Source organism: Neolamprologus multifasciatus, chromosome 15 (genome assembly GCF_963576455.1).
Source record: "Neolamprologus multifasciatus chromosome 15, fNeoMul1.2, whole genome shotgun sequence".
In the NCBI taxonomy this organism is placed as follows: domain Eukaryota; kingdom Metazoa; phylum Chordata; class Actinopteri; order Cichliformes; family Cichlidae; genus Neolamprologus; species Neolamprologus multifasciatus.
The window spans coordinates 3,667,317-4,555,444 of NC_140453.1; the positions used below are offsets into that span (position 1 = coordinate 3,667,317).

At 41.5% G+C, this 888,128-nt stretch overlaps 22 protein-coding genes and 11 long non-coding RNA genes across 68 annotated transcripts; 16 read left to right on the forward strand and 17 right to left on the reverse strand.

The window, feature by feature from the left end:
* Positions 1-283: 283 nt before the first annotated feature.
* hmgn3 (high mobility group nucleosomal binding domain 3) lies at positions 284-42,123 on the reverse strand. Of its 6 annotated transcripts, XM_085134010.1 has the most exons (10): positions 41,863-42,123; positions 38,762-38,829; positions 11,162-11,309; positions 10,388-10,719; positions 8,818-8,865; positions 8,524-8,553; positions 6,588-6,638; positions 5,839-5,937; positions 5,535-5,634; positions 284-1,126 (listed from the first exon to the last, which is right to left on the reverse strand). In XM_085134010.1, exons 4-10 carry the CDS (start codon positions 10,400-10,402, stop codon positions 1,119-1,121), a joined length of 351 nt encoding a protein of 116 aa, XP_084990136.1. In that variant the 5' UTR covers positions 10,403-10,719; positions 11,162-11,309; positions 38,762-38,829; positions 41,863-42,123; the 3' UTR covers positions 284-1,118. The 6 variants fall into 6 exon arrangements, 4 of the variants coding, with proteins under 4 accessions (XP_084990136.1, XP_084990138.1, XP_084990140.1 ...); XR_014869579.1 differs by lacking the exons at positions 11,162-11,309; positions 38,762-38,829; positions 41,863-42,123 and having other exon boundaries at positions 4,848-5,634; XR_014869580.1 differs by lacking the exons at positions 11,162-11,309; positions 38,762-38,829; positions 41,863-42,123 and having other exon boundaries at positions 4,848-5,608; positions 10,388-10,581.
* Positions 16,447-24,731, forward strand: enpp5 (ectonucleotide pyrophosphatase/phosphodiesterase 5). Of its 5 annotated transcripts, none has more exons than XM_085133996.1 (5): positions 16,447-16,700; positions 18,345-18,365; positions 19,364-20,266; positions 20,773-20,949; positions 22,486-24,731. In XM_085133996.1, the coding sequence occupies exons 3-5, from the start codon at positions 19,387-19,389 to the stop codon at positions 22,902-22,904; spliced, it is 1,476 nt and encodes a 491-aa protein (XP_084990122.1). In that variant the 5' UTR covers positions 16,447-16,700; positions 18,345-18,365; positions 19,364-19,386; the 3' UTR covers positions 22,905-24,731. The 5 variants fall into 5 exon arrangements, with proteins under 5 accessions (XP_084990122.1, XP_084990121.1, XP_084990120.1 ...); XM_085133994.1 differs by lacking the exon at positions 16,447-16,700 and adding an exon at positions 16,707-16,940; XM_085133995.1 differs by lacking the exon at positions 18,345-18,365.
* On the forward strand, positions 27,156-40,521 carry clic5b (CLIC family member 5b). 2 transcript variants are annotated; one of them, XM_085134006.1, is made up of 6 exons: positions 27,156-27,970; positions 35,913-36,022; positions 36,121-36,246; positions 36,874-36,980; positions 37,199-37,380; positions 38,984-40,521. In XM_085134006.1, the coding sequence occupies exons 1-6, from the start codon at positions 27,398-27,400 to the stop codon at positions 39,146-39,148; spliced, it is 1,263 nt and encodes a 420-aa protein (XP_084990132.1). In that variant the 5' UTR covers positions 27,156-27,397; the 3' UTR covers positions 39,149-40,521. The 2 variants fall into 2 exon arrangements, with proteins under 2 accessions (XP_084990132.1, XP_084990133.1); XM_085134007.1 differs by lacking the exon at positions 27,156-27,970 and adding an exon at positions 29,972-31,205.
* Positions 42,124-47,115: 4,992 nt separating the features above from the next.
* runx2b (RUNX family transcription factor 2b) lies at positions 47,116-179,669 on the reverse strand. Of its 7 annotated transcripts, none has more exons than XM_085134003.1 (8): positions 179,263-179,668; positions 167,519-167,704; positions 69,679-69,941; positions 68,190-68,346; positions 65,152-65,256; positions 54,536-54,703; positions 52,541-52,702; positions 47,116-50,014 (listed from the first exon to the last, which is right to left on the reverse strand). In XM_085134003.1, exons 3-8 carry the CDS (start codon positions 69,877-69,879, stop codon positions 49,536-49,538), a joined length of 1,272 nt encoding a protein of 423 aa, XP_084990129.1. In that variant the 5' UTR covers positions 69,880-69,941; positions 167,519-167,704; positions 179,263-179,668; the 3' UTR covers positions 47,116-49,535. The 7 variants fall into 7 exon arrangements, with proteins under 7 accessions (XP_084990129.1, XP_084990125.1, XP_084990126.1 ...); XM_085133999.1 differs by lacking the exons at positions 167,519-167,704; positions 179,263-179,668 and adding exons at positions 87,071-87,194; positions 87,414-88,185; XM_085134000.1 differs by lacking the exons at positions 167,519-167,704; positions 179,263-179,668 and adding exons at positions 87,071-87,194; positions 87,410-88,185.
* Positions 89,389-113,124, forward strand: LOC146501320 (uncharacterized). The gene is made up of 2 exons (XR_014869582.1): positions 89,389-99,452; positions 99,767-113,124. It is a non-coding gene; the product is annotated as an uncharacterized LOC146501320 (long non-coding RNA).
* An 11,101-nt stretch (positions 179,670-190,770) lies between the features above and the next one.
* On the forward strand, positions 190,771-191,739 carry LOC146501321 (uncharacterized). The gene is made up of 2 exons (XR_014869546.1): positions 190,771-191,274; positions 191,578-191,739. It is a non-coding gene; the product is annotated as an uncharacterized LOC146501321 (long non-coding RNA).
* Positions 191,740-192,645: 906 nt separating this feature from the next.
* On the forward strand, positions 192,646-196,256 carry LOC146501322 (uncharacterized). The gene is made up of 2 exons (XM_085133715.1): positions 192,646-195,791; positions 196,095-196,256. Exon 1 carries the CDS (start codon positions 192,944-192,946, stop codon positions 195,239-195,241), a length of 2,298 nt encoding a protein of 765 aa, XP_084989841.1. The 5' UTR covers positions 192,646-192,943; the 3' UTR covers positions 195,242-195,791; positions 196,095-196,256.
* Positions 196,257-209,343: 13,087 nt separating this feature from the next.
* Positions 209,344-234,582, forward strand: opn8b (opsin 8, group member b). The gene is made up of 4 exons (XM_085132810.1): positions 209,344-213,326; positions 223,651-223,944; positions 224,331-224,659; positions 232,932-234,582. Exons 1-4 carry the CDS (start codon positions 213,212-213,214, stop codon positions 233,286-233,288), a joined length of 1,095 nt encoding a protein of 364 aa, XP_084988936.1. The 5' UTR covers positions 209,344-213,211; the 3' UTR covers positions 233,289-234,582.
* Positions 234,583-238,662: 4,080 nt separating this feature from the next.
* On the reverse strand, positions 238,663-256,579 carry mmut (methylmalonyl CoA mutase). 2 transcript variants are annotated; one of them, XR_014869342.1, is made up of 14 exons: positions 256,462-256,579; positions 254,989-255,422; positions 254,531-254,898; positions 254,285-254,442; positions 251,453-251,624; positions 251,044-251,292; positions 250,744-250,855; positions 248,179-248,294; positions 246,808-246,923; positions 245,656-245,787; positions 245,398-245,545; positions 241,223-241,390; positions 239,971-240,843; positions 238,663-239,238 (listed from the first exon to the last, which is right to left on the reverse strand). XR_014869342.1 is itself a non-coding variant. In XM_085132808.1 (13 exons), exons 2-13 carry the CDS (start codon positions 255,383-255,385, stop codon positions 240,715-240,717), a joined length of 2,265 nt encoding a protein of 754 aa, XP_084988934.1. In that variant the 5' UTR covers positions 255,386-255,422; positions 256,462-256,579; the 3' UTR covers positions 238,663-240,714. The 2 variants fall into 2 exon arrangements, 1 of the variants encoding a protein (XP_084988934.1); XM_085132808.1 differs by having other exon boundaries at positions 238,663-240,843.
* A 914-nt stretch (positions 256,580-257,493) lies between these two features.
* On the reverse strand, positions 257,494-266,865 carry fkbp1b (FKBP prolyl isomerase 1B). Its single transcript, XM_085132811.1, has 4 exons — positions 266,726-266,865; positions 265,918-265,965; positions 259,129-259,241; positions 257,494-258,287 (listed from the first exon to the last, which is right to left on the reverse strand). Exons 1-4 carry the CDS (start codon positions 266,760-266,762, stop codon positions 258,159-258,161), a joined length of 327 nt encoding a protein of 108 aa, XP_084988937.1. The 5' UTR covers positions 266,763-266,865; the 3' UTR covers positions 257,494-258,158.
* A 30-nt stretch (positions 266,866-266,895) lies between these two features.
* wdcp (WD repeat and coiled coil containing) lies at positions 266,896-271,873 on the forward strand. Of its 4 annotated transcripts, none has more exons than XM_085132805.1 (4): positions 266,896-267,001; positions 268,064-269,993; positions 270,267-270,387; positions 271,060-271,873. In XM_085132805.1, the coding sequence occupies exons 2-4, from the start codon at positions 268,083-268,085 to the stop codon at positions 271,242-271,244; spliced, it is 2,217 nt and encodes a 738-aa protein (XP_084988931.1). In that variant the 5' UTR covers positions 266,896-267,001; positions 268,064-268,082; the 3' UTR covers positions 271,245-271,873. The 4 variants fall into 4 exon arrangements, with proteins under 4 accessions (XP_084988931.1, XP_084988930.1, XP_084988932.1 ...); XM_085132804.1 differs by lacking the exon at positions 266,896-267,001 and adding an exon at positions 267,042-267,322; XM_085132806.1 differs by lacking the exon at positions 266,896-267,001 and adding an exon at positions 267,042-267,247.
* On the reverse strand, positions 271,594-293,939 carry mfsd2b (MFSD2 lysolipid transporter B, sphingolipid). Its single transcript, XM_085132809.1, has 15 exons — positions 293,783-293,939; positions 292,939-293,288; positions 288,778-288,903; positions 288,555-288,679; positions 283,688-283,811; positions 279,254-279,332; positions 278,945-279,126; positions 277,590-277,680; positions 276,364-276,485; positions 275,784-275,867; positions 273,990-274,073; positions 273,741-273,850; positions 272,785-272,928; positions 272,405-272,581; positions 271,594-272,288 (listed from the first exon to the last, which is right to left on the reverse strand). Exons 2-15 carry the CDS (start codon positions 293,269-293,271, stop codon positions 272,240-272,242), a joined length of 1,830 nt encoding a protein of 609 aa, XP_084988935.1. The 5' UTR covers positions 293,272-293,288; positions 293,783-293,939; the 3' UTR covers positions 271,594-272,239.
* Positions 293,940-296,181: 2,242 nt separating this feature from the next.
* On the reverse strand, positions 296,182-306,240 carry ubxn2a (UBX domain protein 2A). Of its 2 annotated transcripts, XM_085133741.1 has the most exons (7): positions 306,109-306,240; positions 305,673-305,735; positions 305,332-305,443; positions 303,279-303,388; positions 300,483-300,620; positions 300,008-300,169; positions 296,182-299,293 (listed from the first exon to the last, which is right to left on the reverse strand). In XM_085133741.1, the coding sequence occupies exons 2-7, from the start codon at positions 305,714-305,716 to the stop codon at positions 299,110-299,112; spliced, it is 750 nt and encodes a 249-aa protein (XP_084989867.1). In that variant the 5' UTR covers positions 305,717-305,735; positions 306,109-306,240; the 3' UTR covers positions 296,182-299,109. The 2 variants fall into 2 exon arrangements, with proteins under 2 accessions (XP_084989867.1, XP_084989868.1); XM_085133742.1 differs by lacking the exon at positions 305,673-305,735 and having other exon boundaries at positions 306,109-306,239.
* Positions 306,241-308,969: 2,729 nt separating this feature from the next.
* atad2b (ATPase family AAA domain containing 2B) lies at positions 308,970-378,721 on the forward strand. The gene is made up of 28 exons (XM_085133522.1): positions 308,970-309,203; positions 310,933-311,099; positions 312,020-312,051; positions 312,156-312,303; positions 312,626-312,725; positions 312,831-312,960; positions 313,143-313,292; positions 313,432-313,507; positions 313,669-313,770; positions 313,859-313,970; positions 314,993-315,108; positions 315,443-315,617; positions 315,787-315,875; positions 316,660-316,819; positions 317,762-317,852; positions 318,079-318,390; positions 319,056-319,212; positions 320,475-320,661; positions 320,841-321,026; positions 326,381-326,516; positions 327,983-328,176; positions 328,262-328,421; positions 330,905-331,027; positions 332,755-332,883; positions 353,317-354,054; positions 355,150-355,268; positions 368,036-368,164; positions 375,067-378,721. The coding sequence occupies exons 1-28, from the start codon at positions 309,105-309,107 to the stop codon at positions 375,106-375,108; spliced, it is 4,359 nt and encodes a 1,452-aa protein (XP_084989648.1). The 5' UTR covers positions 308,970-309,104; the 3' UTR covers positions 375,109-378,721.
* LOC146501330 (uncharacterized) lies at positions 355,277-366,214 on the forward strand. The gene is made up of 2 exons (XR_014869506.1): positions 355,277-365,596; positions 365,627-366,214. It is a non-coding gene; the product is annotated as an uncharacterized LOC146501330 (long non-coding RNA).
* Positions 376,761-670,634, reverse strand: klhl29 (kelch-like family member 29). Of its 6 annotated transcripts, none has more exons than XM_085133524.1 (15): positions 656,135-656,175; positions 641,354-641,422; positions 554,720-555,031; positions 513,242-513,389; positions 508,775-509,305; positions 483,665-483,803; positions 472,308-472,504; positions 470,137-470,249; positions 465,878-466,024; positions 448,421-448,619; positions 429,671-429,853; positions 425,766-425,946; positions 398,184-398,377; positions 384,348-384,492; positions 376,761-381,652 (listed from the first exon to the last, which is right to left on the reverse strand). In XM_085133524.1, exons 3-15 carry the CDS (start codon positions 554,990-554,992, stop codon positions 381,469-381,471), a joined length of 2,634 nt encoding a protein of 877 aa, XP_084989650.1. In that variant the 5' UTR covers positions 554,993-555,031; positions 641,354-641,422; positions 656,135-656,175; the 3' UTR covers positions 376,761-381,468. The 6 variants fall into 6 exon arrangements, with proteins under 6 accessions (XP_084989650.1, XP_084989649.1, XP_084989653.1 ...); XM_085133523.1 differs by lacking the exons at positions 641,354-641,422; positions 656,135-656,175 and adding exons at positions 584,294-585,648; positions 586,533-590,778; XM_085133527.1 differs by lacking the exons at positions 641,354-641,422; positions 656,135-656,175 and adding an exon at positions 670,577-670,634.
* Positions 436,372-448,414, reverse strand: LOC146501332 (uncharacterized). The gene is made up of 2 exons (XR_014869504.1): positions 445,068-448,414; positions 436,372-444,492 (listed from the first exon to the last, which is right to left on the reverse strand). It is a non-coding gene; the product is annotated as an uncharacterized LOC146501332 (long non-coding RNA).
* LOC146501333 (uncharacterized) lies at positions 476,816-480,775 on the forward strand. The gene is made up of 2 exons (XR_014869500.1): positions 476,816-477,437; positions 478,110-480,775. It is a non-coding gene; the product is annotated as an uncharacterized LOC146501333 (long non-coding RNA).
* Positions 478,109-483,658, reverse strand: LOC146501334 (uncharacterized). Its single transcript, XR_014869499.1, has 2 exons — positions 479,280-483,658; positions 478,109-479,125 (listed from the first exon to the last, which is right to left on the reverse strand). It is a non-coding gene; the product is annotated as an uncharacterized LOC146501334 (long non-coding RNA).
* LOC146501335 (uncharacterized) lies at positions 598,448-608,760 on the forward strand. The gene is made up of 3 exons (XR_014869501.1): positions 598,448-599,762; positions 600,722-607,548; positions 607,890-608,760. It is a non-coding gene; the product is annotated as an uncharacterized LOC146501335 (long non-coding RNA).
* Positions 624,623-633,780, forward strand: LOC146501336 (uncharacterized). The gene is made up of 2 exons (XR_014869502.1): positions 624,623-629,348; positions 630,487-633,780. It is a non-coding gene; the product is annotated as an uncharacterized LOC146501336 (long non-coding RNA).
* trib2 (tribbles pseudokinase 2) lies at positions 639,049-680,922 on the reverse strand. Its single transcript, XM_085133532.1, has 5 exons — positions 679,580-680,922; positions 677,884-678,176; positions 671,153-675,901; positions 670,577-670,634; positions 639,049-641,422 (listed from the first exon to the last, which is right to left on the reverse strand). The coding sequence occupies exons 1-3, from the start codon at positions 679,847-679,849 to the stop codon at positions 675,427-675,429; spliced, it is 1,038 nt and encodes a 345-aa protein (XP_084989658.1). The 5' UTR covers positions 679,850-680,922; the 3' UTR covers positions 639,049-641,422; positions 670,577-670,634; positions 671,153-675,426.
* A 58-nt stretch (positions 680,923-680,980) lies between these two features.
* Positions 680,981-720,652, forward strand: LOC146501338 (uncharacterized). Its single transcript, XR_014869503.1, has 2 exons — positions 680,981-682,829; positions 709,732-720,652. It is a non-coding gene; the product is annotated as an uncharacterized LOC146501338 (long non-coding RNA).
* Positions 720,653-728,406: 7,754 nt separating this feature from the next.
* Positions 728,407-734,938, forward strand: gzf1 (GDNF-inducible zinc finger protein 1). 2 transcript variants are annotated; one of them, XM_085133530.1, is made up of 8 exons: positions 728,407-728,854; positions 729,370-730,385; positions 730,519-730,702; positions 730,833-730,999; positions 731,434-731,528; positions 733,460-733,627; positions 733,747-733,904; positions 734,129-734,938. In XM_085133530.1, exons 2-8 carry the CDS (start codon positions 729,382-729,384, stop codon positions 734,849-734,851), a joined length of 2,499 nt encoding a protein of 832 aa, XP_084989656.1. In that variant the 5' UTR covers positions 728,407-728,854; positions 729,370-729,381; the 3' UTR covers positions 734,852-734,938. The 2 variants fall into 2 exon arrangements, with proteins under 2 accessions (XP_084989656.1, XP_084989657.1); XM_085133531.1 differs by having other exon boundaries at positions 728,422-728,530.
* Positions 734,939-735,758: 820 nt separating this feature from the next.
* On the reverse strand, positions 735,759-747,007 carry napbb (N-ethylmaleimide-sensitive factor attachment protein, beta b). The gene is made up of 11 exons (XM_085133533.1): positions 746,774-747,007; positions 745,262-745,341; positions 744,904-745,020; positions 743,617-743,663; positions 743,162-743,239; positions 742,980-743,035; positions 740,693-740,777; positions 740,491-740,595; positions 740,342-740,410; positions 740,213-740,263; positions 735,759-736,900 (listed from the first exon to the last, which is right to left on the reverse strand). The coding sequence occupies exons 1-11, from the start codon at positions 746,872-746,874 to the stop codon at positions 736,799-736,801; spliced, it is 891 nt and encodes a 296-aa protein (XP_084989659.1). The 5' UTR covers positions 746,875-747,007; the 3' UTR covers positions 735,759-736,798.
* LOC146501341 (uncharacterized) lies at positions 737,296-740,206 on the reverse strand. Its single transcript, XR_014869505.1, has 2 exons — positions 738,679-740,206; positions 737,296-738,571 (listed from the first exon to the last, which is right to left on the reverse strand). It is a non-coding gene; the product is annotated as an uncharacterized LOC146501341 (long non-coding RNA).
* Positions 747,008-750,300: 3,293 nt separating the features above from the next.
* gpcpd1 (glycerophosphocholine phosphodiesterase 1) lies at positions 750,301-767,159 on the reverse strand. Of its 4 annotated transcripts, XM_085133682.1 has the most exons (21): positions 766,897-767,158; positions 765,559-765,702; positions 765,174-765,264; positions 764,928-765,018; positions 764,707-764,791; positions 762,335-762,410; positions 761,631-761,672; positions 761,299-761,422; positions 760,828-761,071; positions 760,527-760,689; positions 760,232-760,361; positions 760,002-760,056; positions 759,822-759,914; positions 759,620-759,694; positions 758,901-758,940; positions 758,546-758,604; positions 758,380-758,445; positions 758,158-758,294; positions 757,649-757,784; positions 757,248-757,408; positions 750,301-751,499 (listed from the first exon to the last, which is right to left on the reverse strand). In XM_085133682.1, exons 3-21 carry the CDS (start codon positions 765,220-765,222, stop codon positions 751,304-751,306), a joined length of 2,022 nt encoding a protein of 673 aa, XP_084989808.1. In that variant the 5' UTR covers positions 765,223-765,264; positions 765,559-765,702; positions 766,897-767,158; the 3' UTR covers positions 750,301-751,303. The 4 variants fall into 4 exon arrangements, with proteins under 4 accessions (XP_084989808.1, XP_084989809.1, XP_084989807.1 ...); XM_085133683.1 differs by lacking the exon at positions 765,559-765,702 and having other exon boundaries at positions 766,897-767,159; XM_085133681.1 differs by lacking the exon at positions 766,897-767,158 and having other exon boundaries at positions 765,559-766,268.
* A 3,101-nt stretch (positions 767,160-770,260) lies between these two features.
* On the reverse strand, positions 770,261-790,435 carry LOC146501343 (solute carrier family 23 member 1-like). 4 transcript variants are annotated; one of them, XM_085133689.1, is made up of 13 exons: positions 790,419-790,435; positions 783,415-790,101; positions 781,725-781,859; positions 780,406-780,563; positions 778,467-778,626; positions 778,064-778,245; positions 777,227-777,347; positions 776,989-777,145; positions 776,656-776,909; positions 776,329-776,493; positions 776,136-776,244; positions 775,945-776,040; positions 770,261-774,226 (listed from the first exon to the last, which is right to left on the reverse strand). In XM_085133689.1, the coding sequence occupies exons 3-13, from the start codon at positions 781,857-781,859 to the stop codon at positions 773,994-773,996; spliced, it is 1,770 nt and encodes a 589-aa protein (XP_084989815.1). In that variant the 5' UTR covers positions 783,415-790,101; positions 790,419-790,435; the 3' UTR covers positions 770,261-773,993. The 4 variants fall into 4 exon arrangements, with proteins under 4 accessions (XP_084989815.1, XP_084989814.1, XP_084989813.1 ...); XM_085133688.1 differs by lacking the exon at positions 790,419-790,435 and having other exon boundaries at positions 783,415-786,854; positions 786,964-790,402; XM_085133687.1 differs by lacking the exon at positions 790,419-790,435 and having other exon boundaries at positions 783,415-790,402.
* Positions 790,436-799,779: 9,344 nt separating this feature from the next.
* Positions 799,780-804,322, forward strand: chgb (chromogranin B). The gene is made up of 7 exons (XM_085133680.1): positions 799,780-800,157; positions 800,352-800,398; positions 800,485-800,575; positions 800,896-802,462; positions 802,661-802,760; positions 802,931-803,041; positions 803,947-804,322. Exons 1-7 carry the CDS (start codon positions 800,112-800,114, stop codon positions 804,025-804,027), a joined length of 2,043 nt encoding a protein of 680 aa, XP_084989806.1. The 5' UTR covers positions 799,780-800,111; the 3' UTR covers positions 804,028-804,322.
* Positions 804,319-815,152, reverse strand: trmt6 (tRNA methyltransferase 6 non-catalytic subunit). Its single transcript, XM_085133690.1, has 11 exons — positions 814,829-815,152; positions 814,482-814,612; positions 814,187-814,296; positions 811,807-811,898; positions 811,619-811,702; positions 811,114-811,529; positions 810,685-810,851; positions 808,497-808,582; positions 807,715-807,817; positions 807,398-807,484; positions 804,319-804,951 (listed from the first exon to the last, which is right to left on the reverse strand). The coding sequence occupies exons 1-11, from the start codon at positions 814,945-814,947 to the stop codon at positions 804,790-804,792; spliced, it is 1,557 nt and encodes a 518-aa protein (XP_084989816.1). The 5' UTR covers positions 814,948-815,152; the 3' UTR covers positions 804,319-804,789.
* Positions 815,153-817,274: 2,122 nt separating this feature from the next.
* fermt1 (FERM domain containing kindlin 1) lies at positions 817,275-828,435 on the reverse strand. 2 transcript variants are annotated; one of them, XM_085133679.1, is made up of 16 exons: positions 828,323-828,435; positions 826,728-826,887; positions 826,016-826,113; positions 824,794-824,929; positions 824,528-824,665; positions 823,867-824,050; positions 823,661-823,763; positions 823,484-823,591; positions 821,601-821,732; positions 821,417-821,466; positions 820,916-821,040; positions 818,854-818,960; positions 818,420-818,644; positions 818,202-818,326; positions 817,967-818,108; positions 817,275-817,866 (listed from the first exon to the last, which is right to left on the reverse strand). In XM_085133679.1, exons 2-16 carry the CDS (start codon positions 826,876-826,878, stop codon positions 817,693-817,695), a joined length of 1,998 nt encoding a protein of 665 aa, XP_084989805.1. In that variant the 5' UTR covers positions 826,879-826,887; positions 828,323-828,435; the 3' UTR covers positions 817,275-817,692. The 2 variants fall into 2 exon arrangements, with proteins under 2 accessions (XP_084989805.1, XP_084989804.1); XM_085133678.1 differs by lacking the exon at positions 828,323-828,435 and adding an exon at positions 827,163-827,314.
* Positions 828,389-872,556, forward strand: LOC146501347 (uncharacterized). 2 transcript variants are annotated; one of them, XR_014869528.1, is made up of 4 exons: positions 828,389-828,498; positions 834,333-834,457; positions 854,188-854,241; positions 867,578-872,556. It is a non-coding gene; the product is annotated as an uncharacterized LOC146501347 (long non-coding RNA). The 2 variants fall into 2 exon arrangements; XR_014869527.1 differs by lacking the exon at positions 867,578-872,556 and having other exon boundaries at positions 854,188-862,717.
* bmp2b (bone morphogenetic protein 2b) lies at positions 852,979-858,600 on the reverse strand. Its single transcript, XM_085133692.1, has 3 exons — positions 858,469-858,600; positions 857,148-857,515; positions 852,979-854,210 (listed from the first exon to the last, which is right to left on the reverse strand). The coding sequence occupies exons 2-3, from the start codon at positions 857,500-857,502 to the stop codon at positions 853,309-853,311; spliced, it is 1,257 nt and encodes a 418-aa protein (XP_084989818.1). The 5' UTR covers positions 857,503-857,515; positions 858,469-858,600; the 3' UTR covers positions 852,979-853,308.
* Positions 872,557-888,128: the final 15,572 nt, after the last annotated feature.

The following is an 888,128-nucleotide window of genomic DNA, read 5'->3' on the forward strand; positions in this document are numbered from 1 at the left end:
AGTTGTATTTAACACAGCCACGTGCCCCTGGCGACCTCACACACATGCACACAAAAGTGCACACAGACACAGAGTGGCAGCTTTGTGTCGGTTAAAAAAAGTACTTGTAAAACCTGAACACAGAGAGGAAAAGCAGCCTGTGTGCAGGCATACAGTTAAAATACAGCCTACTAGTGTCTGGGGAAGTACAAAACATGGCATTGCTGTCCAAATGCAGAACCTATTTCACAATGTTTTTATTTACCAATGAGTGAAGAGACACTAAAAAAAAAAGAGTCCCACGAGACATCAACTTTTTCTTTTATTTCAAAATATTCTCCCAACAGGATGAAACTCAGAGAAGCCCAGAGGGTCCAAAGCCAATAGAGCCGTCTAGAACAGAAGCACCACTCATTATTGCTATGTCACTCTGCTGCAGGACAAGGCGTTCAGGGGAGAGAGAAAAAGAAAGAAAGAAAGGAAAGGAAAGGGGGAGGAAACAAAGTCAAGCACAGAGACTCACAAACACATTCACTCCAGTATACACATACAAAAGGAGCTATGTGAAACACAGTGGTGGTGACTAAAAAGTAAGATTTTTAAAAAGCTGCAGATGTTCTCCATGGTGACTGTGGAACTGGTTTTTTTGTGGCTCTGCAACCAAACTGTTGATGTGCTCACCTTAGCCGTAAGGGGGTTACATCATGGTGTGATTGCAGGCAAAGTGCCAGTAAGTGATGTATTATAGAGAAGCATAACTACGAACGAAGGTAGAGCCGGTTTATAGATTTAAAAAAAGTCTTGTTTACAGCTCCTCTCGGGCAAAACAAAGAACATCTGCAGCTGTCTGATAAAAACCACTTCATTCTGCCTTTCTGCTTCTAAGAGGCATACAGTATAGCAATACAGAATGCTGGGGGGAGAATGGAGCAAAAACAGGAGGTGGGGGAAGGAGTGCGAAGATACGGGAGGTGGGGCTGCTGGTTGTCCATCTCTACTATCACAAGTCTAAAAAAAATTCAGCATGGTACAAAATCGTCAGTAAAAAAAGATGCTTTGCTGCCATGGAGTCAGAGGGGGCGAGTCGATGGACGCGCCCGTGCCTTTACGCCTTCTCCTCGGTCGCCTCTTCTGCTGCTTCAGTTACCTGGAGGTGAAAAACACACATGCAGGTGTAGCCATTATTTACCCCAGGAGACGTAAGAGGGCCAATGAGGTACACGGAGGGGAAAACACAACCAGTAAGTTGTAACCAACAGCGAGAGATTTATTACTTGAACAAGACTGTGGTCAGGGTCGTCCACAAAGCTGCAGGCTGAAACATGCTGGTCGAGTAATAAAGCTTCAGCCTTTTCAGACCCTTGTTTGTCTGCATGCAACTTGGAAAAAGTCAAAGTTGAGGTCTGCCGATGCTTTGCAGGCAACCCTTCAAACAGTGTAGATCCAATCTTATTTTGCATAAAGATCACTTAATGTTTTGGTTTATTGTCTGTAGAGTAAAAGGCTTTTCAAATGAGTTAAATGGATGGTTTTGCTAACAACTACAGGGAGTTATAGGGATGCTTGTCTGTGTAGAAATTTTAGGCTTATAAATATTTTAAAAGTTGAGCTAATGTGTTTTTTCACACCTTTATTAGATAGTTTTCACTGAAGAGAAGACAGAGAGCAGGTAGGACATGCACCAAAGCAGCTCGGGTCAAAAGCAAACCCGATGCCGCTTTGGCCTGGCAGCATTTGGTTGCCGCCCCAACCACTGAGCTAAATCAGCACCTGATTTATTTCACTTTTGTCGTATCGTTTCCTCGTTTTCTGCTGGGGATGCCAATAACTAGTTGCTATTTTAGTCTTCTTGCATTTTGTCAAACTGTCTTTAAACATTGAGTGTAGCAAAGGATAAACATCAGGTCACATCTTGGGTGTGAGACTGCGCTAAGTCTGTAAAATAAACTAAACTCTTACCTAGAAGTCTTGTTTGATTCTTTACATTCAGTCTAGCGCATGTCTTTTTAGGTCTTTACCAGTCTATCAGCATAAACATTTATGACAACCAACAAATGAAAATTTAAAAAGTAAAGAACAGACGGCAGGAACACGGTTTGCCCAGCTATTAGCACTCTGCAACTGCCAAGTTGGCAACAAATGTTTGGAACCCCACAAACACAACAAACGGCAGAGTTGAGCAGAGTGTAAACGAGTAAATAAATAACTACAGATAAGGGGTGGGTGATATTTCCTCAAATTTTCAAGAAAATTTATAATGATGATATTTCTGACGACAGAGAAAAAACAACACTGAACTACATTTTATTGATGCTTGCAGACGGCTGCGTTTCTACATTTTCCATCCTTTGTATCCGATGAGCCGTTGGCACTGATGGCACACTTCCTAGTTTGAAGTATTTAAACAACGTGCCTAAGTAGTTTCCTCACCGGACATTTTAAGTATAAAATAATTGCGTAACGCTTTACTTTAACAATAACTAAAAATAAATTACGTAATAAAAATGTTAAATATTTTCTCCATTGTATCTTGAACGAAGCTTTTTATTAGCTCCGTACAGTAATTTCCACCCATCGTTTGCTTTTCCTCTCATACGGAGTGCAGCTAGCATTACTTGCTGGAGTCATTTATGACAAGATAAGCAAGATATTGTGATATGACATTTTTCTACTACATAATAATAATACTACGGGATTATTGTGGATGTTGCTAAATGCCGCAGCCCTACTACTCATGACAAATTATATATTTCATGTATCCTAAAGAAAAAATATTTTGACTTATTTATCATGATTTTTATCTCAGACTTTTAAATGACCAAATATTGGTATCAGTATTGGTCTTAAAAATACTTTATTGGTCAAGCTGTAATGCTGTACCACTCACTTTTCTTAGACTGCACTTCTTAAATGTAGCCTATTAGTGCTTATACTGACAAAAAGTTACAGATGGGAGGAACTAGGGATCAATCTACCAACCTCCCGATCAGTAAACAGTCTATTCCAGCACTTGAATCAAGGCCATCTATGAGCTCGACACAACTTTTATCACTATATGCTGAATATTAAGCCAGAAGTAGCAGGTGGTTGGCTAGAAATGAACTACAGTCAGGAGATAGCTTAGCTTAGCTTAGCATAAAAGCCACATACAGAAATAAAATTAGCCTGGCTCCATCCAAAGTTGTCAAGATTCACCTGAACACACCAACAAGCTACTTCTATGGGCATTCAGACTTTAAAGGGGTTTAAACATCCACTTTGCAGCTTTGAACTTTTCATGACATCTCCCAACAAAGGTGCATATGAGTACACAAACTGCTCTATCCAGGCAGAACATCACCTTAAACCACATGGAGTATTTCTGGTAGGGTAGATGCATCTGAAGCTGACTGTTTCCTGCTGTGGTTTACATGTCAGAAAGAAGAACTGTCAGAAATACCCCAGCCTGATTCTTCCCATTGTTCATGTGTAAAAATGGCTTATGCTAAGCTAACCCTGGCTTAATTTGTACTGTACAGACACACAGAGAAAGTGCTATAATTTTTTTTTTCATAAGGTAAAAGCAACTTATTTATCCAAATGTCAGGCTCTTTCTTTAATGGCTCAATTTATTTCCCCAACAAAACACCACATTTATTCACTTACTGCCAGCAGTGGCTGATTTCTATTTATGGACCTCTCAAACCTCCAGTAAATAAAAGCAGAACTATCAGTACTGCGATTCGACCGAAGTCAACCTTCAATAAGAAATTTACAAAGTCAGGCAGGTCGGTGTTCATGAGTTTCAAGGTAACATATGACCTCATTTGCCAATGAGTAGCTTCAAGCTTCAAGCTCAACTCATCACTCGTTTTTTTCAAGCTAAAATTTTGCAGCGGCACAATTATTTTATCTTACTTACTTTTTACATTCTCTCCTGACTTAGCAATACTTTTGTTGCGATCTCCTCTGAGAGCTAAGTTCAGCACAGCCAGGTTTTCTTTGTGTTAGTTGGTTTGACCAAACCTAACACCCTCAGAGGCAACAGGTACCACAATAGTGGTTAACAACTTTTTTTGTTAACTCAGGCACATCAGACAAGTCAGTTGACTGAGCACCGATTATAAAACAGTGCAATGCAACACTGTACCAAACAAGACGACAGTGGTGCTGAGAAAAAGGATCATTTTGGGAATCGGTGATCATCACAAGCGCACAGAGCAGAAACATAATCCTACCTGGCACTCTCGCTGTGCTGTTGTTGGTTAGAAACGTAACAACTGCACATCACAGCTCTGATGTTTTTAAATGAATACTTTTAAACAAAGGTCAGGGTACAGTCTGTTTAGTCTGTGCCATAACCTAATGTAGAAGATATGAAAATCACTTTATATTAAAATCAAATTTACTGTATTCATCTAAAACTGTCAATAAACAACCTGCAAATGTACTGATTTGTTATAGTTTTGTATTTTGTATATTACTTTTTATTTTTATTTCATTTTGATTTCCAGAGTGCGTTCTTTTTTTTGTTTCAGTTGAGTTTTTAATGCTTAGTTTTAGTTTAATTTTTGTTAATTAAGTTGGAGTGTCTTAAATTTTTATTAAAATTATTTTATGTTTTGACTCACAGTCTTGTGGACATCCAGTAAACATGTTCATCAAAGCCTCGTCAGGTGAGTTTCAATAATATTTTTGCTAAAGAAACAAATACTACATTTAAGAATATTTTCTCTATATTTTTTTTGTTAGTTTTCCAACTTTACAAAATTTAGTTTTCATTAGTTTTAATTTTTTTGGTCAACTAAAATGTTTTTTAATGTTTCTAATCTACAATAGTTTTAATTAGTTATAATCATTTTGGAAATGCAGTTGATCGGTTTTCTCACCTGGGTTCTAGTTGCAGCACAAAGAAGAATTAGCAGCAGGTTAGAGCCAAGCATAAAAACATTCATACATTTTATGCATCACCAGCTGAATGCATGCAAACTCCAGTGACACCGTGACGCCCAGTTTGGGCTGCTGAAGCTGAGCTTCACGGTGGTGTTAGTAAGATATTGCTCAACAGCTTGCATACAAAATATACTCCTCAAGCAGATATTTGTACTGAGAAGTGTACTGAAAATCTGAACATAAACGTTATGAGTTTAGAAAAAGCAAACACGGTAATGTTGCCGAGTAAAAAGAAAGTCACTAGTGACAGAAGTGACACAGAAAACTCTGCCTAAAAGCTAAACATAGCTCGGTAACCCGTTAATCTCACCTCCCACTACACCCCTCTGGTCAATAGTGGAGTCAGCTGTTCGTGAACCAGAGCACATTTCACATTGCAGCTCTGTGAGCAGCAGCTAACCTTCCTGCTAATGGAAAAAGTTGTGTCAGACCCACTTCACTGCACACAGAGAGCAAGCGGGACCTCCTTACTTCTTCATTGTGTTTCCCAAACACTCTAATAAACACAGCACTGCAAAGCACAGCGAGTAAATGTTTTCCCTGTTAGCGCAGACGCGACTATTAGCAGCACGTTAGTGTCCAAGCACACATACCAAAGACCAGTTAGAGACACTCGACCATACCCTTAACTCTGACTGTCTCACTCTGTCCTCTCACTGACATCATGGAGGGAGCCGTGCTTCTGATGGAAGACACACTGACAGACGGACGAGACACATAGATCTGTGTGTGTGTGTGTTTATGTGTGAGGGTATATCCATGTGAGCAAAAACAGACGTGTGGCGTATTTGTTGTAATTAACACATGTTCGTTTGTACACAAATTGACAGGATAAGGAAATAAAGATTATTATTTTTAGAACTGAATATAATTTTCCTACATTTTATTTAAAAATGACATCATGTTTTTATTTTCCCCTCCTCGTACCTCATTGGCCTTGGTGTCTCCATTCTGGGCAGGACCGTCTTCCTTCTTCCCCTTGGCGCCACCTTTCTTTGCCTTTGCCCCCTTATCATCTACCACCTTCTGCACAGAACAAGTGAGAATAACATAATGTGCATATAATGATAATTATAGTAACATTTTCTAAATCAGCATTGCAAAAGCTTCACAAGGGCAGCAATGAGTCAATACACAGTGGTTACAGTTAAAAAATCAAACTTGACTAAAACCAGGAAAGGACTTCTCTTATATTGTATCTTAAATGGTTCAGAAAACGACCTTTCCAGAGCTTTGGGGTGTTAATGCTCTATCCCCTTCAGGCTACAGCCAGGCCCCTGGAGCACACAAAGGATCTGCCCAAGGATCTCAAGGCAAGTACTAAGATGTCATCTCAGAGCAACGCCGTGAAGTAACCAATATAATCTTCCAAAATATACTGGGAGTTAATATAAATAAGGTTAAAGCTAGAGTGATGTGATTCTGTAAAAACTCAGTAACAGTACAGTAATGTACACAAGTCTTGAGCTACCCCCCATTTCTTTGTTTTCAAGTAAAAAATAGCCTGAGTTATTGCATACATACTCATCACAGTTAAGCCTGTTTTCAGTTTGTGTTTTGTTTTTACAATCCAGCAGCTTTGAACATTCATATAAATATTATATATTATTATTATATAATATTTGCAAATTATTACAAGTAATTTCGTGTGTGTTTGTGTGTGTAATCTGTTTCACCTTGACGACAGTTTTCTTAGGCTTGGCCTCAGGCTTGGGTGGAGCAGGTCTCTGAAAATTACAATAAATAAATAAATCCTGTCAGACCTGATTCATGGTTCAGAGTTTATGAAGAAATGTTGCTCTTATCTATATTATCTAGAGTTCTCTTTTCTCTTTACACTTTGAAAGCAGTTTCAGCTACTTTACTGTACAGATTTATTCACTGAGATTAACCCAAAGCCTGCTGACTGAAATGTCTGCACTTGATCTTACTGTAGCCCAAATATTGATAATGATTAAGTACTTGCACCATATTTCATAACCCATGGGCTTTCATCATATTCCCATGCGTTTTAAATATCAGATGCGGGCTGACCTAAGACCACTGTGCAATGATTATATCAGATGGGAGCAAAGATGGCTGCTGCGTGTGGACCATGTTACCCTGAAGCCACAAGCTACAGTAACGCTGCTGTGATGAAATGAAATCATGTGATTTACTCTCACAATATCTCTGTTTTGCTCAAGAAATGTCTGACACAGCACATGTGATCTAAAATAAAAAGGCTTGAATTAAGACAAACTGTGCTGAAGAGGGTCAATCCTGCTAGTAACAAATTGCCTAAAGATACAATTTAAAAAGTAAAGCTACAGCTAAGAAATTGTTTGCTAAGGTGACTTAGAGTTGAAAATAAAAGGATAAGAGGCACTTTAACTGTAGCTAAACCTCAGTCTACTTGGCGTTAGCTTGAATGAGGCACGCACAACTTGTAGTGTAGACAAACCAACCTTGTGGCTACACAGACATGGTCTCACATACCCTTTTTTTTTTTAAAAAAAAGAACTTACACCATACATTTTTTTGGTGCAAGTAGTTAATTTGTACCTTTGGACAAGCCTAGGTATAGCCTAGCATAAAGACTGGTAGCCAGTCTTTATGCTACCTAAGCTAAGCCAAGCTAACTGCTAGCATATCTAGCATACAGAAATGAGAGATGAAAGTGATAAAGATTTCCCATAAAACCCTTAGCAAGAATTACATAGGCTCAAAATGTCAAACTAATGTTTAAATCAAGGGTGTCAAACTTACAGAGAAGAACCAGCCCCTCAAAAGCTATTAAATGACTCTGTAAAGTGTGAAAGAGGCAAAGAATGCATTAATAACTCAGGTTTTTTCTCTATTTTCTTGGTGCTGAGACAATTTTTCAAAGCCAAAAACTATGTCTAGATGTTGACAGGTTGCTTGAATCAGAAAGAATTAAATTGTGGCCTTTAACGAACAACTGCTATCTACAAATTGTGTTGCACATGTAATTAGAGGAGACTGACTACATATGGCAAAAAGAGATTTTGTTCAAATGAAAGAATTAAAGAGAATTCAGGCTGTTCTTCGCCAGTTTGATACCCATGATTTCAATAGCACATGCAAATAGACGGGGTAAAAAGACCCAGCACCGGTGGATCTAACATGCTAAGTACGCACACACAAACACAATGACTGCACGGCAGGGCTGCTAGACCACATAAAAATAACACTATATTTCAGATGTTTTAAAATGCCATTCACAATCAATAGCTTAATACAAATTAGGCATAACGTCATCAAGGAAAATACTTATTTTCATCCACATGATTACAGAATTTATAACGCCACTGGTGGCAGTCATGCAGCCCTGAACATCAACAAGTTGTGCAACATACAACACTGAGAATGGGCAAAGACAACAGAGAGTAGACATGCATACCAAGCCAGGAGCCAGTCCTCTGGGAGCACATTTATGGAGCTCTTTTAAATGGCGATTGCATTGATGAAATCCATAAAGGTCGAGAGGACTTTACTCTGAGCCTTGGTAATGTGACATGTTTTAGCCTGGCGGGATGAGGGGTTGACACTGAGAGGAAAGAGTGGACAGTGACAGAGGTGAAGACAGAGAGAGGGGAGAGTGAAACTTACCGCTGACAATCTCTCTGACCTTCTGGTGGGCTACCGGAGCAACAAATGATCAACAAGAAAGAGAAAGCGAGGGAGAGACAGTGACAGAGAGAGAGAGAAAGAGATATCAGTTGTACCTTTGCCAACTGCTCTCGAGACGATCTACTTGGTGACTGTTACACGTGTCCTAATCATTAACTCCTCATGTGAGTATTGTTTCACTCATACACAGTCCACACAGCACGCGGAAACACCGCCACGCACAAACACACACACGGCACACACACACGGCACACACACTCACAAAGCATCTACCTGTTTTGTGACTTTGGGGGCCTCCTTGCCCTCAGGAGCCTCTGGAGACTACAGGAAATAAAATTAACATATAAAAAAAGTTCAAATTTAATTTTTCTCATGCACAAGTGAATTATCTCTGAACCAAAACAGAGATTCCAGGATGTCTTCATGGAAATATCACTTACTACTCATGGTATAACACATCTGTAACAATAGCTGAAACAATTAGCATGTTTTTGATTACTTACAAAAAAAAGAATCCTCAGATATTATTTACATCATAATGTTTGAGGATTTTATGATGGAGGAGGGTTTTTCTCATTCTGGCCGAATGACAAGAAGAATGTAATCACAATTAAGTTGAATCCTTCTTAAGAAAAGGATTCAAATAATTTCCCCTAGAAATCAATGGTCTTAAAAAAAATAAAGCCACTGTTTAATGTTTCACATAATCAAAGCACAATTTCCATCACACGTGACCAAAATCACATTATGTGATGATGATATATGATGATGCCACAATCTCTCTGGTTAATTCCTTTTTTTTAATGGAGGCATCATGCTTACGTGCAAAAAAAAAGAAGAAGAAGAAGAAGAATGGACCATAAACATCGATTCACTCGGGGGAGGGCGCGTATTAACTAACAACACGGGCGTCATTTGTTGCTCCTAATGGACACTGTATTTCCCGGCTCCAGGTAGGCAGGGACGGCGCACGAGAGAAGCGCGCCCACTCCCACCATGAAAAAAAAACCCCGAAAAAAAAATATTGGTTTAGCTCGCAGGTTGACATTCACATTATTTGCATCATTTGCATGTGGGCGACCTCCGCCCCTAGAGGCCCCCCATTCTCTGTCCTCAAAGGCGAATCTGCGAGGACAATAGCCGTTTTTTTAGGTGACAGAAAAGCCAATTTCCATGTATGCGCTGATACAATGCACAGGAGCTTGTCGTGCAGTCCTGTTCAGTAAGAGCCACGGCCTCTTTTCACACAGCGGCGATTGTCCCTGATCCTTCCCCCCCTTTATTCCTTTCTCTTCATGGGGCTAAGGGTTTGTTCATTCTGCGTGGCGCCTGCCATATTCATCACCACCCGGAGAACCAAAATTAGACAGGGAGGTGGAGGGCTTTTATTTTATTTCTTTATTTAATATTACATATATCACGCATTATTAGCAATCTACAAGTCTTCTATATGAGTGAAATGCGCCCAGAAGAATGATCACAGCGCACGTCTCCAACAGCATTTACGCGTCCATCCATCCAGCGGCTCTAACATTCACCGGTGCGCACTGTGGACAGGGAAGTGGCAGGAGGGAAAACGACCACAAGAACGGCCATTGGGATGAACACGAGGGCATTTATAATGAAAAAAGCCCCAAAATGTCGCATATAAAATATCCGTTATTAATAAGTGGGTGTTTAACGCCTACGCGTGAAAGGCTGCAGTCGAAAAGACGTTTCCTCAAACTTTGGCATCACCTCACCTGCCTCGACGTCGCCACAAAATATTATTCCCATTTTTCCTCGATTGCATGAGCTCGAAAAAACTACAGTGAAGTGTGCTGCACGCAGGGACGACACTCACCTTTCTCTTCGGCATTTTATGCGTCAATAATTCTCCACCGAGCAAAATAAAGGTCAAAGCCAAAGGGCCAAGATAGGTGAATTTGAACTACCTCGAAATACGGGATCAATATCTAAGCACCTTCGATAATATGTTGATTATATGCACTCCCCCAAAACTTACACCTTCTGCAGCCATTGGGCAGAGAAGTCAAAATCCACTCCTGTGCTGACTCCTGATTGGATCGTCTCGTCTCTATGTAAATAAGAGGGTCGCGGGCATTGGTCGAAATTTACCAGAGTCTCCCAACGATTGGCTACGCGCTCTTTGTGCGCAGATCCCTCCCGGTGAATCTGGGTAATGTAGGATGGGATAGAGAGAATGTTGTAAATAAAATACAAAGGACCAGAAAAAATGGGCACAATGGCACAATGTCAGCCACAGGCGAGAGCCAGAAAAGCTGGAAGGTACTGTGTCTTGTAGGGGGTTCCCTGCTACAGAGAACTAGAGAAATCATACACAACGATTCTGCAAAAAGGTTGTCACATTCCCTTCAGGAACGTGGCGGTCTGTAAAACGATGCAATACGGGGGGTGGGGGGGTGTACTGTGTTAGATTTCAGCGTGTCAGACGGGGTTACGAATATTGTGCACAAGTGCTTTTTTTTGCATTTTTGCAGTATTTGCATCCTAGAAATAAAGTCAGAATTAAATCAAGTAGCAGATCACAAAACAAAATCTGTCATTCGTGTGTACAGTACAATTTTTAACATAACATACCTTTGAATTTAATTACCTCTTGGGAAGTTTTAGGACCCTTGTAGTCAGGCAAAGGATTCACTTGCAATCCCAGCTTTCCATCTGGTCAGCCTTGGTTGCCCCAAGTGAACTCAGATGACCCAAAACTGCCCTCCCGATAAGCCAAATTGCGCACTCATCATGACCTGAAGGACAAAATGAACCCAAGGTAGATATCTGTGCTTAGGTATAACAGTGTGACAGTGGAGGCACCATCAAGAATACAACTGTGTTCAGAATTTCAATTTCATTTATATATTTAAACATTTCTATAGCACCAAATCACAATGACAGTTTCCTTAAAATGCTTTATATTGTAAGATAAAGACAATAATACAGATAAATCCCCATAATAAGACGACCAAGAGCCTTGGTGACAGTGGGAAGGAAAAACCCATTTTCAACAGGAAGAATCTCCTTTGCTTAATCAGGATGGATTGATGGATGAATGACCCTTATAAAAACTACACATTTTGTGCAACTACATGCAGATGATTTGAACACAGAGAAAAACATTTGAACAATTCAGTAGAAATTATTTATTAATTGTCATTAGACTTTTTTACTAGCGGTGGCTTATAATAGATTTATTTATTTATTCTAGGAGCCATGACACTTTGTTCTTTTGCCTGCTTTCTTCTTATGGACAAAATAAACCAGAAGAACAAACACCTATCGCCTGGAATGAACTTCTTTTTGATTGCATGCATCACATCCTCTTAGTACATCGGCAAGTACTGGAAAAAATGCCATTCACATTTTCTAAGAGGCCAAGGTGCTACCTTCAAGCAGCTCAAATAAAGAAGAAAAAACATTTCGTTCAGCCATCCAGTCAAAGAAGTCAACCAAATACTCAGGATAGAAGGTGTCAGTTCATTTATTTTCACTAACTTTCTGTTTCTACTCCAAATCTGAGCTAAATCTCGTGATGTTCTAAATTACGCCGCTACAAGGAGTTTAATTTTCTATTAAAGCTTTAAAACAGGTTTTTAACTGTTTAGTGTTCCCATGAGTCAATTTTAAAAACAATAAACATCCAGAACTTACAAAGCAACTGTTTTCAGCATATTCTACAATATACAACTGCACATATTGCACTGTTTTGACACACAATAGCCATAAAAAAAACTGCACAGAAATCAACAAAAGGCACATTCTTGTTCGACATAACAACAGACAGAGAAACGCACAGAGAAACCAGTTTTACAATAGGCAGAGCTTTCCTGCCCTAAACAAGCCAACAAACAAAACCCCTGATTTCTACACAGGTATGAACGCACAACCGCTGTAGAAGCCAACCAACCCAGAACCAGCTTGATGGGAGCTGTAGTGTCCCCACATAGATTGACACAGTCAGCTCAACGGAAGAAAAGAAAATCACAATGGGGCGCATCTACAAGCTTATATATACAGACAGAGAGTTTTTAAAAAATCAAGGAAAAACCTGAACCCACAAGGCCACGAGGTGAAAGATGACACAAGTGTGAATCATCAATATGCTGCACAGGCTTGTACGGGCACCATTTGAACTATTTCCAATAATCTGCCACTGATGTGAACGCAAAAGATGCAAAAGATGCAAAACAAATACATTGTCTAAAAGGTTAAATTAATAGAATGGAACCATGTTTGTGTAAGTTAACGTAAAGAGAGAGAGTTGTGTTCACAGCAGGCCAGTGAGATTTTGCAAATTTTGTGTTCAGCCTTCAGCCAATACAAAATAGTTTAGGTTTTAAAGTTCACTGTATTTAATGAGTTTCACTTCTGCTTAAATATCCAGCCAGTGGGGCAAACATGGTTACTTTGTTTCTCTTTTTTATTCATTGAATCACTGATTTCTTACTTCCTGGTGAATTCTTTCACCTCTGCTGGTCAAAACTAATCCATGTTCCACACTGAACTTTTGAAAATGCCCTATATACACTAAATCATGCGTATCATGGATGTTTTCTCCAGGTACTCCAGCTTCCTCGCAAAGACAGCCTGGAGACCTGTCCATGTTGTATCCTGCCTTTGACACTATGACAGCTGTGATAGGCTCCAGACCCCTGAATTGGGTAAATGGAAAAAAATGGATAGATAGGCTGTATTAAAAAGAAAGATTAGGCCTTTAGAGCATGCTAACATCTCTATAAGGCTGTTCAAAGAGATGAACAACTTATTAATGTATCAGGCTAAGTGCCTATAGTCTGATAAAATAATGCTCACATGCCGATGTTTAACAAATATAATGTTTATTCATAGTCTGTATCTAAAAGATGGAAATTGAAAACATGGCGTCACCCGTTGGTCTGAAAGTTTTGCTTTGGAAATCTGAAGCTGAGTATTTTGATATCGTCATCCCGCCTTTTTTGAAACCAGACATTGTGAGTGAGGCGTTGATCTAACTGACAAACTGAGGACAGCTCACGTTTATAAGTTAGCAACATGCAATAAAAGCCTGACAGCCCCAGTTTGTCAGCCCTTCTTGTAATGATGGAGAGATAATGTACAAAACCAGTATGATTGTTTTATTTCATAAGACTTTAAGCTTGAAACTGGGAACATAAACCTATTGCAAAATGTTTACCTGAGGTCATGGTTTATGGCAGCACAGGGTCATTTGCCTCTAGATTTCCACAAGTACAGCGCCTCTGAGTGACGTAATGAATGCACGATCTGATATCCTCGTGTTGGTGTTGTTCCCAGATCATCATACTAAAGGTTGTTCCAGGATCAACATTGCAAGTGACCAATCAGAATGTTGTGATGTCATACTTTTGCGACTTCGGGAAAAACCGGCGTAAAACAATAAACTGTACTTAAGCTGCGAGAAACCGCCTTTGTCCGCCGATCAACAGACCCTGACCCTGACCCTAACCCTTTAATAAACGCTAAGCAGAACTGATATTGTCCTTGCAACATTGGAATTCCATAAATGCACGAATGGGTTGGTGTGCAAAAGAATAACGTCACAATAATGTGATTGGTCACTTGCAATGTTGAACCTGGAACAACATTTTCATGATGATCTGGGAACAACACCAACACGACGATATCAGATCATCCGTAATGAACACTCAAAAGTTGGTATAGACATTAAACACAAGTGATATTACTATTGCTCTGATAAATTTAAATCAAGCAGAACCAAGCTCATTCCTTTTAAGCTATATTAAGTCATAATAGAGGACATGTTCAGCCTGATCTTTAGTTTGGTTGATGGGGGTGGAGCAGTGGTTAACATTGTTTTCTCATAGCAAGAAGGCTTGAATGGCTTGAAAGGCTTAGTTACCAGCTGGGGCCTTTCTGTGTGAAGTTTGCATGTTCTTCCTGTGCCTGCGTGGACTCCCTCCGGGTACTGTAGCTTCCACACATAGTCCAAACTGGCCATAGGTGTGAATGTGGGCAGAAAAGATTGTATGTTTCTCCATTAGCCCTGTGATGGCTTCATGGGTCTAGATATTAAGACTGTTTGTCATTGTGATCGTAACATCTTTGTCTGCGCTCGCTGATAAAATATCTAAGATCTACAGCTGGATGACAAGTTAAAGTATAAATCAGCACAAATATTTAACCTCATATGGAACCATTGTCCTTTCTTATCCTGCAATTTGTCCCCTGCGTTTCCTCCTGCTTTAGCCCACTTTGAACAAGAACTAGAAAAGAAGGAGAATCCACGCCTGCACAGGGAAAACATGCAAACTCCCCACAGAAAGGCCTCGGCTTTTCCAAGAGCTGTCTTGCTGTGAGGCAGCCGTGTAAACAACTTCCCCACTATACCACCCCTGGGAACATTAGACAACAAAAGCTGAACTTTATGTACCCATGAAGCTTTTAATCATCCCACATGATGATAAAAGAAAAAAAGGAAGTCTTCCACTTTTTCTTAAATTCCGGTTTCTTTGGGCTGTGCTCAGGGCTAAATATCAAATTATGTTATCAGTTAAGAAGGTCAGTGTGTTCCTTTTATACAAATAAAGGCACAGTTTATCAAATTAATACAATATGGGTTAACGTTATCCCCACACTCCTCTGACAGATTAAACACACCGTGTCTGTGTCTGATTAAAATTTGGGTTCATTCATTGTGCTATTCCAAATGAGAAGGGAAATGGAATGACTCGCTGAAGCAGTACACATCAGTAAAAGAGCCGAGGCTGCCTCTGCAGACACGGAAGTGCTCGTCAGCAAGTCAGAAATAGTCTCGCTCTCACCACGCAGTGACATTATTGAGATGCCATATTTCGTTGTAGAGAATGTGAAGAAAGCCAGACCCAGGCCCAAATACACCTGCATGTAGGCAGGACGTGACTGACACCTTGTGGACAATCGTTTGCATGATTATTATAGATGAATACTGAATTACAGAGGATTGAAAGTCATTTTAATATGTGCACCGCATACAAGCCCAATTCCATCCACTGAAACCTTTTTCTAATAATCTCTGTAATAATAGCAAAGAAACGCTTCATATTTATTTTTCCCACTTTCTTCTTCTGCAAGGAAATTTGATTGCACATTCTGAAAACATTCACAATTAATAAGCTATCTGCTTTTAAAAATGATGATCAGGAACCTAAGATCTCATATCTGATATGTGTCACGGACTCTAGTGTAAGTCCAAGGACAGCAACACAGACTCCTTAAGCTTGAACTGTAACACATGAAGCCATAAAGAAAACACAATGAAAGTTGAACATGAAGCACTTTCATTAGTTCATACAAAATTTTCAGTAAAAATAAAATAAAATGAAATAAAATGAAATAAAATGAAATAAAATTAAACAAAATAAAATAAAATAAAATAAAATAAAATAAAACAAAATAAAAAGGTGTTGTATGGCAGTATGGCATGCCAGGGTGCCTGTCAGGTAGAGAGGCTCTAAGATCGATGAAGATTCAGATGAAACTTCAAGAGGTGACTCGTTTAAAACGACAAAGCTGAAGTGAGCAGTCCAACAGTTATGCCTCATCTCAAAGCCCTCCAGTGGGTCGAATTGGATCCTTTGTTCAGCCACGTCTGCCTCCCTGGCCTTATGTTTAACATCTCTGCCCTATTACACGTTTCAGCATTAGTATATTATTCAAGGAAACTGCTGAAGGGTTTAAAGCAGAAATACATTTTAATATAACTATTTCCAACGTTTTATTATTTATGTGACACATTTAAACGTTCTCCTTTTTCCTCTTAAAACGAGACTAACTTAACCCCTCTGACACCCAGATGTCTATTTATAAAGCTGGATCACCCCCCCCCCCCCCACCCCCACCCATCACTCTTACCGGTCCGGCATTACGTCATTGGACACAGTTTGTGTGCACACTGGGAAATTTGAGGCGAATCATGCGTCTGCAGGAAACACCGGTCAGACTGCCTTTTGTCTGCATATGATCCGCTTTTGGTTTATAGCCTCTAAACACATAAAAGCAGCAGAGGGGCAAAAACACACAGCAGGCTGATAGGCGGGACTTCCTCCTGGCATAACTCAGCTAGTCGGGCTGTTTATCTCGTCGTGCAGCGCAGGGATCGAGCCAGTGCAGGATCTGATAACAAGGTAAGCCCGTTGACAGCAGCGGGGTTTGGCGTGTTTCTCAGTTTGTGCATGTAGTCCGCCTCGTTGTCGCTCCATCCGCTGCACTCGTGTAAATTGCACTCGTTGCTGTGCGTGGTTATTGTTGCAATCAGAACTGCGCGTTTTTTTTTTTAGCCGTTAGCAATGCAGCACAAAGGCTAAAACACGGAATCTGTTATAATGTAGCGGACTGTCGGAAGGTTCACTTTAATTCGTCCTGATGTGAGTGTTTCTCTGATGTGTCGCCGTTGTGATATCCTCAGCTCGCCACATTTCCAATGACATCTTTGCTGCCATGAACTGAAAAATCTAAATGTCGTTTTTATTATTATTTTATCATTTACGTTATTATTTAAATCAATTTTCTCAATTAATTTCTGCATCGTTTTCATAACCAGCTTAGTGTAATGTATACATATATATATATTTTTTATAATTTGTTTAATTAAGCCATTAGTTTTATTATTATTAATTAGTGATGCAAGTTCCAAGGAGGCATTTTCAGCTGTTTGTTTGATTCGGCCAAAAGTTCAAAACCCTGTTATTATGTGGAACAGCCCTCACATGTGCAAATGTGCGTTTCTTTTGCGTGATTGATTTCCTAACTTTATATATTAAAATATTAGTAGAGTAAATGTGGGTAATCAGTAAATGTTGCCTTTGCATTCGTAAACTTTACGGGGCTCAGCCCCTTAAGGGTTAGCGTAATTATCATAATGTCATGCATAGAGTGTGTTGGAGTTAATATTAATGGTACCGTTCAACCCATGTTCACTGACGTGAATCCTGTTAAATGCTGATATTTATATCAATTAATATGTTAGAATGTGAAATTGTGGACAAAGCAGAAGTTAGCTCAGCCTTGTAACTTTTCTTGACTTTCCTTCATGTCCACTAGGGATGGGGGAAAAAATCGATACTGTGTAGCATCGTGATATTTTGTTTGCTAATAATGTATCGATACAGGGACAGCAGAAATCGATATTTTGTTACAAAAAAGGTTTTTGTGCTCTGACTTCAGAGCATGTTGATCCTTTTTCTGAGCAAGAATCCTGACATTCCTTCACTGTCCAAATGTGTTTAACTTGTTTTTGGCAGCAATAAACATGACAGTTTACTTATTTTAATTTAAGACATGTTTTATTTTAATTAAGTTTAAAACTTTTTTATTTAATGTAAAATTATATTTTGTTTTAATTTACTTTCAAATTCTTCAGTTGCTGAAGGGGCTGCATAGTTTTCATAAACTGCATAGTTCAGAATAGCTATAATTGTACCAGATGGTTGCGTTCAGTTAAGTTGGACTAGACTGTAATACAAACCGTTCAGTTTGTCAACAATAAAACTGAAATGAGAGAAAGACTGAGTGTGAGACTTTGATATTAGATAAAATGAATATTGATAAAGTTTACCTTTATGTACAGAATCTGAATATCGCAAAATATTTTTTAAAAATCGCAATAATATCGTATCGTGCGTTAAGTATTGTGATAATATTGTATCGTGGGATGTATGTATGTATTCCCACCTCTAATGTCCACTCTAACCTGTTTTATTTTGCTCTCTGTCCTTTTGCCGTCTTCATCCAACTCTTTCTCCTTCTCACCTTCCCCATCCACCTCTCAGTCTTTGTGTTGTCACCAAAAGGTAAATGGAACAGTGAAGCTGAATTTATCATCCAATAAAAAGCTGATTTACGTCACGTTGCAACAATATTCTAATTAAATACTTGCTGCCACTGGCTGTTGACAGTCAACACTCTTCTGACGAGCTCTCTGGAGCTCTGCTGTACTGTAAACAAACAATGAGACTCAATTCAACCAGAACAGGAAACTAATAAAGCAGATCAGCTACGTGTTTGGCAAATAGCGGCTTATTGCTTAGAAAGCTGAAATTAGTTAATAAATCAGTTGGTCTAGCCTCCATTAGCTAATGTTTTTGATGCTGTTTACAGAAGAAATATGCATAGGCAAACAGTTTTCACATCACAGCAGTGACCCTTCATTACTGGAACAATTTGAACTTTCCCTTGTTAATGTTTCATTTGCATATGAAATTACATCTTTGGCTTCTTTCAGCTGCAGCAACGCAAAATCTTAATTGTTAACAAAAAAGCGACGCTGCAGCACCTCTGTGTGCGAACACTGGACATTTAAACTGTTTTTAATGGTCAACTCTACTGTCTCCAATAGACAAGTTGAGAGGAAAAAATAAAATCCATACAGTTATTAAGGAAGGTAAAATGATGCCCTCAATGTTTTTGAACATTTTCACAAACTAGCTCACAGCTTCTTGTAAAAAAACCAATGTCTGTGTAGGCTTGTATCAGAAAACATATAATGGAATATGGATGTGTCTGTGATTGGTTAGTATCCAATCTAATCTGTCAGGCTTTAGTTGAAACCACATGTAGTTCCTCCAAAACTAGATTAGCACTTTTTATATTGATGAGGAAGTGCACTAGATGAATAAAACGGTAAGTTGGGTTGGGTCTGCATTATCATACGATTTTCTAACTTTGTATGGATTAAATAATTTATCTATGATTTCAGTAAAAACCATAGATAATCATAGATTAATAACAGGTTATAGACTTAGAGGGATTAAATGCTAGCTGTAGTCATTAATGTGTTGTTTTTTTGTAGGCTGTTTCGTCAGACTGCACACTATGCTCTGCTACTTGTTGCGAAGAGGCCGCAGTCCTCTGCTCTGCCTCTGGGCCCTGCTTCTGCCTCTGGCATCCCTCGATCGCCCAAGCCACCGTGGAAGTAAGGACTACCTCGTAACGGAGCGGCCCAAGCTGCTGCTCGTGTCCTTTGACGGCTTCCGTTGGGACTACATTGACCGCGTTCCGACGCCTAACTTCCGCAGCATCATGGACACAGGGGTGAAAGTGGAGTTTGTGGAGAATGCTTACATCACCAAAACCTTCCCTAATCATTACAGCTTAGTGACGGGGCTGTACGCTGAGACGCATGGCATTGTGGCTAACGAGATGTACGACCCCGTTCTGAACCGGTCCTTCTCCATGGAGACGGACAGCGTTTATGATTCACGGTGGTGGGAGGAGGCCGTGCCCCTCTGGGTGACCATCCAGAATGCTGGAGGACGGAGCGGGGCGGCGATGTGGCCCGGGTCTGATGTCAAAATCCACAACATGTACCCTACTCAGTACCTCCCCTACAACGCCTCGGTCTCCTTTGAAAGCAGAGTGGAACGGATTATTGAGTGGTTCTCTGCACCAGAAGCTGAGGCGGTGGATTTTGGAGTTCTGTACTGGGAGGAGCCTGACGAGAGCGGGCACAACCTAGGACCTCAGAGTTCCTTAATGGACGTAGTCATCGCGTGGATTGATGAGAAGCTCGGCTTCCTTATAAACAAGCTAAAGAAGGCAGGGTTGTATGACAGAGTGAACCTCATAGTGACCAGTGACCATGGGATGGCTCAGCTTTCTCCTGAGAAGATCATAGAACTGGATGAGTACGTGAGCAGAGACCTGTACACCTGGGTGGATAAGAGTCCAGTGGTGGGAATTCTGCCCAATGAAGGTATAAACAGTAATGTTTTTGGAAATTCATTCACTTTCCTCTTCACCACCATCATGCTTGTATATTAAAGGGAAAGTGGATGTGCAGGACTGACCTAAAGATTATCAGTTTAGTTAACAGTTCATACCACAGACAATCCTCCATTATGACCAAGGTTTACATCACAAACTTAATTTTTATTAAATTTGATCCAAAACCAGTGACTGAGCCATTTTTCCCCATAGACGTCTACAGGACTGGAAGTGATCGCCATCTGGTGGCCTTCATATAGAATGCAGGCTTAAGGCATTTCTGCACTGGCTCAATTTTTCTGACCTAGAAACTACAGTCATCTTATATTCATCCTGTCTGTAACTGTAGGCTATGTCCATCTTTTATATACAGTTGCTGCTTTTCAGTTAATCTCTAAAGTATTGAACTTTTGTTCCTCACGAGCCGCCGTTCATAAATCAGAATTTGCAACCTCCATAAAGATTTTCTGCTACCGCTCGTTATGTATCCTCCAGGGAAACTCGACGAGGTGTACAATCTGCTGGTGGATGCAAACCCGAACATGGTGGTGTACAAGAAGGAGGAGATTCCCCAGCACTACCATTATCAGCACAACATCAGGATCATGCCCATCGTCATAGAGGCCAAAGAAGGCTGGACCATCATGCAGAACAGGACCGGACCCTTCATGCGTACGTTTTCGCACATCACAAGGCTCTGCTGAGTCGTTACTGTGCACATTAAACAGCTTTTGTCAGTTTGTTTTAGCAGCAGCCTTTTTTCTGCTCTAATAATAGCTTCACAGAAGGTTTATTTCAGTCACTGAAGCAGCGCTTGGTTTAGAGCAGCTGTAATTAACAAAGAAAGCTGGATATGCTTTCCCTTAGGACCAGCAAGAGTGTGTTTGAGTTACAAAGTGTCTGTGTGTATGTATGGATGTGTTTGGAAGCTTTTATTGCATTAACTCTAAGTGCAATTATTTTTCCTAATACAAAACCTACTGAGCATCACCTCCTCAGATTAGAGCGTTCAGACCCATGTGTCATGGAGGCAGAGTGTCTTCTCACCAGCTAATGTCGCTGCTTAATTCCTACTCGCTGCTCGGAGGCTTGTTAATGAGTGAAATGACCAGGTGGAGCCTGCAGCTGGAAAGAAAACTAGCAGACTTTCGGTCTTCAGGGACAAAGCGATGTGAGACTGCTTAGATACACATGTGTGTATTATGATGCTTTCCTGCTATAAAGTTTTTGAGAGGGAGCGATATGCATTCATGACTAAAACGTGCCTCTGCCCCTGCAGCAGTGGCTCCTTCTGTTTCTCAGTGCATCACAGAGCGCTGCGGAGTAATGCAATACAAATAACACTGCAGCTCCGCAACCCCAGTCATTCTTCTTTGTTTACATCAATTGAAAGAAAATGTGCTCTGCGTTTCTTGGTATTCCATTATATGTCTGTCTCTATTTATTTGGCATTTGCCTTTATTAGATACTGCAGTGGGAGACGTTTTATACATCCATATTTAGTTGCTAGCAGCATTCTTCTTCTCCGCCTCCGCCGGCTGATTGCCGCACTTCTGTGCTCATTCCTTGCGACATCGATCAGTGGAATGGGATTACAGCACTGGTAGAATTGCTAATGTTCTTGCATGCGCGCGCACGTGTGTGTAGTTGTGCATGTTTACAAAACAAAAATATAGAGGAAAGAAATGTCGACCAGGCAACGTTGGGGTTCGGAGATCTCCGCAGGGTGTCTTTAAGGTAAGATTTATGGCAGATCCTGGACCTGCTCGAATGGCCGTTAAACCCACTGAAGCTGCCGTCGCAGCAGCGCTGACTGTATTGATTTTTACTCACAGCGCGCTAAAAGAATCACGTCAGATCTTCTGGATGTAATAGCACTGATAAATTTTCAGAGCGGCTGTTAGCCTGTCTAAGCTTTCATGTAAGGTCTTTGTGTTTTGCGATTTCATTTTCAGTTTTTGTTTGGGCTGTGCTGTGATTGATTTAGCCTTATCCCGTCTGCTGAGGCGAGTCGTTTTGGCGGTAAATCATCAGGTAGAGCTGCGGTGCCAGGTCCCATAAATCTGGAAACAAAACGAGCGGTCTGTGATTTATGGGATGTGGAAACCAGATCTAGATGTATAAAAGGTCTATTAGCAACAGAATAATTTACATCAAAGATTTCCACCTTCTTATGCAAATGTTTTCTGTCTTTTTTTCCATCTCCAGTGGGAAACCATGGCTATAACAACAGCTTGCGTAGCATGCAGCCTGTGTTCGTGGCTCGTGGGCCGGCCTTCCGGGAGAACTACGTCAAATCCTCCATGCGCTCCGTTGACCTTTACCCTCTCATGTGCCACATCCTGTCCATCCGCCCTATGCCGAACAACGGCTCCCTCTCGAATGTTCAGGACCTCCTGTCCATAGAGCCCACTGTGACCACGCCAGTCCCGCCTCACCCTCCCGTTCCCCCTCCGGGCACCGGGTACTCCTGCGCCCCCATCGTGGGCTCGTTCCTCGGTGTGGTTTTGGTGCTGGGCTTCCTTGTGGTCTACGTCATACTAGTGACACTCAAACAGCGGCCCTCGAGAAAACACAGGAGCTGGGAGATGTCGCAGCCTTTACTGCAAGAGGATTTGCACCTGTAGCTTGAGAGCGGAAAGAAAGGCAGACGTAAAAGAAGAGGAGGTATTCCTCCTCCCGAGGTACTCCCACATCCAGAAGCATCCCCTGAACGCCTCCCTTTCAGCACTAAATGCCGTTGTGCTGCTCTTGTTATTCACTGAAGATCAAGAAATGTACCCTCCCACTCGTGCGTAGGGGTAAGGGAAACGTCCCGGGCGTGCTTCTGGTTTGGGTTTATTCAGAATAATGGGTTTCTTAGTGGCTTTGCTTTGATTGTGAATTCTACCTAATAGCTTCTAACATTTTCATTGTCACTTTATGAGTAAAGATACAAAAGTATACGTGACGTTTGAGCCTGTGATTGTAAAAGGGTGAGCTTTTGGTGGCCAAGCCTGTGACACGGATGATATCGAGGTATCAGTAAAGCTATCCTTTTCCAAGGTGGGGTGTAAAAACCTTGTAATGGTGCGTACCTTCAGACAATCTTACCTTGATGGAATTTATAACGTTACACTCATTAGCTCGTTGGGAAGCTGTGCCATGAGCACAGAAGGTCAAACGAGTAAGTTTTTGGAAAGCCTACTGACACCTTTTCCCATCCTGACAGTGAGTCGTCTTCAGTCCGTTTGCTTTGACATTTTCAAATCTATGCAAAACAGATTTGTATGTCATAAAGTGAAAAAAGTGAGGTTTTTTTCGCCACCACCTGTTCTTCTTGTGGTCTGAGCACTGAATAAGATGTTACTTTGAACTACAAATGCTGTGATTAATCTAAAGTATTCCAAACTGTTCGTTTTAAGCACTCGACTGTGGTCGGTGTTACTTCTGAATGTTAACTGGAACCACTAAAGTCTCACTCTTCGTGCCAAGCTACTGCTCATACGTGTAGGTCATTCCATGAGCTAATCACTTCAGTAGTCAGTTACCATTTGCCTTTGAACTTAACCGAGAACATCTCTCGAACGTGTGCAGTTGTTTGTGCGTCTTTCCTTTTTTTGTGTGTGTCAGGAGGGCTTTTTTTTTTTTGATTGTGTAGTGCCCTTCCATTCATATGTCCGCTGTCATTACCATGGTCATTTGTTGGTGAAATGTGAAGTGCAATTGCTATTGGTCAGTATTTGTGTTAGGAGTTTTAAGGGTTCTGTTTGGTTGAGAAGACTATTTCGAGCATGACTCGCGAGAGCTGTTCCCGTAATTTGCACTACAGGATTGAAATGAAACTGAATGAAGGGGCAGTAGCTGGAAGCGCTTAGGTCATGTATAATTTGCACTTCTAGTTTGTAGTTGCTGTTTGAAATGACGAAAAAAAGATAGGTGCCTCTTGTTTAAAAGCTTTTTAAGTAGCATAATCTGAGAGAGAGGTAGAAGACTAGAATTATAATCTGCAGATTAAATACTATCGTTTTGTTTCCAGCGTCTTTTAAAAAAGAATTGGTTCAATTTCAATTTTCTCCTTTTTGCTTTTCGATGCACTGACTTTACCCGTGCCCGAAAATGACAGACATCACTGTGATATATACTTTTTACAAAATTTAAATTCATAAATTGAGAGCATTTATATGAAATTGTTCATTTTCTGAGAATTGTATTGTTTTATGACGGAAAAGTGTTGTCTGATAATTTTCCCCTAACTTGTTGACAGAGAAGTGAAATGTATCCGTGCTATATTCCAAAAACGATTTATTTGAAGTTTTTAAGAAAAGAAAGAATATTAGATGAAGCTGATCTCAGTTTGTTACTACCTTGGATTAAAATCGTGGATATTTAATATCATTTACAAATTAACTATCTTTGCCATATTGAAGCAAATAATGAGTCTTCTGGAAATAAAGGGACTAATGTGAAAATAACTGTGTTTGTTGATTATTATTATTATTTTTTTAACCCTTGTGTTCGAGGCCCAGATCTTTACATTTTTTCTCTTAGTCCACAGAAATTTAAATTTTGTAGTAATCTGTCATTCTTCAGAAATGCAGCTAAATACTGTAAAGTGTGATGCATTTAAGGAACAAAAGAATAAATAAGAGCAGCACGGTGGTTAGCACTGTTGCTGCACAGCAAGAGTTCAATTTCACCATCAGGCCGGGATCTTTCTGTGTGGGGTTGACATGTTCTCCCCGTGTTTGCGTGGGTTCCCTCTGGGTATTCTGGCTTCCTCCCACCGTCCAAAGACATGCAGCTTGAGGGATAGGTTAATTGATTAATCCAAATTGCCCATAGGTGTGAATGTGAGCGTGAATGGTTGTCTGTCCCTGCGACAGACTGGCGACCCGTCCAGGGTGTACCCCGCCTCTCACCCTATGACAGCTGGGATCGGCTCCAGCGCCCCCCGTGACCCTGAAAAGGATGAGAGGAAGCGAATGGATTGAAAAAAAATCAGTCACTTAGTTGAACCATAAGATTCCTCTTTTTCAGACTGGAGTATAACTGTGCATGCAATCATGCCTAACTTTTCCATTTCTTTGAAAAAAATAGTGATGGGGTTTTGTAATTTTAATAATTTGGAATTAAAAAAATATTCTCACCCTGCAAAGAACATCCACCAAAGGAAGCTCAGCAGTCTCGTGATACCATCTTTTAACCTTTTTAAGTTGGGTTTTATTGTTCATCAATAACACAGATTCACCTCAGTAAGTAAGTAACACAGACTCTTTGCCTTAACAAAACTTCCTTCCTGTATTTTCCAATGGGTGAAGATAACATCTAATAGATGTCAAACTCATTTTATATCAAGGGGCACATACAGCACACTTTAATCCTAAGTGGGTGACCGGCAGTGTTGGTCAAGTTACTTGAAAAAAGTAATCAGTAACTAATTACTGATTACTTCCCCAAAAAAGTAATCCAGTTACTTTACTGATTACTTATTTTCAAAAGTAATTAATTACTTAGTTACTTTTTAAAAACACAATTTACAACCTGAATAGGTGATAAAGTGATAGATCTTTCAGCCCAATTCTACTTTTTCTACATAATCATCATACAAAATGTAATCAAATGGAAAAGTCTCTTTTTAAAACTTGTTTTATTAGTTTTAATCTTTTAACTTTATGCATCAAGCAAAAATTAAATTATATGCAACATTCTCTGACTGGAAGAAATTAGTTTAACATTTAAACCTATTTTCTGCACATTCCAGCACATAAAATAAAATATTTTGTGTGTTTACACTCAGTCTTTCAAATAGATGCAAGTAAAACACAGCAGAAAATAAATAAAGTCAAAGACTAGCGGTCCTGTTGCTCTATTTTCACCTGTAAAGCAGGAGTGGGGTAGGCGGAGGTTTACCCTGGTGCAGGTGTGCCGCAGCGGTCAGTGGAAGAATCCACAAGTTTCTCTGTGAGTTTCCCATTACGTCGTAGCTACTCGGTGCTTGTTCGGAAGTTTAGGGGTTTTTTTCGCTGTAAAAAGAAGTTTTCTTCCCACGCACAGCGGACACTAATGTTTTTGTCACTTTTTATGGAATCAAACTCAAAGTAAGGTCAGTACTTCCACGCTTTAAACGCTGCACGCTCATACTCTCTCCCGCACTCGATATATGATCCATTGTTGATCTGCACACAGCTGTTGTCACGAACGTCGCACTCGCTTACGTCACTGTCATGAGACATTCTCACAAAAAAAATCACGGTTTTAGTAACGCAGTAACGCAGCGTTCCTACGGGAAAGTAACGGTAATCTAATTACTGTTTTTGCAATAGTAATCCCTTACTTTACTCGTTACTTGAAAAAAGTAATCGGATTACAGTAACGCGTTACAAGTAAAGTAGCGTTACCGGTGGAACTCCCCTATCTGTCAGTATAAAGAAGTTTAATTACACATTTAATCCCTGAATGTAATAAAAAGACGACAGTAAGTCTCAGTCATTCCACATCACAAAGAAATGCTGGTGCAGTAAATGAAAGACACGTGTCAGCATCACCGTTTGAGCTGAAACTGAAAGAAATAAATATGTAACATTACAGAAAAACTGGAAAACTCATTAAAATACATTTGAATGTCTGAAATTTTAAGCCCGCTTTTCTGCACCCATCCAGTGGATGTGTGTTTCTAAGTTACTGGCCACAAACAAAGCTTGCACCTCTGTCATCTTATAATCATTACAGTACCCACTATCCCCCTCTTTTCTATCTTACTGCCAGCCGCAGGGTGGAGGAAACCTGGCAAAGTGCGTTTACACAGATTTTACGTAAGCAAGTCTAGAAAATGCACAAGGACTCTACAGCTTATCAAACTTGCAAAGGTCCCAGAAGATTAAGTCACGGTTTTCGGTGTTTATGTGCTGCTCTTTGTCCTTGCAAGCCATCACATTTAAAACCGGAATATCCGTGAAGGGGCACAGTCCTCGGCTTTTACGCTATCCACTCGTTAACTTGCAGGATCAAAGGTCTTTTATAAGTTATCACTGGAATTTGCTCAGTGCGCTCAGTGAGTCAGAGGCAGGCACACGGTGTGAAAACACTGACCACTCCAGCACTACTCCTCCACTTTCAACTTCAAGGTCTGCTGCCAGACATGGACAACATCTACGAAACACTCGATCACAAAGATGTGCCCGCAGGACGCGATCGCGTTGAGCCCAAATATGAGAACTCGGGTGAGGCGAGGGAGCAGCTGTACAGCGAGGTGCTGGTCCACAGGCCGTCTCAGGAGGAAGACCGCAGCTCCCCGGATTACATGGAGATCAGGGAAGGCGGCGAACGCAGCGACTCCTCTTCTTCATCCAGCGACGACGAGGACGCTAAAGCGAGAAAGGAAAAAGTGGAGCCCCAGCCTGCGGTGGAAGTGGAGGCACAGGTGCAGGAGGTGAGCGGCGAGGCACACAACGGATCCAGGCGCTCATCGTCCTCCTCAGATTCATCCGCCTCACCCGGAGATCCTTGCAACGACCTGCCATTTCAGAGGAAGATCCAGGAAGAGGATAACGCCGAGGATGGGATGATGATGGCCTACAGCCGCCCTAAAACTGACCCCGAGCCGCAGGAGTCTGTCGACTACACGCTTAAAACTCTGGAAAGTGTCGCTTTGGATGAAAGCAGCTCTGCACCAGCTGATCCCAACCAGCCTAACATCGCCCTGTACATTAAGGTGAGACATATGCTATACTATGTAAAACGAGCTCTGCAGGGTTGATCCAGGCATCAACAACACACAGCCTCAGGGTTCAGCATGAGCCTTCAGGCGCGTGCAATTTCACTGAGGCCAATTAGCGCATCCTTTTGAAGAGACATCTTTGTGAAGCCAGTTCTATGGAAATAAACACTCTCATCATTTGCTCCTGTGCATATTATTATATTATATTATATTATAGAAATGATAATTCACCTCATTAGGCTTCCATGTGGTTACTAGTTAAGTCTAAATAGTTATATTTAAATCTAAGTGTTACTAAGCTGTGTATATTTAGAACAGTGGTTCGTAACCTTGTTGGAGGTACCGAACCCCACCAGTTTCATATGCGCATTCACTGAACCCCTCTTTAGTGAAAAATAAAATATGATTTTTTTCAAATTCAAGACATAGATATGTTTTTTACTGGTGCACAAAATGAGCCGTGCATGTCACGGCGGAGGCTCTGCTGAACCCCTAAAATCCGACTCACCGAACCCCTAGGGTTCGATCGAACCAGGTTAAGAACCACTGATTTAGAAGAACAATGTATGTTTAAAAAAATAGTGCATAAGCAGTGATTTCATTGTATCCAAATCTTTGTGTGTGACTTTAATCCAGAGGCACTTTGCTGTAATAATTAACTTTAAAGTCACAGGAACCAGGGGTGAACTCTACGCTTGAGCAAATCCGTCTGTGTGTTTTATTTTTGGTGATACCTGCTCTGGTGAGCGTACTATCAGTTAATGCAGGGGTCACTTTGCTGATTAGGCTGCTGGCATCAAGTCAGTGAAAGTCATGAAATGGGTAATGGCAACAGGCTGTTTTGTTTTGTTTTTTTATTTTTAAAATTGCCTTGTTTCCCTGTAGCGTGAAGCACTGTTGGTTGAGACGGTGAATGAGTTTGATTCCAGCTGTGTTTGTCATAATCTTCCTCGCCCACACGTTTCCTGTTTCCCTGTTTACTCCACCATAAAACCAAAAAGGTGATTATGACAAGGAGAATAGAAAACACCAGACAGCTTTTCAAGAATAATAATGTTTTGTCTTTGAACGCTACAAAAACAAAAGTTCAGAGCGCAGTTTTTGTCTGAGCTGCTCCTTCCTCGGTGAGCTGGAACGACATTGGCAGGATCTGAAAGCTCATCGCAGTCTACACACTTAACACACTCGGCGTACAAAACTACATTATATCACAATTACGATAAATATGCAGCATAGTTCACCCCCGAAGACCGTAGGAGACGACAGACGTGATAACATCCCACCCTCTATCCTTTATGTGTCTTTCCGTCGGTGCGTTTCCCAACAGTTTAATCATCAACAATGGCCATAAACTTAACACGAGCTCCACCATAAAAGTAGGAAGGTGAGTCATGAGGTCACGTCTCTGAGGGGAAAATTTAAAATGAAACCTCCACAGTCAGATAAAGTGGGCGGCCCTAGGCTATCAACAGTATCGCTAATGTGCACTTTTACTGGCTCTGTCACTGTTTTTGTGCGATAAGACCTTTTCACATAACTGCGACTGTCCAAGACTCTTCAGCAGTTCTGGCTCGTGCGTATACGCCGTTCACACACTCCCCGTCACCTCAGTTCCGGAAAGAGACAATTCTCTGTAGCCGTTTGATGTTTATGGTGAATGATTAGCCCAGTGAGTCGCTGATTTGAACTTCCCTTTGTTTCAAAGGGATCGAAACGCCAAGGCCATATCTTAGAAACCACTAATGGTCCCATTATTATTGATTTAAATAATAATGTCACATGACAAGAAAAGAAGACATTCTGGTCGATATGTTTACTCACTGTTTTAACACGAGTTACAGTTTCTGTGACTGCACACTAAATGTAAGGCTGGAAAAAAGGGGAAACCGTTCAGCACTAACCTCCTTTGTCCAAGTTTAAGTCCATTTGTTGAAAGAATTACAAGCTACAGGTGATAAGAGTCTTGGTGGTGGAAATTTAAAATCTTCTCATCTAGACTTTATTATTATTATTATTTTTAAATGAATATAAACCCAGTTGTGACATATTTTTGGTATCCTCAGCTCGTTATTATGGATAGTCTTCCCTCATTTTGGTGCTGTTCACTCAGTAACTTTGCAAATAAACAAACTAAGACCTAAAATAACACATTCAGGCACTGTTCAAGATTTTCCATCCTGAACTCTGATAATGAGCACCTTCTTCCTCTGCAGCTCCCTTTTAATTGGTTTGTGCTGCAAGTTGGTACACCAGCCAGGAGAGGGAGCTGCTCTATAAATAGAAACAGTTAAAACGTTTCTCTCCAGCCGAGCCATCTGTCTCCTCTTTGCTGTTTTCATCAAACTTTCTTTCTCGGATCTATCTCTCATAAGCCCCACACACACACCTCTTTCCCTTGGCCTCTTTCTGCAAACAAATGCTAATTTTTGCCTTAAAACTGCAGCCGTGCATCAATAATTTATAGAGGAATCTTCTCTAGTCTGCTGCTGGTGATCAAATATAACCTGCCAGAGTCAAACACATGTGAACATGAATTAAATATAAATGCTGCTGCACAACTACTCGGTAACTGATGGACTGACAGCCTCGGAAACTCAAAGTGACGCAAATAGTGTCCCATTTTTGGCAATGTTGTCAGATGGGGAGAATATATTATTGATGGTTTGGGTGTTCAGGAAGTGTTTCATCAGTTTGGCAAAAAATAATACAATAAAACATGTAATAGTGGAAAATATTGAAAAATAAGAATGTGTCAGCTGTGGGACAGAGAGATAAGGGAGTAAGTGCTGCCTGTGATGCGATTTTGATGTCAGGTTTGGTTGCAGTGGTGGGAAGAGAGACACGGGGCTCCACCCCCTCTGCTATAGACTGACACCTGTTTTCCACTTTGTGTCAGTGAGATCTAATGCTGCCCTCCATCTGTGTCTAAATCAGAGCACAGGGCTGTGACTATCACCTGGACCGACTTTCAGCCTCACCCAGGAGACACAAACGGAGCAGAAAACTGCCTTTACAGCTGCAAACGGTGGCGAAGGTGAAGGGAACAGAACTTCCTTAGGTGTGAGAGGATAACCTCAGAGAAGATAAAAGTTTCTCCTCCATTTTTTTTGTCTTTCCAGAAGATGTAGAGCTCCAAGGATAAAAAAGGACATATAGTTTAAAAAAAGTAAAAGAAAAAGGAATCATGTCTGATGAAGACAGAGACCCTGATATTGAACTTTTTGTAAAGGTAAGATAGACACAAAACTATGACTGCAGTGAGGTTTTGATAACATTTGAGGGACCAAGTATTGCCTGAATTTCTCAAATGAGCATCGCTGCGTGTTATGGAGCAGTTGCGTAACCCAATAGCGGAGGTAGAGTTACAGCAGCACCAGCAAGCACCCCGACCCAGGATGGTTGTGACAGTGATACCGAAGCTGCTTGTTGATGGTGAGAAGCTCACATCAGGCCATGCAGTGGTATTGTTACTTCAGTCCACACTTTTTCAGGGAGGACTGTGCTATGCAATCAGCGGAGAATCTGTCTAATGTCTCAGATGTAAAACAGACATTGCATTCCTGAGTTGAAATCTGCAGTTTTCAGCAGCAGCAAAGATGTTGGTAGAAACATGACTTCCAGTGGATGAACAATTTTTATGATCTTTGTTTTTTGGGGGCAAACTTTTAAAGTACCTTTTAAAGACTTGACTTAGAAACTTCAGGTATAGCATTATATGTTCCAGTAACAAATGAAAATGAACGTTAACGCAGACAACTACCCAAATAGATCTCTGGAAGAATTTCAAGATTGCTACCAAGTGGTGAGGCTTGCTTGTTCAAGGGCCTTTCAAAAAGATGTTTTATATAAGATAGCATGTAGGATGGAAACTTTGAAACAGGTGATAATAAAGTGAAAAAAAATGATAACAGTTTGAAGGTGGTACCATCAGTGGACACAGCAGTGGTGTTTTGTTCTCTATAAAAATCTTTACTTCAGGTCCCCTGAGGAATCACACAGGCAGATGGATACACCTGAGGCAGGTGGAAAAGCTAACGTGCTGCCTGGATGCACAGTTCTAATTAGCTGGTGAGAAGTCTGACTTTCTGCAGGCACTTCGGAGGTCAACTAATTAACTTTTAGGCCTTTATCTTTGATTTAGTTTCTAAACTGTCATTTTCTTTCAATAAATCTTAATGAAACACAAATTGTATTAATATATATAGAGAGTGACTACAATCCTAATATAATAATTTATTCATCGTGCTACGATCTACATGGATCTGATGGCTGGAGAACTATCATGCTCCACCCCACATACAGGAATTAGCCTATAAACGGTGACTATCGGGGGTTTTGTGAATTGGTGTGATGAATCCTTCCTTTCACTTAATGTGTCAAAAACTAAAGACATGATTATTGATTTTAGGAAGTCCTCTTATAGCTCATCGCCTACTATCATTAAAACTGCCGATATTGGGATAGTTGAGAGTTATAAATATCTAGGTGTGGTACTTGACCATAAACTGTGTTTTGAATCTCATGCTGATGCCACTACTAAAAAAGTTCAACAAAGACTCTTCTTTTTAAGGAAAATGAGATCTTTTAATGTCTCATCTGAGATGTTGTCCTTGTTTTATAGAAGTTTTATCGAATCTGTGACGTCTTTTTGTATCGTTGCCTGGTTTGGTAACCTGACGGTGAAGAATAAGAATCGGTTGGGACTTCTGGTAAAAACTGCTAGCAAAATTTCAGGGCGCTGGCAAGATGGACTTTTGGCCATTTACAATAGAAATGTGCTTAGAAAGGCTCATTCTATTATTAACTGTGTGAACCATCCACTTCACAGTGAGTTTGAGTTGTTGCCTTCCGGCCGCCGTTTTAGAGTACCGAGGAGGAGGACTAAAAGACTCCAGGTCTCTTTTATCCCTACTGCGTCTTGTCTCCTTAATGGCAAATAATTGTCCTTGAACTTTCTATCATTATTATTGTTATTATTATTTTATAGTATTGTTCTGTTTATTTTTATCCTGCTGCTAAACTAATTTCCCCTTGTGGGACAATAAAGAAATTGAATTGAATTGTATAGGAGTCTTATGTGCACTAGAGGGATCAATCTTAGCAGTTTTAATCTTCATATGCCTTTAGAAATTACAGTATTATTCTGTGAATGATTGTAGTATCAATGTTTTCAGATAATATGTCAGAACCCCATTTATGAATTCTTTGTTAAAATGCAGGCTTAGGCAAACTAAGGACACCAAAACCCAGTTATAGTTATAGCATAACACAGCACGTGATGGATCGTATGACGTGAGAGCCCCCAACAGTCATCATCTGATCACTCAGCAGCTCCGTGCTCTCACGTTCCTCGGGCCTAGCGGTCTAGCTGTGTGTGGCAGCTTTTGTGCTCTGTGTTCTAGATGTTGATTGGCGATTATTTGAGGCCAGTGTATTGTGTTACCACCATGCGACTGAGCCTGGCCATAACAATACACAGACAGCACTGAGAGCATCAATGGCTGGCGTCCATACAGTTGGCTCAGCTACTTTGAGCCTGACGGCCCTTTTATTTCTGGTCTTTGCTAGGAGCTGTTTACTGATGATGGACGTCTGTGGTGAATGTCAAAATATTTTTTAACGTCGTTGCAGTAACTTCTTCTTTTGAAGGGATTGATTGTGTGTCCAATTATTTGTTATACTGGCCATTCAAAGGTTTTAGTGACATAAATAGTGAAATAGCATGCGATGAAGTTCATCTGCCGTTCTAATAACTTTAATGTGGTAAAAGGTCACACTTGTCATGTAATGACCGGGACGTCATTGCACTCACATATTTGTTATGTGTTGTGTGCGACTGCAGGTCTGCAGGTCGAACGCTGCTCTCCGTGCCCCAGGGGCCAATGAACCAGCTTATCAGAATCACCATGTATAATTCAGAAGGTTCACTGGATCAGATGTCACCGTTTGTGCTCCTCTGAGTATCCGTGCATGCCGACACATAATATCAGTGCATGTACACAAGCATATGATAGGAAGGAAGTGATTCTGTGACGCTTTGTCTTCATCAGAAAATAAATAAATAAATAAAAATACAACGTTTAAAGAGAAAAGCAGTGAGCAGGTGAATCAAATCAAACCCGTTACCTGATTTAAATGTGGCCTAGCTGATGTTCGACAGCACATCCTCTCCCGTATCAGGACAATGTGCCCTGCTACTTTTTAGATCTTTCGGTGGAAGTCCTCTTGCATTCGTGTCTCTACTATGCACGCTGGATCCCCCCCAGGGGGTCAAAACAGAGACGCTTCCACCTGATTCTCATTTTCAGGATGTGCACGGGAGGCACAGGAAGGCCGATCTTGTGAATCAGGCAGGTGGTGCATTAGGACCACATAAACCTCCCCCATTTCTCTGTACGGGTAGATGATGGAACCCTGGCACATTATGCCCATTTTAACTTGTTCATTCAGTATCATCTTCTCATACACATCTGTGCTGCTGCAATCTGCATGGCTGCTATTTCAAGATTACTATGCAGAAGTTTTCGTCAGGCTCCACTTGCACTTGTGCCTCAGCACTGCACATCGAATCTCCTCTAGCGTGTCGAAACAGTGATTATTCAGCTTGATCTTTATTTACAGGAAGTGAGCAAAGCGGTAGGTATCTCAGTCTAGTGTGTCGTCCAGGTAGTGAAGAAAATTGTGTTGGAGCAGACAGAAAATTTCCTGTGCTTTCTGTGCACTTTGAGCAGGCACGAGACAACTTGCTGACAAGCACCATAGTTCATCCTCCAAACATGTTTTGCGCCAGTTTGAGACAGAAGTTGATTTGAGGTCTGTGGTGAAACTGCAGAGCACACAGTTTAAGTGGTCAGAAGGGGACTTCCAGGGAGCAAACTATAAATAGCACACGTGGCTGAGAACATGACCTTGAATGTGAGAATGGCCAAGAGTAAATGAGGCCAGGTTTTTAACTTTTAAGGACCTTCTCTCAGAGCTTTTTGATCAAAGCACAAGCTGCTCGGAGGAACTCGTTTGGTCAGCATCTGCAAAATAACAGCTACTTTAAATTCATCCAGTTCATGTGAAACAGCAATCCCCTGTGAGCAAACACCCACTGACAGTGGGGAGGAAGAAACCTCTGACTTAACCAGACTCAAGGAGGTGCCTGAAGCCACGCGCCACGAGTGGGTGGGTTACAGTTGGGAACAACACAACAGACAATCCAGAGAGAAATACTAAGAGCAAAAATGCAGCTTCAGAAAACAGAGACGTGTGCAGAAAGCTACAGGGAGACAAAAACATAGACGACAGCACAGAGAAGACACAGTGTTAATGGCCTGTAATAAATGCATATACAGGAAGAGAGGAAAGGAGATCCAGTAAGTGTATACTGCACTGACTGTGTAAATACTGACATTATTGAACCTACTGTAAAAGTTTAAGTATTGTTACTTAAACTTAAGTGCAATCCAGTCATGTCTTACATAATTATTGAAATTATCACTGGTTATTTTTCTTCTAAATGTTCTAAGTGGTTATATCTGATAGTTTTTATGTAATAATATAATAAAAAAGAAACAGGATGTTTCCTTCACCGTACTGGTCCACTTGGGAAAGTAAATATGTTGGGCATTTTTTTTGGCCTTCAGACAATAATTCTGATTGCTACAAGTATGCAGTTCACATCAGATAATAACACGTGCACAGACTGCAGGTTTAGTTTGACTCTGTCACATTGACCTATTTATGTGTGCTTATGTAATGTTATATGTTACTTATTGGAACAACTATATCAGGTAAAGAGTGAGTTAACACTTATCGCTTAAGATAACAGGTGCCTTATCCCTGTTAGTAGCAAGGTTGTTACATTGTTACCAAAGGGTCACGTACTTGCTTCCCACAGCTGAATTAGAGAAACAAGATGTAAGTCTTTTCATCCTTTGTCTGCTTCCAGGCGGGCAGCGATGGAGAAAGCATCGGCAACTGTCCCTTCTCTCAGCGCCTCTTCATGATCCTCTGGCTCAAAGGAGTCATGTTCAACGTCACGACCGTTGACCTCAAGAGGTGAGGTTACAAAAAGCCAAGTTTGCAAACATGAAAACAAAACGTGCTAACGTCGCCCGCTCACGACATTCTGCTTTCTCCGCGCGCGTCTTCTGCAGGAAGCCGGCAGATCTGCACAACCTGGCTCCAGGGACGCACCCTCCTTTCCTGACCTTCGAAGGAGAGGTCAAGACAGACGTCAACAAGATTGAAGAGTTTCTTGAGGAGACACTCTGTCCTCCAAAGTAATTCAACTAGAGGGTTTTCCATAACAGAGTATCAGATTATACCACCAACTACACACATCCTGGTTTGGCTGGATTTATTTCACTTCAGCAGCACTGCTGAAAGAACAGGAAACTCTTTAGTCCAGTAAAAGAGTGCTGGATCTGATGAAGGCTGACGTTAACAGAGATTACTGTTTATAGCTGCTGCAAATCTATTTTGAGTTGATATACAGTATAATGTAAGTGTCCCAGGTATGTGTTTTTGCACTTTTAATTCCTAAATGCAAAATCTTTAACACTCTACATCCAAATCTTTATTGACAACATCTGATTTGGGTAATTTTAGTAAAAGAGCCTAAGAGGGTTCTTGTTGTTGTTATTCCAGTAAAAATGACCAGAGTCAGCGTGTGAGCGTTTGCAGAGAAAAATGTCAGATTAACTAAATCTTTATTTTATTGCCTGTAAAGTTTTTTACATTATAAACCGACCTCGGTGTGAGAAGCTTAAGGGGCGAGTAGCCAGCTTGGTGAGAGTGTGTAACATGTTTGGAGTGTGAGCTGAGTTTCAGCCCAGGTGTTAATGCTATCCAGATGGTTTGGTCTGACTGGGTCTGCCTCTCCTGCCCCTGTCCCCCCATCCACTCAGGTATCCCAGACTGGCTGCCAAGCACAGAGAGTCCAATACAGCTGGAAACGACATCTTTGCCAAGTTCTCAGCCTACATCAAGAACACCAAACCAGAAGCCAACGCCGGTGGGCTGCTTATTTCATGCCATTTACATTCACACATGTACATGCGCAACGGAACAAGATGAAATCATGCGGGAGTGATTCCTAAAACCCTCCACTAGGTGGTAGCAGAGTCCACTTTTTAGGCATGAGCTCATGCCGTTTGCTTTGCTGCCACCTAGTGAGGTTAGCGCCACACGTGCTCCGTCACCTTTTAAAGGTGTTGTATCTGTGCGTTTTAGCTCTAGAGAAAGGTTTAACCAAAGCCCTGAAGAAGCTGGATGACTACCTTAACAACCCATTGCCAGATGAGATCGATGCAAACAGCATGGAGGAGGAGAAGGGCTCCAACCGATGCTTCCTGGATGGGAACGAGTTCACTCTGGCAGACTGCAACCTCCTGCCCAAACTCTACATAGTGAAGGTAAAGAAATATGGCATGAGAGGAAAATTATTGAGGGGCAGTAATTAGCGGTGGTGATTCTACAGCTGCGTTGCCCTTCAACAATCATTCTTTACCGGCCCCTTATTATTCTCAGATGAGATTTTCATATCGGTACCATGAGCAATCCAGATCCTATTATCTGTTAACGTTAGACGTGTGTTTTTCCAAGTAACCTTTAAAGCACACACCAGTTTGTCCAAGTTCAAACCACCTTATGAGGTCAGTTTCTGCAATATTGGACTTTGTTAAAAAGTTTCCTACATTTTCACGCGCCAAACAAGTTTTCCAGTCTACAGTAAGGTTCACAGAAGTTGTCATATCAAGCTGTTCCTCTATTAAAGCCGGTGATAAATAAACACTTTGATATATCAAAACCAGATTTACTACATGGATTTTGAACTTTTTGATAATAAATTCAGTGTTTTGCTGAATTGAGTAATAAAGGCTGTGGTAATAAACCTAATATGTGCTTGATGATGATGATGATGATGTGTTTGCCTTAAATTGGTGTCTGGTAACACCCGGGGAGGTCCCAAGCAGTATTACAGTTAACTAAAACGAAATGTCAACATACATTATAGTTTAAGTTATAACAGAAACTAGAGACTATAAATAAATGAAAATTAACTGAAACAATGTGTATTTAAAAAGAATTGAAGTCAAATAAAACTATACAGTCAAAAATCGTCAACAATATGGTCAAATCTGTCAACAGCCGGCCTGAGGAGCCTGCAGTCCAAATGAGACTCGGGGTGTCCACAAATGTTGCATTTGTATTCAATTTTGTGCCACAGGAATACATGAATGATTAAAAAAAGACTAAAACTAACACTGGAACTAATAAAAACTAAACTAAAATAAGTAAATCTATTCTGGAAACCAGCAGGATCTGAAAAGAAAGTAAAAAGGAAAAAAGGAAAAGATTGAAAAGGTCAAGCAACTCTGGCCCCAAGATGTGTTTAAGTTAGGTTTGCTCTTAACTTTGTCTTCCACAGCCACAATTTTTAAAAATTAGGTTTTTAGACTTAAAAAAATATTTTTTCTTTTCCTAATTAAGGAAAAAAAACTATCTTGAATTTGTTATTTGGGGCATTTAGTATCCATATGTCAAATTATTAGTAGCTAAAGGTTATACTGATTAATTCCATATTTAGTCCAGGAGGACACAACAAAAAAGTTTTTTGTTTTAAACTAAAACTACAATTTTTAACAAGAGCAGGTCCTTTCTACGGTGGGTTAATATATCAGGCAGATAAGCATTCACCACTGGAGGAAAGTATCTAACCAGCATGTCCTGTTCCTGCAGAGCTGACTTACTTAATGCTTCATTGGTTTTGCAGTGGAAGTGGTTCTGACTTACCTTTTGGATGCAGAGCAGAGACGATACACAGGGTAGTGCTGGAAGGCGTTAATTCTTACATTCACGAGCTAAAAAAAAAAGCATAAATGTTATTAGTTTTGCTTCAAAATGGCAAACTGGAACACCTCATCCAAAAAACATACCTCCTGGAGGGTGCTGAAGATATCAGCTCGAGTCTGAATGAACGGGGTAGTTTAATTATCGCCTTGCATTCTCTCCTAGGTTGTTGCTAAGAAATACCGCAACTACGACATCCCAGCGGAAATGTCGGGGGTGTGGCGCTACCTGAACAACGCCTCCACGCGTGACGAGTTCACCAACACCTGTGCTGCCGACACTGAGATCGAGACCGCCTACAAAGACGTGGCGAGGAGACTGGCCAAGTAGCGCAAGGAAAAATAAACCGGCAACACACATCATAAAGAAAACATCCCCCATGAACGTAACACGCGACTGTCCTTTGTGAGATCCTTGTCTGTCATAATAAACAAGTCCGATGTCTTTGTTTCAGCTCCAGATGTGGATGGACTTGAGCTACTCGGTGCACAGTGTGTATGGTATTTCAATCACCTCGACAGAGACACGGCAAAGCAGAAGTGGAGCAGAAGATAAATCAAACACATTTAACGTGATTCGCATTTCAAAGCCAGGTTCCAACGTTGCTGCTGGGAGACTTCTGACATAACTCTTTTCGCTCAAATGTGATTGTGTCTGTCTGTATTTATTCCTCATAACACAAAGCTCCCTTTCATACCTACTCTACCGCACGGCCAAACATTTTACTAGCTGCTGATGTCGAGGTCGTTCACTTTATTTATTCCCGAGCCCACATAAGTCTAGTCTGACTCCAGTGTTTATTATCGGGCTCTGGCTCCTGGGGAGACACCTTGATTCATCTATGATTGATGATTGATGCTAATTGTTTGCTGAATATGACTGTTCCACTCTGCAGTTTCATTTTCAGTTCATTACTGTGGGTGTTGCTGTAGTTTCTTTTTCTTTTTCTTTTCTAATGCTTCTGAAAATTTGATGTAAAGGCAAAAAATATATATATTATTCAAATATATGCTCGACAAAAAGAACAAATGTACCTAATAAGGGCATTAAAAGTTTAGAACGAGGCTTGTTTCTGAACTGCTTGCATGCGTGAATGTCTTTCAAACCAATTTGGAGCCTTCGGAAATATGAAAACTCCACAGATACGTGGCTGTATTTGGAAGTATGAGAAATCCATGCCAATGTCACTGATGGATTCATTCTGAAAAATGTATTGCAGCCAGAGCTGGGACGTTTGTTTTGCCTCAAGCTATTAGTGTTCAGTCTCGAGTATTGATTTTGTCTTAAGTTACGCATGATATTATAAATGGAGAGAGTATTTATTTAGCAGCCCCAATCAGGCCTGATTAGCCAGAGCCATTAGTGCTGCGATGAAAAGCGTCTTCCAGGCCAGGTCCGCGATGGTCAGGAGCCCTGCCCTCCAGCCCTTCATCAGAAAGACATTTCCTCCTCTCTGAGGACTTCATCAACATCCGCAGCCTAAAAGTTAAAGTTCAAAAGTTTCATTGTCTAGCAGAGGACAGAGAAATTTGTCTCGGGGCTTATCGTCTTTGGCTTGCTGTCGGGCTTGCAACTATAGCGCGACTTCCTTGAAGAACCATAAGGCTCTTGTGTGGTTTGGACAAACACATGATATGAAACTGGAGCATGATGACTGAAAGGCTTTCTCATTGCAAAGCTCTACAAATAAAATAATATTTTCACAGATCTGCTTCTGCCTTTTCTTTTCTTTTCCAGCTAAGGTAATCAATCAACATCCACGCTTGCAGGTTGTCAGGAAGGGGAAGGCTGAGCAAGTCTCTCTGGGTGATAGTGAAGGTGCTGGAGGGGAGACTGGATCCCGGTTCTGAAAAAGGGTTAAAGTGTGCAGTACTGAGTTGATCAAATCCAGTGGTGCAGGTCTGTTTCTCTATCCATAACAGAGAAAGAAAGAAGGGGGGAGAGAGAGTGATGACCGTTGACAGGCTTAAATAGAGGCTTCCATGCCAGGGATCAAACGCCATCCCTCTTCTCCACTCTCTCATTAAGACGGAAAACCCGAGCGCCGCCATCCGATCTGTCTCCATTTTTCCTCAAAGGAGTCTAACTTGAAAGATCTGCGCCTGTCGGATTTACAATGGTGGGCGAGTGGTGTTTACTGAGACGCGGCCTTGCCAGAAACAACAGTCAAAGAAAATAAATGGAGCCTGCCTAGTGTTTCCACAGGAGTAAGGAAATATGGAGCGAGACTTGTGCCTTGCTGTTTGGTAATTAGTACCTAAACATCCCTGTCCTTGGATCCCATCGCTCACATCCAACATTTCTGCAAGCTGGATAATATACAGTGGAGCATTAGCGTCAAACACGTCTGGTCATGGGGCCTGGCACGCCACATTAATCTGTTATTACATTCCCAGTGGATCTACCAGTCGCTGGCCTTGGCTTGGCCACCATAGCGGAGGGAGTCCATATAGGCTGACAGGGGACTCACACAGTGCACTTTTATAGCCAGGTTTAGTAAACCTTTTCAGCTCAGGCATAAATTTTGTAAATTGAGTCTTGCTTTGAGACCTGAGCTGATTAAAACAAACGGGTGTGCTTGACGTGTGAGGACCTACCAGAAACAGACCTGTGATCCAATTAAGGGCCAGACCCATAGTTTAAGAAATACTGCCATATAGGCCCCTGTGCAAGAACACGTCAAATCTAGCCGCTGTTAAAGACATTGCACCTGGGAGACAGACATATATGTTTCAGGCTGAAGTTAAGTTTAGTTTTTCCTTCTCCTGTTCTGTTTTTGTTGTTAAAGCGCAATACATTTGTTGCAATTCATCTGCTGTGCTTTCTTCAACAATTTTGCTTCTTCTTCTTATTTTTTTTTAAGTTTAATATTTACAAATTTGGTGGAATTGGTCAACTGCCATGTTATTGTTTGTTTTTTGAGACAAAAGTGGCATATTTCGGCAAGAGTGCGCAATATCTTAAATAACATTAGCTAGTTTCATTAGCAAGTTGGCTAATTAATGCTAAGTGACATAAAAATAAAATACCGGAATTTCACTCACCAAAACTGGCACGCAGGCTTCTGGAATGGTCTGTTAGAACAATCACAGTGCACCGAGTAATATTTACTGTCAAATAAATGTTTTAAAAATGCTACAAAAGGGAAAATGCTCCAGCAGAGGTCCAGTTCAGAGACCGGAAATTAGCACAAGTGAAGAGGAAAAGCTAGCTAGCGACCACAGGCTATATCCATTACAGCATTACAAAAGATAGACGTTGTGCCCATTTGTTTCTGAAATTCAGCTTTTAAGCCTCAAGATGAGTGTTGCAGTCTTCTTGGCTACCCCCCCCCCCCCCCCCAAAAAAACAAAAAAACAAACCAAAACATGATAATGAACATGCTAATAGTAATAGCCAGCTCGATAGCTAATTTCCAGAGACAATACACGACTTTGAAACGCATGACCAAGATTTACAAAATAAACTTAGTTTTTAAAATTCAGTTTAACTCAAAACGAGTTACTGAGTCCATAAATTAAGAAGGAAGGTATTTAGATAGGTCAATGATTAAAGCAACCAAACCTGTAACAGCTGAGTCTATTTTTAAGCCTAAACATTTTCATTTTTGAAGGTTGTGGATTTTAACCTGGGAGCCTGTGAGGATTGACTGATATTTGGAGCCTGCTGTAAGTAACTCTTTGAGGAACTGCTGTTTTAAAAAAAAATTTTTAGATTTGGCTCAAGGCACTATGGTTTGTTATTAAGTTCAAGCCACAGGGCTAAGCGTCCATGTTTCTGAAAAGTAAATATCTAAAACTTGAAATAAAGCCACAAACCAAAGTTTGTCCAACAAACAAGTTTGCTCACATTTTCATAAAAAAAATTGGTCCTTTAAATAAATAAATAAACATATTAATTATATGAACTGTTTTAAAAATGAACCCTTGACTTGTGGTTGTGCCTTCAGACCAGAGTTTTGTTAAATGACTTTTGGATATTTATTTTTGAGGGATACAGATGCTGAGCTCTGTGATTGGAGTGATGACACAGAAAGGCATGAATTAGTCAGTCTGTTTTTTCTCAGCTAATTTTGCGAGGAACAGAATCCATGTTTTTTTGTTCGTTTTTTCCACCTTTGTTTTCTTACATTAAGTCAAATCGTAAAGGTCTGAAGTATGACGTCTGCATAGAAGGTGAGGGCTGAGAAGGAAGTTTCTAATCAGAGCGCAGGAACAAGTCATAACAGGAGACCCTGTTTTAAAAAAGAAAGAAAAAAAGAGCAACATGGCTGCTGAAAACGACTCATCTCTTCCATCCACTCCGAGACAGGGAGCATCTTAGAGAGTATCAAATTCTCAGCAGGTCCCCCAAACCTCCTCTCCTGGCCTGCCCTCAGAGCTTTGACTGACTTGTGGTGAAGGTTGATGGGGATTATTGATCTGCCTGGCGCGCGCCTGTGGTTACGGCACAAGACTGACGACCTCACCAGAGGGTTTTTTTGGCGTTCACGGGCCCCTGTCTTACATCAGTTGCTGGGACAAGGCTGCCATGGCTTCCACTGTGGACTGTTTGAGCTTGGAGCCAGGTGATCAAGACATTTTTCTATGTATTTAAATAATCAGACCCAAATTTAGGCAGAAGATAACAATAAACATATCTGATTGGCTTTTTGGAGAGGAGCCGTCCAAGTGAGTAACCATGTCTGCAGACAGCAGAGCCTGGGGGTATTTATGATCTTGGTTAAATTCTCTGGTTAGGGTTTCTGTTCCAGTCGCGAACCACATGAAATAATCCTTGGTCACTGGAGAAGGATGTGGACACTGTGCTAATTATGTGAGATGATGATGTCAGGTAGTGATACCTACTACCGAGACACAACTTTTCCCTCTGCGCTGCGTTCCAACGTATATAACCACACTGCGGTGACCACACTCGCTATACGACCACACTCGCATCCACATGTCGGACATGTCTGGATCCTCAGCAGCCCTCACACATCCACACACTGTCAGACGGGCGCTCACTTTATCATTCATACTTATAAATCATCACTTCGCCTGCAGGAAGCGCGGAGCATTTTATTTTCCAGTCATAAACCATAAAACCCGCCTCTAACACGAGTTATGATCCTTGGAGACAGAGAGGATGAATGTCTAAAGCAGAACCAGACACGATGGCGGGCATCCTTCGTCCCCCACTTTTCCCCTGGCACGCCTCACGCGGCCATGGTCGTACGGAAGATTTTCCTTTTAAAAAAAGGCCTCCGCGTGATCTAAATGTCACCAGGGCTGTATGTCATTCAGCAGCGAGCTGGATTACCGTGACTGCTCTGAATTACCAGTCCATTAGCTCTCAATTAACACTTGCCTGATAAAGTTTTAACAACCCTTCATCTGACACAAAGAACGCACAGGGCTCCTTCATGCTTGGTTTCAGGCAATAGATGGGGCCCGGGCCCAAATTTTTAAAATTTTATTGCCTGGCTGAAACCTATGGAAAAACGCCTGTTTTACATGAATATTTGGCACAGAGTTTATCCTGTCTTATGTTCTGTGCATTCGGTTGTGCTGCACCACTTTGCCATTTTTCTGACAGTCGAGATGGTGTTTAATTTGAAACACTGACATGAAGCAAAGGCATGGGACAAAGAGGGCTTTTGTTTGCATGTTTGGTCGCTCTCCATGGTACTGACACTCACATTTTCACAGTAATTCCCGCTTCTTCTTCTTTCTCTTTTTTTCAGGCAGTGTGGCCAGTATCAAATTGCATAATCTGAACTAGCAGTGCTCATTAAATGTAGGCATTTTAGGTTTCATAAGTGCACTCTCTTTGAGCTTCACTTAGCAGCAAATGGTTTCATGGAATCAAATGTTTCCAAAGCAAGCTAAAGACACAGGCATGCTTTAATCTAGTGATGAATGGATTCTGGTGCAGGATGTCAAGGCTGCCTTACAACCCTACCATGTCTGTGAGGTTCTGGGCTGCTGCCTGGATGCGGCTCGCCTGCCAGCTGATCATTTCTTTTATTACAGGTCAGAAGACAAGTTGTCTTTTACGGTCCCCTCTCTGTGAGGGTGAACAGCTTTTCAGATCTGGCATTCGTTTATGGAGGAAAAGCTCTTGTGCAGGCTCGACTCCACAGAGGCAAGATGTGGGGCGTTTGGAGGCTGTGCAATAGTTCCACTAACATAATAAGTGCTCGTTTGGCTATATGGAACGCCGTATAGGTGGGCCCCCTCCCCGCGGTCCCCATGGTTAAATTAAGGAGCCACTAGAGTGCGCCAAAGTACACAGTTATGGTTGTCACAGTTTGAAAATCTCAAGGATCAAGCAGTGGGTGGGTGTCAGTGGAGAGGTGTCAGTTACCATCACACCAAATTACTGACAGTTTTTATATATTTTATGGTGGGAGTGGGCTGAAGTCGGAGAAGATGGGCATCCTCTGAGACGTGAAGGTGGTCGCTCCAAAACACTGAAGCCCAGATGACATCAGATAACAGCGGTTCAGGGAGGTCAAAGGCGTCATGCTGGTTCTACAGCCCACACCGGAGAGCCCGTCAGCCTCAGTTTATCTTGGGACTAAATGAGAAATCAAGATGCACGCACACACACACGCACGCGCACACACATACAAACACACTCAACCCACAGCTCTGTTAGTGGAGACGGAAACATAGGAAGATATATACAGCTCTGTGAGTGGTATGAGGCCCTTGAGGATCACTTCCCGCCTGAGCTGCTCCTCTGAAACGTTTGTAGAGGTCACGTAAACAGTTTGTATTGGGCTGTCAGTTGTGTGTGTGTGTGTGTGTGTATCTGTGTGTGCACAGTCCTTTGAGTGGAGTGGTTTTGTCTCCTCATAAACTCTTGTTTGTATTCCTGTCAGTTGATTGCATAATATAAGGAAGAAAATACAGTCTGAGCCGTGCTGCTGCAAAACTACTTACAACCTGGTATAAAAATCAAGCGCACATCATCGCTGGCATCATGTTCAACCACCAAAATTTAACAGGGACAAAAAGCTCTATTCCAACCCCTCTTTAAACGAGTCTGCCTCGGCGCTGCTGTCTCTCCTGTGCATGGAGGACATTATGCTAATTTCCCTGGGTGTCTGGGTCCCGCTGCTCCTCCAGAGTTCATTATGATAATTGCTAGACATGGCTGAGAACGCTGAGAATGTGAACCTGAAACCAGCAGGAGCTTTTTCCACGCAATCTATATTCAGGGAAATCCTGAGAATGTTCCCCAATCTGGACCATAAAAAAAACACATGGGGATGCTGTAGATCTCCCTCTCCGTCTCTGTTTCTTGTGTACGTGCACGCTTGGATTGGCTCTATTATGTCTTGGAATAATATGAAACAGCTTCCCCTGGTTCTCTCTGTCTCCATCTCTTGGGGTTTTCGCTTCACCTTTGAAATGCAGCCATGTCAGTTGCAGTAGTGCACCGGCTGAGCGTGCAGTTAGGGACGGAGGTTCGACACCGCCTCAGTCCCGCGTCCAAAGACAATGTTGGTGCAGACGGAGCGGCAGACAAGAGATGACACGACTAACATGCTGCAGAGATCGGCGTGTTTCAGGGAGAGATCGAACCAGCAACGACTGCTAAGTGTTCACAGGCGATTAAGAGTAGACCGAGTGAGGGCTTTTATTTTGAAATAGGTAGAGGAAACTGGATCCAATACCCAGAAAGTTAAGGCTCTTAAATTAAAGATCCTGTATAAGGAAGTGCAATTACCTGGCTATGTTTTCCCACTCCAAGTTTCCTCATTACACGGCTGTAATTTTGTAACAGCAGTGGTTTCTAAAGTAAATGTGTGTATCTCAGAGTCAGGTAAGCACAGGGAAGTCTTCTGGGGTCCCCATTGCACATAAACTGCATTATTATTATTACTATTAAGGTGAAAGAAAAACTGATTTTGGTGGAGAAACAAGATTCTGATGGGTGGGGGGGTAAAGTAAGTTACAAAATTCCTATTTTATTCTTAAAATAAACAAATGTACAATCACAATGCCAATTTCACTCACTGTTGTCAGGTCTGTGTTTCCCTTAAAAAACAAAACAAACAATCGAAAAACAAATTATGATCTTTATGAAACGTACCAGCAAAGTCTAACAGTCTCCATTAGATTGAGTTTCCTGACAAGTGTTCATGAGAAGGAGCATAACAATAGAAATAACGAGTAAACTTTACATAAGAGCAGGTACAATTCCTGGATATCATACATGTTGATCAATGAATAATACAAGTTTTTTTTAATGACAGTTTGTACGCAACATTAAAAAAAATAATTAAAAAAAATGAACCTTTGTATTTTGAGGAACAAGAAAAAAAAAAGAACCCAAACAGAAGCAGATGAGGACAGGTTAGGGTGTCAGTGCTGCGTTTAGGTGTAAACAGTTTTTAAAAGATTTGTGAAGCAGATTAAATAAATTCCAACAGATGTGCATAGTATTTGGGAAAATGCTGTAAAATCACAGCAATCTAAAAGGTTTTTGAATTTGTTTATTTATGTTACGCTCTAACAGCAAAAGTACTTTTCGTGCTGGGCTGAAGCTGCAGGAGAAATGTGTGTGCGTGTGAGTTGAGAAGATCCTCTGCAGAGTGTGCGTGCAAATCTTAAATGAAAAGCTTGAAGTCTGATCCTTGGACAGGGCCATGTTTTTCTCAGCTTTTAAAAATTGGGTTATTATATTACCTTCATGCACTCAGTATCATACTGTATGAAAGCAAGAAAAGAAATGCTTTTTTTTTTTTAAACAAATGCCAACTGCCTTGTGAAATCAGATTAAACTCCAATATAAATGGCTTGTTTGGCCAAGTGTTATCCATTCTGTGTGTGTGTGTGTGTGTGTGAGAGACTCCAGTGGCGTTACATCTCCACTGAGGACCAAAACCACGAGCCCTGCTGGCAGCCCGCCGCAAGTGCTGCTAGAAATAAAACAAGAAATAAGTGCTTTATGAAACAAACATACACAAGTCTCCCATATTTTTTGGTTACCAGTTTGCTGCCAGCAGCTGAATCCAATCACCACTCTGTTGTTTTGTGTTTTTTGGTTGTTGTTTTGCACTTTTTCCCCTTAAACTTTAACACATTTTAAAATCTCGCACGGTAATTTTTAAACCCAGACCTCCCCTCATATCGAGCCCACAGAGAGATTTTAGATTTAGACCCTTATTGTTGACATTAGCCAATAAAGAGGGTAAAAATCAATTCGATAAACCCGGAGTAAAAATTTGAAAATAAATAAAAGCTGAAAGGATCTCCAGAGTCTCTTTTGTTTCTCTGCGATTTCCTTTTTAACCCAAAAGACAGAAAGCAAGAAAAAATACAAACCTGTGTGTGTGTGTGTGTGTCACACACTAAGACAGACTTTTTCAAAGCTATCTTTTACATAGGATATGAAAGCTATAATAGACTTGGCATGTCAGAGCTATAATCTTGACCGTGCTTTCAGCCAGGCTGGGTATGAAAAAAAAGAAATGCAGATATAGCAAATCTGTGGGATCAACCAAGGATTCTTCCAGTCCTGAGGAGTTCATGTATCACAAAATAAGTGATCCTTAAAGTCTGACCTGCCTCTTTTAAAGTGGGCCATTAGGCACAGTACCCACTGCAATCATCTTTGGGCTGGACGTCAATTCGTGTCTAAATGCACCATTTCTTATTTGGAAGAGAAAATGCATAAGTATCTGTGTGCATGTCAGACTAGACAGAGCAAAGAAATCAAGCAGAATTTCCCCAAACGGATAATTATTTTCCCCCATTGAAACTCTCTTTAATGGTATGTTGCCAAGAGGCACAATACGAGTTATTGCTCAATAAATACCAAAGGTTTAATTCCGAGCCAAATGTGTGTCAACGCCTCGCGAGGATGTGGGGCTCTGGATGTGTAGAGCAGTTAAACTGAAAGTTACACCAGAAAAAAAAATAAAAATATTGCAATACTCTTTGGAAATTACATTTCATATTCAACACGATTTTAAATCTTTGGGTGCTACCAGAAAAACAAAACTTACTTTCTTAAATTACCTATCAAAAAAAAAAAAATCATTTTAACTTAGTCATATAGATGCATCAAAAATATTCAGATTACCTTTCTTTGACTCAAGTTTCAAATACAATACATAATTTATGGCTTTATAAGTTAAAACGAAGAAAACTCCTCAATCTACATCGTTTCACCCACAATATACAAGTTAAATTAATCGGTTTAAAGCAAAATTTACTGTCCACACCACTTAAAGTAACATATGCGTTACTCTTATTACTTGCTACTCAGTGCTTAACTTGCATCTTGATATTGTCGTAGTACAAAAAAAAAAAAAACATGCTCTGCAAAAAAAGCCTTAAAGAAATACAAACACTGTACAAAAGAGGCAGTCTTTAACAAATATCGTCGAAGCATCCCTTTAGCTTTGTGGAATAGAATAAAACTGAAATAACGTCTCATCCACTTGGGCCTAGTAAACCAAAACTGTCTTTTTCATTATTGCTTTGAAACCGACTCCCTTTGTAGCGCCACGGTCTAAACACATTCCAGGAGGACGAGTCCACACACGTTTGGTCTCTCTTGCTCTCTCCCTCTTTTTTTTAATCTCAACCTTAATTTCCAAAGGTAGAGACAGCTGATGTAAGCTCAAAAATCCCCTTTTTATTTAAAAAAGAAAGAAAGAAAAGGTTTTGTGCTTTCAAACCATGACATCAGTTGACTTCTTATCGCTCTGCCTTCTTCAATATGGCCTCCAGACTGCTTCATCCATGCGGCCTCCGGGGTTGAGTACAGTTGGGGAGTTACTGTGGCTTCCGTCGCCGTCCACCCCTCCCTCTGTCTGGCTGGGCAGGTTAGGGTTCACCAGGGATGTGCCCGTGGAGGCGCTAGTGCAAGGCGGGATCATCCGGGACGGCGAGCGGTCCCCGCCGGGAACCATGGAGAACTGGTACGTGTTGGAGGACGTCCCGTAGTAGAGATAGGGCGTGCTGCTGGTCTGGAAGGGTCCGCTCTGACTCTGGGTGGAGCCCGGGTACGGAGGGGGAAGGTAGGTGTGGTAGTGGGCGCTGCCCAGCGACATGGCTGAGGTGACGGGCGGGGTGTAGGTGAAGGTTGCCGGGTAGTGCATCCGAGGGCTGGAGAAACGGCTCTCTGTGAGGGAGGAGAGGCTCGGGAACTGGCGCTCGAACTGACCGGGGAATGGGCTCAGGTCAGAGGAACCTGAGAGGAGAAAACACAAAACGCACAAACACGTGAATTTCGTCGGCGTTTTATGACGTCGACAGGAAGGATTTATTACAGAACCTAAATAATCAGCTTGTCAGTTGTGATTGCGCTGAATGTGGTTTGGACTATTAAACCATTTAGCACTTTGTCTTGTAGAGTAATTGAATTTAACGAATACGTCTCTTGAGAAATTAAACAGCAGTAAACTGAATTGTCTATGAACCAATCTGAAGAAGCTAATAGATTTTGCATCTATCAATATTAATAATGATATATCGATGAACTTCCGTCAGCTTTTTTTCCAGCTGCTGCGATTCGGTTTCCATGAAGTTCCCAAACGCACATCAGCAAAGTCGCGTGCAAGCATGTTTACACCTTTGCATATTTATGTTCCTGTGAGTGTGTTGCTGCATGTTTATGTGCATCTGTGCAACTGTTTATGCATGCAAATATATCTGTGCGTGCGTGTGGGGGCGGTGGGGGGGAGCTGTATGTGTGTGAATACTGTATGCACGTTAAAAAAAAAGAAGCAGTTGGGATGAATCAGGAGCTGCACATGTGGAAACACTTTGAGCAGAAACAGTTTCCATGAGATCCATAATGAGGCAGGGCTGAGCTCTGATGTGGCTCCTCTCCTCGCCTCCCATCGGCTCCAGCGTGTGTGTGTATGTATCCGTGTGAGTGTGCGTCCGTGCAAGCGCGCGCGGGAGGAGTGTGTGTGTGTGTGGGGAGGGGGGGGGGATGAGAAGGAGCTGCTCCATCTCACCCTTCGTTCCTCTTTTCGCTTCATCCCTTTAAAAAATACCCAAAAAACCACTAACTGGCTGCGGCGAGCTTCGCGCTGGGCGAAGAGTTTAAGGAGAATAGGAGGTCCTCCCCTCCCCTCTCTCCCCGTCTCCCTCTCAGCGGTTTAGTCCAGCCATGGCGCTCTTATCATAAATCACCAGGCGTCTTCTGTGTCACCATGTCTGCTGCGAGAGGACAGGGGGTGGTGGGGAAGAGGAGGGGAGGTAGGCGCAGTGTTTATGTGCAGGGAGGGATTGCGAAGCCGGGTTTGTCGCTGCAGCGTCAGATAGCATATGCTGCTAATTAAGGCCTTTAAACTTCCTCTTTCCCCCCCGAGATCCGTTTGATTCTAATAGAAATAGTAGGCGATTGTCTCTCTGTTGCAGAGGGCCAGTGTGATCTCAGACGTGACCGGCGCTGTTCAATAAACCCCCTGCTTTTAACTTCAGGACCTATTTTTGTGCTCAAAGAGGCCCTGTGATGATGGGCCAGATCGAACTTTATCAGCCTAAATAAAACCAGAGTGTAAACGTCTGAATGTTTGGAAGGATGTTACAAAACTCGGGGGCGTTGCTTCCGAATGAGGTGTTTGACTTGACTGATGAACTTTTTTTTGCAATCGCTTCTGAGCAAATGTAACATTTTGACACACAAGCCGGACCGCTTAAGGGGCGGACCCCGATACAGCATCCATATCAGCTTCTGCTCGTGCTCGTCGGTATGTTCTGCGGCTGGATACGGTTACAGAGCCGCCTGGCGAGGTGTCAACATGATCTCTGGAGATCTGAGAGCCTTAGTCACATCGCTTAGGAGGCATTAAGCGCTTGAGGTGTGCGACTGGGTAAAAGTGGGGAGGCGAGCTTTTGCCCCCGTGTTGGTGCACGCGCTTCGAGAACAAAGACCGACGCTCGCTAGATGAAAGCTGAAGTGAGCGACCAAACTAATCAAAGTTGACAAGGCAGCTGGCTGGATTTTAAACCCTTTCTAATGCAGAGTCACACGGCTGCATCGCTTAATCACTCACCCTCGCTCGGGGCACACACGCACACACATGCACAAGGAGGAGGGTGTAGTATGTTAGCACAAGGAAACAGAAAGAAAAAGTAGTGCAGAAAAAAAACTGGTGGCAGTGAGTCAAACAGGTGTACGGGGCAGAAACTCGTCTGGCGGCGTGCAGGGATTTTAAAGGAGCTCTTACATTGGGGGAAAAACAGGGACAAATTGGAACACAGATGCTGCCGTTACTGCAAACAGACTGGCTAATGCAATTACCCAGAATGCCTTGAGAGAGTGGCACATCGCTGTAAAGACACTTTATTTGTCAGTCACGAGCCTGTTATTATCCCTGGGCCTGTTATTACCCATGCTCCTCTGGGATCAAAGGCTCTGAGCTTGGAAAAAAAAAGGAAAAAGGAAACAATAGTTGTTTTTTTTTCCCTCGACTGTTTGAAAAACATCAAGCAAAGCGTTCTCTGGAGAGATGGTCGGACAATATGGCCTCGTTCCTCACGTTCGCCTGAGAATGAGCTCGCTCTGCTGAATTATTCTCTCTTAAATCGTAGCTCATAGTTCTTTCTCCCCTCTTTGTATACGTTTCTGCTTTTGACTGTGTGAAAGTGCGTGTGTGCCTGTCTCTCCACCCCCCCTTTCTCGCTGTAAGAAAAATGCTGCAAACTTGTTGTAAAAAGTTGTAAACTAAATTACTTGTAGCAGATTAAATGACCCTGACAGTACCTGGCAATCGTCTAGGCACGTCACTGATGGCAGGCAGACCTGTGGCTCGGCTGGAGGAGAGGGGGGTGGTGGAGTGGACCGAGGGGGACGCCATGGGACTCAGGTAGGACGGATACGTCTGTTCGTACGACCAGGGAGGAGAGGACTGGGACTGACGAGGGTCTGAAGGGGAGAAACGGAGGGAGAGAGGACAGGAATGGAAGTGGGAAAGAGGGGGGGACGATTACAGAAAGACGTATAAAGAAAACAAGACAGGAAAAGAAAGGAAGAAAGAAAGAATTACCACTGGCCCACAAGCTTGTTCAAATATTCAGATTTTTTTTGGGAAGGGGGGGTGGGAAGGTTGGCAACAATAACACAACGAGCTGCGGGCTTGATCTGTCGCTATGCTTCTCCGCGCCTGTGTTTAGGGTTAAATATCACTCGGGCATGTTATGCAACATTTTTTAATAATAAGACTTCTAATGTTTACCTTTTAGAGAGAAGATCTTCCTGTTTGCCTTGTAAAACTGTGTGCTCGCAGCTGAGGCACAGAGAGCCTCGCTGGCACTCAGCCACGGTGTAAACACACCGGCAGACAACCGCAACACTTTATCATTGTGTCTGTGCGGCAACAAGGACGCAGAATGGAAGCTGATTGGGACAGAAAGTATGTGTGTGCGCGTGTTTATGTGTGCATGACAAAACTAAACTATTTGATTGTTCGCTTTCGAGTGATTTCTTTCACTGTTTTTGTCAGATCACGGATGGTGAGGAGGCATGCCAAAAAACCCAAAGAAACCAAACAATCTTATCAATCAAGCAGCACCTGTTGTCCAGTGTACAATCGTCACCCCCGCGCTGCTTTGCTGCGAAACCGTGCCCCCAACGATCCGTCGAGTCGCAACACAAAACCGTGACAGAGATTAACTAAGAGCTAAATGACGACGTGTGACGTGCCTCCAGAGATTTGGGCGATCGGGTAGCAGCCATCCCAAACCGTGAGAGATTTTGTTACCTTCTAAGATTGATAGAGTGACGGAGCAGAGAAAGACAGATGATCTCAGAGGCACCGTGCTTGGTGTTTTGTGGCTCAGGACGTGTCTGAGGCTCCAATTGGGGTTTAATATTTCACCTTACATACAGTAAACGATGCTCGGTTTGTGACTCAGCCCGCCTGTTCAGGAAAAGCATTGCACGTATTGGACACGCGCCTATTCCATGCGTCAACTCGGTTATACTTTCTTGGAAGGGAAGCGATGTGAAAAACGTCAAATTTTGAAAATAAAAATGCCCGCTAACTCCTTAAAACCTTCCTTTCCTTGTGTGCATCCACAGTTCAAAGCATGTGTGTCTGTGTGAGGATTTCTTCACACGTGAAAATACGAAGACTTAATACAATATGGAATTTTGGCAACTCAATTTTGCAGGATGACAGCAGAGTATGATCATATCATGTTCAGCAAAGAGGGTTTTGGTATCCTAGAGCAGCGGTCTCCAACCTTTTTTGCACCACGGACCGGTTTATGCCCGACAATATTTTCATGGACCGGCCTTTAAGGTGTCGTGGATAAATACAACAAAATAAAACTAGTACCGGTACCGAAAAAAAGAAGATTTATTCATAACACACGTGAAAAGACCCAGGAAAACCGAGTTAACGATAAAAACGATAACAAAATAACGCTGAAAACCGATAAAAACCCTGAAACATTTCACACCTGAGCCTCAATTCTCGCGGCCCGGTACCAAACGTCTCACGGACCGGTACCGGTCCGAGGCCCGGGGGTTGGGAACCCCTGTCCTAGATGACACATACACACACAAAGCTTGGGCAACAGCAAAATATTTATATTTGAAACTTATAACAAGGAACTATAAAATCGCAGAGGTTTAAGATCAGATAAGGAACAGCATGCTAAGAGATCCTGTGCATGCACACTTCCTGGACTCTTCCAGCGCCTGGATTCTCCATCAACACCAGGAGGTTTGTATAAGCTGTCCCTGGCGGCTCACCTGTTATCTGCGTCTGTCCCTGTGGGTTGAAGGAGTTGGCCGCCGTGTTGAGAGCCGGCCGGGGAGCTTGTGTCGGAACTGCGACCCTCACCCTCATCCTCTCTAGCTCGCTGAGGCGGTCGGAGAACAGACCGGTTTTGGGAGGATCCTCGAGCTTCTGACGATGCCCTGCAGACACAGAAAAACAAAACGAAGCACTGTTATATTGACGGGACGCTGGCAGTAGCGGAACACCCATTTAAACGCTGACTGTAAGTGCTCCGATGTTGCCTGCAAAGAATATTTTTATCATTGTGAAAGAAAAGTTCGGGGCAACGTTCAACTCTTAGGTGGTTTGCTGCTCCTGAACCTTAGAGGCTCACTTCCCGATAAACACAGTTTGCACCCCAAATGAGGAGGAGGCGCAGGCGCATTTGGGAATCGTGTCCCAGACCCTGATAAGTAACAAAGTCATAGCAAATTCCTTGGATCTTTTTGCATGAGAATAAAAAGAGATGTTCTGATGTATGTTAATTTTTAACCTGAGGCTTCTTCCACTAGTAAACACAAGCTCTCACGCCATTGCCCCATTATCCCCACAGGAGTCATAACCTATGCCAAATATATTATGCATTTTCTCTTCCTGCATTCCTTTACCGATAATTTTACACCCTTTATATCCCCGATTCTATTCCACTCTCTCAGCCTGGTAACTCTACACTCCTCCAACATACAAACACATATGCACGCTGCTAACACATACAATTTAGGTTGTACACAAATGCAAGATGATGTCTGAGCCTGTCTTAGCAGTCCTTTTGGCCTTGTAGTGGGAACCAGTGCAAAACCTGCCCAGGGCCCACAGGTGTAGATTATAGTTTAGTAAAGGTGGGGTAGAGAGAGAGGCCTGGACGCACACACACACCCACACAGCCCTGTGTCAGTGTGTCTGTCTGGTCTTGCACTAGTTCTCCTGTAAAGGCGGTAAAGTAAATATCAAACAGAGGAGAAACTCCTGCTGTGCTTGGCAGGGCTCCAGCTGGCTCAGGCAGAAACAGCGCGCTACTTCAGAATCCTGTCTAACCTGACTGCTGCCTGAGCTGGGAACAAAGGCCTGCCAATACTCTTATAACACCGGGTGGGTGCACAGGAGAGGGCGAACAAAAAAGAGCTTTAAAAAGAATCATCACTAAGGCATCATTAGAGAGATCAAAGAAAAATAAGAGCTGCCCCGCAGCCTAACTATGTGTACTGATGACATCCCAGCTGAGGGGCTCCGCTGCATGTCGTATCCATCTTTCCTGTTTGTGCTGATTATCTGAGTTTGTCGTTTTGTATTTATTCAACTAAGACAGAAATTCTTTTAGAAACCGCCCATAACAGTCGAACATTTTTCCACTACTGCAACAAAGCATTATTTCAGCCTCGGTTATGCTGCTACAAACCATGTGACTCTCTCACAACAAATTAATTTACTCTGGAACAACTGCTTGGAACTTTAATACCAAACAGTGGTGCAATGAAATTGAGACTCGAGAATGGCGGCAGAGAAAAAAAAGACGGCAGCCAGTGACAGTCAGACAGACCATGATTTTTATTACAATGACGTTACCGGACTGGCATCATCCAGCTCAAAATAAATAGACAATCTCATCATCGGTCTCCTCTAGCTGCTCTGGAAAGGCGAATAATAGCGGCTGCTAAAAGACCTCGGCTTATTGAAGACTTTATAACATAATTCAAGCCCATATTTCATTAATAATATTTCCCCATCGTTCCTGCAGATAATTTGTGCCTCTCGCTGGCATTCCTCGTCTCTCTGTGCAAGCTGCGCCCAGTCAATCATAGCGTTTCCATTTTCAACAGACCCAGTTTCTATTCTAAAAAAGCCTCGGGACACAGAGCAGGCTTTGTGCACAGCCTGTTTCCTAGTGATGGGAATAAATAGCAATGGGAGACCATAGGGGATTATGGGAGACAGAGGGGGACAGGCGCGAGCAGGGAGGCAACGCCGGCGAGGGAGAGACCCTGATGACCAGTAAATTAAGAGCTCTGGGCTGGTTAGGCGGCGCAGGCTCTGTGAGGAGTGCTGAATGGTGAAACAGTTAGGGAGACTTTAGGATTTCAACATATTTGTCGACGATCCCAAAATATAGACAGATGTTTAAGAAGATAAAAATGATACTGACACGACATACAACAAGCTAACTTCACTTCTGTTACAGTTTCATTCAGCTTCCATCCTCAGCCACCGTAAATGTCAACAAATCTATGGATGACACTCCGTTTTAAAGGAAGCCTTTGTGTTTTTTCCTCCTATAGGAATGCTGCATGTCAACCACCACATTAAGGTCCAATTTACACTCCAACCAGCCAGACCTCAAGTCCATTAGTTTAGCAGGCCTTGACAGTAAATACAGTTTTTCATGAGTTAATTACACCTTTTAGAGGACAACTGTTGCCAAACACAAGATGTCTCAGCTGTTTTATCGGAACCCTAGCAGGGCGGAGGAATGAGCCGGGGGTATTTAAAGGAGCGGGAAAGGCGGATGATTTCACTGCCGTAGGGAAAGTCCCTGAGATTCCCATCATCCCTGTGAAAACAGCGGAGATTTTCGATAGCGCCTGCCACTTCCCTGCCCAGCCAGCGCCCGGAAACATGGACAGATTCAGACCAGATGTGAACAACTCGCACACACACGGAAACACCAGAAACGCAGAAAAAACAAAAGGATGTATGGATACACACTCCTACTGCATGCGCAATCATGCGTGTTTGCACTCAGCCACTACACACTTAGTCACACACACAAACTAAGATTTAGAATGATTAGATAACACCTCTATAGATAGTATCTCAACTCGCACGGTTGCACGCTGATCCTAGGATAGTATTATTTCAGCCATCCAAGAGAAATAAGTCTGGATCCATCTCACCCCTGCTGATCTGATAACAGTTAGTAAGAGCAAGTAGGCAAACACAATATAAGTCTTCCATAATTAATGGCAGCATTAGATTGAATCTGAGCCTGAGCACAGAGATCTTTGACTAATGGTTGGCTGTTATGTCCTGGCTGGGAATATCCCTCAAATACCGTATACATTTCTTTTAGCCGGATAGTGGTTTGTGTAGGGATTTTGCATCGTGTAGTGTAACAATGTACTTTTAAAAAAGCTTCAGGAGCTTCAATAGTTAAAATATTAGAAATGTTTGAAGAATTGTGTGCCTTTTTTATGAATTTTTATAGCAAATGTATGTACACATGAAATTACAGGCAGACAGCAAAGCTTATCAAACACAGGACACTGGTGAAACAGCTATGCTAGGCTATGCTAGGCTAAGCTAAGCTAAGCTAGGCTGTGTGCAGTGTTAACGAATTTTGTACAGATTAAAAAACGCTATGCTAGGCTAAGCTAAGCTAGGCTGTGTGCAGTGTTAACGAATTTTGTACAGATTAAAAAACGCTATGCTAGGCTAAGCTAAGCTAAGCTAGGCTGTGTGCAGTGTTAACGAATTTTGTACAGATTAAAAAACAAGATATAATATAATAATTAGTGCATGCAGGAGGTGGTGACAGTCACAGGTCTTTATGCTTATCTTAGATAATGTCTCCAAGCTAGAGACAGATTTTATTGATGTGCCAGTTCAGTCTCTGCTAATTAGCTCACCCCAGCTCTTCTCATATCTGGCTGGCGTTATGGCCGGGTTGCTATTATGACAGCCCTCGATATGATTCAGCTACTCTTCATCGCATCCTCAGATGTGGGTGGCTCCGTCTGACAGGATGACAGGAGGCCCAAACTAAACAGTACCAGCAGATCTGCTCTGCTGCAATGGTAAACTCACCGACGCAGCAAAGCAGAACAAAGACTACCTACAGTAGCTGCAGTCTAAACAGGGCACCTGGTGTTTTTTCCCCCATAAATTAAAACATTTTACAGCAAAGAATCTTAACTAAATCTAATTTCATGGTGTAATCTGTAAAAAATAATAAGTGTGGGAGATGTTATTGTTTTCCCCCCCATAAAAACAATCCAGTAACCATTGTGGTCCTATATACTTTAAAGCCTGTTAGAGCAGCCTGGTTATTGAGTTATTGCTTTCACTGTAATGTTTGCAGAATAATTATAAACCTTAGCCAAACATGTTCAGAGCTTAGACATATTACCACAGCATTAACAAGAATACTGTAACAGATTACTGTTATGAACTTTTGCATTTGAGAGTTAATAAAAATGTGAAAATGACTTGACTAGAGCTTCAGGTTCTAACCTGTGAATGATGCAATGAATGACGGCCAGGTTAGGACCCCTGCTGAATAGTTAGTAGGCCACAACCGCTACACCAAAGCTATCAAATTGTGCACTTAACATAACTGTCGCAGACCGCAGCTCCAGTACAGTTCAACAAGTCAAAAGAAGAAGCTGCAGGACACACCTTTGTTGGGAATTCAGATGTCAGCAATCAGGCAAATATTTGACACGCAGTAGGAGTATTTCAAGGATGTTTCTGCAAGTCACCTGACTCTCTGAATCAAGCCCACTTCTCTTTTATTTAGCTAATCGTAGTTTTCACTCTAAAACAGTGGTGGTTTCTGGCTTTATGAAAAGAAACTGAACTGATCTGGGTCATCCTTCAACACTCATATCTGGATAAAATTCTTTCCCTAGCAGCGACAGGGTCATATAGACCAGAGGGGGGAGGATCCTCCCATCCTCCCAGCTTAAATCTGTTGGAAACACTGAGAAGAGTTGGAAAATAAGTCTACAAGTGAGTCAGGTGTGAGTCTGCAATGAACTGATATTACTGCGTAATGCACAGCTGTGTGAAAAACTTGCTAGCACCGTTTGAAGTAATTGATAAGCAAAGAAGCATGCAATTTCAATGGACTGGACAATTTGAACTGATCCCAGATTACCATCATTACTCCTGGCTATAGCCTACGCCCGAGGCTGGAATCGACTGTCATTGCCTATCAAGAAGTGTATTTTTAGAACGCTGATCTGTTCATTTAAAGCTCCTCCTCCTCCTCGAACTTATCAAGTTTCAAGTGTCACCACAGAAACATCAGTGGGAAAATCTCCTACCTCAAGCCTGACTAAGTAAAATCTGAGGAAAATGCAGAGCAACAGAAAATCCTGAATAAATGGAATAATTTATATATTTGGTGTCACGTCGTGGCCTTTAAGCCCTTCAGTCTGGTTTATGATCACCGGGAGAGCCTGGATGAATGTATCACTGGGGCTGATTCAGACCCCCCACCTCTCCCCCAATACTCATGGAGCCTGGGTTGAATCAGCCCGTCTGTGTTTGTGTGTGTCAGTCATCTCACGGTGGAACAGTAAACTGGATGAATGAATACGCTGGTTCCATATTTCACTTTTTTATTTGGAGCTTTCACAGTGGCCATGTTGTTTTTGTGAGTGGTCAGAAACAATGAATTATTTCACGTTGCAATCTGAAGCTGGCAAAGCGTGGCTTAGCGGGTGACGGCCAGACACACGTCTACCATGGGGGTCTGGTATAAAGGGAGACGAGGTGGGGAGAAGAGAAAAAGAAGAGAATAAAAACAGAACTGAAGGGGGGAAAAGAGGGAAACGATGATGAGGTGAAAAAAGAGAGAGGAGAGAGGAGGTGTAGGAGACGAGGCAGTGAGCAAAGGAGTGAAGGAGAAAGAGGGAAAGGGGGAGCCAGGCTGTCGTGGAGCGCTGCCAGCCGTCTGTGTGGTCCATGCGTTCCAGCCCGGAGGAAGCTAGCCAGGCAAGGGAAGGGCACACACACACACGCGCACACAAAATTCCCAAAGGCGATACATTTATTGAATGCAAACACACTTTATACACATTTGTACAATACTGTACAAAGTTTAAAGAGCACCAGCGCGCGCGCACACACACACACACACACACACACACACACACACACACACACACACACAGTTTAGCTCATGTGTGGCTTTCAGACAGGCTCCTTCTGCACCTCTCTGCTCGCATTAACGTGTTTTGATTCAGAACAGGGGAGAACAAATCCATGTGAGATGTTTTTGTTGCATCTCGTGGCCAAACAAATCCAGACTGTCTCGTTATCTTTATATCTCCTTATGATTCACTTCTGCCTCCCTTTCTCGCTCTCCATTCTTCTGTTGTCTTCTTTGTCTCTCCCTCCCACTGGATTATTTTGTTCTTTAGACGCCTTGGCACATCTTCAAGGGACTTCATAAGACATTCAAGTGACTGGCCGCCTCTAGAAAAGCCTGAAGTATTTCTTTTCTTTCTTCCCTCTGCCCTTTTCTCCACCTTCCTACTCTGTTCATCGTTCATTTCATTGCCTTTTTTTCCCTCCTGATGTTTGGATGACTTTTATTTGTTCAGCTACTATTGTAAAAGCCGTTTCAAGTGTGGTTGTAGCCGATAGGTGAATCTTCTGAAATCCTCTTTAATTACTTGGATGATGAACAAAAGAACACTGCTTCAGTTACTGCTTAAGGCAGTAACTGAAAGGGTACAATAATCCAGACACGTAGAGGGCTTCATTCCTGAACATAACTCAAGGATATTAAATGGTATCTGTCTGACATCATTTGAATTTAACGGTTTAATGCAAATGGCACTTTAGCACTTACTGTACAAGCCCATGCAATGTCATTTGTAGGTGTGTAATATAAAAATGCTTGGAGGCATTTTTTTGTATCATTGTATCTAACAGTAGGCACTACATTTTGCGTATTAACCCAGCTGAGAGTGTGCCAAACAAGAACCAATCACAGAGAAGCTCACAGCACAGCAATATTGACACAAGCTGCCCACAGGAATCACAATAAGGTGATAAAGAAAAAAAAATGAAAAATGAAAGTGCAGCAAATCTGTGTCAAAGAGTGTCTGCGATCGCTTTATTTTCAGTTTTAATAAAGTGTCAGTTTATTTTATTACAAAATAGCAACTCTTTTGTTGGCTGTTATTTTCTCCGTGTTCTTTACTGTAAATTAAGTATCACTAATTCAGTTAGCTCCACAACAAAAGCTCACCAAGTAGTAACACTGCTAATTAAGTGACATGTTTTTGTTTCCCTATCAATCATGCACCACTCCTAATGCCAAAGTCCTGAGTCATCTTTTTCCAGCTAAACTGAAACGTAAGAGGTTTGAATGAAGATGATCCTGTCCAAGAGAAATAATCAAATTATATATCAGAGTAAGCAGCTTTTTATTCTGGATATTCCTAATCCAGACTTGTGAAAAAAATTATGGAAATTTTGCCGTGAGGAGTCCCCAGCTTTGGAATTCCTGGTTAGGAAAGCCAGCGTTGATTTTCCTGTTTTGGGTTTATTTATATATATATATATATATATATATATATATATATATTTTTAATTTATTTATTTTTTTTAAATTTATTTATTTATTTATTTATTTATTGTAAAAACGTTTTTTAAACTCATTTATTTCATAATATTATTGAAAATATGCACACAGTTTTCAGTCTTCAGTTTTACTCTGCAAAGCACCAAGTAGCTGCAAGTCAAGTTATTATCATCAAGTACATAGAGAAGCATAACTCCATATGGAAGTATTGTGCATCTAAGTGTGTGTGAGAGTGTGTGTTGCACGAGTTTGGCTTGGCAGACAGGTCTCCTGAACCACTAATATTGTCTGCAGGCTTGTAAGTACCATGGCTTCTTCACCAGACTTGTTAACACCCTGACCAAACCTGAACCAAAACACGACCCCGTCCCCATGCCCAGAACCCCCGAGACCATACGGCTTCAAACCCCATAGCGCAGAGACGGGCCTGACCGCTAACCTCCACTGCTGACACACAACATTCGCGCGCACACACCAAGTTATGAGAAATAACCACCGTGTTACGCCACAGCAAGACACAGTATGTGTAATGCCACAATGGTTTTTGTCACCCTCTGTGCTTGTCTGTCATCAATTAACTATAATGAGAATAGTGGGTTTGGACAGAAAGGCTTGTATATTGCGTTAATACGGCTCGGCTATTATCACTCAGGAAGTTTGTCTCAGCTGGCCACAGCCACCGTCAGGAGCAGCTGAAAGGAGACAGAACCACCTATAAAAGCATATTGGTTTAAACAACCACTCCCTGTCTATTAGCTCAAAATGACATTTAATGAGGCCTATTAGCTCTGCTCCAAATCAGCACTGTGGCTACACTAGACTAATGACACCAATAACACACATTCTGCAAACCATGTCATGTGGGGGCACGCCAGCAGACACAGGCGCTGCGAGAAACGCACGTGAGCAAACGGATACGCACATCTGCATGTGAGAGCACACACGGGCGCATGTATGCACACAGTCGATGAGTCGTCTGTGCGGTGGCAAACCACAGGTTAACCGAGAGCTGTCAAGCGATTAAGCACAATACGAGCCACAAAAACCAAGTTAGCCTGCCGCTAATGACACAGTGGCCAGAGGGACCTGACTAACCACTTACCATACACACACACACACACACACACACACGCACACTGTAAACCTCTGAGGAAAATTATACCACAGATCTTTATACTTGGGCCTCGCTGATTTTCGTCACCGACCACGCAATTAATTAACGAAGGCTCGGGTCCACAGTTCAGAGATGTGCGCCTTACTGAGTCACAGGGGTGGTCCTACTGATATTAGACAAATGACATCCCTCAGGAAGACTCATATGGCTACCATAAGGAGCATCAAACAAGTTAACACAAAATCTACTTCCTGAATGAGAGACCCACAACCAGGCAAGCAATTATACGGTTAGAAAAATAGTTAACACAAGCATAAAGAATATTTGGACATTTGAACTTTTATGCTGAAATCTTCTGCTATTGTCAAGTTATTTCCAGGAGGAAAACAAACAAAGTTTTCAAAAGTTTTCAAAGAGGAGGACCACAAAGGGCTAGTGTAAGTCAACTTTAAGATAGCCTACTGTTCCATCTCTGAGTGCAACCCTCCCTGGTGGGGCCTGGCTATACCACAGGCCTCCTAATTACCCACTCGTTTAACACAAAATAGAGCCGTAATGGCCAACAAAGCCCCCCCACACCCCCTCCCAGCGTCTCAATGAAGCGTTCACAGATAGAATCACAGTTTTGGAGACAGTCACTGCTCTCAGCTCAGAGTCTCGGTGCTGAAAACCTGGAGGAGGGGGAGGCTCTGCGAAGAGGGCACATGTGTGTTTTGCCACCCTCCGACCTCGACTTAATGACCCCTGAGAGGGAGACGTGTTCTGGCTGTAGTTTCTGGGTAAATTACACCACCACTGTAATTCTGACCACTTAGCAGCAAAGGAAAGAAGTTCAGGGGTTATGCATGATGACATAGTCTTTATTGCTTAAATTACTGTCCTGAGACTGAAGTTGGAACATGCAAACTCTACTTTTATGTTTTTTTACTCAGGCTAAATAGAAGAAAAAACAATGGCTGTGAGAGTGAAGTCTTGTGCCAGTATACTCTCACCTGATCAGGTCTCTAGCTTAAAGACTCGCTTCTCATGTGTTCAGGCTTCTGGACGCAAATCTAAGACGGCAGCTCTGCTGAGGCCGCGCCGAGCTTTTCTAAACAAATTCACTTCCGACTCCCATCTGCTCGCCACCAAATAACAGGACTTGTTTGAAAGTCATCTGGGGGGGGTGGGACAGCAGATGCACAGGAAATGCTTTTGATCAAACAAGATGGCTCGAGAGCGAGAACGGATGGTGGGGAAAAGTGGGCGTGAGCGCGAGTACATGTGCGTTTGAGGACAAGCATATGCCTTTGTTTCAGGGCGCATGTTGATGAGCGCTGAATGTCGAGTGCGTGAGGCATTTTTTGGCACCACAGGCAGGTTTCCTACAACGAGAGACTGATGGTGGTACTAATCCTAGTGTCTCCTGGCTCCTCTGTGTCTCTGTGTGTCCTGGTGCCATATGTGACAGGACAGGCGGGGCGAGTTGTTTGCGATGTGATATTGTTCATTGAGACGCCATGAGATGAGAATATGCTTTTTTTTTATGAATAGGGAGGAGGGTTGTGGAAACAGCTGCATGCCAGACCAGTTGGCACTGTTGGCTATAGTAAAGTTTTTTTTTCCCTCCTCAGTTGTTTTTATATGGCCCATTAAAATGAGCTGATGCTAGCACTCTGCTACCCCGCGTACCCTCTGAGGAATACGTTGCCTCACATTTTATTTCTCTTCTGTCTCTCAAAGTGTCACATGGGAGGCTAGACTGCTTTGTGAGAAGTCTTTAAGTGATTGCTAATTAACACAATTTAGAACCTTTTCCTGTAAACCTTTTCTTTTTGGTTAATTTCCTCGTTTTATTAGTGTCATCGTTTAAGCCGGACGTTCGACTCTGTGCCTCTAAAGGGCACTCCACTGAGTTTGCATATCAAGAATAGGTGAAGAACTATGTAAAAGTTGAGAAGTATTTTCCACAGTTAGCTCCCTGATATTATCATCATCACATATATGAGCTAGAATTTGATCCCACATAAAACGGTGGAGGTGGAGGATTTATTCGAATGAAAAAGTAGAATCCCATATTTGAAAGCTTGCAAATTGGCAAATTGAAAGAAGACTTAGGATGCTTCCTTGTGTGTGTGCACTTATTTCCATACTGTACTGCTTGTGCGTGCATTGGTACTCACTCCTGGGCTCACGAGGTCCGTCCACGGTGACCTTTATGGCTCGGTGGTAAGTGGCCACTTGTGGCGGGTTGGTGAATACTGTGATTGTCAGAGTGAAGCTCTTGCCTGTAGTGACATCAAGCAACATCAAATGACAATTGAGACAATGGCTAGTATTCATCTCTACAACATCCCCAAGTCACAAGTGTGGTTGTGATCACATAATAGCCAATACAAACTGGGGAAGAAACGACTTAGAGAGGATTAACAACAGACAACATTGGCTGTTTGAGAGGGTCTATTTAGGTCCTTTGGCAGAGTCTAAATGGAAGACTGACTGCAGGAGCCAGTATCGTGTTATCCAGAATTTCTAATGCTCTGTGAGTGGGCGAGAGGCATTTTAATAGTCACTTCCTTTCTCGATAATCCCCAGCAGTTGCTGCCTTGGGGTTGAGTGTTTGTCTGTGCAAGTGTATGCGTCCCTATGTGCATGGATGAGGAATGCTATGAATCAGAGTCCAACAGCCAAGTCAGCAGGAACAGTAATATCTGAGGTATGCAGACGCAATGAGTAACCATGGCTACACGTTGGAAACAGGAAGCCCCCTGTCTATTCATCCGTACACCTGTGTGTGCCATCCCCTCTTCCGTTCTAAGTGTAAACATGCTTTTCAAAGATCAGATAGCAGTCAGACAGAGGAGCAGATCCTAGATGCAACAGGCGTCCCTCATACCTGTTTCAAGGTGCATGTGGGTGTTCCCGACCGAGAACTAGGGGTGGGGGAAAAATGGATACTGTGTAGCATCGTGATATTTTGTTTGCTAATAATGTATCGATACAGGGACAGCAGAAATCGATATTTTGTTACAAAAAAGGTTTTTGTGCTCTGACTTCAGAGCATGTTGATCCTTTTTCTGAGCAAGAATCCTGACATTCCTTCACTGTCCAAATGTGTTTCACTTGTTTTTGGCAGCAATAAACATGACAGTTTACTTATTTTAATTTAAGACATGTTTTATTTTAATTAAGTTTAAAACTTTTTTATTTAATGTAAAATTATATTTTGTTTTAATTTACTTTCAAATTCTTCAGTTGCTGAAGGGGCTGCATAGTTTTCATAAACTGCATAGTTCAGAATAGCTATAATTGTACCAGATGGTTGATTCAGTTAAGTTGGACTAGACTGTAATACAAACCGTTCAGTTTGTCAACAATAAAACTGAAATGAGAGAAAGACTGAGTGTGAGACTTTGATATTAGAGAAAATGAATATTGATAAAGTTTACCTTCATGTACAGAATCTGAATATCGCAAAATATTTTAAAAATTGCAATAATATCGTATCGTGCGTTAAGTATTGTGATAATATCGTATCGTGGGATGTATGGTGATTCCCACCTCTACCAAGAACCCCAGAGGGTTGCTTCATCAATATCAGGTGTGGGATTTGGAAAGATTAGCTCTATGATTGCAATCAATTAATGACTTAAGTGGTTGTGAACAAGTTTCAACATAAAAATTGACCACGATTCATGGATAAACTGTAGAAAATAGCAACTAAAAGGAATTTCTAAATAACTGGAACACATAAACTAAAGCCAGCTGCAACTAGGGTTAAGAGTTGAAATCATTAGCTGACAGTAAGGATAAACAAATGATATTACTCAACACGGTGGATACTAAGGATGCACCGGTACATCACCAAAATACTGGTACGGACCTTTATTGACTTTGTTTTATTGTTACATATAAATAAAGTGACACATACTGATGATCTATGATACAGAGGGACATCTTGTGCATTGTGTTCCTGCTCCTGTCATCTCTTAATTGTGATCCTGTTCGTGCTTCCTGTCAAGGTAAGGCTGTACGCTATGACACTATTAATTTTAATGATGTTATCAGCGACATCCGAGACCTCTGAACTAGTCGTCCTGTGCATCTGTGCTATCATCATACAGAGGCACCATGTCAGCCCTGTAACCATCAATCCTTGTGCATCTTTGTTCTCTCTCTCTTATTCTCCCGTGCATGACTTTCAGCTATCTAACATCCTATCAGCTCACTTCGCTTGTACTTATCTGTCATTGCAGGGTATTCATTTCAGACACCTCGTAGTCTGATCTCCCCTGGCTCCTATGTCACTTCCTGTTACTAGATTCTTTGTTACAGCAAAAGGGACGCACGCAAGGTCTCTGTGGCAACAGGTCAAGCCCAAATGCCGCGTTGTCTCCTCTTAAAACTGTCACTCCTCGGCCCTCCTGACTGCTCTGCTCCCTCCCCTTTTTGACAGCTACAACAGAGACGGAAACCGGGAGGAAAAGTTGCTGGTGGAGCTGCTGACAGCACTTATCACCATCAACTTACGACAGGCGGCTGGTTTTCTGTGCGATTTGTACAAAAAATAAAATAGTTACAGAAAGCACGGCGAGTGCAAGAGCACATCAGGAGACCCAAACGCACATGATTTACCGACATGATAGTAAATGATGCAAATAGTCACTTTGGTGATGCCAAACATTTGAAGAATGCCATTGGACTTAATAGGCGCACTTCTCTGCCTGACAGCGTGAAGATATGCGCAGAGAGTGATCAGCCGTAGAGCTGCAGCACCACCCAACATGTTTATGAGTCTGAACTGAGCTGGGTCATATCAGGTGAAAAGGAAGAGAAAAAAAAAGGCTGTGAGTTTGATAAGTATTTCGTTATCAGATTCTCGCTTTTTAATGCGTCTGACGCTGGAGAGCTGCGCGTTTCTATCTTTGCAGTTTGTTTCTCAATCTAAAAATCGCAAGTACGAAAAAGCAACTCGTCTCTCGTCTGGATTAAAAGATAGAAAAACATATCGAGAAGTATCGTTTCAAGGGAAAGAAAGGGGGGGAGCAACACGCTTCACCACTCGGGCTTTGCGAGATGGGTGGTGGGATTTGAGTCTGGAGTCAGAGAGATCATTATGTGGTTGCCACGTAGTGAATGTGGCCACTAATCCACACCACTGAACCTAATAGCTACCACTGTGTTGTAGTGAAAGGAGCACAGAGAAAGTTCCAGGCCTCACCTCTGCCGCTGCGGCCCACAAAACGGAGGTCGTTGAAACGTGCTACTTGGTTCTTCATCACACCCGAGGCGTTCCGCAGCTCAGCGGAGTAGTTCTCATCGTTGCCCGCCATTACGGTGACAACGGTCCCATCAGGTATATCTCCCAGGGCTACCACCTGTTAGAAGCACAAAAGTTCTCCTTTCAAATTTTCAATCTGACGTAAGCTACATTATATTCCACGTCTCATGTGGGGGGGGAAGATTTTAGTTTAAATATCAGAAGCTGTGGGAAAACAAAAACATCTTGTTCTCAGTTTTGATTATTCAAAGCTTGTCTAGACTCATCACTTTACATCCTGCCATCCTCCTACAAATTAGGTTGATAAATGGATTTAATTTTAATGCCTCAAAGCAGCCTGATATCATGATGAATGTCCTCAGTCGAATCATGTAAAATGCAGTCTTTCAAAACAAATACGTCAAGGCCTCATGTTATCATTTAGATTCTTGGATGCAGATGAAAGAGGATAAGTAAGGCCACAGAAGTGGAATAATTACAGAGCTGTAGTTATAAGAACGGTTAAATAACACTTATATTTAAAAAGTGTCACATTTGATTTGGAGCCATGGCTGTAGCTACAAATTTCCACTTGAGAGTGTCTTTGATCTGCCGTTTAAATAATACCTGTCAAGTAATTAACAGAGGCTTTTCTTTGCAATATCATGCAAGCCAAAAACAAAGAGAAAAAAAGGGGAAAAAATGAGGCCAAATACACAAAAGCATTATTCTTTGGAGCATTAGAAATATATTTTTCTGATTCGGAGTATTAAAAGCTTGAGGAAAATGAAAATGTACAGACTAAATGTAGACAACATGCTGTAATGTTTATTAAATAATTTTCACATTTGATGCAAAATGTCAAAAAGAGAAATATCCAATACAATCAAGTCTTTGTTGCTTATTTCACTGGATGGGAAGTTGCTTTAAAAGGCTTTTATATTGTATTAAACTAATTCACAACATTTTCTGATTCTCGGAAATAAATATAATGATTTATTTTCAACGCAAGATGAAAACAATATGCACATGTGGCTCCTTTCTTCCAGACGCTGACTCATTTTCCTACAATTAAACCCGTCAGACTATTGCCCTTAAACTTCAATAATATTATTTTTTATGCATTTCCTGACTATAATTTATTTTTAATGTCACAGTAATAACTTCCGGATTCTGAATGTTTACATTAATAACCATTAAGGCTTGGAAACTCAAAGAAAAAGCTTAAGAGATAAAGAGGTAAATAATCGAGTGAGAGAAGGTTTTTAAAAATCTGAACTTCTCGTCATCTAACGTTGTTAAAATGTCTTCAGAGAAAGATGACGCGTTTATTGTTGTTCAAAATCAGCTTTGGGCTTCATTTAGTAGTTTTTTTCTTGCAGTGAACGCCATGGTAGCCATCAAAAGTCGCTTTATTCGTTCAGCAGCGCAGCGCTGATTCGGGACTCACCTTAAAAGCGACGGGTAGAGTCTTGTTGCACCGCCAGTGGGAGGGCAGGACCGAGCAGAGAAAGTTGGGGCTGTCGGTCCTCACTAGCTCGGCCGGGTGGTCCGCGATGATCTCGGCCATACTGCGGTTTTCGTGGGGGCGCAGTCTTGGCACCGCAGCCGCTGCGTCCGGCTGCCCGGCTGGAGAGCTCACATCGTTCATCTTTCCTGGGACCGGCTGGAGGCTACTGGACGGCGGACTGAACCTCCGACTGGCGCTGGGATCTACGGGAATTCGCATCACAACAGCGTGGATTATCAGAAAAGGCACCAAAGGCTCTCCGGCTGCTCTCTTTCTTTCTCTCTCTCACACAGGGAGAAACTCAGGAGCGTGCGCCGCTGCTCGCTGAACCTCAGCGCGCCTGCCAATGGAAATTGGGACTCGAGTGAGCGCACACCGCGTTTCAAAACCCTCTCCACTACAAACTTTAGTGGTCGCCTTCAAACGACATAAAATAGACTTCTCCAGCAAGAAAAACAACCCTTAAAAAAGTTGATGATGCTTTAAATGACAAGTTCTTTTTTTTCTTTCTTTCTTTTTCAAACTCCTCGGTGGAAGAGTCCATGTGCCATAACGCTGGCGTAGTTGCTCATGTGCGGATATAAATAACATCAAATAAATGTCCGAGCTCGTAATAGGCTATACAATTACAAAAAAAGCACGTCTAAAATGGAACAGCAGACCCAGATGCTCAAAAAAAGAAAAGTTTTTTGTCTGTCTCCCTTTAGTGAAAAGTCAAAGCGCAGCTCCAGGTGCGTCATTGAAGTCTTTGTGCCAAACTGAAAGGCTTTCTGAAAGTCCGCAGGCTATGTACACACAAAAAACCTTTCAAAGTCAAAGGGATAAGCTTTAACAATACTTTACAGGGCTATTTACAATCCCGCGACGCCTGCAAATTCAACATATTTTTCTGTTAAGTCTTCCGGCCGTGCCGCTGATTTTGTGTAGGGTTTAAAAAAAAGGTTTAAAGACGTTTGAAGAGAAAAAAAAACTATCGCCGGTGAGATGAAGGAGGCGGAAAAACGAATCCCGGTTTTGTAGCCGTAAATGCGGTTAGTGTTTGGAGGCCGGGGTTTCCCGTGCTCAGGCTTTTTGTGGTTTATATAGCTCGAGCGCCCAGCAATTATTGCGCTGATGCGACTCCAACACGTGGTGTCTGGAGTCAGATGCATTCCCTCCGCCATAATCTATCACGCCTATATAGACTGCCGGACAGATCTCCCTGTAAATGGCCATAACTTCATGAAAGACACGTGGAGCTGCGTTTCACGCCTGTCTCTTACCCACATTTCAAAGTTTGCTCACAGCCTGTACCGTACGTACCGACATGTTACCACTCCCCTGGACCATCAGCGCGCTCCTAACAGCGGAGGTGCTCATTTTCAGTCAGCAACGCGCACATCAGTCCATCAGACCGTGTAGTGTTACCGCCGTATCCTGACCGTAAACGGCTCACAGACGCGTTCAGAGAGAGCCGAGCCGCGGCGAGAAGCGAGTTACACTCCATAAGGTATAGGAGTGAGTGAGTCACCGGAGAGCGGTGAGTCAGGTAGAGGCGCAGGGGTAGAGTTTCACTCGGTCACAGGGGAGAGCTGTTGTGCAGGTGTACAGGTATTCTACTTTACAGGGGCTTTAATTTATGTTTATCCATCCACGTGGCCGCCCTGTGAACCGACTGCGCGTTTGGGAAAGGCATTTATGGAAAATCCAACTTCAACAGTTTCTGTGCCTCATACAACTTGTTAAATCTATTACACGGTCGTTTTATTACACATAGACCGAAAACAAACGATCTATCTATATAAGCAGCACCCAAACGAGACTCCTTGCGTAATTACGCACAACTTAAAATGTATTTGCATATTTCAAAACGAGATCACATACAGAGTAGTCCATTTAACGCAGCTTTTATTTCCTACTTTGACACACTTACTGTACTTTACTACAACACTACATTATTTAACCCGTTTTCTTATTTAATTGCAGAATGTGTGAGACACAAAAACGCCGAACGGCTGTGAATTTAGCCAACAGTGTATCAAATTGTAAAAACCAGCTCAATCTCAGCCAACAGCAAAACACTGCTTACACATGTATGCATCCTTAAAGATAACCCGGTAATTTACAACAGAGGAACACTCACAGGAGCCACTTTTCAGCTTTAGAAATGCTGAAACCTTCAGTTGATTTTTCGGCACTTGCGGTTTTTATTTTCGCAGCTGCTGTTTACATTTAAACTCAGAAAACGAATGAAAATAATTCGCAAGAATATTTAACACAACAAAAATAGTAGATCTGCAACTCGTGACATAAAAATCATGCATTTTTATTAAATTTATTTTTTTAAAAGCAAAAGTGCTACATACATCCTTACACCACACCAAAACAGAACAAATTAAAAAATAAAAATAAAATCACACTTTAACTTTTATGGCTGACATACTCTTTATGCCTGCTGCACTGAAAACAGTGAGAGGGCCTACTTAGCTTGTCCCTCTTGTGTCTACTGTAGAGGGCATCATTTACCCTCTGTGAGCCTCTATATCTCAGCCGGCACTCATCACCCACCCCACCCCACCCTCAGCCCTGATTACCCATCGGTCTCCCAATGAGACTTTTCTGGATGCCACATCACACATCAGCATGTGTACTGCCACTCTGTGTTCCATTTCCATTGCTCCCAAACAGGCTTTTATTGCACTGAGTCTTTAAGACAAAGAGCTTTGATACTCCAGGCCTGTTTCAAAATAAATGGGACAAGTGGGAGGCACAGCTGTTGGGTTATTTGGATCCAGTCAGAGCCTTTGTAGCTTGTTTTTATGTTGTAAAGTTAGATGCAGTTTTATATACTTTACTAAAGATTGCAGTGCTGTAAGAGAAATAATGTAATTCACCATACACTACAGCCCGAGCGCTTGAAATAAGTCAAGTTCTTAAGTTTCACAAGCAAGTATGTGTGCACATATACATGTCTATTAAGTTGTGTGTGAGTGTGAGGATGTGGGAGGAATATATATATAATGTCTGAAAGCACTGACACGCATCTGGCACCTCGTCATGTGGACGGAGGAGGGGGGGGGGGGAGTGATTGAGTTACGCTTCCCTTCCGTGTGCCCCAAACACCAGAAATATGGTTCACATTGTCCAACATTCTCAAAGATCATCTAACAATTCATGGATGGATAAATGTGAATAGTAGTAATTAAATCTGTAATAGTGATAAACATGGACTTGCAGGAACCATGGAGCTGGTTATTCCAACAGAGTTAAGTTTCAGCTCTGATAATATCGCTTTTTTATCGTTGAGTAAATGTAGAGTAATGGGGAAAACACCCTTAATGTTGTAGTGGAATCTAGTTTAGGAAATTTAAAGGAGGCGGGGGCAATTTCATGCCATCAGCCAAATCAGCCTTATTACTTTAAATCCTGACTTAAATTTGAAGTGGAACTGTCAACGTGCACGTTCTGTGAATAAAAGAGCCTTTAATGAGAACATTACACAAACTCACCAACTTTTCTAAGTCAAACTAATCACGCCTAAATTTAGATTTGCTGCACTCTGTTATTGTCCCATCAGAGGCAACGTAATTTTCCCGGCCCAACCCCAGGGCCCCAAACAGCCTCCCCCCCCCCCTCCCTACCTAGCCGTGCTTTAAACTCTGACAAGCTCAGCTCATCAAAGAGTGTTTGTCCCATCTGACTCCGCTTTGCTTCTCCGCTGCACATCCAGCATCTGTCTTCCAGCTCCCTACAGGATACGGTCCACACTCGTACAGCGCGAGGGCTTTTTACCGTCTGGCTCTCTGTCATTCAGAGGTATTGGGCAAACTGCACAAGTTTAAAACGTTTGATGTTCCAGAGATGTGACGGAAAGAAGGCGTTAATGTGCCAGAATAATCCGTTCAATAAAATGCCTACCAAAATAACATTTTAGGAACCCGACAACTTTTGATTAAATGCGAATGCTGGAAGGTTTCGGGCAGAATTTGGCCTTTTAAGGATACTCCGCTGATCCTCCTCAGCATAAACTGATTTCATATGATGTAGTAATGAATCTAGCATAAAGCCGTTTAGCTTTTCAGTGGTTCTGCTGCTTGCCTGGTGCACAGCTGGATCGTCTCTCTCAGCTCTGGTATTATTCATCTACTGTGTTACACTGGCTTGGAGTCGCTGCACAGTAGGAGAAGTCACTAACAGCGAGGAACCACAGTATAGCACATCGAGCAGGATGTGCGTTTTTATGATTTATGGTAATATTGTATTTCGGCAGCTCAGTTTCAATTATTTGTTTTCAATAAAAATCAAACTTAGCTGACATTCTCTTGACTAATTTTCCTGTCGAGATATCAAGCGAGCAATAAAAGTTTCTGTTCTCGTTCCCACTTGGAATGACAAAGAGTGTGTGAACCGCTAATATGTGCGCACATCCACCGCCTGTAATGTTGTCAGCAAACGAACTGCGCGAAAGCTTCTGTGACCTTCACATCTCCCTCGCTGTTCGACATTCAAAGGGACGCATTCAGACGCGTCCTTACGAGGCGCGCGTATCCTCGCTGTGAACAACACCTCATTAAGGAAGATGACAAGACACAGGGCTCAGTGTTTCAGCTAGAAATGTGTGTAAACTTTCCAGCTTAAGCAGGAAACAACCAACTATGAAAATACGCTCACTTTTAGCTTTCTTAGAAAAATAATTTGTAACATTACGGTCATATAGCCTCACTCTTTCGCTTCTTCATAAGCATATACTGTACTCTCATCCAAGAGGAAAAGCACAGCCACTTAAGACTTGGGATTAAGACTCCATTTCACAGTGCTGCATTTTTCAAGACACTTAATTATAGCCTTCTAGAGGAGCGCAGTGACGAGGCCCAGGCTTTTTCAGCTCTAACGGGATGTTTCCATGTTTGGCAGGCCACCAGCCAAATGGTCTGCCAGCAAGCCAATCAGAGAGCCCACCAGGCTCTGCAACAAAGCAGCCAGAGATCCAGCGCACGATCCAATCGACCGAACCGACCCGGAGAACAGGCATGTAGCTGCAGAACCAACGAAACTAGTGGGCCGGTTAGTTAGCCAGCAGAGGAGGATGACGACGGACAGAAACTTTGTTCCTCGTGACCTCATCGACACGACCTCAGCGACTCACATCCCAGCGCTGATCCCAGATCATAGCTAAGCCCTTAATGACTGTTTGCGATCGAGGCCGTGACATCACTGTAAACTGTTAGGACGAGGACAGCACGTACTGTGGTGTGTGAGTGTGTGTTTGTGCGTGTCTCTACGCAACAGAGAGCAAACCCAAAATACATTAAACTCTGAGAAAGCCGGACCGGCGACTGCGCCCTCGAAGTTTTATGCATACATGTGCTTCGCTGAGGGGTACAGAAAGTTGTGATATTTTTGCTCAGTTTTTGAAATGGCACGGAGCAGCGTGGAAAGAGATGGAGACACGGAGGGGGCGGCTGCTCGCTGCTTGTGGCAGGAGGGTAAAGAGGGAGGGAGGGTGGGAGGGGTATCAAGACAATTTCCTCTCTGCTCTTATTGCTCTGACTGTCTGCCGCCTACTGCCTTCACGGAGGTCCCTAATTGAGATCACTTGTACTTAAAAATAGGAACAAAAAAGGAACTTCTGTGGGCTGGAAGATGGAGAGGAGAAAATAAAGCAGCAATATGTGACGAAGGCTGCCATTAAAGAGTCCCAATGATAGATCTGAGTGGGGCGCAGAGCTGAGAACTCTTTCTGCGTCTGCCAGGGAACCTTCAGATGTTGACGTGTCACACACCACCTGCTGTCACTTCGCTTAAACCGTGCATGTGGAAGAGTGCATGTGTGTGGGTGGGTGTTTGGCTCTTTGATGGGGTAGGGTGACAGTGCCTGCGGCTGAAGCCAAAAACATGCCAAAAAGGGGTACTTTAGTTTTTCCACTTTTACATGCAAGTGTTTGTAGGCATTTCACAGTTTGTCTTTACATTGCAAAAGAACTCTCAAAGCCATCAAGCGTATCTGTACAACTCCTCACCACGCAGCTTGTGTATCATTAGCTATGCTATTATTAGTCTTTCACTTTAATTCAGCCGTTTCACCAATCAAACTCTAGCTGGAGCAGCTTTTCCCAGACTTGGTCCCAGAATGTCCTTAAAGCTGTGCTGGTTTCCCCTTTAAACCGTCTATCACTCAATCAGGTCTGATCCTGCTATTAATCAAACAATGAGCCCCTCTCCTTGGAGACCAGTTTGACGGATTGGCTTGAAGGCAACGCAGCGTATCCAGGAGGGGTACTGGACCACTGCTGGGAACAGGAACCCTGTAAAGAGCGTTTTTCTTGGACCGGGACCTTCTGTAGGTGCTAAAGACAATACAGACACTCGGGCTAGGCCAACATTCCACTTTACACTTTTCCCTTCCTCTGTGTATTTCACTGGTCTACTTCCCCTCTGCAAACTAGCCGGCTAGTATCAAAATATTTATAGTACATCTGCAAGACATGCTGTTCTCATGTATCCAGGCCGTTTAGCCCTGTGTTCATTATGCGAGGTAAAACTAATACCAGATTTACAGGGGGAGATTTCTCTCTGTTCTCCCCGTCCGTGTAGCACGATTGAGGATGATTTATGTGAGGTATGGACGCACAGGCGAGATAGATAGAGTGACTACATGGCGGCCCAGACTAGCACTCGCAGGGGGGGTATTGGCTATCACTTGCCCATTTCCACCCTTTCAGCTGAGTGTAGAGGAAGGTAAGGATGGAAAGGCAGTGGCTGGAAACAGGGGAGGAAAAGGAAGGAGACAGGAGGATGTATGCATGGATGTATATACACAGAGGTGGGGTGGAGGAATGTCCAAGGGAACTGGGTCCAAATTGAGGTACGGGGGTGTAGAAGAGGTCCAGATGGAGGGGGGGAAAATTCTGTCATGGATGCTCAATTGCACACAGACATAAACATCGAGCCATAGATCGAGCAAGCCCACGCCTGGATATGTCCCATATACATTTCTTGTTTGGGAGCTTTAGAATTTGTATTAAATATACCGTTTATTTTTTTTGGCTGTCATGGATGGACTTTTACAGCTCGTGTAGAAAAGCTTAGGACGAAGTTCTGGCATCAATTCGCTTCCTCGTTTTTGGGAGATAATCAACATCGAAACTGTCAGTCGAGCGAATATGTCCAGTGCCGAGACAATAGCCAATCAGATAAAGAGAAAATGAAAACAGCAGTAATGGGCAGGCAGCGCGAGCAAGTCGGTGTGCGTCGAGAGTGTTTGGATCGTGCTTTTTTTTCCTGATCTCTTCCTGATCGCAGTCCAGCTCGGAGCAGCTCCAAAACACTGAGTCTGAACTCCACAACCTGGAGCAGCACACACCAGTTTAAATTCCAAACCATTCACATGTCAAAATGGCCCCGGGACGCCTCGGCTTTTGACGTGTAGGATGAGATGTTGCTAAATGATTTAAAGAGTTAAGTTGAGTCTGTCACGGCTGATGCAGCTCACTCAGAGATTGGCTTTTGCCTAAAACCTTAGCCTGTAATTACACCGAGACTATTAGGCTACTGGTCAGAAATGAGTCACAGAGAGGTGGGGGCGCGGAGAAAAAGAGCCGGGTGGATGGAGTTCACTTTCATAGCTTCCAGCCTGAGATGTCCTTAGACAAAATCAATTCCAGTCATCTTCGGAAAAAAGGGTTCAGCGAAAGAAAGCATCATCAAAGCAAAGGGAAATTTACCAGAAGATAAACGACTATTGTCTGATTATTCGACCTGTGACCCTGGATTTTCCACATACACTCAGAAACGTTGCCTGTTATTCCAGGACGAGGACTTCTCTTCCCCAAGCTGAGATGACGCCAGCCTCATAGAGCCTAACTCGAGTCCTAAACAGACTGCTGGGTCCCACAGGGAGCATCAATCACATTGTGAAACACTGTCCTTCAAACACAATCTATTCTGTGGTGTTGCATTATGGCAAAGCTGAGAATGTGAACGTCACACGCTTATAAAAAAATCTCTCTCTGGCAACGGGGCTGCTGGGATGTGGTTTCGAACTGACAATTAAATTGTCCGCTCGGAATACGCTGTCACTCTGGAAACACGAGATTTACTGCGAATAATTTTGAGAGAACTGATCAGCTTAAATATTTGAATCGGATTTTATGGCGCCATAGATCACCCTGATACACTCTCGCATCCTCAAGAGGCTTAAAACTGTCCCCAGTAGTTGCAGAACTCATTTACAGGCAATTAAAGAAGCTCCTCTCACTCATACGTTTTATGGAAGCCACACAAATTAAACCCTGTTTTTGCACTGCTCCTACTAAGAAGGCAAACATATACATTCACATCTATCTACAAAACACAGGCCCTTATCATAAGGCTCCTCGAAGCATACTTCAGGTTACACAAACTTGCAGAAGGAAAGAAAAGCTTACAATCATAAAAGTGATACACAGGGTTAGAAGCTGTAAACATTAAGCCTGTGTTTACATTGCAAGGGATTCTTTTTCATCAGTAATAGCCTCACACTGTGAGCCTGATGATTGGGTAATATTTATTATGAGCCCTTAGGGTGTGCTTCCCTTTCAGCCTCTCTTATGTCTATAAAACCTTTTACCCTTAGCTCAACTGTAGCACAGACAAGCTCCCATTAGAACCTGATTGTATACGGGCTTTAAAGTGTGCTTCTATAATGCCTTTAGTGTGCATAGGTCATGTGCACATGTGTGCGTACCTTATGCGTGCATGTGTGCAGCAGTAAACGGGCTGGCTCGGAGACTCTGGTTAACCAGACTATAATTTGGAGGCCCAGTGAAGACTCCCAGCAGCCTCGCACTGTTTGTTTACCAGAGAGACCAACTCTACTGTTTCTGCTGCATCTGCAGGGTCCTGCAGGAAAAGGGCGTATCTGTCTGGTGGTGTGTGCATAAAAAAGTGCGGAGGTGTAATTCTGTGCGTAATGAAGAATTCATGAGAAAGTGACAAGAATAGGTCCGTGAACAGGTCGTGTGTGAGCGTTAGAAATGCTATCTGAATGATCAGTTTCCTCAAAATTCCCACTGTGCTTATTTTTCAAACAGGGCCCCGACTAAGCTGAAGAACTTTCGACAACCCTCCCTGTCCTTTCTTCCTCATGCATCTTCAAGCTACAGTAAATCAATGCAAGAATATACATTCACTACTCCACCTATTCTGAAACGGCAGCTTTGTCATGAATAAGAAAACAAAAAAAGAGCCAAACTTTGCTAAAAAAGCACCCTTGCATTAAAAAGGGTTTGTCAGCAAAAAATGACTGCTATTTTTGTTTGTGCTGAGGGTAATTCTCCTGAGACTAAACTGCTCGCTTTGTGTCCCATTTGGGCTTCTTTCACCCCCACCAACCCTCCTCCAAAGCAGGAATAAAAAGAAAACAATGCAATTCAAAAGACCGGAGCTCCCAGCCTGTCATTTAGCTGCAACTTTGAATTGTCTTTGCTCTCTGTGCGAGCTGTTTTCTTTCACACGCATGCACACGCACGCACACACACGCTGAGTTGTTGCAGCATCCTAAAATTTCATCATGAGAGAGGAAGAAAGACCGAGGAGAGCAACTTTCAAAATATCACTCTAATAAAATATTCCAGCTCCTCTGGGATCCTCCTTTGCTCGTTCAGCATCAGGAGAAGTGAAGTGGAAAAAGGCCTGTTATTGGTCTGTTTCCTTTGGGGAAAGACACCAAACGGGCTGAACAGAGCAACAGCTGAAGGAAAACTTTTAACTGCGACAACAAAATGAACTACAGACGACTGTAAGGGAGCAGCTGTCTGGGTGAGTGACGGGATTCGAGCCTGCTCCGGTGAGGATCAGACACCATGTATGTATATAGGCTTTGATCAGACGCCGCTGCTTGTCAGGGCGCCGTGATCGGATTGAATGTGTGTAAACTGGAACAGCTCAGGGATCAACGTAAACACAGCAGCTATGTTCTCAAAAAGATGTCACAGGAAAGTCCTTTGAAACAACCTGAAATGTAACGTAGGGGATTTCTGCACTGCTGCTCCAGCAGAAATTGTTCCAAACTTTCCCACCTTTGCTTTTTTTCCACAAGCAAGAGTCACGCAGACTTTAGAAAGTCTGAGAAACTATTAGACAGAAAACCTGAGGAGTTCCACTTTATCATTTTTAGCATTTATGAGACAAAGATTAAAATGTAATAAGTGATCATACACTTATGATATATGATTATGAGATCCTGCACTTAGTAATAAATATCATTAGACAGAGACTTGGATCTGAGACTTAATTTATTTCTCTTATCTCTTACTTCTAAATACAACTGAGCTGAAGTGCAGCTGAACACACCATATACTTGATATGATTTTGGTTTGGACCTTTAAATCATTTAATTATTTATAAATCAAATATATACACACCGCGTACTTATACACAGGTCATCGCTGTTCCAAGGGGAAAACTGGTAATTGTGGACAAAAAAATGTCACTTTTTGTCACTTGTAACCAGAACAAAAATGAAACAATTTGCAATCTCGATCTCATGCACAAAACAGTGAGTTTCTAGCAACAGCCACCTGGTAACTTCGATTTCGAACGCCACGCTCGCTGCTTCCTTGTGCAAGTTCGTGTACTGATGTAACTAAACGCTGTGGAAACTCTTTGAAAACTGGTTCGTTTAACGGAGGTGGAACCCGTGGGTTTTAACTTGGTAATCAGCAAAGATTAGCAGAATGCAAAAAGAAAATATGGACAAAATTCAGTATTGTAACGTCTTAATCAGACATTAAACTGACTTTAAATGTAAATGTATTTACAAAAACTTTAGGACACTCTCGTGAGCGCCCTCTAATTACGGTCACTTTCTGCATAACGGCGCTGACGCTCCATGAGTACTGAAAGCAATCTGTTGCGATGCGGCGACCAAAGAACATCGAAAGTGAAGCGACTGGGCGAAAAACCCCCGCAGGTGCTGGAAGGTGGGCAGGACCCAAGCTAAACCTTTCTCAACTTCCAGGTGACTACCAGTAAAAGTGAAGAATACCATTGAATAACTGGTAGTATATGCATCAAACGGTCACCTAGGCAACTGCCGCCTGCAATGTCCACGAGCGACCAGTCATCAGTTTCAAAGCGATGTGTGACAAGCAAATTGCTTCCAATGTGCACGCAGATTAACAGGAAGTGAGCAGGTACTTCATAGGTTGACTTAGGTGTAAGTATATTATCTATACTCACTCCTAATAAATCCTAGCAGCGGGGGGGGGGGTGGGGGAGCTAAGGAGTATTTTTTTCCCTCTTTCTCTCTGGAGGCCACTTTACAAATGAGAGCTACCTTTTTCTAGCTTCCCTCGTCTCCCCCCAGAGACTTGTCAATATCAGCTACACACACTACTCGAAGTTCAAAGGCTTGCAGCCCACTGCGCACACCTACACACACTCTCCGGGCCTCCTTTTGTGTCTCGGGGGGATATTTAATTTCAGTGTCTCTGCACACATCTGAATAAGTCTCCATGCCAGCTTGTGTGTGCCACAGGTGGTACGGTGCTGGTGACTCTGATTACTGTGGTGACCAAAGCATCGCCGCCCATCACGTTTGTCATCAACCTTTTCCTGAAAGCGTGGGTGGGAGGGGAAGGATAAAGGGACGACTTAAGGAGAAGCAGAAGGAGGAAGGGATGAAGGCAGGCGAGGAAGGTAAATGATGGTAAATAGCCGCCCCCACGGTGCCATATGGGAGGTGGTTTGGACGAGTCAGTTTTGTACTTGCCTCGAGTGCAAACTGATCCTTCCTTTTGTATCATATCCCAGTCTCACTTACTCTTTTTCTTCCTCCGAATGTCTTCTTCTTTCTCTCTAATTTTCTCACTTTTTGCGCCCTTCTGAAACACGAAAGAGTAAACATTTGACCCCTCTCCACGCACAGGCACCGAGAGTTGTCAGGCCACCTTAAAAGCCTCGCGTGGGCGTCGCCGAGTGGGTGGGCTCTCTGATTTTCAGGTGTATTTGATCTGTTGTATTCACACCTCAGCACTGGCAGAGGGGGCCCACTGTGTGGGCAGGTAATTTGAGCAAATTAGGAGATGGGGCCTGTGCACTATTAATGACACCCTTCTACCCTCCAATGCACGTCCGTCTATTGTTCCCTCCTCTGCACACCTTTCTTTTCTTCCGCTCCGAGTCCCCCGGTCCCATCTGCGCCTCCAGCTCAACGCCCACCCTCAGTCCCTCTAAAGTCCCACTGTGTGGAATGCACACACACGGTGCACATGGGGGCGGCAGAAGGGGGGGGATTGGTTCCAGGTGCCAGTTTGAGCGAGAGCATTAATCAAGCAGACAGATCCTCCTGTCACACACACCTTTAATGTGCACGCACAATAGAAACTACAAAACCCACCTGTCATTATTCAGCGACTTTGCTACATGCCAAACGTCTGTTTAAGTTACCAAATTTGCCCCTAAATGTTTTTATAAGAGTGCTATGCGATAAAAGGAAAATACTTGGTGCTGATACAGATGTCTGGACACGTTGTAACAAGGTGCTCCACTGATGTCAGCTCAGCCCTCTTTGATGCTCCTTTGCTCATCTTCTCCTCAAAAACTGAGCACAATCCAGACTGTCTGTGTTGACACTCCTACGCGTTAGAGGTTACACCAACTAAATAATCAGAATTGCTTCAGTGCATTAGTGCTGGAAAGTAAGGTTATATATTTAGGAGTCTGGCCTGAGTCGGAGGGGATACCGCATTCCTTTAAGATTAAACTAACAAGCCGAAAAACCTGCCCTTTTCTCCGAAGAACAGGTAAGGCCTTGTGTAGACGCCGTGGCCACGCTCTCACTCACATCGTTACACGCTGAACCCAAACATCCAGGAGGCTCAACACTCCATATTTCCCCGTTATAGAAACACGGGAGCGTGGAAGCGAGGCCGCCTCGGCCTATTTGAAGGCGGGCAACGGGGGAAACGCTGCTATTCAGCCTTTCCTGTGGTTTGCCGTATCAGCTCCGCTTTAAGCCATCTTCTGACTTAAACAACTAAAATAAAACATAAATGCCAAGAAGAAGAAAAAAAATGGAGGATGTGAAAAGAAAGAGCAGACTGCTTTATAATACTGGTGTTACGTTTCATTAGGGTGAAGCCGTTCCAAGATAGACCAATTTTTCAAAGTGTTAGGTAGTTACTTCCTCTCTGAGGGCTTATATCGGATAACGGTAATTCACCCAGCTTGATGCTATTGAAATGGATGAGTGGCTGCAGGATCTTGTTAAGTGTGAAAATAGCACAGCGATGCTTTAAAAGCTTCACTGGTTAACGCAATGGCATTAAGCTACCCGGTAATTATGGTGCATTCAAAAATCAGAGCTATGTGCAGAATGAGTTTGCAACGCTATCCAAAAATACGCACCAATTTGGCTCTCATCTCGCCAAAACACCAACGGGATATTGAACATTTGCACTGATTTAAAGCAAGCGAGGCGTTAGCACTTTTTTTTTTTAAGCAAGCGTTCAAGTGTTTAATAAACAGGCTTTATTGGCCCTTTAAGGAGATTGTTTTTGAGTCTAATGTCAACGCTTTGAATAGGCAGAACCCTACGATAAGCACTCAGCTGGCAGGTTACCTTATCATAATAGTGTAATTAGCCCCAGAGTGACTGAATATTAGGACAGAACATGTGATAATATACAGTGCACTGTGAGTATTTACACTGAGTTCTACATTTGTTGTTGCAGTCTGCATATTACAGAGATGAGAGTAATCTCCCTCGTTTCACTGCTTTATTTTGAAAGGAGCGAAGCAGATATTGGACCACATCGAGACCACAAAGCACAGCGATTCACAGCATTTATAATTTCAGAAAGCAGCAGAGACTCTCTCAACGTTCATTCCCCTTTAGTAAAGTATATCAACCCTTTATTATTTTTTAAAATGACAAAAAACTCTCCACAACTCTCACATCACACTCAGACCGTAAAAATCACAGCTTACGTTATTCCCACGACGCTTTCATTTAGACTTTAATAACAGCCTAAAGTCTATTTTTGGGCACAATCAGCCTCACATCCACAGCACATTTGAGTGAATTACACACCAATTAATCTATCTTTGATTAAACCCCGATCACATTAACGCTCCCTGATTACCCCGAGGAATCGTGTAGGCTAATGTAAACCACCAGCGCTAATAAGTTCTAATAGCTGGCGCAGCTCGCAAACACAAACAGCGCTATTTTACTCCATCAATATGACCCTGCTGGGATTAAATAACACGTTTGCCTCAGAGGTACAATTAAGCGATGCTAAATAGAGTTCCTTTGAGCCCCGAGTTAAGGGAAGAGTCTCCGCTGCACAGTAGCAGCCAGTGAAGCCCTCGCATCGTCCTCCCCCCCCCGCTCCCCCGACCCATCCCCCGGCATTTTCAAATTACCTATTGATGAGTGGGCTACACGTCTCTCCCTGGGTGGATGAGGGGGTGGGAGGGGTGAGGCGAACGGGTGGGAGGTGGTGGTGCGGTGGGATGTCTGGTTCACTTTTAAGACGTCTCCAAGAAGCAGGCCTGTGGTTAGATCTAAGGCAACACTTATGCAACAGAAGCTCCCTTTCTCAAATACATATATACGGTTTCCCTGCAAATTATCCGAGATTTTCTTCGGGGGGGAAAGTTTTCCGCCTGGAGTTTTCAGATATTTACCCACATCGTCCCCGCTTTCTTTCTTTTGATGTTGTTGATTCGGGTCCGTCTGCGTGTAAGCACTTCTTTCCCCCCCTCTCGACTGTGAACGATAATTGCTCCCATGACTTAATTGTCTATATGTAATTAAGTTTGTAATAGAGAAAAGAGGCACTTAAATGTTCCCCGGAGAGGCACGGTGGCTGAGTGGGTGCCACACATGTTGAAGATTATTCTGCCCTCTCCATCTGATCTGCCAGTATGAGGAGTTATAAAAAAAATGTATTCAAAGCAATTAAATTAAAATTGCCTCATGTAAATGCCAAGACAAATTTTAATGAGCCCCCTCTACTTTAATTTGGAATATTTGCCCGTTCCCTCAAGTCAGCTCAATTTATCGCTGCATGGGAATGTAGGCTCGACTCTAAATTAAAAATGTCCTTAATGAACACAAATATACAGACGGATGGAGTAATGTGGCTTTCTAACTACAAAAACAGTATTTTGTGCTCTCGGCAAACCGGCTGACGCTGGGCAAAATGATCCAGGAGAAACACTGGAGCGGGGGGACTTGAAGAAAATATGTAAAATCAACAAAAGTCGACGCTCCAGCTCTCTTTATATCCACTTCATGTATTTTAAGTTAACAGGAACTGATAAGGATGCTTGCAGATGTAAATATTTACGCCACAAAATCCACGTTTTAAGTTCTTATGTAAGTCAAATGAGTTCAACGTTACTTTTTCCCCCCTTCCTTTTTTTGTTAGTAAAATATCCAGGGTGCCATTGCTAATTTTTTGCCAGTTCAGACGCAGCGCAGTACACTACATTTATTTATTCAGAATTATAAATACAACAGAAAGAACTGGTGGTCTTGCAAAATCACACCGTGCCGTCAGGGGGGCTTTTTGTGGTTGCACTGACAGATTTACTACCCAGATGTTCATAAACAGGGGCAAAGTCAACGAGGCGTGGCGCGGCATCAATCAGCAAACCTTGATGTCTGAGAACTGATCAGGGATTATCATCCTTATGGGGTGTCTTCTCTACCTGAGCATCTGCACACATCTGCTCTTCTCTCTTCACCGTCTGCCTCTCCCACGGCGTGCTTTCAATTTCCTGCACTGCTGCTCCTCTCCTTCTGCGCTCCGACCCCCTCCACCGCCCCCTCCCGAGACACGGCGAAAGGTCAGGGGGTTAACATGGTAATAGGTGGTGGTGATTGGTAGAAGACGCTCACTCTCTCCCAGCTTTCAGAGTGTATTAGGAGCCACCCTGCTTCTGTGCGGAGCGGGAGCCCAGAAGAACAGCTGTGTCTGACCACCGAGCGACTTCTTAAAAACATCTTTTAAACATTTGATTTGGACAAGACGAGCGGGAGGCTATGGACCGGAGCGGGAGGCAGGAGGGCGGCGGGTTGTGGAGGGGGAAGAGGAGGAGGAGGAGGTCGTCTATTAAGCTGAGCCTGTCTATTTCTTGTGTCGCAAGGGAAGGAAAACGTTTGTTTAAATTTGAAAATTCATCTTGTAAACCATTTATTTTGCTGATTGAATTAGACTGTGTAAAGAAGCTGTCACAGTACAATAGAGCAAACCCAAAACACAGGCTGCAGCCTGGAGAACGCAAGCTGGCCTTCACAGGTAGTTGGAAATCATTAGGTTGTCACTGCTACCGTTCACAGGTCTTTGGATTTGTTTGGCTTCTACTTCCATATAGATCCACTTCAGGAAGGAGGCACAATCCAAATACCAAATATCAATCTATTTGGAAGATATGATATTAAGAATATATATTATTAGATATTAGATCATCACATTAAGACGTAATTATTTCTTTGGTTGTAAAAGTGCAAATTAAGAGCTTCTCACGCACACAAAAGACATTTCATCTTTTTATCCGTTTGTGTAGAAGCGAATCAAGTCGAACGCAATCACTGTGATACGTTTACATTAATCATTACAGACTTAAGCACCGAATTCATAGAAAGGAAGTCAGCGTGGATCAACTTCGTGTTCAATCTGGATTTATGTCTGTCGAGTAAATGCTCCCTGGAGCCTGCAGAAATCGACACCGATTAATTAACGACAGCAGCGCAACGAAACAATTTCAGGAAGCGATTACAGATCTTTCTTGGCAAACTAATCAATACTTCTTCTCTATGCGCAAGCACAGGCACCCAACACACACAGCCCAGTAATCCCCCACATCTTGTTCCAATGCTCCACTGTAAACTCCCTTGTGCAGCGTCTGTTTACGTCTGTCAAAAATATCACCCGTGCCTTTGTTTTTGGTTCCGCAATGGCATCGCTTTGTAAATCTAAGGGTATGTTGCACAAACATATCATCTCCCTCTTTGGAAAATATTTATAAACATCACATAGAATAAATACTGGAATCTCTATGGGCACATTTTCTTTTCTTGTTGGGTTTTTTTTGGGTGCACAAAGAAAAAAGAGAAAAAGCCTTGATGATAGTTGGGTGTTTCGTCCGCCACAAAAGCTTGGACCTTGATTGCGGGGTCCTCCATGACCTCAGCTGATCCCCTCCACTCGTCTGGACCCAAAACATCAGACCAGTTCCAACATCTCGAACCCCATTAATTCCACCACCCAAGCCTCACCACCTGACCCCGAGTCCTTCCTGTGACCCGAGCCCCCCAACCCAATCCAGACACAACAGGGAGCAGGAAAGTGGTACTCACCCCAGAAGAAGTTTTGCTGACATGGTGTCACTGTGCTGAAAAGGCTGTTAGATGCCATAGCTGCCTCTGGTTGCAGCAAGCCCCACTTTTGTTCTTCTGTGGTTTCCTTGACCCTTGACACGTCCTAAACCAAGAGCACGCAGCGTGTCATGAAGAAAAAAAAATGGAAAAGCCATCCGCAAGACATGCTTTTACGTATCAACTATTCGGATGACCACAAGTAACAACCAGGTCTGGTTTTATAGCGGAAAAAAAAAAATTGCAGAGACAAATATCGCCTTTGCGGATAGATCAGATGGTGTCGGACTTGCTTGCTTGGCGAGTGTGGTTGGAACGTACTTACTCGCTTAGCGCCGTCCTTGTGACTGGTGCTGGCCCGCGACGATTAACCATTTACACTCCAGGTTGCCCTCAAACACCAACCCCGAGCCGCACGTCTGTGGTTCTGTGGTTGTTTGGGAGGCGAGCAGAGCCCTCACACAACCCAAAAGGCACCAGCTTTAAAACTCGTCTCTTTCCTGCCCTCCATGTGCCGTCACTGGAGAGCCTGGGTCACATGCCCTCTGACGTCATCACGGCACAGCAGTTGAGTTGGGACAGCCTACCGTTGTGGCTTTCTTCCCTCTCCTCTCCTTGGACTTTTTTTTTTCCTCTACTCTCTGGCTCCCCTCCTCTCTTGCGCGTGGTTCGGCAGCATTTCCAGGCTCTCTGGGGATCGGGGTCTGACGCTCCCATGAGTCAGGAGGCTTCAGTGGGGGCAGCTTGTTCAACCGCCCATGCCTCCTCAGCATATGGGGAGCAGTGCTCTCTCTTGGGTTGGTCTCCCTTCACTCTTTCATCCCCCTCCCTCCTCACTCTCTCTCCTCAGACTCTCTCTCTCCCTGACACTGCTGCTCCTTCCCTCAACTCCTCTAGCAGGCTGCCGTGCTGCTCCTGTCTGCCTCTGAGCAGGGAGAGCTCAGCTTGGTAAGATTTGAGGGTGTGAGAGAGGAGTGAATGGCTGGCTGGCTGGTGTGAGACTGGGTGTGTACGCGCGTGTTTGTCTGCGACAGAAAGAATTGGGGAAGAGAGGAAAAAAGCTGGACGAGCGCATGTGTGTGAAGGGAAAGCGGAGGTGGCGTGACACTCTGCTTATTTACCGAGCAGCGTTTCCGCAGAGTCGTCTCGGTGCAGCCTGAATTCGTTCTCTTTCTCACTCCTTGCACGTTGCCGTGTCACAAACAGTAGTTATGTCACCGCGTTATTACCGTAATAGCCGTGTTTGTGCATGTGCATGTATGCATCCAAGCTTATACTGAGCTTTCATTGGCTCCCACTGCAGCAGCAGTCAGGGGGGCGATTCCCGTAAGAGGCCGTAGATCATGGCCACCTGTCTTTTCTGTGAAAGAGATGTCTTCTAACAGGAGACACACACATACTATCACCCTGCCAAGAACGGCCTGCCAACCTGTAGCGCAGAGCAGGCAGGTCTCGACAATTAACAGTGAATCATCACACGCTACACACACACACCGATTCCCACAACCTGGCACATCTCAGCACGGTTTGTCTTTTGATCCCTGATCACAGGTGTTTGTTACAACACATCACAAAAACGCAGACGGGGTGTTGGAGGAGAAGCAGAGGAATGTGTGGAATGAAGCCGGCAGTTCAGTCAGGTTTGAAAGTGTTAACAGTATCTTAATCATTCTTTCATTTGCCAGCAGGCATGTGTGACTAAGCAGCAAAGAGTCTGTCTTAGTTTGTCTTTCTGTCTTAGGAGTTGTTTTTGCCAGTTGAAACTTTCTCCCCTTTAATTAGCCGTTAGAATAAACCTATCAAATACTTCTAATTTATGAGATGATAGCCATTCATGTAGGTAATTTTGCTTTTATGTGACAATTTCTTTCAATATTCTACCTAGGTATTGTTACCTGTGCCAATATACACTGGAGAACAGTCAACTTTTATTTGTGCGGCTCACCACATTCATTCATTAAACCTACAAAGAAACAAAAAGAAGCAATAAACATTAAGAGATACTACGTTCAGCTACTATGGAGAATACTCTTGTTGTGAGTGAAGATTATTGGAGATGTTTCTTAATAGAAATGATACAAAGAAGCTCCAATGAGCCAATGACGCTGGGTTCTGTGGGTTGTTCATGCTACTTGTGATTTAAGAAAAATAATATATAATTCAGGCCCTGCTAATAATGTATCTGTCGATTGTAATGTATCCATACTGCTCCTGGTTTGGCAGGAGAAAATCACTCTATACACACAGATACACATTTTAGAAACAAATTAGAATAAGTGTTTTTTTATTTAACAGTCTGCTATTAAAAATAGACAGCACATTAAAATGTGGGTGTTTTTTAAAAACATATAAAATAGCATTTAAATACCATGCTTAAGCAACAGTCTTGAACATTTTTAAATAAAAGCCAAAGTCCACAATAAACAAATGTATCACTGTATCTCCAAAAAAGACCGAAACACACAGTCAACAAATCAATTAACACTACTGTGTAAAAACCAAGCATACTGTCATATTGTAGCAATTGAGTCTGAGCCCTTTTTGTTTCAAATACTACTACTAATATGTCAAACATAAATTATAACACCACTCCCCCTCCCCGAGAGGCACAACAGCATTTCCACAAGTCTTTGCCACCGACCTTATTTTCGTACAGCGAAACATTTTCCTTGGCGCGGCGCTTTGTAAATATTTGCTGTCTAAAACAAGAACATGCCTCTTGAGTTGCAGCGCATGTTACAGTATCCTTAGGGAAGGGCCATTCACATCCTGCAAACACACCGACTATCACAGACAGTACCTGTTTCCGTGGCGAAATTTAATCGATCGTGTCATCCGTGCAGTTTGCGTTCACTCGAAATAGAAAATATTTAAAACCCCAGAAGCAGCCTTCTGCAGTTGTTAGACGCTCTAAGTTTTAGATCACAGCAGTAAAGACAGACGCTTGCAGATCTGGATCGGTTTAGCGCTCGATACTTTAAGTATTTCAAGAATAATATTTAAGGTCGTGTATAAACATTTTTAGGGTTACTGCAAATGGATGCTTTTCTGTCAGAAGTATTAAACTTTAGGACAGAGTCCAGCACCACCGAGTGCCGCTGAGCCACAGTAAATTGCACGCAGTTTGATGGGGATATAATTTGCACATCGTGATTGAATCTAAAACATGGAACGAAAAGTAAAGCAGAAATGTCAAGCCCCGCTCACATGGCAGGAAACATAACTTCTTGGGTGGCACGGCATGTGATAAACAACGTTGATGGCGAAAATCTGAACTGCGATGATGCTGTAGTGTCAGATATCTCGCATGAATTCTGTCCGGGCTGCACAGATTTCAACTTTGCAGATGCCCCCCCGCCTGATACAGCAGCAAAGTTTCGTTGAAGTCGGCCCATCTCGCTGTCAGGTCAAGGTTCACACACCTTATGAAAAACCACTGTGCACTTTTAGCTGGTCTTCAAATCTGAAGATTTAACTCCCTCTAGATCAAATCCAGATTAATCCAAATGAAAGGTTCTGACTTTGTTGGTATAAGAATTGTTTTTGGAACTTTGTGCAGTTCAGCAGAGCTCACTTGAAAAGCTATTCATCGGATTTAAGTCGGCTTGATTGGAAGAATTTTTCTCTGGAAATTATGTAGACGAGAGAAGAGCCAAACACGGCAAAACCCATCCATGCTGGTGTTTAGAGCTCATAAAAAACACTGTTTTTATATATATATTTATATATTTTGCACATCCAGGCCTATGTATAAATGTATAAATGCAGTAAAAGGAAATACTTAAGTGTACCTCGTCGCTTGGGGGTGTGCTAACAGTTTGAAGCTTTATTCTGTAACATTCGCACATCTTGCTGGCTTGTTTTATGTGCAGGTACTAATGTTAAAGGCTGAAATATAATGTGGAATATAATATTTCATTCATTACTGGTTCTCCACTGGTGGCCGTACACTAAGCTTGCTATACTTGTGTGCGGCGCTGAAGAGCTTGGCCATACTCTGAGCTCTGGCCAAGGTCTGCCCTGAGGACTGTGGTTGATGGCCCACCCTGCCAGACACTTTCCCTCTTCTACCACTCAGGACCACACACCTTCAAATGGACTCGCTTTGTTATCACAAGCTCTCGCAGACACATAATAGAGGTATCGTGTGTTGGAGCGCGCTTAAAAAAACGACACATGCTATTAACGCAGCGTGTGTGTAACGCAGCGCTGCTGTTTCCTCGCTCTGTCGCAGCAGATGACCTTCGCAGACGACTGTTTTCAAAGAAAATTATTTCTGAAAAATATTGGGGGATAATGACACCTAAGATGGGTTAAAATGAACTCGGGCTGAGGCTGTCTGGATTCGTCTCGTCGCGAAAGCTAAAAATGACGTGACATAATTAGCCCGGAGCGAGACATTACACACACGGACGGATTACAGTATTAGAAAAGGAAGGGCTTATTAATAGCCCCGTTGGCTCGTGTTGTGTACTCTCTCTGGCGAGGCATCAGAACGGCCCGGTCGGGCAAACAGGCAGGTACAGTGATTCACTTTAACAGGCGACATCTGTAAAACGCCAAGGTAGTTTACACTGCGGCCGGGCCCGAATTAACGTGCTTTCGTTGGAAACAAACACCACTTGCAATCAGCTTCTGTTGGCCGCCGCGCCACTGGTGTGAACGTAAATATCCCCTTACGCTGCTGCTGAGGCAGAACGGTGACCTGAAGCAACAGAATAAAGCGAGCGCCACGCAGACGTTCGCTTCAACGGGATCCAAAACTCATGGAAGTGAAAAACTTAATCTATCGCGCCGTTTCGCCAAGAGGATGTTGATGTTCTTTGTGAATTGTTTGGTGAAGTACGGTACGGTATAATCTTAATGAAAAGTAGATGTTTTTCTTTTGGAGTCCAGCAGCGGTATCTACATCTTCCAGTGACTTAAGGACCTTTCTTGTGGTGTCTGGACAGCTGTTTTTGGAGTCACAGCTATGAGGGAAAATAAAGTCGGCCTTTAAGTAATAAGGGGAAATGTTTAATATCGAATGGCGCGCGCACAACCTAAACACACATTAAAAATAGCTCTTGGAGTTGTGATTACATAAAATTGCAAAAAGGAGAAAGTCAGATCGCCGGTGGAGGCTGCGATGAGGCTGTGGCTGACCACCGAGAGACTGAGCCATTTCTTCTTTTTTTCCCCTTCTTCCATTCCTCATTTTAATCAAGGGCCAGTCCAGGATAAACAGTGCCTACCTACACTGCAGTTCAAACAGCGAGGCCCGCTGAGACCCAAGCGATGATTTCTAAATGTTCACTGACAAGTTGGTTTAATTTGTGTGCTAAGTAGATGGAGTTTGACTTATATATATCTTCCTTACTCTGGCGTGCATACCAGTCTCCCGCTATTTCTCCACCTCTGTGAAACTTCATGGTGCTTTTTGTATGAAAAGCATACTGGTCCTCCACAAATCCTGCTGTCTGGTTTATATATGCCATGCTGTGTTAAAGGTGAGGACAGGTCCCGCCGCTGAGGCCTGAAATGAAACTTACAGCAGCTTCTTCAGACCAAAGACCATGACTGAGGACCTTGGTGATGTTCCTGCTTCTACTCTATTCAGATTTCCTCTACAGTCCGCGTCCGCTGAGACCGGTACAGTATAGTTGCGGCCGCCTGAAACCCTGTCATTGTGTGGTCAGTTGTCAACAGCTGAGAGATTTTACTATTGCTGCTAAGGCCAAGGTTGACAGAGTTCAAGTGGCTGAACTGCTAAGTCAGCATTATAATTACAATGCACCGATGATACAACTGTACGGCAACAAGGCCCGGGAGTCACATGACGCCCCCGGTCACATGATGTCGTCACTCCAGGCAAATGTCAATAACAGAAATGACTGGGTGTCATTCATCTCGTGCGCTAGGAAGAATAAATTAACTCTGCGCTGGCCGTGACTCAAATCTGGGGGTGACAACAGCCAATCCCAACCTGAATGAGCTTTCAGATGAGCTGCCGATTATGACTCTCACAAACTCGGTTTACTTGTTGAGGAGAACAAAGTGTGCCTGATAAAGGCAGACAGTGCTCTAGAGAAACAAGCTATTATGAGGAGGAGTTCGGTGCTGTGTCACTGACAATGCAGCAAACAAAAGGCTCCGTTGTCTTCTCCAGCCGGTGGGTTCTTTTCTTTTTATTTTTGTGGGGCTTTTGTGATGGATAATTGCCCTCTTCACATGATTTCATAACGCTGTGACTCGTCTTTCAGTCCCCGTGTAAGACAATAACAAGATAAAAAAAAAAAAAAAACGGGGGAGAGGCGTAGGGAGGTCTAAATCTGAATTTTTGACATTGTTAGAAGTGGCCGCTTTTCTTCCTTGTGGTGTATAATTTTAGAAAGATGTACGAGCAGGACGCTGACTTGAACCAGTCATAATACAGCCTGGAGCACAGGCACACAGGCCAGCTCCCAGAGTTCACTGGCGGCATTGTCTTAGGATAATCACACAACTGTACCATAATTTACAGCCTTACATCTTATTTATATCAGAATATCAAATTCGAATCATATGGGGGTACTCCAAAGCCACGCTAACCTAGATTTATAACGACAAAAAGAACGCTGTCATGGCGTTTAGGATTGTACACATTTTCCTATTTTATTAACAATAAATCCGTAGAACAATGAGCACTGTTTCGGTTTCGGGATTTAAAAGGTGATGTTTATCACCCGCATCTCTTGTAAGATTAATGTTTCCGTGTTGCTGACAGTATTATGCTAAAGTCTGCTGAAACCCAGTACAAATGAGTGTCTGTGTTTCTACCCCAAGGACTGGGCTGAACTGTAAACATTGTTCTCCACACAAAGCCGACTGTACGTGCACAGCGGTAACCCCCGGGGCATTGTCTATTAGATGTTTGGTAGGTATGCAATCCTTCTTCTGAGTCAGCAGAGATCAATCCAGGACAAGCCAACTGAGGAATGTATTTACTCCTCGTGGAGAAAACACTTCACTTCAAACAGAAAGCACCTATCATGTTATGATTATAATACATGTAGGAATTTCACTTATTTAAGAGCGTAGTGGAATACACAGGAATGCATATATTACAGTATAGACAGCACGAAACACGTTCCGATATGCTTTGTTGTAACTGAAAGCAGGTTTCAAGCGACAGCAAGAAAGTTAGAAAGAGTCCATGCAACAAAGCGTGCGACAGGAAATCTTTATATTATATGTAAACAAATAAGATTTGCAAGTTAAATTATGTAGCAGTGTACCAAGAGTAAATACAGTTAAAAAGTTACCACTAGGATGTCTTGTTTGAAACAAATTTGCTACTATTAACACTACCTTATAAGGTCATTAGTAATTCAGTGGCGTCAATCTAAAAATATACTGATATGGTTTGTCCAAATCTATGATTAAATACCCAAAGTAAACATCTGCACGTGTTCAAACACAAACACACAAAGCGTGACGTGCAGTGCATGTTTTTGATGTTGATAGTTGGTGCCATCTGTGAATGGAGCCTTGTGGTAGCAACATATTTGCATGCAGCATGAAAAATCATTCATGAGATCTAAACTGGCAAAAAGAGCCTAATGCAGTTTCATTTTCCTCGTACGTTTCTGCCCGCTGCAAGAGCGCCGTCTTTATTTCCAAACGACGCACAAAGCTACAAACCCTTTTTATCCCCGCAGCCCTAAACTGATCCAAACTTTTGAAGGGTACAGCCACAGTTAAATGAGGTTTCTAATATGTGTGCTTTGAACTCGACACTCACATAATGTTGCCTCTACAGCCCTATTTTGCAGTTGGTGGTTTTGGGATGTGTAGCTGTGAATTACAATGACTCCCTTTTCTTACTCTCAAAACATTCCTGCAGCCTGCGAGATGAGATGCTGGAATCCGAGGCATGATGCTAATTTGAAGACAGAATAAATCTATAAATTTGACTTAGTCTCTTGCCTGGGGATATACCGCCATGATAATTACAGGTTGACTTTACAGACATGCAGACATCTCTCATCTGTGTTGCTAATAGTATAACCAGCAGGCTGCTACGTGCTCACTCAATGTCTAGCAGTAGGGGTGAGCGGAGGTAAGCTGTAACAATGATATCATTATAAGTAGAAATTGGTCGGCTCAAATTGCATGTTGTGATGGTAAAGATTTACGGCAGTTTAAAGAGAATTATCTGTTTGTCGTTACACCGTGTGTCGTTAATGAATAATTCTGGAATAACCAATTAAAAAGAAACACATTCACCAAATCCAGATGTTACGTTTACGGTCGGGCATTAACTGGCAGCCAGAATTAAAACATATTGGTGAATATGCTGCAGTGCTTCCATAGTCCCTGGCAAACAAACGTGTGTCCCCTTCAACTGGCAGTGTGGCTATCTGAGGAAGATCTGACACAAAGCATAACAGATGATATGGGAGGACATTGCTGCATCTGGTTGCAGTTAAATCCTTGTTTTGCTGTGTCCTTCAGACTTGGTGCCATAGGCCCAACAGCTCAAGCGAGTAGAGTTCATATGAACACAAAACCAACATGTGGTGCCTGGAAGACTCCCCACAAAGGTCAGCTCCAGGACTCACCGGCCCAGGAGACAATGGATCAGGACAGGGTGGATTGGATCTGTAGTGCAGGCCGGGGAAGGAAAAACACTATAAAGGCTTAAGGCGTTAAAGGAGACCATTGGCCACTTGGGGAGGTTTACTGAGCTAGAATTTTAGAGACGAGGCAAAAAGTAGACGCGCTCAGATTTAATCTACCCTTCTAAAAAAAATGAAAATGAAAAAAAGAGTATGCTTTTCCTGTTTCTCTTTTTCTGTGAAGATGAGGGTTTTCTCAGCTGACTGGGTGGGCTGGATGAGCTCCACATTGGTGACCAATCAGAACAGGTAAGCCTTTCGTCAAACCCATCAGAATCTCTGATTCTCTAATACGTGACGAATTTGTATGTGCAGCGCTAACATGCTCTGACAACAGTTCCACCCAGGGTCGGTCAGCCTTTCTGCCTCTCCCCCTGCATTTGTAGGAGTTCATCAGAGGCACTTATATTGTTTTTGCATGGTCAGACTTTTCCGGGTATTTTTGCGGCCTCTTGTTTGCACACCTGGCGGAATTGTGAAAGTTTGTCTTGGGTCATGTGTGTTTACACACCCCAGGCCCCAGAGGTGACCCCATCACGCCATCGTCAGGGAGGCCAGCACTTGCGTGTGGCGATTTCCAAAGTGGCCAGGCTTGGAGAAGTGCCACACTGCCTGTGCTGCCTTTCAGCAAACTGGCCCCGCTCTGGCTGCGCCGGGAATGGGAAGGGGGCGTGAGGGGGGGTTACTTGTTGGCAGGGCTCTGCAATGTTTTCAGAAGCACAGACTTCTGGCAGCATCGCTCAATATGATGGAGAAAAATGCCTGCTGCTAATGAAAGCCAGCAGTGTCTCTCCAATTGGACCTCAACCCAAAAGGCATTATGTAACTGAGATACCGTAAACATTTCAAAATTATCTCTCAACAAATTATCAGTGTTTATTTTTTCCACATTATATGTGATGTATTTGAAATAGTTTGTAATTGAAGGAAAAGCTCTGAATGTAGGCAACGTTTCTTTGGAGACCAAGGACATTTAGTCTGCAATTATTTTTCTTTTTCATTAGCAAACAGTGCTTCGGCGCGCAGATTTCAAGAAGGCAAACACCAGGAATATTTTCTAGATGTTATTTGTAAGGACCTAATTTGTATCAATAAGCAGTCAAAATACAAAGACCGACTTTAGGTCAGTGCTGGCTGTTTTGTTCAGGAGGTAATTAGAGTTCTGCCACTCTAATAAAATCAATATCCTGCCTTATCGGAGACACAGCACCTGCAATAATCAGCGACTTGTGAATGCTTCTCTTTCACTCGTGTTTTGACAGTGGTGTTTTTGGCCCGAGCCCAGAGCTACACCTACAGTATATATTGGTCAAATATTTATCTTGTTCCAAAATACGTGGCTATATTGAGATGGGAATAGGGTTAGATGATTTAATGGGCACACCATAGGACTTTCTTGGGTGCCAAAGTTTTGCACTTTTGGTGGTCTTTTCAGACACTCCAAGGGTCGTTTAGGAGACCACGAGATGCCGTGATTCAAGACCCACTGAGGGGACATGAAAGTGTGCAAAAGATGGAAGGGTCTGCACAGCAATTACTGCTCATCAAGGAAAATTTCAAAGGGTGACTAAACTGTTGAATGTCTTGCACATGAGAGATTTACAGTTTTTCCCCTTGCTGTCTTCCCTAAAGAGTCGGGGTGGGGAAGAAACATTTTTATGTCTGTACAGACATCACCGCCTCACAATTAACTATAAGCTTTTCTTTACTGGAGGAGATCTTTTAAGATTGTGAAGTTTACCAAAACCTACATTTGAAGAGGCATTCCAGCCTATCCAATGTACATATTTGCTGTAATGTTTACCGACTCCTGCTCTAGTGAAGTATTACCATTTGATCCCACTGAAATAACAGAAATGAGACATTAAAGACAAAATCCCCCTCAGTCTTATTTGGAATTCTAAAGCTTCCTCTCTTTGACTTTTATGCTGCGGACCAGCATAGAAAATGTGATTTTCCAGCATATTAAATGAACCAACTTGCACTCAAAATAGATTGAAGGAACACTTCATCCTTAAAGCTGTTTCCTCTGGAAGACTCCTTGCTCTATTTGAGAACTGAAGAAGTTTCTAACTCACACATCGCACTTCATATATCACAGTTACTGTCAACTGTCATAACCTTAAAAATAATATTTGTCTTGTTGTATTTTTCTCCGTGTCATGAAATTTGATGAAATGATCTAAAATGTCTTTTTGTGTTGTCTCTTGGATAACCAACCACAGGAATAGACATTTCCACGAGGCACGACTAAAGTTACAGCATGAGGGGAATGAATTAATGGATTAGAGTTCTGCTTTTTCACTCTAAAATGTAGTACTCTTACCTACCACGTCAGGCTTGGTTTAAAAAGCATTAAAAGTAGTTTTTATTTTCAGGTGTTGATACGAGACAATCTGTGGGGGCCAAATAAATGCACTTCTAAAAAGGGTTTTAACACATTCACACACTGGCTTTATCTCTACACTTTCTTTTTTTGATAGATATTAACACTATGTACACAGTGTGTGTGTGTGTGTGTGTATATATTTTGAGTTTTTCATTCAAAAATTTAATGTTTACAGAGCTTGCAGTAGGATTGTGTTGAGGAAGACAAATTGGCCCATGAATATTTTTTTAGTGTAATTTCTCCATTAAGACGAACATTATGCAAAAGTATTAAAACAACTATTAATACATGTGTTCAGTGCTAGAAAATAGTTCCTGTCCATTTAATTAGGTTTACCAGTTCATTTTTAATATAATAAAATAAAACAAACCTATTTATTTAAACCATGCACACACACCAATTAACACAATTAACCCACAAATAACCCCCCTCCCCCGCTATACTGCATTGTTTGCTACACTTTGCACCATACTGTACTATACTGAACCACTTTAATCTCATGAAATTTCATATGCTGTTTTCACGACACTCAATAAGGCATTTTAAATTCTGTTTTTGCTGAGCTGATTTAGAAATGTTTTACATTGTCATCGATATCTTTAATATTTTTATTCAAATTTATTCTATTTATTTATTCTTTTATTCAGTTCAGGTGTCACTGGAAAAAAAACATGAGATGTAGGCTGAACAGGCATTTAACAGTTACATCAAGATGAAATTACCAATTCATTATTCTCAAATAGTCATTGATATAAAAATCAGCATCATATTAAATGAGCTGTACGATACCATATACTCCAGGATGGCACTGGTATAAAATCTATGTGATTCATCAAAAAGTGCCGAACCATCATATGGTAAATGGTAAATGGCCTGTATTTGTATAGCGCTTTTACTAGTCCCCCCTAGGGACCCCAAAGCGCTTTACACATCCAGTCATCCACCCATTCACACACACAATCACACACTGGTGGAGGCAGCTACAGTTGTAGCCACAGCTGCCCATATCGCGCCATCGGCCCAACACCAGTAGGCGGTAGGTGAAGTGTCTTGCCCAAGGACACAACGACCGAGACTGTCCGAGCCGGGGCTCGAACCGGCAACCTTCCGATTACAAAGCGAACTCCCAACTCTTGAGCAACGATCGGTGTCAGTGTTATAGCAACATGAAGTTCGCTAACACAAAATAACACAAGACCAAACATGTCTGAGAACGAGAGCGTCAGCCTCCTTTTTAGTGCCCAAAAAGGGAGTTACTTTAATATTATGGAAGTGCTTTGATTTAGCTTTAGTAGTAGCTCACTGAAAAAGAGGGATGGAAAACGCCATTCATTCTGTTTGCTCTAATACATAGGTGTCAAACTCTGGCCCGCGGGCCAAATTTGGCCCGCAGCCTAATTACATTTGGCCCGCAAAGCCATACCAAATTATTATTAGAGCTGGCCTACTGGTATTATACAGCTAATATATATATATATTGTTTAGTATTAAGCTTTGCTTGTTCCATATTCAGTTTTCCAGCAAAACTTATTTGAGTCCATAAGAAAAGATTAATTCTTATATCTAGAGAAAGATTTTTTTTTCAATAAATATTAATGTTAGCCCGCGACTTTGTTCCAGTTTTGAATTTTGGCCCACTGTGTATTTGAGTTTGACACCCCTACATACTGGTGTCTGCAAGCTGCAAATAATGTTCACTGTTTTCTATTTTTATCTATATAACAAAAAAACCCAAATACTGGTCCTAATCCTATATTGGTTAGACTCTACCAGACAAAGCACTTTTTTGTTTTTGTAGCAAAGTCATGTTTCAGTTTAAAAGACACACCATCACTACCCCAGTTGTTGGTAATGCATTCCCTTTTTAAATTCTGCGACCATACTTCCACTCTTACCATTTCTGTGTGTGTAAAATGGAGAAAAGCACTGTGGGATTCTGATAATCCTCTGTGAACCTTCCTAAATGTTTCATAACATGCAGAAACTTGGGTGGCCATGAAAAATGACATTTGACATTCAGAACTGTTTGCATTCATAACATTTATTACATTAGAGTTCAGTAATGGTGGTTCTTATTTTAATGGGCAGGATTATATGGAAGGCCGTGACGTTTATATTGAATCTGTTGCACCCAATTAGAGAGGAATGGTGGACACAAGGGTCTGCTCATTCACACGAGCCCACCGCCCCATTCACAAATATCCATTGCTCTAATACAACCGCAATGTCTTTGTGTTGTTTCAGGCGCCGTATCGCTACGTTTCATTTATTTTGGGGCAAACTCAAAATGAATGATGTATGTTGTATGTTGTATTATTTAAGCATAAAACCTAATTCAGCAAGACATGATCTTGCACATTACTGCAAGGCTGCAGGGAGTTCAGGTTTCATAGTGTCAGGGCTCTAAAATTGACATTATCTTTTGGTGCGAGTACAAAAATGCCACGGGGGAGTCATCCGAGGCCAAGTGCGAACCGCTATTATAAAGTCTCAAAAGCAGCAGCAGCAGCAGCAGCAGGTATCTTCTCTGGCCAGGTTTCCCTAAAGCATCTCTGTGCAACAGTAAGTTCATCAGGTTTCACTGTAAGCTGATGTGCAAACATGATCTCAGTGTTAAGAAACTTAACAAGGCCCTTAAGTCACTGGAGCAATTACTTCAAACAAGAGTAATTTTTTTTAACACAGAAAATGTATAAACCATAAACTACAGCTTTCACCAGATAGCTCAGTGAAAAAAACAGGCCTCCAGGGAATAAGGATGTCCCACCCAGGCTCATTCTCAGCTGGAGGAGAGAAAGATGGACTACAGCAGATGCTCATTGTGTGTCACATAACTGCATGAATGTGCCCGTATGATATACAAGTGACTCATCTCTTTCTAACAAACGCCTTCATTTTAATTTCAATTTATTGTCATGACAGCTGCAAGATAAAATATCACCAGTGGAGATACAGAGCCGAGTCAGAAAGCACGATGACTACCCACCTATTGAAGGCATGACTGAATATCAGGGCTGCTGCCAAGGGAGGGAGATCCCCTGCTAAACAATATGATATCACTTAATCCTGCTCCTATTCCCTGAGCAGTCAAGCTCACATAGGCTTTCCACTCAGTAGTGATGACTGGGCTCGCTGCTGATGAAAGCGAGCAGAGCCCCATTAAGCCTTAGGACTCATCGGTTCATCTGAGTAATTTGGAACAGGCACAGAATTAGGGGAGTGAGTGAGGGAGACATACGATAGAGAGAGACAAACAACTGACTAACATATGTAGGATTTCTTCCCTTTTGGTGGCATGTATGTTAAGGAAACAATGTGCAGTACACAGAGGGGTATTTGGTTTGATCTTTGGACATACATACAAGTAGGGATGGGTATCGTTTAGGTTTTATCCGATACCGGTGCCAAACCGGTACTTTTGAAACGGTGCCGGTGCTTAAACGGTGCTCAAACCGGTGCTTAAAGAATGGAGAACACACACTTTGTCCAAAAACCTCTCATGTTCAGCTGTTTTTTGTAAAAAGATAACAATGTTAGCCTTTTCTGCAGCTATGGGGCATATATGGTATCACTCTTGGCTGGAAGCAGTGCTTAATCAATGGAAAAAACACAAACTTTGTCCAAAAACCTCTCATGTTTAACCGTTTCCCACTTTTTCTTTGGTCATTTTAGCCTTTTTGGCCAGGGTGAAGGGAGTATCTGCCATCAAACAAGAAGACAGCCGCATGTAACTACGACTGTGTTTGCTAGTTCACCTTACATGCATTAATGTAATAACGTGGTTAGCCTACTCAACGTAAATTACACACGAACAACATTAAGCTACTCACGCAGAGAAGAACGGCTGCTGCTGCATCATCATCTTCATCATTTCTGCTACACTGGCAGGGCTAGGGGCCAGGACTCTCCTCTTTGGGTTTTTGGGGGATGTTGCTAACTCCGGGTCCGATAACAGGCACCACACCCGCAGTAGATGTGGTCGGTGTGAGGTCTCGCAGCAAGCTATCAAATACGGCGCATTTTTCGGCTTAAAAAAAACAAACAAAAATGCTATACGTCGCCAGGTGTTTCATCGGATTTGAGGTGTTACCTCCTTTGACAGTATCACCTTAAAGCACTTGTTGCAGCTGCTGAGTTTGCATCTTTTGCTGTGAAGTACAGCCAGACTTTTGACCGCTTCGCCTTGGGCATTTTTAATCTGTAGCTTTGCTCTAAAAGAATGTACGTACCTGGACCCGCCTACTATCCTCGGAAACGTAAAATGATTGGCTAGAATCCAAAGTGTATGACATCTCAGGAAAAAAAAAGCACCGAAATCTGCGCTGCTTTTCGGTCTGGTTACTACCGTTTATGTCAGAACCGGTGCCATCATGGCACCGGATACCGGTACCCATCCCTACATACAAGTCACTGTTGGAAACTGTTTTGTGAAAAGAGCCAAGACCAAGTAATAAATTTAAATTATTTAGAGTACAAACAAAGGAGAACAAGTTCCACAGACAAACAGTGTGGATTTATGACTAGTTACTGGACACACACATTCACAGCACATATAGTTAAGTCCATTTGTTTTTGGACAAATGGACTTTTTCTTATTTTGTACACAACCACAGTGGATTTTAGAAAAAACAATCATGATGTGATTTAAGGACAGGCTTTCAAAGGGTTTGACAAAATAACAGAATTAACTGGTTGGGAATTACAGCCATGCATACATTTCAGAGGCTCAAAAGTAATTGGACAACTGACCGACAAGCAGTATCATGGCCAGGTGAGGTCTTTTCTTTTGTTAATTCATGACAAATTAGGCAGACAAAAGATCTGGAGTTGATTCCAAGAGCTGAACCTGAATTTGGTAGCTGTTCACTATAAATCCCAACATGAGGTATGTCGATACAGGCGGTCAGAAAGATTACAAAAGAGCCTAAGGAGCGTTCAAATCAAAATCATCTAACCAAGTCAAAACACTTTCCAGGAGGTAGGTATGAATTGTGAAGCTCTACAATCAATAGTCGCCTTCATGAATGTAAATGTAGGGGGTTTTACAACAAGGTGCAAACCACCGGTTACACTCCTGGTCAGGAAGGACAGATTAGACTTTGCTAGAAAACATTTAAAAAAAAAAACCTCTGTGGACACAGTTGTGGAAAAAAAATCTTCAGTCACATGAAACCAAGATTAACTTGTGCCAAAACGATGGGAGGAGAAAAGTATGGCGAACCAAAGGAACGGCTCACGATCTAAAGCATACCGAATTATCTTTCAACCATTGTGGAGGCAGCGTTATTGTATGGACATGTACGGTTGCCAGTGGAACCGGGCCACTAGCGTTTATTGATGATGTGACTGTTGATAGAAGTAGCAGGATGAAGTGTGCAGGGATACTCTCCCTGCTCACAGAGTAAATGGATAATGCTTAAAAGCATACTTGAAATGCAACCCAAGAGTTTGTCAAGGCAAATAAATCGGATATTCTTCAATGGTTAAGTCTGTCACCTGATCCCAGTTCAATAGAGCAGACTTTTCAGTTATCAAATACAAAACTGAATGCAGAAAGACCCACAAACAAGCAGCAACTGAAGATGGCTGCAGTAAATGCCTGACAGAGCATTCAGTGAGGTCCACGAGTTCTGGACTTCAGGACTAAAGAGGTGCAATCTTTATAGTTCATGCCATGTTTTTAAAGTCTTGGAATTATAGCTGAAATCACATCTTGATTCTGTGATGTAAAATCTACTGATTAAGAACCTGACTGTGCATGTTCGGTTAGGGATTAGCTGGTTGAACGTACTGCTGCCTCCTCCTCTGTGAACAGTCAGGGACACTGGTGAAAGCTAACTTAATATTCATTATGAATCTAATGGAATGTCTTCAAGCAAGAGACGTGAGACAAAAATCACTGGATTCGTTGCTGGATAAAACTTTTGAAAACAAGCCAGTGAGTCTCAAAGTCAATAAACTGAGTAAGAATATACTGATTAGCTGTAACTTAAGGGGAAATTATGGTTCAGAGGTGGTCAGCGTTCTGGCAGTCTGTTGGCAGCTAGGGATTGCTGTACGAAGAGCTGATGTGAAACTGGGTGTTAAAAGCAATGGAAAGTGTTCACTTCAGCTTTTTCATGCTGTATTCATGCTTTTTTGTTGATTTGTTTGTTTGTTTTTCACACTTCTCCCATTCCTGGTGAACTCAGCTGTTGATCCCTTCCCTGTTTCGCCCCATTTTTCAACCAATCAGCATTAGATCGACATGCAATGTCATTCGCATTGAGAAACGTGGGTTTTTGGAGGACTGTACAGGAGTGCGTTTTTTTAGTTAAAATCTAATCTCCGTAGTATTGTACATTAAGCATTAGATAATTGTGTTTCTGAGCCCTTCCTGTTACCTTTGCTCTGCCATGATTTAGAGGAGTGATTCTCAAACTGTGCCCCCCTGGTGGGGCTGCAGCCAAAAACAGAAATTACATCATTAAGTACAGTTACATAGTTATTTAAATGTATTTATTCCAAAGGGAATTAAAATGAGGTGGTTGATTTATTTGTTAGTGATATTACTTTTATTCTGACCTAAATGTACTGTTCTTGGGTCACGTATTGATCTTGGCAATTTATAGATAACTTGTAGCCAACAACCTGCGCTGTTTATGCTTTTTTGAATAAAAATTTCAAGGAACTACATCACTCCCTCTTGTATTTTGATTAGACTGAACATTTAAGACTAGGTGGGCTTTGTTTTTAAGTGGGCCGCAGCAGTCTTGACTTTGGGAATGCCTGATTTAGAAACTTTCCAGGTTGAACCACTGTAAGTGCTGGGAAGGTTATTTCATTAAGGAGATTGAAAAAAAATTTTTTAAAAACAAAATAAAGTTGAAATTTCAGCAATTAAACCACTTTTGTGCAACAACATGGCAACTATACACAGCCTGGTAATAAGAGTTTGAGAAATCAACACAAGAAATTGAACAACTGACCACAACCTGGAAAAAACAAACCAAAAAATAAACGCCGAAGCCCATCTCCCTGATGCTGTTGCACTCAGTTTAACAGTTTAATGACTCACATTGTCCTAATGTTCTGTAAAATAAGACAGCGGTCTCCAACCTTTTTTGCGCCACGGACCGGTTTATGCCCAACAATATTTTCACGAACCGGCCTTTAAGGTGTTGCGGATAAATACAACAAAATAAAACTAGTACCGGTACCGAAAAAAAGAAGATTTATTCATAACACACGTGAAAAGACCCAGGAAAACTGAGTAAACGATAAAAACGGTAACAAAATAACACTGAAAACCAATAAAAACCCTGAAAACTATACATTTCACACCTGAGCATCAACTCTCGCGGCCCGGTACCAAACGACTCACGGACCGGTACTGGTCCGAGGCCCGGGGGTTGGGGACCGCTGAAATAAGCGATTACTGTACGATGAAAAGATGCAAATGATCAAATGTTACATAAAAGCTTTTTTATTGGAAAAATATTCAAGGCCAATCTCTTCAAAACTGCTGGTCTTAATTTTCTTTTTTGTCACTGTCTGACCACAACCCTGAACCGATACACTAATAACTCCTAAATCCCACATTTTAAAGAGTAGGATGAACACAACACTGAAAATGGGACCATTCACTCTCTTTTTCATGCTGTACCATCTCCAGTTAGTTGTGTACTATAAATAACTGGCGTCCCCTTACACGCTTGTCGCTCAAACACTTTTTCCATGTATATGCCTGTTAACAGTCTAAACCTCATTTTGAATATAACGTGTGGCGCCCTGGAAGTAAATTTTCCTCTCTGGCCTAGGGGTTCGCTTCTGGGCCATGAACTACATCTGGCTGGGACCTTTGTTTCATATACTTTCCCCTCCTTCATTTCCTGTGTTCTGTCTTCTTCTGCATGAAATAAAAGGCAGAAAATAAATTGCTGCAGAATACTTTCACTTCAAACTTTTAAGGATTATGAGAAGTTACATTTCAGTATAGTTTTAAATGAAATGTTAAACTAGTTAATAAATTGGTGACTATCCCCTTAAAATAGCTTAAGAAATTAATCTGTTCTCTGTTCGGTTGTATCAGCTTTATTAAAATTCCAAATGTGCAGTACAGAGCACATCCACTGTGGCTCATTTAAAAGTTGAAAGACTTGTTTGAGCCCTGCAGTTTCTCTAACTTCCGGACTATATAGGTCAGGGAAACCTGCCAAAAGCCTTCCTGCATATTGGGCACATGTGTTATGCCACACATCAATGACTGACATTTGATGTTTTCTACCTCTCCACTTCCTCATCGCTCCCCCGTCTCTTCTGGCTCCTCTCACCTCTCTGTTCTGCTTTCCCCCCACTCTCTTGTTCTTTTCTCTTGTCTTCATCTCCACCTCCCTTGGGTAGTGATTGTGATGGAGAGGTTAATCCGGCCGGCATATGGTTGCCATCGGCGGCAGATCTACCCATAATGGTGGATGGACAGTGTAGGCTAATCACGATCTTTGATCCTTCGCGAAACCCTCAGCTCGCGTGGCTCTGATTTCCCCGCATCGCTGCCACACTGAAATGAGGAGGCCCCGCTGCTCTGGAAGTCATTTCGGGCTTATTACTTAAGCCTCAGCGTATCCCCATTGTCTTTGCAAGCATTGGAAATGACTAGAGGCTGTGCTTCTGTGCAGTCAGTGGCGTGGGTATTTCCTCCAACTGTGCTTCTTTGTTGGCCAACTTTGTGCCTTCTCGCCCTCTTTCCACGGCAGCCAACTTTTGATGGGAGCTTTAATTTGATGTTGTTAAGGTTGTATGGTTTCAACTTTGCCATTTCTTTGGCTTATAGTATAGTCAGGCTTTTTTTTTGTTGCTTTTTTCCCATGTGAACTCAAAGCCAAACGTCCTAAAATGGCCTCCAGATTTATTGGTGAGCTTTTTGGCGATCCGAGCCAAAGCGAGAACATTACTCAGCAGCAATTACTACGGCAGTTGACAGGATTGCCGTTTGCCACAACCTACGCACATCCAAACGTCAAGGTGTGCAGTGACTGAGAAGCGCAGTGTTTTTGAAGCCTGCACAATTACAGCTTACGGACTTGGGTTATGTGACAATGTCATCATGGCGGGGCTGTAACGACACAGCAGCCAAGCTCGGGATTGTCGCTGGGACGATCGCAAACGCCTCACAGTAATTAGACTAAGACTCAGAGAAGGCATCAGTCATGCCCGTGTTCTAGTGACTCATGACCCTCTCAGCAGAGCTGGAGCATACACAACCGCACAGACACACGAGTCAGTGCCGCCTGCATACACGTGGAACCAGTCAGCGGACACGCAGAGCCTGGGCTGGTCTTAAGTAAAACGTAGAAGCTTTGAATAGATGATCTGTTTACAGGGAGAAGAAAAGCAGGCTATCAGGTTGCCAGATCTGGAATACATTGATGTTGATGCTACTCCCATTGTCAGATGAATCTGTGGATCTAGCTGAAAGACAACAGATGATTCACAGGATATATACAAACACGCCGACAGGGCACGGGGAGATTCGGATCTGTGTAATGTGAGCACAAGATTGCATCTCTTCCACTCAGTGACTGCATCCAAACGCTTGATTTCATTGCTTCTGCTTCTGTTTATTTCAGGCTGGTACGGTAATTAAAAGACCAATTTCAAGTCAATATTTAGACCATAAATTCTCTCACAAATAAAGAGCCCGAGCGACATAAAAATCTGCAATACTTATTTGTTGCATGAGATGAAGTTTTCCATCAAGACTGAATTAAAACGTTTGACAGCTTTGGTCCAAGTCGCTGCTCCTTTTTGTTGCCCAAAGAGTCAACAAGTACTGCCAGATCCACTCACCCCTGAGAACTGGAAAGAGCGGGGATATCTGACACAGCTAGAGCGATGGCGTGTGTCAGCCTTTTTTTTATTTTCAGCCCAGTTTCAGACACACCTTTGTGTGTTGCTGTGAAGTAAGTGGATATTTTCTTCAAGGATACCTCACAGCAGAGTTTGTGTGTTCACCAGGAGCTTTCAGTGCGTGGTTGGAAGACAGACTACGCTGCAGACAGATCTCTGGTTTAGCTCTGGGTTTCGCCTTCTCCCCCTGCTGCAGGCCAAAACTATGCAGATGAAAGTTTGGAGTGTAACAAAGTGATTAACAGCGGTAGCATGAACGGCTGAGGTTTGCCATATTTCTCCTGCTGGGTGGTAAGCTAATGGCCATATTAACATTAATTCAATTTTCTCCCGTCCTGTCTTTTCAGAGAGCTGCTTCATTATAGCAGCGACATTCCTGATTTTTACAACACAAGACTTTTTCCCACTCTGGTGTTAGAGTGGAGAAGACTTTTAAAAGGCTTCAGCGACACGCCAAAGTTTCCGAGAAAAAAAAAGAAAGAAAGGCAGCTGCTTTGCGACTCTTTGCTCTTTTTTGTTTTTTAAAATCAAACAGAAGCTGCGTTTGAGTTTAAAGGGCTGTTTGTGCACATTTTCAAAATGAGAAATGCGGACCATATCCTGTTATTGAAAGCCCGGGTATCTTTATGGTGGCCGTGAAGCACATGTCAGCGTCCCTCTCTGCGTATCAGGGGTAGCTGGGTGAAGGGGCAGCATGTTTAGTCATACATTAGGGCGAAGGACACTTAAGTGCTACCTGATGTTAGCGGGAGTGCATGTGGACACAGTGGGGTTTTTTAGGCGTGCCTCAGAAAGTATGCACAATAATTTTGCCATTTACTGCGGTCTTGTGATGGTGCAGTGCCGCTGTTATATTGGTTAGGAATGTACTATTCTATTTTCGACTGAGCCCACTCAGTGGGTTGTGGGCCACTACGGCCACTGGCCCACTCTTGACTTTTAAAGCAAAGACCGATGATTGGGTCTAAACCAGCCGACGAAGCTGCGAGTCTTGACGCAGGACATTTTTGAGGTGATTGTGTCAACATTTCTACAGTGCAACATCCTTTATAAAGAAATATGACAGAGAGCGGACGTTGAATTTCACCACAGTGTTTTCCCAAATTCTATCCAACAAATTGCCCTCCTGGGAATTCCAAGGTTTCTAGTTTAAATCCTCAAAAAGCAAGCAGAGATTGATACAAATAAGATGACTAATATAATGAGGAAAATTATCCGTCCCACCCCCTTCTGATTGCAATTTGACCACAATTTGTTATAGATCTTAGGAACGAGAAGCCTCTCAAGAACAATCCTCATTCTGTGGCTGGCTGCCCCAATCAGCCTGTGTGAACGGAGCTTGTAATTACAGAGCACAGCAGTTGTGTTTAAATGGCAATCCGCTTTGCAGTTTTTCACATAAACTGTCAGAAGCTTGAATCTGAAATGAAGCAAAATAAGCAATATTTCCGTGGAGAGTCCCTGCCAATAGTCCGAACAAAATAACACTTCCCCATCCAGGCCAACTGCTGTGGCTGGCCCGTTTATTTTTCCGAACATACTTCATCGATGGAATTTCAGAATTAACTGACAGGCTTAAAAATATTTATTGAAAGGGCACCGTGGCAAAATGAACATCAGAAAAAGAGGAATCAAAAAGCATCCATCAACACTGTTAGGGGAGTACGTGAGCGCGGTGCAGCTGTCACTTCGTTTCCACTCGTGCTAGATTAAATAAAGATCGAGCTGCAAAAAGTCCCTCTGTACTCTGACGTCTGCAGGCCTCTGGCGCTCCGTTTGACTGACCACTTGTCAAACTGAGGGTGAAAAAAAAAAGTACGGCGTAATCACGGCTCACCACAAGATGGAGTAGTTATTAATTAAAATAAAAATATATTAGCCCACATTAGAGCTTAGATGATTGGAAGGTAGTTATTTTGGAAACACAAAGACAGTGTTAATGTTAGAGGTATTAGTTGCTGTAGGATGACTGTCCCTATAGCTCTGTAGAGCTGGACACATGCATGTGTATTGATCCATCATGCCGTGCCGGTAATAGTAGCTGCAGTAGTTGCACTCGCGGTATAGTTAAGCTTTAAACCTCAAAAGCATTTCATATGTGAGCTGGCTTTGATTTGGAGCTTGAATGGGGGAATAATAGGGAGCAGACAAGCAGCCACACAAAGGCCCTGTGCCGCTCTAAGGGGTCTGGCTGCCTGGCTGTTGCAGGGCCCTGGGCTGAGGTTGAGTCTGAGGCTGGGGCTATAAGGTTGGGGTTTTGCAGAAGATGAAGCTGCACGGGGATTAGTAATGAAAGGCATGGATGGATGAGGAGAGTCAGAGGCGTGTCATCCTCTCCTGCAGCCTGACCCTCGCCTCAGATTATTTTATCACAGAGAAGCATCAGCAGAGCTTCGGGAGTGCAGGGGAGGAGGGTGGGCAGGTTGAAGAGCAGGCGGACTTAGGTACTCTGGGGTAAGATGGGACACGGGCAGGGTGCGGTTACTTGGGGCTGTGGCGGCCCCTTTCTAAACAGTGCTCCTTAAAATAGCTCCTTCCGCTATTTCAATGCTCGGTGACGGGTATGAAAGAGCTTTCTTTTTTAATCAACTCAAGCATATCTTTAACCGGAGATTAAAGTTTGGTGAATGGATAAAGAAGAATCAAGGGGTGTACCTTTTTGGGTGTCTGTGTAGCCAAACAGCAGCCGTAACAAAGAAATAAAAGAATATCTACAGAGATGACGCAGCCTAATACAGCTGCAATAAAGTTAGAACATCAACTATGGCTGATTTATTTGAAGTGGAAGGGAAGTGTTTAATATGAGACACATGGTTTCAATAGATAGCTGAAGTTCCACGCTACAAATTGCAGAAAGATGTAAAACGGGCTCTAAAGGAATTGGTCAGTGATAAATACATGATATAAGACAGACACAGAGTGATGCCATATGAGCCCGTTCACTTTCATTTTAGTAGAGCAGTGCTGTATTTATAGCGAGGTTTTAAAACAATTCAGATTACACTCAGGAAGAGTTAAACTTTTCCTACTGTGACGAACTGTGGAAAAACACCCAGCTCTGGTCCCTGTCCCTCTCTACACAGACAGACAGGTGCAAACAAATTTATCCCACAATGTGCTTCAGGGCCTCTGCAAATATGCCACGTCCCAGTCTGAATCTCCTTGCATTGTCTTTGTTCTGAGTCTTGCACTGAAAAAATAAACACAGTCAATCAAGACAGGAGGACACATTCAAAATAGTTTCTGTCACTGAGAATAGGAGCATCAATGCCACCATCCAAAAGATCTGAGAAAAGAAACAGTCTTGAGTACAGAACAACACCGTAGCTGTGGGTATCTGCAAAGTACTGAACTACTGAACAGATGCTGAATTATTAATCAGATTAATTCCTAAATTAGTAATCTGTATTCCTCACTCTGAGGAAGATAATGGGAATATTTTTTTTAAATTTTAAGACAAAAATTAGGCTCAAATTAAACAAATTTCTTTATTTTGTAGCGTAAAATGCAACAATTAGACACATCCAAGAATATGAATTTACTGAATTTTTGGTACTTATCGGTCAACTAATCCAGTGGTTCCCTTTTTTTGCTAGCCCCCCCCCCCCTTTGTTTTACAAGAAAAATGTTTGCGCGCCCCCCGTTTCTCGCGTGCATGCACATGCAAACTACACACACCCATATTTTGCTCCATTGCGGTTTCTTTCACACCTCAAACATTTAGTAAACAATTAAGCAAATACAAGTAATCTGCAATAAATTACAGGTAGTAAAAAAATAAACTACAAACTCTTTTACGCTACGTCCACACCTACACGTACATTTTTGAAAACGCAGCTGTTTCGTCCACACGTAAACGGCGTTTCGAATCACTGAAAACGGAGATTTTTTAAAAACTCCTTTTTTGCGTTTACGTGTGGACGAGGAATACAGAGTTTGTCACGCAACGTCAAAGGTATGTGCCTTTATTCACGTCACGCTGTGTGCACGTTATTGTTTACATGAGATGAATTGCAGAATGATAGAGACGAAGTACTGTTAATCTGACTATCTGCAGGTTTTACACGCAGTTACTGTCCCTCCATTTACAAAGGCAGAGGCGTCACGGTGTGATTATTTTACTGTATGTGTAATAATATTCAACATTGCTATCAATGCATTTTTCAAAAAATGCCTCTGTGCAAAATGGTTTTGGTTTAAAAACATAAACAGCTGCAGGATACTGTTTGTCCGTGATTTGAACAGCCCAGCGCTGCTCCAGACGCAGGGAAAACCAATCCTGCAGGGAGACCTACCTCGGCACTTGTGCAGGTGAAACCAAAGGGAAGATTTGCTTCACCATATTTTCTAGTCTTTGGCTTAGAAGGAAGTTGGTTTGGAAACATATTCAGCGATGCTTCATCTCCTGCTTTGCATTTCTGTGGGCGCCCCGTGCTAGCAGTGTCCAAGCATTTTATTTTTTCTTCCCCCCCTTTTCATACCGCGCCCTGCAATGGCTCTGCGCCCCCCCTGGGGGGCGGGCCCCACACTTTGGGAAGGTCTGAACTAATCAACGAAAAAAGGCCCACAACATAAAAATATAAAAATTTGCTGGTGTCATTCATCTAATTTATGTGGACTGGTCCCATTTCAGTTCAAACTGCTGTAATTTACAGTCACAGTAGTTTCTCCCTTTTCCTCCTCACACACAGGTGTAGAGCTAACAGGAGACAGCTGAGGTCAAATAATAGTTAATAGTGTTCACAGCAGCACTTTACAATACTGTGCAAAAGTCTTGAGGTATCTCTCATTTATTCATATTTTGTTACCAAGGAGCCAGCCTTTCTTGTAATTTGTGGTCTCCAGCAAGAGTTTTCCAAGATTTCTGAAGGTCTTTCAAAGTTTTTCTTTGGACATGGGCTCCTTTTCACTCATTTCAGGCCAGTCCTTGTACCTGACCATTTTCAGAGGAATGGTTTTTGTTTGGTAAGCTACTTAACGCTGACCCATAAATCATTTAAGCAGAAAAAAGACACCTAACTCAAAGGATGAATCAGTGTTGTGTCTACACATAACAAACAACTTAGCCAAGAACCATTTTTAAAAGGTATCTTTAGGCACTTTGTTACTGGAAGCCTCTTTGTCCCCATTTCTTTAGCTGAATGTATGAAAAACGCCAACGATCTGCTGTTCATTGAAGCATCATCAGAAATGTGGAAGTGCGGCTGTCAAGAAGCCATTTTTAAAGAAGGAGAAAAGACACAAGAACACAAGAACTGGGAGTGAAGTAAAGTGAGGAATCTAAATTTGACATTTTTGGTTGAAATTATTGTCAGTGTGTATTAGAGCTGCCAGCTGCCGTTAAAGCCAGAAGAAGAAGAAGAAGAAGCTCTGTCCCAGAATTCATAGCACGGCCCTGCTCAGTTTCCAACAATGGCAGCAGCTAGTTAGTTTGAATATTACTCTTATTATTCTTTCTGGGTCACAAAATAAACATTTAACATGTTTTCAGGCGAGAATGTAGCTGTGTAAACCTCAAATATCTGCTCAGTTTATCAAGACACATATTTTCAAAAGCGCTCCGACGTTTTCGGAGACGTCTGTTAGCCACTAGCTCGATAGCTAGCCGGGGCTAGGCTCACTAGAGCCGCGAGAACACCGGACTCCCGGCACATCATTTTCAAACACACCGCCGTCTTTCGCTACTCAGGTTAAACATGATATATAAGTCACTTAGATAACTTCAAAATGTTATTGTTTGGCCTTTTTTTTAGTATTTTATTTGTTCCTGAGTAAATCGGTTTGGCTGAGATTAAAGTTATAGTTTTTACACAGCTGAATAAACGTCAAGCAGACAGCTGATTATCAGAAGTGTGAGATGCTCAAGAATATACTCCGGTGTCCTGTTATATTTTAGATAGCAAGGAGTTTATTAAACTTCACCAAAACAATCTGCAAATTTCATTAAAATTTAATAAACTATCATCTTGTCTTTATTTTTAGTTAGCACATACCTTAAACACTTAAAGCTGTAAGCTAATGATAGTTATATAAGAGCAGATGCTGCTGGTGCAATAAGCTGTACGTTTTACGTCCAATGGATGATGATCTGATTAGTCGACTAATCGCAAAAATAATCGGTGACTAGTCGACTATCAAAATAATCGTTTGTGGCAGCCCTAGTGTGTACAGAGGAGGTCAGGAAAGAGGTACAACAGAGAGTAACTATACTCATCTGTGAAACATGGTGGAGGCCCCGTCATGGTCTGGGGATAAAGCAGCAACAAAATCCCCCATAGAGAACAAAGCAGTCATTAATTTCAACAGGTGCATTTTACAGAGTGGCTTGCAGAACTGCAAATGGGCTAACACAGATTAGATAGCGCCAACAGAGCTAACAATTTACCATGTGGATGCGTTCAAAGGCGAAGACTAAGCCATCAGCTGATGATGACTGGTACTGGGAACTCCACTACCTGATCTGACACTACGCTTGATTTATTCTTGGCATAGAAAAGCTACCACTGGCTCCATATTGTTTATCATAGTCACAGGTGCTGTTCTCATTACATAACCTTTTTTTACACCTTTATTCTTGAACACTGTATTTTTGCAGCTACCTGAGCTCAAGCTGCATTACTGCTTGTTTGCCAAAAAACACTAATCACAGTCTAGGTTATGGTTCAGACGGACAGCTAAAACTCTGGACAACATTAAATCCAAACTTTTAATTTAGAAAACATCTGGGAAAAGATTTAGAAGCTCGACAGTTGACAGCTGCTGCTTTAACGTAACAACTAAAGCAGCTACATCAGCTGCTTGAGATATTCCTGGGTAGCGGTGGATACTGTTTTACCAATCATGGCTACATAATTGTACAAGCAGGCTTTTCAGTGAGATGTCGTGTTAAAGTATATTTTATGTTCCATCGGATCATATTAGCTGTTAACTGGTTAATCTGCACCGTCGGCCATCATCGACATTATAATTAGCGTTTATTAGCTAGCGCACCTTCTGTTCCGTTTTCCTTCATTGTCGCCGTTGACGGACTTTGTCTAATTTTTGAAAGTCAACACGGCACACGTGCGCTTTTCAGCAGCAGTTTCTCATTTATACAGTTACACACATTCACACCTAGTAGCTGCAAAAATATCCAAAGTCATCAACTGCTGGCCACAAAGCAGCTCTGCTGGATTGGTTGAGGGTTAAACACAAGGTACGAGACAGCCATTCCAGCCTTTCAGCAACTTTCTGGTCACAAATCAGCTTTTCTAACCTTTAGGCTACAGCCACCAGTTTCCTGCTGTACTGTCTGCATGCATAACTGCTAAATCAAACATGTCTTTCTTGCTGCTTAGCATATGTTGTGGTGTTGAGGTTTAATTTCACAGACTTTTTAGTGGATGTTTCTTTTCCAGCTTGTTTATGGGCATGTGTGAGTATTTTTTGAGAGTTGAGACAGAAGAATCCAAGAAGGAAGGAGCCACAGAAACATGGAGAGTTGAGAGAAAAAGAGAGAGAGTGGGAGTCCTGAGATGAAATGCTGACATACAGTTTCCTCATGATGCAGAAATGGCCCGTGAGTTTGGAGGCGTTGTTGAGACTACAGAGAAACGTTTGCCTCGTTCTTGCTCCGGAGGAACTGACTGATCACCGGCCAGTCTGCTCGCTTTCGAAAGACAGTTGTCTCTGATCTTGACCAAAGCCCTTTGTGACTAAACAAATGGAATAAATTACCCAACTGGAGTGAATTATAGATTTTCCCCCTAGAAGTTGCTGGCATTTATTATATTACAAATGCCTTTAAGTTAGGAGCAGAAATTAAATGGGGAAGTCGTAAAAGTGCACTCCCAGACTTATGGCAACAGCCTCCATTATACTGTTAAAAAGAAACGCTCCTCTGGAAGGGTCAAGCATTTATACTTCTGTATATGTTTATATCATTTTGAAGATCCCAGTTATTAGTTCAACCTGGTGACCCAGCAGTCTCTTTTCCTTCTGTCAGAGACAACATTTCCTACAGCGTCAAATAGGCTCCAGGCGTTAGCCTTTGAGCTTGGCTGCTACATCTGCTCTACATATTCATCCCGGGGCCTCTTTAATTTCAGCCCCGCGCCCACACACACACTCTCTCACACAAACATACACATCTAACAACACATAGATGCACATTCACAGCTTTTTGCACAAGCAAAGGGCTGAGCATACATATAAGCATGTACGCCAATTAAGGAAGCAAAAATATCAATCACGTTACTTCGGAAGTGTCATTTCATGCAGACATGAAGCTGTTCAACAACTGAACTTAAACATAAGCAGCATATACAAATAAAACAGAATAAAACTCTTCAAAAATGTTTGTGAAAAGTTGGGGCTTCTTTATTCAAGGACATGTTGAGTTCTAGGCTACTGATGATGAATTAATCCATATAAAACACAGTCAGTTCCCCCGGGACATGCTGTTTAAATAAACTGGAACTCGCTTTTATGACTTGATGCCACTCTCACTTAGACCTTAAGATTGTTGGACTTGCTGTGTGGCAGACAGTGTTGGTCAAGTTACTTGAAAAATTAATCAGTAACTAATTACTGATTACTTCCCCAAAAAAGTAATCCCGTTACTTTACTGATTACTTATTTTCAAAAGTAATTACTTACTTAGTTACTTTTTAAAAACATGATTTACAGCCTGAATAGGTGATAAAGCGATAGATCTTTCAGCCCAATTCTACTTTTTCTGCATAATCCATCATACAAAATGTAATCAAATGGAAAAGTCTCTTTTTAAAACTTGTTTTATTAGTTTTAACCTTTTAACTTTATGCATCAAGCAAAAATTAAAATATATGCAACATTCTCTGACTTGAAGAAATTAGTTTAACATTTAAACCTATTTTCTGCACATTCCAGCACATAAAATAAAATATTTTTTGTGTTTACACTCACTCTTTCAAATAAATGCAAGTAAAACACAGCAGAAAATAAATAAAGTCAAAGACTAGCGGTCCTGTTGCTCTATTTTCACCTGTAAAGCAGGAGTGGGGTAGGCGGAGGTTTACCCTGGTGCAGGTGTGCAGCGGTCAGTGGAAGAATCCGCAAGTTTCTCTGTGAATTTCCCATTACGTCGTTGCGCACTCGGAGCTTGTTTAGGGGTTTTTTTCGCTGTAAAAAGAAGTTTTCTTCCCACGCACAACGGACACTAATGTTTTTGTCACTTTTTATGGAATCAAACTCAAAGTAAGGTCAGTACTTCCACGCTTTAAACGCTGCACGCTCATACTCTCTCTGCACTCGATATATGATCCATTGTTGATCTGCACACAGCTGTTGTCACGAACGTCTCACTCGCTTACGTCACTGTCATGAGACATTCTCGCAAAAAAAAAAAAAAAAAAAAAAAAAAAATCACGGTTTTAGTAACGCAGTGTTCCTACGGGAAAGTAACTGTAATCTAATTACCGTTTTTGCGATAGTAATCCCTTACACGTTACTTTAAAAAAGTAATCAGATTACAGTAACGCGTTACTGCCCATCTCTGGTGGCAGATTTTTTATTTGTCAAACAATCTTGATTTGACAAAGGTTAACTCAAAAGCCGAATAATAATGATTTGACCTGAATGATTTAGCTTTACCAGAATTACCAGACAAGAGTTACGATATTTAAAAAAAAAAAAAAGAGGCTGATCAACAGTGTTGAGGTTGTTAATCTAAAAACAGAATGCATTACACATTATATGTTACAGTAATTTGGAGAAACACCACTCATTACATTACTTTTGCATTACTCTGTAACGTGGCCTGAAATACACTGTCACATTTCAGTGTAGCAATATAAACCTTTACGTTTGAACACAAAGCCGACAGTATGAAGCTGAAAACCAGCCCATGAGACTTCAAAGTGATCGCTACTGATTCTACTGTAACAAAAACAAAACAGGTGAAGGTAGGATTGGAAGCTACCAGCCTGACTGCTCATCAATGACTTTGCTACCTGTCAAAAATCAGGCCTCGGCTGCTCAGCCGTGGCTCAGCTTTAATGTCACTCTAGGATCCTCATTAGTTTTCCGTTAGCATTTTCCATTGCAGATGCTTGCAAAGAGCTGATTTTGTGTCACTAGAATAAAGCAGTCGTTTCTTTCCTTTCAGTTTGCACTTTACCATCACGCTCTTGTTCTTTTGTGCAATAAAAATAAAAGTAATGTCCAAATCCACACTCGTCAAATGTCGTCGACTGCTCCAGCATTGTCCTCCTCCCTGCACACAAACTGAAGCTAACTGCAGCACAAGTGGGCAGAAAGAAAAGGTTTTGAACCACAAGTAATGACATAATTGTAACTGTAATGTGATTACTGAATTTAGTACAATTGTGCATTTAAGTACTCTTTCACAGAGAAATGCAAAGTGTTTATCAAACAATATAAACACTCAACACCCTTGAGAATTTTACAACTCTAGCAATTCATATTTTATCTTCTACTTACTTGGAGCAGCTGCCAGATAAAACGTACACATGTTCACACAATGAACGACTGCAAAACTGCAACCTCCAGTATCTGTCTGTTTTTCCTTTATGCTGCTTCAAAGGAGAACAGAAACCTTTTACCGAGGGCTGAAATCCTGATATTACCTTCATTTTCCAACTTTTCCATCAATTTTAGCGTTTAAAGTGACGAAATGCTGACTTGCGTTTAGCAGAGCACAGCGAGCCCATGTTTCTGTTGAATCCCTACCTAGCTTATGGAGTCAGCTATCCAGCAGATAATTATTAACTTATGCATGTGAAATCTGCAAAACCTCATGGCTTGGAAGAGACACTTTCATCTCGTGTTGCTTCATGTCGCGTTGATACGCAGCAGATGACATCAGCGTGGGGATACAAGCTTTAGGTTGGCAGCGGGTGAGTGCAGCTGAGTATACTGGCGCGAAAGTGCACAGTAAACTGAAACGGGAGCTAGGCAGTTTAGATTAAACAACAGGCTGGAGAATAGTGCAGAGATCTGTCAAATAAATCCATTACTTTGTATTTAAATACTATCAAATGCTTGATCGAAATTTAGATGCAAAAAGTAGATCAGCAGCAGAACAATGACATAGCTGGCACCTTACACATACTGACAAGCACATAAACAACACCACAAGACAGCAAAGACATTTACTCATAACATGTATGCTAGCTAATGAGGAAACGATACAATACAAGGTAGAAGCCAAGGGCTGATTCGACTAGCTGGGCCACCGAATATCAACAAAAATATCATTACACAAAGCTGTGCTGTGAGCAAGCGGTCAAATTATGTCATTGGACTGTGTTGCCAGTCTGAACTACTTTGCATCCTTCAATTTGATAAAAACAACAACATTTAAACTGCAGCATTAGTATAGGCTGGTTGCACTGAGAGGTCAAGTGGACTGCAACTTTAGGGGAAAAAAAACAGCAAATAGAAAAATGCTGCAAAAGAACACAAAAAACACGCAACGCAACAGAAGCGGGGAAAAGAAGACCAGAAACAGAAAAAAATAAAAGAAATTTTAAAAAAATCCTAGTAAACAGACGTGTTTTTGGTGAGACGACAACACAATGGAATGATTGCGGAAGTGACAAGCTAACAGTAAACAGCTAATAGCTAACATTATATGTAACTGCAATCAAAACACACATTTGCATATTTTTCTCCCTCACAACACGGATGACTACGCTGCTTCTTTTGAGCTCAGCACAATCCTTTGCATGACTTTGTTTCTGTCAGTTTTTGACTGTTTTCTACAGTCATTGGTTCTGTAGCTGGTCCCTCAACTTATCCGGTCTTTAAGTGATGACGTGACGAATTCTGCTTCCGGGCCCAAAGTAGTCTGTTGTGTTTTAATGCTTTGTATCTTATTCTATTTAATCTCAACAAGCCCCTAGTGATCACTGTCGGCTTCTCGGTTTTTATTACCGCTAACAATTTTAAAGTTCAGTTTTTAAACCCTTACGATGTAACTGTTTCCCTGTTTTCATGGATGCCTGGACGTTGACGTTGACTTGGAGACCTGCAGCGGAGTTTGGGCCCAGACATGGTTAATGACGTCAGACTTAAAGACCGGATTGTGTCGCCAGAAACACTTACATTTTGCTTTGTGATTTTTTTTCCCATTTCCGTCGTGTTTTATTCAACTTCTATTGCGTTTTGTGTGCTGTTGCAGCATTTTTCAACTTGCTGGGGTTTTTTAAGTTGCAGTCCATTTGATCTCTCATGACCGCTGCAGCATAGGCTTAAAAAAGAAAAGAAAAGAAAGAAATAGTGCCTTTCAAATATTTCACTGGGGTGAATTAGCTTCTTAAATGACAAAAAGAATCTCTTCATTTCATTATCAATGTGATGAGGGGCATTGCTTGCAAAGTTGATGTAAATTTATGTAGTTTAACACACAAAATTGTGTCATTGACAAACTGAAGATATTAACCAAGTTCCCAGACTGGCAAGAATCTTCCAGAACTACCTATTTCAAGAGAAAAGTACACAGTCTGAATAATAATAACATCAAAGCATTTGGCCAGAAAGTTATGGCTATATGTCAGCATGGTAAACGCACCTTGATTGCACATTAAACACCACAGCTCCAAATTGCAGAATACATCAGCCCATGTTACTGTGTTTGGGTTAAAGATATAAATCTTTGTCCTGTAGCAGAGTACAAATCCATCTACAGTGTACATTTAGACCTGCTCGTGTTTTTTAAAGCACATAAACATTGTGTGCTTGTGTGTGTCTGTCAGAGCCAGAAGTCAGCTTTTTCCTTTTTACAGGTTATGAAAATTAACATGGGTCATGTGCCGTGTTTCTTCAGCCGAATGCTGCTTGGCCCTGAGCTACTGTTTGCCTTTGAGATGGAGAGATAGACTGCTGCTTGTTGTGGTTTGTTGACTACCTACATGCAAATATATAGGCCAGGGTCATGCCACATGGTTTTGTTATTCTTTCTTTTTTACTAGTTTTATATGAGAGGCAATAACTCACTCAACAGAGAGAGCCTGCTGGTTTAAATCCCCCACAATGCAATGTCTGGGTCGAAGAAAAATCAGCAAACTGCAGGACAAATTGCTCCTGAGGAATAATGAAAAAACCCCAACTTCACTTGAGTAATTTAGTTAGACAATAAAACTTGATAAAATCCCACGTGCATTCAAACCAAGTCTCTTCCTCTCTCGTGCGTCTACCAATCTTGTTCTCTCGTCTGCAGATCTAGTCGCTGTAACACCCTACGTTCCCACTGAGTCATATTATTTCCATATTTATGTCGGCAGCAGCCCCTCTCTTTGATCTGCTGCCTTGTTCAGAGGCTGATCCTGTTATGGCTTGTTCCTGTAAATACTTTGAAGTGCTCCGGGATTAGAAGATTGCGGACCCAATGAAAAAACAAACAGCTCTTTACACACATTCATTTATAAGGCCCCTTAAAACACACACAAAAATCATTTGGTAACAGTAGATGGAAGTTTACTCTGTAATTGTTGGTAATTGTGGAGGCTCTGTTTGTGGGTTCTGACAGAGCGAGATTCTGAGACTGAACTCGGGTGTATTTAGCCTTTGAAACTTGACAGCAGTTGGGATTTGCTCACAGGAACCATCTTTCTGCTGACCATTTGCTTGATGTGGGAAATTTAAGTGAACACTAAGCATGCACAGTTGTCTGAATTTGACAACTGCCTGATGGAATATACTGAATCACATCCTATATACAAAACATACAAACACGACTGCAGTCTAAAATATTACATCCACTTTTCCTAAACAGTTTCCCTACCCTGACTTTTGTGACTATGGACGCTGGTATGAGGTCTCGGAAAGATGTAAGGAAGGATTTATAAAGATTTCGTAAGGATTTCCGTAGCAACCACTGGTTACCAGAGGGTCACTGGTGCCTGTGGCGTTAATCATCGTCATTATCTCTTTTTCATTTAGAAGAGTGGTCAAATGCTGAAGCACTCGAGAACAGAAATAGCAAAGCCGGGATCCTCTGAACTAAACGTCATCGTGTTGACACTGACAATGTTGGTAGTACAGTGTTTACCATCTTCATGAGATCAGTTTAGGCTGAGGGGTATAATGATGCCACTAGAGTGACAAATTGTCCCGGGAATGAAATTTAAATTCCACTCAAATTCCATCACAGACTAATCCAACAGTGGTCACAATAAAACAATTCTAATACGCTGACTAACTTTCAGTGTGCAGACTCTGAAAGTCACAACTATGTGATAAAGACTGTTTAAAGATGAATGTGGACACCTTCACATCAGCCACTGATTTGTGGACAGCTGTTTGGAGGCCTTAGGCTCACCATTTGACCATCTTAGCTCTCACGGTCAACACAATTAAAAATTTTAATGCAATTAACGCATCTGGAGTGCAGAATGACTCAAAATCCCTGAAATGTTTCTGTCAACGCATTTCGGGCAGTTTGTCCAAGTAGAGTTGCCTTCGCACATGCGCAAATGGGCAGTTGATCTGGTAGTGACGGGCAGCCGAACCGATCAACTCAATATCGTTTTTTATCCTTTATCGTTAACTCGGTTTTCCTTGGGTCTTTTCACGTGTGTTATGAATAAATCTTCTTTTTTCGGTACCGGTACTAGTTTTATTTTGTTGTATTTATCCGCGACACCTTAAAGGCCGGTCCGTGAAAATATTGTCGGGCATAAACCGGTCCGTGGCGCAAAAAAGGTTGGAGACCGCTGCTGTAGTGCACAAAGCAGCTGTAGGTGTGTGGAGTCAGGCGACGTCCTGGGGCTAGCGATTTTTCCAGTCGGGCTACCAAAATCTATCTCTGCCCTGCCCGTCGGGCTATCATAGGAAGGAAAAATATATGTCAATGCTTTTGCATTCTTTCGGAAATGTAGCTGGGTAATTATGTCATTGGCATCGGTGAGCCACTGTCAATATGTGACATATTGAAATCGCGTTTGAATTTGCGCTTGTTGTTTGCTTTCACTTTGCAATCGCGTGAACTGTGTATAGAGAGCGACAGCACTGATTGGTGAGTGACGATAATTTGCGCACCAATTCCTCTGATATCGTCTTATCAATCGTTAGCTTACTATGCAAACATGACAAATGAAATCTCGCGCAGCTTAAACATGTGAGAGGTTGATCGCGCAGAGAATCGCTGAGCGTTATGTGAGTGCGTGTGCGTGTGTAAAAGCAGCAGGATATATGTTTTAGTTCTGCTGAGCCAAATAAGACAGGTCAGGGTGAAGAAGTGACAACCAAAGAAAAGCTTACCACAAAACAGAAAAGTTATATCAGACTATAAGGCAAAAAGAAAGTGCAGCTTTATGGTTTCATGGACAAAAGAATTTCTTTGGCTGCAATATGACGAGCTAAATAACCAGGGCTGCACATAAGTGGTCCGCAGGTGCGTGTTTGCGTACATAAGATTTTCAGGAGGCGGACAGACATTTGTTTAGAACTCTTAAAGATGTCGAAGAAGCTCCTTTAAGCAATTACTTTGGTGTTCCTCCACCTACAAAGAAATGTCAGAAGGAGTCCGAACCACAAAAGAAGCGCGCATTCGGAAAAGTGGTTGCAGGAGGTGAGCTGGCTTCAAACAAATGATGAACGCACAGAGATGTGGTGCAGAATGCGCTGTGAAAATCCCACTCTAACGGACAAAAACAGCCTTTTATATGGACGCAAACGCGCGTTGCAACTTCTTATCTGGTGCGCGTCTTTTATTTTGACAGCGAATGCGCACATGCGGACCACTTATGTGCACCCGTGTAAATAACATAATGTTCTGCCGGGTGTGTTGTTGGTTTTCCCTCGATTTCTGAGTCGACAAGCGCCTTTGTTACTGGGACCAGTAATTTTAAGAAAGGCCCCCGTTAGAACCCATGAGAAATGCAAGAAATGCATTATTGCTCAGTCTGCAATATCTTTCCCAGAATACACACCAATTGCAAATAACATACTAAAAATAAACCTGAAAAATCTGTTTAGAACAGCGTACTATGTTGCAAAGAGTGAACTACCACTGGCACAATTTAGCAGTCTTTGCAAACTTCAAAAACCCGTGACTTCAGTGGAAAATTCAAATTCAGGATCTGACACAGACTGATTCATGTTCTACAGTTCTTACAAGTTCATAGAAATTAGAACCAAGTATTTGAGTTGATGATTGTAATTTTTATACAATGTTGTAATTTGTGTTTCAACAATTTTTTGATTAACATCAATCAAAAAAATTGCTCTCTTTTTTATTCAGGCTACTTAAATTTATTTTGGGCTACCAAAAACTGAAGAGTCCCTGCCCGAAGGGCTACCAGGGATTTTGAAATTTTGCGAGCCCTGTAGCCCAACTGCAGTAACCCTACAAACGTCGCTGCTGTTTCCTGTCTTCATTTATGTTGGAAGTGATAGCAGAGCTGTATGTTTTAATTTGTTTCATAAATCCCTCAGTCAGAATATGGTATATTATATTTAGCAGGAAGCTAGTGCTAACTCCCTGCTAACTGCCACACTGATCATTTTATTACAGATGAAAGAATTTAGACAGTTTTTCAACTCTCAGTAATGCTGCAGCGATCATCTGACTTAGAGACCTGCAGCGGAGTTTGGGCCCAGACATGGTTAATGACATCAGACTTAAAGACCGGATAGAAAATGTCAACGATTCCTAATCCGAGAACAGTAAATCTATAAATGTATGAACCAAAATTCATCTAATAATTGTTGAGATATTACTATCTAGACTAAAGAGGTGACAGACTAACATTGTCATCCGTAAAGCCATACTACTATAAAAGCACTGACACACACACCAACTGCATTCATGAGGGGTGTGGATCCAGAGAGCAGACTTGAGTGAGCACAGGTGTACTCTGATCCTCTCTATCAGCCCTCTAAATCAACCGATCTGCCTCGTCTTACAGTAAAAGAAAAAACTTCAATTACATCAAACTACAGCTTTCCTCACTACTCTGAGAACAAAGACACCATCATCCTTTTAAGTGACAGAAAGACAAATATAAAAACAGAGAGTCAACAAAACGAGGAATGTGCGGCGGTTCCAGCTCTGCATCCACTTGTACTTGTCAAGATAGGCGACGATTTCTTCTCTTCTCTTTTATAAAAGCCCGTTAACTGTCGCGCAAATAGTGACCGCAGCTGTTTCGTGACATTCTTTCTCTTGTCGTTTCATTCCCATCGTTCTTTAATTGGCTTCTGTTTGTGTCCCCCTCTCATGTGGTCTCTCTGCACTCAGCTTAAATGAATGTACATGCAGGCTCGCTCAGAGAAGAGGAAGGGAAAAAAAAAAAGTCGAGCCTCGTATGAGTTTTTCAGTGGTGGCGGTTTAAATGTTATAGGTCAAAGAAATTATTATCTTTAATTCTGAGGCCGTTGGTCTCTTGATTTTCAGTTGCTGTGTGTGGGTGACCTCATCCACTTTACTGCACATTTCATCGCTTATTTCCTGTCCTTTTGCCACTTGATCTGTGGTCTATCACCCTTCATCGTGTGGTCTCCTTCTGACCAAATCACCAAGCTGTGTAAATTGCACACTGGGGTAGACAAAAGAGAAGGGTATCATTTTGACTACTGTATGCTGTGGCACAGTACTAAATGAATGAAATGCTTCTAGTGAATGAAATGTATTTAACTGTAGTAAACCAGATGCTCTCCCTTTTTTTAAAATTTTTTTATTAAATTTTTATTTTTTATTAAATTTTTTTGATATTCTAGAGTAAATAAATATATTTATCTTCGCTGTTCCTTATAAAGATAACCATAACCAAGAGGAAATTCCCTCCTTTTGGACAGCTTATGAAATGTTTTATCCTACATTCAAGTTCATCATGAACTTGAATATAAGCATCCTAGTAAAAAGAACCCTAAACGAATATTTAAGTTAGCAACAAAATAAGAATAAGAATAAAAAGTATCCAATTGTAACAGAACTCGACGTGGTAATGGCCAAAAGCAGAAAGACACATTGTAGCCATTTACTGCAATGGAGCCACAGAAGCAAACCATTTTTATTATGTGAATAAGCCAAATAAATGCATACTGCATAGCAAAGAGAAGTGTAACCAGGAAGTGTAACCAGTAAGGCCTTATTGTGTTTTTTGGACATGTGTCACTTTACATTCCAACTCACAAACCAAGGGCTTGTAAAGATAGTATAACGACAAACACAGACGGCAACCGGAATAAAAACAAGTCTCCTTAAGGCACAGGCAAACACACAAACACAGACGTTTACTGGAAGAGTGACAGAGGATTGCGATGAGAAAAAAAAAAAAAGAAGAGAAAAACAAGTGGGCAAAAACCACTTTGGGAAAAAACACCCTATATTATCAGGGGTGGAGATCTGCCACAAGCACATTCCTGATTCAATACTCACTTCATCCCGAGCTATTTCAATATTGGTAAATACTGCAGCGTATTCAGGGACTGGGGATTGCGCTATACCCGGCAGACATAACACCTAACTGAGAGAGACATAATATTGCGGTTGTAGTGTAAAACAGGAGATGTTAATAAAAAAAATGGAAAAAAAAAAACAAACAGAAAACAAGTCATATACCCATATATGTATGTATGACCATATCAGGATTTTAAATTATACCTCATATTCACTTAAATAAGCTGTAAACAAGCTGCGTCAGGCAGTTTCTATGAACTATAAGGCTGAGAAAAACAAAACATTACGCATAACTGATGAAGTGTGCGTCCAAATGTTGTGCCTTTGCGATTGTTCTGTGGAAATGCACACAGTAATTTTGTCAGGCTGTAGAATGCAGTTTGGAAGCCTGCCTGGCCAAAATAGAAGCTCAATACATTTTCATTACTCAGAAAAAGAAAGAAAACACGAGACTTTTGAAAGTGAAAATATAAGTACCAAACGTCTCTGGGTGTGTGATCCTTCCCACGGAATAAGACTGACTCTAATAGACGGGTTGCTTTACGCACACCTTCATAAACATACTTTGGCACGCTGCTTCTTCACTAATTTCCTAATCCTGAATGAATGAACCCTCCACTGTCTTAAACTGCAGCTGCAGCTGATGATGAAAGTCCTCTGCGGCTCGGGTGAGTCCAAACAGACTAGTTCTCCACCTGATGCAGTTTCTGGTTTGCGTCCAACACTGGCAGTGAAGAACAACAGCCAGGGTGGAGTCTGGAGCTTATCTGACTGCGGGACAGGGGAGTCTCTAGGGAAGCAGAGGAATGACAGAGGGGTGCCACAACAGCAGCTGAGGATTGTCCACGAGTAAAGAGACTGTGTCGTTCTCTCATACAGACGATGTGAAACACAGTTGTGCAGCCGTTAATATACGAGGACGCCCCACCCAAAATAAAATGTATAAGAAAGACTGATGAGCTTGTGTGCGCGTTTTGGGGGGGATGCGTGAAAAAAAGTGTCAGACTGACACGTTCAGGTGGTGAAAGGTCACAACTTTGACACGTATAGCAAGCTGAACCTTTCACTTTCCACTCGAGGTCGCCACTAGGAGGGCTGGAAAGGAAGTACTTTATTGTTCTGGGCTGTGAGCTCTTTGCCAGCACTGTTAGGAGCTCTAAATCTCTCGCTCTCCCTCACACACACACACACTGTGGGTCATTCAGGGCTGCCTGAGCCAGATACTGCATGCATGGCCTGAACAGATTTTTCCCCTGGTAAAGTCTTTATCCTAGACGCCTCACCAGTCTATTCCTAGAGGCTGCTGAAATGGAAAAGACGAGGTGGGTTTTATTTCAGACCATTTTATGATGCAAACTAATGTATATGAAAAGACATCACCTCATAAACCAATAGAGTTCCCTTGTTCATGCACCTACTTAGTGCACCACACAAGACATTTCACATGAAACATGAGAGCTGCAAAATCCATTGAGATAATGACAATGACCTGTGAATACCGAACAGCGAAGGTGTGATTACATTATTGGAGCAGAATCAATTAGTCGAATAACCGGCTATGCTGACAAAAATACTATTAAAAAATAAAAATGAAATCAAATATAACAGTTATATCGAATATATATTTATTAGGGTTTGGTTTGGTTGCCATAAAACCAGCATTTTGTATAATTTAAAAAATTAACCAGGGGGATCAGCTGTTTTACATTACATACTGCAACTTTCAGCTGCTCCCTTCTCACAAGTGGTCACTTCTTATATTTATTTTATTTTATTTTTTACACTGAATGCCCTTCCTGGACCGACCCCAAGAGATCTGTGTCTGCTCCTGGGACTGAACCACAGATCTTTCGCTTGTAAGTCTTACAATTAAACTCCTATAAGACATGTAACACATTTTAACTCTTCCAACAATAGTACTGTACTATACAACTCTGAGGTACCTGCATTTTGTTCAAGCATTTTTACACTATTCTACTCTTAATTTGTAACTACTTTATTGATCAGATATTGGTATTTTTCTGATTTTGTAAAACAACTAAAATTACAATATAAAGCACCATCAGGGGACTAATTACTTTTATTTTTCTTTACTTATTCTATTCTTAAACTTTTTTGAGTAACAGTTTTAACTGTTTTCAACTGTGGATATTAAATAAAAACTCGCAAAAACAGTAGATGATCAAATCTACTCCACCACAATCAGCTACAGAAGAAAATGTAATGAAAGTGTCGTATCAGAACCGGCGTCTATCAAAGCAGTTATCAACAATTATTGTGGAGTTTTTACCTTAAGTCTAAATCTCCATGAAAGGACTGTTGATGTGATTTGGAGCAAATTCTCTTACACGTCTTATATATATTTGAGCTTACTTGCTTTTACTTATTTTTATTTTACTTTATTTTGAATGTGAAACTACTACTGATTCTACTGTAACTGTTTAAAAATTATTTTTTTGATACTAAATAAAAATCAGAGCCAAAAGTAAAACAGTGGATGATCAAATCAGCTTTGTCACAATCAGAGGAAAATTCTGCCCCAGCTCACATGTAAATCTTCAGTACTTCTAAACAACCCTCTTGAACTTTCAATAAACTTTGCAACGCATGTGTGTCTAATTCAAACCTTTAAAACCAGATTCAAATCTTATTTGACCACAATCTAGACCTGAACAGTAGGTGTTCCTCATTGATTCAATATAAACTCTGGTAAGTGTCAGTGTGAGAGGTAGCAGAGAGGAGTGTGATGATGATAACCTCAAATGAATTCTCCTCTCTCCACCCTCCTCCACAGTTTATTAGTTTAGGCCAGAGGCCACTTGTAGCCTTGCAGAGTGGACGGTAATTGTGTGCGTGCTCCTTAAGCACCGACCGCAGCAATAATAGACTGAATTATACAATAAATTCCCTCCAGATGTGCTCCCTCCACTCCCACCCACCCACTCCAATTTGACAGTTCGCACACCCACAATCTGCACAAGAAGGCCTCCGTCCACACACACACACGTGCACTCACTCACCCATACACACACACTTACAAATGTGCATACACACATGCAGCGGCTTAGTTGCAGTGTTTGCATTGTCAGATTGTTTCCATACTGGTGTTAGCTTGCTGTGTTTCCTCACTGCTGGTGTAATTACGAGTCGTATTAGCTGATAGTGTTTTGCTAACCCTCCTAATAAATGTCCTCCTGCCTCGGAAACCTCACAGAGAGTCCATTCAATAATAAGCAGCTTTTCTAATGCTCAATACTATCAGATCCTGACATATACACAGCCTGCTGTTTATAAGTATTCACATATCACTGACGTCTGCTGTTGAAAAGAAATGAAACTTTTTCCTGAAAATTTTTCACTAGCATTATGAATGTAGCACTTGGAAGAAAATTATAGTGAAAGTACATCTTGCAGAAAAAACAGAGCCACCCTGCATGGGAATCTGCCCATCTATTTCTGTCTTACAGAGGAGGCAGGAAATGAGGAGGATAAGGACAAGAAGAAGAAAGAGAAGGAAAAGAGTGGTCAGAATAATTATTATGTACACTGCAGCTGAAATGTGAGTCAAGTGTGTGTGTGTGTGTTGGGGGGGTAACTCAGCCTACATAGAAACTGGGTTTCATATTTTCATATGGCTAAATATTGCCCAGCTCTCAGCCAGCGTTGTGCTGATGCAGGAGGATGGTGAGAGAGAGGACCACCAGCTAAACTGGCTGCAGTTACACTTTCTCTCCCGCTTTGCTGCTGTGAACATCCCAGTGCCAGCCTGCACAGTGCCACCCAGTGTTCACATGAACACATGGGTAAGTAATCATGGTCAAACTGCTGGTGAAATGTGAATATTTACTGGAATATAGAGAAACCTTACAATTATTATGCAGAAGTATAAATATAAAACCGCATAAAATACTAAAATATGTAAGTTGGTTTTTAATCTTGGAGCTGATTAAGTTGGTTGTTAATTTTCAGGTGGTTTTGTATACTTTTATACTATTTTAACCTTTTTGCTTAAGGGGTTTATAATGTGTTAATTTTTTATGTATGTGCTATTAATAATAATAATAATAATAATAATAATAATAACTTCGTATTGGAGGAAATGTAGTTGAGTAGAACTATACATTACATTACAATTACAGTTAATGTATATATGTATGCTATACACTGAATTTATATTGTGTATATGAAGTGAATACATCACAACATATTTGCTTTTCCCACTGTTTTTCAAAGCAGAGGCACAAGGACCCTGAAATAAAACTTTTTGTGATAACTAGAATAGAATAGAATAGAATTAAACTTTATCGTCATTGCACATGCACAGGTACAACGAAAGGCAACGAAATGCAGTTTGCATCCATCCAGAAGTGCTTTAGCCATGATATAGATATTACAATATATATTAGCAATAATATAGTTATTATTAAACTAATTTTGTTTATCGCAAAAAAACAAAAAACAAAACCTATTACAGCTTAAAAACTGATTTATAGCTTTAAATGCACATCAGTTATTGTTATTATGTAATTAATGCCTTTTTATTTTTAATAGTTAATGTTATTAACTATTAAAATCTTTTTCTTTCTTGCAAAGTTAGGGTCAGCTGAGAATCCACTGCAGATTGTTTTAATCATTTAAACACTTGAAGGTAATGATGTACAGAATAGAAAATATACAGGGTTTAGCCCTTACATATTTAAATTTTGATGGTTTTCATCAGATTCTGTACAAACTGCAATTTTTTCTTTGTGTCTGCATTTTTTTTTTAAACATCCATTTTTATGAACGCCACCACCTCTAATAAATGTAATAAAAATGAAACTTCTAATAGAAATAATAATAATAAAATGTCACAGAAAGCCACCGCTCTTCCCAGATCTTAACCGACGGTGTTAGCGTTGCTGCGCTGTCACATGGTGATATTGTGTTTGCCAGGTGAGAGCCTGGCCGGACTAATCAGTAAAGGCAGAGTAATTTGCCCGCAGACATGTTCCAGAGCAGAACTCCCCAGTGCTTTGCTCAACCTGCTGTCCCAGGTGGCTTTCATGCCTGAATGGCCCCTTTACCTGCTCCGAACTACAAGGAATTCAAAAAAAGAGACGTCATAACAGGAAACAGGAACAGGAAAGAGACTTGGCGCACTCTGAGGAGGCCAGGTGCAGAGTTTGGCTCAACTCTCAGCTGCTCTCTGGCTTGTGCAGGCAAGAGGACGGCTGCTGGTAGCGGAGGTCTTTTCATCGCCAAGGTTCTTTATCAAACCCCTGGGTCTAGTTTGCTCTCCTGTTGCTCCTGCTTGGTGGGTTGCCGTTATAAATTAGGCTGCAGGAGATGTTGGGAGCTCCCTCGCGGATCCTTTCCCGATTACTGCGCACGCAGAGTGTCAAATGAAATATCAGCTACACGGTGCACCATTTTTTTTAATTACCAAGAGGCAGCTCGTAAAAGCAGCATCGTGAGCAAGGGTGGTACGCTTTCCTTTTTCTGCTGTGTTTAAAGCTACACCTCGCTGCTCGCTTTCTTTCCCGAGCCGCATCGCTCGAGGATATTTAACCACTATGTTGAAGGAAAAAGATGGCCTACATAACAGCTACTTCAATTTATTTGAGTCCCTCACTAATGATCGCTTGTAAGATAGATTTCCTTCATCCTTTCCGAGCTTACTCTTGGAAATTTACTACCCCAGTTCACTGTCTGTACAGCGAAGGGAACAAATTAATTTACAGCCGTGCTGACCGGTTTAGAACATGATGACGTTGGGAGGAAAGAATTACTTTTAGCTTGCCCTTAAAAGCCACACCGTAAAAACGTGTGAAAGAGACGAAATCGGACACTAATATTGCAATTTTCTAAATTGCCAAGATTTACAACCCAGGCATCTTTTTCCACCTGAAGATGCATACAGTGACAATATTAGCTCTACAGCATATGCACAATTAATTATTTGAAAGCCCACTAAGTTGGGGTTGTGTTTATTTTTGAGTGGTTGTAGCTAAGTTCGTCATTGTGGCCGCCTGGGTGGCCGCGGCCTCTGCCAAAGATGCCCTCGCTGTGTTTAATCTTTGACATTTATTTGTTTGTTTTGTGAATGAATATGCAAGCTGGAAAGACCTATTAGTTCCAGTGTATCCTCATCACAGGGGGCCGTTCATCCTGCTAGACTGTGGTTGGTCGAGCAGTCGTTCCTACAGACCAATGTCCAGACATCGCCTGGCAACCCTCGCTTTAGCCCACGACCATTCGCTGCTCTCTGCCAACCAGAATCCAGATCTGGCACAATGAGGCCCAACTCGAAGCCACGCTGGCATCGCAGCCGCAAGCTGGAGTTCACGTTTGTATCAATATTTTGAAAAATCAAAAAACTCAAACTCTCAGTGAACCACCTAAACAGGGAGGGCGTCGTGATGGTTTTAAATATTGACTTTTTTATTTGCACATTTGTTGTTGTCTCTCATAACAGTTCCGAGGGCTATGAGCTTGTTTGTATATGCGTGTGTGCGCGCGTGTGGTTTATTGGTTCCTTCTCTGTAGCATCCACGAGGCCTCTAAGAACTGGCCTCACCTCATCTGGCAGCCATTACCTGCACACATGCTCCTGTCTGAAGGTTGATCTGCTGGGTTAAACAAATCCAGGCAGTGCAGTGTGGCTCGCCAGGAGTCAGTTCCATACATCAGCTGTGGAACAGCCAACATGACAGGGTTAGAGCTGGCTACCGTTAGCCGCGTGCTATCACTGATCATCCAAATACGCTCCGAAATGACAAGCTCGCTTTAGTTCAGGCGCTGATTTCGGCCATCAAACTCACTGAAATGTGTGACTTCTGCTTACGGTTTTGGAGGAGGGAAACGGGCTCCCGAGTTTCCCACTGCAAAGATGTGACACAAATCATTTCTCATGTATGAAGTTCCAAACTAAACAGTAACAGGCATATAAGTCTTGGTATTGAATGTGGAATTCAGTAATTATCTGCAGCAATATGCTTTATCCAGCGTTTTGCTGCGAGACGGCGAATAAACGCAGCGCTCTCTCAGCGGGGATGGCACGGAATTGACAATTCGACCAAGTTCGTGGCGTCTGATTCGATTCCGCTCCCAATCAAAAGCGTGTGAGATTCCATTTATGTTTATTACATTTCCTGTTTCTCACTTCATCACGTTGGAATTGAAACTGACAGGGTAATTATCATTTCACCCTAAATTGATCCCAATCCATGTGGGCTGGCTCCAAACACGGAGACACGAGAGGGGGGGAAAAAAGCGAGATGGAGGAGAAAAAAGAAGCAGCATTCTGGGAGAATTTGGCGATGGTTCAGTCATCTGTAATACGTATCGCTTGAAGGGTGGGGAGAGATGGAAGGAGAGAAGCGGGGAGGGGAAAAGGAAGGGGAGACGTTTGGAGATTGCGTTGCGGGTGTTCCCTTGATGTCCCCCTGACAGGAACCAGATTGGGAGCCGCGCGGCGTCGGCGCTTTGGCTTTTTATTCGTCTGGCTCCGCCGGGTTTTTCCTGGCCTGAGCAGGCCCGGTTCTGAGACGCTGCGGCCCACTCGTGGAGCCAGCCTGTAGTTTAAGTGAGAATAACAAATGCTAGAAAAAAATAATAGGCCTACAAAGAGAAAAAGAGACGAGCAGCACAATCCTACTATTGTTCGCGGTAGCTAGGCAGAAAGCAGTCGAGCCACGTCTTCGGGACATTTTACTGGCTCTAATAAAGAGTGTGTGGTCCCTGTTTTGGAGAGGTCTGCCAGACTGACAGATATGCTCCACAGTAGTATTGGATGGTTCCGTATCATGTATTTTGACTTGTGTTACTTGGCACAGCTCAGGCGAGACCTGTCATTCATCACGCTTTTTCCGAGCCGAAAGTAGTGGGCCGAGTTGCTTATGATGGCATCGTGTGCAACACGTTGAATAAGTAATGGTAAAGGTGCTCGAGGATAGTGGCGGACTCGGCGAGCCATCGCTCCAAAGAACTTGCACATAAAGTGACACAGTCGTCCAATCAGACACACGTTTAAACGTATGAGTGATGGTGTGTGTGATTTTATTAACAAGAAAATATTTATCCATGTCGGGGAGCAATAAATCTGTACATTACTTACTATAGGCCGACTGAATGTATTCTGAATCAGATGTTGCAGTTACACATGCAGCAGGAGGTATGTTGCTTTACAGCGAGCATCTTTGTGTGGTCATAAGGTTACGGACTTTTAAAAAATGCACAAGGATTAAACTTTCGGCCGGTGCTGAGGCAGCTCGTGTGAAGATTTAAACGCATTTTCTTCAATAAAATGCAAAAAACGGGAGGTGAGACACGATTCTTCCCTCAAAAATTATTCAGTGTTATTTGTAGCAGACTCACATTCGCGTCCCTGGCTTCTACTGTGTGTGGGGTACAGAAACACAGTTTGGTCTGTGCTTAATCAGCTCTGTTTTTAAGTGTTCGCTCCTCAGTTTTCCAGCACAGCCCCGTGAAAGAAAAACGTCTGGTTGTGGGTGGCTTCGCTGGGTCACTGAGCCCACAGAGTAGAGCATTTCATAAGAAAGAGCCCACTTAATTCTGAACCATACATCGCATTAGCTGATTTACATGTGGACAGCTATCATTTTGTGAAGGCTTTGACATTGATAAATGAGGTGTTTTACCTAATAGCTAATAAAAACAAATTACAGGTCTTAAGAGAAAGGATGTTCTTCATTTGGCTCTGTTTTCTGTCTCTTTGAGGGCAAGGGCCAGATTGTTTCCATATGATTGTACCCTTCATTTGTTAAGAATACAGACAGAGATTAATAACAGGATTTTCTGATGACCGATCCATACTTTGCCTCTGAGTTAATTAAAGAAAAATGGTGGAAACTACTGGACATTAAGGACAAACGACTGATTCATCTGCAGGCTTAGACATTTGTAAGCTACACAACTTTTATTATTATTAATACCCCGAATATTATAATTGTATAATATATAATATGCAGTATTACAATATAATTATATATTAAATCATTTGACTCGTATTTTTTCTCTCCCTCCGATTCTCAGCATTTCCACTGTTTTCACACATTAAACTTCATTTATTACAGGAAACTAAAATCTCTCCACTATAAAAACATGACAAACACATAACTGATATTTATATCCTCCTAGCCGTACGCTAAGAGCAATAAACTTTTGTCAAAATTAGCAATACACAAATAATCTCATGGTTACTGTGAAAACTTGATGGTTTTCACAGTAAGACTGTTAATTATGCAGGGTATAAATGCCTCAGTGCTATGATTATGTGGCTGCTGCCCTTGTCCGCGATCCATCAAATACGCTAAAATCAAATTAGCGAAACTATAAACAATCTACTTATGGTCTGAGGGGATTCGCGTGGTTTTCTCAGAGGGTGCATTTTTGACACACAATGTTAAATGACAAATGGCAGTTCAGAGACAGAAACAAATCAGCGCTCTGACCAGAGGTTTTTTTTCCCAAAGAAAAAATATTAGCCCAAACACTACTTAGTAGGTGAGGTTGTGTTATTCTTAACTGGTTCGAATCACTACTGGACTCTGCAGGTCCCACAGAGCTCATATATAAGCTCTCTCAGGTTTCTTCAGTAAGGCGTGAAAAGGCTTCCCTTTTTGTGTCTGACTTAAGACAAGTCTCCCTCTATCCTCTGTTAAACATGCCGTAGCCCAAAAGAATAAGGCGGCCACATCCACAGCCCCACAGGCCATAATTTTCCACGAACTAAAGCAACTTTACATGTACGCTGTGAAAGCTGTGCAGTCAGGTGTGATTTCATACTTCACTGTACAGCTACAGGTGGTAGTAAATTACGCTGCACTGAGGGAGCTGCAGTTAAATAAACTGAAATGTACATCTTTCCCTTCGCTCAGGTACATCAGGTAGGACACTTGCCAGAAACGCAGAAAATGAAAAGTCCTTCTGTGAATGTTTCATTTGAGAGATTAGAGACGTCACTTTTTAACCCTGAAATTAGAGAATTATGTTTTGTCAGAATCCTGCAATCGTCTCATAGAGAAACAAAAGCGATACTTTTCCTGCAAATTTAATTTCGCGGCTCCATCCTTGCTTGTAAATGATGCAGGCATACATAATGACTGTGTAGTCGGGCCCGAGGTAATTTCAAGTGCCACATCCAATCAGCAATGCGTCACAGCTTGGAGCGTAGTCACTCTTTCTGCACGGCCTTCAGCTGAGGTGATGCTCAACCGCTGAAACACAGTAAAAGTTACCAAGAAGAAAGAGTGAGGAAAGAGGAGGGGGCAGGGGGATTTCTGGGTAGAAGGTGCGGGGGGGTGAAAGAGCCTTGGATCCTGTGGTAAGTGCCAGAGGGACACGTTTTGTTGGAACACGGGTTGTGCTGAGTGATGGGAGAACGGCTACAGCAGTGTTTAGAAACACCAGTCGGCCAGTCTATTGCCTAGGAGCCTGGGTGTCTGCACAAAGCCCCCCCCCCTCCGCACACTGCTCTAAGTAGGATGGTACATGCAGCCTCACTGCATACCACTCCTGCACGCCGCTAAAATTAGCCCCCCTGGAACCAGATGGAATTCTAAACAGAATAAACTTTTCTTGACTTGATTATATTGAGCCTTTCCAAGCTCCGACATTAAAAAGAAAGGGAGAAGGAAAAGAACGAGGGGGAACCTTAGAAGCTAATTGCTTTGGGTCTGGCGTGCACATTGGGCATTGTGTTGAGTTGAGACGCTGCAGTAATGCCGGAGCCGTTCCTCGGGCCGCGTCTCCCAACTGTCACATCTTCCATGCGTTTGCGGTGGGCTTGCAGCTCCACATGGAGTGCATGTGAAGCCACTAATTAAAAGCAAGCGATCCGTAACTGTCTGGCTCACCAGCCCATGCTCATCCATGTGGTCCCCATCGGCTCTTGTAGACCCCCAGCCCTTCATAGGCCTCTGTTAGGCCTCTGCATGGGAGGGATTTGAAGAAAAAAATTAAACGACTCTCTTATAAAGAAAACATTGAGGGGGTAATTATGATTTTTAATTACAATTATTTTTTATTTGCTGACTTTGACGCCGTCAGGGTGGAAAAATAATTAAATTATTTTAATCATCGTATGAAATACTGTAATGGAAGTATAGTGTGACTATCTCTCATAAGCAATTTTAACCCTGTATGACAAAATCTGTATTACTTGTAATGCTTTGGATTTTAATCCTGTTGATAAGTCAGTTGTGATATTTAGTGTGAGTGGCAAGTGTGGTTTAAAACTACTTGTAGGAAATACAACAGTAGAGCAGATGGTGTATCTGTTCGCAGATTAGCTAAAGCAGCTCAGATTGTTTTAATAAAGAAATCGGTCAATAATAATTGCAAACAGTCTATTTCCATGCCACACATGTTGTCAGTAGTATTCCCTAAAACAGCACCACAAACACAAGAAAGTTAATTGGTAAGAATTTAGGATATGTACATGCTAAAACTGTAACTGTCAAATAAGCAGTTTTTCTTTTAAGGTGGAAACATTTTTTTTGTTTTAGCAAATTTTGTTAATTCAACCTGGCAGTAAAAAGTAATAATAATAACTAAGTACTTGTTCTGATTATTTTACAATAAACCCCAATGTATGTGTTTGGAAAAAGAACTAAACACAATAGGTACGTTTGGTTTGTAGTTACTTAAGTCCACTATTAACTTTTTTCTTCACTGAGAAGAAAAATTAATCTTAAAGATGGAAAGATTATGACACCTATTGATTAACGTTTAAAATTATCTAATATTTGGCACAATGATCTGCGTGTATCCTGCAGCTGTGATGTTTTACTTCTCTTTATATTTTAGCAAACACAGTTTTGGGGGGTAAAAATGGATTTCATTCATTTGAATTTGACAGTACAACATAGAAGCTGTGTGAACATGCAACCAGCAGGTGACTTTAAAGTAAAGCAAATGTAATTTCATTCAGTGTTCTGTGTTTATGAACGACTCACACAGTAGTCGATTTACAGATATGTTTATGATTTTAACAATGATCAATTTAACAGTTGTAACTACGGTAATTCCCTGCAGACACTGGGACTCATCAGCAGCCAACAAACTACAATCCTGCACATGCTACTTCTCTTTTCACCTGCCCATGCTGCATGTGTTACACAGCTGAAATGATGGGCCAACTCATCTCCCGTGCAACATATTTATTTTTACAGAAAACTGTAAAGACGGAAAAAAGTGACATTAATCAGTTCTTTCGACGCGCGGGCCGTACACTGCCTCTTCACCACTGACATACTTCTTCTAGTGTAGCTAACATTACTTTTTCCAAACTTATACAGTTTAATATTTACCTGCATCACTTTTAGAAACTGCTTAAATCACAGAAATACATCTTACTGTATGCATGGATAACATAGTGAACTCTCATGACAGTTTTATCTTGTTTTTTTACTACTGTTTTAATCTACTTATGAACCCGTCTTATTTATTAAGCTAGATCGCTTTCAAATGTTTTTCTTAACATATTTCTATAGCATTCACTCCTCCTGAACTAAACATACAGCGATTCACATTTTCTCTTATAATGCAAAACATATATATTTAGCACAAAAATATACCTGTATGGAAATCACAGAATTTAGCACAGGCTAACAACTGGACCAACTTGGAAATTAGCTCTCTAGCTTAACATTCGCCACAAACAAGACATTTATCATTAATCGCCATTGCTGTCTGTCACTTTTAGAACCTCTGTTTTATATTATCAACCACCCAGCTTACCTGTAAAACAGAAAAATGTGACATTAATCAGGTCTTTCGGCGCGCGGGCCGTACGCTGCCTCTTCACCCCTGACACTACTTCTTTGAGTGTAGCGTCAGCTACCGATGCGTACGAGACTGAGCGCCCTCTGCTGGTGGAACTTATATAACAGTAAAACTGACATTATAGTGGCCTTACTAAAAGAAAGTGTCTTTGAGCATAAAATAAAATGGGGGGGCTACTATTTTCATGTCTCTATCTTTAACATAGTGCCACACATGCAAACTACTACTCTTTAAAAGCCACTGAATCCAGCCCCAAGAGGAGAAGAAAGCTGCTGCTCCACCCAGACAGGCTTCTTTCACTGAGTCGTTTGGTAGTGGCAGGCGACGTCCAGGTACAGACAGACGGTGCACCTATCGTGTGTGTGTCAGTGATCTGTGCTCAATTAGGCTTCAGTTTGAGTGTTGTTGTTCCTAATAAAGCTAAAAGCTGTTTTAAATTTATATAAATGAACATGCCAACAAAATAAACAATGGAATACCACAATAAACAGCTATGAAAAAATCAGGGCAGAGTTCAGCTTAGAGTGAGATTACATCGTTTTATTAAAATGACGCTGTATATTAGGATGACACTTACGTACTCTTTTTAGATGATTTACACTTTAAGCAGCAAACTTTGCCCAACTAAATGTTGGCCCATGAGCGACCAATGATGCTGAGTGACTCAGTCTCATTTGTTTTGACAGCAGACAATTATTGACTAATTCATATATTTTATGGCTTTTATTTACTTCGTTATATTTTCCACCAGCTGTGTTTTTATTTTTAATAACACAGCATTTTGTAGGAAATGGCTTCTCTCGCGGTGTACTTCAAAGAGCTTGAGCGCTGTTCAGTTTGACCAACTGGTTTGCCCCTCTGCATTTGTTGGTAGATGAGTGTGAACTCTCCTAAGGTATCTGGGATACCAGCCTGGGTTTTATTTGACGGTGGGTTGGAAAGGAAATCAGTGGTATCACACATCACTCACTTCCTTTTCCACTAACCTTGCCATAGATGACAACGCTTGTTACCATGGTAGCAATAGACAACAAAGACTGAAGCAGTTTTAGGCTCAATATGCTGAGAAGAGAGAAATAGAAAAGAGAAGCATGAGAAAAATAAAAGGCTCAAGCCATCCCTCATTTATTTATATTTTGCTTCCAAGGAGGCAGACTTGTGTTTTTTAAAACTGGACTTCGTGCTTTCTAAAAGGTCTTTCAAAGTTCTTCTTCAGACAGCGGCTGCCTTTTTGCTCACTTTCAGTCCAAATCTTGTACCTGATTATTTTCAGAGGAAGCTTTTGTATGTTAAGCAACTCAACAAATTACTCAAAACATTTTAAAAAATGCACCTAACTCAAGGATGAACCAGTGTTATAACTACACATAATAGTTTAACAGGCATGCCAAAGGTCATTCTAGATGACGTAGCCAGAAACGTGGCTCTGTTGGCATGGTGTGCAGTGTGTCCTTAAGAAGTCTGAGTAAACTGGACATGCAGAGGACAAAAGAATCAGTGGCAGGCCTAAAACAATATCTATGGCAGATGAACAGTATCTGAAAAGTCATGTGTTGTGGAAATTGGGAACATTTTCAGCATTATGTAATGCAGCAATACTGGAGTCTAAAAGCACAGTTCTACATCACGATTTCAAGTTTCTGTCAAATGCTGTAAAAATATAAAAAAATCTGTACAAAGAAACTTTAAGTGCACTTAGAATACAACACAAATTCCTTTAATGAAACAGCCCACGGTTGGTGGAGAAGAGGGAATGGGACTTTGACTTCCTCCAAACAGTGACTTTGATTACCAAGATTTGTTTGTTTCTACAAAATGACAGCTAAAACCCCAAGTCCTTCTCTAAACCAAAGCCTTACTACACTCCAAACTCAGTTCAGTGGTTGGCCACCTACAGACCAGGAAAAAAAAAGAAACAGTGAGGGGAAAACCTCCTTTGTATCAAAGTCTATCTTCTTGTGACTCCCTGGCTCATGTTTATCGAACGCTGATTTTAATGCTCCATTTTTATCATGGCGATTAGCAATGTTTAGTAATCACTCAAACCAAGACTTCCCCTTGTCCGTGCCAGTGTAAACACTTGTCATTTCAAAACAGCTTCATTTGGACAAAGGGAGGACATAAATTTCCCTGTGAATGTCATGTATTTTTTCTATTGTTTGCTACATGATGCAATGGGTTAGTGTTTATGGGGAAAAAAGCAGTAATTGCAATATCAGTCATATGCGAGCCATGACACATGTGACCACCGTGAATCAGCCTTTTCTCTCTAAAATCCATCCCGTCACCGTTTTTCCGCCCGTCGCTGGCTCAATTCTCTGCCACGCATTTTACAGGATCCCCTTTTTCCCCAATAACCTCAGTTTGCTTTGATTACTTTAATCACCTTTGAATCTAACCAATTTTCAGAGCTTGCGGTAGCTAAGTCCAGGCCTACTGTTCCTGGCGGTGTGTGTGTGTGACTGGGCGAGATGCTCGGAGGTGCTGCAGTAGCTTTGAGCAGGAGCTGAAGAGTTTCCTCGACAGTAGGAAGGAAGAGGTGGGGTGGGGGGTAATGGCGGTAATGTGAAGGGGAGAGTGAGAGAGCGACCCAGACGGTGACTTGGCTGGGGTCAGGTGTAAACACACGCACAGCTGGCAGACAGATGTTCTCAGACGAGAGCCAGTCACCGTGTCTTTGGTTCCTTCCTCTCTGCTCACCTGACGTTCCGCTAATTCAGCAACGAGGACAAAGCTTCAGAAATCACGCACGTGCACATGTACGACTGTGTGCAGACATGTTTAAAATACACAATCAATGTGCACAAAGGCAAAAAGTCAGGGTGGTGAGGGGGTGGGGGCACAAAGAAACCAAAAGCTCTGGTTACTCCAGAAGTGGCCTCCACTCCTCCTTTGCTTAGCTGGTTGAGCAAGTGTGTGGTCGATGAGAGAGAAAGTATAACGTTTCCTATTCTCTACTTTACAGGAGTGGTCTGGGAGACTCATCGGATGGGATTTTAAAGGGATCTTTCAATGCACTGACATTCATGAACGCACTGTGATTACATTCCTTTCACCCTTCCTTCTTTTCCCCTCCTCCCTGTCTTTATTCACTATTTGCCAGCCCGACAGGATGGACAATTTTGTGCATTTTTGTGGATTTTCTGAGACCCCTAATCAAACTTTTAAACAAATGAGCTCATGATGTAATGGACTGGAGAGATGCAAGCAACAACAAAACAAACTTTGCTCTACTGCCAGAGCAATAAGCAAACGTTTACACCCCGGCAAACCCTTTAAATATTTACCAATCTCAGTAAAACAGTTGGGGATTATCCTGTATTGTTAGAACGCTGAGAAAAGAGTCTCATACTTTCCATATTTTCTACTGATTCCACGAGGCTGAAAACAAGAAGGGGGATCAGATTAAAATCTCTTTGTACATAAACTACCCATTGACTCACTGTCTTCCTGTCGGAAGGAGCAATTAGCTCTCCGAGACAAAGATCTCAGACATGTTAAATGGCTGAAAATAAATAAATGTGGGTATTGCTGTTAGACTTCGGGCCCTGTTTCAATTACAGCAGAGGCTGTGGTCTGTGTCTCTCACTGAGCTGCTGGCTCCTTCGAGCTTTGCTTCTATGGGGACTTTTTAATTGCTATGTTTTAGCTAAGAGGGAAACAGAGAGGGGAAATGTACTGTATTCATCTTGGCCTCCCACTATGCTTCACTCATGAAGGCCTGGGGTGATTTGTCTCTTTAGCGCTGAACGCCGTACAGTGAAGTACAGTGCTCCTCAGACAATGCATTCATTCTTCCAGTGGTGAATGGCGATTTTCTTCCACAGGTCTTTTTTCTCTCTCTCTGTTCAGCAGATTGATTTATGTGACATAATTTATTATGACCAGCTACCCGAGCTGCTTCAGTTTCAGGCGGTAAAACGATCTAGAGATTTGCTAAAATCACAACACCTTCGATATAAAAGCTTTTGACAAAGTCTGCACTTGATATTCATCATTAGATTAGTGGCTGGCATCTGCTAAGCCTTATATAACTGATAAAAGTAGTCTGTGGCTCTTATTTTAAGGATTGCATTCCTCTTCAAACATTCCACACAACCTGCTGAAGTCGGTTATACCTTCGATGGAGCGTACGGTTTCAAACTCCTCACTCAGTTTTCGCTCTTTCCACATGCAGCCGACGGCGGCCATGTCAACTATCAAAAAGCGGCGTCTGCCTGCAGCGACGACTGACGAGCGATGGTAGCCAGATCTGGGAGCGCGCTCTCGTTCTCTGCATCCACACATGTGGATCATAGAGGGAGACCAGATATACACCTCCTGATCTCTCTGCTCTCAGATCAACACATTCTGTCAGCATCTCTCTATCTGTGCCTCTCTCACACTCTCTTTCCTGTCTATTCACCGTGTTTAGGCAGCTCCATCAATCATTCGCGTTCGGAGCTTCACGAGCCGCAAATGTTTAAAGGTCCCTTTGTCCCTTTGAGAGTGGGAGCGACGTGAATTTCCTCTCAGATGCAATAATCTGATGATGGTTACGCTTTTTTTGCTTTTTTACTTTTTTTCCCAGGGATTCTGCAGCCGTTTTGTGTCTTTCTAAACCCCTAATAAGCAGCGTGTGCCTTTTGCGGTGATGCTTATACCTTTCACCCTTCCCTGTCTCGGCGCATTGCGTGATTACACGCAGCCAGATGGTTTGAGTTTAGGCCCCTGCCGCCACTCGCTAATATCAGACATGCTTTTAATTTTTTCTCACATCTTAATGGACAACAGCACTTTGCACACTGCCAAGCCTTTCCTCTCACACTCTGTTTATTACCATATTTATTTAACTGGATTTAAGGAATGAGGCGATTTGCCCGTGCGAGGAAGAGACAGATAACGTGAGCGGAGCACAAACTCCACAATGAATGGCCGTGTATTTGAGTGTGAAGACTGCGGTCGTGACATCTGTCGAAGGCTTTTCGTCAGATAATAAACGTCACTGCGCTGCGATCCCAAACAATAAACCCATTTTCTGTCTTTCTTTTTGAAAAGTCAAGCCTCTCTCTCAGGTACCGAAGTGTCTTCCTGCCTCTGGCAACGCCGGATCAAAGGGCGTTTTCCTCAAACACCCAGCTAATTGGATGATTAATGATTTTCATCTCTCCGGGCTTCTATTAAAGAATGTCTTCACACATTGGCTTGACCCCAAAGGCCACAGGATTACATTACTTGTGGTCATCTTTATTTTTATGTTATGCCTCCGCAGTAGTTGCAGTATCACATTTCACTACAGTGGCCCACTCGCTTACTGAAAGATAAACGCTTTTTGTTGACCTAAAGTGGTTTGCTTACGCTTCATCAATTGGTCGACCGGACAAGCAGACGTTGTGGGAGGAGAGACGAGGGCAAATAGCTCAGCAGAAGTGGCAGGAACAAAGACTGGTTTATGGCGTGCGGCCATCAGACACGGCTATATCAACACTGTTCGTCAGGGCCCAAGAATAGAGCGGAGGGCTGAGTCAGCCTAGCAGCAGCTAGCCACAGCGAGCTGAAAAGCGAGAAATGTACTTGCAAGAGGGCCAGATGCAGAGGAAAATGGGGGGGGAGAGAAAACAACCCAAGGTTTTGTTAAAAGGAGCTTGTTAAAGATTCCTGCTGTGGGATTTACTTTTTTTGCCATTCACCATTTGACTCCACGATTCCACTCTTGACCCCACAGTACACAAACACAAATGGGGAACTTGGCCTTCACGAGGGCCCTGTTTACTGGAAATGCTGCTCACCAGGGACAATAAAGACTTATGATGCATACAAGGCTCCTAATGTAACTCCCATACCCACGCATGCATGTGCACGAACAGAAGGGGATGATAAACAGCGTGCATATGTCGCCTTTACCTAAATAAAAACTGACTCATTTTAAGGTCAGCCACAAATAAAGATGCCAAACTTTACTGTTCTTTAACGAAGGCGGGAATAAAAATTTGTCTTTGTCTCGGATCAAGGTCTCCATAAAAACCCACATTAAACATTCAGGGGAATTAGATTAGGTGAGCACAAATGGAAAAAGGCAAACGTATTAAAGTGCAAACATATAATTTATGGAGCTCCTGTTTATAGCAACAGGACCCGGCACTGTCATCGAGCTAACACTTAGGGGTATTGTGCGGTGGAAGGACGAGCTGTTTATTTTGTTTATCGCTTCGCTCTATCGAGTGTATACGGAGAGCATGTGTGTGTCTGTGTGTGTGAGTGATGTGCACACACGTTTTCATTTGGAAATGATCTCCTGTGTTTTTCCTGTTGCAGAGCACAGAAGCGTGTGGTGTGGAAGCTCAAAGATTTCGCCCACATCAAGAGAAACCATCCGGCCTTACAGCCACAAGCCCTCCCTCTCCTCCCCCCCTCTCAAGCGTAATAACAGAGCCATCAAATAGCCATATTTATAATCTTCGAGCGGGCCAATTTTAAAGTGGTCAACTCCAGAGGTATAGGAATTGTTGAGAGCAATTTGCGGTTTTCATTCTTAAAGAGGCACCATCCCAGTGGCAAATGAAATAAAGTCAGTTTCCTTTTTTTTTCCATTTGTCTGTATGAAAGCTGTGTTCAATTACATCTTTGGCTTTTATGCTGATATTACTTCAAAATGATTTATTTAAATTGTGTTGGGCAACAATTATTTTATTATAATTCCACTCCTTGTTTGTGTGCCACAGAAATCAGAGCATTTATCAATTTCTAAAATGTAAGGGCGAGATTGTGCCAGACTGGTACAGCAGGCTTTGTGTTCACATGGAACTAATTACTGTTTATCTTCAGTAGCAAGTACTGTGTGTGTAGTATTTGTTATCTTTTGTCTTAACTTTATCGAGGTTAAATCAATCACTTTATCAAAAGAACTTTCTCCAGTGTTCATCAGAAACACCAGTTGTCAGATTTGGAAAAGGGAAACTGAACCCAAGCAAACAGCATCTGGTTTAGCAACACATTGTGTGCAGAACCAGCAGCAGATCAGCATACATGAATACATTTCATCTGGTCATTATTGTGCAGTTATGGAGCCAGGCGCTCCTGCCAGTTTCCAGCCTCCTGTCACTTACCAATATCTGACACTGATGAAAAATGCAGTGTGTTTCGATCACCATAACATTACTACTCCACTTTCTCTATATGTTTAGATCAGATGACTTGCAAGTGTTGATCGAGTATGATAAATGTGCTGCTGTGTTTTTTTTTTTGTGGACTGATTTGGCCTTGGTAATGATTATAGATGACTGGGATCAATCACTTGCACGTAGCATGTTCAGCCAATTACAGATAAAGTTACTTTTCATTTATCTAATAAACACAATGAAGCAACGGGGCATGAACATATAGATTACATAAAGTGAGTCTGACGGTCAACAAAATCAACGTCATGTAAAAATGTCCACCCCGGGTTATATGACAATGTTAGTGGTGCATATTTGTAAACAATCTGTAGCTAATTTAATCACCATAACTTAGAGAACCGCTGAGGCCTAGGGTCAAAATGTCACACTGCCTTGCTGCTTATAAGCCACGGAAACAAAAGTATTTTCAACATGCACACCTCTGTATAAAAATAAAACACGAAAGCTATTTGTTGCTGCAGTACAGAGGTCCGTGCCAAATAAACCTTAACATCAGCTTTCACAGGAAATATTCACAGTCATTCCAAGCAGCATGTGTCATCAATAAAGAGCTTTTAATTACAAAACATTGGCAACCAGTTTATTAAAAACAAATTACATGTTGCTTGCTTGAACCCATCCAATAGCTTTCTTAATACTTTAATAGTTGTTGAAATATTTTCCATTTCTCTAATGACCTTCTGTGTTTAAAGACATGCACAACCTCCAGAAAACTATTGCTATTATTTTAACATGACCGTCAAGAGAAATGCAGCGAAGCTTCTTGCGTTCATACTGCTTGTGTAACTTAGAGACAAGCATATACACTGCATATGCCTGAATATCAGAAGAATGATAACAAAGCTGAACTGGAAGTGACAATATATGGTGCAATGCTATGTTACAGCTAGTTGGCTAACTACTCTGGCTATTAATATAAAAAGTAAATGTTAATTATAATCTCTGCTCTGTGCCATTACATTTTTACTGTTATTTACCTTTGCCTCAATTCAATACCATATTACATAACACATGAGTCAGCAAATGAGCCAACTGCAATTTAGACTTTGAAATTATTTTGCTAGCAATAGCATTAGCAAGCAAAACACAATTAGCCATCTAGCTATAACTTTGCTAATGCGTAAATCTGTTGGTGGTTTGTTTAAAGGTTTAACTAATAAAGTATTTTGAAAACGGTCAAAGTTTTCAGTATTCCAAGTTGCAAACAAAAATTCAATGCAGTAACAAGACAACCACCGATTATTCCTAGTCGTGATGATGTTTCTACGGTAACATGACTGAGCTACAAGTTAGCTTACAATGTTAGCAGGCAAACTAGCCTTACTTGACATTAGCTTTTGGATATTCGCAGAGAATTTGTCGTTCACATAGAAGGCACTCCAAAGTATTCAAAGGCAAACAAGTATGGAGGCCCTGACAAGTCAAATACATTCCTAATCGTGATGATGTTTCTACGGTAACTACGGTAACATGACTGAGCTACAAGTTAGCTTCCAATGTTAGCAGGCAAACTAGCCTTACCTGACATTAGCCTTTGGATATTCACAGAGAATTTGTCGTTCACATAGAAGGCACTCCAAAGTATTCAAAGGCAAACAATGCAACTAAAGAAAACACCAGCAAATAGAAAAATGCTGCAAAAGAATATAAAACACAATAAATGTCAAATAAAACAAATCTCACAATACACAACAGAAGTGTTTTTGGGTAGACACTAGTGTGACAGAATAGCTGCAGAAATAACAAGCAAACATGTATCTTAAGTATTATATGCATCATGTCATTAAAACACACATTAATCTGCATCTTCTTCTCCATCACAACGCTGCATGTTTCAGTGTAGTTCACATGTCTTGGTTCCTGCCACTTCAGCACCTGGTCCAGCACATTACTGTTTGTTTGTTTTGTTTGCTTTTGCAGCACTTTTTAGTTAGCTGGTGTTTTCTTAAGTTGCATGCATTTGACCTCTCAGGGCCACTGTAAATAATGGGCAATGGTCTCCCTTTTTAAGTTATAATGTTTTCAGACATTGTCAATAAACAGCTACTGTTATATAACATACCTTCTGTTTTGAATTTAAATCCATCTGAAGGAAACTCGGGACATTTCTTGGTGCCCTGATCATTTTGCATATTTTAGCAACAAACGACATCTGCATCTACAGTACAATCAAAAAAGCGATTATGCAGTGTCATCTGCAACGGTAAACCCTGGGGAAATTAGGGAGCTCCCAAAAATACCTTCGCATTTTTATTAAATAAACTTCCAGTGACTTGATGGAATGATGGAATTACTTAATACTGTAACCCTCTTACTCCTAAGGATGCTAAATCCTTTAATCATCTGTACTGACTGTGAAATATTCAGTGCCAGGCACAGCCATTAACTTGACCTTTCATTCATCTTTCTGTCCCTTATTTTGTGCTCTCTACCACGGAAGGGTTGTGCTCATGCATGCCATAACGCTCATAAGGAGCTATTCTGATATTCAAATGAGAACAGAAAAGCATTATCCGCACATGTGTAGCTGATGACCAGAATACATCACGGGACAGCTGGAACTAAAAACGCTTCTCGTTTTCTTAAATTTGTAACACTTGAAGATAAAAATTGGACAAGTGATGCATGAGAAAGAAATAATGGGGAAAAAAGGAGGCCAAGCAGAGGGAGCTGATAAAACACGGCCAAATTGCACTGCTGTCTGAACAGGAAGGAAACCGGGCTTTATACACTCCTCAATAACTTCCTGTTAAACATCCGCAAATCACAAACTCACAAAAGGATTACAAAAAGAGTATACCAGAGACCCTGTGTCATCTAAACGCTGCCTGTGTATTTATGTAACCCTATTTGTAGGAAGCTGACCAGCACCTGGTTCTCCTGAATAAGAGTGTGTGAGTGCATGTGCTGAATAGGATGTGTGTATTATACAGAGGAGGATGTTATCAACATGGCAGTGATGAGAGATGAATGGTATCCCACGGGGCCGGCTTAAGCCCCTACACATGTGCACAGCACTACCGCCCTCTAAAAATATGACTCCTGGATCGTTTTCCGACTTGTGGCCCTGTTCATAAATCAGCAGCCGGACAGAGCGGCTTGGACTTGGCGGCGTATCAGACGTGCCTCCAGTGACTAGGCCTGTCCGTCATCCTGCCGCTGCTGCCTCGAGCTGCTTAATTAATGTGGCAATCGAACACTGCATATCATAATGAACACACAGCCCCCTCTATCTGAGCCTTCCTGGGCTTGTTATTCTTGGTCTCCGTTAAGGATGTGTCCCTGTGTATATTCGGATATTTATAGCTAATGGATCTATTAAAATGCATGAGAACGAATTAAAAAACAAATAAATGCAAAGGTGCTCAAACGAGGCTGGAATGTTTGGAAAAGGGATTTTCAGTTTGATGTGTTTTTACAGGGCGGCTGTCGAATTTATCACTTTCACTTTTGTTGGTGTTGCTCCATCGGCTCATTTCATCATTTGGAACACACAGGCTGCTTCGGCACCGCAGATTTTTCATTTTCATGAGGATTCTTCCTCACTGCTGTGTAAAATACACTCAGGGAGCTGACTTTTAAAGAGCTAAGTAACCTGCCCTTTTCAAAGAGGAGAAATAAAAGGCTCACTTTCTCCAACTAAGTGATGACAGAGAAACCCGCGTGCACCTTTTTCCACCGCTCACTATACAAAATATCTAACATTTATGGAGGGTTATAACTCCTGCAGCTCCTTGCTCGGTCTCTGAGGGTAGTTTTTCTCTGTGCAACTGTATCAGTTTGACACAGCAGACAAAGGTTAATACCTCTCCATCTGTAATTCTTTGCTGTGCTTAATGCCACCTCTCTTGGTTATAAAGGTTTCATTTATCATGTGCGTCGATCCTCTGCGTCTCTACGTCTGGAGACAACCTGATTTACGGCTACAGCTTCCAGCAGACTTCTCATCCTTATTCTTCTTTACAGCCCCCCCATACTATACTATTCCCTTAACACTCTTTTTACTCTATCCCCTCCAGGTGTCTGCACTCTGACTTAGACCCACAGCAAGCCAAGCATCGCACACACAAATACAGAAAAAGGATCTACTCCTTGCTGAGTGTTAATAGGATGTGACATCATTATAGCTGAGTGGAGGTATTGTAACATGTCAGCTCTCAGTGGTTGGATAGTTTTCAGTTACATTTTTCAAACCTGCCACAGTGCAGAGTTTGGAATACCGTAAAGCAATACAACAAATGTCTTTCAAGCAGGGAAATAGGCCAGAGCGTGCGCTCTCTGTAAGGCGTTTATCTCTTCCCGACTGCGGAGGAGCTTCGTCTGTCTCAAATCATGCATATTGATCAGTTCGACCTTGGCCTTGGCTAGGGAAGAAGGTAAAAAGTTTGGTAATTTATTTTTGATTTATGACCCAAGCCTTTTGATGACATGCACACTGCATTCACATGATGGTCTTTCCAGACCTAGTCCAATACTGGACGTATTCAGCTGGATTTAACCTGTAGATTTAAGCTACCAGCTGAAACTATATTTCTCGAATATCCAGACAGGTGACAAATTAAAGGAAATACACAATAAAATGGTAGTAAGATGTTGGACCACCACATGCCCCCAGAATATCTTCAGTGTGACTTTGATTCTTCAAGTCTCTGAAAATCTACAAGCGGCTTTGAACACCTTTTTTCCAAAAGTTTTTTCCTTATATTTGGTTAATGGTGCTGAAACAAGAGATCGTGGAATGTGAGTGATTTGAACTTTTGCATGTCTTTCGCAGTGTCTGTGCACCAAGTTACACTCAACCTTTCAATTCAATTCAATTCAATTTTATTTATATAGCGCCAAATCACAACAAATGTCGCCTCAAGGCGCTTCATAGATACAGAGAAAAGCCCAACAATCATATGACCCCCTATGAGCAAGCACTTTGGCGACAGTGGGAAGGAAAAACTCCCTTTTAACAGGAAGAAACCTCCGGCAGAACCAGGCTCAGGGAGGGGCGGCCATCTGCTGCGACCGGTTGGGGTGAGAGAAGGAAGACAGGATAAAGACATGCTGTGGAAGAGAGACAGAGGTTAATAACAGATACGATTCAATACAGAGAGGTCTGTTAATACATAGTGAGTGAGAAAGGTGACTGGAAAGGAAAAACTCAATGCATCATGGGAATCCCCCGGCAGCCTACATCTATTGCAGCATAACTAAGGGAGGATTCAGGGTCACCTGGTCCAGCCCTAACTATATGCTTTAGCAAAAAGGAAAGTTTTAAGCCTAATCTTAAAAGTAGAGATAGTGTCTGTCTCCTGAATCCAAACTGGAAGCTGGTTCCACAGAAGAGGGGCCTGAAAACTGAAGGCTCTCCCTCCCATTCTACTTTTAAATACTCTAGGAACAACAAGTAGGCCTGCAGAGCGGGAGCGAAGTGCTCTAATAGGGTGATATGGTACTACAAGGTCATTAAGATAAGATGGGGCCTGATTATTTAAGACCTTGTATGTGAGGAGCAGGATTTTGAATTCAATTCTGGATTTAACAGGAAGCCAATGAAGGGAAGCCAAAACAGGAGAAATATGCTCTCTCCTTCTAGTCCCTGTCAGTACTCTTGCTGCAGCATTTTGGATTAACTGAAGGCTTTTCAGTGAGTTTTTTGGACATCCTGATAATAATGAATTGCAGTAGTCTAGTCTTTAATCGCTCACCTTGAAGTGAGCGATTAAAGCGACTATCAGTGGTATCAAGAGAGTTAACTATCCCAGCGGTCCCCAACCCCCAGGCCACGGACCAGTACCAAGCTGCGAGAGTTGAGGCTCGGGTGTGAAATTCATGGTTTTCATGTTTTTTTTTTTAACTCAGTTTCCCTGGGTCTTTTCCTATGTGCTACAAATAAATCTTTTTTGGGGGGGTACCAGTACTGGTTTTATTTTGTTGTATTTATCTGCACCACCTTAAATGCTGATCCGTGAAAATACTGTCGAACATAAACAGGTCTGTGGCGCCAAAAACGTTGGGGACCGCTGTCATATCCAACCAGGAGTGTCTGTGAGTGACAGCAACATTTGCCGACTAGCAAATTGCTATTTTTATTTGGCATACATTGATTGCCAAGAGCAAATGGTTCACATAATTTTTAGGGGTCAGGGAAAAAATCGATACTGTGTAGTATCGTGATATTTTGTTTCGATACAGGGACAGCAGAAATCAATATTTTGTTACAAAAAAAGTTTTTGTGGACTGGAACAAGCTCTGACTTCAGAGCATGTTGATCAGCTCTTTTTTCTGAGCAAGAATCCTGACATTCCTTCACTGTCCAAATGTGTTTAACTTTTTTTTGGCAGCAATAAACATGACAGTTTACTTATTTTAATTTAAGACATGTTTTATTTTAATTAAGTTTAAAACTTTTTTATTTAATGTAAAATTATATTTTGTTTTAATTTACTTTCAAATTCTTCAGTTGCTGAAGGGGCTGCATAGTTTTCATAAACTGCATAGTTCTGAATAGCTATAATTGTACCAGATGGTTGCGTTCAGTTAAGTTGGACTAGACTGTAATACAAACCGTTCAGTTTGTCAACAATAAAACTGAAATGAGAGAAAGACTGAGTGCAAGACTTTGATATTAGATAAAATGAATATTGATAAAGTTTACCTTTATGTACAGAATCGGAATATCGCAAAATATTTTTAAAATTGCAATAATATCGTATCGTGCATTAAGTATTGTGATAATATCGTATCGTGGGATGTATGGTGATTCCCACCTCTAATAATTTTCATACTAAATGATTTCAATTAGGACTGAACAATTTCATTAAAGGATTAATCTAGAACCAGTCAAAACAAACCATCCCACCAAGAGCCACTGGATCCTCTCACTGGTTCAGGTTTTTCCTTTAATTTGTCATCTGTGTCTTCAGAGTTCTACTCCAGTAACCAGTATGACTCTTAGTATGCAGTCTTACCTCAATGTGCTGTTTCTTAAGTGTCGAGATTCTTGTTGTATTGGGAAGACCTTCAATGAGCTCACTTTGAACTCCAATCCAATTTCTCTGTGCAACTCAAAACCATAAAGACACATTTTTAAAGAGTCTTTGTTTCGGTCATTGAAGAAAGGAAACAGTCTTTCTTGTACATGTTTGGACTCAAAATAGTAGACCCTTTTGTTTTAAGACACTTTCGTTTGTTTTGGCTTCGGGTCTTATTTTCTGCTGTGGTGCAAAGCTATGGCGTTGGGTAAATTCTGTCCTTGTTCTTTGTACTTTTCGGCATTTAGTAGTATTCAACCCAGAGCAGAAAAGAGGGCAACCCCAATAATCTTGTTTGACAGTTGGGAGCAGGGGCCGCTAGGCAATGGTGTCCCACAATGCAACTGTGAAAACAAACAGCGTGTAACTGTGTGAAGAGGGGTGGGAGGTGACGTTCACCACACCAACATATGTATACGCTCACATACTACTCTACATACATGTGCAAACCCCTAACAGGCCTTGCATGTGTCAGACTTTAATCCAGTCTGTTTCACACACGTGTATTATGACAACCACAACCTTTCTGTGTCACAGTTTCTTTCACTTTCCCTCTGTTGTTCTTGCAGTGCAGGCTGGGGTTCTAATCCTGTTAGGACCTGTCAGGACCAATACAGCGATAGGTCGAAGCGCCATTGCTAACCATCCACCACCACCTCAAGATCAAAGGTGTTGACACAGGAGAGGAGAGCGACTGTATTTGCTCCTGAGGTGGTTACTGTCAAACCGTCATGAGCTGTTAATGACTGTACAGAGAGTGGAATAACCTCACGAGACAGGGAGAGACCCATTTCTTCTGTATAAGGACAGCATTCGGGAGCGTTGAAAACCCCTGTTTAACCTGTATTACTTTTATCTTTCTATTTATTATTTTCTGATGAATTGTTTAGACCATGAAACATCCATAAAGTGTGTGAAAAATGTGACATTAAAAACATCCCGGAGCCAGGTTGCTGTCGTCATATGCTCTTGTCTATTTGAAGTTCAAAAAAAATAGGGAAAAAGGAGAATCTTTTACTTCTTTTTACTAAATCAGTGAAAAGGACAAAGAGTCCAGGCAGGCCCACGCAATTCAAACCCCAAACGCAACTCAACCACTGTTTATTTAGAAGTTGGAGTTTCATGATCCAAGACTCGGGCATCGGATTTTTCTGCAGTGCTTTTAGGTTGAGACAATGGTTGCGTGTAATGCCATCATCCATAGCCCTGACATGCTATATATAACTTAGTTCCAGTCACCAAGATGTGATTGGTGGTAAGAACTTCATTACAAGCACAGAATGAAACAATGTTGCAAGGATGTAAAAGTTTTTGATTGCAGCAGGACTTTAGAAGTGTTTCCACTGAAGTACAAAAGTCTTAGCTGCCCCTCATTTACTACATTTTTCTAGGAAAGTGCAAATATACACGGAAATGCAGTTTAAAGCCGAGTTAGAACAATTTTAACCAGCTTGAAAGTGAATACTTGGTATGACCATCTTTATTTTGCTCTTAGATGAGCTTTCTTCTTATTCATTAGTCCTCAGGAATACATCTCCAGGCTACCTTAAGGACATTCAAAACTCTTCTTTGGATGTTGGCTGCCTTTTGTTTTGTTCACCGTCAATATGATTCCACCCTGCATCAATAATTTGGAAGATCGGACTCTGGGGAGGCCAGTCCACGGCTGATAGAGCGCCACTGTGTGTTTTTCCATTCGGCTATGCTTTTACTGCATTGGCAGTGTGTTCGAGATCGTTGCCATACTGAAAAAGGAAGTTGTTGCCAATTAGACTCTTTCCAAATGGTACCGCACAGTGGAACAACATCAGATGGTACTTTTCTGTGTTCAGAATTTCATCAATTTTGACACCACTGGTTGAGATGCAGCTCCAAACCATGAAAGAGGCTCCAGATGGCTGTAGACAAATATACCTTTCTCGTAACCATGATATATGATGATGATTTGAACAAAAAATGTTAAATTTAGACAAATCACTCCATGAGATCTGTTGCCACTGATTTTTAGTCCAGTTCTTTTTCCGCTGTTTCCCTTCATTAAGAATGGCTTCTTGAAAACCATCCTGCCACAGAGATCGTTTCTGATGAGGCTTTGGTAAAAAGCAGATGGATCAACTGAAGGTCCTGATATATCGCTGCCTGATTTTATGCTATTTTTTTTAAGGGCAAGACTTTCAGATACCGTTCATCTTTATTTTGTAGCCTGCCACTTCTTTTGTTCTTCATTTGTCCACCATGCCAAGTTTTTGGCTCTTTGGGAAACACCTTGGTTTAGTATTTTATGCCTGTTAGAAGTTTTCTGTTTGTGCACACACAACACCGATTCATTATTGGAGTTAGGTGCTGTTTATGCTTAAATGATTCATAGGTAAATGTTAAGTGACTTAACAAAAAAACATTCCTCTGGAAATGCTCAGGTACAGGGACTGGACTGAAAGTCAGTGAAAAAGTATCCAACGTCCAAAGGAAAACTTTGAAAGATGTTCAGAAAGCCTGATAAAAAAAAAACAACAACTATTGATCAAGATCGGTTTAACGACACCAGTGTACAATTGTGATATATATATTAGACAGTTTGAGTTTTCATGGGAAAAAAAAGTTTGAAAAACATCTGCAGTTTCTTTGCTTCTGGTTTTGACGTCTTCCTCCAGCAGCAACGTGTGGGGGGGCTTTGTCTGAGTGGCGACACCTATCGTTTAGAAAGCTGCTGGGTGTATCTGCACCATAACGACAAGCATAAATGAATTCGGCTGTGTGATGACATCACCGGCGACGCACAAAGGGACCAATGTAGCGGTTATAATGGGAGGGGAGGCACTCATCTTTATAGCTCTCATGATTATTGCACACACAACGGATCAAATCCACACCTGACACCTGTGACTTTATTCTCAGTCGTCTCCCTCCTCAGCAGGAGAAATCTACAGTTGACAAAGGTAGGCCAGTGTGGAAGTTTGTGTGAAACTTAAAACTTGTTCATAGCAGAATCATCTGCAGCAAAACTTCAAATCATAACGAGAAAAATCTGACAGTACTGAGGCTTATGGTGTAAAAGGCTGAGAGCCTATTAATAACCGACACACACTTTTCAACACAATATTATAGAGCTTATGTGGCTGCCTTCATGCACAATGTTCTTTCACATTTGTTTTAGCAAACAACACATTTTTCATGTTTAAATGTTTTTAACTTAACAAACATATCAGATAACATATTTTTTAAAATTAGAAACATACCAATCACTGAATCATGTCCATTATTTTTTGCCCTTCCACACTTTCAAGCTGACCAGACAACAAAGGAAGTTTTGCACATGACAGAATTAATATGCTTCATTTGCAATTTATTTTTTTTATGTGTTTTCAGTCATCCAAACAGTCTACTGACTTCAAAGCTGTGCTGGGTTAAGAGGATGACTCATACATTAATGACAAAGGCAGTTTTTTAACTTTGATTGCAACACCAGCCTCTGTACTACTCAGCGGAGTGGTCAAGTTTTACTGCAATGTGAATGAGTGGCTGCTCTTACTTAACAAGTCATTATAAGACAATGGGATGTCTCTGTGATAGCGCCTTCCAAATAACAGGTCACTCTCCAGACAGGCCGGCAACCATGGTCAAATTAGACGTACTAGAACAAAAATAAAAAATAGACTTTTGTAAAATGTTAAAACTAGCTTACATGACTTTGAACTTAGAAATCTAAATAAAATTTAAAAAAATATATAGAAGTAATATACTTAGTTTTATTATTTGTTAATGTGAGAATAATTTGAATAATTTTCATGATGATGCTTTGATGGACATATTTTTTGAGATTACGCTATCAACAAAATTTTGGGTCAGGTGTTTTTATTTTAATACCTATCCGGTCGTTAAGTGACGACGTGATGAATCCTGCTTCCTGGCCTAAAGTAGTCTGCATTTAATATGGCTTTTGTGTTGTTAACATGTTTAATGTTTTGTATTTTCTTCTATTTAATCTCAAAAAGCTCCTAAAACAGTCAGTGATCACTGTTGACCTCCCTCGGCTTTTATTACCACTAATCATTTATTTAAGCTCAGTTTTTAAAACCTTAGCATGTAACTACAGCCCAGCCCATGCAGCAGTATATGAATGACTAACCTCGTATTGTGGATGGATTATCTCAGTTGTTCTCCTGGCTGAAGTTTGGTCCTTTCACAGCATCCTGCCATGCGATTACATTTGTTCCTGACCACCGAGAACACTCACGTTAACTTTTATCGAGTGGAAAAAAAGTTAGCTTGTTTATATTATGCTAACATAGCTGTGTCGCTAGCGGTCACGTAGCACATCATTATATACCAGCTAGCCAAACTTCAGTAAATCTACAAACGTCACTGCTGTTTAGTTTTCTGTCTTCATTTATGTTGGAAGTGATAACAGAGCTGTACGTTTGAATTTGTTTCCAAAACCCCGCAGTCAGGACATGCTATATTGTATTTAGATAGAAGCTAGCTCGCTAGCTTCCTGCTAACTTCTAACTCCGTTAAATGTCATACATTCCGTTTTCATGGATACCTGGATGTTAAACTCAGTTGTTACACCTGGTAGAGCAGAACGCTGATCATTTTTATTAAAGATGAAAGACTTTAGACAGATTTTCAACTCTCAGTAATGCCATAGTGATCGTTTGATATATGGACCTGTAGCGGAGTTTAGGCCCAGACACGGCTAGTGACATCAGACTTAACGAACGGATAATGATTTTTCCTAAATCTCACATCTGCCAAATGCCCTCCATAAAGGACTAAAATTAACACTGAAACTAATAAAAACTAAACTAAAACATGTTCATATAATACAAACTAAATTCAAAGATATTAACTTCTATGGAGACTAACTGCAGCTAAACTAAATAAAATAGAAAACAGAAAATACAGAACTCTGATAACTCTGCTGGTAAAATAACATTTTCTACAGCTGTGAAGCAGCACTGCCTTTTCTTGTGCCTGTGAGCTGTTGAACAGACACACAATATGTGAGCCTGCATGTGTGATCATGTTTAAGGGCATGCTCTATTATTATCGGTTCTGCAGGACATTGCATGCTGACCCATGGGAGTGGAGTTCGCACCAACGCACGCGGCTCTACACACAAACACACGCTGCGGTTATGTGGTTTCTCCTGCGGCCGCTCAACTCATTCAGGCTCTGACCAATCCCCCCTCTCCGCTGCCCCCACCCTACTCCCACAATCCCACCGTAGCCCATCGGTTCCCCATCCCTGGGGATCGCACAGCGTCGCTGGGCACTCACTTCCTCAGCCGTGGGCAGAGAGCCAGCAGCTGGGGCTGAGGCAGGGGGGACGCATGAGGGAGAAATCTGAGAGGAGGATTTATTAAGGAGGAGGGAAAAAAGGTGGCTGTGAAGAGGCAAAGGAGAGAGGAAAAGGTGGAGGGGAGGTCAGTGGGGGTTACCTATCACATAGTTTATCATATACAAAAGTCCCAAGGCTGGCTGTCATCCTGGAGACTGAGTCAGGTCTGAAAAGTAAACGTCTGTGTGCTGATGGAGATGAGGCGATGGTGACACAGGCTACACTATAGCCATTGTATGAAAGCTTCTTTAGGGTGGCCTCTCAATGTAAATTGAATATATTCATGTAAATGTTATTAAAAAATTCAACGCAGACACGTTTTCAAGACAAGAAAACAAATCTATATGATGTGTTTATTTCTACTAAGTAATCTAGCCACGAAATACGACTGTTTTTCAAACTTCTGGGGGAAAAAATGAAAACTATTCCTTTACTGAAAATGTCTGCAATTCATCTTTGTCCACTATTGTTCTGGGCACTCATCAAGGAAAAGGGAAAAAAAAGCTGTGTCATCAACAGGGAGGGAGAGAAAGGGTGGGAGGGTAGTAAAGTGGGAAATCTGGCTGGTTCCCAGGCTTGCCCTCTAGGCCTTCTTTCTTGGAGACAACTCAGCACATCAAAGATGTGAGAACAGTGGGAAAGGAGAAGGGACTGAAAAGGGAGGCAAAGAAAAGGGAAAGAGATGGACGGATAGCAATAGGGGAAGAAAGTGAGGAGATCAGAGAAAAAGAACCTCGCTCAGAAAAAAAAAAGTTAAAACTTATCCAGCATCCCTTCTTTGGTATAAAGCCTTACCAGCCCCACATAAACACAGCAAACCTGTGGAAAGTTTCACTCCTCTCTGGAGGGTCCCCCTCTCTCCTCACTCATTTTATTTCTGTCTAGCTGGCACTCCACTTTCTTGTCTTGTTTTAGGAAAATTCGGCTGCTGTGTGCCCATGCAGCCCAAGTCTTCCATGCAACCATCACAGACACACATTTCCAGTTTGTGTTTGTTTTATGCAAACACATCCATCTAGGTTACCTCTGTGTCCTGGAAGCTGATGTTCAACCGGATGCTTGTATGGGCGTATGAGCTGTGTAAGCTAGCCACACCTCAGCCCAAACCTCCCCATCCAAATGCATCACCTCCTCTCTGAGATGTCTTTTATCTTCAGCGTCGTGTGAGGAGATAGAAAGAGGGAAATACATTTAACTATGCCTGTTAAAAGCCACCAATTAGGGAAAAAAGGCTGCACACCGTGTTTTAGGCTTTGCCAGGGTATAGAATCTACTCAAATCAAAGCGACATCGCCATCTACAGGAGGGCTGAAGGATTTAACCCCCCCCCCAAACAAAAAAAATAAAATCTGCCACATCTCAGTGTTACCAAAACAATAATGTAACTTCTAAATGACAAGTAACAACATATATTGGACAGTTAGGCTGTAGAACAAGTCAAGAAAAAGTCATCATACATGTCATGCTGTTTGGCCTCCTCTGCTGCAGGTGGCGCTTTCACTACATTCTCTGTTCAAGATCACGGTAAGAGCTGGATAATGGCCCTGTTTGTTTAGCCAACAGTGTTGACGCCCACCCACAGGTGCCAAAGGTATAGTGAATACTGTGCCAGCTGTTTGCAAGCCACAGCAGCCCCTGCATGGCTTGGCTTCACCCTGCTTAACTGCCTGATCTCACAGGAAGGGAGGAAGTGGTTGAGTTACCAGCAGCAAATTTGAGGTTTATAAAAGGAGAAAGCTGTAAAAAAAAAAAAAAAAAAAATCAGAGTGCAGTTTCCTTAAACTCAGCGGCTAGCCGGGGTAAGGTGCTCTGTCCTAATATGTAATTCATTGTCATTCGTCAGTGTTACACACAGGAATGGGCGAAAGAAAAACAAAACAGTAAAACAGTTTTAAGTGCTCTGATTCAGTGGCGTACTTAAGCACAGCGACAAAAGGCATGAGCTCCAATTTCATGGAAGCTTGATTGCCTCGTAAATCTGGATTCATTACGCTATTAATCCGTTGTTGTTATCTGTGTCACACCAGGAAGCCACCCGCAGCGACCACAAGCAGGTAACACATGCTCGCTCGGAAAATCTAGAGAATGTTGCTCATATAGAAGAGAAGCTCATGCAAAAGTCGACCTGCAGGGGGGAATACTTTTGCATGTCTTTTGAGAACATAAGGCTGCGTTTGACTTGAGATGTGAAATCAGTTAGGCATGTCTAGCATTTGGATTTGATGAAGGCCTACCTTAGCACGGTCCTGTCTTCGCCAAGAAGTAATGGGGAGAGGGGGGGGGTAAGGTACAGAGAGCTGGCAGCTTTGCCTGGCTCGCTATTGCCGGTACAACGAAGCTCAGTTCACACTCAGCTGTGGCATATTTGGAAAACTTCAAGCAAAGCGGCAAGAAGGAGAAAAAAAAAAAAAAAAAAGAGCTTTTAAATCAGTTCCACTCTCCAGTAAATTACAACCCTGCATTTTTAATTTCCTCTCTCCATACAATGTTATTCATTGGCATCCAAGCCAAACATGGGCCCCTGCAGCTCTGCGGGACAAACTGTCCTCTCATGCAGTCGCTACCTGTCAGGAGCACAGAGGCGTGACTGAAAAAATGCATTCCTTGATGTAGAGCTGAGAGGTGTGTGAGGTGGTAGGGAAAAAGTGGAGAAGAAAAAAAGAACAAATAGCGAGCAGACCGCTGAGTGGAGATCTAATCTAGAAAAATGGTTACGCGCCCGTGTTAACATCGTAAGTGGTTTAAGATAGACTAAATCTGATCAGTGATAGGAGTCGCCGGCAATTCTCTTATTGCAACACTGGCACTTGAAGTTCAAATTAAATAAAGTCCTATCCAGCATATTAAAGATGCAAACAGCTGCCATGTTAAATCCTGAATTCGTGGACTTTGCACACCGATGCTTCATGGCAATAATCGCCCAATTACACACTAAGAAGGAAATGTGCATACCAAAACATGAATACTCCATGCTTCAGGAAACTGTCTAAGCTTCTCCAAACACAAGAAAGAGACAGACTTGGTTTCTGGAATAACAATAAGAGCTTGTTACTGTAACAGCAAAGCCTCATTTGTTAGCATTATGTATCTAAATACCATCTAAAAACCATGGCTCATTCTGATTAAGCAGGATCTTGTAACAGTGTAGCCTTTCAAATAGCTTGTATAGGTCCCGTTAACCTATATCTCCTGTTTGGACCCGAGCAAACCAAGCAGTAAAGTTTCATGCTGAACTGAGTTTAAAGAGCTTTCTTTGACTTTATCTGAGCCTGATCGAGAGACGCGTACGTTAGGATTACAGTGGAACAATTTCATTTAAAAAGGTGTTTTCCTTTTCCCTCTGTTTTTGTCATCAGGTGTGGATACTGCAGGGCCATTTGACAGAGATGTTGAACAGGTTTCAAGCATGAAAGAGGATAAGAGAGCTCATTAAGAGCACAGACTAACTTTAACCGAGGTTCCGCTAATTCAGCTCTTTCTACAAAAGGCGATAGGATCAGGCACCTGGCTTTTGCTTAGACAGGCTTTGCATGTCTATGTAATCCAAAGAGACAGCATGGGCAGGACTCGGGCTTCTCGTTAGAATATCCCAGAACACAACAACATAATCGTGTCATTAGCCTCGGGCCATTCTGCCACATTGTTATTGCGGGTGGGAAACACTGGATTTGATTTCAGCAGACTTAGCTGACCTCTGCCTCACAGCCCACCAGAACAGGGGAACTACAGCATGCTGTCCTCCACTCTGGCACCAAGCCTAGCCAAACATTTTAACTTTCATAGACAAAAACAAAACGTTTCACCCTTTTCCCCTCATTTCTTCCAGTTGTAAAATGTTTTTTTTATAAAGCTTTATGGAGACATGTTTCTACTGACTTTTTGTGCTGCTGCTGCAAAATTCGAGCAAAATTCACGCACCGTGATCCTGCGTTGATTATTTTGCTTTTTGTCTTTTTCTTTACTCCTTAATGTGTTATTCATCCTGTTCCGTGTGTCTCCAGGCACACTTCAGAAATGGATATAAAATAAACAGGCGTGTTTTCGCCCCATCACTAGCCCTTGACTGCATATACCTGTAACAATAAACAGCTGGGTTTCTGGGCTTGTTTATACTCATCTCTAAGCGTTTGAGGACAGAACCACAACAGGAACTAGACTGTGTATATGGATTTGCTAGGCAGACGCCCACTGTGAAGCGCAGGGTTGGTGGATGTTACTAGACCATGATAGAGCGGAGGCTGCTGGTAGGTAGTGTGCACTCTGTCTGGCAGGGCTGAGGTTTACCTTGGAGTGACACCAACCATCTGCATGCTATAAGGACTAAATTGCCAGCTTGATGTCCAGCACGCAAGACAAAAACTTTCTACATACATGAGGATGGTGTGTATTTGTGGGCGTAAGGGTGTAAAACAGAACCAGACAGAGACAAAGATGGAGAACAGCCAGCCAGTAATAGGTAAAAAGAAGCATTCAGTAGCAAGTGTGGAAGACTAAGGTAATTTCATTTTATTGCCTCATTTTCAATAAAGACGTGTCATCAAGATTTTATGTCAAGCACAATCACATAATTGGTTTGTTTTTTTAGGGACAACTTTTAACAGATGGCCAATATACAGTCATATAAATGTGCACACGATCTTTAACTCTTTCGCTCTTACATGTTTGTTTTTTCATGAGAAGATAGATATTTAAAATTATATTTGAAATATATAAATTTCAGAATAAAATCATGAAAAAAACTGTGCTGAATATTTGAAGTTTTTAGCCAGTTAATCCCCTAAACTGAGACCCCGCAGGGCCTATGCACAGGGTATTGTTTCTAGCTTGCCTATGTATCTTATTAGCAGACTGTTCTTATTAATCGTTTTTGTAAATGTAAAATAATATATTTAATATCATTAAAAAAAGAAGTGAAAATGGAATAATGGATACACAACTTAATACTGAAGGTAGTGTCATGTGGTAAATTAAGTGCACTCTCTTTGCTCTCATAGGATTTAAGAAGGGTACGTTTACCAGCTGTTGCTGTTGGTTTATCAGCAAGTGTGAGCACATCTATAAAAGCAGACGTTTTGGCAATTTGCTAGTCTGGAGCATTCATGGGTGTGTTAATACAATGACACAATCCTCCCAGGGGTGGACAGCTGCAAATCTCCCACAGAATGGCAGAAAAAGAAAAGAATCAATGTGTTACAATGCAGTCAAACACCGTGATGGGACGTAAAGAGAGCTGTGCATAATAGAATGCTCACAATCTTGGATGGAATGTAGTACTTTAAGATAAATATTATACTTTTTTACATTTTAACCTTTTATCTCCTAAAAGATAAATATTTTCCATATGACTAAAACTGATTCTCAAGTATGATTTCAGTAACTCACCTACACAAGGTACTTAGTTAAGCATAGAGCAGCTGTTGCAGGTGTTCTAGTTTTAATCTCCACATTTCAACTTTTTCTCAAAATGTTATTTTGACTTTATGAAAAGAAAACAATTACTTGATAATGTGCTGGTAGAGATGGCTCTACAAAGCTACTGAACTGTGGGCTTCTACCTAATTTTTCACAGGATTGCACAGAGTGAAAAGTTTATATGTACTTATGTATGCATTTCTTTCTATTCATGCTGGAAGTGAGAGAAAAAACACAGCCCTGCTGTTTTGTCTGAGGCACCACACAACACATTTTGTTAGTAGTCAGATAGTACTACACAAATATGTTAAATTGTAACTGTTTCATGTGTCTATGGGAACTATTTGAAACTGGAAGAATTGTTAGTAGGAACAGTTCAACAGCAGCTTGAGCTTCATCCCCACATCTACAGCCATGTTTTGTTTTAAGCAAAACAAAACAAGTCTTTCAATTAAAAGGTGACACTCAGGAACAGCTAATTTACTCTCTGCAGCTTCCATGAAGTAACCCGAATATTTTAGTGTTTTTCAGTTCACTGCTTTAAATTTAAGCCCAACTCACTTCGCTGCCGCTTCCAGATACAGCAGGCAGAGGTCTTTGTTGTTCTTAGTTAGAAGACTGTACGCTATCAGCTGAAACTCTAACTAAGCCACAGGCTGGTAAACTTAATGCAGCACTTAAAAACTAAACAATCAGATGGTTTTCCTCGGAAGCCGTAGTCACAGTATGAGATTTTTTTCAGTGTTGATTGCTACTTTATTTCTCTGGAACTGATCAAAGAACTTAGTTTTCCAGTTCGTTTGTGTTCTTGTGTAACACTTGAAGCTGCTGCCAAGTCATAATTATGATTTTAGTTTATTATAAATGCCGATGTTAGTTATTATGAATACAGTTGGTACATTTATTATGTTTAACATCTCACAGAAAGCAAATTATATTGAAACTAAAATTAACTTTCTCATCTCACTTAAGCTTAAAGGTTCTTTTTTACTCCTAACAGAAATAGTGACTTAATTTATACTATGATATAGATCAGTATTGACTAAAAAAAAAATGTTGTGATTAAGACTTTTTTTTTTTTTTTTTTTTTTTTCCATTGCCCAGCTGTAATTAATGGCACTGGAATCATTGGAAAAAATGGAGTTCCTCACTGGAAAATTCATATGAACCCTTCCCAAGTTGGAACACCAATTTGGAAAGCTGGCAAAAAGTTTTGTACATAACTTGCAGGATATTTGGTATGCAACATAAACAGAATAGTAGCACAGAAAAGAAACATGTCAGAGTAATACGCTTTTGATTCATGCTGGAAATTTGCTTCTTTCAGATTTTTGCTAACATTTTAAACATTTTTTGCCATCTCTGCTGAGTGGACACACTAGATTACTTAGATAAGTTTTTTACTGGCAGTAATCTGGTAACAAGCCAGTCAAAGCAATATTCATTTTGTATGTCCTGGAAACAGCTATCAATGTGTCGTTTAAATTCTCTGAGCTATAAAACAACACATCATCTTTTCAGCATCAATCTTTCCCACATTCCGAATTAAAAGGACATGAATGCAGTGAAGTCGGAAGAACAACCTCCCAACTGAGGAAGTGGGACCATCCAAGGACCTTCAATTCACACTTAGGGTAACCTTGAGAATTGGCAGTTTGTGCTATAAAGTGTCTTGCTGTAGCAACTTCACTAAATCTAGTTGGGATTATGGGTTGGCCCACACACAATCATAATGGTTTGCTCAGATATGCAGAGAAAGTTTCATAAATAATATTCCCAGCGTCTCAAGACACAACACGCCGGACAGGCGTCTTTAATTCAACTGACAGGAAAATTAAAAGCCGTCATTACCCTAAAGTCATCTAGGGGAAACAAACTTTAACAGCTCAGATCAGCTCACCATGAATGCGATGGTCTGAGCTGAGCCAATCCCCAGCCAGCTCTGGGCTTCTGATTCGTTTTCCAGAAGGATGTGGGACTCGCTAGTGTGGCAGCTGCTTAAAATAAAGTGACAATTTTTAATGGGGTTTCAAACCTCAGCGAGTCACTGCATCCTGCCAAGCCCCCAGAGATGGCAAACGTCCAAACCCTGGTTTTATCAGACAGGACACGGAGGAGTGAGCTTGTTCTCTCAGCTCAGTTCCATAAGGAGGCCCAAATGCAGTCAACCGTTTACTACTATTTTGTGGAAGTGCCTTTCCCATCAGCAGGGGCTTTTTATATGTGCCATACGTGCACACACGACTAACGGGCTCTAAGCTGGGCTTTGAGGTGAACGCTCGCCTAACAATCAATGGCATCAGAAAATCCTGTTAAGTTCAGTTAAACCTCTGGTCAGTTTGTGGGGTCTGAGTGAAGCTATTTTCATGGTAATGATAAAAACCTGATGAAAAACAGGTTTTCACTCAAATTGTGGCTTGAGTGTAATATGCACCGTATTGCCTGATCTCTTTTGACTCTCTCTGTTACAGTCAGTTGAGTCTACGCTCTGATCAGGGCCAGCTGAAAGAGGTGTTCAGTCACACACAGCGAGAAAGAGACACGAAGCCTGAGACTAACAGGAAATGCAATTACTGTCTGTCTGAACGCAGCTTTCCTCAACAGTGTGACCAATTTCACAGTAATTTTAGTGAGTCAACAAGTCGTAAGTAATTATTATAGGCACCTTCATGTTTTCACACGGCGCACAGCTCCCCTTTGTGGTTTTATCCCTTGGCCATTTGATCCTTCTAATCATCTACATGCTATTTAAACTGTACACAGGAGCAGCAGGCCCCTACAAATCCCTAGAGGCGGCCCACCACCTCTGTGTTTATGGAATACTGTCATTTAAACACTGTGTCAACAGGTATCAAGTTCCTGCTTTGGTTTCTTTCCTGTTTTAGGGCTGGTAGTGTACAGTAACAGTGGACACTTCGCTGACAGTGTGCTGTCAGAGCTTCGGGTGGTCACTAGATACGTTACGCTGCTGATCACTATGAAACCGCACTTTCCAAGTTGTGTCTGACAGGTTAATGTTTGACTTTTGAGGTGAGGGAAATGCTGCAAATAACGGCTTCGAAAAGAATGGCTGGAGGGCAGATATCTCAACTCTAAAGTGGCGCCTGCCCCATCACTTGATCAAACAGTCATCCAGGGAAGGTGAAATAAGATCTTGGATCAGTGACATCAGAAATCTGACAACTGCAGCGGTGTGATGCTCTCAAACTTTCCACGTTCGCTTCCCACACTCCGCAGATTCATTACTTCAAGTCCTATATTGTTTTCACCGAGGCTAGTGAGAGCCAGTAAGGCATGTAAAGGCATGCTGCAAGTGCAGTTGGTTGGAAATTACAATAATTGGGACCGAACATATACACCTTCAAAGAAGTTCAGTCACAGTCAAACAGCCAGCTGATGTTTCCCTACCTGCATGCTGGCCAGGTCGCTGCTATCGCCTGTCTCTCAATTAACTCTTTTGCCACACGAATGGACTCCAACTGCCAATCTTGGATTCTGCACCCTCAGTGTGTTTGGCCTAACGGCATATGAGCATATGTTATCCACCTGCTGCAATATCTTGCTAGAGGGGCTCTCTAAATCAATGCAGATCTTCTGAAAAGCAGAAAAAAATGCAACCCTTAAAAAATAAAATGCTTCAATACAAGCAGCATGATCCAAAATTTTAATTTCCACATGAACGATGCAAAACTTGAACCTCTTTGAGACACAGTTTGTAAACAGAAGCAATTATAGTGCAGAGGTGGGTTAACCATCAAAGCAACCGAAATATAAATTTAACAGATTTGTTAGCTTGGCTTTAAATGTCAGTTTAAAAAGTGACAAAGTGACAGGCTCTGTATACAGCCAGCTGTATCCAAAACTTCATTACATCTCTGGGAAGAACCATGAGACTAGATCAGGCAATGAAAAGGGATGATTTCAAAAAGAATGACATCTTCAGATACCTCTCAGCCATGACTGCTGAATAAAAGCCCTGAGAGATGAAACACACCACACCATGAAACACGGCTTTGTATGCAAACAGCCAGTGAATGAGTTGGTGGATTATCCAAACAAATATTTTAGGGAATTCCCCATCATATCCCCACCATAAATCAACAAATTCAAGCTTTGCTTACAGTGCTGTTGAACTAGACCCAGAAAGACACATGCAGGGTTATTTGTCTGGCAATTTGTTTATTTATGACTGTCATCTATACTCTCGACTCTAAAAGTATTTCTTCAAGCTCACCTTAACTTTGAGGTTATGACGGTGAATTTTATGCCATAAAATCAGCATGTTAGCATTGTCACTGCATGTTCATGTTAACATTAGAAGTTAGCACTACGGCACAGGGCTAGGAACTGTGCTGTAGTGCTAACTTCTAATGTATTTTTGTGGATTGTTGCATGTGCACTAAATCCTGCAACCTATAAGACTCAATAATCTTAACACATATGAAGACTAACAAGATTCATAGTGCCTCTCCAGTCTTATGATTCATCAGAGAGCTCTGCACGAGAAGCTCTTCCAGTCACACACATGTGGTGACTTTCACTGGACATGAAAAACCTATCAAGGTATCAAAACTGTCACTGGACTCTCAAAGATGTGCAAAAGGTGTTCCTTTGGCTTCTGGGCTGTGGCATTATTTGACACTGAAAGCAAACAGGCTTGTTTGGAAAAGTGACAAAGTATACACGAGGAAAAAGTAGCGGCAACGGCTGCCTAAATTACAAGAATGTCAACCAGAAGGGTCATAGATCGCGTGCCACTTGGGAGCACTTAATTGTGCTTTGTTTTCACTCTCTGTTTGCTTAAGCACCACAACTGCCTGTAAAGGTTTACAAAAAGATCAGGATTTGGTTTAAAGTGCAGACTTTCGTGTTAAAAGAATTACCCTCAAGCATATCCACTGCATTCAAACATCACATCAAGGGGTCCTGAATCATCACATATACATGTAGCAAGTTTGTAGCAAGACTGAACATACTCCTGCTGCGATCAGTGACTCAAGGCACAAATGTCAAAGAACACCTTGTGTGTATCTGCGTGACGCCAGCAGGTTTGACAAAATGTCAGTATTTGACTCCCTGGGAATGAAGACAGACGTCCATGTACACTGACACTGCACAAGTGATTGCTGTGAGTTCAGCCTGTCTGCGCATACCTCTGTCAGAGCCAAAATGATTAAACAAATACCCCCTTTGTGCACAGCAGCCTTGATTAGGCTGAGTTTCATGTACCTCTCTGAAAAAGAAATACAGGAAAGTGCCGTTGGTGGTGCCAGAATTTACTTGCCCTGTTCAAACACCGTTCCCATCAAAGTTGTTTTAACTCTCTCACATGGAAACTACATTTATCATGCCTCTCCTGAACATTCGGAGAACCAGTATGATTATCTGACTGAAAGATAAATATTGAAACTTTATCTGCATTAGTGGTCACAAAATGCTGGCATCAATAACTTTGAGCAGGAGATTGTTTTAACTGCAATGATACGAGTGGAAATAGGATTGTTGTGGTGCGCTTAATGGAGTGCGGGATCTTCTACCAGCCCAACATTAGTGATGACGCAGAGACAAACTACACAATATTTTGAAATGTTCAACAAGGGAGAATCACCGTCGGTTGCTCTATGCGTTTTCAAAATAACCATTATTATTATTTATACCATTTAAAAACTAAAATAACTGTGGTTCAAAATAACACCCAGTCAATAAGAGGTTTTTCGTAATATTTACCTTAGGTGCAGAGTAATGTGTCTGAAAGCTCACATCTAAACCTGGTATTTAAATTCTGTTTACTACAGGACAAAAGTATTACAAAAAACTCACACAAAAGAAAAGTGTTGAGATAAGCAATCCTGCCCTCTAGTGGTGACAGTCTAAATTGCACTGGTGAGTGTTTCTCATCCTAAAAACAGTCACTGATTACTTAGTCAAGAAGAACTTAAATGGTGCATTGTTTTGGTTATTGATTAATCCCGAAATACAAAACTGTCTGCTTCCAGATTTTCATTTATTTTGTTATTTTATTTATTATTAATGACAATAATATATTTTAATTTGGGGCTTAAGAAAATAATACATTTAAAGTTGTCACCTTGAGTATTTTTGCATGTAATGCCTAAGTAAGGATTGAGGAAATAATAAAGAAAAACAGTTAATCAAAATAATACAGATAAATTAATATTGATAATTATTGCTGTCTCGCTGAATTTCTCTAAAAAGTGTTACAATTATAGTAATACAGAAACAAACCCAAAATATTTTTCTTCTTATAGTTGTAAAGTTAAAAAAGGTAGATAGCCTTTCATTGCCCTTTAATGATTCTTTAAAGTAGCCTACTACTGTAAGAGCCGAAAAAAATCGGAGCTCATCTTTCTCATTATATCTCAAAAAGCTTATCGTCTCGCACTAATAATGATCCCGTGTAGGTTATATTATACAGACATCCTTCTAAGGAGCTGTTCGTCCCTGACACACTCAGACTTTGTCTTCCTTGAGCTTTCGGTCTCTGTGTGAGATGACACATCACTGAATAATAAATGATCCATCTTTAGGATTCTTTTCATTTAATATTCTTAGAATGACTTTTCCTCCACACAGCTACTGAATACATTACACTCAAATCCCTTAAAGAAAAAAAAATGCATTATTGAACTGAGGTGTTGTTCTTCCGCTGCTCTAGAAGTTTCAGTAGACACAAACGGGCACCACTGCTCTTATCAAGGCGCTGTAGCAAACACAACACGGCCTTACATGTATCATTCACGAGAAATGCTTGTAAGGATAGATTTTATTGCTCTACCTGCCAGTTGACAAGCTTGCAAAAGGTTGTCTTATGGTCTTTTTTTTTTAAATAACTGGATACATGCAAATAATACATAAAGACCTATATTCCATTTAAAAAGGTTAAAAGGTCCACTCTGCTGGGGGGAAAATGGTGACAAACAAAATAAAAAAGTTAAAAACTACATTACAGTTTTAACCGTTTTAAATTGCTGCAAATCCCTCTATCAGTCCTTCACCCAACAAAGCCCCAGGTTTGACCTCCTCCTTGCAAGCTTTGTGATGATGTTTACGGTGTGAGTCTTGTGTTCAGCTCCTGCTCTGCCACATGTCTGACCCATGTACCTGTTAGGGATGCATCCGTTATGAAATTATGACATCTGATGGTATTGGGCCAGTCTTTTGATTTAGTTTTACAGGAGAAGTATTTGTTTTTGAAGTCTTCATCACACAAAAAGCTCTCTTTTTTAAAATAAAACTCACAAAAGGTACATTATACTGTGTATCACTGAAACTAGTGCAGCACACCAAAAATATCACTGAGAAGACTGTCCACTTAACAGCTGTCTTGATGATAACTGTGGACAAGCCACAGAAGATCACTGCTGAAAAGGGTTGCTGTTCACGGAGGGCTGCCGGTAAGCGTAAGAATGGAAGGTTGACTAGAAGAGTGGTAGAAAAGGTGAATGCAACATGGATGACAACACCACCTTCTTTATGGAGATACAGATTTCCTTTAGCAGCAGGACTTAACATCTGCTCACACAGTGGAAACTACTGTGCTTGTTAGGCCATTCAACTCAGCTGACCTGAGCCCACACTCTATGGGGTCAAGAGGAAAATGAGAAACAACACAGCAACCTGGGCTTCAGTAACACCTCAGCAGTGCCACAAGATGAACATAACTATGCCATGCCACACTGAGGCAGTAATTCATAGTAAAGGAACCCCAAATACTGAGTATATAAATGACTGTATCTTTCAGAAGTTGGATATTTGTGCGTTGTAAATCCTTTGTTGATTGCTCTTATAAAATATCCTAATAATTTGAGGTATTTCAGATTTTCATCAACTATAAACCACAATCATCAAACTTAACAAGGAAATATGAAGACTTTACTTGTAATATACACAGAGTATATCAAAGTGTACCTTTTTTTATTAAAATTCCAAAAAGTATCAATAAACAAATAAATAAACTTTTTTGCAATATTTGTTTTACTTGCACTGGTACATGCGCAGGAGAGCACATCCCTGCAACCCAGAGTGGTGAACCATCAGAGATAGACGCAGAGTCAATTATACCTCATTTGGTCTTTCATAATTAATCTTCCATCTATTAATTTAACATAATCTAACAGTAAGAATACACAGAAAGTAATGAGTAGTCTACATGTCATTACTTTGCTTCCTGTTACTGATCGCTCTTCTTACAGCAAAAGGCTGCCAGAACTGGCTGCTTCACACCCCGTCTAATATTACTTCATCTTGTTTCTCCCCTCTCTTCTTTATTAAAAATACTTGATTACCATCAAGGTTATGGACCATCACGCAGTACTCTATAATACCTGCATGATTTTTCACATGATAAGAGCTACATATCAGCCTCCAATCACGATTTAGTAAATAGGAAGCCACTTCAACCTCCACTGAGCTTTGCAGGAGCACTCACTAGTTAAACTCCATATGACAGGAAGAGCAAACGGATGGAAACTACTAATGCAGTTACATCTCCCGTTTATACTGCAGTTTCTTTTTGGAAATAGGGTAAATTATTGAAGTATAAGCTAAAACTGTGGAAGGGGGGAGAAGATTAATGTTCATGGAGTTAGATTTTTAACTTTGCTTGCAATGTCTTCAACAACAGCTAGGGGGCTCTGGCTATTAAGAATGATCTTCCCATTCCTATTACACAGAGTAACTGATTTATCATTTTATTTACGCAGTGTTGTCATAGTAACTGATATTGATCATTCAGTATGGAATAGCAGTGAGCTAAGGCCAGTCTCTTAGTAGTCAGTGGGAGAGTATTTTTAAGGAAACAAAACCACCATATAACGTTAATTCTGTGCACCTTAAAACTGAAGTACAGTTAATTAATACTGCGTTTGTCCTCCAATCACAGATGCCCAAAGTACCGCACTGCACTTTGTTTCTACTCTTTAGGGGCAGCTATAGACCGACTGGTGTGAGCAGAGCCGTCTTTTTCACTACATCTGTGGATGGAAAACGTTTGTCTGTGCTTGTGATAATGACTGCCTGTCTTCATGTAATATACTATAACAACTGCACAGTCCTCACACTTGGGATAATTCAAAATAAATCGAATTAAATGAAATTAAATTAATAAAATTAAATAAAATTAAATATAATTCTCAAACTTTCCACAGCAGAAATTACAAACTAAACTCATCATATTTTCTGTTTTATATAACCCACATATCTGGACGCATAACCTGGTACACAGTTTGAACACACGGGGCTCCAACATTATTCCTTATTCAGCATAAAAAGAATTCAATACATGATTGATATGACAAATTGTTTATACAAAAGCTTTGTATAGTTAATCAACTTACTACTGAAAACCAGTATGAACCTGAAGATAACAAGGCAGATAAAGCAGAACTCTGAGACACCGGGCTCAGTATGACTAAGTAATCCTACAAGCCTTGTTCAAGTATCAAGTAATTAGCATTTAGATATGAAAAATATTGATATTCAGTATACATCTGACATTCTTACACCACTCAGAGTAATTATGACATCTTGTAGTACAATGAAGCTATAGAAAAAAATCTTGACATTATGTGGTTCTCTGTGCTAATGAAAACTTCCTTTCTTCCTTCACCTCCATAATAGTAATGGGTTTATTATTGTCCCGGATCATTTGCAAGCTTTTAAAAGCAGACACACAGTAACTATCTAAATGTGCTCCTACTTTATCAAGAAAAGGCTCTATTATGTTATTTCCTTTATTAGTGGAGAAAAGGAGCTCTGTGAGGCAGCACTTAGTCAAGCAGTGCTTGACATAATTTAGTATAAGCATGCTAAGACACAGTGCAATGGTACAAGAGCCAAATGCAGTTACATTTACCTATTCGTCACATTTAGAGATACTATATGAAACACCCTGAATTCCATTTCTTTTAATTGTTAACATATAACTTATCATCTGTGAAGGACGGCTGTGTGGCAGACAGGATGTGGTCCCGAATGCAGAATGTAGAAGAAAACTAAAAAAAATCAAGTCTAATGATGGGTTCTTTCACAAAACGCAACAAGTAGCAGGACAGGAGAAAATAATCCAAAAAGTAGGACTCTTCCAGAACAAGAAAACACAACCATGAGAGAGTATTTAACAGAGGACAAGACAGTGAGAGGACAGCTGAAACTAATCACAGATGGTGAGACAAGGGAAGTAGAACTAAATAAAGGACTATCAAAATAAAACTGTAAATAACTAAAACTAAGACCAGGACTCAAACACAAGAACTTGACACAGAGACAGAAAGCAAGCAAACACAAAAAAGAAGGAACAGAATAGAAAGACATCGTCAACTAAAGCAGTGGAGGAACTACTGCACAAGGAAAGAAAAATTGATATCATAAAAAGAAGACTAAGGAGCTCAAGCATAAATCCCATCTGAAAACCAAAAGGAAGTCACAAACCTACAAAGCACATAATGAACTTTAGATAGTAAAGGCAGAGAAACTTGCATCAAGGAGAAGGAAAACAAACAAGACATCTAAACACTAGGAAACAACAGAAAGCTAAACATCAACAATCCAGAATGCAGAGCCATATCACAAAAAGTGCAAAACTAGAGAAAACTCGAACATCCCAAAAAGATCCGGGCACCGTGACATCATCAGGCTTTGACGGTAACTTTATAAGAAATGGCAACAGATTAGCTGGATCTGTGTTACATGGAACAAATATGTCTCTGATAGCAGAGTAACTTAAACTTTACTGTACTATACGCATTACACTTTTATAATATGTGAGAAATTTCTGTTTGTGGTATTTGTTATTTGTATTTATTGGGGAATATTTTTTGTTTGTATTTTCTGTATCTGTGGCACCTTTCTGTGTGGTAAACATGCTGCTTTTTTTTTTTTACTGCAGCCTATTTGATTTAGATAAACACAGGTGTTAGCACTCACAGCAATTAAGACACGTTTGAGCAAGGAACACATAAGCTTCAGGCCCCTGAGTTTCAGTCCACCCTGGACAATTCGCTGCTTTTTATTCCGTCTTGTGCTCTTTGTGTCTGCTCTGTATTACGTGATCAAAATAAAGGCTGGGAAAGTTAAGCTGCAGTCCAGTCCTAATAACTCTGTCTTCCATAAATAGGGATTAAAGTGGGATGTGACAGGTAGGGGAGCTTTAAGATCAGGTGTAGCAGTGTAGCGAAAACAATTACTTACAAAATACATCATGTAACAGCTCGTTTTGTGAGCCGGTACATTCAGATTCTTCTTCACATACAGGCTGTGATCAGCTGACGTGTGCCGATTTAGCTGACAAGATCCTTGGTCAACACACCTGAATCAAATGATTAGTCATTACCAGGCATCTGGAGAACTGCAAGACATGTTGAGGAGGTAATTTAGCCGTTTAAATCCGCTGTGATGGATCAAGGACATGTTTAAAACCTGCAGAACACCGGCTCTCGAGGCCTGGAGTCGACCACCCCTGGGCTATATGGTAATAACCAATGTTCCCTCTTAGCTGCGCACATGCGCAATTGCGCACTGCTGGCACGGTCTCTGCGCACAGAAAATCTGCGTTGCGCACAAAAAGAATCTAACCAGAATTGAAATTAAAATGAAAACTTTAACAATTCTGTTTTGCAGTGTTAGTCAGTGACTGGCTGCTCCCGTATGGGATTAGAACGATGCCACCTTATCCAATAGTCCAGCCAATAATGTGATTCACATTCGTATATATACAGCTAATCAAAGTCGTTGACAGGCTATGACAGCGTCCTTATGTGCCGACACCAGTGTTTTAGCGAGCAAAGCGGCGTGGCTGATGTGGAGTGAAGCCACGTTAATGACAACATGTACAACCATTGGAGATGTGAGCAGGACAGACGGAACAATTGATGGAAAAAGTTTGGACTTTATACCAGTTTTGGTTTTGAGTTATGATAAAAATATCTGCAATGTTTGGTTTTCTTCCTGAATGCTGTCGTTGTTTATATTTACTACAGGAAGAAACGGTAAAAACGGCGTTTTATAAGGAAAACACTCGAAAGCGCTCTCTGCCTGTGAGCAAAAACAAAACCAAAAAAACCCAGCCTTTCCTATTGGTGGAAAAATGAACCATGTCGACCAATCAAAAAATGATATGGCAACATGGCATTTAGTTGTTTAGAAAGGGGGAAGTTTTAGGAGTGACAGCGGTGTTTTGAGATGTGAGAGATTTGCGACGTTTAGCGTGTTTGTAGTTTAAAGTTAGTGTGTTGTCTTGTGTAGTTAGTGTGTAGTGTAGTCAATAGTTTTGTTGTGTGTGTCAGAACAATGAGGCGACTGCTGAATGTTACAGGTGTTACAGCAGTGATACATCTCCTGTTGTCGGGCCTGCAGGTATCAGGCTGTTGTTCTCGTTTATCTCATAGTGGACAGAAATTATTTTTGGAGTGGCACAAATAATTTGTGTGGCATCAGATTTGATGCAGAACAGCTGATTGTTCTGTAAATAGTTTGAAATGCTTATTTAAAAAAAGATATACACCTTGGCTGCATTTTTAGGGAAACAGCTGCAAAAAACTGAGTAACTTTTTTGAAGAAGTAACTATATAATTAATTGCCCAACATCGGTCATTATTTACTGTATTTTGCAGACAGAGAGTTACAGATTCTCTGCCAGACCACAGACTCATAATACAAGTCAGAGCTTTATAAAAATAAAAAAAGTTGTCTTTCAAGTCGCTCAAGTTATTTTTACTTCCAATAGTGTTAACATACTACACAGGTCATGAACAAGATTTTTTTAATTTCCATTGTAAGTGGGCTAAAGCAGTTAATTAAAAGTAGTCTAACATAAATGTAAATGCTGTAATTTGATTATTTTAATAAACCATGTAACTTTCGAACTTTTCGAACTGGATTCGATGCTGGCGTGATCACAGTGCACACGTCTGCTGTTGCTCACAGTGGTCCAAGGGACGCTCAGGGAGTTTGTGTGTTTGCTCAGATACATGAAAAATTAGAGGGAACATTGGTAATAACCACAACCAAAACTTTGCATTTGCACCATGATGGTGTAAGCTGGCCGTAAGATTACATTAATTACATTAATTACATTACATTAATCAATACTGAGCAAGTATCTCCATTCTGTCACTGGAAGCAATCCAAGGCTCCAACATATGATAATTAACTCATTTTTCAATAATGTGCAATAATTTACTTATCAGATTAAACTGCTCATTAATTAAAGCTGCTGGATCATCCCAGCCCACTTTAACCCCTGAATATAATAAATCAACAGACCATAATATAAAAAAATAAATATGCTTTTGTCTATTTTTAAAAGCTTAAAAAAAGAAGCCAACTGGATTTCTACGAGTTTGTAAATTCATTTCTCCTCTCATTCAAGAGGCTTGTTCTGATATCCTTTTAACACAATACAATTTAATCTCATAATAGAAACCCAGTTTCACAAGACTATAACTGCTTTTAACACATTAATGGAAAAAGCCCTATTCCATGTGGATGAAATTAAAATTTACACCGACTGAATGTGCACGATTTTCTCCTCTGTAGTCAAGAAGTTCTACAAACTTAAATCAGTATTTTAATGCCCAAAACAAAGCGCTGCATATGACCATATAGGACAATGTGATAATTGTACACTCCCACATCAAGTACACCCACAGTGTGGAGTAGGGCTGTTCGATATAACGATATATATCGGATGATGATATAAAAACGTCTATCGTTTCATTTTACGCTATCGTTTGTTTTGTGGTGTCGCAAAATAAACAGTTTACGGCAATATTTTTTCATCGTTTTGATGGTCACTGTAGTGGCTATATTAATTTCATAAAGTTCTCTCTTTCTCTTATATTTAATATAACCACACTACAGACGGACAAACACCTGCTTTTATGCATTGTGGTTAGCAACAACGATGGTAAAACCATCGCGTGTCCGCTTGTTTATCTTCCACATAACCCTTTCACAATAAAGCTCAAGATCCTGTTGAGACTTTTCAAAATAAACCGAATCACATAAAAGAGTATGCAGAGTTTTTAAGGATGAGAAGCAAAAAAGAGCCGTCAGGTGCTAAAAGATAAACCTTAGACTGAAATGTTAGAACAGGCTTTTCCCCGTAGCACGCCGTGTAATAAATACTCACATGCTATAAATCCATTACTGTTTCATGTTAACCAGATTCTACACTTTGTTGAACACTCCAAAGAATAACATTAACATAAATAAATGAACTTAAAATAACCATGAAAAAGAATTCTAGGTTAACCAATTACTTATTATAGGCATAAAGTACTTTTGCTGGACTAACCTAATTTGCATGGGTTGGATCAACTCAGTTAAACAAGTTGGACTCAACTGCAGAAAATACGTTGACACATCATTAATTAAATAAGTTGGTCCAACTCAAGTACATTAAGTTGGAATAACAGAATTACATGATGCTAAAATAAAGCAATTTAATCAAGTGGAAATCCTTTCCAAGATTATTTTTAATGATCATTTAAGTATTTATTATTTTGAGTGGAGGACAACAAGTAAACAAGTCACAGACTCTGTAGCCTTGTCTTCAGTGACAGACTTCCTAACCATACTTGGTCGTCACGCCAAGTAAAAGACAAACTTGTCACATGCACAAGTGCATTGATTTAGAGCTGACACCCTGCATCAAAAGCCTGTGGCCTGTATTGAGTGGTGCATTACCTTCTCCCATTAAAGCACTGGTACACAGTACAAGTACACATTTAGTACACTATATAGTATAATGAGAAAAAGAACGGTTATGTAAGCTAACTTTAAAAACACCAGATGGAAATGCCGACAAATATTTATCAAAACAAACTTATTCAACAGCATAAGATTTAACATTATACGTTACAATTTAATTAGGTCAAATAACCTCATCTATCTTATTTCAACATCCAAATATATACAAGACATCGCCAACTTTCAAGGTAAGCTGCCTGTTGATCGGTACTGCTGCGGAAACGTATTTAGCTAATTAGTATGCTAGTATGAAAGCTAGCATGCAGCGTACCTTATAACGTCACAATAAATAAATAAAATAAAGCATGCTTAAAACAAATTATGTTTTAGTATTCTAGATATTAACACAATGTTTTTACAAATGTAGAGTACAAGACACTCACCATTTTCCGTCATGTTATCCACGGGCTTTTTGAAGAAAGAAGAGTTCGGACCGTGTTTGTTCCCCACAAGGGAAACTAAAATGTTATGCCCCCAAACAATGTACACTTCCGGAAATTAAATAAATGCAATAAAACAGAAATAGTATAAAACTAGAGCATATGCTACACCAATTGTGTTCATGTAAAATACTGAAAATATTAACTTTTATATATTATCCAACAGGCCAAAAAAATAAATAAATAAATAAACAAATAAAAAGTGCAGCTTAAAAAGAGGATCAAGTTAGGTGTCATAAGTGGCTATTATATAACATGGTGGACTAATGTGCCTGTATTAATTCATCTCCATACTATTGTGTGAAGTTGTGTGTGTCACATTTGCAGTGAGCCAGTGGCTGTAATGAAGTTGGACTAATTGGAGGCAGGTGTAATTGATTGCACTGATACACTAGTCTACTTACAGCCAACACTACAAACACTGCTGTGTTACTTTGTCTTACTTTGTGCAGGCCAGGGCCTATATGCCGCAACCTAAAGGCAGTTGAGTTGTAGAGGCCGGAGTGATCACTTACAGGACGGTGGGTCTTAGAGGACAACTGCTATTCCTGTTAAAGTGATCATGTGTGGAGTGCAGCTGGCTTTGTGGCATAGCGGGCTCTGGCCTTGGACTGTGTGTTTTTACTCTGTACTCAAATGGGACACCGGACTGTTTTAACTTTTATTTTTAGATTTTTGTATGAATAAATTACCATTTCAAATTTTTTGGACTGTCAGCTTTTTGCCCACGACTGTGACCTTTGGTCAGACATGGAAATGGAAACCTAAATGTGTGTTATAACTAAGCTTTGATCATGTCCCTAAAGTCTTTTTATTTAGAATTCCTCTTTCAGTGTACGGTTTGGTCAGCTGCGTAATTTAACTTCAATATTTTGTATGAAATATGTCAAAATGCACCAGCACAAAATGCTGTCTGTTTAAAAAAAAAAAAGAACCATGGAATATTCCACTAAGGAGATCTTTGGTACTTGGTTTTCTTCTGTGCATTGCTCTGTTTTTGGCCATATTTGCAAGTCCCCAGACAAGAAAGAAGTCCCCAGTCTTAATTAGAGTGCAAGAGTTAGTAAATATGTGAACTAGCACTGCTCTGTAATGTGTTTTACAGCACTGTGGACCATGTCCTAACTGCATGAGGGTTAATTTTTCCACACAGGGCTTCAGGAAGTAGCTGACCTTTTTGAGCTGGGTGGAGGTGTTAACCATCCAGATACAGTCTATGAAGACGTGGATGTCCAGACTTCACCAGCTCCATTGGAGCCAATTTAATCTTCATGAGGTCATCCAAAAACAAGGTTGGACAACTTGAGCCATTTTTTGTTTTGTTTTTTTCCATCCATCAATATTCTTCCGCTTATCTGGGCTGTATTGTTTTTGGTGCATTTGTTTGTTTGGTTGCCTTTTTAATAGAGGCGGCTGATTTAGTTTATCATAACACCAAGGAAGAAAGTGTGGGGCTTTGGTGAGGCTGATCTCTGTAAGGTAAAAGAAAAATATTGATTTAAACTGTACGGACAGCAGAATAAAATAACATCATGATCTAAAGTTTAGACATGAGTTTTGAAAGCCCTCTGCACAAAATGTAACCAGGCTTTAACAACAGGAATGTTCACTGACAAACAACTTGTGACTAAACGTCCACATTTAGTTTGATTTTAATGTCAAACTGACTGTGGTCACATTGTCTCTCCTATTAACCCTTACCATCATTTTCCTTTTTCTTGTCCTATAGTTGCCTGTTAACTTTTAAAGCTTGATGTAAAATAAAAAGAACACTGAAAGTGGTTCCTGCTGACTATGAAGGTTTTTTTTTCTTAAAGCAGTTTCAAAGTGAGTGATGGTATATAGGGGTGGGTATCAAAAACCAGTTCTTGTTGAGAACCGGTTCCCACTGTTTCAATTCCTTGGAATTGTTTGCTATTTTTGCAAACGATTCCCTTATCGATTCCAGTCGCCCCGAATGACGTCACCACGTTGCGGAGCGTCATTTACCTGGCAGGAAACACGGCGCCTAAGCGGCTCAAACGCTCAAAAGCTTGGTTATACTTTACCAGAAGGGATGACAACAGGGCAACTTGCAATACTTGCAAAGTAGATATTTCATTTAAGGGAGGAAACACTACGAATATGCAAAAGCATTTGCTCACAAAACACACGATGACCTTAAATGAATGTCGTGTTTTTAATTCCGCTCGGGACTCGTGAATCTCAACCCAGCAGCAGCGGTAACGTTTGCACGTCCTCTCCCGTTAATGCGGCAGGTAAATAATCAACTAACAGTGCATATTATGTTAGCGCGATCTGCCTTATTACAAAACCTGCCATTACTGTGCATTTAGGTGACCATGATGAGAGAGACAGAGTCTGGCTGGCTTAGATGCTGGCAGTTCTCGCTGCAGTCTACCGGTAGCGTCTCCTTTCAGGCCAGGATAGACGAATGTCACCGAGCAGTGACTAAGTTTGTGGTAAAAGGCTTGCACCCATTTGCCACAGCAGATGCCCCGATTTTCGGTAAGTGAATGTGTTTAGTTGTAGGCAGGGACATTACTGGATATTCTTGTGTAATTGCTACAGAATAATTTATGTTATACTTTGTTATTGCTACAGAAGAATATTTATTTTACATTTACATTTTTTTCCCCCGGGGACCCTGTGACACCCCATGGAAGAGACATAGGCTGGATCTCTTAAGGATCTCTTAAGATCTCACTGTTGGGTTTGTAAGGCCATGCTACTCCTAAATTTCTATCTTGTTCAAAGAGAAGATATAAAACAAAGTTCTAAGCTAATCGACCTTTGTGTTCTCCTTTTTAAAAAAAAAGAATCGATAAGAGAATCGATAAAGAATCGAATCGTTAAACAAAATCGAAAATGGAATCGGAATCGTGAAAATCTTATCAATACCCATCCCTAATGGTATACCATTCTCAGGACTCATGCCTGTACTTATATTTTAGTAGAGAAAAGAGTAGTTCAGCTTCATGGAGACTGTGACTGAACCAACTGATCAAAGAAATTATTAGCTATGAGACATATTTGCTCCTTTATAGATACATGTATATATGTGTGTTTGAATATCATGGTGAAGGACACTTCAGCACATCAGGAGGAGACATGCATAGAAACAAAAGCCTTTACATTTGTGGCATATTTGCTTCTAGTTTTCCTTTTGTTTTGCTTCATCTCATCACTGAAGATTCTCCTACTCCGAGTTATTCATAAACTATGTTACATTCAACTTTCAAGACAATGGGGAAGAAACATGATGTGTAAACACGGCATCACACACAGAGCAACTATTCTGATGCAACAAACTACAAAGTCCTTGTTTGTGCAAAAGTACATGTGTTATGCTGCAAGAATCTACCAAAAAAAAGAAACTAAAGAGCCAATTCTGAGTTCAATTTTTAGTTGATTTCACTTTATTTTATTGTACTGGCTACTGAGTTGGATGATTTGCATGATTTAAGTTTTTGGGGCAAGACAGGACAAAATGTGCATTATGAGAGATCGAAGGCAAAAGTTAATTAATGACATGCAGTAGTGATATATACACAATGGGAGTGGAAATACAAGACTGAAGAAAAGTGCAGAGTTCGTCAGGAAGAGTCCTCTAGCAAGTTGAACCTATAGCAGCAGCAGCATAACTATAGGATGCCTCAGGAAAGGAGAAGAGTGTTGATGGCGGAAAGGGAGGATGGAGATGAAAGGAAGAATGGGAGAAAGTAGGGAACAGCAATGAGGGAGGACAACAGGAAGGTCAGGGGGGTGGGGGAAGTAGGAGGGTGATGGGAGTGGGATAAGGAGGAATATTTATATAAAAAAACAAATAAATAAATTCAATAGAAGAATAAAACAGAACAGATACATTGAATCCATGGTAATTTTAAATATACAGCACTGCTGGATATTGGACTAATCCAATAGCTAATAAGAAAAATACATGGATTTGATATGGAGCAGTGGGGAATCTTTTATTTTTACTTCAATTTTAGAATTTAATTACTTGTTTTTCTTTTTAAATTGAATTTTTGAAAAGATTTTGAATATTTGTTCTTTCATTCTCGGGGAAAAAAGTTTTTTACTGAGTGTAGAATATTGTTTTTATGTAAATCCCTTTTTCCATTTGAACTTTTTAATAACAGATCAATCGTTCATGTAGAAATAATGATTCTAAATAATTATAGTATATAGTATGGTATATAATTACTCTTTTTGTTGACCATTAAAATATCAAATAATGAATCACTTCTTTAACTTCTAAATAAACAGAAGATATTAATAATTAATTTGAAGAATAATGTACTAATGTATATTTTAGTGCACAATTAGCTACCTTATTTACTTTATACACAAAATATCCCTAGCTTAAAACTGAATAATAATAATAATGGATTGCATTTATATAGCGCTTTTTGGGGCCCTCAAAGCACTTTACAATACCACTATTCATTCACTCTCACATTCACACACTGGTGAAGGCAGCTACAGTTGTAGCCACAGCTGCCCTGGGGCAGACTGACAGAGGCGAGGCTGCCATATCGCGCCATCGGCCCCTCTGGCCAACACCAGTAGGCGGTAGGTGAAGTGTCTTGCCCAAGGACACAACGACCGAGACTGTCCGAGCCGGGGCTCGAACCGGCAACCTTCCGGTCACAAGACGAACTGCCAACTCTTGAGCCACGATCGCTTAAAACTGAGGCCAGATACAAAAAAACATAACATCTGGTAAGTCAAGAAATGGGAGGGTTACATCAGGAAGATGATCTGATGTTAAATTTATAATATTCCACGTTAGGATTTTTAATGTGGGAGCACCTTAGAGAATAGGGGAGGTGCTAAAAATGACTTTACTATTCAAAAATGCTTTTATTGAAAGAATTTTCCTTTTCCGTTTTCTTTTTTTTTTTCATTGCGTAAGTGTCATTAATATTTTTTATTGTGCAGGAGACAGTTTAACCAAATTATGTCGTCCATTTATGCCACTAAAATAATTATAAAATATGAATAGATGGTCCCAAAATAAATAAAGCTATCATTCATGGGTAAGTGTGGAGGATGACTTCACCAATCTTAAACTACATTTGAAATTATATTTTTCAATTTATTTTAATTAAATTAAAGTTAATATCTATTTTCAACCATCATCATGTAATGTAATAAACTGGATCAGAGGTCCGTGTTTTGGCCAAAGTCTCTAGAATTAATTTCCTACACATGCCTCTTATTAAGGGTTTGACCTTTTGGTATTTATTGATTATTCTGTCCTTCAGCACACTGTATAATTTTTTCAGTCTTTAATAAACCAAATGTTAATATATCAACAGCTTCCAAACAAGCTGACAAACAATGCTGACTTTCCTGATCCTGCAAGTGTTGTTTCCACAGTCTACTGTGACTGCGTCTCATATTGTTTCCTGCCCGGAGAGTTGTGCATTACTCTGTCACTCATGAAATAAATCAACCATGAACTTATGTCCTTTTTTTCTGGTAGCACACTTGGATTTTATTTGGCTGCTTTTAGGTTATAAATGTCCCCGGAAAATGACGAGGCACGACTTGCACATCTAAATTTAACAAATCTAAATTGCTGCCTAAATTTACATGCATCAGCCAGCAAAGGCATATCACATTAGCTCCCCAGTTACCTTGTCTTACTAAAAGTGTGACTCCATGATCAACGCTGAAATCTTGCTGTTGGGTGATGCTAGATTTAGCTTTATTAGACCCTGCAGGTATCGGGGATAAAATCTGTCACAATTACTGTGAGTGAGCTTTCAAGTTTATACCCCTACAGGAGATTTTAATCATCAACTAATTAAAGTTAAAATGATATTTTAAGAGAATGTTTTGGAGTAAAGCCCCCCTGGGGAAAGCCTCTGAGGCCAACACTGTTGGTTATCATAACGGTTGACTGTTGCTAGTTAAAGAAATAAAATGAAAAGGCCTGACTGTGAGCTGGAAACTCATGTCACGATTGGATCGTGTAAGAAATTGGATAACAGAGAAGACAAGAAGATCATTTTTGCAATATGTACAGATGAACACAAACTGAACAGTGTTCAGAAGTGAAAAGCAGAACACCTAAAACCTGTACTGAACTGTGATTGGTCAACAAGTTCCCAGCACTATCTGTGAAGAGATATAAAGCCTGAATCTCATAGAAACAAAAATAAAACAAAACATGAAATTCTGAACATAGGAACATCTCCTGAAGCAGACCATGTTATATGATTATCATGAACTTTTACCAACTTTACTAGGATCGCAGGATGTCTACTTTGCCTCTAGAGGCGAGAGGCATGTCATCATAAGCCAAACACAGACTTTCTTGTAATTTTATCAAAGCGGTCTTGACTTCCTGTGGGTTTCTCTGAGTTTTCCTTTGGACATTGGCTCCTTTTTACTCATTCTCATCCAGTCCACATCCATCCATCCATCTTCTTCCACTTAACCGGGGCCGGGTCCCTGGGGCAGCAGCCTAGGCAGAGAAGCCCAGACCTCCCTCTCCCCGGCTATCTCCTTCAGTTTGTCCGGTTGAAAACCAAGAGGTCATCAGGCTAGCCAAGAGATATAATCTCCAGTGTGTCCTGGGTCTGCTCCCGGAGGGATATGCCCAAAACACCTCACCCAGAAGGCGCCCAGGAGGTATTCTAGTCAGATGCACTGACCACCTCAACTGACTCCTTTCGTTGTTGACGAGCAGCGGCTCTACTATGGCTGAACTCCTTACCTTATTTCTAAGGGTGAGGCCAGCTACCCTTCAGAAAAAAAAAATTCCTCCGCTTGTTTCCATGTTGATCTTTCAGTCACTATCCAAAGCTCATGACCATAGGTGAGCGTAGGGATAGATCGACCGTAGATTGAGAGCTTTGCTCAGTCCAGTACAAAAAAAGAAGCGGTAGGCCTGAAAACTACAGCAGATAAAGAGTATCTGAAAGGCAGACTAGAAGTGTCTTATTTCCAGTGGCTTCAATGTTTAATATGTCAATGTTCCCAAACACACTGCCAATGCACTAAAGCACAGTAGGTATTAAAACACACAATTGAACACTATCAGTCATGGATTGGTCTCCCCAGAGCTTGAATCTTAATATTACTGAAGCAGTGTGGGATTATTTTGACAGAGAACAGAACAAAAGCCAGGAAACATCCAAATAAGAGCTTTGATGTCCTCCAAGAAGCCTGAAGAACTATTCCTGAAGACTACTTAAACAAATGAGAAGAAAGCTGGCTCAGAGAGTTCAGGCTGTGTTGAAGAATAAAGGTGGTCGTACCAAATGCACATTCTGTTTGCAATCTTTTTCTCCCTGTATCTGTATCTCCATGCATGTTTGCACATTTTAATGAAAAGCTGCACATATTTCTCATTTTCCTAACAAATTTTAAATAAATGAGGGCCACAGCCCCGTATGACAACAAGAGCAGCAGTTGTTATTGTCAGTCTGTAGATTAAAGTAATTAAAATGCAAATTACCAAGGTTACGATAACAGACAAATATGCACTAATATACAAATTAGGATCACTCAGGGGGAAACAAAGCTTTATTTAAAAGGATATTCTGAATATGCACAGAAACCAGCACAACTTTGTTTGTATGTTGCATAAACATAAAAACAGTCCTCCGCTGTAATGAAAGTACATTAGCAGTAATTTTGTAATTATATTTTGATCAGCATTTGCCAATTCGTCTACATCACAATGTGCTGTTTTTCTGATGATACAAAAGGACAAAAATCAAGATTCAGAATGTTACTTTTTAGGTCCCTTCTTCATAGTTTGATTTTTGTCCAACCAGTAGTTTATATGTATCTACATTTCTTTGAAAAACATTGTTGATATTTTTTCAATTACAAACATAAAGATATATTAACCACACCCACCTCAAATTTAAAAACGCATATAAAGAGGAGCTTTGTCCTTTATTCAGTGTCAGCTCGTGGCTATAACACAACACTGGAAAGTCAATTTAAAATGAGCTCAGCTTTTTAAATTTTTCAGTGAAGGGCAACCAGGTCCCTCTGAATTCTTGCAGAGAGTGTGACCTCAAATTAAAAATGTTTTCAAACAGTATTTTTTTTTAAATATTTCAAATTGACAGTGCAAAAACATGTGAGCTACAGTAGACATACTTTCATGGCATTGTAAACATGTTGAGCTGCTATCAGGATATATTTCTGCAATTGTGCAGTTGTGTAAATGATGGTGTATCGTCTGATTCATAAAGCTGAAGTACGAATACATTCGAGTTAACATTGGTCAGGTCCTCTTCCAACGTCACTTTTGTTTTGTACCATGAGGGTAGATTCTATCATGACTACTAACAGCGAGTCACATGCCCTGATTATTAGTGCTTGAGTAAAAGTTGCTGGAATTTTTATAGTAAGCTGATTATAATCAGCTTTTCAAATATAAATGAAAATACACCACGTGATAAATACTGGCGCACAAACTATATTAAGTCATCCGGTCGGCCTTGTATCCATGTAATTCAGGGTCATTGAGGTGGACAGATGCCTATTCATGCTATCACAGGACAAGAGATGATCACCAGCCTGTCACAGGACTAACACAGACAGATAACTAACATCCACCTACAGTCAATTTCCTTTTTATTTGTTTCTTTTTCCTAAGAGAAGGAAGTTACATAGTTACAACTTAAAACATTTTTGGGGGTACTGTACAAGATACTATACAGAGAGGAAGATGTTTGAAATTCCAGTCTCTGTTCAGTGTGATGTTACCTGATGCTCGGTCTGTTTTTGCTGTTTTGATTTTCAAGAAAATCTGATAATATTTTTAATTTGCACGCATATATATTTACATTTATACGTGTGTGTATGTGTGTGTGTGTATATATAAATATATATATCCATATTATCTGTGTAATTAAAAATATGTTTATTGTTTTTATTGATTGTTTGTGTCAATAACAAAGCTTTTGACTTATGGAGGAGGGGTGGGAATTGATATTGTGCTTTAGTTCTTATATTATTAATCTGATCATATTTCTCTTTTTTTCTACATGGGTCTCTGTATATTGTTTACATCCAATCCAATCCAATCCAATCCAATTTTATTTATAAAGCACTTTAAAATACCCAGCACAAGAACAAAGTGCTGTACAGAAAATAAGTTAAAACAATAGAATAACAGAAAACAGCAAAATAAATAAATAAAACACATAAAACATAAAATTAAAACAGCCCTATATTAAAACAAAAACAAGATAAAACAGCATCGAATCACCTAAAAACAACTAAAATAAAAAATAAAAAACCAACATCTCACGTGGTGTCAAAGGCCAGGGTAAAGAGGTGGGTTTTCAAGAGTGACTTAAAAACAGATAAAGAACTGGCCTTTTACATGATTAAAATAAATCAAACAAAAAAAATCCAACAAACAAATAAATACTTATCTTATCTCTGACCACTTGTTTACGTTTCATATTCCATGTTGGTGTTATGAAAATAAAAGGAGGTAATTACTATTGCTATGATGTGCAAAACCCTCAAGTGTGAAATGGTACAAGTATATAAAGCAGCTGCATAATGTGTTGCTTGTTGCTTTGATTTACAGCAGATCGTTCATGTTCGCTTAGCTGCAATATCTCCCAAACAGCCAGCTTTCACACATTATTGTGAGCTTTAAAGGGTTTGAAGTTAGCCGGGCATGTAAGAAACATCAAGTCTCTAAGCCTGAGGGATGAGTAAACCCCACAGTGACTGACATCAGACAAATACAGCAGCAACTGTTTATTGGAGGGTGGTCACAGCAGTTTTGGTCAGAGCAAAGGTGCTTTGAAAGTTCACGTCTCAGAATAAACAAACAGAAGAATTTAAGCTTCAGAAAATCCACTCATTGTTCTTATTGTGTAGAATACATATCGTCTGCACATGATGATCAGGGAAGATTTAAAATCTAAGTCTAATCCTGCCCGAGGTCATCAGCAGCCACTAAATGAAGGTGTTTTATTGAATCACATCCACTTTGAAATACTGTATTTGATGCTGTAGACGACTGGTTCAATCTTGATGAAGCTTACCGTATAAACTATAAGCTAATGGTTTTTCTTCATTTTCATGATTATTTACATTGTGCATTCTCACTGAACACATCAAAACTATGAATGAACACATATGGAATTATGGAGTAAAGAAAAAAGTGTGAAATAACTGAAGATATGTTTTATATTTTAGATTCTTCCAAATAGCCACCGTTTGTTTTCCACACACTTGGCATTCTCTCGATGAGCTTCGTGAGGTCATCACCTGAAGGGTTTTCCAACAGTCTTGAAGGAGTTCTCAGAGAGGCTCTTTTGCCTTCACTCTGCGGTCCATCGCATCCCAAACCGACTGCGTTGAGGTCAGGTGATGAAGGCCAGACCATCTGGTGCAGAACTCCATCACTCTCCTTACACAGCCTGGAGGGGTGTTTGGGGTCATTGTCCTGTTGAAAAATAAATGACGGTCCAACTAAACACAAACTGGATGGGATGTCATGTCGCTGCAGGATGCTGTGGTAGCCGTGCTGGTTCAGTGTGCCTTCAATTTTGAATAAATCCCCAACAGCGTCAACAGGGTGGCTGCAGCTCAGGAGGTAGAGCTGGTCACGTACTGATCGGAAGGTTGGAGGTTTGATCCCTGGCTCCCCCAGTCTGCATGCCAAGTATCCTTGGGCAAGATACTAACCCCAAGTTGCTCTCCATCGGAGTATGAATGTTTGCGAATGTGGTTAGACAGCACTCAGTTTAGAGTCAGTAGTGTCAAAGGTGAAAGGACTCAAATGCAGGACGCCGAACAGCACGTAAGTAGTTTTAGAGACGATGTTTATTTACTCAGTAAGTGTTCATAAACTGGAAAGTGAGGTTAACAAGTGCGAAGTGCCACAACTGAATCAAAGGGGTCTTAAGCAGCCTGGGCTAAGTAAGCAATCTGGTCTTGGTCAGTGGAAACAGCAGTTCCGGGGATTGGGCTGGAGGGAGAGTCACACTGGGTCCAGGGAAAGGGTCAGAGTCATTGCCGTGGGTGGTCGGTGGTGACGTGGAGGGGTGAGTGGTCCGGGTGTGTGGTCCGAAATTCCTGGCGTGGAGGCAGGGAGGCAGGCAGGTGGTTCGGGTGAACAGCCTGTGGTACTGTCAGGTGGTCCAGCGTCCGGGTTGGAGCTCTTCGGCAGAGATTAGTGTTTGGCAGCTTGGTGTGGCTATGAGAGAAACACACGATGAGACAAGGTAATTCACAAAGCGAGGGCAAAATCACGGTGGTGGCCTGCACTAACTAGGGTTAGCTGAGAATCTGGCGAAGAGAGGTTGAGTGCGCTGGCCTTATGAGTCCCCGGCTAAATTACCCACAGGTGTGAGCAATCAGCAGAACACTGAGGCTCCTCCCAGGGGTGGAGATGCCGGCTCGGAGGGAGACACACTGGCACACACCGAGACCATGACACAGTGCTTGTGTAACCCTGGTTAACATAACTGCCAATAAATAAAAGCCTGTTAGTAAAAACAGTCATAAGAAATATATCACAGGTGATAAATAAATAGATCATAATGGTTAGAAAATTCATTAAAAACATCAGCAATGATATAATTCATGTTATAGGATTTCATTGTGTTTAAAAACATGTTAAAAGAGTACAAAACTTGCTAATTCATGGTGTTTTATGTTAATTCAGGTAAAATGGCTAAAATATGTGTTGAGACTCTTATTGTGAAAGGGCACGCTGCAGCGTGACTCCTGTGATAGCCACACCCAATCGGGTTGTTCATTCTTTTTGATGCTAGAGAGGGAGAAATGCAGACAGTCCTTGCGGAGCTGCTGCCTAAACGAGTGAAAAAAAAATTAAAAACGAGCCAGAAATCTACATAAAGCCATTTTTGTACTCTGGAGAATATATTTTTTGTTTTTCCGACCTGTCCTTGCCTCGGTGACGTTGTGAACATAACCGAACGGGACTTGGTGAGTTTAGAAATTGTATTTTATTTCATGCAAGAAATGTTTTGTTGTATTATATTGCTCATTTCATGCAAACGGAGAGCCAAAGTAGCAGATTTATGTTGTTTTATGTTAAACACGGTGGATTCGTGCTTAACCGACACACAGGCTGTACTTCAAAGGCCTTTGACGGTGTTTCAGCGCGCCATTTTGGCGTCACCTCATTCACGGCTAAATAAGCTGGAAAAATGGACTTTTACTGTTATTTAAGAGCTACCCTTGTGTTATTTTCGAATGTTTATGCACTTTATTTTGTTGTTATGGTAGGCCATTAAGGTTTGGATCGGGAAATGCCGAGCTAGAATCGGAGTTTGATCCGCTGAGCGAGAAACAAGATGGCGAGCCACCCACGGACCCATTGAACTGTACCGAGCAGGAAAAGGGAAAACGCCCCCTGCTGGACGTTGAGCTCTTTCGCTGAAAAAACTGGTAGGATTAATCCATACACCTCTGCAAAAGAACAGCGGACTTTCAAAGCACTGGATAATCATTTGGAGTAATTCCAGGATTAATAGTTAAAGGACATAGAGACAACTTTCTTTTGTTTATTTGTTTGTTTAAGGGGATTATTCAGCCTTTTGCTGAATTGTTTTAGTTTTTACATGTTTTTGTAAATTATTTTGGTCAACCTTACATTTTAATGCTCTAATGGTGTTAATGGAAATGTAAATAAGTTTGTTGGGTTAAAACAAAATAAGAACTGGTTGAGATTGAAAGGTGAACCTAGACCAAGATTAAATTAAATCTTGGGCCTAAAGAACTGAACTTGATTTAAAATAACACAGTGTTAATGCAAATAGATCAAAGGATAAGCTTGAACTTAGAACTTGAAATAAATAAGACAATAACCTAGGTTGAAAATAACATCCTTTTAAAGCCAAATAAAAGGTTTTGAGATAAATAGGATAAACTAACAGAATATACTGAACAAAAAGGGGAAAGAAAATATCTTGTTTTCCTTAAATGTGTGATGTTGGATGTTTTATGTGATGTGTGTTAACTGTCTATTCTCTGTCTTCACAAAATAACAAGCCGGCAATTTAAACGTATTTTCTGGTCTGTGGTCTTTATTACATGCTACACTCATTACTACTCTAGTAGTCGAACCTAACTGGTCCTAGTATACTGTAACGACTCCAGAAGTGTTACAGAAGTGGCGAGCCAGCCAGGAGTAGTAATTGATTCCTCAAGCTTGTTTTCCTGACCCAGACCTCAAAAATAGGCCAAGTCCGGCAAAATGGAAATAGTTGACAGAGAGAATGTTAAAATCCCAAACTCAGTTATTGTTAGTGGGATTACAGGCACAGACGCTGATGAAGCTGGGTTAGGGTTAGGGGCAGCTCTTTATCAAGAGCAGGAGGGAGAGTTGCGAGTAATTGCATACGCAAGTAGAGGACTATCAAAAAGCGAAAGCCGTTATCCTGCTCATAAGCTTGAGTTTCTTGCACTCAAATGGGCTGTAACGGAAAAGTTTTGCGATTACTTATATGGCAGTCCTTTCACAGTAATAACTGACAGTAACCCTCTAACTTACATTTTGACCACTGCTAAGTTAGACGCGACGAGCTATCGCTGGTTGTCCGCCCTGTCCTCTTTCGAGTTCCAGCTTAGGTACAGAGCAGGCAAACAAAACATGGACGCAGATGGCCTATCTCGTCGTCCGCATCTCGAGCCATTAAATGACCTTGTCTCCCTGAAGGAACAGGAGCGGATCCGTCAGTTTGTGCAACACCACTTGCCTGGCACCGATCCTTTCACTCACGTTCCCACTCAAGCTGTCAGTGCAATCTGTGAGAAACATCTAGTCCTCCAGTCTCTTGACACAGACCATGCTCTCGCCTGCCCACTCGTAACTTCACTGTCTATGTCCGTTGATGCTGTTCCCGACAGTTTCGACCAGTGTGATCCTTTTCTTGTCATTCCAAGCTTGTCAGAAGAAGAGATAAGACGAAGTCAAACAAACGATCCTGCTATCAGTGAAATCATACACCAGCTTGAAACAGGTGAAACATCTCCTCCTACTGTACGCAACGAGATCCCACAACTTAGCATCCTTCTGCGTGAGTTAAACAAACTTGAGTTGCAGAACGGGATTTTGTACAGAAAAAGGCAAGTAGGTGAAGAGACCCAGTACCAGCTGGTTCTTCCTGAAAGTCTAAGATCTATGGTTTTCAAAAGCCTTCACGATGACATGGGTCATTTTGGTCTTGACCGGACCCTTGATTTAACCAGAACCAGATTTTTCTGGCCAAAAATGGCCTCAGACATAGAGCAAAAGATCAAAAGCTGTAGCAGGTGTGTTTGCAGAAAGACCCTGCCAGAGAGGGCAGCGCCCCTAGTAAACATTCAAGTCACCAGACCCCTAGAGTTGGTGTGTATTGATTTCTTGACGATTGAACCAGATCGCAGCAACACTAAAGATGTCTTAGTTATTACAGATTTCTTTACGAAATATGCTGTAGCAATGACAACTCCCAACCAAAAGGCTAAAACTGTAGCCAAGGCCCTGTGGGAAAACTTTATAATCCACTACGGTTTTCCCGAGAAGTTGCATAGCGATCAGGGAGCAGACTTTGAGTCAAAAACTATCAAAGAGTTATGCGACCTAGCTGGGATTCAAAAGGTCAGAACTTCGCCTTACCATCCCAGGGGAAACCCTGTGGAGAGGTTTAATAGAACCCTGCTAAACATGTTGGGTACACTCAAAGACGAAGACAAGAAACATTGGCGTGACTTTGTTAAGCCACTTGTTCACGCGTATAACTGCACAAAACATGAAAGTACAGGGTTTACGCCGTACGAGTTAATGTTTGGCAGGCAGCCTAGGTTACCCATTGATCTTGCTTTCAATGTCCCCCTGAACCATCGCCAGCAGCAATCTCACTCACAGTATGTTAAAGCCCTCAAATCTCACCTTCAGGAGAGCTACCAACTGGCTACCAAAAATGTAAGCAAAGTTGCTGAACGTAACAAAACTAGATATGACAAACATGTAACCGAATCTGTCTTAGGTGTCGGAGATCGCGTGCTTGTAAGGAATGTTCGGATTAGGGGAAAAAACAAATTGGCTGATAAGTGGGAGTCCATCGTCCACGTGGTTGTAAGTCAAAAAGACAACCTCCCAGTATACACAGTCAAACCCGAGCATCACCATGGTCCCACTAGAACTCTCCACAGAGACCTTTTGTTACCTTGTGGGTTTTTGTCATCTGCCCCTGAAAATCCTCCAGCAGTCCAAGTAAAGCCTCATCGGCCAAGCACACGTCAACACCCAACGACTGATCCCGATGAACCTGAACTTGAATATCACTCTGAGGAGGATAACTACCCTCTGTATTACCCTCCACCTCCTCCCAAAGAGATCTCATGGTCGATTGAGGAATACGAAGTAGTCTTTCCTCCCAAGGCTAAGTCAAACCATGCTAATGAGCAACCCAAATCAGACAATTCTCAAGTCTCAGAAAGTGTGACAGTGCCTGATATTGCTCAAGAGCACATGGACATGACGGAAACTGTAAACTTACCTGATTGTGGAAACCTACCGGATATGGAAAACTTACCTGAAAATGACAAAATACCTGAAATGGAGAAACCACCTGAAATGGAAAACTTGCCTGAACCTGCAAAGGAAGGATCTCAAATAACGCAACAAAATGAAATGGACAATGCATCGGATTCAACGAAAACTAATGATGAGGAAGCAACTCAAACTCACGTGAATGGAACTGAACCTGTAAACAATGAAACTGAAAGAAATGACCTCGAAGCAGAGCAATCAGTCAGAAGATCATCCCGAGAGAGAACAAAGCCCAAGCACTTAACATACCCTCAATTAGGCAACCCTCTTGTTGGCATAGTTCAGTCTTTGTTCCAAAGTTTAAGTGAAGCTGTCACAGGCTCTATTGAAATCCATGATATCCAGGTAGTCTGATTTATGCATTATGCAAAGGGGCTTGCATACATTTAAGAGGGGAGGGTGTAACCCTGGTTAACATAACTGCCAATAAATAAAAGCCTGTTAGTAAAAACAGTCATAAGAAATATATCACAGGTGATAAATAAATAGATCATAATGGTTAGAAAATTCATTAAAAACATCAGCAATGATATAATTCATGTTATAGGATTTCATTGTGTTTAAAAACATGTTAAAAGAGTACAAAACTTGCTAATTCATGGTGTTTTATGTTAATTCAGGTAAAATGGCTAAAATATGTGTTGAGACTCTTATTGTGAAAGGGCACGCTGCAGCGTGACTCCTGTGATAGCCACACCCAATCGGGTTGTTCATTCTTTTTGATGCTAGAGAGGGAGAAATGCAGACAGTCCTTGCGGAGCTGCTGCCTAAACGAGTGAAAAAAAGATTAAAAACGAGCCAGAAATCTACATAAAGCCATTTTTGTACTCTGGAGAATATATTTTTTGTTTTTCCGACCTGTCCTTGCCTCGGTGACGTTGTGAACATAACCGAACGGGACTTGGTGAGTTTAGAAATTGTATTTTATTTCATGCAAGAAATGTTTTGTTGTATTATATTGCTCATTTCATGCAAACGGAGAGCCAAAGTAGCAGATTTATGTTGTTTTATGTTAAACACGGTGGATTCGTGCTTAACCGACACACAGGCTGTACTTCAAAGGCCTTTGACGGTGTTTCAGCGCGCCATTTTGGCGTCACCTCATTCACGGCTAAATAAGCTGGAAAAATGGACTTTTACTGTTATTTAAGAGCTACCCTTGTGTTATTTTCGAATGTTTATGCACTTTATTTTGTTGTTATGGTAGGCCATTAAGGTTTGGATCGGGAAATGCCGAGCTAGAATCGGAGTTTGATCCGCTGAGCGAGAAACAAGATGGCGAGCCACCCACGGACCCATTGAACTGTACCGAGCAGGAAAAGGGAAAACGCCCCCTGCTGGACGTTGAGCTCTTTCGCTGAAAAAACTGGTAGGATTAATCCATACACCTCTGCAAAAGAACAGCGGACTTTCAAAGCACTGGATAATCATTTGGAGTAATTCCAGGATTAATAGTTAAAGGACATAGAGACAACTTTCTTTTGTTTATTTGTTTGTTTAAGGGGATTATTCAGCCTTTTGCTGAATTGTTTTAGTTTTTACATGTTTTTGTAAATTATTTTGGTCAACCTTACATTTTAATGCTCTAATGGTGTTAATGGAAATGTAAATAAGTTTGTTGGGTTAAAACAAAATAAGAACTGGTTGAGATTGAAAGGTGAACCTAGACCAAGATTAAATTAAATCTTGGGCCTAAAGAACTGAACTTGATTTAAAATAACACAGTGTTAATGCAAATAGATCAAAGGATAAGCTTGAACTTAGAACTTGAAATAAATAAGACAATAACCTAGGTTGAAAATAACATCCTTTTAAAGCCAAATAAAAGGTTTTGAGATAAATAGGATAAACTAACAGAATATACTGAACAAAAAGGGGAAAGAAAATATCTTGTTTTCCTTAAATGTGTGATGTTGGATGTTTTATGTGATGTGTGTTAACTGTCTATTCTCTGTCTTCACAAAATAACAAGCCGGCAATTTAAACGTATTTTCTGGTCTGTGGTCTTTATTACATGCTACACTCATTACTACTCTAGTAGTCGAACCTAACTGGTCCTAGTATACTGTAACGACTCCAGAAGTGTTACACTTGTAAGAATAGGTGTGACTGGGTGAATGTGGCATGTTGTATAGAGCGCTTTGAGTACTCTGGGAGAGTAGAAAAGCGCTATATAAGAATCAGCAAAGCCCTCCACACCATCACACCTCCTTCGTGCTTCATGGTGGGAACCATGCATGTAGAGACCATCCAGTTATGTTTTCTGCATCACACAAAGACACAACAGGTGGAACCAAAGATCTGAAATTTGGACCCATCAGACCAAAGCACAGATTTCCACTGGTCTAATGTCCATAACTTGTGTTTCTTAGTCCAAACAAATCTCTTCTGCTTGTTGCTTTACGTTAGCCGTGGTTTCTTAGCAGCTATTTTACCATAAAGGCCTGATTCACACAGTCTCCTCTGAATGATGTAGAGATGTGTCTGCTACTGGAGCTCTATGTGACTCTAATCTGAGCTGCTGTTAACCTGTGATTTTTGACTGGGTGTATATATATCAAAGAAAAAATACTGTTGCTTTTTCTGTGTATTTGAATCTAAAAAAAATTCTAATTTCCCACAGGAAGTAATCCACTCAGCAATAGATTTTTTTAACAGTAACTTTAAAGAGTTTCTTAAATCCAGCTACACAGACAGAGTTAAATCTACGACAGTTTTTTGGAGATGGCTCCATGGTGTGAATTAGCATACCCATCATGCATGTATTCATGAGTGGCATTAATTGGGTGACCTAACTCTAACCCTTCACCCTTCAACGCTGCCAAAAATTAAAAGTGCTTGAGATTTGCTTAGAAGCTATTATCACTAATTAAATTGTAAAACTTAGTAAAAGGTTCTGGCATCCATTTTTAAATTTATACATATATAGGACAGCATACATACTGCTGGCAGATTACACTGGTGAATCTGGAGTCAGACATCGTGTAAAAATAAAAGCTTTCCAGTGATCTGACGTTTTTACTTGACAGAGCACACAGTGTTATCGATCAGTCACCGGTCTGAGGTGTCACACATCTGAGTTTTTCTGAGAGCAACACTTTTATTTGTGTTGCACCATATGACCTGCGAGACAAATGTTAACTGTCTGCTGCAGAGGATGACAGCATGCAGTCTGAAGGCAGCTTTTCTTTTTAAGTCAACACTTCGTATTAACAATTCCACTCAATTATAAATTGTCAGATAATAAATTTTTTAGTCAGCAATTCTGTTGCTATTTACATTAAAATGAGCATTTCATAGGTCATTAACAGTCCAAAAAAGGATCGCTATCACCTCACCAATAGGGCTGATTTAACAAATTAAGTAACTCAGAGATGTTTGTTTATGGAAAAAACTTGGTTAAGTCTGGGTCTTTCATCTGTCACTGTCCACTTAGACCTCCTATTTTGAATATCTCATGTTTTCAGTAAAGCCTGGTGCAGGGTTGTGTCAGCCTGTGAGACAAGTCAAGCAATACCCTGTTGACCAATTAACAGTGTTGGGAAGGTTACTTTTAAAATGTATTCCATTACAGAATACATGCCCCAAAATGTATTCTGTAACGTATTCCGTTACGTTACTCAATGAGAGTAACGTATTCTGAATACTTTGGATTACTTAATATATTATCATGCTGTTTACAACTACATGAATGTACTATTGCTGTGATTTATTACTGTTACTGAAGGTCCGCGGCTCCGAACCGTAGTAAAGGGACCTCTGGCTAATACGGTGGGTTCTGTGTCGGGCTCGTAGCCGAAAACTAGCTTTACTTTGTTGTCTGGGTCAAGTTTGCTAGCAGAGACAGAGAGAGGCGTTGAAAGGCTGCTCCAACAGAACTTATTGTTTCAGAGGAAAACACGAACACGGTGTACAGTCGAGTCTTAATAGCTTACTTACAACTGGGCTCGTCAGGCACTCTTCTTGGCTGCAGTGGTTATTATTATATTTACATGCTTCCAGCTCCCGTTTTTGCTCGATGACAGCTCGTACTTTTCCTTTTTCTCCCTCCCTCGCTCACAGACACATAACGTGTATGGCAGTCCATTCTCCCTGCAGCACGGACTACACTGCCTATGATGCTACATTCTTTAGAGCTATACCTGTAGCATTCTGCCTGTTAGCTTAGCACAACAACAACAAAAAGGCTTCTCTCACCCAGGAAACATGCAGAGAGAGAGCGTCACCCTGTAACCATGGCAACCGTAACGCTGCCGCCTGGAACAACAGAACGTAGCTGTCAAACAAAACCCAAACAGGGAAGTACCGCCGTGTAATCCATTTATTTCAACAAAGTAACTGTATTCTAAATACCACCTTTTTAAACGGTAACTGTAACGGAATACAGTTACTCATATTTTGTATTTTAAATACGTAACGGCGGTACATGTATTCCGTTACTCCCCAACACTGCCAATTAATCTGTGCTTTTGCAGGGGGGTTATGTAGCTGACCTTACTCCTGAGTTTTGTTTCTGATTAATGTTATTAATTAATTAATGTTTCCTGATAAGAACATGAGTAAATTGATTGATGAAAAACTCATGTGCAATGGGGAACTGGACATTTTCAAAAGATGTTTTTAAAATAATGTTTTGAAATATGTTTTCTAAAGACTACCTGACTAGCCAGATAGCCTTTTTTATCTTTCTTTAACACAAACCTTTGAAATAAGGAAAAGTGTCAGTTTATAGTGTACTGATTTCATAAGTGCCAGACTGAGAAAAGTGCAAAGTGCATATAACATGTTTAGTTTGTAACAGTACAAAGCTAACTAAGCTAACCTGGTTAGCTAGGTTACCTGAGTTTGCATAAGAACTCTATGTTTAGCATTCAAACAAGAGGAAGAATCATCTTCTGTCAGCTTTTGTCAGCTCCATTTATAGCTGCATGCTTCTTTGCTAAAAGCTCCACTGGATTACACTTCAGCTTCCAGCACACAATCGACACCATTTCTAGTCTCACAGGGCTGGGTCAACTGCTGAAGGAGCTAAGCTGGAGGGGAGCATGACCAAAGTAGCCAAGGGTCATGTGGGTCCAGTGGGATTTCCTGTCAGACAGGTGAGATGCTGAGTTTGGCTATTCCTATTTAACAAGTCTGGATTTTTATTTGACCTGTTTGTTTTTTAAATGGGGAATATTCTCTCATTTTAAATGTTGTTTTCTAAGAATTCGATGGCAAATTGAGACCGCTGTCATATCTATAGTGTAAACATCTAACTCAAACATACAGACAGACTAGCTTAGAATGCAGTCAGCCTGCTCAGTCTGAACATATGCATAAAACTGTAAAGATTAGGAGGCCATTTTTCAATCTGAAAACTGGGGGAAAGCATTTTAGTGTCAGCTTAGAGACATCTAAACATAAATGTGAAACTGGTCACAGACGGGATGAAATCGGAATAAGAGCCAGAACAAGAGAAGCTGAAATATTAATCTGCGTAAGTGTCTACTTTTATTGTGTCCTTGTGTGTTTTATGGCCTTTTTAGAGCCCTAATCTCTCTTTGGTATTCACAATATGTGCGATCAGTTCTTTTGTCAGGAGGCTGATGAGATAGAGCCTCTTGTGGAGCTTCTATGTTGGAAGCATACTGCACTGGTACCAGTATAGTTTAGTGGATTCCATAATTAATTTTGTAATACTGAACAATTCCGGACAAAGAACCTTTCCAACATAAGGATTATTTTGTTTGTTCAGACCCATGAACATCAGCATTTAGTTGCCAGAGTGCCCTTACACGTGGTTTTCAGGTCTGTACTGAAGGTGCCTCCAGTTGCTGCTTGTTTCTGGGTCTTTCTTCCTTTGTGCTTGACTCCAGTGAGAGCATGCTGGAACGTTTCACATCTAGATTTAAGAAGCTTTTGGGCTATTTTGAGGTGTGTTTGTGTCACTGTGCAGAATTCATCCCCTCAGCACTCACATCAATAATATCAATAAATCCCACTGACCCAGGGCTGGTGGTAACCATGCACATCCATGCTCTAATGCTAACTCCACCATGTTTGACAAATGAATAGCATGCCTCTTGTCATGAGCTTTTTCTTTCTCCGCCTTGCTCTTTCTTTCACTTCCTTCTGGCACATTAATCTTTTCTTGCCTTTCTTTTCTTGACTGACTTATAGTTTGACATATTTTTTCTCTTTATTCATGAAAGTGTCTCTTATTTTCATGGTTTATCTCCCCAAAGAGTGTTCACTGACCTTGCTAGACGTTGTGAAGGTGTTATTCTTCCAGAAAAAGAATTAAACTTGGGTAGAACAAAGCTTATGTGTATAGTAAACTCTAAGCCTTTGTTCAGACTGGAGGAAAATAAAATATGACCAGACTGGCGTTCTGTGTCCAGATATTCCCAACTGATCTGCAAAATACCAGCACACCATTTATTTTGGCGCTGTTCTTCTCCTCTTGCTCTCTTGGTGCTGTGCGAGCAGCAACATTAATTCTGCTCAGCACTGTCGTCACTGCGGTTGTAGAATCAACCACAGTCTGATGTGTTTTGGATCCAATTTGCAAAAAAATGAACTGTTTGTTTTGTTTTGTTTTTCTGCTGAGGTCAACTCGAAACCAGAGATCAGTAAAAAGTCAGCTCTGAAGTACTGCTCTCCCGATTCTACTTTCATTTCATTCACTGAATTCTTTCATGCATGCCAGGATGTCCACACTCCAGATCTCTCTTGAACTACATTTTGACAAACACACATACCCACACATACAGACAGACACACACACATACAGACAGACACCCACACTAGAGAAGTATTTTGCGGTGATTTTCTGGGTCAGAGTGACCCAGGATCCCTGAGCAGTTATGAATTATATTATTATTGTTTGTATATTTGGTGTTGCTGTCCTTCTCCCTGTTTGCACGTGTGTGTGTGTGTGTGTGTGTGTGTTTCTGCGGGCGCCTTCAGGCCTGGTGGGTGTGGCCCTGCTGGCGGACTGGCCACAACGAAGCCACACACCTGCTGCTGATCAGGCCTCGTCGGGGGAGCTAGTCTTGGAGCTCCCACCGACGCGGGATCATTGCGTGAGACTCCACGTTAGTCATCCTGTTGAGCTTAGTTAGTGTGTGTATGCCCGCGGTTATATGTGTCCTGACGGCTGCTTCTATTGTGTCCCCAGGAGAGGTGTGGAGTGCCAGCCAGCAGCCAGCACGGGGAGTGCTGAGACACGGGAGCGGAGAGCACAAAGACACGGGCTCGTCAGGGAAGACACGACACTAAAATACGGGGATTTATTGTTGTTTTGTACCATACACTGTAAATAAATGCACTGTTCGCACACAGAGCACCACGCCTGGGTCCTCCTTCCCTACACCCCCCACGGTCTGCCAGCTAGACCGTGACAACAGGTTTGAAAAACTTTGTTTTAAAAGCGTGATTCTGATTTATCTGCTCAGATGTTCAGATATGAATGCACGTCCTTCCACACAGCTGCACTCTGTGGTACAGAGAGAAACAGATCTAAGAGACATTGTGGTTGGTTTGGGGGCTCCAGACTAGACTGCTACTGTAGCAACTTGGGCTTCAGTCACATCTGTATTTGCCTGTAGGTCGATGGGAAAGACATTGGAAAATAGGGGCAGAAATTATGGTTGACTACACACATTTGCTCGAGCAAAAGAAGAAAGAAAAAACGGATTCTTTGGGTGCCTTGAAAAGCGCTGTATAAATCCAATATTATTACCTCTATTGTGAGGAGATCTGGTGCCTTTGTTATGCTGTGTGAGGCGTTTTTCTTAAAAGGGTTGTGCCCACTTGGCCCCTCGCTGCAAATCAATACACAGCTGTTCAGAGCAACGGGAAAGGTCTTCCATTACAGTGCCCCCATCCATCATAGGGCATGAGGGGTCCTGAATGGACTAAGAGTATAAAAAATAAGATGTCCATCATGTTTTTCATCACAGTTAGTACATCACAAACCTACTGAACACCTCTTCGATAAATCATGTTTGAAGTTTATGTTACATAATTAGAATTCTTCAAACACCAAGATCATGTCTTAAATTACAAAGATTAAATTACTAAATGCTCTCTGTAAAGAGAACATTTATAGACCATATAGTTTCATATTATGAAATAAATGTACTCAAAGGGTACCTGGAGAGGAGTCAGAAAATTGCCTTTAAGCAGCAGAACATATAGGACCACATGAGACAGTGGAAAACAAACCTGATGCTTTATTTGGAGCTTCTTACTGTATGGCAGCCTCTGTTATGTGCAGTGTTGGGGAGTAACGGAATACATGTACCGCCGTTACGTATTTAAAATACAAAATATGAGTAACTGTATTCTGTTACAGTTACCATTTAAAAAGGTGGTATTTAGAATACAGTTACTTTGTTGAAATAAATGGATTACACGGCGGTACTTCCCTGTTTCATATTGTGGCGGGTCAGGACTGTTTGGGTTTTGTTTGACAGCTACGTTCTGTTGTTCCAGGCGGCAGCGTTACAGTTGCCATGGTTACAGGGTGACGCTCTCTCTCTGCGTGTTTCCCGGGTGAGAGAGCGCCTTTTTGTCGTTGTTGTGCTAAGCTAATAGGCAGAATGCTACAGGTATAGCTCTAAAGAATGTAGCATCATAGGCAGTGTAGTCCGTGCTGCAGGGAGAATGGACTGCTGTACCCGTTATGTGTCTGTGAGCGAGGGAGGGAGAAAAAGGAAAAGTACGAGCTGTCATCGAGCAAAAACGGGAGCTGGAAGCATGTAAATATAATAATAACCACTGCAGCCAAGAAGAGCGCCTGACGAGCCCAGTTGTAAGTAAGCTATTAAGACTCGACTGTACACCGTGTTCGTGTTTTCCTCCAAAAACAATAAGTTCTGTTGGAGCAGCCTTTCAACGCCTCTCTCTGTCTCTCGCTAGCAAAGTTGACTCAGACAACAAAGTAAAGCTAGTTTTCAGCTACGAGCCGACACAGAACCCACCGTATTAGCCAGAGGTCCCTTTACTACGGTTCAGAGCCGCGGACCTTCAGTAACAGTAATAACTCACAGCAATAGTACATTCACGTAGTTGTAAACAGCATGATAATATATTAAGTAATCCAAAGTATTCAGAATACGTTACTCTCATTGAGTAACGTAACGGAATACGTTACAGAATACATCTTGGGGCATGTATTCTGTAATCTGTAATGGAATACATTTTAAAAGTAACCTTCCCAACACTGGTTATGTGCTGTAAAAACAAATTGCAGCGCTTGAATTAAGAGTTCTTTCAAACTAATCTCAATATCTGACCACCGTGAAGCTGTACGAATGGATGTCTCACCTCTAACAACTGAGAAAACCAATGACAACCTGTTACCCAGTTACATCATCATCCCATCCTTGAAAGCTTTTCTCTGTAAAGAAAGTGACAAATGCAAAAACACCAAAACACCTCAGCCTAGCCACTCCACTTCCCACAGTACAAAGAAAACATTCAAAGTGACTTTGTTGGGTCTGGGGGTTGATCGCCTCCAATAAAAGACGTGGTATTGATTATTGAGTGCATTCATCTCACTTTGCATGTGAGTTTAGGCTGTGAGTGACGGACATGTAAGCGCTGAGCTTGCTAACCAACAAAATGACTTTTTTATCTTAATTTTTATTCAGCTGTATTTATGAGCGCTACAGCAAAATAACTGCTCACCGCTGTGTGTAATTAAGTGGTATTACAGCTCTGTTAGGTTATAGCTTTATATATGTCACTGTCTGCAGGCCTGTAGGTTAGGGCACTCTGCCAAGTGTTGTGCATTTCAACTCTGCCTGAACTAATGAGGCAAGATTAAATATTAAATCGTTGTGACTATTTGCACTAAAAATCGAACCCAGTGTTCAAGATAAGATGAAGGATGCTGCTGCTGCTGCACTGGCTTAAAAGTTGCTTTTAACCTTTTGTTCTCTACATTCGCACTTTCATATCTCTCTTCATCTTTGGGTTTCTACATCTCACATTACCTCTGCAATGCAAAGCAAAGTGGGGCAATCAAATCATTTTTCATGGCAATTCATCCTTTGTGAAACTAACTTGAAGAACCACAGATTCCACCAGCAGGATTGCCAGAGATCTAACTAATAACCCTCGATTACCTGCCAGGAAGCCACAACAAATTAATGGTTAATGTGTTGTGTTTTAGTGGGAATTGATGATATGCTTTCTAAGGTTACAGTAACCACCTTAACCACCACTGTGACGACAAACCCGGGCAAAGTGATTTACAGATTTGTTTGATTGCTCGATTTTCTCTGAGGAGCTGATTTGCTGTGATGAAGAACACCTGGCCAAGTTTCAGCTCTGCCTGTCCATGGACCTCTCTTTGTGCTAAGTTTTGGAGTACAAATACTTTGTTGCTGTAATTACTGAGAATTTTAAATATTTATTTTTACTTTTATTGTCACAGAATGCGGCAGCACACCGTGTGAATGTGTGAAGAGGACCCAAAATGCAGACACAAAGAACGTGGAAGAAAACTTGAATATTAACAAAAAGCAAGCCGTTTAATATGGCTGATGAAAAAGGTACAAAAGCAATAGGCGGAGGCACACAGGGAAGAACCTAACTAGAACTAAACTGGAAAAATTAAATGCTGAACAATAAAAACAAAGAACAAAACCTTGAACGTAAAAATATCCAGAGACAAAGACAGTCAATCATCAGCAGCTCGTCTCTAAAGAAAAAAGAAGAAGAAGAAAATCAACACCACCGTCCAGCTGTCAGCACCTAATTGCACATGACATTTAACTTCCACAAGACCTCTTAATGCCCTGGTCACCGTGATATAGCTCGGAGCTCTCAAAGTTGGGTCACTTCTCTTCCAACAGATGAGCCTGTATTTATATTTGTCAAGAAAATTAACAATTACGTTGTTTTGTTTTGATGGAGTGTGAAAATAGAGATGACAACTGAAGACCTGGCCGTTGAAAGTGTTCCTCATTTTTCAGTATAACCTTAAGCATAATAACCATATTAAAAGCAGAATAGGTTACTCATTATGGTAGCTGATAGGAGAAGGTGACCGGTGAAGTTATAGCAGTTAAATTCTTTTCTTTTTTTCAATTCAATTCAGTTTTATTTATACAGCACATTTATATAACAACAGTTACCTCAGGGTGCTTTATATTGTAAGGTAGACCCTACAAGAATACATGCAGAGAAAACCCAACAATCATCTGACCCCCTATGAGCAAGCACTTTGGTGACAGTGGGAAGGGAAAGCTCCCTTTTAACAGGAAGAAACCTCCAGCAGAACCAGGCTCAGGGAGGGGCGGGGCCATCTGCTGCGACCGGTTGGGGTGAGAGAAGGAAGACAGGACAAAGACATGCTGTGGAAGAGAGACATTGGCTGTATCCCAATTCAGGGTCTGCAGCCTTAACGGTCCACAAGGGCCGTGTACTCAAAGACCGCTAAGGCCGGAAGTGCGAGGCTTGTGAAATGGGACGGTCTAGCCTCCGTCGCGCTGCCCAGGTTGCCTAGCAACCATGATACTAACAGCTGGAAACGTTTCATACAGCTTTGTTTGACAGAAATGAAGGAGAACATCTTTTGTTCATTTGTTTGTTTGTTTCTACATGAGCTCTGATCATTCTCTGTAAGATTAAGCTCAGCTATTGAACGGCGTATATTTTAAAGTAAAGGCTTTAAAACCAAGTTAGTACAAACGTCACTAATGTCACATAACTTTGCCGACATGTGGCCAACAGTAATGTTTTTATGATCTTCGTTATTAAACATTTGCACATAAATAAGTGACATAATATTCAGTACTTACTTAAAGTTTACTCTTCGGGTGCCCCTCATCCGCCGTTTTTTTCCGGCAAAATTATCCACACCCACCGCCGCGCTATGCATTCTGGGATATGTTGGGCCACGAAGTCTACACCGCCACATCCCTAAAATTCAGGGAAATGAAGGACGCATTTGAGGGCCGCATTTCGAGCAGCCCTTGAATTGGGACAGCCTTCGTCGCGTCGCTGTGACATAATCGGCCTTCAAATGCGGCCTTTAAGGCTGCAGACCCTGAATTGGGATACATCCAGAGATTAATAATAGGTATGATTCAATGCAGAGAGGTCTGTTAACACACAATGAGTGAGAAAGGTGCCTGAAGAAGAAATGCTCAATGCATCATGGGAATCCCCCAGCAGCCGACACCTATTGCAGCATAACTAAGGGAGGATTCAGGATAAAATATGAATAAATTATCCAAAATTGAAAAAATGCAGAAAAATAACCATGGATCTCACTAGATAACAAAGCTTATGTCACTAAGATTATACTTAGGCATAACATTATTTTATTAGTAAGTCCTACTCTTTACCTCAAGCAACCCTTCCTCGAGCTCACGAGGTCACGAGACCCCTTTCTAAAGATCTTCATAGATTTATACTTTAAAGCTCAACGTCATCCACAAAAATGTGCCCACATGTGAGTCAAATGATGCTGAACACAAAAAAGGAAAATCCAATCTGCAATTTATAAACCTGTGATCTATGAATTTCCAACCATCCTTAATTGAAAGCACCTGCGCTACACGTGTCTATGTGAACGATTTCAGGAAGTTTAGTGTTGAGCAGAAATGCAGCAAAAGAAAAAGGGAAACGTTTTGGAAGACGAGGTCGAGACAGCACACGAAAGGGTGCGTTAACAAAGCCGGGGCGTGTGTGCTGCAGTGAGCAGTGTGGCGAAGCAGAGCCTGATTCTTTAAATGCAGGTTTGCTTGGCCATTCTGGGCCTGTTGCAGAAGGAAGGGTTTAGTTATAGTGTCTCTGACTCCTCCAGTGACTGTCACTTTATTTCCCCATTCATACGGTCAATATCAAGGCACATTGGAGCTCATTCATCTTCAGATTTTTATATCTACCCAGAGGAATCTTGGTTTGTTATTCATTATATCCAACATGGTCACTATTTTCTAATCACCCTGTAATCAGTTTAAGAAGAGAAACAGACTTCGCTGAACTTTGCAGATGTTATAATCAGAATAGATTCGACAGGCTACATTTATAACATATACATCATACACACTTAATAATTTATAATTCTGTTAAATAAGTGTTAAACTAGCAATCAGGATATCAGCCACTTCCTCTGTATTGAAACACGCTTATGAACATCCTTGTCCACTGCAAACTCACAAAAATCCTTTGCTGAATTTGACTCATATCACAGGTCCATCAGCAAATTCTGCCTTGTGTTGTATTCATATTTTTACCTTGTTGTTGCCTGCACACTACGCCCCATGGATTTTGCATGATACATAGATTTTGTTGTTGCTGTTTTTTAGATAAAAGTGCTGTTTGCATCACAGCATGCTTGTAATACAAGCATGCTGTGAAAGCTAAGAGACAGCCAAGCTAAGAGACAGCTTGGCTGTCTCTTAGCTTTGACATCTTTAAATCAAGTGGAAGACAGTTATGTTCCCACTGTTGCCTACAAATTTGCATTGTGCACAAATTGCAGCCAGGGTGTGAATAAAGGTTCAAACGTCTGCATATAGTGCTGCTTAATGCTCCAGTTTTCACCAGCCACTCAAACTGATTTCCATGCCATCGGGGATGTGTGGGTTTATTCATTGTTTAATCAAGTCCATAATGGCAGCTTCTTAAAGCTGGAGCACACTCAGTACACTGAATAATTTAATTCATTATTCATGCAAAGATGTACAGTGGATAAGAGCATCTTCAATTCTAAGGCAACAGAAAAGAAGTGCAAGAAGTTATCGACTGTTTGCTTTGTAGAAGCAGAGAGATTTGGGATCTCTGCTGTTACAGTTGTAGCTTTAATTGACTGTCAGCCTTATGAAACCTTGAAAGCTACTAAAAGGAAAGGGAGATGGGCACAAATGTACATACTTCCTACGTTAACCTTAAGGGTAAACAGTTTTTTTAATGAAGGAATGCCAAAATTTTAAAAAAGAAAATTAAGAAAAAGTAAAAAAGGCCATGCTTTGAAAGATCCACAGGGTATCTTGGTGCAACAGATTCATGCTAAGCCTCTTATGGTTGCCTCAGTATTTTTGTAACCTGAAGGCTCTGATATGCACCAGTCCTAGTTGTTAAAAATAATGTGATGCAACATAATGAGGCAGCAGTGCTGGGAGAATCCCATTTGGTCTCTATTTATTAACTGTAACCACTTAAACATGGTTTTAAATATCTTCCCTGTAGCTATGGCAACTTATTTACATGACAACACTCAACACTGATTACTCAAATTCACAAATACAAATACAAACAAGTCAATGACACAACAATAACTCGTTTGTAATGTCCTTTAGTCTCTACAGGACAAAAAGAAAAATATTTTCACACCCCTGAGCAGCACTAAAATATTACTTTTGCATGTTACCCTGCCATGGATGTCATGTGTGACAGGCTGTCTGAGGAGTGTCAGGGTCATTGAGTCTCCACCAAGGTTATTTTCGTTAACGGAAATAAAAATAAAAACAAAAAAAGGAAAACTAACTAAAACTATAATGAGTGTTCACAAAACTAACTAAAATTAACTGAATTTATAGCAAAAATGTGTTTAGTTTTCATTGATGTGTGCGTGTCATACAATAGTCAAGGGTGAAAATGAAGTTTAGTTTCCAGGTTTTTTTCTTGCTGTGTCTCATTATGCCAGCAGGTGGCAGCACGTTAGTCGAGTCGTCTGTCTGTGTCGCTGCTCCGTCCACGCGCAGAATCATGTCAGGAAAAGTCGGGAGAAAGCGCCAGAGTCCAATTTGGGATTACTTTGAATATGACTGTGTTTTGGATAAAGCAAGTGTCTTGTAGTGGAAACAGACAAATTATGAGGGACATTTTTAAAGGGAAAAAAATCCCACAAACCTTAAAGTGCACTTGAAAAGCTCACACAAGAAGGCTAACCTAGCTTACCTTGAGAAGGTAAGGGAGCACACTCAACCCTCATCCCCAGAAAACAGAAGCTAACCCCAGGCAAGGCAGCGTGATGCATCCCGAGACAACAGGACGGGGATATCTACACAACTGTGTGAGTCAATTACCTTCAAAAAGTTTATCAATTCACTTGAACCAAAATTACGAACACCCGGTGCTGCGAGAGTTAATAGTCTCATTGGGGCCAAGATATACATTTTATAGTTGCCTGGTATCAATGGTTGTTCATCTGCCTTTATTTATTTATTTATTTAAAGAACCCATAGGTGGGAATGTGAGTGGTCTGTCTCTGCGTGTTAGCCCTGCGACAGACAGGAGACCTGTGCAGGGTGCAGTATGGTAGCTGGAATAGCAACATACCCAAGGATGAGCAGAATGACTGATATGATGAAACTGGGATTTTGTTACACTTAATTATTGCAAACACAACTAAAACTATAACTGAAACTAATCTAAACTAAACTGAAACTAAGGATTTTCAAAAAAATAAAAACCACACTAAACTAGCAAACAATTGGTAAAAACTAATTAAAACTGATATAAAATTGAAAATCTGAAGTCAAAACTAAATAAAAATAAAAACTAATGAAAATTGCAAAACTATTAAAACCCTGGTCTCCACAATAGATTTGCAGACAGTTATCTACTGCTGGTACCGACAGCAATGTAGGGACTGAAAAGATAAGAGAAAGCACAAAGAAACAGCAGTCAGAGGATAAAATCTCTTTTTGTCTTTTTTTTGTCAAAATCCCATTTGAACTTTCTCCTCTACTACCATTTCTCTTTAATTGTCCCAAAGAGCAACAAAATGTTCCAAAAAATGTTTCATGTTAATATATTATATGCTGAAGTCTCTACACGTGCAATGCATGCAGATTCAGATTTACACTGACACCTATGAGTTTTTCTCTACTGAAAAAAGGAGAAAGCAATTTCAATCTACCCCAGCTAATACTGCTGGGGTAGTATTAGCTGCTTGATGCATTTTGTCACCTGGAAATGAACAGGAAAAAAGTATCCGGCCTCCTTGCCTTCCTTGAAGATTGAGAAATAAGTACTGCCACCCCACAAAATCCAAGACAACCCCCTTGGTAATTATGTCATGCTACGGGCTTGATACCATCTCCATCTCTATGCTTGCTTACCACTTACCACCTGTTCACCTTCTGGCTCTCGCCTGCAGGGTCGACACCCCGTCCTCATCTAGTTTCCCTGCCAACAGAGTAAGATTGAGTTAGACTGTTACCCTCTCCTCTTTAGAAGCTTGGCTAACCTCTATTCTCCCCTCTGAATCACTGTGATATTCTTTTTTGTGTGTGTGTGTGTGTGTGTGTGTGTGTGTGTGTGTGTGTGTGTGTCCTGTCTGGCACTGTAGCAATCAGAATTATTGTCTGAAGGCCAAGACAAATGCCCAACAGATTTACTTTCCCAAGTGGGCCTTTTGCTATACTGGTCCACTTGATTGTCATAGTTTATTTGATCTTTATTAGTTATTTTTATTCTACATTATTGTAATCAGGCCAGACTGGACTCGGGGACGGGAAAGAAAAACAAGAAGAAAAGTTCAGAAGAAAGTTAACAGAAGGAGAGGGAAAGAAAAAGGAGAAAAGAGATAGAGAGAAAAGACAATGAAAATCTGCTTCATCACCTTTGTCTTTGTGTCCTTTTTTCCCCTCTTTTTCTTTTCCTGGATTACCTGAGGAGAAAGAAAAAAGAAAACAAGCAGAAGGAAACTAGAGCAATAGAATAAACAACATCACGATGATATATGTGAATATAACAGTAAATACTAAATATTAAACATTATTGTGCAGCACGTAAGATCGACAGCACAGTGTGCTTTAAAGTAGGAGCCAAAAAGGGTGTAGTTTGCGTGTGTGAGCACCCGTGTGTACGCCTGTGAGCATAAACGCGCTTGTATTTAAATGTTCCTTCATGTAATGATCTGTTAGAGGGTGTGGGGGGGCCACAGCCCCGTCCTCCAGGGCATGAAGCAGGTATGGAGGAGATCAAAACTCCAGACATCCAGAGGCCCTCAGAACACAAGAGACCAAGGAAGACCAACAGAGGGGCAGCCGCGCCACTATCCCAGAAAGAGCTGAGGAGAGTCCCAGATGAGGGGTCACTCAGCGGCCCGAGCGAGCCCCAGGCTCAAGGCCCCGATAAGCAGCAACCAAGGAGTGAGCCGGTGTGTACCTGGACGCCCATCCCCGGACACAAAGACCCACCAACGCACCGATGTCTGAGGGCGTCTGACACTGGCAGGGGAATCACTGTGATATTCACCAGGTTAAGATTCCCTCGTGCCAGCAGCACAAGATATTTATGTTGATGGATTTTTTTTCTTTTGGGGGTTGGGACATGTTAGTATATCAGTATTTTAAAGACTCCCCCAGAATTTGCCACCCTGGCTTTAGCTCAACTGACTCATGTTCGTTTACTTGACTATTAAAACAATTCTAATATTTAAAAAAATGGTATTTTGTACATTTACTTTTCATCCCCTGAAAACAGTTTATACAAAAGTTTATTTAAAATACATTATGTACAGAGGCAAGATTACTTTGGTAATTTTAACCACCACTTTAACGATTAGCATTTCAACGATTAAGCTATTAAATCTATTGTGCTAGTTATTAATGGATCTCGTGCTACATATTATAGCAGTTCGTGTTGTGTAATTTTACATTGTAGTCTTACTCTGAGTAAGCAAAAGTTAACTGTAGGGCCGGATCTACAGTGGGGCAAGGGGGGCAGCTGCCCCCTGCTCTAGCGCCTCAACTTTTATGTCTATCAGCCTAAAAGTGATAGCTGAAATTAGTCCCTTTTCTGTATTTGTTTTCTGTATTTATTTTTGTATTTATTTTGTATGTATTTGTGTTTATTTTGGGGAACTTTTTCTTATCTTGTTTACACAGAAACAATTATCTTTGTTCTACCAGAAGAAGATACAATAAATATTTTGTTGACTCCATTTACATAAAGGGGATTTTCAAATACTTCACTGAAAACAACAAAGCAAAACCTGAGAACAGGATATTTTGTGTCTAATTGGTAAAATGTATTTGTTGAGGGTTTTTTTTTTGCTTGTATATTTATTTATTTACTTTGTGGTCTCTGGCTAGCTCCCATACTCTCTCCACTCCCACCTAACTCAACCTGAAGCTAACATAAACCTGTTTTCCCGTTTTGACATCTAACGCTCAGTGACACCACGGCACTGGAGATGCTGGATGATCCTCTCTTTACGCATCATCACCCTGACAACACACGCCGGCTGCAGGCACGAGGCTTCAGCCGGTACTCGTCTCAGCTTCATTCCTGAGGACAGATGCCTCTGACACCGGAGCGCAGCAGCAGCAGCAGTCTGACTCTTCTCCCCTTCATCGGGATCGCATGAGGATCACTTTTCTTTTATCTTGGTTACTGATCATTGTTTTCATGGATAAGTACACATCTGCTTTATCACCGGCGCTGGACATCGGCACGGGCTGCTACCTGCTGGTCTTAAGTAAGTTGAAAATCGCACTTAAACTAGAAACAATGACAGTTTATGGTTTGTGAATGCTTCCCATCTCTGATCATCTTAATCCTGTCTGGGAATATACTCTTCAATAGCATTAACTTATTCTCCCGGCTTTGGAGACTAAACTGATTTAAAAGAACGTGATCTTTTTTTAATAATCCATTTTGCGCACATGGGTTCAAAGCAGCTTTCTGAGAAAATACTGGGGAAATATATATAATCTCATGATACTGAAAATGCGTGCAGAACAGAATAAAGTCAGCGGACCGAAAAACAGACGTTTTGCAAAGTCACAGGAGACCTAACGTTTTGCTTAAATCTGAAATCTCCCACACCCACCCTCCACACCGTCATTTACAAGGTTAGAGTAAGTTTTTTGTGTCTGTTTGGTACAGTCAGGTAAGGAGAACAGTGGTCTTAGGTTCAGAGAATATATAATATAACCTTCAGAATAATCCTAAGTGACAGAAGTAAGTCTTCAACCTTGTATGCCGCCCTTTATATAAGATATTAGATTCTGTGTTTACTAAAATAGTTTATTTAAAAGAAAAACTACAGTCTTCAGGATGGGGGTGGAGGAGGTTATTACTACTTATGTTTGGGATATTATATTACAGTGACAGACATGGACGAGGCCGAGGTAAACACTACCATCATTCACTTATCATTACCTGCCTGTCACCAATGAACGGAGGTCAGAGAGGATGCTGCTCCTCAAGGTGCTCCAAATGCGTGCAGTGGCTTTTCACATCCTTAGCAAAGCTAATCAAGTTTGATCGTATGCAGCTCGTTTCTCCACAAAGCTACTGCGACCTCCTGATCAATAAGACGGACAGAAGCACAGAGACTCAGTCATCCTCCTGCTTTTTGGCACAGTTTATCTGCCTGGAACTGCATCATTGGGCAGTAAGTCTACTGCACAACCAAAGATAGACTGATAGATTGATAATAGAGGGTGGAGAATAGCAGCCGAGGACAAAGACCACCGACCTTTTCATCCACTGATGGCAGGATTTATGAAGCAAAGCAGCAGAGGTTCATAATCCAAATGTTTGAGGTTTGATGTATTGAATTGGTTCTCCTAATGGACAAAAACAGCTGGTGTAGTTGTTCTGTTTGGGGACCACAGTCACCTCATACCTGCAGGTCTTCCCTGTTGATCTTTCTGTTATCCAGCATGAGAAACGTGTGCCTTATTTTTGTGCTGCATTTTGCATTTAGAAATTTAAATCAAACATGATTTCAGAATGTAGCCGGCCTTTCATGTGTTTTTTAGGTGGTGACGTGGTGGGATTGGGAGGACAGCAATGCTTTGAGATAAAAACATAGATGAGCTGTAGTCTGTAGTCTGACAGATTGTGCTACAGCGAAGATGGATAAATAATGCAAGCTAAGAGAAGTTAGAGAAAGATCAACCGTGCTGTGTTTTGATCTTGGATGATTAAAACAAAGCCTGGTCTGATTTCATCTCTGTTCAGTCATCAATCATCAATCATTACCACTGAAATCAGTCCCGACACTATCGCTCTGCTTCTGGTTATGAGGCAAGGTTCTTCCCAGAAAATTTCACACAAATACAGACAAATCATATCCATTGATTGAAGTCATAGTCCCATCACAGGAACAGAAAAACAGCAGACGAGTGCAGGGAGATGTCCATGTGCACACTCATAAAAGCTGCTAAAAAGGCTAAGAAAAGTTTAGTAACAGTTTGAATCCCCCCCTAATAATGATAGAAGACCAAGTTAGCTTCAGCTGCAATAAAGTAATCTGATTGACTTCCTATTCTAAACCATTCTACTCCAACTGTTTGTAGTACAGTCCCTTTATCCTGATGTTCCCACACAGTGTCTACACCCTTGACTTTGTGCATAACAGTGTTGGTCAAGTTACTTGAAAAAAGTAATCAGTAACTAATTACTGATTACTTCCCCCAAAAAGTAATCCTGTTACTTTACTGATTACTTATTTTCAAAAGTAATTAATTACTTAGTTACTTAGTTACTTTTGAAAAACACGATTTACAACCTGAATAGGTGATAAAGTGATAGATCTTTCAGCCCAATTCTACTTTCTGCATAATCATCATACAAAATGTAATCAAATGGAAAAGTCTCTTTTTAAAACTTGTTTTATTAGTTTTAATCTTTTAACTTTATGCATCAAGCAAAAATTTAATTATATGCAACATTCTCTGACTGGAAGAAATTAGTTTAATATTTAAACCTATTTTCTGCACATTCTAGCACATAAAATATATATATATATTTTTTATGTGTTTGCACTCACTCTTTCAAATAGATGCAAGTAAAACACAGCAGAAAAGTCAAAGACTAGCGGTCCCTTTGCTCTATTTTCACCTGTATAGCAGGAGTGGGGTAGGCGGAGGTTTACCCTGGTGCAGGTGTGCCGCGGTCAGTGGAAGAATCCGCGAGTTTCTCTGTGAATTTCCCATTACATCGTAGCTACTCGGAGCTTGCTTGGAGGTTTAGGGGGGTTTTTTTTGCTTTAAAAAGAAGTTTTCTTCCCACGCACAACGGACACTAATGTTTTTGTCACTTTTTATGGAATCAAACTCAAAGTAAGGTCAGTACTTCCACGCTTTAAACGCTGCACGCTCATACTCTCTCCCGCACTCGATATATGATCCATTGTTGATCTGCACACAGCTGTTGTCACGAACGTCGCACTCGCTTACGTCACTGTCATGAGACATTCTCGCAAAAAAATCACGTTTTAGTAACGCAGTAACGCAGCGTTCCTACGGGAAAGTAACGGTAATCTAATTACTGTTTTTGCAATAGTAATCCCTTACTTCACTCATTACTTGAAAAAAGTAATCGGATTACAGTAACGCGTTACTGCCCATCTCTGGTGCAGAATGGCCAAAGATTAAAAAAAGAAAATTAATTCCCTTTGGATTCAAATGAGCTCTTCCTATGTGCGTTGTTTAAAGTGTGCCTGCTTAGAAACAAAAGGATCCTGTGTTTATCTGTGAGGGTTAAACACTAAAGACCTTTACCAGGGCGAGGTCTACAGGGGACCCAAACAAAAGGATGACCATTGATTTGACTTACACGAACAGTTAAGGATACTAAAAGAGTCAGAGATAACATCTGATGAGCAGCATGAAACACCATGAACAAGACTACAGACACAGAGGGATGATTAAACAAAAGCAGAGGCAGATGCAGTTTAGGTGGGGCAGACAATCACAACGACAGGACCACAAAGGGATTTTCTCATTTCTGTAATTTGCACCTCCTTGTTCCCTCTGTCCTCTGTTTTTTCCTGTGACCTGGATGTCAGTCTCATTTTTCCACATTGAAGGATGTTTTAGTTCCTCAGTCTGTTCAGTCTGGTGGACAAATGGTTGCCAAGGAAGCTACAGTCAAGGATCCACAGGTGTATCCATGCAGATGTGCTTTTACATTTTTTTAAAAATCTTTTTACAATTTTTACAAACAAAAAGCGACAGTGCAGTGGGAGGAAGACTCTTAGAACTTCCCATCCTTTCTATTAATGTTGTAGCTTAACTCAAATAAAATCATCCAACTTTGTACCCTTGAAAAAAAAAGGAGCTGTGTCTTTACATTGTCCCATGTTGTGACCTTTAAGCAAAAGTCACCCTAAATATAAAACACGCTGTTACTTCTTCTCCTGGGTGTTGATGCTGTACCAGTAGACCATTATTAAGCCATGTATGGATTAGATTTAGACAGCCTCTTCATCTGTCTGTCTAAATCTAACAGTAAGGGCTGTCATACCACTATATAACTGACCCCTTTTCATTTACCCCTGTGTGTATACATAGATCACAAATGCTGCTGCAGTTGGATCTCTACAGGTCTTTCTCACATCACATGTTGTCAAACCTACTGCTTCTTCTTTTGTTTGCTCCCTTTAGGGGTCACCACACTGGATTATCTGCCTCCACCTCACCCCATCCTCTCTGTCACATGTCTGCATGTATTCCTTCACTACATCCATGAATCTCTGTGCAGTCTTCCTCTTTTCCTTCAGTTTGGCAGCTCCATGCTCAGCATCCGCTGTCCATTATATCCATGTGCTTCATCTGCACGTGTCCAAACCTTCTCCATATTGAAAGAAGACAGTGCACCGCGCAGCTTTAACAACTCTTTCTCATATCTTTATTGTATGGCTCATTAATCCCTCTGTAGCTCCTACAGCTTTGCACATCCTCCTTGTTCATAAAAACTGGAATCAGTGTTAAACAACCTGGTCCACTGTGCTTTCTCCTAGACATCTCCATAGCTCTACAGCATCTGGACCAACCAGCTTTCCACTTTTCATCCTCTTCATAGCTGCCCTCACTTCCTCATTACTAATCCTCTGCAGTTACTGAATCAGGAAGTGCAGAGGATTAGTCAGGAGGAAGTGAGGGCTCCTCGCATTTTCTTCGTTCATCAGCTCCTTAAAGTATTCCTTCCTCTATCTTTAAGCACCCTAACCTCCTGCACGTCCTTTCCAGTTCAATCTCTTGCTAGCCAATTGATAAAAATCTTTTTTATCTTTCATAGTGTCCACATACAACGCACTTAAAGCCCTTTTCTTTGCCACCCCTCTCTTTGCTGTGTGCATAGCCTCCCAGTACTCCTGTATACTTTTTGCATCTCCCTGACTATCCCACGTTTTCCTTGCTAACTTGTTCCTTTGAATACTTTCCTGTGCAGCCTCGTTCCACCACCAAGTCTTCTTCCTTCTGCTCAGAAAATACACAAAACAGCTTCTTGGCAGTTTCTCTCACCACTTCAGTTGTACTGTCCCAGCCATCTGTTATCTCTTACCTACCACCAACTATTCTGTGTAACATTTTACCTTCTTCAACCTCCTCCATTGAATTCTTGCCTTTGCTAACCTCACTTCCTCTCCTTCCAGAGTCGTCCTACAGACTACGGTCTAGCTGCCGAGCTACATTCTTCCCTCACACCAGCTTGCAGTCCCTTTTTCTCTTTCACATTACACTTTCTCCAGGATTTAGTCCAGCGGCCTCCACTCTTACACATCACATGTTCCTCCCTCTTCTTGAAGCATGTGTTCACCACAGAAAAAAATCCACTACCATCTGTTGAGGAGAGAAATCCTTCTGCCTCTGTCTTCTTAAACCATCACCACCCTCTCCCCCTGGCAACACTCTCTACCACTTCATCCAAGTTAGTGTAGAATTCCTCTTTCTCGTGTAACTAACATCTAACTTGTGGGGCATATGCACATTCATTGTCACCTATACAATTTTCAGCTTCAAACTCACGATCCTGTCTGACTTTTTATTTCCCTCCACAACATTATGCACGCACTCTTCTTCTAACCATCAACCAAACCCATAAAGCAAGTGGTAAAACAGAATTTTCCCTGGGCTTGATCACTGATGTGGTGGAATTAATGTGACTGTGTGTCTGTATTTCACAACCCTTCCCTCATTTGTATTATAACTGGTTATAATGTGGGTTTTCTAAACAGATAGTGGGTGTGTAGCTAAGACAAACTCTATTTGCAGACATATGGGATGATGTTACATGTCGCCATTGATTCTTTTTTGTTTGCAGAGAGCAGTTAAAGCCATTTGAAAGTAATTTTCAGTGAGCTGGAAGTTGATCGGTCACTGGGCTTTGAGCTTAAAAAGTCCCAAAGGAGATCCTACATGAACTCAAGAGTTCTTGTGTAGGGAGACTGTCAGAGAATCTCCCGTCACGACGAAGGAGTATGTCTCAGTGCTGGATATACACAGAAGTGCATTTATGCTCTTAGTTTTGTCATCTGGTTGTTTCCCTGAGTTTGCTTCCAGCAAAAAAAACCAATGCAATATTTTGTTTAGCGAGACAGGGCATGAACGTTATATGAAAACAATGTATACCTGCTATCTAACAGCCAGTAGGTGGGCGAAATATTGTATGAAGTCAAGGAAAGTCGGGAAATGGCTCATCGCTTGATTTAAAACCTCAATAAAAAATCTTTCTAATCAGTTTATGGTTTAATTGCTTGTTTCAACTCTTATTAAATAAACATTATGTTCATGTTGTAACCTCCAGTATGATTTAGAGTAAAACAGAAAAAAAGCAGGTTATCCTTTAGGGCTTATTGAACCTGTGACTGAGAAATTACTACCCTATAAGTGTCTTGATCCACCTCTCACTCATCCATCCATCCATCTTCCGCTTATCCAGGGCCCGGGTCACAGGGGCCTAAGCAGAGAATCCCAGGCCTCCCTATTCCCAGCCACTTCCTCCAGTTTATCCGGAGGAACATCAAGGCATTCCCAGGCCAGCTGTGAGATATTCAATTCAATTCAATTCAATTCAATTCAATTCAATTCAATTCAATTCAATTCAATTCAATTCAATTTTATTTATATAGCGCTAAATCACAACAAAAGTCGCCTCAAGGCGCTTCATAGATACAGAGAAAAACCCAACAATCATATGACCCCCTATGAGCAAGCACTTTGGCAACAGTGGGAAGGAAAAACTCCCTTTTAACAGGAAGAAACCTCCGGCAGAACCAGGCTCAGGGAGGGGCGGGGCCATCTGCTGCGACCGGTTGGGGTGAGAGAAGGAAGACAGGATAAAAGACATGCTGTGGAAGAGAGACAGAGGTTAATAACAGATATGATTCAATACAGAGAGGTCTGTTAATACATAGTGAGTGAGAAAGGTGACTGGAAAGGAAAAACTCAATGCATCATGGGAATCCCCCGGCAGCCTACGTCTATTGCAGCATAACTAAGGGAGGATTCAGGGTCACCTGGTCCAGCCCTAACTATATGCTTTAGCAAAAAGGAAAGTTTGAAGCCTAATCTTAAAAGTAGAGATAGTGTCTGTCCCCCGAATCCAAACTGGAAGCTGGTTCCACAGAAGAGGGGCCTGAAAACTGAAGGCTCTCCCTCCCATTCTACTTTTAAATACTCTAGGAACAACAAGTAGGCCTGCAGAGGGTATAATCGAATAGAATAGAATAGAATAGAATAGATATAATCTCTCCAGTGTGTCCTGGATCTGCCCAGGAGATCCAAGACACGCTGGTCGGCCAGGATAAGAGCCCCTGGCAGACCGATTCCCGGCCACCAAGACCTCTCACTCATGATGTCTGATTTTAAAAATATATGCGGCCATAATGCTGAACTCCTCTTAAGAAAATGGACTTCTGCAACATTATAGTAGTCCTAAGACAGAAGCAGGTGCAGGAAAGGAGTTTCTTGGTGTTCTAGTTTACGGTTAACAAGATTACCCACAGTAGAAGAGAGTGAGAGGAAAGTACACAGTGCTCTAAGCTGAGGTTGCTCAGGAATAATCCTCACCTCTGGAAACTGTTTAATCTTCAAGCCAAGGAGCAGACGTGGCCCTCTATAGGCTAGCTCTAATCACAGCCTGAAGCTCAGCAGGTCATCATTCAGCATCTGGACATTTTTCATGTTCTCCACCTTTTGACATCAGTTAATGGATTCACAGTCACATTTCTATTACTGCTCTAGAGGTGAATACCACCTAACAGTCTGCAGGTGTTGTCATGACAGCTGATGTCAAGCATATGAAGTGCACTGGAAAACGATCTCTCTGAAATACACGGGCATTGATCCAAATGTATGTAACACTGCGGAGGCTGTGAAGAAAGCTGATTATACGTGAGCACTTTAAAAGCACTTCAGCACGATGCGTACACTTCTCTCCTCCCCTATAGAAGATTTTATTGTCACTTTTCATTTTAGATATTATCCATCCTCATCAGTTCATTCTCTTAGCCATTGCTTTACCATGACTGTGAGACCAGCATCAAAAGCTGATCTAACAACAAATATTTGTGCCTCCTTTTAAAAAATCCCATCTCTGAGAAGAGGTGTAATCACCATGGTTATTTCCCCTCATCTGTGATTTTTTTAAACCTATGTTGTCCTTTTGTTCTCTGCCAAAAACAGAAGCTAGGTTATTCTTTCTACACTAATCACAGCAATAATCACCGTATACGTTCACCAATTTCACGTATCTGGCAGGAAATTCATCAAATCACCCACTCCTGTGATAAAAGCTTACAGTCTTACAAACTTTCTTCATGTGCAAGGTTGCTACGCAAGGTCAAGCTCACATGTTGAGAGATATAATGGTGGAATTGTGCTGAGGAGAACAAAAGAGAGGCAATAGAGATAAAAACATAGAGCGTTAGGTAATCTGTGTCTGACGTAATCACGACTTTTTTCTGCTTGAAATGTGAAAGAAATAAGTTCTGTTATTTTCAGCTTTGAGCGCCTGCCAATGCCCTAACATTATGGTTTTCTTTCTGTGGTTGTTTTCTGTATTACTGAGAAATCAGAGGTATGTGAATATTTAACAGTGTGATAAAAACTGCATTGTTCAGATAGCTCAAATAGACGTACAATGTTTTAAGTAATATCCTTATTGGCCTTTAGACCAAACGGTAGATGTGAATATTTCTTCAGGCTATGGTCAGATGCTGGTTGGCCTATTTCAAAAACATCTTGTGTTTATCAGGAAAAGAATCCCCTAAAGGTTTAATGAGGCAAATGTCATAGTGAGTTTAATGAGACAGATTTGCCTGAGGTGTGGAAACTGATGTGCAAAATGCTTCACCTTATCTCCGGGCTATATACGTCTGCTCCAGAAATGCAGGGAGACGAGAAGAGAGTCAGAAACAACAACTAACACTACCTTATCCATTTTTTTTAAGATTTCATTAAGATTTCTGTAAATAGAGAATGGAAAAAATCAACGTGTGGTCAAAAGATACCAAAAAAGAAAATTCCTTCCTTTAAAACAGTACATTGTAACGTTTTCCTACTGATGGATTTATTTATTTATTTATTTTAAACTGTGCTGCAGATGTGATTTTGCAGCAATTATTTTACAGAAGAGAATAAATAAATATAGAGGAGTAAAAAGTGACGTATTTATCTCTGAATTGTGGTCTAAGCGTGTAAACTAGTAATAAAAAATGTCTGTGAAGGTTCTCAGTCATCCAGATCATCGCAGTCAAAGGAGCTTGCAAAGAAAAGCGTCTGGACTTCTTTAAGTTACTTGAAGACGTTTCACCTCTCATCCGAGAAGCTTCTTCAGTTCTAAGGTCAAATGGTGGAGAGTCCCAGATATAAACCTATTGGGAGTATCCCCCCACAGGGGGACAAAAGGACCCCCTGATGATCCTCTAATCGCCTGAGCCAAGGTGTGTAACTGGGTGTGGGTCCCAATCAGCCAGAGATTCAGGTGAGTTCATTGTGAAACCTGGCCCCACCTTATCATGCGAATTCCTGAGGTCAGATGGCCCAGGATGTGAGTGGGCGTTAAGGCGTCTGGGGAGGGATCTCAAAACTGGATTATAGATGGAAGAGAGTTGGTGTCGTAAACCACCGCCTCTGTTCAAAGATGGTCGCTCATAGTGGACATAGATGCTTCTTTCACTCCTCTTTCAAACCATCTGTCCTCTCTGTCCAAAATGTGAACATTGGCATCCTCGAAAGAGTGACCTTTGACCTTTAGATGCAGATGGACTGCTGAGTCTTGTCCTGTGGAGGTGGCTCTTCTGTGTTGTGCCATGCGCTTGTGAAGTGGCTGTTTGGTCTCTCCAATGTAGAGGTCTGGGCATTCCTCGCTGCACTGTACAGCATACACCACATTGTTAAGTCTGTGTTAAGTCTGAAGAAGCTTCTCGGATGAGAGGTGAAACGTCTTCAAGTAACTTAAAGAAGTCCAGACGCTTTTCTTTGCAAGCTCCTTTGACTAGTAATAAAAAACCTTGAAGCTGCACTTAGGTGCTCGCCTGACTTTTACCTTCCATTATAAAAGAAAAGGTCAAATCATTTTGTAATGGGCTGTGAGGCTGTTTAAAAAGATTAGCATTGTGCGTCATTTGCAGGCAGCCAGTGGGTAAAGCTGTCCTTCCTCAGTTAAACCTCTACCGTGGATTCAATAAACGATGTCACGACCGTGTGGTCACACTCAAATCCAACATCCATCCAGAGTCTTGTGTCTTTACACAGATCAGGATCATTGTTAATGCACTCATTGTGTGTTTAACCTGTGTGTCAGTGTATGTGCTTATATGCACTTCTTCAAACACAGGGGAACAGTAATGTGGACCTCACACGTACCGCAATCGAGGCCAGTGAATGCTGATTATTGTTGTTGTTAAATCATCTAATAGCTAAAGGACAAATTTGACGTAATTTACCGCACGATTAATATGCATCCAAAGGCATCGGCCACTTTAAACACCTTTGCATGTGTGTTTGTGTAGTTAGACTTCTATTCATTATATCATCTTCTCCTCTTCCTCTGTATCCCAGCTGTGCTCTCCATTGTGGGAAACCTGCTAGTCCTTATCGTGGCATTCAAAAGGTCGTCCAGGATGAAACCGCCGGAGCTGCTGAGTGTGAATCTAGCCATGACAGACCTGGGAGCAGCGGTCACCATGTACCCTCTAGCTGTGGCGTCTGCCTGGAGCCATCGCTGGCTTGGGGGAGATGTTTCCTGTGTCTATTATGGCCTGGCAGGATTCTTCTTCGGCATGGCCAGCATCATGAACCTCACCATCTTGGCTGTTGTGCGCTTGATTGTGTCCCTCAACCTGCAGTCACCTAGTAAGTAATTCAGGGCTGACAAAAATACTGTTTCCAAAGATGCTCGTCTCACATCGGCCTCTTTTCATGTATGCATAGAACCGGCAGAGAGCTCACAGAAAAGAGCCATGCTGTCAAATATAAAAGAGAATTAATGGAAATAAAAATCTTCTTACCTTTGTATTACATACCATCCGCATTGTTTTCTAATTGTTTGAAGGTAGAAATGTCTCGCTCACGTCCATATGTTTAAACCTGTTTTCAGTGTAACTGTGTAACAGAGTAAAACTAAATTATTTCTATGCATGTGATATGTGATTTAAGGAATATAGGATCTTATCTAAGCTCTGCCATTTAACTGCATATAAGAAGGAGAAAACAAATGTTCTCTTTATTTCTCACTGCAGGGGAGAAAATCAGTTGGAAGAAGGTGAAGATGCTGTGCCTGTGGTCCTGGCTGTATGCTTTGATCTGGGCTCTGTTTCCCATAGCGGGCTGGGGTCGATACGGCCCAGAACCCTTCGGCCTGTCCTGCTCACTTGCCTGGGGCCAGATGAAATATGAGGGATTCTCTTTTGTTATCTCCCTGTTCTTCTTCAACCTGGTCACGCCTACTGTCATCACCCTCTGCTGCTACTTTGGCATCGCCATCAAACTCTATTTCACCTACAAAAAGTCGATGCACAACAGCCACAGAATCCCCAACATCGTCAAGCTCCATCGGAGGCTGTTACTAGTGAGTCACTCTTTACTGAAGATTATAAAGATCTGAAACTGTAGTTTGCTTTAAATCAGCAATCAGCACTATACCCTATGGTTTGGTCAACCAATGGCTTGATGTTAGTTAAGTTCCCTCCTATTCCTTTCTCAGAATCAGTTCATTTTAATTTTTTTAGGACTGAAAAGCACATTTAACTAGGGGTGGGTTTTTATAATCGATTTATCGATTAAAATCGATTCTGGCTTGGATTACGTAAAATCGATTCATTAAAATCCTGAATCGATTTTTTAATACAAATTTATTTTGCCCGAAATGCCAGAATCTCTGGTGAAATCTCACAAAATTTCAACAACCACCAAACAGCTAAAACAGTAAATGAGAGCAGGAACATGGATTCTGCACAAAGACTTAAACACACAGCGCGGATCAGAATCAGTTAGATGTCGAATTTCTCACAGTCGGGGCTGAAAGCCGACAGCCCGCTGATTCTGATCTGTCGGCGGGTCCGCGCTTTGTGTTCACGCCCTTTATGCGCTGATTGTAAAGCTGTTAGTTTGATGTCTCTCCAAACAATATTGACCGAACCAGCAGCAAAAGAAGATCCAAACTACGCTTCACATAAACATCGTCATGTATTCACTCTGACTTTTGCTGTTTTGCTTCTACCATGAGGCACAGCTCTCTCTCTCTCTCTCTGTACTGTTTTCTGCATTATTCGCTTGCTTGTTATGCACAAGTCTACCGTTGTTTACAGCGCTATCGGCCGACTTTTTTTTTCTTTCCGTTTTATATACTTCCGAAAAGAAAACCTAATTTCTGCCGTTCAATGCTGAACAAATTTAAACTTTTTAAAATTATGTGTCTCTAATAAAACCGCTGTAACTTCAGAGGTAATGTTCATATGTTGATTAATGGTTTTCTTTCGTTTTTGATGTACTGCAGAATATTTTTATAAAATGCCAGGCCAGGAAAAATCACCTTCATGTGTTTCTGTGTTTTATCTTCAGCTACTTTGACACAAATGCATCTGCTGTGACGCTCACACCTTTGATAAAGTCTTGCGTGTGTCAGCTTCCTTTTTATAGATACAAAAATATGTAAATGTACTAATCTGAATTATAATATTTCTGACTGTCAAAATTTCCCATATTCAAATCGAAGTGAATCGAATCGAATTAAATCGAATCGTGGATCGAATCGATTCGGGACCTTGTGAATCGGAATTGAATCGATTCTAGAAATCAGTGACGATACCCAGCCCTACATTTAACCTCGTTGTTGAAAACTTTAAGCCAGGGGTGTCAAACTCAAATACACAGTGGGCCAAAATTCAAAACTGGAACAAAGTCGCGGGCTAACATTAATATTTATTGAAAAAAAATCTTCCTCCAGATATAAGAATGAATCTTTTCTTATGGACTCAAATAAGTTTTGCTGGAAAACTGAATATGGAACAAGCAAAGCTTAATACTAAACAATGGTAAATGGCCTGTATTTGTATAGCGCTTTTACTAGTCCCGCCTAGGGACCCCAAAGCGCTTTACACGTCCAGTCATCCACCCATTCACTCTCACATTCACACACTGGTGGAGGCAAGCTACAGTTGTAGCCACAGCTGCCCTGGGGCAGACTGACAGAAGCGAGGCTGCCATATCGCGCCATCGGCCCCTCTGACCAACACCAGTAGGCGGTAGGTGAAGTATCTTGCCCAAGGACACAACGACCGAGACTGTCCGAGCCGGGGCTCGAACCGGCAACCTTCTGATTACAAGGCGAACTCCCAACTCTTGAGCCACGATCGCCCAATATATATATTAGTTGTATAATACCAGTAGGCCAGCTCTAATAGTAATTTGGTATGGCTTCGCAACACGTTCTCACTCCCAAACCGTAACATTTTACGATAGGTGACAAATCGTCAACATATTACGTTTTCGGCTACCCACCACGTTCCTAAATGACGACCTCGGAAAAATGAGGAAATATGAGAACCGTATGGACTCAATCTACACATGTTCGCTCTTTTTCTTCAAATCGCTTAGAAACACGCTATTTAACATCATTAAAGTCCTGGTTAAGATCAGGAAAAAGGTTATGGTTAGGGCTAGGGATAAGGTTAGGTTTAGGCCTGGAATACAGGGCTGGAACGTCTATTACCGCGGGAGCGTCATTGCACTGGATTTCGCCCATAACTCGCCGCGTACCATAAGAACGCCGAAGGTCTCCTTTCACGTTCCTCAGGAACGCCGCGGGACGTGACAAAACGTCGGCATGTTACGCCTCGGGAGTGAGAACGGGCCCGCGGGCCAGAGTTTGACACCTATGACTTATGGCAAAGTTACAGTCTCAATGTTATTCTTTCTTTTTTCTCAGTGTATTCTTGAGGGACAGTATGTGTATATGTGTACGTGATATTAAATGAATGTTTAAGTGCAGGTTATTGTGCAGACTCAGCACAGAGCATCAAAGAGTTGATTTGTAGTGTGTCACATCAGTGTGGCGGCAGCTGTCCTGGCAGCCAACATCAAAATAGCGTTGTCAAAAATGACAATAGCGTTGGCAATTGTGTTATTTGTGTTTAGTAATCTTTTTTTTTTTTTTTTTTTTTTTTCAAAGGTCTTTTTATTAGACAAAGGTTCCAATACAATGTATACAATAACACAAAATGCTTCAGAATATTCCAAAACTTCAATCTTGTTCCCACCCTAACCCCTAAAACAACAAATAATTGGCAGCCTGCTGCCCAACTAAACCAAAAAACAAACAGAAAAAAACAAAACAAAACAAACAAAAGCAAAAAACAACAAACAGACTCATAAAAGGAGAAAAACAAAAAAAAACCCAAAAAAACAAGGGGGGGGGGGGTTCCTTGGACTACTCAGTAACAGTAGTTGTGGGCCTTTCAAAGAAGTCCAGAAAGGGGGACCACAGTTTATAAAATTTATTTTTAGACCCACGAACTGTATATCTAATTTTTTCTAAATCCATACAAGACATTACATCTTTTAGCCATTGCGTGTGTGAGGGGGGAGAAGAGTCTTTCCACTTCAGCAGTATAGCTCGCCTGGCCAACAATAATGAAAAGTTTAACGTTTTGAGTCTGGAGTTGGACAGATTCAGATTCTGGACCGCACCAAACATAGCACAGAATGGCTCTGGTTCAATTTGATGCTGCAGGACTTCAGACATGGTATGGAAAACAGATTTCCAAAAGGCGGACAAAGAAGGGCAAGACCAGTACATATGAAACAATGTACCAGGGGCACCCCCACACCTTATACAGGCTGGGTCCACCCCTGGGTATATGTGTGCCAGTCTATCCCTGGACCAATGCCCCCGATGAACTATCTTAAATTGGATGAGTGTATGTCGAGCACACATTGATATATTGTGAACCTGTAATCTTTATAAAAACCTAGAAAAAAACACCTCTTAATCTTTGGTATATGGCGAGGCGCTGTCGACATCCAAGTTTGTGATTGTGTCGATTTTTCAAATCAATACCATGGTTGCATCTACTGAAAATCTCTGTGAAGCTTAAATCTCAGTGACCTTGACTTCAAGGTCAGAGGTCAACTTTTCTGAAAATCGGAGGAGTTTCACATTTATAACACAGGTATGTCTACTAGGAGGCTGAAGGGTAGCACTATATATTTATAAACAATCAAAAACAACAATTTAGTTCCAATTTGTATGGAATTTATTTCTGTAAACATGGTGTTTTAGGTCGGATTAAAGGACTGATGTGATGGTAAGTTGTCCGCTGCTCTGCTTTGAATATTGGTAGGCTTTTTTTTTTTTTAAATTTTCACAAGAATTGCTAGTTCCCCTAGAGTTTTGGCCACCCCAGCAATCAGAAGATTCCCTATGAGCAAGCATTTAGCGACAGTGGGAAGGAAAAACTCCCTTTAAAAAGGAAGAAACCTTCGACAGAACCAGGCTCAGGAAGGGACAGCCATCTGCCGCGACTGGTTGGGGTGGGGGGAGTGAAAATTAAAAAAAAAAAAAGCCAAAGTGCTAATTATTGGAGCAGCTTAATTAATATTTCCAGTGTAATTTGCTGTTAATATCCTTTTCCAACCCCAGTTTGTGTTTTTATCACTTTTGTCCAGGGTGGAAGATGCCATGCTGGAGATTGACTCTGTATGGTTTTTCAATGTTGATACTTGGGAACCTGTTGGAGAGGCCAGGGTTGAAAAAGGGATGCCGTAGAACCTGAGAGGGTGTTATCCGCTGGTGTGCATCCAAGGCCAACATCTCTTTAATTAGGCTGACAAATAAGCGTTGGCCATCTTCTGGTCCTCGTCTAAACATCATTATTTGTTCGAGGTCATCCAGACATTTAAGTTTTATGTATCTTGTCTCCAAAGATTCATATCCTGTCTCGTATTTAAATTTTTGGGCGGTCTTAAATGTCCAGCGTTGTTGGTTGTAGTTGTAGTTGTCTTTTGTGAAATAGTCTTCAGTGTACACGCCAGGATCGAGAACATGATCTGGTGGCTGACCCTGAGTCTCTATGATGAATTTCAAAACATCATAATATTTTTTTCCAGGGTAGAGTGGCACCCCTGTACCAAGCTCCACAGCCACCAGCCCCAGAGACCACATGTCACATGCTTCGTTATAAGGAAGGCCAAGCATAACCTCAGGTGCACTATAACCAACTGTCCCCACACGGTCACCAGGCATCACTGCAGACGCAGGACATGCGAGGCCAAAGTCTATAAGTCTGACTTTGACTGGAGACTCTTGGCGATTTACAACCATGATGTTTCCAGGTTTGAGGTCAGCGTGCACTATTCCCACAGACCCCAGGTGGGACAGAGCATTTGTGAGCTGACCTAAAATTGGCTTGACTTCACTTATGGGGAGACGCCGGTTATTCGGGTCCCCTATGTAGTCCCACAGGCATTGATCTAGGAGTTCAAATTTCAGGCAAACTCGCTCTCTGTCAAGGAAAAAGCCGTTCCATTGAACAATGTTGGCGGCATCTGGATCCAACCTTCGCAGCTGCTCCAGGATGAAAATTTCCTTTTTTGCCTGTTGCAGAATATCAGTGCGGTTCTTGTTCACCTTAATAGCCACAGCTCGGTTGGTCTTGGTATCACAGCATTTGGCTACAATACCAAAGCCCCCTTCTCCGAGGAAAGCCTCTACCTTGTAGTGGTTTCCCAAAATGCTCCCTTCAACTATTTCAAGCTCATCTGAGCTGAAGGATGGGCTGGCTGATGTGTGGACGAATACTTGCTGAGAAAATTCAACCGAGTTTTGAAAACTGCGGTTGATTTTCTCTGATCTCTTGCATTTCAAGTTTGAAGGGTGCTGAAAGACCACCGGGTTTTGTGGTCTTTCAGCACTCATGTCAATGCAAGGGGAACTCTTAGGGTTGAAAAAGGGATGCCGGAGAACCTCCGACGGTGTTATGCGCTGGTTTGCATCCAAGGCCAGCATCTGTTTAATTAAGCTTACAAACAAACGTTGGCCATTTTCAGGTCCTCTTCTAAACATCAGTACTTGTTCGAGGTCATCGAGACGCGTCAGTTTTATGTATCTTGTCTCCAGGGACTCATATCCTGTCTCGTACTGAAATTGTTGGTCAGTCTTAAATGTCCAGCGCTGTTGGTTGTCATTGTCTTCAATGAAATAGTCTTCAGTGTACACGCCAGAGTCTAGAACATGATCTGGTGGCTGACCCTGAGTCTCTATGATGAATTTCAAAACATCATAGTCTTCATTTCCAGGGTAGAGTGGCACCCCTGTACCAAGCTCCACAGCTACCAGCCCCAGAGACCACATGTCACATGCTTCGTTATAAGGAAGGCCAAGCATAACCTCAGGTGCACTATAACCAACCGTCCCCACACGGTCACCAGGCATCACTGCAGACGCAGGACATGCGAGGCCAAAGTCTATAAGTTTGACTTTGATGGGAGACTCATGGCGGTTTACAACCATGATGTTTCCAGGTTTGAGGTCAGCGTGCACTATTCCCACAGACCCCAGGTGGGACAGAGCATTTGTGAGCTGACCTAAAATTGGCCTGACTTCGCTTATGGGGAGACCCTGGTTTTTCCGGTCCCCTATATAGTCCCACAGGCATTGATCAAGGAGTTCGAACTTTAAGCAAACCCGCTCTCCGTCGTGGAAAAAGCCGTTCCATTGAACAATGTTGGCGGCATCTGGATCCAACCTTCTCAGCTGCTCCAGGATGAAAAGTTCCAGTTTTGCCTGTTGCAGAATATCAGGGTCGCTCTTGTTGACTTTAATAGCCACAGCTCGGTTGGTCATGGTATCACGACATTTGGCTACAATACCAAAGCCCCCTTCTCCAAGGAAAGCCTCTACCTTGTAGTGGTTTCCCAAAATGCTCCCTTTAACTATTCCAAGCTCATTTAAGCAGAAGGATGGGTTGGCTGACATGGTGAAATGTGTCGGCTTGGTCAGTGAATTGCTAAGTAATGCGAAATTCTCTCAAAACTCTCCAAAAGGGTTTGCTTACTGTCAGGTCAAGGTCTGTTGAGCAGCAAAGTTTAACAGAGCAAAGCTCCTATTTAAGGGTTTTTTCTCTCAGCAAGATGATGACATCACAAGGGATCAAAGGCATTCTACTTTGGATCAAAGGCATTCTATTTTTGATCGATGGCATTCTATTTTTTTCAGTTGAAACACTGAAAAAAAATAGTGTTTCAACAGGGCAGGCTGGCGCCCTGTGGGAGGCAGAGGTGATAGGGTAAGGATGCAGAGGATAAGAAAAGATCTTATCTGTCAGCTCATCAGCGAGCAGCCGCAGAATCACAGGTGCAGCTTGGCAGCGGATGGAGAGTGAAGACAAAATCAACAATGACTTATGGCAGGGGTGTCAAACTCAAATACACAGTGGACCAAAATTCAAAACTGGAACAAAGTCGCGGGCTAACATTAATATTTATTGAAAAAAAAATCTTCCTCCAGATATAAGAATGAATCTTTTCTTATGGACTCAAATAAGTTTTGCTGGAAAACTGAATATGGAACAAGCAAAGCTTAATACTAAACAATATATATATATTAGCTGTATAATACCAGTAGGCCAGCTCTAATAGTAATTTGGTATGGCTTCGCGGGCCAAATGTAATTAGGCTGCGGGCCAAATTTGGCCCGCGGGCCAGAGTTTGACACCTATGCTTTAAGCCAATCCATTTTACACCCACAAGTGTCACAATCTGGAGCCAAATGTAAGCATACCTTCTGTCTATGGTTTAATTAAGAGGCACTAAAAAAGAACTAGTCCTTATCAGGTCTTAAAATTAGGTAAACCACATGACATATTACACCATGTCATTATTTATTGAACAAAAACTAAGCAACAGTGCAGAAGCAGTGAGTCAAAAAATTAGGAAAACCCCATCGCCTCTGTCAGGGCGACTGTGGCTACAATGTAGCTGCCATCACCAGTGGATGAATGTGTGTGAATAGGTGGATGACTGGATGTGTAAAGCACTTTGGGGTCCTTAGGGACTAAAAGCGCTATACAAATACAAATTTACCATTGATGTTATAGCATCTTAAGCAGCAATTACATCAAATGGTTTTCTGTCTGACTTTTTCAGTCTATCACAATGCTGAGGAGGAATTTTGGCGCACTCTTCTTTCAGTTCAGTGAGGTTTGCAGGTATTTGTTTATGCACAGCTCCTTCAAGGTTAAACCACAGAATTTAATTTGGGTTTTCCATCAGACAAATGGCCTCAACCTTGACTCTAGAGCACTTTGGTGGTTGCAGTGACTGCAAGTTGTCCAAGTCCTGTGGCAAGAAAATGAACAGTTGACAGTTGACAGTTGGTATGAGGTGTTTGGTTTTCACCAATGTGGTGCTGTGCTGCATGACCAAACATCTACAGTTTAGTCTCCTCTCTCCAAACATTGTTCCAGAAGTCACATGGTTTGCTCAGACCCTATTTGCAAACATAAGCTGTGCTGCCATGGTTTGATTGTCCTTTGGTTGGTCAGTTTTTCACACACGGCTTCTGCATTTAGGCTTAGTTTTTATTAAGTAATGCCATGATGCATTATGTGATGTGTTGCTGTTTACCTGAAGTTGTTATTTACCTCATTTTAAGACTTTCTAAGTACCAGATTATCCTTATTATGTCCCAATATGTAAAACCTGAGAATTGATAGGGTTTTTTTTCAAACCATGACTATAACTAAATCAGTGACGCTCCTAATCATAATCCAATGAAATTCTTGCCTTTGTTTTCATCGACTTTGACAGTTTTTTGCTGACTTTATCCTCCTGTTTTATTTCAGATTGCTGTTTTGATCAGTATAGGCTTCATAGGCTGTTGGACACCCTACGGTTTGGTAAGCCTGTGGTCCATTTTCCGCGACAGCAGCACCATCCCACCTGAAGTCAGCCTGCTGCCGTGCATGTTTGCAAAGAGCTCTACTGTATACAACCCTGTGATCTACTACTTCTTCAGCCAAAGCTTCAAAAGGGAGGTCAATCAGCTGTCGTGGCTGTGTTTATGTTGTAAGCCATGCGAAGTCTCCAACACGATCAATGACAACAATATTTACATGGTTAGTGCTAGCATCAAGCTCAAAGAACAACCACAATCTACCTTGCAGGAGATCACAGAATCCAAGTCAGTGACTTTGGGTTGAAAAACTGGTTTGTTTTTTTGTTTGTTTCTTTCCAAATGGTGTGTGGTATTATACCACAGCAGGGTAACACTTGGCTCTTTTCTGACTGGCCATGACATGTGGGAGGATGTGTTTGCACAATGTATTAAATGCTGTGGATGTGGAGCCAACAAAAGCTGTAATATGGAGTCAAATTTGTGCTTACAGTTGGTGAAACCCTGCTATGAGAGACGTTTCAGAGACAGAGCTGCTGAGCACACCCGTGCCCTTGAAGAACTCACCACAGTAAACATCTTTTTGTTATTTACTACATATACACACAAACACAATGAGATGTGAAAGAGGCAGAGGAGTGAGAAGAAAATCAACTGCGACATATAGTCAAACTGTGCAAATGTGCACTCTGAGGCAATCTTTTTATTGTTGTCACCACATTTTACTGCAGTGTTTCCCACAGGCTGTTACCAGTGGGAATGCATTATTATAGGGGAAGGTTGTTTTCCATCCAGTTTATAGATATAAAAGCCAAATGCTACAAACTTTCAGTAGATGCTACACTTTCCCAGTGTTTCCAAATACTCGGCACATTTCGGCCTGATGTTCCCTTTTAACTTTTAACCAAGAATAGCCGATCCCTGTTTTACACTCCCTGGCTTTAAGTCCCAACCAGTAGTGTGAAGAAGACTGAATGAATGATTGTTGAGAAAGGTGGCTCCTTCATTTAAAAGTGAGATATAAACCAAAGGTTGCGCAGAAAAATACAACAAAAATCTTGATCATAGCAAAGAAAAGGTGATTTTACTTCAAAGTGGACCTTTTCTGCTTTTCCTGATCATGTCACATAAACTATTTTGGTAGTGGATGCTTCAATTAAACATGGCCAGAGTTTCAAATACTGGGTTCAACTGAAGTCCTGGTGAACCAAAACACTGTCCTAAATGTTCAGTGTCCAAATTGTTTCTCTTTTCTTGGATCTGTTTGATGTCAGAGAGAGAGAACATGGTCACAGGGGGAAAAAGTAGGAACATCTTTTTTCTTCTTTTCTGAGAAAAAAAGTCAGAATTCTGGAAAAGAAGAAAAAAGATGTTCCCACTTTTTTTTCTTTTTGGTGGCCCTAATTCTCCTCCATATCTCAGACACACAGATCTCACTGCGAGAACAGTAGCACATTTGAGAGCGGCAGCCAATCAAAAGAAAGCTGGCTTAAATGGAGGGTCGTTTTTGAACTGGGAAATGTGGAAAGCAAGAGCTAGCTCTGGAGTTAGGTATTAAAAATACGGGACTAGTAAAGAGCAGGATAGGTCCACTTTAATGATTCAGGTTCAATGTACACGTGTGTATTTGAATAGGTTTGTGATTATTTTGAGATACTTGATCTGGTTTTCCTGAAAAAAAACACAATCATATTTTTGACTGACATTTTATTTCAGGAACAGCACAGGCAGTTACCGTATGTGTTAAGTAGGTATTGTGTTAGGGTTTTGTATCGTATTGTGTTGTACTGTTATTTCAGCAACCTGACATGGCATGGTTTAATCAGTGATTCTGACAACACCCATGTTGTGAGCATGTACTGTATTGGTATCTCTTTCTATCTCGGTCCAGTGCGTCTCGCCCAGCATCATCTGGGACAGGACCCCTCTCTTTGGAGTTTATCTTGTTTTTACGTCAGTCGAGTTTTTTTGTAAATCCTACGGAGCCCCGCAGGGGACATGGGAGAAAAAAAAATTAAGACGGACTTTTGCGAGATCTCACAAAACAAACTCGGGATCTCGCAAAACAAACTCTCGCAAAAGTTGAATTCCAACAATGGCGGCAGCTACTTAGTTGTATTAATACTCTTTCTGGGTCACAAAATACACTTTTAAGATATTTTGAAGCGTGAATGTAGTTGTGTAAACGTCAGATACCTGCTCGGTTTACAAGAAATCACATAAATGCAAAAGTGCTCCGACGTTTTCGGAGATCTGACACCCACTAGCTTGAAGCTAACGGGTCGAGACCTACTACAGCCGGGAGGAACACCGCTTTCCCGGCACATCGTGCCTCGACCTCCCGGTCGGCTTCGAGCTGGCGGCCTCCGACGAATGCGGCTAAAACTTTTGCGAGATCCCGCAAAGGTCCGTCTTAATTTTTTTTCTCCCATGTCCCCTGCGGGTAGGGTTGCCAACTCCCTGAGAAATAAATAAGGGACACCTCGTGGCCAGGGCCGGGCGACCCAGTTGTCTTCACCCTTCCCAGTGTGGTGAATTTTTTAGCTCTTTTTTGTGTGTGAAATTATTTTTTTTAACCATTTGACTTGAATTTGATTTAAGTAGATGCGTATCCTTTGTGATATCAACACATGGGAAACAAAAATCATTTAGCCATTTATTTTTAGCTCAAAATGACAACATTAACACAATAAAACAGGTCTCTTTCTTAAACAGAAGCCTGTCATGCTTAACTTTTGATAATAAAAGTAAATCTTTCTTTAAAAGAACTCTGTCCTGCTTAACTTAAAATTATATAAATTAATAGAAAATAATAGAAAGAAAAATATTCTTGTAACAGTGCACATTTAGTGCATTTAGTGCAATTGGCTTCAGCAGAGGCATTATTTCAGCTTTTGCTCCCGTTTGTAAACCCACTTGTTCCCATGATTACGCATCATAACTCATCATCATTATTCATCTATGTATTACTTTTATGTATTACTCATCTATTTGTTGTAATCATCTATCCTTGCAGTTGTTTATTACACAAAATAAATTATATTACCACACTTCTGGCCACATAGCGCTGATATTCACTGCACATGCCCATTTTAACCTTAACCAGAGGGTTTAAAAACAAACAAACCAGTGTTTACCATATCTGGTTCTGCCGTGGCCTGGTAGACAAAAATTGGTTAAGGGTTCCCCGAGCTTTCACGCCCCTCATGTTCTTCATGTGCCCACCATTAGAAGCATGCCTATGGAAAAAGTGCGCCGGCACACAGTGCAGTGCGCTTTATAGGTGTTATCGTGAACTTTTCCAGCCAGGTGTTTTCCTTTTCCCATTCTTCCCTGCACTTTTGCAGCCTTTTTTTCTTTCTCTGAGAGGCACAAACATTGCTGGTCTAATGCCTGGCTCACACTGTGCGATTTTTGGCCCATTTTGAGCCGATTTTTGAGTCGTGATCGGCCCGATTTTGGCCTTCATCGTGCATAGTGTAGTATACGTGGGGTAACGAGAAGCGATTAACACCTCACGACCAGCTCCCGATCATCAATCGCTCGTGAGGGTGTCACCGCAGCCGCTCACACTGCTCACGCGCAAACACGTAAACGTCGGTGAAAAAGACGGAGCAGCACGGCTGTGCAGCGTGTGATCTGGACACAAGCGATGGAGGCACAACTTGTAGAACTTTGGAAAGCTCATCCGAGCCTTTTCGATGTGGCATCACCAAATTATCACGACCACAACAACCGTGAAAATAGTTGGATTTACATTGCTGCTCAATCACAGCTGCCTGATCATGTTTGTCATTAGTAATTTAGCAAAGTTGATGGCGGTGTGTGTCTGTGTGAGTGAAAGACAGAGAGGGAGAGCGAGCGACAGATTTTCTGTTATAACCTTCATTTTATGGAGGCACAGTGTGACTCAGGTCGCATCAGAGCATCGGGCGGTATAGTGTGAGACCCTGCATCGTGACCTACGAACTTATAACCCATGCGAGCCAATCGTGCAGTTTGAAAATCGCAGTGTTTGCCCAGCTTCAGGTGTACTGTCGTCTGAGACTTGCACCGCAGTGTCGGCGTTTATTTCCCTGTTGGCCATGCTTTTTGTTGTGGTCATCTGTTGTCTTCCGGTATTTTCTCCGCAAGCGACCTTTCCTCAACCAATGAGATGAGCGGTAATCTGAATTGTCATACTCGAATTGTCATAAGTGTGCTGTCAGCTCATTGGTCACAAAGCAGGGGCGGGGCTGGGAATTATGGTTTCAAACAAAGCGTTAATTACATTAAAACTTATAGACTACTTTTGATTCTCACTGTATTACGGGACAAAGTGCGTCCCTTATTAGCTCAATACGGGACGTGTACTTTTGTTTCTAAATACGGGACGATTCCGTTTTTTAAGGGACGGTTGGCAACCCTACCTGCGGGGCTCCGTAAAATCCCGCCATCTGCTCAAGCTCATGAAATTAAAATTACAGACATAGAATTTTCTTTGTTTTGTTTATTTTTGTAGCTTTAATGCTAACAGTGTGTGGCCGTGTGTCCTGGTAAATATCTGTATTGGGATGGTCTTTTGTTTGATAGCATCTGAAAGAGTTCGTTCTTGATTAAGACTGTGTTTGCCTGGAATCAGTGTAATGAAACAGAACACGTGGCTTTGCTTTCATTCGTTTTCAGTCAAAGTCATGAACACTAGCTGCTTTTAGTCATAGTCTACATCCTTGTTTTTAAATGTGGAGCCAGAATGTGAAGTGCGTTACATTTTCAAAACACTTCTCTAATACAAGTGTGTTGTGAAAGGTTGGTTTAGTGTTGAGACATCGACTTAAATGGTGGCAGGAACTGAATCTTCTGCTGATGGTAACTCCCTTTGCCTTTGATATTGGAGTTGGTGTTTTAATTTTGCTGTGTGTGGCAAGTAGACTTTTTTATTTCTTGCAACTTGTAACTACTGTTGACGATCGTGATTTGTGAATGTAGCGTTCTGAACACTGAACATATTTATGTATTTTTTTTTGCGCATATTTGAAAATAAACACTTAATGAATGCATTAAAGTCTTGGAAAATGACAATCACACATTCGATCTCCAACACGAATAATGAAAGAGCAACAGCCTGCTTTTGGAGACTGACATTTAAGTCTATGTTTTCTTAGTCTCGTTTTAAAATCGGGGCATAAAGGTCGCCAACGCCAGCTGACGTATAAATCCATTAAAGGCAGAAGGGTGTGAATTTGCAAGTATTTCATATACATGTATTCCTTTGCTCTTAGTATGCATTTCAGATGTGCATTGATTCAATTAAAGGTCATCTTGAGAGCAGAATACAAACTGTAACCATGTGCACCACTGAATATCCATCTGAATACAGTGAACTCATCGTCGTGTTAAGAAACCAGTTTCCAATGATCTGAACTCTATTGAGTGACATTAAAATATGGGTGCACTGTGGTCATGAAGGAATGGATGTTCAAAACAAAAATACTCAGGCTGTGGTGTCAATGTTCACTTGGTACAAGGAGCCGCCCAAAAATGTCTCCCACACCATTGAACCACCACCAGGAGTCTGCACCCAGGAAGGACGGAGTCCTGCTTTCATGTTTATCCTCCTAAGACTCTTCCACAACATGCATTTTTAATTTCTCTTTGATATTTGGGCATATCGGGGCCCGAAGAACAGAAAAAACAAAGAATTACCTTTTTTTTTTTTTTTAAGAAAAATGAGAGCCACAAATGAGGATATTCATTTAAAATTTTGATAGAACAGTAGCAGGATAATGTCCTCATAAGTGGATATCAGGCCCATGTAGAGCAAAATTGAGTATTTTGGTCTAAATAACCCAAAATGTGATGTCCACATATGTCCTAGGAGGTTCAGCCAGATTCTGACCCTCCCAATCAAATGTCAGGGCCGAAATTGAGACTCATCAGTAATGGAAGCATTTTTATAATCTTCATCAATTTCGGTGAGCCCATGCAAACTCTACTCTGCACCGTGCGTTTAGAGATGCTCTTCTGCCTACCTTGGTTGTAACAAGAGTTCATATAAGTTACTTGTTTTTTGTTACCTTCTTATCAGCTAAAGCAGGCCACGTTCCTCCGAGCTCTGACATCATCAAGGCCTTTTCACTCAGCTGCTGCTCACTGGATATTTTTCTCTTTTTCACACCATTTTCTATAAAGTCTACAGATGGTTGTGTGTGGAAATCCCAGTAAATCAGTAGTTCCTAAGATACTCAGACCAGATCACTATGCACCTGCAACTATGGCTACGTTCACACTGCAGGTCTTAATGCTCAATTCCGATTTTTTGATCAAATCCGATTTTTTTGTCTGCTCGTTCACACTACAAATAAAATGCGACAGCAAACGCGCTCTAGTGTGAACGCTCAAAGCGGCCCGCATGCGCAAAAGAAGACATCACACACAACGCGCTCTGTTTAGACCCAGAGCAAACAGTATTGTTTGACTGATGGCCCTTAATATAAAGACTCGTTTCGGACTTTGTTTCCCAATTTTTGCTTTAAGTTATTTTGTTATTTACATAATAATGTAAATAACCTAATAATGATCCTTATTGCTGTTTTAGAGGAGCGGTGCTTCAAAGGATAGCTGCAGATTTCTGTCAGAATCTGCAGATTATACAGTACAAATAAAATGTTCACGTTTCTCCAACGTTGTCTTCCCAACAGTTTCACCGGATGGCCAGGAAGCGTTCACGATGTCTTCTCCGGCGCTGAAAATTGGCGTCTGTCTTGTGTCAGTGACGTAAAAGACGGATTTAATGCGACACGACCGTTCAAACAGCAGTCGCTTTCTGAAACATCGGATATGTATCGGATTCAGCACCACATACGAAAGTGACCCAGATCGGATTTGAAAATATCGGATTTGTGCCGTTCACACTGTCACAGCATGATCGGATATGGGTCACATAGGGTCAAAAAATCGGATTTAATGCGCTTTCGCCAGCAGTGTGAACGTAGCCTAAGTCACTTCACTTAAATTGTCATCTTTTGTCCTTTCACAACAAGAACATGCTTCAGCTTATACATTTCCAAAGTTCATAGTATTTATTTTGAGTAAAGACCAGTGAACCGAATTCAGAGTCACAATCAGAAAAATACTTTTCTGTAACGGCTTCATAAACTCCGACCACTGTGACGGGGAACAAATTTATGATTGATGCAAAGAGTCGAGATCAGAGCGACAGAAGGCCACTTACAGGACTATCATATCCATGAAAATAAGAGGCAGGGATAAAGTTATATAAGAGGATTGATCCATCTCCACCACACTGGCACTAATCACACTCTGCTACGTTATTAAATTACACAGAGACATTTCAAAAAATACATTCAAAGCAGGTTTGTGGTTTTCCCCGTGTTTTATCTTGGATTGTAAAAAAAGAAAAAAGAGCAAATTTCTGTCACATCATAATCCTAATTGGAATAACGTGTATAATAAGTGCTTTCTTTTACACTTTGGAATTTTCTGGAATTTCAGATGTATTATAATCAGACTGATTAAGAAATCAATACAGATCACACAGGTATGATGCAAAGGGTGAAATCATTAACAAACGTCATTCAAATCCTACTGAGGAGGTTTGTGTGACGTTACATTGTTCATTTTGAGTGTTGTTAAAAAAACTAAATGTAACAATTAGTCTTGCTTTTTCTTTTACATCCTCGTGCTACCAGTCAGACTGATCCTGTACAGACGCTTGAACAAGCAGTTTGCTTTCACATTGCTTGTCGATTCTTTTCCAGGCTCTTTTCAATGTTGTCAATAACCTCCACTGCAGCCTGTGGGATCCTGGTTCCTGGGCCAAAGATGGCGCATACGCCACTGTGGTACAAGAACTCGTAGTCCTGCATTCAAACAGAGGCGTCACACGGTTTAGATTCACGGTGTTCAGGCAATGTTGGTAAATGTTTTAATCTTTAAAAAGGCGATGCACTCTTAAAAAACGAAATAGTAATTAAACTTTTATTATCTGGAGTGGGATGGATATTGCCAATTAATTACCACAACTTCAATAATCCTTGAAAGGTAAAAGGATTTAAGTGTTCAGCAAATATTAAGCTAATAGGAAAGAGATGGAAAGAAAGACACTTTTATAGCTTATGTTTTTCACCTGTTTAATTTCAAACCTACAATCTTAGACTTACATTTCAGGCTCTAAAAAAAGGCGCATTAGGAGATAAAATGCTTTAATTATCCAAAGGAAACCATGCATGGACTGTTTACCTGGGGTGGGATGACACCTCCACAGATGACAAGTATATCTGGCCTGTTGAGTTTTTGGAGTTCCTTGATGAGCTCGGGCACCAGGGTCTTGTGTCCTGCGGCCAGCGTGCTGACCCCGACACAGTGAACGTCTGCATCTACCGCCTGCTGGGCCACCTCCCGGGGGGTCTGTTTAGGAGAAAGAAAGAAGAGGAAAACACAAATAACTCAGAGTGAGGTGGGCAGGATTTAAGGGAAATAAACATGAATGCAACAGTAATGCTGCTACTGTATTAAATGTAGAACTGCCAAAATGCCCAAAGATCACTTAATGTGTCTTTTTGTTTTCATGTGTCACATTTTAATAACGATGGAACCTCCAAAAACTTGCTTTTCCATCTAGAAATGTTATTTTTTATTTGTTGACTGTGCCTACACAGTCTTTCACAGAGCCCATCATTACTTCTAAAAGACTCAAACTCACATTACTAGATTTATTTTTCCATTTACATTTCTCTTAGTTTTTTTCCTGACAAAACCCCAGAGAGATTTTTGTCTCCTCCCACCATCTAAGTGGGGATCTCTTGGTTGTTAGGCAACTGTGTAAAGCATTACAACGTGAAGTCACTCCCAACAGTTTTTAACGAGTGTTTTCTAAACCCTATTTCACAGTCACATCTCTTAGTTTCAATATTTGATATGTTGTCTTGATTAATTTTTCCCGTTTTTTCAGAAACAGCGTAACACTTAAATATTAATAATTGAGTTCCCTCTGTCTTTTTTTATGAGCTGGGCTAAAAATAACAGCAGTTTAACGCCACGCTTTACTTACCACCAGCTGAGCTTAACACCAAGCCCTGTGATCAGTGGTGTGAACTCATGCCAACAAAGTGTGACATCATTAGCTGTAGGGCTCACCCAATTCAAAATGCACACAGATCATCTGGCGAAGCTTAAATAAGCACCTTTAGGTTGTCTGAACTTTTGAACTGTCCAACAAAGATGCGGCGATTGCATGTCATTCATTTTTTAAAAGTTATGACAATCGCCGACAGCATGTTTTCAGCTTATATATGTATCTGAAATTCACTTAAAGCTAAAGCAGTATGGAGTCGGTGTTCGTCGCCATTGATGTAGCTCGTCAGTACTAGCATTTCCTCACATTACAGAGCATTATGTAGAGAGCAAAACCTTTCCGATTACATAGAAATCTGAGGTGTGAGCATCAGTTATTATTTTAACTACTCTTTAACACAAAAGAAAACCTTAAATACCTCGGACACTTCAAATCACAGAAAAACTGCATGTGGCGGGGTGTGGCCTGGGCGCAGCTGCACCTCTCCTTAGACAACCTGGTGGTCTCGGGCTCCCCAAGGAGCACCATATCGATGCCAAACTTAGTGCAGACACCCAATCGACATAGCTGCAGCTCAGAGCCCCGAGCCTACAGTTTTTGTATTGCATGTATATTAATAACACTTCTCTTCCACTCGAGTGTGACAGCTGCAGTAAGCACCGACAATAACACGGTACCGAAACTCAGGAACTTTTACTCGTGCACCATGGAGAGCATCCTGACGGGAAACATCTCAACCAGTTTTGGGAACAGCACCATGCAGGACAGAGCGCACCATCCGCTCCGAGCTCCCTGACCTGCACTCAATCTACAGCAGGCGGTGCTGGACCTCAGCCATCCCAACAACGGACTGTTCTCTCTGCTGAGGTCAGGAAAGCGATTCCGCTCCTTGAAGACCAACACAGAGAGACTGAGGAGGAGCTTCTTCCCGCAGGCGATACGGTCTCTCAATCACACCGCCACACAGTACTGACCCACACATATGGTTCTTATATATATATATATATATATATATATATATATATATATATATATATATATATATATATATATATATATATATACACGTGTGTGTATATATATGTATGTGTGTATATATATGTGTGTGTATATATATATGTGTGTGTATATATATACAGTTGTGGTCAAAAGTGTACATACACTTGTAAAGAATATAATATAATGGCTCTACCGAGCGTCCCGTTATTTCTAAAACTCTGATTTTTCCCTGATAGAGTGATTGGAACAAATACTACTTTGTCACAAAAAACATTCATGAAGTTTGGTTCTGTAATGACTTTATTATGGGTCAACAGAAAAAAGTGATCACATCTGCTGGGTCAGAAATATACATACAGCAACATGAATTAGCAATTTTGGTGACTTAGAAAGTTGTCAGTGAACTGAGCTTCATAGCATGGCCTCTTAACTGCTTGTGAGTGATTATGAGTGACGACAGCTGGTGACTTCTCTCAGGCCAGTTAAATAGGGCTCATTGGATACAAACACCCACAAACGCCACAATGGGAAAGTCAAAGGAGCTCAGCATGGATCTGAAAAAGCGAATTATTGACTTGAACAAGTCAGGAAAGTCACTTGGGGCCATTTCAAAGCAGCTGCATGTCCCAAGAGCAACAGTGCAAACAATTGTTTGTAAGTATAAAGTGCATGGCACTGTTTCGTCACTGCCAAGATCAGGAAGAAAACGCAAGCTATCACCTGCTGCTGAGAGAAAATTGGTCAGGAGGGTGAAGAGTCAACCAAGAATCACCAAAAAGCAGATCTGCCAAGAATTTGAAGCTGCTGGAACACAGGTGTCATTGTCCACAGTCAAACGTGTTTTGCATCTCCATGGACTGAGAGGCTGCCGTGCAAGAAGGAAGCCCCTGCTCCAAAAGCGGCACCTTAAGGCTCGACTGAAGTTTGCTGCTGATCACATGGACAAAGATAAGACCTTCTGGAGGAAAGTTCTGTGGTCAGACGAAACAAAAATCGAGCTTTTTGGCCACAATGCCCAGCAATATGTTTGGAGGAGAAAAGGTGAGGCCTTTGACCCCAAGAACACCATGCCTACAATCAAGCATGGTGGTGGGAGTATTATGCTGTGGGGCTGTTTTGCTGCCAATGGAACTGGTGCTTTACAGAGAGTAAATGGGATAATGAAGAAGGAGGATTACCTTCACATTCTTCAACATAACCTAAAATCATCAGCACACAGGTTGGGTCTTGGGCGCAGTTGGGTGTTCCAACAGGACAATGACCCCAAACACACATCAAAAGTGGTAAAGAAATGGCTAAATCAGGCTAGAATAAAGGTTTTAGAATGGCCTTCCCAAAGTCCTGACTTAAACCCCATTGAAAACATGTGGACAATGCTGAAGAAACAAGTCCATGTCAGAAAGCCATCAAATTTAACTGAACTGCACCAATTCTGTCAAGAGGAGTGGTCAAAGATCCAACCAGAAGCTTGCCAGAAGCTTGTGGATGGCTACCAAAAGCGCCTAATTGCAGTGGAAATGGCTAAGGGACATGTAACCAAATATTAGCACTGCTGTATGTATATTTCTGACCCAGCAGATGTGATCACTTTTTTCTGTTGACCCATAATAAAGTCATTAAAGAACCAAACTTCATGAATGTTTTTTGTGACAAAGTAGTATTTGTTCCAATCACTCTATCAGGGAAAAATCAGAGTTTTAGAAATAACGGGACGCTCGGTAGAGCCATTATATTATATTCTTTACAAGTGTATGTACACTTTTGACCACAACTGTATGTGTGTGTGTATATATATATGTATATATATATATATGTGTGTGTATATATATATATGTATATATATATATATATATGTGTGTGTGTGTGTGTGTGTGTGTGTGTGTGTGTATATATATGTGTGTGTATATATATATATACACACACATATACATATATACACACACATATATATATATATATATATATATATATATATATATATATATATATATATATATATATATATATATCTCATACATTCTTATATATTTCTACACTGTGTATTTGTGTATTTTGTTGTACAGTTATTTAATTTTTAACTTTAATTTTTATATTTTATTCCTTCCTAGTTAAATTTACCCTTTTTAATTTTCATATTTATTTCCTATCTTATTCATAGCCTTTTTTTTTCTTTAGGTCACGAGCAGTTGTGTAAGCATTTCACTGCATATCGTACTGTGTATGAGACAAATAAAATTTGAATTTGAATTTTGAAACAAATGAACAAAAAGAAACAATTCTGATATATATATTATCAGATTGAGGTCATTACAGGCAGTAAAATCCTTGGTACAACATTCACCTGAAACAGTGGTCCGATGTCTACATCGAAGCCCAGGTCTGCAAACCCCGTGGCGATAACTTTGGCACCTCTGTCGTGACCGTCCTGCCCCATCTTTGCCACCAGCAATCGAGGATTCCTCCCCTCATGCCTCTTGAACTCTGCAACTCTTTGTTTGTTTTTTTATGGGGGAGAAGAAGAATTTTACTTGAATCAGCAAATCGAGAGTCTAGCATGTAAATTATAAAGATCATGAAATAAATTGTTATTATTTTCTACCTGTTATTGGCCAGAGTGATCTCTTCATGCTCTCCGAACTCAGTGCGGTAAGCCCCGCTCACCATCCTGGTGCTGGCCTTGTGTTCACCAAACACCTTCTTCATGGCTTCGGTTATCTCACCAACAGAGCATCTGCAGAAAGGAGCAGATTCGAGCGATAAATAATCATTAAGTACTATTTTAAGATATCCACACTTAATACACTAATAGCCTGTTTTTTAATTATAGCATTACAAATTTTATCATTGTATGCTCATTATGAATTATGGGAGCTCTCGTGTCGTCACTGATCCGCAGATGGTAATAAAAAAGCAACAGATACGTAATTTTACTGCTAATTTTAAATCAGCTGTTCAAATGTAAATTAGCGAGGCACTTGTGTTTATATGAAAAAACATATTAGAAGGAATTTAAATGGTTTTTTAGAGATAACCGAATAAGCGTTCCCAGTCAGGCTATCCCCCTGCCTCCAAGGAAATAAGCTGCAATTAGCACGTGAACTCTTCACATAATATTGCACCCAAGTGTTACACAGTTCATAATTACATTCTCACATAAGACCAGAGAGTAAGGTCGATAATGTAACTATAACGTTTAATTTCACATGTGACCGGCTTCTTAACCTAATATCAGAGTAACTAATGACTATTAAATAACCTGCTGCAGATTATCAGAACACACCAGTCAGACTCTGGTATTGTAGAAGCTGTAGCACATGAACAGGCTGCAGGTCTGCTGGTGTGTAGAGATGACATTATATATCGATTATATTCTATGTTTTACGCCCTTTAACCTTCTACTCCTCGTGATTTGGTTTGTCACATAACAGTTTTGGGTATGAAAGGAAATTGAAAACCGGTGCTAAAAGTTACCCAAAAACAAAAACCCCTTGAAGAAAAAGCACAGAGTGGATTACAGTGTAGTGGTAAATACATTCACACAGGATATAATAAAAGGGGGCGGGTGCATTTAATAGCAGTTATCTAGGGCTGGAAAAGGTTACTGTGCTCATTTGAAGGCACTGATTAGGAAACGATTTAGACTAACAAAGGAACAACAGACCAGAATAAAACTGCAGCCTGACTGAGGTTTTGAAGCAGCATTCATGCAGACATAAGACTGATCAAAAGAGCTTTCTGAATCAGTTCTGACCTGGCTCTTGATGCCTCCACAGCCAGAGCCAAAAGGTTGCCCTCCCTGGTTCGGGCACACTCCTCAATGGCAGCCAGACACTTCTTGGCTTTCTCAGGGTCACGGCTCTCCCTCGCCTAAAGAAAAGGAGGCAATGCGATATAAACATGGCACTTAAATGTTTTAATCCATCATGCTGTTGTTTATACTACTTATACAGGTTTGGAATATTTCAAAACTCAGACTAATGGTGTCAAAGCCTGAACTTGAGATGATTATTCATGCTTTTATTTCTTCCCATTCAGACTACTGTAACGGTCTTTTTACTTGTTTTAACAAATCAGCCTTAAATCGTCGTCAGACTGTGCACAATGCTGCAGAACGTCTCTTAACAGGCACCAAGAGAAGATCTCATATTTTAGCCTCCCTTCACTGGTTGCCTGTAAGTTACAGCTCCCCAATATTTATCTGACCTGCTGAAACCGCATTCATCTTCTCGAGCTTTAAGTTCATTAGACCAGAGACTGCTGGAGGTACCGCGCACTCGTTTTAAAACTCGTGGTGATTGGCCGATCAGGCAGCGGCACTACGGTTGTGTCTTCCTCTGCGCTGCATGTTGATTCTTATAAAAAACAGCTGAAGACATTTTTATTTAGAAAAGCATTTGATTAATTTCTTCTTAGGTTGTTTTTACTGTTTTATTTACTGTTACATTGTTTATATTTCCATTTCTTGTGCTGTAAAGCACTTTGTGATTTTTATCTATGAAAAGCGCGATATAAATAAATGTTACTTACTTTTTACTTACTTACTTACTTTTGTGTGCGGAAAATCGTGATGAATTTTTATATTCATCACTTGGTTATGTCACCAAACTGGGATCATATGTAGAAAAGTACATTTCGCAGATAGCTCAGTGTCTCAGGATGTGTAACTATCCTAAATAATGCTGTAGGGTCTGAACCCAACAAAGTATTTTATTGTATTCAGTACAAAAGTTTTTGAGTCTTCTCCCAAATACCTAAATAAAGTGCAAAATAAGTTTTTAAGCAGTAACTGCAAAGAAAAAATATATATATTTAATATTTTTTTAATGTGAGAGAAAGTTCAATAAACACTCAATGTTCAAAGGAAAATAGATTTTTATTTCTAACATTTAAAGGCTTTAAAGGGCAAACCTTATAATATAAAGTGTCTTGAATGATCATTGCTGTTTTGGAACGGTGAAATTAAAAAACCATTAGAAGATTAGAAAGCCTTGATGTTTCCCAAACTCTGCAGACCGTTTTTCCAGTTTAAAGAAAGAAAAAAACTCCTGTGCCGATTAAAAGGCGCATGTATATCATACCTGTCATACTGCCAACTCATCAAGCTGTTAACCGTACCACTGACCTTTTTCAGTTTTTCAATCTGCTTCTGGCGCACAGCGGTGTTATCTATGGCCAGGACCTCCACCGTCTCCTCCGTCTCCAGACGGTACTTGTTCACACCAACAATAACTTCTGAGCCTGAAACATTCAGGAGAACGCCAGAGGATAAATGACAGACACAAAGGAAGTAAATGGTAAGTTATTAGGGCGACGATGAGAAGAAATGAAGATCATTATGACGCATCTGGTGAGAAAGGTTATCCTTTTAAACATACAACTTCAAATACATGTAAACTGCGACACTGCAGTGTTTAATGAAAATATTAGCTCATTTCTAATGTTATGGCAGCAACACATCTCTAAAAAGTTGGGACACGGCCATGTTTACTGCTGCGTAGCATCAGCTCTTCTTTTAACGACAGTCTGTAAATGGAGGAGACAAGCAGCTTTTTTTAGTTTCATGATATTTCAAATGTTTTCAACTGATGAATTTAGCACGAAGTCACACAGCTGTGAAAGACAGTGTATGCCGTTTGGCATCATCTTGCTGAAATATGAAAGGCCTTCCCTGAAAAGGAAATACATCTGGATGGAGTAAGTGCTGCTCTAAAACCTGTTTTATACCTTTCAGCACTCACGGCGTCTTTTCAGATCGTCAAGTTGCCAATAAATAGTCCCTCTCCTTTTTATTACAGAGGACACAGCCTCAGTGTTTTCCAAAAAGAAGTTCAAACTTCAGTTCATTCAATCACACACTAGTTTTACACTTTCCCTCACTGTGGCTCAGAGAATATTCAGAGACAGTGTGTCTGTGAAGGTTCTCAGTCATCCAGGTCATCGTAGTCAAAGGAGCTTGCAAAGAAAAGCGTCTGGACTTCTTTAAGTTGCTTGAAGACGTTTCACCTCTCATCCGAGAAGCTTCTTCAGTTCTAAGGTCAAATGGTAGCTGGGTTTAAATCTGGGACTCTCCACCATTTGACCTTAGAACTGAAGAAGCTTCTCGGATGAGAGGTGAAACGTCTTCAAGCAACAGTGATTTCTGCAAGTGCTGCACTGATTTCTGAGTGACAGAATCATGTCTGTTTTGTGTCACAGGTTACTTCTAACGCATTACTGTAATCCGATTACTTTTTCAAGTAACGAGTAAAGTAAGGGATTACTATTGCAAAAACGGTAATTAGATTACCATTACTTTCCTGTAGGAACGCTGCGTTACTGCGTTACTAAAACCGTGATTTTTTTGCGAGAATGTCTCATGACAGTGACGTAAGCGAGTGCGACGTTCGTGACAACAGCTGTGTGCAGATCAACAATGGATCATATATCGAGTGCGGAGAGAGTATGAGCGTGCAGCGTTTAAAGCGTGGAAGTACTGACCTTACTTTGAGTTTGATTCCATAAAAAGTGACAAAAACATTAGTGTCCGTTGTGCGTGGGAAGAAAACTTCTTTTTACAGCGAAAAAACCCCTAAACTTCCAAACAAGCACCGAGTAGCTACGACGTAATGGGAAACTCACAGAGAAACTCGCGGATTCTTCCACTGACCGCTGCACACCTGCACCAGGGTAAACCTCCGCCTACCCCACTCCTGCTTTACAGGTGAAAATAGAGCAACAGGACCGCTAGTCTTTGACTTTATTTATTTTCTGCTGTGTTTTACTTGCATCTATTTGAAAGACTGAGTGTAAACACAAAAATTATTTTATTTTATGTGCTGGAATGTGCAGAAAATAGGTTTAAATGTTAAACTAATTTCTTCCAGTCAGAGAATGTTGCATATAATTAAATTTTTGCTTGATGCATAAAGTTAAAAGATTAAAACTGATAAAACAAGTTTTAAAAAGAGACTTTTCCATTTGAAACATCTATCGCTTTATCACCTATTCAGGTTGTAAATCGTGTTTTTAAAAAGTAACTAAGTAATTAATTACTTTTGAAAATAAGTCATCAGTAAAGTAACGGGATTACTTTTTTTGGGGAAGTAATTAGTAATTAGTTACTGATTACTTTTTTTAAGTAACTTGACCAACACTGGTCACGGGCACACAGACTTGATGTTCATCCCGTCCCTATCGCACAGATATTTCTCCAGATTCTCAGAATCATTTGATGATATTACGTTCTGCAGATCATGTAATTATTCTAGAAATATCTAACCAGTTTTGGGAGATTGATGAACATCTGCCTGTCTAAGATGCTCTTTTTATACCCGATCATGTTAGTAGCCTGTTGCCAGTTAACCTAGATAGTTACAAAATGACACTTTTCCAGCCTTTCGTTGCCACCGTCCCAACTTTTTTCAGACATGTTTTAAAATGAGCTAATACTCTTCATAAAATATAAAATCAGTTGAAACATTTGATGTTTTCTATGTTCTATTGTGAATAAAATATGTGTTTTAGAGATTTTCTAACCACTTCTTTCTGTTTTTTTCTCTTTGAATTGGGATGTAAATTCTCCGTTTCACTGCAGCACAGGCAGAGGGCAGGTTAAATGTTAGGACTGCTTTAAGTAATTAAAGTCAGGAGGGAGGTTAAAGAAAGAGAGGCTTTAAGGCCTTATGAAGAAAACACCTTAATGCAGTACCTGAGTCAATGCGGGCCTGTCTACGAGCAGCACATTCCTCAATACGGAGCTTTGGAATTCCCTCGGCTACCGCTTTGGCCATGCCTCCCATCTCTTCGATGTCTTTAATAAACTATAAAAAGCAAAAGACCGGCTATAAAAGAATCTCTTTATGATTATGTGTTGCTGTTCTAAAGCTACAGCAAGAGCAGTTGGAGCAAAGGAGAAATAAAACCTGCATAATACAAGATTCAGGTCAAAAATGGGTTAATCGATAATGAATTCACCGCTCTGGTTACGGCCTTCGGCCCTGCGACCAACCTTCAAAGCAGTGTTATAGACATCATCTGTGAGAGCCTCCATCATGTGCGAGCCTCCCCAAGGATCTGCAACTTTGGGGATGCCCGACTCCTCCTGGATGATGATCTGAGTGTTCCTGGCGATGCGAGCGCTTTTCACGGTGGGCAAGCCCAGAGCTTCATCGAAAGAGTTGGTGTGCAGCGACTGGGTCCCCCCAAACACAGCGGCCATGGCTTCAATCACCGTGCGGATCACATTGTTGTATGGATCCTGAGAGCGGTCACATGGCACATTAATACTGATTAATTCAGTTACAATTTTACATTTCTGTCTTTATTTGCAGATTTCGAAATCTAACAATTCAGGATCTCAAAGTTGGCCGATTATCTCCTCGTACTGTGAGAGCATCAATAAAACAATTCATACTTACTTGTTCAGTGAGAGACCAGCCTGAGGTCTGGCAGTGTGTGCGCAGGAGGAGAGACTTGGCATTCTTGGGCTGGAAATTTTCTTTAATGAGCGTAGCCCATAACCTCCTGGCTGCCCTCAGCTTGGCAATTTCCATGTAGAAATTCATCCCGATGCCCCAGAAGAACGACAGCCTGAAAAGAAAAACACAAAAATGTCAAAAGAGAGGTTTGTTAAAAATAAATAAAACCAGCGTAGAGTTTCGTGTTTTTTATACAGAAAAAGAAAAGAAAAAGAGGCCTTGGTGCCTTATTATGGATTATATAAAAGTCACTAAGCAGCCAGATAATAATGGTCACTGGTATGTGGTACAAGTTAGCTAAAAATCAGATCAATCAGATCGTTGTTTGGGATATAACCTTTCTTCCCTTCCTGTTATTTGCCATCCTTATCCAGCACTTTCCAAATCAAGAGGGTACATCATCCAAAATCAACTGCAGACGGCGCCAAATAATAACGATCTGAATAATTACAATTTCATATCCAACCTAATTCAACTGCCTGATCTGTCTCAGTCTGACATTTATGAAAAGCACAGCCCCGGCAATAAATTGGCGAAGCTACTATTTCAATTGATTTTGGCACACTGCAAATATCCTGGGATCAGTGTGCACGTCAGCTGCTAAGCAGCAATTACAGGAAAGACATGGAAAGGTTTTTCATCACATATTTGGGTCATTCATTGCAAGTTCACCAAATGCCTCCAACCCCAGATTTGTGTCAAAAAATGGGAAAGATAGGCTTCTTAATAGGAATTAGGTTCCCTACAGTGATTAGTCTTCTCAAGAAATAAAATACAGTTCCGAGCAAAACTCTTTTTATATATATTTTACCTACAAGGAGCAACTTTCTTGTCATTTTTTGTAATGTTTTTGAGCAATAGTTCTCCAGGATTCCTGAAGATTTGGGACATTTGGTTGCTTTTTCACATATTTTCAGTCCAGTGCTTTTACCTGACCATTTTCAGAGGAATTTTTTAGTTTGTTAAGCCGCTTAACACCAACCTATGAATCATTCAAACATAAAAAGGCACCAAACTCAAGTGATGAACCTGTGTTAAGTCTACACATAACAGGCAAAGGACCAATTTTTAATAGTCTCTTTAGGCTCTTTGTTCTCAGCAGCCTGTCACAAAAAACAACATCCCCAGTTCAAGCTTGTTAGAGCTGTAGGAACTCTGCTTTAACCTCACAGACATTTGTGTTTGCACATGTTTCAATAAACTGCTGCACATATTTCCCATCTTTCTAGCAAAATATGCTGAAATAAGAAGGGCTCGAGGTTAGCTCCAGACTTTTTATTTATATTTTTCAAGTGTAAATATTTAAGTTGTGATGGCGCTCAGCACACACCCTTTATTCTACACCAGAAGAAAAACTGCTGGACTGTGAGGGTGCATAAATAAAAACACACATAAATATGATTCATACCTGATACATGAGAGAGAAAACTATCAGAAATTTTTTGATAGATTCTGGAAAAAAAGAGCTAAAATGGTAAATGGCCTGTATTTGTATAGCGCTTTTACTAGTCCCCCCTAGGGACCCCAAAGCGCTTTACACACCCAGTCATCCACCCATTCACACACTGGTGGAGGCAGCTACAGTTGCAGCCACAGCTGCCCTGGGGCAAACTGACAGAAGCGAGGCTGCCATATTGCGCCATTGGCCCTTCTGGCCAACACCAGTAGGCAACGGGTGAAGTGTCTTGCCCAAGGACACAACGACTGAGACTGCCCGAGCCGGGGCTCGAACTGGCAACCTTCCGATTACAAGGCGAACTTCCAACTCTTGAACCACGATCGCTAAATGCTCTAAATGGACACATTTAGACAAGCTAATATATTGGTTCATATTAATAAATGAGATATACCTGAACAAAGACCACAGAGGAAAGTTGCCCTCTTTATACAGTCTTGAAACTGGTCTTTGAAGCCTCCCCCCCCCCAAATTATTGCTCTAATCCTGGGTTTAATTTGCTGGAGCAGCAATTGACTGGTAACCTGCACCAGTAGCAGATGGATTCCTCACAATGGAATTATTTAGTTTAAATATTTTAAGCCTTTTCTAAACATGTCTTGTAACCTAACAAGCTTATCTGGAGGCTCACTGGAGCTGTTTCAATACTGGCATAATGACACCACAACCTTAAATATAAAGACCACCAGACTCCAGATGTGAAATGTTTAAACAGCTTTTACAAAAAATAAGGTTCCAATCATCTGCACCCCTGTGACTGAATCTATATATTTGAAAATGTATTAAATATAGAGCAATACCTACCTTTTATTTACTTTTTATCTCATTTAATTTACAATAATAACTTTGTAGCACCTCTGTTAATATTGTCAAATGAATGTGATGTAGTTACTTTTAGCATGACTGAACTCATATTAGCAAAAAAACTTGATTTGGTTTTTTTTCCTTCTTTTTGTGGTAAATTGCGGCGGAAATGATGAGCATGCATGTTTGTTTTTGATAATAGTTAAAGATTTATGGTTAATTGGCTTTGCTTTTATGGTGATTCACAGTAATTTAATGGTTTGATTTGTTTACTGGTTAAATGTGCATCATCACTGTCATTGTGCATTAATATTAATGTAAGTTTTGTCACTAAAAGGACATTTACTGAGCGTCTTATTCATTCACCAACATCACAACTGTCATTTGTTGATATTGTGACCATCACTGGCAGCAATCCTGAAGGCATTTGTGACGTGTTATATCATAGATTTCTCAGAAATATAAACTATTATTGAATAACATTATTATTAAAACACTTTGTCAACTTTTACCTTGGAGCAAATTCATCTATGGTTAACCCTGCTTTCAGTCCAGTGCGGCAGTACTCCAGGCCGTTAGCAATGGTGTAGGCTACTTCCAAGATGGCATCGGCGCCGGCCTCCTGAAGATGGTAGCCACTGATGGATATGGAGTTGAACTTAGGCATGTGCTGTGAACATGACCGTGGTAGTAAATCAGTTACACTGTGTTCAACAGCACCGGAAAAAAGGTTTCATTAAACCTGTGCTAGTACATACCTTAGAGGTATATGCAAAGATGTCTGCAATGGCGTGCATGGAAGGTTCCGGGGGGAAAATATAAGTGTTGCGCACCATAAATTCCTTCAAAATATCATTTTGAATCGTGCCAGTTAGTTTCTCTTTTGGAACGCCCTGCTCCTCTCCGGTGACAATAAACATTGCCAACACAGGGATAACTGCTCCATTCATAGTCATTGAAACAGACATCTTCTCCAATGGGATTCCATCAAAGAGCAACTTCATGTCCTCAACTGTATCTATAGCCACTCCAGCCATGCCCACATCTCCGTGGACCCTGGGGTTGTCCGAGTCATAACCACGGTGTGTTGGGAGGTCAAAGGCCACAGAAAGACCCTGCTGACCAGCTGAAACGAGAGGGTCAAAGAGTAGCGTAATAATTATTTCAATGCAAGCTTGGCAGAAATGTGAAAAACATAGACCACAACAAAACCTACCCTTTATGTTGTCTTTATAGAACTTATTGCTCTCCTCAACAGTGCTGAATCCAGCATACTGCCTGATAGTCCAAGGTCTGTATGTGTACATGGTGGGATAGGGCCCTCTAGTGTAAGGAAACACTCCTGGCAGTTCATCAGCGACATCTTTTGAGTCTGTTTTGGTGTACACGGGCTTGATGTTAATCCCCTCAGGAGTGTGCCAGATCAGATCTTCTGGGTTCTTCCCCTTCAGCTGTTTCTTAGCCAGACCGGCCCATTCAGAATGCAGCTCAGCGCGGTCCTGACAGGGTACTGAAGTATGGATCAGAGAGCAGTGTGTGAAGGATGAGGAGACTGAAGTTCTAACCAGGTGCCGGGCAGCCATTGCTGCACATGCCCTCTGTGCGGTCAGCATGCTTACTGTTGGCTTAATCACTCACACATGGAAAAACCTGGAGGCAGAAGAGAAAAAGCTGCTCAAATCAGCAGTTGTAGTAAGTTGGAACAACCTGACAATTTCCAGTTAATGACTAATTAAATCTGTTTGACAGTTTAATACAAAACACAGCAGCAAGTGTCACATGATAAACTATAAATTTAAAGCTTACATGCAATGTTCTAATTTACTTTGGAAGATATTTTGCATGCATTGCTAGAGTTGCCTGTTTCATATCCTAAAGTGTTTTTGAAAGCCAATTAAATGATAATAAATCCATGTACTCAAACTTTATAGCAGATTGTAAGTGCAGGCTAGGTAGTCTGCAGTGATGTGGTTAAGTTTACAGAGATGGGCCGTGTTGGACGACGTGGTCACGGCTAGGTTTGGTCCTGGGTACCAGCAGAGACATTTACAAGAGAGAGATATGGCACTTAGTTCTAAAATGTAATTTATAAGATCATTTATATTTTAGATTGAAAGTTATTGGTAGAAGCATACCTACCAGAGGAGAAGCTTTTAAAATCTTATGTGTGCAAAGTTTGCAAACTTTTATGCAGATTGAATCAGATTTGACCGAATATTCTGCACATCAAATTTTTATGGTTTGTTGACCTTTAAAATGCATTTCAATGTGACTAAATCAAGTTAAGTAACAGGCGGTGGACACCTGCTCTTTGGTGGCGTATTTTAACTTGCAGCTGATAAGAAATTAAAAGAGAAGATGCTAACTAGTTATTAGCATAGTGGTAAAGAAACAAACTGAACAAATACATGACTACATCACACTTTATCAAATTACAAAACCACGCGCTGTTTAAGTCGCTGTGGTGGAATAAAACTACAGACTTATATGAGAGCAATATGCAAAAAAAAAAAAAAAGACTAGACTCTAAGGCTAAGCTAAGTCAGCTAGCCGTAAAACGTTACCGAGCTGCACTCGTTTGCAATGGCGTAAACGTAAAAGCAAAACAGTGGTATACAACATGAGGCATATTGGTGCCTCGCGTGTTTAACAGTGAGTATTTTCAGAGATATTACAACAGAATTCTGACCTTGTCGTTTGTTTTCTTGTTCAGACAGATGACAGGCGTGTGTGCCTGTAGCCAATGGAGTTTGACAACAGAGACAGTCAGCCAATCGGTTGCGAGAATCAACTACAGTACCCTTTGACCTATTACACCGGAAACACACGTTACAGCAAAGATATTTGACTGTCGTAGAGATGAGCGACACAAACAGTTGTTAGTGTATGTGTATATTTCAATTGCTTTATTGGGTTATTCAGCTATTGATGTCGTTTCAGTTGTAGTAAACAATTAGTACAGTTACCGTCATGCGATTGAAACATATTGTTTTATAATGACCACCCTTATTCCCTGTTTTGTCGAAGCTAAGACTGAGAATTTATTATTATTATTATTATTATTATTATTATTAGAGATTTCAGGAAAATTCAAGGTGATAAAAACAGACGTGCAATGACTGCATATAATTTAAACCCATAGTTAAATAAAAATGGTAACAACATATCACGTTTTGAAACTGAGATAAAATACATGGACAAATCTGGTTGTGATGTATCTTCATATTAGTTCATCCGAAAAATGCTAGATGGGGTTAAATTCTCCCACAACATACTTAACTAACCACACCTTTATGGATCTTAGTTTGTGCATTGCGGCAGTCATGCTGAGACAGAAAAAGACCCTCCCAAAACTGGTCCCAGAAAGCTGAAACATCTGTATTCATCTTAATTTATGGCCTGATGACCATTAAATACAGGTTTTAAAGGTCTTCTCCCCTGTATACAGATTTCTTGGCACACCAAGGAGCTTTTTCTTGCAAAGAAATTTTGTCCTTAAATGGAATAAGTATTAGTTTACATGTGTTTCTTGAAGTGATGAAGTCCTCCACATCTTGTCGTCTGAAGGCGAGATTCCAGATGTGATTAAATGCATGGTTTACTTATTTTACAAATAATTTGATTATGGTTTCATAAAAATTTAACACAATATGTGAACTGGTAAACAGATGCCTCTGGAGGTAGCAATCAGTCACTCACAAATCACACAAAGGACACAGACTTTTTAACATAGTGCATGCCACTTTATTCAAGAGTTGGTCAATAAACTGTCATAGTAGCAATGGCTCTTAAAGACTTCTGTACAGTATTGATTGGGTTTGATTTTATAGGTTACACTTGCATGTTCACAAGGATTATAAAATATACCAAACACAGCAACATCATTCAGAGCATTCAGCAGGACAAGCCTTTTTTCAAAGTGGCGATGCAGACAGTGGTATATAATGCCCAGTAAATATACAGAGCAGACATTGTACTTTTAACCTATGTACCCTCAACTCCGCTGTTCAAACTGTAAGGCAATATATGTTTTGATTGCAATGTAGTACGGCTTTTCAAAGAGAACAGGGATCAACAAAATTTACAACATTAAATGAAGTTCAACAAAACAAGCATGTGTAAAGGACAAACCAAAATGTGTGTGTGTATAAGAGTCTTGTACGACATGAACATTTTCTTGCAGCATCTAGCTCAAAACGATGGCAACGAAGCAGCGGAAGATGCGTTTAAATACCTAACTGAAGAAAAAGACGAAGGCTGTGAAAACAGAGAAACATAAGAGCGGGTGGCTGTGAGAGGCGACAGTCGGGTATGGTCTCCCGGTGGAAATGGGTTATGGTGAATGCAGCCCCATTAGCCTTCTACCTTTGCCTTCTACCCCATGCGTCACTCCAGCTTAAGCAGCTCCACATCAAAAATAAGGGTTGCGTTTGGTGGGATGACTCCGGGGTGGCCTGTTGTTCCATAAGCCATATCTGGTGTGCAGGTGATTTTAGCCCTCTGGCCCAGGCTCATCTGCAGCACAGGAGAGGAGGAGACAGCAGAACACACTGAGTATTTATGTGCATTTTCTTGTACTTTACGCCTACGCCCGAAAAGTCCCTTGTCACAGAACACAAAACACTTTTTGACTTGTAAATTAATACCCTATTCAAGTGTCCCAGTAAACAATAACAGTGTGACAGTTGGCAGGCAAACATAATACCAGGAACCTGAAACACAAGCAGATATTCGGAACTCCGGGCTTTTGTTTGCGTACTTTACCAAGAGGCCCGACCACAAGTAAAATATGAGAAACTGCATAGTTTATTCTCCTTTCATAACAGATCTTGGTTTCTACTCACTGCAGCTGTAAAAGACCACTTTCAAGCGGACAGCAATCAAGTCAGCTACTCAGCATTACATACACAACAGAAAATAAGTAATGTCAGACTGCTGTTGCTGTTGATGCTGTGACTCCATTTGTCCTCATTCATCTGTTTTCTCTAACTGAAAAGTCTGTAACTGTGTATTTTCTGTGGCTGCCATTATCATACAAGAGCTGAAGGAAGGAATTTGTTACAGCTGAACCAATAGCTGCAGTAGAATCTGTTTTACAGCCTCCCTCTCATTGTTGCTGACCACTGCAGTACATCTAAGCACAATTAAAAACAAAACAAAAACAACTGCAGTGGTGCACCTGTTCACTGTACGAGAGCACCTTCAGAATTGCAACTAACTGTTAGGTATGATCAATTAAAACCTGGCAGTATAAATTAATAAATGAAGTTCAATATGTACTTAGAACATGGAACGCACAACGTACTGCTTAATACTAAAAGACAAAACAAGCAGGGCCTCAACCTTCCTCTCTCACCTGTGCTACTCCTTCTTCCCAGCCTTTAATGACCTCGCTATGTCCAATCTTGAACTTGAAGGGCTTGTTCCTGTCTCGAGAAGAGTCGAACTTTTTCCCGTTCTGCAACATACCTGCCAAAAAAACATATGAAAACAAAATTTAGAGGCAAAATAAACTCAAAAATCAAAAGTGCATGGGCATAGTTAGCTGAATTTTTCTGGTGGGACTTCTTGGGTTTGTTTCAACTTCTCAAATGAACAGAGGAAATGTGAATCAGAAAGAACTGGCCTGGTTTAGTGGATTATTTTTAAAGTTAACTAGGCCATTGCTTAACTGTATGTAGACCACAGCGAGAGAAAGGGGTAACAAAGGCAAAGCGGGACTCAGCTCCTTCAGAACAATGACTGACCATTCAGGCATGACAGGGCTGTTGTTGCTGTGGCGGTTAAACTACTAAAGGCATGAAAACACTAAATCGTTTCATTAGCCACAATCTCAATCCCTGTTCTTTTACTCTGATAAGTCGTGAACTTTGGGAACCATTGGCGGCCAGAAAAAAGCAACAGCAGCAAGGTCTTTAATGGTGTTTGTTATTTTCTCTGCACAATCTATTGTTGTGGAACAGGAAACTTGTAACTGCAAACAAAGTTCAAATAACTGAGATTAGAGATTCAGAGATTAAACAATATAATGCAATGCTGTGCATTACCAACCAATATAATAATGGGTTTTATTTCAAGTAATTAACATATTTAATAATAATAATATTTTGTCCCCCATCCTCTAGAAATACAGATTAAAAGGTTTCGTTTTTACATAAATAAATTAAATAGTAAAATAATAATAATAATGATCCGCTATCACTTTGGAGGTTGTTCTGGTACATTATTTTATCTCTATGTCATAGTGTGAATACTTGGCATTTAAAGCTGGTGTTAGCTGAAGTTTAGCTACAGTGTCTTGCTCATCCAGTCATATGAAAGCTGGTACTGTACTCCTTCTCCACTTTCATTCCCCCACTAAACTTAGAAGGTCCATCATTTCCAAGACGTCCAGTAGCTCAGATATGAGCAGGCTGGGCCAGGTCCAGCTGCAGAGTCATCAGGTTCACACACCCTGGTGAATACCACCTGCTGCAGGGCATTCGAGTAGCAGAAACACAAAACCTTCTTGCAGAAAAGTCGTTTGAGTTTCTAGCAGCAGTTGGCTGCACACTGAAGAAAAACCCCGACACAGAAAATGCATTTCAGCTAAACTGAAATGCATTTTTACAGCAGTGCATACTCCTGCAGGTTGGGGTTGTCTCTGTGCAGTTTGCATGTCCTCCCTAAGCCTATGTGGGTTTCCTCTGTGGGCTTCGGTTTCCCCCCACATATGACAAACCTGTTTGTTAGATTAATCGGAGATTACCTGTCTATCTCAACCATGTGATAGAGCGTTCAGGATGAACCCCAGTTCATTGCCCTGCATCTGTTGTAACTGGTTTCAGTTCACTCCAAACTCAAAGATGGAAAATAAAAAATACTGGTGGCTGCCAGTGCTACCCCTCAGCTTCCTAGTGGGTATCAATTTGTTTGGTAGTGTATATATAGTACGGTATCAATTTCAAAATCGTACGTCACCTTTTTCTCAACTCATCACATTCACAAGATTTTCAGAAAACTTGACCTCTGACCGAGAGGTCACTGAGATTTGAAGTTGTCTGATATTTATAGTAGATGCAACCACGGTATCAAAATCCTGCAATATATTTCACTCTTTACACACTTCTTTATTCCGGATGTCGCTTCTTAGACACAGCCGGAGCTTTTTAGCTGACAGCCACACACAACAACAACAAACCCCCACCTCAGGTCCCGGCACGTTTAATATAGGGGAGGCGTGATGAGCTGATGGAGCTCAGGTGTGTCAGCCTCCCCCACAGCCGTGCCACGAACCACGCCCCGCCACAGCTTCATTCTGGAGTTATCCCAGTCACAAGATTTTAAGAAAACTTAACCTCTGACCTTGGCCCTGAGGTCGAGGTTCAACCAGCCCTGAAATTTTTATTAGATGCACCGATGTTATAAATTCCAAACTCCTCCATTGAGTCGTTCTCAAGTTATCGCATTGACAAACTTGTGTGTTCACGCCGCCCACCCACCCAGTGGGGTGACGACAATACCCCACCGTGTTTTTACAGCTGATGTGTAAAAAAATCGATGGACTGTGACACAACAGAACGCAGACACAACAAACACACTCATGCTCAGTGTGTCCTTCCTGGCCGGGAGGGCCAACCCAATGGAAAGTGGGCTGGCCTCTGGTGCTGGCCCTCTGCTGTAAAGTGAACATTTACAAAAGCAAGGCAGAGGCTCAATCAATACAAATCATCAAAATATCACCAATATATCAGTCGGGCTCCAGTCTGGACACAGATAGCTCATTTCACACAGGCAGCTAGGTGTCTGCCCTGCCAGACCACACCCTTCACCAGGGGAGGCCAGCATGGAACAAGGCTAAACGAGGACCAGGCCGTGGACCCCGTGTTAATATTCTATAATAATCTGTTTGCTGGAGATCACAGAGATAGCCATAGCAAAATCCCAAACTGCTAACTAAACCACCACGTATCACTGCTCTATTATCACTATTTGTACAGCCGAGCATGGGTGAGGAAAAATACAGCCAAGCCTGTCCCTTCTGAGGTTGGCCCCTAGGCTCTCCTTGTGAGAAGCTTACACTTGGTAGTGGCTAGCTATCGCTGTAAAAAGCCCTTCCACACAGGGGTGGGGCTATTTTTACTTTGTTTACCTTATCCTGTCTTGCCCCTTTCTAGGATGGCTGCCAACACAGCAAGCCCCTTGGCTCAAATGTGGATGAAATGAGATGTGTGTAAAGCTATCTGAGTATGTGACTTACATGTCTGCTGTGTTTCACACCTGCGGGCACAGACATCTTAATAACAAGAGTCTTCATCATTCTTCATTTCTATAGCCAAGCAACTGGGATAGGGCACGTGAGTAAAGTTGACACCAGAACCTGAAAGTAATCCTCAGCCATGACTTAAAAGTTACTCTAATACGATCATTAAGTGCAAAAAGAGCTTTTTTTCTAACTAGATATGGAGTGTCCTAGATCTTTAGTGGAGCCTAGTAGTTCACTTGATAAATAATAATATGCTCGAATATCACTTTTCCTCCAGTCTTGCCTGCCAAGTAGGTGCTGCATAGATATTCGATCCATGTTCATAACACAAGTTGCAAAAAGCCCGTGAAGCACTCAGACAACCCAATAGTCAATGATTTTCAGCAGAAGCCTTTCTACTAATCTTGGAGCTGGACATCAGCCTCCCATTGTTTGCTCAACTATATGAACAACCACTCTCCCATGGAGGAAGACTTTGGCATCTTCTGACACACAGCTTGATCTATTTCTGGGTCAAACACGTAGAACCGCGAGGTCTCAGTTTCTGTCTGTTTTATGCTAAAGTCTGCAGGACAAACATGGTAAGGTATGATGTCCACATTTAGGAATGACATCATATGCAGCACGAGCTTCCGCAGCACATGCTTCGTGTCAAAAGAGGCTACAATGCCATTCATCTTCGTAGCTTAGTGCCATACTTCATCAAACTTAAAACCGCATGAGCTACTTTTGTTGTCTCATATTGACTGACATCAGATCTGCTTTAATTTTCCTCTTGCAGCAAAATGAGCGTCAGACTGCAGGACTGCAGCTCTGCAGCTGAGCCACTCTGTGAGCAGACTTGCAGTCAGCCATGAGAGAAACAAGAATGCAAGACAGGATAAATTATTGGAGGCCTGAGCCATCACCGACCACTCTGCTAATTTGGGTGGCTACAACTTTCACCAGAGTGAGAGGAAGGTCGCTCGCATATCTGAGCGTCTGTGTACTTCTGGCATGTGTGCATCTGCATATTCAAAATCCCAGAGGTGAAAGTGAGAGTCAAAAATTGCACAGCATTAAGAGAATGCGTGAGAAAGCCTCTCCAGCAGAGTGGTTTCATATCCCAATATGTGTTGGGAAATCACTCTCTCCTTACTCTTACTGTTTGCCTTTGCTATCTGGAAAACACCAGGGGAGGGTGGAGTGGAGTTGAGGGTACAGTCTGTGTTTCTGCACCGAGAGCCAGCTGACTTATGTTACAAATCCACACCAACCTGTATTACCAACATTATCTTTTTTTCAGAGTGTCAGCTAATCTTGTAGCTTTTAATTAAAACACTTGTCCTCTGGGGCACTAAACTGTGAAGTATAATCTTAAAACTTCCCTACCTCAGTTTCTTACAAATCCCTTGATAACTACCTGAAACTAGTTGAACCGACGTATCAAATTTAACTTGGTTAACATAATAACAGTTCAGCAAGGAATTAAAAAAACCCTCCTCCCTCACTGTAGGATCGGAGACTTGTTTATGAGTCCATAAAAACCTTGATGTGAGGAACACATTATATCAATTCTGCAGATTACAACACAAATACTCCCAGATTATCTACATAAACCACATTCTTAGCCAATTTCATGTGTTCAGCTCTACCCTTAAACATATTTTGCAAATGCACTTCCTGCATTTACACAAAACTGTATTTATAGCTCTTTTGGCGTTCCTTTATTGAAGCCTCAGTTTGGCTTAACTATGTATTTTTGAGTTGTATTCCAATAAGTATAAGCATCTTATGAGTAAGTTAGCGTAAATCGAAACAAAAAGACAAACAAAAGATGGGGAGTACCTCAATGAAATAGGTGACGAATGTAACAAAAAGAAGAGTACCCATGCTAATTGTTGGGGGTGGCTATGGCTCAAGTGGTAGAGCTGGCTGTCAATCACCAGCTCCTACAGTCCAAGTGTCAAAGTATCCTTGGGCAAAATACAGAACTCTGAGTTTCCCCTGATGCATTCATGGAAGCGTGAATGTGTAGTAAAGTGGGTAGGTATGGATAAAAGCAATGGATGTATATGTGATTAGGATGAGATTTGAAATAGAAAGTGCTTTGAGTGCTCAAATTGAGTAGAGCGGCACCATGTAATTCCCAGTCGATTTACCATTTGTAGATTTTGCAGACAGGATTCTTTACATTTGTCCCTCTTGTAAATAAAAAATGCAACAAGGTAACAACACAGAGAAAGGAAATAAAGCAGAAAAAGGAAAAGCTTTTTTATATGTGCAATCCAGCAGAGGTGGTGCAGTCTTGATGGAGTTTAAAACTTAAAGGGGACCTATTGTGCTCATTTTCATCCCCTATGTTTAATTCTTGCTCACAGCGAGAGAAGGTCTGCATTATTTGCAGATCTAAATTATTCTTACTTTAAGATTAGAAATACTTTATTTGTCCTAGTATTGGGAAGCTCTTTATATAATCCTGGGTTTTGATGCATTACCTAAACGTCAACAACCTCACCAGAACCCAAAGTTTAGACTTTTAAATTCCAAAATTCTGATGCACGAATCGAATGAAACGAGGGACCAGCAAATTCTACCATTCTTGGCATGGACATGAGACTGGCCGCTCAGCCTCCAGTGTGTCCGATTACGAGTTTCACGCATAGAGCAGTGCAACAGGACCAGGCAAATGAATTAATTTTTAATTCATTTTTGGCTTTCAATATTGTAACAATATATCCATCCACCCATGTTCATAACTGCGTATTCAACAGTAGAGGGGAGCAGAGACACCAAGTGTCAATCAAACCCTTACTCTAGCATGCTATGTGGCACATCTCAAGAGCCTAGCTTCACAATTTGAGACGTATAAATTAAGATTACATTCGCCTGACATATGAAGGATCCCCAGTTCCAGACACAAACCCAGCCTCGAGGGATCACCAGCTAGTCTACTTGCAGGGCTAGACTGAAGCAGATATATGGAAGGGTTGCTTAAGCAAGGATATCCAGTGTAAGGTCTGTGTCACATCAAACATGCAGACTAGGCGACTCAATGGAAATAAGGCAGCAGCCAAAAAAATGCGATACCTGAAATTAGGCTTAAAGGCAAATCCAACTTTCCCCAGAAGAGTTTACAGCACAACATCCTAGTATAAGGTACAGTATAGGGCATAGTTGTTGTGGATCGTTTTGTCTCTAATGACACACACACACTAGTCAAACAAAGCTGCAATTTTCCCATAAGGTTAAACACTATGCATAGGTCAATCAAGATATACAGCCAGTATTACAATAGATTAGGAAAATCACATTAACCCATTTCAAAGGATGAAAATGAAGTCCCAAAGCTACAAGATGGAACTACATGGACGTGTACGTTCAATAAAAATAAATAAATACTTACAAACTCGAAACCAACCCTCTTTACTACACAGACCATAACCAGAGTGTGTACAATTGCATTTATAACCACATAATAACCATGTGATACTCAGACAGTCAACAGACGAGATGCCAGCGAGGTTTATTTACTTTCTGTCTGACCTAGTTGTATGGTCTGCTAACCCGAGGCCATAGAGCAACCCAAATTCATTTCCCAAAAGTCTCAGCGTCTTACTGTCCCACCTAAAAACTTGGCAATCTGACAAGACACAAACAGGAAAAACAGGGCATGCCCATTTTAATGAATATGTGCATGTCAGCACACCCTAAAACAAAAAAAATAAATCAGTATTTTCTGGTTCTGTCGGCAACTTGCAAGTGTAACCAGCACTCAGTTACACAATGTTACGAGCATTTTGCATATTTTGAAAGCTTGGTGTGTTGTGCACATATTTCCCCCTATGGACTCCAAGACAGAAAAAAATGCAGAGAATGAAAAATGGGGGGGAGAGAGAGAAGAAAGAGAAAGGAAGTTACCTATGTAATGAACAACACATGTTTGGCCTTTCTTTGGAAATGTTCTTCCTGTTAATGAAAGAGAGAGAAAACAAGTGTTAGTGTGTTTGTATACTCTCTGAGGTTGCCAAGTTAATCTTGTAATTAGACTGGCAGTCTCATTAGCAAATCCAAGGTTCAGTCTGGTGGGGTCGACTGATGTCAGTACTGTTGCACCCTCTTTACACTTTCAGACATACTAAAGTGAGATATGCATCTGTCATCCTCATGCTGTAACTTTACCCTGCTGGCATATTTTTTCCTACTTAGTAATAGAAATAGTAGAGTAATTAGCTATCAGATGCACTTTAATTTAGCAGTGCCTATAAGGACACTGTAGGTCTGCCTTACCCAGCCCTAGATTTGGTGTCTTTCACTCTTGAGCTGACTGACTGCTTACACATGAGTAACTCTTCAAATGTTTCCCTACGTGCCTGTGTGTCGATTATTTTGAAAGCTAATGCTCAATTTTAAAACACTGGACGGAGTTTGACTTGACAGGATGGAGAGTTCTAGAAAGATGCCGTGCAGGCGTCAGTGATTTTAAACTGTAGAAGAAGAAACTAAACTAAAATCAAAACAGGGTAAAGCCGCAGCATACTACCGTTAATTGCTAACTATCTACTGGATATATTCCCTCGCGTCGCACACATCTTAATATTAATCTTGGCAAAAAAAATTGTCAATATTTAAAAATATCTGAATGGCATTCCGGGGAACTACCGTGCCCCGACGACACCAGCACCACCAACCCTCATCAAAGCACACATAGGCGAATAAATCCGCTTACCATCACCGGGAGATATCGTCTCGACCTCCACGCCCATGGTTGTGCTACTTCAAATATTAGCTATAAAGCATACAGCCGACAAAGCTTTTTTTCTTTCAGTTCTACCCTTTTGCAGCTACAAGTCGGGCTTTAGCGACCGAAACCAGGCATTCACCCACCCGCCGTAGCTACAGCCAACCGTGAGACAGCCAAGATATTTTCCACTTCGCAGGGAGGCAGCGTAGAGATCTACAACCCCACTACGTACGTCGTCTTCAGCCCTGCAGACCCCTGGAGGTGAGATAAATCTCGAGTGTCTAATGTCAGTTGAATTTTCATTTTCTGGTTTGTCATAGTCTTTATTAAGTTTATCAAGTCCCTCTAAGTAAACCAATTTTTTTTAGTAATTTTTTTTAGATATATAAAACTAGAGCGCTTGTTAAAATTGAACTACGTCTCCCACAATGCACCGAAACTGTCGAGTAGTTTTGCTTCCGTGTCATTTACTAAGAAACGTTGGAGACGATTTTTAACCGGCAAAACGTGAGTTTGCTGACATGAGAGTTAATGTTTACTGTTTTATACGAGCTCCTTGGAACATGTTTTTAGTTTTGTAAGGTATGCTGAGCTTTAAAACTCATGTTTGTGTCGAATATACCATTAATTATCTGTTGGCGCGATATATTTTTTAAAGGGAAGCAGCAAGTTAATCTCGCTAGTGATTTCCAATGTTTATTAATTGAATTAATGAGCATTTCTCCTTTGGTTTTGTCTACGCGTTTTAAGCTGACGTGCAGTAATCAATCCACACAGTAAATCTGTTTTCTGAAAAATCTGATTGTGTGTTAAAATGGTGTTTACAATTTAAGTCTGTTACAGTTTTCTTTCTCTGATGACGTGTATTTGAAGACTTAATGTACTTTTTGTAATCATGTCAGTCTAAAAAGACAAATACTTTAATGAGACACTCTTATTCATGTGTGAATGGGTGAATGACTGAATGTAGTGTGAAGCGCTTTGGGGTCCTTAGGGACTAGAAAAGCGCTATACAAATGCAGGCCGTTTACCATCTTGTGCAACACATACTAATGTTAATACCCTTAGGTCCTAAAGGGCCTGTGTGTTGTTAAGGTCATCAGGCGTAAGCAGCTATAGGTGTTCGTCACCACTGCCTCAGGCACAGAGGGATTAAAGCATGTACTTGGAAGGAGACACAAGAGAGGCTTTTGCTATTCTTAATCTGCATAGGTAGAAATAGCCACTCGTCGTCGAGACCCATTTAGAAGACATACAGGACTCTATTATCAATGTTAACGCTGTGACTCTTTTGTCTTCTTTTTCTTTTTCTCTTTGGATAAGCTTCTTCATACCTGCCAGGATGGATCTTGGTAAGGCAAAGCTGCTCAGGACTGGTCTCAACACACTGCACCAAGCCATCCACCCTGTGCATGGGATTGCTTGGACAGATGGCAAGCAAGTCTGCCTAACATCTCTCTACTTTATCAACGGCGACGTGAAGTTTGGCGACACAAACGTCATCGGGCAGTTCGAGCATGTCTTCGGACTCTTCTGGGGCCCCCTGTGCTGCTCTGGTTCTCCCGCCTTGCTGGCTGTGCAGCACAAGAAGCATGTTACCGTGTGGCAACTGCAGCTCAGCGCTCTTGAACAGAACAAGCTGCTGTGCACGCAGACCTGTGAGATGAGCGAGCCTTTCCCCTTGCTTTCACAAGGCTGCGTTTGGCACCCTAAACTGGACATTCTTGCTGTGCTGACTAAGAGAGACACCTCTGTGCTGTTTTCTGTCAGGGTGGACAACAGGAGAATCAAAGCAGATATCAAAGGTAGTGGACTCATCCACTGTGCATGCTGGACTAAGGATGGCACGCGCCTGGTGGTGGCTATAGGCAGTGCCCTTCACTCCTACATCTGGAATGACATCCAAAAGAGTCTGGTGGCCTGTTCCTTCTGTCCCATCTTTGACGTGGGAGGCTATATCTGTGCCATTGAGGCCACCGGGGAAGCCCAAGTAGCTGTGGCTACGGAGCTGCCGCTGGATAAATTATGTGGGTTAAATGCTGGCATAGCATTCGACTTGCCAGCAGAGACAGAGGCCCTGCACGGCCATGGCTCTCACATGTCAGATGATGACAGCCTTGTGGATTCGAGAAGAAGATCCTTCGAATCGGAAAGATCCTACATCCCTAGCTCAGGTCCTCTTGATATTACCCATCTTCTGGCGAGACACCGTCGCTCTGACCCCAGCCCCCTTATCCACTTGCGTCGCAAGGACACTGTAACAGGCTCCGGGCAGGACTCCTCGCACCTCATTCTGGTTACCTACGAGCGAAAGGTCACCACCACTCGTAAAGTCAGCATTCCAGGGATTTTGGTCCCAGACATTGTGGCTTTTGATCCCCGTGGTTCCACAGTTGCTGTTGCATCAAACACATGCAACATGGTTCTTGTGTACTGCATCACAGCCTCCACGATGCCAAACATCCAGCAGATCTCTCTGCAGCAGAACGAGAGACCCAAAGGAGTCTGTTTCCTCAGCGATAAGATTTTACTGCTGATGGTGGGTCGCCAGAAGTCCAACGAGCCCGCCTTCCTCCCATCTGCTAACACTGACAAATATATTCTTCACCTCATAGCCAAAGAGTTGATCTACGATGGAGAGTCGCCTATGTCTCCTATCATACCATCCTCCTCTGCTCAGGGCCATGAGTCCACCTCTAATTTCTGCGCAGGGATTAGGAGGCACTCAGAGCACCTGTCAAAGGATGACAGAGAGCGCCCGGGGATAAAAGACTTGATACTGCCTGGAAGGGGGGTCGTTTGCTCACCGGGGAACAGGCGAAGATTGGTCGAGGAGGTGAGAAGCAGCGAGCACAGCCCCATCACCAGCTCTGTGGACTTATCAGACAGAGCCCCGTCCAGTGCCTCTTCAGTTACAGTGGAAAACTTTGACATGGACCACGTCAGCCGCATGGCCAGCCTGGCGGTGGCCGGACAGGTCAGCAGAGACTCCAGCCGAGCCAGTTCTCCTCGCTTCGAACTATCTGACAGGATGCACACAGAGCCGACGCTGCCTATGCCTGAAAAGACTCCCGGCAAGGCCAAGGAGCGCGCGCTGGAGCAGCTCGTTCACAACATGGAAAGACTTTTTACACGCTTTGCAGACGTGCAGCAGTGCCTGACAGAAATCAGAGATTACACTCAGAATGGCAAAAAGGCCCCAAGTGTTTACCCTAATGCCAGCGAACCCCCGTATGTCAATGTCACATGCCAGGTACAGTTTTACGTGTTATGTTTGATAGCTTATTATAAATATATCATAAATCATCTACACTGTTTGTATTGTTCAGTGCGGGAATGATAATCTTGACAAGACAGCTAAAGAACTTAAAATCAATTCAATGTGACGTGAACATACACATTTAAAGTACGGTGTTTAATTAAATAAAAATGCAATATTAATAAGAATATTGCATTTTTTTAACATATCATAATAGCCACAAGCGTGTCTCTTTCCATCACATTGCCTTTCTTTATGCTCACGCAGAAGCAGTTGTCAGAAAATGTTTTTATTGACGAGCGGAGGCCGGTGCTGCTGTGCGACGGGAAGCTGTGTCTGCGTGCACTCCAAGACCTCTTCAACCTTACCATTGTGGAGATGATGTATGGTATGTTCACAAAATTGGATTTGGCATCAGTAGGTCAACAGTAACAACGTATAGCAAATAGCACGTGTCCTCTGCTACTTGTTTTCTGTTGTTTGTGCATTTTAAGAGGCATTTCCCTTAATGTAAAGCAGTACCTAAGCTGCCTTTGTGCAAAAGCCTCATCTGTTGTTTTTCATGTGCGATTAACCGTGTTGTGACACAGGGTGTAAAGGGTTAATTAACTAAAATCACTCTGTGGAAATTTCTTCTATCCTCAAGTGGGGTCAACTGCAAGTCATTGACTAAATGTTAAGATCTGTATGCTCTCGCTGGCTTTATTCACCATGAAGGCATCCCCCTCAGATTGCTCTGTACTTTATAAGAAACCTTATTTATTGCAGTCAGTTGTAATTTCAGGCAACTTGTGGTGGCATTGTTCTTCCGATAGCGTGCGTGAGCTATAATTGGAAGTGATTAAAAGCCTAAGTCAGATTATAAGGTCTTAAACAAAAGCAGCTTACTACCATTTAATGTGCATAGTGTTTTGTTGCTGCTGTAGCAAAGACTGGCTTTCCTAAACTGAGACCACCAAAATGTAGGTCGCACAAACTAGTTTCCAAACTACACTGACATTTAGAAAACCACGCTAAGTCAAAAAGTCCTAATTGTCGTTTTGTTTTTGTTTTTCTCCAGGACCGTTGTGGGTCGTACTTGTGGCAGATGCAGATGGCTTTGTGCCTCTGACATTTAAGCCCAAGGAGGAGCTCACGGTGCGGAACGGGAAGCGGAAATCAGCCCTGCGGACTCCAGAGAACTCTTGCCCATCCAGTCCAGCCCCCAGCCAAAGCCCCAACACAACCACAGAGGCCTCCGTGTAGACACTCCTAACGCACAGTTCAATATATGGACTCACAAAACAATGTCTCTCTGTTACCATGATGTATTCCGCTGTCAAATGGACCGCAGCTGTATGACAAAATTGCTCTCGTGTGTGTTGAAATGACAGCCGTTTGACAAGAGATGCCCATTGCACTCAATGCATTGTTTACATTTTCTTCTTTTAAAAAAACAAAACCTGTGCAGTTCATGTTTTTGTTGAAGCAGGACGTGCTGATTAGCAGTCCAGCAACAGCGGTGAGTACGTTTTAGATGTGTTTGGGACATGTTTCTGATTGTTCTGACGTCTTATATGAACAAATGGAGGCTAATGGTCTTTTTTTTGAAGCAGAAGTAGATGTATGAAATTCAGGTTTTACACTTAAAATGTCAAGTTTAGCACTTTACCATCTCAAATGTTCTGTTTACGAGAGACCCAAAGCATTTTCCATCCTGCTAGAATTTTATCATGTACAGGAAAACCCATGTGACCACTAGAGGGGGCAACAGTCAACAGTAACTTTTCTCTCATGGTCATACCCTGCTGTTAGGACCGCTGTGGTTTGTTTTGAATGTCCAAAGAAAGGAATGTTTGGGGAGCTTTCTGAAAATTAAATTTGTATATGTAGTGCTTATTCGTCTGTTATTTTCCACCGCACCACCTCCTCTGTAAAGATCCCCCAAAACAACATTACAAAAAGCACTCTCTACAACATTTATTCATCTCATATCATCAAACCTTTTGGAATCATATATTATAAATAAATAACAGTGTTGTAGAGCTAAACACAGCAAATAACTCTATACATTCATTTATATAAATTAAGTAATCTCATATATTTATATATATCCAGTATGACTGTACAATACATGTGAAAATGAAACAAAAATGTTTACATTAAATCTATTTAGCAGTGTAATGTACACTAATGAGCAACTTCCCAGACGCATTACTGGAATCCGTGGCTTCGCTTCTTCACTCCATTAGATGTTTAGGTCACACGTTACTCGGCTCTTCCGCTGTTCTGGAGCCGATGCTTTGTTTCCTTTGTGAGAGACACAGAGACACTGGTTTCAAATACAGCGTTTGAGTCCAGTCAATTTTCTCCTATACACTTCAAACGTCAGTATAGAGGTCAAAGGTTACAGGTTTCTTTCTCACCTTAGCTCCTCCAGGCAGACTTTATTCCTAAGCCGTACATCTTCAGTGATGGGATAGAGGAGCAGGATCATTAAGCCCGTGACGATGAAGGCCACTGGGGCGGCGCCGATCAGCAGCTTCAGGGTGTACACCACAGGGGGAGGCTGCTTGCAGGCGCCTGTGTCGTATCCTGCAAACCTACAAGCAATGATGGAGAGGCTCTGTTAAAATGCGCGAGAGGAAATGAGCATCGGGCCGGACTGTGCAGCCCTGCAAATGAGCAAACTCGACACCTTTCGTGTGATGAATTATGCATCGCACCAGGGGTTAATGCATTTCGGTGAGGTATCATGCTAAGTGCAGACGTTTATCATGCATGTGTAGCAGTAATGCAGACTTACTCCAGGCAGAGGGTGGACACTCCCAGGGAGATCCCAGAGGCAAATTTGGTGAAGAAGACATAGAAGGAGTAAAAGATGGCTTCATGGCCTTTACAGTAGGGGTTGGCCAGCCTGAAGTCATCCACCACATCTGGCAGCATCGACCTGGATTGAAGCACAAAAACAGGCGTGCAGAGCTGAATGAGCATGTGTCGTTTGTCACAAAAGTTCAACATCACAGTGAGCCATGGTAAAACTTTAAGCTGATGCGCGCCGAGACCTCCCTCGTGCTCTTACTTAGGTTATCTCACACGTGCAGTCAGGATGCCAGCACGCAGCGATGTGAGGTCAGAGCTCTGATATACCAGTGGGCCAAAATTACAGAGCTAATAACACGATTAGATGATGAGCAGCGGGCGGGACAGGATAAACAATCAGCCCCTTCCAAAATAAACAGGCCCCCCTCAGGAGGCTGTAATTTAGGTTTTTAAAGGGAGGGGAAAAGAGATGAGTGAGGAGAGGCGAGGGCCTTAGCAACGACTGGAAAACAGATGTAGTGATACCTCCGGCGTTGCCGGGGCTCTGTGATGGTATGGAAGATTTATAGTAGACGGGTCCTGTAATTCTTAAAAATGACATCATTTCATGACCGTGGCATGACCTTGGTGAGCGCTCAGGGCCCTCTGACAGAATGGCTTGACTAATGACATTTTGCATCAAATCAAAGGGGATTAAAATGAACAGCAGAGCGTACATATAGCAGGGTTGAATTTAGGTAAACAATATCAGCAGCTTAGGGGATTTCAGTTTTATCTAATCCTTTATAACAAGGGGTGGGGCAACCAAACTTATATTACTTAGCAGATGGCAGGGACGCTCACGGGACCGTTCACTGCAGGGCTTTTAAAATTTTAGCACAAATATTTACACCTAATTTATGTTGACGAGCGTGTTTCATCTGAACTGTTGAGTCTCACCATGGCAGGAGGAGCGATGCAGCCACGGTGAGTCCAGAGGAGACGGCCACAACGTAAGCCACTATGACGTTAGGGATGAACACCAGCATCAGTGTGAAGGGCAGGATCCACTGGAGAGACAAACACACATCCATAAGAAACAAACTTTCTTAAAACTGCTTCTTTGGTCAAGACAAACACTTTAAAAGCTCATCCACAAGAAGGCACAAACAAAAAGTCTGATGGTCAAAGCTGAATGAATTTACTCACAGTGATGCCACAAAAAGCTGCCGTCTTCTTCCCAAATCTCTGCAGAAACCACTGCCACAGTGGAATGCTTATTACGGCGGATACCTGAGCAGACGTGTGCAAAAGCGTAAAGTGACTTAGTCTGTAAGTTAATTTAGAACTTACAAAAGAAAGCGGAAGCGAATGGATGGACGAATGGGCAAAAGAAACAATAGCATTAGGAAAGATGGTCAACGTTTAAAATAACATAAGTAGTGCTAATACTGGACAAAATAATAATCCTTTACACCAAGTAACGCGAACACTTTAATCCGACTTTGGAAATGTAAATGACACAGATTTGCACAGATTTTGGATTTTTAACAGTGTTTTCACACATTTTACAGCTTTTCCTCCTGGTGGTCATTCATGCTACACCAAAGTAGGTAATAGATATAAAATAAAATTCAGTTAGGGTTCTGCTGAGGTTTCTTCCTGTTAAAAGGGAGTTTTTTCTTCCCACTGTCGCCCATACTGTTTGACTGTTGTTTTCTCTGTATCACTGTTGGTTCTTTACCCACAATTAAAACCTCCTTGAGGCAGCTGCTGTTGTTGTTGTTGTTGCCACACATTTTACAGCTTTTCCTCCTGGTGGTCATTCATGCTACACCAAAGTAGGTAATAGAGGTGGGAATCACCATACATCCCACAATACGATATTATCACAATACTTAACGCACGATACGATATTATTGCAATTTTTTAAAAATATTTTGCGATATTCAGATTCTGTACATAAAGGTAAACTTTATCAATATTCATTTTCTCTAATATCAAAGTCTCACACTCAGTCTTTCTCTCATTTCAGTTTTATTGTTGACAAACTGAACGGTTTGTATTACAGTCTAGTCCAACTTAACTGAATGCAACCATCTGGTACAATTATAGCTATTCTGAACTATGCAGTTTATGAAAACTATGCAGCCCCTTCAGCAACTGAAGAATTTGAAAGTAAATTAAAACAAAATATAATTTTACATTAAATAAAAAAGTTTCAAACTTAATTAAAATAAAACATGTCTTAAATTAAAATAAGTAAACTGTCATGTTTATTGCTGCCAAAAAAAAGTTAAACACATTTGGACAGTGAAGGAATGTCAGGATTCTTGCTCAGAAAAAGGATCAACATGCTCTGAAGTCAGAGCACAAAAACCTTTTTTGTAACAAAATATCGATTTCTGCTGTCCCTGTATCGATACATTATTAGCAAACAAAATATCACCATACTGCACAGTATCGCTTTTCCCCCCACCCCTAGTAGGTAATAGATATAAAATTCAATTAGGGTTCTGCTGAGGTTTCTTCCTGTTAAAAGGGAGTTTTTTCTTCCCACTGTCGCCCATATGGGTACTGTTTGACTGTTGTTTTCTCTGTATCACTGTCGGTTCTTCACCTACAATTAAAACCTCCATGAGGCAGCTGCTGTTGTGATTTGGTGCTACGTAAATAAAACTGAATTAAATTGAATTAAATTGTAATTTTACATGTTTATTTTTATTTTTTTACAAATTATGCCTCTTATGCTGACAGATTTCTTTCATTTACAACAGCAGCATTTCTTCATCATGTACAAGAACGTACTGTTCATTGCTTTTTTTTCTATAATAAGATGTCTCAGGGATTAAATTTGAAGTTAAAAGTTCTTCACATTGATTATGTGGCACATGATGTGAAATGAAGTCGAGCTCCCCACATTACATTGTAGTTAAAATGCACAAGGTGTTACATTTGGTTACGTTAATGTTGCAGATCTTCAGTGCTAAAAGCTGCACTCACCAGGATGGTCAGGACAATATTCTGGAAATGATCCCTCAGGTCGGCTGCATAAGTGCAGAAGAGGACAAAGTTGCTCTGGATCAGCTGCAAAAAGCAGAGATGAAACATTCAGATATTCAGTCTTGTCTATTCAGCACTGTAGCTGTGCACTCTTGCTATGCTGAGCGCCAAATAAAGTGACTGGAGAAGCTGCTGACAGTGTTTTTGCTGGGATTTATTCCCGCTCTGGGGCTTTCGCAGAAGACAGCTGATAACTCCTCTGAGATGAGAGGATGAAACACAGAGAACCAGATCTGATGCAAAATTTGACAAGTTTGCAATCATTTAAACAGCGTTAACGTGAGGTTGAAAAGTGAGCATCCACGCACATGTGATAAACAAAAAGCAAGAACACACTGCTGGTATCACTCCCAATAGCCCTGCGACTCACAACACGCTTAAAAACGATGAGCTTTCAGTAAGTGCTCTTCTACTCTGATCAAATCATCATCGAGCGCCAGCAGTTCTCCCACGCTGTAAGGTCTCCATTTACTGTAAGGCCGAGTGTCATGACTGAGAAGTGCTCTGCCAATAAATTTACCTGAATGGCAACAGTGATGAAGAGGAATGCAGCGGTCAGAGAGAGATATGGCCCGTGCCTCATCACCAGGACGAAGGCCTGCTGGAAAGAGACCTGCTTCTCCGTCTTCGGGGCGTATGGATCTGAAACACGAGGAATTAGAATAAGCAGTATATCAAATAACACCCAGCAAGGGAAAGCTGATAGATTTGCTCACTGGAACTACTGGAACTGCCCCTGCATTGCAGTGGACTGTGCTCGTCTCAGTTAGAGGTGTCATTTATAATAAAGAGAAGAGAATGAGAGCTAATGTGATCACATTAGCAACAGCCCAGTATATATGTTCTTACATATTCCAGTAACTCTAAGTATTGTGTTATCAATTTCTAGATAGGTTTAGATTAAATTTTGCCTGTTTATGTTTGTTTTTTTAATTTTATTATACTGGTATCATGCAACAAAAGTCCAGTTATGAAGTATGTTGGGTAGAAGACTAATTTGGTCTCAGCGAAACTGGTTAAATCCTGAAACAGTTCCTCAGGGGCCTCACTGAATAACAGTTTTAGTTTAGTGTAATTGATTTTTTATATAAATATTACAAGAGTAAAAATAGTTACTAAATTCTTCTGTTGACCAGCCTGCACATTGATTTAGATGTATTCCAATCCATGTCCATTCCTCTGTGTAGAACCGGTTAAACTGTCAGATGTTTGTGATTTTCTTCACTTAAACTGCTCACTTCAAGTCTTTCCACAACATTTCCGTCGGCTCAACGTCCAAACTCTACTCAAACTGTTTCAAAGCAATAACCTTCCTTGGCAGAAATGTTTGCTTAAGGCCATTATTTTGCTTTATGAATCACTTGGATTTGGTTCAGATGTCCAGACGTTTTCTATGATGCCGTTCCGGTGCGGAACATTACTAAAACCCTATTTTTCAGAGGTGGGGTCGACTCTTATGGTTGGAATGAAGTGTTTTCTTTTCTCTTAACATAAAGCTTCTCATTTAAAACCAAAGTGTTCTATCTTGGTCATTCCTGTCCGCAAAACATTGTTCAAGCAGCCTGTCCACGTGACCGTTGGCAAGCTTCACAAAGGCAAGAGGGTTGTTTTTGTAGGGCAGTGGCTTTTTCCTGCCAAGCAACCTTTTCCATGATGTGAATGTCAACTATTACAACTGATTAACCTTTTTTTTTGGTCAATTTCAATACTCATTAACACACAATCACACAAAAATTAAGTCCTCACCGTCTCTCTCTTTGACACCCAGGAACATCACCACAGTGCAGATGACGAATACTCCTCCAATAACGCCGGCAGCTATCGTGTACACCTGCTTCTGCAAAGAGAAAGAAACGTACAGTCATGTCTCCATCTAGCTATCTCGTTTCATAGAGGCGACACAACACAGTCTATTTTGAGACTTTCTGCAATCTTTAATTCATAGTGCCCTAAAAAATTTAACTCTTTCTTTTTAACACGCTATAGATCAATTGTTGGAAACAAACGACACAGAATGTGCCAGTTTTTAGCCTACATGGCTTTTATTTTCTTCAATTCTTTGTCATTCTATCACTCACCAGTGCATGATTTATTGATGTGACGTCTATGGGGAGCCAAACTATCCGTGCTTTCCAAATACTAGCAGGAACAGGAAGAAACCTCAATCTATCCGTATCCCAAAATACAGACATTTAAAGCTGTAAACCAACAGGAACTGCTCTGCCTTAAACAACCTCTGTTTGTTTGCTATTTTTCCATGCGGCTCAGCCCAGCAGGTCATTATTATTTATGCACATCAAACACTCCCTGTTTCTGAGGGCAGACGGAGTTTGCCCAGACGGTGTGCCACCCTCACCAGCAACCACGGAGGAATTTAGTGGGTGGCTGCAGAGGGTTTGGGCTGCCCTGATAGGGTTCACCCAAAATCCATTGAAAAAGAACCATTTGAAGCCCAAATAGCTGCGGTGCAACCCCAAATCCAACACTGGACAGATTGGACTCTGGCTTGTTTCATCTTCACAAAAAAAAGCCTCATGATGGATGCTCAGTTTATTCACAGTTCTGCAAACTGAAGTGCGGACATGAATGTTTCCCTTTCCCCCTTTTTTTTCCAACTTTAACCTAAACTCCAAATAAGACACTAATATATTGAGCACATTGTATCTAAGATGGCTTCAAATGTTCTGGGTGAGGCATAAACAAGCCCAATGACTGGCAGACTGTGGCGACCCCTCAGTGCAATGGGGCAAGATGTGGAGTGTGATGCCAGGGGAAGCACCCCCTTTGTGGTGGTGAGGGCGAAACTGGCTCAGGGTGCGAGGATCAGATATCAAACAGTGGTGTTTCCATTCACTCCCACGAGGTAAACATAGGAGTAAAAAGGTAAAAGAACCTGTAGACAGTAAATATGGAGCCAATTGTGAACAATCCTCCTTTTCATTCATCACTGCTTTTTTTAGCCTCTAATATTCTCTATAACTGCCTTGAGCACACACACAAACACACCACAGCCCCGAGGTAAACTAGAAGTTATTTTCAAACCAACTCTTTGCCCTACTTTTAGCACACCTGGCTTCCTGGCTTGGCATGGTGATACTTACAGCATATGACAGGTACTCCTTGGAGTGCACCATGCTCTTCACGATCTCTGCCCCGCTGCTGTTGCCAAGGTAACCAGCCGACATGTTGCTGGTAGGGCAGTGTTTTAGAGTGTGAGCGCTGGCCACAATCTGTCCCTGGATGGCAGCACCCACAAGTGTCCCCAGGACCTCCATTGTCATTCCTGCCATCAAATGAGCAAAGATCCAACTCTTGGTTGCAGCACTTCAAACGCTATGCAAATGAAAAGCTGGAGCAAAGATTAATTCAGCACTGCAGGCATTAAGAACTTTGTGCATATTAAAACTTACGGTAGGCAGTGGCTGAGTCTCTCTCCTTCTGGTCCGTGCTCAGGAACATTGTGAGAGCAGAATAAGGCACATGGAAACACTAAAGAGGAGCAGAAAGACGTGGACAGAAATAAATGCAAGTCCTGCATAGCAGATAGGCAAACAGTTGCACAAGTCTCCCGAGGAAAGGAAAAGATAATATTTTATTTTATTTTTAGCATTGCTAGCGGCTTATTTCTAGAAGATTGAAGGTTGTAATACTTTGGTCAAGAACAAAATGTGTCTCCGCTGCTCCTGAATCAGTTACAATCGAATTTGGGGTCCGATCGTGGTCCCCAGAAGACGAATCATAAGAACAGTAGTTTCCTACCCTCAGGCACCAACATGAGGTGGACATTTTTTCATAGTATGTGTCAAAATCTAATAGATAGATAGCCATAAAATTAAGCAAGCATGTTAATAGTCCCCACAAATAGTCCCCGCAGAACTGAAGAAGCTTCTTGGATGAGAGGTGAAACGTCTTCAAGCAACTCAAAGAAGTCCAGACGCTTTGCTTTCCAAGCTTTTTAGATCTCTCTCTTAACTTTTCCAAGTACCTAAATCTAAAAAGATTGCCTTCATCCTTAAAAATGTTTGCACATTACCATGCTGATATTAGCATTTAAACAAAGAACAATTTACAGGGGCTGAAGAAGTAAACCACTTAAGTGCCATAAAGCTTCCTCAAATAGTCACTTAAGCTGACTCAAAAAGTCCCTTAAGCCGCCTATGTTAAAATGACCAACATTACAGCAGAAATAAATATTGTGTTCTGGTACAAGAAATTATTGATGTGTAAAGCTTATTTCCTACTCCTCTAATATATTTTACTTCTTATTACTCCTTTTTATTTAGGTGAGATTTAAGTGAGTCAGTGTAGCTGCTAACTGTATGCTAGCCTTCACCTCAGCTAACTGAGGTTGTTAGCTAAGATCCTCTTGGTCTCTTTTGGAGCAATTTTCTTAAATTATTCTATATTAAATTATGTCAAATTATTTTATTTGGTGCAATTATCTAACAAATAACATGGTGTGACCAAGAAAACAACCCAATTCTGATGAGTGAAAAGCTAGTATTTTTGTGTTTGGCTAACCAGGCTTGTTAGCTGATCGTTTAGCATGCCACAGTCTTCTGGCTCCAAAAGAAACAAACAAGCAAAACAAAAGAAAAACAAGATTGTTGCAGCCAAAATGCTCAATTCAAAGCTTTAAAACAATGGGTGATGTCTCAGTGGCTATGTCCATCATTTTTTGACAGTTAGGGTTGCCAACTCCCTGAGAAATAAATAAGGGACACCTCGTGGCCAGGGCCGGGCGACCCAGTTGTCTTCACCCTTCCCAGTGTGGTGAATTTTTTAGCTCTTTTTTGTGTGTGAAATTATTTTTTTTAACCATTTGACTTGAATTTGATTTAAGTAGATGCGTATCCTTTGTGATATCAACACATGGGAAACAAAAATCATTTAGCCATTTATTTTTAGCTCAAAATGACAACATTAACACAATAAAACAGGTCTCTTTCTTAAACAGAAGCCTGTCATGCTTAACTTTTGATAATAAAAGTAAATCTTTCTTTAAAAGAACTCTGTCCTGCTTAACTTAAAATTATATAAATTAATAGAAAATAATAGAAAGAAAAATATTCTTGTAACAGTGCACATTTAGTGCATTTAGTGCAATTGGCTTCAGCAGAGGCATTATTTCAGCTTTTGCTCCCGTTTGTAAACCCACTTGTTCCCATGATTACGCATCATAACTCATCATCATTATTCATCTATGTATTACTTTTATGTATTACTCATCTATTTGTTGTAATCATCTATCCTTGCAGTTGTTTATTACACAAAATAAATTATATTATCACACTTCTGGCCACATAGCGCTGATATTCACTGCACATGCCCATTTTAACCTTAACCAGAGGGTTTAAAAACAAACAAACCAGTGTTTACCATATCTGGTTCTGCCGTGGCCTGGTAGACAAAAATTGGTTAAGGGTTCCCCGAGCTTTCACGCCCCTCATGTTCTTCATGTGCCCACCATTAGAAGCATGCCTATGGAAAAAGTGCGCCGGCACACAGTGCAGTGCGCTTTATAGGTGTTATCGTGAACTTTTCCAGCCAGGTGTTTTCCTTTTCCCATTCTTCCCTGCACTTTTGCAGCCTTTTTTTCTTTCTCTGAGAGGCACAAACATTGCTGGTCTAATGCCTGGCTCACACTGTGCGGTTTTTGGCCCATTTTGAGCCGATTTTTGAGTCGTGATCGGCCCGATTTTGGCCTTCATCGTGCATAGTGTAGTATACGTGGGGTAACGAGAAGCGATTAACACCTCACGACCAGCTCCCGATCATCAATCGCTCGTGAGGGTGTCACCGCAGCCGCTCACACTGCTCACGCGCAAACACGTAAACGTCGGTGAAAAAGACGGAGCAGCACGGCTGTGCAGCGTGTGATCTGGACACAAGCGATGGAGGCACAACTTGTAGAACTTTGGAAAGCTCATCCGAGCCTTTTCGATGTGGCATCACCAAATTATCACGACCACAACAACCGTGAAAATAGTTGGATTTACATTGCTGCTCAATCACAGCTGCCTGATCATGTTTGTCATTAGTAATTTAGCAAAGTTGATGGCGGTGTGTGTCTGTGTGAGTGAAAGACAGAGAGGGAGAGCGAGCGACAGATTTTCTGTTATAACCTTCATTTTATGGAGGCACAGTGTGACTCAGGTCGCATCAGAGCATCGGGCGGTATAGTGTGAGATCCTGCATCGTGACCTACGAACTTATAACCCATGCGAGCCAATCGTGCAGTTTGAAAATCGCAGTGTTTGCCCAGCTTCAGGTGTACTGTCGTCTGAGACTTGCACCGCAGTGTCGGCGTTTATTTCCCTGTTGGCCATGCTTTTTGTTGTGGTCATCTGTTGTCTTCCGGTATTTTCTCCGCAAGCGACCTTTCCTCAACCAATGAGATGAGCGGTAATCTGAATTGTCATACTCGAATTGTCATAAGTGTGCTGTCAGCTCATTGGTCACAAAGCAGGGGCGGGGCTGGGAATTATGGTTTCAAACAAAGCGTTAATTACATTAAAACTTATAGACTACTTTTGATTCTCACTGTATTACGGGACAAAGTGCGTCCCTTATTAGCTCAATACGGGACGTGTACTTTTGTTTCTAAATACGGGACGATTCCGTTTTTTAAGGGACGGTTGGCAACCCTATTGACAGTCCATGTATGCAAAAGAAGAATGTAACTCATAGCCCTACTGTGCTAAAGTCCAGTCAAACTGTTAAAAACAAAATCTGGCTCATAACCGGGAACACCCTTAATGCCTTTTATCTATATATTCCAGAGAGAATGCTGAGGAAAAATATACACGGTATATAAATATCAACAGCAATTTCTGCAGTTTCCATGCTGGCCAACCTCAGATCTGTTTTCTCCTTTCTCACCACCTCTCCCAGAGAAAAGGCGAGCAAACCAAGTCCTGCTTCACTTTGTAATTTACACAAGGGCTCAGTCAGCACTGTGGCCAAATGAGTATGCATAGCCACAACGAAAATAAATGTGACTCTGTAAGGACTTTTTTCAGCCATCGCTCCTGTACAGCATGTCATTTATGGGGCTTTTGCTGGACGTGAACACATTTGGGAATCAAACTTTCCTACACAGAGGTGAATGAAAACTGATTAATTAGATGGAAAGCTATTATTAGTTGATTGCATAAACAAAGGAAATGTTGAATTCTAACCTCTGTTTACAGACTGTGAATGATAACAGCTGCGCTTTCCCAGAAAACTTCACACAAACACACAGGCAGAGACAATGAAGGGCGGCTAAAAGTGGCAACCAGCATTTATCCGGCAAGAGGTTCCTGGCAGGACTGACCGTATACTTATCAAGTAGTTAGAATGACATGCCGTTACAGCTCACCACAGTGTGGCTGCAGTGGGCTACATGCTCTGCAGCACATACTATATGGGGTGCCCCAGAATCAGAACAGAAAGAGGCGGAGGAGGAATGGTTTGGACCATCACAACAAAAGGGAACCTAAATAGCTACACTTCCCCATTTGAGGTAAGGTGTTTGAGCGCTCTGGGTTTTAATCTGCTGCTCATCTCACAAATCAAAGCAGAAATCCTAAGAGGGGCTGTCAGAGCCTGCATGAGATGACTGTAATCATTTCCACTTTGAAACCTTGTTATTCCCAACGTTTCCTGCGTTTTGTCTATACGTTACATAATCTGTCATCTGCAGACTGTGAGCTGCATCGGTCCGAGCTTTTATCTCCCGTTTCAACTTGACATCTCTCTTGTACTGCATGCGCAGTCCCTCCGAGTGATCTGAAGCATCGCACACACATAAATCTGAATTTCTTAAACGCACACAGCTCTGACAGAGCGTGCATACTCACGGTGATGAGGGTTTGGTAGAGGCAGTAGAAGCCGAGGTACCAGATGAACCGGCTGCCACTGAAAGGAGGAACGTACCACAGGTAGAAGTACGAGATCACCAGGAAAGGAGTGCAACCCACCATCCTGTAGAAAACAAATAACAGTATATCAGATAAAACTAAACATACAGAAGCAAAAATATCAGATTGTTTCTGAAAAGGTTTCATTTAAAAAACACCACCTACTAAAAAGGCAGCAAACTTGGATCTGAATTCAAATCCTCCATCGTCACCGCTTCAACCTGTCACAGTAAGTGTTACAGCAGCTGTGCTCTGTCATTTTCATAGCTGGTAATTTGAGGCCATATTTCTGTCAGATTACAGTCAGTTTAAGCTGAATGCTAAATGATAATATTGTAAGCATGGCAGGAATCTGCCTTGGGAGGGGAATACCGCAGTATTTCAAATCCTCATGAAAGATCCACATACACAAGCACACAAATATGTAGTCCACACTCGTGCAAACGCAGCATGAAGCAATTCTGTCGCGTTGTGCTAGGTTTTTTGGATTTTTTCTAAAACGTTGCGGGCCATGTATAATACATAAGTAAACAACGGATATGTATCATTATGGTTAAAGCAAACAGCTGTGTGTTTTAAAATGAAGAGAAATGCTGACAGATGATGGACAGCATGACTTGGCTGCAGACATCAGTATGTATCACCAACCCTGCTCTTCTAAACAGTAAATGGAGTTTATCCCGCAGTGCAGACCGGAATAGCTGTAGCACAGCCACACCTGCAGGTGGGGGGGAAAAAACGGAGCGATTGAATTTAGGTGACTGTCACAAAACCCACGGGGGCTCTGACCTCTGACCCGCTCTTCGCCAGGAAAGAGAAAGTGGGAGAAAGAGGTAGAGAGAGGCTGATTGCAGTCATTTCTGGCATCATCCAGCTTGGCTACCTCACTCTCTTCCTGATTGTTTGCTGTAACAAAGGCGACTGACATCGCTGGTGCTGCAGTATTGACCGCTTGGTCATGGGAGCGATGAAAGGGCCCCGGGGCCGGTGAATGGGACAGTTAGAATGTTCCTGCAAGATGACTATGTCCGGGGAGAGGCAACAAAGGCACGCACACACACACAAGCACACGCAAACACTAGCATACTCTCTCACACGTCATGCACGCATGACTACACACCTGTCACACCTGTCCTAATAATTTGCACAGCCTTAATTAAACCAGAGAAGATTGATAAGTAGCTGGCACTTACAATTCTCTCCTCAGTGACTTGTCGGGGACACTTGCGGCATTTTAATTAAAAGATGTGCGACTGGGCAAAGGGGATTTGGAAGAGGTTGTGTAGGTGAGATTACACTTTCTTTGCTGATTTTAGGCTTAGTCATGTTCATATATCCCAGTGGATATATAAGTACATTTAAAACCACTACATTTGTTGGGACTAGTAAAAATCACTGATTGCGGTGAAGGATTTTGCTTGCAGTAATCGCTCAGATTAGCAGGCTGTCGAGGCGCAGGGGTGATCACAGTGGTCGCCTTTAGGGAGCCAACTTGTCTCCAGACAGTTGCAGTTTGGGTCAGATTGCCTGAAATCACTCTCAGACAGCTCAGTGTGGGTTTGCAAATAATCGCTGTTTAATTTATAAGCTCAGATTGATTGCTAGCACACTGCAAACCATATAGGATCTAATCCCAAAGTGATTGCAACTTGACCCCATTCAATCACAAGCTGATAGCAGACTAACTCTGTCTCATTGTTGTTTGATCACCGTTGTGATGCACCAAAGACGCTTTGAAGACGGCACAGAACTGCACCTCTCCTTCAAAGCACCCATTTCAAAGGCAACGAGATTACAAGCAATAATTTTGTTCATACTGCAGTATCTAACCACTGCTTCCCCTCGTGTGACTGTAGCATTAGCTTTCTTTACATGTGACGACTGTGACAAGTTCTCTGTAATACAAGGAACCATAAAACTGTTCACCAGCTACACCTGCTTTTGTTTCATGTATTTATCTCTTTGTTTTCATCAAAACCTCCCATCTATGTTTGTCACAGTGCTCCCAAACACAAGTGAGGGCAGTTTAGTTAGCCGACCTGCGATCTGGTGTCGAGATCATCCGACACCAGATCGCTGAACCCAACAACATCCAGCAACGGATGTGAAATATCTTGGCAGCTTAGACAGCAAGGTTTTCTAAATGTGTCCCTTCGAGGACTTTGCTGACCGGTCTGTACAGCGGTCAGCCTGATAGCTGTCACGGCTAATGAAACAAACGCTACCGCAGTCAAAAGAAGTTCAGCACTTGTTAAGATTAAAATATGGGTTTGTAGCATTTTGAGTTTTGCGGATGATACGTTTCAGCTCTCAGGTATTTAAAGCTATAACTGTAGGACACCTACTAATAATTGAATATACTTTTATTGTCTGTTTTTGGCGACGTTTACTTAACTAAACCAATTCTAACTGTCACTTAACTCTCACTCTGTCTGTCTCTGATGAAGAAAATCTGATAAATCTGCTTTCTCAGGCTTGCCACAGTGATGGTGGTTTGCTGCCATCACAAATAATAAACACGGCAGTACCCAAGGGATGCGTTTTAGGCTAAAAGACTCCATCCTTAAGAACTGAAGGCACAGATACAAATCACTTAATGTCTGGTTGTGGATGTGTCAGCCAGAGGGAAGAGAAAAGCACTTCCTGCCGAATGGACAGAGGGGACTTCCCAAAGAAGGCTTTGCACGCATCTCATCGCAATTATGACCAAAAACACACATTAAAAATGCCCATAAACACTACAGGTTCACAGTGGGCACACGCACATATGCGCACACCGACAGCTTCCCAGGAGTAATCGACGCTGATTTAACATCAGCATCTGTCTGCTACTGAATGTGGCTGGCTGGCCACACTTGATTGGTCCCCCTCCAGCACTGTCAGCCAGTGTTTAATCTATGGTTTATAATGGAGGAGCATTAGATTGCCTGCCTGTGTAATTACATCAAGTGTCATGCCAGTGTGTTCAAAAGATATATACTCATATACACACACGTTTAGCTGCTTATGGGATGATTTTCGAAACTGAGGCGATAGCGTCGTATAATCCACACTTACAGAGTCGCAAAATTCAAATTGCTCTCAAAGCCCCCTGAGATGCTGAGGTTGAGCTTGCAGATAAAGCAAAAAGAAATAGGACGTGGCACATTACATAAATGCATTTAAGAGAGCGCCAGCGGATGATTTATGAACAAATGCAGATGAACGTCTCTGTTTTTTCTCCTTGTGTGGCGTTCAAAAGTCAAAAAGAGCAGCCCAAGTCCTTGAAGTGTACAGACTGTATAACTAATCAGAGGGAGCGTCTAAAACAACAAATTCAAGCATAACGGCTGTTTATTTAGCACAATCCTCAGGTGACAGACTCCAGTTGGAGAATAATTTTGCAAAACTGGAGCACACGGCTTGTTTTTGTTGTGGTTTTTGCATAAACATTAGCATCATGTGGGGGCCATATTATGTCTGAGAGAGTGGGAGCAAACCTAAGTGTGTCTCAGGGTCTGTCAACAAATTACAGTCCTTTACATAAGACACTGAAACCAAGAATTACATAACCTAGCTTTATAGTTTCGGTAAATCGTTCCATAAACAGTTTAGATTGAATCTTTACAGGAATCTGGAGTAAAGACTAGGGCTGGGCTATATCATACCGTTCACGGTAATACCGGTGTAATTTTGGGCAACGATAGGAAAATGAAATATCGCGATAGAATATGGGTAAAACGCGCATGCGCACTGCCTATGTTTACATACGCACATGGCGGCGACGCAGAATGAGAAGAGCGAAAGCGGATCGTTAAATGAAACGGATGAACCAGAACTGGTTTGTTAAAATGCTGCAGCTTCAGTGGTGTGGAACTGGTTTAGCTTTCGTCCGTCACATACACAACAAAGCACAATTTTTGGTAGCGCATGCTAGCGGGCGTCGTTATTACCGTGTTGTTTGGAAAATACGGCACACTTAAAATCAGTCCTTTGATTTTTCTGAAAATCGACAGTACCCCTTATAATCCCGTGTGCCTTATGTATGAATTCTGGTTGTGTTTACTGACCTCGAAACGATTTTATGTGCACGGCGCTCGAAAATCTGTCAGATGTTTCAGTACGACTTTGCTAAGCTACGAAGCCGCACCGCTTGATGGATTGTCGGAGCATTACGGCCCGACGATACGTAGCACCTCGCGGAGTGATACGTACTGTGCTTCAACATAATATTACGGTATTGTGTGTGTTTAACCTTTAAGTTTTGTGGATATTATACATGGTTATGCTGAGGATATGTCGACCGGTTTCCACTGGAAATGCCTTTTGGTTAAACTGTCAGCAAGGAATTTTTACATTTTTATGTAACTTTAATGCACATAAAAAACAGCTGCTTGTTTAAGTGAAAATACATTGATGGGATTTTTTGCACTAATAAAGTTGTGGAGTTGTAAAGTATTTTGTCTAGTGTCAATTATATCGTCAGTTATATCGTTATCGCAAATTTTCAAATGTATATCGTGATAAATAATTTTGGTCATATCGCCCTGCCCTAGTACAGACAATCATTATAGATATTATGATGCAGTCTTATAACTTCCACTTTATGCAGTGTATGCTTTTATTCCAGTTGGGGAACACACATTTATGAATTCACTTAGTATTTGTGTGTTTTATTGGAAGAATCCCCAGTGAATGTCTCAGCCAGTGGTATCAACTGGCATTTATTAGAACACACAGCCAGTTTTTAAAATTCCATCAAACTGGGAACAAATTATCATTTCAGCTTTCCTGTATTTGTTTATGGGGAGAGAGGAGAGGGTCTCACCAGGGCATGAGTCTTCCAATCCTGGTCCATTTGCTTTTTGTGATGAAGAAACCGACCACAGGATCGGTCACAGCACCCCAGACTTTACCGATGAACAGCACCATGGAGGCCTGGAAGGCGTTAATCTGAGGAGCGCAACAGGGACACGCTGGAACTCACAGGCACACGTTTCCATACCAGCTCATTTTTTTTCATCTGTGAAAGTCGCTTCCAGTGCACTTACCTGAGCAACGTCGAGCAGGTAGATTTGCAGGAAGAATCCTGTGGCGCTGGCAGCCACTTCCTTGGGCGCGCCGCCGATGGCGAAACACAATTTGCTGCATAGCGACAACTTCTGGCTCAGGTCGGTCTGGGCAAACAGATGTGAAAATTGACAAAGCACACCAGTATATTTAGATCACAGCAGTAAGTATATATTTATTGCACATACAAGACTAGAATTAGGGATGCAACGATACCAATTTTTTCAAACCGATACGATACCGATACTTGGATCTGAGTACTTGCCGATACAGAGTACAAAAAAACAATACTTCTACCACACACACACACACACACACAAATGCAATGAATTGGAAGACAGGTTTTATTATATTCCCTGCCGATAAAAAATAAAATCTTAATAAAAATGACCACAAAAAAATTTCAAGTGAAAAATAAGCGCTTCTGTTAAATTATTGCAGAGCCTCCACATTGTAATTTTACAAAATATCACTGAACTATTGGCACTGTCTCGAGCTTTCAGAATAATAAATAAACACTTCTGTTTGGAATAAAATAAATACAAATTAGGTTTGAGAATAAATTAAACTTTTAAATTATTGAAGAGTGTCCAATAATAATTGGCCCCCTAGTGGCCAATCTAAAAAACTACAACAGAAATGATAAGCCACCCTCTGATTAATGAAATAAGTTGGTATCGGTTCATGGTATCGGTTAACTTTTAAGAGTATGAGTACACACACATTTTACAGTATTGGCCCCGATACCAGTATCGGTATCGGTGCATCCCTAACTAGAATAGTCATAAGCATATTTAAAAATGATGAAACTGTAAGTTCCTTCAGTCAGAAACTCTTCCCAGACACACCAACACAAATGAAGGCGTGTCCCTCTCACATTATTTAAGTCATCAGAACAGGCTTGCAACACAAAGAGGTGTCCTTGGTGCTCCAAAAATAACATTTCCTCTATATCTTCCTGTTGCAATGATGCAGTGATTCAGTGTAAAGAAACGTCACATATGACATCTGTTTGACTGTGAACTGCACTCCTTCAAATAACCCCCACCCCAAACTGCATAATACGGTCATCACATCTCCCTTTATCTTTGCCTCTCTTTGCTCATTCATGACTGTGTGGGAATGTGACTGTGTGTAAATACATTTTCAAAAAAAAGGATCAGAAGAAGACCCCCTGCCAGCTGTTAGCACTGTGGTCTATGTGTGCAGACACAGAGCCCACAGAGGAGCCGAAGAAACCCACCGAGTCTCCATTTCCTTCCCCGTGCTCTGCTAAAACCATCAGGCATGTGACTCTGCGCATTTGTGTTTAGCAAGGGCGAGCTTTCATCTTCAGACGCGAATACGACGAGACACCGCAGTCTAGGAGAGCCCAATATTTACAACTGGCTGTGAACACATATCGACCTTTTTTCCCCCTTTCCTACTTCTGGACGGTGCAACCTTTAGTGTCAGACGCACAAACAGAGTCAACACACATCTAGTGGCCAGGCTGGTCCACAGCTACTCCCCTCAGAGCTGCATGAAAGACATAAATCACCAAAGTGGCCTCAACCCCTACTGACACACTGTTATTATCCGCCTCACATTTTCTCTTCCCCCCCATCAAAATATGGAAGGGGTTGGAGAACGACAATTACCAGGAGGGAGGTGTGTAATTATTCAATCTCAAGACAAGCGGGTCAGAGGTAAGTAAAGGCTGCGCGGCGGTTCCGGCTTCAAAACTCTCTCTTCTTCTGCTCTCACTGCAATTACCCCTAATTGGAGAGGGAAAAAAAATCAAAGTCTTTGGTGTCTGGAGAACGCTGTTTAACTGATGATGTGCAGAAAATACTCTCTCTCTGTCTCAAAACACTTTTTCTTTCCCTCCAAAATCTTACACTCCATCTTTCATTACTGACTTCTTATCGTCAAAGAGGATAAACAGGATATCCCTGCTACTGTTCATAGCATAGACACACACAAATGAACTGTATATATACAGAAACACTATCTGAGGAAAGAAAAAACATTTAAAAACAGAGTACTTGGAGAGTTCACACAGTGAGCAAAGGGGCAAGGACAGACTAATCTCTAAAGTTAATGAAACTGAGGGGAAATGATTTAGTACTGAGAATAATTAAAGAAGCGAGGGAGGGAAAAACTGAGCTTTTTGCACACACTCGGTGTTTGCAATGCTTATGTCAAGCTGGTAAAAATGGATCCATGTTGAGTCGCTGAAAGTGTTTTGGACATTTTGGTGCACCAGGTTTACGCCACAGAATCCAGTTATCTGTGTCAACAAGAGCAGCTTTTTGCCCTCCATTCAGCTTATGGATTATAAGCATGAAAGTAAAGTGATGGCAGCAGGCCATTATAAATGTCCACAGTAGGCTTAGTGACATGGCTCAAGGCCCTTGGATTTTATCCAAAATTGAAACATGAACTAGTGCGCAGAAGTGATTTATTCTTTCTCCCGACAATACTGCATATGAATAGATATCATCGCGATGTGACGAGCGCTTTTGTGATGGATTGGAAAGTTCTTGGTGTATAATTTCCCATGCTACTACTGAGTGTGCATCTATCATGTCATCTGAGTAGTTTAAAAGAGAATATGTGTTTCACGTGCAACAATCCTTTTGTAGTCCTCATCTTTCAGAGAGAATGGGACGCAAGAGTCTACGCTGTAAAACACCTTTAATCCTTCCTTTGTTTTAAAGGTAGCTCAACTTGAAATGTATAGATTTATAGATTCAAGAGACGATGGAAAGTAAGTGAGTTTAGTTGAGGACGGTTACAGAGCTGATGTTTTCATATGCTCATCATGTTAGGATCCGGTGTTAGGAGCACGCTAGCTTCACGTGAAGGCAACTAATTCATCAGTTTTGTTTCTATTGCACATAATTTGCATTTATTGATTTGAACTTTTCAGATAGTGTAATAACTTCCCCGTCTTTTTTGTCCATTTTTCTTTAATGTGCGATTTAAAATGTGCAAAAAAAGCAGTTCCTTTAACTATTGTAACAGAAAATCAGACTATAACGCTTTTATACTTGTATGTATTGAGCTTAACAGCTTTTGTAGCATTTTAGCTAGTCCAGTAAATTTACACTGATTTATTTAATTTCAATTCTTTGTCTAAGATGAGTTTGTTTAAATCCCGTTTATAACCCTAGAAAGTTATTCGTGCTTTATGTTCACGTCACTGTTCTGCTGCCTGAAGAGTAATCCACTTCACAACCATTTGACTGAAGCAAACGTGTAAAATTTCAACTGTCAAGTCAAATCCAATGAAACAAAATGCGTCGCATATTTGATAGTTTGGCAGAGATGAAATACTTGCAGAACTGGTTCAATTGCCGTTCCCCGAACACCCTGAGCTAATGTAACGAAACAAAGAATAGATGACTAACTATTATGGTATTGCATTGAGATGACACCATGAACTGTAGTATCTGTCTTTACGAAGGAACAATACTCCATGTAAGGAATTGGTTGTCTGTCTTTCATTCTCTTGCCTGTGGGTCATGTTCTTGTGAGGACCTATAATCTTCTCATGATTGAAGTGCAAGCACATTCCCATGCACGCAAAAAAAGCTTTGCATACCTCACACCAACTCATCACACACACTGTGCAACGTCTATAAGGTTAAATGAAACGACAACAGCAAAAAATTACACATAAGGCAACGAATTTTCTAATTACGGCAAATTTGCCCTCTAGTCACTGTTTAGTCCTATAATAGCTGTGATAATGACTGCCTCTTTCACTGCATGTCACCACTGATATCAGACAAAAGAAGCTAATCGTCAAGCCGATCTTGCCGTCATCAGTGGAAACAGTCTTTCTCACATGAAAAATAATCAGCTTCCGGACAGTGAATGTGTTATCTGAGGGATTATAGGTCACAGGAAAACAATGGAGGTGATTAATCCCAAACAGATAAGCAAATAAACAGATCTATTTCCCAACTTTATCCAATCAAGTTATTCAGACTCATTATGAGCCTTAAAGACACCAACTGAGATTGAAAGTCTCAGCAAGCCTTAATTGTGCAAACAAAGGTTACAGCTATGAGAGTTAAAATTAATGCACACATGCAAGAGTGCACAATAGAAACAAAAATCACCAACAAATAAATGATAAGAGAAGCTCTTACCTGCTGAGAGGTTTTGGGAAACAAAGGTTCATTGGGCTTCCCTTCAGAGCCTTGCACGCCCCTCTCTCCCTTGGCCATGGCTGAAAGACTGTGTGTGAGGCGACAGCCGTACCTCTGCGTGTGTGACGGGGTGCTGTTGTTGAAGTGAGTGTGGCTGTGACTCCTTGTGTGAGCGAGGGCGCGAGGAGCCTGCTGCCAGTGAGTGGTGTGTGTCAGAGGCTGAAACTGGATGTGGCTCTGACTTCGGGTGTGTGCGTGGTGAGTGACAGCTCCAGAGGCAGGGAGCTCCTCCTGCTCCTCTGCTCTAACAACCCTGCTGCTTTCTGCAGCCATTCACACGCTGTGGTGCTCTGGAATGAGGCCAAGAGGAAAAGACCAAAGTCAGACAGGTTGTGTCACACACACATTTTTTAAAGGCACTTTCTCTGTCAGCACAAGGGCAGAAGAAAGAGTTCATATGCTTGCGCGCAGACAAATGCAAGGGCAGGAGAGTTCACTAAATAATACCACTCTCTTTCCCTCTCACACACACGCACCTATCCACACAAACAAACGAACACACTCCCTGTCTTGAGATCAAAATAAAACTAGAATGTAATTCATGGCACCACCGTGATATGCAGAATTTGACATGTTTGCACAGCTGGCTTTGAGAAACGGCACAAACGGGAGCGCAAATGCGACGATGTCCCGTGCAGGAGGAGCAGCCTCCTGTGTAGTCTGCCCTCACGTTACTATTACTGTAAGTGCATCCATCAACAACCAGTCTGCATACCTACATGAACACCAGAGCCCATTAAAAAATAATAATAATAATAGAAGCATTAACCAGATATCAACTCACCCCGTGATGATGGGAAATAGCCGGTGCAGTTAGCAGGTTAGTTTTGAGCTGTCAGTGAGGTGATCTGCAAGTCACTCAGTCAGTCTGTCGGGCAGGAGAGGAGACTGCGGAGGATGGAGACGGGGTGCGCGTCTCCACTCCTGCGTTCAGTACAGTGACGCGCTGCGCCCTACAGCGGCCGCACCGGCGTTTCACATAAACGGAGAGATAGTGGCATCATTTTATAATCAAGCCACTATCTCTCACTATCGTCTCCTTTAAGCTCGGGTCAAAGTCACCAACCTTTGAATTCCTATATTATCTATATTTATCACTTATGTATAAAATAAAATAATAAAATAAAATAAAATAAAATAAAATAAAATAAAATAAAATAAAATAAAATAAAATAAAATAAAATATTTTTATCAGTCTTTCTTAGCTCCTGTGTTATTGTCTGGTTAGTTATCTGACGGTAGGAATCTTTTATCAGTCCATTATCGGTGTTTCACACTGAGAGTGTTCCAGTCATTGCAATCCACGAATCCCATTCATGGGAACTGGCAGTTGCTACAAGTGGAATGTATGCAATGCAGTTTGGTTTCATATCTTTTTGCATTAGTGTGCTTCTTTGGGAGAGGGAGCCGGAAACGGAACTCCTAAAAAATGCGCTCAAGAATTTAGCTGCATATTTCTTACAATGCATTATTATCATCATCAACGTCTTCACTATTATATAGTTATTGTGCGGATTTAGTCCCCGGGAAGCACCAAAATCCAGACCTAAAGGCCTACAGATCTATAGTGGCAGCAAATCCTAAAAAGAAATGATGCCGTTCAAACTAAGCATTTTTTAATCGTTGCGTTTTTTTATTATGATAGGCTACACAAAAATGTCAAATTCAGATGATTTGAATGAGATTTGCGCAATCTTATCAGAGAGGCAAACAGTGAAATGTAATGTTAAAAATGCACTTCCTCTAGAGATAGTAGGACAGATTATTTTGTGTGTTTAATGAAAAAATATTCCTCAAACACGTGTTTTGACTGTCACATCTATTTTATTCACAGCCTAAAGCACATTTAAACAACAGAAGTTGACACAAAGAGTTTCAGAGGTGTGTTTTTTGCAGAAAGCAAACATGACAGTGATTAAACAGTGATTGGTCATTAAAATCTGCTCAGAATGTGTAAATTGACGCTGAGTCATATGACTCAGCATCATGTCATGTGTCAGCCATGTGTCATGACTTATGAGATATCTCATAAGTCATGACACATGGCTCTTACCTACATTAGCTGCCTTTGTAGTTTTAAAGTATCGGTATCAGTATTAGTATTGGCGATACTGGCCCTGTATTTACTTGATATCAGATTGATACCAACATCTGCAACTGTAGATGTCTCCAGTGTCCCCTAGACTTCAGTTTTAAAATGCACAACTTTACAGCAGAAATGTTTACAGCCTTATACAAAAAACAGTTTAGTCCTCCATGACTGATTTCTGACTACATAATAACTGTAATGAGTATGAAATCTTAAACTGGGTGTTTTCTTGGTTGCCATTTTGGTGTTTGGTCCAACTGAGATACTGAGGGATGGTGCTGAAGCTCATGCTCATATGTGAGCAACTTGTAAATCACAAAGTAAAGCATAGGTTGCTTTTTAAATGCGATAACAAGATAAATGTAGAGAATAGCTCATGGTTTTATTAGACTTCTAAGAAGGTGGGCCTCTTTTTGAAACTGCCCTCTGCTGGTCATAACAGCAGGTTAAAGCAGGGGTGTCAAACTCCAGACCTCGAGGGCCAGTGTCCTGCAGGTTTTAGATCTCACCCCAGGTCAACACACCTGAATCAAACGATTAGTTCATTACCAGGCCTCTGGAGAACTTCAAGACATGTCGAGGAGGTCATTTAGCAATTTGAATTTGTTGTATTGGATTTATAACATCTAAAACCTGCAGGACTCCGGCCCTCAAGGTCTGGAGTTCGACACCTGTGGGTTAAAGGTACTTCTGCATTGGCCTAAGTTTTATATGACCAACTAGACAAACAAAGCTTTGTAGAGTTAGCAGATGAAAACTGGATCAACAAAAAAGACTGTGATGGACAGAGCAGTGAAGGAAACTTAGGCACAGGTTAAAGTCCAAAAAAATGATTTTTTATTTAACCCAAAAAACATAATTGGTTAAATCATGTAAAAAGAATCAAGATCTTGGGCCCATAAAAGAGGTCAAAATAACAAAACTCTACTCAAAGTTGACAACACTACTGATAACTCAAACAAACTGACCTAACTTAACGAGACAAAGGGGAAACTTAAATAGTGGCTGATCAGCCCACAAAAACAGGAGAAGGGGTAAAACACACAAAACCTAACTAAACCTAACATAATGAACTCCAATTCCCCCCCATGGTCCTGAGTTATGGCATGAACCAATTTGTAGTCTTCCTTTAAAGCTCGCTCCGCCCCTTTTCCACCTCTTGGCTCCTTAATCAAGGGACTGGAACAGCTGCAACTAAGCTAACTCAGAGAACAAAAGATTAATCACACATAACAGTATAAACTAAAATGTGCGCACTTATTTTAGAATGCAGTGTTATGTGGATATGTGAATTAACTCTAAACCAAAACCAGTTATTTATTGTCCTGTAAATTAATTCCTATATTTAAAGAAAGACATGTGAATGCAATGTTACTTATAAGCCTCTACACTAACATGGTGGGTATTACCACTGTGTGGCTGTAAGTGCAGCCATCACAAAGACTAATGGATTATGTCACCCTCACCATTTCCATTTTTCTTATACAGTTTATGCAGTGGGTTACACTGTGCAATCTTCAAAATAAACGTTTTTCCTTTTACCATCAGCAGCGACCTCATGAACCTTCATACACAGGCTATTTACCAATATTGTTTTAAACATGCGGTTGATGAACTTATTATAAATAACTTGCTGATAATAATCCTGTGTTACACAATTTGGAACAGACAATGGTTAAACAACAATTTTACTCCTCTGGTGGGAATGCCTTAGATTTGACCTTGACATTAGAAACATATTTTGACATTCCTTATCCCAGAGACAAGAGAAAGATCCCAAAAACAGAAGTATTTATGAAAATTATTTGCTGTTTGTATCAAGTGTTAGTCAACCTTGTTCACCCAGAATGTAAAATAACATGAATATAATCAAAAATGTCACCAGCTGCATAGTGCAAAATATTTTTAACAGTGTCTTTTCACCTTCGCTGCCTTTTAAGAGTTTGATTTTTTTCAACTTCATACTTCCTGTCTGTAATCCTGGCTTTCACTGTAGTTTCTTTCCCACAATTAGTTATACAAGTTGAGCAGGAAACTGCATGACAGAGTAAACCGAATTCAAGTTTGTGGTTGAGTTTAACCACAGTTTGTGTTAAACCTGTTTCTTTTAGACAGTGAGCTAGCGGAGAGACTGCACTGAGGCACAGCAGAAGGTAAAAAGAACTGCGAATCATGAAAAATAACTCTAGTAGAGTCCAAGGATAAAAAATATGGAGCTGGAATTGTGCATAATATATTCACTTTAACATGGACCCCGAAAAAAAAAGGAGGCCTTTTTGTATGGTTTGGGGAATTAGACAAACTCTGGAAAGACCCTTTTCACTCTTTGATTTCACTCTTTAGTTTTCCAACTAAGCATAAGCAGCTGTTTTGGCCCCAGATGCTTACTCTCAGTGATCCTCCTCTCCTTCAAGCATGACAACAAACATGTCATGTAGACCTCAGCTAGCTGAACCGAGACCTCTCCATAAATTCCAAGCACGCAAACCCCCTCTATGAAAACCACATTACCGACAACGGCGCAGGCACCGCGGCAGCAAAGTCGGGCTTATGACCTGCATTAGAATGGGTATGTTTCCGATAATGCGTGAAGAGGAATGTACGAAATGAAAAGGTCTGCCGCTGCTCAAGTAAAGAGGGTCATTCTGAGAGGAAATGTGGGGAGTTGAAGGGAAAGTAATTCCCTGCATGCTTTGCCTTATTAAATATGCAGCACAAAGGAAATATGGTCTGTTTTAACTTTCCAGCCCACAACCAAGCGATGCACCCAGCCGGCAGCTTCAGGTATGAAATCCTAAACATACAGTCAGATCAGCTTAGAGACATTTCTGCTGCCGGATTTCTTCGTGTGACCTTGACCATCCAGAGGATGTGAGCTCCTCTTCCTCAACTCCCCCCACCCCCTCCTCACCCGCCTTTAAATATTGAAGATGGATAATGGTGTTGGGCTTCATCATGAGGCCAGTGCTGAGAGCTTGGCTACAGCACACACACACAGACACACACGTAAAACCAAACACGTCACTTACAAAGAAGGTTTAATAGTCAAGAAAGAACCGTCTGAATACGATGTTTGTGTTTGCAGGCAGTTTTTCCGTGAATCAGCATCAGATGTACGCTTAAGTGTCTTAAGCACCGCTGTGATGTCATCATTCCTCATCAGTGAGCCCTCCCTAATCTAAATCCCCTATTAAGACTGTAAATGCCAGCACAGATGTGGAGTAAGGTGCAGCATCGGTGCTTAAGAGTCCATCCATAATCGCGTATCTGTCATCAGTAGTGAAATCACAGCGAAACAAATGATATTAAAACAACACCAATTCGATTTGATCAATTTATTAAATGTTAAAACAAAAAAAAATGCAAAATTTTAAGGATTTTTTAACATTTTATTTTGTCATACCTTGACATGTGATATGTCGTCCAATGATTTGGTCGAATAAAACAATGCATTTGACCGAAAGAAAAATCATAACACTACAGAAAACTGATAGAGATTAAACAGCAAGGCAAACATAAATACTTCTTTTGTATCACATGACTGTGCAAACATAAAAATCACATGTTTGTAAACTTAAAACCTCAGCCCCTTACATATATATATATATATATATACTGCTGACTGTGCAGAAAAGGTGGTGAATCACAATTTGGGAAGACTTGCTTGGTGGTGATGGTGGTGGGATTTTGCGTGCGTGATGGGGCGGATGGAGGTTTTACACGTGGCAGATTAAACAGATGGAGGACCATCTGCATGGGCGACAGCCTATATAGTTTTTCAGCAGATTTAAGAAGGTCTGACGACAGGTAACTGCTGTCCCTCCAGAGGAAGGACTGCACCTTTTGCAACTAAGCGATTATATCGTTAATAAAGTTTGAGCTAATCCCACACGGGGACAGTAGAAGGAGACAGCAACTGTCAAATGCGAGTGCTGCGGACCTTGAGATTGCTATCAGGAGGATGAGAATGAGTCAGTGAGGGGGAAAAGCAGCGTGCTGTGTGAATTATGGGCTCGTGTTGGTCAGGAGTGTCCAAATGGAGCCTGTGTGTTCAGGGGTCTCTGTACAATGACAGCGTTGGCCAAATCCGCTTCTTCCAGACTTAATTCTTTGTCGGTGAGCTCTCGGAAAGGAAGAGACGTCGTCAGGACGAACGGTGGGCAGCTCCTCTGGCAGCGTGACACGAAATCATGAACATCAGCGATCCTGGAGGAGAAAAAAATATAAATAAATTAAATTAAATTAAAATTTAAAAAAACTAAACAAACAAACTGCCATCGTAAATACAGAAATGAACATGTCTGCTCCTATTAAAACTTTCCCAGCCAAGGACTCGAGTCCCTACTGTGACACGTGACTTCTCTATGAAGCACTATACTAGTGCCATCATATATTATTAATAATGAGGCCCCAGTGTATACGAAGCCATCCTATGTAAGGCCTGCTCCTCACGCTGCAGGCTGGAAGGGTTCAGTCCTCTCCATCCATCCTTTGCTTACTAACCCTGTTATATAAAAGCTGCACCAGACTTACGCAATCCCTCTCAGGGGATTTTATAGATCCACACTGTTGCTACATCTCAGATTATGTTTTCTGCTGCCCCGTGCACTGTGGGGCAGGGGGACGTAACATGCAGCATGCCTCCAGCCTTTAACTCCAGCAGCCAAGAACAGAGCATTATGTAATCCTAACCCCCACCTCCCAAGCTAGAGCAAACAAAAATCTTTTTTTCATCCCTTCAACCCTTTCTTTTTCCTGCTTGAGATTATGGGATTTACACGCAGCGCAGCAGGAGCAGAAAAGTGTCAAGATTCCTCTCACACAGCGCAGTTAGTCGGTCTTTAATTTGCTGATTCTTTCTCTTATTTTTGTCCTTTGATCAAACCAAAGATCGAGATGTGGCGTATTGGCGATACGTACCGATGCGATAGGTTAAACCTCTGCACCAGTCTCCTGCCGTCGGCCAACCAGATCTGCAGGGAGGTGACGGGAAGGGCGTGGTCTAGTGTTACCATGGGAATAGGAGGAGATTCTCCGTCCTCGTGCACAGATGGTGACCTGGCTACTACTCTGGGTGCCACACTGGGAATGGACAGAAGATAAATAGCAGATTAACCACCAGTTTAGAAGTGTGCACGCCGGGTTCACCATGCACACCGGCGCCAGAAAAAAAAATTATGCAAAATGTTTGCAGACTCTTTGTGTCAGTGATGGTGCAAAAATGTTTTGGTGCTCAGCTTGACAAGTAGACTCGTCTGCTGGGCCAGATTTGGTTGTGGGGTTTTTGATATTTGGATTAGAGGGACACCTAGTGGTGCACGGTGGTCTTTAAATCTTGAGCTCACACTGCACAAAACACAAAAACAATAGGACGTTCACAGCGACAATCTCTCACCTGCCAAGTCTGTATCCTCGACCGCTGAAGGGATGAAAAGCCTTCTTCTTGGGAACGTAATTTTCCTCTGTCAGATCTTCCACGCTAATCTCCAGCTCCTCCTCTTCTGCTCTGCTCTCCCACTCTGCCGGAAGCTCCCTGCGATAGATTAAAGATCCGGATTGGAGTCCAGTCAGATCAATCAATATGACAAATGAGCTGCACTAATGAGCTTTATCTAGCTTCAAGTGTCGGGCTTTGGTCAGCAGGGAGAATATCTTCCCTGCTAATTTCATCATGGGGGAGTGATCAAAACCAGTGAATCGAACCAAGGAGAGATGTTACATGTGACTTACATTCAGGCTTAGTCTGTCCCTCCTTCATGTATGTGTGCAGCACATATAATTTAAGTAGGTCTGCATCAGTGTTCCCAAAGTGAATGGCTTCAAAAGTAATCAGACAAGTGCCTACTTAATATTCCTCGTCTAGCCCTTTGACATTTTGACATTAGCCCATGATGAAAAGAGCTCCCGTTGATTGATTGAGAGCTGTCTGTTGGATTGAGGTGGCTACTCAGGAAATTGAGAAAACGGCAATCAAGCAGGTATACCAAGAAGCATGATTGGTTATCATCACTAAACTCTGGCAAGTAGGTTTGATAATGCAGGTAGATATGGTATTTAAACATATTTAAACTAAAGACAAAGAAAGAGAGAAAATAAAAAAAACAACTTCATTTGGCATTTATTCAAAGCAATCTAACATTGCAGGCTCTGATTGAAATCAATAAAGTATTAACCCACGCCGGCGGTCTCAACTGAACGGGTCAATGCTATTCGAACTGACGTTCATTAAACACTTGGCTGGTGTCGAGGAGAAGTGGACCACCTCTAATGAATTAAAACTTCTTTTTTATTTTGCATTTTGATATTGACTTAACTTCTGACACCACAAACAACTTTGGGTCATGACTGCTGTGGAGCCATGCCCAGACAATGCATTCATCAAGCAGCGGCAGCTGCTACACACTTGTTAAAGCAGTTGTAAAATGTTGCTTAGTGCCCACTCAGTGATAATGTTATGTTTTTGGTTTATGCATGTGAGACATAGGGAACCTGTCCACAGTGCACTCTGCTTTTTGCACCATAACAGCTGTGATGGACATTTTACAGATAAATTCAGTTGAATTGGTGTTTTTAGCTGTTCTGATTGTTTTAGTAGTATGTTTGTGAAATGAATCTATGTAGCGTTAGTCTTTTAACAAAGTACAGTCCAGTGCAGTCTAGAGCCATCACTCATTCCTCTATATTTTGCTAGAAAAAAAGGGAATTAGTATAACGTCTGCCACTTCTTTTTTTGTCCTCCCCTTGTCCAGTTTCCTGAATATCTTTAAGGTCAGACCTCAGGCCATGCAAAGCAATGCCAAGCTTTAGGCTAATAGATCTTTGGGAATCACCTCGTTGGTGTTATTATTGAGATTTTTCACATATTCAACTAAAAATAAGAACAAATGAGGTGTTTCAGAGAAAAGTCACGTGTCACAGTAGGGACTGGAGTACTTGGCTGGGAAATAGGGACGCACCGATACCGATACTGGTATCGGGTATCGGGGCCGATACTGTAAAATGTGTGTGTACTCATACTCGTAAAAGTTAACCGATACCATGAACCGATACCAACTTATTTCATTAATCAGAGGGTGGCTTGTCATTTCTGTTGTAGTTTTTTAGATTGGCCACTAGGGGGGGGGGGCAATACTTATTTTCTTTATTTTATAATTTTTTATATTTTATTATTTATTTAATAATAATTATTTTGTTTGTTTGTTTACAATATGGACACTCTGCAATAATTTAAAAGTTTATTTTATTCGCAAACCTAATTTGTATTTATTTTATTCCAAACAGTGTTTATTTATTATTCTGAAAGCTCGAGACAGTGCCAATAGTTCAGTGATATTTTGTAAAATTACAATGTGGAGACTCTGCAATAATTTAACAGAAGTGCTTATTTTTCACTTGAAATTTTTTTGTGGTCATTTTTATTAAGATTTTATTTTTTATCGGCAGGGAATATAATAAAAACCTGTCTTCCAATTAATTGTATTTGTGTGTGTGTGTGTGTGGTAGAAGTATCGTTTTTTATATCGGCAAGTACTCAGATCCAAGTATCGGTATTGTATTGGTTTGAAAAAATTGGTATCGTTGCATCCCTACTGGGAAAGTTTTAATAGAAGCAGACATGTTCAGTGGGGAGTGTTACATGGTCAGGTACTGGACTGAAGATGAGTGAAAAAGGAGCTAATGAATGAAGAAAAGCCTGGAGAACTATTGTTCAAGAACACTTTAAAAATGACAAGAAAATCTTTCTCCTTGGATGCGAAATGTAAAAAAACGTTTGCACCTTACTGTACATTTCTCCCTAACACTGATAGCACATCTGCTCCACAATGAGCACAAAATATAAATAAATATGTTTTATATTTAATTTCTGTATGACTTTGCTCTCATTAGGAGAAATGTGTTAAATTTATGTTACAGATTACTCAAAAAGATATTAAGATGATAAGAAAAATGACACCGTCTTGCTATTAACTTTCCACTGCCTGAGGAACAATAAGAATTACACTATTAGTCTGAACACTCCCTTCTCATCAGTGAGAGAACACTATTTGAGGTCGTTAAGCCACCAAGAGTAATTAAAAACCATGATTAAAGCCTAGGATTTGATGGCCCTCCTTTGTGGCAAGGCAGCAAAAATGTAACTGAAGACATCGTTAAAACAGGAAGGTTATCCTGTTTCAGCCAGTCGACTCACCCCCTTTTGATGGCATCCAGGAACTCTTGATTCTCTGGAATGGAGTAGCTGCGAAAGTCCTCGTCATTCACAGTGAAGCCGTCCTTCCACAGCCTCACCACCATCTCCACCTGGAACCAAAGCAAAAAAAACCCCAATCAAATAGGCCTGACAGGATTCAGAGATAAAGTCGCCACACAGCTGTTAACCTCGGGAGGTCGGACTTTTACTGCGGACTGTTTATCCTGGCAACGAATGGGTAAACAAAATATCCTGTGATCAGTGAAGCCTGGTGCTTGTGCTTTCAACTGAGATTTGCCTGACAGAGCTCGGCGAGAGTTCTCATTTGGAGAGTCTTACGCCATTTTCACTCACGCACCGGAGGCGAATGTGAGCATGCAATTTTCAACGCAATTAAACAAATGTTTAGCCTGCCGGGTCCCTATTACAAAGGCTTTGTGAGGTTCGTCTGGGCACGTGCCAGAAAAACTACAGGTAATAGTTCAGTGATTTCCCTGCAGGCAAGTGCGTCCTTCTCCTGCATGATCTGGTGAGGCAGCACCGTCGTCTAAACCAAACACATTCTTTGTTACGTCCTCTCGGTTTGTGCTCTTAGCTTTGAAGCTTAGAAAGTTACTTATGGAATACTTTGATCTGGCACTTAGCTAGATATGTCCATTTTATTTAAATTGCTATGATGCAAACATGAGACTGTTTTTATGCTCCACTGGGACATGCATCCCATAATAACTTGCAATTAAGAAAAAATGTAAACAACAGGAGGTTAATAGGCACACATTTGAATGTCAGCAGAGATGATTCTGCCTGACAATGTCATTAAAAATGTAAAATTGGAGCATTAGCTATTTCAAAATGTCATTTAACTGCTTTATATTGAATCGATGTATACTGAGTATATGTGTCACATGAACTCTCTTATGCAGCTTTCTTGCCATTTCTTTAATTATTCTTCAGTAATAGTTCTCCAGGCTTCTTTAACGACATTCAAAGCTCTTCTTTGGCTGTCTTTTGTTCACCACTGGTTGAAATGCAGTCCTAAACCATGACAGTCTTCAATATGTTTCACAGATGTCTGTAGACACTCACTGTTCTACCTCTTCCCTGACCCCTTCATTTCTCTCCCCGTTTCCCTTCCTTAACAATAGCTTCCTGACAGCCTGAGACACTGTGACCATTTCTGATGAGGCTTCAATGAACAGTACATAGGTCAGCTGAAGGATAGAGACATCTCCCGGGTTTTTCTCAAGGACATTACTTTCAGATTTTTTTTATTCTGTACTTATCCAGTTTCCTCAAAACTTTAACATTTTGGGCTAATAGTCCTAGAGGGATTACCTTGCTGGTGCAAAAATACTATTTATACCTGTATTGTGGTGTTATCTTTGCCATTTTTCATAGTTTCAACTAAAGAAATGTGAACAAATTGAGTGTTTTTGCCTTAATGATGCAAAAATTGATTCTTTGCTAAGCTGTCAATTATTTAGAATAGAATAGAATAGCCTTTATTGTCATTGTACAAAGTGCAACGAAATTGGAGTGCCACTCCCTTGGTGCAAAATGCAATAATAAATATAAATGTAAAATATAAAAAGTACAATAAAACAACCGAAGACAATAATAAGTACGATATATACAGGATAGCAGCATAATATAATGATAGCATGTTTAGCAGCATAATGTAGTGACAATGGCAAGTATAGACATAACACTGGTGTCACTCCTTAAGTTTGATGCCTTTTTCTACTTAAATGCATTAAGTGGCTTAGCAAACAAAAATAACAATCCTGTGAAAATAGTCAGATACAAGGACCCGCCTGAAAATGAGTGAAAAAGCAGCCAATGAGAACTACTGATGAAAACCAATTTTAAAAAATGACAAGTGAGTCTGACTCCTCGGAAGCATAAATGTAAACCAATGAGGTGTGGCTTAAGACTGTTGCATAGTACTGTGTATACTTTACTTAAATGTTGTGTTATTACTAGTCTATAAGCTCAGAAATGAAGGCTGGACATTTGCAGAGATCTGGCTCTCAAGTGTGAATTTGTCTCTGACCTTTGAAGTCCCTGAGGCATCGTAACAGATCTTCTCCACCTCATCGAGGAGGTCTTCCACAGAAAAACTACGACTCATTGGAGCTTCCTCTTCATTGTCCTCACTGACCACCCTTTATGAGAAGAAAGTGCAGGTATTCACTCATCATGCTTATTGAATTCAGTCTACAGTCCCAAGCGTTAATGTGCAAGACCATGCAAAGCAAGTTCACACCCCCCCAGAATATGTTATTATTATTATGTCCAACCCAGTTATTTTCAGATTACTTCACATCCACGGCATCAATTCAGTTACAGGACTTCATTTGCCTAGAAGTGGATTTAACAAAGAGAATGACTTACCATTGTTCATCTTTTGCACTCTCCACAGTGTCAGTTTCTTTCATGTCTTTCTATGTTTCCCATCTAAGAAACAAGCGAGCACACACACACACTGTTTTAAAAGCGTGGTTGATGTTCAATATTTTGGGGGGTAACCTTTTATTGTCTGTATTATGTACACGTGTGCAGTAAAATTGTGCTACACCGCTTAAAATGACCGAAAACGGATCATTTTTATAAAGCATTACGTGATCGATAGATAGCCAGACAGCCAAGCAGCCTGCAGCTTTATCGTTATTTATGCAAGTGGGCGGCAGAAAGCGATGGACCCGCAAAGAGCAAAACACACACGCAGGAGCCAACACCGGTCGTAAAAACGAGGATTATATGTCAGCATAAACACAACAGATGCCCATTAGCATGCGCGCATAAAGGGTAAGGTCGAATAGTGAATTACCAGTCCGTGTTTTAAGCGGTTAATCCAGGGCTACACATCTGTAGCCATAAGTTTCAGGGTAGAGGCGCTTCTGCTGAGCAATACATGTGACGTAACAGTGCCGTAAATCCACTCCCGATGTCGCGGTTGTACACTCTTCTGTGCTGAACTCAGCAGATCTTCTCTCCCAGCTGAAACTCACGATACAGTATTAGATGGCATGGAAAGCCCACTGGATCCAAACCTGTGTGCGTTTGTTTCTATTTAGAGGTAAGATGTCTCATATGGCTCAACTCTATGGGCCAAAATACAAAACAAATAATTAATGACTCACTAATAAACACGCAGGCAAACAAACACAGACAAAAATAATTTAATATAGTTTTCTGGTACATTTTCTTGTAGAAGCTTCTCATACGCCCTGAGGACCAAAACTACCAAAAATATAAATGAACAGGTAAATAAATCAGTAAAAAAAAAAAAAACAAATAACAATTTTAAAAAAGCTATCTTACTGAAACGCACAAAATTTCTTTTTGGTTGTTTTAACTGAGGAACAGAGCAACCAAACCTGGCACACAGGTACATCTTCCACACCGGATGTGATCACATTGCTTTGAAGCTGACAGGTGATTGCTTATAGACATTCTAGCCTCTAACTGCCTCACTGAAACTCCAATACATTTATTACGATATATTTACTACGTTAATCAGTGACATCCCGCACTCAGTAGTTTCAGTCGCTCATTTGGAAGTTTAGAAAAATTTGTCTTGGATCCAGCCCTCTATACAACATCACTGGTTATTTTACTTGTAGTTGCTTCAAATGCCTGAATGTAAATCACTTTCTGTGGTCTGTAGTTGCCAAATCGCTGTGAATTGCTTCCTGTAGGGGTACAGCTTTGGGCCCCTCAAGGTTCTCATCTATATCACATATTGTGTTCCCTAACAACCACCTCTCAACAGGTTTTAATGACCCATTTGTAGCAGTTATACACTTAAATTACCTTTCACGTGCATGACACCACTTTCACTGCACAACAATAACATTTAAATTGTTGCCTATTTGTTATTGTGACGCAAAACTTGAATAATGCATGATATATTATGATGTCATTATGTTGCACATTGTAGCCAATACAAACAATACTACAGCATGGTCATTTAATAGTCAAATACAATTCAACACATCAAATATAATTTTATAAAAGATCTTTTTATTTTTCCCCATTCATTTGCTTACTTATTAAATGTGCCTCGTATTTATGAATTTGGCGTACGTTTATACTTTTTTGACATAATTATAGACATTGTGCTTGAGAAATAATATAGCATCCAAGGTGGCATGTTCAGTATGAACCACGCCCTTAAACTTATTTTCATTATCTTTGAATCAATTATCATTGATAGCAAATGTATTATTATAGTATTTTCACTACTTCTAATAAAAGTAGTAATTTAAACTTGACATATGTTACATCAATTACTAAGCAGCTACACAGCGAAGAAGGTGATGTATGGTGTGAAAAACAGGCTGTATTTCTGAAATTACGCTAATGAGAGATTAAAAAATGTTTAAAAATGAAAGGAAGCTCTTGATGGTAACACAATTTAGTTTAGGTGTGGACTTAAATTATATCCAGGAAAATATGTTTGGTTAACATGGAATCCATGCCTGATCTTTGATGGCGTATCAGCGGAGAATGATTTCAGTGACTCTTGACCTTTTCTGTATTCCCATACCTTCTATTAAACTCTATGAGAACATATAAGCACAGATAAAGAAATTTGATTTTTTAATCATCTAACCGATATTTCGATGGCGAGATAATGAACTGGACATGTGAATGAATCGTCTAGTTCACTTCATTTGAAATCGACAGCCTGGCTGGAGTGCATTGCCCACTTATGCTCAGAACAGGTTACAATGAAAATGAAAACAGATTCCTGTATCCATGTGAAAGGTTTAGATTTTCTTACATTTGTATAAAAAATATTTATTTGAGATATCAAATGGGAATATTTTATGGCACAAGGTTCTTAAGAAAAAAACAACAACATTTTGACATTGATTTTTAGAAACCATTGCTTGAACCAAAAAAGAGAAAAAAAGAAGGAAAAAACAAAACAGATGGCTAGCACAGTTGCATCTTGACTCTAGCCAGAAATAGAACAGAAAACACACAAACAGTCATTTTTACTTGTGGGGATAAAATGACAGGGAGTGCAGTGAAAGGAGCAAGGCTAAAAGCATCAAAGTGAGAAGAGATTATTATTAATTCAGCCTCTTCTATTACACACTTGGAGGTCACAAAGAATTCAAAATTTGATAGTCAATACAATTCAGCCCTGTCTTGCAAACAAAAACAGTTTTTTAGGTTGTAGTAATAATAGCTTGTGTGATTATTTGAGTTTTAAAGATTCCGATTGCAGCTTTACAGGGCAAATCTAAATATTTTTATCATTCACAGACCTTTTACATTTGTTGATGTTTTAATATATATTTTTTTGATTAAGACAAAGAGTGAATTGCTGCACATACTGGGCATCCTGGAAAAAAAAACTGCAGACAGTTTGTATGATAAAGTGCAGGCTGCCCACTTCCATCTGTTTTCCTGCTGGCATCAAGTGTACCACCTTTTGTTATTCATTTGGTGACTTATCGTGCTTTAATAGTACTTAGCTGATTAACTGACTGTCCCCAGTGTACAATACAAGTACTTACCCATAGTAACATATCTGCATTAAGAATTACTGCCTTTGTGATATAAAGTATCCATGTAATAACAAAGATAGTAGGTCTTTTGGTGGTAATCCAGTCAGCAGAAATGAATGCACCTGCCAAACAGACTTAGAACCACCACACACAGAGAGAGAGGGAGAGAGAGGCGGGGAAATAGAGAGGTAGACAGAGAGAGAGAGAGAGATGGCGCCTCGAACTCGATCCTGCTCTCACTGAGGCAGTGTTTAGAGCCGGTTAGAGAGATTCAGTAAGGGGCAGACAAAAGAAAAAAAACATGGTGAACACAAGGAAAAGCTCACGGACTAGGAGCGGTCCATTCATCTCGTCGAGGACTAGGTCGTCGTCGAGAAACGAGCGAAACTCTGAGGAACATGTAAGCCGGTTTCTTTTCTTTACCGGCGAGCTAGCTGGCTGGCTAGTTTGGCTAGCTGGCTGCTAGCCTTGGCCTCAAGGTGCTCCACATAATGTATTATTCACAGCAAAATACGAGCAGTATCGACACTGACACCAACACAGTCACGCAGATACACAGTGCAAGACATGAATGCGGCTAGTCGTTTGCGTATCCTTCGCACTGAACGGATTGTACAGCTGTTAGATTATAAGCTAGCGATATGAACTGGCTATAGCTTCAACTTGAGTTCCCTTTGTTTTTGGCAATTTTAACCGGCTGACTTGTTCCACTGTTTTCACCATTAATTAGCCCACCCAATAAAGACAGTTGAGATTTTGACTCAAGGTTGTTGGCACTACTATGTGTCGCTATCCTCGAAGTGTCAGCTTACTTATTATCTCACATATGAAGGGAGAAAGCGATAGTTAAGCTAGCATTGTAGGTTATAGTTAGCCTAGCAGCTAGCTTACAGTGGGGGGAAGGGAGTCCCAGGTCCACAACAGTTGGCTGGCTCGGGTCCGTATTTAGCAAGTCTGAACTTGGTGAACTTTGAGTTATAAATGACCCAAAGACCCATAGGCAAGTTGGTTTTTAGACTGTCCGTTTAAAACACACTCTTGGAGTTAAATATTCCCATGTGTTCTTCGAAAGAATGATTTGATAAATGAGCTTTAGATTTTACTCCCGATCGCCCGACCTACAAGCTGCCTGACAGGCTTTGTTTCAAAATGTAAACATTGTGATTATGCAAGACAGGAAGATTTGTATTTCCGTAATATTTACGATTATTAAGGCACTTAACACAGACAAAGAAATCATTTCATCAATGGGAAATATCTGTTGGTTGCTGTTAGCGCATTCCTGAGTTTTAGTGGTTTGTTGGACGAGTGGTGGTACGTTGCAGAATTGTGGGTCATGATTCATGAAATACGTAGCTCCGGTCCAGACCAATCGATAGCACCCTATATTGCACTGTGTGAGTGTAGAACTGCACTCTTTGTAACAGAGTTTTAACTTTCCCATCTTTTATTTACATTGCCATATCACAAGAAGTCAGTGTAGTGTTGTACTCCATGCAACCAGCCATTTTACTCTGTTAGCTACTTGTTGACCTTGTCAGAACTTGTCAGAACCGACTGTCCTGCTGTGACAGTGTTTGCAGAGTGATTCACATGTGGAAATGATTTCACGGTGCACCTCTTGGGCTGCCTCCATGCATTTCTTCACTCCTGGTACATCCTGCATTTTACAGTCTGTCTGCATCCATCTATCCACCCAGTCAGACAAACCCCTCTGTCAGCACTGCAGACAGTTGCCTATGACAACAGTGAGATATGCTCACATATCAGCGAGGAAGTTAGGCTGTGAAGGGCATGAGCATCAAGGGCATATGTCTGGTTGGTGCTGTGCTGAGATTCACAGGGTACATTGAGGAAGTGGGTTCAGGGCGTCTTGTCTCATGACAGTCCTCTATTCTGGATTTGACGCTCTCCGATCTTGTTCTCTTGTGTCCTCTATTTTTTTTCCCCGCCCCATGAAATATATTTTTACTTAATATTCAAAGAGACTTTGTATGCAGATATTTGTGAAACATTTTCTCTGTATTTGTTATCCTCTTTTTTTCCTTTCCTTGTTTTTTCTGATTGTGTGTCACAGTTTTGCCTTCACTCCCCTAAGTTCTGGTGTTATGTGTGTGTTTGTCCAACAGAAGGAACCCAGCAGTGATGCGAGCAGTCCCAGCAGTCCACGGTATGCACCGCCTTCCAAGCGCACACGGCGGCAGACTGCTTCTGAGCCAAGCTCCAGTGATACCTCCCCGTCCCCTCAGACTAAGGGCCAGAGGGTCAGCTGGGGCATTCCTACCTACTGCACAAGGTCAGCTCTTGGCCTAGTTTTTTTTACACACGTAAATTTAATTAAGCCAGAGTTGGTCAAGATGGATGTTTTGTGGCTCTGGCAGTGAAACCAGAGTTGCATTGTTACATGTCATGTTTTAGTGCTGTGTGATTAACCAAATTTGAAATTATGATCAGTTATGATCTTGGCTTTTAACAGTTATGAAGACAAGATTATCTGGATACAACAGTTACTTCTTTTTGCATTAAGTTTGCCTAATTTTTAAAAAATGCAGTTTTCTTTGTTTATTTTCTTTTTTGAGAGTTATTTCTTTGTGTGTGTGTGTGTGTATATATATATATATATATATTTTTTTTTTGTTTTTTTCTTTAATACTTTTTTCATGCTATTGTCAAGCATACATTTTTTTTACCCTTCCATAAAAGCTCAGACTCACTTGCTGTTTAGTTCAGCTCTAGCTGAGATGACCAAAAGAGAGCCTGCATAGATTTGTTAAGAGGAAGAAAAACTTATAAGGTTTCCATGGGTGAACTTGGGGATGGATTATTAGAAGTTGGCCTCATATTTGAGGGTCTTTCCTTTGGCCACCTGGCCCAGGGCTAGCTTGCAGGTCTCACAAGGCACACAAGTTCACTGCACCTTGAGGCTCCCCATTAAAGGCAGACTGGTAGCTGCACTCTTTACCCATGTCACCCACTAGCTCTACCTGTTTTTTGTTTTGTTTTTTTCTTCTTCATGGAAATTCAAATGTTCAAAAAATCCAGGTCACAGTTATCAACTAAAATAATTCTGATAATGATTTTTGGTTTAATCTTGTAGCCTTGTTGTGCATTGTGATCAGAAACACTTCATCCTAAGCTCCTAAGCAGTAATATGTGCGATTGCCATCTTTTGTGCAGCTGTCGGAATTATTTTCTCTTTGTTGTTCTGTTTTACAGACTGTCGTCTCGCATCATGCAAAATGGGCACGGTAAAGTATTTCCCCCCAGTTTATCCCTGTTTAAATAACAATCATCTGGGGAGCATATGATTAAAAAATACCAATTTTAATTGAATCTTCTATCTGTGCTGCAGCCCATATGAGTCACCGGAATGAGGACAGCGGAGGGGGAGATCACTCTCATATGAATGGCCATGTGGAGCTGAAGAGGAGCTGTCGGGTGAAGAAGAGCCAATTTGAACACCTCAATCAGAGCCTGCTGTTTGACCAGCTGGTCAACAGGTAGCTTCCGGCAGTCATACTGTTGACATGTTTCTTTGCAACAGTGCTTTGAACAGAGAATGAGCTGGAAATGTGGTTAACTGGTTCATTTGAAAACACATTCATTTTGGAACATGAAAGTGGATCCTAAAAAAATATTCCTTATTAAATAGTATTTGTTTGCTGTGTGTTGTAAGTTGTCACAGTGTTTATTGGTTCAGGGTTTAAGATGAAACACGAGTAGAGAGAAAAACATTTTTGAGATTCTGTACTCTGAGAAGAGAACACTTTAGACAAAGTTGTTATCTTGTTTCTCATTCTGTGTTGGTTTACGTGTGTGCAGCACCGCGGAGGCTGTTCTTCAGGAGATGGACAACATCAGCAGCATCAGGCAGAATCGTGAGGTGGAGCGACTTCGCATGTGGACCGGAGAAACCGAGGAGGTGAGCGAAGCAGTGGAGCGCCTCGCAAACCAGGGTTTGAAAAGTACCACTGCTTGATGATGCAAGGTGAATGCAAGTGTTGGCATTAAGGCTCTTCTCTTTTAGGAAAACATGGACATGTATTCACGGGTGAAACGCAGGAAATCCATGCGCAGGAGTACTTTCAACATGCCTGCGCATCACAAAGTCATGGGCAAAACAGAGCAGGAGGAGGAAGAGGAGGAAGGAACTGAAGGTCAGTTTCCTATTAATGTTCTGCTTACGAATCAGTGAAGCAAGCAAGAGATCACGAAGTCGTTATGAAGTACTTCGTCTTAAACCGAATTAATCATAAAACATTTTGATTGCTTAGTGTACTATATAATATTTTAAAAACTCAGTATTCTCAAATTTAAAGATGATACTTCTGGCTTTCAGAATCTCATGGTGAGGAAGAGGAGGAAGATGCAGAGGATGATGATGACGACGATGAAGGAGATGAAGCAGAGGAGGCAGGGGAGGAAAATGACAGACCGTACAATCTGCGGCAGCGTAAGACAGTGCAGAGATATGAAGCACCGCCTATTGGTAAATATATGTATTTTCTGTATTATTCTTCAAGCTTCTAAATTGGTTTCAAATGTATTTTAAACAGAAAGAAAATCACAGTAAGTGGAAATTATACCAGAGTGTAACCACTAATCATTTTTTGTTTCCCTTCTTTCAGAGCCAGTGAACAGAAAACAGAGCAACCCCTCACTTTTTGACACCCACAGATCCCCAGCGAGGAGAAGCCATATAAGGTGGGCAAACTGTGAAAAGCCCAAATCTGGTGCTCAACATATTACTGTCTTTTTCACATGTAGCTTTTCACTAGTACGAGTAATGTGCTCATGAGGGGAAAAAAAGGAACGTCAGTGCGAAGTAATACAATTCTGACTCTTGATTTGTCACGCCTCTCCAGAGTGAAGAAACACGCCATTCACAGCAGTGACACCACCTCATCTTCTGATGAAGAACGCTTTGAGCGCAGAAAAAGCAAGAGCATGACTCGGGCCAGGAACAGGTGCTGGCTGCTGCCTTCTTTCTTCTTCCCTCAGTGTTTTTAACTACTCTGTTGTACTCACTTATTTCACTTGAATTTGTTGCGACAGGTGCTTGCCCATGAATCTGACGGCTGAAGACCTGGCTAGTGGGGTGCTGCGTGATCGAGTTAAAGTGGGTGCAAGCTTGGCTGATGTGGATCCAATGAACCTTGACCCTTCAGTGAGTGAAAATACTCCCAAGTTCCAAAACAATAATAGAACACAGCTTAGCCTGAATACTTGGGTTCATCAAAATTATTAGACAAAACTAAACGACCCACTGTTTCGTTTTGAAACATTCAATTATTAATACATAAAAAAGAAATTTTCTGAATTAAAATGTGACCTGTTATGCTTTTCCTTATTTAAAGTGGTGGATTGCCATATTAAACATAGCCAAAATTTCCATTAAAGAGTTCAGTGTATGGACACACTTAGAATGTACTTCAGGCTGCTCTAATAGCCCTTTTCCACTAGCATCTACTGGACTAAACATGACTCGACTCTTTTCGGTGGTTTTTCATTACAATTAAACATCACAAAATGTGTGTGCGGTCGTTACAGCCGTGTCCCGAAAGTCCTCTGACGTCATTTGTATGTAATGCGAATGGAGGGCGTTGAGATGATGGTACACCCGCTGCTCGGTGTGGGTTTTTGTCAGACTTGGGGACCACGGTGTTGTTTTCCTTTAGGCATTTCCCTCAATAATGGGGCTTTAGATTTTTGTGAAGGAGATGCTCTCATGACTCATCGAGTGATGCCACTGACTAACCAATCAGTAGAATGCAGACTGTTGACGTCTCATTTTCGGATTGCCTCAGATTGCTTGGAAACCTGGCTGAGTAGGTACTAAAATACCTACCTGGATACTATCACCTAATGGAAAACCCTAAAAACTGAGTCGAGCCATTCCCTGTTGATCCGAGTAAATACTAGTGGAAAAGGTCTAAAAATGTCCTATACAATTTTCTTTTTCTACTCTTGGGTCTGTATGATGTCAGGGAGGAGTGATATCCTTCATTTGTTCAGCTCCATCTCTGAGCACAGAAACTCCACCATGTGATTTTCAAATCTTTTGTTTGCAAGAAAGAGCCCACTAGAAGAAAGGTGGCTTAAAATCAGGAAGAGAGGTACAGCGCTTGCTTCCGACATTGGATAAACTGACTTAAAATATGTCTGCGGTTGTGTTTGTCTTCTCCCTAGGTAAGATTTGACAATGTGGGTGGTCTTAGTAATCACATACAGTCACTAAAGGAAATGGTGGTGTTCCCTCTGCTGTATCCTGAGATCTTTGAGAAGTTCAAGATTCAGCCTCCCAGGTGAGAGCGTACTGCAGGAATGTAAGGTTATTCAGGTCCAATTTATGCTGTGTTTTCTCGGGGAAAAAATGGGATCGTTACTTTAATGATGACATTATATTTATGCCTTTTGTGCACGATAAAAGAAGTGTAAGCACTATTTGTAGTTGGTTAAGGGAGCATAAAATTGAGTTATCCCAACAATTTACAGCTTGAAGTACTATTAACATCAAATATTGATCAACCACAGGGTGAAAATTTCCGTTATGTAGTCATTTTAGAGATGAATCTAAAAAGTGGTGAGCTTTAATTATCACATAAACTAAGGTCCTATTCTCTCCCTGTTCTTTTTTAGAGGGTGTTTGTTCTATGGCCCACCAGGCACAGGAAAGACCCTGGTTGCGCGAGCTCTTGCCAATGAGTGCAGTCATGGTGACAGGAAGGTTTCCTTCTTCATGAGGAAAGGAGCCGACTGCCTCAGCAAGTGGGTTGGTGAATCAGAACGGCAGCTACGCCTGCTCTTTGACCAGGTAAACCACTGCAACGGCACTCTGATGAGGTGGAAGACATTTTTTGTTTCTGATGGCATGTTTTCAGTTCTTCTAGTGCTTTGTACTTAAACACAGGTAAAGCTAAGGAGTGTAATCATATATTGAGTTAAGTAAGCTTGACTTTGGTCCTGTGTATGCTTTTGACCAGGCTTACCTTATGAGGCCATCCATAATTTTTTTCGATGAGATTGATGGTTTGGCTCCTGTTCGCTCCAGCAAGCAAGACCAGATACACAGGTAAGGCCAATGTGATTGTGACTGTCATTTTCAAAGATGCACAGCTGCTTCATGTAAATGTAAAATGCCTAACCTATACAACACTGCTGCACATTAGCAGCAGTGGCATGTCTCTGCATGTGCAGTTCCAAACTGCTGTCTTTTTAACTACCAATAGGTGGCGCAGTTTCGCTAAAACTGCTGGCATTGTAGCTCCAATTGTAAATCAAATTTACTGGATATCTATTTTCCTGCTTGTCGTCAACAGAATTTGAGTTTCATTTGAGCCTCGGTCACAGTAGTAGTGGAAATCAGGAGCCCTTCACTTCTGATTTAAACCATTGAATCTGAACTGTGCGTGGGTTAAGAGGCCTTTTACGTAAACACAGTTTGAAGTTGAGCCTTGCTTAAACAATTGCCTGCTAGAAAATTAAATATTTGTAACTGTGAAGAGTGCCATTTAAACCATAGTTTATTCCAAAACGTGAAGAGTGCGTATGCTCTCTTTTTTCATCCATGCTGCCACGCTTTAGTCAACAGAGCACAAGCACAGTTGCTCTTTGCACCACACTATTTTATTCAGTATGGCTGTTTAATGGACCAAATCTTTGTACCATTTGCAAAAATAAAGCCTTGTTAATTTAGGTTGTACCAACTCATGACCCGTATCAGTATTGATTCAAACAGTATTTGGCTCTTGCATGAAGGTTTGCGTATAATGTTTTAGAGCCATGCATGTACAAAATTGAATTTGTTGTTCTATAACTGTCTGGCAGCTTTTGTAATTGCCTCCTTTTCTCTACAGTTCTATTGTATCAACTTTGCTGGCCTTGATGGACGGCTTGGACAGTCGAGGGGAGATAGTGGTCATTGGTGCTACAAACAGACTTGACTCTATCGACCCGGCACTCAGGAGGCCTGGACGCTTTGACCGGGAGTTTCTGTTCAGCCTGCCCGATAAGAAGGTAAGAAACATCAATATTGTATACAGTGGAAGTGTGCGCACAGTTGTTTCAATGACACCCAGCTGGAGATCGAAAATAATGCAAACACAATTAGTCTTACTCATAAGTCCTGTGACAAAATTAGTACACACAGCCCGCTGGCTATTAAAAATCCTGTTTTTTTTCCTCTTCATCCTCAGTGTTTGATGTTTTGAGTTAAGCATGTGGCAAAGCAGATGCTCATTAGCTTTCTAGAAAATTAAAATTCAGTCTTAGAAGTTAAATTTTTTTCCCATACGTAATTGCTTTATTTAGCTCTTAGAAGAAGCGTAAAACAATGTTGCGTGTGAGTAAAAGTGACAGTGAATCAGATGACCAGAACAGTGCAGGTGACTCCTCCCCATCGAGTCTGTCTAATGGGTCGCCTTGCATCGTTTGTCCACACAGTAGGATCACTGGTAATCAAAGGCTAATCTGCAAGCCAGTGGTGGCTTCTCACTAAGCTCTGAATGATTAGAGGATGGGAAAAAAACACTCTCTCTTATGCAAAAGCGAGTCTTTTTACATGTTTTAGTTCTGTTCCGGTGTTGCCTAAGCTAGACAGCTTCATGAAATCCATCTCAATGATGCCAGTTGAATAGAAAGGTAGATATGATGAAACACGATGAAAACTCTTGCACTTTATTCACGATAAAAACCACTTTGTTCTCATTGCCCGATCATCAAAGCGGAGTCCTGTGGAGATGTTGCAGTGAATTGTAGGGTGTAGCTTTGGCAAACGTTTCAGCTGAACTCATTCACGCACTTGGCTCTGTTTTGATCTTTCTCATTATGTTGTCAGTTCTAGATAGGGTGAAGGGTGTTTACATTTAATAGGTGTATTTATGGTGTGTTTTTCTGGGTTTCTTACCTCGTGTTTTATTTATCTGTTTTTTTTTCCCCTATTCACTGCTCTCTCTTCAGGCCAGAAAGCACATTTTGGAGATCCACACACGGGACTGGAATCCCAAATTGTCTGAGCCATTTTTAGATGAACTTGCAGAAAAATGTGTCGGTAAGAGTGATGTTTACGTATAAAACATTATGCCAATTTTGAAAGTGACTGCAGTGTGTAGCTTTACTTTAAAGCTCCAGGTGTTCGGGTAGAACAATAAAAGACATTTAAAAATTTTCACCATGAAGTGGCAGCAGCTCACGGTGGCTGTGCCAAAAGAGCCAGTGTAAAACCCTAATTAGGAAAACAAATGATTCACTAAGCTTTGTTGTTCTCGTTCTTACAGGCTACTGCGGTGCTGACATCAAAGCACTTTGCACAGAGGCAGCCTTGATGGCGTTGCGCCGCCGCTATCCCCAGATCTATGGCAGCAGCGTCAAACTGAAGCTGGACGTCGCCTCTATCGTCCTGGGGCCTGGCGACTTCAGCAAAGCAATGAGGACAATTGTCCCAGCCTCCCAGAGGGCTTTGGCTCCCCCAGGCCGAGCCTTGTCCCCAACCCTCAGGCCCCTGCTGGCCACTTCTTTCTCCTTGGTGCTGAAAGCTCTGCTCCGAGTCTTCCCCCATGCTCAGTGTACTGACAGGGACAACACACACGGTAGGCGTCTGGAACCCAGGCACCTGTGGTTTCAATTCTATCATGTGTTTTCCTTTTGTTGCTGCTGTTTTTCCACTGTCACTCTTGCTCTTATCTCTCTTGCCACCTGTCTCTCTAGTTAGTTTGTTTTTCCTGTTGGTACTTTGTAGTATTTGATTATCTCTCTCGTTCCCCAACCTTATTACCAAAGTGCTTTGTATCGCCCTCACACAGTGAACATAGAGTCTGTAGTGAAACATGTCCCCTGTGTATGCAGAAGTGATGGCACAGAGATTGGATAACTAGTCATCCTGTGAGCACTTCAATAACTCAACTCCCACTCCAGTCAACAGAAGACTGTTTACAGCAGATTAGGCTCGATGCAATACTCGACCAGTTGGAGATTGCTTGCAGGAATCATACTTCTAAAAGCCATTAATGACATGAAAATCCCATAGCTGTGCATGATATCAAATGGCCTAAACATCTCTACCTAATAAGCAGATTTGCTTTTTTAAAAATTTAATTTTCTTGTTGAATTTGCTTCATTAACATCAGCAGCAGTGCTACTTTCAGGATTCAACTTTTCAGAAACAATTTTTTATGTACCCGTTTGCCATCAGTACACTGAGTAAAGCCAGGAAAAGTGAGTAGCCACATGTGTATATGATCGATGTCCCCCACAGTGCTAGGCGGTGACAATCATCTGCTAGAAGAGGACCTGTATAGCGACGATGACAATGAGGAAGGCTCTGCTTCCATTTATGAAGTCCAGCCTGCTGCATCCCCAAAGAGTCAGCTCACCTCTTCTGCAATGCACAGACCCTTCCTCCATTTCTCCTCGTGAGTTCACCAAAGATGGCTTTTATGTGCTTTTTTGTGCAAAGGCGCTTACGTTTCATAACCAACAGATGGAATGAATGTTGTGTCAGAAAAAAAAATCTTTTAAGACCTATTCAGATAAAGAAACGTCATTTTCTAACGCTGAAGTTACAATAACTTTGTACAAACAGGTGCTATCGGTTCAATTTTCGCCATTTAATTCGTGCTACAATAGCTCCAGTGAGCCTTGAAATACTGCTATCTCCTTAGATGAAGGCAACCTCCGAGGCAACAAATATACAGTTGCTCCACTGGGAGTATTTATTAACAATCCTCAGCTGTAGAGTCAAAGGGGCTAGATCATAGGAGAGGATGAAAGAGGAAACAGAAGGTGATAAGACGACTCACAAACCAGAATTGCTATTGCAGCTTCTATTCAGAAATGTAGATGGGCAAAGGAAGTAAACGGATCAAGTACTTGGCCTTTGACTTTCCGTTAACTTGAACAATTTGATAAACAACATTAAGCACTTATCAAGCTTCTTGCTTTCAAGCTGTATAAAATTTGCTCGCACTGTGTGTTAGATGCACATAGGAAAAGCCCCTGAAGGCATGTCTAGATTTGTAGATTAATGGCACCTACTGGATTGAATGCAGGCAAAGCCACGCTTAAGTGGCTTATTGGCGTTGTTATCAAACAGCTGTGCTGCAGTAGGACAGATTTTGTCAGAACTCTGTTTCAAAAACGTGTCCTCGAGGTTGAGTACAGATAACAATTACTGCAAAAGTAGAACTCATGTAACTCTGAGATAAGGGAGGAGTCCCAGTCATTTTTGCCTTCAAAAAAGCCATCAAGTAAAATGCAGAGTAGGATTACTAAGATTGTGCTCATACACAAACCTTGAAAACAACAATAAGCTGCTGCGAGCGGGCATGTTGCCTTGTGCGTGCACATGTGCACACGTAATGTGTTCACAGCTGGATGTTTGCTAAACCGTACTGAATTCCTGTTGTTTTTCCTCTGACCACTCTTCTTCACGTGTGGCTTATTTTTCTGCATCACTTGTGTGGGATTGCTTTTACACCAAATGCCAAAGATTAATTTCATTTAAAAGCAACTCTTACAGACTCGGACTAAGCTGTAGCTTTTACAGTGAGTGCACCAAAGTAAAAAGAGAACAATAGGGCTTCTGCTGTGGCTTTTTAAATGACTGGAGGACTGTTGTACTGCACTCATATAGTGATAGATGATACACTAACTGTGAACTCCCATCTGCCTCTAGCTCTGCCCTCCAACAGCCCACAGCATACAGGCCTCGTCTGCTCCTGGCAGGGGCCCCGGGCTCAGGACAGAGCTCCCACTTGGCCCCTGCCTTGCTGCACCACCTGGACAAGCTACCAGTACACCGCCTGGACTTGCCCACTCTCTACTCCGTCAGCGCCAAGACGCCAGAGGAGTCCTGTGCTCAGGTAAAGCGCAAACGCATACCGATGCACTGAGAAGGTGCAGACATGTATTTATTTAACTGAAGCTGTTTTACTGTGAGAACAAAATTTGGAGACAGTAGGCAATCTGCTGGCTTCCACAATCTTTATTTCCATTTCTTCAGTTTTAGAAAACATTGTTTGCTTGACCACTTTCCCTGTAGGTATTCCGCGAGGCCCGCCGGAGCGTGCCCAGTGTAGTATACATGCCACATATCTCAGAGTGGTGGGACACAGTAAGTGATACTGTGAAGAGCACCTTCCTCACCCTGCTGCAGGATGTGCCCTCTTTCAGCCCTGTCCTTGTCCTCGCCACAGCTGAAACTCACTACTCAAAGCTGTCAGATGAGGTAGGAACGCACACACGATCACCTGAGCTGACATTTTGAGATTTTCCTGAAGGCTTCCAACCTTTTTTTTTCTTTCATTATGTGAAAGAGAAGATTGTTAACTCAGTGTCCTTTTTATGTGGTGTTGGAGGTTAAAGCATGATTTGAAGTTTTTTTTCCTGTGCTAAGCTGTAATGCTAGTGCAAACAGTGCATCACAGTAAATGTCATCTGCTCCCACAGTTTTTATCTACTTTGGCTTTGTCACCCGCTGACCGCCACACCTCACCCAACCCTTCAGAGCAGTCAGCTGAGGGGAAACACTGAAACCCTAATCATCAGTCATAATCACTATCGTAACAATCCCCCTCCTGTGGTAACCCAGTCTCCCCACCTCCCCACCTCCTTATCAGGCTTGACTTTTTTGGGTTACCTTGTTCAACCAGAGATATGAAAAATAAAAAGCAAAAGAAAATAAACATTGTTGATAAAATGAAGGCAACAGAGACTGCAAAGAATGAAAGACTGGTTCATTTAAAATCAAAATGATTTAAATGTCATTATTTTTTAATTTTAGAACTTCATTTATTGTGCTTGTTTATATTGGAATAAAACAAAATTAAAATAATTGCTATATATTGGATATTCTCTGTAGAAAAATGCAAAGCTGATAAGCCTATCAATTGATTCTGTTGGCTGAAGCTATGCTGGCATTTACGGTCATGCTACTTTCCCTCCTGTGTGTGTGTGTGTGTGTGTGTGTGTGTGTGTACCAGAGCAGTGGCAAGACTTTTGAACTGATGTTGACAGTTCAAAAGTCATTGCTGTAGGCTAAGCTTTCCAACAATTAAACCACCCAAAGCCAAACATAGTTAGACATTGACCCAAACATCAAGCCGAAATATCTTTTTATTTAAAACAAAAAACGGACCGGATATAAATCTGGCAGCACTGACAACAACGCTTGAAGTTCTGTTGCTGATGACACACACTTTGCTAACCAATGACTGATGAGGGGAAAAAAAAGCAAAAAGCCAACAGGGAGTCCTTACTCCCACCCAAACATTCAAGGAAAAATGCTGCAGTTTAGAGCAGTCTGGAAAACCAAATAATCAAGCTTTGTACCCCACACTGTGCCCCAGTCTGCACTGTCTTCTGACTGTAAATGAACATTTAGACTATATGTGTGATGATTAATGGTTGTCAGACAGATGAATATTGTTGCTTAACACTTGTGGCTTTATTTACTCTGAGAAAATACTTCATAGCTTGACAGTGCTGACCACTGACATTTTCACTGCTGGAAATTAAATGAGCCCTCATTCTCAGCTGCAGCAACCTTAATGGATTGACTTTTCTTTAAGTGATGTGAAGATTGATTTCGTTGAAATATGCTACACTGGAAGTGACATTTCCACTTAGCACTTAAGATAAGCTTTAGTTTAGTTAGGTGTGTTTTAGCACACCAATTTTATTTATTTATAGAGAGAGATACATACATGACTAAATCCATGTTATGGTGTAATCAGTGACATAAATTGACTGAAAGATTATTTATGATAAGCAGGTTTCTAATAGTTTTCAGACTGCCCTGAGATGACCCTAAATGGTGGTTAAAGCCAGACAAAATGTAAGAAATCAGAAGTAACTATTTGAAGCTAATGGTATAAAAACTCAGTCATTCCTGCTGCTGCTAGAAATTCTGTTGCACTGCTTATATCTACAGCCTTTCTTTTAAATCCTGCAATGGGAACATAACGAGTACATGAGTTGGTTCCACTGATTGGGAGTATTGTTCAGGCTATTTAAAAGCTTGTTTCATCTCCTAATTAGACCTATTTGCTGGATTTGTTTGCTTTATCAATCATTTTTAGGCACGGACATGCCGCAATCTATGGCGCTTTAAGTGATTTGGCTATCTCTGAGAGTGTTGTTTCTCTCTGGCACGGAGAACACAGTGACAGCTGCTGTCTCAGCTCCAAGCCTCAGCAGGGAATGGGTAGGATCCCTCCCCAGCCAAAACTGACACTGCAGGCTTGGGTCCAACTACATAATTTCCCTCTCTCCCTTAACAGTCGTTCAGCCTGCTAAGATTGACTCCCTTTTCTATAAAAGTAGAAGGAAAATTTGCTCCAGGTTCAACAGGAAGAGTGTGGAGGGATGGTGGCATCCCTCAGTATCTTTGTTATCACCTTTTGCTGTGTCTTTGATGCATTGCTATACTGTTCAAGTGCACAATAACTGCATCAACAGCCTGTAGAGTGTGAATTCTATCCACTGCTGATTGACCATAAAAGCATGATTAATAATGCATTGGTAATCTGGTTGCAGTGCCAAGGAGCAATAAATACAGTGTAGTAACACTTATGTCCTGTGAGATGGATGATGAGGCGTAGTGATGTTTGTGCAGTGCGTCCTTCAGCCAGACTTGAGTTGCAGCTGTTTTGCTGTTCACACTTGAGGTTGGGCTGTAAAGGCCAGTGTTGGGTGATACGCCGCAATAGCACAGTTACTGAAAAGTCATTGAAAGTGAACAGCAAATCTCGCCTGCTGCTTCACATTTGCACAACTTATGCATCACCTTGGAAAAAGGGTTTCAGATATCTGACACTGACCTCTTCAATGGTTTCTAAATGCACACTGGCTCTTTTGCGTCATGCACTATTTATGTCTCCAAAAGCAAAATCATCACTGACCATTGTTCCTCAGTTCATGCTAAATCGTCACTTATCAAAGCACGACAGTGTGTGCACTGGCAGAATGAATTGTCACTTCCTATTCATCTATTTTCTTCTGCTTTTCTGGGCCTGGGTCACAGTGGCAGCAGGCTAAATAAAGTAAGCCAGCAGAACCTCTCTCTCATCCATATCGTCCAGCCCTTTTTGGTGATGGCTAAAATGTAATCCCTTTGGCATGTCCTTCCAGTTATTTGTGCCGCTGCCTCTACTGACTTGTTTCAGAGCAAAGGAGCCTCGATTCCTTTCGGAGCTCCTTCAGGATGTGTGAGCTCCTCGCTCTCTTGCTCTTTCAGTAACTACAGAAAACTCATACCAAGCTTGAGAGAGAGAGTTCATATGTGAGATTCAGAATGCAGTCCAGTGAATGAAAAGCTCCTGCTGATGCGACACATTCACGGTCCATGTTACCACCATCGGAGCTTCAGTGTTCCAGTTATCCATTACTCTTGCAGATTTCTCACTTTTATTCCCTAGATGCCACGTAGTAGGTAGGGACTTGGGAATTTGATTCAGGTTAGCCAGCATGAATGTGATTTTACTAAATAAAGCCTTTAAAGCATTGGAGATGGAGATAAGTGGCTCTATAAGCATGAAGTGAAAGAACGGTGATAATGGAAACCTACGTGTCTCTTGTACACATATACAAACTTTTCATGTGATTCAGTTTATAGGTTTGCAAACATTAATTTCCAGCTACAAACTTTGAAAGTTGTTGTGTAAACCAGCTTAACAACCCTAATCTGAGTCTATAAAGAATAGGTGTCCACTTTTATTTTACAGTCTCTCTAGCCAGTAGGCATTCCCTTTATACTTTCCACCCACCCTTCCTTTTTAAACATTCATCTGTCTACACATTACTGCTCTCTCTCCTGGTGTTAATACACCTGCAGCCTTTATCATAATAAAAATACTGTGAATCATTACCTGCTGTGTGCTACCTCCACGATCTCTTTCTGGCTCTCCTACTGTTTTTACTCAGTTTCTCCTTTTTTAACCTCTTCTGAGGGGAGAGCAAGTAATTCAGAGAGTGTGTGAAAGAAAGACACCAGATAGCGGTGCAGAGCGAGCAAACATGCCACAGCTAAGGGTGAGGATCGATGTGAATGACAAATAGCGGGGGAATCATAAAGAGTAAAGTCGGCGCTTCGTCAGCAGCGGGGCATCCTGTTGGAACTGGTGTTCAGCTCCGTCACAGAACTAACTTAGGATACAGCATCCATGTAAATGTACACATCGGCAGGTCTTATGATCTTCTGCGTATGACCTGCAGAGGGACTACAGATGCAAATGAGCCCAAGCTAACTCGACATTTATGTTAATATTGTCCATGGTCCCTCTTCAAATAAAATGAATTAATAATAGGAATTATAATGATGCTCTCACTTGAGGTCTTTTGACTCCAAGCGTGCATTGTATGTGATAATAAAAGGTTCTGCTTCAGGTTAAACATTTGGCTATCAGGGAATGAGGTTATCGTGCTTTTTTTTTTTTTAATACTTACAGTTTAGTCAGTCCTTCTGAATTATACAGGTTGAAACATCAGAACTTACCAGGCAGACCAAATTTAGAGTCATTGAAACATTGTTATTGAATCCTGCAGGCTGAGAGGAAAAAATACAAACAAACAACCATTAAAAGAAAACGCATCAAATCAGACCATGTAACTCATCCACTACAGGGTCTCATGTTCAGCACAGTTTTTCCATTTCTGTTGTTTTCCATTAAGAAAATTGACTTCAGTTGAATTGAATTCAATCCAATATGAACAGTTTTTATCCATTAAAATCCACCGCAGTGCTATTTGTTTTTCTTTTTTTCAAAACACTGCTTAGCTGTGCACGTTCACTGAGGACATCTGTAATACTTCATACATGCATTATATTTAGTAGACTTGTGGTTGAGAAATTATCAAACACCTTTTACTAACATTAGTGTTTATTAACCGATTGTTTTAACACCTCATATTCACTCTGATTTGCAGTTTTTGACAGTTAAGATAAGATAACCTTTATTATTCCTACACATGGGAAATTTGTTGCTTTTATAATATGAGAATTTCCCCACAAGAAATCTGCCGCATGTTTAAGGCGATGCATTGTCTGCAAACCTTGGACAGTTGGCTGTTTATCAATTGGGTTCTACTAGAAATAACAAGTCCTGTTTTCTTTTTACCGCTTTGGTTTGCAATGTGGACTTTTTTATTTTCCACGTTCATTACGTCCTGTGCTTGGTTTCTGTTGTGCTATTTTGTGCATTAGTTTAATGTAGCGACAGATGAAAAGAGGACTCGCGTCAACGTCGTAATTATTATTTATCTTTGGCTTCTGTGTTAACAAAAATGTACATAACAAACTTCAGTGGAAGCAGTTAGTTTGTGCCCCTGGTATCAAACTGAAATTAAATTGGCTCAAAGTGGAATATTTTCACATCTCATGAATTCTATTTGGAACAAAAATGAATGAAACAACTGCCTTATAGTGCTCAATGAAAAATGGCACCTTAGAATAAACATACTAAGTATACCGGCCTGGCAACAAGGTTTGACATGTTCTGTTGGTGAGTCTTTTTTCAGAAACACCCTTATTTCTTTTTTCTCTTTTTTTTAAACTCCTTTTTCTTTTTCTTTTTAAAAATACAGGTGAGAAGTATATTCCAGAGGACCTATGGGGAAGTAGTTGCACTGTCCCCTCCGGGAGAAGAGGAAATACGGCACTTCTTCTCTGACCTCCTGTTGGTTCAAGCAGCCAGGCCTCCACCACGCCTCAGGAATGCAGGTATCTATTTATGAGTACATAAGTAAATAGCATAATGACTCATTTCTTCTGTCAGTGCTAGAGGGCAGTGTTGGCCGGTGTTGACTGCTTGTATTATTACCTCTCTAGCTCTGGTTTCGTTTTTCAACTCTCCTTTTATTTCGGATTAGATGTAGACCGGAGGAGCAAATGTTATTTGATTGGTATGTTAAAAACGGTCCTCGCGTGTGCGCGTTTGTGTACGTGTGTTCAGAATTGGTTTAATTTCACCTCGGCAAAAATATGTACAGATGTTAAGGTAATTAGGGTGGTGCACACAGAAGTGTAAGATTGGCCCAGTGTGAAACCTGTGAATCCTGGACATTTCTATTTCTCAGCCACATCGAAATCAGGCCACAGCACCCCTCAATCACATCCCCATCCACCAGTACAATTACCCCCTGCTATTTCCCTACTGCTCAATCTCAGTTTTCCCAAAGTCTACTGTTCCAGTTCAATATGAGAATGCTGTCCACCCGGGCTTTCAAATGGAAATGGCGTTCAGCATTCATCTTTCGATTCCTCATTGATGCAAACCAGGAGGGTCCCCTGCTGTACTCGCTCTGTGCTCTTCAGGGGCTCCTGCATCTCTAAGACAGCAGTCTGATTTCCTGCAGAGAGGCCAGCAGAAAAGCACAGAGAGGAATTGCTGTGAGAGGGCCCGGCCGCGATTAACCATAATTAGAATCAGGAGTTGGATTGCTGCTGCTGAGTGAAGCGCCCTTAGGTGCTGTAGAGCCCTCCTAACGATATCGGCTCATGCCTTGGGCAAGTATGGGCACCTCTAGAGATGAAGGGTGAAGATCTGCTGGCCTTGCTTTATCGCTTTGCCACTGGCCAGAGGCTGTTCCTAGGTGCATTTCAAAACCAGGGGAGTTTTTTTTCGTTAGCTTATTAATCTTAAATCTAGGGATGCACCTTCACTGCTTTTGACATTTATTACTGTTTTTCTTTGGAACAATAATTGTTTTACTGTTTAAATGTCCAAAGAGGCTATAATAAGAATAGACAACTCCAATGAGCTATGAAACGGTTATTTATTGATTTTTTTCCCCCAACAATTTCTTTGTTTCGATGGCATAAAATCAGTAAGAAGCAGGAAAAGGTAACACCTAATTAAAAAAATTGGCATTGGTCAGACAGTTATTTTGTCTCAGCGTATCCTTACATGTTCTTCTTCACTGGACTAAGTTTGTTTGTTGTTTGCAATGGTGCTAAAAGGAAAAGGTCAATAATGACACTGGTGTCTGACTTTAAACCAAAAGATTTTGTTTAGCAGCTTTACTCGTGCTGATAGTTGAGCCAAATCTTTGGTGCTTTGTTGCTAAGCCATAGACACTCAGTTCTTTAATGTGTTAGATTTTTTTTTTTGTCTTGCTGGATGGATGGAAGCAGTGTGAAAACTTTATATACTTTATGCACTTTTCTTGCTTTTCCTCCTCAAACAGATAAGTGTGAAGAGGTTCTGCCGGTGGCGGAGGCTCCAGGCCCGAGAGTCCTTTCAGCAGAGGAACAGCGTCGCCTGGCTGAACAGGAGGAGAACACATTACGGGAGCTCAGGCTCTTTCTCAGGGACGTGACCAAGCGCCTGGCCACTGACAAACGTTTTAACATCTTCAGCAAGCCAGTTGACATTGAAGAGGTAGAGTGGAATTGATTTGTGGAGGGACTGACACCAGCTTTGTCAAACTGTGAATGAGATCACAAACTCAGTGTTTATGTTTCAGGTGTCAGACTACCTGGAGGTGATTAGGCAGCCCATGGACCTATCCACTGTCATGACAAAGATTGACACCCACCAGTACTTGACAGCCAAGGACTTCTTGGTGGACATTGACCTCATCTGCAGTAATGCTTTAGAATACAATCCTGACAAGGACCCTGGAGGTGAGGAGAAGTAGTTGGGCTTATGAATCCACGTACATAAATACAATCTCACCAGCAGGCTGTCACAAATGTAAAATAAAAAATTAACAAACAAAAAAACTCATAAATAGTCTTGTATTACCAAGGTAGGCTGAGTATATCTGTTCTATCTCATAATTAACTCACAGATCTTATTTTGATATCAAGCTTTCTATACACCCCTTGGTAGTGAAGCAAATTAGAAAATTTCCCCAAAAGTTGTATAATTATTTAATCCCCAGCTTATTTGTGATATCGTTCCTAAAACTGGCACAATATCTATAGAAAACTCCCAGTGTCCAATTTCCCTTGATGTTATATCAACATATCCAAATAAATATGAGCCTGTGTATCTCTAGTCATGGCTGTGTTCCATTAGACCACCACTGGTGAGTAAAAAGTAATTAGATGTAATACTTAATGACTTAAAAGGAGAGCTTCCAGGCGGTAAAATTGCTTAAATATGGTTTTCTCTAACTTGGAAATTCAAATGCAGTACATACAGCCCCCACTGAAAATAGCATTTCCACAGTGTACTTCATGCTCTGTAGCTGTGGAAGGCTGCATATGCATTAAAATTTAATTTGTCTCCTTTCTTGCAGTTTGAACTGAATTTTACCCCATCCACACTTCATCTCAGCACATTTTCCAGGCTTAGAATGGGCTTTATAAGGATTGGTGGAAAACACTTGTAAACATAAATGCATTTATTATTTATTTATAATAGGTTCATTTAAGTTCAGTTCACAACCACAACACAGCCTCCTCAAGGTGATGTGTTTTATGCAGAATTTACAATTAATATAATATAGCAGTTAGCATTAATATAATATATTATTATATAATTATATTATTATATATTATTGTTGCACCAAATGATTCAAATCTGATATAATGTTTACTGAAGGCAGCACGTGGCAGGCCTGCGTTAAAACATTCACTTAAAATTGCTGTTTTAATTCTTGCCTTGTGTGTTTAGCTGCCTCGGCACCCTTGCTAGAATACAGCTGCCCGATACTAATGGGAAGCAATTCTCTGCCCAAAGGAATAAATCATATCTCTCTCTTTGCAGGCGAGGGCCTGGGTCATTTGTTGGAATGCACGGCCTACAAATGATACACTAACGGAAAAAAAAAATGCAATTAGGCAATTTAATAAAGAAGACTAACGAAGCATCTTGTCTGCTCGCCCTGTGCTTGGTCCAGGGAATATGGCCCAGACCCTGCACAATTATGCTGCTTGGGAAGTTCTCCACCAGCTCTCATAGTGCTTGGGAAAGAACCTCATTATCCCTCTGTGGTCGGTTTCTCCTTGTCCTTCACACTGAGTTTAGCGTAAAGTCCTCCACGTCCAGTCATGTTGGTTTGCTTGCTTTATACCTCCCCACCTCGCTAAATAATTTGGTTAAAAATTGGGATATCTCTGTGCTCCACAGTACGATTCAGGGTTAGAAATACTCTTTAGCTGATTGGGGGAAATGGCAATAGCAACCCTTTAACTATAAAGGAACGCTAAAGCAACAGAGTTGCATGTCAGTCCGTCCCTGCCAGTTTTAGATGGGGAGGTTAGGCAGAGTCCATAAAGTTGCAGATGAGCTCTTGGCATCCCACCTGGCCTTTGACACTTGGTCCACTGACAGGCATTTTTTGCCCTTATAATGCACGTCCGTGAGCATACTGTGAGACGTGCTCTGTCAGTAGAAAAACACACACACATGCACCCAAATTGCCTCCATTGCAATTAAGCAGCAATCCTCCAATTAGACAAGGGAAGCTGGCAGATTGTGACCTCTGTGCCACTCTATGCCTGAACTCTTCTCCCACTGCCTGCTGTAATGAGAGGCGGCCTGTTTACAGAGACTATGCTTTTAGGCTGCCTCTGCAGCTCTGCCTTTATTTTCCCTCCATGGATGCAGAAGCAAGGGGAATTGAGGATTTAATGATGCTGTGACACATCTAAAGGGAACAAGGCCTGGAAGTTATAAAGGTGTAAGGACTGTGAGAGATAATGAGTGTGCATTTTAAAAATATTTCTCTTTGTATGTGCAATATATATGGTTGTGTGCACATATAATGCACCCAACTTTGTCTTAAATGTTTGAAGTAGTGGCATTCCTGCTTTCATGTCTGCAGTTCTGCCCACTAACATTTCTCACCAAAGCCAGCTCTATCCTTTTGTTGGTACTGTGAGAAAATTCTACACTCCCCTTTCTCACAGATACAGTGGAATGGGTTAGGCTTTCTATTGACTCTTTGCTTTGCCTGCTCGTTAGGGTATGGAGAGCATGCTTTCATGATGGGAGGCAAATGAATATTTAAAATGCCATACCAGAGATTTGGGTAGATGTCTGCACTATGTTCTCAGCATGTCTCTGACCATATGGCACATGAATGCAGACCTATACAGAAAGCTGTGGTTTGTGTGTTTCCTCATTTGTGTTGTTTTGTCGTTTCCTCCCTTCTCAGACAAGGTGATCAGGCACAGAGCGTGCAGTTTAAAGGACACAGCCCATGCCATATTCGCTGCTGAGCTGGACCCTGAGTTTGATCGCATGTGTGAAGAGATTAAGGAGGCGCGCAGGAAGAGGGGTAAGAACTTCATTTAAATAGAGAAGTGGGGGTGGGGTGGGGGGGTTGCTCCTAAATTAGCTGCTTAAAAAAAAAGAAGACAGTTTTTCCAATGTGATCATTTTAATAACTCTTACTCCAGTATTTTGTTAGGAGTGTTTTGCTGCGTTTCATTATATTGTTGTGTCAGCTGACTAATGATGACACTTAAAAGTACAGTTCGTTTAAATAAATATTTTGGGAGAATATTCAGGCTCAGCTCAATAATGAACTCAAGCCAGTTAATGTTAGCTGTGTGGTCCCCCCCCTCTCATCTGGAAAGTCTTTGATAGATTCTTTCAGAGAATATAAATTTGCTTTTAGGAAGAAAATCTGTAGGGTAGCCCAGCAGTACTTGATGGAGCAGTCAGTTTTTAGTGCAGAGTATGTGGCACAAAAAGGAGTGGCGCCTCAGGCTCCAGTGTTTCAGACAGTACCTTCTGTGCTAGCTGTCTGCCTGACGCTCCATATTTGTACACTCACCAAACAGCCCCAAGCAGTGCTGGGTGGACGGAGGGTAAATCTAAATTAGGCTTATGCACATAGAAGCACACAGGCAACACAGTAATATGATGTGTTTTATGTATGCTGTCAAATACTGAGCACAAATCTGTATAATCTTGTTTAAATATTCTGATTGCTTTACATACCCACGTGGGAGTTAACATTAATTAACAACATTTTGTACAAAGAGCACAGCACACTTGTTACATTCCTCTTAGTAATGTAAACCATGACCAGATTGGGCTACAAATCATATCTGTGTGGGCATATGCCGACAGAAAAAACAGGATGTGTGCAGTCCTTGCACTGACTTTTTTTTTTAAATGGACACAAAACTGCTCTTGAAGCTGAGGTTATCTTCCATCTTTGCCTCTCAAAGTGATGCGACTGCCAGGGAACTGCACAAGAAGACCAAATTTCTCATATAAAATAGAATCTGAAGTATGCACAGAGGTCTTATTGACATCAGCCACAGAGGCCTGACGGTTTTCTTGTCAAGCAAAAAAAAGCCAATTTTCAGAAGTCACCGTTTCTTTTGATTTCCTCTTTTAGCAACTAAAAGCACAGGATGCTAAATGAATATTGCAGGAGCAGAAGTCAATTGCCTGAGAGGAGGAATACAGCAGTGTAAATATTTAATCTTCCAGTCAAGGTCCTGCTATAAAGCTATCAATTAGCCCAGCACTGCATGATGTCCAGCTGCAGCGGCGTTCAAAACCCACAGTGCGTCCGGGGGTGGTTGGGGGTTCCTCCCCCGTGACAAGATGAAAGGAGTTGTGATAAATTTGGCTAAAAACTTAAATATCGCCGGATGTTAGAGTTGAAATGTCTCATTTTCAGGGGCTTGCATGTCTCTACGCTTCCAGTTCTGTTTTTTATTCCTGTCATACTCGAGCTCCGAGTGAAACATAACCATTGCAAATTATATCTTTGTAGTTTTAATATTAATGTCTGTGCTGAGTGACACAGTTGTACTTCACTCGGCATATCACAACCCTTTGGTCATCTTTGTGTGTCACATCACATTTTTATCAATGTCTGCCAACGTACCTTCATAGCCTTTTGGTGTTTTATTCTCACATACACGCTGACATAATATACTGCCAGCAGCGTGCTTTTCGTGTTTACACACATTGAACTGCACACACACAAAGCACAAAGAGTATTGTCCATTGTCGGTAACTGATCCTCTGTGGGCACCGCAGACCTTCTGACGCCGGCTCAGCTGTCAGCGGTTCCGGGTGCTGGTGCAACCAGGAAGCACCACAGTGCGGGAGAGGAGCAACCCAGGAGCAGCACTCAGGGTGATGCCACTGAGAAACATTGCACCACTAGTGAGTATTTATGCAATCTTTTAGACCACACACATACCCACAGCGGGGTGGGAGATGAGCTCAACAGGCTGATCATGCACACGCTTGCCTTATAGTGTCAAGCAAATGCAGAAAAAACTGAGATTCTCTCCAAATACTGCGAGCCTTTCTGCTCGACTCACATGTACTCAAAACTTTTGACTCTCCCAAACACAGCAGCCAGCAGCTGTGTCGTACTGCAACAGAATACCAGATGTATGTGATTCTCAACACACCCCACACCTGGCTCCTCACACACACGCATACATTTCTCAGCAGTGGAGAAGCAACACAGTGAGCAGCCTCATTAGCAAAGCTGCTCTCTTCTAACCATTCAGAACATGACCACGCCACAGAGCAATTACATGCCCACCTGTGGCAAACGGCAGGTGCCTAAAGGTGAAGGGAGGACCGGGAATGGATGGGGGGCAGACTAATGAGGCTGTTACCTTTTTTTTTTTACAAATCAAAGGTAAGCGGATTATCCAAGTAATCTGAAAAGATGTTCTCTAGCATTTACCTGGATAGGGTAAGGGAAGACTGAGATGCTAGCCAAAGGGTCTTCTGCAGCCATGAGATCAACAGAAAATGAAAAATTTAGAGATCACTTTGAGACCCTCGCTTCTTTATAAAACGACATCATTACATAATGATGGTTAATTATGTGAGATGATCAAATTTAATGACTGAAGCGGTAAAAGCTATTTAAAATGCTCTGTTGTGGCTTTTTTGTGTGCCTGTGTAGTGCACCAGTCCAACACTAGGTGGTGCTTGTCTCTCATGAGAGTTTACCTAAAGGAACCCCTACTGTGTGAGTAAACCATGCGTTCTCTGAGGGAGATGGTGCCCTCTTGAGAGAGGAGGGCATCTCTTTTTGAACGGCAAACATCTGTGAACTCAAGCTCACTGCAACTCATCAGGTTCTGTTAAAGCCAAGAGTAACAGTTTGATAGCGTGGAGGTGAAATGTGCAGATTAATGTTCACCTAAACAGCAGTTCAGGGTTAACTAATGAGGCTTTGGTAGAAGACCTCAGCACTGGAGAAGTGGAAACAAAAATATGTTATATTAGCCAGAGTATTCATATTTTAAATAATCTCCAAATTGCTGCCTGTTGTATTGCATCACATGATATTATGCAAGTGTATTTAGTCATAAGTTGATTGCTAATAACAATTATTTGCAACATTTTAAGTAATATAATCTGTAAATAATCCAAACAAATCAGTGGCAAAGTGAAAGAAGGGTGTAATTTATTAATCTGCACAGACCTTTTTTTTTCTTTGATAACAGGTGTCAGCCAGCTGTATGTGCTACCTTTAGCTGCAGTCTTTATCTATGACGCTAAATGTCACAGATACTAACCAGCAATTTAAAAGCTCTTGGGGGAGGCGTTATCAGCCTCCACCAGAGACTTAATTAATTAGGCTAACTCAGGTGATTAATTGGTGACATTGGCAGCCAGTTCTCACCTGGTGCACCTCAGCAAGGCAGCTATTAGGCTAATTGAACCAGTTATGTGCCGAGATATGACAGAGCCACATAACAAAGGAATGGAACATCAGCTGGAAGAGATGCCAGAGCTGAAGAATCGTTCCTGAAATTGCACCCACTTCAGCCAGGTCATTCTGGGGTTATTACCTTTCCCCTGCAGGACACTTTAAGGTCAAAGTTATCCTAGATCATTACCTTCCGGGGATAGAGCCTATCTGGAGCTCTTTGGGCATCTGCAGCTCTATAGGGCTTTTATCTGGGCCACCACTCTCCCTCTCCTTCCATCCCTCTTTTCTGTTGGCCTGAAGCTGAGAATTGCCCATGACAGTCAGATATAACAGAGTGGTAGCAGGGATGCAATGCACTATTTGAAAGCATGGAGAAAGTTACGTGGAAGGCTTTTTGAAAGGCTAGCGGTATTTCTGATTCAGGTGTTAAAAGCAGTTTGGGTAGATAAGCCGAGTCGTTGAGAATGTAGATGGTGGGCGGGCAGCTGCTGCTGCTGCTACCAGCCCTCTCAGGGTTAGTAAGATGGGAGACCTTGCTGCTGTTAATGCACAAGGAAATGTGAAGGGCGATGGGGTTTCCATTAGAATCCATGGGTGGCTTTGTGATAGTTTCTCTGCTCCCCTCTCCTGGCCCTTCTTTTCTCACCCTCCCCCTTCTCCTGCCACCCCCTCCCAGGAGAAAAACCAAGGCCCATTACCTGGGCCAAAGGCTGGGTTCATTCATAGTGCATCACCACCAGCTTTGGGTTCATGTGGAGTGCCTTCCTTTCATTCATAATTTAGCCCCCTGTTTTCCTGATTCACTGATGACTGTTTTACAAGCTAAATCAGCAGGGTTTCTTTCTGTGGCCATCACAAGACAGCTGTTTATTAATTGCTTAACTGAACTGCAGTTTTTGATTATTCTCTCTTGCTTTGTCTCAAGTGGCCGGCTACATTTTCACTTTGGCAAAGACTAAACTCGGTGTGTTTTGTTGGCACGGTTCACCAGTGCTTTTCTTTTGCTACTTATGAAGATTGTCTTATTCAACTGTTGAACCGTTTGTGGAAGACAAGAGTAACGATGCAGATGCTGCATAATGTGTCCTCCGCGTCACTCAATGGCACGCCCAAGGCAACAGCCACCCGGCTGCATTCATGGAGATGGAACACTGCTGCGCCTTGCCTCTCCCCAAGCCTGGTATCACAATAAACAGGCAGATCCTCTCTCCGTTGCCAATGTCAATCCATCATAAGACCTTGATGGGGTATTTTAAAGTCACAATAAACACTCCTTTTACCTCAGGCTGAAGTAGTCACTGCATAAAAGGATGGCCTGAATTTTGGCTCAAAGGGACAGCAGGCACGCAGCTTGTGATTTGCTGTGATGGTTGCAGCGCACAAGGAAATAGGTTAATATAAGGGCACTCTCTTTCATTTATAAACACAAAGCGGAGAATTTGGTTAACTTGATTTTTTCATCTGTGCCTTTCATATTTACATGGACCCACTAAATGAAGTTTTACCTTGAAGTCAGCGTGCCGAAGACATGTTGAATCTGCAGCAGCTGCAAAGCGTTTGTTGTCTTTGTAGCTTTTATACAGCTCTGTTCTATAGGTGTATATGTAACCTAACATTTCAGGTAAATGGAATACGGATGTACAATTAGCCAGTTTTTTCAGTCTAATCATCTCATTTAATTTGCTCCATTTGCTAAATTTTCTTAAGTACTTGAATAAGTTCCTTTATTTTGTTACAGTTCATAGTTGAAAAAAAGTAATAATGGCACTTGTCCTGTTTAAGAGGCTGCCATGTTTGCCAAATGAACTTGAAAATGAAAGAGACTGTGTTGTTGAGTCCAAAGTTTTAAATACCAGAACACAATTCTGTGGGAAGGTTTAAGCACTCGGACTAAAGTTTAGATGCTTTTGAAAATAATGCCTCAAGTAGCTTTCATTTGTCATTACCTTCATACACATGGAGGGAAAAAAAAGCGGCTATATTGTGTAAGCCTCCATGACATTCAAAACAGCAGCAGTTCTCAGGTGCACACATGAACAGCTTTTGATAGTTCGGTTCAAACATGCCTAATTTCTTCTGTGGTTTTAGGCTGTCTCAGTTGTCTCTTCCCAGCGGGGGACCTGCCATTCCTTGCAGTACTTACTTTTCTTGTCGCTGAATATGGTTCTTTATCATTATCTGTATATTTGGAGTTGTTATCTTGTTGAACGAAGTTAGGACCTGTCAGTTGCCTGCCTAACGATGTCTCATGAGAAGAATTAAACACCCTAAGGACCAAAACTTGTCATAAAATAAGGTTTTGTTTTGGGGTTTTTTGCAGTTACATAATACATTCTTGTATTCAATTATCTAGATATTTCTTCATGATAGTTGTTGATCAAATATAGTAAGTTGCACATTTCAGTTTACATTACATGTACTGCAAACCCCTGTAAACGCCATCTGGTACAGACCAGAGGTGATGAATCATCCTGTTGTGTGGATTTAATATTTCCTCAGCTTCTCAAGGGTCCAAATGAGAACATGCTGGTGGCCAGCAGCAGAAAACAAAGCACCTTGCCTAAAGCTGAGGTGATGATGTTATTATTAGTTATTAGAACTGGACACCGATTCTCCTCAAGTCACTTCTTGGCTACCGAGCAGAAGCAATCTTGAGCTGCACACTCTGACACCCCGTGGCAGTCACTAATAAAATCCGTGCAAAGCCCCGAGCATAAGCTGCCATTTTGTGGGCACAGATGCCTGTTGGATCATTGTGGCACCAAGCGTGAAATGAATGTAAAATTATCTGTGATGCCTCTTGCTTCAATTTATTGTTTTGGGGTGCAGATGAGCTGACATCAGTGTCAGCTTATCTGCACTAGTTAATGTCTTTGAAGATTCATTCTGCATATGTGGATCTTTGCACTCCCAACATATCTCAGCGCGTTGCTGTTGCCACATGCTAAGTGTGCACAATTTACAGCGTTGTGTGATGAGGCTCTTCACAGGATTTTAATGTGTGTTTTTTATTTCTGTGCCATGCAGATAACCATATATATTATTTTAAACCGCTTACATTTCTGTCTGAAAGAAATGAGCCTGGAGAGTTGCACTAGAATGATTGAGCATCAGTGCTCAGTGTCTCTGTGCATGCCCAATGACGACAAGCTGTGTTGCCTAAGGATGCTAGAAAAAGGGAGAGAGTGAGGGAAAGGGGGAAGTAAATGAGTGAGTGAGGGCGGGAGGCTTCTGAATGCTAGACAGAAAGTATTATAACGCTGACAATTCCCTATTATGATATATGGTTAATGCCTTTTCAGAGGCTGTGCTTAGTGTTGTACAGACAGATTAGGGCAAGGGTGAGTATGAAAATACTGCCAGTGCGTAGGTGTCCATTTTGCACAGTGTTGTTTTTATTATTTTTGTTGTTCTTTGTGGAGCTCGGTTGAGCCTAAAAGCTTTCATACAGTGTATTAACAGCAACATTTCTGCTGATGGACTGCTTTATCAAATGACTAAACCTCAAATGACACTCCCTTTGTTTTCCTTCTAGGAATATCTTCCGTCATTCCTGAGCTTCTGTTGGTAATAGACAGGTTTGAATTTTCACAAAGGACGGGCTTGCCTGCCATTCCAATTAAAGTGGATCTAGAGCTGTGCTTTCTGTGATAAAGGGGTTCTCCTTTTTTACTCTGCCTCTCTCCAGCATTAGAGGGCAGCCCGGCATTCCAGCATTTAGTCTGTACTACAGACAGAAAATTATACAAGGCCTCCTGGGCTTTTACTCTCATTGTTTTTACCGTAGTGCAGTCGATTAGTCAGTTTCAGTAAACATCAGAAGCTAGTAAACGGCAAGCAGCCTAATGGGGTGCATTCCCTCTCTCTGCCCGGTCCTGATAAGTTGTAATTGACTGGAACAATTGCACAAACATGATGCATTAGTGCTTGATTAGTCGAAATGACATATGGATTTGTTGATGAGGCCTACATTGTCTTTTGAACTTCATGCAATACTCAAACTCGGTTTTATAGGATGTGAACTGTTAATAGGAACACTAGGAATTGTGTTCCTATTAAAATCCTGCGTTTTTCATAACGTTTGGCTTGGTTTGGACAGCACGCTAACAACCTTCTACAATTCTTATTGAGTATTTTGCTCAAACACGCTTTACAAATTTTCACTCGAGTGGTTTTAATCCTTTGGCTTCAGCGGTTATTGGTAATGATACCGACACCTTTTCCCCCCCGCCTACAATAGAGAAGCTAATCTCTTTGGTGAAGATTAACTTTCCTTCATATAAACTCACATATCCATGCTCACATCTCTAGGGACTCTTTAAAAGCAGAGTCACATTAGACCATCATAAGAATAGAAATGTGTGGTGACAAGGTTTTTAATTACATCAGTTTAGTCCTACAATCACGTCAAGGCTAATCACCACATCTCCATTAAACCCGGAGATCAGATGCACTTTTCTCTCTCCATATACGGCACCTCTTCAGCAAAAAAGAGAAGGAAATGGCGATTTTTAATAATCACTAGCTGCATTTTAATGTTCATACTTTTATAGAAATCAGGAATTTTACCCATGTTTTGACTTATAAGCAGTCCACGTGGGCGCATAGTTTTTCTTTTTTTAGGCATGCTTGTTTCCAAGTATGTCCTCTACAGTTAAAGCATCTGATCCAGAATGGTTGTAGTTTTGTATGTCAAAATCAAAAGATCAAAAAAGCTATAGCAAAGAAAACGGATTAGACTTTTCCATCCAAATTCGATCTACTTTTTTTACAGCGAGTTGACCATTGTATGTTTCACATGAAATGCCAATTACTCTGGGACAATTAAATGTTCGGAAAGTCGTACTAAAACATTTGACAGATTCTCGAGCGCCGTGTACATAAAATCGTTTCGAGGTCAGTAAACACAACCAGAATTCAAACATAAGGCACACGGGATTATAAGGGGCACTGTCGATTTTCAGAAGAATCAAAGGATTGATTTTAAGTGTCCTGTATTTTCCAAAAAACTCAGTAATAACGACGGCCCGCAAGTATGCTCTACCAACAATAGTGCTTTGTTGTGTATCTGACAAATAAAAGCTAACCCAGTTCCACACCACTCAAGACATACATACCAGTATTACCGTGAACGGTATGATATGGCCCAGCCCTACTTTCACTTATTTTATTCATCACTGCATTTGTCTTTGTTAGGGACAAGAGAGTGCAAATTGCTATATTCACAGACCTTGAGCTATTTCCATTTTGAAGTCAGGTCTTTAAGTATTTGGTCAGTGACACAATTTTCATAACTTCTCTATAGTACCTCCCTCACCACCACCACTAGGAGACTTGAAAATGAAGCAATCAAAATGTGATTGAAGTGTCATTTTGGAGCTTTAATTCCGGAGGTTCAAAGAAATTTAGCCAAGGTATCTACACTTAAATGCAGTGTTTTTCTTGATAGGCTTTTGAGGGGAGGCAATCAGCCTCTTCCCATCTTTTCTGCGTGTTTTCTAGAGATCAGGGAGATGGAAAAAACAAAACAAGAGTTAATAAAAGTCATTAAAAGAGAAAGGTAAAATATTTTTAAAATGTGCATGATAAATTATGCTATCCCGTTGCCCGGCAGCCACCTGGTAACAGGTTAAAATGACCTGCCTTTTGCCTTTATGCACCTAAAACACCTTCGAAAGCATCCCGTCGTAATGATGGTAACATCTCTTTTTATTTTCACAAAAGCTGAATTAGAAATGATATAATGACCACATGTTACCTAGCAACCTAGCAATGGCAAAAATGACCAATTTTTGTATTTCTGCAACTTATTACACCTTATAAGAGCATCATATCATTTTTATTTCACAGCCAACGGCACGAACAGACCAAATAATGCTGTAGCAATATGTGGCAGGAATCTGCAGTCACGTGTCATATTTTATATTAAGATGATTACCGGATTTCAGATGGTCTAAGTTTAATAAATGGCCGTTGAATTGCGAAAGGAAAACGGCATACAGAAAGGTGTCTGTGTGGAGGAAAAGAATCTCAGTGTAAACATCGGTTAATTTAATATTCCTTTCTGCCAAGTCCTATTATCATACAGCTGTGACAACCAGAATCCTTTAACAGACCCACAGGGTATCTAATTGGTATCTAATCTAATCAATTTAGCACGTGTAAGACTTTCAGCAGAGTGCAATGGCTATCCCTCACTGTGAATTTGAAATGCCTCCTGATCTTGGCCTTTGTCAGACAGTAAAATGAAACTAGGCCTAGTATGTTTTGCACTAAGTGCCGCAGCAATTTTCTAATGTTGTAAACCTGCTCAACATTTCTGTTTCTGATTCTGATTCTAGCTGTGGCATTATATCCCAGAGTAATCTAACCGGTAATTTCCATGCAAGACACATGGATTGTATGACAAGTTATTTTAATTTACCCGTGAAAGTTCGCGGGGCCCCGCAGACGTGTCACCATTTTAATATGTAGCAAAACAACGTGCATGCCAAGTGAAACTGTAGAAGTGTTTACAGACGATAAATAGATTAAAGCTTAAATTCTACATTATGTTACTGGCACCCACCTCCTGCTCTAACACAGATCTCTGGAGAGTATAGTGTTCCCGTTTTCTTCACGGTGTTTTATTTTACACTATAGCTGGCTGTTGAACATTACTGCCCTTGTCAAAAGACTTCTGCCAGGTGCATGATCATACTTTCTCCACTCCAAGAGGAGCGCTATAACTTGCAAATCAGTCAAAATGAGTCAACCGGTGCAGATCTCTCCACCCCCTCCCACTCCTGACTTACAACATGTGTGTATGCATGTTATCGCTGCAGGCGACAGACCTTTTTCCCCAGAAGGCTTTCATGACCTGCTTTGTATGTGCATGTGTGCGTAGGCTGACATCTTCAATAGTTCTTGGAGCTGCTGGTGCGTGAGGGCATATCTGTCTTCTGTGAAGAGGGCACCACAGGCACTGTTATCCCACTGGCCATTTACTGAGCAGCAGAGAGGAGAAGGGAAAGATTGATGCTCTGACTGAATCATTTTCTCAGTTCTTCTTTCTTTGGCTGAATTTACTCTTTGTAATACTACTAATATGCAGTAGAATTACTGGGTGGCAATGTCTGACACAAAAGAAGCTATTTGTTGCACGTTACATTTTATTTAAGGCTGCTCGAATACAGCAAAAATCACAATCCCAATTTTGGTGACTAGCATGTTATTAATGAAATGATTTTTCTTTCATTTATACTTCATACAGTTATTGAACTCATGCCTTTTTACTGGAGGGTTCCCTAATCTTTAAATATAATAGAAATGAAAAACAAATTGAAGAATGGAGGAGAGTGTGGCAACACTGGGAATTTAAGGCTCAGACTAACAGGTGGCCAACTGGTGGTCTGCCTCCTACGTGGTAAGTTTACAGGTACAAGCAGGGGTGAAGGGAGCCCCAGGCAACGGTGGACCTGGTTGTCTCGTGAGACCTGTATAGTAGTCACGGGAAGAGCAACAGAGAAGCGCAGCTAACATCCAGCTGTCCCAACAGAAAGCAGACTGAGCGAGAAACCTACAGACAAAGGAAGCTGCAGGCAATTGTTAATAATCCTTCTTCAGGGTCACTTATGGAAACCCTGTGAGTTTATCTTTCACTATAGAGCTTATTGACCGAAGGCTGTCTTTTTTTTTTTTTTTTGAGGCATCTATGCTGGAAATGAGCAAAGAGTGAGTGATCCAGAGATTTCAGGGAGGGGCAAAAGGAAGGAAAAGGTGGCTTACAATATGAGAACAATCAAGAGTGTAGCTGTGAAAGTGAATACAAAAAGTAAATTAAAATTTGCTGTATCATATGGCCTCCATTTTATTATGAAATATGTATGTTTCTTTCTGGCATTGTGCTAAAGCAGGGTGTTGGTGAATAATCTTACCCATTAAAGTGAGTGCTTTTTGTTTACGGTGATGCTTACTGGCGTTGCAGATGGAGGTGCTCTTTGTGTGTGTTCGTGTGTTTTCTATTGTGACTTCTTAAAATCAGTCTGCTGCACTTAGAAGAAAATGAACCCCTGGTTAACCCCTTTCACCATCACTGAACTTGCCAGGATGCTCCCTCAGGTCATTGCTCCAGCCAACACAATAGCAAGAAAGGAAGCTTTCAACCTTTTTATTGTGTATTGGTTGTGTAAATGGTAGAAATTACTTGCCAGTGTAGCTTTAATTGTGCTAAACAGAAGCGGTTTCCTACTGGCAGAGCCAGGCTTCCTGCATATCCCTGCGTCTTCGTGCTAAGCTACACGTACTGTTGCTTTGTTTAAAGTTCAGAAAAGTGGCATAAAGAGACTTTTGGCAATAAAACTGTTTTATTTGTCAACCAAGAGCCAAGAGTAGTGGTGGAGGTGTGGCGGGTGAATGTGTGAAATGGGAAGGTGGTGACACAGCACTAGAGGGAAGTGACTGATCTCCTTAATTTCAAGAAGCAAGGAGCGGATCATTTATTGATCCGGACATTTCATTAAGTGTCAGTGCAAAGTGTCACATCAGTTGATAAACTAACAGCCGGCTTCCTTTCATGACTTGGAGACCCCGAGGCCGTGCGTCCCACGATGAACTTTCTCTTTTGTCTCCTCCAGCGTTTTATTTGTCATCTCGCGTTTTCTCTTCACTCATTCGTCTGCATATTCTCCTGTCTCCTACTTGAAGCCCACCAAGCATATATGATACATGCTGCTACTACTACGTGCTGTTGCATCATAGCTTGCAACCTGAAAAATAAGTAAAATTTTGTGTTTTTCTTTATTTAAAACCGTTGTGATTAAAGTGTTTTTGTATATGATTTCATTCATGAAGTCCTGCTGTTGGAATGTATATGTAAAAGTGGAAGCACAGCTAAAGGAAATCAAAGAGTCTGTCTCAGACTGGCATCAGTCAGTGTTTGTATGAAGCTGAGCTTAAATGGCCTTGAGGCGTTTGAGAGTTATAAGTCAGTTTATCGCATGCATTCATTTGAGTGAGCAAAGTTATATCCGCATTTATGAACCCATGAGAGACACACCATATAATTTTGAGTTTTTTCTCATGTCCATAAGGATCAATAATTGGTGCAAACTGCACCTGTGTGTATCATGTCTGCACCTAATATATTCTATACAGAGCATTTTTCATTTGCCATTTGCCCCACTGGTATTGCTGATTCAAATGAGTGAAGGCATCATATTAGAAACCTTTTTACTTATACATCCTCGGGATTTGCATTTGAAACAATCCTTTAAACAGGAGCTTCTCTTGATGTAACTTTTTTTTTGACATTTCCTAATATGGTTTTTCTTTTTTTTATGTTTGCCTCTGTAAAAACAACATTTAATTCATTAATTTGGTTTAAGTTATCAGGAAGCAATGAACTGGAGTTTGTTCTGCAGTCAGGGCAGGGGATATGCAGCTTTTGTATTGCTTTAATTACTACTCAGTTGAATGATTTAGAAATGGCTGCAATCCCCAGAGAGGGATACAGCTGGGAAAATACAGTTTTTCAAGAATAAGTGCTTGTTGCTAGAGTTTAGAACAACGTCCATCTGAATTATGCTGTATTATGCTTATTTTTTTTTTTTTTTTTTTTTTTTTTAGAAAAAAGGTGGTGACATTTAAGCATGTTCTAATAGTGAATAATCTGTAGACTTTGAGTGGCATGGTGTTTACTGTTTACTTTTATAGCATGTGTGTAGAAAGTCTTTTAAACTTTTAAGTTTGGGTCACAGCTCTTAACTCCAAGCTCCTCCCCCTCTGTCTTGGGTGATCAGAGCTGGACTGATCGATACTTCATTAATGTTACTCAATTGAGGCCCCAACTTCAGTCGATTCAGGGATGACAAAAAGCTGAGTTGGAAGCTGATCCGTTCCTGTCATGGTGCCTTTTGTTTTTCTGTTTTGGACCGTCATATTTTTAATTCAGATGTGGATGCAGGTGGAAAATAAATGTGGACAAGGGAAACAGTGGGCCTGTAATACCCTATACCCATGCTTGCAGCGAATTCATGGCTGCCTACGTACTACATGTATGAAGGAAGGTGCACAGAGCTCCTCACAAGCACACAATTTTAATACCTTTTCATCCAGAGCACTGACCATAACAAATAAATATTTGTTTATGCTGCTCACAGTGGTAGAGTACCACATATGCTTTTGATTTCTGGAAAACACAAGTATTGATTTGTTATGGAATAACTTTTTTCAAGAGACATCCTAAGTAATAGAAGTGCGTCTTTAAATTTCGTGAGTAGCCTATACTGTATGTAAGTCATAAAGTTTACTAGTGGTAATTTGCCTTTTCTCAACTTTCCCCCTTATTCACAATGTGTCCTTAAATCGCCAGAGTCACACGCTCATATTCTGGTTGTTTTTGTAATCTCTTAAATCTGGAAGTCTAATATCAGTGCCTTGTCTTCATTTCTCGAGAGCTGCAGTAAATTGACCTTACATTCAATAGCTTGACTGAATTGGATTCTGCTGTGACTAACACGCACACAAATCCTATGTGGTTATTAAATAACACATGTAAACACAGAAACAAAAGCATCTGTATATTCACATATTTTCTCGGGAGCTCGTTTCCCTTAGTCCCATAATTTTGTAATATATTTCCCTGCATGAATGCACCGCTGTGTTGGCCTGCTGTCCCACATGCAAATTCATAGAATAAAATTACAGAGCAAGCTTTCTCTGTAGGCAAGGAACATTTTGTTCATTGCCATGGAAACACACACTCCACGCCCTTACACACACACACACACAGACACACTTAAATAGTTCACACACATTCAACAGGAAGGAGGTAAATGGGTTAGTAAACAACAGCACATCTGTCCAGGTTAGGAGAGAAACATACTTGTGTCGAGTGGACCAGGGAAACTCCTCAGACCAGTGCTGCTCAGAAAATTAATAGATGTGAAATTTATCTACAATTTCGACAGGACCTCAAATTGTTTGTGAAATGTACGTCTAATTAAAAAGGCAGCAATGCTTACAGTGGTGATGACACTTACAAATCAATCATTAATTAAGTATGTAGAGTGTTAAAAGCTGTATCTCATATTTTTTTAAAAAGAGAGAGACACAGTGAATTCTACAAATATATAAAGCGCAGACATTAGCAGTCTCTCGGCTATTTTTCTGAACTAACGACCTAACGACAAAGGATTTTATGGATCAAACCAGAGAACCATTTTTATACGCACTGTCTGCCACAGTTTAGTTTTATGTCTGTGTTCAACTGATGTTATTCTGAGAAGTGCTCATCACTTCATGGTGCTTAATTATGGTATGTGTCATGATTGTAGCTTTTAAACTCAGTAATTGTAGCAGCTTCATTGTCCTTTACATCACTGAGCGTAATAACTCATGTCTGGGATATATTCGATCAGCAGTGAAAAGTTTAAGCATTACAGTGTAATTCTTCTTCTTTTCTTCTTTGACGTTGTTATATTGAGGAAGTGAGATCAATTTTTTTTGCCATTTGTTAATGCACAGTGTTTGTCAGCTGATGTGTGAAGGGGTCACAGTACGATGTAGAGCAGTATTTCTGCTTCTTAAAGGATACTGGGAAGAATTGTCATGTGTGTTGTGTGTCTGAGTTTATGCCTTTTAAAATAAGTTTTACACTTAGGGAGACGATAAGAAAAGACTTAATTTATCCTTCCTCACCAAAGAAAAGAAACCAATTCATAAACTATGAATTTGATGGATAAAACTGAAGTAAAATAAGATTAGTCTTTCTTTCTTTTCAGCTTAGCAGCTTATAAAGCCTTGACAGTTACTCGTCCCTAACAAAGTAGGCATCAAGCGCAGAAATCCCTATGCTTTTACTTTTTAATTAATTAGCATTGTATGTTAGTTTTTCAGATGTTAAACAAGCCAATGTCTAAAATGAACAGTGGACTGTGGTTTTGTGGCGCATCCTGTAAACTGGCGCCCAGTGAAAATAACCCGGTGTTTACTGTTGCCCACAAGGACTCCTGTTAAGCATTAGCAACAAAGATAAAAGATATAATTCTCATAAAATGTTGAACATTTAATTTAAGAAACTTTCCTTTTTTAAAACTTTAACATTCATCAGCCCAATGGGCTTTGGATTATGTAGGCCAAGAACTGATTAAGAATTAATAGTAGTTGAATGGATTGATTACCTTGATTTTGTTTCACTAGCTTAAAGGTATTCAGTAAGTAAGACTTAGCCCTGATAATGTGGCATTGAATCCATATTCCTAGTATATGCAGCCTTTCTGAGGTGGATACACTTTATGGGCTAGTGTAACACGAGAGAATAAAACTAATGAATAGTATACCTACACCACATTTCATAATGCTAATGGTATGTGGTTCTTCAGAGAGACTATAAACTGTATGATCTGGACAATAATGACAAGGCTTTGGGGTATTTACTGGGTCTATTGTGCTAATGTTACTAGTAACATTTACTGGATGAGTTTACTCACTTTTAAAGTGAGTAAATTGAGCAAGGTACTCGATCAGACGTAAATCGGACACATTCACATTTATAGCCTTTATATAAAAAGACAGGCCACAGAGACAGCAGTTTGTGGTTTGTGAAGTCTTTCTGATTTCCCCCCAACTCTAATAGGACCCATTATTTATAAGATGAGCCTCTACATAATATGGGACATAAAACTAGCAATTGAAAGGTTTTTCTTGGGAACCCGAGGCACCGATGGCCATTACAAAGAATGCTGCTTTAAAGTACCTCAGCATTGTTTACTTTTCAGATCCTAAAGCTATGTCCATATATTATAAGGTTTATAATTCAGATGACATCTGATTAATGGAAAGGAAGTCTGAAATGGGTTTGGATGTGACTTAAGAGTGGTGATCCAATTACAGTGTATCAGAAACATTGATTCACAGTTTTTCCCAAAGGCATTGCCAGAGTATGCTGCTGATTTTTTTTTTTCTCCATTGGTGTCACTGAACTGATTTATTTATTTAATACTTGCTTGCATGGCAGCTTGGATAGCAGTCTCCTGGGGCTTCTGCTTTCAAAACGTGTGTGTGTGTGTGTGTGGACCCGTACATGCACCATGGATGGGTTAGACACTTTTAATTATTACAAAGTGCTCTGGTTCTCTTTCCCTTCGTCTTCCCGTCTCCCCGCCCCCATCAGCATATCTCCCCTCTGTGGTTGGCTCTTCATGCTCTAACGATTTTCATGCATTATTTAAGAGCTCACAATGACGAGTCATCTGCTGCCATTCCGACTCACCTTCTCTTCTCTCAGTAGGATGCTTCATATCTTGAATGGTGATAGCTGACCTCAGTAAGACCTCTTGTACTGAACTTTTATTTGTTTGTTTTGGTTTATGTGACAGTAGACAGACACTGTGGGATGTATGCACCCAGGGAAATGAAGGGTCAGCAGAAAATTAGCCACTTAATATGACGACGCTGTGTTTTAAAAAACACAAGACAAAACAAAAACAAAAATGCACGCACCAAGGTAAAAGTTGAGGTAAGAAAGCAATATTTTCTCAGCAGAAATTGAAAAGAGCCATCCTGTGACTAATCGCTGGACTTGGCAAGGTGATGGTGCTACGTTATTACCAGCAACCTAATTCTGAAAAGTTGGGCAGCTGCGTAAAAATGAAAATAAAAACAGAATGCAGTGATTTGGAAATCTCACATACCCATGTTTTATTCAATTCAATTCAATTTCTTTATTGTCCCACACGGGGAAATTAGTTTAGCAGCAGGATAAAAATAAACAGAACAATACTATAAAATAATAATAACAATAATAATGATAGAAAGTTCAAGGACAATAATTTGCCATTAAGGAGACAAGACGCAGTAGGGATAAAAGAGACCTGGAGTCTTTTAGTCCTCCTCCTCGGTACTCTAAAACGGCGGCCGGAAGGCAACAACTCAAACTCACTGTGAAGTGGATGGTTCACACAGTTAATAATAGAATGAGCCTTTCTAAGCACATTTCTATTGTAAATGGCCAAAAGTCCATCTTGCCAGCGGCCTGAAATTTTGCTAGCAGTTTTTACCAGAAGTCCCAACCGATTCTTATTCTTCACCGTCAGGTTACCAAACCAGGCAGCGATACAAAAAGACATCACAGATTCTATAAAACTTCTATAAAACAAAGACAACATCTCAGATGAGACATTAAAAGATCTCATTTTCCTTAAAAAGAACAGTCTTTGTTGAACTTTTTTAGTAGTGGCATCAGCATGAGATTCAAAACACAGTTTATGGTCAAGTACCACACCTAGATATTTATAACTCTCAACGATCCCAATATCGGCAGTTTTAATGATAGTAGGCGATGAGCTATAAGAGGACTTCCTAAAATCAATAATCATGTCTTTAGTTTTTGACACATTAAGTGAAAGGAAGGACTCATCACACCAATTCACAAAATCATCTACAACCTGTCCATGGCCTGACTCGTCCCCCACTAGAAGACTGACGATTACTGTGTCGTCAGCAAACTTCAGGATGTGTCTGTTCGTGAAATTATTATTGTTATTCGCAACGGAACATAGAAAACATGTTTTGAACTGACAATATATACCATTTTAAGAAAACATTAGGTCATTTATGGCAGCAACACATCATAAAAACATCGAGACTTGGCCATGTTTACCACTGTACAGCAACCCCTCTTCCTCTTCCCAGACTGTAAACATCTGGCAACTGGAAAAATTAAGATATAAGATTTTAGCTGCTCAACAGTCCTGTGTCATTTTTATTTTTTGCTTTTTTCATGATGTGCCAAAAACTGTCTATTGAATGGCCCAAACAGCACTCAGGCCTGTTCAGCATCAGGACTCTTCTATTATGCTACCATGATGTTGGATTAGATGCAGTATGTGGTCTTGCTTTGGGGCTTTTAGCCTTTCTTTTGGTGGGACAGTGGAGAAAAGACCAGAGGAAGTTTTATGCACCATCTTTGAATTAGCCTTATGACATATGAGTCACCATTTCAACACTGAGCTAAAAAGGCTCCTAGAATCATGCTAGGGTTTGTTTGTTTTGATGCAGTGCCACCTCAGGGCCCAAATATCAGTATTGCTTTTTGGCCTTGTCCCTTGCGCACACAGATTTCTCCAGATTATCAGACTCATTTAATGACATTATTTATGGAACTTTACATCGTGAGGCCAACTTTGCATCGTGAAACATTATTCTGAAATTGTTGCACAATTTGTAGTCACAGTTTTTGCAGATTTGTGAACCTATGCCCATCTTTACTCCTGAGAAACTCAGCCTCTGTAAGATGCTCTTATGGTAACCAATCATGCTACTGACCTGTTGCCAGTTAATCTAGTTAGTCCCAAAATATTTCTCCAGCTGTCTTTTAGTACCCCTGACTGGTTTTTTTTAGCGTTTTGTTACCCTTATGCAAAGTTTGTGGAGATGTTTTGCTGCCATTAAATTCAAAAGGCGTTAATATTTTAGTTCTAATATTTGATATGTTTTCTATGTTCTGTTGTGAATAATTTTACACAACGTGTTGATGCATTCTCAATCATCCAGGAAAATAAATCTCTAAAAGTTGATTCTGTTCATCTGGACGTAGCGTTTTCTGGGAGAAACGTTTCGTCACTCATCCAAGTGACTTCTTCAGTCTCAGCTGACTGCAGGTTTTTCAATTTTTTCAAAACACCGGGTCTCTGTGGCTTTTAAACCCCAAAACACGCTGCGCCAAAAATTGGTCCACCCCAAGGATCGGGTCCCCCGACACAAACAGAGTAACATAGTGTACGCTGTTAAGTGCCAGGAGGATTGCCAGGATTTATACATCGGGGAAACCAAACAACCTCTGGCGAAGCGGATGACACAACACAGAAGAGCTACCTTGTCAGGCCAGGACTTTTACACCTACAGGCCAGTAGACACTCTTTCAAGGATGAGGATGTACACATCCTGGACAGGGAAGAACGCTGGTTTGAGCGTGGAGTCAAGGAGGCCATTTACGTGAAAAGGGAAAGACCATCTCTGAATCGAGGAGGGGGCCTAAGGGTACATCTGATTGCAGCCATTCCCCAACTCTCTGTGAATGGTACTCATGGCCATTGATCAGTGGTCTTTGATCAGTGGGTTTTGGTCAGTGGTTGTTGATCAATGGTCATGAGAATTTACATAATTATCTTTAAGGAACTGACCTCACAGCCCACTGTTTCTTCAGTGGGCTGGTTTCAGTCATTATAAGATTGGGGAAACCTGCAGTCAGCTGAGACTGAAGAAGTCACTTGGATGAGTGACGAAACGTTTCTCCCAGAAAACGCTACGTCCAGACGAACAGAATCAACTTTTGGAAATTTTACACAACTTTTTCAGAACTGGGGTTGTATATCTGGAAGGTTTAAAAAAGTGGTCAAAAGTGAGCATTATGACTAGATGAAAAGTGCGCACACACATTGTTGCTAATGTGAAATATCTGCTTACAGAATCCAATGTTTATCTGGATTATTTCTCCTTTGTTGCTCTCTTTGTCCTTCCCTGGCCCTTCCTCTTATAACAAAGAAACTATTCTGAGTGCCAGTCATGCCTGAAGAATAGAACTGTGCGCCTGCTCCATAGCGTACCCTCCAGCTGTCATCTCTTTTCAGATCAGATCAGGAGGAACCAAAAATGAAAGGTGCATTCCACCTTGAATCTAGCTGCAGCCCCTGCACCTGCTTGAGAGAGGCTCTATGGCAAACTGTGGGCACAATGGCACAGTGTTGTTTTGTGGTGGTAGTATGAACTCTGGCTCGTATTGCCCCTAGTTCTGCAGTCCTCCACGAATGGGAAAGATGGCTCCTACATTACTATATTAAAGTGTCTTAAATCACAGTTCTATTCACTTATTTTTGGAATATTTTTATATAAGATCAGAAGGTCTGCGCTTACTGTGCATGAAAAATGCTACTAGCTCTGGGTTTTGAATGGGATTAGTCCCCCAGTGTGATGCATACCTAGCCTGCTGAATGGTTGGATACTTAATAAATGGTGAAAGCAGTAAAAAATTTAAGAATTCAAGGCAGCACTTACGTGGATACCAGTGTGAGTTTAAATAACCAGGGACAGATGGATTTCACTTCTTATTCTTCAGATGCAACCTGAGAATTTAATTGTTACTGACAGGAGAAAGACAATAATGTAAAGTGATGCCACAGAGGAGGTCTAGATAAAATTATAATGCTGCATGCTTTATTGCTTCAGCCCTCCAGATGCAGAATCATACGCTGTTTTTGTAAGGTATATGTACGTGATTAAAATCTTTGGAACGACATACAAGTATGCTATGGATTTCTAAACACCGCTGAAGAATAGTCTTGTGTGTATAGCTGTTTGCTGCAATAATTGTAATACATTATCTGGCATCAAGTGTGGTTTATTCCTTTCTGAGCTGTCTCCTGTGCTGGTTGTGGCTGACAGCAGTTTTGTGACTGGTCATTAAGAGGGTCACTAGAGAACACCATTACCAAAGATGAGGCCCATCAGCAAGCACTGGTTGACTAATTATCCTCTTTGTGTTGTCTATTTCTGGGAGACCAAATATAGCTTTCGGTTGGTGCAATAGTTGTCATTGCTCTTCTGTTCTCATTATGGACAGGTACTTAACATAATGTACATATACTGCGTGCATAATCACATCTCACGTTTAGAGTGGAAAGATGAAACCTGGCTAAAAGCATTGGAGGGGAGAGAGGAATGTGAGATTTGAAATTTGACAGGCAGCATGCAGGCATATCCTGATTTCCTTTCAGTGTGTGCCTATTCATATCTTTGTGGGGAGCGGGAGTATTCAGGCAAAAAGCTTTACTCAGTATGTGCAGTACAGTGTGATCTCTGCCTAATAATTTTAAGGAGCTGTGATCCTTAAGTCCTTTGAGAACCAAGCTTACATATGTTATTGATTCTGCATAAAATCCCAATTTGGCCGATTTAGATCATCCGATGACCCTCTACAGAATTATAAAGCCTAGTAGTTTATGAATATTAAAGAGTCCACAGTGAACTAACAGTCCAAATCACAGCTCAGCTCATGTAGACATGTGGTCTTATATTCATGACTTTAGAGTCGATTTCATGGACTTGAACTGGAGCCCTTAACCATAATTAATATGTGCCTAACCTTATTGTCTTAAGCAAGACATGTAGCCATAATGTTGAGTGTGGCTGTGTAAGCAGGTCTAGCTTCCTGCAACGTGAGTAATACTTTTGAGCAGATTTTTATTTATTTATTTCTTTTAAACTTGGGAACAACTTGTTTCTTTGGGGTTAGAGTCTGTGTGTCTCAACCACTTATGGTAACGTCTAAAAAACTGACTTGTGATGGAGCCCTATGTGTGTTTTTATTTCTTTCACAGTCTTTCTGTATCTGTCCTTCACTCCGACTTTGTTGCTGTGGTTTGTGTCTGCTCTGTAAATCAGCAAATGAAGGCAAATGCCTTGAAGTTTTACTGCATTTAGCATCCTTGTTGGCTTGCTGTGACACTTTAACTGCACTTTCAAAGATCAGGCTTTGGTTTGCTCTTTCCTCTCAAAACCCCAAGCACCATCTGTTGTCATTAGTGTCTAACATCCATGATATAGCAGGACTGCTGTCTCTGTCTGGTTCTTCTCTGTGATCTATGTCACCCGCTGCTTATTACCCTTTGAGGAAGGCCAAATGTCCAGATTTAAATGCAGTGAACTTGTAATATAGGCTATGACTCTATGTGGGCAAGGAGAGATGGTTTGTATAAAATTTACAGTGTGAGAAATTGATTTTTCTAAGCATTAGTCATTGTGGAGGTGTGTTGTTTTGGGTTATCTGTCCAAAATGCAAGATTTCTGTTAAAACAAAAAAAGCTAGCCATGTGAATATTTTGTTTCAATTAATATTGTTCCATCTTGTCTCTTTTCCTTTCCCCTTTTCCTCACAGATTATGTAAAGCGGAAGGTTCGGAGGCGGCCATCGTGGGGGCGGGGCATCATACGGAAAAAGAAGAACTACAAGAAAGGGACAGAGGAGGAAGAGGAGGAGCCTGAAGCAGAGGTGGAAGCGGCAGGGCCCAGCGACTCATGTTTAACACAGGATGAGGAATCATCTTGCGATATTACAGGTCCCCAACCCAATGGCCATCATCCACATGCCCCCTCCACAGAAGAAGAAAGCTCCAACGAACCCCCTGTTGCAGCTCCCGATAAACCTCCAGATGCTAGCAAAGCCAGAGAGGCGCCAATGCCTAAAGTTGAGGAGCCTGCAGCTAAAGAAGCAGAGCCTGAGATCACAGGGAAACACACCGAACCACATTGCCTTGGTGGTAGTTCTCAGCCCAACACAGATGGGGATAGAGTGGCCAGTCGGGCTGACTTCCAGCCTTTGATTGAAATGTCGGTGTCTTCAGATGCTGAGGACCAGCCTAAGCACACAGAGGTTCTCCTGGTTTCACAAGTGGACTGTGTGAATGGAAATGAGTCAATGGACAGCCTTGACTTGCAGAGCCTCAAGGGGAGCAGTGAGGCAGAGACAAGGACTCCTCAGAGCACGGCTGAGGGCTCTAATAGAGCTGAACAGGATAAGCACAAAGACAAAAATAAGAGCAAACCAACTCAGGAGCAGCATCCTCAGGATGGAGTGGCAGTAACGGAAACTGTTGAGGAAGATCCTAACAAAGAAGGTATAATGCCAGTCTTGGAGTTATGTTCCAGCATTAATATTGGTTAACACAAATGTAGAGCTTTTGCTTGCAGTACACGCTTTTCACTATTAATGCTTTCTCACACTTTCAAAATCCAAATATATGAGCTGCAATGTCAGGGCTACTTGTTCTGCTCTCTTAATTTGACTTGCTAATTTTTAAATTCTAAATATGTTTTTATGCAACGTTAACAAACATCTGAGTTTTTAGACTTTCAGCCAGTGGGTTGCCTAGCACTTATCTATGATAAATTGCTGTTATTATCATCCAGTTTTCTGATGTATGCTTGGTTTAAAATAGGATGTAAGACTCAGTAGTGAAACATAAGTAGCATTAGCATTTATAAATACCATTCTTGGCTTGGATGCATTTCATAGCAAAATGCCATGGGCTTGAAAGTTATATGGATATGTTACACCTCCTGATATGCATCTTTGGATGGTTTTCAATTTTTAGATTTTCAGCAGTGGCTGCCTTTCCTTTGCTCCAATATATTTAGTTTCTTTGCCATGAAACCTTATGCCCTTTCTACTGGGATGTTGTGTTCAAGTCAGAGACGAGCAATAAGTTTTTGTTTGATTATGGGCTTGTGGGTTGGCTTATGATGAGGCCAGCTGGAAGGCTGAGGTAATGGTGCTGATAAAATATGAAGAAGCCATCAGAGGATGACATGATCGGACAACAGAACACAAATTGTGGCTCCTGAACCAATAGAAAAACTAAGCTACTCCACCCCCATGTCATTAAACACTTAGGGCTGCCTTTTGTTTTCATCAAAGCGTGTCTTGAACCTTTGTAATAGAAAGGAAAGGAAAGAAGCCAGATGTGAGATATTGTACACTTTAAAGCTGATCGTAGCTGCAGATAATTTGTTTTTCTGTTGTATAATTGCATTGGACCTGTAGCCATGACATTTTAAATGTATTTTTCTTTGAATAGCGTTTGAATGAGAAGAACAAAACTGCATCAATTTAGTTCGTTTGCTTAGGTTATTCAGTTACTCTTGAATGCAGTTAAATATTTAACATTTCTTTGGTAATCTATTCATTTGTCTTTTCATTGATGTCTTTGAAGTGGGGACATTCAACAGTAGCTCATCAGAGCAGTTGAAGGAGTCCGCTGAAAGGACTGAGGAAGAGCCACAAGCAGTACCTCCCCATCCTCCAGTGGTAATTGACCACCAGCGACTTTTGGTAAGAATTTTATTTTTTTTAAGAAAATAAATAAAGCATTATGACCATAACAGGTGTAGCAGCACACCACATGCACTTAAGCTTCCTTACATTCTTGAAAATACTGTAATTTTATTGGGGCGCTTTCAAGGTTTAAAAGGCGCATAGATTTTGTCTAAAGTGCTCGAAATTGCTTAAAACTGCACTGCTTTTGTGATGAAATGCTTTCTGACTGAATAGTTTGCCTCTTAGATACAGAAAGAAAATAAGTTGGGGAGAACGTCTTCTTTTCCATAAAATAAATACGACTCCACTCAAGTATCACCTGCTGCTTGGAGCCTCTGTGTTTGGCTATAGTGTGATCTGCTGGTGTTTTTGAAATATACGCCTTGTGATGGAACAGTGGGTGGGACATGACAACATGCTGGGAGGTGGCAGGTTTAATGAGCGTTAGTTTGATAATGAAAAAGACAAGGTCATGGTTGAAACGAGCAAAATCTGTAAGAGTGGCCTCATGTAAATTCTACAGGACGTGGTGGGGGAGCTTTGACACTGTAGCTAGGCTAGCTGTCACCGTGGGTATGTTATAAGTATTATGGGGAAATACAGTTTTACTGATGTCGGTTTAATTGAGCATCAGTGTAATCATCTTTGACATAGGTCGATAATTAGATGTGGTCTAATGTTAATTGGCCACGTGCTCATGTTACTAATGTGGAGCTGTTAATGCTGGTTTAAGAATGCTAGTCGTGTGAAAGCCTAATAAAATACATCTGTGTGTGCGTTTGCACTGGAAAAATGAATAAAGGTTATGTTTTAATCTTTAAGTTGCCCGACATAGTTTGATACATTATTCTTGATGGTGTTTTACTTAAAATTGTCATTCGTTTTGGAAAAAATATTGTTAAAAGATTTTTTTTAAATAGATCTGTGTGATCAAGTATGATCAGTATCACGTATTTATGAGCACCTTATTCATGAGGTGCTAGAGAAGCTCGAAAATACTTTTTTCCAAGCACGTTTTAAGCATCCTATTGTTTAAACACTAAAATGGTAACAGGAAATCGTGACCCTTAAATGCTGCTGAAATGGCAGCTTAATAATTCAAAGCTTGTTTGATTCAGATTGAGACATTTTCTTCAACTGTCTGTTGTGACTTTATTTTATTACTGCAGCAGTTGTATTCAGTATTTCTAATTAAAATACAACAGAAAAATCTACTTGAAAGTTTATAAACACTGGCCTCTGGTCTGCATTCGCTTATGCTGAAATAATTGGCTGAGAAAAGACACACACACACACACACACACACACACACACACACACACACACACACACACACACTCCATCAAGACTTCAGCTTTTTAAAACCCTGTCCACACCTCATTGCCATCTTGTTGATTTTACACAGCCATCATTCTCATTCAGACCATGAAGGATGTAACAGCTGGTGTGATTTGGCATTGTGCACTGTTAAGCATTTCAGATTTAACAGGTAGTGTGATCTGTATAAAAATGTTCTGGTAACACAAAGGCAAACATTTTGTAATGAAGAAATAGTCACAATAAATGTTAATAAATGAGCATTTCTTATGATTTTAATCACTTAATGTATCCAGTTATGATTTCAACAGTTTCCAACCTGAGTTGCTTTGTTAGAGGAAGAAGATTGTAGGATCTTGCAAAAACATTTAAACAAATTAAACAATTCCCCCCAAAAATGAAATGTGCAGTAGCCAATCCAATTAGTAGAAATTCTTTAGAGTAATACTGGTGTTATAAAGGTGGTATAAATATAGGGTTGCCCCTTTTTTGGTAAATACAAATGGCTTCACTTCTGATCATTTTAAGAAAATCTATAAACTATAAATGTAAAGCAAAGATGTATTAGTTCCAACACTACCAGCTGTGGACTGTCACATCTTGAGTGCATAATTAGATTTTGATTATGGAGAAGATGAACTATAATCAAAAATGTTGAAAATATGTTTTTGTTTAGTCTTATTTAAGTTCATTTGGCTACTTGTTGCAATGCTGTTGTTAACAGTCTGGGTGAAAGGCTTGCTTTTTTGTTTTCTCCTTCCTTCTGTAATGGAAACAGCTGTGCCTCATCTGTATTGTCTTGATTGGTCACTCTTTGAATTATATGAACCATTAAATCATCTTGTTTGTGCATATTTATATATGCAAGTGAAACTCTGAGAGGGAGCCAGAATGTGGCTTGTTCTGACCCGTGTCGTATTCATACATCTGGCTGATAAAACTGCAGATGTTTAAAAATGGCTGCTTTTCGCATCAGGATTACTAATCGGTTAGCCTGGTTCTGCTGGCTTCCTGTTAGGAGAGTTGTTCCTTTCCACTGTTGCAAAATACTTGTAACATTTCTCTGCAACGGTGAAACATAAAGCTCCTTGAAGTTTTATGTTGCACTTTGAATTGGTGCTATGTACGAAATATAATGTAATGTAATTGATTTACATTTTAATATGTGTTTTATTGATGTAAAACACTAGTTTATTGTTGAGTCTGAGATATTACGCAGCCATTTGCAGCCCTGGAAGATTGAGCACTCCTCTCGGACTCTGATGCAAAGTCGTAAACAGGCAAGCTTCAAGTAAGCTGCACAAAGTAAGAAAGGGGAAAAAACAAAACAGTTTCTAGTAAACTTTCATTAAATGCACAAGTTGCACAACCTCACCCATTCAGTTTTAATTGATGTTAAAATCAATCTTTTATATTGTCTTGCCTTTAGACTATTGAACTTTTCTCCCTCCCATTTAATCAACAGGTAGATTAGACGCCTGGAAAGTCCCACATTTTAACTTATACCTTTGTATAACTGTAGAATATAGAAAAAGTTGAATAAAGTCTTTGTAAAATTAGAAATTTCAAAAACAAATTCCGTTGGACCATCAGAAAAAATACCAGAAAACATTGTTTTCTCTCTCTGTCTCTCTGTCTCTCTCTCTCTCTCTGTCTCTCTCTCTCTTTTTGAATGGGATTTAAGGTATTGAGGTTGTGGAAGCGCAGTCATGGGTGACCAGCCTTAAGCTTTTACCAGATCCATAGGTCTCTTCTGGAGCTGATGCTGTCACACTGCCCTTCTCAGATGAATAACTTCTTAAGCTTATCCCTCCTTTTCATTCATGCTACAGTTACGCCACTGTCGCTCGTCCCCTTCCATCTTTCAATTATCGACCTTTTGTATCCTTGCCCTCTGAACATAGGAGGGAGCCAATTACAATGGAAAGAACGAATTCCACATCGTTCAATCAACAGGTGTTGTTCCAGCTAAATTCGAAGGAAACAAGGTCATGACTCAAACATGAGCTTCTCTCTGACCCACTAGATCTGCCAACTCGTCCCAGGGTGCGTTCAAGTAAGTGGAAGCATGTGAAGCAGCTCCGTGGTACTTTGCACTGTCACGCCAGGGTCCCACCTAATACCCCAAGTGTAAATTGGAGCCTCGGCTCAGTGGGCCCCCTTGACAGCACTTCCCACTGATCAGATGGTTGGGGAGGGGGCGCTGGTTTTACAGCGCTCTGTGTAGTGTAATTGGTGTAAAAGAAGTGTCCTTCTGACATGTTCCTCAACGCTCCGAAGAGACATCCAACTATCAAGCCATTATCTAGTGGCTTTTACACACATCCCATGGGGATGATGGGGACCGTAGGGGTACATATCTCTTCGTGCTGAACCTGACTCCATCTTTCAGCCTGATTGACAGGCTTTTTAGCTGGCCTGATCTTAGTGCTTCAACTGGCTGCCCCTATGAACAGCCACACATAGCACTAATCTGGAGGTTTATTTGTTAGTAGGGGGAAGAAGGGAGATATCTTAAAGAAACAGATTGTGAAAAGAGGGGACTGTGAATAATTGCTTTTTCATCCCAGTCTTACGGAACAAATTGAATTTCCGGTGCGCAGGATGAGAGCCGCCATTTAAGCAGATATTTGCTGGCGGGGCTGGGACTGGCACGGTGCCTGATGTGTGTTAGGGCCCACAGTGAGTGGTGTACTGTTCCCTCACTCTTCAGTTGTATTCATTGATTGTAGAAGCCTCATTATTCCTGACTTTTAACTTGATGGAAGAGGCTCTGAAATCTCTCTGGAATTAAATACCATCAGAGTGTTATGAGTTTGTTCACAGACCCTACACGCAAAGCCTGTAGGACGGAGATGGTATTATTTCAGTATTCACACCCTGCCTTTCAGAGCCATTGCACAGTTATTTGCTCTGATTCACTTAGTAAAATCAAGTTCTGTTATTGCCAGTTTTTCTGAAATGATGCTTGATGCTGTCTGGATCAAAATGAATTCCTCAGTATGAATAAATAGGTCCTGAGGCTTGTTTCTCTGCCTACTCCAAAACGTCTCTCATTCTCAGCTGTTTTCTTTCATCAATAATCAGACACTTGTCCACAGATGGGCTAGGAGAAGTGGTGCTGAGGATTGCAGATGAGAATTCAGTAACAAGAAATCCAATCTGGCCCCAGCAATTTTTCCTCCATCTCACCAAGAACACACAGATTATCGTCTGCTCTGCTGTTTCCTTTAGCAGCTGCCCAGAAAAAGCCAGTGTTTCTAGTCACTGGCGCAGTATGGAGCCTTTCTGGCTTGATGCTTAGTTTCTACAGCATGTCAGGATTTCCTGTTTATAGAAGCTTGTCAACAGAAATGGCCCTGCTTCAGTTTGTCATCTCCCTTCATTTTTTTAGTATTGGTAACAGCAGGGGTCCCCTTTGGCAAAGTAGCCATGCCTCGTGCCTGTTCAAAAGAAGACAGCCTAATAGTAGTGCTGGACCATCGTTTTGATTGTCAATAAAAAGAGATGGTGCTTGAAGCGCTTCTTTTATTTTTATTCATTCCCACTGATTGCTTTGACACATCTCCCATTTGCATGTAATTGCATACCTGTGCGTCTTGGCTATGCAGGTGAGGGTCACTTGTTTGCTCACACAACATAAACATACCAGTTAGTCTCTCTTATTTCTCTTCTAATAGTTTGCGGACAGATTTATCGTGCCCTTTTGCGTTGCTCCCATCTCATGCATCTCCTCAACCTTTGGTTTAGGGTTACACTGTGTGGGATTTTGTACATCTTAATACCCATACAGTACAAGAAGATGGTATTTTTAATGTCTGGTTACTAGGGCTGGGCCATATCATACCGTTCACGGTAATACCGGTGTAATTTTGGGCAACGATAGGAAAATGAAATATCACGATAGAATATGGTTAAAACGTGCATGCGCAGTGCTTTTGTTTACGTACGCACATGGTGGCGACGCAGAATGAGAAGAGCGAAAGCGGATCGTTGAATGAAACCAATGAACCAGAACTGGTTTGTAAAAATGCTGCAGCTTCACTGGTGTGGAACTGGTTTAGCTTTTGTCCATCAGATACACAACAAAGCACTATTTTTGGTAGAGCATGCTACCAAAAATAGCGGCTTCGTAGCTTAGACTTTGCTAAGCTACGAAGCCGCACCGCTTGATGGATTGTCGGAGCATTACGGCTATCGTAGGCAGAGCCTCGCGGAGTGATACGTACTGTGCTTCAACATAATGTTACCGTATTGTGTGTGTATAACCTCTTTTTAAGTTTTGTGGATATTATACATGGTTATGCTGAGGATATGTCGGCCAATTTCCACTGGAAATGCCTTTTGTGTTGTAAGGCAGCCTTGTGTTGTACCTCGTTCCTCTCCTTCAGGGAACAAAGTCATAGATATAACTGTTCATTTTCAGTCGATTCACTCGGGACAACACATAAATATGGGACCTGTATACAACCAACGTACTGCAGTCGGACCACCAGCACCTTAGTGTGCGGTAGATCCAGGGGAAGGACAGCAGGAGCCATCAATCGATAGGACTGAACAAAAGAGTGCGGTGATGCCCAACTAGCTGCAGCACAAATATCACCTACGCGGGGACCCCTTTAAAAAGAGCACATCAGCTTACATTGTCCTGGTGGAATGTGCTCTCACCCCCTGGGGCAAAGCGAGACCCTTGGTGCACACATGAGGCAGCTTCCATAATGCAGTGGGACAGCCTCTGTTTAGACAGAGCTCTTGCACTTGCTGGATTAGTGAAGCAGGCAAACAAATAGTAACATAAATGCACATTCTGAGTGCGATCAATGTAGGTAGATAGGGCACGCACCGGACCAGAGAATGAGGCATCCACTGTCACGAAAAGAGAAACCGCACCCCTGAGGACGGGGCCGAACAGAAGAGTTCTGCCCTGCTTGCTTCGGTTTAGTGTCTTTCCAAAACGCTGCACAGGAAGACTCAAAGTTAGCGCTCCGCAGGCTGCTTAGTGGAGGCCAACACCAACAGAAGCCGTTAAGCTAAACCTAAGCTGCCAGGACACATAGCTAATTTGCTCTAGCAAACCAGCCCAACTGCGCAGAGGTGTTCTTAGCGAGGTGAAGAATGTAAGAACTGGGGGATGATTTGATGACCGGTGGTATATGTGGCTTGCATCAAGGTTTCTTCAGCCAGAAAACGCAGGGATGTGATATCCCATACTTTTGTGTTGTACCGAGTCAATCAATGGAAAGATAACAATCCTGTTAAGATGCTATTGCAGTTGTTAATTTATGGGCAGGCTGCGATTCCAGGTCAGTTATATTGTGTGTGTATCGTAAATGTAGGTCTGTAGTAATGAATTTCAAGCCTCCGCCACCTCCTCACTGCTCAAATCCTGTGATAACAAATACCTGCTGTAACGCTTTAAGCTGCACTGCTTATTCAGATGAATACCAGGCTGTACATGCTTTTGTATATTCCAAAAGCACACCCTCGTAATGCACAGATGGTGTGAAACGCTTAGTGCTCGGTCAGCATCTTTCACTGTTTAACACTTTACTCTTCCTGCACACTGGTTGCACGACACACGGAAAGGAGTTTGTATTGATTACCCTTTATTTCCCTTGAGCTCTCCCCAAAGTTTAATCATATCAGTTCATTAGCAAATCCTTTTCCATAACCTTGACCTAAATCTTTTCTGTATTAAATTTCTCTCCCCTGTGCATTTGTTTGGTAAACATATCTTCATCTGATAATTTTGCTGGGTGTATGTAGAGGTCTGTTTGGTGTTCTTCTCCTTTATTACCTGGTGATATTGGATCTCTCCTGTCTTGAGTCTGTAAAATATGAAATTTCGTTCCTCCTTTTCCTTCCTTATTTTTTCCATCTTATTATCTTTCCCCCCCCAATTGTAATTTTTATCTTGTAATACTTTTTTTTGCCAAGGACTTGCCAAATGAAACCTGCAGATTTTAAATTTGGTCATTTTCACATCTCTCAATGTTCTATATTCCTACCCAGACTCATGTCATGTATGGACTATTTGATTTATAAGGCTCATATTGTTATCAGTGTTTTTGAGTTAAAAAAAACAAACCTCATTGCTCAGATTTTTCCTCCTAATTGAGATTGAAGCCATGTGCTTCAGGACATTTTAAGTCCTGAGATAAAGTCTGAGCTATCCCAGGCAGCTCTATTCTGTAGAACTACATTTCAGATGTATTAGGAAAACCACTAGGATTGACATTTCTAGATTAAAGCCTTAGAATAGTTTAATTTACCCCCTGCCCAGGAAACCAGCCCTTAGGTCTCTAAGTTTTCTATCAATTGAAGTTAACTCCTTTATTGATCTTTGTGTGTGAGTGAATATAATAACAATTATATGCATTTATTTTCATTCGTGATTTATATTTTTTTGTGTGTGATTCTCAATTCAGTGTTCTACTCATTATCTAAGTGGCTGAGTCACCGCATAAACCTAACGGCACACAGAGCATGATGTGTTCATTTACACATAAATAATAATAAAATCGTCAGTTAGAAGAGAGTAATGCCGTTTTTAAACAGTATCATTGGACTCATTTTATTCAGATATTAGATTGCATACTTTGCACAAAAGACATTACCATATATAGCATCGAAAACCCTTTTTTCCTCCTATACTAAAGTAAGGAGAATTCACCGTAATCTAATGGCATTTTCCTGTAAAGCCAAGCGTTGCATATTTAAGATGAGCTGTCGACCCCTGCAGCGGTTTTTACATGGGCAACTGAACAGAAACACCATTTCATTTTAATGTTCTGGGACCATGGTAATATGATTCATCATGATTGTCCCTGACCCTTGTAACACTATCAATATTGCATTATCCGTGTGACCGAGTGCCCTGTAAACCACATTATTTGCCACCATGACTTAAATTTTTTTTAAAAAAATAAATCAGAAAATCCAAATCCAGTGTCTGCCTTAGCTGAAGGTAACAAACAAACCAGAATCATTAATAATTCATTCATTTGCTAGTATTGGGGAGACAAAATCTTAGTTAACAGGAAGAGCAGGCTGAATTGTTCTTAGAGGCAGATATTGAAGGCTTAATAGCGTCCCTTGTGATGGAGACGGTTGGGTTTTGAGTCCTTGTTGTTGAGTTTTTTTCCTCCTCCCTCTCTGCCTGCTAACCCTCTTCTCTCAGCCAGTGGTGAGGAAGTCTCTCCTACACATGTGCGTGTAGATAGTGAAGCCTTCGGTGATCAAAGAAGACCCTCTACTGTATCACAGTCAGCTCCAGTCTGCATGCCTGGCTGTGTACAGCATGCTTATTTGAAAAAGGGATTTGTTTGCAAAATACCAGAAGCATAGAGCGACTGTAAATTCAGTGGATTGCACTTACATTCTGCACATTTTCAAGATTTTTACGTGGAAATACTGCATTTTCTAAAATATTTGTGCAAGCCACGTTAACAAAAGCTCTGAGTTTGACGCTAATGACACTGCATACCCTTATTCAGCTGTTGTCTAGAATCGCAGGCATCCCAACCCTCCCTTTTGAATCTATGTTCTTAAGAAGCATAGATAGAGATGTGGTAAAGAAAAGGTTGTGGGGGAAGATGGAGCAAGGAGTTTAGAAGGGGTGAGGTTAAATGGCCCATGTCAGTAGTAGTCTTTAACGCATGGGATTACGGCCCTTTTGTGTGCTGTGAGCTCACTCAGTCACTGAGCCCATGTAAGACCCTCTCACACCATTTACCCCACAGTGTCGCCGACACCCTGATCAAGTTGACAAAGGCTGGGAAGTGCACTGCTGCAATCAGCCCGGTAACAGTAAGAGGAGAGAGAACAAAGAGGGGAAAGAAAGCTGCAGAAGAGAGGAGAATGCAAAGACAAATACACCAGAAGCAAAGACTGTTGTGCAATAGTAATGTCGGAAATGCAGTTGAAGAGGAGGTGAGAATAGGCTGTGTAAAACAGTGAAAATGGCTTGAGGTGAGAAGATGAACAATCTCAGGAGAAAAAGGTGCATTATAAAGTAGAGAAATGCACTTAAAGCAAGAGATGGGGAACGTGATGAAAAATGGAAAGAAATGCAGTGGGATGAAAGGCTGGTTGACATTATTACACATGTGAGATGGGTTGGTAATGATGCTAATTAAAGCTTTTATGCACGTGTTGTTAAAACCGGCATCTCACTGTGATGTGCTCCATTTGGACCTCTTTTATTAGTTCTTATGGCTGGATTGAAACTATGAAAGCTGATAGCTCCCCTGATGTTAGGCCAGAGTTAATGTGAAAAAAGTACAAAAAAGATACCAGTAAAATATATTCAATATGTAGCAGCTGATGGCACTTTTTTTCCCAGTGTTGCAGAGATCATGATTATCGCTCTGCATGAATTCTGAATATTAGATTTTTTTCATGTTCTTAGCTTCTTTATGTAGACATTATTTGTCAAGGGACTTGGTTATTAGATTGTCCAGGTGGAAGTTCTTATGAAAAGGGATATAACCAGTGATTTTCTATACTACCAGATGAAATTATGAAAGTTTGAATGTTTCAAAGGTATAATCGTCCTTTTTTCTGGACCTTTAAGTTTTATATGGTATGCATTTTGCAGCTGTGCTTATACGGAGTCTGATGTTCTGCTTGTAATCATTTCAAAAGCTGAAACAGTAAAAATAATGCTTAGTTTAAACACCCCAATCAGAAGAAACACGCCCGCTTTTTTTCCAGTTTCAGAGGGATGAAAGAAACCTTTGTGTAAACTGATTAGGAGAAAACTTGTACAATGTAAGTAATTTAACCTGATTGCATTCTTCTCTCCACATGCCCCCCATCTTGACAGAAAAGTGCAGGAACATATGCTTCTCTGCTTTTGGAATATGGCAGCCTGCAAGCGCAGCTGTCAATCTGCATAGAGATTGTTTTAAATACAGCGTTTTCAGGAATTAAGAGTGTGATAATAACGGCAACTACTGTGGCGAACAGAGGATGGCTGTCTGTGTTCAGGGAGCTGATTAAACATGTGACAATTACTGATAACTGTAGAAGAAGGCGAGAAGTAACGTTAACAGGTGAAACCAAGTCTTGAATCAGACTGACTTTAGCCACTATAGAAATGTTTACATTAGGGCTGCTCAATGAATCGAATTTTAATCTCGATTACGATCTGGGCTTTCAACGATCATTAAAAATGACTGAGCCGATTATTAGCCCCTCCCTCGTGCTTTACTCTCGTGCTGCTCCGTGTGGCAAATCGAGCGCACCTCTCTGCGTTTCGACACGTGTCACAACAATTAAGAGCAGCGGTCCCCAACCTTTTTTGCGCCACGGACCGGTTTATGCCCGACAATACTTTCATGGACCGGCCTTTAAGGTGTCGCGGATAAATACAACAAAATAAAACTAGTACCGGTACCGAAAAAAAGAAGATTTATTCATAACACACGTGAAAAGACCCAGGAAAACCGAGTAAATGATAAAAACGATAACAAAATAACGCTGAAAACCGATAAAAACCCTGAAAACTATACATTTCACACCTGAGCCTCAACTCTCGCGGCCCGGTACCGGTCCGAGGCCCGGGGGTTGGGGACCGCTGATTAAGAGGACCCGAGGGAAGCTCGGAAAGCTAAGCAGAAGTTATTTGGAGAGGAGAGTGACTGCTGTTGGTTGAAAAGGGAGGTAAAAAAAAAAACTTCAGTGGTGTGGAAACATTATGGGTTCGCGGAGTCAGACGTGGATCAAGTAGACACAGTGTGTAAACTTTGCTACAGTGTTACAGTTCACTAAACAGAGATGTTTACATTTTTCATTTATTTTTTTATATTGCAAACATTTGCACTGTTATCAGTATTTGCACACTATTTTATATTATTTTTGACAATCTTTAAAGTCATTATTCAACACATTGTTATTGTTAAATAAATATCGTCAAATAATCGAGATCTCAATTTCAGTGAAAATAATCGTGATTATCATTTTTGCCATAATTGAGCAGCCCTAGTTTACATGTGACTGAAAGAGAAGCTGTAAAAGCTTTTTCTGGTGTTCTGTCACACTGTGGTTTTTCATAGTAATCATTGCTCTAACACAAGTTTTCCATTTGTGGTGCTTTATGACGTCAAAGAGATTACATATCCTTAATATAGTCATCTCAGGCACATTACACAGTGGACTTGCCAACCTGCTGTTCAAACCTTATGTTTGTAAGAAGAGCTGAGGGGCTGCACCGAGGCCTAATATGAGATGAATAATGTTTATTTTGAATTGTGAATTATGCAGAGGTACTCTAATAGACTCCAAGGATAATAAATATGGAGCTGGAAATGGACATATTAAGTCCACTTTGAGCTGGAGTTTATCCAATCTTCTAAATACAAAATGTGAAAACATTGATGCAGATAATGTTGTTCAGGTGTAATTTCTCTCTCCATGTGATGTTTGTAGCAAAACAAACAATCTAAAAAACCTAAGAAAGGCTTTTAGGAGGTCACTGATTACGTTAGTCAGCACTGAGATGAAGAGCAGTAGCAAATGTTTGCCACGATGATTCGATACGAACCATTAGGACTAATGCATCATGCATGACGTTTTTCATCCTTTCAGTTATACAGAATAATAACAATAATAATATTGGTGGCAGGTACGTGGCTCCAAGCTGTGGTGTATTTTAATAGAAGCTAAAAAGTATTTTTCTTCAGGCCAGATTTCCGGTTATGAGCAGACTTTGTCTTGGGATTAAGTTTCTGCTCAAGTTTCTCTTGATGTGAAGCCTCAGTTTAACTTTAATCAGGCCAACTGTCATTTAAACTGAACCCATTGTCAGATGGAGTACAGTGATTAATACAATGCTAACCTTTTTACCTTTGCAATTTTCGTTCTTTTGCTCACTGTAATTATCTCTCAGACGTTCACTGATGAGGCTCTGACAAACATCTATGTCTTATTAATCATCATATTGCCTTGATTTTATGTTTTTCAAGCAAGTTTTCTCTCTCTGTCTCTCCCACACCCACACCATTTAATTTCAGTTGAGGTTTCTCTGTTTGCCTTGTGTCAGTGATGATAACTTTAATTATTGTGCCTTTGCTGTCTCAGTCCGTGCATTCTGATGAGCTGCGTGTTTAAATAGAAGCGCATATACACACAGACTTTGGTTTGGGTAAAATGTGAAGAACGGGTCAATTAAAAGGGCCTTTGACTGTCCAGAATGTTTTAATTAAAGTAGCAGTGAAATGTAAACTTGTTTCTAATTATGATTAGCCTTAATTAGCTGTCATTCTGATCTTAATTGCTTTTGAATGCAGCTGACCTCCACATGATGCATCTCCACGCACCAGCATCAGTGAGCTGCTTGTGCCACCCGTTGTTCCATCACTGTACGACTGTCCGATTGCGCCTGTGCTGTTGTTGTTTCTGTGGTATATATCTGTAAGATGTATTTATTTTCTAAAACGAATGATTTCTATTGTTTGCTGCAGATTCTACTGGATGTGGTGGTGAAGAAGAGTGAGGGCTACAGCGTGGAGCAGCTGGAGCGATTGTACTCCCTACTCAGCCAGTGCATCTACAAGCATCGTAGAGAGTACGACAAGACCCAGCTACTCGAGGTCAGAGACACAACACACTGGTGTAGCCTTTATAATGTGCATTTAGTGCCATAAAAATACAAAAATACTCCTTATCCAGTACTGCAGACTGCCTTGAGCAGTTCACTTAAAGGTGAAAGAGATTTTGTTGAATCATAACATTTCATTTCTACTTTAAATAATGCATTAGGTACACAAATGCCGTACACAAATAGCCATTTTCAGCTTCTCAAATATAGAAATGTATTGACAATGGTAATAAATGTTTTCTTTTATTGTTTGAAACCCACAAACACTCAAAATTATTATATAAATTAGATGGACAATGCCAAGAAATTCTGTGCAGCATGCAATAACTGCAGCTTGGAGAGCAGTACAAGGTCTAACAAACATTGGAGTGCCCGGCCTTTACTTAAACCTTATCCTTTGTGGATAATCATTTAAAGCCACGCACCACCCAAAGACTCTTGCACTGAAAAGGGTAAAAATACAACAAACTCGGGCTAATCAGAAAGTAGGTTTAAGGACAGGAGCAATCGAGCTTCTTGGGGACTAGAGAACCCTCCTGAAGATTTCCCAAGAACCCCCTCGTAACCTTAACATAGATTTAACTGGTTTGGATTTAGTGTCACATGGACAGATGAGTGGCATGTGTTTCTCCGTGCTTGAATGATAGCTAGCAGGGTAATTAGCCAACTTGCGTAGCAGATCGCAGTCATATCGGTGTTTCTGCTGGCCCCCTCCCCTTCTGTAAGTCTATGTTTAACATTTGCATTTTTAGTGATGCGACATCCCGAGGATTAGCAGTAAGCAAGATGTGCTGGATGTCAAGAAAATGTTACTTTTTAGATTTATTTTTTTATATTTTGTCCTACAGATTTGACCTTGTTCAGACCAAATAACTCAGATTATTAAAGAGCTGGAAACAGTTGTACACAAAGGCAGATGATATCGGAGAAGATGTGGCTTTCTCCTTAGGGAGCTTACACATCTCTGAACACTGCGACAGACTGAAACAAGAAGACGTGTTTGGCACTTTCTGGGTTTCATGACAAAAAAAGGCTAGATATCGACTATGGAAGAAGAGATGGGTAAGAATAGCATAAACAGCATCTAGATCAGGGTAGAAATTGAGGTCTGCAGCAGAGTGTGATCTAATGAGGACAGTGGAAACTATTAGTGAGAACATTTAAAAAATAGGTTTCATTGCTTGTGGGAGACCCCCACAGTATATTCCACATAATTCTGATGTTAGTTCGCCAAACAAATGTACTGAACTTCTTAAACTCCACTGAGGCTTCATGAAAAATGGATTATGGCTTTGTTTTCCAAAATAATTACAATTTAAAATGGTACTGTGTTTCAGGCGGCCAGAATAAGATCTTAGCGGCACAGGACTGAAAGTCAGAATTTTATATTCATGAATGCAATCAAGCCGCTGACACACAATGATGTTTTATATTATGGTAGCATGGTGGTAATTTTGAGGAGATGTAGATCATAATGTAATATAAAGACAAACTCGTGCTACAATAACCGCAAATGTTCATTAAGTTTTTTCCCAAGTCTCTCGGGAAAATACTGCAAATAATAATAAGCGAAGGATAACAAAAGGGACTGAATGAATGGGAACTTTTTCCTTTTAAGTTTAGCTCTTTCTTGACAATGTTCCATGCAGAAAAAGCTGCTGTATATTTTCCCAGAATCCCATCTGGTCATCTGCTGCTGCTGTAGGATGTCAGTGCAGACAGGGGGCTCGGAATGGCAGTGTCCTGGCGCTGGTAGCCAGTGCCGGCTGTCAGGATGTCAGAGGGAGGAAGCGGCAAAGGGAGAGAGAGCAGTCAGCCAGGTGGTGCCGCCTGTCTGCGGGCCGCTCTGGTGAAGGGAGGGAGGGCGCGTGTCTGGGTTCGTTTCATACTGCCAGCCTAAATTGGTGTTTCGAGAGCAGAAATGTCAGCTCATCTGGCACGTGTTTTGTTTGCCTGCATTTCCAAACATACATCTCAACCCCACAGCAGGTCATCTCCTTGTAATTCCCTTGAGAATGCAAAACCACGAGCACACAGATGCACACCGAGGTGGTCCAGAGTATTAGGCTGCAGCCTTTTTGGGGGCAACTTAACGTTGCACGCCGTTGCAACTCTCTGTATTTATGTCCGAGTTGTAGAGCTGAGTGAAATGGAGCGCGTCCATACATTTGTCTGCCTTACGTTCTCGCCGTCCTCCTCTGGGCACGGCTCGTCTCAGTCTTCCTGAAGAGCTGACCTTTTCAGCAGATGGAGCGGACGGCACGCTGCGTTTAAAGCCAGAGGGACCGTATCTGCTCTGTACACAGAAACACGCAGGCTATGTTCCTGTCCACAAATTGGCTTATGTGTTTCCCTTGGCCCGGTATCAGATTTTGCTCGTGTCTCAGACAGCAATTAAAGACTTTGTAAGGGCCTTTGACCTTTAACCTAAATCTGTGCTGTGCCAAAGCTGAACAGGATACCAGTCAGGTTAACTAAACCCCTCAATAGTTGGTTAATTCTCTGCCAGTTTCGTGTGTATACTGCTGAGGGCTTTGGCCTGCAGGTCAATTAACACTTTTATTCCTACTTGTTTAGCCAAAGCAGCATCATGAATAAGTGCTTAATTGTTCCTAAAACTAATTTGACCATTGAACTATTTGATTGGTTCCTGGCATGCATTTCGTATTTAGAATATTGATTAAACTTGAGCTTCAAGAGTGGCCTATTATGCTCATTTTCCAGCACCGTATTTTGATTCCTGCACATTATTAAAGTAGCATTTCATTATGGAGTTCAGACATGATCTTTATTTATCTTACACTGGGCTTTGGTACACCCCAACAAGCATTTAGCTCATTTCTCCCTGCTTTTAAGTTAGCTTCTTTCTGATTGGCTGTTACTCACAATCAGAAGGTTTGAAGAGCAGGTGACCGAGACTTCTGTGGTCTCATATGAGCACTCATTGACGTCATACAGAGACAAGAGTATAAAAACCGCCTCACACTCAGCTTTTGGCTCATGGGATTACACGCACTGCATCAATATTTGAAATGCTGGCCGTGCACTATTGGAAGACTAAATATGAAAAAGCATAACAAGTGCTCTTTAAAGAGTCTTTTGAGACCTCCTCTGACATTTGGTGCTGAATAGCCATATAAAGAGAAACCTATTTAAAATAGGCGGAAGAATCAGTTTCTGCAGTAGGCTTTGCAGCGCTGGCTTTCGTCATTGTGAGTCTGTGAATCTGTCAGCGGCTTGTGTAACAACACCTTCATCCAGGAACAATACACAAGATTGTTCTCTCTTGACTTTTTCTTCCCTGGAAAAAAACGACTCAACTTATACTTGAGTTGTTGTGAAGATTTTTTTGTTTGGTTTTTTCCCCCTCTCACCTAACCTTCACGAAGATGCTGCAGAGAACCTCGTCCTCCCAGGGGTTGTAGCAAATTAGATCTGGGAAATGGAGGAACTCTGTAAGTGATGTGGGAGTAGATAAGATGGGTTCAAACAAGGTGGGTGCACCAAAGTAATTTAAAGTTATCAGTGGAGAGCATGCTACGCTGGATTTTTCTCTTCATGCACGGCGTTGAGGGCCCCAGTGAGATATAAAACACCTAAAACTGCAGTTTGGCTGCAGTTGACCTGTTGAGCTGTGCAGAGGTTAGACATTTTTGCCATGTAAGTCACCATCCACCCATGCTAGATAGAGTTTATGTCAGTGAGACAAAGGGGAGGTGCTGTGAGGGCTTGTTAGTCTGCTGTGTACTCGGGATGACAGCGTGCGAGGGCTTCAGGCAGATAAACTTTAGATCACAGCGGCGCAAAGCGTCAAGGCAGTGAAGAGCTCATTTGCATGTGCCCGTGTTTACAGTGAAACACAGCAAAAAAGTGCTAAAAGCACAGATATGTCTAAAAAGATGGGTTGAGTCGAGGTTTTCACAAAGACTTTTTCATTCAAGCTTCACCTTTCTTGGCTTTGCTGGCTTTTTACAGCTCGTGCAACCTGGAGTCGATCGTTGTGGGGCTGTGATGAAGTGCTAAGCGCTTAATTGTTGTTCTAAATGAAGTTTCAAGAGAAGTTGGAATCTCATGCAGAAGAACACTGGCGTGATTAAATTTACCTGGCTCCAGCTAGATTAGATCTCATGTTCTGATGTGTCAACTGAAAGTTAAATACACAGGCAGGACTGTTTCGGTGGGAAGAGTGAAAGCGGACTCCCTTTTGTTTGGGTTGGGTACTGCCAACAGTAATGCGTGGTGACGGCGGAGCTGCCGAGCAAACGCCGTTTCTAGGCTGAACGGCAACACATGATGTATATGTTCCATGTGAGATGTCGGAAATGTTTAGGATAAAAAATAAAACGCATAAACTTTGTGTGGAAACGTTTCAACATATGTCACAATTAGGGATGCAACAATACCAATTTTTTCAAACCGATACGATACCGATACTTGGATCTGAGTACTTGCCGATACAGAGTACAAAAAACAATACTTCTACCACACACACACACACACACACACACACACACACACACACACACACAATTAATTGGAAGACAGGTTTTATTTTATTCCCTGCCGATAATTTTATTATTTATATAATTATTATTATATAAATAATAAAATATAAAAAATTATAAAATAAATAATAAATAAAATAATAATTGGCCCCCTAGTGGCCAATCTAACAAACTACAACAGAAATGATATGCCACCCTCTGATTAATGAAATAAGTTAGTATCGGTTCATGGTATCGGTTAACTTTTACGAGTATGAGTACACACACTTTACAGTATCGGCCCCGATACCCGATACCAGTATCGGTATCAGTGCATCCCTAGTCACAATGAAATTAAATTTGAAAAACGGTGATAAATTCTTAAAAATGGAGTCGGACGCTTATCAAATCCACTGAGAGAACTAATCATTTTATCCTGAGATGCACAGATGTTGGTCTGTTGCAGCCCTGATTGGTTCATTTGTGTTGTTGTGTCCTTTTGGTGTTTAAACACTTAGTTTGAATCTGAACCGAATGCTTTATTAGGTATTATCAGGTTGGTTGCAGCAGAAATCGAGACTCATCAGACCAGGCACCGTTTTTCCTGTTTTAAGCTGACAGGACTGGTAATCGGCGTGCTCTTCTGCATACATTGATTGTAATGAGTTACTGTTGTCCCCCTACCAGCTTGAAGCAGTCTGGCCAGTCTCCTCAACAAGATATTTTTGTCCAGAGAGCTGCTGCTTTTCTCTTTTTTACACCATCCTCTGCGTGGGGGGAAAATCCCAGCCCGTCTGGCACCAATAACCATGCCCCATTCAAAGTCACTTCTTCTCCAATTTGATGCTTGACCATGTCTAGATGCTTAAATGCAGCCATGTGATTGGCTGAACTGGTGCATGGGTTAGCGAGCAGTTGGAAACAAACAGGTTTCCTCAGCGCCATTAAAAGATTACATCTGCCTTCTTAAATTTGAGAGCTTCAGTTTTGTATTTATTGTTGGAGCTGCGCTGATCCTTCCTCCATGCTGCATGAGAGCAGGCTGCATATGCAGAGGGAGGGTGGGGTGGGGCTGAGTGAGTCACACAGTTTAGTGAGAGAGAAGAGATGCAATGCACTGGCATGGCTTTGCTAAAGAGATGATTTCTGTAGCTCAGCTTGGAGCAGGGGTCGCAACCTTCAACATCAAACGAGCCTTTTTAACTGAATAATGTGAGGGGAAAAAGTGTGTGTGTGTGTGTCTGTCAAAGTGTTTCTGCGCAGTGTACCAGGGGCACGGAGAAAAGTTGTTGTACCATAGGCACGAGGAGTGTGTGTGTGTGTGTGTGTGTGTGGGGGGGCAAGTAACAAATGGCCGTATGTAGGAGAGGATAATACATATACTTAATACAAGAATAATAAGATGTCTTAATAAGAAGAAGAGCGGAAAAACAAATATATCATAACCTCGTCAGGTCTATTTGACTTCACAGCTTGTGGAAAATTAATCAAATAAAAAAATAGCCCACTTTAAAATAAATAAAACATAGCAGTGAAATAAAAAGAATAATCATGAAAACTATTTGTATGTAATTATGACTTCAGTCCATTTCCGTGTGCTGTCATCGTCTGCAATAAACCAGCCCTGAGCACAGCGTGTTCACCCAAAGGGGGTCGAAAGAGCCGCACGCACCTCCCCGACCTCTGGCTAAGAGGGCATCGGTACAAAAAGTGTGGTCTCATCATCTATCGCCCAGCTGCTTGCCCAGAAATCTAATCAGTCCAAAAATTCAGTGGTATTTCCAAGCTGACTTTTGAAAGGAAGAAATAAAACGAATAAAAAGTGAAGTTCAGTTTTTGGCATTGTCAAACCGACAGCTCAAATACAGTCAGTAAATAACAGAAAATCTATTTCCTTCATCGATCATCTAATCCGTTTATGAATGGATTATTCAGCTTGTTAAAACTTGCGGTCTCTGCTGGAAAAAGTTTGCCCGTCTTTAGATGTTAAAAAAATTGCTGTAAAGTTGGCAGTTTTTCTTCCTTTTTTTCTTTAAACTTCTTGAAATTGATATCTTGTAGCCGCGCGTGTCGCACTGACTCAGCCATTCAGATGAGAGAAACACACAGTGTAACATCTTCCAGGCATTAATCATGGTCTAGTGCAGGCTAACATCCATCTCTCTTCCTCTGGCTCTGCTCAGATTTAGTCAGTGTCAAACTGCTGTTTTCACGCTGAGAAAAATTGCCCGTCTCATTCAGGCACAGCTTTCCTTCATTTTACATCATTTATCATGGTGAAAGCTGTTGTTTGCTGTGGGAAATTTCCAAGTAATATTGAAAGCGCGCCGCACAGATGCTTTATACACACAGTCGAGTTTGCTGTGTTAGTTGAGGCTAAGCTCCGTGTGTGTGTTTGTTTGTTGTGCAGGAGATGGAGGAGAGAATCCAGCGTTTTGATACATTCCTGTGAAATGGAGAGAAAATACCCATCAGGTAGATCCTGAACAGCCTGGGACCACAACAACAACACAACACACACAAAACTGAGTGAGCACGAGTGGAGGAGCTTCAGCCCTCAACACAAAAACACCACACAGGAAACTCCAGCACCCTCCTCGTCGCTGGGAGGGAACAAAGCGAGGATGAGGACAGAGACATTCAATGGTGCTATCGTCTCAGGAACCTGGCCACATCCAGACGCATACTACACAACCAAACCCCTGGAGGTGTGTCAGCCACACTTATATACACACACACACACACACACACAGGTGCACACAAACCGACAGTGGCAGGCAACACTGGTGCTACTCGGGTGCTATCCTCAACTTTATCCGTGCTGCTCTCGGGAAGATTTCTTAAGTTTGGACGACTAGAAAAACCAAGAGATGGGGTGATGTCCTATCACAACGTGGCAGCGCGTACACGCCGAAACACTTGACACGAGTATGCATGCATTTCTACAAACAGACGCACTCACTCAGACCCTCACCAGCAGAAGTGTGACAGCAGAGTGCCGCCAGGAGACGAGGACGGGGAGCGAACGGGCGACCCACGTCAGCGAGCCCTCCCGCCCTCGAGTGGAGCGCTTCATCATAGGCCAGTTGTTACCGCGCTATCGTGCGACCTTTTTCGTTGTCGTTTTTGTTTCGTTTCCTCTTCTCTCTGCCCTTTTAGCTACTTGATTAGTTCCATATCTGAGCCACAATCACCCAGAAGAATAGTTTACAAAGAAGTTTTTTACCGTAGACACAAACTCGATGAGGTTAGCACAGCAGGACTAGAATCAATTATGTCCTCTTCATTATGGCGGTCATCAAGCGTGGAAAGCCGTTAGCCCCCTCGGCGCTGGTCTCAGAGTTACTGGTGAACAAGCGTAGCGTCGCCTCGGGGTCATCTGTAAAAACCTCCTCACTCGAAACATTCGCAGGCAGGCCACCTCTGGCGTTCACAGTCTTAGCGGATTGTTATGTCCTAAATAGTTGTGCTAGCGCAAACCCCCGACTCCTCTTCACTAGATTCACAGTATGAATGTTTTCCCTCCTGCTCCAGCAGCGCCCGCCAGTTGATTTTTATTTTTTCCCCCCCTTTCTTTCGTTTTTTTTAAACCCCCCTACCGACACACTCCTGCTGAGGAACTGGAAGCAGTACAAATTGGAAGGCGTCTGTACTTTTTTGCACTGCCTAGCGTGTGCCTTATTTCAAACCTCATATGAAAGTGGTATATTTAGCAGGATATTTGTTTTTACTACTCGTGACAATGAACAGGCTCCCAAGTTGGGGAGGGAGGGTATTTACCACCGAGGTCACGGGGACCTTGAGGCAACGACGACTAAAAACGATTATCTTACCGCCATTAGATCGGTTCAACATATCTACGTTATTCACCTCTAGTTAATTTTGAACTCTTCGGTCAAGAAATAAGTGGAAACAGTGTTGTGGTCAAATACATCTCAGATGATGTTCAAATATTTAAATTTATTCATGTTTCTGTAATAAAACCTCAGACCAGTTGGCGAAGGTCGGTCTCCACCTGAGCAGGACAGCAGGTGGAAGGAGAGGTTGGTGACACCGGCCTTCAGTTTTTTTCCATCTTTCTCTTTTTTTAAAAATATGCAAAAAAAAAAAAAAGATTAAAAAAAAGGAATAAATGAAATAAAGCAAGTCAAAGGATTCATCGTGCCAAGTTTTATCTCACTCACTCAAAAGGTGCTGACATAACGGTGCCTGTTCACCGGCATTCTGTTTCAAAAATGTTCTATTAATCCTAAAAAACTTTGTTATGTTTTATATTTTGTAACTTTTTTCTACATATTTTTTTTTATAAAAACGCTTTGCTTGAATTGTTTTTACATGTGTTGTGAATCCACACTGAACAAAGGCCATTCTAGGCAGTGCCCGTCACTAAAGTGTGTAAAAAGCATTACTTGTTTCTGTTTTACGTGTACTTTATGGATCTGTTCTGCTCTCTCCTCTTTCAACGTCAGACAAGCGAAACTGGATTTTCACCTGTGGCCGACACAGAATATGTTTTCCCGACTGTAGTAAATCAAGATACTTACAGAAGCTTTATAAGGTGGCATTTTTCTTTTTCTTTTCTCTGTGTGTGTTTTGAAGATGCCATATTTTGAACAGGTGTAGACTGAAGAAGCCCGCCCCCCACTCCCCTGCCCCTCTACCCCCGTCGTCTTTCTTCATCTCTCTCAGTGCACTCTCTCGTCCGGTCCTCAAACCTCTCGGTGCAACTCTAACCCCAGCTCACCTCTGCCTTTTCTCCGATTCAAGGTGGCAAAAAAAATCTAAAGAGCGTATGCAAACTGGCAATGGCAGGTTAGCACTTGGACTACTGCAGAGGGGAATAAAAAACCAATGCTACCTCAGCTTAATTTATTTTAAAGCGAAAACTGTTTACTGGGTACAAAAACAGTATTTCTTTTTTCTTCCCACTCAAAATACTGTTGCAACATCCACAGTACCACCTTAGGTACCAGATCAGCGCAACCACGGCTGCTGCAGTAATCCAAGAGTTGTTTATGTCTCTCTGATTGTTATATACTTATGTTTGCATTTGAGCCAGATGATGATTGCATAAATTTTACGGATATTTCATGGACTGTATATTTGATGCTTTAGTTTCAGGTTGTCTTTGATTACTTTACGTACTTTGACACTGAGGAGACGTCCCAGACCTGCTCCTGTTATCACCCAATACCTTCTTAAAAGCTATAGAGAGCATTTTCTGCCTCTTTACACACCCATCGCCTTTTACTCCCAAGTGTTCCAACTGTGTTCGGGTCTTTTGTTTGTTTTATTTTCATCTCATGATTCTGGATATTTATTATTAAATATGTTTTACACCTGATATTCAGTACATTCAGTCTTTTTGTACGTCTGAATCGGGAAGCGTTGCGCGTCCATTTGAACGATTTTGCTGAATTGCGTAGCGTTTGTGTAGCAGGTTTATTTGGCGTGTACGGGGGAATAAAGGGTTTACAGGTCTCTCAGGTTTCAACACGTGACAACTTGCCCTTTCAGCTTTTCTATTTATTTCATTGTTCTGATGTTTTCTTTGTTGAAAGTGGTTACAGACTGTGGCATACTGGAAGAGGCTAGCATTAGAATATTTAAAACAGTTATGAGGAAAAGGACCAGATCAACTTTCTGTTAATGATGTTCACTTTGTCTCCAGTTTCTGCCAAGAGTTATTTTTTACGGATTTAAAAGAAAAACCATGGGGTATAAAATATGGGTAATCAAATGTCATACATTGTGCTTTTTCTTTTTTTTAATCATAAATTGTTGCCAGTTTGGACTAACAACCAATTTTTGTCTGGTAGTGGAGACAACTTAGTCCAGTATGCAGAAGGAAAAAGGCTTGTTCTATCCTGAATTATTTTCTTCTTCCCTCTCTTTCAGTTAATTTAGACTTTTCATAGCTTTGTCAGTTCTGTTTGTGTATCTAACACACCTGTTCGCAATTGTTACTTTAGTGTAAGTTATATTTGAAAAATGTAACATTTACTGTATTTCTCAAATAAACTGCTGTGATATACTTGAATAAAGGTGCAAACTGTAACTTTGAAGTGCTTGTTTTGTTTTGTTTTTTTCAAAGTAACTTTGACAAGTATTTGCCTAAAATACCTGCAGTACCTTTGATGGCCACTTGAGGCTGGATTTGAAAAGGAGTTAACCCTCAGACTCCCATATTAAAATGGGATGGTTTTATTTATTCATTAGCTAATTCCTTACTTTAAAAAAAAAACTCAACAGGAAGTATTCTCATCAGTCTTGACCATTGACTGTAGAAAACATGGACGACGCGACACGTCCCCAAAAATGAAGCCAAAACGTCTCTATCGCCCCCTGGTGTCTGGCTGCAGTATAGGTCATAAACCCCGCCTCCTTCATGTTAGTGGATGGGACTGGGGTCAGACTAAAATAAATTAATTCTCCTCAGATAATTTTTTTCCAAAGATTCTTTCTTTTGTTATCATTAGTTCTCATCACCCTGATTGATGTTCAAGGGGTCTCCTTTCCCATAAGTTTGATTCTAATTCCTACCGCGGTGATGTTAAATTGGGGTGAAACGTCATCATAAGAGCTTTGACTGACAGCTGCAGTCACGGAGAAACTTGCGTATCTCTGTTCACGAATAGCAGATAGAGCGTAGGCTCTGAGAGGACGCCCAGTGTTTACGCTACGAAAACACGAAAAGCTGTCTAAAAATGGATTTAAAAAAACCGTAAGTGTTGAAGACTATTAAGAGTAGCTGGTGTGTAGCATAACTAGCTAGCAACAAGCCTCCAACACAGTGCGTATGCTAGCGGCTAATCCAACTAACGAATTAACAACAGTGATTTTAGAACTATAAGATGATAAGCTGTGTGTCTTTTTTATAACAGTGACATGGTTGTATTTACTCGTTTAATTTATTTAATTAAACGAGTCGTCAGTCGCGGTAAACCAGCAAAAAAACTCGAGCAGCCGGGCTACGTAAAAAGTGTAGGGGGGCGTGTTTGCGGTCACGTCCAGCGGGTGTGTGGGCGGGAGCGTTACACAGTCGCTCCACCTCAAGTCACTACTGCGCAGACTCTGGCTCCAAATTTGCAAGATGGCAGCCTCCACAAGCGGGGTATTTTGGCTTCATTTTTGCACAATGGTAGGAGACGGGGTCGCGTCGTCCATGTTTTCTACAGTCAATGGTCTTGACACTCGCAATCTTTTTTTTTTTTTTTTACAACCGCAGCTATCGCCATCTGGTGGCCTTCCGATAGAAGGCAGTTCCACATTTGTTGATTACAAACCAGTGTGTGACGTCGCGCCGGCTGTGGCTCTTTTAGATACAGTCAGTTTGGTAGAACGATGAAGCCGTACTAAAAAGCAGGCCACGGATTTTTCAGAATAAGGTTAAAAAGTCTATTCACAGTTGTTGCATTAAGAGCCCTGATTAAAGTGTTGATTAAACCGGACAACAATAAAAAACAGACTTGACAATGTGTTCATATTCTGGTATATGTATTAGGTTTCAATAATAACAATTGTTAAGTTTTCCTTTTTGGGTACAGATTTACAGACGTACCATTTTCAATTCAGCCTATCCATTTTTTTTCTAAAAACATTTATACAGAATTGCCTTCAGGTTTTAAAATATACATATTTCCTCGCTGTATTTACAGAATACCAACCCGACATAATTTGCGGGTTGCAATGAAACATTGTATAAAACAAGCGGATTTGGGAAGGAGGAACTTGAAACACAGAAGAAACATGGATAAACAGATAACATCTATGATAACAGTCGCGGGTGAATATTGTGCTTTTTTTTTCCAGAGGAATTGTCCCAACTTGAATCTGATCAGACGCCAGCGGAAGAAGGAATTCCCGCTTTCTCTCTCTCAGTGTGGTGCTTTCTTTGTCCCAGAGAGCAAGTCAGTGTGAATAAAGGGAGGAAAAAAAGCCACTCACCCTCCAGATGATATCTCAATCAGACTGGAATTGTACAAGAACAAAGGAGGGGGGGAAGAAATCTCTTTTTAAACCCAACCTGACCCCGATTTGATAGTTTTTTCCAATGTTTAGAGAGCCATTAAAAAGGCCCAGGTTACACAGAGTTCAGAATCTGGATTTAAAGTTACCCCATAAATCTGCACAGTTGGATCTTTGCTTCTGGTTGCAGTGGAGAAAGAAACTCATCGGATCCACTGATAAAGAGGAAAACGGTCGCTTCCCTTCGCTTTTCCCTCCTGTCCTTCACATGTCGCTACTGGAAAAACGTTCGTATGCCACAAAAACTTTCACAAATGCATGACTACGAAACCTACGCCTGTTAACGTGTGATTTACTCAAAGGGACACGAATCTGGACCTGCAATGGCTTTTAGCTGAGTCAGATTATATGAAAGGAAATGAAGAAGGTGTTGAGTTTACAGAGATATGCACTGAAAACAAAAAACAAAAGGCAGTACCAGAGAGGGGAAAACAGACTTCATTTAAAAACCCTGGAGTTTTCAAATTACTAAGAGGGACCCTGTGCCTGTTTGATGACAGAGAATGAACTACTACCATGACACATACAGTACTGGAGGTTGGGAATCGTCACCTGACATGGCTGAGTAGTTAAACATGAGTACATTCTGCACAGGGCGTTTTTATTTGACTTTATCTTCAGGTGTGGGGCAACAGTGTGGATGAATGCTGGCGTCAAGTCCAGAGGTCGCCGGCAGACCGAGCGAGCGATCGGCCCGTCTCGAAGCTGCTGTCACACGTCGTCCCACAACTGGAGCTCAGCTGGTGTTAAGCGTTGACCCAGTGCGACCCGGTCCGAGCCACCCTCAGCCACTCTGGATATACTTTTTGATGACCACGCAGCCGTGTCTGAAGAGCGGGCAGGGCAGTGACTGCAAGAGTGTCCAAGTGTTGGTGCACGGGTCAAATGTCTCCATGCTGCCGAGGGCTGGACCCTCGCTGCTCACGATGCCTCCCGTGGCGTAGATCTTCCCGTCCAGAATGACGGCGCTGCATAAAAAGACACAAAATTTTCTTTCGAATCAAGGATTGGATGCAGGAAAACGATGAACACGATATAAAAAGCTATTAGTTTCCCTGATGCTAAACTAAACTATATGCAATACTGAATCCTCTCATATCTACCTCGCAAAAAACAAACTAAACTAATCAAAGCAACAGCCATTCACTGCTTTTCTATAACATCTGTTGGAGGCGAAATCTGCCTCTAACAAACAACATAAAGTGGTAAAAGCTGTTGACTGTTCCACAGAATGGCTGAAAAAGAAAAGAATCCACATGTTGCAATGGCCCGATCAAAGTCCAGATGTCAACCCGTTTAAAAGTGCACTGGTGGGACCTTAAAGAGAGCTGTGCATGGCCTCAGTGAACTAAAGCAGCGCTGTGGGCCAAAGATTCCTGTGCAACAATGTGAGGGAGCAAGCTACTACTTCAAGTTACTATTGTGTCACTGAGTCATGGGGTTTTTAAGAGTAGCTGCTGTGCAAGTTCGTCTACGGTGCTACACCAAACTGTGTGGCTCCATAGTGCAGTGGATTACAAATTAGCCGAGCAAGCGAAAAATCCCCGATTAAATCCTGGGAGGAGACGCAAACTTTGGACGGTGTAAAAACAAGAAAGGAGCAGCCGAAAGTAGCTTTAGTACAAAAACGACACATCTGTAACTGACTGTGCCGCCCAGTCACCTTTAAGTGAAATCTAAAAGATTGACAAATCTTGCTTTTGTACGGGAAAGCGAGCATTAAGTGTGCATCGACTGTTAGGACTGAACAGTAATGAGAGGTAATCAGTGTCAGGAAGATAAGTAGCTCAGTGCAAGTATGAGCTGCTTTGATAAAGCTAGCTCTGAGTCACAGCGGCAGAAATATTGTCGGTGGCGTTAAACACGACGAGACAACAAAGCCACACAAAGACGGCATCTCCGCAAACATGCTGATTGTCACGCTGGGGGCCACGCCTGGGATTATTGACATCACTCGCACTTGCTCTCGACAACATGGGCTAAGGTGGGCGGGTGGGTTGGAGAAGGGTGAGGTGGATTAATTTATATTAAAAAAAAATACATAAAATCTCACACATTACATTCTCTCTCGAGGGTGAGAGAGAGGAGGGGGGGAGGAAAAACCTAGTGAAAAGCAAATATCTGTACAAATGTGCTCGTTTGATATGAGAAACAGAAACAGGAGTTTGTGTGCGGAGAGGATTAAAACTTGGGCCGTAAGCTGATTAGGGCTTTGTACTCCTATTGGGCTTTGGAACGATCTGCATTTACATAAGGTGCACGCTCAAACACACAGACGCGCTCGCACGCGGCGAGCAACATGCCGTCCTACTGCACAAATTCACAGCGCTGTTAGGACCGCGAGAGGAGAAGAGAGGAAAAAAAGATTATTACATAAAGCCTAAATCTACTCGGAGAGAAAAGCACAGCTGATCCAAAATGGAGAGCGCGCGGGGCGAAGCCTGGAGGCTGCTCTTCCTGATAAACAGAGAGGAGGTGCAGGGCCTGCAGAGGGCCGGACGCAGCCAGGGGAAAATATCTGCTCTCCTGCATCGTGACCCTCCTAGACTTCATCTTCTGCGCGGGAGCGTGCACTGCAGATATTTTTCAGAGTTTCCCTGTCTGACAGCGGCGTGTTTGTTGTCCCCCCCCCCAATCCCATCCTGCCCCCCCCCCGGCCGTGCATCTCCTCCCCTCTCTTGTGTCAGACTTAGTTAAATGTAGCAGAACAGCTGCCTGGCGTGTGCCGGTGCAGCTTATCAATAACTCTGACAACATGATTTATGGTGTACGTTTTGCACATAAGATCACTGTCTGTAATTGCCTCCCAAATGTATTTCATGCATGCTTTTTTTTATTTATTTATTTTCTCAACTTCTGCAAGGAAAAGACAAGGGGGAGAGAAAAGGAGCGAGAGAGAGAGAAGATAGGGCTCAGGGCCTAGAAAACCGTGAGTTCATTATCCAGCCAACTGCACACCTCAGTGGCTCGAGTTGACTGGGATATTAGGGTGTGATCCCACCGCTGTTCATTTTCATTTTTCTCCCTTCATCAGCCATTATGGCCTCGCTAATGGTGGGAAAGTTGCAGATCGCAGTTGTACTTCTTCCTGTTTTTTTCTTTTTCTTAGGAGACAAACGTGACTCTCTGCACAAACACGCTGCCCCCTCCTCTTTCCGCCTCCACTAAAACCTAAAAGACTCAGATTTCAGTTTAATAACTCGAAACAGTCTGTAGAAAAGTTGATTAAATCAAGCCGCCTCAGATGTGTCTTGTTTCTCTCTCTCTGTGACAGACGGCGGCGATACCGATCAGACGGATTTAACAGTCGAGCCTCGCGTATTAGAAAGCAAATTTCCCGCCGAGGGAGAATTCTCGCAATTGAGCCGCATCGCGTTGGAAAAGGCTGTCAGCCCCGTGGCGTTGTTCGAGTTTTAATTAACTGGCCTGAAAACGTTTTTTCCCCGTGCGACCGTTTACCTGTGTTATGACACAAAGACTGACAGATTACTAATAAGATTGAGTTTTAGATTGTTTTCAGGCTGTTTAATAATGTCACAGAGGGTTTTTTTCTTAAAGCTTCACAAAACACAGAGCTGCAGTTCTGAGCTTTTGAAAAATCTTTTAAATTCCACACTGGGGATTTAACTTGCGTGTGGTGCCGCTACATTAATTATCTCTTACCTGCAGAACTGCCGAGAGTGATTCATGTTGGGACCGGCCTTGATGTTGCCTTTGTCTGGGTCATAGATAGTGGTAGCTCGAGCGTAGGCTCCTCCCAGGATGAATATAAATCCATTTAGGCTCACTGCAGGGGCGTATTTGTTATCTAAAGATATGAGAGACAAAAAAAGGGAGCGAGACAGAGAGAGAAAGGAGAGGGAAAAACAGGAGAGATTTTTTATTTTGAAAAAACGAGAAAACAGAGCTATCGTTTGGATGTCATTCTCACTCACAGCAGAAATTTCCATTCGGTATAATGACATCAATTTGTTCTTTTTTTTCCCACCCTTCCTCCTGGTCCCCGCAGCGCATGCAAAAACGATCATCATCAACATTCTACTTATCACTTTACAGATATGCCCCACTCAAGATTGCTTTGGAAAAAACAAAAAACAGTGGATACCAAAACCGATGAAAAAGCAGAGTTCATAAATCACGGTGGCTTTATTGGGTTCCACTCCAAAATATGTTTGGGCTTAGAAGCAATATAAAAGAGTTACCTAAGTCCCAATAATTCACAATTGCATTAGGCCCTGTGGCACCTCCGTAGATTTATAAAGAACCAAAAATAAGGAAAAGAAAAAGCAATGTGCGCATGTATTGGCAATACATGAGTGAACAGGTGGGATACTGCATACTGTGCATGGTGTATAATTCACTCTGACACTGTATATGGCGCACGAGGAAAGCAGAGGCATTGAAGCAGCACCGCTGCAGAGGTATAGATGATGGGAAACAAAATGAAACAGTGGTTTGCGCGTAACGATGCCGGCTGGAAACCAGGAGTTTGCGAGCAGTGGCCCTGCTGTGCGGGAAGAGGAAATGTATTTCAAACTCCCGGCAATTTCTCTCTAGCAGACTGCAGCTGGCCAATTTACAAGCAGCATGAATAATGCACGGATACTTGGCCGTAAGCTGCTGTCCTCCCGTTTTCTGCCACAGTGGACGGGCATCCCTCATCGCAAACAGGCACCGGGAGGATTCGAGCCTGATGCCTTAATAAAGGCGGCGCTGGCAGCCCTAAAAAGCCTCACCTTTGTGTTTGATCCAGCTCGCCTTTCCTCTTACCTTTTGCTGAGAGGAGACTGGCATATTTCATTAAAAGGTCAGCTCCGGAGTTCAGAGGTGCTGCTGATGATGATTATTGAATTGGCTGTGCTGCATTATGTGCTCTAGGAGCGCGCTGCCATGCTGGGGCTCTGTGTATATAGTGCTGCTTTGAAATAAATTATAATGGCAGCAAGTGCCAACCTCCTGGGTTGAAAAATGAAGCCAACGAGAAAGTGCCAAAAACTTAAGCTGCTGGAATGGCCACTTAAGGTTAGCTCCAAAAGTAAGTCAGTCCCTCTAGACTCTAATGCTTAGCTTTACAGCAGAAATAAACATGGACAGCCTGGTACAAAAAACTCATTAAAACTTTAGTAAAGCTTGAAGATGTGCATATTTAAGGGCTTAGACATTCTGAGATTCTGGTGAGTTTTTTTATTATTTGGTTGTACTAAAAGGTCCCGTCTTTGTGGTAAGAATATTTTATTTGAGCCACTTTTTTAATAGTCAAAAATCTTTTTGACTCCTTTTTAATGCTACAGTTATTTACAGTTAAGCAAGTAGCTGATGACTCTTGCCCAAATATAGTGACGTTAAGTGAAAAAAAATACCACATGCAAAGTCTTTTGTAAAATTGTAGTCCACAAACCCGTGGGTAACTACAAAACAGCTACGTTGATCTTTTATTATGTTAGTTAAAAGTTACACTGTGTAAAATTTCATCACTAGATGTCAGCAGATTGCAGTTGACCAAGTTTTACTTTCATGTGTATAATCCACTGTAAGACAGCCGTCTCTGGTCGCCGTCCATCTGTAGTGAATGCAGGCTGTCGGTCGGCTGTTTACCTCAGCTGTCAATATGCGTCCACGTTTATTTACAGTGGAGCAGATTGTGAAACGAGTCAAGTTGTGTCAGCGAAGCTAAATTTGTCTGATGACAGTAATACTGAGGTGAGTTGTTGAGCATATCTTGAACTTTTCTGCTGGTAAACTCTTAGCTGCTGTTAGCCTCTGTTAGCTGCTGTTAGCCTCTGTTAGCTGCTGTTAGCCTTTGTTAGCTGCTGTTAGCCTCTGTTAGCTGCTGTTAGCATCTATTAGAAAAACCTGTGTTTTTAAGTGTCTCTAACATCTAGGTTTGCTAGCTCTCTCTTAGTTGAGAGATACAGAAAATGATTCGCACCTACAGCCATCAGGCTTTTCAATTGTCATACAAATAGCGGATGATCCATACCAGAGTTATTGTTCTTATTCTTAACATTGTTCAAGTCAACACTCAGCAAATAAACTCTCATATGATGTGAGAATGTAGTTAAACAGTTTATCAGAGGTAAAGTGTAAGTTTTAGGATACTCGAGCCTAACATTTGCTGGCTAATTGTTAGCTTATAACTAGCTGCTGTTGTCATTTTGCTGGCTCGTTGTTAGCTATCTGGAGACGGGTCAGTCGCATGTCTGAACTGCTGACAATTAACAATTGTGACAGTTTCTGGAACAAATTAGCATGTTTAGACATGTTTTGGTGTGTTAGAGCCCTAACTGCAGTTCAGGATGAAGAGGACGATAAGGGCTTGGTGTGCTACATATATTGCTGATCTCTAACCACATATATAAAATGCAGTTAGGCAGATTGTCCTTTTTTTCTATCAAATAACCTAAAAAATTATTCAAGGGCTCAGCCTTGGGTGATCTTGTTTTTTCTGATAAAAAAATTTTGTTTGAGCCATTTTTTCGCTAGCCAAAATCTTATATAAGGCTACAATTGTGTTGAGTTGTGCTATCCTCCCTTTCAAATATGATTACATTAAGCTAAAAATACCAAATGCAAAGTTTTAAATGGTCCTGCACACAGCTGTGGGTAACTACATAACGGCTACATCCACGTTTGCTAATGTTAAGCAGGTGTAATGTCTACAACATCCAACATCTTAGTTCAGCGGTGGCATGCTAACATTTGCTAATTAGCACCAGAAACTTAAGTAATGGAGCTGATGAAGATTTCAAAAGAAAAATTAAGAGCTCATCAAAGTTAGTCCTTGCACATTTTCCAAAAAGCACTCGAAGAGTTGCTGAAATATTTCACTTAAAATCTCAAATACCAAACTCATATGAGTGCTAGAGAAAAAGAGGATCACCAAAGTCATGAATGATTCATCCTCCTGGGACCAGTGTCTGCATGAAATTTCATGGCATATCATTCAGCAGTTGTTGAACTATCTCACTTGTAGACTGACAGAGACAGACTACGCTGCTATTGCGGTTGAAAAATACAGTATTATTCACATATGACGATCCTGCAATCATTTACGTAGAGTGAAATGCAATCTTAAGTTCCACTGCAACCATCTGAGGCGTCAGCCTCAATTTCTGCCCTTGAGAAACAAGTTGCCACTGATTGGTCCTCCTCACATTCTGCCAGACGTGTTTATTTTCTTCTTTTACCTTCCTCGTCTCATTGATATGCTGCTGCCAGTCTTCCTGAGCGTATGTGTGTGTGCCAGCGTAAGCGTGTGTACATGATGTTTTGTGTTAGGTCCCATAAACACAGAACACTCATTTCTCTCTGCTCTGTGCCTGAGGCAGAATAATAACAGGATGCTCTCAAAGGAAAAACCTTCCTCTCTTTTCCCCCCATTGAAACTCTTGCCATCACTTCCTGCCTCTCTCTAGCGGACTAACAGTAAGCACCGAGTTTGAGTGCTTGGAGGAGTACCAGGCAGGTAAATCTCATAGTTCTTGTTTGGCAAGCCTCAGAGGACTGCTGCTGGGGTTCCACTTCTCTTCCACCGCTTTGGTTTTCTTCTCATCCCTTGGCCTTCGTTGCAGAAAACGAGTCATTTTTCGCTGAAACAACATTAAGATACAGTAAAGGGAGCGCAATCTGTCTGTGTCAGCTGAAAACTTTTCAATTTTGAGATGGACTTTGCTATTTTTGAAATATCACAATAGATTTTGTCTGCTTTCGCAGCTCGAAGGTTAGAGAGCTCAGCCAGGAATCCACAGCTGACCACGTTCTACATAAAAAATGAATAAAAAGAGGCAACAAAACAAGGTTTTAACTCTGCAGCGGTGATAGAAGTATAGCTGTGCCTGCGGGGCAACATGGGCTGACACACTCTCCCACACCTTGATAAAACAGCTTAGTCACCAAGCCTGGGTTCCCCCCGGGCTGAGGTCAAGGACATCAAACAAAAGAAAACGCACACACGCGCACACGGGTATGATGAATTGTGTAGCTGCTGTCTCAACAAACACCTTGTTCTTCCCTATCTCGTTCCTGCATCAACACCGGCAGCAGATATCCGACGCTGTAAAACCAGCACACAGCAACAATAACCCACACAAATACAGTAAAGAACTCAATCAGACCAATACTGTTTGCTGTACAGATGTAGACAAGACCGCAGTCTCTGATAAAAAGCCAAACAGCAGCCTCCATCACAAAGCCGCAGCGGCATTACATCGACGCTGAAATGTGCGGCCGATCACAGGAAGAAACGCAAACAAGGGATAAACAAGACGTTCTCCTCCAAACGACGGAGGATGAGGTGATCCACTCCAGCTCGCTGTATCATACCAGAGAGCGTGAGGGAAAAGGACAAAGAAGCGTCAGTTCTCTCTGCCAGTAGCTTAGATAAGATCACAACAAGGTAATTGGAGCAGCGAAAAGTTCTCCCTTTTTTTTTGCCTCCCTCTTCACACACAATGTTATGCAGTGTGAGGAGAATAAGAGCTGCCTTTGAAATGATGGGCCGAAATAGCTGAAAGAGGATGATGTACTTTAATTCAGCATGATGGGTGCATGTCCAATTAGGTCGCTATGGAAACACTCCACCTTCTCCACCTCCTCTCGCTCTATCACTTTCCCTTCCTCTTCCTCCACCTCTGTAAATGGCGCTCTCGAGGGCCGCAGCCGGTCTGCCGTTACGTCATTCGGGGGGAAACGGTCGGTATCCCGACAGAGAGACCTGGGCTCGCAGCGGCGCTCCTGCTCCCGGGCTTTTGGAGTCTACCGGTCGACGGGGACCCGTCTGTCAGCTGGGGGACGTCGGCGGGTTAACTCAGGTTGGAGAAGCTCGCTGATGATTCTTCTCACGGTGGAACGATCCATTTTAAATGATTTGTAGATCTTTTTAACGTTCCATAAGTGAGACCCACAGGCATTCTCCAGCATTTTCCTCAAAATCCTCACAGAGGCTCTTTTGATCTTGGCATGGTGACTCCCCACGCTTTAACAGCAAGTTCAAAAGTTCAAAAAGGCTGTAATCATCAGGAGCTTCGCTGGTTGTAATTTTAAGACAAAGTTACGACAAATGTACCTGTGAGACGACATCCTTGACTTTGGTTGGTCATTTGTTGTGGATTAAGTCCTGCTGTGCCACGTTAACGCTTTTCGGTGCGAAACTGCACATAAAGATGCTGTAAACTTAATTTTTTGTTAAAGCTTCTAAGATTTCATGGGATTTTAGAATTTTGGCCTCAAACATGAATTTAGTTTGTTTTTTTTGGGTTTTTTTGTGGAAAAATATCCTCATTTATGCTTCATATTTCTACAATTACTGCCTCATTTCTTTCCCTCAAAGAACATGCTGTGAACAGTTTGTTTTTTTGCAGCACAGATTAGTTAACAAAAACCACAATGTTAAGAAGAAAAAGCCCCTAAAAAGCCTCATATATCAGTTCTGTCATCAGGAACGACAGCAACGCTAATAGGGTTTTATGAGAATATATGTGCACGGCGATATTTGCCAGCATCAGCGTTCGTATCCACTCCAAACATGCATCTGCTGAACACCATGCATACATACTTAATTTACTGTGTTAGCATGCTAACAGCAAGCTCGAGAGGTTAACTGGCGTGTCAGTTCTGCAGCTTTGTGCAGATTTTCAACAGAAATCTATCAAAGAGTTGTGGCCAAGATTTGGTTGGACAAACTGTTTGGTCGACAGACATCTGCTACATTTAGTAAGAACACAATTCATAGTTTTTAGTCATGTGACCGGCCTGCAGACCCCATGGAGGGTTAAACACCCCTCCAACATTCTGGATAATCCTGCAGCACAAGGGTCTGTCAACTTTCCGTCTGTTTCTAGCCGCAAATATTTAGATGACCTCTCAACTAAAAGAGAAAATCATAAAAAACAACGAGACAGTGATGCCTTTCCCAGATCCCCGCCTCAGTGAAGCTTAATATCCATCCTGTGACGGTTCCCTCCCTGTTCACTGCTGCCAGGTGAAAAGTGTTCAAAAGTGCACACTGATTTATCAGCTTTAGATCTGGATGGGTCGATATTTCTGCCGTTTGCGTGTTGAAGGACATTGTCAAGGAATGGTGATCTGTAATTAGCTAATGTCGAGCCATTGGTCATCGCTTTCAGGCTCACTGCTGTCAGCAGTCTGTGACAGCAGCGACAAGGCAGGAACACAAAAAGAAAAAAAAATGAAGGGAACACAAATCAATGTGAGTCCATTGCACCTAATTTTGTTCAGATGAAAGTGAGGTGCACTGCAGAGACAACCACCTGAAAGGGAATGGTTTTGCAGGTGGTGCTCACAAACCGCTGATATCTACTTTTTTTTCCCCTCATTGATTTTTCTCAGTTTTGCTTTTTGCTTGTATCCTCGTCACTACTGATTGTATGAGACAGAATCTGCCGGGTTACACAGGTAGTCCAGCTCTTCCAGGATGACACATCAACACATGCTGTCACAGGAAGGTTTACTGCATCTACCAGCACTGTCTCGAGAGTGTGGAGGAGATAAGAAACAGGAAGTGGGCTGTGACAGGAGGAGAGCCGGACCAATATCTGCAGTTTTGCGTGAGGAGGAGCAGTAAGAGCGCTGCCATAGCCCTACAACATGACCTGCAGCAGGCTAGTCGTGCATCTTTCTCATGAGGGTATAAAGATCCAATATTGTTTAATGGCTCTGTGCTCGCGGCATAGCACCAAATTTGCCAGAGAACACCAGAATTGGCACGTCCACCGTAGCCGCCTGTTCTCTTCACAGATGAGAGGAGGTTCACACTGAGCACATGTGACAGACGTGAAAAGGTCTGGAGATCCCGTGGTGAACATTACGGTGCCATCGTCCAACATGACTGGTTTGGCAGTGGGTCAGTGATGGTCTGAGGAGACGCAGACTTCCATATGTTAGCCGACGGTACCCTGACTGCTGTCGGGGTCAGACCTTGTGCTTTGTGCTGGGCTCCGGTTTCCTCCTGTGGCCGACAAAGGCATCGATGCCACTGACAGGCCCTCACGTCCCGAGGACATGAATCCAATTGCAACCTCTGGGATATTATGTATGGGGTGCATCCAAATATCACCACAGACTGTCCAGGAGCTACGTTCTGCTCCAATCCAGGTCTGGGAGGAGAATCCCCAGGATACCATCTGCTCTCATTTGACTGTTATGTCGTTTTTACACATCGCTGTAGAGATTTTCAACTTGAATTTTTGATTTTTTCAGTCATGTGTGATTTAGGGTTCCCTTAATTTCTTTTAAGCAGTGATTAAAAAAAAGGCTGCATGACATAAATATATAAAAACTGTTCCTTTAATGACACGACTCTAAGCGGGGGGTTATCGCTCATATTTGAAACACTGATATTAGAAAGAGAAGGAAAGACTTGTGAAGCTGAGGCAGGAGTGATTGTCAAAGCTCTCCCTGCCTATGTTATGTTTCAGCTCCACTAGAACGGATATAATAAAGGGGTCTTTGATTGACCTTTTTAAAAACATGTTACATGCTGATTTTTCTTCTTCTCTGAGATGGAAGTAGAAAACCATGGCATTTCGGTAATTTAGGTGAGCTGACCTTTGGAGAATGAAGTAATGAGACTTCATAAATAGCTTACTACATGTGAAGGTGCTCTGTTATGATCTTCAGACCATATACTGCTCAGCAGAGAGAGACACGCTGAAGACAAAGGAAGCTCTGGATGAACGAAGCTGCAGAGACCCCGCGTATCTCAATAGACTTGTTGAAGGCACTATTTTTGGCACGAGTAATATTATTTTTCACTCTGCGAGAGATGGGAAGTCCGTCCTGATAAGTGTTTGTGAAACCCATTTGCAGCCCACGCGGGAGACGGTGCACGCAGGGGGAAAACACACACACATAGACGCGCGCACACACACACAGCTGCAAAAAAAATTGTAAAAAATATTTGTGTCAGTTGATAAGATGGTGCGGAGAGACCATGAGAGACGGAGTCGGGGGGTGTAGGGGTGAGACGGAGAGATGAACAGAGAGATTAGAGATGGAGAGCAACGGAGGGAAGCAGGGGGTTGTTCAAGGAGCGCTTGCCGCCTCGCTAAAATCATCGCCGGCCCAATTTCACTGGAAGCACTAAACCCGTCCATTATCTCCTGCCTCGTTGGCTGTCAGACGCCAGCTCATCTACGGCTTGACAGATGACGATCTGTCTGTCTGTGTCTGCCATGCACACGCACACACAATGCATACACGCATGCATGTGTAACCTCCCGGCTTGTTATATAATTTGTGTACCTGTGGCCCCCAGGGATGCACGGTTTATGTGAGGTAAGCAGGCGTTGTGTGTGTGTGTGTCTGGATCAATGTGTTTCTGTGTGTGTTTCTCCTTTGCCAGCTGCTCTGCAAGCCCTTTAATACCACATAGCGCTCGTCCCAAACACCCGCGTTACATAATCATCGTTTCCTTCACAGTAGTAAAGCGCTGAGACGGCTCCAGTAACTGAAAGCAAGTTTCTGGGCGACAGCGCTCAACAAAGTGTCTCTGTGCTGGTGTAACTTTCAAATACTTCTCTGACTCTGTGTTTCTGCTGAACTGTGGACAGCGCGGTTTTGAGGCATGCACCTTCGCCATTAAGCTCCCAGGATGTGCTATAATTTGTTGAAGTGGCTCTTTCATGCGTTTCCCTTTTTTGCTATATATATATATATATATATATATATATATATATATATATATATATATATATAATATTACAAAAGTGGATTCTCATATTAAACATGGTCCAAAGTTTCAATTAATGAGGTCAGTGGATGTACAATTAATCGCTGCAACCCATAAGCTCAGGCTTCAGACGGCTCTGCTAGTCTGCTAAGTTTCCAATTCTTCGGCCCGGCTGATATCATCTTTCCTTACACAGTCGATGCCTGCACAGCCGTAGCGTTTGCTCTTGATAATAACACTTTTTTAAGAAGTTTTTTCAGTGCTCTACAAGTAAGGTAGAATTTTTTTTCCAGTTGTGAAATAAAGTCAAATCTTTCCTAGAGAAGCACAGGAGAACAATGCATACAGTTTGTTCTACTGAACCAACAAAAGCCAAAAGCCAACACCACAGAGGACGATTTGCTCAAAAGAGACTGGTATGAAGCTGGATTGCTAGCTAGCAGCCAGGTGCGTATTATCTGATCATCAGCAAGTGTGAGCGCTTCTACAAAAGCAGAAGTTTTGGTAGACTGCTGGTCTGGAGCACTCAGGTGAGTGTTAACACAATGAGCGTGCAATGCTCGGAGATACAAGAGCTACATCTCAGACTCTGCAGGCCTCAGTTAGCATGTTAAATGCTAAAGTTCATGACAGTACAGTTAGAAAAAGGCTGAACAAGCACAGCTTTTTTGGGAACGGGGTCCAGGAGAAAGCTTCGTCTCTCTAACAGAACATGGCAGGATGGTTTAGGTCTCGACAAACCACATGGAACAATGTCCTTTGGACAGACGAGACCAAGGTGGAGATGTACGGCCATAATGCACAGCACCCGACATATCAGCACACACACCTCATACTAACTGTCAAGCATGGGGGAGGAGGGGTGATGATTTAGGTCTGTTTTTGCAGATACAGGACCTCATACAGCACCATGAACTCCTCTGTAAACCAAAGTATTCAAGAATCAAATATGAAGCCATGTGTCTGACATGTTGGCTGAAGCATAGCAGCAGATCTCAAAGTATTAAAGCGTTGCAATGACTCAGTCAAAGTCCAGGCCTCAACCTGACTGAAGTGAGAGATCGCTCTGCATATGCAGATGCCCACAAAGCTCAATGGACCGACTCAGCATACAGACAAAGCCATGCAAGAAGCTAATATTTAATCATTGTTACTTCAAAGAAAAGTGAGCTTTGAGGGCGTCTGGCCTTTAAGAGACGGGAGCTAAAACTCTGAAGTCCATGAACAGGGACTACATCAATGGATGAAATGAGATGAAATCATGCAAAGCCATCCTAGTGAAGATCCAAAACAAAAATATGGGGCTGGAGATGACTGTAGCAGATTGCTAATTAAATCCAACCATAAAGGAACTTTTTAAATATACTGGCATGTATGCACATTGTAAGAGTAAGATGAGAAGACCGGCACTGCTCTCATGTCAGTATGGATAAAATAAGGCTACAGTCTGCAGTTCTGTTAGCTTGGATTAGCTCACAGACTGGAAACAGCTCTCCTGCCTCTGCCAGAAGGTAACAAACTCTGCCCCTCAGCACTTCTAAATCTTACTAATTAACAAGTTATATCATCTGTTTTTTTGTGTGGATTAAACAATTTGCAATATTTCTTGCAATTATGTCCGGAGCTGTTTCTTGGCTTGGATGAGAATCTTATTGCAGGCGACGCTGGTTGCCTCGAAACGGCTCTTAGCTTGCAAATAGGGAAACACAATTCAGTCAAATCCCACTTATCACCCTTATTTTTTTTTTAACTCTTTCTCACAAAATATTGAATTATCTATAGAGCACAAAGAAGTTTGTAGGTTAGGCTTAAAGCTGACTTGTGTGCAATAGTGTTGTCCAGGCCAGAATGTGAAACAAAGAGATTTGCAGAATATGTTCAAATCAATAGCAATCTCGCCTGCACTGCACCTTTCAAGGATACTTTGTTTGTGAAGAAACTGCCTGTGGATAAGATCTTTGCACTTGGAAGACATCTGCCAGTGCTCTGAATAACAAAGTTGTAGGCTTGGTACGCTTTTGTGTTTTTCCTTCTGCCTTTGAGTCGCGGCAGCTTTCTTCTGGCTTTTCGTCCTTCGCAGCTCCCCGGTGGATCAGACTGGTATGTGGATCCAGGTGTTATTCTGATGTTATTCAGATCACAGTTTGGCCAATAACACGTCAGAAACTATCGTCAGAACCACCTATCATTTTAGCGATGGTCTTCTCATTATTATGACAGCGCAATAATGTGGGAAGAGGGGGAATAATGGAAAATCCCGAGGAGGATGATAACGATAAAGAGAAAAAGTAAAAACAGGCTGACTGTGATAGCTGAATTTTCAGGTATGGTTCAGCATTTTCACTGAAAGGATAAACACTGAAGGTTTCCTTAATTGGGGGAAAAACAACGAAATATCTAATCCAAGGAGTTGGTTTTCTGTTTACATGGCCATACAGATGAAAAGAAAGCATCGAGAAGCAAACTCTGGCTCTGAAAAATTAAACCTCTCGGGCCTGACTCCTAGAGCAAGTTAGTCGCCACAAACTCCCTCATTAAAATGCCCTACTTTACAACACAAACAAACACAATTACAGCTTAGTAGAGAAAAATGGTTTTGGCAATTGTGTCGCATTATTAGGGCCAAAGGCGCTGTGAGTTAAAGAGGAGTGCCAACTCGGCTGGTAGCTATCTGCTAGGCGTCATCCTAGTTCGGTCAAATCAGTGAACTCGACCTCTGGACTGGTTTTGTGGTGTTAGTGCCACTTAGAGCTTTTATAATACAAACTGAGGAACAGCATGGTTTGTTGTGTGGTTCATTGTATTAACAGACCATCCGAGCAGTAGTTGCTCCAGTTTTGGTGGGTGACTATGACTGGGAATCACCAGACACCCCATGATACAGTCTTATCAAAACACTTCACTCACAATATGATGATATTATTGCAATAATCCAACATAAAAACAACATAAAGTTCTCTCACTTCAATAATTTTTCAATGAGATCAGTAAACCAACACTGCCACTAAAACCTGCCATAAATGATACAATGAAACAAAGTCGGGTTGCTGTCAGTCTGAATGGGGTCAAGTCAATTACATGCAATTGCTTTCCAACAATAAAGCAACTGACTGTGATAAATAATTGAAAATTATTATCATTCGCTGTCCAAAAAGACACAACGCAGGAACTCCAGCAACACTTAAAGGGAAGAAGAACAACTTTATTGACTGACCAACGCGTTTCGGCTTGTGACCTTCATCACGGTAGCAACACATAGTAGAAGTGTGCTTAAATAAAAGACAGGAAACAGAAAAAACATTCAAATTAACCAATCACAGCTTCATTGATAAACCAGCTGACATATAACAGGTTGGTATTGGTTCACTGGTTAAGTCCCGCCCAAGTAAACACTGGACTAGATCATTAATGATGAAGACAGGGGGAGGAGACATAATCCCTCCCCCCTGTTTGTAAGAAGAATATTACAAATATACAAAAATAAACCCATAAAATGATTACAAAGGAAAGCATTTAATTAGAAGTCAGTGCAGCAGTTAGATTAAAAAACAAGAGGACATCATAACATGGAAACATTTTCTCCACGCACTTTGGAAGTAGGCGAAGTTGTGCCAGAAATGTTTGCTGTCTAACTAGCAACAGATATAGATTACATTTGTGCTAGTTGAATTTCCTAGACAGCATGTTCAAACACCTTCAAGCTCAACAGCACAAACAGACCACTATAGTACTGGCATATATCAGTAAACCACCATCCGTCCATCCATTCAATTCAGTTCGATTCAAGTCAATTCAGTTTTATTTATCCAGCACCAAATTACAACAACAGTCACCTCAAGGCACTTTATCTTGTAAGATGGAGACCCTACAATAATAGACAGAAAACCCCAACGATCAGACGACCACCTATTGGTCGGTTGGGTGTGAGGAGAGGGACAGGACATCCATCCATCAATCTATCCATTAATCTAGAACCTACCCAGCTATTATAGGGCAACCTGTAATATCTGGCCACCTTGCAGGCAACCTGTCCAGGGTTGCCAGTCCATCCCAGTGCAACAGAGACAACCATTAACACTCACATTCCCACCAAAGGCTAATTTTGAAGTACCAGTTAACGTTCACAGTCTTTGGACTGTGGAAAGAAGCCATGCAAACCCAGGACCTTCTCTTCTTGCTATGAGGCAACAGAGCTGCAAATTTAACTTATAAAACTAATTGAGTGTGGTTTTATGCACGCTAAGGTCTCATAGTAATGTGCTGTGTAACAAGACTGCACTGATAAAGAAGGAGTTTATGATTTCGACAGGGTAAGTCAAGCGCGTGACGTGAAGTGAAGGGGTTCATCTGGGTAGAGTTGTGAGAACACTGTTGCTAGGCAACCAGGCAGCCATAATTGAGGCCCAAAGATATCTTGTTGCTCTCTAATGTGATAGTAAGATGTCAAAGAATAAACGAATGGATGCATATCAATGGTTAAACTAATGCTTTTGCATTTTGTGCCATTTCCACTTTAGATTTTACATCGCAAATAAAAAGCAGTCCTAAATACTGATGCTCTGATATGATGCCTTGAAAGAAAAGCGTGGAGGTTTTCAGGGGCTAACTCTCTTTCAACTAAATTTATTTGACAGCACAACGAGGAAGAAGGACCCTACATTTGGGAATATCTGAGACAAACAGGTCCGTCATCAGACAAAAGTTGATGCGACAATGGCGACAAGTCCCCTGAGGACGTAACATCCCTTCACTTTGTTTTGCTGCATGTGTGAATCTGTGACAAACACGCTGTGTGTTTTCACCTGTCTTACCTATCATGGGCGATTCGATGAAACTCCAGGTGTTGCTTTGCGGTACGTAGGACTGGAGCACACCCGCCGAGCGCCCGGCCTCATTCACACCTCCGAACACGTAGATCTTCCCTCCGCACACGGTGGCTGCGGCAGAATGGACCGGCTTGGGGAGAGGAGAAACCGTCTCCCACTGGTTGGTGATGGTGTCGTACCTGAACGGAAACAAAGACATTTTCTTAGGCTTATAAATTTACCTCTCCTATAGTCATTTCACCTTTTTTCTACTTAATAAAACAGATAAAAGAAGCAGAACTACGCGCAGGTCAAGGTTTAGACTTGACTGACGAGCAAAGTTCGCGACCTCACTTCTATTAAACAGCTCCAGGATGAGGAGAATTACTTATGAAAACCCCTGTAACACCAGCAGACAGTCACTCATTTACACCCACACACGCACACCAATAGTTTACAGAAATGCTCTGATTTTAAAAGTTCCCACTGCTCTGAATTCACAGTGAAACGCTCAATTTGGCTGCAGGGCTGACAGATATAATTAGCAGAATGCCTACACCACCAGGGAAGATGAAAAAGACCAACCATTACGTACAATGACAGCAATTAAAGCAATTACACAAAACAACATATGTTGGGAGCTACAAGCCATTAGTCTCTAGAGTTGGGCTGTGTGTCAGCACTGAGCTTTGGACCTTACTCGCTGAGCCCTCTTTGGCAGAGACGTCAACGCGGAGCCTAAAACTCAGCCGACCCAAACAGACGCAGCCAGATGAAAGGGCCTGACACAAAGGGCTGCATGAGAACAAGACGCTGGCTTATTGGATTGTGCCCTTGTCAGAGGTTGAGTGTGTGCGTTTTCTATGTATATTTCCCCACATTTGCATTCCTGTTTGGGCATGTGTGTGCATGCATGCAACACGTGGGTGTGTGTTTTTGACTCGCGGCTCCATTAGCGCAGTGTGTTAGCAGTGTAATCCCGTGTCCATGGGCCACTGATCAAAGCAGCCGCGCCGACAGCCTTCCAGCTGGAGCGGGCCTCATTAAAGAGGCGCAAATGGATCCAGGATTTGTGATTAAAACACACATCCATTCACACTAAAGCGAGCCTCCGTAATCAAGGTTGCGTCTTTGTTGTAAAGAAAAACACCTTTGTCTGAAAACTGAGGGCAGAATTCCCAAGACAACAAAACCTTACACTTGAGTGAATATTAAAAGTGCCACACTTAAAAGTCATTTTTAACTCCAGTTTTCTCACTGGGGTCAACGACCTTCATTACGGCACAGGTGTCTTCTCCCATTCATGCAACATACAGGTGTTTGTTTTAGTGTACGGATGCTTTGCCGCCGCGGTCTGTGCAGCATTTGAAGTCAGGCTGAATTTAAATGACACCTGGAAGCACTCATTGCATCCACCTTCCTGTGAGAAGGCTGTTAGATAAAGTGCCAGAGGATATGGGTGAATTAGCCTTTGGGAATATTCTCGGGGTCTGATAATGACCTTGGCAACAGCTGCCGAGGGGATGGGGTGGGTTTAAAATCGAGTGTCAGTCTGACAAAGTGGTGACACAGAAGCTGATCTAGGAAAGGTGGACTTGAAACACTCAAGAGTGCCAATTAGCACTTTTCAAACACTCACACTCACACACTCGCCCGAATCAGGTTGAGTAACCGAACCCCGCTGAGATAGAAGGACTAGCACGTGGTCATTCCCTGGCAGATGTAATTACCCCTCGGACCACATCGGGGGAGGTTCACAAATTTAAGGGTCAGATGCTGCTGAGTGATGCTGATTACGGGACAGACAAAAGTCACACGGCACTGCTGCAAACAGCCGGTTTCCATATTTCTGCGCATAATAAATGTTTTGTGGCCCGCGGTGTCGCAGTTTTGGTTCATTCGTATAGCAGACGCAGTTGGCGAGCAGCTAGTGAACACAGTGGCTGCTAAAGAGCCAGATAATAGCCCTGGGTATTATTGTAAAGGGAAAAACATTGGAATAAAACATTTATGCAATTATATTTTTACATATTTTGAAAGAAGAGATAATTTTCCTGCAGCACTTTATCTGATTCCAATTCTTTCTCTTCAAATATTCAGACGATTAGAAACACTGGCTGCATTTCTCCAAATTCAAAGCTTTAGACACAAAACAGAAATAGCTATAATGCTGAATAACCACTGTCATTCTGACTTCTTCAGATAACAATGTGCTCATCACGTGAGACCCAGTATCTTTCAATAAGAAGCAGATTAGGGAAATGGGCTTCAAATCCCATTAATGTAAACACAGCACAGCTATCATCCAATCAGAAAGGGTCAGGAGTTGTAATAAAAGGGAACACGTGCAGGTCAGAAGAAAGCCGCCGTCTCGGGGCTGTTTCGCAGGTTGCAAATCTGATTGAATTCATTACGTGTGTGATTCACCATCAAGCATTTAATGCGAACCGTGACATGAGGACTGACACTAAAAAGACTCGAGAGTGGGTGTATATGGTTCGATTATATCTCCGAGGCAGAGGAGCCAAAGCAAGGAGGGAGACACTGCGCTGATTACAAAAACAAAGACTATCTCTGTCCTTCTGTTTCCTCTTCCCTCAGTCAGACAGAAGCTGTTTTCATCGTCACTAAAGACAACGTATGAGTTTAATCATCGACATTCTGCGCTACATCGATTGCTTTCTTTTAAAAAAAAGTGTTTATACACAGACTGATCACCGCGTGAAGCCATGTAATCGTCTGTAGCTCTTGACAGGGACTGTTTCATCACGCAGGGACAATCATCTTGAAAATGCAGCTGCGGGGTTACAACGAAACAAACAACGTGGGATTGTGTTCCTTTATGTCGGGTTAGAGACAGAACGAAAGACAGATAGGAAGGGCAGGACGAGGTTGTGAATGAAAGAAAGAGGCCAGGCTTTCGACGAGGCTCGGCTTTCGAATGCGTAACGCGGATAAAAATGACAGGCTGATGCTCGCGGCGCGCACCGCGACTAATGCGTCAACAAATCAGCGTTATAATTTCGTGTCACCCAGGTGCGAGGCATCCCCGCGAAGTGTGATTGTGTTCCCACATGACCAGACTGCATGAGAACCGTTATGTTTGAAAACAACAGGTGAGTCGAGACGGATGCCGTGCAAAATATGCAGCCGCAGCTGCCGCGTTTGCTCACGACGATTGGCAGATGGACGTGCCGTTTCTTCACCTGTCTGCAGACTCTACGTGGCGATCCGATCTTAATTAATTAACTGGTAATGAATAAAATTGAGGGGGGGGGGATAATCTGAATGACTTATCGACATACAACCTGGTTATTGGTGGGTGGTGTGCATGTTTACTGGCTACACTGCATTTTTCACCAGCGACAAAACCAAAAGGCTGGAGTTACTTTTATTCCCTATTGGACAATTCCATCCGTCTCCAGCATTTTCCAATTTCCCTAACAATCTGTGGCACCCAGCGCCAATCCTAGTCGTTCTTACAGACAAAGTAAATCTAACAAAGTAATTTTCTAACACAGCTTGGTACTTCACTTTTTAGCCAAATAGAACATTTACTGAAAACCATTTTTTTGGGGTGGCAGATGAATACATATTAGGTCCCTCGATGGTATTTAAGGCATCAGGATGCCGTTGACGATGTTCACTAAAAATACTGGAAACTACAGTGCACATGTTCATCAATGATATCAAACTATCCTGAGCAAAAGCGCTGCCGTGCAATGTGCTCTGAATACTGCTTGAGCTGTATGGTACAAAGGAGTGCACAATATGAAGAGATGTTATACGCAGACAATACTTGTCAGACTGTTTGTTAGTTTTATCCTTTTTAAAATAGAATCAAGTCTTTATTTATTTATTTCTTCTATAAGGCTGATTTGGCATTTCAAGAGAATGCCGAAAGATTAAACCCATTTCCGTCATCTTCAAAAAGCTGGAACGTGTGGTGGACGTGGGCTTCACCAGCTAAGACTGATGTCATTACAGGCTGCTGAGAAAATGCAGTACATAAGAAGATATTGGCCCTCAGGCCCTCACTTTTTAACAATAACTAGGAAACAAACATCTGACTCACAGACCATAAAAATGAACCAAATGCAGCCTGCCGTCGGATTTGCTCAGTGGCATTACACATCTAAAGCCTTGTGAATATCTAAGTGTATCTGTTATGTGCATGCGTGTGCTCGCCATCTTGTTTCCTCTGATTATGGAACAACATCAATGTGCTATATCATCTAAGAATAACATTAATCGGTAAGTGTGATCTAATGTGACACAGGAATTCATGCCATGAAATGTATCAGAGGCAATATAAAATATTGCCACAGCATAATGACACACTGCTTCTGGACTATGCATTGTAGAGCTTTTTTAGAGGCCGTTTTAGAGCAAAATTGATCACAACTGTATTTAATTTTAAATCTTGTAGCGCCAATAATAGAGAGAAAATCCCAACAATCAGACGGGCCCCTGTGAGTAAGAACTTGGCGACAGTGAGAAGGAAAAACTCCCTTTTTAAAGGAAGAGAGTGAAGTGCAACGTTGTATCCATAGACAGATACCAGATACCTGCTTATTAGAGCTAAATAACATGCAAATGAGATGCTACACTGACTAAAAGTAGAGGACTGATATCTTAGATGGACTGTTGGAACAAATACCTGCACAGCAAGTTAGATAGTTGCATTAAAAATGCTTCAAACAGACACCAGAAACACGCTTCCACTTCAGTGACTCTTATTAGCTGAGGGCGAAGCCTAGCTGGCAGCGAGGGGACTGTGTCAATGACCACTGATCACTTGGAGCAGCCATGCACCTAATTAAGCTTAATTTCAAGCTTTTGTAGATTTTAAACAGGTAGGCTGGAGATAGTAGCACTATCAAAAAGACACCAGGCGGAGCTGGAGGCGGTGGAGATGCTCAGATTTTAGTTGGGTTTGGGACAGCTCAGCGATGCAGGAAGATGATCCACTGTGGCAACTTCTAAACGGAGCAGCTGAATGAAAAAGAGGAAGGTTATAAAAAAAGTTTTCCCCTCATTAATTTATCATGAAAGAGAAAATCGGTAATAGAAATGAGAGATTTTTTGTAGCAGCAGGCTTCAAAGACGTTTAATTTTGCTTTAAAGATTGGCAGATTAATATGGGAGCCTGTGGGGACTGATTCCTATTTGGAGTCGACGCTCAGTGGCTATTTGAGGAACTGCACCTTTTAACACTTCCCCCGTTGGCCTAATTTTTCATCATCTCAGGTCGCTGCTTGGCTGTTGCAGTTCATTTGACGACTGACACATCGTTTGTACCGCCTCTGGTTAATTTGGAAGCTGTCGACCGGTTCCTGCCTTTTAATGCCGACCACACAGCCTCCATTTCTGACCACATGTCCATAGACTAGCTGTCTCCAAAACACGCAAGTCATGCAATCTAATCATCAAGAAGGCGCCCAAGGCACTGGATCCAATTCACTAATGTAGTTAACTGGAGGGTAGTGGGGATGATGAACCATGCTTTTCTCCATACTTGTCTCTATTTTCACACACATGCGATAAACCTTAATGGATGGGCTGCCAGTCATTGAGATACTGACATGCATCATTTCCCCCGAGATACAAACTACAGCGTTTATAGAGTGAGAAAAGTGAGTCGGGAGGAAAGGGAGAGAAAAAAAACCTTGTTAGGATAACAAAACCACTTGGGCTCTATACACCTCAGCACTGACAAAAAGATCCATTAAGAGGCAGAAGAGTGCGTCGTGCTACAGTTACAACTACTCTGGAATCGCATACAAACACGGACTTAACAATGGCTACAGTATCCTCCACACTTGCTATTAAAAGCCTTGAGATGCAAACAGCAAGTGGTGGAATACAGTGCACAAACAGGAAAGGCATGATAACAAATCCTGCATTTACTCAAGCTGTTAAGTATGCTTAAACCATACAGGTTCACAGCAGCATAACCTTAAAAAAACTGAGCGTGCTCACTGGAATGCAAAAAAAAAAAGAGGGGAAAAAAGCGTTTATCGCCTGCAGAGAGGAGCCGATGCTCTAGATTATATCAAGCAGCAACTCGTGCCCTTAAGTTACAAACTCACATTAATCCCTGCAACAACTCCAGCTATCTCACTCTCATGAACACAGTCTATCGTAGTCTCTTCCCACTGCCCCCCCACACACACACGCACCACCAAATGTGCACTCTAATGTGGATTTCAAAAACCTGTGTTAGTCATGTGAGTAAATCCAGCTTGTTTGTAAAAGAAAAACTGTCAGTTTGCGATCAAATCAGCGTGTCACGCTCTTCGGGGTTTGAAGGGATTTGGCAGTTTGTTTTCAGTTAAATGTCTCTGCAAGCATTGTCTGGGGGACGCATTTATTCATGCTGATAATCCCTCAGAACTGCACTTAACATTTGTCCAATATAACACAACATATAGCATTTACCGCAGCCTAGAGTTTTGAATAAGCAGCGTGCTAAAATGCAGAAACAGGGTGGCAACCATAACTCAGCTACTAGCTCATTCCACAGAACAATCTGAAAACCTCAGAAACAGATGATTTTTTGTCCAATATCATATTTATCATGAAAAATGTTACCTTCATACTACTGATAGTTTCAAAGTTAAATAGCAGAGGGTTTAAATTTGTCACCTTGAGCCCTCATACCTTCACAGGAATCAAATAAAAAAAATTTCTATAGCTAACTTAGTTTCAAATATGCGTTATACTGTACAGTAAGCATCCTACAATAATACAGAAGAAACCCCAGCATTCAAACCAACCGCTACGATCAAGCACTTGGCGACAGGGGGAAGGAAAAACTTCCTTTTAACAGGAAGAAACCTCCGTGAGAACCTGGCTTAGGGATGTAGAGACTGACTGGAGGTGAGAGGAGGGAGTATTAAACCAAATCCACTGTATAAGCACTGCATGAAAAATGTAATACACCCTTACTCCTTCAATAAGAAGTAAAAGGGTGACTAGCAGCTAGGTGCCATGTTTACATCATATTTATCACATGCATTTGATTAATTTATAATCAACAAGTGTGAGCATTTTTCTAAAAGCAGCAGTTTTGGCAGTCAGGTGTTATTACAAAATAATTAAAGACAATGGCCACAAACCTCGAGCCATTTCTGCATTTCAGCTTTGTTTTGTTTTGTTTATCTCAGGTTGTATTTACCCAACTTTAAGGCCGGGCACAGTCTACCGTATTTTCCACACTATAAGGCGCAGTTAAAATCCTTTAATTTTCACAAAAATCGACAGTGCGCCTTATGTATTAATTCTGGTTTTGCTTACTGACCTTGAACCAATTTTATGTGCTACACGGTGCTCAAAATCTAGAAAATGTCTTAGTACGACTTTGGGAAGCTGCACCGCTTGATGGATTGTTGGAGGATTGCAGCTACTGTAGTCAGGAGCCTCAGGGAGCAATCTGGGTCCAAAACTTCAACTTCAGGTCCTAAAGTCAAACAAATACTGCGACATCACTGAGAGTTAAAAACTGTCAAAATTATTTTATCTTCAATAAAATGATCAGTGTTGCTGCTTTACCAGGTGTAACAATTGAGTTAAACATCCAGCCATCCATGAAAACAGAATTTATTAAATTTAACAGATTTAGAAGTTAGCAGGAAGTTCTGACGTGACGTGTGATATGTTTTTATTGATTAGCATTCAAATATCTCAGTGAAGACAGAACAAAGATTTACCACAAAGCAAGAAAGCATGAGACAAGGCTAATCAAAAGGTATTGGCTGAAGCATTTGCTTATTACGCCAACCCTTTTAACAAAAGATCTTTTAGCATGCAGCTCCTGTACACAGGGCTCGAAGCAAATAATAAAATTCAATTCAATTCAATTTCATTTATATAGCGCCAAATCACAACAAATGTCGCCTCAAGGCGCTTCATAGATACAGAGAAAAGCCCAACAATCATATGACCCCCTATGAGCAGCACTTTGGCGACAGTGGGAAGGAAAAACTCCCTTTTAACAGGAAGAAACCTCCGGCAGAACCAGGCTCAGGGAGGGGCGGCCATCTGCTGCGACTGGTTGGGGTGAGAGAAGGCAAACAAAGCAAAAACAAAACAAACAAACAAACAAACAAGAAAAAAACAAGTTAGCTCGCTAGCTTCCACCTAAACATAATATAGCATGTTCTGACTGAGATTTCTGAAACAAATTCAAACATACAGCTCTGCTATCACTTTCAACATAAATAAAGACAGAACACTAAACAGCAGTGACGTTTGTAGGGCTACTGAAGTTTGGCTAGCTGGTATATAATGATGTGCTACGTGATTGCTAGCTACACAGCTATGTTAGCATAACATAAACACAGCGACGCTGGAGGATGAACGCTAACTTTTTTCCACTCGATAAAAGCTAACGTGAGGGTTCCCGATGGTTAGGGACAAATGCAATCACATGGCAGGATGCTGTAAACGGACCAAACTTCAGTCAGGAGAACAACTGAGATAATCCATCCACAATACGAGGTTAGTCATTAATAGAGCAGCTGCGAGAGAATTTAGCATTAATTAATCAATGGTACGGAAATGGAGGAATCAAGAAGAATGAGTTGAGTAAAGTTTGACTTATCTGACTGTTTTGATTCGCTTAATGCTCCTTATGGTCCGAAAAATACAGTAGATCTTTTTTTTGTAATGTGTGCTTTCTTTTTACGATGACTGTATTTTAATTTCTATAGCAGTGACAGAAACAAGTACTGGTATGGTTGATATTTTAGTTGTTTTCTGTTAATTCACTGGATAAAACTTAAGAAAGTGCAATATGTTCAGCTACCCAACCCACATCCATACAAATTGTAGCACATATAGCACTCCTTTTGCTTAGCAGGTGGGAGGTTCACCTGCAAAAACTCGAGCCTTAAAGCATGCCGACTTTAGCTTTTCATTCAAATAAATCAACAGAGATATATTTGCATGCAGCGACATATGAAGCAGCTGTTTGATTCCTATATTGCCACTGGAACGGGCACAAGAAGAGAAGAAGAAGAAGAACAGGTGTGTGAGAGAGTGTCAGTCTCTCATAGCCCTCTGTTTCCTGTCAGAAGTTATGAACCAAGAGCTAGTGATTTGGCTCGAAGAATACAGGGCTGCTCCAGCCTGAAGGGCTTTCAGAATAATTTACACAGAGATATAGGCATCATTTTCTCATTAACATTTTTCACATTTGCCAAGACTGTTTATTAGCAGCCAGGTGGTGAAAATCTCAAGAGCACAACATAAATTACCCTTAAGAGTCCAGGTAAAGACCAGGTGTGCATGTGGGCTGTTGTTAACAGAGGAAGCTGCTGTTTGTGACTGTGGATGTTCATTTGAGATCATTCAACTGTGACTTCCAGCTTCTTTGCATATGTGCTACAGCCTCATCCAAATTTAAATAGCAATAGAGAGGAAATGCAATGGAAAAGGGGTTAAAAAAGAGGAGAGGAATCAAGTAGGGAAAGGTAGTAATATTTTTCAGATTAATCTGTCTGTGTGTCTGTCTATCAAGTCAGACGACTGACGCATGGAACCGTGAACAGAGAGAAAACATCCATTTTGGAGAAGAGGAGTGAGAGTGGGTGTGAGAGCACAGAATGAGAGTCTATCTGTGTTGTGTCAGCTGCCATCTGTGTGTCAGAGCACATCACAGAAACTGTAAGGCCTGCGCACACACCTCCAATATCACCCTGCTTTCTGTTGGCCACCAGCACTCAAACATCCATTTCTCCAAATCACAATCTTCTTGTCTGACTTGCACTCTTTGCTTACATTTTCCTTGCACCAGGACACATGTAGAAATATAGCATCAATTAACCCAAGGAGGCTGTCTTGGCCACATGTTCGCTGTGGGTATTTTAAGGTCTTGTACTCGACTGCAGCTGCACTGGAATTGCCTCCTGAAGCACGAAGACACTTAATCCTGAAAATAAAATTCATTACTGATGCATTATGTGGCTAATAAGGGACAAATGACTTTTAGATAAAGATGCAGTCAACAGTAATCATTGAGAAATACTAAATAGATGCATAAGTCTAATTTAACATTAATACAATTATTCAGTTTTCTTAAAATAAACACGTAGCCTTCAATGTGCCAAGAATAACACAGACAAACCCCATCTTTTGCTAGCTCTAGTTCACAAAAACACTACTCTACACAAATTGTCAGACATGAAAACAAAAACAGCAGCATTGTGACAACTAATTTGAACTCGTTTGTATGCACCTCTATTTCTCGTGTTGATTTTCTCTGCATGTGACAGCTGTTTGTATCTGTGTGCTCTCTCCCCAGGTTGCTAATCAATGTCTGATGGTGAAATCCGCCGAGTCCTACCTTAGAGAGCTCAGCACCCTTCACACATATAAATGTCTGGTTATGAGAACTAGATAGGAAGATCCGCCAAAGCTTCAAGCAGACAATAAACACAAATAGTCTTCTGTTAAGGCAGGATAGTAATGAATAGTTAACCTGTAAACCTGCAAAAACTTAATTAATGTATCAACATATTATGGGAAACATCTGTAAGTGGAAATAAACTCATCTAAAACCCGTAGGAGGAAAATCCTGAAGCATCACAAACTAAATGCCCAGTGGCAATATGTTTACAGCCAATATCCAATCTATTTAATTATATTTTTAAAAACTTAATTCATGTTTCAATGCATGCAATAATGTACGGTTTACATTTCATGTTGGTTTTCAAGTAGTTCATAATGTGTGAGAACTATCCTGCAATTACGCTAATGCTTTTGTCATTCAGTCTAACATGAACTGCATTAAGTTTTGTAATGTGTAATTTTTGCAAAATCTAATCTAACATCTTTTGAGGTTACATTATAAAACATAATTTTGAGGACCATTTTCTTCATTATTTTCTGAATGAGTCCCTGATTGCGAAGCTAATGGTAGTTTAGCCTGACTGCACTTAACAGTTAGCGGCAGCGGGGAGTTAGTGTGAGGAAAAATTAGCCTCAATGTAGGGTTGTCAAAAAAGAACTGATACTATTCAGTAATAAAAATGAATGTCGGATCAGATACTCGTTTGCCACAGTGCTGTCTTTGGCTCCTCCAGATGACAAACATCTTCACACAGTGCCGCTGCAGCGCTAACAGCTGAAATAGTTGATGTTCACAACACCAAACGGCACTTTATGAGGAATTTCAAAAAATATCATCAAAGTATTAAACACTAATCATAAGTATTACCTGGCAGCACACACGTTAATGTTAGCTGTTTAACTGTTAGCAATTACCCGATTAAGTCATTATTAGCGTAGCAGCTAGCGGCTATGACTAAAAGCGCGATTATGCTAGGTTACAGATCACAGGCAGCCAAATTGGAGGCTGATGACTGGATGATCTTATTATACCAGTGCTACCAGTGTTATTATAAGTTTGTATCTTCTTATTGGTTTGCTTTTTTTATTTTTATTTTTATTTTTTAAAAATTCAGTTTAGCTTAGATTAGCTTCCAGAGAGGGATTGCTAGTTTCAGTTTAGCTTTTTATGTTTGAAACTGTTTTAGTTTTTATTAGGTTCATTGTTAGTTATAGTCTTTATTACCTTTTATTTCTGGTAAATGCCACATTGAGGAAAATCAGTATAGCTATTACAATATAGCATAGAAAAGACAGCTCACTGTTTAAAGCTAACTGGACATTTTTGGTTCGTAATAAGCAGCAACCTCCAGAATAATATGTGGAAGTATCTAAAACTGCAGTTTCTGTTGTAGCTACTTGAGGACGGCTATAAAAAACGACCACAATTTAAGCATGAGAGAGAAATAATTAATGGAAATTTGTGTCCCTATGTGATCCCTTTAGTCATCCGTGTGACCTGCCTTAAACCTAACTGGCTCTTGACCCTCAGGTTAAGAACCACTGATTTAACCTCCGGCACGCTAGCTCATTCATGGACTCCCAGATCTTCCTCGTTTACTTCAAGGGCAGCAGTGCTTTGCTTGTTATTTACTCATCGTACACACATCTGACAGATTGTGTATTACGACATCTGGGGATCTGATGGAGTCTTGCTCCCATATGGACGGCCTGGAAGTGTGCTCATTTGACAGACTGAAGTCAAGGTCATTCAAAAGACACCACGTACACAACACACACTGCCATCACTGTAGGAGAGCACACACTCACGCACACACACAACTCATTAACTCTGATGGATTACAGAACATTTTAGGCTAATAACACAGACATACTTGTACACACCATGCATAACTGCACTCACTCACACAATCACACACACACACACACACACACACACACACAGAGCAGACTATGGGAGTACATACAAACACAGATGGACGCAGACCTACCACCTCAGTGTCACCTTCAGCTAATCCTTGTGAGACAGAGCAATCCATCCACTAGCCACACAGATTTAACCATAATCCCTGAAAATGAACTCATTTGGAACACAAGTCTGTTTCCTCAATGCCTCGACGCACAACTTGGCAAGATACGCGTACACACATACGCATTGTGTATGTAGATAACCTACAGATATGCCGCACGACACTCCCGTAAATGGGAAAAGGCACCTTGAAAGGCCACCAGGAAGAGAAGTTAGAGAGCGACGATAATAGAGAGGGTGTGCACTTTTTCAGTGTCTGTATGTGTGTGCAGACGCAGATTTAATTGGATGGGAATGTCACGTAGGACGGGGGACATGAGTGCTGCCGGTGCTGTAGGTCGTACACCAATTACTGCTCCGCACTCTTCAAAACTCGACGGAAGATGGAAGACTGACACCCCACTTCATTACCGACGTAAGCCCCCGTGTTGATAGCAGCCAAGTAGGGCAGCGCTGTGCTGGTGCAGGGTGGCGAGTAGTGGTGCTAGTATTAAAATTAACATCCAAACTGCTGGGGAAAAAGTTGCCGCAGCCAAAGCATAAGGTTTGGTCACCTTGATTAATTACTATTATTCCTGAATCTAAGAGATTTGAAAGTGTAAAAAAGGGTAAATTTAAGTGGACTAGTGAAATCTAGCTTTTTTCATTTGAGGGAATTAGCCAAAATAAAGCCTATCTTATCGAAACAGCATTTTGAGACAGTAATCCATGCCTTTGTTACTTCTAGGCTGGATTATTGTAACGCACTTTATTTTGGGGTTAGTGATGCGTCCATTAGGCGCCTGCAGGTTGTGCAAAATGCTGCAGCACGTCTTTTAACTGGAACAAAAAAGTCTGAGCACATTACCCCAATTTTAATTTCACTCCACTGGCTACCTGTACATTTTAGGATTGTTTTTAAAATTCTCTTATTTGCTTTTAAATCTCTTAATGGCCTGCCCCCCCCCCCCCCCCCCCCCCCACCTCTCGGAGCTACTACAACCATATAACACCTGCCCGTTCCCTTAGGTCCGCCAATCAGCAGCTCCTTAAGGTACCGAAAACTAAGTATAAATTTAAAGGTGATCGTGCTTTTGCTGTAGTTGCTCCAAAGTTGTGGAATGAGCTACCCTTGCATGTTAGGCAGGCTTCTTCTCTTTCTGAATTTAAGAGTCTTCTTAAAACATATTTATTCGCTGAAGCCTTTGGCATTGATTAGAGGGGTTGACTCAATTTGTTTTAACATGTTTCAATTTATTTTAGTTTTTTAGTTATTTATTTTATCTTATCTTATCTCATTTTAATTTTTCTTTACTTATGCTATTAGCATGTACAGCACTTTGTGAACTCTGGTTTTATGTTAAAGTGCTTTATAAATAAAGGTGGTATGGTATGGTATGATAAATTAAAATAATCCCCCCAAAAAACCCACCAAAGCCTGTTGAGTGTTCTTTACTTTTTATATCCAGAGCCTACAGCTATTATTTGTGTGCCGTCTGTGCCTCTTTTTTCATCTACTGTTTAGTATTTGATAAAATACAGGTGCTATAATAATATGGGCTGGCTGTGTTTTCACTGGAGTGCTACATAGAAAGCACTGTGATAGAAGACAGAAAAAATATGCTTGTGTGAATGAGACGTACTGCGTAAGTGCTCCAGCAGAAAAGTGCTACGTAAGAACCCATCCATTTACCACACAGGTGAATTCTCATCCTGTCCGTCCCTTTCACTGACTAACACTGACTTACGAAGGGGTATTTCTCCAAACTGAGATTACTACGGCGTATGTTGGTATTTTTATGACTGCAGTGTGTTGTATTTATATGTCTATAGGAGAGTACTGTGGGTTTTATCTTCTTCTGTCAACACCATCCTCAGTAAGAAAAGTGTTTATAGCCTTAGTATGTGTGCTCTCAGTGAGACGCTCTTAGCTTAAAAAGAGAAACGCTGCATACTCATCACTGCCCCTGGAGGCTAGAAAGAAAATGATGCATGCACTTGAATTGTGCACCCGTGGTGAGTGAAATTATGATTGCCATTGCCGGTATCTTTATGCCTCTACACTCTGAAAAAGGCACAAATGCGTGTTGGTATATATTTTTTTGTCTCTAACTCAGTGAAATTATGGCCTTTTATTACATTTTGAAAACAACCTTGAGTGCTAGGACCTGGATTTTTATGCCATGCTTTTGCTGTAATTCTATTTTCTTTTTTTTATTGTTCTCATCCAGAAGCACTGGTGGTTTGAGGGACACCTGTAGTGCTCCTGCTAGTCTCTTTTATTAAAATCAGCTAACAATGTTGAGTTGTTTAGAGGTGAATATGTCGTGTATTATAAGGGGGGAGATGATTAGCCATGTAGCAGGTGGTCAGATCTCAGGAGCCTATACTCATTTGGTTTAGAATATCATTAAATGGTTTTCTAATGATTTTATTTCATTCGTTTTCTAAACTTTGATTCAGTGTAGCGTACAGTTAGTTTTGTGACAATGACAGGGTTGTTGTGTGCACTTTTTCCTCTGTGCATCACTACAGGGCATTTTTTATTAAAATCAGTCATAATGTGATTGAAAGCACGACTTTCATCTTTGATTCAAGAGGTTTAACAAAAGTATCAGATTAGGAATTCAGATTAACTTTAGCTATTAACTAGAAATTAGAGTATGGAGAATAGCAGCGTGCCATATTATAGTGTCTGTACATAAATGACGCATTTTTACATGATATGAATGTGTCATATTAGATAATCGATGTAGCATCATCACGTGTTTACACTGCCTGGTGCACGCAACTACAATGAGACGAGGCTGTTGACAGCAGCTGTGCGTCACGGGGAAAATAAAGGGAGCTACTTAAATAACCTTGAACAAAACACAAGGCTTTGCAAAAATATGCAAGAAAACTGTTCCTGCTACAGGTGGAAACAACAAACTTGCTAAGTGGAAAAGAAGAAGAAGGAAAATGTCATTCGTTTTGTTTGCACTAATAAATAAATGATGCTGTCTGCAAGCTGCAATCACAGATAAAATGCTTTTTCCTATCGTCAGAACTATCATCATCGCAAATTTACTTGAAATACTGGCTGTAGGGAGCTGTATCGCCACCTCTAATGGGGAAGAAACAGCTCATGGTCTGAAGCATACCATATTATCTGTCAAACATGGTGGAGTATGGCTATCAGTGGAATCAGGCCACTAGTGTTTACTGATAACATGACTGCTGACAGAAGCAGCAGGAGAAATTGTGAAGTGTGCACGTTCAGATTCAAATTCAGCCAAATGCAAAACTGACTGGAGTGACTTCACAGCGCAAGTAGATGAGGGTCCAAAGCTTACTGAAAAAGCAACCCGAGAGTTCCTCAAGGCAAAGAAATGGGATGTTCTTCAATGTAAAGTCACTCACCTGGTGTCACCCGAGCCTCTAAAAATGGGACACTATGTATAAAAACGGCTGTAATTCCTCAACAGTGAAAGCAGTTCTTATTTTTAAACCCCTTAAAGCTGGAAGTCTGACCTTCAATCACATATTGATTTCTGTGTTGGTGAACAAAGGAAAGAAAAGAAAAGAAAGTCAGTTTAAACTTCAGGGCCTAACTGTAAATTGAGCCGGTGATCAACAAATCGCTATAGTTTGAACGGGCAGTGTCCTGACCATAAACAGAAAAAGAGAGAGTAGCTGTCACCCACTACTTTTTTAAATATACCTTTGGAAGCTTTTGACTGGATGGATTTTTAGAGCCAGACATTTAAATGGTTGGATGAAGAGATGCTAGAAGGTTTGACAAGCATCCATGGCCTGTATGGGTGCAATGCACAGACACATACTGCTAACTACAGTGCTGATAAACACACTAATAGATTACTAATAAAACACCAGTCGCCAAAACTAAAGTGCAAACTTCAGCCACATTATCAGTCAGTTAATTCCATTTAAACTGCTCCAAAGGCAACAGCAGCACAAACACGGATGAGTCGTCCAGTCAAATGACTCCAATTAGCAGCAATGAGGCCTAGAAGACACTGACTGGCTCCAACACCCCTGTCAATCAAAGAGGTCCTGTCCCTACTCTACTGTCCAGATGGTTGGGTTATAAATAATTTACCCGCTGTAGAGTTGTTATGCATGAAAAAAGCTACATTTATCACATGACTCGTGGTGCAAACATGCTTTTTAATGCAGTAAAGTTGGCTTTATCAACATGGTTCTCAATGGCACTGACTCACATTTGGAACGAGCCACTAAAAACAGATAAATGACCATGTTGGTGTCATTTTCCAGCACTGAAGGTTGCAGCTGATTCATATCCACACCTTGCTCACGACGCTCACTTTCAAAACACAAGAAGTGCAAAAGCCAAAATACTTGTGTCGAAAAGGAGCTTCACAAAGGACCTGTATTCATCAACCTAAGTTGAACTTCCTGTCTGCATCTTACTTCGACAATAGATGAAGGCGTTCACACTGAGCACACTGTATATGCTGCACACACGTTCACTGGAGAGACCTGGACAAAAGCTGAAAATAGCACTGTGCTTGTGCCTATCATTGTTTATGTGAAAACCCCTCACCTTGACCGTACACACACATGCACACACAAATACACTCAGGACAAATCTATATATAACAACTAACCCTTCCACCTCCACTGTCGATCCCTCCCTGTGTCCTGGGGAGGCACAGTGCCTGGATATTGCAAAGGTTTGCCTTGCCAGCCTATGCTTTCTAAAGGTCAGCTGTTGCTTCCTCCTGAGCGGGGACGCTGAACTGGCTGCCAACCATCGTTGCGGCATCTGTCACAGCCTAACCACTGATAATTAGCCAGCAAACATTCTGCTGCAACCTGTCTAACTAGGTAGGAATTATGCAGCAAGTGCTCAAACGGAATATACGTTTTATTAATGTGTGTCTGGGTGTCTTTAGGAGTGAAAGATGGAAGGAAGTGAGCGAAAGAGGAAAAAAAAGAAGTGAGAGAGGAGGGGAAAAAAGCACAGGAGCAAAAAAGGTGAGAGAAAAATGGCTCGGCTGTTGGTAAAGGCTGAAATTGCCCAAAGTGCCAGAGCATCGTTTATCAGTGAGGCAGAAGCACATACAGCTCGTACTACTCATTACCTGCAGTATTCCTCATGCCTTTCCCTAATACCATCCTCGGACACACCTGCCATCATTCACCAATGTTTCTCTGTAACTGTCATGCACACACACGCATGTGCACGCACGTACGCACACGCAATGCGCCATCTACCTCCCTGTCTCAGAGACCCCGGTGCCCTATTAGAAGACAATGAAGAGGAGACACTGTCTTTGCTCGAGCATGTCAGACAGATACGACATCGCCGGCCTCGAAGGCCCCAAATACACCCATCATCTTCCTGCCCACCTAATCAGCACTGTAAAGAGACAGAGAGAGCAATGGGACACAAGGTGCAGAAGAGGCTGGAGATTGCAGTTAAAAGTAGAAACCGTAAGGAGGGAGAGGAGGAGGCACGGGGAGGGAGAAATATGAGAGAGATGTGATGATCTGCCTGATTTGGTCTCCCTTGCTATTTTTTTTCCCAGAGCATGAAAAATACAGCAAAGTACTTCCACAGAGCTGGAAAATGACTGTGTGCACGCAGAACACTGCAAATAGGAAAATGAACCTTTCTGTAAACATCTGGAAAACATTGCCAAAGGTTTGTTTGTGTACAAAAACTGCATACATGCAGGTATAACTTCCACATTTGAGAAGCTGAATTATCACCTAACAAAGTGATTAATTTACTTAAAGGCAAAAAACAAAAGCAACAAGCCTAATTTCACTTCAGAAAGCTAAGCTAAGCAAATAGATTTTCCTGCTGCTCTGGAATTAAATCTGAGCAACAACACACTGAACTCTTCAATTAAACAGTGTCTGTTGTAGATGAGCTACTGCTTGCATGGGAACAGGGAGAGTCATGAGAAGAAGAAAATCCACATCGACCCTTTGGGAAGGGGTCACGGGTACCACAGAGGGGCCATGAGGGCTTGCGTTTGAGCGTGAATGGAGGTGTGAAGCTGAAGTTCGATCCGATGTGCAGTAGGAGCAATGCGCTGTGAAGTTGGTTAATCCCGAGGAACGGGGATTTGCTCTGCGGGGGGGAAACTGCCTCAGCAAGGGGTCTCTGGGAGCCCGTTGTCTCCCTTTCGACCACAGTGGCACGCCGCGTGGTTGCACCCCCTCAACCCACACCGTCGGCCCACCCCCTCCAAAACTACCCCAGGCGCCGTCTGACCCAGTATGCAGAAACAGAGCCACACAGCAACACGCATGCGGACGTATTGGAGACGCAGCAGCCCGTCAGTTCATTATTTCTGTGCAGAGGCTGGAGGGTCCGGGAGAGCAGACTGAGGGTTTCTTCACACAAGCCCATTGGTTCCACTGTGACTGATGGTGCAGCGCTCATAGGCCCACCTGGGGCTGCTGCGTCTACACTCCCTCTCATCTTCTCCTGTTGGCGCTGCACTGCTAAACTCTTTTCGACTCGCTCCTCTTCTGTCTCTCTCCTCCCCTCTTTCCTGCCTGCTTCACCGCAGGGTCCTGAATGCCTGGGGCTGCGGAGCTGCAGGACGCTCTGTTGTTATTAGCATCATTACCCTGCTGGTTATTTCCCCAAAATCTCCAAAAGAGAGTGCTGTTGGGCAGGAAGCTAAAACGGACAAAGGAGGACCTCCATCTCCCAAGTCACTGTACCCGAATCCAGCCTGTCAGTATTTACATGGACTGAGCGTGCTCGCGGTGCATCTGCATCCTGAGAGTAAGAGCTAAAATGTAGGTGGCAGGATGTGTGAGAAAATGTGAACAGATTGGAGCCTTGCAAAAACAAATGAAGACGTTTTTGTTATGTGGGAGAAAGCCTGCCGGACTGTGACTCAAGCAGCAGCCGAAGCCTCCTTCTGCAGAGCAGGATGCAGAAGAGAGGACCTTTTTCCCGGGGACATCAAGTATTTAAGGGACTTGTCAGTTCACAGAAGACTTAAACTGTGTTCAGCGTGAGGTATGATAAAACCTCCCGCTGGGGTCTCCATCTCACTGTATGTTCTTGGTCATGCTCGAGTTGATGAAATTTCCCAAGAGCTATTCAGCACTCCTCTGTAAGGTTGTCGAGGCGTTACAATTTGCCTCCTGTGCCAGACTAAGCCAACATTCTTGAAATGCCCCATTATGCTGGTCGAAAGAATAGCGGCACTTAATGGAAAAAGTCAAACTTAAAATAGAAGGAGGAGGATTTTTATCAAGGGTAGGAAAAAGACAGTGGTTGAGTCAAACCAAGGTTGACTGCACTAGAGGAGCTCGGCACCCTTCACGGGGATGGGAGAAAACGCAGTCCTGACCTTCGGCGCTCAGTGACTGACATCTGAATAATCTCTCTCTCACACACACACACACACACGTAGGTGAAGTGCGGCGATGTTTCTTTTACAGCACAACAAATGTTAATAAACCTGAAAAACAAGAGCCGAACAATGGAGCTCTTTCACTGCAGATTTTACAGGCGCATGCACAATTTAAAAGGTCATTTTATTTTGAAAAGCTATTAAAAAAAGCCTCCTCTCTCCTCCAGACTTGTTTAGCCAAACAGCACAACATCCCTGATGAGAAAAGCTAGTTGCTGTACTCAGCGTCATGTTGCTGGCAGTCTTCATGCAATATTAACTTGCAATAGAGCTTGGAGGACGCACAAACCTGTTCATAGTGCGTGATAAATAAAACAAAACCATCCGTGATTGACACATTATTAGACAGCCATGAATTATTCAATGTCTGCAATCATTTTGGTTTGCCAAAGGATCAACATGCTAAGGAGCATGCGGGCCCGGGATACCTGATTGCAAGTTAAAAGCCTCCCGAACTCAACGGCTCCCACCTCCAAAGGTCTGTCAGTCATTAGCAGATAGCAGAGAAAGGAATAAGCCAGCTCAGTCCTCTGAGTGTTGATTTGGACCTCCTGCCGTTCCCAAGGAAAGGCTTTATCCTACTAGCTTTGAGATGGCTCTGATTGAAGACATAATTGTGAATGTGGGTGAATTTCACGGTTAGGAGCGTGAAACCCTCAGTGAGATGGATGGGGAGATGGGGAGTGCAGGGAAAGAGGACGGACTGCAAATGATGTGTCAGAGTGTTCGGAGCCTGAGCTGGAAGGTGAGAGACCTTGGCTGTTGCTGGATGAGACATCATATGCAGACAACAAATGTGTGCATACATATGTACATATACTCAAGGAACACACAAGCGCAGGCAGAAACGCAGACTCATGCATAATGAAAAAAGACTGGCTGCGTGTGTAAACAATCTCTGCATCAATCAGTCTACGAGAGGAGCAAATCAGCTCTCACTGTCGCATCGTTTCGTGCCATTCTGCAGCCTTCACATACAATCCCCACCAGCCATCTGCATATTAAACAAGGCAGCTATTCACATACACTGACTAATGATTTCTGAATGTTATTAACTCTCAATATTAGAAGTGTACTTCAGATGTGTGCAGTTCTTCTTCCTTGCAGAGGCAAGGAAAAAAAAGTGTTTGAGTAACAGCCACCTTATCTCCAGCAGCCAGGATTTAGTCCTGCTGCGGACTGGCTGCCTCCCCGTTGAAGTCTCTACTATCTTTGGAGTTTTGGCCCCACAGTTACTGAGCTGCAGTAGAGCCAACTGCGACTCACAGCAGGGCCACACCTGCCAAATCTAGTGGTTAGCTGCAAAAATCAAGGATCAGCAGTTAATGGAGCTCATTTATCAAAGCAGAGAGGAACAAATGCTTTCAGAAATGGCCTGGAAATGATCTGAATAATCTTCAGCTGTATCATTTCCTGGCCTGTGAGACAAATGCAATAATTCATATGTACACTCTATTAAAATATCACATTTTAAGCACCCCCTCCAACCACGATGTAGCACGCGAGATATTAGAGTAGTGTAAGTGATAAACAAAACAAAGACGCGGCTGATTTAAACTGCGGACGTCTTCATTTAAGTTCAAAAGCTTTAAAAAGCCCAGTTTTACTGCTTTTACAGTGGAAATAATTTTTTTTATGTCAACTTCAATTTTCAGAGGAATTAATCTTTCTAATGGTGCCTCTGGCCTGCACCTTGTTTCTTTTTAAAAAGCAATTTGAAGAATTAGAATCCTGTTTATGAGTCTTATGAAACTGCTGTTGTTAATCTGTCAAGCTCCTCACCAAGCTGTTGAGACTGTGTATGACTTATAGCATCTGTCTTTTCAGTTGATTTGACAGACCAGCTGCCTGTTGTTCACAAATCCTCCTTAATCTTTGAAATTGCTCATCCTTCCTCTGCAAAACAAAGCTGCAGTATTAAGCTCCAAAACTTGCCCCCACACAGTTTCTTTCACATTGTTTAAGCATTTTAAGAAAGTATTAAGAACTTTGAAAAACACATTTAGCGGGCTGTCTGTTACCGCGTGGCTTCTCGAGCCTCGTCGACTCGTGATAACCAACTCAAAGCCTGCGTTTCGCGACTCGCATGAAATTCAAGCGATAAGGACGCATCAGAACTTTTGTTAAAGAATCGCCACAAGTGGCAATTACAGCCTGATGATAAGAGCTACAGGACTGTGTAGCAGTTGTACATCAAAAATCTTATTGTAAACCTAGTTTTTGCTAATATTATTAATAATGCTAATACTATGAGCTACTGGTTAAAACAGAAGTTGTAATCCTGTTGCAGCAAAATGCTAATGAAATGGATTACAGTGTATTTAATGCTAAGGGATTCAGTTTTCTCCTGTGTGCTTACTTCTTATTTCAGAATTAGAGGATATAGTCACGGGAAAACATCTTTACTGTTTCCTTTTATGAGGGTAAGCAGAAGGCAGATGTTGAGCACCTCTGTAAAAGCAGAAGTGTTGGATGTTTGTTGGTCTTGAGCATTCAGGTGTTATATCTAAGCTTGAGGTCAAAGTCACTGAGATTCAAACTCGTCTGAGGTTTTGGGTGTCCACATCGCCGGCCTAGCAAGGTGACGAAAATACCCCATTACCCTTTTACGGCTGAGGTGTAACAACACAGCAGAATAAAAGTTCCGTCTCAGAGTCAGAGACCTCAGCATGTTAAATCTTACAAACCATGACAGGACAATTTGAAAAAGACCAAAAAAACTAGGCTTATTTGGAAGGGTTGACAAGAGAAAGCCTCTTCTCTCTAAAAAGAACGTGACAGCACAGCTTAGGTTTGCAAATGTGTACGTGAGCAAACCTCAAGACTTCTGCAACAGTGTTTGGACTGTTTGGACAGATGAGACCAAAAACCGTATACCAACTGTCAAGCGTGGTGGTGCAAGGATGATGTTTGGGTTTGTTTTGCGACCTGGGCACCTTCCAAACAGCCATGCACCTCTTTGCATACCAAAGTAATCTAGACACTAACGTGAGGCCATCTGTCCGAGAGCTAAAGTTTATCTTAAACTGAGTCATGCAGCACAACAATGACCCCGAGCACAGCAGTAAATTTACAGCAGAATAGCTGAGAAAGAGAAGAATCAACGTTTTATAACGGTCCAGTCAAAGTGCAGAACTTAACTCGATTTGAATAGTTTGGAGGACTGTGCTCTCGATGAACAAAGCAACATTGTAACAAAGAGGAGGCCAAAGTTCCTTCGCAACAATGTGAGAGACTCAAGAAAACGAGTACTTCAAGTTATTGCCGATAAAGGCGGTTCTAGAAGCTACTGAAATGAGTGTAGTTAGTTTTTCACAGGACTGCGTCAATCCTGTGAAAACTGCTTTTCACATGACTGTAAATCATGTTGCTTTTTAAGTTCTGCAGCGCAGCCGTGAGGTCTAGCTTCAGGCGGGATACAGGCGTTTTTGTGAAGTTGTTGTTAATAAGTGAAATTAATCAGCTGACAGTAAGACTCAGTGATGTAGTTGTAGTAGTGCATGACAAAGCGACTAATTAAAATGTCTTTGTTATCACATTATTCCTTCATTACTTCACTTTCCACTAAAGACAAATTATACTCAGAAGTGATATGTGGTTCCTGAACAGGTCTTACAGCTCAGACTATTTAAAGCAGGGTTTTCTGTAAGTGGCAGGAAAATTGCTGAAAGGTGTTTATAATGTGGCTTAAATATGAACACTCATGCTTATGGACGAGTTATCTGTATCACCACTCACTCTTTTAACCCTTTAAGACCTACCATAGAACCAAGTCCGCCAGAGCTTATGTTATATTTTTACATGTTGTAGTGCCATTTTTGGGAGCATTTCAAGTTGATATACATCAATAAAACCATTACAGAACAAATTTTAATAATATGTATGCATTAAGTGCATAGTAATTAAATAAATTGCAAAAACGTGCAATACACTACAAAAAAATTGAAAATCGTTTTTGCTTTTTTAACATATATTTCTAGTTAGAGAAATTTAAGAGGCTTATCCCTCAAAACTGTAAATACAAAAAAGTTGCACAAAATAGTTTCCCACCACAGGAAATTTATTTTAAGTGTCTTCATAGTTTTATTTTTGAAATACACCAATTTTTATACACTGCAGGAAAAACGAAAATAAATATTATAATACAAATTTGCAAAAAAGCAGCATATGCATCAAAATAAACTATTTCCAGCAGTGCAATATGAGTCCTAAGCATCCCAGAAACGACACAGAAAGTCATAAAGTCAAAGATAACTTTTAAAAACACCAGTATTAAAGCTCATGAGGCCCCTGATGGTAAAAGACTACATTTCCGCGAAAATGACGCCATTTCCGGTTTCGGGCAGGTCATGGCGGACATGCGATAGTTCACGCTGATGTCTATTCCAACCTAGGAAGTGTTACGAACAGCTGATCGGATCGGCAAAGCGTGTTTCTGGAATATTATGTTTTTGTTGCTGCAAGTGCTTTTTATGCAGTTTTTGCAAAGCTTTATGTGGAAGGAAACTGTGACCGAGGACAAGCTGATGGCATAAGATGTAAGTACAACTCCTCTGGTTTCATATGCAAAAAAAATTATTGCACTAGCTTACGTGGTTGCAGTGCTACCGGGATTTAAAAATAGTTACGCAAACCAGCTTTAAAGGGTTAATTGGATATCTACAAGGACATATTAACTATTAATAATATTAATATTATCATTAATATTATTATTATTTATTTATTTTACTTATAATCTTTATATTACCTCTATTGTTCTTCAGTAATTGCTTTGCAGTGAATATAGCTTGACGTCTTCAGAAATGTAGATGCAGCTCACACTGCAAATATCTGCCAGTAATCAACCTTTTAATCAACAACACTGACGACAAAGACATTTGCCAAAAGTCAACACGCCTAATCAGAAAATTAAGCGACTATAGAAATAGCACATTTTGATTGGAAATCATTAAGATAGTTTAACACAAAACAAAACAAAATCCCTGCTGAAACTTTAAAAATATAAGAGACATACAGACGCACTGCAGCATAAACCATCCACCAGTAAATAACTAAATATAAATGGGTGGGATACACAGTGTCAGCCATGAAGTGAACAGTCAGTTCTTGAAGCTGACAAAATGGACAAAATGTACTTTAACAAGGGCCAGAGATGGCTAGATGACAGGGTGACAGCATCTTCAAAATGGCAGGTCATGTGAGGTGTACCCACAAAAGTGTTCGAAGAAAGGGCAACTGATGAACTGGCAACGAGGTCATAGACACCTAAAGCTAACTACAAGGCTGGTGATTGAGGTGTGATGGCACAGAGGAGATACTGCAGCGAAAAAGAAGAAAACAGAAGCTGGAAGACGGCCATCCTCTGAGGACAGGAAGCAAATATGAATTGTCTGAATTGAATATGCGATATGTATTTATAGTCATCCTCCAGCAAGTTTGTGAAGTGAGAGGGAACATTTTTGGGAAAATGTCATCAGGTGCATCCACAACAAGAGGAATATAAGAAACACACTCAAAAAGCTGGAGACAGTGATTAGCTCCTGAGGATCTGCACTCTTTTTAACTTATTATTCTGTAATTGTTATATTTCCCCTTACTTTGGCAGGAATAATGGACTGGAAGAACTCTATGTAACACATGCTTTTCCCATTTATTAATTATTTGTTTTTTAATTTAAAACACAAACAAATTAAAGTAATACTGTCAGAAAGCCTGGAGTACTGTTGCTTAAGACCACAAAGTCTGATTCCTGGAAGCAAAATGTAAAGAAATAAGGGGCAGTTAAAGACTTTCTACGAGTACTGTAAGCAAGCATCTTTTAAAAATAGCTCTTTTAATGCATTCTGGCCCTTTGTCTAAATGCAAATGAAGTTTCAGGTCACTGAAAACATCGTCTTCCTTTTCTTCTTTTGGAAAGCTTCTAAATTTATTCTAAAACTCTGTTTTTGGAAACTCTGCTTGCAGTGTGGAAGCGTAGACAGGACAGAAAACGAGACTTATGGCAACGATAACAGATACCCTGTTTGCTACCTGGCCAGGTCTTATCAGTCAAAACATGTCTTTCCCCGAAGCACCCAGCTGCTTCCTGTTTACAGTGCATACCCCGCTGTATGTGAATGAATGAAAAGTGTGCAAGAGCGCTTTGTGTAGCTCAAGATCATTGTTGTTATAAGACAAACACACAAAAAAAAGACGAAAAAAACCAACAAAAAATGCTGTCATGGTCAAGGATTACTGGGACGACCACCGGCAAGTCAGTCTTTGATATTCCCTCGACATGCTGCCACAGGTAGTTCTTTATGTTGACCCTTTTTAAACACATAAACATAAGCATAGGAATCCTGGCCCTAGTATAGTAAACCCTTGGACCTTGTGACTTTGTTGCTCGTTCCACATAACACTCTTAAAAGGAGACAAAATTAAAACCCGGGTTGCTTAGAAACAAGCCTGTTGATTGCCTTGACAATTGCTTCAGAGACCTGCTGGCGTTTATATGACATGGCCAGAGAAAACAACCTTGACCTCGTGCTACAAATACCTCGCCTCGGCGCGCAAACCGTGCATTTCCATATTAACTATTTAAACGTCAGCTGTTCTGTTTGGTTTTGTGTTCGTGTGTTATTTCTCCGTAGCTTGCACAGTCTGCTACAGCGCAACGGTGGAGCGCTAACAACAAGCAGAGGAGGCCTCTGGTCGTTCTTGAAGAGAGGCAAAGTAGGTTAAAGTTTCACGGTGCTGATGATTGAGTCCAGTTGCTGTGGGCCTCACAGAAGCTTCTCATGATTGCACAAAAACACACACCAGGGCAGAGAGTGAGAAACGCGCACGGGCGCATCGCACGGTGAAACAGTGATTTCTTTGGAGCCTCGAATGCCCTAGATGCATCGGCAGCTCTCAAATTAAGCAGCTCAGAGACGGAGGAATCAAATGCGTTTCCATTACGGGGCAAATATTCCATCTCCCCCCTGTCATAACGACACTGTATGGCAGCATTATGGGGAAATATCAAATTAGGCTGTTTCATTTGGAGGACTGTTGTGCATTGCGAGAAGCTTCGGAGATCAATTGAGCTGCTAGGTAATGAGCGACAGCGGCCTGCTCTAATATACTCAGTAATGTTCTTTTGATTGCTTTGGTTAATCTTGCTCTGTCGAGCAAGGGAAGCAACCCTCCTCTTCTCCCCGCGTTGTAACATGCTCATCAGCCCAGGTTAGAGGGTAAACTAAGAAATAGGGAGCAGTGTTAAAAAAAAAAAATCAAAATGAGATCAATCAAACTATTAAATCTGGATAACGCCCGCACACGTTCCGTGCTACTAGGAATTCATTATACTCCTTGACGACGTCGCCTATTTCTGGTTTCATGCTGAAGAGTTTCCATAAAAGAAGACCCAGCTGAACAGGCCACAAAGTACGACCTCCGGATAAAGTCTCGCTAATGTGCCGATGCCGACGTGGATGGATCGATGGATCGACACATTGTGCCGCTCTGATCTCAGAAAGCAAATCGTCTCACTCGTGCGGCGCTCACAAACACGAGTGCTGCTCCGGGACACCACTCACAGCTGTGACCATTTTAATATCCCCCAGCCCAGATTCACTCCTTTGCACCTTTTTACCTTTTTAAAAAAATGCTAAGAAATCTGTCCAACCCCTTTTGCAATATGCTGCACCGCACTACTGCGTGCCACACCATCTGCCATGTTTTGCTGTGCAGTGTGAATATTTATTTGTACTGCTCAGCATCCCCCTACTGACCGCGCTGATCAAGCTCTGACGCGGCAGCCATGACAGAGGTGCTTTGCGTGACTTTTACCTCTCCACGTGGTCCAGGTTCCCCGATACGCCCAGTCCGCCGATCGTATACAGCTTGCCGTCGTACACCAGGCTGTTGTGCCGACAGCGAGCCACGGTCATCCGGGACACCAGATTCCAGTTGTCCAAAAGAGACATGTAGCACCACACATCAGCCACCATCACACCTGACTCTGTGCCACCTGCAATGCACAAAAAAAAGGTTTATTAGAGTTGATAAGCAGGGCGATCAAGAGATCCTTCAGTTTTCCTCTGTCATAGCAAAAATGGGCTAAATCTTCTGCTTTGGTGCATATTAGTCGCTGCTGGGGTTTGTGGAACTACTGCTGTGGCAATTATAGGGCTGAAGATTAATGACTGGTTAAAACCAGACCTGTCAGGTGCTTCAACAAAGTGAGAAGGTGCTGGATGATTTCATCACTATCAAAATCATCCAGGCATCCGTCATTATTGTCATGTTTATTAACGCTAAGAGAACGGCTCAGCGGACCGGTATTTAATCAGCGGCCCGAAGAACTGTGTTGCATAAGTGATTCACCCCTGATTTCACGACATTTCTCATCTCTTGGCCTGGCTCTCCTGCGCCGTGCTTTAAGGTGCCTCCCATCTCTTGACCTCTATTTCTATGAAGTTCCCCAGCGGTTTATTTACTGTACTCATGCTTTCCACGTGGTAACCCTGAGAAATCAGACACCCACATGTATGTCCCAGTAAAGCTCGGCGCCGTTGATGCATCACGTCCTACTTTGCTTAAATTAAAAACTGGATGTCCAAAAATTTCCCGCTCCCGACTCCAAATTAGAGGTAATTGCAAATGCCCCCTGAAGTCCCCAACACTTGTAGCACTTAATAATCTCTCCGCTAGTCTGAGTCCCTCATCTAATAATGTTCAAAAAGAGCTCCGCAACCTAGGTGTTATTTATGACCGTGTTATTGTATTTAAGCGGTCAGGTGACGGAAAGTTAGTGCTGCTTTGGCCAACCGAGACAGCTGACCAAGATCGGGTTATTCCTTCCTTGCATACTTAGAAAAGGTCACCCGTGCTTCTCTCTCGTCTACACTTGACTTCTGCGGTGCACTTTACTCTGGTATCGGCACGTGAAACATTTAAATAATGCAGCTGTTACAAAACGCTGCTGCCAAGATTTTCAACACGCAGTAACCGAAGCAACCACCTCACAGAAATCCTCTCTTCAGTGGAGAGTTTCAGAATTGATTTTAAGGTTTTACTGAGTGTTCAAAAAGCCTTCAGTGCTCCGGCTCCTGCCTATATCTGCAATCTATCGACTCCCTACGAGACCGTCCGCTGCTAGAGATCCACACCTCGACTTTTTACCTCTGCTGCCCTGTGACCCTCAAACTGTGGACTTTACTGCCTAGAGATGTGAGCCAGATAAACTCTGTATCCTCTTCTCAATCTTTTGCTAATACTTACTTTTATTGCGTTTCTTCTTTTTATTACACAATTGCCTATATTTATCCAACTTCTTTTACATCAAACACACCCCCAACTGGTCATGGCAGATGACTGCAGTTCTGCCAGAGGTTTCTTCCTGTCAAAAGGGAGTTTTTCCTTCCTGCTGTCACCAAGTGCTTGCTCACAGGGAGTCATCTGATTTTACAAAATAAACCGCCGTGAGGCAACTGTTGTTTTGATTGGGTGCTATCTAAATAAATGAAATGAAATTGAGTTTATATCTAATATAGTGGTTTATTTTTACTTCTATTACATGTATTTTTTTTTTGTTATTTTTTAACACTTTGTAACTTTCCGAAAAGTGCCATAGAAAAGTTTTCAGTCTCCTTTCCCACCACTCCTCTATTTCAAACTTCACAACTCAAACACAAAGAAAAAGTTGTGTCAGAAAAGCTGGAAAATGAGAATGACTGTGCTTCCTCGTGCGATTCAACATCAATGAGATGTGATGAAAGCACAAACAGCGGCTCCTTTACCTGCACAGCACCTGCGCCTAATAGATTAGAAATAGAAATGAAATCATTTCAGATTAAAGAACTATTTCTGAATTTGATTTTTAGCCCTTTATATTTAATAAAAGTCACTCTTAAAGTACATATAGAAGTTCCCCCCACCCGCCCACCCCTCCAGTCCCCAAGAGGAACAGTGGCAGACTTGGACAACTTGAACCGTCAGAAAGTTGTTTGCTGCTGAGTCATCCAGCCAGCCAAGAAAACTGTACTTGCTTGAGCTGTCTTCAGAGCAGCTCTCTTAGCTGTGTTATTTGACATGTGACACCAGCCGTGATTCAGTGACCCTGTTCAGAGTGCGAGGACGCTTACAGGCCGGAGCCTGTTGATTGGCTGGCAAGAACAACCCTGATTTCCCCACTGGCTGTGTGACTCCCAGAGGACACATGCAGACCTGTTCCAATGCCCGAAAACACATTTACATTTATATGAAAAGAGGGAGAGGAAAAGGTGCATGCAGGAAAAAGAAAATCGCGTTGCATTTCCACTGTGTAATGTGAAGGTCTGAGTACCGTGTGAGAATCTCGCACAAATGAACCATGGAGGCAGAAATTCAGTCTGCTGGTAGAGAAGCAACCTAAACGTGTCTCATTGTTGGAGTCGCAGAGTGCACAGTGTGCCACAGTGGAGCAAAACAAACTGCAGAACGCTGCAGCAACTACAGAGCCAGACAGAGAGGAAAAAGGTCTATTAAAAAAAACCCAAAACCATTCTATATAAAAACGACTTCTCTGAAAAGACATTTGAGTTGTCTGCAGCACAGGGCCAAAGCAAAGCAGCAAGGGTTTCAAAGCAACACGTGAGCTTTGAGGTCAGCCCCCTTTTAAAACTCTTGAACTGTTTCATAAAAGGTCAGATAGATTCACTCTGCCAAATCAAAGTCGCCACAGAGGAAAAACATCTATAATAAAAAGAGGTCACAAATGTCAACTTTGAAGGCAACTTCGTGACCGTCTTTAACTCACGTGTGGCTTTCCTAATCCGACGCCGTAATGTGCTCGTAAGCATTTATACAGCTACAAGCTGCGTCATAAAAACCGAGAAACAAAACCGCTCGAGTTTATATGCGAATTCTAATCTCGCCTCGAGGTCCATTAAGCCGGTACCCTGCAGCTTATATAGCACTATATGGTCTACTTCAGCAATTTGCCTTGTTGCTCGTCTGTGCTGATTAAAAAGTTGAAGCATGCGTGCTGAAGTTGATTTGACCACTGCGTTTGCTGAGATGGAAAATGAACTCTGAAACTGAACTTGAGGTGGGATTTTTTTTGTTATTACAGCTCGTTGCAGTTAATGGCACTAAAGCACGTCTCAACAGAGGATGTAAATGACTCCCCCCCCCAAAAAAAAACCCATTAAGTCTGCCCTTACCTGGGTTTGACAACAATCAGTATTGTTCCACAGAATAAATCACGAGAGGAACTGGCTGTGGGATGATGAGAGTCTATAATAATTTGAGCTAAACAAGCTCACAATGATAGAATTTAATTCACGTTTAGTAATTTTTTTATTAACAAAGGCCAAAAAAATGAATAAATAGAAGAAAAGTAGCCGAGTGTGTTCCATTAAGGTCAAGAGTTTTGCATAAATTCAGTTTTGAACTAAAACCTGACCTGATAATTTAACCTGTGAATCATCCTGTGTCAACAAGAAGCGATTGGGCTAAATTTTAAGGGAGTATTTCAGAGCCAAACCTGGCTGTAAAGTACACGAGTAATCCCAAAACACTCTCATGGGAAAAAAAGTTTCGTTTACTTAGACGTTTAACAGTTTAGTTTATTTACACATTTAAGGATTACCATTTCAAAGCTGCCCTGTTATTAAGTCCCTCTATCATTTTCCCATCTCCGGCCCCACACCACTGAACGTCTGTGACAGGAACGCCACAGTTATACAGCTGGAGTGGACAATTTAGCTCACCTGACAGGTAGATGTTGTCTCCCGCCGAGATGACACTGAAGAACTCGCGGTCGTAGAAGGGCAGGCTGGCCAGTGGGTACCACTTACTGTTCTGGGGGTTAAAACAGGTGACTGCTGTCAGAGAGCGCTGGTTCATCCCGATAGCCTGACGCCCTCCCACGAGAACTATCACCTCTGCTACACCTAGAGGACAAAGAAGCAGGAGGAGGATGGAGGTGATGAGATGATTGCGGTGGACAAAGGAGGGAAAGAGGTGGGAGAGAACAGGTCATCAGGAAAGGTTTCCACCAGTAAATAGAGGCCGAGACTGAACCAAAGGCTCTTTGTGAAGCTCTCAGTGCAGCGGTAACCAGCAGACATGTTTTGTGGCGTGCTGTCTGGCTTTTAAGTACAGATAAAGTATACGCATTGCCTGCTTAAAACAAAGTATTTTTCACATGAATACTGAGAGGTGATAGAAATAAAAAGTTTCTTGTTCTGAGTCAATACGTTTGTCGGAAAACAAAACAAAATGCAAAGCAGGAAAGTTTCCTTTGGTCGCAGGAAACTGCTGATTTAAATGTTGAAATTTAACTCAATTACCAAGACTGATGGTGCTGCCATTCGTTTAGTTGCCTCCCAGCTCTCAAATTCTTCCTTCCCACGTGTACTGCAGGCGCTTGCCTATAGATTTGCCCAAACACACACGTGCCCGCGCACACGCACTCTAGTGAAACGCGCACCACTTTGGCGTGCCATAAGAGAACTGCAGACTTAATAGGAAAATCAATTTGTGTACATTTGTATGTGAAGGCGGGGCTCGTGTGATTAAGAAGACACTTGAAACACGTTCAATGATTATCCCTGTAAGAGCTCACCGGATCTCTGCTCTCAGGCATCCACACACACACACGGAGATGGTGGATAAAGACACCAGTGATCCAAAACACACAAACAGGTTGGCAGGCTGCCACATGCGTGTCTCAGGTCCTCTCAGTCTGCGGCGGCGGCGGCAGCAGCAGCAGGTTCCAGAGAGCAGGCAAGACGACGAGCCGACAGACAGAAATGAGCTGTGTTTGTAAGCAGCAGGCAGGCAGGCGGGCAGAGGGAGGCGAGCCAGGGAGGGAGAGGAGGATGATAAGGAGGGATAGAGACTGTGGGAGAGGAGAGAGAAATATGGAGGGAAAGGTGGAGGCAGGAGAGCTAATCTTCATACACTCCAAACCAGGGCGAACCCCTGGTTCACCTGCTTGGATCGATACTCTTCCTCGCGTGCACTCTCCCGACAGGGCACATCCTCAGGCGGCCGTCTTTTCCTTCTGCTTCTTCCTGTTAAAATTATCCCCTTATCGTTTTTTTTTCCCTTTTTATTTCCTCTTAAAATTCACTTGTCTTTCAATGCTGGTAAAAACAGAGGGCTTTTCTCTTGGAAGGGGAACAAGGGTAAAAGACGGGGAGATACAAAAACTACAATGGGCTTTGCTGAAGCTGAGCAAACAGACAGAGCCAGTAAGCGTTGCCTCAGACATATCGTGGACATACAGCTTAGACTTAGTGGACAGCTTAAAGCCGGCTGGCTCTCCTCCAGTGAGGTTTTTAAGAATGTGGTCCTCCGCGTGGGATGCGAAAGAAAGCGATGGCTCGAGAAGAAATTGTGAAAGTGTCACCGCAGAGATGAAGGTTTTGGCATTGTGCAGAAGACGTAAGAGTTTTGCACGCCGCCGCCCGCTCTGGATGTGTTTTAAAGATTCGCAAACTTGAAGTGCAGTTTTTTAAAAAGATTTTGTCTTGAACTTGTTCCCTGTTTTCACAGCCCAGGACTTCAAGCCTCAATCGGCCCGAGACCTCCAACAGACCCTGGGCAATCAGCTAGTAAATGAACGCGCAATTTCATAGGACCGTCACGGTTACAGCGGCGGTTCTTTGCCAAAAAAGCAAAACAAAAGCAACCCAAACAAAAAGAAAAGTCTTTGTCTTCCCACTCATGAGCCTCCAACCTTCACACACTCACAGATTAATTATACTGACACTATTCTGTTAGTTCTTCCCCGTGATGAGTTTGTTGCTATTACTCTACATGTTTTTACTCCATTTCTCTTGATCACGTTATTTTGCAACTTTACTGGACTGTAAACGTGCGACTCTTTTCCTCGCCTTTATAGGATTGAATTTTTCATCTCTTTTCATCCCCCTTTTCCTTCATCTTATTAGCTGTTTCACTTTTGTTGATACTGACTGGCTCAATTAACTTGGCAAAGTTTCTGTTTCTATGCCTGAGCCAATTTGGGATTTTCTTTCTTGTGCGTGCACATCAATCAGTGTTGCACAGTTTAAAGGGCTCTTTTAAAAGCCACGTAGGTTTGTATTGTTCAGGAAGACATATTCCATTTAATTGCATCTTAAGACAATGCGGACGATGTATTAAACTGAATTTCCTGATATCACGGGTATGTTTTTGCAGCTGGAATTCAAAAATATGACGATTGAGCTCAAATTTAAAATGATAAACAAATGATTCCACGTGCCGAGTCAACGTGACTAAGTGGATGCGCACCTCGGGTCTTTATTATCATCTAGTGCACATGTGCAGGGTTGTTCCTAGTAGCTTTCCGCTTGGCTAGACACGTCAGGGAGAGTACACATCTGGGCGCTGACGCTGCGGCGCACCTCTGACCTTTGAAGCCCCGAACGCATTTGCAGGCCCGCATAAGCCGACACCGGCCTGTCAGAACGCAACGAAACACGAGTACGGCAACCGCTGACGGGGAGTCGTGGCATCGGCTCAGATGGCTGGTGCGTGCGCGTGTCTGTGTGTGTGTTCGTTTTTTTCTCAGACAATGAAGCCTCACAGGGATGGCTGTCAGTCAGCGTGAGGTTTGATACCAGTTAGGTGGAGGGATGAAGGGATGGAGAATCCAAGGATAGAGACGAGCGGTTGGGGATGAAGGGATAACCAAGTTCTGACAGCTCTCCTTTTTTTTTCTTTGACAGAGTTTATACCTGTGACTGCTGGGGGAGAAAATGCCTCCTCCTCCTGATAGTTACTGACCTTTTGTTGCATTGTTGGTATACTTTCCATCTGACTGTATTTAAGGAAATAAAAACATCAGCTTAACTCAAGGTTTGAGTAACAAACTGCTTTATTTGTGAGTGAGTTTAACTGATTTGACGTTCTGTCCTCTTATCTGTCAAATAACACAAGTGACAACATCAGCTGCATCTGGTTTGGACCTAAATCAGATCAGTTTGGTTTGGGAAGTCCTCTTGTGAACAGGGATGGTTATGTGGTTGCAGTTCCTGTTTTTGGATCCAGTGGGGACCAAGAACATGGTGAGGTAGATCTAGGGATGGGTATCGTTTAGGTTTTATCTGATACCGGTGCCAAACCGGTACTTTTGAAACGGTGCCGGTGCTTAAACGGTGCTCGAACCGGTGCTTAAAGAATGGAAAACACAAAATTGGTCCAAAAACCTCTCATGTTCAGCTGTTTTTTTGTAAAAAGATAACAATGTTAGCCTTTTCTGCAGCTATAAGGCATATATGGTATCACTCTTGGCTGGAAGCAGTGCTTAAACAATGGAAAAAACACAAATTTGTCCAAAAACCTCTCATGTTTAGCTGTTTCCCACTTTTTCTTTGGTCATTTTAGCCTTTTTGGCCAGGGTGAAGGGAGTATCTGCCATCAAACAAGAAGACAGCCGCATGTAGCTATGATGATGTTTGCTAGTTCACCTTACATGCATTAATGTAATAACGTGGTTAGCCTACTCAACGTAAATTAAACACGAACAACATTAAGCTACTCACGCAGAGAAGAACGGCTGCTGCTGCCATCATCATCCTCATCATTTCTGCTACACTGGCAGGGCTAGGGGCCAGGACTCTACTCTTCAGCTTTTTGGGGGATGTTGCTAACTCTTCGTCCGATAACAGGCACCACACCTGCAGTAGATGCGCTCGGTGTGAGGTCTCGCAGCAAGCTATCAAATACGGCGCATTTCTCGGCTTTTAAAAAAAGACGCTATGCGTCGCCAGGTGTTTCATCGGATTTCAGGTGTTACCTCCTTTCCACAGTATCAGCTTAAAGCACTTGTTGCAGGCTGCTGAGTTTGCATATTTTGCTGTGAAGTACAGCCAGACTTTTGACCGCTTCGTCTTGGACATTTTTAATCTGTAGCTCTGCTCTAAAAAAACGTACGTACCTGGACCCGCCTACTATCCCCGGAAACGTAAAATGATTGGCTACAATTCGAAGTGTATCACATCTCAGGAAAAAAAAGCACCGAAATAAAGCACCGAAATGTGCGCTGCTTTTCGGTCTGGTTACTACCGTTTATGTCAGAACCGGTGCCATCATGGCACCGGACACCGGTACCCATCCCTAGGTAGATCTATTATGTCAAAAGTAGTGCTGCACAAGAGTTTAAACTGGGATGGATGGCTCTATCCAAATATTGATAGCAATGCTATCAATGTGAGGCCGTGTATCGGGTGAGCAGACGCACGTAGGCTGTAGCGAGAGAGCATAATGGCAGAGGGAAAGCGGTACAGAGAGTCCTTTTAGTCTTTTTTCATTATGAAAGAGCTCACTGAGGTCACCGTCTTTACAATCCGACTGCTTATGGAAACCAAAATGTCCTCAGGTGGCCATGAACAAGAAATAGAGATACACAGTGACCCACACTGGCTTCAGTGTTCAGACCTGCTAGTTTGATGGCTTATCAGTAGTAGCGGTGATGCAAACTACAGATGACAGCCCGATCTGGACTTCACTCTTTGAGCTGCTATAGTTGCGTTTTTACTAAAGGTTGCTTATTTAAACATTCAGGATACACAGAGAAACATGTTGATTCATTTAGCTATGTTGGTGTTCCCACATCATCATAACAATGTTTGCTTGGCTAAGAAAGACTTCTGGTCCCATAGAAGTCCACAGGGTGGTCTGACTGCAAACGTGTTTCTGCTGAGTTTATGGTTTATGCAAATCTTAAAAATAAGGACTGTTTTGTAAATCTTGGTCATACCTTGTTTTAAAATGAAGGATTATCTTCACTATTTTGTATGATATAAAACTGCACACTTACTGGCTAATGATCTGTCATCATAAGTTGTTAGGGCCTCTTTATACCCGCCACACTGTACCTGGTGAACAGCACCATACGACAAAGCTGACGCTAAATTGACGCCATGTCCACTTTCTCTAGCTGCCATTTCTGCCTCTCGATTTTTATAACTGGCATGTTTTGGCCGTGGTGCTGAGCTGGATTGAGTGTAAAATCGAGTCAGTTTTTCACCATTTTAATGATCTATCAGTAAAGAAACTCAGAGATTCCCAGATTATACAGAGGGAGACAAAAATAACTGAAAATAACTCTTTGACGACTTCTCCTCCTATATCAGCACAAATGTGGAGAGTCATGTTAATTGGTCACATGACTGCATCACATGACTAAAATGCATCATCATTTTCGAAAAGTCTCAGTTTTTGCTGTCCACATTGCCACGCGAAAGCACCGTCTTCTATTTGTTTTCGAGAGCGTTTTCAAAACGCGTCTCAGTGTGGACGGGAGGCCAAAACGGAGAGAAAACTGTGTTGTCAAACGAAAACGTATTAGTGTGGACATGACCTCAGCGTAGGAGCTGGAGCCTATCCCAGCTACCATAGGGCGGGAGGCAGGGTACTCCATCCTGACACAGATACCCACAGAGATACGGACTCACATTCACAAGGGTAATTTAGAATTACCAATGAACCTAACCCCAGTAATGCATGTTGGCTGTGGGAGGAACACTCAGGACCTGCTTGCTGTGAGGCAACAATGCTAACCACCGTCTTGCCCTTGCACTGAAATGGCGAGCATACATATATGTAGCTGTGTGATAAGCATGCGAACTGATCAACAGGATTGGTATACCGGGGCTTTCAACCAATGACCAAGACAGTGGAAAAGCTCATCTTGAGGCTTCAGAACTGGAAACCAATAGGTGACATCGTGATAGCTACATCTACTATTTATTAGTATATTAGCAGAAGCTAAGTTCCTCTTAAATGGAGCTGATGTTCATCAGTTAGACAGAGATTTTTGCCCATCAGAGAAAAATATCAGTTACATCTGTTTGACATTAGAAACACAGACGGCGGATGAGTTTAGCAGCATGGCAGAGAGCGAGCATAAAGAGGAAAAACAAGGTGACGGGAGGAGGCGTATTGTGTGGCAATACAAAAAGCTCCAGAAAAGGATGTAGTCTGAGGGACGGGCAGGCTTGTGTAAGAGCTGATTCTCAAATTGAAGCCCACCCACGTAGTATGATGTGACCACACACACAAATACCCCTGAACGTTTCTGTGCATCACTTCCACCCAATTCAACTAAATGAAACCCATCTTTGACGGGAGCACACGGCCCATGCTTTACCCCATGCTGGATTCTCGATGTGGATGCAAACACACACACTTGTACACAGATGTATCGTCAGCAAGGCTGATATGAAGATAAAGACAGAATGAGAAGAGTGTTTTTTTTCTCTTTCCCTGCTTGCACAATGGGTCTTATTTCACCTTTTTATTGGTCTCCTTGGTCTCTGCCTCGTGCTGCGACCTGCCTTTCCTTCTTGCTCTGCTGTTTTTTTAACCCCGTGGCTAACATCTCTCTCATTCTCTCAACCTACGGGAGACTTTGCCCTCTCTCCTGCTTTCTTTCTCTTCCGTTCTTTTTCTCTTAAACCCCAAGAGTCTTTGCTCTACCTTCCGACGTATTCGCCATTTCATCTTCCTTCACTGCTTCCTGCTCTTTTGCCTTGTGCACTTTTTACCTTTCGCAGCCTTTTATGACCTTGCTTTAACCAGGCATACTTTGCAGCAGAAGGGCCACAGGGGCATTGGGGGTTCGGCTGGGTGAAGTCACAGAGACAAAAACAAGTGGGATAGAAGTAACTCAGAGTGGAATTTGAGACTTTAGTTTCAATACAATCCAGACAAGCTGTACTCTCAATATCTAATTACCAGTGTGTACTACAGTCCAGCACCGAAGAAACAAATCTCAGCTTTGAAGTTCAGGTACTAGTACTAAAGTGGGTCACCTGGATGATTTATTACACTTGCCTGACCTCTCAGACAGACAAGGTGAATGGACCACCCTCCGAGTCCCACCCAACGTTCACCATGGATACATCCAGATGTTCGCTCGCTTGACTCTTTATAGCTTGTAAATAAATAACCATTTGAAACTGTGAACTGTGACTCCCAGTTTATCTTATCCTTCAGCAATACCTAGATTTGAAAGATTATCTATGCAAGTTTCTTTTACATGCAAAACATATACAGCTATTTTTGTATTACGTTCCTCAGAAGTAGAGCTACGATACGTGCGACTAACTAAAGTTTCCCGGTTGCAGATTTTTAAATGTGTGAATTTTGCTTCTTTTCCTTTCAGTAACTTTGATCATTTAACAGTTGGGCTTGTTGGTTGGAAAAGCAGCATTGTGCTTCTGACTTGAGCTCTAAGATCAATTTTTATACTTCTTTGTGTTTTAAAAAAACTTATTTAGGCTACCAGCAGGTAGTCCACATTGAACTCATTCAGCTCCAGTGCAAACTTTTTGAATGTTCGGGCTGTCATTCGCTGCCTGGCAGCTTAACCACCAATCAGAGCACATTATAACGTACTTCAGGCAAGTCCAATTAGCTACTGATTTAAAGTCCAGTTCTTGTGTAATTTGCCATGCCCATCTTTTCTCCCCGTTTCCCTTCCTTAAGAACCCTTTTTGACAGCCACCCCTCCACAGTGATTTCTGATCAGGCTTTAGTGAACTGTAGGTGGATCAACTGAACTTCCAGATGGCTCTCTCGGGTCTTTGATTGATATTTTTCTTCTTTCTTAAGTACGTGACTTTCAGATATAGTTATTTTATTTTTAAGGCCTGTCATCATTTCTTTTGTCCTGCACTTTTCCAGCTGTCTCAAAGTTTTTAAGGACACATGGCTCACCAAGCAGAGCTATGCCAAATGTTCGACTACTAATTTTTGGGGAATTGCTCTGCTGAAATTCATTGCAATTTAGTTTTATTAATGGTGCCAAACCACAACAGCATTCACCTCAACTTGCTTTGCACTGTAAGGTAAACTCCTACAATTGGTCGGCAGCCTTAACATGAAATTTCCCACTCGTGGGACTAATAAAGGTATCTTATCTTATCTAATCCTTTTCTCATGTTTTCCTTCTCTCACCCCAACCGGTCGCAGCAGATGGCCCCGCCCCTCCCTGAGCCTGGTTCTGCTGGAGGTTTCTTCCTGTTAAAAGGGAGTTTTTCCTTCCCACTGTCGCCAAAGTGCTGCTCATAGGGGGTCATATGATTGTTGGGTTTTTCTCTGTATCTATGAAGTGCCTTGAGGTGACTTTTGTTGTGATTTGGCGCTAAATAAATAAAATTGAATTGAATTGAATTGAAAACCCCAAGCATCCCCTATGAGCAAGCACTTGGCGACAGTGGGAGAGAAAAACTCCCTTTTAACAGGAAGAAACCTCAGACGGAGCAAGGCTCAGGGAGGGGCGGAGCCATCTGCATCGACTGGTTGGAGAGATGCATGATTGCAACATAGTAATTGTTGTGGACTTCGATGTCCTTCATAAATATGTCTGTGAAGGTTCTCAGTCATCCAGGAAATTGTAGTCAAAGGAGCTTGCAAAGAAAAGCGTCTGGACTTCTTTAAGTTACTTGAAGACGTTTCACCTCTCATCCGAGAAGCTTCTTCAGTTCTAAGGTCAAATGGTGGGGAGTCCCAGATATAAACCTAGTGGGAGTTTCCCCCCACAGAGGGACAAAAGGACCCCTGATGATCCTCTAATCGCCTGAGCCAAGGTGTGAAACTGGGTGTGGGTCCCAATCAGCCAGAGTTTTGGGTGAGTTCATTGTGAAACCTGGCCCCACCTTGTCATGCGAATTCCTGAGGTCAGATGGCCCAGGATGTGAGTGGGCGTTAAGGTGCCTTAACACCCACTCACATCCTGGACCCACACCCAGTTTCACACCTTGGCTCAGGCGATTAGAGGACCATCAGGGGGTCCTTTTGTCCCTCTGTGGGGGGATACTCCCACTAGGTTTATATCTGGGACTCTCCACCATTTGACCTTAGAACTGAAGAAGCTTCTCGGATGAGAGGTGAAACGTCTTAGAGATTTATTACTGTATACAACACGTCTTCAGTAAATTACACTATCAAACATTCTATTTATATATATTTATATACACGATCTGCTCTGAAAATTGATTTAAAGCACTTCTCCACATTCTCTTTTTTATATTAACTGTACATTTTCTCCTTAATGCTTAGTAGAGGAGGTGTAAAGTATGAAAACCATATAATTTATAAATGAGAACATTGCTCAAATAACTGTTCAGACTGTAAGATTATGTCAATTTCAGCTCTATTTTCCATAAGTCTCTCCCTCTAAAACCTATCTGCTTCGCAGCCAGACATTAGACACATAAATCATAAGACTACACAAACGACAACCATCTCGTCTAATGTGACAAAAAAACAAACAGGAAAAATCTGTTTTTTGCTGTTGTTTTTTTTGTTTTTTTTACAAAAGCGTGCATAGATATATCCATGTGTAAATAATATACATTCATATAGAGTTTAAGTGCAGAAAACGATGAGGATGAAGACTTTTTCTCATTGGGTATCACAGTCCCAGTGACAGCCGCAGAGCCGTTTTCTCTTATCTGAGCCGCTTCTCTCCATTTTCTCTCTTTAGCATTTTTCCCCCCCTCCGAATCCCATAATTTCTCTCCCGGGGTGTTAATTTGCTACGGTGAGGATCAGAGGGCCAAAGGGCTCCAAAGGAAAGTCCAGGGAGGGTGCAGTGAGCGTGCTTGAAATGGATCTTGTGTGCTTGCGTTCGTGCAGTGTGTGTGCATTTTATTATCTGCTGGGCATCTGTTGACTGAAAATCTGCAGTGATGACTGGTCTCCTTAGAAGGGGAAAAACAAACGTCGTGAAGGGTTTAAGTGTCCTCGAACAACACTTAGAGGCTCAGTTCACCTCGAAATCCCCTTCCATAGACCGAGCTAGCTACACTGCTAAAGGAATGGGCAATGAGAGCTTCACATGTACAAAAACTGGTTCCTGTGTGTACAATAGAAATCATTTAGAATATTAAAATGATCTTTTCTATTAATGATACCGGTGACTACTAAGTGAACTGCAGTTAGCATCTTTTTGCCCGTGCTTACAACTCACAGGTGGGAGCGAGTGAAGATCCTAGACATCGACCAAAATAGCACCGTGATAAATGTTGCTCATGTTTGGGATGAAACTTTTATTTTTTAGGGGGTTTTTTTGCTTTTAAGCGAGCGCTGCACACTGTTGATGCTGTAGGGGAGAGGTAGGAAGGCAGTGAGGCGCTGAGGAGCGAGCATAAACGAGGATCAGAGCACTCTACTGAAGGTAACGAGTCCAAGTATATCTTAATTTTTAAACTTTGTTTTGTCCAATAAAAGAAAAACATGTCAGTTCCTTTAGAATTCAACATATAGTGGATCTAAACCTTCTGGGCTGATGATTCGATGACTCGATGCACTTTCCATCCAAATGCCTCAATCTGCACCGTCAGCACACGCGACGACAGAGCCCAAAGCAGGCTCGCCCCATCCCTCCTGTTGAATATTGGATGAGGCTGATGCATCCTTCCAGCCTCGCAGCAGGTACAGCAGGTCAGAGTACCAGATGTGGCATGAACGATGCTGAGACTGATCCGTGCTTCTGTAAATGCTGTTCACTTTGCTCGTGAGCACGAACTGCGGCTCAGGAACAGGATGAGTCAAGGTTTCTGGCAGCGGCTGGGGAAGCAATCGTTCACTCGTTCCCCTCCTCCCTTGCCCTTTCCCTCCCTTCCTGGGAGCTCGGGCTGGCAGCAGTCACAAGTGGACAAGTGGAGGGAACCTTCATTTTGGCTGCAGCCCCCGCAGACGTTCGGACCAATGGTTATCTTCTGGATTTACTGCCTCCATGTTACATTTATGAGCCGGGACAGTTGTGTTTGCTGAGATTTTCACTGATAAGCCCAAGGAATATCAAAAAACTCATACTCCCAATTCTCCAGTGCATAGCTGCATCTAAGTTTCTCTCTTCTGCGCTTACTTGTTCTGTCTCCCTCGCTCCCCCTCTCCCCCTCCTAAAATACCAATCTCAGACTCCAGAAATAAAATCGGAAGAGGAATCTGCTGAAGGGCACTCTTCGCAGAGAGCGATTAAGACATTTCTGGCACATTCCTGCATCCCGCGTTTCCGGTTTGAGAGGTGAGGCAGAGTAATCTCATGCTGCATTGGCTCTACAAGACAAACCATGCTGAATAATTACAGAGCAGGACAACAATCAACAAAGTCCTGACATAAAAAACAGGACCCAGCAAAGCACACAATTGTCTTTCCAAACTGCTGACAGCCTCCCAGTCGCCATCACTTTTGCCTAATGGTTAGCATTGAGGCTGTGCATCCACACAGAAAGATGACAAATAAATTCAATTATTCCACCAAAAAGAACTGCTGTCAGCAGTGATGAGGAAGCACCGGAGGGGGATCAGCGAAGCAGAGCGGTTTCAGACCCGAGCCAAAAGCAGTAGGTGGCAGACTTCAGAAGAACGTTATCTGATGATCTTCTTGCTCTTGCTCTAGCTCTCTTTACAAGCTGTGAGTGTTGTTCTCCTTTCTTTGCAGTGGTGGCACGCTACGACTACTCTCCAAGGATCTCCTGGCTGGCGGAGGTGTGAACGAGTAGATGAATGTCACGCCTACGGGCCTTTAGGACCTCGCACAACAGCCTGCTTTTATTGTCTCTAAACTGTGGATGCAAGCCGCACTATTTGCGCTTGCTGATCTAATAAAATCCACCTATTTTAGACCGCCACCACTAACGCAGCATTTTCTGGCTGGCCTTATGTCGCAGGAATGTAAAAACAGTCACTAACAATTTGCTGTGAGCATTTTCTTACTTTAACACTTCATAAAAGTATGTAATCTATAATTACAACCTCCTTTTTTTCTGGCATTAAGGATGACAAAAAAAGCGAAACCTGCGACACACTCGAAGTCGTAAATGTGTCTGCAGTTGCACTTTTCTAGCTTTAGATACATGAACGCTTGATTACAGATGATGAAGTGGACAGAGGGAAAGGCTGGCTGAGAGTGCAGCTACTGTTTAAGGTTTCCCTCCCACAGTGTATGCATTTAAAGTTTTAACAATGTGAGTGTGTGTGCGAGTGAGCAAAGACAGAGAAACAGTATGAGGCGAGCTGGACCCCTGCGTCTCCTAGTCATTACAGCTCATTTGTCTGAGTGCTATTCCACTTGGCTGGGTTGAGTTAACAGTTTGCCCTGGCGCTCTCCACCCTCCTCTGAGCCGAGCACAGTGACACATGTGGAGAGAGGGAAATGGGAGCATAATGTATGAGTTTGTCTGGGTGCACGCACATTCGCACACAGCATGCACACAAAAGAAAACTTTGCTTGCTGCTTAATAGCAGGCAAACGCAAACTGCATATGGATGTCAACACCCCTCAAAGCTGGAGTGCAACTCATACGACTTAAGGCAAAAATGGCTGAAGGTAAAATTTGCAGCGCCGGCGGCTGTTTAATCCCCTCCCGATCCCCTGCAAAGTCTAATGACAGCTAATCAGATGCACATCCACAGTCTAATTAACCAATTAGCAGCTAATGGATTCACATACACTACACAAAATGCCACGGATTCATTACGAGACACCCATAGTTTTCACTTTACCCAAGACTTTTTGGGCCAAATGTGAAAGACAGAAGGCAGTTAACGCAAAATGCACAGATGCAGCAGCAAACCGAGGTAAATTAGGGGTGACAAGAGGAAAAAAAACATTTAAATCGATGGTGCACATTATGTTTAAAAAAACTGCAAAAAAAAAAGATGCAACATATCGGTGCACACACATTCACGCAGTAACCGAGCGTATTAACACATCTAGTTTTAAAACTGCATTTGTATTTGAAGATCACAGAGAGCCCGTTTCGATGCCGAACAAATTTAAGTTAGAAGAATTAGTTTTTTATAAGGTACACGAATATCTCAGCTGAAGAATGAACTTCATGTCACGGTTGTGATTCGGGTTTCACGACTTTTGTCTCCAGAGGAAAAAAATGAGCTTTGCCCTAACGTAAATGGCCTGTATTTGTATAGAGCTTTACTAGTCCCTAAGGACCCCAAAGCGCTTTACACAACCAGTCATCCACCCATTCACACACACATTCACACACTGGTGATGGCAGCTACATTGTAGCCACGGCCACCCTGGGGCGCACTGACAGAGGCGAGGCTGCCGGACACTGGCGCCACCGGGCCCTCTGACCACCACCAGTAGGCAACGGGTGAAGTGTCTTACCCAAGGACACAACGACTGAGACTGTCCAAGCCAGGGCTTGAACCGGCAGCCTTCCAATTACAAGGCGAACTCCCAACTCTTGAGCCACAATCGCCCCCTGGACGTCGTCCAGTATCGTTACAAACAGATTGATCTTATTCTATTTTTTCCCCATCAACGCAGTATTATTTACTCTGCAAAGAGCAAAACAAAACGTGACATGCCAGGGCTTGTCAGAGTGACTGATTAACAATCAATAAAAACCGAGCAATTAAGTCCAAAAAAAAGAAAAGCAAGAGAAGGAGAGAAATTGCAACATTGCAGCACAGCAGGATTCTACATAAAGAAAAACCTGGCAAAAACAAGACAATTAAGAGATGTGTGAAAACCATCTGGCTGCTTCTGTTTAGCCACAATAGAAATAACTTTTTTATTTTTTTTTAGAGCTTGCAGCTAATGGAGCAAGTACTCATTAAAATGTCTCACTTTCTGTTAAACTTAAAAAAAAGTTCCTGCTATTCCATCTTATAAGCACACTGTAGCGTGTATCTTCATAGGCCATTAATATTCTTATTAGCGGTTAGCTTACACTTGTCATGATTTATGAGCTTAATTCAGCAAAACCCTGGAACAAATGAAATTTCACAAGCACATTTAGTATCTCCAGAAAAAAGAAAACCATGTCTAAAGCGTATACATCTATATTAAGAAAGTAGCTAACATTTGCTGTTGTTTACTTATGTACAGTTAGGAATGGGAGCTTGTACTTCTACCCTCTGGTGCCTTTTAGTATGTTTAAAAAACTGGCGAGTTTTTATGGCCTGTAAAGTCACATTTCTTTTACTTCATTAAATTCTTACTGCTCTCTCGTCAAGTTTCCTGGCATTCGGCAACTGATTTCAGTGAGAAACTCTCTCAGAAAAGCCACTTTCTGCTACGTGTTCAGTAAAGCTGGTACATTTAACAGCTCAAACAGTATAAACACACCAGGACTCTCAGAAAACAGCTAGAAGGAGAGTGAATAGTGGATGCACACTGATGATATGGACAAAAACAAAATCATTAATGCTAATGTTGCTCCGTGTGCAGAACAGCTATTGCTGACCAACATGGTACTTTACAGTTACTAGCTCTTTATCCTGTGAAAGCCTACTACGAGTAACCCTTTAAGCGCTTTTCTGAACCGAGTGGTTTCTGTCACGTCTCAGGCCTGGATGTGTCAGGGGTTGCTGAGTGGATGTGGAGAGGAGGACTCAAACGCAGGACTCACGGTGAAGATTCAGGGTGTTTATTGTGAGGGACGAATGACGAAAACAGGGGATGGCTGACGGACTGGATAACTGAATGAATGGCTGACTGATCTGAACTTGGAAGGCAAACATGGGGCATAGACAGCAGTGACAACGTCAATGACGCGACGCCGACCAGGAGAGAACTGAGGACTTAAATACACTGGCTGAACAATGGTCGTGTCCAAATTCATGGGCTGCATCCTCCTGAGGACCCGGCCTTCGCGGTCTACGTGGGCCGGGTCCTCAGGAGGTCGGGTAGGCCGGAAGTAAACGGCTATGGAATTGGACGGTCTAGCCTTCTCGATCTACTCCCGCCCTTAATTCAGAGTATTTCCAGTTGTCAGCGCCACGGCACGAAAATCGAAAATGGACCCCGAAATCTTTCTCCGTTTTTGTGTTCATTTTTAATTATCAACGAGCTAACCCACATTCTCGCCTGAAAATATGTTTAAAGTTTATTTTGTGGCCCAGAAAGATTAATAAGAGTAATTTTAAAACTTAGTAGCGGCCGCCATTGCCGGAAACTGGAGCTTGGCTGGGCCGCGCTATGAATTCTGGGATATGGTGGGCCAAGAAGGACACACCCGACCCATCCTTCAAATTCGGGGAAAAGGAGGACGCATTTGTCGGCTGCATTCGGAGGAGTCTACGAACTTGGACAGCCTTCGGCGCGTCGCTGTGACGTAATCGGTCTACAAATGCGGCCTCAGGAGGATGCAGCCCATGAATTTGGACACGACCAATGACTGATAGGTGACAGGTGAGTGAGCAGCTGAACACAATTGAACTAACGATGCATGGAATAAGAACTAGAACATAATGCACACAGAGTAACGCTAACGCAAAACAGGAAGTGGAACGTACAGAGGATAAACAGTGAACATGAACTGAAAATACTGGGTCAACGACCCAGGAACCCTGACAGGATGTGGAATAAAATGACTGGATGTGCAACAGAAGTTAGTGAGGGCTGTCTCTACTTGTGCAGCTACCTTTGGAAAACCCCCAAACCTATTCGAATGGTCGTCAAACAACGTCTTTATTGATATAAAATGAGGTGTCAGTATAAAGGTGACCTCTGACCTTGAGCTTGAACCAGTTGGGTGTTAACTTGGGTGTCCACGCAGCCCGCCCTTGACCCGTCCAGCAGGGGTGGCACAGGAGGAATCGAGTACTGAACAGGCCAATCGCAGTAGTTTCGGGTTACGTCGACCTGACGTTTAGCTACACTTCCAGGGGGGTTAGCGTTACGACACAGCTACGGAGTTAATTACGCACTCAAGCATAAATCCTCACGAAGTCTTGATGACAGCCTTAGAGACCGTACAGCTTGTCACATTTGTAAGGTTATTGATGTGCAAGTTAGACGATCATTTAAAAATCTGACTTTAGAAACTCTCGTCTGATCAGATATTTTATTGTCTGTTTGAACAAAAGTTCAAACACGTTGAATTTTAAAAACTTCAAACCTCGATCTTAATTCGTTCAATAGTTTATATATACAAGCTGAACTGGGCGGTCCCTGCCTTTTGCCCACCATCAGCTGGGATATTCGACCCTTACCTTTCACTCTGACCTTAGGTTAAGATGTCAGAGAATTATATCTGTTACCTACCAGCCAAACAGATACCTTGTCTTTAACAAAGCCTAAACATAGGGGATAAAGAGCTGGCCCGGCTCCATCAGAAGCTCGCTAATTAACTTCCTGTGTCCCATTTGTTCATCCTTGAAAAAACAAACAAACCCCAAAACAACAATAACAAGATTTTCCTAGAACGCAAAACTAATTGGCTCGCAAACCAATTTGGGTGTTTTATCCATTTCCCCCCCCGCCCATGAAATTAAATATATACGACTTGTCTTATTCCTTTTTTTTAAATAGTCAGCCTTAATGATCCATTATTCGTTGGGCTCAGCTAACAAATGGCCAAGGAACAGCGGCACCATGAGCGCAACTCTTATTATTTAAGTCTCAATGTGAAAGGATGTTAATTAAAAATCCGTCCCGCAAGAATAACTTTAAAAAAATTCAAGGCTGGAAAAAGTGCAATTCGACTCAAATTTATCTCGAGTGTAAAGAAACGGAGGTGTGAGGCGTGTGTCCGCACGCACACTGTAACACACCCACGCGTGCACGCGACTCACAAGTTCACAGATTGACTGCGCTCAGCAAGAAGTGCTTCACGGATGGCAGTTTTCCTTTCTTTTTCCGCATGACAGACTTATCAACCGAGCTCAGGTGGTGCCCCATCTGCTTGTGCACATTTAAAATACACACACACACACACACACTCGCTTACTGCTTACACAAGAAGACGCATGCTCAAGGAATAAACTCAATCAAATGTCTGCCCTTCAAATTTCATTTCTGATCCCCCTCTCTCCCCCTCTGTGACCTCTCCTCCTGTTCTTCCTTATCACTGGTTCGCCTACGCGCGAGTGATACCGAACAACCTCAAACTCTCCTTCGAGTCGTCGTCGTTTTATCTTTCTTGCCGTCTCCTCGTCTGCGGTGAAATCCCAGCGACGATGTGCCCCACCGCGCAGAACCCACCTTGCCCAGCGGAGCAGATGGTTGAGCAACAGAAGCGGGGCAGGCGAACAAGCGCGTTTGGCATCACGTGCACGCTTAAGCATCGTAAAATATGTTAAAACGATGCAAAAAGCATTTGCTAACCCAAACAAGAAAAGGTGCATTCGGTGCATTAGAACGCAGGCTTCTCGGCAGTGACGTCCTGATTAAACGCATGCCTCAGACAGTCAGTCATAATAAGTGTTTTAGCTTCACGGGACTTCAAAACTTGATCGGAAAAACTTACATATATTTCTCATTCATTGAGCCATCGGGGTATAATGCATCATGAATGTATTCATCCCGGCGGCATTTATGCATTTATATAATTCTGTTGTACAGAGCCACAAGCAACTGGGAATCAATACACACTTCAGCCTGCATAATGGGGGATGTAGAAGGCATAAGATATGCACATACCAAACACTATAAAATGCGCCTTGACAGAAAATGCTTCAAGAAAGTGCCGAGAACAAAAAGAAACTAGCGGCTCGAGGATGAGTAATGGGATGAAGGTGAGCATATGTAACGCCACAAATGTCTTTCAAGAAACAGATAATTCTTCTCGTGCTGCTGGATTAAAGATGCAAAAGAATAAGACATTGACCTAACGCTGACGTCCCCGTGTTTTCAAAAACTCCACGGCCGGAGAGCCGAGTCAGCTCGGTAAACTGACCTGCATAAAGTCCCATTTGTTAGGCAATTATCTTTATTCTACCAAGCAGAAATGACTTGTGCTGAACGGTAAGGTGTGCTGGTGCGAAACTCATAATGCCACGCAGACGCTATAATTAGGGAAAGCTTTACAGGGTGAAGAACGGGATCCTTGCCGACCTACGGGGGAAAAAAAATCTGACAGCCAAAAGCAATTTGCAGGCGACCTCCAATTTTCTGGAATTATCCTTTGATTTTAACGATGTAAACAAACGCTGTCTTCAAACGACTTGGATTGCAGTAGAAGAGCAAATGATCGGCCAGTTCCAGGAATCTCAAAGCAAGAAATCCTACTGTGCCTAGCTGCTGTTAAGAAAGTTGTTTATGTGCTAGGTTTGCTTTAATAAAAGTTTATAGCATCTTGCACAATCCTTGGAAAGCCACTACAGCTGGCCGTGTTTAACTTTTCAAGGTTACCTCAATCAGACTCGATGCAGAAGCTGTTCGAGCGACTGCTGAAAGTAAAACGTGTCGTGACTTTTGGATACGTGACCCGTTGCCCATGTGCACGTCTGAGCATTTACAGTAGCTGTGTGCAAAACATTACCGAGTTCTAAATCACCGCCTTTGAGTTGTGGGCTAAAAAAAATCAATCCGGTGCACTGGCGAGCCCGCGTCTCGTGTGGAGCCCTGACCTCTCGGTCACCTTGCTGCAGTAAAATATGAATCGAGGATGTGGGCGCCCAGATGCCGACAGCGCCGACGGGTCAGTTATGTGGGAGGCAGATCACGTGACCGCTACAGAGGCCAGGGCACAAATGATGGACGTCGGTTTATCTGTGCTTTATGTGTGGGCACGTACCGGCAGAAAGTCTGGGGCGGGTCCTCGGCGTCTGCATCTCTTGCCGTGCGTGAGGCAGCATGTGGTAACGCTTGGCTTCGTTCACCAGATCGCGACACGCCTCTGAAGATTTGATCAGCTCCTCGTTGTCCACTACGTTCAGCAGATAGGACGGGTGGATGAAGGGAAGACGCACCACCGCTAACAGCTCTGACAGATGCTGATAAGAGAGACATAAAGGGAGGGAAAGGAACAGAGAGTCATTACTTGTTCAAGGTTGCAGTTAGTGAGTGCTGCTTAAATAACCTGAAAGAGATCTAAATAAAGAAACAGAGTGGGTTGTCCACCAATTAGAAGGACGGCAGTTTGATCCCAGTCTCCTCGATGACTGCATGTGAAAATATCCTTAAGCAAGAGCTTCCCTGATAGATCCATGTGTGAGTGTGTGAATGTTCTTTTAGGTTCTTTTTCCCCTCCTTTTTTTGATTTGTTGGGTTGTTTAAAAATTTTCAAATTGCCTGTAAGTTGTGTTATTGTTAATAAAGTTCCAATTTACCGAACACTAACAGTGTTTGAGTTCATTTAGTTGAAGTGATCAAAGAACAGTGTTCTTGCTGTATAGCCAACATTTGTGTTTCTTGCTGGGAAAAGAAACCACGGTGTTTGATAAAAGCCGGGACCGTTAGCGTGAGGAAACCTGGCAGTAGCGAGACCATTAGCTCTGTAACTGTCAGTGTCAAAACATGAAAGATGTAGTGAAACCCTGCACGCTTTTTCTAAAATTTCTACTCTCATATCGGATAAAAATGCTAAAACGTGTAGAGAAAAATGAGGAAATGTCTATTGTGAGACCTCACAGATTGAAGTGACTGAATTTCCCCAGTAATTTTCCAAAAAAGCAACTAAAAGGAACTCTGGAGACTTGTTTTGAACCGCGTCACTGAAAGTTTACAGTAAGATCCGAGCCTCATCTCACTTTCATACGTGCATTCGGCTACGATGAGACAGCTGACACTGTCGGCGGGGGGCGGTGGTGGGGTGGGAATCTTAATTCCACCCTCAGCGCTTCTGATTTTGTCACGGCGGGGTGCGCCGGTGTGAGGAAAGAGGTAGACCCAGATGCAGACACGGTGGAGACAAAATGTAGTTTCAAAAATAAAGCGAGCCTTTATTGGCTGATTGCAGAAGAAAAAACAAGGAACTAGGGAAACTAAGGAGGCTATGAACACTGTTAACAAAAAGGCTGTGACACTCAGTGAAAAACTATGACAAACTGAACGCTGAGTAAACTAGAAAACACAGAGAAACAATGGAGTAAACCTATGAAAACTGTGGTGAGGTTAACAGACAATCTGACACTGACTGAGTGATACACAGACTAAATACACATAAGGAATGAGCAAAGGAAGTAGAATTACATGGGGAAAACAGCTGACAACAATTAACATAATGACAGGACACGTGAAACTAAACATAATAAACACAAAACTCTTTCAAAATAAAACAGGAAACATAAGGAAATCCAGACATGACTTGAACCTGACAAACAAAGAAAACTTAGACATGAAACATGGCAGAATGTAACTAGATAAACCGAAATTAAACTAGACTAAAAAGAATAAAACACCAAGAAACTCAGAATACCCAGGGTCATGACAGATTCCCCCTCCCCACCACCCCCATCTTCAAATAAAATCTTTCATGAGACAGCTAATGCTCTTTTGCAGCTAAATTAGGACCCAGTTCTGGCTAATCACAGCCCATTCAAGCCAAGATGCTGCAGTGCCACCAGCAAGATATTTCAAATTTTTTTAGTAACATAAAAATAGCACCATCAATTTCCCGCGGTGCCGAGCTGGTTAATGACAACTAGGCTTTGAAGGTAAAGGAGGGAGGGAATCTTTTTACTATAGCAACTTTAGCATATTTGTGTTTCATCTCTGGGCGTGCATGCATTTATGCTTATACTGTATAGGTGTTCAGCTCAGAGGTAGGACAGGCTGTTGCTATAGCAACCATGTCTATAGCTCTGGCTGCTGAGTGAATTTTTTTTTTTTTGCCTCCCCTCCAGTCTGTGTGTACATGTGTACGTGTGTCCCCCCCTCACACCTCATCGCCGACCCCACGGGAGCCTCGTCTACGCTGACGGTAAAAAGCTGTAAACAAGCTCGGACGGAGCGACAGAGAGTTGGGTGGAGGCTGACCCCATTGACCCTTTGGCTCAGAGCGGCGCACGCGAGCCACGCGGGGAAGGCGATAGAACAACGGGCTGAGAGAGGCATCATTCAGCAGAGTATAAATAATAAGCAGACACTGCCTAAGCATATCTCCCTTTCTCTCTCTCTCCCCTCCACCTGAGGCCTTTTAAGTCTGGCATGTGTCCCATCTGCTCTCCAGCGATGTCCTGAGCTCATCTGACCAGAAAGAAGTAAATAAGATGTCAGACTGCGGGACAAAAAGACGGAGAGACAAGCGCGAGAGGAAGTAGATAGGGCATGGGAAGTGGGGGTGGGAAGACAAGTGATGACACAACGGGAGGAAAAAAGGAGGCACGGCAGAAAAGGATAAAAGTACGTCGAACGATCTGAAGAAAGACAAGGTGGGAGAGACGAAGTGATGGTTTTATGGCAGTCAGAGAAATCTGCTGATGACATTTCCTCTCTGTGAGCACGCTCGGAGCAAAACGCTGTCCTGCGTTTGGGACTGTCTGTTTCCCTCATCTATGAATTTCCACAGTGCAGTTTATCAAACAAACAGCTCGGTTCCTACATAAACACTTGCAATCGCTCCGAGCACCTCAGCTCAAACACAGAGGAGGTGAAGTCAGAGCAAGCTCCTTAGCATTCTGCAATATTCTTAAGGGAAGACTTCTTTACTCAAGAGAAGCTACTACTTCCAATTAAAGTGCCCCCATAGTGGGAGATTTGCCCCAGTAGTTACTGAGTCATGTCACACTCAAATGGAGGACTTAAGCTTCAGGCTTACTGCTATGGACTTCCATTACAAGGTACTTTACTCCAAGTCTGCTTCAACCTACACCTCTTCGGACATCCTATCAAGTTATTAATACCTGTAATCGGCTGTGGCGAAATGTTAAAAGGCCATATTTAATAGTAATTTTTCATTAAGATAAATATCTTTAAAAAAACAACAGCCTGAGGAAGGAAATATTGAATTTTGTTGTGTTTAAAATTCATGTGGCTCGTGAAATCTTGCACAGAAATCTGCAGGTCAACAGAAAAAGGTCCTCTACTGACTCTTCTGGCCCTCAGAACTAAATTAAAGCTGTATATGGGGCAGTTTCAGCCAGGTGGTACCCTTAAGGGCACTACAGAAATAAATGTGCTCGATTTCCTGTGCGCACATCTGGAAGCCTTGCTCTTATTTGGAACGGCAGGTGGACTGGCTCGCAGTCTGACATCACACAGCTCAGTTGAGCTGGAAACTCTAAAAATGCCTGTGACCGGTTGGGAAGGTTACTTTTGAAATATAAGCCATTTAATTAACACATCAAAGCAAGCACCTAATTAAAACTTCCTAAAAGTAAAAAATAAAAAATTTAAATTGAGTGATAATGAAGCAAAGACCTCAGGGTCTAGCTAGTTCTTCACATCTAATATCCAGCATGGTTTCGATGGTCACCGCTGATAAACAAGCTTTACTTTTTACTCAAATATTAGAACCGCTTTCAAATTTTATGAGGGATATATTGGTAAATTTCCAGCACTGAAGGCGATCTTATCTGGGGAAATGGCCACCCGTCTCAGCCTGCAACGATCTGATTGGCAGATAAACTGTTCTTAACCTTTTAGTGTATACAGAAATAAACAGATCTGCGCCTCACCTTAATGCTGCTGCATTCGTGTAAGCATAAAAACCCTACAATCTAAGTAATCGTCAACATTTTGATTAGTAACTGTAATTTAATTCTGCTTTTTTCAAGAACTCATAATGTTAGTAAAACTCTATTTAACTTATAATATAATTGTGCGTGCATGCCTATAACCGTCTTCCTAGCCAGTAGGTAGAGCGTTCAAGGAGTGATGGACATCTGTGTTAGAGGTTCACACACACCCATTTTAGTGCTCAGTGTCTCTCACACACACACACACCTTTCTTTTACTCACGTCTCCTTAAACAAACATGAAAAACGAGCAAAACCATCCTACTGTACCATCTGCAAATCATAGCTACCTATAAAGCCACATCTGTTGTAGCCTCTCTTCCCTTGCCAAATATCTTTTAATGACAGTCAAACTACCTCAAAGAGAGCATCTGGTCTCTGCAAAAAAGGTTAGGACAGACACTGTTTCCACATACAGGTAAAAATCTGCCTGAAAACAAGCTCGCACACGTGCACAGACACACACGTGCGCGTGTAAATACAGCCAGAGACAGATGGGTGCATTCAGGAGTGGATCCACTATGACCGCGCTGATTTCATCCTGTGCTGTTTGTGGTCAAAGTTGCTGGAATCTGTTCGGAGTGTTCTGTCCAAAAGTTGACTGGCTGGTAAATCTTGTTAAGGAGATTAAGACAACGTATAGTCTCTGAGGCTGAACTCTGATTAAATAAACCAGCCGCTGACTCGATTGCACTGTAAACAGTGTGGGATATCCCCTATGTATGTGTGTGTGTGGGAAAGAGTGCCTAGCAGCTTTTCTCTACCTTCCTTTCCGCCATCCCTCTCCCTCTGTCCGTCTATTTCTAAAAAAGAATTACTCTCCATCTCTAATTCTAACTAACTCCCTATCTCTCCCACTTCTTCTTCACTTTCTGCCTCTCTCTCTCTCTCTCTCTCCACCTCCATTCCCCGCTCGTCGCTCTTCCTCCCACACATGCATATATCGGCATGGAAATGAAGTAGAGTTGCACACTTGGTGCTAATATTCAAATCCAAAGTGTCAGACCCCATGAAAAAAAGAAGAAAAAAGTCGTGCTTCATGCCAGCTATTGAAACTAGTCAAGCAGAAATTATTGCAGATACTGTTTACTCAGGCTGCTGTTTGTCTTCTAAAACAAATGAGCTCCACATTCGTGGTTTTGAAAGGAATTTCTCAACAACAGCTTGATGGATTACTATAAAATCGGGCACAGAGATTTTTCTTTGCCTGCGTATGAATTAATCTGCCCCAGCATCACGCCCCCCCCCAAAAAAATTGGACCGATACCAGCTTGGTGATCAAATGACCTGCAAAAGCAAATAAAAACTAGCTACAGTCCAGTCAGTCTCAGTCATGTTTGCTTAATGCTTACTAGCAAACATTGATAACAGTAAAACCACTATCCCTGTTTAACATGAACATTTCAGCATTATGAACACATGAACGCATGCTGAATTAAAAGGGGAACATGGGAGACTGTGCATAAAAAATGCCTGTAATTTCTAAACAGGTGATGCAAAATTCTTTCCATTTTTTTGTGAATTAAAACTGAGAGTCTGCACTTCGCTTACATGCATGACTACCTGATTTAAAATCAACTGTGGCTGTGTACAGAGGTAAAACTACAAAAGTTGTGTTTTTATCCAACAAATTATGGACCTACTGTGGATTCAGCAAATACAGGTAAACTGTGGGGTTTAAATGAACCAAACCCTGACCAGTGTTGGGAAGGTTACTTTTAAAATGTATTCCACTACAGATTACAGAATACATGCCACAAAATGTATTTTGTAACGTATTCTGAATACTTACTGAATTACTATTACTGAAGATTACTCGCCAAAGCAATACCATTTTTAAATCTTAATATAAAATGAGTAACAGTAGGGTGGACATTAGGTAAGGCTGCACTTTTTGCAGCGATCTCAGATCAGATCCGCGGCTCCGAACCGTAGTAAAGGGACCTCTGGCTAATACGTCGGGTTCGTGTTGGGCTCGTAGCCGAAAACTAGCTTTACTTTGTTGTCTGGGTCAAGTTTGCTAGCGACAGAGTGAGGCGTTGAAAGGCTGCTTCCAGGCTACATTCTTTAGGGCGATGCCTGTAACACTCTGCCGCTGCCTTCATATTAAATAATTTCTTGAATAATAATTTTTAAAAATATTTCTTCACATCATCATGCAGGCCGCAAGTAGAGCTGACATGGGCCACGAGATTGAGACTCAGGCATTAGAGCCTCTTAATGCGTGTTTTGTTTGGGTTTCCACTGGCGTGGAATTACCAAAAATAGAGAGGGGACAGCCTAACATATGAAACAGGAAAAGACCGCCATGTAATCCTTTTATTTCAACAAAGTAACTGTATTCTGAATACCACCTTTTTAAACGCTGGTACATGTATTCCATTACTCCCCAACTCGACCCAAACGTCTCAGGAAGAAGCAACACCGAATAGACCAGGCAACATTTTTTCAATCTTTCAATCAGAAACCAGCTTTCTCTCCCATTGTGATTCTCAATTTGCACTAACAAGCAGCTAACAAAGTTCCGAAGCCTCCACCTCAGCATCACGTCCCTCCCTCATCTCATCTCTTTTGAGACCAGTTGTCACGAGTGAGAGAGGATATGACGGAGAAACCAATGACGCTGTGAAAGGCAGTCACAAGTAGGGCTGCCACAAACGATTATTTTGATAGGACTAGTCACCGATTATTTTTGGATTAGTCGACTAATCAGATCATCATCCATTGGACGTAAAACTTACAGCTTATTGCACCAGCAGCATCTGCTCTTATATAACTATCATTAGCTAACAGCTTTAAGTGTTTAAGGTATGTGCTAACTAAGAATAAAGACAAGATGATAGTTTATTAAATTTAAATGAAATTTGCAGCTTGTTTCAGTGGAGTTGAGTAAACTCAGCCGTCTGCTCCTTGCTATCTAAAATATAACAGGACACCGGAGTATATTCTTGAGCATCTCACACTTCTGATAATCAGCTGTCTGCTTGACATTTATTCATCTGTGTAAAAACTATAACTTTAATCTCAGCCTAACCGATTTACTCAGGAACAAATAAAATACTGAAAAAAGCCAAACAATAACATTTTTAAGTTATCTAAGTGACTTATATATGTCTAACCTGAGTAGCGAAAGACCGTGGTGGGTTTGAAAATGATTTGCCGGGAGTCCGGTGTTCTCACGGGCTCTAGTGAGCCTTGCCCCCGGCTAGCTAACGAGCTAGGGGTAACAGACGTCTCCGAAAACGTTGGAGCGCTTTTCAAAATATGTGGTGTCTTGATAAACTGAGCAGATATTTGAGGTTTACACAGCTACATTCTCGCCTGAAAATATGTTAAACGTTTATTTTGTGACCCAGAAAGAATAATAAGAGTAACATTAAAACTAACTAGCTGCCGCCATTGTTGAAAACTGAGCTGGGCTGCGCTATGAATTCTGGGACACAGCTACTTCTTCTTCTTCGGGTTTAACGGCAGCTGGCATCCTTGTACATGCAGTGCTGCCATCTTCTGTTTCAGGCCGTTATTACACTTTTAAATCCTACTACTTATTCCTGTGTCTTTTGTGATCTTACAAAGCTTCAAACGACGTGTCGACTATTAAATTAGTCGTCGACGATTTTGATAGTCGACGTAATCGTGACTAGTCGACTAATCGTGGCAGCCCTAGTCACAAGTCAAATGATACCCCGCTGCTCTACTTTAAATGTAAATATTAGCTTAAAGCAAAGACTTAAAAACAAACAGAGTCCACAAAGTCATTAGCAAAGTGTTTACTGATGACACACATCTGGAATATAGTTGCTTTATGAATAATCCAAATTTACAGGAATTCTTTCATGGCTGGAGGCATCTTTTTCACACTATGGAAATGTGAAAAATACATTTTCAATGTGTAAATTCATAATTAAGTTGAACTTAACTCTTCCAGTTGACATTTTTCATGTGTATCAGGTTTACTCGGATGAATCAAAGCTCATCCAAAGATAAGTAAATCAAAGATTTGGCCTTTAAACTCTTTGGGCTTTAACTTTTAAGACTTTGCAATCATGCATGAGTGAAGAGTACATACATTAATGAGTATACTAATTTGTCTATGCGTGTGCATGCGTGCGACACGAACCCCGAGGTAAACAAGAATCCTCGCGACACTCAGACCAATGGGTGACGTCCTCTGAGCAGACGAGGAAAGGCGCCACGTATCCGGCTCCATTTCTCTCCATCTTCAACGAGCTCTCAAGCAATCAGTCTCTCATGCACAGGCGTACGCAGAGCAAACGCGGGCGCCTTCGCTGCAGACGAATGGTGTGACCTGTCATTTTCATCTTCTCGCTTACTCATCCAAGCAATCCTTGTGCACTTTTAAACAGAGATGGCATCTAATGGATGCAAATTATATCCACTACAGTGCCAACTGCAAGACATCAAGCCTACTGTGCATGATCCTTACAGATTTCTAAGAAGGAGTTTGATGTTTTTATTAGTTTTTTCTTAAACGTGGAACATATGGAAAGAATCCACAGGAGACTGAGGACATATGGAGGTACTGCTTTTAGCTTGTCTGCCCACTCTCACTTTTTTTCCCTCCCCTGTTCCATCCTCAGTGGACGAGCTGCATTTACGAGGAGCTTGTATTCATATCCACTTAGATTCTGACACGCAGCCCCGGCAACACCTTCTGACTTCATCCCTCTAATGGACTCAATCTCACGATGACCCGCTACGCAGCAGCACACCGGGTCAGTGTCAGTGGAGACACATGCCCCGCAGCCTCGTCAGACTGCGTCTACTGCCGAAACACTGCTGCACAGCCCACTTCAAAACTTCTCTTTCTCTTCACACACACACACACATTTGGGCAGGTGGACGGAGGAGGTTGAGCCTCGTGAAAGGCAGGGATAATGTGTCTAACAGGGAGCCTCTCAGATCTGTCAGTGCCGGCAGAGAAGCAGCCGGGAGGCCGCCAGCTGCTAACAAAGATGACAAATGTCCACCGAGCATTTCCCATTCCCCTACTGTCAGTGAGGACTAACGCTTCTTACTGTGCATGTGTGTGTGTGTGTAAAATGACTGAGTGCCACAGAGGCATCAAATAAATGACACAGGAGCGGTCCTATCTATTTCCTCTGCTTTACTGTGAAAAACGGACGACTCAACACTTTAAAACACAACCCTGCATTAAACATTAAACACACACACACACACAAGCTTACTGACTTATAAGTGTGTGCTCAATAGCACGAGAACTAAATGTTTGCCCTCACAGCCTTAACAAAACCCACTCAGTTGAAACAAACATGGCTCTGCACCCCTTTGTGTGTGCGTGTGTGTGTGTGTGTGTGTGAGCAGGTTTCTGTGAGGTAAATACATGCGTGGCCTTTTTTTCCTTTGGTAACACATTATGAGCAAGTAAAATATGCTCTCGCAAATGGCACTTCATTTGGATTCAAGTGATGCTTTGCTGAGCGTGTTTGTGCTCTTTTGCCTGCACGACTGTGTGTGTGCATATCAGCCAGAAGGAGGGACTGGGGGGTGGGGGGGGGTGGCGGGGTATAGAGAGAGGCGTAAAGGACGCCAGACGCTCGATGCTGCCCTGAGCAACTACTGACAGGTGCAATGCGTTGTCCTCCGAGGCCTGTTTCAGCATGACTTCATTCAAAGAAAAAACATTTTTTTAAAGCTTTCCTCTGCTGATTTCATTAAAAACATATTCGTAGGTACGGCTGCCTTCTTCACATTAACATAAAACTTTTTGGCTTACTTTCTGACAACCTGAATTCTCTTTGACATCGAGTGGATTCCAGTAATTACAGCGTTTCCCTTAAATAACACAGACGATAGCATAGCAGAGGTTTGAGAACGGTGAAAACGGCGTCCTGTGAGCATATGCACGATCTGATATCCTCGTGTTGGTGCTGTTCCCAGATCATCATACTAAAGGTTGTTCCAGGATCAACATTGCAAGTGACCAATCAGAATGTTGTGATGTCATACTTTTGCGACTTCGGGAAAAACCGGCGTAAAACAAAAAACTGTACTTAAGCTGCGAGAAACCGCCTTTGTCCGCCGATCAACGGACCCTGACCCTAACCCTAACCCTTTAATAAACGCTAAGCAGAATTGATATTGTCCTTGCAACATTGGAATTTCATAAATGCACGAATGGGTTGGTGCGCAAAAGAATAACGTCACAATAATGTGATTGGTCACTTGCAATGTTGAACCTGGAACAACATTTTCATGATGATCTGGGAACAACACCAACACGAGGATATTAGATCATCCTGAGCATATACCCTCATTTGTTTTCCACGAATCGCACGTCACGCAGCTGCTGTGTGTTCATGAGCGCGCCCGGAGGAGATCAGATGCTGTAACTTTGTTCTGGGCATGCAGCCGCGGTGGTTGAGTGGCTGCGGTTCAAAGTGGCTGCACACATAAGGACCGAGCACGCTCTGGGACGACGAAGGGCACCGATGAGAACGGAGGTCTGGGGCGCGCTGATCCCGTCCGCTCTGGAAGTCGCGTGCAAGCGATTCTCGCTCTCGTGTGAACGTTTTTGAGTACGAAAACGGGGATGTGAACGATGACATCCGCAGCGTCCGGCGCGAGCCCCTGAGTGCGTTTGTGTGCCACGAAGACAAAGTGGACAGAAGACCCGAGGAAAGTGGCCAACCTTGCCTGCCGCATCAATCTCCATTGCCCGGCTCGGCCTCTTCAAAGTGCACATAAGTCACAGATCCCGCTGCCAGTGGACTCTACAACAGTTTCACTTTCCTCTTCAAGGACGACTGCTGTGACATAAAGCGCCTCTTATCAGAAAAAAACAACAACAAAAAAAACAAATTAAGCGTTCCCCGAGGAGCTCGAGAAGATGAAAAGTTTCTAATTTGAACTCGGAGCCTAAAAGAAGAGAAGTACTAAATTAAAAGCGATGCTTGCGCCGATAGGGTCATTTGGAGTTTTGAAGGTAAATGATTCGTAAAACTGTGAGGGAAACTCAGTTTATATCCTTACTCAGCCTCAAAGCATTTATGTCTTTGATTATTTAATACTCTAACTACATAATGATAGCATCATTTGTTCTGCGAAAATGATTTTTTTCCTCACCAAATGCTGGAGGGAAGAAAAAAAAATCACCACATTACAGGAGTCAACTGCACAAACCCTCCAAAAAAATAATAATAAGCAGCAACCTATAAGCATAAGAGGTAATACCTTTAACTATATTAATTTGGGCGGGGGAGCTGCACATGTCAAGCTAGGCCATTGTTATTTCTGATGAGTGGACAGCAGGTCGTCTCTAATGGACAGCCTGGCCTTTTTTATCACAAAAATACACCATTAATTGTTCTTTTTAGCTGTTCCATTAGTTGGCCGCTTTCCAAAGAGCCAATTAATCAGCCTCTTTTGTCAGGTTGAGTCACCTGGCAAGATAGGATCCTTTATGAAATATGTTGAAGAGAAGCGTAATGGAGGTCCTATTCAGGGATTTGGCAGAAGCTGGCCTGTTATAATTGGGGCGATGTGTTATCCCACAAAGGGCTGCTAGGTGAAAGGAAGGACAGGTCTCTCGCCGTCAGCACCTTCAGAGAGCAAACATGATGCTGGAAACCATTTTCTTCCAGCCTTTGTCTCGTGAGGTTAGACTACTCAGTTTGCACATAAAAAACTCCATGTTTGTATGCACGCGCACGTTTGTGTAAGACTTTTTTTCAGGCTACAATGACCATGTTCACCCCTGAATCACATAAAAATATACAGGTTATTCTTGGATTCACTGACTAGCATATAAAATAAAAAGAGGACAGACACACATGAACCACTTTATTAGATACACCTTGTTAATGCATCTACCTATGCTAATCAGCCAATCATATATCAATAATTCAGCACATTTATGCATGTAGACGTACTCTACTGGGAGTTTCCCCACACAACCATCTTTAGGGTTTACACAGAATGATCCAAAGATGAAAAAACATCCAGTGAGCTGCAGTTCTCTGGATGAAAATACCTTCTAAGAGGTCAGAGGACAATGGCCAGAATGCTTTGAGGTTATAGGAAGGCAACTCAAATAACAAAGGGATGAAGAAGAGCATTTCTGCCACACCAGGTGACAGTCCTGTCAGCAAAGGATAGGAAACCATCCATTCATCCATCTTCTTCCGCTTATCCGGTGCTGGGTCGCAGGGGTAGCAGCCCAAGCAGAGAAGTCCAGACCTCCCTCTCCCCAGCCACCTCCCGGTGGGACATGGCTTGAACACCTCACCCAGGAGGCGCCCAGGAAGCATCCTTGTCAGATGCCCGAACCACCTCAACTGGCTCCTTTTGATGTGGAGGAGCAGCGGCTCTACTCTGAGCCCCTCCCGGATGGACGAACTTCTCAACCTATCTCTAAGGAGATAAGGAGGAAGCCCATTTCTGCCGCTTGTATCTGCGATCTCGTTCTTTCGGTCACTACCCACAGCTCGTGACCATAGGTGAGGGTAGGGACGTAGATCGACCGGTAAATTGAGAGCTTCGCTTTTACACTCAGCTCTCTCTTCACCTCAACAGACCGGCACAGCGGACGCAGTTCGTCGATCTCCCTTCTCCCGTCACTTGCGAACAAGACCCCGAGATACTTAAACTCCTCCACTTGGGGCAAGAACTTGTCCCTGACCCAGAGTGGGCACTCCACCCTCCACCCTTCTTTTCCAGCTGATGACCATGGCCTCAGATTTGGAGGTGGAGGTGTAGAAAAATGTTGTCCCATCTAATGAGTCTTGATTCCTGCTGAGACATTCACATGGTATGGTGCAAGGATCCATGCTGCCTTGTATCAATAGTTTAGAGTGCTGCTGGTGATGTAATGAAGTGGGGGATATTTTATTGGCTGACTTTGAGCCCCTTTGTACCAACGGAGCATCATTTGAACACCACAGCCTACTTCAGAGTTCTTACCAACCATGTCCAGCACTTGAAGACCACGTGACGTGTGACAAAACTCAAATCTTCTCAAACTAATTTCTCCTACATGATATTAATGTAAATGGCAGCACTTTCTTCTATGCTTTTTCTACTTAACTGCTCTCTGTCTTTATCACACACGTTCATACTCTGATGGATGCATCAGAGACCAACTTGGGGTTAGCATCTTGCCCAAGGATATTTTTTGTTATGAAGCTGTTATGCAGCATCGAACCTTCCTATTGGTAGATGACCTGCTCTTCCTCCTGAGCCAAAGCCTCCCCACAGTGAGCTCACTGCACTCAAATGGCCTCCATAATCACCACATCTGAATCCAGTTGAGCACCTCTGGGATGCGATGGGATGGAAAATTCCCATGAAGGGTGACAAATCTGCAGCAACTGTGTAACACCGTGATACCAGGGTCCAACCTGGTAGTAGCAAGGTACACCAAATAAAGTTCAGTGTACATGTCGTGTATGTCATATGAATTATACTGTAAAAATGGTGAATGCTCAAATCAAATGCAGCCGAAGGTTCAAATACCAACATAAGCATGTATACGTAAGAGAAAAAGGCTCAAGCTTCAGACTGCTGTACATGTCTTTTATCCTGTCTTCCTTCTCTCACCCCAACCGGTCGCAGCAGATGGCCCCGCCCCTCCCTGAGCCTGGTTCTGCTGGAGGTTTCTTCCTGTTAAAAGGGAGTTTTTCCTTCCCACTGTCGCCAAAGTGCTGCTCATAGGGGGTCATATGATTTTTGGGTTTTTCTCTGTATCTATGAAGCGCCTTGAGGCGACCTTTGTTGTGATTTGGCGCTATATAAATAAAATCGAATTGAATTGAATGTTTGGTTTGATATGACATTACAGACAGCAGATATCTCTATAATTGTCAGGGTCCTGGGTCTCCTGACCCAGCGTTTTTAGTTCTTTGTGATTCTTGTATTTTGTACTCGTGTGATTTATTCTGTGGTTTCTAGTTTTGATCCCTTGCCCTTCGTGTTTCTCCGTGCCCCCTCTGTTCTGTCTTTGCATGTTTGAGCTTCTTGTTTTCTGTCACTCTGCATTGTGAATTATGTTCTCACGGTTGGTCTTTTGTTACTCCCTCGAGTCTAGTTTCTTGTGTTCCAAGCTTAGTATTTCCCTCTGTGTATTTAGGTTCTTAGAGTCCTCTGCCTTATGGTTTATGTCTGTGTTTCTTAGTCGCTGTCTCCACCGTGTCAAGTTTGCGTCTCTGTGTTTTACTTCCTGTTTTACTTTGAAGGTGTGTGTCTTATGTGAATGTGTCCTGCTTTGTCTCGTCAGTTCTGATTTCTCCCAGCTGTGCCCTCCTCCTGTGTCTCATTCCCCTCGTTACTTCCCAGTGTATTTAAACCCAGTGTCGTCCCTCATGCTGTGTGGATCTCCCTGTGAGTTTAGTTTGTCATTTTCCAGTTTAGTTTGCTTTTGTATGCTTTTCCCAGCCAACAAATAAAGCTGTGGTTTTGAGTTCGCCCTCGTGTCTAAGAACCTGCATTTTAGGTCCAATTCCTGGCTGCCACACAGCGATTCATGACAATAATATGGTCATTTCAGGCACAGAATTCTGGCTGTAAGCACACAACTGTGTTTAGCTGTTGGGTACAATGGGCAGCCTAATAACAAGACTTTAAGGTGAGCTTGAAGGCTTGAAGGGAGGGTTGCTACATCAAAGGCCAGCATAACGTAAATAATGATTATTTTGAACTCTGACTTGTGCAAAGTTCCTCTAATTAGGTCCAAGAAGAAGAACTCGGAGCAGCAAAAGTGCATAACAGGTCCTCTTTAATCAGTTATAGCTGCGTTTTCTGTCAAATAACAGTAACTTCAGGAATATGTTCTTCCAAAAAGGGCATTTCCTTATTTTTCTTTTGAAGCCTCCCTAACTCCCCTTTCACTTAAGTTGTAAAGACAGACACATACAGACGCTTGAAGGGTGGCACACCTTCGATGATACCCATTCAAAGAGAACCGAAACAGTTCTGTACTTTCATTCAGCAGCTTTGTGTCTCATAGCAAACCATTATTAACGCTCAAACGCTCTCCCTCTGTCTCTAAGTGATGTCCGGGTCCCCCGTTTCCCGGTGCCATCGGTTGTTAGTGACAGCATAGTGGAGAGAGAAAATTGCATATTATTTACCCAGTGCCTTCAATATGCCACTTTTCCACTCTATAGCCTGCAGCTTACAACTCGCAGCGCATGCACGCACACACAAAAACCCACAAAGCCGCACAGAACCGACGCATGCTCGGATGAATGCGAGCGTTTTTTCTGTGACATCCTGCCCTGACACGTCATTAAAAAGTGGAGCCGAACTGTGTGTGAATCCAAACTTCTCTTGTGGCATAAAACAAGAAGCCTGTTCTCTTTTTTCTTTCACTCTCAAATTGGTCACAAGTGTGCGACAGGAAGAAAAAAACAGAGAAATAAGATTCACAAATGTGTGCACTTGAGCACTTACTGCAATCCAAACACACATGTACCAACCGGAGGAGATCAAACTGTTATGCAAATGTGTACATCGCAGCGTGAATAAATATTAATATTTTACATACAGAATCTTAACATTCACTTGCATTTATTCACGCGCTGATAAATGAATCAGGTCACATTAGCGAGCGGGCCTCTCTGCTCCACCCACATCCTGCGCCGGTGGAAAACTGGGACTTTCAGTGCATGCATGTGTAATTTCACAGTGGGGCGAGATCTGTATGCAAGTAAAATATGAAATATTTACTCAGACTGTGAAACGTGTGGATTCCTACAACTTTCTTACATGCATATAAATGGCTTGAGATCTATGTGCAGATCATGTGACGCACTTCTCCCAGTTCTCTCCGGATGCTACTGTCCTCGCCGCAGACGCCAGGGTTTGCTAGCTGTCTTTTTTTAATTTCTTTTTCCCTCTTCGGTTACACGCGGGTAAAAGATTTGAGCTTGACCGTGAGCTCAATCACATCTCGGCTCCCTGGATGTCATGGCTGTGTGCAGAGGCGCAAACCGTTGGATATCAGATTAGAACACAGGGGCTCCTTTTCCAATCCACTTTCTTCTTTTCTCACCGACACGTTTCTCACTCGTTTCTGTCTTTCTGCCTCGCTCTGATTCTTTCCCTCGCTCGGGGGTTCCCCCCCACCCCACCCTCTCTCACCAACTCTCTCCCGTCTCCCTGTGAAGACGGGGGGTTACCCCGGGTGCCTCGTCTCAGGAACCAGCGCGGCGGGTTGTTCAGACAACCGGGAAAATTTCTTCTACTTCATCTGAGTAAGTCACCTCTGCACCTCTCCAATAGAGTGTGAGATTGGAGAAGTTGGCCGGACTGAGCCTGCTCGAGGTTTTTGACACAGATGACAGGGATCGCACGCTTCTCCTAAAAACTGTGTACCAGTCTTCTTATGGTTATTGGTGAATTTTCAACCTTTCTATCAGCGATGCTACAAAAATTCAATTTTAAAGGCTTTATCAGTGGGAGAGATTGAGAGCGATGCCAAAAAAAAAGCATCTTTCATACTGTTGCTTTCTCATTTTCCAGCACCCATCACGATCTGTGCTTTAAAAGTTTCTCCTTACCCTTTTGTGTAGCACTAAATACTTTAAGGCTCTCCGCTGCAAGCGCTCGGCAAGTCTGATGGATTTACCCCAAATCACTACAGTGCCACATATCAAAGGATAAACGCTAAATGTTTAATCTGAAAAGGTGAAAAATTCAAATATTGACATATGTGCCTCATAAAAGCAGGAGCCAATAAAGTAACATTGATTGCTGAGGTCTGCACCAAATCTGATCCGGGTGATGTAAGACCTCTCCCTGCACTTGCTGGTGAGAAGACATTACTTTGAAGGAGTGATTCTTGCCGTGATGGACTGGTGTAATTTATCTGATAACAATCTTTTCTCCATTTTAAAACACCTATAAAATACTTTAAAATCATCAGCTTTAAATTCATGGTTTTGGGACGCAGTCCATAAATATCGCACAACCTGAGGTTTTTTCTCCCCCCTCTTGCTGAATGGATATCCGTCTACAGCGCAGTCCATTTACCTTTCCGTATATGTGGCGAGCGTTTGATGCTTTGACCTTGAGGCTTATCGATTCTGTGCCTGTTAAAATTCAACCTGCTTGCCCCTGACTGTCAATACCCATCTCGGGGATATAACCTCTGATTATGATTAACAGCCTCTAGAAATGAATCAAACACCTGTTAGGCGCAGAGAGGGCTGCGGCTGCCTGCTGTTTTTGTTTGGCTTTTCATGCGGTACAGTGTCTCACAAACAAATGAAGTGTAACTAAGAATAGAGCACATTCTGAGGGCAAAGCACTCCTGGGATTACGAACAACTGCTGCGTTAGGCTGGATCCGAAGCACAAAGTTGATGAGCGCTCGCGGGAGAAAACGGGGAGTCACTTGTGTGGCTTTTGGTGCCGTGCGCTTCTGCGAAGAGAGGAAGAGGTGGGCCGATCTCGAACGCGGCTCGGCACGTGTGCGGAAACTGTTCTGCCAGATGTAACGAGAACTGGCTGCCTTTTAGTCTCGTGGTGCAGGAAGCGTGTGCTTGTGTTGGAAGAACAAAGTTTCTCACCCTCGTTAACTTTGTGCGTCGTTACCTGTACTCTAGAGTTGGGGTCTTGTTTGATCCACTTGATGACGGTCTCGTAGACCAGCTCCTCGGCCTTTGTGTTCAGGCTGTCGTTGGACAGATAGGCTATCAGGTCGTCCTTGGAGACGCTGAGGATCTCTTCCTGCCCTGCCACCTGAAAAAAAAAAGATTCAATAGCTAAAAAACTTTTCACTTTAAGTGACACAATCTGACTTTTCCTGTGACAAGCTCTGAACGTACACAATTCTGTAAGGTGAAGCTCAAACATGTTTTTGAGCAGAGGCGGATGTTCAGATCTTTCTAGCATAAAACTAACACAAAGGTCTCTTTGTGACCAACGCAGAGACCAGCAATGGCAGAAAAACGGCCTTTAAAACTTCACATCATGTGGCCGTAGCATTTAAGGAAAAAAAAGATGTATTTCTCTCACGTACAGTAAGTGCAAAAGTCTTGAGCCTCTAGATGTTTCTTTATATTTTGCTTCCAATGAGCCAGGCTTTGTTGTCATTTTTAGAGTGGACCTGAGCAATAGTTCTCCAGGATTTCTGAACGTCTTTCAAAGTTTTTCTTTGGACTTGGCTGCTTTCCCCTCATTTACACTCCAGTCTTTGTAAAGCATCCTATCACTGACCGGTGAATCATTCAAGAATAAAAAAGGACACCTAACACAGGGTTGTGTCTACATATAACAGACAACCTTTAGGCATTTTATTACTAGCAGCCTGTCCCAAAAATACACCATTTGTTCGATTTCATTTCTTTAGTTCAATATATGAAAAACGACAGCACAGTGTGACCGGATACAATTGTGTTTTTGCACCTTCCTAAACAGCTATCAGCCAAAATCTTGGCACATCTCTGAAGTTACAAATAATTGACGAAACTGGGAAAACGGAGGGAAAAAAGCAGAAAAGCCTGGCCTAAAACTATCTACAGCTGATGAACGCTATCTGAAAGTCACGTTTTTAAGAAAAAATGGAGCAAAGATCTGACACAGGACCTGATTGATGCATCACATCCATCTACTGTTCACTCAAGCCTTACCAGAAATGATCTCAGTGGGAGGATGGCTGTCAAAAAGCCATTCTTAATGAAGGGAAACATTTTTGGTTCGATTTATTGTTAATATGTACAGAGGAGGTCATGAGAGAGTAGGGCTGCTCAATTAATCGAATTTTAATCTCGATTACGATCTGGGCTTTCAACGATCATTAAAAATGACTGAGCCGATTATTAGCCCCTCCCTCGTGCTTTACTCTCGCGCTGCTCCGTGTGGCAAATCGAGCGCACCTCTCTGCATTTCGAACACGTGTCACAACAATTAAGAGCAGCGGTCTCCAACCTTTTTTGCGCCACGGACCGGTTTATGCCCGACAATATTTTCATGGACCGGCCTTTAAGGTGTCGCGGATAAATACAACAAAATAAAACTAGTACCGGTACCGAAAAAAAGAAGATTTATTCATAACACACGTGAAAAGACCCAGGAAAACTGAGTAAACGATAAAAACGATAACAAAATAACGCTGAAAACCGATAAAAACCCTGAAAACTATACATTTCACACCTGAGCCTCAACTCTCGCGGCCCGGTACCAAACGACTAACGGTCCGAGGCCCGGGGGTTGGGGACCACTGATTAAGAGGACCCGAGGGAAGCTCGGAAAGCTAAGCAGAAGTTATTTGGAGAGGAGAGTGACTGCTGTTGGTTGAAAAGAGAGGTAATGAGCGAGAGCGAAGTGCTCTAATAGGGTGTACCTTGTAGTACACCCTATTAGAGCACTTCGCTCTCGCTCTGCAGGCCTACTTGTTGTTCCTAGAGTATTTAAAAGTAGAATGGGAGGGAGAGCCTTCAGTTTTCAGGCCCCTCTTCTGTGGAACCAGCTTCCAGTTTGGATTCGGGGGACAGACACTATCTCTACTTTTAAGATTAGGCTTCAAACTTTCCTTTTTGCTAAAGCATATAGTTAGGGCTGGACCAGGTGACCCTGAATCCTCCCTTAGTTATGCTGCAATAGACGTAGGCTGCCGGGGGATTCCCATGATGCATTGAGTTTTTCCTTTCCAGTCACCTTTCTCACTCACTATGTATTAACAGACCTCTCTGCATTGAATCATATCTGTTATTAACCTCTGTCTCTCTTCCACAGCATGTCTTTTATCCTGTCTTCCTTCTTTCACCCCAACCAATCACAGCAGATGGCCCCGCCCCTCCCTGAGCCTGGTTCTGCTGGAGGTTTCTTCCTGTTAAAAGGGAGTTTTTCCTTCCCACTGTCGCCAAAGTGCTGCTCATAGGGGGTCATATGATTGTTGGGTTTTCTCTGTATCTATGAAGCGCCTTGAGGCGACTTTTGTTATAATTTGGCGCTATATAAATAAAATTGAATTAAATTGAATTAAAAAAAAACTTCAGTGGTGTGGAAACATTATGGGTTCATGAGTCAGACGTGGATCAAGTAGACACAGTGTGTAAACTTTGCTACAGTGTCGTAGCTGCACCACAGAGCAGCACTGCAAAGTTCACTAAACATAGATGTTTACATTTTTCATTTATTTCTTATATTGCAAACATTTGCACTGTTATCAGTATTTGCACACTATTTTATATTATTTTTTGACAATCTTTAAAGTCATTATTCAACACATAAATATCGTCAAATAATCGAGATCTCAATTTCAGTGAAAATAATCGTGATGATCATTTTTGCCATAATCGAGCAGCCCTATGAGAGAGGTACAACGGTGAGCATCTGCAGCCATGTGTAAAACACGGCGGAGGCCCTGTCATGGTTCGGGGCTGTTAAAATGAATGCATGAACGAAAACAGGAAAGTGCTGTCAGGTTTTGATCTAATATCATCTGGAAAGCTTTTGATTGGCAGTAACTTTATTTTTCAGCGTGACAATCACACCAAACACTCTGTCAGGGCAGTAAAAGCATAGCTGGATAGAAAAGCACAAACAGCACACTATCAGTCACGGATTGGCCTCCCTGGAGCCCGGACCTGAACTCTACCGAAGCAGTGTGAGATCATCCTGACAGAGAACAGAACAAACATCCAGCCAACATCCAAAAAAGAGCTTTGAATGTCCATCAAGAAGCCTGGAGAACTATTCCTGAAGACCGCTTAAAGAAATGACGAATGAAGAAAGCCTAGCTAAGGCAGTTCAAAGACATCTGCACTGTAAATCTTGAAAGAGAATGGAAAGTACATTTCATTTGATTTTGCATCACCGCGGTTTCATTACGTACTTATTTTCTTTCACTGACAATAGTAACATTTGTTTGCTGCTTTTACCTGATTTCAGGTTTTTCTCGACTGTGATTCACATAAAAACAGAAACGTAAAAAACAAGATAATGAGCGGACGTTTTTATTCTCCTATATGCTGTATAAAAATACTAAGACATATAAAACAGGCTAATTTTGAGCTCTTTGTAGTAAATAGGTGTTGATTTCAGATTTACAGCGGACTTTTCTGTGACCAGCCTGGAAGCCTCACATCAAAGGCAGAACATAATGTATTAATTTTTTCTGATCTGTGGAGAGAGACGTTTTTCCTATCGCTTCCATGTTTTTCTTTCACATATATATATAATGGACAAACCTGACAGGGGCGCTGACCTTCTTGTTTACAGTAACGCTCGATACAAAAAAGAATGTGAATGTGCTTATTTCCCAAAATATTTCTCCAACACTTTCAGATGCTGAGCTTTGATGCCCTTATTTTCCGCGCTATTTTGTGTGATTCATGCTGGTCGGAAACTATAAGAAAACTGAGAGCTCTCTGTATTTCTCTTCCATTAAGTTATCTGAAAGCTGCTCGGTAATAAGCGTACTGTTGGGTGATTCAGTAGGGTACGTGGAGCTTCTACAGTAAATTGCATCCCATGAGGTAAAAACGGTTAACTCCAGAGAAGCATTTTAATGCAAGCAGTGAATTAACAGGGGCATTTGATATTTGCTAGCTTAAAAAAAAAGGAGACAAAAACATATAATTCAATAAGCTTTGTGTATGCTTTACATGTGAGACTTAATAGGAATCTAATAACTACAGACTTAATTTAGTGTAGAAGAAAGTGCAATTTTCCCCATTGCATTGTTGAGTCTGACAAAAAAAAGATGCTTAGGCAAAACAAGTTTTTTTCTTTTTCCTCGAGCTGATCACTGATTTAGGTGTTTCATTTTCTCCCAGATGCAAACCGCCGTGTGCAACTTTGCTCCACAGCAATCAAAGAATCCAAAAAGACGAAGAGCCTCGACCTACCTCTGGGAAATTCTGCAGGGCAAACGCTTTGGCCATGTTGTGGAGCTCGGTGCAGCTCATGGCCTCGGCCATAGCCAGCACTCCCAGACAGTTAGCGGCAGTCAGCTGTTTCTCTGGAGTCAATGTAAAGCAGGTCAGAGAGAGAAAGAGAGACGGGGAGATAGACAAAGAGAAGAGGATAGAAACAAAAACGAGAAGGAAACAAAAGACAGAGGCAGATTGATTAAGACAGCGAGTGGGGAGGGGGGGGAGAAAACAAAACACGATTCAGTCATCTATAAAAAGACTGCAGAGACAGAGAAAGCAGCTGCAGGTAGCACAGAGCCATAGCCTGGGCTTTGTATCTGCCTGAGACTGAGGGAGAACAAGTATAATAACTCAAAACAGCTCCGGGGACAAACAACGAGGGGAATCGATCGCTCACAGCCCAGGCATGAGGTGGTGGATGGCAGGGAGCGGGATTTGGGATTAGCTGAGCCACTTTAAAGAAGTCCTGTCAGATCTCAGGATCTACTACACACATGCACACACATGCACACACACACATACACAGCCTGGAATATATGAAAGTACCCTCAGGGCCAGGCCAGCGGGGAGAAGGCTTAGACTGCCGCCTGTGATCTTTTGCAGGGCGGGGTTTGGGAGGTGGGGAGCACGGGCGGCATTTAAGGTGATGTGTCTCCAAATGTAGTTTTCTAACAAGTGTCACCATTTATCACAAGAGAGGGAAATGCCCCCGGTGTTGTAGCGAACGTACGCACGGATGCGGGCGCAAACGGTTGAGTGGCCGCTGAAAGGCGCCCGATTAAACAACAGCCATCAAAGCGAAGCAAAGCCAGGCCTTTTATCGTTAAAGACAGAGCCTGAGAGTGTCTCCTAAACAAATATCAGCCAATAAAAAAAGCCACCCAACATCTGGTAAATAACAGGTGAGCAAAAGCCGAGCTAAATAAAAAGGTTTGGGCTGCATCAAAGCTCTGTCTGAAAATATTTCACAGCAGATGATCGTCTGAACAACCCTTTAAAAAAGAAATCATTTTTTCCAATACTACACACTCGGGTTGTAAAAAGGTGAGCGTGTTTTGTTCATTTACTTTTTGATTTTCCAATCATAAAACCAAAAAAAAAGCCGGGATTCCTCACGAGGCGCACGATGAACGACTTTGTTTTGTATTCGATGGAGTGAGAAGACGTGTGAAGTGTAAGTAGGTCGGAGAAGATGTCTGCCGTTCCTCCTCGGTATGTTTGTTGCAAACTTCAATAATTTCTCACGCGGTATCAATTCCTCTTCGCTCAAGGAGACACGGTCGTGCCCGTTACTTCTCGAGCGCTGAAATGTCATGAATCTTGTCGAGGAAGAACGGATTGACGCCTCGCTGGCGATGAAGTCTACAAATGGCTTCTGTGTTTTTCCCATTTTTTAACCCCCCCCCCCCCCCCTCCCAAATTGAGAAAAACAAATCAATAACGGCGCTTGCTGCTCCTCTTACAATTTTCCCCTCCTTTCCTGCTGCTGACCTTTTTGCTAACATGCACTTCCCCCGTGTTACCGATACCCAAAACTATTTATTAAATGGAATGCAAAACTTGACCTTTGCGGCTTTTTTGGCTGGCCGACCCACTAAAATATGGAACGTGCCATTTACTTTTCATGCAGACCCCGCCCCCCGTCCTTTGGGTTCCCCCTTCCACCCCAATGGGCCCACTCCCCTTCTATCCACCTCTTTCCATACCTTGTCTAAGTATCAATCTGTTTGGCTGTTTTTCGATTCCATCGCGGCTCAGACCAGAGGATTTGACATTTAAGTGACAATTGTTCCCTGACCTTTTTATAAATCTGCCCCCGTGCTTGATCCTGCTCTCTGGGACGAGATCAGAGGCACCGTGCCCGGCTGTGAGTGAATTCTAACACGGCTGCGAGCTTTGGAAACATGACAAAAATGGGAGAGTGGTGTGCCAGGGCCGGGGAGGAAATGTAGGTGCTGCATGAGGACTTGTGCACAGCGACGAAGCATGACCGTATATGAAAACGCCCAGGGCCGTATGGTCGCGCAGGCATATCTGAAGTAATAAGCATGCACGCGCTGCTGATATAAGCAGATAACACTCGTGTAAACACATGCACCCCTCCCCACCCGCCCCCGCCGCTCTTCCCTCTCAGCTACGCCTACCTAGAAAGGAGACACAGACTTTACAGAAGGTGTTGAACTGGAACTTGTTGGCAGCTTCCAGCAACGTCTTGGCATTGGCCGAGTCGATGACCAGCGACCCCGTGTAGACAAACTCGAGCAGCAGCTCCAGCACGTCGGCGCTGATGTTGCTCATGTTCAGCTCCAGCATCTCCCTGCTCCTCGTCTCTCCCGACGACCTGATCAACCAATCACGGCAGAGAGAGGCGAGTTAGGCGCATTCTGAGAGGAAACTCGGGGATAGAAAAAAACAAAAACAGTAAGAAAATAAATAGAAAAATAAAAGAGAGGGACAAGAATACACGTATGCTACACACAACACCTAAAAACACACCTGGGAAAGCACGAGAGTGGGGAGAAAAATAAGAGAATCGTTACACAATAAGATAACAACGTAAAAGTGGAAAAAAGAGACAGAAACAGAACTTTGGATGGTTTCTACTTTACTATGGGGCGAGCGGATTTACAGCTAGAGCGCTGCATCTGAAACAAAACGTCCTCACTGCACAAAGATTAGGCAAAACAAATGAAAAAAAAAAGTTATTGCTTTGTTTCAAGAGGCATGCTTTTTGAACGTGTGGTTTCATGTATGCATAGTCTTGGAGGGCAAACATGCATACATGGCAGGGCACGTGTGAGCTGTGAGAGAGTGAAAAATGGAGAGAGATGGCGTTACACACGGACATGATGGAATGGGAAAGTCAGCTGGTTAAAGCGCGAGTGCGCAGTTTACGAGTCACGCCGCTGCCTGCGTGTGCGCGTCTACTCCGACTGACGTTGCAGGCGCTGGGCGAGAGCTTAGATGGACAAATTAAATAGAATATGATATCCCTTTGTAATGCAGTGCTGGAGAGAAAGAGAGAGGGGGAACAACGAGGGCCGTTTTGGGAACTGGGCCACGTTGTGACTTCATCGGGATCAAATTCGAGATTAGTTCGCATGCAGGATCCCCTCGGGGAGGTATGAGAGCATTAAATAACACCTCACCACCCATGTTTAATGTCCCATGTGAAACAATAATCCACTCAAGGGCAAAATAAATGGAATCAAAGCCCCGCAGAACGCGTGCCCCCCACTGCTGTGTCTCGCTCCCAGCGGATATGGACATCAACAATATGAAAAGTAGCCAGCATTAAGATGGATGGAGGCTGTTTGCTTCTGCCAGTCATGGTAGCGCTGTGATAACGCTCTGTCTGCTTCTGTGTCTGTCTGATCCCTTTTTTCCCCTCCGCCTTCTTCTTCTTCTCCTTTTTTTTTGTGTGTAGAAGTCAGTTGGTTGGATTAGAAATCATGACAAACAGTCAGCGTTTAGTGAGACGGAGACAGCGAAAACAAACTACACGAGACAGATAGAATGGATGGAGTGGAGATGAGAGATTGGAAGGATGGAGGGGGGGAGGTGGGGGTGGGTGGGTGGGTGCGATGGCGGGGAAGCAGAAAAAAAAATTTAAAAAAAGAAGGAAAGGGAGGCAGGGTGAGACGGTTCTTCCACAGGGGAGCCAGCAGCCATCCTTCTGAGGGGGAGAGTTTGGGTTGTTCCATGACTGTGCCTTGCTCTTTTAAATAAGAGATAGCCCCGCCCACCCCCGGAAAAAAAATAAATAAATACACCGTCACACCTAAACAGAGCCTCTGTCCCCGGCGTAATAATCACCAGTAGCCTGTGGTGTATGAACTGAGACATTAGTTGTCATTTTCAAGCGCACTCAGGAGGTGAAAGGTGGGGGTGGGGTGGGGTGGGGTGGGGGGGAGAAGGACATCCAAATAAAAGAAAAGACAATGGCATTTGTCCCTGGATGGACATTGGCTGGAAAAACCAAGGCAGTTACTCTTTTTCCTCCTGCAAAGCAAAAAGCCACATAGTGTTATTCCCCCCCCCCCTGCGTTTTTTTTTCCTGCACAAAGGCCTGCAGTTGGAGGGGGGCGGGTGGGGGGCAGGTAGTAAGACGGAAAGATGGGAAAGGGGAGGGTTGTTCAGGGTTAAAGTGATGGATGGAGGCGGGGAAGAAAGAGAGGGGTGGGAAAGAGCTAAAAATAAAAGAAGAGCATGCTCATCAACCTGGTCAATTAGTGCAATAGGAACCAGCTCGAGTGGCAGTTTGTTTTTGTCTGAGCACTTATGTTATGGAAATGACTTTTCCGGGAGCTTCTTAAAAAGAGGTGGATATTTATGCCGCGTTTGATTGCAGACTTGAATTTGAATAGTGAGAGAGGAAGGGAGGCAGGGAGGACAGGAGAGACAGAAGAGGAGAGACGGGGCAAGAAGAGGTGGGGAAGGAAGGAGGGGGGAGATGGGCGCGCGCACGCAGACACACACTCCAGCAAAGAAATTTGTTTATGAAAAATGTAGCACTTATTCAAGAGGAAGTTAAAAAAAAAATCAGCAGAGAGTGTCAAAATGGTGGTGAGCAGAGGCGGAGAGGCGGGAGGGAAACAGGAAAACACACACGCACACACACACGCACACAATTTCTAATACATCTTTCAGCCTAAAAAAAGCCCATTTACAAGGAACACATTTAGCTTGTTCTTACAAGATCATTTATTCTGTGGGAGTATATGCACTACCAAGACATGTTAACACAGAAGCTTACTCAGAACCTCAACCTAAAGTGTCTTGGCTAAAAATGGCCCGTATTTACGTGTTGTCACAACATAAATCAGGACTAAAATTGTAAAAATAAACAGAACGCCGTGGCTGAGTCGGCGTTGGGACTGCTGGTTTTTCTGGTATGGATTATAACACTTGGAAGGAACAAGTCATATATGTGTTAGATCGTCTGAAGGACAAAAAGGACACGGTGACAGGTGGAGAATATGAAAGCTCACACGTGCATCCAAGTGTGAACAAAGGGGCCATCAACTCGAGAAAAAGAAAAAACACACAAAAACCTAAATGTAGACACCAGATTGACAGGACTCTTGGTATAAAAAAACTTGACTTGAAGATGACAAAAAGAATCTCTGACAGTGCCGCTATGGCAGAGCTTAAGATTACATTTACAATTTTATAAAAGTTTTGGCATAAAGACTTCAGCAGGGTCTCACCGTTTTTAAAATATCTCAATTCCATAATTTCACTTTCCATTTCGAGAAGTTAGAATTAAACCTATAATTTGGACAGTGCTAAAAACTCACAAACGTTCACACTATAAAAGATAATGTAGCTTCCAGGTCCGAAAAATGAAGCCAACGTCTAAGCAACTCAAACCTGCAGTCTTTTCAAAGGCCACCAGGGGGCGATCAGTGTGGTTGAAAAGAGACTTCCAGTCCAATAGAGGTCAACGAGAAAACATCCCTCGAACTTGACTTCTATAAAGACTTTTGTGGTGTGTTTATGGACTCAGTCTCTCAATTTAGCCATAGTGAATAAACCGTTAAGTCCATTTTGTAAATTTGGGTCATTCTAAGTGTCAGAAACGAGATTTGACGAGACGTCAGCCAATGAGTGTGCACTTGCACAGTCAGCTCCACCCGCTGGTCTTAAAAAGATGGAGTCAGCTCATCTCAAAGCTTTAAAAAGGGCATGTCACGGTACCTATGTCCATCTTTCATACTGTCAGCGGTCACAAAGTAACAATTATTCCAAGAATGTCAGACTCTAAAGACTCCATTGTTGTACATTTTTCATTGGAACTACTTTCTGCCAAGAGAAAAAAAAAGAAGTAGGTCCAATAAAAACTGCTGACATGCTCTCTGAATTATTTGAATGAACATAAGGTGAAAAAGCCTGAATGCAATCGTGTGTGTTTAATTTGGTTTTTGGTTACATATGTCACATAAAAAGAAAGCAACATTAAAAAGTAACGATTTATCGAATCAATACCCAAGACTAAAGAAAAAAAAAACCTTTACTCGCGTAGATGCCGTACGAAATATTTAAAGAAACAAAATAAAAATGGGGTATTACAGTAACCTGCCTCCCCGTCTGACTGAATGGTGCTGCGGAGGGCTAAACCGTGCACACCGAGCTGCAGAGTTCACACAGCGTCCACACAGTAATGGGCTTTAAAATAACCCCCTACCATCTCAGTCGGAGTGCTCTGAGTGGCACAAAAAACCTCATGGGTCAACACTGACAGAAGAAGAGCAGGGAAGCAGATGGCACCAAAACATGTATCAGGGCTGATTCTGGAGCTTTTTTTAATATTTATTTTTTTATTTTTAACATTAGTGTGGTGCTGGGATGCAGTGGCCATAAATTAAACGCCTGCGAGCACACTTATTGGAAAATCCCGTGGGGTAAAATGGAATTACTAGAGATGATCTGCCTCCTCGCTAGGTGCATTGGCCCTTTAAAAGGGTAACGTAATGGGTTTTTGGAAGGGGGGAGGCGAGGGCAAGCGTGTGCTCACACTTCCAAGTGGCATTACATCCTCCAGGTAAGGTGGGGTGGGCACGGGAGGCTGATTTGCTTGGGTGAGGGTGGGCAGTGGAGCAGCACGCTGCGAAGAGGAAATAAAGACTTTTTAGGATTCTGCTGAAAAGAGAATTTGAAATGTATGGAATCAGAACGATGCCACCTTGAAACGAAACCGAAAAAAATATTGAAACCGAAAAAAAATATTGTAACTGAAATAAATGTACTGAAAAATCTTGTATTGAAACCGAAAAAAAAATTTGATAGTGAAAAACAATTAATTGAAACTGTAATTTTTTTGTTTTCACTTACAATTTTTTTTTTCAGTTTCAAACCATTTTTTTTTCGGTTTCAAACCATTTTTCGGTTTCAAACCATTTTTTTTCGGTTTCAATCCATTTTTTTTCGGTTTCAAACCATTTTTCGGTTTCAATCCACTTTTCGGTTTCAATCCATTTTTCAGTTTCACTCCGCTGGCACTGTTTTGGCGTCCGGGGGCGCGCTGGGGGGGCGGGGATTCCGACCCGCATGTATTTGCATATATTATAATGCTGACCAATGACTGGAGAAAACACTGACGACGCGGCTGCGGTCACGGACAAACTTGCACGTGTCTGTTCGGGAATGGCAGATGCTGAGAGGTCCAGCGTTTACATTACCGACTATTTCAAAGTGACAGCCTGAGGTAAATTCTTCTTCAGTAAATTGGACTACCGGACAGGAGGACCTGAGACCCCACCGCACTATTTTTGGTAAGTTAAATGTGTTTGTAAACTAATCCGTAATTTAGCTACGGACCTAGCTAGCTAAGATGAGCACTTGGCTGTTGGGGAAACTTGTTTTGTAAAGTTCGTTTAGCTAACCCGTGCAGGTGAATGAATTTACCCTGACTAAAGAAATCAAGAGAAACGCACCAGGCTGCTCAGTGACTAACCACGGTTACTGTACTTTTATATGAGTATTATACTGTAAGAGCAACAGGCTGGACTCTGCTTCTGCTCCTGTGCAGAGCTGATTATTAAATATGTGCAAACAGCAGCATGTTTTCTGTCGCTTTCCACATGTGGAACGACATTAACGCCAACTTTTAAAAACCTGGAACTTCAGTAACCCCTCATTAGTCAATAGCTACGAATTAAATAGCAAAGCCCTATACTTATGTACTGAAACCAGCTACTTCCGCTTGTCAGCTTAAGTTAAAATGTTACATTTTTCCTCTGATTATTTTTTTAGCATTTTTTTTTACTCAGCTTGTTACAAATATTCAGGTTAAAAAACTGTCCTAATTATTTTTAATGAATTATGTTCACAAAGTCACATGTGCAGTACTCTGTACAGCTTGCATCCTTTAGGACAAATAATTTGAAACATTAATATTTCTTGTTCAATACTGAGCTGATAACACCTCTGTATGTTGTGACCAGGATGCAGCAGCAGACTGAACCCTGCTCCATCATCTCATCTTTGCAGATGTCCATTTATAAAGCATCAACAACTCAAAGGTAAACATGATATTAGAAAATGTGTTAGTATATAAGGCCTTTAAAACAAATAAAAAATAAACAGCTGTCGGCAGAACTGTAGGACTGGACAACTTCAGATCCCGAGTGTGTGAGGACAGAAGGATCAGCTCTATTTCAGATTTGAGAGATAATCTTTATATTTCAGTTTGTGATGATTCTGTTCTGTTTGTGATTACAGGAGCCGTCCTCAGATTCAGACCTCAGCACCACCCAGTGACAGCAGACAGATCTTATATCTTCGATCTTTGTAGTAACTCCAAAATTAACTGAAGAAAACAGTACAAAGGTTAAAGTACCACATGTGCTGTCAGTGAAAGCTGCAGCTGTTTTATTGATAAATTTAAAGACAAAGTCAAAAGGATTAATCACTCATGTAACTGTGTCACTATACATCAGCATTAACAGTACCTCAGTTTGGTGTTTCAGAAAACTGCTGATCTCAGACCTGCACAACTTCTGTTTTAAACACTGAATGTACTCAGCTACATGAAGGGCACATGATGTTTTCTCTGACACAATTAAATAAAACCTGATTAAAGTCAAAGGTTGTTACTTGTATTTGAACTAAAAACTTGATCAGGAATTCTTTCACTGTTTTTTGACAATAGTGTGTTATTTATCATAAAGTAGTTCAGAGTCATTCATACCAGAGTAACCAGAGAGCACAACATATATTTAACTTTCTACAGGACTTAAAGCTATGATATTATGTAAAAGTCCAGAGCCTCTGAGGATTATCTGAGTACTTCTAACATTACACAAAGCAAAGGTCTCCATCAGTGTTCATGAAATGCTGGGTTTATCCTTCTTGTGAGGGAGCTGCTGGTGAAGATCACGAGCCCTGCTTGATCCCGGCGATGAGTTTGTCTTCCTGGTGTTTCTGAAATGATGCCTCTCACTGTGGGGCAACAGAACATCTGGCACAGGACAGTTGTAATGAAAGAAATTGAATTAGTTTTGAAAAAAAAAAATCTTGGAAATGCCCTATATGTGAGAAGCAGATTTTGTATTTACTTTTCTTTTGCCAATCAAGATAACTAGAAGTATAATTTTCACCATACAATTACTAACCTTGTCATCTCCTGCACTGTCTGTTTTGGGCTCTGGGCTTGTCCTTTCCAGCGCTCATGAGACTGCTTTTGGTGCACTGTGGTATGAGGTGCTAACCTGTTGACAGTGTTGGGAAGGTTAATTTTAAAATGTATTCCACCAAAGATTATAGAAGTAATGTATTCTGAATACTTTACAACTACATGAATGTACTATTGCTGTGTGATTTATTACTCTTACTGAAGGCTACTCGCCATACCAATACCAACTAGATGTTAAAATCTTAATATAAATGAGTAACAGTAGGTGGACATTAGGTAAGGCTGCACTTTTTGCAGCGATCTCGTGTAGAAAACTATTCAGTGCATATATAAAACAGGTCAGCGGCTCCGAACCGTAGTAAAGGGACCTCTGGCTAATACATCATGTCGGGCTCGTAGCTGAAAACTAGCTTTACTTTGTTGTCTGGGTCAACTTTGCTAGCGAGAGAGAGGCGTTGAAAGGCTGCTTATTGTTTCGGAGGAAAACAGGAACACAGTGTACAGTCCAGTCTTAACAGCTTTCTTACAGCTGGGCTCATCGGGCACTCTTTTTGGCTGCAGTGGTTATTATTATATTTACATGCTTCCAGCTCCCGTTTCTGCTCAGTGACAGCTCATACTTTTCCTTTTTCTCCCTCCCTCGCTCACAGACACATAACGGGTATGGCAGTCCGTTCTCCCTGCAGCACAGACTACACTGCCCATGAGGCTACATTGTTTAGGGCGATGCCTTTAACACTCTGCTATTGCCTTCATATTAAATCATTTTGTTTGGGTTTCCACCGGCGTGGAATTACCAAAAATAGAGAGACCATAGCCTAACATATGAAAAAGGAAAATACCGCCATGTAATCCATTTATTTCAACAAACTAACTGTGTTCTCAATATCACCTATTGAACAGTAATGGATACATTTACTCATATTTTGTATTTTAAATACGTAACGCCGGTGCATGTATTGCGTTACTGCCCAACACTGCCTGTTGATGAGATCTTGTGCCGTTCCTAAAACACCGGCCTCCAACTCCTAAGGAGACACGGGTGTACCTAAATATAGCAAATATTAGCTTCAGGCTAGCTTGCTACGACAAATAGGCTAATACCAGCACTTTACCACAACTTCACCAGATGTAGCTAAAAAAAACTAAACTAATGTCCAGTCCAGTGGGACAGCAAGGAAAGATGACAAAAAATGATTACTTACTTGCGGTTTGGAGGGTCAAGCTGAAATTGAAGCAGCCATTGAAAGAGAGAAAGATGGCAGCTTGGTCAGCACTAGTGGCCTCTATAATGTATGCAAATATATGCGGGCCGGAATCCCCGCCCCCCTCCCAGCGCGCACCCGGATGCCAAAACAGTGCCAGCAGATTGAAACTGAAAAATGGTTTGAAACCGAAAAATGGTTTGAAACCGAAAAATGGATTGAAACTGAAAAATGGTTTGAAACCGAAAAAAAATGGATTGAAACCGAAAAATGGTTTGAAACCGAAAAAAAAAATTGTAAGCGAAAACAAAAGAATTACAGTTTCAATTAATTGTTTTTCACTATCAATTTTTTTTTTTCGGTTTCAATACAAGATTTTTGAGTACATTTATTTCAATGACAATATTTTTTTTCGGTTTCAATATTTTTTTCGGTTTCGTTTCAAGGTGGCATCGTTCTGATCCCATAGAAATGAAGACTAATCAGTGTATTTGTAGTCCACTTAGGTGGATAATGTGTGGTTTTCTCTTTTTTTGTGACATTTTCAGTACCGTTTCAAATTGCTGTGGAGCCTGCAAACCACACTGCTAAACACTGACACGGTGCCAAGAGACGCTTTAATTTTGTAAATAAGTCATTGGGTTGGTGTCTGTGCGTGTGTGCGTGTGTGCGTGTGTGTGGGTGGGCCAAAAAAAAAAGTGTGATGTGCACTCCCTCACCCTACAGTATTACATCTCTACTAGTCTGACTAATACAGCGTGCCTGGATATTATGTCCTTGAATCCTACGCATGCGCACACACACACACACGATAAAACTTCAGCAGCACGCTTTATGTCAAGTCCATTTGAGTACGTACGGATTCACAATTTCAAACACACCCATACACAAAGGTGGTTTATGACAGGAGGCAGGAATCTGAGCCGTGGTGAATGAGTTCAGCGAGGAAGGTTGGGGTACACGGCATCAAAGAAGCCTCTTTCTCTCTCTCCCATCTTCGTTTGACCTCATAAAGACGTGGACAGTACCGAGCCACGTGCGGCATCAGCATAATCCCGGCCCAGTGAAAGAAAGTGACCCGAGCGACACACGGGAGGCTGTAACTCGGTGACAAACGGGCCTTTGGGTCTCTTTGCTCTTCTCTGTCCGAGCTTGCTGCGAACGCCTCAAAGCCAAGTATAAAAAAAATAAAATAAATCTCTGTATGCTCTTTTCACTTTTCATTTTCTTGTCTGTGCTCGCTTTCTCTCCCCTTCCTGTCAACTTCCCGCTGCCTGCCGATTCGCATTTCCATAAAACCAAGGTGCCACGTGTCTTATAAAATCAAAGACGGCCTCAGCGAAGCTGCGGCGTCATGTTCACGTAGCGCTGCTGATCATGACTTCATTACATCAAAGCAAAGACGTCTTCCAAAATGAACAATTAGTGTAACAAATTCATTAGATATTCTTCAGTCTCAAGTCAAATGAGAGAATTTCTATTTTAGACATTATCTCATGAAAAATGACAGCGTTATGACAATAAATCAAAGTAGTTTTACAATTAATTAACCAATTAATGAGAACTTACTCTATTAAACTGTCAAATTAAAAAAGAAAAATCAGACAAAGCAGGCAGCAGCAGGCATAAAGATGAGCTTGGTGGAATCCAGCCTGCTCCTCTGGGAGCCCTGGGTGTCTTTCAGGGCCCCTGTCTTAGTGCATAAATGATCTGCTACGTCCCAGATAAGAGCCGCCGACGAGACAATCTGATAGACAGGTTGACCAGCATGGGGGCTTCAGTTCTATCCAAAGTCACTCCGGTCTCTCAGGAAGCTTCTCTGCTATTGTCAAGGTCAAAGGCAGACTGTGTCTGTATTTTATTCATGGGATGTGTGGCTGTCATGGAGATGAGTAGTGCTGGCGCAGACGTGGCTCTGTTGCTTTTCTACCTCTGGTCTCTCTCTGGTCTTCCTCACTCCATCCTCATTCAGGAGGAACAAGTGTATCGGTGGTGAGCAAGGAGGCCGCGGCAGCAGATAAGCAGCTTCTGTGCTCTCTGATGGGCTCGCTGTGGAGGCAGCATGACTGCGGGGCAAAATGGCAAACCTCTCTAAGGCTTTCTAGCTATCGCTCGCGACCGCTTGTCTTTGTTGAGCGCTTCATCCCTAGCCATGCGAGCAAGAACACACACACACACACACAAACACACACTCAAAACAACATCAAGGTGGCAAAGTAACTTTGGGTCCAGGGGACTCTCAATTATGCCGAAAGCACCTGCAAGGATTTGAAGTAAGGACATTAGGGATTCATGGTATTACCTCTCCAGGAAAACAATGCAGATGCTTGTGCTATCAAACTTTACACAGTCATACATACCTACATGCATGCGCAAACACATACAGAGAGATTAAAGCGGTCTGCACCTGACGCACTCTCACACCGACGACACACATGCACAAGTATGCCGAGCGGCGAAACGAAAACAGCCCCGTGAAGCCGGAATCAAAAACAAAAAAAGTATGCGGTATGAAGGGCGTAACACTGGGGGAATACTTGGATCAAAATCAAATGAATACATTAGTGAAGGATGGTGTTAACCTGTGAAAGTGGTGGTCTTAGATGTGCTTTTTGTCTCGTCCTTTATGACTCCGAAATGTCTTTTATATCACTCTAACCAAGGTGTATTAGCATATGAAAAGGCTGTTCTGAAAATACTCAAGAAATCAGAAACGGAAAAATATAGTAGCATGGGAGGCAACGATCCCTCTGCTCACAGTGCGGCCACCCAACGTGGAGTTTTGTTTCTGTTTTGGCCCTTTGGTGAGTTTTAAAACATTCCCAGTCATGGAACATTTTCACTGCTCGTTAAAATGGAAATGTGGTTAAATTGCCCTACATGGGGAGGAAAGGTAATGACGAGTGTGTGTGTGTGTGTGGGGGGGACTTTTGTTTTTTCCCTCCACTTTTATATACATTCATTTGAGTGGGAAGAGGAAGGAATGGCTGCTGGCCCTGTGCTAGGAACCAAAGTCTTCACACACCTGCAAGAGAGAGAGGGGAAGGGAAAAAAAGCGACACAAATGCGCCCTATGAAAAAAAAAACAGATTGGATCAACAGCTGGTGGGAAAAGGGGGGAAAGGTGGAAGGTAAGGGGGGTGGGGAAGCGAAGGCAAACCTTTTCACCAGGTCCTTGAAATACAAGCTGCAGGAAGCTAGAACATTTTGGTGGACTTCAAACTCTTTGCCTTCAACAATAATTTTCAGGTCTGTAAACTCTTTCGCTCTGCGCTGTTGGTTCAACTCCTTCAACATCTCTGTAGAACAAGAAAAAGAAACAGACAATGCCACATTTGGGTTTAGAGTTTTTTCTTTTCTCTCTCATTTTCGAACATACATGTGCAGAAAAAAAAAAGCAATGCAACAGGAAAAGCAAAAAACGAAACAAACGCTGAAAAGTGCAGATTGTAGAACACGACACTTGCCGGTCAGTCTTAAGAAACAATGTTCATTAAAATGACAGAGAAGTAAAGGTTTGTACAAACGTTTCAGCAGAATCGAAGCAAAGTACGGCTCTAAAAACAGGAAGCAGAACAGGTAGCTCACATATTGGATAGTGTACCAAGGAATGTGCATGCTCGTGGGTAACAGAGCTAGCGATGAGATCAGAAACACGGATCATTATGAGGAAACACTTGCTTGACTGTGTTTGACTTTGGCAAATTTACACTGCAGCTCTAGAACTTCAATGGAGAGAGGCCGAAAAGCTTCTAACAGAGGCTGAAAACAGAAACACCGTCAGTGCATTAAATCATATTGAAATAAAAATTCTTTGGCTTCTCGCTAACGTCCTAGTCGGAGAGGAGTTGACCTTCAAATGCTGCTCATTGAGAGAACAACTGCTTATCTCCAAATCCTCCAAAACGCCCTTCTCTCACACAACGTCCAAGGAAAAGAAAAAAATACACCCACCCACCCACCCACTCGCACCCATGCTTGTCTTCATCTCTGGAAAGAAACACTAGGAAAAAAAGCCCACTGAGGAAACATGCGTGGAGCAACCCGTTGTGCTGTTAAAGGCCGCTGTACAGTGCGAGTTGTGGTGTAGCGGCGCCTCGTTTAAGCCTGGCCTTACTGTAGCGTTGGGTCGGAGGCGCTCGTTTCTCTGCATCTTAATGAGGCACCATGAGGGGTTGCTGAGAGTGAAAATCAGCGGGAGGCTAGCAACTTATTCTACAGCTTTAGGAGGGATAACCAACACCGCTGCGTTGTTAATCTCCTATCGAGAACGCCACTAAAAAGAGAACACTGAGAGCCAAACAGGCACCATAATGTGGAACATCATGATTATGGGTGGGTTGAGGAGTGGTGGGGGACAAGAGAGCCGCCCTCTATACTGTCGCCTTAGCAATAACAGAGCCTGTGAGGCATAGTAAACACTTGTTTGGTACAAAGCACAGTCTGCTACATCCTCTGTTAAGAGTGAGAGATATACGATGATTTCGACGAAGAAAGGAGATAAATTCTCCTCGTTGTCGGAGCCGATCTGCACACGCTACCTTTGCAAACAAAGCGATCTGAACAATGGAAATGGTGAGTCACCTGTCAATCACGACGTGCGTAACGAGCCCAAGAAGTGCGTGTTTATGAACAAACATGTGCTCGACGCAGCTGCGCAGCTGAGAGATGTGGGACAATAATCAGACTTATGATCGTACCGGTGACACACGAGATGAAATAAGAGTTCTTCTTCTTTCGTTTTTTTCATCATCATCATCCCGAAAGAGGTCTGTGTTCACGCCTCAAAGCTGGGATTTAATTAACCTGGAATGACACTCGCCCCTCTCTTTGGCTAGAATATCTACTCATTTAGCTCCCTCCATTCTCCTGTCTGACACTGGGAGCTCAGCTCCGAATTAATTTGGTAGCTGAAATTATACAGTATAAAGACACATGACAAATAAGGTGCAATTCAGAAGCGTGCTTTGGTAAAAATCCTTTCTCTCCGAGCGGCGCATCCTTCAGCGTTATCACATCACGGAATTAATGGCCAGAAAGGGAACGACCAAGTTATTAAACTTGCTGAATACTAAACGGGGGAAGAAATAATGAGATGCAATTTTTTTTGGACAATGCGTCTGGATGCACAGCTGCACGGTTATAGCGAGCCATACACACTCGCACGTAAACACAAAGGCTGCCATTTGCCTTGTCTTTCATCCATCTCTCTCCACTCTCCACATTCCACTCCACTGCTGCTTGTCAGTCGGCCAGCTATCTTATTACTGTGTGGGCATGGGCTGTGAATAGCGAATATACAGTAGTTTGCAGTTTGCATTAGTGAATTCCCAGCGACCGATATGGCTCTCACCTCTAATCACCGCACCACATACCATCCAGAATAGAGAAAGTGAGAGGGGGAAACGGAGAAGTCCACTTGTCAGGAAACAATGGCCGCCTCCCCCTGAGCCATGCAGATACACCTGAATGCCTGATGGAAAAGCTAATTATGGTGTCTTTAGGGCGGACTGGCGAGCGCCCTCGAAACAACTCATCACCACCGGGGACCATGAAACTGCACATGGCGTCCCCATTCTCAGCTTTGGCTTGGAGTGTGGTGAGGTAGAGCCACTCTCAATGGAGCCACGGTATCTTTGAATCACCAGACGTCTCAATACTCTTTAGGACTGTCAAGCTCTGTAGGACAGGGTGGCACCGGATGGGTGAAAAGGTGGTTTGAAGAAAGAGGTATAACGCGCCATGATTCCCGAGCGCAGTGATCACGTGTCCCGGCCCCTAAGTAATTCACTGTAACAACAGTACTCTTCATGATTGGCAGACGTACCGTGTTGGGGGTATGAACGGTGCCAACTCTGCTGTTCAGCCTAGTAACTCTACTGTCGAATATCTCCGCGCTGTGGCCAATGGGGTTCACGGGTGTGATTTCCAGTAACCTATCAGCATGCACCGCTATAAGGTGTAGTAAACCACTGACCGGGCTGCCGATAGGCAGTTGTTGGGGGGGCGACTCGGCACACCATTGGTTGCTGAACTTGGAGCCATTTTGGGGTCCTACATGTATTGTACATGCGCCTTGCAGACCCACCATTTTGTGTTTAAACCAAAATATATGTCTTCAGAAGCATCTTCTTGCATTGTTTTCTGTTTGTTTTGAGTAGCCCGTCGGCTCCTTGAGCTTCTGCTTGCAATTACCTAAAAACTCAACGGCAAAACTGAACATGTACCTCAGTAAAACAGCACAAAGTGGGGCAGCCATTGTGTGTTTTTCACAGACACTGCCTTGTATTTATTTCTACTGCCAAGAAAAAAAATCGATAAAATGGTTTCAAATTTTGAAATTTAACTCACAGTTATTTACGCCTTTTTTTATAAAAATCAGAGTGGATCAAATAATCCAGCGCTCGGCTCTTACAAATATTATTTTGTATTATTATATTGTATTATTTTTGATGGCTAAGAAAGCCAGCGATGTACCGACAAAGTGGGACAAAAAGAGTAACGATGAAACAATTTTTCCTTGGGGGGAAAAAAAGACAACATTGAAAAGCCAGTTTCCCAAAAAAGGTGAAATACAATATTTACAATTTTTTACCTACTAAGTAATAATTTGTGATATCAGTGCTGTAAGTAAACATTCAATCGTTCACACGTATCTTTCCATTGATTCAGATTGTTGGAGCGCAGCAGAACAGACACTGATGTGTTCATTCTGACCTTTTTGTTCTTTTTTTAAACTTTCAACAATCAATTCCCACCAACACTCGCAGCTTAATTACCCAGAACAAACCATGCTAGCAGATCAATAACTCAATGTACAACCCTGCCATAATCATCATCTTTAGCTTTTGCATTTTTTTTTAACTAGAGGCAGTGCGTCATCATTTTCCTTTGCTAGAATAAATGACTTTTTATCTCCAACATTACCACAAGATAAAGCTTCTTTTAGCACCGCGTAATGACAAAAACTTACAAATTGTGTGAATCAATAAATTCATTTAATTTTAAACACTGCTGCTGTTTTTAATGCATTTTGAATAATTCCAAAACTATTTTGATAAACCAACCGCATTAAAAATAACCAACATAAACAATGTAACCAATATAAAATTAAAGAATTTATATCAAAGTGCTTTCAAGGTAGAAACATAATTTAATGACTACCTTTTGGGGAAAAATATTAAATTGGTTATAGTGACAAATAACTGCAAAAAAATCTATTTAACCTCCATAAGAATTTTAAATCAAAACTGATTTGCAGGATAAAGTAAAGCAAGATTAACACACACATACACACCCCCACACACACACACAAAGGACTGAAGTAGATTGGACTGAGGAAGTCTGATCAAAATGGGCTTCCTTGTACAAAAGCCTTTTGATAAGTAGGGATGTTTGAGAAATTTCATTTCAAAGAGAGACACACAGCAGAATAAGAACAGTGGGCCAAGTACACGGTTCATAAGCACACAAAGAAGCTCTTTCCAAGCAAAAAGCTTTCACAGTTTTTGGCTCCATCAAAAATGTCTCGCCATCGAACAGAACAGAATTCCTGAAACCCTCCAATAAACACAACGACAGTGTCAGGGGGAATTGAGAAATGGGGTAATTAAGAATGAAAAGGAAAGCGAATAAATGATCTGATATTAATTGTGTGTTCATGGATTGGTGCGTTTTTGTGACAGACTCCAAACCACTGCAATGCAACATGAAATATTTAAGGGAGAAATAAAAGCTGTTTTCCTCTCTGACTTTGACGGAGTAAACACTTTTCAGTCTTTGTGACTGCACAAATTAAATACACCTACACACAACATTTACAGGTAGAGTGATGGTCGAAAGTTCACTGTCAGCACAAACTGTTGGGCGATGTTATAATCTCTGTATTGTAAGTTTTAGGACCCGAGTACAAAAGCCAAAAAGATTCACTGCTTGTAAGAACATTTTCTTAGACTGATATATATTTTTTCCCTTCGTGGAGCCAAAACTTGCTCATTTAAATTTTGGTTATATATAACCACAACAACATAAAAAATGTAAACATACATCAAATTTTTCATGTTGTTGTGGGATTGATTTTTTTTTTTTTTTTTTTAAGAAAAAGCATCAGCCTGTGTTAATTTAAGCAAAACTAAGAGAAAATGTAAGTAAATATTAGGATGTAAAATAAATTAGAATCTGTATTAAATTCAATCTTCATGTTCAAATATTACATTTTTACAATATTATATTTCAAATACATTTTTCCTTCTTAAAAAAGTCAACAAAGGTCTTTCTTTCAATAACTGCTGCTAGCTAATATATCATGTTCATTGGATATTAATATGGTCCAACAATCAATTTGGTTATAAAAAATAAAATGCATTCTCAAAAAATTAAAAAAAAAAATTTAATCTAGGAAAACTGCTTTACCCTTTAATTACTTTAGGAAATGCATATTTTTGTCTTAATAAAGTGATAAAGTTTGTCTAAATTTATTAAATTGTTAAAATACAAACAAGTAAGTAAAGATATCTTCATATATTTTAATTTTAATTAATTAATTAGTTTAAACAAAATGTTTCTGGTTCGTTCTCTCGTTTTAAGAACGAACCAGAATAATAGCAATAAAAACAATAACAATTCAAAATTTAAAAATGTTTGATTTCAGATTAGTATGTTTAACAGATGGCAAAATATTGTTTTCTTATTTTAAAATTTAATACCAAATTCAAAAATTTTGTATTCCTAGAATATTTTTAAGAAATTTGTTGTGTTAGAAAAAACAAGTAATCTTTTCTAGCACCATCACAAAATAAATAAGTAAATAAATAAATACAAAATCTCAGTGGCCTCATTTAGTGTTTAGCAGATACACAATTTCATCACCACTATCATGATACTAAGACACCATCTGAAAACTAAATAGTTATACATAAAAAACATCAAATCTCATGTGTAACCCAATCCAGCTTGGGTCTAATTCTTTAAACAGTCTCTTAAACATACCTCTAACAATCACCGCCACATTCATTTCCAGACACGTCTCAACTTTTTGCACCTACTCCCAGCAAAGCAGCTCAAGCAAGTCTTCAAGACCCCTTGAGTCTCTAGCTGTCCTGATTTCAGCCTGTAGGAGAGCAGTGGCACCATATAGCCTTGGAGAATAGTCCATGATGAGGCCGCTTTACTATTTCCCTTGCTTGCATGTGGTGAACTGAACTGCTGGAGCCCCAGCACTGCTGCTAGTAGGCTTGGACTGGGCCGGGGGGAGACATCACAGCAGAAAAAAGGAACCTGTACCCCTCAAAGACTCTGCCTGAGCCTTTGTTTCCTTCTACAATAGACAAGCCAAAAAAGACCTGGAGTAGCATAAAGCTGCTCTGTCCTGCACGTTATATTTTAACCTCCACGTATGCCCTCTGGTCCAATAAACAAGTGCAAACAAACAATTGGCACCAGCAGAACTAGGCTGAAGCAAATACAAGTACAGGCTTAGAAGAGGGAGAACATAAACAACAGGCCCTGGAAGCATCAACTGGCCTGTTGTAACAGTGTGACAGGATGTCAAGCTACGCTCTTCTTGTTTTTGGTGTTTGTGAAAACACAAAAAAGTCTCTGGTCCTGGCTGCTGGAGTGGCTTCCTCATTAGCCAGGCGAGGGGGGACAGTAAATGACAAGCGGTCATACCCTGGTTTTTAATAAGGTGCTCTTGTTTGCTGTCCACAGGAGAATCTTGTGGACAGCAAACAAGAGATCATCATCATATCCCTTCCTTCCTTCAGGCGTTGCAATATCGGGTCATATCTGCACTGTTCATGCACACAGATGTGGAAAAAGTTGCCAGTGACACAGCTCTGAAGCCAGTAGAATAAATAACACATAAACAGCTACTTTCAAGTCAAACTGGATATAGTTCACAGGAGGTTAACATTTACATTCAGTGCTGCAGTTATGACATTACAATTCAAAGAATCTCCTCCTTGCCTGATGCAGCTACTTCAGCTACAAGAAAAAAAGATTTTATGGGAGGACGGTTTCTGTTCTCCTCGGAGGAAGTAGTTACCCAAGAAACTGCTGTGAGCTTAAGCCTATTCTTGCTATTTACTTTACTATATGCATAGTAATAGAAAATAGAACCGTTGGGAGGTTCTGCTGATATAAACATCAGTTAACACGACACACATTTTTAGCAGGAATACTGAAAAAAAGCAGTCCATCAAATTAGTATCAGAGTGAAAATCGACGAATTTAAGAGCCGATTTTGAAATGGAAACGCTGACAAGTTTCTCTATTTCACTTTGGTAAATGAGAAGAATAAAGCAAGCAAATCTATCTACCCCTTTGCAATTAATGAGACTAGAGTGAGCTCTACAACAGATGCACCACAGGATTAACTGGGACATGACTTATGTTCCAAAATAATTCAAAGGAGAGCTGAAATCATTTTAAAAGGAGCAAACAAATCACCTCATGGTGCGCATTTTCATTTCCTACTGAAATAAAACTCGGAGACCTTCTGCAGTATCTGTTATAAAATTGCAAGAAATCTTGACGCCCACCAAAATCAGGTCTGAAGACCTCGCGGTGGTACAGAGGTAATACTGGCTCTGTCGATACCTGTCAAACAGTCGTGTCAGATAACACGAAGGCCACACAGACTCGAGGAGGAAACAACAACAAAACGCAGGTGTAATAACTTCAATGCTGGTGTAAAACCATCCGAGATAGATTTATATTTCTTATTATGTGTGTGTCATCCCTCTGCAGGGATATATCACCAGCAAAATGCTGGGTGATAAGCATTTAAAACATTGGATTAAATCAACTACAATTCAAATACCCTTTGATTTGTAGTTGATACCCTAACTCTAATAAAGTGCTTTCTTCATACTTTCTTTCTCCAGAAAGCAGCACAGAAATGAAACGTCCACTGAACTATACATGCTTAGAAAAACTCTTTTCATATTTAACCCTTTACAGACGGAAAAATATCACAACATCTGCCACCTGCTTTGTCTTATCGATCCCAGCGTACCATTGGAGATTCAATATTTTAAAAAAGTCTTGACATATAGGATGAGCTGATGACAGCTTTAAAAAAGGAGGGCCCAAGTAAGCCTACTAAGGCTTTGGTTTGATTTTTAGCAAGTCTGACGTCCCAACTCACGCACAACTCGGAGGCAACGTGCTGCCATGACTTAACTCGTCACTGAACTTGAAGGACACCAGCTATGACAGTGTGACGAAGAACCATGCTCCGCACCATAAATGTCACATCTCAGCAACGTGGACGTCACAGGAAAGCCGAGATTTCTTTGATACTTTCACCCCTCGCCGGTGTGTTTCAAGCAGTCCGAACTGACGGTTCCCATGTTTCCAACATCGCTTGAATGCTGGTTGGTTGATGCGTTCGTTGCTTTACTCAAAATGCCTTATACAAAACGAATACTAGTCCATGACGAAGTGAGCGAGGCAAAAAGATGAGCTAATGAGATGTGATGAACGGTGAATTAAGTAATAATTATAAAGCAATTAGCTAAATTAACTGTCTCCATATAGTAGGAGGTGCGTGTGCTTTTGTGTTTTTCCTCCGGGAGCAGGCAAAGGTGTGCAGCGGGGATGATTCACAGTTACAGGATTACAAGCTGAATATACAGTGGGGCAAAAAAGTATTTAGTCAGCCACCGATTGTGCAAGTTCCCCCACTTAAAATGATGACAGAGGTCAGTAATTTGCACCAGAGGTACACTTCAACTGTGAGAGACAGAATGTGAAAAAAAAATCCATGAATTCACATGGTAGGATTTGTAAAGAATTTATTCGTAAATCAGGGTGGAAAATAAGTATTTGGTCAATAACAAAAATACAACTCAATACTTTGTAACATAACCTTTGTTGGCAATAACAGAGGTCAAACGTTTACTATAGGTCTTTGCACTGAATGTAAATTCTTTCTGTTAAAACTTTCTGCATTGTTCTTTTTTGTTTTGCCTAGCAGATGTATTTACATTTATATTGAGGCACCAGCCAAGCTCTTCCACAACAATAGACCCTGAATGGACATTTTGGATGGATCAATAGCTTCATAACCCCAGAGGTCTCAGAAGTCACAATTTCCAATACATTTGTCACTTTCCTTTATATTTACACCACAGCTTGATCCTGTAAACTTAAGGCGAGAAAATCCAAAAACTTTTGGGAACAGAGATAATAATTCCTTTAGGAAAATACATGCTTGTAAGCTTAAAGAAAAGCTCACCTTTTATCGCTCAGTCCAAGCTTAAGCCTTGAAATGGTGGCTTGGCTTATTTGTCACAATGCCAAAGAGGCAAAATTCCAATGTGAGGGGCGTTTTGTTGTTTTTTTAAAAAGCAGCATGTGAAAATGCAAAAGCACGCTGCATCCTACTGTAGCACAGATTAGCAAGCATACTGCTTAAGCATTACGGAGGACGTCATTGTCAAACTCAGCTCGGGGTTGAGTAAGTCACCCGCGCCGCAACAGACGACATTGTCATTGTGCAAAACACGCAAAGAGGCCCTCGTGCAGCCTTGCGCATGCAGATGCACGCATGCAGATTTACAGTCGCACAAATACACATCTGCACACTCGCTCGACTTTAGGCGAGACAAAGTCATGAGAGAATAAGCCTAATAAGAATGTTGTGCTTATGACGAGTTGCTGGCTGGTGTAGATAACATACTGTATGCTTAGAGGGGATTTGATTAGAGCTGAGTGGGTGTGCAACACTTTTCCATCTTCCCTTTTAATTAAATTGCTAAGTTATTATTATAGAAATTGCTGCAAGGACCAGGGTCCTATCTAGCCCGAATCATAAACCTTGGTAGGAGAAAAAAAAACAAGGCTTATTGGGTAAAATGAATCATCTGGACACGGGATTTGCATATCGGCATGAATGGAACCTTTCGGGAAGCATCTGTGCAAACCGTGTTGCATTTGTGCTTCACCTTGAGAGGCTTGACTGAGCATCCGAGTCCATCCCCTCCCCAAGTGCACGTGTCACACTTGGTCACATAAATGCAGGTTTCTCTTAGTCACTTCTGCTAGCTCGCCAAAGTTCCCAAGCACTCACCGAGAATGAGATTTGACCTTAAAGGACACCATGACTCAAACAAATACCAAACTTGTCTTCAGGCCCTAAGTCAGGTAGTCTGTCCACTCTAGTATTTCAACAGCTCAAGTCTGAGTTTTCACCAGAGTGGAACTTTTATCTCCACAGGCAGAAAACATTCAGAATATACCATTTTGTCTTTTAAAGGCAGTGCAGAGCCACCTAAAACTCAAAAACACCCCATATGCGAACACTCTTTCTCAGTGCAGTTTACTGAGCACTTTAACAGGTAATGATTGAAGGCAGCACAGCCGGTGATTACAGAGGCATTACCAACAAGGTGTGCTGTGTGGAAGTTGAACATGTCAGCGCCATTACAGTGACAATCCAGGGCTGTGTTTGAATTGCCCACTTATTCACTATAGATGTGACGAGTCAGCCCTTTTGTGTATCTGTCTGAAATCTCCTCTGCAAGTTTCATCCAGTATAGCGCACTACAAAATCCTCCCATGGCACACCGAGGAATAGCATATAGAAGCTTTCCACTGCATCCGTGGACCATCATGCATTGCAGTCTGTCTGAGGATAAAATAAGAGGCATCAGATATGGCACTAATGTGATTTTCTTTCCCGATTAGAGTGTCTGGTGAGCGTAACGCTCCTCGGTTGTCTAAGCCGTGCGGTGTCTCCTCGGTCCCAGCAGCATGACTACATAAACACAGACATATACTTTTAAATGCAGTCTGGAACAACATTCGAGACACTTGGGTTGCTCAGCATAAACTGTAAATATGAGTGACATGTTGCTTAATAGCTTATTTATGATGTAGCTGCACACAGGCTGTAATGAATGGTGCTTCTGCTTTTAGTCAGAGTTGCTTTGATGTACTGGAAAGCTTTACAAGGCTAATTCAAAATCAGCTGAAGTAACATATCTCAATGTTTTTGTAGGTAGATAGGGTTCACCTGAAGCATGTAAATACAGTATGTGTTATCACTCTTTATTTAAATGTCGTAGTTTTAATTACAACATTTGTTTTAGTTAACTAGAATAACCTTTGCAACTACAGTGGCATAAATTAAGCATCAGTGAAACAGTGGTCAATTCAAACAGAGCCAAGGTGAAGACAAAGGACGGGGACGTCAAACTCATTTCACATCATCGACCACGAACAGAGTACTTTGATCTTAAGTGGGCTGGACCAGCGAAACTCCCCTAAGTTTTAACTCTACACTCAATCGCTGAGATCTGATAGTCTAAGAAAAAGGTGCAATGTCAGCCGTATGTTTTTGTAAATGATACAAATAAATGCTGCTGCAATAAATGAAATGACTCTTTGGGCTTAAACTGCAAGAAATAAATATATAAAATTACAGCTCCTTGCCCAGACTGTCCTGTAATCATAAAATGGAACATTTTTGTTAATCTCACAGAAAATCTGCTTTTCATAGAAGCAAAAATTTCAATAGATAGTGAAAAAATATGAACCTTTGTGTCATTTCATTTTTAATCTATTGCTTAATTACTCGTATGTAATGAATGACCATGGGGGAGGTTTTCATCAGCAGGAAAATTCATGAAAATACAGTTGAAAGTCCAAAGCCTGACCAGTGGGCCAAACTGGAGTCTGATTCTGCACCGTAGACATAAATCTACACTCAGTCTTGTCAAATGCATTCTCAATAATCTAAGAAATAAAATCCCAAAAACCTGATCCTGTTCACCTTGACGCAGCAGTGTGTCAGTGAAAGAAACGTTTCATCACTCAAATGCTTTATTCAGTCTCTTACTTTATTTTCTTGTATTGCACCTGCGAGATGAATGTAGCATAAAGCAACTCGAGCTCTCTAACAGAGCGACTATAAAAAAACATTTTTAGCGGATCTCCCAATATGTCAACGACAAAACCTGAGCTACTCACTTTATTTACACATTTTCAGCCTCGAGATGTAAGCTAACTAAGATTGCGTCGCTTGAGTTGAATGACTGTTGCTGAGGTTTTACTCCAAAGTTCAGCTGCCTTGACAGTAAGGCCTAATAACAGCAATACAAGTGCAAAGTTCTGGATGAAGAACTCCTTCAAAGGCAGCCAATCGGAGCCATTGGGGAAATAAAATAGTATGACTGCACTTTAAATGCTCCCTAGAAGAATAGCTGCGAAGTTGTTTCACGTTTTTTCCGAGTACAGATATAGAAGTACAAACGCTATATAAAGTGCAAACTCCACTTAAGCGCTCGTTAAAAGTTTAAAGTTCTCCTCCACTGGTCCGACTGCAGCCCGGACCCAGCAGGCTGCACCGGCTGAGCACAGATGCCAGCGTATGCGTGACAGAGTCCCGGCTCGTCTCGCACCTTGCTCGTGTTTATGAGTTTGGCTCGTGGGCCTTCTTTACAAGCTTTGTGCATGGGTGTTACTTTCCTCTTTGGGCTACATTCCTTGCAGGTTGCTTTTGAAACAGCAGGACAGTAAGTATAACCACACAAACACGAGGAAAAAAAAATCCCATGCCACCAGTGCAGCTTAAGATAAATGTCACATCTCCCCCTGAAGACAGAAGATGTGTGTTTACTGGGTAACTTTGTGAAAGTCATAGCAGTCCAAGCAGAAAGGTTAGTGGCGGGGTTAGGTTGTATGTGGGAGTCTTCTCGGCAGACTGCACGCCTGGGATGAGCCTCTGCAGCCTACAGTGGAGTCAGGCGAGTAATCTTTTCGCATTTCATCAGAATTTCTTTTCTTCCACCCAACCCTCCCCTCGCTGCTTTCTTTCACTCCTCCTTCGCTTTCTGTTTCCACCTCCCTCCTTTCACCTGCTGTCTCTCCGGGGATTGAAAACAAATCTGTGAGGTGACTGGAATGCCCCACAAATTCTGATTGTGTCCAGCATGCTTGAATGCTTACAGTATGTATGGCTGCTGTGCCCTTGTAAAGTTGTAATCTAACTTTAAATCTCTAAAGCAACACTTTAAAAAAAAAATGGTTTTAATCCTACGTTCTAGAAAGTTGCGTTGCATAAAACAAAAGTGGCTGTATCTGAGAGCTGGCACACAGACTGCACTGTAGTAGAATAATGATAATAATCAACACTATAACTCAGAGCTGCAGCCTCTGGGAAAAAATAAATAAATAAAAAAACATTCAGTAGAAGTAATAAGGGAATGTCGCGCTGCGGCTTCGGCATCTCACAGTGTTCGATCTTACTGCTAAAGAAGGCTATCAAGCTTACACAGAGCCCCACTAGCCTACAAAGATCCCTTGATTGCAATGCAGGCCATTATCGTTTGTCTAAGACACAGACAAATTATTTATCTTTACATGCTAAGACTGCTGCTAACTCTGTTGAATAATGACTTGGAGAGGGGAGCCATTCCTGCTAATGTCTGGTCTTGTCATTAGTATTTATTAGATGCCCCGCATGCATTATCTAGCCCATTTAAAAGTTTCTGGGTAAGGAAAAAACTTGGACTCCCCACTCAGATAACGGAGCACACGGTGAACATTAGCAGGCTAATGCCGCTGAACTTCTTCTGGATTTCTTTCCTTTTATTTATTTCTTTTTGCTGAGATGTTGCAGCGCATCTGCCGCTGTTTTTGGAGTTCGTCCCCGTTGCAATTACGCCTTCTCATTAGAGAGAAACATCCGTTATTGACTAACTTCCCGGTAACATCTGCTGTGCTTACACTCGACCTCATTGATAATGTATTACCGCCTATTTGAAGGCTGATGTGCGGGATAACGCATCAGCGTTTGACTTTTGCCAATCTCGTCACGTCACGTAAGCCTGCGATACGAGGCGCTTGATATTCAAGCCCATTTGAGGGTGTAACCCTCACTCGGGTTGGCTCTGCTTTACACACAAATTAATGTGCTTCCCCCATAACCAAGGGCAGTGAAAGTTTCAAGCTGGTAAATGGCACTGTTCAAGTTTGAAACCTCTCCTGAATACTCAATGCGTGATACAGCTTAGAGGAACAGAGTGTCACACTTCTTCACAAACCCAGGCAGCGCATGTGTTACGTGCATGTTCTGAGGCCTGAAATGAAGCCTACAAGTACATATGACAAGTTTCCAAACAAGCCTGAAACTGGCCTCCTAATTCTTTCTTTAAAAATAAATTAATAACTATAAATTTGCTGTACAACTGTGAGTGTGTTGTGCCAATGGCTGCCTGGGTTATCTCCCACAATCCTCTCACTGTCCAAATTGTTAGATTAAGTGTTGATTCAGAGCTGCCTGTAGGTTTAAATGAAAAGAGTAAATGTCTCTAAGTGTTTACAATGAAGTGATTTTTCCAATAACTTGGGGATTTTGACCCTGCAGCTCAACTCCAGGGGCTTCACGTGACTTTGACCAAATAACAACAAACAAAAAACCTGAACCAATTATTATAAATTTAACGTGTTCGCTCTTATTGCTTTAAATTCCTCGTTACGTTCTACAACTGAGGAATTGTGTAAATTACACACTGAATTTAAAAAAAAAAAATCAATAACTAAAATATGTGTTGGCACCTGAGCCTCAATAAATCAAATCAAATTTAAACAGCGATGCTTAATAAGGATGAATACACGTAAACGCCTTTGAGTCCCTGTAACCATGAACTAAAGTACCGTAATCGTCGGGCTATAAGCCGCTACTTTTTGCACAAGCTTTGAACCCTGCGGCTTTACAAAACAGGATTTTCCCCTGATTTTAGCTTGTGCGGCTAATATTCAGGTGCGCTTTGTAGTCTGGAAAATACGGTAAAAGGAACTGTTGAAAGTAGAGAATTTAACAGCACATGGATTGATTCATTTGCTTTCTTTACCTGCTGCTGGACTTCAGTCTGAATTTAACTGAAAATTGGCTTTTTAAAAAAGGAAAACATTTTTTTTTTGCTATTAAGATTGCTAGTTCTATTATTTCTTATAAAAGTATTTGACTTTTAGTTCAATTTATTTGCACAAAAGCAAAGTGGGCTGTAGAGCTTTAGAGCAACTCATTCAAAGTCGGCGTGAGCACACTAATAGATTTTTTTTCCTCTACTGCACAATTGTTCAATTTTGCTGTTAATAAAACAAACAAACATATTTTTATTTGTTTAAATAACTTCATAAATGCAAAGTTAAACATCAAATAATAATAAACAGCCACTGCAGAGTACTCATATACGGTAAAGATTTTCATTATGTACACACGTGATTGATGGTGACAGACTATTTATACTTAAAAAGCTCCATATAAATTATCTTTAGTAAAAAAAAGAAAACCACTCATAAAATGTTCTTGTTCGAATATTGCCGACCCCCTACGCTATCCTGTCCTCGTTTCGCCTCTTTGGATTTATAGCTAATTAACGGAACAGACGTATACGTGACTACCAACTGTCTCTTATTTAAAACAATAGAAAAAAAATGCTTCAACAACAATTTTTTATTTTAAGCTTTTCTTTTAGCCATTTATCCATTCTGTTTGGGCTAAGCTTTTTCAGTGTTTAACCATTAATTTACATACATAACACATACAAATTTGAACAGCTTGTTTATTTACGGGATTCTAACCATTCAACCATTAATTTAAATGGTTGCCTCTCTGCTTACAAGGACTTTTTCCCTCCAGCACTTCAGTTACAACACGAACTGTACGGAAATGCAAATAATCACAAAACTGTATGCAGGTCATTTATTTGTGCTTTTTCCCCCTCTCTGTTGTTGTATTCTTACTTTTAATTACGCAGAATCGCAGAATGATTTCACTTTTGTTGAAGAGTAACAAGCAAAAGCAACAAGCCTTTCAATCCTCTAGAAAAAAACAAGCTTCAGGCTCAGTGTAAATAAACAAGGGACAAAAAAAAGAGGCCGTGTCAAAAACATTCAAAGGCATTTTTTTTTTCAATTCAATCACTGACGATTTCTGATTCAAGGATACGACCCGTCATTCAGCAGTTTATTTTAGATTATTTTGTAGTTCGTTGCAAGTTCAGGAAATTCATATAAACAATATGACATTTTTGAAAGTCCTTTAATTTTAAATAATGAATAAACATAATGTTTTTAAGTTCATTTTCAGGTTATTTATCAGCACAAGATTATAACAACGGTCTTTGAGAGCGTGGACACAAACAGAGTTCTTTTAGTTTCTCGTGCCCTCGCCTCTGACAGACGAGCTACGTGCTAACCTTGAGCTGCATTAGATGATTTACGTGAAGATCTATAAAGATATCAAACGAATCATAAAGTGCTTAACTAGCCGTCTGAGCAAAAGCAAAAGTTTTTTGTTAATCTAATAAGGCGAAAGAGACAGTTTGATTGGGCGTTTGAGATGAAAACAGCCATGTGACACTCGGTCCAGCTGTCAGAGGCAAATGAGCAATCTGGGCTTACTGGGCTTTTTCCCCCCTCTGCGCTCTCTCTCCTCTTTAATCCCTTCTTCTCTTAAATTGTCCTCTGCTGCTTTGCTAACTGAGGCATTACTGGGATAAAATAAATAAATAAAATAAAACAAGGCCATTAGAGAAATGGCGTAAGAGGAGTAAGGAAAGAACAGAGGGAAGTGGAAAAAAAATCGCAGAACAGGTGGCAGGTATAAAATAGATGGAAGATGAGAGGGAGGAAAAGTGATGAAAAAAAGGAGTTGGGATGGGGGGGTAGGCTATAAGAGGATATGAGGAGGAGGATGTTAGGGCAGTGGGAGACCCAGGGGATGATACTGGGAGACAACAGCATGGTGAGAGGGGTGTGTTCAGGAGTGGAAATGGAGCCGAGTGAAAGAAACAGACATTTGCAACGAAGACGCTGTGTGGGAGGAGAGGGGGAGGAGCTGAGGTGGTTGAGGAGAGAACAGAGGAAAAGAGGAAGGTGTAGATACGGTGTCCCCCCCCCTCTAACTGTGGTACGGAGCTGGGCGACGGCTCCTTGGCTGCACTGCGCATGTGATTATGCATGTAGCAGCCAGGTTTGTCAGGCTTCGGGTCCCGCCAATGCACCGCCGCCGAGCTTTATCTCGAAATCCCTGTGATTAATGAAGCCGGTGTTACGTTCTGTATGGAGTAGGTGGACGAGGAATGATCAATCTTAATGAGCTATCTACTGTCCCTATATTAACTGTGGGGGGACATAATGTATGGAGAGCCTGGCAGGGCATCTCTCCTTTAAAATACGATAACGAGGGAAGAGGAAGAAGGAGGGCGAGCAGGTTCGCTTCCAGCCGCTTATGACACACTGCCGCTGCTTACCTCACGCTTCCTCTCCTCCTTTTTCTTCTTTTGGCTCCCTCCTGAGAGCTGGAGCTGTACTAGAAACAGTTAAGACAGCTCAATGGATGTCATCCTTAGCAAAGTTAAAGAGACAGCGTCAGGCTGCTGCCAGGCACACACGAGGAGGGGTCTCCAGAACTCCCCTGGCGTTCCAAAATGAGATGTTTGAGTCACTATCATTAATACGTGGCCCCCATATGGACTCGTGAGCCGAGGTTAATTTTAAGCATATCACTATAGCATTGCATGTATTCATTTAAAAGAAATAACTGCACACAATGTGCCTGGAGTGACTGGAATAATTTCCTCTCTCATTAATAATTTGGAACATTTCTAGTTTCCAGTAGAGCTACCTCAACTTAAGGAACGCCATGAAAAAGAGAAGGAGGGGGAAAACGCTTTCAAATTCATTATATATTCCAAGCTAGGCCTGTTTTGGAATCACAATAACTCCGGTTCTGCTTTAGCTAATCCTGATGTGGATAGCTTTAAGATAATCGGTCCAGCACGACACCACCAACAGTGATTTTAATTAAATTGCTACTGTTTATTGCACGGATGACGATCCGAGTCAGCAAACGGGAAATGAAATCTTAAGGAAAACCACGACTCTTGCATTATATTTGTCTCGGAGAAAGTTTCGCTTTTTGCAGGAATTCCTAGCAGGTAAGGATGGAGAACCTCAGCGAGCGAAAGAGAGATCGAGACGGAGAAAAACAGGGGGAGAAAGGAGAGGGGAGGGTTTAATTAATGTGCTCGCTATGATTAATGGTCTCGGTGCGGCTATCACAAACTGGCTGTGTTTTTAATAACTGGTTTGAGCGGCCTGTCGTGATACGAGTACGTTCTTGCGGTTGATTCAAAATAAATATTTATGCATCGCTGCGAATGCTGAAAGCTTCACGTCTACTGCATAAACGGAGCAAAGACGAGTGGACAAATATGACGAGCGGTCACGTGAACAGATCCTGACACATCTTTATTGCATCCGCTGACATTAGAAGCCGGTAAAAAGTCAAATCAAGCGCTACAACAGGATGTCAGGTTGGATCTAACCTTCTGGGAGACCTGGGAAGTCCTAAGGAAAACAAGGAACTTATTTCCCCTGAATAAACAGCAGCAGCACGCACGACCCGGACTTGTAAACAGTCGCTATCTCGCTAATATGGTGATCTGTGACGTCCTTACTTAGTGGCAATATTGCAGCAATAATGTGCCAGAGAACCAATATGCAAGTGGACTGTAATGCTGCAGTGCCAATATGCTCAGACCAAAAGTAAACAAAGGCGAACGCGTAATTAAAATCTTACTCTGCCCATGGTATGAATAAGGCAGATAAGGGAGATGAAATGGTCACACGAGAGGAAAGATGGGTCGGCCCCGGTTGTGAGGCTGGGCCAATCGCGCTGTAGCAAAGTAAAACTCTGATCTTAACTCAACAAGACATCTTAATTGCATTCACTAGCAGTTCCAGAGCGGCTAGGTCCCCAGATTACGCTTGATGTGAGCTGACTGGAAGATGAACTTCCTGGGCAGAGGAGAGGCCGGGGTCCTGCCGATTGTGTGAGAGAGACGGTGGAGGCTGACTTACAGCTGTTTGCGCTACGCCCTCGCGTGCATATGTGCATGTAAAGGCCTGCTGAGGCGGAAGGAAGGTTAAGATGATGTTTGACATCACAAAAGAGGCGTACGGTATACGGGGCACACTCGGTGAGATCGTCAATCTCTGCTAAAGCCTCCAAACACATATGGCAACCGTGCTTTGTGGGCTCACTACCGTTAGCCATTTACCCACAATAACAGCATATTTTCAAAGCGACAGAGCGCCGCGCGACCGCAACACGGCTCCCAACAGCTGTCTCTGCATTTGTTAAGCTTAAAAAAAACACCATGAAACACACGATTCGAGTGGTCGTCACGGGTAACAGTGACAACGTCACTGAACGCAGGGCTCAGAGCTAACGGCTTCCTGTTTGATATTAATGTGTTTTTCTTTTTTTAAGTCACGAGTTGCCTCTAAATGGTGCTCAATCACATTTGCAGTGAGCGGGTTCATCCCTGCTGAGCTCTGCACTAGCTTTTCCAGGCTGATATTCATCAGGGCAGCCATCGATTTTAATGACTTGGTCAATAGACACACACTGACTCCACTCCCAGCATCTCCCTCATGCTCCCTTTCTCTCTCCTGCATGCGTCTCTTTTTACTTTCACCTCCTTCCGTGTGCCGATTTTCCACCTTTTTTTATTACCATCTTTATAAATAATGTCAGTCACTCCTGATTCCTGCACTTCAGAAAATTTCCTTAACAGTTGTGACTGCTGAGGCTCAAGATGCAGATGTTGACAGATTATTAAAAGCGGAGAAGCCGAGATTCTGGTAACATTGTGATAAAATCCACACTTGAGGGAAACAAAGAGGAGACAGGGGGGAAAAAAGCAGCGAGGAGAGGGTGGTGTGAAGGAAATTAACAACTGGCAAGAAGGTGTGGAGTTTGATTCGTACGCTATGACAGGCAGGTATTATGAAAAAGCCCTGCTGTGGATGCAGAAACCAGGCAAGGCCGATCATAACCCGGTGACTGGCATATCTCAGTAGGTGATGTAGTTAAAGCTGCCGCCGCGACGCGTTGTGTGGATCTTCAGCCGCACACACGCAAAAAGACAAGCGTACGTCACGTCCACGTATGCTCCATACTGTAAACAGAAATGCAGACTAACGCGCAGACATAGGAGCAGAGGGAGAGAGAGGGGAAGACAGTTGTTGATGTGCCCACTGATGCAGAGCGAAGACAAATTGCTCGCTTTGAAGGCAAAGCCAAATCAAACACAGAGTGTGATTTCTGTCACTGTAGTGTTTGGCTTTAAGGCTGTGAGGCTGACATCTGACAAAACATGCACGCAGTCACGCCCAAGAAGTTGGGCACGTGCGTATTCACGCACACGCACACACATAAGGCCTGTTGTGAAGCTGGATTAAGGAGGAAGAGCTCTGTCAGCTCCTCCACAATCCAGGCCTTTGCCATCAAAAAGCCACAAAACCTTTTCTGCACATCAGTGCTTACCAGCATTGTGTCTGGAGGCTTAAACTCCTTTAAAATAGAGCAACGCAGTCTTTTTAAGTAGTGGCTTTACTATTTCAACTGGGTGTTCAATATTTCATCTATAAAATCTGCAGACGTGAGACGCTGAGCTGGGGATCGGACCGCAGATCACAGCATGGTTTCTCAATATGAGAATGGACATATTCCCCAGGTTGACGCGTGCTTTGCTTGCATGACGTTACTCTTTGAACATCTGACAGCAAAGCGAATTCTGCGTGTGTCAGGCAAACAGCGAAAGTTCTGAAACCTCATTTATAATTCCTTTGCTGAAATTTTTACCACGATCTTTAACAAATAAGAGTGAATTAGCATACTTGTTGTGTGTTAGTTCTTATAAATGTCATAAATATTCATTTTTAAAAAATACAAAGTAAGTAAAGACCATGTGTAAATTTGGGGAAGTGGCATTATTTCATTTGAAGTCTGCGTGAACGCTTTGACATTTGCGGCGCTTTTCTGCAACTATTTCCAAAAAATGCTGGGATGCTTTTTGAAATCTAAATAAAGCTGCAGTGTAATAATTTGCAATTCAAATGTTCAAGCAGAGAATTTATTTTAAAATTTGTCCGGTACAACATTTAAAAAAACAACAAGAAAAAAAACAGACATGAAGTTATAGAAGGGATCACTGCATGGGTTCTGGAAAACCTCCAAAAAACATTATCAGTAAACACATGCGAGCTAAAATGTTACAAGAAAAAATAAAAACAGAAATAATATGAGCGGTTAAAATGTTTTATTTGCTTTATAAATTAGAGATGTGGCATCCTCCAGCCTAAAGAAGAAGGTTGTTATCAGAGAACAGCTGGTTCTGGTGTGCAGTAACGCTCACGGCCTCGGTAACTTCCACCATCGAGGCTGAAGGATATTTGCAGGATTCAGGGCAACATGGTTTGCTATCGATCCCATACCAAGTGAATACAGGGCCAGCATTGCTGATCCCAGTACCCAAACTTTTAAGCTTAAGTAGGCAGAAACAGTGAATTATGATTTATGAGATCATCGTTAGTTTGAAAATTTAAAAACACATTTTAATGATCACTCAGTCACTGTGATTCTTACTGTCCACAATAATGAGCTAACACAGCAAAACACGTTTCAGATTTTCATGTTTTTGAAACTTACTTCGACTGTAAATGTGTCCGTCTCTTAAAGAACGCTTCAGGTTTTCATTGCTACGGTTCTCTATGAAGCTGTATAATAACTCTTTATTCTGTGACAGCTGTCAGGCAAAAGATCCCAAACATATTTTGTATTTTACCTTCATGCAGCTGTTTTTCATACAGTTATGTATGAAACTCCTCTCTTACACAAGAGTCTTACTTTTACTGTTTTTAACTAACTTCATTTTTACTTTTGTTTTGTTATGACTGCTGTTAATGTAGAAATTCCTGCACTCCCTAATAGCATAAGCCACTTACCGGGTGCCTGTGGCACTTTTATTTAACTGGGTCACTGTGTTGTGACTGTACTATTTTTTACTCTTTGTCATGTTGCTGTAACACAAAAGTTTCCCTTGTGGGATAAAGTATCTATCTATAGGAGTTTGGTTCAACTTCCAGTCACAGTGAACACACACACGCTTATCAGATACTTACAGCAACAAAGTATCAGTCCTATCGTGCAAGTAATGATCTGATGCTGATACCAGCGTTAATATTGATGCTGTTAATATTTGGTTCGATCTGCCCACAACAACTTTGACTATAGTATGGACACATGCCGGGCATCTGGAGGGGGACACCTTGAGCTAGGGATGTACCGATACCGATACTGGTATCGGGTATCGGCCTCGATACCACATTTTCTAAAGTACTCGTACTCGTTAAAAGTCCCCCGATACCGGGGACCGATACCACGGTCTGAGACCTGTCTATGTTTGAGTGGCATGTAAGGGGTTAATCACAGGCGCCGAGTGCCCGCCTCCAGGCCCCGGCTGCAGCTCAGAGCGGGGAAAATGGGAGGCGAGACAAGTCAGCCGTGTGGAACTATTTCAAAGTGAACGAAGACACAAAAACAAAGGCGGACTGCAAATTGTGCTCAGCGAAATTGTCCAGAGGAGGCTCAAAAGGTAGCGCATTTAACACAAGTAATTTAATCAAGCACCAAAATCCCAACACGACAACGAGTACAAAGAGTTTACCCACGCTTATTTACCCTGACTATCTCACCGCTCACCAATGGGCTCTTATGGAGACGACTGTTGCCATCCTCGCCCCCTTTGAGGAACTAACTAAAAAAGTGAGCAGCTACGACGCACTAGCCTCTGATGTCATCCCAGCTGTGACTGTGCTAGTGAGACTTCTAAACAGAGAAACAGACGAACAAATTTAAAATTAAATTTTGTTTTTTATAATTATTTATTCTGTAATATGTTGCATACAACATGCTTTTCATTTTAAATAAATGTTCTTAACTCCAAACTAGTCCCTTGTTTGTTTGTTTTTTGTTAAATTATAGGACTAAAGCTGTTACCTGTAAATTTAAATCATGTTTTTATTAAGTACTCGGTATCGGCGAGTACTGAAATGCAAGTACTCATACTCGTTTCCAAAAAAGTGGTATCGGTGCATCCCTACCTTGAGCATTTGTGTTTTGTATGCAAAACTTCATATTGAGTCACACATTACAAAAATTTACCACAAGCTTCTATAATGTGAGCTTTAAAAAATATAGCCTTATTACCCCGGATGCTTCTCCTGGATGCACGCTGTATATCTAAAGTTCCCTTTTTTAGGTTTTGCAAATGACTGCATTGTGTTTTAATTCAATTTCACACAGCATCCCAGCTTTTCTGGAAAAGGAGGCGTTTGTTTAAGAACCATTTCCTTCCCTGGAATCAGGGCAGAAGCTGATAGCCATGCACACACGCGTGACTCTTATCCTTTCCACAGCCATTAGAGTTGCCGAATACCAACCTGAAGCTGCTTCCCTTGATTCCCACAAACTACTTAATTTACTATTTTGTGTTCCGCCTAAGCAGAAAACGCTAACAGCAGGTCCTCGATAATTGCAACAGAAGAAAGCCAGAACGAAGGTCACGAGAGTTTTCCCTCCATATTTTAACAGTATGCCGCTACAGCAGGACGGTGGGTGTCCTTGCCACGCTAATACGTGGTGTTAATTGACGAAAAGCCCAAAACCTGCGAGCGGCTGGAATTTGAGACTTCTCGAGCATGCTAAAAGGAGGGAGGCGAACGAAAAGGGACAGGGGAAGTGGCAGATAGAGATAATCAAAAAGACAGAACAGCCGCAGTGGGCGCTGAGTGGTTGGGATGGCATTGTTGTGATTACAGAAGCGAAGTGAAGTGTCCTCGTCAGCCGAGAGAGTCTGCTGAAGAGACGTCACGGCTGCTAATTTACTGGTGCTCAACGCTTTACCTATTTCACTGTCCTTGTGACATTACCACAATGACATGCTTACTAATATCTATTCGGTGCCAGGCAGGGACTTAAAAAAAAAAAGCAGACAAAATGCTTGAGGAGATGTGAGATTCAAGTGCCTCAATTTACAGTTTGACCTTCACAGAGGCCCGCACAGGATTTAAAGTGTATGATGTCTGCAAATTGACACTGGGATGTTTCCTTTTTGTCTTTGAAACAGAGGAGCTGACAAAAACTGTTCCCACACAAACTGAATATATTACAGTAACTTTATCATTACGTGAATCACAGGAACAGCGTGTGCTTCCACAGCTGGGTTAAACAAAAAAGCCTCGCAGCACATTTCCTTCCTGTAAAACTGATCAGTATGAACACTATAATTGCCAAAAAAATTAAGCTTCTTTGGCCTGTTAGGAGACTCCGTTTTGACATGTGAATGCTTAATGGATCGAGACAGTCTATTCAACACGGCAGAAGCTAAAAAGCTCTTATTCGATAGAGACCGGACCAAGCAAACGAGCCCATCTAATTATCCATTTCCAATTCTACCTGCAGTCTCATTCCGATGTATCACAGGCAGCCCCCAAAATAATTGCTTTTTTGCAATCTACAAGTTCATTTGCACACATTTTATTGATCAAAATGAGTCAGGAAAAAGAAAACAATCTAAACCTAAATTAAAAGCTTCATTAAATGTGAAAATTGGTCGGGGAATTGCGAACATCTGTTTCTAGCGCCCTGCGTCATAAACTCCAAGGTTAAAGCAAACACCAATTTATGGCGTGCAGTCTCAGGCACGAGCCGGAGCTGTGAAGCACCTTCACGAACACGGCGCGAGTCAACAAGGCTTCAAAAGATTTCTAGGGAGATGTGAGGGCAGGGACTGAAAGCTCTTCCTGCCTCGTGTTTAGCAGGACTCTTCTGCAGTGCAGCTAGGAGCAGTGAGAAAGATTAACCCGACACACTTGGAAACAAATGCAGAGCACAAATCTACAGATGCTGATGTTTTAGAGCATACCTTCTACTTTGCAAAGAATAACAGTAAAGGGCCTTCTTGCAGGATATATATATCTTTTTGGGGGAAGCACCGATCTCTCTGCTGGCTCGAGGTGCTTCCATGTTCTCGGTGACCTTGGATCAGCTTTGAAGTGAACTGGCTGCGGTTGCAAGTCGTATATTAACAACCCTCGCTTGAGTGTTTGCAGCCTTGTTTATGACTGCTGGCATCTGAAACAGCCCGGGCATACAGACTGAGGGCAGAGGCCTATGCGTTTCATTCCAGCGCCACCCCACAATAACAGGAGGTCACGAGGAGCAGAGAGCCCAGAGTACGCCGATTTAATACCAAATACCACCGTCCTAGCTTGGATTCGTCTGAGCGACCAAACAAATCTGCTTTGATGTACTCTTTCAAAGTTTTAGAAAGGGATTTAGAATATTTTTTAAAAAACATAAAGAAAAGATCGTCTTTAGAGTTTTTAGAGTGCCCTTGCTTACCTTTGGGATGTCCGGGGTCGCTGAACTCGTACTTCCCGCTCCCAACCGTCCGCAGCATTTGCAGCCCGTTGGGACCGTCCTGATTGTCGGCAGATGTCTGCTGGCCGTGCGCTGCTGCTGCCGCCGCCTGTCCGTTGGTGAGAGGCAGGGTGTGGGGCTGGATGAGGCTGGGGTGAGAGGTTAAGTGGCCGTTGCCAATCATGCTGTGAGCGTTTGGATGAACCACCGGGTTGGCCTGGGCGGTGAGGGCGGACGGCGTGACCGTCGGCTGGGCTGAGGCGTACGGAGGCTGGCTGGGCATGCTCAGCACCATAGAGGGCGGCTGCTGGGTCGACTGCGGCGTCAGCTGGAAGTGGGCGGTCATGAGGGGGTGTTGCGGGGGCACCGGCGTCTGGATGGATGGGGTCACTCCTATGATGGGCGACTGCGCGGTCACGCTGTGGTTGAAAGAAGGCGGCTGAGGGAGGGCGTAGGTGTGGGACAGCAGACTGGGCTGGCTCACCGCCGCCACCGGTGCAGGCCAGGTTGGAGCTGAGGGGAAAGAGGCAAAAAACTACAAATCAATTTCACATTTTTTTAACACCAAGACAAAGTCAAGATAAAGACTTCTATGCTGCCGTGTTATTTAGGTAAGCTGCACAAAGCCGAAAGCAAGAGAAGCGCGCTAATTTTAAGTCGTGATATTACGTGATCAAATACAGACAGAAAACAGCATGAGAAGTCAGACTCCAGCTTGAGTTGTGTTCCTTACCACGCCACAACTGTCAGTGTGCCGCTCCACTTCAGTCTAAGTTTGTTTTTGACTCGAGACTTAATATAAAACACAAAATATTTGAAGGGATGTACAGATCAGCACCCAAAATCAACACCGTAATCAGATTAAGAGATTTATTTTGCTACAAGATGAACAAATAGCTTCCTGAACGTGAAGGCATACGTGTTCATTGCATTCGGCATTTGGCACCATTATCTGTGCAGGAGTCTGTGTTTACCCAGACACTCTGAGCCAATCATTTCTCTACCCCGAGGCGTTAGATGCTGTGGATGTGCTGGGAAGGCCATATTGGACCTAAACGCCGTCTCCCTCCCTCCCTCATCCACTCCAACTCCTTCATCTCTGGCTCCTCCTGCCACGGCCCGAGCTCCAAAAATAGACTAGCGCTCTGCTAAGGGGCCAAAGGCTAAATGACAGCATGCAAAAAGCTGAACAAAAAAAGAAGAAGAAGAAGAAGAAGCCAGCATTATTCATGGTACTAGCCCTGCAACAGTCCGGGCGGAGATGGATGGAGAGAGAGGGAAAGAGAGATAAAAACAGACATTGGGAATAAAAGGAGAGGTCAGTCCAGTTCGTGATTCACGTCATTGAGCCAATCGGCACCAACGCTGCATTTTCATTTCCCCTCTTTTGAAGCCCATCTTGATAAGGGATGGTCATCAAAAGTGTTGGTATAATGGTTGCGCATGCTGCGAAGGCTCAAGGTTTTAAAGGAGCGATGGTGTTGACTGGAACATACGCACATTTTCCATCTGCCCTGCAGTTCTTTGTTGACTTTTCTTTCAGTCTTTTAAGAGGAAAAAGTATTTGATGAAAAGAATTTTGCCATCGTGACCCGACAACAACCTAAATTTATAGCGCTCACCTGCGAGGTTTAACAAAAACGAAGAATCCGCGTCTCTAATTTTCGTCTTATTCCTCAGATTTAACCGTTGAACTCCGCTTATTATTCATTTATTTGCAGAGCAATTTGCTCGAGTGCAAGACTGACGTTAAAAAATAAAAAACACGACTATTTTTGTACAAAGAAGCGAAAGTTGAAACGAAACTTCTTTTTCAAAGGCAAACTTTCTTTAACAGACAGAACAGTGAAGTTTCTGTTGAAAGAAACCGTTGATTAATTCTGGCACAGTTGGCAGAGAGCTCTCTGGCAACACAGTTCAGTGAAGTGTGGAGAGGAGCTGGCTTCGTTGCAAACGCCAGTCACAGCTTGGAATAGCGCGCGCACGTGAATCAATATGCAACACTATGCTTGAATTGGAGCGTCATATGCGACAGCGTGCCGGTGCTGGTGACATCTCACTCTCCTCACGCTTCGACTCCAAGCTGTGGTTGTGGGTGTGGGGGAGCTGCTGTGGCGACGGAGCACAAAAGCTCCACGCCGTCCTAGTGCAACTGCATCGCTCCTGCAGCGAGCAGGCTTCTGCTAAAGAAACATTCCTCGAGTAACTGATCGGCTGTTTAATAATTAATCCGCAGACCACGCAAATTATAATTAGGAGGGGAACTGAACAGGCAGCAGCAGGGGTTGCAACATGTTTTGAACATGATACTTAGCCACCACAGAGTCACAGCTGTTTGTAATCTGGATTTGTCGAGCCAGAATTTCCACCGGCGCGCGCACCGGGCCAGTATTACTCTTAAATGAGACACATTTGTGATGAGCAGGAAGCGCACGGGCCAACAGAGCAATGGAAGGAAATTAACAGCTCTAGGGCAGAGCCATTCTGGGTGAGTTCATTACAATAGGAGTAAAAAAACCTTCAGCATTGGCTCGACTCGTTACTGTCGGCGCTGTGTCGCGCTGCCGCTCCGTACACGTCTTAAAGTGGCGTGAACAGAATAAGGTCGACATCTAAATTAGACCTGCTGGAGATCATTTGGAGGACTTTCGCAGTTTCGCTATATCGGTTTGATTGAGGCCAAATCAGCCCCGATTAGTGACACAGTAACGAGGGTGATAAAATGACGGCAAAGGAGGATGGTGGGAGTCTGGAATATGTGGGTGAGGGGATGCAGCCGACCCTGCTCGCCGCATCCCTGATGCAAACTGACATTTCTATAATTATATGCCTAATTGAGCTGGTTTATGTTTATGTAAAGTTCATGTTTATGAATGAACATTGTGCATGATTGTGTATGTAAAGCAAGCATATTGCAGAGGCGAGTGGGTTTATTTAGGGCAACGAACGTCAAGATGGCTTATTAGCATTGGATGCTAGTTTAACTGGCCAGAGCATCTAGATGCGAAGCACAAGTGTAGAGTGTGTGAGTATGCATCCTGCTGTGCGCTCACATGTAATGTACAGCTCTGTAAGCTCATTTTGGGGCTGCACAGAGAACACGGGGCCTGGATTTATGCCTCAATTTGCTGAAGCATTATTTGTATTCAAGTGAAAGGAGGCAAAGGTGCACCCGTCCTGTTTTTGTTGCTCATCTAATTGTTAGCATAGTAACAATTATTAACTGTTATATGATTTAAGCACAGACTACAGCGGCTCTGACGGGTCAGACCCAACGCAACTTAAGACAGGAAAACACCAGCAAGCAGAAAAATGCTTTAAAAGCACACGAAACACAGCGGAAATGCTTTTGGAGAGACGATGATGTCACAGAACAGCTGGTGAAATGACATGCTAACAGTAAACTTGTATCTATAATATTACACGAATCACGGGATTAAAACAACTACCTGCATATTTTTCTCCCACTTCTTTTGAGAGCGGCTCAGAGCGATGCTTCACATGTTCTGCTCCGTCACAATTTTGTCTCCTCAAAAGCACTTCTGCTGTGTTTTATGTGCTTTTTCAGCATTTTTCTACTTGCTGAGGTTTTCTTAACCCTTTAACATCACACAGGCCAAATGGCTTTAAGTAAAATCATCTTTCAAACTACACCCACAAACCAAAGCTAGCTAGCATTACAGCTCAGCGCTTAACTCTTGTCCCCCTCTTATTGGCACACGCTTCTCATCAGGTGTAGATACATACTGTCATGGCGGCAGTAGATTAGTAGAAGAGAATATATTTCCTCCGTGGAATAACCCTCATCACTTCTTGAAAGAGGCATTGCTGCATATTTTTTTATTTTCTTGCTTCCAGCACCGCCTGCCATTTAGTTCCGTTCTCTTCCAAAGAAGGCAAACATCTCCAGGGCATTGATCTTCAATACTGAGCAACACCAAAAGAAACTGGATGGATAAACAGCTCTGCAGCCAGAGGGAACAATATATACATTTGATTATGAGGTCAACTGCCCCTTTCATAGCACTCTACTCCTACAGCGAGATCTGCTACCATGTGACACACAGGAAGAGTCGGGAGCACGGTGTGTAAGTGGACTAGCTAAATCTCCTCCTCCGGGGTCAGGCATACAGCCTTGCATATTGCAGGTCCATCGGGAACACAAAGGCGCAAATAATGTTGTATTAGACAACGTCGACAAGCCGGCGCGAGTGAAAAGACGAGCGTAATTGAAAAAAAAAAATACCCTGGATTTGAATCAGGCTGCTCCTTTTTCAGTCTGCAGCTTCTCATCATTTGGTGACATCAGCACAAAACCTTTTACCTTTCCTATTTTCTTTAAATATGCATGTATGAAAAAATATTCATAAAAAAATACAATTCTCAAAATTGGCTTCATCCCTGTTACATGTGCGTGCGTTGGTGAACGCTGTGCGTGTGATTCATTACCGGTGGGCTCGGCATCTCGATGTTGCTTAGCAGGGGGCTCATCTGTATCCCACGGTGTGAGCTGGTTTATAGGGGTCTGTCCCCACCTCACGCCTGGAGCCAGCAGCAGTCCCGGGGCCTGGCTGTCTCCGGGAGACAGTCCGGAGACCTGCAGCACAAACAACAGAGATTATACAAGATTATATGGGAGGAGGGAGGGAAGAAAAACAGGAAAAAAAAGGAAAAATGTGTCACATCCTTCACTAAGCATGTTTATATAAAAAAAACACCTGTTCCTTTATGATGTGACAAGAAAAAGTGACAAATGACAGCAATCTCAACTGTTCTTTAAGGTCTTGAAGTGAGCCGTGATGATGGTAGAGAGGTGTATAATTAGCTGTGAGTGAGTGATGATTACAGACTATATAACAGGAACAAAGGGGGGAAAAATCCTGTTCAGGGCCTCAAGAATCTCAGCAATGTTTCTCTTGTTGTTTACCAATAACAATTAAACTTTCAGGCGTGGGCTACGTTCAAGTTCTCCCCTGGAAATTTTCTTTATCGTCTTCCGTGTTGAATTATTAACATTTTCGTTCATTCAAGCGAGATAATAAAATTGTGAACCAAAACATGACAAATAGATTCAATAAGAGAGAAATCTTTTCCTCGGCGACGGGAGACAAGAAAAATGTAATTCCAAAAAAGAAAATGAAAAGCTAGCTTACAATGTGTGCGCTGGGTGGGCGAATCAAACTTCACCAAACCAAACTAAGAGTTCCCCGAGCCTCCCTTTGCACCCACGTCTGTAATATTTTGCTCTTGTCGGGCAGTAAGAAATGTTATCAGGCAAGCGCAGGCTGATGAAAACACAGGGTCAATCACCACTGGACCTCTGAGCAATATTCGCCTCCCCTATCTCCAGTTTTGGACGCACACTCTAACAACCAGGCGGGGAGACAGGGGGCCTCCCTACCCGCCCTGCTCACACCGGAGTTAATAGAAAAGACCTGGTCACCAGGCCCCTCCTGTGGCCCGGCTGATCCCTCCATCCCTCTTTCTCCATCCCTCAATTCCATTATCCCCCCCTGACCCGGCGTCCACTTCATCAAGCACGCCATCATGCATTCCAACAGCTGTGTCGACAAAGCCCGCCAGAGCGCGGACTGACCGCACAAAGACCCAAAAAAAGAAAAAAAAGCAATCCAAACAATTCTTCCCGCGGTGAATTAATGCGCAGCTTTACATACTGGATCGATCCCATTCCTGGAAAATGTCCCTCTTTTGCTTGAATATGGATTTATCTCAGCTTTGCAGGACCTTTAACACCAAGATATTACTCTGTATTGACGCAGCGCCACCATCTGCTGTCTCATAAACAGCTGCACAATAGCAGACAGGTTCAATGAGCATCACTTACTTGATAAATCTATACTGAAAGTTAGCTGACAGTTCGTATGTGTTTGGAGGGGAGGAGGAAAGGAGGGAAAAACAGAGGAAACGTCTCAAGGCAAAATAGAAAGCAGTGTGATGGAGTGAGAGGATGGAGGCGGGTTTAGGGGGGAGGCAGGCTGTCAGGTCTTTCTGTCCATCTCAACCTGTCGACTTCAGACAAGAGAAAACTGAAATGGTTTACTCAGAGGATGCCCTAAGCGCTCGATTCCATCCGAGAGCCCTGGAGACTTTGAGAAATAGACAACGCCGACCATTTTCAAGGTGTGGACTTTCCCTGTGCTTTCTGTGGCCCACTATTTATTTTAATGAGCATTTTTTCCTCCTCTGCTCTGTGTGTTTCACTGTACTCCTCTCCAGCCATGCTTTACTTTCCCCTCTATACAGGCAACTCCTCATTAACTCGCAGTATTGACTCTCTTACATTCTTTTAGCCCTGCACCTAACTCGTGGCGTTCTCTCATTAATACGCCCCGTACATTTATCCTAAACAGAAGGCAAAAAAACAAAACAGGAAACAGGAAAGATCTCTTCTAGTGAAAAGCAATCCATCTGTCACGGTTTTAGTGCACCAGGTAAAAGAGAGAGGAGGGGAAAAAGGTTCTTAGTCAGCGCCATCACATTGACAGCATATCAGCTAGACTCAGGAACAATCCTGACTTCAAAATGATCAAGGTTAGATAGGAAATACACACACACACACGCAGACACAGCGGAAACACAGGTGTGTATGTACACACAGCAGGTGGAAATACAAGCACGCACACACACAGAAGCCAGGAGATATCAGGAGGGATGTTTATTAAGATGGCAGACTTGCTGCAGGCAGGCAGGAAGGTACTGTAGGTTCTGGGACAGCGCCTGCCATTTTCTCTCAATTTTATTTGCTCTCCCTATTTCCAGTCCCCTCCTCCCTGGCCACCCATTATCACCGGGCAGCAGATGGTTTCCTCTGACTTGACAAAAACCATGCTGGAGAAGAGGAAGGAGCCAGATAAATAATTTCAGAGCCGTGCCAAGCCATTCTGTGTTTGTTGTCGAGCTGGCCGGGGAGCGCTTTCCGTACGTCCGCATGCAACATCCGTGCATGCGGACGTGCAATGTGGCGCTTTAGAAACGAACACCTGCTGACACCTATGCGCACAAATCTGCACGGAAACACGAGCGATGATCTTAACAAGTCGTGAATCTTTTTTTCTTATTGTTATTGTTACTATTTTGGTGGGTGGGCTCATATGTTATTATAGCCTCAAACATCAAGACGGTGAAGTATAAAGTCACACTTTGAGTTGTAACTCGACGTCCTTCGTTCTATGTTTTGATAGCCGGTGCAGCTGCACATACGTGCTAATTCCTAAGAGCGCTGCATTTAAAAGTGCCGGCCCCTTAATGGATTTATTAATGAAAATAAAACGGTGACCTCCCCCAAGAGTGATGGCAGAGGGCGGTGTAGTAGAGTGCAGTCCAGACATGTCTGTGCAGGCTTACAGTAGCAGGTGAGAGTCACATTATCCTGGTTAAATAAAGGTTAAATAAAAATAAATAAAATTAGAGAGACGTTCAGCACATTTTGCAATTCGAGCGAGGGCTAATGGTTGCAACTCCACGGGGGGTGGAGCCTTGGCCAACACATTAGGTTATTTTGGTCCGGGATTCTGGTGCTCTCGTGGGAGATCCGGTTGCTCTTAATGTTACAGCACATTTATGTAAACGAACTGGTTTTTTGGGTCAATAAAAGACCTGAGTCGAGAGTATTTTTAACTCCACGGGCTGATCAAAGCAATGTTTCTCATACCAGAGATACTTAGGCAACTCTAAAGAAAACAAAAACTGGAAATCTGTAGATTTTAAATTCAAAACCTCATAAACTCACAAGCAGTTATTCGGTTTTCTGGACCGAATAATCAGTTTATCAACTATTATTTCAGGTCTAACACATAACAGGTCAGCTTCTGCAGAGGCGCATAATGCATTAACAGCTTGGAACATTGCTATTAAAACGTGCATCACTGAACTTGCTCTATATTTAACAGGAACTCTGCATATTATGCTCACTGCTGTACTGCAAAACATGCAATGTGAATTTGAAGCAGCTATCCATCTGCTCCTCAGGCACACACAGCAAAAGGAGAAACATCCCCCCCCACCCTTCCTGAACCTCTGAGTGTTGCAGACATGTCAGAATCGGTGCGTCGAAGAGAGGAAGGAAGATAAAAATCGAGACGAATCAGGCCCGAACATACGCCCGTCCTCCTCGCCTGGGCGGCGGACGCAGCGGTCATATTCTGCTCGGTGTAGGTTTTCTCGGACGCGGCGAACACTGACATCTGTCACTATGTGCGCTCTACCATCCTGCAATAGCAGGCGGCATTATTGTGCTTACCAGAACCTCTTGCCACTGGCTACCATCTGCTATGAGTACATATAGGAGGAGCCTTGTGGTGATCCGGGGCTCTGGGCTTTGATTGCTTTGAGTTATCCACAACATCCACATCCAAATAAACAGAAAAGCGTTTGCTCATGGCTTTGTGTTTGCCTTGGCATTTTGTTCGAGCCAGCCGTCGTCTGTGAGAGTTATTGCACCGGTTCAATCCTATAAAAACACAGAGTCAGACACCAGGCGAAACCACCAGCACGGACATGCTGCGTAAGCTCCTGCACTTTGTACCTATTGTGCTTCTAATATGGGCCCGGCATTCATTAGCCTAAAGATACAGGACTTCGATCCAGCTGAGAGAAATTACTTCGTTGCTCGACTTGGGGAGAAACTGCAGGAAAGAGCAAAAGAGAGCGACAGAGAGAGAGAGGGATGAGTATGTCTGTAACGCCCAGATCCCATTGGGGGTAAACAACATTACAGCACACACTGATCAAATCAACTAACTGCTACGAGATTTAATAACAGGTCTGGGTGGAAAAAACACACACAAAAAAAAACAGGTGTAGCGAGAGCAAAGCGGCTTTTGCAAAAGAAGGGAAAAGAGGAGGAGAGGAGTGCTTCAGGAGGGCCTTACATGGAGCAATGGGCTCCCACAAACACACCGAGCTGGTCAATAACAATACCGCATTGAAAAGCTAATCTTGTGAAATGTCATTAGCACAATTGCCAGACACAATGAGATAGCGATGCGCGGCGTGCAGGCCGCTGCTATGTACACAGGTTGATTGTGTTCTACCTTTTAAAATCCTGTGTTGTAGCGCAGGGGGAGAAACACCGGCTACAAGTGAGGAGGAGGAGGGTCGCCGTCGGGCGAAGTCAATCACTCGCTGTGGTTATCGGGTGGCCAGAGTGTAGCTGTTTTACAGGATGGGTTGTGGACACCAAGAAATGTTCGTGGGCTCTTTGCTGGTTGAACAGGAGCCGCCATTGTGGTTTCATTTATATGCAATAAATAAATAAATAAATAATCGCACTCTTCCCCTCCCCGCCTGCTATCAGACTGCTGTCTTTGGGGAGATGCACGCACACAACTGTAATCGTAATCAAAATTTCAATAACAGAAGTCACTGCCTTGCTATATTGGATGAACCCATAAAAATATCACACTGTAATTCCACACTATGAACAGATACCCCCCCTCCTCCCTCCCTCAAGAAGAAAACAACACTGTATGCTGGTAAGGAAATGAAATTTTACTCTAACAGAATGGCTTTTTCTTCCCTTTGGCTGGGCATGGAGTGATACAGTGAATTTGGTTGAAATGTGGCGGGTGATGGAAATAATGGCTCTCCTCGGAGACAAGAAACAGAAAGAATGTCAGCGAAGGAAGGACTGAAAGATTGAGAGGCAGAGTAAGACAAACCCATCCATCACGTCGCCTTTTATCATTACCTTTGACAGATCATTTTCAGCTTTTCTAAAATAGAGGATGGGGGGGGGGAAAAAAATAAATTCTTCTTTTTCCTCCTCCTCCAACTCAAAGCTCCAAACCAAGTGTGGTCCCGAACTGACCAGGAGCGTGAAGAAGTGGACAAAAGCGCACAACTCATTTTCTTTCGGACATTATTCACTTACTGTAGAGAGGTATCTCCTTTCCATGACAACGCGCTGACACCTAAATGTGGAGTGGATTTGTTCTGGATTTCCGTCATAATAGTGCTGAATGCTGGAGCGAAACCACGGGGCGGCTGTGTCCAATCTATTAGACTGGAACATAGCAGAGCATCTCACAAGTAAACAAAGAGACTACTGCGCCATTTTTGGCAGCCATCTTAAAAAGCGAGCGGCGCACCAACGTGCCGAACAGCCTGGTGGCATAGATGGCGAAGGCGCGTATTCAGTGTGATGGCTGCGCGCTGAAAACACGGAGAGGCATCGAGGTAATGCTGTTTTTACTCCGAACGGTCCGGCGAAATGTCTTCAAATGCTGCGATTAGACGTGTCGAGCGCTTTTCTCTAAAATTGAGAAGCAAATCTTTGTTTAAAAAACCTTATTGTGAATGCGAAGTGTTTTAGCCTTACCGAAGCACAACATTTGTTACATTTTACCTACAGGTTTAAACCAATTTAAACTGAAAAAATAACCTTCTGTAGATGCTTGTGACTGCAAAACTACAACTCCAAAGTACTTTTACATTATTATTATGCAATTTTTGCATTACTTTCAGTCTGCAAGCTTTGGTATGCCAGCTATCAGCCTTTTGGAAACTCCAGAACGCCATGTTTCAAGTCTGCATTTGGACTCGAATGCACGAAAGATTAAAAAGTTACTTTACTTTAAAAAAAATAAATAAATAAAGTTACAGATGTAGAAAAACAAGGCAGAGGAAACGCAGGTTGCCTAAATAAAGGTTGCCAAGGTTAAAGAGAAAGTTTATTCAAAGAAAAATAAAGGGGTGGGGGGGTGCAAGGAAGAAAAAAAACAAAGCTCAGGGCCTAACTGGAAACACAAAGAGACGGACGAGTGGAGGGTAAACCGAAAAAAGCAAAAACTGACAGGAGAGAAGCGGGACTCGGGGTTCCTTTCATTATGCTAATATATGCTGCCTCATGTCCCTTTTCCTCCCGTGACCCTGAAACCGTTCCCTCTCCGTCACCACAGAGGATCCTCAAATCCCTTGAATACACGTTAAGGAAACGAGGAAGCTTTCAGAGGAGCCTTCATGCATAGGTGGCACACTTGCACACGTGCATGCATGCAAGCTAGTCGTGCGGTTTACCCACTGATAACAGTAAAATGATTATGACACAAGATGCAACATCACACATTATAAAGTACAGGGTGATGTAACTGCAGAGTGTTGCAGCATCACACAAATCAACTGCATTTTTAAATGTATCTCTTTAGTTTTGCAAATGACATTAATGAAATTACATATTTCAAAACAAGCAGTTTGACAGCTGACAACTACACCTTTAAACCGAGTTTAATATTTCTCGTCAGGAAGTTTCGGGTTTTTCTGCAGTGACGTCACTCCTGAGTCCAAATAGTCAGGAAAGTGAGCTTAAACAAGATTGTTTTGGTTCTTAAGGTAGAGCCACTCACGTATTACTAGCAATACAGCGTAATACTTGGCCTGGTCAGTGCTCTGCGCATGGCTTATTTAGCGACAACAGAGTACAGATGAAAGGTTTTACAGCTTTACTACTGTTTGTCTCCGAGTGGTAAATCGGAGTGGAGTGGTTCCAGATTAAAATTCTGACTGGGAACGCAGAAATTCCGACGTTATCTGGAAGGCAGGGCATAAGGAAGTCATGGGTGGGGAAACGGCAATGACAGGAAGTAACATCACCTAAGCCACACAACTAGCAAAACAAGGAGCGACAAGGACACACACAACACAGAGCGACAGTGAGAATCAAGGGCACCGTGATCTCTCGACATAAAACAAAGCCCTAACAAAAGTCTACAGAAATGCCACATCCACAGTCGCCATCTGGATTTCAGAAATATCACTTTATACCAGACTAATATCAGCCGTTACCGGTTGCTGACTGGCAAAGAAATACACTGAAAATTTGAAAACTAAACACAAAGACGGCGCACATCCTTCCAGGCACCAACACTTAATACTGACCCCCAGCAGCACAACAGACAAACACAATGAAAACACGAGCGCCTGGTGGATATATATATGCTGCTGATGCGCCACAGAAAGGGATACTGATGCAGGCTCTATAATTTGAAGCCGCGGGCCAAACAAGTGAAGGGGAACGGACTTCGCTTCCACTAAAATTCCAGCTAAGACACTCCGACAGCTCCTGGCTTGATGCACACGTTCCAGAAAAGAGAAGCGTGATCGCAGGGGCGAGGCCGACAAGCTTCAGTGGAAAAGCAGGGCTGGAAACCCCGCCTAATATCCCATGAGTGCTTCGAGGTTGCAGCGTTTGCCCTCCAAACCCTACCTCAGCCCCTCTTCTTTCTTTGTTTTCTTTTCCTTTTTACACCGAGTAAGTGGCTAGGCCGCTACAGTACTGTGAACACGTCTTAGCTTTGGGACCGAGCGGCGTGGTGAGGCTTTTAGGGAGGTTGACCAGAGCTTGGACATGTGAATCGCAGAGACATCCTAATGTCATGGTAACACCTCCCAAAGGAGAGTGTCAGGAACCATGTTGCCCTCCTTCGGATCAGCCTGGGATAGTTAGAGACACGGGACTCCGGCAGGCCGTGACCCTGCCTTGATATGTGGCGAGCGTTTTGGGAACAAAATACCCACGGCCTGTCACGGCGACAGCATCAGAGACGAGTGTGTAGCTGTTATCTGTGGGTGAAATCGAGGCAAAGCGACTGCTACGCGTGGCCGCGGGTGCACACGTGCCCGAGCCACAATGTGTGGCTGTAATAAATGAGCGTTAACTGGGCAAACAGCCATTTAGTGCTAAAGAATAAATTGAATTTATATTGATATTGCAATATGAAGGGAAACAATATCTGCTTTGCCAGGAGAGCAGCATGGGGAGCTGTTAAATGCATTTTTTACAATGCATGCAATCAGCAAGCCAAATACCGGGATGTTCTGGGCAGACAGACCAAATACCAGATTCCCGGGGAGAGCTTATATAAGTGTGTCAAGACCAAACGAAATGACTTCTTTACCACCATATACATTTGCCCTTCACACATTGCTATGGCTTTACAATCGGTGGCGCGGTGCATCAGCGTTACCTTGACTTTTGGATGCTTTGTGAATGTGGCTGCTTCTGGAACAAGCGACGCCATTTATTCCGTTATGCATGAAAACTCGTTCCTCCCTCTGTGTTATCAAGTTGTATTAACAGCGGATAAAGAATTTTTGAATCGAACTTCTTTTTTCTTTTCTACAAAAAAAATCAAGGACGAGTTAGCGGCAGCGTTCGATAAATTAGCGTTGAAGCTATAAACTTCTGTCATGACCTCTGATGTATTCTTTCAGCCTGACCATAACCCCACACTCCACTTAACACTTATTTCTCTATAATGGTAACTGTCAAAGAGATGTGATGGGAACGCAGAATATGTTACTCCTGTGAGACACTCACTTCACACAGCAGGGTTTAATCGAAGGAGAGCAGAGTTCTCAAGCTAACGTGTCTGCTAACAACAGCTCAATGCTGCCCAGAAAATCTTCTTTATCTTCATCTTTATGGGAATTCTTTGGCTTGGTGTTTATAGGAATCTGCTAATGAGATGGGAAAAATAAACTAATAGCATCTAGAGTCAAGAGAGGGACTCTTGCAGGTATAAAGCATTTGATATACATCCCCTATTAGCGTGCATGCAGTGTATATAAATATACACTGCATGTATAATAGTGTAAATATACACTATATCTTCTATTGGCTTTTGCTTGACATGAAAGATTTGGCAAATAAAAATGCACTTGGTCAATAGAAAGGATAAGTACAGAAGAGGGTTTTGGCCGGCACTCTTGTCGGCCTGACAAATTGCCCAAATTTATCCTCCCCAATAGCTGATTTCAAATCAGACGGCATTAAAATAAGCAGAGCTGCATTTTGTTTAACCACCCGTCCAAATCCACCGGATTTAGTTTGCTAGAAATGCACATGCTGAAGCATTTTACAGCGTTACATCACCTCGGCACCCAGAAGGCAAAATCTCTAATCAGACTACAAGTGTTGGTAATTAAACTGAAAATTCAGGCGCTGCCAGTGGCCACTATTTGCTGTGAATGTGCGTAATTATCGCCGCAGCGCTGCGGCATTATGGGCTCACAATGGCCAAGTTTATCAGCACCACTCAGATGAACTCTGGACACTGAAATGAATATGCCAGTTGGCTGAAGAGTGACTATCACCTTTCATTGAGGTTTCGGGGGGGGAGGCAGTATAAAGCGAGGTACGGTGGAAATAAAACTCTTCACTGAGGTAGATAACAGTGTTTTCACTTAAGAGCTTTTCCAGATGGAACGGCGTGTCTGAATTTGAGCATCACATGAAAACAAAGCAAAAAAACGTGTTCGTATTCTAAATGCAGATTTTTATGTAAGCAGCGTGACTTGTGAGAGGGATATGGTCTTCAGCCTGGGACTTTTATCAGTCGAGAAGCAGTGCTCTCGCAGCCATATGTGTAACCTGTGGTGGCGTTGCAGCCTTTGAGGTTTGGGTCTTGGAACTCCTGCCCCGCTCCCCCAGGGACTGAGAGGAGACTAAAAGACTGGTTTTATCCCACAAGATGAAGTGGTCAGTGCAGCTCTGTGCTTCTGCAATCACAGGGGGGAGTCCAAACAGCGCTGCTTGGGGTAAGATATAAACTGGAGAGACATGCTGGGATCATTAGAAACCCAAGTCTCCTAAAGAAACTGAGAAATAGCCATGAACTACACAGCGGCAGGTGGATAAACAGACCTTCGCTTGAATTATGGGAGGATTTTTTTCCTCTTTTTCTTTTCTTTTTTTTTTTTATTTAAGCAAAAGACTTTTCTGTTTGGAGCCGCCTTTCAACTGCCTGTGAATGAGCTTCTCTTGATTTGGTCTAATGTTGTTGGTTTTTCAAATGCTAATGCCGTTCTATACAGATGGCAAAAGTAATTTCAAGGTCCATCTCCGGTGTTACTGTGTTGAAAGTTACAATTGACAAGTGAAATTAGGATGTTTTTGCAAATCGGCCGATGTCTACAAGCTTGTTTTGATTCTTAACAGCACTTTTTAAAAAAGTATTTGTTCTAAATCACCTCATCTCCTCGTTAGAATGCAGATAAATACTTTAAAGAGAAAACTAGACATTGAATGGTATACAAAATCCTCACGATCATGTATTCTGACCACTGCGAGGATGAGAAATCTATTTATGCCACAACTTTTGTTATTATTAATAAATGCTAGCGAAGGTCTGTGCAGTCTGCGAGTCTATATTTCAAGAGGTAAAATCGATGCAGTGTGCCTGTCAATGTTGCAGTGCAGACATATTCTCCGCTTCCTTTGTTTTCTGCTTTCAAAGTGTCCACCTCTCTTCAGTAAACTCATATTGCAGTTAAAATGCGACCAACAGCATCATTGTAAGGAATCCAAAGGCGAACGCGTCAGGGAGAAATTCCTCTCGTTAGCTAGCATTTGTCCTTTTTTTTTACCTTAAAACTGAGAGACTCAAGGTTTAGTATTCACTTTGCCAGTGAAACAGGTGTACCTGCTTTGGATCACTCTAACAGGTATACACTTATCACATCTGAGAAAGCTGTACTTCAAAAAAAAGTAGGGGGGGGTCTTTTAAAGCCAATATTTACTCCTGTTGGCATTTATAAAATCATTTTTACTTTGTTCTTTCAGTTTACTCATTTGTTGTGTGATAGTGCAAGAGATTAAAAGTGTTTCTGCTTTGTGAACACAGACAGATAACATTAATATTCATGAGTTAGATGATTAATCACCAACACGGATGAGTCACGTTAGAAAAAAAGGTCCTGCAGCCAAATATATAACTAGCATGCTCCACAGAAGTGGGCCTTCATACTTGGAGAGCGTTGCTTTGCCTACTGATCCACGACAAACCATTGCATACCACAGTTATGTTAGTCTGCAATTATGCAGCAATGCATGGAGGAAGCAATGTTCTAGGAACTGTTAACCTCTGCAGTAAGAATGCATTTGAAGCACTTTTTTAAGTAAGGGCTTCGATGGACTTTATCTAGAAGCTCCCTCTTGTTGGCCAGGAGTGTGCACCTGTCCTTTTTCACTGCAGCCGAATGACTCGATGATGTCTCTGGACTTTAAAAGCACCTCTGTTGTCAGTGATAGCGTCCGCGCTGTGTACGGTTTCCCCCCTCACATGGTCCTGCACACCTGCTCACCGTGCACTTGTTGACGGCAGCTTGTAATCTGAAATAGTCTGCAGAATTGAGCTGCTAAGTCCCTTGCAGGAGTGGGACACGGTTATGGCTGCAAGGAAAGGACGAGGAGGAATAAGAGGGAACATCTTCCCTCCAGCTTATTGAGCTGTCAGGTTTCAGTCGCTATCAGAGCGCATTGATTTCCTGCCTCATATTTGACTGTACGTTCTTTTCTAAGTGTCTTTGACAAGAGCGCTTCACATAATGGGCCCTGCTTTGGTGGTTAAGACCACATCACGATGCCAGTCCACATATTGATCCGTGTTGACACTAAGCATAGTTCTTTATTTAAATGGATCCATAACAGGGTAACCGGGCTCCTGCTTCACACTATGATGTTTAATGAAAAACTAGCGCACTGTATATCGAGTGCGACGCGGTGGAGTCATCCCGAGCTGACACAGGGGTGACACGAAGACAGCAAAAGTGCTTTATGCGTGTGTGTAGATTTAACATTTCCCTGCAATGAATCTTCTGTGAATTTTAAAGAGCCAACTTAAAATTATATTTTTGCATTAGCATTTCAGTGACCTTTCCAGCACTCAGTTCTGCTGTCAAAGACTATACTGCGGGGAGGGAATACACCAAATGAAGCAGGATAAACGGATAAAATTAATATTAGGCTTGTCTTGGAACACTTGCTGTCATGAATGGCTGTATGAAAAAGATATTCACAGTAGGTTTATTTTAATATCGAAAGGTAATTCACCAAGAAAACGGAACATGCTCGTGTATCAGAAAATAATGTGCATTATGGATCGGAGATATTTAAGTATTTAATTCTTTTGGAACAGAAGATTTGGTTAAGGTTAGAAACAGATCACTTGTCTTTACAGAGCTTCATCAAATCCTTAATGTTTCTGGGCTGTTACTTAGATATACAAAGCTTCACGGTATTGTACGAGGCCCAGGCTTTAAGGGGGTTTCTGTCAATAGTTGTCATTTTTCTCACCAAGCTATTTGCCAATGGTATGGTAGCCGATCCTAGCCTTATGAAGGTTAGAAATCTTGTCCTTGTTCTTGAGAGCTCTTTGTCCTTTCCCGTGGTGGTAAGAAAAAAGATGTCGACATGTTACAAGAGATATCCTATTCAACAAAGTGGTGCATTCTATAAACGGACTGGTTGTAATATACCGCTTTTCTACTCAACTTGAGCATTTTATGCACACAAGAATCTTTTTCTACATACATAAGTGATTTCTGTCTAACATTCAAACACATTCACACTGATGAATGCATCAGGAGCAACTCAAGGTTCGGGATCTTTGCCGAGGACACTCTGCAGACTGGAGCAGCTTAATCGAAGGGATCGAACCACCAACATCTCGATTAGTACCTGACCTGCTCTACCTCCTGAGCTATGCTAATCGACCATACTAAAAAAATAAAAATAAAAATACTACCCAACAAACATTATTATTGGCACTAGTACTGTCTTCACCTCCTCCAGCTTACAAACAAGTTCACACAGCACCACTGTGGAATTTCGAGACGTCAGCAAAGCTTCTGTTTCAACAAAATGTAAGAAAGACAAAAGTCTCATGTAAATCTTGTTAAAGCACATGTTTAAAATGAGCGGTTTAACTATTAGCAATTTTCTGACAGCCATATTAGCCATTGCTTATGCTATTAAAAGATAGCAAATATCAGCAAAGGCAAATAATAAAAGAAAGTTCATATAAGAGCCAGCACAGCCCTAAGACTACCCTAATAACTCTACACTGGGAGTACACAGCACTACCTCAGACTACCTAAGAATATATTTTATTTTTTCATTACCTTAGAAGTTGTGAGACAACTGAAAAAAATATTAAAAGTTGTGATGATATTGTTTCTATTGTTCTCATCTTTTTAAAGAAAAGATTCTCTGCTAATTATGTGTCATTTTTTCCCGTCTGATGTATTGAAAATGGTGCCGATTATCGAGTTTGAAATTCTCGTGTTGCTGTTGATTAACATCCTTTAACCAAATTCTTGCAGATCAACAACTTATTTTAATTTATAGTTGTGTCAGAATGCTTTATTTTGTATTTATTGTTGTTCATAATGTATCTGTTAATGTATCTTTAGGCTGCTCATTTATTTGTATGTGAGAATAATTGGTTATTCAACATGATTTAATAATTACTTTCACACACACCCACACGGAGATATAAATTTCACTAAAATTTGACTAAAATTTGCATCTTTACAATCCTCAGAAAAATTCACAATCCTGCCCCAGAAATCACATCGTAAACCTTATACCGCAGAGGCCGCCGTATTATATCAAAATAAAACATTTGGAGCAGACCAAAAAATGGGTTGTGCTTTTCATAAAGACAAGACCTCATAATGGAGATATACAACGTGCATGCAGAGGACATCGCTCGTGAGAACATTTGCAATCTCTCGGCCATGCCCGGACATTAGTAGGAGTCATTAGGCCCATTTAAATGAGGTTGTTAAGCCGATGAAATGAGGCCATAGATTTGAATGTAGAAACAAAAGTAAGAGTCTGCCATTTCTCACTGGTACACAATGTCTTCGCAGTGAAAGATGTAATAACTCTTGCTGAAGGGAATAGCTTGGGTGAAACAGTTTGGCAGTCAAAAGTCACCAGTCCCAGTTCACAATGTCCTCTATCACAAACACATTCTCAGAGCAGCAGTAACTGCAACAGCAGCTTCAGCATGCTGGTAGCGTTGCATGCTGAACGTGATGAAACCATTAGGATGCTTTAATTAGATCGTTTTCAGCTGCCTGCAAAATGCAAGTTATCTTAATGTGTGACCTAATCTACAATAGGACATGGTATTATTGTAATCCTCACGATGATAATGCACAAACCGTGACAAATAAGCAATTTAACCACACTCTAGCATTATCACATATTTGTCTTTCAGTTTATTTATTTAGATTTTTTTTTTACATTGCAGCGACAGGTTACAACTGTTAAATAAGTAACACATTTCAATACGTGTTACTGTGGTCCTGAATAAGTGTCTTTTATTTCTGGAAAACAAAAAACACAAAATTTTAACTGCTTTTACTAAACAGTGAAATGTATGCCACACAAGTGCTTGTTTTTACTACAAACGTCATTACTACATTTAAGTTTAAGCTCAAATATATATAAAAAGACATTACAGACTCGGGTCATCCACTGTTTGAGCTGTTGCTGTCAGGCAGGCGGAGTATAACCAGGGCAAATTGATTTAAACAGCTGTTACCCAGCAGCAATTACTACACTCATCAAAGCAGTAACATAAGTCTGTTTGTGGAATTAGGCATGAGTGCAATACAACCTGTCTATGCCTATTGTGCGTGTGTGTGTGTGTGTGTGTGTGTGTGTGCATGGGTTTATCTTTTTTAATTATTATTATTATTTACTGGCATTTTTAGACTAATGCTTTTTTAATGAGTGCACAAGGATGGGATTAGCAATTTTAATTTTGTAATTTTAATATACTAGTTACAATAACAATTAAGTTATTCTGTTCTTAAAATGACCAAAGACAACTAAATGAATATATACAAAATACAATAGTATTCCCCTAAAAGTTAATTTAGTTTATAACAGTGCCAATTCACAACCCCGTTTGAGCAAGCACTTGGCAACCGTGGAAAAGAAAAACTTCCTTTCAAGAGGAAGAAACCTTTTGGCAGAACCAGGTTCTGGGAGTGAATCCACCTCCCGTGGCTGGTTTTGGTTGATAGGTAAATACTGCCCAGAGAGAAAGTGGCCTTGGCAGATGTTTGCACTCTCAGAATGCTTCTTGGTATAATTTACACTTAGTTTCAAAATAAAGAGCAACATGCAAGCAAAGTTCTATTAGGCCTGGATGTTTACAGCCAAAATAATTTTGATAATGTTAATCTGTTTTGAGATCACGATTATTTGCCATTATTATTCACTGAATTTGTTGAGGAAATGTTTTTATTGCACTGCTTTCACATTAATGTTGTGTAATTATCACTCCTGATAATGTACACGTCTTTGCATAAACAAACTGGCCTTCCTTTTCACCTAAGTTGAGTGCATCTCTTGGAAGAAAAAAATGTTACCCAAGTTTAAAAAATAGTAACAAAAAAACGAACACAAAATGTAACCAACAGGGCGCTGCTTTCACTTTTGCATGTGCTGCAATCTCGCTACTTAAAACATCTGTGCAGACAAATGAGCTGTTTATTCACTTGATTTAAGGGCATTTCCTAGAAGCAAAGTATAAAGTCTTTCAATCCATTTGCTGTACCTGCATGATGGATGTGAAGGAAACTCAAAGTAGCAAGGTACTGAATAGCTGTGAGATAACTTTCCATCTTCCCTGCAACATTTTGCATACAGTGCAGGTTTTGTCAGTTCGGAGAAATAACTGCACCGGGGGATAACATATCTGCGTTTTGACTGTTTTCATGAAGCCTTCGGTACTCATCGCGTTTAATGGAAAGATATCTTTGGCCAAACAGAATGCGATGGCGTTTGTGATTTCAGTGCGTCTTTGTGAGCTGGATGGACACAGCTCACGTGGATGTCTGAGCTGATGTTGGATGACTCACGTTACCAGCCATTGCATCTTTTTACTCGGCCTTCATACATTCATCAAACTGCAGTTTGTGCTTTTTAGCCAATTGAATAACTTAGTTGTGCTGCTTTGCAATGCATAAACAACTCTACAACACTCTTCTTGATTAATATAACACCCCCTAAATCCAACGTATTTCTAAATAATGGATGAAGATCAAATTCTATATTTCAGGTCTTCGCCTTCTGATGTGCCAGACATTTGCTTTTTGTCATATATCTGCCTTTTAATGTATTGTTACTCAACCAAATTTCTCCAGAAAATTCAAACGCACATGGTAAGGCACCGATTTAAGAAGTACTTAATTTGCTTTTGCTTTGCTCTCTGCTGCCAAGCACACATGTTCAAAATCACTCAATCATGTTCATTAAATTGTAGGAAGCCAGTTCTGCCATGGAAATGAAAATTAGATTCATTGTGCAGCCTGCTTTTAAGTTGGAGTTATGTTAATTCAAATGTCCTTGACAATGGAACTTGATTGGCCAGTTGCAGTGACAGTCCAGTTCCCAACATGGCAACATGAGATCACACATGTAACAACGCACTATTTTCAGCCGTTGCTCCTAAAGAAGAGTCATAATGTCTATACCAACTGTGTCTCAGCATGTATGATATACTGTGTGTGGTGGATGCATGACTGACTGGTGAATTAGATGGTAAAGAGACCAAGACCAAGAGAAACAGTTCAGTATTCACTGTTATACTTCTGCGAGTTGCCTAAAATGTTCAGAAGTGACAGCAATCACCCCTTTAGAGACAAATCCTGCTTAAGTGCTAATCAAGAATTATGGCTCTGATTAAAAACTGTGTTCCTTTTGTTGCTCAACTCTGATGAATCAGTCGAGGGTGATACAACCAGGAGATGTGCTCGGAAATTAATCGCATTCCATCTCTTTGTTTTTGATAAAATCGAGTCCTCTTTTCCTGTATTCACTCACTTTAGAGTGCACGGGGTAAGGCTGAGAAGAAGCTCAAATATCATTCACGGTAAAAGATCTCAAGATGAGATTGATGAATTATTAATTACTCGCGTCTTTATGAACTCTGGACGGTTTTAAATGATCCTATTTGTGAGCTCGGTTTTCGTCCTTTTTCCTCTTGCAGGTTTTCTTCATATTTTGCCCATGTCTGCAGTTCCATTGAAAATCTGGCGTATGGTAAATAGCCTTAAATTAGGTCCCTGGCCTTCCCGCTTGGTTATCTGTGATGATCGGAACAGTGTGTGCTGCTTGAAAAGACCCATTTTCCCTCTGGCACATCATTTAACATGTCTCATTTACCAGGAAAATATGCAGGTCACACACCAAGAGATTTCTGGTCACATCCTTACAACGCTCGATTCAAATTTAAAAGATTTGAATTAGAACAACTATTACATTTCTTCTATTTCTCGTGTTTCCTCCTGATAAATATTTATGTTTCCCTTTTCTTTGACCACAATAAATTTCAAGTAGGTGCCTACAGCAGGAAGAGGAAAAAAAACCCTTTATACTTGGTAATGATAGCTCAACCCAGATCTTTGAGGGGCACCTTATAAAATAAGGAGACACAAAGAAGGAACATTGTTCAGTTCAGCACCACAGGGGAGGCGTTTGTATAATCCAAAAGGTTAAATTACAGATACAGAGTTAAATCTATGGTAGTAATTATGTAACATATTTTCAGTATACTCAGAAATGCCTACAGAGGTAACTAAGTGCAACCAGCTGTTTCAAAATATCAGCTAATGGTTTAAAAAGAAAGCTGGGGAAAGGGGAAAAGATTTTATTTGGAATTAAGAGTCACAACATTTAAATTTGCCTCTGTATGCACACAAATGTTTCTGTGTGAGATATTCTGTATTAGAGGCTTTAATAGTGCAGCTTACAGCTCTGATGGTTCATAATCGTTTACTATAAATTAACATTTTCTGTCTAGTTCAAGCCAATAAGCAAAACTTTTATGCCGAAGCATAAAAAAAATCAAAAATAAACCCAAATGTGCAGGAACCTGAAGATAAAGACACAAACTGTTTAGTAAATCTTAAAATTTCCACTTTGTTTTTAAGATTTTTAATATTAAGCATCACTTTTATTTAATAGTATGATTGTTGAAAACATGGTGAACGCATTAAAGAGTTCACACATACTGAACGAGGAGCATTATTACCCTGAATCTGTTGATAGTTTTTATGTGCCTTTAGCTTTAGCAACAAGCTAGTGAAGCTGATGAGTTATAGCAGGTGAGCAATCAGATACTTTTAAACGGGACGATTTTAAATGATCCTGTTTGACGGCTGGGTTTTAGTCATTTTTCTCTTGCAGGTTTTTATTTTTTCCATATTCTGCTGATGTCTGCAACTCCACTGAAAATCAAGCATATGGTAAACAGGCCTTAAATGAGGTCCCTGGCCTTCCAGCTTGGTTACCTGTGATGATTGGAATAGCTAACATTCAGGTGCATCGTGAGGAGCCAGTAGACACCGAATTATATGACACGGCATGAATGACTCAACACATTCAATATGGTTTCAACGTTTTTGTTTAATTAACCACTGAACAGTCAACAATAAAACCACACTGATTTGGAATTTGCTTGCCAGTGTTTTGCTGGGAAACCTTGGGTTTACTCTGACACACGACACACACCCAAACAATAATGAGCCTCACATCACAAAGTAGGGAAACGCCTCCCTGCCACGCTTGCCAAAGACTGCTTAGAAATGAACAAGCCAGAGAGGATAAGGTGTTGACCCGGCCTCCAGACTCTACAGATCCCAGCACAACTGAGCATCTGCCCGAACAAGCCAAATCCACAGAGACTCCCAACCTGCAACATAAAGAACCCCACAGATCCAGTGTGAACTTCCTGCTGTCAGACACTTTGACCCTTTTGTGCCCAGACAGGTCAGATCTGGTGGTACAGGCAGGCGGCTAATTGCTGTATATTACAGAAACCGTGGGACTTTTATTTTGGAGAGGTCTGTCTTAAAAAAGAGATTTAACCCCCTAACGACAGGATAATAACAACAAAAAATAAAATTAGCTGGTGGTTTAACTTTATGCAAAACAATGCACTTTGTAACTGCGAGGCCTGAAACAAACTATTCTGTTTGGGGAGACCACACAAGGTTAAACTATTAATTTGCAAAGTAAGAAGGTATTTCTGTGACTTAATATAATTAAAAGGGGCACTATTATGCTCTAAAATACTGTTACTGTACAAGTGAAGCCCAAGAAATCCAGAGTCGAGTCTTATTTCGACGGTTTCAATAGCTGCCCTCGAAGATGGTTGGCAAAAAGATTTGTGGGGGTTCTGCGCCATTTATCAGGGAAAATCTGCCGCATGAGAAATCTGATATGGTTCAAGACATTCAAGATTCAGTCTGCAGTATTTCTATTTTCTTTTGTGCGTTTCTCTTTTGTTGTGTGTGCCTATTGAGAATGATGATTTACTTGTACAATAAAGTTTTATGAAACAAGCAGGTATAATAAACCTGCAATCTTGTAAGGGGAAAAAAAAATTAGAAAGTGCTAGCAACACTGCTGATCTCGGATGTTCTGCTTTTTTTATTCATGTCTGTCTCATATTGTGTAGGCATCACGACTCAAATCAGCAGCTGTCATTAAATGAATCGCAGACGGTTTATTCAACTGCACTTATTCATTTTTAACCTTGTCAAGGTAATCATTCTGCGACGGAGACAGACACACCCACACGTTCATCTCTCTGCTTTTATTCTCCGGAGAGAAACCACACACATGCACGAACACACGAACCCACAACACTCTGCATAAAATGTTTCATTTCCAAGTTGGCTTACAAAATTCACAGTAACAAGACAATCACCCTCATTTTCAATAATCTTCATTGTGAGTTCACAAAGCCCGAGATAATAATTCGGCTGATTTTCAGTTGAATTGTTCTGGACTTTGTGATTCAATGTGACGGTTCTTCGAAAGACAATTGGGAAATATCGCAAAGGCTTTTTTTATGGCTGGAAGCAAATATACATTACTGAGCTCTTTGAACCCTTTCCAAAATTTAGACCATATTCTCTGATCGCTCTCCTGATGATTTCCTACCTAAAATATGAAAATTCTGCCCAAATAAACTAAGAATAAAGGTCCTGGATTGTGTCAAACATGCACTGCTCTTTCAAGCAGAGATATTAACGTCATTTTCTAATTGAATCTTAGCCCCAAACTTAAATATCACACGCTATAGTTTCAAGATGCTTTTGTGCATCAACAGAAGACGAGCCATTACGAAAAACAAATTGACTCAAGTCGCTGGCACTATCATAGCAAAGTCATTTACCGGCCAATGGCTAAAAGCTGTTGAATAAAAAACACCTGCCAAGAGCTGGAGGGGGCTTTCATTTGAACAACATCCATAAATTCATTTAGTGCAGTGAAATATTCGTGCAAAGACTCTTCATTAACATTAAAAAAAAAACAAAAGACAAAGAAATCAATACATTGGTTTTTCATAGATGTGCAATAGCTCAGCAAAAACGAGCCTGCAATAAACTGTGGCCCTAAAATAACATGCTGCAAGTGTATCATTTATAGTATATACTGTGCTTGGCTCATGTTTGACAATATTTATTGCTCCAACAGATGCACAGCACTTCTCATAATGATTCATGATGAAATGGTTCCAATTTCAATCTGACCTTGAGAGCCTTCTCTCCATGCACCGTTCTGACATACTGCGCGTCATCAGGAAGACAGTAGATGTGGTGCGAGCGCGCAAACAGTCCCTCGAAATCAGCTTCCTAATTGAGATGACAGCTGTAGAATCGCCAACAACAACAAAAACAACCAAAACGTAGAAGGACGTCTGCGCGGTCGGATAAAGATGGTGTTTTTTTTCCCCCTCCTGCTTCCTTCAAAGATGGAAATATGACTCAAACTGGGCTGACATTTAGGCTCCGGCTCACAGTAACGGCACCGGGAATGGATCGAAATGAACGAGGGATGTCGTGATGGAAGCCGGGGAGTGGGCAGCGATGCAACAATCATACCTTACTTTTTCATTTATGTCAAATCACGGCACGCGCACTCGCTCGCTCCCTGTGAAATGACAGGCCGTGACAAACGGTGCCTTCTGGCATGGCTGCAAGAGAACGGCGACGAACAAAACCGCCGAGCCCATCGGCGCTTAATACGACGACGCAACGCTGACAGATCAGTGGCAAGCCACAGACAACACAAGTGTCCCGTGTATTCTCATACTGACGTTCGGGTGGTGAGTGAGGACCCACAGTGTCGCTTACACACCTGTAAAGAAAGTTGTGGCAGAACTGCCTTTCATAAAGTAATTACAGGTTACGGTGATTGATTAAATGTGAATTTTAGTTTACTTTAAGTTTGCCTAAATAAAGCTTTATAGCTGATGTCAGTACAAAGCAAGTTTAGGAACAGGATTTATGCTAAAGAGCTAAGATTAATGAATGGCAATATTAAGAGAGGCTTTTAGTCCCGAGTATGGAATTTAATACTGTACCGAGCGATGCTATTTCCATAGAAAATCCGCTACTCTGTCATCGGTGCTATAAAGCACAGTCCTAATAAAAATTCACTTGAGAAATGGATATATAAATATAATGTTATATATTAGCAATTTGTAACAGAATACCAACCTGAAATTGACGACCAGTAGTGTAATCCACCAGATTAATCAAATTTAGTAATCATAATCTAATTGCTTTCAATTACTTTTTGGATTGCTTTGTCTCCAGACTCGGTAAAATATTATGTTGAACAGACAATTTATTCCATTCTAATTTGCAGACTAATTTGAATAGGGATATTATCCTCCTCTTCAAACATTATCAACTGTTATTTCCCAGAAGTATCTAATCTGATTAGGGTTGCAATAAAGTTTGCAGGGCTGTTATTAGAGCCGAATTACAAAGGAATACAAACTGTGTGGCCTTTGTTGTTTCACAGACGACGATCCGCGTGTTCGTGCGTCTCGTGCACGGCGAGATTATGAAAATACAGAGGGACTCGAGGTTGTAGGTAAATGTGACGGCCAGCTGTTGATATTAGCGGGAATAAATGTAAGGGCTGGTCACGGTGCACATTGGAGCAATTGTTGTGAAATAGGACTGGGAGAGGAAAAAAATTGATGCTGAAGCTGTAAAGAGCTTCCTGCCTGGCGTAATCTTAAACCCATTCAACAAAACATGACCTTATTCGTAGCATAACCTCTCTGCACAATAGCTATAGTAATTCTAACATTTTTGCTGCATACCTGCATGTATTTCTTGGATGGGTGGAATGTTTCTTTCTTTTGTGGAAACACATTAGAATGTGTGCAATTTGTAATAACCATTCCCGCTATTATACACGGCCCAGATTTATTCTTTCCAATTACACGGCAGTTCCACTGTTGTTATCATCGTGAATAGGAGTATGGTGGCTTAGTGTTTACCAGAGCCGCCTCACAGCCAAAAAGGTCCTTGGTTTGATTTTTTTTCTTTATTATTTCATCTGTGTGAGCCCAGACATGCAAAATGGTTTGTTTGTTAGCTCAGACACTGGTCCACTGGTGACCCTTCCAAAATATCGGCTCACCGAGCTCATGTTGAGATGAGCTTGAATATTTAACATAAGAGGAAAGCAAAGAGTACGAATATATGGATGGGATTTTAGGAGAACCTTTTCCTTAAGCACACAAAATGTGTGTTCTTATTAATATCTTCTCTAAATTTATGTGGCGAAAAGGAAATAAGAGCAGTGCTATTCAAGAGGCATCACAATTGATTCAGCGGCATGGCAATAATCCCAGACAGCCATAATCAGAAGAAGCCATCTTCATGCAAAGCACTTAGATTTTAGCTGTTTAGGCATTTTGCAACAATACTCTGCTTGAATTAGAATTTCAAATATGGGACATTTCCTTATACATTAAATATACTTTATTTCACCAGACAACTTCTTACTTGTACTTACTACATGTATGTATTACGATTTTCTGCATGAGTTATGGATGTTTTCTTTCAAAAGAGAACAAAAACAATGGCATTAATATATCATTTTACCTCTGTATTTATTATATTCTTATCAGCAACATCAACTGTGAGGTATTTGATGTTACTTTTTACTTTTAAAAAAAGCGCACAGGTAAAAACTACTAAACACAAAAAATGAAAGGAAAACACTGAACATGTGTATACAGGGGTTGTGGTTATAGCCAAAGGCAACTTGGCGGTGTGATGATGCGTGGAGCACCTAATGAGAAACACTGAGCTCCCAGTAATTTGTTAGCCCGAGTTAAGGTCAAAACCGCAAATGCTGCATGATTGAGTCGCCCCCAAAGTCCCTATTAGAATTTGCATTTAAAATATATCTATTATTTATGTGTGTATTATTAAAATGGCCGGCTTCAGATCCCCTGAGTCTGGTGCACAGGGAAGGCCCACGGCAAGTAGGCCACAATGCTGGGGACTCGCAGTCGAATAATGGACTGATAGAAATGCAAGAATAAGGAGAGAGAGATAAAAAGTTGTCTGGAGTCGAGGAAAAGCTTCTGTCATAATGAGGACCTTGTTATATTAAAAAAAAAGGCGAGAGAGAAAAAAGTTTGTTATAGGCGCTGGATGGTAAAAATAGAATACAGGAAGCTGGGCCTGCTAGCCAGCAGAAGTCTCCAGATTAAATGTAAATAATGTGTTAAATGTGCATGTAAGATGTTAAACATACTGAATAAGATTCATAAAAATGCTATGCTGCAGTGGTGTCCCTAAAAAATGCTTCTGCATTCTCAAAGAAACATTGCCCAGGCAGAGAAGTAATATTGCCAATTGCTGACTGAAGATAAGCTTATAGCCCTGTACATTTGGCAAATCAGCATCCTCCAATCTGACATAAAAAGGGCAATTATTTTATCGCCCCAAGCAGAAACTATCAGCAGTACAGTAGAGCCATTTGTTGTTATTGACCATGATGAATGCAGGGACCCAAGACTCATTCGTTAAAGAGATTAGCCCAGATCAACTGGACATCCTAATCAAAGCGCGAGCTAAAGTATGCGCCACATTTCTAATGGATCCAGCAGAGATTTTACTTGGATGCAGTCATTCACTTTTAACACAGTACAGGGACAAATAAAAACGAGGGTTGTTAGGGGCAGGAAATGTTTATCTATCAGAGCACAGCTAGAGCAGATCAACCTGTACTTTACATTCCTGCACCAGAAAAACAATGTTTGACGTAGCTATCACCAGCTACTTTTACTAATACTACACATCACCTGTTTCTGTCAACTACAAATGTATTTGTTTAATATGTCGCACCAATGATTATTATTATTTATAGCTTTGTTTTTGTATATTTTTCACATCTTTTTCAGATCATCAAATAATTTTCATCAAACAACAATTTATTAGACAAAAATGAACAAAGCAACTGTCAAAACCTGACAAAGTAGAACAGGCAACAAGATTTCAAGAAACAAGCTGAGGAACAAAATCACTGATATCTATCGCTCTGACAGGGTTTCAAAGTCATTTCTAAGCCGTGAACAATGATGAGAGCCATTATCCACAAAAACTAGGAACAGCGGTGAACCTTCCCAGGAGTGTCCGGCCTACTAAAATTACTCCGAGAGAAAATCGACAACTCATCCAGGAGGTCAGGAAAGAACCCAGAACAACTTTTACCTTGAGAGAGTCGAAGGTGAAAACCACTGCTGACCAAAAAGATCACCAAGGGTTTCTCACACTTGCCAAAAGCATCTTAATCCACAAGACTTTTGGGAAAATATTCAGTGGACTGATGAGATAAAAGTTCCACTTTTGGGGAATTTTGAGTCCTTTTACATTTTTTTTTTTTCCCATATATTTTTATTGAAATTTTTTATAGTAGAATACAAACAAATGTTGAACACCCTCACATTCACACATCCATCCATACATCAAACCTGCCTACATCACATTCAAATGTAGAAATGAGCATAGTTCTCACAGTAATACAAAAATACAATGGGTTAGGATAGACAAGATTTTCCCTTCCTTCCCTTCTTCTTCTCCTTCTTTTTCATAAATGTCCTTCACCTCCACTCCCTAAAATATCCATATATGGCTTCCACATATTCACAAAGTCCCATTGTTTGCCCTTGGCAATATATGTTAGTCTTTCCAGGCCTAGAGAGACAATTTCCTTCTTCCAGAGTCCCATGGAGGGAGCATCCATACTCTTCCAACATAGCGCAATGGCTCTTCTGGCTTGAAGTATGTCCTTTTACATTTGACGTAAAATTAACAGCGGATTTCATACAAAGAACATCATACCAACAGACAAAGCTGGTGGTGGTACTGCAAATTTCTTGGGATGTTGACTGACTGGTCGTAACTGATGAAACTATGAATTCTGCCCTGAATTATCCCTAAAGCTCAAGTGCACTTGGGTTGCGCAGCAAGACCATATCTTGAAAAACACCAGGAAATCAAAGGCTTTGCATTGGCCTAGTCAAAGTCAAGACTTAAACCAGATTTAAATGTTTTACACCATTCCTGCTAGAAAACCCAACAAAATGTCTGAATTTAAACAATTCTGCTAAAAAGAGTGGGGCAAATTTCAAAAAAGGAAAAAAAAAATCAGGAATGGCAAATACTTTTTTATAGTGTTGTATCTGTAACATAACTAAAATAGCATTTGCTAATGATATCTAAATACAAAGCTAAAGAAAAGGTCAATAACAACTTTACAGTATCAGACAAACTCAAACTTTAGACAATGCGGCGTGATGAAGAGTTCAGAATCAGAACGTAACACCTCATTACGATGCATCAGTTGAAACAGATCTCTACCGAGCTTTAACACAGCATTTGCTGAGACGTAAAGCAAAAATGTCAGCTTTGCGGTTGCATTACAGAAAACTTTAGGGAACGTGGAGATGCGTCAGTCTGAATCAAAGTGCCGGGCTGCGCGACAGATGCTCCCATCCCCAGAGCTGCTCGGAGTCAATAGCAAAATTACTTCTCCTGTTCCATGCACCTTGTGTTCTTCAATAGAAACATTAAAGCTAAACAAAACGCCTAAGATCCTTTCCAGATATCAGTTCAGTGAGTGAGAAAAGCATGGCCAATTGGCTAGTGATTTTTTTTTTCAAAGTATTTTCAGGACCTTTCTTAAGCCGTACGCTTATTGTCTCCTTTGTGCACCCAGCTGAAAACTGCAATAAGTCAAGCAAGGAATTTTCAAAGCAAAGCCTGTCAGTGTCTATTTGCAGCCATAGAAAGTAAAAACACTTTTAGTCTAGCCTTTTCAAATAGGAATGAAAAACGTAAATGTTTCTACCAGGAGTCAAGTTTCAGCCTCGGGCTGCATCTGAGGGCAATTGTCCATAACTACTTTTGAAGCCGTATGCATTTACACAAATATAGCCTTGGCAGCAAAACACAAAGACAAAAATCCCTCATCGTCTTCTGCAGCATATAACTGACGCTAAGAGCACATCAGGCCTTAATACCACAGGTGAGATGGATCTGAAGTGCCAGACATGCCAAAGAGAGGTTGTATTGTTTACCTGTGCATCTTAAACACTACTCCGTCTGCCTCCTCACTGATATCTGATATTCCACGACATGACTGATGCTTTAAAAGCCTGCATTCACCATCACCTTTCGCATGGAGTTAACCTTAAGGTGGCAGTACTTTGAATGTCAACCCCTCCACATGTGGACCTTTTTAAATGCCACCTCTCTTTATTCCGCAATTGTGGAACAGGACAGACAAAGAGAAAGGAGTGGCCATTGAGGAAGGAGAACGATACTGGCAGATGAGGTTTTATTGCCACCAGACAAAATCCAAATGACATACAATCAGCGAGGATCAGCGGGGGGTTCATTTAACACTTGAAAGGAAATTTGGGTACTAAGTGCGGGTATGAAGGGCTAGAGTGCTGATCCACTCATTCGATGATGTGCTCAATTACATAGATGAATGAATGGCAGCCTTGAACTGAAGAGAAGGGCTTTAGCGGCTCCAGACATCTGACTGCTGCTTTGTAAAAACTATTATCTAAAATGTGCCGTAAACAACCGAATGCGGACAATATCAATTACAACTCATTTTTCTATAAATTCCTTTTTAAATACTAAACTTGTTTAAGTGGGAGATGAAAGTGCTCATTTAAAACTTGCATAAGCACAGAGACAGAGCACAATTAGGTCCCACCCACACAGGGAGAAAAAACACTTCATGTGATTCCACTCACTTTATAAAGCTGCTTCTGTCACAACCATATAATACAAAAAAAGCGAAAAAAAAAACAGAAAAACAGATAAAAGACGTCTGCGGTACAAACAAGTGACAGAAGCGAGTCTTTTTCTTTTTACAAGTTATCGAAAAGCTGTTCTCTAAAGAAGAGCCCGTAGTTGAAGTGATGCAGGCAATAAGATAGGAGGCATCAGACAAAGAAGCAAGCATTTTTTTGTCCCGCTGATGAGGTTAAACTAAAGCAATTTCACAGTATTCATCTTGTGTTATAGTGAAATGTGGGTAATTCAGACAGCTATGCGTAATGTCAGCAATGTAGGGGAGTCTTTATACCTCCTATTAATTCCACTGTACAGAAATTGGCTGCGATTCAGCCGAGGGCGCAGTGGGGGGTGCTCATGAGATAACACTCGCTGAACAATTCTCTGTTACATAAAAGGCTAAAATGACTATTTACACATGCTTCTAGACACAAAAAACGCCCTAGTTCTCACGAAAACAGTACAGATGATGTGCCACAACCGAGATGAAACACTGCTATCTGACGTCTCAACTCTTTTTCTTGCACAACCCATTAAATGCTAGCATTCTGCTACTGCTTCTTTAGGGATTCACAACATGACGTACTCCACCAAAGACACCCATTCCCTAATAACTATTAAAGCACAAGTGAGAAGTGTTGCTAAATCAAAACAAAAAGTTGTACGAGTGTATGAGAGGTAAAGATGATGCTGTCATTAGTGGGGCCTGTTAAGAAATTCTCTGCTGCTGCTGATTTCATGAGGACACATCTGAATAATGAATGCTTTGAAGTGGTTGGAGCGTTTTAGTACAACTAAAGTCATAACTACACTATATTGCCAGAATTATTTGCTCATCTGCCTTCACGTGGATATGAAATGGAGTAATATCCCATCATTAATCCATGTTGCTCATATATCTGCCCACCCTTTGCAGCGATAAAGGCTTCAACTCTTCTAGGAAAGCTTTCCACAAGACTGGGTTTCTGGGACTTTTTCACCAGAAGTACATTTGTGAGGTCAAACGCTGATGATGGATGCGAAGGCCTGGCTTGCAGTCTCCACTCCAATTCATCCAAAAGGTGTTTTGTCAGGTTGAGGTCAGGACTCTTCCAGTTCTTCCACACCATCCCTGCGTATGCATGTGTTTATGGACCTTGCTTTGTGCACTGCTGATGTCGGAACAGGAAGGGGCCATCTCCAAACTGTTTCCGCAAAGTAAGGGGCAAGCCCAACTCCAATAAAACCCCACGCCATAATCGCCATAACGTTTTGCATTGGGTGTGGTGATGTAAGACTTGATTGCAGCTGCTTGGACATGGAAACTCATTCCATGAAGCTCTCTACGCCAGCAGTCCCCAACCCCTGGGCCACGGTCCATGAGTCGTTTGGTACCGGGCCACGAGAGCTGAGGTTCAGGTGTGAAATTTATGGTTTTCAGGGCTTTTTATCATTTTTTTTTTCATTTTTTATTATTAACTCTGTTTCCCTGGGTCTTTTCCCATGTGTTGTGAATAAATCTTCTTTTTTTCTGGTACCGGTACTGGTTTTATTTTGTTGTATTTTTCCGCGACACCTTAAAGGCCGGTCTGTGAAAATATTGTTGGAAATGTGTCCCACCACATCATGGCTGAGTTGCTGCTTCTCATAATCGCTTCCACTTATAAAACCACTAACAGTTGGCTGTTGAATATTTAGTAGCAGGGAAATTTCACGACTGGACTTGTTGCACAGGTGGCATCCTATCATGGTACCATGCTGGAATTCACTGAGCTCCTGAGAGCGACCCATTCTTTCACAGATGTGTGTACAGTCTCCATGCCTAGGTGCTCGATTTTATACACCTGTGGCCATGGAAGCAACTGGAACACCCGAATTCAATTATTTGGCTGGGAAAACGAATACTTTTAGCAAAGTAGAGTATCTTATTGAAAAAATAATGAAAACTTTTGGGTTGAAGTTTCAAACAGTGGTATTTATTCTCAGCAATCTTACGGCCATCCCCTATGGAACTGGGTCCAGAAGGTGATAAAGAAATTAGCAGTAACTGGATGTTCTTTTAAATATATTTTTTTAAGTAGCAAATAACAATGGCCGCCTACTAATATACAGTCACTGACCACTTTGTTAAGTAAACCTGTTGGCCATTTTGTTAGGGACAACTTGTACAAATGATTAATATCTAATCAGCCAATCACACTGCAGGAACCTAATGCCTTTAGGCATGTAGAAAGACGACCTGCTGAGGTTCAAACCAAGTTCACTGCACTCAAATGGCTTTCGCAGCCACCAGATCTCAATCCAACAGAGCTTCTTTGGGATGGTGAGATGAAAGATTCTCATCAAGGATGTACAGCTGTGTTACGCTATCATGTCATGGACCAAAATCTCTGAAGGCTTCCAGTAGCTGCTGGATCTGTTACATGAAGAATTACCACCCAGTACTAGCAACATCTACCAACTTTAGCTTTGTAACAACAACTTAGACATAGTTCTCTTTCAGAATACACAAACAACAACAACAAAAATCCTCTGACTTAGTAAACTGATATTTTTAGCCAGCTCAATTATTTTGGGGGAGCTTTTCAGCCCTCAGGTGGATATTGTGTGGCTGCGGCTTTATCCTACACTCGGAGCAGTTTTCAGAATATGATATACTTTGAATCAAGTTATTGCAGCCAGCACAAAATATAATAAGCAACCTTGTTTCTGAGTTTCGAGGAGGATAAGAGCTAAGAGTGAGCGCTGTGGATTGAGCCATACTTTGCAGCAAAATAAGTGTTTAAAACACAACTGGAGAAAAATGGAGGGATGTCGAAGACAGGCTATGCTGCAAGAGTGGTTTTGAGAAGTAGCTGCAGTTGCTTTTATACCATTTTTTGCCTTGGGGGTAAAAAAAAATGCTCCCGCCAGTGACATAAATTCAAGCTGATAAAGAGTGCAAACCTTTTACCTTTCAGGCCAAAGGAGTCCGAGTGTGTGATAATCGCAAGATACATTTGTGTGAAGAATAACTTTTCCCTTTGACTCAGACCTCTCAACCTGTGGTGAGGAAGAGGAGCGGTGACACGCGGCGTTGGCAGCGATGACAAATGATAATGGCAAATCTAAGACGACAGCCACTTCAAATTGCCCAGGGATCAACGGTGACCTCTTGACACTTAAGCGAATCGGGCAAATCTGACAGCCTTGAACGCGCCGGGCAGCGCGACGTGCCTGACCACAGCCTTGTGTGTTTCTGTTTGTTGTTCAGCGCCGTTTTCCTTTATGTTGTCATGAGATTTACTGAGAGCATTTACAGTCTTGAAGAGATGAGGACCGGGAGTCAAGCGTCGTCTGTGATCCCTCGGTGTCCTGTAACAGCTGTCTCTGGCATCAGAGCATGCGGTTGCCGCTATCCCATATTACATCTCTGCCACTCAAAACCAACGGATCAGCAATCCAATTTCACACAAGCGCGCTCAGAGGGTGGCATTGCTGACGCAGGAGTGGGGGATCTATGCCTCAACAAAGACAAGAAGTTGTTTGAAGTCGCAAAAGGGGTGGTGGACAGGAGGGGGAAGCGCAGAGATGGGCCGACGAATTAGATCGAAAAAGTAATAGAGGTGTGATGGAGCAAGATGAAAAAGAAGAGGAAAAAAAGCCCGGGATTTCTAGGCCTTTGTTGCTGTCATCAAATCATGCAACTGCAGAAGGTAGCATAAGCTACTAATTTCCCCAACAAATACGAGCACAGGAGGCAAACTAACGCCAACGAGAGCCTCCGAGACAAATCCGCTCTTCGTCAACACACCTTTATTTGTCTAGTGCCAGTTTCTCCAAAGCCAAAGACCGGAGGGACAATGATCTCCATGTACTGGTGGGAGAGCAGATGTACAGTATTGGATGACAACACACTCCTCAAACCCTTTCAATATAACACCCTCATATTGCATAGTCATTGTGACATAAATAGAGAAGGGACTTGCGTCTCGTCTTTCACACAGCAGAGAGCGATTCAAATCTGATATCCAATGACTGCTTATTAGATTGAGCCATCAGGCCGCCAGTTTGGAGCCAGACTCATAAGACAGCCGGTGTGTTGAGAAGGCTGCTTTTCCCTTTCCACCCACACATATATGCACACACACACAAAAAACACAACAGGAAAAAAAGGAGAAGAGCAGGCCCCTACTGGACGATCTTCTCTTCTAATGCCAGAGCCGTGCATGCAGAATTTTTTTGTAAAGCCCACCGTAACCAGTTACAGACACACCGCAGAGCCAGCCCCCCTACCCACAAAGGTCTCCTATTTTGGGGTATCCGTGGATTTCTTTGAACAATAGCTCATCTCGGTCCGTTTTGTTTTTCTTTTCCCAAAGGCGTCCAAATCCGACACGTGCACCGAAAGCAGAAAAAGACAGCGAGAGGGAAGACTTGGCCGGGCTGCAGAATTGTTACAGGGGAAGAGCTGGATGGATAATTGCAGCGCTGCATTGTCGAGACAAAAGGTCAGCTGGGATCCTACCTCTGTGGGTCTGTGGACAGGATAGACAGACACGGGAGCACTCATGAAAAAAGATGTGGGTTAGATGAAGCCCGCGGGACACTGCTGTCACCGGGAGAGTGACGAGACAGACTAAGATAACACTTTCCTTCACCTGTCCTTTGACCTGTTGCTTCGTTATCCTCCCACATCTGCCCGCTGTTTCGTTTTTATGTGGATTTTTCTTTCTTTTCTTTTACCAACCTTTCCTCCCTAAATCAAGACAGCCATCAATATTTTTTTTTGGACGGGGAAAGATGACGTTGTCCTAACTTTGCGATGAAGGTGAGAGATTTCTGATAAATCTGTCATCGGATTCATGACTCCCATTCGCTATCCGTCCGATTTAAAATGTGAATACCGGACAAAAAAGAAAAGAAAGAAAGAAAAATGCGGTTTTGACAGTTCCTTTTTTACAACGCCTTTTTCCCTCTGACAGTTTGACAGTATGCAGTCCTCATGACTGAGGAGTTCACCTGTCTCTCTGTCTGTCTCTGACTCTCTCTCTGTGTCTGTCCGTCCATCTGTCTGGCTAGCTGGCTGGCTCTGTATCTTTGTCCTTGATTAGCAATCATGGCAGCGTAGCGTGGTCTGATTCAAAGCGGGAAGCTTTAATTCTTCCCACATGGCGCAGAGACGTCCAGGCCCCAGCGCCGTTGCTCCAGGTAAACACACGATCGCTGCATCTCATTAACACTCAAAAGTTTCCCTGTATCATGTGAAGGAAAATCACTGCCTAATCCTCCCACTGCTCCCTTGAGGCCCGCCGTTTCTTAGTGCCTCCGTCGTAGATGGGTGACAGCACATTTGTTTGTCCGCAAACACCCCGATGATGTTTGCGATCACACACACACACAAAAAAAGAAGGATTCTAAAGAATTAATGCCTGACTAATGGAAAGTAAAAGACTGAAGTAGGAAGTCTTAGTTCATTAACTGTCAGACCAATTAAGATCAGGTGTACGCATCGGCAAGCTTTGAATGTTTTCCTCGCTTGTATGTGCCAGGAATTCAAACTCTTATTTTCCAGTGATGAGAAGGAGGGAAAAAAATCCAATCAGAAGAAGCAAAAAGAAAGTGGCGTTTTTAATAGCGCGCTCGAGGGCGGATTTTCTGCATACGCACCCGCCGAAGGGCTGTCTTTATCCAAACTGACACCTCCACCAGATGGACAAGGCGGAAAAAGAGCTGACAGGTTCGGCTCAGCTCTTTGTTAGACAAGCTGACTTTTAGCGCTAAAATATCCTCCAACACATGCACCACTTAACCACTTACAAAGAAGAGAAGAAGAAGGAGGGGTGGAAAAGAAAGAGTGAAACAGACCTCTGGCTCCGCATATTTAAAATTGAATAAGTGTTCAAACGCTGAAAGTCACATAAAGGGACTCTTGACTCACCTGTGAAAACGCCTTCAGGTTTTACATGATGCCATATAGATAATAAATGAAAGCTGCCGTGCTGAAATAAAGCGTTTCTCATCAATCAGTCAGCTCTACTTCAGAGGAATTGTCTTTTAAAAGCTTGATTTTGGTGTGAATGAAAATGGCACGCAGCAAGTCTGCGATGGGATGGAAACACGTACAGTAGAAGCTAATAAATCACATCCAGGCAGCGGCGGCGTGAAGATTGTTTACCTTGCTGCAGCTCAAAGAGAAAGATAAAGAAAGCTCGAGCTATTTAGTATTTAGGGAGAGTTTGGAGTATATATTTGACTCTTAATGCAAGTCAAAATGTCAGGGATGATAAAAAAAGAACCACGTGATATTTTTTTTCTTTTTATTATTCTTAACCAGCTCTTGTAAACTATCTCGCTGAATTATCAGTTTATGTCCATCAGCATAAAGGCACGCTGGATGACATCCCTTCAAGCTGTGAAGCGATCGTTTTTTCCTCGCTGCGATGATCAGTGTTCTCAGCTTCCCTTGTAAAAAGCGAGCAGCGTTTTCGGCGCGACCCCATGGTGAGTCTGCCTCGCTTTGTAAAATGTAAAGTTTCATTTTATCTCGATGATGGAGTTGCATCGCAGTGTCTGACAGAACAATTGTGGTTTCCTCCACTAGCTCGAGCTAATTCAAAAGCAACCCTCACCTGGCGCCTCACCCCGCCTCCCTCCCTCTCCGCTCCGGCGCTCTCATCCCGCTTCCCCAGTGTGTGCCTACTTAAACTTTAATCATCTCATATTCAATACATTTCACAGCGACTCGTCACAAAGTTATCCCATTTTTCAAAGGACCCCCCCACCCCACCCTCACCCCCCTTTAGCCTCAACCTCGGCGGAGATTCAATAATTTCTCGCTCTTCCAGTCTATTCATTACAAGGCTCCCTGAAACCGCGGTGACATTCACATGGAGTGTTTCTTTACGCAGATATTAAGGTTCTGCGAGATAATAAGAATAAAAGCTAAGCTAAGCCGCTGCTAATGCACTACAAAGGTGATGCCCCGGTCGTGTCATACTGGTAGTTTTTTAATGCCTCAACGCTGACCAGAACATCTTTCACTATATTAGCTGGGAGGGGATGCAGAAATAGAAAAGACTCTCTGCAGAAACGTGCTTTTTGCAAGCGTTCTTTCTTTTCTCCTTTTTTTTGATTGTGTCAGAGTGAGGCCATGACACCCGCGGTTCAGTGTTGTGTTGGTCACAGTATGGGGTCTGCTTCAATCCACTGGCTACCTGACCTGGCTGAAATCAATGACCAGCGAGATACAATGTATAATTTTGTTTTAAGAGAAGCTCTATTGATTGTTGCTGTCAGCGCTTCGAGGGTTTTTTGTTTTGCTTTGGGTTTTTTTGGTTTTTCCCCCCTTTGAGATGCTTATCTTGGATCAAATCATTGCTGAAGCAACACTTTTAATGCAAACATCAAGTTCAAGCTCAAACTGTTGGCTGATACCAAACTATACGTTTTACTGCAAATCGCTGCTACCCAGATTTTTTAGACTTTTGACACTGTGGAGATACAGAAGTTCTTCTATTGCTGCCATATAATCTGCATCATTATAACTGCATTAATAACATTCTTTACAGCATTATTCCATTTAATAATATTTCTCACAGTATTGATATTGCATTAAAGTTATTTATTGAAGATGTTCATTTGAGAATCCTTCCATTATGAAGTATTTCATACACATTGCATATTTGTGCTTATTTCGAGTTGATGTTCGGTTCATTAAGGGTCTTAAGCTTCACTGGCGTGACTGTCCAGGTGATACATGCTGAGGGAAACTAGAACATAGAAGGATAGCTGCAATGCATGCTTACAATACATATAACACATATAATATAGGAATGTGTCAGGCCTGAGGCCTTAACTCATTTGGTGTCTCACTATATTTTACTCTACTTGGCAACAGATGACCAATAATTGAGTCAATAATTAGCTTATTACCTTGTATGGAAGGTGTTATAGAAAAGAGAAGTTCTATGTCTGTTTATAGCCATTAAAGATGTACAAGATGTACCATTAATTGTGACTAATGTCTGGACCCTATTTTAATCTGTAATTGACGCCATGGGGGGGCGTGTACCCCACTGCTTTATAAGTGTCCACAACATGTATTTTGGTCAGAGGACATATGCTGATGTTTTCTCCTGTGTGTTAATAAACTCATCGTTTGATTGCACTTTTCTGGGGCCTCCGTGGTTTGTCTCACTGCTCTACATTGATCGATTTCGCAACAACACGCTACAAAATACAAAGCATAACCTCCACAGAATGTCTTTAAATAATTCATATTGGACTTTAGCTAGAGACTCCCCGCGTTTTGCACCTTCCTACAACAGCTATCTGACCAGAATAACACAAGATTACTTACCTACTGAGTGCAACAACATTAAACTAATGAGATGGCTACAGGCTAAACAAATAGCAATCACGGTTCGAGACCGCTCGAAAGATCAGAAACCAAAATCTCATCAAGAAACATTTTCAACAGAGAAACGAATGAGATGTAAACAGAGCGAAATCAAAATGCCAGTGATGCCGTCCATCAACATAAACCTCCAAGCAAATGATAATGATGTATTTTTGGCGGTCCCTTGATCGATATAAAGGCTGCACTGATGTGAGACTCATGGATTTTTTTCTGAGTTTGGACACATTTAAAATTTATAAAAGTGGACCCCAGACAGACCGCAAAACAGCGGTCATCTTGTCCATCTTATCCAACATCATCGGTGCTCTGCCAAGGAATCGTTCAGTTTATCACCATGCTCTTGCTGCACTAGTTGTGTCTGCTGCATTTGGGTTATACGAGGGCTGGTGAAGAAATTCCAGCTACCACAACTGTTAAATATCAGGGGAGGATGGATTAAAAATTTCACAGTAAGGGATTAGTCCATGCAGCAAAATCCATATGTTTCAGCAGCCTATCTGTGGGAAGAGTAATGTGTTAGGAGATAAAAAATTCCAGCTTTAGTGCACATATAAAGTCTATAAAATCCTCACTAACCTTAATAACAGTAACATGAATGTGCAAACGTTTAGCCGCAGCATTAAAGCATTTACACATATACAAATCCATCCATCTATATATTTTTAAAAGCACACCCCTTATGTGGATCACACAGAAGAAGTCTCTTCTCGCACGTCCTCACCATGTCAATAGTGAGGATGTGCGACTATGCTGTTTGCATAAGCATTGCTGAATTGTCCCCAGGCAAAAGCAGCTGGATGATAGTATTTCAGTTCAGCGTGTGACTTAACGCAATGTAAAAGATTAGATTAATAAAACGGCACAGCATGTGCCTTTTAAGGATTTCCCTTATGCAAGGGTATAACTCTGACGGCTTGTCCAGCTAATATGTTCTGGTTGGAACTTCAAGCGCTCCGCAACTTCGATGCAATTACGTTCAATTAAACAGAATAGTGAAGCAAGGAAGTCTCATCCAGGACTGAGCATCACACACTAAATGATTTAGGACATGTACACATACTCCTTTGATCCCCATGTAACCAAATATTAGATGTCCCTCTTTTAATATGCAGTTGGCTTTAAGAAAACATTGGTTGTACTGGTGGCACACATATACCCGTCCACAGATATGTCAGAAAAGGTGCCGTTTTTAAAACGATGAGTAAATAACACAAAGTCGGAGCACAACCTTGCACCTTTTTGCTAGTTTAAGGCAAGCGTTCAGAATTTGCACCAAAATCTGACGAGTACTTCCTTTAACCGTGCTCCACCTCTCCACCAAGTTTTATGGAATTTGGCCTTGCTGTGTGAGCCAGTAATATTCCTGACAGGCACCAGGCCTCAGCTCTTGCCTCGACCTGCTCGGATGCCTGTTTAGTTATTACCTAGTAAATTGACTCTCATTGATATTCTAAGGAAAAAATGCTTTGGAAAAACAACTAGCATGCTGAGTGAAACCGAGCTTTTCCCTGACATTCACGATACTGTTCGTCAGCCGGAGACACAATGGCTCTGTTTGATAATTACATCCAATTCAACATCTGTGACAGCAGCACAAAATGCACGTTAAATTAAGTTAAAAAAAATAATTAAAGGGATAACAGAGCATAGGTCTAGATTAGTAACGGTTCATTGTTCCATGTAGTTAGCTTCACATGGACAATGCAGCCAGATGGTCCTTTTCGAATGTCAGCATTTACCCTACACGCACATGTACACCAGCACATATACATGTGCACATGTACATCAGACCAGTGGAAATCAATATAGTCCACTAGCTTTTTAGTGTATATGTGGACAGAGCAGGGACACGGGTCCCGTGGAGAGCGAGCTACAGCCGTCCATCACTCTTTGTGACCGCCAACAGCTTTGATCAAAGATGACAGAGATCAAGTGAGGACAGTATGCAGCCAGGAAGAAGATAGAGAGACAGGCTCCCACAGTGTTGGCCAGTTCTTAAGGCTTCTGGTATCTTTTGTAGGCCACTATTAAAGCAGAACCCAGACTATGTATTTCCATTTCTAAACTGTGCTGGTCTCTACTGCCTAGATTACAAAGGACTGTCAGGAGCGAAACAAAGCAAAGTAAATCCCTGAATAAGACTGGCATCTTGGGAAATAACCACACAGTTGTTGCTGTGCGTGCACACGCTCACACTTGTGCACGCACTCCCCCATACGCTGTATGTTTAAACAAGTGTGCACTCAGATGCAAAGCAAAGTAGTTAATTGCTATGGCAGCCATTGAATGATGACAACGGCCACGGTGGGAGTTGGCGAGACTTTGTCTGAATGTATGTAATTATTCAGCTGCACAAAAGGAAGGGCCGATGCGGTGCCAAAGCAGATTCACTGCGTCTGTGGTCAGTGTATTCAGCGGGGAATCTAATGATGTGCACTTGTGGGCTAAATTACCAGAGCATTGTTTACCTCTGCTCTTACAGAGCAGATTCCACCAAGAGCAAGAGACCAAGAAGTCCAAGTTAAAGAAAATGATCTGACAGTGAGGAGGAATGTAGAGAGAAGATGAATGGTATCCATGGAAGCGGAGGCTGGGGAGAGGCTAAAATGTCTAACTCCTTTTTGGTAAAGGCCTCTCTCTTCACACATTGCTGACAGCCAGCTTGCTAGCAAATCCCAAGACGAAGGGGTGGAAAACACAAACTGTACAGCTCTTGACTATACTACTCAAGACACTTTCAAGCTGCAGTTATTTTCTAAACACAAATACAACGTATAATCAAATCAGGAATGAATGCATCTAAGTCACTTGAGGCCTTAAAAAAATAGCTTTATAATACAGTTTGGATTAAATATCATGGTCACAATGGAGCGAGAAGAGATTGCCTTTAATCTTTGACGGCGGTTCACCATCTTTTGCTTCTGATCTACGTCAACAGCCTTGCTACACTTGAACTGCTCCTTTGTCTTCAACACTCGTTCTAATGAATTGCATTTCAGCTAAATATTTCTCCACAATTTTATTTAACTATTAGCTGGATATTTTTAACTTACTTCCCTTAAGATCCACTTATTTTATTATGCTTATTGGCCAATTTACTTAATATATTTAGTAGGGGTGCAACGATACACAAAATTCACGGTTCGGTTCGATACTTTGGTGTCACGGTTCAATATTTTTTCGGTACAAAAAATGTTCTTGCTTTTTTCATTTGTCATTTGTTAAAATTATAAATATATATTTTAACTCAAAAGTACAGTTTTTAAATTTAATGTTGCTGAAACAACAAAGTAAGAAAAAAATAAATCTATCAGATCGAGAAATCACTCATCTTTGGAAAAGAGAGTTTATTACAGAGAAATGGCTCTTTCCAAAATAAAAGCTATACTATACGCTTCTTCTGGGCTATATTCTCAGCAGCATATTAAACATATCAGGTCCTCATAAGAAGAATCATGTGCTAACGGCTGTCTAAATGACTCGGGTAAAGGTTGTAGCATGCGTGCTTGTTGTTTTTGTCTGCTTCCACTTGTCTTTGCACTAGGATGATGTCAGAGTAAATGTGCAGTCATATTCATTGTGTTCCCACTAGTGCTGTCAGCGTTAATCTGAAATGACGTTAACGCCACAACACGGCAAATCTCCGTTAACAAGCTACCAGGATCGCCCCGTGCGTGGGGCTGGACAGTGTCAACACCTTAACGAGCAAACTGGCAGTAGTTCCCACCCATGTAATTGAGCATTGCGTGGCACATCTGACATACTGTTTTACTTTTGTCCATGATGCGCTTACCTTCAGGGTCATACTTCACATGAAGACCAAAAATAGTTCCAAAGGCCAGATCTGAATGAGGGTGGGGGGGGGGGGGGGGGGGTTCAATTTGCCATGTTGCAACGAGCTTAGCTTCTGTCTTGCTAGCTTGTGCTGCGCTCAGTGGATCTGCGCTTGACAGTGCAGCCTAGGCGGAGTAGTCGAACGCAGATCCACTGAGTTCTCAACACAGACAGCATCGTCAGAAGAAAAGTTGATAAAATAAATTAAAAATTTTTGTATTGTTCGATACATATGTGTACCCAACCGAAAGCACTGTATCGAACTGTTCAATATCGATACGAGTATTGTTGCACCCCTAATATTTAGCTAACACTCTGGCATGCTAGGCTACTTTTTTGATACACGCTAACCGCTCCATACTGTTTGCTAACAGTTTAACTGCTAGCCTCACTTTTACATCACCTGTCTACACCATTTCAACTGTTTATTAATTGGTTAGTTAGACAACAATTTCATCTGTTAACCCATACTGTTATCTAGCAATATAATTGCTAGTCATACTTTTTCGAAATAATTTACAGTGTTATATTCATAACTTTGCTTTATAGCCACATTAGCTGTTTAGCTAGCTGGCTAACATTTTCTGTTGTTAACTGCTGTTAATGCATATTGTTGATAGCAATTTAACTGCTAGATAGGTAACGGCTAACAATTTCAGCTTTTAACACATATTGTTAACTAGGAAATTTACTAAGATGTCCCACCTCTGATCAGAGAGGCTTCTTCAGTGCTAAAACATGAGATTTGAAAATTCTTCAAAAAAAACTCTTAACACAACTTTATGTTCATATTTTTACCTGACTACCATAACAGGTGTGTATCAATTATATTTGGCTAACAATATTAATTGTTAATCCATGATGGTACCTAGCAATTCAACTGCTAGCCAAAAAAATTACCTTTTACTAATTTTGCTGACTACTGTGTGAACTATCAGTTATAATTTTTGCAAAAAAAAAGAATTAATTTGGTTATCTATACAATGTATTAATATATATTTATGCATTCTTTTTAGATGCTGCTTTGTACTGCTCGTACATTAATTTTAATTATCCATTAACGCTTCTGTGCAAACCTGTTCGGGTCCACTTAAAGGAAGGAAAGCTAAATCTTTCCTACTGCAGAAATATCGCCTGGGACACTGGGAAATCAATGACCTACAGGATCAATATATACTGATATGGTATATAATAATATGGTTCCCTTTGTTTGCTTGTTTCTAGCACACTACAAATCATCACCTGAAAGCAGAACCCATCTGAGTCAGCTGTCAGAGATCATTTAAATAATGTAAGAAAAAGGAGGCAAAAGCAGGACAAGCCAGCAATTTGGCAGAGAGAGAAAATGAAGATGGAAGGAAAATGGTTTGGCAAGAATGTGCAGAGAGAGCAGCAAAACTGGAGTGAGGGATAAAGGTAAAGAGCAAAAGAGGCTGCAGAGAGAAACAACAGAGGGGGTTTGAGGAGCTGAGACAGTTGAACCATGAAGACAGGCGTGCCAGTGCAGAAATGTTTGGGAAAAAAAGTGGGAGGGAAGAACTGGAAGACACACAGAGCGAGAGAAGAAAGCAGAAGAGTCTCAAAAGCGTGGAAAAAGTTAGATATTACATCCAGTTGGGGAGTCATCACAGATTGAAAAGTTGACACAGTGAGAGGAAAGAAAGCCTGACAGAGCAATAAAAGAGAGCGAGAGCTGTCCAAGAGGAGTCAGAGGGAAGCAGGTGTCCCAGCATCCATTTGGATGAGCCTCTTACCTTGGCTGATGCCGGAGCCACCGATCCTGCTGCCGAGATGCCTCGCTTGACCACTAAGTCGCTGCTCGATGTTGTCACGGCAACTGTAACTGGAGTTGGAAGAAGGGAGGGGATGACTGGGAGGGGAAGGAGCCCCGGACGGTTGTTGCCGTTGACAACGGCAGAGGCACAGCTATGATTGGCTCCTCCATTGTGGAGGCCAGAAGGACGGATGTCTCTCCGCTCCCAGGGTGCCCGGTAGTCCCTCTCAAAGCGATGGTGGTGGCGTGACATCACTTCCTCTTCCTCTCAGAGGGAACAACAGGGGCAGGCCTGCGTGAAACGGGAAGAGGGTAAAGGTCATTTCAACCACGAAGTGCAAGCGGCAGCACGCGATACAGACACGAATAGAATAAAAGTTTCTGGGAAAAAACAAAGAACAGAGCGACACGTAAAGAGTGAAACAGTCAGTCAGTAAATTAAGGAGAAAACATGTTGACATGAAGGTGTAAATGCTCACAGCATCTGCTCCCAGCGCACCTGACTGACGCGAATACACGGCGGTTCATTTGTTGCCTCTAATTCCTATTCTCCCAGTCATTAACGAGAGCTGCGACAAGAGCGAGAGAAATGAGCGCCGCTGAGCAGCTCTATAAAAAACACCCATCAGTGCCAAACCATAAGGAGCCAAATGTGTTATGTGAGGCGTCTAGGCACGGCGACGACAGGTTCAAACAAAATGGTTGAGCCAGACGCGAGCAGGTACACGCTTAGTTCAAGTTGTCCTGAGGGCGGCGCGAGCAGTAACACGACCTTGCGGTCAAAACTCATTCATCTAAATAGATAAATACCCGCGTCACCCCCCACAACCCAATTACAGCTCATCTCATACATCTAATGGCTGGTTAATTCAATCAGATTGCCCTTGAAGTGCATTGGAGGGTTCTCCCTTTTTCGAGCACAGCAGGCTGCGATTAGGGATGGGTACCGGTATCCGGTGACATAAACGGCAGTAACCAGACCGAAAAGCAGCACACATTTCGGTGCTTTATTTCGGTGCTTTTTTGTTTCCTGAGATGTCATACACTTTGGATTCCAGCCAATCATTTTACCTTTGCAAGCATAGTAGGCGGGCCCAGGTACGTATGTTCTTTTAGAGCAGAGCTACAGATTAAAAATGCTCAAAGCGAAGCGGTCAAAGTCTGTCTGTACTTCACAGCAAAAGATGCAAACTCAGCAGCCTGCAACAAGTGCTTTAAGCTGATACTGTGACGCTGTCAAAGGAGGTAACACCTCAAATCTGATGAAACACCTGGCGATGTATAGCATTTTGTTAAAAGCCGAGAAATGCACCGTATTTGATAGCTTGCTGCGAGACCTCACACCGAGCACATCTACTGCAGGTGTGGTGCCTGTTATCGGTCCCGGAGTTAGCAACATCCCCCAAAAACCCGAAGCGGAGAGTCCTGGCCCCTAGCCATGCCAGTGTAGCTAAATCTTTCCTACTGGTTAATGATAATTTACGTTGAGTAGGTTAACCACGTTATTAAATTAATGCAGTAAGGTGAACTAGCAAACACCGTCGTAGTTACATGCAGCTGTCTTCTTGTTTGATGGCAGATACTCCCTTCACCCTGCCCAAAAAGGCTAAAATGACCAAAGAAAAAGAGGAAACAGTTAAACATGAGAGGTTTTTGGACAAAGTTTGTGTTTTTTCCATTGATTAAGCACTGCTTCCAGCCAAGAGTGATACCATAAATCCCCTATAGCTGCAGAAAAGGCTAACATGGTTATCTTTTCACAAAAAAACAGCTGAACATGAGAGGTTTTTGGACCAATTTTGTGTTCTCCATTCTTTAAGCACCGGTTCGAGCACCATTTAAGCACCGGCACCGTTTCAAAAGTACCGGTTTGGTACTGGTATCGGATAAAACCTAAACGATACCCATCCCTAGCTGCAATAGGCTAAGAGGTGACAGCGAGCTGAAATTACATCAGAATGGAGCACGGCGCTATTGTGCAGCAGGAGCAGCGTATCACTCTTCTATTATGTCATAAATCAAAGTGGTATGGGATCTGAGCAGTGAAATCCATCACTGATGGGTTTCTAGTGCATTGTACTCAACCTCACCAAAGGCACGTTATGCTTCTCAAAGCCCTTGATAACAGATGAAATAAATATATAACAAGCTCTCACCAGGTTCAGCGAGCCCCATGCAAAATCCCCTGGTCTGCAAGGAGAGAATGACAGCGGATGATAAGTCTGTATTCTGCACGCTGTGGTCTGTCATGCTGCTTCTTGGCCTCACAGAGGAGGGAACGCCTTGAAATGCCGGCTTCTCTGTGAGTATCTCTGTGTGTGCGCGCTAGTGTGCAAAAGCAGCATATAGTACAACTGAATGTGTTTAAGCCCAGCCGTGCAGTATAAGAGTCTACGAGGAAGCTGCAAATGAAAGGTTCTCTACAAAGCTTTGATGGAAGCGATACACCAAGCAGCCTGCGGTGGGAGCACCTGCCCTACTGTAACTTTCGCTGCTGTGACCATCCATTTATTTATCCACTACAATCCTCTCTTTCTTGCTTTGTGTTTTTATCGTCTGTATTTTCTTATGTTATATATACACCCACCTCTCTCAATCCTCAGTTCATTTCATTCCCCTCTCTAATACAAGGTCTACTCTGTGCAAACACAGCAAGCTGATCCGTGGCGACAGAGTCAGACGGAGCAACCGAACGCTTCGGGACAACTCTCTCACGCTCTCTTCTCACTCTCTCTGCAATAACCTTACTCCTTCTCCATAGTAACCCCTTTTAATAACCTCAAATTTTCCAATAGAATAAGCTCGAATTATCTCTAAAAATATGTACAGAGAGACTAACAAGATTCTAGGCCAGTGGAACAATGGCAGAGTTAGAGCCAGGTAATATTCTCTTATCTCCCGAGCTCCACACCTCAGCAAAGAAATAAGAGGGCAGTTAGAAAAATTCCTCCACATGAAAACAGTGGAAGAAAAAGCAGAAAAAAAGGGACATTATCTCCACAAAAGTCAGAATTGAGGGCAAGAGTGCATTTGCTTTCACAATTTCTTTTTATCAGCACGTTTCAGATGTGAAGTGAAGACATGCTATTGTGCATCCAGTGCGCTATCTAGTCTAGACGGTGATTCACTGGAAAACAGAGTGTGTTTTGTCTCCCGGTAAACCTCTTAGGACATCGGTGCACTTGAGAACAAATCAATCCATTTGATTAAAGAAAAGGCATTGAGCAAGTTTGCATGTGCTCACACTAGCAAGCTCTGTGGAACAAACCTCACTGAGGTAGCAACACACAACACAGGATAGAGGAATGAAACAAGCAAAGTCGCCTCCTTTGCCGTCTTCTATTTATTGCTAACAGCTAAAATTCAAAACATGGCTAAAATTCAAAACAACAAAGTTATTCAAATACCTTCTGGAGCGCTGTGGGGATTATCCAGTGCCCATTTCAATAAAAAAAAAGTTTGTTTTTTCAAAATTAGTCCTGTTAAGAGAAATGCAAAAAATAGTTTGTCTGATGGAATATTTTGATCTGGCACTTCTGAGTTATTTGTAGCCAAGGCTGAGGAAACAAGACATGAACTTCAGGGTGAAGGGTTAAGGTTTAAACACATAAAATAGCTCAAGTATTTCACAGTTTTCAAATCATATGAATGTCAAATCAAAAAATGGGTAAAAACGAGTAACGTGATGAGAATGTAAGGTTATCCACTGAATAAAATAAGGTGAAAACAAACTGATGACAAAGTCAAAATAACTTCTGTAAGAACATTTGTACTAATTCAAGTATCTATCCGTCCTCTGTTGCTTACTGGATCTGTTGCGGAGGCAGCAGTCTAACCACAGACTGCCAGAACTTGCCAACCCCGACCACCTCCTTCCTCTTCCAGAGACATTCCCAGGCCAGAGATGTAATCGTTCCAGTTTGTCCTGGATCTGCCCTGGGAACATGCCCACCATGCTAGTCAGATGCCCAAACCACCTAAACCACTCCTTTTGATATAGAGTAGCTCTACACAGAAAACCCTTATGAGGAAATAAAAACTCAAGAGACACAACCGTACCCAGGGCAGGGTTGACGGGCCCTGGGGCAGGGGCTCAAGGGCTAGCGCCTGTTGGCAGGGCTTTAGCCCATGGGGCCTAGGGATGGTATCGTTTAGGTTTTATCCGATACCAGTACCAAACCGGTACTTTTGAAACGGTGCCGGTGCTTAAACGGTGCTCGAACCGGTGCTTAAAGAATGGAGAACACACACTTTGTCCAAAAACCTCTCATGTTCAGCTGTTGTTTTTTTGTAAAAAGATAACAATGTTAGCCTTTTCTGCAGCTATAGGGGATTTATGGTATCACTCTTGGCTGGAAGCAGTGCTTAATCAATGGAAAAAACACAAACTTTGTCCAAAAACCTCTCATGTTTAACTGTTTTCCACTTTTTCTTTGGTCTTTTAGCCTTTTTGGCCAGGGTGAAGGGAGTATCTGCCATCAAACAAGAAGACAGCCGCATGTAGCTATCATGATGTTTGCTAGTTCACCTTACATGCATTAATGTAATAACGTGGTTAGCCTACTCAACGTAAATTACACACGGACAACATTAAGCTACTCACTCAGAGAAGAACGGCTGCTGCTGCATCATCATCCGTCATCATTTCTGCTACACTGGCAGGGCTAGGGGCCAGGACTCTCCTCTTTGGGTTTTTGGGGGATGTTGCTAACTCCGGGTCCGATAACAGGCACCACACCTGCAGTAGATGTGCTCGGTGTGAGGTCTCGCAGCAAGCTATCAAATACGGCGCATTTCTCGGCTTTTAACAAAATGCTATACATCGCCAGGTGTTTCATCAGATTCGAGGAGTTACCTCCTTTGCACAGTATCACCTTAAAGCACTTGTTGCAGGCTGCTGAGTTTGCATCTTTTGCTGTGAAGTACAGCCAGACTCTGACCGCTTCGCCTTGGGTATTTTTAATCTGTAGCTCTGCTCTAAAAGAACGTACGTACCGGGTTAGGTACCGGTACCCATCCCTAATGGGGCCTGGTTGGAGCTAGCCTGAAAGAGCTACAAGAGGGGCTGTAAGGTTTGGTGCATTGTAGAAGCGGCAGTCCATTGCAGTCCAATCCCAGGCAGTGTTATAATTAATGTTTTGATATAAATACAATTCAAACAAATTTAAAACCATGTCATAAACATCTGTACTAATGTGATTTTTTGCATGTGCATTTCATTTTCATACTCAATATAACGCTCTTTCAACATGCTCATTATTTTGAAAAGTTAACAGTGCAGCAACGTAGTTTCTGCATGCCTGCATCAAAGGGTTTGCAGAAAAGTGGTCCAGGTTAGACGCAGTGAAGGTTCCCGTCTCGTGCTCGTGATGCCACTTTTTTAACTGCTATAACCTGTTAATTTAAAGCATTAAAAGCTCAAATTTAACTTTTGCAGATGTGAATAACTTTTGGTTTTATTTCATTTTTATTTACCATTATTTTTTTTAGCATATAGGTCATATGTAGAGCTGCAAGAGGGCTAAGCTGTAACAAAGATGGCTCAGTTTACTGAAGTTTTGTGATATCTGGCACTTGGGTTAGGGGTCACTCTCCTGGTGAGGGGCGCGATGAAGACTATCATTTCTCAGTGGGCTGTTTAATTTGTCTGTGTAAAGGCACAAGAGAATGAAAAACACAATGAAGCAACAGCGCCTGCGAGCTGATTAATTAGAAAAGGTTAAATGTAGAACTCGGGATACAGAAAAGAATTAGTCACTATGAAACGAACGCGGTCCTTCATGATTGACAGCGTTGCTCATGAGGGGGCTTCTGCACAACAGAACAAGTGCAGAACAATTAAAGGGTTAGCTCCGTTTTGTATAAACAGTATGCAAAGCTGCTATTTTCTCATGTCTCATATAACATCACGGCTCCTAATCAGAGGTCTGCGTGCCCCACATTTCCTTTCTTACTTTAGATAGCGAACGCAAACATCCAGCTTAGCATCATCGAGCACCTCATACACACGACAAACACTTCTGTTGTTTTCTAGAGGAGACTCACATTACCATGCTTCCCATTCTATCACTCACCCAAGTGGCATTTTCAGATTCTTGGCTCTACATTTCAATATCTGCACAATCCTCTAAGTGAATTCCTGTCATCCTGGCACTATTGCATGTCAGTACGTACTGTGGAACTGGAGGCTGGCAACAGATCCCCGCAGAACGAGTGTCACCGAGACAAATCCCACTACATTTATGGTCCTCGGTGAACAGAAGGATTTAAGCTACTAATTACAGAGACTTAAATTCCCTCCACGGCTACGTTTCTGCCACTGCTTTAAAGTCTGCGTGTGCGTGCGAGCCCACGTTGGCTCGAGCCTGAGAGAGTGCGTGCTCCGTGTGTGTTTTGTCTTTTTTTCTTTAGGTTAAGCACGAGAAGGCGATAAAGGAAATGTCGCTCTCAGAGGTCCTCGTGGAAACCAACACCCAACACACCTGTGGACTCTGCCAGACCAGATAAACACGTGAATGCATCACATCTCCAATGACACTCGGCTCTGCACCGCTCCGCTCTGGGGAGGTGGTGCCAATGAAGATTTGCCCATTTTCTTTCACATCCAATGAAGTCACTGTCAAACTGGACGAGGCGACGCCGTTTCAAGAGGAGGGCTGATAACCTTCGCTGCGAGGCTCACGTGTTTAAAGTCAATCTAATGGCTTTTATTTTGAGTTCATAAGATATAATGACAGCACTTCAGTCATACCCTACAGCAATTAATGAGGCTCTTCAGCTCCTGTCAGCATGTTAATAATCTAACCTGAGGGTATCAGAGTTTCCCACGCCAAATGCTGTTTTCTGACTAAAAACGGCTGATGATCTCTTCTGTAAGATGAGAAAAAAACAAAAATTTGTACAATTACTAATCCTCTGGAAGCCCAAATAGCAACAAAAATGCTTCGGTCCCCAGCGTGAGCAAAGGGACTCGAGAAAATAACACAATTACTATGTCAGCAATCGAGCCTAATGAGCTGACTGACTCGGATTCTCCGTTGTGTTGTCACATCGTTGAGTGTACGGCTGTCAGCTGCAGTGGAAGCGCAGTGTGTTGGTGGCTGGGTGCTACTTTTTGAAATATTGATGAATCAGAAACCAAATTTCAGCCAGCTCCACGTGTACGTGCAACAGATACAGAGATCCGATCTGCGAAACGAGGAGTTTACGACAACTTTAGATTCTTAAGCAGCAACGGTTTGGTGGGGAAAACAAAAAATAAAAGTTGTCTGGCAGGTTGGGAATGTGAGACACACACCCTTTAGAGCAGCATCTGTCACTCCGAGGCGGCACGCAGCATGTTGGGGTGCGCGTGACAGAACTGCGTTAACAAAGCCATGTGGGAATGAGCGGGGAGCCACAGATAGACGTGAGGAAAGAGGCAGCGTAACAGATGGACGGAACGCAGCGACGACGGAGAGACAGCCAGACAGTGTGAGAGAGAGCGAGCAAACGAGATGTAACAGCAGTAAAGCGTGCGTGCGTGCGCTTGCGAGTGTGTGCGAGCGCGACACGCAGCCTGAAATAGAGAGAAGGGTGTTAAGGATGGGGATCAGGGTGGAGTGGGGCGGGTGGTGTGTCATACGTCTGTTCTGGGGTGTGATGTTTGCTTTGCTAGCACATTCTGCCCTGTGTTTAATACCACCCAGCAGTTCCTCCTGCTACAGATACTCCCCAAGAGTGAGGGCTCCGTTTCCAATCTGTAGTAGTGTTTATTTCTATTGACCCAATGACAGCCCAGCTTTCACCGCGCTCGCGCGCAAACAGCCACGTGCTAGACTCACGAGGCTGCGCTAATGATCGGCCCGTCCGTCAGCGAGGCTGGATGGTACAAACGAGGGCTGGGGATAGATGGCATGCTGTAACTTTATGAGGACAAGATATTGCTGTAAATGAGCGGCCCTGTGGGAGACGCGCGCAGAGTATAGAGTAACTACCGCAGGTGCACACACGCGCCACATACACAGCTATCAGAAATGTGCTGACAGTCCCTCCAGGACGACGGAGGTATTCAACCTGATATTTAAATAATGGGAGAGACTGTTGGTACAGGAATAGCCCGAAGCGCAGCGAGCCAGAGTCTCGGGCCTTTAAAATTCTCCTTCACAGCTAGAGTCCGTCCCAGATGATGAGTCACGCCTGATGATGAAGATGCAGCGCTGTCTTAAATTGGATGTTTCGCTGCCATTACACACACACCTGCCTATAAAAGCATTCCCGCACAAGCCTTATTAATTAGGCAATGTGCAAGAACCTAAATTGGATGGGAGAGAGTTAATACAATCTTGGTGGGGGAGAATTTTTTTTTTGTCTTTTTTCCCACCTTGATGAAGCAAACTGAATTGCCGGGAAAGAAAGAGGGCTTCCTGGGTATTTTTAGCTTTCCTTCTTAAGGACGCGAACAGGAGAAAATCTAATTGATGTTCCAGGAGAAGAGGTGGGGAAAAAAACCGCAGGAACAACAGAGCAGAACCCAGAGGAAAGGCAAACACAGGAAAGGAACAATTAGGTTGAGTGTGTATTTCATGTGCTTAAACATTGTAAGTGTGGAGGTGAGTTATGGGGGGGGTGTAGAGAGAGGTGAGGAAAGGGCCATCTTTAGAAATGAGAGGAAAAGACAAATGTAGCTACAGTGGAAACCTACAAGCCTATTGTTGGGATTGATTCTTAGCATTAGTAGGTTGAATTAATCCCAGTGGTTTGAGGGGAATTAGTACTTTGCTACTGTTCGCACACCTCATTAGTGGTCTGAGTGGAATCCAGAGACACCACACAGGCAGCAGCACATCATAAAAAAGGGCTTCTCATAACAGAACCCACCAGCTTAAGCATCATAGAAACCAAAAATAGCTTCGGTTTGAGCAAATTAGAGGCATATAGGCCGGGTGTTACTTAAACAGCTGCAGCTACAGTCTTTGGCAGGAAAATAAACCCAAACCACGAGGTAATCACCAGTCACTCCGAGCAAGACCGGGAACTAATCTGAATCCAGCACCTCACGTTTCCTTATCTCATCTGCCTATTAGGATTTCCACGCAGGTTCAGAGACGATAGTGAGAGATGGCACTTTGTATATTAATCTGACACCTTGATGGATGAAATACTGGTGGGTGACATGCACACACTGCCTCATTTTGTCTGAGACAGACACTTTCTGATCATCTCCTGTTTGATAAAGCATGCAAGCAAAGGCCAAATCATTCAAGGCGGATAAAAAAAAAAATTGGGATCAGGTGCATTAGGCAGACATAGAGAAGAGAAATAAAAAGGAAGTGGGGGCCAAGGGTTATTTTTTCTTGAGATTAAGAAATATTGCATATGCCGACACCACTGACAGCAAATTACCCTCTCCGTGTGCATCAGCACAATTCTTTTAGCAGAGCATTAATAAGTAAAAGTTTTTAGCGACGTGGAAAGGAAAAAAAAAAGAGAGGGGGGGGAGCTGCATGAGTGCGCGTGCAATGCATGTGTGTGTTTTGTGTGATGCAAGGTTTTCTAAGCTGCTTGTTTGCTGAGGTCTGAGCACAGGGGGTGTGTTTTTTGCTTGTGCATGATGAAAACAGCACGAGAGTCGCTCTTCTGTCCGAAAGCGTGCACGTGCAGGGACGACCGCGGAAATATTGCAGCCGACTTGAGTTAGAAACACCCCGACGGTGCATGACTGTCAGCGGCCCGGGCGTGATGATTACCCAAACAGAGAGAAAGCTGCCACCTCCACCACTGCGCGCCGGCGCTCAGTTAATTAAAACACTGACTTTCAACAAAACGCCACATTATCACAACAGCAAGACACGGAGCTGGAGAAAAACCCTGAGGCAAGCGTGCACGCTTCCTTCCTACGTGCTGTTTCTTCTACTTGATGCGGGAGCGGTGAATTTCCAGACGCCAATCACGCGCTGTTTGTGTATTTGTGTGCGCATTCCGGGTGTATCCTCTGTGGCCCGTGGCAGCTGTCGCCTGTTCTCTCTCCCCGTCGCATCCTTTTTCACGTGTTCCTCTGTTCTCTAAACAAAAACCAACAACGCCATCAAAACAAACAGCTCTCCCGGCTGACGCCGCACACGGCTACGTGCGCATTTACACACATAAACACACGCGCGCGTTCTTTAGGCTGCGGCATTACTGGAGCTACTGTAACATGCGTGTGATTTTGTGTGTCTGTGTGTGCGAGTGTGTAGGTCAGCTTTGGAAGCGGGACATGGAGAGCCAAGTGAAGGAACAGTGACTTAATTATCTAAATGGCTGCTGCGGAGATTACTGAGGGCAGTGAGCATCCATCTCTTTCAACACCACCAGCTTAGAGTGCACGGCCAAGGAGGGGAGATCAAGAGATATAGACATCAATAAGAGAGACAGGGCAGCAATAAGAGAGTGAAAAAAGAGGCCAAGAGAATTAAACGAGAGCAAGAGATAGGAGACAATGTGGAGGAGAGCGAGAGGAGTGGCTCCAGTGACAATGATTTACAATGGAGTAGTTTGTAAGCCGACTGGCCCCCGCGGATATGCGGCTGCACCCTCAGCTACAGAGAGTTCGCCGGCAGCTGGGATCATGACATCACCTCTGTCGCCATGGTGACGCCTCGCGGGTTCGATTTTACTCTTCCCATCATTACCATGCAGATGCTTCGGGGCTGGATACTATCTTGACCCCGGTGTGAAGCATCAATGGCTCCATATTTCGCTCTTCCCATCGCTTAAACTAGCGCGCGTTATTGACTTTTGCGTGGCTAAGCGGTAACCGAGGTCATCCTCAGAGTGGAGGGCCTCGGGTTTGATCCTCCTCGTGCACAAGCGGCGTTTCCTTGAGCAAGTTCCAGTGACCCCCTCCAGGTGGTTGATCCCGTAAACGCAGAGCATCTAGACGCTGAAGAGCAAATCATAAAGAAATAAAAAGATTAATACTGTCGCTGTGCATGTCAGTTACTACGCGTTACTGTAATACTATAGACAATCCAACAAATGCAACCAGAACGTACTTTTCCTTAAAGGAAATTCATTAAAAAGCCTTCGTTAAATTGTTCTCGTTAAGCCTCTTTTCTAGAGGCAACGAGCAGGAAATGACATCTTCCTTCACCACCATTTTCCTTCTTAAAACTTTAGTCCCCGATGGCACGGACGGTGGTAAAGAAAGCTTGTTTATGACAGGGAAACCCACTGGGTTGAATCCACAGACTGTCTGCGGAAAGAGAAAATGAATAACTAACACTGCCTCCAACAAATGCTGTCCATGAGCCACTGAACGTGACATACTGTTCCCAACTTCCCAAATTACACCGAACACTGAATTCCGTCCTTACTTGGACCCGTCCCTGCTGAGCTGTAGTCATTTTGTTTTTTCTCTTTTTGATGATTTCCAGAAATTCAAGCCCAGGTTCTTTGGCTGATTGATGCTCTGCTGTTATGCTGGCTTGCTTTCCACCCTAGATGACATTAACAGTGTGGTTGTACCATCCAGCTCCCTAGTGAGAACGTGGTGTACTGTTCAGAAGTGGAGAAGCAGACACTGTGGCTCCATCCACACTAAATACATTTTCATCCTAAGCAGTGTTTTTACACCAAAGAGGAGGAACAAATAACTGCCACCCATGTATATATATATATATATATATCACTGATTCAGAACACCATTCATGGTCAGTCGGGATCCAATATGTGTGTCTAGCAGGGTTGGGCGATATGTAAAAATTTTCCAACCGACAATCGTCAGTCCAATAATCAATGATGGGAGGTTTATTCGCGCATGCGCAGACTTTTTGATGGGCGGAGCAATGTAATCATGCACGGACTGATTTGCGCGTTTACAACACAGAAGAAGTCCAAACATGGACGAACTAATTTCCCCCCAAAATTACAGCCGTACGCAGCGTTAACGCAGTCATCACGGTTAACACGATTAAAATTTTTAATGCGCTCAATGAACAAACCTTCAACAAACTGCCCAAAATGCGTTGACAGAGACATTTTAGGGATTTTGACTCAGTCTGCGCTCCAGATGGGTTCATTGTTAATCGCGTTAGTCGTGATGACGGCACGTTAAAGCTGACAGCACTAAAAAAGTCACCAATTTGGGATTTCTCTGGCTTTAAACCAGATGAAACAGGTAAACCTGAGGATGTAACCAAGGCGGTGTGCCACTTGTGCAGACATATAGCGCAAGCAAAGTAGTTAAACACAGCTAACTTGCATGAGCATGTACGTGTCCACCATCCGACTGAGTATGCGACTATCACCAGCTTCTGCAGCTCCACCAACAGGCATTTGGGCGCACTCTGAGGAGGGGGCATTTGCTCGCAGATAAAAGAGGGTGCTGTTAAAACAGTGCTAGTTTCTTTTCAGTTGACTGCTTCTATTAGCTCCATCATTATTAGCAAACTCATGGGCAAACAAATAAATGAATCGCCCGTGTAAAAACGATCGCCGATGGGCTCCGCTTATCGTCGATAGTCAATATATTCGTCCAATCGCCCAACCCTAGTGTCTAATGTTCAACTCCATGACAACTGCTAATACAGATAAGGGTCCGAGGCACCTGCAAATTCCTTGTTCCCTTTAATAAATGACTAGACTTTTGTCACATGAAAGCCATGGAGATTTTCATCCACTTATCCAATTGTAATGGTTGTGCTGGAGCTCAAAGCAGGGCACAAATTAGAATCACTAGTGAACCAAACTCTGTATCTTTGAACTGTTGGAGGACAGCATGCAAACTGTGGATTCAAACCCAGGACCTTCTTGCTATGAGGCAACAGTGCTAACCACTGCACCACCACGCCGCCCCATCGCATGACAGACTCAATTAGCAGGCGAATGAGGGTGCCTGCAACACCATTTCCAAAAAAAAAGTCTCTTTTTCTGCCAGTTCAAATCAAAATGCAACTCCAGAGTTCCCAAATAAATAAATAAATGGATTTTTAATAAGTTTTAAAATGAGAACATATTAGTTTGGACATGGCCTCAGTCAAACTTCACGCTGGAAAAACCCACAAAAAGAGTGAAATGAAACGAACAGCAGTGTTTTCGGAGCACATGTAATTGCACGCTAATTTGTCTAATTGCAGTAATGGCATCGAAAGCGGATGGACCCAGTTTGCTGAAAATGTGAACGCATGCAAAGATTAATGTTCGGAGACAGGTTTAGATTATTGAGTTGTTCTGTTTATTTAGCAGCATAAATGGTGCCTTTTATAGATTCAAGTCCAAATGTAAGCGTACGGGGGAATATCTAATAAATCAAAGGCTGATGTTTCCTTCTTAGAGAGTCAATTACATTAAAGCTGAAGCAAAACAGAGTTCAGATGTGCTGAGCAACAAATTCCCAACCCAGTCAGCTCCAATACTTCCTATGATGATTAATGACAGAGAAATCAAGGCTAGCAGTATTTACCGCCAAGTCTTCATTGCTCTTACCTATTAAACGCAGAGACACGTATCAGTGCAGATAGACTTATGAATGCAAGACAAGCACAAAACTTCTCTCACTATAAGTCACGCACGCATCATCTGAAATCCAGGTATAAGCAAATGTACACTCAGGACAGAACTCTTTGATTAAGCCAGGCCATCTGCTCGAGTCCCTCATCACCGCTGACGGCCGCTGCCTGTCCAGACCGGCTCCAGGCGAGCAACAAATCCCTCCCCACCACCACCTCGCGTTATCCAACGGCATATTAATCTCCTCAAATCTCAACCTTTTCCAAAGGGCAGACCCAACGGTAATCTCAGTGCGGTTGTTCGAGGCAACATCATCTCTGGTCTCAAATACATGATTTTTTCACTTCTGTCTTAGATGACATGAAAAGTGAAAAAGAGGCAAGTATCTTCTTTGCTGCTCGTATGTTTCCCTTTCTCTCCACTTATCTCATGTCTCTAGGTGCGCTCTCTAAAAGCCATTCTCTGTCTCTGTCTATCGTTTCATATCTGTATGAACACAGTAGCCTTTCAGAGCACATGGTGAGTGGCGCCACAGCCTGGTCTGGCCCAGAGGAGCGGTTGAAGCGGTGTAGATTAATGGCCTGGGAGACAGCCTAGGCAAGTGGAATGAACAAACAGAGAGGCCACTGAAATGACCATGATGAAAAAAAGGAAGTGAGGCAAAGATAAAGAGAACGTATACTGTAGGAAAGGAAGGGACTTGGGGAATGTGTTCTATCGCTGTACAGTTTTATACCCGTGTCACACTGACAGCAGAGGTTGGATGGAAGTCAAACAATGCCCGGATTTAGTGAGGAGCCTTTGCTTTGGGGAATGGAAACTGCAACGTACTTTGACTGAGATTACATTCATGAACATTTTCCTTTGGTTTGACAAGCCCAAAAAAGATGACAGAGATAGAGGCGAATCGTCAGGTGAGAGACAAGCTCAACTTCAATTAAACTTGATGAAAAGAAAGCTTTCCACAAAATTGGGCAAAATTTAATTGGAAAGCCTCCAAAAGTTGATTCTGTTCATCTGGACGTAGCGTATTCTTGGAGAAACGTTTCGTCACTCATCCAAGTGACTTCTTCAGTCTCAGCTGACTGCAGGATTCCCCAATCTTATAAACAGTACATTTGCATAATGACTGAAACCAGCCCACTGAAGGAACAATGGGGCTGTGAGGTCAGTTCCTTAAACATAATTATGCAAATTCTCATGATCATTGATCAACAACCACTGACCAAAACCCACTGATCAACAACCACTGATCAATGGCCATGAGTACCATTCACAGAGAGTTGGGGAATGGCTGCAATCACAGCATTGTAAGATGGCGAAAGATGTACCCTTAGGCCCCCTCCTCGATTCAGAGATGGTCTTTCCCTTTTCACGTAAATGGCCTCCTTGACTCCACGCTCAAACCAGCGTTCTTCCCTGTCCAGGATGTGTACATCCTCATCCTTGAAAGAGTGTCCACTAGCCTGTAGGTGTAATTAGACTGCAGAGTCCTGGCCTGACGAGGTAGCTCTTCTGTGTTGTGCCATCCGCTTCGCCAGAGGTTGTTTGGTTTCCCCGATGTATAAATCCTGGCAATCCTCCTGGCATTTAATAGCATACACTATGTTACTCTGTTTGTGTCGGGGGACCCGATCCTTGGGGTGGACCAATTTTTGGCGCAGCGTGTTTTGAGGTTTAAAAGCCACAGAGACCCGGTGTTTCAAAAAAATGTGTCTCAACTGTTCCGATACTCCTGACACACTAGAAGTCACTTGGATGAGTGACGAAACGTTTCTCCCAGAATACGCTACGTCCAGATGAACAGAATCAACTTTTGGAGATTTATTTTCCTGGATGATTGAGAATGCATCAAGACGTTTTAATTGGAAAGGTTTTTATAATAATTAATCAACACAGCAACTTTTTAAGCAAAAAGATGAAGCACTGCTTTTGTCTGATGCTATTTTGACTTAAAGATTGAAAAAGGAGGAGAATAGTTGTTCTAGGTGGAATTTCGTGGTTCGATCCAGGATTTGAAGATGTATCACGAACGCTTGATCCAAAAATAAATAAATGCTGCAAATTCGTCCGGGGAAATTGTGTGGTTAGTGTGAACGACTGCATTAAGAGTAGATAAGTCCAAAAACTGGCACGTATTTTATGTGTATTAAATCCTAAGATCTCACAAATAATTTGATAAAAACTAGTAAATGGACCGCTACATTTATAGTGCATTTCTATGGCATTCGGTGTTTTCTTACTACAAGCCTCATTTACTCATTCAGTCACACGTTCATACCAGCGCTTTTAACTTAACATTCATACGCACTTGCACTCTCATGGATGTTTTGGGGGCAACTCAGGCTTCATTATCAGAGATACTTCGACATATATATATGATGGTGGAGTCAGGGATCGAACCAACCACTTCAATTCATAGGAAAACTTTACTTCCTGAACCACAAAATAAATAAAATTAACTCCTCTGTCATGAGTTGTACGCAATACGATATGCTAGCAGCGTTGTGAGCTAACACTAAGGTCAACAGTACCTTGAGCTAAAAGTCAGCATGCTAACATGCTAATACTGAGCAACATAGCAAGCTAATTTTTCCCCGTTAGCATTAAAGATAAAATAGAGATAAGGACAATACAGCTAAGTTTCAGACATGTCACATTTGGTTAAAGAATTACCAAAAACAAAACGAAACTCAGTAAATATGCAGGATGGACCCTCAAAGCCAAAAGTGGTGGACAAATTTCACCCAACAGCATTAGCTTAGCTTATTAGCATTCATCCTCTGTGACTATTGACGTCTGTGTAAAATTTCAGGGCTAAGCCATTTCGGTTTGGGCAAAACTGATAGAAATACTCTTCAACCTCACATGTTCATAAGTGTGTAAAACTCATTATATATGGCTCTATAGTTGAGAGGGAGCGAGAGAGCACTGATGAAGTTGCTGGGTAACATCACAGATAGTGGAAGTGAGGTGAGATAAAAAGAGTAGAGGAAGCAGAGAAGAAGTGAAGAAGAACAGGCAATGACAGAAAAGGAAAATTAGAAAGCCCAGAGTGATGGGAAAAGGTGGAACAAACACACACACACGCATGTCCTTCAATCAATATGGTGGGAATGTGGCCCCATGATAAATCACTTTCCGGGCAATAACAGGGAGCAGCCACTATCCCTCTTTTTAATATGTTGCCGGAGTGTCAGTGGGTGATACACGGCAATATATAGCATGGAAGAAGGCAGAGAGAAGACAAGACAGTGGGAGGTAGGGGTGGGGGGGGGGGTCTGTGATGTATGGACCTGGACAGTTGGTCTGCACCCAGATAAAAGAAGGGAATCATGATTAGGTTGGGTAAAGTGTCCACGCTGGCCCATCCGCAAACACTCACACACAGACACAAAGAAAAGCTGGAGCTGCTCGGGCGAACCTGTCCTCTCTCTCCCACAACCCCCCCGCCCCCCCTTATCGTATGTCTTTTCACATGAGCTCCCAATGCATCAAAACTTGCCTTCCCCAGAACAAGGATGTACTATAATACAAGAGGGTCAGAAAAAATTTCATTACTCGGGGAAGAACTATCACTCTCCTTTTCTGGTTATATCGCTTAAGGGCGATATTGAAGGCCGGCAACTTTCCCACCACTATCTGCCTGTCACCGTCCACAGAGCCACCAGATTACAGAATGTCCCGGCATGTTGACCTTCACTTAACTATCTGACCGCAGGGCACATCGTCCACCATGTTTTTTTATTGACTTGATTCCATCTCGTTCAATCCCATCTTTGCCTGCTATGTTTGAGCCTGCTTGGCAAATGTTGTTACCGTAAACGAGAGCGGCTTCTCAATTGACTTGGGTCCCCTTTAAAGTGGTGCTAAATAAGTAATGGGGCATCTCATCTGCTTTGGCTAGCCAGTAGCTGGATGGGTTACAGTAAAGGGAGATTAATGGAAGAACAAATGGAGACAAATGTATGAGCTAAATGGAAGTTCCCAACCAACCTATAACACTACCCAATGACATATAGCATTGATTAGCATTTATGGACAACTGGACAACTGTCAAAGTGTACATTGATTCAGGAGGGTGAAATATACAGGTAGATGGAGCGACCTTTCACTAATAATCACAGGCCTAATAAATGTTTAACAAATTCCACTGTCTCGGCTAAACCTAAGCCCGAAACAATTTGTAGAAGTGACAATAAAATGAGTAATGTGCATCTGCAGCAGCACTTTCTGGATAAAATGGCCTATCGGTGTAAGGAGCTAAAGTATATGAGCTCTGAAATTCAACACCCCAAACCTGGTAACAGTTTCAACGTGTGCACAAACTACAGAGAGAGGCTGGTTACGTGACTAACTCAGAGGTGAAACGCAACACAGTAACAACTCATCGTTTTTTAGAAGCTGTACATTATATTTGCTCTTTACACTTGTGTACTTGTTTACTATCACCTCGCTACGAGCTGTTGTTTATGGTGGCACTGCTCTTTAGGTAATGGTAGCGTAAACTTTGGTATTTTTTTCCTTTATTCAAAAAATAAATAAAACTGGGGCAGTTAAAACACTTAGAGGCTGTGCAGCTTTAATAACAAAAGACTGGGCTGCTTCCTCGTGAAGACGAAATTAAAATAAAATTTAAAAAAAATGTTCATTAAGACAAGTGGAACATATTGACAGCGTCTTTCCTGAGCATCATCCTGCCTCTCACCCTTCCAGTTCCTTCTGCCTCGGTTAAACAGTCCTTCAGCTTTTCATGGTTACTACAACAAGCTGTTGTGCTGGCGAATGTCAGCAGATTGCTCTACTGTTTGCTATAATATAGAAATGTAAACTGAAAAAAAAAGGCTCAACTAAAATTCCTGTTTTTTGTTTTGGTAAAGAATTTTCTGGAAATGATCACTGGGCCAAACTGAAACCCATATTATATCCTATAACAACAATATTCAGAGTCTGAAAATCCCCACAGAGTGAGATCAGAAACAAAGCTGCATTCTTGCTGCCCTTCCGACAGTGCTGACAACAGACCGAACCGAAACACAATCTCTGCTGCAATCAGTTCACATAATGTAATTTTAATTAGCTGACCACAAAGAGCTCTGCATTACTACAGAGGCACATGAAGCGTCGCACTCATCCAGCCCACTTCTTTCTTTTAAACTTCCCACTACGCATTGTCATAAAATGTGGGTCAAATGATCTGCATTAAGTATTGTAAAATGAATTAAAAAAATAAAAAAGCTACTTGAGGCAAAGTGATTATCTCGTGGATGAGTCACAGTAGATTAAAAATAGCCCAGTAACAGCACTAAAAAAATTTTCACATTCAGCAACCAATTGCAAGTAGTTGCAAAGACCAGCTGGTTTGCCCAGAGGTGCTACAAAACCTGAACTTGTGTGTGATTGGTTGCCTCCCACTAGACGACCAGTCTCCAAACAATCACAACTGAGACTGACTGCAGTCACTCTCAGACAGATTGGTGAAGGTTTGCAAATAACTACCATCTAATTCATGAAAACGGACAGTCTGTCTGTGCCGATGAGCCCAATCCGTCTTTGCAACAGGCAAATACTTTGCTACTGAATTTTGCATCATTTAAGGCTAAATTGCGGTTGCAGTACTTCAGCATCTAGCAAGCGCAACAGAACAGGAGTGAGCTTAAAGGGAGTAACGAGTAATTTCAAATGCAACAATTCTAACACCTCAACAAATATTATCAAACACACAAACTGTCTGTGTGAAGTTAGTCACATGGTGTGTTTGCTAGCTAAAGGTGCAGCTGCTGCATTTCTCAGGGAGAGAAAAGAAAGTGAGATAACTTCACTCAGAGATGGTGAAAGGTGTGGCAAAGACAGGGCAGGAGAGGAAGGAGAGAAGTCTTTTTAAAGCTAAGGTGTGCTCAGTGACATTTCATAAACTGGAGATTTAGTGGCGGCTACACTGGTTAATTTGCAGAGCTGTTGGTTTGGTGCAGAGTGGCTGTGGCGTTCATGGTCAGTGTTAGGTTACATCAAGGGTAGCAGACATCAAATTAAGTTTAAGCTGATGATGCCGATTAGATTTCCTCACTGATTTCCACCTTTATACCAGCTTTCTAGTGTCAAGGGGCTGGAGATTAGCCATTAAAGCCTATGTTACATGCTTTTATATTATTACATTTAGTTGGCTAAATCCACAGAAAGCACCCCCAAAGGTCAGCTCATTGCAGCCTGTACGCAAAGACCGCTTTCTCTCACAGTAGAAAGTATTGTGACTTATTTGTGACTCACTCTTTTCCCCACGCTGCACCACCACACCTCCTGAATCCCATTTTAAACTCCTGGCTTTGCTTTTTCAGTTTAAGTGTCAACGTCATCAATCTACAATGTAGAAAACATTCGAGCTGTTATTCTTTTCATTCCTTTTGTTTTTCCCTGCTTGTGTTCTAGATAAAAAATGCTCAAGCTGACTTTTCCCTTGAATTAATATTATTTTATTATGATACTGATAAGACCTGAGTTTCAGTTATCTTAAAACTAGCTGTTAGAAATGCGTTCTGAGGAGCTACTTGTTACTTTTATACTTTCCCGAGTGTGTTACAGTCTCTAGTTTTTCACTTTTATTGAGAAAAAAATGTGAATGAGTAGTTCAACACAGATCTGTGCTTCTATTTAAGCGACACATGTATATTGTTTGCTAACTCTGGTAATAGGAATCTATTCTGATTACATCCTGATTTAAACAGAGTATTTGATCTGCAGTCAGATCACCGTCTGCAGCAACTAAATAACTATTTGTGGAGGAATTTCTACATTTCTGTTTTACAGCTATGAGGTTCATGCTAGGCACTGAATCAAGTAATAATCTAAATTTGTGTTTTTGGGGAAAATTGTGAATTTTTGTGCATGTAAAGCAACAAATTAGAAATTTTTACAAATGTACCCGAGTTAATCTCTGTATTATCACAAACTGATTTTATTCAATTGCTAATTTGACCACATTCAATCGCAAACTAACAACCAATCAAAGGTACTTTGAAGATGGCAGCTGACTGCAGACCTGGTCCCTATCTTCAAAGAAACCCTTTCACAGGTAATGAGACCAAAAGTTGATTGAACGCACCGTCTCCAACCATTCACTTATTCTCCCTTTTGGTTGGTTTGGAATTGCTCTGTTAAATGTGATGTTGATTATACACAAACATCAGAATACTGATCATTTCATGTCATCGACTGGGTGCCTGTGGTACTTTTAGGGACCAACTCTTTCTGCTGCGTCAGAACATTTTCTTTAAATGTGGAATGGGCAACCAGAATTGAGACGGTCACTGAGTCAAATCAGGAGCTAATAAATGTTTCCACCAGTTCTTCCACCTAGCCCGAACCACCTGCTCAGTGTTTGGTTCCACATCTTTGGCTTTTAATATGCCGTTTGCACAGCTTACAAAATTCACACAGTCTAAAATCAAATTACACACACACACACACGTCAGTTCTGAGACCGCTACTTTCTGTAAGGTGAATATAGCCACACTCACCCAATGGAAAAGCAGGAAGCTGGAATTAGTTTGCGACTACAGCTGAAACGGTTGATGACTTTCCACCACCTCACACACACACACACACACACACACACACACACACACACACACACACACACACACACACACACACTAAAACTGCACTTACCTCTCTTTTGTTCCTACACTTTCACTGCTCCTATGACAGTTCAGCTGACAGGCCGGCCGAATGCGCTACAATCCCTGCGACGATCACTTCACTTAATTTAATCTTAATTAGTTGACCAGAAAGAGCTGCACATTACTACTAATGCAGATGAGGCGTCTCACTCAATCGAGTTCTCCCCGTAAAAGACACTTTAATGTTGCTCAAATTCCACAGTATACATTTTAATAATATGTGGCTCTTAATGATCTGCATTAAGCCTTAGCCTGTGACATCCCGATGACACATGGCGAGCCTAACCACTTTGCTTCCCTGTTTTTTTCACTCTCAAATGAGAGACTTATCTTCTGATTGGCATCAAAGAAATTGCCACGCACTACACTGGATCAGTCAGAGCTCTTTTGCAGGCTTTTAACCAGCCACTTCTCATTCTCAATGCGCAGTGTGAACTATCTGGATCTTGCCTTTTCATACTTCAAGGCTGAAATATTAGCTATAGTATAGTTATAGAGTGATCCACAATTCCCCCAGGTCCCTTTATTGAGGAAAGTGCTTAAATCAGATGGGTTGAAACAGTTTTGAATTCTGTATAATAACCGCCCCCACTCCCACACACACACCTACACCCACCAGCTCCAACACTGGGACTCTGTGACCACTGAAGATAATGGATCTCTCCACGGGCACACATGTGCATAAATAAAACAAGCCGAAATACTCGCCTGCTACTAACTGTGCTTTTCACCTAGAATGGAGGGGTGGTGTTGAGGGGGAGGTGTCAACGCTAATGGAAGGCACGCTAAGCAAACGTGGGGCAATTCTGCGGCCTTTTGACCTACGGTGGCAATAAACACGGCTGCACATGTAAAGAGCAAATTCAGAGAGAAACTTGCATCCAGAGAGGAATAAATATGTGGATAACATTTCCTGTACTCAGCAGTGTCAGTTAAAAAAAAACAAAAAAAAGCTGTGAAATGCAGAATTTGATATGCTGTACGGGTCAGCCCCAGGTTCTGAGAGAGACGTGGAAAGCAGATGAGCCAGAAATGGAGGAGGATGGTGTATGTTTGTGTACAGCAATATATCAGTCACCACTGTGAATCCACAGCGTGCGGATGGACCCGAGCTGTGACAGCAAGAGCACGGGAAAAACACTAAATGCGTGAAAGATGTGCCCACAGCTCGTGTGGTCGTCCGCACTGAAGCTCGATGCGAACGGTGCTGGACGACACATGTTATCAATAAGAAGGTTAAAAAAAAAACCCACCACAAACAAAAACAACAACAACAACAAAGAGAGACGACACAGAGGAAGGGGAAAAGTGGCGAGGGAAGGCTTCAGAGCAGAGCAATAATTTACAGGTATTGTAAAAGCAGGGCTGGCGGAGACGTCAGTAAAACAAAAATGCCAAACCGCTCTCCGGAGGGAGTGCAGTTTTATAAATTTCCACAGACATTTTTCATCAGAGGAGAGTGGAACACTTTCTCAAGTAGTCCCTCCAGAACATTCAAGCAGGGCAAAGTGCTTTCTTTGGAGCCATTCTTTAATTGCCCTGTAAAAGTCAAATATGAAAAAAAATGGCAAGGAGTGGTGATGGAAATATTTAAACAGGAAAAAAACAAAGACTGATGATATATTGAAGACTGATAAAATCTTTCATCTCGTTTTGTTTTTTTCTGTGGAGCGATGCGGCTGACATCGGCTCGGTCGCCACCCCTCCACGCCTCGCTCCCTGTGAAGCCCGAGCACAGAGCGACGGGGTTAGCGGGTTGCTCTTTCATGCGCTCCCTCAGGCCCCTTCACTTTGATAAAGGTTGCATACCTCCGGGCATTTTCGAGAACATTTCCCGCTCTCTGCTGACACTTCCACCTTCCAAACCTCTGTCCCCCCTCTCCCCACCCTCTCAGCACGCCCTTTCCCTCCGGCGCGGAGCAGTTTACCGACCGTGACACAGCGTGCAGGCTGGATAATCCCAGCGAGACCGAAGCACCATTAGGAAAAGGAGGCCGCTAAAATGCCAAACCACATTACCGACACCCCCCCCCCTCACACACACACACACACACAATCCTCCTCCTCCTGCTTCATTGCTACTGGGTTTCCTCGCTGTCTCTTTCACAGAGGGCACCTGGTACCGCATCTCTTTATTAATGCATGGAGGCAGGGGTGGAGGGAGGCGGGTCTCCCACACGCATTCGCATAACTTCTCATTCCCTCACACAGTCACTTATCTACGGTGAAAAGCATGACTATATATTGCGGCTGCCCTCTGACATCGGGGTCGGGGAGGGTGGAAAGACTAAGCGTGCTGTTGTGCGTGCGTGCACGCGAGTCCTCAAAGCAAACAGTCGAGTTTAAAGCTAATCATGCAGCATAATGAGGCTACCTAGACACGCAGCCTGCAAGGTTAATGGAACACCTGTATGCACGCTGTGTGAGAAACACAGAGGGAATCGTGTGTAAATCGGTGGAAGCCTTTCTGTGTGCGGGGTTTTTTCTTTCTTTTGCAGACTCATGTGGCTGCTGCATGTGACTGTGTGTACATTATTCACTGGAAGTGCTGTTGAGCTCTGAGACACGGTAGCTCAAAAGAAAATGGTAAAAAGAGATGCCACAGCTCATATCTGTCTGCATCACAGAGAGGAGGAGGGAGGGGGCGTGCCTGCATACTGTAAGGCTTCGCGAATCAGAGAGGTGCACAATTTATTTTTATTTTTTTTAACTGTGAAAAAGAATTGGGTTGATTTATCTCGAGACAAAATAAAACATTTAGGTTTTAAATTTCGGCGTTTATGAAATCGACTGGACTTTTCCCCCCGATCTCTAAACAAATATCGAAATCTGATCAAACAAGTCGTTATGTTGGCAGCTTTCAATTCCATTCAATGTCACCGGCGTCTGCAGGCAGCCTCCGAAGGAGGAGAAAGCGGGCAGCTAAATTATGCAAATGTCTGTCAGTTTAACGAATCAGAGGCAGAGAATTAGCAGGCTGTTAGTCTCTCTTAGACCCGCAAATGCCGCTAATACAGATGAAGGGGCTGGAGCCTGATTTCATTATCGCTACTCTCGGAAAAAAAAAGGGAGAGAGAGGGAGAGGGAGGCGGAAGGGAAAAGGGAGAGAGGGAATGAGAAAGAGAGTGATAGAGATCGGAAGATGGAGACAAATGTATGTGAAAACACGCGGCCTCTATTCAGAGCTCTATCAACTCCAAATATCAAATTAGCCAAATGAATGGTACAAGATAGAGGACAGCACACGGGGAGGAGAGAGAGCACGGACAGAGCGAGGGAAAGGAGCAGAGAGGGGAGGAGAGAGAGAAGCTTCCAGGGCGTGTTGAGAACGGGAGGAAGAGGAGAGCATTTCAATAATCGATAGAGCGTGAAGAGAGTGAGACACGGGCAAAGAGGGAGAGAGAGACAGAGGAGCAGGATATCACAGTTCATTAGTCATAGCTGGTGACAACTAGAGACTGTAGCAAGAAGATTGTCACTGGGTCTTAATCAGATGAGAAACGATGGGACGCCAGTCGTTAATTCCGACGGCATTATACCGTCTATTGTCTGCTTCTGAAGGGGCTTATCGCAATCTCTATACCTCCGACTGCTGCTGCTCCTCCTGTTTCTGCGCCAGCAAACAAGCTGCCAGCAAACTCACCAGGGAAACTCTAAAGAGCGGGGGAGAAACTAAACTCTCCCTTTTTTGCAAAGTCTCATTGTCTCTCATGCTTTTCGCTCTCTCTCACCCGCTGTCTCCCTCTCTGCAAACACAGGAGAGAGAGAAATATGTAACGCTGCAGTCGCCCACAGAGCTACATACTGTAAAATAAAAAGGAGAGAAGAAAGCACTGTTTTTTAAAGTTCAAAAGTTGCTGTTCAGACTTTCTTCAAAAGTGGAAAATAGCTGCACTTTGACTGATAGGTTAGTTCTGTTATCTGGTTAAAGGAACTCGGGAAAAGTTAAGCAAACTTAAGATTAAGTGGAACGCTTTACTTTTTGAAGATTTTCTCCGTTTAAAGAGTTCAAGTCTTCAATTTGGGCGGAGAACAAGCAGCTGAAGCCATTGTGTACAAGAATTAGCACAAAGCCGACCTGTCAGGCTGCTCCCGCTGAGGAAATTTACAACATATGAACCACTGCAGGTCTGTGGGGGCTGAGACTGAACTCAGTGCTAGCCTTTGTCGTGGCTAGAATCGCTTTATTTATTATGAAAAGAAACAGTCGCTTAATTGAAGGCGTTATAAAAGATCGCAGCGAGCTTCCATTACTTTTTCTGAAATCCATTAAAAAAGAAAAGAGAAAAAATAGAATCCAGGGTGTTTTAACTCTAACAGCGCCCCGGGGGACGGCTACACATATATACTACATTTGTTCTTTGTGAACTTCGTTTTAAAAGTTGAGTTAACTCTCACATATTCATCCCATCAAACGCCTCGAAATCTACAAAAAAAGGCAAATTAACGACACGTTTCAAAAGCATTCACGTATTCCGAGAAGTAAGCCCGAAAAGACGAGATGGTTCGACAAAATCGGATTTTTTTTTTTGCACAGAGTGCACAGAAGCTTCTCTACGGCATGAACCAGGAAATCAATTCTCTCTTTTTAAGCTACCCATTAAAAGGCACCAAGGAGAGTTAAAGCACTTGCTCAAGACACACCATTACCATATATTATATATTCTGTTCCGAGGAAAATCGTAAAGATCACACACCATTAGACGGCTCGCAGAAAAGTTTTAAGCACAAAGTTCAATTTCATGCAAACTATATACTAACGCACGAGAAAAAAGATGGCGAAAGATAACAGGATGTCATATTCTCTCTCTTCTTTACTCTGTTTGTACATAGACAAATAAATACTGCAGCATCCTCCTTAAAATGCACATCTCCTCCATGTTTTCCTCTCTTAGGGTCTGTTCCTGTCAGAACCATGGCCCAAAACTCTCAGTCAGCCGGCTCAGCTGGGGACGCCCCTCGCCGGCTCAAACAACTTCCCTGCCTGGCTGCGAATGTGTTTACTGGATTTGTACCAGTATGCTGCACTGCCTGCCTCATTCACCGCAGCTGAGCAAAACCTACAGCAGTCGTGCGTCGACTGCTACGCGAACGCTGTAAGCGCTGGAGTGCATAGTGTACAGTGCACAGTTTTGACCAAAAAGGACTCATTTTGGAGCAAAAAAAGGCAGGTCGTGTGAGATTAGACGTCTATCCCCTCAGTTTTCTCTTGCCGACTTGCTATCCTCAGCTATTATGTATATTTTTTTATGTTGCATTTTCAAATACTCAAACATAACACCAGTATAAGACCAACACAAGTGACCTCTGCTGTATAATGTTTGCATTCTGATGAGATGAAGAAATAAGGCTTCACATGCAGCTTGGTCCGGGTTAAGCTGCTCCAGCTGGCACACGCTTGTGCTTCCAAAACCCTTGCTGGATCTGCCCGCCATCATGAAATCATCATTAGGCCAGACTTCTTGAAACATGCCAGTTCTGATACGTTGCACACGGCCTACATCTTTTTTAAGCGATTATACCGCGTGCTGGAAACTTTACACTACAATTTCTGCTAATCCGCTTGAGCAAAACTGCGATCGTACCAGTGACTTCAGATGCTTTAGATTGAAAGTCGCTGAGTAACTGCTCAGGTTAAATGATTTAGACCCAGCAGCTTCTGTAAGACCGAACGAGCTGGTCTGTTCCTCTCTTGCCAAAACAATAATGGACTAATCCTGATGTAGCGATTTTCTCTTTATGAGAGTAACACCTGTGATTGTCTGGCAAATGAGAATTTGGTCTGACGAGAGCATATTGACTGATGAATTGACCAGTCGACCCCCAGACTAAAGACCCAGTATACAGAGCCAGCAGTTTTTGGTTGACTCGCTTTCTCCCGATCGATCGCTCTGGCGCCGATGCGGTTGTTTGTGTTTGGCGTGCGCCGCGTGTAATGTGTTTGAGCTTTCTGTTAACACGCGATATCGTTTTCCAAACTGTTCTGACCGATACATCCGAGTTACCAGCGTGTGTTCACGTTAGCTTGCGTCTACATAAGAATATCGCCGACTGTCATCTACATGTGAGCTTTTCTGTCTGTGCGAGACGGGTGAGAGACAGTCTGAGACTGTGTGACTTAATGTGACAAAGCAATCCTGCGCTCGGCCGTGCGCGTCTACGAAACACTGCAGAACTCGGGCTGCAATTTGATGTGTGTGTGTGTGTGTGTGTCTCCAAGTGCACGCGTACGCTACGGTATGTGTGAAACACTACGAAAAAGTGTGACGGGTTGTGACAAAGTAACTCTGTGAGAGTGTGTGTGTGTGTGTGTGTATGCAGAGAGAAGTTTGTCAATGAGTTAGAAAGCGAGAGAGAGAGCGGGAGAGAGCTTCTGCATCAGTTATTTGTCAGTGCCGCTGTTACACTTGGCTGAAAAGACCAGTCAGGAGAGACCAGAGCGCCTCCTCCCTAATGACACACTTTTCTCTGTGCACTCTGACTGACCTCGCCACACACCAACACAAACACACAAACACACAAACACAGTAGAAAGGTGGAAACAATGACACGGTATTGGAAACCTGTGTATTTCAACATTACGATAAAAAGGATGAATGAGCGCGTGCGTAAGGGTATGCACAAAAATACTTACTGTATGTATAGCAGTGCGGGACTGTGTCTAAAGCTACGGCAGCTACTGTATATATATATATATATATATATTTAAGTGAAGGTCGAACACAATTGCTCACTGTGGTTGGATTCACAGTGAGCAATTGTGTTCAACAAATCATTATGAGGCGCCACAGCTGTGGACCTCTCGCATGCATATTGTGTGGGTGTGTGTATTTGGCGTTGTGTAAATCCAGCCCACTCACTAGCAACTCCTCTCATTCTTCCGATAGCCTCTCTCTTGTGTCCTTTACGTCAGCGGTCTCCAACCTTTTTTGCGCCACGGACCGGTTTATGCCCGACATTATTTTCACGGACCGGCCTTTAAGGTGTCGCGGATAAATACAACAAAATAAAACTAGTACCGGTACGAAAAAAATAAGATTTATTCATAACACACGTGAAAAGACCCAGGAAAACCGAGTTAATGATAAAAACGATAACAAAATAACGCTGAAAACCGATAAAAACCCTGAAAACCACACATTTCACACCTGAGCCTCAACTCTCGTGGTCCGGTACCAAACGACTCACGGACCGGTACCGGTCTGAGGCCCGGGGGTTGGGGACCGCTGCTTTACAGAACTAATTTTCTCTTTCATGCTTTCGCTCCTCTTTATCGATAATACAAAAAAAAAAAAAGAAGAAGAAGTGGATGTATGGCTCAGCAATTACTCCGCACAAGGATTCTGGAGTCCGACGCCGGATTGTATACTCAGCACAGAAAAATCCGCTGTGAGAGGATATTTTCATTTTATTTCATCTTTGGTCAGTACCAACGTGTATTAAAGTCATGGCTGAATTCTTTCTCATTTCAAATTCTATACAAGGGTTTTATGATGTTGAAGGACTGGACTTTAAATGGTTCACAATTGACACTGACTTTGAACTCAGCTGAGGTCTGGAAAATTGGGCCCGTCTCCAGGTTAAAAACGGGATCCTTGTGTCTGCTTCATGCAATATGTAGCGTAGCCTGCACGCTAGCTGCTCCAAAGCTGGAAGAATTTACAAAGAGCTCACAGTGGAGATCATGAAAGAGCACTAAAAAGACTTTTCTCCCCTCTTTTGTAGAAGGGAACAAGTACATAGTAAAAACAAGCTTGCAACAGAGGATTGTTCCATTTCTTAGTTCCTGTTTGATTAGAATAGGTGGTTAATATAAAAGCCTCACTATGACAACCTTGCATTTGGCATCAATACAAAGCGCTTGCTTTAATTTATACCATAGCAAAACGATTCCATACTTACAATAGGTTTAACGTATTTCACTAAATCGACCGCAGCAGCTTGAAATTAGACTTTAAATAAAAAATCATAAATGGCATTACAGTTTATTGTTGAAACAAACAATAACAGCACACATATGCCAGTATTGGCTGTAATTGTTATTAATCTCTGGCTCTCTTCCTTCTATCCTGTCTTCCTTCTCTCACCCCAACCAATCACAGCAGATGGCCCCGCCCCTCCCTGAGCCTGGTTCTGCTGGAAGTTTCTTCCTGTTAAAAGGGAGTTTTTCCTTCCCACTGTCGCCAAAGTGCTTGCTCATAGGGGGTCATATGAATGTTGGGTTTTTCCCCTTTATGTATTATTGTATTATTGTGATTTGGTGCTGTATAAATAAAATTTAGTTGAATTAATGTGTTACAAAGAGTTACTGTTTTCAAATTACATGTTTTGGTGTGATTTTGGTGATGGTAAAGGAGCTCATTACGACACCAAATTCAATAACAACATCCATCCATCCATTCGCTTACCCTTATCAGGGTCGCAGCGGTGTCAGGGCCTATCCCAGCCACCACAGGCCGAGAGGCGGGGCGCACCCTGGACAGGCTGCAATAACAAAGGTCCTTTAAATTATCTACACAGGGGGCAGATAAAAAAATAGAAGCTCCTGTCACGGACAGCATGGCTACAATCAGCTGTTTCTGAGGTAGATTCACTGAGGCGATCACTTTCAGGTCTGCAGAGTCCTAAAAGCACCTTGTATGTTACACCACTATGGTGAACGAGCCAAACCTAGTTACAGCTGCTCAACTGTGATTGGAACGTCTGTGTTTGTTGCAGGTTTTCAGTAAATGTCTTTTGCATTAATTTCCTCTCCTGTTTTTTGTTATATGACTCTCTGGGGGGTAGAACAGGGGCATCGCGGTCCACTCAGGTGAGCGATGAAGCAGTTTACCATCTTTCCTGAGAGGTTAACAGAGTGGCCATTACACTTTACAAATCGTGGATAAAACATTTTAATGTGAATAAACTCCTGACGGGGTAACATAAAAAACAGCAAAATAAATAAATAAATAAAATAACAATAATAATATTAATAGATTCAGCACTTTGTTTATTGTATCATTTCCTCCCACTGTTCAAAGTTATCTGTTAGGCAAATCCATCGACATCAGCAGCTTTGAAATTGGTTTTATCTCCAAAATGACTAATGTGCATGTGGATGAGAGAGCCTGTACAATCAGGAGTGAACGTTAAATATATTAATATATGCGCCAAACAAACTCTGCCACGAAAAACAAGGGGGAGATTGAGCTGGTTACGTTTTCCCCGAGAGCAGAATGCAATTATGAAGAGTGTGTAGGACAAAGTAAATAAAGCAGGAAGACTGTGTGTGCTTGACAAGATGAATAATTTCCTTCCCAACTTCGCCGGACTTCACTTAATGGCGTTCTTATTCCTAGAGAGGGTTTCATTCTGTTGAGATACAACTCGTGGCCACGGCTGAAAAGGTCACCCTCAATGCCACGGTGGAGTCTAATTACCATGTATTAAATGGCTCGACCCCACTTCATTTGCATCCGGCCCTGCCATTCTTCCCTCAGAAGTTGTTTGGGGCAAAGATCACTTTTGGCAATGCACAGGCGGCGCTCCGGTGGGAACTCTGTGGAGCTCAGGAGAGAATTAGTAACCGCCGCTTCCTCGCGGTGCAGATGTGCTGCATTCTGATTTATGTTTTTTTTTTTTTTTTTTGTTCAAATAATTCAAAATGTTTGCAAAAATGATTTGACACATGATGTGTCAAAAATCACAATTTTAAATTGATTTTAAAGCTAACTTAAGTATTTACTTTTAAGGGAATAAAATTCTAGTTTGCACATTAACCCTTTAAGACCTACCATAGAACCAAGTCCGCCAGAGCTTATATTATATTTTTACATGCTGTGGAGCCATTTTTGGGAGCATTTCAAGTTGCTATACATCAATACAACCATTACAGCCTAACTTTTAATAATATGTCTGCATTAAGTGCATAGTAATTACATAAATTGCAAAAAAAAAAAAATTTTTAACATATATTTCTAGTTAGAGAAATTTAAGAGGCTTATCCCTCAAAACTGTAAATACAAAAAAGTTGCACAAAATAGTTTCCCACCACAGGAAATTTATTTTAAGTGTCTTCATAGTTTTATTTTTGAAATACACCAATTTTTATATACTGCAGGAAAAACGAAAATAAATATTATAATGCAAATTTGCAAAAAAACAGCATGTGCATCAAAATAAACTATTTCCAGCAGTGCAATATGAGTCCTAAGCATCCCAGAAACGACACAGAAAGTCATAAAGTCAAACATAACTTTTAAAAACACCAGTATAGGCTCATGAGGCCCTGATGGTAAAAAAAACTACATTTCCGCGAAAATGACATCACTTCCGGTTTCGGGCAGGTCATGGCGGACATGCGATAGTTCGTGCTGATGGACGTAGGAAGTGTTACGAACAGCTGATCGGATCGGCAAAGCCTGTTTCTGGAATATTATGTTTTTGTTGCTGCAAGCGCTTTTTATGCAGTTTTTGCAAAGCTATATGTGGAAGGAAACTGTGACCGAGGACAAGCTGATGGCATAAGATGTAAGTACAACTCCTCCGGTTTAATATGCAAAAAAAATTATTGCGCTAGCTCACGTGGTTGCAGAGCTACCGGGATTTAAAAATAGTTACGCAAAACGGAGCGTGCCCGCTCTGACCGGTTTTAAAGGGTTAAACATGTAGCAGGTCAAATAAAATCAGCTTGAGTTTATTAAATTATTATTAAATCTATTATATTGCAGTATATGTCTAACTAAGCTCTCTTTTCTTTAGAGATGGAAGACATTTCGGGGTCAAATTTCAGTCACATCTGACATATTTGAAATCTTTACACTGCACACCAGAATCACAGCTTTCAAATTTGAAGACTTTGTCAGTTACTGACCAATAAATCATTAAGCCGACCTTGAAGAACTTGGTGGATGTAAATCAAATATTCATTCAAAACTTTTAAAACTACGTGTGTACAGACAGAATAACACATCAATGATTATAAGCAATAACCATCTGCCCAATAAGAAAATGTCACAACCAGTATTTATTCTCCAACTTGATACAAAGTATATAAAAAGGCAAACATTGGCCACATCGGTGTGACAGCTCTCTTATGTGCACTTGCATTCAGAGTTTCAAGGTAGGTGGCAGGTAGGTTCTTCAGTGAATTCATGCAATCACAGACTGATTCATCATGCAGAGCAACATGCATGACTCCTTTTTGTTGAAGATGGTCCTTTATTACTCTGGCTTTATGTTTGCGGTTGTTGAAAACTGAATAGGGGTCCAATTAAAACACCCTGAATTGAAAGAGTGACTACATTTCTAGTGTGAGTTGAAAGCTTTTTTCCAGAGTACCGCACTTAACAGATGATATATGATTTCTATCCACTTGACTTCATATCACAGATTCTTTCAGTCTGAATCTCACCATGCAAGCGTAGTGAGAGCATGTGGTAAGCTCGGTTCTCACTGTCTTAGTCAGCTCAGTGTGAACTGAGGATGTCAGTCAAAATAGTGAATACGCTCATAATAGCTGTGCTGTGCTTAATTATAATGCACACCTCGGCGTCATCTAAGAGTTACATACAACGGTAATCCCTCCCGAGGATGCTTAATACAAGGAAGAGACACAAGGAAGACGGCCAATCAACAGACAGATCAGGTTTGTGATTGAGCTGTGTTTCTCACTGCGATTGTTGCAAACATCAGCTACTAAAGCTGCAATTATTTATTCAACCAATTACGCCCGAACTCCTGAGACAGGTCTAAACAGGCTGAGGGGCGGAGCCACTGGAACGAAGCGGAGGTGTTAGCGGGGTTAGCTGGTATAATAAAGTGCACATTTCACACAGCACATTGCATAGCCAGGAGCCACATTCAGGGCAATAATGCAATAATGAGGAAATTCAATCAGCAGTGCAGGCAGTGTCTTGACTACATGACTGCCGAATTCATCTGAGAGGTGCGCGGGAGCGCTGCGGCGACACGCTTTCCCCATTTATTACTGTAAATGTTAAGCTTTTACTACAGCCCGCGAAAGAAATCAAAACTGAGCTCAGGAGTGAAGTAAATATAAATTTAAAAGTATCGATTAACGCAGCCCACAACACACAGCTCTGCGGAGGCCACTTTGGTGTCTCTTATTGTTCGGGGTGTCGAATATGGGCTTTGAGCGAAAACTCAGGGGCTGCCGCTGAAAGCTAAAGCTCGCCGAGTGGAAATTAGAAGGGTTTCCTTTTAAAAAATCCACAGAAATGAAAGTACACACACTCCACGTTATTACTTGTCACAAGGAAGCAATAAGTGGGAGAGATTTACAATAGGCTAATACGTGCTAATATATTCGCGTTCCACCGGGCCTTTAGTTTGGAAATCTTCTTATAAAGAGTCTCCACATTTCCAAATGACTGCAGTATGAGCAGTTAATGGACAATATTGGATTTAATCAACCATGGAGCACAAGTCTGGATGAAACACTAACAAGCGAGAGAGATGTTTAAAGTTTAAACTCTTGCATCCTGTTAGTTAGTTTTGATTTAATGATATCCCCCCTCCTCAGATCTGGAGCCCCCACGCCTGAAATCAAAGAGCATAATTCTTTGGCAGGGCGGCCCTGATTGGAAAAACGCACAGGGGCCGTTAGGCTACACTCGCAGGTTGGATATCCTCAGGCTATTCTGCTGTTTCCTTTTTTTCTTCTTCTAAATAGCTTCTTATGGTCATTTCTCTAAATGACAGTGAAGTATTATCACGGACCCGGGGATTGACGTTACTTCTAGATACTGAGCCCTATCAGCCTTTTCCAGTTATATAGCCCGGTTCTCGAGCATATTCCTAAGAAACGCTCGTTTTCCCAGGCTGAAGTTGAACTCGTGCAACATACTGACATTTAAAAGCTGCACATCTTAGCATTGCTTTGCCTGCTCATTAGTTTCCTCCACAGTTTACACGCATAAGCAAAGAAAAAAAAAAAAGCCCTAAAATAGTGGAAATTGCTTCCGTTTTTCTTGTTGAGCCACAAAGGGATTTCTGTGTTAATTAGAGCCGTTATGGTGGCGGCTCTGAAGCTGGACGGTGACTATTGTTGCTGCTCTGTGGCCGCAGAGATGGAAAATGAAAAAAAAAAAAAGGTGCATTTTTGTGTAGCACATAGAAGAGAGAGAGCGAGAGAGAGAGAAGGGAAAAGAAAAAAAAAAGTCTGATGAAAGGTGGTTTTCAGCGTCCATTATTTTTGTTACAGTTTATGAATATCTCAGGAGATGAAAGAAATAAGGCCTGAGGGAGCAGCAGATGGAAAAGCTCCATCACATCTCGAGAGGTACAAACACCGACTCTCTTTCTCTCTCATACACACACACACACACAGTGAAGTACACAAGTCATGCATAGGTGGAGATGCACACGGGGATTTTCAATTTGTAATCAGACCCAGCGTGGCGAACTCTCAACATTCGCCTTCGCTGTCCTCCTGTATTTGGCATCAAAGTTCCGCTCCGCCATAAAAGCCAAATTCTCTATGACATAGTGGAGATTACTCTGTCGAAAATGCAATCAGCCAAAGCCGCCTCAAGTGCTGATGAATTACCGTGGCTTAGGAGAAGACAATGACTTGTCAGTTTTTGTGCCGATTGGCTACGATGAGAGACACGCACAAAAGGGAAAAAGTCACAGTGCGAGCTCGCGACCTGAAAATCGTGACACATCGGCATTCTTGAATCTGTAACTCCAGATCTGTCCGTGCACGTACTGAATACTTCTGCATTTCTAATCCAGAAACATCCAGCCTCCATAGAAACCGACAGCAGTACTCTTATGTTGTTCTGATTTCATCTAAAAAATTATTTTATGTGAAACTTACGTCCTTTATTTCCTTCCTGTCGCAAACTGCACAATTTTTTCCTGTTCTTCTCTCATGTCCCCCCCTCAAAAAACCCCATGTCTTACGCCGATATCAGAATTGTTGATACATTGAATCTAGTGTAGTACGTATTAATCTTTTTGTGTCATTGTCAAAGTCAAATAAATATTTTTTTTAAAGATCTCAAACAAATAAAGTGCTTATCTCTCCCAATCACTAACATATTGACTTAAAGTTTGGAGATGATCCAGTGGAAACTAAAGCTTTATACTAATTCACGTGACCCTGACCTTTGACACATGACCTTAAAGTATTGCATATTGTATTTTATTATGTTTACCTTTTTGAGCAGATCGGACTAAAATCGTCGGCTTCTATAAACTGTAAAAACTTCAGATTTTAAAATACATTCATGCAGTGTGTGATTTATGCATGCGAACAATGAAGGTCAGGGTCAAATGCTTAGCCAACCCAGGTCCTCGTTTCCCCCAAGGCCCAGCGTACTGTTGTGAAGTTTGAAGACGATCGATTAAATAAATAAGGTTCTTACCAACTTTCACATTGGGTGTGACCTCGACCCGAGTTTCACCAAATTTAAATCAGCTTGAGCTCTTTGGTATCTACAACCACAAAATTTGAAAATGATAACTTGAAAAAAGTGGATGCTAGTCTGCTAACAAATAGACAGACAAACGGCACAGATAGACTATGTGCATGTTAGCATGTGCTACTGCCGGTGCGGAAACTCCTGTGGGGAGCTTTGTTTCCGGTGTCCTAGTCGCGCCTTGTTTACGGTCCAAAACAAGTTAAGCAAATGAATGAATCAAGCGGCGATTTGCATTTCTATAGATGTCTTGGGCATTTACCCAATATATCTGTAAATGATGTTCATCGACTTGTCGATATTTTCCCCCGCGCCTCAGAGCAAAAGAGAAAATGGATTCAAATGTTATATTTCTCAGCTGTCCCTCGTTTATCGCAAGTGTTATGTTCTAAAAAATAACCAGCGATAGGTGAAATCAAGTAGTCAAGTAGTAAGTGAAATCAATGCAAACTTGCACTAAAAAATCTGCAAAACAGCGAGGTGAAAGGTGAACCGCGTTATAGCGAGGGACCGCTGTAATTTTTAAGGTAAGTCACAACATACCCTTCGTAAATACAACAACAACAACAACAATCTTTATTTATAGAGCACATTTAAAAACCAGCGGTATACCAAAGTGCTTAACATAAGAGACAGGAGTATTATAAGGCCTTAGCAAAGTATCAAATATCCTCACAGGTCAATGCCACTAATACACAGGGGTAATATAAAATGCATATCAAAATAAAAACATAATAAAAGCACAAGCCATAAAAATATGTATAAGAAAAAATAGAATATGTCTAAAAGTCAGGTGCGAGCATTAACAAGCAGGAAAGGCAAGATTAAACAAATAGGTTTTTAACAGTGATTTAAAAGATTGGATGGAATCAGACGCCCGGATCACAATTCTATACTAATGTATAGAAACCGTTACCAGCAATCATTCATTTTTTGTGTGGCTTTTTTCACGGTTTGTTAACATGCTGTGTAGGTGTGTACTTGAATAGCTGATATCGACATAACGGGGGAAACATCTGGTTTGACTATTCTTCACCTGTAGTTTGAATGCTGAACATTTGCCTGTTTAAATCATAAGACCAGTCACTATACAGAGATGTTCTTCTGAATGTGGACGATGTGTCTTCTGCTGCAGTGATACAGTTCTGCTTGTGTTGAGTGATGTAAACAACTGATCGATCTAAACTCTTTAAACGTCAAAATTGATCATTAGATTTTTTTATGACACAACAGTGGTGAGTGTTCCCACTTCCTGCTCTTTGTAACTTAACGCAATCTTTCTGTTTTCGAGTTTTGGACATGATTTTGGAGTATATCTTCGCAGTAGCGATTTACCGCAAAGTAAAGCTCCCGGAAATGTACAACCCCACATCCGGTCTCAAACCAGGAAGTTAGCATTTTCTCGTGCACAGGGTCTATTACAGGAAGAAAAATAAGCATTACATACGCTCAGTGTTGGGGAGTAACGGAATACATGTACCGCCGTTACGTATTTAAAATACAAAATATGAGTAACTGTATTCCGTTACAGTTACCGTTTAAAAAGGTGGTATTTAGAATACAGTTACTTTGTTGAAATAAATGGATTACACGGCGGTACTTCCCTGTTTCATATTGTGGCGGGTCAGGACTGTTTGGGTTTTGTTTGACAGCTACGTTCTGTTGTTCCAGGCGGCAGCGTTACGGTTGCCATGGTTACAGGGTGACGCTCTCTCTCTACGTGTTTCCTGGGTGAGAGAGGCCTTTTTGTTGTTGTTGTGCTAAGCTAATAGGCAGAATGCTACAGGTATAGCTCTAAAGAATGTAGCATCATAGGCAGTGTAGTCCGTGCTGCAGGGAGAATGGACTGCCATACACGTTATGTGTCTGTGAGCGAGGGAGGGAGAAAAAGGAAAAGTACGAGCTGTCATCTAGCAAAAACGGGAGCTGGAAGCATGTAAATATAATAATAACCACTGCAGCCAAGAAGAGTGCCTGACGAGCCCAGTTGTAAGTAAGCTATTAAGACTCGACTGTACACCGTGTTCGTGTTTTCCTCCAAAAACAATAAGTTCTGTTGGAGCAGCCTTTCAACGCCTCTCTCTGTCTCTCGCTAGCAAAGTTGACCCAGACAACAAAGTAAAGCTAGTTTTCGGCTACGAGCCCGACACAGAACCCATCGTATTAGCCAGAGGTCCCTTTACTACGGTTCGGAGCCGCGGACCTTCAGTAACAGTAATAAATCACAGCAATAGTACATTCATGTAGTTGTAAACAGCATGATAATATATTAAGTAATCCAAAGTATTCAGAATACGTTACTCTCATTGAGTAACGTAACGGAATACGTTACAGAATACATTTTGGGGCATGTATTCTGTAATCTGTAATGGAATACATTTTAAAAGTAACCTTCCCAACACTGCATACGCTGAGGTGATATCAGAATGTTTGTTTAGAAGTTCTGCATAAACCGTCTGTTGCTTTGATGCAACATGCTGGGTTTTTTTTAGTCTTTCTGCACATTTATTCATACAGGATGATATGAAACGGTGATCAATATTCCCTTTAAACTCTGCTTTCACCACGGTGAGCGTTACTTTTCAAACTCAGCTTTCACCCTTCGCCGCTGCATTGAATAGGAGCTAATTTGCTTGAGGAAACGGCTCGAGTGATCATAAAAATCATTTTACTTCAGGCGTGCTCGTGTAAGAAGTTGATTGCAAATAAAGGGATACGATCACAGTGCTGAAAGGATCTCCTCCAAGTCATTTTAAAGTCAAAATAAAACAATTCCCAGCCAATCAAAAAAAAACATCAAACGCACAAAGTCACCGGCAGCATATTTTCTATACAAGAAAAACAAGAACACCCATCATTCTTTCACCCGTCGTTATTAACCTTTTCACTCGTCCTCCGTCATCCCAGCTTCCTTAGTCACCTTTAATAAGGTTGCGGCAGAGGAAGATAATTGTGCAGTCGCCCACACAGGAGGCCACTTGAAGACAGAAACAGAAAGGGCCACGGGAAAACACTGCGAGCCAACTTTTCCTGAGTCAGCCGAGCCGGTCTGAATTATGAAACCCCTGAACCGCTGCCGTTTACGTTCTACGCCGCGCCGTCAATAGCAGGTCACGGCTTTTTACAGCCTATAGCGAGCATATTAAGGATGTTGTCTGAAAATAGCAGATTGCACTAACAGGAAATTGCTCGACAGTGAAGCGCGGCAAGCTCACTGCAATTTCTGTTTTCTGTTAATGTCCTGCAACTTAATATTAAGAACAATGTGATTTTCACAGCAAAGCAGTGACCCGCGATTTACAGCACATCTGATGTAAAACATAAATATGCTAACATGCAGATTTCCATGATTTCTCATGTTACTGTTCAATGTCTGTGATTGCAACAACAACGTGCCCTGCTGAATTAATAGAAATGCTGCTGGCAATGAACAATTCCTTTTTAAAATTTGCTGTTACATCCCATTAAAAATGGATGAGGCGGGGGCGGTGGTGGGGTCATCGGCAGCTTCAGCTGGAAACTGAAAATAATCCGAATCGTCGCAGGGCAATGCAAGAAATCCGAGTCTCATGTGGCCTCCTTTTTCTCTTTTCTTGTATCATACTCCAGCAGTGAAGTGCCGAGTCTCCCATGCGGCCTCTGTCAGCCTCCATCCATGTTAATACTCTGGGGTTTGATTCTCTGTGGCTGAAGAAAGGCACACAGTGAAGTAGGAGGAAGCATGTTTCCAGGCCTGTGCCCTGGAAACGGTCATTAAATAGTCATGGGTCCCTGTGCTGAGCTATGCCGTGCCATGCTAGGCTGAGCTGGGCTGCTTCAGCATCACTGGTCATGTAATGCTCATCGCTGCAGGGGTCAGGCAGAGTGCAAGGCTGCTACTCGGTTACGGGACCGGTTTGTCTGCGCTTACACGAGAGTCTCTGCGCACGCCACGCCGACGGACTCTTACACGGGAATGCGCGCGTTTACCTCGCTTCGAGCCGGCTGGTTTGTCTGCTTTGAGTAAGGTCGCATCACGGTCACTGAGCGGTTTGACACGTCACGCAGATGGGAGATGGGCTCTTCTTATGTTTTTTGGAAAGGCTATCTATCTTGTCTTTTTTGTGAGCACGCGTGTTGCTACATATTCCTCTCTGAGTGGGTGTATGTAAGCTGTGAAGGTCACCAAGCAAAGCATATGAAAGTGGAAGAACCCTTTGAGGTTTTATCGGGTGATAAGAGTGTGTGTGTGTGTGTGTGTGTGTGTGTGTGTGAGAGAGAGAGAGAGAGCTACCCTTTGCAGTGCTCCACTGTGGAAGCCAAATGAGACCCGACTGTAGATGTGTTCTTGATGTTTGGTTTTCTGTCACACTTTTTTTCCTCCTGTAACAGCTCACAAAGGAAGGCACACATCTCAGTTTAAAAAAATCCATGGTGTGCGTGTGTGTGTGTGTTTGTGTATAAGACTTCAGTTCTGTCACAGAGGAGCGTAAAACACAGCTAGCCACAATGTAACTAATATCAGCCAGGTTGGCACATTATTACTTTTTGCATGAACTTTTGATTACCTTTGGTTGGTCAATGTTTTAACGTGTCCTAGATAGAAGCAAAAATGAAGTTTCCTAAAAATCTAATTTTAATTTGCTCTGTTCCATACTCAACTTGTTAGCCTCTCAATTGGGCACAGACAGCTCTGCTCGTCAGGTCTGAAGCCGGCCCATTTCGGCCGAGTTAAGCTACAATTCCCGCAGAGCTTCACACATCCTGCAAACTGCTCTGGTCTCTCTCAGCTGGACCGACGTTGTGGATGTTACTACAACATTAGTTTGGGTTTCAACACCGCCTAGATGCCATTAATAAACGTTCTAGCAAGCAAAAGCTTGTGATCAAGAATTACTCTCTACTTCCTCCATAATGATTATAATACAACAAAATAAACAACAATAAAAATCTGTCCACCCACGGTTCAGTTCTGCGACTCTGCCCAGTTTTGACCGGGGAGATGACGCCGGAGTTCGACCATGTTCGCACACTCCCCCGCTCTGCCCCGACTCGACATCCCATCCGTGGCCCGTTCAGCCCTGCAGTAATTAATCATCTTTTATCTAATGACAGCCACCTATATATTCATCGACCCGTCACATCTAGCTAGCTCAGGCTCCTTTTATAGCAGCGTTCACATCAAAACGTGTTGCTAAGCAACCTGGCATGAACAATTGTTGTTTTGCATTAATTTCTTTGAAGTCTTATCGACGTCCACGGTGGCTCTAGGTACAAGTTATGATTTTTTTTTCCTTTTTCGCCCACACACACGAAAATTCATTATAAGACAAATAAAATAATATAATATAATATAATATAATATAATATATATATATAATAATATAAAAGAAAAAATTCAAATAACCCCATTTTAGAAAAAGTCAAAATATCAGATAAAAGGGTTTTATTTCAAAATGCTAAGCAGTTCTAGTGTTTAGAAATAGTTATATAGTAGCTGGTTGATTAATAATAATAATGAAATCAATTAATAATTCTTAAATGGCAGCCACACTGAGGTCAGGCTGACTTTCATCACTTGGACGTGTAGTGACGGATAACTTCATCGCTTAAGTTTGTGGTTTTGGCCATCTTTGGCATTACTGAATTCCCACGCCAACTTATTTTCCATGCCTTGTAATGTCCCTTCCCACCAGCCAGTGATATAGCCCTAAATCACAACAACAGCTGCCTCTAGGTGCTTTATATAGTGAAGACCCTACAGTAATACAGACAAAACCCCAAACAATCAGATGAACGAGCACTTTGGCAACAGTGGGGAGGAAAAACTCCCTTTTAACAGAAAGAAACCTTCAGCAAAACCAGGCACAGCGAGCAGCAGCCACCTGACATCTTTGTTTATTGATAAATAAAGCGCTAAAATAGTCGTGACAATCTTTAATTCTTTCCTTTTTTGCTTGTTTGTTTCTGTAGCAGTGCAAAACCAAACAGAGAAGCCGAGAAAAAAATTAAAAACCTGGAAACACACAATGCTTCAGCTTCTAATTGGCTGATTAAAAATTAATGAGGTATTATGGCATGTTTTTCTGCACTGAACATACAACTGTAAGATCCTCCTCGTGCCTGAGGGCAGGCGTTTTATGCACTCAACATATACCAGCAAGATCTGAATCAATGGAGTGACGAATGACTTCCAACACACTGTAGACTCAGCAAATGTTAAATATTCTCATTAGCTTGCTGAAAGATCACTCCAGCAGCAGTGCTGGTGCCCTTAACGGTCTGAGCCCGCGGCGGTCCAAAACAACCCCCACCCAACACCACCACCAGCACACTTGTGTTCTCTTCTTCCCTTTTCGTCTCAATCCATCAGTTGTGGGGCTTATATTGGCAATATTGGCATCAGAGCTGCCATACGTGTCTCTGTCAAAGCAGAAGCAGCGGGGCATCAAAGACGGACAGACACCCCGATATGTCGTAACTGCTGTTCCCCTGTGGGACGGATGATCCGGGTTGTTAGCACCGAGTTTCAAGATTAACCGAACCAGCTGTCCTAACAAAATGCTGCAACTTGACTTCCGCTCAACCTTTGCCTTCTGCTGTATCACCTATCACTTATAATTCAAACTGCTGTGTCCCCGAAACCATTAAAAGACAACTGAACCGTGCCCTCTGTTTATCAGTTTTTCCTCTCCGATCTCGAAAATAAACAGGTAACGCGAGACGCGATTGGCTCGGCAATATTGAGCTGCCAGCAGCGGGTGTGTTAAGGAGAAGGGTCTGGGATAAGGAGAGGAAGGAGGAGAAGAGACAAGCGGAGCACAGAGCTCAGGGCAGAGGTGGCTTTCGGCCATCCATCTCCGGTTTCAGGATTCAGAGAGTGCTGACAGGTCTGGGTCCCCCGGCACAGGCCTCTGGGCTGTAACCACGGATACCCAGACAAACCAAGAGCTGTCACTCAAGCAGTACTAGCTAGACGGAGTCACAGGAGATGTGAGAACAGGATAGCCAGACACCAGGGGTGTGTGTGTGTTCTTATACCTCTGTATGTGTGTGTGCGCTGCAGATTGTACAAAAGGAAGGACAGTGTTGGTCTAGTGAGATATCATCAGTCACTCTTGGGAAAGACACACACACACAGAGAAGACACACAGCAAACAAATTCTCGATACTGGAGAAGGTTTTGCGAAACTCCGGCGTAGACACACACAGACATGCTGATAATAGCAAACTGCCACTTCATGAATTTTGCAGCTGTCTAAATCTCCTTGACATTTTTATAAAAGCATCCTCCTCTGGCAAAGCGCCACCGCGCTTCTCTTAGAGACAAATAAAGAACGGTGCAAATTAAGACCAAGTCGGTAATGGCGAAAAAGTGTGAACAATCAGATCCGATGTCAGGGCAGAAAGGAGGTTAATAAACACGCAAGCTTTGAAATGCGAGAGCTGTCTCTAAGAAACGTATGTTATAGTGTTATTTTTAAGGTTTTTCCAGCACGCTCGCTGTAGATCCGACAAGAAAGATACAGAAACAATGAAGCCGTAAAGAAAAGAACGGAGCACCTGCGTATTGTGTATACAAACTAGTGAACTGTGTGTAGCAGAAACGTAGAAATAAATTATTTAAATCTCAACCTTGGTTTTTTTATTTTCTCCCCTCTTCTTTGTTCTACACCGTGCCATTGATTTCTCCTGGTGGCAAAGGGTGGGATGCATGAAGGTTAGACACACACACTATGTAGATAAATGACTCCTCAGCTCCAGAGTTTGATCCAAATGAAGCAATGATGTAGCTCACTGGCCTGGGCCCACACTGAAGTGAAACAGTGTGCTAGTAGAAAAACGTGAGCGAGGTGGGTCAGAGTGTGTGTGGGGAAGCTGGGGGGAAAAATGCCTCCTAGTACGACTCATGGAGGGGAAAAAACAACAAAAAAAGACAATTTTGTTCACAAGATCAAATTTATGGCATGGCAGAAACAGTTACACCTAACTGAGCCTTGCTTACCTTGCAAATTTGATTAAATGGCAGCTTGCGCTTAGTGCGCTTAGTGCAGCTTCCAGATGCGGGCCTCTGTGTAGCACGTTCTATTAAATCAAGAACAAGAAATCTGTATTCGCACAGAAAAGACGACCGCTTTGCATTTGCGGCTCCGTTTGTGTCAGGACGCGCCTCCACATCCGTGAATGCAATTACGCGCTCGTGCTCCGTACACGTCCGACGCTCAACGGCTTGTCTGAACGTGCACGTGACCGCCTGCGAGTTCATGACTGTGTGGTAGTGATGTTGATGTTATTTTCCCTTCTCGATCCAATACCCAGAGGCCCTCCTGGCTTTGCAGCACAGCAAAATTGGCCTGAGAGGTTTGGGAACACTTCCCCCTTACAAACAGGGGCAAATCAATAACGTCTCGGTTGAGGGAGCCACTCTCCATATGAAGGTGAGCTGACTCAGCAGTCTCGGGAGCAGAAGGAAGGGGTGAGCGAGGGAAGTGGGGATGGAAATGATTGCTTTACAAGCGGTAAAATGCACGGCGGTGTTGAGAACCCTCTGCGGACACCGCTCTACACGCCTTCTCGATCCCTCCGGTGGAGAAGCCGGATGGGGAGAGGGCGAGGAGAGCGCGGGCTGCATGCTCGGCTTGTAAATACAATAGCCCCGCTTTCCTGTGCCGCGAGCCTAATCCCGGGCTCAGTTTTTTCGCTTTCATAGTGCTCCCTGTCAATCTCCTCCGTTACAGTAGCCAGCCCTGATTTTTTGAATGTGCCAAGTCAATCACGGCTCCGCAGTAGCACGATGGAGCCAGAGACCACAGGAAAATCCATGTCTTTATAGCATCCCTCCGAGTCTATTTATTCTCGCAGGGTCTCAGCAGCTATGAGTGTGTTGATTAAATGTGGGAGTCGGCTAATTACGGGGTGTTCAGGCAGGAGAGTGGAGAGCGAGGGGAGGGCGGACGTTGCAGGGAGCACTGACGTCCTTCAAGCGCAGCGGGGAATCGGCAGCGAAGACGGCTGTTATCAATTCTCATTAAAAATCCCGAAAGGCTGAATCATCTGTGAACATCACCTACAGACCCCACAGATCTATTTTCTTCCTGTCATCAGTTCTTGCACTTCGAAACGAGCATCAATCCGCACATTTCTTTTTTTAGTTTGTAAACGTTACACAAGAACGGGTGTAGGTGAGAGGATGCCTTCTTTCCTAAAATATCCACTTCCATTTGCACGGAAGAAGTCTGTTCCATTACTTGTTTGGCGTTTGGTAGGTACAGTTTCACCTTTTTGCAGGGCAGGGACCAGTATTTCTCCTCGTTTGAGTATGGCTATGTTAGTGTTGTGTGATACGAGGAGAGCTCTCTTTTTTGGTGTGTTTAACATCTGAATGCTTAAATAAAAAAAGTTGGGAAGCTGTGGAAAGTATTATGTGAACGATGGTTTGTTGCGTTAAAAAAAAGGCAGGTGTCCTAAGGTGGCACTAGGGATGGGTATCGTTTAGGTTTTATCCGACACCGGTGCCAAACCGGTACTTTTGAAACGGTGCCGGTGCTTAAACGGTGCTCAAACCGGTGCTTAAAGAATGGAGAACACAAAATTGGTCCAAAAACCTCTCATGTTCAGCTGTTTTTTTGTAAAAAGATAACAATGTTAGCCTTTTCTGCAGCTATGGGGCATATATGGTATCACTCTTGGCTGGAAGCAGTGCTTAAACAATGGAAAAAACACAAACTTTGTCCAAAATCCTCTCATGTTTAACTGTTTTCCACTTCTTCTTTGGTCATTTTAGCCTTTTTGGCCAGGGTGAAGGGAGTATCTGCCATCAAACAAGAAGACAGCCGCATGTAGCTATGATGATGTTTGCTAGTTCACCTTACATGCATTAATGTAATAACGTGGTTAGCCTACTCAACATAAATTACACACGAACAACATTAAGCTACTCACGCAGAGAAGAACGGCTGCTGCTGCCATCATCATCCTCATCATTTCTGCTACACTGGCAGGGCTCCGGGTCCGATAACAGGCACCACACCCGCAGTAGATGTGCTCGGTGTGAGGTCTCGCAGCAAGCTATCAAATATGGCGCATTTCTCGGCTTTTAAAAAAAACGCTATGCGTCGCCAGGTGTTTCATCGGATTTGAGGTGTTACCTCCTTTGACAGTATCACAGTATCAGCTTAAAGCACTTGTTGCAGCTGCTGAGTTTGCATCTTTTGCTGTGAAGTACAGCCAGACTTTGACCGCTTCGCCTTGGGCATTTTAATCTGTAGAACGTAAGCACCTGGACCCGCCTACTATCCTCGGAAACGTAAAATGATTGGCTAGAATCTAAAGTGTATCACAGCTTAGAAAAAAAAAAGCACAGAAATGTGCGCTGCTTTTCGGTCTGGTTACTACCGTTTATGTCAGAACACCGGTACCCATCCCTAGGTGGCACTCTTGACCATTACCGTCCCTCCGGATGGTGACAGAGGAGGTGGTGTCAGGGAGTTGTTAGTGTCAGCAGCAGGAAGCCGTTGTGAAAACATGCAGATAATTGGGTTTATAAAAAGAATGGTTTATGGCGTAATTGGCTCCCGTGCAGATAATTGAGAGGAGTGGCAGCTTAAGGCTTACAAGCAAGACGGAAAAGAGTTTTTTCTCTCAGATTTTAAACTAATAGGATAAAAGAGCAAAGCAATCCATGAACTGGTAAGTGTCCCGAGGCCCAGCTGAGAGGGAGCAATGAATGAGCGAGCGGAGCAGAGGAGCAGACCGAGCAAAGTTTTAACTTTGACAAAAATGAAAGGTAATGAAATGTTCAGCGTGATGGATTACCCATTTCCAGCAAAGTTTAAGTTTCTGCCAGTAGGTTTTCAAATGTAAATCAAATAGAAACCAACGGCTCCACAGGAGGGAAATCAATCTGAAACCTGCAGTGTATGCTTTTTCACAATAATGTTGCCGTGTTGGACGCTGATGTGAAACCAGAATGTCAATGAATGACGCGGTAGCTCTGGGTGCTTCGCATTTCACAGGTGATTGTAATGTGGGATGTCCTGCAAGACACTTGGAAGCTTTCCTGACATAAGCTGGTTGTAATGCATAAACTAATGACAGCTGAGAGATTTTATTTCAAGATCAGGTCACTGAAATCTGACCAAAACAGTAGCAGGATAGCAGAGATTCTCATGACTTGTGGAAAGACAGACAGATGCCTCACTGTGTCACAAGACCAGTAGCGGTTTTAGATACGGGCGACACGGGCGGTTGCCCGGGGCGGCATCGTGGTGGGGGGCGGCATCACCGGCATCGGCAAAAAAAAAAAAAATGCTCGTTCTCATGCTGCCCCGACGTCAGCCAGGGAATGGCATAGGCACCGATCGGTTTTCTATCGCCCATTTGCTGGGAGTAAGGGCGCCCACCGTTTGCGAGGTGCGCCTGCTGCTTGCGGCGCAGGGAGGAGAGGGCGGGGCGGCGGGGGATTCTCTGGCTGGCTGGAGCAGCGTCTAATAACCAACTCGCAAAATAACAGAAAATAAAAACAAACCAACAAACACGAAAACACCAGACATCATGATACAGACTTATAATTTGCACCGATGTTTTTTCGAAATTCTATACACGAAAAGTGAGCGCGAGAGCCCTCGGTGCACCTGCTCGCTGCTGAAGTCAAGGTAAACTTTATTGTCATCTCCGCTACATACAGTCCAGTAGAGAGACGAGACGATGAGGCTCCAGTTACAGCAGTGCAAGTAAACAAACAATAAATATAGGAAGAGTAAGAAAATAAATATACACTTTAGGACTAGGGGTAAAGGGATCAATAACAATTTAAAATTTATAATTTACAGTTTGATGATTTAAAGTCTCACACAAGCCGTCGAAAGGGGAGGGGCCCTGCTGCTTCCAAATAGAGCACATTTCATTTATAATGATGTAAATCCAAGCCCATTCATGATCTGAATCCTGGGTTGTGTGAAATCTCAGAAATGCACCTTAGACAAAGCAAATCTGTGAACTAAGGTGTAGGTGTGTTAGATCATGTTGTGGTGATCCTCGTGTTGGGGGATTTGTGTTCATACTGGAGTGCAAAATTAAAACCAATTGAAGATGGACAAGAAAAGTTCAAAGCCATCAGGTCCTCAGTTTAGAAAAAAGAGAAAAGAAGAGGAGGAGAGTTCGCCCAGGGCGCCAAACAGGCTAGGACCGCCACTGCACAAGACCGTGGATCATTTGATCAGACGAGGTGAGAATTCTTGTTTCCGTCATTTACTGCAGGTCATCCAGGTCCTGAAGCAGCAAAGTAGCCGCGGACCATCACATTACCACCACCATGTTTGACATGTTCGATGAAATGCTGAGTTAGTTTTATGCCTGATGTAACGGGACTTAAACTTTCCAACAAGTTCAGTTTTTGTCTCATCAGCCTTCAGAAAATTTCTCCATTTTTTCCACAGTGTCTCTCTTATTGTTGACTCATGAGCACTGATCGAGGCCTGCAGTTCTTTAGATCTTGTTTTGGGGTCTTTTGTGAAACTCCTGCATGAGTTTATGATGCACTCTGATATTTTGGTTGGTCAGACACTCGTGGGAAAGTTCACTACTGTTCCATCTTTCCTGCATTTGCGGATAACGGCTCTCACTGTGGCGACGGAGCCAGACGTCAGTGTCTTTGTTCCTCAGTTTCTTTAGATCGTGCCATGATGTGTTCATTTTTCAAATCTTTTAGCCTATTAAACGTTGACAGACAGGTTCTTATGACTTAACAAGAAGAGCAATTACTTTTCCAGATGGAGCCAGGTAGGTTTAAATAGCTTTTCCCTTAAAAAAATCATTATTTTAAAAACTGTATTTTGTATTTATTTGCGTTATTGTTTAAAACTAAAATATCCCAGGCATCCATGTGCAACGACATGACCAAAAGAGGGTTATTCATAAAGCACAACCTAAGAGCTTGAAGTCAGCACAGCAGATTTAAACATGTAAAGCACTGGTAGGATCACTGAGCCTGAAAGCTGTGCAGGTGCAGTGGGAATCGGGTGCTCCTCTGGGGGCCGAAGGTGAGTGGCTGTTTTCCTCTCCCACAGTCAGAGGAGGCAAGCTTCACACTCCACGGTGACAGTAAATAAGAAGTATTTTAAAAAATCTGGCATCAGGCTTCCACATCTGCACTGCGAGAATGGCAGCAGTTGCCATTTTGTCATCTAACACGGCGTGAGGAACACAAAATTTTAAAGGAATGCTTTTTGTGACAAGCCGAATGCGGCGCCGCGTCCCCGTCCATCATTTCGGTGAAATGTTAAATGGCATATGCATTGCAATATGTCAGAAAGTAATAGCCTACTGTCACATCTTCTCACATTTAGCTGCGGGTTAAAGCAGGTCTACCACGGAGCCAAGTGATAAAAGAAAGAGCGGGGGGAAGAAAGGAACAGACAACCTGTAAATGCTGCTGTGTGAAAATCCCCTGTGCATTATACATGTATATCTATATATAATATTACAAAAACAAAAACATCCCATAAAGCTAAATAAGGCATGTGTCGTGTGTCGCTAGCTTTTCCTTCCATCGTGGGTGATAAAATCATGCAGCCCGGCTACAGAAAGCTATTGACAGAGTGAGAATACTTGGTGCACATAGCCTTTAAAGCAGCTGTCTGCTCTGGTGAGGGCTAGATGAGCCAACCGAGGTGAATATATTACTCTTACTCAGTGAATGTCACAAATGCCATTTCCAACTGCTGAATGTCAGCGAGACTGTTGGGGTGACTGCTAACACCGCAGAGCTCTGTGACGTCTATATCCCCGCTGTTAACATCCTGCATCCCCGCTTTTTAAATAACAAACAAAACCACAGCTGCTTTGAGCCAAGCAAATATCAATAAGTGAGAGAGACTGAAGGCGATTGGCCGGCGCGTTGCTGCCGAATATTGCTTAAACTTTTTTTTTGTCATATCTCTAGGCTACATATGCTGCTTATTTTTCCCCCTAACTGAATGAGAGGCTTTGATATTGATTTATTTTTTCCTCTTTCTTCCTTCCCAAACTGAACACAAACAATATTAGTGCAGAAATCTATTTCATAGGTGCAAACAAACAAACGGAGAAGCTTTTGTGTCTGAAGTTCGGCGGGCGCAGAGACGTTTTTAATGAGCGACCCCTGTCGGCTATAGGCGGAGCCAAAATGGACTCGGGGAAACAAACAAGAGAGCAACTGAAGCACATCTCTCTAACACACTCCCGGCATCAGTGATGCTCATTGTTTGCAGTGCTGCCATCAGGGGCATGTTGCCTCTGATTATTTTCCCCCACATCTTCTGATACGAATGCCAAGGTCGTTCCATGCATCAGATCGCTTCTCTTACATTCCCCACAGGTCATATATAAATATATATATCTCAAAGTTTACAGGTGCCAAATAATACTGCATGTATTTTTTTGTCGGAAAATGATATGTTTGATTAGGAAACACCTTAAATCTGTCAGAGAGAGCATGCTCCCGGCTAAGCTCATCATTGTTTGTTTGGATTTGAGACTGATCTAATTATTTTTCCATGAAGATTAAAGTTTTTTTTCCTTTTAATTAAAGGCTCTTATCAAATCTGAATAAACCTGCATAATTGGCTGAACTATTGCGAGTAAGTTGCACTATTAATACCTTCTTAAACAAAACACATCCCCAAAAAAACCAAAGAGCAGCTTAGCAAATAGTTTCTTCAAACACCGAGAACACGAGTCGCAAAACACGAAGCGGTAAATAAATAAAAAAAACAACTACAAAAAAAACAAAAAACACCAGACACTGACGGCCAGTTGTGTTCAACACAAGACACCCAACCATCAATATAAACAATAATTATTCTTTCAGAATGTCTGCAGATTATACACGAGGAAAGGCAACTAATTTCATGCAGCAATTTTGACTGTATTTACTCATAAACCACCTATCAATCTCCGTGCTTGATAAGTCAAATCATGCTCATCTTCATGCTTTGTGCGTCTGTCACTTAGAAAAACAGGACACTAGCTTTCAAGAAGAAAAGAAGGGGCACGGTGCCAACTGGCATGTACAACAAAGAAGAAACAATCTCCAGTAATTGCCTGCCATCAAACAGAGAATAGTGATTCGACGTGGAGGATAGGAGGGAGGGTTTGGCAGCACTTATTGCAAACCAGTGAAGGACGTAAGAACCATCCATCTTCCGAGACATCTCGGAGCTAGTCAAAATAGGAGGAAGAGGGGCCGGCGGCGGCGGTGATTGTGCAGCGTTTGCAGGCAGACTGCGCTCTACGGACCCAGGCGTTACACAAAGACTGAACGCTGACGGGGTAAAGGGTAGTCGGCCCGTGACCTTTAGAAGTTAAAAGGTAGGAAAGAGTGCATAGGCGAGAATGGAAGCTTATTGATTTCACACAGTTTATCGCCATTGCACGCTACAGCCGCAACGGACGACACAGGCAACATTTTCACCTGTCAGGATTAGGTGCACAGAGCCCGGAAAAGACAAGCGGAGCATGATGTAAACATGGAAGCCAAAATCGGATCCATCTATTTCCAGTGGACAAATAGCTCTCCTTGCAGCTCAATGTGAGACGCTGAAAGATGTAAAAATGGTTCCCGTCTGCTGACATGCATCACTTGTTGCCTAAAGCAGCACATGCAGAGCAGTGTGAAAAACACATTAACACATTTATGATCAATAAGAAGACTAGACGCTTTCTATTGATTAGTTTGTCTCCAGTGCAAAATATATATGCCATTAGTTTCTTGTGCGTGTGTGGATGTACATGTGTGACGGTTAAACCATCAGACAATTCGACAACGTGCAATTAACATTTTGAAAACACATCGGATCTCAATGGGAATCGCTGGATATCTACATTTATATTGACTGGGTAATGTGTTAGGAATGAAAGGATGCCGCATCGTTTGAGGGAAATGAAGATTATCAGCCTACAGAGAGCTGAATTCAAAGACACCTCGAAAATCAAAGCGAAAGGATTCATTTATGGGATGACCCTAGGTCATTTTCACACCAGTTGACCTCTGACATTGAGATCACTGGGATTACTACGTTAGGGCTGTGCGATATGACCAAAATCTCATATCCAGATATAAGACATTTATTGTCCTGACAACGATATATATCACAAAAATTTTACATTTTCTGTAAATTCTTTGCATCTTGGGCAACTCGACTTGTGTGAAGTGTTTTCAGCTGCGTCAGGTACCTGGAGCAGTGTTGCCAACTCCTTAGTAAGGAAAATCGCTATTGGCTGTCGTAAGAGTCGCCAAATGACGTCATCACCTAATTTGCATAATTTGTCATGCTAATGTAATTGTAACCTACATTGTTGGAGAGAGAAATAACATCGTGGAAGAGACAAAGTGAGTAAAAAACGTCCTAAATGCAGTTAGAATTTATTTAGAACTACAAATTAAATTTATTTTAGCAATTATTGTTTTTTAATGTCACAATTCCAACCCTGCTCCTTTATCCGGGCGTGGACCGGCAAAAGTGACCCGAAATTGGCACTCTGGTGGAGTTACTTTGTGTGTGAGAGTGTGTGTTTATAAGTAGTTTTACACCTTGTGATCCACAAAACAGCATAACAGTAAAGGAAGAACTGACTGCATTACAGTCAGTGCTGGAGCAGCGGCTTCGCTCATGCGCGATTCATTTGCCGTTTGGACGCACAGGTGTGAAGGTCTCCTGCCCTGATAGCAGCTGGGGGAGGACTATCCTCCGCCCGTGAGCGGCACGGGTGAGACGCCCACGGCAGCACCGCTGCTTGTTGAGAGTAAGAGCGATATGCGTTTTCACGTCAAAAAGTCGTCATAAATAAGTCTCCAATAATACCAGAAAAAGTCGCCAGATTTGTCGCTAGTCGGGTCTGAAAGCTCGCTAAATATAGCGACAAAGTCGCTAAGTTGGCAACACTGACCTGGAGTCGACTGTTTTGACCAATGCATGAAGCTATACATTTTTAGACATAAGTTGAAACAGCCGCCATTTGTTGTGAGTATTTATTACACGGCGTGCTGCGGGGAACAGCCTGTTCTAACATTTGAGCCTAAGGTTCACTTTGAGCACCTAACGGCTCTTTTCTGCTTCTCCTCCGTAAACTCTTTCACGTGATTCTTGCGTAGGTGGTAGAAGAGGTTTGTCGTGTTCCCGGTGCCCTGCATAACTCGCATAGTACAGTTTTCTGGTCCGTGTCAGACTTTTCATAACCCAACCACGTCGATGGTACAGAGGTAGCCCCTCGTTTCAGTGTTGCCAACTCCTCAGTAAGGAAAATCGCTATTGGTTGTCCTAGAAGTCGCTAAATGACGTCATCACCTAATTTGCATAATTGGTCATGCTAATGTAATTGTAACCTATGCTGCTGGAGAGAGAAATAACATCGTAAACGAGACATAAAGTGAGCAAAAAACGTCCTAAATGCATTTAGAATTTATTTAGAACTACAAATTAAATTTCTTTTAGCAATTATTGTTTTTTGTAATGTCTTTCACGTCTTTTTTAGCGACTTTTTTTTTTAGAAAAAAGTCGCTAGGGGGTCTGAAAACTCGCTAAATATAGCGACAAAGTCGCTAAGTTGACTCGTTTAGGAATAAGGTCCTCGATTTGTTTGGACTGGTCCTTCTGTTTGTCATCATTTCAGTTTATTTTGAAAAATCTCAACAGGATCTTCAGCTTTATTGTGAAAGGTCAATGTGGAAAATAAACAAGCAGACGGCGGAGCAGTGTTGCCAACTTAGCGACTTTGTCGCTATATTTAGCGAGTTTTCAGACCCCCTTAGCGACTTTTTTTCTAAAAAGCGACTAGCGACAAATCTGGTGACTTTTTCTGGTGTTATTGGAGACTTATTTATGACGTCTTTTTGATGTGAAAGCGTGTATAGCTCTTACTCTCAACAAGCAGCGGGTGCTGCCGTGGGCACCTCGCCCGTGCCAAAGCGCTCACGGGTGGAGGATAGTCCTCCCCCTGCTGCTATCAGGGCAGGAGACGTTCACACCTGTGCATCCAAACTGCAAATGAATCGCGCATGAGCGAAGCCGCTGCTCCCGCACTGACTGTAACGCAATCAGTTCTTCTTTTACTGTTATGCTGTTTTGTGGATCAGGTTTAAAACACACACACACACACACAAAGTAACTCCACCAGAGTGCCTATTTCAGGTCACTTTTGCCAGTCCAGGCCCAGATAAAGGAGCAGGGTTGGAATTGTGACATTAAAAAACAATAATTGCTAAAATAAATTTAATTCGTAGTTCTAAATAAACTCTAAATGCATTTAGGACGTTTTTTACTCACTTTATGTCTCTTCCACGATGTTATTTCTCTCTCCAACAACGTAGGTTACAATTATATTAGCATGACCAATTATGCAAATTAGGCGATGACATCATTTAGCGACTTCTGGCGACTTTTAGGACAGCCAATAGCGATTTTTCTTACTGAGGAGTTGGCAACACTGCGGCGGAGCCACAAGCTGGGTTTACCGTCGTTGTTGCTTATGACAACGCATAGAAAAAGTCACTTCTCCGTCTGTAGTGTTGTTATTTTAAATATAAGAGAAAGAGAGAACTTTAATTAATACAGCCACTACAGTGACCATCAAAATGATGAAAAAAATATTGCCGTAAACAGTTTAATTTGCGACACCATGAAACAAACGATAGCATAAAATGAAACAACAGACTTTTTCATTTCGTCATCCGCTATATATTGTTATATCGAACAGCCCTATCCTACGTTGTCTCATTCTCGAGTTACTGCATCACAAACTTGGATGTCCATATCTCCTGCCCGGCGGCTTTACCACAATACCCCATCAGCCTTTCATGACTGAGAGGAAATACTTCTAGTGTAGTCAATTTTGATGAAGGAAGTCATAATGGTTCTCAGTAGTTTCTATGGCTCCCACATGCTTGTGTGTTTGTCCGGGAATGCTCCTAATGAGAGGATGGACGTTGATCTGGACCAGGCTGCACAGTCTCAGGTGTCTGCCACCATGGAGGAGTTGGACTGCGCAACCTTTGTAGGGTCCAGGCAGTGGCGGTCCTAGCCTGTTTGGCGCCCTGGGCAAACACCCCCTCTGGCACCCCCCCCCCCCCCGACACACACACACACACACACATGAAGAGAGAGACAGAGTATGCATTGTATGCAAACGTTGTATGCAAACGGCTACTAAACAGACATCATAATTCGTCATACAATGAGAACAGGACAAATCAACAATTGACACTGACTAATTAATATTATATTATTGTATATATTGTTTGGAGTTTAGTCTGTTACTGTTACTATTTTTACCATTTCTTCTTGGAGGAACTGTAACCCACATAATTTCCTTAGGGATTAAGAAAGTATTCTGATTCTTAATGTTTTAGGATACATGACCTGCCATTATCCAATGACACATCTGCTTACCTGTATCTTTTGCTCATTTCTCCTTGTAGGAGTCATAATTAAATGTATTGAATTTTAAGGATCACTGGGTTTTCATTTGTTTGGTTGCTATGGTGATGTGTAATGGGAGTCACGTGGGTGCTAGCGGCGACATTAAGAGGGCGTTGTCAGTCTGTCTTTCACTGGTTTGATTTTGACAGAGAGGAGGGCTGGGTAGCCGTAGTTTTTGTTGACCGCAGCACAACGAGTTTCCCCTTGTTGCATTAGAGCCTGTGATGTTTTAAGAGTTTGAATCGCGAGCCGATCACATTGCTCTGTAAACTTTTCAAGCACTTTAATAAACAAGCAAGCAATTCCACCTCTGGCATTATTGCGTAAAGTTGACAGGCAAATAGGCAGGCTCAGTCCCCGGCCTCTAGCGACTGTGGAAGTCGCTACGCTCCTCCTCTTCTTTTCTCTTTTTTTAGAGTTTAAAAATGGGTTGTGTGTGAGACTTTAGATCAACAAAATATAAAATATACATTTTCAATTGTTATTGATCCCTTTACCCCTAGTCCTAAAGTGTATATTTATTTTCTTACTCTTCTTATATATATTGTTTGTTTACTTGCACTGCTGTAACTGGAGCCTCGTCGTCTCGTCTCTCTATATACTGGACTGTATGTAGCGGAGATGACAATAAAGTTTACTTTGACTTCAGCAGCAAGCTGGCGCACCGAGCGCTCTCGCGCTCACTTTTCGCGTATAGAATTTTGAAAAAACATCGGTGCAAATTATAAGTCTGTATCATGATGTCTGGTGTTTTCGTGTTTGTTGGTTTGTTTGTAATTTGTTTTTATTTTGCGAATTGGTCATTTTTGCTGCTCCAGCCAGCCAGAGCATCCCCCGCCGTCCCGCCCTCTCCTCCCTGTGCCGCAAGCAGCAGGCGCACCTCGCAAACGGAGGGCGCCCTTACTCCCAGCAAATGGGCGATAGAAAACCAATGCCATTCCCAATATGCGCTGGCATGATGTCGGGGCAGCCTGATGTGGGGCTCGTGATGCCGCCCCCACCATGATGCCGCCCCGGGCAACCGCCCGTGTCGCCCGTATCTAAAACCGCTACTGGGTCCAGGTATCGGCTCATCAGTAGTTACACTGACCCCAGTCAAATGCAAAACTAGTGAAAAAACTGTCAGAAAAGATGAGGAGGAAAAAAATGAGTGTCCTCCATTCCTCTTTTGGAGGTTGACTCATTGTTGGCCCTCTACTGCACCTGTTGCTCATTTCATTAACACCAAAGCAGCTGAAACTGATTAACAACCCCCTCAGATACTTAACTGACCAGATCAATATCCCAGAAGTTTCACTGCTATACTCTGATTAAATAGGGATGCTTTATTTTTTGAGTGGTGAACTAAAAGTAAGACAAAACTCTCCTTTAAAAGTGCAGCAATTTGCCAAGTTCTGCTCAGCTCTCACATCAGCCTGCTCTTCATAAAAGGTTAAAAAAGGTCTGAGACTAGTTCATGAAAGAATTAAAAGCCCGATGTGATTAAAAGACAAGAAGAGGGGAAAAAAGGGAGTTCGGCGCTTTGCCCAGAGCACGGTAGCCTCCTCAATCTTTCAGTGGAAATTGGGTTTGGGGCTCTAGAGTGTTTCCCCCACAGGCACATCACTGCCTCCTCCACAGATCAGGGATCATCGCACACCCGTGTGCTCGACCCAAACCCGAAACAGAAGCACAACGTTATCACAGAGGCCCCGGATCGGCAGTCAGGGGGGCAGTTTCTGCAAAGCGCTGCTCGTGTCGCAAGGGCACGGTGCTCGCTCTGGTGAACAATCCGGGATATACGCGTTCAGCCGCTGACCGGCGCCTCAAACACACTCCAGCAATGATTCATAGACATTGGGTAATCTTATCAGGGACTACCTGGACACAGCAGTAATAAACTGGAAATTGTCTAGTGAATCTCATATCAAATCACAACCATGGGGAAAATAAAGCAACACAGCTGCACAGACCTGAGCGGGAAAGTCTATGGACTCGTCAGAAAGGCTATAATGTGATGGTGGTAATTAATTACGCAATAAACACATTTTAGTGGAATCACTAATTAGTTATTAATAAACGGCAAGAGTTCCTGACTCACCGTTTTTCTCATAATACGTATTATAAGAACATTTACGACAAATCCATCAAGATTATAAGAATGATATATATGCAAGCTCTTGAAGAGTAATAGCTGCTGCGGTTTTTGATTCATGTGTCAGGTTAATAAGACAGAAATAGAGTATCCTTCAAGCAGAGAGCTGCCATGGAGATCTTAAACTTAACTATATGTAAAGGTTGTTTGACTGGTCGCCGGTAGAAAAAATACGAGGACGACTTGAGTAATGGAGGAAGCTCATTGTCCTTCCACAGTGTCTCACTCCCCGTCCGCCCCAAACGAGGTAGTAAAGCTTCCTGCCACAGACATAAAAAATGACTGGCCACTTTAATTAGCCCAAATCATAAAATATGATTTCAGCCACATCTATCTAACATGACCTGCAGACTTTGGGAAAAAAGAACTACTCTGTTGTTCATTTATTAAATATCACATTCGCTCAAGTTCTCTGTCTGTGTCATAAGTAACACTGAAATTTTAAAATTGGGGGGTCATTGCATAGATTTCACTTGCTCTATTATTTAACAGGCACAGTGAATCAGATCTGAGGGATTCAAGGTGAGGATGAAGAGATTTATTAAAATGTTATTAATTCAATTAATTATTTAAGTGTCAAGCATAATTTAAAGATGTGAAATTTCTGAATGCGGATGCTCGAAGTGGAGATGATGACTCACTTGCTGAATATCTGAATATGTTGACCTGCTGCTGGAACCGGCATTGTCTGGAAACTGCAGACACTGGCCCCAGATTCACGTTATTCTATCTGGGAGCTCTAAAACATTTTGTTAAGGACCAATATGTGCATGCCATGGTGATGCCAGGCTTCTTCATCTGTGGATGTAAAGTAGTCACAAGCCACCTAATATTGACATATTTTAATGAGCTTTAAAGTCAATATGTGGTGTGACCACCTTTATTCTTCCACACAGCCGAGCTCTCTCTCTCTCCAGGCTTCTTGAAGAACATTTAACGTTCTTCTTTGGATGTTTGCTGCCTTTTGTTTTGTTCTCTGTCAAGATGATCCCACGCTGCTTCAGTAATGATGAGGTCAGGACTCTGGGGAGGCCGATCCATGACTCATACTGTTCCACTGTGTGCTTTTTTCTATCCAGGAATGCATTGGCAGCATGTCTGGGATCATTGTCATGCTGGAAAATGAAGCTGTTGCTCATCAGACACCTTCCAGATGGTATCGCACGGCAAATCAATATCTGGCTGCACTTTTCCGTGTTCATTACTGCATTCATTTTGACAGGATCCCAACACCACTTATTGAAATGCAGCTCAGAAGCACGACAGTCTCCACCATGTTTCACAGGTGGCTATAGACACTCTCTCCTGATACTTTTACAGACTAAATGAGGCTAATTTAAACCAAAAATGTCACATTTGGATTCATCATTACATATGAACTGTGTACACTCCAGTTTACAGTCCAGTGCTTGTGTAATTTGGCCTTTCCTCCCTATTTCTCTTCATTAAGTATGACTTCTTGATGCCGTGATAGGCAAGTTATTTGTGCTGTTTTATCTATATATCTATATCTATATATATATCTATATATCTATATATCTAGATATAGATCTATATATCTAGATATAGATCTATATATCTAGATATATATATATATATATATATATATATATATATAGATATATAGATATATCTATATATATATATATATATATAGATATATAGATATATCTATCTATCTATAGATCTATCTATATATATATATATATATATCTATAGATATATAGATATATCTATCTATCTATAGATCTATCTATATATATATATCTATATCTATAGATATATAGATATATCTATATATAGATATATATATATATATCTCTATCTATATCTATATATAGATAGAGATATATATATATATATATCTCTATCTATATATATATATATATATATATATATATATAGATATATCTATATATATAGATATATCTATATATATATATATATATATATATATATATATCTCTATATCTATATATCTATATATCTATATATCTATATATATATATATATATATATATATATTAGGGGTGCAACGATACTCGTATCGATATTGCATGTTTGATACAGTGCTTTCGGTTGGGTACGCATATGTATTGAACAATACAAATTTTTTTATTTATTTTATCAACTTTTCTTCTGACGATGCTGTCTGTGTTGAGAGCTCAGTGGATCTGCGTTCGACTACTCCGCCTAGGCTGCACTGTCCAACGCAGATCCACTGAGCGCAGCGCAAGCTAGCAAGACAGAAGCTAAGCTCGTTGCAACATGGCAAATTGAACCTCCCCCACCCTCATTCAGATCTGGCCTTTGGAACTATTTTGGTCTTCATGTGAAGTATGACCCTGAAGGTAAGCGAGTCATGGACAAAAGTAAAACAGTATGTTCAGTGGCGGTCCTAGCCTGTTTGGCGCCCTGGGCGAACACTCCCTCTGGCGCCCCCCCCCCCCACACACACACACACAAAACATATTAAGGATTGTACATTAACATAAAACTGTTGTACACACACACACACACACACATATGAAGAGAGAGAGAGAGAGTATGCATAGTATGCAAACGGCTACCAAACAGCCATCATAATTTGTCATACAATGAGAACAGGACAAATCAATAATTAACAATGACTAATTAATATTAAAATCTGTAACATAATGTATTGTTTGGAGTTTAGTCTGTTACTATTTTTACCATTTCTTTTTGGAGCAACTGTAACCCACATAATTTCCTTAGGGATTAATAAAGTATTCTGATTCTGATTGTTTCAGGATGACCTGCCATTATCCAATCACACATCTGCTTATCTGTATCTTTTGCTTGTTTCTCCTCCTCTTCTTTTCTCTTTTTTCTAAACTGAGGACCTGATGGCTTTGAACGTTTCTTGTCCATTTTCCATTGGTTTTAATTTTGCACTCCAGTATGAACACAAATCCCCCAACTCGAGGATCACCACAACATGATCTAACACACCTACACCTTAGTTCACAGATTCACTTTATTTCGGAGATTTCACACAACCCAGGATTCAAATCATGAATACATAATGGGCTTGGATTTACAACATTATGAATGAAATGTGGTCTACTTGGAAGCAGCAGGCCCCCCTCCCCTTTCGACGGCTTGTGTGAGACTTTAAATCACCAAACTATAAATTTTAAATTGTTATTGATCCCTTTACCCCGAGTCCTAAAGTGTATGTTTATTTTCTTACTCTTCTTATATATATTGTTTGTTTATTTGCACTGCTGTAACTGGAGCCTCGTCGTCTCGTCTCTCTATATACTGGACTGTATGTAGCGGAGAGGACAATAAAGTTTACCTTGACTTCAGCAGCGAGCAGGTGCACCGAGGGCTCTCGCGCTCACTTTTCGTGTATAGAATTTCGAAAAAACATCGGTGCAAATTATAAGTCTGTATCATGATGTCTGGTGTTTTCGTGTTTGTTGGTTTGTTTTTATTTTGTTTTATTTTGCGAGTTGGTTATTAGATGCTGCTCCAGCCACCAGAGAATCCCCCGCCGCCCCGCCCTCTCCTCTCTGCGCCGCAAGCAGCAGGCTCACCTCGCAAACGGAGGGCGCCCTTACTCCCAGGAAATGGGCGATAGAAAACTGATCGGTGCCTGTACCATTCCCAATATGCGCTGGCTGACGTCGGGGCAGCATGAGTACGAGCATTTTTTTTTTTGCCGATGCCCGTGATGCCGCCCCCCACCACGATGCCGCCCCGGGCAACTGCCCGTGTCGCCCGTATCTAAAACCGCTACTGAGTATGTTGGATGTGCCACGCAATGCTCAATTACATTGGTGGGAACTAGTGTGTTAGCGCAGTTAGCTCGTTAACGTGTTGGCCGTCCAGCCCCACACACTAGGCGATCCGCGGTAGCTCGTTAACGGAGATTTGCCGTGTTGTGGCGTTAACGTCATTTCAGATTAACGCTGACAGCACTAGTGGGAACACAACGAATATGACTGCACATTTACGCCGACATCATCCTAGTGCAAAGACAAGTGGAAGCAGACAAAAACAACAAGCACGCATGCTACAAACTTTACCCGAGTCATTTAGACAGCCGTTAGCACACGATTCTCCTTATAGGGACCTGATATGTTTAATATGCTGCTGAGAATATAGCCCAGAAGAAGCGTATAGTATAGCTTTTATTTTGGAAAGAGCCATTTCTCTGTAATAAACTCTCTTTTCCAAAGATGAGTGATTTCTCGATCAGATAGATTAATTTTTTTTATTACATTTAATGTTGTTTCAGCAACATTAAATTTAAAAACTGTACTTTTGAGTTAAAATATATATTTATAATTTTAATAAATGACAAATTAAAAAGGCATGAACATTTTTTGTATCGAAAAAATATCGAACCGTGACACCAAAGTATTGAACCGAACCGTAAATTTTGTGTATCGTTGCACCCCTAATATATATATACACACACACACACACACACACACACACACACACACACACACACACACATATATTCATGCCATTTTATGCCCAAACGGTCAATAATCTACATGTTTCACTCCAAGAACATTATATTGTCCATTTTTCAACACAAAGTGTAACAGAAGCAAAAAGACAAACTTTGTTGGTGCTTTCTTTTTTTAAAGTAACAACCTCCAAATCATTTTGGACCTTAAATGCCAAAGGGAATGTAACAGAGCTCACAGATAGACAACTCGAGTGTGAAAGAGAATTCCAAGTGGAGTAACATCAAACAACGTTCAGCAATCAACTGTAAAAACTGTTGGTGTGGCAGTAAACAACCTTTCACTATTTTCCCAAAGCTCTGACAATCATCACATTATTCACAGTAATCCCAGTCAACGCCACACTGGCCTGGGAAGGAAGCTATTTACCTTTAGCATATGAAATTTGTGCGAGTGTGAAAGAAGGTGACAAAGCGCGAGAAGTCATCTACACGGTTAGGCTCTTATGCGTCGCAAATCTACACCCTCAACTTGCTGATTCAAAACTGGCAAAGGTAAATTTCTAAAAATAAAATCACCACTGAGACAGTGTCTTTTAAATGAGTCTCACTCAGAGGAGGATAAAACTGTGGCTGTACAGCTAACCAAAGAAATTTGAGTTGGCCTGCTCTTCCATAAGTTGATTGGTCAGGATCGGAGGTGCGGTTGGACGTTTGTGCCAAACGTATAAAAACGTACCAGTTCTGGTACGTTCAAAGCCAAAAGCAATAAACACAGACAAGCTAGATTGCAGTTTTCTGCTGATATGTTATAAGATTGTTATGCAAAAACTCAACTTTTTACCACCTTCTTTTTAAAAACTGCAGCCACACTTTGATTTCTTTGACACGGTGCCATATTGGAGCCAGCTTTCAGCAGAAGTTCAGTAAAGTGTAGCCAGCTGTCAAAAAAAGGTTCAGATGAGTCTGTGGTTGTGAGGTCCATAAGAAGCAGGTTGGTTGAGAGCACATCAACTGAACAATGGACGAGTCAGCCTCGAGATTACAGCCCAAATGTACGGCGACACAAAAATGGAACATTGGTGTTGCAGATTGCCGCTTTACATCCCTAATAATTATGAGTCAGGACAAACTCACAGCTAAACTTCAACTTGTCAGATCCATGCACTAGGCAGTAATTATACCTGTTGGGGTGAAGCAGTGGTCCAGCTGACATTTTCATTTCTACAGTGCGACTTTTTTAAAAACTACACTTACCTAAAAATAAAAACCACATAATCTAAAAGGTTTTTAAGCACACAGCATATTCAGTGACCAGTGTTGGTCAAGTTACTTGAAAAAAGTAATCAGTAACTAATTACTGATTACTTCCCCAAAAACGTAATCCTGTTACTTTACTGATTACTTATTTTCGAAAGTAATTAATTACTTAGTTACTTAGTTACTTGGTTACTTTTTAAAAACATGATTTACAACCTGAATAGGTGATAAAGCGATAGATCTTTCAGCCCAATTCTACTTTTTCTGCATAATCCATCATACAAAATGTAATCAAATGGAAACGTCTCTTTTTTTAAAACTTGTTTTATTAGTTTTAATCTTTTAACTTTATGCATCAAGCAAAAATTTAATTATATGCACCATTCTCTGACTGGAAGAAATTAGTTTAACATTTAAACCTATTTTCTGCACATTCCAGCTCATAAAATAATTTTTTTGTGTGTGTTTACACTCAGTCTTTCAAATAGATGCAAGTAAAACACAGCAGAAAATAAATAAAGTCAAAGACTAGCGGTCCTGTTGCTCTATTTTCACCTGTAAAGCAGGAGTGGGGTAGGCGGAGGTTTACCCTGGTGCAGGTGTGCCGCAGCGGTCAGTGGAAGAATCCGCGAGTTTCTCTGTGAATTTCCCATTACGTCGTAGCTACTCGGTGCTTGTTTAGGGTTTTTTTTCGCTGTAAAAAGAAGTTTTCTTCCCACGCACAACGGACGCTAATGTTTTTGTCACTTTTTATGGAATCAAACTCAAAGTAAGGTCAGTACTTCCACGCTTTAAACGCTGCACGCTCATACTCTCTCCGCACTCGATATATGATCCATTGTTGATCTGCACACAGCTGTTGTCACGAACGTCGCACTCGCTTACGTCAAAAAAAATCACGGTTTTAGTAACGCAGTAACACAGCGTTCCTACGGGAAAGTAACGGTAATTTAATTACCGTTTTTGCAATAGTAATCCCTTACTTTACTAGTTACTTGAAAAAAGTAATCAGATTACAGTAACGCGTTACTGCCCATCTCTGTCAGTGACTTCACTGCAGCTAAACGTGTGCTATCAGCAGCTTGACACAAAAAAGAAGGAAAAGAATGTTTTTTGTGAAACTTTGTAACAGGGATGAAGATTTTTAATCTATATTTTCCAGACAGAGGCCAGCAGCCAACCACCAGCAGCTAAATGACTGAACAGTTTGATGTCCTGAGTGAAACCATTTGCGTGTCCATTATGCTGCGTGAACTAGATAGCGTCTCACCTCTAGCTGTGCAGTGTTTTGTGGATTATTACAATAGTTGAAGTGCGTTTACTCCCAGGCGGCCGTGCCGGCAGTGAAACCAACTCTGAATTTATTCTCCGGTTTCAATAAAGGCGCAGAGATGAGGAAGGATAATGCTGATGTCACTCTTAAGTGTCGGGACCGGTTATCTACAGTCCCTCCCCACACACACACCCCCACGTCTTTCCACATAAAAAATAATCAAGAACGTATTGAAGCAATTTCATTTGGCCTCTTGTGTCTCGAGTATTTTCGAGCGCAACGCGGCCCGGAGCTCGACGTGATCCGAGAGAACACGGAATTGCCTGAATAAGCACAAAATCCTTAAAAAAGGTGCTGCCGGTGGGGAGGGGGGAGCTGGGGCTGGTTGTGAGAAAATATGCCTCTTTCATTCCCACATCTTTGTTGGTGGAGCGACTCCTATCTGCAGACTGATGGGAGTCAATTGCCGATGTCAAACGTGATAACTGACAGTTTGCTATACACACACTCACACACACCTAGGCCAATCCAGGCTATAAAAAACAGAAAGGAAGAAATGAAGCCATTTGAAAAACCAATGGAAAGATCATCCCAATATAGCCTTGTGATCTCATCCACTCCTGGGTGCCGCTGTGCATTTTCCCCTGTGAGGTTTTGGCCTTGCACCGTGTTAGTGATACCTATCAACAAGCACACCTTTAAAAATCTGTTTACCGGGATGCAGGACCACAAAGGGGGAATATGAGTCACAAACTCACTCTCGTGTGTGTTCATGTCAATATCCGACTGATTGTTTTGGCAACCACTTCTTGAATGGGATTGGGAGTGGGGGGCAAACACTAAAAGCTGTGGCATGCAGATGGTAAAAAAAAGGCAACCAGGCTTGTTGTGGCTAATCAACATGAGCACACAGTCAGTCTGTGTGCTCACTGGGCACAGAGCAGACAGCGATGAAACAATGTGCTGGAAACACCTGCACAATTTCCTGGACTTCTGCTGTCTGCAGTCTTCTGGTTTGAACGCTGTCGCAGCAGGACATGTTTCATAACTGTTTCATTTCGCCTGCAAAACGCGGCAGATTACAGACTGGATTCAATTTAGTTATAATTATTGTTTAAAACAATTATCAGTAGCACATTATTGAACAGCAACAACCCGACAGCAACTGTTAGCCCAGTGCAATAAAGGAATTCAGGCACGTAACAAGTTTTAAGTCAGAGTAGCTGCCATGACCATCTCCATCATTGTTTTAATGCAGGAGGCGTGCCCAAAGACTTAGGGAGCAAAAAGTTGGTCCCCATCCCCTTCCAACTAGTCTGCTGGAACTGTTATTCTGATCCCATGTTTGGAAGGCTCTTAAAAAGTCAAGTTCACATAGACGGTCTTCCTCAACTGGATCAAAATGATGATCCACTAAATCCAATTTAATTTTGGAAGAGACAGAAATTGTAAATCCAGCACAAAAAAAAGGGTCGGGAGGATCAACCGCATTGACACAGTCAAAATATACACACTGTGAGCTGACGCACGCTCAGGTTCAAGTCAAAGGAGCTTGCAAAGAAAAGCGTCTGGACTTCTTTAAGTTGCTTGAAGACGTTTCACCTCTCATCCGAGAAGCTTCTTCAGTTCTAAGGTCAAATGGTGGGGAGTCCCAGATTTAAACCTAGTGGGAGTTTCCCCCCACAGAGGGACAAAACGACCCCCTGATGATCCTCTAATCGCCTGAGCCAAGGTGTGAAACTGGGTGTGGGTCCCAATCAGCCAGGGTTTCGGGTGAGCTCATTGTGGAACCTGGCCCCACCTTATCATGCGAATTCCTGAGGTCAGATGGCCCAGGATGTGAGTGGGCGTTAAGGCGTCTGGGGAGGGAACTCAAAACTGGATTATAGATGGCTGTCTGCCATGATCGGTGAGAGGTGAAACGTCTTCAAGCAACTTAAAGAAGTCTAGATGCTTTTCATTGCAAGCTCCTTTGACTACGATGACCTGGATGACTGAGAACCTTCACAGACATCAGGTTCAAGTCGTTTGCACCACAGTACCACCCTCAGATGCCTCAGGACCAGATTTGGGGTTGTAACTCAAAGAAAAACAATAAATTACACATTTTAGAGAGATTAAAGGTAATTCTACCTAAGAAACAGGTGCAGGTAAAAACAGACGCTACAATGCTGCGAGCCTTAGCAGACATCACTGCCTTTGATACCTGTTGAAGTTCAGGCTCTGGCTGCTGCGCTGGGGTCAGCATACACTCAGCTTTAACATCACTTTAAGCTTCTGTCTGGTTTTGCATTAGCATGCCGTCTGTGCTGATGCTTCCCAATGCAGTGTGCAGATAAATGAATAGCCTGTGTACTATAATTACATTACTGTAATGCAATTACTTTGTACAGTAATGGATTACATTATGCATTACTGGAAAATGTGGTGTATTTACAGTAATGCTTTACTTTGGATAGCTTAGCAGACCTCAGTGTTCAGTACCTGAACCTGCGAATGAATTCATGGTTGATGTGAACAAAAAAAGAGCCACTTCTTGGTTCTTGTAACTGCTTTTTGTCCTTTAGGTCTTTCATGAAATTTTAAATGCAGATGTGCAAGTGTGCACAAAAGCATGCACAATAGTGGCGATCACGCAACATCTCATGTTATCCCAGCGAAGAACATTTTCTGGTAGGATGGAAATTTTTCCAAAAGCGTTAACAGTGCAAAACAAACTTTTATGGCATTCACAAACACGCTAATCAAAATAGGCTAACTGAAGATTCACCAGTGGGCAAACATGTTTATTTCACAGTAGTCTTGAGGGAGTTTTCACTAAACAAGACAGGAAAAAAGGCCTCTACAACAAAATAAGACCTAATTAAATCTAATCCTGCACTATAAACCTGCCAAAAAGGACTGATTACTTACTTTTTCTTAGCTTTAATGCCTTTCTTTCTTGTATCGATTAATTAGGCCTGGCTTTATATGGAGATCTCGAGGGTTACTACCCTCTCAGCTGTCCTTAAAATTAATGGACACACGTGGAGGGGTTGCAGCCATATTGGGTGTGTAGAATCTAGGTGGTTAACAGATTCGATGGCAACAGTTTTTAATGGAATTTATCATCAAGACGATGAAAACAATTCGACAGATTGGCAAAGTGATTGGCTTTACTCCTCGTCGTTTAGAGAGACCTCATATCTAGTCAGAACTGCAAAGATTTACATCGTAAATTAACCTAAACTTTGCCTGACCTGAGATTTGAGTTCAGGTTTTAGCCATCCCTGCCTGACAGCTGCTAACACTCCAGAATATTTTCCATTTCACCAAAAGTGTTTTCAAAAAGCCAAGCCTTTGTTACAGAACTGACAAAGGAGTGTGTGCACTCAGACATCGTGTTTTATCTGCTTCACATAGCGTTGAGTTAAAGTGCAGCATATTTAAATAGATAATAAACTTGGCATTTGTAATGAAGTCAAGGCTTTGCTATCACGAGGGCAGTGGGGCGTATGCTGGGGAACAATGAAATTCAGTGAATCAAGGAAGGTGGTTAGAAGAAAACGCAGACATGGAGAAAAATGAAACCGAGAGAGAAATTTGTCTGACTCAAAAGCTCATTAATGACAAGGCTAGCTGTGGTCTGAACAGTGGCACCACAAATCTGTGAAATCTGGGCATTTTTCCCATCAATAGTTCCAAAACAACAGGCCTCGCGCTAACCAAAGGGTCTGCCTCTATTCAGCTCCCTAAGATCCTCCAAACCAAACAGTTTGGGTGACAGCTGGACTTCCACTCTTTATGGTGAAGGGAAGCGCAGTTTGGACTGTGCTTGAAATCTGCAACTGTGAGCCAATATACACAAGATTACAGCTCACCAGGGGATGAAGATATTGTAAAAAACCTTCTTCTGGTCTCATGGAGAGAGATCAGCAGACTGAAGGTAGCTTCCAAACCCAAATGTGTGAATCATAAACTTGTACATTTATGCTAAATTGCAGTAATGCAACTCGTGAAAGGTCATGAAAATAGGGGTCTTATTGTGGGAGCAAACGGAGGGCGGCGAGGCTGAAATGGGAGCGAGGAACAAATGGTCTTACACTAATGCTTTCTCCAGCTGCTCCACCTTTGGTTTATTGTTCCACTGTGCCTATCAGAGAAGGTGCGGGAGGCCATTTGAACCGAGCCTAGACTTGGGGCCGGGGCAGCACACCTTGGCCTTCACACGCTCCATTAAACAGGGAGCAGGGGGGAAAAAGTACAAAGTATCTGCAGCTCTTGGCTGAGAGCCACTGCTGCTGACACAATTACTAGTTCCTCGTCCCTCGTCTGTGCTAAAATGGCTGCCTGTAGCCATGACTGGAGATGCAAACAATAGAAAAGCTGCAGACTAGCGAGAAAAGCTTTCAAACACCCCGATGTTTTCTCCATTTTATTCGTTGCCTTCAAGTGTATAAACTTGGATTTGCAGACACTATGCCTAGTCCAGTCCTATTTTATATAGATCCAGGTACTAGTCTAAAGCTTGATACAATAACAAATCAGAAACACTCTTTGGTGCTAATAAAACTATTCAAGCTGCTCTTGAATCATACTCACTAGCATTTTCCCCCAAAGGCAGAAAACAGCTGGTCTGTGATTCATCCCCAACGCTCACTAATGTTCTCCCTTTCTTCCTCTCAAACACACAGCCTCACAGTGCCCACTTTCTTTAGCCAGTGGACAGTTTGCCAAGCAAAGCTGGAAGTGAAATTCAAGTCTCATCGCAGAAAGTGTTTTGTTATGCAAGCCTACTTGATTGTAAAAATAATTGGAGCATCAAATGATTCGAGCCGTTACACTGGTGGTGTGTTGGCAACAATAACTAGGTTGCAGTTCGCTTTCCAGACTTCATTAAGCCGCGTTATAGGAGATAAGTAGGGAAAAAACGAAGAGAGAGGAAATCTTTATCAAGATTACAAATTCACATGTAAACAAATGATGCACCTTACACCCATTAAGGCGCCGACTCCTTTGGTCTGATTTGAGAGTGAGCAACACCGCAATTAAACCACCTTAGTAGTGAAATGGGCTTCCCTTTATTTTACAGAGGAAGCGCGTATGATGCTGCTGATGTCACATTTATGACATGTCGTTAGAGCCCGATCGATATATCGGCAGGGTGCTAACTATCTGTGGATAAACTGATATGCAGAGAAGAAAGAGCGAGAGAAACACCCTGTAAATATGTTAGAGTGCTGATGTCGCACTGTTTGTTGACATGAGGACACTCTGCAATTTCCCTGTTGGCAACATGTGTTTGAAATGCCACGAACAGAAAGACCAACCAATCCAATTGGCTGTTGGGTGGAGCTTTCGTCCACACTGAGACGGCGTTTTTGGAAAACTGAGCTTTTTGAAAACGCTCTCCAAAGTGGATACATTTGAAAACGCCGTTTGCGCGTTGCAGCGTGAACAGCAAAAACGGAGGCTTTGGAAAACGATGACACATTTTAGTCATATGATGCAGTCATGTGACCAATTCAACTAAGATGAGTGGACGGCATTGTACAGCAGCCGTTTTGTTTGCTCTCAATTTTGACAGCCCTGTTAAAGGTTAGTATCTGTTTGCACCAGATAGCTCCAGATAAAACTCGGCGCTCTTCCGCGAAGTTTCAAAGAGACGGAAAGTAAAAAAACGGCAGACAGAAATGAGGCAGGTCGAATTGTCTCATGTTTCACGCATGTGCCGTACAGCAACGTAGCGTTTTTGAAAACAACAGTGTGGACCCGGAGCGTTTTTAGACGAAAACGCCATTTTCAAATTTATCTGGATTAGTGTAGACATAGACTATGGCTACGTTCACACTGCAGGTCTTAATGCTCAATTCCGATTTTTTGATCAAATCCAATTTTTTTTGTCTGCTCGTTCACACTACAAATAAAATGCGACATCAAACGCGCTCTAGTGTGAACCCTCAAAGCGGCCCGCATGCGCAAAAGAAGACGTCGCACACAACGCGCTCTGTTTAGACCCAGAGCAAACAATATTGTTCGACTGATGGCCCTTAATATAAAAACTTCGGATTTTACGTTTCCCAATTTTTGCTTTAAGTTATTTTGTTATTCACATAATAATGTAAATAACCTAATAATGATCCTTATTGCTGTTTTAGAGGAGCGGTGCTTCAAAGGATAGTTGCAGCTTTCTGTCAGAATCTGCAGATTATACAGTACAAATAAAATGTTCACGTTTCTCCAACGTTGTCTTCCCAACAATTTCACTGACATCTACACGGGATGGCCAGGCAGTGTTCACGATGTCTTCTCCGGCGCTGATAATTGGCGTATGTCTTGTGTCGGTGACGTAAAAGACAGATTTAATGCGACTTGACCGTTCTAAAACATCAGATATGTATCGGATTCAGTACCACACACGAAAGTGACCCAGGTCGGATTTGAAAATATCGGATTTGTGCCGTTCACACTGTCACACCATGATCGGATATGGGTCGCATAGGGTCAAAAAAGTCGGATTTGATGCGCTTTCGCCTGCAGTGTGAACGTAGCCTTAGGCTGCTGCCCGCGACCCGGCCCCAGATAAGCGGAAGGACATGATAGATGGATATAATAATAATAATCTTTATTCTTTATTAATTGAAACTGAGATAAATTGTTATTTGAGATTTTTAGTTCATATCTACTTCAGTTACATATCCCTGATATTTACAGTACTATTATTTCTTACATGAATCACTAGTGGGGGAAAAATATCTGCCAATATATCAGATTTTTAATTCACAAAAAATGTGTATTGACCTTGAAACTCATGTATCCGTCAGCTTTAGATATCATCCTGTCCGCCGTCATCCTTTGTTTTTATTGCTTTTAAATAAATTCGTTTTCATAAATTTTTATCTTTTTAAATACAACTGTCCTCAAGAGCAGCTGTAATTATTCACTTTTAATAAATCACCATCATTAAATCTACTCGGTTCAATCTCATTGAGCCAAAATATTCGGCAGTTAGCACCTGTGAAACACAAATGATTCAAATGCTTTCATTATAAAAAGCGCCGTATTAAACAAATCGGAAACACAAGCCGAAGTTATCGGCGTTAAGCTTCTCTGTAACTAAGAAGCTTTGAATTCTGACCTAAAGGTGCAAACGGCAGAAAGAACGATAGACAAAGAAAAAGCAGATCCTGCATCACCTGAGGGAAACATAAAAAGGTTCATTCTGGCAAGTCTATTTCCCCTCCCAGAATAGAGCAGGGTGCATAAATGATTATCTACTGCCAGGAAAAATGTGTCTGATTGGATTAATTCAAACGAGAGGTCATATCAGAACAAGAAACAATGCATTTTTCCTCCCTCTCCTACTGTGTGTTTTTATTTTAATTGAGATGGCCCTAATGTGGGGGGGAAAAGAAAAAGGCAGACAGCGGGAGAGATCATGAAGCAGGACAGCCTCAAGTCAGCTCCAACAGAGGGGCCCTGCTGACCTAGATCCAGGCTGAGCGGGGATGATATTAGCAAAGCAATTAAGGGAGATGACAGCCGTCAGGCAGGGTCAGACTGACAGGGATAGCAGTCTGTCTCCCGCCCTCTTGAGCATGTTCTTTCATTTTCTCTCTCCCTCCTGTAATGGCTATTGATTTTTCACAACTAAACAAGAGGCCCTCTCCACCCAGAATTGCCTGATTTGGTAAAAAAAAAAAAAAAAAAGAAAAGAAAGAAGTTTTAAAAGGAAAAGTGAGTGGAAAAAAAGAAGAAAGTGTCGATGGCACGGGTGTAATGTAAGGGGAAGGGACTGAGGCTCACAGGTTGGTGACCCTGTCAGTTCTTTGCTTAGATGTGTAGAAATCACTCGGGGCATGTCTAAAACTTAATTCCCAAGAGATGATAAGAAAGTGGATCTTAAACTTTAAAAAGTTGTTCTGCATTTTTGCCACGGGGATAAAAAAATATTATATAATATCTGCGGTGAAATACAGCAAATTCAACTTTTTGGTGGTGTGAAGCAGATAGAGGAAATCCAACCGTAGAAAAAAAAACAGCAAATGAAGAACCCGTGCATTCATAAATGTTTGATCTGTTGGTTTATTTCATCACTTCTTTAATCATATTTTTCTATATAATTTTGCTGCACTACAGACTCTGAGCACACATACTCAAAAATGCTTAGAAATTCAATATTTCAATGACCAAGTAGTCCATACTGCAATATAACATTTTTTATCCTTTCTTGAAGCTAACTAAAATGTCAGTCTACCAGCACTTTGAGAAGAGTTCAGAGTTTATATCGAGCTGTATTTACACATTGGAGAAAACCTAATCCGGGTGGAGCAGCATTCGTCCTCACAGGAAGATTAAATGTGTTAAAATCCATTTAACTGAGCGGACATGATAGATTACTTTAAAAGAAGCCTCGATCGTTGTTCCAGGAACCATGAAATTTGGTAGAAAATGTCTTTGTTTCTGCGTCAGTCTACTGTACAATCAACTCCTCTGCTTAATACATGTGTACGCCATAATTCACGAGTGAATTAGCAAAATAAACAGCAAATAGAACGGGCTCTTCCTGTCTCCTATTCCTCTATCAGCAGGAGGAATAGGAGATCACTGTTGTGAGACCCATCTCTTGGTTTGACAGACTAACTCCACCATTTCACCATGGTCCAGCGAGGGTACTCCTTAATCGGCTCTGTAGACCCTCGATGAGCTGGTGGAGCGCTCTGTACAGAAGCTGGTTGAGAACTGGTTAATGTGGCGGCTCACTGAGGCAGCAAACGTCAAATGGTCGAGTCTTTCCAAGTGATGATAAACTCATCGTAGAGACATTTAACCTTTGCTCGATAATTTATTGCCTCAAATTATATTTATTGGTATGTTTTATTCAAGTAAATGAAAAAAAACATTCAAGTAAACATGAATTCACCTGCTGAGATTCAGCTCTTAATTATTTGGTCCCACCTCTCCCCATTCACATTTTAAAATGTCAAAATAAGTTGAACGCGAACCAGTTTACACCAGTAACCAGACATCTGGTGTGGTGTAGAGACCCAGAGACTGAGAGAAAGAGAGAGAAGGGGTATACACAGAGGATGAGAACTTAACTGCTCTTTCAAATTATAATTAAACCATCTCCCTTAAGAGTCTTTTTTCTGACTTTGGATGTGCTGAATCTCAGAATGATGGAGTCGTGCCCTCTGTCTCAAATCTGCCTGCACATTCTTGCTATTTTGAGTGCATTCACACTGACAAGTACAGCTACGTGTACAGAGCGCTGCAAGAACCCAGATTAATTCTCACAGTTAGCGGTTGCCATCTTATCTACACCACGGAAGGGACCCCCAACCAATTCTCATCCAGTGGGAGGTGGAGGATATATCAGGAGTGCTGACTGTGAAGCGAGCTAGCTAGTATCAGCTGTTGATTCAATCTAGCTGGACTTTTAGTCGCTGAAGATAAATGCGTTGCTAAGTTTGATGTTTATGTGTGTTAAATAGTCATCGCTGGAGCTTCCCACATTCAGTTTGGGGACTACAGTACCAATTCAAACCAATTCAAATCAGTTACATTTTATTTATATATCTCCAAATCGCACCAACAGTCGCCTCAAGGCTCTTTATATTGTAAGATCTACAATAACAGATGAAAAACGCCAACAATCAGATGACCTATGAGCAAGCAATTGGTGACAGTGGGAAGGAAAAACCTCCAGCAGAACCAGGCTGAGTGAGGGGGCGCCATCGGCTGTGACCGGTAGATGGCGGCAGGATAAACGAAGTAAATACTGCACTACATGGAAGTTTACCCAACTTAAAGTACAGCACTGCTAAAAACTGAGGAAAAGTAAGGCCTTCAGCATTTATGAGTCTGCTGATGAAGCACAGGTGTAAGGAACCTAATTACCAAGTGAAATGTTTCGATAAAATAGAGAACGACATATGTGCAGCGACAGTCGCAGAGAAAACAAGATTACGGAAAATCTCATAAAAAACATATTACAGTGCAGCGCCATTAAAATGCCCACAAACCATACATCCTAATTAGTTTACAGCAATTACAGGGGGGGACAGTGCCACTTACATCACTCGCCCATTCAGCTGTCACAGAGCAGCGTACGAGCCGCTAACTCCCAGCATGCTTTGCTCCAGGCGTGCCACTCAGTGGTGCTGTGTTCGACATATCTGCTTTAATCTGATCTCGGTGGGTGGCTGTAAGACTGACAAAAGCAGCAGAGGTTGGCATACAGAGGAGCAAACTCAACACAAAAACAGCCGAGTGATAGTCGAGCGACGTTACGAGACGTAACGACTGAGGAAAAGGAGCCGGGAGAGGCTCGGATTAACGTGCGCCGGATGGATTTAAAAACGTGTTTAACAGTCGCGATGCAAATTTGTTACAAAACTTTGTAGGTGGCATCTTTGAAGTAACACCTGCGCGACAGCCGGACAGCCGCGGTGCTTTAATAGACTTTTCACTGACGTTAATTGTTTTTCTTTCATCGGTAGGGATGGGTACCGGTATCCGGTGCCATGATGGCACCGGTTCTGACATAAACGGTAGTAACCAGACCGAAAAGCAGCGCACATTTCGGTGCTTTATTTCGGTGCTTTTTTTCCTGAGCTGTGATACACTTTCTTCTTCCTTACATTTGTATTGGCGGTTGGCAAACAACTGAAAGGTGCATTAGCGCCACCAACTGGTATGGAATGATACGCTTTAGATTCTAGCCAATCATTTTACGTTCCGAGGATAGTAGGCGGGTCCAGGTACGTACGTTCTTTTAGAGCAAAGCTACAGATTAAAAATGCCCAAGGCGAAGCGGTCAAAAGTCTGGCTGTACTTCTCAGCAAAATATGCAAACTCAGCAGCCTGCAACAAGTGCTTTAAGCTGATACTGTGATACTGTCAAAGGAGGTAACACCTCAAATCTGATGAAAAACCTGGCGCCGCATAGCGTTCTTTTTTAAAGCCGAGAAATGCGCCGTATTTGATAGCTTGTTGCGAGACCTCACACCGTGCACATCTACTGCTTGTGGGTTGCCTGTTATCGGACCTGGAGTTAGCAACATCCCCCAAAAACCCGAAGAGGAGAGTCCTGGCCCCTAGCCCTGCCAGTGTAGCAGAAATGATGACGGATGATGATGCAGCAGCAGCTGTTTCTCTCTGCATCAGTAGCTTAATGTTGTTCGTGTGTAATTACGTTGAGTAGGCTAACCACGTTATTACATTAATGCATGTAAGGTGAACTAGCAAACACCATCATAGCTACATGTGGCTGTCTTCTTGTTTGATGGCAGATACTCCCTTCACCCTGGCCAAAAAGGCTAAAATGACCAAAGAAAAAGTGGAAAACAGCTAAACATAAGAGGATTTTGGACAAAGTTTGTGTTTTTTCCATTGTTTAAGCACTGCTTCCAGCCAAGAGTGATACCATATATGCCCTATAGCTGCAGAAAAGGCTAACATTGTTATCTTTTTACAAAAAAACAGCTGAACATGAGACGTTTTTGGACCAATTTTGTGTTTTCCATTCTTTAAGCACCGGTTTGAGCACCGTTTAAGCACCGGCACCGTTTCAAAAGTACCGGTTTGGCACCGGTATCGGATAAAACCTAAACGATACCCATCCCTATTCATCGGCTCGTCTAGCCGCGGAAGGTCAGCGCGTATAGACGAGCTTCTTTTTCAACTGCTCTCAAAAGCCAACGCAACCTGCTCATCCGACACCTCAAGTACACTTAAAACAAAACAAAAGAAAAACAGAGCCAGGTACTCGCTGCATACTGAACTTTTCTCCCCAGCTCAGATTCTCTATGCTATAGTGCCAAGTACTACTATCAACACAAATTTCTGCTTCTATCTCAAAATCAATTTTTACAAGCAGCACTTTCATTTTTTGGGGGGTTTACAGCTTGGAAGGAAAGACGGTTTCGATGTGTGGGTTTTGAGGCTCGATGTGAATTTTGATTATTTTAGTAAGCAGCGGGAGTTTAAACTGAAAGGTGATTTGTTTTGCCTCAGCAGTATGCAGCGGTTTCTGAAAGAAGATTCGAGGGCAGCGGAGTTAAGGAAAAACACATATGGTGCAGGAATGCTCGCTCACAAGTATGAGCCCCTATAGTGTTGCTTTGACATCTGCGCTACACATGTGCCATCCATAAAACTGCACTAGGATCACTTTAATCGTTTTACATGCACACTAAAATGCACAACTTGTGGATCATCGTAGAGCTTCCTGGATTGTGTCATTAAAGCCGGGGCAAAACGGTGAAAAACAAATCTCCATCTACAAGAGCCCGGATAAACGCATAACTGCAAATGACCTGTAGCATGTCGGTAATGGCTCACTACTCCGAATCTGTATTCGCCCCGTCATCTCTGCTGAAAGACAATAACCTTTCGCATAAATGACAGCGCACTCCTGAATCCCAGTTTAAGTGGAAAATGCAGTTAAATGCTTTTCTCTGTCTCATGCAAGCCAACCCTGACATCTTTGTCACGCCTGAGAATGGCGGCGGACATCTGACATAAGCGATAGGTGACATAATGAGTTGCACTCTCTGGATGGCTATAAAGGCTCGTGTCAACATTTATGCAAATAAAAATTTGGCAGCAAGTACATTATAACGCAGTACCACTGACCGCTGACGATAAGGAGGTACATCTGAATTCTTTGATAAGAGTCCCTGTTGGGAAATTAATTTCGGCAGAGGACATTCGGTCCGTACAGAGCTGCGATGTAATTAAGGTTAAAAAGGAGGCTTCATACCAGGCATGGAAATTGCTTCCTTTTAAACGTATCTGTGAATCTGACAGGGGCTGGAACGGGGTGGACACAGGATATTCACAACATCGGCGTGCCGTTTTACTTTATTTCATTTTCTTTAAATGATGCAGGACAGGAAGCGGTGACGCCGTCTAACAGCTCGACCCAGAAAGCAAAAGAAGAAGAAATCCTATATACTTTTTTTTTTTTGCCTGCAAAACAGCTTGAGTCGGCTGAAAAATGGAAAAACGTTCAATCAAGTTTAGCAGACAACAAGGAGGAAGGAACAGCAATAAGTCATGGTTTTTATCTCCATCTCTGATATTGCATAATGCATTGTGTAGACTCCAGTTTATATGCGCATACTCTCAGTATCATTGAATACAATAGATTGACCAGATGCAAACATATATGAGGAAAAACTACAAAGATAACAACCTTTTTTATAGCCGCTTCTGTGCTACGTGGAGGAAAGAGCAATGTAATAAAATACAATATGATGTTCTGCAAATATGAAATTACCTATGATTCTGTTCCAGAAGCACACACTGTTTTATATCTGAGCTCGAGCTGAGCGCTGCTCAAGACATTAAGTGAAACAATACACCTCATCTGCAGCGATAACCCTCTTACAATAGCATGCCAACTAATGACGCACGCTAAGCTTTGATTTACGGGTCGTGACTTAACGCTATAGCAGGAGCACAGATGCCAAGCATAAAAATCAATACGACATTACTTGCATGGAGGCCGGGCAATAGGGGACGTTGAGGTGTAGATATTCTTAAATAAGACAGCTGACATGACAGACATACTGTGTGCTCTGAAATGGCAAAGCCCGCTGCTTGATATCATCGGGCTGCAAGACGTCTTCACCGAAAGGGGGACACGAATGTTTGGCACGGAGGGCTGAGGCGAAGCACGGCTGACAGGACTCGGTGCATGAGTAGATGGATGGACGGACAGCTGGCGATGCTGAACATTTTTCAGCTTTCTCTTTGCATCATATCGCAGCGTTATACTCGCTTTCCTCGCCCGAGTTGGCAATTTAAAAATGGGAACTGAAGGGGTCTTTCAATAAACTGCCCGGTAAAGCCTGTTTATCGACGTTTCTCCAATGCAATGATTTTCTTCCTTCGCGGGGACGCTTTTGCAAATCCCGGTATTTCTGCAGCTCATGGGTCTAATCAATGAATTGCAGCCGGCAGATAGCATCAGACTTATTGTTTTTGTCCCAGCGTGCTCATCCTTGCTTCAGTGATGCACACGCTACAGAGACGGATTTATTTTTTAATTTCAGTGATTTTTTGTGTCTTTTTTGTTTTCTGGTTAAACACAAATTTAAACAAATGACATTTTATAAACCTGAGCACTTTTTAAGGTGGAAGGCCGAGTGACATTTTGAAGCTGTAATGAATACGTTTTTTTCTAGCCTATTCAATTTACAATGTGCTATTTGAAATGCTGCACATAAGAGCTTATAAAACCGGTCATTTAAACATCACTATGAGCACATGACGGTGAGCCAAAGCAAGGCTGCCTCGCACCTTTTAAGCTGCAAAGCGGAGAAATTTTATCTGCTGAGCCAAACGTGAGCCGACAGTTTTTAATGACTTTTAAATATTATTGCCTTCATTGTAGTCATCTGCTCCTGATTGAGGACATTAGAGGTAAAGTGGTAGGGTCGTTTTTTTTCACCCCCATTCTCCCTTATGATGTGATCATACCGTGCAGTCCCTCAGGGCGCTTTAAGGAAAAGCGACAACACCGATACCATGAAAATGCCAGCATGCCCCATTCACAGATATTAGCCTCAATGGCCTGGATAAGATGCCATGCTAAAGCCCCCGCTGCGTGTATGTGTGTGCGTTTCTGTGTGTCAGCCTCTTCCGATTCTATGCTCCTTTAAACCACGGGCCGACCCCCTGCCGCGCCGCACGTCTTAATCACTCCAGGGGCGTGCAGGAGACAATGCCTCACTGTTTATGTGACAAGAATATAACCGGGTACGTACGACAGCGCAGGTCGCAGTCAGTGTTTATGAATGTGCGTTTATGTTCCGACTCCGTTATGGTCTGGTGACGGCATGTGAATGGGGTCCCCGTGCTCCCACCCCTTTCTATCATTAAAGATGTGCGTGTGTGTGCTGTGAAGGCCAGAGGTTGTCTTATGAATGGCACCAGGCCCTGACCTCGCTCCTAACCCCCCCACCCGTCCTACACACCTGATTATTCTCAACCAAGACAATATCAGACATGCGCCTCATGGTGCCCAGGTCAGAGGTCATGTCATTAGTGCCATTATTTTCTGCTTAGAACATTACTTTCCCCAGGACTACCCCCCTCCACTACACTCCCAACACTTCCTGTCTCTGCAGCTTAATACTTCAGCGCGCTGTGTCCCAATGAATGCCTTTCTAAAGGTTTTTTCTTTTCCCCTTCGTCAGCAGGTGAAGACACTCTGTTTTAATACTAGTGGCAGACGTAGGGTTTTTAAAAACACTACATGAGGCAACTTCTGCTGTACTCCGCTGAGTTTAAGTAAGTGGTTGTGGGAGATGAGGTTATGGCAAGCCATGAGGCACCTTTCTGCATTTAATGTCTTTATCCCGTCACAGTGGGACAGTGAAGGAACATATGTGGCACAAAGTGGAATATTACAGACTTTAGTTAAAGGATAAAAAGGAATATACTCCAAGCAGCCACAACATTAAAACAACAAAAGCTGAACAATCTAAATGCTATTTCCAACTGGGATTTTGGCTTCAACGACAAATAAGCTGCTGCTGCTGAATGCGATTTTGAAAACTCTTCTTTAACCCTTTAAGACCTACCATAGAACCAAGTCCGCCAGAGCTTATATTATATTTTTACATGCTGTAGAGCCATTTCTGGGAGCATTTCAAGTTGCTATATATCAATACAACCGTTATAGCCCAAATTTTAATAATATGCATGCATTAAGTGCATAGTAATTACATAAATTGCAAAAAAAGTGCAATAAACTACAAAACAATTGAAAATCGTTTTTGTTTTTTAACATATATTTCTAGTTAGAGAAATTTAAGAGGCTTATCCCTCAAAACTGCAAATACAAAACAGTTGCACAAAATAGTTTCCCACCACAGGGAATTTATTTTGAGTGTCTTCATAGTTTTATTTTTGAAATACACCAATTTTTATATACTGCAGGAAAAACGAAAATAAATATTATAATGCAAATTTGCAAAAAAGCAGCATGTGCATCAAAATAAACTATTTCCAGCAGTGCAATATGAGTCCTAAGCATCCCAGAAACGACACAGAAAGTCATAAAGTCAAACATAACTTTTAAAAACACCAGTATAGGCTCATGAGGCCCTGATGGTAAAAGACTACATTTCCGCGAAAATGACGCCACTTCCGGTTTCGGGCAGGTAATGGCGGACATGCGATAGTTCACGCTGATGTCTATTCCAACCTAGGAAGTGTTACGAACAGCTGATCGGATCGGCAAAGCGTGTTTCTGGAATATTATGGTTTTGTTGCTGCAAGTGCTTTTTATGCAGTTTTTGCAAAGCTTTATGTGGAAGGAAACTGTGACCGAGGACAAGCTGATGGCATAAGATGTAAGTACAACTCCTCTGGTTTCATATGCAAAAAACATTATTGTGCTAGCTCACGTGGTTGCAGAGCTACAGGGATTTAAAAGTAGTTGCGCAAAACAGAGCGTGCCCGCTCTGACCGGTTTTAAAGGGTTAACCGGTTTCGTTTTATTCCTGAGTTGTGTTATTACTTCCTATCCACCACTCTGACGCACCCTGTTGTGTTAAAGCACTGTGTGGTTTGATAAAGTTAATTATGGTATGACTGTAGGCTGCTTTATTGATCAGCTCTGTCATCATCTCTGAAATTTTCCAAGACATCTAAGTAAGAAGTATCATTCTCTAAGGCTGTGAGCAAGTCGCACAGAGACCTCTGGCGTGACATGGCGTTTTAGCATGTACACATTCTGACATCCACCCAATCTCGATGCCTGTTGCTGTAATGCTAACAATTTCTCCTTCCTTGAATCACTTTGGGTCCAAATTTTTTAGATAAAGTTACTTATGCAGCCATTTTTACTGTTCCCACCACATCAAATTTAAAAACAGCTGTTCACTTTTTAATTAATGCTAATATCTTAATGTATCTATTAGGGGTGGGGGAAAAAATCGATACTGTGTAGTATCATGATATTTTGTTTGCTAATAATGTATCGATACAGGGACAGCAGAAATCGATATTTTGTTACAAAAAAGGTTTTTGTGCTCTGACTTCAGAGCATGTTGATCCTTTTTCTGAGCAAGAATCCTGACATTCCTTCACTGTCCAAATGTGTTTAACTTTTTTATGGCAGCAATAAACATGACAGTTTACTTATTTTAATTTAAGACATGTTTTATTTTAATTAAGTTTAAAACTTTTTTATTTAATGTAAAATTATATTTTGTTTTAATTTACTTTCAAATTCTTCAGTTGCTGAAGGGGCTGCATAGTTTTCATAAACTGCATAGTTCAGAATAGCTATAATTGTACCAGATGGTTGTTCAGTTAAGTTGGACTAGACTGTAATACAAACCGTTCAGTTTGTCAACAATAAAACTGAAATGAGAGAAAGACTGAGTGTGAGACTTTGATATTAGATAAAATGAATATTGATAAAGTTTACCTTTATGTACAGAATCTGAATATCGCAAAATATTTTAAAAAATTGCAATAATATCGTATCGTGCGTTAAGTATTGTGATAATATCGTATCGTGGAATGTATGGTGATTCCCACCTCTAGTATCTATAGTGTAAAATCTATACTATTAAATGAAATATTAGCATCGCTGAAGGCTGAAGTCTAACTACATTGCTGGTCTGAACTGAACTGTGCATAACGACATTGAGCCCACATGGTAACATAGAAAAAGAAGTATTTTCAAGTAAGAATATGAATATCTTTGGGAAGGTTGTTTGTTATTTATTTATTCTTGACCTCGGGACCTTCAGAACATAATGTAAAAATAATGTAACCCCAAGGTCTGGATACTGGCTACATCATCTCAGTGCATTCAGTGAATGGAGTCACGGAGCCAATGGAAAGATTTATTTTTTAAATCTCGTTTTCATGGTAAATATATTTTTTCTGTTACATTTATTAAAAGGAAAAAATTATGTCTTTGCTGCTTGAAACATACCAGCGTTTAACTGAGAGAGAGAGCCTAAAACGAGTGCAAAACATACATTTTCTTTAGATTCATTAATAACGACAGGAGATTTCCTGCTCAGTCTAAAGTCAAGGTTAGCCCTTTTCGAGAGCACAAAACTGGAACTTCGTGTTCAGCTTAATCAAGGTGACCACTGGGATTTATTAGTATTCACTGACAAGAAGGAGTCAATGCACAGGCCTCACAGCAATTTACTGCACTCCTCAACGGGAGAGATGTAACTTTCTTTCTCATTAGCCGCTGCAGACACTCTTCCACTCTTTTATTTACCTCCACCCCTCAACCTTCCTCCACAATAGCGCAGAGGATGGGCTGCCAGATGATAGCACCTTTGTCTGAGCGGCTCTGCGTGGCTACCGGAGGGACCCGTTTTCCTCCTCGCAGAAGCTTGTCATCTATCATTACTTGAGGCGGCCTTGAGAATGATTCTGGCAGACAGCTCAAGCTCACCGTCTGGGGGCCCAACATAAACAGCACACTGCTGGGCAAACAAGGGTGATGATGACCATTATTTCCCAAGATATGTGGTTTAAAAAACAAACAAACAAACAAAACTTTATTGAGTTTTGTTGGCAGGCAGTGCAACATTTCTGATCATTAGAATTCTGTATTTTTGTTGCTGTGTGGATTTAGGGAACATCCACACCGAGAATGTCTGGAGCAGATAAAACACTCTAGATCTCTAACTCTTTTTGGTTGAAATTTGAACAGCAGCATTCAGACTTGGCTGTGAAACAAATAACCACACCATAGCCCCATGAAAATGCAACTCAGCGTGCTACTCTGAGCTGAATGTGGTGCAGTTTGTTTGGCGTAAGAACAGTTGTACCAACTAATGGAAAAATCCCCAAACCACTCTGAGCTTTATGGGCACATGGAGACAGATGGTAACACCTTATAGCCAGCGGGTAACCACTAGCTGTAAGATAGTCCCATAGACACTTTCAATTAGTGGGTAGATTGGTTAAATGGAGGGTATCAAATAGTGGCCTTCAAAGGTTTAAAGACCATTCTTGTAATATCACTGAAAGCAAAAGATTAGTAGATTAGATTACTGATTAGTAATCCAACAATTAGTTTGGACTGGAGTATAAATACAAAATAATAAGGCAAAGGTGACTATGGCTGTTCTAGACAGCCAACACTATCACAATGGCCTGGTGTTTAATTCAAATTAAAAAATTTACTATTTAAATACATAGAGGGTGGACATATTAATGAAAATAACTCAATCTTTGACCAGTTGGGGGTAGGGCTGTCCGATATGACCAAAATCTCATACTCCGACATAAGAATTCTATCGTCCCGATAACGATAAAAATCACAAAAAGTAACATTTTCTGTAAATTCTGTGAATCTCGGGCAGCTCGACTTATGTGAAGTGTTTCCAGCTGCGCGTCATGGACCTGGAGTCGAATGTTTTAACCAATACATGAAACGATACATTTTTAGACATAAGTTGTAACGGCCGCCGTTTTCTTTGTGAGTATTTATTACACGGCGTGCTGCGGGGAAAAGCCTGTTCTAACGTTTGAGTCTAAGGTTTATTTTTTTAGCACCTGGCGGCTCTTTTTTACTTCTCATCCGTAAATAATCTGCTCTTTCACGTGATTCGGTTTATTTTGAAAAGTCTCAACAGGATCTTGAGCTTTATTGTGAAAGGTTTATGTGGAACATAAACAAGCGGACACGCGATGGTTTTACAGTCGTTGTTGCTAATGACAACGCATATAAACAGGCGCTTGTCTGTCTGTAGTGTGGTTATATTACATATAAGAGAAAGAGAGAACTTTAAGAAATTAATTTAGCCACTACAGTGACCATCAAAACGATGAAAAATATTGCCGTAAACAGTTTATTTTGTGACACCATGAAACAAACAATAGCGTAAAATGAAACGATAGACGTTTTTATATTGTCATCCGATATATATCGTTATATCGAACAGCCCTAGTTGAGGGTATTTTGTTGGCATGGTTGGGTGCATTTGTCCATTTAGAAAGGATACAAAGGCTTTCTGAGTGAACACCATTCCTGTCCTGAGTGAATGATCTCTTATGGCATTAAGGGTTTGGTGACTGAGTTTTTTTATAGTCACAAAATTCTAGAAATTTTGAAATTAAATAAATTTCTCCTTTAGCCTTTTAAAAAAGCAACTTTATTGTAGTCGTTTAAAGGAACTCCTAAGGTATTCGTTTATTTTATTAGTATTTAGTATTAGAAGGTATTAAGAGTTTCTTAAAAAGAGGAAAGAAAATGCAGAAAGGTCAAAAGTAATGAGCTGCTTAGCCATGAAGCTCCCAGCATGCAGTTTTTGTGCTGATGCTAATGCTAGAGGAGGTTTTAAGCCCCGTGGTTACTGAGTCAGGAGAACACTGGTGACTTTCACCAACTAAACATCTCAGCACTCAGTGACCTCACTAAGTAACTTTACATGATCTTTGCAATAATAACTCCTACTGCTGAGCATGGAATATTTAGGAGACAAACTGACTTGGCAACAGTGGCCTCGTATTTAGTGCGCTCTGTAGAACGACTGAGTCTTTTCAAATGTTTGGAAGGGCAGACAGCATGGCCACCTGGGACTGGGACCAGAAACACCAAGGCGAATTTAGATGAAAAGGGGCGGCCCAATTCTTTTGTCCATGGAGTGTAGTCTTGAAATGACTGAAACGAGTTTGTTGATTTCTTCACGTCAACCCAAACTAATGCAATCATAACTTGTAAAAAAGAAGCGATCCCAAAAAAACAACTTTATGAATGCTAACAGTGCAGCAGTGATGATCTCTGGATCTGGATCTCTTGCCACCTTCTAGCAGCACAATGATCACACAAACAAATAACAAGCCTTTCACACTCTCAAACCGTGACGCGGTTCATTTCATCACAAGGACTGAGGACAGCTGAGACTTTTCTCGCCTATTAATATCAAGTAAATTGAGAAGTGCGAGTGTAAATTGGCGTTATAGGTTGCCAATTTCGTCGGCTACTGTAAAATATGACTTACATTTATTCAAGTGAAGTTTTCATTACATGAAGCAGTATCCATAATGAATCCATACACTGACAGAAGCTAATTTCTAAAGGATTAAGCATATCAATCTCACTGTCACCGAGTCCCTTCTTTGCTCAGATTTCTCTGACAAAGCTAGAATTCCTTGCCAGAATTTTTTAGGCCGCGTTAGCAGCTCCAAGAATGCCTGATAATATCTCAGCCCACTCAAATCTCAACACTTGAACGCTTTAAGAAAACCGTTCCAGAACAGCACTTGTATTTTCAATCTGCTGCATTAGACTGACCAAAATGTAAACACCCTACTCCACACCTGGCCCACTGTGAGCTGTGGCAGAGCATTTCTGTTACTTAATAACAAACAAAGAAATTCCTGGTGCACAAAACCCCACTGTTATGCTCAACTGGTAATTACCAACTCGTACACTACTTGAACCAAAAAGTGGTAGACACCGGTGGTTACAAATTCCAGCTGTGTTATTAGACTTCAGCACATGATGGACTGCAGGCAACGGCCTATAGCACCGAACTAAATTTAACCTCAGACTACAACACACAAGTTGCAACTGTGATCAAAGGGGAGGCATTTAAAATGCACGAAGGACTACAGATGATTTGCCAAATCTAAAAGCAGGATAACTATCACATACCACTTTGGGCCACCTTCCACAAACCCAACACCATAGAGTGATTTTACACCTGGAGCACCCCAGTGAGATGTGAACCCAGCAAAGAGCACACGTAATGAGCACCGTTCATTAGTGATGCACTGACCCAAGACAGGACGTACACATAATCACACACACACATGAAACCCCGCCTCGATGCCTGCGGCGCCCATGCCTGGTCACCTCGCTCCGGGATCAAAGGCAGTATGTCGTTCTAATCAGTCCTCACAGTGGGCAACCCCATTAATTCAATTCTATTTCATCAGCGGTGAGCAGACCACCGGAGGGGTCTGCACATTCCTGGGGTCCCGCGGTCCAGGAGTAATCCTATCTCTTAATGACCCGAGATCAGACTCTAGCCCAAGTAATTGCTTCGAGACCAACTTTGTTTTGCTTGCCGACATAACTGCGAGATCATCGCGGGAAAGAAACAAAGACAGACACAACTCATTTTATGGACACGGCAGGGAAGTCAAGCAGAATTAATGACACCATATATCAAATAATTCCAGACAATCAACCCCCCGCCAAACCAGGCCAACACTACACGTTATGCACAGTAAGCTGTAGCAAACAATCAAGGTTTTGTCAGGTCGCATTAGAGCATAATCAGATTAGATTTTTATAGCCTTTCTCCTCTACAGCAATATCGTTAGTAAAATTTGTGAAATTAAAATGGCTCCAAAGAGTTTCCATGGAAATAAAAAAAGACAAGGCAGAATATGACCGACTCATGTTTTATTGTGCTTTTGTATTATGCCGCGTGGCTTGTCGGTGGCATAATAAGATGTTTACTGGGACTTAAGATAATGAGCTTTTCATATCTTACCGTACCTTTGGTCTCTTGTGGATGGGGATGCTCATCACAGACAAATTAGACCTTTTGAGTATTGCTGTCTACACCTGCAGAAACAATAACAGTTGGTAAATGGGAAGGCTTTGAGAGAGAAAAAGAACTGCTATAAATGCGGTCCTAACACTCTGGTGTTCTCAAATATTAATAAGAAACAGGTTTCCATTCGCTCAAAGAGTATGAAAGTGAGGACAGATCTACACACAGACGTACTATTAATGGCTCTACAACAGTCCCGAGAGAATATCGGAGGTCAACAATAGACAAGTGGCAGTGGGAGACAGTCAAACTAAACATATATGGCTGGGAAGCTCTTTGGGATTAGTAGCAAACAAATGTCTGAGTGAAAATGTGAGAAAAAAACACCCTTCAATAATACACAAAAGTGAAAGCTCTGCTCTTTTTGAGATGACGACAAAGGAGTTTTTGCATGGGACGTGACACTTCAAAGGGCCTCATTGTCGCACGTAACAACAGAGCTGGTGTTGGTAAAAACAGCGATCATCTGACTCCTCGACGGTGGCAGCCTTTGGAAGTCACCACGTCTCCTTCTTTGTTTGTGTCTGTCTGTTTATGAAAGAGTACGTGCTTCTGTTTGGAATCTATGCACAATGACATTTTTTGCTGAAAACAAGTGAGGGAGGGGGGGAGGAAAAAAACTTGGTAGACATCTTTTTATCGTTTTGATCATTGCAAATAAAAGAAATAAAGATCAATTTGGCAAACAAAGAGACTAAGGCTTTAAACAAGACAATCTATGGTGTCAGGGTTTTGTTGTCTTTTTGAAAAATTTTCATGACCCTTTTGCACTGCAGCGTACAATTAAAAAGTAAAAAGAGTATAATCACATTTTTGTGGATTCTCTAATATCTGAAGAGCACGGGGCTTCAACAAGCTGATATCCACCGCAGGTCACGCAGGAGCCGTTTTCACAAAATGTTAGGTGAATTAGCTGATGCCCCTGCAGCACACAATAGGAGATGACGCAATCCCACTAGCACATTTACTCAGTTACGGATTAGATAAGGGTCTTGCTTTAGTACAGGTAGAGCACAAGACTGATTCCTAACTGCGTACTGGACATCACACAGGCTTCGTACAGACTAGAAAACTGGCAGATTAAAGGATGTCGGATCCGACTGCGCCAGATATTGCAACAGCACTACTGTCATGTAATATATACAGTGGGGCAAAAAAGTATTTAGTCAGCCACCGATTGTGCAAGTTCCCCCACTTAAAATGATGACAGAGGTCAGTAATTTGCACCAGAGGTACACTTCAACTGTGAGAGACAGAATGTGAAAAAAAATCCATGAATTCACATGGTAGGATTTTTAAAGAATTTATTCGTAAATCAGGGTGGAAAATAAGTATTTGGTCAATAACAAAAATACAACTCAATACTTTGTAACATAACCTTTGTTGGCAATAACAGAGGTCAAACGTTTACTATAGGTCTTTACCAGGTTTGCACACACAGTAGCTGGTATTTTGGCCCATTCCTCCATGCAGATCTTCTCAAGAGCAGTGATGTTTTGGGGCTGTCACCGAGCAACACGGACTTTCAACTCCCGCCACAGATTTTCTATGGGGTTGAGGTCTGGAGACTGGCTAGGCCACTCCAGGACTTTCAAATGCTTCTTACGGAGCCACTCCTTTGTTGCCCGGGCGGTGTGTTTTGGATCATTGTCATGTTGGAAGACCCAGCCTCGTTTCATCTTCAAAGTTCTCACTGATGGAAGGAGGTTTTGGCTCAAAATCTCACGATACTTGGCCCCATTCATTCTGTCCTTAACACGGATCAGTCGTCCTGTCCCCTTGGCAGAAAAACAGCCCCATAGCATGATGTTTCCACCCCCATGCTTCACAGTAGGTATGGTGTTCTTGGGATGCAACTCAGTATTCTTCTTCCTCCAAACACGACGAGTTGAGTTTATACCAAAAAGTTCTACTTTGGTTTCATCTGACCACATGACATTCTCCCAATCCTCTGCTGTATCATCCATGTGCTCTCTGGCAAACTTCAGACGGGCCTGGACATGCACTGGCTTCAGCAGCGGAACACGTCTGGCACTGCGGGATTTGATTCCCTGCCGTTGTAGTGTGTTACTGATGGTGACCTTTGTTACTTTGGTCCCAGCTCTCTGCAGGTCATTCACCAGGTCCCCCCGTGTGGTTCTGGGATCTTTGCTCACCGTTCTCATGATCATTTTGACCCCACGGGATGAGATCTTGCGTGGAGCCCCAGATCGAGGGAGATTATCAGTGGTCTTGTATGTCTTCCATTTTCTGATGATTGCTCCCACAGTTGATTTTTTCACACCAAGCTGCTTGCCTATTGTAGATTCACTCTTCCCAGTCTGGTGCAGGTCTACAATTCTTTTCCTGGTGTCCTTCGAAAGCTCTTTGGTCTTGGCCATGGCGGAGTTTGGAGTCTGACTGGTTGAGGCTGTGGACAGGTGTCTTTTATACAGATGATGAGGTCAAACAGGTGCCATTCATACAGGTAACGAGTGGGGGACAGAAAAGCTTCTTACAGAAGACGTTACAGGTCTGTGAGAGCCAGGGATTTTCCTTGTTTGAGGTGACCAAATACTTATTTTCCACCCTGATTTACGAATAAATTCTTTACAAATCCTACCATGTGAATTCATGGATTTTTTTTTCACATTCTGTCTCTCACAGTTGAAGTGTACCTCTGGTGCAAATTACTGACCTCTGTCATCATTTTAAGTGGGGGAACTTGCACAATCGGTGGCTGACTAAATACTTTTTTGCCCCACTGTATATAGTATATACGTATATATACACATTTCTCAGAGCAGCCTACAAAAACCACTATGCAATACAGCCACACTGAACTTTAAGAGCTGCCAAAAAAACCTCTTGTTCTACTTTCACAAAGAGTATTGCCTTTTCCTTTTACCGACACACCAAACACCGACATCGTAGATGAGGCAGTGTGAGAAAGAACAAAAAGTTAAATTAGGCTCCCTTCATCGGAACAAAAAAACACTTCTGTTTACACATTTCTGCAAGTCCGCATCATTTAAAACTCCAATACAAAAGAAAACGGGCTGTATTTAAGCAAAACACTGTTGGTGCCCTTTTATCGCTGTGATTGTTAGGCAACCGATAATCACAGCATTTGTGTGCACATTTTTGATGTGAAGCTACATCTCTCTTTTGCTTTACTGTCCCTCTGTGAGATATGCCAAAAACATTTTCTTCTCCTTCAAAATAACACACCGATATAGATATATTAGTTCCCAGGATGGGCAAAGCAGACGGGGAAACGTTTCAAAAAGGGAAATGTTATTGAATGCTCATTTATCCTATTTCGCTGGCACTTCCTCCGAGTCACGTGCATCACGTCAGACTTAGTCTGCAGGGCTGGATCTCGAGTGCATTTTGTCTTTTTTAAGATGAAACACAATAAATGAAAGCTTATTTCTTTATTCTTGGGGTGAAGGGAAGGGAAAGAAGTCTGATTGCATTTGTGATGTTGTGCAGGAATGGAAAGGGCTACCTTGCCAAATCTTTCTCGAGAGGATGATAAAAGACAACAACATTTTTTTCCACCGTCAATTTATGGGGCTAAAATACATCTGCTGTTGCAGAGTCTAAAAAAAAAAAAAGTTGTGACATATGGCTGTTTATGTAACAGTGCCAAAATAATCCAGAGTGAAATCTCATTAAAAGTTAGAACACAACCAAGTGTGCATATATGAGAAGTATATTTTAAGAAAGTCATAATGAACACGATGTGTTTTGGTGCCACCACCCATTTTCTTTATGAAACATAAGATTAGAATTTTACCTACATAAACAGTCAATAACTTCCAGGCAATATTGTATATATTGAGTTTGATGTGACAAAAATTACCAATACTTATTATCCAAACCAAGCGCATTGGCACTGGTGTGTAAACGAAAACCTTGAATTTCTTTCTCGTATTTCTTTTTAAAAACAAAATGAGTTGAACCCCCGTAGGAGAAATGTTTACTTTGGCATGAAATTAGAGATGTTTTCCATTAACTCCACACAAAGGAACATCATTAACCATCTCATTGACTTCTCCCTATAGATTTATATTTGCTCTCTTCCTCTAATTGTCTACGCATTTGTGATGAAATTCAAATACTTTCAGTCCAAAGGCCACTCCCGAATGACATTTAACATACTTAACTGAAAAATATCACTGAGATAAAAAGGTGAAGCGGTACAACTTCCAGTCGCTCGCTGCCTTACTCAAATGATGTACAGAAAAAGTTCTACCGTGTCCGTTATTGTAAACTTGTCAGAATGAACCCCAGTTATAAATCATCTACGTAATTATCAATTGATTGAAGCAGCTAACTGTGAAAACCACATGGAAGTATAATACATCAATTTTAATGACATTTCTTAATCAGAACGCTGAGCAATCAGCAGAGACCAATTAAGGCCTGAGAGATAGAGACCCGCCATTAATAATCACACTTGGCTGCCATCGCATTGGCTCCATTCTCAAAAGGGTGTTTGAGCAGTTTTGAAGTGGACTATTCATTTCAGGGGTAAAGGTATTGCCGCAAGACTCGAGAGCTGCAGCAGGAACAGGAAAGCAAAGTAAAAAGAGTACGGCGAAAAACTGCAAATGCCGAGCAGCTTCGTGTTATGGCCACGCCATCAAATGACTGGTGTGACTACAGTTAAAAAAATTCTCTCATAAAAATCAAAGGGCTTCTTTTTCAAGTGGCAATGAATTCTTGTCCACAGAGGAGGGAATGGATAGGCCTATCTTGCAAACGCTGAGAAAAAGAAAATGTCTACCCTTCAAAGCTATAAAACCACACCGGGGCCCACGGGCACAGAGCAACGACAGATATCTTTACAATGCCACCTTCAGCTGCAGCCTTATTAACGTTATGGTCAGTTTTATTGCGGACAAAGTCTGTTCATCTTTGAATGCAAAAACAGCCAAGCTGCAACGCATAAAACGTACCAGGGGCACAGAGACCAAGCAGCAACATTGCCCTTTATGTCTTTCCAAGCAGGAGTTTTCTTCTCTCGGATTTTCACTTTGCATTTGCTTGGCTGCTGATATGAGTGGCAATTGCCTGACTTTTAAGTCTACTCCAATGAACTGTGTTCATGTAAAGAGAGGTTAAACAGCCAGGGTTGCATCTGAGCGAAGGCAGTTGTATAACCAAAGTCACTGTCATTGGCGTTTCCTTTTTAAGCTTTATGCACTAAAATCCTTCTCACGCACAAAGTCTTTAATGATCAGAGCCTATCATATCATAAAGATGTCACCACTACCATATTATCCTAATAACAAACTTCCCTCTCAGACTGCAGGCTTAGTCTAAAGCAGTGGTTCTTAACCTGGGTTCGATTGAACCCTAGGGGTTCGGTGAATCGGTCTCAGGGATTCGGCAGAGCCTCCACCGTGACATGCACGGCTCATTTTGTGCACCAATAAAAAACATATCTATGTCTTGAATTTGAAAAAAAAATCACATTTTATTTTTCACTAAAGAGGGGTTCAGTGAATGCGCATATGAAACTGGTGGGGTTCGGTACCTCCAACAAGGTTAAGAACCACTGGAGTCTAAAGCATTTAAAAGGAAATTGGGAGGCAGACCCTTCAGCTATCAGGCCCCTGTCCTGTGGAACAAGCTCCCAGTTTGGTTTTGGGAGACAGACACCCTGTCCAGTTTTAACTCAAAACTTTTCTTTTCGATAAAGCTTATAGTTAGGGCTTGATTAGGTGACCTGAACTTTCCCTTAGTTATGGTGCTGTAGGCTCAAACTGCTACAGCAGTGGTCCCCAACCTTTTTTGCGTCACAGACCGGTTTATGTCCGACAATATTTTCACAGACCGGCCTTTAAGGTGTCCCAGATGAATAAAACAAAATAAAACCAGTACCGGTACCAAAAAAGACGAAGATTTATTCATAACACACGGGGAAAGACCCAAGGAAACCAAGTTAACGATAAAAACGATTTAAAAAACGCAGAAAAACACAAATTTCACCTTTGTGCTACACGACTTCAAGTGAGGCACTGAGCACTTCTGATCACTCCCCGTGTGTTTATATACCACCAACATATCATTACATTTTTGTCTTCTCTCGTCCTTACTGTTGATTTAGACTTATGCAGTGAATCTTTGCAGAGTGTGCGACATAACCTCCGTAAGTGGTTGAAATCGTTGCCAGCACTCATACTTTTGTGTAGCGTTTTATGTATTAATGACATCGTGGTCGTGTTTTATATGCGGTGCCAGACACGATACAAACAAATAAAATGCTGGTACATTTTTCCCATCCTGCGCCCCAGCTCTTTGTTGTGGTCATTTTCTTTTTGTTTTCCTTTTTTTTTTGGGGGGGGGAACATATTTGTCCCTTAAGTTTTTCCACTTCTTTGTAAATTCCCTCACGTCCATTCTGACGGTTTCAGCGATCTCCCTCCAGGAATTCGCTACCATCTGCGAGTCCTTATATTGGAGCAATGATTATCATTCCTTATTGAGGCAATGATTGTTATTCTCACTGATAAAATAAAAAGCCGTGGTGAAAAAGTAGCTGGAACACACAGGAGTCATCAAGAGTGCTGAACAGGCCAGTTAGAATAGTTGTGGGCTGCATTAACAAGACGTGTAGATATGATTTCTAGGGACGTTCATGTCCTGTTATGGCATAAACTTTCAGAGGGGTTTGCGGTTACAATGTACCTATGATGTAGATTTAAAACAAAGTATAAAGTATGTAAAGTATACCCTACGAGTCTGCGTCTCTCTTTTCTCTTTCTCCTTGCCTCTCAACCGATCACGGCGGATAGCCACCAATCCCTGAGCCTGGTACTAACAGTGGTTTTCTTCCTATTATAAGGGAGTTTTTCCTTCCCACTGTTGCCAAGTGCTTGCTCATTGGTTGTCAGGCTTTTATCCAAAATATACTAAATTCATTACCTTATGGCATAAAGTGCTTTGAGGCGACTGTTGTTGTGATTTGGCGCCCTATAAATAAACCTGAACTCAATTGAAAATTGAATAGAAAATGACCTAATGTCAATAGTCCAATTTTGATAATGTGGTGACCCACTTACACAGAGTTTAAATGAATAAAAACAGCCCCCTTTCCTTTTTAATTTGTTGCTGGCTGTCATACGGTAATTACCAAATACAATTAATGACCCTGGTCATTGTGCTGCAGGTATTTATACAGAGAAAATCTACTGCCAACGTGAATTAATCAACAGTGGAGTGCATGCATCGCAGCATTAGGATGGCTGGGATGGTGCCAATATTTTATAAGCTGTTGTGGCCCTTGAAAGAATACATCCGAACTAATGCAAACAGGTTGTAAATAGGACAATATTACAGATGCACATCACACCACCTGTAAACATGTGATTTATGTACCCTCTTAACTCAAAAAGCCACCTTTTAACTCGCGCAGTTGGAGTATGCAAATCAGACATGGCTGTAAGTCACTGTTATGTATACTACAATTAATTGTGAACCATTTACATATTTAGTCCTCACTGCAGATAAATGATTCAGAAGCTTCCCCTCAAACAGATCCCTTCAAAATAAATGCGTGGCGAAGGATGAAGTAGGAGTGGCATCCCCAGATTCAGGTAAGAAGATTACTGGGTAAACCCTGCTTTTAGTATATTTTCTTGTTAATACCAAGCCAAATGGCAATTTTAAAAAAAGAAAAGAAAAAATCCACCCTGCGGCACACAGCACATAGACTATACACTGCAGTTACATTGTGGCACCACTGAAATGACAGTGGCAAAGCTCAAATAGGTTTATTGTAAATTCCCATGGTTCTGAGACAAAAAGCAAGTGAAATGAGTTCAAGTGACTTCAGTGACCGGTGAAATTTGTTTTCCTCTTGAAGTAATTTGAAGTCTGGTTTGCCTCAAGCAGACAGAGTTAGTTTGAGTCTGACATTCCACCTCAAAACCTCTTCCAACAGGCCTCTCTTTAAGCTCGGCTTCTCCTCAAGGCAGATTCAATTATTCAATTTCAAATAAATGATTACATAATGTGTCCGTGTCCTTTTAAGGCCCGGTGCACTTCCCAAACAATGTCTGCTTTAGTCTCCTTTTTTTTAACAACTTGGACATGGCTTGAATAGGTTTTGTATTACATTATATATGATGTTTATTCCAAAGCAGAGATAAGATAGTGAAGTGCACCTTATTAAAATGAGTAAGGTTTATAAAAGGGATGCCTGGGGAGCTGTGGCCGTCAGCTGCGGTGCAGAAATATTCCTGTAGACAGGCTTAATGGGGGCCTGCATAAACAGGAGGAAAAATAGCAGTGGTTCTGTTGGTTGTGATGGTCTACAAGATAAATAAAAAAAAAAAAAAAAAAGATTTTCCATGTCCACCTCTTTCACAGCCCGCTCCCTCCCTTGATGGTGCAAACCTACGGCATCATCGCATGGGGCTAACAGGCTTAACCTGCCCCCTGCGGAGCCACTCACCACACAGCAGCCTCCCAGAGTGCAGCGGCCCTGAGATGCAGCCTCACAGGCTTGAGTCCAAACCAAATCCTCACCCCGTGTCCCCAAACATGTCAAGTGAATTTAAACACTCTATGTGGGTATTAGCATTAATGGAATAGTCTTCAGTTTTCCTAACAATGCTTTCTTTTCTTTTTTTTGGCAGGAGGACCAAATACTTTCAATGCCACATTGAACAAATGCAATCCGAGCTAAAGTTACTGGTAAATTTAGAATTTAAGTGCAGCCCTTGGCCCTGGTGTTATGGCCTAATGCAGGGGTGTCAAACTCAAATACACAGTGGGCCAAAATTCAAAACTGGAACAAAGTCGCGGGCAAACGTTAATATTTATTGAAATATATTTATTCCTCCAGATATGACAATGAATCTTTTCTTATGGACTCAAACACGTTTTGCTGAAAAACTGAATATGGAACAAGCAAAGCTTAATACTAAACAATATATATATTAGCTGTATAATACCAGTAGGCCAGCTCTGATAGTAATTTGGTATGGCTTCGCGGGCCAAATGTAATTAGGCTGCGGGCCAAATTTGGCCCGCGGGCCAGAGTTTGACACCTATGGCCTAATGGCTCACAGCCTTTTGTGTAGGGTGGTTCAGATTCCTGGAAAGCATAGCTGTTTGACAACAAACACACTCATGCCACGTACTACATATTACAGCCACAGCAACACTATGACAACTTAACACTTTTAAAGTCAGCAGATTAAAGACCTAAAATCATTACACTAACATAAATCCTAATGTTAGGTGTTAATATTGAAATATTTGAAAAAAAATACAAATAAAATTTAAATATAAATGTATATTAAAGAACCTATTCAGTTAAACAGTACCAAAATTCCTAACTTTCATAATCAACAACATAAATACAACAACAGAAACTACGCTTTGAAAGTGATCTATTAAATCAAATCTCCATGGATGCAGGAGGTTCAGAGCTTAGTGCATTTTGAGACCATTTGAGTCTCCGAAAAGGGAAACTGCAGGCTTTTTAGAAATATGATACCAGCATCACTAGCCCTTGAGCGACTGTGTTCAAGAGGGCAGCTGAAGAGACTGCTTTTCATAGTTCACTGATCTCTAAAGAGCTTGGGAAGCACGGCATTTGCTCATGGCCTTATGCCCCATGTGTTAGCAAGTATTTTATGCTTTGTAATGGCCAGTTATGCTAAATATTCAGCGGCATATTTAAACAAAGACATCACTGTCCCTGAAAACCAATAAGGAAAGTTTAAAGGCTCCCTTAAAAGCTGCGGGAGAATAATTCAGTACTATCGGCAAAGAAAAAACTTAATGTGGTAAGTATCTGATCCATCTTCATCTTTGTCCTTGAAAGGCATCTCCTGTCAGTATTTAGAATAGGATTTTAGTTTTCCCTGAGATGGTATTCAGATTGACAGCAAAAATGCGTTAAAAAGACGTTACAGCTACTTTTTTTTAATAACAAGTGTTACTTTTAAAACAACTAATGGAAAAAACCAAAAAAAACCTCACTATGCTTTGCGTTGGAAGGAAAACGAGGCCTTTTGGTCATCCTGTCACTGAAAACGCCTTTATCGTGTTGATATCAAAGCAGGACACGGTAAACCAAATCAAGACAGATAAAGCATTCTCTCCACCCCTGCTATCAAGCTTGAATACACTAACAAACATGGCCAACACAAGCTGAAACCCATCTTGATCAATGAGAGACTTATATTTGTTAAAGCAAGCTTGCGTATGAGCCACAGTGTCATTAGCATACAGTGCTACAGCTTGGATACGGCTGTTATCACAAACCGGGTGTAAATGATCTAAGGCTCTGCTCATACATGGCCTTAACATTGGTCTTGGGTGGTACAACTACAGGTGGACTGCTCCTGAAGGGACTCGATTAATGCCCCATTGCTCAGACCACATTTGGAGGTGGTCTAGATGGGGATACCTCCCCATTCTTTAAACGGTCTTTAGACAAACGTGTCCTTGGACACATTAAAAGATGGCCTGCTCTAACTAACCTGCTCCTTTTCCAGCAACAAACAGCAAAACAGTTGGTGGAGTACACGTGGCAGACTCTTTCCTGCAAAAAAAAGCATTTCTGGATCCATCGAACAATTTTTAACCAGAACCAAATGCAAATCATCCAAAATATATTCTTCAATTTTTTAAACCAAGCATTCTAAACTTAATCACACAACTAACAAAACTACATATGTTTCTGTCAAATGAGGCGAGAAATTCATTGTCTTAATTATATGCAGACTGACCGTGTTAATGCAGCCAGTCAACCTCGAAAGCCCAATTCCACAATTCGCAATAGCTTGTCAGAGTGGGTCTAGATTTGCTTGACATAATAATGGGTAACAGGTCCAGTACCAAACTGAGCTATGTAGGCAGGACTTTAATATTTAATATAATAATATAATAATGCAGGACTCGTATTATTTTTTATAAATGTGGAAGTAAAATCTGTTATAAAGTCGTCACCCCAGATGTTTGTGATGAAGCATGCCAGGTATGATGAGGACTAAATTCTTGCTCCGTGCTGCTTTTAACTGCAGCTCCCGTTGTTTCAGCATGACTGCTTGAAAAGAAAAACTGAAAACTTGCTAAGCAAACTGACCTTGAGGTCAAGTTCAACCTGTACAGAGATTCCATGCTTGCAATTTGCTAGCAGCACAACACCCAGAAAAATTAACCTAAGAAAAAGGAAATAAATGCACTAAGAGTACAAAAAGCTACCTGAGTACCATCTAAGTGGTTATGGCAATTTAATACAGTGCTTCCTGAGTGAATTGAAATAACGGTTCAATTAACACAAAAACAGAAGCAAAAAAGGGAGCAATATTATGAAAACTGCTGGGTACACCGTGTTCAAAAGGAGTCACCACTAGCATCAAAGGGTTAGCACGAAATGTATACATGATGTACTGCAAGCTTTCTTGCTGAAGGAAGTCTTTACAGTAAATACAGTAAGCAGTAGCATCCAATAGATTTATGTTTGTATTGACAGAGGAGAGACATTAATATTGTTTTCTAACTTACGACAAGAAAAGAAACCACTAAGACTATTTCCTGTAATAAATGATTTCTTTAACGAACAAAACCCATAATTTTTTTTATTATTATTTAAAAAAATAATATCACATTTCAGAAACATAAAAAATATATATTTATGAAATGCAGAGTGCATCAAAAAGAATAATTCAATTTTAAAGTGCTTTAGGTCAAGCCATTCACCAGTAACAATCGAAGCACATACCGTTAGAAAGAACGGATTCGTGACTTTCATGTGGTTGCTGGAAGGTGGCATAACAACAGTGGCTACAGTGACCACAAAGTTTGACTATTGTCTGGACATATGCAAGTGTCCGGGGAGGTATGCCTTGAGCAATAGTTAAATTTTGTATGTAAAAGTTTATATTCAGCCATGTACTTTAAATTTTACTGCAATTTTCCTTTTCCTTTAAAAAAAAAAAACACAACAAAAAACAGTCTTTTGAAATTGGAACAAAAATTTTTAATACCCTGTCTGTGTGTGCTTAAAAAAATAAACAATATATAAATAAATAATAAATCATTATAAATCATTTAATAACGACAGTTGTGTCACATTAATTCAGTAAAAGATTTGTTAAAAGATTTTAAAAGAGATATTATTGCTAAATTCAACTCACTGTCACCTGATTGTGTAACAGGCTACAAGAATCTGATTTCACATTTCAAAATCTCACATTTCAGATCCCAGTGTGTGGATACTGTTGTTTGAATATACTGGTGTTTCTAAAGGGGTGCACGTGTAAACCCCCCCCCCAAAAAAAAAAAAATTTTAAAAAAAAATTTACTCACATACTCAAAGCAGCCTCTATGAACACACAGAGAGAGCACAGTATAAATCTGCTAGAGCAATGTGATTACAGAAGAAAGGATACCCTCTTTAACCTTGGAGAAAATAGAGTTCATTGTGTGCAAAGAGACAAAAACATGCACAACTGCTTTTCATTCTCATTTTGATTGAGGGCGGGCTGGTCCAGATTGGCCTTCTAATATCGACTGCTCCAACAGAATCAGCGTAATTGCCGGCTACATTCACGCTTTAATATTTTGCTTTGGTGAGCAGGCTGCAGATAAACCGAAGCATTACATGTACATTAGTTTTAAAAAAATGAAAAAGAAAAAAGGAGACACTGGAAATTACTTCATCTTCTCCAAACTGCTGCCGAATAGCTATATTTATCTGACTGCTGTTACATGAAAATAGCTCAGAGCTTTGCTTTCTGCGGTCATATTTATTGGCAAGTTTGGCACAGCTTCTGCTTCCTCGACTCCTTGAAATACACGGTTGATCACCGGAGGCAAAACCAAGTGCATCACAACTTCATCCAAGTACAAGAAAACACTGTACAGCATTTCATCCTTTCTACCTCCTTAGCCTTGATTTAGATCACACATTCCACACCGGCCAAATTATACATGCTTTACCCCGTGTTCTCCTTCTTGGAAAACGTGGTGGAAAAAAAATTATAATAAATGGCCTTGAGCTGCAGTTTTGTAATTTGCTGACCATAACAACAGGAGTCGTTTTTCGCTTTGCCTTTGCTAATAGGATAAATGCCTCTGGGTAATTTCTAAATGAATTCCTCCGGCCAAAGCGGTTCCCTAGACCCACCTAAATCACATTTGATATAGAAGGATTATCCCTGATTGAGTTTATTGCAAAGAAGCTTGTGACAAACTGAAGACACGACAATACTTCCACAGAGGTAAGGCTTGCCTGACAATAAGGCTCTGTAGCTTAACACACGCTACAGAGTGTGTTAACACCTCTCCATATAATGCTGCTGTGTGATCATCCACCTGCGGTGACTGGTTATCCTAAATGTGCAGAGCGAGAGTTCTCCCTCGAATGCAGCACGTGAGGCGAGAAGACCCCGCTAAACAAGGCAGCTCTCAGGCAAATGCATTGTCTTACCTTATCCAGTCCAGAGCTCCGTCTCTTCAGAGAGGACTAGCACTAAAGCCTCTTAATCCCTGCCTTGATTTGTGATAGCCTGCTAGGTTTTCAAATGTCATCAGCAGGGAAGTGTGTCCTGCTCCTGCCCCACATGCTCAGCCCATTAATACAATAACAAATGTTGGATGCATCTTCAGAATAGCAACTCACGCGCAGTCATGTTGGGTGGCCGTAGGCTACATCTATTTATATACAGCAAGTCAGGCTCGTAAACAGGGATCAGCACCGGGGGGACCATCCAGGAGAATCGACAAGCGTGCTGTTGGATGTGAGAGTTCACCATAAATCATGCTAAATATGGACTACAGGCAACCTCTCAATAATTGATAATTAAATAAATAATTGTGATAATTCTGTGATCCATGCATTCGCCTCTACAGTGCCTTCACACTTGCACAGGACAACAGCTCCTGCCCGGTCAGAAGGTGCATTTGTAAAACAGCATGGACTCGATGATCATCGGGAACTTTCTGCAAAACAGTGTCCTTCACAGCCAGTGCTCCACTCCACTTCACAGCACTGCACTGTAACAACACATGGGACTTGTCGTGAGCAACGCTTAGCTGTTTGAAGGATGAGTCTTGCCTAGTGCAGGCTACAACTTTACACGCATCTGTGGAATATAATAACAGGATTTTATTTATTTATTTATTTTTCCTCAAATCCACTCCAGAGCCACAATAAATCTTTCCGTTACAATCTGTGCAGTAGTGGGATTTGTGCAGCTGTAAATTCAGAAGATGCACAACTGGGGTAAGTGACATTGAAATTTATTTCTTCTGCCCGGTCGTTTGCACATGATTAAAGGCTTCTAGGCAGTTTGTCAGCACATGACCAGCTGATTACACCTGAATTATTTTGGTATATATATAATTCAGTAATATGTGTGTATATTTGATAGCGTTGCTATAGTGACCAACTGTAAGTCCTAAATTGTTTGACATTGACGCAGACCACTCCTTTAAATTCCCAAACCTCGATCTGAGTCGTGAAGTTAGTTTTATTCGCCCTCCTCTTAACGGGAGCGCTTGCGCACAACGTGAGCGCCGTACACACCATTTGGTAGCCTATGGTCCTCAGCTAAGGGCTGGCAGTGAAACTGATGATCCCCCTCATTCATTCATGATAGGACGAGTGAACTCCTGCCTTAACACAAAAGCGTGCAAAAAAAAAAAATTGAAGCAAAGGCGAGAGTCAGCGCGGTGTTTCTTCGCACCTCCGCTGACCGAGCGCTTACCTCCACCGGCCGCTCGCTGCTCCTGTCCCCCGGCGTTTGTCCTTGTTTCGCTCCGGCGCTGATTATGTATGAATGCTGTCTTTATCCCGCAAAGACCGCTGTTGCATTTTACAGCAAAAGGAGCAGCACAGTGCAGTGGCAGCGGCTGTGGGCCGGTCTGTAAGTGGCCTGCCTGCGCTCGGCTCTGCACGTCACCAAGTGGAGTGGACAGGACTTGGCAGACGGGCTTTCTGCGCTCTCTGCGCGGCGGCGGATCTGAGATGTAAGCGACTGCTTGGACGGACTGGCACACCGTGTGGCCACTTTACTCCCGATGCTGCTCCTCCCCTTTCACTTTGTTTCTCTCACACAAGCCCTACAGCGCCTCCCACCCGCCACTGTACGCCATCGCACGTACCCGCAGAGAGCTGTGCTTGCACTCCAGCATCAGTGAAGCTGTCCTCGCAGGAGGTTCCTTGGATCATTATCAGCCATGAAGGGAGTTCCAAAGGTTCAATCGTATTCTTCTTCTATTACTTAGACAAGCAAGCAAGAAAACAAACTGTAATAAGTGTACTATTCACTAAAAAAAAGAAAAGAAAAAACAGTGTTTTGGGTGGTTACAGCTGAAATATTCCCAAACAATCTTCCCAAATAAGTCCAAATTACAGATGAAAGGTGCACTAATGCTGGCTGTTCTTTCTTCCCAAAACCGCTGTAGCTTTCCCCGTCCTACCTGGCGCTTAAATGCTGGTAATTACATTCACTTAGCGTCCCGGTTGTAAATCAGCCCCTGATTAGATGGCTAGAATGAAAATCAACAGGGCCCTCTCCGGCTTGATCCAAATTGCCTAAAATCAATGTCCTTTTTGCTTCCCTAACCACTTTTCCATGAGCACAATCAGCAATGTCACGCGATCAAGCAAAGGTGGGAAGAAATAATTACAGAAAGTCAAGAAAAGACAACCCCGGCCTCTCACGAGGACATTTTGATGCACCGCGGCAGGAAAAACACAGGTGTGGACGATAAATGAATTCCTATTCGGCAGATTTATTTGTTTTGATAGTTCAGGTTTATCTCGGCCCCTTCTGGGGACCGGCTACTTGTGGGGCAATTAACTCAGACAGAAACCTTCTTATCCACTGAGAACCTTTTAATGCTGGCCATATCTTTACAGCCTTCTAAAACTTTCAATTTGTCGCCCAACGTGATTATTTGTTCTTACCTGATGGATTATCTCCCTGTTAGTGGCACATGGCGCAGAATCCATTACAGTCTTTTTGGCTCGCTGTCATCAAGCTCCTCTTTCCTGCCTCGACTGCACTGTACAAGCTTTCATTTACTTTGCTTGATTAGTTCTCCTCTCAAGACCACGTGGGCGTGTACGGTCTCTTTAGATTGACAACTCTATCATTTTCACATCAAGGCACATCACATCAGTGTGATGTTTGGTGACATCGTTTTTTTTTCTGATGTAACTCATCTTCAGCTAGAGCAGGGGTCTAATCAGTCCCAAGTGAAAACACCTGCACCCTTTACAGGACCTAAAAGTATCTTATAAGGAGTATCTATGCAGGAGAGTTAACATGCTGGAGCAGGAAAACCCAGATACGGAAAAGAAACATGGCTGAATTTAGTTGCTTTGTTTTCAGGGTCAGCGCCACTGAATCTTCCTACCACTAACCACTGTTACAGGCTCTTATACGCTGGAATAATGTCCCTTAAAATAAGAATTATGGCTGTTTATGGTTGTAATACAGCACAACAAATGTTTTCCTTTATGATTTTGTATCAGAGTCTTGTAATTATTTGTTACATATTACCAGTTTTGGATGTTTTGTAGCAAAAAAGTAGCTGAAAAGCATTAAAATATAGGGTTTTTTCAAGTGTTTTATCAGCTATATGAATCAAAAGTGAGTGTTATATATAGCAGTTGGAAAGCATATCCATAGTATTTACAAACTACTCATCATAGTGTTTGATATTTAATCAGTAATAATGTATCGTTCTTTACTGTAACCCCCTACTGGAGCACAGTTATCACTCTTACTTAATGATTAGGTTTGTTGACATCATCTTATTCCCAGCATAGCTCAACCCAATTTCCATCTTAGGTCTAATCAGCCTGAGTAATTAAAACACTTGCACGGGTGTGCAAACCTATTCATTTGAAAAAATATTTATTAAAATGAAGTGGGGCAAAAAAGGGCAATATTTCACTCCGAGTTGTTGCGAGTTGCTTTCCACCAAAAACTAATCATGGCTTCGCAGTAACCTCTGACAAGAGACCAGACTTGCGTGTAGTGTGTAAAATCCTACGGCGTTACCCTAAAAAAACTAACACAACTTTTTTACTTTCGGCAGAGCACAAATATCATGATCACTGGAATACAATTTAAGCGTATGCACTTCTCAAAATGCCTGGGTGAAATACTCGAGTGCTCTACACTCCAGAGACATCCTGCGTTGCATCAAAATGTCACACTTGGCAGAATAGATAGTGGGCCTTATCAGGGGTCAAATTCTATTTTGCAGTAATTTCAGAAGTCTTTCAGCTGTGCCTTTCAGCTATGGCAGCGAGTGAGACGGTGCGCAATGGTGTGTGCTAATTTGTTGTGGAGCCCAGTGAGCCAAATCGGAGCCTGCAGGTTGTACTTTGAATTAATCAGAACTTCTTACATTGTGCAAATAAAGCTTCCTATCTGAGATCTTTGTTTTTTTGGGGTGGAACAAGTCTCCCAGAGGGGAAAACTGGGTACGATGTACAATGATGGAGCAAGCTCTTAGCGACTGTTTAATGGTGATGGGTTAACGATGTTAGGTGATGGGTGATGGGGTGGAAGGAGTGTGCTGTGCATCTCCGAATTTAATGGCAGGTTTGATAAAGTTGCAGTCCAAGATCGGTAAGAAGTAGGAACAATGGGCCGTTGTTGCCTGACAATTAACAAAATTGTAGCGTATCTGTGTCTGCACTAACGGCACCAGCATAACCTAATGGTGTTTTGTGGTTTGAGAGGTTTTGTTCTTATGGAAATAAAATAGGGTCGTGAGTACTTTGGCTGTGTATCACTACATCTGAATGTGTGAAGGCGTTTTGAGTGAATACGCTGGAGGTGGGCGATACATTCAAAGTGCGAATCTGTACAAACGTTTATGTCCAAATTAATTTAAATGCTAAAACGTGTGAAAAAAAACATATTTGAAAAAGTAGATTTCATTTTTTCATTTGTATGGAGCAATTATTATGGATAGGGGAATGATTAATATATATATATATTGCACAAGCTAACGTAGGAATGCACAAAGTGGCTTTGCATAAAGGTTTGCAGTTACTTGTGTGTTTGTGGGCAGAAGTCAACTGTATGTGACAACTGCAGGTCTACAGGTAGGCGTTACAGTGCAAATAAACAAACAAACATAACAAAGTTGTCTGTCTGAAAGAAGAAAAACATGTTCATAAAGCGAGTGAAAACAAGCTAACACAGACTAGAAAAAAAAATGTTACACGAGTTCATTATAAGAAAGTGGTATTCATATTGAGTCATATTGTTACAAGTCTAGCTGCTCGCATTCATTCAGTTCGACATAGCCGTCATACTTCAAGGTGAAATCAACTCCATTAGCGAAATAAAGGTAACAATCTCGCGCCGTAGTTCTCCGCGCAATAAGTTAAGTACAAGTTCTAAATCACATTCCACCACCGCGAATACCAATCGTGTTTTTTCTTCTTTTCTCACAGTAACCTCTGTTACATATGTCTGCGGCTGTCTTCTTCAAGGACTCTCCCACCAGACCAGCATGTTCACGTGCTTCATATGCCTAAAAATAAATAAAGCTAAAGCAGCTTAAGATTCTGGTTTGGACACGTTGTGCTATTCACCTGATCTGGCCCAATGATTGGCCCAATTGTCCAGCCTCAGGCTAGATTTTCTTATGCCGGAAAACAGAACCCAGAATAGGTACAGCGGTGTACCACTTGAATTATAATATGCTGGAAGGTCATTATGGATTTTTTTTTCTGTGTGTGTGTGTGTGTGTGTTCAGTGACATTAAAAACATTTTTGCATGCATTCAGTGAATGAATTTTAGTCTAGTATGTATTTTGAATTTAAAAAGAACAGCAGTAATTGTAGGTGTAAAACATGTTTAAATAAAGAAAAGCTTTTATCGTTTTCTTTTGTGTAGTCATGTTGTTGCCTTTCACAGGTTAGTTTCCATTTACTTAGCTAGTGTCAGGGCTCTGCAGGGCACTGTGTTACTCATGCCTTACTGTACCCACTACATGCATAAATCTGGAACCTGTAAACAACAGTAATTGGGCTCAAGGGGAAGTGGACAAAAAAAAAGCAAATTGCTTCCCTGAGTTTACATATCATTTCATCTCATTTGTAGATTTATTTTCGGTACAATGCAGGTGAAAGGAATGGAAAGCGAACAGAAATTCAGCAAAGACATGCCCTCCAAACAACTTTTGTTTCTAGTCAGCGATTGAAGGGAAAAAAACTTTATGGGAGTTAGTCCACTGTTGAAAGATGCTTTCGTTCACTTCCGCAGTTTATCGATCAGCTTCTAAATCTATTATTTACTTTAGGTTATATATCAGCGTATAGTCTGCACTTCAGCCCCAGTGCCACTATTTATTTCTTTTTATGGTCAGTGTATATATTCTTGTCAAAAACTGTGCAGTATTTGATGATGGCTGGCGCTGAACCCTGTGTCACGTCCACATAATGTCAATGTCAGTCTATGAATGCCCCAACAAAACAAGTTAGTTTGCAAATGTGCTGTTTTTAACAGCTGGGGAAAAAAAGATTCTTAATAAATGTCTGACTTTCTTGGAGAAACTTGCTGTGAAGAAAGTTCAATGGAAAAAAAGGAAAAGATTTTTCATGCCTCCTACAGCACGGTATATTCGCACTACAAAAATGTACACACTCTGCCTATAAGCACTATTCTCAATAACCATCCAACTAGAAAATATAACAAAGCCTTGTGAGATTTGTGTGTGTGTGCAGATGTAACTGATACGCTTCGCTAAAAATGTTAGCGAAATGTAATCAAATTCAGTGGGTGAAACTGTGGCTTGTGTGTGCATTTTTAAAAACTTTTACTCTTTTTTAACAATAAACGACGTACTCTACATTTATTTCACTTGACTTCAATTAAAGCTCTCTCAACGTGGAGAAACTGACTTAACATGTTTGTTTTAACAAGTTTTTTAAAAAGTACAAAGTTGTGTTTTGTCTTCAGCAGCCATGACAGATTTGAAAATAATGTGGGCTCCACCCTGGTGAGGGAGACTCATGTTGGCAATATTGTTTTAAGCAGAATTACAGAATAGGGCAGAGTCTGCACGTTTATCCTATTAGAAGGAAATGAAGCAGACAGTCTGTCTGTGTTTATCCATTATGAAATCCATATCTGGCTGGAAATGAAACAGTCAAGGTTCAGCCTCCAAAAAAAATTTTCTTCAAATGAAACTTGGGCCAACAAAGAATTTACAAATAGTTAATTGGCTGCTGTGGCTCTCAGCATAGCTATCTATAAAAACTGAACTCGTGCTCGCATGCTGAACTCAATATGCTTTAGAGCGTCTTCAAATAGAAATGCACATTATCAAGCTGAGCAAAATATATATTAGACGCCATTCTCTCCTGTGACAAGTCATTACAGGAGCAATGCCAAGTTTTCAGAAATGCAAATGCTGTTAATGGAGGGCCTTTGGGTGAAAGCACTTGGCTCGTGTTAAATTATAATGACATTTATGCTGCTCACCCTGTGCGAGTATCAAAGGATTTCTTCTCTTGTCTTTGTATAAAACAGATTTTTTGATGTCGAACATTTCCCCCGTCTGGTAGGGTGTTGCTTATTGCCAGTGAACACAGGAGTTAGTAGATGGTTGAATGGCTGGCATTCTTGCAGTGATGTTCAAGTGGCTTTTTATCTGGATGTAATGTGAATGAAATTGCCATTTCTGTGACAATAAACCCAGCAAATTGCTCACGATGTCCCTTAATGCCGGCGGGTTTTAGCAGTTTTAGGTGTAACTTGAGAGCGACTTCAAATTGTCACATTCCTCCTCCGCCATGGCTGCCTGGAAACCAAAACAATTAGCAGGACTATTTCTGCAGAGATGACCACAATCCTCACACTTTTCCTGCCGCAGGTGGCGAAAGGCTCCTTTCCAATTAACAAGTCTAATTACATCACAACTCCACAGAGCTGTCTCGCATTCATTGTGTCTGATTGTCAGCGGGCACTTGTGAGTTGGTGCTTTTGTTTGATCTGTTTACAACTCTTTCATCGCGCGGTGTGAATTTAAAACGCAGCAGAAATAATCGGCCGGGTCGTAGTATGACTCTTCTTTTCTTACTAGGTTTGATAATTAGCTCAAAAAGGGCCCATTACTTGAATACTACTAAATACTTACCAAACTACGGTGCATATTCATAGTGCAGCTTGCTAGTTAGATAGCAGGGCACTACATAAAAATTAAAGGAGGTCTCCAAAAAAGAAATGTAATATAAACAGCTTCCACAGCTGTATTCACTGCTTCTCACTTTAATCCCAAAAACTACTATTTCAAATGCACGTACTCTTGCATTACCAATAAATTTATATGAATATACAATGCTCACACATCAGCTGGCAAATGTTATGCAACTCAGTACCTAAATGACACATTATCACTCATAAAATGAACTTCACAGGCACCTGTATACACGTCCCATTGCAATAGACAACTACGTCCTTGAATTTGGGCTTTTTATTCTGGTTGTTTGGTTTTTTTTAATCAGAGATCAAGGGAAGCCATCTCTCATCCTACTTCCAATCTTGTTTCACCTTTAAGATTTCATTTAAGTGCTCATCTCCTTTCCTGTAGTCGTGCACAGCTGATTCCTCTCTACACCCTCTCGTTTACCGAGACCCTCATAATAAGCCAAAATGTGCTTCTCCGACTCCTTATCATAACTACTGTACCCAGGTGCCACCTTTAATTTTTAAAATGTGCTAATATGTTCCTGCTTTAATACTTTCATCCATCTATTTTCTTCCTCTTATCAAACCTTAGGTTCTCAGTTCCAGGTCTCAACTATTCACACACAGAGTCGCACCTACAGCTTAGAACTGCTGGAGGAAGCCAGAGTATTCAAACTCTGGACCTCCTTGGTTAGCGGTTAGCAGCAGTGCTAATCATGCTACCAGCATGCCAACCAATGCATAAAAACAATTGGAACCTACCCTATTCTTCTACTTCTCCTTATTATTATTACTAGTATGGCCAGAGGGGCCGATGGCACGATACGGCAGCCTCGCTTCTGTCAGTGTGCACCAGGGCAGCTGTGGCTACAACTGTAGCTTGCCTCCACCAGTGTTTGAATGTAAGAGTGAATGAATAGTGGAATTGTAAAGCGCTTTGAGGGCCTCGAAAAGCGCTATATAAATGCAATCCATTATTATTATTATTAGTAGTAGTAGTATTAGTATTATACAGATGTAAGGAGGGAAAACGTTATTTTGCTCTCTCTTAAAATCAAAGCTGCGCACCAATCAATTCACCCTTTACAGCTAGTGCGTTCATTCGTTAATGCTTGAGATTACACGTAACGTCTCTCAGTGTTCTGTCTCTAATCATTTGTTTATCTTTCCTCACCAATTAAAAAAAAATGTGCTGTATATGTGATAAACTGTTTTCTAGCACGTATCAACTTCAGAGGTGGTAATATGTGAGTGGGACAGTCACATCTTGTTTTTGCAGCCCCTAATTGACAGTTTCATGTTCAAGAAAATGTGTAATGAGCTGGTGCACTTAAAAAAAAACTAAAAAAAAAAAATCCTTCTATCCATTCCTTTCAGTTTTTTTACATGTATACCACATATTATCTTTGCAAACCATCCCCAAAAAAGTATTTCTCGCTTATCTTGTAGGGCATTAGAGTTTTCTATCTTTTGAAAAGACAAAAAACCCCCACTAAATTCATCCTGAACAAAAACTAGAGACTGCACGCTTCAGAGATTTTATAAAAAATGAGAAGTCCGTGTTGTTTTCTCCTTTCTGCTGCTTCTCTTGTACCTCAGCAAGGCACAAAAACAACCTGTTTCACCCAATTATCTCTCCCACAGGGCGCAGTCAGGCAATTTGGCTCAGTCAAGACTCTGATTCATTGAGCCAGATGATTTAAAGCTTTTGGGGGCCACAAGTCAGCCCACATGGACTGAAACTGCTTCGTGATTCTCAGTTGATATTTAGCAGCGCAAGTTGCTCCACTAAAGGTTGCAGAGACAAAAATAGAATGTTATTTCATGTCTCCCTCATTTGTCACTCTGTGAAAAACTGATTTCTGAGGGACAGAAAAATGCTTTAAAGCACAAAGTACTGTATTCACCCTGTACTGCAAAAGCTGCTTTCTACCTGGACATTTATATTGATGATATGCTGATAACTGACATGTTTTTCTTGCAAAACATACATCATTGCATCACATAACCTCTAACCCACAGTGTCCTTCACAAATATGAAAGTAATTATCCCGGACATCAGACCCTGCAAAACCAATTCATTCGTGCTTGGCATCCCTCGAGGATGTATTTTCTAATAATTACTGTATGAGATTTAGAGCTGAGGCACACATAAAAGCCAATGATACCTACAGTCAGCCACAGATGGCAGGACTGGTGGAAGAGTCCACTGGCACTTTAAGCCATTTTTGAGCAAAATGACAAATGGGCCAAAGAAATATCTTTTTGCAGCACACCTGCAAGAAGAGAAGTGTTTATGCGTGCGTCCATCCACTGTTAAGAGCCATTAATGGTTGATCAATGCATCAAGTCACTCTGGATTGTTGCAATTAGAAAACAATCCTGCAAAAAAAAGAAGCCTATTTTAAGTCATGCGCTATCAGTAGGAAAAGCAACAGAGAGGATAATTGGGTATTGACGAAAGAGTGTGAAAGGCAAAGACAGCATGCAAGACCACTTTCCAATTTACTCTGTCATCTCGAGGCTCTGATTATGCTGTTTACTGACCAGATAATTGGGGCAATGTTCGATAAAAACAAACATTTTAGGGGGGGACATGTCAAATACAAGCAAACTTGCATAAAAATATTCCAAACACTTAGCTGGAATGATGCTTTCCTATTTCCCGCAACTACTTGCGAGTCCTGACACACTCATGACTTCCTGGCTCCCCAGTGTTTAATGCACTGTTATTTGCTGGATGGAGCCATTTTTCAAAGCATAGGAGGCTTTTGTGCTTTCCTGGCTGATACTAAATAGCTTCTGAAGAGTTAATTGAGAGAATGATGCCATTATGGTTTCTACTACGAAAGCAACCAAACAATAGCTCACGGTTTATTAGCATTTAATTCAATTTAGTGCAATTTTATTTATATAGCACCAAATCACAACAACAGTTGCCTCAAGGCGCTTTATATTGTAAGGTAGACCCTACAATAATACATACAGAGGAAAAAAACCCAACAATCATATGACCCCCTATGAGCAAGCACTTTGGCGACAGTGGGAAGGAAAAACTCCCTTTTAACAGGAAGAAACCTCCAGCAGAACCAGGCTCAGGGAGGGGCGGGGCCATCTGCATTAGATACATTTTTTAATTTTAATAAGAAAAGATGAAAGAATCCTCCAGTCAAAATTTAGCAACATTCAACATTTTAAATTGAAACGCTTAATAAATATTTTACAAAGAAAAGCGTCTGGACTTCTTTAAGTTGCTTGAAGACGTTTCACCTCTCATCCGAGAAGCTTCTGAAGCTGAAGAAGCTTCTCGGATGAGAGGTGAAACGTCTTCAAGCAACTTAAAGAAGTCCAGACGCTTTTCTTTGCAAGCTCCTTTGGCTACGATGACCTGGATGATTGAGAACCTTCACAGTCTTAATAAATATTAACTTTCGGTTTCCTTTTCAATTCCTTAACTTTGAATACTGCTGATTACATTTTTTATTTGTTATTAATATTATATAATCACATAAAATGTAATTCATTTTTAATCTTTCTTCAGCAGGAACAGACAATGCACATAATGTGGAAAAGCCTAGTTTTAGCTGGGAATGAACTTTTAGCAGTCATTACATTAAATTGGTACTGCAGTTATACTTTTCCTACTCTAAACTTCTAACAATGCTTCAATGCAGTGTCTCCTTTTAATTGCCAAGTGCAGAAAATCGTGTGAAACTTAAATGTGAGCACCATCTAGTGTTGAAAGCTATTATATTTAATGTGCTTCATTAAATTCTAAAAACAAAAAAGGGCATAATTAGTTTTCTAAAGTTTGTTCATGTAGACTGCCTATGTAGATTTTATACCTTCACGAAATATCCCCATGATTTTTTGTTTGAATTCAGTAAGTGACATACCATTAAATAAAATCCAATACTGCTTTAAGTTAAGTTGTCGATAAAACTCTAAAATCCTGAGGAAAAAAGAATACTGATACAAGAAGTACGGCTATATCAAGTTCTATATGACTCACATTTCCACCTGATTGAATTGCAGGCTTCTCTGTGTCTCGGTAGCTCAGTGGGTTTTGTTACCCCACAGCCAGCAGAAGCCTCGTGGCTTGGTGAAAGACAACAGAGGCCATCTGTTGTCTGTCTATTTTCTTTGGTGCTCTGCCACAAAACTCTGCTGCCAGAACACCCAAGGGTACCCATGTGCACTATGCTGCGCCTGGGGACCGGCTCATTGAGGCACCTTTATAGCCTACTGGCTCCACTGGGAGGTGCCTGCGTTCTGCCAAAGCCGAGACACAACAGCGGCGGCGTTTGAAAAGGGCCTTGTTGTTGCTGCATCGTTACACAACCGTGCCATTAACCTTAATTGGAGCAGCTTGGTGGAACACAGAAAAACTTTCAGCACTCGGAGACAGTGATGTTGTTCCCCTGAGTTACATAAAATCGAAACTGATCTCAGGCTGAGTTAATTGAATTGCAGAATACTTATCGTCCTGCTGAGGAGCTGAGGAGTAACTGAGGAGTAAGTGCTGTACAGTTAGAACTAATTCTTTGTTTCTGAGCTGCTTTATGATCACGGAAGCATTGCTCCTCCCCTTGTTTCTTGGGAATCATAATGACACTGCTGTAATAATTTCCATAACGATTGTTACTTGGGTGTAGTCCAGGAAACACAAACTTAAGAACAGACATTGGAGGCTAAGGGGAATCCCCTTAAAAAATAGCTTTTAAATCAATAAATTATTTGTGAAAGACTGAATAAAGACCTTGTTTTATGCAACTACATCATGTATGGTAGAGCTCACTATGACAAATTGCTGTAAAAATACAGTATTCAACTGTATTTTTACTATAACACAAATTGTTTTAGAAATGTATTCACTTGTGTTGTGACAGTAAATATATACATATTTTTCATCAGACTGATTGTTGTGGATATGTGGTGTAACCTCCTATATGTTACCAAGAATAATGTTAAGGTTTGGCTAGCAACAGGCTAGCATGACTGAGGCTCCTGTAGCATTTACTCAGCTCTGTCCGGTGTTCATCTTTAGGGCCTTTGTTGAAACAGTAAATACAACAGAATTCCTATTAGCTGGCTATGTGGTGCAGAGAGTTGTAACAAAGCTGATGTCTTGTCATAGTTTGGGAAAATCGAAGTCAAGGTTCATGGGTGAGTAAATACAGTTAGACTTTACTGTAATGAAGTGTTTGTGGAGGTTGCAGTAGGAGCCCCATAAAAGCAGCATAATGTCAACCAAATAGCTTACAGTATTACACTGCAAAGCTCCTATTTTGAGTATTGTGATTACGGTAATATAGCAGTATAATACGGCTAAATCGTGCTCCCAGTACTGATTTAGCAAGGGCAGGTCTTACAGTACATTACGAGTCTGCCTATTCATATGTCACATCCCTTAATGTATAGTAGAATAGTAAAGAATAAAAGGTAATGCTCTTAAATGTTTCGGTTTTTCTGCCTAGCTTTTAGACTCTTGGGTCTTTCTTTTTCCCACTGTAGCGTGATAGTATTATTAATATTTTCTATTCATCATTTTAAAAAAATCCGCCTAGCACTTCCAGCCTAAATCTGTTATCTCATGCTGATATTAAGCTCCATAGAGATTGGATTGGAAAAGAAGATTACTGTGGCAGAAGGATTTTCCGGGCCAGCGGGTCACTGCACATGCATTGGTACCAGCAGCATTACAGTAAGTCATCTGAATATGTTTGTCCACGGAGTTAATCTTCCATTAACTGCTAACAGAACTCCTCCAGAGTGTATGTCGCTCTGGCTTTTTGAGAGAAAGCCGAGGACATTAGGCAAACACATTAAATTTGTTAAAAGGACAAATAAAGCAAACACTTGAATGGATTTCTCCCACTTAACTAAATAGCTAAGGCATTGTCTTGGTGTTACAATAAGCTGCAAACACACATCAATTATTTAGCCCAAACAGAGCTGGAGTCTGAGAACATTTTTGTGTGTTTTTTTCTAAGTCATGAAATGGTTTGTGAATGTCAACAGCTTGACAGATTGTGGAAATGCACAATACTGAATGAATAGTGTAAACATGAGATGAATCATTGCTGTCACAGGCGATACAAGCACGGAGCGGTAGAAATTCTGCTCTTGGCCTCCACCAGCCTATAAAATCTTTATCTTTGCAACCAGTAATGTCTTTTCTAAGTAGAGTTTTCTATGTTTATGTACCTACTTATGTTCAAAATAGAAACAGCAACACTTTCCATGGTGTTTATACTGCAAAGCAGCTATTGCCCGTTCATGGCCTCTGTAGAAGATCTCTAATTAGTCACATTCCTAATTGCATAGCATACACATTGAAACTGCATGAATTAAATCAGATGAAAGCCTACGATCACGGCGCTAGACTGTCAAACATAGCTTAGAAAACACACAATGTCCTCACATTATCAGTTGCACAGAAACCATTCCTTCGTGTCTTTATGAAAAAATTTGATAGTTTGAGTGAGATTTCACATAAAAGGCAGCAGCGTGTGTGCTTGAGGTCATGATCTGCGAATCTTTCTCCACAGAGAAGCATGCCTCTGAAGAACAGAGCATTGCTTCTCCTTGCTGAGGGTGGAGCTGATTTGTTGCAGGTGTTCACGGCCACACAACCTCAGACTCCATTATCCCCACTGCCATGTTTCACAGCTAGTTTGAGGTATCATTTTCTCTCCTCTGTGTCCTCTTACACACACCCTTCTGTTGCCACTTATCTCAAACTTGGATTTATGAGTATATAAGACTTTCACTGTCAAATGATAGGTTGTGCAGTCCACAACCAAGCATTAAGTTTTGTTTCGCCTCCTGTGAAGTGGTTTGGAGGTCGCTGTTGAACAGCAGTGTTTTGGTGATTCGAGTTCTTTATTTAGCAAGTGCTGTGGCTCTGATTAAGTTGCTTTTTCTGTCTCTCTGTGAGGAAGAGATTGATCTTTTGATTGTTCTGATTGATTTTGCCTGCCTGATTGCGTTTCAGATACTACTCGTGTAGTTCTTGCAAAACATTTGAAAGCTTCTTAGAAACTTTAGAATGGCCACAATGTATCAAAAGTCTCTCACTGCATAGAACAACAGATTTTTTGCCATCATATTGCTGTTTGGTAAGTAAACAATGCAATGATTTTAACTGTTTATTTGAGGAAAAGGTTTTCTGCCACATTTTTTGGAAACATATTTTTTAGTTTAAATGTCTTGCTGAAAAAAAAAACCCATATCCTTACTTTCAAAATTTGATATTTTGACTTTTTACTATTTTAATAAGCTATAGTGTTTAACTAATTTCAGTGTGTTTGGATGTACGCTTTGCTAGCTTTTTTGAAAACAGACACAGCTGTGTGAGAAGTAGCTGGAATCTGCCTGAATGACACCTGAACACTGTTCTGACAGATCACAACTCACCTCTGTCCTTTTGGAAAAATTGTATGACAAACTTAGTTTTGATTGCTAAACTATACGTGGCAGCCTTTTTTTTTTTACCCCTAAATTGTTATCCTTACATGTTATTTGCTATGAATTATATTTTTAAATGTTTAGATTCACATTATTTTCAAGCTGACATCATAACATGGCAGGTTTTTCGATATACTCTCCTGCTGTAATATGTGCTCTACAAATGTTTTTGCGTTTGCGAAACGTCTTAAGACTTGGAAGCGCAAATTTTCAAAGAAATGAACATTTCATTGGCAGGTAAGGTTTACATGAGTGTTTGTATTGTCAGGTTGTAAAAAATTGATTTAGCTTTTAAGCCACTGATAAAGTGTAATGAAGTCTAGCTTCTCATGTTCTACCAAATCTGCAGCCGAAGTCAATGGCATATATTAATTTACTGCAGAAATCATTAACATATAGTCCTTTTAAACATCAGGTCTGTGGATTTTAACATTACTTAAAATACAAACAAAAAAATCTTCCTCCGCTATTTAGCAATTTAACAAGATAAACTGGATCACATTAAAACATACCATTTGTGCTGCCTGTCTGCACTCTCATATGGACGCCTTCACCTTTCTGGACTCCTTCCTGGCTGAAGAATTGTAAAATATTACTACTTCTATAGTTAAATATCTACCATAGTAACAAAAATTCCGTACTATTAGCTGGCAATGACAAGTGGTGGAGAAACTTTTCAAACCATTCCTTCAGGAAGGAGAGTGGTAAAACTCTAGGAAAAATGTGCATACATTTTAAAAAGTAAAAAAAATATTCTGCAGAAAAATGTCAATTTAATGTTAAACTGATTAATATTAATGTTGCATATTTTAAGGTCGAGTTCATTTTAAATACATTATATTATATTTTATGTCCTTTTACAAAAGTAAAATGCATTACAATTTATTCATGACAAAAAAGAAAAATTAGCTAAATGAAAAGGCTTGAGTAGTGTGTGACATGGTTAATTGTTAATATCTATGACGGGATTAAAAAATCTATGGAAAGTCGATGGTGGAGCATTAGTAAAACAGCTGATTAAACATATTACATTCAAACATTCTCGTAGATGCTAATCTGAAAGTGAGCCAGCACCTGGGTCAACTTGCCTGTTTTATTAAAGCTGGGTCCCCTCTCCATCATGGTCACAGCTTTCCTTGCTCGGGTACTGAGTTATTAACAACTTCTTCACACTCCATCTTCTCTACATCACATATGTTTACCAAGGTGGTTAGCAAGAGGAAACTCTTAGGATGCTAAATCACCGAAGCTTTTTTACTTGCCAATGCTAGCTGTGTGATAACTGATCTCAGACCTGTAAAAGCAAAGCAATGCGCATGCGCAAACATCGGGGGCTGTGGGGACCTTCTCAGCTTAGCTAGCTCAAATCATGTTAACCCGAAACGTACTTGCCTGTAAATCAGACACAGCTACATTTTTGCCAACTGATGGCAAAAATGTAACAAGATCGCAGTGACGTTAGGATGGATACAAACAGCTGTCTAAGTTGAAAGGAGAGAGATGTCTTTACTTTTGGTGCATTTTCATTTAAAGTGACAACCTTTTCCTGTGAGGTTAAAGGTCATTTGTAGACACCTTTATGATGAATTTAATAAGAGAATGCACATGTGTAGCAAGAAGAAAAAAAATAAAAGCAGCCCAACTTGTTTTCAGTTTAACTATAAAGCATTAGCAAATAGTTTATTGTCATAAATTAGTTAATAGTTATTGGCTAATAGTGATACAAATTAAAGTTTATTACCTCTTTGTAAGATCCCCTATTAGGGAAATTATACACACATATTATTATAAGGAATAATTAAATACTAAGTTTAAAAACAGAACATTGTGTCTCAGTGAAATATATCTCTATATAATCTCATTTTTATGTCAAGTGTTGCAATACGTGTACTGTCATTATTACCACTAGAGGGCAGGCCAGCATTCATTTTCTTCTATGAAGGCAGTTGACTGTATTGAATTCTTTTATCTGCTTGATAACAAGTTTTCAGTTGTACTCTGCTCATAAGCTTTCATGTTTCACATTTAATATACAAAGAAACCAACAAAGCCCACCACAGATCCTCATTTGTTAAATTAAAATCATCTCGCTATGTTAGCCCAAAGAGATCAGGAGGCTTGTGTTGCTGTGTATGAAACACGGTGCACTTGCAGGTGTTGTTGAGCAATGACACATGGCTTTACAGTGTCAATGTAAACCTAAGAACTTCAATTTGTTCTTGAGAATTTGGGTTATCACATTAGATAATTCAACCGTAAACAGGGTGACCATGAATGAACACGGTAGGGGAAGTGCTCTTGAGCACACACACACACACACACACACACACACACAGATGAAAGTACTGTCAAAGCACTGCATGAACAAATGAAATCTGAAGTGATTTTCTTCCTCGGAGCGATTCAAACACAGGATGGGGTCAGCAGGTCAGCTACAATTGCAGAACTACAATGTTGTCACACAGAACAGCAGAAAGGACTGTAGGCAGGAGTCTCTCAAGAGAGAGAGACACCAGGAAAATTATTTGACCGAAGAGCATTCTTCTGAAGTCTCATGTGTGCGATCATTTAGGTGAAGTGGAGCTGACAGAGCAGTCCTCACTCATTTGCAATCCATTCAAGTTCTGACAGTGATTGCAGTGTCATTAGGAATGGGGAAGTGCTTTTGTTGGGGCATGCTGGCCAGAAGGGTTTTTTGTTTGTTTTAAATACAGAAATAGGCTGCAAAGTATCTACATCACAGTCACTTGGTTGTGGAGAAATAACCATCACTTAGCTGGTAGTCTAAATTCCAATTCCACATTTTTATTCCAGGACTCGACTGGATTTGTCTAAGGGCGAGGATGTTTATGCTCCTTTTATTCCTTTTTTTTTTTAAGCCAGGAAAAGCAAGTGGGTGGGGTCTTCTGTCCTCAAAGTCACAGCTGTGTTCTTGAGATGATTTGGGATACCCCCACTGCATGACAATGATATCCAATAGTAGATAGTAGAGTGATATAATCATTATTTGAAACTTTCTCCACATTTATTATGAAAACTCACCATTGTAATGATTTCGAAGGGTGGTTAAAGACTTTTGCGTATTATATATGTGTCCACTCTGCATTTAATCATTAGTTATTATTAACCCCTGGCACTCCACAGCGTGTCTTCCTCCCCTCACAAACAACCAGCTGCACCAGACGCCCACCCCTCCCTGTGCCAAGATTTCTTCCTGTTAAAAGGGAGTTTTCCCTTCCGTCTGTCGCCAAAATGCTTCCCCAAAGGGGATCACATGATTGTTGTGGATCTCTCTGTATTATTGTAGTGTCTTTACCTCACAATGTAAAGATGAAATGGTGTGTCTGTGTGTTTTTATTAAATGTAGCCATTACAATGTTACAAATGTTAAGCGTGTAATGATGCGTGATTCTGCACGTTGTGCTGAAGAGCTTTTATTTTGTATGTACAGGAAAAAAAAAAAAACAAAAGGAAAGAAAAAAAAAACCCAAAACAAAATCCAGTAGTAGTTCACAATTTATTTTACTGAATAAATTTGGACAAAACACCAGAATCTGTTACGATACAATCAGAACATCTGAGGCAGATATCCCACCATGCACCATCCCCCCTCCATGAAACAAAAAAAAGGACTAAACATTAGCACCAAATCAGCACCAGCTTAAATAAAGGTAGCTCAGTCTACAAAAACGATGAAAGCAATAGCTGTTTTACTGTTTAAATCCAAAAACAACTCAGAAAAGCAGCAAACTGAGAATTTTTCCTGTTTTTAAACTTTTCTTAAAAAAAAAAAAAGAAAGAAAAGAAAGAAAGAAAAAGAAAAACGAGCACCCTCCTAACCCCACCCCGACCTCCCACCCTTTGCTAGGCAGGCTATAGCATTCATGGAGCACATGCCAATGTCTAGTTAAGGAAAACACAAATTCAAGTAACATTGAGATACGACAAAACGTGTCCACTGGTACCCATTTTCGAGCATGACCGTTTCACAGAACCTAAGCAGGGAGTAGAAAAACAAAAAACTAAATAAAAAACAACCTAACATGAGGTTCTGGAGTGAGCATGTCATAGCAATACTATCACTGACTATCTCATATCAATTTTCTTAAAAAGAAGTGAGGGAGACTGGGTGGCATGAGGCTGTCGGGGGTACAGGAATACTGGCACAGAAGATAATGTGTATTCTAAAACTTCAGACAGACCGTTTTTTTTGTGTTTTTTCTCTGTTGGCGCCTGTCCTGTGTCAAGATATTGCCTACATCATACATGAAAAAGGAATCTCTGGATAAAGAAAAACCCTGCAATGTAGTTTTAAATATATATATAAATTTATATTTATTTTATATATATATATATAATATAGCTGTTACAATTTAAATAAATGTTATGTTCTTGTTCCTACAACTGAAGAATGGAATTAAATTATATATTTAAAAAAAAAGTAAGCTAATTTTAGAGGTGGAATCATCCTTTCACCTAATACATCAAGTGCATGATACCGTGTGGGGAGGCTGACTATGAAAATAGATTAAGATTGAGGTGTACAGAGTGACAATAAAGCAGCAGTAACAATAGACTGGAATAGCTTTTTAAAAAACAAAAATGCTTTACAAAAGTAATGTGGAAAAACAAAAAGTGTGGTAAGAGACAGGAGGAGGCGGAAACATAACAAATGACAAGGCCATCGAGGAGTTTAGTGACTGTCAGAATCTTCAACAATATAAAACAGACAAACGAGACATGGACACACGACATAAAACTTAAAACCATGAGACAAGGGCGAGGTCAGCCATGTCGATTATGATGACAACCACAAGAAAACGCCTGCTCCGTTTAAATGATGCTCCTGGGTCAGAACTATGACCACCTAAAGCTATGACATCAAACTAAAGAAAACCAATAAAAAGAGCTGGGGTGTTGAGAGTCTGTCAGTTCCTTTAGGATTGTTCTCCTCGGATTCCTTGTTTGTATGTCCCTTCATGCTTTCCATAGTGTCAAAAAAAGAAAAAAAAAAGGTGAATGTGTCTACTTCTATGAGCACCACATTTAAAACAAAACAGATCCAAAAAAAAAAAAAAAAAAAAAAAAGAACATTTGCTACATTGTTTGCAACTTGCATATCTGGTTGCAACATCCCCGATCGGGACGTGCATCGCCAGATGATGTATAGATGCCATTTGTCATGCCAGACTCAAGGTTTTCCATGAAATGGTGGCAAAGGAAACACAATGGAAACACCCTTTTTTTTTTATGAGTGACAAATTCACCTATTTACTTCTACTCTACTGTTTATTTTTTTGGCTCTGCTGCGAGCTTGGCGAGCCAACCGTGGCGGAGTCGTCCGTTTGTGCTTGGTGTTTGCTCAGCTGAAGAACTGCTCCAGCTCCTCTTCCATGTTCACCTCAGGCACCATCTGCTCCTGCTCCCTTTCCCCTCTGCTGTGCACTGCAGTGCCCCCTAGCGCCCCGGAGGAGGCGAACCACGGGTGCTCCAGAATCTCCCGAGAGGTGAGGCGCTCCGCCGGCTCCCGACGGAGGATGGAGCGGATCAGGCACTTGGCCTTGGGCGTCAGCGTTTCTGGGATGTTGAAGTGGCCCCTGCGGATTTTGCTGAACAGCGAGCCGGGTTCGACATCGTGGAAAGGGTAGCGCCCCACGAGGATGGTATAAAGCATGACGCCCAGGCTCCAGACGTCAGCTGCCTTCCCCGAGTAGCTGCCGCTGGCATTGAGGATCTCGGGGCTGACGTAGGCGGGGCAGCCATGTTTATCTGACAGGGAATCATCGTGCCCATTCAGGATGTACGTGTCCTCGAGGCTCTCCAGCTTCACAAGGCTTCTGCAGACACACAAACAAAACTCATTGAGCTCCTTATAAATGTGGATGATATAGAAAGAATTTGAGCAATCAGAAGAAAACCATCAAGTGGGTAATTTATTCTGACAGGCAACGTAAAGTACTTTAAATCCATCACTTTTGGATGTCAGTGGAAGTAGATCGCATAATTGTCTCAGCTTACGCCTGACATTTCTTTTGAATATATAAAAAGTGGCATTATACAAACAGATTCTCCCCCCCCCCCTACTCATCAAAGCATCTATTTGCACTCTTTGCTCTAAACCCTGCAACAGTTGCTACAATGCCCCTGGGTATTCATAATAGCGACTAATTGTTGAGAAGCTTTATCACTGAAGAATCTGTGCAAGTTCAAGCACCGAAAACAAAAAGCCCCCATATATGAATAGTCAGCCAGCAGAAGCAGGTAAAGACAATACGATATGATGCACCAAGCAACGAGACTGTGATCGAAGAGAAGGATGCATTTATTGCTACGTTTGACTTTCACACGAGGCCATTTCCTTTCATTAATACGTGGCAGAACGATTTTAGGTTTTAAAACGAGGAACATTCTATTGTTTCCTTGAGCAAAATACCCATTGTTCCCCTGCAATATAAAGAGCTGTGTGAATTTTAAACACAGCACACCACTGCCGGGATAACAGCTCATTTGGAGGATGTGCAAACCTGCAATTAGAGCTAAGAGGACCTAGGAAGGCAAACTACTAAAACGGAGCCGAATTTAATATTAGCACACATTGTGCATTTCAGCTGAGTCAGAGGCGGCGCTCATGATAAAATATCTTGAGGCGTGGTAGAGAAGAAAGAAACAAACGAGCCTTGTTTAATAGCTACGTGATTCTACTCGAGGCCAGCGTTTGACTGATGCCGCCGTTTGGTCAAGGGTTAACGGCAGCATGACAAATTCGGGTCAAGAAGCCAACGAATGCTGCAGAAGCCTGCTCGGGTATCATTTTCTGTCTGCTCATCCACTCCTCTCTGCAGTCATCGCAGCGTTTTGTTCCACACTTGGCCTCGGAGCCAGAGGAGGTCTCTCTAAGGCAGCTTTGTCTCCTCTCTCATCTCTCTGCACTCGTTCACCGTTTCAGCAGGACTGAAAGGTTGTAAGAGGAGTCTTGACAGGCCACATAGTAAATGCGACCCGGTCCTACCCTTCACATCACTCTTAGAATTCACCCGGCATGAATCATTTAGTGGAAGGCGCCCTCAGCATCCGAGCCCGGTGACATTCAAGGTTACTGGACCTGTACTAAATATGTGAGGCGGCTCAACTTCTCTTTTCCACAGAGAGCGCCAGAGAATGACGTCACATTTTTCAGACTGGCTCTGAGTGCAGCATGTGGCTTCAAGGTGTTAAATAAGAAGCACTTAAGGAGATGCTTTAGTGCTAGGATTTGCATACAGTATCTAATGAAAAGAATAAACGTTGAGTCTGAACTGGCATCCACTCAAATTCTTTAAAAGAAAAAAGAAAGAACTTAAAAAGCTGCTCTAACAGATGTCTGGATTTTGTAGTTTTCAAATGCTGCCAGCAGGGGTCAGTAAACCCGCACTGTGAAAAGTGTTATTCTAAAGTTTCCATCACACATAAGCCCAGAGTAATGGATCATCTGCCATGCAAAAGCTTCCCCTGATAACTTATCTGTCCGTGTTTCTCAGCTCAACAGCTTTCCTGAGTCTTAGCATGAGTAGCGATTACATTTGTGTAACTCATTTCCTTCCCCCAAGTGTGATTCCATTCACATTTACAGCATATGTGCACAAAAATAACCAGGCGACACACAAAAGGCTCATGTTTCCTTCATTCTGCACAACACCTTGTATAGTGTCAACTTACACTATCTGTGGTATTAGCTGTAATATCACACACATACCGATAGCATCTTATACACAAAAAAAAAAACAAAACAGAGGGAAACTGCAAAGTGCACAAAAGATGCTAAGGTTTCCATGGGACTCACCTGTCCTCATTCTTGAAGACAAACTTCCTCAGTTTGAGGTCACGGAGAACCAGTCCGTTGTCGTGGCAATGTGCCACAGCCGAGGCTATCTGATAGAAGAGCCTGGCAGCTTCGTCCTCTCGCAACTTCTTGCAGGTACGGACAAAAGAGTGCATGTCACCATAGCTTCTCTCGAAGAACACATAGGCCCGCGTCTCCCCAAGCAAAATCTCCAGGATTTGGTTAATGTGCTGGTGCTGGCCAAGGGCGAAGTAGGCCGCCAGTGACTCCTGGTATCGGCCAACATCGAAAACCTGCAATGAGAAGAAGGAAGAATTTATGCTTTTATGTTTACTGTTAGCAATGTGGAGAATTAGATCATATGTATATATCATTAGGTTCTTTTGGTGGTTGGAGATCTATAAACCAAACCTTTCCCACCATAGATTTACACAATTAAATCCAACTGAAGGAGGTGTAAATTGCCTTCTAATTGAACTAAATGTAACCAACACATGAGTAATCCAACACATTCCCAGGACACCAAACTTGGTCTTTTGGCAGAGCGAGTAAGGTTAAATAGAGGCAAACTGAAAGCATTGTATTAGTACATGGCATTGTGCTGCAGCCTGGGGGTTGCAGTGTCTCTTTTGTTTCCATAGTAACCCCCAATTGACTTTCAGTACATGCAGTTCAGGTGAGAGGGCTCCTCTTGCAGTCGATACAAATACACCCCACAGGTCTGGGGATCTTAAGTTGCAGCCTAAGACTCCAGCTAGACAAGAAAAATCAATCCTGAAAAAGGGGGGGGAGGGAATTGATGACCGCTGTATCGAAACCAGCACAAAGCAGATGGGGGTCAAACAGCAGTTAGTACACAGGCTTGTGCCAAAGGCCATTAATTTGTTATTGCCCTGACAAAACATTATCTCAAGTCAAAAGGCACAGGTTATTTGATATGTTGTGGCGTACGAGTCCAAGGGTGCATGCGAGTATTGCCTCAATTCATCCACTTAAGCCTCAGGGACAACCCACCTGCCTCATAATCAGTAATTTACAGAAGTCAGTAGAAGCTATAAATGTGGTGAGGAGAGGCCATGAGTTTGATCCAAGCTTAACAGCGCAGCGTTTTTTACATTTTTTTTTTGAATGTGTGCATTTTACTCAGATCAACTTCCCTTTAAAAACTGAGCACCTGGTGCAAAAAAGAAAACAAAAAGAAAAAAGGTGCACTATGGATATGCTGGCACTACAGATCCAAGAGTGAGCACTGTGCCATGAAAGAAAGAAGCCACGGCTGTGCCAGAATAGCACAGAGGAGTGTGTGCGTGGTTACTCACTCCTTTGTCAACGTTACATCATGCAATCCAAGCCACACAGCTCACTCCATTCACTTTTTCCATTAGGCTGCTGCTGCCAGCTCTCTATTTACAGTTCAAGCAATTATTAAAAAGTGGAGATGGTGGACAGGAAACTCATAAAAGCCAGCTCAGGATTTTTCTACTTAGCACATTCATCACATCTGAGGACATTAGGCATCGAAATAAAGTCGTTTTAATTCATCTAGACGTGCAAGCAACGCACCCCTAAAAAATATGTCGTGCAGTAAAAATATATATATGTGAATATATTTTTTTTCCCCCAGATTGACGTCACAAGGGGGGAGTAAAGTCATGCTGCGAAATAGGTAAGGTTTGTTACCATATTGCCTACTAACCTTACATACGAGCTCGTCCCCGCTGTGCAGGTGGGCGGCTCTGAAAACGTGGTCTCCCTCCAGCGGCTCCAACAAAAGGTAGTCCCCGATGCGGGAGATACAGTGCGAGGAGTCCGGGGTCTCCGGCGGGCTGGGAGACCCGAGGTTGGGGCTGAAACTCTGATGAGACTCTGTAGTCCTTAAACAAGACAATTCTTCGAAATCGTGCGCTTTGTGCCGCGATCTCCCATAGCGTGAAATGTTAATTGGATTTGACCTCTGTATGTTCATGAGGAATAAGTGCGATATCTCCACAAAATCGGGGGCCTTCCTCCTCCTTGTTCTTCTTATCCTCTTCTGTCGGGATAACACTTCGTTGTGCAGAAAGACAATCTGTCCAAGTACTTCTGTTACGCTTGCATGAAGTAAAAAAAATAAATAATAAATTTTTTCTTTAAAAAAATACAAAAAAATAGGAGATTTAAATGCACCTTGCCTTTGCAAAATCTAACCGACTCTTTGCAGCCAAAACTGGCTCGCTGGATTTCGTGCAACTAAAATTGGTCTCTGATTTTTTACTGCTCACTTGCACCCCTTTGTTTTCCATTCATTGGATGAGACTGGGGTAAAGGAAAAATTAAGAATTACTGACTTAAGCTGGATGAAACCCCTTAGTGCAGACGTGCTGCAGCTTCACTGACGTTAAGTGCGAACAAAACTGCAACAAAGGTTGCCAAAAGTTAGCTTTTAAAATGAATGAAGAGTAAACCCGCAGCTCGTCTTGCTAGCTTATCTTGCCGGTTAACGGTATGGCACGTTTCATAAAACGGAAACAATTTATAAGACACAGCTGTCAGGCAAGGGGACAAATGCAAAAATAGAAACAAATAAAGCAACTTTCCAGCCCAATTATAGCTGCTGACTTTTTAGACTATTAGTAGCTAGCAGGTGCAGAGCTAACTAGTTAGCTCCCTTGGCTAACTAGTACCAGGTCAGTGCACGGCCTTGTTCCCCGGGATCATATCCATGCACGCTGATTGTCATCTATCACATAAGGAGAAACCCCCATCCGGAAAAAAGACTGCTGTGGCTCTTTGTGTGCGGGAGTCGACGTCCTCTCTCTTTCTGCTGGTCCAGTCCTGCGGAATAAAAGTGTCGTCTTTCTTGAGTGTCTGCTGATATAAATCTGATGGAAGGAAGGAAGGGACGGCCGGCCGACTTTCCCAGGCCAATCCCTCGATTCAGCAGGACATCCTCTCCCGTGGTGCCGCTGTGCTTCTTACGTGGCTGGGAATCTAGTCCATTCAAGTGCGGAGGGAGGCCAGCCGAGCTGTACACACTGCGCCTGTACAGACAGAGAGAGCAAGCCTGCCTGCCTGACGGAGGAGGGGACGAGGACGGGAGGGTGGAGGGTAGGGGGGGCTTCTGTACACACGCACACCTGCGCACATGCACACACATACAAAGAGGCATGCCGACCCGCCCCCTGACGTCATTTAAACAGCGAGAGCTCATTGGCTTCCGAGCTGCCTTATAATATGCGGTGAAGTCATGTGAGAGCCATGTAGTGCGGCTACACCCCCAGGAATCTAAATGCGTCGCATGCTGGTAAATTGGATGGGGAGGGGGGGGGCCGGAGTGAGAGTATAGCTACTGTACGTGCTGTGTTACAAATGTGTTTCCTCCTGAAATGTCATTCAAGGGAAAGCGAGGGAGATCCCGCTCTCACAATAGCACACACACCGTTCAGCGCAGTTACCGCAGAAAATCGTGTTATTTGTAACACCTTTTTTGTGGCGGCATCTACACCTGTAAATGAAAACACACTGCGTTACTAAGCCCTTAGGATACAGTTGAGTCTATATTTAAAATTACATGAAAGTGTAACTAAAGGAGGGCCTAAGCCTGGGGTGTCAAACATAAGGCCCGGGGGCCAGAATCAGCCAAGCAAAGACACCAATCCGGCCCACTGGATGGCTTTGTAAAATGTCAAGGAGAACAGAAACTTTTTTTTACCCATAAAGACGCCCCCTGCCCCCCATGGGTATTCATGTTACACCAAAATAAGTTATATATTTCTGTAATTTTGCACATTTCCCTATTCAAATTCAAGCCCAAAAAAGTCATGCTGACAGATTTATTTATTTTGAAACAGGACTTCATTTTTCAGTATAAGATATTTCACTCCACTCCACAAAAGATAAAAGTTACAGCAAACTCAAAAAAACCAAGTAGTGTAATATGGTACTCATTACAAATGCAATGTAAAACAGCTAAGACAGAAATCAGTGGAAGTATAATACTCCAGATTTTTATTTATTTATTTGTGTGCCAAGTGTGCTTCATTAAAAAGCTAGCACAGGGGGTGCGTGCATCTTAGACATGTCTTGCAGCAGATTGTTCTGTTACACAGTTGTGCATGGAAGAGCTTCATTATTCATTGTTCTTCCCTATACACTGTAACCAGGAAGTGTGACGGAAGGCTTGTGCAATTCCATCTAGGACTCCAGGGCGGTGTGAGGAATGCTTGCAGCTGGACACAAGACACTGGCAGAAGTGTTTGATTTAATGTTTGTTCTCCTGCGTGCGATGTGCGTGCGCGTACACAGACGTGCTCTGTTCAAAATCCTTGTTTCTCACCGTGTGCTTGAATAAGCCCCCACAGCATGGAAATGCATTTTTTCGCCCCTCATCGTTTCTGGTCCTTGAATGCGGCAGCACCCACGAGCTCGTCAAATGTATGTGCATGTATGAATGCATGTGGGTTATGTGAGATAATCTCTGTGAGCCACCCACTTTGCTCCTTCTCAAAATGCTGGAACATTCTTCCGTGCACAATAGCTGCACTTTGGTTTCACCCACTCAGTCGAGAACTGAACTTGTGAACTGTAAAAGTGTTACAGGTTACTACGAGCTAAATAAACACAGGGATACACACATGGGTTTCGCTGGAGTACATTTCTGTTTGATGCCTCTGCAGGCTCCGCATCTGCCCATCACTCTAACCCCAAAATGGGGATTCTGCTAAGCTGAAATCGCAGCTGTGCATGAATCAGAATAATAATCTCCAAAAATTCCTTTTGCCCTCATTCCTTGATACACTGTGTGACTCATTCGCAGTGGAGGGCAGCGCTCGAGAAAATCCACGCAGGCTCATCAGCTCTGCAGACGTGCCTACATGCCGAGGAGTAACACCAGGCTGCCCCAGCAGTGCCTTCCAGTGAGAGACTGTAAACCACTGAAACATGATGTGTCCTGGAAGACTACAGAGGTCAGTGCGGATGGCTGAGCATCCTTGAATCCCTGCAGCAGTTGCTCACCCGCCTCTTAATAGGCTGTTTGGAATGTAGAAATGGAATCTAAGGTCAATTTTCTAAGTATTCTCGAGGTTACAGGGAGTCAGTTGGGGCTCAGATCCACCAGGGGAATGCCATTTTCATGTTTTATCACACTGGTCGCAATCAAACGAGGAACCGTTAAAGGTATTTTTCTCGGATTTTCCAAATTCAGAGAGAAGCCAATTTCCTGCCGTCACATAGCAACCCCAGCTAACTCACGTTGACACCAGCGAGAGTCGATGCTGTCACATCCACACCCCGTGGGTAACTTCCACTGAGAAATTCAATCATAGCAGGAGAAATGGATGCAGAGGCGCAGGAGAAATGAGATCATTCAGTGAGAGGAGACGGCGTGAGGGAGAGCGAGGCAGAAGGACGGAGGCTGGTGAAGCAGGCGGCTCGGAGAACGTGATGAGAGGTGGAGAAAGGGAAAGACAAAAGAGAGCAAAGATGGGTGGAAGTGTTAGAAACTGTGGTGCCAAGAAAACCCACGACTCAATAAGCAGACGTTCAGCTGGAGAGGAGAAGAAAGGAGAACGTGGTGTTCTACAGTAAAAGTAAAAAAAAACAGTAAAAAATACTTTTACTTTTTAAACCAGAATTTCTGATAATGCACACACGTGCACACACGCTGTTGTTGACATTTTAAACCTTTATTTACTAGTACAGTACGGAGTAGACAGGAAGTCAGAGAGAGCCACACAGGAAGTGGTATGGATAGGACTCAGACCCGATCCCCAGCAGTGACCTTTGGCATATCTTGGTGAGCTATACCGGTACACAAAAGTAGAAAAATCTACTTGTGCTGGAGTTTTTCCACACTGTGATAATTTTGCTTTTATTCAAAGAAAAGATCGACTAATGGTTAAGTATTTTACTACTTTTTTATTTCTTTACATTTTTGGCCTTTTTTGTTAGAAAGGATAGGCTACAGCAGGGAATAACGAGGAGAACATGACCCAGGGCAGACTCAAACCTAGGAGGCTGCAGCAAGGATGCGGACAAGGGTTAAAGTAGAGCCCAGAAGATGGATTTCTAAAGATAGTTACCCTTTTACTGTACATTTCAAATGTTTATTATCAGCTCAAATAACTTTGACTAACACCTCTTTAGTCAAGAAGGTGAAGAAGGTCCAGGAAGGGGGTAACAAGGTGCAGGGAGAGACTTTACAGCACAGGCAGACCAAGATCATGATCTGTAAGTTTGTTTGTGGTCCATTTGTCTGGTGTATTAATTAATCACTTATTAAAATGTGTGGGAGGGTGCGGCGACAAGTGGGACGAAAGGGCATCAAATCAAACCAAGAAAGGCAAAGATGCCTCACCAGACAAGTGCGACAAATGCTTTGAGTCACTATGAAAGAACCGAAACCAAGCTAATATCAGACATATTCTCAGGTTTGCTTTGGTCCGACTCAGTGAATGCGCTGGGATCGGGCAACACCTCGTTTTCAAGTGGCTGAAAATGCAGAGCTGAGGACTTTGTAGTGGGAACAGAGAGGAGGAGGAAGTGGGGTAGAAAATCATTTCAGCTGTGATATGACTTTGCTCGCAGGCTTTCCTTTCTTTCCTAATAATCTTCTTGACGCAGCAGCTTGTCGCACAACGACTGCGATTTGAGAAAAATCCCAATCACAACCGCAAACCATTTGATATTGCTTTGTAATTAGATCTAGGAAACCTCATATTATACAGATGGAGGCAATATTATAGTAAAAATCAGGATCCTTTTTGTTTTATAGCACAACCTTAAAAAATATTATACACTGGACCAACACAGTTATGATATCTGAATCATAATTTTTCTCTTTTTGCTTACTTAAGACAGTAAATATAATCATGCTTATTAATGAGCATGCTGCTTGAAGAAATGCCCCATCAGCAGGAGAGTAAAACAAAGGGCAGAATAAATATTGGTGATTCAAATGACAGTAATGAAGCTTGCAGGATATTGCTCCCTCTATATTCTATGAACTAAAATGAAAATGTCCTGTACCGATGAATTCAGGATGCTGCCCGAGGACTGTGTCTTGCCGAGGCGTTTTTCCGTTTACATCTCTGAGGCAGCAGGAAGTGTGAGCACTTTTGAGTGGCAGGTCACGCAGGCAAGACCTCGAGAGGAAGGATCTTGGCTCGAGGGGAGACAGGATTGGCGTCACAGGCTCTCCTTCATGGAGTCAGACAGCTGAGTGAGGACTTGTGGCAGCTCTGTCACTGGACAGGGTGACTCACTCGCTTATAAGTGGAGCGGTTAATAATAGTCATACATTAGTGCTCCTGCAGTGAAATAACACGGCTTTAACAGCTTAAGCCCTCTAAAACGGCTCACTGCAGAGAAAGACACGAGCACGCTCTTTTAACATCAAGCGCGTCTGTTTTAAAATAACTTGGCACGTTACAGCTGCCATGTCAAAACTGCCAGGAAAAGGAGAAGACAATCCCAGCAAGAAAGATTTGTGATTCCTCCCTGCTCTGTCAGATATTGTCGTCCTTTTGCAGAAAATATATGTTTTTGGAACTGCTTAACGTATAAGATGTAGATTTATTCAAATTCTCAAACGAGACACTCTTTTAGAGATGAAAGGCGAGGGTGAAGAGGTCGGCATTATATCACATTTGCCGGTGATGAGTCAATCTCAACTTTCCAATACTTGCAGGAGGATCAGACTACAGGAGCCGAACACAGTCAGCAAAGTGCATTCAGTCATGTTGCCTTAGTAAAGACTTCTGGCGGAACATAAGCTGTTGATTTACCCTGTAAACATCTTGTATAATATTCTAAGATTTGCAGTTATAAAATGCACGTGGAAGGTGAAGACTCATTAAGTTAGCAAGGACATGTGATCTTTGTTTTGCTGGGGCTGTAGCTGAAGGCAAGTCATACTTATAAAAGTATAAATAGTCTGCTGAGTGCTTATCACTGCTGCCTCGGAGCAAACAGGTTGGTTTCCAAGCTGAGTTTGACACGCAAATCCCAAAAAAACAATCACTTATGTAAACTGCAGTGTTTACAAAGATGTAGACAAAAAATGTAACAGCCTAAAACACATATGACTGAGGTAATCTTGTCATATGTGAAGATTGACAAGATTAAAAGTGGATGATTACATTGCTGTCTCGGACCATTAGGGGGGCCTGAAGGCTCCAGAATAACTACGTAGCTGTTTTGTTGTGGTTGTTATTCTGAATTTATGGAAGAGGATTAAAATCAATTCTGGTAAATGGCCTGCATTTGTATAGCGCTTTACTCAGTCACTAAGGACCCCAAAGCGCTTTACACTACATTCAGTCATTCACCCATTGGTAATGGTAAGCATTACCACATTGTAGCCACAGCTGCCCAGGGCCGCACAGAGGCGAGGCTGCCGGACACTGGAGCTACCAGGCCCTCTGACCACCACCAGTAGGCCAACATGGGGTTAGTATCTTGCCCAAGGATATTTGGCATGCAGCCAGGAGGCAGCCTGGGATTGAACCACCGACCTTCTGATTAGTGGCTGACCTGCTCTGCCACCTGAGCTACAGCCAAATTCTGAGGAAAAAAAATCTGAATTTTGAGGTCAATGTCATAATTCTGACTTTTATTCCTCAAAATTCTAAAAAAACAAAAATAACAGACACCCCCTGTTTTTTTGTCTATGGCCCTAATCCTCTTCTTTATGAACTGGATTACATTGTAATGAATTTTTCTTATCATTCCTGTGATTTTACCCATGTAGGGATTAACAGAATGACATGCACAAATACCAAAGAAGTACATGAAAGCAGTGTTTGTGTGTTTTAAAGTATCATACAACCCAAAGCAAAAAAACAAAACAAAAAAAACACCAAATGTTGCCGTCATGGATGCACGTGATATTAATTAAAGATCTTCCTCTAATTACTCTAGGCCTGCTCCCAATAGAACACGTAGTATAGCATTTGACATGGATACAATGGAAGTGACTGTATATAATCTGCTTTGTGACTCACTTGGATAAGTGGTCAGTGTTCAGACAGCAGCTGAATCTATCTTCCTCATGGCTTCAGAATGAACGGTAGTTTATCTTAAAGTGCTTCATGAAATAAATTTGATATCTGTGAGTATGCAGGCAGCCATTGTGATCCGGTGTGACTGCACTTTGGTCACACTGGAGTGGAAGGTCATCTGAAACCGCTCTTTTTCAGCGACCCGCAGCCTGTATGATCAGCTACAAAGTGACGAGCACACGCTGTCCTTGTCTGGCCTCTGCATGGGAACACATACACAACTCTCTCACACACGCATGCACGCACGCACGCACCTAAATATCACTGCAATTCATTCTACATTCAAGCTGCTACCATGGCAACCTGTCTCCCTCCTCCAGGGAATATGATACAGGACTGCAAACATAAATAACAATACACACATGCGCACACAGCTACACACGGTGAAACACACACGAGGGACTCCATGGTCTAATCTCCTGGGAAAGAACAGTCTGCTCAGTTTATGAGCGATTTTGTGCCAAAAGGTACATTTCATGCCTGCTTAGAAAGGAAAATTAAGGCAAGGAGTCATGATTCACTTTCCCTTACTTGTACCATGCATCATGATGTAGTCACCCAACTCCATCGTAGCGTGATTATGGTTGGCTTACTGTCACTTCCATCATCTTAAGTGAATTACTGCTTCATTATACTGTATTCATTTTATATGCAATAGCTTTTCGCCTGTGTTTTTTTCCCCTTTCTCCCATGATAGGATGAAACAGCCTCCGAAACTGCTTTTAGACCACTCAAACACTAAAAAATGAAATCAATACAAATGCAATCCATTTGAACGGAGCTGAGGCTCTTGCTCTTTTCAATTTTGGACGAATAATAGCTGCTGTGCAATTATTTTCAAGCCATTATTCTGCAGAACAATCAGACAGGTGGAGTCCCCGTGCAGTGTGTGCAAAACAGGTGAGACATAGCGGTAAAGGAGACGCTGATGAAGGACATCACTTCATCAGTTCAGTCAACTTCCTGCCTGTACTGCTTCTATGTCTCATGTGACAAGCCTCATCTTGTGTTTGTACATTACAGTACACACACACACACACACACACACACAAGGGTGCTTTGAAATTCCACTTCTGCACAATTCCTCATTATATTGCGCTTGTCACAAATAATCCCTTGTTGAAGACAGCAGGGATAACTGCTGCATGACAATCAATTCAAACAAAGATACTCGCTCCTTGTTTACTCGAGACATCGTCTTTAAAAAACTAAAAGAAAGGGGGAAAAAAAGAAAAATCAAAATAGACAGAAACCTCGAATTGTACTGTGAAATCTCAAAGAGGAAGTCGCTGCTGTAAAATGAGAATCTAGGCCACACTAGGCTGAGGGCAGCAGATATCAGATAAGTGCATGCATCATTTAGCTCAAAAAAAATCACACACGGTTAAATGATGAGAATCGCAAAGGGGATGCCTGCTTTCTGTAGCGGTTTCAAAACAAATTCTTGTGTGGGCTGCGCCGCTTTTGAATGCGGAGTGCATTCACATATTGGGGAAAACGCGGCTATTAAGATAATCGGCTGTCGTCTCAAAAGGCCTTCCCCTCCAGGCAAAATAGCCTCGAGACTGACAGTGACAAACAGGAAGGGCAGACAGAGGGAGAATAAAAAGGAGAGGAGTGAGGGGCCTTTGATTACTGTTGTAGCAAGCAAATTAGCAGCATTAGCTTTGACAGTAATGATTTCGTATTTTTTCTCCGCTGTATCTGGCTAACTGAGGCTGGCATGCACTGGGCATGGTTCAATGCATTTAGCACAGAGCTCAAATACAGTTACTTCAGACTATGACCGCAACATTTGGGAAAGCCAGTACAGAGCAACGCTTATTCTCCCCCACCCCCCCTTTCTTCCTACTCTCTCTATTTTTATTATGATAGCTTACAAAGAAATGAAAAGTGATCACGACTGAGCGTGTTAAAGGCAGTGGAAATCCCTCTGATGGAGGCTCAGATAACCATTAGCATAACCTTTCATAATGTCAGCCGGATAGTGACTGAAACTCATTTTCAGTCTGGTTTTAGATAATGTCGTACAACACACAAAAAAGCCAGGGTTCCACGGGCGGAGCATTATGTGTATCCGTCTTTTGAGATACCGTCTTTGTGATTTTGTGTCTTTGATGGTTTTTTCCTTCTCAGAGCAGGGCAGCCCCTTCAGTAGCACACCTCTGCAAGTGGAGCAGATGAGGAGATAAGGCTGAGGATGAGAACAGCTCATCAGCTAGTTTCTCAGTGTCGAATCTTAGGTGTCTCTTTCTGCTGACTGGGGCGAGCTATGCTTCAATGCCGACCTCACAGGTGTGTGTGTGTGTGTAGGCAAATACCAGATTCCTTTTAGTTTCTGAAGGTCATCACCTGATGCCCTCGTCAAGGGCCATTGCTTCATTTCTTTTAACAATAAACCCAGTGTTTATTCTACAAACACCTTCAGGAAGGATGGATGCAAAGGCCTTCCTCCTTAGTTTCTTTTGTATCTGCAGATGTACACAGATGCATTTCCACTTTCATTTGGTTACATTTGCCTTCGCATCTAATTATTCCTTCTGTCTTTTCCTTTCTCACATACACAGACACAGATGCAAATAACACAAGCATGATGTAATTATTGCAGCCTTCTATCCATTTCCTGCTGAGAAATGACCCGCAAATGAGGATTTTTGTAACTTAATTAAAAGCAAACGACTTCAAAATGTAGGATGCATTTTTTCTTATTTTTGTCGAAAAATAATAACAAGGAAAAAACGCTGAAAATTGAGTGTTGAGCCAACTTAGGTGGAGATAATCATACGACCGCTTTTGGAACGTTCCTGTGTGAATACTCCAGTGTGTTGTGCATCAGACTGAACAGATGTTGTAGTGACACCCTAACCTCCCCACCAACATTACCATTTGCTTTACCGTTAGCATTTCCTCTGAATTAATTTGTTTGCAACAAGTCTTGCTTGTAGTTTAAAACCTTTTTGTTTCAGTATAATTTCAAAAGTGTCTGAGAACAATACAGCGACAGAGACTGAAGGATCATAATGATAGCAGAGATTTCAACAAGTACACTTCTGCTGCACTGATGACAGTTAAAATAATCATTTCGTTTGGAAAGGTGAATCAAGCGATGGCAGGTTTAAAAAAGAAATAACTACAAAGGCTTACAGAAGTGATAAAGCACAGTAAGTACCAAAAGTCATTATGTGAAATGTGTCCTTATCTGTGTGCAGTGCTGTATCAGATATGGTACGGCTACAGCGCATATTGTCAGCCTGTCAGAGATGTTGGTCTTTAAATTACTTCGGGGATGCAGTTTGGATGTGGTGTATTATTGCTCTAAAACGTGCCATGAGCACCACTGGGCCACTGCATTACATGAAACCTAACAGATGGCTTTCAGCAACCTGTGCAATATGCCGAGGTGACCTCTCCGACTTCAGATGTAATAACTGCCAAAGAAATGACAGACCGAACCAAAAGCAATCTCCTCCAATTGTGATAACATCACACTTTGGAGGCCCAGAAAACAAAGGCACTGGAAAATATCAAATATTACAGGATGGCAGATTGCATACGTCGGTGAAATAAGTCTTTCTAAAAAGTCTTACCAAGATAGCAAAACTGTATCCACTGCCATTTCCTCGTGAATATTGGTCAAGGCTATTGTATTGTGAATTATTATTATTATTATTAATTATTGTGAATATTGTGAAAACCCAACTTGGTTTTGAGATAATGAATTATAATTAATAAAATGTAAGAGATATGAATATGTGCACTTGACCTTAAATTAGTGGAATTCACTCCAGAATTGGTCAACCAGGCTATCATATGTCCGATTATCAGCTGGTGCATGCACAAAATGCAGCACGGATGACCAGTCGAGCACACTCTCACAACCATATGCTAACATGCTAACATGTTCTTAGCGTTGAGAGCTCCTCGCTGTGAGTAACAATGCAAAATTTGCCAAAGTTAACTGCTGGAAGACACTGTAACAAACATGTTTCCAACAACAAACCCAATCATATTATTATTCCCAGTGTGGGCATTTTAAAGAAACTAACAAAGTAAAAGTGGTTAAAGTTATTCAGAGCACAGATAATAGAGGTCAGCAGCCTCGGTGTGAGCAAAGGATCAAAGCTAACATGAAAATTATAGAGACGATTGAAATCAAGAAAAGGTTTGATGGCCTGTTATCTAAGTAAGTTAGAAACATATTGGAAAACGATGCGAGTACCTGTCATTTGTTTTGTTATAAAAATTTGTTACACCTGCTTTCATTTATTTGTATCTCTTTCTAATACCAGAACACTTTACTTTCAGATGCTTATGCGAGAGAAGATCCCGAAACTTAATGATTTCTTTTATCGTGAGAATAATATTTTGCATTGAAGAGCAGCTTAACAATTTGTTTATGCTGTCAAGTATAGATGTTTTTGGCCCTTTAGATATGGTTGAAAGCAGGGAGCAAATGTGGTGAGTTAATGTTTGACGTGTAACAAGATCCCCGGCCAAATTTAAATCAGGAACGATGACGTTTGCATGTGTCTTACGTCCTTAATTGCAGTAAAAATGAGCTTTTTCTTTCTCTATGTGCAGCATACAGTAGATGCATATACACATGTATTTGTTTCTCCCCTTTTATCTTTCCAAAATTTAAAAATTTTCTAAGATTGTTCAAACAAAGTGAGTCATTATGGACGACAAAGTTTAAGCATTAAAATCAGTAGAAGAGGCAACAGACTTCACGGGACAAACCACCAGTTAATGTGTAATTTGTGTTGAGTTGCACTTTGACAGCAGCTTTTTCTCAAACTGTAATGAAACCTCTTTGCAGATGAAAAGTAATTCCGCTCCATTGTGGAAAATCTAACAGGCCCATTCTCAGTCGGCCCCCAGCCCTGTCTCAGTGTTACAATGAATCTGACTAAAGCTTCCAGAGGAATGAATGGTCGCTGCCTGCTCACAGCTCCACTCTTGCATGGCCCACTGCCAAAGCTCTAATTTAAGCTCCAGGCCTTCTGTTGGGAGAAAGTGGGAGAGTAGAGGAAGCCCACCCCAGGCAGAAGTGCAGCGGGTGGGGGAGAGTGCTGGGCCCTGCTCCCTAGAGTGGAATTGATGGCTGTTAAGCTCATCAATGGGGATGAGTCATCCGAGGCAGCCAGCCGCTTCATTCCTCCTGGTCTGCCTTACTGAAGTGGAGGAAAGTTAAAATGTTCAGTTACTACCTGCTCTCTGTGGTGAATCATGTCTGTTAGAAAACACACGATAAGCTACATTTCCACCTCGCTGCTGCACTGGAGGCTTGGTGTTGCAATACACTCTACCATGTTGTTTTACCGATAATTTCTTGAGTGTTTGCCTAGTCACTGGAGTCAAGAACCTGTGTGTGTATTCATCTGTTTGCTCGTGCAGGCAATAGTGTGTGTTTAGAACCTGTTAAGCAACAATTTCCATATCCTTCTAATTGTCAAAGGTCAGAAGCTTTTAGGCAGCCAGCAGTAGGCCGACGGCGGTTGGCTGAACATGCATCTGATTCCATTTGGGCTGGTTTCAGTTTCAAAGCCTCCCACCTTCCTGTCTCATAATCACTCCTACAGATTTTTCGAATCAATTCAGGCCCCGGCTTAGACTGACTTCTGATCAACAACTGGCAATTGTGGTGCCAAAAAAAAAAATTCCCAGTGGCCACAGACGGATGTTTGGCGTCCATATAATTCCTATGATTGCTGCAAATGACTGAGAATGGCCACAACGTGAACTCCAGGACACAGTTTGGTCCAGATTTTCCGTTCCTTCAGCAGAATCCGGCAGCTCTTTTCGCATCTCCATAAACTGCAATATTTCTGGGTGGTGACTCGTCTATAAATGCTATCTTTAAATTCTGTGGCAAGCATGTTACCATGACTGCTAGCTGGCTGCCAAGTGCTGGATGATAGCATCAAACAGAAGCAGATCACGAATCACGCTCGGCACAATGTGCAGCGCATTCATATTCATACAGGCATTTTGCTTATCGAGCCACTGCAACCACACGCGCATCTCACTGTTCCTACAGGTCATGCGCTTCCTGCATGCTCCCTTAACTCATAATATGTGCACATATGTGCATCTGAGTGCTTGCATGCATTCGCACAATCTTGTTGGTGCAACAGGAATGTTAAAAGCTGTCATTATCTCAGTGGAAAATGTGTGATTGACCAGAGCTGTGTTGACATGTCAACCCAATTATGTGCTCTCACAACACATCGGAGCCCTGGGAATCAGTTGTGTTGCTAAGAAAATCTAAGAGTTAGTGTAGGATGCTGGCACGCATGGTTTTACACGTGTAAGGCGAGAGCAAGAAGGATGTGTAAGACGGGTAATAAGAGAAAAATAAAAATCCCCCTCTATGTTGCTATTTGCAGCATCTTTGCCTGCCTACACCCTTGATCTGTAAGACAAGCTGCCCACCAGACACGTGTTTGGGCTGAAGTCTACACTTAAAGTACAGGTTCTCTTCTCTTCTCAGCAGCACAGGATACAGTATGTTCACGTTCACTGCTCATAAAAGGGGTTTCCTCCTGAACGCATCATATTGCATGCCACATTTTATACAAAGCGAAAAGAAAACAAAACTGTAACTACAATGAGAGCGAACAGGTGTGGAAAACAAAAGCGAGCACGTCTTTTAGATGCACAGACCTCAACTAGAGGCTGAGCTCGTGCTTGTCCACGCTCAAACTTTCAGACATACAAATGAATACACAGGAAACCCTGCAATGACTCAATGCCACAATGATTTAAGTTCAGAATGGCAAAGGACGCTCATGACTCAGAGTTTCCATTGTGGCTCCCGCTCTCCTGTTGCAGTTTTGCGTGTGTGCAGGTGTGTGTTTATATGTGTTTGCGGTGTGAATAGCATGACTGCTGCTGTTCATATAACCAGCGTGCATGCTCTAGTTCTTTACCAGCGAAAGTGTCAGTCTGCCTTTCTTCACTGTTAGATGCAAACTGTTTGGGAAAGTTTGGGAATTTGACTCATCGGTGAGCGGGAGAGTGCTTTTTATTGCTTCTAACTCTGGGTTATGTAGCCTATACACTATATAGCTGCACTGACACATATGGTGCAACCGCTAAAAGCAGGTTTCAAATAGAAGTGAAAGCATCTATGGTAATCTAGCAATGAAACTCCAGCAGCTAACCTCTGGAGGCACTCTGCAGGTGATGAGGAGACGAGATGATGAGGATAGCGGAAAAGAGGCAAGGACATCAAAGGAGGTGGTGTTGTGTCACACTTACACGATGCTAGGTGCTGTGAACTGTTTTAATTAACCGACTGACAAGAAAAATATGTTTATGTTAGCCTTGCGGCCCAAATGATGAAGCCAGGCTGCAGAGTTTTTGCCAAAGGTTAAGCAGTCAGACTCAAACAAATATTCAGAGAGGTTCATGCAAAAATATCTGTTCAAAATAATTCATCATTTTGAATGTAAATTTAGCGTAATGAGCCTTCTTTGTAAAAATATTTGCTTTTGCCTTTCACCTCGTGCTTCTTGTTCTCCCATTTTCAGAATTTTCTTTTTCACTTTTGTAGTTTGTGTTTCTTGTTTTCTATCGGCGAGTAACGGCTGGTTTTCATTAATCCTGTCTGCCTCTTTGGCTCCTTTTGCCACTATTATGACATGTAAGTCTCATACTATGATTTACTGCCATTTGTTTCATTCAAAAATGATTAAGAGAGTGATGAATCAATAGTCATACTCATATAATGAAGCTAGGCATATGATCAAGTTTGTTTTTACTAGTGACTCGCAACAAACGGAAAAAGCACGCTGCATTAAAACTCCGGTATAACTGCCCGTGTCAGGCTTGCAGTCAAATTTGGTGTGAGATAGAGCAGTGTGTCATGATTTATGGGATGAATCATAATTAATTTAAGTTAATTTAAGTAAGTATTATTTTTTTAAATTAATGATTCATGATCCTTTTTTAAATATGTTGCACAATCAGGGCTGCTTGACAACTAATTTTCAGGCTGTTTTTTGTTGCCGGTTGCTCCCGATGTGCCGAATGTATGCAAGAGACTGCAGCTTGCATGAGCACGGGGCAGCACAAAGCATCGAAACTATATATGGTTGATTCAAAGTGCAAACCCGAGGCTTTAAATCTTTATTCCCACCCTGACGGATCAGATTCAGCTTTCATGCTTAGTCCCATCATGTGACACGCTGCAGCTATCAGAACATTAAATGAATTCTCAGCTGTGGCTGCACAACAAGCAACTTCAAAGTGCAGCAGCGCTTTAGTTGAGAGTTCTTGGATCAGACATCAAACGTGTTATCACTGTAACTTTGCAGCAGATGAAAAGGACAGGATTTTCCTTTCTGCTTGATACCTGGAGAAAGTATTCCCGAATCAAGGCTTTGATATGGTTCTAGGAGCCAAATAAGGCTAGCCACTGTGTGCGCAACTCAAAAACGCAGAAGAGATGCATGACACCCAATCACGTGACATCTTTCAGAAGTCAGAAACACAATGAAAATTTCATGCAGGCTGTATCTTGTTTTCATACTCATGGATATTTTAAGCATGTAATAACATATAAGACTTCCGATGAGCGATTGTTTTTCATACCTCAGTCAAAATAAGAAACACGGACCAATTTCAAAATACGTGTTTGAGGCTTTAACTGTAGAGTGGAGCTTCTCCTTTGATGTCTGCAGTAATTCTTTGGTCTGGTGGTCTGGACTGCTGCGTCACGTGGTTTCCTGCCGGCCAGCCCACGTGATATCGGCTGCTCCTTACTGGAAGACAGGAAACACCGTTCTGCGGTGTCTCACGTGCTTCACATGTCTCTCGGAAGATGTGAGTGGGCTCATTTATAATGCATTAATGGACAGGGCCACTGGAAAGCCTGTCTCCTGACGGAGGAGCACCAGAGCATTTCCATTCATCTTAGCTGGATACCAACTCACGGCAGACAGAGCCATGATACAGCTGCTTGACTCCTGCCAGCAAAACAGTGGCAATCAATCATTTTGTAGGCCACTGGGAAAGACTACATAATAGCTACAGTGGAAATCAAAACTTTGGCACATCACCCGCACCTACATCTTAATTTCGATTTTCTTTCTGGAACAGTTTGACAATTTTGGACACACCCTGTCTTGCAAAAAAGTCCTGATGCAAAGTTTTGCAGGGTTTGCCTCAGCCCCCAAGCCCTGCAGCCCCCGCTGTCTTTCCAATGTTACGTCTCTTGTCTCGTGTTGTGGCTATCTTCAGAACATGATGCAAGGCGAGGCGGTGAGCGAGAAACATGTGGCTGGTGGCTCAGCTTTGCCCGTGGAGAGGGACCTCACCTTGATTGTTGCTGATGAGGGCTGACTTCACTCCCGGCACTCAGACACCAGATTTCCTTCAACTGATAAGACAGCAACAATACTCGGTGATTGCAGAGAAAAACGCACAAGCGCGTGCTGCGTGTGCAACCTTCAGCAACAAATTACTGCCACAGTGACACAAAGCGTGGACACGAATGTTTTGAAGATCAAAGCGAGGCCTCGCGCTCGTCTGCAGAGTGTGAGCGTTTTAGCCTGACAGCAGTGAGATGAAGTTAAACTCACGCTGAGTCTTTAAGTTAACAGCTACACTAACACACAATAGATAGACACACAGGTAATTATCGAATATTTCTTCCATCTGTCGCAGGATATCACAGGGGTTCAGCAGTTTTAAATTAAGGGTGGCTTTAAAGGCTGGATGGCGATTGATTATTTTCTTGGAAGCCGTAGCAGATTTATTCCTGTAACTCTAGACGGGCAGAGGCGGAAAATGAACCGCTGCTACTTCAGAGGAGAGGTTCGACTGATTCTTCTTCTCTTATTCAGTCCGGTGAAGGCCGGGGCCGTATGCATGAGCTCAAGTGGGCATGCATATCTATAAAAGATGTGGGCTCACGAGTGGGTGTGGAGTGTGGTTACTGGGTGCAAAATTAACAAATCCGCCTCCTTTTTATTTCCGCCCCCAACTAAGCTTTTTCACAGTGGTAATTATCATCATAATCACAGCGTTTCCTGCCATCAGCCCATAATGCTATTTTGCAGGGGTCATCCTCCGGGGCGTGCTGAGATAAATATGGCAAAGAAACGCCCACGACAGTATTAATACTTCGCTTTCTCTTGGTGAAAGTGGCCTGGTCCTTTTTTCTTTTTTTTCCAAACGCTCATTCATGCCTGCTTATGAAAACCGGGCACTCTCAAGAGGAATTTTATCATCGCCCCAGACTTGTTAGTAATATAGTTCAGGAGTTAAAGTGAATGGATGAGCCCTAAGGGTCCACGCTTGACAACAGCAAATTATCCCACGGGTCCATGATTTGTGCTTTCACGGTGACATATTGAGTGCTCACAAAGAGATTCAGCCATGCATGAAGCACACGTGCATACAGCAAGCCCATATACACCTACACATTTATGGTAACGTGTGTGCGCGTGGGTGTGACAAAGCTAGTTGAATAAACAGATGCGGTCATCAGAAACTGACACCATGACAGAATAAATTCTGAGCTGCAGGTGTTACAGGTTAGAGCTGGGCGATATATCGAGTTTTTAAAAAATAGCGATATATTTTTATTCGAGATATAAGATGTGACAATATCCTTTATATCGATATAAGTCTATGTTACTTGTGGAGCCGCAAGTTTGCCTCTCTTTCGTCCACTTTTGTCTTTACGCAACATTACTCGGCCTCGCCTCTCCTTCACTGAACACAACTCCCCCTCCTCCCCCATCGCTTCACCTGCAGGAAGCGACAAGATGGACATGGCAAATCTCCGTTAACGAGTTACTGCGCATCGCCACGAGCGTGGGGCTGGACGCCGTCAACGTGTTAGCTAGCTAACCACGCTAACGAGCTAACCACGCTAACGCCATGCAGCCCAGAGGCGCTGCACAGCCTAAAATCCTTTCATTTTCTCAAAAGTTGACAGCGCGCCTTATGTATGAATTCTGGTTGTGCTTGATGGCCGCGAACTGATTTTATGTGGTACACAGCGCTCAGCAATCTGTCAAAAAATGTTTTAGTACAACTTTGGTAAGCTACGGTGCTGCACCGCTTGATGGATTGTCGGAGCATTACGGCTACCGAGGAGCCCCGCGGAGTGATACGTACTGTGCTTCAACGTAATATTACCCTACTGTGTTTAAGGACCATAAATGGCACCTGTTAAGAGACGTGGTTACGAAGAGGATTTCAAACTCAATGCTGTGAGTCACACAGTAGAAGTTGGGAACAGAGCAGCTGTGAAATCTGTCTTTGTTACTATGCTCAGCGTCTTTTAGTTTACATTTTGACTGCACAATTGTGAGCTTTTTGTTATGCACAAAAACAACATTGTTTTCTTTTATTTATGGAGCATTATTATTTAATAAATGCTCATAATTTATTTTTGAGTAAATTTTATGTACATCTATGCTCTATGTTAATAAAAGTGCCTGTGTGACATCTGGGACACAGCTTTGACTAAGAACTCTCTTTTTGTTCTTACTTTATGTCTTTAAAAAAAAAAAAATCGAGATATATATCTTATATCGCCGTCCAGGTAAAAAATATCGAGATATGAATTTTGGGTCAGCCCTATTACAGGTCACTTACACATCACCAGCAGCGTGATCCAACCAGCCTGCCCTTCCAAGGTTTTGTAAGTTTTTCGCAGGAATAATGCGACTTTAACAAGAATCCTGACTTATGTAGAAATTGTTGTAAAAACATTTTTTTCAAGGTCAGCTTTGAGGATCAGTAATTAAATACGAGAAAACCCACAAATTGTTGCTCAGGGTGGAAGAGGCACCTCAATGAGAACCTAATTTGTTGTGAATATGAAGCTTAATAAATTCCAACTTTTGATCTACTTTGCATATTTTCTGCTAATTACAGCACGGGAGGAAATGCCGTCTTTGCATATTTGAAGGAGCGAGAATAAGAGAGCAAGAAAGTGAAACGGGGAGACAAAGACGAGGGTGAAAATAAAAAAAGATTACATGCTGCTGGCCTCTGTAATGAGATTGTCGTCATATATTCCAACCAACCTTAATACCTCTGCAGTGTTTGAAGATTTTTTCCATTTGGGCCAGGCTGGATGGACTGATTAATCACTTTTTAATCAGGATGCCTCTGTGAATAATTCACCCTTTGAATGTCTTCTGAAGCACTGGGGTGACACAGTTTTAAATTTATTTAGTCTGATTACCTCTGCTCTCAATATTTATCACACAGACAGACAACTAAATGTTTGATTCCTTTACACTGTTGCAGTGGTGATATACTGCATTGCAGTAAAAGATGGCCAATAGCCAACAAGTGACAGTAGTGTACAACCTGCTCATCCTTTCAAAGAAAATATAACCTCCCAGCTCATTGGACCACTGCCTCTTTGCTTCTGTCTCACTGATTGCTTGCAAATGCAAACCTGAGAAAGAGAAAAGCTCAAAGTTTACACACGACTGACTACCTCTGATTTTAATCATTAGCTCACACAATACACGGTGAGACAGGTAGCTCATGTGCAACACTCCAGGGCGATTTGCGTACACTTTACATACCGTAGATTTACATAATTTGACAATGAGAAATTATCCACTGGTGCAGAAAGCGTGATTGTAAAATTTAAAAAAAGAAAAGAAAGAAACTAAAGTAGTTGCTGCAATCTGTGTAGTCAGAAAGAAAAAAATAGTGAGCTACACCGACTGTTTTAAATGTCCTTTGGTTCAATGGGACAAGATGAGATGTTAGATGAGATAAGCACAAACAGGAAGTGTTTTATCAAGTCATACTGACAGACAATTTAGAAGATTTGAAACTGAAATGATTGTAAATAGCATTTGATTCAACACAAGTTAAAAATATTTAGCTTTGTTTTGGTTGACTGCCTACTCGGTTTTTAGCCATAGATGCAAACTGCTTCACAAAAAAATTGCCACTGTCCCAGAACTGAACAGATGATGGGCAACTTTAGCAGCTAGCTTATTAGCATTTGAATATTTAGCTAAAGAAGCGTGACATTTCCATTAGGAGAAACAGGTAAACAAAAGGTGAAAGCTTAATGGATATTGAATGGTAGCCAGATACACACACACACGCACATAGACACATACAGGCAGTGTTGGGGAGTAACGGAATACATGTACCGCCGTTACGTATTTAAAATACAAAATATGAGTAACTGTATTCCGTTACAGTTACCGTTTAAAAAGGTGGTATTTAGAATACAGTTACTTTGTTGATATAAATGGATTACACGGCGGTACTTCCCTGTTTCATATTGTGGCGGGTCAGGCCTGTTTGGGTTTTGTTTGACAGCTACGTTCTGTTGTTCCAGGCGGCAGCGTTACGGTTGCCAGGGTTACAGGGTAACGCTCTCTCTCTGCGTGTTTCCTGGGTGAGAGAGGCCTTTTTGTTGTTGTTGTGCTAAGCTAATAGGCAGAATGCTACAGGTATAGCTCTAAAGAATGTAGCATCATAGGCAGTGTAGTCCGTGCTGCAGGGAGAATGGACTGCCATACACGTTATGTGTCTGTGAGCGAGGGAGGGAGAAAAAGGAAAAGTACGAGCTGTCATCGAGCAAAAACGGGAGCTGGAATCATGTAAATATAATAATAACCACTGCAGCCAAGAAGAAAGCCTGACGAGCCCAGTTGTAAGTAAGCTATTAAGACTCGACTGTACACCGTGTTCGTGTTTTCCTCCAAAAACAATAAGTTCCTCTGGAGCAGCCGTTCACCACCTCTCTCTGTCTCTCGCTAGCAAAGTTGACCCAGACAACAAAGTAAAGCTAGTTTTCGGCTACGAGCCCGACACAGAACCCACCGTATTAGCCAGAGGTCCCTTTACTACGGTTCGGAGCCGCGGACCTTCAGTAACAGTAATAAATCACAGCAATAGTACATTCATGTAGTTGTAAACAGCATGATAATATATTAAGTAATCCAAAGTATTCAGAATACGTTACTCTCATTGAGTAACGTAACGGAATACGTTACAGAATACATTTCTGTAACGTATGTGCATGTATTCTGTATTGGAATACATTTTAAAAGTAACCTTCCCAACACTGCATACAGGTCTAGATGATCTATAATAAATGATACCGATGCTGTCCCTTTTCTTTCTTGCTAAAAAAATTAGCTATACGCAAAAAAAGGCAACCAAATTTCAACTGTGGGCTCAAGGTGCATTACAATGTGCTCTAATAGTGCCTATACGTGATGATTAGAGATTGAGATTAATTTCAGTTTTTCTGTGCCAAAGGACACCTGGTGCTCATCTCCGAGACTCCTAAAGAGACGGGGCTTTTTTATCTCCTGCATTCCCTCAGTCTGGCTGCCTTTCTCTTATTTCAGATTATTCAGTGAAGAGCTAAAAGTCAAAGTTTATCTCACTGTGTCTCTATGGCTGTGTCAACCCACAGCCACCCACTCATTACTCTACTCTGTTATCATCACCCTGCTTTCCCAACCTGATACTTTTTGATGTTTTGTGGAAAATCAAAGGACAGAGTGGCACAGAAGGCCATCAGCCTCGTTTGTGAGAGGGGCTCGCGCGGCTACCTCGCTTACACAATGAAACAAAGCCTAATTGAAGAGGGAGAAAAAAATGAAACAATGCCAAGATTCACATTATTACAGCAGATAGTTTAGAAGAACTGACAAAGGCAATAAATAAAATAATTATTAATAATTGTAGAATCTCTGCATTTATAAAAGAGCCAGAAAATTGATATCAGAAGCTTCAGTGTCAAACACTACACATCAACCCAATCTCCTCAATCACCTCTATCTCCTCAGTTTTGTGTCCCCCTAAGCTCAGTGAGTGTTTTGCATATGGTCTGCTGGTTTTACATGTGAGCCACGTTATTGTCCCCTTGCTGAATTGCAAAATAAAGAATGAATTAAGGAGACTCACAACAAAAGACTATCTTGCATTCTGCACCCACTAAGGGGGAGTAGCTCTGCCCTCCTGTGATTTAGCCTTCAGACTTCAGTAAGCTTGTTTCTTAAAGAACAAATTAGTGTCTGCAGTATGCTGTGCCCTTTTACTTCAGGTTTACCACGGCACAGATTAATCATCGCTCAATCGGATTCTCTGCTAATAAAGCCTGGGGGCAGAATTGCACTATTACTTGAATTAATTAACAGAACTTGCTGCTCTAGTCATATTTTAAAAGACTGTAGTGCACTTTGAACATTTGCTATAACCCCCCCCCCCCCCCCCCCCCCCCAAACTACAGTGTGTGTCTTTTCTTTCTCCAGGGTTGCTGGCCTAGTTTAGGCAGAATCGAGTCAACATACAGTCGGGGCCATACGTTTTTGGACAATTACACTTTCAGAATTTTGTCTTTGCATGTTTTATACATAGAGCTCTTTTTCAGAAGCTCAAAAGTAATTGGATAATCAACTGACAAGCAACATCATGGCCAGAAGAGGTTCTCTTGTTATTTCATGGTAAGTTAAGCAGATAACTGGAGTTATTTGCCGTTCATTGGAACCTTTAATATGAAGTCCAAAGAGTTGTCAGGCATTATTAGGCAAAAAACTGAAATAATACTGTAAAATAAATTTATCTGAGAAGTATTACAAACTTTAGGAGCATTGACAATCAACAATCTGAATGCACAGGTGAACCCTACAGAACCAAAAGCCCTGAAAAACCACAAAAGAACATTAAAGTTGAGAAACATTGAAATTCTTCCTTGGTTCAGAAAAAATTACAAAGTCTAGACAAGTCAAGAACATGCTTAAGGAGATAGTGTTTTACAACAAGGTTCAAACCACCGGTTACACTAGAGAACAGGAAGGGCAGATTAGACTTTGTCAGAAAACATTTAAAAGAGCATGCACAGTCCTGAAAAAGAAAACTTTGGACAGATAAAAACCAGATGAACTTGTACCAGAATGAGAAAATGAACTGTATCATCTGTCAGCCATGGTGGAGGCAATGTTATGGCACATGCCTGTATGACTGCCCCTGGAACCAGGTCTCTATAGTTTATTTTACATGTATATATATATATATATATATATATTAGGGGTGCAACTATACACAAAAAATACTTTGGTGTCACGGTTTGATATTTTTTCGGTACAAAAAAAATGTTCATGCTTTTTTATATTGTCATTTATTAAAATTATAAATATATATTTTAACTCAAAAGTACAGTTTTTAAATTTAATGCTGCTGAAACAACAAAGTAATAAAAAAATAAATCTATCTGATCGAGAAATCACTCATCTTTGGAGAGTTTATTACAGAGAAATGGCTCTTTCCAAAATAAAAGCTATACTATACGCTTCTTCTGGGCTATATTCTCAGCAGCATATTAAACATATCAGGTCCCCATAAGGAGAATCATGTGCTAACGGCTGTCTAAATGACTCGGGTAAAGTTTGTAGCATGCGTGCTTGTTGTTTTTGTCTGCTTCCACTTGTCTTTGCACTAGGATGATGTCGGTGTAAATGTGCAGTCATATTCGTTGTGTTCCCACTAGTGCTGTCAGCGTTAATCTGAAATGACGTTAACGCCACAACACGGCAAATCTAACGAGCTACCGCGGATCGCCCTGTGCGCGGCTAACGCAGTAGTTCCCACCCATGTAACTGAGCATTGCGTGGCACATCCGACATACTGTTTTACTTTTGTCCATGACGCGCTTACCTTCAGGGTCATACGTCACATGAAGACCAAAATAGTTCCAAAGGCCAGATCTGAATGGGGGTGGGGGAGGTTCAATTTGCCATGTTGCAACGAGCTTAGCTTCTGTCTTGCTAGCTTGTGCCGCGCTCAGTGGATCCGCGCTCGACGGTGCAGCCTAGGCGGAGTAGTCGAACGCAGATCCACTGAGCTCTCAACACAGACAGCGTCGTCAGAAGAAAAGTTGATAAAATAAATTAAACACTTTGTATTGTTCGATACACATGCGTACCGAACCGAAAGCACTGTATATCAATATCGATACGAGTATTGTTGCACCCCTAACACATATATATATATATATATATATATATATATATATATATATATATGAATGTGTGGGTGACTGAACGTGTAAAGCACTTTGGGGTCCTTAGGGACTAGGTAAAGCATTATACAAACACAGGCCATTTACCATTTATTAATGACCATGGTGGATTGTGAAGTGTAGAAGGCTATACTCTCTGCTCAGAATCATCCAAATGCTGCAAATGGGTAATGCCCAAAGCACCCTGCAAAGGAACCCAAGAGTCTCTAACGGCAAAGAAATGGGATATTCTTCAATGGCCAAGTCAGTAAACCCAACAGAGCAGCTTTTCAATGACTAAAGACAAAACTGAAGACAGCAAGACCAACAAATAAGCAGCAACTGAAGGTGGCTTCAGTAAAGGCCTAACAGATCACCTCAAGGGAGGAAATGCAGCTTAAGCTTCTGAAAATTCTGGACTATTTATGAAAAGCCTGTAATTCCCAAATTAAAGAAAAACTGCACTTCAATAACATATTGACTGGTTTAAAAATCCACTGTGGTGGTGTAGTCATGCCTCCACATTGGAAAAGTTAGCCTGAAGTATTAAAAACTTGTCTGTTAGATTTCATTACGATGGATAATGATGCAGGAAGCAAAAATGAGTCAAAAACACAGTTGCAGCAGCAATCAGGAGCCATAGAATGAGATAAAGTAGCAATCATCAGAGCCACAAAATGGCATCCTCGAAAAATGACACCACACACTGTGCAGCACTTGCACAATCTAGTTATGCAAAAGCAGAATGGCAAGTGCTTCAAACTTGGCACAGGTGTTATCAAGGGAAATCAACGTTTTTGTAACAGCTCGGACAGCGATAAGCACATTGCATAACAGCAGCCTCTGTAGAAGGCATCTATGAAAAACATTTGTGTTGCATAAGTGCAATACATGTTGGCTTTACAACATCTATAGATGCCACAATGAAAATAGTGTCAGACAAGAGCTCCTGTTCTCCAGAAGCTTCGCAGGTTTAATCCAGCATGACAGTGATCCAAAGCGTGGCCTGCACATAAAATCAGACGTATGTTTCTAGAGAAGAAAAAGTGAAACTCTGACCTGTCACCTGTCTTGACTGCAACAGAACACCTCTCCAAAGAAATTTATGCAACGCTGGTCTCTCAAGTCAAGTAGGGTTGACTCCGTGTGTAAAAGAAAGCTGGGCAGCTGAAGTAAGCAAAAATAATCAGAATCTTTCAGCAATGAAAGATGAAATGGTTTCTATTGTGAGGCCTGCATGTTTAATATAACCTAGAAAATCTTAACTGTTTAGTTCTGGATAACATCAAATAACATATTGTTGATCTAAGCAGGTGTGCCGTTGCTACAAATATAAAAAGGATCTTTTGCAATGTAAGTGATTTTTTGCTAAAAGGTGGATTCACTTCTAAATACTGTATGTTGCTAGCTAGCTAGCAAGTTAAAGATAATGTTCTTAATACAAGCACAGTAACAGTGAATTAGGAATTGAGCACTGGGGTTAAAGACTTTTGGCTTTTGAGTTTAGGCCGTGGTTGGTTTGCTGAACTTATGATTGTTGTTTTTTAACTGGTTTTATCAGGAGCAAACAGGGGAGGGGGATTTTAAAGGATGACTGAGGGGGTGTTTATATATTATGTATTATATAATCATTGTGTATTCAATTTCTTATCTTTAAAAAATAAGAAAAAAGAAGAATATGTCTTCATAAATTAAGCGCCTGCTTGAAAGGTGTGAAAATAAAAAGACGTCTATATCCAGGATTTTATTCCCAATAAGAGCCCCTAAAGTATGTAAAGAAGGACATTGGTGGATCTGCAACATATTGGCCCTAAATAGAATGTTATATCTTTAAAGTGTTGCTGGATGCTGTTCCATCCAGTTATCTTTCATTCTGTTAAAACTTGTAAATTATGCTGTGAAGTTGGTGATACGTTGCCTTTTCAGACAGCTGAGTCGTCGCACTCGGTAGCTGGTAATGTAGCTGGGGTGTCTAGAGCTCATCATCTACTAATTGGAAGGTTGACGGTTCGATCCCTGGCTCCTCCAGTCTGCATGCCAAATATCCTTGGGTAAGATACTAACCCCATGTATCTGGATGCATCTACTGGAGTATAAATGGGTGTGAATGTTAAATGTAAGGAGCACTTATGCAGAAAAAGCACAGAAAAGAGCACTTGGGTTAATGATACAAGTTGTATAAAGTGCTTTGAGTGCTATATATGAATTGGTCCATTTTTGCATAAATGATTATGTTAAAGAGTCCGCAAATCAAAATATGAAGCTACAAATAATAATAGGCTCTCTTTAAAACCTTCATACAGTGGGGCAAAAAAGTATTTAGTCAGCCACCGATTGTGCAAGTTCCCCCACTTAAAATGATGACAGAGGTCAGTAATTTGCACCAGAGGTACACTTCAACTGTGAGAGACAGAATGTGAAAAAAGAAAATCCATGAATTCACATGGTAGGATTTGTAAAGAATTTATTCGTAAATCAGGGTGGAAAATAAGTATTTGGTCAATAACAAAAATACAACTCAATACTTTGTAACATAACCTTTGTTGGCAATAACAGAGGTCAAATGTTTACTATAGGTCTTTACCAGGTTTGCACACACAGTAGCTGGTATTTTGGCCCATTCCTCCATGCAGATCTTCTCAAGAGCAGTGATGTTTTGGGGCTGTCGCCGAGCAACACGGACTTTCAACTCCCGCCACAGATTTCTATGGGGTTGAGGTCTGGAGACTGGCTAGGCCACTCCAGGACTTTCAAATGCTTCTTACGGAGCCACTCCTTTGTTGCCCGGGCGGTGTGTTTTGGATCATTGTCATGTTGGAAGACCCAGCCTCGTTTCATCTTCAAAGTTCTCACTGATGGAAGGAGGTTTTGGCTCAAAATCTCACGATACTTGGCCCCATTCATTCTGTCCTTAACACGGATCAGTCGTCCTGTCCCCTTGGCAGAAAAACAGCCCCATAGCATGATGTTTCCACCCCCATGCTTCACAGTAGGTATGGTGTTCTTGGGATGCAACTCAGTATTCTTCTTCCTCCAAACACGACGAGTTGAGTTTATACCAAAAAGTTCTACTTTGGTTTCATCTGACCACATGACATTCTCCCAATCCTCTGCTGTATCATCCATGTGCTCTCTGGCAAACTTCAGACGGGCCTGGACATGCACTGGCTTCAGCAGCGGAACACGCCTGGCACTGCGGGATTTGATTCCCTGCCGTTGTAGTGTGTTACTGATGGTGACCTTTGTTACTTTGGTCCCAGCTCTCTGCAGGTCATTCACCAGGTCCCCCCGTGTGGTTCTGGGATCTTTGCTCACCGTTCTCATGATCATTTTGACCCCACGGGATGAGATCTTGCATGGAGCCCCAGATCGAGGGAGATTATCAGTGGTCTTGTATGTCTTCCATTTTCTGATGATTGCTCCCACAGTTGATTTTTTCACACCAAGCTGCTTGCCTATTGTAGATTCACTCTTCCCAGTCTGGTGCAGGTCTACAATTCTTTTCCTGGTGTCCTTCGAAAGCTCTTTGGTCTTGGCCATGGCGGAGTTTGGAGTCTGACTGGTTGAGGCTGTGGACAGGTGTCTTTTATACAGATGATGAGGTCAAACAGGTGCCATTCATACAGGTAACGAGTGGGGGACAGAAAAGCTTCTTACAGAAGACGTTACAGGTCTGTGAGAGCCAGGGATTTTCCTTGTTTGAGGTGACCAAATACTTATTTTCCACCCTGATTTACGAATAAATTCTTTACAAATCCTACCATGTGAATTCATGGATTTTTTTTTCACATTCTGTCTCTCACAGTTGAAGTGTACCTCTGGTGCAAATTACTGACCTCTGTCATCATTTTAAGTGGGGGAACTTGCACAATCGGTGGCTGACTAAATACTTTTTTGCCCCACTGTATGTATATCTATGTGGATCTATTTCTTCTGTTAAAAGTATTCTCAATAAAAACGATCTCTCAAATACAGGAAGATCGAAGCTTTAAAACCTAGAGAAATGAAACCACCAAAAACAATAAGGTATAAATATAGTGCTGGGTCAAGAAAAACATATTTTTGTAATGTCACGCACAACTGATTGCACTACATTTTCACTAGCAACATCCTGTTGTTATCAGGGGGCAAAACATTTACATTACTGAAAGTGAGAGAGCTTAGAAGCCCGGCAGTGCATGTCTGCTTATGGTAGGTTATGTGAACGGTGCTGGGATGGCACTCCCCTTACATGCTTCAGCACTCCGGCGCACATAAACAATGGGGCCGGCTGAAATTGCTGTGATCAGAGCCTGAAAGCTGTGAGTGGCAGGAAGCAGCGAGCAGCAGCAGACGCCTCTGACAGCCCTCCAGCTCCAGAGATGCTGAGAGAGAAATGGCAGCATCAGTAGCAGCAGCAGCAGCATGCAGAAACACTGTATCCATTCATCCACAGGGCTGAAAAGCACCTTCAAAGAGACTGTGAAATTCATCTCAAGTCCACTGCCTGGAAAGAGACAGAAAAGAGGGATGAGGGAGAGCAACTGGCCTCAACTGGCGTTATTGACGTTCAATTGACTCTGGAGCATCTGCAGGCCTATTTTGTCTTGTTAATTATAGAGCACTAATTTAACTCACCCGTTGTTGCTAGAGATAAGAGAGGAGATGCTTGGTGAACCATGTGCAACACTGTGCCCTGACTTCTGCTTTACCACATGCTCAACATGCATGATGATGACGCTCACAGCTACTGAAACCCTCCACATTATCTACCTACTGAGGGAGAAACGCAGGATAAATATGCTGTCTGCAAGTAAGGCCTCTGTTTTTGCTGTTAAAGCTTTTACTTGTGAAATCCAGTTCAAGGACCTCGAATGACCTCTTCAGCTTTGATCATTTTTTCAGGCTCCAAAATGCAAAAACTCTGTGTTGCACTCTGTGAATTTATATTAAATATGGAGTTATTACAGAATAAATATCACCGAAATGTGTTTTGAAAGCGATATCGTGTTTCAGTTAAATAACTAAGTGTATTCTACCTCAGTAAGAGGGGATATGTGAACAAGATGCATATGAAAGTGCTCGGAGACAAACACGTCACCCAAATCTCAGCTATACAAACAGCCCCGAAACTGTGTGTCGAATGAAATGATGAAATCTGAACCCAAACGAAATCGCATCCATCAGGAGAAACATGTCGGGCATTCTGATTGGTTATATAAGAAGAGCATACAGGGATAGCGACTGCACACACACACACACACACACACTCACAGACCCCAGAGGCCTGTGTTTGCCTTTCCTGTAATCTGAGCTTCCGTTCTCTGAAGAATGATGTAACTGAATGCCAGCCCTGAACCACGTAGGAGAGCAAGCCCAGTCAGACATACTGAAATATATGTGTGTGTGTGTGTGTGTGTGTGTGTGTGTGTGTGTGTGTGTATATATACATTATTTGCACTGCATCTCTTTGCGTCACTATTTGCTACAAATTGCAAAAGGATGCCACATGTAGACGTTATTTCTGTTGCAAACTTCTTTTTTTGGCCTCTGCAGATTTTGCTGCAGTAAACATGATCTTTTATTGCATCACGTTGCCCTGCAGATACTTTTACAAGGTCACCAAGTTGTGGCTGTGGACCAAGACATAAAGCCAGTAACACTAAATCTCCGACTGGTTTGTGAGCCATAAATGAAGCCGAGTACACACCGTCGTGGGCTGTGAATCGGTCAGAAGGACATCTAGAAAATATGAATGAATTTCAAACAATGATCTCCCTTCACCTCTACTCTTCTCTCTTTTTTTCTCTGTAGTGAGTATCACCGTGAAGGGATCTCCTCACTCAGGACAAAGCTGCAGAAAGGCCACTGCAATCTAAAACCTCTTCCTGCTTCACCCAGCGTCACCGGCAGGTAGTTGGTGCCGTCTCAGAGAGTCATTTTACAGGCGCCGCTCAATACACCTTTCTTCGCATTCGTCTTCAAGGGGCCTTTCCATTTTTCAAACTGGCATCCACATAAAGGAAACTTTCACCCAGCACTCTGCAAAAGGCCAAAAACCATATGTGTCACGGTTTATACTTTAACTGTATTGCATGTTGCAACATAAGCATGTTGTGCAAAAGAAAGAGGAGCGTTGTGGCGAAATAGGCCAGGGGTTTCTTTACTTTGTAACACTACACTTGATGTAAAGGGGGTTGCCGCGCATCTATGAGTCTCTGTGTGTACGTGTGTGGGGTTGTGCTTGTTTTCCTCTCCATGTGACCCATTTGCTGATCGACCACAGTGTTCCCCACTCTGGTGGTGTTTCCATGCCAACGCCGCCAGTGGCAAGACAAAAGATGAGGACTCACTTGGTCTTGATCAAAGGGAGCACTGTTTCAGTCTGTTGCTCGTGCTATCTAGTATGTTCTGAAACTGACTGCATACCTAGAGATGTAAAAAAAGGATATATCACAGAACGGTGATTTCCACTCCTTTCTCATCAGCTTCCCACCTAGAGCGCTGTCAGCTGATCTACAGCACCACTACTTCAGCACCTCCACTAATACTCCACAGTTATTATAATCGAATGTTATTTAGCAACATTATTTTGAATGTTTTGCAATAATTTTTTTTAAATGATGTGCACCACTTGGCAATTCAGTTCAGTTTAGCTAGCGTCAGTGTTTAGTCAAGTTGAGCCACATATTAAATGCTAAAAGCTGGATGTTTCAGCTATCGACTGTGCAGTATTTTAGTGTTTGTCCATTGTGCAAACACTGAAAAGTTCAAAGCATTCAACAAAACACATTCAGCTATTTATTCTTACTTTTAGCTTGCATAAAATGCTTGTATGTATCATGTTATATATTATATATTATCAGTGTTGGGAAGGTTACTTTTAAAATGTATTCCATTACAGAATACAGAATACATGCCCCAAAATGTATTCTGTAACGTATTCCGTTACGTTACTCAATGAGAGTAACGTATTCTGAATACTTTGGATTACTTAATATATTATCATGCTGTTTACAACTACATGAATGTACTATTGCTGTGATTTATTACTGTTACTGAAGGTCCGCGGCTCCGAACCGTAGTAAAGGGACCTCTGGCTAATACGGTGGGTTCTGTGTCGGGCTCCTAGCCGAAAACTAGCTTTACTTTGTTGGCTGGGTCAACTTTGCTAGCGAGAGACAGAGAGAGGTGGTGAACGGCTGCTCCAGAGGAACTTATTGTTTTTGGAGGAAAACACGAACACGGTGTACAGTCGAGTCTTAATAGCTTACTTACAACTGGGCTCGTCAGGCTCTCTTCTTGGCTGCAGTGGTTATTATTATATTTACATGCTTCCAGCTCCCGTTTTTGCTCGATGACAGCTCGTACTTTTCCTTTTTCTCCCTCCCTCCCTCGCTCACAGACACATAACGGGTATGACAGTCCATTCTCCCTGCAGCACGGACTACACTGCCCATGATGCTACATTCTTTAGAGCTATACCGGTAGCATTCTGCCTGTTAGCTTAGCACAACAACAACAAAAAGGCCTCTCTCACCCAGGAAACACGCAAAGAGAGAGCGGCACCCTGTAACCATGGCAACCGTAACGCTGCCGCCTGGAACAACAGAACGTAGCTGTCAAACAAAACCCAAACAGTCCTGACCCGCCACAATATGAAACAGGGAAGTACCGCCGTGTAATCCATTTATTTCAACAAAGTAACTGTATTCTAAATACCACCTTTTTAAACGGTAACTGTAACGGAATACAGTTACTCATATTTTGTATTTTAAATACGTAACGTCGGTACATGTATTCCGTTACTCCCCAACACTGGTTATATATTATATATTATTCTTAATTATCACTCTGCTTAGAAACCCATCACAGTTATGGGCTATCATAACACATTTCAAAGTCACTGATTCCTTTTCTGGGTTTTAAACACCAACATTTATAATGTATATTTCTAACAAATGCATGTGTATAGGTGGCTCACTAGCTATTCAGCTGATATGTGTGTATATATCTATTACGTGCCACCTCAGGGTGTTGGTTCAGTCATTTGTTGCGTTTTTTATTGTCGCCCTCATTAACCTGCTCTCTCCCTCCTCTGATTTATTCTTAGTGTCAACTGGTGTCTTAAGGCTTGGTGCACCAATTGACACTAAGAATATCAAATGACGCCTGGAAAAGGCGAACCATGGTGGTTGGCAACTGTCTTGGTCCTTTACTCCTCCTACCTTGTTTCCATCAGCACCACCTTAAACCCTCTGTTGCTTTCACCAGCACTACTGTTTAGGTTTTGGTTTCTATTAGTCTAGTTTTCCAGGACTCATTTAGGAGAGAAGCTTGAATCTGACGGCCCTTTGTGTAGCTAGTTCATGGTCTTCTTCCTCCTTGGTATGTTTTATCTGGAGCTTTTTTGGGGGATTACATTTGGGATTAATATAAACAGAATAACTATAAATAAACTGAACAAAACTAAACATTAAAATCTGTAAGTATAGAGAATAGAGGATGAGCTCTTCTACAATCAGTAGAATTCACCAGAAGTCGAGAAGTCACGCAGAGTACAAGCTGCAGCACTGGGAAGCACATCAGCTCTGAAATCAAAATGCCAAAGTCAACATCCACGCTGCGTTTACATGCTAATTTTTCAGCATGTAATTAAAACTCATTGTCATTCATGGAGGATCATTTTATTGATTCGCTTTTTCTTTCCATGTCTGATAGGTTTTTGTTTTGTTTTTTTTCTGATGGATGCATGCTTGTGTCAGTTGCAAAATGAGTACTTGTTTTCACTGACAGTGTAGCTTGCAGGAAATGAATAGTCTCAGCTACTTTGGTGACACTGCAGTATCATTCTTCCAAGATAAAAGCACTCTCCCGAGTTCCCGCACGTCAGCCAGGCAAACAAGCTCAGCCGCCGCAATGATAAGTAAAAGCGGAGGGACACATTCACATAATAAAAAGCAGGGCGAGTTTGAAAGCAGAGCTGCATTTCCCAACACCCTGAATGAACAAGTCAAGAAATACCACAGCAGCTGCTTTTGGGGATGCTACTGGGGCAGTTCCCACTCCATTCATCAGCAGTGGAAGTGGAGTGAGTGAATGAAGGGAAAAATGGAGACAAAGGGAATGAAAAAGTGACGCTGATGCGATGAATGGGAAGTGCGCGAACATGAGAACTGGCCAGAAAAAGAGGGAGTAACAAAGAAAGACTGTTGCAAAAACAGGCCAAAGGAGGTAAGCTTGAAAAAAGAGGGAAACACGGGGAAATCATCACAGTCTAGTTCAGACTTTCAAAGAGATGCAGCGACTGACTAATTTGCCTGTGTTGAGACCTCAACCAACCGAAGCCAATTTGTGCAGCTCAAGGTGACCCTTGGGAGAGAAAATCAGAGTGTCTGTTTGTGTGTGTCTGAGCATGTGCGAGGGTACATGAGAAACCTAGAGGGAGAAAGAGACGGCGTTCTTTTTTGGAGGGGGGGGAATCATCAATACTGCTGTGAACAAACAATACCGCTGTGATTCACCACATGGCTGTCCTGGCACACACATCATCATCATCATCGTGGTGGAAGATTAATGATCTTGCTGTTGCCTCTCTCAGATAACTGCCTCATCATCAGCTTAGCATCCCGCCAGCTGATCAATCATCCTAATGTAAAGAGATAGACTCTGACTGCTTTGACCGCAGCCGCGTTCACGGCGATGATCGCTCATTACAGCTTCTGTGAAGTCCTCCTGTGAATGCTGCGATGTACACAATACATGCACGACAAAGCTGAAGGCTTGCCCCTAAATTACAGTGAATAACTTCAATTAAAGCATGAAGTCGTCAGTATTTTGGCAAGATACTTCATAATCAAAAAATCTCTCTAATTATACTGGGAGCTGTCTTTTTTATTAGAAGCAGCTTCACAAAAACAAAAAATGATCAAAATGAATTTCTTAACAATGTAGTTCTGTCAGAAAATCTAGGATTCTTCTTGCCAGGAGACGTTTAAATAATAAAAATGATGCAGATTTGGAGCTACCAGAATATCAATTCACTTGATATCTTTGATGAAGTTCTCCCTGCGTTCGCGCTCTCGATTCGAAGCGATCTGACATGAAAATAATGAGATCATTTAAATCGCATCTGCATATGACCGCAGATGCTCGCGTCCATGTTGAATTGTGCCATTCATATTGCCTCAGCGAGCTGATAAGATTGTGAGTTTGAGGGCGCGTGGTGTGGAATGAGGAATTCTCTCCTGCGCATTGGATTAATGGAGTCAACGGCTCCCTGTGGCATCTCTCTGATAAATGCATATACCGGCTCTGCAAGAAGATAAACAAAAACAGCCCGAAGCAAGCTGTCGAGCCACAGGACACACGCACGTACAGTATGCAAGAAAATACACAAGTGCAACGAAACGTATCTTTGTGCATGCCCGTGTTTATACTTACATATGCTACTAAGAACACACACATCTTTTATTTTGTGAGCATTTTTTTTCTGGATGAATCATCAACCTGCCAGTCTTCCTCGGGGTCTCCATCTGGATGACTCATCCCTCATCAAACGCTGGCCTGTTGGAAAATCAACACACTCCCATTCACACATCCACGCATCCTGTCATTAACACAAATATGCTCAAGCACAGACATGCACGCACATGCACGTACGCACACTGCCTGAAAAACATAAATACAAAGAGCTTCCCTTTTCTGTATTCTGTCAGGGATGTCTTTCTGCATGTACTGCACTGCTGGTGAGGGAAACTCCTGGCAGATAAATGTGACTGTATATGTGTGTGTGTGTGCATTGAAAGAATGATCACATGCTCCATGTGATGAGTCATACACAGGATGGCTTGCCAGGGAGCGGCTGGCTGACTGGTTGGAAGCAGTTATGCAGGAAACTCATCAGCTATGCACCGTTGAGCTCAGGACTCCAGTGAGATTCCAACAAGCCTCCCTGACTTTCTTGTTAACTGATATTTGATTTGCAGCTGGCTGCAAAATAGCTGCCTTTACATGTTACATGCTGTTCTGGTGCGGAATCAAGCACCCCACTTTGAAATGCCATGTGACTTTAACAGCCAGTTTCACACCTCGTTAGCTCATTTAATGCAATGGAAGATGAATACAGATGGTTTTGGACAGGATAGAAAAATCCCAAACATGCATGCCAGTAATCCAACTCTTCCCTACAAGGTCAGTCTTTTTTCCAGCATCTTATTATATGTTAAATGACTTCGAATTATTAACAGTTACAAAGACACAGTGACTAAAAGCCTGATTCAATTTAATTTAAATTTATATATAATGTCAAATCACAACAACAGTCACGTCTAGATCCTAAAACGGTTCAGAGAAAATCCCAACAGTCAGACAACCTCTGATGAACAAGCACTTGGCGCAAGTGGGAAGGAAAAACTCCCTTTTAACAAGAAGAAAGGACAAAAGACACTGTGGAAGAGAACTAGAGATTAGCGATAATGGTTAAATGCAAAGTGGTATATAAACAGAGAGTGACTGAGGCTGTGAATTATATATTTACAGGCCAAAAACAAACAAACAAACAAACATCAGCAACACTACTTTTTCGAAATTAAAATGACAGGTGCATGCTGGAAACACACAACGAGGTGACAGGTGCTGAAGCATGATATTTAAGCTATTAAGCTACACACACACACACACACACACACACAGACTATTGTATCTATTGTATCTGTATCTATTTATGCTTAGAAATAGATAAACTATTGCTGATGTGCGCCTGAGGCTATCAACAAGGGTCAATTATAGACATTTTTATATGTCATGTGAGGCAAGACAACCTCTCACTTAACATCTGCAAAACGCCTTCCCACGCACATCTTTGACACTAATGTTGAAAGGTTCAGCAGCTCCGTGCTCCCGGTCACGTCACACAAACACTGCGGTCAGGACACCTCAGTGGGCACGCGAGTGAAGGTGCACCATCAAAGTACCTGCTGAACCACTCTGATCCACTCTGCACAAAGCGCTATAGATATAGAGTGGGTAGACTGCTATAGACTGCATGCACAGCACATCACTGTAATGGATTTTTAAAGAGTTGACCTCTGTATTTGGTGAGGCTTCACTCTTGTGGGGAAGGCTGAGAACAGTCAAGTCTGATGGAGCCTTTTAGATCACAGTGATCTGTCTTCTTTTTGGAGCTGTTTGTTTGGGCTTTACGACAGGTCTCAAGGGCTGCCCAGCTACTTAGTGCTGGTAGAAATACTAAAATACTGCGCTGATTTATCTGGACAGTAGGTCTTCTCTTGAATATCGAGCTGATGTTTCATAATGAATCCATATCTTAAACTAGTCATCCGAATTTTTGGAACAGCTATTTCTGAATGAGGGCAACTGTCTCGTCACAGTTTCCATGTTAAAGATCGGCACCAGACTCCCAGTACGTACACGGCTGTCCTTGCTACTGTCTGATGCATGTGGCTCATTCGTGTCACTATACTTAAGGACAATTTTTAGCACCAGGCTGTCAGGCTGCTCAATTCGCATATCCATTGCAGATACGGACTCTTACTGCATTGTTTATTGCACTCCTCACGCAACTGCTGCATATGCTTTCATCAGTGTTGGGAAGGTTACTTTTAAAATGTATTCCATTACAGATTACAGAATACATGCCCAAAAATGTATTCTGTAACGTATTCCGTTTCCGTATTCAGAATACGTTACTCTACTCTACTTTACTGTTACTGAAGGTCCGCGGCTCCGAACCGTAGTAAAGGGACCTCTGGCTAATACGGCGGGTTCTGTGTCGGGCTCGTAGCCGAAAACTAGCTTTACTTTCTTGTCTGGGTCAACTTTGCTAGCGGAAGACAGAGAGAGGCGTTGAAAGGCTGCTCCAACGGAACTTATTGTTTTTGGAGGAAAACACGAACACGGTGTACAGTCGAGTCTTAATAGCTTACTTACAACTGGGCTCGTCAGGCACTCTTCTTGGCTGCAGTGGTTATTATTATATTTACATGCTTCCAGCTCCCGTTTTTGCTCGATGACAGCTCGTACTTTTCCTTTTTCTCCCTCCCTCGCTCACAGACACATAACGGGTATGACAGTCCAATCTCCCTGCAGCACGGACTACACTGCCTATGATGCTACATTCTTTAGCGCTATACCGGTAGCATTCTGCCTATTAGCTTAGCACAACAACAACAAAAACGCCTCTCTCACCCAGGAAACACTCAGAGAGAGAGAGCGTCACCCTGTAACCATGGCAACCGTAACGCTGCCACCTGGAACAACAGAACGTAGCTGTCAAACAAAACCCAAACAGTCCTGACCCGCCACAATATGAAACAGGGAAGTACCGCCGTGTAATCCATTTATTTCAACAAAGTAACTGTATTCTAAATACCACCTTTTTAAACGGTAACTGTAACGGAATACAGTTACTCATATTTTGTATTTTAAATACGTAACGGCGGTACATGTATTCCGTTACTCCCCAACACTGGCTTTCATACATAAAATCCCGTTTCATACATGTGCACATTTATATTGCATCCTACCTACATTTAATATTTAGCTTTTTAAAAAAAATGATTGAGTGCTTTTATTACTGAGCTGTGCTACCTTTCTGGTCCAGCACTTTTCATTGTACTGTTAACTCTGTTTGGAGCTAATAAATCAGAATCTGAAGAGATTTGACTCTGTGAAGTCTCTGAGAATCGTTACTACTGAAAACACACACTCTGTAACCGAGGAGGCGGAGTAATGAGCGGAGCAAGCTGCAGTAGAGGGATTGTAATGATAAAAGACTTTCACCATGACACAGAATCCACATCAAATGTTTTAGACATGTTTTTATCCTCAGTCCACAGATCCATATGTGAAATGTATAATGTGTTAAGCCATATGTAGCTAATGCCAGAGTAAAGTAGGGAAGAGAGAGGAAAAAAAGGTGGCGGGACGGTGGGGGAATAGAGATGAAGAGGGGGTGGATGGTGTGTGTGTATATGTGTGTCCATCCAAGTTAGGAAAAGATTGAAGAGATAAGCAGCCAGATCAAGCTGGCAGGAGAGATAAATGGCTACAAGACAAGTGTATGTGTGTCTATGCGTGTGCAAGTAAGCGTGTCAGGCAGGCACATGAGGGGCTGCCAGAAGTGAGACTTTGATGAAACAGCTGTAGGCAATGGCAGGAGAGCGATGAGACAGTGGGTCACTCATCACTTTGTTCTACCTTGCACCCCAGGGTGTGCATGTGTACTTGTGTGTGTGTGTGTGTGTGTGTGTCTTGCACTGGCCTTGCTATCTTCAACTCAAATGAAAATCACCTGGTGCACCTGAACAATCTCTGGCAAACACATGTATCTCGCCTCTCTCAGAACTCCCTCTGCAGATTTGGTTCCCGTTGCAAAGTTTGGCATTCCCTCCCACATCAGTCATCTCTTCTCTCTCTCTCTCTCCTGGTACTCGGGATGCTGCTCTGGTTTGCCATAAGGCCCCCGATTTTGACATCTGGTGGCCTAGATAAGCAGGAAACGCACTGAGCACATCAGCTGATCGGACGGACTAAAGGCCGATTAAAGCCCATAATCTACCTGATATATAATGAGGTGAACCAGTCAGATCACAAAGGCAGGCGCCAACATAACCACTCAGAAAGGAGGACTACTCAGCGCGGTGCACATCTGTCATGGTCTGAAAAAGGCACCTTAAAAGTGTCATGCACGTTCTGTAGTTGCTGAAAACACTGACGATTATTCTGTGCAAGTATGCATATAATATATGCATATAATTAACACAGATTTGCAGTAGATGTAGGAGTGTAAGTACGTATGTGTTGCCACTGTGTCTAGTGTGTGTGTGTGTATTGTTTTTCCCCCACCCCTTTTTGTTCCAGATGCAAAGATGATGTGTATGAGTCATAGCCTTGTGGTGTAGAATATCAGTGATCTGAGTGTCCCTGATGAAGAGCAAATGTGGAGAGACAGACAGACGAGAACCCCACGGAAACAGTCTGTGACAAAGCTGCTTGGTTTCCATGACAACCTTGGTGCGCTAGTGTACCCGGGAACATAATGTTTTTTCTCTAATGAGGCAAACTGGATCATTTCGTCCATTTACCTGTGTACCTAGCAGTCTCTGTTTCCTCCCTGTGCGTTTTATCACTCGTGCACGCCAAGCGGGGCGAAGGCGGGAGAAGGAGGAGGCGAGGTTATGACTGCAGCTCGTGTATTTACTTTGTGCAGTGCTGAGAAGGTAAATTGCTTCTTTGTGCTACGATGTGAGACTCGCTAGACAAATGTGAAAAAGATTGCCTTCTCTAACTTACTGATTTGCTCTGCAGTGGCAAAGTCAAGGTGACCTCCACACACTCCTCCTGCCACTGCTCTACAAACACACACACACACACACTTGTATGCACAATGGCATGATAGCACCGTATCAACTAATGAAGTGTAACTGTTGGCTACGTCAACAGTCTCCAACTTTATCATCTCGGCGAAAGACATTTCTTTGCAAAACGAGGCAAAGGACAGAGATGAAGGCAAATCTCACGTGAGCCACAAAATATCAACAAGCAGTAAAAGCAGTTATTATCTAAGTGTTGGCAGCTAATCTATGAATCTCAGAAAGTACCAATGCTGTGCTGTTAACATTCAGGACAGCCTGTACTGAACTGTGCTGTGAGCACACTATACAGATGGCTTCTTAAGGGAGGTCAAGCACCCTCTCTTACTTTCTATCTCTCACAAAGGACCTTGCCAACACCTCTCTGCACTCGCTTTGCTAAAAATGGTTTGCCTGCACCCTCACTGTCACGCAGGATAGCTTTATACCGCTTTCACATTTGATCAAAAAGGAACCAAAATAACCCCACGGTCAAATTTCAAAACAAAAACACAGTTTTTGTTTAGAATGTGCACTATTACTGTCAAAAAGACAGGAATAACTATGCATATGTTACATTGTAATTAAACTATGTTGAAGTCTTCTGTTGCTGCTGTTTGCATAAGTAAAGTGCAGATGAGATTAGCGACACAACTGCTTCATTTGTATGGGTGAACTTGGCTAATTTAGTGATGAATTTGTCAATAAATGGAATAAAAAGCACGTCCTTTTTCCTTGAAGCATAGAAAATTAAAGTTTACCCCACTTCAACTATTCTGGAAAATAAAATAAAGCAATAAAATATCTCATCCTATCCTATCTCATCCTAATCATATTGGAAAAACAGCTCCATATTTTCTTCAGTCCTGTCCACTCTAACAAATGAGACTGTTGTGGTTTAACAAAGCGGTCCCCAACCTTTTTTGCACCACGGACCGGTTTATGCCCGACAATATTTTCATGGACCGGCCTTTAAGGTGTCGCGGATAAATACAACAAAATAAAACTAGTACCGGTACCGAAAAAAATACAATTTATTCATAACACACATGAAAAGACCAAGGAAAACCGAGTAAACGATAAAAACGATAACAAAATAACGCTGAAAACCGATAAAACCCCTGAAAACTATACATTTCACACCTGAAATGTATAGTTTCACACCAAACGACTCACGGACCGGTACCGGTCCGAGGCCCGGGGGTTTAACACTTCCTAACCCTAACCGCTAATCCTAATCCTAAAGGTTAGGTGTTAGGGTTAGAAAGGGTTCCTAACCCTTCCTTATTAAATTATTACAATTAATGTGTAGTCTTAATGTGAGTTAATACTACAAATTAATAAGATTGAACCTGCATTGGGTCTGTTTGGTTGGAAATACAGCGTCTTTGCAGCTGGATTCATACTTTCCCTCATAAAATTCCCTAATTTCCCTTTGCAAGTACCTCTTTAGATATGTAATGTGTATGATTTCAAATCTCTTTCAAAGGGGTTCATTTTTGGACAGCTGATGTGCACAGTCAAGGTGTGGAGACTTCTATTTTGGTTACAAACCAAACCGAGATGCCAGACGAATATTTCCAAAAAGGCTAATCCTAAATGTCTGCATGTCCCTGAATGCAACATGGATTCAAGATGGGAAACATTTCACTGGTATGCTTAAATTGCTTCTTAATGGCTTTTGCACTGTAGTGAAATAAATGAAGGCCTAACGCAACAAAGAAGAGCATTAACAGTTTGCACTTTGGAGGAAAGACAGGCAGAACCAGCAGAACAGTCCTTTCTGTTCTCAAAGCTGCTGTCCTGCAGTTCTGCACCGAATCCTGCACGTCTAATAGTGAGGGATGATCTCACCATCATGCCCACGATGAATGCTGGATCACTCAATTATAGAGCAACACAATGAATCATTCTCCTCTCCTCTGACAAGCTCCTCCACACTCAACTCATCTGACACCCCCAAACCACAGAAGATGGCCCCGTTATCTTCATAATGTGGATAAACAGTGACAGTTGTCTCAGACGGAAGGCTATTTTGATGGCAGGAGATCAAATGAGATCTTATTTTGGGAAAGAAAGTGACAAATCTGTGTCTGTAGTGAGGATTTAAAGGAAACAGAAAAAAAGGTCCTGCTGAGATGTCTCTGCAGAATTCCTACCCAGCCAGGAGGGAATGAAATTAGTGAAGTGGAGCTTTGGTCCTGTGACCACACTCAGCTGACAAAAAGAGACACTATCTGCTAACATTTCAGTTTCTGTGCATGTGTGTCTCTCTCTGTCTCGCTCACACATTCATATACTTGTCCTGTTCCACAGTAAATGTGTCAGTCGTGGGTCTCGTTGCTGGAACAGCCTGTCAGATCCCTTCCCTCCCCCCCCGTGCCTCTTTTTCCTCTCTCCTCTCCATTTTTGGACATTTTCAAAAGGATGCGGAGGGATAAAAGGGTTCATACTGAAAGAAAATGGTGGCTCTTAAAGCAAAGCTGTGTTCCTTGGGATTATCGGGATTTCGTGGTGATCCGCAAAGAGTCAAAAGGGAATAGGTCAGCATTCGAAATCTCACTTTAACAGCCTGGGTGTTCGGGACTTTTTCAGTAAATATTCAGTATAAGATACTGTTTCACTTTAATGAAACCATCCTCTCACTAAAGCCTGATGTAGAAAACAACCAAGAGCATGCGGTAAAAGTATACTTATAACAAGAGGTTATGAGGAACTAACAAGCTACAAAGGAAATGATTTTTAAATCAGCCTTGCCACAGTAGTGTACGTCTGCATGCACACTATAGATTGGACAGTTTGGCCGTATGGTTGGGCGTCATCTCACATAGGTTTTCATGTCTGTGGTCTCGCCTGCTTCTGGGAAGCCACCCAAAGAAAATGGACAAATTTAATACAGTGAACAGAGATCTTTCGGAGGTTACCCTGAAATTAATTCGACACTGTATATTTGACGACCGGTTGCATATTTGAAAAACAATCTGCCCCGAGCAGTTGTGTCAACAAGCTGAAACTGAGCAGCAGGGTGCAGCGTTTCTCGAAAAGTATTTGTGGTTTATTTTACTGGGAGAGTCTCCCCTCCTCACTGTTAAAGCATCGGTCTGAAACAACAATGCCTTTCAAAGCTCCTGTCCCGGCAAGTACTGTAGTAGACTCAGCTCAGGGACAGATACAGGTCGTCCGGCACGCAAGGAGGCACAAGTATGCGCAAAGTGGTCATGAAAAGACATGAAAAGATGCTGAAGGAGTCCAAAACAATATCGGTTTCCCAAGGCCTCACAAACTGTCCCTTTAGCTGGAGAACACAAGGTGTCCTTGTGTTGAGAACATTTTCAGTGTGCAGGATTCAAGTTTTGAAATCTTTATCTACAACATAACCAAGCAGGTTTTGCTGCCCTATCCTAACCTGTAGTGCCTAAATACAAAAGCAGAAACAGGGAGAAAACTAAGAAAAGCCAAGTAAAAAATAACACATGGACAATCATAGCCTGTGGACTGAAAAACGATCACCCTCACCGCTTTTTAACCCTATTTAACAGTGATTTAGGAAGTCTGACGTGAATCGTCTTCAGATTACTTCAACAAACTGACAGCGAGCCAAAGATCTGCAAGGGCTGTAAACAATTGTGTACTTTGTGTAATTTTGCACAAAATGCACAATTGTTTTAATAATTTTAAATTTTCCACTATCTTTTAACTATATGTCATGTTGACTTTGAAAGTCATTGGATGAATACAAGTTCCATAAAAATGTAGGTGATCTACGCCACTCTTAACCGAAAACTGTTGGCGGGTGGGTTCAGCATTTAACTTCAAATCAAGCTGGAGGACTGTTTTTGAATTTAAAAAATAACTTTAACAAAGAAGAAGAAGGATTTATGGACATGATCTCATCCTTTTCTGGTAGAAAACCGTTAGCTGAACATTTGTGGAACTACGACTGAGGCGTACACACGAGAGACTTGGGATCAGGTTAATTGGGCAAGACTGTTTTCCTCCATTAACTGGCGGATACGATGACTGTTTGAACTGCCGTTCTTTCAGTCAGCCAAGGCCCTTGTTATTTCACAAGTGCTGGATTTTTGCCATGTTGCGCAACTCAGAGAATAGGTGAACCCAGAAGAGCAGGGTTAACCTGGCTGGGGCTGGAGCAGTACACTGACCGTGGCTTCATGTGAGGAAGTTGAGGATTGCTCATTATTTCACTGTCAATGAATCAACAGATTTAATATGGATAAGGTCTTCGGTGGCACATACTTCAGCCCGGAGCAATAAGAGACTACGACATTGTTTCCTTCCTGAATGTTACATGCCGGATAGCCTGCTGACCCCTGATGAGATGGACTGTGTGTGTTGCAAGGCACACAGAACTGCCAGTGCTTATCCCAACATGTGTTTCCTGTATGGGAATGCTTAGAGTAATGCAGTATGCTTACAGTAAGTGTGCGTGTGTGCATGTGTGAGAGTGCGCACAAGCAAGACAAAAAAGAAGGAAAAGGCAGAGAGAGGGAGAGAGCAAAAGCATATCCAAGGGGATCAAACCGAAACCACAGGATATTTCTGACCTTGAGGGCGAGTGGGTAAAGCTGGGAGGGTGGGGAGAGGAAAGAGGGGAGGAAAAGAAAAAGAGAGGAAAGCTGAAGGAAAGGAACAAAGAGATGGAGGGAGTGAAAGCGGAGAGAGGAGACTTTGCAGGGCAGCTGGAAAACCTCCAGAATCCTCTGCTCAAACCAACCATAAAATTCCAACTGAAGCCTCAAAACCAGTATGAGGACTGACGAGGGTTCCTTCTGCCCACAGTTTGTGTGTTCACATTTGTGTGTGTGTGTTTGTGCCACGCACACATTTACTTGTGTGCGTGCCATATGTGATTAAAGGGTCTGAGCAGAGGAGGCCAGGAGGCAGACGAGTGATGCAATCCATGGAAGCAAAGTAGAAGACACCAGGGCGGCAGGAAGGAAGGGAGGGAAGAGAGGAAGGAGGAATTGTTGCTTCTGGGGATCCAGCTCTCCAGGAATGTGCTGACGGTTGTGGCCCACACAGTCGGGGAGTGTTGCATTCTGGAAAAAATTCTGCGGAGGTGATACCACCTGTTTTGAGGTGCCGCAGATCGCAAACGGATAACAAAATCGCACATTATAAAAGGGATAGACTGCGTGAGTCATTATTGTTAATTTTTAACGACACAACAAAGCTTTTTTTCTGTGCAAACTGGTCTCTCACACTGCAAGCTGAAGGCCTGATCGCACCCTCACGCAGCAGCGGAGGTCTAATTCGGTACAAGCTACACAATGTCCACAAGCACCCACACAGGCTCTGTGGGTAACGTGATTGGTAAGCCTGGGCAAATAGTCTATTTATGAACATCGTAAGAGTGGGCAGTTGTCCTTGAGCTGGTTTGTCTGCCGTCTGAAGTGCTAAGTGCTGTATACAGTTACAATAGATAGAACATTCGCAAGGACGAGTAAGGTGGAGAGTGGGTGAGGAGGGGGGGAGCTGAGAGAGTACTGGGAATAGAGATGGTGAGTCAGAGGCCATTTGGAAAGTAATTTCATCTCTGAATGCTGTATATCTTTTCATCAATGAAAGGAAAGTATTTTCCAAACCAGGCAGGCGCAAGAAGAAAAACATCTCTGTTTGGTGAAATGGAGCCTATTTGAATGGGAGAGGACAGGCACGATTCCTTTTGCGCTGTATTTAAGAAACTTAACGTTGTTTGTTACAGTACACCGCATTGAGGATCTTGGAACGAGCCTACAACAGCCCACAGCTACGGTTGTTGCTTATTGAGGAATTGGATATGGCTAAACGCTGGCATGGTAATGTGCCCCTAATGATGAGCAGGGTTGAATTTTTTTTCATGTAGTACACTATGTACAAGAGCATACTTACTTGATTAGTTTGTAAATTTTGACTGGTAACTTTTGTCACAAACTGAAGAAGTACTGCACTTATCAGACAATTGCAACAGGATTACTGTTATTTTGCTGGCTGATGTTAACTTGTCAAGCATCTGGCAACAAATGCTAAATAGACTTAAATACCTTAACACACATAAACACACGTTTATGTGCGTTTATAAACACACGGAACACGTGCAATACTTAATTGTGATACAATGTAGCAAATGACTGAAGCCACTGTCTGCGCAGTGATGGTGATGTAGTTACTGCAGTCAGGCTATGCATGTTACAGCATAGGGTTTCAAAAGGCTTATGATGTAGCTATTATGCAGATTAACACAGAATTATAAATCCCCTGTAATGTGTATAGGTAGCTAGCACTAACAGTCTGGCGGTATATTATTCTCCTATTGGCTAAAAATCTACTATTAAACCTACCTAAGTTTGGATGGTATTAAGAGTGGATTCATTGGCTGGGCACAGCGGATATCTGCGCCAATTTTACTGAAAGCCATCAAACACATTTGAGCTACTCATACTATAGACAATGTCATGCCTGGAGCCACAGTACGAGTATGACTAAGGAATGAGCATTTTTTTGCTATCGTATGAGCCTATCTGGCCTTCTACATAAACTTTAAGTCTCAGCACTCATGACCAAAAAAACAAAAACAAAAAGTATCACATTTCCTCATTATGGCATGGACAGTCTTCTGCAATTTTTGTGAATCATTGGTCTCATATGTCTTGATGTTACATTGTGGTTTTAGAGGTTCCAGCGATATTCTGGACTAGCTGAATGTGGTCTGGCATGCAGCCAGTCAAAAAAAGGGAAAAGAAAAGGGAAAAAGGAGAAGGGTTGAAGTGTTAGACGAGAGTACCACAGACAGGCCTGGACTGCTGTGTGTATCCTGGCAAAGCAACCTTGGCCTTGACACGACTGCACAAACATGTACAGTATTTGAATCCTGACCAGATTCTTACTTATATAACTACCGGTGGAAGAGTTGCGCTCATTTACTAAAACGAGTGAAACAGCTCTGCAAATTTGCATAAAATCAAGAAAGTGCACAAAGTAGGAACAAGCCATTGACAGAAAAAACATTGGTATCTTAATTAAAGAAGTATGTTTTTAGTTTGCAGAGTTCACTGACTGCAGGGGAAGGGAAAGACACCACAGAATACTGAGTTGGACTGGTTTGTGTTGGTCTGGCATCAGCTTTGTGGTAAATATGGGCAAGCACAAAGAGAATTCTGCGGTTATTCTTGGACCACCACTGTCCGCACTTCCATGTAATGTTCGGCTGTTTACCATCACTGGTTCAATTCATGTGCAGGGATTCTGAGTCAACAAACCCCACTAAAGATCTGCAGAGAGGTCCTGCAAGGACACATACTGGCTTACCCTTCACAGCATCCAAATTAAAGTGTTTGTACAGTCCAGCACACAAGCCTAGCCCAAACATAACCATCACAATCCAACTCCCTGAATTCTACTGTTGTGTTTTTTCTTTTTTCTTTTTTTTTTACAGTGTGTGCGCACTCTGTAGCCTCAAATTAAATCTGCCTTGGCTCTCACTTTTGCTTTTTCACTCACACAGTGCACATTTTGTCGTGTTGTTTGTGCGCTGTGGAATGTCAGCACTGGTATTTTCAGTCGTGTGGAGGAGTCTGCCCATAGCAGAACAAACACAGCCCAAAAGTCGGCGCAGTGTTTTGTTTGCTGAGCCCATCACCTTTCAGCAGGCTTTTGCACGTCACCTTCTTCTCTGGCAACCTAATGTGGGAATTTAATTTGTTACTGGAAGAACCCCTGGCTACTAGGCATGCCATAGTCTAGCAACATCTGACACCTTGACTGAATAACACAAACTGCACTGGAGTAAAAAGTCAACCAGTATCAGCTGAAAGTAGATCAGATAGTCTTGTTTCTGCAATGACTGTTTGACCTTTTGTTATTTCAGCGATGCAGCATGTGTTCATCCTCTTGATTACAGATGTCAACCACTGATGACATGTAGAAACAGTTCATCTATTTTTCTACCCAGTCTTCGTTCTGACAAAGCCTCCTGTCACATCATAAACCACAAATACTGAAGTGCCCTTCGTATTTACCCTTGACTATACCACAAACCAGAATCTGCTTAACTCTTTACTGTGCTACACAGGAACAATGATAGTGGGACTTAGACATAACCACCACGATTGCTTAAGCTATTCTTTTATCATTTTTGTAAAGCGGCCTCTATAAACAGAAAACATTTATATAGGTCTTCTAGGCTGACTGAAACCTTCATTTAGATAAGCCTTAAACAACAAATGTGCTTGCAAGCTCAAAGTGTAAAATGCATATATGTCTTCTCATTATTTTCCACAAAGTAATCAGTTTCTCATTAAACTCCCCCCCCATGCTAATACTTTACACAATATTAATATCTATGCAAATACCTTTAATTCCCATCAGCCTGCAGTTGCAGATTATCACAAATGCAGATGTTTTGTGTATTGTAAGGACCTGTTGTGTGAAAACGGCGATCTGTAGAATATAGTATATATGGTAGGAAAGCAACCAGAACCAGGTGAACACAGTGTTCCAGGTCAGAGCTAAAGCCTCCACAGCGCTGCACACAGAGAGCAGCATGAGTCACCGGAACAGAGAGATTGCTAGCTTGCAGAATTCATTAAGACAAATGTAATGGATTTCCTCTGGAAGGAATAAAAAAACCTTGGCAGCTGCAGAACAGCACCCCAGTGAATCCTCAAGTAGGTTTCCATACACCTTTGGAATGGCAGCATTTTGCAACCCTGCAGATGATATATGTTTGGTCTGACTGTAAATGAATTAGCTTAAGTCCTTCAGCATGCTGGCCTGTTTTACCTCGGTACTGGTATTCCCTCTGCAGCACTAAACTATTACACTATATACAGTCCATGATATTATACAGGGAAATTATTTGACATCATAGAAGGCTGCCACGTGATACTAGCGACCAGAAAGCGAGCTACATTATAAATTACAGGCACTCCTGAAAACTGTCCAGCCCTAAAAGACTGCAGACTGTACATAATGCATTACCACAAAGTGCTTTTTAACCCAACACAAGCGGCGTATAGCGCGTTGCTGTCCTACTGTGCCTTGCTGCCATCATGTGGGTGCTAGGAGTAATGTTTTCATAAGCATTATCTTCTATCGCGATTAAGAGTTACGGTAACACGGGGACTTGGCTGTCATTGTTCTGTAAGCAGTTTATTTCACACAAAATAAAGGCAGTTGCAGTAACATGAAGACTGCAGCATCCTATTGATTAAGCAAATGGACAGTATTTTGGCGCAAAGGTAAATCGATGTAAAGTGCTATCTAGCTAAATTAGCACAACAGTAGTCACGGGTGAACAAACGTTCGAACACCGTCTAGTTTTAGATAAGGTCCTGCGCTTATAGTCAATAACCCGACACAAAACGACCCAGAAACAGCAGCTGTACTCAGCAAATCACGATTTTAAACGCGACTGCAAAATAAAGACTGATCCCAAATCAGTCTAAACGGCACCGGATGTCGGCAAAGTAAGACAAGTGGCGTTTTCGTGAGTGACTTGTTCCAGGAAGTGCTCTCCGCCGAGTAGAGCATTTCTGAAGGGCTGCCATTTTACCGAGTTTACGGTAAGAAAACTTGCTTCGTTTCGCTGTGTATATTGCTGGCTGCTACACTGCGTGCAGCGTGTCGTACTACGATGTTGTGTTACCAAAGAAACACACATTAGTTACATACGAAGTGCTAATTTTTTTCTAGCTAACCTAGCTTGTTTGCCACAGTGCATGTGACGCTGCTGTTAGCATTTGCTGTCAGTGAGTGGCATCGAGACAAAACCACAAACGTGTTACATTTAAACCACTTTAAGTAATTATATGTACGTTTTTCTGACATCGGGGTCATTTTAAGGAACTCGCTGAGCATTTACTGCCCTCTAGTTAATTATTAACTGCCATTTCCCTATTATTGTGTTCATCTCATTTCCTAATAGACTAAATGTCACTTTAACTGCTGTAAAGTTAGCCTCTTCTAACGATGGCTCATGCTAATGTAGATTTAAGTCGGTATAGTCTTTTCATAGCACATACACAAATGTCAGTGCTGAGTAACAAACCCAGCCAATTACAGCTCATGTTTTTCTCAGGTGCCCGAGTGAATGATGGGGAGCAAAGCGGTCCAGCTTACCTCAGGCTCGCATCATGAGCACATTCTGGCTTCTCTGCATGACCTGAGGCTGCAAGGTCAGCTGAGTGACGTCACCGTGCAGGTGGACTATGAGGGAGATGTGGGGGAGTTTCATGCCCACCAGGTGATGCTTGCTGCATCCAGTGGCTACTTCAAGAAAATTCTGCTGTCTCCGGACGCATCTCGTGATAAACTGTCTCTCTCAAATATGCACTCGGAGGATTTCTCTGCATTTCTGGAATTTGTGTACACCGGTAAAGTTGAAGTTGCCAGAGACAGGATAGGTAATGTTCAAGCAGCGGCAGAGTTTTTGGACTGTGATGATCTGCTGAAGGTTTGCGGTGAAGCCATAAGCACAGAAATAATACAAAAGCCCACAAAGAAAAGCTCAAAAGTTGTGGCTCCAGATGATGTGCATGGTGCTCAAAAAGAAGAAAAGGCAAACAGGAAGAGGCATTGTAGAAGCTTGCTGGTTAAGCGGCAGCTGTCTCCACATAGGCAGAAGACAGTGACAGAAGTCACTTCAAAAAGATTCAAGGCAAAGAAAACAGTGAAAGATGAAAAAAGGCGGGGAAGAAAGACACAGGTGAAACTGTCTGGCAGTAAGGTGCAACAGAGAGGCGTTTGTACTAAAATAGTGCCTTTAAACATCAAAAATCAAACTATTGATAAAGATGGAGAGGAGGATGAGAGCAGGACTGAAGATAAATCTGAGCCAGAGAAAGAAAAAGCCAAAGAAGACGAGTGTTTACTGGGAGACCCTGCCTCTGATGGGGATGACTGGGAATGTGAGGACGATGCGCAGAGTAAGGATTCTGGAGACCCGTTGTTTTTACCACCCGGAGAGGAGCAGGAGGAGGAGGATGAGGAGGAACAATCCAAGCAGACTTTAAAACAATCATCCAAGGCCCAGTTCCAGTGCAACAAGTGCCAGCGGACTTTCCACTATGAGAAGAGCTACTTAAAGCATATCAGGTAACATGATAATAATGCTTTAGCTCTAATATAGCTGGAATTATGTACTGCAACGTACAGTATGTGCATTATATCATAATGTACATGGTATATATTTTTAAATAATGCTGCAACTTGTTGGTGTCTTGGTGAGTACGTACCATGGCGTGAAAGCAGATGTGGTTTATCGCTGTGAGACCTGCTCGCAGACCTTTGCAAACCGCAGCAATCTGAAGATCCACGAAAAGCACGTTCACAGTAACGAGAGGCTCTTTGTCTGCGAATCCTGCAACAAGACCTTTAAGCGAAAGAAGGACGTCGTCCGCCATCAAAGACAGGTGAGGACTGGTAGAATTTCTAACAGCCATATTAATGTTATTTTAATAATAAAAAGTATTAAATGTGTAATAATCCAATTTCTGTGAGAGTCACATTTTTTTATGTGGCGTTTCTGTCGCGGCTGCTTAGGTGCATGAACGCAATCTGAGACACATCTGTCCCGAATGCGGGAAATCACTCAGCTCCAAAACTGCCCTGTTGTTGCACGAGAGGACGCACACAGGCACAAAACCCTTTGAGTGTACTGACTGCAGGGCCAGATTTACCCAGAACTCTGCCCTCAAGATGCACCGCAGGTACAGAGATGGTTAAATAAAGCCTCGGGGTAGGGGTGGGCCTGCAAAAGCAAGAAATTGACCAAAAGCTTTTAATCGTGGGAGAATATTAAGGGTGTCATTTGAGTTATTCTCTTTATAGTGAATCCTTTGATATTAGCATCCCGCTACTTAATCATGAAATGCATCACCAACAGTATGCTAAATTAATAGCTCAGACCAGGCATCTTTATATATAGACTACTTTCACCAGAAACAGCTGGAATATCAGGCTGAAGGTGCTGCCATCAATTGGAGATCAGGCACGAGAGCCTCCTTTGTTTACTTTACCGTCAAAGAACAACTGGACTGTTTTTTTAATGGCAGTTCTGTGTGTTTGGTGCATCCTACATGTTTATGTAGTGTATGTGTAAGTAGATGATGAGGTTTTAACCTGTGTGTTTACACATGTGTAGGACTCACACAGGAGAGAAGCCATTTGCATGCGATGAGTGTGATGCGCGGTTCACTCAGAAGCACATGCTGGCCTACCATAAGAGATCGCACACAGGTAAAACCATAATTGAACATTAATAACTAATCAGATTTGAGCATTGTCATCAAGAGCATGTTTCATCTTGTCATTTCTTTGCGTTTCTGTGCTTTGGTCATTTTTGGCATTATGGACCTGAATGAAAAGAAAAAGAAAGTTTTCACATGACTTTATGCAGCATGTTAAAAACGAAATACACCCCATAATTGAGTCGCTTGTAAACCATCTTTAGCGGCAATAACTTGAAGGAATTGAGCTCTGCGTGACTTTATCTGTCTTTCATTGTGTTGTGGAGGAATTTTGGCCCTCTCTTCTTTGCAGTGTTGTTTCAGTTCATTGAAATTTGCTGGCATTTATTTATGCACAGCTCTCGTACACTCCTACCACAGCATTTGCGTCAGGTTGAGGTCTGGACTTGATTCTTTTAATTTAAAGTCATTCTGTTGGAGATTTGCTGCTGTGCCTGGGATCGTTATCCTGTCCTGCATGACCCACTTTCAGCCAGCTGTTATCTGTCAGACAGATGGCCTCACATTTGACTCTAGAATACTTTGGCATACAGAGGAGGTCAACTCAATGACTGCAAGTTGTCAAGGTCCTGTGACTGCAAAACATCACTCCTCCACCATCGTGCTGGAAAGTCAGTATTGTTTGTTTGTTTTTTTGCCAAATGTGCCACTGTGCATTATGGCCAAATATCTCAATTTGTCACCTGGTCTGTCCAAAGGAAATTGTCCCAAAAGTCTCGTGGTTTGGTAAGATCCAACTTTCCAAACCTAAGTTGTGCTGTCCTGTTCTTTTTTTTTCCCGTAATGCCCAATAAACTTTAAAATTTAACATGCTACCCGAGCACTGTAGAGTCCTGGGTTTTTTGCATTGCATCTGAGCATTTCACGATTTGAGTTTGAGTTCAGTTTGTTTGCACATCCAGACCAGCAAACTACTAGGGGTGGGGGAAAAAATCGATACTGTGTAGTATGGTGATATTTTGTTTGCTAATAATGTATCGATACAGGGACAGCAGAAATCGATATTTTGTTACAAAAAAGGTTTTTGTGCTCTGACTTCAGAGCATGTTGATCCTTTTTCTGAGCAAGAATCCTGACATTCCTTCACTGTCCAAATGTGTTTAACTTTTTTTTGGCAGCAATAAACATGAGTTTACTTATTTTAATTTAAGACATGTTTTATTTTAATTAAGTTTAAAACTTTTTTATTTGATGTAAAATTATATTTGTTTTAATTTACTTTCAAATTCTTCAGTTGCTGAAGGGGCTGCATAGTTTTCATAAACTGCATAGTTCAGAATAGCTATAATTGTACCAGATGGTTGCGTTCAGTTAAGTTGGACTAGACTGTAATACAAACTGTTCAGTTTGTCAACAATAAAACTGAAATGAGAGAAAGACTGAGTGCGAGACTTTGATATTAGATAAAATGAATATTGATAAAGTTTACCTTTATGTACAGAATCTGAATATCGCAAAATATTTTAAAAAATTGCAATAATATCGTATCGTGCGTTAAGTATTGTGATAATATCGTATCGTGGGATGTATGGTGATTCCCACCTCTACAAACTACCAAAACATCTGCTTTTATAGAGGTGCTCACGCTTGCGGATGATCAACGAATTAAGTACATTTGATTAGCAGCACCTGGCATTAGCATTAATGGCTGTTTTCTGATTCATGAAGTGTTAGGTTTTTAAAAAATACCCTCATTAAAACATCTTAAAACAGCTAATCACCTGAGGATGCTTCGTGGGGATGTGTTACAGTTTTTATCCTTTGCGCTTATAGTTTCTCCCTTAAAGCTCATTGGAGATTATTTTTTTGGTCTATCTCCACAAACAGTATTTCTTAAAGAAAAAGTCCTGAAGTGTGAGCACACTAAAAACCAAACGATCTACACATACAAGACCATAACTTTTTGTTCTCACGTGTTAGGAGAGAAGCCATTCATGTGCGAAGCCTGTGGGAAAAGCTTTGCATCTAAAGAATACCTGAGACACCACTCAAACATCCACACAGGCTCCAGACCATATAAGTGTGAAACTTGCGGTAGAGGCTTCGCTCAGAGGAACTCTCTCCACCAGCATTTAAAAATACATACAGGTAAAATGTAGATGTCGTTTTCATTTAATAGTTATATTACATTGAATTTATAGGTGATTTTTCATTAATCTCTTCCTCACTATTTTTTGATATTTTCTTGTTTCTTTGGTGGTTGTCAGGCGAGCGTCCGTACAGCTGTAAAGACTGTGACAAACAGTTCACTCAGCTCAACGCACTGCAGAGGCATCAGCGTATTCACACAGGAGAGAAGCCCTACATGTGCGGCCTCTGCAAACGCACATTTACAGACAAGTCCACCCTACGCAGGCACACTACGGTGAGCAATACTTCTTAGAAAAAGTCGTTTCACCTACACGGGTACAGAGTTTGTTTAACTTGTATTGTGGCAGGAGCTGAAGTTCCCGTATTTAGAAAAAAAGACACATAAGCTGATGATTTTTGGATTTTTTTGTACAGTGATTGTAGATCTTAAAAAACAGGAAAAAAAAAGAAACCTGCACTGACTGCTGCAGAAATAACATCGGATTCTTTGACCTTCAGATTCATGACTCAGATGCTCCGTGGAAGACCTACCTGGTGGTGCTGGAGGGAAACGTGGAGGAAAAGAAGCCCAGATCTCCCACGAAGATAAAGACAGAAGAAGCAGGACCAGGAGAGCATAAGAGCACGCCCAGGAAAAGTGCTACAACTGCTGCTGGCGATGCTCCTGATGCTGCTGTTAAAACCCACACCGACTCCATTGTGATTCCATCTGAGCCAGTCAGTGTTCCTGCTGAGTGGCTGACCAGTCACGGAGCCATCGCTCTGGTCAGCCACAGCACTATCGGCGGGATCACCGTTATCCACACGGATGTCACACCAGGGACTCAGATCCAGCCCATCGTAGCCACTGACAATACAGGGACCAGTGTCATTTCTTTAGATGGGTCAGCCATCCCTGTTCCCTTCCCTTTACCAGTGTCCATGGCTCACTCTGTCTCCTTGTCCTCTGAAGCGCCCTCTACTTCTCTGTCTGTACCCACTCTCTCAGTTCCTGTTTCTGAGGGGTTTTTAGCATCAGTCTCACAGATTCCAGGAGTTTCGACATCATCTGTGCTGGAAGCTGCAGCTTCGCAAACTATTTTGGCTCCAGTTTCAGACTCTAAAGCCGCTTTAGATACTGAACCTCCAGACCCTAACATTCAGACTGTGGTTATTGGTGAGAATGATTGTGGGCGAAAACAGCCAGTATCCAAAGTGAAGAACAAGAAAGGACTAAACTGAGACCTCAAAATAAGATGTGTGTAGGGGGTGAATGTAAATAGTTTATTTTACTGGCTTTACTGACAGTTTCAGCTGTCTCAAATCAAATTATGCTACCTTATGTGTATTCTTTGGGTTTTTCACGATTATAATTACCTGAGTTCTGGTGTTTTAGGAATAGCGTTAGCACTTTTTGTTTGGTATTTCAACATCACACTGTTACAGAGGTGAAGCTAAAGTTTAATCTGACACAAATCCCAGTGAATACAAATGAACTGAAGATTTTAATCAATTACACATGTTCAAAAACATGTTTTAGAATATTTTACAACACTTTTGTATTAATTACAGAGAAACGCTCTGCATATAAAATACTGCAGCTGTGAAACAGCAGCAATGAACTTTTGATCATTTAATCTGTGAACAAAATTGCTTAAATCCTTCAAAATCCTGGCACTTGTCTCTGTTTGAAATTGTCCCTCAGCCTCCTAGTACGCACAGCTAAGGCATCAATTTCAAAAATATGTCACCTTCTTGTTATCGCATTCACAAAATTTTCAGAAAACTTAACCTCTGACCTTGAGGTCACTGAAAATAAAACCAGTCTGAGATTTTATTAGATACACTTTTGTGTTATTTTGAAAATCCTACGTTGCCTTGATCTCGAGTTATCGCATTCACAAAGTTCGGTGTCCACTTGCCTGCCTGACGACATCAGCCTTTTACAACAGAGGGGTAAAAAACTATTTAACAGAAAACCTTGGATAAGAAAAACTACAGTTTAAGCTTTTTTTAAATAGAAAACAAAATGCTATCATTTACATGTAAAACTTTGTCATGATGACACGCATGACAGATGAGGCCACAGTACAAATAGTATTAAAGCTAAGCTAACCTGCTTGAGGTAACACCAAAGGCAACAACAGTATGGGATATAATGCCTTTATTAATTTCCATTTGCACAAGCATACTGATCAAATCCACAGCCCACTGTTATCCCACCTGGGAGCAGCTGGGTACACGGGGCAACTGACCCTTTAGTAAACACTTTGGTCTGGCTAACAATAGTGAAAGTACACAACACTGAACTATACACAATGACATGCTTAGCGACTGGCCATTTGCAAGGTTTACAGTGCAGTAGTAAACCTTCAATGATACGTTTACAGCACATTATGAGTGACTAATGATGCTCATCAGCACAGGATTACAGCCCTGGGTATAAGAAGTAAGGAGATCTGTGTCAGTGCTTTTCATTCAACAGTACAAACTCTAAATCGCAGCTTCAAACATTCAAAGTATCATTAAGTTGACAAATCCTAACATAATCATAAACAGCAGTAATAAAATTACCTATAAATGTATAACAGTCTACACTTAGTGCATATCATTACCCTCCCTGTGGTGATAAAATGGAAGCTAAATAAGAGTTTGTGGATGTAATAAATTAATTTTGTTTTAAGATCTTTCTGTTTCCATCTCAACAACACAAGCTAAGATAATGGTACATTCTTTAAATTCATACAAAGCATGAGAAATATTACATAATCTGTTTAAATATACAATAAACTAGATTTAAAAAAAGAGAGAAAGAAGCTGCATCTGACTAGTAAACAATAACTGTACAAAACATGCAATATTTCTTATCAGTACTAACTTCAAAACAGTATACACTGCTCTGAAATCCCCCAGGACAGATTTCAAGAGAAAAATGTATGCAGCAATCCTCTAGACAGAGGTGAGGGCGAGAGGATTTACATTCTGACCAGATTCAGACACGCTGAAACAAAGACAGTGCTCTGAAAGAACAGCAAGTGAGCAGTGAAATATTGAAAAATCATCAGTGGACACTCGTCTCCGGACGCTATACACAGTGAGGGGAGTGTAAGGGTGTGTGTTGGTTTGTGTGTTTGAAAGCATGCGTGATAAACTTTCCCTCCGTGCTGCGTTTCTACTCCGGGGTGTCTTTCATTTCAGATCCCCTTCATCGCCCTGGATGGTCTTTTTGATGCGCAGCAGGAGGGTTGTGTGCCACTGGTCCAGACGTGAGATTGAGTCAAACTCCTTTACCTGCATCAGGCAGACAAGGGCACACACAATTAGGCCTGCCACAAACTATTATTTTGATAGTCGACTAGTCACCGATTATTTTTGCGATTAGTTGACTAATCAGATCATGCATCCACTGGACGTAAAACGTACAGCTTATTGCACCAGCATGCATCTGCTCTTATATAACTATCATTAGCTTACAGCTTTAAGTGTTTAAGGTATGTGCTAACTAAAAATAAAGACAAGATTATAGTTTATTAAATTTTAGTGAAATTTGCAGATTGTTTCGGTGAAGTTTAATAAACCCCTTGCTATCTAAAATATAACAGGACACCGGAGTATATTCTCGAGCATCTCACACTTCTGATAATCATTTGCCTGCTTGATGTTTATTCAGCTGTGTAAAAACTATAACTTTAATCTCAGCCAAACCGATTTACTCAGGAACAAATAAAATACAAAAAAAATTCCAAACAATAACATTTTTATCTATTTTATAAGTTATCTAAGTGACTTATATATGTTTAACCTGAGTAGCGAAAGACAGCGGTGGGTTTGACAAGGATTTGCCGGGAGTCCGGTGTTCTCACGGGCTCTAGTGAGCCTAGCCCCGGCTAGCTATCGAGCTAATGGGTAACAGAAGTCTCCGAAAACGTCGGAGCGCTTTTGAAAATATGTGGTGTCTTGATGAACTGAGCAGATATTTGAGGTTTACACAGTAACATTCTCGCCTGAAAATATGTTAAACGTTTATTTTGTGACCCAGAAAGAACAATAAGAGAAATATTAAAACTAACTACCTGCCGCCATTGTTGGAAACTGAGCTGGGCTGCGCTATGAATTCCGGGACAGAGCTACTTCTTCTTCGGGGTTTAACGGCAGCTGGCATCCTTGTACATGCAGTGCTGCCATCTTCTGTCTCAGTCCGTTATTACACTCTTAAATCCTACTACTTATTCCTGCGTCTTTTGTGATCTTACAAAGCTTCAAACGACGCGTCGACTATTAAATCAGTCGTCGACGATTTTGATAGCTTTGCATCACCAGCATTCTATCAAAAGTGGTTCATTTTCACAAACACAATCCTTTTTAGATGGTCCTTTATGTAAAAGGCTGTACTCCAAAAATAACCATGGTGCCTACCTATTGGTTTGTGGATGCCTGTTTTGAAGCCTTGACTGACCATATTTGTACAACTACAGGAGCGCCAGGTTATCATTTAACTTTAACAAGCTTAGAGTTAAATAGTTAATTCAGTTCAATTCAATTTAATTTATTTATATAGCACCAAAACACAACAACTGTCGCCTCAAGGCGCTTTATATTCTAAGGTAAAGACTAGGGATGGACCGATCCAATATTACGCGTCCGATACTGACCTAAATTACTGGATCAGCTATCAGAGAGAAATAAAAAATGTAATCCGATCCATTAACTATCACAAAAGCACCTCACAAAACTTGCGACATGGCGTAACCCAGCTCATGACCTTAGCACGTCAGAGCTGTATGCGTCATTTGGAGCATTTGGAGCCTCGCTACCAAACCGGCATTTCATCTCCAAGTAAACTATCCCACAGAAGTAAAGCAAGTGTGTAAGTTCATCTCTAAATGTTTTAAAGCATTCCCACGTTAAGCTTAACAACCGATATATGGAGCGACTGCCTCTTCTTCTCCCCCCCTCCCTCTCCTGTTGCTACTTCAATCATGAAACTGATCAATGATTAGCCGATCGGCTTTTCTGTCGCGAATCCGTCACTCTTGTTTATCGCCCACTTTGCTCCAGAAAAAGGAAACCAGCGGATAAACAACAGCAGCACGTTTAAGCTTGATAAGCTGTTGTTAGAATGTATTTAATATTACTTTCTACACCAGGATCCTTTTCTACGTAGCTGACAGCTGGTAACTGTGCAGGGGCGGGTCTAGCAAAGTTTAGCCGGGGGGGGGGCAGGTAGGGCATTAACAGGGAAAATTCTGTTGAGGAAAAATGTTGAATCTTTTTAATTATTGTAGAAAAATAATTGATTTCTGTGCATTTGTTTTACACATACATTAAATTAAAGTTGATTACATTGATTAAGCATCATGAGGCGGGGGGTGGGGGTGGTTCCCCATATTTTTTTGTTGGCAATCCCATTAGTTAAGTTGTTTAATATTTCCGCAAAGTACTCTTTAAAATACCAGAATAGAGACGATGGTGCAGGTTTAAGTTTATTAGACTGATCAGCATTGCTGAACTATGAAATATTTTGGGTGCAGTGTATTTTTTGCATTAAGGTATAATAAAATAGCTTTAGTGTTTTATTTTTTTAAACTTGAGTATGAACAAAATGCAGCAAAATATATAAAAAAAAAACAGTTTTATTGATTCTAAAATACACTATATCGGATTCATATCGGTATCGGCAGATATCCAAATTTATGATATCGTATCGGACATTAAAAAGTTGCATCATTCCATCTCTAGTAAAGACCCTACAATAAAACAGAAACCCCCAACAACCAAATTGACCCCACTTGAGCAAGCACTTGGCGACAGCGGGAAGGAAAAACTCCCTTTAAACAGGAAGAAGTTAGCAAACTATAACCACAGAATGTATGGATATGCTACACAAACACATACATGCTAAGTAGTGCTTAGTAACTAACTACTAGGATATCACTTACATAAACTGCACAACAAACTGTACATTGGTCAGACAGCTGCGTGGTTGAAAAGTCAGCTCAGTGAGTTGAAGCCTGAAGACTTATGGCCTAGTTGGAACCGAGGTCACATGAAGCGAAGCAGCCCTTATAATTAAGCCTTAATATTAATTTACAGGGAAGGTTAAAAAAGATTCCTCTGTACAGTTGTAAAAAGCATTAAAATTAACCCAGGGACCAAAACAATTTTTATACCAGGCTGTAATTATGGTTATTCCTCCAGTACAGTCATGCGTTTTAATATGGGAGTCCGTGGGGACCGACTCATTTTTGGAACCAACCTCAAGTGTCTATTTCAGGATTGGCTTAATTTTTCAGCCCCAAAGGTTTACACTTGGTTTATTCAAACTTCTGGCATGAGGACGCTTTTCGCTCTGTGACTGAGTTAATTTTAAACGGTCTTTTATGAGTTTAGCTGTTATGATTACCAGGCTGCACTATACACTACACTTTGCAACACATTCACATACAAAGTCCATGGAGAATTGCCGAGTTCCAGCCTTCAGCTTCCTTGAATAAAAATGTAACTAAACTACAAGTTGAAACAGTTGCAAGCTGACGCCTACACTCTCCAAACACTTTATTAAAAAAGAAGAAGAAGAGAGTTTTCAGTGTATACAAGACTTACTGCCTCTGTGAAAGCATCGCTGTTCTGCTCCTCGTGAGCCTCAAGGAGTTTCTGTTAAAACAAAGAGATGTAGGTCACTCATAGAAACTGAATAGATTAAAGGAAGAAAGTAAGCCGCCATCCAGCTACCTTCAACAACTTGCATTCTCTGGAGTCGGAAAAAGCTGGGAACATCTCCTCATACTTCTCAACAGCGATCTGCAAAGAGGCAAAGTTAAAATTCTTCCAGAATTCATCATCCCAGATCCTGAGAGTCACTCACGAAGGCGTAAACTCACCTTAGCGTTGAGCTCGTCAACGATGAAGTGACAAAGAGAAGCTTTGAAGAAATACTCCTTGGCGCTGTATTTCAGCAGCGGGTTGTCCATCGTGTTGGCTCCAACCTAGATATAAATCCATATCATTCAACATTTATCAGAAATGTCAAAACTGAGTTAGGAGCCTCATGCACAAATACAAAGCAGAGCACTGTAGACACACCTGCTCGTAGATCTCGATAGCCTTCTGGTACTGCTCCAACTGAGCGCAGTAAGCTCCCACTTTCAGCAGACACTTGTTGGCGGAACTAAGGACAGTGTGTAAACAGTACACAGTGAATCTAATGCAACCTGTATAACCATGAGGGCTGTTTGAAACCAGTGTTGCACAGTTCTCAAAAAGTGCTATGCTAAGGCTACGTCCACACGCACCCGGGTATTTTTGAAAACGCAGATTTTTCTATGCGTTTGCACCTTTCGTCCACACGTAAACGGTGTTTTTGGCCACTGAAAACGGAGATTTTTAAAAACTCCGGCCAGGGTGGATATTTTTGAAAACTCCGTTTTTGCATTTACTGTGGGCTAGAAAAACGGAGAAAACGCAGCGTCAAAGGTGTGCGCATTTATTTGACGTCACACTGTGCGCCACGTTATTGTTTCGGTGAAATGAATTTCTACAATACTGTTACTGTTAATTGTACTCTCTGCAGTGTTTAAATGCTTACATATACACACACAGTTACTGTCCCTCCACACATATGACTCGGTTCTGCTTCTATGCCCCAGCTTTGTTTACTTTTTCCCACCGAGACTTCTGATTGGCCAACATTTCTACACGGATAGGAATATAGCGCCACCTGCTGCTTTGGCATGTTTCTAGCAGCGTTTTCCTTCATTTCTGCCTTTAAGTGTGGACAGGATTATTTTTTAAAACGAAAATGGAAAATCTCCGTTTTCAAAAATACCCGTGTACGTGTGGACATAGCCTAAATTAGCTTCGAATGCTGATTTATTAATAACGAGTGCGTCCATGAAGTGAAGCCAATGCCACAGTTTTGTGCAGTTCAGCCCACCTGGATAAGATTTGTTATTGGTTAGAGATTATTTAACAGCTGCTGATATTTTTAAACTAATACTGTTCCTGCTTTAATGACTATCCTCTTTCTACTTGTGTAATGGATTGGACTATTGAACAAAGACTTCAGTAAACAGCTATGTGAGTAATCAATGCTTAACGCCAGTAAGCCACAACATTACCAGACCGATGGAGGTGAATAACACTTGATCTTGTTTTGCTTGAATGTTCATGCAAAAAACAAGTATCTTAACAATCTTACTGCACCAGCTGGCAATGTCAGCTAAAGGGGAAGAAAAAAACTGCAGTTCCTCTAGTTCTCTATTTTATTAGTATGTTGCTTTGCACTTATCAGAAGATATCTGTCTGTGTGTTGCACCTGCACAATGTTTAAAAGCTTGCTGGGACTAGCTGGTAACTTAGCACACCACCCTTTTTGTCCATAAAACTAACATAGCAGCGGCAAAAATGTAACAAACCCATAACCGATGGTCGAAGTCTCACAGCTATGTCCATTTTCTTATATAGAGTCGATGCTGCAATACCTTCTGCAGCAACCAACATCCCTTTAGTGGCTCACGATAAAACAACCGACCCATCTTCTAAACCAGCGGTGTGACACATGAAGCCCACGAGCCTGAATTGGTCTTGCAAAGACTCAAAAACTGGACATCTTTGGAAAATGTGAAGGAGGGCATAGATTTTCAACTTTTATCTGTACTTTCATGAATTTTACAGTGTTTCCTAATAATAAAGACCTCCCCCATACCCATTCATACTACAGTAATAAAGTAACAGATAAGCAATTAAAAGACAAAACGTTACCTTTTTTATAAGTTGAAAGAAAAGAAAAACACAAATAAATAAAATATAGCTTTTTCTATTATTTTATACATTCATTTCTCACAATTGAAGCTCAAAGAGTCATGCTGACTGATTTCTTTCAATTACTACAGACACACTTCCTTATTGTGAAGAAAACCTGGGACATATTAGAGAGATTGCACTTCTTTTTCTTGCATTAAGATATTTCAAGGATTAAATGTGCAGTTAATGTACATAAGATGTAAGATGAGTTTGAAATCCCTGTTCTAAACTCAGCTAGTTCTCAATCTAAGAAGGATTTAACCCTCAACCTGTCAGCATCCCAGCACCAGACACTAGAGAACATCTCCAGAAGCCTGTGTCCATGCCCTGATGGGTTAGAGCTGTGCTGAAGTTGTGAGGTTACTTATTTAATATTGGGCTGGTGGTTTAATGTTGTGGCCGACTATTGTAGACCTTTACAGCTTCAATGAGGGTGCACACATATCTCTGAAACCTGAAATTACTTTTTGCTTTAATTTCTGAACTCAGAGCTGAAAAACAAACAAAAACAAAACAAAAAAAACAACGGACAAAATCCAATATTTTACACTAGTAAAGGGAACAGTACCTGTTCGACTCTTCTCCTTTGTAGTAGTCTGCTGCTTGTTCATAATGTGCAATCGCCTTTACAGAAGACAAAGCAACAAAAAGCCCTTATATTTATATTTTCAATGTCCCTTGAAGAAAATTTGCACCATAATTAGTTTTAACAGTAGTTGGTAGTATAATCTGATTACATGACACCATTACCTTTTCAATATCAACTAGTTCAGACTCGTATATCTCTGCAATACTGATGTGATGTTTGGCTGCGATGGTAAATCTTCCCTGAAGGACAAAGAAAGGGGGAAAAAAATCATTACACACTGGATCTATCCAGACAGATGCCTCTCAAGTCAATGAAAGGTTCCACTCTGAGTGCTGAGAGGGGAGGTTAAGTAGCAGCCTGTGGGGCTCCATCTACAAGACATTTAAAAATCAACCTCTTTAAAGGAACATGAAGAAAAACAACAAGAAAAAGGCAAATTGGAGAACAACATTCAATAAACACAACATGGGCAGTGGATATGTTGATACTGGCAGAGGTAGTCTGCTACAGCACAGATGTGTATGAGGGCCTTCGGTTATCCAGGTGATGGGACTTCTAGTACATTCTTGGAAAAAATAAAATTACAAGTCACAATCAGACACTATAAAAATCTTACCATGTCTGTGTATATATCGATGGCAGCATTTAAACACTTGATTGCCTCTTTTAGCAGCATTAAGGGAAGAGGAGGGAACAGTTAGACATCATGTAAGCTTTCTCACACTTTCTCTTGCACAGCATCGTGTTGCACATCGGTATACACGGGATGTTCTTTCAGCGGGGTGAAATGGTGTGAGTCATACAATTATCTAACACGCTTTTCATAAAAGACATTTCTTACCTCTTACTTATAAAGGTAAAATATAAAAATACTGGTAAACACACCTGTGGTATCAGTTTTAAAATCCTATGTAACCTTGTTCTCGGGTTATCACATTCACAAGATTTTCAGAAAACTTGATCTCTGAACTTGACCTCGAGCTCAAGGTCACCGGGATTCAAACTCGTCCAGGGTTTTTAGGAGATGCAGCTATGGTATGAATTTGAAGCTCAAGGTGACGACAGTACCCCACATCAACAAAGAGAGTGACATCAGTCACAGGTAAATAGCATGCAGCTCAAAGAAACAATCTTACACAACACGGTGAACAAGCTGCTTAACATGCCAACATCAAAGTCACAGCAGGCTGACAGTGAAACCTATGGAAGCTTTTGTTTCCACTACTGGCAGAAGAAATTGCAGGCTATTTTCTCAAACCTTTGAGTTAGTAAGATTAAATTTCAAGTTAGCTCTGCCAATCAAGAAGCTCAGTGAATGACACCTTTTCCTTGTTACCTGGAAACAGATGGCAGATGGTACAGACACATGCACACGCAAAATTGGACAGTGATAGCATCATTGAGCTACCAGTGTACATCAAACATGAACATATTGCAGTTGTGCTGAAAACAATGCCAGGCGATTCAGCTAGCAACACAAAAACTTCATTTGGCTTTCATGTAGCACCTTCACAGAGCTTCCTAAATGACAGCGCCAACTTAAATATTTAAGTTATTTTCTCAAAAATTTGACTTATAACTCAAACGTTTGTGATACGTAACCTGAAATGATTTATTTTTTTGTGGAACGAAGCTTCCATAGAAACCTTGTAGCCTAAAGCTCAGTCTAATGCATGATCAATAATCCATTCAAGAAAAAGATGATTTTGCTCATGTGAATGCAGCATTCTCAGTGAGAGAAATATTTCATCACCCACTGAAAAAGCCATTGGGATGAGTGATTACTGAAAACGCTGCATCCAGATTAAGAGAATCTGCTTTCTGTGCTCCACAATCAACACTTCATTCATTTATACAGTTGGAATATAAAGTGTATTACATGTGATTAGCAGCCTGGTCTTACCATTAGGGTCAGACTTCTTGTAAGCATTTCCAGCATCGATGAAACTGGTGGCACAGTCGTGTTTGTTCTGCAGCTGCATATGGAGACGTGCAGCCTTGCAAAATGCATTTCCAGCACCTGGAGACGAGGGAGATGCCAAACTGTTACACACACACACACATACTGCACACTTTGGATTTAGCTGACACTCTTAATTATGTGCATAACTTGAACCCAATTTAAGTGTGGCACTTTCACAAACTTTGCAGTTACAGCGCCCAAAAAAAATAAAGAAATAAAAACTTGTTCAAGAGAGCAGCAAAAGTGAGTGGAAAATTTTAAGGTGTGGAAGTCATAAGAAATAATCAGTTCATCGCACCGCTCCAGTTCTTGGCCATCTTGAACATGTTGGCTGCTCTGCAGTACATCTCACATGCCTCTTCCACTTTGTGATGTCCCCTAAAAAATATATTCATATGAGGAGAAAAACAAGAACACAGTTTGGAATTTAGTGCAAATGTTCATTGCATTTAGTTTATGAAGAGGACGATCATGCCGAGCTATATGTAAAGACACATTATTGTTAGATTTTCCACTAAGATGCAATGATTGGCTTGGCTAAATAAATCTTCTACACAGGCACTATAGAGCTCAATTCCTTTTGACAGCCAGCAGACCCCTGGGAGCTCCCTGTAGTCGTAATCATACTCTGGCCATTCAATCATGGCAGACGATTACATCATCGCCTGGGCGGCAACAGAATTAGCAATATGAAGCCTGGCAATGGTTATCCTGGATAAGAACTGCAGAGTAGTAACATCTGGGGCTCATCTGTGCAGAGGTTCAGAGAAAAACACCCCCCCCTGAGTCACATGGGGCTATCGTCGAAGGCTTTTTGCATTAAGAGTCTAAACAAACAATATTTTTATTCATTATCGGATAGAATATACACACGTTTGCAAGATTTAAATAAGGTAATGCTGATCTCTTCTGGGGTCACTGACAGTGGCAAAAGATTTGGATAGAGCTTCTGTAATGACGACCATTGGGAAAGCAAGAAGCATGAATACAGGTACAGATATAAAACAGGAACGTTTATTTGGTTAGAACTGGTCAGATAAACCAGAGGGTGTCAGTTAGGAGCTTCCTAATCAAAATACACTTCTTCCAAGCATCCTCCATAGTTTATGTATAGCATGAATCTAATGACAGCATCTGCCATTGCTATAGTTATGGGGATTAACGAGGGTGTTGGTCACAGCTGAAGGCAACCATTAACTGTAGTTAATGCAATAAATTCACTCCTCTGGGGATTACATCAGGATTAGATGATGTGCTGCTGCTGCTGATTTAACTCTGATTACGTTGTTTTCTATTTTTTTTTTAAGTCCTTTTTATTTTGGGGGGTATTTCATTAAGAAACATGATCCAGGACTTGCCATTAAACTGATTTAATAGAAATAAACAGTTCAATGACATTAATGAATTTACCAGTATACTGTATGTGTAAGCTGACATAACAGGCAGTATTAAACAAAGGAAAGACTTACAGCTATAGTAAATAAATTAGATATTTCAAGCTTGCTAAAACAGTCTGCTGCGTAGTCTCAAGGCCAGCGCTAAGTCTAGCAGGAGGTCGTGATCTGCTGGCTTGTTTACAAACCTAAAAACAGCTAAGTTAGCTAACTGCCTCGCAGGGACGATTGGGCTGCATGTCATCTTCCTCTACGTTAACAATCAGCTAAACTTCTATAACATTTAGCCTGTTCACATACGGACACCTCAGCTAGCTAACTGAAAGCAAGTGTGAATGGAAACAGGCTCCGTGCCAACTTTGCCGCTGACACTAAACGCTTGCTAGCTGTTGTTCTTTGGTGCAGTGCTGTCTTACCCTCCAAACATCCCTCCCAAAAAAGAACCAGACGACTTGACTTTTTTGTCAGCGTCGGCCATAAGCTGAATAGCTTCCTTCTCTTTCCCAGAGTTGTCCATTTCTTGTCTGTAGTTGGGGGAGGAAAAACAAGCTAACAGTTAAGCAAAAAACACCCGCAGAGGATTCAAGTGTGTACAGTAAGGATTACAGTCGATGGGGTTTATTTAGCGTAGGCGTGCACAGCTAGTGGCTTAGGTGAGTGCCGTGGCATCACGGGAGTTGGAGTGCTTTACGCCGCAAACTCAGCAAGAGCCGAGGCAAAAAAGAACTACAACTCCCAGCCAGATATGAGCAAATTTTCTTATGTCCGTGTTACGTAATAGCTTGTACCAAATTACAAAATAAATGTTGAATATTCGGCTTATTTTTTCTTATTTCTTTTTTCTGCAGCATTTAATTATTTTTAAAACATATAGTTTAATAATAAATAAAATATTTTTGTCTGAATTTAGAAACACAACAATTAGTGTCCTTTGTGTTTTTGTACAGCAGAGGGCGCCAAAGCAGTGCAACTGACTAATTATACTATAAACATTTTGACTTTCCTAATTATTCATTTTGCTAAATGAAGCGCAAACAACTTTTTGTTGCTGTTGTTATTTTGACAAAAACTTCAAATTGCTTACATTATACTGTGCGTGTGCGGTTATGTCCTTTTTTTTAAACTAAATTAAACTGTAGAGGGAAACGTGCATTTGGGAAATCTAATTAATTTTATGGGTTCAGCAAAACAATGCCATTGGGTACAATTAGACTTTGACTCTATTCTCCTGGTGAATGGAAATTCTCAATAAGGGCTTAAAAACAAACTGTCGTAACATGTGACCGTACATAGCCCCCTAGCTCAGCTGCTCTAACATTTATAAACTGTTAAGATTTCTAAAAGGTATGTGAGAAAGACACTATTGTGATCGTCCTTTTTCTGTATTCAATCCTTCCAAGTCGTACAACAAGGCTCTCATTCATAGCTGGTCAAACAGTAGGTTACAAATGATAATGCTTGTCATTTACATTATACAACACGTAATTACTTAATTATTAATTGTAACCAATTATGTAACAACAGTGAGTGTCTACAGCCATCTGCAAATGACGGTGGAAGTTCTGTCATGGTTTGTCATGGTTCATTTCAGCCAGTGGTGTTGAAGATCTTGTAAAAATTGAAGGAATTATGAACAGAAAAAAGTACACCAGCCTTTGATTGGCCGGGGCTTCAGTTTTCAGCATGAAATTCCAAACTCACTACCAATGCAGTAAAATATCTGGATAGAAAAACACATACTGGACCTTAACATTACTGAAGCAGTGTGGGATCATTTCGACAGAGATCATCCAAAGAAGCCTGGGGAAATATTCCTGCAGACTACTTAAAGAAATGACCAGAAAGCTTCCCTAAGAGATCTGATGAAGAATAAAGGTGGTCAAACCAAATACAGACTTTCAACTTTGGAACTCTGCAAACTCCTTTACCTTATGTACTCTATTTTCAAGGATATTTAATTAACTCTAAGACTACTAACACCAAAACATTTAACACTTTTGAATTTGCTGTGTACATTTTCATAAATTGCCGCCCCTATTTCCTGTTTCCTTAGCAACATATAAAGAAACGAGGCTCTATCAAGGCTTAAGCACAGTGTTGTAGGCTATATATGTGGATCAAAGTCTGCATACAGCAGCAACTTGTATGTCAAGCAAGAGTGGGAAAACAGCTGGTGCCCGCATATTTCAAATGCTTACAAGAGCAGAAGTCAGTGTGGTAAGCACTGTTTGCTGTCCCTATATTATCTGGATATGTCTGACTCTCATTAAGTATAAAATTTGTACATTAGATATATTATTAGTTAAATTGTTAATATGTTGTCGTTATATTTTATATTACAGAATAACACTTTAAGCTGTAATCTGATGTAAGGGAATTTCTATTTCTAGAGCCTGAAAAATGCTGACATACCACAGACATACAGCATATCATCTGCAAAGTGTTTTGTCCCGGGTATGATGAAAAAGCGGTGCCTTTTTTTTCTGAAAGATTATGGTGTCATTGCATAGTTTGTCCAGCAGGGTGCGCTCCAGCTCTGTTGTTTACAATTCTGCACCGTTTGCAACATATTGATGTTATGGAAGGACTGGACATGGGTGGTGTCCTTAAAGCACAAGAGAATAGAAACAACTTTATTGTTTGTCACAAAGCAGCGGACAGAAAAGTAATCTGTGACACCGCCGCTCTAAATAGAAACAAGTAACACAAACACTGATAAAGGGCATCAGAGTTAAACATCAGTCTGTAATAATACAAGGATATAACATCATTAAAAAAAACTTTTATTTGAAATATTTACAGCTGAGGGATAAACGATCCTCTGTTGACCTTTGTCTTAGCCAAGGGGACTCGATTATGCCAGCCTGATGGTAACAGCACTGATGGAGATGATGCAAGGGGGTTCTGTGTGGTCACAATGGCCTTCCTAGTAAGTGACCCAATGCCACTCACTCAGACAGTGGTGTTTGAACAGAACCTGTTATCTCAGCAGCCTGTTTGGTAATCAGAGTGAGGCTGTACCAGGATGAAATCAGAATCAGTGACAGGCTTTAAACCAGCCTTGCTGACATAAAATCTCCTGAGTATCCTCAGTATTTATGGTCGTCGTTGAGTCTTTTTGCGCAGAGAGGTCGGAAGAGTCCAGGCTACGTTGGTGGAAAACTGACAAACAGTGAACGTATCAGTATGTCTTGAACTTAACTCCATATAAAGAGCAACTCCCTGGAAATGGCATTTGTCATGACCTCACAAGAGTCTGTTTACTTTGACCTTTTAATGTATTGCACTAAGAAGAGCTCTCTTATCTGCATTTAATGTTTGTTTTACTAGTCTGGTTGCATCTGTAACAAGCAACCTGGTAATCGAAACTCTAATCTAAAAAGCAGAAGCAATAAAGACATTACTACATGAGTCAACTTAGTTTTTGCGTCAAGAAAAATTTCATGCATTTTGCAATTGTTTACATGGTTTACCAATATTCTTAAAGGTACTCGTACTATAATCATAATTTTAAACCAGTTTCTAATAACACAATATGGCTTAAATGAGAAAATACATTAAAAGCCATGTGTACAGTCAAGATATAGATAAGATATGGCAACAGTGAAGCTGCTACGGAACACAATTACTGATTAATTTTGATATTGAACAGTTCAGGCCACTGGTTTGTTGACTTATGATTCACCTTCTACAGTAGGAACTTTCAAGGGAAAACCAGTGAAGGGTAATTACACACTGGCTGAACAGTTCAACTACAGTTTACAGCTTTGTAACAGTGACTCAGTCATATTGCAGTGCAGCTTTGGTACAATGAAAATGAAGATCCATTAAAATCAAAAGATCAAATGGAAATTCTTAGTTAGACTGTGACTATTATGAAAATGTGAAACGTTAAGTTTCTTGGAAAAACAAAAGTCAAAGAAACCATCGTATTCATCTGTTGTTGTTGTTTTATTTATATTGAACTGGTAGTTATATTACATCTTAGACACTTTTCATTCTTTCAGTTGTACAGATACACAGACGTTACATGCAGCAATCATCAGTCTTTGTGGTTAAAAATTGTGCGATAACACAGATTTACACACTTCTAAAAAGGGTAATGTCCACCAGAAATGAGCCTGCCACCCAAAAACCATCATTGGTGTTGTGAATTCCAATAATATATACACAGTATTGAAGTGTATGCATCTCAACCCCCTTTAAGGCTGTGGTATAAAGGTGCACTGCAAATAAATACAGTTTCCCATTTAACCTCAAATCAAGTACAAAGGAGAAAAAAGTAATCAAAAAAACAGTACATCCAGTGTGCTGTATCCAAAATAATAATGGCTACTTATTACCAAGTCAATAAACAGGAGTTTGAAGGCATCATAAAGAGGATCAGAGTGGTATGGCAACCTCTAAACATCATCATAGTACGCAAAATAAACCCAGCAACTGACTAATTTGTGAGAAAAAAAAATTCAAAATGATTGCTTATTGATATTTAGGATCAATAAATCATGGCTACACGCACATAAGAACATATCCCTGAACCACACCACATGCATTTTGCATTCGATATAACAAATGTAACATTGGTTTCATAAAAATATCCACTCATGAACAATTTGTCAGCTTAACCTCGTTTCCAGCATGATGGAAACCTCTGTGCAGACTGCTCTTATACAAACAGGCCGGCGTCTGTCAGAGAAAAACGAAAAGCATTTGTGGCTGCTTTCACCTTTTGGCTAAACATACACGTGTTCAACAGAAAGTAAACAATAAAACTTCACTGAAGCTAAACGACAGTCTGCAAAAACCTGCTAATGACTGGAGTGGAGTGAAGGTGGTTTGAGTGGTTTTAGTGATATAAACCTTCTAGAGTCACCCATTTCTACTATGGTCCTCTTGAGTTTGTCTGTGTAGCAACAGTACAGAGAAAGGTAGAGCTTTAGGGATATTTATGAGGAGCTGAGACCTGAGTCTGACTCCATGTTTCCACCACGGTCCTCTGAGGCAATGCATGGTGCCAGGGAGCAGGGAATGGAGTAGCAGGAACAAGATGAGCTCTTTAGGGTCTCTGTAATAACCTCTTGCAGGGAGTGTTGTTCCTCTATCTGGAAGATGTTTGGCTGTTCTATTGAGTCCTCACCAATACTAGTTGTGGGGGGAAAAAAGAAAAAGAAAAGACATGCTAGCAGTTAGATCAGTGACGGTATCAAGTACACGAGCATGCTGGTATGATGGCAACAACACAATCAATGGCACAGAACAATCCACAGACAAAAGTACTAACAAACCTTTAGTTTATCTATTCCTCACATAAGTTTAATAACAATCTCCACCAAGCAACAGAAAATACTTCTGTTCTGCTCTAAACCATCAAGAAGAGTCAGACTTTTACAGAAATTCACATTCATTATTTCCATGCACCCATATTAATACAATCAGCAGGATTTGTTGCATTCATTTGGGCCAGGGAAATGATTGCACTGGTGACCATTCTGTGAGTGAGAAGCTGCCTTTTTCTGCAAACATTTTAGATCCCATTAATCTTTGAAGACCTCAGTTTTTGTTTTTGAACCTGCTGGGTATGTTACATACCAGTGGCTTATAAGGTATTCCTTCCAATATGAAGTAGATGTTGTTGTGAATGGGCAATACATACATTAAAAACTGGATGGCTCACTTTCTGAACCAAAGCAGATTAGGTCAAGTACGAACAAAAGCATCTATGATCCCTTTTGTAGGACACAATCATTATCGACATGTCTGTGTAAGTATGTACACTCAAAGGAAGTCAGATATGAGTAGGGATGGGTACCGGTGTCCGGTGCCATGATGGCACCGGTTCTGACATAAACGGTAGTAACCAGACCGAAAAGCAGCGCACATTTCGGTGCTTTATTTCGGTGCTTTTTTTTCCTGAGCTGTGATACACTTTAGATTCTAGCCAATCATTTTACGTTTCCGAGGATAGTAGGCGGGGCCAGGTGCGTACGTTCTTTTAGAGCAGAGCTACAGATTAAAATGCCCAAGACGAAGCGGTCAAAAGTCTGGCTGTACTTCACAGCAAAATATGCAAACTCAGCAGCTGCAACAAGTGCTTTAAGCTGATACTGTGACACTGTCAAAGGAGGTAACACCTCAAATCCGATGAAACACCTGGCGACATAGCGGTTTTTTTTAAAGCCGAGAAATGCGCCGTATTTGATAGCTTGCTGCGAGACCTCACACCGAGCACATCTACTGCGCGTGTGGTGCCTGTTATCGGACCCGGAGCCCTGCCAGTGTAGCAGAAATGATGACGGATGATGATGGCAGCAGCAGCCGTTCTTCTCTGCGTGAGTAGCTTAATGTTGTTCGTGTGTAATTTACGTTGAGTAGGCTAACCACGTTATTACATTAATGCATGTAAGGTGAACTAGCAAACATCATCATAGCTACATGCGGCTGTCTTCTTGTTTGATGGCAGATACTCCCTTCACCCTGGCCAAAAAGGCTAAAATGACCAAAGAAAAAGTGGAAAACAGTTAAACATGAGAGGTTTTTGGACAAAGTTTGTGTTTTTTCCATTGTTTAAGCACTGCTTCCAGCCAAGAGTGATACCATATATGCCCCATAGCTGCAGAAAAGGCTAACATTGTTATCTTTTTACAAAAAAACAGCTGAATATGAGAGGTTTTTGGACCAATTTTGTGTTCTCCATTCTTTAAGCACCGGTTTGAGCACCGTTTAAGCACCGGCACCGTTTCAAAAGTACCGGTTTGGCACCGGTATCGGATAAAACCTAAACGATACCCATCCCTAGATATGAGACTTTAATAATAATGAAAACATCACATATTGAGCGATGTAAGTCTAACAACCTTTCATGAAAGATGCTGTTAAATAGGTTCACAAAATAAAGACAGAGGGTTCAGTGCAATCAGCCCTTTTGTACATAGAGAGTTGTAGTAAAGGCAGATCATCCACAAGCCCCATAAGTGCAAAAACAAAACAAACAAACAAAAAAGAACATATTTGTGAAGAATAATGCTATTATACCCTAAAGTACCTTTGTGAGCTATTTAAAACTACACAGTGAGTATGCATGCTTTAATAGGTGGCTTAGTGTTAAGCAACATTCATATTTTAGTACTACGCGAATAAGATTAAAACTAGGTGTTAAAGTAGTTCATACACAAGCCAACGCCTCCAGAGGTGCCGTCTCATGCACCAAACAAACCATTTGTTCTTGCTGCCTTCTTTGTTTCAAAGTTCAACATCACCGTGTACAGTTTAAAATGAAGCACGTAATAAGGAGGCCTTTCAAAGCATACCCAAACAATACAGGCATTATTAAAAAGGAAGTGAAGCCGCTTTCAGCTAACGAAACTAGGAAATGATGAAGATGGCAGTTGACCAATCAAAACAACTTTGATTATTACATTTACATTTTAGAAAAATGCAAAGCATTAACTAGACCACTGCTACCTGAACATTACGTGGAATATGGAAGGAAAAGATGATAAGTCAACCGTCTTGCATCATTGTCGAGAACATCCTTTTGTTCTTTCAGCTTTTAATGAGTGAGATTCATTCAAGCTTTATTTTTAAAGGGGCAAAAACAAGCCAAGGAGTGTTCAGAGGGGAAATAAACAAAAACACAGCCAGAAACCAGAGAGACATTACGGGAATCTGGAGAACTTGAGTCTAAATATGGAACCAAGCTTTCAGAAATTCTGTAAGAAAGAAGCACAGTTATAACAACAACAACTACCTGGAGAGGTCAACTGGTTTGTGATGGGTTGAAACAGGTGTTAAAACAAACTAGAGTGTGCGCGGCTGTTGTCTTTTCTGCAGGGGTTTGCAGAAATCTGGGGGAAAGTGCTAACGGGAATGTAGAGTCACTGTCATTGTACAGTCAGACATGGAACTGAAACTGATAACAAACAGGCTCTGCTGACCACGCAGCTTTGCGAAAGACCAGAGAAAACCCTGTCACCCTGCCTACAGCTCCAGCCAAGCTTTATGTAACAGCACTGGCACATTGTGTGCATTCATTTTACACTCACAAATTAGTCAATGAACACTCAAAGCTTTTGTGTCAAAAGCTACGCCAGTACCAAATAATTAAAATGTGTCCCGGCACTGAATTATATAACTCTGGAAACCTGAAAAAGAAGTCGGAAAACAGCTCAGTATTGTACTCCGTAATAAGAAAAGGACCTCAGAACGCAATAATCCCTGATAAAGCTGAAAGGCCTCTGAAATACCCTACAGTCTCAGCCAGAGCAGAAACACAACAGAGTGTGGAGTACAAAGTGATATTTAATATTTAACAAGCAGGTGTTTCAGATACTTTGTGTATACTTTACTATATTATCAGTGTTGGTTTCTTTACTGTAGAAGTTAGTAGCTCATTTAGTGAGTTACAATTCTCTGTACCAAAGCACAGATAGCATATTTGTAGAGTGGATAAAATAATGATTTTGTTCCTTTCTAGGTGATGATTAAAAGGAGCTTCCACTTTCAAGTCTTCACATTAACCAACTAGTATCAATTAAACATTGTACAAGATGTAAATTGTACTGCCACTGCCATCTTGAAGCTATACTGCCTAGACTGTGACAATGTTAATGATATGATGGCACTCGTAGATATGAGCATATCACCCCAGTTTTATATTCACTTCATTGGCTGCCCGTGCATTTTAGGATCCATTTTAAGCTGCTTTTATTTCTTTTTAAATGTTTGTCCAATGCTGCCCCTCTGTACCTCTCTGAGCTTCTTCATCCATACATACCTTCCCGGTCCCTCAGGTCGGCAGACCAGCTCCTCCTGAGTGTGCCCAGGACTAATCGTAAGCTCAGAGGGGATCGGGCGTTTGCTGTGGCAGCACCAAAATTGTGGAATGAGTTGCCTTTACATGTTAGACAGGCACCTTCCTTATCTGTTTTTAAATCACGTCTTAAAACATATTTATTTACCTTGGCTTTTAGCACAACAGGACTTGTTGATGTCTCTTGATATGTTTTCTTATTAATTATATTATTTTTAATTTTAAGATATTTTATATGTAATTTAAACTGTTTCCTCTCTGTTTTATATTTGTAGCACTTTGGTCAACATTGTTGGATGTAAAGTGCGTGATAAATAAAGATGCTATGCTATGCTATGCTATATTAGTAGGTGGCAGGTGTAGATAACATACACAGCATGTACCAAAACAGCTCTACATGCAAACTCAGACTCTGCAATACAAGTCACGTGTGTATATCTGTGTGAACATACAGATATATAACATATCTGTTAATCATTTATGTGCAGAGCACTGCCAAATGAGTCAGCCCCGAAACAACACAACAGTAACATAATATTCCTGAAACTTAATAAACCGCAAAGCAAAATGCTCGGAAAGGAATTCACTGGTCTCCTATTAGAGGACAATTGGACCGAGGAAATACTGTGACTCGGCTGACACGTAAAGCAAGCCTAACGATGTGAATCCTATAAGTCTGACAAGTAACATAATCACAAGCTCCAAGAGAACATAATGACAACAAAGTGAGGAGCCCACAGGCCAGGAAATTCACACAACACCAAGTGTGATTACCAACAGTTAAAAATAACTAATTTGGTTTTATCGGGTTTCAGAAACTCTGCTTGGAAAACTCACAAAAAAGAAAGAAAAACACACCCAAACACAAGATCTTGTTTCTGTCACTTGTACTTTTGTCCAGCAAGATTACACTTGTGTAGTTTCTCGTCTCAAATTACATAACCGAGTAGTGCAAATATAGCAGTAGGGATGGGTATCGTTTAGGTTTTATCCGATACCGGTGCCAAACTGGTACTTTTGAAACGGTGCCGGTGCTTAAACGGTGCTCAAACGGTGCTCAAACCGGTGCTTAAAGAATGGAGAACACAAAATTGGTCCAAAAACCTCTCATGTTCAGCTGTTTTTCTGTAAAAAGATAACAATGTTAGCCTTTTCTGCAGCTATAGGGCATATATGGCATCACTCTTGGCTGGAAGCAGTGCTTAAACAAAAACAAACTTTGTCCAAAAACCTCATGTTTAGCCGTTTCCCACTTTTTCTTTGGTCATTTTAGCCTTTTTGGCCAGGGTGAAGGGAGTATCTGCCATCAAACAAGAAGACAGCCACATGTAGCTATGATGATGTTTGCTAGTTCACCTTACATGCATTAATGTAATAACGTGGTTAGCCTACTGAACGTAAATTACACACGAACATCATGAAGCTACTCACGCAGAAAAGAACGGCTGCTGCTGCCATCATCATCCGTCACCACCACACCCGCAGGAGATGCGCTCGGTGTGAGGTCTCGCAGCAAGCTATCAAATACGGTGCATTTTTCTGCTTTAAAAAAAAAAACGCTATACGTCGCCAGGTGTTTCATTGGATTTGAGGTGTTATCTCCTTTGCACAGTATCACCTTAAAGCACTTGTTGCAGGCTGCTGAGTTTGCATATTTTGCTGTGAAGTACAGCCAGACTTTTGACTGCTTCGCCTTGGGCATTTTTAATCTGTAGCTCTGCTCTAAAAGTACGTACGTACCTGGGCCCGCCTACTATCCTCGGAAACGTAAAATGATTGGCTAGAATTCAAAGTGTGTCACAGCTCAGGAAAAAAAAGCACCGAAATGAAGCACCGAAATGTGCGCTGCTTTTCGGTCTGGTTACTACCGTTTATGTCAGAACCGGTGCCATCATGGCACCGGACACCGGTACCCATCCCTATATAGCAGTGTGCAATAATTAACAGGAGAATACACTAACTTCAATACAGGCCAACTAAAGAGGAGACAAGTCGTTCCTTATTGCTCCTTACCTTGAAATAGTCTATGCAACAATAAATTAACGTGGCAGCCACAGATAAGCAAGGTTAACTCAGCCTACCTGTCATAGATGAGCCCGTCGATTCCCTGCTCTCTCAGCTTCCTTCTGGTTTCGTGATCATTGTTGTCATCCCCCCAGCTGAATACCACTAAGCCTTTAGACTGGGCATCCCCAATGTAGCTAAGGTACTTTAACAGCTCTTCTGTGTGGGCGCTGATTCCCTGGAAAACGACAGTCATATATAGATTAGATTAAATGCAGTCCATCCTAAAAAATAAATAAATAAATACCTTCTTACATAAAGTGGTGAGGATGAATCACTAAAGTACTCTCAGCCCTTTGGACTGAAACATTCAAGATGACTGACTATACACAATATATTCAGTAGCACTTATAAAAAGAACATTACACTGAAAACCTGAAGACTAATCATTGTAGTAAAGCACGCGGTTGTATCTCACCAGAATATTTTCACTCTGGGCGAAGCTCATGGCAATTTTAGTGGACTGGCACCGGATGTCCATCATCTCAGGATACTTGTCTGAAATTCCCTGAGTGAGGAAGAGGATGGGGTACTTGTTCTGCTTATGACGCACCCTGAAGGACAAGCACAAACAGATATCACAAACTGCTGGAAAGCACCTATTAATAACTAAATGCTGGAAGGGCAACATCTGTTCATGAGTTTAATCTAGTAAGAGAATAGGAGAATCAAGCAGCTAAACATCCAGAGCCGTGCTTTACTATGAGACTGAACTACCTAAAGGTGCCCTAACAAAGAGATTTTTCAGCAGCAACTTATTTAAAACAACTCTTGTAAAAACACAGTCTGAGGAATTTCAAAAAAATACATTCTTTCTACTGAATATACACTTTATCCATCCACATATAAGTGTTTAGCATTTGTGAATACCACACCGTTTATCTCAAGAGTGTTAGCATGTGCCCCTTTCAATCCTTTTGCACTCACATGGTGCAGATGTCGGGGTCAAAACAGGAGAACACGATGCGTCTTTTTCCACCTTTCTGCAGAACATCTGTCAGGATGATGTCCAAAAAGGTGTTCATGTTGAAGTAAGATGATAAGTTTCCGTCCCATGACCCGTCCTGTCAATACAAAGCATCACCAACAACGTCAGGTTACTTTGACAATGACAGTCTTGAACTTTTGACTTTACTTCTGAATATTAACCTTCAGCTGGAAGATCCACTTGAGCTCAATATTGAAGCCGACGTTTTCAGGAACAGCTTGGAAGATCTGTAGAGAGGTACAGAGCAAAATCCTTTATTAGACTGGGACATAAAAATCAGACTAAGAGGAAGAGAAGAAGATGGTTCAGTCAAATTATGTCATTTACCTGTGAGAGCGAGGGGAATGGCTGATGCTCATCAATTTCATCTTCATCATCCAGCAAATCTGAGCAAACGAAAACAGATTACTCCACATTGTACGAGTTATCCTCAACATTCAACATATCTTTACAAGATTATGTGTCCAAAACAAGCTTGGATGTCATCTACAGTGTACAAAACAACAAATCATTGCTTAAATAAAATAACTTATCTTAAACACCTCATGCAACAAAACAAAATCTCTATAAACATGACAATATAATTTCATAACCAAGCCATTTTACTCTTTGAACCAAGGTCTTAGCATGATCATGTGAGTATTGAAAGAATAAATAAATGAATAAATAACTAAACGCACACCTTTGTGATCGTTTACTTTCATTGCAGTGACATGAGCCAGCTGTGAAAAACAAAAACATATAAACAAACCAAAAATACAAATACAAACTAATTAAAAACAACCCCGCCCCAAAAACTTTTTTCATTAACATCCTTCACCAAGTTTCACAGTTTTAAAGAAACTGATCAGAGTGTAAAATGTAATCAATTCCACCAAAATTCGAGCTGGTAGATTTTTTTTCCTGCAGTCTTACTAAATGATTGTTAGGTAACAATCTGACCTCAGCATCAGAGCAGAGGACCATGATGTTTCGTGCATGATCAATAAAGCAGTCAATAGGACTTTTCTTTTTTTTTTTTAACTCGCTCTTTCCCCCATTACCGTTTTAGGCAAACAGGTGGGTAAATGTAGTGTTGGTTCAAATGTGATACTATGAATATCTATACACATCAGAAAAAAAGGAGCTTTTCACTATGATCTACTCCCTGAACATTTGATTTTATTCTGGTGTTGATAACAGAAGCAGAGGAAAGGCATCCATCCATCATCTGTAAGAAGTTTTGCAGACTTTCTTTTGTTCTACAGCTGTTATAACTGTTAGGAAAGTTATGGTTTGATGACCTTTGACCTTTCTGTGCAGAGGTATAGCTCAGGAATTATAGGTCAAGCTGTCTGATTGATGACAATCCTAAGCTGACACAATCGTGACAGACAGATTTAACTTGAACAGCATTATTACCTTCAAAAGCTGCAGCTGGTCATATGTCAGGTCTTTGACTGGCACCTCAATGAGTTCCAGGTTATTGTCATTTTTCTGTTGAGTGTGAGACAAAATATTAGCACGACATGGGACTCATTCTCATTTTAGAAAAACTGATCATGCAGTGCTACTATGAATTTCTCTCATTAGCTCTGAGGAGCCAGTTACAATCATAGTTTACCTTCTTAGTGGCTATGCAGCAAGTCAGGTCATGGTATACAATAGGAACAGCATCCTTGGAGAGGTGAACATCGAACTCTACAAAGGCTACGCCCTGTGAATACAGGAAGAAAACAAATTTAGTAGATGCAATAGCAGGGCAGTAGTACCGACTCATGCAATAATCTTCTTGATGACTTACATGCTTAGCAGCACTTTTAAACGAGGCTATTGTGTTTTCTCTGATTCTGTGGTGCCTGTTAAACACAAAATATCCACAAGATCACATAAAATATTCCATGATGGATGTCAATGGTTATATCATCATGTCAAAATGTGTGATGAACCATGTTTGAAAACAATCTGAAGACAAACACAAAGCAGCAAATGTTTAATTTGAAGTTGGGTTGTAGGTTAAAGATCATCACTCACTTGGCTGCATGGGTGCTGCCTGCTCCCCTGTGACCCACATCCAAAGTACCTCTCTTTTTCCAGTACTTGGTGTATGAAGAGCTCATGTCACACTGCAGTCCCTGGATGGGTCGGATTACCAGGTAATCCACTAAAATGAATTAATAAGTTAACATCTTTGTACATTCACAGTATGCATAAATTCTGGCAAACATGTAAAAGGAAGCTCAAGCTGGTCATGAATGATTGTAGATTTTTTTTTTCTCATTTTGTCATAAATAAATATTTGAGGAAAAAAAAAAAAGGGAAAACTTACCTCTTACTTTTCCAATGGTCTGCCTGGAATTTCGTCCCATTATGGGAAGAGTGACTACTCCAATATCATTGCCACTCTCCAAAAATGAAGAAGAGAGGAGGCAGGCAGTGCCCACATGTCCTGGATGGATGTCCCCCTGGACTACATGCTCACTCAGATCCTCCTGTTAACAAAGACACTGGATTACTACAACACAACTCAATTTACCTAAATAAATACCAGCTGTGCTGCTTTCCCTTCCTTTCACCATCAATTACCAGATGTACAGAATTATTAGAGACAGTGATCCCAGGAGGATTACCTCAAAGAACTCAAATGTGAGCTCAAGGTTATCTGGGTCCATGGTGTGAATACTGTACTCAGTCCACTGGGAAGCCTCCAGAGCATAGCCACACTCAGGCTGCGAGTGGCGTGACTTATAGCCATTGGCACTAATCATACTGATTTCCAGAGTGGTGGTCATCTTGTGCCAAGATGAAGGACTGAGCTCGTTTTCTTCCTCATCGTCTTCCTCTTCCTCAACGCCCTCTAATGTCAACTTGATCCTGCATAAACAGGTACAACAGTTCAGATAAAACCACATTCAAACACACTGTAAAGACATTTTGCATCAAATGATAAAGCTTAGAATTTCAGCTGTCGTTTATAGATACTTATACAGGACTTCTTGAACTCAGGTGAAAGATCGATCAGGTAACGACTGCACAATAACGATCTGTGCCCTGTTACTTTCTCTAGCTGGTTTTAAATTTAGCCTCTGTGAAATCAATACCTGAAGCGAGAGTTCTTGAATTTCTTCTTAGTGATGGACACTGGAGCCTTGTTAGAATGGTGCAGACGTAAGCGAATTTCTGTCTGACATGTCAGCCACCCAGAGTCAACACAGTTTATCCCATCTGCAGAAAAAGAAGACACAGACAGGAAGCATGTGATCAGACTTCACATCCGCTCTGTGTCTCATGAATGCTGACCACAGAACTGGTGATGGCTATAATATTCGAAAAAAGGAACTATAATGTAATTAAAAATCTATGCCACACAACAAAGTGCAGTTATTGCACTTTGTTATTGTGTGCTTTTTGGGCATTTTTAATTCCAACTTACTGTGAACTCCAAACTGTCCATCATTAATATTCTGGTGTGTTGCTGCAGTAAAGGAGAAGAGAATTAAAAATGGGACAAAGTGATCTCATGGAGACAAAAGTTGAAGTCAAATCAAACCAGAGCATTCGAGAATTTTCCAAACTGATCTGGAATAAATATAATTTTAAATCTTATTTTAACTTGTCACTTAGAATAAACAAGTTTTGGCCTACATTGGTTTGCTCTGAATTTGACTTGTCTCAACATCAGAAGAATTGACTTAGCAATCAAATCAATTTTCCCCAGAACAATATTCAACTACAACACTTAGTATGAGCAAAGCATTGATATTACTTTAGTGCAATGCTTATGAAGCAGAAATCAAAGAAAGCAGTACTTCTAAAAAAAAAAAAAAATCTGGATTATTGTACATCTTTTTCGCCAAATATCTCCCCAAAGCATACGCACAGCATCAAAAAGGCAAAAAGCTCCAGGCAGACATGGTTTAAAGAGGAAACACTGCAGCCAGGTGGAAATGGCAATTCAGGCGTGAGTGTTATCCAAAACAACAAAACCCTCAGTAGGATAAGCCTGAACAGACTCTACACTGGTGTTTACAGGTAACTGTTAGAATAGAGAATGGGGGGTTTAAAGGGGGTTGAGTATGACACACTTAATCAATCCCAACCCAACCAAACCTTGAACAGTTTTCTGTTGGTCTATACCTGTGGGGCTCATCGTGCGGGGGCGATGATGGGTCTCCCACATATTGACTATCACTTGACAGGGACCACCCGCACTCTGCAATTCCAATGTTTGGTACAATGTTAGGGTTTTCAAATCAGACACATTAACCTACTTTTCAGTCTGGTCTCAAAGCTGTCTTTGGACCAGACCGTGAGAAAGGAATTAGAGCCAGCATAGTCACCGATCCCCAGAAAGGGCAGTCAGCCACCATGGATTGAAATCTGAAAAGTGGATTTGTTAGTGACGTTAAAAAAAAAGAAAAAAGGAAACATTTCTTTGTTTATGTCATCTTCTTTTAACTAAGTAACAGTCACAACAGCAACAACATGTATATACTAGAGCTGGGCGATATATCGAGTTTTTAAAAAATATCGATATATTTTTATACGAGATATAAGATGTGACAATATCCTTTATATCGATATAGTCTATGTTACTTGTGGAGCCGCAAGTTTGCCTCTCTTTCGTCCACTTTTGTCTTTACGCAACATTACTCGGCCTCGCCTCTCCTTCACTGAGCACAACTCCCCCATCGCTTCACCTGCAGGAAGCGACAAGATGGACACGGCAAATCTCCGTTAACGAGTTACTGCGCATCGCCCCGTGCGTGGGGCGGGACGCCGTCAACGTGTTAGCTAGCTAACCACGCTAACGAGCTAACCACGCTAACGCCATGCAGCCCAGAGGCGCTGCACAGCCTAAAATCCTTTCATTTTCTCAAAAGTTGACAGCGCGCCTTATGTATGAATTCTGGTTGTGCTTGATGGCCGCGAACTGATTTTATGTGGTACACAGGGCTCAGCAATCTGTCAAAACATGTTTTAGTACAACTTTGGTAAGCTACGGTGCTGCACCGCTTGATGGATTGTCGGAGCATTACGGCTACCGAGGAGCCCCGCGGAGTGATACGTACTGTGCTTCAACGTAATATTACCCTACTGTGTTTAAGGACCATAAATGGCACCTGTTAAGAGACGTGGTTACGAAGAGGATTTCAAACTCAATGCTGTGAGTCACACAGTAGAAGTTGGGAACAGAGCAGCTGTGAAATCTGTCTTTGTTACTATGCTCAGCGTCTTTTAGTTTACATTTTGACTGCACAATTGTGAGCTTTTTGTTATGCACAAAAACAACATTGTTTTCTTTTATTTATGGAGCATTATTATTTAATAAATGCTCATAATTTATTTTTGAGTAAATTTTATGTACATCTATGCTCTATGTTAATAAAAGTGCCTGTGTGACATCTGGGACACAGCTTTGACTAAGAACTCTCTTTTTGTTCTTACTTTATGGCTTAAAAAAAAAAAAAAATCGAGATATATATCTTATATCGCCATCCAGCTAAAAAGTATCGAGATATGAATTTTGGGTCATATCGCCCAGCCCTAGTATATACCAATACATTTTTAGAGGGAAAACCTCCCTAGAAAACTCAATGGCTGTCAATTCACCACCTAGTTAAAGACATCTTGTCATTTATTTAAAATCTCTTTTTTTTTGCCTGTTAGGACTTTTTAAACACAATAATATTAGTAACTTGAGTTGAAGTGCGATAAAACAAAAACAACGAAACAAAAAAACCAAACATACTTCATAAAATGGGAGCTGTTCTTAAATTAAACTAGTAAAGCATCAAATGTGAGCTTGCAGAGATTTCTCTGTTATCTACATAGCATATTGTCAAAAACACAGTTTCAAACACATTATGAAATCAGGTTAAGTCATCCTCACACAAAGAGCGCTCCACCTGCTTTAGAAAAAGCATAAAAACACACTCTATGTTTAGGCTAAACAAAGTCAACAAAAACTGTAGCAAAGCATACACAGTAGGTGTTTTTTTCCTTCCAAGGAATTTTGATCTCTGCTCTCTCAGTTTGTTTTCTATGCCTATTTTCACACACGAGGCTTAGAGGCGCAATGAAAGCCCACTGCTAGATTAGAGGAGGCCACCTGGGCAGTTTTTCTGTGGCTGGCCAACACTGACAGATGTTTCTGAGAATGTAAACACAGACATACAGGCAGTCACACAGCGTTTGTGTAGATACCATCTTAAACCAGGGTAACTGATATGCTTTCTAATATTTATTCTCACAAATTGGTATAAACTGTTGAGGTTTACAATGACTTTTGCTATATGGAAGAACTTCAGGGATTTTTTTTCCTGCTGATGAGCTGAAAATGACATCAATAGAAAAAAAATACTAAGTCTCAAAGAATCGCACACATCACAATGACCCACAAAACTCGTTTCAAAATAGCTAGTCTAGTCTATTTAGTGGATCTTTTATGACTACGGGGGAATTAATCTTTCACATGGGGGACAATAAAATAATGAAAAGCAGCTCACCTTGGACTCTAGAAAGAAGCCTTTGAAATAGCGGTACTGGGTAACAACACCTTTAGGCACAGTGACTGTTGTAGTCCACATACATCTACGGAAAGAAAACCCACACAGCTTACTTTTTTATTCTGACAAGGTAATTATAAATGACACTTAGCCACAAACTGTAAGGGGGGAAGCAACCTGTATATAAGTATTTACAATATACACAAAAAGGTTTAACTTACTCATCACCACCAACAGGATGAAGAGTCACAGCTTTTTGGTGGCTCCAGCTTCCCAAGGCTTCACAGCTACCAACAACAGCAAATTCCTCACCTATGGAAAATCCAAACAAGCCATGAACCCGATGAAACCTTACGAGAAAAAAATGAATGGGGCATGGCTAAAAACTGAAACAAAGTCATCAGCCTTCTGATACAAGTATCGTGGAGAAAATAGGTTAAAGATCACACAAAGTTTATCAGACATACCTGGGGATGTCTCTCCCCTGATTGCCAAAGTCACCTCACAGGTCTCCATTGTTTACACGGGAACAAACAGAAAATAGGTGGCGCAAACAAGCTGTAAGATAATAACCATGAATTAGTTTGTGCAATTCTAAACTACAAATACAACTCATACAATTAAAGCTAGAAAACATGCAGAGCACAGGACTGTTCAAAGTGAGGCCACAGTCTGCTAAAAACTTGCGACATTATCAAAATTACATTATCTAAGAAGTAATAGTAATGTAATTTATCTCATTAGCAACAGTTAGCGCGTTAACTCCACGTAAAATGCACATTAATCTAGCTTATGTGTTAACAGAAATTGTGTCACAAAAACATCGTTAAAAATCCAAACAGAAGCGACTACCTTTCTAAGTCTTGGCACCTCTGTATCGGCTCCTGACACCCACGCGTAAGGAGAGCCCGCGGAAATCACACTTCGCCTATCCCGCTGACAGCTGTCGGTCTAAGCGAAAGCTAATCTGAACAGCCGATCCAACAACACCCATCTCTGTTCAGAGAAACAAGCACCAGATAGACAGGAAGCTTTACCTCAAGAGAAAACAAAACACTCACTGAAAATATAACCCTGTTCTGACAGAAACCTTGCAAAACCCCTAAAGACACAACTAAGTGTTGATTTACTAAGAATTAACTGACTGACATGAAAGCTTCACCATTGTTTAGCTGATTTAGCAAACATCCGGAACGCGTGCGTTAAATGACCAGAAGTCACATACGACTTCCGGGATATAATTTTAAAAGTAAAACTACAGACCGAACGTCAGCGAAATTATATCCAGAAGAACTTGGATATAACCTGGATATATACATATCCATTTCTTTAGATTACACAAAATTAAGATACAACTTTTTTTTAATATATGCTACTAAAACCTGTTGTGTACTTTTTCCATCTCATTGTCCAATATGATGGCTTTACCTGTGTTGAGGTTGTGAGATAGCTAAAAGAACCAGAACGAAATTTATGATCCATGATCATTGTATTTTAATTTTTTTTTATATGTTTGGTGTACCGCTGGATTAACATTTTCACCCTTTTTTATTATAATGAAAAAATGCATTTTTTAAGACACCGTATTGTAAAACAGTGACAAATGTAAAGAAACTTTAAGACTATTGTATTGGGACACAGAATGTAGAGAAAATAACATACAAAACTAATCAGCAATGTTTTCAATATTAGCATTTGCATCGACAACATTTGGACATTGTATTAAAAATTCACTTTTATTTTGTTATCATTTTCTCTTCTTGTATTTGGCTTCCGGTGATGACTTGGGGAAGCCGGTTCATACCGCCCTGCACCGGATCTGAGGCGCGTCAACTATGCCGCATTCGCGTACTTTTCAGAAACACGGCAATTATATGAGGTATATCGGCAGAAAAACCTCGACCCTCGTCCACGTCGACTGCAGTAAAATATATTTCTGATAAATGTCTTAAATGAAATCGCTTTTCTCACGAGGTCTTTTTTAAAAACACTATTTACAATCAAATGTACTCAGAAATGATATAAACTTATAAAAATACACTGAAGAAAATCTTAAGCGTAGGAGCTTCTGAGAAGTCCACAATGCCACATCAACTGACTTTCTTAAGTTTGCTGCAATGCACCGGCAAACTAAAATATGTACAACAATGACAACGCATAGAAAAAAAGTGTTGAGAAGTATCAACATACCATCAGCTGAAATCGATAAACCTGAGCATTTTCTTTGAAAATATGAGTTGTTTTTTAGACGAGGACGAAGTGCTCCGCTATTAAATAGGAGGAGACGTTTGGGACAATTGCGTCATGAATCCGCCTTCTTGACTATTGAGAAAACAGATGTCCCACAAGTTGGCAATGATTTCCAAAACACACAGAGAGAAACAAAAAGTCGTGTCTTTGGCAAGTCCTTTTCTACGAAAGCGTGAATTGCATAACTGAAATGCAAATATGTGATAGCATATTTGCATTTCTCGACGTCCTTGGGTCAAGAGCAGATGATCCTTTTTCACTGTTTGGGCAGTCTGGGACAGGGAGGGATCAGATGATGTGGCCTTTTAAACTCACCCTCTCAGACGTATGCACTGGAGAGTGTAACCTTTAAACACTGCATGGGCATTATAATTAAAACGCAAACTTTTATATAAACAAATTGTAGAAAGCAGTTAATTATATTTCTGAAACGCCCATCCACTACTGTACTAAATGGACATATTGGTGTGATGCATTTTAAAGCAGGGTTGTCTTCACTGAGACTGGATGAACATTAGAAGTCTTACTACATGGTCAGACACTAATAGCCTATTACTGAAATAATTATAAATACGATCCGATGCAGATGAGCCAAAAACATTTTTTGTTATTTTACTGTAGAGTATGTGGAAAAGGGTGTAACTACTGCAGCGTGTCAAGGGTTGCAAATGCAAAGTAGGTTTGTACAACTGTGAAAATGTTTCACTATTGTTATTTTCAGCACCCAGATCCGAACAAAGTTTTTATAATATAAGGAAGGAAGATCTGGTTTCCAAATTAGGATGTATGAGACGTACTTGTAAATCATGTCATCGAACAATTAACTACGAGACTTAATAATCAATGCCAAAATTTAGCCTGAAGCACCCTCTCGTGTTCAAATTAAGGTAACACACCATGCAACAGTAAGAAAACGCTGCAGTCTCAATCAGATCAGAAAATATATTGTCGGAACGAAGAGAGTCCTTATAAGTGCGATCCTGACATTCAGTCAGAGATAAAGGTGTATGTAAAGCACTTATGTACAACAAAAACAAAGCAGTTTATATACTTCAGCCATGTGTGTTTAAACGCAGACACTAAATAAACATGAACCCTTTAGAGGGGCTAACTGGGATTGTATGGATCGACTATCTATATCAAAAAGAGGTTTGAGAGGGAGAGTGAAATGAGCAGCTCACAAAGACCCGATGAAAGAGTAAAGGAAACAGAAATCATAATGAGTATAAAGTGACTGCAGCATAATGAATATTTCAGGGTATTTCTCACCATTCAACAGTCTGCTTGTTACAAATCACCATATACTTCCTGGTACTGTATGCTTATTCATTTACATGTGTTTTGTTTTGTAAGCAGGCATTAACAGAAGTCTTCTGGCCAAAGGCTGGAGCTCATTCACTAGGAATTATTAAGGACGCCAAATCAACAGAAAAATCAGTGTGGATTTTAATTTTATAATCTTGCAATATTTCTGCATCATTTCTGTGTTTCAAAATAACGTAAAACCCAAATTTAAAAAACAAACAAACATAGGAAATATGTCACATGTTTAAACTAAGACATTTTACCATGTCATGAAAAATGTTAGCTCATTTTTTAAAAGGTTTGGATGTGGTACTACAAAGAATCCGCTTCGGGAACATTTTGTAACTCGGTTAACTCGTAACAGGTCAGTAACATGATTGGGAGTAAAAAGTTTCTCAGAAGTAAAAATGGGCAGAGGTTCACCAGTCTGCAGAAAACTGTCAGCAAAGTGTAGAAATCATTTCAGAATAATGTTCCTAAATATAAAGTAGTGAAAATTTGAATCAAAAACAGAGTCAAGTCATTAATATCAAAGCATGGGCTCAAAAACACTTCCAGAAATAACCGTCTTGGAACGCAGTTCATCATGGCATGCACAGTCGCAAGTTAAAGCTCTATTGTGTGAAGATGCAAAGCAATGGAAGGAACCCTTGGTCACCTTTTCTGGTCTTGCCCTACACTCAGGAGTTTCTGGGCAGAGATATTTAATATATATAACTGTATTTATGACATCAAATTAAAGCCGTCCTGAAGTCCTCTTCAGAAAGCCTTAATGTTTGGCATGATTGGAGCTAAAAGACTTATTCTTAGAGCCTGGAAATCACCATCTCCTCCATTGTTTAGGTTTTGGCTACGTGAGATGATTGCATGTTTGTATATTGAAGAGGTTCGTTATCGTCTGGCTGACACTCATTTTTAGTTTGTCGAAATCTGGGGCCCTTTTCTTAATCATATTAACGGGGATTCAACATAAACTTTAACCTATTTGACTGCATTTTGTGTTTGTGTGAAACTGCACTTCTGCCGGACCCTGATTCCTTCTTGGACTTGTTCCCCGCATCTTCTGGACGTGGTGAACTCTCTGTTGCCCTGTCTAACCTCACACAGAAGATCATCTTCTTTGGACACTGGTGTTTCTTTTGAACTTTTGATTTGTACTGGCTAGCCGGTGTATTTTTTCTTTTCTTTCCCGTTTTTTTGTTGTTTGTTTTTCTTTTTCTTCTGTGCTTGAATGTTATTATTTTCGAATCTTATGTCCTTTGTCTGGTGTGATTTTATGTAACTTCGAACTTACAATCTTATAAATAAACATAAAAAAAAACTGTACTGTAAACCCTATTTATTTGTATTTTTCATTTTTTCCAATATTTGTATATTTGATATTTTAATTGAGACTGTTCATAATGCCTCAGAACTATGCACCTCATCCCCCCTTTTCTTTTCCCACATGTCTGCACTGGATAGGAGCTGCTCTGAATCTCATTATACATGTATATAGTGACACTAAAAGGTATTCTATTCTCTTCTATTCTATTCTACCTGTCACCAGCTGAATGCACATCGACAAACAAAAAATATGACAAATAAAACCCAGGACTGTTGAGCAGCTAGAATCCTCTATCAGACATAAATAGGACAACAGTCCTCTCCAGCAGCTCGTCTCCTCCGTCCCCACATGTTTACTGTTGTTAAAAGAAGAGATGGTGCTACACAGGTAAACATGGCCGTGTCCCAACTTTTCAGCGATGTGTTGCTGCCATCAACATTACATTTACACAATTGAAACATATTACATTTTCTGTGCTTTACTCTGAATTAAATGTGTTGGTGTGTGATCTGAAAACAATCACATTCAGTTTGTTTGTTTGTTTTTAAATTGACACTTTACACAGCATCCCGAATTGTTTTGTGGCATTGGGTTTGTAATTCTGAGACTTTAGTTTATGAAGATTAATATGATCAATGTGTCTGTGAAAGGAAGGAACATACAATTTTAACTTTGTTTCAAATTTTATTATTTAAAAGCTGTCAGAGTTTATTTGAAGGTAAACCAGTGTCATCATTTCTTCCACCAGTGAGCACGAGGAAACGCATCAAATTTATAGTCCCATTATTCCAGGCATAATCCTGGCAGTACACAGCAGTATAACCGGCTGCCTTACAAGTAACCCTGTTAGCTTTTGCTACAACAACACATGTAGTTTCTGTATGGAATAAAAATACTACATGTCACAAACAGATTTGCTTCACTCGACCTTAGACGAGGTTCCTTCCTCACCGTTCTTCAGTGTGAAGACAATCAGTATTTCTGAGCGCCGATGTACAAGATACAGTGGGGCAAAAAAGTATTTAGTCAGCCACCAATTGTGCAAGTTCCCCCACTTAAAATGATGACAGAGGTCAGTAATTTGCACCAGAGGTACACTTCAACTGTGAGAGACAGAATGTGAAAAAAAAATCCATGAATTCACATGGTAGGATTTGTAAAGAATTTATTCGTAAATCAGGGTGGAAAATAAGTATTTGGTCACCTCAAACAAGGAAAATCCCTGGCTCTCACAGACCTGTAACGTCTTCTGTAAGAAGCTTTTCTGTCCCCCACTCGTTACCTGTATGAATGGCACCTGTTTGACCTCATCATCTGTATAAAAGACACCTGTCCACAGCCTCAACCAGTCAGACTCCAAACTCCGCCATGGCCAAGACCAAAGAGCTTTCGAAGGACACCAGGAAAAGAATTGTAGACCTGCACCAGACTGGGAAGAGTGAATCTACAATAGGCAAGCAGCTTGGTGTGAAAAAAATCAACTGTGGGAGCAATCATCAGAAAATGGAAGACATACAAGACCACTGATAATCTCCCTCGATCTGGGGCTCCACGCAAGATCTCATCCCGTGGGGTCAAAATGATCATGAGAACGGTGAGCAAAGATCCCAGAACCACACGGGGGGACCTGGTGAATGACCTGCAGAGAGCTGGGACCAAAGTAACAAAGGTCACCATCAGTAACACACTACAACGGCAGGGAATCAAATCCCGCAGTGCCAGACGTGTTCCGCTGCTGAAGCCAGTGCATGTCCAGGCCCGTCTGAAGTTTGCCAGAGAGCACATGGATGATACAGCAGAGGATTGGGAGAATGTCATGTGGTCAGATGAAACCAAAGTAGAACTTTTTGGTATAAACTCAACTCGTCGTGTTTGGAGGAAGAAGAATACTGAGTTGCATCCCAAGAACACCATACCTACTGTGAAGCATGGGGGTGGAAACATCATTCTATGGGGCTGTTTTTCTGCCAAGGGGACAGGACGACTGATCCGTGTTAAGGACAGAATGAATGGGGCCAAGTATCGTGAGATTTTGAGCCAAAACCTCCTTCCATCAGTGAGAACTTTGAAGATGAAACGAGGCTGGGTCTTCCAACATGACAATGATCCAAAACACACCGCCCGGGCAACAAAGGAGTGGCTCCGTAAGAAGCATTTGAAAGTCCTGGAGTGGCCTAGCCAGTCTCCAGACCTCAACCCCATAGAAAATCTGTGGCGGGAGTTGAAAGTCCGTGTTGCTCGGCGACAGCCCCAAAACATCACTGCTCTTGAGAAGATCTGCATGGAGGAATGGGCCAAAATACCAGCTACTGTGTGCGCAAACCTGGTAAAGACCTATAGTAAACATTTGACCTCTGTTATTGCCAACAAAGGTTATGTTACAAAGTATTGAGTTGTATTTTTGTTATTGACCAAATACTTATTTTCCACCCTGATTTATGAATAAATTCTTTACAAATCCTACCATGTGAATTCATGGATTTTTTTCTTTTTCACATTCTGTCTCTCACAGTTGAAGTGTACCTCTGGTGCAAATTACTGACCTCTGTCATCATTTTAAGTGGGGGAACTTGCACAATCGGTGGCTGACTAAATACTTTTTTGCCCCACTGTATGCTCGACACCCAGCTCAGGAAATGAGCGGGCCGTTTCCCAAAGCGCTAACCTGATCTTTATTCTAGGAATAAATCACACTTTGTCAGGTGAGAGTGTTTCCTCTTTGTGAGTAAAAGTGTTCCCAATGTGCGCATAAACATGTAAAAATGTTAAGTTTAAATGAAACAAATAAATACAAAACAGTTATGGAAACAACATTTTATGAATGTCTTTGCTCTTATTTTCTTGACAATTCATAGCATTTAATACTCTCTGATGATGACCTTCAGGGCATAATTATGTTTCATTTACACACATAATTATGTATAATTATGTTGGGCTTGAGTCTTATAAACAGAAAAATAGCAGTTACCATGGAATTACAGCCCATAAATGAGGTCAGCTTACATATACTTCACATACCTTCACTGGATGCTTATTATTTACCACGTTTCAATGAATGAATGAATCAGCATCGTGTCAAGCTTTTGCCCGCAGTGTGGCTCTATCTACCGGCAATAAATGCACAGTCATTTTCTATTTCTCAAGGATTCTCTTTGAGCCTCACGCTGCTCCACTCAAACTCCATTTGCAGTGATAGTTGTGTCAGAAAATATAAACTTGGCATTTGAGATCTGATCTTTCAAGAGCTTACAATAGATCTCATAAAGCAGGGCACGTCACGGGACGCTGATGATTGAAAAAGAAAATAAAGGCGATTCCTCAGGGTTGAAGTCCCGTCAGTGAGTGGGAATTGCTAAGTTATAATCTTTTATGCCACTGATATGCAGATCCCTGCTACAATTTGGGCCGTACAAAACTTTGACTTACTGAGGAGGAACGCCACTTTCCAGAACACTGTGCAAAATTTAATATTCTGCAATATGTTCCCACCGAGGTACATCCAATCAAAGAAAATGTGAGATTTCTAAAGTGAAAATTACACTCAGTGCCTCGTTCTAGCACGCCATCCTGAAATAACATTAGGGTGTGCAACCAACCAATGACTTGTGGTCAAAATAGGCCCCAGGGAACACTGATGGCTCCACAGATCGCAGCATTGCACCATATCCCACCTGTCTGTCAAAGTTGCTCAGACAAAGGAAATGAATACAGAGGGAGAAAGATATGACAGCATGGAAGGCAGGGAGATTGAGAAGATGCGTTATCTGTGTTTGTTTTCGCTAAAGGAAACACAATAACAGCTCAGGGGGCTGCTGCTGTGGGTTTTTAAGCAGCTGCCTGAATGAATGGGGAGATGGTGCTGTGTGATAATAAATTTATCCACGGGCTAAATTTAATTTCCTTCGAAAGAGAAGAAAGAAAAGCACATTATTCCAGTTTTCTGTTTCTGTTTGTGTGACCAGCACCAAGTTATTGGAAGATCTGGGAGTAATGGTGGCACACAGTAACACTCTGATCGCTCTGAAGTCCTCCTTTAATTGGTGTTGACAGAATCCGAGTCTTAGATATTTTTATTCCTTTTCGGTGCAGACAGGCTCAAACTGTCAAAATCTACTTTGCACATCAAAAATAAAGCGACTGCAGGTTTGACAGAGATAATCCCACTGTCTTGTTCTTGTTTTTTTAAAGATGGACAGATCTCTATTTGCAATCAAGATCAAGCAAAGAGAGAGAGTTACCTTAAATGCATATATACCTGATATTTACAGCTAACCAGTACATGGTTCAATTTAAAAGATATCCATCAGTCAGTGATGCACGGTCTAAACACCACAGTCTTTTCTGTGACACGTCTTGGTAAGAAACAAGCAGTTTGATTCAAACTAAGAAGCAAACTTAAGGTCGTTCAGATCCGTGTGCTGTACTCACTCCCCGGGCTCTGTGACACATGGTTGTCCTCCGACTGAGATCTGTGACGCTTGTGTGGGCAGAAAGGGATGTAACGAGCCCAGGATTGAGATTGGAGGTGAGAAGTTATGCCAAACGGAAGATCATACACCTCATCAGTTTCCAAACTGCTGCTAGAGTCTTGAAGATACACGTTTTCCCAGGCTAAGAGGCCACGTTCACGTTTACTCCCTGAATGGTATGAAGAAGGCTGTTAGTTGAATATGCCACACCTTTCTTTATATGTACACATATACAGTGTAAAACAAGCTCAGTCACTGTTGATATGTCAGCTAACTGCTCCTAGATGTGTTTGACTTTAAGCCGGGGTGACATACTGCATATAGTGTGTTTGAAGAAGATACGTTTGACTCCATTATTTCCCAAAGCCACAACACATTGATCTGCATGTTTGAGTTGGTACAGATTTTATGCTGGATGCCCTTCTTAATACAACCTCCCCATTTATCCAGGCTTGAGACCAGCACTGGGAGCAGATTATTTGTGACCTCCTCAGGCTGGGAGAACACCAGGGAGCCACACTCCAAAGTATATACTATTAGCTGTCGGTAAATTTGTAAATTTGTCGGTAAATGAGGATTGACTCCCTTTTAAAGGGACTGCGGTCTTTTGCATTTCTTGGTTAGCTTTATTTATTAGTAATTCTACCATTTTGAATTAACACCACACAGGAAGCCTGTCATTTTTAATTGATTTTGGTGCCATTTTTATATTATTCAGTCGTTGTACTTTTTCAAACTCCTTCTAGGGTTGTAATTGTATCAATTTCATATTTGGTTTGTCTAAATAACAGAGCTGGGAAATGTTATATTGCTAACTTTGAGTCTTTGTTGAAGGCGGTATCTGTGGCACTGTGGTGAATTTCGAACACTTGGAATTTTAATTTGCTGTCATTCACTTAGAGATTATTCAATCTGGCCCAGACTTCTTTCTGATATTTCCATATAAACGAATATATTTTTATAGAAATATTTAATGGTGGTCATAGTGCCCCCTTGTGGCAACGAGAAATGCCATGAGTTTTGTCCATAACATTTTGAAATTATGGCAATTATGAGATAGAGGTCTCAGAAACTCATGTAGCAAATATGATACAAATGGCATTTGGCTATAAGGTTAACCAGTTAGTTGTACTACAATTTGAAAACTGAGTTTTCATCAAAGGATGTGACATTGGTGCCATGTTGAATACTGATTTTTGGCAATGAAACAGGAAATTGCAGTATATCTCAAGTATACATTGTTCGGTCAGCCCCAGACTTCACATGTTTGATAAGAGTCAGAGTCTGGAGACTCTGGAGGTCACACTTATGGCAATAGGAAGTCAACAGTAGGTGATAATCATCATCCCGGGTACATGAAACTTTTATTGGTGGTTCCATGCATGATATAAAGCAGTGTGTCTTATAATTAGTGGTTATTCTCCATCACCACCTAGTGGGCGTGGTGGGTGGGGGTGTGGGTTCAGTAGCCAATTTAAGGAACAACCAATTAGCATCCCCAGGCTTAAACCCCTGAGCATGCACTGAGACGCACTGATTGCAGCTTTAACTGTATTTATTACCTGCATTTACCAAGAAGTCCCATTGAGATACCTCTGTTTTGCAAGTGAGACCTGCCCAAGGTAGCTGCGATAAAATCTACTATTTTTTCAGTCCCCTGATGCCATCTCTTCACAGGTCACAGTAGAAAAAGTAGAGCTATTACTAATATAATTACCTATACATTCAAGCATACACGCATGCTGAGGAGGCAACATGCACAAAAGCAGGGCCATACGACTAGTATACTTCAATGATATGCTGGTATAAATATGTACCTTAAATACATCTGTGCCATTTGTTATGAAAAGTCTGTATTATTCAAGAGAAGCCATCATTTCAGCTTACCAGGAATTGTGTTATCTAAGAAGAAGCCAAGGAACCCTCCTACAAACATATGAGTAGTCAACAATATTTGCAACACTTGATCCACCTCGTTGACACCTGAGAGAAAAAAGTATCACAAAAGATTTTGGATGATTTGCTTTTTATTTAACATTAAAAACTATTTATAGTGATATTTTCAATGGTGATTTTACCTGTGTCAAGAAAAGTGGGATTCTTCATGATCCAATTTGGAATAACAAGTGCAGAAAACATGGAGAAACCAAATATAAAGATATTCCGAGAAGAATTCATATCTGTGGACTGCCATGTAAGATGTGTCAGCAAAACACAGATAGTAGCAAAAAATTAAATGATTTAAAAATAGGATTTAGCACGGTTGTTTACCTGCAGATTAGAAATTCCAGCAGCTCCTATGACTCCAAACATGATCATGAACATCCCTCCAATCACAGGTGTAGGGATGGTTGTGAAGATTGCTCCAATTTTTCCCAGCATCCCCATCAAAATCATGACAAATCCACTCAGAAGAATCACTGTTCGACTGCCCACCTGTTGCCAAATGAAACATCATGCGGTTCATATGTTTTCCCTGGGTAATCAGGACCCACAGCCTCACTCATAAATTAGATTTGCAGTCTTGATCCTTGTGTTGAAAGATAATAAAGCTCCAGAGTGGAACATTTTATGCAATTCATATTCACAGTATCTTACTCTGGTGATGCCGAGGGCTGCCACATTCTCGCTAAATGAAGTAGTGCCATTGCCCGTGCCAAACGCCCCTGCCAACAGAGACCCGACTCCCTCGACACCGATGCCACGATTGATGGCGTGCTTGGGGGGAGGCGGTGCTCCTGACAGCCTGGCACATGCATGGTAGTCACCCACAGACTCTGCCATGGAGCATATTATTCCAGCAATAATGCCAACCACACCTGCCAGGCTAACAGTTGGCAACCCCCATTTACCTGAATAGGTAGGTCAACAGTTAGGCTTGTCACTGCTGAATACGTCTTTTGGCATTGTTTTAATTCCCTGTGAACTCACCAGGATAAGTAAATGTGAACCAAGAAGCCTCACTCACGACATTTCCCTTCACATCTGTGCGAGCCAGGTAGCCGTATTCATCTGGATCAGATGGCAGGACATCATAGATGGTGAGGAGGTAGCAGACTAACCATGAGACTGCAATGCCCAGGAGAATCTAATCAACATCTAACGTTAGTATTAGAGCCAGTATGTTTTTGCTACATCACATATGAAGTCGAATTTTAAGAGAACATACTGGCATTATCTGAAAGAGAAAGAACTTTGAGACGTGCAGTTTCTTGATCTTGTCGTATGCAGGAACAGGGATTGGTATGCGGCGGAGATATTGAGAGAAAAGGATGATCAGCACTGTGGTCCTGTGCATAGAAAAGAATAAGCAAAAGGTGATGATGTGCAAACAAAAACTCAAAAAACATCAACACAAACTGCTGACTAATTTAATTGCATGTAAAATTCCCAGGTCTTTTGGTTACCCAAGTACAAATTGTTACATTTTATGGAATATAGTCGAATGGAATTATTTGATTGTTTGACACATTTTCCTTAAAGATTTTTATGTTTTATTAAATAAATCTTTGATTTTTAGAAAATATTTCAGTGCATTTTACTCAATTATGACTTCATATTTATTGTGTCATTGGAAACCCATATGGAAAATATATACATAAATCTTATAAAGTTTGTATCTGTCCTGTGTGAAACTTGTATGAAAAGCATACAAGAGTGAAAACAGATATAAGATCCCTTGAAAATTTATATAAATTAAACTTGTATGTTTTGAAAACTTACTAAAACAATAATATGAAAGTGGCCACTTTCATGGGTAAATCATATAAGCCTTATATGATTCACTATATGAAGTAGGCCACATCTGATGCAAGTTTTTTCTATTTCTTTTCCATATGGGAAGATACTGGTGATACCGCTGTAGACACCATGTTTAAATCACTAGCTTTTGGCTGCATACTAAACCACGACAAGGCAGAATTTACATCCTGATGTAAGTCTAGACTGTGACCTCGTGGGATGAAAATCTTCAACCCCATACTGATGCTTCAGAGTGGTTACATACATAGCAGAAATGCCCCAGTGGCTGCCTGCCTTCACTCCAGCTGAGTCGTACACCGACAGGCCTATGAGTGACACAGTTGGAGCAATGGTTAAGGGACCAATGAAGCGCATGAGGAAGCCGATGAGGCCAGAGAAACCAACCAAGACCTGGAGGAGAGAGGCCACCATAATAGAGCCCTGCAGCTGTGGACAGGAACATAGTGTTCAAGAAAATCAGTATCAATGTCACCGTGCTTTCTTTGGCTGAGTGATAGACTTAAACAATGAGTACAACTTGTTACTTCCTGGAGTGCAAACCACATGTGTTTACTGAATAAATCATGAGCTCTGCAGAAGTGCTGTTATCTTTTTGTTAGCGTGCTTTTAAGCAAAGATTTGGATGCGCAGAATTTGTGTTGGCTCACTGTTCTCATGCGGGTCTGCCACACTTCTATGAAGACAGGTGAGGAGGTATTGACCAGGCTGGCATTCTTGGTCCAAGCTGGGCATTCCCAGTCTGGCATGGACAACAAGGCCATGGCTGGGGTCACCAAGGCAAATGTACCTCCCTGTAGGATGGGAAGCCTAGAAGTGTGACATAAACAGTAATAACTTTCAGATAAACAGACAATCAGTTAGACCCATAGTTAGCACATGGTACGCTAACAAAAGAAGACAGTAGCCGTTAAGCACAAGCTAGCAGATTCAATTTTCTTTTTAGTAAGCTTGTTTGTTTTTTAGCCTAAATTATGCAATACTATGCACAAAAAAGTCATTGTACGTCTTGCTAATAGACCATAGCTTTGTGCCCTATAGTACTTACATGGTTGCATGTCCAGAAAGACAAAATGAACAATATTTAGCATAATAGCAAGCTAACATTTACTAATTGGTGCTTTACTACAAGCACCAATTAATGCCTGTTTTTTTTCTTTTTGTTGTTATTTAATAATCTTTCTAATTCAGCTACCTTTCAAACTTAACATGTATTCGTGTCATAAGTACTTTTTTTTTTTTTTATTAATTCCTGTCATAAAAATGTGATTGGGCTTTAGTAAAAGAAACAAAGTATCTATGCAGTGTTGGGCAAGTTACTTTGAAAAAGTAATTAATTATAGTTACTAGTTACTTTTTTAAAAAAGTAAATGAGTTAGAAACTGAGTTACAATATTCTAAAAGTAATTAATTACTTGAAAAGTAACTATTGCATTACTTTAAAAAACGTTTAACCCTCTGGGGTCCAGGGTATAATTGGCCATTTTTAACTACTTTTGATTTTTTCTCCACATTTTACCTTTAAAAACTATTTTCTTTGCCTTGTTTGGTATCATTGTTTTCAGTACAACCTCACGTGTCTGAATTTACAGTCATGTTTTCATTTTGACACACTGTATTAACACAACTGATCTAAAATCAGACAAAAAACATAAAATCCGAGTAGAAAAAGTTATATTTTTTACTGTAACAACCATATCATGTTTATTGTAATCATATTTCATAACTTTAAATGCAAATATAAATTGTCGATTTTAAAATCATATGCACAGGTTTTGCAAACAAAGTTATTTGCATCCATTTACCTTTTTTAAAAATAACCATTTCAAACTATTTACATAACCATCAGCTGTTCTGCATTCAATAAGATGCCACACAAATTATTTGTGCCACTCCAAATATTTCTGTCCACTATAAAGGAGAACATCACAGCCTGATACCTGCAGGTCTGACAGCAGCAGGTGTATCACTGCTGTTTCTACCTGGAGACAGCATCATGACTCTGGTTTTACGTGGCCTATCAACACAGTTTATAAACTGGTATCTATCACCTTGTTGCTTTGGCATCTTGAAGTGGTCATGAGATTGGCTTACCACGACTACTTTATTCTTCCTCAGTCAAACAGCAGCACTCATGCGATTGTTTCGACCCCTTAGCTCCAGGTGTTGTGCTAGACAGTGACCGTGATTACCGTCCGCGGGAGCGCGCGCAGCTGCTTAAAGCTGTAGCGATTACTTACGTAAACAGTTAAGTTAACAGGTAAGCTGAACACAGCTTCAACCGTCTGTTTGTTGAAAAATACTAACGGACCGCATCATTTCTTGTTAGTAACTGCAACGGCGTTGTAACGATATGAATAGTAATTAATTAGATTGCTCGTTACTGAAAAAAGTAACGCCGTTAGTAACGCCGTTATTCCCATCACTGTATCTATGGAAGTATTAGAATTTTACTGAATTTTTGAACATGCTCTTGCTCATCCACGGCAGCAACATCTTGTGCAGACAGAGTTGTATTAACTATTAAGTCAATATCAGACCATCCCTAAAGGATACAAAGCAGCAATAACCCAGCAGCAGCACTATTACCTGACACCGAAGATGACCTGCAGAATCGTGCACAGGCCAGAGACGAAGAAGATGTTGTTAATGAGCTGACTCTGGGTCAGGCTGTCATGCTGCAGACATAGGCCCTCTGAGAGGATGAGAGGGATGGAGATTATCGCACCAAATGCTGTCAGGTAATGCTGTAGAAGAGACAAACAGTGATGATGATGACAAAACGATGGCAGTGATTACACTGTTACCAACATTAGTGAAACAGAGAGAGCAGAAGGCCTATAAGGCATCCGCGTCGCTTACGGTATGGGGTCATTTTCTGTATTTGTACACAAACAAAAAGGGGTTGCTTTTAGACTCCTTAACTGCTGTTGTGATGTTTACAGTTGGATCTCTGTCCACCACTACACTGTCAAAAGTAAGTGGACAACCTAATGTAATAAGAAATACAAGGATTGTGTTTAATACTTGAAAATCACTTGCAGTTACTGACTGCCTGAAGTCTAGAACCCATGGACATCATCAAAAGCAAACATGTCCTCCTGTGAGACACTTTGCCACAGAAAAATATCAAATTTCTTTACCTTTTATGTCATTATTTGTTTACTCTGTGAAGTACTCGCCAATCAGTTTGGCAGTATTTGGTTGAATCTGAGCAGAGAGTACAGCCCTGTACACTTTACAATGCATCCTCCTGTTTCTATGAGCAGTCACATCATCAATAAACACCATTAGCAGCCACTCATGCACGTGCCTTAACATCAGTTCCACCATACTTCACAGATGATGTGATATGAGCGGTTCCTTTCGTTCTTCATATGTTTTCCAGAACTGTTCAGTCTGTGTTAGATGTTTAAGTCTAATCTGTCTGCTCCTTTTTTGCATTTACATCCATGAAGACATCTCACAGAGGTAAACCTACCTCCTTGAGAGTGTTCTTAAAGTTCTTTTTCTTAGCCATGGAAAAAAGGATGGTATCGTGCACTTTAGTTGTCACCTGTGGTCTTTCAGGAATTTTGATGTTGCTGAGTTGACCTGTGCATTGATTCCTTTTAAGATTGTTGTGACCACTCCTACTGTTTTTGCTTTCTCTGGTTTATTTCGAATTTTCAGCCCAATTATAGATTTTTTTTGTTTGCAGAAACATGTCTTTGGATCTCATTTGAGAGGGAAATCCAAATCTAAATGCAGCCCTTAAACTGCTTGCTAAGTGGGTGTCCAGTTACTTTTGACCCTCTGAAAATAGGGGGCTTTGTCATTGTTCAAAAACTTTTGGATCTGATTATACATGACTGATAAATGGATGAAACAGACAACAATACACTAATCACATCAAAGATTAAACACACCTGAATGGCCAAGAAAATGCACAGGTACCAAGGTGGAACATCAGTCACACAATACGTCGGTTTATTTCTGTCTCCATCTGTTTCAGACGTTTTACACGCCTTTCCTTTGAGGTGATCATTAACTTGCTCATCCATCTGTAATATCATAGAAAAAAAATCAATACAAAAAAATCAATACAAAAAAAATTAGTATGCCAAAATAAAAGGAGATGAAAAATCATTATCTCAGGACTAGTTCACTTCCAGTTTATATAAAAACAGGGAACAAAACTTTTTACTGAGGACATACAGTGCTTTAAGAAATTTATTATTACAATTGTTGTTTCTGTGAAAGCTCTATAACTGAAATAATAGTTTTGATTGTAAAATACAATTATAGTTGTCCATGAATTTTGAAATTTACACTTTTATAAAAAACAAAACAACAACCAATAAAACAGTACATAATCATTTTTAACTAGGATGCTAAATATACGAAAAAATTTAATTATTTTAGTTTTCAAACAAAGTTTTTTGACAGATGCTAAAATGTGTGAATTCTCGTTTTTATGACAGGTGGTCCAATAAATTTTTTTAAGCACTGTGCTAGTGTAATGACCTGCCTTCAGCTGCTTTTTATGACTTGTAAATATTCATTATTTAATTCTGAATCATTGAATAATTTAAGGTTTTATGTGCACGTTCAGGCAGAGAGTAGATGCAATGGAATGCACAGACATTATAAAGCATTTTATTTCTTTATTGGACTCGTATGTTTAAAAGAAAAGACCATATTGTGTATTGTGTGTGCTCTAAACTGCAGCAAGCACTAGTAGGTTGCAAAACTTTCTCACCCTTTACTCCCACTGGATCACTTAGAACAGAGTTAAGCGCAGCTCTTATTGCAGTTAAAGGCAATCTGAACGTTTCCAGGTGCCTACTGATGCTGACCTTATTTAGAAAGAATGCTCAAAGAAGCAAACAATGCTATCTTTTACAAAAACACGTTATTGTACTCACATCAAACGCAAGATTGTCGAGTCCACTGCTGTCCATCCCAGAAGCCATTGAAATTTCAAAATGAAGTAGATTTTCTAACAAGAGATGAACCGAACTGTATGTACAACAATGTACTAACAAGCAGCTGTTACATGTTAAGGAGCCAAAGGTGGACAGGATGTTGTAAAGGTGTCTTGCTGGCAGTGTCTGCCTTTCAGAGTATCACATTTATAGCTAGTACTATTATGGTCATCCCAGGACTAAGTTCAGCTCCAGGCACCCGTGTTAATTATTTTTTAACCATGTGGACTTCCTAGTGGTAAAAGTAAGTTAGGAGAACAAGGTAAATAAATGACACTGACTATTGCATTTGTTCATATATTATCCAGTTTCTGTCAGTTAAAAATTATGCACTTTTGCTTTCAAGGTCTGGTGTGACCCCCCCTTTTTGCTCCTGAACATCAGCTAATGGGAATTTTTGCCCAATTGTCTAATTTGGATTGAATTTTCCAAAAAACACTGATTTATTGAGCCTCATTCTTCTTATTCTATCTGTGGTAGAACAGCCAGTGTGCTTAAGGTCACTGTTTTTCTTTATGCACCACATTCATCTTCAAAGAATTCAGAATTTCTTGCTCTATCAATGATTACAACCTATCCCAGCTCGATGTAGGAAAACAGACACTATTATGCTCCCTCCACCGTGCTTTACCTTGGGATAGAAGATGCTGCAGTGCCAGTGTTTTCGTTTTCCATCTCCTCACTGCAAAAAGTTCCTCGGGTCAAATCCACTGGGCGATTGTGGAATTTGCATGGTCTCCCCTTGTCTGCATGGTTTTACACCTGGCACTCTGGCTTACATACCAAGCATGTTATGTTAATTGGTTAATTGTCTGTCTCTCTGTGTTGGTCCTGCGACTTGTCCAGGATGTCCCATAGCTCTTGCCCTATGACAGTGAGGATGTTGTGACACTGAATTGGATAAATGGAAAAAAAAAATAAGTGAATGGATTTTATTTACATAGATAATCTTTAATTGCATTCATGGCTCGTGTTCAAATATGATGATTTAATGCAAAAAGCATAAAAATTAAAAAGGTTGACTTCCAGGCACCTAACTTACTCTAAATAATCGTAAAGTCCAGTAAAAGCTGTGATAAGTTGACAGAAAGCAATTTATAGTTTGTAGATTATATATATCAGCAATAGTGATAAAATGTTGTATGATTATAGATGGTGCATGATTGGGGATATACTTGGCCCTGCAGAGCTGTATGTCCTGCTGTATGTCAGTAAGAATGCCGGAAAACTAATAAACTAAAAATCCTGAAACTTGGTGGAGAGGTGGTGTGATGGTTCAGAGATGAAAGCGTCCAAATACATAACACCAGAGGCAGATAAAAAGATTGAAAACACTGAGTCTAGGCCTGGGGTCTCATGCCTTAAACAAAATATACAAAAATCCAAAAATCCCAAAGCACACATGAAACTTTTAAGCGACAAAGTATGAATTAAAGTAAAGGATATTCTCAAGTCATGCACAAGGAAATCTACAAGAGAACATGAGGAAATAAATGTGTAAATATAAATGTAAATGGGAGGTTCAGCAGTGAGTACGAGCATAAAATAAATCTGGCAAATGTGAATATGAGTGGGTGCATGAACTCACCAATCATTTTGTATTTCCTTCTGATATCTGTAGCTGAGCTGAGGTGACGCAAAAATTTCCCCGTTGTGGGATCAATAAAGTCTTATCTTATCTTATCTTCTTAACAATAAAACCACTTGTGGGTGGTAGCAATCCTTCGCAGGTTTTAGGGTGGGGCCTAATCATTGCTGTAAGTGGGTGTGTTTGTTTGACAGTAATATTCAGCTATGCAATATCAAAGTAGCATCGACCCGAATACCAACACCCGATGTAATGTTTCCCAGAGCAACATTAACAAGATGACACTGTTCCCATCACCTCTCTGAGGGTTTAATGCTGAGATCAGAGTACACCGAGGTAAATGATTGTCCAGTTAAACTCATGACGAAGAAAACTCACGGGAAACTTTAAAAAAAATGCAGCAGAATGCAACATTAATATGTCATAGAGAGGATATTTGGGCGAGGACTGCGCGGCTTTAGTGTCTCAGCGGGTTTGATGTTTAAAAAATTGTTTTTCTTCTTTGATTTGCTGATTTCACGTTGAACTCATAGATAACACGTTACTCAATGAGAGTAACGTAACAGAATACTTTGGATTACTTAATATATTATAATGCTGTTTACAACTACATGAATGTACTATTGCTGTGATTTATTACTGTTACTGAAGGTCCGCGGCTCCGAACCGTAGTAAAGGGACCTCTGGCTAATACGGTGGGTTCTGTGTCAGGCTTTGTTGTCTGGGTCAACTTTGCTTGCGAGAGACAGAGAGAGGCATTATGGAGGAAAACACGAACACTGTGTACAGTCGAGTCTTAATAGCTTACTTACAGCTGGGCTCGTCAGGCTCTCTTCTTGGCTGCAGTGGTTATTATTATATTTACATGCTTCCAGCTCCCGTTTCTGCTCGATGACAGCTCATACTTTTCCTTTTTCTCCCTCCCTCGCTCACAGACACATAACGTGTATGGCAGTCCATTCTCCCTGCAGCACGGACTACACTGCCTATGATGCTACATTCTTTAGAGCTATACCGGTAGCTTTCTGCCTATTAACTTAGCACAACAACAACAACAAAAAGGCCTCTCTCACCCAGGAAACACGCAGAGCGAGAGCGTCACCCTGTAACCATGGCAACCGTAACGCCGCCGCCTGGAACAACAGAATGTAGCTGTCAAACAAAATCCAAACAGTCCTGACCCGCCACAATATGAAACAGGGAAGTACCGCCGTGTAATCCATTTATTTCAACAAAGTAACTGTATTCTAAATACCACCTTTTTAAACGGTAACTGTAACGGAATACAGTTGCTCATAGTTTGTATTTTAAATACGTAACGGCGGTACATGTATTCCGTTACTCCCCAACACTGGGTATGGCAATATATTTTGGCAATATATGTCACTGTCATCAGTTGAAAACAGACTCTAGTGTCCAGTTAGGTAACAGAAATGATCTTATCAAGCACAGAAAGAGGGTCAATTGCAGTCCTGTGCTTTGTCTCTACAGCAGCAACATTTAGGTGTTTGATATGAGATCATAGCAAACCAGACTCACCCACTTTCCAAAGCTAAAGTCAGTGTAATCCATGGCAAGTTCACACAGTTGTCTCACCTGTTCTGACTGAGCTGAAGCAATTACACTAGCAGAAACAGAACTACGGGATAATAAAACCAGATCCACCCCAAAGTCAAGAGAAATCCTTTTACTGGGTGTAGATATTTAGTTAGCAGCGCCACAAGCAAGCTCTTTGCACTTTGAGATAATTCTAATATCTGTGTCTGTGCTCGCAATGTGAGCTCCGCGAGCACACTTAGAAAGTCATTTATATTCTAAATTACTCTTTGCAGAACACCATGCTTTAACGTCACTGGCAAATTATTAGCACCCTGCAACATTTTCATATGCAGTGCCTCTTTATCATTTTGTATCATTACCAGACAGATTAATTTTTTATATTCTGACATTAGAAAAGCATTTCAGTCAATTTGTGTAGATAGAGCAAGTAAAACACGATCTCTTTGATCACTAAAACACTGAAGTATTTTCTGTAATGTGTTTTGTTGCAAGTATTTACAGTGGAGGAAATTTAATCCCCTGCTGAATTTTTAAGTTTGTTCGCTTGTGAAGAAATAAAGTCTCTAATTTTTATGGTGCTTTCATTTTAATGGATGCAGACAGAATATAAACCAAAAATGCAGAGAAAAAAAACATTACAGAAAAAAGTTATGAATTGCTTTGCAGAATTTGCTAGAACTCTGGCTGCCACACATTGGTTGTATGCCCATTAAAATCAGTCATCCAGTCATTTACAGGTACTCCTAATCTCCGTACACAGAATCAGTTTCTTCCATTCCAACCAAGACCAAAGAGCTATCAGTTATTTGGCCAAGGAAGAAATATCAAATGACCATCACTTGCCTTGGTCTGAAGATCTTGCTTCATGGGGGTGAGGATGAACATGAGAAAGATTGAGGATCAGCCCAAAACTTGTTAACGATCTGAAGGCAGTTTGAATCAGAGTCACCAAGAAAACCTTTGTTAACTAACTACATTGTAATGGACTGAAATATTGATGGTCTTTGTGCTCAAGAAGACACGAATGTACACCTGTTTTATGAATGATTCAGAGAAGGCTTGGGAGCCGGTGCTGCGTTCAGATGAAACCAAAATCGAGCTCTTTAGTATCGACTTGACCCGCTTTGCTTGGAAGAAGAGAAATGATGAGAATGACCTAAAGACAGTGTTGGGAAGGTTACTTTTAAAATGCATTCCATTACAGAATACAGAATACATGCCTCAAAATGTATTCTGTAACGTGTTACGTTGCTCAATGAGAGTAACGTATTCTGAATACTTTGGATTACTTATGCTGTTTACAACTACGTGAATGTATTATTGCTGTGATTTATTACTGTTACTGAAGGTTCGCGGCTCCGAGGCGTAGGAAAGGGGCCTCTGGCTAATACGGTGGGTTCTGTGTCGGGCTCGTAGCCGAAAACTAGCTTTACTTTGTTGTCTGGGTCAACTTTGCTAGCGAGAGACAGAGAGAGGCGTTGAAAGGCTGCTCCAACAGAACTTATTGTTTTTGGAGGAAAACACGAACACGGTGTACAGTCGAGTCTTAATAGCTTACTTACAACTGGGCTCGTCAGGCGCTCTTCTTGGCTGCAGTGGTTATTATTATATTTACATGCTTCCAGCTCCCGTTTCTGCTCGATGACAGCTCGTACTTTTCCTTTTTCTCCCTCCCTCGCTCACAGACACATAACGTGTATGGCAGTCCATTCTCCCTGCAGCACGGACTACACTGCCTATGATGCTACATTCTTTAGAGCTATACCTGTAGCATTCTGCCTATTAGCTTAGCACAACAACAAGAAGGCCTCTCTCACCAAGGAAACACGCAGAGAGAGCGTCACCCTGTAACCATGGCAACCGTAACGCTGCCACCTGGAACAACAGAACGTAGCTGTCAAACAAAACCCAAACAGTCCTGACCCGCCACAATATGAAACAGGGAAGTACCGCCGTGTAATCCATTTATTTCAACAAAGTAACTGTATTCTAAATACCACCTTTTTAAACGGTAACTGTAACGGAATACAGTTACTCATATTTTGTATTTTAAATACGTAACGGCGGTACATGTATTCCGTTACTCCCCAACACTGCCTAAAGAACATCTCTCCACAGTAAAGCAGGGAGGTGGAAACATTATTCCTATGCCTGTTTTTCTCCTGTGGATACAGGACGCCTTCTCATCTTGGATGAGAACCTCCTCATATCCAGAACACTGAAGACAGGTTGTGGACTAGTCTTCCAGCATCACAGTGACCCAAAGCATGTAACAAAGGCACCAAAGAAGTGACTAAAGAAGAAGCACATTAGACTCCTGGAGTGGCTTAGCCACGCTCCAGACTTCCATCCTAGAAAATCTGTGGACTGAGTTGAAGCTTCAAATACCAAGGATTTAGGGTGTTTCGGTAAAGTAAATTTTTTCCCCCACTGTAGTTACAACAAAACACTTGCAACAAGATGATGACCAGACACACATCATCCTGTGCTGAATGACGTTTCCCTGTATAAATGTGACAGCTGCAGTGATGCATCTACGTTACCTTCAGTCATCGGTTAGCAGTGATGTGACTGAGACTCGTGTTCACATTCATGCATGCAAATCTGCTCTCAGACTCATGATGGCATGTTCTGGAAGGAAAATGCTGGATGCAGAAATGTAAACACGTGGCATAGAAACAAAGGAAATGCAGCTAGTGGACTTCAGGGCACACAACAAATGCTTCATGTCATATTTATTGATGCAGCAACTACAGACTCTCAATGAGCCCGAGGGAGCACATAAAGAATGTGCATTCTCTTTGAAACCCTCTGCAGCAGTGTATGTCGCCACAGCTGCGTTGTATATAATCAGGCTCATTTTCATTGTATCTTTTTTCTTTTTAATTTCATAACTTGCCAAAAATACTTTCGGACAACATCTAAACAACTTAGACTATAAAGTAAAGATGTGAAACAGGTGAAAATGATTTTTCAATGTCCACGTTTATAGTGAGTAGGGAAGACCGCTAAAGCAGATGACAGCTATCATAAAGTTCACTTTATTGTTTTAATCCCCTGCTATCATTTTCATGCATCTTTGTAGCTGTGATAGTGAGCAGTGAGTCATTCATGTCTTCCTCAGACGGGCCGGTAGACACTGACCGAGGACGTGCGAGTTATACGTCAAACATGCTGCGTTTCTACCTGAATAAAATCAGATAATCAGATTAATGGCTGCCTTTCTCATACATCGTACATCTCGAAATCAAATCGCAGACCCTTTCAAAGTAAACAAGTGACAGGATCACTCTGTTCAAAAGCGAGTTTAGGGAAAGAAAAGGAAAAATAAAGCAAATTACCAAACTACCAGCGTGAGTGCCCTTGCTATGAGGCAGACTTAATGATTAAAAAAACATTTTAAACAGACCTTGTAGTGAAAAATAATTGGGGTTTTATATACGCAAGCATATTTACAGTTTGTTTATTAAATAACAATAAAATGCATATATAACAGAATTATTGGTGTATGTGTACAGTCACAAAACAGCTTGTTTTCATATTAGCTTCTGAAAGGCTCTTTCTCAGCAAGTGATGCACTTTCATGAGAAATTTTTAAACTAAGTTTTCCTTATTCAGAAGATGAAAAAGAGAGCAACCCTCTTTACCTATTCTCCTTGTCTGTGGTCAACTTATCCAATAAACTCAATGCATCTGGGCATGTAGACATGGTCAGAGGGACACGCTGAAGTTTAAACTGAGCATTGCAATCGAGAACAAAGGCAATTTATTTGACTTTGTACGTGGCATGGTTGACTTTGATGGGCTGGTTGGAGTATTTTAGAAATTACTGGTCTACTGGGATTTTCAGCACAGAGAATGATCCGTAAAATATAGAAAATACCCAATAAGTGTTAGTTCCCTGCGTGAAAATGCCTCTTTGATGCCAGAATTACAGGAGAATAACCAGATTGCTTTGAGCTGATAAGAAGGCAGCAGTAACTCAAATAACCACTCATTACAACACATCAGCAGAAGACCATGTCAGGTACGACTCCTGTCAGCTAAGAAAGCGACTGAGGCTCCAGTTTGCACAGGCTCGCCAAAACGGGACACCAGAAGGTTGGAAAAATGTTGCCTGTTCTGATGAATCTCAGTATTGCGGCTCCTCCAACCTATGGCTGCGGCAGGCTAAACATGAGGACACAGATGACGCGCAGCAATGAACACATAACATACACTTCTGTACCATTTGCTCCTTTTATTCCACATGCAACTGTCCAATATACAAATCAGTGCCTGGGATGAACTATTAAACAAATGCACAGACTGCACAAACAAATAACTGCTACTCACAAAGAACTGCACTAACTACTATGCCAAACTACAACTTGGCCTATGGCATCAATTAGTGCATAAATATACATAAACCATCAAGTTACAGTTAAAATACATCAAAACCATTCAAGCTGCGGCCAACAGAAAGTTTTGCCTCATGCTCACCCTACCGTTCTGCTCATCAACATCAGGTGCTGTGAACAGGTGAGTGCAACCACATTTATCATCTACCACACCCATGAGACACGCCCCACACCTGTGCACCAATACAGTGGCTGTATCCCAATTCAGGGTCTGCAGCCTTAAAGTACGCAGCCTTAATGGTCCACAAGGGCCGCGTACTTAAAGACCGCTAAGGCCGGAAGTGCGAGGCTTGTGAAATGGGACGGTCTAGCCTCCGTCGCGCTGCCCAGGTTGCCTAGCAACCATGATACTAACAGCTGGAAACGTTTCATACAGCTTTGTTTGACAGAAATGAAGGAGAAAATCTTTTGTTCATTTGTTTGTTTGTTTCTACATGAGCTTTGATCATTCTCTGTAAGATTAAGCTCAGCTATTGAACGGCGTATATTTTAAAGTAAAGGCTTTAAAACCAAGTTAGTACAAACGTCACTAATGTCACATAACTTTGCCGACATGTGGCCAACAGTAATGTTTTCATGATTTTCGTTATTAAACATTTGCACATAAATAAGTGACATAATATTCAGTACTTACTTAAAGTTTACTCTTCCGCGCCCCTCACCCACCGTTTTTATTCGGCAAAATTATCCATACCCACCGCCGCGCTATGCATTCTGGGATATGTTGGGCCACGAAGTCTACACCGCCACATCCTTAAAATTCATGGAAATGAAGGACGCATTTGAGGGCCGCATTTTGAGCAGCCTTCGAATTGGGACAGCCTTTGTCGCGTCGCTGTGACGTAATTGGCCTTAAAATGCGGCCTTCAAGGCTGCAGACCCTGAATTGGGATACAGCCAGTGAGTCCATTTAAACCAACCCACTTAATCAAAAAAGGAACAACTCATATGGCTCCTACACTCAGTTTCTGCTGTGACATTTGGATGGCAGGGTCAGAATTTGGTGTAAACACCATGAAAGCATGGATCCATCCTGCCTTGTATCAGTGTATCAGTGGTTCAGACTCCTGCTGTTGAAATGGTGTGGGAAATATTTTCTTGGCACACTTTTGGGCTCCTTAGTACCAACTGAGCATCGTTTAAAATCCACAGCCTATTTGAGTATTATTGCTGACCATGCCCATCCCTTTATGATTGCAGTGTGCCTATCTTTTGATGGTTGGTTCTAGCAGGATAACACACCATTTTATGAGGCTCAGATCATCCCAAACTGCTTTCTTGAATATGACAATCAGTTCGCTGTATAGTCAAATGACCCACAGTCACCAGATCTCAATCCGATAGAGCACCACTGGGATGCAGCGGAACAGGATGTTTTCATCATCCGACAACAGCCGACAAATCTACATAAACTGTGCGATGCTGTCATGTCAACATGGACCAAAATCTCTGAGAAATGTTTCCAGCACCTTGTTGAATCTGTGCCACGAATAATTAAAGCAAAGACGATCTCTGATTACTCTCTTTTCCACAGTTGGGCGTTTTTGTAAGGGAACACTACTAGAAATTCATCAGCAACTAAACAGAATAACAAAGAGGCAGTATCACATGTGTGCTTTGAATATTTAGTGATCAGCTTACACAACAAACATTATGTGCTGTTTGCTCCCACATCAAATATGCAGCAGATCTCCAGATGAAGTGTGTTCAGTGTTAATAGGTCAGAGATGGCAAATAATAATCGCAAGATGATTTTGTTTTGATTTGCACACATAGATAAAATAGACAGATAGTAAGTATTATTTATTGTTTTATTGTCCCGCAGAGCACAACGGTGTGATGCAATTGGTGTAATGCAATCTCCTATTTGAATCTAGCACAAAGGTTACCTTTCAAACCAAAAGGCCTCACCGTGAATGCAATCAAGAAGTTACCCCTAGGCTCTGTCTGAGGCCAGTATAACACACTGAAGCTTTACACTTATTGACAAGCTTTAAACCTTTGAACCTGAGGCAGAATTTAGATAAAATAATCCAATTTCTTATTCACCGCTGTCTCGGTCCTGACTCAGACCACTCAATGTTGTCACTCCTGTGAAGAATGCAAAACATTAGTGTCAATTCAAGTAAAGGGTTGAAGGTCACAGCAGTAAAGATGCTTTAGGGGAGAATCAGCCAATTTTAATATCACTTCAGTCGAGATTTTAAAGCAGTGAACCGCCTTTCCCTAACATGTTTTATACTCAAAAGTTACTGCTTTACTGCACAGAAAAGGATTACATAACTTAGTTACAGTGTTGGGGAGTAACGGAATACATGTACCGCCGTTACGTATTTAAAATACAAAATATGAGTAACTGTATTCCGTTACAGTTACCGTTTAAAAAGGTGGTATTTAGAATACAGTTACTTTGTTGAAATAAATGGATTACACGGCGGTACTTTCCTGTTTGATATGTTTGGCTATGCCCTCTCTATTTTTGGTAATTCCACACCAGTGGAAACCCAAACAAAACACATTAAGTGTCTCAATCTCGCGTCTCATAATGACGTGAAGAAATATTTTTAAAAATGATTTAATATGAAGGCAATAGCAGAGTGTTACAGGCATCAGCCTAAAGAATGTAGCCTCATGGGCAGTGTAGTCCGTGCTGCAGGGAGAATGGACTGTTTATGTGTCTGTGAGCGTGAGGGATAAAAAGGTGAGTGGAAAAGTACGAGCTGTCACCGAGCAGAAACGGGTGTCAGGCGTTGTGTGGAGGCGAGGAAGAAGGAACCCAAACGCAGGACTCGCAGGTAGGTGAAGACTGGTGATGGTTTATTATAAGGAGCGGATGAACAAAGGGTGAACGGATCACTGAGGCTGACTGAACTAAGAGAACACACGGGAAGGACAACATCACACGAACATCAACATCAATGACACGAAAAAGAACGAGTAGAAACAGAAGACTTAAATACACAGACTGATGAGGATGATAATGAGAGACCGGTGAGTACACAGCTGAACATAATCTGGCTAATGGCACGAGACGAGCTGACACAGGAACAAACAGGAAGTGAAACAGGCAGTGGCAAAATAAACTGAACACGAACCAAACCGAAAGCACTGGGTCGATGACCCAGGAACCCTGACAACGGGAGCTGGAAGCATGTAAATATAATAATAACCACTGCAGCCAAGAAGAGTGCCTGACGAGCCCAGTTGTAAGTAAGCTATTAAGACTCGACTGTACACCGTGTTCGTGTTTTCCTCCAAAAACAATAAGTTCTGTTGGAGCAGCCTTTCAACGCCTCTCTCTGTCTCTCGCTAGCAAAGTTGACTCAGACAACAAAGTAAAGCTAGTTTTCGGCTACGAGCCCGACACGAACCCAACACGAACCCAACACGAACCCGACGTATTAGCCAGAGGTCCCTTTACGGTTTTACGCTTTTACGGTTCGGAGTACGCGCGGAATAGTTTTCTATATGAGATTGCTGCAAAAAGTGCAGCCTTACCTAATGTCCACCTGTTACTCATTTATATTAAGATTTAAAAATCTAGCTGGTATTGGTATGGCAAATAACCTTCAGTAACAGTAATAAATCACAGCAATAGTACATTCATGTAGTTGTAAAAAAGCATGATAATATATTAAGTAATCCAAAGTATTTGAAATGCGTTACTTTCATTGAGTAACGTAACAGAATACGTTACAAAATACATTTTGGGGCATGTATTATGTAATCTGTAATCTGTAGTGGAATACATTTTAAAAGTAACCTTCCCAACACTGCTTAGTTATTGACATGTTTTACAACCTCTGCAGTGTGCTTAAGAAGATAAAGCCTTCCCTGTAGGTATTTTGCAAGCAGTTCTCAGGTGCTTAATCCGCATTACAGTCATAATCATGCAAAATGCAATATAATACTCCCCAGTCTGGACACTGTGTCCAAAACAAAACAAAACCACTGTGTAACCATTGTGTAAATTGTAGTTCTCCAGTACACTGCGTCTTATCTGCCTTTCCTCAGCTGCAAGTAGTAGGGACAAAAATCAATGACATGGAAAAGCTAGTTTGTATATTGTGTTTTTATTTTAAAAAGTCTCTCAAAGTCAAAAAGACACAAGCATTCCTGTGCAGGGACTGTAGTAATGCTATAAAATGTGATTTTTTCATGTATTGCCAAGCTAACACCATTCCCATTTTCTTTTATTTAAAAAAATTAGAAGAAAAAGAAGTGTTTTCAGCTTTTATTTGCTTCTCCTATGAAGAACAAACGGACTTAGACTGTGAAGCTGTCGTCCCTCTTGTGAGCTCTTTCATGTGCCATATTGACGTGGTATTATGAGACAACAAAGGCAGAAACTACAGCAAGCCAGCAAGAAAAAGCAGCGACGAGAGAAAACGGGGGGGAAATAATGGAAAAACTTGAGTGCTCTTTTAAATGTCTCTTAGGAAGAAAATGTGGTCTGATAAAATACAAACACATGCATCTATGCTACACTGCCTCAGCGTCAGCTTGGACTTACGCTTTAATCACTATTTTGATGGAACATTTGTCTGTGTCTCTTCATCACAGTTATTGATTTGATTTATGTGATAGCCACATTAACATAAAAAAAATCAATACTCATTATTTAAACCCAGGAGAGGAGAACATATGCAGCAGGACCACATTAAATGTTCATTCACTGCAGAGGTTCAGTCCAAAAGGTTGGTAAATCTGTTGAGATGTGTAGCAGTCAACATTTGTTATGTTTTAGGGGTAAAAATATATATATATGGCGAGTAATAGTGGACATAAATTGTCTGAGCAGAGTGATGCTAAAGTGTTTTTGACAAATTTCACAGAAGCTAAAACTAGATTATGCAGTTTCTGGGGAAGTGGTAGAGGGGTTGTTACTACTGTTGTTTTTTATTTCAAATAAAAATAAAAATCAGCTGAAAGACCTCAGGAAATATAGCAGTCATCTGAATGCTTAATCAGCATTGACATTAATGAAAAATTTAGCGAACAAAAACATATACTGGGATTGTTTACTTTTCAACACTCTCGCCAAATACATGTCTCTATTAGAGACTGCCGAAAAACAACACTAGATGATTTAAAATAAAATTAATACAAGAATCAAGGACAAATATTCAACATTGTTGCACAGTAATTAAAACTAGAGAGAGATCAAACTCTTTTATGCCATCCTTTTCTATCAGTTGAACTGGACTTTGCATGAAAAACTATATATAATCGTTTTGTTTTGTTCCATTCTTTGAAGGTCATCATTTTATGTTTTTACTTCCCCCCTTTGTTCTCTCCCTCATCCTTGCCTGTCTTGTTTGAGTTCATAGTATATATAAGGTATACAGCCTTAGTCTCTGTCAAGTTGTCACTAATCTTCCTCCTGGTCTTGGATCTTGGCTTGATTTGGTTAGTTTATTGGCCTTTTTCTTGCTACAACTGCAGCACCATAAGTTCTCAATAGAGTTCTTTTTATTTTACTGCCAGCCTTGAGTGCCATGCTGTCAGCAGCAGGGTCCACATAAAAAACTTTCATTAGCTCTTGCAACCGACTCGACAGTCTGCTCAAGCCTTCCTTGTACAGTTTGAGATATTTTGCTCTCTTAGCTGAGTGTAGCAATGATGCTATCTCCTCAATAACTATACTTCATTAGCACATTTTGGCAAACAGCTATGTAACCATATTAAAATGAGCCAGTCCTGTGCTACCATAATAAGTATTCTTAATGTTATTCAGCAGGAAACGCACAAGCATTTTGGATGAATAAGTTTTCACTGGAGGTGGGTTATGCAGTCAAAATGATGATATGGATGTTACAGTGCTATAATGCAAACACACAGTGACCTCACCGTGTAGTGTAAAGGCTCAGTGACCTTTATTCTTGAAAACCCTGAAAATCCCACATTCACTTTATTCATATTTATTCTCGTTTAATTAGCACTTGGTATTCTTTTCTCCTTGAAGACTTTGTTAGAATCTTCACCTTTACTAAAATAAAATAAAAAAATCCTAAAACCATCTGCATTAATAAAAAATGACTCATGGGTGGTGTCAGAAGAGCTCAGTTACAGTACCCGGTTCTACAAGTCTGCAGCTCACAGTCAGACAAACACTGAAAGAGTGCCTTCAGGTTCAGTGGGGCATTCAGCCCCATTTATTCTCTGTTGTTGGCCTCAGGTTATCTCTGTAATATTCAATTAAGGAGCTGAATTCTGTTATGAAAATGTTGCTGTAGCTGAACAATATGTGAGGTACATCCAGCAAAGTGTTATCATATTATATTATAAAATTAAGCCTTCACCTGCATGGCTGCTAATTAGGATAATCTAGATCCTGAATTAAACAATTAATCAGAGCTAAATCCTCTTTATAGGCCATTTTATCCTTGCAAAAGCCTTTTGGAGCCCATTGAGTGCTGTATTGAGAAAGCACCCTGATGCCACAATGAAGGCGCTAATAGCATTACAGATCTGGATAAAATGAGATATGGCACAGCCTGATGAGTGCATAAACAACCAAGCTGTTCTGTAATGACACCTTCATGGGTCATTTGGAGCTTCATTTTCATTCTTTACAGCTTATTCGTTTCTATCCTCTTTACTCAATGGTCTGCTTGGTCTTGTTTGTTGAATATCTAGCAACAGAAACACCAGGAGCCACAAGTGGTCCAGACTTTTTTTCCATCACAGTGTGGATCCTGCTCTGAAACCTAAACTGTGATGAGGATAATTAGCACAAACAATGTTATAGCTGAAGAAATGGCATTTGAGCGATGCCACATATAAAGTCAAACTTGCATTTAAAATGCTTACAGTTCTTTTAAACAATTGATTTAGGTGCTCTAACATAATTTGGGGGCTTGCCTGGGATTTGGAACCAAAACCTACTACAAATCCAGTTCTTGCTGATGGTTGTGGCATATTTTTTTGCATCAGGCATTACCAAAGTTTTTACAGTTCACCCTGAGAGAGGCATGAAAGGTGACACTAAACGCTACATGTATAAAGGCTAATTTACGCCACTGAGCCCTGCTCTGAGAAATGGACATAGATGTAAAACTGTCTGTGAAGCTGGATTTAAGAAATAAGTGCTTAAAGCTTTAAAAAAAAAATTAGCGCCATCTTCTGTCAGTACAACAGTCAATCTTAATAATCCCCACCCACCCATCCACACAATGCTGTAATTACTGAATAAACAAAACAAAACACAATTTCCAGAGTCCTCTAAAATGCTTCGGGGCCTCATACAGCAGCAGACAAGATATATTCCTTTTAAACAAAGAGAAATTATTTAAGTTCAGTTGTGCTGTGATAGATGTTAAAAATGGATGGATGCTAATTAGTGAGAACCTTTAGTCTTTAGTACATCAGACTGTGCCTATATACTAATAAGAAGCTACTCCTTCACAACAAAATATCAGAAAACAATGGTGCATTGACCATAGAATATTAACAAAAGAACGTGTATTTGACCAAAAGTGACTGTACACAGACTCCCCTATTGTTCTTGGACTATCATCAAAGTCACACAGGAGGTTTGAGCCAAACACAAAGCTTGTCCCCACCAAAGATGAAAGCGCGGTCGAGGCTTTCATGCGGCCCACTGCATTGTGTTCATCATGAGCCACTTTGCCTTTTGTTCATTCATGTAAATGGAGATGATGAAAGAGGTGGTGTTGCTGCAGACGAGCCAATCTGAGTCGTGCTCTGAGAGACCAGCAGAGCACTCTGGCTTCTCCTCTGAAATCCCCTGTAAGCTCCTACAGTATATCTTCGTGGCTCACTGAAATATTAATCGGGCCTGGAGCAAAAGCGGCAAAGCCACAAAAATCACATATACAGAACCACGTGTGAATGAGCACACATTTACGGGCACACACACACACATTGTTCAGGCCACATGACTTGTATAATTTAGTGGCTCAGTGCTTTTGATATCTACTGACTGCATGGCTCACTGTGGAATATTGAGCCTCAGACATAACTTCCTCCCCAGAGACAATAGAGGAAACTGCAGAGCTCTTCTACCCTACTGCTGTTCACTGAACACAAAGCATACACACTTGAAAATGGTCCTTCTATATTTCACGCCACAGAATCAGTGTGTATTGCTTGTGTGTGCAATACACCATCTGGCATTACAGTTTTATGTTCTGAACAGTAATTAATTCAGTCGCCCCAAAGGAGGCTCTGTGCAGTAACAAATAGAGATGTCAATAACCAGTCATGTAGGGATGACAAGCACAGACAAGAGGTCAGATTTGTGGTAAGCGATATTCTCATTTTGCTTGCAGCGGTTGCAGTTTCTGGACTTATGCTTTCCAAGACATGATTGAATTTGAATGTATTTTGTGGCATTTAAAGGTCAGTGCTTCTCATCGTATGTAAAAAATACTTATCTAAAAACATCCGAGATGGAACCACTTTAAGTTTTAAGCATTCTATACTGTCAAAATTCTCAGTTCACTTTTTAATTTGATTTGTTGTTGTTTTTTCCCTTTTTTCCCTGCGTCTGATTGCACTGTAGACAAAGAGAGAACAAACTGCTGTACAGGGAAGTGAAAATGATGCAAAGTGCCAAAAAGAAGATGCCAGCGCTTGTCAGTTTTAATGTCCTTAGCCATGCTGAGGCCAGCTTACTACATCTGAGCTCTGTCGCTGCATGTGTCATCTCATTCCAATCCAGTGTTTGTCATAAAGACAGCAGCACTCACAGATCCTGGCACTGCTTATGCACAGCCTAGTTTCCCCACAAAGTTGGGAATGGAAAGAAAATCTCTACACTTACACACACCCACAATTGTACTTTGTACATTGCAGCGGGTAAATGTTCGTGTTTCTCTATGACAGTGGGATTACACACCTGATCGGCCCACACTGCACCAGAAAGATCACTGAACAATGAAAAAAGGCAGGCAAATCAACAATAACAATATCAGTAACAATAAAAACACCTCTACACAGTCATTTTTTCTCTTGTTTTCTTCTTATATGCGCACCAGGCAGGATTAACCACAACAACTAATGATGCAGCTCTCCATTAGTTTTCCTCTGAAGCTGAAGCCCACTGGCTCCCAAGGGAAAGTGGATGGTGCTCGCTCAAAGGTGGATGAATCACTGGGGAAATTTGGGTACAGTTCAGACTTTTTTAGCGCGCACATCCAAGCCGTTTGGGCAAATATGAGGGAGGCATTATATAACTACAACCGGAAACCCCAGAGACAACTGATATTTTAAGGGAATTAGCCACCAGGCATAACCTGCAATAAACATAACTATTTTTCTAAGGAGGACACAAGCACCAGCAGCAAACAGAAACTTCTCTGGGAACATCGAAAACGACACTTTCAAAGTAGTCTTGTAAGGTATCACGTTGCATAACATCTTCGGGGTCGTGTCGTGTCCACCCGCCGTACCAGCAGGACAAACACGCCGCATGAACTCTTAATGCCAGCGCCTCTTTAACCCAACGTGTCACCTGAACGCACCGCGACAATAACCTGATTATAATTTGGCTTCCCACAAAATGCCGAAATTGCGCGCGTGACATTCCCATCAAGTCGCTCTCTTTGCAGGTCTAATGAGTCATGACATTAACTGAGCCTAAGGTTGTTCCTCCCACGCACCTCCAGCCCACTCCTCTCTTTATTTAAGGCGCTCCTCTGCTGCAACACTCAGAGCAGCAGGCGCACAGTCAGCGCAGCTCTCTCCTGCCGCCGCGGAGGGACGAGAGCTCCAGCTTTGTCACGTTTTCCCGGATTTACCCGTCAGCTCGTCACGATGAGACTTGTTCCAGTCGTGCTGGCGGTTACGGCTCTGTTGACAGGTAGGTGAAAGAGTTATGCCTTTCTTTTCATTCTGTTTTTTTCACCCCCTTTTTTTGTTGAGTGCTGTGCAATAAGTTTCTTCAGGACCATGGACAGAGACGCCATCGATTCCTCAGATTCGCTACAAGCAAACTATTCGCTTATCAACCTACATGTTTAACACAGATACATTTTTTTAATTATTCCAATGCAGGAAATCTTACGCTTCCAGTTGGTAAAGAAGAGCAGAGAGAGGATGTGGTATGTTTTTCGATTCGTTGCTTTTTAATCAAAGCGTTTTCTGTGCAAAGATCTACATTGTTATTTAGCTCTTTTGAATTTTCCAGGTAACACGATGTTTGGTTGAAGTTCTGTCCAAAGCTCTCTCCAAACCGGACTCTCAGGTCGATCAGCAATGCAAAGACATCATCCAAGCAGGTCTGTAGCACAAAAGATCGGTTGGATAATTCCAGGATTGTTATTATTAGTATTTTTTTTTAACCTTCAGACGGGTAAAACAGCACTCAGAGCGCAAGTGAGAAGCTCAAAGCTTTGAGCAGGTATAAAATCAGGCAGCATCACATTAAAAATGATCATAGTTTTCACATGACTTCTCTAAAGAAAAAAAAGTAGTGCTGATTTCCTCAGATCATTATTCTTTTGATCTAAAGGTTAAAATTCCACCACAAATTCATCATAACTTGCACCTGTGTAGCTCTTTGTGGATTGTTTATAATATTTCTTTTGCTCTGTCACAGGTATTATACATGCCCCGTTGGACAAGAAGAGTGGGGATGCCTCAGTAACTCATGAAGAGATAGTCAAAGTTCACACAGAGCCAGTGGCAAAGACAGCAGATGTGAAAGACATCGAGGAACTCCTGAAGTCTGTGGGAGAAAAAAGAGAAAACCCAGAAGATGAGCGCAGCCAAGAATCCTGGAGTCTGGGTGATGAGAAGGACAAGAGGCATGAGAACGATGTGGAAGAAGAACGGGAGAAGAGGAGCAGCTGGAGGCCTGGAAGATTCCACCAAAGGAAGCACAAACGAGGAGAGGAAGAAGAGGATGGCGAGCGCAGCCAAGAGAGTTGGGGAGTAGATGAAAAGAGGTCAGACGACGAGGAAGAGGAAGATGAAGACAGAGAGAAGAGGAACTGGAGGCCTGGAAGATACCACCAAAGAAAACACAAACGAGATGAGGAACCTCTAGGAGAAAACGAGGTAGATGAGGAACGTAGCCAAGAGCGCTGGGAAGCAGACAAAAGGCACGGGGATGAGAATGAGGAGGAGAGATACAAACGCATTTGGAAACCCACACATCGCTATCATCACAAGAAAACACTCCACAAACGCAGCGACGAACCATCAGAGGGCGAGGAAGATGGAGATCGTAGCCAGGAGTACTGGGATTTTGATGCCGGAAGAGATAAGAGGAACTGGAGACCTGGCAGGTACCACCAGAGGAGACAGAAACGAGATGAAGAGCTGTCAGAAGAAGCCAAAGAGGAGCCAGAAGAAGAACGCAGTCAGGAATACTGGGGTTTTGACACTGGAAGAGATAAGAGGAACTGGAGACCTGGCAGGTACCACCAGAGGAGACAGAAACGAGATGAGGAGCTGTCAGAAGAAGCTAGGGACGAACCAGATGATGAACGCAGCCAAGAAGACTGGGATTTTGACACTGGAAGAGAGAGGAGGAACTGGAGGCCCGGCAGGTACCACCAGAGGAGACAGAAACGAGATGAAGAGCTGTCAGAAGAAGCTAGGGATGAACCGCATGATGAACGCAGCCAAGAAGACTGGGATTTTGATACTGGAAGAGAGAGGAGGAGCTGGAGGCCCGGCAGGTACCACCAGAGGAGACAGAAACGAGATGAAGAGCTGTCAGATGAAGCTAGGGATGAACCGCATGATGAACGCAGCCAAGAAGACTGGGATTTTGACACTGGAAGAGAGAGGAGGAGCTGGAGGCCCGGCAGGTACCACCAGAGGAGACAGAAACGAGATGAAGAGCTGTCAGATGAAGCTAGGGATGAACCGCATGATGAACGCAGCCAAGAAGACTGGGATTTTGATACCGGAAGAGATAAGAGAGACTGGAGACCTGGCCGATACCACCAGAGGAGACACAAGCGAGATGAAGAGCTGTCAGAAGAAGCCAGAGAGGAGCCAGATGAAGAACGCAGCCAGGAATACTTTGATTTTGACACTGGAAGAGAGAAGAGAAACTGGAGACCCGGCAGGTACCACCAAAAGAAACACAAACGAGATGAGGAGCTCACAGAAGAAGACGCGGAGGCGGCAAAAGACAGAGACGCAGCTTTGAGGTACTACAAATATTTTTTTCACATCAAACGACTTCTACTGTTAAGTGTCGCAGGTTCATTGCCTGCAATCTGGAGCACAAAGTACTGCAGATTACTGTAAGAACGGAGAATAACAGCCAAATCTCACAAATGAAACATGTGCTGCCATAAAAAATGAATAAATAAAAAGAAGTTGGTAAAAATTGAACCATTTTTCAGATATCTTGCTGAGAAGCGCAATCCCTGGATTTACCGAGGCTTCTACCACCCAGCCTGGTTTAAAAGGGATCCAGATGAACACACTGCAACCTCAAACAAGGTAAGCACGAGGTTGTCTTTGACGTTTGACTGAAGATAATCAACTGCATATAACTGCTCTGTGTGCTACATCAAAGAGCGCTTAGTTTTGACATTTTTCAACAGATTGTTACTTCACTGTATATTTTTGTAGACACATAATGTGTTTTTTTTTCCTTTTTGTCTGTTCAGATGGATGAACTGACCAAGTTGCTGAGCTATAAGATAAACCAGCTGGCTAACCACTCTACTCAAGAGGAGGCAATGAGGAGCTCACAGCAGAGAGCACTTACACCACATGAGGTAAAAAAAACAACAACTAAAGGCTGCATTCACAAGTGCAAAAAAAAGTGTTTTATGCCACTGATGAAGACTGAAAATTAGTCTTGAAATCACTTATACTGATGACCAGAAGGGTTCAAACAACAAACAGGTAATTTAATATTACAAAAAGTCAGTTCATACAAAAGAACGCAATCTGATAAAAACCACACTGCACTCTGCAGCTGTTTCTGTAAACTATTTGCACCACATTTAGCTGACCTAGTAAAACCACGGAGCGCATCACACACCTCCACCGCACCGCTTCACGAGGAGAAAAAGCAGCCCGTCTCATTAGGGACATCTCTAGCCTGCACCGTGATCCTGGGATTTATCCTTCAAAAAGCTCAACGCATCTGTGCAAATGCACATCAAGAACCGCCCCTTGTGAGCATGTCCTCAAAACATAAAGGAGAATCTAACCAGTGCGTTCATAAGCAGCGACTCGTCTGGCTTGCTTTGAATCTGCGTGCTGACTTCCTCGCAGCGCTTCTCTTTTTTTTTGCTCTCCCTGCACCAGCTTTTTATGAGTGCTGCAGTAATCACAGTAAGAACCACATGACTGCAGCTTCTCAGAGCAAACAAAGTTATAATATACCCATTAAAAAAAAGAACTAGAGCCTACAGAGACCTCCCTGTCTTTGAAGAAGAAAAACAAATTAGGGAGGCGATGGCATAATGATTTATTAGTTCTTCAGCACTGCAACTACAAGCATGACGAGGGACTATTTAACCTAAATAACCAATTACAATATTTTATTTGAAGCAGGCATGTGGTGGCAGGGGAAACAGAAGGAAATGTATCATCCTTTAGTCCTGATTTCTATTCCAAATGTGATGCTGTTGCAGCAGGAAATGTTGGTAATGTGTTAATCTGTGTTTTTCAGGAGAAAGAGCTACAGAACCTGGCAGCGATGGATATGGAGTTGCAGAAAATTGCAGCCAAGTTGCATGAAAACACTCCATAACTGGAAAAAAAAAAAAAGTTGCAATTTTACTGTATGTCTGCCAGTTTAATGTGCTTGCAGTGTTAAAATGAAGAAAAAACAAACAAACCCTGGAGCCTTGCCAAAGCATTTTAGCTGACTTTTCGTTTTTGTGATATTTTGATGTTATCAAATCAAACAGCATGGGAATGGCTTGGATGTTTCTATTCAGAGAAATGTAAAAACAATATATACATATATGAGATCATAATTACTTAAATGTGTTCTGCAGAGTTTGTTCTGACTGCACTCAATAAACAGTTATTCTGGGACCAAACCATCATCTCTCCTTTATTTATTGAAGAAAAACAAAAGTGGTCACATATTTGGTTCTTTTAGTACTGCTTTTTAATAATGTGCAGGTAGAAATGTAGCCCGCAGTAAAGCTGCATCAGCAACTGTTTCATAAAACAAATGGCACTTTCTGCAAGAATAGCAAAATAAAATAAAAGTTATAACGTAGAATCTGGAAAGCATAAAAAAAACTTTTACTTGTCTCAGGACAAAAACCAAAGCTGTTACTCTCGACACACAAACTATTAACTGGCTAACAATTTACTTCTTATCTCCGCTGATGTGAGCACACCCGGCAGGAAAAAGTGTTCTGATGAATACAAACCAGACACTCGGTCTCCCCTTACTACTGATGGTGTCAAATCAGTTCAACAGCACAGGAAGAAAAAAAAAATCCCTACAGGCCTCTGGGAATGTGCCCTTAAAACGATTTGATGCTTCTGTATTTGTTTATCCCTCCGTGTCTTCCAGTTTCTGTCTCTTTGGCGCTGGTTCTTCAGCTTGCTTAGAGCCTGCAGGTTTCGAGTGGTCCGTGGCAACGGTCGTCCCTGAGAGGAGGTAGCCCCCGCCCCCGCTCATTAGTAGCAGAGGATGTGTCCTGTCAGGCAACACCTAGGGACCAAACAGAGTCGCAGTCAGGAGACATTAACTCTGCAAGAACGGTTAGAGGGTGAATAACACTTTGGTCCTGAGAGTCTGCAAACATGCATTTATCTAGTTGCTGCTGCTTAGTATCCAATTCTGTAAGAAGCAATAGGAAAGAAAAGGAATGCAAAATAAAGAAAAACAAAAGTAGGGAGTCTCTAATTTATCAAGAGCAGTGGCAATTAATGTGATGTAGCGATGCTTCCAAATGTAGAAGGTTTTTATAAGTTAGTCCAAAGTAAAGTGTTTAGAAATTAATTTCATCCTCTTAAATAAAAGAAGCTTCAACAGGGATAATCAGCAACATCCCGTGTTCTAATTCAGCGGTCCCCGACCCCCGGGCCTCGGACCGGTACCGGTCCGTGAGTTGTTTGGTACCGGGCCGCGAGAGTTGAGGCTCAGGTGTGAAATGTGTGGGTTTCAAGGTTTTTAATCGGTTTTCAGCGTTATTTTGTTATCGTTTTTATCGTTAACTCGGCTTTCCTGGGTCTTTTCCCGTGTGTTATGAATAAATCTTTTTTTTTTTTTATTTTATTTTTTTTTTTTTTTATCCGCGACACCTTAAAGGCCGGTCCGTGAAAATATTGTCGGGCATAAACCGGTCCGTGGCGCAAAAAAGGTTGGAGACCGCTGATCTAATTAATTCAATGCTTGCAGTTTCTAAGCGGAGAATTCGATTCTTTTCTGGATTGTGTCCTTACACATCGTGAATACTTATGGTTAAGCAATAGATCCTGGTGGGATGACAACCAATGAATCAAAAGATAATAATCCACAACACTGTGATGAAGAGGAGTGAGAATGAAGCAGTTTACATACATGAACTCATCATCTGAGCTTTTAACATTACCCACAGAAGCTGTGTGTAACAACTCTAATGTCCAACTTGTGTCGCCATAAGGTTCTATGCTACGTACATCTTAGATCACAGACCATCATGTAATTAAATATATTGGGCCACACCTCTTCATCTTTGAAAAAAGGTGTCCCATGTCCACATGTGTATAAAAATCAAGCACCTAGCCATGCAGTCTGCATTTACAGACATTTGTGAAAGATCGGGTCCATCTACAGTGTTTCAAAAGGTCTCAACGTTTATACATCGCTGCTATCATCAATTTGAGCATGACACTGTAACAGGATGCTATCGCAGCAAAAAGTTTGTGAAATTGATTTCCTCTTCGGCTCTAAGTGTGAAAATATTTACAAACCAAAGCAATTCAGCCACAAAGTGGAAGTCCATGTAACATTACAGACTGCTTAGGCAGACAGTGTTAAAAAAGCCTGGAGTTCCAAACCTCCTCTGACATAAATATCAGCACAAAACTGTGTGCTGGGAGCTTCAGGACATGGATGTCCATAACCGAGCAAATGAGCTTCACATCACCAAGCGGAGAGGTATAAAGGTGCCAACACTGGACTCTGGAGCTGTTCTGTACAGTGACAAATCACACTTTGCTATCTGGTGGTCTGATGGATGGGTTTGGGCTTTCCTGGAATGGTCTGCCCCTCTTTGTTCCAGTAAAGGAAAAGCTGGAACGACCCTTTTCTGTTGCAGTATGATTGTGCCCCAGTGCAGAAAGCAAAGTCCATAAAGGTACGGCTGGATGAGATTAGTGTGGAAAACTTCAATGGCCTGCGTAGAAGCCTGAACTCAACCTCACTAAACACCTTTAACGTGATCTAGTATGAAAACTATGAGTCAGGCCCTCACGTTGAACATCAATATCTGAGCTCACAAATCTTCTGGATGAGAGGGCAGCAGTTCCCACAGACACACTCCTAAATCTTCTTTAAAGGTTTCCCACAAGAGCAGAAGTTGTTCTAGCTGCTACGCACTGTTGGTGTTTTGGAGGCCTGCATGTATGCATGTCTGTATAGATTGCATAGCCACAGTAGCCAAATTGGAAACAAGCGCTGTCAGACTGGACATTCAGCAGGCTTTACTCTAATGCATTTAGATGAAAAGTCCAAATCCTTTAGCCTTTTTGCACTACTACCTACTCGACTCGTTTCAACTCGGTTTTTATTGTTACCATCTACTTTTTTTAGTACCTGCTCAGTTGGGGGTCCAAGCGGTATGAGTCAATGGGAAAGTGTAATGTCAACTCCGTATGCCACAGATTATCCAGTCAGCGGCATCACTTAATTAGTTATGAGAGCAATTCCTTCACAAAAATCAAAATAATAACAAAAAAAAGTAGCAGTTGAGTCGAGTTGAGCAGAGCCGATGCTAATGGAAAAGAGGTAACTGTCTAGTTAACCTAAACAGTGATAAAGCAATTAGCTGTGCTGATTTGAGTAATTATTCCCTGTTGCTTGTTGACTATGACCTTCATTATACTTTGATTATAGAATAGCTTCAAATGCAAAAAATCAGAAAGCGCACACAGTGCAGAGTCCAAATATTTACCTGGTAATGTCTCAGCCAGGTGTCTGTGAGTCTGAGGTTGACTGTGCCGCCACATTCCTTGAGTTTCTTGAAGCACTCTATCAGAGGCTGCGGAAATCAACATAGAAAATATTACAGATTGCTCTTTCTAGCAACATGGGCATGAAGGAAGTTAATAAGTTCAAGCAACCTCTTGGCGGTGATAATGTCCATTGCATTCATGTGGTATGGCAGGCCCCCCAATTGGATGTCTAACCAATACAAGCCTGACTACAGTGGCAACTAATGAGAGATCTCACTTATTAGCTTTGTTCCGTACGGGACATGGAAGATCTTACCTCTATGTACTGGGAATAAACTACAAAAGGCCTGGAGGGTGAGAGGAACTTGAGCAGGCCCAAAAGGACGGGACAGGGGTGAAACCGGCTCGCTATAACCAGCCTGCAGGTGAAGAAGAGATAGATGATGAGGCAAACAAGCCTAGTATGAAATACACTGTCAGCTGTACAGGAAATGCGTAGGTAGGCAATACTGCAATTCAGTAACTAATGCTGCATGCAAGACATTAACGCAAGACTCAAGGATTTACTACCTTCCTGTAGTCGACATTCATACTATATTTCAGAAAGCTGAACGAGAGAGCGAGTCAAAAAGGGTGATTTAGGACAATGTGATTATCATAAAGCTGCAGTGATTTAGAGGGGAATCAATAAGGAAACAAGCTCAACACTTGTACTCCAGTCTCAGATGTCACCTTGGTAACAATTTATCCATCAGTCACAAAACAACTATAAGGCGTTCTTCTCTTTATATGAGAGGAAGCTGCTGAGCAATCAATTTACTTACCCCGTAAAGGGCAATGTACAATAGTCAATAGGTGCGTGCTCAGAAGAAACAAATAATTTCTAATGACTTTTATGGAGATAGTTAATGACACTATAATCATTCATAAATTTCTCATCCCTGTGATCTACTGTAATTGCTTTTTTTTTTTTTTAATGACCTGGTTGAATATGGAGTCATTTTTAAAAAGGCAGAGCCGGAGCGGAGAGAGGTGGATGTTAGAAAGAGCGGGATGAGAGACAGAAATGTCGATGTAGGAATAAAATCGGACACCAACCCGTCAGCATTCCTTCCTTTCAGCAGGGCGGCGGTAGCTGCCAGCTTCCTCTGCTTCTCCTCTAGTCTCAGCTTTTTCACCTGAGCCTGTAGAAAACAAACAAACCCGGAGGTCAGGAAACCATATGATCATATGTGTACTGTTGAGAGTCATCAATGAGGTGTCAGCATCAATGATGACTGTGTCCAGTTGTTTAGTGATGATATATTACCCATCCAATAATACTATTTATGCTGCCTTTTAACCCTTTAAGACCTACCATAGAACCAAGTTCGCCAGAGCTTATATTATATTTTTACATGTTGTGGAGCCATTTTTGGGAGCATTTCAAGTTGATATACATCAATACAACCATTATAGCCCAAATTTTAATAATATGTCTGCATTAAGTGCATAGTAATTACATAAATTGCAAAAAAGTGCAATAAACTACAAAAAAATTGAAAATCATTTTTGTTTTTTTAACATATATTTCTAGTTAGAGAAATTTAAGAGGCTTATCCCTCAAAACTGTAAATACAAAAAAGTTGCACACAATAGTTTCCCACCACAGGAAATTTATTTTAAGTGTCTTCATAGTTTTATTTATGAAATACACCAATTTCTATACACTGCAGGAAAAACGAAAATAAATATTATAGTGCAAATTTGCACAAAAGCAGCATATGCATCAAAATAAACTATTTCCAGCAGTGCAATATGAGTCCTAAGCATCCCAGAAACGACACAGAAAGTCATAAAGTCAAAGATAACTTTTAAAAACACCAGTATAGGCTCATGAGGCCTTGATGGTAAAAAACTACATTTCCGCGAAAATGACATCACTTCCGGTTTCGGGCAGGTCATGGTGGACATGCGATAGTTCGCGCTGATGGACGTAGGAAGTGTTATGAACAGCTGATCGGATCGGCAAAGCGTGTTTCTGGAATATTATGTTTTTGTTGCTGCAAGTGCTTTTTATGCAGTTTTTGCAAAGCTATATGTGGAAGGAAACTGTGACCTAGGACAAGCTGATGGCATAAGATGTAAGTACAACTCCTCCGGTTTAATATGCAAAAAAAATTATTGTGCTAGCTCACGTGGTTGCAGTGCTACAGGGATTTAAAAATAGTTACGCAAAACTGAGCGTGCCCGCTCCGACCGGTTTTAAAGGATTAACTTTGGTCCTTTCAACAAATGCTACTGTCATCCTTGTTTGTTTTTTTTAAATAGTTTTAAGACTTAAAGTGTTTTTACATCTATTGTTTTTTGGTTATGGTCTGAATCAGTAGATGAGTATTTAGACGTAGTTTTTTTGTGTGTTTTAGTTTCTTTTCACTCAGCTAATCCTCCAAGTGAACCAAAGGTGCCACCACAAACCACATGAGAACGAGACAAATACATGGAAAATTCATCCCTCATATTTTTTATGTATTAATACATATCTATGTTATTTATTATGTATTAATAGTACAGTCGAGAATGCAATCCATACATGGCTACAGAAACGACTCAATCTTGCAGGGTGCACTCGCGAGTTGGGTCGGATCACGTCGTCACCATAAAGAAACTGCTCTGGAATTAGTTTGGAACTGAACTGAGACCACCTCCTCCAAAGGGTCTCCGTATGATTGCTTTAGTCTGCACACGAGTACAATTACAGTGTCCACATCTGTACTGATTAACTGCACCAAAGAGGAATACTGTCCAGCCAACAGAATTTTTATTATGCAACTTACGCAACCAAGCATGCAGTGCCATAATATTGTGCTGTGGATGGAAACGCTAACTGTCATCTAGCTTAACTTCACTAACCTTCAAAAACCTCACCGGCACTTATTTACTCATGTTCCTTTTTTGAGTCCAAAGTGACACGAGGCTGGTATATTTTTGTTTTTTAGGACGTAAATCATCTTTAGATGTCGAGTACCTCACTAGCTTAATGATAGCTACTGCTAAATCTGCACACCCATACATATCTTCTTTGCCATGAAAACATGGAAGCCACATTTGACTGTCTGTGCAACTTCTATGAAGTCAGAGTAGCAACTTCATAGCAGCATAAAGAATTGGGAGTATTTACTCTAAATGGTGCCTCTGTGTTTGCTTCCTTTTGTGAAGTGAGACCAGCAGGCTAGCTCCTGTTCCTGCTGACAACAAAACTAAGAGGATTGAGGGAAAAAGGAAAGTGCATGAACGCTGGACACACCTTAGCTTCTTTGAGTTTATCCTTCTCCGTTTTCTCCACGTCCTGACCAGCATCATCACCAGTGTTGGTCACCATGCTCTCCTCCTCTGGAGTGCCTTGCTCTTCTGCCTCAGGCTGGTTTTGCTCCTTCTCTGCAGCCAAGTTCAACTGCTTTTCATGAGTATTCTCTGAAATGATAAATCTTTGTCAGCGTAACATTGAACACCACAAAGTATGATTCAGTCTCTTGAATCATACTTTTATGGGTCAAGTAGGATTTAGGTTATTGTTTTACCTTCTGAACTATTGAATTAAACTTTCTGTATGCTCACGTGAACAAATGGAGATCAAACAGAAGAGAGAAGCTTTACTTCTACATCTGAAACTAAAGGGCTGTAACTATCTTGAAAAGACTGTTTTAAAAAAAAAAAAAAAAAAGGTGAACCTTACCAGCAGTGGGGTCTTTGGCACTGGTGTCCAGAGTTCCTGCCAAGAGAGCGTTGACGTGGCAGATGGGAAACTCATGCAGCGTGTCGTGAAAATGCGCAGGAAAGCCAAAATTCTCCACTCCCGCCCGCACTGGCCCACCCCCTGGGTACATTTGGATCACTGAGCCGTAGCCTGGATGAGGAGGAAGCAAAGAGTATTTATTCAAAAGATCAAGGAAAAGATGTGTGCAAGAAGTACAAAACAAACAAGAAAAAAAAAACTTAATAACTCCACAGAGAAGAAGAAACTTGCCTCCCATTCTTTCCATGATGGATCCCAGTACAAGCCCAGCACAAGTCTCAAACACCAACACCTTACTGCCAGCGTGGATGTTCGCCAGAGTTAGCATCTGGGCAAGTGTGTCATACCGCAGGTGGCTGCGGCACATGGAGACATTTGTTTCATGTAGACATCTTACAGCTATTTAAAGAAAACACACTTACTCATAATTCACGCGCTGACTCACCAGATCTTCCCTGGTTCGCGGCCGTGGTACATCATAGCCAGGATGCGACAGGACGGTTTTAGAATCATCACCGTATTTTCATACCTGCAAAAGCAAAAGACGGGAACAACCGATAACACTAATTAAAACACAGCTCGTTAAATAACAGTCCAGAACAGGCTGTGGCTGTATCATCACAAGTGACTCACTTTTTCTTCTTCTTCTTGATGTATTTAACCTGGGAATACTCAGTCTTATCTCCGAAAGTGGCGTGGTTATCTACGAGCTTCTTAATGATGTCCTGTGATGACCAGACACACATACAGTCGCTCGTCTCACTTTATGTTGGATTACAACAATTTAATTAAATCCTAAAAACACAATGTTCCCACGAAAAGACAAAAACACAATGTGTTCTGTCTCTTTATTTTCCTACAACTTTTCTATCATGTATGCGGGACTCAACAACAAGCCTGTTGGTTCCCAATTAAGATGTGCAACCACTAAAATCTATTTTAAATAAATATGTCATATGTTTAACTGCTTGTTTACACAAGTATCTAAGGCAGTAACTCATTTAGATGTGTACTGTGCTAAAGTCTTATGCCACCCCCTATTTCTTTACATTGTGCTAGGAAAACGGGGGAAAAGGTAAAAAAAAAAAAAAAAAGCACTTTATTGAAAAATCAAGCATACATGAAAATACTATATATAAATCAGAAATCGACAATTCTAATGACCAGCCTCAACTGTCTTAGGCAGCTTTCTTGCAGTTTCTTTAAATAGTCTTCAGGAACAGTTCTCCAGGCATCTAGAAGGACATTCAAAGCTTTTCTTTGGACCTTGACTGCCCTTTGTCCCCTTGTCTGTCATGATGATCCCACACCAACAAAGTTGAGGTCCAGGCCATAACTATGGGCTCAAAATGTGGTCATAAATATTTTGTACTTGTAAATCAGGATTTGTGTGTGTAAAAAAGATTTGTGTGTGTGTAAAAAAGATTTGTGTGTGTGTAAAAAAGATTTGTGTGTGGACTTAGCCAAAAAAAAACCCTGCAAGTTACAAGTATGAATTTTGACCCTATTTTTCTTCCTTTCATCTGATTGGTCAATGCCATGGCAATCACAAATTTAACTATCCAGTCAGAGAACAGATGGGTTTGGCTGTCCGAGGGGCACTTTTTTGAACTGCAGGTCCTTGAAGGGTAATACAGTTTGAAGCTGGAGAATCTCTATATAAATATCCAATAGCAGCTAGGTCCCCTAACTTTCAGCAGCTGTTGAAAGGATAAAGTTGTGGTATATCAGTGGTTAGAAATACCATTATTATTTTAGGATTAGTTTAACACAAAGTCAGGGCTGACCCGGGACCATTGCTGTGAGTCACAGTGCGCAGCATAAAAGTCCTTTCACATCAGACGCAGCATGTGCTGCTAATGCTAACTAAAAGCAAAGGATCCAGAATTTGTTGCGCTGGCTGCTGAGCTCTGTGGGTTTTTGCAGCAGCTCTACCTGTACTAGATGCAACTGCTCCTTGTCGTTTCTATCTCTGGCTTTATGTCCTCTACAAGAGTTTCTGGTTTTTTTTGCTAGTTCGTCAAATGTTCAATAAAAACATGTATGCTAATTCATAACGAAGAAAGCTTTGTAATGAAGACTTTCATTTCCAACACACTTTACACACATACAAATTCTTTTTACAAGTACAAAATATTTATGACCACATTTTGAGCCCATACATAACTGATAGTCTTCCATTCTTTGTATTTCTATCCAGGTTACGTCACTGGCACTATGTTTGGGATCCTTATCAAAATGAAGCTGCTGCAAATCAGATGTTTTCCAGGTGGTAATAGATGGTGGATCAATATCTGATTGTAATTTTCTGTGTTCCTAATTCCATCGGTTTTGCCAAGATCCTCAACACTACTGGCTGAAATGCAGTCCCAAACCATGACAGAGCCTCCACTGTGTTTTACAGATGGCCATAAACACTCCGTGCTGTACCACTCACCTGATCTATTCTGTTCTTATTTAGGAATATCAGGATTCATCGTTCCACGAGACTTATCGCCATGGATTCTCAGTGCAGTTCTTCTGTAATTTGGCATTCACAAATTAGAAGTGGACTTGTGAGATTTCGTTAAGGAAGTATTTCCTTCTGTAAAAATGGCTGCTGTTCCACTCAGATCATTTCTGATGAGGCTTCAGTAAACAGTGAAAGGATCAGCTGAATGGCCAAATGAATCTCTCAGGTCCCGTGTCATAACTTTACAGGATTTGTTCCCATTTCTTTATGACGCGACTTTCACATAATGTTCATCGGCTGTAGATAGTTTTTCAGGTCTGCCTAGCTCTTTAGGAATCCCTTTGTTGGTGCAAAAGTACTGTTATCAGTATTAACTGAGTTACCGTCTGTATTTTTCATATATTCAATTAAAGTCATCAATTAGAGATACTCGTCAACATTGGTTTTCCATCCAATTTGCAATAAAAAAAAAAGGTTTTTTTTACCATCACTCTGTAAGATAACAACTATAGGCAGTACTCTGACACATTTAAATGTGAAATTGTAAAGTTTCACATGTACCTGACCCTTCAGACCTTTCTCTTTAAGAGCCTCGATGTCATCCCTGGTCAGCTTCTGTGATTTGCCATCGTCAACAATGTTTCTGTTGTCTGTACCTGCCTCCACTGCATCTGGGAGGCACAAACAAGCACACAAAGACACTACTGTAAGTAAAAGGTTATAGAAAGTCTATGACATATTTATTTGGGTATAGCAGGTGGTCGTCACAAGTCCAAATGCAACTGGTATCATAAAAGAGTCAGTTGTATATCTGAAAATATGAAAAAGACTTAAGATTTAACAGCAGGTTACACACCAAGGGGGCTTGCAGTGTCCTTGAGCTCATGTGGCTTTAGATTTCCTCCAGACAAAATTTCAAATGTGGTGCTGTACAGCTGTCCCACTGCATTATCGAGGAAGATCCACTGCTTCTCAAAAATCACCTTTCTAAGAGAGACAGAAAGAGCAGTTTGTTGTTATCTGCATAATAAATTTCACTGCACACATGCTTTGATCTGAAAATAACAAATGAACACAAAAGCATCTTATGTGAGCTAATCCTCAGTCTGTGCTTCTCGTAAAAATATTATGAACAGCACAAATTCAGTGAAGTATTTAAGGTGGTTAAAATGCTTATATTTTCCTTTAAAGCTGTTAACTTACTTCCTCGGCTGAATCTGCACAGCTTTGAAGATTTCCCCTCGTTTCAACACAACGTAGTCACCCTCTTTAATTCTGTACTGATTATCATCGTCTCCGTTGTCCGCCATAACGAAGCTCATAAACGAGCTAACTAGCTCAGCTGAACGATAAATGTTTTTCTCAGCTAATGATTCGGGGTCTTCGCTGTCAAGGCACAGTTCAAAAAGGCACTACACTACCCTGAATAAATAGCAAAATATCCCAAATTAATATTTCCACGTGTTAGCTTTCACTTCTCTAGCTTCTCAGGACGGCTAAACGAAAGCCGAGTGCTGCTGGTGCCATGCTTCGACTTACTTGGCTGTGATTGGCTGGTTAGACATCGACGAGCTCGCTAGCCAATAGGAGGGTATAGAGTGAATAGAAGTGCGCTAAGTTTAACTTTAGAGCTCAGAATAATCGATATCATGGGTACGGGGAGGGGAAAGGGTGATCTTTCCCGAGAAAACGGCTTCATAGCGGGACTTAAAGAAGCATTGGAACTAATAATGCAAAATTATATTCTGTATATATAACGTGTTAATCTGTAGAGAACATTATGTGCAACATAGACGAATTTTATAATACTTATAGCAAATAAGGTCTTCTTCTAGTCATATCTATGCTTTTTATTATCTGTGACAATCACGGTGGTGCTGTTTTTGGAATAAGCTGCCTGCTAACCGGAGATCAGTTACATCTGTGACTAAAAATAGACTAAACATCTTTTTTTTTTAAAAATGTTATATTTTGCTGTCACTGCCTTAATGCGTTGTAAAACTACATAGGTATTTTTGTCTTTTGTGTTAAGCACATTAAGTTTACACAGAATGACATATGCTACATAAAGTTGTTGCCAGTTCCAGTTAAATCTGGCAACATATCTGTATGTTTTTGTATACTATCAGCTTAGAGCATTACGGTATAAAGTCGGGAGAAACCAAATATCACTGAAAACTATTTCAGTTTTTGCTTTAATAATATGCTGACATTTGACATTTACTGAAGTCATGAATCCAACAAACTTAAAGGCCTATTTCAGTTTCCAGTCCAACGGTCTTTCTCAGGTATGTTGAGCAATCATGCGGTTGTTCACATTAGTGGAGGACTTGATTGTTGTTCTAATAATAGCATGTAGAAACAAAGCATTAAAAAATGTCTGTTGATTTTTCCAGATCTGTGCAAATCTATTCCTCTGCAAGGCTTAAGATGCTTCCTTCTGGTGTTTATTTAAAACAAACAGACACTACCTTAACCGTAAAGCAGAGTGGACGCAGCATCAAGTCAGTGATATGCTTTGGCTACAGGATTAAAATAAAAATCAAAAATGGGTTTTCCCAATAAACATAATCCCAAACGTACTTCTAAAACTGTGGCAAAATGTTTTGAGGTTAACATATTGAAGTGGCTACTGTAAAGGCCTGGCTTGAAGACAAGAGAAGATTTGGGGTGATTGTTGACCAGCATTGTGCTAGTACTACTGTTGGCTGCAGACGGAGGAGGAGAAGAAGGGGAAGGCATGTTCGGAGGAGGCGAGAAAGAAGGATTGTGGGGCTGAGAGTAGGGATTTTGAATGTAGGGACTTGCTGATATGATGGACGTAGTTAAGGAGGATAAGCAGAGAGTTGGTTTTAGAGCAGGGGTGGGCAACTCCAGGTCTCGAGGGCCTGTGTCCCTGCAGGTTTTAGACGTGTCCTTGAACCAACACAGCTGATTTAAATGGTTAAATTAGCTCCTCAACATGTCCTGAAGTTATCCAGAGGCCTGGTAATGAACTAATCACTAGTGTGGGGCGATCGTGGCTCAAGAGTTTGGAATTCGCCTTGTAATAGGAAGGTGGCAGGTTCGAGCCTCGGCTTGGACAGTCTCGGTCGTTGTGTCCTTGGGCAAGACACTTCACCCGTTGACTACTGGTGGTGGTCAGAGGGCCCAGTGGCGCCAGTGTCCGGCAGCCAGAGCGCCCCAGGGTGGCTGTGGCTACAATGTAGCTTGCCATCACCAGTGTGTGAATGTGTGTGAGAATGGGTGGATGACTGGATGTGTAAAGCGCTTTGGGGTCCTTAGGGACTAGTAAAGCTATACAAATACAGGCCATTTACCAATCATATGATTCAGGTGTGTTGACCCATGGTGAGATCTAAAACCTGCAGGACACTGGAATTGCCCACCCCTGTTTTAGAGGAAGGATGCAAGAAACAGGGAGGGATGGAGGCGGATAATTCGCTGTGGCGAGCCCTACTGGGAGCGACTGAAACATGCAATCAAAAATGTGCAAGCGATTTGGATTAATGAGACTTGTAGTGCTTTAAAGGATCAGACTGATCAGCAAGGGACTATGATACTATATAAGTATCAGTCCAACCGAGCTCATTAAACCCTCGGAAAAAAAGGACCAATTATAAAAACTGTAAGCCAAAAAAAAAAAAAAGTCAAAGAAGTTGCAAAATAAAAAAAAAATCCTTTAATTACTTTTTACTTTTTGAAATGAATACATTTGAGCAGCTGGAAAAAAAAATGTGTACTTCTTGAAAACATCAGTTCATCCAGACTTTTGACATAGTCTTGACATATTTACATGAACAGCGTTATTTTCCTAGTGCGGGGAACATTGGCGTAACTGATTAAAACAAGATATACGATGAAAAATGATCATAGCATTCTTCTCTGGGTAAAAATATATCACTTTATCTCACTGTGATTTGGTATCACATTTCTTCTGTCACTGATGTGGTCAGTGTTTATGGACCACTGCAGCTAGCTGATGCTCTATTTTCACACTGTAACATAAATGTAAATAAGCGATCAATGCTCTTTAAAAAAAAAAGCATAGACTAATACATCTTTGCTCATTCTTGGCCTCCGGTAAGTTTATGGAACAGTTCTTCATCTAGTGTTTCATTCTGGTCTTTAGATCGCGTGGAGAGGAAGATGTAACCACCGATGAACTCGTGGACTACCTTGCAGTCACAGCTCACACAGGAGAAGGCTATTGACACATGTTGATCAAATTCTATGGCCACCTGTAATTACAGACAAGAGATTCAGGATTTAAAGTAATGCTGTCTGTAGATAATACACCAGAAATGTCCTGAATGAAGGATAAAAAAAACAATCCCTCACCTGTCTTATCTCCCAGTTGACATTCCACTGCTTCATGTTGGCGAATCTCCATGTGGTGACAGGCAGCCCAGTGGACATGTCAATACGAATCATGCGGTTATATGAAATCCCAAGAATTTCATCCTTCTTACTCCCTTTGAATCTGAATGATTGAAAAATAAGCAAAAACAAAACCTCTTGGATTATCATTCATAAATGACATTGAACGTCTATTATATCAGTCCTTTCACCGTACCTGACAATGTAGTATTTGATACCAAACTCTGGGAGTGATTGCCATGCTTGGATGAAGCGCATCTTGGCCTCCACCAGGGACAGCTGTGCTATGTTTTGGTGTGCCTCGAGGATACGTGCAGTCAGCTTGATGCAGAAATCAAAGGCAAATTAAATAATAATACTTAAAAAAAAGAGATAGCTGTCGGCAAAGTAAAATATGACGAAACTAAGACGAACCTGTTTGGTCTTGTGTTTCTTTGCGTATCGTGGCGAAACAAAACACTCGGCGTTCATATCCATGGCTTCGACGTCAGGAGCTGCTTGACCAGGAGGGGGCGCCAGGTTCTTCATTTGCAGAAAAGATTGAATGTGCTTCACTTCTGTTTTGTAAGAGCTGTACGCCATTGTCTTGCCTTTGGAAGCGAGGACACATGCAGCTTTCCACTTAGCGTACTGGGTTTCCTGGTCCAAAGGGAAGGAACAGAATAACAAGGTGTAAAGTTTGCCTCAAATTTCTCGTGTTTATATACACAACTATACACAAGGCATTTTTTTTTAAATAAAGAAGACTTACTGGTATTGACAGAAAAAAAAGCACAAAATCTCAAAAAGTAAAGATTTTGCTTTGAAAACATTCTCTTTACTTATATGAATGATAAGATGGGGCTTACATTGTCACATCGGATGTACACCTCATTCATTCCATCAGCCACGGGCAGCAGAAGCTTGATGCCGAACTTCTTTTCAGTGACATTGACATCAGGGACCACCTCACAGCCTGGGAATCAAGAAGAGGAGATGGTAATATAAGAATGGATAGATACAACAGATCTCTAACAGAATATTGTCACAGAATATAACTGCTGTCTTTGTGGCGGCTTAAAAATTATATTAAAGAATTACATTTTATATCTCAATTTCACATCATATATGAAATGATCAGAATACTTTGGTTCTCTGTTTTTCTAGCCTTTGAGGGGAAATGATCATTCTCATTTGGTTCTCAGTGGGAGACTAACCTTTTTTTTCCAGCTTTGTATTTTTAGTGCTTGTCTCTATTAATGTAGCTTTGCATATTCATACTTTAACATAATTCTTTCTCATCTTGTACTGGGTCTTTGCAGCTCTTCAGTTCATCCACAACTGGTTTTAGCTCCTCTCATTCCCTCCTTTTCTTCCACTGTCTGACTGGCTGCTCCTTGTAAACAGAGGATTTGACCGGCCATGTGCTAGCTATGTGCCTATATGACCATAATAAACTAACATCTGCTCTTACTGAAATCATTACCAACAGCAATTTCAATTAAATTTCATCTCAAATGTATTTATATAGCACTAAATTACAAAAGAAAAAAAAAAAAACAGCCCCAAGGTGCTTTACATTGTAAGATAAAGCCCCTACAGTAAAGAAGGTTTTGGGGAATCCTGTTAACTGTTAATTTTGTATGCCACATGCCAGAATAAAGTCCAGAGTGTTATAAAAATGGTGGGTGGGCTTATTTACATTTTGATTGATTCTAATAACAGATTAAATGCAGTGTTTATGATGTCACGTAGATCGTGTTGTTCTCAGCAGGTACATAAATGTTAAAATCCCCCACTATGTTATTTTATGAAAGCGGAGCACAAAATCAGATAAAAACTCAAAGAATTTAGAAAGAAACTGTATAAGGGCCAGGAGGACTGTAGTTATGACAAATAAAGCAGTTTTTTGTGTGTTATTTTTTGTTTTCTAATTATGATTTACAAGGCTAGGAGTCAGGCTTTCAAATTAATTAAAACTGACTGGTTCTTTTGTTGATTAACAAGCTGAATTGGCAGATTGCTGCCAGTTCTCCTCTTCGGCCTGTGCTTTAAGGACTCTGACAATTAGTATGACTTGGGGGTGTTGTCATTTAAACTACCATATTCATCCTGCTGTAACCAGGTTTCTGTAAGGCCAAAAAAAAAATCAACATGTTGATTATTATCATTACATTATCTACTAACAAACTCCCAGAAAGCCTCAGATCAGCTGAAACACTCAGTTTATTTAAATCCAGGTTGAAGACTCACCTGTTCTCAGCTGTATTTAAATAAAGCACCAAATCCGCACTTAAGCTTAAATTTCAAAACTTACATTTTAACTACTGATTTTATCTACTGTTCTGATTTTATCTGTTTTGATTTTATATACTGTTTTGTTTGTTTGTTTGTTAATTAGTTAGTTTGTTTGCTTGTTTTAATCAATTTTAAATCATGTTTTTTATTTGTTTTTGTTTCTAATGTCTCTGTAAAGCACTTTGAATCACCTTGTCGTTGAATTGTGCTATACAAATAAACTTGCCTTGCCTTGCCTAACAGGGACTTAGAAGAGAGATATCTAAAGGTAAATAATCCACATTTAACACTTTTACTTTTTGGTGGAGTTCTTTTTTTGTCTTTTTATGCTTAAATAATTTGTTGCTAATTCCTTTTGGTGGTTTGTGAGTAGACACAGTCTCCATTAGGATGAGGTTTTGGGGGGATGACAGGAGGAGAGAAGCTATAGGGAGGTATGCTGTGTGAGTCCTGAACTTTTGGTACACAGGATCGCATATATATATCCTTATATATATATGCAGAGCTCTTTATTTGAAACAATCGCCATGTTTGATAATGTAAAATAAAGTTATGGAATAAAGAAAAGCATAATAGGGCCCATTTAAATTCAAACTTATTAATAATTTTTTCACACAATTCTTTTTTACTGACCTCGGAGGTGAAACTGCTCTATTGGTTCTCCACTGGAGGCCTCCTTGTTCTTGTAGTAAGAGATGGTGGTGTCCTTAAATACAAACCAGTACTCTTTGTATTGGCGCAGCGTCAGTCTTTTTGGCCTGATTTAGCATTGAAAAAGTACATTTGTTTAAGCAAAACTGCATTAAATGTTTTAAAATGTGCATAAAGTCTTATTTTTTAATAACGGAGGCTGCTCGTTCAGAGCAGCAATTCTGTTTGAGCCTTTCATTAATTATCAGATATCCTCGGGGACATTATAAAACAGGAGCATGAATCAGAGACAAAAACACACAAAATGAATTTTAAAACAGAATATTTTATGTTTATCCAGTACGCCTTTGATCTCTAACAAATGTTGATCTTATAAACCTTAAATTTGGTTATTTAAGGGCAGCATGCACACACATTACTATGATGATGAATGATTAGCATCTTTGTGCAATATAAATGTAATATATTTAAAGTTGGGTTTACCTAAACAGTCGGAGGGAATTTGCCAGCTCTGGGACGTCTGTAATGTCTTCCTGGGGGCAAGACAAACAACTGTCAATTATCCCATGCGTGCAATTAGCTAAGGCTTGTCTACCAACCTCAGCTTCAGAGCAGGTATTCTACTGCAACAGAGGTGAAAACATTTGGTTTTTAAAAATATGTTTACCAGAATTTTGTCTGTGTGTCCGGCCTCGAGTGTCACCTCCAGGTTGGATAGGGCTGCCTCTATTTCATCAATTTCCGGTTCATTAGAGTTGTTCAGAGGTTCAGTGGACACGGTCAGTTTACAAATGCGATACTGTTGGGACAAAGACTTCTGGTTAGGAATCTCAAAAAGCTAAGAATCTGCACTGGGCTTAAAAACTACAAGTGGTAATGAAGTTCTCCGACATGACTTAGGAGGTTATGCAAGGCTGGCATGAGTCAGCGGGAGGTTTGAGCACAGCCCAGCGTGCCAGCCTTTGCACCAATGTGTAGGTGAGTGCAGCATTCCCTTTGAATCTGTGATCTCTGAATCACTGTCCCAGTCGTTGCAAAATAATAGCTGAAGTCACCAGAGATGGGATGAAATCAGGACACTCATCATGTTGCAGTTAAAACACCAGGTAATAATCAGCTTCTTCCTATTGTGTCTGTTGGGGCATTCTAATTATTACCATACTAGCTTTTCTGCTACTCTGTCTTTAACTGTATGACTCGTTTCCCTGCCTCCCCCTCCTTTCCTCCTCTTCCACTGGGATTTTCCTCATGTCCTGACATGTCCTCAGATGGATTTAGGCACCCACCTCACTCTGCTGTACTATGAGCGTTAAGAAAAACACAAACTGTATCAAAGACTAAAAAAGCTGCATCACTGTGGCCCTGAAGAATTGCATGTCGTGATCTTCATTTCAAAGCTTTACCAAAGGAAAGTTTACACTTCTCATAAAACAAGGCATACTAGTGTAATGTATAATGACATACAATCTATAGCTTTATAGTCCTCAGGATCCAAATCTGAGCATTTATCCAAAAACAGCCAGTCAAATGAATAAGGAGTAATTTGTTATGTGAAGCATCTTGAAATTTGAAATATAGTTCTATAATATTACTTCTGCCAAGAAAGTTGTGTTTTTGGTGCAGTTGGCATGGCATTCTGTCTGTCAACACAACAAACGTTTTGAATGAATCCTGGTAAAACTTAGCATGTGTGTGGAGTAAGGTCATGTTAACAAGCCATTAAAACTCTTAATTGAAAATTGACAAAAAGCCTTATAACTTATTATCAGCATATAGAAAGTGCCACATAAAAATGAACACAATGTGACATGATTAAAACTTCAAAATCAATACACTGATCAGAAAGTCAAAGTGATAATAATGCTATTCTGAGCTATTTAAAACTGTTTCCTACTGATCCTGTGAGTATGAATGACATATATTCTAAATATCTCATTATTTATTATAACTTTGTTATAGTAACAGGTTATAACCATTTAAATACATAAAAAGTTGAATACATGTAAAAAAAAATGTGTTTTTTGGAGGTAAAAAATAATATTTATTACTTAACATTTAAACAGTGAAATTAATATTACACACCTACTAAATCCACATAAATAAAAAACAATTATATGCAAAAACTGTCAAGTATACTAAAATGGATTTCAGCAGAGCAAATAACAAAAGCCTGCACGTGGCTCTTGGTTTGGCTGCAAAGCTCTAAAAGTACATTTAAAAAGAACAAAGAAACAAAATGTAAATATACTAAATATAAAACTATTCCCCTAAAAAGAAATATTGGATAGATAGTAAGCTGAGTTGGAGGAGGTTTGTGCTCTCCAAGTGCTTCTTGTTATTAAAGTTATTTTATTGGGCCACACAACAGTTTTCTCATTAACCCTGACACTCATCAACCAAACCATCCTCTTGCGAAGGGTAACAAGGGTTCCATTTAATAATCTTCCACACGTAGTATATGCAAGCAAACAATAATGATTGCATCACATTTAAACAACTTCAACTGTAAAAAATCATTTGCTTGCTTTCTGCAATGTCAAGTTTTCTCACCTGTAAAGATGCAAACATCAGCATTTCCTCTTCAGTGCAGTCTATCTCTTCCAACAGGATAGACCAGCGGGCCTGCTCGTATAGCTGGGTTATCCTGACGCCATCATACTAAAACACAGAAACATGCGGTTTTAGTTCAACATTTTCCTTTTTTTGTCTTCACCTTGGATCTCTTACCTTAGGATTGATGTCAAAGAAGACATTGTACTTGAAGCGCAGTAGTAGCTTGTCATAGTCTTGAATGTCTTGCTCCATAAGTGAACGGGATGAGTCCAACCACCTGTTTATTATAACAACAACAAAATCAAATGTTTATCTAGGGAAAGAAATATCTCTCAATGTATAATAATCAGCTTGAGATAGGAAATCCGGTCAGTTTCTACCCTGCATTGTTGACTGCTTTGTCCACCAGTGACAATGGCTGATACATCTTGGCCAGCTCGCCAGGTGGCAAGTTTGTCTGAGATTCTGCAAGAGGATTTTCTCCAAACCAAACGCTGGTGGCAGACATTGGCATCCCATTCTCTGGGTCATAGGTTGCTTTCATGGTCTTACTATACATGGGGCCTAGTTTGGGGGAAATAAAGGGCTAATGATTAGCTAAGATTCAACATATCTTCATATTTATACTAAATATAAAGGTACTGCATTTAAAATCAGCCAAAGTTAGAATATAACTTGGAAATGGTGCAGAGTATGAACTTTGTAGAGTGGGTGTTCCTGGAGAACACGGCAGCATACTGAACAATTCTGTCAGATCTCACTGTTGAGAAATGTGCCCTGTCAGATCACAGATGCACTACATACCGTGCAAAACTTTAAACTAAGGTGGGGATGCTCCATTCATATACCTTGAAAATATGTATGTTTATATACCTTTTTTTCTTTAGGTTAAATGAACTTGCAGCAAAATGCAGCACACAGAAAGTAATGAATCAGATGCACATATCGTTGTAAACTGCACCAATTCCCTTAGATAGGCTTAGAGAGTCTTTCAAGGCACATGAAAGACCATCTATTCCTATTGCACATCTTTTTCTTTACCTGTTCCACTTGGTCCCCCACTGAGTAAATCTATGTCCCAAATCTCCTCCTGCTCTGAGTCCTTATCTTTCTTCTTCTTCTTTTTGGAGGCATCATCCGGAGGCTTCAGCAGTGACAGTTCTTCTGGTCTTCTAATGTCTGAAATGGTGCAAAGCAGGAGCAGACAGGAAGAATATGGGAAGGAACTTGAACCTTGAACTTAGGCATTCAAAATCAGGGCTATAATAGTGCAGGAGAGAGCAATCAGAAGAAACAGAGATGCTTACTGAGTATTCTGCAGATGTCTGTCACCGTCTTGAAGACCACATTGGAGAAGCTGACGGTCATTTGGATGGTTTTCATATTGGGAAGCTGCAGTAGCAGGGGTTTATGCTGGGGTGTGTAGCGCAGCTCAGCATCAGCCTGTGTAGCAAAATTAATTGTATTTATATTAGCTTCATGTCACGGTCCCCGTGTCTCTCTGGCTGGCTCACGCTGGCTACAGGTGTTGTTGTTTTTGTTTTCTTTGTCTCTCCTCCTCCTCTCTGCCTGGGTGGAGCTCGTTACGGGCTCTCGCTCTTGGCCCACCACCTGTGTGATTGTCTCCACCTGCTGCTGATCTGGCTGATTTCCCCAGCTGCTATTTAAGGCAGTGGCACAGAACAGCTCACCGCTGGAACGTTGAACCTCCTGAGTTCGTGCTCTCGGCATTATCAAAAGACGCCCCTGTGTGTATTTTGCTGTGGAACTAATATTGAATTCTGTGTGTAGATATCCCTCTTCTGGACAAAATCACGGGACCTGCCCGGGTGTGGCAGCGTGTGTGGAGTTTCGGAGCGAGTGCGGCTGAAGAGGTGTGCATGTGTGCGGAGGAGCTGTGACGGTGACTGTGTGGAAGAGGAAGCGTGTGTGGGGTCCAGGGCTCCCCTCCCAACTCACTGTACACATATATAGCACTGAGGTGATCCCTGTTGTAAATAAATAATCCCCTTTTGTTCTCAAAGAAAGAACTGTCTGCATGTGAGTCCGTCCAGTAGCCATGACACTTCAGGTGTCAAGCCAGTGTATCTCCTGTATATTTACTTTGTGTTGGAAACCCAGTATTATCAATATCATGTTGGTGTGCATGTAGTAAAAAATGTCTGCCGTTGCAGTAGAACTAATGGAGATTTAAAATAAATATTAAAGCGTTTTTGTCTAATTTATACTTTGGTGTTTTTGTCCACATTTTTTACACCATTACTGGAATCAGGGTTTATACTTGGGCTTAAACATTACTTGACTGGATAAGATATGAAACATTATTATGTACCTATATGGTTTTGGCTACAGTGAATAGGTCAATAAGAGTTTCTCTAAGTGGGAGGATATAATTTTATTTAATAGCTTCCAACGTGTTATATAAAACCTCTCTACACACGCAATTTATTTAGCCAGATTTGACTGGAGAACACCTTCCCATTGGATATTTTAATTCCACATTCCTTTGGGTGTAAGAATTCATCTTACCTGGATCCCATACTTGTCCAAAGTCCAGTGGGTCTTGAGCAGCCAGCATTTCCTCTGTTCCCACCACAAAGCATGGTCCGACCAGTCCTGAGGAGCCTCTGCAAGGCAGACGTATTAAGTAAGACATTTTATCACCCGCATATTATTATCACATGTCAGGTTTAAGGGGTAGTTCACACATCAAGTTATTGCACTAATTTACATGTCGGGTTTAAAGAGCCTTCAGGGGGAGGTTCTGGCTCCGTAGGTAACATACTTCACCAACAACTACATCTGCTAGCGTCACAAATATTTTCCGCTCCCACGGTTGTGTAGGTGGTGTGGTTTAATGAGTCTACCTGACATCATATTATGGTGCTGGGCTGAAATCCATCTGTTGATGACAAGCCGCTTAGTCATTTATTATGTCCCATGCTCTTTGAATCACCTCCATAAAGTTGCCTTCAAGTTAGCCACATTAGCTCCTCTGTGTTTATAGAGGAGCGTAAATTGATATCAGATCAGAGACTGGCTGAACTTTGGCCCCTGGGGCTACACAAGTTGGCGCACTGTGACAACACAATGGCACTGTAGTGTAGAAGAATGCAGCTCAAACAAGGGTGTGGCTTGCCTAACAGAGCTGTTGAGGTTGTTTGTTAGCCTTTGTAGTTACACACTTTTAAAATTCCTTCCAACCACTATGCAGAAACACATCCGTGCTAAGCACACTTACTGATTTTCTCCACCAGCTTAAGCATGAGGCCACCGATGTGCAAGTCTCCCATCACCCTCATCTTAAATTTCATGGACTCGTCACCTTCTTTTTGATCCACCTGCACAGATAGCTGCCACGATGTGTCTCCATATTTTGCAGGTGTAACCATGGTCCTGTTCTAAAAAGACAATGAAGAGATTATTTAAAAAAAGGTGGGGGTGCTCACAGGTTTAGTGAACGCGACCACAGGGGCACAGCACAGGGGATCTTAGAAGGAAACTACTATCTCTAATTAAGCACTTAGTGAGGGGAATTACTCTAAAATATGTGGATTATTTTGCTGATCCCGTTTGTTCGGATAATAAGGAAATATCTGGGATTGAGTCAGAGGATTGAGTGTTTCTCAACATCCCGATTTACTTGGCAAAGATTTCACCACCACACATCCCTTACTGTTTCTGTCTCTGAGTGGCCGCGTATGGAGTAGATTCGAACTCTGCTTCTGCTGCAGTGTCTCTGCAATGATACTGCAGCCCCCGATCTACTCTCCTCACTCAATACCATTTATAAATAAGACACCAGCGAACACACCGACGGGCGGAAGGAAAACAGATCAGACTGCAGAGCGCAGTCACAACCTAGTATAACAGCACACATCTGGGGGATTGATTGGTTGATGTTAATAAGGTTGAGTGATAGATAAAAGACATAAGGCAGATAAGAAAGGAAAGGGGGAGGAGGAGCAGCACAGCAGTGGAATGTGTGACGAGCAGGGACACGAATCTGGTGCAGGAGAGATCATACAAAACAACAATCTCCACACACTGCACCAGCCTACGTTTTTATCACATCTGAGCTCTGAAATGTGGGAAATAAAGACATGAAAACTCTGACACAAACTAATCTGAACTATTCACCGCAACACTGTATATCAGTGACTTTTTGATACTGTGTTGTCGCGATGATGGATTTTTTTTTTTTTTAATATACACACACTCTGCTTTCTTTGTGCTGCTCCCTTCCTGCACTATGCGCTGCTGTAGGGTGCAGTAAAAAGTTGGAGCTTGCATGCCTGCTGAGGGAAAGCTTGTTGAGATGTGTCGGAGTATGATGAATTCACTGGCATAGTATTACACTAGCTGCAAAAAAACTGATGGAGACAGCAAATTTGTTTTAATGCAAAAGCCTTAATAAGAGAAAAGCAAATATATTCATGCAAAAATATACAATTTAATGAGATCTCATATTGGAACTCCTCATACAGGACGCCCACACCACGTAAAAAAAGGCCTCAGCGATTCCTTATTCACTGTAAATAGTCACTAAGCTCAGAAACAATCCTTAAATCATTCAAAATTATGAAAAATGATAGCAAACTTTCTTTAGAAACTTTCATAAACAGAAACTTTCCAAGAATTCAGGATTCCCAGAACAGTTTTGGGAGCCCTATATAGGCCTACGGATAAATCTCAACAGGGTCATCGCGATCATGTGTTGTGATTTTTTTTTTTTTTCATCGTCAGAGATCAAATTCCGTAGTAAAATAACGGTCACGTCTCCCCCTATCAAGTATATACAAATTTCCCAACCGAGAATAAGAAACCCATTCTTACCTTAAATTAAGTTTCCTGCCAGTGAGCAATTCCTGGATATTTTCTTGGGAAGTGGACTGACCCCGAGAATGAGGCTCCTTTGGGAGTAAAACACGCCCAGTTCACACAGGTAGAGAACGGAGGTGGGGACGTAGGAGGAAGTGGCCGAGGTGCACGTAGCATAATATCCCACAGAGGTGAGTTTGTTCTCAGCTTCAGTATACGGACGGCTGTTTAACTGTTTTCAGCAAAATATGAGAAATAAAATGAACAAACTACCATACTGTCCGTCTCAGTGGTTAAAAGCTACAGACCAGCTAAAGCTAGCAAGTTTATCAATGCTAACAAAAATATTTCAGTGAACATACTCAGCCACTTAGCTAATACTGTCACTTTGTTACCACTTTGTGGAAATAACAAGAAAACGGCAATTCTTAGTTGGCTCAAATAGAGATGTCAGTAGAACCAACACTGCAGCACGAGGTTATTAAATTTAATTTGGTTTGACATTATACTAAGAGAGGTTTTTTTTTTTTTTGTTGTTTTAAAATGTACCTTCATAATTTACAGACTACTTGAAATGCTAATCATCTTTTTGAGAAACAAAAATGTTCACCATGGTACTGTTAATATCTTTTTACTAAGACTATCGTACAAAAAAGTCAGATTGTTACAGTTGCCCATTTTGGAGGCAATTGTAAGAGTAGATGAGGGAAATTGTATCACTAAAAATACATCATGCTAACCCACTGTGTCTCAAACTGAAGAAATCTTCAAAATAATGGCCTATGCACTTTCAGATTGTTTAGATGTTGGGTATTTTAGGTTGTATATTCAAGGCAGAAATATTCTTTCTATTTTTCCAAGAGACCTGGCCATTGTTCCAGTGATAATTCGATATTATTTTCTGATGTCAATAAAAAGTACATTTTACTCAAATATTATTACTCATGTAATATACGACCAAATGACAGAACAGAGCTTTGCAAAATAACACAAAAAAGGTGAAGAGCATTTTATATGTTTATTTAAAAACGCATACTATGTATATTTGTTTGTTTGTTTTTGTTTATTTGTCTATTAGACTACCTCTCATGAAAACAAGAAAAAATGTATTTTAGAAATCTGTCAAAAACTTGTTTAAAACTAGAAATCATGGAATTCACTGGACTGAATTCATGTATTTATATCCAAATTTCAGCACTTCTTTGAGGAGACCAAAATAAATGAAGTACTAGAAATAAAATTAATTATTTCTGTTCACGAATGCAAGTAAATAACTGTAACATGGCGTTTTAATCAAAAATCAATAATTTGCCTGTTTCTGCTGTTTTTTTCTAAACAGAAAATTTTAAAAATTCACGGATAACAACAATAATTGGTTTAACAATAGTACATGCATGTGAATTAACCATTACAGAAACATAAAAAATAATTTTGGTAATTACCAATACTTTTAATTTAGGGCAGCTGTGGCTTAACTAATATGTAGGGTAATATTGGTTTAACACATATAAAAGTCAGCATTTTATACAAAGAAGCATGTATTTTCATTTTAAAAGTGAAATATGTCTGTGTCATCATTCAAGCAAACAAGGTGCCTGTGATTGTAGCCGTTACAGTTGCCCTCAGTATGGCACCCATATTACAATCTTGTATTTTAGCTAGCAGCAACTGCATTAGCACGGGTTGTTCATTGTCATTTTGTTCAGATAACCATGGGATAAAATTGACATTAGCTTAAATTTACAGATAATATTGTAGATCCAAAAAGAGACTTCCTCCTGCCAGTTTTGTCCTTGATCATTTCTGCACAAGTGAAGTAACTCTGCAGTTGTTCCACAGGTAGAAAGACAGTCTAAATGAGCAACAGGTGAGTGTATCCATAAAGTGTAACCTGTTTCTTCTTTGAAGAAGTGAGCATTGCCCCTAGTCTTCATTTACTGCATTTAAATTGCTAACCACTGATTAATGGAGAGATAGACTGTCCTTTTTTCTATTGTTTTTACTATTACTTTATTGTATTTACATTTAAAGTTGCATTTATAAATGCATCCTTGCATAAGGGTCCATTTGTAAGTTGTAATGTTTTCAATGGATGGTGTAATCCTAACAGGATTATTATTTTTGTTTAAATGGCTTTTAAAGTTACAGACCTCAAACAGCACAAACAGTTATATACCTCAAAGTGATCAGCCCACCTTCAATAATTCCCACATCCTCCTCAATGAGTGAATCAAGATGAATCATTTGAGTTTGCCTTTCCACATAGTCGTACTGCCAGCTTATGAAACACATCAGTAAGAAAGATGGTTAGCATTTTTTTTACCATTTGTACAGATGGTGTTCTACTGACAACCACCCAGCCACGCTGAATTACAGCCAGCTTTGTAGCTTTTAATATGTAGGTGTGTTTCGTGGTTTTTTGTTAGTCATTTAGGCATGAAGTGAGCCCATGTGTGTAGCCTGCCACCCCCTGGTTTCTATCTATACTTTCGCCTCAGAGTGAAATGGATTCTAAAACTGGGCAGGGACATCAACCTCATGTCGCCACCATAGGAAAGATGAATGTGCTAACTTTCCTATACAGCTGCTTTCGCATAAGTCATATTTATGAAATTCAAGCTGTTATATTTTAAGATAAATGTCTTTAAATTGAATGAAAGAGCATCTCCTTCATGGAAAAGGACGTAACAACTCTGTCACATCATCAACACTGTGAACTTTGACCTATTAGATCTTGTCAGCCTTCCACTGGCAAAATCACACCTAACAACAGCTTTTTCTATCACGAAATTTTATACTCCCGAATTGTATCAATTATATCTCTTTTTACACATATGCATTGGTTGAAATACTGTTAATGACTGCACATATTTGCAGAGAGACAAATGCAATTTGAAATCATTGTCAGTCTTGTTGCAGGAAATGATAATAATAATAATAATAATAATAATAATAATAATAACTTTATTTATAAAGCGCTTTCAAACAAAGTGCTGTACAACTATTTGAAACTAAAAAGATAAAAAAGAAATAAAAGCAATGGCCCTTCAAAACCTGATAACACCTCTGCTACCACATGGTGGCGCCATTTGACCACACCAGTGTTGGAAGAGAGAAGGCTCGGAGGCATTTCTTTCTTTAAATGACTAAATGAAACAGTAAACTAAATAGCGTTTTTAATATTTGAATTCATGTTATATAATGGACAAATATAATTCCGAGTGAGCATTTAAAGTAGTTAAAATTATGTCACGTCATTATTTTTATTTTATTTTTAAAATTTTTATTAATGATTTTTTTTAAAATTTTTGCTCTGGAGACAGAAAGAAAGACCTGACAGTGGCCACTAAAGTTACCACAACATTAGATGGAGTTAAATCAACTGAGATAATGCAAATAAAGTTGTTTGTAATATCTCAAAAGGAGACTAATGTTGCTTTCTAATTGTGCAAGCCATCTCTTGGTTCACAAAAACTTGTTTTGTTTTGCTTTTTTAGAATAAAAATCATATTTTTAGATTAACTGAGAGACTACTGTTACTTGTCCCATCCGAGTCTGGTGTCCGACTCTAGTGCAGAAGAACAGCCTAGGAATTGGAAAGTACTCATGGACCACTCATCCTGCTATGCTGAGTGCCAATGCGGGCAAAAACCTTGACACTCAGGTTGAAGGGTCAAGGTGTTGTTTTTACTTTCTCTGGCCCCCTAACCATTTTATTCAATTTTTTTTATCACACACACCAAAGACTAGGTGTAGCAAACATGCATGTGAGTTTGTCAAAGCTCTCTGTTTTTGCTGTGAGTGTTTAGTGCTGGCACACGAGGTTGTGTTGAGGCCTTATGTAAGACAGGAAATGTAAATTCCATGACAAAAACAAACAAATAAACCCTGAGCCTCATAAACCGTGTCATTGGTTTAAGGATAAATGGAAAATAACATAATTTGGACCTGTCAAGGCTGGACACCGTGCCCATGTCATCATGACACCTGTGGTTCTAAGAGCAGCTTGGTACACACAGTCCGAGCTGGAGGAAAGGACAAACATCACCTATGCTACGTTGCCTGGGAGAATGATAAAATGTAGTCTTTAGAGCAATGAAGAGAAAGAGAAGGAAGGCTTTTGGACTGTGGTTTTAGACACAATAAATTACATCTACTCCCTGAAGCTGGTCTGAACCTACTTGGAAGCGGGTGGGAAACAACATCTGTAGAAGCCTTCGCCGGTGCTCTGTATTTATGGAAAGAGAAACCTCCCGGTGACCTGGGAACACGCTTACCCAATTAGCAGCCTCGCCGACGGATCAAATGGAAGTGAAAACATTCACTGCCGTGACGGAGACGCATCACAATGCTCCATTCATGCCGTCGAGCCCTATGCTTTGGGGGTGAGGTGGGCTCGGGGAGGGTGAAGGGGTGTTCTTTGAGGCATGCGATGGGGAGGTGGGATAGGTGAGAGGGAGTAACGAATGCAACAAGGAGCTGACTTACCTCACCGTCTTCTTTGACGTGTCAGCGGAGGCCTCATTCATGGCTTAATACTGATTCAAACACTGTTCAAAGGTATTGTTTTTATAAGGTTATATCCCCTGCACCTATGCCTCTGCATCCTGCTGAACTCTCCATTTTTTCCAATCCAACAAAACCACATGTTTTGTCCTGTGGGACTAGGTGCTGAGGGGGTCAGAAACCCTGAGAAACAGCACAAGAGAGGCTCTTGACAGTGCAGGACTCTGGGGAACAAAGGCTAAACATCCTTATGGCCTGCAGAGTGTTATAAGTTTTTTTTTAAGCTGTTAAAATCATGTCTGCTTCTTGTGAACTGATTTATTTTTAAGCCATGGATACCCCATAGCTCTCATGAAATTTCATACCGTTATTTATTTAAGTAAAGTGGGAAAAAAACTCAACAAAGAAGAACATGCGGGGTATTTGTTCTGTAAATGTCAGCATCATTTTGAATTCAGTCAAGAGAGTTGAAGCAGGCGAGGTGTGATCATCAATAGAGAATATATATACTGATGTACAGTGTAACACACAGTGACTAAACAGTCTATGAGTTGATGAAAAGTGTCTGTATTTGTCTAAATAGCTCCAACTCTAATCTGATAGATTATGTAATCCTTAAACTGCACTGAAAGCCCTGCAGAAAGGCTCTTTTATTTTTAAAATAATTGTTTGTTTAAACGGGTGGAGCTAAAGGCGCTTTAGTAAAAGGATCTTACGGTTGTGCTTGAGAACCACTGGACCCTTGTAAAAATTGAAAAATGTTACCAAGCTAAAGCCAATCCCATAAAAATTCTAAATACTTAAAAAAGGGGGGGGGGGGGAATTTGAAAGTAAAAATTCATGGATTTTCAATTAAACTAGAATTTTCCGTGCGCAATAGCCAACATAGATATACCTTTTCCCCCCCTGTTCACTTCTTCTTGCATGGAAACATCTGATGGAAATAAAACTTCATGGTGTCAGGTCAGATAGCCATAAATACAGGTTGTCAGTGCAGTGTGACCCTCGCATTTAGAAGAGAGGCTGCTCTGAACTGTGGTTTGGAACAGGATATCATATGTTTAAATATCGAGCTTCTTTCTGAAAATGGGCTACTGTAAAAGAACTTCCATCGCATAGCATATCGCTTTACCTGTCAGGGCCAGTATTTCATCGCTTTGCTGCCCAGAAGCATAAAAGATATGAATGAGCACAGACATGTGGATAGACAGTGATCGCTCGCCTAGGACAGATACTCCCGCTTGTGCAAAATTAAAACACATGGATGACATTTTCAGATATTAAACTCGATGAGTTCATAGTCCTTAGCTGTTGAAAACGATACTTTGTCGGTTTCAGCAGGTGTGCATGAAAGTTTGAAGTGGCTGACGTTGCTGTTCCTGCAGAAATATCTCAAATACGTTGAATAAAGCCACAAGCAATGGTGCGATTTTTTTATTAGGTCTGTCAGTTCACACAGACACACAGTGGGAACATTGCCCATGTGCTTTTGAAGATTAAATAACATATTTTCTTGCAGGTCACGCATGTTGAGGACTGCACGGAAGCATTCAGATGCCATTCAGCCACGTCCAGTGCTGCAGACCCAGAGAGAAGAAACAACCACTGACCCTGACCTTGAAGTGACCATGACTGATCTCACAGGTACAGCGCAAGAGGAAGCTGGGCGTTGTGTTCCTTTCCTCACCGCATTTGCCAACCGGTTGTGAATGGGTGCCATTTTGAAAGATGCAAATATGGGTCGCCTCTGCCTGTATCAGCTGATGCAGGTCAGTGTTTTCTTTGGCCGAGCCTTAAAGGCACGACAGGAGAAAGACGTACTGAGAGTTAGAAAAGGTCACATAAACTCTAGTGGGATTACTTTACCAACACTTTCCATGGCTGAGATCCCGTGAATGAATCCATTGTGGGGTGGGTCCTTGCTCGCGGAAAGCAAACCCTGTCAGGATCCAGTTCATTAGCACCTAGTTTACTGTTTGAAGTTAGTTATTTATCTGGTGTCTAAAGGGGAACCCCGTTCAGACATATGTAAGCACGCCCGTTTGGTGTGTATGCGTGTGCTTGTACATGTGTGTGAATTCATGCGCGGGCATGTAGTATATACTTTCACCAACGTTCAAGACTTGTAGGATCTACAGGGGATTTCCAGAGCAATTGGCTCGAGAGAAAATAAAAGTTTCCGTGGTGCAATAAAATGTATGGAGAATGAACAGGAGGTGCATTGGTCTGAAGGTGAAAAGCAGTGCTGAGAATTTGTTAGCAGAAAAAGGGGATTTATATGTTTACATTCTGATGTTCATCAACATTGACTTGATTAATTTAAAAAAAAATCAAAGGAAGAAACAAGTTATTTTTTATATCCCATTGTTATATTTATCAGAAGCCACTCTTAAGAATTTAATGAGGACACAACCTCATCTATTCAGCATAAAAGGGAATTCGCTTTTGCAAACATTGCTTCAAACAGCTCAGCAGCAGTAGTCCATCTTCTTGAGTTCTTCTACTGTATTCCTAACTCTCATGTGAGAGTGCCTTTGTGTGTTTTCGCTTCTCTTTTCTTTTGTGATCTGTTTGTTCTTTGGAAGGCGTCCCATTGCCTCTGGTCAGACAAAAGTGCCGCGTTGAGCAAAACCTCCACTCCACTTTTATGGTCTGTGTGGGCCGTCCTATTTGTACATGCTTAGAGCAAATTAGACCAGCAGCTGTGCATGGCCGTCCTATTCCATGTTGGCTTTTCGTGATAAAAATATGCTATGGTAAACTCGCAGCTTGCGCCCAGAAATACGCATCCCATTTCTTCTGGCACTGACACCTCAGTGAGACTGGGAAATAGAACTGGGGATAAATTGAGGGGAGTGGTAAAAGAAACATAGGGGTCCTATAGAAAAGAGGGACCACCTATGCTGATCTGTAGAAGGGAGATGAGTATTAGAAGAGCAAAGAGAGGGCTGCACCTGTTGTGGGGTGACATCAGTCCTGAACATGTCCTTTAGTCTTTAACAAACAACAAACCAGTGAAGCCTTCGTTTAGATATTTCAGAATAATATTTGTGTTGATTAAATATAAATGAAAAGAATTATGAAAATATTCCTAAGAGGATAAAACATAAAACAAAAACCAAAAACATGCAAAAATAAAAAATAACTGTCCTTGTGTATATAAAATATGCAGTTAAAGAACCATTTGAATTATTGTGATTATGCATTAACCAAATTATTCAGCTACAGCGGTCCCTCGTTTATCGTGGTAGTTACGTTCTAAAAATAACCCGCGACAGGTGAAATCCACGAAGTAGCCAACTTTATTTTTTACAATTATTATAGATGTTTTAAGGCTGTAAAAACGCATCACTACACACTTTGTATTCTTTTCTCAGACAGGCATAAACATTTTCACACTTTTCTCTCTTGTTTAAACGCTCTCGAAGTTCAAACCTTCGTAGAAAAATAAGTTCAGTATTATAGAATGAAGCCAAATGCATCCGGGGTTGCCTTTAAGATTTATGTAAATTTGACGAGCTTGCACAAAGAAAATCCGCGAAACAGCGAGGCCGCGAAGGGTGAACCGCCTTATAGCGAGGGACCACTGTACTGTGAACGAAGCTGTGGCAGTGAATTGGTCCATCATTATTGCCAAAGGGGAACTGTTGTTTCCATCTGCAGTAATTTATATTTGGCAGTATGGCTTTGTTCGGGGATCTCCCTTTTATTCCATGTACATAAATGAAAAGCCAAACCTCATGCAAAACCACACATGCACACACACACACATGCATGCATGCACGTGTGCACACACACATATACTGGCTATTAGTGACAGGAGATTTAAAGTAGCGATTATAGACAGAAGATTTGATTTTACAAAATGCAGATTGAAACCAAGGTTGTGCAGTGATTAGCACTCTCACCTGACAGCAAGAAGGCTTGGATCTTCCCGTGGTTGCATGGGTTCTCCCCAAGTACTCCAGCTTCCAAAGACATGCACAACTTTGTCTTTGGAAATTAATTTGCATAGGTTTGAATTTCAGTGTCACTGGTTGTGTGTCTCTCTGTATTAGCTCTGCAATAGACTGGCGACCTCTCTAGGGTGTACTTCACCCTTTGCCCCATGACAGCTGGGATAGGCTCCAGCCACTTATGAACTGAATTAGCAAATGAAGATGGATGAAGAATGGCATCACTTCAGCCACCAGCTGATGTGGTCTGGCAACAAGATGATGTACTGGGAGAACTTGATTTTTTAGCCCTAATATAAACCTAGCCTTTCTATCAAGTATACACAACGCAGTCTAATAAGTTACTTACTACTTTTTCAGGTTTTTGAACTAATTTGCCATATTAATATCATACAAAAGTGTTTTTTTGTTTGTTTTTTTAAGGAAATGATGCCGCATTGAACAGTTTTTTTTTTTCAATTGCAACAGATCGCTGCAGGATACGGCTGCTGATTGGATGGTATTGTTTTCCTCTCGAGACGTCTCTCTTGTGCTTAAAAGACACCAAAATAGGTTTCATTGGCTTTTGTTTGATTGTTGCAAGTTTATTCAACATTTAAAGCATATGTCGCATTAGGTTAGGGTTCTTTTAAGTGATCCCTTATAAACTGTTAGTTTAATTTGTTTTTTAAAATTGTGATTTGAGGCTCTCTCTTTTCTGGCCTGAATGTGCCATGTGGAACACCACAGCATCCCTGCTGTCTTGCAGTCATACGTGTGAACCTGTACATACACTGTGAAATGAAGTGAAGCCTTTTAATATTTAAAATAAATATAACACCCCTGCCTGATTTCCACTGATCAGTGAAGTTGCCCTTTATGTCTTGAGACAGTTGGGAAAAGTGGTAGGTAAATATAATTTCTGACAGTGTGACAGGAATAAGAAATAGTCCCCGCTCGGAATTGAGTTCTTAGGCTAATCATCTATGATTATAGCTCTGAAAGCCAAAATACACTCCATGTGAAAGAGGTTGTTTTCATCTGTATGCTGCAGCTGAACAACCGGCTGACAGTGTTACCTATTCTCCCGAGGGCTCTCACTCTCCTTCTGAATGTATTTGTCTGGCCTGCAGCAGGTCTGGTAGCCCCCAGGGACTGTCCTGGGAGACCTGGACAACATTGGCAGCAGGTAGCTTAGCGGTGTCATTTCGCTGCGGTAACCTGGACAAAAGCATCTCTTGTTGTTGCAAGCTGTTTGTGGTACTGCTTTCCCAGCCCTGTGGAAAGGAAAGGACAGCCAATGACCAATGCCAAACAAACCTGCTCCAGCTCACCTGTGCAGTGAATGTGGAACCGAATGACCCAGATCTGGATGGAAACCATTGCAAATATTTCCCAGCAAAGTCTGTGGAAGAAACATTTAACAAGGCCTCTCAGCAGGGAATTTAACTAACTGTAAATGACTTTGACTCCCTCTAGTTTGTGTCATCTGTTCCAGCGGAGTAATAAACAGCTGCATCAAGCCATCCAGCATGAGGTTCAGTGCCGAGCAAGGTGTGGATTGAAGCATAATAACACTTCAGTGCTCTGGACGACTGCGTGTTGATCTAATCGTGCAAATTTTATTGTAAAATAGAGGACGGAATGACACTGACAATCAGTGATTAGAAGCAGATTTGTTGTTGATGAGCAGCGAATCTGTTTATTGCCTTGTCTGTGCAGTGCTGGTGGCGAGGCAAAACCACTTTTGCCCACTACAGCTCAGTTTAGAAGCATAAGCCATGCTGCAAATATTTGGCTTGGCCACAGAGATTGAATTATATTGGCACAGAAAGCCTAGAAATAAAAAACAGCAACCTTGGGAACAATTATGCAAAGTTAAATGCGGTTAAACCAAGTGCTACTGGTTTTCCATTCCATCCAAAAGGAGAGGAAAAAAGGAAAAAGCTGCTGTAGCAGAGTTTATCCACCTCAGTAAATATGGTGAAGCATTTATCATTGCCATGGCACTTGTAGTTATTGCTCATTTTTGTAGTGCTGTATAGCTTCTCTGTGTTACACGCAGCTTTGAAAATGAAGAAATCTTGTAGGGAGTTCACTCATGTGAACCAAAAGCTGTGGTGACTTGATGGTCCATTTCAACCGCAGATGAAACCCCATAACAGATAGCATTTAATAAATGTTTCTTCTGTTTCCTCAAAACATTTTATGCCGTGACAACACAATCAACATTATTTGAAATAAACATGCATAAATCAACTGCTTGGATGATTTATGCATGTGTAAAATCATTTGTTTTACCCTTAAAGTCACTGTAATGTTGCACAACAATCAATTCGAAGTTGAAGTTGACGTCATTCTACAGTGAGAAATATTATTCACAACTGAAAAACATTCAAGACAGTTGACTTCCCAAGAGTGGCTGTCAAATTCACCCCAAGGTCAGATTGTGCACTACTCAGAGGCTACGTTCACACTGCAGGCGAAAGCGCATCAAACCCAAATTTTTTGACCCTATGCGACCCATATCCGATCATGGTATGACAGTGTGAACGGCACAAATCCGATATTTTCAAATCTGACCTGGGTCACTTTCGTTTGTGGTGCTGAATCCGATACATATCTGATGTTTTAGAAAGCGACTGCTGAACGGTCGTGTCGCATTAAATCCGTCTTTTACGTCAGCGGTCTCCAACCTTTTTTGCGCCACGGACCGGTTTATGCCCGACATTATTTTCACGGACCGGCCTTTTAAGGTGTCGCGGATAAATACAACAAAAATTAAACTAGTACCGGTACCGAAAAAAAAGAAGATTTATTCATAACACACGTGAAAAGACCCAGGGAAACCGAGTAAACGATAAAAACGATGACAAAATAACGCTGAAAACCGACAAAAACCCTGAAAACCATACATTTCACACCTGAGCCTCAACTCTCGCGGCCCGGTACCAAACGACGCCAATTATCAGCGCCAGAGAAGCACCTGAGAAGGCATCGTGAACACTTCCTGGCCATCCAGTGTAGATGTTAGTGAAACTGTTGGGAAGACAACGTAAAAATTTTTATTTGTACTGTATAATCTGCAGATTCTGACAGAAATCTGCAACTATCCTTTGAAGCACCGCTCCTCTCTAAACAGCAATAAGGATCATTATTAGGCCATATGTAAATAACAAAATAACTTAAAGCAAAAATTGGGAAACGTAAAGTCCGAAACGAGTCTTTATATTAAGGCCATCAGTTAAACAATATTGTTTGCTCTGGGTCTAAACAGAGCGCGTTGTGTGTGACGTCTTCTTTTGCGCATGCGAGACGCTTTGAGGGTTCACACTAGAGCGTGTTTGCTGTCACATTTTATTCGTAGTGTGAACAAGCAGACAAAAAAAATCGGATTTGATCAAAAAATCTAATTGAGCATTAACACCTGCAGTGTGAACGTAGCCAGAGAAACTGCAAAATACCCAAGAGCTACATCTTAGACTCTACATATTAAATGTTAAAATTCATGACAGTACAATTAGAAAAAGACTGAACAAGTATGGTTTGTTTGGAAGCCTCTTCTCTCAAAAACAAAACATAGCAGCCCAACTTAGGTTTGCACAAACCACAAGATGACTGGAAGAGTGTCTTTTGGCTGAAACTGGGTCTTTCAATGGGACAATGATCGCAAATAAGCAACAGAATGGCTAAAAAAGAAAAGAATCAAGGTGTTTCATTGGTTGAATTCACACTTTAACCTGACTGAAATGCTGTGGTGGGATAGAGATGTGCAAAAAAAAAAAATCCACAGAACTAAAAGTGCATCGAAAAGAAGAGTGGGTCAAAAGTCCTCTAAAATATGACAGAATGAAATGATAATCATACAAATCAAGTTATTGTTGCTAAATGTAGTTTTACTACCTACACATGGGGTGTGCGTAGTTTTACACACACTGCTTCTGCATTTTGTCTCATGTGTTGTTGTTTATCTGAGGCTGTATTTCCCTCATTTTCAGATCTGGGAATGACTAAATCATTTTTATTATGTCATCGTGTGTAAAATCTTAGATTTGAAAGCGTATATTTTGTAACCATGTTACAATGCGAGTAATTGTCATCTCTAATTAGTCAATGAAAGCCCTCCTGCTCACACGGCAAACATAAACCACATTGCTCTCAAAACACTAATGCTGCTAGCCAGCTACCTAGCTAACCATCACGCAGACCTTTAAGCCAGCTTTGTTTGCTCACAGCTGAGGCTCAAAAGAAAGGCAGGACCGGTGCAGAAAAGGGCCAGCTCTGACAATTTTCACACAAAGAGAGCACTGTTGGCTAACAGTGAGCGGCCTGTTTCTGGGAGGTTTGCACTGTTCCTGGGGCCCATTTCATGGAACAGTTAGCAAGGCCAAAGGCAACCCATGGACTGGGGTGATAGTTAAGGCCTTCGGGGCACAAACCCCTCTAGCTCTCCCCTCTGTCCCCCACCCAGTTCCGAGGCTTTCACAAAGCTGACTGAGGACGCCGGGTGCTGCAGGTGTCCTCTCATAAAGGCCCACATCACATGGGCTGGTGGACTGACTGACTGAGTTGGCACGTTTGGGTTTTTTCACTTCACCACAGGTGTTTGAAAAGCCACAATAATAACGAGGTTTCTCACAGTCAGCATTTAACTAGTTACTACTTATTAGACATAATCTTGATGTTTTTGGATCTCTATTGTGTCATTTTATGTGAAATACCATCTGTTTAAAGCAGTTCCTTATCAGTCCATCTAATGTTTTACAGGTTAAAGCAAAACAGGCAAAGAGTGGCTGGCACTATACATCACTCCGAGCTGGGCTGAGGACACAACGTTAATTTCTTTCTACCTTCCAAACACAGTATCGGTGTTGGAGAGGATGCTTCCTCCAGCTGCGACTGTATTTGCAGCAGCTACCAAAAGAAACACTCCCTGCCTTTATTTGATTAAGCTGTAATGTGATTGAGAGCCCAGATATATAGCTTTCATGGTGAGGAGGGGAAAGAGGAAGGAAACACGCGAGGAAAGACGTGAGTAAAAGAGATTAATATCCAGGCTTCTCTCCTCCTGACCACAGAGTGGGCATAAAGAGCTCGGCGCCTCATTGATGTCAACCCTAGCTGTTCCTGTCCTGTAGTTTTCAGTTTGGTTTGGACAGAACAGGCGGCCTGGCCTACAGGAGTTGGGAGGACAGGGCACAGGCTTTCCCACATCACTCAAGGGCCTCTGATAGGCGGTCACAGGGGCCGATAATGACAGGGGGAGAGATTTAGTATTAAAGTCTCCTCTGCTGCCTCCTCTGCTTCTTTCTGACGTCAGAATGTTAAATACGGGGATGAGAGCATGGCATGGGGAAGGGAGTTAGACCTGTCTTAAGTATAGAGCTTTGTGTGAGAGAAGCCTGGCTGGGTTGCCTTGGGCTGTTACTAAGGACTCGTGATGTACACAGCTAGGGGGAATTTGGGATCACAGTCAATCATTAAAAGGATTTGCATTTGCCATAAATATGAAGTCAGTCAACGTAAATGGTGATAAGTTTCAAGGAAACTTCTTATTTGCATAGTAACTAATTCAAAGTGGTTTGAATATACTGGGTCTGCTCTGGGTTAGAAATACAATCACACAGGCCAAGACTACCAGTAAATTATTCTCCATAGTCTTTAGTTGTTCGGATGTCCTGGCTTGCAGCCTTTTCAGTTTTTCAACCACTATACCACATACAATACTGAGGGTTTTCCCTGTGCTATTTGTAGAGCGTTATAATATTTGAGTTTATGACTAATGAACTTGAGCCCGAGAAAGGAAAACTAGATGGCTGGAGGGTTGTTTTCAAAAATGTCATATACTCACAAGTAAAAGACCTCATTGTCTTTGCCAGGTTGCAACTGAACCGTACAACCGAGACCCAAAGCGGCTCAGCAACATAAAAGCAGCCGAATGCTGCACCTGCATCCACAGATCATCACACTATTGTGGCATTTAAAGAAAAGGCCTCAGTCGAACACGCCCCCCTGACCTTCTCCAGCTAACATAAACTAATTAGGGTGACTCTGAAAGGAATGGCCTACCATTGGATTAATCAGCGTCCGCAGATCTAGACCAGGCAATCCTGCTCTGGCCTGTTCTCTCCTGAGACCCTCATTATCTCACGTTTTCAAAGGAGCACCGTGGCATATGGAAAGGGCTGACGGGGTGGAGAAATGGAGGAGGTGGTGGTGCAGGAAGGGGGCTTCCCCAGGTCCTCTCTTCTCACATTGGACTCAGAAAGGAAATGTCAAGCGTGAAGCTCCAAGAGTGGTCAGTACTGTTCAGTCCAGCGGGCAGCACAGAGGGGGCCTTTGTCCACCATCACTTAGCGCCAATTACAGCCCGTCAAAATAGTTTTTCTACTGTGGGGCGACGTGTTAATGGGCCCGGCGTTGGGTGTGAGGAGCGACCTTGTCCACACACACCAACCAGGGGTCAGGGGTTAATAGGGCCCTCTGATGTGGCGGATGAGATTTTGGCAACCTTTTGCTAGCAAGGGAATGCCAGGACAAAGCATGTAGAATGTGATACAATTAGGCGGACAGCTAGCCATCCTGAATAGAGTTGCTTCGTAGAAGTGGGATGGCTGCGTAAGCTGGGAGCAGATGGGCAGTCGTACGCTAGCCAAACAGGTGTCTTGGAAGGTCAGAACCCCTCTGAAATGCGTAAGAGGAGCCAGGTGAGGACACAAACAGCAGCCAAACTCGGCACTTTTTTTGAAGCGAGCAGCAATTAAAAATCCTGTTGAACAAATGACTGCTCTTCTGGACACAAAGAAAGTCCCTTTGTACTTGTGAAAAGGTCAGAGACCATTCCGCCAAATTTCCCATCCCAGTTCTGAACCAGTAGCTTGGCCCAAACAGCAGCAAAGCTCTGAAAGTGTCTGCTCAACAATATGAGAAAGTGAACTTGGCACGATTGGCGTCTGACCTATACTGTGTTTCCTGAGTTTAAGCAATCAGCGACTATCTGATGCTAGATAAAAAAAAAAATGTCCCGGCAAAATTAAATGTTCATAACACTGAATTGCTCTACGTGTGTTTGGTCTGGGCCTGTGTGCACAAAGCCAGGCCTCCATTTACACCATAAGTGTGGGAACCACACAAATGCTGAACTACCCATGGGCCCTGAGAAGGCTCGCAACACTCTGCCAGGGAGAGCTGGAGATTTTTTGTTGAAAAAACGACTCTACGCACACTGAGCAAATCCAACCACATGCAAGCCTGTGGGAACTAGCGGATGACATCCATCCGCATATAAGCACTCTCAAAATACTTTTTGGACTTATTTGTGTACAGTCCATTCCCCCTTACCCAATCCTCTTGGAAATGGCAGTGGTAATCTGGCCCCCAGCTTCATCTAGTTAATGTTGAAATAAAAGAGGTGATTGAACTTAGCCTCCAAATTGGATTTGTTTAATCTGCATCAAGTTTGAACATCCTGTGTAAACATAAGCGTGTGCAGATGCCGGAAGCGCCACGGCTGGAAACGTAAATGCCTATGGTTGACTTTGGCAGAGAATCAGAAGAGCAGAAGGGGGGAAAGGGGCCCGAACGGAGGCTAGAGAACTTCCATTGTTACGAGAGGGTCATGAGTAGATTGAAATTGTATAGATTGATTATGCGGGACATGATGGCAAGGATTAATAGAAGGCTGCAGAATAGCAATAGCCCGCAAAGTACAGACTTGATTATTTATTACTGTCATTAAATAAGATATTTCCAGTAAGCCCTTCACACTCAGAACCTCTGGGAACAGAATCTGCAACCTCTCATCATAACCTTTACACCAAATTCTACTTGGCCAAATGATGTGGAAGCAAAATTGAATAAACACAAACATCATTAAGAGTTCATGTGTTCCAGTTAAACAGCCCTTTGGTTAGACTCTCATTTCCTTAATGGCTTTGCAGCTGTATTTCACTCTTGTGTTAAGTCACAAATCATTGGCAACCAACATGGTTTCTTTTGCCTTGTTTTCATCAGAGATAAGTAAGAATATGACTTAGCCTTGATAGGATTTATTTGCCTTACAGCGAAGGCTGCACCCCTTCGAGACCAAGTCATTAAAGCGTGTGTTTTGGGGAAGGGAGGAGAAGTGAAGGTCACAAGAGGTTAATTCCAATCGCAGTGCCTCTGTGAAGCAGCATGACAGCATGTCTCCTCTGCTCAAAGATTGGATGAGTTCTTCGCTATCAGGCTGGCTCATACACAGATTGTGCAAGATTCAGCGTCTTTTGCTCGTAGACGCACTTTTTTCCTCTTCCTATAATAAACACTATAAAGTAGAAATTGTGCTTATTAATTAAAGAAGTTTGTGTGTGTAAAGATTTGTGTTTTTTGACAAAGTCTACTTCAGCATCCTAATTTTTTTATGTGATCTATCATATCTGATGTCTTGAAAGATTTGATATGTGATTGTGCTGCCCTCGTTCTTGCTCTTGTCTTTTGTTGTTTTCATTAGCATAAGCTGCCTCTTTATGACTTATCGGGGTATACACCTTGATCTCGAGGAAAGGAAAGACAACAAAAGGGACAAATGAAAGAAAGAGATGGAGACAAAAGAGTGTCTACAGAGCGGTGAAGACATAACAGCACAGAAAGAAAGTATTTGAAAAAGCGAGAAAGAATGCTGGACAGACGAAAAAATAAGAATGAAAAGAAGAAAAAAGAAAACAAAGACAAGCGAAAAAAAAAGAGCGAGATGTGGGCCATTCATAAGCAGACTTCTCCAAGGGATCTCAGGCCAGCACACCTGCTACTATTCACTTCAGAGGAAATAGACACTCTGTGGAAGAGAGGCTCTTGGCCTCGGGACAAAACCGCTGCAGCGCCAAATTAGAAACAGGAAGGACTGCGGGTAAGGCTCAGATTAAAAACGCACTCCCCACATGGACTCAATATACTGCAGCCCTGATCCCGCTCTGGAAACCCAAAACCCAACAGCACTATTTTATGTCCCAGTCAACAAAACGCCCGCTGTTTGCACAGTGACAGTATGGAGATTTAGTCCAATGTCAACCTTTGAATGTTGGTAAACTCTGGCCTTCTAAATGCTGCCCATTCTAATGAGGAAAAGACGTTTCTAAGTATGCTTACGGTATACTCAGGATGCTAATAGAGTATCGATCCCTCATGTCACAGCTGTGGATAGTGCATCACAACTGCATTGTCACCAAGACTCCTTCATTCAACACTTTTCATGGTACACTATGTTTTTAACATCATGGGGAAATAACCAGACGCCAAAGAAAAATTGAGGTGACCTCCTTTTCTCTTACACTCGCTTCTTTCTGGTCAGTACCATCTGTCAGCATCAGAGCCAGGCGATGTGATGCATACGAACACACCAGAAGGGAGGACACGGCACTCAGTTTCCCACAGACGACCATTAGAATAGCTAATGTTGTCAACAGGCAGCTAGCAAGAACTAATGATCCAGAACACACTCTATAAAGGAGTGAAACTAGCAAGAGGTCTGGGAATGTACCCGAAAAGGAAATGAATATTGATATATGCCTGCTGCCTTCCTCTTGCAACCCTTGACCTCAAACGGGTTTCTCCACTGCTTACGGGAGCTGTAAGGCATTTCCTGCCCATTCGCATACGTACACATTCAATCTGAGGGAGAAAAGAGCAAAAAAAAAAACTTCTTTCAGCCCAGGAAAAAGGAAAAAAGTATTCACTCATTCTCATACAATATTTCCATTTACTCATAGGCCTGTCCAAGTAGTGTGTTCCCCTCAATCTATCATTTTCACTGTGGTCACCGATGGTAGAAAAGCCTACTGTAATTATTCCTACAGATATTGAGGACATCTAGAGGTTGTTTCTCCTCACTGGAAAACAGAACTACTCGAGCTCAGTAAGTATTCACAGAAGGCTGTAGTGAATACACAAGGAGGGTGCAAGGAGGCAACCAAATGACATATTTGTATCGTAGAAAAAAAAAGAGAGAGCGAGAGAAAGCAAATGGGAAAAATATCACAATAATCCAGCTTTGGGACTGGATCCATGTTCCGACTGTTCTCTTCCTCCCCTGCCTGTTTGATGTGCCGTTCTCTTCCAAAAGCTTTTGCCTCATGGAGGAGGTCATCAGGAAAGCTATGAAGGGCCACATTCACCACAGGTCCTCTGACTGATGTCTGAGCCAGGCATGCTGATGGATGTACACACATAAACACACATGCGTACATACGCACATTGCACCAGATGTGGAGAGCGCGACTCCAAGAGGAAAACCTGCCATGACATCACCCAGAGGAGTGCAGGTGCAGGGCCGGGACAGGAAGTGAGTCACAGGAAGCTTGGTGAGGCAGAGTTTGCCATGCCAGTGACGGGCTGTGGGAGAGCAGGGCAAAGGACTGTGAGTTACACCTCGCTCTTGAACTGTCCAGGGCCCACAGCTTGCTGACATGTTGTTTACATGAACGGGCATCTCTTCCCCTCCCTCTACAATCGCATTAATCAAGATACTTTCAAAATAAATGGTATATTTTTTTCCCTATCTACCGCTGTGCTGGTAGTGCATTTGTCAGGTCTGTGTTAAGGCAGAGTGTCATTTTGAATAAGAATGCTGTTTTTATGGTTGATATAATTAATATACCATGCATGCACAGTGGTCACAATCATAAGAGCCTCCCTGAGGATTTTCTAACGTGCATCATTCCAGCAAAGATATGAGTGTCAGATGTAGCGTATGGACAGACAGATGGGTGGATGGAGGAAATGGTGTGTGTGTCCCTGACAATAGCAGCACAGTGGTTTATACAAAGCTTATTACTCTAATGAGAAAAGTGTGGGGGAATTGGTTTGTCCCATACCACCCAGCAAAGGAGAGTCTGTTTCCCCCGGTGCACTGCATCTGGAAGCAGCCTCCTGGTAATCTGCTCCGAGTACAAAAAGTTCAGCACCAGCGTGTTTTCAAAGACCACCAAGTGAGACCCTGAGCTCCTTAACAGGTCTCTTCTTATTGCAGCGGGTCAACTTGTTGCTCAGTGAACTGGGTTCCAGGCCCAGAAGTCCTCAAGGTGCTGCATCAAAACCCTAAAACCCCAAGGTTTGTGTTGTTAGGATTTTGTGGTCCTGAAATGTGAAGACATGTACTAAAGATGTCAACCTCATATAGCTCTTAAAGAGAAATGGTTGGTGTTTAAAGGCAGACGATGGCCTAACTGTCAGTTATGTTCTGTTTAATGCTGTAGATGTTTGTCATTATTCGCTGTGTGTTATGGGCTTTCATCTACTTTTCTGCTTTCGGACAAGACGGTTAAGTTCGGAGTTTTAAATTCATTCCCAGCTCTGAACGTGAACCTCACTGGTTTGAAGTCGTGTGCGTGGTAATGAATGAGATTTACTGTGTCTGAGATTGACATTTATTTTACGGACATGCTGGGGGATGTCATGTATCTCCCCTTTGATTGATCTCTTCACTTCCTGTTACAAAGATGGAGGCTGCTCTCGGTAGCCGCACAGCCGCTTTCAAGCTCGCTGCATAGGCGACGCCCTTCGGCAAGGTTCCAGGATCAGCCGGGTTTACCCTTTAGCCCAAACCTAACTGTAACCATCAGAGGAATAAGCACAGCTCTGACCTTAGATCAGTGTCTGGAGGCAAATCCATCCTTGAGCCTGTTAGCTCATATGTCTCCCATATGCAACTCCTTCCTGTATCCTCTGTGGAGATGTGCCCACAAAGTGCAAGGTACACATCTTGAACTCCATTCCTGTTTGATTACAGTTTTATGAAAGAACAGCCCTAAATGTCAGGAGAATTAACAACGTCATCAATAACTGCGACCGCTTCTCACTGTATTAAATATCAGTTAAAAGCAGAGATAGCGAGCGTGATATTCGCTGAAAGAAAGAAAAGCAATTCTGATGTTTTTCTGATGCTGAACCCCATCATCACACGATAAAAAGTTTTTGTTATTTCAGTAAGTATGTTCTCCAGAGTATCATAATAGTGCAGGCTTCTAACTCTACTTTAGCTTAGCATAAAATTATTCTGCTGTGAGAATTGGGCGATATAATGGGCTACTCCACTGAGTCCTTGCCAAAGGTAATGATTTCAGCATGTCACTCAAGGCCAGCTCCATTGTAATTGCATGGATGATTAGCTCTTACAGTAATGGTAGTAGCAGCACATGGTTAGGAGCAAGCAAGCAAGTAGTTTTGAGTGAGGTTCATTCATATTGCATGACTTTTAAAACGCGAAGGAGCCGTATTTAAAGCAAAAGTAGTGGCTCATATTGGCAGATAATCTCTAATTTACATGCGGATATAGAAAATGCATGTATGTAAAAGCAGCATCATCCGTGCAGTCGCTCTGGAAAAGTCATTTCCATATTTGCTCTGCTCCTGAATCTGTGGACGGCCGTCCGTTTGATGTGTTCAGAGCTGCTGCACAGATGCCAAAGTCTTCGCTATGCTGGACGTCATTTCACTGGCTGTTCTCGGAACACAGAAAAAACACCATGTGCACCACCTCTAAAATTAGTGTGCGCAGCACATGAAGAAGAAAAGATCCAAACTTAGAAAAGACTCTGAAGTGGCCGCTGTCTCTCTTCGCTTCTCTAAATTTTTGTGTCCCACCTTGGCGCGGAGCCAGTCGAGATCTCATGAGCCCTCTGTTTCATCAAAGATACACGGCACACCGCATACTTTCCAATTCTGGACCAGACAGAAATCTGGAAAACTGATTTTATAGCCCTTACAATTTTGGTTGTTTGGAGTTGCAGATAGTTTTGGTTTGGTTTGCTGAGCACCAAACAAAATGAATGATCCCTGCCATGCAAGGAGGTTCCAGCTCCCAGTTTTATGCTCATCAGTTGTGCGGCTGCTCTGTTGTGTGTTTGTGCATAAACAAAGTCTGCAAAGGACACCTTAAACTGATTTGCCAGATGTTCATGGAGAAGGAAAAGGGAAAATCTGTTCTCTGAGAGTGACTTCGCAGAGGTCTGTGTAGCAGGTGAAGAGAATTCTGCCAAGATCACATATTTCACATATGTGCTTTTTATAACTTAATCATGAAATTCGCAGTCACACACAGACCCGAATTTTAGCTCATTATCAGCACGATCACACAAACAAATGGATGGATCTTGAATGTGCATCAATAAAATACAAAAATGGATTCTGAAACACAAACTCGTACTCGGTTGCAGCCGGTGGCTGACCACACTTGAAGCCACTGGCCTGTGATGACGTGATGAGCCTGGAAGTTAGTCAGTAAGGGTGGAGATAATAGACCTTTATTGCTTTGACCCCTGACCTCTCATTTAGAAGTGGTCCCTTAGGAGCTGTCTGATACTAACATGACTCTAAAATGAGCTCCTCCCCCCCCTCGTCCGCCTCAGAAGGTGGCCAGCTCATACTAGTTCGGCTGGGATGGGGTGCAGTAGGGGAGTTACAGGCATGCTGCCCATGTGTCACCCACACTGGGAGCAGTATTTCCACCCAACCCAATGAAAGGTTTATGAACTCTAACTATAAGGGCACTAAATCTAACACTTTTCTTTTCAAAAAGCAAATATTTTTCACATCCTACCTAGACATTTCTCCTGGAGCTCAAGAAAGAAACTTTTCGGAGATTTTCAGTGTTTAGATTTATCAATCGTGCATAAGTGGGCTAGCTAAGTGACTTCCTTCTAAAGGTCCATTAGTGTCGTGCTGCTGCTGCTGGCAGAGGTACGTGCGGTTCATGTGGAGGGTTGTGGTGTGGTGGAATCCACGGAGGAGAAATGGATATCAGATGGGAGCAGAAAGGGTGGAGATGCAAGGTAGAATCCAATAACACATGCAGAAGATTAAATCTGAAATGCTGCCGGGTGTGTTTGCGTGTGCGTGCGGTTACGAGTGCATGTTTGGGAGGGTATAATCCAATTAAACGGTTGCATCATCTCGAGCAGATGGACACCCTTAGAGGATAAGAATAGGTGAACGGACACGATCTGCGGCTCGTGGAAAAGAAAAAGTGGAAAAAGAAAGCGACATTTCTGTGTTTTTACATCCCGTAAATAAAATCTCACGCCTGCTTCTTAAATGTTTTGATTTACATCTCCTATATAAGTAACAAGCGTATCTTTGTTTGACGCACATTTGTTTTTGAAGAGAAAAAAGCCCACCAGGAAACCCTTGAATAGATGATTGAAAAAACAACCGCGTTGGTTTTCCATGCGAGCGTAAGCATGTGTCTGAGATTGAAAACCAACATTCCACGGTCCCAATGTGCGCTCACATAAAAACAGTCTATTTAGAGCATTTTGAGCTGCCTTGTGATCCCTCCAAACCCTTTCTAATGCAAACACAGCAGAAAACGCAGTCAGTCAAACTCACTTTTTCATTATCTGATCTGTTATTGTGGCTACACTATAAATTCTCATCTATTCTTTATGGAGCAGTTTTGCTTTGCGTTTGCTTTAATCTAGATGGAGCATTGTTTCTTTTATACTAACGTTGCAGTATAAAGAGCCAGCCGCGCTCATTGTCTTTGTGAGGAGACCGTGTCTCTTGCGCTCTTTTTCGGGTCAGTGTTTGTGTCCTTTGCTGCTGCTGCTGCTGTTTTGTGAAACATTCGTTTTTTTTTATTCAGTGCTGAAACACATTAGAGCCTTCTGACTCAGAGATGACAAAGGAAGGCAGCCAAACTCAGAAGTGGGAAGAATCTGTCTGAGCATGTGCAGTATGTGAACAGGTGCAGGTGTGTGTTTGTTTGTCTTCGTTAATTAAAGTGCCAACAGAATCTTTCCTCTTTTTTTTTTTCTTGGTGAAGGTCTGTTAGTGTGTCTGTCTCAAATCTCACTGTAAATAAACCTCGTGCCCTGTCAGACCTTCCACAGAAGGGCTGCAGTTTCACTTTTTTCCCCCTCCATTTGATAATATTGGTCGGGAGCAGAATAAACATAGACGTTAAGAGAATCTTCCCAGGGATCCATGCAGTGACATGTAAGGCATTAAAAACACGCTCTGTTTTTATAAGCCTCCCGTGGGCATGTAAATTGTCTGTGACCCTACAACGTGCTACATTTCATTACGCCAGTGATCCTATCGCTTTGCCTTCAAAACCTCCATTGTTGTTGGTCTCCGACAGTGTTGGGGAGTAACGGAATACATATACCGCCGTTACGTATTTAAAATACAAAATATGAGTAACCGTATTCCGTTACAGTTACCGTTTAAAAAGGTGGTATTTAGAATACAGTTACTTTGTTGAAATAAATGGATTACACGGCGGTACTTCCCTGTTTCATATTGTGGCGGGTCAGGACTGTTTGGGTTTTGTTTGACAGCTACGTTCTGTTGTTCCAGGCAGCGTTACGGTTGCCATGGTTACAGGGTGACGCTCTCTCTCTGCGTGTTTCCTGGGTGAGAGAGGCCTTTTTGTTGTTGTTGTGCTAAGCTAATAGGCAGAATGCTACCGGTATAGCTCTAAAGAATGTAGCATCATGGGCAGTGTAGTCCGTGCTGCAGGGAGAATGGACTGCCATACACGTTATGTGTCTGAGCGAGGGAGGGAGAAAAAGGAAAAGTACGAGCTGTCATCGAGCAAAAACGGGAGCTGGAAGCATGTAAATATAATAATAACCACTGCAGCCAAGAAGACTGCCTGACGAGCCCAGTTGTAAGTAAGCTATTAAGACTCGACTGTACACCGTGTTCGTGTTTTCCTCCAAAAACAATAAGTTCTGTTGGAGCAGCCTTTCAACGCCTCTCTCTGTCTCTCGCTAGCAAAGTTGACCCAGACAACAAAGCTAGTTTTTGGCTACGAGCCCGACACAGAACCCACCGTATTAGCCAGAGGTCCCTTTACTACGGTTCGGAGCCGCGGACCTTCAGTAACAGTAATAAATCACAGCAATTGTACATTCATGTAGTTGTAAACAGCATGATAATATATTAAGTAATCCAAAGTATTCAGAATACGTTACTCTCATTGAGTAACGTAACGGAATACGTTACAGAATACATTTTGGGGCATGTATTCTGTAATCTGTAATGGAATACATTTTAAAAGTAACCTTCCCAACACTGGTCTCCGATTACTTTTAGCAAAATAGTTCAGTGCTTGGTTTGCAATCAGTGAAATATAAGCTTCTTGTCACGCGTTACGTTTTCGCAGGTAATTTCTGTCAGAAGCCGATCGTGCAACACTGGAGTGACCACGGGATGTTTTTTTTCACGATAAATACACATTATTTATTTACAAATAAAGTGGTTATAATAGAAATAAATACAAAATAGAAATCTGAGCATTATACTTCATGTGGTATTGCACCCATTTCAAAATGTACATCGGAAATACATTTTCAAAACCAGTAAAGGAATATTCCTTTGATTAAAATATTTATTTTTCCCAACCTTATGTAGACATAAATATATTCATATATAGTTTCTTCTTCTTCCGCAATAGCTCTGTTTTCTGTTTCTTTCATATAAATAAATGTCTTCATTGGGAAACTGGGTGTCCATGATAACCTCTGATCTCTTTCTGCCTCTTGTGCCCGCTCGCTCTTTTCTATCCGTGCCGCCTGTTTCTCACCGGCAGCCGCATCCCTCCACCACCATGTCTTGGTAGTTTTTCAGGATTACTTTCTCAAATTCGTCCAGGTAGAGCAAAGAAATGGGGCTGAGGTCAGTGGGCACACAACAGGCTCTGGGGATGTTCGAGTTGACTGAGTTGACAAGTGTCTGCACAATGGCGTGGTTAGTAGAATTGAGGTGGTCTGCTAGGGGGAAAGGACATTCCCCCTGGCAATAAAAGGCATGGTAGCCAGGGGGTGCCACTATCCACTCATTCCAGCCCACATCACTGAAGTCCACGTACAAGGCATGCCTCTTGCAGCTTGCCTTGTGCTGGTGCTTCCTACGTTGTTTGCGGGGTGCTGCTTGCCTTTTTTCCCGTTTGTGGAGCACTGAGCCCCCGCGGCTGTCGTGGCCATATGTCACAAGCAGCGGCCGAGCCTGAGGCCACGAGTCCTGGTCCTGGTGTAGCGACCGGCTCACCCTGACATGTCTCCTGCGTCTGTGGGCGTCCTTGCTGTCCATCTCCCCCTCCTCTGGGTGAATCACCTCCACCAAGAAGCCGTGATTGTGGCCATTCCCAGAGGTCCAATGAGATATAGCGGGACTGACGTCAAAGCTTTCCCAGCGACTCAAAGAGTCCTGCACCATTCGAGTGTCCAGCAGACGTAGTAGAGGTTCCTTGCCCTGAGTGGCAGGAACTCCAAATATCTCATAAATGTTGATACGATGGAGGCCGCTAGCAGGAGTACTGTCACTAATGCTGCTTTCGGTGGGGCTTTCAGATCCCATGACCTGATCCCTGTAAATGCGTAGCTCTGCAGAGGTGATGAGTTCCTCATTTGGAATAGAAGTGAGATTAAAGTAGAACTGCTGTGTCGTTTTGCCTTTTAGGCTGGCCAGGGCCTCCATAGACTCTGCAAAGGACAGAAGAGAGACAACCATAGGGTAAGGATCAAGCCAAGAATTTATTAATTCCATACATGCCTAAGAAATAACATCGAGTGGATCTAGTATATGGATCCAGCCAAGCTACCACGTGGTTATGTGAGCGATTGCATGCGGTTGCATAACAGGTATACATCATATATTCGCGCTTTGCATGTATGACTCAGTGTAATAGCAGGGAAATGCTCATGGGGATGTAATACAGGGATTAGTGTCATGCTCATAAATTCACCTGGTTAAATGTCAGAAGATCAAAGCAGTGCGCTTCCATCTATCGATAAGATCAAACACGCTAGTCGGCCAGACTTTAAATGGCTCATTTGCACTGTGAGAATTGGCTGCTGCAAAATATTTTCATAAGTACACATGAAAAAAAGTTGCACCATATACTGACTTCATCAAAAATGAGAATGGCCAGAAGAAAACTAGAAAGGCCAACTGTTGCGTCAACATTTATTTATAGTGTAGATGTTGCCATCACTGGAGTATTTCTTTTATGCGTCAAGGTATTAAATTTAATAACTAATTCTGAAATTACAAGGACTTAAGTTACAATTAATGTGACGATAATAAAAGACAAATGGAAAGTAGAGTATATATAAGCTGTATACAGTTAAGATCTTTGTATACCCCTCTATAGTGTACAGTAAATGACAGAAGTCTTAGTAAAAGCTACAATTTTCTTTGAGGCAGCCCTCCCACTTTGAACTCTTACTTTATGAAGATCACAGATGATGTATAGACACACTTTTTAATCTGTTTGGTGCAGCGCCGTAAACACAAACTTTGAACTCTTTGCTTTTTCAAAGGAGGTATTTAGGAAATTCCACCATCTCATCCTAAATCTCCCTCCAGAGGCACAAAGACCTCAATTAGGCCCATCACTCCTTATTTGATGTGGGAAAGCCCCCTGTCTCTTGTTCCCCCTCCTCTGTCCCCAATCCCTCTCTTTCTTTCGTTCCTCAGCTCCCAAATCCCCCTTTCCCTCTGTTCTCTTAGCCCCAAATCCTCTTTTCTTTCTCTCTCCTCCTCTTTCACGTCTTCCTCGATTTCTTTCTGCAACAATATTCTCACTCTCTCTCGTTTTCTGTTCTTTGAGGTTTGGCTATGTGAACAAGTCAGGGCCTGTCACAAACGTGTGAACCACAGATATGAGTGTATCAACATTCCTAATTTCTTTTTGTGCTGCATGCCAAAACATAAGATAAAGGCTAATGCTGGGTCATTCATCAGAGACGTGTCTCTGGCAGCCACTTCCTGTGTAGTAGTGGAAATGTTCTATTTGGCATGGGAAATGGTTATTTTTGAAAACTGATAGCAGTGAAACTAATTATCCTAGTGAAATGAATATCAGGCAGCAGATGTGATGAATGATTAGAGCAGTTTGCTTTGATGTGCTGCGTTTACATCTGTAGATACATGCTTATTATATGCAGCAGCCATCAATTGCGTGTCTCTTGACGTGGGAAGATGAACAACCCAGCAGCTCTGTTAGCACGGGATGAAAGGGCTGGGGGGACGTATGTAAACACAGCCTGAGCGCATTCGTAATGGCCAGTGGTGTCAAGGTGTGTTGGCCGGTTGCAGAGGTTTCCAGTAGCTGGCTGGGGGCAGTCGCTCAGCCCAGCTGCCCAGGCCATGGTTGTTTGTAGTGTGTCGGTGTAGCCACTTGGTGTCATTGCACTAGGCCTCTGGAGAGCACCCAAGCAACCACTCAACCACCCCTCTGACTCACCCCTGATGGAAACTTCCCCAGTTAAACACTTAGAACTCTGTATGAGGACTCTGTGTAGAGCCCCTATGGACACAGTAACTTGTATGCTTTGACAAATGGAACATAGACCTTAAGATGGTAAATGGTGATAAAGCATCACTATATGTTTGACAGTAAACACTGTAGTGTTTCATTTTTATCATGCGTGAGTCATTTTAATATAAAAGCCAGGTACAAAAGACAATATAGCCTCGGATCAATAGAATATAAGTAAACCATCATTTTTATTTTCTCAGCTGCTGTTTTTTAAGTTATAAAAGTCCACTTTATTTGTAACTCTGTGCGAACATCTGTGTAGCTGTTGAACTTAGTGCACCTCATCCAGGATTTAGTGCCAGTCTTATATATATATGAGCAGCATATGTTATCTTTGAAGTGCAGCGAACTTGAACTGAAACACTAAATTCAACAAGCAGCACCGTATCCACCGTACAAACTAAGTGAGCAATTATAGTGTTATTGGAACATGCGTAATGGCGCACTGCACGGGCACAACGGGGATTTGGAAAGACGAATAAGGCGGGTACCCCCCCTTCTTTTTTTTTTCTTCTTTTTAACCAAGAACTAATTTCAGTCTTGTTAAAAATGACTCAGAATTCAGTCTGACACGATGACTTTGTCATAATGCGTGTTAGTATAATGTCATGTCGTGCGTTATTGAAGTAACAGGGTGATGACTATCACCTGCGCAAAGGCACACCGCCCTTTATCCTGCTCCTGTGGTGCGTGTCTGGAAAAACTGTTTTCGGAGCCCACGCAAACACCATCAATTATTAAGAAACAAATTACTCCAGGGATACCACCTCCCTTGATGTTTTAAAACCTCTGACAGCAGCCCCAGGGGGATGTTCGGTTAAATGTTGCATCACAACATATGTGAGAGGTAATTAATTGCGCAGGAGATGCTTGTTTGTAAGTCGCGTTACTGAGTTTTAGGCAATCCCGAGCGTATTTAAGAGTAAGTTGTAACTTAGACGCGTGTCACCTGTAAATGACTAAACCTCTATAAAACAGCGAAGACTCTGAAGTTCAGTCTTGACGCACTGAGTCATGTTTAAATATAGGTTTGGGTTGTCTGAGAGAGCCGAGAAGCTTCCCGGCTGACAGGTAAAGGTATGTCACTAATACATACCTTCATGGTGAAAGCTTCTAATCGTGTTGGCCTTGCTGGCGGCTCTCTCTGCGTGTTTCCCCATGCTCTTGGGTCGTTTGGTGCTATGGTCTCCGTTTGCTGAATGCATACGGTAAAGGTCCACCATATACTGCGGCACCACGGCTTGCTTACTCGGGGTCGGCCTGCGCCCCAGTCCAAACACATTGAGAAGCCGAAGCTCAAAGTCGTTGAGGAAGCTCTCTGACTGCTCTGGGGTCTGCTTCCCGGATTCGCTGTATTTCCTCCGGCCGACCTCGGGGATTAGTCCCGTAGCACCTTCCAGCAACACCTGAGCGAGCAGCAGTACCATGAGAGAGCGGACCACGGCGACCATGATCAGTCAGTCCCTGTGGAGAAAGTTGATTTCTGTCAATACACTGGCGCTGAGGTATTGACATGAGGTAGACGCGGCAGGGACCTCACTGCAGCATTCCCTAAACTGTGTGTGATCCCCCTACACAGTCGGAACGATTGAAGGAAATCAGGTTAAAAGGGAAGACAACGCTTCACTTTGAAGTGGGTAAAAAGAGAGAGAGAGCGAGAGAGAGACCCCCTCCGGCAATATAGCGCGTCAAAGCTGAAAGAGAAGTTTGGTCTTAACATGAAGTGATACATGAAAATATCAAGGTGAAGAAGCTCTGAAAGAGAAGAACAAAAAAAGCGAGGGACTGACTCAGAAAAAACAAATCAAAGGGTTTGCGGAGAGAGATCAGACAAAAAAGTCTCCAATTAGAGGAGATAAGAAATCACGTTAGGAGAGGTGATATGAAAAAAGAAATGCAAGTCTGTGTAGCCCGACAGATCACAAGAAGCATCAAAGAATACAGTGAAGGGAAACGGGTTAGTATGCACAGCAGCAACAGATGCAACCAGACGGTGTTACAAGCGTCTGTTTGCAGGGGCTTTGACGGTCGTGTGTAATCATAAGGGATAGAGTTACTTCAAGAGGCTCGCAGGTGTTAGATCTGACGTGCGTACCAGATGTAGCCCGGGACAGGACATCAAAAAACATGAAAAACCTAAGCATCATCTGAGCAGCACGACTTCCAAAGAAACGACCTTTTTTTCTCTTCTTCTTTTCATAGTTTTCTCCGTGTGTAGGAGAACGCTTTAACTTTTACGCACACACCCTATAATCACATATAAACCAAGAACTAGCAGGGAGGGGGGTCACTTAGAAAGTAAGCTTTTCCTCGTGTAGCAAGTTATTGTACAAACATTTCATTTTTTTTGTTTTACGCCAATTAAGTACTTTAAGCGTTTATTAAAAAGAAAAAAAAACCGTGAGTTTTTATTTTACCTGACGAGAAAGCGCTGTGTCCGGTCGTCGTTCCACCTTTGGGCTCCGATAAATTCCACATTAATTCGTGTTTAATCCACGTTGCTTCTCCTTGGGGGACCAAAAACAGCCCATAGCCTTCGCCGATCGCCTCTCACACATATTATCACCAGCTGCGAATCGGGTTAGGTCTTGGTCAGTCCCGAAAGGAAAAAAAAATTATGTGAATTCTACGAGGAAACGGCTTCGCGTAGGCATAACCGATCTAAGTATAAAGAAGCTTCTCTGAACATCTTTACCAGCGAACAGCTGCCTTCTGCTAAAACTGAACTTTTCTGCGAGAGAGAGAGAGAAACAGGATAAGCGGACCTTTAAGTGTCGCTCTTTTGGACCTTGTTGCTACGAGTTGGAGAGCGCGTCGCCTCTCTTCTGTGCGCCGCGCTGGAGTGTTTGAATTGATTGTTGCCTTCTCTTCCACCAGCGCTCTTTTTGTCGTAGTGATGTCACTAAGGGGATGTCAATCATTTGTCCACAATAAAGCACCTCCTGCGGACCTCTACCCCTGAGGCTCCAAATGTTTTCATGACTGAAAGGCTTGGACATGTAAAATCTCCTTCCCCCCCCCTACCGACCCTCATTATACATCATTGAAATGAAAACGAAACAAGAGACAGAAGAAATAATAAAGTCAAGAGCAGTTAAAACCATGCTGTTGTTTTTCCAGATTTTTAAATGCTTTTTAGTTGCATCAAAATGGCTTTTGACAGTCCCTAGATGGTTTAATACTCATGTGAATTTGACCACCCCTGAGCAATAACATGTCAGCTCCTGCTGTTACATAAACACATTTTTGACCAGTGGTGTTAATGGCTGGATCAAAAATGTTTAGTTTTTGGATTAAGTCTAACAGATAATGGGCTTATAACTTGTTGCTTTAGTGGTTTCAGAGGATTAGATGCTGCAAAGTGACTGTCACATTCTCCTGCCAAACTTCACTTTGTGTGAATGTTTGTGCATGTGTGACTTATTCACGCTTCCCCACTGGCTGCATTAGGCTTTTTCATTCTTTCCAGCTCGCAGCGCTTTATCAATATATCTGTGGCAGCTTTGGCTGCAAGAATCGCTGTCTTATACTTCAGTACTGCGGAGGAGCCAAGTGATAAAATCTTGTAAGAAAAAATTCCCAAGAAGGCAGTAATGTTTTCACTAAGTTTATAATTTAGAGTTCACACAAAATTGCATCTTAAAAAGGAAGACCGGTTAAGCGAAGCATGTAAGCGCACCGGTTTGATTTGACTTTTCTAGGAAAAGTACTTGGTTCTTTTGTGTAGCCGTTGAAAGCACACATGGGTAAGGGAAATTTTGCTGCTTTGTTTTTAGCCTGAGGGGTGGTAGTCAGTAGCATTGGTGTTTATGTGATCTCCATAAAAATAGCCCCCACTGAGTTCCTCTGCTCTTATCCATTAGGTGATAATGGTGGCTGTGTTTGGCCCAAAGCACACTGATTTCTTCGCAAGATAGCGAGAGATTAAATCCCACAGCGATCACAAGATATTTGTCTTCTTTTAGGACAGTAATATTTTATCAGGGATAATCCTGGATCATCCACTTAGCAATTAAAACACAGCAAGGCCAATGAGTGTGTTCTGCTGTCTGAGTCACAGCGCTCCCTTTCCATTTCTTTGCTGCGTCCAGAACTTTAGAGTTTAACTTTTTTGAGGTGCTGAATCTAATTAGCTTCTCTGAAATCTACTTAGCTTATTTGGATCTTATTATTGTTTTGATAATGTATTTATTCATCAGAATCGGCAAATGGTGACAGATTGTGATGCAGTCTTTTTCATGGACTTTAGTTCTACTACAGGTCATTTATTCATAAAGATTTTCTCCATTGTTATGTTAATCTGCTGGCAGTTGGGTCTGTGTTGTTGCCAAAATACCACTTGGTAAACCTAGTGCTCTAAACCCAAATCCAGGTAAAAGCTGCATTCAGGCTGCTGTAGATTGCAGGATAAGTCCTCCCACAGCAAGCTGTGAGCATCTTTAATTACTCGAGTGACAGGATTAGAAACAGAGGGCCTTATCTGATTATTTGTCCATCTTTTTCCTTTTCGTAGGCATTTTTGTGGTTTCACTAAATGATCATGTCAACGTTTGTGTGTGTTTTAAGGGCATGGACATGCATAAATTGTGTGTGTGTGTGTGTCTTTCCTTTGGCTCAGCTTATGTCAGGCCAGTTCTGAGGAATGTGCCAAGCCAAGGCTGTTGAGGGACTTGATCAGTGATGCCCAGGGTGGTTTGAGAAGATCTTGTGGCTCTGACACTGTATATGTCATTGCTTATCATATCGCTGCTGATCTAATTACATGCTGATTGAAAGAACAACATCACAGAATGAAACCCTCACGGCCAGAGAGGGCGGGTAGAGATATGCTATCTCAAACTCAAATGAACGACCTACTGAGAGAGTTTCTGAGAGCCTTAAACTTCGACTTAGCCAGACACTATTAACTCAACAACCACCACTAATGGCATGCTTATTTCTTCTAGCAAGTATCTGTTTATTTGTGATTGTAGTAAATATTCCTTCAAAGTTATGGAATCAAATTCAAGGTCATATGTGCTCAAATGGCTCTCTGCTGTCTTAAAGACCTACATGCACTGCTGTGCTGGTTCCACTGCTTATAGGAAAAGGAAAAACAAGCATGTGAGCTGTACAGAGTTTCCCACATGTATGTTTAGCTTCAGCCCCATGCTTTCCTAATATATATGTTTTATTTCTTTAAAATACGTAAAATCTTGGAAAAGTCCCTCTCCAGACATTTATTAAAATCCAAAGAACTCACGTAGCTTCATCGCATTTAAATGTTCAGAAGCTGTTTTTTTGAAATGAACATAAACCCTTATGCAAAAAAGGGCTTTCCCTAATTTAATATGCATATCAATATTGGTCCATGCCTGCTCCCTCATCCTCTTTCCACTGGATCTGTGAGCTTCACTCATAAGTTCTCTTGCAAAATGAAGGAAAACATAGGTCCAGTTGTTAAGTAGTAGAGGAAAACCCGCTGCTTAAACTGTAAATCAGGAGGTCCAGGATAAAGAGAAGGTGCTGTTCAGCAGGTCAACAGTTGGAAAAAGTCAGAAATCGAGTGACAGTTATTAGTTAGTAGCAGTCTTTTAGCTGTAAAACTAAACTAAACTAAATGAAACCGTCTCTCCTATATAGACGTTATGCATGTTGGACTCAAATCATATTCTGTTATTAAAGATAAGGTTGTCACTTCTATTAGTCCCCAGCCTGTAAGTTGGAGGGATTGGTTCCTAATGTGGGTGTTAGCACATCTGTGTCCATGAGGGTTGATTTGGGTCTAAGTGATCTACATTTTTGTGACATCTTTGGAAACTTTGTATTATGTAAACTGTAATTGCAAGGTGGACTTCAATGGGCTTCACAGAAGTACAACAGCAATGACTACATGTCCACAGTGTCTCCAGCTGCCCATGTCCACAGCAGAGTAAAGTCGTTGCTTTAAACCTGGCTTTCTAAATCCATGCTTTAAAACCTGTCATTGCAACACTGCACTCTTTATCTCACTCTCTGGTGTGCCCTGGTGTGCCTTCTAGCATATAAAAACATCACATTGGCATTTTAACAAGGTTGAAAAAAGGTTTTCAGAAAGTAACATTTCTAGAACCTGCAGGTACAAAGCAAATAAACACAATTTCAAGCCTAAATTTCCCTGATTTTTTTTTTTTAAGTCTGCAATGACCCACAGGCAGGTCAAAAACAGTGCTGTGGAGCATCTGTCCATCCTCATAACAACAATTTAGCTATAGACTGTTGTTATCAGATTAAACTGGTGGTCTTGGAAATCCTTTTGTCCCAGTCGTAAGGACTAATATGACCAGTCTCTGATCCGACCCCCGAGGCCTTAAGTCTGTGCTTAGAATCAACACAACTGAAAATTCCCAGACTCACAAACACAGTCGCACAATCACCGCATTGTCCCTGGTTTGTGACATATTTTCTCTCTTTGAGTTAAGAGTTGTTTTTCCCCAAATTCTATATAAAAACGACTGCCTTTGTTTGACAAACGGACGGTAATATAAGGCTAAAATTCAGGTTAGACTGGATGAAATAGCGAGTTTAGGTTTGTGTTATAAAACCCCGAGACACCCACATGTACAAATGATACATTATGTAATCATTTAAAAGTCATATTTCTTATTGTTATGCTCCATTTATCATTCAGCTTTGGGGGGAAATCTTCTTTTCTAACCAGAAACATAATATACAGTAAAACACCAACATGTACTTTTGCCTCATCTAATAGATGTATCTTTTTTATGGAAACTCCCTTATGGCAGAACAATGTGTAATACATGTCACTTTTAAAGAAAGTATAATGAATGTATTGACGGGGAAATGTTTGAGGTTATTTGAGAGAGATGAGGATAGTGGTGTTTTAACACATAGATCCTGTCAAAAAACGCCAGAAGAAGACATGGCTTATTGTCCTCACTACGGTGCTGTACATGCTCATTTGTTGTCCCGTGGATGTGTCTGTCTGCACATGTTATGGTGGATGTGGACGGCGCAGCCTTCTCTTGTCATCACGCACATTCCACAAGTAAGGGGGCAGACAAAGCCCCGAGATGACACTGCAGATCTAACTATTAGCCTTTCACCTGCTGTTAACAGTAGCTTGGCTAGACACAGGGCCTACATTCCTCTGCCTTGATGTAGCCAGATGTAGTTTTAACAGACTGTATGTGTGTCCCCAGGGAGATAATCTTCAGAGATGTCGTTTGAAACCAGGAAACAATTTGTTGTTATGACTCATCCCTAATTCAACTGCGAGGCAGTGGCGTCTTTTTCATTTAGAAACCAGTAATATCTTCATCAGTCCACGTGTTTGACAGCAGAAGCGCGACTGCTGCGCTACGCTAAGCACGTGCACATGGTGCATGAAAGAGATTGTGGCAAAATGGGACACATTTCAAATAGGTTTGTCCCAAAATGGAAACCCACCAAGGTCAGAGACGGCCAGCTAGAAAGCCAGAGTCAATATTTATGGATACTGAACATGTGGCACGCTTCTCTACCCACTAATTTGAGCAACAAGTCCACCTCCAGATTATACGACCTCTCAGAGATCACAAGAAAGGGTCCAAACCTCGCTCGCATGGTTCAAATATTGAGAAGTACGCTGAGGTTGGTCGCACACAAGAAGCTGTGCGTAATTTAGCAAATTGGCAGAGTGTTTATTTGTTTGTGACTTAATTTCCTGTGTGAATAGGGTGCAAGGAAGTTTTGATCAGCGAATCGTGGTTGCTCCTTCATCCACAGAAGTTGTTGCTATTTTAGATATTATAATTATTGTATTGTGAAATCACTTTGGGCTGGCTTTTGTCAAAAAACAACAATAAAAAAGACTTTTACACTCAAATCCTCCAACATAAGTCTAAGAAATAATGTATTATGTTATTAGATGCATCTTTTGAATGTCTTTTTTCGTGCCTGGTTTGCTAACCTGAACAAATCACTGCTGTAAAATCAGTATGAGCAGTGTAAAACATTTAGCTCTGTACTGACCTCACACAGTGACAATTTACATTAAGAATCACATAAACATTTTTAATACATTTAGCGAGTTAACTAGTTGGTATAGCTGCACTGCAGCTACTTTGATTTTAAAGAGAGAGGCAGAAAGACATAAATACAGGGATCTGCCCTTTGAATGCAGCTCCACACATAAAGACACCACGCGTCACTCAATTATATGTCTGCATGATTAGAAGCTTGGGCTACGTAAACAGCCAGCGTCAAGATTTACATTTTACCGCTTAAGCACAAGCAGCTGTTTACATGCCAAAGGAGGAAGGAACACTTAGCAAGCATCCATACATGATGAGGAATAAGGAACATGCATCTTCAGCAGATGATGCTTTCAAGATGTTTTCAATACAAAGTTGTTTATGTAGATCTAATAGAACATTTGGTTCGAATATTAAATTGCTTTTTAATCTCTCAGCTCTGCTGCTTCTGGGTTTTAAACATGTAAGTCTTTGCAAGCATCCATTTGAGTAAAACTGCTTTTAAACCCCCATCTAAAGTGATGCTTGTTTCTGTGGAACTATATGGGCAAACACACATAGTGGAGTACCATGACCTTTAGAATAAAACACATACTGACAATATATTTAATCAGGTTCTGTAGGTGATGAAATACCAAGACTCATGCATAGATTCATATATACAGTATCAAACAGTCTTAAGTCACTTATTCTTTTATATTTTGCTTTCCAGGAGACTTTCTTGTCATTTTTAAAAGTGAGAATAGTTCTCAAACTTTTTCTTTGGAGATTTCCTCATTTTCTTTCCAGTCCTTGTGCCTGACCACTTTCAGAGAAACACATGACTTGTGAATCATTCAACAAAAGCTGCTAAGTCAGAGGGGGAGGGGGGATTAGTTGTATCTACACATAATAGAAAACTTAGCAAAGACACCATTTTAAGTTGTATCTTTAGGCATTTGTTCCTATTTCCTTAGCTGAGTCTACAAAAACTGCCAAAGATAACATAGTTAGACAGGCATAAAACAGCACTTTTGCAACAATAAAGTGATTCCCAAAGAGTTATTAGCTGAAAACTTGGCATATCTAGGTGTGGAAGGCAGTGTGCTCTTAAAAACTGAGAAAATTGGACAAATGCAGGACAAAACAAGAAGGTGAGGCCTAAAAACCTGTCTATATCAGAGAAAGAATATCTGATATTCATATCCTCTAGAAACTGGAAAAATCCAGCAAAGACCTGACACAGGACCTGAGATGTGCATCTGGCCCTTCAGTTGATCCATCTGCTGTTCACTGAGCCTCATCAGAAATGGTTTCGTGGTACGGTGGCTGTCAAGAAAAAAAAAGAGAGACAGGGAGAAAAAGCTCAGGAATGCAAGATTAAACCTGTGGTAATCTGTTTTATAGCACGATGAACCCAAATTTAAAATGTTTTATTCGAATCATCGTCAAAATGTATAGAGGTACATATATATATGGTAAAACACGGTGAGGCTTTGTCTTGGTTTGGGGCTCCGTTTCAGTTAGTGGCGTTGGAAATCTTGTCAAAATTGATGGAATTATGAAAGTAGATTGTGATTGGTCTCCCCGGATCTCAACAATGTTAAAGCAGTGTGGAATCACCTTGACAGAAAACAGAACAAAAGGCAGCCAACATCCAAAGAAGAACTTTTAATGCCCTTAAAGAAGCCTGGAGAACTATTCTCAAAGACTGCTTAAAAAATTAGAAGAAAGCTCGCTAAGAGATTTCAGGATGTTTTGGCCTTATATACTGTATTTCCATGTATATATATTTCCTAACCCTAGGAATATATAAAGAAAGTGTGTGAAAAGAGTGGCCAAAGACTTTTTAAAGGTACTATATATATATGTGTATATATTATTTTTTTTACTTAAATGCTTACTTTCACAGAAATCCCTATCAGTTGTAGAAGATGAGATTGAACCATTAGATGACGTAGGATATTGCTTAAATCGGTGTGTTTGTCAAATGTAAGATACTCTGAAGGTTAGACAAAGCTGATAAATGTCATATCAAAGAGAGCGAGGTCAACTATAATAACATTAACAATTCTATTACATACCAAAAGCTGTGAAGAGTGTTTGGTTGTAAGTCTGTGTACGTAAAAGTGGATAAACAGAAAGATTAATATCCTGATTATATAAAATTCTGTCAGTTTTTGGGCATTTTTCCAATACCTAGATTTCACTGCCCAGCTACTGCCAGCAACAAGTAGCATTAAGCATGTTTAGGAATTTTGAATTATTAATATGATCTGGTCCTCTTCTCTCATTGAAATCACCAGAATCTGTGGAGTTTCCATCTATTCATGCATTTATGTGCATGATACATTTATGTGTAAATGCAAGGTAGCAACAATTGGAGCTCAGCTATGCAGATCATCTGAAAACTCCTGTTTCTCAAATGTCCCTTTGAGACTGGCTCCATAAGAAAACATTATACACTTCTTTGTTAAAATGCTCAGTAGTGCAACACAAATAAGCGGGTTTACAGCCTGGTAGTATGAACAGATTTGAAGCTAATTTAGTTATGCTGCTAATTTAAAGCTAATTGTAGCCGTTTAAATTGTATTAATGTTAGAATTTAGCTATTATTAAGTGTGTAAACACTCTGAATGACAGGTGATTGACCAGCTCACTAAGGGAAAACAATTCCCACAAGTTGGAAAGTACATTTTGTTTTAGCCTGTTTTTTTGTTTCTAGGGTTAGCATCCCTTTTTGGAATTATTGCTAATCAAGCTAGTTAGCCTGTGCTATCATTAGCTGATAACTCTTCAGCACTACTCTCCTGCCCAAAGATGGTCACCTCTGGTTTCAAGGCTGCTGACTGCCAGAATGCAACACTCAAGGCTTTGACAGTGTGGTCAAACCAGATGATATTATCATTGTGGCTACAATTATTTACACTCTATAGTTTTGCCAACATATAAGTAGAAGTTCAGGTTTGGCTAATGAACTAGTTGTTTAAACAAGAAACAAAAGTTACACTTCTTGACTAATTGAAAAGACAGAAAACCCTTAAAGACATTCAAAAATAAACACAGTTTAAATGGACAAGGTGAAACACTAGCCACACAAATATTTTTCATGTATTTTAGGTACTGTAATAGCTGTGCTAACCAGCACAAGTGTCCTTTATTTATATTTATTCCTTGCACTCATAGAGTATATGTAAAAGTGGTGTTGTAACATTTTTGAACAATGCATCTAACCAATTAATATTTCTGACACGGACTAGCAAGATCAGCAGTGGTTAAATATCGAGTTGACCTAACATGCCCATTCCCAGATGTCCTAAGTCATAGTGATGCATACTAATTGTCGCTAAGATAAACTTGATAACTAGCAGGCGAACAAGCAGAATTTTTCACAAAGGAGCTGGAGGAGACCAAAACAGAGCTAAAAGGGAATCCTTAAGTTTGCAAGGTAGCTAGAAGCACAACATCAATTGAATGCTAATTTTGCCCTGAAACTGCCAGCTCTGAGGCTATGGCAACTCTTCATTAACAAGTTTGTCTTATCTGTTTACAGAATCAGCTCTGAGGCACCTGATCAGAAAAGGACACGTAAGAACACGCTGGCTGGGCTGCTGCTAATGTTTCAGTATTTTGTTTTCTCCTGAGAGTTTAAAAGTTAAGTTCTAAAACAGAAAATATCTTATTTTTATCATGTTTTTTTTAAGCTGTTGTGAAAAAATATCTGCAACATCTGTATACAAGCATACATATATATATATATATATATATATATATATATATATATATATATATATACACACACATCTGTAGCAAAATGCAAATACTGGCTTTCACAAAACCTGTTTCATTGTTGTATTTCATTATCGTGGTGTCGTGCCGAGTCTGATCCCAGCCGTGCAGCCTTGGGGAACAGAACACCAGGCTTGTCTGACAGAGGGAGAGAGGAGGCTAGTAGGCTATAGGGAGGACCTGATTGTACTTTGGCATCCACAGAATGACATTATAGCTGTGCGGTTTCATGATAATAATAATCTTCAGAGCAGCTGTATAAACATTTAACTGACATCCACTCCCTGGGCATGCAGTATGTATCTTTAACTTCTACTAGGGCCAGTCTGATGCAACTATTCATATCGCCGCCCATCTCTCTCTCTCTCTCCTTCTGTCTCTGCTTGAGATATTTGATCCATGTTAGAATTTGCTGTAAATGTCAATGGAAAATGAATGTTCATATCGCATTAAGCTTTCAGCGTTTGAAAGAAAAGCACACTGTGTTACGAGAACAAGCTTAGCGGGATGAGTTACTGTTTGGACCCACACAGAGCTCTGACAGTTGTCTTATTTCATTTGGTTTAAAAAAAAAAACAGTTTTAAAAATTTTAGGACTTAACACAGGCTAATAAATTTAGACAAACCCCTTGCTCTGGCCTCTCACAATGTAGCCTATTTCCTGGTAACATTTGTCTTAATTCCTGGCAGTTTGTGTAAATATTTATGCCACTAAACTAACTCTTCTGTATACAGTAAGCCCCCCAATCTTCCCTGGAATGCGATTTAATTGGCGGTTTCCTCTGTTTATCCTGTTTCATACGGTTATGGGCGAGCTTACTGTAATGAATAATCAGGTAGATAAAGTGTAGCCTTAAATTAAATGTCCTCCTTAAAGAAAATCAAATGAAGGTTAATACCTGCTTCATGCCCCCTGTCTGTAATTCACGTTCTCTCATCACATGCCAGATTACCATTATGTGTCATTTGTAATACAATAAACAGACTCCAGATGGCTTGGATTCTCTTGAATATACACAGAGCAACAGAAGCTATGGGGAGAGCTGCTGTATTTTACTCTGCCTTAGTAAGCCAGGCCAGCTCTCTTTCAGCTGTTGGCATGTTATGTCCTGAAAACTTGCTTGCATAGTCTCATGCTGTGAGACAAGCAAATGAGGACAATGATTGAAAAAAGGTCCAGAGATTGGAGATTAGTGTGCGTTTTGTCGGTTACAATGAGAGTAGATGACTAAGCTTGGACAAATACAACGGTATTGATTCCTTTCGCCTGCATTATATCCACTGACATTTAAATTTGTCAAGCTGACAGCATTGCAAGCTATATCAAAGTCTTTCACTCGCGGCTTGCACATCTCTGACATCGCGAGGCGGAGCCGGCAATGTAAGCGAAAAGCGAGAAGAGAGCGTTTCTGATCTCCCGATTCATCTTGGCTCCTGCCTTGTCATTGCACGCTGTGCTTTTTATATCCATATTGTGGAGTTTTGCCACGGCACCACAAACGGACATGTGTGAAAGCTGGTTCCTTTCAAAAACGCACTAAAGCATATGCGTGACATATGAGACGTTGGCTGCAGACTTATCTAAACACCTCTGTTATGATGGGTATCTCACATCCGACAGTGATTTATCTGTTAACATTATTTGGCCCCTCTGTGTTTGGGACAGGGGACGAGGAAAAGACCACTCGTTTGGTTTATGCATGGATCATTGAGGAACACTGGGCCTCTTGTCAGCATGTCAAATTTTACCCTAGAATGAAACATTGTATTTTCCTAACCTGGTTAAGTAATCACATTACCTAAGACTCCATAAAGTGGAACAAACAGTAGCTTATAATCCCGACTTCTTTTTATGTGCCTTGAGTGACAGATTGGCTTTCATCAAAGAGGCAGGCAAAGAAGTTATATAGTCATTTTGCTATGCTAAGAACACTAAATTGATCCTCATATGCAGAACATCTGGTGAAAAGCAATTTCCACCCAAGTGTTTTAGTATTTCCTCCTAATTAATTTCACATGTACATGACAAGAGAGAGCGGTCTCCCAGAACCGTAGCACAAAAGCCAGCTTTGTTTCACCATAAGAAAAGTAATCTGTGGTCCGGGGTTGAAAACTGTCTGTCGCTTTGACGCCCGAAATCAATGCTGAAAGCTGCATTTTGGTGGGGCTAAAAAAAGTCACATCTTGCTCCCTGGTGACACAGTCAGGCTAAAGGTTTACATTTACATTCAGTCGAGTGGTGACTCGTGGAGCGAGCGGGGCACGTCGGACAGAAAAAGCCGAAGGTGAAAGAGAGCAGGCACAGGAGGAGTAAAGGGGTGAGTGTTAAGCTGCCAATCCGAGCCATAATGAAGGAGTGTGAGTTAAAAATGCAGACTATTAGAGGAGCTGTTTGCATTCTCCACCAAATGCTTGAAACTGTGACCCACGGCACCTTAACGCAGCAGTAATGTGAAACAAATCCGCACTGAAATACACATTTTTTCACATCTTCTGCCCGGCGATCTCACAGATTAACCGTTAGTGCCACGCAGCAGACCGACTGTATATCACAGCTGTCTGAGAGCCCGGCGCCTCAGCTCGTGGAGGTGAGCGTGAGGCAGCTGTGAGACACAACACTTCTTGTTTTTACATGTCGAGATGACAAGTCAAAAGAGCTCCTAGAACAGCAGATGAAAAGTTGGCTCGATCAGATTAATCATTAAAGTGAGAGATCCGAGCACACTGCGGCATTGTTTTTAACACAATCTTGATGCCGCTCAATCTGAGACCTCTGTTTGGATAGGGCGTCTGGGACCACCTGGATGAATGTAACTTTTGTTTGCCAAAACCGCACATTTCTCACCTGAAGGTCTCTCTCTCTGTCTTTTTCTTTTTTTACAATGGGGTTTCCCCCCCAGAGAGTAAGAGAGTCTGCTTTTCATCTCCCCAAGCTCTTCATCTTGAGAGGAGATGTGATGCATGGCCACAGAAGGAATAACTGTCCAGAGGCAGCTCTTGTCTGTGTATAAGTGAACATGAATGGGTGGTATTTACCCACACAGATGCAGAAGTGAGATACAAGCAGGTGTTTACAGGGGTGTTTGAAGTTGAAGGGAGATGGTGTGCTCCGATTAGAGCCTCGAGGAAAGCGCGCGCTGTAGGTGTTTTAGCCAACACAGAATGAAAAAGTCCTCATCCCTCCTTATCTTTTCATTTCTTCTTCCCATCTGCTATGTGTTTTTAAAGCTAAGCTTGACTTTCAACTCAATTTGGCACAGCGGAAGCATGACATATTGCCATTCCAATCATGCTCTTGCTTTGCCCCCTTTTTTTTTATACTACCAGTGACAAAATAGCCGGTGTTGGGAAAGAATCCATTGCGCTAACCTCCAAGTCAGTGGCTTTGTTTGTTTTCTTTTTGTTTGTTTCTTTGTATGTTAAAATAATTTAAGGATTTCTATTGTTCTGGAGACCACCCTTACCTCCTTTTGTCGTGATGTTCAGCTGAAGCATCCAGCGCTCTGCTGTCTGCAAGTGAAGAAGCCCTTCTTTCTGTTGCGGCTTCAAAGCATTTTTGCCTGAGCAGCAGAGTTACAGGCTCTTTGTGGCATAGGTTATTTGTCAGAGGGTTTGGAGAGTGACTTGTTTTACTCTGTTCTCTTAAAAAAAAAAAAGGTCCATCCGCGAGTGCTCGAGCAGTCTAAAGTTACAGCCATGAGCCCCGGTATTACAACCTGATGACTGACAGGAAAAATGGGGTGAGCTCTTTTTGCCGGGCTCTAACAAAAACACCAATAAGATGAAGAGGGAAACAACAGATTAGACTACTGATCTCAATCTGCTCTCCTTTTGGTTATTGGGAAATAATAGCTCTGAAAAGGAAGTCATTTAAAAGGGGGCCTTTAATCAATTCGCCTTTGACGAGCAAAGCGGCATGAAAGGCTGCAGCGAGAGGGAGAGCGTGCTCCTATAGCCCTGAATGTTTTTGGTGTGTGGGGGGAAATACGGGAGAGATGGGCTCTAATTTGTGTTCTCATGGTGTCCAAGCATCTCCAAAGCACTTGATCACCACCACAGCAGGCCTTGATGCCATGTGTGAGTGTAAATGGTTCCAAGGCTCCGTGGTGGTAAAAATCCCATTGCCAGAATGACCACCAACTGGAAATGAAACAGTACCCTGTTTTTAAAAGGTCCCATTAAAAAAAGCGTTTTTTTTTTTTAAAGGCACATAAGGTAGCAATTTCCTTCAAATATGGTGTAGCCTGATAACTGTTGAAGTAACTGACACCATGTCGCCGTAAATGAAAGATTTTTACAGTGTGTATGAAGCATTAGTTAGATTTAAGATAGTAAATGTTGAGGGCTTTTGGGTTTTTTCTAATTGTATGCAGACATTTGCGACCTCCACACTGTATTACATTCTTGTCATCACTGTAATTCTTTGCCTCTTTTGTTTTACAGTAACAGCCAGAGTAGTAGGGTCTGTGTACAGAGTGATTACTTTCTTCATTCCAAAGCATGCACAAATCTGTTTTAAGTTCAAGAGAGGAGGAACCCTTTAATTTAAACCCTGAAATGAAGTCATTCATTCCCTGTTCAACTGCACTGCGACCCATAAGGTTAGGCAAACAAGTGTCCCTTGCATTACTGTCAAAAAGACCCAGCCCCTTGCTTTGCTGTGATGTAAACTCCCTCAATCTTTTTACAGCGTGCATGAAGGGAAACTGGCTGGAGATTCAATTCAATTCAATTCAATTCAATTTTATTAAATGTCGCCTCAAGGCGCTTCATAGATACAGAGAAAAACCCAACAATCATATGACCCCCTATGAGCAAGCACTTTGGCGACAGTGGGAAGGAAAAACTCCCTTTTAACAGGAAGAAACCTCCGGCAAAACCAGGCTCAGGGAGGGGCGGGGCCATCTGCTGCGACCGGTTGGGGTGAGAGAAGGAAGACAGGATAAAGACATGCTGTGGAAGAGAGACAGAGGTTAATAACAGATATGATACAATGCAGAGAGGTCTGTTAATACATAGTGAGCGAGAAAGGTGACTGGAAAGGAAAAACTCAATGCATCATGGGAATCCCCCGGCAGCCTACATCTATTGCAGCATAACTAAGGGAGGATTCAGGGTCACCTGGTCCAGCCCTAACTATATGCTTTAGCAAAAAGGAAAGTTTTAAGCCTAATCTTAAAAGTAGAGATAGTGTCTGTCTCCCGAATCCAAACTGGAAGCTGGTTCCACAGAAGAGGGGCCTGAAAACTGAAGGCTCTCCCTCCCATTCTACTTTTAAATACTCTAGGAACAACAAGTAGGCCTGCAGAGCGGGAGCGAAGTGCTCTGGAGATGGAGGAAGATATGTATTTCTGTGTTTCTTTTCTTTTTTTTGATAAAGGAGGGAAGGAAAGTCAGTACCTGAGTCTGTTCTCAGGAAGGTGTCCTACAAGGAAAAACGTTGCCTTGTTCCAAAGCAGAAAACTGAGGAAGGGAGGACAGGCCACAATGCGCTGAGCCCAGCAGGCCTGCTCAGATCTGTTACCAGCTCCAGCTCCAGCACGGCCTGGAATGTGAAGAATCCTACTGGGCTGGGGTTCTAGTGCAGGGGTCCAAACCTCACATTGCTGCTCATACTCATTTTTCCTTCTCTCTTAGTATTGTATTTGGATAGGTGATTGTAATGTAGCAGGAATGTAGAGTGTAGCTGTAGCTGTGGACAAAGTTGAAGCTGTAGTCGCGAAACATAAGGAATCTGCTCGGCCTGAATATTATGTGGAGATTCCTGAGATTTTAAAGCAAGAGTCAGCGATTAAGAGAAGAAAAATCAAACAAAGCATCTGTTTATTTAGAAAGGAAAAAAATCAATGAGCAGCCGCAGCTCTGGCATGACTAAGAATTATACTCACTAATGTGACACTAATTGCTTCTTACTCTGTCAGAGGACAAGAGAGAGAAGAGACAGAGAGAAAGAGGATGAGGAAAAAAAGGGAGAGAGAGTACCAGGTGCTGACTGAGGGCAGTAATGACTGCCAATGGAATGCCTACACCCATAATCCTCTCTGTCATTGCTGACAGATCCTCTTGACCTCTGAACTTCTGATGTAAGAAAGGAAAAGAAAGGAAGTCACAACTTAATAAAATTACCTGATGGTTAGCACTTGTTTGGGAGTGGCAGTTGTCATTGGCTGTTTGATTGTTGGACTGTTTGGACAGGGGAAAAGTTGGTGATATATATATATTTTTCAACATTTCATTTGAGAATCAGTAAGATGGATTTTAACCTCCCACTGCTTTTGATTTGCCCTTTGATAGCAGCTGCATGCATGTGTGCACGCCAATAAACAAGGTCAAAGGGGAAGGATTTCACAACAATAGCAGCGAGGGTGAAAACCGAGATACGAAAAGGTTTTTACGTGTTGCCTCTGTGCATGTCAAACAAAACCCCCTCATTTTTTCTCTCTTAGTTTTTGCTCTGATATGGCCTCTCTATTGCTTTCTGTGGTTAGCCTGGCTAATCAGTCACACATTACATGAGTATCTGCAGACCTGACAGGAGATGTGTGTGTGCTGGAGGTGCACTGCGATCTATATTTCAGCAGGCAGGCTAGGTCTGAAGATTTGGGCCAAAGCTGTCATCGATTCCCTCTGCCTTGTCATCAGCCTTATCTGATCACACTATGTTACTCCCTCCATGTTCTCCTCCCTAATGGCTAATGGAAACACAGACTTGCTGTTCTTTGGACTTTTAAGGGAGGGCTTCCAGATGGGCTATTAAACAATTTGTTCAGTTTAGTAGCTGTTTTTTTGTTTAACGTGTTATCCCCTTTTTCTCTGGACTCTCTGGACAGGGACATAGGACAGCCAAGAAGCTCAGTCATTTTTTGAGGGAGTGAAATGTAACATTAAAATGTTCTGCCTTTTTTAACGTTTGCCTGTTTGCTATTTCAGCGCTTATCTTGGAGGTGACCGGATTGAGTGAAAAGAGGATGCATTTATCTGTGACTTGAACACTTCCGGTGCCCTCCGTGACAATAGGGCAGCAAAGCCTGTAACTGGAAGTAAAGTATAACAGAGTCCCCTCGACATCCTGTAAACTCTGTAACTAGCAAACTACCACCTTTGCCGCTGCGCCTGAGAAGTTTGAACTCCGTGTATGTATTTATTTTAGACAGTTGCTTCTCCATCATCCTTTTATGTTCATCCTACAGATCATATAGGACTAGAGGATGATACCGTTGTGTACGTTCCTGTGTGTGAGCGTGTCATCATCATGTTTCAGGCCCTACTCTCTTCCTCCTCCCGAGTCTGCTGCACTGACAATTCGTTTGACAAACATGCAATCACCGTAGTCACAGACAGCCCCTTTAGTTAGGGTAGAGCGCAGTGTGAATTATGGTTGAGATGGAAACCTTTGAATTATGGGTAAGCTCTGAAGTGCCTCTCGCACAGGGAAAGAAGAAGAGGAGGAGGAGGGATCTATGTAGACTTGTGCCACAGAGGAGTGCTGACAGAGACCTGGCTCGGCAAACTGCAGCAGAACCAGAACAGCAAGAGGCTAACCCAAACACGGACCAGCAGAACCGGAGAAACCCAGCTCGGGCAGGGTCAAACGGTGCATCTCACCGCGGAACAGTGAAGGAGGTTGACGGCGTGTAACCTCTTACCATTGAATCCACCGTTTGCCTAAGCCAGCTCCGTGAACACACGCTTGGAAACAGCATTGCAGACATTCCAGCCTAATTGTACATTTGTCCTCTTTCAAAGTGAAGAAGTGTTAGGCCAGATACAAAGAATCTTGGGATAGGGCGATAGCGCCAGGATCCGTCCCTAGCCTCCTGAGGGCTATTTAAAGGTGCAGTAGGCTGTATTTTCCGCCGCACAGTGAGGCACCCACCCTTCCGCCTGGCTCCATATTGGAACCAGATGCTGCTGGATGCGAGGCCCCACTAATTTAAGTGGACAGGGCAGATGGAAGCGACTCGCCCTGTATGCATACCACCCCCTGTTGGCTTTCATGTGATGAAAAATCTTTGCAATATGGCGGGGGAGGTTCAGTCGGTGATCCATCCATGTGCTGTACGTTTACACATTGACATATGCACGTGCTCTGGTGCCGTTTGGAACTTCTGTGCCCAACCAAAGATAGATAGCAACATAACACACACACACAAAGACTGTGGATGCAGAGAAAGAAAGTATTTCTGCACCATCTGTAGACTTGAAAAAACGTTAAGCTAATATAAAAAAGAAATTGTATATCTGCACACTGAGAGCAGACAGTCTCTAAAATATGTGATATTGTTGGCATGCTCTATACCACTTGCATTCTGTTTAAAATTTATATTAAATTCCATTCAAACTCTGAATTGGTCCAGAAAATTTTGTGCTTGCCTCAATAGAAAAATACCAATTTTTCTTATTTATATTCAAAACATTCAGGCAAGTGCCGAAGTCTTTTCTGACAGCTGCGTATTATGTTGAATTTAGGTAGGTAGAGGAGAAGGACTTGAACCCTGTCAGCAAACGCTCATCACCTGGTAGGAAGACAGTGATGCGGCGCTAAGCCTGCAACCCTATCCCACCATAAATTACAACGGCTCCTAGCAACCACAAGAACTATTGTATCGTTTCTTAGTACGCGTCCTCGTCCGGTATGTGTGGAAGTGCACGTGTGATGTAAGTGCATATGTATAAATGTATGTGTAGCTCTGCATAAGAAGTAGCCCTCCAAAGTCTGTGGAGGTGACAGGTAATTGTGTCAAAGAGGATGGAGGAATTATGGTTGGGAAGCAATCTGAAACGTTGCAAAGCTTTAGAGCCAAACCCTCACTGGTGGTTAATTGCTGTGTGACTCTGCTGCACGCAGTCCGTTTGCTGGGCCTAACGTAGCGTGAAATGGATTTGTAATGCCTATATATTCTACTTCAGTGTTTTGTCTGTAGCGACGTACTGATTTAACTGTTTGGAAATTCTGCATCGCTGCGTTTTAAAACAAAAAATCTCCCAGCTCTTTACAGGATTTTATGACTTATTTATTTTATTTCAACCAACCTGCAAAGTTTCCTTGCACTGACGGTCATTTGCAGACCTGTTGTCTCATCCCCTGGGATCATCTGGTGAATGTACACTAACTGTGCAGCAAAAACTCACAGATTGGACAGGAAATTTCTTCTTTGATAGTGCATGTTTGTTTAGCTGGACTCGGTTGACCTCTGTTGACCTGTCTTCTCAAGTTCAGCAGTCCTCAGTCAGAGCACCGCTTTGCACCAACAGCCATCCGCCGACAAAACGTATTTGCTGCTTAACAATACACATACGAGTTTTATATGGACTGCTCAGTTTCTATTGTACAAAGTGAGAATGTAGAAAGAAATACAGAAATTTAACAGGGTGGTAAAAATGTGGCTGATGGTTGCAACAATTGCTCAATGTCAGGAAATGCATTTAAATTAATCGCTTAAAAATAAAGTGGGCTCAAGCCAATGTTATACTTTTAATCAGTGTAATTGTATTGTCCATTTTCCAGTGCATCATATCAGAAGAGTGTGACTTTTTAAATACATTAAAGGAACATAGTGTGCAGAATTGTTTGTGTTTATCAGAAAATAATGTTAATGGAGAATGAGAGCACCTTTCGATTAAGAAATCCAATTGCAGCTGCAGCAAAACATCCATAAATACTGTACATTGAGGAGTGCGCACAAACACAGAGGGGTTCAGGGGTTGCATTGTTATCACAGGGATGCCCTGTGGCTGTGATTAAGCACTGTTTGCACTATACTTCTGGTGTCCTAAAGCTTAGCTAGATGTCACAGGTATGATAGGAATGCTTGAGTGCAGAGGGCAAGAAGGGGTCACAGCTAGGATGTAAACATCAACATTTTCTTTCTTAAAAGGATTTAGGCCCACTTGAAGGAAAAAAAAGCTCTACCGCAGCACAAAGCCTGATCCCTAGCACCTGGCTTTAGGCACAGACCTATGACCAGCTTCCCCCCCTCTAATCCTCATTTTAAACCATTTGAGGGGGCCTAAAACTGACCTCAGATCAGCTTCTGAGTTTGACTATAGGCTTCATCAGCACCGGGTTGTTGCTGCGTGTAGGGATTGGGAGAGAGGCTTTGGCTGCAGATTGCTATCAGAGCAGACAGGAGTTTTACGCCCTCTCTGGAACTGTGCCATAGTGGGCTGTGGACAATAGACCCTTTGTGCATTGCTGATTGGCAGATCTACTCATAACAAACACGCTAAATGGTAAAGTCAGAGTGGGAGGTGCAAGGATCTGATAAATCCTGGTTTTCATTAGACACAATGATTCCCTTTGCTTTGTCTCAAGATGTCAGTTTTGAAATGACAACTGGACGTTGTGTAACTCAAAGATGACTAGGGGAATACCATACAGGCAAGCTATCACTATGAAAGTAATAAATGGGCGAAGAGACATAATACATGTTTCATTTGATTTCGCCCCAGAACAAAAACCCCACTTCTCTCACAGCTGTATGGATATGGTTTGAATTAACCTCACCATCTCCCCAGAGGATGAGCTGTAATGATGCAAATTTAGGGCCTTTTTGACGAGACCTTGACACTTGATATGTTGGTCGACTCCCAGTTTCATTTTGGTTTCAGGAGACTCCACTGACACTGCTGGAAAGAAGAAAAGAAGAACTAAGAAAGACTTTAGTGATACAGACCTGCAGCCCCATCTACTGTTGCGTCACACGGTATTAGCAAAAGATGCCCACATGCAAACATGTGGGCTGATCCTGTCTCTCTTAACCAGAGCTATGCCAAGCTGATAGGGAAAGCGGTCAACACGAGTGACAGTCAGTTTTTCCCTCACTGGGAAAAATAGACTTCATGTAGCTACATCTCTACATCTTTCTCCCCCTCCTTGCTCAGTCTGCCTCAAACATGTGACGATGGTTATGCTAACGCAGCATGGGATGTGAACCATTTTTAGGCTGCGGCCACAACCGTGGCATCTGCAACCCTTCCAATGGCCTCCTCTGGAAGTTGCAAAATCTGGATGCATGTGGCGGATGGATAACTTTAAGTAAATGTTCATTCAGACACAGAAAAACTGCAGTTATTGTGAAAACCTGGGTTGTAGTAACCTCTGAATGAAAGACTTAGCGGTTGTTTATTTGGCTTCTTCACTTGCAGGAACAGTTTTATAAGTAAAAACAACAACAAATGCTGCTATGTACACAACCTCATGCCTGCAGTGCCCTGCTATGGTACTGCTTTGGTAATCTGTAGGGATGCAACGATACCAATTTTTTCAAACCGATACGATACCGATACTTGGATCTGAGTACTTGCCGATACAGAGTACAAAAAACGATACTTCTACCACACACACACACACACACACACACAAATACAATTAATTGGAAGACAGGTTTTATTTTATTCCCTGCCGATAAAAAATAAAATCTTAATAAAAATGACCACAAAAAAATTTCAAGTGAAAAATAAGCACTTCTGTTAAATTATTGCAGAGTCTCCACATTGTAATTTTACAAAATATCACTGAACTATTGGCACTGTCTTGAGCTTTCAGAATAATAAATAAACACTTCTGTTTGGAATAAAATAAATAAAAATTAGGTTTGCAAATAAAATAAACTTTTAAATTATTGCAGAGTGTCCATATTGTAAACAAACAAACAAAATAATTATTATTAAATAAATAATAAAATATAAAAATTATAAAATAAATAATAAATAAAATAATAATTGGCCCCCTAGTGGCCAATCTAAAAAACTACAACAGAAATGACAAGCCACCCTCTGATTAATGAAATAAGTTGGTATCGGTTCATGGTATCGGTTAACTTTTACGAGTATGAGTACACACACATTTTACAGCATCAGCCCCGATACCCGATACCAGTATCGGTATCGGTGCATCCCTAGTAATCTGTAAGTGCTACACAGAGCATAGCAGACCAACATCTACTTGTTGTTGCTGTGTAATGCCTTATAGTTGCAGTGTTTTTTATGATCTGTGTGTCTGTGTGTGTGTGTGTGTCTTCCTCATTCTGCTGAACTCTGCGTTGGTTCCCTTGCCTGTACAAACCCCGTGAACACTCAGCCTATGCTCAGGGTCATTACCCTCGGGTCATGCGCTACTGGTGTTTTGAAGGACTGCTTGCAAGTTCATCTCAGACCATGAGTTCAACTTCACACTGTGGTTAGCTTACCAACAAATACATGCAAAATGAAATCCCTTCGTCTTTACCGTTACTCTGATCTTTAATATTCTGACATTCCACATTTATATTTTCACTCACTGAGATCTAATTTCCTTTGCGGGCAAATGAACTGTATCGTTCCTCCACACCTGCAAAGGTGTAAAATGAACAATTACCACTTTTTCTGAATGGTTTGAAAAGACTTGTGTTTTCCCTCTCTGATCATTTTGACACGCAGGTTATGAGTTCTTTGTGACGGACTGAAACCGCCCCCCAGCTGCACCCCTGCAGGTGAATGATGTCTTCTACTTCCTGGCTGTGAAAGGGCCCTGTGTGGTCCCAGTTTCTTTACATCACACCGAAATGTGCGCAGACTGGGAACCTGTCATCCACATTGCCATTTGTTAATTGTTGACATTACGAACTGACCTTTTATCTCTTTGTTGTTTTTGGCGGTGCGTGTGTGCCGGCGTGTAAAGCTTCTGTAGAGGTGTATAGTATCTGCAGCTGTGAGGAACTGTTCCTATAATCTGTCTCAGCAGAACTGCGTAACCTGAGTAAGAGTGAGGTTAAGGGTCAGTTATTGAACTTGAATTACACTGGGAAAGGCCTCCCTCAGACCCTCACCACCCCTCTCAGCCACCCTGTGGGGTTTGTTTGTTTTCTCTCCCAGTCTCTCCCAGAGCTTACCCAGTCCGCTGTAATGAGTATTTAAAACACACCCTCAGACATGTTTACACTGCACGTAACAGCACTGACTGTGTGATCTTGCACCACACATAGACGTGTGTCAAAGTATATGCTTGTGCATATACTGTATGTGTGTGCCTGTAAATGCATGCATGCAAGCATGTCCTCTTTCATTCTAATTCCCACTCTCTGGTTTCCCCATTTCTGAAGTCTGTAGCCGGAGGGGAGGAACACCTGCCAGTATTTTCCCTACCCAATCTCAGATAAGACAATAGAAGTAGCAGAGGTATTTGGTTACACACAGAAACACAGCAAGGAATAAGACATATTAAAAACCTCCCTGTCTTGCACGCAGTCGCTGCAACTATCCAGGTGTTAATAGTGTAGCGAAAAAACACACACACATATTTGTGTGAGTTGACTTGGGTATGTGAGCCAAGGAGCTTCAGCATTTTTTTGTAAATTTGACCTGAGCCCCAAGCCCCGGGCCCCCTCTGCAAGCTGTTAAGTTTTTAATGTATCATTTTTCACTGCACATGTTCCGTGTTATGCTAGTTACCAGGAATTTGGATTGAATGGACAATGAAGTTCCTGGACCTCGAGAGAAGGATTACTCTTAATTGTAAGCAGAGGAGTGCCTTGTGGTTAAGGTAAAGGGAGGTAAAGTGATGCCGCAGCACCCTCTGATGGTGATTTTGCAGCAATGCCTCATTAAAAAAAAAAAGAAGGAAAGAAAGAAAGAAAGAAAGAAAAAACCTTGAAAGTCCCAGGATTGCTTTGGTCTTTTTATAGGAAAGAAACCACATCCCTGGTGTCTTTGAAGAGCTTGTATTCACTAAGTAGTAGTTAGGGCTGCCAGTACTTACTCACTATTTTATAAGTATGAGTCGTAAAAGAACCCTTTGAACTGAGCCTATTTAGAATCCCAAAGCTGATGGCTTTATAATTCAGAAGTAAAGAGACTATAGTCGCATAATTTGCAGGAATGCACATGAATTACTGTTGAGTGTTTTCCCTTGCACAGGTGAATAAATGTTCAATGTTCACATTATTTTATAATGTTCGGTCTACCTCTCTGTAATTGAGGTGTTTGTTTCATGCTACACTCATGGTTATATGCACACATTCACATTTTTGTCCAAGCACGCACTCCCGGCTGAGGATGTCGGTGTGGACCAAGGCTGTAGGCACATCCTGCCCAAGTTACTGTCTGAAGAGAAGTCGTAGTGCGCCAGAGTGTCAGGAAACAATTTTTTGTGTGAGTTTAAATTTTGACAATACTCTTGATTTAAACATTTTGCAAGTTTTAAATTGCGCCAATTGGACAAGATATTTCCCAATCAGCACTGTGATATTTGGTCAAATTTGAGTATTAGGTTACACTTTATAATTACTATTGTTAATAAATGAGAACTTGATAGCTAGTTTGTCTATAGTTAATAGTTATTGTTATATTTATATAACTATCTCATCAAAGGCTTCAGTTTGGGATTGTCAATAATTTTGTCTTCAGTCCGTATGAAGTTCTTTATCATCAGCAATGTTCACATGCTGTGTATTCAGTGGAAGCAGTGAAAAAGGCTTCCAACATTTTAACTGCTTAATGTGTGCACAGATGGACGGACCTAATGGTTTTATACGAACACTCATTAACTTGGATCAGGAGCTACTTGGGAGATATATATATATATATATATATATATATATATATATATATATATATATATATATATATATATATATATATATATATAGAATAGAGAATAGAATAATCCTTTAATTGTCCCACAAGGGGACAAACAAACAGTACACAGAACAGAAACATACACAATTTTTCTTACATATTTACATTAAGGACAATGGTTACTATAAACAGAGAGTACTGTACAGTTATTAAATTAAATAAAAATAATTACAGGTAAGAGGCAAACCAGGTTATAGTGCGAAGTGGTTAATTAACTAACTTATTGCAGTTACAGCATTGATGTAAACATCTATGTTTGTTGGGAGCAGTTCAGATTGTACAGTCTGACAGCTGCAGGGAGGAAGGACCTGCGGAAACGCTCCTTCATGCATCTAGGATGCAGCAGTCTGTCACTGAAGGAGCTCTGCAGTTCAGCAACATCTACATGCATGGGGTGGGAGACTCTGTCCATCAGAGATGTTATATATATATATATATATATATATATATATATATATATATATATATATATATATATATATATATATATGCTGACATTTTTGAAAGTAACACAGGAAAGGAGGTTAATACAGAAAACTGATTAAACTGTTGAAAGAACAGGATTAAAAGTACACAAGAGCTAAGCTTTAAACATGTTGCAGTCCATTTACTGTGCTACTCTTTTGCATATTGCAATTGTTTCATTGCTGTGTAGCATTTTTACTGTTGTTCAACATCTCATTATTTTATCTACACAATGTCATTATTGTTTTTATTGTCACAAGACACACAATTGTTTTTTGGAAAGATTAAATAGATGAGATGAGAACATATTATCAAAATTCATATTACACATTGTTGTGGAGAAAAGTATAATAATTATAACAAATTATTTAAGTATTATGACACATTTAGTCTTTTCTTGCTACATGATATTGCCAAAAGTATTTGCTCATCTGCCTTCACACACATGTGAACTTGAGCGCCATCCTGTTCTTAATCCCTAGGGTTTAATGTGATGTTGGCACAAACTTTGCAGCTATAACAGCTTCAACTCTTCTCGGAAGGCTTTCCACAAGATTTAGGCGTGTGTTTGTGGGAATTTTTGAGCATTCCAGAAGCGCATTTGTGAGGCCAGACACAGATGCTGCAGGACCAGGCCTGAATTGCAGTCTCCACTCTGAATCATCCAAAAGGTGTTCAGGCTGAGATCAGGACTCTGTGCAGGCCGGTCAAGTTCTTCCACACCAAACTTGCTCCTCCGTCTTTATGGACCTTGCTTTGTGCAATGGCCCGCAGTCACGCAGTAACAAGGGAACAGCCATCTCCAAAATGTTCCCACAAATTTAGAGGCATAAAATTGTCCAAAAGGCATTACGAGTTCCTTTCCTTGGAACTAAGGGACCGGGCACAGTTCCTGAAAAACAACCCTACATCATAATCCCTCCCTACCAAACTTTACACTTGGCACAATGCCGTCAGACAAGTACCGTTCTCTGGCAACCACCAAACCCAAACTCATCCATCAGACTGTCAGACAGAGAAGGTTGATTCATGACTTCAGAGAACACGTCTCTACTGCTCTGGGGTCCAGTGGCAGCATGCTTTACACCAGCGCTCCCCAACCCTTTTTGCGCCATGGACCGGTTTATGTCCAACAATATTTTCACGGACCAACCTTTAAGGTGTTGTGGATGAACACAACAAAATAAAACCAGTACCGGTACCCAAAAAAAGAAGATTTATTAATAACACACAAGAAAAGACCCAGGGAACCAGAGTTAACGATAAAAACGATACAAAAATAAGGATAAAACCCCTGAAAACCATAAATTTCACACCCAAACCTCAACTCTCGCGACCTGGTACCAAACAACTCATGGGTCGGTACTGGTCTGTGGCCCGGAGGTTTGGGAAGGCTGCTTTACACAACTGTGTCCAATGCTTTTCATTGTGTTTGGGAATGATGCCATAGAAACCCATTCCATCATTCCATGAAGCTCTCTACGCACTGTTCTTTAGCTAATCTGAAGGCCACAAGAAGTCTGGAGGTCTGTAGGGCTACCTCTGCTTATCATACGCCTCTGCATCTGCTGTGATTTTATGCGCCCTACCACTTTGTGGCTGAGTTAGTGTCATTCCTACTTAGTTATAAAACCACTAACAGCTGACTGTGGAATATTTAGTAGCCAGGAAATTTCACGACTGGCCTTGTCGGACAGGTGGAACATCCTATCACGGTACCACGCTGGAATCCACTGAGCTTCTGAGAGCAACTCTTTCTTTCACAAGTGTTTGTAAAAGCAGGCTTCATGCCTCAGTGCTCGTGTTTATACACCTGTGACCATGGAAGTGATTGGAACACCTGAATTCAATGATTTGGATGGGTGAGTGAATACTTTTGGCTATACAGTATATATTTAAACCAATGTTAAAAGACACAAACCTGCACTGGCGTGAAAAATCCAGAAGATGCTGCTATTGTACTGCCAATGTACTGTGTGACTGGATTTGGGTTCATGGAGAGGGCACTGCAGGCATCAACCTAAACAGGCTTTTTGCCATTGCCAGAGGCTTTTTTTATGCTCCTAAATATTGCAGTTCTCAATAGTCTTTCACAGGCACATCTCACGGGCCAGATAAAGGATTACACAACTTTGATTTCTGTGTCAACATTTAATATAATCTCAGATTGATTTGGATTGATTTTGCTGTGACAGACAAAATGACAGACAGGCATTTTTCATCCTGTCTGATCCAGGAGGATTTAAAACAGCACTGTCCTCTCACAGAGCTGTGAGCTGAGTTTAGAGAAAGCATTTACCCCTTATGAGCTGTGATGTAACAGGTTTGTACATAAATACGTAATTAGTCTAATATAATTTTAGATGGCTTCATGTCAGTGGCTTCTAAAACTGAGCGATGGCTGACAAAGTAAACAGGTGACATGAAGTGGCAGAGAAGCAAAGAGGTTTGACATACTGAGCTCGGACAGAATCCATAATCCAGGTTGGATAATGCGGAATCTGCACCTTAGGATACAACTCGAGTTTATATTGAAAGTGAAGGACAGCAGACGGCAGCCGTTTGGAACATCTGTTCTTCATCATGCGCACGTAGAAACGCTGCTACATTCATGTTCATTCTCTCTTTTCATCAGCTGTGAAGCACGTTATTCATCACATTTCCTCGCCAGAGCAGCGTATGGATCTTTCTCTATAAGTGTTTTATATGTTAGGTTCTGCAAAGGTAATTAAAAGTCAAGAGCAAGGTCAGGGAATCATCTTGGATTTCTCACGTGCAAATGAATGCACCACTGAACTGAAGCAGATCTCTTAATGCTTCAGAGAACATGGCCTTGCCTTGAATGCAAAAGTATTCTATTAATCAGTAACCAGCCCGAGGTCTTGCTCTAACCAGTGGTTCTCAAACTCTTGGGAAAGTTTTGTGTGGGCAATTGTGGGAGAACTATGAAGTGGAACTAAGTTTAAAGAACAGAATGTATTTTGCTTAGGACAAACATACAAAACTTTGGGAACCAGAAAATGCAAGAAAAAGTTTAAGAACCACTGCCTGGAACAAACGCCCATATTATCAACCTTGAAAAGAGGGACTGAACTCTTTGCTTGGTATTACCACTCTCTTTAACAGGACAACAGCACTTTATCCTCTCAATAAATGCAGAAATTAACTCAAAAATATTTTATTATAGTATGACTTTTACCATTTGAACCAAACAAGCAAAAACTACAGATATGCATAAAGGTAAGTAGATCACATTCAAGCTGTTGACTTTTTGACATATTTGGACAAGCAAGCATTTGATGTGCTGTGAAACAGTGCTTCCAGATACAGACAAGATAATATACACAAAGGACGTTTACCTTTTTAGTTTATTAAACAAAAATATCAACCGAAGCACGTCCTGGGTCCTTTCACTATGATTACTGACTTTTGACATTTGGAATAACCGTTCTGTGATATTGTCGTTAACCACCACCACCAAATAATACTCAAATATAGTCCGTACACATACATTCACACACTCGCTATTTCTTCCTTTTCCCCCTGGTTGAATTCCCAGAGTGCTCATCAAGTTAAAAGGACTGCTTGGGATCATTTTCAACGAGATTCCATAGTTGAATCAATGGCAGTAAGCTCCCTGGTCTCCTAGGGCAGTGAACTCCAAACCATAACATTTATCCCATCATGCTTAATGGTTGATATGGGGATCGCTTCCTGAAAAGCCGCCTGTCTTTAATCGGTCTTTCCAGAGGACATTTTTCTAAAGGGCCTGTTGTTCTCTGGTAAAATGTAGCTTTGCTCTAATGTGCTTTTTGGACATCAAATGTGGTTCCTGGCAATCCTCTCGTTCAGATCAAATTCAGGCAAACTCTCTGTGATTGTTGATGCCTACAGATCCTGGGATCTGTAGGCATCAACACTTCTCTTTGCTTTTCTGTCAATTCAACTCCTGGACAAATTGTTTACAATTTTGCACCATTTCTTGATGATTTTTCTTAAAATTGAATGATTCATTCACATACTGTATTTTGAAGGTATTTTTAAAATTCCCGTGTGAGACTAACATGCATGCAGTGTGGCGATTACCTGTAATAACCAGTAATCAGGCCATCAGAACGCAAAACTACACATTTCCATACATTTCATAGTGATAGTTCCTACAACTGAAAATGTGGGACCAGAAATTATCTTTGTAAATAGTTATTATTATGAATGAAACAATATTTTACATTACTGTGATGTGAATAAATAACAACAGCGATACAGGCTGAATGATGGTCTAACTTCATATCATAGTTCTCAAAAATATCTACTGATGTGCAAATACAAGATACTGTAGCTCCCCAAACCATGCTCTGATCACACTACAAGAGGTATAAAGGTACTAAAATCAAAAATTACTATATTGATTGATTGATTGAATCTTTATTTTGAACATGTTGAAAAAGTACAACAACATAGAATCAAAAGAGACAAATGAACAAAGCAAAACAAAAGGAAAACGAGCACACACCACAACTACAAATAACTTTCATGTTCAAAACGGAGCAGGAAGAAGCATAAGCTTATTTAATCCCACCCCTTTATATTGTAACATAATGATCATAACAATTTATCTTTAAATTAATTTCAGTTTACATTAATAATGACATTCAGTCATCAATACTATTTTAATTAACTTATTAACGGTCATCTTTGGTTAGGGGTCATTGGAAAATCTACTCAACATGAAATAATAGGTTTGTTACAACAAACATTTACAGTTGCCCTTACAGCAAAATAATCTGAATATAATGTAATGTATATAGGCTTAGTTCCTGTAAATCACACTTTAGAATACTACCATTCTTCGCGCCTATAAGATAAATGCCAGACAAACATGCTGTGATGCAGTTTTACACATTTTTAAAATTGTGTCGCTTACAAATACAGAAAATCTATGAGGAGTCTTAATAATTTTATTTGGTATTGTTCACAACATGAAACAAAATCATAACCAACCTTGGGTCCACATGAACCATGTGCTATTAAGACCAAAAATATCTAATTTTCCTTTCTTTGGAAGTTTCTTTCACCGTGTTGCCTGTTCTTCCACCAAACCTTCCTTCTACCCTTTCAAAATAAAAGCCCCACACTTGACAACAAACTAACAGGGCTAACTAACAGTCAATAGGTTATTAACACAGAGGTAAATAAAAGGAGGCATTCTTGTATTTTGTGGCCCTCATTCCTGG

What these genes read in the sequence shown, in the direction of transcription:
- chgb (XM_085133680.1), top strand. Translation starts at nt 800,112, where the DNA reads ATGAGACTTGTTCCAGTCGTGCTGGCGGTTACGGCTCTGTTGACAG. An exon ending in GACAGAGACGCAGCTTTGAG is followed by an intron (nt 802,463 to 802,660) that starts GTACTACAAATA and finishes ACCATTTTTCAG; the next exon opens with ATATCTTGCTGAGAAGCGCA. An exon ending in GAGCACTTACACCACATGAG is followed by an intron (nt 803,042 to 803,946) that starts GTAAAAAAAACA and finishes TGTGTTTTTCAG; the next exon opens with GAGAAAGAGCTACAGAACCT.
- gpcpd1 (XM_085133683.1), bottom strand. Translation starts at nt 765,222, where the DNA reads ATGGAGACCTGTGAGGTGACTTTGGCAATCAGGGGAGAGACATCCCCA. An exon ending in CCGCACGATGAGCCCCACAG is followed by an intron (nt 761,673 to 762,334) that starts GTATAGACCAAC and finishes CCTTTACTGCAG; the next exon opens with CAACACACCAGAATATTAAT. An exon ending in GGCAGCACCCATGCAGCCAA is followed by an intron (nt 760,057 to 760,231) that starts GTGAGTGATGAT and finishes TGTGTTTAACAG; the next exon opens with GCACCACAGAATCAGAGAAA.
- enpp5 (XM_085133993.1), top strand. Translation starts at nt 18,110, where the DNA reads ATGAATATTGATAAAGTTTACCTTTATGTACAGAATCTGAATATCGCA. An exon ending in CTTTGTGTTGTCACCAAAAG is followed by an intron (nt 18,366 to 19,363) that starts GTAAATGGAACA and finishes GTTTTTTTGTAG; the next exon opens with GCTGTTTCGTCAGACTGCAC. An exon ending in CAGGACCGGACCCTTCATGC is followed by an intron (nt 20,950 to 22,485) that starts GTACGTTTTCGC and finishes TTCCATCTCCAG; the next exon opens with TGGGAAACCATGGCTATAAC.
- gzf1 (XM_085133530.1), top strand. Translation starts at nt 729,382, where the DNA reads ATGATGGGGAGCAAAGCGGTCCAGCTTACCTCAGGCTCGCATCATGAG. An exon ending in GCATTTAAAAATACATACAG is followed by an intron (nt 733,628 to 733,746) that starts GTAAAATGTAGA and finishes GGTGGTTGTCAG; the next exon opens with GCGAGCGTCCGTACAGCTGT. An exon ending in CCCTACGCAGGCACACTACG is followed by an intron (nt 733,905 to 734,128) that starts GTGAGCAATACT and finishes TTTGACCTTCAG; the next exon opens with ATTCATGACTCAGATGCTCC.
- trib2 (XM_085133532.1), bottom strand. Translation starts at nt 679,849, where the DNA reads ATGAACATACAGAGGTCAAATCCAATTAACATTTCACGCTATGGGAGA. An exon ending in GGGACGAGCTCGTATGTAAG is followed by an intron (nt 678,177 to 679,579) that starts GTTAGTAGGCAA and finishes TTCTCATTGCAG; the next exon opens with GTTTTCGATGTTGGCCGATA. An exon ending in GTCTTCAAGAATGAGGACAG is followed by an intron (nt 675,902 to 677,883) that starts GTGAGTCCCATG and finishes GTGTGTCTGCAG; the next exon opens with AAGCCTTGTGAAGCTGGAGA.
- napbb (XM_085133533.1), bottom strand. Translation starts at nt 746,874, where the DNA reads ATGGACAACTCTGGGAAAGAGAAGGAAGCTATTCAGCTTATGGCCGAC. An exon ending in TTGGGAGGGATGTTTGGAGG is followed by an intron (nt 745,342 to 746,773) that starts GTAAGACAGCAC and finishes TATATTTTTTAG; the next exon opens with GGGACATCACAAAGTGGAAG. An exon ending in GAGAATGCAAGTTGTTGAAG is followed by an intron (nt 740,264 to 740,341) that starts GTAGCTGGATGG and finishes TTGTTTTAACAG; the next exon opens with AAACTCCTTGAGGCTCACGA.
- LOC146501322 (XM_085133715.1), top strand. Translation starts at nt 192,944, where the DNA reads ATGGACGCAGATGGCCTATCTCGTCGTCCGCATCTCGAGCCATTAAAT.
- hmgn3 (XM_085134010.1), bottom strand. An exon ending in GGTCAGAGAGATTGTCAGCG is followed by an intron (nt 6,639 to 8,523) that starts GTAAGTTTCACT and finishes TGTAATTTTCAG; the next exon opens with AGACCTGCTCCACCCAAGCC. An exon ending in GAGACACCAAGGCCAATGAG is followed by an intron (nt 5,635 to 5,838) that starts GTACGAGGAGGG and finishes ACACACACACAG; the next exon opens with ATCTATGTGTCTCGTCCGTC.
- bmp2b (XM_085133692.1), bottom strand. Translation starts at nt 857,502, where the DNA reads ATGGTCGCCGTGGTCCGCTCTCTCATGGTACTGCTGCTCGCTCAGGTG. An exon ending in TAGAAGCTTTCACCATGAAG is followed by an intron (nt 854,211 to 857,147) that starts GTATGTATTAGT and finishes TGTCCTTTGCAG; the next exon opens with AGTCTATGGAGGCCCTGGCC.
- LOC146501343 (XM_085133686.1), bottom strand. Translation starts at nt 782,771, where the DNA reads ATGGCTTCTGGGATGGACAGCAGTGGACTCGACAATCTTGCGTTTGAT. An exon ending in GCATTTTCTTGGCCATTCAG is followed by an intron (nt 780,564 to 781,724) that starts GTGTGTTTAATC and finishes TCTCTTCTACAG; the next exon opens with CATTACCTGACAGCATTTGG. An exon ending in CAGCCCTCGGCATCACCAGA is followed by an intron (nt 776,494 to 776,655) that starts GTAAGATACTGT and finishes ATTTGGCAACAG; the next exon opens with GTGGGCAGTCGAACAGTGAT.
- clic5b (XM_085134006.1), top strand. Translation starts at nt 27,398, where the DNA reads ATGGACAACATCTACGAAACACTCGATCACAAAGATGTGCCCGCAGGA. An exon ending in ACGACCGTTGACCTCAAGAG is followed by an intron (nt 36,023 to 36,120) that starts GTGAGGTTACAA and finishes CGTCTTCTGCAG; the next exon opens with GAAGCCGGCAGATCTGCACA. An exon ending in CAAACCAGAAGCCAACGCCG is followed by an intron (nt 36,981 to 37,198) that starts GTGGGCTGCTTA and finishes TGTGCGTTTTAG; the next exon opens with CTCTAGAGAAAGGTTTAACC.
- atad2b (XM_085133522.1), top strand. Translation starts at nt 309,105, where the DNA reads ATGGTGAACACAAGGAAAAGCTCACGGACTAGGAGCGGTCCATTCATC. An exon ending in TTTGACCAGCTGGTCAACAG is followed by an intron (nt 312,304 to 312,625) that starts GTAGCTTCCGGC and finishes ACGTGTGTGCAG; the next exon opens with CACCGCGGAGGCTGTTCTTC. An exon ending in ACTTGCAGAAAAATGTGTCG is followed by an intron (nt 317,853 to 318,078) that starts GTAAGAGTGATG and finishes TCGTTCTTACAG; the next exon opens with GCTACTGCGGTGCTGACATC.
- opn8b (XM_085132810.1), top strand. Translation starts at nt 213,212, where the DNA reads ATGAGGATCACTTTTCTTTTATCTTGGTTACTGATCATTGTTTTCATG. An exon ending in CTGCTACCTGCTGGTCTTAA is followed by an intron (nt 213,327 to 223,650) that starts GTAAGTTGAAAA and finishes TCTGTATCCCAG; the next exon opens with CTGTGCTCTCCATTGTGGGA. An exon ending in CCTCAACCTGCAGTCACCTA is followed by an intron (nt 223,945 to 224,330) that starts GTAAGTAATTCA and finishes TTCTCACTGCAG; the next exon opens with GGGAGAAAATCAGTTGGAAG.
- trmt6 (XM_085133690.1), bottom strand. Translation starts at nt 814,947, where the DNA reads ATGAGCTTCGTTATGGCGGACAACGGAGACGATGATAATCAGTACAGA. An exon ending in AGAAAGGTCTGAAGGGTCAG is followed by an intron (nt 811,899 to 814,186) that starts GTACATGTGAAA and finishes TGGTCATCACAG; the next exon opens with GACATCATTAAGAAGCTCGT. An exon ending in TGCCAAAGACCCCACTGCTG is followed by an intron (nt 810,852 to 811,113) that starts GTAAGGTTCACC and finishes TTATCATTTCAG; the next exon opens with AGAATACTCATGAAAAGCAG.
- fermt1 (XM_085133678.1), bottom strand. Translation starts at nt 827,273, where the DNA reads ATGGTATTGAGTGAGGAGAGTAGATCGGGGGCTGCAGTATCATTGCAG. An exon ending in TGGACAAGTATGGGATCCAG is followed by an intron (nt 824,930 to 826,015) that starts GTAAGATGAATT and finishes TTTGCTACACAG; the next exon opens with GCTGATGCTGAGCTGCGCTA. An exon ending in TGGGGGACCAAGTGGAACAG is followed by an intron (nt 824,051 to 824,527) that starts GTAAAGAAAAAG and finishes CCCCCAAACTAG; the next exon opens with GCCCCATGTATAGTAAGACC.
- klhl29 (XM_085133527.1), bottom strand. Translation starts at nt 554,992, where the DNA reads ATGTCACGCCACCACCATCGCTTTGAGAGGGACTACCGGGCACCCTGG. An exon ending in CCGCCCCAGACTTTCTGCCG is followed by an intron (nt 429,854 to 448,420) that starts GTACGTGCCCAC and finishes TTTGTCCTCTAG; the next exon opens with GTGTAGCAGAGGTGATAGTT. An exon ending in AACCTGGACCACGTGGAGAG is followed by an intron (nt 398,378 to 425,765) that starts GTAAAAGTCACG and finishes GTTTCCGTTCAG; the next exon opens with GTACGACACCATCACCAACC.
- fkbp1b (XM_085132811.1), bottom strand. Translation starts at nt 266,762, where the DNA reads ATGGGCGTGGAGGTCGAGACGATATCTCCCGGTGATG. An exon ending in ATGTGTTGTTCATTACATAG is followed by an intron (nt 259,242 to 265,917) that starts GTAACTTCCTTT and finishes TTTTTTTGGCAG; the next exon opens with GTATGTTGCAGAACGGGAAA. An exon ending in GGGAAGAAGGAGTAGCACAG is followed by an intron (nt 258,288 to 259,128) that starts GTGAGAGAGGAA and finishes CCTGTGCTGCAG; the next exon opens with ATGAGCCTGGGCCAGAGGGC.
- ubxn2a (XM_085133741.1), bottom strand. Translation starts at nt 305,716, where the DNA reads ATGAAAGAAACTGACACTGTGGAGAGTGCAAAAGATGAACAATG. An exon ending in AGTGCAAAAGATGAACAATG is followed by an intron (nt 305,444 to 305,672) that starts GTAAGTCATTCT and finishes CTTCTCATAAAG; the next exon opens with GGTGGTCAGTGAGGACAATG. An exon ending in CTGGATGCCATCAAAAGGGG is followed by an intron (nt 300,621 to 303,278) that starts GTGAGTCGACTG and finishes AATCTATCGCAG; the next exon opens with GGAGCTTCCGGCAGAGTGGG.
- mfsd2b (XM_085132809.1), bottom strand. Translation starts at nt 293,271, where the DNA reads ATGGCTGCAGAAAGCAGCAGGGTTGTTAGAGCAGAGGAGCAGGAGGAG. An exon ending in ACCTGCTCGACGTTGCTCAG is followed by an intron (nt 288,680 to 288,777) that starts GTAAGTGCACTG and finishes TGCGCTCCTCAG; the next exon opens with ATTAACGCCTTCCAGGCCTC. An exon ending in TCATCACTGTTGCCATTCAG is followed by an intron (nt 275,868 to 276,363) that starts GTAAATTTATTG and finishes TGCTTTTTGCAG; the next exon opens with CTGATCCAGAGCAACTTTGT.
- wdcp (XM_085132803.1), top strand. Translation starts at nt 267,900, where the DNA reads ATGTACTTGGAAGGAGACACAAGAGAGGCTTTTGCTATTCTTAATCTG. An exon ending in GCTATTCTTAATCTGCATAG is followed by an intron (nt 267,953 to 268,063) that starts GTAGAAATAGCC and finishes TCTTTGGATAAG; the next exon opens with CTTCTTCATACCTGCCAGGA. An exon ending in ATGTCAATGTCACATGCCAG is followed by an intron (nt 269,994 to 270,266) that starts GTACAGTTTTAC and finishes ATGCTCACGCAG; the next exon opens with AAGCAGTTGTCAGAAAATGT.
- runx2b (XM_085133999.1), bottom strand. Translation starts at nt 87,128, where the DNA reads ATGGCATCTAACAGCCTTTTCAGCACAGTGACACCATGTCAGCAAAAC. An exon ending in TGTGGGCCGCAGCGGCAGAG is followed by an intron (nt 65,257 to 68,189) that starts GTGAGGCCTGGA and finishes ATGTCACTACAG; the next exon opens with GCAAGAGCTTCACTCTGACA. An exon ending in CGGACCTCGTGAGCCCAGGA is followed by an intron (nt 54,704 to 65,151) that starts GTGAGTACCAAT and finishes CTGTGTCTGCAG; the next exon opens with GGCATCGTCAGAAGCTCGAG.
- mmut (XM_085132808.1), bottom strand. Translation starts at nt 255,385, where the DNA reads ATGCTGACCGCACAGAGGGCATGTGCAGCAATGGCTGCCCGGCACCTG. An exon ending in AGATTGAAAAACTGAAAAAG is followed by an intron (nt 246,924 to 248,178) that starts GTCAGTGGTACG and finishes CCTTTTCTTTAG; the next exon opens with GCGAGGGAGAGCCGTGACCC. An exon ending in ATCACTCTGGCCAATAACAG is followed by an intron (nt 245,546 to 245,655) that starts GTAGAAAATAAT and finishes AAACAAACAAAG; the next exon opens with AGTTGCAGAGTTCAAGAGGC.